Source organism: Cavia porcellus, unplaced genomic scaffold (genome assembly GCF_034190915.1).
Source record: "Cavia porcellus strain 051 isolate PalLab524CR breed Dunkin Hartley unplaced genomic scaffold, mCavPor4.1 scaffold_1, whole genome shotgun sequence".
Lineage (NCBI taxonomy): Eukaryota > Metazoa > Chordata > Mammalia > Rodentia > Caviidae > Cavia > Cavia porcellus.
In genome coordinates, this window is record NW_026947484.1 from 177,868,911 (window position 1) to 179,002,008 (window position 1,133,098).

At 40.7% G+C, this 1,133,098-nt stretch overlaps 6 protein-coding genes, 4 long non-coding RNA genes, 3 other non-coding genes and 1 pseudogene across 29 annotated transcripts; 9 read left to right on the forward strand and 5 right to left on the reverse strand.

Annotated features, from left to right (window-relative positions):
* The first annotated feature begins 64,301 nt into the window (after window positions 1–64,301).
* Svep1 (sushi, von Willebrand factor type A, EGF and pentraxin domain containing 1) lies at window positions 64,302–241,237 on the forward strand. Its single transcript, XM_063260974.1, has 48 exons — window positions 64,302–65,770; window positions 90,473–90,728; window positions 93,067–93,243; window positions 117,606–117,764; window positions 118,747–118,926; window positions 126,472–126,651; window positions 131,471–131,665; window positions 133,486–133,604; window positions 141,574–141,703; window positions 145,064–145,171; window positions 145,929–146,060; window positions 146,662–146,856; window positions 148,039–148,160; window positions 154,347–154,455; window positions 155,892–156,056; window positions 156,572–156,805; window positions 158,642–158,803; window positions 161,373–161,534; window positions 167,593–167,754; window positions 168,136–168,227; window positions 169,327–169,423; window positions 171,810–171,923; window positions 173,598–173,711; window positions 174,449–174,650; window positions 176,615–176,772; window positions 177,676–177,874; window positions 180,063–180,238; window positions 186,245–186,369; window positions 187,365–187,488; window positions 188,245–188,415; window positions 189,352–189,525; window positions 190,386–190,505; window positions 193,184–193,360; window positions 193,566–193,650; window positions 194,237–194,428; window positions 196,383–196,550; window positions 202,180–202,852; window positions 204,265–207,056; window positions 209,217–209,442; window positions 212,842–212,997; window positions 221,358–221,421; window positions 224,832–225,005; window positions 226,483–226,659; window positions 227,816–227,986; window positions 230,715–230,810; window positions 233,015–233,110; window positions 238,025–238,118; window positions 240,856–241,237. The coding sequence occupies exons 1-48, from the start codon at window positions 65,234–65,236 to the stop codon at window positions 240,875–240,877; spliced, it is 10,713 nt and encodes a 3,570-aa protein (XP_063117044.1). The 5' UTR covers window positions 64,302–65,233; the 3' UTR covers window positions 240,878–241,237.
* Window positions 238,320–238,425, forward strand: LOC111755209 (U6 spliceosomal RNA). The gene has a single exon (XR_002789782.1). It is a non-coding gene; the product is annotated as a U6 spliceosomal RNA (small nuclear RNA).
* Window positions 241,238–270,161: 28,924 nt separating the features above from the next.
* Txndc8 (thioredoxin domain containing 8) lies at window positions 270,162–300,195 on the forward strand. Its single transcript, XM_023562426.2, has 4 exons — window positions 270,162–270,290; window positions 273,881–273,940; window positions 276,423–276,488; window positions 300,133–300,195. Exons 1-4 carry the CDS (start codon window positions 270,162–270,164, stop codon window positions 300,193–300,195), a joined length of 318 nt encoding a protein of 105 aa, XP_023418194.2.
* A 10,870-nt stretch (window positions 300,196–311,065) lies between these two features.
* Window positions 311,066–332,842, reverse strand: LOC106026225 (uncharacterized). Its single transcript, XR_010051545.1, has 3 exons — window positions 332,369–332,842; window positions 314,539–314,823; window positions 311,066–312,162 (listed from the first exon to the last, which is right to left on the reverse strand). It is a non-coding gene; the product is annotated as an uncharacterized LOC106026225 (long non-coding RNA).
* Window positions 332,843–332,969: 127 nt separating this feature from the next.
* Txn (thioredoxin) lies at window positions 332,970–342,840 on the forward strand. The gene is made up of 5 exons (XM_003463781.5): window positions 332,970–333,130; window positions 337,301–337,405; window positions 337,794–337,853; window positions 341,731–341,796; window positions 342,629–342,840. Exons 1-5 carry the CDS (start codon window positions 333,107–333,109, stop codon window positions 342,689–342,691), a joined length of 318 nt encoding a protein of 105 aa, XP_003463829.1. The 5' UTR covers window positions 332,970–333,106; the 3' UTR covers window positions 342,692–342,840.
* A 43,012-nt stretch (window positions 342,841–385,852) lies between these two features.
* On the forward strand, window positions 385,853–391,721 carry CUNH9orf152 (chromosome unknown C9orf152 homolog). Its single transcript, XM_003463808.4, has 2 exons — window positions 385,853–386,767; window positions 390,321–391,721. Exons 1-2 carry the CDS (start codon window positions 386,569–386,571, stop codon window positions 390,830–390,832), a joined length of 711 nt encoding a protein of 236 aa, XP_003463856.1. The 5' UTR covers window positions 385,853–386,568; the 3' UTR covers window positions 390,833–391,721.
* A 19,309-nt stretch (window positions 391,722–411,030) lies between these two features.
* Palm2akap2 (PALM2 and AKAP2 fusion) lies at window positions 411,031–872,833 on the reverse strand. 12 transcript variants are annotated; one of them, XM_005000963.4, is made up of 12 exons: window positions 872,361–872,833; window positions 755,678–755,723; window positions 675,784–675,864; window positions 667,975–668,105; window positions 624,485–624,599; window positions 623,626–623,647; window positions 606,530–607,225; window positions 554,613–554,698; window positions 439,577–441,986; window positions 424,808–424,986; window positions 419,588–419,626; window positions 411,031–415,052 (listed from the first exon to the last, which is right to left on the reverse strand). In XM_005000963.4, the coding sequence occupies exons 1-12, from the start codon at window positions 872,816–872,818 to the stop codon at window positions 414,954–414,956; spliced, it is 4,362 nt and encodes a 1,453-aa protein (XP_005001020.4). In that variant the 5' UTR covers window positions 872,819–872,833; the 3' UTR covers window positions 411,031–414,953. The 12 variants fall into 12 exon arrangements, with proteins under 12 accessions (XP_005001020.4, XP_063117069.1, XP_063117063.1 ...); XM_063260999.1 differs by lacking the exon at window positions 424,808–424,986; XM_063260993.1 differs by lacking the exon at window positions 419,588–419,626.
* On the forward strand, window positions 459,613–459,803 carry LOC111755201 (U2 spliceosomal RNA). The gene has a single exon (XR_002789778.1). It is a non-coding gene; the product is annotated as a U2 spliceosomal RNA (small nuclear RNA).
* LOC134473680 (uncharacterized) lies at window positions 519,512–520,743 on the forward strand. The gene is made up of 2 exons (XR_010044063.1): window positions 519,512–519,687; window positions 520,462–520,743. It is a non-coding gene; the product is annotated as an uncharacterized LOC134473680 (long non-coding RNA).
* LOC111755212 (small nucleolar RNA U13) lies at window positions 579,570–579,674 on the forward strand. Its single transcript, XR_002789784.1, has one exon. It is a non-coding gene; the product is annotated as a small nucleolar RNA U13 (small nucleolar RNA).
* Window positions 872,834–931,958: 59,125 nt separating the features above from the next.
* Window positions 931,959–932,845, reverse strand: LOC106026218 (histone H3.3A-like; annotated as a pseudogene).
* Window positions 932,846–938,511: 5,666 nt separating this feature from the next.
* LOC134473682 (uncharacterized) lies at window positions 938,512–956,193 on the reverse strand. The gene is made up of 3 exons (XR_010044068.1): window positions 956,057–956,193; window positions 943,660–943,833; window positions 938,512–941,159 (listed from the first exon to the last, which is right to left on the reverse strand). It is a non-coding gene; the product is annotated as an uncharacterized LOC134473682 (long non-coding RNA).
* A 19,743-nt stretch (window positions 956,194–975,936) lies between these two features.
* On the reverse strand, window positions 975,937–995,295 carry LOC134478744 (uncharacterized). The gene is made up of 3 exons (XR_010051589.1): window positions 995,180–995,295; window positions 979,495–979,583; window positions 975,937–976,442 (listed from the first exon to the last, which is right to left on the reverse strand). It is a non-coding gene; the product is annotated as an uncharacterized LOC134478744 (long non-coding RNA).
* Ptpn3 (protein tyrosine phosphatase non-receptor type 3) lies at window positions 993,369–1,108,697 on the forward strand. 6 transcript variants are annotated; one of them, XM_013145869.3, is made up of 27 exons: window positions 993,369–993,585; window positions 993,685–993,760; window positions 1,024,213–1,024,367; window positions 1,029,326–1,029,430; window positions 1,029,506–1,029,548; window positions 1,032,044–1,032,122; window positions 1,036,920–1,036,964; window positions 1,040,422–1,040,474; window positions 1,046,249–1,046,369; window positions 1,047,442–1,047,529; window positions 1,050,184–1,050,272; window positions 1,054,528–1,054,591; window positions 1,056,346–1,056,518; window positions 1,059,811–1,059,945; window positions 1,067,268–1,067,444; window positions 1,073,840–1,074,026; window positions 1,074,172–1,074,249; window positions 1,074,792–1,074,848; window positions 1,076,148–1,076,304; window positions 1,078,973–1,079,133; window positions 1,090,687–1,090,777; window positions 1,091,047–1,091,108; window positions 1,092,465–1,092,611; window positions 1,101,152–1,101,280; window positions 1,102,109–1,102,254; window positions 1,102,998–1,103,133; window positions 1,105,121–1,108,697. In XM_013145869.3, exons 3-27 carry the CDS (start codon window positions 1,024,230–1,024,232, stop codon window positions 1,105,196–1,105,198), a joined length of 2,739 nt encoding a protein of 912 aa, XP_013001323.1. In that variant the 5' UTR covers window positions 993,369–993,585; window positions 993,685–993,760; window positions 1,024,213–1,024,229; the 3' UTR covers window positions 1,105,199–1,108,697. The 6 variants fall into 6 exon arrangements, with proteins under 6 accessions (XP_013001323.1, XP_003463827.1, XP_063117114.1 ...); XM_003463779.5 differs by lacking the exon at window positions 993,685–993,760; XM_063261044.1 differs by lacking the exons at window positions 993,369–993,585; window positions 993,685–993,760 and adding an exon at window positions 994,845–994,996.
* The last annotated feature ends 24,401 nt before the right edge of the window (window positions 1,108,698–1,133,098 follow it).

Below are 1,133,098 nucleotides of genomic sequence, written 5' to 3' on the forward strand. Positions count from 1 at the left end.
AATGAATGGAAGAGAGAAGAGAACTCACCATGAGCCTAGAATTGACTCAGAAGTACTCACGGGGGAAGAAGAGCAGCCTAGAGACACAGGAAGAGCGCTGATCTCATGAAAATGACCCAGAAGTATACATGACATGTGTGTAGGTGACTGTAAAAGAATACATTTTCAGGGAAATAAATGTTAAAAAGATGGGAAAGGCATCTTTTGCAAATTTCACAGTAATGAAAAGAAGACAAATATGTGAAAGAACATGTGAAACATAAGAAAATTGTATAAACTCAAAGTACATTTTTAGATACATCACTCACACTGAATTACAATACTCTTAGGTCTTTCTCTTTTTTCATATATATATGTATTTTTCATATTTATATATATAGAGAGAAAGAGAGTTTTAATGTCTTTTTCTATAAACTTTTCTCTTTTTTCCTATTATCTGTTGCATATCATATATCTATATCTATCTACCTAGATAGATAAAGATATAGTTTTTCATGATGAAAAACCATGTAACAGTTAAGCTTGTGTGTCTGAGTTACCTCACTTGACATTATAATATCAAGGTGTAACTGGAAAGAAGTTTGATTTTTTAAAAGATCAAAGAAAAATAGTATTCAGGTCATGAAGCAATTAGTATATAATTGAAGTTTCAGAAAGGAAAACTTAAACAATAGAATAGAATGACTATTTAAAATCATAATGCCAGTTAATTTTTTGAAATAAAGATCTATACTTCCATTTTGAAAGGACCTACCAAGTACTAGGAAAAATTGATCCACAACAACCAATTCCATGATTTATCTTAATAAAACTACTAGACATTAGAGATTAAGAAAAGTTTTCTCAGGTCTGCTAGGTTTTTAAAAAAATCAAATGAACTATGAATCTAAGATGATTAGACTAGCATCAAATTTCTTAGGAAATAGTGACTGTAGTTAATAACAATATAAAATATCCTTAAAAGATGATAAGAGAGGGGACCCCAAATGTCTTCACCACACACAAAAGTGAAAATTTTATGAGATAATGAAAATACTAATTAGCTAAATTTAGCCATTTCCCAATGTGTATATTTAAAAAATCATGTTTTATAAGATAAATCCAATCTTTTTAAAAAGTTTATTTTAAGGAGGGTAAAATTAAACATAACAGAACATAAGCAAACAATGTAAGAGACACAGATTTCAAAGCAAGACACTGGAGATCTTCACTATCATATTGTCTCTTGTTTTCTTCCAAATACTTGTCCATATCTTCACATACAGTGAATTCATACACAACAAATAATATGAAACTGATCAGAACAGGATGATGAAGGCATCTTAGGTCTTCAAGACCAGACAATAAGGAAGTCAACAATGGCCATCATAGTGTTTCTCATTCTCTTTAAAGTAGCTGTCCATACCTTCATGTATGTTGAAAAAAATAAACAATACAAAACATACTAAAATCACTGTAAACAAAGAATAATAGTTTTTCTGGATTTCATATCATGATGCTACAGAATCAGCACTGGGTAGCTTAGTGTCTCTTTTTCTCCAAAGTAGTTGTGCATTTCATTGTGCATTCTATAATCAGCCCTCATAGACTGCTTAGAAGTTCTATGCATGCATGAGTCTCTACATTTATATCTATCCTTTCTGTACTAGAGGGGAAAACAAAACAAATTCCTAGAAAAACACGAAACAAAAAAATATATAAAACCACAATACAAGGTGATCTACAATTGTTATTATGATGTCTCTTGTTACCTTCAATAAAATTATCTATATCATCAGGCACAGTATAATTCAACATAGCAGTACATACGATATTAATAAAATCAAAACATTGGAAGCATTAATAAGATTTCAAAAGCAGGTAATAGTCAAACCAGAGTGGTGTCCTAGTGAATCTTGTTGTCTTCAGAGTATTTGCCTGTACTCTCAGACTTGATACTATCAATCATAACAGATTCGAATGAAATCAGTCAAGACAAAACAGTGATCTAACAAACCAGATTCAAATAAGATCAGTCATAGTAAGACAATGTAAGTTATACATGGCTTCAAATTAAGTTAATAGGAAATTAAGGATGGTTACTGTAGTATACACTGCTATTTTTGAAATAAGTGTCTGTGTCCTCAATTCTAGAACAAGTAGACAGGCTGGAACAGAATATAATCAAACTAAACAGAGCAACAAGAATAATATGGATTTTAAATCCTGATACACTAGTAACAATGTCCTCTGCTTTCCTTTTTGAGACAATTCCTCCCTTTTCACTTTCACAGGGTGCAATGTACATTTTGGGTCCCACAAACTCCTTCAGTTTTTAGATTAGGGGCAACCCGTTATTTACCCAAGTGGTTCTGAACCTTCTTACCCCTGGGCTTGATCTTAAGTTGTATTCCTTTACCTACTAAAGCCTCCAGGTTTTCCTTCATTATAGCTGAGTAGTTCTCCACTGCACAAAAGTGTCATGTCTTTCCAACCTATCTGCAGCTGCTAGATGAGCTGCCCCTATTACTATCTGGTTCCCTGTCACATAGAGCACTGTTTTCTCATATTTGACTTTCAGTGCATGAACCCTCTTTCAGGTTAATTATATTTCCTATACAGAGCATGTCATTGGACCCTATCTCCAGATCTATTCTTCCTGTGTTTCTTTTTGTTAATGTATCAAGGCCATCTGTGTTAGAGATTATAGCCAATCTTCTCTGCCTCATTTCTGTTATGGCTTTTTTTCTGCCATTGGTTGTCTTCTTTTCTTCTTCATTCCACTGTCTGCCCCATTCATTGAGGCCTCTCTGCTACTATTCTTGAAATCTTGGTGTTTTTTTCTCTCTCTCTAGAATGTGCTTAAGTATTTTTTGTAGGGTTGGATTGGTGGTCATGAACTCCCCCAGTTCCTCTTTGTCATGGAAGCATCTTGTTTCTCTATTAATTTTGAGAGACAGTTTTTCAGGGTACATCAATCTGGGTTGGAGGTTATTTTCTTTCAGGGCTTGGAATACTTTGCTCCAGGCTCTTCTTGATTTGATGGTTTGTGTCAAGAAGTCTGTCATGATTTTGATGGGTTTTCCTTTATAGATGATTTGTTTCTTTTCTCTGATTTTTAATATTCTGTTCTTGGGATGAATTTCTGGGATATTGATTATTATGTCTGGGTGTAGGTCTGTTTTGGTTGTAACTGGCTGGAGTTCTGCATGCCTCATACATCTATCATTTCCTTTTCCTATGTTTTGGGAGCTTTCCTTAATTATTTCTGTAAATAGCCTTTGTATTTCATATGTGTTTACTACTGATTCTTCACTCACATTTTTCATTCTTAAGTTATAGATCCTCTAGGGGCTGGGGATTTAGCTCAGCGGCATAAGCTCCTGCCTTGCAAGCGGGTGGTCATGAGTTTGATCCCTGGTACCAATAGAAAGTTAAAAAAAAATTTTTTTAAAAAGTTATAGATCCTCTTGTCATCTTGTAGTGTTTGTATCATTACTGCCTGTTTCCTTGTTATTTTTAAGAGATCTTTCCTTTTGGTATCACACAATGCAAACCTATCTTCAAGTTTTGATAATCTATCTCTAGTTTCTTTCAGGAAATTTTGCCAGCTTTAAATGGAATTTTTAATTTCCTGGTAATCTCTTTGAGTCTGTTTCATGTTTCTAGGTTTTTTTTTTTTATATTCTTCATCAAAAGTTTGTCTCCTTTTTCTGTGTTCCTCCATCTGTGTCTTCTTGAGAAGTGCTTAGCATTTCTTTTATTAATCTTCTTATATCTTGCTTTACTTGTATCAGTATTTCAGTTTTGAGTTCTTCTATAATGAGTCATCTTTATGTCAGCTGATGCTGTGTCCAGTATTGCATGTTTGCTGCCCTCAATCTCTTCTGTATTTACCTCTCCAGGAGCCATATTACCTGGGTTGAGGGATAGAGGCTTTTTCGTATTTCTTTTTCTTGTCACGTTTCTGGTTTCTTCCATACAGGTGTGTGGTGGAGGTCCCAGCCCCTTTCCATATTGGTTATGGTTGTTCTGAAGCGTGCTGGCTAGGGTTTGCTGCCTTCTTCAGTTTGCTGTTGGTCACTGAGGTGCAAACAGGAGCAGTGTAGGCTGGCCCTCCTCTCTGAACCAGTCAACCAGCAAGGGCCTTTATCACATTAATGTGGGCCACATGGACTGAACCCGTTTGGGACAACTTCAGGGACAATTCCATCCCTCACTTGGGTCCTGGCCAGTGGCATGCTCCAGTCCAAGCTGATCCCACCAATCTGCTCTGGGCGGGGAGCAGCCAACTGAAGTCACTGCCATTCCTTGTTCAGGCTGGTTCTGCCCAACTCTAGTATGCCGTACATGTGGCCACATTTCCTCCACAGGAGGACCAAATTCCGAGCACACACCGTGGGGTTAGTGCAGGTCTCCATGCTTACTCTGTTCTCCATTGTGCTCACAAACCCAACTTCAGAGTGACTGTGGCTCCCGCGAGAGCACTGCAACCACGAGTCTGACCCGCTCCAGTGAGGGTGCCATGACTTCGAACTGGGCTGGCTCTGGTGAGAGCGTGTCTGGCTCCATCTTTAATCCACATTTTTCTTTTCTTTCTTGTTTTTCCTTTTTCCTTAGTTTCTTCCTGGGTCATGAAAATCCCTCTTCTTTCATCTAGTCTTCTCCATGGTGGTAAATTCTAGCATCTGAGCTGTTTCTCTCAGAGAGTCTCTTTACCTTGCTACTTACTGATCCATCTTCTCAATAGACACAGTTTTATCTGTCAATTATGAAAAAAGATATAAGGATAAAGATAGTTACCACAGCCTTCTAAATGACAAATATATATATATATATATATATATATATATATGTAAAAAGTATAGAAATTTAATAATTATAACATACACTATAATCATAACGAAAGATTTGAGACTGTACATTTTCACCAGTCAATATGACTGCACTTAACTCCAATTAAAAATTTTTTTCAATATGATACATGAAACAAGAGACCCCACATCATTACACAAGAAAGACATCTCAAAGAAGTGATCAGAAAGCCTGAAAAAAAAGAGCTGGACAGGGCACATTAGGCAAATGAAATCTCTGGAGGAAGCAAGTAAAGCAATTCTGATGTTAGAAAAAGAAAAATCCAATTCTATGAACACTAAAGGTGAAAAATGACACCTTTGATGCTAAAGATCATATTAGCCACACAAAGACATAATTACGAATGTATATGTGCTAAATAATACAAAATTTCCTCCATGAAACAAAAGCTACAACAGATGCAATGAGACATAGGTGGAAACCTCATAATAAGAGACTTCATAGTATTTTTTACATGACTGATTGACAAAGAAACAGAGTATAAAAGACCCAAAGAGCATGGCAGTAGGATACACCTTAATGATGTGTTAGATGATAAGTTCCAATAAGGATGTAGCTATTCAAGTGCACATGGTGGTCACAAAAATGGACTTTACACTGGGCATAGTGACACATATATGTAATCCCAGCTGTCTGGGAGGCTGAGGGAAGAGGATCACAAGTATGAGGCCAGTCTAGGTAACTTAACAGAACTCCATGTCAGTGGTAGAGCATGTGCCTAGCATGTGCAAGGCCCTGGGTTCAATTCTGAGTACTGAAAAATGTTTACTTTGTGATTAAATGTCATATCACAAATGAAATGTCAGTAAGCACCATGAGGTGCTTCTGAAAAATAAACAAAGGCTAGAGGCAGATAGATCAGAAGAGAAATGCAAATAGTATAGGAAAAGAAAAAGGAGATCCTCTTCTACCCTTAGAAATGCACATTATGTCCTAATTTAATGTAAGCAATGTGAAAATGAGAGAGAGAGAGAGAGAGAGAGAGATTCTCTTATTTAACAAACCCTAAAGTATAGAAATTATTAGCAACAACAACAACAAAAATCCAGCTGGAAACATGAAAAAAAAATTACATTAAGCAATTCTTGCCTAATGGGTGAGAAGAAAAACTGAAATTTCAGATTTTTTAAAACAAAGAAAATAAAAATATTACATATCAAAATCTGTTGAACATATTTAAAACATGTTATGAATGCAAGTAAAATAATAAAAATAAGTGAATTAAATTTCCAGATCAAAATTCAAGGCAAGGAACAAAATAAGGCAAACGTTAAAATAAAGAAATAAAACCTAGATAAATAACAATATATATCAAAGGAAGAAGAAAAGCAATAAAATAATAAAAATAAAGTATGACTGCTGAGATTGAGAGTAGAAAACAAATCTAATTCATAGGTAAAAATCTCATTTTAAGATGATAAGTAAAACAATAGAGAAAATTCTAGTAATAAAAATTAAGCAAAAAAGTAAGTGAAAACACAAAACGGATAATTTGGTAAGGAAATTGTATCAGTGCCCTAGATCTGCTATAGCAATTGCCCTGTACTTATACTTTGTGTCTCCAAAGAACAGCAATTTTTTGCTCATAGTTCTGGAAGCAAGAAATCTGAAGTCAGTAATTTGACAAGGTGACATGCTCTCCTGAAGGTTCTAGAAGTCTTTCCCTGTCTTTTCCAGCTCCCAGCAGTTGCCAGCAATCCTTGCATTCCTTGGTTCATAGTAAATCACTCAGTCTCTGCCTCTGTCTTCACCAGGGCTTCTCCCCATGCGTGTCTTTCTCTCTCTCTCTCTCTCTCTCTCTCTCTCTCTCTCTCTCTCTCTCTCTCATTTTCACATTGCTTACATTAAATTAGGACATAATGTGCATTTCTAAGGGTAGAAGAGGATCTCCTTTTTCTTTTCCTATACTATTTGCATTTCTCTTCTGATCTATCTGCCTCTAGCCTTTGTTTATTTTTCAGTCATTTTGCTTTTTCTTTATTGATTTGCAAGATTTATATGTGTCTGTCATGATAATAATATCTTGGTTTATGTATGATGTAAATATTTTCTTCCTATAATTTGCCTTTTTAGCTGTGTTTAAAAAAACCCATATCCCAAAATAATTGTATACCAATAATCCACCAACATTTATTTTTATGGTTAGTGGTTTTGAGGCTATGTTAAAGAAGGCCTCCTCCCCAGAACATTGAAAAACAAATCTTCTGTGAGTTTTTGGAATAATTTTACAATTCTAATTTTTAACTTCATGTATGGTAGTCCATTTTCTGTCCAGTTTTTAAAAAAGATCTAATAACACTTTTCTAACCAAAGAGTCAGTGAATTTCATAGAACACTTAAAGTATAAATGCCCACCATTTTCTGCTCCAATGTTTTCCTCAACAGAAACATTGATAGAAAGAACAAGTGAGATAACTACACTGCACTTAACTGCATTGGGAGGCACAAGAATAGATGATACCAAGAAGCCCTTAAGCACAGAGGTTTAATTTCACCTTTCATTTGTATCACTCAAATTATTTTTTCCATAACTTTACCTTTGGCCTACAATAAAAAGTCCTCAATTCCTCCTTAAAACTTCCTGTAAAATGAAACTACACAGAACACTTGTGACAGTCTTTATTGCTTATTACATTTGCACATATTTTATTGTCATTAAACCGTAGTTGTTATAGAAGTGAAAGCCCCATTACCAGTGCTAGGGGCATTATACGATCAATTCAGCTTTTAGAAAGACTTTAATTTTATTTGGTCAAAATTCTTATCATATCTATAAGAAGGAAATGCATCACACAATTTATTCGATTTCTTTTTGTTTGAATCTTTCTGTAAGATGTCAATGGCAAAAAAAGTCTTTCTAATATTTCTACTTATTTTTTTGCTGTCTTTTGTTTCTGAAGGAGTTTTGAAAAATGTCATCCCAAAATATGGTGCTTGGTATATTGATTATTTTAAACTGAAGGCACTTGAGAAGTAGCAAATGCAATGAAAGCTGTCAACTTTCTATTTTCTTGCTAAAAGCAGGCCATTGCTCATGAGAAATGTACCCTCCTTGAGCCAGAAAGAAATCAATATTCTTATCACCAGAGTCTGGGAGTGAAAGCCAGAACAAACCTGTACCAACAAGGCTATTTCCAGTCTTCATCTCTCATTAGTTTCCTCCGTAAGTTTCGTAATCACCATCCCGCTATTTACAGCCACCAGCCCAAGCCTCTGTTTTTACTTACTATTCCTTGTTTAAAAAGTTGTATATGCTTTGAGATATAATGGCTTCTTTGGGTATTTTTTGCCTTACAAATACTCTCATGTGCATGTAAAACTATTAAATAAAACTCCCATGAATTCCTCTGCTAATCTTTGTTATATTTAATTTTCAGGTCCAGTCACAGAACCCAAGAAATATGAGAGAAGGTTTCCTCCCCTACACTTCCCAAACGCAGTGTTATGAGCTCTGTTGTAACAAATTTCCCCCCTTAGAGTTTGTTTCTCTTTCTTCTGAGAGTGACCATGGCCAAGATAGCCACTTTCTAGGATATTCCTGGGGGCGACCGACCAAGGTGGTTAGTGCAGAGTGTCAGTCAAGCGAAGCATGGTCAGGAAGAGAAAGCAAAGTACAAGAAATAAAAATGTCTTAATTAGAGGGGCTGAAGCGAGGGGAGGGTAAAAAGAAGCAGGGTATACCATGCACAGGCACAGATTCCCTGTGATGAATGTTATCATTAAGTACATCTAAAATGTGCCAATAAAATAAAAAAATTAAAATCTTAATCAAGGCCCAGAGAAGTTAGCATTATCGAGGTAAAAACAGAAGTAAGGAAAAGATATGTGGAGAGGGAAGAGAAGGAAGAAAGGAGAGAGAGACAGACAAAGAGACAAAGAGAGAGAAGAAGGAGAGGCAGAAGAAGAGGAGGAGAGGAAGATGAAGAAGGAGGAGGAGAAAAAGAAGAATAAGGAGGACAAGGGGAAGGGGAAGAGGGAGGAGAAGAAGAAGAAAAGGAAGAAGAGGAGAATAAGGAAGAAAGAGGAGACAAGAAAAGAGGAGAGGAGAGAGGAGAGCAGAGGAGAGAGGAGAGGAGGAGAGGAGATGGAGAAAGGGAGAGAGAGAGAGAGAAAGAGAGGAAGGGAGACAGACAGAGAAAGAGACAGAGAATGTGCCTGTGGGACTACGCTTACATTCCATGAGTGTAAACCCTCAGAGCTTGTCTAATTTAGAGGAAACATATTATAGTGGTTGATTGATATCAATTTGAGACATTTAGAAGCTTAACTAAATGGGTTTAGCAATTCTACACCAAAGGATGTAGAAGAAGACCCACCCTAGGGTGGATCATCTCCTGAAGGTATAAAAGGGAAGGAGGAAAGGCTAATCTATTCTATTCTTTGGAGAAGCTCCAGTCTTCACCTTTGGTTTGGACCCCGTCTCCTGGCTTCCTGTGTAGACTCTTCAGCCTGTCATTGTAGAGCTTTCGGCCCTTCTGTCGCAGACCCATCAGCCTGCTGGTGTAGACACTAGGGTGTACTCCAGACCTTGGATTGCATCCTTTGGCCTCCAGTGCGTAGATACTCTCGCACATTTCCTCCTCGAACTCCGTGACTGACCATCATAAGCCAATCTTGTTGTTTCTGTATATCTCGTATTATATCTGTTCTCACTAGTAAAACCCTGACTAATACACATAAGAAGTATTCATTCAACTGTTGCTGTTTATCAGCAACTATAGGATGTGTTAGGTTTCTGTCAGTGAGATGAAGACCAAGTAGGTGATACTATAAAGAAGCACACAGAGAGATTTTAACCAATTCAAGTGTGGCAGGAAACAACTGAGTTTCAAATAAGTTATGTCCCTCCTAAAAAATGAATGTTAACCCTGAAGTTATCTTAAGTAACTGTATGACACGGTTTGTTTCTACTTTTTAATTTCCTCCTGATTCAGTAATGCCAACTGGTCAATGAAATTATCTTAATTTAATCTCAGAATTATTCTGTTAGTAACTATGGAACATGGTAGAAGGAAGATGGTATTGCAATATATTATTAACTTTTGCTGCATTGTGATAAACTTTATGGAAGACCGTACTAAAATGTATGTTGAAGTTTAAGGCAAATTGGATTAGGTGAAAGGCCTCATAAAGAATAATGTGAATTGGAGTGTTTCTTAATTTTAGATTCAGATAATGACAATCACATTAAACTTGCCTACATACAATGAATTTCCTGAAAGCACGAGCTAAGTTAAACTTTTCTTCCTTTAATTGTGAGTGCCAGGTATTGCATGTCAGCTAATTAATACAGACACATTTTATTTTTTATAAATTACACATTTCAATGAAAGTGGTTTTTAAATATTAAGGAGAAGGCTTTAGTGACATAATTACTCTCTTAAGATTAGCTCTGAAGTGACTTTTCTTTACCATATTATTATTTTCAATATGTTATCAACTGAAAACAAATTGAAAAATTACTGACTTAAAAACACAAAAAATGATGCAATTGTTAAATAAATTGCAAAGCTTATCTGAACATCAATACAACACATAAAATTCTAGAAATCTAACAGAGTAAAAAAGACACAAATATTCATTATGAAGGACAAATGGGATACATTATGGAAAAGGAAGAAATTGGTAAGGTGGTATAATGCAGAAGGCAGATGAGAAAAAAGATGAAAATAATCACAGATATAATGACAGTCCATGAAAGAACTGGGAGATTTTGTAAAACAAAATAATATGGGAAATTTAAAACATTTAATAACTTATCTAAGAAGACTCAACTAGAGACCACTATCTAACAATCTTCTAAAGAGGTCTGAACTGTAAGAGACCTATAAGTAACTCATGGTCAATGTCATAAACCCATTCTCTTGAACATGGAACCATTTCCTCTTGCACCTACACAAGAAACTAAAATTCAGGGTGTAAACCCCATAGGCCAGGATAATACAACGAGGTAACTATCGTGTTCTCTAGATTGCAGAAGTTACATACTGACGATACAAGTCTGTAAGTAAATGTCTTTCTACAACATTGCATTAAGATTATATGTGAACCTATAGCACCAGATTACTCATAGAGTGTATCTGTTATGTCAGGAAGGTCCAACACACACCCTGCAGACTGTGTGCAGGCTCTATGCAGCCCCGCAAGACTGCAAACTTTTAACACTATGTGATTTTTAGTGACCATTTTTCATGACTTGATTGCACAGCGCTCAAGCATAGACTGGCGAGTGACACCGCAATGCTGTCTGGAAGAGAGGGCTGTGCGGTGCTAACTCTGTCTCCTGCACCTGCTGGGCACAGTTGGTGGAATCCAAACCTACATGTATTCGATGTTGCATGTGCTTCTTGGCAAGCAAAACGCATACACATGTACGTGCCTGTGAAGACAGGTGTTTATTGCTATGAAGCAGAAGTGTAAGTTTTCTTCTTTTATTAACTTGAGCTCATGTGTTGTTTCATAAAATCATTAAATGAATTAAATATTTTAAAGAGAGCTTTGGAACTTACATACATTAACTGTATCATATATTCTATATGTGGCCCAGACAATTCCTCTTCACTCACTGCAGCCCAGGAAAACCAAAAGTTTGCATGCTTACGATTTATGTGATGTTTCATCAAACACCATTCTTCACTTAGTTTGTGAAGTGGCCCAGAAAAACTCCCAGGAAAAGCATTATGATTCTTATCACTGTTACACACTAGGAGTTTCATATGATAACAGACAAAAAATCTCTATGAACTGTATACAAACAAATGTGTTTATTGATATCTATCATCACTGTTCCAGTTTAACCTTCTGCAAATAGAAAAAGACAAATACTGCATCTGGTCTTGGTACTTGGTCTTGGCTGACCAAAGTAATACCTAAGAGGACAAATACAAACTTCTGTCCAAAAAATAAAGCCCATAATTCATCCTTGCCTCAAATAGAGATTTGGGATTGCAGGACTCTCAAAGCTCTCTTTTGAAGCCCTTCAGAGTTAAGGTCACGAGCCACTGGAGGGCAGCAGAGACAAGATAGTAAGTTTAAAATAAAAATCTATGATCAATTAATGTATTACATAAATACATGCATTCCTACTCTATGCAAGGTATTCAGCTTGTTATAACCAAAACTTATTTATGTGAAGACACGTTTATTTCTATTTTAATGTTGCGCATAGTTTTAATTAGTGTTTTTGTATAGTACAATTGAGAACGCTATAAGATTTTAGATTTTAAACCTACAAGAAGTGTTTAAAATATCCGTATCTACTAAGCTATCTTTTGAGAGTTTCTGCTCTTTCCTATATGAAAAAATGCCTATGTTTTTCTTCTTTTACTTGGTTAATCTTATAAGAAAATGCAAATAAAATTCAGCCATAAATGCATATTAGTACTATTACTAGTATAGTACTATTTAAATATTATACTATTCAGACTCAATTTATTCAAACAAGCAAAATTCTCATCTCTCTATTGAACATATTTATTTCTCTAGGCATATTAATTTTTACTTTTCACATTGCTTTCAAATCTAGAAAAAAGATTCAAATTGATTTTGGAGTCATCTCGCATTTTGATCCACCAACATGTATTAAAGTAAGATAATGCCACATAAACTTCATAAAAATCCGGGCATTTATTTCCATCTAAAACATTTTAAAATCAAATTAAAATCAAAATGTCTGATGAGAAAAAGAGAGTATGATTAAATGTATGCATTTACTATCAAATTCATCAGCCCGGCCAGGGTTTAGCTCAGTGGTATAAGTGCCTGCTTGGCAAATACAAGGTTGTAAGTTCGATCCCCAGCACCAAAAAAAAAAAAAAATCATCAACCCACCTAGTCAGGTAATGAGTATAGGGTTTACTCTTCCATTCACTCATTCTGCAAATTCTTACAAAGTACTACTTTATATATTGAGAATTCCAGTTAAATAAGGTGCACTCCCTGCCACCAATACTGCACAGTCTGGCAGAAGAGGCAGAATAATGAGTGACTTTCTGGGAAAGTTAGTGGAAAGCATAGTTTCTATAGGATTTATAAGTCTCCCCTGAGGAGCCTTCATTCGTTAGAGCTTTACCTCAGTACATGTTTAGGCCAGCAACTGAAGGGGAGGTAAAAAGAGGTAAGGCCAAGAAAAGAAAAGAAAGAATAAGAAAGAAAGAAAGAAAGAAAGAAAGAAAGAAAGAAAGAAAGGTGAGCAGAGGACATAGCATGCACATACCATACAGTGAGCAACAGAGGGGAAAACAAAACCTAGGAGGAAAACAAAAAATAAAAAACATTTTAAGGCATTTGAGCTTTATCAGATGACATAATTTTGATTGTACAAAATAAACTGTGATTCTCATGTGAGAAATGGATTACAGTGGGATATACTAGAGGAGGGGGTCTAGTTCAAAGAAGATGGATAAATTTTATTTAAGTGTTATAAAATTTTGATTTAATTCAGAAGCTGACGTAGAATCTAGGCACGGCAGGTGTTTGATGTATGTTGAACTTGTGATTGAGGGGTGGAAGATATTTGTAAATAGGTTAGCATCTCTATTTGGAATCTCCAGGGAAGGTTACTAGTCTATTCCTATACATTCTACCACAATTTAAGTATGACCATCTTAATGCCGTTTATTTCTATTTCTAAAGCAGAATCAATGAATTGTGGTTATAGACATTTTAAAAAGTACCAATTAATCATCCATTGGAGCCATCAAAAATCGGAAAAGCCTAGTTTTTATCTAAATACTGATTTTTACTTCAAATTCAAAGAGAGGAAACTTATTTTTTCAAAATTTTATTTAAACAGAAAAAAGGCAAAACAGGACAAAGTATAGAAATAATACAGAATTTTAAAAAAATAAACAGTACAAAACCACTGGTTGATAAATTATATGTTGTCCATTTAGAAATAGTTGTTCAAGTTACAAAATTAAAGCATACAAAGTGGACATTCAAAAGGTGAGACCAACAATCCAACAAAAACTTAGTAATATGGCTATCAATCCTATATACTTAAACATACATGCAGTTATATCCTTGAGAGCCCTTTCTTTTCCTCTCTTTTTTACAATAGCAATTACACATTTTGGGTTTTATTACTCCTACAGTTCTTATTACTTTTCACACTAGAGACACAATGTGAATCACAATTCTTACTTATTTCACTTATGAGTGTAGTCTCCAGTTGCCTCCATTTACCTATGAAGGCCACAAGATAATCCTTCTTTATAGCTGAGTAATATCTCATTGTATAAAAATACCACATCTTTTTCATCCACTCTGCAGTTGATGGGAATTTTGGTTGTTTACAAGATTTAGCTATTACAAATTGTGGTGTTATGAACATGGGTGCACATATATCATTGTGACATGACATTTTCAGTTTTTATGGGAAAATACCCAGGAGGAGAATAGCTGGATTGAATGGAACTTCCAATCCTAGTCTTCTGAGAAATCTCCTTACTGATTTCCATAGTGGCTATACAGTCAATACTCCCACCAACAGTGGAGCAGTGTTCCTTTCTCCCCCGCAGCCTCGCCAACATTTGTTATCAGTTGATTTCTTGATGGCAACTGTTCTTTCCAGAGTGAGATGAAATCTCAATGCTATTTGAATGACCAGTGATGGTGAACATTTCTTCATATATTAATTGCCACTTGTATATCTTCATCTGAGAACTGTGAGTTCATCTCAGATGCCCATTTTGGAGTGGGTCTTTGATTTGGGGGGCTTGATGTTTTTCAATTCTTTATATGTTCTGGATGTAAGTCCTTTGTCTAAGGGGCGGCTGACTAAAATTATTTTCCTTTCTGTGGGTTTTCTTCTCACTCTGTTGGTGATTTCTTTTGAAGTGCAGAAATTTTTTAGTAATATGAGATACTAGTTGTTGATTCTTTGAAGTGTTTCCATGCAGTTTGCGTTTTGTTCATGAATTCTCTTCCCATCCCTATGTCTCCAAGACTTGTCTATCTACCTTGTCTTCCAGTAGATTTAGTGTTTCTATTTTGATATTTAGGTCTTTGATCCATTTGGACTTTAGTTTAGGGCATGGTGATAGACATGGATCTAGTTTCAGTCTTTGGCATGTGGGGAGCCAATTTTTCCAGCACCATTTATTAATGAGGCTATCCTTCCAGTAAACATGTTTGGCCCCTTTGTCAATTATCAGGTGGCTGAGTTTCTTTGTAGTTGTGTTTGCATCTTTTAATCTGTTCCATTGATCCTCAGGTCTATTTCTTTGCCAGTACCATGCTGATTTTATCACTGAGGCTTTGTAGTATAGTTTCACGTCAGGAATTGAGATGCCTCATTCCTTGCCTTTGTTGCCCAGAATCACTTAGGCTACTCTTTTTCTGTTTACAAATGAATTTTAGGAGTGTTTCCTCTAGATCTCTGAGGTGTATTAATGGTATTTTGTTTGGGGTTGCATTAAATCTGTATATCAATTTTGCGAGTATGCACGTTTTCACAATGTTGGCTCTTCTTAGCCAAGAGCAAGGAATAGCCTTCCATTTTTAAACATTCTCTTCAATCTCCTTTTTTAGCACAGCATAATTTTCATCATATAGGTCTTTTACATTCTTAGGTTGATTCCTAAGTAATTCATTTTTTTAGATGCTATTGTGAAGGGTGATATTTCCATATTTCCTGTCTCGGTGAGTTTTTTGTATCCTGTATACTTTTGATTTTTGAGCATTGATTTTGTATCCAGTAACACTGCTGAATTTGTTTATTACTTCTAGTAGTCTTTTAATGGATTTTGGGGGGCTCTTCTATATATGGTATCACGTCATCTGCAAATAGTGATAATTTAACTTCTTTGTTTCCTATATTTATTCCTTTTATTTCTCTTTCTTGTCTGATTGCTCTGGCTATATAGCTCTGGCTAATGTTTCCAGAACTATATTGAATAAGAGTGGTGATAGTGATTTTAAAGTGAAAGCTTTCGGTTTTTGTCCATTTAGTATAATGTTGGCTGTTGATTTGTCATAGATGGCCTTTATAAGATTGAGGTATATTCTAAATTTCTGAAGGGTTTTTATCGTCAACATGTGTTAGACTTCATTGAATGTTTTTTCTGCATTTATTGAGATAACCATGTGGTTTTGTCTTTAGCTCTGTTGATGTGGTGTGTTACATTTATTGATTTGCATATGTTAAACCATCCCTGCATTCCTGGAATGAATCCCACTTGGTCATGATGTATAATCTTATTGATGATTTGCTTCATTCTATTTGCCAGTATTTTATTGAGAGTCTTTGCATAAATGTTCCTTAGTGAGACTCGCCTATAGTTTTTCTTTTTGGTTAGGTTTTTCTCTGGTTTTGGTATGACAGTAATACTTGCCTCCAGGAATGATTTAGAAAGGATTGCTTCCTTTTCAATTTCATTGAAGATTTTAAGGAGTATTAGCATCAAATCTTCTCTAAATTTCCTATAGAATTCAGCTGTGAATCCACCAGGACCTTGGCTTTTCTTTGTTTGTAAGTTTTTAATTACATTTTCAATTTCAATAGCTGATATTGGGTTATTCAAAATTGCTATATCTTCTTGGTTGAGCTTTGATAGTCCATATTTTTCTAGAAATCTGTCCATTTCCTCTGTGTTTTTCACTCTATGTGAGTAGAGATTTTTCAAAGTACATATTTATGATCTTTTCAATTTCCATGAGATCTGTAGTGATCAGTCCTTATTGCATGGATTTGGGTTTTTTTTCCCCCCTTTGGCTGATAAAGTTAACTAGAGGTTTGTTAATTTTGTTTATTCTCTCAAAAAACCAGCTTTTTGATTCATTAACTCTTTGTATTTTTTTAGTTTCAATTGCATTGATTTCTGCTCTAATCTTTACAATTTCCTCTCTTCTGTGAGCTTTGGATTTAACTTGCTCTTCTTTTTCTAGATGCTTGAGATGAAGTGTTAGATTGTTCATTTTTGCTTGTTCTGTTTTCTTGATATGACAATTTATTGCTATATATTTCCTTCTGAAGCCTGATTTCATTGCATCTCACAGATAACAATGTGTTGTTTCTGCATTTTTGCTGAATTGTAGGTATTGTTTTATTTCTTCTTTAATTTCATCTGTAGCCCAGTGGTTGTTTAGAAGGTTGTTATTTAAGTTCCATGTATTTATGCAGCTTTTGCAAATTTCTTTTGTCATTAATTTCCAATTTCAGTGCACTATGGTCAGATATTATGCATGGAATAATTTCAATACCTTTGCATTTACTTAAGAATGTTTTATGGGAAAATATATAGTCTATTTTGGAGAATGCCCCATGCACAACTGAGAAGAATATATATTCTGATGTGGTTGGGTGGAACACTCTGTAAACATCTGCTAAGTCCAATTGCTCACAGTTATGAATCAGTTCTAGTATTTCTTTGCTGACTTTTTGTCTAGTTGATCTATCTCTTTGTGACAATGGAATATTAAGTTCCTCTGTTATAATAATGTTCTTGTGTATTTGGTTTTTCATGTCCATTAGTGTTTGTCTTATATAGTTGGGTGCTCCTGGATTTGGTGCATATACATTTATAATTATTAGTTCTTCCTCTTGAATTTTTCCACTAATGAGTATGTAGTGACCTTCTTTATCTCTTTTAGTCATTTTAGATTGGAAGTTCACATTGTTGACCAATAGAAAAGTTACCCCTGCTTTTTTCTGGGCTCCTGAAACTCATTTATTTCATTGAAATATTTTTATTGCTTTGGGTTGCCAAGTTCCCTTGGAGAATTTGTCTTGATAATCTAATTTGCTTATCCATGAACTCTATGAGACTTCATGAAATTTGTCACACTTTATAATTCAGATTCTAGAAATTTTTAAAAAAATTGTTGTATAGGTTGTACACATAGCCATTAAGTACTCTTTCCTCAAGTGTAATGTGACTATAGGATCTAAGGGAAAACCAGAGAGAAATGTGTGATTACAACAAAACATTTATTCAGGTCTACATTTGTTGAACAAATCATGTGCTGTTTATTAAGAACACTGGGGAAAATGGAAATTTTTCCAATTTGTCTTCTTTAAAAAACTTCAATGGAGATATTTTAAAACTTCAGTCTAGATATGGAAAATTTTAAACATGCCAAAGCATTATAGAAGCAGATGGTTTTTAAAAAGTTCATTTAAGGATGGAAGGAAATTACATCAAAATAAAAGGCATCAAGTCAAGTAAATATTTAAGTCTTGTACAGTTAATTCATTTTTTAGTTTGATCATTTGGTATCTGTGGTATTCATTTAAAACTACCCAAATATGTCTTGCCAAATTTTCTTTTCAATTACAAATTAGTCTTACTATATTATCAGAAAAATAAAAATAACAAGTTTAATAAATAGCATTAGCATTACTTAATTTTAAAAAATATACAGAAGAGTTTTCACATATAATTATCAATAGTACATGATATTTCCTAGAGCCAGATGGCTTGGATAAAAATATCAACATTTTCTTAGCCAAATGTAGAAAAATTATAAAGTTGGAAAACATTGCATTTTGCTCTTAAACTCGTTCAAAACATCTCCATGATTTCAATTGCAGAAAAAATATTTTAAAGGCCTTAAAACAACTGGAAGACCCCTGCTGAGATAAGTAGATACTATTCTTCAAACTCATGAATGCAGAAGATGATGAATGAGTCTTGAATGAAAACACAGCACCCATCAATAAATATATATGACTCTGAATTTCACTTGTACTGTGTAGTTAAGGTGATCTTTATGGGGAGGTCAGAAACATCAGAAGTTAGTACCTTATGTGTATGCAAAAGGCAGGAAATGAATGGGACATGAGATCCAGGATAAGAACTTCATTTTGGACTCCTTGAGTTTGAGATGCCCCTGAAAAACCTGGAAATGATGAGTAAATCGAGAGTTTGAGGGTTAGAAATGGAGACTTGATTGGAATGAATATTCCTTGGATGATGAAATCACATAAGGAGAATGTGTAGAGTATGAAAATATGAGGTTAGAAACAAGAATTGACATAAAGAGAACTTTTAAGTGGTGGAAGAAGGTAGAAGAATATAGAAGAGCAAAAAAGGAAGGAGATTATTACAATGTGAGCAGTGTTCATTTCTATTGTCACCAATGGCAAACATTTATCAAATAAGTTTGGATACGGTAATTTTACAATCAGGTAAAACCAGGGTTTTTACTTCATAATCTTTCAACTAACACTTTGAAGTGGCAATTTTTCTTCAGTTTTATCTTTACTGTTAAGTCAAACTGAATGGAAAGGAAAATAAATGAGATATAGAACACAAAATAAAGTTCTGGTTATAAATCAGGTACCTGGTCCTTGGAAAAGCCAAAGGTAATGAGGAAGATAAATGGCAAGATTAGAGCTATGCTATGGGATTGACAATTGTAGGCCCAATGGCAGAGAGTCAGAATGCTCCCCACTTAGCTATCCTATGTTATGGTGTTCAGGATGTCTGTTAAAATAACAATTAGACACCATACTATAATGATAATCCAAAAAGGCAAACACTGAAAATTGATACTAACACACTATTGTGAGACTGTGGAGAAATTTTTCAGTAATTACTGGGCCAATCAAGGCCCATATATGAAAAATAAGGTTTGCTTCTCACTTCAGGAAGCAAATAGTTCTCATGCTCTGTAAGACCACTACAAGCTACTCTGTGTCTTAGCTTGTTCTTTAGTAAGGCCTACACATTGTTCATCAGGTAATCTTATCACATAACTGGGTAATGTTGTCAGAGTGCTTGGCAAAATGCAAACAACACACACACTGTTTTGTACATAGTAGTTTCTAAGTAGATCCTTTACCATATTGCCAAAAATTGCTGAATAAAAACAGAAAACTAAGTGCATTCAGAAGAGTAACCAATCAATCTTGACAGCTTGTTGCCAGATTTGGGAAGAAATTTCATTTAATCACTAATATAAATAAAGCACCATTTACAAAAACATGCTTTTCTTCTCAGTTTTTAACTCACGAAACAAAGCTATTTACCATCATTCTCAATTTACTATATGCTAACGACTATATTAACTCTATGATTAAACTGGGTCCTGGGGTCTTCTATTATCAGAGATTTTTAGGAAATCTGGACTCAGTACTTTTAGAGATAGTTTACAGCTCTCATGCTCTTCTAGAAACACTTTGCATATGCTGTCCAACAAAAAATAGCTTCAGAAACAATGTCTAGGAGAACTTTCTCCTTTTACCAGTCCCCAGGTGGGCTGCCATCCCTTAACACAGCATAGATCAGAAATATGCATATTACTGATTTTATCTTTACTAAACTCTGATAAGTATTTTATTCCTAATTAGGATTTGGAAGATGATCTTCCAATATTATAATTACCAAAATTAATAAAAATATATAAATGTAAATTTCATTAAATGTTTTACCATTTTCTTATTGTTATCTTTCTTGCCATTTTTATATCTATCACTTCTTCTGAAACCCAGAATCTTTTCTTTTTTGAGACAGTGCCTCACTATATAGTTCAGGCTGACCTTGAACTCACTTTGTATCCAAGCCTGGCCTTGAAATCATTGCAATCCTCCTGCCTCAGCCTCCCAAATCCTGGGATTACAGATGTGCACTACCATGCCTGGAAAAACCTAGAATCTTAAGCCTAAGTTTCAGCTGTGACACAAAATACCATTTTTATTTGGTTGTTTGTGTATTGTCTTATAATTTAGAAATCTCACTTGCAAATGTTTCAAAAAATTTAGGAGTTCCTAAAAATGAAGCCATTGGTTTAAAATGTGTATAGGAAGAAACCAATAGGAAACAAATGTTCTTCCCCATCCTGTTATAAGACCCAAGTTATCCAAACTACTAAGCAAAGTTTCAGATGCAGAGACTGATTTAAATCCTTGCAGGTAGAAAGAGTACAAAAACTATTAAACCTATGAAGTTTAAGCTTAGACAATAAACAAAGGTAGTGGTCAGCAGAAACAAAGCTTAATGTTAGAATTCTTGTGAAAATGGTACCAAAAATTATTCATGATCCGGTGCTTCCATTTGTTTTATTTTTTACATCAGCATCCAAAATCTCCAATAGAAGGGTAAGGTCTGGGGTTTCCATAGCCATGCTAAGTGTTTATCCCAGTGTGCTCATTCTTCCAGCCCTTGAAGCCGACAGCTTGGTATACCTGTGGGAGTTCCCTGGGTCTTGCCAAAATGCTATTGCACCTCTAGACCCTTGCAAGGACCAGAAACTAGGACCATGCCATATCCTTTGATGGTGTTCAGGGCTAGTGACAGAGCAGGCAGTTAACTAGATATGAGCTGAAGCTGGGAGAACATAGCTGGACTGGAAAGGAAAACCTCAAATAGACCATGGGCTAAGCATGCTGGGTGTACAGACTCAGGAACTTCCCCAAAAGAGCACATCAAGTCTCTCACAGGTGCTCCAGAGGGATAGATATTTAAATCTGTAGTCAAGACATGTTCACCTAGGCAACATAAACCCTAGGTTGACCCAAATAGACCTCATTAACATACATTTACATTGGAGTTTGGATCCCCCCACCACACACACAAAAATGTGGCAACCACTGTCTGCATTCTGTCCAAGACTGTAGGAGACCAAAAGGTCCCCTTCCCTACAGAAGAGTAAGATCTCATTGCCAACTGGAGAATGTTCCATTACCTATATTCTTCGTGTCTTTCCCTCTTGGGTGTGTTTAACTGTTTTAATAAATCTGCTAGTCTTAGGGCGCTTAATGAATTATTTTGTATTTGTTCCTTAATAAACTTAGTTGCTAAGTCCCCTACTTGCTAACTGTGTATGTCTTTGCTGTGGATCACCACATCAATCTTCTTGAGAAGGATCCAAGAACCATGACACTCCACATAATGCAGATCAACAATCTGGATCCATTCCTCTGCTAGGCCTATGGTGAGTGTTAGAGTGAATGTTAGGGTTACCAGTCCAAGAATAGAAAGTTACCAGAAATGATAGAGCATAGTACTCATGGGAAATCGAAGGGATGAGGGATATTCTTGTGAATGGTGTCCTCAAGTTTCTTCCATGCATGGACTTGTTGGCTTCCAGTGTGACTAAAGCAGGGCTGTCATCTCTCAGTGGTGCCTCTGAGGTCATATTGTGTTAGGTGATCTCCAGTGGAGTTGTGTTTCAGGGGTCTCATGGGTCAGGATGAGTGGTCCAGACAGCTGAGGAGCCTTCAAGGTGAGCCGTGCTCAGCCTCATGAAATGTATCCAAGAGATGATACCTACAACTCTGACAGTAGTCAAAGCAACAAGCACAACTTTGACAGCAGACGAGGTGACAAACACAACAGCAGTTTGGAAGGCTCTGGAGTTGGTGTTAAGTACATACAGCTTGATGGGGCTCTTTTCTCCAGTCTTTGACGCAGACTGAATTCCCTGGTAGGAAATTCAGGTGGGTAGGACAGTGAAGCAATTTGAATTCCTCAGGGGACAATTTTATTGATGTAAGAGAACACTTTTCCCAACACCTGCAATTCAGCAACCAGATTTATCTGATATTCCCTTTGAAGGTTCAAAGTAGGGGTGGGGACCTCCTGAACAGGAGTTTATAAGGAGAATAGCTGGGCAGCATACATAATGCCTGTAGTAGGGCCAGGACAACATATCAACACAGGTTAGATGAGTTTCCTGACATAATTTGGCTACAGTGGCTTTTAGGATATGATTCATGTGTTCTATTTTCCCTGAACTCTAAGTTCCATAGGCCATGTGGAAATTCCAAGTGATCTTTAGCAGATCTGGAAGAGTCTGTGTTATTTCTGTCATGAAGGCTAGTCCATTGTCACTCATGATAGTGAAAGTAGTCCATACCAAGGAGTGATTTCCCACAGCAAGATTTTGGCCACCTTTTGGACTTTTTCTGTTCATGTGGATATGGCCCTCTACCCGGCCTAAGCATGTACAGATGAGGACTAGCAGATCTATAGCTATGGCATGGCTTTAGCTCTGTAAAGTCTACCTCTTAAGTAGGGGAAGGTCCCAGTGCACTGTATCCCCAGAGCAATCTTTGGCTTTTGCAGAGGGTTGTGCTGGGCACAGGTTAGATATCTTGACATATAATGGTGCAGAGGGACACAGTCGAGGGACATAGAAATGTTTGCTCAACAGAGCCTCTAAAGCTGTTTTGCTTAAATGAGTGGCCTTCTTGGACAAAGGAATAAGCAATTCACTGGAGTATGAATATTCTTTGGTCCTGGAACATTCTCCATTCTCTTTGTTCCTGAAAGCTCCTTCTTCTTGTGTCCAGTGGTTTTCTTCAGATAACCTCCTCCATAATTTTCCACTGGAGTGCTTGTGGGACTTGAGCAGGTGTCAATAATCCTTCATAAAGGAGCCCTCAAAGGTGCCAGCCTCTACAGGGGTCAGAGCAGTGAGGACTTTGGGTGATCCTGAAGGTGGTGTTAAGTTTGAGATGGACATTTATGTCACATTTCTTGTCTGATCTGTCAGCTGATTTTCTTTTGTAATAGGGCCCTGACCCTTTCGATGCTCCCAGCAGTATGTGATGGCTACCTTTTCAGGTTCCCAGATGGCTCCTAAGAGCTGAAGAATTTCTTCTTTATTTTTAATATCTTTTTGTCCTGCCATCAATACTCTCCTTTCCTTGTGTACAGCTCCATGAACATGGACTGTAGCAAAGTAATACATAGAGTCAGTATAGATGCTTATAGTCTTTCCTTGGGCCCACTAAAGAGCTTGAATTTGGGCCCATAATTCAGCCATATGACCTGTTCAGCAGTGACCATCTTCAATGACCTGTTCAGCAGTGGCAACTGCATATTTTTCCAGTTGTTCTCCATCCTGAATGAAGCTACTGCCATTGGTAAACAAAATGGTATCTAATATGGGATCTTGGATCTCATTGAGGTCTGGACAACTGGAGAACACTTCACTGATGACCTACTCTACTAATACATGATCCTGATCTTCTGTTCAGATGGCAAGAAACTGGCTAGGTTTAGGGTTTGAACAATCTTTAGAGCTACTCAGGACCGAGGTCTCACCCTGAGTCATTCTGGCTTTTGAGAGCCATTTGTGTCCATGGTTCTTCATTAAACTCATGACTGAGTGTGGGATGTTTGCTTATCTTGCTTTTTCCAGTACCAGTTCATCAGCTTCTTTGATGAGGCTAACAGTGGATTACAGGGCACAAAGATATGGGGGTCATTCTGCTGCCATGTTGTCTAGTAGCATGGACAAGTGTGCTACTGGCCTTCACCAGGGTCCAACCATTTGGGGCAGGACTCCACATTCCACATGGTACATTTCAGAGACTAAGAGATTGAACTCCTGACTTGTTTGGTAGTTCTAGTGATGGAGTACAATTAACATTTTGACCTCTTTGATGCACTCTTCTTGGTGTTTGCCCCACTCAAGAGGCTTTTCCTTCAGTCCTGTCAAGGCCATGTTGAGAGGCTTGACCTTTCCAGAAAATCTTGGTGTCCAAATGTGACAGAATCTGGCTGTTCCCAGGAACTTTCAGGGTTTTCTCTTGGGTCATCTTGGGATGGAATAAATAACATTTCCTTTCTTGCCCCAGAAGTCGATGACCTTTTGTTTGGGTGAACCTCAAATATTAAATGGAGGGGTGGTATATTTGTGTCTTTTTCCATGACTCTCTGTGTCCTATATCCTGGAGTAACTGGAGGACCGCTCATGTCCCATCCTAACAGTCCTGCTTCCTTTCACTTGCCAGCAAGAGATCATCTACATACTGGAGCAGAACATAGTTTAGTTGGTCTCCTGGGAAGGTGGTCAGGTCAGCAGTTAAAGCTTCCCCAAACAAAGTGGGGGAGTTTTTAAATCTCTGGAGAAGTCTGGTCCAAGTCAGTTAAGTCTTTCATCTCATATGGGGGTCTTCCCATTCAAAAGTACATATGAGTTGGCTTTGAGGAGCTTTGAGGCAGAAGAAGAAGAAGGAATCTTTAAAATCTAGGCAGGTAAGTAAAGTTGTCTTAGGTGGACATAAACTAAGCAAAGTGTAGGTATTTGAGACAACTGGGTGCAGGGTAAAAGTGGTGCTTTTGACTCCACATAGGTCTTGTGCTGGTTGGTAGCCACTGCTGATTTTTTTTAATAGGCAATAGAGGAGTGTTCCATGATGACTGACATTCCTTTAAGATTCCTGCTTCCTTCAGCTGGTTAATGTGTTCTAAGATCCCAATCTGTGCTTTTTAGGTATGACATAATGTCTCAGCCTGATGAGACCAATCCCTGGATTAGGTACAAGTAGGATTGGGTTTCAATGTTTGGCCACTCCACGTGGAAACTTTTTGGCCCATACCTCTGGCTATACTTCCAATATCAGTGGGGGGCTTAGTTTCTTTTTATCTATCATGTAAAATCTCTATTCTTCTATGGGAACCATGACTGACAGGATTAGACTTTCCTGAATGCTAAGGATCAGACCAGCAGGTCCCTCAGGTATGAAAGTTATCTGGGATTCAAGCTTAGTCACTAAGTCTCTTCCCAGGAAAGGGATGGAACATTCAGGCAGATATGGGACTTCTGGACCACTTCATGTGCTCCCAGCAGACAGGTCTAAGATTGACAGACTGCATGAGCTGTCTGAATCCCTGTGGCCCCTATAACTGTACTCTCTTTCTTTGTGAAGGGGGCTATTGGAGTTGCTACAATGGAGTGCTCTGCTTTTGTATTCACCATAAAAGTCATTTATATCCCTCACTGACAAATTGATCTTGGGATCCTGGGGACAGAGTTTCAGGGGGCTCAGTCTTTCCTATTCTGACTTGGCTCCTGTCAGGCTGAGCAAATCCCCACCTTTTGGCTCCACCTGATATCTTGAAAGTCAAGGTGGTGAACCCTTCAAATCAGTTTAGTAGCAGCTTTTTTTCCCCACTGCTTTCACAGTTATTATTTATTTAATACATTCCATATTTTTAATAGCTGACCTTTGTGCTCGAATCTTAAATTGTGTAAACTGGGATCCATGCCTCGGGAACAATGGCATCAATTCAGAGCCTGTTAAAATTATACTCTTTGGCCTAACCTCATATCTTGGAAATCAGAACTGCCTTTTAACAGAATCCCCAGTTGTTTCTTATGTACATCAATGTGCTCTAAAGCAGAGCTTCTGAAAGTGGGTCTCCAAAACATTGGATTAGGCTTTAGCTGGAACTTTGCTGGAGATGAGAATCCTCTGGTTTTACTCAAACTTAAGGATTCAAAATTCTTGCAGTCCAGTTTGGCAAACCCTCCTGGTTACTCTCATCATGTTGAAAATTTTGCTGCATCAGAAGTCACTTAGGGAGCTCAGAAAAAATCTTGAAGCCCAGGTTGCAAGCTGTGAAAATTAAATTAGAGCCTTGAATGGGACTCAGGTGACAGTGTTTCTTGAGTGACTTCAATGCACATTTGAATTTGAGAATCAGTGTTTTAAAAGAGAAAGGCCATGCAATTTCAGTGTATTGATAAATCAATTGTTCTCAGATATTATTACACTCCTTATAAATAATCATTGACTGGAATTTTGCTGTAGAGGTTACAGGAGTGATTTTCATGTCATTTTCTTAACATTGTTTTTCCCTTCATTTTGTCTGGTTATAAATCTTCTGATGGCTTTAGTATCACAGATGTTGGAAGCATTTCAGGGTGTAAATCAAGGCCTAAACTTAATACCCTTGGGGATTTAGAAGAGAAAACAACAGGACAAAAAGAGAAATACCTGTTTGTTAAAGGGTAGGGTATAAGGAAAGGAATAATTATATGACAAAGGGAATGGTAGGCAATGCCTGTTAAATACTGAAAAGTAGGACAAGAGACAAAAAGTCAAATTTGTTTGGAAAAGCAAGGTCAGTACAAGCCACGAATTCTGGCCTTGAGAAAAAACATGGAGGCATTCACAGCTCAGAGAGCCGTGACAACATTCGTTTTTGTGGAAAGTTGGTGATCACAACAATGAGAAACTAATAGTGTGTAACTAAGATGAGTAGTCTGGTTGAGAAGACACCACAAAGGCCACATCTTTCTCATCTGAAGTCCTAAGGAAGGTTTGGATGGAAGTCAGAATATCCAGGGAGTGTGGGAGAGAAATGAGGCCCAGCTCTGGTGGTTTAACAAAATCCATATTAAATATGGGGTGTTTCTTGGGAGTCTTGAACATTATAATTTTTTGGTTATTTCACACTCTTTCACGCTCATATTCTCTCACAGTATTACCAGGGATATACTCTTCATATGCCTACCAGGCTACTAACAAAATGTCGTCTGGAAGGGTACATTTTTTTACCTCCCAAGCAATATTAGTTTGAGGATGCTACTCAAAAATAAGAGTAATTGACAGAAAGTACTTAAGCATTTTCAGAGAGAGTTTAGAGATATGCTTTGGTGGCATATGTATTTACCCTTTACAAGTTAACAGAGATGCTGAAAAGAAAGGAATACTAAATGTTAATTAATAACTAGAATTCACAAACCTAAACTGCATAAAACATGGTATTCTTCTTCGAATTAGAAGGAAGAGCTACATCAGTTCTTTAATGTCCTAACCTTACCAGTTATTTAGGCATGAACTTGGTTGTTCTGAGAATTGTTGATTATTCACAGTGGGAAATAAAGCTCATGAGACAAGCCTTGTGCTACCAATAATTGGTTGATTTTGTCAATCAAGAGCCAAAGGAGAAAAGGAAAAGAAAGTTCTCTAAAAGATATAACTGCATATATATTTAAATGTATAAGATAGATAACCATATTACTGAGTTTTGTTGGATCACTGAACAAAACTGTTTTCAGTCTCACTTTGAAAGTCCCCTCTATATGCTTTAATTTTGTAACTTCAACAACTATTTCTAAGATGACAATATGTAATTAACTGTAAATAACTGTAATTAATATGTAAATAACTATGTAATTAAGTAATGATTTCCTACTGTTTGTTTTTTCTGAAATTCTGTATAACTTGTACCCTTTTTCTGTTTTTTTTTTTTCTTTTTTCTCCTTAAATAAAATTAAAAAAAAAAAAAAAAGAGCCAAAGGAGAATTCTGTTTTGTGACTACGGCCATGCCACAGAAAGGTTTACCAGAATAGTGAGGGTCTTATCAGAAAAGAGATAGATACCCACAGAAGGCTTGGCAGGGGGGGTAGGGTTGGGGAGACTCAAGCAGACATGATCAAAAGTCTCAAACGTATCTATTATGATACTGGAAGCAGAAAGGATTTTATGATTTTTTTTGAGACAGGGTTTCACTACGCAGTTTAGGCTGGCCTAGAGGTCACTCTGTACGTTAGGCTGGCCTTGAACTCATGGCAATTCACCTGCCTCAGTTTCCCCAGTGCTGGTATTATAGGCATACACCACTAAGTCCAGCTACAGAAAAGTTTTAAAAGAGCTTGGCCACATAGAGATGAACAGGAAAGTGGTTTGAACTTTCCTGAATGCACACTGACACAAAATAAACTTATGCAGAGAATTTTGGTGGAGTTTTTTCCTATTCCTTAATTTTGCTCTTAATTACTTTGGGTTTAATTTGTTCTTTTTTTTCTTTTTTGTTAATTTCTTAAGAGAATCATTTAGATTTTCATTTTAAGACCTACTTTTTTTTTACTATGATTATGATTGTTTCATGTTATAAACACTTCTGTAAATACTCCTGTAGTTGCATTCCATAAATTATGAAATGTATTTTCATATTCAGTTCATCTAATTTCCATTAGAATTGTTATTGTCCCATTGATTGTTTAATTTGCAACAATTTTGAAATATTTCAGTTGTTATTTCTATTATTAATTTCTAAGTTACTTCCATCTTGGTTAGAGCCTATACACTCCATGCTTTTTTTTTTTTTTTTTCATTAGGGAAAGTGTTGCTATAGAGCTAGTCTTGAACTCACTATGTAGCTCAGGCTGGCCTTGAGCTGAGAGTGATCCTCCTGCCTCAGTCTTCCAAGTACTGAAATTACAAGCATGTGCCACTGAGCTTGGTGATTAATTCTAATAAATCAATTAGTTTCCCAGAATGTTTTGGATGATGTATTCATTCAGTGTCAATTTCTATTGTTTTAATTTTTTTATATTCTTGCTGAGTTTTCATCTAGTTCTATTAATTGCTGACTGTAGGTATCTCCAGCTGTATTTGTTAACTTGCTTATTTTTTTTCCAGTTCTTTCAGTGTTTGCTAAATGTAGTTTGATTTCTATTGTCAGGAGAATACAATTTCAGGTAGTTATGTCTTCCTGGAAAATCCATCCCTTCATTCATATTTAGTGATATTTGATATTCTTGTTTTTATTATATGTTTTTGGGGTTTTTTTTACTTTTCTCTATTTATATATTTAAAGTGGAACTCTTATAGTCCCACTATAAGACTACCAATGTATAGTGGTATCTTTAATAAATGTTAATAGAACTCTGTTTTTTAATCAGAATATGTAGAAAAAAAGTAGCCTTAATAAGCTCTTGTACACTTTATTCTTTAGGTTATACTTGCAGTATATACTAATTTAATCACCTTGAAAATGCCACCACACAATATTTTAACTTTTGCTCTTGGTATTCTTACTTTAAAAAAATAGGCCACTATATTTACCCTGATATTTACTGTTTTTGTTGTTCTTTCTTTTTTTCTATAGAGTTCCTTGTCTCACTCTGGTATTTCTCTCATTCTCATCTTAGAAAATTTTCAATATTTTTTTCAAGGCTAGCCTGTTAACTACTAACACTGTTTTTCCTAAGATGGGAATGTATGTATTTCGCTGTCATTTGGGGAGGATGTTTTCATTGAATATGCAATTAGAAGGTAAAAATTATGTTTACTACAGCACTTGAAAATGCTTCATTCTTTCTGGGATCTATGATTTTCCACAAGAAATCTAATCATTTAAAGTGTTGTTCCTCTAAATATGAAGTGTTATTTGTCTCTGACTGTTTTCTCTTTTTTTTGTCTATATGCATAGTTTAATCTTTATTTCAACAGTGTTGTTTTGAGGTGTCTGAACATGATTTTCCTTGAGTTCATCTCATGTAGGATTCTCAGACTCTTTAATATATAAATTTATACCTTAAAATTCACAATTTTTCTATTTTGTATTTAGTTTTTTTATAGTTACTCTTCTCAAAATTTTTACTTTTCTATTCATTTTAAAAAGTTTCATTTATTGTATGGAGAATGGTTGTAATAATTGGTTAAATATTTTTATCTGATAACTTAAATATCTAGGCAATCTCACAATTTTAATCTATTGATATCTTGCCATTAAAAGTGATCAGGGTTTTCTTTTTATTTCAAGTACTGTTAGACTATATCTGGAAAACTTGTCTATCATGAGCTTTTACTATTTAAAAATCCTCTGGAAATGGCAATTGAGTTTTCTTTTGCTGTAGCAGGCAATCAACCCAGACAAGTTTAGACCGCAAGCTCTGTCTCTCCTCCTGTGAGCTGCAATTGTAATCATCAAAGCCCTTCTATTCCTGTTTGGGTGTGCTGCACGCATGCATGTCCTTGGTTTAGTCTCTGTTATGGAAGGTTCACTTTTCAACTTCTTTTGGTGACACATCAGTGGGGACATAATTAGGGGGCTCCTTTTTCTAGCTCTCTCCTCCCTGGAATTTTCTCTGATTTTGAAAGCAAAGGATGTCTCAGTGTTTGAGCTCCCCTCTCTAGGCATAGCATATGTATCTAAGTCTACCTTCAGGATAAATTAGCAAATGAAAGGTAATATAGAATAAGACATTGTGATTCTCTCAATATTCTTAGGGCCATATGTGCCTATTTTCTTTGTTTTTATAATATAGACATAGGAATGGGATTTCTCTCTGGGTTTTAGATGCCTGCATTTCTGTTATGATGACAAATTTCTCCCAGACTTGATGGCTTAACAAGAATATTTAAGTAGTTGATATTTTCTGTGGTGAGAGATTCCAGGTGTTAGTTTGTCAGTTTTTTAGGGCTGATGGGGAGAGGACCTGCATGTGTCCACTCCTGTGGTATTGACAGGCATCAGAAATTCTGCCTGCCAGATCATTATGGGCCATTGGTATGCTATGAGTCCTTGCTGGCTGTTGGACAAACATCAGATTCTTGCCATGTGGCTGCTCATAGGACATCTCACAATATGGTAACTGGCTTTCCTCAGAGTAACAGAGTGAGACAGTGAAGGACAACAGGAAACAGAACTTTTTTATAACCTGATTTTTGAAAATAACACCCGAACAATTTTACTGTTTGTAGTTGTTGAAAATGAGTCATTAAGGTCAGTTCACATCGGAGCAGAAATTACACAAGGGCATGAATATTACAGGCAGGGATAAACAGGAGCTATTGTAAAAGTTGTCCCCAACATTGTCTTAAACCAGTTGCCATGATACATCAGAGTATATTACATCTTCCAACCTACATGTGACTTGGAAGAATATATAATATTGTCACATGTTTGTTTTCTTTCTGCCCTGGAAAACTTAGATACCATCTGGGTTCAATAGAAATTAAGGAGGTTGAAAACTGCCAGGCAAATCTAGAAAGAGCCAAGCATATGGAAGATAAATCTGGACATGTTTGGTGCATCATTTTCACGCTAGTATGGTTTTCTACTACGAATATTGTTAAGCATATTAATTATTATAAGAAACAACTGGCTGTAGAAAAACAAGGAACAAATTAATAGGTTGTACAGAAGTGAGTGGACTCTGTTCCTGCATTTAAACTTTTGTTTGCAAATATTGTATCAAATTATATTACCTACAGGATAATTAAGCTACAGTCAATGGTCTTTAATTGAGCAGTGATTTAAAAGGAAACAGTGGTATTTTTTAAACTTTATATCAGTTTAAAACTCACTGAGCACATTAAAGGTCTTTAAAGAAATTAAAAACCTAGTATGGAACTGGCAAGTTGAAAGAGCAGAGAAATGTTTCCTAAATGTGATAGATTTAACTTTAACACTGAATGGTAAAGTACGTTCTCCAAAGTGATCAGTAGTAGTACCATATCTTCCAGTCTACATATTCCTTTGCAATGTGATCTTACTTCTCTGTCTAGAGGTGGAATGCATTTCTCTATGCCTGGACCTAGACTGACTTTTTATTGGGTCTGGCAATCGCCATATGGAAGAAATGTTGCCATGTAAATTGCAGGTATTACAGCCGTAACTCTTAACAAATCAGCTCACTTCTATTTTCTGCCTCTTCAAACTGTGAGCCACTGTTTTAAAAGTCTCAGTGATTCTGTTGGAGAATGCACCACATGGAGGTGCACTGGATTCCATATAGGAGAGTAAAGGAGTCACCTGGATGTCTATGTGCTGGACTTACAGGATGCAGCCTTTGTCTAAGCGTAGTCACATGAATAATCCCAACGAGGAAACACTCTACTGATCCTCGTCAGTCCACAGAATCAGGATACACAATAATATGTTTTTAAGTTTCACTTTTAGAGTGATACAAGAAGTCATTGTTTGCAAAAAATTAGAATTTGAAAAACATTATTAAATGATACATATGCATCTCAGGAAGTTTACAGTGCTGAATTATTTAACCCTAGGACATCATTGATGTACATTTTACAGTATTTTGCTCTTTATAGTGGTATAAACACATATTGGTATTCTGTAATCTAAAATGTAATCAACAAGAGTATCACTAGTAATGGCTGTACCCTGAGACATTATTATGTATTTCATCATCTTTCCTGCATTCCTATTTTTAAAAAGCTTTTATTGTATACGTATGTACCTGCTTTCTCTCTTTCACGTAGGGAGCAGTGCGACAGCCCCATTGCTGCCTCCCCGCCTCTCCCTCCTATGGGCACATAATGCACCTGCCTACATTAACCATAATCCTCTCCTGGACGTGACAATGACCCATTAGAAACCACCCCGTAACCTCTTCCTGTCCCACCAGCCCGCCCTTGGCCCATAAAGGATCCGACCACTTCCTGAATAAACGAGACTTGATTGGACTCCATCTCTTGTCTCCATCTCTCTTTGTCTCTCACCCTGTTTTATTCATCCCCATTCCCTCTCCAGGTATATACCCCATGGATTGATCCACGGGCTGGATCACTTTCACTTTAATAAGATGCACTGAGCATTTTTATGACATTAAGTATTTTTAAATATTGAGATAATGCTATCTATTTTTGTAGTCTTATTATATTAGTGCGCATCTGCCTTCTCTTTTATAATGTTATTTTTGAAATCATAAAATAATGCTACATAAATATTTGTATGCATTTAATTACATTATCCAACCATCCTCATTTGTATCTGTTAACATTATTTCCAGTATTTGCAGCACTAATCACTTTTGTGATTAGTCCTGTTTATTCAGGCCTCATATATAAATGTGGATGCTCATCTATGATTTTTTAAAAAGATTTCTGACTAAAGGATATGACCATTATTATAGCTTTTAAAGAAAAAATATTATTGAATACCAAGTGCCAGCCATGTAGAACAACGCTACTTTCACCAAATTTTAGCTCGAGTGGCAATCATATGTTATCTAGAATATCAGCACTGATTAGCCATTAATAGTGTCCTGGTACTCTTTTTGAGATAGACTGCATGACCACCCCTGGGAATAGCAGTGAAGGTTTCTAAGATAAATTACTAATGTTTAACCTCAATGAAGCATGGAACCATGTGAGTACATCTGTTTTTTGTCTACAAACCCAGTTTAGCCAGTTCTGGAACTGAAGACATATTCACTAATTTTTTCCAATATGAAATGCAAAGACAGTCTTGTTTTTAATATAACACATATTCCCATAATTATAATTGTGGTTGAATGGTTTTTCATATGCTTGACATCTAACTGAATGCATCCTTTTGTGAACTGGATTTCCAGCATCTTTTGTCTATATTTTCAATTCTTTTGCTAATATGAGTTCATAAAAATGCCTTATATACAACAATATTAAGATTTTTTCTATGATTTGTCAACTTGTCATTCATATTTCAATTTTGTTTATGGCATTTTATGATGAACAGAAATATTAATTTCTATGCAGTGAAATAAATTAATTTTTCCCTTTGTGATTTCTTCCTTTAGGTTAAAAGCTTCTCCCGGCCCTATGGTCTTATAAATATTATCTATATATTGTTTTTCTGACATATATTATTTAATTTCCTCATATTTACCTCTTAAATTCGCCAGAAATCTAACTTTATATTTTTCATAGTTAACGAGTCATCTTAGAAAATTTATTAAACAATCTTTTTCCAAAGATGTGAATGTTATTTTTATCATATTCTAGATTCTTACCTATTCTGCTGTTTGTTTCAATAATTTCATCAAACTCTAACCCAGGAACAGAAATAATAATATGCAATAACATTAATGGCAATAATAATAATGGGAATAATATTATCTATTCAGTAGCTAAATTACTGGGCTGGCAACTAAAACTAGATCAACTGAGATTCAAAGAGTCTATTTGCTTCTTCATTGACTGGTTTGATTTCTTGTTATCCTATACAGAGAAAGCAACAGATTTGGATTTCTTCACCAGAACGCAGATCTGTCTAACACAAGTTCAATACGTCTCTGAGAATATGAAAACACCAGTCTGCTGAGTTTTTCCCTGCTGATCTTTGGCTTGTCAGTTTTCCCCATCAGAACTGTTTCCCATTCCTTACTCTGAATCTGTGGAATGTTCCTTCATATATTATCACACAACAACTTCCTCTAGTGGATAAAACAAATATAAATTGAAACTTCCTTGAATAAATTTAACCTATGTACTCTACCTGTATTTATATATTTTCTGTATTTCCTAATACAGAATTAAATTCATGCTTCTTTACATGCAATAGTTTTTCAAATTTTTTTACTAAGACAAAATCTCTCTCTCTCTCTCTGTCTCTGTCTCTCTCTCTCTCTCTCTCTCTCACACACACACACACACACTCACACACACCCTTCAATTCCATTACAGTTTCCATTCCAGCGTTAGGAATTGATCTTTTATTCACACTGTGTATTTAAGGAGTGGGACAGAGGAGAAGAAAATGGTGAATAGTAAGAATTCAGCAGCAAAATCCAGCTTCTCAGAGATTTATATTCCGGATACCTGAAAAATAACAACTTGGCAAAGAGAAAAAGAGAAGTAGATTGCTGGGAATTGGGAAGAAAGAGGAAATTAGAAGCTATAGAGAAGCTGGAGAAGGAGGAAAGGATTGAGAAGACAGTTTGGATGCTCACCTGGGCTCATGGCTCTCAGGGAGGGGAAGCTCATACTGCAGATGTAAATGTCCAACACTAGGACAGCTGAAGTGAACTGCAGAAACGGGACAGAGTTTGGCTCTGAGAAGACTCCTTCCAAAAGGGAACCAATTGCTAGAGAGGGATTGCAGTACCAGTGCCAGCCATATCACCAGAGTGTGTGATACGGTGCCATTTTGGGAAGAGGTGACTGGTTATTTAAATCTGAGACTCAGAACAGCTAAAGAACAACTTCATTCCAGGACTTTTAGTGCTGCTGTTCCACAGTGACTGGGTAGGAGACAGCTGCAGGACACAGTCATGGAGAAGGAGCAGGCTACACAAAGAACCCTTGGGAAATTTGAGCTCCAGTGGGAAGGACATAAGCCCTGCCCCTGCAGTGAGAAGCTAGGCCCAGCTTTGTTCTGAAAGCATAGACATTAAGTACTTGAGCATTTGACCTGCTGCACATATCCAGCAGAGATTTGGAGTCTGACTGCCTTCCAGACCTATCAACATGAGCAAGGACATGCCTCAGCTTGGACTGGGGACACAGAGAGGCTTCTGGAAAAGATGGGGGACATTCCAAAGATCCAGAGGACATAAAGCTAGAACACAAAACTGTGCCTCAGAGCCTAGAAGAAACCACTCATTCAATAACTCAGAAACATGTTTTGTATGGGACTTACTTTCCTTCCTTCCTTCCTCCCTTTGTTCCTTCCTTCCTTCCTTCCCTCCCTGTCTCCCTCCGTCCTCTTTCTTTCTTTTCTTTTTTCTTTCCTCTTTCTTCACTGATTTACTGGAGTTTGGGAAACTTTTCTGTGTTATTTTTCCTTTAAAAATTTTTATTTCTTACTTACTTAGCTTTCTCTTTTTTCTCTCAGCTTTTTTCCTCTTAGTGTTTTTCTTCTTCCTTTTTTTTTCTTTTTCTCCTTTTTTTCTTTCTTATCTTCTGTTTCTTACTTGGAGTAAAGTGATTTAAGGCCTAAAAACAGCTTCCAGATAAGATTTATTTAGTGCAAAATTTCTTTGAAAGTTGATGAAGATGTAAGATATTTTCAAAATAACAGTATTTTCAAGAAATTAATGACCATCAGACAAGTACTCCAAAAAATTCTCAAGGATGCTTTGGAAAGAAACAATGATGCCAACAGGGCAGGAAAAAAACCCTCCAGAGTCAAACAGAATGAATATGCCAGGCAGGGTGGGAGGTAAGCAAAAACAAGGGATAAAAAAGAAAATCAACAACAGGAAAATACAATAATATTTTGGTTCATGAATGCTTCTGTCTGTAAACAATTCAGTTCACACACAAAAGTGTTCAGCAAAATTTTGTGTTTGTTCACAAACTCTGTATCGCGTTACAAACATGACCACAGCAATTTTCTCCACACAAATATGAATGCAACAATCTTCACCAAAATCATAAAACAAATTAAGTTTGTAAATGGAAGTATCATTGTAAAGAAATGACAGGAGCAAGAAAATACCTTTTAGAAATAACTCTCAATGTGAATGGTTTCAATTTCCCCTTCAGACAATACAGATTGGCAAATGGACCAAATAATCCAAAAATGTGCAGTGTGCAAGAAGCATGTTTAATCCAAAAAGAGATTGATAGACTAAAAATCAAAGGCTAGCAAACAATAGTCCATGCAACAAGAACCTGGAAAAAAAAAACAGTAATAGCTGCACTGACTTGAGACAAATGCATTTCAACCCAAAAATAATCAAAGAGGCAAGGAAATGCACTATATATTTGTTAAAGAAACAATTCAACAGAAAGAGATAATAACAATTATAAACATATATTCACCAAAGACCAGCATGCCTGACTTCATAAAATAAACACTGCTGCTATTCATGAAGCACTTTCAGATAAAACATCAGAAAAACACCAACACGATTATAATGAGGACCCTCAGTACCTCAGTGTCACAGAGAGATCAATTAGACAAAAAAATTGTAAAAGAAATATTGGAGTTGAACAGACTCTTGCACAAATAGACAATAGATATCAACTGGTACCCAACAGAATGCACAGGGAGTAGTATTCTGCCATAAAGGATAAATTTTGGTGATTTATAGGATCACAATGGTGAGATAAATCAGATCCACAAGCTTAACTATCATTCGTTGTTTTTTATTTGAGAAACCTAAAATAGAAATAAAAAGCAAAGTGCAAGTTAGATAACAGGAAATAGCAAGATAGATTTTTTGCCAGTGGGAAGGAGACTGGGAGAGACAGGGAAGGGGGGGGGGGAGTAAAAACGAATTAAGATGTGACCTGCGCCCATACCATCTCCCCAAGAGGAGTGGTGTCACTATGCACTACAAACATGCACTAGTAAAAATTTTTAACAAGGAAAAATATTTTAAAAGTAAAGAAACAAAGATGAGTTAGGAGAGCAAAGGTGGAAGGAAAAGAGTAAAATCAAAATGAACTCAAAATTGCCCATCTACATTGGACTGAGATTAAATCACTCCTCAGAGCTAAGAGAAATACCACACAGCTTTGCTCAGAATTGTAAAACAGGCTATATGTATCTGTTTAATCAAATGGGTATCACTCAAAATGATCAAATTCTAAACTTATTAATACGGTAAATCGTATTAACATGTTTTCTAAGCTTAAAGCAAGTATTGCATAATTACTTTCAATGAAAACTACTTTGTCATACTGAAACTATTGAATATTAGCCTTGAATTCAGCTTTTTAACCTTTTAAGGTTAAATGGTTTTTAAAATGGTTTTGTTAACACAACCTTCCCTGTGGTACAAAGTGCAATTTTTCCTTTTGAATATGCTCTGCTCTGAGGAGCTAGTATTACATAAGAACTACTTGAAATGGGTTTCTGGTTATAGAAGTTTTTATGTATTTTCCACAAAATGACAAAATGGTTTTCAGAGCCATTAATTTGGCAACCGTATTAAATTCCTTCTTATTACTCATGTTGATGTTAATAATTTGTATTTCTCAGAACCTCAACCATTTAAAAACTCTCCTGTTATACAGTATCTTTTGTGTATATGTGTGTGTGTGTGTGTGTGTGTGTGTGTGTGTGTATGCACACATGTGTGTATTACAGTGTTTCTCAAGACGGCCCCAAGTTGAGCCATTTTTTTAGGTTTTTTTTATTTAAAGAGAAAAATAAAACAAAACAATAAAAGGGTACAAGTAATACAAAATTTCAAGACAAAATATACAGTAAGAAATCACTGTTAATAAATTACATTGTCATCTCTGAAACAGTTGTCCAGATTACAAAATTAAAGCATACAAAGTGAACATTAATACAGTGAGATTGCAGACAATTCTGTCCAATGATCCAACAAAAACTCAGTAATATGGTTTTCTATCCTACACACTTAAATATATATGCATTTATATCCTTTAGATCACTTTCCTTTCCTATCTTTTTAACGGGAACAATTGCACATTTTGGGTTTATTACTCCCACAGTTCTTACAACTTTTTCTTTGAAGAGGAAAAAAAACCCAAAAAAACAAAAACAAATAAACAAAACAAAAAGAACCCAATGTGACAAAGCAAAACAGAGTCAGTTAGAACAGGAGGATGGACATAGTATATAATGCAAAAAGAAAATACCAGATGATCAACAATGGTTACCATTATGCCTCTTGCTATCTTAAAAAGAGTTGCATGAATCATCTGGTATAATAGAATTGAACAAAACAGTACAGAACAAGACCAATAAAACCCACATTGGAGGCCTTACAGGACTTCCAAAGAAGATAATAGTCAAACCATAATGGGGATCATAGAATATCTTGTTGCCTTCAAAGTGGTTGCCTATACCCTCAAACTTGATACTATTAAACAAAACAGAATATAGTAAAATCAGTCAGAACAAGATGTGGAGAACAATACTGGGGTTCAAATCAGGTTAACTGGAAAACAAAAAAGTTACTATAATATATCCTGCTATTTTTAATTTAGTTTTCCCTTAATTAAAAAATAATAATAAATAAATTAATTTTTTAAAAAAGAAAAAAAGGGGAGATTGAAATAAAGGAGGACATATCAATAGAAAAACACAGATCAGAACCAAACAATTTAAGCATCATTGTGTTTCACCACCAGATAACCTGACATAATAGTAGTTACCATAGTGTCTCTTTCCTTGAAATATTTGAGTATAACTTCGTATACTATAGCATCAAACTTATCAAGACAGTGTGAAACCATTCAAGAGAATGAAAGTATTGCAGGGTGTTTAGATCCAGCTAACAGAAACTGAACAAAGGTTTCTATATTATCTCTTTGCCTATAAAAATTTTGTTTATAGTATCACATATATTAAAATATAATAAGATACAACATGTTAAAACCAATGGAAACAGACGAACAACTTGATGGGACTTCAAAACAGGATGATATTACCTCAGCACTAGCTATTACACTATCTTATTTTCTTCAAAATAGCTCTTCGTACTATCACAGACAATAAAATCAAATAACCCAGATTAAAACCATTCCAATTAATGAGTGAAAACATTATATGGCTTCAAACCAGTATGACTGGGAATCATGATTACCACTTACTTTTATGTATTCCTATCATTTCTTATACTAGGGAAACTATTTGGTATTTATACATGTGAGTTTGATTTATTTCACTTATGAGTATGGTCTCAAACTGCATCCATTTATTTATAAATGTCTCGGTGTGATCATTCTTTATAGCTGAGTAGTACTCCATTGTATACAAATACCACAACTTTTTTATCCATTCCTCAGCTGATGGACACTTAGGTAGTTTCCAAGAGCGGCTATTACAAATTGTGCTGCTATAAACATGGGTGCACATATATCACAGTGGTTTGATGCTTTCAGTTCTTCTGGGAATATGCCTAGAAGTGGAACAGCTGCGTGAAATGGGGCTTCCAATCCCAGCTTTCTGAGAAATCTCCAGACTGACCTCCACAATGGTTGCACCAGTCTACACTCTCATCAACAGTGCAGGAGAGTTCCTTTTTCCCCACAGCCTCTCCAGCATTTGTTGTTGGTGGTTTTCTTGATCTTGGCCATTCTTTAAGGAGTGAGATGAAATCTCAGTGTGGTTTAATTTGCATTTCTCTAATGACTAATGATGATGAACATTTTTTCATGTATTTATTTGTCATTTGTGTTTCTTCATCTGAGAATTGTGTATTCATTTCAGATGCCCATTTTTGGATTGGGTCTTTGAATACCAGGGGTCTGATTTTTTTAAATTTGTATATGTTTTAGACAGAAGTCCTTTGTCTGAGGGACAGTTCACTAAGATTCTTTCCCAATTTGTGGTTTTTCTTTTCACTATGTTAGAGATTTCTTTTGACATGCAGAAACTTTTTAATTGGAGCTGATCCCAGTTATTGACTCTGGGAAGTATTTCCCGTGCGGTTTGAGTCCTGTTCATGAATTCTCTATCTACCCCTATGTCTTCAAGGCTTTTACCCAATTTGTCTTCCAATAGATTTAGTGTTTCTATTTTAATATTCAGATCTTTGATCCACTTAGATTTTTATTTTAGTACACAGTGATTGGCATGGGTCTAGTTTTAATTTTCAGTATATGGAGAGCCAGTTTTTCCAACACCATTTATTAAAGAGAGTGTCGTTCTTCCAGTGAACATGTTTGGCCCCTTTATCAAAGATAAGGTGGTTAAGTGTGTTTGTAGTTGTGGTTGTATCTTCTAATCTATTCCACTGATATTCGGCTCTGTTTTGATTCCAATACCATGTTGATTTTACTACAGTTGCTTTGTAATATAACTTCAAGTCAGGGATTGTGATGCCTCCTGCCTTGCCTTTGCTGCTGTCTTTGCTACTGTAGGTCTCTTCTCGCTCCAGATGAATTTTAGGAGTGATTTCTTGAGATCTATGAGGTATGTAGAGGGTATTTTTATCGGGATTGCATTGAATCTGTATAACAGTTTGGGAGAATGGCTGTTTTCACAATATTTATTTTTCCTATCCATGAGCAAGGGATGTCTTTCCATTTTCTGAGATCATCTTCAATTTCATTTTTCAGTGTATTATAATTTTCTCTGTATAGGCCTTTCACTTCTTTCATAAGAGTATTCCTAAGTATTTCATTTTTTTGTTTGCTAGTGTGAAGGGTGTGGCGTCTCTTATTTCTCTCTGTGTGATTTTGTTGTTAGTGTATAGGAGTGCTATTGATTTTTGAGTATTGATTTTATATCCAGCCACATTGCTGAATTTATTTATTATATCTAGTAGTCTTTCAATGGAGTTTTGGGGGTCTTCTATGTAGAGTATCATGTCATCTGCAAATAATGATAATTTAACTTCTTCTTTTCCTATCTTTATGCCTTTTATTTCTCTCTCTTGTGTAATTGCTCTGGCTAGTATTTCCAGTACTGTATTAAATAGGAGTGGTGATAAGAGACCTCCTTGTCTTGTGCCTGATTTTAAAGTAAAGGCCTCCAATTTTTGGCCATTTAGTATGATACTGGCTGTTGGTTTGTCATAAATGGCCTTTATTATGTTGAGGCAAAGACCATCTATTCCAATTTTTTGCAAGTTTCTTATCATATATGAATGTTGGACCTGATCAAAAGCTTTTTCTGCATCTAAAGAAATGATCATGTGATTCGTACTTTTGACTCTATCGATATGGTGGGTTACATTTATTGATTTGCATATGCTGAACCATCCCTGAATACCTGGGATGAATCCCACTTGGTCATGGTGTATAATCTTCTTGATGATTTGCTGCATCCTTTTTGCCAATATTTTATTGAAGATTTTTGCATCTGTGTTCATTAGGGAGATTGGTCTATAGTTTTCTTTTTCAGTTGGGTCTTTCTCAGGTTTTGGTACTAGAGTAATAATTGCTTCCAGGAATGAATTAGGAAGGATTGCTTCCCTTTCAACTTCATTGACGAGGTTGAGGAGTGTCGGCATTAGGTCTTCTTTGTATTTCTTATAGAATTCTGCAGGGAATCCGTCTGGGTCTGGGCTCTTCTTTGTAAGTAAGATCTTAATTACGTTTTCAATTTCATTAATAGAAATTGGGTTATTCAGCAGTTTTACATCTTCTTGACCTAGCTTTGGTACTTCATATACTTCTAGGAATCTGTCTATTTCTTCTGTGTTATCAAACCTTTGAGAGTAGAGGTCTTCAAAATAGGTGTTGATGATCTTCTGTATTTCTGTTGGGTCTGTAGTGATTTCACCTTTTTCATTCCTTATTGCATTAATTTGAGCTTTTTCTTCCCTTTTTAAAATAAGGTTGGCTAGGCACTTATCGATTTTATTTATTCTTTCAAATAACCAACTCTCTGATTCATTGATTTTTTGGATTGTTTTCTTAGTCTCTATTGCATTGATTTCTGCTCTGATTTTTATTATTTCCTCTCTTCTTTTGGCTTTGGGCTTGACTTGCTTTTCTTTTTCTAGATGTTTGATGTGTAACATCAGGTTATTTATTTGTATTCATTCTGTTTTCCTGATGTGGGAACTCAGTGCAATACATTTTCCTCTGAGGACAGCTTTCATTGCATCCCACAGATTCCAGTAAGTTGTATTTGTGTTTTCATTCATTTGTAGGTATTGCTTAATTTCCTCTGTGACCCACTGATTACTCAAGAATGTATTATTCAGTTTCCCTGTGTTTGTGGGATTTTTGCAGTATCTTTTATCATTAATTTCTAATTTCTATATTTCTGCTATGATTTGATAACATACAAGGGATAATTTAAACTCTTTTGCATTTATTTAAATATGTTCTGTGAGTTAATATATGGTCTATTTTAGAGAATGACCCATGTACTGCTAAGAAGAATGTGTATTCTGTTGTTGTTGGACAGAATACTCTGTATATGTCTATCAAGTCCATTTGTTCACAGGTGTGATTCAGTTCTTTTATTTCTTTGCTGATTTTCTGTCTGGTTGATCTGTCCATTAGTGTCACTGGTGTGTTAAAATCTCCTGTTATAATTGTATTACTGCTAATTTGGTTTTTCATTTCTGATATTACTCATTTTATATAACTGGTGCTCTGGAATTTGGTGCATATATATTTAAGATAGTTATCTCTTCCATGAGGTTTTCCCCTAACCAGTATGTAGTGACTTTCTTTATCTCTTCTGATCATTCTTGAAGTTCACATTTTCTGCAAACAGAATAACTACCCCTGCTTTTGGGGGGAGTGTTCCTGTTGCATGATATATTGTTTTCCATCCTTTAAGTTTCAGTCTATGAGTATCCTTTTGGATTAGATGGGTTTCTTGTAGACAGCATATGGTTGGATTTTGTTTCTTGATCCATTCTGCCAGTCTGTTTCTCTTAATTGGTGCATTGAGACTGTTTACATTAATGGTTATAACTGTTATACATTGCTTTATTATTGACATGTTATATTTCTGCTGTTGCATCTTTTCTGTTCTGTTTAATTGTCTGCTTTGTTTAGTGGTTTTTTCCTGAGTGTATCTAAACTGTTTTTCAGTATTCTTTGCAGAATTGGCTTGGTGATCATGAAGTTCTTCAGCTGTTCTTTGTCATGGAAGTATCTTATTTCTCCATCAATTCTGAAGGACAGTTTTGCAGGGTACATCAGTCTAGGTTGGAAATCATTTTCCTTTAGGATCTGAAATACTTCATTCCATGCTCTTCTTGTCTTTATTGTTTGTGCTGAGAAGTCTGCTGTAATTCTGATTGGTTTTCCTTTATAGGTGATCTGTCTTTTCTCTCTGACAGCTTTTAATATGCTATTCTTTTGTTTGATTTCTGGGATGGTGATTATTATATGTCTTGGTGTAGTTTCATTTGGGTTATGGCTATTTGGAGTTCTATATGCTTCATTGATCCAGATATCAGTTTCCAATTTCATGTTTGGGAAATTTTCAGCTATTACTTTTCTAAATATCCTCTTGACATCCTTTATGTTGTCTCCTTCTTTTTCATTTATCCCTATCAACCTTATGTTGTTTTTCTTTGCATCATCTTGCAGATGTTGAATTGTTATTTCTTGATTTCTTATTATTTTTAAAAGATCTTTCCTTTCCTATTTGCTGGCTGCAATATTGTCTTCAAGGTCCTAAATTCTATCTTCACATTCATTGAGGTGGTTTTTACAACTTTCAATGGAATTTTTGATTTCCTGTGTATCTCTTTGCATCTGTTTTATATATTCTGTTTGTTTCTTATATTGTTCATCCAGGGATTCTATCTTTTTGTTTAGTTTCTCCAATTTTTTAACTATATCTTCTTTAGATTTTTTTCAGCATCTCCTTCATTTCTTTTATCATTTCTTCTTTTACCTGAGAGATTATTTCTAGTTTGAATTCCTTTAAAGCTTCTCGGAGTTGCTTCTTTATTTTGGTTAGTATTGTTTCAGGTTGTGGCATATATTTTCTTCTATGCACATGGCTCCTAGGCTTTCTTGGGATGGGCTGCATGTTTGAGATTGCATTTTGGTCTTATGTTTTGTCATTTTACTATATTTCTGTGTTTCAAGTGTTGTTCCAGAGTTTCCCCTGGGGGTGTTGGAAACTGTCTCTTATGTCCTGGGCTCCTGGGACTCCTCTGGTAGTGTAGCTCCCTCCTTGGGCAGTGGAGCCCTAGATTAAAAGAGGGTTGCCAGGCTCCTCTCAGGTAGACCTAAAGCCTCCTCAAGCTGCACAGTTTCCCCTCTGGTAGCAAAGCTCCCCTGAGGGAAAGAAGGCCACCTGGTGTGGTTCAGGCAATCCCAAATCCTGCTAAGCCCAATCTAGTGTGGCTGCAAGCCCAGTGGATCCCCAACCTCCTAAAGCAAGGTTCTCATACTCTCCTAGGGGTTGGATGTTGTGTAATCATCCAGCTCCTTGGATGACAAAGCTCCCCAGGCTGATGAGGGTCCCTCTATGGCCTAAATAGGCCTCAAACCTCCTCAGCAGGGCTGCTCCCTCCTCCAGGCAGTGGCAGTAGTGCTGGTGCTCTCCAGGTCAAAAGAAGGTCCCAGGCAAGGCCGGAGTAGGTTCAGCCCAGCTCCCTCCTTCCTGCGGGAAGCTGGAAAGCTGCTGTGTGCTCCTCTGACAGGAGAGGAAGTGGGCAGGGCTGAAATGAGGTCCCTTGCTCAGCAGTGCTCTCTCCTGCTGGCAGGCAGCTGCGGTGCACTTCTCTGGTAAGAGAGGCGCCGGGCGGGCGGGGCTGGAATGGGGTCCCTTGGCTGGCTTGGCTGTCAGGTTTTTGTTTTTTGTTTTGAATAAAAGAGACAGAGACAGACAACACAGATTCTTCTTGTTTTCTTCTCTTGTTGCCTCAGCTCCAAGTTGAGCCATTTTTATAAGCTTGTCTTATGTCCTTGATGTTCCTTTCAAGATAGTTGAAAGAAGAAGCCTTTAGAATGTCTCCAGCCTCAGCTACCCCTGTAGTTAAAACCTTAATGAAGAATTACATAGTGATGCCCAAATTATGACACCTAATAAAATTACTATTTTAATTTGTCATGAATGTTTTGCTAGGCAGTAATACTTCTTTGTAGTTGGTTTTGTTTTTAAACTAAGGTTTCATTTTTTGCTTCTCAAATGCTCCAGAATCATGACACATAATAGTAATATTGTCTTTATAACTCACTATAAATAGTTTATCAACAGTTTTGGTTTTTATGGATGTGATTGCTTTTTGTTTTTTTACTAAGGCCTAGCTTTTTTTTTTCCCACAGGCTTCAAACATAGAGATGTATTTTTTTTTTTTTGTCTCTTTAACATTAACCTTTTGAGATTTATTAGCAGTACTAAACTGCTGGTTAAAGTGCTTTAAAACAGAGAAAGTAAATGGACTATTGACTACTTACCTCAAATATGAGAAAAAGAAGGCAAAAAAGGTAACCAGTGATAAGAAAAGTACAGCCAAGACTAAAAGACTGCAGAAGTCCTGAACATGTAGACTTTATTGAAGTATATTAATTACATCTAATAAGGTGAACATTTCTAAAAGAGGGTTCCAAATACATTTCAAATATCTTTGTAAGTACTTTTCTTTAGAAAGGGGGAAGTAGTTTAGGTTAAGGAGAAAGTCCCAAAGATTATATGCCCTATCTAGAGCATCAAAACAGAATCCTTTGCATTTAGAATCCTATGAGATTTGTGCTCATAAAAATTTTAGGGGTCTAGTCATCAAGGAATAATCATCCAATTTATCCTGAAAAGGAAGACAATAAGCTTTGGATGAAAGTAGAAATGATGAAAATTTTGATGTAAAGAATAGATGATACAGTTTTTTATTTCTTTAATAATACTTTTTTATGAAATCTATGCAATTATTCTTCTATTTCCTTTTCATCAAAAAGTCAGCTCAGTTAGTCTATTAACCTTTTAGAATTGTCATACTTTATTTCCAATGAAGTTACAAAGGATAAAAATCATTTGACAACTATTAGTAAAAATGAAATAAATTTTCCCTAACTTCAAAGGTTGAAGAAACATTTCCTAGTTACTAATACATGCTTTACACACACACAAAGAGAGAGAGAGACATAACACATATAGAGGGTACGTGTTCCATATTCACATACTTAAACGCATTATTCTGGAATTCATTTAGCGGATACACCTTCTTATCTCTGGTAGAGGATTAGAAAAAAGTAGGAAGCATTCAAAATTGCCCACCTCATTTTCTCTAGGATTCTATAGTTGCTTGTTGTGGAGGAGGAAACCCACCAGAGGATGCTGTACATCTTCAGGAGAGCGGCCCACAAGACGGAAATTACAGGCATCCTGGATTCATGAATCACTCTACAATACTCATCTATAGGTAAAAGACTGCATAAGTTTAGGGTACACCAAAAATCACAGAATCTCATCCTGAGAAAGCAGAAACTCAGAGAGACTGGGTTTTGACAAGATAAGTAAATTTACTGAAACAACACAATCTAGCACTGACCACACAGTGGCTCAGAGGCAGAGAAGGTTCTTCCCGTTCCAGGCAGCAATAAAAGGAAAACTAACATTTTCCTCTAAATACTGCCTCTGATTCAGAATGGGGAAAACACCCCGTGCAGATGGGAGATCAGACTACAGCAAAATAAATACAGACAGGAGTGATAATTTTCATTCTTTTCCCCCAGGACTTAGGCAGGATCAGACCAGGAAGTCATGATACGCCTATGCCTCCTCTTGCCCCACCTCAGTAGAAGAAGCAAAAGACAGACTCCGGCAAAACCCATCTCGGGTAATACACTTTGCCTACGTGTGATGAACCCCACATTTTATGTAACTTCAAAATGCACACTACCAGGGCTGGAGATTTAGCTCAGCGGCATAAGCGCCTGCCTTGCAAGCAGGCAGTCATGAATTCGATCCCCGGTACTGATAAAAAGGAAAAAGACAAAAAAAAAAAAAAAAATGCAAACCACCACTGTGTCACAGAGAGGAGCTGGCTACCACCTTAAATAATCAGGATGGGCTCTGGAAAAGGTGATTGTGACACAGTAAACAAAAGTCACAAGAATGAGAGAGGGAGACACCATCCCAAGTTCTGGGAGATGGAATTCTGGACAGAGAGAAACCCCATGGTATATGTGTGCTAGTGAGAACGTACAAGGGTGAATGACTGCTTTTATAAAGAATGAATCTAACCATGTCACACTAAATTCTCCCATGCTGAGGATTATTTCATGCAGTTCGCTAAAATAGTTTCTTGTTAGGTCATAAATTGGACTCAGCCTCTCTGTATTCTCTATCACGTTCCATTTAAACCCTCTTCCCATTTCTCTTACTTTCTTCCCTCTGCATCACTGGTGTTCCCTCTAGTCTCTGGCCTTTCCATCTGGTATACTGGAGCCCAGCAGCCATGAAGACAGGGACTCTGGGACTTCCCTTGCCACACCATTCATTTGGATCACAGAGGCAGAGTTAGGAGGGACCACCCTCTGCACTGTTCACCTGGATGGCAACAGTGGTGATGAGGTGGGGCAAAGAATAGTACATCTGATAAAATTCACTTTCCTTAATAGTAAAAAAAACTGATTAAAAAACAGTTGTAAAAGTTTTTACCTGGGGCTGGGTATTTAGCTCAGCAGCATAAGTGTCTGTCTTGCAAGTGCACAGTTGTGAGTTCAATCCTGGTACCAAAAAAGTTTCTACCTTAATCTGATAAAAGCTATATGATAAACCCCGAGCCAGCATCTTAGTAATGGAGAAAGACTGAAATAATTCCCTTTACAATCATAAATGAGACAAGGATGTCTGCCCTTATCACTTCTGTTCAATATAATACTAGTCAAAATTTTAGTCAGAACAATCAGGCAAGGGAAAGAAATAATAGGGATATAAACAGGAAAGGAAGAAGTTAAATTATATCTATTTGTAGAGGACAGAATCTTCCACATAAAAGCCAAAAAAAAAAAAAAAAAAAAACCTCCTAGGAGACATATAGAACTAATGAACAAATTCAGCAAAGTGGATACAAAATCAATACACACACTTCCAGAAAGGTGATGGAGTGGTAAGGGTAGAAAGAATCTCTCCAAGATTTCGTGTCCAGACCCTGGAACATAAGGAAGAAAAAAAGAAGAAAATGGGTTTCCCGGTCCCAGGAAGGGTCTGAAGTGAGAGTTGAAGTCTATGGAAAGGGATAATCCAGAAATCCCGCAATAATAAGAAATCTAGGCACACCACTGCAAGCCCAGGGAGAAGAAGCCACATCCCTCCAGAGACCTAGGAGACACAGGCTGGAGAATAAGCCATGTCCCATGGTGAGCCCCACCCAAAGCAAGTTCAGGAGACACAGGCACAAAAGAAATTGCAAGTGACACATCTGAAATTTCAGAAACGATAGTAAATGAGGTAATCAAACAACTTAGTACTTACAATGTTTGATTAAGTTTTCAGGTCCATATCTCACCCAGAACAAGTCCAGGATACATAGACATAGAAGAAATTAGAAGACACATACCTGAAATCTCTGAAATGATAGCAACTGAGGTAAAGAAATAACTTAGGATTGATACTGTTTGATTGACTTTACATTCCTGCATCTAGTAGTCTGAATGACTATTTGGAAGATAACAATGTGCAGTATAATAACTATTGTTGATTTCCTATTTTGGAATCCAAGGTCACTCTCATTGTATTGTATTATTTTGTGTTATTCTCAATATACAAAAATCAATAGCATTCCAATTAATAATGGACTCACCAAGAATGAAATCAGAAAAACAATTCCATTCATCATAACTTTAAAAAATTAAATATGTGTGAGTAAACCTAAGCAAGGAAGTAAATGGCATCCATCACAAAAATTAAAGAACCTTGAAGAAAGAGATTCAAGAGGATGTTAAAATATGGAAAGATGCATCCTATTCCAAATATATAGAATTAATATCATTTAAATGGCCATATTACCAAAGCATTATATAGATTTAAAACAATTCATATTAAAGTATCAAGAACATTCTTCACAGAATTAGAAAAATCATAAAATATATATGGAACCAGAAGAGATGCATAATGGCCAAATAATTTTGAGCACAATGACCAAGGAGGTAGGTATCACATGTCTGGATTTTAAATTATACTATGACATTATAACAACTCAAACAGCATGGTACTGGCACAAATACAAATATGTAGGCCGATAGAATAAAGCAGAGACACAAAAGGAGTCAAAAATATATGATGGAGAAAAGAAAGCCTCTTTAACAAATAGTTCTTGGAAGATTGGTTATCCACATGAAGCAGAATAAAACTAGAACCATATTTCTTTTTTTTTTTTTTTTGGCTTTTTTATCGGTACGAGGGATCGAACTCACAACCGCACACTTGCAAGGAAGGTGCTTCTGCCACTGAGCTAAATCCCCAGCCCCTAAAACTGTATTTCTTACTCTGTACTAAAAACAAGATAGGTCAAAGGCCCAGATAAAATTTAAAAAATTAATTTGATTAAAGATAACATGGGAGAAATAATTGAGATGATGGGCATAGACAAGCACTCCCCGAACAGAACTCCAGTAGTGCAAGAAATAATAGCAAAAGTCAACAACAGGTAATCCTCAAATTTAAAAAAAGTCAGCAGAGCAGTGTAAAAAAATCAGCAGAGTTAAGTAATGACATACTGAATGGGAAAAAACTTCACTAGTTACTCACCTAACAAAGGACTAATTTCTATAATACATAAAGAACAAAAAGGAAATCTCCCAAAACAAAAGGCTCAGTCAAAAACGACCAAATGAACTGAATAGACACTTCCCAAAAGAATAAATACAACAAGCACATGAGAAAAACACTCATTATTTTTAGCCATTAAGGAAATACAACTCAGTCAAAGTAACTCTGAGATTATATCCTATTCCAGTCAAAATAGCTGTCATCAAGATCCCCCAAAAATCAACAAATGTTGATGAGGATGTGGATAAAAATGAACTTTTTACATTGTTAGGGGGTATGTAAGCTGGCACAACTCCTGTCAGTATCGATAAGCAGAGTCCTCAAAATATTTAAAACAGAAATTCCAGGTGACTCAGTGAATATACCTTCTCCTAGGAATATTCTCAATAGAGATAAAAACATCATAAGTATAGTGTTAAATTCATAACAATTTTTTATGACACTGAAATTCACTACACCTATGCTCTGGAAACAGCTTATGTACCCATCAACAGACAAATGAACAAAAACATGAGAATAGGTAGAGAGATAAATCAATAGATAGATAGCCAGTCAAGAATTTAAATACACATTTCAGCATTTCACTATACTAATAAATGACTGGAAGCTAATGGCTAACACTTTGAATGCCTTTTGTAGTTACAGAGGGAAAAGATAACATTAATCTCACAACGTCTCAATAAATTTAGTATAATTTATGCATGTTTTCTTTTCCTGATATACACATTTTGGTGGTCTCTTTGTCTCTTTGGTGGTCTCTGTCTCTGACTCTATGTCTGCCTCTGTCTGTTTCTGAAATAAGTCAGATACAGGAAGCTAAAAATCACATACATTCTTTTATATGATAAATGTGAAATGTAAATTAATTAAAAGATAAAGAGCAGGGGTCAAGACACAAGGAGGTAGACATCGTGGAGCATGGGAAGGGGCTTAGGCAAAGGAAGAGGAGCAAGAGTAGAGGTTAAAGGATAGAAAATGAACAAGAAACTATACACAAATAATTATATAATTAATATTTATAAGCATTTTATTTATATTTATGAATATTTACAATTATATATACCAATCCTCCCAATCTAATTGTTTGGTATCACAAACATGTATTAATTTAAAAAGAAGAGTTCTACATACGACTCAGCAGAAAAATTTGGTGTGTCACACTAGGAAAATGATGCTCAACTGCACATCCAAGTAACTTGGAGAATTTTAAAATGAAACGAAACAAAACATTTGGAGAAAGTCTTACTTAATCAGTCTGGGATGTTTTCTGAGGGACGACATTTTTGGAGAGTACTACAGGTGAATCGATGGTGTACCCACGCTTGGGAACTTTATTTCTTGGGGCTTGAGGATAGATGTGTGGTCCCTAACAGTGAGTGACTTACCTGAACTCTTCTCTAATTCTTCTCTAGGCTCTTTCCCCTTTGGCATATTTTTGATGATTCATCTTTAGCATCTGTCTTGAAAGCACATGAACACATGGAAAGAATCACGCTGCTTTTCTGCTGCCCACCCCCACCCCGAGGACATGGGCTTGGAAAGTACTGATAGTTAAGAAAAGCCCATGCTCCAGATGTGTTGGAGAAGTATGTGGAAAAGATCAGAAGAAGAAGAGATTGTGAGAGAAAGAAGAAATGTACTAATCCGCCTGTCATGTGAAGGAAAGCCTACACACAAATGAATTTTGTGGACTTGGGAAATCAGGGTCTAGAAAAGAATTTAAAGTAGAATTAAGGTTTTAAATGGTCAACAGTAGACCAAAGTTCAAAAACTGAACTTTTAAAATGATCTGGAAAGTGGATGTATTTCCACTGTTAATTTTCTTCCAGGGAGACAAAATGTTGTGAATTCCGGCATCAGTGTGGGCTAGTCAGGCAGCGTGGAGGACGGGACTTGCCCTTCGAATGCAGGAGAACTAATGTTATGAGTCAAAACTTGACAGGTGCTGGATTTGGGCCATTGGCACAGACTGGCTGGCATCCTGTGTAGGCTGAAAGGATGAAGATGTTCTCTTTTGTGCCCTCCGTAAGGTTTAGTTTACTCAGCATTTCCTTCTGGAGCTCCGAGTAAGACTCAGCCTCAGTCTTTATGCAGTCTTGGTGCTGAAGAAATTGTAAGTACAGTGCCGGAGCAGTCCTTGTGTTTCTGGATTTTTCTATATAGCCTCAGTGTTTTCAGCACGGGCCCCTGCGGTGACTCTTACATAGCCCTTGATCTGTGGAAAGCACATAATAGTCCCGGAGATCATGAACCTCAGCTTCAACTCCTGATTCTTTAACAGACACAAATGATAAGATCAAAAAAAAAAAAAAAAAGGAAACCTCACTGTTGAATTTTCAAATTGGCTTCACTTGTCTGCAAGCAACTCTCTAAGTCTCTAAAGAATAATAAGTAAAGTAAAATGGAAAATAAATGTGACCCACATTAGTGAGGACTTTGGGGCCTCTACTTTTCTCAAAGGAGCAGGCAGCTCTTGGGAATTTTCAGGTTGGTTACTCTGGCAGCGACATAAGGAAGTGCAGAATTTAAAAAGCAGCTGAGGTGCAGAGAAGCTCCTCTGAATCTATCCAAACAAATTTACATTCAGTTCTGAAGAGGGAAATAAAGAAGGAGAAGAGAGTTGTGGTAAATCTGATTCTTACCAGTACAGCACCATTCATTAGAATGGGCACTGGAAGGCCAGTCCAGCTTCTCACTGCATCCTCCCATTGCTAGGTAAAGTCACCCAACACGGGAAAAAACCATATATTTCACAAGGTGGAGTACACATGCCTTGAATCACTTCATAGATAATTTTGCAAATAAATATAGAATTTCACTCAGCCAGTGTGTCTCTGATATAAAGAAGGAATTGTTGATACATTTCAATAATTTGTGTAGCCTGAAGGAAAGCAAGAGGGCCATCACATGATATTCACCTCTCAGGAACAACGGCCAAGATCCTGGAGCCTTTCTCCTGTGTTCCATGATAAGAAAGCAGTTCACATGCTAGAACAGTAGAGAAGATGAGGCACATAGGACTCCCTAACACTGTGAAAGAACTGAAACAGTCACAGTGGTTTGGGAGAGAAAAGGATCTGCTGAGGAAAAGACCCAGACTCCTAGTACCCGAATGTCTTCTCTGGCTGGGAGTAAAGGTGAAAAGTGAAGGGTCAGATCCCATCTTTAATTTAATTTTGATAATTTATTCACAATGATTTGCTTGTATATATTTTCATTTTTTAAAAATATATTAAAATACTATCTTGAGTATCCTAAGCTTTTGGTACCAATCACTTTGTGCTCAGGGCAAATGCTTTTGTCACCTCACTCCAATCCAGGGCCATCAGCTCCCCAGAACAGAGCATGTAGAGGATAGTGAATCATGAGCAAGAAGCAGGGACTTGTGGCTAAACACTGGATGACAGACATCCAAGCCAGGGACTGGATATAAGACATGACTCATCCTCAAAGGAATTCCATCTTTTATGAAGTACTCAAGCAGAGAGGTGTCTGGCTTACCTACTGTTCCATAATGCATATTGTGGCTTGGAAACCACCATAGAGAAAACAATAAGGACATTGTCCAAATAAAATCTGAAGGGCAAAAAAAAATGACAAACTTCTGTCTCCTAAAAGTAGCAGTGATTCAGGATGCAGTCCCCATGTCTTACTATGTTGGATAGAGGTCACACTGGACAAAGGAGACAAAGCCTACATGACAGTTATTATTCAGCCTATTAGTTAAACACTAATCCCAAATTTAACAAGAAATAAGTGAATTAGGCTGATCATTTTGAAAATCAGCAGCAATGGGTAAGCATTGAGACACAAGAAAAAGTATACAAAACTATAATGTTGTAAGTTACTGATAGATTGAGTTTGTTTCATAAATGTTTCATTGAGGAAACTTTCAGATGCAGGAGACAAAAGTAAAATACCTAACATAGACTTAAAACAAAAAGGCATTGAATATTCTCAGAAGGAAGTCATAAGTAAATGTCTCAGAGATGGCTCTGTTACCTTTTGGTATGGTATTAGACCTTCATACTCAGCCCTTTTTCCTCAAAACTGACTGTGGCAACTTTGGGCATCATGTTATCACAGGACCTCTGAAAGCTAGTGCTTTGGTGGGTACAGATAGAGGGTGGAGAAGAGCTACTAAGAGAAAGATCTCTTGAATTCTGTCTTTTTCTGTATGGAAAGTGTTATGGTTTGTGTCTGGATGTCCTCTCAAAACCTCATACAGTCATGGGGGTAGGCTTCTAGAGTTTGTGATTGACTCATGATCCAGTGTTGGCATTAAGGGTGTCAAGTGCCACACCCATAGATGTGGCCAACATATAACATAAAGGACAGAAAGAGTCTTGTATCTGTGCTCCTCTCTTTTTGCCCCTGTTGCTTTTGGTATCTGTCACTGCCATGAACTGTTGCCTTCTGCCATGGGCCACCCTGCCTTGGACCCAGTAGATTATGGATTGAAACCTCCACAAACTGTGAGCTAAATAAATCTTTGCTTTCTTTATTTTAGGTGTCAGACATTTTGTCTCAGCAATGAGAGAAAAGTAACCAGGGAAGAAGTTAAGAATTCTTTCCTAAGAGGATCCACATTGATTTCCACTTCTGTCTCTGTCAGACTTGATGGGATCTCTGTCTCTCAGCAAGGAGAGAAAAGTAACCAGGGCAGAAGGTAAGAATTCTTTCCTATGAGGATCCACATTGACTTCCACTTCTGTTTCTGTCACACTGGATAACCATGTATTGCAAGTAATTTCTCAACAAATATAAAATGCTAACCTCTGTAGTTGTAAGAAGCTATCAAGAGTAAAAAAGATGAGAATAATTGTTAGGGACCCAACTAAGGGTTTGTCACTCAACAAAGTTCATGTTTACATAATTTGTCTGTTTTATATATTCACTTCAGGATAGAGAGATAGAGAGAGACAGAGAGAGACAGAGTGAGATAGAGAAAAGAAAAATGAGTTAATAAAAGCCAAACTCCATGAAGTCTCCATATAAACAAATAATAAGTACTATTTAGCTCACAAGCTTAGGGATCAGCTGGGCTTGTTGATATGCTATAGCTTATCTCAGTTGGGGTCCTTGTGCACCCATCTGAGAAGTATATTGATCTCTACCATGTAGACTTGGCTCTGCACTGCCTCTTGGGGCCAATATGCTAGTCAATATACTAGTTTTTCTCTCATGGCAAAAAACAAGAGTGTCAGTAGAAAGCTCATTGTGCAAATACATTTCAAGTCCAAACTTGCATCACTTTATGAGCATCTTGTTTGTTAAAACAAGTCACATACAGCCCAGAATCCAAGGTAATGAAGTAATTGTTCTATGGACGAGAATAGAGACTAAATTTCCCATCAAAGGCAAGCGAGAGGAGGAAAAGAAGCAAGCAAACAGGAACAGAAAACCTAGAATAAGATGGCAGGAAACTAATGTCGATTGCAACAATTTATACAAATGCAGTAATATCTTCTTAATGCATCTCAAAAAAGACATAGAATAAAAAATGTTAAAAAGGTAAAATAAGTAGGAAGCATATTCAAAATAATGATATTGATGATGACAACAAAGACAATAAAGTGCCATCCAGATGTAGGTAAATCCAAAGTAAATACATGAAATGAATAAAAATTAGCTTTAAACTCAAGGCTAAAAAGTTACATTGTTAAAGATTTTTACTCACAGCAAATAAGTAGTTATTAATGAATACTTCTGCATATAATTTGAAATGCCACAAAAATATAAAGCAAATCTGAAAATACAAACATAAATTGTCAAAACCGACCTAACAGATTTTAACATATTCTTAGGATCACATAGATAGGGTAAAGCAAATAGGAATATAGAAGAATATATAAGAATATTATAACATATATAATAAAGTTGACTTATAGGATAGGAGAATTTTATTTTACAACTAAAAAAGCTTATTTTTTCAAAATCTAATAGCATATTTTACTGTGTTTCATAGATTAGGTCTTGAGAAATTTCAATAAGAATATAAGATGCGATAAAATCACCTTGGGATTTAATTAAAATTTGCTTAACAAAGCAAACAAACACACACTTGGGTTTAAAATAGCACCATAAAAATTAAGCAAACCAACACTTCAATAAATTCCAGGCTAAAGCAGAAATAAAGTCCCAATTACAGATTAATTGTTCATATGAAAAGTTCTATTTAAAGTAGGTCCTAAGGCTGGCTGAATCCAGAATCAAGGAGAGGTAATTAGTCTCACGGAACCGAGTAGCACAGACTCATCTATGCCACAAAGAAAAGGAAGGGCAGGAAAAGAGGTTGCTTTAGAAAAAATGAAGTAACTCACGGTTGCTTATTTGTGTCTTTCTTTTCCTTCCTTCGCTTTCTAAGTGGAAAACTATGTTTGTGAAAGACTATTAAAAACAGCACATGAAAATAAATGAACAAGGCATTCAAGTCAAGGAAATACAACCGAAATTGTTCAGGATAAAAGCCTCAATTAATGTATCAGAAAACTTAGTTCAAGAGGTGGCTCTCTAAATAGTATAACACAATAGAGTAAAATGGTCGCAAATGTAATGAAGGGTGAAAATTACTAATATAAAATATTAAATAGAAATATAATAATGTAGTAGATATGGAAGAAAATATAATTAAGAGCACATGCTCTTTAAATATTTATGTAAATAAAATTTAAAATGCAATAATTTAAATTCAAAACAATGTCCTCAAGAAAATATAAATTACTATGCTTTCTTAAGAAGTCTAAAACTTTGGTTTTGGGAAATATAGCTCAGTGGTAGAGTGCATGCTTGTCTGGACTGAGTGTTGTGGTGGCTCAATACCTAACATGACAAATTTTTAAAAAGGTACAAAACTTTAAATAAAAAGATAATCTTAGGTGTAGATGAGGAAAATTGTTATTCAGAATATAGAATAATGTTCCTAGTCCTTTAGGGTCCTCTTAGGGTAATTCAATAAAGTCCAAAACCCAAAAGAATCCATTGGTGCAGATCAGGAGAGGACTGCAAGAAGCCATGGGGTTCCAGCACAGAAAGACACAGAAGAGCATTCCTTCTGTTTGTTTCCTGGCTTTTATCCTCTACTTTTCATTTTGTACCCCCAGGAAAACTCTTGACAGCAGCAGCCAACGATCTGCAGGAGCCAAACTTGGAGGAAATACCTTCTCCTACTGGAGGCACTGTAAATCCAGGAATATGAGGCAGAATGTTCTTATCCTTCAGCCTTTCAGCCTGTACATGGGCATAATCACTGAAACGTGCAGAAAAACAGGATATCTCAGCTCAAGTCCCACTTTGGGGAGCAAAGGACTAAAAATCAAAGTCCCAGAAAACCAAAATAATGAAGGAAATCTCAGTAGAAGATGACTTTGAAACTCCTGAGCTCATTCCTAAACTGCTCATGATAGATCTGATCTTTTTTGGTTATTGAACTCTCAGTAGAATTGTCACCCAGAAAAAAATTGACTAAAAACTTTAAAACTGAAAAATACAATAACTGAAATTAAAAATGTACTAAATGAATTGAATAGTAGGTTTGAATCAGCATAATAATCATATATACAGCAAAAATACCTTTCAGGAATTCAAGTCAAATGTTTTCTAAGACTAGAGAAACCTAAGCAACTGTTATTTGCAAATTTGTTCCATAAGAATTTATAAAAGAAATTTTTCAAGAAGAAAGAGAATAATTTGGTAATAAGTGTAATATTCAATGTCATTAGCAATTTGTAGGATGAAAATTAAAACCACAGTGACATACAATTACACATCCATTCAAATAAGGGAAATATTTATTTCACACAAATATGTATAAATATACATATATGTAGATGTGCACACACGCACACACGCATATATGCACACACTGTAGTATCAATACTAAATGGAGGGCAGAGCAGCTAAAATTCTCACACATTCCTTCTATGGAATAGAAAAGACGCATGCACTATTCCAGAAAACATTTTGACAGTTTCTCATAATGAAGCCTAATTTTGTCATCTGATTTAAAAATTCCATCTCTAAGTATTCATCCCAAATAAAAAAATTTAATCAAATGTGTTTGCACAAACTTAAGAAAAATCTGATTTATTATGTTGAGTGGAAAAAGAGCACTCTGCAAAAAGTGCATAGAGGATGATTCCATCTATGTGTAATTCGTAAAGAGGAAACTATGGCGAAGGACAAGTCGGTGGCTGGGGATGAGGTGAAGGTGCAATCTAAAGGCTGCTTTTGGGGTGATGCAGATGGTCTGTGGCCTTATTGTGGTTGTGGTTACATGAAACTGTATGTATTTCAATTCATGAAATGCTACGCATAAAAAGTCAATTTTACAATGTTTTTTAAAATAAAAATTTTAAAGTAACTATAAGTTCTCCTCTAAATGAGAGTGGTGGTGCTAGTTTGTCCTGGTTCCTTCGCATTTCATACACTTGTGAGATAAGAAGAAGAGAAAAAAAAAATCAAAAGGATATGACTTTTCTATGCCATTACTATTGTTGTTATTATTATTAATTAATTTATTTATTTTTAGCAGAACAACCTCTAGGATAGTGGACAAGAAATTGGTTCAATATTTGACCTCAGATGTAACATCTAGAAAAATATACTACTGTTACTCCTCATAGGGTGAAAAGAATGAAAGATGTTACCTGTGAGCATTCATAGGACCGATCTCGTCAGAGAATCCAGATGGCCCTTCAATGTACGTCCTTCTCGAAGTCACCTCCCTTAATAACCTGGGAAAGCTAGTTCACAAATTCAAGGAGACTGACAGTTATTAGGGAGACTTCTTGGCAGCCTAAAGAACGCTTACTGAGCATGCTAGATGCTGTAAGTGCCTCAAACCAATGCATAAAAGACTCTCTGCACCTGTGCTTTTCAGATGCAAGTCTGCAAAGCTTAGATAATCTGCATTGGTTAGAAATGTGTTCCTGATGCATAGATCTCCTAGATAGGAATACCAGATCTGCTGAAGACAGTGTTTAGAGGTGAAGCTGTTTTCTACATAAAGGGGAAGCAAACAAATAGTACACGCAATGTCAGGTCTGAAAGCCACCAAGATACTCCATATTGGACGTCAGCCACCCCAACGTGGCAAAGGTGATGGTGGAGTGTGTCCTGTGGAAAGAACCTGCTTTGGGACCAATTTTCTTAAAAAGAGCCGTCTGACTCTGGCAGGATGTATCTTACCATGTAAAGTGGCTCATTAACGCCCCCAATTGGCCAGACTAAGGGAAAGATATCAGAAATGGCTCCAAAGGGCTGATATGCCACCCCATGCACCTAGAAAGGTGAAGACAGGCCGGACAATAATATCTTAAACCGGGTTGGTCGGTATGGTGTGGATAGTAGGCTACTGCTGATCAGATCCAAAGTCCCCTCACTACTTCCTCTGAGGTTTTTCAGAGGCTCAAATTTATTCAATGAAAATCAGAAACCCAATTATCTGAGGCAGTGTACCACAGCCACAAGTGCAGGGGCACAATGAAAACAATGCATGGATACCCTGCCTTTTAACATGTTCGCGTCGCCAGAAAACAGCCACATGTGGGGAGAAGTCATGTCATGAAATGAAGTGCAGTTTATTTCTTCAACTGTAAAATGGTATGCAAAAGGATAACCATTGTATTCGTTTATGAAGCTATCGGGCAAGATAAAATGAGATACGGTACAAAAAATGATGGGTATTTTTAAATGCTTTATACGTACCTAGGTTTTACTCATATTTTAAAAATTAAATTAATTTATTTATATGTTTGTTTATTTAATTATTGTCAGGGATTTACCTCCATAAATGTCATCTTAATTCCACTTAGAAAAAAACACGTGGAGTGGTATATTTTCAAAAGCTCAATATGTCTTTGTTACATTCACAACAAAAAGATATTTTTATAAAATATAGTCACAAGGTGGCATCTTCCCTCTGTCACCACTGCTGGCTGCTGTGATTCACTGACACTGTTACAGACGTAAAAACAAAACTAAATACAATTCCCAGCAAAGCAAGGAAACCAAAATTTTTCCTATCTCTGCTCCCATTCCTGGGTTGAATATTTGATGTCCCAAAAGGAACTCTGCCCTCACTGACCTCTTTCTCAGTCCCCCTTCCAAGTTTCTCCAAACACACATGGACTTGTTTTTTAAAACTGTGATCGCTTCAAGTAGAAAGATAATTGCAGGGAATGGGGGGTAAAGGTGGCATCCTCAAGTCTGCTACAGGTCCCAGTGGGTGAACAGACAAGACTCGAGGTTCTGTTTCTATGGATGCTGGTTCTGAGCCAGGATACAGGTAAGAAAAATGTAATGCATCCTTCATTCCCTGCTCACCAATACACTCTCCCCACTAAAGTCTATATCATGAGACAAAGCTAGAGCAGTTTTTCTCAGCTCAGCTCCAGACTGTCACTTTGCTTAGATTGTTAGTGAATCTTAGTGCTTGGCAAAGTGGGTTTTCACTATTTCCTGAGTATAGTATTGTAGAGTAGCTCAGGAGTACCAACTTCGATACTATGGGCATTTTGAAATGAATCTCTTTCTGTTGTAAGCACTGTCCAGTGCATTGCAGGATTAGCTGCATCCACCCCTAGTTTCTATATACTGGATGCCAGTGGCCATTTTACCTCCACCTTAAATGTCTCTGGACATTACTCTGTGTTCTCAGAGTAGTGATGCAAAGTAGCTCCCCTTGCTGAGCTTTACAGTGTAATAGATTACAGAGTGAGTAAGTGCTGATAAGATTGAAGCTGCAATCTTAACTGAAGCATTCAGGTCAGATTTTTCTGCCTCTGGCATGTCCGTACTTTTAAGGACATTTGCATAAGCCTTATTGATTAGCCCACTAGACAAATACAATGCCAGAGTATGCTGGCCTTATGCTGTCACTCTTAGTATCTTCGTCAGAATAAGGAGATATCATGGACCTAGGCCTACAGCAGGTATCTCAAAACATTATTAACATCATCACTTTAAATATAAGGTGTTTACCGAAATAGTCCATAAATGGTTCTTAATGTATGAAGAGGTACTTGTATTGCTATATGACAAACTGTATTCTAAAACATATTCAAGTAACTGTATTTTAATGTGATTGGTGCTTTGTGCCAAGAAAGAAAAGATTTCAAGATGGGCTGGGACTTTAAAAGCTTACAAACAGAATTTATTCTAACTCTCATCACTGCCCAATTGCTAAAATTGGACACTGTACACTACACGATTAATTAAGGTCTAATAGAATTACAGCAGGCATCTCATGTGTTTCCCACCACTACCCAAGGAGGCTGAGAATTGCCTTAGGAACCTTTGGTTCCAAACAATAGGCACCCAGCTTCGCATTTAAACAGAAATGGATTTCTTTGCTCAAGCAACTACTGTGGAAAGGGCAGAGTGGTAGAGCTGGTCTCAAAAATCCCTGGAAAAACAAGTTAAGAACTCCTTAGGTCTTCAGAATTTTTCTCACTTCCACTTCTCTTTGAATGCTAAATTTAGTCTTTTCTTTTCCAAATAATTCTTAAAGTTTTTATTAATACATGTATGAGGTACATAATGGTCATATTCATCATGGTGAGTTGACGCATGCATGTAACACATCTTAATTCTTTTTATTCCTCTTCCCTTCTCTCCAACTCCACCTCTTGGTCCCTTTCCCATTTGGCATTGAGTGAATTTACTATGCCAAACTGAAGATCAGGAAGTCCTTGCAGAAATTGATTTATAAATCTTTTCCATGGGAAGTGCCTAAACTTCAGGACAGCCTAAGCATTCCAGAGTTTTGTGTCTATTTGTTTTTTGCATTGAACTGTCATCACATAGCTATGTGACTTAATAGAGCAATTATTTGTGCTTTTTAATCAAATATTTTTAGTTTTCTGCTCTCTGAAAATATGTTAGGTTTGTCCTTTCCTGCTCTCTTTGCAGTGAGACATGGCCATGTGATTTGCTTTGAACTCATCGTTAGAGTAGAACTGATGTTTGTTCATTTGGGGAGGCACCTTTACGAGCCAATGTACAATTTGTTATGTTCTATTGTCTCTGATCCTGCATTCATAAAGACATAACTTAATAGTGCAGACTCTATAGCAGCAGGTTTATCATTCAGGATTAAACTCAACTGGATGTGACAGGAACACTCAGAGTAAGAGAAATAGCTAGACAACCTGGGACAATTATGACGATTCTACTCCAAGAAGTTTAGGGGACCCAGGCTTCACCCATACCTAAACTGTGACCATCATTCTCCTGGTCCTCAATTTCTGCCACCACATTCATGTTCTAGGTAGGAAGATGGAGTAAAGAATGAAAGGGATCGACAACACATAAAAGACACCAGGTGTCTTTTAAAGAAGTGTTTTGGAATCTGCCACACAAAACAAGCCTAGAATGTACTATGTGATCATATCCTGCTGCAGAAGATACTATGAAATATAGTCTTTATTCAGGTGAAACTCAAAAACACAGTGGTGGATTAAGGGAAGAGCATATAATCCATGCTTGCAATCCTTTTATATAATGTTTTTGGTTAATGTTTTTATGTCTGAGACTGGAGGGAAGAGCCTTCCTTCCTCAGGTCATAAAACTGAAGCAGTTAAATATTTTCAAATAGAAAGAGGACCAAGAGATGGAGTCAGAGAGGGGAAGGGAAGAGGAAGAAAAAAGAATTCAGATGTGTTACCTATATTTGCCAACTCCCCGTGATGAGTATGACCAGTATGTACCTTAAGCATGTCTCAATAAAAACTGGTTAAAGTGTTTGCAAAGAAAAGACTAAATGTAGCATGCAGAGAGAAGTAGAAGTGAAATTCGGAAGACTTAAGTGGTTCTAAACTTCCTTTCCAGTACTTTTTGAGACCACCCTGCCCTTTCCACAGTTTGGTTGTGTGAGCAAAGGATTCTTTTTGTTTAAAGGAGAAGTTGGATGCCTATGACTTGTAACCAAAGGTTCCTAGGGCGATCGTCAACCTCCCTGGGTTGTTGTGGGAAACACACGAGATGGCGTGCACAGCAGTTGCCATGGTGTCTCACACATAAAGGTCCCGGAATGCCAGCTCTTACTGACCTGTTTTAAATCACACAGAACAGATGATTCTGGAAAGTTTTCCTTTTCAAAATGTCCCATTTCAAAGGAGATCTTAGTCACTCTCAGCTTCAACTCTCTCTCCTCCTTGCTCTCTCTTCTTCATTTTGCTACCAATCTGTTTTGTAATTATTTGCAGAATGTGACATATTTTGAACTTCCGGGAAACTAGAACAGTCTGGTTCACCTTTTAATCCTCAGTATCTAACATGCCAGTATATAGTAGATGGTTAATAAATACCACCAGAAAAATAAGGTTGTGGAGAACATTTATTTTTAAAGGTGGTGGTAGAATCAGTAGTTTTTTACTACATGCTTTGTTCTTCTAAATACGGAATTTTATTTGTTTGCTTATTCAGACTTAGTCCTTATGATAACCCTTAATCTGCTGTGCTTGCTCCACTTTTAAATGAGCAAACTGATGTTATGGTCACACAACTAGTAAATGGCAGAGCCAAGATTTCATCTCAGGCAACCTGATGCCAGAGTCCCAGTAGTTCAAGTGATATTAATACTCTGTGGTGTCTCCCACTGAAGATAGTTCATCAAATATACACAGAGTTAAATTACTCACTGTTAGAGATGGAGGAAACTTCGAGGTCGCCAAATTCCATGGTGAAACAGGCTCAAACACTAAGTCCAGGAATTCTGGTCGTTTATGTAACTGCAAAGGCAAGTCTACAATGGGCTCCTGACTCCTAGCTGGACTCCTTCAATGAAGGCCTCACCTGTCATGCAGAGTATGCACCTTTCTTACACTTGCACCCCTCAGAGATCTCATTTGAAAAAAAAAAAAAACACCCCAGGTAGCAGCTTGTGTTTCCTAGTAGAGATATATGCCACATACCACTCAAAGCCAGATGCATCTCAACCACTGAGGAGGATAAAGGACAAAATATATTGGGAAAAGGGACCCTGCTTTCTACTGCATAATTTACCATAAACTTCCTGCTCTCAAAAAGCCTTTCCTGGCCTTGCCCAAGGTTGGATCTACCTCAACTCCACTATATGGGCACTTAGCAGGATCACATGTATTTTTTGTGTGAATATCTGGTTGATGGTCATGTCGCTTGTTACAAGTTTCTTGAATACAAGAGTCATGTCGACTTCTGTTCCTTTTCATGTTCCTGATGCCTAACACAGATCGTGGCACTTACAATACTACACACTAAAAAAGTAGGTTAAGTCAAAGAAAGAATAAACAGCTGAATAAATAAACACACAAATGAAGTAGCAAGGCAAATTCTCCTTACAAGACGCATAAGTGCATCCCTGCGTGGTGTCACCCCAGGAGACCTTTAGAAGTCTGCACACTCTCACCGGAATTCACAGGGGCGAGGTCATACAGACACCTACTAGGCGAGAGCTGTGGGACACTGGAGGATGGAGAAGAAACACAAAAGGTTAGCAAGCAGTTTTCAAAAGATGCTTTCAACTCGCTGGCCAGTACATGTGTATGTTTTCTTCTACAAAGTGTTTCCAATTACTGTGGCACTCTCGGTATCTGGATCCATCTCCAGTGAATTCCTCTGCAGCTCCTGCCAGACATATGGGATCAATCAGGGCTCCGGGCGCTGGTGAGCTTGCTGCGGGAATGTTGACAGTCTGACAGACGCGGGGTGCTGGTGTCAAGGAATCTTAGAGTCTTTGGCTGGGTCTCGGGAGAAGAACAAGAGGGGGAGGAGAGAGATAGAGGCAGAGATAGAGGCAGGACAGAGGAGAGGGAGAGACAGGAGAAAGAAGAGAAGGAGGGGTTTTTCTTGACTGCCCCCTTGGCTTCAAACATTTTATAGGCTTCAGGGAGAGAAAGGAGGAGGAGAGAGGGAAGCAAAAAAAAAAAGAGAGAGAGAGAGAGCAGAGTCAGCGCGCCGTCCGCTCCGTCCCGGAGCTGCCAAGGAGTCTGGACTGTGTCCCCAGTGTCAGATGAAAGCGCGCTGAGGCTCGCGGCCGCTGCCCCGCGTCCCGCTCTGCGCGCCGAGCCACCGGGCACCTCCCCTGCCCCGGCCGCCTGCAGCGCTCCGAGGCGACCGCTCCGTCGCCAGCGCAATGTGGCCGCGTCTGGCCTTTTGTTGCTGGGGTCTGGCGCTCGTTTCGGGCTGGACGACCTTTCAGCAGACGTCCCCGTCGCGCAATTTCAGCTTCCGCCTCTTCCCCGAGGCCGCACCCGGCGCGCCGGGCCGACTGTCCTCCGTGCCGCCCGCGCCCGGCGAGGAGGAGCCGGCGGAGAGCAAAGTGGAGCGGCTGGGCCGGGCGTTCCGGAGACGCGTGCGGCGGCTGCGGGAGCTCAGCGAGCGCCTGGAGCTCGTCTTCCTGGTGGACGAGTCGTCCAGCGTGGGCCACGCCAACTTCCGCAGCGAGCTCAAGTTCGTCCGCAAGCTGCTGTCCGACTTCCCCGTGGTGTCCACCGCCACGCGGGTGGCCATCGTGACCTTCGCGTCCAAGAGCAACGTGGTGCCGCGCGTCGACTACATCTCCTCGCGCCGTGCGCACCAGCACAAGTGCGCGCTGCTCAGCCGCGAGATCCCGGCCATCACCTACCGCGGCGGCGGCACCTACACCAAGGGCGCCTTCCAGCAAGCCGCGGTAAGGCAAGGCGCGCCCCTCCGCGCCCTGGCCCACGCCCCAGGGCCCTCCCCACGCCGCTGCCTGCCCCTCTCCAGCCGGGGTTCAGCCTCGGGCGAGGCACAGCGTGCCCCACAGCGCATCCCCATCCACAAAATCAGTCACTGCTGTGGATGGATAATGGATTTTAAGAGGTTAGACTGGAGGCTGGTCGGGCTTCTTAAGTAAGTAGGGTTAGGAAAGGAGCTCTTGAGACGCCTCTCAGATTTTACACTTGCAGCACAGAAGCTCTCCAAGCTGAGCCGCGTATGATTTTCAAAATGCTCCTAGAAGTACGATGTGTAGTGACCTGAACATGTCCCCAAATCGTTTTGTTTTTTAATGTTATTTTAGACTTCCAATGGCATCAGCATGACCTTCGTATCTTATTCCAAGCCCTTTATAAATTTTTAGCATGGAAGACAAGTCAGTTTTGGATGATGGACTTTTACAAAATGTTTCTCAGTGTCACTGTAATAGGTAGTCAGTGGAAGACAGTTGGAAATAATAGGTATGTCTGCCCCTTGAGAGTAACCCAATGTATGTGGAATGAATGAAAGAAAAGCAGGGGGAAAGAGAGAAACATAACTGTATCGCTTTTTAAATGCCACTGCTGATGGCTGGTTCATATTTGGACAGTATGCATGTTCAGACATACTTTTAGGTAAGTTGACACCTTGCAGCCTACAATTTTTACTTGTTACATAGTAAGATGATTACATTAATTGAATCCTATTCCATTGAATACAAGTGCCGTTGTTGACCTTGTCAGTAGCCTTTTATTGGACCCCTGGTTTTTCTTAACTATGTTACAGGGAACAGAAATATCTGTAGGCCTTTCTCATTGCTTCTTTAAGAAGTTTTTAATTTCAGAATTAAAAGTTCGGAACACTTAACTTGTTGATTTATCTTGCTTACTTTTCCCTCGGAGAGTTGTGTAATGCAGTGGGTTTGCTAATTGTGGGTCAGCAGCCAAGCATATCGGTGCATGCCTGGAATACCAGCATTTGAGAGGCAGAGACAGGAGGATCTCCATTAGTTCGAGGCCAGCCTCGGCTACATAGTGCATCCAAGGTCAGCCTGAACTGCATAGTGAAACTCTGCCTCAAATCAATAAAAAAAGATAAATAAATATCAGTATAACATACTCTAGCTTTAATATTTTTTGCGAATTTGACAGGTGAATATACATAATCTTAGCAAATGCATTTTTAAAAAATTTTTGAGGATGAATATATACTTCTACTTGCACTGGACATTTGTGCTTTTCTTTTTATAGTAACCTTGCCATAATGTTTGCCTTATTGACCCTACAATCATGTTTCTTTGTTCTTGATGATTTGTAAAAACTCTTTATGTATTAAGGCAATAACTTTTTTTTATATGCTGCAATTTTTTTCAGTTAATTTTACTTTTATTTATGGAAGTGTCATTAGATGGGTAATTTACATTACTTATATGCTCAAATCTATCAAAGTTTGTTCCAAGATCCTATATTTGCTTATTTTTAGAGTGGCTATTTTGTATCATAAGTTGGAAAAGTAACTTCATATTTACCAGTCTCCTCCACCTGGAACTTTTCTGGGAGGTATGGCATGACAAAGATATCTATTTTTTAAAATAGTTAATCAGTTGTCCTGGGAACAATTGCTTAATAGCCAGTTACCTTTTTCCAGTTTAATTGTGTGCTTCTTTCACCAGATACAAAATGTACATTGCTGTTTGCTTTAGTCCTGGCTTTCTATTCTATCCTATTACCTATTTCATTTTTAAATGTCAAAATGATTTAACTCTTGTAACTCTTCATACAGTATTTAAATACCTGACAGTGTAAATTCTTTTCCCTTTCTTTTTATCTATGCTTTTTTAGATGGACTTTACCTATCAATTACCTAACGTGATTCATTTTCACATATCCCAGATGAGATCAGTAAGGGTTTTTATTTCAATATAAAAAACATTAAACTAATTGAAGACTACATTTTTGTAAAAGTTATTTCAATTCAAAGTATGTTACATCCATTTATATGGGTTCTTTTTATATTAATCTATAAAAATCATAGAATTTTAGAAATTAAATCCTGCATCTATTTTTGAAACTTAGACCTAAATATTCTATTCAGGTCATTAATGCCATTCATTAATGTGATCTCTTACATTATATCTTAAATAATTCTTGACATATCAAAGCATTATTGACTTTTTATGTGTTCTGTATATTGATTCTTTAAAGTGGAGTCCTGCTATGTTGATGTGGCTGGCTTTGAACCCCTGAGCTACAGGAATGTGCCTGTCTCAGCCCCTCACATAACTGGACTGCAGAAATGTACTCCTCACCTAGCACTCTGGGTTTCTGTTGAAGTCTCTGTGGTTCATTTTTTTCTCTCCTCTTTTGGAATCCATTTTGTCTTACTGAAAATGAATGTATATTGTAGAAAATTAAATAATCAGAAAAACTCCTATAAATACACTGTATTTTGATGCATACCTTTCTTTACTCCTATCTTGTTTAGGGATCAGGTGTATTTTTAAATATCCACATGTATCATACATAGAGAGTGTTCACCCAGAGAGCAATCAAACTGTGTGTAATTTCATAACTTTCTACTCCACCATGTTTTACAGTCTTCTATCTATAAGATATACTCTTCTCTTTTATCATTTTTTACAGTCACACAGTTTTCCACTGTAGATTATGTGTCCATATCTGTAATCATTTCATTAATGCAAATTTTTGAAGTGTCCTTATCGCATTAAAGAGTATGCACATTTTTAAGGCCATGGATACACTGGCTCCGAATTGCACTCCTAGGTGTAGTGCTGTGTCAGTACCTGGAATGTAGACTAATGAGCACAGGATACTGTTACTGAATAGTGCCCCAATTTTCTAGGTGGGAAACAGAGTCCCGTTTTAAATTGCATTTCCTTGAGTGAGGCCGAACACTCTTTTTCCCATATACATAGCTCTTATTGTTTTAAATACTCACTAGAATATTTTGGGATTATTATTAATTTTTCATCTGAAGGTGGTTCTTCTAATTAATTTGCAAAATATTTTTAAATCTCAATGATGATAACCCTCAGCTGCCAATTATGTGGCAAATATTCTTTTAAGTCTCCATGTTAATTTTGTTGAGAGTGATAGCATCTATTATTTCATCAACTATTGTCTCCATTTTTCATTTGTATTTTATGGTTTTGTGTGAACTTTTTAACTTTTTGCCTTTCAGGGATGAAATGACTAGATAGGTGTTGTTTATCAAAGCAATTGTACAGGCAGAGTTCAGTTCTGCAGACTTTTATTCTCTAGCTGGCCCTCCACTCCAAGTCCTCATGAATTACTCATGGCTGCCTTATACTTAATTCAGTTCACTACCCGCTCCTCCAAGGAAGAACCCAATTGCCTTAGGGGGAACTTGCCCTAAGTGGCTCTGATGTTTGGTTGGCTAGGGCTGCTCCTGGGGTCTCTGAGGATGCAGATCTAAATCAGTGAAAATACACTGTGCCTGCCTCCAGACCTGCTCTGTCTTCACCTTCCTCTTTCCAGCCACCGCATCCTATCTTGGAGAGCACTCTTTTCACTGTCTTTACTCAGTATGGGTCTATTTGTAATTCAACATGCAAAGATTTCTCCAAAGTTTGTGTTAACTGAACTTTCTCTTATTTCTTTCTCATTTGATTGGGTTATCACAAAGTGCAGAAGGAGGGCAGCTGGGCCCAGCTGACTGAAATCCAACTTGTCTTTATTGTAGCCTTTCTCTGATGGACATTCTTAAGTATAAAATATGACAGAAAAGATTGATAGAAGTTCTCTAATATTTAGAAACTGGTTTGAACATGATTTTTGCATATAGATCAGACAGGCATGCTTTCTTACAATTAGTTTGAAAATGCTAATTTGTATCATTTGGGTTTACATACAAAACATATATTTTTATGGAAATTACATCATTTATCAGATTTCCAAGAGTGTGAAAAATAGCAACATTTGGTCTTTATATGAAATTCAAAATCAGGGATTTTTTGACATTATTAATTATTTCCCTTAGGAAAATTAGTTTTGTATCTTTTCTATTTAAAACTCTTTGCCTACTCAACTTCACGTGTGCACTTTCATAAATACATAGACAAGCACATACATATGTACTTGAAAGGATTCAATTACCCCTCACAATTCAGGCTCCTTATTCCTCTTATATAAAATCTTGAGATGTAGAATTTTCTTTACCAACATGAAATTTTTTGTTATCTCTCAGAATATGTAATTGACTAAAGAAAAAGAAAAACAGCTTTCTTTTTTAATTCAGTGTCAGAGTTTTACAATTTTATGGGAGTATAGGGGTTGGAACCCACTATTAGCACATTTGGTTTGAATGCATGAACTCTACTTTAGATGCCACCTCTGGTACTGATAGCAGAACACAAGGGTTACCACAGTGAATTTTGTGGGTAGCACAGACCTTTCCAGAGGCACAATCAATAATGCAAGGGAAAGATTTAACAACTTGCATTTAATTATGTGGAAACCTTTGCAAACCAATGAAAAGGACTTCAGCTTTTCTTTTCTGGGGAATACTTATTTATAACAACCTTTCTTCTTGGTTTTTTCTTCTGCTGTGTATTATAAACTGCCTTTTCTACACTCTGCCCACTATAAACATCAGCCTCTAAATACCCTAATCATTTTACATCACAAGAAAATTGGATTCTCTCAATCCCATTTTACTTTTTCAAAAAATATTGTTTTCCGTATTGTTCCAGAGTTCTATAACTATGATCTGAAAGTGTGTTGTCTTATCAAAAACCAGAGGTTTAGGTGGCCAGGACACTAGGAATAGACAGAAAACTTTTCTAAGTTCAAGGAGAGAACATCATCCATTGTACATCCCTACTTCCATACCAGCACAGCTTTACTGGGAGCACAACCTCTCTCTGCCTATGGAAAGACAATGTCTATTTTTCTAACAAAGCCTGACAATACATGATTTACCACTGGATTAAAACCCTGATGAATAAAATCAGGATGGTTGTGTCTTCTTTTCATACAGGCTTCATGCCCTTTGCAGTGGCCCTTCTGATGGCCCCAGTGCTGGAAGGATAAAGTAAGTTTGGGTTTCTCTTTCCTGTAGGAAGATATGGCGGCTCATACAATCTGAAGCGTATTCAACTGTTTTACACTCACAGCATGATTTTGATGGCAGGAATTCTCACTGCTGAAAAAATTAATCTCTTTTTCCATACTGAAAGGATATGTTTCCAAATGTACCTCTGGAATGTATTCTCTTTGGTTCATAAATGTTGAAACAGGTTTCATATTGCCCTTGAATTTATGTAGGAACTTCTTTTATAATCCTATCAGAACTATAGTACTATAGATTGAGTGGAAGGAATGAATTAAAAAAGTAGATACCAAAGTATTGATAAATGTCTTCCAGCCCCAAAAAAGGTATTAAAATTTTTAATTTGAAAACAGTGAGTAAGTATAAAATTCCTCCTCCTTTTAAATCAAACACATGCACATATTTTATTTCCTAGTTTTTTAATTCCCTGACCATAGGACACTATGGTAATAGTAAGAATGTGTACTGGGTGCTGTTGCTGAGGACACTTATCATTATTGGTTGCTAATATTTTAGAATGTACGCTTAAATGTCCTGACTGTGAATGCTTAGGCATAGTGAGAGCAGATTCTGATATGTCCTGGTTCCAGCTGACAGATTCCTACCTGGTCAAAGGACAGGGAAATTTCCCACCAATGATCTGGTGATACAAATGCATTCAGAACGGACTTCTTTTAACAGAGACGATGAAGTAGAATTATTACATCCATGTATCTTGAGTAGATAGACCTTGAATTTGTAAAGTGTTTGGTAGTTTACAAAGTACCAAAGTACTCCCATATTATGATATTTTTTTGCCAAGGTTTCACAGAAAAAAATCATAGATAATAAGAGAGTTTAGGTAGCTGAAGACTGATCAGATAGCTAAGTAAGTGCCAAAGAAAAGTTGATTTAGTTTTCTAACTTGTCCCCTGCACACACACACACACACACACACACACACACACACACACACACAGCGGGGGCATTTTACTGTATTTTCTGGGTGAATTGTATTAAAATGTAGGGCAGTGCGTCATCAGTTCAGTCCCTACCAAAAAAAAAAAAAAGTAGGGCAAAGTAACAGATGCCATTTCCAGGGCTGTAAAAATGTATGTAAGATGTACCGGCAACCTACCCCAGAGGGTGTAACCACATGTTTGAGGCCATATTCTCTACATAGGTACATTCAATTTCTGGTTTGTCTTCTGAACTTCCTCTTTAACCCACTGATTTGACTAGGACAAAGTGTGGCTGAATGTAACAATGAAGTACTAGTAGTTTAAACATGACAAACACTCATTCTGTCCCAAATTAAGCAAACCTTGAATAGTTCAGAGCTAATGAGGTAGGTCATTGGTGTCAGGATCCAGCTCCCTCCTTTTAGCTCAGCTCTATCATCTTTGGTTGCCTCGTGGTCTAAAACGGCTGAAGGAGATCCCACTATCAGCAATCCATTTCAAACCGCAGGCAGAAGAACAGGCAGAAAGTCACATCCATTTAATGAAGGAGATTGTGGAAATACACTACTTCCATGTAGATCTCACTAAAGGAAACTCCTTTTAGTAAAAACAATCAAAGTTCCTGAGGAACTCACTTAAATATTGGCAAAAGAAACTTCTTATATTAGTTTTCCAGAAGCCAATAGCTTTTAAATAATATGGCATTCATTCATAAAGAACAGATTTCACTGAAAGTGAAATTGCAAATCCCAAGCAATATAGAAATCAGTATGTTATTGCTAACTTAATCAACATAAATGAACATTTCACAGGAAAGCATGGGGTTTCCCTTGTCTTTTCTTTGTTAAGCTGTCAGATTAAAAGACCTCTATCATGTAAAGGAATAATCTGTTGTGTGTTGTCTCTGCTTTTGCCATAGATATTTAAGACTCTTCATTAAATCTCCCCAGGACTTACAAAGAATGGATTTCTGGCGAGGAGTCTGCTTACATAGAGCAATCTGCTGCTCCCAAGGGAGGAATGAGAATCGGTAGGCCTGAAAGGACACCCACTGGAAGGATGACTCTGATAGGTGACAGACGCCGTGCAGAAGCATAGAGTGCTAGAGACAGCAATCGTCAAGTTGAAACCAGTCAAGAGAGTTTAATGAAATAATATATCCACACTGACATGTACTGGAATTGATATAATCATATTTTAAAGACTATTTAACAGCATAGTAAATTAGCCAAGTACACACAGTCCACCATAAAAATGTATACACATTTCAGGCAAGGAAAACTGGTATAAATATTCTAATACCAAATTACTGAGACAACATGAGATTAATACATATTACCTTGGACTTCAACAACTACAAGAGGTGCTCCAAGTGGCCCTCCAGACATTTATTAGTAAGGTAAACTGCTGCTTGCATAATCTTGGTCAAAATATCCACTGAGATTTCTGCACATGCGTTTTCAGCTTCTTCTCTAAGAGCTGGCAGTGTATTGGGTGATATACAACATCTTTTAGGGTTTTCCCACAGATAAAAGTCTGCAACTATTAAATTAGGAGAAGTTGCACCTTACAGAAATTTTTCTTTTCCTGAATTATGTGTATTTTTTGGCAGAGTCTGTGTTAAATGAGGTGAAACCACATGTGTTTACCATCAGTTTAGGAAACTTTGTATCATGTAAATCCAAACAATGGACAGAAGATTTCCAAATAATGAACAGTAATTATTCATGGGAGGTGTATTAACCAATTTAAATACATCTTCTCCTACATTTGAAAAATTAACAATAATGTATACATAAAGTCTACTAGGAAGTGGAATATTGTTTTACATGGATAAAAGTGATTAAATGTTGACATACCTTTGGGGCATCTGGCAGCACATCCTGGAACGACTGCTCTCAAATATAAATAAAAATGCTTTTAAGTCTCAACATTATCTTAAATATCCATGAGAACTTTATATACTGTTTAACGACATAGCTCTGCTTTTACAAAAAAGAAAAAAAAAAGGTTGCCTTAGCTTATCAGGAAGTTGAAATGAAATTCCAGTCCTTTTTTTTTCGTCAAATAGCAAATGCTGGGGCACTGAGTGAGTCTTAGAGGGTTGGAGAGTGGTGCTGGATTGAGGGGTAGCCCACGATGGGCCACGATGGGCCCTGTTGCTCACTTTAGCTGCTCGCTCCTCCGTAGTTCATCCTGGGTCTCAAGAACTCAGGCTCACACAGAATTCCTGGGAACAGGGGAAGGTAGTTGTCCCGCTCTGTGGGGAGCTTCTAGGGAGGGAGCTTGACAGTCAGGTTCTAACCTACAGCAGGCTGCAGATGATGGAAATAACCAACTGCATCCCCTGCTAAGAGGTCGAGAGCGGTCCTCCTTGGTTTATCACACCCGGATGGAGAAGTGACCTGCTGCTCTTATCAGTTTCTCTTGTTCTCCCTTGAGAATACTCATCAAAGAATATTTTCAGGGAAGAACAGCTTCTCCTAAGACTTAATGTTATCCTATATAAATAAAAGAGTTGCTTCAAAGGACCCAATTTCTACCACAAATAATTCTCCTTGGTTGTCCGTCTTTGCTTTTTATTATAATTGTTATCTTATGCACAGAGAGGAGTCTTTTTGCTTGCCAGTGGAGAAGATCAGGACCTTTCACGTGTATTGTTTGATGGTGTATTTGGCTCCTTCACTTTAACCTATACCAATTTAGTCATTGCTGTAAAATAAAACTGCATCAGTCTTAGTCCTCTTTTGCAGACTTTTCCAGAGGAATCTGAGATGCACTTTGAAAGAAATGAAGCAAATTTTATTTGCTTATTTGTGTTTGTACAGCACTATTTCTAGCCAAGATTACTCTGTTTTTAGTCATGTTTTCTTGCAAAATGTCCATGCTTGGTTTTTAAATTTTGTTTCAAAAGTGATGATTTCAGGAAGTTATTGTTGGAATTTTCTGGCAATAAATATACGCAAACTTAGGCTATTTGTAAATAACCTAATCTAGTCAGCTGCAGCTCACATTTTAAGCAAACATCATCAAAGGATATTGTGTGGCTTTTCAGGGTTGTCACAGACTTGGCACCAGGGCCCACAGCACACACTGGAAAACATTGCGCAGTCTCCCGTTTTAATCAGAGCCATCAATAGCTGGGAAGGATGTTATTCCTCAGAGCTCATGGATACTGTGCTGGTCTGACCTTACAAAATCACTCTCCACTTCTTCCCCTTCTCAGCACCTGTTTCAGAAGAGGACTGAGAAGAGAAGCAGAGAGAACAGAGGAAGCATGGGGAGCCTGGACTTTGAGAGCAGAGCAGACGCAGACGGAGAGACAAACATTTTTCTCTCCCTCACATAATGCTTTCCCTTCTACCAGCCAGACAAAGGGGAGTAAGATCCATACTCTACACATTGGTTGGAAACTCACTTGGGAAAAGTTTGATTTGCTTCTGTGACTGTGCACTAAAGAAATGACAAAGACCCAGCCAGCATCTCAGTCTGAATTTTACCAGAAGCATAACCTGGGAAAAGCATCTGGGTGTAAAAAGTAACTAACCTATTTGGGAGGTGATCTGAGTAAACACTGACAGGAGAGGAGAGAAGTGAGACAGACTTTCCCGTCTCATTAACAAAGGCAGCCAGCAACAGTAAGAGAAGGGTATTGGTGCTCATTTCCCCTGCAAAGCACTGGGAGCCAATGTTGATTCAAGTCCTTGAAATGTCAAGCTGAAGGGTGAAGGATCCTAGGCTTTTATACAATGCCCCTTCCAGTCACTATTGAGGATATTAATTCTCTATCACTCTCCTATTTTCTTCAAGTTACCGGAAAACAGATAGAGTGATTTCCAGGCCCCTGGGAAACCCCTGAGACAGAGAGACAGATGCTGGCGGGAGAAGTCTGGGGTGTGGTAAGGACATTGATGGGGTCTGCTGTTGCTGATAGAAAGGGGAACCAAGAGGAGCATTCTGCATTGTCTGTGTGGGCAACCAAAGATGTGTGACTTTTCCATAGGAGACTCTTCCATAGGAGACTTTTCCATAGGAGAAGGAAAACCATGGAAAGTAGCTCTATATAAGCCACTTTACTGCCCATGAAGGAGGAAAACTCCAGCAATAAGCAGTATAGGGTGTAGGAGCTACTGGGAGTGGGAGATGAGGCAGGGGAACAGAATAATCCAAAGAACACTCACATGGGCCAGCCTTTGATAGCCAACAAACAGAAACCACCAAGGGATTGTTCTTTATCTCTTTTCCTTTCTCAAAAGTTCCTCTTTCTCCTGTAATTTCAAGGCCAGATTTTAGTCCCAGCAGTATAGTTCTATTCAGAAATTTTTGCAGCGCTCTGTATGCACCTATTTGATGTTTACCCAAAATGTGGGGGAAAACACTGCAGGGAAATACCTTAGTTGAGGAAGAAATTATAAGAATGCATGACACATAGCATAAAAATCTCTCTAGCACTTGCCTTCCTTCTGGGCGTTGAAGGCAGAAAACACATCTTATTTTACTTTATAGCCCCTATGGGGCCTAGAAAATGGTATTCATTATGACTTTGGAGTTCTTGAAATGACACATCTGTAGTGAGTTTAATTTTGCTATACCAAAGATAGGATATTGTGTTTCTCTGATTTCCATTTGGTTACAAATAACTGAAACAATGTAGTCACAGCTTCTTTTCAATGACATATTCAATGAATGCTTGCTTTTTTAGATGATAGAAGAATTTCAACAAATTCACCATTTAGATTGCTTTCCCATGGACACATTGTAAAATGTTGAGAAAAATCTCAGCCAGGCTGGGAGTGGCCATGCATGCCTGTAATCCTAGCGCATGCCTGTAATCCTAGCACTCGGGAGGCTGAAAGATGATCAGCTTGAGTTCAAGGCCACCCGGACTACATAAGTGAGTTCAAGGTCAGTCTGGACTACATAGTGAGACCCTATCTCAAGAAAGAAAGAGAGAGAGAGAAAGAGAGAGAGAGAGAGAGAGAGAGAGAGAGAGAGAGAGAGAGAGAGAAAGAAAGAGAAAGAAAGAAAGAAAGAAAGAAAGAAAGAAAGAAAGAAAGAGAAAGAAAGAAAGAAAGAGAAAGAAAGAAAGAAAGAAAGAAAGAAAGAAAGAAAGAAAGAAAGAAAGAAAGAAAGAAAGAAAGAAAGAAAGAAAGAAAATGGAAAGGAAGGAAGGAAGAAAGGAAAGGAAGAAAATCAGTTTCAAACAGGTGTGGATTCCTACCTTTTTATTCAAGGTGTGGTCAGGCAAGCAAACCTTACAGCCCATGTAGTGAATTTAGGAGGAATCTCATAAGTTCTGGAATCATATTTTCTCTCCATATCACCCCATTCCTGTCATCGTCCTAACAGCATAGCTTCTAGTTCGTATTTTTTTCACTCTTCTGCCCAGGATACTGTCAAATACTTGTTGGCTCCAGTAGAGTTATACAGCTAGTGTCATCATTTTCCCTATTGGTTATAGAGTTCTACCTTGTCTGCTCTTCTAGTGTGAGTCCAGTCTTCCATTCACAGTTCTGAGTGAAAGTCGATTTTCTTGTAGTTGGTTAATGTACTTAACAGACATAGTCTAACAACATACTGTATAATTCCTTTGACAAATTATGACAAACAGTAATAGTTGATTCTGCTTGCCAGGCCTCACTTAAGCACTTGCTCTGTATGAATTAATTAAATCATCATAAAAGCAAACTTCCTCAGTTATTGTTCTCAGAGTAGAGATGATACAGAGTATGTAATTAAATAACCCAGGTTACATTGCTGGTGAGTCAAACTAGAATTTCAAGTTTTTAAAGATAAAAAGACAGAATCTTTTGCTCCATAATGATCAAATAATCAATGTATTTTTTAAAATACAAACGCATACCAAAAGGAAAAAGAAAGAAAGAAATAAAACAAATCTCACTTATTTGGAATCCTAATAAATGTCACAAATTAACTGAGTTTTTCTGATAGATTTAGGATAATTATAACAAATAAAATACACAATAAGTTTATAAGCTTAAGATCTTCCTTCAACCCCTATCCCTCTGAATCCCACAAGTATCAATAAATTTGATGTGAAATATATTTAGCTTTTTGAAGTATTTCATAAGTGAGTTATATGCTGGATTCTAAATGTTTTCAGTGTCAAAGATTGTCTGTGCCTTTCATGTACTCTAAATTCCAGCTAAAATTTTTGTTCATGGTTTTGGGTCTGAAAAATAACATTTTTCTGCTTTCTCAGAAATATTTTTGCAATTCAGGTTTCCTAATCGCTACACCATGTTTCATGGTATTGGGTGCTCACTTTGGGAGGGACAGTTTGCCCTGATAAACTTCCAAATCAATTTCTGTACTAAAGAAGTCTAAGCCTAGCATGACATTCTTTTCTTTGTAACTCATGTCTTTGTAGTTCATGTCAAGCAACAACTGTTTTAGTGGGAATCACACCACACTCTTACTGTGTTTCATGGCCATCCATGGAGGTTGTCTGTTTGGATTATGGTAACTATCCAGACGTTGAGATAGATCCTTTATAGTCTTTCTGTTAGTAATTTGGCTTAAGACACAGAGGGTTAAAGGAATAGACTTTCATTTTGTTTTTGTTTTGCCAGTAGTTGGGGAATATAGCATTAGGATTGTTCAGAGACAACCATACACATCCCATCAAAGTAATGTGAAGAAGAATGTGCAGAGAAGCCAACACAGCACACTGTATAAGCTTCCTTCCTAGCAGGAACCAGAGCGAAGTCTGGAGAAGAAGCCACCATGGATCCTACTGATTTCTTCTTCCTGTTTCCAGTATCTCTTAAAGCCCAGCTCTCTTTCCTGATTGTGGGTTGACAGATATATGCCTGCACGTCTGTGATAAATTGCTGATTTTGTTCAAGTCCATTAAATGGACATCTCCTCCTTACAGACACTGAAATGTGGTTAAGCCATCTTTTGTCATTTTCAACTTAAAACTGCAAATACCTCTATCCAAAGGAACCGTTAGTCTTTATGAACTTCTGTTTCTAGGTATCTAAAATATTTTTTTGCTTCTTTTCCTTATTAAACAAGTAACATATCTATTAGTAGTTTTAGAGAAGCAGAATATAACTCCTACAGTCTTGTCCTTTGCCAAATCTGAATGCATATATAATTATATATAATTTGCAGAAAAAATACACTTTATCATTTTTATTTTTGAAGTAGCATGATGAAAAATGCCTATACTGTAATAAGAAAACTGTTTCAAAATTATTTTTGAAGCGTATGTTATCGTATCACTATAACTGGAACTAGGGTTTTTAATCTATTAATGATCACATGCTACTGTAAAATTTTGTAGTTAAAATGTGATTCTGTACATAAATCATTTTCAACATCTTGCAAAATGTGTTTTCAATTTTATTTTCCTATATCTGAAATATGGTTGATTTTTAATACATTTGTTTTTGTGTCTTGCCCCATTGTGTTGGCTCGTGTTCCCACACCAAAGTGATAGAGCTTTCTTTGCCTTGTTCTTGAATTTAATGAAGATCCTTCAAGCATGACTTTGGCTCTGGTATATGATCATTGTCTGTCACAATAAGTTCTTCTCTATGCTTTGCCTAATTCACTTTTAAAACAATGTAGGCTAACATGTACTAAAAAAATTTAACAATAGAGGGAAGATTAAATAATAGCAATACTATTGATGGATGCCTGAGTACCAAACGATGCTTACACCATTGAGACTGCCCCATTTGTTTTCTTCTTTGACCTATTGATGTGAAACACGTTAACAAATTCCACATATTTGACTTGGAGCTAAACGCTACTGAGTTGTTTTTGTATAAACAATTGATATGTCAATTGAAATTATTTTATAAGTTTACTCATAATTTTTTTTAGACAGGGTCTCATTTGAATTCACGGCAATCCTCCTGTTTCAGCCTCCTGAAATCCTGCTTGGATTACTAGCATGTACCACCATGCCCAGTTATTTACTGAGTTTTATTTTTATGTGATAACAACTTAGCAATTTCCTTAAAAATGACACATTTCACCCTTATTACATTTGAATTCTAATGGCCTTGTTTTTGTTGTCTAGATTTTTTTCCCTTCACATTTACAGAGTGGAAGGTGGAAGTTAGCATGATTGGAAATTTGTTTGGTCTTTGCATGTTTGTTCTATTGCTTTTTACAGTTTGAATTAAGTCTACTACTTGTAATTCCTTTGCACACCATTTTCTGATTGTCTGTGCTACCCCTATGGGTCCATCTCAAAAATGATTTGTGTCCATGTCTAATAACAAAAGCATGTATGTGGATGGAAGAACCCTGTGACCATCAATCCACAGTCAAGTTGTTCTTTGACCTCCTGGTTCTTCTCTGATTTGGCCAGACTGTCATAAATTGCCTAAATGCGACGTGAGCCAACATTTTTTCCTTCTAGAATTTCGGTCTATGAAGCCTAAGTAAATACTTAAAACAAATGGGACACACAAAACATGATTCATTGAAGTTATAAGGTAAATAGAACAGCTCAGTAATTGCAAAATAGTAATTCCAGTTATACTTTTGACAGTGTTTTATTTTTGTTTGTTTTTAGTTGGTTTCTTTTGCAGCATCAAATAGCACAATTAGAAGACCCTACCATAGTGCTGGTATATAGATGAAATATTATATGTAACACAAGTATAGATTTAGTGATACATATTTGAATATATTTCTAAGAGTTTTCATTTCATGATTGCAGAATAGAATTTACTATAGCAAAAAACTTTAGCTAGAGTTTATTACTTTATTTTATATGTTGGACATACACCTAGTGAATATTATGGCATTTGTTTATTTACTTTTTCACTCTCTAGCTTCATAGTTATTTTTCATTAACAATAGAGAGAGAATGTAAGTTTCACTTCCCTCCATGGAGTACTTAATTGGGATACAGCCAAGAACATCAACACTAACTATAATTATGATGGGTTTAGTGCAGTGGAACGTGAGCGAGAATGCTAAAGTGAATCTATTTTATGCTCAGCAGAAGAATTTGGGAATGTTTAAGAGGACATAAATGCTTTTGTAAATTGTGAAGAACTAACAAGAAGTGACGATGGATATATTGGGAAGTGAAAAAGAATTACTAAAACTTCTCAAATTTTTGGCACAGCAAATATCAGGAGAGAATCGTGTGTTCCAAAACCCCCAAGTAGATGTTGTAGCTAGAAGAGAAGAGAGGGAAAAGGGGGGTAAGGAGAGCAGACACCGTAGAGGGGTGTGGTAGGAGCTGTGGCTATAACCATTTAGCATGAGGCACTTAAAATACTTGGAAGGAAGTTTAGTCTTTATTTGGTAAGTTTATAAATACTATCAGGATGTAGTGAACCATTTGATTTATATATTACCAGTAATATACCTGCATAGACATAAATACAGCGCATTCACATAGACATCCACACTGACATACATATATGTAGTAAAATCATTGTGTTTAGTCACCTAATTCAGTATTATTTAACATTATTCAATAGTATTGCTGCAATGATATTACACAATTGCTCTGCAGTTTCTTTAGTGTTCTGCTGCTGAAATTTTGTATCGTTTCCAATTTTTCATCATTGCAAATTGTCTTGGATACCCACATTCTTTTGATCATTTTTGTATGAATCCTCACGGGTATTTCCTTAAGATAGTCATAGCTATAGAATTTAAATTCAAATTAATGTAAAACTCTTAAGACCTTGTCAAACTGTACTCCAAATGTGACTAGTCTAGTTGACATAACCAATGGAAGCCTCTGTTTGCCTATATAGTTTACAGTTTTTAAATTAAAAAAAACTGGTCATTTGATAAGTCAAAATCTTATGCTACTATTTCTAGTTTACACTAGTTTGGTATTAATGAAGCTAAACCTCATTTTGGATTTTCTACAAACATTTTCCTGGTTTTTTTTTTTTTAGCCTTTGTGTGGTTTGATCAAAGTGTTCATTTTATAGTGCTGATGTTTTTCTTTTAATCTTCATTTAGAGATCTGCAATGTTCTTTATATCTTAAGGATATTAGTACTTTTTTGATATGTATGATGTACATGCTTTCCAGTTGGTTTCTTGTTTTCTAATTTTGATTTTTTAAAGAAGGTCCAGAATCATTAAGAATAGCAATACTTTCTTATTTAATTTGGATAGAAATTTCAAACCGATCTTAAATAATGGTGAAAATAATTAGGTTGTTGATTTATTCTTTATTTATTTGGGAAATATGCTGGGGTTTTCTTAGAGTTGAACATGGTTTCCATTTTCATTTCAAGACAGTTATCATTTAAGTGAGATCTATTTTTATTCCTAATATTTATTCACTGAGAGGAGCAGAAATTAATTTTACTAAATGTCTTTTTAATATTGCATTTTTTTGAAAATTTACACAGTGATTGTGCTGCATTAAACCAAAAGATGATTTTTAATCCATGTTTACACTGAAGCAATAAGTCATAATATAAGGAGGAAAGATCTTTTGAATATTACTTGATTTAGTTTGGTGGTATTTATTGGCTATTTTGTAGCTACATTTGTGATTGAGGTTCAAGAGCTTTCTATACAAAACTTTGCACTAAACGTCAGTTTGCATTTTAGAACCTGTTACTGTGGACAGTGTGGATTTCCAAGGCTTTCACTGTATTTTGAGCTTCCTCGCACTGTTTTCACACCAAGTCATTCTCCTCCCGCGCATTTCTCTTTCCATCTCTCTCTAAGAATTTCAGTTCTTGTTTTCACGTTGGCTTATATTTTTCCTTCTGGTACCATAGGCACCATTTTGTTAGCTCCTTTTCTTCTTATTTCAGTATTAAATGGTGTAATTTTCTAAAATCGTCAAGTTGATTTCACATTTCTTGAATTTACAAAGAGTCTCACAGCTCTCTCCGCACATTTTGTATTTGTTCATCCTACGGTGAGGGTAAACCTAATTTAACCTGCACTGTCCAGTGTAGCCACTAGCCACATTTGTGTTTAAGTCTAGATTAAGTAAAATTATTAATTCAGTTCTTCATTTGTAGTGTGTCATTTCAAATACTCCACAGCCACGTGTGACAGGTGCTACTATGTGGAACAGAGGAGTTAACCTGCCAGTCATGACAGCTTTATTAGTGCTGGGGTAGGTCATCAGTTGTCAAAGAAAGATCAGATATGGCTTATTTTGGCTATCTGCCTGGATTACTTGGGCTTGTTTTAACAACAGTAATAAATAGCAAAAGTTATAGTCTGAAGTTCCTGCACTTATTTTTCTCAGTTGCTTATTGTGTACTTCAAACACTATGAATATTCTTCATTTATGGTAAAGAAACGAGAAGAAAAAATGTTCAACTCTGTCTGGCTTTTTTTAATATTTTGCTCTAGATAAAAATAGTTAAAACTTAGATAAAATGTAAAACTTCCCTGTGAAAAACAGAACCAAATTCTAGAGAGCATTTAATTATATGTATTTAACAATAATAAAACACTAAAATGGAGATAAAAGATAAGGCAATAAAGAACAAACTGAAATGAAAACAAACTGAAAACCTGACAGGGACAAAAAGAGAACTAAATAAAATAAAGACACGTTATAACAAGAAAAATAAAATTCAGTGCCAGGAGTAATCATTAAATTAGAAGTAGAAGGAAAGAAGAGAAGAGATAGAAGAGGGCCTGAAATAAAGCTCAGCGGCACAAGTTCTTGCCTGGCAAGCACAAGGTCCTGAGTTCAATTTTGGGTACAAAAAAAATAAGGAGGAGGAGGAGGAGAGGGAGGAGGAGGAGGGAGAGGAGAAGGGCAAGGGGGAGGGAGGAGGGGGAGGGGAAATGAGGGAGGGGGAGGAGGAGAGGGGGAGGAGGGAGGAGAGGAAGAGCTGAGGAAGAAGAAGGAGGAAGAAGAAGAAGAAGAAGAAGAAGAAGAGGAGGAGGAGGAGGAGGAGGAGGAGGAGGAGGAGGAAGAGGAGCTTGGCACATTTTCACCAGATTTAGGAGATAAGATAAATTAAAACATGAAAAATTACCATAATATATGAAATCCAGAAAACTATGAGCAAACATAGTAACTTCTTTTCCTATAAATAATACTCAAAATTATACAACCACGAACATCACTTGAATAGTAGAATATTCATATTCAAAATATTAACTAACAAACGAAGATTGGTAAAATGTTAGTGTGGAGGATAAGGAAAGTATTATATGTAAATTACAGTGCCTCCTTCTATTTAATGTTTCCTAACAAGGAAAAAAATGTGTAAAGCAAAGTGGGGCCGTGGAATCATTTACAAAGTTTCAGCTCCTTAGTGCAGAGTAACTTTGGTATGGTCACAGTTGTTTTTAGCATAGAGTATTAAATTCTGTGAAGGCTAGGTAATTACCTCCTGTAGCTAATATCCTTACTGAACGCTGATCACAATGGGTAAATGCAGCCAAGACAGCATTGTAGTTAATCTACTAATTGAGTATTAATTAATAGAACTCAGCAACAAATATAGTTCCCCCTCCAGATGTGTTATGACCTCTCTTTGTTTCCTACATTTTTCTTAACAGCTGCCTCGCAACTGGACGTGGGGTGGGGGTAGGTGGAGTCTTGGGTAATGGTGATGGATCTCCGTTGTTAGAACGATGTTACACAACTGCATTTTTATCATTCTAGTCACTATTGCTGGACACGGGAAGCTTGCTTCCCTGCCAGATATTTACACAAGCTAATCAGAGGCTTGATACAATACAGATGGTGATAACCTTTTACCATCTGAAGTCCATATTGAGTTTTTCTTTGGCAGCAAAGAATTTGCCTCATTCAGTATTCTGAATCAAGAAAAAAAATGTGTTTCTTTTTCTTTTTTTTAAGTACACATTCACAGCACATAATAATGGCATTCATCATGAGGAGTTGATTCTTCTACATAAATCTTAAACCTTCCCTATCTCTTGGACCTTTTCCCTCTTGCAGAAGATCTATTTCCCTGTTTTTGAAATGCCTCATAAAAGTAGCATATGATGTAAATTATTTCAGGAATGCCAAAAAAAAAAAAAGTACCAAACTTCTACCACATTCCACAGATGTCACCACATCAATATACTTCTTAAATCTTGGTACGAAAAATATTTTTATTTAATTATGTTTTTACTCAAACATGACTAAGCACAAAGATGGGTCTGTAAATCATTTTCAGTAAGTCATCTGCATCTCCTCTATCAGTAAATTGCATTTTAAACCTCAGTCTTATGAAATGCTTTGCTGGGATAACCAGTCTCACCATTATTCTTGCCATTTTAAGCTTAGTATATTGTCTTGCCAACAGATTTAATGGTTCCTGTAAATATTCATCAGTTCTCTGCAGGAAGAAAAGGAAAATAAAATCACCACTTAAAGTGTTTTGTGTGTAATTACTAGTACAGCAACAAATCTCTGGTATATACTAACCTGGCTGTCAAAGAATATTATTACAAAGCTAAGGTTAATGTTCCAAAAGATAAGTTGTTTGCTTCAAAAGGAAAATGAAGGCACACTGTGTTTTTTCTTCCTGATACGAAACTATATAAATCACATACATTCTACCACAGACTCAAGACCAACTCACTCAGTTATCTTTCCCAGTGTATCCTAGAGTTTGCCCATTTATTCATTCATTGGATAAATTTTTACAAGCCCCTATTCTATCACACACACTATCAAGAGTACCACACTGAAAAAGAACATTTGCTTTTCTCCTCTTTTCCATGATTATTCTTATTTTTTACATTTTATTAGTACATTTTAGATATACATAATGATCACATTTATTATAGGGAATTTGTACCTTACATGATATATCTTTATTCTTCCCTTTCCCCCCAATCTCCTGTCCCTTCAACCCCTTTTTCTCTCTTTATTTACAAAAGTTTTGTTTACATTTTTCCCTTCTATTCTTATTTTCGTCTTGCATACACTTAATTGTCATGACTTTATGAAAGAGACAGAATTCAAAATAGGCAGAAGTATCATAGGTGTGTTGCTGGAAGTGAGATATTTTTCTGAGTGTAACAACTAGAAAGAAAGAGAATTTATTGCTTAGTCACAAGCAAAGATGATTTAAATACAACTTGTCACACCCTAGAGAACTAGAATTTGGAGCCACCCCTCAACTGCAAAAGTACAGTCTCAAAGACATGTAAAGTGATGCCTTATTTGTGTCACCCATAATGTATAACTGGACTTTTCCACAGAGATGACACTGGATGAAAATATGTGTCTCTCTGTGTGTGTCCGCACTTCAGTTCACTCCATTTATTCATATACGTACACATAAATGTGTATATATTATACTTGATACATTGTTATTTTTATTGATATTCAAGCTTCCCTTTGGCCACTAGGCTCTTCCACTTGGCTCCTGGTTCTCTTTGAAAGACTTTAACAGCTCCTTTGCTTTTTGTCATGACAAGATGTCCAACCTCACCTTCTACATTTTCTGGCCTCACTTGGAATCAAATATTTCTTCAAGAATTTCTGGCTTTTTCTAGTGGGCCATGGTGTTACGAAACTGTAGACAGGAATGTAGAGATGAGCCTTCTACTGGAGCTAAACCATGGCTCAGTCTTTGCATGTGTGTGTGTGCATGCACTCATGTGTGTGTGTGCATGCACTCGTGTGTGAGTGTGCACATGCATATCAAGAGCACTTATGCTCTTGATACTGCTGTATCTTCGGGATAGTTTACTAGAAGCAAGATTACTGGGTTAAATGATTAGAAAAATTTCAATGAAGTATTAGTTGAATCAGTAGGAGAAACAAGATAGACCCTTCCTGTGAGCCAGCTGGTAATCAGGCTAGGAGACAGGAAGAGCCAAGCTTCTTGCCCCCTTAAGCAACTGGCTGATTCAGAAGAATGAAGACTGAGTTGATAGCAACTGAAATTTTTTAAAAAACTTAATATTGTTGAATTGACTTTTCAGGCCTAAAAGCTGGTAGTCTGAGCATCTGTTTAGAGGATAACAATATGCAGTAAAGCAACCATGGTAAATTTTCTTCTGTCTTATTTTTAAAATCCAATATTGTTCTCATTGTTTTATTTTGCTACATTTTGCTGTTTTACTTTGTTTAGTGTTCTGCTTTTATTGGATTTATTCTGTTCTGTTTTGTTTGATTTTATTCTGTCTGATGGTATGGGCAGCATTTTAAAGATAACAAGAGGCATTATGGTAGCAACAGTTGATTTCCTATTATCTTGTTTTGAAGTCCTATATCAATTTCACTGATTTGTTTTGATTGGCATTATTCTGTTTTTATTTTATTCTCTTTAAAATTAAAAAAGGAATTTTATAAGCTGACCTTCAAACACAATTGGAAAGGGGGAATTTTGAAATCAACCAGTTATGTGTTAGCCAGTAACAGATAAATAGATCAATAGAATAGAAACTATAACTATGGGGAAACTGGATAAATCAATAGATAATTTTGGGAAAATTATTTATCTAGTTGAATAAAAATAATGATAATCTCACATCAAAGACACACACTAACAGCACACATACACAAAGCTGTGTGATTGCTGGGGATAGAGGAAAAGGAAAGTTGGGAGGTACAGTTTCTTCTTGAAATAATGGGAGTTCTGTAATTATATAGTGGTACTGAATGCACAACATTGTGAATATACTAAAATCCACTGAAGTGTACACTTGATGGTGTACTTTATGTGACATGAATCTTATTTAAAAAGTCTTTCAAAATGTGCTTAAACATAAAAATATTAGTGTGAAGTACACAAGAATGTTAGGCTTGGATAGTGAAATTTTCTAAAGCAAGCTATAGGGAAGAGACAGGACATAAGAATGACTGAACTCTTTGCTTGAGCAACTGCTAGATTGCTACAGGGGCTGTTCTTTATTGAGAAATGTTTACTAAGTATGCTGTGTTTGCCTAGTATTGCTCTAGATTCTGGAAATAGAGGGATTGAAAAAATAGATTTAAAAAACACCTGCCTTCAAGAACGTCACATTTGGGGAAGCCAGGTGTCTATTTGAAGCTGTCCCTACCCTTGAAATTCTGGGCCGTCATCTCTGAATATCTTTGAGCCATGTTGCTAAGGGGTTAGATGAAGTGACTTCTTTCTTTTCATTCCTAGCCTTTATCACTAGCCCTTGCCTCTCCCTCTAAATATGTGGGGATGGCAGGATTCCAAAAGATATACTCTACTACTTTCCAAGATACCGCAAGGCTCCACTGGGAACAGAAACTATGTATGTAGAAGGTATAATATTTCACCAAGTGCTGGTTAAAAATTTTTTAATTCTCTACTTTTGTACTAAGTGTAACTTATACTTTGAGATGTCAGTGCACCTGATGACAGAAAGCTCCATCTAGATGATTCCATAAGAACTGAAAATATGAAGTTTCTCAACTATTTCACTTTTGAAAACTGAGTCATATTTTTGAGTTCTTTCTCTTATCTTCCTCCCTGTAGTTGAGCCTATGCTGCAGGGCTTGTGCAGAGCTGCGTGGGATGGAGGGTGTTTATCTCTCAGTTCTGACATGGCCTACACTTTCTTCCTGATATGTATAATTGTCTCATCAGTCATGATGGTCATCACCGGTCATTGGCAAGTCTGTTGGCTAGTTTGATGCTGCCATCTCCTGGTGCTCCTAGGTTCTTCTTATATTGATACTGTTGAAGGAGATACATCTCTGTCTGGGGTTCGGCTCACGTGGTCCATGGTGTCTTCCATTGTCATCCGTTGCCATTCCCATACTATATAGCAAAACTTTCAATTCTGCAATTCCCATCTCCATCTTATGTCTCTTTAGAAAAACTGAAGACTCCTCGGGTCCATCTTTTCTTTTTTACGTATCTATTCTCTATTGTTGTACGTCTTTGTGATCCAGGGCACATCTGCAGGGCATCAGCTATCCTGAATATCCAGAAGCAAAGAGGACCTATGGATCCCATCCCTTAGCAAATGTTACCAATCATTTCTTCATGTGACTGAGGCAGGGGTGTACAGGGATTGGTAGAAACATCAAGACCTCTTAGTAACATCTAGCATATCTTGGTCTCTCTCCCTCTATTCCATAGAAGTTCTTTTTTATTGGGATGATGAGTAAAACTTACACTTATCAAGCATTCATAGCAAGTCTTCTGTCCTTCATCATGACAGCAACTGTCTATATTTTAAGAGCCAAGACCTTAAATACTGTTGACTCCACAGCAGTGTGCATATTTGGAAAATGTCTCTGTTGCTATCTCACACATTATTCTGTCACAAAAATCACCCTCTACCTTTCTTTAGTGTGTTCCCTTCTGCACCATTTTCCTTGCTATCTCGTGGTTTTGGAGAAAGAGTGAATTGTTTGAATACCTATTCTGAAACCATTGGCTTTCCAGATGTTCTCCAGAGTCGTTTTAAGTTTATTTTTCTTTAAATTCTGGCTTAATGGCTTTAATTAGTTTATAAGCATTAACAAAATTTACCCAGAGATTATTGGATTATAATTGGAATCTGTTAAGTCTATATTAATTGGAGATTACTTTCTCCAGATGTAAATCTTATCTGAGAGAATCTGGAACTTATAGTGAACCCACCCACCTAAATGTGAATAACGTGTCAAACTTTTTTAAAAATCACAATAATTTAACTTTAACAAAACATAGGATACATTGTTGCTATTCTTACCTGCAATCTGGAAAACCTGTAGCATTTTTCAGATTATTTCCTAATAAACATGAATTCCTAGTTCCAAAGTTCTAAAGAACTTAGTAAACATGAATTCCAAGTTCTAAAGAACTTGCTGAAAAATATACCCTGGCAATTTTTATCCTTCCTACCTAACTGTAATGGAAAACAAAAGGAGCAAATGGAATTACAGGGCCCTTGGGGTTCTCATGGGCTATGACTTGATGTCACAAAGCAATAATGGCAGTAAAGAGAATCCTACTTAAAAGGTCCCATTATTTTCTTCCATTTGTAAGAAATGGATGGTGTGTGACATTGTAAAGCAGAGTTCATGTATCCTAAAGTAATAAAGTGTTGGATTTAGTGAGTTAATGTTTTCTCATGAAGAAAGAACATAGCCAAAACCAGCTGATTTTATGCTAATACTGGGTGGTCCAAAAGACATGAAGAATTGAAGCGATTCCATGTTTTTGAAAGAGCAGTGGAAAAACAAATATAGGAAGCAAGTCAGCCGTAATTAACTCTGGAAGAGACACATTTTGTTAAATTTTCTCCCTATAAGCCTAAAAATTGGATTTTTAATGAGGTAGATAAATGATAGCTGATATATAGACAGAGAGATGTGATTGGAAATAAATGTGTAGGATTCATGTTTGGTTCTCAAAAGAGCTTGGTGATCAATAAAAGATAGTTTAAAATATGAAATGATATTAATTTCAAAATTAATAATATAAATGCTTTGGGAGTTTTATTAGTAACCTCCATAGTGACAGTGATTCTGATGATGCTGATGACATATTTTAGATACTTTGAGAATTATTATGTCTCTATGAGACACTCATCACAGATTTTGGTCTATGTCCATTTCTATTTTATCTCCCTGAGTTTATTCTATTTGATTCACATCATCCTAGCTGATGTGAAGTGCCAGTGGGCTGCCTTAGATCGGAAGGAACCATACAGCAAGCAACACAGTGCAAACTCAGTCTAATTTTTCCTATTTCTTTACAGCAAATCCTTCGCCATGCTAGAGAAAACTCAACAAAAGTTATCTTTCTCATTACTGATGGATATTCCAATGGAGGAGATCCTAGACCAGTTGCAGCATCGCTGAGAGACTTGGGGGTGGAGATTTTCACGTTTGGCATATGGCAAGGAAACATTCGAGAACTGAATGACATGGCTTCCTCTCCAAAGGAGGAACATTGCTACCTGCTACACAGTTTTGAAGAATTTGAGGCTTTAGCTCGCCGAGCATTGCATGAAGGTAACAAAACCTAATAACACAGCAAAAGAACCTTATCTTCTCTATCACTTGCCTGAAAACCACTGAAGAGTAATATTAAATCCTTACCAGATTTTTTGCTGAGCATAATGGCTGCATATGCTCTATGCATCATCAGATATTCTGAGCTTCATAGAGATAACATTTTATCCTTGGAACAAGAGAATGTTTTGTTTCTTAACATCCATGATAGACTTCCACTAATATATCCATACACTCCCATCTAGAACTGTTAGGATCACTGCAATGAATTAAGGTATGTTTTGAGCCCACACACGGAGTCGGAAGACTTAACTTAGACCTCATTTACAGTTATGTGGACTGATGAAGTAAATATTTAGAGACATGCATGGTGAATCTTAGCAGAATTCTTCCAGAAATACACATAAAGATATAAGAACAACAAATCACACATGTTTCTTGCCCTGAAAATTTTAGGACAAATATCCCTTTTATATAAGCTTAAGAGCATCAATCCTAAAATGACCATCTACAAATGCATACATTAGAGCTCTTTGTGCAGCACTTATAAGAACATTTAGTTGTATATTTTAAAGATGAACTTTCCTATCACAGTATGGCTCTGTGTCTGTGTGAGCCAGGAGAACAGAATGAGGACTGCAATGAGATGACAGAAGTTCTAGGGTTGTGAGGAATTAGACTTGGTCCGTTCAGGTCTCCATGTGAAAGATTCCATCCCTGGGAGATATCATGGCAGCACAAGATGCCGAAGAATTAGTTTCGGAGGTTGATTTGCTGAGACAGGGTCTTGCACTATAGTTCAAGCTGGCCTCGAACTTACTATGTAGCTTTGAACTCATGTACTATGTAGCTTCTGCTCATGATGATCTTCCTGCTTCAGGTTCCCATGTTTGTACCACCACACCCAGCTAATTAGTAATATTCATAATATGCAGTTTAGCTCAACAGTATTTCCAAGAGAAGAGTTAACAATGAATTGTCAGGCTATAGCTATTAGCAAAAAGGATTTAGTAGTTCTCTAAGGCAAGATGCTGGCAAAAGTTACTGGAATTAGGAATTCCAGTAGAGTGAGGGAAACTTAGGGTTTGGATTACTGTTATACAACAGAATTTTGGAAGACTCCACATTTATTACACTTAATTAATACGTAGAATAAGTTTCCAGAATTGGTGAAGATAAACTCTGTTTTAACTGGAAAAACATAATCAAAAGAAATGAGCCTCATTCCGCTGTCTCTGTGTTCTTTGAAGGTACTTTCATTTTTCATGAATCCACTTTTTGGTTTTAAAACTATATTTCTAGCCATTCTTAGCAGACATTGGTTGCAGAATGGTAGCTTTCCCCATATGTAATTTATCCACTTAGCTCTTGTCAGACTTAAATGCTAGAGCCTCAGTATTGACAGCTAGGTTTTCTTGCTCCCTAAATTGCTCTGTTGCCAAATACGCTTGTGGTTCTTTGTCTCAGGGCTGTCCTAAGGCACCCAATTGTGGTTCTTTGACTCACACCACAGTTTATTTTGTGAAGTTTCAATAGGGTGCCTGGTTGTGCTAGTCTCTCTATTGAAGCTATAGCCTTCCCTTTGACCCTGCTATTCAGTCCTAATGCAGAAGTGCAGATGTTCCATAATTAAGGCCATCACCAATTTCCTTCCCAGGTGTGACTGCAGCCTATGTCTTGCTAATAGCCACTTGAGTTCCTACCCTGGGCCCATCCCTACTTCTGGACCTATCATGGCTCAAATAATCAGAATAGTCTCTATTTCTGTAACCTGTGTTACTGTGCTTAAAAAGAAAGACTAGATTTAACTTAGGATATGTTGTTATTTACATTTTCAAGCAAATAATTACAGACATAATTGTACTCATTCTAAAATCAGTAGCTCACAGTCAACACCCTTATGCAGAGGTCAAGGCTGTGGCTTTATTTCTAACTTGAACAAGGATTTTGGAAATGTGGTTACTGCTGTCTGACCTCATATGGAGTCAGTGGAACATTGTCAGTTTAGAAGCAGAGAAACGAACTGAAGAACTGACTGTGTTACTTCCTCCTGCATCTGGCGATTCCTCCCTAAAGTACTTAATTTCTTCCTGACCCTGCATGACCTTGGGAACTTATGATGAGGTCCCAGACTGAAATAACTGGCTGAAACAAATTCCCAGAGTGTGGTGGTGCAAATAACACTCTCGTATTTGGGTTGGAGTAGAGAGCAGAAGGAAGTTAGACAGATGGGAAAAAATACTTTCTTCAACTTGTGCTTACATTTTAAAGACTAATGAGCATAATCTTCAACTGTTAATCATTTCATTAATTACCCTCTGTCATGCGTTATTGATAGATCTACCTTCTGGGAGTTTTATTCAAGAGGACATGTCACACTGCTCATATCTTTGTGAAGCTGGCAAAGACTGCTGTGACCGAATGGCAAGCTGTAAATGTGGGACCCACACAGGTCAATTTGAATGCATCTGTGAAAAGGGCTATTATGGGAAAGGTCTGCAGTATGAATGCACAGGTGAGTCTCCAGTTGGTGTGTCACTATATCGGCTATCTGTCACTATGCCACAAATGATCCCCAAAAGGAATGTCTTAAAATAATGCATGTTTATTACTGCTGGTAGGTCTGGATCAACGGGACAGCTCTATGGTGTCAGCTGTCATGGATCATGCATTACCATCAGCTATGGGTTGAATAGGGAACTCTACAGATATCATCTGTGTCTTTTATTTGTAATTAATCTAACTAGCAAAACCTGTTCTCTGGCTACCTCAACCAAAATATGCCCCCATCTCCCCATGAGATTGAAGCTAATGGGATCCCCTTCCCTTACCCACACAAACCTTGTTTGTCCCGCCCTGCTCAAAAATAAAAAAATGTAGTTCACTTTATGAACTTTTGGCTCCTCACAAGCCCCCACAAAAGGGCGTTAGAAAGTGCCATCACTTCAAAATAGAATTTACTTCCTCAACTTTTGCAACGTCACCTTCTCTAAATCCTCTTCCAAGAAGATCTTTCTGTTTTATTAGAGAGGCATTCTTAGGATTCTTGTGTTCTGTGTTGTATTTTAGGAAATAGCTAATATTTACAAGTAGTATGTGGTTTTTCTGTATTGGACAGCATTTTGTTTATTCTGTTTTTACCTTAAAAAGCAAATTTAAAAAAAAAATTTACAGCATGTCCATGATTTGCTGTTTTGGGAAACTGTATTCCCATGGAAATTAACGCCCACTAGGAAAATACAGGGGCTTTCGATTTGCTTCCTTCTGCACCACGCAGTTGCTCACTGCTTGTTGCATATGAGAGTTGATTTATTGTGCCACTTGGTAGGTCAGCCTGCTCTGCGGGTTCTCTCTCCTTTAGCCAGCGTGTCTTCTGTCTTCTTTTCTCATTCTCTTCGTGGAAGGTTTCTTCTTGTGCCATTCTTTTACTCTCCTTTATTCTTGTTATCCCTCGACTCACTTCCCTTCATTTGTCCTCCCTCCCCTGGCTCTGGTCCCGGTTGGCAGACACATCCCTGCCAGGTCCAACATTCGCCTTCACCCAGCAGAGTCACTGCTGTCTTGGCTGAGCTCTCACCCTCATCCAGCAGGATTTCTCACTTAAGCAGAACAGAAGTGGGGGGTGGGGTGGGGATCAACCCGACTGCCTCTGAGTTGGCAAAGTGCCTCCTCTTGTTTTTCCCTCCCCTTGAATCTTCCCACACTCCCATCAGCAGCCCAGCTTGGCTCTCTCTCCAACACTCCCTCCCTCACGCCTCCCATCCTAACCCACCAAATACAGGCAGAAAATCTCCTTTTTGTTGCTCCATGCTGCAGTCAGCATGTCTGCTTTCGGTGTGGTCTTGACCACACCATTCCCTGCCAACAAGCCACCATCATCACTGTGCAGCTGCTGGCTGGCCTCAGCCACTTTGCCGCAGGTCCCATTGCCCCAAGGCACTAGAAGCTTGCATCCCAGGGGTGTGCCAGAGGAACAGTGAAAATGGCAGTTTATAAACCCACTGCTCTCCGTTACCCAAGTAGCTTTGGCTGCTACCACTGTTACATTCCAAGATGAAAGGTACAGTAGTCTATAAAATGTAGGCAGTTGAGTGGAATTGTCATTAAAGTGTCAGTAGAGAGGACACCAAGCCTTTTGTTGTTGGTTCTAGCCAAGAACACCATGCATTAACAGATTAGTTTACCCACACCTTTTCTTAAGCGAGTAAACCTCAGTTTAATGCTTTTTGACTACACAATTTAAATCAGAATAGTTGCATCAATATAAATGTTCATACTGTCCTCTTTAGCATTTATTTCTAAAAAATTAGGAAAAGTTACATGGTGCTCCAATATGTTTACGGTGATTGTGTAGTTGCAAGGAGACAAAATTCATTACTGGCTTTTCTGTCATGCTAGAAGCTAAGAGCAAAGTAATAAATCATGTCCTTCTTATGGCATGAAACACTCATTATCAGACTTTTCTTCCTAAAATGCAAAAGAAACAGTAGCTCTAAATCATCTAACCTAGCAACTCTGAACTCAGTGAGCCCCTTTTAGAATTCATTTAGTCAACAAATGTTACTGAGAACCGTTGTCATATTGAGCCCTGTGCAATGTGCTAAGTAGAGGTTCAGTTGTGAAAGCAAAGTTGTAGTCACATCCTTCTTGAAATAGACCATCTAACCATACAAATCAAATTTGTAACTGCAAACTGTGATATGTGCTATGAAATAAAAATGCCAGGGGTATGAAGAACAGACTCCAGGGAAGGCTAAAATAATCTCTAAGCTCAGAGCTGCAGGATGACTAGGCCATATTTATTTTATCACTCAAGGAGAAGAGATCAGCATTTACTCTGAATAGTTGGAATGCTGCATATTTATCCCCATTGTAGAAACAGTGCCTTTCACAAGGAAATTGTTCCTTTTTCAAGCCAGAGGAACTTCAGAGATTATCTGCTTTAAACTGCTCTTCGTGCAAGAGGAAATTGAGGTCTCAAGAGAGATGAAATTTTGCTCAAATTGATACACCCAACTATCAGTAGAAACCAAGGAGGGACCCAGGACATTTTTCCCTAAGTCCCTGTTTCCATGAGATCACTTGGCTTATTTTTGTCTATATTTGAAAATAACTTTCTGAATGTATTGCTTGCCAGATATCCTGGACATAGAACTGTGCTAGAAACGTTTAAAAATTTAGAAAGATCTGGCTCAAATTCAGCTCCTGCAAATTACAAACTAAGCAGCTTTGGATGACTTTGTTTCTTCTGTAAAATGAACTAACCAGTGTCATAATTTTACATTGACACCTACATAGATACGTACATAGATCCACATGTGTATCTACGTATATGGGTTTATATATATGTGCATATATGTATATGCTTTGCACCCATGTGTACAAAGTTGAGTTAATTGAGAAAAGGTAGAAAAGTGTTGTTTTCTAGATGTATTATTGGTATTTCTTTTTTTATTCTTCATCTATAGAAGTTGTTTGGACAGTTACAATGATGATAAGGTGATCGATAATGTTACAGCAATAATAACATAACAACTTATAAGCATATATAATAGCATTTCTGTATTTGATATAGATCCATCATAGTTACTATGGGCCAGAAACTGCTTTAATATTTATAGTAACTCTCTGAAGAATTGTTCCTTTTTCTATATAAGGAAACTAAAAGTTTGGAAGTTTAAATAGTGGAGGCATGCATCTGATCAAAATGCATTTTAAGCATTGGAACACAAAAAAAGAAAATGTAAAATTCGGGGAAGGGATGGGTAAAGGTAAGTGATGAAAGTGTGAGAAACAAAGAATATTACCTAAGCAAGTAAAACCACTAAAATGAAACCCATCAACCTATGCATGCACTAAAAAAAATGAGTGGGAAACAAAACTTAAGTAACTTGTTCAAAGTCATGTGGCTAGTCAAGCATAGATAGGAGCTCAAGTTGTCTGGTTCCAGGCCCTACAGACCAGACAGAAAGAAAGAGAGATAGACATTTAATAAATGTATACTCACTACTAAAAACACAATTTCAAATTCTAAATATTAGTTTTTTCCTAAAAGATCATCAATATGTAATCATTTTCAACCTACAGAACAGTAACTTCACACACTTCAACCTATTACTTGTAAGGAAAAGAACAGAATAAATTATATAAAACAAAAATCTGGTTATGTCACACTCATGCTTAACATTTCTTAATTATGGCCCATTTACAGAGTAAACTCAGGCTTCTTACTGTGATGTAAAGGTTTTGCATTATTTGATTCCTTTGAGCTAAGAGCCAGTACCAGTTACAGCTCCCTTTAAATACTATGCTTTGTTATTCCCCAGAATTTGTTTCATGTTTCTTCTGACTCTTTTTTCCTACCGTATGTGTGTCCTTCCTTTACCAGATTAGTGACTCAGAAAAGCAGTGACTTTCTAATCCATTTGTATTCCTACTACCTGCTTTTGGAGATCATGCTAAATGCTAGAGAAAAAATATAGATAAGAAGTCAACTTTAATACCAGAATTTTCAGTGGATAGGAGCTCATTACTGAAATCTTAGGTAATTCCGTGGTTACTTTGCCTGCTGTGGGCACCATAGAATCCCTAGTGCAAAAGCACATGGTAAGACAATTTTCAAAGTCATTTGATTTATTTGAAAGCATAATATTTACATTTGGTTAACCTTTGCCAACAATAAATTAAATATGACATCCAATTGATTTACTAGAGTAGTCATTTTAATGGGTAGATCATTGAATCAGTTGTGACTATCCAGCAAACTCTTATAAATCCAAGTATTTGCAGCTGTCCTGGATTTTCTCTGAAGGGATTTGAGAGACGCAGAGCTTAGAGACAATAGACATCTTGAAGACACTGCTCTTGTACAAAAACTGACTTCATTCAGCAAGCTTGGAATGAGCAGATTGAAAATTATTCCTGGCTGGAGGCCAACCATAAGGCTCGGGTAACTTGAGTCCAAGCTCCAGTTGTATTATTTTCCATCAAAGGAGGATACCCTGTAGAAATAGATACACTAAAACATTTATGTAGGACTATCTTCTTGTGTGTGTACATAAATGCAAATATATCCCTGCTGCTTCCCTACACACACACACACACACACACACACACACACACACACACACACATCTTCCTGTCTAAACATTATATCATTTATTTGGAAACAGAGAGGAGTAATTCCTCTAGAAATTCTTGAATGGAAACCAAACCATTTGGAAATCTTGTTCTCTATCCAGAATTTAAGTGACCCCCCACACACACCCTGATTCCCAATGGTACCTAGTAATGAATTTGTAAGGTGTAAGGAATTTGTGCAATATATTCCTCTTTGCTTTTTATGAAAGAATGTTGACACTAGTTCCCATTAACAGAAGGAAGATTTCTAACCGTTTTTGTAGAGGCTATTTAGCTCAGTTTACCTCTAAATGGAGTACGCACTCAGCTCCAATGGTGTCCTTTCTTTCCAGTCTTACATGGTTTTATAACCCAAAAACACACAGAATTAAGCCATGACTAAATCATCACAAAACCTGTGAAGTAGATGTATCACATACCTTCAAAACATTCATAAAAATATATGTAGTAGCCTAAATTTGAGCAAAAAATAGTGATAAATTTCATCTTTTCTCTGTAAAATCTTCCTATTCTTTTCTCCGGCAGCATTGTAAGTGACTCTTTCCAATAAAAATGAGAAAGGGCAAAGAAAAACCTGACTGTCTACTAAGTCGTGGTCTTCAGCCATTTTTACTTACCTTCCCTTCCACCTGAAAATATTGAATATCCATATTCTCTTCACTAAGTTTTTAGTGTCCACCTAAAAGTCTTTAGCAGAATTTTAAAATGTGACAATTCTAATAATTCTATATTGACATTTTAAAACAAAACCATTAGAGCTGAGACTGAAGTTTGTAGCTCAGGATGGAGCACTTGCTTAGTGTGTGTATGACTGGGTGGATTCAATCCTCTGTTCTACAAAACACATATGCAAATACATAGACACACACATCACAACAAAAAAAAAAACAGACAACTATTATATCACTTTATAATGTACCCACCAAAATCTAGACATCCTAGCAAATCTGATTCCTCCAAGCATTCATTTGTGAACAAATATCTTTCTTAATGCAGGCATTTTGCCTGGTGTCTACTTTCTTAGTTCTAGTCCTCTTCTACCACATACTAATTCTATTCTACTGTAATATATTTTTTTGTCCCAAAGCCTTCTATTGATCCCCTTTTGGCTTCTCTGCTACAAAAGTTGTGGATAAAATTTACAAGAATTTTAAACTCTCTGGTGACAAAATATGCCTCTAGATCTATTTATCAGTTATTTGTATATAATTTGCCATATATATAATGTGAAATATAAATATGTGTCTATAAATATATAAAAATATATGAATATATATAAAATATATATCCCCATCCCTTTCGTGTGTTTTTTTGTTTGAGAATGGATCTTGTTAAATCAGTGAATTGCCAAAGTTGGGCTTGAATTTGTGGTCCTCCTGTTTCAGCATCCGAGAGCACTGGAATTACTAGTATTTGCCACCATGCCTAACTAAATATAGTATACATTTTGATACATATTACTTTTGGAAACTTATCTTTTAATGAAATGGATTATTAGTGCATGCATTCAAGGATTTTAGTGATTACTTTTAGATTAAGAGAACATATGGCATCAATTTCTCTCTTATTTTTATAAATTTTAGTGCTGAAAACATTCTTCACATAAATATAGAAATGGGACATACCAGAGATGTATTAAGCTGATGTCACTCAATTGTTGGAGTTTCTCCTGAGTTACATGCCAAAAATAACCTCAGTTACCTGTCATCAGAAAAGTATTTTAAATGATCTATTAGCTGACAATTACCTTGGGTCTTTTTTCAATTTTACTGAAATTGAAGAATTGAGAAACTTCTGACTTGCAAAAGCAGTTGTTACCTAATCATAATGATTATTGTTTCTCAGTTTCTGAGAAGTCACCTAAAAGAATTTTACCAAGACTTATTGGACTTACTGCTTGATTCAGTTATGTAAGATAAGTCCTAGACATCTGTTGTGTGACATTGTTCATATGCAAGAAAAGCTTCTTAGAGGCTCTGCTTATAGTGCCTTGAATAAAATAAGATTTAAGGATGTCAATATCTTTCTTAAATGATGCTACAGGATTTTCACCTTGGGGCAATACTGTTGAGTAAAACTTAAATAATTTAAGAATTACACATTTCTTTTGAAAACATGAAAGGCAGGCAACTGCCAAAAGATACCATAGACAATTTCTCTGGCACATTATTGCTTTAGTTACATATGAATCTTGAGGTTTTCAAAACAGGATCTCTTAAAATGATCCATATGCTATTGGCCAAGTGTCTACTTAAATTCCTTCTTTGCAAAAGAAGTTTTCAAGAATTCAGGTTTTCCTGCTGTTACTCAGGGATGAAGAGGTGGAGTGAAGCACGCGGACCCTGAGCCGTCTGACCCAGAGTTCACACTGTTCCAGCAATCCATCCACAGCACCCAGTACAGAGTCATGATCCATCAAATAAATGATCCACAAGTATTTTGCTGCTCTCTCCAGATTATATGTAAAAAAATTGGCTGCTTCTAAAATGTAGTTTAGTATCCCTGGTATTTGCTTTCACTGGTCTACATGGAGCTGAAATTCACTACATGTTAGATGTTTTGCCAAGTTTGAATGACAGCCAATATTAGTCACTTCACAATGGTAGCTCAAGCTAGAAAGAATCAGGCTCTGACTGATCATCCCAAACCCACTGAAATTGTGATGCCCTTTGTAATAAGCTAAGCATTAGTGATGCTAGAACATATAGATTCAGATCACATGTGCAACTATGTGTTTACACATAGTTATTAGTAGCAACTAGTAGTAGGAATCCTGATTCATTTACTCTTTTTTTTTTTTTTTTTTTTTTGAGGAATTTTTTTCCTTCCATGTACCTTAGTTTCCTATAAAACAGGGTCAACAAGTTAGCTCACAGCCAGGCTGAACTACGTAACGAGACTGTCTCAAAAAAGACAGAAAAACAGGGTCAATAATAGTAAGATTGTTAAAAATGAAATGAGATGTGGGTAAAAGCTTGCTCAGTTGTCTGGATTAAGACTTGATTAATGTCATTTTGCTTTGCAGTTATGGTTTTCAACAAGGAGTGATTTTCTACCTGGGGAACATGTAACAACGTCTAGGGATAATTTTGTGTGTTAGAGCTAGAAAATGGTACTGGTATCCAGTGAATAGTGGCCAGGGATACTACAAGACACCCCACAACATAGAGTGTGACTCCAGTGAGTTTCAAATGTCAATTGAAAAATCCAGTTCTCTGTTGGGCAGATTAGATTCATGCAGTACAGTGAGATTCAAGCAATAATACTACATCTTTTTTTAAAAGTTTGGAAAGAAATATCAACACATGTGATTCTACTAGAATTGAATCGTTGCTTGAGTTTAACCATTGCACCACCTTGTGCTCCAGCCACTCCAAGCTTCTTGCGGCTTCTTGGACACTTTTAGTCCTTTTCCATGGCTAAATTGTTAGTGCAGTTTCATTCTCTTTTCTTGGAAATTTATATGTCTTCTGTGTATGTTCACTTTTTACCAGGCCTTCAAGGATTACAGCAAATGCACTTCTCCAATGAAAACTTCACTCTCATTTCATCCATAAATTTGTCACCCTGGCACAGGTAGATCTAGATTTTTTCAGTTTTCCCCTGTATCTTCTCTCCATTCATGGTTAACGCATAGCATTACAATTTTTTGATAGGTATTTCTTCTCTAATATTCTGAAAATTCCTTTAAATCAAGATAAATTTTTTCCAGTCTCTGTTGCACAGCATGTAGACTTGGAATGAGCATTAATAAGTTTTTGGTGAATGAATAGATGAGTAAATAAATAAAATGAGCTTCATTTTTAGACACTAGAGCACAGCATATGGAGACTCTGCTTGGTTCTCAACTTCCTGGGAATTTTCCATTCCTTTTATAGAGAAGCAAAGGTGAACAAGTCTACTGACCCTGAGAAACACTGGCTTAGTATCAAAGTGAGCCATCTGGAAGGCCCTGTTTGATAATAGGAAGTGGCTAATCACACATTTATCTCTGTTATGTTATCTAGTTACTGAGATTATTTCCAAATTTATAACTAAAATCATGGCAGTGTATTTGTGTGTGCACACACGAAAAGCTATTTGCACTTGCAGGTGGGTTAAGGTAGTGCTTTACTTCATTTCAAGGTATTGTGGATATTTACCATTGAGGCAGTCATTAACAAACACGTAAAGCAAATTATTATTACTGTGCATTGCATCGTGTTAAGAGGAATTTTCTGTTAACACTTGAGGCTTGTAAATCTTGTAGAAATATGCAAATGGTTATATGAAAATAAAGCATGAGCTATAGAACAGTTTTCAAGAAAAAAGTACACATCAGAAATGAAAATGTTGAGGAAAAACCATAAAAATTAATAAACTAAGGCTACTCTATTTTCAGTACTTTATATTAAAACAGAGTGTTTTTAGTATTTGCATGCTATGGTATTGTTTACCTAAAAGATTCAAAGGACTCAATTGAAAACCACTAACACAAATAGCGTAAGTTTGTAAGATAGTAAAAAATAATTTTAAATCAACGTGTATTTTTATAAAGAAACACTTAGATAAAAGGTATTTCCTTAAAATAATTGGAAAGAGAATTGTGTGACTTTCATGAGGAGCTATCAATTTTATTAAAGCTGATACAGTGTGTGATTAGAGTCACAGACACCTCCCTCTTTTTTCTAGCCTGCCCCCAAACACCTATATGTTCTCCATTTCCATATGTTTTTCATTTCAGAAATCTTATATATATGAAAATGTGGGTTTTAACAGGCTCTTTTCATTTGGCATAATTCTCTGGAGAACTTTGTAGGACGTTGCATGTGTCAATATTCATTGCTTTTATTGCTGAGTCGTATTTTCATAATATAAATACACTGCAATTTAACTGTTTGCTGTTGAAAGCTTGGTTTTGATGTTTTGTAAAAAAAATTGTTATATACATTTATGTTTAGGTTTTTATGTGAACGACGGCTTTATTTTAACTAGACTAAATGTCCACTAGTAAAATTGTAGGTTGTTACAGTAATTACATGATTAGTCTTGAGAGAAACCGACAAAATATTTTCCAAAACTGCTCAGATCTTTTGCCTTTCCGTCGGAAATGCAGGCTATCAGTTTCTCTGCTTCGCTGGCAGCATATGTTGTAGTGATTATTTTGTTACAGTCACTCTAGATAATTGTGTTGGGATATTCCATTTAATTTACATGCCTCTAGGGAATGGTGATTTTGAACATCTTTTCCTACTATTATTCATTACCTGGATATCTTCTTCAGTTTCCTCAGGTCTTTGTCTATATTCTAATTCATTTGTTGGCTTTTAGTTGTTGTTTATGGGAGTTCTCCATGCATTCTATATATTTGTCTTTTATCAAATATATGACTTTCAAATTTTTCTCTTTATTCTGTAGTTCATGTTTTTGTTTTTAAACTCTCCTAAGAGGGTCACTTTACAGCAGATAGTTTTTAATTAAAGATATTTATCAAATTTTCTTTCTGTGGATTGTGCTTTTGGTATCAAGTCTAAGTTGGTGCCTAGGCCTGGTTCATGAAGATTTTATCCTATGCCTGTGTCTAAAAGTATTATATTTACATTTATATTTAAGTTTATGATACATTATAATTTTTGTATAAAGTGAAATTCAGGAAAAACTTAGTTTTTCTACATATAGATGTTTTTCCTATTTCTTGAAAAAACTATCTTTCACCTATTGAATGCTTTTTTTGAAAATCAATTGACTCATTAAATAAGTCTATTTCAAGGTTGTATCTGTGTTCCATTTATCCATTAATACTGTGTAGCTTGATTATTTCACTATGATATTGCAACTATATAAGAAGTCTTGAAATTACTTGGATTCTTCTTGATCAAAATTGTTGTAGCTCTTCTAGTTTTATGTCTTTTCATGTAAATTTTAGAATAATATTGTCTACATCATCAAAATATACCTGCTATAATTCTTATAAGAATTGTGTCATATCTGTATCTCAGTTTGGGAAGAATTGATATTTTTACTATGTTACAACTTTCAATTTATAGACATGATGTCGGCTTAAAATATTCTTTGATTTTTATCTTTAATATAATACTATTTTTGCATACAAGTTCCGCATTCTTTTTAGATTTATACTTAAATGTTTTATTACTTTGAGCAAATAATTTTAAATGTATTTTTATTTTCAATGTCCTTGAATTCATTACTGGTATATAGAAATGCAATTGATTTTTTTACATTGTATCTGGCAACCTTATTTAATTCATCTCTTAATTCTAGGGAAAGGGATTTTGCTTTTTGTTTTTTGTAAATTGCTTGGAATTTTCTAGAATGAGAATTATGTTATTTACAAATAAAGTTATATGTCTTCCTTTCTAACCTGCATGAGTTTCGTATTCTTGCCCTGCCTCACTGGCCAGAACTCAAGCACTGTGCGAATAAGAATTGCTTTTTTCTGGTCTTACAGGAAAAATGTTTACTCTTTCATCATTAAATACAATGCTATTTGTATGATTTCAGAATTAACTTTTTAAAAATTCCTATGTACTTACACTTTTCTGAGTTTTTATCATCCATGGATAATGAACTCTGTTTGTGGGACTTTTTGTCCATCAATTGACATCACCTGTGAGTTTTCATCACTAACCTATTAATGTGATAGATTACGTTTAACAACTTCCAAATATTGAGTTAGCATTGTACCCCTGGAGTGAATATTACTGGGTCATGATGTATGACTCATTTTATATATTGCTGAATTTCATATTCAAAGTGAAGTACAGAAATCTTACCTCTCTTTCCCTTCTCATGTACAATATAACTGCTATAATTGCAATATTTTATTAATATATATAACTGCAATATTTTATTAATATATATTTAGAACCATATTAGAGAGTTACAGTTTTTTGCTGTAGAAGATGCAAGAGGAAGAGCAAATTATATTATTTAGTCATATTTTTATTTACCATGGTTTTTCTCCCTTGTGAATATTCCAAAGTTTCTTAATATTTTAATTCTGTTTTGAGAACTTCCTTAAACAATTCTTTTAGGGCAAATCTTCAGTGACAAGTTCTTTGCTTTCCCTTATTTGGTCAGGTCTTGATACCCTCCCCCCTTATTCCTGATAAAAACTGTCACTGAGTAGAGGATGATTCTGGGTTGGCAATTCTTTTCTTTCAGGAGTTGAAAAATGTATCATTACATCTAGTCTCCATAGTTTTTCCAGAGAGATACTTTCTCACCTACAATTTTTCTTCTACAGTTTTCTAGTTGGATTTTTTCCTATAATTAAGGTTGCATTTTTCTCTGGCTAATTTCCAGATCTTTTTCTTTGTCTTTAGTTTTCAAAAGTTTAACTGTGGTTTAACTTGGCATGAAATTTCCTTGGATAGAACTCATTTTGAGGTTTACCCAGCTTACTTAACTTCATAGATTTACATCTTCTGTCAATATTGGGCCAACTTCAGCCATATTTCTTCAAGTATTTTTGTAGTTCCATCTGCTTTTTCCTTTCCTTTCTAAATTCTGATGTTATGATCTTTTGTTATACTCTCCCGTATAACTGTGGTTCTGTTCATTTATTTTAATCTATTTTCTCTATATTGTTCAGATTTTATTTCCATCACTGTATGTTTCAGTTCACTGATTTTTTTCCTTCTGTTTCTCTACTCTTCTATTGTTCATCTAACTTGTTTATGGGGTGGTTGTGCTCTTTTACAATAATTGTTCTTTACTCAATTTTAAAATATTCTTTTTGTTTTTCTTTACGCTTTTAAATTTTTTGTCTCAAAAATATTTGTATTGCACTTTGAAACTTTTTTCATGACTGCTAAGAAAATTTATCAGTTACAGTAATTCTAATCTCTCTACATCTTTGTTTTGGTGTCTTATTGATGGTATTTTTTTCGTTTAGTTAGGATTTTCTTGGGTCATGGCATGACCTGTAATTCCAACAGAAACCTGGACATTTTTATACTATATTTCATAGGTCTGGGTACAATGTAATTTTGTTTTAACAAGTTTATGTGACACCATGCCATGCCACCAAGAGAAGGGGGATTCAGAATTCCCCGGGTGATGATAAAAATTCAGGCTCCCCGTTTTGTCTATGTTGACACAGTTCGATGAGGGACCTCATTAATGCTGGTTGAACACGGAAGTCTGCCTGCTCACTAGCCCTCTGCAGATACCATCCTGCCTGGGGGTAATTCTTACTATTGGTCCTTCTGAGAGCACATTGACCCCTTTACTGCTTAGTGTTCCTGAATGTCCTGATTCTTCACTAAGCCTCCTTGGACACAAGTGAGGATGGGAATGAGCCCTTTCTTACCTTTGAACAAATGGTGTAAGTGAGATACAACCACTACTCTGTGGTTTCTATTGGGACGCATCTTCTCTGACACCACTGTGGCAGAAATCTTGGGCTATTTTGCTAGAAGAACTTTACAAGAGTAGAAATCCAGGATTCCCACTTGCCTTTTGTTGTTGTGACTGGAGATGGAGCCCAGTTTTTTTTCTGTAGTAGAAAGTAGAAGAGTAGCGCATTGCTGCCCAAAAATGCTTTGTCTTCTTGGCTTCTCTTTTCCTCATCCTTTGATGAGAGAGCGCACATTTTTTTTTTTTTTGAGTGTATTGTTTTGTCTTTGCGAGTGCCCACTGTTGCTTTTGGGTTGCAGGCTTCTTCAAATGCAAGTCTGCAATACATCAGGAAAGTGAAAACCCAAGGAGATCACTTGCATGTAGAGTTATGAATCTTGAGTTTCCTACCTGGTATTACTTCTTGTTCTACATATCAGAATGATGTCAGGACTTTTTATGTACTTAGCAGGAGAATTAGGGAAAAGTAGATCTACTATATCTTTCCTGAAATAAATGCTTGTATGTGTTATTCCCCTCTGTTGACAGATTTTTCCATTTCGGTTATATCCGCCCAGAAGACTGTACTCTTTATGGGTTAGTTTAATTTAGGACACCTATTGGGGAAGTATAAAAATGTTATTTTTTTCTACATTTCATGCTGCTTAATGACTTTTATTTCTGCTGAAACCAAAGTGATCTGGGAAAAATTGTTAGTGGTCAACAAAGAAAAGAAAACAAAATCCATTAAGGAAAAATTAACTAAACATTTCAAAGTTCTTAGATTATCCTTATGCATAGAAATACATGGACAGGGGTGAATATGAGAATTAAATGTTGTCCTCCAAAATCATTCTCCCAACTGCATCCAGTGATCCTCTTACTCTCCCTAATTTAAAACATTGTCACTGTTCCCCATTGCATCTATGAAAACCTTTTGAATGCAACCTACCTAACCTTGGTGTTCCTGGTACCCAGTTCCCTTTCTAGCTTCGCTTCTCTGTACCCTCATTTGATTGACCTCCGTTTTTTTCCCCAAGTATACCAGGCCCTTAGTGTCCCTATGTTGGTTTCTAAGTCTGGAATTCTTTCACCTTCTTGGAATGCTTCTACTCTTCCTTTCCTATCTACTCATGGATTGTCTCACATTTGAAATCACCTTGACTAGCAAAGCTTACCATCCAACCTACCATTTTTCAAGTCAATATTATGGCCTAATCCTGTATTGTCACATGTTACGGTTTGGACTTGTCCCCTAGTACTCTTGCACTAACAGCTTGCTTGCCAGGGACTTTTGGAATGTGATTGATTGAATCACGAAGGTTCTAACTTCTTGGGAAAGGGTTAATCTATTGATGAGATCATAATTTTGTGGCATTGCTGGGAGCACAGATAAACAGGAAGTGGGACTGAGTTGAACTGAGTAGATCATGGGGTGTGACCTCAGGACCATACCTGGTCCCTAGCCCCTTACTCTTCTGTCCTGTCCCTTTCTCTTTGCTTCCTAGCTGCACAAGACGAAGCTTTCCTTTGCTATCCCTTCCCACCTTGATGTTTCTGCTTTGCCACAAGCCTAAAAACAATGGAACCACCCAATCATAAATGAGAGCCCTGAACACAGGAGTCAAATAAATCTTTCTTCTTTTAAATTATTTTCTCCAGTTTTTGGTCACAGCGTTGAAACATGTTACAGGCACTTTTCCTGTTTGCCTGTTTAAAACTAAAATTGGCAAAGGTTGATCTTTACTTTATCCTCATTATCTCTTTACCAATTTTATCTTTTTCATACTTATTGGGAGTTATGTAATTTTACTTTTACAGTTTGGCTTTACACATGATCACCCATGTAGCGGTAATGGAAAAACCAGTTCTCCAATTAGTTATGTAACTTAAGATCACACAGCATCAGAGCCAGTAATAATTTGCAAAATTATTACTCTTATACTCTATCCTTTGAACCATGCCCTCTTTTAATGGACAAAATAATGGCAGGTGAAATTTAATGTGATGAAACCATTGTAATAGCCAAAAAATGATTGTAATTTTATTTACACACATTTTATTCAAAAAATACTCTAGTTATTTTAATATGGGTCTATAAAATGAACTACTTAATAGTTATTAAAAGACTAGAATACTTCAAAGTGTGGTAGACTAGACCACAAAAATCATATAGTGCCAGGCAAATCAGATCTGTCTGAATCACATATTATGTATACCACAGAAAGGAATAATTTAAATCTGCCCATTGACTTCCTTAACTGCTTGCTGACTATCTCTTCAGCTATTTCTGGCATTGGAGTATAAAATTGTTGTACAATACTTTTCAAGTATTTTATTATGAAATATAGCTATAAACAAATCACAATGTGTGTCATGAACCAAGAATTAGGATTAATCCAATTCAAAGCAACTGGATTTATATAAAAATAAAACTAATGTAATACATGTGATACGAATGTTATAGGAATTTTTATTAAATGCTTATTTTTAGTTCTGAGGGTGGTGGGAATTGAACTGGGTTTCAGTAATAGGAGTTGGATCAATAGGGACTTGGGAGACTTCTGTGAAGAATAAGCAGTCCAAGCCTTAATGGGGGCTGGAGATGGCTTATCCAGATGGGAATGTAGGCTAATATAGTAGGAATATACATATATATACATAAAAGAAAAATAAGGTAGAAAAGTAGATTGTATTGAGATTTTACTTCCTGGTCACAGAAATGGTCTTTGGTTAATTGGCATTAATGATGCAGTAAAGACTTTTGGGCAGAAAAATAGAATGATAAAAAAGTATGCTAAGAATATTACTTTTTTACCTGAATGTGAATATAAAATATAAAATAAGAACATGCAAATAAGTTATAGAATCAAACAAGAGATAAACTAATACAGTCCTAATTTAGTGTAGTAATAATGGAAATGAAGAACAAAAATTGATGTCATCTCCACTGCTAAATTATCAGAGACCATAATGTCCTATTGAATGTGAGAGAGAGGAGAGGAAAGAAAATATAAGAGGCAAATATGGCCTGAGATTTTATTTGTAACTTGTCACTCATCAAAAGCCCCAGTGAGAAATAAATTTGGCAGGCAACAAACTATACTCAGACCCTTTTTTTTCCATTCTAGCTCACAAGGTCAAGGTTAGTAGGTTGACATATGCAGAATCCACTTTGCTTCTCAATGATCAATGATCAGACCATGCTGAGTTGCAATATTTTGAATATTATTCCTGCCACAGATGGAATTTTCTTTTAGAAGGCTCTTACATTTTTCAAATAAATGGGTTTTCTTTGAGCCTATATATGTGTGACTCCCCAAACCCAGCAAACCTAGGTTCAAATTGCAACATTGGAGACACCAACATCCATAGGCCTCTACATGTAAATATTGATCCACTGGCAGTTTTTTAAACTGTTAATACCCAATGGCCAAAAAAGAGTACAGTTAAGTTTGTATTTCCAATACTGATAATTAAGATATAAAATAATTCAACTATTATAAGCTCAGGAGTTTAAATGATTAATATTATTTTACCTAAGAAAAAAATTTAACTGGACCAAAGATTTAAGGAAAGAGCTTGTTTATAAAAAGACTCTCTAAAATTATATAAAAAATTAGAATCAACCTTAAATATCAAATTTTTGTTATGACTATTGCTTTTTGTAATTTAAAAAAGAGCAAAACAGAAAAAAGGGTAGCAATGATAATAACATTAATAAATCATCACTAGTTGGTAGATTACATATATTGTTATCTCAAAAGTAGTTATCTGAGTTACAAAAATCAAAGCCTAAAAATGAACAGACAATCAAATAATGACAGCACAAACTATTCTATTTGATGAGCTCTCAAAAACTTAGGAGTATAGTTATCTATCTTGCACACTTAAACACACATACAGTTGTATGTGTACACCTACAAGTTCTTTGCTTTTGAGCATTTTCTTTCATTATTGCAGTACCTATTATACATTTTGGATCTTCTTACTCTTCAATATAAAATATTTTTAAAAATCCAAGATGAACTGATTTAACTTATATTTTTATTTCTTTATATGATTCTAAATTATTAGCTTTTTGTAAAGGAAGGGTCAAAGATAACTGAAAATCTCCAGAGGGCCTGTCCTAAAAGTACAAGCACACAAAGTAGTAATTATAAAACACAGGATTAATCTCACAGTTTTTAGCCATACTCTAAACATCTTTAAAAAATTAAGAATACAGAAAAGTCTTCAGCTAAATGTTCTATATTTAGCCAGATTGTGTTTACATGTAAATCTGAGTATATGCATGTCCTTCAGTGATTTGCCCTATTTTATACACAGTACTTTGAGGGTTTTATTTTTTTGATAAACTTGTGATCCATCGTTAATCTCCTGACAAGTCTGAGCAGATGCTTATATTTACAGCATGGCATCCTGCAGCTAAGGTGCCATTTGTTTTTACGGCGCCACACAGGGCTCAAATTTAAAATCTTGTGCCAGTGCTGCGATTTGCAGCCAAATGAGCCGACCAATCAGAGGGAGAGCAGCAGGATGCTAATGTGCATCATCACGTAGGTTTCTGATGTACAGATTTCGGACAATGAAAAGTCTCCTCTAATTAACTGTTGAAAATAGAAAGGATAATTGCTTGTTGATAAAAAGAAAGTCCCCGTCCACATGCTTAGATTCCTGTCCAATATTTGTGCAGATACTGGCTCAGCCAAAGAGAAACTGATTCTCTTCAAGTCAGTGGATCCCTGAGCTCAAAGTCCTAGTAAAAACATCCGTAGGAGCAGATCGGTGTCCATATCAGATCATAAAATTGACAAGAAGCATAACATTGTAGTAATAACCACCCTTTTCTAAATGCCTACATACTTCGCTGGTGCCCGACCTAGAAAAGAACGGAAATGAGGGCTTTGGAGTTGCTCTGCTCCACAGGCTGCCGTCTTAGTCCACACGAACAGGCGCCCTCAGAGTTACGTCCTGTACAGTGAAATGCAGCTCATTCAGCTGCCCTAGCACCGAACTCCTTAAAATTATTCATTGACTTTTGAAATGAATTGTGAGTAAAGGTTTTTAATTTCTATCAGAATTTTAAAAAATTAAATTTATGTATAATTATAGCAGGAATTTTATAAAACATAAGCCACTGCATAATGCATATTATTTATTAATAGTAACATTTTATTTAAGGATATTTAAGAACAAAATTTGTTGGGCCAGATAGATGAAAGGGAAGGGAAACCTTTTGTGTTTTATAGATTCCAGACCTGATGATATTTTATCTACATCAAAGAATTGCATTGCCCACTGGGGGGAAAATATGTATTAGCAAAGCATTAGAGCTTCAGGAATCACACTTTCTGTAATAATAACTGATACCACCAATGTGCTTCTGAAAAGAGAAAGTATGTATTTTAACAACAACAAAATGAGCAATTAAGAAATAATATTTGGTAAATTTCCAGGAAGGAAACATCTTATTAAGAAAAAAAAAAGTGTAATAGCCCTTTAGCCAAGACTTGTGAAACTTGTTCAAACCTCAGATTTATTTCATCTCTTCAACGTTTGCTCAGCTTTGGATGAGGAATTTTCCCCTTTGGGAACCACTGAAGTTGATTACACATCTCCCTCTAGAATTGTGCAATACCTTTAAATAGTTCGCCTAACGTCTGTTTCTCATTATCATTATGGATTTCACAATATATTTCCAAATGTACTTTTGGATATTTTTACCCAAAACACTATTCTGCAGTCTTCATTATTCAAAAGATTTTGGAGAGTAAAAATATGAGATTACTTCCTATACTATTTAAAAATAATACTAATTTTAAAATAAATCATAAAATTTATAGCTAGAGTCTGACTACCCACATTAAAAGTTTCTTTAAGTTGTTTTTTGGTATTAGTCTATTTATGGAAACATCAAGTTTCATAGTTAGTTTTGGGAAGATGATAGATATTATTAGCTGTAACTTCTGTGTGTTGTATGGAAAGGAAAGAAAGTCACTTGCCAGTGACCTCAAAGCTAGTGGGAGGTCCAAGGTTGCAAGCTTCCAAGTCTAGGTTGTCTAGACTCCAAATCTAACGACCTTTCGCCTCACCCTGTTGTTACCCTCCCTGGCTTCAGTACTCCCTCCTCCAACCCAACCTCTACTCCTCCAGTAGAGCTTGTTTTCTTTGGCTGTCCTTTGATGGAATGACACCCTGCTTGGGCAGTGAGACAGACAATGGCCATTTCACATAATTGGAAGACTTTCTGCAAGTAATAAGAGCATGTTTCCCAGGAGAGAATGAGAGGAGTACATGTCACATACAGTGCCCAATACAGAGATCTCTGCCAGAGCAGAGAGAAGGGCAGTGTGTTCCGGGGGCCCAGAAGTACAGGCACGATGACCTGTCTGAAGAAGTCACTGAAGCTTTGAAGGACAAGCTACATTCTTGAAGGATGTTTGTGATTCACCGAGAGGCAGGAAAAATATGCACACGCAGAAGCCAAGTGGAGGCTAAGAAAGGGAAGTAGGGAAGTAATATTTACCAAGGGTCAGAGTGCCTGTCTGGCACAACAAACCCATGAGGCGTATAATTATCTATTTTATGGCTGAGAAAATGAAGGGTCGGGGACGTTATTCTAACATTTAATGAATGCCAAAGTATATGCTTGGAATCACTGCTTTATTCACTTTATTTCAGTGAATCTTACCCCCCCCCCAAAGTGTAAGGGAAACACTGCTACTATTGCACCAGAGAAAACAGAGTTACAGAGAAATTAAGTAAGCTGCTCAAACTCTCAAGTCTAATCAATGTGGTGAGAGTGGGGAAGGGGTAGGTGCTGGCTGATCCGGAAGGAGGTTCTAACTGGGGTGTGCAGTGCTCGGGTTCATTGCAGCGACACAGATCCATGATGTCACTCTATGCCAGACTAAAGAGGGAGGCTTTATCCTATTCGTGCAGTATTTAGGCAGAAAGTGATGTAACTGAATTGACATTTTTTAAAATACTCTGGCAGCAACATCTAAAATAGGTTAAAAGTAGAGAGAAGGAAGATTGAGCGCTGCAGCAACATCTAAAATAGGTTAAAAGTAGAGAGAAGGAAGATTGAGGGACCAGTAAAAAGGACTTTGTAAAACTACGAAAGAGAGAAGATGAGGTCACATAAGAGTAATGCTGATAAAATCAGGACATTTTTAAGAAATCAGATCCAAAAAATCTGGCTTTCATTTGGATATTGAAGAAAAAAAGAGGAAGCGTAAGGAACGAGATAATTTCCAGTATCAAGAACCAATAAGCATGAAATGAGACCTAAGGTTAAATAAAGACCATGGCTCTTTTATATATAATTGTATTTATTTTTGCTTTTACCCAAGTAATACCTACTTATTGTAAAGAAACTAGAAATTGTAGACCAGGAAAAATAAACACGAAAGCCTCAGAATTCTACCCTGAATATGTAGCATGTATATATAACCTTACATTTTCCACATTTATTGAAAAGAATCATACTGACAGGCATGGTGGTGCATGTAATCCTGTAATCCCAGAAGTTGAGAGCTTGAGGCAGGTGGATCACTGTGAGTTTGAGGTCATCCTGGGATACATAGTGAGACTCTGCCTAAAAAAACAAAAACAAAAACATAAGGATCATACAATTCAAATGAGTTTTAACATTTTTTTACACTTAACTACATCATTTGAATGGCTCTGAGATTTTTTATGAGTAGTATCCCAATGAATGGATGGATCAAAAGAGTTTGACAGATCCTGTATCTGAACATTTGTGTAATCATTAGTGTTGCACAAATAGAAATAACATTTTATGCACACAGTTTTGCTTACTTGCTCACTTTTACCTAGCACAGATTCTTACAGGCAAGCAGCATTAAAGAGAAAGCTCCAGTAAAGGCTTTGGTGTCTACCTTTAGATTGTCCTACAGAAACTTCACATACTCAACAGTGCTGGAGAGAGACTATTTTTCCACAGCAAATATTACTCATTTATTACGAATAAGATGGAATGAGCTATCTGATTTGGTCATTTCTATTTCTTCTCTAGAAAATTTCTACTTCTTTTCTTTGTTAGCTTTCCTATTAGAGTATTCGTGTCGTTCTCATGGATTAGAAAAAGCTGACATATGTATATTTTTTGTTTCTCCTTAAGATAGTAATTCAATCCATCAAGGTATTTTCAAACATTTCATATGTCTTTGTACAACCGTTTATTTTTTAAATAATATGTCTGATGTATTTTAGGTTGATATCCTAGCAACTCAGTTAAATTAACTCTGATTTTTACAGTGACCAAAATGTTTGGTTTCTCTTCTGTTACCTTCATTTATGCAGCTTTGTTTTTCGTTCTTTCTTGCTACTTCTTTTTTATGTTTATTATTATTTGTATTTTCTTTGTGGTTTTTCTTCTTCCCTGATTGGAGGTTTGCAACTTTTTCTGTATTTGTAATTATTCACATTTTATGTATAGATTCGAATTCAAATTTTTCTTTCCATTTTATCACAGTGTATATGAAAAGAAATGAGAAATTTATCCCCTTTGTACTTATTTTCTAATTTTTCTCATATTTTAAATATTTTTTCTTTAAACTATACAAAGATAGTTTTTGTCCTCTGAGGCTACATTTTATTTTGTAAAAAAAAAAAGTACTTTATTTTGTATTTGTTTTAAACTGCACAATTACTTTTAAAATATTCTTAAAATTTACTGTAATGTTTCACAAGTTTCTATCTAGGAATTTATTAAATAACATTTTTCTCATTCTTATGTTCTTTACTTGATTTCTTTCTCACTAAATGAAATATGTCTTTCTTTACTGAAGCCATGTGCATTCTCCAATGTCTTTTTATTTCCTCATACATAGCAATATCTTGCCCAATATTTGGGGTTAATGGTGCCTTTAGTATCTTGCTATGTGTCTTATTCCACCTTTTTTTCTGATGTTTGCTTTTTGCACAAGAGAAATGAAGACAGTTTGATTTCTCCATTTATAAGTATCTTGTGTGTTTTTCCTATAGTTTGTAATATTTTCTTCCATCCCAGGTGTACCTTTTTAATTAATTTTGCCTGGAACCTGATATTTTTGTACTAAAACTTTAAGGAATAGTCTTGTATTAATATCAGAGCTATTTATTACTCCTACTAAGTCTATTTAGTTCTGTTGTTCTTGAACTAATGGCTTTTTTATTATTCAATGACATTTTAAGCTTTGCAGTAAAAATTAAAAATTTCTTTTCAATCTATTTATCTCAATTACTTTCTTCCACAGCTACTGGCTTCTATTTAATGAAGACTATGTTGTCTTATATCTTCTTGAGAATTCTAACAAAATATTTATAGGAAAAAGTATTCAGCAGTATTAACAATTTGATATTCATTAATATAATACTTCTAGGAATATTCCCATTTTGGGGGCTGAATTATTTTTCATATATCACTGTCTTAGTCATTTTTCTTGTTGCTTAGACAAATATCTGACACTGCAAGTTAAAAGAAGAAAGATTTATTTAGCTCACAGGTTGTGGTGATTTTAGTCCGTAATCAGCTGGCTCTAAGCCAGCGTGGATAACACACAGGAATCGCAGAGGAGAAAAGTTCATGGTGGGCAGAAAGTAGCAAAGCAAGCCAAGGACAACCACAGCTTTCTGTCCCCTAATATTATCCAGGCTTCTTAGGGCACATAGCACCTACACCCTTAATCCTAGAACCCTCGATCCTAGCATTACACCATGAATCAATCCCAATGTCCCACATTATATCCAGCCACCTCTGTGAAACCCCTACCTACCACATGAGGATCTGGGGGACAGCTAGCCACGAGCTATAAAAGTCACTATCACTATTATTATTTTAAAAATATCTTCTCTTTTTAAAATAGTTTTAAATTTATCCAGATCTCAAATTTTCTACTATATTTCATAGGCATATGCTATCTTTTTTGTTTTTAAATATATCAAAAATTTTAAGCATGATTATTTTTCTAATAATTATATCATGAATCTTACCTCTTAATATGAGTTTTTAATATTGCAAGTATACTATATGGATTTAGCTTCAGCATCCAAGAGATTTGGAATTGACACACAACTCACACAATGGTAAAGAACACGGCCTCTAGATTCAAGCTGAGTTCAAATCCCCCCTAACACCTACTCACTGTATAACTTCAGTGAGTTATTTAGAATTTTAGTGTTTTTCATCTATAAAGTGAAATTAATACTATTACTTCTATTACCTACTTCATAGGTTTTTAAAGAAGTTAAAAAGATAATGTTCACAAAACACATATAACCTTGGGATTTAACGAATGTTTTATGAATATTTAGCTCCGTTTAAAAAACTAGCTCTGTCACCTTCTAACTGAATTACTTTAGTTAAGGGTTATCTCTCTAAGCATCTGCTTTCTTGTCTTACAACAGATATAATACAATATTAGTGCATATATCTTTTAATAGCTTTTAATACTTTTATTAACATGTAAGGATTGAGATAATGTATGTACAATGTCACCACACAGGTGGGCATTCCTTACTTGTCACTTTTTTTAAATAGACAAATGGATCCTGGGAATATTTTACATTGAATTGGCATAACTGAGTACATATAGCCCCTTCCCTCCCTTTATTTATTATTAGATTTCTTGTTTTTGAGTTATTTTATAGATGTGTAGCCCCAGAGGGACGAAGTTACAAATTCACAGACACAGTGTCAATGGGAAGGGAAGATTTAACGCAAGGTCAGTTAGGTTCTGCTTTTAATCTTTTTTCCCCAGGAGACTGGAAAATGCAGGGTCTGTAGTTCTTTTTTCTTCAAAAGGCCTAGGTCTCATCAGTTGAATTAGTTCCGTTAAGTCTGCACTTTCTCCTCACCCTCTGTAAAGTGCTCTGAACGCAGACAAGGGGTCAAGCTGCTTTTTAGGTATCTACCGTGCGTCCTCTCTCCTCTCTGGGCAGCATTCGTGGGTGCACATGTGCATGCGTGCGTGTGTCTGAATGGTGGAGGAATTGCTGCACAAGGTAGTGGCGGTGAAATACAAGTAACATCACTTATAACAAGCTTTGTGTAATATATTGAGGACTAATGATTCCTTCTAGTCCCTTGCTGTATGTTGCTATTTGTAATTTCCCATAAATCAACCCAGACATGTCATGTCACATTGTATTGTGTTGGGATGGAAACTAACTGTGTGGCAGACATTGGACACTGGACACTTATTAACTGCTTATAACGAATTGCATCACTCCTTTTAAAAAATGTTTGATTCCATTCTTGCTTGAATTTTATTATTATTTCTATGAAAAGTTATTGTTTGGCTTTTCTCCCCGAGTTAGTTTCAAATATTTTGTTAACTTTTGATGGATGTGCCACATAGCACGGTCTCCCTGGCTGTCTGCCCACAGCTTGCCCATCAGGGACATACAAGCCCGAAGGTTCTCCAGGAGGTATCAGCACGTGCATCCCCTGTCCTGATGAAAACCACACCTCCCCACCTGGAAGCACATCCCCCGAAGACTGTGTCTGCAAGGAGGGGTACCGGGCATCTGGCCAGATGTGCGAAGGTAAGGCTCCCACCCCTGCAGGATATAGAAACATTGATCTCTGTGACAGAAATAGTAACGTTTATGTTCAATTCATTTAGAATGATCATTTAGTATTTCTTTCCCTCGTTATGTGGGAGGGTATTATTTGCTTTTATTACATAGCATTATTATTATTGAACACATACATATCTTGCTGAAGCAAAAATTGATCTGAAGCCTTATGACTAATCTAATCATGAGAAGAGAAAGAATTAGTCCTACAATGAAGAGAACTATTACAATTCTAACCGTAAACTTGAATAGCTAATGAACTTATATTGGCAGCAAATTCACGTTTAAAAGTTTTAACAAGTGTCCCAGGGAAAAGAATATAGCTCAGCGGCTCAGCACCTGACAGGCAAATGTGAGGTTGTGAGTTCAATTCCCAGTGCCAAACACCACCCCTCAAAAACCAAATAAATAAATTTTAAAAAGTATCCCAATATTATTCATGTCAATAACTGAATATATTTAAATACCATACAATATGTAAAAGAACCTGTGGGTCTTGGGCATTGTAACAAATATGCATTGCTATGTTTGTTTGTTTTTTGTTTCATACCATTTTAATAAGAAGTGAAAATACCTAATGACATAATGAAATAAGAACTTGGGTTGGAATATAGCTTACTCTTTAGCCTGTGTAAGCTCCTGGGTTCAATCTCCTGCAGCAACCTCCACAATAAAACTAGAAAATCTTGTATCTATGTATGTAGCAAAAACATTTTAAAGTTTAAAGATATTTAGTGGGTCTTTAAAATGTAATCTGAAATAAATACTTAACAATCATCAAATGTAAGGGTTATTCTTCTTAACATACTTTTAGAAATTCAAATGCTGTTAAATAGGAAAGGCATGGGAATTGAGAAGGTTGTGTAGCATATCCCCTTAGCAAAGCAAAGAAAGAAAATATTCCATAAATCCTGACCTTGCTTTTTAATTTTATTTCTATAAATGTTAGTTGTCCATTGCCCTGCCCTGAAGCCTCCTGAAAATGGTTACTTCATCCAAAATACTTGCAACAACCACTTCAATGCAGCCTGTGGGGTCCGCTGTCACCCTGGATTTGACCTCGTGGGAAGCAGCATCCTCCTGTGTCTACCTAATGGTTTGTGGTCCAGTTCAGAGAGCTCCTGCAGAGGTATGCAAACTGCCAGTTCATGTTGGTTACTGATTGTGTTGCTTGATTTAAATTCTAATGGACTGGTCAGTTCCTTGTTTCTTTTTTTATTTCATAAACCACAGACCACAGAAGTTATAGGAAACTTGAAGGCAGAACTGCTAAGTTCAATTGACTACATCATCATTAACTTTTGTATTCTTGTGATGAACATGCAAAGGAAAAGCCTACCAGGGCACTAAACAGACAGGTTACTCAAACCTCAAATTTCAAGAACCAAAACACAGTGCCAAGGACAGCAAGACATAGTGCCAACTTTGGGCATAGTCAAAGTGGAGGTGAGATGCCAACCCAGACTGTAGGACTTTGAGAACACACTAGTACCTTGCAAGAGAAGCAGGAGGCCAGCTGGACTATCTCTAGTCTTCACTTGGGGTGCTCAGAAAGTGGAGAATATGCTATGGTGAAATCCCCAGGAACCTAGAGAGGCCAAAAGAAAATGGACAATACCAGAGACAGGGCAGAAGTTCTAAAATCAAATACTGTAAAGAGAGCAGTGAATACAGCAGCCTCCTCCAGCATCTACTTAGCTACTTCTCGCAACTGTCACAGTTTTACAAGTAGCACAAGAAGGTGTTATAAATAGCACAGAAGGGAAAGTTTTCAAAGAAGAGTAACAGTAAAGCAAGCCAAAGACTTGAGGTCCTTCACCCAAGCCCCTGCATGTGAAGCTTCTTCATGCAGCAGGTCTTAGTTACTTTTCTTGTGGCTGAGACAAAATACTCAACACCTAAAGTTAAAGGGGGGAGGTTTGTTTAGCTCACAGTTTGTAGAAGTTTCAGTCCATAGTTGGCTGGCTCCAAGGCAGAGTGGTGCATGGCAGAGGAGAGAGTTCATGGTGGGCAGAGACAGCAGAAGCAACAAGGGACTTTAACAGTATCTTTCTGTCCCTTTTATACTGTATCTAAACTACCAGGATTAGGACAGTGGACCAATTTAGTAATCACATACTCAATCCTAGCATTGTACCATTGAATCAGTCACACCGTCCAGATCCATATACCCCTGAAAACGATCCACCTGTGACTCCATGAGAGTTTGAAGGAACATCTAAATACAAGCATAACAGCATGCAAATTAGGTACCTATTTGTATTTTTAAAATGACTTTCTGAAGTCATTTAGCTGTGAGTCCTGATTGGCTGGGTTGTCCACTGCTAATCCTTGTTCCCCCAATACATCCCTAGAGTTCATTAGCAACATTTTTCAAAACCACAAGTCACCCAGCTCACTGAATAAGGAATTCTGTTCTTCTGATCTTTTCTTGGATCCCACACTCGTAGAGGAAGCCCTCCCTCTCACCAGTCCAAGATCATTTGTAAAACCAGGAGATATCTATTGTTCTATCAGCTATTGATAGTTGGTCCAACTATAAATATTGTATTTGTATAAATCATGTCCTAATCCAGAGTTTTATCTATGCCTATAAAAAGTCAAGGAGAACTGAAGAGAATCAGCAGATGAAGGAAGCAAAGACACACAGAGGAGGGGTAGGGTAGAATCCCTGAGATTCAAAGGCAGTTAATCATTTTGCTAAAATAACACCCGCATTTCAAAGAATGGGAGAATTCTGAGTGTAAAAAGACAGACAGACAGACAGACAGACAGACAGAAAGGGAACCATTGATACAATAAGTGACATGATTAAAAGTCAAATGGATAAATTTAGAAAAACTAGCTCTAGAAATTTATCTGGTAGACTAAAATTTCAAACATTGCAGAATTATGAAATAAGTTATGGAAGGATCGTCACAGGTAATAACTTTTCTCATATTAAAAATGCAGAGAAAGGGTGCAATAGAAGACAAGCAGTAATAACAGATCAAAGAACATATGCCTAAGCTGAAATCTTGAAAATGAATATGTACAACCAAAATGTTTTGTATTCAATTTAAAATCACTTACCAAGTGCCAGAAAAAAAATTAAAAACAGACCAGTGTCTGGAAATGATCTTAGTGATATTTCTGAATACCCTAGAAAAATGGAAAACTGTGTCTGTTCTGTAGTTGGAAATAATATCATCACAAAAGAGAGGGTATCAGACTGGCTTTAGGGTTTATCGGCCATTTTAAATGTTAGAAGATAAGAGTGTATTTCTAAGGTTCTGAGGAAAAAGAATTAGATCCTAGATATCCAGTCTCGTACAAGCCACTCTTTACGGGAGCAGGCAAAGGAAAGGCAGTCACTGAAGCCATCAGCGTGGCCACGGCCCTCAGGAAGCCGCCCCTGCCTTGGCTCCTCCTAAACCGTTCGCTTCCTCCAAGCTCCTCAGCCTGCAGGGCAGCGTGAAGCCTGCGTGTGCGTGTCCACCCCAGCTTCTGTGTGTGGCAGGCACACAGGGAAACACGGTCACCGAGTATATTACGGCCTAAGAGGCTGATTTCAGTGATCAGACCTTACACAGTTTTGGAGGGGAGATTAAAAACAGAGCTGCAAAATAAAATTCCCAACAATGCAATCTGAGAAACCTAGTGTGAACTGCTGTTGGGGTAAAACTGCAAAGGGGAATTGGGCGATCCAGGAGAACCCTCCCCCGCGTGGCCACTCCCGTCTGGCTCCGCAGCAGGCTGGGAGTGGGAGGCTGGAGTTGGTCGACAGGGTTATAAGGCAGGACATGGAGCAGAGGCAAGAAGAGTCCTTCTGAAGGCCACTGAGCCTGTCCGCATCCGTCCATCCTTCAATCTGACCTGCTTCATTTCTGTCTCCCTAAATCAAGTACAGCTCCTTCTTTTGGCCAGCCTTAATGGGACCACAATAAGAGATTCTGACACACATTATACATGTGTGTGTGTGTGTGTGTGTGTGTGTGTGTGTGTGTGTGTGTGCGCTCATGTCATCCTCCATTAAAAAGTGTGATTGTTTTTTATGTAATTTCTATTGTTATCCTAATGCGCATAAAATAATTTTAATATGAGAAAAATGCTCTGGGATCATGAGTCTTGTTAAAACTCTGCAACATCAGCGCCAAAGCTGTAGCTTACAAGTACATAGAGGTGTCCTCAGGGAAGGGTCCCAGGTCCTTCTTCATTCATGGTTAATGGGTTTAGATACTTGAATTAATGGGTTTAGTTACTTGAGACACAGATATTCTTTGAAAACACACCATATTTCATCAGATCTAACCTCCTGTCTCACATTTTAATATCTCTGGAATTGAAATTTATTTTAAAATCATTGGCAATAAATCATTTCACTGATATTACTGTATTGGTAGCAGTGACCCTTAAAATAATGGTGTGTCTTATAATTGGAATGTGTGGGGTTCCGAGAAATATGGTGATTGGCTAAATCCCACCTTTGTTTCCAGGAGACTGGGGTATGGAGAAAGTAGTATTAGTACAGGTCTGATTCAGATCAATTATAAGAACAGAGAATAATTTCAGTTCAATGTCTTTATTTTTGGCGGGAAACTCTTCATAAGGGTGATTCATAAATGAAACGCACTGAAAATATAACACATTTCATGTTACTTGTTAATATTTCCAAACTGTTGAGTAGCAATTGATAGGCTTGATTCTTATTCCTCTCAGGCACACTTCATAAGGCACTTACAGTCATTTTTAATTTCATCTAAATTACACATTTGTCTCGAAGCCAGTAGGGATTCTTTTGTGGTTTCTTAATGATAATTAGCTAAAGCACAAAATCATAGAGTATTAAAATTTGTGATTCTTTGTTTCCCTGAGAGGATATTCAAAATATAAAACGTCTTCAAAGTTACTATAAGATTTTATTTATTTTCAGTACTAGGCATTATCACAAGTTGAAGACTAACAGCAGTATATGTCTAAGAAAAAGTCTGATATATTTAACATGAGAACCACAGCAAGTTCTGTTTCTCTTATTGTCTACCACATAGTAGATTATTTTTTTAGAAGACCCCATGACTGTGTTTGTTTTTAAGTTTTAAATATTATTTTCTAAACTTTTTAATGATACATAATAAGTATAAATATCAGTGAAGCACATTGTGATAATTAAACATATGTATGCTATGTGTAGTAACCAAATCAGGATAAGCCTGTATTTTATAAAAAGTACTACTTATATACTTAGGGATTGCTTGAACATAAATATAAATCAAGAGATATTTATTGAAAGATCTTTCAGCTTGTTAAAATAAGAAAATTTTAAATCGAGTGAAGTAAATAGTCATTAAAATAGTAATAAATGGTAAATGTTATAAAACATTATAAAATGTTTAATAAAATAAATAGAAATTATTGTTTATGCTTTGTTTTCCCTAAGGAGCAATAAGAGTTTATTAAAAACAATATTTGAGAAGTAGAATAATTTCCATCTGTTGGAGATGCCAGGTCTAATTTAATATCAGTTCTCCTGAGATGGTGCAAATCCAATTTGTCTCCTGTTTGAAAAGCTGTAACTATTTAAAAAATTTATTGAACCTAAAAGCAGCTGTTTAATATGTTCTCTAAATTTTATACATTCTTGATCATAGAAATTTGTCTAATTCATTTTTTAAGCTTACCCAGCATATAACATTGTATTACACATAATGGACATATTCAATAAAAGTAAAAATTAGGAAGGAAAAATGCCCATTTTTCATTAGCAGTTGGCTTCAATTCAAATTTTCCTTTGATTTGAGGAGGCTAGGACTTATGCCTTAAACTGTAATGTAATTCTTGAATTTTCTCTATATAGTAATCAATCCTAAATTTATGTTTAATATTCTCAGTATCTATCTTCTTTCAAGTAACCCAATGTGAATTGGCTCCTGGAGAATCAATTTTATCCATCATTTAAATTGTGTACATGCTTAAATATTTTGCCCCAACTTCCTTATTATTTTGAAGTTAATTTTTCATCATAAATAAATATATCTACATGTCTGTTATTTTAAAATGGCAAATGCACAAAAATAGAAAAACTAATACTATATCTCACCTAGAGTCCCAATAAAATTCTTGAATTCCAAGCACATTGATTTTAGGGATTGTTATATCATCTTCAGGCCTTTCATGTTGTTGTACAAGTTCTCTGTTGGAGAAAACTTAATTTGGTTCTTTTATAGGAGCTTTATTTTTGTTTGTTCTTGGTACAATATCTGATTCTGCAGAATATCTGTAAGCTATCAGAATGAATGTATGTGCCCATCACATGCAGCAGGCACCCGCTCTTTTTCCCTCTGTTTCTCTACTCATCACATCAGTATACATGCCATCTGACGGAAAGAGTACATTTTCCATCATCTGGACAGCATCCCCATTTCCCTGTTCCTTCCTCTTTTTTACTTCCCCCTTCTCCTATGTTCCCTTCCTCCCTGTCAAAAGACAAACTTACAACCAATTCAACTATAGATATAATTAGCTTTTGTTTCTGATTCATTTTTCAAATAAACCTCTATTCTGCAAAATAGAATGAACCTCCCCCCCAGGCAATGTCAGAACAAGGGGTTTTAAAAGGAAGAAACAGGGAGACAGAACAATGGGGAGAAGAAAAAACAGATTGGTTAACATTCGTTACCTCAGATTACTGTTTCATAATGATTAAAGCCGAGTTGAATTCCTTATTCAAGTAGATGGGGATTCTGTTTCCAGGAAAAACTTGTCTGTCTGGGAACCCTTAAAACTGTTTCCTTATGTGGCATTTAACATGAGTGACTCCAGCTGTGTTCGCTGTGATTTCTTGGGGTGTATAGCAGTGGCCTCCTGTAGTCTTGGTTAGCATCGCTGCTCTTTGATAACACTTTTCTGCCTGTATCACCCCACATACTTTTCCTCTTTCCTCTCCTTGCGCCTCCATTTACCCTTCTTCTCCAATGAAGACACCTCCCTGACCCCCAGACCGTGTCTATAACAGACAATGATTTTGACTGAAATAAAATGAAGTCATTCAAGAAAGAAGTTTAAGACATGAGGAAATTTACTGAAAATTTATCGTGTATTCCCGGGAGCAAGTACAGAGTCTATAGTTAGATTTGGAGCACAGCTGCATGAGAGAAACCTAATAGGTGAAGGATGAGCTTGGAGGCTGGGGCTTCCTAACAAAATTTCATGAACGGTGGTATAAGACATGATGAAATTGATAAAACCAGCTCTAAGATGCACTAGAGAATTTGGTGGAGTAGGCAGGAGCAGTTCAAGTTCCCCCTTGAATTTTCTCCGATGTACTTTTGAGGCAAGAGGGTCAGAAGTGGCAGAACTAGAAAACGGGTTTCTCCAGACACCCACCTTTGGAGGTGTTAGGGCTGGCTTAGCAATGGCGACATCTCCAGCATCCCAAGCTTAGTGGGTACCCTCCTAGCTGTACTCTCATGGTGGATACCCAGAGAATCAGGAAAAGAACCAATTCACTAGATGTGCCTGCTCACTACTGAGATCTGGGGAATGGGATCCTGTGTCATGTGCTCCACCCCTGCAAAGTGCACACAAGCCCCTGAGAGGAAAGATTTTTTTCCCCTAGGAAATTACCAAAGGAAAAGTGAGTGGAGGCTGCATTGAGAGAATTAGGACTTGTATATAGCTACTAGTATCAAATAGTCAAACAACAATGCTTTAACCCAATTAAAAGGTGTGTAGTTTTTCACCTAAAAGGACAATGGTATAGGACATGAAACCAGCTCTGATCTAAAGCTGGAGTGATAACGCCATTGTCACCAGAGCCTGAGATTTTTTTAATCTATTCTTAATGCATGATAATTTTCTATAAATATACTATAGTTTGCTAAGGTATAGATTCTCAAATCTGTATTTTGGGGGGAAAGGCAAAAAAGTACTATCTCCATTGAGAAGGTCCCCTTTATGAAACTTTCCAAAACCACACAACCGTAGCCCCTATCTCATTTGCTCTTATTAATTGTGATGGATGTGGAGAATCCTAATTTTACATCTGGCACATTACTATGCCAATTTTTTTTAAATCTGAGAAAATAGCTTCAGGAGAACATCTCAGTTTCTACCACAGCAACAAATAAGCAAACAAACACAGTGTCAGTACACAATCAAGATTAGCATCATGAGCTAGAATGTGTAGCATGGATGGGGGAAGAAAGAGGAGAAAAAGCTAAAAGGGTCACAATTGTGATCAGTTATTGGAATAATTGGAATTTCAGATTGCAGAAGTTGGACAGATTTACAGAGCCTGGGATCAGTATAAATAGCAGGACATGGCTCTGAGTTTTGAGAACTAATTTGACCCTGAACCTAAAACTCCAATTCTGGAAAATATTTCTTCCTTCCTGGTGGGTACATTGTCAGCCACCTCTAATCTACAGCCACCATGTCTATCTATGCACAGATCCCATAGACAGTTTGAGTTTCTCACTTAAGGATAGAGAATTAGACACAGTCCTAGCAATGCATTTTGATAAAAGCAAAGGCTTTTAATTAATCCGTGATACTACAGAATAATGGTGAGTTACTTATCACTTTCTGTTTTTAAGAACAGGAATTTTTTGCTTGTAATGTGATGTTATTACATTTAAAATTACTATTTTTATCCTTATTTAGTAAACCATGGTCTGATTGTTTGCATTTTGTACAGTGAGAACATGCCCCCATCTCCGCCAGCCCAAACATGGCCGCATAAGCTGTTCCACAAGGGACATGTCCTACAGGACAACTTGCTTGGTTACCTGTGATGAAGGGTACAGACTGGAAGGAAGCGCTAAACTTACCTGCCAAGGAAACTCCCATTGGGATGGAGGAGAACCCCGGTGTGTGGGTAAGAGCCCAGAAGGTGTGGGGCCTTGGGTGATTCATTTCTCCAGGTCTCTGCTTTTTCCAGTGATCTCTGAAGACCTAGAACTGAACATTGGTTAGTAATGAATGTGAATTTAAAAATCCACATAGATGTGTGATGTTGTAGATACATTGAAAAACCATGCTGCTTATTCCTCTCCACTGATAAAAAGACTTCTTTTCTGACTTAGTTTTCTAACTCAGTGAAATTTGCAGGTTCAGGTAACAATACATATTTTCCCTGAAGTGGAGGCCAATTCAGATGAATTTTTATTAAAAAAAAAATAATGCTACATGATCCTCTTACTTTGTTAAACATGATTTATTGCTGTCTTATTGAAAATGAAAGATCATGAACCAGAGAATTTTAAAGATCCTTTAATTTTTAAATAGGTATAAATAAAAATAACTGAATACTTGATTTAATAGTTAGGAACAGAATAAGTCCATGGAAAATTGAAAGACTCAGCAATTATTGTTTAAATAAAGAAAAACAAATTATAAAAGAAAGTAGGATGCAGTATAATATTAAAGAAGGAACTATTTAATAAATTAGTTTAAAATATAAGCAAAGAAAGTGTAAACAAAGAACTTCTCTGAGATGTTACAATAAAGTATATAGATGTCTGAAGCTTTTTAAAAATAAAATATTGTATGATCTTTAAATTATATATAAATGGACAGCTTTTAGTGTTTATGATTTCTAAGATGCAAATTTATAAATAATTCAAAAAAGCAAAAATTCAAATATACATTTACATATAAAAATAGAAAATGCTATTATAATATCAGTTATTCCTCTAAAGACGACTGAAGGATAATAAAAGAAAATTCTTTCAAACATTCAGAAAAGAAATTTCAAGCCAGATGCCTGGCCCAAATAATGGGAAACACTCCAATACCTATTATAGGAGTATTTATTTTGAGGTTGACATATTATCAACAAAAAATACACACAAATGTATGTGTAGTTATAATAGCAAATATACTAGACTAGCAATCCATGTTCAAAAAATGGTTTATGAAAATCAAGGAAAATTTATCTTGGACATACAAAAATGATTTGAAATTATCAATATAATAAGTTACTTCATTGTAACAAATGGGAAAAATTTAGTCACTTGGTAGAAAGCAAGAATGCATCATTATTATCAAAACACATTTTCATATATTTTAAGAAACTTGTATATATTGATATCTCAGACATCATTGAAAATGTCCATCTTAAACCTAAATTGCTTATGAAGAAACAAGACACAGTTTTATCAAATCTAGGAAAAAGAAAAAGATGCTCAGAATCATCCATGTTTTTTAGTATTGTTCTAAACTGCAGCCTTGATAATAAGCCATTAGATCAGAGATATTGAGATTCAAACTCATCATCATTACAGATTGTATATTTACTAGAAAAAGAAAGAATCTACCAAAAATCTGTGTTCATTAAATTCACAAAAATAGCCTATAAGCAGCTTTTTTATACAATAAGATAAATAATGAAAAGTCACATTCAAAAGATCTATATAAAATATCAGAACAACATTAAACAGAAGTGTGTAGAAACTGTATTTAAAAAGAAAATGTTACTGAAAGTCAAAAAAATAGAACATTTTAACATTCATATACAATTTTACTGAAATGTCAAGTAGTCTCCAAATATATGTAAAGGTAAAATTCAACCTCATTCAACAGCATGAAATGATATTTGCTTTTTATTCTCATTTTAGAATTTGGGAGTGATTCTAAGGTTTGTTAAAAAAAAAAACATTAGATGTGAGACCAGAAGGAATTCATGACCACCAAACCCACCCTACAAAGGATGCCAAAGAATATTCTAGAGAGAGATAAAAATGACCATGGTTCCATGAGCGCCAGCAGAGAGGGACCAGTGAGCAGGGCAGCGACTGAACAGAGGGGAAGAGTGGAGGGCCCATAGCAGGAGGACAGCATGGCAGAGATGAGCCAGTGCATGTCAGTCACATGGAGTTGGCCTCCGTTCACCAACAAAAAGAAACACAGGCAGAGTAGATTGAGAGACAGGATCTTTCCATACGCTACACTCTTGACTCAAGAGGAAATTCAGGGACTGAAGGTGAGAGAAGAAGTTGTGTTCCATGTGATGAGGATTCAGAAAAAAATGGGTAGCTAGCCCATCAACTGCAGAATGAGTAAGAAAGATGTGGTATTTTTATACAATGGAAAGCTACTCCATTATAAAGAAAGATAACCTCAAGGATCTTGTAGATAAATGGATGCATCTTGAGATTTTGAATGAAATGTTTTGGACTCTAAGGATGAACATTATGTTGTCTCCTTAGTATAAAAAACTGAAGGAGTTAGTAGGATCCAAAATGTACAATAAATATTGTGAAAGTGAAAAGGGAGAAAATGTCTATAGGGAAGGTAGTAGCCATTTTTAATTGCCTATTGTCTTGTTTTGAAGTCCTGTGTCATTTTTGTTTGGTTTGGTTTTATTCTATTTTGTTTGTCTGTTTTTATTTTGTTTGTTTGATTCTATTATATTTGATGGTATGAGCAGCCATTTTGAAGATAACAAGATATATTATGGTAACCATTGTTGATTTTCTGTTATCTTGTTTTGAAGTATCACTTTCATTATTTTGTTTTGATTAACTTTATTCTGTTTCATTTTGTTTGGTTTTATTCTCCTTAAAATTAAAAAATCAAATCAAATGAAAAACACTAAAGACTGGGCATGATGGTGCACACCTGTAATCCCAACACTGCACAGGCTGAGGTAGGAGGATCAGTGCAAGTTCAAGGCCAGCCTGGGCAACACAGTGAGTTCAAGCCAGCGTGAATTGCATAGTGAAACTCTTATCTCAAAAGACAAAAAATAAATAATTGCTAAAATAAGTTTGAAAATAATACTAATAGAGAGAAAGTAATTTTAACAGGTTTAAAAATACATTCTAGAGTTGTAAAAGCTAGAACTATGCAAAAATGACTGCAGATCAAGGTGACTTGAACAGATCCTGAAGCTTACAAATTTCTTGTGTTACTGAGAAAGTGTCACAGAGCAGTTGGGGAGAAAAAGATTAGTCTACTAGTCATATAGAAAATTTGACTAATTCCTTAGGAAAAATGAAACAAAATAAAATTTTTCTCATGTTCTTAATTCATGCAGCACACAGAAATAAATTATTCATAGACTTTAAAATATGCAGTAAAAAGTAATCATTAAAACTTAAGATATAAGCTAACATATATAAATGAATACTAACCAATCTTAGAACTTATTCATCATCAAAGCAGTGAAGATATTTAAGGAGAAAAAATTTGTAGATTAGATTGTATAAAAACTTAAATGTTCACCCAGAATACTATGAATAAGCAATGAAAAAGAAAATAAAATCTTCAACAATTTTGAGGGTCAAAGGGGTAATTTTCTTTCTCTGTGAAGGAGTAATTTTGAAGAAAAGATAATTGTGCCTGATTCATTGTTTGTGAATCACAAATTTGGATGCGATACTCCTCTTCATCAAAACAGGACAGGAAGTCTGAGCAGGCATATAACTCACGCTGCCAAAACAGAGGCAAACACACCTCTCAGGAAAAATGGCTGTTGTTGCTACAAAATGTTAAAAGAAATCAACTCAGAGAGAAAGACAGTGGTGGAATATTTAGGAACATCAGGATTTTCCTGCCACTTACCTGCTGAGTGACTTCAGAAAAGTTACTATTATGCTCAATACACGTGTTTGTTAATGACAATAATAATCTTTACTATGTAGAATTAAGTAAATGAATTAATATATGTGAAGCTTTTAGAATTATGCCCTGCACATAGTAGGCATCAAATACATGCTTGTTATTACTACATCGAAAATACAACTGAAGCTGTGAGCAGTGCTGCCAGTGGAATCTCTGCTACAACAGAGAACTGTGCCTGCATTATCTTAGGTTATCACATCTTACAGTAAGTCCTAGCCATGATTTTCCTCTCTGTCAGCATTTCACCTAGCTCATCTGCCACTCTTGGGGTATGTCAGGGATGGTGAACCTATGGCATACTTGCGGCAGTGGACTGTTTGCATCACTGAGAGCTTTATAAGGTTCACCACCACTGGTCTATGCTGAAGATACCAGTAAGGACAAAATAGTGATTTTAGAGAGGATATAAAAACTTCTCACTATGTGCTGTCTTCAAGATGGCACCCAAAAGCTCATAAAACAGAAATTTATTGAAGAATATATCACTCAAGTTTTGAAAAATAAGATCCAATTTATCATCTCATATTCCCAAATCATAAAATAGTATTCTGAAAACCAAATGAAAGTGCTCCCAGTAAATGACAAAAGTGGAGAGTAGCATTGATGAAAATACCAGAAGTGTTCCAAGATTTTGATTTCTTGACAAAAACCCCCCAGGTAACTAAAGAAGTATAGTTCAGTGTTATTTAACAACACATTATATAGTCTGGTGTGGTAGTGCACACCTATAATCCCAGTACTCAGAAGGCTGAGGGAGGAGGATTACTGTGGTTTGAGGCTATCCTGGGCTATGTAGTAAGTTCAAAAATAATCCTGTACTGCATAAAGAGACCCTAAAAGAAAGAAAGAAAGAAAGAAAGAAAGGAAGAAAGAAAGAAAGAAAGAAAGAAAGAAAGAAAGAAAGAAAGAAAGAAAGACACATCATATATATATAGTCTGTGTCATGTAGTTATTTAGTGTCTTGTGGCAATCTCAAGTCCGAAAAACTGTAATTTCCTTGAGTAAAGAGAATCTACGGCATTTCTATTATGTGGGAATGCACATAACATTCTCTTATCTCCCTATTTTAGAACGCCATTGTGCAGTCTTTCAGAAACCCAAAGGTGTCATCGTGTCCCCGCCCACCTGTGGCAAGCAGCCAGCCACACCAGGGATGTTGTGCCAGTTAAGCTGCCGCCCAGGATTCATCTTATCTGGAGCACGAGAAGTGAGATGCACCACTTCCGGAAAGTGGAGCGCCAGAGTCCAGACAGCTGTGTGCAAAGGTGCGTCTCCACACTGTCCAGGTTACATACCAGGTCTCTACACAGTGGCACGCGAGTGAGGTTAGGACCATGGTAAAATAGAAAGTGCTACTAGAATACGAGTTAGAGGGTCGTTCAAAATGATGGGTTTACAAAAGCTAATCACAAAATATGGAGCAGTAGCACAAGCATTAAAAAATAAGGGGAATTTCAGTGCTGCAAATCAGGTAAGTTTTCCATCAGAAAGTGAAAATTGTTGAGAAATTTCTGGTCCATATGAAACAAGTGAGACTAATTGATCTCTAATAATGAAATAAGTTCTCTGCACTTTGAAAGTTGCATCTGTCATATTCACTAGAGGATGTTTTCATTTTCCCTGTGATAAGAGAAGAATACTATTAAAATACTATTTATTAAAAAAAAAAACAAAAAAAGAGTTCTTAGAAGTACAAATATCACATCTTTAAGAGAAGAAGCCAAAAAATAAAACTAGTGAAATGGATGTTTTGGACGTATGTTAGTGATCTGAAGAAACAAATCCTTAAATCCAAAATGATCCCTGAGTATTGGGCTCGCACTGTTTGTGTCCTCCAAGAGAAATTTCTCAGATGCAAAATTAATGAGAGAATTTTATACACGTTTCCAAAGAGAAGGAGAAATTGTGCCTAATACACAAGAATCCGATACACTTCTTCACAGTTCTACTTTCCAGAAGAAAATGCAATAGTATCTACAAAATATGAAAATAAAATTAATATAAACTTTTATTTGCAAACCCAGTCAAGCTATGATTTAAGTTGAAAATGGAAATACATTCTTTTAGCTTTTCAGTTAATATGCTGATATGCATCTTAGCAAGGAAAAATTCTCCAGATATAAATGCCTCTCAGAAAAAAATAATTGAATAAAATTTTAAAGCAAGAAGATGTGAGATACAATGAAATCTATTTACATATACCTACCTGCAGATTACTCAATACATTATGCAATATAACTTAAAGGATATGCTAGATTATATAATGAGAACTTTATTGTAGCGCATGTGGCTTTGCATAATGTTAATACAGTTAATTATTTGTGGTGTAGTTTCACACTGGCTTTAATTTGTTGTTTGGTTTGGCAGTACATACTAGGAATATTAATTAATTCTTGACAGTCTCATTTTCACCAAGGTTTCTTTTTGTTGCAGTCAACATTTTTTTCTGTTTATTTGTTTCACTCAAAAATATTTACCAAGCTCTAATTATATGTCAAGCACTACATAAAACAGGGCAATAGGATGTATCCTGACTTGCAAAAAACGTACATTTTGTTGGAGGAGAAAACTCAACTTTGAAGTGAGTTTCATCATTGCAGAATATAGAGACCTGTGAGACCATGGGGAGTTGATACCCTAAAGGACCAGAAGAGTCAGAGATAGCTTCCCAAACTGAGAGTTAAACAGTGGTTATACAGGTAAAGGGAGACGAGGGCATTAACTGAGACAATTAAGAGAGTATACCCACGCCCGGTGCAGAAGAAGGCCGTGGGCAACCCATTCAGGATTCCTCCTGAAAATTCAGGAACTGTTGTTCTCCTCTTCTTATTTCCAACAAAACATTCTCAAACTAAAAAAAAAAAAAAAAAAAAAAAAAGACCATGGAACTTTTGGGGCCTGACAGTAGTCAATGTAGAGAACACGAGAATGAATTCTAGTAAGAAAAGTGTAGGACATGAGGCAGTAAGGGCCTCATAAGTCACTGGGATATAAAAAGTTAGTCACAAAGTATTAATGTCATCTCATTCTTAAATGACTTAATGCACAACAGGACCTTAACTGATCTGTGTGTTTTCTGGAGCAGACATGGAGCCTCCTCAAATCAACTGTCCTAAGGACATAGAAGCTCAGACTCAGAAGCAGCAAGATTCTGCTAACATTACCTGGCAAATTCCAACAGCTAAAGACAACTCGGGTGAAAAGGTAAAGTTTGTAGAAATATTCACAATCTTTTACAGATGGATACTGAACATAGTGTAAACATATGTGATCTTGAAGATTTATTACACTTTGGTAATTATAATACAGTATTCTCCATACACTCATAAATGTTAATGCCTCACTTGGTAGAAAAATGATCTCAGGTTGAAGTATTTAACTAGAAATTTCAGATGAAAATCTCTACAATGGAAAGCTCTCATTACACGGATTAGTTGTATTGCTGTTTCCGCTAAGATTACTTGAATAAAAATGCTTCACCCCTTATTAGAATTTGAAGGTCTTCTAAGAAAGAAAGATATCCTGGTTGTGGTGGTGTACAGCTGTAATTCCAGCATTCAGGAGGCTGAGGCAGGAGTATATGGCAAGTCGGAGGCCATCCTGGGCTATGTAGTGAGCTCAAGGGCCTCCTGATCTACACAGTAAAACCCTGTCACAAAAAAAAAAGAAAGAAAGAAAGAAAAGAAAAGAAAGGAAAGAAAAAAGAAAAGAAAGGAAAGGAAAGGAAAGAAAAAAGAAAAGAAATGAAAGGAAAGGAAAGAAAAAAGAAAAGGAAAGGAAAAAGATACGGAATCAACCTGAGTTACTTAGCGTTGTTATCTGTGCTTCTCCCGACCGGAACCTCCTATTTTGCCCTTCATTCCTTGGGCACAATTTATGTGGCTCAAATTATATCCAGTACCTGACTCCAAATTCACCAATATAGTCATCTATGTTTTTGTCACTAGACTCACATATTCCAACTTCTACAACAAGGATGGCTAGAAAAAAATTGAGAATTTGCTGTGAATGTAATCTAGCATGTGCATTCATTTTAGAAAAGTTCTACCCTGGTGATAGGAGTAGATATGGGAGGCAGATGCTCCAAGACATTACCTGCTTTAGCTTATAGGCTTCCGTGTACTCCACATGGTCATGGAAGATCAAGCAACTGCCTGCAAAATGGCTCATCCATTCTCTGTCCCGTATTTATAAACACAGTGATTGGGTACAAGTCTCCCATCCAGCTCAAACCGAGCCACACAGAAGAAGGGCAGCATTAGGAGGGTGCTGTAGGCTCCCTCTGCAGATTGTCAGCACATGGACTGTGTCTGAGGGCACTGGAGTGATGAGATTGCCCGAGATGGCTGTGCAGATTTTAAAAAGTGACGGAGATTAAAACCTGAGAAAGAGCATACTTAGGGAATGGGTAGATGAGACTCAGTGTGATGAGACATCAGGGAAGGGAAATACTAGAAACGGACGCCATCATGGAGCGAAGAAAGCTCTGCATTCCGAGCACTTGGTCACGTGTGTCCTATACTGGGCTACAGCTGAGTTCCAGCAGACTGAAAGATGTAGGTTGGATTCAGAATCCAGAGACTGAATACTGACCTTAGTGACATCTGTTTTAATAGAGTATGGGAACAACAGATCACAGTAGGTTAAGGAATGTAGAATTCTCTTCAAAGAAACCAGCTGTGGAGAAGAAAAAGGTGACAATTCCTGGAGAATGAGAGATTTGGTTTGTTTTCTAACATAAAGGATGTTCAAACATGACTAATCAATAACAAAGTAGACTTACTGAAACAGTATCATGACAATGGAGGAGAGAAAACTAATCAAATGTGGTCCTTCTGAAAGCGGAGAGGAGGGACAGCAGAGGCCAGGGAAAGTTCAAGCTGGACTTGAGAAGAACAATGTCTGTCATGCTCATTGTAGGGGGAAAATAGGAATAAAGGCAAAATTGGGTGACAAAAGATTGAGGGATCTTTTTATTTGATGGTTTTCTTTTTTTCCAAGGAATGTGATAAGCAAAATATTCTAGTAGATGTGTTGAATGGTTAAAACCATTTGTGAATCAAAACCACTATAAATCATTGAAGAAATGAGCACAGGCATCTAAGGCCACCTCATCTAAGTCCTCAATCCTGACAGAAATTATGAAAATAATGCAAAAACAAGGAAACAAATTGGAGGAAGACGCTGAGAATCAGCTTAGAATTTATCTGATTTTGTGGAGTGGGAGATGTTGAATCAACAAAACGCCCTCACCTGTAGGCTAAGCAGAAGGAAGATGGGGTGACCCCTGCACGTTGGTCACCTTCTTGGCCAGCGGGGCAGACAGCCTGAACTCAGGTTCCATGTCTCTGAAGACTCTGGGAGAGAATCCATTCTTTGCATTTTTCAGCTTCTAGAGGCCACCACATTTCTTGGGTTGTGGATGCATCACTCTGTGGTCTGTCTCCGTCACCACATTGTCTTCTCTCTCCGACCTCTATCTCCCTTTTATAATGAGCTTTGTAGTTACATTGTGTCCAGCTGCACCATTCAGGATAATCTCCACATCCGACAATTCTTAATTTAGTCATATATGCTACGCCCCTTTGCCCTGTAAGGTGACATAGTCACGGGTTCTAGGGATTAGGACACAACATCTTTGGGTATCATTATCCAGCACTACAATGGGGAAAATCTTGGATGTTCCTAAAGGTGATGAAACAGAAATGGAGGGAGCTAGTGGAGTTGGAGAAGCTAAATGTACAGGGAAAGGAGGAGACAATATTGTGTATGGCTCCTGGGCAGAAAATAGTGAATTGAAAGGACTACCCCAAGTGAGTTTGAGGAGTGTTGAAAACTTCTGAAAAAGTCATTCTGAGTAGATCAGGAAAATAGTAGGAATACTTGATAGTAGCATGGCTAGTAAAAAACCAGAAGATATAGTATGATTAGTGAATAGTATTAAAAGCCCTTTTGAGTTTGATGGTCATAAATTTGTAGAGAGATTACTCTGCACTATGGTATGAATTTCTTTATGAATTTTTTCAGTGTATGAGTCTCTGGTACAGGAAAAATGGAAGATAATTGGGTTTCTATAGAATACAGAATACTAAAAAAAAAAGAGAGGCAAGGTATTTTAGATTATTAGCAAAAAAAGGTTAATTGTAATAATAGACCATGAAATGTGAATTCAAAACAGAATAATCATGGAAAGGAAGGAACTAATGAGATTGCTGTAAATATCATCATACTAAGTCTTTGCTTTTATCTCCAATTATTTCCTAAGACAATTTTCAATAAAGGGAAATTTCTCAGTGGAAAAATAGGATGCTAAATTGCATGTATAATATGATCAAAACTATAACTGTGTGACTCATTTTGAACCAGCATCAGTAGAAAATAACTGTTTTTCCCTCATCACATGCTTTTGTTACTTTGGGATATGCAAACAGTTTTTCTCTGTAATTAAACCCACTTTTGTGGATAAAAAGAAGAATTTTGCTATCTAAATAAAAACTTGAATCTGGTGTCTACTTCAAAGATTTTGTTTTTCTCCTGCCTCCCAGAACTGGCCTGAGTGACTTGGGAAGAAGTTGTGGACACTGGTTTGCTTCTTCTGTGCCTCTCCATCCCTGCTGCAGGCATCTTTAGGGTCAGTGCATATGTGATAAGCAGACTAATGTCCACTGCTAAGATACCCTTGTCCTATTTCCCAGAACCTGTGAATATGTTTGCTCATATGGCAAAGGAACTTCACAGATATAAAATTTCGAGATAGGAAGATGAGCCTTTATTTTCCAAGTCAATACAATTTAATTATCTTAGTCCTTAAAAGAGGATTATAGGATTAGAGAGAAGTGAACTGAGAGGCTCTGCTGGGCACTGAAAGTTTTAGCAGCCATAGGAAGAGTCATTCAGCAGTTTGTAGAAGCTAGAAACATAAAGGAAACAGATGCAGCTCGGCTAATGTCTTCATTTTAATCCTGTAAGACATCAATGTCTCTCAACTATAGGACTGTTATGTTAAACTTTTGTTTTGCAAAACTGCAAAATTTATAAGAATTTATTATGATAACAATAGGAAACCAACACAGCTTGGAAAAGAGTATTTTTGAGGATGGTTTCGAATCTTGCATTTAGCTAAGGCTTGTTTTTTCTCTAAGCAATATTTTATAAACAATGCTCTAGTTTTCCCTGTATTTCTGATGTACTCTGAGATGCAGATAGTGGCTTTCTCATCTGGTTCATATATGGATTCTGCAGGAGACCTCCCAGGGACACACCCTCTTTCCCACAAAGTTCTCTGCTGTGGAGTTGCAAATTCGCTCTGCTCCAGGCCTTGTGATACAGCTCACAGCTTCTGAAGACCTCTGCAACAGGATATAGGCAAAATGACTCAGGCACGCCTCCCCTGCCCCTTTGGCCTGCCTGTCTTTATCATGCCTAAGAACAGAAGTGCAGCCTAACTCATGGCCCGAGCATTCCTCCTCCTGTGCTGCCTATACTGTTTGATCAAGCCTTCAGCATTCACCAGAGGTGAAGCAGGCATCTGTCTCTAAACTCCAAGGAAACTATCACACTAGCTCTCACTCACCACATGAGGGTGCATCTGTGGGTTTCTATGCCCAGCATGCATCTACCCTGGAAGTGGGAAGCTGGTCTCTGCTTTATGCAGGCACCCTGCTCTCCCAGTGTTCTCAGAGGGTCTGTCTGAAGCCCAGCTGCTTGATCTGAAGTGGTCATTTTCCCATGAAGGAGAGAGAGAGGAGGCCCGGCACTTTCCCCAAGTGAGTACTCCTATTCCATCAAAGTCTGTAAATGTGGCTCATGGTGAGTGCGGGGTACAGGACCATGTTGAAGGTCAACCTCTTTGTAACTCATTCATCAGCAGGGGCTCTCTTTATGCTATGGCATTACTTACCACACATATGCTTCAGTTTTGGCAACACAGCTGCAACTATGCATACAGAAGAATTTAAGTAAGGTTTTAAAACATACATAAACTAATAATTACCTAATTTTCTGTGGTGGAAAAAGCAAGAATATCTGTTGGGCCTCTCCCCAAATAAAATGAATAAATTATTCTCGTAACTTTTCAACTACTTTGGGTTTATTGATATACCCTGGGATCTTAATTCCAATTTGTTATTGAATAATTATTATATTTTGCTATATACATATATTTGTACAAATTATAATCTTTGATGTCTGTTTTATAGCCACATTTGTAACCATTTTTCATGCTAACTCTGTATTTATATAATTCTGAGTTTGCTGGCAATTCTATCATACTCTGACTTCTCCACTTGTAAGTTTTATTATGATTGAGCTCCTGTTTGGCGTGTTCAAATTTCTTTCATTCAGAAAAAATATATGCAGACGCACTATGTTTACTGAGCCTTTGTATGTACAAGAATGTCTTTTATGTCCAGACAGGCATTTAATGACTAAGAGAGTTTAATGAAAGTTTCTTAGCCTGCCCCTGCTTTTAGCATTGTCCCAGATAATGTGAGATTCTTCAATCATACATTAAATTATTTAAGATCTGTTTAGGTATTAATTATTCCTCATGGATTCTACTTAATACATCAACAGTCCCTTTTATCTATAGTCATGTTTTTCTTTAGCTTCAAGTTTTCTTCTACAACTTTGAGTATTTTTGCAATTCATTCATTCATTCTATCAAGAACAATAATTATTCATATGTTATATCTACTTACTGTCTTTGATATCTACTATCTATTCCATGTAGTCAGCAAACCTAGTGGTCTAGGTTTTTCGCCTGCATTCCAAATGAGTGTTTCAAACTTATAGATTTTTTTATATCTTGACTTCATAGGTATATTGAATACCCAGACAAAAATTCATACTGCCACACATACCATTATATAAGATATAATGTTGTATAATGGGGCTACTCAAAGAAGATTCTACTGAGCATGTAAGATACAATGCAAAATATTTAGGACATCTTAATAAGAAAGGTGAATGGAATTTAAAAGAAAATATGAAATATTTTCAGATAAAACAATGAAATCAAATAGAAACACAGAGCATATTTATAGATGGAAAAGCTCAATATCTATAGAATAAATGTACATTATCTGCATTACATTATCTACATTACATTATTTACATTATCTACAGAATAAATGATACCATCAGCATAATAGTTTTGAAACTTAAAATTATTCTGCAATGTGAAACAGAATAATATACTGATTGAAATATCAAAAAGAATTAGATAAAGAGGACTGAGAGTATAGCTCAGTGTTAGAGCATTCATTTAGATGGGCAAAGCCCTTGGTTCTGTCTCTACTACACATGTGCACACTTGCACACACAAACGAATAAGGGATGAAAACTTATCAAAACCCCAAAATTGTACTATTTGCAAAATAAAAATAAATAAAATACATGGTACTGTACCACAATAGAGTCAATGTGTTTATGGATTTTAAAATGTCATGAAGGGAAATGATGAATGATTTTTAAATTTGGTACTATAGAGACGGGGGATTTAGCTCAGTGGCATAAGCACCTGCCTGGCAAGCGTGAGGTCGTGAGTTCAATCCCTGGTACCAGAAAAAAAAAAATGTAATGCTATATTCTCAGATCATAATACACACAAAATCATTTCCAAATTCTTTTAAAATCATTAAAAGTATCCCATCAAATGTATTTAAATGTTCATCAAATTACTGCATGAATGACTTTCTAAGCTTGTTTGAAGAACATTTTTAAACTATGGTGGAACTGAAATACCTTTAACTGTATAAGTACTTGTGATTCTGTATTTCTAAACATTTCCAAGGTTAAAAATAAAACACTACCAAACACTGACAATGTTTTAAATTTATCGTAAAAGATTAGAATGTTTATTACATAATATGCTAATATGATTTTACCACATCACGATTTCAAACTGGAGGAAGATAAAAATATAATTCAAAAAGAAACAATATATTGTGATACAATTCAAACATATGAGAATTTAAGCATAAGACATTAAGAAACCAGTGCTGAGATATTGTAATGATATATGTATACCCATGTTTATAGTGGCACAATTCACAACAGCTAAGCTATGGAAACAGTCTAGATGCCCATAAATAGATGAATGAATAAAGAAAACGTGATATATACAAATATACAATGGTGTATTATTTCAACCAGAAAGAAAAATGAAACCCATAATTTGTGGAAAAATGAATAGAGCTAGAGACCATAAAGTTATGGGAAATAAATGAATCTCAGAAAGCTTAATATAGTATATTATCTCTTATGTGAGAAATTTTAAAATAAATAAAATAAAAATAGAAGTACAATGACAGGAAACTAGAAGGGTAGACTTTTATAGATGGGAAAAAGAATGAAAACAGTCAAAATATCTTATATGCATATATCAGTATTCCAAAATGGATCTCATTATTCTGCATAACTGTTTTGCAAAAATTAAAAATAAAGGAAACAAACAGGCTGGGGATGTAGCTCATTGATAAAGCATTTGTCTAGCATGTATGAGGTCCTGAGTTGAGTTCTCCAGATACACAGAAACACACACATACCCACATACACACATATGAAGAAAGATGACCTAATACCATATTTTTAGTTTACCAAGAAGTGATGATATTTACCATAGATCAGAGAACTTTGACACTGACATTATAGCCATTGAAAATGAGACTGAAAATTGTTACCATATTTTGGGAGAGAAATTTTGTATTATCTGTTAATTAAATGTTAATGGTTGGGATTAATTCGATTGATGGAAATTCAGGAAATAATGGAAAGATTTTTAAATTATCTATCTAAAACAGTCCATCCTAGAACTATTTACCAGAAAAAAATTGGGGCTGAAACTCATTTTCAACAGACTTTTCTCAAGTGATCATATATACTGAATATTATGGAGATATTTCAAAGTTATAGAGACATCTTAAGCTTTAAAAACTACGTAAAAGCATAAAACATGTCAAGACATTATGCTTAAGAAATGCGAAATATATATCAACATTATAAACTATGTAAGTAGCCTGGAAATATATACCATAGAAGGCTATGATGCCATTTTCCCTACATGAAATACTGTACCATTTGTAATATTACCTTGATGAAAATACATAAATTGAAAGAGAATAAATGTACCTTTGACATTAACTTTAGCTTCCAAAATATTTGTCTCCCACAGGTGTCACTCCACGTCCATCCAGCTTTTACCCCGCCTTACCTTTTCCCAATCGGAGATGTGGCCATCACATACACAGCGACAGACTCATCCAGCAACCAAGCCACCTGCACCTTCCACATCAAAGTCATTGGTAAGTCTTCAAGTCAAATGCATGGGTTTGCAGACATAATCCAGCACCTCATGGACTTGGCTTTTCCTTTAGCTTCAACAATTTCCTTTCTGCTGATTGTTCCTACTGGCATTGAACCCTGCTCAAATCTCTCCACCTGTGAAGCCTACCTATCCTTTAGCTATCACTGCATTCTTTTGATCTCTTTCCAAAAGAGCTTCTTGAAAAGTTCTTGATGCTTTCTATCCTACTCTTCTTACCTGCCATCTATTCCAGAGTCACTCCAGTATGGCTTCTCACAGAAAGGTGGCCAGTGATCTCTGGTATTGTTCCAATTGCACACTTCTTAGTCCTTATTTTACATATTCTTCCCTCAGATTTTACCTTAAACACACTCTCTTAATCAAAACTTCCTTTTTTCCTAGTTTCTCTGGCATCAATCTTTCGTATTTTCGCCATTTTTCTCACCCATCATTCTCTTCCTCTTCCCAGGGCTTCTCTTTTTCACATCAGTTTTCAGGTGTTGATTTCTGGCTGCACCCCAAGGTTTCAGCCCTCAACTTTGCCCCTTTCTTTGTCTGATTTTTTTCCTTTGTGGTTGACTGGTAACTCCCAGAGTTCTACCTGCAACTCACACCTCTTTTCCAAAATGTAAATCTAAATGTAAAATGGCCTCCTGAGCTTTCCCATATGAAATATATTGAAATCATTTTAAACTCAGCTGAAACTTACTATATTTCTTAGCTTAAGAAATTGTATAACTAACCAGTCAGCTACCAAGCAAAAACCTAGAAGTCATTCCAGTCTTTCTCAAAATTCTGTAAGTTTATCAGGTTCTCCTGGTTTCACTCACTAAATATCTCTGGAATCTGTCTTTTTTTCTCTCCATCCTCACACCCACTACCATAGATCAGTCATGGAGTATAAAGAAGATGAAAATGGTTTTTTGTAGCATCTCCCAATCAGTCTTTATATGTCAGTAACTAAATAGATACCCAGTGCCTACTCTCAAGATATAATACGTGGACAACTAGAATATGTCGTGGTCTCGAGTAGGTAAACTGCTTGGGTTTGTTAACCATCTTCAGTATTTACAGACAATGTGATCAGCCATGTACCTGTGCTTCAAGCCCTTCATCCAAAAATATGACTAGTAAATCAACAATAAATTAGCTTGTAAGGTTGTCATATGCTTTAAATTATTTACAGTATATAAGCTACTTGAACTATTGCCCAATGCAAATTAAACTTTATCTAAATACAAATAATATGACATTTTATTACTTGTCTATTTTGAATGTATGCACCTTCAAATTAAATACATTATATCCATTTTCATTTAAGAATGTTAAGTAACTTCTTGAAATAACATGTGTATTAAATTTGGCATATATATGACAGATTTTGGCAAAAGTAGATAAAAGATTTGAGTAAAAAAATCTAACTCATTTTGAAGTGCTTAGTTTTATAATTACTTTGTCAGTATTATTGTAAACATGAACTCTATCAGAAGGATGCAAAGTATATTGGATCTTTTATCTGGCATTGTGATTTAGAACATGGAAATGTGATTTAAGATTCGCCAAATTTTAGTTTTTCATATGAAGTGTCAACAAAGTGAAATATATAATATGTACTCAAGCATCCAGTTGGATATTTGCTGAATTTTCAAATTTGGAAGAGAAAGAGAGAAAAAAAAGAAGAAGGAGGAAAAGGGAGCAGAAGGGGAGGAAGAGGGAGAGGAGTACATAGAGATCAGAGACCAGGAGACAGAGAAAGTATGGCCAAGTCTACGATGTTTTTGTTCCCTTTGGATTATTAGTGTCTTACTGATGAGTAGGAGGCAAGAAGAAATGCTTCTGCCCGGCATTCCAAGGAGTCCTGTTTGGAAGTGGGCTTTCCCTCTCCCATGGGACAGGGTGTTAGCTGACACCTTCAACCCCTTCAACTTGACAGTAACTGACTGAAGCTTACCTGTACGTGTGATTCAACTTAAAAATGGTCAGCAAAAGTCACATAAGCTTAGAAAGTCTTGGAATATCCCTTTGTAATTTATTTTGGAAAAATAATAAATTCTTGCAGATTTGTAAATCTACATATAAATTGACTTGAGTCAGCGTTCCCAATGACCTATTAAGAGCATTTCCTCATTTGTTTCTCTCTTCAACAACCTGTTTTGAGCAATTGTCTCTAAGCTAGATGTTGTGCTATTTAGTGGAGAGCTTAACATAAGCAAAACAGGCTCTAACAGTGATCTGTAGAGCTTAAAAGCCTGAAAAGCAGTAAAGCTAGTTTATTGCATGAATGAAATGACAAGCATGGAGAACATCTTGATTGGATTAGATTAAAACAGAAATACATATATCCTCAGGGTACAAAGTGTGTGTTTTCAAGCCTCACAGATAGAAATCCCCGGATTTTAATGCTCATGAGTATAGTTTACTAGCTTAAGGATCTCAGAAAAGTTCCTTAAATTTGTCTAGTCTAGATTCCTGACCTATAAATTTAGAATAATAGTACTTTGTTCAAAGTCATCATGTGATAAGAACACTTCCAATGTGTAAAATCTATATGTACATTATACATCCTCTTTGTTGTTTTTTACTGACATCTGAAAATTATACCACATTCAGTAAGGCACATTTGAAACCTGGCTCAGCCATTCCATCTCAAGTCCATCCTTCAACCTGAATTTCAACATTCAACAGCACACTAATGAGTCTTTAACTTCTGCTGTGCCTTTCATTCCACTTCCATCTCCCTGCTTCTAGGTCCACACCTTACTCTTGTCTTCACTGGAACTTCTCAGCCTTGGGAATCTGAACTCCAGTTTCCCACCTTTGGATGTGACCTCCTAGCCTTCCAGAATATCACGCTGTCTCTTAGCGTCTTGCTTATTCTATCATACGACTCAGATCTCTGCCCTGCAGACCTTCTATTTCATTAACTGACAGCCTTATCTTGACCTGTCGGGCTCCAGAGAACAGTCATGGATTGCTAAAGTGACCACTGTCTCAGCTTATCCAAGGAAAGGGTGGGGATGAGTCTTCCCTTCCAGGTGGGTCAGATCAACTACAGTGGACAGAACCTACAAATTCAGTGCCCATCACATGTAGGATGCTTCCACACAGTTAAGTTCACAATAACCTCAATAACTGGTCATTTCCTCTGTAATAGATGGAGGGCATAACCACAAAAACCAGCTCTTTCTTTTGAGGTCAGGACAGGGCTGGATGTACCATATTGTCAAAGGAGCCACAGGACCTGTATTGTTTCTTTCAAGGTCAAGGTTCTCTGCCAGCACAATCAAGGTTTCAGTTCTCTCTTACATAATTTTTGCAGCTCAGTTGTGACTTGTTTGTCTGCTGTCCTGTTGTTTAGATGTGGAGCCACCTGTCATAGACCGGTGCAGGTCCCCACCTCCAGTCCAGGTCTCAGAGAAGGAGTATCCTGCCAGCTGGGATGAGCCTCAGTTCTCAGACAACTCAGGTGAGAAGTCAAGGCTTTTGTTAGCAGCGTGGTAATACAGTTATCTTTTATAGTTAAAATGTTTTTCTGAAGGATAAAAGAAATAAGCAAATAATAGCAGTCAAAGTTACATAAATGGTTGTGTAAGGTAATGTGCCAATGCTTGTATAATTAAACATTTAGCAATTTACTCTTACCCACCAATGAGGTTCCTCCTTATTAGTAGTCAATAGACTACTAATTTATTAAAACTTTGCTAAATTTTGTACTTGAGTGTGTTCTAGTGGATTTATAGATCTCTAAGCTCGCAGTGTTCTGCAAGTATAAATTATTCATTGCCTCATATTTCTAGTCCAGCTTTATATATTCATCCTCAGTCCTTAAACATTAAACATTAGCTAAATAAATTATAGAATTGTACATAGGAAAGTAGAAAAAAATGAGCAAATACAATTGAAGTTCACTTTTAAAGTTTCCCTGAAATCCTGAAAATAGAAACAAAAATGCAAAATAAATAGATTTCTTAAGTTTGTAATGTTCCAACTGACTTATTCAAACAAAAACAATTAGTTTAGCAGAAATGATTTGATTTAATGGGGTCTGAGCATACCATTTCTGTATAATAGTATAAATATTAAATCTTGCATTTTTTACTATCAGTCAAGTCAACATAAATGGAATGTCCAGCTGATTTGCATAAACAGAAAATAAGATTTCAAATTAAAAGCTCATAAAGTGACTGAAGGCCAATATAATTCCCAAATTGTGTCCTTTCTAGGAGCTGTCTTGGTCATCACAAGAAGTCATACACCAGGAGACCTTTTTCCTCAGGGGGAGACCATCGTGAAGTATACAGCCACAGATCCCTCCGGCAATAACAGAACATGTAACATCCACATTATCATAAAAGGTACTATTTTCCGGAGACTCCAAGAATCTAGCAACATTTCATATATGTGACCACTACAATTCCAGATTTTGTGAAAGAAGAGACTATGAGCATTAAATTTTTAAAGTTAGAATGCAGTAATGACAGATTTTATTTAGGCTTCTGACTGTCATTCTTTAACATCGTGATGGATGGAAGTATTTTCTAACAAGTAATGTATAATCACCATTTCATTAATATTTTCTATAAAGTTACCAAATATTACCAAGGATCTAATTTTGAATTCTTGAAGAGGTAGATTCTGACATTGTCTTGCTGTATAATGTTATTCAGTTTTCATTTTGGTTAAAGGGATCCCAAAATAATAACCCCAAATCATAAAAACCTTTTAGTTTTTATAAACTATGCAGAACTCTTAATTACACAAAGGCGCAACTTTTGGTGTGCGCTCATGTAGGAACCAAATGCAGACACTGCCACTCTTCCCCACCAAGCACTTCTCGTGGAAGTTTCCCTAGAAACAGTGATAGGCAGGAGTTCTTTAAAATTTCAGCTTACAATACTGGCATTTAATGTGTACTTCTAGTACTGCAGACTAATATAGGGTGTTATTTTAACACAGGTTCTCCCTGTGAAGTGCCCTTCACACCTACAAATGGGAACTTTATGTGTACCCAAGACAGTATTGGAGTTAACTGTACGTTAAGTTGCCTGGAGGGCTACGACTTCACAGAAGGGTCTATGGAGAAATATTACTGTGCTTATGAAGACGGTATCTGGAAACCACCGTATTCCACTGAATGGCCAGACTGTGCTAGTAAGTTTTAATTTTATCCTGGGCCTCTTTAATGTATCTGAATGTGTTTGGGTACGTACTTGTGCATTCTTAAGTGTTTAAGAGAAAGCTTGCCTTACAATGGGAATTCATGGAATTGAGTTAGTGAAGTACAGGGAAGTAATTTGCTCTTCCTTCGATTTAAAGTCTTAATACAAATTGGGTTGCAATGGGAAGACAGAACAATTTTTGTTCTCTTGTTATTTACCTGAAATAACTGAGTTCTTGACCTGTAAACATGAACTTAACGTCTCATAGTCCAGAGCATCACTTAATTTAACTTCATATCCAACATAAGTGAAAGAAAAAATAAATCAGTTGTACTCTTTTTAGATTTTAATTATGTTTTAAATTATATGACAACATAATCTGCAATATATTTGCCAATGTTTTTAACCCAATGTCTTTGTGTAGTGTAAATAATCTCTAAAGTGAATCTATGCTCCACAGCCATAAAGTTTAAATACTAATGTCATATTTTCAAAAAACAAAGCCTGCTTACTTGAGCTAATTTTTTTACAAATTAGAGAAGTAAATAGAAGCATCATTACTTGCTTTCATAATTTAGACAAGAGGATGGGCATTAGGAGGCTGGCCAATGAATATTTTGGAACAGCTCATTAAATCTAGCAGTGCAAGTTTTTAATCAAAGAAGAAATTTGTCTCTGCAGACACTATACCTTCAAAGAATATAACTGTACATAATATTTAGGTGTTTTGCTGTAGCTGTTGTTTTAACATATATATGTATGTGTGTTAATATGTATATATGGATATATATATGTGTATACATGTGTGTGTATATATATACACACACAGTATAAATGTATGGTATAGATTTATATAAAGTATAACAACTTTGATCTAGCCAGGATCAGAAGATCTCTTATTCCATCAAATACTCACTGTTCCATCTGATTGGAAGGTAAAGAACAATATATTAAAAGCAGACTCATCCCTAAGTGACTCTGAAGTACTTCTGGGTCCACAGCTTATTATGATCCAGCAATGTCTTGGAAACCTTGCTTAAGCGTTGTCTCTTGTTTTTTGAACGATTTCACCAATCATGTTAGAGTTAAACTTTTAGGTTTTGATTACTCTATAAAAGTTAGATTGTTTTGAAAACGCTAATCGACTGAAGCTATTCTGCCCAACATTTTCCAGTAAAACGTTTTGCAAACCACGGTTTCAAGTCCTTTGAAATGTTGTACAAAGCCACTCGCTGTAATGACATGGATCTGCTGAAAAAGTTTTCTGAAGCATTTGAAACTACTCTGGGGAAAATGGTATGTCATTGGTGATCCTTTGCTATATTTCCTGTTTTAAAGGTCATCATAGCCTCTGTATATCTCTCACAACTGAAATTCCTACTCTTGATTATTTCCCTCTACTTTTTTATGATCTGAACTTGTGCCTAATATTTAGAATTATTTGTTGATTTTGGACTTCTGGAATAAATTAAAAGTAAATCTGTATTAACATGTCAATTTTTAAAAATCATGAGCCAGAAACTCATAACAGTTATAATTGGGGGCTTGGGAATCCCTACTTTATTATTTAGAGTCTAACAAAAATTTCAAACATTGTAGATTGCATTTTTGTATTTTCATTCTCATGTGGGGTTTTTTTTTATTTATTTAAAGAAAGACAAAATAGAAAATGGGCAGAAACAGTACATACTTTCAAAGAAAAGAAATAATAATAAATCACTAGCTGATGTATATATATTGTCCCCCTATAAATAGTTGTTCAAGGTACACAAGTGGAACATATAAATGGGATTTCAGCCAGAGAGACTGCAAACAGTTCTGTTCAACTATCCGACAAAAACTAAGTATTATGGCTATCAATCCTATACACTTAGACATGTATGTGTTTATCCATATCTTCATTTATGTTGAGACCTAACACAGCATATTAGATTAAAATCTTTCTGAACAAAGATTAATAATATTGCTGAATTTCACATCATAACACTCCAGAATCAGGATTGAATGCTGCAGTGCCACTTTCTTTCTTTCAAAAATTTTTGTTCATTTCATCATGTGTCATCAGATCAGTGCTCCTAAACTGTTTATAGGTTTTACCTAAGCTTGAGTCTTAACATGTATTTCTATACTTTCTATGTTAGAGGGAGAAACATAACAAAGCAGGACAGAACTAAGGTTTTTCCTAAAGACATATAAAACTAAAAAGACATATAAATCTGCTATATAAGCAGTTCTATCCTGGTCACTGTGCTGTTTCTTGTTATCATCAACAGAATAGGCTATATCATCACATTAAAGTATAATTGAGCATATCAGTACATAACAGAATTAACAGAAATACAACTTTATAGATAGTGTAGAGCTACAAAAACAGGTAGTACTCGAATCAGAATGGATATTATAGTGAATCATTGTCATTTTCAGTATAGTTGTCTGTACTCCTCAACTTGTTACCATCAACCTTACAGGTTTTGAATAAAATCTGTCAATAATAAGTAGCAATCAAACAAGTCATATTTAACTAAGATCAGTCATGATATAACAGTATAAGTCATACATGGATCCTGATTGAGTTAATAGGGAATTAAAGATGTCCCCTATGCTGTGGACAGCCGTCTGTGCCCTTCAGATCCAGTGCTTATATACAAACTAGGACAAAACAAGCTCCAACCAAGCAGAGTGGTGTGAGTAATAGGGGTTTTAATTCCTGATGCACTATTAGCTATAGCTTCTACTGTTTTTTTTTTTTTTGAGACCTATTCCTCCCCCAGAATGAACTGTATATTTTTGGGTCTCCCCAACACTCATGGTTTTGTATTGGGGGGAGCAACCTGCTATTTACCTAAGTATTTCTGAACTTTCTCACTCCTGGGCTGGATTTCTAGTTATATTTCTTCATTTATTAAAGCCTGTCTGTTCAACCTATCCATATATACTGGTCTAGTCACCCCTATTACTCTCTGGCTCCCTAACACATCGAGTTCCATTTTCTCATGTTTGATTTTGGTCTATATAACCTTCTTCAGGCTAATTATATTTCCTATAAAGAGTCTCTTGGTGGACCCTATCTCTTGATCCACTCTGCCTGCAATTCTCTTTTTTTCCCTTAAGTTAGTGTATCTAGGCCATCTATATTAGAAACTATATCCAACTTCTCTGCCTCATTTCTGTTGAGCTATTTTTCTGTCATTAGTTGTCAGTTTGTCTTCTTCATTTCACTTTCTGCTCCACTCATTGTGGCCTCTCTGCCACTGTTTCTGGAATCTTGTTATTTTTCTCTTTTAGAATGTCCTGCAGTATTCTCTATAGAGTTGAGTTGGTGGTTGCAAGTTCCCCTAGTTCCTCTTTATCCTGGAAGCACCTTGTTTCTCTATTAATTTCTAGGGACAGTTTTGCAGGATATATCAATCTTGGCTGGAAGTTACTGTCTTTCAAAGCTTGAATTATTTCGCCCCATGCTCTTCGTGATTTGATGGTTTGTGGTGAGAAGTCTGCTGTAATTCTGATGGGTGTTCCCTTGCAAGTGATCTGTTTCTTGTCTCTGATGGCTTTTAATATTCTGTTCTTATATTGGATTTCTGGTATTTTGATTATTATATGCCTGGGTGTAGCTCTGTTTGGGTTGTAGGTGGCTGGGGTCCTGTATGCTTTATACATCTGAGTATCTTTACCTTTTGCTAAATTAGGAAAATTGCCCTGGATTATTTCTGCAAGTAGCTTTTGTAGTTCATTTGTTTGTGTCCCTACCTCTTCTTTTATGTTCTTAATTCTTAAGTTATAGATCCTCTTATCATCTTCTAGCCTTTGTATTATTGTTGCTTGTTTCCTTGTTATTTTTAAGAAGTTTTCCTTTCATACTCCCACATTACAAGTCTGTACTCCAGTTCAGATAATCTATCCTTAGTTTCTTTCAAGCTGTTATGCCAGCTTTCAATAGAGTTTTTAGTTTCCTGGTAATCTCTTTGAACCTGCTTCATGTATTCTATGTTTTCTCTTATTTTCTCCATCATACAATTCTCCCCTTTTTTTCTGTTCTTCCATTCCACCATCTGTTTTTTCTTGGGAGGTGCTTATCATTTCTTTAACTATTCTACTTATATCTTGCTTTATTTGGTTAAATACTTCACTTTTGAACTCATCTAGAGGCTATGGAGATATCACTTTATGTCTATTGGTGCCATGTCTGATATTGCATGTTTTCTGTCCTCACTCTCCTTTGCATTTACCTTTCCTGGGTCAGTGTTCTCAGGATTGGGGACCAAGGACCCTTTCTTGTTGCCTCCTCTTCCCATATTTTTTGTTCCTTCCATACAGGTGTATATAAAAGGCCCAGTTTCTTTCTTTGTCGGTTGCAGTTTGTTTGAATCACGCCAGCTAGGTGTTCCCGCCCACTGCAGTGTACTAGGGAAACATAGACCTGGGCAGTCTATGCTGGGCCTGCCCCTCCAGGTCAACTTACTAAAGACTTCACTGCTGGGTGCACCACCAGATGCAGGGACCTGGTTTGGGCTAGCCTACTGGATCTTAGTCCGCATTGTCACCCAGGTCAGGCGCTCCCCACCAATCCTGCTTAAGAGGGGAATATGTAATGGAAGTCATTGCAACGTCCTATTCTGGCTAGTCTGCCCGGTCCCTGTCCTCTGTTGGAGCCTCCTAGTCTATGGAAGGGTCCCCATTCCTCTCACTCACCACAGGTCGATGCAGGGCTCCCTGCCAGTTCTGGTCTCAATTCAGTTTGACAATTCCCGTTCTCAGAGCTTTCATGTCTCTATCCTTGCTGTGCCAATTCAGATGCAGCAGTGGTGGCAGGAAATTCAAGCCACGATTTCCAGAGGTGCAAGTTCCAGTTGTAGCACTGGGATTGCATTTCCAGTTGGTTTCTCTCAGCTTAGTTCGTTCCTGGGTCAGCAGGGAATATCTCCCCCTGCTTAGGACTCCTCACATCGCACCATTCCTGGAATTTAAGCTGGCTATCTCAGAAAGCCTCTGTAGCTGTTGTTATCTATCCACCATGTTCTCCCTACCCCACCTCATGTGGTTTTTTTTTACTTTATTTCACCAATTATGAGAAAGCACAGCAATACATTTGAATATTGTGAATATCTTATAGGCAGGAAACATGCTGTATGCATATTTGTATACCTGACAGAGAAGATAGCACTTCATTTATTTATTAACAAGAGTTTTATAGTGCTGTTTGTTATGCACCTGTTTTTAAAAGTTGCATTTAAATCTATTCTGTAAAACCAAATTCCAAACAAAGAAACAATGAGCGTTAGAAAACTTATTACACTTAGTAGGCCACTATTATTATGGGTTGATACTTTAAAAGGCAACTACAAACTCATAGTTACTGTACTGTATCCCATATTAATGAAGTATTGATTAAACTTTTAAAAATTAGACCTAGTTGAAAATTAGGTGCATGTGACTTTTGTGTGTGCTAGATTCATTCTCCAGCACAAGTTAAGTTTGTAGCAGGTTAAAAATAATAAAACGGGCTAGAATGTGCTATTAAATAGGCCAGAATGTGCTACTAAATTTTTACTCGATAATTATTGTATGTGTTCTGTTCTAGACACTAGGGATTTAGATGTGAATAAAATTGTCAAAACTGTGTGTCCTCATAGAATTTACATGCTAACAAGTAGACACACAAGAAAGAAATCACAACGTGCCAGAAGGCATATTGCTACAGAATGACAGTAAGTAGTAAGTGGGAAAACCTTACTGATAAGTTACCTGTTTGACAAGAGTCCCGAAGGGATGAGGCAGTGAGCCAATGCCATGTGTAGAGGAAGAGCATTCCAGGCAAAAGAGTTAGCAAGTGCAAAGCCCTGTGGCAGGACTGTAGGAATTTGAATATCATAAAGTGGGCAGAGTGATAAGAGCAGAGAAGATAAAGAGTGATAAGAGATGGTCAAAGAGATCACATAGGGCAGAGAAAGTAGGAGTGAGAAGAGAAGCCAGACTGGAAAGCCTTAAAGTCACTGTAAAGACTTTGCCTTTCAGGAGACATAAGAAAGAAAGTAATTTAAAGGGACCAACTTTCTTATGATCTTGGGCAACTGGAGAAGTGTAGGTGGGAGATTGTTAAAGATGAAGTAAGAGATGATGTGGCTTGAGTTGTGCTGGATGTGATGAGAAGAGGATGGATTTGGACCTATCTTCTCAAAGTAGATTCGGTAAGACTTGCTGATAGCTGGATGCAGACTGCAGCCTGCGAGGAAGACAAGAGTCAGAAAGCAGGGAACGCAGGAGTACAGAGGCCAGGACAGGGTGCTCAGGGGTGGATATGTGAGAAAGAAGGGTCTTTTCTGGTTTCAGTCTTACCAGTGGGAAATACAGTCTCCATCGGTAAGGCTGTGCAGTACATGTCAGCAGTTTGAGAAGAGAGAAGATGGTGTGAAATAATTCCCTAAGAGAGTGTTAATGAGATACAAAAGAGATGTAAAGTTGACAGAAGGCAGGGCTGTGTTTTCTCCCAAGATACCACTGACCACACGAGCACAGGCGTGGAGGAAGTGGTAGTTACTGCAGCCGGTTTAAAGGTTCTGCTGGCAAACAGGTTGAGAAGCAGGCATTCACCCTGGGAGGAGGTGACCCACGCTGATGGCCCACGGACTCTGAGATAGATATAAAGGGAAGAAAAGGCATGTGAGGCTGAGGACAGTGGAGAAGCAATGGGGCTGATGGATTACAGCTTCTTGCGAAGTCAAAGAATTGTAGGAGAGGGTGCAGCTGCTGTCCTGACCATGCGAGTGAGGGTCGGAGAAAGTTGGGAAGACAAGAGAGAAAAGAAAAAGGAGTTGAGATGCCAGGAGACAGAAGGATGGGCAAGGAACGAGGTGGTGTCTCAGACTGGGAAAATGCTGCAAGAGTACAATGAGGATTTAGTTAGTGGCAGGTGCTTCAAAACTCCAAGGCTGTATGGAGTGCGGAAGTGTGACCTGGAAATGCCACTGAAGAGTGAGGAGCCAATCCCTCCACTTCCAGAACTATCCAAATTCCAGGATGCCAGAATCACTTATGCTTGCAGAATCACTTTCTAATTTAGAAAATATTCCAGAAAACTGGAAGGTTGGGTTTCATTTGGAGCACAGTGAAAGGGAATAAAAAGAAAGGAGGCAGGCAATAGGCAGATCTGCCTTTCACCAGCTGTGCTCTTCAGAGGGCGCAGAGGAAGGTTTAGGAACTGAGTGGAAGTGGAAGACAGAGTCGGAGAATGGGACTGAAAAGCCCTACAAGTTAAGAGTCCAAAGGCAGAACTATCACCAGCATCCTGGGCTCCTTATGGTGACTGACATAACTAAAAGGCTCACCCTGGAGATCCCTGGACAGTGGGGAGGTGGAGATGTCACGAGTCTTTTCAGGAGCACGAGGAACTCAGGACTCTTACTCCACTCGTATTAATGCAAAGGACCTCTCCAAAGCTCACAGAGATGTCATTCTCGTTTTATCATCTTCCTTTTTTGTTTGCAGGTCCCAACATTTTGTAGTGATGATGATGACATTGACTGCAAGCTGGAGGACCTAACCAAAAAATATTGCCTGGAATATAATTATGACTATGAAAACGGCTTTGCAATTGGTAATTGGGTCATTTTGTGTCAATAGGTTTGCAAAATTTAGCTATACAATAAAACAATTCCAGAAGAATGAGGCAAACTAGAAAATATAACTTTTATTAATTTATTCATCACATATTTTAGGATGGCTGTATGCAGCCTACTAAATTTTAGGACCAGGTAAGTTGTTTTAAAGTATTAGGCAAAAGTCTTCAGGATGACAAAAATGAAATCACATTAGAATGTTAAAATTCAAATAGTGATGTGATATCATAGAAAAGAATCATAATAGTTGTAAGGTACTAGCAGCAATTTTTATATACCAATCAATTGCAATCAAACCAATAATTTAAAAGTTACATGTAAATAATATTTAATGCCTCACCAAGAGAAAGTTAGATTCAATAAAGCCCAATCAATGTGAAATTTTCAGGTGTCCTCCATGTAGACTTTGGACCTTTTTTCATGAAAGCTTCCCTTTTTATGGATTTTTTTTCTATAATAGCTGTAGAAAAATATAATACTTTCTATAATACTTGCAGGGAAAATGTTTAAGGTAGATAACAAAAAGTTGATCCCTATTCATTTTTAATAGCCAAAAGCATCAATGAAGACAAACTTTGAAAGAAACTTACTTAAGTGCAAAGACTATATGACTATAATTTATTATTTAAAGCATATAACTAAGCACCAAAGCAATATTAATATCACTTACTGAGGTTTTATAATGATCAAATACTGCACCAGATGGTTTGTATATGTGTACTGTCTCATTTATGCCTCTGATAAACTTACGAAGTAAGATTCATTGTCTCTATTTATGTGAAGAAACTGAGGTTCAGAAAGATGATAGTGATTTAATTAAAATTGCACAGTCATTCGTCATTTGTAAGGAAGTCACAGTGTGAACCCTGGTAGCTAATTACAATGACACTAAGCATGTGGAGAGAATTCCCACGTCATACCCACGTCAGCTCCAGCGGCATTCTGAAAGTATTTAACTTGTTTGCTGTCTTCAGAAACTACTCCACCTTTAAAATACGATGTAAATGTCATGAATAATCTTCACAAAAGGAAAACTGTGTGCATTAAGTTTCTAAAGTCAATATTTTTTTAAATTGATGCCAACTGACAGTGAAGTAGGAACTGAGCAGAATTCTGCCTGACCCGCTTTTGTCTACAAACCTAGGATAGTTTATTAATTAAATTCACTCAAGAATAGAATGGTGTAAATGCTTAGACACGTTCCTAGGTACCTTTTCTTGTAAGTCACTGATTATCTAAATAGACAGTGTCCAAAAACTGCAAAAGAAGGTTACAGACAAAATGCTGCATGTGGTCCATCATGGGCCGTTTAAGAAATGGTCAAGTGTGGTTGAGGGGTGGCTTAGCAGTTAGAAGCGAAACGCTGATGAGGCTGCGGCTGTGTGATGGTTTGTTTCTGTGCCCCAACTGTCAGGGCCAGGTGGCTGGGGTGCAGCCAACCGGCTGGATTATTCCTATGATGATTTCTTGGATGCTGTGCAAGAAACACCCACGGGCGTCAGCAAAGCCAGGTCTTCACGGATTAAGAAAAGCGTCCCTTTGTCTGACCACAAAATTAAGTTAATTTTTAATATTACAGGTAAGGCTAAGCTGTCTTTTTGGAAAAGAAAATCATGTTACATGGAAATTTGGATTAGAAACGTATTTCTCAAATCTCTCATTAGTTATCATTAGTAGCAAATGACACTGGAACTGAGAATTAGGGAAAGCACAGTGAAGTAAGCTTCACGGTCATTTTGCTTTTTAACATCAAAGATGTGTTTCATGGGCCTCACAACAAAGAGTATTTTTATCTTAGCATGATGAGATAAGCATGCTTTTAAAATGCAAGAACTTGCAGCAATTTAATATGTTACAATGAAGACCCTTGTCTAAAAAGTAATGCCCCTCAGCATCTGATAGGATCAAAACAAATTATACTGCTTTTAACACGATCCATGTACTAGTCATTCAGTGAGTCGTAGTCAAATTTGTTTTGAATTAATTTTACCTGAAAGGTTTTGAACATAAGCATTTTGGCAAAAACTAACTACAGTGTCCTTTTCAAAACACTGTGTGTATGTTATATTTTAATTTGTTTTGTTTTCATCTCAGCTAGTGTGCCATTACCCGATGAAAGAAATGATACACTTGAATTGGAAAATCAGCAGCGACTCATTAGGACTCTGGAGACTATTACAAATCGACTGAAAAGAACCCTCCATACAGAACCCATGTATTCTTTCCAGCTTGCCTCTGAAATGCTTGTAGCTGACACCAATTCTTTGGAAACAGAAAAGGCTTTTCTCTTTTGTAGACCAGGCTCTGTCCTGAGAGGCCGCATGTGTGGTAAGACGTTCACCCATGTTCACAAATACTTAACGCCTTTTGGGCTAAATTAGATGGATAGAACCATTTTACAACTACGGATAAAGGAAGGTTAAAATGGAACAGATGGTTTGCAACTTTTATACGGTCGTTATTATTACTATATTATATTTGGTAGTATGTAGTTGTCAGAAACTAAAGAACAGGCTCAGTCAGTACAATAAACGATTTTAGAGAAGATTCAAATCTTAGTTTTACTTCTAGATCTTTAAGCCTCATGGTTTTTAGCAGTAGCTCTAATAATAGCAGCTAACATTTTCTGACTACTTGTAAATGCCAGAGAGCATCTCTTGTGTTTAATCCTGTTCTGTGACTCTGATATACCATGGTTATTAAGCCCATACTACTGATAAGAAAACAGCCCAGAAAGTTAACGATGTACACCGTAGAGCCAAAAGTGGTGCAGATGGATTCCCACCAAGGCAACAAATTCCAAAGTCTTAAATATATTTTTGAGATAAAATACACATAACATAAAATTGACCATTTTAAAGAGTTCAGTTCAGTGGCATCCCATTACACACGCAATGGTGTGCAACCATCAGCTCCATCTAGTTCCAAAACATTTCCATCATCCCCAAAGGACACCCTCGACCTGTTATGCAATCAAGAGCCCACTTTCCCTTTCTGTACCCCCTTAACTTTTATGTCCTAATCTAGACTGCCACTATCTGGACCAATACCAATCTGTTTCTGAAGAAATTATCATTTATAGTTGTTGGAATTATCTTTGCTATCTGTCCATTTAGCTAGGCCAAACAATAGTAGCCTCAGTTAATCTCGGTAGACCTGGCTTTTGGGTGCCCTCCAGAAAATGTTCTTCAGCAGTTCCTACCACCATTCCAAGAGCTTATTGGTTTTTCCATAACATCGCAATGTCAGTCCAACACAAACACATTCAAATTGTAATTCCAAGCCACTTTGTGAAAAAGACCAAGAATGGTCTGGGTCAAGGTATCACCCTCAGACTATTTGTGTCAGAACACCTAAAACGATTATGAACCCTGTCTCCTCCTGACTCAGACACAATTCAAAACTAATCAACTGACATTTTGGAAGAGACTGGGATATGCATTTTAAGTAAGTGCTCAGGCAATAATTACACACTTTAATATCCCAGAATCATCTTGCTACTATTTTCAGGTGTCCTCTCTGTAACAACTTTGATAATAACTTCTTCACTGAGTTTACTTTGGGCCTCAAAATTTCAGAGCCTCTCCAAACTTATCAAACAGCAGACCAAATGTCCAAAAGGTTTTAAAATAGTCCTTATGTCTGAGGATGCCTCAGATTTGCCTTCAGAAGCAATAACTTACGCAATTGGAAACAAAATTCCACTTAACACACCTGTTTTTGTCCATTTGCTTAGTTTTGTCTCTATGATGGTAAACAATTTTATAAGGGAAAGCATTCAGAGGAATAATGGAGAAAAAAATTTTGTAACATCTCAAAGACTCAACATAAATATTCATTGTTTTATGCTTTTCTTCTGGCAGCTTTCTGTTGACTATGTATTTCCCATAATGATCTGGTTTATTAGAGCATTTACACACATTTTAAAGGCTTATTATATAAATCTCAAGCTTGGTCAATAAAAACTTATATCTTTTAAAAAAAATAAAAGGTCTATTTTTGGTTTTCAGAAGGACTGTTTTGAAGTTTTACCTTGGGAGTAAACCTCTGGTAATAAAATTAAGCCCTTGACGCACATTCAGCTACTTTTTAATCTTAGGGGAAAAAGAACCCTAGGGTGTTGGTAGTGGTGCTTTGTTCAGCATTTCCTGTTTGTTTCTCCAGTCAATTGTCCTTTGGGAACCTATTATTCTCTGGAGCATTCTGCCTGTGAAAGCTGCCGCCTGGGATCTTATCAAGATGAAGAAGGACAATTGGAGTGCAAACTTTGTCCTGCTGGGACTTACACGGAATATCTCCATTCAAGAAGTATCTCGGAATGTAAAGGTAGGAGTGTGGTGGGCAGGCTGAGCAGCAAGCAAGCCACACCCTAGATTTTGTGTCCATTTGCAGAAAAGAACGGATTTCTTTTCTTTGCTCATTACTTGGTTTATGGCTGAGGCTACCATAACAAAAGACAGATTAACAAGAGAATAGCATACAAATTTATTAATATAAGACATATATGGCAGAAGAGCCCCCAAAACAAGGAAACTTGTGCATGTTTGTGCTAAGTTTGATGAAGTAGATAGCAGTGGGGAATGATAGCTGGACAGGAGATATGGCCCAATGGTGATAAACAAGGGTGTTTAGCAAGGCCCGTCTGCTCAGATTCTTCTAGAGCTAAGTGTATGACCCTGAAGCTAGCAGAGGGTGAGCATCTCTCACATGAGAGTCTCATGACGTGCAGGAAAAAAAGACAAGAAAAGGTCAGAGAGACTTTCTTGCTTCTGCAGTTTTCTCAAATTTCTTCTGCTTAAAATATCCAGTGTATCAGGGGCTGGGGATTTAGCTCAGTGGCATAAGCACCTGCCTTACAAGCAGGCAGTCATGAGTTTGATCCCCGGTAGTGAGAAAAGGGAAAAAAAAAAAAAAAAAAAATCCAGTGTATCAAGCTACCATGTTTTCTGGGAGGGTGTTCTGAGCCCTGATGCATTTCAGAAATTTAAATTGCAAACAGCATGAAATACCAGCAAAATTGAAGCAGTTTCACTTATTTACTTTTAATTAGAAAATAATGCTTAAATGTCTCTCTCATTGTAAAACCATTTGTCTCTTTTCCTTTTGGAAATACTCAATTTCTCTCTGTCAAACTCCGTCCACATGCAGCAGTCAGCCTGATTTTTTGTCACGTTAATTATTAGCACAGTCTTTCATGTTACTTAAACATTGGCTTGCTTTTTGTGATTGTAATATTTTGTATAATGAAATCCAAATTGCCACAGGCATACACACATGCACGACAAAAATATGCAATATTTTCAACATATTTTTACTGTTCTCAAAGAAAATTGTTGGAGACTTTTTTTTCTAACCTAAGGAATTCCAACCTAAGGAATTTTAAAATCACGGTCCTTTAACATTGTGGCCTATGCAAGTGTGGACATTTAGGTAGTTAGAGATGCATAAAATTGTTAGCATTGCTGAAAAGGAGAAGTATTTGGAAAACAGAGAAGGCAGGAGAGGATAAAAGTCAGGGCATAGATCGCTCTATGCTCTACTACGTACCATTCTGAATTTTTTTTTTTAATTTTATTTAAGGAGAAAAAAAAGCAGAGAAAGGGTACAAGTTATACACATTTACAGAAAAAAATAAACAGTAGGAAATCACTAGTTAATGGATTACATATTGTCATCTTAGAAATAATTGTTCAAGTCACAAAATTAAAGCTTGTAAAGTGGACATTCCAACAGTGAGACTGCAAACAGTTCTGTTCAATGATCCAGTAAAACTCAGTGATATCATTTTCTATCTTATACACTTAAACATACATGCAGTTATATCATTTAGAGCACTTACTTTTTTATTTTTATTCTTTTAATTAAGGGAAAAATAAATAAAAATAGCAGGATATATTATAGCAACCCACTTTGACTTTCCATTATCTTGATTTAAAGCCCTGTATTACTCCCACCATTTTGTTTTTGACTGATGTCCCCCTATTCTGCTTTGCTTGATAGTACCAGGTTCGAAAGTTTAGGCAACAGCTGTGAAGATAGTGAGATTCATTATGACGCCCATTCTCGATGACTTTTATCTACTTTTGAAGACCTACAATGTCTCCAATGTTTTGGTTTTGTCGGTTTTGTTCTTTACTGTGTTGTTCAATTTTATTATAACTGATGATATAGGCAATTCTATTAGAGATAGCGGGAGGCATTATGGTAACCATTATTGATCACCTATGCTTTTATATTATCTATTATGTCCACCCTTTTGATTTGATTGACTCTGTTCTGTTATGTCACATTTGGTTCTACTCCCTTCCAAAAAAGTAATAAGAACTGTGGGAGTAACAAAACCCAAAATGTGTCATTGTCATTGTACCATTCTGAATTTAACCCCTTTGCACCTAATGTGATGACTCCTTTGATTTTCAACTCTCTGCCAGCTCTCAAATGAAACAGTGTCCCTGGGGAGGATGAGGCAATACAACCAGTTCTTAAGTGGAGCCACAAAGGTGCCACAAGCTCGCAATTTGGGATTTTGTTTGTCACTCAAGAGAACAATACCTGAGTGGAGAATTTCTCCATACGCAAATGCTCCAAGGCACAACTTGGATTTATTTGTGAGCAAGTTTGTTTTTATGACAATGCTTCTCAGTGACGTACATTTCTAACTTCACTTTACAGCAATGTATTGAGCATGCTCTATGGTACAAACAGATTGGAAACAGGTCTAAAATTTAATGTATGGAAGCATGGCGAATATACAGTGTTTATGCTTGGTTGACAGGGAGAACAGCAGTTGGCATCCCTCACTCTGTCTGATACTGAAATGTAGAAAATCCTACCCTGCGCAGAGTAGGTTGTGCTCAGTTTAATGTTGTTAGGAATCATTACATTTTTCTTGTAGCTCAATGTAAGCAAGGCACTTACTCATCCAATGGACTGGAGACTTGTGAATCGTGTCCACTGGGCACTTATCAGCCAGAATTTGGTTCCCGGAGCTGCCTCTTGTGTCCAGAACCCACTTCCACTGTGAAGAGAGGAGCCGTGGACATTTCTGCTTGTGGAGGTTAGCAAAGCTTTAGACGCTGATGTTCCTTTAAACTGCTATGCTCTGTGCACGAAGGAGTGGAATATTTGTAGAGAAACTGTATATCCATTGTGTGTAAAGCTGTAAATAACCTTCTGGAGAGTTCCTTTTTCTTCATATAGTCAATACTTCTGTATGAAAACTGGTAATGCTATTAGGAACACAAAAAAGGTTTTGGTTTGGTAGGAATATACCTGAGTTAGTAGCTTAGTTTCTTCAATAATGAAATGATCTCTTGCCTAGTATTTCTTGGAATTCTAAATATAAATTCTTCTGTGGATTCTGACATTTCTTTCCCTACCATGTGAAGACTTCTGTGAGTAGTTATTCACTCTGTCTGCACATTAGAGTCATCTTCACATTACCATATTTTTAAAATTCTGAAGCCTGACCTCCACTTCCCAAACTCTGACTGAAATTGTCTGTACTAAAAACTGGGCATTGGTTTTCTTTTTAAATTCCTCCAGATGACTCTAAAATGACAGGAAAAATTAAGAGCCACTGATTTCAATTATCAACTGTGAGCACAGAGGGCTGGTGGAACACAAATCGCTGAGTCTCATCTTTAGAATTTTGTTTCTGCAGAGTTGGGGAATCTGTCAATTTGCATTTCTAACTAGTTTTTAGAAAATATTGATTCAACTGGTCCAGGAACCACAAGTTGAGAACCACTAGTATAAGTAGAAATGGAAAAATTAGCGTTCAAATTTTTAAATATTTCTAACATCCCTACTGAGAATAATTATCCAACCAAAAATTCATGAAGCTATAAACAAAAATAAAAGGTAAAAATTTAGAATGACAACTCAACTAGGACCAACAGTCAAGGTCAACCTGCTACCAGAAGCTCCAAAAGTTCTCACCTACTTTGTAAGGTCAAGTCGGATTAAAAGTAAAATATGTTAGCCTACCTCTAAATCATCACTGAGGACAGAATAATCATGACAAAAGGATGATTAAAAAATATCCTCTACATTCTTTATACTCATTTAAAAACCTACAGTTTTGGCCTCTCGAAGATGAAAACTCTATTGCCTTATTGAATGAGTGACATTTTTAAGAACCACCCTGCTGGTTCCCCATTTCTCTCAGCTACACAGAGACACATACACACACCTGTTACTCCCTTTGCACTCCAGACACACATGCAGCCACATCAATGAGAGACTATGAGAATCTTAGAAAATAACTGCAGGACCAGTGTATGTGGTGGTTGGGAGTGGAGTGTCCAGCATTGCGTCTTGGGAGATGTAGTCTTATAGGTTAAGTGTCATGGGGAGAAGGGAAAACACACATTGCTTTATAGACTTTTAGAACCCCATCTGTTTAAACTATCTCAGTCTAGTTGGATCATGGTAAGTAAATGTCTGATATCTTAAGAACCAGGTGAATAGCATTCATTAACCTAAAATTTCACTAAAGACTTAAAAAAATATTTTTTGCTAAGACCCCACTTCATAAGTCATGCCCATTACGTAAAAACAGCCTTAGATTTTTTTTAATTTGAAGTCAAACAAGGCTTAACATGATGGCTGAAGTAAATCTGCTAAAGACTCTTATTTTGTCAATATACCAACTAATTTTGCAAGAAAATCCACAGTAAAAAATTCTGTTTGTTCCTACTCTCATTTCCTCCGACCACAAAAGCAACCAGAATTTTTACAGAGAAACAAGGTCGTGTTTTGCATTTTTTCTTTTAGCTTTCTAAATGAGCCCTGAGGATTGTCTAACACCAAATTTATGATTAAGCAGTTCTGATTCCCAGAAAGTCTCTAAAATTCTGGTAACTGGTCCATTTCTCTCTAATATTCTTAGGGAGAGCAAACCTCAAACTGTCTCCTGCAATGTTGAATCAACACTATTTACTTTAAATTAAAATATGGATCAGTTCTAAAATGACCCTCATGAGAGGGCCCCAACCGCTCCTTTTTTTTTTCTCCCTTCTTTTTTTTTTGGTACGGGGGACTTTTCTTTTGGTGTTAGTTTACTTTTATAAAACCTACAGTTATATACACAGTTAAAGCATTAGCCAGTTGGCCCTCTGTCAAAGGACTTTTGTCTAGAACGTATGAAACACTGAAAATCCCAGACTCCCCTCCCTGCAAATTCAAAGACCCAATCCATGAATATGCACTTCTCAGATGAAGAAATAATTTACTTTTATGGGTATGTCATACAGCTTATCTTATTTTCATTAAGTTATCATGTTTGCATTTCTTTAGCATATAGAATATAAAATATTATTAATCAACACTGCAATTAAAATGCAACTGTATTACTATGTTAAAATAAAAATTTCTTTATATAATACATTTTACCTTTCCCCACTTCTTAAGTCATTAATTATTCTTTGGTTTGTGACTACAAATACAAAGGACTGAAGTTTTTCATTTTGTGAAAATGATTTGTATCTGAACAATAAATCTCACAGAAGACTTATTGCTGTTGTTAACCTATCCCAGAGAAAAAGGAAGGATTATTTTTGAACCAGAATGACACCACCTCTTATACCTTTTCAGGGTAAAGTTAAAAGAAGACTTAGGATGAGGGATTGACCTCAAATTTTGTCTTTGGAAATCTATTCATTTATTTATTTTTGTGTACATTTTAAATATATTACATATTTTGATATTAATAGTGAAATAGTCATGTGTGCTGCACATGTGAATATAGATGCTCCTTTATTTACAATCAGATTTCATTCAAATAAATCTATGGTAAATTGAAAAAGTACTGCAAGTGGAAAATACATTTCCTGCCGCTACCCTATGACTATTAGCCTCTCGACATACACACTGTGGACACGAATATTCTTTACTCCCACGATCAGGTGGCCAAGTGGGAGGATCAGCACTCTGCTGCTGCCCAGCTTCACAAGAGTCTCATAATCCATATAACTGGCCAGGCAAAGAGCAAAATTCCAAATTAGAAGTATGGTTTGTACTGAATGCATATTACTTTTGCATCACTGAAACCCGGAACAACATGAGACAGGGACTTAGGCTATAGCTGTAGTGTATCATGCCAGTTGACCCTTTCTTGAAACCATGTATCTGCTGATAGCTTCTGTCACGGGCATGTAATTTAAACTAGTTTTCACATGCAAACATATCTTATTTACACTTCCTATGCCAAAAAAGTAAAATAGAGCCATTGTAATAATGTCTTAGCTATTTTGAGAGGCCAACAGACTTATTTTTAATCTAAATATTTTATTACTATTATTTATTTGTATAATTTTCAGCATTTTGTAAGTTTATAGAGGCATAAACATTTTCATTTCTGAATATTAAGGTTGTGCTAAAGAATAAGTAAAAAATTAATTCATTCAGCATTTTGAGCTTTATTAATGGAGTTTATTTTTTAGTCTCATAAATGCTCATATTCTCTCAAATACAAGTTTTATACTTTCATACAGTAAAACAGAAGTTTTTATGTCTTTATTTTATGTCTTTTTATACTTTTCATTAAGTAATTTAATGGACTGTTTGGAGGATTTTTTTCTTACAAATATGCAATTGTTTTTGGAAATTTAAATTTAGAAACTCCACCTCAACTCAGTAGATTTATAATTATGTTTGTATGAATCATGGAGTGCTATATAAAACTCCAATTCCTATCAAAGTGTTTATGAATTTGTTCTTCATGAAACAAAGATATCTCATGTGTACAATAAATGCAAGAAATATTTTTTTTCTCAATTGGCATTTGTACCTATGATATTGTCTTGTATCTCTAATTTCAATCCCTGGCTTTTTGTAAACTGGATATGTAAAATTTCTTCTGCAAAAGATTTGGATGGCTGTTTTCTTTAAGAACTTTGGTCTAAACCTCTTGAAATCATCAAGCACTCTCTTGTTCGGTAATACATACAAATAAGAGATATCACTACTTTGTATATCTTAGTCCCTTGAACCGGCAGCATGCCTCTAAATTCAACTATTTTGCTAATTATTTCTGCTGAACTAATTTTTCTTATCAAGAATCCAAAACTCAAATGGTAAGTAAGTTGAGATCTGAAGTAACTATCTTTTTGTATCCTAGCTTCTATACTTACATTTGTGCAGATGCACATAAATAGTTTCAGTAGTTTTCTCAGTTTATAGCGACTTTACAGCTCATCCAAATAATACCAAGGAAAGGATATATTCCACCCAAGTTTATCTTTGGGTTGTAGCCTAAAACTTCATCTGAAGAATTAGGTGATAGATAATTCTCTCCCTGCCCCTTGCCTAATGCAACTAAAATTAGTTGGAAAAAATTTCAATCTTGCACTATGTGTGAGCCTATTTTTGTTTGGTTATTATTGTATTATATTATTGGTGAAATAATTCAGATTTGATTAAATGACTATTTAATTGATTTTTTAATAAAAAGTACACCTGACATGAAATGACATTCCAAGGTTAAAATTGTTTCAAAAATTGCCATACATGTGAACCCAAAAGGCAAGAAAACACTGGAAGCTAAATGAAAAAGTTACATTCAAAGCCAAATAGTGTCCAATGGAGCAAATAAGAAAAAAATTATTTGTATTACAGAATTCACAAGAAATGTAAACTATTCATGATAAAACTTTATCATCAAATAATAACTGTAAAATATACATAATAATATGTATGTCTCACAGGGGAAAAAATCAGAGAAAAATTTGTTACCTTACATTCATTCAATATGAAATAGAAATGAAGATAATTAATTACCTGTTTAATGAAAATAATTTAAAAATTAACATACAAAGTGGCAAAAAAAATTTTCCTCTATCAAAGAATTAATGTACTTAAATAACTTTAAAATGCCCCCAATAAATAATAGACAACTATGTAGACAGATAAAGATGTAAAATAAAGAAAAGATAAAGATGTACAAGAACTATAAAGAGAGAGTGATCCGACCCGCGGATCAATCCATGGGTCGCACCTGGAGAGGGGATCGAGGATGGGGGCAGGGCAAGAGAAAAGAGAGATAGAGGCTTGGTGAAATTCTGGTCAAACCTCTCTATTTTTAAAAATGACTACAGCTTATATAGGGTGGAGGCGGACCAAAGGCAGGAAGAAGGCATGAAGTGTTATCTGATAGGTCATGGTCACATCCGGTTATATGATGTAAGCAGGAGAGGATTATGGGTAATGTAGCAGGCATGAGGATCATGGGAAATGTAGGCTGAAGCAGGAAGTTTGCTACGTCATGCGCATTGTAGGCAAGGGGAGGATCATGGGAAATGTAGGCTGACACAAAATGCCCTTAGGGGGAGGGGCAGGGCAGCAGCAGCCATTCGAAGCTGCTCCCCACAAGAGAGCACCTTCATTTATAGCAAAATGAAAGATAAAGTAATAGAGCAGTGCATTTTATCTTCAAATTGAAAAGAAAATTTAAATTATCATTACCAGTGCTGACAAGCATCCAATAAAAAGGGCAATTTCTTCTATCGCTGATGAAAGTTCTGTACATTGAAACTATTTCTTTTAAATGATTTGGTGTTACAGATCAATGGCTTTATTTTTTTTCATAATTTTAGATCCAATGATTCAACTATGCAAATTTATCTATACAAATTCAACTATTATCTTAAGAAAATAATCAGTACTCTATACAAAGATTTAGGTAGAAATTTTCATTTCAACATTAGTAATTAAAGAAAAAGTGGAAATAACCTAAATATCCAATAGTGTAGGACATGTTGGATCAAATATGATCTGTCAGAGAGATGGACTATTTCTTTCTCATTTATTAAAATCATGTCATTTAGTGATCTGTAGAATGACTTGGAAAATATTTATAATATAATGTTAAGTAAAAATCAGAATATATTTTAATATGGCCAATTCTAATCTTTATTGGGTGAATATGTGTTGTTAAAGATAAGAGAGAAACACAAAATATTGACCTGAATGACCAGCTGGTATGAGCATTAAGCATGTGGAAAGGATTATATTAGTATTTCAGAAGCTTTCTTACAACCAAGATTAAGGCATTTCTTTTTAGTGTAGAGTGCATTGCTTTTTCATGCAATAATGATTTGTTTTTATCTTTGCAGTACCTTGTCCCATAGGAGAATTCTCTCGTACTGGGTTAATGCCTTGTTATCCATGTCCTCAAGACTATTACCAACCTGACCCAGGGAAATCTTTCTGCCTATCTTGTCCTTTTTATGGAACTACAACTATCACTGGTGCCAGATCTATCACAGATTGTTCAAGTAGGTTAATACTCTTCATTTCTTACATATCCCATGTTGAGCATTAGTTTTGCTCGTCTCTGTGGTTGCTCTACTTCTGAATAGCATGATTAGTGAATTTGGGTGTTAAATTGCCTTTTTAAAGATCCTTTTGATGACAGTTGCTCAAGAATTATTTTGGAAATGAGCTTGATAATTTCCAAAGGTCTTTTTAAGAGTCTAGAATTTAATTACATACCACATCCATCTGTATACACTCCTGTTCAACGTTTCTAAAACTAAATATATGTGGCTTTACTCTCTCTGACCACCAATATCTTAACCAGAGCACTTAAAGTCTATTGTTGGCAGTATCTACCATGCACTGACATTTTTCTAAAATATTTTTATTAACTTTACTAGGTTTTAGTTCAACTTTCTCAGCAGCAGAAGAAAGTATAGTGCCTCTTGCCTCTGCTGGACATATCCAGACAAAGTATGAAGTTAGCAGCCAGGCAAGTCTATTTTCTTCATATGAAATGTTCTGTAGGAAAATGCTTGGAAAATAATTTGTCTGTCGCAGAGAGGGGAACTACTGAGTCTGAAACTTTAATCAGATGTATGAATCCTGTAAATGCGTAGTTGTATTTGCTTATGACTTCTCGTAAAAATTTAAAAGAAAAATGCAACAGTAGATGCTCCAAGTACCAAGAACTGGGAGGTTTTTTCCTAGAAATGTCTGCACCAGAATTATAAATATAGGAGCCTTTGATTCACTAATAATTAATACCACACACATAGCCCATCATTTGAAAAAGTATATTTGGGTTAGCCAGGGGCCTTTTCTGAATCATAGGCAGAAAGTCTTTTCCAAATGATAGAAGAATTACTCAACTTTCATGAAAATCATTTATATATTTTTCCCTACCAAAAAATTTATTTCCCAGAATAAGATGTGAGTTTTAAAAAATTAAAAGCCTAATGAGCATAACTAAACAAATTGTTCCCATTTTTAAAACAGAGTTAAATCTTATTATTTTGATGGATTCTGTCATTACTCTGAATTCACTTTGTTCAATGTCCTGGTTTCCTTGGCGTTTAGTAGTCTTAGGGATGACAAGGGTGTATTTTTTATTCCAGCTTTCTAAAAACTACTCCTAGAATTTTATAGATCATATTTAAAGCTTAGCCTGCCTGTTGGAACCAGAAATTTGTTGGTACCCCTAAAGCAGAGGTTCTCAAACTTCAGGTATAATAGAATCTTCCTGCCAATTTAAAAAATAATATTAATGTTTAGACTCTACTCCTATAGATTCTGGCTTGGCTGGCTTAGGTTGGAGCTCTGGCCTTTGTATATTTTTAAAAACATTTCAACTGGATTCTAACAGCAAGTCAGAATTTAGGAGCACTACTTGAGTTCACCAGAACATCACTCAAGAATAATATATATTGTTTGTGTCCACCTATGTCAGGCAGTGGTCCAAGGAGCTTGAGTGGACTCACCTGGAGGCAGGAGCCAGCTGTCTAGTGCTGCCACTGATGACCTCTAGATAGGACTGTTTTGAGGTAAATGTACTCTTTGTCTCTCATGCATGTGTTCTCTGCCTCTGGTAGGTTTTCCATGAATGTTTCTTAAACCCTTGCCACAACAATGGGACCTGCCAACAAATTGGGCGTGGTTATGTGTGCCTCTGTCCCCCTGGATATACAGGTAATGTAGATGAATATAAATTTTAATATTTTACATGAAATCATTGTGTCTTGCTGAATAGAATTTAGGAATATTAAAAATGTGTCACCTGAGATACATTAGACTATGTCAATGCAAACATGTTTAGTTTAACAAAGTATACATACGTCACAAGTGCGTTTTCATTATATGTTTGAGAGGAAGAATAAGAAATCATCTTCTGTGTGAAAAATTCACATCATAACCCACAATATAAATTGGAATGCAGTTCTGGGAGCCATGTCCAAAGTTTCATTTTAACACAAATTAAATATGTGGCAATGTAGAACAGATTGTCCAGTGTAAACATTTTTAAACAAACTCCTAGTTTCTCTCATTTGTGACTGTGATTTGTTGCTTTGGTTCTTTATAGAAACTGTTCTCGCAAAAGCAGTATGATTTTGAACTTGATTATGTAGAAATTATGTTTCTTTGTAGTGTGGTCCACATTACTGCTAAGTTCAGAAACAATTTCAAGAAGAAATGAGCTGTACCTTTAAAATGCCAATTATTTTAGCATAATTTAACATGTCAATTTTTTTCTAAATGATTTTTTGTGTTTTTTAAATTTCATGCAACCAACTTGGAAGCTTTTAATGAGAAAAGCAGTATTAAGGAAAAATTCACCATGAAATAAGCAGAGGGGAAGTTGGAAAACAAAATACCGCCAAGAGCTAGCAAGAATGCTGACATTCCATTTATTTTGACCCTTTGGGTGGGTCTGTGAATTTTATAAAAATTGTTGTCTTGACATTATAAGAGAAATAAATGATCCTATCTGAAAATTCTATAAATAAGTGGTGACAGAGGTCATAATATAAGATAGTGGCTTGTTAAAGCACAGGTCACCGGACCTCAGAGATTCTCCCAGTGCCAGAATTTTTGATTCAGTAGTGTGGGTTACAGCTTGATAATTTACATTTCGATTACATTTCCAGGTGCTACTGATGCTAGTGGTCCAGGAATCACATTTTGAGATTACTGTATAATATCTTATAGAAAAGCATGGGTTTCCAGCTAGCCAGTAGAAAGTTGCTGTGCATCCTATGGGAAAATGAAGCCTGCTCCAGGTCACCTGGCTTATGAGCTGAGACCTGGTAGGATTCAGCCCATTTTCTCTCCTCAGCCAGGTGACCTTGGCAGCAAGTGTATCTGACTTCATATTTTTCACTTTGGAATTGTCATACAAGGATGATCAAACCATTATTTAGTGAATGTTTTTTAAATTACTACAGTGAAAGAGATACTACCATTAATACCTACCTTGGTTACTTTTCTCTCATTGCTGGGACAAAGTATTCAACACCCATAATGAAGGAAGGAAAGGTTTATTTAGCTCACTGTTTGTGGAGGTTTCAGTCCATAATCAGCTGGCTGCAAGGCAGGGTGGCGTGGCACAGGGACAACACTTAACGGCAGCAGCCAGTAAAAGCAGCCAGGGCAAAAGGGAGAAGAGAAAGCCTCATTTCCCCCTTGTACTGTAGCCAGGCCACTCCCTCTCCAGGGTGGATGCAGCACTCACAAAATCTCCTTGCCCTCCTGTGGCACAGACTGAGGATGTTTACAAAGTAAGGATCCTGGTGCTCTGCTGAGTTTCTTAGTTAAATTTCTAAACTTCTCAAATTGACACAATGTGTCAACCATAACAATACCCTTCAAAACATTTTCTTCTCTTGAACAGGCTTGCCACTTTCTGAAATAAGTCTGCAAGTCTTTCATGAAGGTCTTTAGAAAGTGTGGTAAAAAAATATAATCAGTGATGCTACCATGTGCCATCCAACAGAAAGGCAGATTCATCACAACGCTATGGTGTGTCTTCATACACCTTATTCACCAGATTTGACACTGTGCAATTCTGGCCATTTCCCCATAGTCACAAACACTGAAGGATAAATGTTTTCAGCCAATTCAGGATATCGAGGCATTCATGACAAGACAACTAAAGACATGAAAGAGGACCTCCAGAACTGTTCTGAAAGAATGCTCTGGCAACACTGATGAGATAAGTGTGTTCAAAGTTAGAAGAGAAAGAGAGAGAGAGAGAAAAAAAAGAATTTGAGAGGGATTAATGACAATGTGTCTTTTACTGTAATACAATTTTTTGATTTAAACATTGGCCATAGTTCCTGGCTCCAGCTCACACTTCCAAACAGTTTGCCCCCTCTCTTCTTCTAATTTAGGATCTTTTACTATCTTTTGTGATTCTTGTAATGAACCGTGCCTTCTTAGAAATGAACAGTGCCTTCATTAAATAGCTAACCAGGTAAGTCTTTTAGTCCCTATACACTTAGGCTAAGATAAATATCTTTAGTGGTCAAGGTTCTGCTTGTATGACTTCTCTTTGATTGTCCTTCAATGCTGATTTTAGGGTTAAAGTGTGAAACAGACATTGATGAGTGTAGCTCACTGCCCTGCCTCAACAATGGAATTTGTAAGGACCAAGTGGGAGGATTCATTTGTGAGTGTGTGCTGGGTTATACAGGTAAGGGATCAATCTCTTGTTTTTACAGTATCAACCTGGAGTCATTAAGATTTCATAACTGAGGTCAATTTAAAATACATCAGTAGAATATATTAATAAAGTACTATGGACACTGTAGATATTATAGATCCTGGAGAGGCATAATTTTTAGTATTTGTATACATTGGGAAGGTGGTGTTGTTATTAAGTTCTTTCATTGGAGAGCACAGTGTCAGTTTGACGGGATGAAATTGCTTTGGGTTTATAAAACAGGCAGATATCATCTCATCTTTGCCAGCCAGGTGTACAACACTGGATTGAATCATGTAACTCCTATGAACTTGTTTTGCATGTGTAAAATTGGGCCATTTACTAAGATGTAATATAGAAATGCTATTTTCAGGCTTTATAAATGTATGTAGAAATGAAAGAAAAAAATAAACTGAGTGGGAGGGGGGCACGCCTGTAATCCCAGCATTCAGGAGGCTGGGGCAGGAGGAGAGCTGCAAGTTTGAGACCAGCCTTGGCTACAAAGTGAGCTCAAATAAACAAAAAAAAAAGAGAGAGAGAGAGAGAGGGAGAGAACATATATAAAAACTAGTAGAATACTGGACATGTAATATGTTTTTTCATAGCTCATTAGTCAGTAGTGGTAGTTTATTGACTAAATTAAGAGGGAGTGCTTATTCCTTAGTGTTGTGTGTGTGTGGTGTAATTAATTCTAGCCATAGACTTTAGCCATTTGTATTATTATGGACTACTTCTATTTTAAATGAACACATATATTTAAGTCAAAGTTGAAATTTCCAACACCTTCCCTAGAATGCAGTTCAGAAATATGACTTACTGCCAACTGTATTAGTGTTGTAATATTATAACACTGATAATATACTCTTATAAAATACACTTTGATTTGCTCTCTTACAAAAAATAACATCCTTATAGTGGTATTGTGGAGTGCACTGAGATAACCTGAATCCTCAGCACTTCACCTAGTTCTAAAATTCTTATACTCAAAACATATCTGAATATATATTTTATTCATTAGTAAAATCTTAAAAATATTTCAAAACAACTGAATTCTAATAACTTTATGGAGAGAGTCAGAAGAAGAGGAAATAAAAGTGAATCAACATGCAATAAGTGTATGTACCAGTTCCCCATTATAAATATATTTGTTACATACCACAAGCATATTCTAATACAATTTTTAAAAACAATAAGTTTATAGTCTAAAAATAATTTTCATCAAGAAATAAAATCATTTAATACCCTAATTTATGATAGTAATCATTTGTAGAAAGTTATTTTTCCCTTTCTGTAATGCATGGAACTGTGATAGCCTTAGTTATAGGGGAAGATATGTTGAATTTATACAATAAAATTACATTTAACTTTGGAGTTTAACTAAAACATTTGATGTAGGGGAAATTTTAAACAATCAGGATCAATCTTGAAGGTCTCTTCAGTCACCTGTTACATACAGGACAGGTAAGTTTCTTGCTTAAGTTTTGCAATTCAAAGATTTGAAGAAACACGTTAATTCAGCGCATTTGGTGAAAAACAAAATTTTCCACAAGCTTATTAGCTAGAATTTCTAATCGTTGAATTATTACACTAAAAAAAAATGTTTTCAGAAGCTATTGGTCTTAAAGTCCTCCGGCTCACTGGCTCAAATATTCTGTCACTTCTCAGGTCAGCTGTGTGAAAAAAACACAGATGAATGCAGCTCCGGTCCTTGTTTAAATAAAGGAACCTGTGTGGATGGGGTTGCGGGCTACCGCTGCACCTGTGTGAAAGGGTACATCGGTAAGACATTTCCGTTCTCCATCCGTTGTCTTAGGATACTGTAAAGCACTAAAACTGAGCACATTCACAAATGTAATATATGGCTGTCATTTTTGGACTTTGTGAATGTACTACAATAGGGTAAATAAGGTAAAGAAAGTCCTTATTTTGTGGAACTATACACTGAATGCAATGTGCAATTTACTCTTAAACTGTTCAAGAAATGGCAGTGTTCGTGTGTGTGTGTGTGTGTGTGTGTGTGTGTGTGTGTAAGAGAAACAAGGAAGAGCTAGTGACAAATCATGTAAATATTTGCAAATGGGTGTAAATGAATGCAGGATAACATATTTTGCAAATGGATATTATAAATAGATGCAAAATAATACAGTTTAAAATGCATACTGGGTTGGCAAGGAAAAAACCCAAGAAAGGAAATGACCAGTGAACAGTAGAGACAAAGTCAAAAAAACAGCAAAATTTTCATAGACTTACTAATTTTATTTTTTAACATTAATCTCAATTAAATATGTATTAATCATTTTAGTTTCAAAAAGAATATAAACAGCAGATTGTGGAAAATCCAATTATAAAATGATTCACAAAGCCTAAGCTCAGTGGATCTTGAGCCAGTTTAATAGATTGGTGGCTCTGCAGCCTCCAGTCCAATCATTTAGAAGCAGCGCTTCCCAGAAACATAACGCCTTCATCTCAGTCCTCTGAGGTTTATCACTGGGACTTTTTCTCTCCCCTGGCTCCAGGTCTGCACTGTGAAACCGAAGTGGATGAGTGTCAGTCAAGCCCTTGCTTTAATAATGCAGCCTGTGAGGACCAAGTTGGGGGATTCTTGTGCAAATGCCCACCTGGATATTTGGGTACCCGGTGTGAGATAAACATCGACGAGTGTCTCAGTCAGCCATGCCAAAACGGAGCCACTTGTAAGGATGGTGCCAATAGTTTCAGGTAAAAGCCCAAGTCCAGGCCTCTTTTGCTTGACTGTTTAGTCATTCTGCATCTTTCTAGAGAATTACAGTAAGTCCCAAGACTTTCATTTTCCAATGCTGGCCCAAGGACAGACTAGTGCAATCTGTACCACGGGAGGTAAGGTTGGACTAAGTCCATGGGAAAATCTGCAATTTAAAATAGCCACTTGTTGTGTTCTAAAATTCCCAATGATTCTGATGTATGCTCTTGTTTGGAAACTCCTACTCTACACTTGAGAAGTTATAAAAGATGAAAGAAAATATAATTCCAATGTACAAAATAAATAATGCTTACAAAATAAATAATGCTGACACTAAACAAACCCACATTTTCCAATGATTTATATTGTAGCTGAAATTTTTACACTGTGCAAAACCAAAATGGATTGTATACTGTACAATTATGTTTTTTGTGCCAATCTATGTTCTATATCTGTGGTGTTAATTTAGCTTAGGCACCTTTGATTCAAAGGAAACCTGAATGTAAACAAATAAAATAAGAAAAGCTAAACTTTTGTGGCTGAAAATAGTACTGTGACAGAAATAAAGACTGCTTTTCTGAGACAACACTTAGGGAGCCAGTAATACTCAGTTTGAAATCTAGCCCTCCTGGCGTCTTTACGGAGCCTCCCTATTCCCCCACTCCTTATACACAATCGAGAGGACAGCACTCTTGCCTTGTAAAAGACTGTTCTTGCCTGCAAAACCTCAGGAGATATCATTGTCCTCAAGATGCTGCTGGTTCTATAAGTTTACAAGAGTTAAAAGCGAAGGAAAAAGCCTGTCCCACGTGCAGCATTTCACAGTCCCCTTCCAGACTGGCCCCTGTCCCTACCATCCTCCCAGGAACAGCCAAGGCACAGGGTAGAAGAAATGGGAAAGCATTTTGCCAATACGACTTCCACTCGCCATGTGGAAATGAGGTCTTGCCAAGGTAGCGTTATTTCCTGCGTGTGCTTTATATTTTCTGGCATTTATTATCTAACCACAGGCAATGAAAAATTTCCAAATGCAAAAGGCTTCCAGATTCTCCCCAGAATTCAAAACAGTGGAAGAATGTCAAATTCATTTAAATCCCAACTAGAGGAAAAGAGAGGATAAAAGTCAATTCATAAGGAGCATAGCTTGTTGACAAAGAGAACGTATTTCAGGGGCCAGGGTACAGTACGTCATAACGGTACCAAACACTGGCAGAGAAAGGTGAGTGAAATTCTAGCCAAGATAGGTTTATCATCAAGTGCAAAGACCCAGTAAGATCCCCCAATTCCAGTTAGCCTCTCCCAAGTACTACTTATTCATGTTAATCATCTTCAGATCCGTATCTAAGAGGTAACCCTATGACTGCACTAATACTATGTCTTCTTAGTTATAAAATAATTCAATCATTCAGAAAATTACACACAGTAGTAGTCACACACTCAGCGCTGTGATGATCAAGTCTTAGTTGTTACCTAGTACCTATTACATGACTGTACCACGATTTATTTTCCCATAGCCTTTCTAGCCATAGTTTAACACATCTGTAAAATGGGGATGATACCGGTATTAATATTACTGGTACTATTCCATTGCTGTAAAGATTGGCTAAATCTAGAGAAAGACATTGGAACAACACCTGAATTTTTTATATTTTTCCAAGCATTTTTGTGGGGAGAGAATCTATAAAATGGAAATAGTATTTCACCTGAACAAAAATTTTCTTTTGTTATAATAATAATAATTATTATTATTATTATTATTATTATATTTTAATACTGTTGTTTCAAATGGGTTTAGTCCAATGAACTGGAAAAAGTAACTAATAAAATACTGTTTGAATGAGGAAAATATGTTTCAGCATTTCAATTTGCAAAGTCTCTGGAGACAAGGTTATCGCGAATGGGAGACACTCTCTAACGATTTTTAGCAGCTGCTCCAATCATTACAACACTTTGTTTTCTTTAGGTGCCACTGTGCAGCAGGCTTCACGGGCTCACACTGCGAATCTAACATCAATGAATGTCAGTCTAACCCATGTAGAAATCAGGCCACCTGTGTGGATGAAACAAACTCATACAGCTGTAAGTGTCGGCCAGGATTTTCAGGCAGCAGGTGTGAAACAGGTAGCTATAAACTAAATGTTATTACAATACTGGGCCAGGGATTTAGCTCAGTGGCACAAGCGCGAGGTCCTGGTTTCGATCCCAAAAAAGTATAACCTAAAAACAACAATACTAGAAGCAATGCCATGATAGCAATGTCTGTTTTTACCTGTACCGTAGATACATTGCCTATATATGAAAAACTGCTAAGCACCTTTACTTATTTAATTTTCACAGCCAAGCAATAAACCAGGTACTTTTTTCATATCCTCAATAGCACAGATGAGGAAATTAAACCTTAGAACTGTATGGGGAAGTGGAGAAAATGGAATTTAACAGGACCCTGCTACATATTTGGAAACGACACTTTGATAAGCTATTTGACTTATGCAGTCAATGTCCATGGACATGTTTGAGAATCGGTAGATCAAAGCTGAATTACTTCCTTTGGGAGACTGCGGTCTTTTCGCTGTAGGATATTTGTTTTACTGAGTAGGTTTTGTAGGTTTGGGGCAGAGCTGAATTGCTGATGAAGTAAGGAAAAATCAGAGCCCCAAGGAAGGGCAGCTGCCTTCTTGCAGCGTGATCACTTCCTCGTCACTAAGTGCTTGTCAGAATACAAGTGTGCTTCAGTATCTCAGCTACAGCAGCATCCTGATTCCATATCTCCTTGAAACTACCCTGTGTCTCTGCATTCATCACTAATAGAGTGTTTAGCTATTTCATATACTCGCTGGTTATTTTATTTAAAAGAATGTAAAATATATTCTGTAAATTATCCTTAGTTTTGAAACTGCTTCTTAAGGAATCGTATTTACTGAGTGTTAACTTTTCACAGTATTAGTGTTTCTGTACTGCTTACTTTTGACAATTAGGAATGCTTCATAAGTACCACAATCTGCTCACCTCTCCTCTTTGTTGCAGAACAGTCTACAGGTTTTAATCTAGATTTTGAAGTTTCTGGCATCTACGGGTATGTCATGTTAGACAGTGTCCTTCCATCTCTCCACGCTGTCACCTGTGCATTCTGGATGAACTCCTCTGACACCTTCAACTATGGGACACCAATCTCCTATGCACTTGATGACAGCGACAATACCTTCCTCTTGACTGATTATAATGGGTAAGCTGAAGTTTAGGAAGGCTGTGTTTCAGATCTGTGCTTAGAACCAAATTAGAGCCTTATGCTGGTAAAGGCTCAATTTCTGACACTAGCGATGAGGAATAGGGTGCAGTGGCGAGATTAGGTGGTGCACCAGGGTAGCTGGGTAACAAAAGTCAAGTAGAACAGCTGGACAAGCTCTGTAACAAGACAACGTTTTAGTGACAATTGTTTAGACATGCCTTGTATTGCATCGCTTACTAAGCATTTTTGTACTTTATTTGATCTTCACAGTGACCTTGGGAATTAGCATCCCTTTTAAAGATATTAAAACAAAATTTTAGACATACTAAACAATGTGATCTGTATGTCATATCTTGCAAGGGGCAGAGAGAACTCTCAAACGTAGACACTAAGACTGATGCTCATGTCTTATGCCACAGGACTTCCAAAGAGCAAGGGAAGAGCCACAGAGTTAAGCAGGACTTCCCCCACTGATCATCTGTCCACCCTACTTATTGCTGAGTGGTCCAGTGTCTTGCCTTTTTGTGGTCCCTTTAAGGTCACTGGTCTTGTCCACATGTTCAGTCCTTGCCTAGGACTGGGACGATGTAGGTCTACACCTTTAATCTGGGTAGATTCTGTGGTTACCAAGTGGGACTTTTCTCCTCAGTTCATCCACATTGCTGGCCACTAATGAGCAGGTCACACCTCAGGGACACACCGAGCTCTCTTTCCACCCTGCAGTCCAGGGAGTTTCACTATTCTAGTAGAATCTCCCAATCTCAAGTATATTCTTTCTGGTGGACTTGAACTTTCATAAAAACAACATTCGAAAGTTTTGTAAAAGCCCTCCTTTGAGATAAAATGCCTACTCAAATAGAGAGAGGAAAATTCAGGAAGGAAGTAATACTGCCAAAAATATTACCTTTCTACAAACATCTTTGAATAGAACGTGAGAAGATTCTGGGAGAGGTACTCAATGGATTTTTGTCTCCCTCGTCAACTTTCCCTAGTCATTTCTTTTCCTCCGTTTGCGTTTGAAACCTTTTGGCTTTAAGCGCCTTTCTTCCTTATTCCCCTTAGTGACATGGTTGTTGGAAACCTCTTCCAGTTGGCCACTTTTGCTAACTATTCTTTTTTTTGGATTCAGGTACTTTGCCTACCATATAAATACATTGGCAGGTTTTTTTAAAAAATTATTTCAGTTTAGATTATTTGAGCTGTTATAATAAAGCACCATAGATTGAATGGCTTGTAAACAACATAAATTTACTTCTCAGCATTCTGGAGGCTGAAAAGTTTATGATCAAGGTGGTAACAGAATTGGTGTCTGGTGAGGGCCTTATTCACAGACAACCCATTCTTGCTATGTCCTCTGAAGACAAAGCAGCAGGGGATTTATTGGGACCTGTTTTATAAGGACAATAATTCTATTCATGAGGGCCCCACCTCCATGACCTACTCACCTGCCAAAGGTCCATATCATTTTGTGTGTGTTTATGTTTTATGTTTTTTATTTGTTTTAGTTTCTGCAGTACTAAGGATTGAACCCAGGGCCTTCACAGTGAGATACAACCCCAGTCCTTTTTTTTTCTTATCACTTATGTATAGGACAAACAACTAAGTTGCTAAATTTCCCAGACGAGGTTTGAATTTGCAGCCCTCCTGCATCAGCCTTCCAGAGTGCTGGAATCGTAGTCATGAGACACCATACCCAGAAGGCCCCATCTCTTAATGTGATTAGATCTTAATATGTGAATTTTGAGGAAATATAAAACATTCAAATTACAAGTCATAGTGGCAGCCATGAAACGTATCTACCTTCTATGGGATAACCGGAGTTTGTGCTTAGTCATAAGAAACACATTTTGGAAAACAGATATGGGTCTGACATTTATAGAACTCAACTACTTTCTCTTCACTCAGTTTCCAAAATAGCCATATGGTAAACTGTTTAAAATTGGACACTTCTTTTGGCTCCTCTGAAAATTTGTCCTATCCCTTGGTGTTTAAGAAACACAAAATTCCCAAAACGAGATACAATTAAGTGGAATTATTAAATCAGATCTGCTTCTATGAAATATGGCCAAATGAAGAAAAAAGACTAATGCATTTACACAGTGTACTTTACCCACACAAGGTGAAAAATAGCTGCATGCTCCACAGAAAGGATTCTGACTGTTCCCTGGACCCTTTCTCTCTACAGCTGGGTTCTTTATGTGAATGGCAAGGAAAGGATAACAAACTGTCCCTCAGTGAATGACGGCAGTTGGCACCACATTGCCATCACTTGGACAAGCGCCGGTGGAGTCTGGAAAGTCTATATTGATGGGAAGTTATCTGACAGTGGCTCTGGTCTCTCTGTGGGGACGGCCATCCCAGGTATGTGCAAGCAACACGGGTACAGTTCTGTCAGCTTCCAGAGGTGATGGTACATGCGTGAACATCGAGCTTGTTTGCTTTGTAGTCCTTGTTTTTAGACAGAAGTCCGTAGTTCTGTCTCATTTCCTACTCTGATTATTCAGACTGTGAATAATCAATTATTAGATATGTTTTCCTAGGTGAGCTGTATACCACTGCATAAGAAATGCCTTTGAGGAAGAATGTTAATACTACCAAAGAGCAAGCTGAACTTAAAAAAAGGAGAAAAAAGGTCTGCTAAACTGTCTTCCAAGAAAGAAAAAGATTAACTGCTGGATTGGAGGAGGGGCATTGATTTGTTGGAGGGACTTTGTTTTGTGATCAGCATACAAACTGTCCCACTACAAATAGCTATTCATGTTTTATTCTCCTTTTCAAATAGAACCCAGCTTCCTCTGTAAAAATACTTTAAATGTTCAGAGAGCTTTAGTTGAAAAATGCATGGTCCTTGCATGATGGCACATGCCTGTAATCCCAGCACTCTGGAAACTGAGGCAGGAAGATCATTGCAAGCTGAGACCAGCCTGGGATACAAAGTGAGCTCAAGGCCAGCCTGAACTGCATAGTGAGACCCTATCACCACAACACCAAAAAAATAAAAAACAAAAATACAAAAGGATTATGTAATAATATTTGCTCTGTGTAGATACATCTGTAGAAGAATATTGTTCTCCACTTTCCTCATTTGTTTCAAATATTAAAAATGATACCTGGAACACAGGTGAAACAAAAACAGTTCAAAAATTTTAAAAAGTAACATAGTCTAAAAGTAAGTTTTATAAGACTAGGATAAATATATGAATAAATATAGTATAAAAGGCCTAATACTCATGAAAATGTGATGATACTTTGCAAAGCCTCAAAACAGATCTTTATTTTATACATTTTAGAAATTTGATCGTGTGTATTATTTTTAGTACTAAGAAAACTTGGGGATCAAACTAAAGTTGGTTTTATTTGTAAATATAAAGAATACATACTGAGCACCTGCTAGCTGGGTCAGGCAACTGTGTGTGCACTGGAAGTCTAAGGATGAACAAAAACCGTGGGATTTCTGCTCCCTTCGTACACTCAGTGTGGTGGAGAAGTGCGGTACTAACTCGATAACCACACTCACTGATGTGGACTTTCAAACTGAGGTACACACCATGGAAGGGGAGCACGGTCCTGTAACTGATGAGCATTAGAACTAAGTGTTGGAGAGAACTAAGTGTTGCAGAATTCGCAAGAGTGACTGGGCACTGATGAATAAAGGAGACTGCTCCTGAGGAGAGAACTAAAAGAAGACTGGTATCTCTAGGATGCAACCGAATGACAAAACGGGGAGCATAAGGCTTGATGGCAGGCCATTGCTAACCCACGGAAAGCCTTGGAGTGCTGATAAAGAATTGAGGTTCATAGCTAAAATCAGTGAGAAGCTCCTGACAGGTTTTAACATGACTGGGGTAGATGGGGCAGGCAGGGGAGCTTCGTTAGGTATGGTCAGAATGCTTAGGCTGATCAGAATAAAGTGATAAAGCATATGTCAACAAATCCTAAACAACAAAGATGTCTTTAGCCAGTGGACAAACGGATTCTGTTGAAGGAAGATCTCCAAAGGTTAATTTCAGAACCATAAGAAGGATTTGCTATGCTTCTACTGGGAGGGAAACTTGGGGTAAATGAAAAAACAAAGGAAAAAGTACTCTTGCTTAACTCTAATGTAATGGAAGAGATGGATGAAACACAGATTTTGGGCTTGCATCCAAGAAGCAGTCCAGGCTGCAAGGCAGATTCTTCAGTTTGGAGGCTGGAGAAATGTCAGACTCAAAAGGAACCTCCAGCTATAAAGACAGAGACAGATACATTTTTGCTTGTTGTGAGAAGAGTCAACAAAGGAAACTCAGGAGCTTTATTGAATTTAGGTAATGAGAATGATTTGTAAAGACATAGATTGAGATTAATTTAGAAGAGAAGGGAAGGGAAACAGACAAACTAGAAATATTAGACATGTCATTGAAGGTAGGAATACTGTAAGATGTATGTAAAAGTTGCTTTAAAAAAGTATGATTACACAGGGAAATATTAAACATTTTAATGAAAGCACACTCAATAGATTTAAAACATCTCTCCTACCAACATTGGCCTCCTTTTAAAATATATTTGAACCAGAATCCAATATAAAAGCTCAGAACATCCTTGTAATGCCATTTGTTCCTAGTCATCTGTTTAATGCAAATAATACTTTTACCTAAATATACTCTGTGTTTTCATCATGATGACCACATGAGTTTGAAAGAGAACAGCTATTGTATTGCCACTTTAGAGGGAAGGAACAAGAGGGGCCCATGAAAGCTGAAATGAGTCTTTGAAATTGCATTCTAGAGTTTAATTCCTTTGACTCATGATGCTCTCTTCTCGTTACCCCTCAGCCCTCGTTCCTTAGGTAAGTAAGCATAGTGATACAGGTCCAGAAGCATAGCAGGTGTGGTATCACTGGAAACTCAAGCCCAAAGAGGTAGTGGGATCCTAGCAGCCGAGCATGGACATTCTCAGTGCTTCCTGTAGATACCATCTTACTGTTTCTTAGATTTTACACACTCTTTAGAACTCTCCTATCTCCTTCTGCACGATATTAACCGATCACTCATCAGGATTCAAACAGGAAACTCTTTCCTGATTCCTGCTCTTCTATCTTAGTCACTTTTTCACCCCTGGAACAAAACACCCAACACTCACAATTTAAAGGTGGAGAGGTTTGTTTTTAGCTCTTGGTTTTCAGAGGATTCAGTTCATAGGCTGTTGATTCCAAGGCAGAAAGGACATGCTGGAAGAGTCTGGTGGAGGAAAGCTGCTCTTGTCATGACAGCCAGAGAGGAGAGAAAAGGGAGGAGCGAGGGAGGGAGATATGACCTTCTAGGTCATGGCCCTAGTGACCTCCTTCCAACCAGGCCTCTCTGCCTAACAGCTAATTCCGGTATAGACTCATCAATGGGTTAAACCACTGATGAGTATTACATGCCCTCCACGATCCAGTTGCTTGTCAAACACATAAGTATTTGAGAGACCTGTTGGAACTAAATCATATCGCTTTCCTCACTGAGTCCTTTCTTTTATTCTTCTATCATCTGTTTACTTTGATGATTGTGGAAAGTACTTATGGAAATTGCAAAGTATTTATGTTCCAAAAATGTATATTTTCCCCTAAAATTCCCACCCCTACCCCATAAGGCAGTAAGACTTTCAGCTCTACGTTGACACCCAAGCCCAGTTCCTGCTGTCGTAGACATCAGGTCGTTGATAGCTTTCTGAGCATCTGCTGAGTTTAGCCTGTATCTTAGGGAATGGAGTGAAAGGGCTCTGTATGCAGAGGGGCTCTGTGTGAGGGGTGAAGGCTGGAAACTCCCTGTAGCTGTAACGCAGTGTTGAGTGGAAAAGGAAGAGATGATAGGGAAGAAGCTGAAATGCAGTGCAGACATAGGCTGAAATCAGAAGTCCCTCAATGAATGTGCACTTTCCCATCTTTAAGAAACTAAGAGACAATAAGATGTTTAAATAGAAAATGTTATCAGATGAAATGAGGTGGCAGTTTCTTTCTGCGTTTAATTTAGTGTGGGTTTTTTTTAACTTTCACTTCCCTGAGTGGTGAGATCACAGGTGATTTTTAGTTTTTTCTTTGTTCTTCTGTTATTTTCAAACTAGATACATATTTTTGGCATGGTTAAAAAGGAGTATTTATTGGTTTACAAAAAATTAAACCCTGATGGAAGAGTATAAAGTGGAGTAAAAAGACAGGAAGAAAAAAAAACAGAAAACTTTTACAGTAACCATCTAAAAGCCACAGTCGTCTGAGCACAGCAGGAAGGGTAGGTAGGATGGATTTCAGTGCATGATATTGTGGAGTTCCTGCTAGCAGCCTCAGGGGATCACTCAGTCTGCTTGGATTGTCCTTCAAAACACTCCATAGACTGAATGGCTTGATAACAGAGACTTACTTTCTCACTAATCTTATACCAATTTTATACCTCCTAAATAATCTCACCAATCTTAAACCTCCTAAATAGCCATCACATGGAGATAAGGCTTCGGCATATAAATGGGCTGGGGAGCACAATTCTGTCCATAGCAATGACTGATTTCAGTTTGTGTGGTCAGGTTTATGGACGAGTCTATGAGCTGAGACAAGAATTCTAGGAAAAGAGTTGATGTGAGAGGAAAAGATTATGTGTTTAGTTTAAGGTACTGAGACTGAAGTTCCTGTCAGAGTACAAGTCACAGAGATACATGTAAATAGAATATATTTTGGATCACTTCATATCAACTTGGCAGTTGTTTTTAGTGGCAATACAATTGGTAAGGTTTTAGCATACTGACACTTGTATGGAGTGCTGGCAGGTAAGAAAAGTCATTCAACCTTTCTGAGAGGCTGTTTAGAAATTTATATCAGAATATTTCGAGAAATTTGCTTGGAGCCATCAATTCCAGTACTAGAAATCAACCTAAAGCAAAAACCAAAGGCCTGAAGAAGTGTTTCTGTATCAGTCTGCTTGTCTCAAGTTATTTTAGTACCAAACTTAGAAGAAACTCTAGTACCATGTAATAAATGATTAATTAAGCAAATTATCATTTAATTAAGAAATCATGGCTGTGCATTCTTATGACATAGCAAAACCATTAGAATTCATAAAATAACATTTTTAAAAAGAAAACAAGATTGAAGCATTATATACAGTATGATCCTGAGCTGTGGTTTAAAATATTTTACACAATAATAATAATAATAATAATAATAATAATAATCTGAAAGGAAATGCATAAAACTATTAAAAGATTATTTGTTAGGAATTCCTTATAATTTGTTTTCCAAATTTTCTTTTGTGTATACTATTTTTTAACCTATTTTATTTTTAAAATACATGTTGGTAAATCACAGATAGAGGAGCAGAACAGTTTTAGCAAACCCAAGAAGAGAGAATTTTGTCTTGGAAGCCATTTGCCATCAATCTGGCTTCTGGTGAGAAACAGGTAGTACATAAAAGAGGGCAACTAAAGAGTGTTTAATAAATGATTATTTCCAAAAACGTGGGCATAGTAAAAAATAAAACTGTGTTAGCCAAAAACACATGATTAGCAACAGCAGAAAGTTGTGAGGGGTGAACCCAAAGTGACAGGCATAGGAGCCATTGCAAAGATTTAGACAAAGTAGTAGCAGAGGAGAGAAATCATCTAATGGAAAAAAATAAAATGGGAAGAGATGCCTCCACTCAGTGGTTTGCCTGGAAGGAAGGAATCCAGGAGATTAAACCTCTCTTGTCCACTTTCTCATCTCACACTGGTCATGCCATTGGCCAGCCACAAACTAAAGCCAGAGGACCAGAAGTTGGGCGGAGCAGCTCAAGGGGACATCTTTGAGACACAAAGCATAGAAAAGGGATAAGGCAGAGCTGATGGAGCAAACACAGACCACTCAGGACCGCCAGGAGGAACAGTTTAATGCAGTAAAATAGACGCATGCTACAGAGAGTCACGAGAGACAAATACTGCAGCTTCCACTGGCTTTGCCAAATAGGAGGTCCCTGGCAATTTAGAAGGCTCCCTGGAACTGACAATAGAAATTGCAGAATTAAGGCATACGTATGAAAGAAATGAACTGCAGCTCCTAGTAGGCTGCCACAGAGGGCAGTTTTCTAGAAGAAAGTGCAGTGGGACTTACCTATTTTGCTGGCATTAAATCTTGTGTCCACTATACATATTATATGCAGCTTTTACAGCTGACATTTATAAATCCAGTAGAAGAATCTAAATCTTTTTCAAATTGCTATATTAATTTGAGTGTGTATTGATAAAATGTGTGATAAAGTTACATAATTTAGCTTTTTAATAGCTTTCATTCATACATATATGCTGGTTGTACTTTCACTAGATTAGCGTTTTTAAGAATAACCATCAAGCCAATTTTCCTTCTTTTTCCCTCTCCTCTCTCTGTAGGTGGTGGTTCATTAGTTCTTGGGCAAGAGCAAGACAAAAAAGGAGAAGGATTCAGCCCAGCTGAGTCTTTTGTGGGCTCCATAAGTCAGCTCAACCTCTGGGACTATGTCCTGTCTCCACAGCAGGTCAATTGCATTTTCAGTGTATGACAGTAATGAGATACAAAGGTACAAACCTAGTAAAACTGTGAACAGCCTCATGATGACATATCTTCTTGTAAGCTCTTGGTTATCAGGATTTATCACTGGTATCATTAGGTGTGAAGGTCTAAATTAGAAGTTATTGCAGTTTTTAATAATCATCATTTTCTGGTTTTTTGCTAATATTTTGACATTTTATTAGAAAGGAATATTTTATAAAATCTTTGATTTCAGAACTGGAAAGAATCTTGAAAGTCTTCAAATTTCTCTGGCTGAACTTTCAGAAACTTAGGAGTCTTTCAAGGTCATCCATAGATACTGTCACAACAAATAAGTTAGTGATTTAAGCCAATTTGGAGTCAGGCAGCCCATGTTCAAATTCCACTTCTACCACAGATTCAGTTTTCCAGGATGATTGTGAGCATGTCACTTCATCTCTCTAAGTTTCAGTTTCTTATCAAAAAAGACAGAAAAGTGGATCTACACAGAGCAGAGTTCCGACGGGATCAAGCAAAACAGTGCACAAATTTGTGGTGGTGTTTGGCCCTAAGCAGGGCTTTGATAAATGTCACTCTTACAATTCTGGTGGCAACAACCTCTCTATATCTCAGTTTGCTCACTCTGTGTCAGAGGTCAAAGATATAGAATGGAGGGTCTTGAGACCTCTGAAACCCCTTAACAAATCTCAAACCCCTAACTTTGAAGCTCTATGCATAGGATTTCAAATTTTCATCAAAGAGTTTTTAAAAAAGAAAAGACAGAACAAAACCAATGAGTTTAATGAGAGAGAAAGTGATGAAGATCAGAACGAAAAAGAAAGAAAATTTTCCAGTTGCTTTTGAAATCATACCATGCAAAAGACTGTGTCCCTTCACCTCCAACCTTAGAACATTTCCAAATGTTTTAATAGGACCAAATAAAAGCATCTCATGTTGGCGGTAAAATAATACTTCTCTAAAGATATCTTTTGGTACTTTCAGGTGAAATCATTGGCTACTTCCTGCCCAGAAGAACTCAGTAAAGGAAATGTGTTAGCCTGGCCTGATTTCTTATCAGGAGTTGTGGGGAAAGTGAAGGTTGATTCCAAAAGCATATTCTGTTCTGGTGAGAATCTCCTTACATCATCTTCCCCATCTCTTGGCTGCCCCTTTTGTAGAAGAAATAATTCAAAATTCTCTAGTTGCCAAGTCATATGTGCCTATCAGTCTACTCCTTAACATTAATTCATATTTGCTTTATGGCCATCCAAAGAACTTCTTGACTACTGAAATATATTCTGTGTAATAAGGTACAGATTAATTGGAAAGAAAAATTAGACAGAGGTAAAATAGGCTTAGGCTGATATGGTAAGAGGAGGGATATAGTTTTTTTTAACTGTCTGCCAAAATCTCATCCTCCTATTTGACATAAGGTTATTCTTCTGGTTCTTTTTTTCCTAGTAACAGTCTGAAGAGCTGGTAAAACACAGAGAAAAGAAATGAACGTTGCCATACATACATTGTGTAGTCCAACTCTGGCTGACCAAAACTGTCTCCTAAAATTCAGTGTTTTTAAATGAATTTCTTAAAAGGTCTTAGATTTCATGGCTTTTGATAACTCCTCAGAACATTTTACTTTTATGAAATTTCATCTTTCTCTTTAAAACTAGTCAGCAGACTTTTATTGCAAGAGGGAAAATTGTTGACTCAAAAGATTTTTCTAGTAATTTTGCTCGTCTGTGATCGTAGTGTATGGGGAAATTGTTTTAGGCTCAGCAGAATGGGCGTCCCATGCTGGTGCAAAATAGGATTTGACACCTCAAGTTGCTGATACTGCTGCTGTGTTGCTGACAAGCTCTACGACTGTGTTCTCTGCCCTCAGAGTGCCCGCCTTTAGATGGGTCAGTACCTCATCTGCGAACTGCATCAGCAGATTTAAAGCCAGGCTCTAAAGTCACTCTCTTCTGCGACCCTGGCTTCCAGATGGTGGGAAATCCGGTGCAGCACTGCCTCAACCAAGGACAGTGGACACAGCCACTCCCTCGCTGTGAACGTGAGCTCCCTTCGTTGAAAGCACTTTGGTGGCTCTTGAAAAAATTTGGAACCATGGACACTTTTTGGAATGCTAGACAAAAGCTAAATACTTCCCAGTAGCAAAGAAAGGAGATACTCATTGGAGTCCTTCCTTTGTGCGAGGAAGTGTGTGGGGAGGTGGAAGATGAAGACAGAGACCCCGGTTGTGAGTGCTTCCAAAGTAGCATATGTGAGGGAAAGACAGGCTGGATAACCTGAAGGTCCTGAGAGACACGGGCCATTGCTGGCCCAGGGTGTGCGGAGGAGAAGGAGAGGTCTCTTGAGCTGAGTAGATTCTTTCACTCATTTAACTGACAATCTTTAAAGTACCTATTGGGTGCCAGGCAATGATCTACTTTCTGAAAATACAAACATTGGTACAGAAGTTTCTGTTCTTATGGTCTTTACATTTCTGGTAAGAGGGCCAGAAAAGTAAGCACATATATTATTATTTTTTATAGTAAATAATAATAGGGCTAGACAAATAAATCATAGGCAAATACAAAGTGAAGGGGTTGAGTGGAACCAAGACTACCATTCTAAGTCAAGAATCGTCCCTCATATAGCATGTGTTTATGTGTTTCTCATCTATCTCCCTCACTATGGAGCAAACTCCAGAAGGTGGAGTTTTGTCTGGTTCACTGCCATACCCCCAACCCCAAGATGGTATCTAATGACTAGTAGAACCCTGTATACAAATGGATTGCACACTGACCAAGAGCCAGTCGGTGTGCCCTGTGCTGAGGCTGCACACGTGCTCTAACCTGTGCGGTTCCTACAGCAGTCTCAACCCCGCGTTTGTGTACAGTGAAAGCTCCTTGCTGAACTGGATGGCACGGAGGTAGTTTAATGTGAATAAGATTTCCTCTGAGTGTTCTGCTTCTAATTAGTTGTGCCCTTCCTGGTCACATTTCAGGCATTAGCTGTGGGGTGCCTCCCCCCTTGGAGAATGGCTTTTATTCAGCCGAAGATGTCCATGCAGGCAGCACAGTGACCTACCAGTGTAACAATGGCTACTATTTGTTGGGTGACTCCAGAATGTTCTGTACAGACAATGGGAACTGGAATGGCATTTCACCATCGTGCCTGGGTGAGATAAATATTGGCAATTACTGTGTGGGTTTATTGTAGCTCTTTGGGAAACGACTACTATAAATTCCTGTGGCTCTTTGGCATTCCTGTGTTAACTCCATCTCTTCCCAGTAAATTCCAGGCAAGCCACAATGGCAAAGCGACTGTCCCTAGAGATGCCACAAATGTTTTATATTCTATCAGGCTCAATATTAAGACTATCTTGATTGACATGTTTTGAAATTTTGTAGGTTTTTTTTCCTTCTTGTTCTTCTTTTTCCTTCTTTTTATCCTTGAATTTGAAAAAATGGATTTGAACAAAAAAGACTAACTCTAACTATTGCTCTTCTTCATTGTCCACCTATAAACTAAAAAAATGTCTTTTCTTGTGTATCTGCAATATAATCATGACATTTAAACTTTATAAAAATTTATAGTGTAATATATTAAGGGATAATGATTTAAAACTAAAAACAAATGTTTGATACAAAAAGAATGATTGAACTAGAATATTTAATAATTTTTTATTTTAAAGGCAGTAAACAAAACAGAACAAAGCAGAGCGGAGTAAAACAATGCAAATAACACAGGATTTTAGAAAAAGCAGGAAATCAACAGTGGCTACCATAATGTCTCTTGCTTTCTTCAAACTAGCTGTCCAAACCTTTATACATATTGAAATCAAATAATTGAAAACAGACTAAGACCAATCAAAACTAAGAATAAAAGCTTTATTGGATTTTGAGTCCAAATGATAGGAAATCATCAATGGCTACCATGATGTCTCTGAGCTAGAATATTTATATAAAAGCAAAAACAAATATTTTATGCCTGAGAAAACTGAACCACTTGAATATTTGTAAGCTGTCTTTGTTTCAGACGTTGATGAATGTGCAGTCGGATCGGACTGTAGTGAGCATGCTTCTTGCCTGAACACAAATGGATCCTACGTATGCTCGTGCATCCCACCATACACAGGAGATGGTAAAAAATGTGCAGGTAACCAATATATGCATACTTGGAAACTCCTATTTCAACTTCTTACTAGAGTATACATTTTGAAGGCAATAGTTTTAAACTCAAGGGGCATACAGTTAGATGAGAAGACAAACATCTTTTAAAGGCACATAAGTAACAACTAAGAATACTTTAAATTAGCACTGCTTCTCCCAATGTTTGTTTCTGAAATACAAAACTGAGAGCCAGCTGCCTTGCCAGGATACTGAAGGAATGTCTCTGCAGCATGGATTTAGAATCATAATCAGTAGCTTCTCTGCCTCCATCAGAGCCAAGGAAATTCTTTAACATATCTTCATTGTTAATCCTCCCTCTGCTTCTGTCTTACAACTATACTACTGAAGAACGTAGACATTTTGCTGTACTATGTCTCTGAATCTTGCAATAATTTTGATAATACTGGCCTATTTCTCAAAACCACTGTTGTATTTCTACATATATCATGAGGAGTAACTGCCAGAAACCAATAAATTAGACAGTAAAGTGGAACTTAAAATAATGGCTAAGTCATCTGGCTATCGGTCCCCAAGGTAAAGTGCTGTCATTTAGGACAGAGAAAAAAATCTCAGGAATTGTACACGATGTGGAGATCATGTTTCCTACTGTAAAACACCTGGAGGGGGAGGTCCAGGGAGAGAGGGAAGAAGGGAAAGAGCCAGAAACACAGAGAGAAAGAAAGAGATGGAAAATCTCTGTGTTATTTACAAACAAATTATGAAGCTTCTGTAAGGAAATGCCTGATTTATCTACACTTCTTCTTTTTAAAAGATGAAGAAAATTAAATAAAATTAAAAATATAGGAACTTTGAAAAACCATTCCTGTTCAAAAAGGAAATCCTGAAGCCTCAGAATACGACAATACAAATGACAACACAGGAACAAGAATAAAAATCTCAAGAGACTGTGTATAATAACAGAAAGACATCACTTCTTTTTAAAAAAAGTTTATATATCAAGTCATGAAGACAAAAGATAGTAAGATTGAAACAGGAAAGAAGGACAAACATTACGGAAAGAAAAGCAAATACGTTAGATTGTGAGCTTTGAAATGCAGCTACCACTGGGTTTAGCCTAAATAGATATTCCAAATTTGAGTTCAAATTGCACACAACTGTTGTAGTTTCTTACTGAGTCTGGGCTGGGCATGGTGGCACACGCCTATAATCCCAGTACTCAGGGGGCTAAAGCAGAGGGGTCACTGAGTTCAAGGCCAGCCTGGGCTACATAGTGAGTTCAAGGGCAGGCTAAACTATGAAGCAAGACATTGTCTCAACCCCCCCCCAAAAGAGGCAATTTATTATTGAAACATAAGATAAATAATGTAACAAACATGAATTAGCAGTTCTGTTAGCAGAGATAGATGTTTGGGAATGGTAAGGAGATGTAGGAGGTTGGCATAGTAGATGTGTTAATGACGTACTTGGAGTATACGTTTAATCTATATGTATATACAGTGAAATAAAATGTAAGTCGATGAACATCCTCAAATGTTTATAAGTCACACAGCTTCCTTGAGGTAATATGAGAATTACAAACACAGAAGAAAAAATTGAGGTCATCTGTTATCTCACCACTGAGAAATACTATCAGAAATAAGAGATAATAGCTTTCTTTTTATGCTCTTTATTTCTCCTTTCTATAAACAGTTCTTTATTTTTAGCTATTTCATATAACATTATATCAGGTGTTTTATGTCATAAAAGCTTGAGAACAAGATTTTAATTCCTGTTTTATAATCCATTATGTAGATTTCCCATAATTAACTTCTCCATATGTTAACAGTAGATGATATCCACTGTGGAAATAGTTCAGTAAGCATCTGTGAGCATAAATCCTTGTTCTTACTTCTTTTCAATTAAGTCTTATAGTCTTATACTCTTTCCAGTTCATTCTGATGGTCATATTTACCTTTCCAGACTGTTAAAAAATTTAGGCCGTGGAGCCCAAGTCACCTAGAGAAGGACTGAGTCACTATCTATTCCCTTTTCAGAATTGTAACCGCTCCTGTTGATCAAACATTGCTTCAACCATTTCACTTATCTCTCCGGGTGACTGACCCCCAGTTTGTACACAGGAAAGTCTTAGGGTCCACAGACTATTTGAAAGAGATGCTAAGAACTTCCTGGAGCCTATTATATATCTCATACCACCTGAGACCAACTCGTTTGCTCTTCCGAAACAGGATGTGAGGTTGGGGTGGGGCAGGAGGAGTAAAGGACTTCTTGCCACACTCTTCCACCATCACTGCCCCCCCAATTTAAAAAAGAAAAAAAAAACTACATTTTGGCCACATAAGTCTTGCATATTTTATTAGTTACTACTGTTTAAATGCCTATTAAATTTATTTTCTGAACTGCATGTAATGTTACACACCTATAACCCCAGCACTCTGGGAGGTACAGGCAGGAGGCTCACAAGCTCAAACCCAGCCTGGGCAATTTAGAAACTTAGTGAGACCCTGTTACAATATAAAGAAAAATTTAAAAGGCTGAGGATGTAGCTCGGTTCAAAGGCCCTTGGTCTTTATTCATCTCCCCTCAAAAACTTTACTCTCAGGATTTTCATGGGTACCTTAATTACACTGAAGTTCTTTTACTATGAGACTTTTCATGGTTGTGTGAAAATCACTTACTATTCCACAAAAATTTCTTTGTTTTAAGAACCTATAAAATGTAAGATTCCAGAAAATCCAGAAAATGGCTACTCTTCCGGTGAGATATACACAGTAGGCGCTGAGGTTACGTTTTCATGTGAGGAAGGATACCAACTGATGGGAGTAACCAAAATCACCTGCTTGATGTCTGGAGAGTGGAGTCACCTAAGGCCACATTGTGAAGGTATATTATGTTAACTTCCATGTTACTGTGTTTGGCAATTCTTGAAAAGTAGATGGCAAATGCTACTTATATCAACTTTCTTTGTTTTGAAACCAGATACTACACTTGTTTAAACATGACAGATGAAAAGCTGGGTTGTCTTTTGAGCATTTAAGGGCTTTTGCATACACATGCTTAGAAAAGTCGTGGGTTTCTCTCCTCTCAGCTGTTTCCTGTGGTGCACCAGCTATTCCAGAAAATGGCGGCATTGACGGATCAGCATTTACTTATGGCAGTAAAGTGACATACAGGTCAGTCGGTGCCTAAAATTAAAACTACGTTGCAGAAGTTGTTGATGACACATCATTAGTGGTATAACATTGGGAGAAACAATCTCAGAGGGTGTTTTTAAATTCATATGGAATTAATTGAATGAAATGTAGTAGAAGTCTAATCCAAAAATTTAATGGCAGTCGTAGCTAGAATTTCAGGACCTATCATTGTCACCGCATTCCCTTGATTCATCCTGAGGTTGGGTGTGAAAGAGGAAGCCACCCATCATTAATGATTACTGATTCCCAGCCTGATCACTCAGGGACTAGACTAGTCCACACCACTATCAAAGCAGGAATTTTCTGTTTACAACTACTAATCCATCACATGAATAAAAGACAAGCCAAATTTTTAAATCTGTCCTCTCTTTATTACTAAGCAAGGTTCCTGTGGGGGAAGATGTACATATTCAACCTTGAAATAAAATTTGAAGCATTGTTTCAGTAAGAAAAAAGAAAAATGTTCCAATATATATGTTATCGATATTTTAGAGGTTTAAAGTATAGATAAAGTTATTCAAAACAAAGCAAATTATACTCTGAAACTCTCTTTTATCTCCTTCAGGTGTAATAAGGGCTATACTTTGGCTGGTGATAAAGAAACATCTTGTCTTGCTAGTGGTTCTTGGAGTCATTCTTCCCCTGTGTGTGAATTAGTGAAGTGTTCTAGCCCTGAAAGCATAAACAATGGAAACTATGTTTTAAGTGGGCTCACCTTCCTCTCTACTGCATTATATTCATGTGAGAGTGGATACAGGTAAAGTGTGTAGCTCCTGACCCAGCTGCTTACACTATCTTCTTGCTTGTTTCTATTCTGCAGGATTCATTTATATGTAACCAGCTGACCTTGAGAACAAGTTTATAAGTGTAAGGATATTCACAAATTTGTGTGCATCCAAGGGTAATTTATTACATATACCCAAGAAAATATTCAGCCTGTGACTCTGTGGGTCCCTGCAGGGCAACTACTTAAGCATTCAGATTTTAAACATGAAAGCAAAAATTGTTTGTGAAACACACAAAATAATTTTGTGATGGACTTTTTAAATAAATAGCTTACCAAGTTTATGCTCGTCGTTGCATAGGATTGCATTTATAAAAGCATATGAAAGCAGACTGGTGATATTCACCTGCAATCCCAGCACCCTGGGAGGCTGACGCAGGAGGATCTCAAAGTTTGAGCTCAGTTTGGATAACTTAGTGACTTTGCAAGACTGTCAAAATACAAAATAAGATGCTGAGAGTGTAGCTCTCTGCTGGGTTCAATATCCAGTACAGGAAAAAAAAAAGTGTATGTCAAGGTAAGGGTCTAGGTTCTCAATAGTGTAAGAGATTATATTTTTTTTGTTTTGCCAATTTTTTATCACATATTAGTTGTACAGTTTAATGGGCTCTGTTTTGGCAGACTTAAACATTCATATAGTGTATTTTTATCCTTTTCATCCTCTCATTGCACCTTTGCCCCCTAATTTCACACTGTGGAAGGCTTCTATGTGTAAAATACATTTTGATTATGTACATTTCCCTGTCACCCTAGTACCCCCCACCTCCTCTTATTCATTTTCCCTTCCTTTTGTCCAGTAGTCTTTATTCTACTTTATGCCATCTTCTCTAGATTCTGCATATTAGGAGAAACATGCAATATTGGTTATTCTGCATATGACTTTTCTCTCTCAACATTTCCACATTCATCCATCTTCCCACAGATGATAAAATTTTGTTCTTTTAGTGACTGGTTAATACTCCATTGTGTATTTATATCATCATTTCTTTGTCTATTCATCTGCTGATGGGTACCTACACTGCTTCCGTATCTCGATTATTGTGACATATACCACAATAAATATGGTATGCATATTTAAATGCCCTAGAGTGTGCTGACTTTAATCTCTTTGGGTGTAGGAGTGGTATCACTGGATCGAATGGTGTATCTACCTTTAGTTTTTTGAGGAACCTCCATGCTGACTCTCCTACTGGCTGTCCTAAGTTACATTTCCACCAGGAGTATAGGAAGGTTCCTCCCCCGCCCCATCCTTACTGCATTTATTGTTTTTGCAGACTTGTGAGATGCAATCTCAGTGTAGTTTTGATCTGCATTTCCCTAATAACTAAAGGTGTTGAACATTTTAAGAAGGTGGTCAATGGTGTCTGAAGCTAAACAGATTGAGTGAATAGAAAGTAGAGTGACTAGTACAGCCAGTTATAGTCATGTTGGGGAACAAAGTGGGCTAAGCCATGACATAGGGTTGCAAAGTTCAGGAAATCACAGAAGACCAGAGGTCAGAATCACAGCAACATAACTTAAATGCCCAGTCTGATAGCAGGGGTGACGCCCTTTGACGCCACTTACTCTAATTACCTGTCTACACAGATAGGTGTCTGCCAGCCAGGTCCTAATCAGCTTATTATCCATTCTCTAATCTGCTGTTCTCAAGGTCTGAAGTACCTTACACCACTACCAGCAAGCATATTAAATTTTATTTTACATGAAGTGGATGTTGTTTTAACCTGTTAATTGTTCAAAATGATACATAGCCTGTTCGGATTTCCCCTTTTGTACAAAGCAATAAAATGTGAAGAAATGTTTTTATGAGCTAAAATTTTTCTAGTAAATGTGCTTTATAGTCTTCCCAGTCCTCCTATTTTATCTCCATAGAGTAAACCACGCCCCAGTGAAAGCGTGACACTGTGTCCTTCCTTGTTCCCTACAGCTTACAAGGCCCTTCCTTCATTGAATGCACAGCTTCCGGCAGCTGGGACAGGGCACCACCTACCTGTCACCTTGTCTCCTGTGGAGAGCCACCTACCATCAAAGATGCTGTCATCACCGGAAGTAACTTCACTTTTGGGAGCACTGTCACCTACACATGCAAAGAAGGGTAAGTCAAGCCTATAAGAAAAGAAGCCCTGAGAGTCAAAGAAAGGGACACTTTCTGGCAGTGGAGATGGCCTCCACTGTACACAAAATTAAATTTCCTGGCAGCCAAAGCCACAAAGAGTTTTATGCTATTATTTTCTGACAGCATAGAGGGAACCTGTTTCCCTATATAAGCAACATTTTCCTGGAATTCATTAATCTTATTAAATTCAATAGCACGCATTAGACAGTGCAGTGAATAATATCTTTGTACTTTTATCAAAGATGCAAACAAAGCATTTAAATAGGTAGTTGTATATTTATCTTCTTCCAAATCAAAGGCAAGATTTTAAATCACAACATAAAGATGATACATCTTCCAGGAAAAAAAATTAAAGATGAAGTTAAGGCTTTTGCTTTACTAATGATCCTATTTTATTCTGATATAATATTTGGAAAAACAGGAAGCAGATTACAAAGTACTTTCACATTCTTGTTTGATCTCATTTCAAGATATCATTTGATCTTGGGCAGAGTTTGGAAGTGAGACACAGAGGACAGAGCTCCCTCTGGGATGATCTGCTCAGGACTTCTAGGCAGCCTAGAGGAATAGAATTCCTTGTTATCTGATTTGCCTTTCATTGTTTTGTTTCTTTTTTCATGCTTCCTTATTTAATGTTTTCAACATCAGTAGTGCTTCCCACTCTTAATTGACTGCAGTTGCCTGTCAAACATTTGGAAACAACAGTAGAGAGAGGTTTCTGTCCTCTGAATTTGTATGTCAGCAGCGCCCTTCACTGTGTGACCTTGAGGATATGGTGTGCCCTCTGTGTGCATGGGTTGTCCTCATACACAAAACTAATTCATTAAATATTTATGGATAGTGTAACAAAACAAACTATATAGTGTACAGCTTCTCCAAGGAAAAGACCTCAGCAAATCAACAAACTTGCCCATTTTATGATGATTGGGGCACAGATGAGGAGCCAGTTTCTGGGGTTTCTGGAAGTCACTTTGCTCACACAGACCACCCCACTAACACACTATTGCCAGCAGATGGCGACAATGCATTATTGCAAATAGAGCATGAGAGAAATATTTGCATAAATGGTATCCGAAATCACAAATCTTTTACAATTATTTTTAATTGATGCAAAATATAAAAGTGTACATATTCATGGAGTATCCTGTGATGTTTCAATACATGTATATGTTGCATAATGGTTATAGCAGGTCCAACATATTTACCTCCTTAAATGTTTATTGTTTCTCTCTGGTGAAAATACTCAAAATCCTTTCCTCTAGCTTTTTAAAGTGCAAAACACATTGTAGTTATCTGCAGACATACTTCTTTTTTTAAATTTAGGTTTATTGGTTCAATTTATGTATATGTAATGACCACATCCATTATAGGGAGTTAGTATCTGTACATGCTATACCTTGCTTCCTCTTTTCTTCATTTTTACAGTTGGCATCTCTCCTTTTCAAACTCCTCTCCCCTCCCCATTCACAAAGTTTGGTTTTGATATTATCCCTCTTTTCTCTTTTTTTCTTTCACTTCTTCCCTTTCCCTTCCCCCTCCATTTCTTTTCCTTTCAAACAACTTCTTCCTGTTCTACAGTATCTATTTCATATCTATGGTCTTATTCATATTTTCAGTTTCTCACAGCAGAGTGATAATGCAATATTTATATGTGTGTCTGATTTATTTCACTTATGATTATGGTCTCAAGGTCCACCCATTTAGCTATGAAATCTCAATTTTATCTTTCTTTATGGCTGTGTAATACTTCCTACTTCATCTAACTATAGCTTAGTATCCAATGACCAACTTCTCCCCGTCTCCCCCCACTCCCCTCCTTCTGATGTCTAGTGACATCGCTCTGCTTTAATGTTTCACTAGGATAGGATTAACCATGTATTTATTGCCATTCATCTTGTTTAGGAATCATTGTACATATAAGAATGCATGTCGTTTACCGTTTTTAGAATATTTTCAGTCATTTTCAATGCAGATATTTCCTCTTCCTCATTTTTTCCCTCACCTTCTAGATATCTTCTTGTGCGCTATTCTATTTTTATTTTTTGTCTTTGTTAATGTCACATTTCCCATCTGTTTATTAATTTGTATAACATTGGAGTGATTCCCTCATTTATATCTTCAAGATCACCAGTTTTCTAATATCTGTAATATGCTTTTGAATGTTTCCAATATTTTTGTAAAATTTTGTTTTATTTATTTTTATTTGTAGAATTTCCACTTGTTTTCTTTTCAAATAGTGCTTCTTTTTTATACCCTCTTATTTTTTAATAAAATTTTGAATTGTGTACCTTTATTTCAACTTGTCTCACAATGTTTTAGATTTTTTGAGTATTTTCTTCTATTATTCGTTGGGGTTCTAATCTTACAGTTTGTTTTTCTTGCTGGCCTATTCATAATAGAAAACGTGATTGTGTATGTTTTGTAATTTCAAATTGTATCTTTATAGCAAGCAAGGCTTGTTTTATGTATGACAATCCCAAGACCTATGTTTTTGGTCAGGTGCCTCAAGAGTATCACTCGCCAGGAACCTAATTTTACACTAATTGATCAGTTTGAAGGTTTCCCATATGAAATGAGCAGTAAAAGTTTTAATCTCAAATCTGAATGATTTATAAATTTATAGATTGATACATTGATATCTAGTGGGGACATTTTTTTACCTGGAGACCCTGAAAACACAGAAACAAGCCTGTGATAGAAATTTACTAGTTCATTCTTTCATGGGATGTTCTTCCAGGAAATAGACTGTAGCCAGAGACTCAGCTTATATTACTTTATGGAACCTCAAGGTTGTGTAATATATCCTCTGTGCTTTCTGTCCTTGTCTAATCCCAGGTCAGTCATAGCTTTCGTTCATGGGCTCCCTCTTCCGGCTTCAGTTTCCTTCTCACGTCTGGAACATGGAGATTTCTTTTCATCAGCTCATCTATGAAGCTAAAGTCATGTTTGTTATTCCAATAAGCATTATATAGGGAGAGCTTTCAGACTATGCTACAGCCTGTAGTAGGAGTTTTGTCTTCTTTTACTCCATTTCTGTTTCTTCCACCAACGGGCTGATTAGTATGGCATTACTGTGTTCAAGTTATGATTTCTGAAAAGTGTAGCCTGTCTTGATTTCTCCTTCCACCTCCTAAAATATTATTGACCTGTGAGTTCGGGTTTATTTCTCACCCTGTCTTTCTCAATACTGTCTTCTCTCTGCCCTACACACAGTGTGAGCCCCCCGACCTGTTTATTACTTGCACCTGTATGCATTCACACTGATTTTCGCTTTTATACTGGTGGTCCTTTGCATCGACCTTTCCTTGAATTACAGGAGCAAGGCCCAGGCTCAAGTTTAGAATGAAAAGGCAGAGACTTCAGGACACCAGAGTAGCATGATGCTGACAGAACAAGAGAGAAACAAGAAGTGTTGCTTCTTCAACCTGCCCTCAACTTGGCTTTCCAAATTCATCTTTTATCAAAAATTTATCTTTTCTAAATTTTTTAGAGCCATCAAATATTAAGGTTTTCCAGTTATTTAAGCAAATATACAAGTAGTCATTTGCTTCCCACTTTCCTTCTGATCTTTAGCTTTATAATCCTCTGCGTGAGTCTTAGAAGAATGGAGAGGTTTATTAATAAAAAAATTAATCTTTTTTTCTTTTAGTTCTTCTCAAAGTCCCAAATGCATTTATTGGATATGTTAAGATAAAAGTTTTGATTGTTGTTGTTAATTGAAAACAAGATTATTTACTGATGTAATTGTTCTTACTAAGTTACAATTGTGTAATGAACTGTTCTTATCTTTTAGAAAAAGTGCTATTATTTCACTTGGGACATTTCCCATTAACCTTAATGGACCATGCTCATTAGTACTCTTCCACTTAGTGTATGAATTAAGTCCTTGAAATTTGCATCGGAAAATTACTCTGCCCATTTTCAAAAGGTTTTTTGGCTAGTGCTCCAGAAACATGAAAATGTATCCCAATCAGGGTATCCTCAAGTCCCAAATGGATCACTATGACCAGGCCATTCTTCCTTGGATTTACAGGGTAAAAAATTTGTTTTATAATATACGTGGCCTGATTTTAAACAGAAATCTGCAAGAGTGTCCCGAATGCCTCTTGAATGAGAAAACAGAACATAGCACAGATTTTAATATTCCTTCATTTTAGATTAGATTTTTACCAATTCCAATTTTTCTTACTTTAGTAGCCAGCATTTATGGGCATATTTCAGCACTTATACATAATTTTGTCATTCATTCCCTAAGTGATTCTTGATAAAATAAATAGGTGAAATACGTGCCTTGTAAATCTTAACACAGATTTCTAACATAAGGAAATTGTACATCAATTTGATCATAGACTAATCATAGCGCTATGTAGAAATAGCTGATGACTGATTCCTCTTTTGTGTCATTTGGGAAATAAGTCTTTCATTAGCATCTTAAAAGACTAACTGATGTATACTTATTTTTAGTAAACCTCTGCCCTGTTCTTCATGGGATACATTTTCTAGTTATTCACACTTGTAGCACTCAGGACATTAGAAAGGCTTTGGGGAATCGAGGTGAGGAACAGAGACCAAATATGTATTTCTTATGCTGTCCACAGTTAATCTCTGCCTGTCACATCCACACCCATTACACATTGCTAGTTTTTGCCTCTCACTTTTCCAAGTGTTTATAAGCTGCTCTTACCTGTAAGTTCCCAGTATGCTCCAGCTGTAGCCTCTCCCATTCATCTGCCCTGAATGACTCCTGTCTGCCTCCTTTTCAGTCACCCTTCTGTGAGTCAACCACTGTGGTTGTGAAGGGGGCCTACAACACTGTGGATGTGAAGGTCTGGTAGGGGGGTGAGGAGCACAGGTGCACGCAAGTAAGTGCGGTGTCATCGCATCTGTGCGCGAAAGATGTGGCCGTGGCACATCACAGGCCCTTAAGAGTTAGTTAACAATAACTGAGTATTAACTGTAAGCCACAAAGAAAAACCAAGTTCTTAAGTCAGATGAAGCAATATTGTAGGTTCTAAGAAATTTTTGGTAATATTGAAACTGTATTCTTTAAATTCATTTATTCAAAAAGTGTGACTTTTGTTTTAGACAGGCTATGCAGAGTTATGTAGTTCGCACTGGCCTTGAACCCACTATGTAGCCAAGGCCTGCCTCAAACTCGTGACAATCCTCCTGTCTCAGCCTACTGAGTGCTAGGATTACAGGCATGTACCACTACACCTGGCTATAAATATGGTTTTTGGAGTTTGTTTCAAAGACTAGTACTAAAACAAACAGACTAAAACCACCTGAGAACAGATCAATTTTCAATTTTAAATTCAGTGAAATAGAAACATAGCTTACCTCTCATTTTTATTTTAAAAATATGTAAATAGTAAAAAGTATACATTTCTCTTTCTGAATGCACACTAATATTCACATCAAGATGTATTTACATATCTCAAAAGAAGGTTATTTGATCAACAGGCTTTATATTGGTACAGTAAGAATTATTTCAAAGAACATAGAATAAATTCAATGTTGGGAAGATAAAAAGTAAAATCAGAAGAAAATGTCATTTTTTTCTCAAATATTATGCTTAATTATTGCTCCTTTACTCTGCATCTCACAGCTATACCCTTGCTGGCCCAGATACTATTGAGTGCCTGGCCAATGGCCAGTGGAGTGGAAGTAGCCAGCAGTGTCTGGCTGTCTCCTGCGATGAACCCCCCAACGTGGACCACGCCTCCCCAGAGACAGCTCATCGGCTCTTTGGCGACATTGCATTCTACTACTGCTCAGATGGCTATAGCCTGGCGGACAATTCCCAGCTCCTCTGCAATGCCCAGGGGAAGTGGGTGCCCCCAGAGGGTCAGACCATGCCTCGTTGTATAGCTCATTTCTGTGAAAAACCCCCATCTGTTTCCTATGGCATCTTGGAATCTGTGAGCAAAGCAAAATTTGCAGCTGGCTCAGTCGTGAGCTTCAAGTGCATGGAAGGTTTTGTGCTGAACACCTCAGCAAAGATTGAATGTGTGAGGGGTGGGCAGTGGACCCCTTCGCCCCTGTCCATCCAGTGCATCCCTGTGCGGTGTGGAGAGCCACCGAGTATCCTGAATGGCTACGCAAGCGGTTCCAACTACAGTTTTGGAGCCATGGTAGCTTATAGCTGTCACAAAGGCTTCTTTATCAAAGGAGAGAAGAAGACCACCTGTGAAGCCACAGGGCGCTGGAGCAGCCCCATACCCACGTGCCACCCTGTATCTTGCAGTGAACCACCCAAGATTGAGAACGGCTTCCTGGAGGTAAGAGATTGGAAGTAAAAGACAGCTTTGGTCCTTAGAGAGGCACCACTGTGGCTCACCCTAGGATTTTGAAGCAGGTGCTTCAGATTAACTGTTGAAAACATTAAGAAGCTCAGATATATAGGTGGTGAAAATTGGAAAAAAATTGAGGTGATTACTAATCCTTTTAATATAAATGTTTTTGTATTTTGCTAGTGTATAGGTATTCTAGCACTTCGTGGCGATGTCTTTGCCCTAAATGTGAAGTTAAAATAAGCACATTTTAATGAAATAATATTTTTTGCTTTATTCAAATTATTGAAAAATGAATATGCAATTTCTTTTAAGAAATAAAAACCTAGGGGGCTGGGGATTTAGCTCTGTGGCATAAGCGCCTTCCTTGCAAGGGTGCGGTCGTGAGTTCGATCCCTGGTACTGATAAAAACGAAAAAGACAAAAAAAAAAAAAGAAATAAAAACCTTAATGGGATCTAAAGAAATGTGAGGTATCAGTGTAATCATTTCTTTTTTTTAGCAAAAGGTAGGATAACCACATACAGTGCAGTTTTTACACTGATCTTTTAGTATATCTAAGGTTTATTTCATTATGATGGACAGTTAAAGTCTGCCTCGAACGTATTCTGCTTCCACACTAATATGCCTGCTCAATAAGTCCATCAAGGAACAGGAAGAATCTATTCTGTAATACAACGATAGTTGTAAATAGACAGTCTTCTGATTTAAACTTTTTTAAAGTCCACAACATATGCTATCTTTTCTCTTTTATATTCAGTACCACAGGAAAACCTTTCAAGACTTTTGTGAAGATAGATTAACTTTGCATTTATATATATATATGAAGACTTTCTATTTTATTTCTATAATAAATAGCTCTAGAATCCCTACTATGTATCAGATACAATAATGAGAGCCAAAAATCTAACATTTAGCAATGCAGGTTAAGTGTGTGATGGTATATACATACCATGGTATATATATAAAGAGAGAGAGAGAGAGAGAGAGAGAGAGAGAGAGAGAGAGAGAGAGAATGAGAGCTAGGCACAATGACACACCCCTATAGTCCCAGCTGCTCCAGAAACTGAAGCAAAATAATAATAATTTGAGGCCAACCTGAGCAACCTAGTGAGACCTTAACTCAAAATACAATAAATATAAATATATAAATATAATAAAAGGGGTTGGGTAAGAGCTCAGTGTTCTTATCTATCAAGCCCAAGATTATGGGTTTTATCTCTAGTACCAAAAAATAAAAAAATGAAGACTGGATCTATTGGGAAAACTTCTAATTGATTCATTCTGATATTTGATTTTACTTTGTCTTTTAGTTTTGTTCCTTTTGACTATCGAGGTGTTTGAACAATTTCACTGCCCGTGTTATGCATTGCACTCACTTCTTTTCTCCCTGTTACTCAGCACACAACTGGCAGGACATTTGAGAGCGAAGTGAGATATCAGTGTAATCCAGGCTATAAGCCAGTCGGAAGTCCTGTGTTTGTCTGCCAAGCCAATCGCCACTGGCACAGTGAATCCCCTCTGTCATGCATCCCTCTGAACTGTGGAAAACCTCCCCCAATCCAGAATGGCTTCACAAGAGGAGAAACCTTCGAAGTGGGATCCAAGGTTCAGTTTTTCTGTGATGAAGGCTATGAACTTATTGGTGATAATTTCTGGACATGCCAGAAATCTGGCAAATGGAATAAAAAGCTGACCCCAAAGTGTGTGCTTGCCAAGTGCCCAGACCCACCTCTCTTGGAAAACCAGCTCATACTGAAGGAACTAACTTCTGAGGTAGGAGTGGTGACACTTTCCTGTAGAGAAGGGCATATCCTGCAAGGCCCTTCTGTCCTGAAATGCTTGCCATCCCAGCAATGGAATGATTCTTTTCCTGTATGTAAGATGGTTCTTTGCCTCCCACCTCCCCTAATTCCCTTCGGTGCCCCTGCTTCTTCTACTCTTTATTTTGGAAGTACTGTCACATATTCTTGTGTAGAGGGGTTTTTCCTAAGAGGAAATCCTGCCACAGTTTGCCAAGCTGATGGCACCTGGAGCTCCCCACTGCCGGAATGTGTTCCAGTAGAATGTCCCCAACCGGAGGACATCCTCAACGGCATGGTGGATGTACAAGGGCTGGCTTATCTCAGCACAGCCCTCTATACTTGTAAGCCTGGCTTTGAGTTGGTGGGAAATACTACTACGCTTTGTGGAGAAGATGGTCACTGGCTTGGAGGAAAGCCAACATGTAAACCCATTGAGTGTCCAAAGCCCAAGGAGATTCTGAATGGCAAATTCTCTTACACAAATCTTCACTTTGGAAAGACTGTTACATATTCTTGTGACCGAGGCTTCTCGCTTGAAGGTCCCAGTGCCTTGACCTGTTTAGAGACAGGTGACTGGGATGTGGATGCCCCATCTTGCAATGCCATCCACTGTAATCCCCCACAACCCATTGAAAATGGTTTTGTAGAAGGCGCAGATTACAGCTATGGTGCTGTAATCATCTACAGCTGCTTCCCTGGGTTTCAGGTGGCTGGTCACGCCATGCAGACCTGTGAAGAGACAGGGTGGTCAAGCTCCATCCCAACATGTGTACCCATAGACTGTGGTCTCCCTCCTCACATAGATTTTGGAGACTGCACTAAAGTCAAAGACGGCCAGGAATATTTTGACCAAGAAGTTGATATGATGGAAGTTCCATATCTGACTTCTCACCCTCCTCGTCATTTGGAAGTAGTAACTAAAACCTTGGAAAATACAAAAGAGTCGTCTCCCGCTATGCATTCCTCAAACTTTCTATATGGCACTATTGTTTTATACACCTGTAACCCAGGATATGAACTTTTGGGGAACCCTATGCTGATCTGCCAGGAAGATGGAACTTGGAATGGCAGTGCACCTTCCTGTATTTCAGTTGAATGTGACTTGCCCATTGCTCCTGAGAATGGCTTTTTGCATTTTGCAGAGACTACCCTGGGCAGTGCTGCACAGTACAGCTGCAAACCTGGGCACATTCTAGTGGGACCTGACATACGGCTTTGTCTACAGAATAGAAAGTGGAGTGGTGCTTCTCCACGCTGTGAAGCCATTTTGTGTACCAAACCAAATCCAGTTATGAATGGATATGTCAAAGGAAACAGTTACACATACTTGAGTGTGGTACACTATGAGTGTGACCCTGGCTATGTGCTGAATGGCACCAAGAATAGAACATGCCAGGAAAATAAAAACTGGGATGGCCATGAGCCAAGTTGCATTCCTGTTGACTGTGGCTCACCCCCAGTCCCAGCCAATGGCCAGGTGGAAGGAGATAAGTACACATTCCAAAAAGAGATTGAGTACACTTGCACTGAAGGGTTCTTGCTTGAGGGAGCCAGAAGTCGTGTTTGTCTTGTCAATGGAAGTTGGAGTGGAGACAATCCCATTTGCATACCTATCAAATGTGCCAACCCATCACAGATAGAAAATGGGATGATGGATGGATCGGACTATGGTTTCAAGAAGGAAGTGGTGTTCCACTGTAATGAAGGCTATGTGTTACATGGTGCACCAAAACTCACCTGTCAGTCAGACGGTAACTGGGACGAAGAGGTGCCTCTCTGTAAACCAGCCAGCTGTGTACCTCCTGAAGATCTTGCCCATGGATTTCCTAATGGTTTTTCCTTTTATCATGGGAGAGATATACAATATCAGTGCTTTCCTGGTTATAAGCTCCATGGAAGTTCTTTAAGAAAATGTCTTTCCAATGGCTCCTGGAGTGGCAGTCCACCTTCCTGCCTATCTTGCAGGTGTTCCACTCCAGAAATTCCATATGGAACTATCAATGGAACTGATTTTGATTGTGGAAAGACAGTCAAGATTCAGTGCTTCAAGGGCTTCCATCTCCTGGGGCTTTCTGAAATCACCTGTGAAGCCAATGGCCAATGGAGCTCTGGCTTTCCACACTGTGAACACACTTTATGTGGCTCTCTACCAGCAATACCAAATGCAGTCACCAGGGAGAGTGAACCTCTGCAGGAAAATGTGATAACGTATAGCTGCAGATCTGGCTATGTCATGCAAGGCAGCTCGGATCTGATTTGTACAGAGAAAGGGACTTGGAGCCAGCCTTATCCAGTTTGTGAGCCCCTGTCCTGTGGACCCCCACCATTTGTTGCCAATGCAGTGGTAACTGGAGAAGAACACACCTATGAAAGCAAAGTGAAGCTCAGGTAAGAACATGGCTATAGAGGCTGCAGGGAAGGCAGGCAAGAGGATTGTTAAATGAAAAGTGATGTGTCCAAAGTTTAGCTCATAGGGAAGAGAATAGCATCTCTGGACTGCTCTCCAAAACCCAATACTTTTAGCATTTGGATTTATTCTAGGAATAATTATGGAGGAATCCAATGACTCTAAAAATAAATTTATTCTTTATCACACTGTGGTTTCTAATATAATTATTATGCCACCATGAAACAGCAAGATCCTCTAGCCACCTTGAATAGCACTGGAATTATGAAACTTTTTCAAACATTATGATGTACATTTCTTTATGATTATAACTTGATGGTTACATTCATACATGTAAATGTCAGGGAAGTTAAGGTTTAAAAAAACCTAATAAATTTAGTTAAAAACATATACTTCCATTGACCAATAGGAAAAAAGGAGGTTTTCTAGATGACCCTCCATGTATGCTTCCACCAAAGCAAGCATTTAATGCCCAAACAATGATACTTTGCTAGAAATTTCCCTGTGTAAAATTTTATTATTAAAATAAAATGTGACAAAATGTGAAATTTGGGAATTAAATTTCTGTTGGAGTAAAACCTAAGTGTTCAAAGATATTCATTGCAAACTGTAGATCTGAGAGAGGGTTAAAATAATAATGAAGCCAAACAATGATAGACCATGCACTAATTTGAAAAAGATATTATTCTTTGCCTTTGAGAAGACATTTTAAAATTTTCCTCTGGATGTTGATGTGCCAAGTATATTGAGAAGCCACCAGCTCTTCAAAATGTCCTTGGTTTTTTTTTTTTTTTCATAATATATGGTATTACATCATCTTTCAAATGTTTACTTAGTGTCTGATAATTAGATTGACTACAAGTTTGCAAAACTTATGACACCTAAGCCTAGCAGCTTAGGAGTTTTTAAAAATGTTATCCAGCTGTAAATGTTAATTGAACAGTTCAATTTTTTAAAAGGCAGCATAATGTAGTAAAAGTATAGACTTCAGAGCAGATTTCCTCTAGAGTTTATGGTTCTACTATTCTGCTACACTGCCTTAATAGTAGACAAGAACGAGAATGCTGCACCATTCCTTAGCTGTGTAGCTTTGCAGAGGCTACTTAATCACCCTGGTGTAAACTTTACTCTCTGCAAAATGCGAATAAAGATAATAGCATCTACCTATTGGATTAACACGAGAATTTAATGAGTTGATATTTGTAGAGCAGTAAATAGAACAGCAAATATAACTTAATAAGTGAATGTAAACATTTGCTGAATAAATAAGTACAAATTTAAAAAATCATAGACGTCGTGAAAGCCAGGTTGAGTTGAATTTCAACCCCAATCCTGAAGTTACAGGATTAAGAGATAGGTCATCCATAGCCCCTAGAACAACACTTAGTATATCCAATAAATATGTTTTTGGCAGCATGAATTTATTTTGAACTGTGTCTAAAATTTCTTAGAGAGCTGTTTTTAGAATAAAATTAATTTAATAATGATATCATTCCCAGTGATGATAAATAACATTAATAACATATGAAGCAACTTTAATCTTTTTTATTTTAAAATGAATAAAACAACATTAAAATTCAATAAAACAAAACAGTGATAAGATGGTAAGAAATCCACAGTAGTTATTATGTTTTATATTATTAACCTCTAAATAGTTGCTCAGACTACCAGCTTTGGGTTTGCAAAGTCAATCAAACAATACAAGCGTTAGGTTGCTTCTTTACTGCAGTTGTTATCATCTCAGTCTGTGTTCCTCCAAATCAGTTGATCGTATTCTTTTTAAAATTTTTTATCAGTACACTTGTAGTATATAATGAATGCATTCAGCATGGGGAGTTGGTACAGGTACATAGCACACCTTAATTCTTTTTATTTCCCCTTCACCGCCCTTCCTCCCACCTCCTTCCATCTCTTAGTCCCCTTTCCTTTTGCAAAAGGTAGATTACTAAGGACTGAAGGACTGATTTAGTTAACATTATTATGTTAATTTTTACATGGCAATGCCATACATCTGAATGTGCATCACTTTTGATATTCTATATAACCTGTATACTAACCTTGTAATAGCTTTAAATCCAATGATAGGGCAAGAACTGCATTGTACTTTCTTTAAATCACTCCTTTTTGCATTTCCATTGCAGATGCTTAGAAGGTTATGTGATGGATACAGATACAGATACATTTACCTGCCAGAAAGATGGCCATTGGTTTCCTGAGATGATCTCCTGCAGTTCTAAAAATTGTTCTCTACCATTAAACTTAACAAATGTACTTGTTCATGGAGATGATTTCAGTGTAAATAAGCAAGTTTATCTGTCATGTGCAGAAGGGTATACCTACAACGGAGTTAACGTATCAACATGTCAGGTAAGACTCTCAGTGTTAATTAGAACATATAAACCTAATTCTTGACATGCATATACCACCGTCCAAATGATATATTGCTGTCCTGAAGAAGGAAAAAATGCCTCAAATTTTCACTCACATCCAAAGACTTGAGGAGTTTCTTGATAGAAATACAATAGGCTGTATCTTTTATCGCAACATTCCTGTTTTAATATGAGAAAGTGTGAATATTGTGTTAAAATGTCTATAACAAGTGTGCTGGTCACTTTTCTCTCACTGCTGAGACAAAATACCCAGTGCCCAAAATTAATGAAGGAAAGGTTTATTTAGTTCCCAGTTCATGGAGATGTCAGTCTGTAATCAGTTGGATCCAAGACAGGGTGGCACATGGCAGAGGGGCAACAATTCAGGGCAGCAAAAGCAAAAAGAAGCAAAGGGAAGGAGGGAAAGAGGAGAGAAGATTCTATCCGTCCCTTATACGTAGGTGGGTGTAGCATTCATACCCATAATCCCAGCACTGGACCATGAATCAATCACAAATTCTAGAAACCTGCTCCCATGACTGTGTCAGGCTTTGGGGGGACATCCAGACACAAACCCAGACACAACAAGGTAGCCATAATAAATTAATCATACATCTTATTCTTGTTTTGTTTTTAATCAGGGTCTCACTATGTATTTCAGACTGCCCTTGAACTCACTATGTAGCCCAGGATGGCTTCAAACTCATGATCCTCTAGCCTCAGCCTCCCAAGTGCTAGGACTATACGTGTAAACCACCATGCCCACCTTTGATTCTTAAAAGAGTATCTATGTGTAGTCTATAGTAGTAGCGGTGGCAAAAGTATGGCATGCAGAACCCTCTGTTGGCCTGCAAGCCAAGTTGCCCAAACATTGCCCCAACAACTAAGCATCAGATATTCAGGTTTAATTGCAGTGTTAGCACTTTGAGATAGATGATTTTTGAGTTGCAGTTTGGACACTCAGTTTCTGAAAGGTTCACCATACTTGCCACAGACTGTGTCCAATATTTCCAGTTTCAGCAGAAAGCATAGAGGTTGCAGAAGCAAACAAAAACTTGGAATCAAATCTTGCCTATGCCATTTAATTGCCTGTAAGAAAGCTATTTAAACGTTCTGGTTTCCTTATCTGAAAACCAACTAATAACACATATCATATGGTTTGAGAAATAAGGGTAAATAATAGGAAAAGATGCCTGCTTTTCCAAACCTTGGTCTTTCCAACCGTCATGGCTGGTTTGTACACATAGACACTGATGAACATAAAATTGCTGATGAGTTTATCATGAATAATTTGTTAGTAATCTTTTAATATCTTGCCTTACCTTTGGCACTTTTCAGTTTAAAACAGAATCACTACCTGGGACAGTAGACATGCCTAGCAAAATCCTTTCTCCTAGCTTCTATGAGGCACGTCAGTGGAGGAAAGGTCAAAAGACTCATTAACATACTCTTCTTTGGTTAGTTGACACAGCGCCCAGAAAAAGACAGTGGCACGGTACAGAAATGAATTTTTCCTTAAGTATGTCTTCATTTCAACTTCATGTCAATGTTTTTTTGGAAGAGGGATGGAGATACTGGGAGTGAACCCAGAGCTTTTGCACTGAGCTACATCCTCAAACTCTCCTCCCTCCCCCACTGCCTTTTTTTTTGAGACAAGCTTGTGCTAGATTGCTAATTTGCCCCTGATGGATTCAAATTTACAATCTCCTGCTTCAGCCTCCCAGAGTCCTGGAATTACAGGTGTGCACTTCCACACTCAGCTCATCTTGTTTTCTTTATTTGCAATCTCTCATAATTGAAATGATTAAATTACTCATTGTATATGAAGTATGTAATACAGGCCTGACATGTAGCAGGGATTCAAGAATTATTTTATTTTCCTCTAAATTATCTACTTATAAATTAGGCACACTCAAGATTGGTTATAGAAAAAGCTAAAGTTATAAGAAGCCAGTCAAATGGTGAAAAAAGTTACCATGGTCTCAAAATTTGTGTAGTTCTAGATGATCTCTTTTAGGTTGGGAGATAAAGAAGTTTGAGGGGAAACTTTTTTTCCAGGTCTCTGAGCTTTCTGCACCAGAGACCTACCAGGTTTAAGGCAAAGAAACTGGTCTCTCCAGAATGGGTGTGTGAACCACTGAATGATTCTCCATGCGTCCCACAGGAAGACCCTGTGATACTCGTGACTAAGCTCTTCTTTTCTGACTCAATAATTTATTTTACATAATCTTCATTCCTTTTTTCACCCCTGGTATGACCACTACCCTTTGATCAACTGGGTTATGGCTTCCTTTTTTTTGGGTCTAAAGCATAGAATAAACCCTAAGGGTTCAAATGTGTACAATGAACTAAATTATATTCAGTGCCTGGATATATTTTATTATAATGTAATGAAGTGATTCTGTAGTTCGTAGAACAAATAAGCAGATGATGAAACCAAACCAAATTTCAAAAAATTAAGAAATAAGGCCAGCCTTGCCAAAAACTAAGACATAGTATTATAAAATCCCCATCAGTGTGGCTCTGGTGTTAAGTGAAAGAAAAAAAATTAACAGAAAAAAAAGAGTCAGAAATTCAAGTCTCTGGAGAAAGGAATTACTAAAAAATTGTTTTGATCTCATTAAGTAACTATATGGGGAAAAATTGATTCCAAATGTGTGAAAAAATAGTAAAACAGAAGAAAACAATAATGTATAACTTTTTAAAAATTACTGATAGTGTTAAGAATATTTATGCAAAATTACAGCATTACAATATTGAAAAATTAAACACAATTTATACACGTTAGGTTAACTGTGATATAGGCATATTTATATAAACTACTTCTAGCTCATCTTTAGATTAATGGGTTTAGCTAAAAATCTTCCTTAAACTGCTATCCAACTTATATACTATTTCCTCAAAGACAATCTGAAGATATAGGAGAAACATAAACTCTCTTTCTACATCCATTCTCTCTCACAATGCCTTTCTGACACCAGATATGTAACAGTTTCCACACACAGAGAAATCAAGCAAGTGATCAGCTCTGCTGAAGATACCACCTGGCATCCTCTAATTCATCTCCACTCCAACACAGTCTTCTTGGATTTTGTTTCAGTTGTCACATGTTACAATAGGAACATACTATATGTGGGTTTTTTTAATTGTTGAGTGAAGTCAAGAAGAAATGTTATTTTGTGTCTTAAAAATGTCTACAAATGTTTATGGATGGTTCTGAGGACCTATTTAGTAATGAATGTTATGCTTTGTTAGAATTATAGATAATTACCATAAGCCAGACCAAACTCTAAGTCCTTTTGACTATCATTTTGGGAATCATTTTGCCATATATCAATATTTGCAAATTTGTTCATTCCTGTGTATGAATTCCTGAATACAATTTGTTGTTACTTAGCTTGATGGCACCTGGGAGCCAGCATTTTCAGATGAATCTTGCAGTCCAGTTTCTTGTGGGAAACCTGAAAGTCCAGAACATGGATTTGTGATTGGCAGTAGCTACAGCTTCAAAAGCATAATTATTTATCAATGTGAACCTGGCTATGAATTAGAGGTAAGCAAACAAATTGTTTAACTAGAATTAATCTGTTTTCCAATACACTAAGGAATATTATTTTGGTATCAACACAGCTTTACTTCTTATTGTACTTATTGACTTAAGGTTTAACACTCAAGAATGTACAGTTACTGCAACAGACCATTTAAATATGTTGTGGCTTTCTGGCAATCATATTGTGCAAAAAAAGGCCACCTAGCGCTAGAGTGAGGTGACAAGAAGATTTAGGTATGCTAAGCCAGGACCTTCTCAGACCCTTGAGCTCATATGCTTTGGTAACTTCTTGATTGAGATGCCAAGTTCCCATATGCCAAATTTGGCCTGAAAAATGTCATTAATGCAATTCTAACAAATATCAACTTTATTCTTAATACTGTCTTGCTTGTAATGTTAAAATCCCATCAATAGCACCTACATCTCCTTACTGACACCAGTGAGAAGCTGTTAATTTTTCAGGAAGTATTATTGTATTAGCAAACATGAAGTTTCAGAGACCTGTTTGAAACTACACTAGCTTGTCATCTGGTTTTTCAGGAAACTCCTCTTGCCTCTCTTTACTTGTACATGATATTTAAATACAGGTTTTGCAGAATATTCACTGTCAGTGATCTGTTAAATTTGTGCAGTGTGCCCTGTTACATTCTGAGCCTGCAAAAATAAGATTGTCATAAAACAGGTGCATGAAAGCAGCAATGATCCTGTTTTACTGGATCTTGTTTTATTTCATCAAAAGATTGAAGAAAAAGAAACTGAAAGAGGGCAATGAAATTATCGATAGCAATTGAAGGATTTTCCTGGCTTTGGACCCTATTTGTCTTTTGTGTGAAAGTGTGAATTTTGTAATCACTTAAGAAAAGCAGTGTAGGGGCCTGGGATTTAGCTCAGCGGTGTCAGCAGCTGTCTGGCAAGTGCAAGATCATGAATTTGATCCCCAGTACCAAAAAAATAAAAAATAAAAAGGAAAGCAGTGTAAACATCCGGAGAAAATGTACAGCAAAATGATTACATTTGAAGAAGTAAATAACTTCAGGGCTTTTTTTTTTTGAACCAACCAAGTGCTAACTACAGAATTAAAAGTGGCACAATAGCGATTATTCTCACTCCAAACTATACATGTTAGGATCACCTGACAAGCTTTTAAAAAATACTGATGTCCAGTTACTTGCAGAAATAGCTTATTCTAGGTGATCGGTGACAAATGTAAAAGAATACCTAAAACTTATCATCAAATGAGTTGGTTGTAAACTTACCAAAGACTTCATGTCAAAGCAACTCAGCAGCCAACTGGATGAAGTTCCCCAAAGCCAAGATAAGACCATTTCAGTGGCAATAAAGATAATAACTTCAATGGACTGAAACACATCAGCTATTTCATGAATGATATTAGAATCATAGTGATACTATAGAAATGTCAATAACTATTGATGAATGCTCATAACAAATCCATTTTTAAAAGAACAACTGAAGGAGAAAGATTCTCTTTTTAATGCTAACTAGATATAAGAATTACCAAATGGTAGATATACCTTTATAAAAATATTCCATTTATTAAATCAATGCATTTAAATACCAGAACTAGCATGTTTAGGTCATGATCACCATAGCTGCTTGATATCATAAAAAAGAAAAATATAGACAACCAGACATTAAATACCTCTGGATAAAGAAAATCACAAGTCTATGAAAATTAACTGCCCTCTTTGCTAAAGAAAAATTGAGCTTGAATTTTATTTAGTTTCTAAATCCAACATACAGTATCAGAGACACCAGAATAGGGCAACCAGCCAAATCCCATCTGTGAAGCTAGGTGTGGTGCTGCACACCTGGAATCTCACCGATCCAGAGAGTAGAACAGGAGGACTGCCATCAGTACAAGGCCAGCCTGGGCTGCTAATGAGCCCAAGGCCAGCCCAAACCACATATCAAGACCTTGTCTCAAAAGCAGCAAGAACAACAGCAGTAACAACAAAATCCTGTCTGTAGGAACATCTACAAAACAAATGATCTGGTTTGCCAGTCTGAAGAAAATTGACAGAGAACAAGGGAGGAAATGAAGTTGGAACTATGATAGGTTTAGGAAGATATAGGGGCATGTGTTAGGATTCTCTGAAGAAACAGTGCCAATAAGAAGGAGAAAAAAGAGAGAGAGAGACTAGGATTATGAAGAATTGACTCAAAAAGTCTTGGGAATAAAATCCCATGATCTTCTGCCTGCAGGCTGCAGAACCAGGAAAGGCTGTGGCACAATTCAGTCCAAGTCTAAAATTTAAGAACAAAGTGATTCAATGATATATAGCCTACTCTGAGCTGAGAAAACAAAAAGTGCCACCTCAAGCATGGCAACAATGAAGAGGAGATGATGTCCTCCTTCTCCTCTGTTTCTTTAGTCCCTCAGTGGATGGGATGATCCCCAGTCATTCTGGGGAAGGTAATTTACTTTGCTGAGTCCACACATTCAAATGCTCATTTCACTGTGAGATCCATTCAGAAACAGTGTTTAATCTGAGGATCCTATGGCACATAAAATTAACCATCATCACCATACAAATTAAGCGCTATCTGTGCACATTATTTTGGTCTGATTCAAATGAACTATAAAAACTAAATAAAATAGCATTTATGCAATGATTGAAAATTCAAATGCTGAATTTATTTATTAATAGTGATTGTTGCTTTTTAAAGTGTAATGTTGTTATTGTGGTTATAACTTTGAAAGGCCCTTATCTTTGAGAGATTAATTATGAAAAAAGTATTGCTAAATGATTTGATATCATCTGGAATTTGATATCATCAGGGATTTGACTTGAAAGAATGTAGTTTAGTAGGGAGAGATTAGGACTTAGATTAAAAACAAGATTGGTTTTGAGCTAATTTTTTAAACTAGGTAATATCTACATATGAGCTCCTAATATTCTTATTTCTACTCTTGTGTTTTTCATATATTTGAATTTTCCCCCAAGATTATATTTTTTTGATGTGAAGGTCCATACTGTGTTCTTACAGTCTAATTAATTCAGTATTTTTGTGGGTTAGGTCTAGGGCAGCAATATCTTTTTCTAGGTTCCTCAAGTGGTTCTAATGTGCGCCCAGGATTAAAGAGTCACTGAGGGAAGTGTTTCTAGAAGTACAGTTCACTATTACCTGCTCAAAGATTCATCACTAGACTGGGGATATAGCTCAGCGGCACGAGCATCTGCTTGGCAAGCATGAGATCATGAGTTTGAGTCCCGGTACCAAAAAAAAGATTCATCACAAGGTTAAGAAAAGAAGTGTTTATTCCTAAGCTCTGAACCAAATGAAACCTGAATTTGCACTTTCAAAAATGTGTTAATACCATTATTGATTTTCATAAAATTATCATATATTTATGGGGCATGGTGTGTTTATTTTATATATATAGTACATATGCATAATGTGCTATATGTTATGTATATAATATGCTATGACTTATACCCATCACCTCATTCACCTATCATTTCTCATGACAAGATCTTTGAAAGGTGCTCTCTGAGTTAATTTCAAAATATGTAATAATTCTAATTGACCATAATCACTTCCTTGCAAGAGCTTTGAATTTTTAACATGCACCTCAAATGCCAAAGATTAGTGACTGGAAATGGTTAAGGATCAGATTTTCATTATGGCAGAGCTCTGGTACAGAGTTTCTGCTCTGCTGGGCAAATGATGCAGGAAAACTGACCTACCCTGTCTAAAGCCATTCTCCACACAGTGGCAGCCTTTGTTGTGAAGACTAAAGATAAGAAACAGGGCTCTGCATGCGTTGTACTGAATTTAGTGTAGGGTAGGTATTATCACCATCCCCAGTGTTTGTGTTATCGGGAAACTCAAACAAAGCAATTAGGACAACTAATGCAAGTTAAATTCTTCTGTTCTATAAGCAAATTTTCCTTTATGTGTTCAGGGAATACTTTAGGGGGTATTTAATTCTGAAAAATGTTACTGTGTATCCAAAATTTTAGAAAAAGCTTACTGAATCCTATTGAACAATAATAAATCAAAATAAAGAACTCAAAAATGAGATAGCCATGTTACAAAATCACTGCTACTAAACAATAAAGTGATTGCTATGATTCTAAAGCTGAATAAAAGAATCTAAGCTAGTTGTTGAAAAGGCAGATATTTTAGGATGAAAAACAACCGTAATGCTAACCTGGAACTAAAACTCGATCTTAGTTAATGAAAACCAAGATAAGTACAGGGAAGAGGGAAAAAATAGAGGAGGAAATACATGACAAATTGTACAACTTTCTAAGAAGTAAACTAGTAGGTGCTGTTTTTAAGTCAATAAAGACTGGGAGTTTAATTGAGGTTTTTATTACAATAAAAGATGACATAGCCAAAACAGGATATTTATCTATACAGATCTTTACAGGAAAGAAAACAAAGAAAAATATACCTGGAAAAATCTAAACTACAGTGTTAAAGTGAGTAAAATTCATAAATAAAATCCATTCAAGAAGTATCAAATGGTTGGTTAGGAGCTAGTTTTAACTATATCTCATCTATTTTGTCCAAATTAATGAAAAATAATTCACAAATTAGAAAAGCATTTTTCTTGTGGATAGAAAAGTCACAAGTGTTGCTGGGCATGGAGGGTCACACCTGTAATCCCAGCACTTGGGATCCTAGGCAGGGGAAATGCGGTGAGTTCGAGGGTACCCTGGACTACAGAGTGAGTTCAAAGCCAACTTGAACTACACAGAGAGGCCACATCTCAGAAAACCAAAGAAACAAAACAAAACAAAGCTAAATAAAACAAAACAAACAAGAAACAAAGAAAAGGCATAAGTCTTAATAATGAAAGTTTCTATTTTTCTTGAACATTTTCCAACTTTCCTACTGTCTCAATAAGAAAAAAATGCAACATCTTTTTAAGGACATTTAAGTTTATATTAAGTTTATAAATTTATTGGAAAGTCAAGGCAGAGCCTTCCAACTGAAGGAAACAAAATATTTGCAAGGAATAATTTATTAATAATTGAACTATTGCCTCAAGGAAAAATACTTCTACACAGGGAAATGAGAAAGATGTCAGTCAATTTTAAAAAAAATAAATAAATAAAAGAACAGTTGCTTTTTATGTATTTGCTGATTTAGACCACAATTTCAATACAATATGCTGTCTAAACTTTAAGCAAAGAATCACAAAATCTATGTACAAAAGATTTAAGTTAAAATCAAGTCCCTTAAGATATTACTTAGAGCCTAGGAATTTTTAAAAAATATGTTATAGAACTTTATTTATATTATTCATTAATCTACATTTGATTAGGAATTTAATGCATAAAAAAGAGTCATCTTTAGAAACATATATGATGATAGGTAAAGATAAGACAGAAGGAATCACAGAACCACTAACTTTAGCCTAATAACTGAATGGGGCAAACAGCCTTTGTGGCCCTCAAGTGGGTAAAATATTGAAAAATATATTCAGACAATTGTAAATCATTTTTCAAGAAAATTATATTTTAAAAAGCTTAACTTGAAAACAGAAAAAAGATGATCAGGAACCAGTTAGGGACAAGCTAGGAGGTTCAACACAAGGAGAAAATCTTAAAATCTTTTAGATAAAAACAACATATCCCTTATAAAGCTAAAATTATTGGAGTTACATTGGACTTATCAACACAAACCTTAAACATCTGGAGAGTGAAGTGTTTGGAGCCCCCACACACAAGGAAAATCTTTCAACTCAAACTAATACATCTTGCAAACTGTCTTTGAAAATTAATGAAGAAATAATCTTTTTATGACAAAGAAGATCTTCAGAAATCCATGACCATCAAACCAGCCTTCCAAAAAATTCTCAAGAATATCTTAGAAAGAGACAATGAAGCCAACAGTGCCAAAATAGTCTATTAGAATGACTATCAGGCAGGATACAAAGTTAAGAGAAGTGGAAAAATTAGAAAGGAGTCAGCAACAGGAAAATGATGCATTTATAGGAATAAAACAGCACCTTTTAGTATAACTTTCATTGTGAATAATGCCAACCACAAAAAGACAAATATTGGCAGATTAGATAAAAAACAAAATCCAATGGTATAGTGCACATGTGAAGAAGCACATTTAATTAAAAAAGAAATTCAAAAACTAAATATCAAAGGATAGAAAATAATGTTCCATGTAACAGGAGCCCCAAAACAATCAAGAGTATAATCTTTTCAGAAAAAGTGGTTATCAAGCTAAAACTGAACAGAAGAGGCAAAAATAGTGCTAAACATTAGTTAAGGAAACAATTCAGCATGAATAAATAACAATTATATAAATATATGCACCAATTACTAGCACACCCAATTTTATAAAACAAACTCTACTAGACAATAGAAATCAGAGTAGTTTCAGGACAATTACATGGAAAGCCTCAATATCCCACTTTCACAAACAGGTCAACTAGACAAAACAAACAACTAAGAGATATCAGAGTTGAGCCACACCTTCTGATAGACTTCATAGATACTTACAAAATACAACAACAGGCTCCCAGCAACACACAGAACATTCTCCAAAATAGACCATGTACCAGTCCAAAAAACTATACTTAAACAAATATCAAAGAATTGAAATTATCCCACGCATGTTATCACACTGTAATGCAATGAAAATAGAAATCAGTGGCAAAAGAAATCACAGACGTGGTACAAACACCTGGAGATTAAATGATATGCTCTTGAAGAAGCAATAGGTCACAGGATAAATCAAAGAAGAAATTAGACAGTTCCTAGAATCAAATACTAGTTCAACATAGCAGAACCGATGGGATACAAGGAAAGCAATCCTTGAAAAGATGCTTATACCTGCAAATGTCCATTTATAAAGCTGAGCCCAAATAATAACTCAATAATGCACCTTAAGGTCCTAAAAAATCAAGAACAAGGCTCATCCAAAGCTAGTACAAGGGAGGAAGTAATAAAGATCAGAGCAAAGATTAATATAATTCAGGTGGAAATGTATAAAAATCAATAAATCAAAGGACTGGTTCTATGAAAAAATAAATAGGTAACTGTTATGGATTAACAGTTCTGGTAACCCACTTAACACCAGCAGAATTAAATCAGCATGATGCTGCATGTAGATGGCCCACCTGAGGAAAGATGCCAGCATAAAAAGAGATGTGGAGAGGAAGAGTGTGGCATTGTGGATTCTCTTAGGTATTTTTGTCTGGAGCTGTTGGCTCTCCTGGAGGAGCCTGTCATGGCCAGCTTCTCCAATGTGAATTCAGTTGTTCTCGCCTGAGGAGCTTGAGACTTTGTCACTGAGGATGGCTGTGGTTCACTTTGGAGGATGTCTAATCCTTATGTTGAGCATCACTTCCTGACTCTGGAAGAGAAGATGTATGCTGCTTAATCTCCAGGAGAAGCTGTCACGCTGGCTTCCTGACATGTACTCAGCTGTTCTCATCATTGGAGGAGCTCGGGACCTCACTGTCACTGAGGATGGCTGTGCTACTTTTCAGCGGAGCCCTGGTTCTTATTTTGTGTGTCGTTTCTTGACTGCAGTGCAGAATCCTCAACCTACTGACACAGATCTTTCACCCCACCAGCACGGACTTTCTAGCTTCTACCACTGACCTCTGGTCCTTCCCAGCACAGATCCCTAAAACACACTATGTTTTAAAGCTATATTTCAAAAGGCAGGGAGATAAGTTTTAGAAAGGCTTTACCAAAATATTTAAAATTTTAAATGCATAGATCCTTAATAGGGTAAGTTTATGTTTAACAAAATAAAATATGCTGTTAAAAACTTCTGTCCTCAGGGCCAGGGATTTAGCTTAGTGGAATAAGCACCTGCCTGGCAAGCATGATGTCAAAAGAAAAAAGAAAAAAAAAAACTTTTGTTCTCATACCAATATATCTCATATTCTTTGCTGTGCTTCTCAAGTATTGAAAGATAAAAACAATTCCAAATATTTTACAGGACATTAAGAAAATATACCTCTTGGCCTTTTTTCATCCATTCTTTGTCAGTCTTTGCTACAGATTGTACTTAGTTGTCATTTAAAATAGTAGATAAACTGGGGCTTTAGCTCAGTGGCATAAGTGCCTGCCTGACAAGCGCAAAGTTGTGAGTTTGATCCCGGTACCAAAAAACAAAGTAGTAGATAAAGCAAAATCTGTACCTTAATTACAGTATTCCAGGGATTAATTTTAAAGTAATTTTATAAAAATGTTTTTCAGAGTCTAACCCTACTCCTTATCCTATGTGCACTTTACTGTATTTATTTAACATTTAATACTGAGCTATTCAAGTCTGTAGCTGATTACTTTGCCTTCTCTTACTATCTTTCTATTATAGAATTATGCTCTTGTCAGTAAGCTTTCTCCATTGATTCACAGGGGAACAGAGAATGCATCTGTCAGGAGGACGGACGGTGGAGCGGAGAAGTAGCAACGTGCACAAGTAAGTGACAGTGCTCCAAAAAATCATTCGGAAAACACAAAATAACAGTGTGGCTACATTTTATTTACACATCTGTCTTATGGTTCTTTTTTTTAAAAAGTGTTCTTATCTATGCACAAATTCTAGGCTTTTTATTTTTATTGTTTTTATGCTGGGGTAGAATCCTAGGGTTTCATGCCTGCTTAGGAAAGCACTCTACTGCTGAGCTACACACCCAGCCCCAGGTTTTAGTTTTCTTTATTTGTTTGTTTTGTTTTTTCGTTTTTAAATTTCCAACCAACTTTAGGAGAATGTTGGATCAGTTTTTCTTCAAGGGCACCAAACCAATAAAATGGTCAAACACTGCAGTGGGATTAATAATTAAGTGGAATGGAGCAAAAGATTACTCACTGTGGAATGGCAAGCATTTTGTTTAGGAACTCAATAATCATTGTGGTTACTTGCATTTTTGTGGGGTCTCTCCCCAAAGAAGTACAAATTAAAAGGTCTAGGGTTATTGTTCTTGGTGGCAGTTTCAGATAATTCTAACATCTTAAGGGCTGACGGAACATCTGTCAAATAAAAGCAAATTCATACACACATGGAAAGTTGTATTAACTCATTTTATGAGAACAGCCAAATTTATTTGGTAAAGTGTAGGTTAAGCTCCGTGGCTTTATCCTCTGCATGTCGTCCTCATGCTTTTCTTCCACACGGCAGTGTCTTCAAAGATGATAGTTTCAAAGCAATTCTAGGCAAGCTTTTTCTTTTCTTTTTTTTTTTTTTTTTTTTTTTGAGACATCAAATTCTCAAATGGAAGAGGTTTTAAGTGATCTACTTCAGTCTCTTAATTGACAGATTAGAGGGCCTGGAGAGGTGAAATGGCCTGGCTATCCTCAGAGATCAAGTTAGTGACTGAGCTGACACAAGGACTCCACGATCTTAAATCTTTCTTGCCTGTTGTTTCAAGCATGTTTTAAGATGCACATACAGGATATAATTTTGTATATATACAGAAATCTTAAACCTTTTAAAGACTTTTATGTGGTTGCAGTTCAGTGGAGAATGACAAGTGTTCCTAGTCCTCAGAAACTTGAATAAATGTGATATAGAAGAGGTTTTTTTAAACATCAAGTAATAAGTCATCAGAAAGTAGCATTTCTGTAAGATTTTGGACCTTCTTGATAATAGCAGTCCTCATGATCAAAAAGTGTGTATGTATATGCAGACAAGGGAATTCAGGAATGAAAATGAAGCATACATGACTGGCATTTGAAGCTATCATGTGTTAGTGAGGGCATGTTTTTCAGTTTTGAGATACAAAGATAATAGTTTCCTGTTTGTCCCACAAATGCATTTGCATTTGTGCAATATATACAAATATATATTTATGCAAATATATGCATAAAATGTATATATTTGAAAATTTTATTTTTGGTCTATTTAGGTTATCTAGTTTCTAGAAATATACATATAAATTTGAAATATATATGGACTGAGGATTAAATCCAGGATCTCATACCCAGTAGACAAGCACCCCACCACTTAGCTACCTCTTTGTATATGTAACTTATCATTTCCTAGGGTTGATCTTTTTTCTAAATTATTAGTCACATAAGTTAATTTCCAGAAACTAGATACCATAAATAAGCATAAATAAGCCAAAACAAAATAATTTTAATCTCATCATTCAAGGTTAAAAACTATTAATATTTTGATGTTTTGTTGTATTTTTTCCTAAGTATATAAAAATACAAATATTTCTAGGGAAAAGTATGCATACCGAGAAACCTTATCTGTAAGATTCTTTTATAACTCACTAAATTATTGAATTTGTTGATATCAGGTATCAGCTCTCAGGGAACCCCATACAAATTAGGATTTCCTAGACTGGTGCTTTTTTATACACAGCCCACAGACTACAATGTCACCTTAGATCAGCTGGGGCTTTAGCTCAGTGGAAAAGTGCCTGCCTGGTAAGCACAAAGTCATGAATTCAGTCCCCAGCACAAAAAAAAAAAAAAATTCAGAATTTCAGATTTTGCATTCTAGTAAGATCCCTAAATAGTGTCCTGGCACATTGCAGTTTGCAAAGCACTACTTTAGGCCTTTAAATGCTAGCTTTCAGCATACTGGAATATCCTAGGGAGCTTAAAAATTCCCAGTGCCCTGTCTGCACTGTGTACCAGTTAAATCTCTGAGGGTAGAACCAGCATTTTTACCTTTGTAGAGTTCTCCAGGAAGTCGTAAAGTACAGCCAAGGTTAAGGTTTATGGTCCCAGTACATGCAAAAATCAACAGGCTGAAAGGAGTCCAAATAAGTCAGCTAGCATCTAATCCAAGGACCCTTAGTTCTGAATGGACATTACAATCATTTGGGGAGCCTTTAATAAAATACCAAAAACCAGGCCACAATGCGGAGATTCTGATTCATTTAGTCTGGTGCAGGCCCCTGATTATAAAAGCACCCAGAAACTAATATAAAGCTAAAATTGAGGACCACTCGTCTAACTCACCTTCTCTGCCTCCACAAAAATTATAAAATTAAAACTCTAAGATTCTAGAAAGGGTAATCCTGCTTTCTTCATAGCACATCCTGGCAATAACATTTCTCACTGGCATAAAACCATTTTCATAGCTACAGTATGAGCTCATCAGGATAAGAAGTTTACCCAGCCCTGAAAATGTCCTTCACTCTGACTTCCTCAGAGCTCACTGTTCCCTGTTCCTGATACTTTTCCATTACATTTTACTTTCTAGTCAGCCTATCTTTTCTCTCTCCTTAGAAGCAGCACGACCTTGCCCCAGTTATTTAACCTCACTGAGACTCACTTTTCAACTATTTGTTGGGACAACCTCAAAGCTGCCTAAGTAAGGCTGCCAGATTTAGGGGGAAAAAATACAGGATGCTGATTTCAATTTATTTCAGATAAAAATAATTTTAAAAAATAGATATGTCCTACACAGTATTTGAAACATATTAAAATATATTAATCTGATAATCAACTTTAACTGGATATCTGATATTTCTGTCTGGACTTGTCACCCAAGAATTGTAAACAAATATTTTTGATATTGTATGGAAAGTTCTTGAACATTGTCACAACTTAAAAACACATGCTAAGACTTTTATTTCACCCACCTACCCATCCACACCCACTATCCTTAGCACTATTGAACATTAGTAACAATTCATAGAGAGCTGAAATAAATTGGACAGGGGAGCAATGTCTAATTGCAAGCACATATGAATAGAATACTTACCTAGGCTATTTTTTCCAGCAGTGAGTATCATTGTCTTACATACAAGTAGGGCACAATGTATGATTGCGTAGTATTTTCTATATATTATGCATTAAGTCCCTTTAACAACTACAGCAAAAGAAGATCTGGAGACATGTTTAATGGAAAGATTTCATTCTTCCTTTTAGAGACCAGGTGCAGAGCTCCTTCTGAGTTTCTGAATGGAGATGTCAATATGGAAAACACCACAGAGGGACTCAGCATCACCTACTCCTGCCACAGAGGCTATAGCCTTGAAGGGCCACCCCGGGCACAGTGCACTGAAAACGGAACGTGGAGCCACCCAGCGCCTCTCTGCAAACGTGTGTGTTGACTTGAGGAACAGTTTGATGAGATTTTCATGATTAGCTTCCCACGTATAAAACAGAGGAAACTGCTTGATGAGAGAGATTAGCCTAGAGAAGGCAACATGTAGCTACCAAATCAAATTTACGGGGTATTTTTCAAATCCACTTGTATTACTTAACACATCCTAGGAATCAGCTTTTATCAAATTCTCTGGCTATGACAAGTTCAGAGCACTATGAAAGAATTTGATTTAACCCATTTATGTAGAAGATTACATTTTTTAAATTTTTGAATAAAATTCATATATATTATCTAGAAAAATTCACGAAACAAGAATTTGAGGAAAACAATTTTGATTATATTCCATTGTTATGACCATCGCAAAAATAAAATGCTCTGCATAAATATGTTAATAAAAATTAGCTGTGTGTAATGAGTTCTATTAAGGATAGGAAAGGGATATAGAATAAACATGTTTCAAATGCAATGCTAGTATAGTAAAATATATATGGTAAATAAATATAGACTTACTCACTTGAATGTAAATAGTGTTCTCAAATAGAAAGCTCTGCTTCCTAAACTAAGACTATCATAATTCTGTAATTGAGCCTTTAGGATTTAGCAAAGGCTCAGCGCACCAATCAAGACCTTCTTTTGAGCCCACTTAAGGGTCAGATAAACTAAAATTATTTGGAATGTGCATTAATGCAGTGTCACACACCTGCACTAAGCGAATCTGGCACCATTAGTTCCTGTTTCCTTCAGGCCTATAAACATGAATCCATCTGTATCGATAAGGTTTGCAAACTGTAAATGGAAGTTTTAATATTTTACTCATCGCAGTATGAGTCACTCACATAGAAACATCTGATAAATCTCTGGTTCCATCTTTTCTACAGGATGTTCAATAAAGAAAGTAGTTTGATAAAAGAACTTACCATGTTATTAATACTCTCCAAATTTAAGGAAGTACACCCTTAATTTCTAGTATGTGATTTATTCCCTCCATGCTTATAAAAAAATCTAAAACAACGGTGTAGACTATACTTTCAAACAATTGTCTACTTTTCCACTTTAGACTTGTGGGACTTTTGTCAGGGGTTGAATAACTTGTGCTTTCAGATCTTATCTAGTTTCATCTGTACAGATTATTTCCTGTGAATTCAAAACAAGTCTCTTCACTTTGTGAAGTGGAGGTTGAAGCAGGAAGGTCACAAGTTTAACCCCAGCCTGAGCCACTTAGCAACTTAGGATGACCCTGTTTCCAAAAATATAAAACAGGGTAGTGAAGTCGGGGTGTAGACTGGTGGGAAGGCTGTGGGTTAAATCCAGGCGGGCGGGGGGGACTTGAAGATGTAGGTGTGTTAAAACTCATTATCGTCATTAAGAAACCATCTCCTGCAGAAGTCTACTTTGTCTTTAAAGAAATAAATTAGAAAAAAAAAGTGGGGGGGAGATAGTAAGCATTTTCTTTTCTTTTCTTTTTAACAGCAAATCCGTGTCCTGTCCCTTTTGTGATTCCTGAGAATGCTCTGCTTTCTGAAAAGGAGTTTTATGTTGATCAGAATGTGTCTATCAGGTGTAGAGAAGGGTTTCTACTCATGGGCCAGGGTGTCATCACCTGCAACCCCGACGAGACTTGGACCCAGACCAGTGCCAAATGTGAAAGTGAGTCAACAGGTGGAATCTAGTGACTGCTATTCATGTGAGATGCTTTCTCACCTTTGTGAGGTTTTTTTCAATAAAGAAACTTAATTGTAGATATTTAGGTTTTTGCACTATCATAGTTACCATCTTCTGCATTAATGATGTTTAAAATCAAGCATTTTTTAAAAAAGCCTTTCCAGAACTAAGTTAAAACTTATATGAACATGATTCATTTGCAAAGTGTGTTCTGTTAAGAATCAGCAGGAAATTAAATTTAAAGTCCCTGTTTTCTCCACTTTCTCAGAATCTCCAAACTCTCCTTTCATAGGCTACAAGACTTTTATAGATACAAAAATTATTCTATGATTAAACTTGAGCCTATTTTATGACCTAGAGAGTTTTGTAAAGAGCAAATAGCTGGGGCTCAGCCTGAGCGTTTCTGACTCAGTGAGTCTGGGAGTTTTAACAAGTTCCTGGATGTTGCTGATTAGGGTGCTTCTGCTCTAGGAACCATAATTTCAGAACCACTGGGCTAGCACGGTGCCAGTTGATCCAGGGTGTGACGTTACATGCCACACACAGTCTGGCACTGTCTCTTGCTACCTTGTGATAACTGTGACATCTCTTACCGTGGACTTCCTCCCTCTTAAAACATCTCACTGTCCATCTTCTCTCTCTAGCTTTCCTTGTTGCCCACTCTATTTCCTCAACAGCAATCAGTAAATATTTATTGGGTCTAATCCCATGCAAGACACTGGACTATACAGTGTACTACTAGCATGTTATGCCTACATGGTTTCCCTCTTCAGAACACCCACACTCCACTAACAACATTAGGATTGTGAGTGTCAAGATCTGGATTTGAAATCTGTACTCAAAGCTTTTAACTCTTAACTCATACTAGTGCCTTACTTTTTCTGAGTTCATTTCTTAATAGTGCCAATAATACCTACCTTACGGGTTTGTTATCAAGAATAGATAAATTGGTGTCTACTGTATTCCCCCCACCTCCAAATGAGTATGATTCTTAGTTCCTAGTATTCCAAATATTAATGTTCCCTTTATGTATTTTATCTTGCTTTTTAAATTAATTCAGCCTTAGAGAGGAGATTGTGTGTTTAGTCTGGATTAGTAGCACAGGCCTAATTTTTTGTTTGGTTCTTTGGTTTTCTTATAGAAATCTCATGTGGCCCACCAACTCATGTAGAAAATGCAATTGCTCGAGGTATACATTACCAATACGGGGACATGATCACCTACTCCTGTTATAGTGGGTACATGCTGGAGGGCTCCCTAAGGAGTGTTTGCCTAGAAAATGGAACATGGACATCACCTCCAATCTGCAGAGGTAAGGAAGTATTTGAATGGTTATTTCTTAGTGAAACTGCAGGAAAATGTCCATAAAATCCCAATATAATAAGGGATGTAGTTCAGCAACACAGTACCTGCCTGGCAAGCACAAGGTCCTGAGTACAATTCCCGATACCAATAAATAAATAAATAAATGCAAGCAATCAGTGTGCATCAATTTTTCACTAATTTACCCATTCTTGGCTTAAAATTTTCTCTTGTTATTTTTCTTAACATTATCATTGTTTTGAAAACTTACAAATATAACTCTTAGTTTTTATGCTTGAAATTATGCAAAAATGGAAAACATAATAAGGTATTCAAAGTATATCCTGCTAAAATGTATCTCTCTAAAATTTATACTTTTCTAATAAAATATGATTTTTAAATCACAAGAACTATTTTTATTTAGTCTATAAATATATACTTCGAGTCAAGAACTATGCTAGTGAACAAAGAAACTAAAACATTTAAGTTGGTTCTCCACGTGGGCAATAGATTTGGGGTGAGCATGTTAAAGTCTTTAATAAATGGGTGGGGTGTTGGGACAGGGAGAATTGAGGAAATCAATAAATGAATAGTAGAAGCCTCAGAAGAGGAAGGTTACTATTGGAGAAAAGAAATTAACTAATTACCTGGGATCCACAATAGGAAATGAGCTTACTAACCCCGCAGAGATAGAGTGTACCACCTTTTCTTTAGAGGGGTGCAGAGGATAGCCCTCCTCATGGAGCAGCCCAGACTCCCCTTAAAGTCCTAAATCAAAACAAGGATTGTGTGCTTACTTACTCCTTTCCTCACTTGCTTGTTTTAAGATACCTAAACACTTTCAAATCTTCTGGAAAGAACATTTTCCCTCCTTTGTGTCCAAAGAGGCTGTTCTTTACCCCTACATAAACCACTTTATTCTCTCCTACCCTGAATCCTCCAAATCACTGAAACTTTATTAGTCACATTCCCAGAATTCCTAAGCATTTTTGTGTCTCTCTTGAGCCTGTGATGTTCACCTGCAAATCTGAAATCATGGGGCTAGTTCTGCAGCAAAGTGATGGGCTCTGGTTTTCACTGTTTGCTAAGCACGCATTGAACAACTACTCTAAGCCAAGATATCAGCCAGGTGTCTTTCCCTCAAAGAGCTCATCGTCTACTAGAGAAAAGAGACAGATAGTACCAAAAAGTAAATGAAGAAAGATACAGTGTGTTAGCATTAAAGAGATGAGAACCTGTCTCTTGTGGATAAAGCTGACTATTCCTCATGTGGGGAGTAGAAATACCTGGGAAGACTTAAAGAGAACTGTAAACCTGGGGTTGGATCTTAGAGCTATTATCTAGGGAGAGGAAGAAGGGCATTTCAAATAGAGCCAGAGGGAAGTAGAGAATGTCATATTTATTTGTGCTCTTCATTTTCTGCCTAACAAAGTAAGCATTTTCCATGTCTTTTTAATTGGAATATATATATATATGTAGTTATCTATCCGTCTATATATGCATACTCAAGATTTAAATGTAGTTGAGATGTCCTTGTGAATGTGGTGTTAAAATGTCACATTGAATTCAAGATTATGAGCCAGAAAAGTATACTAGGGCTTTTGTACTTTCTTTATATAAAAAGGTGCTGTGTATATTTAAGGTGTATGATATCATGAGATAGATAGCAAAATGATTACTTATTGAAGCACATTAACATATCTATCATCACACAGTTACTTTTTTTTGAGCATAAACACCTAAAAATCTACTCATTTGGGCTAAAGTTTGAAATACAACACAGTGTTATTACTTAAAGTCCTCCTAGTTATAATGAGATGTCTCAGTTTGTTCATCCAGTCCATCTGCTACTTCACGTCCTCTAACTTGCACCTTCCCAGCTTTTCCTCTTAGAGAAATATGTGGAGGAGAAGTCCAGAGAAGGGACTCTGAGCAACACTGTCATTTTTGGCCTAGGAAGGAAAGGGGAGGGACAGGAAAGGGAGGGGCCAACAAACAGAGAAAACCATAAAGGTCTAGTGGCCCAGAGTGTAAAGGAGGTGATATTTTTGGAAAGAAAAGCGATACCAATACCAATCATGACTAATGCTCAGGAAGGACCAGTAAAAGAGAAGCTAAGGCAGGGCATTTGGTGGCTTGTTTAGTGAGAGGTGAGTGAGGATGTGTGTGGACAGCTGAAGCCAGATTACCCTAATGTGAAGAGCAAGAAGGAATCTAAGAAATAATAAAAGCAGAGGCAAACCTCTCCTTAGAGCTTGAATGGGAAAAGGGGGAGAGTGTTAATTCAATAGCATTACAGACTGCGAGGTAAACAGTTGATTTACACATATGTATTATTTGGGGCTGTGTGAGGAATGCGAAGTGAAGATAGAGACTGAAGGGCTGAGCATGGTGACCCACATCTGTAATTCCAGGTTTTGGAAGGCGGAGGCAGGAGGGTGTGTGAGTTTGAGGACATCCTGGGCTACATAGTGAGTTCAAGGCCACCCTGAAGTAAATTCTAGATATATACAATTTTTTTCTGTATCTTATACCTCAGTAAAGCTGAGGCAACTGCAATGGTAACAGCTACTGTTTACCTTTCTATGTATACTTCATTTCCTCTTGAGATTTTATTGTTTTTCTTCCTTAAGGCTTGGTTCAAGTATGTGTACTAAACTGTAAGTGAGCAATCTTTTGTCTAACCACCACCCTAGAAAAAGTGCCTAGGTTTATGACTCTTCCTGCTTCCTTTGCAGCCGTCTGTCGATTCCCTTGTCAAAATGGAGGTGTCTGCCAACGCCCCAATGCTTGCTCCTGCCCAGATGGCTGGATGGGCCGTCTCTGTGAAGAGCGTAAGTCTGTCCTCAAATCTTACTTTGGGTCCTGATAATTTGCCTGGAAGCTGCCAACTTAGGAGAGTTTCTAGGAGTTGGCTTCACTGCAAGGGAAAATTCACCGACTTAAATCTTTGAAGTACGCCAGAGTGCATAGGGCTGATCTAAAATCCCAATAGTTTACAGAAGACCTGAAATACTAATAAACTTGAAAATGCAATTGTCAAGATCCATCTGAATTCCCCTTCATGTACCACTTGGCGCACATTTACAAAAGTCTTCATAGGAAGGAGTATATAATAGAGTCCATCAGGCCTCTTTTTCCCTTAGCTTGCGTCTGCTGTGTACCATAGCAGCCACTGGCTCACTTGGTGTAAGTTCATGGCATTGGATAACTCAGAACCTTGAAGGGAATATTTGCAGTCCACCATCCGCTCTGTCATTAGGATTAGTTCTTCCTACTTAACTATGTGCCGGACTGGGCATGGTGACACATTCCTATAAATCCCAGCACTCTTGGAAGCAAACATATGTCCAGCCATGGCAGTTTAGCAACTTAGCGCGACACTCTCTCAAAATAAAAATTAAAATAAAAAAGCTGAACATGAAGCTCAGTGCAGAGGGCCAGAGTTCCTAGTGCAGAGAAGGGGTGAGGATGTAGAAGCCCCTTTTCGCACTCCTGGTATGGAATATCTGACACCTGCAGCTTAAAGGAGGAGAGCATTATCTTAGTTCACATCTTAGTGTTTCAGCCCTCGCATGGTCAGTGGCACAGCTGAAGGGCCTGGGCAGAGGAAAGCTGCTCACAGCATGAGGAAGAGAAAGCAGAGACTGAAGGGAGGAGCCAAGGAGGGAGAGATGGGCCCGCCCCCAGAGACTCTCCTCTTCCAGCCAGGCCCTACTTCCCAACACCACCCCCATAATCCAGTCACCTACCATGAGCCCTCGACTCTGAGCCCAGGAGGACTTGGAGGAAGATCCAGCCATCGGTCACAGCATAAGAAATGCGATGATTCTGATCTATGCAATACTTGACAAATCAACCTAGAAGTTTGATCCCTATAAAAATGTTGAACTCTAGCTTCCCGGGGTGTATAAATGAGTAGTTTAAACTTTTTAATGCTGTTTCAGTGTCTCAATATGAAAAGATAAAATTGAGAATAACACATATAAACCATAATGGAATTAATGTGATGGCTATTGGTCTTGTTTTTTCTGGAAGCGAGGTATTCTATGATACTCTCAAACTTGTTAGGTGTGACCTAATCTGTAAAGGGAATTATATGTTAGGAATAAATGTAGGCTACTAACAATTCATCAAAGCAAAGAATTGCATAAAGACTAATAAAGAAGAAAAATCACAGTTCTCCTCCCACTTCTCTACCACTCGTTCTCACTTGGAGATCCCACGCTTCACCTGTAAATGATAGCAAGAGTCCAACGACTTAAGAATATTTACTGGGGAGTACTCCAGTGATAGGCCTGACTGAGCATATGCATGCCCTCCTGCGTAACACCAGACCTCAGGATCCCACGGGAATACGTGTCATCCGAGAGATGCTACTAAAATGCAGATTCAGGAGACCCGGGTTGGGATCTGAGGTTCTGCATTACTAGCCAGCTCCTAGTTGATGTCGAACCTGCTGGTTAGTGAACCACACTTTGAGGGTAAGAAATCGATAAATCTGGTCCCTCTAATAGGAGAGATGATGACTCTGCAGCTACCGGAAAGACATAATTTACTCAGCACACAGTTCCTAGGAAATAAAGGGCGTTGTCCTGTTACTCCTGAACAGCTGCAGATGCTTTTGTTTTCCCATTGTGTACAGGAGAGCCCATCAGGTTCCGTCTCACAATAAGAGAGCCTCAAGAGAGCCAACCTCTCTTGGAGTATTTTACATAATTTGTAATGGAAATTTGAAACGGTAATAAATGGAGGCCGTACTGCTTATTTTGGGAAGAACTGAAGCAAAGCACTTAGCAAATATCGATTCCCGAAAGAGTGCATTTGGCATTACAGTAAGCACACCCATGAAGGTTCCAGATTTCGCTTCCTGAGTGTATTTTCCGAATGAGACTCATTAAGAAGCGGAATGTATATGGGCAAATTCTCTACAGGATCATGCATGGTTTCATTCTTCCTCTTGAAAAATGTTTGTGAATACTTGAAATATTTGGGCATGTGTATTTTGATCAAATAATTTTCAATAACTTTTTTTTAGCAATATGCATTCTCCCCTGCCTGAATGGTGGTCGTTGCGTGGCCCCTTACCAGTGTGACTGCCCACCTGGATGGACTGGCGCCCGCTGTCACACAGGTAGGCCTTCTCTCATGGTTGGTTTGCTTGATGCCTTGGTCCCACAAAGTCTCAGGAGACGTGAGACAACTATAACTCAGTCTCAGAGATGGTATCGAATTAAAAGGTATCAAAGATCCCCAAGAATTTTTCAGGATAGCCCTTTGGGTGGTGAACTAAATCACTGCATGAAAACTACCTTTCAGGGAGCAGGTGCCAAAGAGTAGCCAGTAGACTAGGTGTGTAGCACTTTCCTAGCAAATGTGACCTTGCATTCATTACTCAGCACCAAATAAATAGATAAAGGCACTAAAATACAGAGAATAACATCTATATTGACATTCATACAGCATGTAGAAAGATGTTATGAAGAAGTTTAGAAGATTTAATCTCTATGAAGCTAAACTGCTAAATTCATTGTTACATTTTAGAAAGAACAGGCCAAAATAAAGACAGTTTCAGTTAAAAGGAAAAAAATATCATTAAAGAGATGGTCCCTCATTGTGGACAATGGCACAAACTATGTTGATTGATTAGTGACAAAGATGTTCCCCAACAAATCTGTATTTTCCTCAAATATAACATTCAGCTCTCTAGCTTTGGACATCTATTTAATTGTCTGATATTTGTGTACACTGCCATGATATTACTTGCCACTTTTGAGTGGAGATATTTTTTCATCTTTACATCCCTGGGGCCCAGTACAGAACCTGAATATATTAAATGTTTCAGTAAGTGTCAATAAATCAATTTAAAGTGACACCTTTGTAATGCCCTAAAACTTGAAACAACTTGTTAGCAGAATATACCTTGCTATGTTTCTTTAGTATGAACCCTGACACCCCACTGCCCTTCTGTAAAACTGACACCTCCTCACTGGGGTAAAATTTAAAGTACAATGAGTTTGCTCACAGTGGTGCTTCCATGGCTGGGTTGACCATGTGACTCGTCTCCCACACCGGGACACTTTTTGAGCATGAAAGGGGCACTGTTGATAAGTAAATCAGGGAAACAGGAAAGAAAGATACTGTATCACATGCCAAATCAGATATCTAGTCACCCTAGTTAATGTGCAAAGTGGGCAATTCATGAATATTAAAAAGGAGAAACATCCATGGGGCTGACCTGGAAACATTTATTTGAGGCATTTCACAAAATGTATGTAATGTTTGTTTATAACAAGTCAACTTCTGCATTTTTCTTCATTTCTCCTGCACCCAAAATTGAACATATATGCAAACTGTCCCCTTCCTTGCCAGGCACAGTATATCAGGGGTAGCAGCGCCATCTTTTCCAATGAATGACTCTGTCTCCACTCTTTTCTCCTTCATCTGAAACCCTAGTACCTCTCCTTCTTCCTTCCTGGGCAGTATCATCTGCATCCTACTCTGCACTGTCTATACCAGCCGGTTAAAGACAGCTTCTTTAGTTCATCTCAAGTGTCCATTGAGTAACTTTAATGACTCCATCTCCAGTCTGAATGCCATTAGTCTGCTGCTTTTGGTGTTCTTTTCCCAGTTTAAGGTAACTTGGAATGATTATGTGTTGTCTCCACAGCCAGCCTGAATTCTTCCGACATCCCACATGCTGCGTAGATGGCTTCAGCCCCACTAGAACACAGCACTTCCCATCCTGCCACACACTGACCCCTGCAGTGGTGGCTTCCTCAGTGCCCCCTGATCTCTCTTCTACTGAGAAAGGATCTCCCTTACAATGTACTCATAGTCTCCTTACTTTTCCCACCTAAATTTCCCTTTATTTCTATACTTTTTAAAATCATAATAATCAACTTTCTAACATTTAATTCCTGTAGATGTTACATAATTAGAATCATGCAGTTTAAAGCACCACTAATCTGATGTATCTGTATGTATTTTGCCTCCTTGGTTTTCTGACTAGAGTAAGTTTCCAGTGATACAGGACCCTATTATCTCTTTGTAAAAAATCTTGCATCAGCACCAGAACATGCGCTCTACTTGGGCTGCCTAAAGAACAAAGCCCACCAAAAAAATACATTATATATAAAACAGAAGCTTTTTCCTTCCAGAATTTTAATCTGGAAAAATGGACAGGCAGGATGACTTGTAAACATATACCTAGGATATACTAAAATAGAGGTTAATTGAATTCTATAAAATGGAGTAAGACACCATTGAAAGTGGGTAAAATAAGCAAGTGCCAAACTTCAGAAAATGTTTCATAATCTTAGAATCCAAGGAAGAGGAAGCAGATTTGCCAGATGAAGATCATTCTAGTCAAGGGCAGGTCAGCCAAGTAGGACTTAAAACTAAAACCACAAAGGAAATTTAGAGGCGAGCTTGGAAAATAAGCTGTAAAGACAAGCAGCATCAGATCAGGACAGGTGAAGTTCAAGATGCTGGATTATGCCTTCTGAGAGTCAGAAGCCAGCACTGAGCTTTAAACAGGAAAATTATGTGGTTGGATTTTCTTCTAGAAAAGTGATTTTGCAGCAGTAATGGAAATGGCAGAGAACAAGACAATAGAGATCAGCTGGGAAGACACAGAACGGAATAGACAAGAAGTATGTGACAAAGTCTGGAAAAATGATTATTTCAAGAGGGTGGATTTAGGAGATGTTAGTAAGTACAGCCCATCCCAAGTGGTTACAATATGTTAAGGAGATAAAGACAGAAAATTGCTGCTTTTAGTTTGGGCCCAGAAGTGAGAGATGGTGAGTTGTAAAAGCCAGGAGAAGCAGGTCTGGGGATCTAGATAAGCAGCTAAAGATGCATGTGCTGAGTTTGGGGGGTCTGCAGAACATATATGGCCGGGAGTCTGATGCGTAGTTGCATTATAAAGAGCCCTTGTCTTGGATTGGAAAGTTTATATTTATAATCCCATGAAAAAGTTATTGGAATTCCAATAAATTGATTCTAGTCTACCCATTCTAATGTAACCCAAGATAAGAATAAAGACCCTAAGACATATTTGTTGCTATGGGGAGCCAGAGGATCCTAAGTCCAGCCAGGATTAAGGCTCATCAGAACAAAGGCTGATGAGCTCCAATTCAGATATTATTAATTTGCAAAAGGAGTGGTTTGAGGATGAGTGACTGTGAGAAGAGATATGTGGGAGATATGTGAATACTGTGAACTGGGCTAGGTAAGAGGCTTAAAAGCACCTCTGCAATATGCAGAGAGAAGGATATTTAGAAAGACCAACCTGCATAACACAGCTGAAGTAGCATTTAATGTTTTGGGGGCCAGTGCTTCAAGTCTGATGTGCAAACTTTTCTGCCTTGAGGAGTCATAGCCTCTTATCTCAAGGCTGGGACCCAGTGGACAGCCCTGGAGCCATGGTTCTTTATCCTGCAGCCCAACCCTCGGCTAAACCATGTTTTTGGGAATCATGGGCCAGGGAAAAAGTGACCATCACCTAGCTTCAAAGATTGCTCATCAGCACTTCAGCTAGCCCTACTTACATTGCTTAGAGCCAATTAAAGTGGAAAGAAAATGGCCTGAGGCAGTTCTGTATTTATCAGTACATGGGACAGAACCAGGTTTAGCCAAAGTGGAGGTAATTGCTCTTTGTTCAAGGAGAGTCGCCCACCTGGGCCTCCACGCTGCGTGATAATTCAGCTTCCCTGGAGATGCATCTGCATTGGAAATAGACTGTAGAAGATGAATAGTGTGAGAAGGTGCTCATAGGCCACTGAGAACACTGATGTGGTAGGGAAGGGGATGGGGACACATTCAGCTTTTTGGCAGGCGTGGAAAATAGTGGCTAACTAGTACAGACAGGCACCACTAAACCAAAATGCTCTTGGAAAAGTAATTTTTTTTCTTTATCAGCGAGCAGAAACTGGAGAGTGAGGGCTTTTTTGTTGTTAAACTGGGTATAATTCTGTTTGTTTCATCATTTTCTTTCTTATTAAATTGCAAATATGTTGGCTTGCTTTCATTTAACTTACGAAGAGCATTCCTTAAGGATAATGACTAGTATTTTACTTCTCATTCGCTTTCCCCATGATTATCAAATGTGTGGTGCTTACTTAACAGGCATTTCCACATATTTCATGAATGGCCAGTTAAAGAAACAATATTTAATAATAGCTCTCCAAAATGAATTTTTTAAATGAATAAAAGGACCTACTTTTCCATGATATATAGTGAGATGGAACTGTTTCTTCTTATTAAATTTCTCCATGCATATATCACTATTTTCCTACATAAAGAATTTCCTTTCTCTTTAATATGCTAAAACCCCCAGCTTTAGAACTTCATCAATTTTTTGTACCCTCAAATTTTTTAGCAAATACATTGATGTAAATTAAGAGTTTGGTTTTGCTCTATGGAGTTATGAGAAATATTAAATCTTTGGGTGTTCTCTCAGGGTTTCATCTGTGACTAATTTTTAACCCCATTCAGGTTCTGCACTTTCAATTAAAGCTGGTGAAAGCCATGCGATGTTTTTTAGCCAACACGGAGGAGTTTTGAATCATCTGTTTAGACAATTCATGTGCTGGATTTATTACCCTCCAAGTTGTGTCTGGCCTAATCACCCAATCAGTGACACAGGCTACTGCTAGTTCCCCCAAGGGATTCACAAATTAATTTAGCATATGAAAAAATTACAGTTCAACACGGTCATAGTGTCAGACTGGTTACATAAACAGAACGATTAAAGAAGACAAAAGTCAGTCACAGATTTGGAGTGACCAGCGAAGCCTTCAGTAAATAGGCAGATCATACCCTAAGGCTTCAATGGAAAAACTGACTAGCTTGGAAGGAAAAGAAGAGGTGGAACCAAAAGGGATGTGAACTCAAGCAGAGCGGTTAGAAATTGGTGTGAAAACAGCTAGAGAGGAACAGTGGTGGTTACAGCAGAAAATAAAAACAACTCTCATCCCATGAGCCTTCACGACATCTTCAGAACTTTTAAGCATTAACTGAAGGTCTGAATTTTTCCTTCCAGCTACCTGCCAGTTTCCTTGTTTAAATGGTGGGAAATGTGTGAGACCAAACCGATGCCACTGTCCCTCAGCGTGGACAGGACATGATTGTTCCAGGTAAGGCAATCCAAGATTAATGTCCATCTTGCAACATAATTGGAACTCAAGGTAAGTTATATCAAGAGCCAGAGGTGTCTCTGGTTTGAGTGTAAACATTTTGTGTCTCAAAATCTAGATATAGTCTCCAGTTTGAACTATAGACAAACCTAGAAATATTAGCTCAGATTGACAAAGCATCCCCAAAATAAAAAGCCTTGAGCTCACTTCATCAGCATGTATACTAAAATTGGAGCCACAGAGAGATGATTAATGTGGTCCCTGTTCAAGGATGACTGTCACAAGTTTAAAAGCATTCCATCTTCTCATGATTGAAAACTGAAAAAAAAAAAAAAAAAAACTTAAATAAGCAAACCATCCATCCTATGCAAGGATGTAAATAATTAATTCATTTTATTATAAATGGCCTAAGAATTGTTTGAGTTTTGATTGCAATCAAAGATAGCATTAATGTTGATAAATGCTTATTTTTAAAGTCAAATACTGTTTTTCCATATTTTAATGTTTCTATGTGTAGTATTTCATTGACTACAAGAACATTTATGTAGAAATGCATTCTGCTAATTAGTTTCTCATGTCTGACTAAATAAATATCAGAAAAGAGTATTATTAAAGAAAGGTCCAAGGTAAAATAAATATGACATCTTTTATACCTTTTTTAAGCTCTCAGGAAATCTCAGGCTTATTGTGCCATAGCATTGATAAAACACGATGTCCACAATGGATATTATTAACTCTATTTAAAGACTTTCCTTATACATATTACATCTTTGCATTTGTATTTTGTATAAATGGGTATTATCATATTCATTTTTAAAACTCACAAATTCAGTTAACTAAAAGCAACTGTTACTTTTCCATTTGTTTTGTCATTTTGATTGAAATGTCAAAGTCAATTCACAAAAACAAAAAACTATTAGAGTAGAAATATAATCAAAAGAATCTGTCTTGTGCCAATGGATTGCCTGTTATTCTCTTGAATGTATGCCATCTCCACAGAGAGAAAAAGATTAAATCCTAAAAAGAACTTTGAAATGAAAGAAAAATTTTAGAAGCTACCAAGAAAAGATCAGAGGTTTACCTGACAGTAAAGTTGAAAGAATTTAAGACAAAGAAAGCCAGAAGAAAAGAAAACAGTGATTCAGAAAGAATGAAATGTATTTATAGCTTTTTAAAAATTTATATTCAAGCACTTACTTTACAGATAAGGAAGACCAGAGTTGCATGGCTCCTCAACATCTAAATATTCTGTAGCAGTGCATTGTTGACTGGAGGAAGGATAACTATCCTAAAAAAAAAGATCAGAGCTTATATTTTTATGCTAAAGTTTGATACAGACATCCAAGAAAAATTATGGCAAATTAAGCTGAGAAGCATATGCCACACTCAAGAAAAAGTTACCTAGCTACATGAAGAACCAGGCAGGCTCCCTTCCTTCTAGAAGACCGGGTTATTTAAGACACTCTTGCTAAAACTCCAACCAGCTTGAGCAATGAAAAGAATTTATCACAACAGAGGGACCTGTATGGAACCCAGAGACAAAGGTGTGACCAAGCATGAGGAGGACCAAAACTGGGGATTTGCAAGCTCCCTGAGACATCCTTCCCTCCTGCCCCACCTCCTCTATCAGGGGCTGCTCCACCCTCTGGCTTCAGAGTGACTTTCTGTGCTGCTCAGTTCATAAAGAAAGCTAGAAATGCGTAGAGCTCCTATATTTCACATGCCATCCAGAGACATAGTACAATGTCCCAATTTTAAAATCTGGAAGAAAAGCTGGTTGTAGTGGCACACACCTGTAATCCCTGCACTTTGGAAGACTGAGGCAAGAGGATCACAAATTCAAGTCCAACCTGGGCAATTAGCAAATTAGTGAGAACTTATTTTAAAATAGGAAATAAAAACAGGCTGGAATCTTAGCCCAGAGCAAAGGCCCTGGGTTTAATCCTCAGTGCCACAAAATAAATTTAAAAATAAATCTGGGAGGAAGATCTTGTTTGGTACAGTACCAGTATGCATCAGTGAACTGTGGTACTAGGTTTATTAACACAAAGGGTAATTAAAGGGAGGAGACACTGGCATTCCTGGTAGAAAAGAAGGTGGGATATAATTCCCTATGCTGGTTGGGGGGAGAAAACACTCCTGAGACATCCAAACAATAAATGTTCACAATAATTGTTTTTCTTTTTTCCCATGACACTGAGTATATAAAATATTGTATTCTTAGCACTGGCATAGGCATTAAACTGGATGTTCAATACATGCTTGTGGAAAATTTTCTGAGTAATTCTGAGAGTAATTTTCTGATATAAGTGACAGCAGATGGAGAAGAAATGTCTTGCGATCCATCATATCTCTCAGCCTATAACTTTGTTTGCTAAAAGACAACTGATGTGGTCTTATTCCCAGTTAGTTCAGTTCTTAAGAAAGAAATTGTTTTTCCTCTAATCTCTATGCATATATTGCAATTATCACTTCTAAGCAAATGTAGAGATGGGAAACTGGTGACAGACTCAGGACTAAAACTGATTGTGACCCTTCTTTGATCTTTTTAAAGTAGGGTTTGCACTCCACACCCCTGCCTTCTCCCAAGGGAACAGCCCCCTCTCTGTAGACATCGTCACACGTGATGCCCAGGGGTCTGAGACTTTCAATTCTACTTTTGTCAGTCCACAAAAATCTGTTATCTCTTCAGTTTAGTCTTTTCTCTTGACTTTGGGATTTTTTTTTTTTTTTTCAGAAAAAGAAGGACTGGGTTTTAACCACCACAAACACAAGCAGCTGTCTATGCAAGATCATCTCTTCCTGGTCACACCTCAACTGCCTGCAGCTTAACATGAAGAAAATCCAATATGGTGCTGAGGCTTATTTTGTTTAGTCCACTTGTTATTTGAAGTTTATTTTTTATTTTGTAACATATTTTATTACTCCTCATGACATCCTTTCTTACGTGTCCATTTTTAAATATTCTTGTATTTTCTATATAAAAATTATATTAAATAGATGCTGCTCCACCCTTACGAAATGTACATACTCTGCTGTCTATTGGGAAAGTTCCTGGAACACTTATATTCAGTTACTTAAAATAATTTTCCATTAAAATCTATTTTGCTATGAAATAACATTTTGCTGGATAGTGCCATTTTATGAAGTGACCAGGAAATAATAAAGGGGATTCATGATCTTTTATTTATGGTACTGTCACACCACACAATCATATATAGTACACCTATATATGTGATATATAAGTATATCATAACTGCACAATAAAAGAGCCCCCTTTTTCTAGGTCTGCTTCCTTTATTTAACCAGAGAAGCTGCTGAGCCCAGTACTCCCCACAGAGAACTCTGTGGTGGTGTTGAGTGCAGTTTGTATAACTCATTTCCCAGCATTTGGAAAGCTATGTACATCAATTCAGTGGCTTCAGCAGGAGGGAGGGAAGACAAGGAGGTGGGACCGCGGTTTGCAAGTTGACTTGTTTGCCTTCCTTCTCGCAACTAGAGTAAGTACAGGACTTGGAAGATCAAGAATCAGTCTGTACCTTGGCTGTATTATACAACTCACTACCTTGCGGGGAGAGGGAGAGACGGAGGAAGGCAGGGAAGGAGAAGGAGAAAAGCAAATTGGAAAGGTCTGCCAGAGGCATGCTCCCAAGGCTGCTGCAAACTGAGGACCGAGCCTGCCCAAAAGAAAGCGAAGCTGTCCCGTGGTGCCAATGGCTTCATCTGTCTGCACACAGTACTCATTTCACCATAAAGACTTCTTCTGAGTTTGGAAAATAAACACAAATCCTATACTTTACTTTAAAATAGGAAATTAACATTCACCTCACCTCCATCTCCTAAGAGCACTGCTCCCGTGCAAAGAGAAAGCTGCGCTGTGGGAAAGACCACAAGGGTGACAAAATCTCGGTGCTCCTGGTACTTCTTGTCCCTCAGTCACTGACCTGCCTCTCACCACATTGACACCCCCCCCACCATCCTAACAGGCTTATGAACCTAACATTTAATCATTGACTAATAGGCAGTTTCTACACTGTTAGTCACTTATGATCATAAACATATAAAGTTTAAAGTTTGAAAAATAAAAACATAGCACCAGAAAAAGTGAAGACAGGGGAAGCAATTTAAAACAATGCTCAGTTCTCAAGCATTTGCGTAGACCTATCAAGTGGATCATATGGGGTTATCTGGAACACATCAAAAGGTTTATATCTTTACAGTGTCGTATTCCTTATGTTATGCAGAGAGCAAAAGCAAGTTCACCTTGCAAGTGAGGTTTGAAAAGGGTATGTTTAGAAATCAAAAGGGGGATAATGATACTAATAGTAGTTGAAGAGCCTTATTTTAAAACCTTTTGTGTTAGCTATACCTTCTGCTGAGTTTTGAAGGACAATCATTTCTCACGTTATGCAAACTGTCCCACAACTGAAACAATTGTCTGATAGAATATTTACCAAATACTTATGAAATTTCACCCTGGTATAAAAATCTAACAAATATAAGAATAAATAACTATAATCAATCACATAATTTAGCTTCCATTCCAGTTATTGAACACCCACTACATGATAAAGTATAGTAAATGTTTTGCAGACATTATTTGTTTGAATTTTCATAGCAATCTTATTGAGATACATGTTATTAGTTCCATTTTACACATGAGGAAAGCTAGGCTCTGAGCAGTCCAATAGTTTGTCTAAAATAACACAGCCACTAAATGACAAGGACAACTGAAATCCAAAGCAAATTTTAGGGATACAAAAGTTCATTGTAGCCATATTATTGTCAGTGAAATTATGGCCATAGGTAAAATGTAGAACAAGGAATCTTGAACTACTTCACATTTATTGAATTATATGTTACCTAGCCTTCAAATGCAGTGCAATGCCATGGAGAAGGTTTAAATGGATGGAAAATCAAGTTACATAATTTCCTGTGTTGATGAGGTTAAGATAATCTATTAAAAAACATGTACAGTGAATATGAGAAGTAAAAATACCCAGCATCACAGAATCACTTGTATTGGTACTCAAGTTAAAATACAGATAGATGTGTCTCATCTCAAATAATTCTGCTCCTCTCACTATGTGTAAAAATAGCTTCTTCATTCTTGATATGGCAAACATAAAATGGGTAACAACAGATTAAAAGAAATCTAGAATGCATAACAATTAAATAAAATATAATTTCTGCAACAAGAACAAGAAAAATTGTCCAATCATAATAAAATTATATATCAAAAGAAAGCAAATACTAAAATAAATACAATCATTTCCATAGATGTAGGGAAAGTATTTGGCAAAATTAATATCTGTTTTTTGAAAAGTATTTAAAACTTAGATAAGAAAGATACTTCTTTACCATCATAAATCTCTTCCTTTACAAACTAATATCCATCTTGCTTAATGCTCTGACATAAGAAGCCAGAAAATCTAAGTAGCAAACTATCTGAACCCAGCACATTAGAATGCACTACAGTAAAATAAATATCTTGTTTCTATGGCTTCTCAGAAAAGAGAAAGAATGTAGCAAAATCGGGCATGATCAGAAGGAGAATGAAACAAAGAAAGCAAGGCCTTTACTTTCCTCTCCTATCTACAAATTATTAGTTCTTGATCTATCGCTCTAAAAGTCAATGGCAGGGAACATTATTACACTGTGTTTTGTAATCACAAATAATTAGTCAGAAAATAAATGGGATGAAATGGGGAATGGATGCTAACAGACATGGGATTTTGGTGGGGGTAACTAGGTAACAGTGATGGCCACACAACTGTATGGATTTATTAAAAACACTAAGCTATACACTTCATAAATAACTTTAAAATAAAAATTTAAAAGATCCAGGAAAGAAACTGGTATCTTTGTTGACAAAAATGTGTAAAAGTCTGTCTCAAATTGAAATTTAATATGAATTCAATTTAAAAATTAGGCAGAGCACACGTGATAAAATGAGACTTTGAGACATTAAGACATTATGATTCCATAAGATATCCATAAGAAAACACCTTGTTCAAGACAAACACATGGACAAGAAATTAGCTAAGAAGAAAATGATAGAAAATAAGCCATCGCACTAATAAAAGGATTGCAATTTGAAATCATCTAAAATTCCACCTGTCAAAGTGGTAAAGTTTTTGGTGGTGGTGATTGTGGTAGTAGAGTTTGTCTTAATGAAAATATGCAGTTGGATATTAGATAAAATAATTCTATTGAACCTCTGTCGAGAATGTAGACTACTCCAACTGTTCTTCTTCAGACTGACAAGTACCAAAAATGTTTCAGTGTTTAACTTGTACTTCAGTAATCCTTCTACTAAAAAGCAATCTTATAAAGAAATCCGAATTAGCAGTAAATATTTGTCATCAAGGATTATTCTTACAGCATTATTATATTAATAAAAGACAGCAACAATTTATTTTCTTTGGTGTATTAAGCAACTTTTTTATTTTAAAGAGATTAAGACAAAACAGGACATAACAAAGCAGATCAGAACAGAACAATATAAGCAACACAGTATTTCACCAGAAGACAGCTCGTAATTAACAGTGACTACCATAATGTCTCTTTCTTTGAAATAGTTGAGCATAACTTCATATACAATAGTATCAAACATAACAAAATTGTATAAAACCATTCAAGAGAATGAGAGTATTACAGGGCATTCTGAACCAAATAACAGAAAAAAAAAAAACCAATGGCTACTATGTTATCTCATTTTCCATAGAAAATTTGTTTATACTATCACATGTAATATAATCCAATAAGATGCAACATGATAGAGCCAATGGACACAGAAGAGCAAAAGCATGGTAGGACTTCAGATTAAGATGATAATTAATATTAATTAAGATTAAGATAATTAACACTAATTTCTTCAAAATAGCTGTTCATACCATCACAGATTTTTTAAAAATCAAACATACCAGGATAAACCCATTCCAACTAATGAATGCAATCATTATAAGGCTTCAAAGCAATGTAATGGGGAATCATGATTAGCATAAACTGTTACCATTTCTTACATTAGGAAGACTGTACAGTATTTATACATGTGAGTTTGATTTATTTTGCTTATGAGTATGGTCTCAAGTTGCACCCATTTATTAATAAATATCTCAATGTGATCATTCTTTATAGCTGAGTAGTACTCCATTGTATAAAAATACCACAACTTTTTTATCCATTCCTCAGTTGATGGACACTTAGGTTGTTTCCAAGATCTGGCTATTACAAATTAAGCTGCTATTAATATGGGTGCACATATATTACAGTAGTATGATGTTTTCAGTTCTTCTGGGAATATGCATAGAAGTGGAATAGCTAGGACTTCCAATCCCAGCTTTTTAAGGAAACTCCAGTCTGACCTGCACAGTGGTTGCACCAGTCTACACTCCCACCAAGAGTGCAGGAGAGTTCCTTTTTCCCCACAGCCTCTCCAGCATTTGTTGTTCATGGTTTTCTTGTTCCTGGCCATTCATTCAGGAGTGAGATGGAATCTCAGTGTTGTTTTAATTTGCATTTCTCTAATGATTAATGGTGATGAACATTTTTTCATGTATTTATTTGCCATTTGTATTTCCTCATCTGAGAAGTGTGTATTCATCTCAGATGTCCATTTTTGGATTGGGTCCTTGAATTTTGGGGGTCTGATTTTTTTAAATTCTTTATATGTTTTAGACAGAAGTCCTCTATCTGAGGGACAGTTCACTAAGATTTTTTTTCCCAGTTTGTGGGTTTTATTTTCACTATGCTGGAGATTTCTTTTGACATGCAGAAACTTTTTAATAAGACGTGATCCCAGCTATTGTTTCTGGGAAGTATTTCCTGTGAAGTTTGATTCCTGTTCATGAATTCTCTACCTACCCCTATGTCTTCAAGATTTTTACTTACTCTGTCTTCCAACAGATTTAGTGTTTCCCTAAACACTAAATCCCTATTCAGATCTTTGATCCATTTAGATTTTAGTTTAGTATATGGTGATAAGCATGGTTCTAGTTTTAGTTTTTGGCATATGGAGAGCCAGGTTTTCCCGCACCATTTATTAAAGAGACTGTCGTTCTTCCAGTGAACATGTTTGGCCCCTTTATCAAAGATAAGGTGGTTGTGTGTGTTGGTAGTTGTGGTTGTATCTTCTAATCTATTCCATTGATCTTCAGATCTGTTTTTATTCCAGTACCATGTTGATTTTACTACAGTAGCTTTGTAGTATAATATCAAGTCAGGGATTGTGATGCCTCCTGCCTTGGCTTTGCTGCGTAGAATTGCCTTTGCTATTCTAGGTCTCTTCTGGTTCCACATGAATTTTAGGAGTGATTTCTCTACAAGACAGCAACAATTTATATGACAAAAAAATCTACAATTAGTTAGTAATCCATTATTTATTTTGGGATTAAACATTACAAAGCCATCAAATAGTTTGTAAATGTATTTACAAAGAATATTAATGACAGGAAATATCACTATGGTATAATGTGCCATATAATAATTGAAATTGAAAACTGAAAACAAAATGTGATTATTGTATGTTCTCAATTGCCTAAAATATATGAATGCTCTATATATAGAAAGAGATTTATTGAACTTTAATGATGATTTTTCCTAAGACATAAAACTGTGGTTGATTTCTATTCTATATCAAATTTTCCAATGCTGACTTTTCAGTGAACATATATTACTTTTATATTTGTAAACTTTCATATTCATAAAAAGTAGTCATCTCCTTAAAATTAAAAGCCTTACATTAGTGTATGTGTAAATAAATACACTTTACTTTCCCCTAATTAACTTAGTATGTGGTATAGCATTAAAGATCTTGTCTCTGTTTAGTTATGTTCAAACAATACTTCAGAAATCTTGAGTTCGGGATTGAAATATTCATTAGTTTCATATGAAAACAGACACTGTTACTTAGAGACAATATCATTGAATTTGGAGCCACTTGTGAACAGAGGAAGATAACATTTGCAGACGACCAAATTAAGGAGTTTTTATAAAAACTCAAGTATTATGGAAGTTGTTTCTATATCCATCTACAGATGAATAGACAAAGAAAATGCATTATTTACACACAATGGAGCATTACTCTGCCATAAAGGAGGATAATGAATTTACTTTAAGACTATACTAATAAGTGAAATAAATCAGATACATGGCTTAAATGTCTCATGCCCTTTCTTATATGAAAAATTCAAAATACACATAAAGACCAAAATAAAAGATAGATTTTAGGAAGTAGGGAGGTAGATATTTCTCAAAGGGAAAAGGCATCAAAAGATAGAGGGATGGGGGAGGGAAAGGTAACTAAGAAAGAAATTAAGATATATTATGTATTTGCACCAACTCCCCAAAGGCACATAAATAATACAAACGTGTTAATAAAGAACTGGTGTTTAAAAATCAAGTATTAAAACTATGGGTATATTTTTAATAGTATCTTCTTACACTTGGTGTGTTCTCCAGGTAAGCAATGTCTGCAAGAGAATCACACCTTTAACGTCTTAATTTACCAGTCAAATTACATCAGGATCACTTTCGTAGGCTTCCTTAGTAATCGACACGGCAGCAGCTTCTTTCCCTACGGGAGCATAGCTAGTTACTCATGATTCTCTCCTGACTGACCATAAGGCAATGCCACCAACTTGAGATCTTTGTTTTATTCCCATTTATAAGCTACCCTTTTAAGGTATCTTGGGCGCATAGGATTAGACAGAACTGAGACAAATAGACTCTTCCAGAACTGATGAAAAGCTGCAAACAAATTTGTAAGATCTGCAGCTGACCCTACACTTTCGTATTCGTAGCTAGAGTGATGAGCAGGAAAAACCACTTAAAATATCAGCACCTGAATGTGATATTTCTGGATGCTAAAGTTTTGTGAACCAAGCCAAGCTATCTTATAAAACCACACAAAGATACAGGCTGTTCATAAATCTAGAGTTACGGGGCCACGTCCTGTCCCCTCCTCTCCAGGAGAAACGCTGATCACACTGGCTCCCTGTAGAAACTATTGTAAAGTGGGTTCACTCCACCCTCCTCAGTCCTGACCTGCCTAATTGCATGCCTGATCCTCACCCTTCTGAATCATGAAGATTCTCCTTTCATTATGTCCACTTGGTCTTTCTACTTTCCTAGAAGAATGTTAAGACAGTTGATTCTTATATAATTTAAAGTATATCCGACCAGCAAGGGTAATAAAGAAAGAACTGACAAACCAGAAACCTGAAAGAAAGAATTTAGGTCAAAACCATAAAAAGCAGCAAAAACTTAGCTATGTGCATTTCTCAAGTATACCACACCCTTCAAAAGAATTATTACTGGGAATCTATAAAATACAGAATCAAATGGGGAACTACTTCTAAAAGCCTCTTTCGCACACAGTGTGATTTGCACTGTGCTTTGTATTTCAAAGTTTTTTTTTTTCCTGCAGTGTCTCATAAAGTTGTGAGAATTAAAAGGTACTTGGATGCCTAGCACTTAGCAGTGGCTACAGAAATATTGATTCTTCTTCCCTCTGCTCAGCCCTCCCCTACCTGCCTCAGCAAATTCTCCAAAGCTCATGCTTTACATTCAAGAAAACTGAAGCTCAGAGAATCACCACCTGTAAGACCTGGAAGTCACGGCCAACACTTGAAGCCCAAGGCTGGGATCCCAAACAGTCAGACACGGCACAGTTTCCCAAGAATGAACCTCGGGCAACATATTGGGCCCCCTCAACTCCTGGTTCCCATTCCTCCGTTCCTATTTCCCATTCCTTTTCTTCAATAAATTTTCCTACTCTTAAAAAAGAAATGAATCTTAGCAACACTTAGTCATGGCATTTTCAACCCCAGCTTTATAACCATGAGAGTTTATTACAGCCTATATTTCTAATATATGCAAAACAAAATGTTCCTAATCCCAAAGCAGCTTTGGTTTATGTGCAAGTTCCACCAAATAACTTCAGGTTATGTTTAAAAGACAGACCAAAATGTTCCGTAAGTCATAATTGCAGCACTGAGAAGACCTCATGACAACTGCTTTTTGGTTCTCTGAATACACCATGTTCTCGTCTTGAGGCCTTTGTGCAAAGCATTTCCTCACCCTCAGCATTCCCCGCCCTCCTTTGTCATCAGATGCTACCGGCATAGTCTCTCCCCTCACACTGTTTTTCCTACTATTTCTTCTTGAGTTCTCAGATGCCACTGGCTGCTTAAAGCCCTTCTACTTGTACCCCAAGCCAAGGGATATAGGACAGTGGGAGAGTAAACCCTGTCCCTTTCCATTCCAGGGCTTCGTCCAGTCAACAGTGCTAATAAGAGGAACAGATGAACCAAGGTGGATGGACAGAGTGATCAATAAATATGGCAAATGCTTAAAATTTTTTAAAATTATTATAATAAAGATATATTGCCATACCCCCCTTACAATACTCTCCTCACTTTTTCTTGTTGTTTTTTACTCTTCCCACTTTGAACATATTTATTCCATGATTCTTGGCACTCTCTGAAGCAGTTCCAGGAGTCTTCTTTAGGGAGCGTTTTTATGAGGTGTGATTTTTAAAAAATGATAAATGCCACGGCTGAGTGCTACCTAATAAAAAGACAGGCTCGTAAAGACAGCGTGTCCTCGCGTACCTTATCCACTGGACTTCCGGCTCTTCTCCAAACTTAAAATGACTATGAAAAGTAAACATTTTTAATTAATTCAGGACGTCAAGGCAGCAACAATAGCTCATAGAAAGATAGTCACTGAAGAGAACTTCCAGAAATGTTTAAGAAAGTGGCAAGAGCAATGAAATAAGTGTGTTCAAAGGAAGGGTGAGTGTTCTGAGGAAGATCAATGATACTATAATAAATATTTGTATTTTCAGTATTGACATGTTTTATCATGACCTTGTGTAAAATGAACATGGCATATGTGTGTGTATGTATGTGGCACTGAAATTTAAAGGGAGCTACACTAACTAGTTCACATATAGTAAAGCTCTTTGAAACACAGACACATCACAAACTTTTTTCTTATCAAAATAGTTCATGATCTTGGTGTTAATTCATTGACCACTTTGCTACACTTGAACCTGAGTAGACCAAAAAATCCAGAAGTAGGACTCAGAAATCTGTACTCTTGGTATAGCAAAAAATACGCTTCTGTATTGATGGGTGAGCGAGGTGTGTAGTGGAGGTGCTAAAATGCAAACAGACACAAGCTCTGGCTGACTCCCTGCTCCAGGGAGACCACTGGGATAGCAACCTGTGCTCACCCCACCAAGAAGAGTGAGAGTAATGGAAAGCTGATCCCTCGTTTGTAGTCTTGGTGTCAAGTTTATCACTATACGACTGTTTGGCTAGTTCTACAGAAACTGAAAGAAAGGCGATTTTCCATTCAGTCATCCTTCTCCCCAGCCTGAGAAGCAGAACTAGTCTTTGTGGTCTGATCTACTTAACTTCACAAGCCCCTTCCAAGCCACGCTCAAGAGCTTCCCCCATGGGGAAGCTGCCCAGACCACAGTAACTGTTCTTTTGATTATGTTTACCTTATGTTTAATATTTTATACAGTTCTATAAGTTTAAGATCTAGTAGTAAAGAACAGGACAGACAAGACTGGCACATTTAATTCTGCAGGTTCTTATGGTTTCTTGTTATGTTCCTCTTGTACTTAAAAGATTGTAACTATTTCAGACAACTATTTCTGTTATCTCTGGTAATTTTGCTTCCTGATCCATGATACACTTGACTAAGTTAACTCCTTTTATTTGTTCTGCCTTTCCTCCTTTGTATGTAATAGACTTCTTTTCAGATTTCTTCCTGGCCTGTGGTTCCCCCACTGCTCAGGTAGGTTCTGAAGGCAAACATAACAGACATTTATACTTACCCTTCTCCTACTCCTTGAAAACAAGCATTTGATTTTTCATCGTTATCTTCTTGGTAATATTTGGCATAGAGTGAGTGTGCAATAAATACTGGAGGAAATTAATTAAGACTGGGGTAGATATTTCATACAACTTAACCAGAAAGGTGTTTAAGATAACCCCCAAGAATATAGTATCATTTAAAAATGCCATAACTTACATAATGTTTGCACACATACACACACACACACACACACACACACACACACACATATTTTTCCCCAGAAGAAAGCAACCAAATTTTTAAATTTTGTTCATGACAATGACCCTAAAGGCCTGTTTGGTGCAGAGGATACTGGGAAATTAGCTCATAACTGAGTGTGGTGTACTGCACTTATCTGGGGAGTCTTTCACAGTGCAAATTACTTTGACCAAAGACAAAGATTGAGACAACTTTTACAAACTTTCCTGCTCAGCCTCCCCATGCATTGTGCCTTAAGTGTTGGAGGATTTTGCAGCCTGCTTTTCCCACAGAACTTATATTGGCATGCTGGTTTTTATTTCCATCATTGCTGACTATTGAGGTATGCTCTATGTTCCGTCTAAAAAAAAGCTATTCATTTTATCTTTCTTTCCTAACAACCTAAACTGTTTATCAGAAGGGTTTTTGCAAATGCATGATATCCAGAAAATCCATGTTCTAAAACTATTGAACAAGATGTGACCCTTCTTGAAATGACAATGTGGCTGATTTATTCTCACACTCAGGTTTCTTATTAACATATCAGTTTCTTGAGCCAGGCTCATGCCTGTAATCCCAGCACTCGGGAGGCTGAGGCAGGAGGATCGTTGTGAGTTCGAGACCAGCCTGGGCTACAACGTGAGCCCAAGGCTGCTAGCCTGAACTGCATAGCGAGATCCTGTCTCAAAAAGACAAAAAAAAAAAAAAAAAAAAAAAAAAAAAAAAACCCAAAATATATCAGTTTCTAGAAATAAATTGCTTTATGCTTCATAACTCTCTATTAAACTCTTTATTAACATCTCTATTAAAGCTTTTTTCTCTTTATAGCAGGGCTAGTTTGTGTGTTTGAAGCTTTCTCACAGCAAGTCTATGCTTTATAGATGCAGTGATCATAGGCTGTAGATTTCAACTGCTTCCATTCAAACCCTGAGCTCTACCCTCACCAGACACATGAGTTAGACAAAGTACTTGCTCAGATTCCTCACTCTCCTGCCTGATTAATGACCACAGTAATAGGACCCACTCCCATTGCTGTCATAAAGAGTAAGAAATATGCAGACAATTTACTGATTCAGTCCATCTTTCTCAATTAAATACAACCTCATAAGCCCCATCATACTACAGCCCATAGGACTGTTATCCAGGCTCTTATTTGTTAACTCCATATTCTGTCCACCCCACAGGGCTAAACTTGAGAGAACATCACACAATTTTAAGCCCTCAAGAGGAAAATATAGGCAGGACTCTCATTCCTAAAGGACATTGTTAGCGTTCTTTGCAGGAGAATGAGATAGTCAATGGATTCTCTAAATACGGTGCTTTCATGTACCCAACTCTCTTTCATTAATGAAGAAAGGGCACTGTTGAGATATGTGCACGGTCACACACTTGGAACTGGAGTTGAAGAGCAGTCCTAGCCTTGGCCTGCTCTGCCATTATATCAATCGGTCAAGAACATTCATTTTTCTATAACCTTCCAACCTGCTCTTATACTACAGACACATTTCCAGTGACCTCTCCCCTTAGTTCCACAGGGTTGGTGTCCGGTATTCTGGACCAGGTTTTGAAAGAAGGCCTCAAGAATTAATAAAGCTGAGGCCAGAGGCATCTTAGTGTATCTTCAGATGAAAGTATCTGGGCAGCAGTTACAGTTAAACATAAACATAAATCACGATGTTCAAGAGTCACACTATAGGACACATTTCACTCATCCAGAATTTTTTTTATATTTTAACATCTCTGAATGCTCTTATAATAGCATGATGGAGTGTAATTTGAATGAACTGTTATATTTTACAAATGTGATAATTTAGATTGAATAAAAATTGATAAAATTGAATTGTCAGTACCTGATATTGTATGAAAACTTACAAGATTTAGGTGAGTTACTGGTCTAATGTGCTAGTGGTATCTTCTGCGTCTGCATCTATGTTCTCGAAATCCTGTTCTAATAAAAAAAAAAACATCAAGATAAAGGAAAGCATGTGATACATGTTCTCAGAAACTCTGAACCTTGATGTGAGCAGGGATTTTTCCTAGGAATCATTGTTTCTGTTTGTATCAGTCATGGCACAGTGCCATTCTAAACCCTGTACAGCAAGTTAGCAAACCTCATTGGTCTCTGAGTAACTGAGTGGAGAATATTGGAACAAGGAGTTGGCTAAACTTCTCACCTGCGAAGATGCCTTCTGGAGCTAGACTCACCCACCTTTAAATGCTTGAATGACTTTCTCCACTCAGAATCACCCTTGTCATCAAGTTCCTGGTGATTCACATAACTATGCCCTGGGAAGGCTGCCATTGTTGGCAGCAGTATCTGGACTACACCCTCCACCCTTTGTCTTCCTATGCCGCTCTGATCACTCTGCACTTTCCTCTTGGTATGGTGACCTTCAGCTTCACAATGCCATTAAAGGTGTCCTTTCTGCCTTAGCTTTTGCAGCAAGAATCGCTAGTCAACCCCCTCCACAGCACAACTGGGCAGTGTTGTAACAAAACAGGGAAAGTCCATCCCATGCTTAAGGACCTGCTCTCCCTTGATTTTCAGATGTTAAAAATGAGGCTCAGAGAGTGAGGGCCTTACGCAGAGTGACGTCATCATTAGTGAGAGTGTGAAGAAAAGAGAGAATCTTGGCCTCTGCCTCCAGCCCTTCACTAGTACACACCTCCTCCTTCAGTGTAGACTCCCTTCAAATATGCTCTCAAGAATAGCAGGGAATGGGGCTGGGGATTTAGCTCAGCAGCATAAGCGCCTGCCTTGCAAGCAGGCAGTCATGGTTCGATGCCCGGTACCAAGAAAAAGGAAAAAGACAAAAAAAAAATAGCAGGTAAGTTACAACACTGGCCAGCTGTCACCGTCTTCATACCCTTTCAGAATTATAACGGAAGGAGATATGTGTACACTGCACATCACTATTATAACGGGGCTTTGTAGGTTCAGTAACATGATTGGGAAATGTTGCTCAAAGGTAAGACTTTATTTAAGATCAAGGGAGAACTGATGTCCGCATCAAAGACAAGAAGGTACATGGAAGGGTAACAGCACGGCACAGACCGCCTCCTTGACATCCTCACTCAACCTGGCAATGTAATCCATGTCTTTGAGCCCTTAGGTGACTTTTCCAGCCAGAGATGTGTTCTGACTAAACTCTTTCATAATCCATCCTTCGTAGTAACCTTACGTGGCACTGACTTGGGCATGTACTGTCTCCTCTCCATGCTGTTAAATCTACTCACATTTCCTCTTGGGCAAAACACATGGATACACACACACACACACACACACACACACACACTCATACACATGATCCAAAGAAGATTCATTAACTTTGTCCCAAAATGATAAAATTAAAAGAGACTTTAATGATAAGAGATGAGGGCACAAAGAACCACTTGTGTCTCCAACTTCAGACATCTGGTGTGCTTGCTTTCTAGAAAAGTGTGAGGCTACCTACCCACAGCTTAGTGATGTCCCCACATAGATGCTCCAAATTATCACCAAGACAGACCCAAATCTTCCCTTTACTCCTTTTCTAGCTTCATCTTAACATTTCTTTTCCTCCAGAAGTTCCTCCTCTTTCTGACACTAGTCCCTTAACATATGAGACACACCTAGAACACATGCTGTGAATTACCTTTCCTGCTAGTCAGCTCTCTCCCTATCAGCTTCACACCCCTGCAACTACCCTGTCACACTGATTTACCATTCACTACTGATAAAAAAAATACCTTTCCCCACACACTATTGTTGTGACACCATAGCATGATGATCATCAAAGCACATTGCTCATGCTCTCAGCCTCTTACCAAGATTATAAATGAAATGCAGTCATTTTTGAAATAAAATTCCCCCAGCATGGGCCAGAAGTCCCTTCTATAAAATTCTGTTTCCCAAATCTTCCTCTCTTCTTTCCAGTGACTCCTAGTCTGCTCTCATGCTCTCCTCAACCGGTTCACTTAAACAAAAAAAAGACTTTTGTTTTCTTGTGAGACTTTGACTTGTGTAGTTTCTAACTACTGAAAGTGGTAATACAATTTCCAGGACTGTCTGTATGGCTTTGATCTGCATTTTACCTTTATCTCTTAAGGGATGAATAGGAAGGAGAGAGAAAAGAGGCAGCTTGGAAAACAGAGAGGGAGAGGAGTACCAAAGGTATCGACTAAGCACGAAACTGTCCCTAGTGATAAGCTTCACTGATTCACTACCAACACTGGCACCAGAGAAGGCTCCTACAAGGTGTTTTCATTGAAGAATTGTTCGCATTAGGCAAGCTACACATCATAGACTATATGATCTTCCCACATCATGCAGCCCACAATGGTACACTTCTCCAATTAGACCATTCTGGGGTTCCAAGAGACCTTAGTCAAAAGAGGGATGGAGCAAAGGTCCAGGGACTCACAAGGGACTGAGCTATATACATGATCATCCAAAACTTCTAGAAAGTGGGCCTGCGTATACTGAAGTCCACACTGCATATAAATAAAACCCTATTCTATGCCCAAACACTCCTTTGCTTGCCACATTGCTTGTAAAAACTGTGCTTTAAAATTTAAAAAGCAACAAAGGAAAAAGAATAAAGTAAAAAAAAAATCCTCTACTTGAGCTGTTTTGCTGCTATTGTAAGACATTATCAAAATCTAAAAGAAGCTTTATCTCAAGTAAGCCATAGAGAAACTCTTTTCAGTAAATTTAAGACATAGGTTTTATTTAGCTCCTAAATACCATTCATCTTTATGATCCAGTGACTGTCTGCTTAATGTTCAATGAATAACAGTAAGATTTTCTGGTCTCTGGAGACACTCCATAGTTCACAGGCAATCTCATGAGCCTCACAACCCAGTGGAAAGGGAAGTTTGAGCCCTGTTTGTGGAGTGGAGAGGGCTGGGGATGTAGCTGATTATTAGAATGTGAAGTCAAAAGAAAAAAAAAAGCAAAACACACTATGTGGCCCCATTTTATAAATCATCAATCTTCAAACACATTCTTCGAGTTTGGAGCAGTCGTCAGAGTGCCTTTTGGGGGAGCAACATGAATTACTGACACTTTTCAAATAAGTGGCAATTTGCTGTAGGTTCCCAGAGAAGATGCTGTCTGACAAGAAGTCAGGCAGAAACCATGTGGACTGATGTAAGAACATTAGTCAAAGTTTTCCATAGCAGCAGCAGAACCAACAGTGTGTGTGTGTGTGTGTGTGTGTGTGTGTGTGTGTGTGTGTGCAGTTATTATGAGGAATTGACTCACAGGATTATTCAGGCTGAGAAGTCTCATGCTTTGTTATCTGCCATCAATAGACTCAGGAAAACTGATAATTCACTATGAATCCAAAGGCTAAGAACCAAGAATTTGGGGAGCTGATGGTAACTTCCAGTCCAAAAACGGAAACACCTGAGATGAGATATTCAGTTTCTAGGACTAAGGTAGCAAAAGGGGAAATTCATCCTTTGCCTGCCTTTTATTCCACTCAGGACTTTGGAAGGTTGATGTCTGATCACATGAGGGAAAACAAACCACTGAGTTCCAGACACAAATGCTCTTCTCATTCCCAAACATTTCTGCAGACACCCAGAAACCACACTTAAGCTGGTGATTTATCAGCAAAATAGCTCATTTCAACTCAAGGAACGTCAACATTCTGGAGAAACGACTATGAGTGAAAATTCTGATTCCTAAGAGAGTTAAGTATCTTTTTTTTACTGTCATTCAAGTAATCAGTAACATATCGAACTCCACAAATTTCCTGTGAAACCATGAAGCCTCTTTCAATTCAGTCAACATGAAAATCTCAAGGGCTGATTAGTAAGCTGAGAGGCATAAAATAAAAGTGGTTGTAACTCAAATGATTCTAGAAGGGCAGAGCCATATGATGCCATCCCTTATCCACAGGATCATGTGAGACTCATCCCAATTCAGAATTGTCCAGATCTCCCAGAGGTGATTCTGTCATTTTAGAATGAACTGCTATGTCTCACTTGATGCGCAGAGATCCTGTTTTGTGTCTTTCTAGGCTGAGCCCACACTACCACTAAGCCACAGCACCAGTCCAAGTATGTTATTTCTAAAAACTACATTGTGAAATTTCTGTAAAAACAATGTTTTTATCCTAAGATAATATGCCTTTTCTGCTATTGCTAAGCATTTTTTCTATGAGATGACATAACATCACCAACCCACATTATTGGGATAAGAGGTAGTTACAAGATGAAGAATTTGTCATGTGAAATTTCATGTGCAGTTTGATTTATTCATACCCTATTTGTAACCACAATTTCCTATTTTTATCCCTTACTTAGAATAACTAATTTGCACAACTGCTGATTAATCAATCTATGTTATCTTTATTTATGAAACAAGAAATGGTCTCTCCCACATGTATCTCCTGGTAGTAACATTCAAGTTTCTTTGCTTACCTGAAGCTAGGAATATTGGCTCTAACCCATGCTTTCAGTGTCTAATGGTTGTCTAGTAGTTCCTTTTAAAATGGCTTGTTAATTACAAGTATTTCAGGTCCTTCTTGCCTCCATTGAAGAATTGGAAGACAGATCAGAAATAGAGGCCTAATGTTTATTTGAAACATGAGGAGCGAAGGGGTCAAGGAAGAATTATCTAGTTCTATCTATCAAGTAGAGTGAACTGCAGACAAACCAAAGAAAGGATAAAAAGCAAAAATAAAAGTGGGTTCTGTGTCTAGAAAACTCAGGGTTCTCATGAGGAGTCACAATAGTGGGTTCCTCCTGGAGTCTGGCCTCCTTTCTGCCAACCACATCTCATGGGAGCCCCCAAGAAGTTCCAATTGTGGGGTCTGAGGACCACCAGAGACCATGCTGGGGTCTTATAATTGACAGATCCTACCCATTTCTCCAGCCAGATATGTCGTGCCTTACCTCCTATATCATAATGATACAAACTAATCACAGTAATTTGACTTGTGGCTTGTACCTAAATACAAAGTAATTTCAAAACTCTTAAAATCAGAAGCTATCTAGTTTCAAACACCTTTATAGCTTCCTTCACCATGTATTTTCATATATATATTTCAATTGGTTGAGAAAATGCTTATGAGTTGTTTTATTACTAATCAAAGCTCATATTTATAGAGGTACCTCGGTTCATGAACTTAACTTGTTCAACAGTTCTGGGGAAGATGGCTGTGGTCTTGTTCATAAGAAAGCAAAATTTTGACAGAAGCTTCTATTTGCAAACTGAATTGTTTATGAACAGGAAAGTATTTGTGAGTGGAGGTATTTTATTGTATTGTTAAATGAATGTTTCCTAAGTCAGTAACATTATAAATTCTGTCTACAAGCAATATATTTTTATCGAAACACTTTAATAATACCTTCTCACCTTTTCCTAGAGCTCCAAAAATGCAATTTTCTTAGATTTATTACAGTGGGTTTTTCTTGCTAAAACATTAAAAGACATAAAGATTTTTTAAAACTAATCTATGTCTTTCCTTTATAGAGAAGAAAACTGTAAAACTAAGACCAGTAGCAATGTTTGAATTTGGAGGTTACACTGAAATTAGTCAAGCTTGGAACCAAAATGGTGAAGTAAGTCGGTATCGGTCACTTCATAGGCTGCTATGGCTCAGACCACTCTTGACAGCTCTTCTCCAAGAGCAAGAGGAAGGATAGAAGTCTGTCTCTCTTCCTCCTCCTACATAAACTGGTGATGGAGACCCCAAGTGCAAAGTGCTCACCTTAGAGCATTCCCGCCTGGCACCTAGGAATGGGAGGAAACCAAGAACTGTGTAAGTTCTAACTTCAGAGCAGTAATCACAGTTCTGTACCCAAGAATTTAAAGACCAAGGAAACCAGAGGGATATTCAAATGCCCCGTGACAGTGGCTGTAGAAAGAATGATGAAGACAGAGTTCATTATGCTAAATTGGGTACAAAAAGAGTATCTAGGAGCCCACAAGACTAGAGAAACCATTTTCATTTTTGTTAGTAATATTACTATTTCCTCAAGGTATGAGGCTTTCAAAGGCAGAGTTCTCTCACTTTTTCTGTCTTTTATATACCTAGAGTGTACAGAAACTTGGCAAGTATATGTCAACCGCCACTCGTTTCTTCCTGGAGAGCACCACCCCTTGTGTCATAAACGAATTTCTGTAACTCCCAGCATGCTTCTCTGAATCCAGGTTTTTGTTTTTGTTTTGTTTTTGCTATATATTATTATCATATTTATTCTTTATAAAACATGCTGTTTGCCTTGCTTTCCCTACTCAAAAACATTGAAGATCCTCCCTGGTTTCTTATTGGCTTCAAAGTCCTCTATTTCAAGTCCCTTTATAACTGGTTCTCATCTATCTTATCTTCATTTTCTTACACTACATCTGAAACCTGCCCTGGACAGGAGAAGTTCAAATTTCAAGTATTTGGCTATCATAGGAGTGACTAAAAAACAGAGTATGTTTTAATTTATAAAAAGAAGAATTACAATAAAAGGCACATTGTCATTAATTCCCTCACAATAGTCCCCCTTACATGTGTCACATATATTCCTTCTGAAGCAGTTCTGCAAGTCCTCTTTCCTGAGTGTCTTTAGTTGTACAATCATGACTACCTCCATGCCATGACTCAGCCCCAAACATTGTCTTTCCACAATCATTTTGGCTTTGGGTAAGAGCTAAAAGTCCCAAGGTGCCAGACCCAGTGAGTAAGAAGAACAAGGACGTACTGTAGCCTTTTTACAGGGCTGCCTTCCATTCGGTGGCATTTAGAAGCATTATTCACCATATTTTTTAGCACACCTCATTAAACTACTTACAAATAGGGGATTTCCACAATGGATTCAGAAAGTATCAATAACTATGGGATAAATGAGGGAGAGCACTTGGGGGGATTACAAACAATATGTTTTACTGCTACAACTTGTTAGAAATTTAAACATTTATTGATTTTTTAATTACTCCCTGTATATGAACACTAGTTTCTCTCATGTCTAAAAGTCATTTTTATATAACCTTATCAGTAAGGATAGTTTTAGAGACTTCTTTCAGAGCTAAGAAAAGTTTGCAGAGGACAATATTAGCTTTTATATTTAATTAATATATGTTAAATAATGGTGAGTCTCATGTAAGAATAAACACACAATCACTGGGTAATAATAGAAATGATTAAACATAAGCCTCTATTACATATGGCCTTGGAAATTTGTATAAGAAATAAATATCACATGGAAAAAGATTAACATTTAGTAAATTGCTATGTATTCTTAATTCTTCCCTCAACAACAAAACAAATTAGGAAATCATTAAAAAGTAATATGAACATAGAAATGGTAGAGATAAAATATATGTAATATTTAATTTGGAGGGCTCAGTACAATTTTTTACCCTTTATGTATTTTGTATACCCGAGGTTAGTATAATAAATGTTTAAATCATTACAAGAATATTTAGTGTGAAAACTAAAATTACTTGTTACTAGGAAAAATATGAAAATACATAAATAACCACAAAACAAGAGTGTCTTTTTAAGCAGGTAACCAGTGAAACATCAATAGAATTAACAAAAACTAGCAACCAAAAATTGGTTATTTTAAAAATTAAAGCATAGAGAGTCTTGCAAGTCAAAAATCAAAATGTCCCCCAGAGAAAAGACTAGCTAAATATTAAATATTTCTATATAAAAATATAAGGATGCTCAGCCATGTTATCAATGAAAGAAATACAAACTAAAACTATAAAATCATACTGTTTTTTGCTATTCTGTAATAAAAAGTACTTACAGTACGGAAACCCAGTAATGCTAGTTTCATTATAATGAGATGACCAAGCTTGTGTGCTGGTGACATATGGAAACAGAAACAAGAACTCATGAGGAAAATTTGGCTTTCAAATCTTTAAATTAGTTACATTCCTAGGAAATTACCCAAAGAAAGCTAAGAGTTCCCACAATGACTTATTACAAAGCTTCTCAGCACATTGTTTATGATTGTAAGGCTGTGGAGAAAATAAATTTATAAAGTTAATTAAAGCATCACATACCAAAATGACAAAATAGTAGGCAACAATTTAAAAACATGTGGCCCAAGTATATTTGATAGTGGAAGAATGGCCCTGGCATGACATTAAAGGGGAGAGCTATGTATTTTTTCCAATGGCAACTCAAATAAACTAAATTATATATATATATATATATATATACACGTATTACATATATACATATATGTGATATATACAAATATATACACATATTATATATATACATATATGTGATATATATAAATATATATATATATTCTAATGTGTATAAGTAGGTAAACACACCAATATGTAAACAGTGGTGCTGATACAATACAATCTTGGACATCACATTCCTGATAAGTTTTCTACTTTAGAGTTTTCAGCCTCTTCGTGTTTGTCATATGTTCCTAAGAGTCCGCAGAAAGATGTAGGTAACAACAGAGCTCCACAAGAACACTGGGAGCTTGAAGATGGATGGCAAGCATCCTGTGCAAGTGAGAGAGGACACAGATGATGAAGAAAGACTCCTACATCCTCTGATACGGAGAAAACGCAGGAAGGTTTCAGGACATGATGTGATAACTGGATTGTAGTAAATTTACTTCTTCAGTTTTCTGTCTTAGTGATCCCCTGTCCTTCATTTATCCAACTCAGTCCTTTTCATTTCATGGAACAGATATGCTGGGTCGTTTTCTAGACTGATCTCCCTGTAATTCTCCCTCCTTCTGGTGTTTTTTCCACAGAAAGGCAGCTGTTTCCCTGTCCAGGGTCTCCTTGCTCCTGCTCTTTCCGCCTGAAGGATGGGGCTGCCCAGGTCTCTCGTCACTGTGACCACAGTGTCTATCGGTGTCCTCGTAGTACACCACAGACACGCCCATAAAAGCCAGAGGCACAAGTTTGTGCCATGCTGGCAAAAGCTCACCTTATGATGGAAATAATTGCCATAGTGCTAAAGAACCCACATGTGGAAAACTTCACCCTTGGAACAACCTTTTATATGTAGAATTTCATTCACTTCTCCTGATACACTTGGCAGGGTCTAAGTGAAGAAGGATGAGAAAGCTCTTCACTGTCTTGTTCTTTCATTGAGTTCCTGACCTTGTGCCTTTCTTTTTGCTCCACGCTCTGTGCTATGTGGTCCCTATAACCCACCACCACGTCTCCTTGAGTCAGTGTACAGAGCCTCTCAGCAACAGAACTCCTTCCTGCCCTGTTCTTGAAATCTGCCTCTGGCCAGGGAGAGACTTTTGCTTTATTATAGTACAAGAACCACTGATGACTCACTTAGAGGGCTCAGTATATTTTTTATCCTTTGTGCACTTTCTATACTCTACGTTTACATAATAAATGTTTAAATCGTTACAAGAAAGTTTAGTGTAAAAACTAAAATTTTTTTGTTACTAGGAAAATTGCTCTGAAAAGCCCAAGTGAATGCTGAGATTCAAAACAAATATGCTAATTTTGAATAAGCGTATTTCTTTTCTGACAAATAACTCACTTCTGAAGGTCAACGTTATTGGTGTCTAGGAAGATGAATTCTTCTATTTATCATCAGTGTCACAAGATGGACATTTAGCTGATCCAAGGATGATCGTGTCAGTTGTTGAATTACTAAAACATAATCATTGATAAATAGCCTCTGCCCTTTTCTCCATCTGCTTGTCCCAGCTCACTGAGTGAAACATGCCCCAGCAAATCCCACAATCTGTTAGACCAAGCAGCTGAGCAGGTGCCCAGTTAGTGTCTATTCCAAACTGATCAGCACTCAACTCACTCAAGTGGTTAAGCATTTTTAGTAGTATTCCAGGATCCCTGTTTGAAAACATATGCATCTGACCAACATAAATTCATCCAGTTATTTTAAAAAATCTAGCATCATAGTTAGCAAATTTGAGCATGCAACAGATGCCCTGCAGGGTTTATTAAAACATATTCTGCTGGGTCTAATCCTCAGAGGTTCTGATTCAGTAAATCCAGGGTGGGGCCTGGGAGCTTCCATTTCTTACGGTTCTCAGGTGATCCTTAGGTTGCTGATCCACTGGTCCACAGGAAGCTCTGTGTCTTGAGACCAATGCTTCTCAAATATCAGTGTGTAAAAACAGACATCATGTCAGATTCTTATTTGTGAAGTTAGGTTTTTCTTTTAGGTGAGTTTAAACTTGAATAATAAGGTTTCAGAGCACTAAAAAGAAGTCACTCTTCACACCCACATAATGCTGGTCCTACTTGTAAGTTCTTTTTTTTTTAATATGATTTGCTTCTTGTCTTCCTTTTTTTTAAAACTTTTTCACTTTACTTTCTTTTGCTCTTCCTTATTCCTTTCTTTTCTTTCTTTGCTTCCTCTTCCTCCCTTTACTTCTTTTCTTCCCACACTTATACTCTGATTTTTGAAGATTTAAAACCCCTACCCAATCGTCAGGATTCTACTCAGGTGAAATTTCTAAACACACAAAAACTGCAGTCCTTATTTCTCAGAAGGAAAGATGAAAAAAAAAAAAAAAAAGAATGAAAGAGAGAGAGAAGACAGAGACTACACCCAAACTTTCTTGGAACTTCATGTTTCCAAAATGATGTCAGAAACAAGTCTAGGAAACTGCAGGAGCGCACATGCCAGGGAAACAAAGGAGCCAGTCAAGTGCGGCCAAAAAGCTTGCATTTCTCTTTTCTAGAAAATGCTTGATAAGGAGCATTTTTCCAGGTCTAAAATTTTCTCTCACTCACTGACTGAGCACCCATTTTGCTAAACAGAAAAAAAAAAAGTTGTCAGACATGGTAAATCTGATCGCTCTCTGAATTTTAATTGTTTGACACTCTTCGGGAATAAACAGACTTCTGTGAGCCATCAGCTTGGACTCTCCCTGCCCTTGGGGCTGGGTAAGTATCTTAGCAGCAAATTTCATGGAAAAGTCTACAAGCCCTAGCACACTGAGGGCCACAATCACTGCTCCAGACTTTCTCAATTTCTGGAAACACAAGGGACATAGAAATTTGTTGTTTTAGTAGCTGTGTCTGAGAGTTAATTTTGAACTATCTTTTCTTTCCAGATGTAATGAAGAGAGTTGGAGAAGAGCTTGTCCTATAAGGAAAAGGAGAGAGAAAAGGTCATATGTCTTCCTAGTGTATGGACGAAAAAAAAGGAATCCACTCTGACTGCAGTTCACTCAGCATTGAACAGCTTCCTAAGAGATGGCCAAGGCAAGAGGATTGCACGTTAGAGCCCAGTCTTGGCAAGGTACTGACTTAGACCAGGTCTCAACAGAAAAATTCATAAGACCTGAGGACGTAAGTCGGTAAAACGGCCCTGAATTCAACTCCAAGTATTGAAAGGAAAACAAAAAACAAAAACGAATACAGCTGGGTGACCATGTGCTCCTTACTATGTGATAGGTAATCCAATCTGAGCTTTTAAATTAATTCTGAGCAGCATAATATACCTAAATATGCTGCACCTTGAGCATCTAATCTGTAGAGGGCAGGGGATCCAAGCATTCTAACTGAATACACACCAGATCACTTACACGGAAGTGATGCCTAGAACCAAGCCTACTCTATGAAGCAGTGGTTCTCAACTGTGGGCAGATTTGCTCCCCAGAAGACTTTTATGGCTGTCATCTCTTGGGAGTGCCAACATCCAATCAGTAGAAGCCAGGGATGTTACTGACTACCCTGTGAGAGACAGGACGGCCACTCATAGCAAAGAGTCCACAACATCCACAGTGCTTTGGCTAAGAAATCCGGCTTGAAAGGTGTCAGTAGTCTCAATATCCACCTTTGCTTCCTAAGTGAAAATGAGAGGAAAGAAGAAATGCCCAAGATGAGACCTTCCATATACAACAGTGAGTAAAATTCCTGTCTGGGACGACAGAGGCATCAAAAGTGGGGATCTCAAACTCAAATGTCAACGGGGGCCAGGAAAGAAACGTAAAAAGGTAAAACACTACAGGAGAGAGTGTACACACACACACACACACACACACACACACACACACACTAAACAAACACATTAGAAACACTGCACATATTTTTTATCATTATAGAAGAAAAGTAGCTGCACCCCACATTAGCAATGATATCTTAGCAACAGAAGCAAACTCCAAAGAAATAGAAGACGGTGATGACAACAAGGGTCAGCTGGAAGGAGCAAATGTCCCCTCCAGGACCAGCCACTTCTCTTTCTACCTAACAGCTACTGTCAAGATAGGATTAATCACAGGGCTGAAAGTGTGGAAAACTCAGAAGAAGGATTGTGCTGGGTTTTATTATGGAGCCTACATTTTTTAATTTTTTGCTGTTCTTATTGCTCTGAAGATTGAAACACATCGGTCATGGTCATGATTTTTGGAGTTTGTTTTGTTTTCCAACATTATATCCAGAACAAATCACCAATTGTAGGGTTTGGCAAATACCTGCTGTTTTCATCTGGCCTATTAATTAAGAAAGATTTTTATATTTTTAAAGGTTGTAAAAACAAACAGTACGCAACAAAAATTGTATGTGGTTCATAAAACCTAAAGCATTATCTGACTATTGCAGGAGATTTATCTAACCCCTGGTTTAGTACATAAAAGCAAAGTTTCTTTGCCTTCTAAATAGCTAGAGCAAAATAACAAAGTTCAAGGAATCTACGGCTCGTAAAACAAATGTACCAGAAACATTAGAAGTTTAAGGGTTAGTGTTTTTCTCAATGGTAAAACAGTTCCTACGAAATTCTAAATGAAATCATCTTTTATCCAGTATTAACAGTAATTGTCATGGTTACTTCTCATTTGGTAATTGGGAGTAGGGATTGGGAAAGGGGGAAAAATGTGTGATCATCAGTGGTAAAACATCAAAATGAAATACCCCATTATTGATTCTGCAAACAAGGCCCCCAATTTGGTGGTGATTCTTGGCTGATCACACACTTACTATTTGTGACATCAAAGTAGAATTAGATCCAAAGCCTGTCAGCGTTCCAGGTTCTGCAATGACGTGCTCAGTGATGTCATAGAGAAGTTACCCTTAGGATCCTACAATGAATAAGAGGTAGCTGCAGTGAACCGCCTGAATCAACAGGAGAGGTTCAACAGCAGTTCCCAGGTGTAAATCATGGTGCAGGTTATTAAAGACACGGCAAGTATTCGCTTGGCTATTTCAAAAGTGAACACCTTGAGAATAGAGTTAATACATTATTTCCTCCACCCAGTATTCCTTTATTGTTCGGGAGCAAGGGCAGACCTTTTCATGTTTGCTCTTTATATTATTCCTGGAGAGAGGGTATAATCCAGAGAGGCAACCAAGGCACAAATGGATCAAAAAGGACTTTCTTCCTCTTTGATTCTTCCTCCTGTTTCCCGCTCTAAGGATTTAGGCCATCTGGTAACATAACCTGTCCTGAATCTGACCCCATGGACTCTACCATAACTGCACCTGGGAAGTTGTATGTATGTAAGAAAGTTACTATTATCCTGGGAAAGACAGAAAACTCAGATGTGCCTACAAAGTGGAGCAGGGAAGACGATGTCTGTAGTAGCAACAATTTCTTAGGTAGACTTTTTTATGAAACTGGTCCCCAACATCACATCACAACAAATCTAAATCTGTACTCAGGTGTATCATTCTTTTCTTATAAAAAGAAAGTTGCCTCTAAGAGAGAGAGAAAGAGCCTTCCTCATTCCAGGAGTGGTATAGTGGGCATAGGAATTCAGACTACAGACACCAGCCTCACTTGAGAGGACACAGGCCTTGAGTTTCACATTCCCTGGCCTTCAGATTGGGACTTCAAACATTTTGTCAAATGTGGCCATACATAAAGTCCAAAACAATATTAACTACATTAAAAGAAGAAAATGTTATTAAATACTGCACCCTGCCTAATGTTTTAGGCACTTCTCTCTTCAATTATCTGGGCAACTCAGAGTAGCCAAGGAAAGGATTACTCCTCTGAGAATCGTTTCCCTCTTCAGAGCGCTTTCCTAAGGGCCACTGTCTCTTTCTCACTGTTACAAGGTATGATGGAAACATACAGTGAAGTCAAATTTTAAATTCAATATTTAAACAGAATTTAAGCATACTGCTCAAATTTTTAAAAAATTTATTACACTAAAAGATACATCTTTTTCATCCATTCTGTGGCTGATTGGCATTTTGGTTATTTCCAAGATTTAGCTATTACAAATTGTACTACTATAAACATGGGTGCACATATATTGCTGTGAAATGACATTTTCAATTTTTCTGGGAAAATACCCAGGAGGGGAATAGCTGGATTGAATGGAACTTCCAATCCTAGTTTTTTGAGGAATCTCCATACTGCTTTCCACAGTGTTTTTATACAATAGAGTATTACTCAACTATAAAAAAGGGTGATCTTGAGGCTTTTATAGGTAAATGGAAGCAATTTGAGACTACCTCATAGGTGAAATAAATCAGATTCACATTTGTAAATATCATATTGTCTCTCTAGTATAAAAATAATAATAAAAAACTGAAAGAGTAATAAGATCCAAAATGTATAATAGATATTGAGATAATGAAAAGGAAAGAAAGTGATCTAAAGGATATAACTGTATGTATGTTTAAATGTACAAGGTAGATAACTATACTACTAAGTTTTTGTTAGTTCATCAAACATAATGGTTTATACTGTCATTGTTTGATTGTTCATTTTTTATGCTTAATTTGAACTACTTCTAAGATAATAATATGTAATTAATCAACTAGTGATTTCTTACTGTTTTTTTTTAACCAGTCATTTCTATGGTTATTTTTTAAAATTCTATATTATTTCTACTCTCTTTTCTGCTTTGCTTTTTTCTCTAAATAAAAAAATACATTGCTATTAATCCTTTTCAAAATAACCCCTTCACTTCAAACATGTTTATCTCATTGTTTCTGAAGCAGTTCTGTAAGTCATCTTTCATGAGTGTTTCTAGTTGAGCTATTATGGCTGCCTCAGTGTCACAAATCAATTCAAAATGTTGACATGTTATAGTCATTTTGACTTTGGGGAAGAGCCAGAAATCATTGCACCAGATCCAGTGAACAGGGAGGGTGAGGATGCAGCATGGTATTTCTGCGAGCCCGGTTTTCTGTTGGGTAGCACTCGGTCACAGTTTCTCACTATGTTCTTCATTAAAAGTCAAATACTCTGACAAAAGAGAACTTCTCGAACTGCTCCAGAAAGTGGCAAGAGTGATGAAAAGGTGTGTTTGAAGCTAAGGGAGTGTTTTAAGGGGGATTAATGGCAATGTGTCTCTTACAGTGATGTTTATCAAGCAGATGCTGCCTTCTCTTGGAGGTGGACCTTAAGGTAGTATATGCCTCAACTCAAATTTTTTCTTTATTCCTTCATTTTCCTCTTTATTTGCACTTGACTAGCACAATACATATTTTACCTATTGATCTTATTATTGGCTTCCTATTTTACAATGTGAGATTCACAAACACAAGGAAATTTTTTGTGTTTTTCTAGATGACAGTTGTAGCCTAGCATCATGCCCATTCCCTGGCATCATATATGTCTCACAAGGTGCCTGTTGAGTAAATACCTGTACTATGGAATTACTCCCTTCAGATAATCCAGTGATATCCAATTCCTGGATCCAAGTAGGTCTATTCATGTGCAAACCACTACTGGGAAGTAAAAGGTGTTGGGAACTGTAAAAATGGCATCTACCTTATAACTTCGGAAGCAAGTGAGAAGCAGAGACTTTGCCCTTTGGGAAGTCAGTTACTTGTCCTAAAGGAATTTTGATACTGAAGTATGTGACTTCTCTGAGCCAGCAGACTCACCTGCTTGAAAGTCAACCAAATGGCAATGTCCTAGTCAACTGTCCTCTTGCATAGAGCAGGCATGCCACTCATGTGGAATTACTCTCATTCCTTCTGAGGATAGACACTTCTTAATGAATGACCCCATGTCTCATCTTGATGATTAACCGAGGGGTAAACATGATGCTGCTAAGGACAGTGAAAGCAAAGTGGGTTCCATTACTATGAACTCAGGTGGTAAATCTGTGTAATAAGTAAAGAAACAGACTTGGAGTTAGGCTCCCTAGGCTACAGCCCCCAACCAGCTGGCTGCAATGAGAAAGCTGGTTGTTATGAATTTCCTTGCTCATTTACTATGAGGAAGTTAATGAACTTCAGTTTTCTCATTTGTGAAATGGAGATAAAGTACGTTTTCTCCTTGCACAGTAAGGAGAAGTAAAAGAAAATACCCCAAGATGTCTCATAGAGATTATGGGAGAGAGTAGCAAGCATAAATAATTCACTTGAGTAATGGACAAAGTAAATTAAATAGAGTATTATGTAATAAACAATAAGCACTCCAAGAGTCCTTAACGCTTATCAGCTAGAAGCAATGGGAGGTAACCTTTAGAAACTTGAAGAGATAAACTAGGCATGAAATAGCCAGTATGGGACAGTGAGGCTGCTTATAAAGCAAACAGATATATGTGTAGTAGTCTGAAAGGGAAATCTTACTTAGATGTTACAGACAGTTCATGAAAAATTTACTTAAGATAGCAAAAAATATCCCTAATCTTAAATGTATGTTTTTGACTATAGCTTTAATAATGATCATATCCCAAAAAAATTTTTTTAAAAAATGACTCAGGATGTAGATTAGTTCTTCTCCTTTTAATTTCACTATTAATGCTTGATTTTCCCATTAAACAAAAGTATCTAAAAATCAAATGTTGATATCCATGGTGAATAATATTCCACTGTCACATTTCAATTCTCACTTTTCCCTGGGAAATCCGTGTCTCCCCAGAGACGGCCATCATTACCAATCTGCATCACCAACTCATTTGGTGAGTAAACTTGTAATTTTTGTAAATTTTATTATCTTTTACATGTACATGCAAAGAGAAACACATCTGACCTCAGACACATTTAGAAATGGTTGGATCAGCTGCAGAACACTGAGGTAGAATACCTGGTTAAGGTTTTATAATGTGCCCCACCCTTTTATTCTCTGCCAATCTTTAGCAGAGTCAGTGATTATATACATGTATTTGCCTATGCTGTTTCAGGATGAGTTCAGAGCATTTTTGAAAGCTGCCGGACACAAACTTATAGTGGTGGAATTTTCAGCAAAATGGTGTGGCCCCTGCAAATTGATAGGTCCTGTTTTTCATGTAAGTATCACTGGTTTCTATCTCACAGTTATAGAAAGAGTTTAACCCCCCCCCCCCAAGAAGTTTTCCAAGTAATTCTTAAACATTTGGCCCTTAGAAGCTTTTATGGGCTAATAGTTTCTTGAAACACTCAATTTGTATTGTCGCAAATGATAGGCAAATCATATCTTACCTATTTCTTTCTTGTCTTAGACCTACACTGTAAATCATCCTAGTGAAATACTCAACTTACTTGTAGTTGTACACTTATATTCAGATCTTTTTTCTATTTACATATTAGTTCATATTTTATAGTCTCCAGATTAAAATATTGATGTCCATATAATATTTTATCTAATTTCTATGTTTCCCTACTTGAAAACTTCATTTTATTTAGTTTGGTAAAATATGCCACAGAAGGCATCTGGGGGTATTTCTTTTTATTTCTCCTTACTATTCAAAGAGAAATGCTGATGCTTATTATCATACCTTTTGTGAAATATATTCTTTCCTCAAATGTAAAGAAACTTCTATCTTTCTATTATACTCTGCTCTATTTTCAGTGAGATTTCTGATATCTTAACTCTTTTTACTAGACCTCTTGAATTCACCTGTTTTCATTTTAACTAATCATAGCTTTTAACATTTGATTAAAAATGAATTTATGGTCAACTAGAGAAATTTGCTACATAACGTCTCAGCATCCCTGCCATGCCTAAAATTCTCAGGATATCCAGAGGGAATATTTTAAGACCTGATGGGCCCTCCATTCTCATATTCAAAACTTTATCACAGAAATAGCCAAAGCTCAGATGTTGGATTAAAGCTCCAGTCAATGTCACACAGTTAAAGCTAATCAAATTCCAACAGCCAATGACACAAATTTTCAGAGAGTAAAATAGTATGACTACACAGAGTTGAGAAATGGAGCTCCTGACTTTGTCAGAAGAGAGAGGAAATGCGAGGCCACCACTGGGAGGACAAAACAGTAACAGAGCCATGTCAGAGTTAGAAATAGGATCACGGAGCTACCGCAGCTGCAACAGTCAAAATCGCTTCTGGATGTCCAGAAATCTAAAGTTTGGATGCTGGGACCCTAAGTATGGTTGCTGCTGACTGGTGCGTAGCTCCTCTTAGTACCTCTGCTTAGTGTCCAGCAGGAACATGCAAGGAAACAGGAAGCAGCTCTTTCTTACCTGCTCACATTTCATGGATAAAACCAAATATGCATCCAGACTAGCTGCAAGAGAGTCCAGGAATCCTTTCTTTCTTTTCCTCTCCAAGCTCTGTAGGAGAGGTGGTTAACTAGCTAAACCTTTATGCAAGAGAAGAAAAGAGGAGGAAAGACTACAAGGCATGTGAGATGCACAAAATACATATGTTTTCCCCCCACAGAGGCTCTCCGAAGAAATTGCTAAAGGATGTAATACAACAAGAAAAAATTAGTGAGAAAGAAAATGTGAGTTTTAAGAAGTATTCTAGAGGCTGGGGATTTAGCTCAGCGGCACAAGCGCCTGCCTTGCAAGCAGGCAGTCGTGAGTTCGATCCCTGGTACCTATAAAAAAAAAAAAAGTGTTCTAAAACTAAGTCTTACATAACCTCTCGGTGTCATTTGATCTAGGCCTCGGAGTAAGCACGGTAAACCTTTGCAGTAAAGAAAAGTATTGGTATTTTCAGCTTTGCAGGCCCTACACTCTCTGTCCCAACCATTCAGCTTTTCTCATTAGTGCAAAAAATAAAAAAGCAATAAAACTGAATTGACAAGAATGTTCCAATAAAATTGAATTGACAAGAATAAATGAAGAACTGGATTTAGCCCACAGGGCATAGGCTGTAACTCTGGGCTAAAAGGATCACCAAGCATAGAACAGAACCCTGAATAGAGCATTTCTGGAAAAGGAAAGTTGTAAATTTTATTGAGAAATTGTGTGATGTAATTATGGGAGATCAAGCAGTGTATGAGACTAACTCATAATGAATCCAAAAGAAATGACAGAAAATACGCCTCCAAAGTGAAACCAAGGCCAGATTAAGGAACCTGTGTAAAAATTTAATAAATTGCCAAAGAGAATCAAAATATAAAAACTTTAACAAGGATTTTGTCATCATGAAATTAGTGATTTTAGAGGGAAAAAAATTAGAAAAGCAGTGCTGTGGGTCAAGTCCAGAGTCTTGTGCATGCTAGGCAAATGGTCTACTACTGAACTTCATCACTAGCCCCAGAAAGTATTTTTCACTTGTACAACAGTGGGATTAGAAGGACCCAGGACAGGTAAACTAATGGGAACAGTCTCAGTTGGAAGGTTTACCAGTGGCACCTGGAGAGAAAGGAAAGATCAAATTCAGGAGACAGTTAAGATCAACAAAGCTGTCAACAAACAAAAAACAGATTGCATATAAGAAAGAACAGAGCAGAAAGAACCACAGTGATTTTTCCACCTACCATTGTCTCCATTTGGCCAGGTTCTGGACAGCCTGTGTCACCCTTAGGAATGCTTCCATTTGGCAAAAGTCACTGGAGATGCTTGAGATACAATTCTGAAGCAAACAAATCAAGATACTATTGAATGTCCTTAAGGTGTGGACAGACGTCTGAAAAAGCCCATGCTGCAGGTTCTCTATCATCTACCTGCTCCCCAGACCTATTACCAATACCCTCGCCACTTCTTCTGCCAAAGATGTTCCCAGAACAAGCAAAAGCAGAACAGGGTTTCTTTTTCTCTCCTTCCACTGTCCATTTCCTGAAAGTGCTAACTTTGGGAATTACATGTCCACTAGGTCAAATCAGTCTCCATGGTTCCCACTGGGGAGCATCCATTTTTCTCCAGAAACAAATTAATTGGCAGAAACTAATTAGAAGTCAGCTGGCAAATGAGTCTGGGAGGGCCAGTTTTAATATATAATATAGCATAGAAAGCTAGCAATGGAATGGAGAGCCATCAGAGAGATACTGACTGTGAAAATGTTGTTAATCACCTCAACCAGAATAGCCTTTTACCTCATCAGTTATCACCACCTTCCAAAACACCTCTTATACAAGCCAAGCAAGTATGTACCACTGGGCCACAACTCCCACACACACACACACACACACACCTGAGAACTATGTTGTGAACATCACTGAAAATAATTCTCACGAGGCCTTTCTCAGGAAAAGGCCGCTATCTTCCCCTCTACCTCTCAGGATACCACACACATTTCGTTATTTCTTTGCCTTGTGTCCTTCTCCAACTTTGAAGCACTAATCTTCAGTCGGTTCTCTTGAATTTGGTCCTGCCATTCACTCTTTCCCTTTTTTTTTTAAGACAGGGTTTCACTATGATGTTCAGACTGGTCTTGAACTGACTTTGGAGGCCAGGAGGGCCTTGAACTTGGAGGGATCCTCCTACTTCACCTCCCAAGTGCTAGGATTACAGGCTTGGGCCACCTAGTTTTCCATTGATTCTTGCTTAACCTCGGCATCAAATGGTATTTGCCTAACTACTTCAAGTTCTACAGAGTAGAGACATGCTGGAATGATGCTTAGCTGGTTCTAATATTTATTTCTCAGAGATTCAAATGTGTATTTTACTATTAATGGTAAGCTAACAGAGAATTTTTTTATTTTGAAGGCACTGTCTCTGAAATACAAAAATGTAAGCTTTGCCAGTGTGGATGTGAATAAATCACAGGTAAGAATCCTAAGTAATCCATATGGATTTTCAAAACCCAAACCTAAAGGAATTGCATAGCACTGTCTCTGGAATTGCATAATCAAGTAAAATCAACTAAAAGTTCATTTTTTTCCTGATAAACAGTAGTAGACTCCAACACAATACTCTTGTATGTTTTGTGCAACTTTTAAATGCTAGCAAACATGTGCCTCTTCTACTCTTTTCTCCTCTCCCACACAATGCTGACCGCACTAAACAATCCTGACATTCTTCACCACAGAGAATTCGGCACTCTATATCAGAATCCTCAGCAGGTTACCACAGACGGACATCAATCCATCGGAGTTGAGCTGATGTTAACAATGATTCTCACTTATGGTAGATAATCAGTTTCTGAAACCTGACTCAGTGCATTACAGACACTTTAATATAGCTTGCTTTTCTCTTGTTGTAGCTTATGCTTTTTTGTGATTTGTCCAATAAATCCTTCCCTAATTTCCCTAGAGTCATTCTTCCCCATCTTAACCCCTCAAATAATCAGTTTTATATTCTCAATCCAAATACGTTTTATTGATGTACACAATGTCTCCTACATATCATGCTTCCTAACTTTTGCTAATTTTTAATGAGAAAAGTAACTGTGTTCATCAGTATTCTTTCACTATAGCAAAATACCTGAGATAATCAACTTAGAGAAAAGGTTTATTTTGGCACATGGTTTTGAAATTCCGGACCATTGGTTCCATTGCTGTTGGGCCTATGGCAAAACAACATGTCATTGTGGAAGCACATAGCAGAGCAAGGCTACTTTCTTCATGTCAAGGAAACATGAGAGAAAGAGGAAGAAGCCAGAATTCCAGTCTCCTTTAAGAGCATGACTCCAGTTACCTAGTGACCCCTAACTAGGACCCACTTCTTCAAGGTTCTACTACTTCTTAAAGGTACAGTGCCACACTTGGGACCAAACATTTAACACATGGGTCTCTGGGGGACTGTCACTATCCAAATTATGATACTAATAATAACAAGTGACTGTACATACATTAGACTACATGCAAGCTTTAGAACAAAAAAATTGATTATTAATCCAAATAGTTTACATGAATGGAATCAGGAACTATATGGTCTTTAATGACTGGCTTATTGATTTTAGCATGTTTTCAAGGTTCATGTATTTTATAGCCTATATCAGCATCATTCAGTTTATTGCTCAATAATATTCCATTGTATAAATACTACCTTTTACTTACCTGTTCATCTACTGATGAACACTTAGATTGTTGGGACTTTGTGGCTACTGTGAGCATAAACTTGACTACAGCAGTTTCTGTGTGTACATAAGTCTTCATTGCTCTTGGGAATATATCCAGAAATAGAATTGTTGAGTCTCATGTTAACTCAACATTTAACTTACTGTGAAACTGACAAACTGTTTTTCAAAGCAATTGCGACATTAGATATTCCCAGTATCACAGCAGGAGGGCTCAGACTCCCCCATACATGTCACTGTTTTGTCTTGTTTTTTAAATTACAATTCTCTGGTTTTTAAGATGAACTAAAAAACACATTTTTCTATTAGTAACATATTTATTAGTTGTTATTACCTTAGTTACGTAAATTATAATTTAGTATTTGTGTGTACGTGTGTGTGTGTGTGTGTGTGTGTGTGTGTGTGTACTGTTGTAGGAAAGGAAATGGATTCAATGACAATAGAACTACAGTTATATTAAAGAGGAATGTCCATTTCTGCTGATCCCCTGGGTGGCTAATTTTCTTTTGACTTCTAAACAAGAAAAACAAAAACTGCCATTTAGAAGCAGTTTGGAATGAATTAATCTTTCATGATTCAGGCCTATTTTCATATATTTAGATTCCAAATTTTTCATAAACATAGATGAACAGTAAAGTGACTACAGGGCTTACAAGAAAGAATTATGTTGGCCTCTCTTAAAATCAGAGACCAAAATATATAGAGTATGTTACATTTTTTAAAATGCATTATAGTAAAAGACACATTGCCATGAATCTCCTGCAAACACTCCCCCTCCCTATGGACACATATCTCACCCTTCCTGCAGCTTCCTGAATCAGCTCTGCAAGTCCTCTTTCATGCATGTCTTTATGAGGTATGATCAAAAATAGTGCGAATGCCACTGCTAAGTGTCACCCAACAGAAAGACAGGCTCATAAAAACGTTGTGCGGACTTCTCATCCATCTTATTCATAGGATCTGGCACCATGCCACTCTGGTTTTTCCCCAAAGTCAAAAATTGCCGTAAAAGGTAAACCATTTGAATAGATTCAGGCATCCAGGTGGCCACAACCAGTACCACTTGAAAGTCAACCAGTAGGATTACACATTCTCAGGCCGGATAGTCTCTAACGTGTCAGGTGTTCCTGAGTTTTAAGACACATCTCCTGAGAAATCATCAAGCAGTGTGTTTGATACAAAGAAAGCATATCACAATTGCTGACTTCATACCATTTCTTTCTTTCCCAGGAGTTGGCTGAATTTTGTAACGTCCAAGCAATACCAACATTTCAAATGTTCAAGCAAACCGAGAAGGTATGTTTCTGTGGAAATAAGCAGGGCTGAATTAAATTCCATCAGAGCTAACACAAAAATGAACAAAACAAATCAAAAACAGAGCAAATACCTGGGTATTCTGGGTATATGAAACTACCACATTCTATTTTTAATGCTTAGCAATGTAATTCTTAGTTTCTAATCTCTACCTACTAGTGAAGGATTAAAATATATGATTAATAACAAACAAACAAATCTTCCCATTTAGACCACCTGAGCCATTCAAATCCATAACAATTACCCCATTATTAGCCCTGAAGTAGCGCCATAAAAAAATCTTTCCAAAAGGATATGATAAAATTCTCACATCAATATATATCAATCATAACCACATCTAAGGGAATGTCACTCAAAACTATCACAATATACAAAGTGTGATTGAAAAAAATGTGATGAATAAAGTTTTAAAAATTTTACTACAGTGAAAGATAACAATGCCATGAATTCCCTTCAAAATAATCCCTCTAGACTAAACACATTTATCCCATCATTTTTGCCACTTTCTGAACCAGTTCTGGAAGAGTTTTTAGTGTCTATATTTTCATTGTCATGGCTTCCGCAGTGTTTTGATTCAAAACATTTACTTCTCATGGTGATGCTGACTGTGGGGAAGAGCCAAAGGTCTCACTCTGCCGGGCAGGTAGATAAGATAGCTGAAGATACATGGTACTGTTTCCTAGCATGGCTTTCCATTGGACAGCATCTAGAAGAAGCATTCACCAAATTTTTTATCACACCTCATACAGACAATTGTAAAAGAAGACTTCTAGAACTGTTTTGGAAGGTGGCAAGGATGATGGGATAAGTTTAATGCAAGGAACAATCGTGTGAGAAGATTGACAGCAATGTATGTTTCACTGTAATAATTTCTAAAACTTAAGTATTCACTGGATATTTTTATCATACTTTATAGCCTACTCAGGTTCTGGATTCAGATTACCATGGTTCAAATACCACTTCTATCACTTTCCAGCAGTGGGACTTTGTACAATTTACTTAGTCTCTTCATATCTTGTTTTCTTTGTCTGTAAAATTAAGAATAATACATTTTCTTATTCAGGATTGTTGAAAAATGAAATGCAATTACATTAAATATTAATTAAATAGTCATTAACATAGCTAAATTGATAGATTTATCATGGCTTTCAGTGACTGACTTGTTGTGTTAGTCGTTGTCTTGAACATTTTACCGGGATAAAATGTCTAAAATGTTTGGCACAAGAGGAAACTGACAGATTCATGGCTGAGACATTAGCAGTTGTGCATACCTCATGTGACAGTTTGTAACAAGCTCAGAAGGCACAGAAATGTCTGTTTCTTTACACAGGATGGTCTCTTTCCTGGGAACTTATTCTATAGCAATATCTCAAAGAAAAATGCACAGCTAAGTGTAAAATAATTGTACCATAATTTCTAATTTCAAATATGAAAGCAATCTTGTTGTCTTCTAATGGAATCACTAAGTGAATTACAATATATACACTCTATGAAATAGTATACAATTAAAAATCTTATGAAGACCATATTTAAAGTTCACAAATTCACACTTAGCTTTGTAAAGATTATGTCCACGATGTGAAGAATGAAGGCATTTGATATGCCAGCTGTAGTTTTATAGCTTCTATTTGTTTCCATGTATTTGCTATAGTGCAATTTGTGTAATAGGTTTAATTAAAAAATAAAACTACATATACCCTCCCCCCAGATTTTTACTTGAAAAGTAAAGCGATTTAGCATACGCCCCACTTACATGTCAAGTTGCTTATCACCTTTTACTGTCTTTCCTCTCCATCTCAGCCATGAGGATGCTTTCTTCCTTCAGATTTTATTCCAACTTTTCCTCCCCTGCTGCTCCAGGCTTCTACCCATCAGTTGCCTTCTTTCAGATTTGGAGTTTGGAAGCTGGAGTTTTCCCAGGATCCATTCTCCATGTCTATTGGCAGTACTCTGATTCCACCAAGGAGCCATCCCCTTTCCATCTTAGTTTCTGTGCTTTCTTTGGGCTCCAGCTCTACTTTGAGACCCGTCTGTGAGCTCCAACCCCAGCAGGAATGGACCTTTAATTCTAGTCAAGCCAATCTAAGCCAAACTAGAATCAATTCCAAGCTTTGTTAAGAGAGGTAAAACTCTTCTCTTGAATATCACTGGATTTAAGTTGGGAAAGACAGGGCTGGGAATTTAGCTCGCAGTGACAGCCTGCTCGCAGGCGGTCATGAGTTCAATCCCTGGTACCGATTAAAAAAAAAAAACAATTGAAAAATACTTAGTCCTGAAGCTACTACAACCATCTTGTCACCATGGAGAAACATAGAAATGAAACCACCATAAAAATGGACACAGAGTCAAGCCAAGAAGTACTAGTGGTATCAATTGAGTCCTGAATTTATCCATGCCTGAAGCCTAACTATCTCCACATAAATTTGTGATGGGTTTTCTGTCACTTGCAGTCAAAAAATTTCTAAAGAAAGCAGGATGTAGGGGCGAATCCCAGAAGGTGTAATCCTAGGAGGTTGAGACAGGAGGATCACCATGAGTGTGAGGCTAGCCTCAGCTACGTAGTGAGCTCAAGGCCAGCCCAAACTACACGGCAAGATCCTGTCTCAAAAACAAAATTCCAATGAGTCTATTTGATGTTCCTTCAGACTACTCTACTGATTTTTGAAAGAGAATATATGTATTGTTTCTAATTCTTATTCTCTATCTATCCTCTCATCACTCTGCTCTCTTGAAGGTCATGAAGTAGCTGCATGCATCTTACTTATGGTAAAGTCATTTCTGATGGTAGATGTAAGAAATTGTACTCCTTGTTTACACAGAAGCACCATTAACTAACCAGCTTCCATGTTCTGGAAACTTCCCGGTTGTTGGCCTCCAACCTTGTTCCCTCCCAAGTACTCATCTGGTTCATCTCCTCTAGCCTCACATATCAGTGCTTCCCAAGGTCTAGCTCTGTGCATCCTGCCTTCTCTCTGTTAGCAACTGAATCCCTACTTTTAGTTCCATCATCTACTTCAACAGCTGAGACAGAAGTTAGCTTCACAGCACTGTTCTCCTCTCTTAGATCTTTCTGAAACTCCTTCTATGTCACTCCCATAATTAAAATTTGATGCCCCTCACCCTTCATTGCCTACAGAATTAAAGCTAAACCGTTGGATTCAAGTCGAGCATTCAAATTTCACCATAATTTTGACCTGGTCTTCTGTTCCATGCCCTTTCTGCTTGATTCCGATCTTAACTTCACATGTTTTCTCACACAATTCTGAATACCTAAAGTGGTCCATATCTGATCTGAACACCCAGTATCCAGAAGAATCATAGGTGGATATGACGAATGAATAAGCAAAGCTTGACTGAATCTTGACTGGTGCACGTGATGAATGAGTATGCAAATGAATAAACAAATAAATACTTCTGTCTTTGCGGTGAATCCCACTCTAGCTCTGCCTCCGCTTCCAGTTGTGTTCTGGCACAGTCTGATTCAGAGCAAGTTTCTCTACAGCTCAACGCAGTTTTCTGTTTTTGCTCCTTCTGCAGTTGATATTGCTTGGTCGACGCTGCCACTCGACAGTTTTCATCCCTGTTTTATGATGATACAAGACTCTAAGTTCTCAATTGTTTATGTGTGTAGGCTCTTGGGCAAATCCAAGCCATGTTTTTAAGCAAAGGCTTGGAAAAGCATTCCTTCAGATGGAGCAGGAGATATCTCAACTGTGTTAAAGGGCATGGATCTCTTCAGCTGATGGAACAAAACACCTGCCCTGCAAAGATAACTTAGTGAAACACTAAGAGTATATCCACTTTCTGTTATTATATCTGAGATAACAAACTCAGATTTATTTTTGCTCATGATTTTGGTCATCACCATAGCTTTTGGATTCAATTGAGGTGGCCTGGCAGAAATTCATTCATGTAAATTTCCTTCCACAATAAAAGGAACTAGGAAGGCTTTCACTGACATCTGCTCTCTTCCTGGGGGCAGGGAAAATTACATTCACGTCTTTAAAACCTCTTCCATTTACTCTGCTCCACCCTTTCATTTAGAACAAACACAACTGAATATTGATTTAACACAATTATTTTTTAAAGAAAGAAAAACTAAAGAAACAGTTTCTATTAGGATCATTACAAGAAGTATGTTTACATTTCTAGTAAAGCATCTGGCAAAAGTCCATTATATCCTTTTTCCTATTATCCATTATATCCTTTTAAATGTACATAGTATAAAAGCTTTATGAGAATTCCCTCTAGAACCCAAAAGAATACTGATCTCTTTTGAAAAGATGGTTTGTTCCTATAATCTCCATTTTCAGAAAGATTCATTCTGGTAAGTAAGTTCACTCCTGTGATAAAAGGAGTCAAGAAACTCCTGGGAATTCTCTTTTTTTTTTTTTTTTTTTTTTTTCTTTGCTTCCAAGGATCCCAGCATTAGCATCTCCACTGGAATTCAGCAGTCTCCTCTTACTTGAGGTTTCCTGGCATTCCCTAGTTGCCGTGCCCATATTACATCATCCTTTATGCCTTCATGGGTTTATCTTGCTCTTGTTTCTTGTTCATTTTTATTATTTCTGAGGTATATAAATCATAAAATCTAATGAACTAAAGCAAATAAAACCATATGCAATTACTCAAAAGCATTTCCTAGTTGTTAAAATTTTCATCTTAAGGTAAAAGAGCTGACAGTATAAGTGATGATTGTAATTATACCACAATTTTAGTTCAAAAGAAATTCCAACTTGGGAGATTGAGGCAGGAGGATCATTGTAAGTTCAAGACCAGCCTGGGCTACATTCTGACCTTAAGGCCAGCCTGAAACGCATAGTGAGACCCTGTCTCAAAAAGACAAAATAAATAAATAAATAAATTCCAGGTTAAAGCAATTCTGGAAGTCCACTTTTATGAGTACCGTCACACATATTGATCAAAAGTATGGCAAATGATGCTGCCAAGTCCCATCCAATGAAAAGACAGGCTTGTAAAAATGTTACTGTGCCTTCTCATTCACCTTAGACTGGAGCTAGCACTGCGTGACTTCTAGCTCCTCCTTAAAGTTGCGAGGACAATGAAAAGTAAACATTTGGAATCAGTTCAAGACATCAGTGCAGCCACTAGAGCGCAACTGAAAGATTTCTAGAACCACTTCAGAAAGTCACTAGAACAACGAGACAAATGTTTTCAAAGTGAGGTAGAATATTTTAAGGGGGGATGAATGCTGTAATAAACTTAAAACTGTAAACATCCCCCATATTTTTCAATTACACCTTATATACCTTGGTGTTTTCATCTAGGTAGGACACCACAACATATTCCAGGGAGGTTTACTGTGGTAAATAAGTTCGTTTCTGAGACCTTGCAGACAGGCATCCAAAACTTTGGCTGGTTTTGTAACCAGAATATTAGACTGTGCTCTATTCCTAAATAGAACAGTCTCCTTTTATCCCAGGCAGTGTGATCCAAGCCCCTCAGTGAATGGCTGAAACCACAGAGGTGGTCGGACCTTATGTACATTGTTCTTCCTACTTGTCCTTTCCATAGATTTTAGCAACACAACGTAAATTTGCTTTCCTATGTTAGTAAGTCACATACTTCCACCTTTCACATAACAGAAGCACATTGCAGCTTCTCTTTGGTGTATTTGAATTGCCAACATCACACTCTTTCACTTTGGGATCATTATTAAATAAAACGAGGGTTATTTGAATGTAAGCACTGCAACACTATGATAATTGATCTGACAATGGAGACTCGTCTGATTAATGGGTTATAGGTAGTGTATACAATCTAAATCCTCTGGACAAAGGTACTACTTCCCAACCAAGGTAAGTGGGATGACTTGAGAATTCATTATCCAGAATAGCATGATATTTAAAATTTATGTATTTTTTTCTGAATTTTTCTATTTAATATTTTCAGATCATAGTTGTCCAGGTAACAAAAACCATAGAAAACAAAATTGCAGTTAAGGGGGGGGGCAACCATAATTCATACATTTGACTTAGAGAGACCCTCTAAAATCCAAAAAGGCTATAAACACCTTTCTCCAGAAAAATGATCATATACTAATAAACTGATATTTACTAAGGTATTCTATAATCTTTAAGGTCCACTGATGGGACCCTGAGGTAATAACTTTGGGGTATGTCTGGTGAGTGGGAGAAAGGAAGGAAAAACAAAGAAGTAGCAAGTCCTGGACACCTCTTTAAATAATAACCAACTATTAAAGTTGACTTCATCTTTCATTCTTTGATATTAGAGTGAAATATCTTCCCAAGATACATAGGTCAACTAATAAGATTGATGGAATGTGGATACATAGATGCTAATGATAGGTGTCTGCAAGTATTTTTGTAATTCTTGAATCAGACAAGTGAAGTTTGAACCCCAGCTTTGCCTCTTATTACTCAGTGATCTTGAGAATGACCCATGACTATCTTGAGGTTACTTTTCCTTCTCAGTCAAATAAGGACTACAGTCTTTGATAAATTGATATAAAATTTTGCAACTATGTGTAGAGAAATCCCAAACTCTGGACTTAATAAATAATGAGAAATGTAGCTATTACTGGAGCCCTAGGATCTAGCTGTGTGTCTATCTCTCTGAAAATTTATAAATAAGTAAACATTTAGAAATACAGTTTATTGGCGGGGGGACCAAGATGATGGAGTGATAGCAGAGAAAGAGCCTCTCTGTTGCTGTCCAGACACTGGAATATAGAAATGTGAGGGAAACAGGAGAGATGAGAGGGAAGTGGGGCCCCTGGACCCAGGAAGGATCTGAAGTGCAAATTGAAACCCGTGGAGAGATTAAAGAGAGAAATTTCAATAAAAAAAGGAGATAGCCAGTGATGCCTTCTCCCTGATACTAGACTCACTGTGCAAAAGGAGTGGTTCAAACCTGCATACACGTGGGGACAGCTGGCCACCCCAGAGTCCTGCACAGAGAGACACAGCATTGGAGGAGACCAGTGGACATGAAGGACCACACTAGTTAGCAGTGAATCCTGAGGACTTTGTCCTCCTTGCAATAGTGATTGACTGGAGAGAGGCCAGCTGAGATCAGGACTCTGAACTGCTGCCAGCTCCATCTAATCAGCTCCCAGCTGACTAAGGGTCATAGAAAATACTGTTGTGCAGTGCTAAAGAACCCAGAGGCTGAGTCAAACAGGCAGCCAAAAAAACTGAAAACATAGGATCTTGCAACAGACTCAAAACCCAAAAACCAGTTACACCTGGAAGACTGCTCAGAGAAGTAGTCATTTCCTCAGGGTTCTAAATACTAGCAATAATGCAACTCACTGTAGTCAATGTACAGCATTATCTCAGGAATCAAACTAAAAACAAAGAAAGAAAATGAGAAGACACTTAAACAAGATGGAATCCTTGACATCCTGCTCACCAAAGGCAAATTCAGGGGGCAGTGAGGTGGGACAACCCAAAAGCCACTCACCTGGCTTCTCTAAAGTGGTAACAATAAACCAAATGAATGGAGCTCTATAAAACATCAAATCAGAAATAACTTATCAGATGACCACAGAGGTAGTGTCCACAGTGAAAACCACACTTAGTGAGCCTGAAACAAATACAAACAAAAAAATAGAGGAGCTTAAGAAAATCGTAGAAGCCATGAATGCTCAACACAGCGAAAAAATGGAATTATGGAATCTATCATAAGGTAGATTCAAGCAGATATCCAGGAGAATAGAAATTCTATTAAAAGTATTCACAGCAGATTAAACCAATGTAAAGACAGGATCTCAGATATAGAAGACAGGCTTGAGATTAGCAATCAGGAAAAGAAAGATTCCTTAAAAATAGCAAAGGCCCATAAGAAATCAGTTCAGCAACTGCTAGATGAGGCAAAAAAGAATAACTTAAGGTTGATTAAAGTCATCAAAACATCAGGAGATAGCATAAATGAAATAAAATTGTTCACAGATGTCATGGTGGAAAACTTTCTTATTAGGGAAAAATAAATTAACATACAGATAAGTGAGACATATAGAGCCCCAATTAGCCCAATCAAAAAAACTACATCCAGGTATATCATAATCAAAATTCCAGAAGCTAAATACATAAATGGACTCTTAAAAGATATTAGGGGAAAGAAACAAATCACCTGTAAAGGAAAGTCCATCAGAATCACAGCTGAATTCTCAGCACAAACCTTCAAGTCAAGGAGAGTAAATATTTCAAGTTCTAAAGGCACCCAGATTGATGCACCCTACAAAACTGTCTTTCAGAACTGATGGAAAAATAAGATACTCCCATGACAAAGAACTGAGGAAATTTATGACCATGAAACCAGCACACCAAAATATAGAAGAACGTTTTAGAAAGAAATAACAAGGAATAAAATTATGAACTCCAACAGAAGGAATCTACCAGGCAAGACAAACAATTAAACAGAGGGAGGGAAAAAATGGGGGGAAGCCAATGACAGGAAAATAACATGACAAGTGTAAGTCAATACATATTAGTTATAACCATAAATTTTTTTTTATTTTAAAGAGAACAAAAGAATACAGAATGAAACAAAGCAAATCAGAACAGGAAAATGCAAGCAACACAATACTTCACAACAAAACAACTGGATATCAACAATAGCTAACATAATCTCTCTTTTCTTTGAAATAGTTGAGCATACCTTCACACACAATAGTAACAATATAGTAAAAAACCATTCAAAAGAATGAAAGCATTACAGGACTTCAAAACCAAATAACAGGAAATGAACAATGGCTACTATAATACCTCATTTTCATCAAAAAATTTGTAACATCGCACACAATAAAATCAAATAAAACACAACAGGATAGAACCAATCAAAACAGAAGAACAAAAGCATGGTAGGACTTCAAAACAAGATGATAGTAAATCAGCAATGGCTACCATAATGTCTTGTTTTCTTCAAAATAGCATTCATACCATCCCACATAATAAAATCAAACAAAACAAAATAAAATCAGACCAATGAATGAAAGCATTATAAGACTTCAAAACAATATAATAATTCCCATGATTACCATAATATTTCCCATTATATTCAAAATAGTTGCCTTTACCATCTGAAAGCATAAAATCTCACAAGAGACAGAACAAAGACAAACCTAATAAAACTATATAAACAATGCAAGAGTTCAAGAAAAGATAATAAGAAATTGACAGTAGTTTCCACTTTTCCCTCCTTTTGCTCTTTTTTAAAAAATTTTATTTGAAGAAAGACTAAACAAAACATAAAATGGGTAGAAATAATACATACTTTCAAAGAAAGAATAAACCTTAAGAAATCACTAGTTGATATCTACATATTGTCCTCTTACAAATAGTAGTTCAAAGATACAAAAGTGGAGCATATAAAGTGGGGTTTCAAACAGCGAGACTGCAACCAGTTCTGTTCAACAAAAAATCACTCTGAGCAAAGAATAATAGTATTGCTGGGTTTCACATTATGATACTCCAGGATCAGCACTGGGCACTGTAGTGTCTCTTTTTCTTCAAAGTATTGTTCATTTCATCATGTGTCATAAGATCATTCTCATAAAGTATTTATTAGTTCTACACATGCATGAGTCTTAATATGTGTGTCTATCTTTTCTATTTTTGGAGGGAGGAACAAAACAAAGCAAGACAAACATCATATTCCTATAAACACATGAAATGAAAAAAACATATAAGACCACTGTACAAGGACGAATTCCTTCTCTGCCTCATCTCTGCTATTCTATTTTTCTGCTATTTGTCTATTCCTTCATTCCACTGTCTGCCCCATTCACTGAGGCCTCTCAGCCACTGTTGCTGGAATCATGGTATTTCTCTCTCTCTCTCTCTCTCTCTCTCTCTCTCTCTCTCTCTCTAATATCCTTCATTTGTGGTTACTCCTGCTTCTTCGCTCACATTTTTATTCTTAATTTACAGATTCTCTTGTCATCTTCTAGCCTTTGAAATGTTTCTTCCTGGTTCCTTGTTATTTTTAAGAGATTTTTTCTTTCATGATCACACATTATAAATCTCTCCTCAAGTTTCAAAAGGCTAACTTTAGTTTCTGTCAAAGCATTTTGCTAGCTTTCAATGGAGTTTTTAGTTTCCAGGTAATCTCTTTGGATCTATTTCATGTATTCTAGATTTTGTTTATATTCTTCATCAAAGGTTTCTCTTCCTTTTCTGGGTTCCTCCATTCTTCCATCCATGTTTTCTTGGGAGGGGCTTAGTATTTCTTTTATTAATCTTTTTATATCTTGCCTCACTTGGATTAGAATTTCAGTTTTAAGTTCATCTATGAAGTCACAAGGTATTTCTTCATGTCTGCTGATGTTGTGGCTAATATTGCATGATTACTGCACTGGCTCTCTTCTGTATTTACCTCTCCTGGGCTTATTTTCCCAGGGTCAGTGGCTGGATTTTTTTTTTTATTTCTATCTCTTGTCATGTTTCTAGTTTCTTTCAGACAGGTGTGTTGTGAAGCTCCCTGGCCCTCTCCTTATTGCTTATGGTTTTTCTGAAGCAGGCTGACTCAGGTTTTGCTGCCCTCTCCAATTTGCTATTATCTGAGGTGCATACAGAGACAATGCAGGCTAGCCTCTAGTCTCTGAGTCAGTCAACCCACAAGTGCCTTCAGCATCTTAGCCTGTGCTTTGCAGACATCACAGGATTGGGACAGTTTCGGCACTGGCTATTGGGTCACAATCAGGGGCGTGGCTCAGCCCAAGCAGATCCCACCAATCCTTTCTGGGCCAGGGGTGGCTGACTGATGCCACCAGGGTGCTGAGCTCTGCCCCACTCCAAGATGTCCTACAGCCAGCGACACCCACCAGGGACCCAATCTCCAGCACTCACTGGGAATCAATGTAGTTCTCCACCTTGGCTCCACTCTACACTGCACCACGTCCTCCTGCTAATGTCCCGGAACTTAACCAATTGCTGTTATCATTGATTGTGGCTTCTGCGCAACCTTGAATTGCCCAACTCTGCGCAGACCTGTCTCAGTGAGCGCATCAGGCTCCACCCCTCCACTCACATTTTTCCTTCCTCTTCCTATTTTTCTTTTCACTTCAGTTTCCTCCTGGGGTCATGAGAATCCCTCTCCATTTATCCGGCCCTCTCCATGTTGTCAAATTCCAGCATCTGAGCTGTTTTTCCCAGAGAGACTTTCCCCCCAGCTACCTATCAAGCTGCCATCTTCATGTCTAAAGCTTTCAATCTAAAATCAGGAACAAATCAAGGATTTCCACTGTCTCCATTCTTATTCAACATAGTGCTGGAAACTAGCCAGAGCAATTAGACAAGAGAAAGAAATAAAATGAATAACAATAAGAAAAGAAGTTAAATTATCATTATTTGTAGATGACATGGAAGACCTCAAAAACTCCACTAAAAAATTACTAGATTTGGGGCTGGGGATTTAGCTCAGCGGCATAAGCGCCTGCTTTGCAAGCAGGCAGTCGTGAGTTCGATCCCTAATACTGAAAGAAACGAAAAAGACAAAAAAAAAAAAAAAATACTAGATTTAATAAGCAAATTCAGTAGTGTAGCTGGATGCAAAGTCAACAATCAAAAATTAATAGCTTTCTGTACATAAATAACAAACTCACTGAAAGAAAAATTAGGAAAACAATACCTTTCATAATAACATACAAAAATGAAATATCTAGGAATCAATCTAACAAAGGATGTAAAAGAACTCTACATTGAAAATTATAGTACTCTGAAAAAGAAGATTGAAGAGGATATTAGAAAAATGGAAAGATATCCTTTGCTTTTGAGGAGGAAGAATATAGTGAAAATGGCCATACTTTCAAAACTGTTATACAGATTTCATGCAATTACAATCCAAATTCCAGCAACATATCTCACAGAATCGAGGGAAGCAATCCTAAAATTCAATGAAACTAGAAGAAACTTAGAATAGTGAAGGAAATTCTGAGCAACAAAGGCAAGGCAGGGGGCATCACAACCCCTGACTTGAACTTATACTATAAAACTACTATGATAAAAACAACATAGTACTGACCAAAAAAAACAACAAACAAACAAACAAAAAAAGGTCTAACGAGCAATGGAACAGATTAGAAGATGCAGAAACAACACCAGACCTACTCCATGCAGCCACCTTATCCTTGACAATGGTGCCAAACACATTCACTGGAAGAAAGATGGCCTCTTTAATAAATGGTGCTGGAAAAACTGGCTCTGCACGTGCCAAAGATTAAAATTGAACCCACCTCTGTCACCATGTCCTAAACTAAATTCGAAATGAATCAAAACTCTAAATATTAAAACAGAAACATTAAATCTGCTGGGAGACAGAATAAGTAAAACTCTTGAAGACACTGGTATAGACAAAAAGAAGCTATGAATAAAATCTTGATCACACAGGAACTATAACAAAAAATCAACAACTGGAATCTCATCATATTAAAAACTTTTGCACAGCAAGAAAAACCATCAACAGAGTGAAGAGACAACTGACAATGTGGAGAAAATTGTTTGCCAGCTTTTTCTCAGACAAAAGATTACTATCAAGAACATAGAAAGGACTCACAAATATCAGCCCTCCCAAATTTAAAGTCCCAATTCAAAAATGGGCATCTGAGATAGATACAGACTTCTCAGATGAAGAAATACAAACAGCAAATAAATGTATGAAAAAAGTGCTCATCCTCACTTGTCATTTGTGAGATGCAAATTAAAACAACACTGAGATTCCACATCATCCCTGTAAGAATGGCTATTATCAAGAAATCAACCAATTATAAATGCTGGAGAGGAGGAGAAAAAGGAAGCCTTCTCTACTGTTGCAGGAAGTGTAAACTGGTGCAACCAATATGCAAATAAACGTGGAGGTTCCTCAAAAAGCTAATATTAGAGGTCCCATTAGACCTAGCTATCCTCCTACTGGGTATCTTCTCAGAAGTGATATATGTGCGCCAATGCTTATAGCATTACAGTGATAGATATGCACCCACGTTTATAGCCGCACAATTTGTAATAGCTGGAAACAACCCAAATGCCCAACAATTGAGGAATGGATTTTTTTAAAATGCAGTCTTTTACACAATTGAGTACTACTCAGCCATAAAGAAGGATAAACTGGAGACTTCTGTAGGTAAATAGATGCAACTCAAGAGCATAGTCATAAGTGAAATAAACCAGATGCACATGTGCAAACATCTTATTATCTCCCTAATGTGAGAAGCTGAAAGAGTAAATAAGATCCAAAATGACAATGGATATTGTGAAATGAGAAGAAACTGTTCAAAAGAAAACAGAAACTGGGCTGGGTGAAGGAGAAAAAAAGGAAGGGAAAGGCAAAAAATTCATATATACAGGACAATTAATACTACTAATTTCTCTGTTTATTGAAAAGTTTGCACTAATATTGTTTGAACAATTAAACATCTGTATTTTGGCTGGGGATTTAGCTCAGTGGCTCCAGTGCTTGCCTGATAAGTGCAAGATCATGAGTTCGATTCCCAGTAAAAATGTATCTATCTTGTACTCCGAGTAACTAATTTAAAGATAACAATACACAATGCATTAGCCATTCTTACATTCCTATTACCTAATTTGGAAATTTTGTTTTATTTTTCTCCTTAAAATAAAAAAAGAACAAACTACACTTTATGAAAGGCCACTAAAGCTCTCTGAATAAGCTTTCATCCTAAGGTAAATTACCTTGGCCTTATCTGAGAAATTATCAGCCTAGTGATAGTCAACCTGTTCAGTGCTCTGTTAGACAGAGAGAATCTTTGGGAACAGCAGGCTCTCACATGGTCTCTAGGGTTCTGGAAAGTCACGATCTCTAAAAGGAGTGACCACATAAGCAGCTGATCCATAAGCAGAGATTAACTAGAGGGGGCAAGATGAACTAATTGAGATGAAGAGAAAGTTGCAGCAACTATTTAGCAACCTTTAATATCCTTATTAAAGATACCATCTTGGCTTTGGCAGCTAAAATTCTCCCATATATCTCTTCTCCAAGGCAAGCATAGGGTCAAATCTTCCTGTACTTAAATGTTGGTATTTGTATGTTATGAATTTTTACATTAATTTTAGTACTTTTATTTAATGCCTTGATTACTGAGTTTTGGGCACCCCTTAAGTGTTTCACCCAGTCATGTTCATTTCCTCTGAATTTCCATTTGTTAAAATATAGCGCCTTTGCTTTCAGTGAGCCACAAGAAGGACTTCAAGGATTCAAGTTTACTCAGAATTAAGTTTTATTAGAGCAAAGAGCACGGTGAAAAAATATGCATTGGTGACAGGAAAAAGATAGGCATCCGTGGCATCCAGAAAGGTAAAACATAGGCTTCTTATATCCTTTCTTGTCTGAAGACATATGGGAATGTACTGTCATTCTCTAGGAATAAATCTAGGTAAATGTATGGAACGACTTGGCCCAAGAACACTCCTTTGAAATCAGAGACTGAAGTATTTACCACAGTGAGGGATGCTTGTCTCAAACACATATCTTGTTACACAATCACTGCTATATAACCAACAACAGCAATGAAACATCAGGACCTTAACAAAAAAAATCAGGTGCACATTGTGCATCATCAATATGTATCTTTATGTAAAACAGCCTGCAAACCAACGTGGCATGATGCACCACCCAGGGGTACAACCAAGTCGTCAGTCACCACCACTACAGTTGGAGAAGCGCATACCTGAAGCTGATGAATGGTCATTCAGGTTTCTTCTGAAGATATGCAAAGATTCAAATAAAAAGAAAGGAAGAAAATGAAAGAGAGAAAGAAAGGAAGGAAGGAAGGAAGGAAGGAAGGAAGGAAGGAAGGAAGGAAGGAAGGAAAGAGAGAAAGAAAGAAAGAAACAGAAAAGAGAACGAGAAGACATACAAGGAATAAACAACCAAACTTTTTGCGTTACCTCTTTTCTCCCATGGAGTCGTGCAGATCATCAAAATTTCACCTTATTATAGATAGTCTTGGTGTGAAATTGTGCTCATGAAGAACATGTCTAGACCAATGTCAACAGACTTCCTAGAAGGTTCTTGAGGCCTAACTTTCTAGATGATCTACTTGTGATAGAATTTGGGGCTGTAGTGAGAATATTTACTGACCACGTGAAGGAGGTATTGCTGCTTTGCACAACAGTCAAGACTCAAAAGTGGGAAAGGGAGGAGGGCCTTCAAGCCCCATCTGCAAAAGCCAGGCCTCGGATCCACTTGCCGAAGCTGCCCAGTGAGAGGCTGAGACAGCCTCTGAGCAGAGCCTCCCGGCACAGGAGGAGGATACACATGAGCTTGTTCCTTCATCGAGGAATAATTCTCCAAATTGTAACACATATTCTCGCCCTCCAGATTTGTGGAAAAGTAAGAGAAGGTACATAAGAAACAGGAATGTTTTCCTAGTACTGAGCATTGAGGCAAATTTTCCTGTGTAAATATGAAAAACCGTGCATGCGCCAGCGGAGAAAAATAATTGTAAAGCTGTGCTCATCGCCGAGAAGTTCCATCCCACATTTCCAGTAACAGGCAGAATGACGTCTTCTCTCGTCAGAGTTCACACTGTTCTTACTCACTGTTCTTCCTCAGCACTGCAGTGAAGATGAATCCCCACATCAGACGCGCGTCCCCTTATCTCCAGCGGAGAGCCACACTGTCCTGAGAACCCAGCCCTCTAGCCACTTCGTGTTTCTCCTCAACGACTGCAGTTGATGGCACAGAATAAGAGTTAGCATCAGAAACAGGAAAAAAGTTGTCCACTTTCAACACTCATTCGGTATAGTTGTTGAAATTCTAGAGACAGCAATTATGCAAAAGAAAAATAAGATACAACTAGGCAAGGTAGTCAAATCAGCCCTGTTTGCAAGTGATAAAGTCCTATATTTAGATGATCCTATAGACTACCACAAAAGACTTTCAGAGCTGATAAATGAATTCAGCAATGTAGAGGGATATAAAATTAACATTTAAAAATCAGTAACTTTACATAAATAATATGCCAGGTGATTAAAAAAAATCAGGCAAACAATTACATTCATAATTGCTTTAACTAAAATAAAATACAGTACCTAGGAATCAGTCTAACTGAGAAAGTGAAAGGCTTCTACAGACAAAGTTTCAGAACACTGAAAAAGAAATTGAAGGTGACATCAGAAAACATAAAGACCTCCTATGTTTATGGGTCAACAAAATTAATATCATCACAATGACCATACTACCAACAGTTATCTACAGTTTCAGTGCCAATCTCTTCAAAATACCAACAACATTCTTCAGAGAATTAGAACAAAAAAATTCTAAAATGTAGAAGACTCAAAACAGCCAAACATAATTCTGAGGAAAAAGAGCAAGGCTGAGGCAGCACAACCCTAAATTTCAAATTATATGACAAAACCATAGTAACAAAAACAGCACAGTAATGGCACAAAAATAGACAATGGAACAGAATAGAGGACACAGAAATAAACACCCAACTACAGCCATGTGATTCTGGACCAAGGAGCCAAAAACCCACTTTAGGGTCAGACATGTAGCTCAGCTACATCCTTTCGGATTTAAAACCTGAAAATTTGAAACTTTTAAATGAAAACATAGGAGAAACACTTGAAGCCATACCATAGGAAAAGACTTACTGAGTAGGACTTTAGGCACAGGGAATAATAGGAAGAATCAACAAATACAATTCAAATTTAAAAGTTTCTACATAGCAAGGGAAATAACTAACTGAGCCTAAGAAATGGGAGAAAATCATCACCAGATATTCTTACATTGAAGGATTAATATCTAGGATATACAAGGGACTCATAAAACAACACCAAAAAAAAAGTCAAATTGCCTGATTAATAAATGAACAAAAGAATTGAATAGATGTTTCTCATAAGAAGTATAAATGTCCAGTAAGAATATGAAATAATGTTCACCACTTTAGCCACTAAGGAAATGTGTATTAAAGCTATAATGATTGGTGTGGTAGTGCATGCATGTAATCCCAGCACTTAGAAGGTTGAGGCAGGAGGATTGTTGCAATTTTGAGGCCACCCTGGACTATGTAGTGAGTTCAAAGCCAGCCTGGGATACTTTGCCAGATGCCATCTCAACAAATCAAAACAATATAGTAAATTAAATAAAGCTACACTGTGATTCCATCGCATTCATAAGAATAGCTATCACCAAGAATATAAAAACCAATAAATGCTGGTGGAGATGTAAAGAAAAAGGAAGCCTTCTACACTGCTGGTAGGATGTAAGATAGTACAGCCATGATGAGGTTCCTCAAAAAAATTAAAAGTAGACCTAACGCATGACTCAGCTATACTCCTTGGTGTGTACCTGAAGGGATTAAAGCGAGCTTTCTCTAGAGATACCAGTATACCCATGTTCACGGGGGTATCATCACAGTAGCCGAGATATGGAACCCCAGATGCCCATCAGCAGAGGAATAGATGAAAGAAAAGTGAAATATATACACAGTGGAGTGTTATCCAAACTTAAGAACAAAATTTTGTCTTTTGCAAGAAAACGGTCTAAAGATCATTGTGTTGAATGAAATGATCCAGACTCAGAGAGACAAGCATGCAACGTTCTTCCTAACATGTGGAATCTTAAAACCTAAACAAGATTGTAGAGGAGAGACATTGTCAGACAAGAGGCAGGAAATAAGCGTGAGGAAACCAGGTGTAAGGCTCAGTAATGAGGATATCAGGATGATTAAAATATACTACATACATTGAAACCTCCACCCCAAAAGTGTGAAACTACTTAGGAGAGCAGGGTGAGGAGGTTATAAGGCATGAAAATGCTCAAAACATATTATGTGCATGCAAAAATCTGCCAGAACAGAACCCATTAATCTGTATACCAATAAGAAGCGGAGGCTGGGGCTTTAGCTCAGCGGCGTAAATGCCTGCTTGGTAAATGTGGGATCACAAATTCAATCCCTGGCACGAAAAGTGGAAAAAGCAACTCTACATCAACTGATGAATGAAAATACAAAATATGATCTATCTATACATGACATCCATGGATTATTACTGTACAGGGCAATAAAAAGAGTAAACTACACCTGCTACAATTTCCAAGAACCTTGGGGGGGGGGGGAGTTGACAAACTACAGCTTAAAGGCCCAGTTCAACCCTCTACCTATTTTTGTAAATAAACTTTCCCTGGAACAAGCCAGGACCACTTGTCCAGACATTGCCTGTGGCAGCTTTCATACTACAGTAGTAAATTTCAGTAGCCTGTGATGCTTTAAATAGGCATTATGACTGTGCCCATGAAATTTGTTGACCCTTAACAAAAGAAAGAAAGGCACTTTTGTCATTAATTATGTTACCAGTGTTCAACAATCCGGTGTATCACCAGTGTTTCTAATTTAGCTATGGGAAAATGCAGTAAATTCATATTTTGCTGCTACCTCCCTATTAGAACAAGTGGAGATGACCAGTGTAAGAAACATAATTGCTAGATTGCCATTATCAGATCTTTCCTTGAATCTGAATACATGTATTCAAGGTGGCTTGTTGCTATGATTTAATTCCTCTGCTGAAAACCAAACTTCTTGCATTTGCAAGGGTTGCTTTGGGTGTTGTTTTAAAACTTACATCATGTTGCAAATAGTTGGAAAGAAATGAGTGCGGTGAAGTCAGAGAAAGCAGCCGACACAGAATAACTAATTACGATTGCTCAGCTCTCTGTAGAAGGAGAAAGTCCTTTTAAAACCTCTTATTAAAGCTCCCATTTCCAGTTTCTCCAAACCATCTTATGCCTCAGTAAACTCTTCTTTAGAAAGAAAGAAAATCCTGAATTATGAAAGTGTACTGCATGTACAAACATTTGTGCAAACATCCCCAAAATGTCACAGGCTGGTTAGTGCTTTTGTGTTGCTTTAATATTGTCACTGACACTGATGCTTCAGGGTATGCTGTTGCTGGTAGCTAAGTGATACACTCACTGATACACTCAGTTCGGGCCATACAGTGTTTACTCAGCCAAAACTGCATATCGACTGACCAATGTATTTTATTACAATTATTCTAAGTGTGCATCATTAGTCAAACTCTGAAGTCTAATTTTTACATTCAAAAGTACATTTGTTGGGAGGGGACCGCGGTCTCCAGTCCTGTTTCCTTTGCCAGGAACAGTAACAGATTTTTTGTAGGTTACTGAATGTCTTTGGCATACAAAAACAAAAACAAAAAAAAAAAACCCTTGCCTTTTGTTGAACCTGAATGATGGGTAAATGGGAGTAAGCGATTTTATCTATTTTTTCATGTATTTGAAAATGTCCACATTAAAAGGTTTTTTTGTAAACAAAAGGAAAAAATTTTAAAAGGCTTTTAAAAAGTAAAGCCTGATTATCAGGTTTGGCCGGTTTTTTATTCATGAACATCCTCCCCCCTGTCATTAGTATCATGTTGGGACTGGAGCTTATAATTTTCATTCATAGTCATTGCTAGGGTGGCACCAGTGCATAAAAGATGAAGGCATACAGATGGGAAAATTCAGATCTCCCCCTTGATGCTCCCTAGTGGGCCCTGCGGCTCAGGTTCACCGGAGTCTCAGGTTAAGCAAGAAAACACCAGAGGCAGGGTATATACTCAAGCTGTGCTGCTGCATGACTGGCCCTCGTATCTGGATTTGACCAACGACAGTCAAAATATTTCATTTTTGTTGAATATGTAAAATTTTTCCCTTGTCATTATTCCCTAACCAATATACTGCATAATTATGTATGTAGCATTTACTTTTTAAAGTTAATTTTATTGATACACTTTAAATATGTGTAACAATCACACATATCATAAGAAATTTGTACCTGTACCTAATATATCTTCATTCTTCTTTTTTTCTCTAATTCCCCCCCCCCTTCCTTTCAACCCTTCTCCCCCTACTTCTTTTTAGTTTTTTATTATTTATTTATTTATTGAGGCAGGATCTTGCTAAGTAGCCCAGACTGGCCTCAAACTCAAGGCAAGTGTCCTGTTTCAGTGGCCCAAAAAAATATTGGTCTATTTTTGTTTTTGGTTTTGAAACAGGGTCTCACTTTGTTGTTCAGGCCAGCCTCTAAATCATGGCAGTCCTCCTGCCTCAGCCTCCTTAGCACCACCATGCCCTTCTTTTCCTCTCCTTATTTAAAAAGCTTTGCTTCTGTTTTTTGCCTTACATTTTCTGTTTTTTAACTTATTTTGCATTAGATATAATCAGTAAATAGAGATGATTTAAAGTATACAAGGGTATTTGCATAGATTACAGATTAAGGTGTATATGAAACAAACAAATTTGCATAGATTATATGCAAATATCAACCCATTTTATCTAAGGGACTTCAATATCAGTGTACAGTATGTTGTTAACCATGGAAGCTCCTGGAGCCAACCCCCTCAGATGTCTAGGGATAAATCTGTTTCTTCAAAAAAAGTCAATTTGTGAAATATGCTTTTATGAGTAGTTTTTCTTCATGCATTAACTTCGTTTATTAAGCTCCCATGTATGGAAAGCCTTGTGCTAAATAGGAAGGCACAAATATAACATTTGGCTTTGGTAAACTAGACAAAAAATCAGACGAGCAATACCTAATTCCTGAAATTTAATACTACCCAGTCTCGAACTCATACTTCAGTGTTGAGAAATTAATATGCCACAACTCACACCTAATCCATTAACAGAGCACCTACTCTGTATAAGGTTTTAAACTAGACACTAAACACATGGGAGAAAAATTAGGCACAGTCTCTATCCCTAGTCTAACAAGGCAGACTGATAACAAAATAGATTGTTGCAAGAGGGGACATAAAAGGAGTAAATATGTGTTGGGTACATGTATCAACTTCTTGTGATGAATGTAATTACTGTGCACTGCAAACATGTACTAATAACAAGAAAATTTTAAAAATGAATTAATGGTAGAATATACAGCATTCTATAGAATCACAAATAAATGGTTCAAGGAAGATTTCATGAGTTAAAACCAAATCGTCATGCAGCATGGGAAAGATTGTTAAGTGAAAAGAGATAAGAAGCAGAGAGCCATAAAATAGCATGAGTGTGTGTCCAGAATTATTGAAATAATAATACAATCATATAAAATTATCACTGGCATATGAACACCTGAGAATTTTTGACAGTTTTGCTCACAATAACTGCAGCTCAAAATAGTCACTCACTAAATACAGAGCTTTTTTTAAAAAAAGCACAGGTTGAGTATCTCTAATCAGAGATCCCAAACCTGAGATGCTCCAGAATCCGAAACTTTTGAGTGTCAACACGATACCACAAGTCTGCTGGTTCAACATGATGCACTGTTTTAATTACAAGTTACTAAACAAAATCACCTTAAGGCCATGTATGTAAGGTGTGTATGAAACATAAATAAATTTCATGCTTAGACTTGGGTCCTACTGCCAAGATACTGATTTGAGTATGCAAATATTCCAAAATATGTCCCTTGTAGGAAGAATTAGGACTGCTTTATCTTATTTCAGATAAGGGACTCTCGTGCTGCATTTATTAAATCAACAAATAAAGGCAACTCCACAGTGACCAGAATGTTCCCAGCACACTGTTTGTCATAGCCAAAGTTGCTAAATTGGATTATATCCATGCGATGAAATACTGAAAAATATATGTATTGCTGCTCCACAGATGAATCTATGAATGTAATGCTAAGTGAAAGATACCAGGCATGTAAACATTCATACTATAGGATTTTATTTGTAAAAGTTCATGAACAGGCAAAGCCAATTTATGTGAAGAATTAATAATAGTTTGCCTTTGGGCACAGGTAAAGGGGATGGGGAGGAGGAAGAGTTCTCTAAGTATATCTTGATCTAGACATGATTACATAGTGTACTTTCTTTGAAATAATTCTCCAAATTGTTAACTTAGAATTCATGTAGTTTTCTGAATCTGGATGCATTTATTTGACATGGCTTTAGTCCCCTTGTTCAGTAGACAGTGCCCTGAAATATACTGGCTGTATCTAGGAGACAGAAGGGCCACACCCCACTGTAACCAAGCTTCTTAACACCCTCACAGCTTCTGGTTGCCCTCGATGGTTATCCAGATGGCTGAGCACAGCCAGGTCATAGCCTCAGAGCCATAGAAATGCCCCTCCCCGGAGCCCTCCCAAAGGTATTCCCTTCCATTTTAAACACATTCTACCTTGAGAAGCTGTTTCCTCCAAGAAGAAGAGAAGAACATTTTCAGAGACCCCACACACACACCCTCTCTGACTTCACAGGGCACTTTGCAGTAGGAAAGAGGCTAAGATAAGAATATGTAATGAGATTGGTAAAGGTTATTGGCATAAGGATCACAAAATACCTTCTTACAGACCCCTTGGAATGTAGGCTGCGATCTAGAATCACGCAGTGGTGATCATGGGAACAGATGTGGCCTCTTACCCTTTCCTTGCTAGTGCCCCTCTCCTGCTCAGGTGGTTTTCACCTCTACCTCCTCTTATGTCACGCTGTTCTTGCCACAGAAAAGCAGAGGATGGAAACCTGGGAGGATCCCTAAAGAGAAGGCACAAAACAAGGTTAGGCGGAGGAAGTTCCTCTAAAAACCGTGTTATGACATTCCCTTCCCGCCTAAGAGCAGCTGTCATCTCATGATTAGGAAAAAGAATGTTTTCAGATCCTCTCTGGCATTTTCTGCCCTAGGCCAAAGCCACTAGAGTTATTTATAGAGCAGTGGTTAAAACCAGGCAACCCAGATCAATCATAAAATTCTGCACTCACACATAGGTAACTCTATTCTCAAGATTTAAAAGAGCAATTTGCTGTTATAGAAGTGGATTCGAGGTCAAGCTGGTAAGTGAAATGGGGTCAAGATGGAGTCCAAGCTTGGGGTTTTACAGTCAAGGAATAAATGGAATAACAGGACACAGGCAGAAGCAGAATCACTAGATGTGGGGATTGTTGCTTCTCTGCAACGCAGGGATGTTTGCTCTAGACCTTTCTAACTCCTGCTTGACAGCAGTAATACCATTCCTGACTGCCTTCAACTCTTCACCCAACTTCAGCCTCAGTTTACCCACACACTGCCTTCTCTCCAGTCACCCACTGCATTCAGCACTAACGGGACAATGAGTAGTAAGGGGCTTGGTATTCATATTCCAATGAATGTAAGAGGCTTATTTAAAGATGCACCACAATTTCACATAGTACTGTAAAGTGCTTCCCCCCTACTATAAAATGCAGCTTGATTCAGTGGTGTAAAAATTTGAAGAAAAAAAGATATTTCTTAGAATCCATTTTACAACTCTTACTAGGGCAGAAGTCAGGGAATGTGATGTTACAAGCAATTCAATTCCAGAAGATTGTGTATATGAATTAAAAAGCCCTCAATACCATCTATAAAAGCTCTGAGAAGTTTCAATAACTAGGTTTCATTTCCAGCACTACTGTACATTTTAGGTTTTAGACTAGAGTAGTATCTTGGAATTTTACAAAGACCTGCCAAAATATCAGCATAAGCAATTTTGGAAAGAAGACAAGTATTTCACATGATGAATTTAGTACATTTAATTTGTATTTATATTTAAAGTGAGACTATGAAGATGAGGAGAATTAATTTTACAATCAAGAATAAAGCCCCTCAGTGCCTCAATACCTGCACAATACTTGACTCAATAAATACTTTTACCTTTGTGTGTCTGAAACAGATTTATGAATTTTGTGGAGCTGATCCTAAAAAATTGGAAGCAAAGATTCAAGAACTAATGTAAGCTGCTCTCCAAAACAAAATACAGTTGAGACATTTTCAGAGGCAAAAACAAATGTGTTTGTGTTTTTCTTTGCAGCAAATAATGTAATGTTCTGTCAACCCATCTCCTAATGCTCTTCTAGGGGAGTATCACAGGGTAATCTCACTGCAACATTGCTTAAAATTATTGCAATATCAGAATTGTGTCATTTCCACTCTCAGAACTGCCCTTTGCAGTTTGATCTGAGCACATTCCTTGGGCAATGTTTTCGTGACCTTCGAAACAGCAAATCCAGCCCAGATAAATAAGAGTAGGGTACAGGGTTTTCCAAAGATTGCCGCAGATGCAGTCTTCACAGTGATCAAGGAACAGATGAATCCTCCTTGCTCTCGTACACCCCAAATATATAAAGGTTTCTCACTCGCTGAGCTCTCCTTGATGGCACAGCTTCTTTCACATTGCATCAGCTTCTGTTTGAACTGTGTCACTTTCCTCCGATTCCCCTTTCTAAAATTATCCCATAAATCATTCTTTACGTCCTACAAAAGCAAAAATGAAAAAGTCCTTTTACTACCTATAATTTGTTTTTAACCTGAAGTATCTGAGACATCTGGAGCCATCCTACCCATACGCCCCATGAGAGTGTCCCCAGATGAACACCGCAGGCACGGAACACAGTCATTAGCAACTGAGATTCTAACAAAGCACAGTATCTACCTGCTCTGCCACAATGCTCTAGGCTGTGAGGTAGGAAAAAGCAGCATGTACTATCTGAGGCCAAATGGCCTGTTATTCAGTCATCAAATATTTATTGAGTATACACTCTGTACTAAGCACTATTACAAACTTTAAAAATCAGGCCGGGCGTGGTGGTGCACACCTGTAATTCCAGCACTAGGGAAGTTGAGGCAGGAGGAGTGCTGTGTGTTCAAGGCCAGCCAGGGTTACAAAGTGAGTTCAAGTTCAACCTGAACTGCAGTGAAACTGTCTCAAAAAAACAAAAAGAAAAACAACTTTAAAGTAAAACTTGATGCATGACATTCATTTCAGTGAGAGTCAGCCTTCGTGTGAGATTAATAACGAAAGGAAAAGCTGTGGGGAATTCAGGAATCTCCACATAACCCGGCCCACGGCTTCGATTTTTTCACGTCAGCCATCCTCCCTATTGCTACAAATGCTGGCTAATTTCCAGGCTTCTAAATGGAAAGCAATCCTTGCCAATAACCAAGCGAGACCTTTCATTATAAATGGAAGGCATTTAGGGGCCAAGGAGTCGTGGTGGGGGCAGGGCAGGATAACAACAGAAAAACAGTTTTCTGGAAGAGGAAAGAATTCCAGAAAAATAAGATGCTGGAAGAACTTAAAATACCCTATCCCCGTAAAAATACACTTCCAAAATAGAGTGATGGTTTAAAACAGTCTCTGAGAAAGGGTCATATAAACAGCTCTGTTTGAATATATAAATATTATGTGCTAAGAAAGATGCAGAAGCCCTTGCATTTATCACCGGATGTAACCTTTACAACACTCATGTACATAAGGAGCATTGTTGTGGGCAGTGCCTACCAGCTGGCCCTTTAGGAGCAGTGACAGCAGTTGCCAATTTCTGTGGTGTAAATACTTGGTCGACTTAAAACTGCCCATAGCATCTCTGAACACAGAACTGGAGGTGCGCACAGTAGGCTCTCAGGCAGCACTCTGCTACCTACAAAGGAGGGACCCCGCTCCCACCCCTCCATCCCCCACCCCCTCCATTGCCACCCCAAAACTTATACTCTCTTACCACCACCACTGCTCCCCACATGAAGGGGGTGGAACGAGGACCTTCTCATAAATGCCGCCCAAGTGTTCCACCTTTGAGCACACACTAGCCCCAGAGATACTATTGTTTTTATCCCTATTTTCTTACACAGGAAAAAAACAGACATACTAAAGTATATGACTTGCTCAAATTTTCCCAGAAAAATCTGTATGAGACACCACACTGTGTGATACCAAAGCTGACACCAAGGATTTAAGAAAAGTAGTATGTTGAACATATGTACAATAATGTCATGTTTATCTTAAATTCTACCAGTCACACACTGCTTAACAAAATTAAAGGGGAAAGAATTTAAGATCATCTTGTCTGTGCCCTCCTTTAATAAAGGGCATGGAGAGGGCTGAGGATGTAGAGAGCTACCTCCATGGTAGAGAGCTTGCTTACCGTGTGCAGGATCGGGGCCTTGCAAAAGGAAAGAAAAGAAGGAAGCAGTGAACAAACAAAGAGGAGTAGGGCAGTGTGGTAGGGCTGTATGAAAATTGCAGTTCTTAAAATTGGACTTGGATTTAGAGATTGCAAGTACATTTTGATTCCCCCAAGTTTTGGCCCTTTTCGTTTCCTTAAAAATATCATAAGTATATTCAGTGATGCTTCACATCTTTCTAGCCCAGATCCTTGTGCTGGGACCAGAAGGAAATGTTTAGGAAGGGAAGAGACTGTACTGCTTTTGAGATGTTTGACTGCTTGTCTCAAGCCTGACATTTCTTCCCCACAAGCCTGATCTTGCCACAGAGGCAAGAGTGGAAAGTGCTGTGCACCAGAGTATTCTTTAAAATCTGCAGGCCTTGGTGTATGTACATTAAACAGGGCAAAGAAGAGATGATCCCATTTACCAATGCAAGGGCCCCTATGGGACCCACACCCCATACACATCACTCTGCCAAGTGCAGGACATAGGTGAGGGAGAATCAGATGATCCTGTCCTGCATGGAAGCCTGGAGCTAGTTCACTCACAGTCAGGGCAAACAATGACCTTGTTTAAAGACAAGAGATGTGGCCAAGAAGTTGTGGATCAGAAGGAGGCGTGGATTGGACCAGCACTGGCACTGGTACAGGTGAGTACACCTGGGACTTTGGTTAAGGTGCCACATATCCCAGAGCACAGGCCATGGGAAGGAGGATTATCATAGAGTTGGTGACAATAGAAAGGTCAGTTTATACACGTGAAGGTTTAACGTTGTGAAGATACAGTGCTGTTCCTTTTGTGTTGCTGTAACAGAGCACACAGACCAGTGGTTTATAAAGAAAATACCACTTCTCACTGGCCTTAGGGACTGAGAAGTCCCAGATCAAGGGCCTGAGAAGTCCAAGATCAAGCACTTGCATCTGGCCAGAACCTATGCCCCATTCATGCTGCAAGACAAGGCAGAAGAATGAGAGAACATGTGTGCCGGAAAGGGAGGAGAAATCCACTGTCGCCCAGGCATAGACATGAAATGTGTATCTTACTGTCAATTCTGATTTGAGAGTTCAAAAGCCATTGCACAAGGGCCTAATCTTATGTCAGGGACATCCTAGTCTAGGGACTCTCAAAGTGAGGGTCTGGGGTCAGAGCACCAGCAAGCCTCTGGAACTCGTTCGAATGCACATTTCAGGTGCCTCCTTCAGATGCCGAGTCAGAGACCATGGGCTTTGGGTCTGGGCACCTGTGGGAAATCCAGGTGGTTCTGATGGGCATTCATGCTTGACCCCCACGGTAAGGTACACAGGAGGATTGATTAGAGAAGTCAATGAGGCGGTTAGAACAAAAGAGTAGGGACAAATCAATTTTCAACCCTCTTGGTAAACCACAATCCCAAGTGCACAAGCAAGAAAGCAGGTACAAAGTCTCATCACAGTCTAGTAACTAACCTAAGGCAAGGCACGGACCTATTACCCCAGTGCTGTGGGAGCTTGGGACAGAGGACTGTGAGTTCTGCCCTTGTCTCATAATAAGTAAAAATAAAAAGGTTGGGATATTGCATGGTATGAAGGCCCTGGGTCTGAGTCCAAGATTGGGGGCGGGGGGACTTTAACAATTAGTCTTTGATGAAGTCGTACCTTACATGGGATAAAGAGAAAGTAACATCAGAAGAGAGAAGATTGTCTTTGCGCAAGCCAGACAGACCATGTGGGGCCCAGGAAAGAAGACGCCCGTGAGCCAGCAGAGGCCATGCTGGGTCTGGAAGACCACATCAAGAAGGTGGTTTGATCTTCCTGCAAGCTGCACAAGCCAGGCGGGGCCCAGGAAGAGAGACTGCCTTTCTCAGGAGCCCACTTGTGAGCTGAGAATCAACAACCCCAGGCCCACCCACCCTCCTCACCCGCCCCCCATAAGCAACTGGCTGTTTCCAAGGATCAGCAGAGTTGATAGCAACCAAAGCACAAAAACAACTAAATGCTTGTGTTGTTTGATTGACTTTGCAGGACTAAGGCAGGTAGTCTGAGCACCTATTGGGGGGACAACAGTACCCAATGTGACAAATATAGGGGATTTCCTTCTGTCCTATATTATTCTGTTTTGTTTAGTTCCAGTTTCTTGTGTTATCTTATTCAATGCTCTGTTTTGAATGATTTTATTCTGTTTTGTTTTATTCGATTTTACTGTGTCTGAGGAAATGGACAGCTATTGTGAGGCTGGCAATATATATTACGGTAGCCATTGTTGGTGACCTATTGTCCTGTTTTGAGGTTATGTACCACTTTCACTGCTTTGTTTTGATTGGCTTTATTCCATTTTGCATTGTTGCATTTTATTCTCCTTAAAAATAAAAAAAGAAAAAAGAAAAAGTAACATCAGTAAAGATCATCCATGAAATTGGACATAAGTCAGCCTACACAATTGTTTTTGCACCAGACACATCATCCTTTCCACAATGCAAAGGCCACATGGAGTAGTTAACTTGTGTCTAGGGCCATATTGTTTTTAAAAGATTAATGTAAAATACTAGAATTAGTTTTGTGCACTGAGATGGTACTCAGCTGAGTAACCAAGACACAGTTACAATGTGTATGTAGTTGGGGGGGATTCTATTTCCATCCTCTCTCTCTCTCTCTCTCTCTCTCTCTCTCTAATTGAAGATTAAGATTAAACCCAGGCCTTGCACATACTAGGAAAGTGCTCTCCTGTTGAGCTAAAACCCCAGCCTTCTTCAGGTTTGTATCTATCTCGACACAGTTGAAGTCACTACGAGTTACCTTGGTAGAGAGACAACTTTATTTCCTACCCTCAGTGGCCTTTCCCCTAAGAGAGGCACAGACATGTGCACGTGTGTGTATGCACACATAGTGTCCCACTGAATTTTCACATGACCTGAGGATTGTCCTCATTTTACAGATATGGAAACTCAGTTTATGTACCTCATCTGAGGTCACACAGCTAGTAAGCAATTAAGCGCAATGGGACCATTGATGTGGTAACGAAAATTAAAGGCATGATAAAGCAGATGAGAAGCAATCTCTCAAAACAAAGCAAAGCTGCCTCAGTCCATTTCATTTATTGGTGTCACATCCTATAATCCAGGAACGGTGTTTTGGAAAATCCCATGAGTATTTAAAAATGTGTGACTCTAATAACTGTTGTGTCATTCCTGCTCACTATTAAAAAAGAGAAAAGAAGCAAGGAAGCAAAAGTCTCAGGGCTGCTTTTTCTTTCCTGCAAGTTTTTAAGGACAAATATTTAGGATTTTCACATTAGGTGTCCTCCCAAAGGGAAGCATTTACTTTACTAGCCACTATTGAAGTTTTTATTTTGTTTTTTACTTATTTATTGGTGCTGGCATTCAACACAGGCCTTGTACATGTTATGCATGTGTTCATCACTCACACACCCAGAGCTTTCAAGAAATTTCTGACAGCATAGAGAGTGGAGATCAGAGAAAAACAGCTAAGTAACAGTTTAAGAAATAAAGTCTATTTCTGTAAAGCCAGTGCTCCCTGAGGCAATTCTTACTCAGTCCTTCTCAAGAAGGTTGAGCTTTTCTCTAGAAAACTCCCCAGCAACACTGAAAATGCCACATAGGACTTTCTGGTAAGTAAAAACACAATCGGAAGGGTGAGGCTGGAGGATCAACTGAATGGGTTCGAGCCCCAGAGTGAGTGCAGAGACGCCCCAGACTACATAGGGAGACCTTCTCTCAAAAAAGAGAGACAGAGAGACACACACAGAGCCAGAGAAACAAAGAAAGAAAAAATCTGTCAGAATTCCTTAGCCCTGTCAGTGGTCACAAACCTATGACACAGATGTCAGCAGGCTCTTTGTATCACTGAAACCTCTAAAAGGTTCACCGTCCCTGTTAGACTTTCCAGCCTGGTCACCTAGTCACCTTTCAGCCACCTTTTTATTACTTAATAGGTCTACTTTTTGTATATAAATAGATTTTAAAACAACTTTTACATTTGCTTTGACAGTACATATTACTAAACCACAGCTTTTATCACCACAGCTTAAACAGAAGACAGATATCGTTCCAGGAGAAGAAAATTTCAAAGTCAAATACATGTGTTGAAAACAAAACGACTTTCATTTTCGGTTCTAACTTAGTAAGTGATTCATCAAAGATTCAAAGGCTGAGTGCCTCTCTCTCTCTCTCTCTCTCTTACTCTCTCTCTCTCTCTCTCTCTCTCTCCCCCCACCATCCTCTTTCTCTCCTCTCTCCCTTGAGCAGGATAAGCAACTGTCAGAGAGATGTTAAATAGGACAAAAATGGACAAAGTGGCACACATTTGCCATCCCAGTCACATAAGAAGCAGAGCCAGGAAAGTCACAGATTCGAAGGTACCCTGGCAACTTGGTTAAGACCTTGTCTCGAAATAGTAACTAAAAGAGCCCAGATATGGCCAGCGGTAGAGTGCTGGCCTAATGCGCATGCACCCCTGGATTCAATCTTCAGTACTACAAAAACAAACAAGCAAAAAGGAATGGATATTTGGGAACTCTCTGGGGTTTCCAGTTTTTCATTAATCCTAAAACTGCTCTAAAAAACGGCTCTAAGAAAAAAGTCTTATTTTTTAACAGTCCATTAAAAATAAAATTAGAGCTTTCAGTTTCTAAGAGAGAAATTAATATTCTACCTGGCTATGTTATTTAATGCTGAATCTCCATACTACTTCAAATCATCAGAAATTATTACCTGAAATTGTCTTACGCACAGTAGCATTAGATTAGCCCACGGCTCACATTTTGTAGCACACTGCTTAGCCAAAGTCTGATTATATAAAATAAGAAAAACAATGTCAAATCTAGCCTTTAAGCGGTTTCCTATTAATGGCAGGATGAAGTTCAAGTCTTTCACCTTTCTACCAAATCCTTCACAGTCTGGCTCTCGCTCTTTCCATGGCCCATACACCCCAAGCATACTTTTCAAACTCTATACTCTTCTTTGTTTCCAGAAATTTCTTCTCCTATCTCTGCCTATTAAATCTTACTGCTTCTTTAAGACCATCCAGCACATACTGAATTCCTTCAAGTCAACCACACAGTTTCATAAAGCGTCCCTTTGGCCCTTCTGACAGGACAAAGTGTTCCTTTCCTCTTATGGCTACAGAGGCCTAATTGCAGATCCTTTAGAACAGCCATGTTTTCTTGGGTGAGGTGAGTTTACATGTCTGCCTAAGATGGCCAGACAAAATATATGGTGCATAGTTCTACTTCAGGATCACTTAAACAAAGGATAATGTTTTAATCTAAGTAGGTTCGTGAAATATTTACCAGAGACTTCTGTACTTTTTACTTCTTTTTTTTTTTTTTTTTTTTTTTTTTTTTTTTTTTTTTTTTTTTTTGTCTTTTTGAGACGGGGTCTCACTATGCAGTTCAGGCTGGCCTTGAGCTCACTTTGTAGCCCAGGCTGGTCTTGAACTCGCAACGATCCACCTCAGCTCCTGAGTGCTGGATTACAGGTGTGAGCCACCACGCCCGGCTATTTACTTTTTACTTCTGTGACTGGCAACTCTGTCTGTCTCCAGTGAGACCTAGCATCCTAAAGACAAAGGCTGTGGCTTCTCTGTCTGTGTGAGCAGTAACTGGTAAATCGCCAGGCACTTAGGAGAGGCTTATAAATATTGGTTAGATGAGTGATTACAGGAATAAACTACACATAGGATTCCAACTACAATCAGAAACTTATTTCTATTTCTACCTAGATAGAAATGGAAATAGAGGGAAGATCATGTACCCAAATTTAATATATTCTAAAATCTGTAAGCTGGACCTCTAAGAAGAAGCAGGATGTGTTGTATTATTGTGTTGTATTATTCTCTACCCCATCTATAACGCATATAATAACAACACACACTGCGTGGTTTCTATACACTTTACAAGTCTGGAATCTGCTCCCACACATTACAAGGGTGAGAACTTAGACTCGGTCCAGCCAATAAATAGCAACAGCAGCCAGGAGTGAATCTCCTCCGCGTCGGGACTGGCTCTTTCTTTGCTAATGAAGCTGGTGATTAGTCACCTGTGTTTGGCTTTTGAACTTTCTTGTGGGGGCAGTGAGTGTGCAGGAACAGAATCGTAGGCTCGAAAGGCAGCCAGATCCCCGTGGACGTCAGTGACTCAGCCACTACCAAGCCAGAAACTCCCTGGGGCTCAGTTTTCTCTTTTTTGTAAGCTAGGTTCTAATGGCTACCTCCGCAAAGTCATGGAGAGTATCACAAGGGATAATGTATATGAAGCTGTCTGGGTGGTATCTGCCCATCCCAGGTGTTTGAGAGCCATAAGGAAGAGGGTCACGGAGATGACCGAGTTTTCATTTTTGCCTTTCCAGTCAGATTATGATCCCTTTGAAAATACTGGCTTTCTTCCTTCTCTCTTTCACTCTTATCCTCCTGTCTTCCTACCCTCCCTTCCTTCTTCTTTCCTTCCTGCTTTCCTCCTTTGGATTCCCCAACAGTCCCCAATAGTCTCTATGTTCTAATATAATAGAGAGTAATCATCCTAAAGACTGGTAAAGGCACTGAAATTTTTGACATGCTCAGTGTTTCAGTGTTTTTTGTAATGAGAACAATATTTAGCCAGGGTAGGTAAGGTATGGCAGAAAATTAACTTTTGCAGATAACTAGTAAACTGAATACTCTTCATAAATCATTGATAGACTAAATTTGGACAGATGAAAAAATCTAGAGAAATAAACAAATGGTCACTTCTTAAAGTAGCATAGAGTGGCTTGGGAGTAAATACTGCTCTCCCCTTGGTCAGTCTCAGATATGTGCCCTAATTACACTGATTGTTTTGAACATCCCTCAGCAGAGATAGTGGCTCTTCTCACCAGCTGCCCCAGGAAAGAGTTCAGAATGATATTCTCAACCAAATGAACACTCTCCATGTAGAAGCCACTCTCCAAACTTAGCCCTTATTCTTAGATTAATGTAACTTCAACTGTGATTAAACTTGATTTTCCATGTTGAAGTACCTAAAGTCAAACCTAAAAAAGTCCTCATTGGCACCTGCCTATATAACTATATCACTCCATACCCCAAAGTTCTTTCTTAGAACTCCATAACTTTGGGAAACTTACCTATGATGTAATTTTTCCTTTAATTGAGACAGAATCTACCCAGTGCTAAGTTTGTTTCTCTACATAAATCAAATTATTTTTTTCCAGCCATCTCAGCACTTATTCTTGGTTAGTGCAAAAGTATACTCATGTTGATCTGAGTTAAGTTAGGTCCAAAGATTGAGGCTCAGCTCTTATTAACTAGGAAGGTCACTTTCTTATAAAGGATGTCTTTTCTTATAAGACTTGGAGATGGAAAGGGCCCTGACAACATTCAGTACATGCTGGTTGTGTTATTGCTGCTACTTTTGTTGCAATGGGGAAAATGAATGTGTTAGAATTAGTCCATCTTTGTCTATGTCCTTTACCAGATCTAGCAATGTCTTCCCCAGCCACACTCTGTATGTAAAAGAAAGTTAAGATAAAGAAAGGGAGAGGAGAAAGACTACCTAAGAGGAATGGCCTGGATTGGCGTGTTTGTCAAGTGAAAGAGCAAAATTAGATTTCCTAACTTTTCTCTGCTGTTTCTTTTATCAATCACTGTTATGGTTTATGTATAGTTGTCCCCCCAAAGCCTCATTTGCTCATAGAATTTATATCTGACTTACTCTTAGGAGGTGGAATTCAGCTGAAAGAGCTGGGACATTGGGCCACTGGTTTCACTTGGAAGGATATACCACCCTTCCCAGCTCCCAGCTCCTTCTCTCTCTCAATCAATATTATTGATAGAAATTGAGAAATCAAGAAAGAAAGCAAGACAGCAAGAAAAAAGAAAAGAAAAGAGGAAAAAAAGAAATTGCAAATCACAGCACAGCAGGAAAGATTTCTGCTGGCTTCAGTAAAGGAAAGAGAGGGACATAACTGTGGTTTACACATACAGAGCTATTTACCAAGGTTTTTACTGTATGCAGAATGTGAGTCAGCCTTTGACATCCTTTGACATTCTTTCATATTTACAAAATGGAATTTTAGCTAAGTAGAGGTCAATAACTGCAACAACTAAACTTTGAGAGAATAACATTGCTTTTAGGATAAAGACTATAATTTCTCTTTATTCTTCTCTTCTTTCTTCCCTTCCTTTCTTCTTCTTTTTCTTTATCTGAGACAAAGTTTATTCAAATTACCTAGTTTGGATTTGAACTTTTGATTCTCCTGCCTCCTGCCTCAGCGTGGTGTGCTGACATTTCAGGCAAGCACACCATGCCCAGCAAGAGACCACAGAGCCATGTGTTATCTTACATCTATCTATCTATCTATCTGTCTGTCTGTCTGTCTGTTTCCCTACTATCTGTCTACATACTTTTATCTTACAACCCTCTCATCTCCATCTACACACACACACACACACACACACACACACACACAAACACACACACACACTACATGACTTTTTTCCAACTTGAAAACACTGTTAACTGGGTCTTTTTACATGCTATTTCTTGTCTCTGGAGTGCTCTTCCCCCATAAACTCATTGTCTATTTGCTTTTAATGCAAAAGATTCTTCATCAAGAAAGCCTTCTTTGACTTTCCACATCATGAGGGATCCCATCATTTTACATTTTAATAGCATCATATAGCTCTTCATCACACCTGTCATTACTGAAATATTTTATTAAGACATATTTCCTTAATAAGAGATACAACCCATAATGCCATAATGGTAGCTCCAAATTCTTGCTCAACCCTGTCCCCAAGTATATGCCAATATCAGGGACATAGTACGTACTCAATGAATACTGAGTAATGGGATAAATGAATCAGGCTGTGATAACCTCCAATGCGCCTATCCTGAGAAAAAAATATATTACAATGATTAATTAGTTATACAGACTCTGAAATCATACAGTTCATGATTAAGTCCTGGCTCTGCCATTTCTATCTGTGGGGTTTGAGGAAAGTTAATCCATACTATTGTGCTTCAGATTCTTCATTTATAAAATAGGAGTAATAATTCTGCATTTCATTTAATCCAAGGTGCTCTTGATTAAAACATATATCATGTACCTTAAAAGATAACAAAAAAACCCCCTATCAGATGAGGACACAATGCTTACATTTTCCCATACAAAACTGCCCTCTCTTCCATTGATAGGATTGGTGACACACCATGCATGCCCTGCCTAACACACTGCCCCGTCTGAGAGACTTTCTTCCACCCCTTTAACACCTCATTCTGCAGGTGCCAACAGGTTTCAGACAAGAACTATAAAGACAGTATAACCAATGAATAACCCATCATATGCAGTATCAATGATGTTCACAATTCAACTGAAATATTGAAAATATGAACAAGAGTTGAGTATACAGCAAGGAGGCAGAGCACTTGCCTAGTTTGGGTCCAATCCTGTGTACCACAAAACATAAATACATATGTGAACATTTGTGATCACGAGCAACAGCATCAGGTAATTCCCCAGTTACTGCTCCTGCCATGCCAACAGCAATGATAAGAGGTCATGGCTTGTAAGACACGTCTCAACTTCAGGGAAATGAAGATATGAGAATAAGCTCATTAGCAAATTTATGATATACAGTAGATCTTAGTTTCTTGTGAAAAATAGGATAGCATATGTGAAGTGCATAGTTTGTTAGTATGACATCTTGGACACAATAATAAATGTCCATTATCTCCCAGCAGACACTGTCACCTTTGCCAGTCTTTTCCCACAATGTTCTCTCCTTGGTCACCTCTGCAAGAACAAGCAAATGGATGAGTCACCCCAAGATTCAGCATTTTTCATTTTATAAAATAATGGCAACAGTAAGAAGCCTAGAGAAATCCAGGTTTCTTCAATTGTACAGTGGTGGGATTACAACTCCTATTTGAGTTTCAATACCATAAGGCAGGAGCTTCCTGTCTGCTTGTTCATTGTCATATAGCAAGTTCCTAGAATAGCACCTTGGCATTTAGTAAGAACTCAGTATTTGGAACTGAATGAAACAGTACGTAATTCCACAGATATTTATCACAGTTAGTAATGATGGTTTGGCAGAATTCACACTATGGCAGGTCTGATGCAGAGCTGAGTCAGCTGTAAGTAAGACTTTGATCTCCTATTCTCTCTCTTTTCCATGGAAGCCTTTAAAACATCCCAGTCTTTTATGGGGGACTTTTAGAGGAAATAAATTTAAAACACAAAAATTAAATAATTACTTATAATCCATGTCAGTTACTATCACTTGTTACATCAAGGCTGCCCATGGATATCCTTGGCAAAGAAGAGAAACAGCAAGTGTCCAGGTTTGGTTTGTTTTTGCTAACTCGCAAGATGAGCATGTTTCCCCTTCGAAATCCCAAGCAGTTTCTATTTGGCTCAAAAATTTTAAAAAATTGGAACCCAGGGACTTTCAGACTCTTCTTTTTGACTTTTGCTTCTGGCCAGAAGGACATTCTATTATTAAATGCTTTTACATATATAGAATATTATTCATCAGGGGTGGATGATGCTAAATTTTACAAAATGGGAAAGAACACAGACTGAAGTCTCAGAGTGTCATGGTTTGGATTGCAGCTCATAACCTTTCTGTGTTCCAGCTTCAAAATCTGTAAAATAGGTATAACAGCATGTGTGCTAGATTGCAATGAGAATTAAACAAATAAGCAGTGCTTTGTACACAATAAATGCTAGTAAGCACCAAAAAGACTAAATGCAATTTAGCTTCCAATTAACTTTTGATAATAATTAATTATATGATAGTTTAAGCACACAATGAAAATTACTATTATTATTACTATCAGGCTTGTATTTACAGATTTCCAATGAAAACAAAAAATGTACACAAAGGCTTAATTTTGTTTAAGGATCATTTGGTGGAGAGCATTACCTAAGGTTTTTGGTGGCATGTAGCAGAAATATTGGCTTTCTGTACTGATTCACTTTCTACAGCTATAACAAAAATATCTGAGGCTGGGTACTTTATAAAGAAAGATTTACTTGGCTCAAAGATCTGTAGGTTTGGGAGCATGAAACCGACATTTGCTCGGTTATGGTTAGGACCCCAGTGGCTACATTTTACCATGGCAGAGACACTGTCGTAAGAATGTGTGCAAGAGGAAGATATTACATGAGACAGAGGCCCAGACAGAGAGTGAGGAAGATCCAGTCTAGTTCTTTTATAACAATCTCTCTTGTAAGAACCTAGGGGGGCCTCATGAGGACTCCCAATCCCTTCCAGGGACAATTCCCTCCAAAGTCCCAATCACCTTGCACTAGGGTTTACTTCTTACAGGTCCACCCTGCAGCCTCCCACCACCATCATTCTGAGAACCAGGCTGCCAGCATCTGAGCTCTTGGGAAGCACATTCAATCCATAGCCAAATCGTAGCATCACCTTGAGCAAAGCCACTGCAGGGTCCCTAGAATCAAGCCTCAGAAAGGATGGAAATCAGGGGTTTATGGGGATTGTGAGTACAGTGGCACAGGGAGAGTCCTTTTGGGAATGACTCTGAGAAGGTGTTCCCTCTTGCATCACTCTCTAGAGACGTGAATTCTTGTTCAAGTTGAAATGGCCTGAAGCTACCTACCTACCTTTGGGGCTAATGGTAGGTAGCAGATATGCTACCTGCATGGCTGGTCCCAGCAGGAAAACAGGGTATGGGAGAGGAGGGAGAAACACAAAGGAAAAGCAAGAAAAACAGACAAAGAAGGAAGGAAAGAAAAAACAAACAAACAAAAGAAAGAAAACAATTGGCTGCACAGCAGACCAAAGCAGCAGCTGTCCACCATATGAAGAAAGAAGAAGGGGCAAGGCAGTGTTTTAGAAAATATTATTTATTTTTGCACTGTAGGCCTTTCCAGAAATTTAAATATGTTTCTGTCTTCAGAGGGTACTTACACTCTGAGAGGCAGTCTCATCCTCCTGGCATTCATGCTAAAACAGCAAGAATCTGGCAATAATTATAAACTGTCTCTTCCTCTGGTCTAATGAAGCATATCTCTACTTGTTTGTGTTGCATTAATTTAAATACTAATCATTGCCACAAAACTTCATAGTGGCAATAATTCTGCATTCAATCAAAACAATATTATGCTGAATTTTCAGAACACAATAAATGGTAAACTTACCAAAGTGCCTCACATATTCATGAATCCTCTCTTCAGTTGGGTTACTTTTGGCTATAAGTCACAGAACACCCAACTTGAAGTTGCATAAGACAAATCAAAATGTATTTGTGCACATAACCAGATGTCCAGATGTGGAATAGGCTTCAGAGAAATGAATCCATTGGTTGCTGCTCCATTCTCAATAATTACCATACTGCATTCAGACATTTTTCTACGTTCTGCATCTTGGGCTGGAAGCAAGATTTCCACAGAATTCCCAGGGTTCACCAGTATACAAAACGATATCTGGAGGAAAATGAGAGTCTTTTTTATTTTTGCCCTGCTGAACATCAAGCAGAGGTCTCAAGTATGCTGAGTGAGCCCTCTGCCATGGACTGAACCTCACTCCCAGCTCAGGATCATCTCTTTATACAGGTTGGAGGGCTGAGGAAGAAAGTAACTTTTCCTAGACCCTTCCCACAAACTTTTCACTCTGCTAACTGGTTTAAGACCAGGTTCTTGGACTTAAAGTCACTGACAAAATTATATTAATCATGCATCCTCCCCAAAAAAATCATGTCCCCAAATCCTAGTCCAGCAGACAAGAACAAAGAATAACAAAGGAATGTACATCAAAATGCAAATAGGGCAGGCACTGGTCTCTGGGTCCCAATATTAGAACCTCTACTGCCCCACCGTTAGGTTTGAAAAATTTAATATTTAGTGGACAGTAGATACTGCTTCACACTAATAACGCTAAAGACACCGTGGGCTTCCTGACCTCCTCTACAGCTGGGGCAGAGCTTGTTACATGGCCTCTCCAGGTCATAGTCAGGTTCCTCTCAGAACCTATAATCGAAAAAGCCCAAGACCACCTGGAAAATCCACTTGTTGGCAGGTGGTGGCTAGTTTATAAGGACAGCATGTGACAACAGCTTTCGGACATCCTGGGCAGAGACATCAGATTTAATGTGAAAAATATAGAAGTAAAAGCCAGTTAAATCTAAATTTCATAATAACAAAAAATTTTAGTTTATAAAGACAGCATGTGACAACAGCTTTGAGACATCCTAGGCAGAGACATCAGATTTAATGTGACAGATATAAAAGTGAAAGCCAGTTAAACTAAATTTCATAATAACAAAAAATTTTAGTTTTCAAGTTTAATTTGCCTCAAATACTGCATGGAACATATTTACGCTAAAATAATCATCATCTGCAATTCCAGCATAACTGTTTTATCCAACAATCTAATTCAGTGGTTTCCAGTTCCATTCATGGCAGTGTCGAGTGACAAAGGCAGGGTTGTGGCTTGGTTTCCTTTCATGCTGCTACTCACCTCTCTTTCTTCTGCTTGATTTCTACATCTATCCCTGCATCATGACCAGAAATTTTGTGAGAACACATCATATAATTTATCTTCTTTTGCTTACAATGATGGGTCCAGAGACACTGCATTGTGCATTACAGAAACTCATGGAGTGTTTCAGGTGTAAGAATGGGGTGCTCAGTCTTATATTCTGTAGTGTGATGCATGAATTATAGGGAAGCAAACACAGTAGTTATGAGGATATTATTTCTGTGGCCCAGATATGACAGGAGATGGTCAGAACTGGTGTTGGACCAGCAAGGGAAGTAGAAATTAAGAAATGTTGATGAGGTGAAAATATTTTTGGGGAGTATAGAATTAATTTGATATGTCAATGAATTGCATCTGTCTCAACGAAATCTATTCTTCTACAGTATTAGAATCTATATTTTTTTACCTGACACTTGGCTGCTTGGGATAAAGATTATACTTCTTTTGTGTGTGTGTGTGTGTGTCTGTGTGTGTGTGTGTGTGTGTCTTTTTGAGACAGGGTCTCACTATCCAGTTCAGGCTGAATTTGAGCTCACTTTGTTGCCCAGGCTGGTCTTGAACTCATAATGATCCTCCTGCCTCAGCCTCCCAAATGCTGGGATTATAGACATGTACCACCACGCCCAGCTATGCCCAGCTCCAACCTTTCTTATAGCTAGCTATGGCCACTGCTATGGTTGCTACATTGTGTCAATTTGAGAAGTTTAGAAATTTAACTAAGAGACTCAGCAGGGAGCCAGGATCCTTATTTTATAAGCATCTTCAGTCTGTGCAAGAGGAAGGCACAGAGGTGGTGTGAGTGCTACACCGGCCTTGCTGGGAGAAGGGAATCTGTCTACAACACAAGGGTGTCACAGAAGCTTGTTCTACCTCTCTTTGGCTCTAGCTGTTTTTTCTGGCTGCTGCCTTGAAGTGTTGCCCCAGTGCCATGCTACCCTGCCTTGCAGTCAGATGACAATGGACTGAAACCTCCACAAACTATAAGCTAAATAAACCTTTTTTTCCATCAGTCTGAGCATCAGGTATTTTGTCTCAGCAACAAGAGAAAAATAACCAAGACAGCTAGATATCTAAATTCTAATCAGTGATGGGATGTGTACAACTCTGGGAACATATCTCTCTATAGACAGAGGAAAGGCCTTACTTTTTTCCTATCCCATCCCAATGCTCAACACATCGGCTTTTTGGATAGAGTGATCTCTTGAACCATGAGAATTAGGACTGGGATAGATTTCTTGCAAATATGGTCTCAGTGAGTTGGCCAATCCCTATAAGAACATCTACACACCTTTGCAATATAACTTGATATTTCTTCCATTGAGAGATACGATGTAAAAAACAAAACAAAACAAAACAGGTGCAGTGCTTTTGCCCATCCTTTGAACCTAGACAGTCTCATAACCTGCTTTGGCCAGCAGGTTCAGCAGAAATAACACTGTGGGACTTACAGACCTCGACCTCAAGAGGTCTCTTAGTCTCTGCCCTCACCCACTCCCAGCTCTGCTCTGAGATCCGCGTGGACAAGCCCCATCTAACTACAAGACAATGAAAAGGCGGATGAGAAGACCCCAGTGCGCCAGCCAACAGCCTCCATGAGTTACACCAAACACAAAATGAGACTTCCACAGATGTAAATATCCTGATTAATTTAAGTTGTTATCATGCTTGGAAATTTAAAGTGAATAAAAGCTGTTAAATTAAATTAAGCTGTTAAATTAAATTAAGCTGATAAATAAAGGCTGTTAAATCTTTAAACATTTTTTTTAAAAAAAATCAAACCGAGTTCCAGACTTCCGGGAGAACATGGCGGACAGATAACAGCAACTACCGGAGGCTCTCTGAAAAACTAGGCTCAGAAGCCAGGTATGGTGCGGACTAAAGAGACATAAGCAGGTGGAGTTATGCTCTGCTGACTCAGGAACGAACTCGGCTGAGAGAAACCAACTTGGAATGCAGTCCTGGTGCTAAAACAGGAACAGAAAAGTCTCGCTGCTGAGGCTGGACCCTGCGCCATTGGAAGCCGCGATTTGGGTTTCCCACCGCGCGGTGGCTGGCTGCCTCTACATCGGCTCGGCAAGGAGAGAGACGCGCGGAAACTCTGAGAACGGGAGTCTGAGAACGGAGTCGAAAACAGGACAGGCAGGGAGGCGTGCACTGACTTGTGGCGAGGTGAGTGAGAGAAACTGACACTCCACCACAGTTTGACTCCAGCGGACTTTCTGGGCCCGAGCAGTCCTGCGGGAGCAGGGTGCAGTGGCGACTCCAGCGACACATTCCCCTCTCGGGCGGGATTGGTGAAAAGTGCCTGGCCTGCGTGACGCTGCCGGCGGACCCCGTAGGCTGGCCCAACCCAGATCCCAGAGCCTGACGGAGGCCGGGAGGGGCGGGCCCCGCGTAGGCTGCCTGGTGTGCAGTGGTGAGTGGGAACACCTAACCGGCGCAATTCGATCAGACTGTGGCTGACAGGGAGAGAAGCTGGGCCTCTCATATAAGCTTGCATATATTAGGAACAGAGAATATGGGAAGAGGCAGCAACAAGAAAGGCTCCTCGGCCCCCAATTCTGAGAAACAGGCAATAGCGGACACCGCACCAATACACATAAAGCACCATATAGAGAGCCTCATAGACCAATTCAGGAATGAAGTTATCAACGACCTGAAGCTAGAAGTATGCAAAATAGTTAGAGAAATGCTAAGCCCCACCCAAGAAAAAACAGATGGTGGAATGGAAGAACAGAAAAAGAGGGGAGAATTGTTTGATGGAGAAAACAGGGAAAGCATAGAATATGTGAAGCAGGTTCAAAGGGACTACCAAGATACTAAGAAGTCTATCGAAGACTGGCATAACAGCTTGAAAGAAACTAAGGACAGACTATCTGAACTGGAGGGCAGAATTGTAATATGGGAGAATGAAATGAAAAACTTCTTAAAAATAACAAACAAACAGCAATAATACAAAGACAAGAAGATGATAAGAGGATCCATAACTTAAGGATTAAGAACATAAAAGAAGAAGTAGGGACACAAACAAATGAACTACAAAAGCTACTCACAGAAATAATCCAGGAGAATTTTCCTAATTTAGCAAAAGGTAAAGATACTCAGATGTATGAGGCATACAGGACCCCAGCTACCTACAACCCAAACAGAGCAACACCCAGGCATATAATAATAAAAATTCCAGAAATTCAATACAAGAACAGAATATTAAAAGCTGTCAGAGACAAGAAACAGACCACTTACAAGGGAGCACCCATCAGAATTACAGCAGATTTCTCTGCACAAACCATCAAATCACGAAGAGCGTGGGGGGAAATAATTCAAGCTTTGAAAGATAATAATCTCCAGCCAAGATTGAGATATCCTGCACAACTGTCCCTGGAAATTGATGGAAAAACAAGGTGCTTCCAGGATAAAGAGGAACTGGGGGAATTTGCAACCACCAATTCAACCCTACAGAGAGTATTGCAGGATATTCTAAAAAAAGAAAAATACAAAGAATCCAGAAATAGTGGAGGCCACAACTAATGGAGCAGAGAACAAAGTGAAGAAGACAAACTGACAGTAACTGACAGAATAAGAGCTCAACAGAAATGAGACAGAGAAGATTGATGATAGGAAAAGCTATTTTGGAGAAAATGACATCTTAATAGGTAACACTGATTTAGTATCATCTTGTTTTGAAGTCTCATCTAGCTTTTGTCCTTCTGTCTCCAATGGTCTAAATAGGTTGTATCTTACTGCATTTTATTATGTACGATAGTATAAGCAAAAACCTTTTAAAGACAAGGAGATTATACAGAAACCATTATTCATTTTCTGTTAGTCGATTCTAAATACTCTGTAATGCTGTCATTCTCTTAAATGGTTTTACATTGTTTTGATATACTTAATGCTACAGTATACGAAGTTGTACTCAAGGATTTCAAGGAAAGAGACAATATGGTAACTACTTTTAGGTCAGGATTATCTGGTGGTGAAACACTATTCTGCTTAAATGGTTATGTTTTGATCTGTGCTGTTTCGTTGTTATGCCCTCTTTTATCTCAATCTCCACTCCATTATTTACTTTTTTAATACTTTTTAAAAAATTTTTATCCTTTTAATTAAAGGAAAAAAATAGCAGGATATATTATAGTAACCCACTTTGACTTTCCATTACCTCGATTTAAAGCCCTGTATTACTCTCACCATCTGGTTTTTAACTGATGTTCCCCTATTCTGTTTTGCTGGATAGTATCAGGTTCGAAAATTTAGGCATCAGCTGTGAAGATAATGAGATTCATTATAACGCCCATTCTCGTTGACTTTTCTCTACTTTTGAAGACCTACAATGTCTCCAATGGTTTGGTTTTGTCGGTTTTGTTCTTTACTGTTTTGTTCAATTGTATTAAAACTAATGGTATAGGCAATTCTATTAGAGATAGCGGGAGGCATTATGGTAACCATTATTGATCACCTTGTATTATGTTTTCACATTATCTATTATGTCCACCCTTTTGCCTTGACCGATTCTGTTCTGTTATGTCACATTTGGTTTTACTCTCTTCCAAAAAAGTAATAAGAACCGTGAGAGCAATGAAACCCAAAATGTGTAATAGTCATTGTACAAAAGAGAGGAAAAGAAAGTGCTCTAAACTATATAACTGCATGTATATTTAAGTGTATAAGATAGAATATGATATCACAGAGTTTTATTGGATCATTGAACAGAACTGTTTGCAGTATCATTGATGGAATGTCCACTTTACAAGCTTTAATTTTGTGACTTGAACAATTATTTCTAAGATGACAATATGTAATCCATTAACTAGTGATTTCCTACAGTTCATTTTTTTTCTGCAAATCTGTATAACTTGTACCCTTTCTCTGCTTTTTTTTTCTTTTCTCCTTAAATAAAATTAAAAAAAAAATCAAACCATAAAACAAATGACTAAATCAACATGAAAAATTGTTGAGGTGATTTTTCCCCCTTACTTTAAATACATTATCTTTAGGACATTTATGTTTCGTGTCCATATTTGACTGTTGTAAATTTTGATCAGTATAAAAATAAATCTATGATAGGAAACAAAATTGTTGATTTTAGTATAATTAATTTAAGTAGTTATAGATTTCATGCAGTCTCTTTAATCAGAATACTTTTTTAGGAAGGTGTATGGAGGTTGAACTCAGAGTCTTCACATTAAGCTACATCCCTAGCTCTTCTTTATTTTTTTTTTTTTTCTTAATTTTGAGACAGGATCTGGCTAAGGCACTAAATTGTCCACACTGACTTTGAACTTGGGATCCTCCTGCCATAGCTTCTCAGAGTGCTGGGCTTACAGGTGTACACCACCACTAAAGCTAACCAAAATATTTTCATTCAACCAAAAGTTCTTTTTGCACCTTAAAAGTCATTGATTGTTTGTTTGGTGTTTGTTCACTCTGAGTGCTGAGGACCAAACCCAGGACCTCACACATTGCTATCAGGTGTTCTACACCCTCAACCCAAGTTTCACATTTCCTGTTTTCACTTGTGTCTGTTTTCACTTGTGTCTGTCTGGAAATTGCCTGGAAAGGGTTACGAATTCTCAGAAACACATTTATGAAATCAATAAATTTTTAACAATATGAATCAGGCTCTCTGATTGCTTTATTGGAGTAAAGATATCTTTTATCAGCAACATAAAAATGACCTCATGCTTGATAAAATTTACTCATGATTCAGTTCTTGCAGTTTTTTATTCATTTTGAAATCGTGTTGTCTCTTCAGTTCCACTTTGCTGATAAAGATTTTTATTCAAGGACTGACTTTGCTCCCCAAGGAAGGGAGTTATGATTTTAACTAATAACCTAGGGGCCAGAGATTTAGCTCAGCGGCATAAGCACCTGCCTGGCAAGCATGAGGTTGTGAGTTCGATTCCTGGTACCAAAAACAAAAAGGCCTATGTTCCATGAACATGTACGAACTTACAGTGATAAACAGGAGCTAAAGGCCAATATGCACAAATATCCTTATTATACCTTAGTTTATGCCACCTGAAATAACACCCTCCAATTTGCTGTCAGGAAACATGTTGAGTGTACTTGTTAGAGTGCTAACTTTTTCTTTCCAGTCAAGTGGTTTCTAAGTAATTCCAGAACCAGACATCCTGGACAGCCATGTATTCCAACTGAACTTTTACCTCTGCTACATCTAAAAGATCCAATCATGTCAATTTATGAGAAGAATTTCTTCTTAAAGCTCAGCTAATCATGACTGTGCATAGTTGAGTTGTTAATCAAATACTACTTAATGACTTGGCACACTAATACCCTTATACCTAAAGGGCAGATAATCAAAATACACTCCGTGAATAACATAGATAAGCAGGTTGTCTCTCTGCGAGGAAAGTGGAGCTTTCTCCAGGTTTTAGACTCATCATTAATGGTAGTGGGCAAAAATGTTCTTTCCATGTTCACTCGTGAACTTAAACGGGGATATAAGCTTTTCAAAGAATGATTTTAAAACCCGAATTCACTTCTATAAGAAAGATTTTTCTTTTTCATTTATTTGTTTATTTATTTATTTTTGGTACAGGACTCCAACCCAAGGCCTCACGCTTGCCAGGCAGGTGCTATGCTGCTGAGCTATATCCCTGACCCTCTTTTTCTTTTTTTAAACTTTGCAAAGAATATCTATTTGCATTGAAGAAGCCAGAAAAGATATCTTTATCCCTATCCACATTTTTTTTTGCAGTTGATTTTGTATATTCCTAAATTTACATGATTTTCACCACACATTCCAGAATATCTTCAAAAACCTCTGACTAGACTCACTGATGGTCATCACCCACTCTCAGTTACCCTGCCAGTCCCTAGAAATCACTGAGGTATCTGCAGACTGCAGTGTGCCTATTTGGAGACTTCCTACAAAGGAATAATACACTACGTAATTTTTTGGTCTGGGCCATTCACTTGGTATGTTTTCAAGTTTCATCCACATTGTGCATATATTAGAAATGTCTTTCAAATTTCTTGCTTCTGGTGACCCCTTGGACTGAGTGTTGATGCAATGATAAAGGTTTTAGGCGCGTTAGGAGGGCTCCTAACACTTTTCGAGCTGACTCAGGTTCGTACCTATCTGGCAGAACCCTGCAGCACTATGTGGCTTCAGCCTAGAATGAATTGACTGTCTCTGCTGTTAACCTGCAGAACCAGCCCCATGAGTTTGCTAGGGGTCACGGCTGCCCTGTACCCGTCCTGCAGCCTGACTTCTGTGACTTTGTTTGTCTTCTAACTTTCTGTGGCATCAGGGTTTCTGAACAATAATCAGGCACTTTCATTGAAACTTGAATCGCATATAATTCAGTGCATTTAGATTTTACTCTTTACCTTCCCTGTAACATGGGGCTGGGGATTTAGCTCAGCGGCATAAGCGCCTGCCTTGCGATCAGGCAGTCGTGAGTTCGATCCCCGGTACCGATAAAAAGGAAAAAAAACAAAAAAAAAAAAAAAAAAAAAAGAAAAGAAAAGAAAAAACCTTCCCTGTAACATGCTTCATTCCAAGAAATTTTCCTGTAAGCTTTATGATGAAAGAAGACGCTAGGCCGTGCGCAATTGCAGAGGGACAGAACCAGGCCTCACAAGGAGGTGGTCCCCGCCTGGAAACCAGCGCCATGGGTGGGAACAGCCACACCAGAGCCTTTGGAGGACTGCGGTGGGTGGGGGAATCAGGCCTCACCAGGAGGTGAGCCCCACCTGGAAACCACAGCGTTTCCATTGTTTTCTTGGGTTGGGTTTTCTTTTCTTTCTTTTTTTTTTTTTTTTTTTTTTTTATTATGTTAAATCTGATGGCGTGAGCAGCTATTTAAAAGATAGCAAGACTTATTATGGTAGCCATTTTGCATTTACTATAGCTTATTTTGAAGATCTTTATTACATTCACTGTTTTGTTTCTATTGTTTCTGTTCTGTTCTGTTTGATTTTTACTATGTCTGAAGGTATCTGCAGCTATTTGGAAGACAACAAAGGCATTATGGTAACTACTGTTGATTTCCGAAGGTTTAGCAGTGATGTATCACTTGTACTAGTTTACTTTGATTGGTTTTATTGTTTTATTCCCCTTGGTTTTATTTTTAAAATAAAATTTAAAAATTAAAATTACAAAAGAAAAGAAGACCCTAGCCAATAAGCCTAAAAGGAACAGAAGTGGTCACTATCAAGGGAAATTGAATAATCAGGAACCCATCTAGAACTGTCTTCACAGGACAGCTGTCCCTTGTTGGGCCATAGAAGTTCGACTACTTCCTCTTACACGGAGGCATTTAGACTATAAATTCTGGACCATGAAGTGATCTTCCCAAACCTGGCTGCTTGAAGATTTCACGACTTCCTAGATGGTGGACAAATGTCCACAGGGATCCTCTTTGACCATTTTCAGTATGACCTTTTAAAATGAAAAACAGCCTTTGGGAAGCTGAGACAGGCGAATTGTTGCAAGTTTGAGACCAGTCTGGGCTACAGAGTGAGCCTAAGGTCAGCCTGAACTGCATAGTGAGACCCTATCTCAAAAAGACCTAAATAAATAAATAAAATAAAATGAAAAAATTGCTATTCTTTCCATATCCATGAAGTCTTTGAGTGGAAAAGTCTTTCTCCAGATTTTAAATTTGTGATAAAGGCATTTTTAAAGAAATGCACTTTTGAAATTAAAAAGAGAAAAAAACCAGTTTAGCTCAGTGGCACAAGTGCCTGCTTAGCAAGTGCTAGATTGTGAGTTCAATCCCTGGTACAAAAAAAAAAAAAAAAAAAGAAAGAAAGAAAAAAGAGAGAGAGAGAGAGAGAGAGAGAGAGAGAGAGAGACAGAAATGTATTCCATTTTATGACCAAACAATATCCCACCATACAGATATACCACCTTTTGCCTATCACTGCATGGACTGCTGGGTTGTTTCTACACTTGGGGTATGAAAACCATCACACCATTCCTGCACAAGCTTTCGTGTGCATGTGTTTGTGTGATAAGTTTGTTTAATTTACCGAGGAACAGTCAAGCGCTTTCCACAGCTGCTGCAGCGTTTTTCATTCCCACCAGCACTGGGTGCTGGTTCGGATGTGTCCATATCCTCACTTACACTTGTTATTGCCTCTCTTTCTTATTATAGCATCCTGGTAGGCATAAGGTGTTATCTTCCTGTAATTTTGCTTGGTCTTTTCCTAATGTTTAATGATGTTGGTCGTATTTTCATAAGCTTATTGACCACCTGTATGTCTTCTTTGGAAAACTATCTATTGAAATCCTTTGCCTGTTTTTTAAATGTCTTTTCTTCTTGGATTGTGAGTTTTTGCTATGTATGGAGATGCAATTCATTTATCAAATATATGATTTACAAACACTAATTCCTCCTTTTGGCTTTGGCTTTGTCTCTCTCTCTCTCTCTCTCTCTCTCTCTCTCTCTCTCTCTCTCTGTGTGTGTGTGTGTGTGTGTGTGTGTGTGTGTGTGTGTGGCAGTGTCTTACAGTGTAGGCCTGGTGGTCTTGAATTTCTCATCCTCCTGGCTCAGCCTCCCAACCATTAGCTTTTCATTTTCTTAATGGTACCTTTTGAAGCTCAAACTGTTTTAATTTTTAAGACCAAATCATGTATTCATACATTTGCTTAGTCTCTAAGTGTCATTTCTAAGAAATCATTACCTCATCTGAGATCAGAAATATATACACCTGTTTCCTTTCAAGTTTTGTAGTTTTAGGTCTCTGAAATATTTTTAATTGACCTTTTCTAAGTGATGTGAAGTAGGCCCTAACTTCATCACAAAATCCTTTATTGAAGAAATTGCCCTCCATTGGAAGACTGTAATTATAGATTTGAGTTTATTTTTTAGTCTCTCAATTCTATTCCATTGATCTATGTAACTGTCATTATGCCCATACTGTAATACTTTGATTATTGTACCTTTGTATGAGTTTTGAAAGCAGGAAATATAAATCCTTCAATTTTATTCTTCCCTTTCAAGATGGTGGTGGTTCTTCCATGTCCCTTAATCTTCAACATAAATTTTAGAATCAGTTTATAAATTGCAGCAAGGAAAAGGACTTGGGATCTCAATAAGGACTACGTTGATCTATATAGGTCAGTGTAATAGTATTTTTCCAATCCATGAACATAAGGTATCTTTACATTTCATTTTTAATTTCTTCTAACAAGGTTTTATAGTTTTACTACACAAATATTTACTTTTTTCATACATTTATACCCACGCAATTCATTCTCTGTGAATGTTGCACACTGAGATTATGTCCTGTACCCTGGCTACACCTCTTAGTTTCAGCAGATTTTTTTGGTCCCACAAGATTTTCTATATACATAAGAGCACATCACCTGCAAATAAAAATAGTTTTACTTCCTCTTTTCTAATGTGGATGTCTTTTTTATTTCTTTCTTTGTTTTTTTCTTTCCTTGAGTAATTGTTGCTTTGGTCAGGTCCTGTAGTACAACACTGACCAGAATTGGTAAGAATAGACATCCAATTATTCTACCTGCTATTAAACATGAATATTCTTACTCTACTTTCTTAGCTATATGCAGTTCATGATGGCTCAGGGTCTCTCAAGCGCTCCTTTGTAACGAGTCTCATCAGGTGCTCTTTACATGTGTGTTTCCCTCAGTGGCTGCCCATATCTCTGGAGTTATGGGAACTTTGGTAGGGCACCCAATTAGTTTGTGCTTAACACAAATGTCCTGTTTGAAAGCCACAACAGCTACCAAGGGTTTTAAGCAAGGCACAGAAATTGTTAAGTACTAAAGAAAAAATGAATTTGATTTTATCTCACTTCAAAACAAATGATACATAGATGCGTAGGCTAATTTACTTGATTTACCTATCTCACAATGAATGTGTGCGTACATATGTATGTATGTATGTATGTATGTATGTATGTATGTATATGTGCATACACACTACGGTAGGATGGTGGGGTGGTACATGCCTATAATCCAGCTACTTGGAAGCTGACCCAGGAGGGCTGCAAGTTCAAGGCCAGCCTGAAAATAAAACATTATAGGGCTGGGGCTGTAGCTCACTGCCAACTCCCTGGATTCAATCCCCAGTGCCACAAAGCAAACAGAAATGTTAAATGTACTTTCTTTCTTCATTTTTTTTTGTATTTTTTGTTTTAAAGAGAATAAAGCCAAGCAAAACAAAACAGAATAAAGCCAATCAAAACAAAATTGTGCGAGACAGGACTTCAAAACAAGATGTTAGGAAATCAACCTAATTCCTCTTGTTGTCTCCAAAATAGCTGTCCATACCTACAGACATAGTAAAAATCAAACAAAACAGAACAGAATAAAACAAATAAAAACAAAACAATGAACACAATAAAGAACTCCAAAACAAAACAATAGTAAATACAAAATGGCTATCATAATATCTATTATCTTTGAAATAGCTGCCCATTCCACTGGATATAACAAAATCAAACAAAACAATAAAACCCAACACAACAACACAAAGAAAATGGTATAGGACTTCAAAACAAGAAGGAGATCCCACATAGATGCTTCATTGCATATTGTTATCCCCTGAATAGGTGATCAGACTACCAGCTTAGGTCTGCAAAGTCAGTGAAACACAATACTATAAGCATTAAATTGTATTTTACCTCAAGAGCTATCATCGCAGCCTGTGTCTCCCTGTATCAGCGGATCACTTATAGCTGGGGGCCAGGGTATGTGTGGCTCTTCTTATCTCCCAGTCCATGTGCTAGAAAGGGCTGGCATCTGGTTCATCCCTCAGCGGCTTGCATATGGCATCAGCTTGCAGGGAGGGCTTGCTCCTTCTAAATGTACTCTTTCACGTAGCCATCCTTATACTTGTGTAACTCAAATACAGCATTATCTAAATGTTTCAATTTGTCTCCCTTGTTGCCTTTTAAATGCACCTGATGTCCTCAAGGATGGTGCTTATTCCTAAAAATGATCACTCAGAGACTACATACTTTTATTTTTTTTTTTTTTACTTTTTAAGCCAGCTTTATTGAGCACACAATTTGTATCTAGAATAAATAAAATACAATCATTTTTGAACATTTTTTCTTTAGTTGTGGAATATGTACTGGATAACCACTAAAATGCTTCCCTATTTCTCTCTGCAACCCTCCAGTCCTAGCACCAGGAATTTCTTCTTTGTTGCTATGGATTTATCTTTTCTAGAGCTCCTTATAAACAGATTTCTACAATCTTTAACATCTGGCTTCTTCTGTTCAGCATTATTTATATTCATTCATCATAGTGTTGAATAAACCAACTAGTCTGTTGTATAGAAATATCACACTATTATTTCACTTATTGATGATATTTTGGTTGTTATTAGTTTGGGCCTTTATTATAAATAAAGCTGCTATGAATATTCATGTGCAATTCATGTATGAGTATGTATATCTGTCTTTCGGGCAGGTAGCTAGCAGTGAAATTAGTGGGTCACATAATAAAGGCATGTTTAACTTCATTTTTAAAAAAGAAAAAGCTCTTACAAAATTGTTTTCCAAAGTGGTTATATAATTTCACGTTCTTTCCAGTAGTGCGTGATTTATTTCCAGTTAATCCACAATTGTCAAAATTTGGTGTTTTTTATATTTTGTTTTTAATTCATTGTTCTAATGGTATAGGTTTTATAATGCATCTCGAAGTGGTTTTAATTTCTCTTATGACTTGATGTTGGGCATCTATCTGCTTCATGTGCTAACTGGTCATGTATATATCTTCTTAAAAATGTGTGTTTGAATCTATTGCTGTGTTTATACTTGTTGATTATTATTGAGTTAGAAGAGTTCTGTATGCATTCTGGGTTAAAGTCCTTTGTTAGATGTATGTGTGAAGAAGATTTTCTTCCAGTGTGTGACATTTAGGGTTTTCAGTTCTAGTTGACTTATTTTCCTTTAGTTTTATTTTCTGTAGCTGACAATATCTCAACAAAATATACATACATCCTTTTATAGCTCTGCAGGACTGCTGAGTTTATGTCATGTTTAGGTTTTGTTGTTGTTTTATTTTTAGCACATATTTATGGTGTGCAACATGATGTTTTTTGTTTTCCAACACTGGAGATTGAACAAAGGGAGCACTGAGCCATATATTCTGTCCTTTTCATTTTAATTTGAAGATACTATCTTGCTAGGTTGCCCAGGCTGGCCTTGAACTCCTCCTGTGTCAGCCTCCCAAGTAGCTGAGATTACAGGTGTACATCACCATGCTCTGCTGTAACATGACATTTTCATGTATGTATCACATATACATACACACATATGTATGTACATGTACACACTGTGGAATGGCCAAATCAAATTAACATGCATCATCTCAGATACTTATCATTTTTTGAGGCAAGATAAAATTAAACTGATTTTTTTCTTCTATAGTTAGTGATTTCTGTATCCTGCCTAATATATATATATATATATGCCTGCTCCAAAGTGGCAAAGATTATCTCCAATGTCAACAAGTTGTACACCAAATGTTGAGTAATTTTACTGTATGCCATGTGATATGCATCAAGTTCTACTTTGCCCTCTCCCTGGCACTGAAAAAGAATTTTTAACCCCAAAGTCCACAGGATTTTTGAAGGAGAGAGTCTGGAGGCAGTGAAGGAAAGCACTTCCTGACATCCTGGCCCCGGTATACATGAAGCATTATATATCATACAACCAACAATATGCATCTAGAAGGGTAAAACTTCTTTTTGTTTTGGTTTTTGTTTTGGAATGAGGGATTAAACTCACAACCTCACGCTTGTGCAGCAGGTACTTATTAGAAGAGTAAAACTTTAAGGAAAAGAAATATCTGAGAAAAAGGCCAGGCACTCAGGAGGCTGAGGCAGGAGCATCGCCATGATTTTGAGGCTACCTTGGCTACATAGTGAGTTCAAGTCCAGCCTGAATTACATAACAATCTCCTGTCTCAAAAGCAAAAAAAGAAAAAAAATCTGAGAAGAATATGTGGTGGTTACTGAAGCTAGATGTTTCTGAGGGGCACAGTTCAAGTATTTTAGTGGAAGTGTTTTAGTGGCAAAAATGGCCATATTTGGGAAGACAGCAAGCAGTGGTATGGAAGACAGATTATTCACAGAGGTTATTATATAATCTGAAACTTGTCTGAGAATGCTTGGCATTAAATGTGTGACATTCATCTATAGATAAATTTGGTTTTGAAATCCAAACCACATTCAAAATAATAGTCTCTAAAATATGTGCATCAGTGTAAGGTATATTAAATATTCTTTCACTGGCAAAAATGATGTCACCATGATTTGTGGATATGCTTAAAATTGTGCTGGCCCTTCCTTGTCTTTGCGATGAGAGTGAAGAGTAAGTGAGCTTTTAGACTACCCAGATGACATTCTGATTCATTTCCTTCTCTGTAAAATGGAGAGAGCAGAATCCATCTCCTAAGGGACGCTGAGGAATGAATCACACCCAGCTCTGGGCCTGGCGTTCCTGAAAGTTCATGTATTTATTTGTTACTTTTCCTTCAACCATTTTCCTTATCACAATGCTATGAACTTTTTTATGTCAATAAGTTCTCTTGTGTTCTCGTTTCAACTCTCTTGCTAAGCAGTCTTTCAGTTTAACCATGCTGGCCTCTCTTTGAAGATCGTAGGTCAAGGTTTATCAAATCTTAAGTGTACCTAATTGCTTGGGGTGTTTTTAAATGCAGGTCCCAAGACTACCTCAAAAGACTGATTTCCCCATGTCTGTCTGGATATGGTCTAGAACTCTGCAGAACCACAGCTGGATTGAGTTAAATGATCAAAGAAATCTGGGACCTGTGAAAAACTTGCTTCAGATGCACTGAGATTGCATTTTCTTCAAATCCGGGGTGAAACCCAAACAGACAGCTGACCTGGTTCTCCAGTCCCACATGGAGCCTCAGACTGAGCTAACCCAGAAACCTAAAGCATCATTACTTCTGCTATTTTCTTCTGCTCTTCTTGACATGAAAATATCTTCTTACTCTTCCACCGTCCAACTCCCCCTTTTCTATAGCTTCCTGGATTTTCCTTACTCCTAATCCAATGCTTCAATCAAGGCTATTCCCAATGCCCTCAATAAGTCAATGAAGGCCAGCTTCTGGGACACTTACAAGAGCAAGGGAGATGGACACTTCCTGCAGAGATGTCCAACCACAGGGATCTAAGCCTGGGGACTCATGGGCCACTTTGGGGTTAGGTAAACAGCCTGCCCAAGAGTGAAACAACCCAGATGGTCTTGTGTAACAGATTTAGCTTCCTACAGCTCTGGGAAATATGAATTCCCAATTTTCTCTCGGGTTAATGCTAGACATCCTTGCAACTGACAGTTCTGCCTAAAACATCCTGTTGATACTTCAAATAAAGGCCTATCCCCTTCTCTCTCTTCCTCTTGACTTTGTACTTTGCTCACAAGTAGGTTCTCCCACTCTGGACTGTGGCAAACAATTCTGTGCACCTCATATTTTCATGGACTGTCACCTCCCTCCTACAACTGAAATCCCCAAGATAGCCTCCCCTGTCCCCGTAGGCAGGGGACCTTGTTTCTTCTTCTTCTTGGGACAACACCCTGTCCACTTCTCTGCCCCTTTTCTCTGAGACTCATGTTTCAGAGCTCATTGTTCATTACAAATGTCCTGATTAGTGAATTTATTTCACACTCACACCTGTTATACAGTCCTCCCTTGCACCCTAGCTCTGCCATCACTCCAGACTTCACCTTCCTTCACAGTTCATGTGGTACTCACTTCCCCCACTAGAAACAGCTGCAAGAACTTCATAAAGGCAGTATTGGAGCTCACTCAATCCTTGTAATAGCATACAGTATTATTATCTTCATTTTACAGATGAGGAAACCGAGGCCCAAAAGGCTGCTTAGGCTGGCCTAGAGTTACCCAGTGAAGTGTGAATGAGGATAAGGAAGTCTATTTGCAGAGTCCTGACTGTGACCTCCCACTTGCTTACTCCTTGCACTTGTAATGTCCTCCACATCAACGGTTCTAGAGATAGCCTGAGGCAGTTTTGGTAGGCCAGCCAGGGACACCCAGCTGTAGCTCCAACCAGAGCTGCTCAGAAAATGCAGACCTACGACCTCCTGTCCCAGATCATCCAGCCGATGACAGGGACTCCCAGCTACACAGAGCCAGCCAGCGTACCTACCTCAGCTCCCAGTCATTCAGCCCCAGCCTGCAAAACAAACTGTTGCAGGCATCTCCCAGGATTGAAAACACTTTCGCAAATGTGTGCACTGCTACTATTTCAGCCAAGCCCCTCATGGCACTAAACAAGCCTAATCAGTACCCACAACTGCTTAAAATTGCAATAATTTCAATATATTGAGTGGCTACTATGTGCCAAGCACGATCCCAATTACTTTATAAATGCTTATGCCTCAAAATGCCACCACCTGTTTACAAAAGGGAATAACAGACCCGGGCAGATCAAGGCATGATCAGGATCACACCTGTGTGACTCTTGTTGCAGAATTCTCTCCGGCCACACTTACATCTCACAACCAGTTGTCCTGGGTCTAGAGCCCAGTCAGTCTCCCAGCCATCTGGACCACACTGCGTTAAACTGCTGTGTCACTGTGGAGCTGCGGGTTCACCCGTGAAAGTCAAAGAATAGGGGAAGGGAAGGCAGAAGAGAGCTGTAGCGGTAAAATCCGGAAAGGAGGTGAGGGTGTGCACGGTTACTTCCTAGTCACCGTTACTCAGCACTTTGCAAGGTGCTCGGTGCAAGATGCTATGCAGCCGGCGGTAGGCCGGTCTTTCCGAGAAATCCAGCCTTGCCTGGAGCGTTCTTAGGAGTGTCCCCGTCTCGAGCCTGGGCGTTTCCGGCCAAGGCCTGGCTGACGCATTCCCCAAGTGACCCAAGATGTGGTCCTGTGGCTCTGGGTGGTCACACGCCTCCAGCCACTGTGCACAATACTAGTGCTCTTAAGAACGCCCCGCTGTACCCACAGATCATTCCTAGCGAGTAAGCCCCGCCCACTCAAAGCCCCGCCCCGCAGTAAGCCGGCTCGGCCGCTCGGGGGCGGGGCCTGGCCGCCGTAGCCAAGGGAGCGCGGGAGGCCTGAGCGGACGCGCTCCCGCCCCACTCACGCGCGCGCACCCGCCGCCTTGCCCCGCCCCATCACTATAAAGGGAAGGCGGGCTGCGCGCTGGCTCTGAGCTACGTCCAGCGCCTTCCATCTGCTTTTCTCCCTTGCTTCCAGTAGCTCGTCAGGCCCTCAGCAGCCAAAATGGTGCAGCAGATTGAAAGCAAAGTAAGTGCTTCTTGGGAAAGCCAGGACGATACGCGCACCCTCCGGAACGGGGGAAGGTGACGCGCCGGACAGGGGACGCCGGGGCTTGGTCTGGGACTGAGACAGACCCGGGCCTAGACGCGTCCGAGGCTCTGGAGCTCTGCCTAGGGAGGGGAGGCTCCGTGGAGGGCGGGGTCGTGGTGGCCAGCGCTGCCCGCGCCCAGTGCGCCCCGCGGATGCACGCGTGCGGGGAAGGCGGGTTCCCCACACCACACTCATGCACCACGGTCCGCGCTGGTAACCCCGACCGGTGAAAGGTGGAGGATTGAAGAGGGTCCGCCCATGACCCCTATGTATCTGGTTTCGGACCCGGACTAAAAGCCTGAGCGCCAGGGAAGGAGGTGCGGGGTCACTGGCTGCCACTGCCAATCGCTTAGTGCGCTCTACCCTAGAGGGCTGGGGCGCAGGTCTGGGCCTAGAGAGTCCCAGCTGCTTCGGCCTGTGCGGGCCTGAGGCGATCCGTGCTGGGTCTGTCCTGGAGCGGACCACGGCTAGAGACCCTGTGGCGCGCGCCCCAGGTGGCAGCGAGGAAGTGAGGGGATCCAGGCCGCGCCGCCCCGACGACTCCTCCTGTGGTGCAGAGCGTGTTTCCGGCGGCGCTGGCTTTGGCATGACTCAAGGCTGGGCCCAGGGGCCTCTGTAGCCCTGCCCACTCGTGATTCATCAAATCAGTAGGTTTTGTGGGAGCCAGGGTTCCCGCTGGGTGTAGCCGCGTGGGACTGGGTGCAGCCGCGTGGGACTGGGTGCTGATCGGCCTGTGAGTACCCAGCCCGTGGTTCCGTCCTTTTAGAAATACCCAAGGGAAAAAAAAAGTGTACCCGGTTTTGAAACTTTCTGTAAGCCTAACACCGTGAAGATTGGCGGACAGTGCCTGCTGTACTGCAGCCACTTAGGAAATGTTTGTTCAGAGAAGAGGCAGCATGTGAGTTGGGGGGAAATTGATGGATAAAGGCCCCTCGCATTTGGAGACACTGTCCACCCTGCTCACATTCTTGAGCAAATTTGGTGCTGGATTGGGCTCAGAAACAGAGATAATGTTGCACTGTCTGTAGTGGTACTTAACAGATCCTTTTGTTACTTTATTACTCAGGTTTTTTTTGCCATCTGTTTTCTTGTCTTTACTCGTTTTTCTTACTGGATTTTGTCCTTTAATTGTGTGAGTATATACGTTAAAATAGCCATCTCATTGTTGCAAAGATACGTTTGATAATTTTTGGGCCTGGGGAAGACGAGGAGGGTGGGGTTCTCTGTTCTTCAGTGTCACACAACCTCATCCTACTAATGCTGCAGGGGAAAACCCAGGGAAGGAGCCAGAAGACCTCTGAGTGGCCTAGTTTGCTCAAGGTACATCCACTGCAAACAGGAATTTGGTTTAGTTCCTAGAGCACATTTCCCTGTGTGAGTTAACAGTTAGGACACTTCCTCCCTTCTCCACTAAGACTGGTGTGCAAGAGAGATAGAAAATTCGATACTCAAAACAGTACCACACCTTGAGCCCTGAGGCCCTGGGCGGTATTAAGTTAGTGTGATCCAGAGTCACCAATGAAGTTAACTGTCTGTAAATATTAGATATACCTTAAATTTTCATCCTGAAGGACAAAGTTGGTATCACTGGGCATCTGAAACAAGTCTTCGAAGCACTGCTTGGGTGGTTTGGGGTTATCCTGCCATCTGCTCCAGATTTGAGTAGCATAGTGAACTGTAAATGTGATAGAAAGAAATCAACAGTTGAGTTACTTTTTTTTTTTTTTTTTTTAAGAATGACAACTACAGCTACCACTTAATGCATGCCTGACACTTGGCTAAATGATAACTCAGGGTCATTATAACCCTTGAGTTGAATATGTTTAGAAAGAGTTGTTGCTCCTTTTATTCACCCTAGCTGTGTTTTATTTCCAAATTATGTTAGTAATAAGGATGTTTTATCAATACTGTTTCTAGGAGCCACACATTATAATTGGCTTCTTGCTTTTTAAAAATTTTTCTCCTGCAACTGAGATTGAACTCAGGGCCTTTGCACAGAACCACATCCCCAGTGCTTCCTTGCCCCATCCCCTCCTTTGTAATTTGAAGCAGGGTCTTGCTAAGTTGCTCAAACTGGGTTTGGATTTGGAATCCTCCTGCCTCAGGCCTGTGCAACTATGCCCAGCTGTGATTGGTCTCATAGTAAGGTAGCCTTGAATGATTTTCAAGCTAATACCTACAAATATTATTTCCACAAATATTGTAGGCAAACTAAGGATCATAAGAAAATGTGTGTGTGTAGTGTAATCTGCACACATGGCTTTCACTAACTGAGCTAAAAGTTACTGTTGCTTTCAGAATTTCAGGTAGTTTTGTCTGAATATGATTTAAAACTGTTTTTAAGAAACTGAGGGTGTTTGAAATACTGTTGTTTAACTGGGCGTGTTGGTACATGCCTATAATCCCAGCACTCAGGAGGCTGAAGCAGGAAGATTGCCATTCGAGGCCTGTCTTGGCTACATAGTGAGTCAAGATCAACCTGAGCTATGTAGTAAGCCCTGTTTCAAGAAATAAATAAAAAGGAAAAGTATTCTTTTTTTTTTAATCTTAAAAGTTAATCCCTGCAAGTTTTTATTAAGGATCAGCCATGTTCATAAAAAGAACATGTTCAGCTTTTCTACCATCTTACTTGAAATTTATAGTATAGAACAAATAGACCTTCAAAAAGGGAAAACTTTCAGATTCATCCAGCATAATCAGTAGTGGTTGGAAAAATAACATCCATACATCTGACTTGTTTTCGACTGATCCCAATCCCTCCCCACCCCTCAACCCATCTCCATGCACAAAGGTGGGGAATTTGTGTATCTGTATAACTGAAAAAATTACAGAGATCTTGACATGGTGGTAATTCGTACACTCACAAGAGGCTGAGGCAGGAGGATCACTGAGTTCAGTCCTGGGCTGCATGGAGAGACTACCTCAAAATAATCAAAAATTGAAACAAGATCTTTCATACCATTTTGTATCATTCTTAAAAATACCACCTGTCCATTGTTTTCTCCAAAATATGAGGTGCAAATTAAAAAACCCCAAAGAAGTAACTACTCCATGAGAACTCACATTAGTTTTTGGTTTTAGTGTGTTTGTATTTTAACTTCATGGTGTTTTATTTATTTATTTTCCTTTACTGGGCCAGGTCTAACATGATTCTTAACTTGTAAGGTAGGAGGAAGTGTCAGTTTTAGTTAAAGCAATTTGCCCGACATTTTGCCTGAGAGAAATCATAGACTTCAGATATAAATATTAGTGTTTTTATCTTTGTTGTTTGTTTAGGCTTTAATCACCACTGACTGACTAATTGTGCTTAAAGTGTATTTCTTGTAACTTGATTGTTAGGTTCTCTATGGTTACAGTATCTAGACCATTGGTAAATAATTCAGGGGTTTGGTGGTAAGGGATTTCTCCATCAGTTCTGATGGGAATTTCATTTAATATGTAGGCTGTATGCAAAATAATATGTGTAGAAATTTCCTTCACAAAGAGCTTATACTGTGGTTCATTCCATCAACAGTGAGGGCATAGTTTCGAGCCAAAGGGCAAAAGTCAAAGGTGAGTAAGCTGTGTGATCTCAACCCAGGACTATGCTTATGCCAGTGTGATATCTGAATGTTAGCGGTTTTTGTCTTCCGAACTTTTTTTTTGGAGTGGTGGAAGCAATCGAATATTTCAAGTGTTAGTTTTTCCTTTGCTAAAGTGTCTGTGACTTTCTCTCAATTTTAATGACTCCTCCTCCATCAATCCATATGAACCTAGTGTCTACCATAAACCTACGATTGATACAGAAGCATTTTCAGTATAAATACCAATTGTTATTTTCCTTTCGCTTGCTTCATTTTAATATAATTTAGGGAACTCATACCATTTTATAAGACACTCGTGAAAATGTGACTCTCAGTACAATTTACATGTATCTTGTTTCATCTTATCAAATATAATTACCAATTCCTTCAAATCTAATTTATTTGCCTTGTCTGAGAATTTTTTGGTAAAAATAGGTTCTGGAATCAAGACCTAGCTCATGTTTTATGGCACATTATTGAGTCCTCAAGGCTCTTGGAAATGTACTACTGTATTTAACGTAAGGTTTTCTTTTGTCCTTTTTAGGAGGCCTTTCAAGAAGCCTTGAATGATGCAGGAGATAAACTTGTAGTAGTTGATTTCTCAGCCACATGGTGTGGGCCTTGCAAAATGATCAAGCCTTTCTTTCATGTACGTAAGAGATTCGTGATTTGGGGGTTGTCAGTCATAAAATAAAAAATTTCAGAGAAAAGGACGGTTTGGGGTTTTTGTTGGATCATTGGTTGAAAGTAACATGTAATGTAGACATGATACATGGAGCCCATTGAAGACAACTTTCAGAAGTTCATTTCCTTCATCTTAGTTAATTTTACCTTTTTTCAAGTTGAAATAACACTCAGTTTGAAATTTGGTACTCACAGTGTGCCAAGTTATTTTGCACTAGGAAGGATTTGATTTGAAGGGAAATGTATGTTCCTTATACTTATTTGGCCCCTAGTTTTCCATTGAAGAAGCATGACTGTATTGATTGCCTTACCGGTTCTAAATCTTTTTAAATTTTTCATTTTAAATTTTCCAGTCCCTGTCTGAAAAATATTCCAACGTGGTGTTCCTTGAAGTAGATGTGGATGACTGTCAGGTATGTAGCTGAAAATTCAAGATACTATTGATGTTTTCAAACTGGGCTTTGTGTCTGAATTGTACAGTGTTTTTTTCTCCCATAAATGTATCAGATAAAACTAGAACAATAACCCTATCTGAATCACGCTGTTTCAGAAGAACCAGATAATTGTGCCAGTTAAGGATTTAATCCTAGATATCAGGAAATGTTTATACCACATCCTGAAGGAGCGTGACAGTAGATAAGCTACAAGAGATAGAGGCTTCTGTATCTTGAGACTTTGTACCTGTCTAAAACTCTACATCTACCAGTCTGAAAAATGCTCAATAAACAGAAACCAGATTTGACTATACAATAAGTCCAGTCAGTGGTACCTTACACACAAATGGAATCCCACCAAACTAGGAGGCTGAAGCAGGAGGATGACAAGTTTGAGCCTGTCCTGGGCAATTTAGCTAGACCCTGTCTCAAAACTTTTTTAAAATAGGGTATCCCCACCCTGTTAAAAAATACTCAGGGCAAAGGCCCAGAGTTTAATCCTCAATCTGCCCAAAAGAAAAAGGAGAGGGGATGGGGGGTGGGGTGGGACCCAGTTGCTTTAAACAAAAAGTACCTTAAAGAAAGCTAAGAATAATTGGAAGGAACCCCCAGGATGGTTTATTTAACCAAAGCCTGTTTTGCACATGACATACGTACTGATCTGCGTGGCTTACACGTACTGACTCACTCAAGTCCTTCATGTTACCAGCACTGACTTAGCTGTGAGGAAACCCAGACAGACTGTCGTCCCTGGCGTACAGGGCTGAGTGAGCATTTGGAGTGAGGTGGCCTGACTCCCCTTCCTCTACGCTTCCTCCTCCCCACTGCACTCCAGGTGGACGCCGAGCTGGGCCTAGGCATGTGACCTTGTCTGTCACCCAGCCCGGAGCTGGGGTTGCTGCTCCGGATACAGCATCTCAGGCCTCTTTACAGATGAGTGAACATGTTCGCTTAGGGCAGGTCACTATGACAGCAAAGGTGCTCGAGCTAGATTTCAGCCCTTTCCCTGCCTGCCGCGTTGGCCTTCCGGAGCTGCTGTTCGCTAAGTAAACAGGGCGTGCCCACTAACGGGGCTGGAAGGTCACTTAAAACGGGTATTCCAAGCATGTCAGAGCCCAACACCAGCTGCTGCTTGAGCTCATTTACTGACTTGACCGTCTGGGAAGATTCCTGCTTTGTGCTGTCCTCTGGTCCATTCTTTCCTCTCCTACCCTGCTAGTTCCTGGTTAATTTTCACCTCTTGTGTTCCCTGTACCTTCTCCCATTACCTCACTCTGCCCTAGGCAAGCCTTGCCTTTCTTTTTTGTCCTCATAATGTTCTTTGCCTCCCATTTTCCTCTTGCCTTAGGGTAGTGAAATGGGACAGATTCTGTACCCAGACCACTCACCTATTTCTAGCTCAGTGGTGGCTTGGTGAAGTCATTTATCTCTTTAGTGCCTCAGTTTCATCCTCTGTAAAGTAGTTGTTGGTTGAAGGAGGTGACACAAAGTGCTTAAAGCAGTGTCTGGCATGTAATAAGTTCTCTGTGAAGTTCAGGTATGGTGATACAAACCGAACATCCCTAGTCTAAAATCCAAAGTGATCTGAAGTCAGGAACATTTTCAGTGCTGACTGAATTCAGCCTCAAGATTGAGCTGGCATATGATGCATCCCTAAACACTTGAGCAGGAAGAAATTATCTTATAGGCATCATAGGTTCAAATGGACAGTTACAGGCCCTCATGTGTAAAAGTAATGTTGTATTTGTGGAAAAGTATGAGCACAGGGAAAACGATAGACTGAACATAATTGGCAGGCAAGAGTATATATTTATCTTGTAAATGAAAACAAGAAACAATGTGATTTTTAGACTGGAGTATTTTGCAGCCTTTGGAAATGCCTTGTGTTTCAGTTTTGATTAGAAGAATCAGGAGTGAGTTGATAGTAGAAGTAGAAAAAGCATGCTTAAATTTATTTTGTCTCTATGGAGCTTTAACCTAGAAGCCAATAAGTTTAAATTTTTTAAGGTAAATATAGTCCTCTATTTTCTAATCAAAATTTTAGATTGGGTGCAAAGCTGTCAAACTCTACAAGGTGAGGTAAAATGTTGTAGTAGACGAGAATACTGTGTTCCTGGTCGTAGTAGTGCACACCTGTAATCCGGAGTCTGAGGCAGGAGGGTCACCAGGTGTTCGAGGCCAGCCTAAACTGAATAACAAGGCCGTGTCTCAAAAAACAAAGCAGCAGTGCAGAAAAATATAGCCAACTCTATTTAGTCAAATTAACAATGTATCACTTGATTAAAATTTGCATCTCTGCATCATTCTTTATTTCCAAATAAATTTAAAAGGAATATAAAGATAAAAAGCCTAGGAAAAGGCCGAGGATATAGCTCAGCAACACAACTGCCTGTCTGGCAAATGCAAGGTCCTGAGTTCAACTCCAAAAAAAAAAAAAAAATAAAAGCCTAGAAAATATTCAACATATGAGCGTGATGGGCATTGTACACCCCCCCCCCATCTTATCTCATATCTTGTAAACACTTGTTTCTATCTGACTGTTGAGGAAATGGCCTAGGAAAGTTGGGTCACAGCAAAATCTATAAAGCTTGTGCTTTTGTAGGTGGGATAGGGGGTACCTTAGGAATGTGATTGCATACCAGTCTTCAAAAATCACGATGAATAATCATAAACGAACGGAAGTTACTTGGAAAGGAATTGCATAGTACATATCAGAGACTTTAAAATAAACGTACTTTTTCAGCACTTCCTCTTCCAGGGTTGATGGGGGGTAATGAGCCAATGTATAGCAACATTTGTATATGAAGGTTGAAAATGACAGTGGTAAAAACCAAAGCCATTTAGACACTGAATGGGTTGCTAAAATGTTGCTGTGGGAGGGTAAAAATGCGTACATGTATTTTTCGTGGGCAAAGGTCCATTACACATACATTGTATATCACAGTGCATAATGCATGAGTTTTAGAAAGAAAAGTATGTAAGTCATCTAGAGCTCAGAAATTCTACTCTCCAGTTTTTGCCCTAGTGATATGTCAGAATTTATTCAGGCACAGCACCTGCATGGCAAGTGTGAGTTGGATTCCTGGTATCTCCCCCTAACCACCCCCCCCCCAAGAAAAAACACAAGGATGTACACATATTGGAAATAACATAGAAGTCCAGTGTGGGGCGTTAAATTATGGTATAGAATCCTGTCACCTTGCTCAAAACATTAGCATTGCTCTGAGCACCTTTTCCTGGTTTCTATGATATACTTGCAATTTTCTTGAAAATTGCTCAGATGGAATAGTCATCTCTGCTGGACACAAGATGCCCCAAATCTGACAGCATAATAAAGCTCCGTCACTTATGCTGACTTGTGACTATGTTTTGCGCTGCTAAGGTTTCAGGGTAGCACTTTGATTAAGAAGTTGTGATTAGGGCCTGGGATTTAGCTCAGCAGCATAAGTGCCTGCCTGGCAAGCGCGAGGTCATGAGTTCCATCCCCGATACCATAAAAAAAAGTAGTGGTTAAATGTCCAGCCTTCTGTAATCACCCGTGAATGCCATCTCATAATGACACTAGAAATCTTGCAAGCAAGAACTGCTGTTCTGAGGAAGTGTGAAGGTGAACATAAAATCCCAAATCCATGTGGTAGCTGAAGTTATTGCTTCTTTAAGATAACAGCCTGGTGTGGTGGGACAGGCCTGTAACCCTAGCTGAGGCAGGGGGTTCACTGCCAATACAAAGCCAGTCTGAACTATAGTGAGACACTATCTCCAGAAAACAAAAGCAAACAGTCAAAAACTGAATTAAACCACATATGCTATTGGACTACTCCATTAAAGCTTAGTTCCCCTGTGCTGCTCTCCCCAGGATGTCGCTGCAGAATGTGAAGTCAAATGTATGCCAACCTTCCAGTTTTTTAAAAAGGGTAAAAAGGTACGTGCGTCTGACCTTTTAAGAACGTTAACTGGGCAAAAGAAGAACTTAGCATATGTAAATGAAGATAGTTGAATCGGTTGTTTTCTCACAGTATTAAGCATGTTACCATTTTCTGTGTTCAAGAATATTTCTAGCAGGTATAGTAGTACCTGCACTCTGGGAGACTGAAACAGGAGAGTCACAAGTTCTAGCCTAGCCTGGGCAACTTAGTGAGACCCTGTCTCAAAATATAAAAGGGACTGGAGATGTAGCTCGGTGCAGAGGCCCTGGGTTCAGTATCTGAAGTGCAAAAAAAAGTTGAATGTGTCATTTTTGTTGTTGTTGATTTTGAAGCACGTAGTGTAATACCTACTTGAAAACCGATCTTTGAACTGAGCGTGGTAGCACACCTGTAACACCCTGCTGAGGTAGGAGGAATGCTGTGAGTTCAAGACCAACTAGGCTATAGGGAGTTCAAGGTCAGCAGCCTGACCCTGTCTCCAAAAAAAAAAAAAAAAAAACCAGAAGAAAGAAAGAACACTTGTTTTTTAGAACTAGACATTAAGTCCAAGTCCATGTGATTGATGTTTCATGTTTAAATATATAAGATTTCTCAGACTTGCATAGGTCATTTAACATTGTAAAGAAATAGTTGTGATAATTTTTTTAAAATTATACTTGAGACTTGACTTTTCTCAAAGATTTTTCAGTTTTTTAATTTAATGCGCGATAATCTAGGAAGTTTATTTTTAAAAAGATGATGCTTTCTCTTTCCTCCTATTTTGTGAGCCTGTTTTAAAAAAATGGTTCAATGCTAAATCTAATACCAATTCAATTTTCTCTTGAACAGGTGAGTGAGTTTTCTGGCGCTAACAAGGAAAAGCTTGAAGCCACCATTAATGAGTTAGTCTAATTGTGTTTTCTGAAGAATAGAACCAGCGATCAGCTGTTTAAAACTTTTAATTTTTTTTATTTACAAAAAGTATGAAGTATGGAAACTATATACCCAACTGCCATCTGATTATAAATTACAATAAAATACTAATTCTACCCTTTTTAAAACTGTCTGGTGTCTGAATAACTTTCAAAATAAACGAGAAAAGTCTATTTATTGTCCTAATTATTTTTACATATTCTTTAACATTTGAGTAACCTTGTTGCCATTGATTGTCACAAGATAGTTAAAAATTATTACTATCTGAATTATAGAAAAGTTTCTTGTTACAGGCAATGCAGGTAATAGGGTAGTACATGGAAAAACAATGTAAACCCTTTATGAATGGGTAAGATAAAACTTTCTTTTAGCAGGTAAATTCATTCACTATAGACATAATCGATAAAGACCATCATTGATGTCTACTCATGATGGAATTGTTTGCCTACTTATAAGATTCCTGTGCCAAAAGCCACACCAGCTGCTAATTTCCCAAATGATGGCAGCATCCACTTGTATCAGTAAGAAGTTGTCCGTGGTCCATTCACAAGGGATGTAACCCAGAATTAATGTTTGGGGGAAGTGTAATTTTTGGAGGTTGTTTGTTTGTTTTGGGATGTACCAGGGATCAAACTCTCGACCATTACCAAGCAGGCATTTGTGCAGCTGAGCTAAATCCCCAGCCCCTTAAAGTGTAGTTTTTATAAGCCAGGTGAAGTTCCAGCCTGAACAGTAAATATGTGGAAATAGTTATTGGAAGATTGCTTCTTGTGTCCTTTAGGACACAGCAAAGGACTCCTTCACAGAACTTGTTTAATAATGAAAATCTTAACATTATATACTAGGCATCATGCTATTTAATCTGTAACAGTCCTTAAGTACTGTGAACCTCATATACCAGTGAGGACACAGGGGGTTTAAGAAGTTCCACCAGCATCACAGCTAGCAATGGAGAAGCTGGGGAATGACAGGCACCTGTGTTTCTTACCTGATTTAAATTCAGGGTGATGAATTAGTCTCAATACTACAGACTCGGGGCTGGAGGTTTAGCTCAGCGGCATAAGCACCTGCCTTGCAAGCAGGCAGTCGTGAGTTCGATCCCTGGTACTGATAAAAAGGGAAAAAAAATTTAAAAAAAAAAAAAAGTACAGACTGACTGCCTTTGATGCACCAAGCACTATCCCACCCTGTGATACAGCTGTGAGTGAGATACTTTTGTCCTCGTAATGCAGTTTACATTCCAGGAGAAAAAGCAAATTAGTGAATGATGGATGCCAGCGTATCCTGAGGCAAAAGTAACCAGAGGGCCAGGCACAGTAATTGCACATGAGACCTGCTTTGGGTTGGGTGGTTGTAGGGTTCAGTGAGGTGACCGTGACCTGCTGTGAGCCAAGGAGTCAGCTTTCCAGGTGAGAACAAAGAACGCAAAGACCCTTGAGCTGAAAAAGAGTTTGAGACAGAACCATAGGAAAAGCTGGGCAGCATGCAGGGCTCAGTCATCCAAGTCCTTCCCCGTTCCAGAAGTGGTGGGAAGTCATTGGGGGTAAACCAAGGAGTGAACATGGCTTTGATACTAGGAGCTCATTTAGCAGGTGTAGAAAACCAGTTAGATTTTTACAGTTACCTAGGGCAACTAGGATGATGGCAGTGATTACAAGGGCAGTGGGAAAGTGGCAGAGATGGAACAAAGAATGCAGATTTGAATCAAAACACAAGAATGAATCTCTTGTTTCTGGCTTAAAACACCTGGGTGGTTGGGGTAGCTTGTCATGAGGGGACTGGAGCAAGCAGGGGGTGGTAACTGGGAGTCCATCCATCTCTTCTAGGTAAGTTCCCGTAGATGCTTCTAAGGTGTACGTTCAAGTAAAGATGCTATGCAGGCTGTTGGGTACGAGACTAGAGCTCAATGATGAGAGTGGACTGGGACAGGGATTTGGAAGACACTGTCATATAGATGGCACTTAGGAATATATAAGGACATCTGGGAAAAGAACCTGGACTGAAGGGAGCTCAAGACAGGCTGAAAAACTCCCAATATTTAGAGATTGAGTAGAGTAGGAATGACCAAAGGAGATTTATGGGTGACCAGAGAATAGAGTATTCCAGGAAAGAAGCAGTGTCATTGCCGGGCATGGTGGCACACACCTGTAACCCCAGCACTCAGGAGGCTGAGGCAGGAGAACCATTACAAGTTTGAGTCTAACCTGGGCTACAAAGTGAGCTCAAGGCCTGAACTGCATAGCGAGACTCCATCTCAAAAAGACCCAAAAAAAAGTGAAGAGGAAGAGGAAGCAGTGTGTCGTTACCAAAACATTGCTGACAGCCTCGGAGTGGGGAGGACAAGAAAACAAAGTGGAGGTTGGTGATTACAACAAAAATTCCTATGGACAGAGCACTGTGTGCTGAGGCAGGAGGATCGCTGTGAGCTGAGGCCAGCCTAGGCTACATAGTGAATCAAGATCAGCCGAAACTACATAGTAGACCCTGTTTCAAAAAAAATCGCTGTGCCATGATGGTGAAAGTAATCCAATTAGGAGACAGAATCTCGGTTTTCACACATCCTGGAGCAGGGATAGCAAACCTTTTAGGGCTTTCAGTGACAGTTTGCTGCAACACACATGCCACAGGTTCATGATCACTGCTCTAGAGATCACCATCGTTTGTGAAAAACATGTCCAAAGATGATTATCCCATCATTGTTTAGAGCAGTGAAAATTGGATCTCCATCAATAGAAAGTTAAATTCAACAGTACAAAGTCTTTCTCAATAATACAGAATAAGGATCTGTTAATACTGGAAGAAAAATCTCGCCACTGCTGAGTGAAAAAGAAGTTGCAGAACAGCATTAACAGTACTCAACAGTATGGTTGCATTTGTTAGAAACTGTACAGGTGTCCGGGCAGCAGTACAGGTAAAATGAATCTAATGAGAAGATCTTCAAGGACTCATTTCTAACTGCAGCAATGACTTCTGGAGAGGAAGACATTGAGATTGGTGATTCTGAGCTCCATGTGCAAGTATTTGGATGTTTTATAACAAATGTGCATTCATGTATTATTTACAATGTCTTAATTTTTAAAAGGTAAATAGGAGAGGCAAGATATATAAACTATAAAGTTTTGTTATGAAAAGGCATTTTGTGAATAAAAAAACATGATATGCTTGCCATCTTGGGAATGGAAATGATACACAAGTAAACATGGGATTTTTAAGAGAAAGAGGTAGCAGCACAATTTGTAATAGCTAAATTTTGGAAACAACCAAAATGCCCATCAATTGCAGAATGGATGAAAAAGATGTGGTATTTTAATAAAATGGGATATTACTCAGTTATAAAAAAGGATGATTTTGAGGCCTTCATAAGTAAATGGAGGCAACTTGAGACTATCCTCATAAGTGAAATAAATAATCATATTTATACACATCACATTGTGTCTCTAGTGTAAAAAGTAATAAGAACTGTAGGAGTAATAAAACCCAAAATGTGTAATTGCTATTGTAAAAAGAGAGGAAAAGAGGATATAACTGCATGTATGTTTAAGTGTGTAAGATAGATGACTATATTACTAAGTTTCTGTTGGATCGTTGAGCAGAACTGTTTACAGTCTCACTGTTTGAATGTCCACTTTGTATGCTTTAATTTTGTAACTTGAATAACTTTCTAAGATGACAGTATGTAATTTATCAACTAGTGATTTCTTACTGTTTTTTTAAAATTCTATATTATTACTACCCTTTATTCTGTTTTGCATTTTTTTCTCTTTAAATAAAAATTTTTAAAAATGAAAAAAAAAAAGAGAGAAAGAGGATACTTGAGAAAGGGAATTCTTAGCAAAGAAACAGTGGAAGGGCATTATATTGAATGACATAAGCAAAGAAACAGTAGAAGGACATTGGATTGAGTAAAATAAGCCACTCATAGATATAAAATATATGTGGAATCTTAAAAAGTCAAACTCATGCTTAAAAGTCAAACATTTTTTATAAAACATCCATGAGGTGATGTCAGTCAAAATAAATTTGCAACTATCAACAAGAATTCCAAGGATCTGACCTCCAGCCTTATCAGTTTTTAGGCATTCTTTATCTACTCTGGGTATTGGTTCTTTATGTTGTTGTCCTTGTTACAAATACATTCTCAGCAAGAGGATTGTGTTTTCATCTACTTAGTGAAGTTTTTAAGTAAATGAGTTTTTAATTCTGATGTTGATGAAACCTTGTGGTCAAGTGGATACTTAGTTTAAGCATTGTTAACATGTTTATCATAGTTTATGGTGCACCAATGCATTTTAATATTTTAAATTTTCCTCTTAGCTAGTAACCAATAAAATGTTTAATCACAGAGGTAGGTGGTAATTTTTTTTTTTTTTTTTTTTTTGGTACCAAGGATTGAACTCATGACCTCATGCTTGCCAGGCAGGCACTTATGCCACTGAGCTAAATCCTCAGCCCCTAGGTGGTAAAAATTTGAAACAACAGCTAACATGAGATTGTTAAAACAGCATCTGAGATTCTGTCTAAAAGAGGCACCCAGTTCTTTTCTTCATTGCCCAATAGAGGGCCCAAAAATTATTGGGATAATGCAGAGTTATCCCATTACATGCCTTCAAATCCATTTTTCAAAGTGATACTGTAACTAATTTTCAGAGTGCATGCCCACTGAAGGGGATACTGTACAGCCATGCAAAGGGCATGTCACTGGCAACTGGGCCAGAGAATCAAAAATAGTAAGACAGAGCTGTGGGACTCTGCTTGGACACAGCCTTCACCAGCCAAGCCTGCAGAGCCCATAACCTTAGGTTGAGCTCCTGGACCCCTACACTGTGTTTCTTGCATCTTGATGAGAGTCTCATCTGCAGAGGACTGTGGGGAACACCTGCAAACTTGGGTCAGTTCAATGGACTGTCCAAGAAACACCAGAAGAGGTCACTTATGGCTGAATTCTGTGAGTCAGAGCAGTTTATACCACTGACGAAGGCTTTGAGCCTTACTAGTGGCCTGTGTGCCTTCTATATAGAGAGCTCTGCTCTACTAAGAAAGGAACCTTAGAAGAAAGCCTGATCTTGAGACCACTGAAAAAGGCCTGAGTAGGCATGTAGGAGACTATGAGGAGGATTCAGAATTACAGTGAGTATCATGAGATGCTTAGACCGAGTCCCCTGGCACCTGAGATGGTATGTTCTCCTCCACCCCAGGCTCACCCCGGGCAGAAGCCCCTGAGTAAAGATATTTAAAATGTGATGTTAGTATTGTCTCACCTTTTAAAATCTCAGTCTACTAGTCCGTATTCATACAAGTCAAATGTGCACATAGTGTGACTCTGTAGGTTTTATGGTATTCCTTGCTTCTCTTCTGTAGCTCCCTGCACACTCTCACCTATAAGAGTTGATTATTAAGCAGTGAAGCTTGTGTTCTAATCTGTCTCCCCAAAGAAAGCTTGACTTCACAGGTGAGAAAGTAACGTTTTCTTTGGGGGAATTCTTAAGACAATGATTGGAGTGGCTTAAGGGACTAAGTTGGGTCGTTCTAACCTCAGCTGAAAAGAGTATATGAACAGTGGTTTAGACTTGTATTTTGCACAAAAATGAACTCGGAAAGCAGAGCTAAAAACTTCATTGTGCTATGGCTGCAGTAATAAAAATTTAACTTAAACAAATTAGAGAATAGGTCAGAATAGTTGTTCTCAGTCCATACTGCACCAGGCAATTCTGCTGGGCTGTCTTAAAATTAGATGGAGGGAAATAGCTCAGTGCAGAGGCTCTGGGTTCAATCCCCAACACTGCTAAAATTACAAGGGACTCCGGCCAAAAGGCTCAGGCCTTACTTCCAGAGTCTGATTTAATCCCTCATTACCTAGTGTTCCATTTTTGGCATCCCATAACAATAGGACTTAATAAAATTTTTCTCTTCAAAGTTGTTTCTTGAATTTCTCTAGGTAACATGAATTTTATGTAAAAATTCAAAAAGTATTTCAATGTTGAGCATAAATAAGTTAATTGTCATGAGTGAGATACAGGCCTCCTAATTTTCAAAACATTCATAATCCCAACACTCTGGGAGACTGAGGCAGGAAGATCAAAAGTTTGAGCCTGTGTTGAAAAATTTAGCAGCTCAGCAAGACCCTGTTTCTAAATAAAAAGGATTGGTGATATATCTCTGTGCTAAGGCCTTGTCTTCAGTCTCCAATAAAACACACACACACACACACACACACACATTTACCAAGTGACTTAAATATACCACTGGTAATAAGATTTGCTAGATCATTGTACGCTTGAACGAAGGCTATCAGCAGGAAGTCTGTGCAGTGAATGAGAAGCTGAAAAGCTGTAGTATTTCTGTGGAATCTAAGAAGGGCCATTGACGTAGACCAGTATTATACTACATGTTAGGATTTAGATCTAAAATGTTGCCCAAAAGTCTCATGTATTCAGAGGTGGGAATCTTGAAAGGGCCTTATGAGCCTGTTACACTCATCAGTGGATTAATCCAGTGATGAGTTCTTGAGCTGTTAACAGTAGGGTTTGTTTGGAGTGAGTCACGGGGAGTATGACATGGAAAGGTGTATTCTTGTCTCCGGCTCCTCTCTTCTCTTTCTGTTTCCCAGCTGCTCTATGGTATGCAACTTTCCTCCACCATGTCCCTCCACCGTCTCACTTCTGCCTTAGTGTCAGCTGACTATGGATTGAATCCCCCAAACATTGTGACCCACATTAAACTTCTCCTTAAATTGTCGTCGTCAGGTGTTCTGTTCCAGTGACAGCGAACTGACAAATCCATAAAATTGGTATTAGAGAATTGGGGTCATTGCTGTGATTGTACCTGCCCATGAGGTTTAGAAATGTTTGAAACTGCTCACATTAGGAGTTTGGCAAGGTTTAGAGATGCCAGCTAGAGAAGCCCCAGAATGCTATAAAGAACTTGACAGGTAATTCTAATAGAAGCTCAGAAGACCAGGATGTGGGTCTGAGTACAGATAGTAAATACCAGAGTTTCACCGAAGTTTCAGCTGGAAGCAAAGACTATTGGAAACTGACTAAAGGTCACACTTATTACATTTTGACAAGGAACTTGTATACATTTTGCCCATGTCTTGAGACTTTACAGGAAACTGACATTAAGGGAAGTAAACTAATTATTCTAGTGGAGGAAAATTCAAGACAGCCCAACATTCAGACTGAGCCCTGGATACTGCTGAATGGTTTTTGCCTGAATTCTAGTAAAAATCAGGGATGAAAGACAGGGCAAAAATATTCAAAAACCTTAAATACAAGGTTAAAGAGAATTATGTGTTAAGTTAGGGCAAAGAGGGTATCATTGCTGAAGAGGTTAACATCACTGGAAAGAAGTTGAATACTTTGCATCAGGACAATAGGAAAGTACCTTGAGGAATCTCAAGAAATGACCAAATGATATCCAAGGGTATAAAATGGTAGACTTCTCTGAAAGACATTGGTTTGGGAAGAGAGCCTGAGGGCACCCTGTTCTTTTAGGACCATCTGAAGGAGTGTTTCCCAAATGCAGGCATTCAGAGGCCACTGAAGGTGGGGCACAAGAAGGTCAGGCTACTGCTCAAGTGGGTGGCAGATCTTGGGATCTTCCATGTGGTCCTAGGTTTTTCCAGGCATGCAGAACACAAAAGTTGTATGGTCTTGGAGACTTCCACCCAGATTTCAAAGGAAGGCCAGGGAGATCAATGTGACCCTAAGAGGGTGACTTGTGAAGCCAGTAGTGCAGTGGAAACCTCAGGAAGCTGAAGATGCCAAAAATGTGGATTGTCTATTGAAATCCTGGACATGAAGCCACGAGATTTAATGTTTGCCTTGATAGTTCTAAACCTTGCTTTGGTCTGATTCCTATCTCTTTATTCCTCCTTTTTGAAATTAAAATGATTACCCTGTGCTATTGTATGTTGGAAGCACTTAACTTCCTTTTTAAAAAAAAATTTTTTTACAGGGGCTCATAGCTAAGACCTTGCCTTTAGTCTCAGAACAGACTTTGAACTTGGACTGTTCAGCACTGCTAAATCTGTGAAGACTTTGGTGACTCTTAGAAATGGATGAAATACATTTTATAAAATAAGACAGATATGAGCCTTTAGGGAACCAAGAGTGAGATTCTTTTAGTTACTTTCTTGTTTCTGGGACAAAAATCCAACTCCTGCGAGTGAAAGGAGTGAAAGTTTATTTTAGCTCATAGTTTGTAGAGGTTTTAATCCACAGTCAACTGGCATCAAAGCAAGGCAGCACAGCATGGAAGCCTGCCTTCTGTCTTTCCCTTCATAGTTCACCAATGCTGGAAGCCTATTGGTTGGTGCCACTCACCCACATCCACCACTGTTCTAAACCAATTGGCAGACTATTCCAATTACCATACACCCTTAACACATATTCACACACCCTAAATCCAACCACCTCTGAAAAGGCACACCTATGAATGCATGAGACTTGGGGAGTGGAAGGACATTTAGATATAAACCATAGCAAGAATGTTATGATTTAAATTTAGAGTGTCCATATTTCCTGAAGTGCAGCTTGTAGGAGGTGACTAGATCATGGGGTGCTATAGACTCACCAGTGAACTGATGCATTGATGAGCTCACAGCTAAATCTACTGCTAGGAGATGGACCTAGCTAGAAGAGGTGTATCAGTGGGGGAGTGCCTGGCTATAATGAGCTCAGCAGCTTTTCTCTGCCTTGCTATTTCTGCCTTCTGCTTTGAAACCAGTTGGTCATCGACTTGAATCATCTGAAAAACTGAAAGTTAAAATAAGCTTCTCCTCCTTAAGTTCTCAGTGTCAAATATTTTATCTTGGCAACAAGAAAGTAGCTGATACACTATGGATCCAAGAATTTATAGTAAATACTGGTTCCTGGGCCTCATCTAAGTAATTAGAATTTCTGAGGGTGAACTTAGTGACTTGTGTTTTAAACAAGCTCACTGGGTGATTTTTAGGATGCTGAAGTTTGAAATATGGATTGGTTAGGGTTCTTTAGAGAAACAATAAAAGATATACACATATACTTACACATTTATAATAATGCAAAGGAATTCATTAGTTTTACAGGATCAGAGGTAGGATGGGCCATACTGACTGCATGCCGGATAGCTGGAGGAATCAGTATCTGTCCAAACCAAGAAGCTAAATGCCTTAGAACAAAAGGAATTAAAGATGTAGTGCCGATCTGGGCCTGAAGGCCTGGAAATTAGCTGGAGCATTGCAAGTGCAAGTGTGAATTGAAAGTCTGAAGAAGCTAGAATCTGATGTCCACAGAAAATGACAGGAGCAAAAGACACACTCTCTCAAGCAGAGTAAAACTTTCCAAATGTATACTGACTTACTCTTCTTTCCTCTTTCAGTCCATCCAGGCTTCAAGCCTATTGGATGATGCTACCAATAAGGGTGATCTTTCCCATTCAATTTGCTGGTCTACATGCCATTCATCTTCAGAAGCACACCCACAGACACATCTAAAAGTAAACTTTATTAATCTGCTAGGCAGGTATCTCTTAATCCAGTCAAATCAACAATCATAAATAATGGTCACAAAACATAATACCGATTTTGGAGGTAAAGCTGCAGCATTATCTAATTACCAAAAGGCATTCTTATGTAGATGAAAAATTAACTTTATGAATTCTCCAGAAATACAACATCTTTTTCATCCACTCTGCAGTTGATGGACGTTTTGGTTGTTTCCAAGATTTAGCTATTACAAATTGAGCTGCTATAAACATAGGTGCACATATATCACTGTGACATGTTTGTAGAGGTTTCAATCCATGGTCAACTGACATGACATTTTCAGTTTTTCTGGAAAAATACCCAGGAGGGGAATAGCTGGATTGAACAGAGCTTCCAATCCTAGTTTTTTGAGGAATCTCCATACTGATTTCCACAGTGGCTGTACCAGTCTACACTCCCACCAACAGTGGAGAACTGTTCTTTTTCCACCACAACCTCACGAACATTTGTTACCAGTTGATTCCTAAGAACAACTTGTAGGTATACACATATAACTATATGTTTAAGTGTGCAAGATAGATAACCATACTGTTAAGTTTTTGTTAATTCATCAAATAGAATGGTTTGTGTTGTCACTGTTTCATTGTCTGCTCATTTTTTATGCTTTGATTTTGTAACTTGAACAACTACTTCTAAGATAACAATATGTAACAAGCCAAGTTCAAATAACAAGCTAAGTTCAAACTGGCTAATCCTAAACCCGTCTTTAAAAATAAACAAACAAACAACAAACCTGCCTTACCTGTTCCTACCTGCAGAAACTGCAGTGAAGTTTTGGGTCATGTTTCTGCCTAGTTTCCTCTGCCTCTCCCCAATCTGTATGGCAGTCCCCTCTTCTTGGGAATTGTGAGTAACCAACTGTCTTTCAATCTTCTAATCTGCTTTCCTCATCACCCAAATAACAAACATTCACTTTAAAACATAGTGGTGCACACCTGTGATCCCAGGTGTGGGAGACTGAGGCAGGAGGATCATTGGCAGTTTGAATTCAGCCTGGGCTACTAGTAAATTTAAAGCCAGCCTGGACTATGTAGCAAGACCCTATCTCTAAAGAAAAACAGTGACCAAAAACAAACACACAAATGAAAGTAAACGGAGCAAACAAATGCATCAAGACAGAACCTGCAGAGATTTGCTTTTACATTCCAAATATATGAGAAGTTATTTGGTTCATACCTTTACATGTCTTACAAATAAGCCTCAGGATTACTTTTGACTAAGTTGGTATTGATGACTACCGAAACTAGCACTTTTGTACTGGGTTTCTATCCTCTCTTCTTGATTTATAATTCTCTTGTATATTCTAGTTGGAGTCCACTTTATATCTGCTGTACACTAGCAAATAGAGCTTCGTTACGTCTGTGTTATTGCCCAAGTTATATGACCAAAGCACCTGTAAGGCAGCCATACTGTTCTGTATGCATCATTTTTTTCCGGGTGACCTAATTGATATGTTAATCAATGCTCCCCTCTGTAAAGAATTGTAAATCCTTGGGAACCTGACCTAATTGATATGTTAACCATTACTGCCCTCTATAAACAACAGATGTTATCTAAAATTTAGTGCTAAAATAAGTTGACAAAGTATTGTTAATCCCTGCTAGACTTCTCTGTCTTCTGCAAAGGGAGACAAAGGTCTTCCTCATTCCTTAGCAGATTTCCTGATCCACACATATAGCCCCTTACTTTGTAAACTGTACTTTCTACAAAAAGTCTGGAAAGTTTTGAGGGAGACACACAGCTTTTGCAAACTCCAACTACACTGTGTCACTGGGCACAGGATAAAATAAATCAGTGCTGCTTTTTTTTTGTCTATTTCCTTTTTATTGGTACCGGGGATTGAACTCACAACTGCCTGCTTGCAGCAGAAGCTTATGCCACTGAGCTAAATCCCCAGCCCCAAATCAGTGCTGCTTTTTAAAAACATGTCTTGCCCCATTTTTGGACTTGAGGTTGGGGGTGTAAGTTTTGGATTACAAGAATATCCACTCTATGCACTGCATTTCTAATCTTACTAGTAAAGAATTTAAGAACTTTGTAATTCTCACTATGTAGTTCTAGGATGACCTTGAACCCACTGTGTAGTCCAAGCTGGCCTGGAAATTGCACAAATCCTCCTGCCTTGGTCTCCTGACTGCTGGAAGTATAGGTATGCACCACCATTCCTGGCAAGAATTTCTTAATTTTTAAAGTACATATTTTAGCAATCGTATTAACAGGCAGAGATTGAGGTTCCAAAAGTTGGGGTAACTGCTCTACTTGCAGAGTAAGTTCGCAGGCTTGCCGATTCCTGTCACAGAAAAAGTTTTCAAGTCCGGTCAGTAAGAGACACAGAAAGGACTTATTTAGGCAGAAGTTTAAAAAAAAGTACACACTTGGAGCTGGGGATTTAGCTCAGTAGCCTTGCAAGCGTGCAGTCATGAGTTTGATCCCCTGGATCTCAAGAGAGTGAGGATTATTGTTTTCGGAAACTAGAAACTTTATGTTCTGCTTGGTGCAGTGGAAATCTATGAAAGAGTGCCCTTCCCCATCGAAGTGTACTGACCCATTTTACAGGTATAAATTCAGCTTTTGCTGTGGCCTTTGTTTGTTTTGGGTTTTTTGGGGTTTTTTTTGTTTGTTTTTTTTTTTTTTTTTTTGGTCTTTTTCGTTTTTATCGGTACCGGGGATTGAACTCACGACTGGCTGCTTGCAAGGCAGGCGCTTATGCCGCTGAGCTAAATCCCCAGCCCCTGTTTTGGGTTTTTTGGAATGGCTCGGATGGGTAATTTAAGCATTCTCTGAATTCTCTCAGTCTGTTCCTCTATCTTAAGATCAGGTTCCTGTTCTTGTCCTTCTCAAAAAAGCTAATTTATAGATTTAAGTATTCTTAAGGAATTTTTGGTGTGGTGGGCCTAAAAGGAAAGCACTCAGTTAACCAAGAGATGTCAATACTGATAGTCTGGGCTGTGTCCTGGAAGCTGCAGTCTTTTGAAAAGTGCCCACTTCCTGTCCCGCCTTGCCTGTCCTTACATTTATTTTGGGAGACCTTGTGATTCTTTTGTATATGTATAACCTGCAACTGTTTAAAGTCTGTTGTTGGTGATTATAATATGCTATAATATCCTAAGAACTAAAACAGGAGAGTAATCAGCAGCAGCAAAACACAGCCTCTCTGGAACCAGAATCCAGATACCTGGAAAATAATAAAGATAACTGAAAGGGTTTTGGCCCAGAGAGGACACTGTAGCCAGGAAACCCTCAACCGGAAGCAGGAAGCCCCTATCTCCCTCGCCCCTAGGAATTTACCTGTGACCCCATCTTCCCGCCCCTGGGAATTTACCTATGGCGCCAAACCTAGGGAAAATGGGCTACCTGTGCATCCCTAATGCCTGCCTTAGGTTGCACCCCAAACCGAGGCTACTTAATACCCCCATGCCACGTGTCCGCTGGAGAGATCACCGGACTCCAGCGGTGGGGGGTGCCGGTCATCTCTCTCCGTGTTCTCAGAATAAAGGCTGCTTTTTGTTTTATACTTCTCATCTTTTGGAAATATTTTTCATCTTTTGGAAATAATCCTATCAATAACAAAGAGAAAAGAAAAAAAATGCATATTTCAAGAATCAGAAGCAAACTGACAGGAAAAATAGAAGCTACAGAAAAGTTGGAGAAATGCAGCACAAAGTAGAGAAAAGAATGAAGGGGCCTGAAGCTTCTCCCTCCTCCCAGGGAGGGAAAGCTCTCTGTCTCCGTAAACACCAAGTAAGATCCCAGGGTGTGGGGCTCCAGGGAGAAGTGTGGACTGGGCTAGCAGCCCTAGCCAAAAGAAAAGCCCATGGCTACTGGAAACTGGAAAAACTCTGAAAATGACTTGCCACACAGCAAGCAAGAGCTGGAGAAGCAGCTGGGCATGGTGGTGTATACCTGTAATCCCAGCATTAGGGAGGCTGAGGCAGGAGGATCACCATGAGTTCAAGGCCAGCTTGGCTATCTAGCAAGACTGAGACCCTGACTAAAAAGAAAAAAATAAAAAGAGAATCGGAAAAACAACTCTATTCAGTGCCTGCCACGTTGCCAGAGAATGTTTAATTACATACCATTTCAGAACAGGTTGATTATTGAACACTGAGCCTTAAACCAACTGAAAAATAACTCTACTTCAGAGTACACAGTGTTATCCTCCCACAGTGGCTGGGTAAGAGATGGCCATGGGAGAGTCATGAAGAGGTGCAGGCGACCCGCTGAGGAGTTTAAACTCAGACCAAGAAAGACACGGATGCGGCTCTGCCCTCCACAGTGAGAAGCCAGCTTTCTGGAAAAAAAAAAAGCATGTGACTTTCAGAAGCAGAAGCATCCCAGAGTGCTGGTGTAAAGCACAGCGGGAACCAGCAGAGGGCACAGTTCTGACTGCTTTGGCCACCTACTGATGTGAGGAAGGACAGGCTCCCACTTGGGTGGTTGCCACAGCTTGGGGTGTGGGGGACCACTATTATATACTGAGTCTAGGAGACTTCCAGGCTTGCCCTGGTCCTGCCCTTTTAGATAAGATTGGAATGAGGAAATGCCCCACTCTTTTCTGGTCTCAGCTGGAAGCCCTAGGGCTAATGACTTCTTGGTTCTCACAAGGCAAGATTAGACCTGCTGAAAGGAATAAAGCTCCTGGGGAAACTCTTGTCTTTGCCCTTGCCAAGAATGTTTTGATCTTCCTATTACAGACAGAGAAGTGAAGTACAAATACAGGGCCAGGCTCTGCAGGGAAGCAGTGCAGATGAGAATCCATCAGGATTGTGTCTAGAGGCTTCTGAGGATTAAAGTCACAATGGGGAGTTCTGCATACTTCCCTAAGGGGAGAATAGAGTTTGGGGATTATTGATATCACCCCTTGGAGATTTCCCATTGTCTCATTAGGGGTGGGCCATCCTCTGTCACTACTAAAACCTGTAAAACTAGGACCACTAAGACTCAAACAACTAAGACTAAAACAAGACTGAGACTACAGATTTTCGACCAAGTTCATGATGTCAACCATGTATCCTTGCCTCCATTATCTCAATATCACCTAAATGACTATATTTGTAATCTTAGTTGATCATAATTTTGACCCATGTTGTACCTGCCTCATGATTTTGCACTATAAAACATGAAAGGATTTTGCCCTAAAGGGGATGCTGCAGCGGTGGGAGGCTGGGAGGTGGAAGGTAACCTTCCCCGCTCCTAGGCAATTTACCTGTGGCTTGAAATGAATTCCAGTGGGCTACCTGTGCATCAGTAATGCCCCTTAGGGTCCACCCCAAACCTAAGCTATATGTATGTCCCCACGCCATGTGTGGGGCAGAGAGAAAGCCAGACCTCAGTGGTGGTGGTGGTGGTGGTGGGTTCTCTGCATTCTTAAAATAAAGGCCAGTTTTCTTTATGTTCTGTCTTCTAACTGCACTGAAAACTCTTTCAAAACATTGTTTGAGAGGTGGGCTTGTTGGCGACCCACTTTCTGGGCCCCCTTCTGTCCTTGTTAAACAAAAGTCTCCTTTCTCTTAATAAAGCTTCCTACCATTAGCCTCTACTGCACCTAGAATTCATTCTTTGATTTTAGAGAACACAAATTCAGCCTTTAGGACATCCAGAAGGTTGGGAGTTGTATTTCCCCTACCTCATTCCTATCCCATCCTAGTCACCGCGACTGTTCCGGGAAGCACTCACTGCCCTTCGCCTAGTGTCCTTATCTCAGATGAAATGAACAAGTACCAAGAGTCTGGGGGCCTTGTGGCCTGTGTCCCCTAAGAGCAACTGGCAGCCCCAGATCCCAGGTATGCATCCTTTCATTTTCATGTCTTGTTTTTTTTGTTTTTGTTTTTTTCCGTTCCTTTTCGGCCGTACTCCATAACTCTAGGCAGGAGATGGGAACTCACTTTGGGAGGCCACTAAAAGAGGAGCCCACCTCACAAACCCACAGGCCATGAAGCTAGGCAGAGAAAATGGTGGCTTGCTGGGTTCCAAAATGGTGTATCCTGGAAAGAAACCACTCATTCAAAAACAGAAAAAATTTCAGGACTCAATTTTTTCTTTTTCTCTTCCTTCACTAATGGGGAGTTTTGGAAAATCTCCCTCTTCTTTTCTTTTTAATTTTTTCTTTTATTTCTTCTTTTTTCTTCCTTGTTTGTTTATTGCCTTTATGTAATTCTATTAACTTGCTTTTACTCCTTAATAGAAACCTTTATCTTGCTTTTTTGTCTCCCATTCCCCACCCACTGTATCTTTACTACTATAACCATTAAGCTTTATTAATCTTTAATTAACAATGCTATTACCATTGCATTCTTTTCTATTGTTTGTAGAAGTTTAACTGTTGCATTCGATAAATATCTACTGTACATCAATATTTGGTGTTTATGAAAGTATAGATCTTGTATTGAAGTTCACTCTACATCAGTACTTGGTATTTATACTACAACTGTAAACCTCTTTTCTACGGGAAAAGATGATACATTGTTGTTCTTATGATACGTCAATAATAATCTGTCTTTGCTGTTATTATTGTTGCACATTTAGCATTGCTAGGATGGCATAGTTGTTTGTATTAATAGGCTTTCTCTGTATGCCAGCATCTGGATTGCCCTTGTATCATCAATAATACAATATTACATCCATAGAGAACTAGGTGCTGGGCCAACTACACTGCATCCTTTCCTCTTAGATTTAGGGATGTGGCTGATTCTGAATGTAAAGGCCTATAGCTAGCAATGCCTAGAATGCATTACTGAAAAGCAGACACTAACTAAAAAGATATCTATATGAGCAACAGTCTTTGCATTTGATCATACCCACAAACCTCAGCACAAAACAAAACAAAAACAATAGAACCATAAGAAGACAAGGCAATAAAATCCCTCCAAAACTTCCCAGCTCCCCTAAAGCTCACTCATGGACCAACAAGGAGGAAATCAAAAGATGCACAGCTGAACTGTTGAAAAGGATAACAGAGGAGGTGAAGCAAAAACAGACCAATATGGGGCTCAGTGATCTTACAGAAGATATAACTAAATAGACAATAAAGTTAATAAATGAAAGGGTTTTGGCCCAGACAGGACACTGTAGCCAAGAAAACCTCAACCGGAAGCAGGAAGCCCTATCTCCCCTGCCCCTAGGAAGTTACCTGTGACACCATCTTCCCGCCCCTGGAAATTTACAAATGGCGCCAAACCTAGGACCAATGGGCTACCTGTGCATCCCTAATGCCTGCCTTAGGTTTCACCCCAAACCGAGGCTATTTACAGGCCCCCATGCCATGTGTCCGCTGGAGAGATCACCGGATGCCAGCGGTGGGGGTGCCGGTCATCTCTCTCCGTGTTCTCAGAATAAAGGCCACTTTTTATTTTATACTTCTCATCTTTTGGAAATATTTTTCATCTTTTGGAAATAATCCTAGCAATAAACAATATGATCACAGATTTATAGAAGACACTAATAAAAAGTTAGCTGAGCTAAGCAAAATAATACATAATATAAATGACCAGATAAGCAAAAACCAGTGGATGGAAGTCAGAACTGGCTGAAAAGTCGGGGGGGGGGAGACTTAATAAGATCGTGGTTAGCTAAATCAGCTAATTTTTCTTTAGAAATCTTAAGGATAAGAAGAGGTCTCCCACACAAAGCCTCAAAAGGGGAAATACCTACAGCATAGCAGATATATCACACACGCAAAAGAGCAAAAAGGAAGGAGACTCACCCAGTTCTTGCCAGTTTTTAAGGCCATTAGTAATTACTGTCTTTAAAATCTGATTTATCCTTTTTACTTGTCTTGAACTTTGAGGCTGGTAAGCACAAGGGAGTTTCAAACTGATCTGCTAAGCTTAGGTTAGTGTTTGAGTTATCTGGGCTATAAAAGCCAGGCCATTGTTGGACCCCATGGATAAAGGGAGGCCAAATAGGGGAAACCACTATCAGGGCTGACTCAGACTTAGTAGGCAAATTTAACCCATCTAATGAAAATGTCTATCATTACTAGTAAGTGTTTATTTCCTTGAAGTCCAGGCTTCCCCACTTTTGTAAAGTCTATTTCTCAATGTTCTCTAGGCATAGTCCCACGTAGCAAGCGGTTTCTATTTGTTGCAGTTGTTTTGGGTTCACCAATTGGCACTGAGGGCATCTGAGGCTCACAGACTGGGAAAGCTTTGATATTAGCCCCTAGAAGCAAGTCTTTTCAAGTGCAAATAGGCTCTGACTAAGTAGGTGGGATCAGCAGTAATGTCAGGGCTATCTCAATCCCCACTGATTTTGTGGTTGCCTTTTGGGCGGTGGTGACTATCAAATTATTTTTTGTATAACAAGGCCATCTCCTGCCCAATGGGCTCTACAGAAGATAATAGCCACTCTCCTTGGCATCAGTTGGCAGTCAACAAGTCTAAAATTTGGGGAGCATTTCTAATCTTTTGACCCCAGAAGTCAATAAGCACCATTCTTGATAAATGGCCCCATGAACATAGGCAGTAACAAATGCATACTTTGACAACTTGAGGCCTCACTGAGGGCAATGAGTTCAGCCCATTGGCTGATGTTTGTGGCTCCATGGTTGGTTCCCATAGAATCTGAGAGTCTGTGGTAATGGCAGCTCCCACGACCCACTTACCTTGATAGATGTAACTGCTTCCATCGGAGAAATACAAAGGAACTCTAAATAGTGGCTCATCTGTCAAGTCTGGTCCACAATACAGTCATGGAGGAGCAAGGAGGGGCATCATCAGGCAACAGAGTAGCAGGGTTTGAAGCTGCTGTTCCCTTGAAACTGATGGTAATCAGATCTAGCAGTAATGTCTGATAATGCATGACTTGGGAGTTGGGCAGCCATCGGTCCAGTGGAGCCTTGATAAGAGTCTCCAGCAAATAGGAGGGGATAATTAAGAGTTTCTGGCCAAAAGTCAATTTTTAAGCCTCCTTTACCAGGAGGGCCACTGAGGAAATCACCCGCAGATAAGGTGGCCATCCGGCTGCCACATAATCAAGTCTCTTAGAAAGATAGGCAACAGGCCTCTGCCAGGGTTCCAAACTCTGGATTAGTCTTATGGCTCTTAGAAATTTTTGCATTTGCCTTTTAGTCACAGGGACTGGAATCTGTTGGATGGCTTGCATCTGCCGGGAGGAAAGAGTCTTTTTTTTTTTTTTTTTTTTTTTTATGGAGAGTCCAACAACCAATGTAGTCTTTCTGCCCAGCAGAAACATCTTAAGCCTGGTCTTTAGGGTCCTCTCAGTTGTCAAATATCTTTTAAGCAACCTCTAATAACTGACTGAAGGACATTCCCTCAAATCTCTCAAACTTTTGCAATTTTTTTGTCTAATGTCTGGGGCTGACTGAGTTAAAAAGGCAATATTAATGGTCCTTGCATTTTTAGGTGCTACCAATATATAAATGTGATAAGCCTTTTGCAATCTTTTCAGAAAACCCTGAGGGAGACTTATTAGCCAATTGTCTCACCTCTGCTATCTTGAGCGTATTGGTGGGTTTTCTGGGGTGCCCTAATGGCTACCAAGAACAACTGGCCATACTGATTGGGAACCTCCTTACCTGTGGTTGTCCAACTAGGGTGGGACAAAAAGAAAACATGGTTCTGGCATTCCAGATCAGAGGGCAGGCTTCATCCGGATGGCATACTGCTTTTTTGTCCAGGGTGCCACGTGGTAGGCCATTGTTTTACTGAAATTATATACTTAACAAAAAAGGGCTTTTTCATAGGTAACAAAAGTAATTATGAAGCATAATCTCCCAGATGTCCACAGAACATGCAAGAACTTGTATTTTATCTCTATAATCACCAATCACATTGGGCACAATAGTTATTTCTTTTAAATTTAGATCGGCTTTTTCCAGTAAAGACGAATTGTTTCTTTTTCTCTGTATTTTTTTTTTTTTTTTTTTTTTGCAATCAAAATCTCAACTCTGTCTTTACAATCTATAGCATTCCTGGAAATTCCCCTCCCCCAAACTCACAGTATTGCAAATTATCCTGTTGGGCTCTTTGCTCTTGATAGCCATGCCACAGAAAGCATTTTCTCTTTTACATTTTTACTTTAAGACAAAACCACTTTTTTTTACTTATTACCAGTTAATGACCTGTTTTTCTTGCTTTTTAGACAACATTAAAACCTTTAACAAAATCCTTGAAGTGACCTTTTTAGTAGTCTAAAACATATTTAATCATTTTATGTCTTTTTACCACATTAAAATGCTACATTTTAAAAACTGTATTTTTTTAATTGGCTCAATTAGAGTATGATCTGGTTTTACTTGGTAAAGTTAGTATGATTTTCAAAAACCATAAATATACATATATTTGTGCACATATACTTATATTTTAACCAGAAAGAAAAATACTTTTTAAAAGGCATGCCAAGGTTGCAAGTAAACAATTGAGAACTAAAACATTAAACAAGGTGCCACAAAAGACAAGACAAACATTAAAGACACAAACAAAGGTTTTTCTGTCCCCAGTTTGGCAAGCTAAAGGAACACAAACGGGCACCAAAGCCCCACACGGGCCTAGGTTCCACACAGGGGCCTAAGCCCTACAAATGGGCCTAAGTCCTCACATGGGCGTAAGCCCCCACATTACAAATGGGCAATAGCTCTCAGAGTCTAGTGCAGAAGGAGCCCTAGCTCATCTGCAGTCACTGTGCACATCCAATTACAAACAGGAAAAAAAAAAAAAAGCACACAGGCCGAAGCCCAAAGTTACGAATGGGCCCCAAAAGCCCTAAATTACAAAATGGGCAAAAAGGCCCCCAGCAGTTGTTTCATTTTATCTGCAGTTATAAATGTGTGCACTCAGATTACAAACAAGCAACAACAACAAAAAAGACAAATACAGATGTTTAGCCGATCGATTGGTGAAAAAATAATTTGGGGGGATTCCCCCAGTAATCCCAGATGAGCCCCCACATCTTGTAATCCACGAATGAGCCCCCAAACTCAAGTCCAAAAAAATGGGACAAAAACATATTTTAAAAAAGTAGCACTGATTTATTTTATCTTGGGCCCAGCGACACAGTGCAGTTGGAGTTTGCAAAAGCTGTGTGTCGCTCCTCCATACTTGCAGCCTTTATGTACATATCACAGTTTACAAAGTAAGGGGTTATGGGCATGGATCAGGAAATCTGCTAATGAGGAAGATCTTTGTTTTCCTTAGCAGACAACAGAGAAATCTAGCAGTAATTAACAATCCTTTGTCAGCTTATTCTAGCACCACATCTGTTATTTGTAGAAGGCAACAATGGTTAACATATCAGTGAGGCTAGGTTCCCAGGGATCACAATTCTTTACAGAGGAGAGCATTGATTAACGTATCAATTAGTTCACCCAGAGGGGGAAAAAGGCATACAAAACAGTAGGCATTACAGGTACTTTGGCATAACACAAACATAAAGAGCAATAACAAAGCTCCTTTTGCTAGTGTACAGCACAAAACTGTTATTTTTGTTCCCTGGGACCCCACCCTGCACTGTTTGGTGATCTGCCTAGGAGAATGGGTTGGGACTTCCTGTATCACAGTTTCAAAATTGGTGATGATCTCTTTTGATAGGTGTGACCCAGGACAGATTCCTTGTTCTTTGGAGGGAAGCTAAAGCTCTTAAGTCCTCAGGCCAAGTTGTTCTCTCAGCTCACTTATAATTAAGTCATGGGGACCACTTCCTGTCCCTCCAAAAAACACACCTCTGAGGTGCCTGGTTCATAACCTTGGTGCTCTTGACCTGAAGGCTATAAAATCCAAAAAGCTGATCTTTTATTTATCCTTTAACACAATGGTGACAAGTTGGCAGACACCCTTCATTTTTAGGCCTTTTTCACTTTAAGGATGTGTCCTTCTCTTACTCTGTCTCGTACAATGACTCAAATACTTCTGGCTTGCTCTGCTCCACTAGAATCTCTCCTTCCCTCCCCACCGAACCCCTTAGATGAGGTGTCTCCTGTCTTTATAGCTTCTCCCCTGTATCCCTCATACCAAATCCAGCAGCTTTCTCAGCCAATGGTTTCTATACTCCCTGTTCCATCGTCTCTCCATTCCTTATCCACAGCGGCCTCTAATTCTTCCCTTAGTTTCTCTCCCCAGTCTCCAACTTCTCAGTTCCCCCCGCCCCACTTTCTGAGCCATTTGTTCTGTCAGAGGGTCCTGTTCCCCTGTGTCACCATTTTCTCCACTGGCTTACCATAGGCGGTCTCATGCATTCCAGCCTTCTAGCAGGCCACATAGTTATCAGCAGCCATCCTGCTGCAGCTTACATGGAGGATGGCTGCCACCTTGCAGCCCTCTGCCACATGACAGGATGCCACCATCTTGCAATGGGTCTCAAGATCAATGGCCGCCACCTTGTGGTCCCTCATGTGATCAGCAGCAGCCATCCTGCTGCAGGTCACATAAAGACCAGCTGCCATCTTGCACTCCCTCACTGTGTCACACAGCTAACCACCAACAGCCTGTGTTTCCTTGTTGCATGGTGACAAGCAGCCATTTTGTAGCCAATCATCAGATAACTGTCCACACACACCTGCCAGATGGGTGGCCACTCAGTGACCATCTACTCCACAGCCTGCTCAGCCTCAATTTCTACTCCCGCTTTGGAAACAGGCTGGCCCTGAGGGATTGGTTAATACCCATGTTCTTTTTTCCCTCTCTGGCCTATCTCAGATTAGTCATAAATTAGGTTCCTTTTCTGGTATTCTTATTTCAAGACATCTCTATTAATTGACCTACAAAAAGATTCACACTCATCTATTTGTTATAGTTCAAACTGGCCAAATGTGTTTGACTGCACTCTGATTTTATAAGATGATTGTCAGTCTATATATCTGTTGTCTGTTTGTCCATTTGCCTGTTCTATAAACAGATATTCTGTTTTACTTGTGCTCAACAATTTTTTTCTCCTCTTTTTCATTTTCAGATCATTTAATCAAGGTTTATTTGGGTTATAGATTTTTTAAAAAATGCTTCCACCTAGGTTGCCAGCTGGTCAAAATAATGCTAGAACTGGTTAAACGAAATCCCTTGGGGTGAGGAGACATTGGACAGGACTTCAGTTAAGGAATAAGAAGGTGGCCACTTGGTAACTTTAACCAGCTCTTGTTCATTAATTGGAGGCCCTAATAATCTTCACAGCCTTATGGAAGACACCTCAAATAAAGTTCATATGACTAAGAAAATTCATTGCTGCTGATCTGATGGTATATTCATGCCTTCAAATATAAAATTGGGATTGTTTATAGTGCCAAGTGTTTCCTTTCAGATCCAGACATCTGCCTTTTTCTTGTGTTTTAGCCAGGAGATTCAGGTCAGAGCAACACAAAGTCCCCAGTCAAATAATAATTTTTAAACAAAAAATTTATGTAATGTAATGGTGAACAGTCCAAACAATGTCACAAATTTCTTCAGTGCTCAAATGTTAAAATACCCAAGGTTAATAGAAAATAATAGTTTTATTTAATGTTCTGTGTTAAGCTTACTGCACTGTAGTGTTATCAATCTTCTGGATGTTCAACAACTAAAATTAAGAGATAATTATAAATTCATTTTGGAGTCCTTTTGCTGAGATCCACCAGATCTTTTCCAGAAAAAGGTTGTATGATACATATTGGGGCCACAATTAACTATACTCAGCTGGCATTAAATGACATCATAGCTGATCTCCCTCCTAAATAAAAAAGTAAAATTAATAAAACAGGCCATCTTCCAAAAATCAGATGGCATTAGACATTCTAGCAGCATGGGGGGTACTTATACAATTGTAAAACCTGAATGTGTGTATGACAAATGAATGACATGTCAGTTTCTAAAATTCCCTAGGCCTTACCCTTATCCTTCTTATGGGAAATAATTACTAAAATTATACTTATAAATATCCTGTTGATTCTATTATTTGACTCCTACATACTTAATTGATTCTTTGCTTTGTCTCCATTAGACTTAAAACTGTACACCTACTCGAGATAAAAACCAGATGTCTCATGACTGTAAAAGAGACAGATACCTTCCACAGTGGGCCAGATCCCAAGGCAAAAGGCTAAACTTTCACCCTCAAACCCCACAGAGATGGCCTTTTAATATGGCCTTTTGTGTTTTCAACAACAGAAATAAAAATTAAAAGAAAAATAACAATCTGATCTTTTAGCAGTGACACTTGGAGCTCTGAGACAAGTAAACCAAGACAAAGTGGAGCTGCCTGAGCCTCTCCTGGACCATGCTTCACATGTAACAAAGAAGGACATTGGGCAAGAGAGTGCCCAACTTTGGCATTCTTCTGGGGCCTTGTCCCTATTTTAATCTCAAGGGCCATTGGAAGAGCAACTGTCCTGGCCGCCAGAGAGTGGGTAAGCCATCCTCTAACTCCTTGCCCTCATATGAGATCGCATCACCACCAGATTCATCACTGACTGATCTACTTGGACTTACTGCTGAAGACTGATGGAGTTTGGGGCCCACGGCTCACATTAAGGTTTCCTTCTCAAAGCCCCAAGTCCCACCGGAGGCCTCAGGTAAGATATTCTCTGTACTTGTGGACATAGAGACCATGTATAGTGTTCTTCCTGAGTTTTCAGGCTGCTATATTAAGTCCTCAGTCTCTGTAGTGAGTGTTGATGGCCAACCTACACAGCCTTTATAGACAGGGTTTACTCCATGCAGGTTCCAGACTCTCTCCGTTACCCATAGCTTCCTAGCAGTTCCAACATGTCCCACACCCCCTTTTTAGGTAGAAATATTCTTCAAAAGCTTAACTTCTCCTTTACTTTTTCCCTCCCCACAGCTCTCTGTCCTCCCTCACAGTGCACCACCAGAAAGCCACCCCCTTCCTTTTCTATTCATCAATTTTGTGGACACAGCCATGATCAGGACTGGTAGGTAGATTTTACACATATGCTCTGCCACAAAACTCTCAAATATTTTCTCACCTTTGTTTGTACTTTTTCAGGTTGGATAAAATCCTTTCCCACAACCAGGGAGACTGCTGATGTAGTTACTAAAGTCCTGTTACAGGAAATCATCCCAAGGACTAAAACCAAGGTGGAGCAACCCCTACCTGGTCTTCTTGGCAACCTCAGCAATGGTCAAGGTCACTGAATTGTGATCCTGGTCTCATGTTCCAGCACATGTGTTCCAGCACACACTAAGCAGTGCCCTCCTAACCCTAACTCCTGCAACTCTACACATTCTGAGAGGTCATCTCATCTTCTATCTCCCACCTGTCTCTGTCTCACCAAGGCCTCACAGCCACAACTCTCTGGATAAGTCATGTTTTGTTATCCAATTTAGTTCCTAATACCTTATATTCTATTAATTAATTGTTTTTTTTTTACAGCAGGACTCTTAACAGTCTTTCCTAAAGACCCCCACATCATACGTAAGATTGTCTTCATGTTGTTCTACATGACAACTGTCCTAGTTCTCTCTATCCTCAGTTGTTTAGTCAAACGTGAGATCTCTGTGGGCCTAGGCTCTTATCTCCCTTATAGTGACACAACCATGACCCTCCCCTCCTCTACTCTGTAATTTCCCAAATATGATTCAATCAGGCCTTATATTTCTCACCCCTCTTATTCTTTCCAGCTCAACTCCTGAACCAGAGACAAGCCCTACCTACCTACATTTTCAACTTTTACCTTTTCAGATGGAAAAATAATCACCTCTCATAACATCACTCTTCCTAACCCCGTACTTATTTTTCAGAATTCTACCTCACTGTGGTCCTGATGCAATGGCGTATTTAAATCAAAGACACCTTTCCTTTTACCTCTCCTGTGTCCTTAAATATGATAGTGGACCACATCCTCATAGAATCTTGTCTCTTTGTTTTTCCAGTCTAAGATGCAGGCATTTACCACTGATAAAGTTGTCCTGACTGAAACACCTGGTACTAGCTTCTACATGGGCATCAACCATCATCCCATCAACTCTCCTAAACCCCTATATGGTACCCTCTAAGAGAGAGACCTTACCCTTTTCATAACAATACAAAGACGGGAATGAAAAGTTCTTACCCTAGGATAAATTACTGTACTGTTATGGCTGTGGTATAACATGGCAGAAGGCCAAAGAAAGAATGACTACCACTTCCTGCTTCTTGCTCAGCCTAAATGGCAACTTCCCTTCCTGTTTGTGCACAAAGAAAACTCCAATCAGCTCCTCCTGTGTCATCAATGCCCATCCTAAGTGCCAACCCTCGTCAGAGGTTATATATATATCCCACACCCCACGTTCAGGTCAGAGGGACCTTGGCTGACCATGGTCATGGACTCCTCTCCAATTCCTTGGAATAAAGGCTATTTTTACTTTCTATTCACTTTTTTATCTTGCCAAAAACTCTTTCAATAACTATTTATGATAATTGCTTGCTATTTGCCCATTGTTTTTAATTGCTTTGCCTTATATAGTTTTATTAAAGTAATGTGAGTCTAAGTTAAAATATGTGAAATTTATAATGATATTTCTTCAATGGTATATTATTGTTTTGTTCTTATACAAGTTAAATTTAAATTGATTGCTAAAGTTACTGGTACTCCTTGCTTGACTGTATTTCGACAATAGCACTAGAAAAAATATTAGAACACCTCTGACAGGCTTTAATGTAAACTTCTATAAAATGATTCTCTTAAATGGAAATCTAGCTCAGACTTATAAAATATACACGCCTACAAAAAAAACCTGAGACTCCTTCCACCGTTTAAAAAGCACTGGGCTGGTGGCCAGCCTTAAGACTTGGAGGACAGGTTTCACTGAGGCAGACTGGCTCTGATCCCCCTCTATTCTAGAGGAAATGTCAAGCCTTTTCTGCTTCAGTTTCCTACCTTTGAATTCTACTCATTTCCCACTTTCTACTTTCCTTATAGTGGCATGTAAAGTCAGAAAGGACTCTAGACTGTTCGAATCTTTTTCTTCTTAGTTAAGCCTATAGAAAATGAGTGTTTGCTAATGCCAAAGACAGGGAAGTCATCCTAGATAAAGGACACATACCCTGTCTCTGGGTCAGATCAGACATTGATCAGAATTGTGCCTGTCCAGGAGAACGCACATAAGAGCCATGTCTGGCTCAGTGTTCTGGACAAATCTCCTTTGGAGATTAAACCTGAGACACAGTGGGGAGAACCAACTTCCTATGACAATGGAAGAAGCTATGCCCAGAAGCAGCACACACAGGGGACCTAAACATGTTTAGAATAAGGAGGCTCTCCAATATCTCAAGTTGTAGACTTTAAAACCTTTATTGTAAATTCATAGAGCAGTAGGTAATAATCTTGCTCAGGCTTTTAGCTATACCTTATAGAATTTTGACAAACAGTAGTTATCCTGCCAGATAGTCAGTCTCTTTTATGGCAGCTACCACCCTCAAAAGCAGAGGACAGGTTCCCCAGCATCATTTTGGTGAATCGCCATTGAAGCCAGTAGCCAACGGAGTTGATGGAATGTTGACCATACAGACAGCTGGATTCCTTTCTGGAGGCTGATCTCTGGTTATCTGAGCTGATAGAAACTGAGAACTGAGGATTTCAGGCCAGGACAACTCTCTGGTGGACACTCTAAAGTTTCTTAGTGAATGTTTGCTCACGACCACTGTAAATCTCCACTTTTCTGTCCTCTTTATTTCTAAACTTTCCAGTAGAGTTTCAAATCAATTAGACTACCTTCCTTCACCTTCAGAGATTTGACTGAGGTAGCTTACAACAGTTGCTCATACTATCTGCTGTGTAGTACGAAAATATTTACATTTATGCCTTACATATAATAATTAAGAGTAAACTGGCTTTTCTTTTTTGTGTGCCTAGAAAATTGATGTGCCTTTTTCTAAAGTAAAATATGACTGCTAGGTGATAATCTGTAAACTTAACCTGTAAGCTTCAAAGTGCTGTACACTAGTAAAAAGAGCTTCGTTATGTTTGTGTTATGCCTAAGTTATATGACCAAAGTACCTGTAATGGGCCATACTATTCTGTATGTGTTTTTTTTTTTTTTTCTGGGTGACCTATTGATATGTTAATCATTTCTCCCCTCTGTAAAGAATGGTAAATCCCTGGGAACCTGACCTAATTGATATGTTAACCATGGCTACCCTCTACAAATAACAGATGTTGTGCTAAAATAAGTTGACAAAGGATTGTTAATTCCTGCTAGATTTCTCTATCCTCTGCAAAGGGAAACAAAGGTCTTCCTCATTCCTTAGCAGATTTCCTGATCCATGCCCATAACTCCTTACTTTGTAAACTGTGCTTTTTACAAAAAGTCTGGAAAGTTTTGAGGGAGACACACAGCTTTTGCAAACTGCAACTGCACTGTGTCCTGAGCACAGGATAAAATAAATCACTGCTGCTTTTTAAAAAAACATGTCTTGCCCCATTTTAGAACTCAAGGTTGGGGACTCTGAGGGGCTTGTTTGTGGATTACAAGACAAAGATATAGAAATTTAAATGAAGTATAGTCTTACCCTGTCACTAGGAAAGGTTATCTAGGTAATTAAGTGGGAGACAAATGTCTGGAGACTCCTATGCCCAATGTATGGGGTGAGGCTCCTCCAATCAATTGTTTTACCTATCTCTAGAGGTAAAAAGCATCCTACTTCCAACTCACCTTTTAAAGCTCTCTTCAATAAGTAAAGTAGTTTATTACAAAGTTATGCTTCCTTCTTTAAGCATTCCTTATGGAAACAAAGCTCACGAGCTACCTGTGAAGATAGGATTGTGCATCAGGCCAAGAGTGGATGGGCTGGCCAAATCTATCTTCTATTTTTCCAGATGGCCTCCACCAGCTCTGGAGCTGTTATCAATCCAGGAACACCTAGGGACTGTTTGGCAAATAGGAATAAAAAGGGAAGCCTTGTTTATCTCCTTTATTTGCATAATTAGATAGCTCAGTGCCATTCATAGCTCAAGGAAAAATCCTGAGTTCAATTCTCAGGTACAAAAAGGTTTCATACTTATGCCTTGCTTCTATATTACAGACATGGGCAACACAATGCCAAAGCCCCTTATACCATTGGAACACATTATTTAGCACTGGAGATGTTCAACTCTTCCATGTTGAAAAACAGACAATTGGTGTTTCTATGCAAGAGTGCATGGTCTAGAGCCAAAGTGGAATACAGAAGGAAGTATTAATTATGATGTTCTTTTACAACGAAAATTATATTGTAAGAAAGAAGAAAAATGGTTAGACTACATTATGTTAAAATTTTCTTTGCATTAAAAGATAATTCTTAGCTATGCTCCAGGTGAAAGAGTTTTGGCCCATACAAGACACTGTAGCTGGTAAAGCCTCAGATGGAACCAAGGTGCTCCTGTCTTCCCTACCACTAGGAATTTACCTGTGACTCTATCTTCCCCACCCCTAGGAATTTACCTCTGGTGCCAAAAGAATACCAATGGGCTACCTGTGCATCCCTAATGCCCCTCAGGCACCACCCTTAACCTAAGCTACATGTATGCCTCCACTCCACGTGTTCCATGGAGAGATCTCCTGGGGGGAGATGCCACGCTCCAGGGGATCGGGGTGTCTCTCCCCACATTCTCAAAATAAAGGTCATTTATATTTCATACTGCTTTTCAGCTGCCATCGGTCCCCCACAGTTCTATCACCAGGTGTAATTATAATCCTTATGAGACCACTCCCATTCATAGGTCTCTCTCTTGGTGACTTAAATCAAATTAAGCTAGAACTAGGAAAATTTTCAGATGACACTGTTAAATACATTGATGTCTTTAGGGGATTTACTCAGACCTACAAGTTAGGCTGGAAAGATGTAATGTTACTCTTAAACACTGACTTTGAGTGAAAGACAACATTACAAGCTGCTGTTGCCTTTGGAGATAAATATCATATTGTTACTTTTAGAAAGCCAGAAGATAGACAGCCAGGGAAACCACCAGTTCCCACTAGGGCATAAGCAGTTCCTATGCACGACTCCAAGTGGCCTGCCAATAATACAGGAGACATTTTCCAGTGTGTATTCTTAAAGGTCTAAAAAGGACAAAAGCCAAGCCTTCTGGTTATTTTAAATTGTCAGCTATTTCTCAGGAAACAGGTGAAAACCCTTCTGACTTCTTATTCATTTATCAGAGGCAATAATAAAACATGTCTATAGATCCTGGCTTGATAGAGGGACAGCTTTTGCTTAAAGACATGCTTGTTACTCAGTCAAATCCAGACATTAAAAAAGGCTACAAAAGATAGCCTTTGCTCCAGAGAGTTCACTTGATACTTTAGTAAAAGTTGCCTCCTCAGTATTTTATAACCATAATGAGAAAGTTAGGGAGAGAAAACAAAGAGACCGAGAACAAGGAGCTGCCTTAGGTGCAGCATTAAGAGAAACAGACCCTAGGTCTGATTCTTGGGGCTCCAAGAAGAGTTCAATGACGGTTACCTGCTATGGCTGCCACAAGCCAGGTCACCTTAAGAGGGACTGCACTCAGAAGCTCCCTGGGCCATGCCCGACTACAAAGGTGACCACTGGAGGTCAGACTGCCCTCTGAGGCCAAGGTCTCAGGGTTCAGACCCATCCTATCAGTTGGTTCAGCAGGACGAAAGGTGCTTGCAGCCTTCTCCCTCTGGCCAGACTGTCATCTCCACAGAGGGGCCCGGGTAATCCTGACTATAGAGGAAAAGGAAACCATCGTGTTGCTGGATACTGGCGCAAGCCTCTCAGTCCTGCCTTTCAATCCTCGCTTTCCTTCTAGTAAACACACCTCAATGAAAGGAGTCATTGGTGAGGAGGTAATTTGCTACTTTGCACAACCAATAGGCTGTAACTGGGATGGTTTTCTTTTTACACATTCATTTTTTATTATGCCTAAAAGTCCAGTTTCTCTCTTAGAAAGAGATATTTTATCATATTTAAATACTGTGATGTATATGCACCCAGGTCAGGTATGCTGCCTTCCCCTCATGGAGACAAAAGTTTTAAAGTATGGGCAACTAAAGGTAGAATAGATAGGGTAATAAATCTACAGGACAAAACATCTGAATTGACACAGACTGTGCTCCTCCAAGGGTTCAGAGATAGCCCACATCTTTTTGCACAAGTGCTTTCCCATGACTCGACATGTTTTGAATTTTCCCAGGTCATAATCTTGCAATATATAGAGGACATAGTGTTGTGTGCCCTCCTCAGAAGAGCTCTGTAGCCAAGGAACATGTGCTCTGCTAAATTTTCTAGCCGACAGAAGTTATGAGGTCTCTAAATCTAAGGCACAACTTTGATGTCTTAAGGTAAAATATTTAGGTCTCATTATACCCAAAGGGACTCAAAGACTAGGAAAGAAAAAGGTTATACCCATTCTCTCTTTCCCACAGCCCAAAACTCTAAAACAGCTAAGGGGATTCCTAGGAGTTACAGGCTTTTGCCACCTTTGCATGCCCAGATATGGAGAGATTATACAACCCCTCTATCAACATATAAAAGAGACCGAAAAGTCAGATACTCATATTTTATGCTGGGAACCTGATTTGCAAACTGCATTCCAAAAGCCTAAACAAATACTTCTGAGTCCCCTTTAGGCAAAGAGCAAAGGGATGCCCAGCTAGCCTTAGAGCTATAGTTCTCTTATTGCCAGAGGCAATCAAATAGATTTTAGACAAAGATACACCTCACAATGTGGACTCCTTTCTTCCAAGAGGAGTCTCTGGCAGTGTAACAACCAACTTCTTAAATACCAGACTCTATGGGCTGGAGATTTAGCTCAGCGGTATAAGCGCCTGCCTTGCAAGCAGGCAGTCGCAAGTTCGATCCCCGGTACTGATAAAAAAGAAAAAAAAAAATTACCAGGCTCTACTTCTAGAAGGACCCAGACATTCAAATAAAGGCATGTTCTTCCTTAAATCCCACCATCTTCTTGCCAGGATGGTAGGAAAAATTTGAGATTGATAAACATGACTGTAAACAGGTAATTCTTCATACATACGCAGCCAGAAAAGACTTGTTAGACACCCCACTCACTGACCCAAATTTAACTCTCTCCTGTGATGACATTCCTTCATGGAAAAAAAAAAAGACAAGATATGCAGTGGTAAATTTACACCATACTCTTAAAAGCACTTCATTTACACTTGGGACTAGTGTTAAGTTAGGAGAACTCATTGCTCTGACCAGAGCCTTACAACTTTGCAAGGGACAAAAGGTCAATATTTATACTGATTCTGAGTAGGCTTTCCTAATATTACTGTTATACACTAACAAAAAGAACTTTGTTCAGTTTGTGTTATGTTTGCTAATGCCCAAGTTATATGACCAATTTACCTGTTAATTCCCTTTGCAAACACAATTATTTTCTGCAACCTGTAGTGCCATCATACTGTTCTGTATGCACCATCTTCCTGGGTAACCTAATTGATATGTTAACTATTGCTCCCCTCTGCAAAGGGAAACAAAGGTCTTCTTCATTCCTTAGTGGATCAAGGATCTCCTCATTTCCTGATCTACGTCCATAAGCCATTCACTTTGTAATTGTACCTTCTACAAAAGTCTGTGAAAAGTTTTAAGTGAGTTACACAGCTTTACGAAGTCCAACTGCACTGTGTCCCTGCTGCCACGTTAAAATGAACAGCGCTGCTTTTTCTTCTTTTTCTTCAAAAAACATGTCTTGCCCTATTTTTGGACACCATTTTGGGGGGCTACTTTTTTGGATTTGGGGGCTTGTCAGGGATTACTGGGGGACCCCTCCCCAAACTCTTTTTCACTGATCAATCAACTAAACATCTGTAAGTATTTGGGTCTTTTTGCCTGTTTGTAATTTGGGTGTTCACATTTGTAACTGCAGACAGAATGGGATGCCTTCTGGGGGCTTTTTCACCTGTTCATAACTTGGGGCTTCGGCCCATGTGGGGCTTCAGCCTGTCTGGGGCTTTGGGGCCCATTTGTGCTTTGTGGCTTTTCACCCATTTGTCTTTATGTTCAGTGTTTTTGTACTTTGGAGTTGTCCACCTGTCTGAATGTATTACTAACTTTGGGTTTTTTTTTTTTTTTTTTGCCCATTTGAATTTGTTAAATTTCTTACTGACTTAGGGGCTCATCACCCATTTCTGTTGCAGTATCCATGCAGCTCATTGGACTCAAGATTCATAGTAAAAATTATTTCCCTTTAGCTCGCCAAACTGTGGACAAAAAAACCTTCGTTTGTGTCTTTAATGTTGGTCTTGTCTTTTGTGGCACCTTGTTTAATATTTTAGTCCTCAACTGATTATTTGTACCTCAAAAATGAGCCCCCCAAAATGGTGTCCAAAAATAGGGCAAGACATGTTTTTTGAAGAAAAAGAAGAAAAAACAGCACTGTTTATTTTAACCTGGCAGCACAGACACAGGGCAGTTGGAGTTCACAAAGCTGTGTAACTCGCTTAAAACTTTTCACAGACTTTTGTAGAAGGTACAGTTACAAAGTGAATGGCTTATGGACGTGGATCAGAAAATGAGGAAATCCTTGTTCAGCTAAGGAATAAGGAAGACCTTTGTTTCCCTTTGCAGAGGGGAGCAATAGTTAACGTATCAATCAGGTCAGCCAGGAAGATGGCACATACAGAACAGTATGATGACACTATAGGCTGTAGAAAATAATTACATTTGCAAAGGGAATTAACAGGTAATTTGGTCATATAACTTGGGCATTGGCAAACATAATGCAAACATAATGAAGCTCTTTTTGTTAGTGTATAACAATTACATGCTCATACAGTTGTATAAAAAATTACATAACAGTCAATAGATCTCCTATAAAATATAGAGATAGATGATCTTTCATTACAGACTGTCCTTCAAAATAGGATGGCATTAGATGTACCTGTAATTTGTAACATAAATGTTGCAATGTTAGTAACAATCTTGCAGCCTCATTTTAAAATTCAATATTACTTTGATCAGTTTGGCATACTGCACCAATTTTTAGGAATTTTCATCATATGAAATATATCATGGGCCAGATGATTTAATCTATTTAAGTGCAGAACTGCTTACAGACCTTGTACACGACACAGTAATTCAGAATTAGTAAAGGAAAACAGTTCATCATTGTTTAGTTTTATATCAAAGTGCTTGGGTTAGAATAAAGTGGTATAATAATCAAAACAAAGCAAAATACACTTACAGCCCATTGTTTATACTCCTAGTTATATATCCCGAAAGACTGAAAACAAGCATCCAAACCAAAACCTATTCAGGAATATTCATAGCAGTACTACTTACAATAATTAAAAGAGAGAACCCAAATACCTACGAATTTTTTAAAAGTTCTACATTTGTATGATGAAGCATTACACATCAGTAGATAGGAAGTACTGATACAGTACATTTAGTATCACAGATAAATGTTGAAATTGATACAGAGGAATGAAACTTCCAACCTAATATGTCCACAAGTTTGTGTTCTCTAAAATCGAAGAATGAGTTTAGGAACAAAATTCCTAAGGAAGTTAAGAGTAGAATACATTTATTGAGAGAAAGAAAGCTTCTGTCTAAGGGACAAAAGAGGTCCTGAGTTGGTTGCTAAGGACTCTGTCTTTTCCAGGGACTTTTATAGATCAAAATCATGGAGTGAGACAGGTTCCAGGTGGGGGAAAGCTGGGAACTCACAAGGCAGATGGGCATAAGGTGGGACAGAACTATGGCTAGCCAATAAGATTAATAGTTCAGGTAAAATTGATTAAATTGGGGACAAATGGGGAAACGAGTCATGTAGAAAGCAGGCATTCTTAGAGAGCCCTGACTCTTCCCTAGGGGATTGGCATGGTGACTCTTGGTTTCCTCAGGGTGGTAGGGAACTATTTAGAATATCAGTCCTTAGGTTGTGGATGCATTGTTTGATATTCTGTCTTGAGGCCTGGCCCTCAGCAGGAGGTATCTGTCTTCCCCACAGTTGCAAGGTATCTGGGCTTCTGCACTAGCTCCATCAAAGACCCAGCCCTGTCTGACTGCCTATAATATTTCTAACTAACTCAGCTGCCTGCAACAAAATCATTATGCTATGTGACACCAGGCAGACACAAATATCACACACTGTATAGCTCCATTTATATGAATATCCAGAATAGGTTAGGGACAGGGCATATAAGAGAAAAGAAAGACTTGTTAATGGGTGTAAGACTTCTGTTCAGGATGACAAAAATACTTTGGAGCTAGATAGGGGTGGCAGCTGAGCAACACTGTGAATTCATTGTATGCACTGAATTGTTTACTTCAAAATGGTTTTAAAACCATAAAATGGGTAGGAAAGAGAAGGCACATCTCTAGCTACCAGACCAGCCTGTCTCTATGCTTTCCCAAGGATGCCATCCACACTGCCTTCCATCCCACATACATTTTTGCCACTGAGCTTGCCAGTGCAAAATGGTGAATTTTATAATATGTGACTTTTACTCTATAAAGAAGCTCAAGGTACAACAATTTAGCAGGGAAGTGTTGCTGGGAACCAAACTCAAGATCTCATGCTTACTCAGCAGGTGTTGTGCAATCGAGCTAAATCCCTGGCCCTACAACAAATGTTAAAAGGCAATTTTATCTCTATTTTAAGACTTGTCAACGATCCCATTTTCATGTGTAATGAGGCCAACTTACAAAGACTTCTCTATCTTTGGTTAAACTGTAACTCTAAATGCTTTCTGTTTCAATATTCAATTATTCTTTGTACTTGCTAAAATGATAGCAAAGATCAAAGAACTCTCAAAAGATATCAACATTTGGCCAAATATAGATAAGATCTCTTTGAACATTATTATAATACAGTGTCCCAGAGATCTATAGAATACTGAGTGCAAAAGATGTTTGGGTGAGAACAGTCTGAATTATGCACCATACAATTTTTAAAACATTCACTTTATTTTCTCCATCTTGCTATTATTGCTTGGTCATTTGAAAACTAGAACGGAAGATAGCATGAACTGCTTTCCTCAATATCCATTTTAATCCTATTTTATTATATGAAAGCTGGAAGCTTTTAAAAACTACATCTCCCAGACTTCCTTGAAATTAAGACAGTGGACACAGTTTGGGTTGATCAATCAGATACACTTCTGTAAGACTGATGTTGGCAGAGAGGCAGGACGCAGCCACTGGCTTAGCAGGTGTGGTTTACAGCAGAGCTGGTTGGTTTAGGGGCCAGAAGTTTCCTAATTTAGCGATCAGTCCCCCTCTTCAGTAGTTCCTGCAGCAGTGAGATTCATAGTCAGGAATACTCTGGTTCTGTATTGCTGTGTAATGAATCAAAACAGTTACTAAAACCAACAATTTGCTAGTATCTCTTATAGTTTACATTTTTTTCTTGGTACTGGGAATTGAACTGAGGACCTTGTGCTTGCCAGACAGATGCTTGTAACCTGTATTCCCTGCCCCTTATGGTCTACACTTAATTGAACTCAAGGAGGTGTGATAGCTCGGACCCCGGAATAAAATCCAAAGAAGCAAGAAATTAAGAAATTTGGAGCAAAGGCTTTATTTCCAGCCTGGTGATGCAGCCTCCAGTAGCCAATATGGAAGACTGCATGCCTATCAGATTATAGGCAGGGTTTTTGAAGCTAAAAACTGCAAAGCTGTTAACCTATTTCAGATAACATCTGGGATTCTTGGTATATTCCGTTGCTCTCTGCGGTTAAACATTTTCCCGGAAACAACACACCTTGTAGAAACATACGAAAGGGGGGTTGTGGGACAGGGATTTACAAGAAGCTGAAACTTAAGTCTTTACTGGAAATGGAAATATAATCCTATAGAAAATGGCGCAGACAGGACAGGACAGAGGTGCATTGGTTAGAGTTAGCCCATAACAGAAGTAGTTCTGCCCTAGGTCTGTCATGAGGTTACATTCAGATGTCAGTTGGGCTGCAGGTATCAAGGTTGTACTGGGCTGGATGTTACAGAGTGTTCTCCTGTGCAGCTGATACTGGAAGCAACTGCTTGCTATGTGCAAGTGTTGCAGGCAGTTGAGTTAGTTAGAAATATTGCAAGCAGTGAGACAAGGCTAGGTCCTCAAAGGAGCCAGTGCAGAAGCCCAGATACCTTGCAGCTGGGGGGAGACAGACACCTCCTGCTGTGGGCCAGCCCTCAAGACAAAGGATCAAACAAATGCATCCACAAACTAAGGCCTGACATTCTGATTAGTTCCCTATCACCTTGAGGAAGACAAGAGTCGCCCTGTTGCAGCCCCCCAGGGAAGAGTCAGGGCTCTCTAAGAATACTTGCTTTCTACTTGACTTGCTTCCCCATTTGTCCCCAATTTAGTCAATTTTACCTGAACTATTGATCTTATTGGCTAGCCATACTTCTGTCCCTCCTTATGCCCATCTGCCTTGTGAGTTCCCAGTTTTCCCCCACCTTGAACCTGTCTCACCCCACGATTTTGCTCTATAAAAGTCCCTGGAAAAGACAGAGTCCTTGGTAACCCGCTTGGGACCCTTTCTGTTTCTCTCTTGGACAAAGCTTTCTTTCTCTCAATAAATATATTCTACTCTTAACTTCCTTAGGAATTTTGTTCCTCAAACTCATTCTTCAATTTTAGAGAACAGGAACTCACAGACATAGTAGGTCGGGAGTTTCATTCCCCTATTTCACAAGGAGCTCGCTTGCCCCTACTGACTGAGGCAGCCTCATGCAATCTTTGCTCATTGCTCCTGCTGCTCACCACAGCATGTCTAGGCTCACAGGAAGCAAACAGCAAGACTCGAGCTTTCCAAAACGTAATGAGTAGATGCTGCCACAAGCTGCAGTAAAGGGTTATGCCAGGAACGGGCAGTGTCCTGTCCTCCACAATTTATTGTGCCAGTGATGCCACTCAGCTGACTGATGAAGCACTGGCAAGCTCAGTGGCAAAAATGCATGTGGGATGGAAGGCAGTGTGGATGGCATCCTTGGGAAACCATAGAGGCAGGCTGGTGTGGTGGCTAGAGTTGCACCTTCTCTTTCCGACTCATTTTATCAGCGCCTAGTTCCTCACATGAAATCTCTTTCTGCATAAATTGGCCAGATTGAGATCTGTCGCCCAGAGCCAGCTCCTTATAACCCTGGAGATCAGGATTTTATTTCTAGGATTCTTCCAGGCAAAAGACAAGTTAGCACTGTATATTACTAACTGGGGCATCGCATGGGTACCTTGGAGATGTGCAGTGTTGGAGTGAAAGTCACCGCTCTGCTAAGCCCATTGCCACTGCAGAGCTTCAGGTTCCCTACCTGGAGAGTGAAGGTGATGATGGTAATGATATATGAATGGCACCTGCCTCATGCAAATGTGAAGATTAAATGAACAACAAGTGGGCCATTCTGCCACAGTGCCCACCACCTAGAAGGTGAGGTCCCATTGGGCCGGTCCGTTGTTTACTCAGCTCCCTCCCTCTCTTTGGGGCTTGGCTCCTCCCTCTCCCTTGCACTCACTCTGGGTACCAGCACCATGAAGTCATTCGCTCACAAGCATGCTGTGGAGAGTGGCGAAAGTCAAACACAAAGCCATATAGTCTGGTTCTATAGTCCATGGTCTTAACCCCTGCATTATACTGCTTTTAAAACAGAAGTGAAGGTGATTTCAGATTGACAAGGAAAGACATGCTTTGGGCTGGAGGCAAAGGAAAAAGTCAGAGGTGATGGTAGATAAAAGAGGATTCTGGAAGACAGCACGGCACGTACCAAAGTTCTGAGGCAGAAAAAACATTGGGGCATTTAGTAAACATGAGAGGAGTCTAAGGTGGGGAACACTTTCTCCCCTTGTTCACATCCTTTGACACAGACAGTGGTACCACTCAGTGAAGGAGTTTTTGGTGTAGTTAGAAGACAGAATATAAAGTAAAGTGGCTTTTATTTTAAAGATGTGGAGAGACTCTCCATGACTGCTGGTACCTGGCTTTCTCTACCAGACACGTGGTGTGAGGGGCGTACATATAGCTTTGGTCTGGGGTGGTACCTAAGGAGTATTACTGATGCACAAATAGCTGATTGGAACTCATTTCACGCCACAGGTAAAATTGCCTAGGGGTGGGGAAGATGACCTCAAGATAGAGCCCCTTGGTTTGGCCTCCCATGGCTGTAGTATCCTATCTAGGGCAAAATCCTTTCACTCAGGAGCTGCAGGAAGCACAGATGAGTGTAGGGAAATGGAAAATCATAAGATGGTAGTATTTTGGTTCAGGAGAGGGGGACCTGGGAGAATTTGGGTTCTGGGCAGGTACATCTCCTGCTACTGGAGTGTAAATAACTGCCATAGCCAAGGTCAATGCTGGCCAGTGTAAATAAATTATATAACCAAGGTTGTTAGTGGCACACGGCCACTTCTGTGTATTTTGGTGTAATGACTAAGCGGCTGAGGACTGCTGCCAGCATGGGTGGGTTAGGGGCCTGAGGACTATGTGAGCGCTTACAGATGAGCTGAGCCTCTAAGAAAAAAGGCAAGTGCATGCATTTCCACAAATCTGTGTCAGGCTGCCCAAATCTCAAGCGAAACTCCTCAGTCTAAACTGATAACAAAACAATGGACGACGTGCTTGTAGCTGCAGGTACCTGGCCCAGGTCTGTGTGTCTCAATCTTGAGCATATCTATAATCCATTCACAGGGGATCTTGAAAACATAGGTTAGCTTGGCATGGAGTCAGGAGACCAAGACAGACTTAGGACAGCGACAACCTCATAGGCCGGGAGAAAGGTTTGAATGTGTTTGCGCACATTGGGAAGCCACTGAAGGATTACAACCACAGGAAATCACCAAGTTCAGTTTGTTGTGTGCTCTCTGGAGAGCAATGGCTCCTGAGGGGAGAATGGACAGGAAAGGCCAGGAGTAGAAGCAGAAACCCAGTTCACAGCCGTTTCAGTGGCCTTGGAAAAAGAAATGATGGTCACATAGATTAGGTTATTGTTGATGGGGGTGGAAACAGGTTTGAACTTGAGGTAACTCTTAGGGCTGGAAATCTCTAGGGCTTAGAGATGGATTACATGTAAAAGATGAAGGAGAAAGGATGGTGATGCTGCTTCTCTCTGTGTTCTCCCAGGAAATTAAGTTTGATTTTATACAGGTGCTGCTAAAAGACAAACAGTTATGTTAAACCAAATGATCCAGCATTTCCAAAAGAGAGTAGGGACTCAAAAAAATACTTGTATTCCTATGTTAGCAGCAGCATTATTTATAATACTCAAAAGGTGGAATCCACTCAATTTTCCATCAAGAGAAAAATGAATAGATACAATGTGGCATGTTTGTACAATGCAATAATGATCACTTTAGAAAGAGATGAAGTCCTGATACATGTTACAACATGTATAAACCTGGAAAACATCATAGTAAGTGAAATAAGACAGGTACACACAACTCTGTATGATTCTACAGATATATAAAGTTTCTTAAATAGGCACAGTATATGAAGTTTCTTAAATAGGCAGTCATAGAAGCATGCAGTACATTAGAGGTTACGGAGGATGGGGGAGGAGGAAGGCCATGGGAAGTTACTGTTTAAAGAGGCTCAGAATTTCTGTTTGCTGTGATGAGAACATTCTGGAAATGGTGGTGACTATGGCACAGCATTGTGAGTACACACCTAAAGTGATTACAGTGTTAAGTTTTATGTAATGCATACTCTATGGCAATAAAAATATGACTATTCACACAGAGCATTAAGCATACACGTGTCCACTGCAGTTTGGGATCAATGAAGGTAACCATCATTTCCCTTTTCCATTTCGGAAGCAATTCTCTTACTCTCTAACTCTGAGAACTTGGAATTATGCTTCCTGGGACACTTCCTGGCACCTGAGCCCTTCTTAGTCACAGCTGTCTATCCTGGGCACAGGCCCTTTCCTCAACCACAGACATCATGTTGCAGATCCAATATAATATGAACATTTACAGAAAAAAAATATTTCCTCGAGCAACAGGGTATCCCATTCCTACTCGAGAGTCCAGAACCCCAAGCTACCCTGTTTCCTGTGACCCTACAAGGTCTGCTTGGATACTAAGAGACAGTCACTATAGATGTAGTCATTAGCATTCTCCAGGAAGGGCTCCTGCTTCCATCACAATTTTCATTCATTCATAAGTAAACCCTGAGATGGGATACAGCTGTCATTTTCTCCCTCACATTGTTATCACAAATCATAGGGGGAAATTATAGGGAAAGGAAAGTTTTATTCAATAAGAGGCATTGTAACAATTCAGCAATTATTTGGAGAAGAAAACCAGCTAGATTCTTGCCTTATACCTAACCTTCTAACACTAATATCAATTCCAAACTGATTAGTGATTTAGCTAAAAGAGAGGAACCGTATAAATTAAAAGAAAAAACTTAGGCTTTGGATGAGAGACCCCTTGCCTGGCATGTGTAAGACCCTGGGTTCTATCCAGCAAGAATGGAAGGAGGAAGGAAGGAAGGAAGGAAGGAAGGAAGGAAGGAAGGAAGGAAGGAGAGAGCAGGCAGGGAGGGAAGACTTAGTGGGCATAATACCCACCAGCAGTTGATAGCCTCTGCCTGCTTCTTATTAAAATGTCCACAAAGACACAGACACAGAAAAAGATGAAAGCTAGGATTCAGTGCCAAAACATGGTAGAACTGAGCTCGATTGTATGGCAGGTGCGCCAGGATAAGCTTGGACATGTTCCTTTAGCCCTCAGCTCTTGATAGCGACTTACTGACCAAAAGGAATGAAGGAGCTTTGGCTCTCTCCTACCACCTTTTCCTCAATCAGAGACACAGGGCCTGGAAAACAGGCCAAATGGCTCAGCAGGGCAGTGGAGAACCTTAGAAATGTAGTAACCTCCAAATGCCACCCGAAAATTAGGGGAGGCACTGAGGCAGTGGAGTTTTAGCTGCGTGGTCAGATGGAAAAACCAGTTTTCCACACATATTGCTCAGATGCTGCTCCGTATGGCAGGTGGGGAGATCCAGAAGCTCTGCTTTCCCCACTCTTCCTCTTTTGTGATTTCTTTCCTTCCTTAAGGTCTGGCACACTGCTCTTAGTGTTTCTCCTGTCATTTTTCATTTTCAACACTACTTTACTATTTCTATCTACTCCTTAAAAGTTAATCACTTCTAAAGCTCCCTCTCTTAAATTATTGTCTTCAACTGAAAATTTCACCCAATTCCAAGATTTCAGCTGACACCTTGAGGTGAAGACTTCCATTCCTATGAGGCACAGCGGGCATTTTTCCTCCTTACCCCTCTTCTAAGCATGCATACCCACTCTACAGATGGAGCTCTGCCCAATCCAATCCAGGATCATAGAAAGAAAGTTGCAATGAGCAGGGAAAAAGAAAACAATTTTCTTTTAGGCACATACTAACACAGGGAGTATATTCAAAAGTATATTCAAATTCTTGTTGAAGATCACCCAGTTTGGACCATTCGTTCCCCCGCTACAATAGTTGTAACATCATCCTGGACCAAGGACCAAGAAAAAGATCTGAGACAAGAATGGTCAAAGAAGAAAATAAGACAGCAAAAGAGAGGGCCACTTTATGGCCACTGAACATGAACTTGAACAGGTTAAGGGGAGCCTGAAAAGAAAAAAAATAAGGAATTATTTGGGGCTATATCTTGATTCCGTACATTCCTGAGTATTAATAAGACTTCTCCAGGAGTACACTGTGTCATCTTCATGAATAATGACATCAGCATTTTTAGCTAAGATCTTTCTACCAAGCATCTAATTCCCTCCTGAAGACCCCAGGTCATAGGTATCACAAATGTGACATCCAGTTTGCTCCTCTTTTGTGCCTGTCTCTGGTGTGAAATTGTCATCCCTCCACCTGGCATGGGTTAAATTTTATCCCTCCAGAATTCACATGTTGAAAGCCTAAGTTGGGAACCTCCCAGTGCGATCTCATTTGGAAACAGGTCCCTTGCTGAGTTGGTTAAATGGAGACAAAGTCATTAGGTTGACCCCCTCATCCAGTGAATACTATCTTTACAAAGAGGGAAAAATTGGAACCATAGGCACCCAGGGAGCATCAGGTGATGATAAAGGCAGGGACTGGTGTTTTTTTTTTTTTTGTTTGTTTGTTTGTTGTTGTTTTTTTTTCTCTTTTGGTGCTGGGAGTTGAACTCAGGACCTTGCACTTGCTGGGCAGGCACTCGTGTTGCTGATCTATATCCCTGGTCAGGTGGTTCTTCTATAAGATAGAAAATAGACTGCCAGCACAGCATTGGAAGTTAGGTAAGAGACACAAGAGTTTCCTTCTCAGCTCCTAGAAGAAACCAATCCTGTGCATCCCTTGATCATGACTTTCTAGACTTCTGGACCCTGCGGGGAAGGCTGTTGCTGAAGCCGCCCAGTTCTTGCAACTGTAGCATGCTACCCAACGGCCGTTTACTGTCCACTGCCTCCTCAACCACTGCCTGTGTAGGGCAGGTGCATCGGGTGAGCAGCAGTCTGTAAGTGCCATGTTAGGAGAAGATAGACAAAGGTTCAATTGACAAGTGGAACAAGAAGAAGTCACAGCTGGTAAGATATCAAAGGGGACTGGCATGGGAAGAAGCTATACAGGGTGGCAAGCAGCGCGTGAATGCACACCTAGCTGCGGGTAGGATAAACTTACTGCTTGGCTGGAAAATGCTGAGAACACAGAGGCTGCATCAAATATCAAAGAGGTGGGGCTGGCTAAAGGCCAGAGCTCCCCTGGGCTCCTTCCCCATGGCAGCCTTTGGGGCTGGGCTTTTGCCTAGGGTGTGTTGGGGTGAGTCGAAATCTCTGCAGCTGAGTTGCTCTACAGTGCACAGCCACAGCATGTCCACCCCAAGCAAAACTCTGCTGGGCTGCTGGAGGTGTCCCTTTGATGGCTCCGAGACAAAGCAGCAGGCTGTGATGAGCCACCGAGCTCCAGTGGACCACGTGTGAGTGAGCAGGAACCAGGCTGTCTTCAATCCCTGCTCCAGCTCTGTCAGATAATGGGGGCCAGTACCCTGGCTCCTGGAATTGGATTCAAAATTTGAGGGACAAGAAAGGACTTGGAATAAGACGCCTGCTTGGATTCCCACCAGGATCCTGGAAGCTGTGATTTTCTTTAAGTCCTCCACTCTTCCCTCTCCCCACCCCCCTGCTCCCCAAGCATCTACTCCTCTTCTGTCTCTCTCGATGTCTTCCCAGATCCCACTAATTCTCCTTTTATGTCACCTCTTTCCTCCTTTCTTTCTTCTTGGCTACTCCTTTCTTGCCTTCTCCTCAAATCTTCTTCCTAATTCTGATCCTTCCTTTGATTTCCTCCTCTCAACGTCTCCCTATCTCTGCCTTTCCCTCCCCTTGAGTCTCTCCCTCCTCCTTATCTTCCCAGTCCCTCTTCTGCCTTCCTTTGGCCCCACCAGCTCCTCTCTCCCCCCACCCCCCTCCCTCTCTTTTCTCCTCCTCTTTCCCTTGCCTCTCCCCTAACTGTTTGCTTTTCTCCCGGACCCGGATGAAGGAGTTGGCCTGCCCGTGCCCAGCCCTGCCCCACTTCTGGCAGCTGGGGTCCCAGCTCAACCTTATGGCTGAGCACACTAGGACTCAGGCGCCAGGGCAAGGGCCTCACGTCAGCATCCAATACCTGCGAGCCCAGTATGAAAGTCTGAGGAGGCAGCAGAGGACCCAGGCCCACCTCATGGTGCTCCCAAAAGGTAAGGCTGAACAGGTGTTGGGAGTCCAGGACCTGTCTTGGCAGAGTGGAGGACTGAGCCTCGAGGAGGGTGGAGCCACAGCACTCCACTCTCCCAAAGGGAAAGAGCAAAGTTGCTGTTGGCTGAGTTAAAAACAAAGCTAGAGAAGGGGAGGCTAGTTTAGGGCAGTTCCGCTCAGTCTGTCCCACAGTCAGGTATTTGTCCAGCAGTGTTGTTCCTGGCCTCTGTACCTAGGTTCCTGGTTCTAATCTTGCAAAACTGGTCAGCCTGGTGAACTGGGCTTGGCACTTCTTATAGGCTAGCTAGGGTGGTGAGGCTCTCTGGCTCCTGCAAACTAGAGAAACTGACTCTGGAGAAAGAAAACTGATAACTCTAACATCAGGGGAGCTGGGTAACCAGAGGAAGTGCTGGGATCAGGGACCTATGGGCCACCCAAGCTCATCTGGCTCCAGAGAGCATCCAGGGAGCTGAGATCAGAGATAAACATCTTCATCTCACAGGTGCTGATTTAATTCCAGGTGGCAAGTAAGAGCATGAGGCTTAGAAGTGGTTGTCAGCTCCTAGAGGGAAGCTCCTCTGTAAGGTCAAAACCTTGCCCCAAGAGTTTCTGTGGTTATTTCTTTCTTTTCTTTTCTTTTTTTTTTTTTTTTAATCAGTACCAGGATCTAACTCACGACTGCCTGCTTGCAAGGCAGGTGCTTATGCTGCTGAGCTAAATCCCCAGCCCCTTCTGTGGTTATTTCTACAGTGCAGAGGACAAAAGGAATGCTCTGCCTGTTGCCAGGCTAGTCTGGAAAGGACCCAGGAGCCAGAGAGACCTCATTGTCCATAATAGGAAGTGGTTTTCAAAAGGCGAGTTTCCAAAAGTCACCAAGACAAAGTCTTTTGTCTCCAAAAGGGGCACCTCTGAACTAAAGTAGCCCATCTCTCATTACTTACCTATGTGTGGGATCCATTTGAACTGAACTGGAACAGCCAATTAGCTCCCATCTCTGTAGGGCATAAGCCAAAAGGTTCCTAAAGCCTTGTCCCACCCTCCAGCGGATCTGTTCAGTCAGTCATTGGGCAAACATTAATAAAGTTAAACCCCTATCAAATCAAATTATAGTGTGTAACTCACCTGCAAATCAGACTCACAGATCTACCTGCTCATTGGGCATGATCCCAAAGCATCCCAAAGTCTACTTAGCCCGCAGAATTTACCATTCCCTGGCCGTGACTCCCTTGTTGCAAGGCAGTGTGTAGAGCAGCATCACAGAGGAGAACTGCCCATGGCCTGGCAGGGAGAGAAATGGAGGGAGGTGGGAGGAAGACACACCCTTCCAGGCCACACCCCAGTGACCCAACCAGGCTTCCTCTCCCAACCTCTCATTTAGCTATAAACTCATCAGTGGGACTGATGAGATCCAGTCAACTCTCCACAGCCCCACTGTGAGCTCATGAGGCTCTGTGGAGGACACCCAGAGATGGCGATATAAGCCATAACAGTGTGCGTTTCCATGACCTTGGTTCTCTTGCTTGGACAGTGAAGAGCAGGCAGTACCTCAAAGGCGTGCAGGGTACTGAGACTGCAGGGTACTGAGACTGCAGGTTCCGCTCTGGGATCAAGTTCTCAAAGGCCTCCTAGTTTACTCTCTCCTCACTCTGGCCCATAGGCTAGCACAGACAGTTAAGTAGGTCCTGCGTATCTCCCCTGAGACTGCTCCTGCTGGACTCATGACTGGATCAGGATAACAGTTCCTAGGTTCTCTTCTCACATCCCTTTCTTTCTTTATTCTCAGATAAGTGCATTGCATTTTGAATTTCTGCAAAGGTTTCAGGCTTGTCATACTAAGAATATAGTTTTAGTTACAAATCAGGAATAAGTCTTCAGTCTTTCCTCTGGAATTCTGTTTACTGGGGTGTAGCTGTTTGCAGGGACGACCGCATGCATCTGCTCTTCTGTTTCTTTTGCATTCAGGAACCTGAGATGCAGACTTTATTCTGCCAGTTTTATCTCCTTGCTCTTGCTGTGCACTTTGCCTCCTACTCAGCTTCCTATGGTAACAGATGCTGAGACACTTAAGCAAACCTAACTCACATCTCAGAGAGACCCCAGGCTGGACATCGACCTGCCTTCAGTCATTCCCACAACTCACTGGCCCCAAGAACTCATGAAGAGCTACTGTATTCTACAAAGTGTCTTTTTAGAAGTGGTCCTGACAACAAAGAGGGACATTGGTCAGTATTCTCAGCTCTGAGAATAGTTCAAAAAAGTAGCAGGTACTGCAAATATATTCCCCAAAGTGTCTCTTGCCTAGAAGGAAGACCAAGGAAAGTCCTTTACTTGGAGCTGCTTTAAAACACAGCTCCTATTTGCTCTGCCTTGGGTGGTAAACATATTGTCAGAGGCTCAGAAAATAAATGAAAAATAATCTTTTCCCCAGTGCATGTATATGAATATATAGGTGCATGAATGTGTTAGTTAGCTTTGTGTTGCTGTGACAAGATATCTGAGAAAGTCAAGTTAAAAAGAGAAAAAATTTATTTGGACTCAGAGTTTTAGAGGTCTCATCTCACTGTTGTTTGGCCATATGGCTTTGGGGTCATAAGCAGAATAGTACTATATATTTTGGCAAAGGAGGCTGCTCACCTCATGGTGGCTGGGAAAAAGACAGGGACAGACTGGCATCCCAGTGTCCTTTTGAAGAGCACACCCCCAGTGAGTGCCATAGTCTGGCAACTAAGCTGTTACATATGAGCTTTTGGAGGTCATCCCAGATCCAAATTTTACTACGGGGGGGGGGGGGGGAGGCGTGCTACTCTTCTGGTCTCAAATGCTAGCTTCCAATCTTCCCCAGAGTTCACACCATTATTTCAGGTTTTCACCCTCAGTTATTGTTTTTTCCCATTGTCTATTGTTTCAAGTTTTATTCATATATATGTGAATATGATTTTATATATATGAATGTATATGAACAGAAATTCATACATAAGAAGACACATGCACGAAGGTGTGGGGTTTGCCTCAGTGTTCACTACAGTGTTGCTGAAACCTGGAATGCGTGAGACCTGGTACATATGAAGTGCTTGATAAATCCATGTTGAGTGGATGACTAATTGTGTGTGAGTGTGTATATGTTGGAGGGAGAATGAGCATGTACTAGTGAGATGACGTGTGTTTACATGTGTTTGTGCTCGTGCAATATTCTCAATGTCTGAACCCCCTAAAGCAGCGGTTGCCAACTGTTTCGGCGTCAGGGACCACTTCTGCACAATTTTTCTTTGGGTGAGAGGTGATTCAAAGGATCGCGAGACTTGGATTCCTTACACATGCGCAGTTCATAGATTCCGGCTCCTGTGAGTCCCTAGCCCCTTATCTGCTACAGGTCCTGGAGCTCGCGAGGTAATACGAACTATGAGAAGCTGCTGTTAATATGAACTACGAGCTTCCCTGCTGTGTAGCCTGCTTCCTAATAGGCTAGGGACTGGTCTAGGGGTTGGGGACCCTGCCCTAAAGGACAGCTTCCCACCTATGTCTCATTGATGCTGCTGCTTGTGCCCTTTTTCTCAGGAGGGAACCCAGCTGCTCCTGCTGAATCCATGGTCAGTGCTGTTTGGATTAACAAGGAGAGAAGGAGCTCAGTGTCTCGGGAAGAGGCAGCTTTTGATGAAGGGAGGATGCTAGATGAAGCTGACAGAAGCTGTCTTCAGGCTGCTGAGTCTCCATGGCACACACACCTTGAGATGCACCTCTCAGTCCAAGCTTTTCACCAGGAAAATATTCAAGTGAAGCCAACGGGCCAGCTTGTGGGGTCTGACCGAATGCTCCCTCTAGAAGAAGACCAACACTTGTTGGAAAACTATCAAAAGACTCATCAAGGAGCCAGCATCCCAGAGCCTCCGTGTCAGGTGGGCAGTACCAAAACAAAAGAAGAATCCAGCCTTAAAACTAGCATTCAGTGTCCATCTGCCATAAAGAACCCACACAGGCCCACCAAACCAGCTCACTATCCATTTCCGCAAAGGAAAGCTCCCAGGATCTCTCAAGCTGCCCGGAATCTTGGCTTATATGGTCCAGCTTGAAGCTATCTTTTCAGCCACATACCTCAGCCTGGAGCCTTCTATGAACTCCCTGAACTGAAGCAACAACCTCAATTTGTGCTTTGAGCTGTGAGCAAGAACTGGACTCACTCCTGTAAGATTTATGGGAGAGAAACTTCACAGAGGAAACATAATCTTGTCTTTCAAAGAACAACAGATTCCTCAGGTCAGATTGTTCACCATTTAGGATGAAACAGTGCTATCAAATCAATGCAGCGGGGCTGGGGATTTAGCTCAGTGGCATAAATGCCTGCCTTGCAAGCAGGTGGTCGTGAGTTCGATCCCCGGTACCGATAATAAAAAAAAAAAAAATCAATGCAGCACCATTCTGCTTGCATAAGACATTGCTGTGGACCCAGGAGTTTGCTATGGAGTTCATTCCTTGGGGAGAGGGAGTCCTATAGGACACCAGCTTCATTCCCAAATGTGGAAAAATTTGAAAATGAAGCAGGAACATTAGCCAATGGAGTGCCTTAGCAATGACCAGGGATTAATGGATATTAGCAAACTCATATTTACTAGTTTCTGATTCTTCAGATACCGAGCTCGAGAATTCAGAAAAGCTTTTCTGGTTGCTATGCTTGATGGACATCTCATGTAAAAGTCACTACATTCAGGCAGAAGTCACTGCATTCACTCACTTCATCTTGAGTCTTTCTTGAGTAAAGAGAGTCAGGCCAATATCATCTATTGCTTTGAGTGTTTAAGGAGTCTTTAGAAAAGGATGGTCATCTGACAGCTGCCACTGAGACTACACATTCCAGCTCATCACAGATTTGTTTCCTTCCTTTCTCTTTGCTTCTTGCTATAAATGGATGTCATATTAAAAATTGTCCATTATTGGCTGGGTATTTAGTTCAGCAGTATATAAGTGCCTGCCTGGTGAGTGCAAGATCATGAGTTCGATCCTGGGTACCAAAACAAAAACTATCAATTAGTGAAGATATATAGTGATATAAGGCACACACACACGCAATCACACACACACACACACACACACATACACACACTGTTGTTTGGAAAGAATGTGTTCCCTACACATTGCACCCTTTTTAGCCTAACTTGAGTCACTTATGTGCTTCCTGGGATAAATACAAGTTTTGAAACCTAACGACAAAATGAAGCAGGTATTACTTGGATGATGGGGAAAAGCAGGTCTTTCCTGGTTAATGTTGAACTTTGTGAATGACCTTGAAGTAAACTAAGGTGCCTTTCCCTTATATCAGATTCTCTCTGTGTACACCTCTTCTGGAACCATCCAGGAATTTACTCCAGTTTTGGGATTCATTGAGATTCCTTTCATGCAAATGAATAACATGTACTAGTTGTTTTTCATACTCCAATGAAAATTCAGGAAACTCTCCAGAACAACATTGTCCTTTGCTTTTAAAAAGTAATCACCCTTGTACAGTGCTTTGAGTTGTCCTTTCTTCATTGTTCCAAATGTTCTTACAGGAATGGCCTCATCTGAGGGCACCTCTGTCTGGCATACTTTTCTCTTGTTGCTGAGACAAAATACTCAATGCCCAAAGTTAAAAGGGAGAAAAGTTTATTTAGCTCACAGTTTGTGGAGGTTTCAGTGTATAACCAGCTGACTCCAAGACAGAGTGGCACATGGCAAAAGGGCAAAAGGGCAAAATTTCTGGTGGTGAAAAACAGAAAAAGCAGAAAGAGAGAGAGAGAGAGAGAGAGAGCAACACAGGCTTCTTTTTGTGCCTTATGTAGTATTTAGTCTACTGGGATTAGGGTGGTACCAATCCAATCAGTGGACTGATCCAGCAATCACCCACCCTTAATCCCAGGATTGCACTAGAATCAATCGCACACTTTAGATTCAGCCACCTCTGAAAAAACCCTTTCATCACATAAGGCTCTGGGGGGACATCTGGACAAAGCATAACATGAGGTAATGGGGAGTGCATGGGATATGGAGTCAGCATGGCTGAATTTAGTCCAGCTGTTCTTGACGTGTGATTTGGGTTACCCAACCTCACCTCTCAGTTTGGATTTCGTTCTCTTTAAAATGAGGAATACAGCATTCACTTTTGGAAGGATTGGACTTAATATGTATGTGAAAGCTCCTGACATTCTCAATAAGAGGCAAGGATCATTATTGGTTTAAGGTTCATTACACCTTCCTCTCAGTCATCAGCCTCCTCCAAGCCTCTTCTGCCCCAAAAATTGAGGATCACTAGCCATGATCGCTAAGCATGTTCTCCTACCTAAACTTCCTTTCTTTTGTCTCCTCAGCATTTGTGACAGGTAACATTGCTTCCTGAACCTTCTTCTCACACTCATCCTAGTTTTGGGATCTCCCCTCCATGTCTATGTATTCCTTTAAGTTGGGGAGAATGTCTGACTTACCTCACTTTCCCAACACATAAAATATGTCTCATCCTGTAAAGTGAGCACTCCATAAATGGTTAAATAAGTTAGAAGTTATGGCTATATCCTTTTTACTTGCTCCTGCCTAACAGCCCGACTCTTTCATCTCTCCTAATTTGTAGAACTCTTCTAGACACTGACTTTTTATTTTTCTTTCAATGCACTCTCTGTAAGAGTGAAAATGAACCATGCTTAGAAGTCAGATCATTTCAGGCAGAGGGAACAGGATATATAATGACTCTGAAAAACAAAAGATCCTGCATTGTTTCAGGAGCCCAAAGACAACCAGAGTGATTCAAACCCTGTAACCACGGAAGACAGCAGATGCTAAGGCAGCACGGCAATCAGGGTAAGCTATGCTTGCTCTGGTAATAAGCAAGATCTTGTTTTCCACTTGTGAAAAGTCCACTATGCATTTGAACACATCTCCAGGGCAGCTTTCCTCCAAATACAGCAATTCAGGCTTCCCTAATCTCATCACCAGTCTTTGGCACCACTGTATCACGATTGGTCACCCTCATGGGAGCAGCAGGAGAAGAGCAGTAGCAGTACTGTACCAGCTCTTGATAGAACTGTGGGGGACCGGCGGCGGCGGCTGAAAAGATAAGAAGTATGAAATATAAATGACCTTTATTTTGAGAATGTGGGGAGAGACACCCCCGACCTTCTGGGGCTGGCATCTCCACCCCGGGGCCAGTGATCTCTCCGTGGAACACATGGAGGGGGGTACATAAGTAGCCTCGGCTTGGGGTGGAACCTAAGGGGGCATTAAGGATGCACAGGTAGCCCATTGGTCTTTGTTTGGCACCAGAGGTAGATTCCTAAGGGTGGGGGAGATAGTAACTCCTTGGCTTTACCAGCTACAGTGTCCTGTCTGGGCCAAAACCCTTTCAGCTCTCAGGTCTCTTTTGTTCACACCTGGTCACATCTCCATTTAAGGAATATGAAGGAGGGCAGTTGATAGAGGGGAAATAAATGTAACTCCCAATCTGCAAGAGGTACACCAAGTTCCTGTTCCTCAAAATCATAAGATGAATTCTAAGGAGCCATAGAACTTAAGAATAGGAAAATTTTGTTGAGAGAGCCAGCTCCTGAGAAGGACAGGTAGGGGCCTAGAAAATGTGTTGCCATGCATTCTAGTTTACAAACTAAGTTTCATACAGTAAAATCACAAAGGTGCAAAATCACTGAGAAGGCATAGGTGGGGCGAAATTATGATCAAGCAGTAAGATTGAGAGTTTAGTCATTTAGGTGGGGAGGCAGAGCATGTGGCTAGTGTACCTAGAATAAACAAAGACCTTTCAGGAAGAGATGCATCAGGGAGTTCCAACCACCCACCAGAGAGACTGATATGAAGGTTAATTTTAAATCTCTCGGGGAGGCTTGTGGGCCTGGTCATTCTGTCTGTATCATGAGGCCTGGCCTCCAATGTCCACAGCTGCAATGTGTTTTCATCTTCTGTACTGACTTCCTCTAGGACCCAGCCCTGTCTGACACCCGATAATACTTCTATCCAGCTCAGCTGTCTATAATGCAGCCATCCCATGTCCCCAGAAGGACAACAGAGGACATGAAACACGGCTGAACAGGACAACCGACTAACAGAATAAAACAGCCAGGACCCAGAGAGAGGGCTCAGAAGGTGTAACACAGCGGTGCATCTTACTCCCAATACAGTAAGCAGGCCCTGAGGAACTCAGAGGAAGTGGGGGGCAGCAATGAGCAGGCAGCGAAAGTCACTGGGAGAAAGTGACCAGGGAGAGAGCAGAGCCTCAAGGGGTGAACCCACAGGACTGAAAGGCAAGAGTTAGTGAAAGACTCTGCTAACTGGAAACCACCCACGAATCTCTCCAGTGCCTAGAGTCCTCCTTGTTCAGTCTGACACTGTGGTTTCTTGAGCAATGGCTTACTAGGCCAGATTCCAAGAAGTAACAGTGATTACAAGACACGGAAAACTCTTCAGCTCAGTGCTCACAAGGTTGGGTCAGTTGACTGACCACTACCAAGGCTTGTGTGAGGGGCCTCTGCCTTCCCCTAGGGAGCAGCAGTCAATCGGGTGCCTGGGGTGGGCTGAGGACAGAATGTTCCCTGTTTTAGAGCTTGAAGGGAGAGGGGAGGGGAAGGGCTGGTCATTCTGTCCCTGTGGTCTCTTCCCACAAGACAGCTGCTGCCAAGAGCATTAGACCAGAACAATGTGTATTTCAGAGGCGTGCGCGTGCACACACACACACACACACACACACACACACACACACACACATACCCTCCTACCTGTCAAGCTGGCTCCCAAGAAGGGCTCAGATGACTGTCTGTGAAGTCACTTCTCCTCCACTCTGATTTTCCTCCCCACCCTGCTCAGAACAGGGACTACCTTTTTTGCATACTCTCCACTCAGGAGCAGAAAGCTTTCCTCAGGTGGACAGCAGCCAGTGCAGGCTGTAAATCCTGGCCTGGCAAGTTTCCCTTCCTAGGACCCTAGGCCTTCCAGCTCCCAGAGGGAATCCCCTGTGGCGCTGCCCCTAGACAGCCAGGTGGGCCCATCCTTCCCAACCCTGGCTCAGCACTGCAGCGGCAGTGAATTCATTGCTTGAGTTACCTCCCGAGCCACAGATTTCCCAGGTGTAACAGGAGGCAATGATGCCATTGGGGGCTGTGGAGAAGAAAGGGACGGAGGGGAGTTGCCCCTAAGCTTAGAACAGAAAAACTCTCTTCCAACTGGTACCAACCTGGCTCTGCCCATCCTCTCCTCCTTTTTGTAATCAGTTAACACCAGTAAGAGACAGAAGGAAAAGAAAAAACCCTTTTACACCATGGAAGCATGACTCCTTAGAGAAGGGTCTTAGGCCAGGTGTGGTAGTGCACCTCTGTAAACCTAGCACTCTGGAAGCTGAGGTAGGATTGCTGTGAGTTTGAGACCAGCCTGGGCTACATAGTGAAATCCTGTTTCAAAAAAAACATGCAAACAAACAAACAAAAGAGAAGTTTTAGGCCGATGGTTTACTATAATCTTTAGATGCTACCACAGTACAGGATCCTGTGACCTGGGGTATTGCAGTCACTATGAGAAACCTCTTCTCTGATAGATACAGTTGGTTTCTATGTAAATATGCCTTCCAAAGGGACAGGTCCTTTAAAGGTACAGTGCTGTGATTCATGCATTTTCCTTTAGCAATCATTCGTTTGTATTTTCTAGGAGGTGCTCAGGTCAGGTAGGACTGTAGGAAAAGACTAGGTGATGCTTTTTTTGCAATGTGGGATCTAAAGGAGTCAGCTATGAAGTATGCATTTCTAGGAAATGAGGGAAAGCAAATTTCCACATCAAGCTTTTCCATATTGAAAAACAAAAAGGAAAGAGCAGGCATCTCTGCCCAGCCCTCCTTGTTCTCTCTCTCTTCCTAAGGCAGCCTTTGAGCATGACCCATTCAGAGCCAGCACCAGAGAAACTGACGGTACTTGAGGGAACAGGGAACGGGGCTGGAACCAGACTGTCGCTCTTCCTGGTATTTCAGCCCCCTTTTCCTGTCATTCCCTTGGCTCCTATTAGCTGAAGGTTTTTCTTTTTGCAGCCCTCCGTGAGCATATCTCAGAGCACAGAACTCACTTACCAGCAGGGTGATATGCTCAAGAGGAAACCATGATAAAAGAAACGCAGTGCCCTGGAGACCAGGGCTGTGGAGTTCTGAAAACTGTTTTCTGTTTTACTAAAATAAGCTTCTGTGTTGTAATGACCTCGTGGTAAAACCAGTCAGTCGTTCCTGTTCACACAGCATTCCTGGGGCATGGGGGAGAAGGGAGGGGAGATGTCCAAATTGGGAAGAAAACTTTCTCAGGAAAAGTTTCCGTGGTCTGGGTAAAACATGCCTCAGAGAGAGATAGACAGAGACAGAGACATAGAGGGAGACAGAGAGATAGACAGAGATAGAGGGAGAGGAAAGGGGCAGGAAAAAGTTGGAGTAAAGAGTCTTCAGCAGTGAAAGAGCCTCTTCTTCATCATGCTTTGGTGAATTAAAGGAGCAGCTCACCCCTAACCATCATCCCCTCCGGCTCAAAGACTGAGAGCTTCAAGAGCTCAAACTGCCCCCTCACTAGTAGAAGATCAAAGGAAACTGAGACACAGTGGGCTCAACTACACCTGTGGGAGGTGGATCAGGCCGGAGTGAAACCCACCCTTCCAGAAGAGAGAGCAGTAGTGGCCTTGCTAGCTGCCTTTAAGTAGCGGAGGAAACCCTGCCTTTTTGTATAAGCCATATTTTTCCCCAAATCTACCCTACTGCCAGTTAAATGACCGAGAGATATAGCCTTTGATGCTGTCTAGTACAAAAACACAGAAAAGTATAAATCTCTGTTTCCTAAATGGAAACACAGCTCACCAAGAACATACTGCAAAATGAAAAGAACATGAAACTCCCATCTGGGACTCAGACCTCCATGGGACCTCCAGGGATGTTATCTCATGCAGTGAGCTTGTGGTGCCATGAAGGACAAAGACCGAAGCCACCAACCAAAGGAGGAGGTTATCAGGGTTTTACTGAAATAATAAAAGAAAGCTCATAATGGAAATCTGTTACGAGGGAATTCAAAGCAGAAATTCCAATCAGGGAGCTTTGTCTTGGCCTTAAAATAGGCAAGCAGAGCTCAGAGATGGCAGTGCAGGGGGGCCTGTTTGCAAGGAGATGAGCTCAGGGCCTGTTTGCAAGGAGATGAGCTCAGGAAAGTTTGAAAAGAAACTGGTTGACTTGCATTTTAAAGTTTTCCTCAGTCTAGGTCTAGGTCTAGGTCTAGGTCTGAAGAGACTGGCTGCCAAAGCCCAATCTGGCTTATCCCACTCTTTGATCCTTTGTTTGTGTGTTTGCGTTTGGGTCTCTAAACTTGGCTTAGCTGCTTGAATTAGCTTGTACCCTGGTTGGGCTACTTTATTTTCCTTTACCTAAGCTACCACTATGCCAGGCATCACTGATTGCTTACTCACAAAGCTAAACTACTACACCAACAGTGGATGTCCCTGGAGACAGCCTCCACGAAGCCTCTCACTAGGAGGTGAGAGGAGATGGACACTGTACCACCATCCCCAGCCAATTTAAGTTCAGAACCTTCTCTCTGGCCCTCCCTAGTATAAAAGAAAATACTACGTCTCGCCCGAGGCCCTCATGGTCTTTTTGTACCACGGTCCTTCAGGGTTCTCCTCCCACGGCTCAGCCTGAGGGAACTAGCAGCATCAGCTGATACCCACTGTGCTGCCCTGGCTAGAAGAAGACTTTTTCAACAGCCCTGGCTCTTGTGAACCTGACCGGGGTTTGGTGGCACCTCAGTGTTGGGGGAGGAGGGCTCCTCTCAGTGGTCAGTGGTCAGTGCAGAAGAGAGGTGGTGGGGTAGGTAGAGGGGAGGAGCTAAGAGGCTGGGTAACCCACTGAGTGTTACACGGATCCAGTGCACGTAGTGGCTGTGGAGGAAACAGGGCCTCACAGGATGGGCTGACTCATGGCCACAACTTAACACTGTCTCTGGTCCTTTTTTGATCTTTCAATATTTTGAAAAAAATTTTTTTAATTTGATTTATTTGATTTTTGTTTTTCTGGGTTTTTTTGTCTTTTTTATTTTTATTGGTACCAGGGTACCTTGCAAGGCAGGTGCTTATGCTGCTGAGCTAAATCCCCAGTTCCTTTCTGTTTGCTTTTAATTCTTTTTTTGGAAGCGGTCTTTTTGAAACAGGGTCTCACTATGCAATTCAGGGTGGCCTTGAGCTCATTTTGTAGCCCAGGCTGGCCTCCAACTCACAACAATCCTCCTGTCTCAGCCTCGCAAGTGCTGGAATTAAAGGCCTGTGCTACCAAACTTGGCTCTGACTTATTTGGGTTTTGAAAAGGGCATCTGAAATTCTTTTAGCTCCTGGAAAAGTTATAAATATTGCCCTTTGTAGCAATACCAGCCTCAAGTTTTCCCTGAGGTGACCTTCTCTCCACTGAGTGACTCTTATTTGTCAACGATCTCTGCACTCCAGCTTGTAAGTCAGGTCAGGCTAATGTTTCTAACACTATTATGTAACTTGCTAAGGTGCCAAGCAAGCTGTAAAGGTGGAAACAAATTTATATAACCAAGTCCCTGAGTCTAAAGTCTTAATTAACTATTTTTTTCTGATTTTGTCCCTCACCACTTATTTCTATGTTACTACGGCAGGAAAATTCCCTTCAGATGTTTTAAAATTGAAATTATCAGTGATCAAACTGACGTTTCTAAATGGAGGCCAAAGAGAAGCCAAGGATGTTTCCCGCTCTTTTGTAAAACTCAGCCTTTCCCCAGCATTTAGGGTATTGGTTAACCCTCCCTGGATCTTCACAATAGCATGTCTTGAGATCACTTCTTTACTTTGGAGAAAGACTTAACTCACTCTCAGAATTTTCTGTCTGCCTGTAAATCCCGCCAGCCTTTTACTGGCTGTGACAATGATTCTCCCATACTTAATGAGTAACGTGATTTCTTGATACACAGTGAAACTTGGCATTTAATTTCATGGCCCTGGGTTTGTGGCAATTACATTAACTTTTCCCTTCCACTTCCATCCAGAAAGATGGTGCACTCACCCACCACATGTGAATAATCCTTTCATTTCGTCTTTTCTGTTCCCTGATGATTTCCCCAACCTGGCTGGATTGAAGTCCACCCCTTGGAGTCTCAAAATCTGGAGTCATAAGCAAGACTTGCTAACATGAGAGTCCCTCGCCCTGACTGAGAGTTAAGAGGTGTTGTAACCCACCCAAAAAACAAGGCCCCATGATGAAAAACGGGGCAAGATCCCTGAGATGATAAACGGGGCAAGATGTCTTTTTTAAAAGAAGCGCTTTTATTTTATCTGGCCCAGCAACACAGTGCAGATGGAATTTGCAAAGCTGTGCAATTGAGTTAGAATTTTGACTTATTTTTATAGTTTATTTATGATTAGCTCATTGATCATTAAGTACATAGTGATGAAAAACAGAAACAAGGTGGGTCTTTGTTCCCCTTTGCTTGAGGTAAGAGGCATTTTACAGTGGGTGGTTAGGCAATTTATAGCCCTTGGTCTGCCAATTTTAGGAATATTTGTCTCTCATAAAGGAAACAATGGTTGACACAGCATCATTTGTCTCTTACAAGGGGAACAAAAGTTGACATAGCACACAGGTTACTTGGTGGGGGGGCATGCATACAAAACAACATAACTATGCTGTTAGTTAATCTATAACTATGTGGTTGGTGTTTGGTTACTAGGGTAATGAGCTCAGTACAGAATGACAATACTGCTAATAACTACCTTTTTAACTATTTTTGCTAATTATCTTTTAATCAATTATTTTAATTTTTCAGCATCTTAATATAACAGGAGGAAGAAGACAATGTTGACTTTAAGGGAAAAGCCATAGCTTTTGCCAACCCAAACTCCAGGTGTGTTCAAGGGAAGCCTAGGATGGCTCCAGGAGTCAGTATCAGCCCCTGACCAAGAGTTCTTTCTTTTTCTTTATAAATCCCCTAATGTAGATTGGGATGCTGTACCTTCTAGAGCTTTCATTGATAACAAACAGGGCTGTGGCATTGCCCTGGGCTCATCTCCACTGATATGTGGGCTACAGGACCACTTCTCTCCACTTCCCTGAACCTGGGCAATGCCCCAGGCCAATCTTCTGAACTTTCTCCTACCTTTACTACCTGGAGCAGAGATAAGAATTATTTTAGATCCCTGAGTTTGCCCCAGAAACTTCCAAAATCCCAAACCTAGACACACATATGTCAGATCTGCTGGCTTGACTTGCAATAACCTTTCTTTATTTGGGCTCATTAAAGCTCATGTACATGGACTGCACCTCAAACTACAGGTTATAACAGAATTATGGGAAAGGCCATCCGGAATAGCTGTGACCCTTGCACGTGAGTGACGAAGTCATGTGAGGATCAAGGAGAACTCAGAGATGACGAGAAGGAAGCCTTTGAGTCAGTACTGGACTGAAAAATCACTCTGTGTATTTAGCCGGATATGGAAAGGGTAAGCGAAAAGTGAGTTTCTGAGACACCCACAGCATTTCAGCTTGGAGTTTCAGTGTTAGAGCACTTAGCTAGCAAGTGTGGGGTCCAGAGTTCAATTCCTGGCACCCCCCCAAAAAAAATCAGTGATTCTAGGTGTGATTTGGGGTCAACAATGTAATTCTAACAAATCTCCTATAATGTCGCCAGGTGACTTTAAGGTGTATTCTGTAGGCCAGCAGCATCACCATCACCTGGCAATGCATTGGAAATGAAAATCTTTTGTTCCCACCCTGACCTACAGACCCCAGAACTCCCAGGTAGCAGCCCACCCAGCCATCTGCTTCTCCAGTCCTGGGGGGATGCTGACACTCCTGTCTGTGAAGCCTCCTGAGGGTTTGTTGCTGAGGATGGCCGGGAGGGTGTAACTAGAAAGCAAAGCCAATCTACTCACGGAGACTTTTTTCTGTCTTTTTAAGACAGGGTCTTACTGTGCAGTTCAGGCTTGCCTTGAACTCATTTTGTAGTCCTGGCTGGTCTCGAATTTGCAATGATCCATCTCCCTCAGCCTCCGAGTGCTGCGATTACAAAAGTGTGCAACCACGCCTGGCTTTACCTGCCCTGTCCTTGAAGAGGGCGGGCAGTGATATTTAAACACACTTAGCAAGCGCAACCATGGGAAGGGTCTTCATGGATTCAGACTGCTGTGACGCAACGAATTTTGCCCCATTTGGGAGTCTGGGAAATCTAAGATGCAGACAGTGGTAAATTTAATGCCCAAACTCCCCAGGCTCCACCAAAACCAGATGCATCTCATCAATGCAATTGCTGCTACTAACTATTACCAGAGGGCTGTTATTCCCTGTCCTGAAACTACTCATGCAACCATGGTTAAAGCACATTCCACAGCTGCAGGCAGCTCTGGAGATAAGCAGGCAGTCAATGCAGGCCAGATGCAATTAACCCCACTAACCAATATGTCAGAAGCCACAGGAATTTTCTTCCATCGGTTTGCAAGGCTCAGAAGTGGAAAACTAGAGCAAGTACAAGCAACCACACGGCCCTGAGAGACTCTGAGGTGAGACACGGATCACACAGCCAAGAGGCATCGGCACATGCTCCATTAATGTGTGGTTCTTCATGGGATGCACACCTCTCTGTGAACCCCATTAACATGCCAGCACCTCTTCTGGGATGTGCAGGATTGCTGGGATGGATTCCAGTGCTAGAGCATTCGACAAGAAAGTGTGTGCTGTCCTTTATGTTAGGTTATGGAGACCCAGGGACTGGGGGCCTTTGTGTTTTTAGGAAATAGATTTACTATACTTACGGTTCTCTAAGACTGGGCCAGGCCTGTGACAGCAAGATCCTATGGGTGACACAACAACTGGATGGAAAGCTTGAATCTCTAATTCAAGCTCTGCTCTCAGATTTTCAATACTCCCATTGCTGTCAAGTTGAGACAGTGACATGCATCTTTTTCCAGGCACTGAGTTTTGTATTGTTGAATAGCCTGCTTATTGAATGTTTAGGTTTTCTCTATCCAACAGGAAAGGGGCACTTACTTTTGGGGTAGTTTTGTAAAGTGTGTGTGCATGTGTGTGTGCGTGTGCGTGTGTGTATGTGTAAGTGTGTGTAAACAGCAGGAGGCAAGAAAAACAGACACTGCGGGGTGGCAAGCTGGAGTGATGTTTATGGGAGGCCAGAAGGTTTTTGTAGACATCCGTCTGACTTGGAAGACAGGCCGCATACCCACAGCTCTCGGGGAAGCAGCTGGAAAGGACCCAGATGTTCATGCGTTAGCGTGGTGGCTGATTTTATCAGATGTGCTTTAGCCACTTCAGTGCAAAAGGCCTGGTTTCCATCTGTCAGCGGTGCCAGCTCCCTGCCTGGTGCTGGTCTGTGCTCAGACAGGCTTCCCTCGGCTAAGATGAAGTGGAGCTGGCCCAGGAACAGTGGTCACTTTGCTACTGGATCAAGACGATGAGAAGGAAATCGTGGGATGGAGGAGCACAGGCTTCGAGCCTCCTTTCACTGCTGGTTATGTCACCTGGAGCATGTTAGGGGTGTGAGTCTCTTCATTTGAAATGAAGATAAATGAGTAAGTATCTCATAGGAGTGTTGTAAAAACTGAATCACAGGATCCGTGTAAAGTGCTCACATCAAAGCCTCATACAGAGCTAGCGCTTCAGGACGCTGGGCTAACAAGGAAGGAAGTTAGGCGCCGCCTGTGAGCCAGCTGGTATGTAAGCAGGGGAGAGAACAGACCACACCCCAATATCTAAGACGACACCCCTGCTTGGGAGGTACCAGTTTGTGAGTTTGATCCTAAAAGGAAAACAATACGCAGTACAGTAACTACTGTAGATTTCCTACTGTCTTATCTATAGGGGAATGAAACTCCCAACCTACGCTATGTCCAGTACGAGTTTGTGTTCTCTAAAATCGAAGCATATATTTTAGGAACAATGGAGGTTAAGAGCAGAATGTATTTACTGAGAGAAAGAAGGTTTCTGTCTGACAGATTAAGGTTGCCAAAGATTCTGTCTTTTCAAAGGCCTTTCATCGAGCAAACCCCTGAGGTGAGAGGAATCTAAGGTTGGGAAAACCTGGGAACTAGCAAGGTGGGCATAAGGTGGGACAGAACTATGGTTAACCAATAAGATTAATTGTTCAAGTAAGATTGATTAAACCGGGGACAAATGGTGAAGCAGAAAGTGGGCATGCTTAAAGAACATCGACTTCCTGTAGGGGATTGGGATGGTGACTCCTGGCTTCCTCAGGGTGATAGAGACCTATTATTTAGACTACCAGTCCTTAGGATGTGGATGCGTTTGTTTGATCTTTCCTCTTGGAGGCCTGGCCCACAGTAGAAGGTGTCTGTCTCCCCCCAACATATCTGGGTCTCTGCACTGGCTCCTTTGAGGACCTAGTCCTGTCTGCCTGCCTACAATATTTCTAATTCAGTTGCCTGTAACATTATCACTGTTTTGATTCATTTCATTACTCTGTTTTATTTCTCTTAAAATTAAAGGAAAATAAAGAACCATGGGGCTACTCTGAGCAGTAAGAAAGTTCCCTTGCCATCTGGGGCCATAGTGAGGAGTTTTCCACTAACATGTAAGTAAAGTGCCACATTCGCCCAGCAGGGAGCACGTGCACACTTCTATTTATTTTGTTTTTGGTTTTTGAGACAGGGTCTTGCTATGCAGTTCAGGCTGACCTTGAACTCTTTGTAACCCAGGCTGACCTCCAAGCCGCTGTGGTCCCGGATGCTGGGATTACAGGCGTGCACAACACCACCCCGGCAGATGACGGTTTCAGTTACAGTGTTTTGGGAGCTGCTATCCGAGAGCTCAGTGGATTTCTGTCTAGTATGAAGGATGGGAAAACTCCCGAACCCCTTAGGAACACAGGCGATGGCGCCAACTTTTACTTTAGGGACTACTGCCACCTTGTGGCAATTTTTCATACTTACAGACAAAATTGAACATTTTGAGGTCAACAGGAAATACTCAGAACAGCCAGAGGAGCGCCACCCTTTCCATTGTCAGTTCCATTATCAGCTTTCCATAGCCTTCTTGCTCATCCTGGGACGGTCCTTCCTAGATTTTCCTTGCAAGCTCCTGTGAGCCTTCTTCTGCTCCTCCACTAGCAAGTTCTAAAAGCTGCTGGCTTTTACTAAATATCTCGTGGATGACTCATGTTCAGAACAACATGGAATTACATGATATCGACAGTGGGAGGGAGGGCCAAACATCAGTAAATTTTTTAAAACCCTGACCCTAAAATGCACACAGTGAAACCAGGGCTGGAAACACCACAGCCGGTCAGCGCTCCTCAGTGCTTACTGGAATCACCTGGGATGATGGAGGGCCTGTAACTGCCTGGCTCCAGCCTAGACTAACTGTATACAAATTTCAAAGCTCTTGTGGAAATTCTACCATGGAGCCAAAATTGATATAAATTAAAAATTAGCCCTTATTTTGCATCTCCTGATATTCAAACTATTTGGAGAGAGGGTGGTTTGAGACAGGATTTTGCTATGTAATTCAGACTGGCCTTGACCTCACTCTGTAGTCTTAGTTGACCTTGACTTGGTGGCAGTTCTCCTGCATCAGCTCCAGAACACTGAGACTACAGGTGTGCACCACCATACCTGGCATGATATTCAAAGTATTGCCACACGTAAGCAAAGTCACTGAGTTAAGAGGGACGGTGATGGCAGAGAAAGAATTAGTGGCAGGGGCAAGGCATTTATTAGACAAACGTGCACACACAGGTGGCCTCAGCTTCCTTACTGTGCCCAGTGGACCAGACATGTTGTACACAGGTATGTGCCAACGGGAGGAGGGGGCCCTGGGCTATGGAGCTTGGATGAGGATTTCAGGACTGGGGCCCCAGGATACATCTAGTTTCTGCGGGTTTAGCAATATTTCATCTTGCAGTGTTTCAGGAAAAAGCCCAAACAGGTATGTCTGTGCCAGGAAATGTCCAAAGCCTCACCTTGTGTTCCAGTCTACAAGGGGAAGCAAGCTGCTGGGCAGTGGCAGAGCCCTCCAGGAAGTCCGCGTTCCTCATTCAGGATACAGAGGAAGAAGAGCAAGGAGGACGTGAAGATCCCAAGCCCTGAACTCTGACTGTGGCGTGTTAAACACATGAAGTGGCCACACTGCACACTCGCCTGACTGTGCTGTTTCTCCATGTTTATTCTGTGCTGTGACCCCTCCGGGAAGAGCTGCAATCCTGTAGGTGAAATTGTGTAGCTTTAACAGGGCCTTTGGCTGGACTTCCTGATTGGTGAGATCAACTTTGTTGCATTTGACTTGGGCATGGGCTGGAGTCATGGACCAGAGTCCTCAAACCTTCAGTGCATACTCACCAGGTGGTTGCTATAGTGACACCACTACTCTCTTCCATGCCCCTCATGGTAAGAATGCTGCATGATACCACTCTTCCTTTGGGATTCATTCACATGGGAATAGGATGTTCCATGGAGAGTGAGTGTTTGCCTCGGCCACCTTGTCTTAGCAGACACGTAATCATTTTCTTTTGTGGAAATCTCATTCAAGACCGGTCATTTAGCAAGTGAGAGAGGTATTCCCAAGCCCTGTAGTACACAGGTGACAATGGCAGGGAACCAGTCCCATCCTCTGATTCTGCCTTTTCCCAGCCAAGTACCTTTTCATTCTGGCAGACACACAGGCAAAATGAAGATACCCTGGTAGTTTCTCTGCACTGCTTTTGCGGTCACCTATCACATTACAGGTGAGGGGTCCGAGTCCCAGAGATGATCTATTTGCTACTCTTTTCCTTTTCTTGCCTTTCACACATAGAATGAACTGATATTTATTCGGTTGTGTTTTTTTAAACTGATGGAGTTTTTCTTTCTGGAATTTTCCATTGAATATCTGCACGCGTTGGCTGACCTCGGGTAACTGAAACCATGGCAAACCCCACAGTTCATTGAAGACTGTTATTTGGGTTTGAGTGCAGTTTGCTACAGTGTTCTTTGGGCCAACTGGGACTACATGGGTATTGTGGAGGGTCTGTGTAGTGTGGTTCTGTCTCCAGACATTGCTCCATGGCTGCCTGCAGCATCTTTTATCTGCTTGTGATGAGCAGCCCAGAATTGTCCAGAAAGATGACCCGGTTCTCCATAGCCATCTCTGGGCTAGATGCCAGGGTCATTTGTGACGCGGGAAACACAGGTGCCCTGCTGAGTCTGAGATGATCTCATTAGCTTGGCCTCTGAGACAGACTGTAATCCCTCACCCCACACTCCAGCCCCACCCTGGCCCCCCATCCCCCACACTCCACCCCCCACCCCCCGCTCTCCCCAAGAAGAACATTTCACCATAAGCCAGTTGATCAGAAAAAGGGAGAGTTTTATCCCTAAAGAGTCATCTTGCCGGGAAGATGATTCAGAGGCAGTGTACCCAGAACACAGGCAATCTCACATTAGTAGATATTTTCTCACAAGTTTGTGGCTAAACTATTCACATCTTATCCTAATTCCTTGGTCACAAGATATTTTCCAGTTTTGCAAATATCAAGAACAATGATAATTATTTCTTCAGATTTTTCTTATCCTTGATTAGTTTGACCAAAGGCAATGGACAGGATAGAGAGGGCCCATTCCAAGGCCATCTTGCTGACGCTGGGCACAATATTGAAAGAAAATATACTTCACCTGGTGATTGGGAAAGAGAGGGGTCACAGAAGTTTCTAGGGAGTCAGGCACAAATCAGGTCTCTGTGCTTGGCTTCAAAAAATATTACATTATTGAATCCAGACTTATTGCTATCACTCCATAGGAGAAAAACCTCTTCTATGGTTAAATGAATCCACTGATCTTGTCCATGAAGTCTGGACATACATAGGTATTAATTCTCTTTCTCATTTTCTTCTGCTTGGCCCATTAGAGAGCTTAACCTTCCCTCAAGAATCTAATTGCTGCCTCACCAGCAGCTACAGGGATAAACCAATGTGCAATCCACACATGTACAAAAGCTCCCAGCAAATCATCAGAACACGGCATTCACATGGATCAGTAGATGGTAAATTGTGTGTGTGTGTGTGTTCTTGGTACCTCAAGTTAGGTAAGTGCTCTAACCCGGAGCTGCAGCCCCAACCCAGTTCCGCAGTTCCGCAAGCATAAGTGGTATGTCCTGACCCACGCATTTGCTAGACTCCAGACCAGTGATTCTTATAGTGTTATCTCCAGAAACTAAGCAGATGGCTCTTGGACCGCTTTCCAGAACTGTGGGGCTGCACTGGAAATTCAGAGAATGACCCTAGCTTGTGTGTGACAAACCTCCCAGGGCCAGGAGCCTCCTCTAATTTGAGGAGCATCGCTGTTCAGAGGCACACTGGTGTCACCAGCTGGAGACCACTGCAGAGACAAAATGTTCTATAAATGAGTAGAAAGAAAGAAAGAAAAGAGATAAATCTGTGCTTTTTTCAGATAAATCTGAGAGATAAATCTGTGCCCAATTGTTCAGAGTCCACCACCTGGGCAGCTAGGGTTTGGAAAACTGTTTCATCAAAGATAATAGACATTGAAATCACTGTTTCTTGGTGGAATAAAACAACCCATACCGTGAGAACTTTCTTCTTCCTTTTAGAAAAGCATCCGAGTGTTGGGGAAGCATTTAGAAGCTGCCAGTGTGGCACTTTCAGATATTCCCTGAGACTCCGCTCTTTCCTTTGGCATCAATTTGTAAATTTACAATCTTCTGAAGCCCCCCTTTCAGTTCCCCATTTGTCTAGGTATGGTGGTACACACTTGTAATCCCAGCACTCAGGAGGCTGAGGTAGGAGGATTGCTGACTGTTTGAGGTTGGTCTAGGCTGCAGAGTGAAACTCTGTCTCAAAAAGAAAAAAAATTCCTAATTTGTCATTTCTTTTCTGTTCCCCTACCAGCCCAGTTGTGAATTTTGTGTGGATTTTACACAGAGAGGGATAGATTCATCAGTGTCTCCTAGCTTGGGAATCCCATAATTAAAATAAGCAGTGCTCCAAAATAACCTCATCCTCTTACAGGTCCCATAAATGGCAGTCTCCTTGTTAAAAATAAACAGAAATGACCCAAGGGATTATAGGCCCCTGTCCCCTCTTCCTCACGTTATCACAAACGAACTTCCCTTTCCCCGGTGGAGGTTTATAATGTCTCACCATGGGAGATTTTTTGGTGAATGCTTGCTCAATAAGAATCCCAAAAAGAGGGGGGAAAATTCCATAAAGATAACTTTGCTTTGGACTATCCCGTTTACCATGTTCCATTTCCTCTACCAGTTCAGAGCCTTGCTTTCCACAACCTGAGCTTCCAGCACTCTCCCTGCTACACCCCAATTTTGCGTATCTTGACTCACCCAGCAGTGCCCGGTGCCCCTGATCAGACTCTGAAGCCACAGCCAATCACAGGGTCACTACTTCTGGCTCCTGGTTGGCACCTCAAGGCCAGCAAGCTTTCCTCCTTATTAGCAGATGAATTGGAAGCTACATGTTGTAAAGAATTTCTTTTGTTCTTCTTCCTTTCTTTTTGTTTTTTGCTTTCTTTTCCTTCTTTTACTCTTCTTTCTTTTTCCTTTCTTTTTAAGGCTGTATGGCTTCCTTGTCCCATTTTTCCAAACTTTCACTCTGGTTCCTTTATTTTTCCTAGTGCTTCACTGCAGTATAATTACATAATGAAACTTCAAGTATATAATTGGATGATTTTAGTAAATTTAGATTTGTGCAGCCATTGCTACCATTTAACACATTTCCGTCACCTTTATTCTGGCTTCTTTTTGGCAACTTTTTGATACCTAGGACACCTCTTGGGCCTCCTGGAGGAGATCAGCTCAGAGACAGCTCCTTCAAAGGGAGAGATTTCTTTGCTGTCCCTATCATAACCTGGTTCTCCCCCCGAGGCTTGTGCTGCTGACAGAGCATTGGTCTTGAACCCTATGAGCACTTTCCTGCAACACACAGCAAGAGGACACATTGATCTTCATCCAGGTCTCACACAGGTCAACCCAGCTTTGCGTGTGAAGTTGCCTGTTGTATGTTTTAGTGGGAAGAGGGGGTCAGGAGGAATGCTGGGAGTCAGAATGCTGCCATCTGTGAGCTGTGACATCATGAAATAACCCTCCTACAACCTGCTTCCTTGATGTAAAACAGAGACCAAAATAGTATACTCCGTGGGGTTGTTGGAAGAAATGAACACACAGGTCCCTCAGTTCCATGGGAGATTGGTTCCAGGTCCTCATGGAGTTACCAAAATCTATGGATGCTCAAATCATTTATATAAAATGGCATAGTGCTTACATATAAATTGTACATTTCTTTTAAATCATCATTGAATTATTTGTACTAATACAAGCAGATGTCATGTAAATTGTTGCACTATACTGTTCAGAGCATAATGGCAAGATGGATCTGTATGTGTGCCACGCAGACACCTTCCCCTCCCCTCCCAACTCATAGAAAGCTGACTATGTCACGTTCATGGAAAGTTTAGAAAGTACCAGTCACACTCTTAGCACTTTTTAAAGGCTACACACAATCTTTGGAATTTAATCAAATTTCCACAGGAGGTTTCCAAATTTCCCTGGAAGAAATGCAGGACTTTCACCATCTACAACATCCACAGGAAGCCCCTGGGTGCTTAGAGCAGGGAGACACACTTGGAACTCTTGGGCAGTGACAAGTAGGGAGAGAGAGAGAAGAGAAACCACTGAATGACATCCCAGAAAGAGGGGAAGGAGGAAGAGCAGAAAAACGAGGTGTGTGGCCCAGGGAGGGGAAGGGGCAGGTTAGGTCATGGCTCATGGCGCAGCTGGAAACTTACATAAGTGCAGGTGACATCTGAAGAGGAAGCTTTTGATGAACCTGGGTCTTTATGTACTCTTTGAAGTCTGCAGTTCTCTGTTCTGCACAGAGAAGGCCAAGCCCGGATGCTGGGATGTAAGGAGAAAGTTTGGAGACAGAGAGACACCAGCAAGGCCTGACTTTAGGGTTTGTCCTGCTGTTTGCCTCAAAACTGCTTTGGCTTTACCCACGTTGAGACATCTGTGTCATGTCTGTGTCCTGCAGGAGCCTAGCTGCGGCAGCTGGAGACAGGAACAGCCTGGCACAGTGATGTCCGTCCAGGTAGGACTGCTTCCTTTGTGCTCTAAGTGAGGAATTAGATGCTGCTGCAGAAAGGAACAGATCTCAGAGCTGGCACTGCTGCCACAGTTTGGGCACTGGTCTTCTGAACGCCCCCCCACCCCGAACTCAAACAAGTAGCCATCCTTTACAAAAACACAACACACAGTGGGTTTTAATGAGAAAATAACTGTATACTTGCATTGAATGCCTCACAATCACTATAAAACCAAAAGCAGGATAATAACATTTAAGTGGTTAACATACACAGGAAAGCCAGATACACAGTATAATTTTCAAACACAGTATTGCTCCTTTTCTTCCCCTCCTCCAATAAAAAAAAGAAAAAAAGAAAAAGTCATCTAGGTAAAGAGCAACACAAAATCAAAATTGGCAGCTCACTGAATGCTTAAAATCCAGGAAATTGGTTCTGTAACTGAAACTGGATATAGTCACCATCTCTAACACTTATGCTATTTTTTTCAATACATAGTTTAAATTTATTTTGTAGTTGGAAAAAATGTTTGAGTCAACACTGTTTTAGTGTTCCTCGTTATGCTTTATATACGTGTGTGGGTATATATGTATATTTTTATATACATATATATAGACACTGATCTATCTACTGCTTCTATGTCATTGCCAAGGGTGGGCAGCATGCATGGGAATAGAGAGGCAAGGAAATTGCACTGTGTCACCCAAGTAGAACACAGCCCGGCCTCCTGCCACTGACAGACCCTGTTTCCCTAACTTCTGAATGAGAAAACCAAGGCGTGTCAGTAGTTAACTGGAGGAAAGTGAATGTTCATAAACACTGCAGCGTGGAATACTTTTGGGAAGGCTTTAACATCTACATCATCTAAATGTCTGTTGCCGTGGAGACTAACAAGCTCCAATGCTATTGGAGGGTGGGGCTGCACCTCGGAGGCAAAGTCCCTGTGGATGAAGCAGGAAGGGCTTTCCTCCAGGGGTCTGTCCCTTCCTCAGAAAGCCACAGAGGGGCTTGTGGGATCCTAGAGCCTAGCACAGTGCTATGTCTAAAGCGGTCGACCAGTGTGTTTTGAATGAGTAAAAACCTCAAGAGACAGAAAACCTAGCTCTCCCAAGGGAACTGTGACTTCCATTTTATGGGAATAGAATGGAAGTTTCAGCTGTTAGAACAAGGAAATAGACAGCAAAACCCTGGAGGCAGTCTAGGGGAACAGGCAAAATTCAGAAATGTGGCACAGCTTTGTGACTGGGGAGGAGCCACAGAAATCTTTATTTCCTCATCCACGTGTGGAACATGGCCCCGCAGGACCCCAGGCCTATAACTCTGTTAGTCCTTAGATAATGTGTGCTTCTGGTCCAATCAAGTGTCATCAAAGGCTATTCTACCTGCCACCAAAGCGACTACACGAACTGTGTGGCTCCCTAACATTCCCTTCCACTGCCAATTTTCTTCTCCACGGTAAGCTCTCATGTGCCTACAAGGTTCCTTTCGAAGCAGGACAAAATGGGTTAAGTCGGAAGGCTGGTTTCCTCTCGGGGACAATGCAAAGATCATCTACACCGTGCCTGTGTCTCCAGCAAATCCATGAGCCCATCCAGAAAACAGGAAGCACATCTTTCTGTGCACCCCGCAGAACTCTCCTGCTCTCCAGCCATCCTCCTAGCCAGGCCTGGGGCCACACAGTGCTGCCGCCTTCTCTATTCCCATCCGTGTGTCTCCCTTGGGAACACCTGTCACCACCCTGCCTTCAGCCCAGGCATCTGGGCCCTCCAGCTGGAAATCCTCATAGACAGCTGGTCCTTCTTCTTGGATGCTCCCATTTCCCTCGGCAGGATGTCTCATCTAACATGCATGTTCCTTTTCTGGGAATGTTTGTCTCCATGCCAACCTCCCTCACCATCAGATCAGTTCCCCAAAGCAGAGATCTTATAGGTTTCGTGTCCCCAGGGACTAGCATTTTGCTGAATATTCAAAGGAACCCACCATCTAGAGATAATACCAACTGCCCATGTGCAATTTTGGCCACTGGTTGCAGAATCTGGCATCCAATTACAGGTTCCCTTGGCAACTTTAAAGCTTCCTTGTAAGTTTCAAACAGTTGCATCACTGTACTGTGCTGACCGCTCCTCTGTAAATAAACTTTCCCCCAAAGTCAACACTAGTTTAATAGAAGCAAACATAATGAGTGTAGCACTACATACAAATCCTGTGAAATTGCTACTTATTAGAATAACATATTAGAGCTTATGACATAACCATATGAAAACAAATGTGAATTTTAGTGAGGTCTGATTTAATTATTGCTTTTTTAAAAAAACATCGTTTTAAAACAAAAAAATAAATGAAAGCTGGTTAGTTGGTTTTTTTCTTTTTCTTTTTCTTTCTTTTTTTTTCTATTTGTTTTCTTTTGTTTTTCTCATGGCCAGAAATTGAACACTTTTCACATCCAGAAATGTAGGGCACCCCATAATGAATGCCCTTTTAATATTGCTTTAAATGACAGAAAGAATACAGCTGGTGTCTTCTAAAGTATACTAAGCATGAATACAAAGGATGAGAATAAATAGGATACATTCCTACATGTCAAATTACAAAAACTGCTCAAAACTCTGCAGCGGTGACGCATGCCAATACCAGGTTAGGTCAATTTAATATTACAAATACTGCATCAGCTCAGTGCTTCTCTATCCCTTTTCATAAAAAAGAAATTCGCACTTACTCCTGAAGCTGGCAAACAGCTTTGGAGGAAATAACTGTACACCCAGGTGCTGTGATCAGTCTGGAAACCTAACAACACACAGGCACGCGCATACACACACACACACACGCACACACACACACACACCCTTGTGAACATATACTACACAAATGCACAAAGGTATTCTCATACATACCCCATCTTTAGGATTTGTAACTGATTCCAAGCCTGCACTTAAATTTCTATAATTTTCTCTTTATCACCCTGAAAAGCACTAGTTGCTCAGCAAAAATAATCTCTGTTCCTTGATTCCCCGCTTTTCACCCTCCCTTTCTGTTTCTTTTTTTCCCTTCATGCCTGTAATGTTTCCTTTCTGGTTATTCAAAACAACCCGTCCTTCTCCCTATTACCTCTAAGGCCCCCTTTATAGTACAAAATAGTTACAAACACCTTTTTATTTCTTATTGTCTACCTCTCAAAGTCAGAGTTTGCCCCTTTTTCAATTATTGCCACTCCAAAAATACCCCCACATCCTGAACAAAGCTGTCCATCGTGTACAGATTTATCCATGTTAATGTACCCCATCCCATCATAAAAATAGTTGTTGCCCACTAAATATAGTTCTCCTATGAAGAAATGCAATCGTGAAAATGTGTTCTCCTAACCTGCAGGTCAGTCATAGTATAAGCAGACAAGACCCTAAAGCTAAAATAACCCATTTGGTTTGGCTTTCTTTCCCCATCTTTCTCAACCTCCTATTGCAGAATAGATTGTATCTACAATGTGAAGAAATTGTCTTAAAAATATGGGCTTTGTGTATTGCGATCATTGATTGTTTCCAATTAAAAATAAGAAAGTGTAAGAGAAACCAAATCACAGCTGCCTCTTTTGGACAACTATGGAGAGAAACATCAATGATTTTATAGCTGCTGGAAAAAAGATGTAGTCAACCCAACACCTCTGACGCTATGTTTAAGGAGTGAGAAGCCGGTTCAGAGAAATACGCTATGCGGTGCAGACCACACGGCCTATGGCTCTCTGAATGGCTCTGTCCCTACCGTGTTTCCCCATCAGCCAGCAAAGCTGGTCTAAGCTCTGCCTACAGCAACTATGCCGATTTGCTTGAACTTCCTTTGCTCTTTTGGATCAAATGTGGACTAATCCAAACCCAGAGTCTTTGAGTCCCACAGAAATTCTTTCTCTCCTGACTCCTGCGTCTCAGAGTTGATGGGCAGACTTTCTCTCCACTTTCTTTTTCATCACTGTGCATTGCAGCTTCTGGTCTACCTAAGGATTGCTGAGTTTGTATGCACTTTAATAAATAGTCCATTAAAATGCTTTGAGTTGATACTTTCTTGGTTTCTTGGTATCCCAAGCACCAAAGAGCTTGCTGGGGTGAAGGATGTTTATTCATTGTCTTCTTCCTCCTGGTTGGCGTAGATTCCTGCCTCCCAGCGCAATGCCAGGGCACTCTTTCTTCGGTTTACTCTTGTAGCCTCAAGGACCTAAAGAGAGAGGGGGGAAGAATTATGCGGAGTTCATGAATATTTGTTATGTATACAAACCAACTTCCTCTCTCTGTCTCTCTCTATCTCTCTCATTCCTTCCTTCCATAGCACCTACATGAGAGGAAAGTAAAAAGCTATCTGGTGTTAGTTAGTAGGGGTGGAGGGCTGAGCAGGAGAGGAAGGAAAGAAGAGCAATGCACTTATTTCACAGCCCAAATTCAACCCGTACTTGGCTATAGTTTTCAACATGTACATGTTTTGTTTTGGTTTCGTGTTACTGGAGATCACATCCCTTGCCCTGTCTTCATGTTTTATTTTGAGAAAGGATCTAAATTTCCCAGTCTCGGTTGAAACTTGCAGTCCTCCTGCTTCAGCCTCCCAGAGTAGAAGGAGGCCTAGGAGTTCAGGCATGCACCACCACGCCCAGCTGAGAGATTACACTCTTTCGAAGTATTCTGCAAGGGTGTTTTGGATCTGTGAAGTTGGCTTCCCCTGACCTGGTGGTGGTGCTGGTGTTCCCTGTACTTGGTGCACGCTGCACAAGTGCTCAGATGAAGCGGATCGCCACACACGGCCCAGCACTGTGTTGTCCACCTGAAACCTCCCTGGTATGCGATGGTGAAACTGCTCTGTTCACATCACACACTACCGCGGTCACCGTGTGCGTGTGGCTACTGAACACTTGAACAGGGCTGAGAGATGAAGTATTTAATTTTAACTTAATTAAGCTTAACTAGCTTCATTTGGTTAGTGACCACTGTACTGCACAGCACAGCTACAGATGCTTTTAGTCTCTTTCTGAACAAACAGAGCAGGAAGCAGTAACTAGTGGGCTGAGCCTTGCACATCTGCATACACTCTGATTTTTATTCAACAAAAATCTACTTTGGCTTAACTAAACATGAAATCAGTAAGTGAAAATAAAATAGCGTTTCAGGTCAGTAAGCAGTGTCACATTCTGATGTAACCTCAGGGCCGTGTGCATGAAAATTAAACAAGGAAAAGCAGGCTGACATTAGGGCCTCCCTTCGGCTCCCTGGAATGGTCTGGAGGCTCCTAAGAGAGGACGGATGGAGCTCATCCCTTCCAGCGTTAGTTTGATTAAGATGAGATCCAGATGAGTGGCACTTAGGTGGCCAACGCATGGCTCTAGGTGATGACACTACAGCAAAAGCAAGCCTGTGTATGCCAACCAAGTGCTCTGACATTAGCTCAGCATGCAAAATCTCTGATTTTAAAGAAAAGTCCATTAGAGCCAGCACAGCTTGATTTTCCAAACTGTGCTAAAGGCTTTGCTCTGTCTGAAAATACTAATTTAGGCAAGGGTCGGTAACACTAGCAACTCCAGAGAAGCAGGGAGGTGCGGGCCACTGCATAGACGGGAGGACAGGTATAAACAGATTCTGGTAAAAGGACTGGAGTTCCCTCTCAATGTTCCCTCCCCTGTGCCTTTGTCAAATGAATGACTCTTGAGCGGCAGGGTACCTTCCTCCCAGCAGGGACAGCTGGACCTACGTTGGAAGATGCACCAGGTCACGTCTGCTGAACGAATATGCATTATGGGCACTTACACCACGTCATCACGTGGCTTGTGTATCAGCACACCATAGTCATTTAATGTCTAAGCAAAACACACTGGTCAGAAGGGCGTGGAGCTAAACGAAGAACTTTTTTGCCCAGTGGGTGGTGGCATGGAACTGAGAAACAGCACTGGAGTGTACTTGTAAGGGCTTTGCATTTTGCTTTCTGTTGTTTTGTTTGTTTGCTTGTCTGCCTGTCTGTTTCTTTTGAGACGAGGTCTCGGGGCTGGCCTTAAACTCAGTCCTCCTGGCTCCTCCCATGCTGGGGCTGCCGGGCTGAGCCACCACACTCAGCTCCTAGGTGCAGTATCGTCTTTTGTTGTCTATCTTGTATTTCAAGGTTCTTCTTCAAGAAAATGAAAACTCTACTTGCCCTACTTTTTATGTGCTTTTTTAGGACAGGCTGTAGATGCTCATGTCCAGGTAGGTTTAAGTTTAAATTCTAGCGATTATGTGACCTTGGAAAAGCCATCTACTGTGTGCCTCAGTATCCTCACATAAAATAATATGTACAATAGCAAAGGGTTGGCCTGAGAAACCAATGAGATAACACATGTAAAGTACTGAGTCCAGTGTCAAGTGCCCAGTACATTATCAATCATTTGTATGATCATGTGACAGGATTTATAAACCATGCACTGGCACACAAAGGCAAGGTATTTTTATAGACGTTCTACATTGTGTAAAATGGTCATCTGTTTGCCTTTTAGATTGTTTACACAAATTGAAAGCTTTCTAGGAAAGTTGAAATATATCTAATGTTCTGAAAAAAAAAATTCTCCAGCCTTTTCAAATATTCCTTGCTTATTCAATTCTGTCTTAATGCTCAATCAGCTTGAGCAAATTTAGTCTGCTCTACTCTTCAGAAGATTACAGTTCATCTGACCGTTCACCTTAGAAGTTTATTAGGTTGCTACCACGTGTCAGGCCCATTGCTTCGTGATGCAGACAGAAGGGTCCCTTTCCTCATGGGCCTTGATCACAAAGTGTCTAATGGGAAGAAGAATACTATTTATAATTAGGGAAACCATTAGCATAGCCTGGGTCTGAATATCTAATGATCAAGAACCCAAATAACTCACTAAGTATACCGATAATAAACTCCTTTTCCTTAATTAATTCCCACTAATTTGTATGGCCACTTACGATCCTGAATTTCTGATGATATCTATCTACAGTTCCCTCATGATGATCCAGATTTTAAAAAATGAATCTTTATTGAAATAGTTGTAACCTTGGTAATCAAGGTGTGTTTATACCTTGTTAATAAAAATTAGTAATCAACATCTCAAATCTATAGCTAAGTATAGTTATTTTGCTAAACCATGAAATATATTTAAAATACATAGTCTGTTGTAGGTTGGTACAATTTAAAGAATCTGTTTTTGTTTTTGTTTGGTACTGGGAATCTAACTCAGGGCCTTGCATTTGCCAGGCAGGCGCATGCCGCCGAGCTAGGTCCCCAGCCCTGAGGAGTCATTGCTAATAGCCTCCGACTGTGACGATGCACAAGCCCTACACCCAGCTCTACGTTAGGGAGAGAAATTGCTCTACAGGTGAATAAAGAAACACACAAGAACATTCACTGAAATATTGTTTGTAATAACAAACAACAACTGTAAAAAAAAAAAAAACATGGAAACGACTTAGTTTCCATCATAGTGAACACACGGTCACATAGTCATTCAGCGAAATACCACATATCAATTACCGTAAGTGCACTAGAGCCATAGAAGTTAGCAAGAGCAAATCTAAAAACAATGCAGACAGAGTGAAGGACAGAGGACACTGCAGTGACTCACCAATAAATGGTAAATGGTTTTCAAACATGCAAAAATGTAAACTGTTGCTTCAGTATGCTTAAAAATGTGGTACAAAAACATGCATGGAAATGAACACCAAGGTCAAAAACAGTTGCCTCAAGGACAGAAAATGTGTGACAAAGACAGAGAAGTGTAAACTGGGAGAAGTAACGAGAGGGCTGGAACTGTGTTTGCAACATAAACTTCTATTGAAAATATTAAACGACTATTAGAATGGGCAAAGCTGGCGGGGTAGATTTTATTGTCTCATTGTATTATATTATCAGAAATGGGACATGCCAGCTCCATGACATCGGAAACTTGTTTTGTTGACTGCTGTGTTCTGCTGTGTTCTTGGAACCTAGAACGGTGCCTGACACACAGCAGAGCTCCGATGATCTGCTGTATACTTTGAATAATCCTTTTAAAATAAAAACAATAGCATAGAAATAAAAAGTGTGCTTTCTCATAGGTGTTTGAGATCTATGTACAAGGAAGTTGTGGGAGAAGTAAGCAGGTTTCTGGGGAGACCACTGCTTAAGAAAGCTTCCGGAGGGGCCAGGGATTTAGCTCAGTGACATAAGCACCTGCCTGGCAATGTGAGATTGTAAGTTTGATCCTTGGTACCAAAAAAAAAAAAGCTTCCAAGACAAAAACATAAGTTTCAAGGCTGGAGTGATGGGGCACTGAGATGGTTTGCATGTGGAAAAACTCATCCTGAATCCAGGAGATGGAGCTCTCTGCATTTGTGTTAAAGTAGCAAAGGCCTGGTCAGAATCAACGGCTCAGCCTGCACGGGCTGCAGCTTTTTTAACCAGACCACAGTATGTGTGTTATGAATGTGGAAAGAACCTGGAGGAATCCCCGCAGCTAATCAGCTGCACCTTCTAGTTCAAATATCTTCCAGATCTATGTACGGGCAAAGCCTTCTCCAAGCCCACCTCACCGCACAGCAAACACAGCACCCGTCTCATGGCTGGGGGACTCCAACATTCTGAGGTGGTCCCCCAGGTCAGAAAAGCCAGGGAGAAATACACACAGGGACAAGCCATTTTCCTTGCCATTCTCATTTAGCACACCAGGAAATGGCAAACCATGACAGCATGCACCTGGGTCAAGCATGCATTCAGACAAACAAGTTGAAAAGTACCTCGGAAGTCACCTTGCAAGACAGTAACTTAGAGGTGTACTGGCAGAGAGGGAAAAGACCAGGGTTAGTACACTGCAGAGACACGCTCATGGAACACCCCCAGCTGGCACCAGCACCGCGCAGGTGTGGGCAGAAGAGGAAGGGACCACAGGAGACCACTACACACCCATGCCGACTTGCTTCATCTGATATTTACTTAAAAGTCTGTATCTCCTAGAACAAGTAGATACCCTGCTATTCATTAGAAAAATATCAGATAAGCCACACTTTGTTAATTCAAGATGTCGCTTTCATTTTCGGCACTCTGAATTAACAAGATTCCTTCCCCTCTACACACCACCAGCTCCTCACAACAAGGTTCTTGGCAGCCTTTTTGGATTTGCTGAACTCTCCAGAGGAACAAACAACCTTTTCTGTTTCTGTGGGCCTCTCTGAAACTTAATGCAGTCTTGTAGCCCGTTATGCCTTTAAAGGAAGACTTTAACCATAGATGAGAGTTTGCCTGAGTGCAGGGCTTGTGGAGGCGGATGTGGACCTGACCTAAGGGTGCTCTACTGAGGGCAGATGCCCGCACCAGAACCTGGGAATCTGAAAAGGTTCCCAGGAGTGAAGCGGTCTGTTGATGATCATAGAAGATCGTTTCCCGTGGAAAACTAAATCTTCCACAGGTAAAGTGCACAAAAGTGGCCCAACTACAGGAAATGAGACAGCAGATCCAGCTTGGGATGGCTGCCTGCGCAACTACCCCAGCATTCTCTAACAAATTTACATTTAGCCTGCTTAAGGATGGTCAAGGTGGCTGCTTGGTTATGGGCACTTGTCATCACAGGCTGCTCAGCTGGGCTCACACACCTGTGATCATCACCTACTATCTCTGTGTAGCATTTAAAAAGCACAGCCCTGGAGAGATCAGGCTAATGGTTGGGGGATGATGAATTTGGGGTGCTCCATTCCTTTGTACCTTCCCTATGGTATGAGTGAGAACCTGAGAGGGAACTGGCAACTCAAAGCAGCACTGATGGCAGCCGAGCTTCCTGAAGAGCCCGGCGGGCAAAGAGGCATTGGGGGCAGAGGCTTGCATTTGCCCACCCAGTGAGGTGTCAGCGATTCTGAGAGAGTCACTCAGTGCCAGCCCCCAGCTGTGACATAAGCCAGGTGAGTGATTCTGAAGGCTGGCAAAGGGGGCTGAAAGACCTCTGGGTATTTAGGTGTTAGGAAGAAAGGGGAGCAAGGAGATGTGGGGGGAAAGGAGGGAAAGGAGGAAGAAAGGGGAGAAAGGGGAGGGAAGGAAGAGAGAGAGTCATGGAGCGGGGCAAACCGAGAGGAAATCCCGTACTAGAAGGGGCCGAACACCCAGAAGACTGTAATTTGGATTCAGAGCAGCATCCCTCCAACTCAGCAAGGATGGGTACAGTGTTCAAAAGCATCACTGACCCGAGGATCCCTCCTCTTCACCTTCTGAGGCTCAGGTCAGGTTGGGGGAACAACCCGCCAGAAGAATACTGTTTCCCTAAACACCTAACGGCACCGTACTCATGATGGACTAATGAATCAGTTTCTTACAGGGCTTCTCGGTGTCTCACGGAAAACAAGTAGCCCATCATCCAAGACCTGGAGCCCACAGGTCTCCCAGGTCTACAGTGGGCAAGGTCTTCTCCCACTTCAGCTTATCTAAGCCAACTCCTTTACAGGACACTGAGAAAGCCTTTAGGAAATTATGACTCCTCAATGTATTATGCGTTGGCATTAGACCCAGATAAGGCGGATTACGATACGATCACATTTCTAAATAAGAAAAACCCACAGTGAAAGGAGGATAAGCAGGGTTACTGTATCTGCGCAGTGCCCAAAGGCACCAGGTTAAAGGGCTGAACGGTGTGCAAGCCCAGTGCCCCTTTCCACTTGCCAACTGTGAGGGCTGCGTCCTCCCAGAGGACCAAGGGCCTTTTTCTAATCTATACAGAGGTTCTCTAAAGACTGGTAATTAGCCCCTGGCAAGGGTGAAGAGAGAAACCCTCCTTTCACAAAAATTGGCCAAATACTCCATTAATAAATGGGCTGGAGCCTTGTGCTAGAGATAGTCACTGGTGACCAGGCAGAGCAGGGAAGCAGGGCAGGGGAGCGAAGGCTTTGATCGCGGAAGGGAGAACCTCGCTCACGTCCTGAGCCAGCAGGAAGCATGGCTCGGGAGTGGGGGAGACTTTTTGGGAAATATTCCTTATCACTGACCTTCCTTTTTACCCGTTGCAAAATGAGGAAACCATCCACAGATAGGTTAGTCCTGTCAGCACAGCAATCACTGGGTAGACATTCCAAGAAAGCTGTGGTTTCGTGTTCCATGCGCTGTCATTTGCTGAGACCTTCAGTAACCACTGTGTCTCCAGCAGGACAGAAAGACGATTTAGGGTGTGACAGAGATCATCGAACGTCTTGCAGCTTCGCTCACACTATTCCCTGGCCAGGATTTCGTGAGCCAGGGGCCTTCTGTTCTGGTCTGCATATGACTTTTCCTAGAGTTGGAAAACTGTAGGGAGCTGTGCACAGGACTCCAAACACCATCAGTGTCTGAAGCTGAGCTGATGGCAAGGATCGCTTTTCTCAGTGCTTTTAGCGCAAGTTTCCCAGTAAAACCAGGCCTGGCTTCACGTGGGCGCCTTCTCTTTTTCTGGGCCTCATAAGACTGCCTAATGCGCCCTACTATTTACACAGCCCTGCTGTCTGTTCTCTTAGTCTGCCTTCTCTTGGGAATCACAGCAAATGAGAATTCTTTTCATTCAACTTACAAAACTTGTTCTTTAGGCCGCTGTGCTCTCTCTTGCATGGCAGCCACCCTCGTGCTACAGGGTGTACTTCTGCTTTTATTTGGCCCAAATCATTGTGCAGAAGCAAACACACAAACAATCTCATGGTTTCTTTACGAAAGGGTTCCGATCCTGGGAGGGCACCCACAGGGCTCTCAGGCATGGTTTCTAATCCTGTGTGCCCTCCTGGAGATCGTGTACTATCTCCAGCAAGGCGCGCAGAAATTACTTTACCTTTAAGAAAATTACCGTTAGTGTCTAGGAATAGGATCGGGAAGTCAGTTACACAATCCTTTTGTAGAGGGGATAATTAAAGAAAAATGGGGGAGGGATCACAGAAAAGCCAGGGGGGAAAAAGGAAGTTTGTTCATCCCTACAGGTAAACTTCGATACACGTTCCAGTGATTGACATGGATACAAGAGAAAAGACCTTGTGTGTTAGAAGGACTGGGAGACAAGCTAAAATGGCTCTGAAATTAAGTCTGGCTGATGATCACAGAGTCGCTTTAGAAGTAACAGTGTATTTTTGAAGTTGGATCTCATTTAAAAAGGAGATTTAGTAGAGAGACTGATAGTTTTTGCTCTACTCCTAAGAATTAATGTATTTATCTTGTAGTACCAAGGACTGAACCTAGGGTCTTCACCCTAAACCACATACTCAGTCCTTGTTTCATTTCTTATTTTGAGGCAGTGTCTTACTAAGTCACTAGGTTATTCAGGCTGGGAATGAACTTGGCAGTTCTCCTGCCTCAGCCTACCAGAGTGAGGAGATGGGATTACATGTCCCACAGAACACTTGATTCTACTTACTGCAATGTAAGCAACAGTTAAACATCAAATTCAAGACCAAGAGATAGTAACCACTTGATTAGGTAGTAGGTTTCTATCTTACCTAAAATGCCTATTGTTTTAGACTAGGAAGTTACCTCTTCATAGTTATTTAAATCCTGACTCCACACAGCTCATGAATACAAAGAGGAAATCCCAACTCAGGGGCTCGGCTAGTTCTTTCCCCTCCACACTCAGCCACCTTCCAGCAAAGCTGGTAATGCATCCGTGGGAGGGAAGAAGTAACACACAGCACTGCACTTCCGAATGACCAGAGGCAACCAAACACACCTAAAGGTGAGCTCTGTACCAAAGAAGGGCTAGCTCGGGTGGCTCCGTGGGTAGGACATGTCCCGCAGCTCAGGAAGCACAGCCGGCACCCCACCGTTGATGCCCAGAGGAAATGTCTATGGCAACCAAAAAGGGCCAGGCTCCGTCCCAGTATGAAATACAGAGAACCAACTGGAAGCCCTCCAGCCTTGCATGCCAGCCTCGCCACTGCGCCAGGCAGGCTGGGACTAACGCAGGGACAGCTGGGAGACTCCCTGCAAGCTGGCAGGCTGCTCTATCCTTGTGTGCTTACTTTCTGCCTTTCTTTACCACCAAATATTTTGAAAGCAAATTGCAGTGTCCGGCTTCAACTCTAGAGATCCATTGCTTATCCAGCCGGGATTTGACAGGCAGTTAAGTCAGCATGACCCTTCTATGAAGTGTTCAAGTCTAAGACGGCCAGACAGTTTGCCAACCAGACAGGAGGCATTTAAGAGTGAAAGGGGATGTTATTCACAATCATACCAGACCACAGGCCTAAACCAGGATCTGGCCTGGATAAATGCAGCAGTGTCCCAATCCAAACTATTTGTCCCCTGATGTTAGTTACTGGGGGAAGGGAGGGATGACTTTGATGAATGCTCTGAGACTGATGCCAGAGCCCCTGGGGTGCTGGCATGAAACTCTGAGGCTCACCCAGGCTCTAGGGACCGTGTGCAGCAACTCTGAGGTCTCTTGCTGGACAAAGAAACCACAGAGCAGATGATGCTTCCCTAGTTCATGTGAGCACCACGTGAGAAATCCTGGGGTTTAGGGGTAGCCATGTGGTTTTAAACTGTCATTTCCGATGTCTTTTTTCTGCCAAACTACACACGTGGGCTTGGAAACAGGCCAGAACACACTTAGCCTTTTGAGCACTGGGTAACATTTATAAAGATTGCCACAAAGGAGATTTTGAAGGAGCAGCATTTCATTGTTCTCCAGAAATAAAAATTTTCTACACAGCAGGCCTGAAGAAGCTTCCACAGTGTTCCTGGCCTTCATTGTTGGGTGCCTTTGCATATGGTCTTTCTAGCCACCAAACTTCTCAGCTACCAACCTTGTTAGTGGGCTTGAGCTGTCCTAGGCACCCAAAGGACAGATCATTGCATGGTTGACACTGTCAAGAGCTCCAGGCACGTTAAATCACACATTTGAAAACTGGTTTTGAACCCACAATGCTGGCCAGACACCTGCATACACATCCATCCCTGACCTGCAATACCACTAGCCACACAGACCGTCACCTTCAGAGGATTGAAAGGAAAGGAGGAAAACTTACACTACTATCATCCATTCTCTCACGCCTTTTAGATTTGTGTGTCTCATAGTCTTCCATGAGGGTCTGCATCAGATTCTTGGGCCGCTGGGTTCCGGCAGCCTCTTCGGGGGTTAAGTCAGGCTGCGAGCTGGGGCCTTCAGTTGTGGGGGATGGAGGAGGTTTGACTTTCTCTATTTTCCCTGAAACAACACGAAGAGAACACCCTTTCTAAGCTTTGTTTGCTCATGACCGCTTTTGGAAAGAAGAGAAAACTGGTGGGGGAAAAAGCAACTTCTGACATCAAAAGTGGTTCCAGCAGGATGGGTAGACACAGACTATTTTATTACAGGAAACAAAACCGTTAAGGAAAATGCAGTCACTCAACAAAGACCTCGAAGACACTGGTTCCGAAAAGTCAGTCAGATCAAACAGGCCTGACAGGTACTTTGCACTCATGCATCAGACTATGGCTCCAGCTGCTTCAGAGAGACATATTCTATCACGGATCAGAGAGTTCAACTGTCAGAGGAGGTGGTGGTGCTCTGGAGCCTTAGAGACCCACTTCTTACAGATGCAGCAACTGAGTTCCACCGAGAGAAGTCTGTGCTGAACAGAAGTCACCAGAGCCAGGGATGGTAGCTGGCCTTCCCAGCCTCCTCCGTCCTCTCCCACAGGTGGCCAATGTTCAGCTGACCTGCAAAGGCTTTCTGCATGGACACACAGCATTTCAAAACCTTTGGGTAAGAGTGAGGCTTGTTTGTTCCCAGTCACCAGTCTTACGTTCACCAATTTCATTCATTTTCCTTACCTGGTGGAGTCCTGAAGGTATCTGACTCTGAGGTCTTCCCAAAACTTAAGAAAAAAAAAAATACCAACAAAGACAGTAGAGAGGTGAGTGGCAGCCATGGAATGGCATGAGGTTAGCTCTTGAGATGCCCTTCAGGAATTCTTAGGGTGAGCAGATGAAGCCAATGGTTAGTTAGACCGTGGTGAGGGGACACTGGGTACTATTGCAAAGAACACCTACATCCTTCTCTTCTGGGAAGTGCCTGGCCTTGGCTTCAGGTCTGCCAAGGGGCAAGTTTTAGTACCACAGAGACCCAAGAGCACCTCTGGGAAGGTGCAGTAGTCATGATTTTTCTGACCACGCCCTTTGTGAGTGTCTTAGCTGCAGTATGCAACAAGCACGGTAGAGAAGCTATCCAAAATAAATGGATCCATTCAAGCCCAGAAGTTTGGACACTGCTAGGGGATATTACAGCCTCACTTGATCCCTTTCAGTTCCAACCTAAAGGAGACTCAAGCATCTTGTCCAATACTGCTCACCTGGCCTCTGCCTGACAGCAGGAATCACAAGCGAAGCCAGAGTCAATGCCTCTGTGTAGATGGTGGGCACAAGCTCCTTCTGATAGGAGCTAAAAAGCCTGCTTTTAATTCCTATTTTTCGATTAACAATCAGTAATTCATCATTTATTGTGTCATTTTAATCTTGCACTGATCAACTATATTCTTCAAGTTTTAACATCCACAGGGGTTTTGAAAGGAGTCATCCTTGTGTTGGAATATTTTACTATTCTTTTTCTGAGACAAGGTCTCACTACGTAGTTCAGAGTGGCCTCGAATTCACTATATAGCCCAGGATGGCTTTGAATTTGCAGCAATACTTTTGCCTCAGTCTCCCAAATGCTGGCATTATAGACATGTGCCACCATACTTGCCTAAATTTAATATTTAGAACAGAAAGCATCCAGTGAGTCTACCTATTATCTAGTTGGAGTCTCAGAGAACATTGCTACAGAGCCAAAATAAACGATACTTTCCTGTGACTTCTTTATACCATTTTGCAGCACTTCTAAGAGCAGAAATAGACACCAAGTTGCCCGGCTGATTATCATCATTTTCCACTTGACCTCTTAAGTGTTTAGATCATCTCTCATCAGTTGCACTCCTAGAAAGCAGAGCCTGGATGCTCTGTTCCATACCTTACACACACAGCATTGGGCTTCACAGTACTCTATTTATGCTTTTCTGAAAGCCAGTTTTGCATGCTGACATACCTGGTAGTTATAGCACCTACTTTTCCAAACTATAAAATCACCTGAAAACATGCACCCTTGCACCGTAAGGACTTGTCTTATTTTATATGGGTACAGACCTTTGGGATAGGGTCTTGTCCATTATGGTCACTGCCGGACACCAACAGTAACCAAGGTCTGAGGCCAGATGCAGAAGTCGATGTGTGTTGTGTAAACCAGTATATGCATTACAAAACATGCATAGTGAATGCTTGTGAATTAGGACAGAGTTCCCACAGGGGATCTGGAGAAAGAGCTCAAATGTCTTCACCAAAGCACATGGCCTAAAATATCCTATAGCCACAAAACTACAGACTCAATGGTTTTGCATTAGTAATACGGCATTTCAATTTCATTTATAGCCTTCACATCATTTAATCCTTACAGTGACCTTGTGATATATTTAGGGTGGACATCATGACACCCGAGAATGGCTTACACCATGTAGGCTCACGTGCTAATTCCAGAATTATCTGGCGCACAAACCCAGTGTCGATCATGGCTATATTAGATGTTGGGGATATATGGTAAAAGCAAGAGAGTTATAAAGAGCACAAAAAGTTACTACAGAGGAGTGATCAGCTATTAAACTTTAAAGACACTTCTTGCTAGACAGGGTCTCACTCCCAACCCTGCCTCAGCTTCCAGAGTGCTGAGTATTACAGGTGTGCACCACCACACCCAGCTCTCCTGCTGATTTCTTACTCTGGAAAAAAAAAAAAAATCCCTTGAGCAAGTGTTAGCAGTGACAACCACCAAAGATTGTAGGAAGACCTTTTATGCAGTAGCTGCCTCCATAGAGAGGGTGGCTTTGAGGCTTTGAAAGAAAAAGCTTCAGGTAACGAGGTCCACATCAGAGCCTCAGGGCAGATGTCACAGGCATTGTGCGTCATTCCAGACTCCTGACCATCGGTCTGGTCAGTACTGGGGAAGACTAGCTTAGTCAGCGCCCTCTGCTGGGCTCTGTAATCTCACACTGTCCTGACTCATGGGTGGGTCAAATCATGTGCAAAGGGAGGTATTGTGTGTCAACTTAGGAATCACAGACAACTGAAAAGCAGGAGTAGGATCTGGTCCTCACCTGACAGCTTCCTCAGAGGAGCTCCTAAGCTTGCCACCTATGGTCTTTCCAGTTAGGGAAGTGAGAGACCTCCGTGCACCTTCCCCACCTGCAGACCCTGCAGACATCACCACTGTTTGGGTCTCAGAGATCAGCACAAGAATGTGATGTCAGTGGCCCATGCAGAGATCTGAGAGGTCAGTTACATTTGCCTTCAGCCCCCCCCCCCATAGGGCCCTCTCAGAGTTCTTTGGCCTGGAGCACACTCCCTGTTAGAGCCCTCAAACAATGCCGGTTGTCTTTAGTGCATGTTTCTCTTTGCTCTGCTGCACATCTCTTGCAGCATTTCCCTAATAACAGCAGCTTCCACTTCAGCTTTCCTCCAGCAAACTTTGCTCTTATATTGGTTTATTCACCTGGTGAATGATTCTATGGCTGATGATGCCAGAAAGTAGCCTGCATTTTCAATGATTAACACTGTGCCCTCCGATTTCTCACCTGGACTAAACACTCTCCAGAAGGGCTGTCTTAAAGAAGGGCAGTCACTGTGTCTGGGAAACACCATGAGCAGACCATGCAGTGTAGCTCTGAAAGCCTCAATCTCATTTACTGTGCAGGGAGAAGAGGTAATGTGACCTCTACAATAGCCACAAGGACACAACAGAACAAAGACTTGCGGAGGAAGGGAAACACTGAGTTTGTTTCATAAACATGATTCTGTTCAAACTATTCTATTTAATTTTAGACCAAAGGTTTTGAAGGTGTTTGAGGATAAGCAGCTCTACTTGGCTGGGTTAATTCTAAAGTAATGTTTCCAAAACAGTGTCCTATTATCTTATCAATGTGGGAAAGAGCGAGAGAGAGAGAGAGAGAGAGAGAGAGAGAGAGAGAGAGAGAGAGAGAGAGAGAGAGAGAGAATTATATCCATATCTAAAATAATTCTGGTTTTGGTGCTGCTATGATTATGAATCTGTAACACAAGAATATAGGTACAGCATTTCTCAAATTTATTTAACCAGAGAACCTCACTTCATGGAATTTCTATTATTATCTGCTGGCACAAGTTCAGCTGATAATTATGTATGAACACAAAATTTACGGACAAGAAATTGTACCACAGCATTTAAAAATGATATTCCTATAGGAAAATGGTTACATGAGTTGTCTCTCATTCGGACGATAAAAGTTGTTTAGCCATTACAAATTATGTTTCAGACTCTGAAATTTAGAGGATAAATTAAGGTAAGGAAAATACTCAAAATAAATTAAGAGAAAAAGCAAGTCACAAAAGCAGGATGTACTGTGGGGGTTTAGGGCACAGGCTCCAGAGCCAGGGTGCATGGGTTCAAGTCCTAGTTTGCCACTTACTAGCTTTGGGAACCTCGTGTGACATGTGGTAACACTTAAATCAGTATCTGACAATATGTAGTTGGCAGAATAATAGTGTCCTCAAGGGTGTTCAACTCCTAATTCCCTAAACCTATGACTATGATGCCCTAATAAGAATTTTGTAAATGATTAAGTTTAGCTAGTTGGGGAGAACATAAGAGACACAGAATCTCCTGAAGATGCTGCGTTGCTGGCTTTGGACATGGAGGAAGTGGTCATGGGCCATGGGTGTGGGCAACATGGAGAATCAAGGGAAGTGAACGCCTTGATTTTAGCCGTGTCTGAGTCTTCTCGGGCTGCCACACAACCACCATACCATATACCATGTGGCCTAAGCAACATTTATTTCCAGATCAAAGTGTCATATGTGTGGCTTCTAGTGAGAGGTCTCTTCCTGGCTTGCAAACAGCTGCCCTCTCACTGTGTCCTCAAGTCATGGGGAGAGAGACCAAGCTCTCTCGTGTCTCATCTTACAAGGGCACTAATACCTCCCACTTCATCCAACCTAATTACCTCTCCGAGGCCACATTTCCCCATACTACCACACTAGAGCTTCAACATGTGAATTTGGAAGGGACACAATTCGGTCCATGGCAGGCACACTTCTTACTTCCAGTCTGTAAAACTATAAGATAATAAATAGAAATATAAATCCTATGACCTCCCATGGGTATCTGTTCATGAGGATAATCTAGAAAGGTAAGCTGATATCTCTGGTTATATAGGATGACTCACTTTTTATTTTTATTTTCCAATTTTTTTCCTACAAGTACAAGCTTATTCATTTCAAAATGCAAAACAAGCTCAAATTTTTAAATATAAATTAGCCCATGCTGAGAAAAGGGGATAAACCTGCTTTATTTACTGAGTCTTAAATATTGGTATGTTTGCAGACCTTCCCGCCTTCCCAGGGAGCACAGACTCAGACATTCAGAAATCCTCTGCTCATCTTACCACAGTGGTGTCTACAGACTGCAGCATTGTGGAGCAGACTGAGGAGTGCGGAAGGTGGCAGATCCCATTCCAAGTTAGCCACTGCCGCCTCTCACCATGCATGGGAAAGCAAACCTGGAAGTGTGGCTTTGCTGTTTTCTGTTTATTTATGAGAAGCAACTAAGCCACTTTCTGGCCCGGAGAAAACAAGTCTTGCCTTGGCTGAGTTCGGGGATCTCCCTTGGGCATGTGTGGTAGCTGTGTTGGGGACAAGGGGCAGAGGAAAGAATCTGAGATTCCTCCCACTCAGGGAAACTCAAGAGAGGGCTGGTTGTGCTCAGAACACTGCTGGGGGGTCATTACCAGCTGCCCAAATCCTCCTTCTGCAGGGACAGGTCTAACTCCGAGAATATTGATTCCAAAGTTTAGATGTGTGTGTGTGTGTGTGTGTGTGTGTGTGAAGCAACAGTTTAGATTTGGGTTATCATTATACTCCATATGCATGGATTCTGAGGTCTTCACTCAATGGTCTTTTGTTTCTGCATTTCTCAAAGAAAAAGAAAAAGCCATCACCCACTCGTATTTAAAAACCAAACCAAACTGAACAAAACACCCACCAGATGACGTGCCTCGGCCCAGGCCTCTTTCAGTGACCTCCTTTCTCCACATGGCAGTGGGGAAGGCTTGTAGACATCTCATGTGATTCACAGGTCCCCAGCAAGTGAGGCTCTCCCTTGCATTTTAAATTGCTTTTCTAGTCTGTTCCAGGGTGCATACACTTGGGCCATTCCAACTGTGACCCAGAGGCCATCCCTCTTTGCTTTTGAAGGCTCCAGGATGAACGAGTGTGAAGTAAATCTTGAGATCATAAACCTAGCGAGAAGGAGAAACACCCTGCCCAGTGAAACAAATCTGAGAAACTGCTAACTACGATAAGTTCAGGTAAGTTAGTATGCGGATTTTTGTTGTTTTGTTTTTGGAGCTAGGGTTTCACAGAGTTGCCCAGGCTGGCCTCCAATTGGAGACCCTCCTACCTCAGCCTCCTGAATTAGTGGGGATTATAAGTGAGCACCATGACTCCAGGCTAAATCAGGGTTTTATGTAAACTGCTGAGATTGGGTTTGCTCTATGAGTGCCACAGAAAGATGATGTTAGAAATATAGAGCTTGGCTTCTCCAGGGAAAGCTTAGTTTAAGATTAAAAAAAAAAAAAAATTAAAAGTCGATTTAAAAATCGGCATGAAGATCATGGTGAAAAGCAAGCTCAGACTAAGATCTTTTTTATTCAGTAGATTTCTACCAACATAGTAAGTGTTGGTTGTGCAAGGAGGGGAGGGACATTTTCATGGTATAATGTCACTGTCACCCAACACACTGAAGCAAGGATTTTGTCACTCTAGTTTATTAAATCACAGCTGACAACTGAAAACTTATTGCTGAACTCAGGTTATGTAAGAAATTTTAATTCTATAGAAATAACTGAAAAAAACTCTAACTAGGAATAGAAAGTAATTTTACAATGCATGTTCGGTTATGTATTTCAGATTCACAGCTGCTGCAGGAGAATAACTCATAAGTAATTCTGCCAGTGCTTTCTAGGACTTTCATTAAAACCTGACAGCAATTGTAATAACTACTCTTACTTTTTTTTCTTTTGTGTTTTTTTAATGGATTTTTTTGTTTTTCAGGTTTGATGCTGAGGACCGAACCCAGGCTTCCAGCTTGCTAGGCAAGCGTTCTACCACTGAGCCAAATCCCCAGCCCCATAACTACTCTCATCGGAAATATTTTATGTATTACAAAGTGCCTAAAGCTTTTTTTATGTGTGTGTGAGGCTTTTACTATTTTATTCCCATTTTACTGCTGAGAATACTGAGGTCTATAGAGGTGAATAAGCTAATCACAGAGTCAGCAAGCAACATAGTCCAGAACTTAACCCTAGTATGAGTCCAGGGGACTGACAGTCACACTTAGCACCTATTCTCCTTGACCAGTTTTTTACCTACAGAATGAATTTATATTTGAGTAAGAAGAAATAAAAAAAAAGAGACTGGTTATATCCACGGTGTCACATGCACACAAGTTTGGAAATGTTTATCAAAGCTACAGGAAATAAAATATCACTAATAAACTACAGATGTATTCTTCGGGGCTCTTGTGTTCTGACCAGCGTGCAGTATCTGAAGACTCCTCTACCCTGTTCTTTTCACCTCTGCTCTGACCCCAGTCTTCCACCTCCTAGGCAGAGGCTTATTCACAGGGATCAAACAGATGTGAAGGCCAGCCTACTTGGGAAGTACACAGCAAGTAACTAGCTAGCGAGGGAAGCATTCATATCCTGCCCTGGCTCCAGCAGTCACAGGGGACATCCTGCCCCTTAGTCTGGCTTTGATTAGCTCCCTTTCTTACCGGGGATATTATAAGATTTAGGTCCTTTGATTCACTTCCTCTTTGTCAGTCCAAGAGTATGTATTTTCTTTGTACGTGGTTGGGACTGATTCTTCAGAAGGCACTCTTCTAACTTGGAGCGTGGAGTAGGAAGAACAAACGTCACACCCCCAGCAAGGCATGGGCACCAGCAGGAGCCACCCCAGATCTATCAGAAAAGCCAGCACAATGGGCAGAAACAGCAGAACCTGCTTACACAGAAAAGAATTAATTTGGTGGGGAAAAGGGTCTGCTTTTTTTAAAGCCCTACTGCCCAAAAGCCATGACCACAGGCTTGTCACGGAAGCCCCCGTCTTCTCAGGAGCAGGGCTGATGAGGTTTAACCATGACGATTGCCCTTTTTAACCCTCTGAAGGTAGTGTCCAAAAGCAATCTTGCACTTTTAAGCCCCATTTTCATTATACACTCTGGTCTTCTGCCAAACACATTTTCAGTGTAGGTTTTGTCTATAAATCGTTTTCCAAATGGTGTTCCTTTTTAAGGAACATATTTTCTAGGTTCAAATAAGAGAATTCAGGGAGGTTCTTTCTTGGAAATGAAAAGAGAAGGTGGTTATGATACTCAGTGACTACCAATTAATTCAGTAGACCTTGACCTTCCTACGTCAAACACATTCATGTTCAGCTGATGAAGTGGACATTTGTCCTTTCTTGCCCTCAAATTGAGATATTTATTCCTTGTTTGGATACCCAGTTCTTTCAAAGAAATCAAGGAATGAGCCCATTTCAGGAATAAATGGCTGAGCTTCCTCCTGGGAAAAGAACTTTCATGAAGAACTCACCAGAGCACTCCCGGGAGACCATCTGCTTACCTCTTAGGGCAGCATTAGCAACTCTGCCTGCTTACAAGTGAGGCAGTGGAACTCAGCTCTGGATGCATCGAGGAGACTAAGAAAGGCTAACAGGAAAGGTTAGCGTTCAGTCACTGTGGGCTGGAGAAGGGGCACCTCACAGGACAGGCGCACCAGAGGCCCACGGGAGGCTGGGGGAAATAGTACAGATTCTGGGAGCAAGTGAGGCTGGATTTAAAACCAGGCTCTACCACTTCCTTGCTCAGTGACTCTGACCAACTTAATCTCCTTGGGCTCTTGTGTTAATTCTTTGAACAAGAAAAATATTATAGGTTCACAGCTTATTAAGTTTCTTTCCAAAATCCAAAAAAGACTGAAAAACTAACTTTTTTCATAACTTATTTGACAATAAAACCTGACATGAGGCTGGTAGTATTTATTTATTCCATCTATTATAACTAATTACTCCTAAGTTTTACAGCAGAAATTTAATTTATTGACAGGATGCTGCCCCAGAACTTGCCAGTTGTGTCAAATAATAATATACGCATAAAAATATCTGCATTACATTATATTTCTGAATAATAGTATTGTCACTTTGTGACTTTTCTAAAGTCAGGGTGGAGAAATCTGAGTCCAGAACTATGTTAAACATTCAGATTATTTTTATTAGATCTTAGTGGACTGTTGGGACGATTAAATGAGAAAATAAGAAAAATGTGTGTGAAATAATTAATATCGGACATTAACTTAAGGTCTTGATAAGTCATAGCTACCATGATTAGACTGTGTCACCACAGAATGTACAGAAAATAAAACAGCTGACAATAGCTATCTGTTGCACATTTCACATAAAGCTCTAGTTAGCTTCACACAACCAAAGGAGCCCTCACAAGCTGCAATTAGGGCCTGCCAGACTCCCCAAAGAAGCCCTCTTCTACCTGGGCTGCAATGGACTCCTTCTATCAGTGGCTGACAGAGTCTTCTACTGGAAACCAATAAAACTCAGCTTCATCTGGCTTTAATTAATCATGTAACAGGCCATCAAACTCCATTTCATGAATATGGTGCTGATGTTTGCCCATATTTTTTTCTAAGACCTCCTCTGTGATATTTGAAGAAGGAGGAAGCGGGAGGTAGACCCCGTTGATAATCTTTGTAACAGTGTGAGCACCACCTCCCATGGAATTTGAGTCCAAACTGACAGCAGTAGTCAATATTCCCTATAAAATTTCATTTTTATAAGATGTATAATGACCGCATCTTTTTACTAAGTGACATATGCAGACATTCCAATCAAGGGGGCTTAATATCCTCACCTTCTCTTTAAATTATATGCCTTGCTAGACCAATCAGCATCTAACATGAAAACAGAAACTATTTCAAGAGACACAGCTAATCATGACCTAATGAGTTTCTCTGACACACTTAGAACATGGAAGTGAAACCAGGATATCTAAGAATATACACAGGCACTAAGGCGAAAGCTGCCTGTTGGCAACCCCTAACATAAGAAGATACTTAAAAGGTCTTAAACTGTAACTTCAGTAAAAATGTTTGGGTAGCCCTCTCCTCCCAGTTCTCTCCTCAGAGCAGTTTTACAGCAGTGTGTGGGTTTCCCTTTATTCCTACTTCTAAGTACCTCAGCAGAGAGCTCACATGTGAGGAAGTTTTCAAAATGGCGGCGTGCCTTCAGAAGCACTTGTACATACAAAGAGCTCAGCCCAATTCCATGTAATGGACCTATGGAACTAAGAAGACTTTTAGACTATCAATTCATGGAAGAAGGAAGGACAGCTCAGAAATGTGTAAAGAAAAATCAGCCTTAGGAAAGCCGTCCATGGTTTCCAGCTGATCACAGAGTAAATATGACAGATGCAGATCTTTGTTGTCTGGCTCCAAATCATTCTTTTGCTTTGTTTGAATGTCCTCATTTTCCTGGTCTAGCCTTTGAAAAAATGCCTCAAGTACACTAAGTTCTCTGTTCTTTCTTAGCCTCCCTAGGTGTCCTTTCCACTGGCACCACCTCTCCCTACATTCTCAGTCCAACTTCTCCCCTACTTCACAGTTTGGATGGTAGTTTCCCAAAAAGGTAAGACTTTCCCTGTCCTATAAGGGAGGTGATCTTCCCTATTCAGTGCGCCTGAAGGTCTCCATGTTTCTGTCATAAAAATCACCATGTTAGACCAGGAATTAGCTTAGTGGTATAAGTGCCTGCCTGGCAAGTGCAAGGTCATGAGTTTGATCCCTGGTACCAATAAATAAATAAAAATTTTTAAGAATCACCATATTTGTTGATAACATTTCACAGAGAGACTGTGCAGTTGTTCATCTCTGTACCAACAAATATCACTCAAATTCTAGGTGAAACTTCTTCCTTCAAAAGTCACATAAGAACCAAGAAGACAGAATGTCCAGATAATGGGATTTTGAAAATAACTATGTCATTTTCAAATGAGAACTCCTATTTTTTTTTATATCAGCAATCAAAGTCATGATCTCGCACTTGACAGGCAGGCACTGCGCTGTTGAGTTATATCCCAGCCGTATCATTTCATTTTTAGTAGCGAAAAAAACTAAAAGCAAAAACAAATATCTTTCCAGCACTCAGGGAATGGATTCTATGTCTAGATATCAATAGGAAGAATTATGACATCTCTCACATCACTTCTTGCTCTCAGTGAATTATGTTTACGTTAAGAGTTTAGGATTCCAGGATGTCACCAGCATGATTTCTTCCAGAGAAGATATCAGAAATTATATTTTTCATCACATAATATTATATCATCAATCTGAGTCACACAGCAAACCAGCTGAGTCACTTCTTCTGGCAGGAAATTCAAATAGTGCAAAAGGGACTTAGTAATATCTCATTCACAAAACCAAACTTGGAGCCAAGCAGTTCTGGCCCTGGACATGAATTGTTCAGTTTGGCTGCCTAGGAGTAATATGTCAGCTTCCTCCTTGATCATAAACTTGGAGGGTGGCTGGCCAAGCAATATGCCAAAGGTTTCCAGGCATGGAGAGAGAAAATTTGCACTTTATACGTAGCTTCTTTCTTTCTAGCTCATAAATCTGGGAATTCATGGCATCTCCTTTAAATGTTGTAGTGGAAAAATCGTTCTCTGGGTGGATAAGGGAGAGGAGCACAGCATTAGCAAAGAGAGAAGCTCTGAGAAAATTGGTACTAGGTTGTGGATGCCAGGAGCAAACCCTGGGACCCTGGCTCCTTTTAAGGCCAACTTAATCCTGGTGAGTAAGACAGACAGACAACAGCATGTAGGAAGCTAGGGAAAAGTATTAAGATGTCTTTATACTAGCCTACTGTTTATGTGTTGGAAGTAAAGTCAGGGCAACATGGTGAGGCCTTCCATTAGGAAATAAAGTAGAGAAAACCAAGAATATCCTCTGCTATGATCTGAATACAGGCATCCTTTCTACCTCTCCTCTGTTCACATGTTGGAGCCTACTTACCAATGTGATGATGTCAGAAGGTGGGGACCTTTGGGAGTGATTGATCACAAGGACTGAGCCCTCCTGAATGGGACTAGCTGCTTTCTTCCCTTCTACCATGTGAAGACACCAAGAGTAGGTGTCATCCATGAACCAGGAAACAGGTCCTCACTAGACATCCAATCTGTGGGCGATCTCTTGTCTGATTTGAAGAAGGTTTGGTAATAAAATATGAGAGCTAGGTAGAAAGAACTAGCTGTCAGTGGAAACCATGGTACCCGTCTTCCATGGGCACAGAGGAGCCGAGATGCCCATAGACCTTGCCTCCATCCGTGAGACTGCAGGCTCCTATGCAGGCTCTTCAGCATCATTTACTTGTGCAGCTGGTTCTCCAGTTTAGGCTGAGATCAAGTGACACAATGACTTTTTTCAGGATAGGACACTCAACTGGCATCTCTGTGCCACCAGCTCAACAAAAAAGTTCCCAGTAAACTTGACAATGAAAAATTTCTGGGAGGATCCAACCTGTCCCTGTTAAGCATGGACAAAAAAACTCGCCTTGAAAATTTTCCTTGTCCCCAGCACTCAGCTGCTTCTATGGCCGGAAAGAAAACCATATCATGAAAGTGCCCGTGTTCTTTCTTTACCTCCTCCCTTCCCTTTCCTTCCTGTACAGCTTATTCTAAAAGCCATTATGTGGGGCTAGATAAGATGGTACTGATAGCAGCAGGGATGCGAGGAGCCACAACAGCCCAGTGGGATTTGCTCGAGCCAAAGCAGGATGGGCAAGGGGGAGCGGTGACCAGCGTGGGGAGCTGGTGCTCAAGGAGCCTAAGGTCAGTACTGGCAAGGGGGATGGTAGTGACCACCCAGAAAGTAATGCTGCTACCCATGTTGATAAGGAAAGCAGAAGATTGGTTACATGTAGGGGTGAGAATGACAGAATAATAAATATATTGAGGATAACAGGAACCAAGCATCTTACAACTAAGAAGATGGTTATACGTGTGGAAAAGGAGATCTTATATTAGGATTTTAGCTTACAATTCAAAGATCTTAGGATGAACTCACGGCTTCTGAAAGAGAGAGAGAGAGAGAGAGAGAGAGAGAGAAAGAGACAGAGACAGAGAAAGAGAATATCTATAATTCAGATCCATTGAAGTTGAAAGTGCCTGAAGTACTGATAATCGAGTAGTAATGAGCACACCTAGCACCCAGAGACTGGTTTCTAAACACTGTTTTCTAATAAAAGGAACAAATGTTCTTTGGAGATATAACTGATTTCAGGATTTGGAAAGTGTAAGATGAAACACTTTCTGATACCAGAAAGTAAGGAGGCACTCAGAATAATTGAGATATCTCAGACAAACACAAAAGTTATCCCAAAAGGAAATCTATGAGGAATAAAGCAAAGATAAAAATAGTAAAAGACATGGATGATTGAATAGTGAGTGTAGTAAGATTTCATGAGGCCACACTGACCTGAGTAGTAGATTTAATGTTTCATAAGAAGTAAGGTAAAGATCACACAGCTCCAAAGTATTACCTCCCAAATATTTATTAATTATAAAAGGAAAATGTAGCTTTTAATCTGAAAACCTTGCAGACTCCCTTAATCAAGTGATCAACAATAATATTAAATGATCAGAGCTAATACCGGTCCTTATTGTAGGGACATGTGTCATATCTACCTGTTGGGATGCAGTGAGGATCAGTATAGATTTTGTTGTGTTCCTACCGAAGATACATAACTTGAAGGTCATCAAATTGAAAGCATTCTCTAAAATTAAGGATGATGTCATTGTAGATTTTATGGAAGCCAAGTGTCAAGATGGAATTAGGATCTACACAGACCAAGTTAAATTCCAACAATTATGCTTCAAGGCAACATTTCTTAAATTATCTCTGATAAAAAAAAAGCCACTGCTGATTCCAAAGTACAGTATGCTTTGCTCAAGGTTAGGCACATGGTCTAAAAAATGCACTGTTAGAGCATTTCATCACTGTATAAATACTTTAAGCATACTTCACAAACTGAGTTGTCTATGATGCCATTAGGTGATGCAGTCTTTTGGGACCACCACTGTACATGCACTCGGAAATGTCCTTAGGATGAAAATGACCATAATTGGTGAGTCAAACTCTAATCACTTAGAAGATGCACAGAAACATCTTCCATGGGACAATCAGCAACACTGAGTTACAACTACCATCCCTGGAAAGGGACCCAGCATCCCAAGGGGGTTAGTAGAACACAGCTCCCCAAATCAGATGGGTGTGTTTAATTCCAGATACTGAGGGTCAAGCCACTGACTCCAGTGTAGTACAGACATGGGCCTACTCCAACAGGTTGGAGCCACAGCTTCTCCCTCAGCCAAGAGGCAGCTTTCCACATAAAGCACGACACTTCTGTGTCATGAGCCAAGCCCAAGACCAAGACAGAATGACAAGCAAGGAACCACTGCATCTGCTGGGAAGTGACAAGCACCATCCCAACTCACACACTTCCAGGGGACACTGACACCCTTTTTGTTGAAACCCTCATGCCAGTGCCTCCTGCCACTCACACAGTGCAGCTCCATGCAGAGACCCGTGAGCAGGACTCAGGTTCCACCTCCTGCATGTGATGAGACCTCTACTTACCTGGAGCGGTTTTGTAGCAGGAGGTTCTGGAGGGCAGCGATGGGGCATTCTTGGTCCTGGGGCTTGGGGTGCTCTGCAGCACTTGTCTCTGCCGCTTCAGTTCTTCTTCCCGCTCCTGGGCAGCTCGAATTTCTTCCTCGATCATGGACAAAGTCCGCTGCTTCCTTGATCTCAGCTTGAAGGGCCCAACCATCACGTCAGATTCTTGAGTGGCCAGGAGGGAGGCTGTGCTTCTCAGCTCAGCCGCCTCTGAATACTTGCTGAAGTAGCCCCCTTCGGGCCTGGTCTCCTCCATGTCAATCGGGCCGCTGGGCTGCACAGCTGGAGGCAGCTGGGAGGGTCCCCTTTCCCTGAGCACCCTGTCTTCTGTGGGTAGATTCTTTGGTAATACATCCCTTTTCTCTTGAACAGGAGAGGACACCTGAGGAGGCTTAAACATGCTCTGAGACTTCTCTGAGCTGGGAGCCCTGGTTTCAGTTTCCTCCAGGGTCACTTCTGGTCCCTGCCGTTCTGCTCCGTCCTTGCTGGTTTGGGGCACAGCCTTGTCCACCTGCTCGGCTATGGCTTGTTGAATGGCATTTTGCACCAGAAGACCGGCCTGATATTCTAAGGAGTCATCCATAGATGGAGAATCTCCCAGGGTAGAAGAAGGGGAATAGAAACCATGATCACTGAATGACTTCGAGACTGCTTCTCGGCCCTCTGAGGGGTTATCCGTTTGTGGAGTCTGAGGCAGAGAGAAATCAGCCAGCGAGTTTTCCTGGAGGGCATTGGTTGTCTCATTGGAGGCCCCACTGTCACTGATGTTGTCCATGCTGAAATCGTTGGACAGGGTCTCCAGGACAGTGGTATCCTGGGACCTCACTGACAACTCATCCAAACCTGAGTCAAGTTCCTCTTGAGTCAAAGAGACATTGACTGATCTTGAAAACTGATCCAAAATCCCATGGTCATCATCCTTGACCACAGTGAGGACAGCACGAGCACTCGTAAACTCTCCGTCCTCTGCCCACAGTTTTGATAAGGGCCCACGTTTGGAGGGCTCACTGTAAGGCCCTTCCTTTCCCTGAGGGGTAGCAGTGCCAGGGCCTCCTCCACCAGACTGGGTCTCTGGCACAATGGATGTTTTCTGCCCCTTGGCCACTGATGCACTGCTGTCTTCCGGAGGTCCCACGACAGAAGCTGGTCTCAGGATGGTTGTTGGCTTGTCTGAATTGATGGACCCCAGAGGCCTGTAGAAAGGCTTGATAGAGAAGAGCCGAGGTGTACTCTGGCCCTTGGCCACTGCTTGCCTGGAATTCTCCATCTGCTGGAACTGTTTGCGCGCTGCTAAGAAGTCGATCTGTTCTGTGACGATGTCTTCTTTTGCATGTTCAGTCCCACTGGGACGTTCAAGAGAGGAAGGTGGCATTGCACAGAGCTGTGCTGGGGGCTGCTGCTGTTGCTGTAGTTGCTGCTGTAACAGTAGCTGCTCCTGCTGTGCCCTCCTCTCCTTGCGCTCCTTGTACTTTTTGTGCGACTCCAGATGTTCCTCATCCAGCTGCTCCTCGATGGTTTTCTCCTGGGGAGGATTCCACCACTTCGCTGCAATGCTAGGATTCTTCTTCACAGCCTGACTCCGGATGAGCTCCCTCCTCTCCTTCTCCAGCTCCAGCATCTCTTCTGAAGGCCTCACTTTCCGGACACAGTACTGCTCCTTCTCTCGTTCATCCTCCTCGAAGAGCTTGGAGGGCTTCTTGTCCTCGTGGAAGGCACGCAGTTCAAACTTGGCCTCCTTCTTCAGCGTGGTGAGTGTGAACTCCCCATCTCGGGAAGAACAGCGGGAGCTGGTGGAGGAGCTGGGGCTCACAGGCGCCTGCAGGTTGTCACCCAGTGTGTCTCGGAGCTGGTCAGGGGAGTGGCCGTTTGCCCTTTCCTCCTCTGCCATGGTGTCAGAGGGGCTTCGACTGAGCTCAATGTGAGGAGGAGCCTGCCTGCCCACTACTGTCTCAGCAGGATCAGGTTGGGTGGCTATATGAGCAGATGGGCTTATGCTGCCCACCAGGATCACTGCACCAGGTTCTGGGGACGCTGTTCCGTTGTAAGTCCCATCCACAGCAGAATCACAGCAGTTGGCCTCCAGCACCTCGTCTAGATATCGAATCTCTCTGGCCACATCATTATCGAGGGATTCTTGGTGATGGGTAAGAAGGCCATTGTGTGGGGGTGAATAGAAAGAGGAAGGGTGGTCCATGGAGTGGGGAGTGGAGGTGATTCCAGGAACACTTTTACTACATTCTGTAACGGGCACCTCAATTTCCATGTTTTTGTGATCTGGGGAAAGAGAGCTGGTAGCAGACTCCAGGAGATGACTGCTGTTGTCTCTCTCGCTTTTTAGTTGGTTAGCATCCTCGGAAAGCTGGGGAGGCTTCTAGAACAAAGAGAAAACAAAAGTCAGATGTCTCTTATGGCTCTGAGTGCTGAGGAATTCACTCAAAACTAACAGGATGGAAAATGAAGAAATGATTCTATTCTTTTGAATAGAATCTGCCTTTTCTAATAAGCCATTAACTATTCATGTTGTTGTAACAGAGGCTTAATTCTCTCAGCTTTACAAGCTTCCACCTATTTACTCGTTGTTCAATCGGTGCCAGTTCCATTTTTAAATTTTTTGTACTTATGTAGAAGGGATTATGTAGTTAATGGATCAGAGTCTTCCAAAATATTTCACATCAAACTACTCAGACTTAGTAATAGTACTATTTATGTGTCTGCAACTATAAAAAGAAGGTCCTTTTGTATGAACAAACCTTAAAAGCATGCTTTTATGCCAAATGTAATGTAATTATTCTGGAAACAGGAAACTTTTTGGGAAATTGTTCCATAATAAAACATTGGACAACACTAGACCCCTTCAACAGCGCTTCACAGGCTACAGCGCCTCACTGTCATGGCTGTAATTGGCCATGTACATTATAAACACCATAACCAAAGTCGCTGATTACCTTCTTCAGTTCTCTGGGACTGTATCACAACAAGACTCCTGTTAGTTGAGTGTTGCTTTGAAAAGCTACTCACCAACAGCACTCTCCTCTAGTTTCTAAAATGCTTTTCATGTGTTACCTCCCATTTGTGGTTAAGTAAGAAAATCATATTATCCTAATGTTGTTAAATCCATCATATTCTGCACAAGTTATCTAACCACATAATTTTATTTGGCGCTAATAAGATTAATTTTCAAACTTTAGGGTGATTTTCTTTTCCTATCAAGAGACTCTGGTTTACCTCAAAGAGTTCCAGCAGTAAATTACAAACTTAATGTGAGTGCTCCTCAGAGATTTCTCGAATACCATGATCAGTTCCACTTTCCTGTTTCAAGTTCAGTGTGCTTGGTTTCAACGACATGTAAATTAATACACAACAATGCAGAATTGGCCCAAGGCATCATTTACACTTGGTTCAACTTTCAACAATTTTAAAGACTTAGATCAGAATGTTAAAAACATCACATGACTGTACAATGATTCTCAGGGATTCACTTCAAAATTTGTCCAAGGAAAACTGGAAAATTAAGGTTTTGTGTATGAGATCTAGAAGCAGGGTCATTCACCCAGTGCTTTCCATGGATGTCAGAGTGCCGAAAAACTTCAAGGCTACTTAGGAACTGGGGATCCCTTCACTTGCCATATTCTTCTTCAGATCTAAGATAAATGAAGCAACACATTTTCTCTGTAGTCACAGGTAACGAAAATGAGGGCTTTTTTTAAATACTTGTGGCCTCCTACGTTCTTCTCGACTACCTTTGGTCTTTGTCTCAATCTAGTACTTAATGCAATTAATATTTATACTCACAAATGTCTTTGTTATTTTTGATCACCATTAGCAAGTGTTTCACCTTCCCTTAGAATGCAGTAAATAGGTATGTCAGGTTTTACTGTCCTTTAAAACCATTAAACTAAACTTTGCTTGGATAAGGTAAATTACCTGTAACGTCCACTCATACATCAGTAAGCATTACACAAAATGTAAATGCCTGAAACTTAATATTCAAAATTACTCAAGCCAACTTAAGCTAAAATTTGCCTGCTCCATTGACCGTTACCACTGCACTTAACAGACCAACCAAGAGAAGCATGCTACCAGTAATGCTAAGTGAGAGTCCAGTTGTCTGTGGCACCCCCAGCTCCTGCTTCCTCTGGCCAAAGGTTTGTGGCTAATATTCATAGGAACAACGGAGCTTTCCTTCTATCTCTTTTGGCTTAAGGAGTGGAGTAGTGGAAAGAAGAATCTACTGGGAACTGAAATATGGTTAAAAATCACTGTTCCACAAACATGAAACACTTTAGGATAGTTGAGGTGGTGAAAGAAGGCAATATGATATGAAGGAAGCTAAAAGGCAAATAACTGATTATAGAAGTCATTTATTCATTAATCCATTCATGAAACACATAAGAAACTTATTTCACAGGGCCACATTGAAATCAGTAGCAACAATAAGCTCATCCTTAAGAAAAACTGGATCCCCACACCTCCCAGGAAGCATGAATCTATCCCAGAGCTTACTCAGTTGGGCCAGAAGAACGTGCCTCTCTTTGTATCTGCTAATCACACATATATAAAATGATGGGGCCTCTCTCTGTAGCATTTCCCAAGAACACTATTTGGCTCCTCACATAGGCCCTGTCCCTTTCTCCTAAACACTTCACACTTCAAGTGTCCATGATGGATAGCTGGTAAGTTGTCAGCTTTTTCCTTTTAGAATTCAAAAGTTATATCTGTTGTTTTCAAGGCACACTTTTTGAACTAGGAACAACTATCAGTGCAATGGCAAACAGAAACACCAATATGACCCCAGACTTTGGAGGCAGATTTATTTACATTGAAAGGCACTGACCAGGATCATTCCCAAAATATCAGATCCTAGTCTGGCAGTTTGCGGCTTACGTGGGATAAGCAACCAGGAAGTACAGAAGCAGAGTACTTGAATGTCTTTGATTGGTTCTTACAACATGTATCATAGTGACCAGCTGTTTCTAGGAGACATAAGTAATAGGAACTTATAACAAGAACAGTTACCTAAGCAACTAACAGATAAGCTAGGGAGCCTTTTCTGCTACACCAGAACATAACTTTTAAAAATCTGAGATGAATATTTGAAGGTACATTTATGCAGTACCAAAAAATACTGCCTTTACTTCTGAGTCATTAATAACATGCATATAAAATTCCCAAAATACAAAAATGACCAGTGTTTGAAGAGATGGAAATGCTTAATATCCTGATGTGATTACTACACTTATATACAAGTACCGAATTACCATCACATATCATATAAAAGTATATAAATATTATATGTCTAATCTGTTAACAGATTTTTTTTTTTATTTAAGAGGAAAAAGAGAAAAACACAAAACAAACCAAAGCGGCGTAAGGGTACACGCAATACAGAACTACAAAACAAAACAAAACAAAACAAAACAAAAAACCATAACAGTAAGAAATTACCTGCTAGTAGATTACACACTATTTTCTTGAAAATAGTTCCTCAAATCACAGTATCAAAGAACACAAGGTGGACATTCAAACAGGGAGACTGCAAACAGCTGTGTTCAATGTTCCAAAAACATTGATAAAGTCAGCTATTTAACACCCCCAAACACACTTGCTTGTTAACAGATTTTTTTTAAATGCTAGTTTTCTGGTTAAAAATCAAAGTTTGGGGTCCCAGTGTACTTGAGATGATTCCTTTCAAATTTTTTTAAAGAAAATCTAGACCCAAGGAGATAGTAACAGGAAAGATTCTCCCCTTCCTGCAAGTTACATGAGGCTCAGTCCTGTTCTTTCTGTACACTCTGAAAGTGTTTTCTGGCACCCAGTTCCATCTGCTTCAAGGAACAGCAGTAGGTCTGCACCTAACGTTGGTAAATGTACTTAAAGAGATTAACAATCTGATATTACTGACTCACAGTCATGCACTGAAAATCCTGAGCTTTTGTAAAGCTAGTCAATAATTATAACAAAAGAACAAATTCCTGGGTTGTACTCCCCCAACAAGAAGACTTTACCTGGAGGCTGGGGATTTAGCTCAGTAGCATATGCACCTGGCTTGCAAGTGCACAGTTGTGAGTTCGATCCCCGGTACTGATTAAGGAAAAAAAAAAAAAAAAAGACTTTACCTTCATGCTTGGTGGCCTGGTGCGATCAAAAAGCACCAGTAACTATTCTAAGTAAATGGAAATGAGCTTGAAATCCCACATATCCAGATTTGGCAAGAATCTGGGCTCAATGTTATTAATTGATGGCTTGTTTAAACCAACCAATGATTATTGCTTTCTTTGAAGATAAGGACCAGAATTTTCTCCATGACTCAGATAAGGTAAATCTGTTTCCAGATTCAGATAAAATGCATATTCAGTAAATCAATTGTAAAGTCTTTCTCAAATAACTGCCTCAATGGAAAAAAAAAAAAAACACTAAGAACATCCAAACTTGATTTTCCAAAGCAAAAGGGTGCCAAAGAGTTTGAAAGATCCTTTGCCTACCTCACACAACCCTCCAGGTGGAGCCCTAAGTCCACAGTACACAATACCGGCCCCCTGACTGGCTTCTTAGAATAATTGTTAACAGCTGCTTATGGGCTACAGTTTATTTTAAAATAGGTCAGAGACAGTATAATGCAGCTGTGGGCTTCTGAAAACCCAGGACAGACAACCATCCTAACTGGTATAGACACTCAAGGAGTGGTCTGCTAAGATCTAGTCAAAAACCCCACAATCTACTGGTGCCTTCCTTCAGGACTTTGGTTTCCTTGTTTCCTTTGTCTCTGGCAGATCCTGAAGCTTTGCTAATTGGTGGTTAGAGTTCCTACAGCTTCTTCCTTGGGTTAGCTATGCTCCTTCCCTGCAGTTTTCCTCAGATGATCCATGTTCCTGGCTTCTCCAAACTCTTGGGATCGCTGCTGGATCTTTGGCTTCACACTCACAGTGTCACATACATTGCCCTAGGGGGTACACTTCCTTGCCTCCCAGGCCTTTTTCTGAAATCACAGTGGAAGCATTTCTGACCCCACAATTCTTGCATCCTGCATGAGCCTAAAACCAATACAGTGTGGATGATGCCAAGGCCTGCTGCCAACTAGAGCAGTAGCCAGGATTCCTTCTCTCTTGGCAGTAGGACTAGAATGCCTGTGAACCAAATCCTAAGGAACAGTTAATTCCCCTAGGCTGCCCTCATTCTGGAACATGGGCTGTCTTCTCAGAGCAATGCGTTGCTTTTGCAACTCTGAATCTGCCAAACCTGGAGTTCTCTTGGTTCTTGTGATGTCCTCAGGTCATCTTTTCTGCTGTCTTTTTCTGAAATATTTGTCTTTTTTACAACCAATTTTTCCTCTATTTCAACTTTGCAGGCCACAGTTTTACTGGAACTTCTTTTCTGGCCAAACTCACAATGTTTTGAATCATTCTACTTGGCTTTTTGCTCTAGATTCTCAACACTAGCCATGCCATCATATCAACATTAGACTGCTTTGAAACTTTTCCTGAAAAGTTACTTAGTCTTCTGCCCTTAATCTTAGTCTCAGGCAAAATCTCTGGACACAAGCAGAATGCAAATTTTCTGCCACCACATAAAACACACTGTCTGGAGTTCCACAGCCAGTGTAGTCCTTCCCAGTGAAAGACCTGACCCTGATCTTTACTGGCAAGATTTTTATCAGCCTTCTGGTCTTTTGAGCTTTAACCAGAATCTCCCATACAGTACAGCACAGCCTATGGCGTTCCAGCTCTACTTTTCCAGCTGGCATCTCTGAACATTTCCACAGGCTTCCCACAAGCCAGTCACGAAGGTTCCAAAACCATATGACCAGATATAGTCATAACAACAATTCCACTTCTCTGGTACCAAATTCTGTCTTAGTTACTTTTCTCATTGCTGAGGCAAAACAGGCAACATCCAAAGTTAAAAGAAGAAAGCTTTATTTAGCTCACAGTTTGTAGAAGTTTCAGCACACAATTAGCTGGTTCCCAGGCAGGGTGACATCACAGAAGAGAAACAGTTCATGGCAGTCAGAAGGTAGCACAGTGACAAGCACAACCATGGCTGTTTCTGTCTCTTTTATGTCTTATCATCCAGACTACTTAGGGCAAACACCTGTACTCTTAACCTTAGTGTCTTTGATCATAACATTGCTCCATGAATCAACCCTAATCTCACACACTGTAGGTTCAGCCACCTCTGAAAAAGCCCCACTTACAACTACATAAAGCTTTGGGGGAACATCTAAACACAAGCTGTAAAACACTAATGTATCAAGACACAAAATCAACATGCAAAAATCAATAATATTTGTGTATGCTGAGAATGATTTCAATAAAAAAGAAATTATGAAACAACACCATTCACAGTAGTATCAAGAAAAATGAAATACCTAGGAATCAACCTAAGGACAGAAAACTATGCTACTCTGAGATAGGAGATTAAAGAAGAAATCAGAAAATATAAAGAAAGATACCCTCTTCTCCTGCATAGTCAGAACAAATATGGGCCAAATGGCCATACTCACAAAATTGCCATGCAGATTTAACGTAAACCCAATCAAAATACCAAGAGCATTCTTCACAAAGCTAGAGAAAACAATCCTAAAATTTGTATGGAACCAGAAGAGATTCAGAACAGAAAAAGAAATCTTGGGCAACAAAAGCAAAGCAGGGGGAATCACAATACCTGAGTTTAAAGGCTATGCTACAAGGCAGTTGTGAAAAAAAATGGCATGGTGGGACATGCCTGTAATCCCAGCACTCAGAAGGCTGAGACAGGAGGATTATTGTAAGCTTAAGACCAGCCTTAGGCTACAAAGTGAGTTCAAGGCCAGCCCGAACTGTGTAACAAGACCTTGTCTCAAAATGACAAGAAAAACAAGGGCGGGGCATAGCACCGGCATCAAAACAAACATGTGGATCAATGGAACAACAGATTAGAGGACACAGAACCACCCTTAGACACATACAGCTACTTAATCTTTGATAAAGGGGCCCAAAGCACACACTGATGGAAAGATAGCAGTGGTGGCTGACAACTGGTGGTTAACTTGAACTGAATCAGCGTGGTGCTGAGTGTAGAGGGTCTGCCTGAGGAGCGTTGCCAGCATAAAAAGGAGAACTGAAGAGGAAGAAGTGGTGCTGTTGGTTTTCCTGTTGCCGTTGGTTCTTCTGGAGGAGCCTGCTGAGCTTCTTTGCTGATATGAACTTGGCTGTTCTTATTGTCAGAGGAGCTGGGGACCTTGTTGCTAAGAATGGTGTGGTTCACTTTGGGGGAGCTCTGGCCCTTACTTTGAGCACTGCTGCCTGGCTCTGGAGGTGAAGATGGTGCGCTCTTCAGTTTCCTGGAGAAGCTTGTCACACTGGCTTCCTGATCTAAACTCAGCTGTTCTGATCATCAGAGGAGCTCAGGACCTCATTGTCACTGAGGATGCTGTGGTACTTTCAGGGGAGCTCTGGTCCTTTGAGCATAGCTTCCTGGTGCTCCAGTGCAGAACCCTCAGTCTACTGGCACAATTCTTTATCCTGCTGTCACAGACTTTCTAGCTTTCGTTGCTGAGCTTTGGGCCTTCCCAGTGGAGATCCATGAAACAGATTTGCAAGAGACATCATCATAGGCTCTAGGTTCTCAGCTGGACTCACGCCGCACGTTGCCATGGAATGTGGGCCTTCAGCTGGATTTTTTGAGGGCCCTTAGTGTGTGGCCAGATTTCCTGCACTTCTTCTGTTTGACTCTTTGGGTTATTATTATAAATTATTCTATAAATTAAGTGTCCTGTATTAAATTGTTTTGTTTGCAAATCCTGAATACAATAGCCTATTTAACAAGTGGAACTGGGAAAACTGGGTATTTGTTTGCAGAACATTGAAGGTAGACCTATAATTCTCAACATGTACTAAACTAAAGTCAAAATGGATCAAAAGACCTAAACATTAAAATGGACATATTGAAAGGGTCAGGGATTTAGCTCAGTGGCACCTGCCTGGAAAATATGAGGTCATGAGTTCAATCCCCGATACCAAAAATAGTAATAACAATAATACATTGAACACATTTGAAGATAAAATAGATAAAATTGAAGTCATCAGTGTAAGCAAAAACTTTCTAAACAGAACACTAATTGCATAAGAAATAACTTCAAGAATCAACAACTAGGCTGGGGATTTAGCTCAGTGTGTAAGTACTTGCCTGGCAAGTACTAGGTCATGGCTTCAATCCCTGATACCAAAAAGACAAAAAACAAGAAAAAGAAAGAAAGAAAGAAAGAATCAACAACTAGTAGAATGAAAAGACAAACCTACAGAATGGGAAAATATTTTGCAGTTATTCTTCAGGGCAAAGACTAGTATCTAGAATGTATAAAGAGCTCCAAAGCATCAAGCCATCTAAACTAAAAGGCCAAATCAAGAAGTGGTCAGGTGAAATGGACAGATACTTCTAAGAAGTACAAATGACCAATAAACATATGAAAAAAATGTTCAGTGTCTCTGGCCATTAGAAAAATGCAAATTAAAACAACACTAAGATTTCACATCACACCAGATAGGACAGCCATCACCAAGAGGTCAAAAAACAACAAATGCTGAAGTGGTCATGGTGAAAAAGGAACCCTCCTCCATTGCTGGTGGGAACGTAAACTACTACAACCATTATGGAAATTGTATGGACTAATGACTCAGATACTCCCTTTCTAGGTATCTTCTCCAAAGGGCTAAAACTATCACATTATAGTAACGTTCATAATTGCTAGGTCCTGGAAGCAGTCTATATGCCCATCAATAAATGAATGGAAAAAGAAAATGTGGTATCTATACATAATGGCTATACAGAAGAATAAATTGGAGACATTTGTAGAAAAATGGATGCATCATGAAAATATGAGTGAAATAAAACAGGACACAAAGGAGCATCTCCGATCTTCCTGGTCTCCCCTTCCAGATTCTTAAATTTTTTTTTTTTGTCTTTTTTTTTGAGACAGGGTCTTTCAATGCAGTTCAGGCTGGCTTGAGCTCACTTTGTAGCTAGGCTGCTCTCAAACTCACAATGATCCTCCTGCCTTAGTCTCCTGAGTGCTGAGATTATAGGCGTGAGCCACCACCCCGGCTTTAGACTCTTAAATATTAATTTTAGTTGAAGTGATACATAATTAGAACAATGCATTTACTGCTGCATGCATTTACTCCATAAATAGAGTAATTTATAAAATGTCCTTACAGGTCAAATCTCTTGAAGATGCAATAGAAATGGTCAGTCAAGAGTCAGCCAGACCTGGGGTTCCCATCACATGCAAAGTAAAGGTGGGGTTGCATGCTGTGTGGATCAGAACCTGCCCGTGCCCAGTACTTAACTAGCCACATAAATGTCTACAGGAACAAGGCAGCATTGTACATCTATCCTGGGGCCACATCACGAGAGTCACACCTCTATTAAACGGCTAATATGAGTCTAACAGCTTATTATTCTACAGCACTGGCAGGACCCCTCTGTGAGGACAGAAAGGCAAGACTTTACTACAATTTTGAAACTGCAGAAGAGCTGAGGGGCTTTTCTGTAAGATCACGCCTGATTAGAAAGTAGCACAGCTAGTATATCAAAAGATGTTCTCAATGACAAGGAGGCTTCTGAAACAGCCTGGAACGTTAAGGAGAACGAATAGATTGAGAGAGTATTTGGCTGTCTGGTTGATCTTTGTGCTCTTGATCACTACAGGTGACTTGAGACTCAGAATTTGGCTTTAAGAGTCAATGACCCCTTTATTGAGATGGAGCAGAGACCGACTCCACAGAGACCTAGATTCAGCTTCTAATGTTTGCTGTACCTACCAGGCTGTCCCGTTAGAAATGAGTCTTCTTCATGGCCTGGGTATTTCAGCTCCTGGGTTAGCTTAGAGTTAGATTGTCCGCTTCCTCCGACAATTTTCTGGAGACATAAATACTATGACCCCATCTCACCATGAGAAAGGGCTGTGACTCCACAAAAACATCACAGAGCCAGTGGGACACTAGAAGCCAGTTTAGTTTGCACAGAAACACAGGAACGCTCTGACTCCTGCTGCACCCAAACACATGCTACCAGATTTTCCTTGCCAGGTCTGGCTGGGCCCAGGCAAACACCAGAAGAGTGTCCTTCAAGGACAAGCAAGATGTTGAAGCTCCTCTCCATCCTTAGTGCCCGCTTTGTGGGCTATTCGCAGCTCCCCCTCTTGCCACCACCCACAGGCTGTGACCTCTTGACAGTGTCAGTGATCTATTACAACCTCCGAGGCTGCTAGCCTAAATGCAGTGTGACCCAAATTACTCAAATACCAGCCGCCTGCTTCACAGCCAGGTTTCTTGGAGCTGAATAACCCTGATCACTTCCTACGAAAGCAATATTTAAATTAGAAATGCTTTTCCCCAGGTAATAAGTGACCTGATCCTTTAATCCAGTTATTTTTAAATTCCATCAAAAAGATACACTCACTTTTGGCCTGGGAACAGAAGCAAGGCTATAAAATAAAACTTCCTCATAGCTGGGAAATCAAAGAATCTTCCCAGTTCCCTTTCTTTCCCTCCCTCTTTCCTAAGACCTGTGCTGAGTACACAGGGTACCATCAGTATACAGCAAAGAACTGTTTCCATGGGCCATGTATGGTGCATGGTTCTTCTTGGTCTCACAGCTTTCTGAATCCAGACAACTCCATCACAGAGGCTGACAGGAGGAGGGTGTGCTACCTGGCTGGTGCTAATGCTTGGAGACCAACATCAGCAGGATTTCACTGGCCTTGGAGGAAACAGAGGAGATCCAGGAAGGGTGGGGCGTCTGAGGAAACCAGAGGCATATGGCAGGTGAACACAGAGGTTGAAGAGATCAAGCACTTTCTTGCAACCTTGGCTTCCACCCATACATATGCCTACCTTGGAACCAGACAGGGTGCCATGCCCTAGGCCCAGGGAACTGGGGTTCCCTAGAGCTCTGAAGTGATTTCCTACTCCCTAGCAAGTACCAATTCACATAAAAAGAACAAATGATGTAAGGCAAAGTGCTACAGCATCTACTGGAGAGATTATAGTCCTGTTCAATGGTGTAAATAGTACAGGCCAAAAAGGGGTTCTGAAGAAAGCTGGGCCTACCCCGAGCAGGCTGGCTGGAGGGAGGGCCAGGACTCTTGTGTGGCCCCTTCTGCCCTGTCAGGACAGACTGGGAGCAGGAAGGCTGGCTCCTGTTGTTAGGTTTTACATTAGGGGGAAGCACAGAGGGCCTGGTGACATCGGGGCCACATTCCAGACACAGGCAGTCCTTCCCCTTCCACCCCCAGTGGAGCTGCTTCCTGTCTGTGACACGAAGAGCCTGTGTTGACTGTGGGAAACCAGGCCCCAAACCACTCACGCAGGAGGCCACGGACCCGCCCGGCTGGTGGGAGGCACACAACCAGACTTCAGACCCAAGCCTTCCTGAGGCAGCTGTAGTTCAGACCAAGAAGCAGGAGTCAATGCTGTGACCCCTGAAAGGGTTAACACCGACCACTCCGGTCCCCTCCTACTGACCTCCCTCAGTGAGGCCATTATAGCTAAACCGACTAGGGGAGCCCTTAAAAAAAACAAAAACTACCCCAATCTTTTGTTGGCCAGGCCCAGCGTTTTTTCTAAGAGTGTGTGGATTTGGTGCTACTCCTCTCTGGCTCACACCTCAGACCCAACTCAAGTATGTGTGAAAACACTCTGGAATTCCCCGCACTGGACCTGCTCATGTTCCCACGAAGGAAAGTGGTCCACTTTGAAAGTCACAGGATGTCCCTGACACCACAGCCCACTGAAAAGCCACTGGTACAAATGTCAGGCTGCACATCTGGAAAATGTTAAGGCGCTATTTGATTAACACATTTACAGCTTGGGCTTTTTGTGGGGAAAAAAAATTGGAGAATGCATGAGTGGTGAGGTGAGAGGCAAGAAGAGGAGGAGAGGAAAGAAGCTGTAGACTTCACTGCAGCAACCGGTGAGAGGGCTGTTGCTTCCCATCTCTTGGAGATCAGAGCTTCAGCAATGAAGTCTACAGCTTCTTTCCTCTCCTGAACTAGGAGAGAGGCAAGTTCTCGGTTCCTCCCAAGTGAGACACTCAGGGCTCTACCATGGAGTTGCCAGAGGCCCTCTTCACTGTTTTGCAGGGAAGTCCCCACCCCTGGAGCTAAGCAAGAGTGTGGCCACAGAGAGAACTCTGCTTCCCACAGCCTGAAGTTTCTAGAGGCACTGATTCTGCTGAAAGCCCAGCTTTGGTTCTTTATAACTTCGCTGCATCTCTCTTGGTTTTAAAATAGTTCATCAGGATATTAGATTTGTGTCCAACCAACCAAGGATGGCAGGGACAAAAGCTGAGTACCACTGCAGGCTTGACAGTTTCCATGATGTTGTAGCAGAATCGAGAGCAGAGAGAATACACTGCCAGACCTGTGTGCAGTTAACCCTCTGTGCACAGAAGAGTCTGGGCTACAGACGGAGCTGATGCATTTCTCCTTCCAGTCCCATAGGACCTTGAGGACGCGGGCCCCTCACAGTCCCCAAAGGTCCCGCATCTCCCGGGGGATACGGTGAGACCCACAACATGGAAACAGAAGGCTCTCTGTAGACATCAGCAGCAAGATGACAACTAGAAAACTAGTCTCCAGAATCCCTGGGTTCCTTGGAAAAACATTTCCAATCTGGAAAAGGGTATACAAATACTCCGTCTCTCTCTGTCTCTCTGTCTCTGTCTCTGTCTCTGTCTCTGTCTGTCTCTCTCTGTCTGTCTCTCTCTCTCTCTCTCTCTCTCTCTCTCTCTCTCTCACACACACACACACACACACACACACACATGTGCATCATCCTCAAAGCATTTTCAGCCACAGACAACTGACCTGTTTAGTTTTGTACTGAACATGTGTTGGGAAGCTTTCTCCACCTTTTAGCATGAAAGCTGGACATTTTGTAAGATTTGCAGGAGGAAGAGGAGGCGGGGAGAGGGGAGAGAGTGAAGAAGGAAGTCACCAATCTGAGCTCAGCTGTCCACTCTCTAGCACAAAAGGCTCCACACCAAAGCATTACCCCCGGCTCTGAATCCCTTCTCCATAAAGACTCCTTTCAGATTAGACAGAAAAGGACAATAAAGCGGGCACCAGGCGAGGCTTACCCTGCCCAAGGCAAAAGCCCGGAGTGTTCCCCAGAGGTCCGCAGTCGGAACTGCCTATTTTACCCAGACGGGTTCCAGCGCACACTCTAGCTCCTGCTGGATAAATTCCTTTCAAGCCTCTAGACTAAAGGCTGTGATGTCACCGCTGGCCCTCCCTCTGCTCCCTAAAAGGTCATTCATACTAAGAAGGCCTTTAACTCAATTCAGAGAAGCCTGGCTCCTCCCTGGCTGCCAGCCCTGCAAAGTGGTGGGCTTCTCTTGTCACAGGCGGCTCCAGGGCCCACCCAGAAAGTGCAGGGTCTGAAAACAGTCCCTAGGACAAGCAGAGAATGACTATCCCAGAAGTATTAAGTCTACAAAAAAATCTGGCAGATCCTAGGGAAATCTCCAGTTAGACAGAATTTTCAGGCCAGCTTTTACATATCCATTCAGAGAAAAACAGTTCATATCAGAGACAAGGGATCCAGTTTTTAGAAATGTCTGGAGAAAGTGGCTTCCCCATAACTAGCCAATAGTCTTCTGCTACCAAGAAGACCGATGTGCATTTGCCTAGGGTAGTGACATGAGCATCACAAACATGTCCATCACTTGCTCTTGAACCAGATACCAGAACCACACTAAAGTCTCACAGAATATTAAATTTTATCAGGGTCCCCTACCTGGGGACATCCACCGACTCCCAACCCTGCCTCTAGGTTTACCTAATCTCATAACCAGGAATTCTAGGCTGACCTAGAAATGTGTGACTTCAATTCCCAGTATCAAAAAAATAAGTAAATAGCCCGAGAGGAACTGTCAGCTCATTATTAGATGTTTCTCCACCAAGAGTGGTACTAGATCTCCCTATATGACCACACCCATCCTACTACACCCATGAGATTGATGGAGAAAATAAATAAATTAGCTTAATTTCACCTTAATGCACAAAAAGGGAAACTATATGTGCTATAGAGGTACTGTTTTCCAAGAAGTAGGAAGTCACATGACCTGGAATCCCAGAGATAATGCACAGTTCACTAAACACAAATACATGGACACTGTACACTTACAGGTAAACTGTGTCCGCCCTATAAGTTCAAATCCTAATGCACAGAACTACAGAACCTCATTTTGGAGACAAAAATCTTTACCAAGAAATCAAGTTTGCACTTACACTAGGACATAAGAGTTGGCCCTGATCCAATAGGACTTGTAATTAGAGAAAAATTCAGAAACTGAGATGCAGGTAGAGAGAAGAGACAGAGAAAAGACAACTATACTGCTGGGAAGACAGTCCTGGGACACAGCCTTCCCTCAGCTCCCAGAAGAGGCCACCTCTCGACAGCCTGACTGCACTTTTGGCCTCTCCAACTGTGACATTAAAAATTCCTGTCATTAGGCCACTCAATTTGTGGCACTGTCAAAGCAGTCCTAGCAAATCAATGCATTTCTACATTGATCATGCACTTCTGTTCCTGCACGCGTGTGTACACATACACACACATGCACTCACCCTGACACTTCTGCAAAATTAAGGTGGAGCTTATAAAAACACTGGCAAAGTCACTGTTATGTATTCCAGAAAAGTGCTTGGTATACATTTTGTACTCTGAGGCAGAGGGAGAAACGAAACCACCAAGCTAGATTCAGGCTGCCCAAGCATACACCGAGCCATCCCACAGCGTCCTCAGACAGCATCCTCAGACAGCGTCCTCAGACAGAAATGATCCGTGCGGCAGCTGGCAGGCAACACCTTGCGGCTGTTCACCCTCCTACTTCCCCAGGCATAGACTCTGAGCTTGGGGAGTGGATTCTCTGAGTTCATAAAAATAAATCTGTGTCACCAGCTTAATTCCCTCAGGTGCTGTAACCTGATATTCTGGTTAAGTCTCAGGGGAGTTTTGGGGTGGGGGGATGAAGCTTCTGGAAGTAAAGCTGTTTTGACACTTGGTCTTGGCTGACTGGCAAGCAATGTGCAACTTCCCAGCAGCTGGGTTTGAAGACAGTCCACACCATATGGTCATCAGACAGCAATATCTATGGCACACCGATGAGGTGCCAGGTCAGTACTACGTACCCTTACACAGCTATTTAATCCTTCTATTAATTAAAGAAATGAAGGTTCCACCTCCTCTCGGGAGAAAGTGGGGCAGAGTCAGACCCCAGCCCATGACAGCCAGCGCCTCTCCAAGCACAGACAGCCCGTCAGAAACAAAGTTCTGGAATAATCCAACCCACTCTGCAGGGCTCTGCTCCTGGAAGCCACTGGGAAGCTCATGGGGAGCAGACCCAGGGAGGTATTTTAGGCTAATGGAAGAGGCCAAAGGAAAATTTAAAAAACATCTGTCGTGTAAGGCAGCAACATGAGGCTTTGGAAGGCCAGGCCCGCTGCTGCGTAGCTGTGGGCTGATCGCATCTCCTTTCCAAGTCTTAGCTTCCTACGTTGTAAAGTGAGGCATTCAAACTAGGTAAGCCCTCAAAATTCATTTCTCCTGATCTGTGACTTCAGCACCAACCGTGAGCCAAGGTGAAGTAGTTCCACATGGATAGAATGGAGAAGAAGCACGATGGCAACGGGAGGGAGCAGCTTCTGAAACTGGTCGTGGATACGTTGCCAAAAGCACTTTCAAGAGTTTTGGGAAGTAAGACCGCTCTGACTTAAATATGGCCCCGTCACAGCTTTGTCTGTACTGGAAGAACTGGGTTCTGCTCAGTGTAACCATCTCATTTACAGTGGTCTCCAGTTACTAGTATCTCAGCGTGACAGAATGTTCCAAAAACAGGGGCTGGGGATTTAGCTCAGCGGCATAAGCGCCTGCCTTGCAAGCAGGCAGTCGTGAGTTCGATCCCTGGTACCGATAAAAACGAAAAAAAAAAAAAAAAAGACAGAATGTTCCAAAAACAGATTTGATGGAGTCAGAAGAACTGGATGGAGGCCAGTAAGGCAGAGAGGATGGCTTCAAAAGCAGGAAAACCCAGCCCTCCTCCTGGAATTGTGAAGGGGGGCGGGGGCGGGGGCGGGGGGGGGGGCACAGTGCAAGAAGTTTCCCTGGAAGTTTTCAGTTTTTTATGCTGCTCCAATGCCTGATTTAAGCATGTAGCCCCAAACCTGTCCCTCCTCCCCAGAGCCCAGGCACATCCTCTCTCCCCCGACCTTTCAGGTGGATCCCTCCTCAAATCTTATCTCCAAAAGTTTCGTATCTCTGCACAGAGCTAGCTCTTTATACTTAGATGTAAACCCCACAGGAATATTTACAATTTCAAATAGAACCCTGTTTACCCAAAGAAATCCCTAGCCGAGTAAAGTGTGGGAGACCAAGACACACCCAGTCCTTAATGCATTAACAGAAAACTGATGAGAAAAGGCAGAGAGCACCAGGGACTTTCCTTTAAAAGGATGACGGAACATCCAGACCCAGCTACGCCTCTCTGATATTCGGGGCACTAAAGAGCAGGAGGTTTAGAAGAGTACAGAACAAACGCACGTGGTACTCAGCTATGGCATGCACCATGAGCTCATTTCTTCCTGTAAAAAACATTATTCTACAGAGGAAGAAACAGTGTGCCAACTCCCAGTTCCCAGGGTATCCTGCCACACCCCAGTGTGTCCTCCACGGTCGCCAATATCACTGCTCAAAAAGTAGAGAAGGAAGTCTGAGCCCTACTACAGAGAGGGTGTGATCAAAATATATGGGGATATTTACATTTTAAAAATTTACTACATTAAAAGACATGCTGCATTAATCCCCCTCAAAATACTCCTCTCTAGCTTCAAATACATTTATCCCATCACTCTTGCCACCTTGGGCAGCAGTTTGGGAAGTCCTCGCTCAGCCTGTGTCTTCACAAGGTGTGATTAAAAATAACAACAATGAACGTAGTTGCCAAGCACCATCCAACAGAAAGGCAAGCTCACAGACACTACTGAGTATCCTCATCCACCTTATTCATTTGATCAGTTACCACGTGACTTTGGCTCTTCCCCAAAGTCAAGATGACCACGGAAGCTAAATGTTTTACATCAATTTAAGTGAAGGAAGCCGTCATGACAGCCCAACTGAAGACACTCATGAAAGAGGACTTCTATACCTGGGGGCAGGAGATATTTGGAGGGGAACTGATGGCACTGTGTTTTTCACTATAATACATTTATTAAAAATTTGAACATTCACAGAATTTCTGCCCTGAGTTCCTCCCGAGTTCCTCTGCTCCCTCAGACTCTATGACCCTATCATCCCCTGCAGAAGGACAGGTGCCATTGCGCTGCACTATGGAGGACAGAGGTTTGGAGAGTGGCATTGCAATCCTGTAACAGTAAAAAATCAGCATCTCAGATGATTTCTATAAGAGATAGATGGCTCTGTGAATTTTAGAAAGGATACTTATCATAATTGTATGGCAACTTGGAAAGATGCCTTGTGAATATGTATGCATCAAAAGGAGTAAGAAGTTTTGGTTAAGAGTGGACTTTGGTATCCAACAGACCCGAGGTCCTCTTCCTCTATAAAATGGTACAGTGACACTGCGGTCTCAGAGAGCAGCTGTGAAGCATTAAATGCTCACCACAGACCTGGGATTTAGCTCAACGGCACAAGCACCTGCCTGGCAAGTGTGAGGTCATGAGTTCGATCAAAAAAAAAAAAAGCTCACCTCAGAGCTTGTCCAGTGAATGGTGGCTAAGACAGAAATAAACTGGGAATGTATTTGCAACACATGACAAAGGCCTAATATGCCTAATAAAAATATAGAAAAAACATATAAATCAATAAAGACCAATAATCCAAATATAAAAAGATATGGATAGACAGTAAAGAAATATAAATTGTTCTTAGACATCTGAAAAGGTTCCCCAACCCACTTATTTAAAAAAACTATGTTTCCCACCTATAAAATTAGTCATCAATGCTTCTCCGCTTTTTGACTAAGATTAAGCATAGTATCTATTCTTATCCGTTTAATATCTGATATGTTCTCTATCCAGGGACAATATATTAAATGGATTTCTGGAGCTGGGAGATGGAATAGGAGATTTTTCTGTCCACTCTGTGCATCAATCTGGTATTGCAGCACCCCCAGGAATGGTGCACTCCCCCCACACCCAGGAAACAATCGATCAATCAACCGATCAATCGCCACCATATGAGGAAAGGGGCTCCCCCATCCAACTCCATCAATTTAGGGACAATTTGTATCCAGATTCAAAGTACACAATGTCTTTCATTTAGCAGTTCTACTTCTAAGGACTTACACTGCAGACATAGTGGCACATATATAAAGTGACACACATCTACGCATCCCCAGTGCCACACTGCTTACAATAATAAAAGTCACAAATAACCTACACTAATAGGAAACTAATATATTCATAAGATGGAAAAAATATTAAACAACCTTTAAAAGAAGAGGACTACAGTTAAGCAACAAGTATTCCATTAATATTGTATAGAGAATACTAATTCTGACGTTAACAAGGATGAACATAATCTCATATATACAACTTGTTCTTTGTAGGTGCATGCATGTATACTTGTACATGCGTAAATTATTCCTGGATGGAGACCCAGGGAACTGATACATCTTTAGAATAAGAAGAGGGCACTGAATATCAGGGGTAGCTATGCCTCTCTTCACTGAGTCCTTTTCTACATTTTTTGAATTGCCAACTCTTTTTGGTGTACTACATTAGCTTCTGAAAAAAGAATGAAGTATTTAATAGCATATATAAAAAGGCAGACAGGTGGGCAAGAAAAAAAGGTAAAACAGTACACATGATGAGCCTGGAGGAGATTAGTTCACTGGCAAAGATATCATTCATCATTTGGAAGAATCACATCAGGATATTAACTGTGGTTTATGCTGCAAAACAGGAGTGCAGGAAGCTCAATGTTGAGGGAGATGAAACAGTGCAATGGGCCTATAATTTGTATTTTACAGAGGCTTGCCTTCCTGGGCACAAATTGCTGTTATAATTAGAAAAGCAATACTTAAAAATAATCATGCACAGATCAACAAATTTGAGGTTTAAAACTTTTTTTTTTTAAGGCCAGGAGTTCTATTTCTTAGGTTTTGGAAAACATTTTTGGGGGCGCATGAAACCCAGGGACTCACACATGCTCTCCCTCTGAGCTACATCTCCACCCCTTAGTGAAACCTCTTGCTCTCATTCTTCAACACACAGAACAGTGAAGCTTTCACGCAGATGCGCATCAAAGCCTGCCCTTCTCTTCAGGAAGTCTGCATCACATATTTAAGACAGACTCTCACTCTTCCCAGCTGTAAGACAATATAAGCTTCCTTTTCCATGGAAGCTAAGCAATCAGTTCTCTGCTTTAAATACATATTCTTCTTTCATAAGCTGTCCATTCCCAGAAAAGTTGTGAAATGCTCCTAAAAACTGGATTTCTCAGGGAGGGAGGTGGGGTGGTGGTGGTAGTGTCAAATGTCATAGAATTTCATGAACTATGTCACAGGCAGAAAATGTGACAAGAAAATCTCATTGATGAGTTTCCCAAGATTTGATCAGCCAAATAAAGAACCAAATCTAGAGGCTGATTTTATCAATTACTCTAAATAATATTTTTTTTTTCCTTCATTCAATTTCAATACACAGGTAAGTCAATTCGGTAATTCTGCCATCCATTTAGAAGACACACATACAATGAGGTTCACTGAATTGGAGTCAATATTTTATTTTAATAAAATATTTCAAAGCTTTCAGCAATGTTTCTAAAATAATATTTGGGGCTTGCTATCTAGTCTTCTGCAAGGAAAAATGCCATCTATGCCTCCAATGTGCACAGTGAATGCTAGGGTTTGAGACAGACAGTGACTCTGTGCTTAGGCAATCCCAAATCCAGAACCCAAGAGCCATTTTTGCTTGGGGATTCCTGTCTTTCTGCTTCCCTCTCCCTAGTTCCTAGCCTTGGGGCAAGGTCTTCAGGTCTGAGGTCAGCAAGGGGACTCAGGGTGGCATGGAGGCCAGGAAACAAATCGAGTCTCTCCAGCAGATTCACCTACCAAGCTCTTCCTCCATCAAAGGCAAGAGGTGTTCAATGGCAAACCTTCACTTGCCCAAAACAACACTCACAATTTGTGAGAAAAGACAATCATCAGAGGTGCTTTTTAAGTGCAACACTTAGTGTGCTCTGAGAATGCTTAACAAAAGGACTTAGCTTTTCCAGTAGGGAAAAAGGTTCATCTGGTGGGCCCAGGGAACCTGTGCGAGGCTCTGCTAGAGTTAGAATGCCATCTGCTGTCCCATCAGCATGGCACTGCCATGAATTACCTCTCACCCTGAGCTCAGGCACAGCCTTTCTTCAAAAGCACAAAGCACATGTGAAGCCAGGCTGCAGCAAACAGACCTCTGATCCGATTCACTCTGACACTCTCTGGCAGCACAAAAGAACTCTAGGAAAGTCCAGATGACCATCTGAGAATGCCATTCTGCGAGGACTAAGTGATGATTCTGGATCGGGACTGGCACCTGGGGCATCAGCCTGAGGCCCAAGGCACACTGGGTAACAACAGACAATGAAGGCTCAGGCCAGACGCTCCCGAGTTTTCTGGCTAATGCCGCTGCCACACATGGATTCTGAGGCTGGTACCCAGCGTGAAATCTAAAGATATGAGCCCTTGACCTTGAGGCCCTGACTCTGGTTCTAATTTTAACCGTGCTTCAGTCTTTGGTTTTAGTGAAAAAGGGAGGAGGAGGAGCACCTGGAATCTGGCCTCTCTCATCTACAGCCTTGCTCTCCCAAGTGGACCTGGACTGGCTCCGCAGGACCACACTCTGAGAAGTTCAGGTAGCCAACTCTGGAGCCAGCTGAGGGCCAGCTGCTTGCTTCTGTCCACTGCTTTAGTGGCCCTGATGCCAAGGAAGGAACTGCCGAGCAGGAAAGCATGAAATCTCACTGTTGCTCCAGAGAGATGGCTGATAAGCAGAGGCACAGGGACACAGGGAACAGCCAGGAGCTGCAGAGGGCATCCAGCTTTGTACAAAGAAAAAGTCCTGTCCTTCACTTGATGCCAGCCAAACCTGCTCTCGACCTTTCTCCATGTATGAGCCACTCCTATGCCTGCTCTTGGAGCAGAGATCCATAAAAGCCAATAAATCACACTGACTATGGAAATGGGATAAAGTCTGAGAACCAGCAGCAGGGAAAAGGGTCAGGGTTTGCCTCTATCTCATCCTATTTACCCTGTAGTGTCCCTTTAATTTGTGGCCACCTGCTGCTGAACATTTTGATGCCCTGGTCTTAGAGTCTTACAATCTTCTCTGTGTGTACAGGTGGCAAGATGATCCAGTGGGAAGGACACAAGTCTACAGAAGAAAAGCTCAAGGACTTTGAAAGTTCTGGCATCACAAACTATGTGATGCTTGTGGAAGGGATTTTCTGCTCGGACGCTCAGGTTCAGGTGATAATAATGCTGTCATGAGTTGAATCATGTCCTCCAAAATTCATGTCCACCCAGAACCTGAGAATGTGACCTTATTTGGCAATAGGGTCTTTGCAGGTATAATGTACAAAGATGTGGTCTTACCCTCAGGACTGGCGTCTGTATCAGAAGACATACAGACATACACAAAGAAGGAGAATTCCACCTGACAGAAACTGGAGTAAGTCACCTCCAAGACAAGGAATGCCAAGGATTATTAGTGGCCATCAGAAAAGCTAGGAGAAAAGCAGGAAACAGATTTTCCCTCAGTCTCCAAAAGGAACCAACACGGCCATCCCTCATTTCAGACTTCTGACCTTCTGAACTGTGGAACAATAAATTGCTATTGTTTTAAGCTATTCGGCTTGTGATGCTTTACACAGCAGCTATAGGAAATGAACACACCTACCTGATAAGGCTGTCAGGAGGTTTGCCTAAGAGACAGCATTCAAAGGCAGCTTGACTCCATGACTAGGACAAGTTGGGCCCTCAACTGCAGGTAATTCACACTTGCTCACTCCTCTGGTTGCAGGTTGACAGTAGGGGTTTTCTAGCATTGTCAAAAGTGGGTTGTCTTGTGGTATTTGTGCTTCTTAAAATGTGCAGATAAGAAGGAAGTGAAAGGCATCCCTGTGGAATAAGGGTCTACTCAGGCAGCCAGGATTGCAGATTTACCAGTCTCATGCACAAATACTATCTCGTGCTGAACCTGGTTTACAAAGACAGTTGGTCCTGGAGCTGGAGATGGGTATGAACCTGGTCAAGCTGGAGAAGAAACACAGACAACAGAGCCTTCTTCAAAGCTCTTGGCTAAGGCTGATGGTCAAGAGCTTTACTGATCACTTAGGGTAGGCCAGGCTTTAGACCAGGTGATTGTTCGACCCAATCACATTTACTCTGCAAAGAAGTCTATGAGACCAGAACTCTCGTGTGTCCACCTTACAATTTAGAAGTGAGGCTCAGAGAGTTTTGAGTGTTGTCTTGCCCAAAGTCATCAACAGTGGGTGGCGAAGCTCAAACAGAGGCGGCCTGGCTCTGGATCTTTAGCCACTAACTTGTCTCTTGCAGATGCAAAAGTAAGCACTGAACTAGAGGTTTATCAAACAAGGAAGATTAGTCAATCTCTTTTCTGCTTTACCATATACAGTTAGCCCTCCACCTCTGAGGGTTCTACACACAAATACAAATAACCAGAGATGGAAAATAGCAAAAAAAAAAAAAAAAATTGTGCCTGTATGATATAACAGAATAATTAATTATATAGTATTTACATTGTATAGATATTATAAATAATCTAGAGAGGATGTAAAGTTATATGCAAATACTATGTCATATAAGGGATATGACGTTTATTTAAAGGACTTGCTTTTGGTATTGAAGGAGGTCTTGGAATCAGCCTCCTGTGGATACAGAGGGACAGCTGTAATCTAACAGGGTCCTAGAACTCTTCCCATAACCTTCATGGCTTAGCAAGTATGCCAGTTACTTTACACAAAATATACACGATATAGATGACAACAATAACAGTCATTAACTGAACATCCACAATGCATGGGCATTTCACCATGCCCTCCACACACATTATTTCAAGAAATCCTCACAGCAACTCTGCGATGCAGTGAAAAACCCTATTTGGCAGAGGAAGACACCGAAGCTCAGAGTATGATTTGCTCAAAGACACAAAGCAAGTGTTAGAGTTGACATGTAAGCCCGTGCAGCTCTCCAAAGCCAACTATAAGAAGCACATCCTTTTCCTCCCCACAATACAGGCTGTTGCTAGGGCTCACTGGCTCAGAAAATGCACTTGGATTTCTTAGTTGCCTCTCAGGGAAGACAAAAAGCTGTGCTGCCTTTCCCTCTACTTAAGATGCCTGGCATTCTTGGCCTCCTCCAACACACCAGGTGAGTGACTTTTGTTCAGTCAAACGGTTGGAGTTCTCCAAATAGTGTCTGGTCACTCCCAAGAATGTCTTTTTGTCTCAGTACAACAAGGATTCCAGAGCAGCCAGTACATTCCAGAAATGGACACCTCCCCAAACACGAAGAGCAAAAGGTGAAGAGCTAAGAAGAGGAAATAATCAAGGCTGGGTAGAGGGTACGTGAGATGCTAGCTCACCACTGGGACCAAAAGGTTGCTAGGAGCCAAAATGTCACTTTGATGTACAGACTTCCCAATGGTTTGATTTAGGATTTTTCAACATTTCAATGGTGCAACAGTTGTTAGAGTTTTCTGGTGCAATGGAGAAGCAGAATATAAGAAAAAGTAAAAGTGGCCTTTTAATTTAAAGGATGCGGAGAGAAGCCCACAACCAGCAAGGGTTTGGCTTTTTCCCCTGACCAGATAAGGGGTTGCAGCATATATGTGACCTTTGATAGGATGTGGTGCTGGGGCGGGCACTGATGACACGTGAGGGGCTGATTGGAATTCCTTTTTGCATGCACAGGGAAAGGAAGGAGGAAATTGTAATCAGGGAAGAAGAAGGAAGTGGCCATCAGGGTCAGCATCCCAGATTTGGCCTTCCACCATATATCACCATAATATCCTGTAACTTATACTAGGGCAAAACTCTTTCAACAGTGATATGCATTCAATAGAAAGCCTATCTCAGTTTTAAATTCCACTTTAGACTGGTTCCTAGTAATTACCCTTTTATTATGCTTCTGTGAGGGTGACTATTCCACCTATGAGTGAGATCTTCCTGTACCTGGCTTATTTCACTTAACATAATGTCATCCAGGTTCATTTACATTGTCACAAATGAGAAGACTTCCTTTTCAGGGTGGAATGGTACTCCATCGGATACTGTCATGGTTTATGCTGGTGGCCCCTAGGCCTCATGTGCTTGCATTATGCATTTGTGATTGGTTCGTTGGATTGATGGTATCAGTGCTACACCTACCCAGGGGTGGAGCCAGCATACAATGTAATGGCAAGAAGAAGGTGTGTCTCTGTCTTGCTGGTTTCCACCTTGCTGTTTTGCAGCTGCCATGAACTGCGGCCCCGCCATGCCACCCTGCCTTGGAGCCAACTGAGTATGAACTGAAACCTCCAAAAACTGTAAGAAATAAACCGTTCCTTTCCCAGCTTTGGGCATCAAGTATTTTGTCTTAGTGACAAGTAAAAAGTAACTAAGACAGATACCTACAACACCTTTTTTTTTTTCTCTTTCCTTTCTTCTCCTTTCTTACCTTCTTTCCTCTCCTCTCCTTTTATCTTCTTTCTTTCTTTCTTTCTTTCTTTCTTTCTTTCTTTCTTTCTTTCTTTCTTTCTTTCTTTCTTTCTTTCCTGGTGCTGGGAATTGAACCCAGGGCCTTATGCACACAGGCAAGCACTTTACCACTGTAACCCCAGTTCTGTTCCACATTTCCTTGTCTGTTTATCTATGATGACACTTTGGTTCACTCCACGTTACCTATGGTAAATAATCCTACACTGAATATTCAAGCTCTTTGACACACTGATTTCATTTCCTTTGAGCATACATCCAGAAATGGGATTGCTGGATCACATGGGAATTCTATTTTTTGAGCCTGGACTGTTTAAAAAACAAAACCAAAAATCTTCTTAGATGTAGAAAAGGGGCCTGCCACCCTTTTTAAGGCCCATTCCACCCTTGTGGTCCCACAATCCTATCCTAACAGTCCTTGGGGCCCTTCCAAATGCATCTCAGTTTTTCAGTACTGCCTCAAACCTGCTCCTTGGTAAAGTGTCCTATGTCCCCAGCCCTAGGAGAGGTGGCTGCTCCATTACACCTTGAAGGTAGTTCTAGAGAACCTGACAGCTCATTCTCTCTTTCACCGGGGAGCTCCCTGAGGGCAGGGATTGCACGTGGAGAGTTATCCAATGTGTCCTATATCTGCTGCTGTCCTCCTCTCTCCCAAATAGGGAAATTACCAGGAGGCTTTTGTACTCCTTCGGAAGCTTTCACTACCTCAGCTGAAAAGAGACTTCTAACCTTAGAATTTCTAAAGTTTTAACAGCTTGCTACTCTGCCACCAAAATCATTCCTTCAAATTATAGGGTTAGTATTAAAATTACTAAATAGTGCTTTAAAGTTTTGGATTTTGAGCTCCATGAAAAATAAACTCTGCGCTAAATCTAGCACTACAAACTCTGAAATCTGCCAGTGTTTTACTTGTCAAAGGAAAAAAAAAAAGAGGACAATTTGGGGACATAATTTTATATACTTTTTTAAATTGTAGTATTATTATACCTAGCATAATATTCACCATTTTACCTACTCTGAGTGCAAAATGCAGTAGTATTAATTACATACACAGTTTTGTGCAACTGTTAGCACATTTTTCAGTTTTTTTCATCACTTCAAACAGAAACACTGTACTCATTAAGCAATGTGGGTCATGATTTCTGAAATATTCTATGAGGCTAATTAGGACACAAAATCTAGGTAAATGGATTATGTCCTGTAGAAAACACAGGAAGCAAAAAAATTACATTACTAATTGCATTACTGCGGTAGAATAACTGCTTTCTAAATGTTTGGCAATTGACATTTTTCTTTTAACATACCTGAACCATTTTTAATTGTATTTAAGTTTCAAGCACATGATTATATTTCTCTGCATTGTCCTTAAATCCACAATATTAATTTCAGTTCACTAGCACAAGATAAACAGTTCTCCTTACTTTAATTTTTTTTAAATCTAGCAATTTAATACTACTATGGCCACCAATTCCTGAAGGAAATCAAGTGGTAAGTTATTCCCCATGGGAACCATGGTCAGTCATCTTCACCTCAGCCTCAAGTGACCTAAGATCCTATTTCTAAACTCACTTTTAAACAAACTAAATAACCAGAAGACTTTTGCATCTTTGCAACCTACTCCTGGGGTGGAGATTAAGTCTCTAACTAAGAATAAGTCTCTAAGAATACTGATAACATCAATCAGTGGTTAACAACTCAGAGATAATCCCTTCTCTGAGAAGCCCCTTTTCAGTTTAACCTTCCATTGGGTTAACTGATGACTTATCTTCCATTAGGAGCCTCTTGCACATCAAAGCATTGTTTGGGAACAGAGCAAAACAGACTTGCAGGAAGGAGGCTCTTTAACCCTGAGGGCTAATTGCTGGAATTGAATGCTTCCTAATGGAGATAGCAGCTTTCAGTTTAATAAACAAACCATTTGTTTGAGAACTGAAATGGCAAGCCAATTTCTGGGCTGTTGATGGATGCATATGCTGACATGGGTTTGTGCACACATACAAAGCAACCCAAATCTTTGTCCTCCAAACCTCTCAAACCCAGGCCTGGCTGACACCCACCCCTTTCCCTAGCCTCTCTTGCTGCATGTGGGACCCGCACAGCAGTCCCCTCTGGGCACCTGGAATCATGGAACAGCACTGGATTAGAACAGGCACTGAGCCGCGATCACTCATAAATATTCTCCTTTGTGCATCCTCACTGAGGGGTCCCTCCTCCTCCCCCGATGAAAGAGAAGGCTGCAGGCTCATGCATCAATAAAGATAAGACTGGCTCTAAAATGGTTAGACATATAAGGCCTCCCATTTCACACTCCCTGCAGCTGCTCTTCTGAGGATGAAACTCTGGGCTTCTGGTCTCTTGCATGGTCAACTTTCCCAGACTAAAGTCATAAATTGCAATCATCTAGTGGTCAGAGTCATGACCATGCTGAGAACCTGGACATGTTCAACTGGGTCTCCACTTCAGAACCCATGTTTCCCTCTTCAATCATGTTTGCTAACCAAGTCTTGACTCATCAGTACAAAAGGATGCAGAAGAGACCACTTGAAAATTTCTAAAAAAACTAAGACATTAATATCAAGTAATGACTTAAAGAGTCATATTGTGCAAATCAAGACAGTGAATTTGGGTCTAACAGAAACTTGGGGGCAGGGGGGACGAGAATACTAAACATTAGTGAGGACTGCTTTGCTTTACTGAATAGCTGCTTCTTACAGCATATTTCATTCGAAAAAGCTTTGGAATCAAAAATCACATAAACTATTGTGCAAAATTAACTAGCTCAGGGAGCTGCAAAGTATAAAAGAATGCTCGTAATAAAGCTAGTTCTTCCTGGGTGTGCTGGATGATAAATACTGTGTCCACCCACATTTAAGGAGAGAGAGACAGACAGACAGACAGAGAACCCATCAGATGCACTGAAGTTAATAAACTTGCCAAGTAAGACCTACAAACAACCAGTTTTAAGTAGTAATAATACAAGTGTTTAGAGGCTATAATGGACACCCCCCCACTGTAGACTATTGCCTGAGGCATACATGCATTCTGTCAAATAGTCATTCTGAGTGCTCATTTCTGTTATCATTAACCCAAGATTTTTCTGCAAGCCACTTCCAAAAGAAGACAGAACCAGGTTCAGTGATGTATATCTGCAATCCCAGGTACTTCGGGAGCTGAGCCACCTCTGGGTCATCACAAGATCAAGGCCAGCTAAGTAACTTAGTGGGACCCTGTCTCAAATTATAAAAAAATTTTAAAGGCTGGTTATTTAGCTCAGAAGTAGAGTAAATGCCTCATATACTCACTAAATTACCAAATTGCTAAGGTTGTGCTCTAACTTGTGATTCTGCTGCCTGGGGTTATAGGAGCGCACTATCAGGCATGTCTGGCACAGAATCCTTGTGTATTTACATGTACCATTTATTAGCCCTCAAGATAAAATTCTTCCGAAAACTAACAAAGAAAAGGTATACAACACCCTGCCTGGATTTACAAGGAAGGAAGGGTTCCAGCCTTGCTCCTGTTGTCACCTTTATTTTTTCTTTTACAGAATGGGAATATTTTATTGGATGACACTGCAGATAATCTAAGAGACAATACCACTAACATGAACACATTTATCAATCGTTCAACTAAAATCTAAGTGCAAGAATTTGCATTCTAGAGAGACTCAGGAAGAATGAGACAAACCAACTACCCTTTCACCTTCCTGCAGCACTGGAAAGAGAGTCAACTCTTCAAAGATTTCAACAGTAGCCTATGAGATAGCTTGGAATTGTCATTGTCATATTTCAGAGATACACCAAGAAGCAGAATGTAATGTCTGGAACATTCTAACAGGTGCACAAATCTCAAGGGAGTTCAGGTTTTAAGCACATTCCAACTACGCAGAAGAATCAGATTTTGAAATTGGTTTCATTCCACATCTGTGAGCTTTGGCAGCTCTCTATCTCGATTCTGCCTTCTTGGAATTCCTAAGCTGGATCCATTTTGCTCATCCCAAATATTTGGGTTTAAGGGGTTTCCAGGCCACTGGAGCTGAGAGACCAAGGGTTTATACAAGCTATAAAAACCATCCTTCAGAACTTGATAAGAAAAGGCCTGCAAGGTGTTAGTGCTTATTTCTAAAGTCACTGGGAACACAAGCAAATTAATCGTTAACTGTTTTTAGCATGAGTGTTTACTGAGAATGCAGAGATTCAAGAACTGCAATTAAGGTAGCTTCAAATAAGGGACAGTTTGTGCTCTGGGAGAAATCTTAAGTATTACCTAATATGGCCCAGTTTCAATTTAAATCTCAATTTGTTTGGTGGTAAATATCTAAAACTGCCAAACAATCTGAGCAGATTCCTATTTGAGACTGAGAAGAAATCAAACTATGACACTTTGCCCCTTAACAAATACAGAACTCTTTTAAGTCTTTTAGGCTGTGTGTGGCCAAATGAAAAACTCAAGAGGAGCTTCCTAGGGCAGAATTCAACATATAGCAGTACTTTGAGATGGAGACTCTGGAGTGATCCTAAAGATGACGGGACTGGAACTCGAACTTGAGGTGTTTCAGGAATCATAGCACAGGTACTGTGTTTGCAATGTCATTCCTATTGTGAGACATTAAGAATGTGACTAAGTGGGACCTTTAATAGGTGATTAGGCTGCCTCCATGCGTGGATTAATTCATTTATGGACTAATAAGTTACAGAAGGAGTGGCTTTGCCATAAACGTGAGCTCTCTTTATCACGCCAGCTGGGTCTCACCATGGGACACCTCCACTAGCCATGATGCAGCCAGAAGGGCCCAGGCTTTCCACCCCCCAGAACCATGAGCCAAATGAACATCTACTCCCTACACACCACCCGTCTGTGCTATCCAGTTATAGTAACAAAAAGCAGATTAAAACTAGACCAGAAAGGAGAGTTGAGCAGATGTATTATGCAAACTCCTGGGGCCAAAAAAGAAGTCTGAACAAAAAAGAAAGCAGGGGGAGGGGGTGTTGACAAAATAGTGTTTCCGTGTATTAAAAGAACCTCTAGGAACAAGAGTCCACATCATTTCAGAGGTCTTTAGTGCCCTTACTAATCATGTGGATCAAATCTCAAAAACGGAGGTATTAGGGCAACTTATTATATATGTCACATAGATTCTTAAGGGGATATTTTCCTTCAAGCCAAAAATTTAACTAAAAAGAGACCAAAAAAATTAGCTTGCTGGTTCAGCCATCCTCTCACTGATCACACACATACACACACGTGCACACACACACATACACACACACACTGCCAGAAGTAGAAATCCTGGTCAGAGGTAGGAATCTAGCATCTGCTTCAGTTGCCCTAAGTGCTAACAGGACCCACATTGCCGTGAACTTTGAGATACAATTCCATGGACCCATACAACTGTCTTGGTGACTTTTCTCTAGCTACTGAGACAAAATATATGACATACAAAATTAGGGAAGGAAAGCTTTATTTAGCTCACAGTTCGTGGAGGCTTCAGTCCATAATCAAGGGAAGGTGGCATGGCACAAAGGCAACCTAGCATGGCAGTGGAAAACAGCACAAGCAACAAGAGCAAAAAGGGAGGAGCACAGATGAAAGACTCCTTCTGTCCCTTATATTGTATGTAGGCCACACCCCCTTGGGTGTAGCACTGACACCCATAATCCCAGCATTGGACCATGAGTCATTCACAAATTCTAGAAGCCCACCTCCACAACTGCATAAGGCTTTGGAGGGGCCTCCAGACTCAAACCATAACACTGATGGTGAGGCCAGACCTGAAATAATTTATTTGCGTCTGAGTGTGTGTCTATCGTATCACCAAGGATTGAACCCATGGCTTTGTGCATGCTAGCCAAGTACTCTGTCATTAAGTTACACTCTCCAGTCTCCCCTCTCCTTTTAAAAAAAAAAATCTTTTTTTCTCAAACTTTCGGAATCTAGCCCAGAAATAACACAAACAAAAGAATCTATGTCAATAACACTGCATGTCAAATGTATTCCCTGTTTGATAGTTTATACAGTAATGTTTAGTTCATAACAATGAATCCCTACATATTTTTAAAACACATCACAACTTTCTACTAGCTCAGTAAATACTGTCTGCATACAGAAGTAAGCCCAGTCCTTTACGAATCGTCTGAGGAATATGAGTATGCCTGCTCCCAGGTGGTACTGGATAAGCAACTGAAACTATAAATGCTGTAACTCACAAAGTACCACGGAGGTTGAGGGTACATTCAGCACTGATCAAAAATGGTTTGGGGGGCGGGGATGCCCAGCAAGTATAGGGTCGAAGTTTAATTTCCAGTGTCCCCTCACCCCTGCAAAATGGTTTGGGATCTTGATTCTGCATCTGCTCTCTGTAAGACTGCTGAGCCTCAGTTTTCTTATCTGAAAATGGGACAAGATATGATCCTTGTAGTGTCATTGTGTTACAAGAGATCATGTATGTAACACGCACAGTGAAGTAAGTGCCTGGCAGGGGCTGGTTGTGGTGGTGGAGGCATCGGGATTGCGGGAGTTAATTCAAGAAAATACCCAGGGTACTGTACCACACTGAGGTACATCCTGACCTTTTAATGGTTTTTTTTTTTGAGAAAGGATCTCACTATCTAACCAAGACTGGCCTGGCATGCTTAAGCCTCTGTCTCCCCAAGTAGCTGGAATTACAGGTGCATGCCACCACACCCAGCCCGAGATTCATTATGAACTGTCCAACAGGCTGCTTAGTAAGCAGCTCATATATTATATCCAAAAGGAAAGGGAAAACTGGGTGTGGTGGCACATGCCTGTAATCCTAGCACTTGGGAGGAGAGGCAGGAGTATCGCTGCAAATTGGAGGCCAGCCTGGGATACAAAGTGAGCTCAAGGCCAGCCTGAACTGCATAGCAAGACCCTGCCTCAAAAAGGCAAACAAAAAAAAAAAAAAAAAAAAAAAGGAAAATACTTCACATATCGGATTTCCCAGATTAAGCTCTGCTGAAACTCATTTATGAACATTTTAAAAGCATGCAAGTGGCTGCCATGCTTTCAGAGGCTGCCAACAGAAGTCTGATGTGTGCCCCTCCAGGGATGCCAGTGGGAAGTGATGGCAAGGGCTCCCCAGGATTCCAAGCAGGAAAGGCCCATCCCCAGAGAAACAATTCTTACCCTCAACTTGTCCTTCAATCAGATGCTGAAAGGAATGAGGAGAGAAGGCTTAGCTCCCCTCAGAGACAGAGATAGAGGCAGCAGACTCAACTTATGGACACCCACACTTGGCCATTGGGACACTTAGGGGACAGAGCACACAGGATGCGAATAACAAACCACGGCAAAACTCCCGGGGGCAGTTCAGCACCCACGTGTGCTATTCTTTAAGACTTCTGTTAGTAAGAGATGATCCTCAGTAAAAGAGAAAACCTTGAAGACAGAATGCTGTAGTTTGGATCTTTGAAACCCTCTAATGCTCCCTTAGTCCCCAGGATGGTTATTGCTGGAGCTGTCAAAACCTTAAGGAGTGCAGCTTAGTGGGAAGTCTTTAGGTCACTGGGGATGTGGCTTTGAAAGGAGTCAACCACAGCCCCCTCTTCACTCGCTCCTCTCCCTGGCTTATGATACATATGGTTTTGCTTCCCCACACATTCTCGCCATCATGTGCAGCCTCATCAAGGCCCAAAACAATGAGGCCAACTGACCATGAATGGAAATGTCTAAAACTATAAGCCAAAATAAACCTTTTCTCTTCACATGTTGACTAACCCAGGCATTTCCTTATAGTGAGGGAAAGCTGACTGATACTAGGCTGATACCTGGGTGCATAATGGAGACTCATTAGCTCTCAGATGCTTCAGCTCCCACACCACTTTCTTCATGACCTCTCTTCACTCTCCACCCATTCTGGATTTCCAGGAAGCCTGAAGGAGCATCAATCTGATACAAGACAGCACACTGCAACTTGGTTTCTGGGGACATTCTCCAGGCAGTCACCTCCTAGGAGTCAACTTGGCCACTCAGTAGCAGCCATCAGCCCCCCAGTAAATGTCAGAGCAGCAGGGAGATTCCAAGCTTTCCTAGGCTGAGCAGGATTTGGACCTGCCTCGTTTGTCTTCACCTGTGTCTGTGAGAACATTCCAGGGGCTTCATTAGTAATTAAGGAAGATTTCTAGAGAAGTTCCTTGACAGAAAGCCCGAAAACAGTCTAGCTTTTGCAAAAGTGCTCAGCTGGTCTTAAGGGGGCAGGGAATAATCTAAAGTTGCTGCACATCAGAGGCTAGCTATCATGATTTGCTACTTCTCTAGGGTACAAACAACTTTCTATCTGGGGTACAAATAGCTGAGTGACAATTAAACCACCCATTTTCAATGGCCTTTATTAGACCCCTTCCCACTTATGACAACAAAGACCTGGAGTAGGTGGCCATTAACTAAACCAAAACCTGACCACCATCACCCTTTTTTTTTTTTCTTTTTGTTTTTCTTTTTTGTAGCAGGGTCTCACTCTGTAGTCCAGACTAGCCTTGGACTACCACGCCTGGCCCATTATTTAACAAAAGCTTCTGCAGTGTTATCATAAGCTGCCTGATGTCCCCCGGATGACTGGGAAGAGGCCAGGTCCAGAGACAAACACTGAAACAAGTACATCAACATCAGCTTCCTTCTAGAAGGGCCAGGGGCCACTGCATAAGTTTTTGTCACTGTCTCAACTTTCCAGGACAGGAACATGGTGATCTGTCATTGGACTGTGGTAGAATTTCTAACCTTGAGTAAATCTGATTTATAAAAGCCCTGAGGCTGTTTGCTAGGACTCTGTTCTTACCTGTGTTGATAAAGGTCAACAAAGTGCTTCTGTTTTAAAAAGCAGGGTGCTGAGAGTACAGCTCAGTGACAGGCACTTGCCTGGAATACATGAGGACCTAGGCTCAACTGCCACTATCTCTCTGTCTCTCTCTCTCTCTTTCTCTATCTATATTTGCACTGTGTGTGTGAATTGCATGAAGGCAGAAGGTGTTCCAACTGGTTTTGCTCCTACTCAAAAGAAACAGGGATCAATTAAAAGCCTTCTTCATCGGGAAAGTTCAAAACTACTATGATCTTACCCATTGAGCCAGGGCAATTTCACAGCAAACACAGATTGTGACGGGTAGCTCTACATTGTGGATCTATATGAACATGTCTCATTTTTTTCAGATTTCCTTTTGTTAAGGCTCCTGAACTGATTCATGCAAACTAAATGAGATTTAATAATAGACTCTCCTGCAATTCCAGCCCCTAAGGGAAAACCTATTTATTAAATGTTGCTGAGGTAATGTCGCCCAGCTGCTATGAAAAGCCTGCACGCTGTCTGCACCCCTGAAGGGAGATGTGCTTTGAGTTCATATTAAGCTGAACATTCATAACCTCTTACACCTCCTTCAGAGACAGTTTTTTAGGATGTTCAGGGGGGAAAAACCTCATTTGTAGATACCTAGAAACTTGAGTATTTTGTGCCGACAGTAATTTCACTAGCTTAGGAGAAACAGTTTCTCTTTCTCCTAAGTGCCAGATGTCAGAAGGAAATCCCAGAACAAAGCATATGGCAGAGAAAAAGCAGAAGGCTGGTATGAGCAGAAGGCCTCAGGGCAACTCTGGCCCCAGTGTGGTTTCCATTACTGTACACATGGATTCAGCAGGAAAAAACAATTGTCTTCTACTTCTAAAGCACTCCTCTCTTCTGTGTTCGAGATGCTTAAACCCTGCCAGGAATTCTCAAGAATAAGTAAGCTTTTTCATTACCATGGAGACAAAATTTGCTACTGGTTCTGCGGTGCTGAGTAGGGTGATTTTTAAAGAATATCCTTTGCCTTGCAAAAAGGAAGCTATAATTCGTAAATGTCAAAAAATGGGGGAATTGAAAACAATAGTACGATTAGAAAATATTACTGAAAAATATTTATTCCATACCCAGAGCTCAAGGTAGGGGTGGGGGTGGGTTGATGATTGACTGCTTTTCTGTCTTATTTAGGCATTTACAATGTATGTGTCTAAGTCTTTGGAAAACAGAGGGGTGTGGCAAGCAAGGGCAACTGTGGGGAAGAGCTGGTGATGGCAGAAATGCCAAGGTTGGGCTGGTGATTTAGCTCAGCAACATAAGCAACTGCCTAGCAAGCTTAAGGCCCCGAGTTAAATCCCCAGTACAGAAAAAGAAATGTCAAAGTCCTTAGGTCACATCAATATCCTTCCTTAAGGTCGGGTTCTGCACCAGGCCTGAAAGCAACCACAGGTCCCAATCTGAATCACAATATTCAAATGAAGACTACAAAGACTTCAGCTTGGGTTCCTGGAGACTCAAGCCATCTCTGTTGCTCACTCAGCCCGGGCAAGTCAACTCCCTGTTGCAGGAGCCCTGGAAACAAGCAGCACTTCCTGGCAAACAGGTAACAGCGTCACCGGTACATGGTTCATATATCATAGAATTCACCATTTCAAGATGTATAATACATTGGGTTTTAGTATATTCACTAAAGCTACTTGATTTTTGTCGAATGCATGAACGCACCAGAAGTTTAAAAGTAATTTGGCTTTGAGTGCCATGCTGTATTTAGAACACTTTGTAATAATTAATCCATGTAACCTCCCCTGCAAATCTATAAAGTTGATATTATCCTACTTTACTGAAACGTCAACTGACATTTGGATACAGGCAGTGTGGCCACGGCCAGCATTGCTTTTCTCCCCTAAACTTGGGCTTTAGCAATGAACTGCATCCTCAGGGCCCTTCCTGTTCATTTTTACATTTTAATTAGTTAATGAGTCATGGAACTAGGGATTGAAGCCAGTGTCTGCGCACTAAGCAACGTCCTAACCTTTTATTTTTATTCTTTTGTTTTGAGACAGAATCATTCTAAGTCATTAAGATGCCCCAGCTAGGCTTGAATTTACTATCAATCCTGCCTCAGCCTCCCACACTTACAGGTGTGCATCACTACTCCCTGGTACTACTGGCATTTTAACCAGTTTGAATATTCTGTGACTTGTCTAGTAAAAGAGGCTGCTGACACAGTGAAGTTCTTTATGTATTATGTCATTCATGCTATGAATAAAAAATATCAACAGCCTTCCTCTTCATGCTTATGATGAACTTGCTGTTGAGCAAAAAAAAAAAAAAAAAATGAGTGTTTTTCAGAAAGTAGCAAGAAGATGCATCTGACTCAGCAAACAGTGAGATCTTAAAAAATGAAGAGCACAAAAAGAACACTGACTGTTGTGACTTACACACGGGCCCCCAGACATCTCCATCAAGATCTTTGCTGGCCACAGGGAAAAGCTAGGTGCTTATGGCATGGTTATTAAACAGGAGACAGAACCAAATCACATCAGCAGAACCGGAGAGGCCTTTGGACCTGAGTCTGCCACATACACTTTTCTTTCTGGAGCACTGAGAATAAATAAATCAACATAAAGGAGGGAGAGAGTTTAGCCTGCATGCCCAGAAGGAACGGCATGGACCTGCCCAGCTTCCTACACTCTAATTGGAAATCAGATGCATGCGCTGCTTTCAGACACCCCAGAGACACTAGTTTGGGGGCTTGACTGATGAAGTGCTGAGCATTTAAACAGGCAAGGGAGGCTAAATGTGGTAGTATATCCCTGTAATTCCAGCACTCAGGAGACTGAGACAGGAGGATTGCCACAAGCTTGAGGCCAGTTTAGGCTACATAGTGAGCTCAAGGTCAATCTGAATTACATAGGACACCCTTTCTTAAATAACAAAAGAAGACAAAATTGCCCAGGTTGTGTTAAAATTTTTAATCCTCCTGCTTCAGTCTCTCAGAGTGCAGGAATTATGGGCTTGCACACAGTAAGCTGCATCTTGAGCTTTTTATTTTTTAAAGGGGAACAGAGGTAAGAGTTGGGGGTTTGCATAGCTAATGGGTAAGTAATCCTGGTCAAGCGGTTCTACTGGTTCTTGGTCTGGTTGTTCAGTATCTCACACCTGGTTCTGGGAGATGTAGGGGCAATCATGACAGCTTGATGGGGAGATGACGGCTCCTAGGTGGGGTACTGCTCCTGCTTAAGGGACCTCATCACAGGGTGGTCTGTGAGGTTCTGTTTCTCTTGGAACCCAGAGTGCCACAGCTTTAGGTCACCTTTGCTGCAAAGCTCCAGGGAGTCTGGAACAGGACACTGAGAAAGCTGGCGATTGAGGTCCCTGAAAATCCTCCAAGTTATTCCAGTTACTCTTATCTTGGTGTTCTCATTCTTGAAAGTAAATTAAATAGGTAACTGGGGGTTAATATCCCTTGTATTACTAGTTTTTAGGTAGACAGCCTTTAAGTGATTAACATGCCTACACGCAGAATGGGGTAAGGATCTGATCTGAAGTCTAAGGTAACAAAGGAGACAGATAAAACACAGGCATAGACACCAGGCTTTATCCTGCTTTGTTACCCATCAAGCATCTGCAGGTCCAGCCCCTAAATCCAAATCACAAAAGACTAAGAAGTGGCCTATTCCAAGTGATCTGACTTTAGAAGCTCGGCACTTCTGCTTTCTAAGACCCTTGACAGCCATCACTCTTCCACTGCTATGGCCAAATGTTGTGCACTGACCTGGAAAAAAATCTTTAAAAGTCCAAGTGCCCCAAAATAGCACAAGATGAACAGGAGGCCATGGAAGGTAAGAATTAGTCATACATTTTCATGCTTTAAAAAAGGCCTTCTTCCCCCACTATGTCACTAGCTTTGTTCTGCTCCTTGAGAACAAAAAGGCAATTCTCATGCTTGACCGCGGGCCACATGTGATCAGCTTTCAGAATTCAGGGTCCACAGGAAAGAAATCCTGGGGTTAAAAGGAAGCCTGGACAGAGGCCTGGGTGGTGGAAGGGAGGGCTGGCCTATTTCTCTTTCTAAGGCAAATCACCAGCCCAAACAAAAGCAGTTCAAGTTAAAAGCAGGACAAGCATCAGGTCTCTCCCTGCAACTCAGAACTCTGAGATTGTCTAAAGCAAGACTGCTGCCATTCCCTTGGTCTGCGATATTTAATAACCCAATAGGTTTGCATCCTGGGTTGTGTATTCAGAATGATCCCCTTCTAAATGTCTCCCATTGACATGGTGTGCGGAGTTTTCCTCTGGCATTTTATGGGGGTTTCTGGCAGCTCCTCAATCCTTTGCAAAACTCTCAGGGCAAAAGGCTTGGCACAAGAATGAAAAAGTCCCATAGTCAGATGACTTGAGATTCATTATTTATGCTTTCAGGTTTGTTATTTTCTTATTTTCTTTTTTCTTTTTCCAATCAAATTGTACCAACCCAATGCCCAAATATTGATAGGGAAAAACATAATAGGCAGACATAAGGATAAATATCAGGAGAAATCTTTGCCAGAAGAAGCCAAGCAGAATGTAAAATTGGACAGTAACTTTGGAATCGATCCAGAAGAGCTGAGAGCTGGTCTCCAACAAGATGCTTACACCATAGCTGTGGGGAGTGGCTCGAGCCAGAGATCGATCACATATGCAGGGCTGAGCAACACCAGCCCCAGCGACAAGGCCTGAGGCGAGCCACGTGAACAAGCTGTGCCAGCTCCGAGGACTCAAGGCACCCTGAGGGGAGCCAAGCAAAGGGGTCCGCAGAGCAGTTCTGACTCACAGTAACTTCCTGAATGCATAAATAAATGTGCTGAGGTCCACCAGGAGAGGAGGCGCCACCTGACCTCAGCTTTCTGCCTCTCGACTTGTTTTCCTTCATCCTCTGCTGTCCCCTCCTCTGCAGCTTCAAGAGCTGTGCCAGGCGAGGCACACAGCAGCATTCTTCATAACAGCCAAGAGGTGGGAAAGTCCGTATCTTTGACGGGTGAATGATGAGCAACATATGATATAAACATGCAATGTAACACAATTCAGCCATAAAAAGGAATTAAATCTTGTCACTTGTTACAACACAGATGAACCTCGGAAATATTACCTTCATTGAATGAGCCCATTCAGGGCTCTGTCTGGTTCTGTTGGTATGATGAAAAAGTTCTGGAAATAGAGTGCTGATGGTTGCACAAACACATCAGCGTAATTAATGCTACTGAACTGCGTACTTAATAGATGGTTAAGCCACTTAGCTCAGTGAGAAAGCACCTGCCTGGCAAGCGCAAGGTTGTGAATCTGATCCCCAGTACCAAAACAAAAAAACAAAGGTTAAAATGGTATATTAAAAAAAGTAATCTCTCAGAAGCTGAGATCTTGGCCAGGGGTTTATTTCAGTAGCACAAGCACCCACCTGGCAAGCGCGAGATCGTGAGTTCAATTCCCAGTACAAAAACAGAAAAGAGCGAGAGAAGCTGAGATCATGTCTTAGCCATTTTCCTACTTCTAGCATCTAATACCCTCCGGCCGATTGACAGCAATTACATGAATGCCTGTCAAACTGACCACACCCAGGGAGACAGAGCTTTTGCAAAAGAGAATCAAGAGATGGAGGGGTAGAGACAAGGGAAGAAGAAGTAAAAAGAATTAAGACGTGTTATACATGCACCAACTCCCTACAATGAATGTAACCATTACGCACTGCAAACATGGACTAACAGAAATCTAAAGGTGGAAAAAACAATTGACCTCCACTGCAGGAAGGTGATTGCAGAAGCAAATGTTTGCATCAGATTATAGCTCACCCCCTGCCAATCACATCACAGAGGCCACAGGATCAAACCACATCAGATCAAAGCACTCTAGGATCAAACCCCATCACAAATGCTATAGGATCAAACCACATCTAGATGATCTCATCTGCAGAAGGAAAAATCCATCCGCTCTATTTCTCCACAAGCTTTCTACAGAATAAAGTAGAAAGATCGCATTCTCTTGCTCCAGGGCCAACGGTGGCATTATAACCTAGGTCACAGGTCCCAGATACACACACCTGTCTGGCAGTAGATAGTTCTTGGAGTCTTCAAAGGCACCAATATTTTACTAATAATGCACAGATTTGAATGAAGTCTTTGAGATAATTATTCTAAAACTCTTGGATGGAAACAACAATTATATTTATCTAACTTGTTACAGGCTAGGAGCTTACCATTCAGTGGTGTAGTGTTGGGTGAAGTTTCTCAGATTCTAAATCTTTGAAAATCAATTCAAACCAGGCATGTGACTCACACCTATAATCCCAGCACTTGGGAGGCTGAGGCAAAAGGAGCATTGAGAGTTCGAGACCAGCCTGAGCTACAAAGTGAGCTCAAGGACAGTCTGAACTGCATAGCAAGACCCTGTCTCAAAAAATCACAAATAATAAATAAATAAATGAATAAATAAAATAAAACTCATTTTGATCTGGACAGCTTGTACATTCCTAAATCTTGCAGAGGAGGTAGAACCAAAATAATAATACTATAACAAATAAAATCACTTGAAAAATGTTTAATTTCTTGCATTATTTGCTACAGTAAACTCCAAAACTCTTTTGCAGAATGACAAAGACAAAAGCATACAAGAAAGGGAATCACAGGTTTAAGTTTACCTAGTGAAAGGAGGAGTAGGGTCTCTGATCTCCTTGTGCATTAATTGGTAGGTTTTTTTGTCTTTTTGAGACAGGGTCTCACTATGCAATTCAGCTGGCCTCGAGCTTACTTTTGTAGCTCAGGCCTGTCTCAAATCCTTGCAAGAATCCTCCTGCGTCAGCCCCCCAAGTGCTGGGATTATAAGTATGTTCCACCACACGTAGCTCCTTGTGCATTAGTCACTAAGTAGGAAATGATTTCATCTTCTCATGGATCCAGTCTTCTTTAAACCAGGATGCAGAACACAGATGGAGACATCAAGCATTGTGGCAGAGAGAAGACTCAAAGCAGAAGCATCCAACAATATGGCAGATACAGTGCTAACCAGAGTTCTCAGCTGGGTACTACTGCGGTTTGGGGCCAGAGGACTGGCCGTCCTGTGCATTGTGGAATATTCGGCAACGTCCCTGGCCTCTACTGACTGATCACCCACAGAACCCATCTGTCACGTCAGTTGAAAATGTCTCTCACCATTGCCATGTGTCTCTTGGGAGACGTGAAATAGCCCATGGTTGAGACCAGTCACATTAGGAGAGCAGCAAATAGGATGGAATTCTTAAGCCAGAGAGGTAAAGCTAAGCAATGCTTCTTAGACAGCATGCGATCTGAGCCATCTTAGAAGATGAATCTCTGTGAGCCCGAGTGGAATTCCAGGCAGTGGTGAGACTGTGAATAATGACAAAACTGGGTAGCAGAGCACCTCTCTGAACTGCAAACAGGTTGGTGCAAAACACAAGGCCGCCAGGGAATGGGATTAGGCAGGGGGGTGAAGGAAAGTATTCAGGAAAGTGATCACTGCTCACATGATTACACTAACCACGACCAGTCTTTTTGTTTAGTTTTGTTTATTTCCCAGTACTGAAGATCAATCTGAGCACTCACAGATACTAAGCGAGGAAGCACTCTACCACTGAACTACTTTCCCAAGCTATTAGCCAATCTCATTTTTGCTTTGTTTTGTTTTCTTTAAAACAGGACCTTGGGGCTGGGCTATAGCTCAGTGGCACAACACTCAACACTTGCCTGGCCAGCTGTGAGTTTGATTCCTGGTATCAAAAAAAATAAATAAAGAAAGAAAAAAGGTGGGAAGGGATCTTGTTATATAACCTAGGTTGACCCAGAGCTCACTGTATGGCCTAGGCTGGCCTCAAACTCACAACCCTCCTGCCTCAGCCTCCTGAGTACTAGGATTACAGGCATATACCACCATGTCAATATTTAACCTGATAAGATTTTCATCTAGGATAATATTTCTGCTCCTTGGCATTAGCAATCAGTGCTGAACTTTGGTTAACTGTCAATCTGTTTTCCTTTCTCTTTTTTAGGTGGGGAGGAAGGCCTTGTTTTCTATCCCGAGGTGCCAGGTTCCCTCACCATTGGTGCCTTAGCGGTCACAGGACCAGTTTTCCTCATGTTCCATCAACTTAACTAGCAGAGACCCACAGTCACTCTGCACTCGGTTTTCCTCCTCAACACTGCATCTCACATCCGGTAAGTGGCTGTCATCTTTTAAGCCCCAAACAACCAATCAGTTCAGAAAACTTTTGCTTTTTTGGAAGGTTGCGCTAGAGTAAACATCTATAAGATTATTAAGTGGGAAAATACATGGGGCCACTTGTCTCGCATGTCCCTTTCCAACATCCAGGCCTCCATGTGCCCCTTAAAGGACTATTCCTCCCATTGCTCTCTTCACCCTCTGGCCTGTGATCTAGGGGAAGCTGGTATCCTTCAGCCTTAAGGTTGGGCACATGACCCAGGTCTCAATAAAAGAAAGGAGAGACGACAGAAAACAGCAAAGTAGACTCTCAGAGATGGGAAAGGGTCAGGCTGGGGGAGAATGAAAGGGTCAGCAAATGACCAAGATGTGTTCTATGCAAGCACCAATTCCCTGAAACAAAAATCACTATTCAGTATCACAAACATACACTGTCAAAAGGAATTTTAAAAACCCAGCAAAACATGAAATAGTTGGGATCAGGTCTGGTGTTCTATTCTGCAGGAGCTGACTACATCTACAATGTATTTCCAAATTAACAGGAAAAGGAGTCTGGACTTTTCTGACAAATGGCAAGGATAGATATTGGCGGTGAGAATGCTAATAACCCTGTTTGGATCTCTACAGTGTACATATCAAACTATCACACTGCACCCCTTAAATATGTTCAGATATCACCTGTCTGCTAAAATGACAAGAAATGAAGAGTGAAGATATTGTGAATATTCAGATGTGTATGTTTTTGCAGATGTTTCATTTCCCTGGTAAGCAGAGATATTATTTTGTTGTATTGTAAGTAATTTATTTTAAACAGGAAAAACCACTCATCTCCTTTCCATCTCCGAGGCTTCACTGGGCAGGCAAACTAACTGGAGTCAACGTGACTCTGTGCTGTGGGACGGTGACACAAAGGCTTGGGGCTGCTATCAGTCATCTGGACACTGCACACAAAGGAGCCTGCCAAGGACTGAGCCAACACTGGGAAACCAACACCGCTGAGTGGGGCGGGGGGAGACAGGGATGACATCATCTGAAATCCTGGGTCCCATTGTCCCTGGGTCAGCTATCTCTGTTCCTCTCAGGATGACAAGCTTCCAAAATGCTCCTTCCCAGTTTAGGTGGCGGTATGCAGCCTACAGTCCTTGCTTCTTTGCAGCATTTCAGTGCCTTTAAAGCTACACATTAAAACTCCGAGGTTAAGCTTACCACAGCCCAGTGTAGTGGCACACGTCTGTCATCCCAGACACACAGGAGGCAGAGGCAGGAAGACTGCAAGTTAAAGGCAAATCTGGGCAGTGCAAAATAAAGGCTGGTGCAGGGGTTCATACCTGTAATCCTACCATTCTGGGAGGCTGAAATGAGGGGAGGAAGTCTGGGAGTAGCCTGGGTAATTAGACATCTTGGCTTAAAAAAACTGGCAGGCATGGTGACAGTGGCACACACTTGTGATCTCAGCACTTGGGAGGCTGAGGCAGGAGGATTGCCACAAGTTGTGCTGGACTATAAATGAGACCTTGTCTCAAACAAACAAACGAATTAAAATGCAGCTTGGTATGAAGTGCTTGAGTTCAATTCTCAGTACCATTAAAGAACTAATCAATTTTTAAAATTGGGGGGGCTGAGATTAGTTCATGGTACAGCACTTATCTATTATGCATGAGTCCAAAATTTACTGAAAAAAATCTCAAATGCAAAAACCTGACTCTTTTTCATTTGTAATATATTAACTTCTAGTAATTTGTGGTATTTATTAAAAATCTCTTTTGAGTTTTCAAAAAATAAAACATTGTACCCTCCTTCATTATTGATTAAAATACAAAGAAACAATTAGGTCATGCTATTTTTCTACTTATAATTCTTTAAGAAGATCAGCAAATCAGATCTTACATCTGCCATCTCATTCATTCCTATTCATGAAAAGTGTCAGACACTGCTGTGTTATTTGCTACAAAATGGCTTGGTTTCTGCTTCAGAAATAATGGTAAACTTGTTACCTGAATGTGCCAATAGAAATTTGGGACCAAATATATTAGGTGGGATAGGTCATGGGACTGTGGGATGACTTGATTTTGCCTTATGTAAATAAAAAACAAAGCTTATACAATTACAAAAATAAAAAATCTATCACACACATACAAACACACCAGTACACACACATACCTAACCACATGAAAACTATTTAGAGTCAGAAATGCAGCGAGAATTCTGCATATTACAAATCAGCACATGTACACTTTAGACAGTTGTGGAAATAAAGTCTCCTCCCTTGACTTACATAGATGTCTGCACTGGCCATGGATAACGTTAACCTTTGTAGCTCCGTATGACTTTCCACCACTTCATGATCACCATACTGATATCAGTATATAGGTTTCACAGTTACCTTTCCCCACTCTGTGACCTGGCCCAAGAAAGCACACAAACACAGCTACCAAACCCTTCCACACTGTAAACACTCACCAGAGGTGTGAAACAGAATTTGTGTAATTGTTTTTAAACCTGAAGAAACATACTCCTTACCTTTACCCATGCTTACCCACTTTACTGTCACACTCAAGATCATGGCATATAATTTGGGCAGATTTTAAAGCATGGCCTATATACCTTTCACGCATCCCAAGACTTGGGAGCTGTGTGCCGAGCCTCTCAGCCGTGCATCTAAGATCATTATTATTTGGTTCAGATATCATTACAACATTAAATCACCAGTTAAAGATGCCAGAGAGCGCTTCTACTGAAGCTTTGTCTCTGCCAAGAGAAAATGCTATGTGAGTAAATAAAGTAAGGTCTGATAGTGATTGCCAGGGAAAAAGAGCATTTACATAAAAGTGGAACTCAGAGTAGAATAGTGTTTTTACCCCTGAGAGCCTTTAGCTTCCTTATAGAAATGTTGTCAGAACTTGCAGAGCCTAAAGCATCAGGAATGTGCCTTTCCTCGTTGGCTGGCTCACTGCCTTCAGTTCATAAAGACAGTGCCCCTAAAGAAGAAAGAGCACATGCTCCTTAGAGTGTCTGGGAAATGCAAGCTGTCTGTGCTCTCGGAAGCAAGCAGAACACAACAGAGACCTACCGTGAAGAGAGAGAACAGCATCCAAGTAGCAATCATGACCCAACGCTCCTGCAGTTACCCCGCTCCAGAGAACAGCTGTCCTGACAGCTTCGCCCCGACTTCCCTTTCTCCGGTGGCACATCTGACGTGAGGACACAACCTCAGTGAGGTCACAGCGTTTCAGGTGAGGCACGACTGAGTTGCACACCTGTGCGCACGCGTGCCAGGCGCCCGAGGCACCAAGAAGCACACGGGCTGCAATGTGACCCGGCCCGACTTCTCCAATTCAAAGGTACAGTTTGGAACCATGTTCAAGGCTTCAAGGGCAAATGAAACAGGAGTCAAGTGTATTTATTTTTACACAGCTACTAGTGATCGGGTTACACTTTATCAGATTGATTTTGATTCAGCAAATGCTAGCTGTTAGCTGACATCCAACAGGAAGGGAACAAGCCCCGGGTAGCCAGTGGACAGCTCTTTCTGCGGCTGTTTCCAACAACCGTGATGACTTATTCTCTAACCCAAATACCACAAAGTGACCTTTAAAGCTGTGTTTTCCTCCTGTAAAGGTGCTGCCTCTCCACAATAAGGAGGAGTCACCGGACACTGTGTTTACAGTAGACAGAAGTAACTCTATGGGTTCAAACAAAGGCAGCCTTACAAAGAGAGGAAGAAAACCTGTTTAGTGAAGAGGAGAGCTCAAAAAGGCATGCGGGCATCTCCTGAAAAGTGATACAAAAGAAAGTCTGGGCAGCAATGGTCCTGTGAATCAGACAAGAATATAATTCTAACCTCCTTAGACACAAAAATACTACTTTTACTAAGAACTGCCTTTTTTTTGAGACAGAGAGAGAGACAGAGTGTGTGTCTTACCATGTCGTCCAGGCTGGCCTTCAACTCACTGTGCAGCCCAAGCCGACCTCAAACTCAAAGCAATCCTCCTGCCTCAGCTCCAGAGTAATGGGATTACAGGCATGTACTACCATGCTTGGCCAAGAACTGCGTTTGAAAGGATTTTTCCTTTTCTTTCACACTGTGCTCTTCTAAGAGATTTGAAGTAAGCATGTGGAAAATTCTGGTCTTGGTAGTAGCTAGGATGGCTGGCTCCTTGCTTTAGAGACGCAGTGAAGGGCAGTCCTGTAACTTTGTCCACTGGCCCCCGTGTAGCAGTATTGATTTTCAGCACAATTTGAATCTCAACTCACATTGAAGGCTTGGTCCTCAGCTGATAGCTCTATTAGGAGGCAGCAGAACCTTTCCCACATGGGATCTCACAGCGAGAAATTAGGTCCTGACGGCTGTGGCCCTGAGGGGTTACTAAGACCCTGGGCACTTCCAAAGGCTCCCTTTGCTTCCTGCCTCTATGAGGGGCACAGATCTTCTCTGCCACATGTTAGCATCACCATGCATTTGGCCATCACAGACCCAAAGCAACAAGGCCAAGGGACTCCAGAATGAAACTTTAACTCATAAGCTAAAACAAACCTTTTCTTCTCTTAAACTGATTATCTCAAGTATTTTGTCACAGTAACAGATAGGGTTCAGGGCTTGGTGTATCCTGCTATCGTCCTCAAAAGTTCTTTCTTCAGTTTGATTTTTACATGCTGTATATGATCTGTAGAGATCATTTCCAATCTACTTTTCAAAATGTATCAACAGCTCTCCTTTTGGCTTCACCCCAGTTTCAGCGAGTGAAATTTAAGGAGGCAGCTCTCTGACACACATCCACACGTTGTAACCTACCTGCTCCCTACAGCAGCCTCACCAGGGCCCCCTCTACCATCGTTCACTGAGCTGCAGAGACAACTGCTTTTGTTTCCCACGTGCCACTCTGGCCCTGCCTGAAGGCAACACTGCTCCTTCCGCCCGAGCGCTCCTTCGCAGGACTGGCCCTGCCTAGGGCTCTTCTCCAGGGTTGGAACTGCTTCACTCAATGCTCCTTTGCAAGGGTCCCAACTATCCAGACTGGCCTTGAACTCACAGCGATCCTCCTCCCCTAGCCTCCCAGGTGCTGGGATTACCGGTGTGCACCACTACAGCCAGTGCCTTCTCTTCCCCTCTCAACACTTACTCCACCCAAAATGATTCTGGCTGTGCCTGCCTGTGAGTGTTTTTCCCTCCACTAGGATGGACGTTCCCAAGACAGAAACCTGGTGCCACCTCCTCCCCGCTGTCTCCCACACACGTGCACATAGAAGACAGTTAAGAAACATCCGGTAGCAGACAGGAAACGTCTGTTATGTCATTCGATGCATGCATCAGTTCTCCTGCCTGGGTTGCTGCTGGATGGAATGGAAAAAGAGAGTGGCATGCACTTGGCTAGTGAATTGGGCTCATCAGGACCCATCTTCTACAGCATCCAAATGGCAAGGAAGTGAAGGAGCCTCCACACCAGGGTCATAGGGTCAGACACTTGGAGGCAGTGACTTTAGACTTTTCCAAAATCAGCCCTAAGGCTCCGCTCATGGAGTGGGTTACAGCAAATGATCACAACCCTGCAGACACATAAGATCAGTACCTGCCCTCACAGAATGAGCTGTGGCAGGTTCTGGGCACAGAGTAGGGATTGAGAGTAACAGGGTCTTCTGACCCTTTGGGAGGTCCCACCTCCCAGAGGAGGCAGGTGCATCACTGGTGTTAGGGGTGCCTGGTCCTGTGTGGCTGCTGATAGGGCCTTGTATGATGCTTTCAGAGCATGAAAGGGGGCAGCCAGTAAGTGAGTGGGCATTGAGGAAGGCTCCCTGGAGGAAAAACTGCTTAAGCTGAGTCGGGAACTGGCACAGTGGTGATGGTATTGGGGGTGAAGGTCAGGTGTGACAGGGAGGTGGCTGTTATAGGCAAGAAAAAGAGGGAAAGCAAAGACACTTGGCTTGAAGTGGCATCGTGCTTATGGGCAACTGCAAGGACTTCAGCTTTACTTAGGTGAAGTCTGGAATGGACAAGGCCTAAGCAATGCGTGGAGGGGCCGGGGTAGGGTCAAATCACAGATCTGAAGACCTTGCATGCCAAAGACTTGGATTCTTAGGGCACTGGGGAGAGGCTTTTCAAAGGGCCATGAAGAAAGAGGAAAAGTAACATTTGAGACCAACAGGCTATGTAGGACAGGCATGGAAAGTGATGCCTCTGTGTCCAGAAGCTTCATGGTGTCAACTAGGTCCAAAGTGATGTGGCTGCTAAAGATAGGCTGATATGGCCACATCGGAGGGCTGACTTTCCAAGGTGACACATGCGTGCACACAGAGGCACACTCCAGTGGGATCACAGACCCCACAGGTACAACAGTCATAATCAGTGGACCCACAGCAAAATACCATTTTAGAACATCAGCAAATGGTGACTGGGTGGTTCTCTGCAGCTTTTTATTGTCCCCAGCCCCAGGTACCAGGCATGGAACACAGAAGGGGTCTCACGCCAAGCTACATCCTTAGTCCGTCCTTCCTCTCCCTCTCTCCCTTTCTCCCTCCCTGCTTTTCTCTTCCTTCCTTCCTTCCTTCTTTCCAGCTACATGAACCGTCAAACCTCCTGCTTCAGCCTCCTAGTAGCCAAGATTACAGGAATGAATCACACCATACCTAGATTCTCTGCAAACTTTCAAGGAAAGGTCCATACATGGGATGTGAGTCTATTCAAGCATTCTTCAGATTCCAATCCAGCAAACATTTATTAAATACCTACTGTGTGCTGGATCCACTCATAGACATTACCCCTTCCACTTTCATCTCTTAACAAGGTAAAAAGAAAAACAGCCACCTTTATTTATATTACTCAAACAGCTGCAGTTTTCCCTTCTTATATTTTAATTAATCTTAGCTGCAGTGGCTCAAGCACACACCCTTCAGCCTGCTGCTCGTGTCTCCTCTCCCATTATCCTTATTCTGGTGGACTTACCTCTTTAAAAAGCTCCCTTCAGTGAAGTAAGCCAATCATAAAAGGGAATATATTGTATGATTCCACTGATACGAGCCTCCTAAGAGCAGCTAACCCAAGGAAACAGAAAACTAAATGGGATCTGAAGGAACCGGAGATTTGGAATGTGAAATCCTTGTTGCATAGGTAGAGTTTCAGCTTGGGAAGATGAAACGGTTCTGGGTAAGGATGCTGGTGGTGGTTGTACATCAATGTACAACTTAAGTGCAACAACACACTAACTGACACTACTGCACTGCACACCTCAAAGTGGTTAAAATGGAAAATTTCAAGTCACACAGTTTTCCCATGACATCACATGAGAACAAAACATTCCCTTTATGCCATTTTCAAGAGGTTTGATTTGGTAAGAGGCAAAGTGGATGGCTGGATTCAACCAACTATGTTTAAGCAGGAGACTTCTGCAGGTAAGAATTTCTGTTTAGGCTAGATCTGTAGCCCTCAACTTTGGGGTACATAAAAATGTTCACAAAGGGTTATAGATAAAATAAAACTGAAGTTTTTACATATTGCATTTTGAAGATTTCAAGGGTGATTTTTACTGCACCAGCTTTCACTTTGTTTACTGTTTTGGACTCTAGCCCTATGCCACACCCAGCCCTGTTAAGATGAAACTCCCTGTACTGCCTTGAGCTGTATTAACAGAAGCACAAATACAAGAACCAAAGAGGTGATGCTCTGAGCCAGAAAACAGGATCCACCATCAACTCCACATATTAAAAGGGTGGAGGTTATTGATGAAAGGCTTTAATTAATGGGGGACTGGGGATATTTATCCTGGTGGAAAAAAGCTTGATGAAACTGGGGTTGTTTGAGCATGAGTACTCTGACCCCAAATCTATCCAGACAGCTCTCATAGGAAAGAGAGATTATACAGATTCTAGGAAGAATAAAGCCCCAAATGAAAAGCCACTAGGTGAGAGACTTCAGTTACTAAAATGGGTGGAAATAAGTAACATTTAGAAACAGGGAGCATTTCCCGTCCCTTGGGAAGGGCCACACTGGAGAGTGAGGGCTGCGTGGTTATTGGCAGGGAGCCCACTCGGGACAGAGCTGCTGGGGCCAGCACTGGGTTCATCTTCACAGAACACTGGCCCGAGCAGAGTCAAGATGCCATACCTGCCAAGCCAGAGAGTCAATGCCAGTGCGGCATGCCTTTATTTTAGGAAGTAATCCACAAAGAAAAACAGGCCCCTAAAAAAGGGCCTGGCCTCATTACAGGCAATATGCAGGCTACAATAATAGACCCAGCCCTGCCTTTCCAAAATTACTCTTTTTCATCATGTCAGTCCCAAGCATAAACAATGACAGCACTCTGGTATGAGCTGTCCATGTTTCCTTCCTAAAAAAAAAAAAAAAAAAACCAACTTTGGGTTCCTCACTTTCCAGAGAATAAAACTTTGAACTAATGTGACTCCTTCCCCTCCTTCCACAATAAAAATGTACTTGTTTTCTAGAAGGTTCTGGAAAATCAAGCAAATAAAGTGTCAAAAGAACCACCATCTCCAATTTATTAAAAGGTGTATATTTTTTTCCTTTAGAATCGTAAGAGAGAGTCAGGTGTGGTGGCGCACACCTGTAATCCCAGCACTTGGGAGACTGAGGCAGGAGGATCGCTGTGAGTTTGAGGCCAGAATGGTCTATGAAGTCAGTTTAAGATCAGGCTGAACTGCACAGTGAGATCCCATCTCAAAAAAGAAAAGGGGGCGGAAAAAGGAATCACAAGGGAAAATAAGGGCATATTCCCTTCTGATCTTATAATTTCAAGCATGTTCCTTCTGTTCAGTCTCTGGAAAGATATAAAATATTAATCCACAAACAAGGGATTCTTATAAAACTTTTGCATATTGGTTCCCTCTGAGCAGCTTTAAGTGTTTAGCATACGGACTAAATTGACAATGGGTACAACTTTTATAGGCAGAAGAACCAGCAAATCACAGAGAACAGCACCCTCCTCTGCTTCTGACGCAGTGTTCTAAGCCCTACCTTCATTTGCAGGTCTGGCCACAGTGGTGTGTGCCAAGCAGACTTTCCCACTGTGTTTCCACCGATGACCACATCGGACATCACACCTCTGCAGTTTTGATTATCCAGAATCATTCACCCTGCAACTTGCACTGAACCAGATCCTAATAATGTAAAAGCATACAGAGGAACTGATACCATGTATGGCTTTTTCCTGCCCAAATTCATCTTCCTCTTATGAAAACAGAAGACTTGAAAGCTTAAGAGCAACCTTCCCTACCCATGTGCATGACCAGAATTGGTTTCCTTCTGGGATGCAGCTATCAAATTGCCAGTAGGATGGCAGTGACATGTGTGTATTCGCAGCGTGTGTGGTGTGTGTGCCCAGCACACAGTCACTGCTGAATGTATGTTCAGGTAGCTGAATGATGAAGCAAGAGAGAATAAAGTCATTTTTTGAGATAGGGAGCCCTAACTCTCTAAACACAGTGTTGTAATTAAATATGAACTGTCTCCCCAAAGACTCCTATGTTGAGGGCTTAGTCAATGTTCAGAGTTGAAGGCCAGTGAGGTGACTGAATCATGCAGGTGCTGACCTTGTCAATGGCTAAATCCCTCGATGAATTCATCGCTGAGTGGGCTACTCAGAGGTGGGATCTGGTTAGAGGATTTGGTCACTAGGGGCATGCCCTTGAAGGGACTATTCTGTCTGTGGGTGGCCCCTTCCTCTCTGGCTTTCTCCTTGTTCTGTCCATTTTCTGGCTGTCATGAGGTAAGCAGCTTTTATTGATTACATTCTTCTACAATGATGCTGAGCTTCGATGGAGCCAGTGACCATAGGCTGAAATCTTTGAAACTATAAGCACTTTTCTCCCTTAACTTGTCTTTCTGAGCTATTTGGCTACAGTGGCAAAAAGCTAACACATAGGGCCTGTGTCCTCTTTCAGGAGGCAATGGGTACACAGGGACAGATGCATAGCGTAATGCTTTGTGCCCACAAGCAATGACAATGTGGCCCTGATCCCAAGCTGAATCGCTTTTTCCACGCTATTCTACATAGAAAAGCCCTGGGGACTTGGGATTCACCTAACACCTCAGGTTTTGATTTTTGTCTCAAAGGGGCAAGGGTGTAATAGGGATTGAACTCAGGGCCTTGTGCATTCTAGGCAAAGAGCTCTTCTAGTGAGCCCGGCTTCCAGCCCCTCACAGGTCAGTTTGAAAACTAAAATTCGCCTCAGGCCTCACTCATTCACTGCACACACCAGCAAGTCACAGCCGCTCCCTTTTAGATGAAATGCTAACCACAACCAGGAGATTCTGAGGCACTTCATCAAATTTAAAAAATGGGAAATGATATTTCTTGGCCTGGAAGTGTAGAGTAAACATTCAGGGCAGTAAAGGGCTGTTTTAAAAGCAAACATTTTTATTTAGCCAAGGTTGAACTGTGCAGAGCAGTATCTCAAATTAACTATTGAGTGTCCTAAATTTATTTGTCCTGGGCAGCTGCTATTACTGGACACCTTTGCAGACAAACCACAGGTAAATATATTTTGCCTGAAGGGTCAGGAGGCCACCACTGCCCTGAGAAAAGTTCTTGGTACAAACACTGCAGGCATAGCCACAGCTGATGCTTCCCAGGATTACAGAGGGTGGTGGTTTAACTCTTGACAAAACAAACGTGTCCTCAGCCATTATTTTTAATTATCTGAGTCAACAGTAGTGCAAGGATACAAGTGAGACTCCATCCTAATTAAAACAAAAACTGGCCAAATCCCCAGAAGGGAGTTTTCACTGAAAATTACCCTCCTTGCCAGACAATGAAAATAGAGTAACAAATGGATACATCATAAACACTAAAAAAGACCTAAAAATATTTTTTCATCTCCATCCTAGGGTAAGAGCTCTTTTCCCAGTCTGTTTTTGATGTCATTTTAGAACGGCATGAAACAAAAACAAAACAAGGGCTGAAACAAAAACAAAACAAGGGCTAAATCAGTCGTGTTTTGAAGCAGAGCAATGTATGACTTCAGAAAATTTCATCACAGGAAAATACAGGCAAAAGAAGCTCATCTATTCAGCAAATTACGGTAATCAAATGCTTCCTATGGATGCCAGACCTGAGCTCCCAGAACGTTCTACACTAAATCTGACAGCTCCTGTGACCAGTGTGACAAAAGACACGTGGCCCAAGGCAGAAATACACGGACTGTCCGAATCAGGAGTAATAAAGATAACCAGTGGGCCTACGCGCCTGCTGCTTGGTTCCAGTAAATAGTTTTACTGGAACACAGACAGCTTGTTTATTTATGTATTGTCCAGGGCTGTTTTTAAGTTTCAACAGCAGAGCTGAGTTGTTGCAACAAAGATCTTTACATGGCCTGTAAAGCCTGAAATACTTACAGCCTGCTCCCTTCCTGAAGATGACTGCACAGTCTAAATCAAGATGAATCTGCTGGAGAACAGGATGTAGTTTACTCAACATTTCCCAAATAGCATTGACTTCTAAGTATCAACTTACGAAATGGGCAGTGGACATCATAAAACAGAGAGGCTGGCCCTCTAGTCAGAGGCCTGAGCTCCATGCCTAGCCTCGCCAGGTATCTGCACAGAGTTTTGGTAGTTCCCATGACCTCTGCCATAGCTTCCCAACAGTCCAGTGGAAGAACTAACACCGGTTCGCCTGTACCACAAGAGGAGAAAGTGTGTTGGCCACTGTGAAAGCAAACCTGAATGTGCCGTTATAATAATTATGAACGCTATCACAACAGGGCATGTTTCCCATGTGCCCAACACCATACCAGGTGCTTTCTATATGGTATTTCATTCAGGGCTCATTGCTACCCTGTTAGATGGGTACCATTATGATCCCCTTCTACAGATAAAGAACCAAGGTTAAGGATTTATCTGTTGTCACGCTGCTGGGATTTAAACCCAACTCTTCCAAACTCCAGAGCTGATGCTGTTAACTTCGAGCACTGATTTCTCCAATTCTAACTGCCTGCATGGTATCTGCCAAATCCATCCACATTGGCCAGAAGGCCCAGGAGAATTGTTTCTGAAGCCAGTGCTTGGCCTGGGTCTGGCACTGGGTGTTATGAGCTGGCTGATGGCCTCATTCAAGTGCTATCACTTGTGAATCACCCACAAAATAAGCATTCAAGCTCTATCTACACAGGAGGGTGAAAGGGGGCCCCAAGCAATGGTACAATAATCTTACCTTGGCAGGTACCAGGCTCAATTTCAATTTAGTCAGCAGCCCATAAAAAGAGCTTGAGACACATGCACCCCTCCAAGGCAGCCTGGGCTATCTTGTCTCTATCAGACATTATGTACAAATAATTTGAGACCCTATCTTGCTTAATAAAGTATATCTGGCAAAGATATTATAGAAAACTTAAAATAATATAGGATATGTTCCATAGGTTTAATTTTTTTATTGCTGGTTTTTAAAATATGAGATTTTTAAAAATTTTTAATTTTTAAACACCTAAAAACATAAAAATTGTGGCCTAGGAATGTAGCTCTGTGGTTGGTAGAGCACTTGCCTAGCGTGAATGATACCCTGAGTTCAGTCTCTCCTAGTGCACATACACACACACACACGTGTGCACACACACACAAAGATAAATAAATAAAAATTGCCAAGTAACCATAAAATGTTTTAATATACACATGCATTATAGCAACTTATAAAATTTTTTGTTTTTGTCTTTTTTGGAGACACGGTTGCATGTGGAGGGTCACCCCACAAAATAATGGGCCTGTTCTCTCTACAAATATCTTTGTCCTGAATGAGAATGAGGACTGATGAACTTTTCCAGATTAAAGAAGACTAAGAAACATGACTTCTAAAAAAAATTTGGTTCATTTCGGAGGCTGAGGCAAGTCAATCACCATGAGTTTGAGGCCAACCTAGGCTGCACAGTGAGTTCAAGACCAATCTGTACCACATAGTGAGACCCTGTCTCTAAAAACAAAAATAAATAAAACTGTTGCAAGAACTGCAAGAAAATAAATAAAACTGTTGCAAGAGTTGCAAGAACTCTTTTGCAAGTTTAGAATTGTCAAAAACAAAGGTGAAAATACACATCTGAGATTTTGCTGCATGGGAAAATGCTTGTGCTGAGATGCGTATAACATTAGGATGACATCCCAAGAATGGGCGGTGCTCATACTGTGCGGCAGGAGGAACCAAGCTGACTTGGTGACCAGCGGCACACGTTTCTGAGTGTTAAGAATCTGTTTGTATCTCCCTTTCATTATTTTCCTACTGCTTTGCAGCTCACCTTTTTCAGTCTGGGGGAAACTGAACGACTAGGGGGAAATCATACATTTTTATAGATGGCATAAACAACCGCCGCCGTCTTCAAACACTTTCACATAACAGCCTGACCCTTCACAGCGGTGGAATGTGAAGATAAGACATCTAATCTCAGAAGATTAAATTCTGTTTACAGCAGTAATATTACATTGGTAAATTTTACAACATATTTGGAATAATTTCCCACCCAAAGCTCAGAAAGGCAGGGATGCGCTACAGGACTGGGTCTGTCAGCAGTGGTGCCCCAAAGCTCTGCCAGAATCTTCTCAAGAATTTCAACCCCATAACTGTGCCTGTATTCAAGAACATATTTTCTCATTGAAATCTTATCATAATGGATGGTGTGTACGTATAACTTTTTCCCGAACCACTGTCTTTTGTTGACATAATGACCCCATTATTCTCACACATTGATGTAATTTCCTAAAAATAAGGACATTTTTCTTCCTAATCACAGTCCAACCTTGAAATCTCACAATTACTGCCCAAATCAGAGCCAGTGCAAATTTTAAAAGCTGTCCCAGTGATGTTCTGACCAATAAAAAAATCCACGCAATTATGCCTGGTGGTGCACTTGAATAATTCCATCAGTCTGGGAGGCTGAAGCAAGAGGATCACAAGTTCAGTTCCCACCTGCACAATTTAACAACTTACCAAGACTCTGTCCCAAAATAAAAAAAATAAAAGGGGGCTTGGGATGGAGCTCATTGTGAAGCTCTGGGTTCAATTTTCAGTACCGGGGCTGGGGGTTTAGCTCAGCGGCATAAGCACCTGCCTTGCAAGCAGGCGGTCGTCAGTTCGATCCCCGGTACCGATAAAAATGAAAAAAAGACCAAAAAAAAAAAAAAAAAAAAAAGAGTACTCAATTTTCAGTACCAGAAAAAAAAAAATACAGACCAATTATTCCGCTCCCTCAGTTTGGAAAAATGTTAAAATTCTTATAATAAGCAGCAATCAGTAGCCTCCAGAAAAAAAAAAAAAAAGACACTCATAGATCTTCACAATAGATGCATTAGTTACATCTAAGAAATATAGCATCTCTAAAATGATTTTTTAGGATTCACAAAAGAGAAAAGGGTTTTGGGGAGAATTCGCAGCAGTTTGCCAAGGGTAAAACTTTTATCTACACAAGATACAGAAGTGGTGGCATTTAGATATGTAACCTTTAATGCCTAAGGACACCGAAAAATAAATATGATTTTCCCTGAGGTTATAGCATTGGAGAGGGCACCTAAAATACATTCTTGACTCATCTGAACTTTTTCATTTGTCCTTTTAACAAAAGGCTTCTAACTGAGATAAAACAGCAAGCTAGGCTAAGCCTGGCCTGATTCTGTGTTCACATATGGGGTCATCAGGAAGTGTCACGGGTCTATGTAGAGCATCCTATAAAAGTCACAGCCATGGCGATTCTCAGTTCAGGTCATGAGGTCCCAGCTCAGAGTGCTTCAAAAGCTCCCATGGGAGAACAACCTGGCATCTCTTATTTAAGCACGCTCTTTTCCCTAAAGATTCGTGTTTGTCTGAAAACACAAGCCCAGCGGTGACGCACTCTTGCTCAGAACACTGGGTCAAGGAGATGGACTTGTAGATAGCAGCTTCTGAGCACCACACCAGGCACTGGCTTTGGAATGTGTGATGAAGATATTATAAGCCATATGCAGAGGCAGTTGTAATTTTCCTTCCTTGTGCCTGACAAGCACACTGGTGGAAACCTTTCCCCAGGAAATACCTCAGCGTTGGGGTTGGGGTGCTGGGAGCAGCTTCTAAAAATAAACGGTGGTGCATTTCTCCTTCTGCTCCTTGCCACTGATTTCCATTTTCTAATTAAATGATTTTCTTCAGAGAATTCAAATAGAACTGACATGCAAAGTTAAACAAGGAAAGGAGAAGGGAAAACAAACCAGGAGACCCAGAAGAAGGTCATCTGGGATGGAAGGTCAAGGGGGACCTGGGCAGAGCTTAGGAGATAAAGGGTGGCAGCCGGCAGAGAGCAGCTAAGTACTGGGTTATTCTAGGCAGACTGGCTGTCTTTGAAGGGCAGGGTTTGTATGGACAGGATGTGCCTCAAGGTGCTTCACACAACTTGAGAGCATTCATACTCCCAAATGAGACATTATTCTTGCACCCAAGGATCACTGAATCTTAACTCTAGATCTCACTTGTTACAGGACAGATCTTAAACATCTCACAAATGCCTCAGTTGCTTGGATCACATGGGCATCATAGCTGACTTGCTGTTAGGAGGTGGCACTGGGCGTGTGACCTAAAAGGGCGGAAGAGAATATTCCAGGCCCTGGCCCCACCTCACTCTCTCTGCTTCCTGGCTTCCGTGGGCTGAGCACCTTTTCCTCCACCATGCCCTTTTGCCATCCTGTTTCAGCCTTTGAGCCTGCCACCCACGGACTGACACTGTAAGACAAAATAAACCTCTCCTCTTTTAAGCTGTGAGCACCAGGTAGTTCACTCCAGCAACAAGAAAGTGACTATGAGGACATCACTCAAACTACTGTCCCCTCCATCTCTGTCCTCATCCTTCCAACAAACCCTTCAGGGGCTGGAGGAAGGAAGCAATTTTTATTAGGTCAACTTTCAGGTTTTTCTCTTTTTCCTTAAATGTCACGATAGGCTACTTCCTTGATTCTGGAAACATCCAAGCTTAGCAAGAGGCTATATTTGGAGAGCTCCGCTAGATCAATCCCCCATGGTTCTATTTGGCCAAGCCATAGAGGCAGTGCGTCAGGAGCCCACCCTCTCAAGTGGCAGTGAGCAGCTTAACCACAGAGAATTTGAGAGGCTAATTTCACTCCCCCAGCCTAGGCTGACCACTCATCAGCCATCTTCCACACGCGACAGGGAAGAACATGTTGCAAGGAGCCTGTCTGGGTGCTGGCAGCCTGAGCCACCAGTGGACATCCCATTCCATTTCTTTTTTATGCCATCCTGTCTAATGAGTTGCCGTTTAAGAGAAGGTAGAGTTGACTTGGTAAATTCCCAGAGCATAACATAAGCACCAGATCTCAGAAGGTGCCTATGGAATCCTGCACTGGTGGGGAGAAAAGACAAAGGGAGAAAGGATGGGAACAGCCAGGGCGGGTCACATGGAGGGTTAGGAAAGAAGGAACCTGCCTCCTTGCCGTCCTCAAACCTGGAGCCCTCCATCCATCCCACACTGCAGCCACCTCTGCAGCCCCCTCTGCAGCCACCTCTAATCTGCCCTATTCTGAGACATCCAAGTAAATGATAAAATTCCAAAACATACTTTGATGCTTCTGCATTAGATCTGGTTCGCTAATAAGGCATCTAAAATACATGAAGCCAACCCTTCCCGATTATAGCATTACTGGGAGTCCCTGCCACACCATGTGGAAGCGGTGGGATTTGTTCTCCCAGTGTTTCCAGTTTGGTTTCCTGCCTTTGTCTAGACCGCTAGACTAATAAGATACATAGTGCGAAAACTATGCAGACCAGTAAAACAGATGACACACACCTGCAGCTGTAATGAAACAAGATAAATCTTGAAAATGTATCCAGAGAGCTATATGTTTCCAGGGGGTAATAAAGTTGGATGAGTTAAGTTTCATACGAATATTGGCTTCCTTTTTTTTTTTTTAAATCTTTCAAAACGTAGCAAACAAAAAGGCTTTGTCACTTCTGAAAACAGAAAATTGGATTGAGTATTATTGAACATGGTGAAGATTTAGGACTTTCTCACCTCTTCTAATTTATTGCTTTCTTTCTGGTGTGTGTGTGTGTGTGTGTGTGTGTGTGTGTGTGAAACAGGGTCTCACTACATAGTTCAGGCTGGTCTCGAACTCCCAGCAATCCTGGTGCCTAAGCCTCCCGAGTGCTGGGATTACAGGCACGCACTACCATGCCTGGCCTCTTCTATTCTTTCTCTTCCTCTACCCTACCTTTGTCTACACCAACAGTTTGCTTGATACATTTCACCATAGACTTCAGTATGCTATTTCCCTGGTGCAGTGTTACACTGGTTCAAAAAAAATTTTTTGAGAAAGGAAAAACTGGAAAATTCAATGACATGAATTAATAGCATGAGCTACTAGCCAGGCATGGCGGCACATACCTGAAACTCTGGGGGTCTGAGGCAGTAGGATTTGAAGTCTGAACCCAGCCTGAGAATTTCACAACTTTGGAGTATTTTGAACCTAGAACCTTCCCAGGGAGCTACATCCCTAGTCATTTTTTTTTTTCTTTTTAAATTTTTCATTTTGAGACAGGATCTCAGTAAGTTTCTCAGGCTGACACAAAAATTGAAATCCTCCTGCCTCAGCCTCCGGAGAAGCTGAGATTATAAAGAATATACCACTATACCCAGTTCAGAAATTTTAGTTTTTGAGAACAAAAAAAATGATTATTTTAAAAATTATCTTCGTTCTTTGGGAACCATCTAAATAATGTATAGAAAAGTTTAAAATAGAAAGTGTCCCCTCCCCCTAATTTTGCTGTAAGTGAATGTCTCTGGGCCTTTCCTTAGCTCCTCTGAGGCAGTTTCTAAATGCAAAAATGGGAAGGGGTAGCACCAGCTCTGCCTCCTCGAGGGGAAAATAAACCTGAGAGGTAGGTAATTTGCTTCCACCAGGGCTTCTGAGGGAGGCTGCCACATCCCTCTGCCAGAGTCAAGGTCACAGCTGCCGTCTCTGGGTGCCCACTGGGTGGCGGTCCTGCCAACCTCTTCCACGCCTGGGTGTCACCACTGCTGAGCAAGCAGCCACACTGGTGAGTCAGGGCCATAAAGGGCAGGCACCTTTGAGTCAAGCAAATGACATTAGAAAAATGGAAGCAGTAGCTCAGTTATGACTTCAATGGAGGTAGCATTCTTACAAAACCATCTGAGTCATGTTTCCGTCCTCCTGATAAATCAGACATGGCTGAAACTGGCGGAGGAGTGACCCCTAGGAGTCGCTTGGTGACAGCTGTGTCTCCAGCTCACTCATCCTTCCAGAGTCCCAGGTTCAGAGTGGTGGATGGGCTAGAGGAGGCCATCATTTCCCCAGCGTCTCTGGTCCTCTTTCCTAGCACCCACGGTCACTGTCCTCCGTCACCCCACCGTCTACCCACTCTTCATGCTCCTTGGCTGGCCCTGGAAGTGGGATAGTACAGAAGCCTCATCAAGAAAACGGAAAAACTAAAACATAAAGTCAGTCAAGGAAAATCTGCTGGAGACTTTTCCCTTCTTAAGCAATCTAAGTTTATTCAAGTAAAATGTAAAACCTCAAAGGATTACACATTCTGTGTAATTCCATCTGCCCCAAATTCTATGAATGCTTGAAATCATGATCTTACCAAAAAAAAAAAAAAAAAAAAGTTCAGCACATAAACAAATGCAAACCTAAACCAACCTAGGAACTTCTCACTTGCAAAGTCCTCACTTGCTTAAAGCCACATGAGCTGCCTCTTTAACTACTTTTGGCAGAGAAAAGCAGGGAAATTTACATAGACAAAATAAACCTCCCAGTTTCATTTTCGCTTCTAATGGCAAACATAAAAACACATTTTTAAGGCAGCACAACATATTTCACCCACTTTGGCAGATTAATCAATAATCAACACAAAGGAAAATTTCTGATCAGAAATGCTAAAAGAACATCAAAAAGAATACTATGTGAGAAAGGAAGAAAGGAAGAAGTTTTGACTTAATTTAAGCAAAGCTCAGAATTCTGCAAATTAAAGTGCAAACCATTCAGCTCTAAGCAGCATTGGAAGAGAAATCTTCACTAACATCAGTAAACAATAACACCAAGCCCAGTCCCTAAGGAAAGGTGAGACCTGGGTATTTCTTCTCTCTCACAGTATTAGCTTACAGCTTAGCAGCAGCCAGGGTGGAGGAGGAAATTCCTCTGTTCACACCCACCCCCATCAAAAGCCTGTGTAAAGAGGACTGTGTGTACAATGCATTTTTTAAAAACTCTATTGTTGAAGCAGGGAGACTCAGGGGTTTGTCTGTTTGTTTGTGTTCGCTGTTGTCTAATAATGGATTCAGCTCCCTTGAAGTTAATGAACTTTTGGGTGGGAAACACCAAACAATACAGAGAGAGTAGGTTCTGCATCCGCAGAGGATGTGTTAGTTGCACATACATTCTAAAACACCTCGGGGTATGCTTTGGTAGCAAAATATTTCTTCCAGCAAAACTATTTAATTGAGCTTGACTGGTGACTTTACAAGGTTTCCTGTTATTGAGTGTATAGCTTGGCAGTAGAGAACATGTTTAGTATGCACAAGGCCCTGGGTACCAAAAAAAATTTTTTCCTAATTATTAATAGAAAAATGAAAGTATTTCAATATTTGAGATAATAATCACCCAAATACGAAGTCCTGAATGGAGGGAATGGCCATGAAGTCACTGCCCGCCCACAAAAGCCTGGGCTCTAGTGTCACTGTAATCTGCCCAGTGTTGGAGCAGAGAAGGCCCTTCTGGCCAGCAAGACAGACTGGACTAAAAGATGAGCCCTCATTTGCAATTAAATGTTAAGAAAAAGAGAGAGGAGTCTGCTGATACAGTTCAGTGTTCTCTTGGTTCAATCTCCAGGACTCTCCACGCGTACAAAAAAGAAAAGGAAAACCTGTGTGCATCAGGGGTTCTAGGTGTCCATGGGACTGGGCAGTTACAATGCAGAGGTGACCCATAGTGAAATTTCAACCCACTTGATGTGTGTGTGCCTCGGAGCACAGGCATTTTTTGGTAGTAAGTTTTCTTATTTAATTAAACTTGGGTTTGTCGTGTTACTTCATAAAATAATAAGTTAAAATAGTGTTTTTGTAGCTGTGGCATAGGACTTAGAAAAAATGTAAGTAGTGTTTTGCTCATGCTATGGCTATAATTACATACATGACATTGCTAATACTAGAAAAATAATTATTAGCTCATTCACTTTTATAATGTTGGAAGTCTTTGCTCATTAACTTTTGACATCATTCAACTAAAAAATTTTTTTGATCCTGTCTCTTCACTGAGATAGTTTTTGGTACCTGTGATTGAATCCAGGGCCTTTAACACTGACCTACATTCCCAGCCCCTCCACCCTTTAAAATTTTGAGACAGTTTCACTAAGTTGCCAAAGTGGGACTTGAACTTGTGATCCTCCTGACTCAGCCTCCCAGAGTGCTGTGATAACAGGCCTGCAGCATCATGCCCAGCTTTCTTGAACTTCTATGAGATCATCTTCCCAGAGAAAAATCTCTCTCCTTCTTAACCATGCCTTACACCAAGCCTTTGTATTTGTGAACAATTGTTTTCAAGGATGAAGAATGTGGGGAGGAAAATTAGATCAAAAACTCCTGATGAGTACATGAGAACTTCTTAAGAAATGCAACCACTTCCATCAAGCCAGATACTGTTGCTTCAAAACGACATCAAATATCTCACTAGTTTTATGTTTATGTCACTCTGTTTTTGTTAAATGTTATAAGAAAAACTTTAAAGGAATTTTGTTATTTAAATACATTAACTGTATTATGCATTTTATTTATGGCCCAAGACAATTCCTCTTCACTCAGTATGGCCCAATGAGCCAAAAAGTTAGACACTCATTTTTTAGATGATAAATTTCTTTCTTCCTTTTTTTTTTTTTTTTTTTGGTACTGGGGATCAAACTCACGACCTTGCGCTTACATAGCACGTGCTTATGCCACTGAGCTAAATCCCCACCCTGATAAACTTCATGTTATGTGCACAGGAAGGGCACTGTCCTTGGTAAGCCAAGCAGAGGGGCCTGGAACAAATCCGGGCACACAGCCCTGAGCAGGAGCTACCCCTGGGCAACAGCTTGGCCTTGGTCTGCCTGCCTCTGTAAGAGTAAATTTCTGTTGTCGAAATCACCCCTGGTGGCACTTGACTATAGCAACCCCTACACACCAACACAACATGTTCTAAAGATGGCAGATAAAAATGACGTGGGCAGGTGCTGGACAGCCTCCTTCCCAGGATCCAGCTCATTTAAAACCTTAAACCCTGGAGGAAACCACAGGTGGGTGTCTTCCAAAAGGGACTCATTTTAACTTTCTGTTTGTTTGGCAAGTTCGAGGCTTGGGGACAAAATCAACTTCTATAAACCTTAAAATGCTGTCCTTTTCCCATTCTTTTCTCTTTTTTGCAAGGTTTTGCTCATGGATTAAGATTCATCCTCCCAAATGTAGTAACATCAGGGGGAAACTTGGTTTGCTGTAAATAACTAAGACTGCAGAATAAAGAGAATGATGACAGATTCTCTGTGAGAGCCAGAGTGTGAGGCTTCAGATCCCAGCTTTACCACTAGCTGCGCGCCCTTATCCTGAACCCCGTACTTCAGTTTCTTCATCTGTAATGAAAACAACTAAAAAAAGCCAATCATGGTGATGCCATGCAACCCCAGCACTCTTGGAGTCTGAGGCAGGAGGTCTGAAAGTTCAAACCCAGCCTGAATAACTTACCAAGAACCCGTCTCAAAAGAGCTAGATACTGTGGCTCAGCAAGATGGCCTTGAATTTAACACCAAGTTCTGCAAAAACAAACTAACTAATTCATTAATTAAAAGTAAGTGGCTAAACACCCAGGTCAAATAACCGATGTTCAGTGAGTAAGTGTAGCTTAACCATATTCAAAGTAAAACCCAAGGTATGGCCTTTTCTTCTTCCACAGTGACAGCTGTCTCTGCATCAGTTCTCAGCCAGCACAGGACCAAACAGAAAAACTATGTGGAACCCAGCCTTGACTAATTCATCTCCACTCTCCTGGCACGAATGCCTTCGTCTCTACAATGGGATTGAAAGCCTGGGATGGTGGTGGATGCTTGTCATCCCTAGCAGTCAGGGGTTGAGTTAAGAGGTCAAGAGTTAGAGGTCAGTGTGTATTATGTGTGAGTTCAAGGCCGGCTTGGACTAAATAGTGAAACCCTGCCCCCCAAAATAAAAATAAACTGGTGTTAAAACTACTAAGTACCCTCTCAGTAAGGGTGTGGTAAGGCTAAAATAAGATGTACCTGGCCCATAGCAAGCAATAATAAAAGGTATCACCTGGCCATGGTAGTATGCATGCAGTACTTGGGAGGCTGAGGCAAGAGGATCCCTTAAATCCAAGAGTTCAAGGCCAGATTGAGAACAAAGTGAGATTCCAAAGGAAAAGAAAAGAGGAAGGAAGGGAGGGACATAGAGATGGAGGGAAGGACGGAGAGAAGGAAGAAAGAAAGAAGGAACAGGTAAGGAAAGAAATGAAAAGAGAAAGACACAGTGGGCCATATTTCAGGCACCCTGACCTCACCGCTGGTTTCCCTCCTCCTAGCTATGCACTGTCTTAGTTACTTTTCTCTCCTTGTTGAGACAAAATACCTGACCCCAATGTGAAGCAAGAGAAGGTTTATTTCTTACAGTTTTAGGAGTTTCAGTCCATACTTAGCTGGCTCCTAGTGCAAGGTGGCATGTCTGGGAAGCTGTTCATGGCCACTGCAAATAGCAAGCACACAGAACAAAAGGCAAAGGTGCACCCTTCCTGCCCTTACACTGTAGGTTAGCTCCACCCCTGGGCGGGTGCAGCACTCATACAACCAATCCCACTTCTAGACAATGAACCAATTACGAATGTTAGATTCAGCCGCATCCACAATTGCATGAGGTTTTTTTTTGGGGGGGGGGGGCGAATCTGAACATAAACCATTACATGCACCATTTAGGCAGATTTTATTTTTAAATGGGGAAGCTACAGTAGGGCCCAGTGATAAACTGTTTGGCATCGATGATTCCTAACTTTAATCCCCAGCATCTGAAAACGAAAATAAAAACAAAACAAAACTTTCTTTCTAACACTGATTTGAAATTCTTTTCTCAAGACAGTTACTAGGAATTAACTCTCAGGGCCTCTGTATCCCCTTCCTATGCCATGGCTGAGGAGCCTCTATTGCATCCTCTTGTGTCCTCTGCCCTCTACCCTTTCACACAATTCCCCACTCCCTAATTTAAAGCTTTCTGCAGCAGGTACCTGGCCAGCTGGAAAAACACAGGCTTCACAGCCCTGGGAAGACACCTTCCACTCTGGCCAAAGGCCCAGCTCTCGCTCGGTTCTCCTGCCCTGGCCTCTGAGTCCAAAGCCAGGGCTGAATGTTCTGGACACCAGGGCCAGCCAAACACTCCCTGCGACCTCCTTTCTGTTGAAGGCCCTGCCTCTCTTTTCAAGCGAGATGAGTTACGAAAAGAAAAGGCACTGAATTGCAGGCATTCCCTTTTCGTAGAGTGCCTTGCTTATAAATCCAGTTTGGTTCCAAAACTCATTTAGAACAATGAATGGCACAGTGGTGGCTATTCAAAAGTAGTAAGCCACAATTGTTCTAACAATTAAATGCAAGCAAGAAGATACAACAGGACTAAGAAAAAACTCTTAGAATTCTAAACCTCAAGGGCAGCAAGTTTCATCAGAGTAAAACAAGAAAGTACATAAAGACATTTGTAGCCAGTGTCTTTATCACCAATGTCAAAAGGGGAGACCTCTTACAACTAGAGGTTAACAGGGGTTCTTTATCAGATATAATTTTGCTTCAAACTTTCTGCTTTTTTGGAGGGGAGGGGTCTACCTGAAATCTCAGTTATTCATGAAGCTGAGACAGGAGGATCTCAGAGTTTGAGACCAGCCCCAGCAACTTAGCAAGACTGTGCCTCAAAATGAAGAATGGGCTGGGATGGAGGTGTGTGGCTCAGTAAAGAAAGATAAGGGAGGAAAGGGGAGAGGGAATACAAGGAAGGAAAGAAGGAAAAGAAGGGAAAGGAAGGAAGGAAGGAAGGAAGGAAGGAGAAAGAGGAAGAAAGAAAGAAAGAAAGAAAGAAAGAAGAAAGAAAGAAAAAGAAGAGAAAGAAAGAAAGAAAGAAAGAAAGAAAGAAAGAAAGAAAGAAAGGAAGGAAGGAAGGAAGAAAGAAAGAAAAAGAAGAGAAAGAAAGAGGCAGAGGAGATGGAGGGAGAAGAGTTCATGTGCTCTGGACCAAAATCTAAGGTGAGAGCAGGGAAAAGGCACGAGGTGTCTGCCAGTGCCTGCAGAAAGGTGGAATTCCAGAGCTGAGTAGCCCAGCAAAGCAGCAGGGATCCCGGAGAGGAGGAAGTGGCAAGGTGAGGCTCTGCCTCCTTCCCCAGACTGGCATTTCTTTTCTTTCCTCCCCCAGCCTGCAGGTGGCACAGCTGACCCAACACCACCTGCCTGGGCACTGAAGACTGCGGCAGGTCAGCAGACTAAATCAGAGACACAAGGCACTGCTCCGGCCACACTCCGGAGTGGGTGTCCTCCTGTAGCACCCCTGTCACGGTACTTAGAAACTTTTCCTTTGCATCCTTGGTACTAAAGCCTGAGACTCCCAGAATGCCAATGGAAATTATTCATGGTTCAATTTAAGCTCTTTTGCTCTCTTCAAGTCCCAATAAAGAGATTCACATCTGCACCCTGCACTGCCATCTGTACCGCCTCATCATATCCGCTTGCAGGAGATTTGCAAACATCTGAAGCTACAGACATCTATCTGCAGGATGTGAATCCTAGATGCTGACAACACTACTGATGCTCCGGGCAGGATAAGTCTTTGTTGGGGTGGGAGGCTGTCTTGGGCACTGCAGGATGTTTAATTAGCTGCATCCCTGGTCTCTATCCATCCTTCCTGCCTCAAGAGACAGGCCAATCTCTCAGGTCAAATCTGATTCCAGAACTGAGATTTGGCCAGTGCTTGCAGTGGTAACTGCCAAATCCTCCTCCTTCAAAGTCTTCAGTAGTAGTAAAGCTTTCTCATACTTTCATGCACAGCAATCATTTATTAAAATGCAGATTCTGGCTCAGTAGGTCTGAGAGAGGGCTCCAGATACTTTAATCATGGTCCGGGTGATAGGAACACTGCGGAGCTCCAGAGCAGAGGCTGAAGATGCTGCACAGCACTGGTGTAGTAAAAAGAGAGACCCAGGTGAGAAAACTTGCCTGACATTCAGGCTCCAGGGGCCCCAGAATCCTCCTTTGAAAATGATGCTGATTACAAAAATTAAGTGAAATAGTGGAGGTAAAGGAAGGAACTTAGCATCTGGCACTCAAAAAATGCTACCGTCGCCCCACTTCCTCCTTAACTCCTACCACTGTACCTAGAAATCTCATCTAGGCATTCTTGGGGGTCACAGGGGAATTCCCCGCAAGAGACAACTCGGTACATTCTGAATGAGAATTGGCAAATCATGCCTCTGACTTCACACCACATCTGCTGTCCTTGGAGGCTATGGACCGTTTTGGTAATGAAGCATGGGGTGAGCAGAATGTTTTAAAACAATGCACACATTGTGAATGCCTGGGAAAGCAAGGCCTATCCCGCCCCCGGCCCATCTCTGGGCTGCAGGTAGCACCCAGCAAATGACGCCAAACAGGGATCACCACGACACTTGGGACAAGACCTAACTTTCCAATAAACTATTCTAATAGTTTATTCATTTTTTCTCCAAGATGAATGAATTCTGCTTATTTCCAGTAGTGTCAGATGGGAGGGAATTCTTGCCACCCTTTGCAAGGATGAAATGTTGTGATGCAAAATACTAATTTGCCAAGCTAAATATAGCTTTGGAATTGCACAAAACATAAGCTGTAAACCTCTGTGTGTGTGTGTGTGTGTGTGTGTGTGTGTGTGTGTGTGTGTATTCAATACTAAGGACCAGACCCTAAGCTTCATTACCAGAACAAGCACTTCCCCGGAGACTACAACCCCAGCCCTTTTAAATTCTGATACCTGGTCTTGCTAAATTTCCCAGGCTGGCCTGGCCTTAAATTTGCAATTTCCCAAGTACCTGGGATTACAGGCATGTGCTACCAAACCTTGATTTTAATGCACATGCAGAAAAAGATTATGAATCAGGGTCATTAAGTCCTTGGATTTTTTAGAATATGAACCAAAATTTATTCCTTTGGGAAAAATTACTTCTCCAGTCCTTGCATAAATACAGTTAAATGAGGATGTTTTTCTCTGTAGGCCAGATTGAGAAAAGTGCTCCCAAATAGGTCTCTGCAGCACTGCACAGTGGCCCTGATGTCCAGGAGCAGAAGCAGAGACAGCCAGCCGCACTGTCACTGTCTTCCAAAGAAGTGCAGTTGGCCTTCCTCCTCCCTCTGCACACACCTCACCCAGGCGCTGAGCTCAGGCAGGCACAGCTGCACTGTGCACTGGAAACTACTATCTCAGAGCAACTAACTGAAGACCCTCAGGTAAGTAGTGTCCTCGCTCTCCTCAGCTTCAGCAAGTGTTAGCTCAGTCCTATGAGCTCACCACAAGCACCCTGGACAGGGCTGAGGGCCAGGGACAGGATGGCCACCTCTTCTGGAAACTTGGTGTGGTGCAGGTACAATTCCATGCTCATGCTATTGTAATGCACAAGAGACCAAAATCCTGGAATCTTTGGCAAAATTCTCACCCAAAGCCCACACTGAACCAACCCAGGGCACTTTGGACATGGTAAAGAAACTACCAAATCAGTGTCTCCGGCAACCCAGAGGTACTGCCCTGTTTAGGACTGCTTATCCAAGCTCCGCTCAAGGGTAAGCCTGCCAAGATCCCTGCTGCAGCCTGAGTGCTTCTGTCTATGCCCACCTACCCCACCCTCACCAAAATTCCTATCCCGAAGGCTAATCCCCAAAATGATGGAATTAGGAGGTAGGACTATTGGCATGACTAAGCATAAGGGCAGGGCCCTTGTAAAGAAGGTCAGTGCCTTTTTAAAAGAGGCTCCAGGGCCAGGGATCTAGCTCAGCAGCATAAGCACCTGCATGGCAAGTACAAGTCCTGAGTTCAATACCAAAAAAAAAAAAAACTTTTAAAAATAAAAGAGGCTCCAGAAGAGCGGGACATGGTGGTGTATGGGGTTGAGACAGGAGGGTGGAGGCAGGGGTAACTGCTTAGAGTTCAAAGCCAGCCTAGTAAGACACTGTCTCAAAATAACACCACTTCCAAGAAAAAAAAGCAGGCTCCCCAGAGGTCCCTTACTCTCTCATTCTACCATAGAGGACACAGTGAAAAGATGTTATCCTGTGAACCTGAAGGTGGGTTTTAACTAGACAGTAAATCTGCCAGGGCTTTGAATCTTGGACTTCCCAGCTTTTCTCTGGTTTATAAGCTACTCAGTTTTGTTTTTGTTTTTGCTTAAGATGGCATCTTGCTATGTGGCCCAGGCTGGCTTTCAACTCAATCCTCCTGTCTTGGCCTCCCCAATAATGGGATTACAAGAGTGCGCCACTACACCCAGTTTTCAGTTTGTGGTAATTTATTATAGCAGCCCAAATGGGTTAAGATAGTTCCTTGCTAAAGTATGTGCAAAGATATAATTATGTACATCTTTATATAATATTTTGTTGTTGTTTTACAGTACTAGGGGCTGAACTCAGGGCCTTTGCATTGAGTTGCTTTATATTTCTATATTGAGATGAGTCTCGTAGAGTTGCCCAGGTTGGACTTGAACTTGCTACCCCCCAGTCTCAGCCTCCTAAAATGCTGGGATCACAGAACTGTACCACTGTGACAGGGTTCACTTTTACATAGTTTGAAGAAAGGTCAACATTTTGGGCCCACGATTATCTGTGTTTAAATAATGGCTCAATTTTTCACCAGTCCCAGGTAGCGGATATGGAATTTAGGGGCTCCCAATAACATAAAGCTAGCGCAGAATCCACAGACCTGTAGCTCCAGGACTGCCTCTGAGTTTTAGATGTAAAAATCACTCAAGACCTAAAGCCAGCAGTTCAGTATGTACCACTAGCAACTTACTTAGGAATTTCCCTACTTCCTAAATTAGAGATAGGACTGCAGATGCAGGCTAGCCAAGAGGAACCTACTGTCCACGCTCGGCTCAAACCCTGAGGCAGGAAGTTCTCAGGCTCCGAGAGGTTGTTTAAAACCCAGTTTCCGGACTCCCTGGAGATGTGTGACACTGAGCTCTGCCCCAGGACGCAAAAGTCCCTGTGAAGATGCTGGGAGCAATTGAACCATGGGTCCAAGTAAACAGGGCAGAGTCCTACAAAAGCAAGTAGTGCCAGACTGAGGGCTTTAAACAGAGTTTACACTCTGGAGATTCATAGACATTTTGCTTATGCGTACTCTACTGTCCCAACAGCAGACTCTACCAAAAAGAAAGCTCTTCACAGAGGAACCACAAACTTCTGTCTGGTGCTTCGGTCTTCTGCTTTTTAAATCAGCTCCTTGTGAATCCCCGGTTCATCCTAGCCAGGTCCACAGTGCCAGCTGGCTCCTCCCACTTGGCAGCGAGGTTTGGGCCAAGAGTGGGGAACACTCTGATCAACCTGATCTATTTGTTTCCAGTGGAGGTTTGATGACACCTTTGGAACTTACTGTGATCTATTATGTGTAGCTGAGCTGCTGTACACCTGCTGAAGGGGAGACTCAACACAAATACCCATCGCAGCCACACCCAAGATCTAGGCACGATATGCATGCTAAGTAAATGTTTTCTGTTTTCTGATCTATAATGTTTAGTGCAAGTAAAGAGAGAAACACTTTGACGTTTTGCTTTGTTTTGGTTTTGTCTTTTTGAGACAGAGTCTCGCTATGCAGTTCAGGCTGGCCTTGAGCTCACTTTGTCACCCAGGCTGGTCTCAAACTTGTAACAATCCTCTTGCCTCAGCCTCCCGAGTGCTGGGATTACAGGCATGTGCCACCACACCTAGCTACTTGATACGACTTGGTAAGTTTTTAAGACATTTGTACCTCCAAGCTGGATAGACACATTGCTTATCTGGTAGACTGAAGCAGAAAAACCACAGGATCACAAATTCAAGGGTCCAGGATAACTAAAAAAAAAAGAGTCTGTCTCAAAATAGAAATTAAAACAATCTAAGAATATAGAGTGCTCCTGGATTTGATCCTGAGTACCACAAATAAAAAACAAAACAAAACAAATGAACAAAAAACTCAAAATAGTGTTTCTGGGCTGGGGTATATCTCAGTGGCACAGTTCCTGCCTGGCAAGCACAGGGTCCTGAATTTAATTCCTGGTATCAAACAAAAAAATAGTGTTCCTGCTGTATCCATCATAATTACATAGTGTTGTGAAATAATTCATCCAACCAGTAAACTCTATGTAAATCCCTCAAGTTCAATAAAAAAAAAAATGAACTGCATTACCTAGATGTCTTAGGTGCTTCCTAAAACTTTGTTACTTCAGCCTTCACTCCAAATGGTCCCTTTATCCATTAATCCATTTTCCTGCCATAGCAAACAGTCAGCTCATCAGCATCTGCAAGGTATCTTGCAGCAGTTCAGGAAAGAGAAAGGAGACTCTCAAGAGCATCCATCACACTGCAAGTCTCTGTGAGATTAAAGCCTAAGACTGGGATCTTCAAAATTGACGTCCCTTTTTCCAATAAGGGGCAATTTCTGACCTACTCAAAAGGTAAAGAAAATTTTAAAAATAAAGAAAAATGAAAGAATTACTAACAATGCAAGCACTTCAAAAGTAAGGAAAGGAATCAGGCGTGGTGGTACTGCCTTAATTCTAGCACTTGGGAGGCTGAGGCAGGAGGATTGTTTCAAGTTCAATACCAGCCTGGGCTACAAAGTGAGCTCAAGGCCAGCCTGAACTGCATAGCAAAAAGTAAGGTGAAGAGGGGATGTCAGTCATCCTAAACATCCCAAAGTCTAAAGGACACAGCTAGAGAGCAGTTTCTCTCAGAGAACTTCAAACTCAAAGCTTCTCGATCAGTGTAAAGAATGAACGCTTGATCTGCTACACAACTGCTTGAATTTAAAAAATAAACTTCTAAGGCTATGGCCCTATCATTCACATCAGCCATAAAACTAAAAAGAGAACTTTGGTCAAGTTAAGACTACAACCAAGTCAGGCACAGTGGCACATATTTGTAATCCTAGCACTCTGGGAAGCTGAGGCAGGAGAATCACAAGTTTGATCGTATTCAAAATAAAAAACAAAAAGGACTGGAAAGGTAGTTCATTATGGAAGACCCTGATTCAGTCCCTAGTTCCACCACCATCCCCCGCAAAAAAGTTGGCAGGAATATAACATGTGCAACCTATTTTCATGTACATCTCATTAACATGAGTTTTGAAACAGATTGCAGATTTGGGCATCTCCATCTTTATAGATGAGTAACCAAAGATTTCATTTTTGTAACATACTCAAGGTCTTAAGGAAAATTGGGTTAAGGCACTTTGGCAACATGTAGTTCTAGAAAACTACAATATCTATGTATGTGGTTCTGTTTCATTTAACCAAACATCAAAAATATCCACAAATCCTCCACCAAACTCTAAGGAAAAGGAGTTCAAAGCCCAGCAACTGTCCTCGCTCTGTTCTGCAGCTCTCTGCTTCCTTGACACTCATACCAAGACCCCTCTGCCAGCACAGGTGTCCTCCCAAGACCGAGAAGACAAAACAAATCACAAAGTCTGAGCCCTCAAATCCACTTGAGGGAAGCTCCCTGGTCTCCCTGTCCTCTGTCGGGAGGACACCAGCAGCTCCGTGTCTCCACCAAGCATCTCCTCCAATCGCATGGTCACTGGGCAACTCTGACACTGCCACCAAGAAAAAAGGAAGAAGGCTCCAGTGACGGATCTCCTGTCCTATTCAACTTGTCCCCTCGGACCTGGCAAGCACTTGTGCTTTTGGATGAGGGCCAGAAGAAATGAACAGAGAAAGAGGCAGGCGTGTGAGGGCTGGGGACGCTCCCAGCCTCTCCTCCCAGGCTGTCCATCCACTGGGTGCCTCTTCCAGTTTCACAGTTCACTTCAGCAGGAACAAGAGTCCACCAGGGACCTCTGCACAAAGTGTGTCCTGCTTTATCGAAAGAAGAAAGGCAAGGCTTGATCACTTCACTTCATTTTTTGTTGTTGTTGTTGGTACTGGGATGGAACTCTTGACCTTGTACTTATCGGGCAGGGCTTGAGCCTGTGAGCTAAATCCCTGGTAGTCAACTTTCAAGAGAATGATGACAAGGAAAATCTGAATTGGGTTTTTAGTTTCGTAAGAAGCTAGTATCTTAGAGCTGGGCATGCCTGTAATCCCAGGCAGGAGTAGGATGAGGAAGGAGGATCAAAGGGAGGTCAACGCCAGCCTGGGCGACACAGTGAGTTCAAGGCCAGCCTGCCTCAAAACTAGTAACAAAGGGGCAACCCACGGGGAACCCCTTCTGTCTCTCAAAAAGAAGCTTTCTTTCTCTCAATAAATATAGCCTGCTCTTAAAATAATAATAATAATAGCAAAGCAAGCAAACAAAACAAACAAAAGCTGTCATCCTGAGGTGGTCCACAATTATAGTTCTATAGTCCTGTAAAATCATAATTCACGGCTATGCTAATGTCACACTACAGAATCTCCAGCTGTCATCTGGGAGACCACAGTAAACTCCCAAGGTAAGAAAGCAGGGTTGCCATTCATTACATTTTAGAAAAATTTTGACTGAACCCTCGGAGCACTGAACTACATCCACTCACCCCCTACCTTTGTGTGTGTGTGTGTGTGTGTGTGTGTGTGTGTGTGTGTGTGTGATTCTATTTTGTTTAAATCCATTTTATTTCGAGCCGGGCGTGGTGGCTCACACCTATAATCCCTGCACTCGAAAGGCTGAGGTGGGAGGATTGTTGCGAGTTCGAGACCAGCCTGGGCTACAAAGTGAGCTCAAGGCCAGCCTGAACTGCAGAGCGAGACCCCGTCTCAAAAAAAGACAAAAAAGAAAAAAAAAAACATTTTATGTCAAGCAGAAAAAAAGAAAAACTAAAACGAAATTTCAAAACACATCAATCAGGGGACAACAACGGTAAATACACTGCAAACACTCCACACATTGTCACCCCAAGTCATACACAGGACATTTGTGTTCAATTGTCTGAACAACACCAGCACAATCTTTCTCTTCAGTGAACTCAGCGAGATCAGTAGCATAAGTATCTTAAGTAGTTTTTACACACACACACACACACACACACACACACACACACATATACACACATATGCACATATACACATATACATATGTTGTTCCATATTCTCACACGAGGGAGACAATACGATGGTTACACAGGTGTGTCTGTTTCATTTCACTTATCAGTATGGTCTCAAGTTGCATCCATTTACCTATAAAAGTCTCCAGTTCATCCTTCTTTATGGCTCAGCAGTACTCCATTGTATAAAAACACCACATCTTTTTTACCCAATCCTCAGTCAATGGGCATTTAGGTAGTTTCCAAGATCTAGCCATTACGAATTGTGCTGCTATAAACAAGGGTGCATATATATGGCTGTAAATTGATTTCCAAGGTCCAGCTGCCTCCTTCCCAGTTTTGACCCTCGGCCCTTTCTTAAAGAAATTTGTCCTTTGAGTCACTTTAAAATTTATTTAAAATTTAAAATTATTTTGAGTCCTTTAAATTTTATTATGAGATAGGATCTCTCTAAACTTCCCCGGCTGGTCTTAAACATGTGGTCTCCCTGCATGCTCACTGTATCTCTCAAATACTGAAGTTAATTAAATACTACAGAAAATCAAATGGACAAACCCTGTAACTTCCTCTGAGTCATTTTCCTTTTAGAATAGGGTTGGTTGCAACTTCTTTATAATATATTCCTGAAAAATGTGTTTGGAGGGCGAGTGTCCAAGATTTGAAAATAATAGTCTTGTGTGTTCTTAGAGAGATTATCTTATATAGCTGACACATGTAAAAGGGGGAGTGATTTTTACCACCACCATGGCATGCAAAGCTTCCCCTGCCACAGGCTATCCAAACTGTGGCTGGATAGAGCCGGCACCAGGGGGTGACCTGAATTTAAACTCCTTCTTTTTTTAAGCTTCAGAGAATATCTGCATCTGGATGTTGGGTTTGTTCAGTATAAAGAAAATTATGCCATGTGGGCATGGTGGTGCCTACCTATATTCCCAGCTGCTTGGCAGGAGGACCACAAATTCAAGGCCAGCCCAGGTAGTTCAGCTAGACCCTGACTCAAAATGAAAACTAAAAAGCTGGGTCTGTAGCTCAGAGGTAAAGAACCCTTGAATTTGACTCAGCGTGCACACACACACAAATATTTTCTATTAACTGACTAAAATGGTCAAACCTCATAAGTGTATTGCAAATGGTGACTTTGAATCTTTAAGATCAAAGAACATCTGCTTGAGAAAGTAATTCTAGCCAGAGCACCAATGTTCCCAGCACTGAAGCATATATAAAAATAAAGATTGGAACTAAATATCAAAACCCTGGTCTTTAAAAGTAAAATTTCAGCCCACTCTCATTTCAACTGTTAAAACCCACCCCTATCCCCATTCAGCCTCCAATTAGGTTCAATTTCGCCTTTTTTTTTTTTTTTTTTTTTGTCTTTTTCGTTTTTATCGGTACCAGGGATTGAACCCACGACTGCCTGCTTGCAAGGCAGGAGCTTAAGCCACTGAGCTAAATCCCCAGCCCCTTCTTTTTTTTTTTATGAAACATTTCTCATTACCCTGACAGAGATTCGTAATAACAACTGTGATAGAAATCTGGGATACAGGCATTTTAAGAACCCATCAAATCTATCAGGCTAGTATCTAGACAAGAATTATAGTAACTAGAAAGCCCAAAATCTTAGCATGCTTACTAACATTCAATGTGTCAGTTCTAAAAATAAAGTTTTGAAAATTTTAGGAATAAAGCAACTAACGGATCATGTTCCCTCAGTTGACAAGTTAACACAATCTATTTCCCTTTATACAGAAGAGATCCTACCAAGTCACAATAAGCCACTTATGAAAGTGAAATGAATTCTGTGGACATAACTCTGAACTCTGCAGGCTGAAAGTGGAGCCCACAGTTAGGCCAGAGCTGAGATAACAAGGATTTCAAAATGTTTGTCCCATCTCAAAGCCCAGCTGTCTCTCTTAGGACACACAGCATCCCAGAAAGTGAGGAGAAGGAACTCTACGGCACAATCTGTTAGGTACACAATGGGGAGACCAGCGGTACCACTTTTGTTTATTCTAGATCAGGACTAACTTTGTTGGTGCAAAACAAAGTAACTTTTAGGGTCCAAGTGACTCAAAGGAGAAAATGCTCTTTAAGAAAGGGCCGAGGGTCAAAACTGGGAAGGAGGCTGCTAGACCCTGGAAATCAGTTTACAGCACAGAAGTCTTTTATGTCTAAAGAAACAGATACAGGGCTTGCCTGGCCCGCATGAGACCCTGGGTCCAAAGCCCAATACTATAAATTAGTAAATAAATGGGCAAATAGGATAAAGAAAGTCGTTCTCAGACATTCCTCATTTTTAGCCATGTTACCAGAAAATTTTATTGATTAACGCTGGGGGGCTGCCAGCCTGGGAGGAAGAGTGGCTGTTTAATTAAATGGGGAACACTTCCATGAAGGAAAGCGCCTTGCTTCAGAGAGCTCTAATCCGAACAAAGACAAGGAAAGCAGCGCCCCGGGACCACAGAGGCAGGTGGGTTTGCGCACCCCAGCCTCCAGGCGCCGGCGACTGAGCGCGGAGCCAGAAAGGCGCTGGCCGGAGAGGAAACAGACGCGTGCAGGTCGCGTCTCTCTGGGGAACCTCGCCGCGTTATCCGCACAGCACTTAACACCGCTGCTGGGAAGGGCTCTGATTCGTCAAAGTCTGAGCACGCAATCCATCAGAGCCAAACCGCTACGCGAGAAACTGGTTCTACCGGGTCTGGAAAGACACTCCAGCGCCTCTCTAAACAAACCATCTCTGGCCCCAGACGCCCCCTTTCCGAGGGTGGGGAGGATCCCCGGGGCCGACAGGCTCCGGAGCCCAGCCCGGCTGCCCGCCCAGCCCGCCGCCGCCTTCCGCTCCCTCCCAGCCACCTGCGCACCGTCCCGGGCGCGGGCTCGCCGCTCCCACCCGCTTCATTCCGGTCCCCTCCTCGGCTGTTTCCGGAGAATTTCTCCGGCCGCCAGGGTCTCCGTGCTCCTACGCGGCTTACCCGGGACTCCCCCCACCCTCGGCTCCCCTAAGTGACCCCACGATGGCCCCGAAGAGATGTGGGCCGGCTTCATCGCGGATGAACCCCAGATCCACCCTCGGGCCAAACTTCCAGGCCCAACTCGTGCCCTCTTGCTACCCTCTTGCTCCTTCTTGCCGGGTCTCCAGAGTTCGGCTCTCCACACCCCAGTTCAAAAAGGCCCGGGCTGGCTGGAGACCAAGCGTTCCAGACCTCAGGCTCCCCTTCTCTGCAAAGCTCTGGACTTTCGAGAATGCCCCCGGCTCTGCCATCCTAGGAGGAGACCCGCGTCCTCCCCGCAGCTGGAACCGGGGCTCCATGCTCAGTCCGCCAAGGTCTGGACAGACAGCCACAGCTGTCTTCTGATTTCACAGCTTTTGCCTGATCATCTCTGCTGTGTGTCGCGAGGAGTGGGGGGTGTCCTAAGTTTATTTTTAAGATTATACACAAGTCAATAAGTACTCGATAAAGCAGCCAAAAAGCCCGACGTTCCTCCTCGCCTAAGAATTCAAACGCACCCTGCCAAAACCCATCCAGCAGTCCCGCCTCGCGCACAGGATCCGCTAGGCTGTTAAAGCCCCTGGCGCCTCGGAGAGCTACCAGATCCCTGGCCTCCCGCCGCCCGCGCTTTCCCCACACCCGGGGACACTGGGTTCCAGTGTCCCGGGCGCGCGTTCCAGCCTGGACACCCACCTCTGGGCGCCGGCTTCCGGGGACGCAGTCCTCGGACTGGGTTCCAGCGGCCGCTGTCGGGGCGTCCGTGAATCGGAGACCAGCGCGGCTGCCCCGGGCTGGGGCCAGCGCATCTGCAGGGAGCGGAGGCCGCTGGGGGCGCAGAAGGCGGCCGAGCCCCGCCCACCCTCCGGGGCCTGGCGCCGCCCCGCCTCTGCCCCGCCCCTCCCACCTCCCCTCCCCACCCACTTGCTCTCCCTCCCCAGCCCCGGCCGGATCTGTGCACAAATCGAGAAATAAGAGTGGAGAGACCGGATGGATGGCGAGTGGTGGGACGGACCGGGGGCACGATGCTGGATGTTTCCTAACTAGGGAGAGCTCTGAGTGTCGGAACTGTGGCCAAGTGTCAGCGCACAAGTGGGTGTGTCGGCGTGCAAGGTGTGTGTGTACGCATGTGTATGAATGCATGTGGGTGCCTGTGCGCGCTCACCTCGCCAGTAGCTCTTGAGTTCCCACCCGCGGGGAGAGAGGGCCCCTGGTCCCCTAGAACCACGATTGACCCCTTGTGTTCCGGGGTTCCCTGGATGTGGCTGAGATGTGGACACAGGTGCTTGACGATCTCCTCGGAGCCTTCACGCTACCCTCCCCACGCAGCAGCCGGTAGCTTTGTGCTGTCAAATCGCGTGTGGCAACAGTGCCAGCGGTGGGAAAGGAGGCCGCAGCTGATACGCAGCGTGGGGCTCAGGAGGCAGGTGGCCAGCCATCTCTCATTCAGGCACAGGCTGAAATTTCAGTCTGTCATCCCCGCCCCCGCTATGAATATTTAAATAATGTTAATGACCCTTGGAAAATGGACCGTCTAGAAATCCCTGAGAGAAGACCAGGCACACACAGGCGCTGCATACAGCAAACAGCATTTTGAGAAAGCGAGCCATCGTGCGTCCTACCACGCTTTAGGGCACAGTCTCCGCAGGAGGCACACAGTGATAAAGTCAGATTTGTTTAGCACGCTTTCCCAGGGATTCTCTCTCCAGCTTTGCAGGTCAAAGCCCCTGAGCTTTCCTTTCAGTTTTCCACTCTGGGATGGCCTGAGGCTTTCTTGACCCAGGGCGAGCTCTGGGGTCCTCTTCAGAGAGTCAGTTTTGCATGTCAAATAAGGCAGGAAAAGACAAGGCCCAGAGCCTGATTCTACTTTCCTAATTCTACTTACAGCCCAGGAGTTTCCTGATTTCCAATACAAAGAAGTGATACTACAGGGAAGGGCCCGGAAAGCCTTCTCCTCCAAGGACACAGCACAGGACCCTGCCTGCCTCGAGCTTCCTTCACCCCTTTACGGGGGGAGAGGATAAAGTCTACTAAGGGGGCCGAATGCCAAAAAACCTTCTTTTTTTTTTTTTTTTTGGCACTTACAGACTGTTTCTTCTTCAGAAAAGATATGAGGATATTTCATGACTTTCTTCTTTTCTAATAAAGGTAGTTGGTGTTTAAAAAACAGATCGTTTCACTTTCCTTTTTGTGTATTTGTTTCTTAATTATTAAATTTCAGTAGCACTTACGGGTCAGGAGATTTGTTATCTCCTGCCCTCCTTCCCTCCCTTCTTTCTTCCTTTCACTTCTCCAGCCACTGGTTTGAGGTATTAAATATTTGAATATTCTCTATTCTGACCTCTTTTCAACATTTTGATACGAGAAAACCTCCTGCTGAATAATAAGCATCCTCGGGGATCACAGTTATGTATGAGATGCATCACAAGCTCTCCAGGAAGGATTCTAAAATTACAGCAGAAAAGATACTTTATGAACAGTACTAGGGCAAGTGCTTCATCCTTCTTCTATATTCCTAAACTAGAATAAAACTTAAAAATAAAATTTGTCTCATTAGTAGAAATAAAACAAGTTATCCCAACTGTATTTTGAATTATTTCTTTCCTAAAACAATGTCAATATTTTATGAAAATGAATGAGGTTTTAAAATTCAAGAAAAGCATTCTACAGAAAGCTATTTAGGAATATTAATGTAGGAAAAAGGTGTGTGCCATACATATTAATTTGTAAGAACATTTTCTTTTCTTTCGTCTTTTAGAGTATTCAAGAGGTAGCCATGATTAAATATTTTAATATAAAAAAGACAACACACACTGCATGCTTGGAAATATTTGCTTAATTTCTTCAGTGAAATCAATGCAAGACTATGAAACCAATGCAAGGCTGCAAGGGCAAGAAAAAATGCCTTCAGTAATATTTTCTCCTTGATTTTTCCCCTGGAGAAGGGATTATGCATGCACTGGGAAATTCCTCCAACAACAAAGAATTGCTGAAGGCCACAGCCAGGTGCAGCACCACCCACCTGAAATCCCGGCACTCTGAGCCACAGAGGCAGAAAAACCACCAGTGTGCGTGAGCCCAGCGTGGGCAACTTGGTGATTTAACTGGACCTTAACTCAAACCAAAAAATAAAAAGGACTGCAAATACAGCATCAGTACCACACACACAAAAAAAATACACAAATAATCAAACAAATAAATAAAACAAAGTACCAGCCTGGAAGTAGAGAACTGCTCTTATCAGGTGCCAAATCTGCTGCACCTGACCACTGACTTTCAAGATCCAGAACCATGAGAAATAAACGTCTATTGTTTAATCAAAAAATAAAACAAGAGGAGAGAATTACCCTTGCAGGCTAGAGAACATGGGCTATCCAGTCAACAATTCTGAGAACTCACAGTGATCACTTGCTTACTGTCTACTTCAAGTAGTTGTTTTACTATTTATTCATCTGGCTGTTTATATGTCTATAGATTTCCCAATTAAGACATTTATCTTTCCGTTGATCTCCAATTAAAATGCCATCTTTATTTTTATTTTATTTATTTATTTATTTTTTGTCCTTTTGAGACAGGATCTCACCGTGTTTGTAGCCCAGACTGGTCTCAAACTCACAACAACCCTCCTGCCTCAGCTTCCCAAGTGCTGGGATTACAGGTGTGCACCACTACACCTGGCTGGAAATGACATCTTTAGATTAAACATCATTGGTTTATGCACAGCACAGATGATCCACCCATCCACAGAATGTTTACAAATATACTACATACAAGATCAACAAGCATCAGTCTGCAGGCTGTACTGAGTTACAGTTGTATTTTATTGAATTGCAATTGAATTGTCCTTCTAAAAACTCTCTCCAAGGTGAGGACTGGTTTGCTAAACAGCGGTCAATTCTTTTTGTATGGAAATTGAACTCAGGACCTTGTGCTTACCCAGGCAAGCACTTGTGCCCCTGAGCTATATCCCCAGCCCTGGTGGCCAACTCTTAAGGCACTGTGCAGGAGCATTTCCTGAACTGGTTACGTTGAATGAAGCTAAAAACCTGGAGAGAAAATTTCTAAGTGCCTTTCCCTGGGTGAGCATGGCTCAGGAGTCTGTATCTGTGACTCGGTCCTTCTGATTCTGCACATCTGTGTTTGGGAATGACTTGGAGTGCACGCAACTCTCCCAGGCAGGGAAAGAAGGGTGCAAACAAACACAGTGCCTGGGACGGTGTCACATGAGAACTTGGCTCCTGGGTGTGTTTACTTCCATTCCTGGCCTAGTTTGTGGTGCCTGCCTTTCCTTCATTTCCTCTCCAGGGTCTCTGGCTTCCTGCATCCCAGTAAGTTTCTTTCCTGCCTATTCCACATTTATTTCCTTTCTCTACATCCTCACACTTGGCCTCTCCTTCGCCAACCCCTCCAGCGTAAGGAAAGGGTGACCTGATGACATTCTCCCTAGCTGCTTAGCCTTTTTTTAAAAAAGCCTTTTGAAACAATTCAAAGAAATATTCCAAACTCCCAAAACACAGCCCATTGAATGGTTTGCATTGTGCCCTATGCTGAAGCTGGACTGCACCTTTCCCTGTTTCTTACGTGACCTTGTGTCATCTATATTGCCACGGAAATGTGCATTGAAGTGGCACCACTGTGAAGGAAAAGAAGACACCATTCTGAACTGCAGGAGGATCCCGGGAAGCCTTGTGTGGGGAAGAGGGTGAGAAAATCCTGGCTCTGGGGAAAAGACAGAGTGGGGAGACAGAGGGGCTCAAACCCGGAGTCCCTGTGCTGAGGACAACAAGACAAGTCCAGGTTACAGGAGCTGAAACGTTGGTCAGGCCCACATTGATGGGTTCCAGAGGCTTCCAACAGCTCATGCGCTAATGCCAGGGATCAGTCAGGCAGGGTGACACACACCTGTAATCTCAGCCCTCTGGGAGGCTGAGGCAGGAGGACTGAAAGTTTGAACACAGACTAGGCAATTTAGTCTTGTTTAAGACCCTGTCTCAAAATAAAACAAAAGGACCAGGGATGCAGCTCAGTGTGATGGCCCTGGTTTAATCCCCAGTATGCCCTTTCTCAAGAAAGACTGTAGCATTTTCTTATAGATTTCCAAGTGTTTCTTCCAGGCTGTTATATTACAGAAAATATCATACTGATTTTCAGTCACATCAGGGAGAGAAAAAGAATATTGATGTTTAAATTTTAATAATCCTGATCACCACACAGGCAGTTTTTGAAGCAGTCTTTGACTTACTCATCCAACATTTTAATACCAACAAATATCCAGAGAGGACACAGACTTTTTTCTTCTGCTATATTGAGTATGTTAAATGACTTGTTTTAGCATGAATGTAACTTCATCAAACAGGGCTATGTTATGAAAGCATTTTCTTGTTTTTTTATTTGGTTGGGTTTTGTTTTTTGAGATAGGGTCTTACTATGTTTCAAATTTATGGACTCAAGTGATCTTCCTGTGTCAGTCTCCTGAGTACTTGGGACTACAGACATATACCACCATGCCAAGTCAGGTTAAATTTATATACACAGAGAAAGTTAATTACTTAAGGTAATCAGCTGACTAATAGGATAAAGACCCAAGGACAAGCATGGAAAACAATCCTTTTTTAGGGATGAAAATCTAATCTCATTCCACTAGATAAACTGCAGCTTCTCATTGGAAGAATGATTATAAACAGCACTGGGTGTGGCTGCATACTGCCTGTAATCCCAATACCAGAGACAAGGGGATCACCAAGAGCTCACGGCCAGCCTAGGCTGCAGAGGGAGTTCAAGGCCAGCCCTAGGTTTGAGACCCTGTTTAAAAAAAAAAAAAAAAAGTAAACAGAATAACAATAAAACTCACTTACTGATTAGAACTAAGGCAAGAAAGACCCTGTTAATATATCTGCACATAAGTACCAGTATTTTATTCCATGAGACCACCTTTATGACCACTAGGTCACTGAGGGCAAGGGCGGCCTGGGTTATATCTCGCTGGGCATTGGCACTCCTTGGCTGTGTGGCCTTAGATTAGTTTTAAATAAATATCACAGGAGGCCAGTTTTTGGACTTGGTTCCTGTGCTGGACCTCAGGACCAGACTAAAAATAAAAATGGAGTCACTCATGCTAACATACCAAGTCACCAACCAAAACTAAGCTGTTTACCCAGCATCCTAAGAAACCAAAAAAAAAAAAAAAAAATAAGCGATAACAGCCAAACTTTCAAAAAAAGGGTCTGTTTCAACAGTAATGATAAAGAAATTCCTTCTGCCTAGTCCTTGCTTTAAAAAGGTAACTGGAAGTAACTTGATGTTAGCCAACCAGTTATTTTTTTCTGTTGTTCTGTCTCCCTGGTCCTGCCTTACAAGGACAGTAGTGTTGAAGTCAGCAAGCCTCAGGCCACTCCCATCAAGTGTATTTTTAACTCTAAATGTTTACTACAACAGAAGAAAGCCAGGGTAGAGGCCACTGGAAAATGGGTAGAAGAGATGAGGAATGCATTTGATAATTTATCAAAATGGAAGCGCTTTAAAAATCTTGGGTATATAATGAAGCAAGAACAAATCAGGCATAGTGGTGCATGTCTCTAATCCCAGCCTTCTGGCAGGCTGAGGCAGGAGGATAAAAATTTGAGTGAGAATCTGTCTTGAAAAATAAAAAAGGGCTAACTCAATTAGACAGCCCTGGGTTCAGTCTTCAGTGCAAGGAAAAAAAGAAGGAGAAACAGAAGAGGAAGAAAGGGAAGCAGGAGGAGGAGAAGAGGAGCAACAGAGATGAAGCAAGATTATTTTTTTCTGTGAAGCCAGCATATATGCATATTCCTAAGAATGTATGAGGGTCTCTCTGCTATCTGAATGGCTTCAGACAAACACGACTTATTATAAATGCTATATGAGTACAACCCAGGTCTTCAGAAACAAGTTCTGATTCTTTGGAACTCCCAGGAACATAATGATAATCTATACATGCATTAACTGGATAGGCAGAAGGGGTTCCCTGGGTAATCCCTGGCCATCTTTCTATATCACCAAAGAGTAATTGTGTCAGTGGATTCTGTTTGGTTTACTCAGTTTAGGTTTTTGTTTTGTTTTAATGGAAAGGAACTCAGGACCTTGCACCTGTCAGGCAGGTGCTATGCTATTGAGCTAAATCTCCAGTCCTATTTTTTTTATGGTAGTACTGGGTATTGAACTCAGGACCTTCACCAGCCCATGCTCCTTTACTTTTTTTTAAATTTATTTTTTCAGTTTAGCGACAAGGTCTTAGTAAAGCTGCTAAATTGCCCAGGCTAGGTTCAGACTTGTGAGTCTCCTGCCTCAGCCTCCCAGAGCACTGGTATTACCATTTTGTCTAGGTTGGGGCAGCTCATTCCTCAGAAAACAAGAACATGTGCACTTTGTGTTTGATACACGCAGCAGTGACAAGAGATACTTTCCACAGTTTATCTTCATTGTCACTGCCTCTGCTGGAACACTCAACATGTGCGTGGAAGGAAATACACTGATGTAGGCAGGAAATACTAGTGAATGTTTCGGAACTTTTGCTGGAAGTATCCAAGCCAATGTTATCTATTTTAGGAGTTGATCCACTCAGAGGGAGGGTGTTTTACCAAGGAACAGTGTTCGTAAAAAGCACAAGAACATTTTATCAACATTTTAAAAATTGAGATGATAAAATATGCAGAAAATAAAGTCAGGCCAAACACTGAGAGTCTGAAATAAAGCCCCTAGAAACAAAGGGAAGAGTCTAGAAAAGGCAGAACATAACACTGATTGAGGAAAGGGGGATTGTTTTGTTTTGTTTTTCTCAAGAGAAAAGTAAAACAAACATGATGCAGAATTTCCCAAAGTTTCACTTCACAAAGAAACCAATGAGGTATAATCTTGGCATGGGTCAGGGTTGGAAGACTCGATTCCTTGCAAAAAAGCGTATCGGGAGACATTCATTGATAGGTTATCGATAGATTGTACACAGAAACTACGAAGTTGTTTGGCTCAAAGCTGCATATCACAGATTGTGTTAGATAAAAATTACTGAAAGCTATGGCCTAGACTGGGCTCCAGCCCTGGGAGACAAATGAGACTAAAATTCCAAGTGGAGTCACCCACGCAAAAGTTCCATGTCACCAAACTGAAACTGAATTGTTATCTGAGAAAGTCAAATTTCCAAACAGGCTGATCAGCATGATAATGAAGCTTCCTCTGCTTTAACTCTACTTGCTTTAACCCTCACAAAAAACAGTCTGAAGCGATCTGATGTTCTCACATCCAAAATAAAAAGTGCCCAAACTCACAAATAACACCAAACCACAATGATCAAAACATATCTATCAGTTTTCTGTCTCTCTCTCTCTCCCTCTCACTCCCCCTTCCTCTACCTCTCCCCCTCTCACTGTGGACTGAATCTAGGGCCTTTGCACTGAACTATATTCTCAGCCTTTTCTTCTTTCTATTTTGAGACAGGGTCTTAAGTCACTAAACTGCTCAAACTTGTGCTCCCCTACCTGAGTCTTCCAGAGTGCTCATATCATAGTCAGCTAAGTTAGAGACAACTATTACAGGCAGTCAGACAGGGCCTTCAAGGGAGTCAAGTGCAGAGGATGAGAACAAATTACAGCTGGGCTGGAGGTGCATTCGCTGAAGGGCAGGCCTCAAGGTAAAGATGGAATGACTAGGCCTACATGTCTCCCCAAGGGGTAAACAATTATAGTATAATTGATATTGCCTGGTCCAATAAAATACAGCTAGAAATCAGCCCCAGGCGGGTGACCAGGCCTACTGACTCTCTTCCCAAAAATGGTCCTTATTCTTATCTGTACTCTTGGTATGTCACCTGCTTCCTCATTGGCTCAACATTACCTAAATGGCTACACTTGTAATCTTATTGGTTGATCATAACTTTGTTCCACGATGTACCTATCACAGGATTTTTGTACCTATCTCGTGATTTTGCTCTATAAAAACTTCCTTTGATAAATGGGTGAGCTGTCTCTATAAAATTTCTACTTTTTTTTGGTACTGAGGATCGAACCTTGTGCTTGCTAGGCAGGTGCTATACTGCTGAACTGTATTCCCCACCCAAAAGTTTTACTTTTAATCCCTGTTGTTCCTTGGAATTCATCCTTCAGTTTGGGGGAACACAAACTCAGTATATCAGATCTCTGGCAAGTTGGAAGTTGCATTTTTTTCACCCATATCATTTGGAGGTCTTATAGCATTTGGACATTCCACTGAGATAATTGGAAGGAGGTCAGAGTTTGCTTTTGTTTCATGGATTTTGGATTCTGACTCGTTTTAGGTAATCAGAAATTTTCACTCTTTTGTCAGTTGCTTTTGCTTTGAATTTTAATGGGTTGTCTCTTTTATTTTTTGTCAAAATAATGATAAATTTAAATTGAGAACATGGAACGATTATGACATTTCTTTGATGGGACATTTTACTTTTGCAGGCAAGACCTTGTATTCCCATTTTGTATATGCTATGTGTGGACTTAATAGCTGCTGACATTTATTGGTGCTCCTTGCTTGGCCTGTTTGACTTGCTAGACAGCAGCAATAGTGAAAAGTAATGTCGGAATGTCCCCTAGTGGACTTTGATACTAGCTAACCTGTGAATTTGTGAAATGCTGTAAAATGGGTCTTTTTATGAAATCTAGCTTATATTTATGAGCCATTTATGCTTATCAATAAATCTTGGGGCTCTTTGCCAGTAAAAGACAGGAGACCTCAGCTGTTCTCAAGATATGGAGGACAGGTTTCCCTAGGACAGTCTGGTCTGATCCCCCTCTAAACTCTAGAGGGAATGTTAAGCCCATTCTGCCTCAGTTCCTTTTTGGTCTGATTTTTGCTGGTGAGCTCTCGAGAATCCCCATTTTCAGCTGAAGATATGACTCACGGGTAATTTATCTCAATACTAGTAACTGTGTGCGTGAGAGGACAAAACTTCCTCTTTCTGATCTTATTTCTGATCTTATCCTGCCACTTTGTCCTTTCCTTTTTTGGAGGCACATTTCTGCTAAAGATTAGAAAGGGAGGAACTCTGTACCATCTTAATCTTTCCATCTCATCCAACAACTAAGAACCTTTAACTTGAGGCCATGGAAAACAATCACTTGCTAACCCTGAAGACAAGGAAGCTGTTTTAGATAAAGAAGACATACCCATACCATCTCTGGTCCAGATGAGACATCGGAATTTTGCCTTTCAGGACATAAAAGCTCTGTCTCCACTTAAGTGTTCTGGGCAACCCTCAGGAGACTGAACCTGTCCCCATGGAAGTAGCCATCATCTGGGTGAGATCAGAAGGAACTACTTCCTCAAGCAATATACATAAGGGACCAAAACACATTTAGTTTAAGGGAGAATCCCCAACCTCCTCTCTCTCGTGGCCTAGTTCTCATCATTAGAGTAATTGAAATTTTACAGTGAATTTGAGGAAAACTTAGCCTTGTCTTGTCACTAAAGAAGACTGCCTAGAGCCAGGGATTTAGCTCAGTGGTGTGAGCACCTGCCTGGCAAGTGCAAGGTCCTGAGTTCAATCCCTGGTGCTGGAAAAAAAAAAAAAAAAAAAAAAAAAAAAAAAACGCTGCCTAACTGATTAAGCATATAGCACAAATGTCTTAGAGATTTTTTTTTCAAATCCATTTTCAAGGAGAAGGAGAAGGAGGTGAAGAAAGAAGAAGAGGAGGAGGAAGAGGAAGAGAAGAATAAGAAGACAAAGAAAAATAAAAACTACAACAAAATTTCAAAACACATCAATTGGGGACAACAATGGTACATACATTGTGCATTGTCATCCCCAAATATCACTCCTGAGCACAAGACATCTGCATTCAATTGTCTGAACAATACTAGCACAAATCTTTCTCTTCAGTGAACTCAGAGAAACCAACAGGATAACTCTCTTAACTGTTTTTATATACATACACATATACATGTTTTTTCTTTCAGTTTCTTACACTAATGAAACAATATGATTTTCACACATGTGTCTTATTTACTTCACTAATGAGTAAGTTCTCAAGTTGTATCTATCTACCCATAAAATTCTCCAGTTTATACTTCTTTATGGCTAAGTAGCACTCCACTGTATAAAAATACCATGTCTTTTCTTATCCATTCCTCAGTCGATGGGCATTTAGGTTGTTTCCAAGATCTGGATATTACAAACTGTATTGCCATAAACATGGGTACACATATATCACTGTGGTATGATGTTTTTAATTCTTTTGGAAAGATATCCAGAAGGGGAATACCTAGGTTGAATGGGAGCTCTAGTCTAAGTTTTTTGAGCAGTCTCCACACTAATTTCCACAGTGGTTGCACCAGTCTGCATTTCAGCCAACAATGGAGAAATGTTCCTTTTTCCACACAGCCCTTCCAGCATTTGTTATTGCTTGATTTCTTAATAGTAGCCATTCTTTCTGGGGTGAGGTGGAATCTCAGTGCTGTTTTAATTTGCAATAGAGTGGGTTTTTTTTTTTTTGGTTCGTTTTGTTTGTCCTAGGGGCTAGGGCAGGATTTTTAGAAGCCATTACTTGACTCTATCTCTCTCTTTTTTTTAATTTTATTTAAAAGGAAAAAGAAAAAACAAGACAAAACAAAGTGGTATAAGGGTACAAGTAATACAGAACTACAAAAAAAAGACAGAAAGAAATCACGTTAATAGATTATACATTATCATCTTAGAGATAGTTGCTCAAGTCACAGTATCAAAGCATACAAAGTGGACATTCAAACAGTGAGACTGCTAACAGTTGTGTTCAATGATCCAACCAAAAACATTAATATGGTCATCTATGTAACACACCTAAGCACACTTGCAGTTGTATCCTTTAAAGCACTTTTTTTCCTCTTTTTTTTACAACAAAATTTACACATTTTGGGTTTTATTACTTCTTATTACTTTTTTTTGGAAGAGAATAAAGTCAAATATGGCAAAATAAAGCTGTCAGTCAAAACCAAGGATAAACATAGCACATGATGTAAAAACAGAGTACAAGGTTATCAACAATGGTTACCATAATGCCTCTTTGCTTCCTTAAAAAGAATTGTCTATCTCATTAGGTATTATACAGTTGAACAAAACAGTAGAGAACAAGACCAATAAAACCTAAACCTTGTAAACATTACAGGACTTCCAAAGAAGATAATAGTCAAACCAGAATGGGCATCATAGTGAATCTTATTGCCTTCAAAGTAGTTGCCTATACCCTCAAACTTGATATTATCATACAGAACGGAACAGAGTCTAATCAGTCAAAACAAGATAGTGGGAGATTACAGGACTTCAAATCAAGTTAATAGGAAATCAAAAAAGTTACTATATTATATCATGCTAATTTTTTTTATTTTTCCCCTTAATTAAAAAAAATCATAAAAAATAACTAAATATTTTTTTAATGAATAAGGGAGAAATTGAGATAAAAGAGGACATAACAACATAACAATACAGCTCAAAGCATGACAGTTTCAGCAACCTAGTGCTTCACCACCAAATAACCTGACTTAATAGTAGTTACCATAGTGTCTTTTTCCTTGAAATATTTGAATATAACTTCATATACTATAGCTTCAAACATATCAAGTCAGTGTAAAACCATTCAAGTGGATGAAAGCTTTGTAGGGTATTTAGAACCAGCCAACAGAAAACAAACAATGGTTGCTATATTATCTGTTTGCCTATAACAATTTTTGTTTATACTATCACATATAATAAAATACAGCAAGATACATCATGATAAAATTAATGGAGACAGAGAGCCATAGTTTGGTGGGGCTTCAAAACACAATGATAGTAAATCAGCACTAGCTATTATGATGACTTATTTTCTTCAAAATAGCTGTTCATTTCATCACAGGCAATAATATCAAGCAGCCCAGAATAAAGCCATTCCAATTAATAAGTGAAAACTTTATGAGGCTTCAAGGCCACATAATGGGGAATCATGATTACCACATACTTTTATATATTTGAATCATTACTTACATTAGGGAAACTTCAGTATTCACACATGCGAGATTGATTTATTTCAGTTATGAGTATGGTCTCAAGCTGCGCCCATTTATTGATACATATCTCAATGTGATCCTTCTTTATAGCTGAGTAATACTCCATTGTATAGAACTACCACAACTTTTTTATCCATTCCTCAGTTGATGGACACTTGGGTTGTTTCCAAGATCTGGTGATTACAAATTGTGCTGCTATAAACATAGGTGCACATATATCACTGTGGTATGATGCTTTCAGTTCTTCTGGGAATATGCCTAGAAGTGGAATAGCTGGAACAAATGGGACTTCCAATCCCAGCTTTTTGAGAAATCTCCAGACTGACCTCCACAAAGATTGTACCAGTCTACACTCCCACCAACAGTGAAGGAGAGTTCCTTTTTCCCCACAGCCTCTCCAGCATTTGTTGTTGTTGGTTTTCTTGATCCTGGCCATTCTTTCAGGAGTGAGATGGAATCTCAGTGTGGTTTTAATTTGCATTTCTCGGGCCTGGGCTCTTCTTTGTAGGTAAGGACTTAATTACATTTTGAATTTCATTAATAGAGATTGGGTTATTCAGCAGTTTTACATCCTCTTGATCCACCTTTGGTACTTCCTATGTTTCTAGGAATCTGTCTATTTCTTCTGTGTTATCAAACCTTTGAGAGTAGAGGTTTTCGAAATAGGTGCTGATGATCTTCTGTATTTCTGTAGAATCTGTAGTGATTTCACCTTTTTCATTTCTTATTGCATGAATTTGAGCTTTTTCTTCCCTTTTTTTTAATAAGGTTGGCTAGGGGCTTATCGATTTTATTTATTCTTTCAAAGAACCAACTCTTAGATTCGTTGATTCTTTGGATTGTTTTCTTAGTCTCTATTGCATTGATTTCTGCTCTGATTTTTATAATTTCCTCTCTTCTTTTGGCTTTGGGATTGACTTGCTCTTATTTTTCTAGCTGTTTGAGGTGTAGCATCAGGCTATTTATTTGTATTCGTTCTGTTTTCCTGATGTGGGAACTTAGTGCAATAAATTTTCCTCTGAGGACAGCTTTCATTGCATCCCACAGATTCTGGTAAATTGTATCTGTATTTTCATTTTCTTGTAGGTATTGTTTAATTTCTTCTTTAATTTACTCTGTGACCCACTGATTACTCAAGAGTATGTTATTCAGTTTCCATGTGTTTGTGGGATTTTTGCAGTATCTTTTATCATTAATTTCTAATTTCAAAGCACTATGATCTGATAACATGCAAGGGATGATTTCAACTCTTTTGCATTTGTTTAAATATGTTCTGTGAGCTAATATATGGTCTATTTTAGAGAATGACCCATGTACTGCTGAGAAGAATGTGTATTCTGATGTTGTTGGGTGGAACATTCTGTATTGGGTGGAACATTCTGTATATGTCTATCAAGTCCATTTGTTTACAGGTGTAATTCAGTTCTTTTATTTCTTTGCTCATTTTCTGTCTGGTTGATGTCCCTTGGTGTCAATGGCATGTTAAGGTCTCCTGTTACAATTGTGTTACTGATAATTTGAGTTTTCATTTCTGTTAATAGTTGTTTTATATAACTGGGTGCTCCGGAGTTTGGTGCATATATATTTAAGATAGTTATCTCTTCCTCTTGGAGTTTTCCTCTAACGAGTATGTAGTGCCCGTCTTTGTCCTGTATGATCATTGTTGGTTTAAAGTTCACGTTGTCTGCAAACAGAATGGCTACTCCTGCTTTTTTTTTGATTCCTGTTGCGTGAAGTATTGTTTTCCATCCTTTGACTTTCAGTCTGTGAGTATCCTTCTGGGTTAGATGGGTTTCCTGTAAACCCATATGGTTGGATTTTGTTTCTTGATCCATTCTGCTAGTCTGTTTCTTTTGATTGGTGCATTGAGACCATTTACACTACTGGTTATAACTGGTATATGCTGGTTTATTGTTGACATGTTATCTTTCTGTTGTTGCATCTTTATCTTTCTGTTCTGTTTAATTATCTGCTTTGCTTAGTGGTTTTTGCCTTTGTGTATCTAAACTGTCTCTCAATATTTTTTGCAGGGTTGGCTTGGTGTTCATGAAGTTCTTCAGCTGTTCTTTGTCATGGAAGTACTTTTTTCACCATTGATTTTGAATGATAGTTTTTCAGGGTACATCAGTCTAGGCTGGAAATCACTTTGCTTTATGATCTGGAATACTTCACTTCATGTTCTTCTTGACTTTATTGTTTGTGCTGAGAAGTCTGCTGTGATTCTGATAGGTTTTCCTTTATAAGTGATCTGTCTTTTCTCTCTGACAGCTTTTAATAATCTATTCTTGTGATGGATTTCTGGGGTGGTGATTATTATATGTCTGGGTGTAGTTTTATTTTGGTTATGACTATTTGGAGTTCTATAGGCTTCACTGAACCTGATATCGGTTTCTGATCTCATGCTTGGGAAATTTTCAGCTATTACTTCTCTAAATATCCTCTTGACATCCTTTATGTTGTCTCCTTCTTTTTCATTAATCCCTATCAATCTTATATTGTTTTTCTTTGCATCATCTTGCAGTTGTTAATTGTTATTTCCTGATTCCTTGTTATTTTTAAAAGATCTTTCCTTTCCTGTTCACTACCTGCAATCCTGTCCTCAAGGTCTGAAATTGTATCTTCACTTTCATTGAGGTGGTTTTTACAGCTTTCAGTGGAGTTTTTTATTTCCTATATATCTCTGTGCATCTGCTTTATGTATTCTGTTTGTTTCTTATATTGCTCTTCTAGGGATTCTATCTTTTTTTTAGTTCCTCCAGTTTTTTAACTGTGTTTTTTTTAGATATATTCAGCATCTCTTTCACTTCTTTTATCATTTCTTTTTTTACCTGGGAGATTATTTCGAGTTTGAATTCCTTTAAAGCTTCCCAAGTTGCTTGTTTATTTCAGTAGCTATTATGTCTGATATCTGAGGTGTATGGCATATATTCTCTTCTATATACATTGCTCCTAGGGTTTCTTGAGATGGGCTGAAGGTTTGAGGTTGTAATTTGGTCTTTCGTTTTGTCATTTTCCTATATTTCTGTGTTTCAAGTGTTATTTGAAAGCTTCTTCAGGGTCTGTTGGAAATCCACTTCTATGTTCGCAGTTCCTGGGACTCTGGCACCTAGTTCCCCCAGGCCGCTGGGCCTCTGGAACCAGTGGCCATCTTCTGCCTGTTTAGAACTCCGTAGTTCCAGATAAGCTGGGGTCCGGGGTCAATGTGCGCCCGCCTGCTTGCTGGAAACTCCACAGTTCTCTGAGCGCAGCTGGAATTGGGAGGCAGATATAGGTGCCTCTGACTCTATCATTTCTTGAGGTGATCTCTTTTGCAGAATGGGAGGCGCTCCAACCATTTCCAATTTGCCCTTTGATTTCCCTCATTCTCTTTCAAACAATTGAAAAGCCGTGGTTCAGTTCTCTTGATTATTGGTTGAATTTTGCTAGCAATGCTCTTTTTCATTAAAGACATCTGAGCTAGGCGTGGTGGCGCATGTCCATAATCCCAGCATACAGGAGGCTAAGGTAGGTGGATCATTGCAAGTTTGAGACCAGTCTGGGCTACACAATGAGCTCAAGGCAAGCCTGAACTGCATGGCAAGATCCTTACTCAAAAAGAAAAAAAGGCTAAATAAATAAATAAACACATCTGTTATAGTTGAAATCAATTGTAGCTTGTGCTTTTGGAAACACATGCTGGAGTTAGGAACATGACCCTCCAGGTAAGGTAAGGTAGGGATACAAGTTGGTAAAGGTGGCTAGTTCCACCAGAGCTATCTTCTGGTCCTTCTCCAGATGGCAGCTACCTGCTGTGGAGCAGGTCAGCTCAGGAAAAGCCTTGAGACAACACAGAAACCAATAGAGAGTAAAAGGGATTTCTGCTCTTTAACTCTTGTGTTGCAAGTGGGAAAGTTAATGTTGAATTCTCTTACTCCTTTGGAATGTATTTTTAAGCACTGGAAATTGTTCAACCCTCACATATTGAGAAAGAGCTGTTTAATGTTTTTCTGCACCTGTGCATGGCCTGCCTACCTGCTAGAGGCAAAAGAGAATGGAGAGAGAAGTGATGATTATGACACTATTTCACAACTAGAGTTTTACTGCAGGAGAGAGGAGAAATGTTGAAAGTTACCTTAGGTCCAGACTTTGTTTACATTAAGAGATAATTCTTACTTGTGCTCAAGATGTAAATGTAAGCTGCAGAAAAAACTAGGCACCTCTGGCCTTATGGCACACTGAGATGCATCCTGGTTCTCTCCACTTGCTCTCAGTGACCCCAAACATACCAAACAAGATCTGGGGAGGTTTTCAGACAACTGTGATAAGTACACTGAGGTCTTTAGGGGATTTACTCAGATCTATGAATTACATTGGAAAGATGTAATGATACTCTTAAATCAATTATTGACTTCTAATGAGTGACAAGGAACATTACAAGCTGTTATTACATTTGGAGATGAATATCGTATTGTTAATCACAGAAAGACAGAAGGCAGACAGACAGCCAGGGGACCAACTTGTATGTCCTGGAGCCCAAGCAGTCCCTAAAGAAGATCCCTACTTCCCTACCAACAAGATGGGAGATCAGAATAGAAGACATCTTTAAACATGTATTCTTGAAGGTCTAAGGCAGACAAGAACTAAGTCCTTCAATCATTTTGAAATTTCAACTATTCATCAGAAGAAAGATGAGAACCCCTCTGCCTGCTTAGATCATTTACAAGAGGCATTGATGAAACATACATTCCTGGCTCCTGATTCAATAGAAAGAAAGATTATTCTTTTTTTAAAATTCATTTTATTCCTAGATTATAAGAAAGAGAGAGAGAAAGAAAAAGAGAAAAAGAAAGAAAGAAAGGAGGAGGAGGAGAAGAGGAGGAAAAGGAGAAAAAGAAGAGGAGGAGGAGGAAGAGAAAGAAAAATTACAACAAAATTTTAAAGCATGTCATTCAGGGGACAACAATGGACCATACATTGCACATTGTCATCTGCAAATCATTCATCCAGAGCACAAGACATCTGCCTCCATTGTCCAAACAATGCCAGTACAAAGATAGATTATTCTTAAAGACAACTTTATTACCCAGTCTACCCAGATATTAGGAAAAAAGTACAAAAGCCAGCTTTTGCTCCCGATAGCTCACTTGGTACTTTGGTGAAGACTGCTTCCTCACTATCTTATGATCGAGACCAGGAGGAGGCCAAGGGGAGAAAACAAAGAGAGCAAGAGAAAATGGCCACCTTAAATCACCTTAAGCAGACTGTTGTCTGATTCCCACGGCTCCAAGCAGAACTCCATCACTAAACTCACCTGTTACCACTGCAGAAAGCCGGGCCACCTAAGGAGGGACCACAGTAAGAAATGTTACAAGTGGGCCCCTGACCTATGCCCCGATTGCAAAGATGACCCCTGGAAGCAGGCTGCCTCCTTAGGTGGGGGCCCCAGGCATAGACCCATCTCAGCTAGTCCAGTAGGACTGAAGAGACAGGAGGTGGGGGGCACTCTCTGCCTTCTCCCTGTAGCCAGACTGTCATCTCCACAGGGGAGTCCTGGATCATCATGACTACAGAGGAAAAAGAAATCCGCCTATTGCTGGAAACTGGAAAGTGTCTGGGTCCTTCTTCCCAACCCTGGCCTTCCCTCCAGCTGTCACACTTCAGAGAGAAGAGTCACTGGAGAGAAGGAAACTGATAATTCTCACATCCCCTAGTCTGTAACTGGGATGGCTTTGTCTTCTTCCATTCCTTTTGAATCATTCCTAGAAGTCAATTCTCCCTCTCCCAGGGAGAGATATCTTATCTTCCTTAAAGACTGTAATATACATGCACTCCGGTCAGGTATCCCTTCTGCCCTTCTTGGAGACAGAAATAAACCCTAAAGTATGGTAATTAAAGGTAGGAAACGAAAAACGGTAACAGCTGCCCCCGTGTAGATACATCTATTTTTCCTCCTCATGGCGCAATACCCTCTATGGCCTGAAGTTAAAAGAGACTATTGCCTATAATCGACAACTTAAGGGCACAAGGTCTACTTACGCACTGTAACAGCCCTTGCAACACTAATTTTGGCCATTCAAAAACCCAGTGGAGAGTGAAGGTTGTTGGTACAGGACCTCAGAATGAGATAGTAGTGCCCGTTCACCCGTTGGTACCTAACCCATGCACTCTCCTTTCTCAGATCCTAGAATACTGGTTGGTTTTCAATGTCAGATTGAAAAGATTACACACAGATTCCATTTCTTTTTGTCTTTGAAAATTTTCATGCACAGGACTCTCAACTGACTTGACTGTGCTTCCTCAAAGGTTCAGAGAGAGTCTTTATCCTTTTTGGACACGTGCTTTCCTGTGATGTGGCATGTTTCAAATTTTTCTCAAGTCACAGTCCTGCAATATGTAGGTGACGCGCTGTAAGTGACCCCTCAGAAGAGCTCTGTAGCCAAGGGACTGGTTCTCTGCTGAATTTTCCTGCAGACAGGGATTATCTCTAGGGCTAAAGCATAACTTTGAAGCCTTGAGGTAAAATCCTGGGGCCCTAACATATCTAAGGGAACCCAAAGGCTTGGGAAAGAGAGAATTAAACCAATGGTTTCCTTCCCACAGCCCCAAACCCTAAAACAGGTAAGGGAATTTCCAGGAATTACAGGATTTTATTTTGCCTTTGTGTAGCAGGGTATGGTGAGATTGCACAACCCCTCTATCGGCTGGAAGCCCAAAAGGCAAATACCCATATTTTGATCTGGAAACCTGATTCCCAAACTGCATTCCAGAAAAGATGTGCTTTTAAATACCCCAGCACTGAGCCTGCTGTCAGGACATTGTTTCAATCTGTACATTGATAGAAGGTGGGGCATGGCTGTGGGAGTGTTTATGCTGAATCGAGGACCTGCTCAACAGCCTGTAGGGAATCTGAGTCAAGAATTAGACAGTGCAACAAAGGGACAGCCTGTGTGCCTTAGAGCTGTGGCTTTCCTGGCGCTGGCGGCATCCATGCTGACTTCAGGCAGAGACCTACTGTATATACCCCTCACAAGGTGGTAGGATGACTTCCTTCCAAAGGGAGCCTTTGACTATCAGACAACCAGCTTCTTAAATACCAAGCTCTACTTGTAGAAGAATCAGTCATTTCAAATTAATGTTTCTCCTTAAACTCTGCCACCTTTCTACCAGAAAAACAAGACAATTGAGGCTGACAGATATGACTGCGAACAGGTAATTCTCCATAAGTATGCAACCAGAGGAGACTTGTAGACATCCCCATTACTGACACTGATCTTCTGTGATAGCAGTTGTTTCATGAAAACTAGCACAAGAAGGCAGGGTATGCAGCAGTGATGCTATTCAGACATTTGAAAGTTTCTCACTTCACACTGGGACGAGTGCTTAGCTACAGAACCCGTAACTCCGACCAGGGATTTACAATGCAGTGAAGAACAGAGTGCCAATATTTATACTGAGGATGATTACATGTGGTTTAATTCTGCATATAGGACAGCTTAGTAGAAAGGCCTCTTGTGTTGGGAACAAAGAAATCACTCCTATTCTCATTGGCATAACTGTACTGATTACTTGGAATGGGCATCCCCTGAGCACTATTTATACACTATCATAAATTTACAGTCAAGGACAACCCACTGGTTTAATCACTCTGGAATTAGATGGGAAGCCCCCAATGGCACTCATTTGTCCTATGGAATTAATCTGTGGCCCTCGCTACCCCCTCGACGGATAGGGAGATGTGCACGGGAACTTCTGTGGTAACAAGATAGAGGTGTCAAAAATACTGACCAACTTGCAAACTTACCCCATCTACGACATTGATGGTCCAGGAGTGGGTTTCACTGGTATGATTATTTGGCTTCCAAATGCAACATATCAAGGTCTTGACTGACTATACTCAGTGGGCCCTAAACAGCACCTTGACTGGTCTCTCTCTCTCCTAAATGTAGAAGTGGCAGGGTGTTCTCTACTATCAGATGGCATTAGACATCCTAACAGCAGCATGAGGGGGTGGTTGTGCAATTGTAAAAGCTGAATGTTGTGTGCACATTCATTTTGCTACTATCCCCATGACTGATCAAGATATTAATTAGCAGGTTAATACCATGTCGGATTCTGAAATTCCACGGACTTTCTCCTTACCCTCTTTGTGGGAGACTATTATTGACTCTTCCTGGTGGAAATGCTTCTTGGTTGTATTCATCATAGTTTTGCTGGTCATCTTATTTGGCCCATGCATACTTAACCGTTTCTTTGGCTTTATCTCCTCCAGACCTAAAGCTATACACCTACCCAAGACAAGAATGTCTGGCATCTACGGAGGGCCTTTAGTGCATCCTCTGTAGGGCATCTCTGACTGCCAACCACAACTACAATCTACTTCATAAGTAGACCAGGCATCTCCACTTGCCTTTCATGGCCATTAGGGGTACCTCATCAGAAGGGGGAATATTACAGACAGCTAAGTTAGGTAGAAACATTATAGGGAGTCATCAGGGCTGGGCCCTCAAGGGAGTCCTTGCAGAAGATGAGAACACATTACAACTGTGGCTGGAGGTGCATTCATTGAAGGCCAGGCCTCAAGATAAAGATGGAATGACTAGGTCCACATGTTTTCCCAAGGGAAAACAATATGCTATAATTGATATCACCTGGTCCAATAAAGTCTAGCTAGACATCAGTCACCCAGGTGATGACCAGGACCTCCTGACTCATTTTTTCCAAAAAAGGTCCTTTTTCTTTCTCTGTACACTTGCTGCTTCATGAATAAACATTCCCTGAGTGGCTATACTTGTTTTTTTGTTTTGTTTTTTGAGACAAGATCTTGTTAGACAGTTCAGGCTGGACTTGAACTCACTATGTAACCTGACTGGCCTTGAATTCATGGCAATCATCCTGCCTCAGCCTCTGAGTACCAGGATTAAAGGTATGCACCACCACACCCAGCCTAAGCAACTATACTTGCAATCTTATTGGTTGATTGTAATTTGGTTCCACATTGTACCTATCTCATGATTTTATTCTATAAAGCTTCCTTTGAGAAGGGGCTAGTTTGCAACCCATTTCCTTGGTCTCCTCCTGTCTCTCTCAGGAGCTTTCTCAATAAAATTTCCTACTTTTAACCTCTGTTGTTCCTTGGAATTCATTCTTTGATTTCAGGGAACATGAACTTGGCATATCAGACCTGTAGCAGTTGACAGTTACATATATCTCCCTACATCACCCGGAAGTCCTGAATCACTAGAATCACAGGCAGGTGTCACTGTGCCCAGCTGCTTTCACCCCTTTTCCAATATTTGTCGTGCCTCTGGTAGATTTGGCAAATAAAAATATAGATCACCAAGTCAAACTGCAACATTAGGTGAACAATAATTTCTTAGGACTGAATGTCTTATGCAATATTTGGAACATGCTAATGACAAAAAATTATTCATTACTTATCTAAAACTCAAATTTAACTGGGTGTCTGGTAGTTTTCCTCTTCTTCCTCCTCCTCCTCCTCCCCCTCCTCTTCTTCTCCTCCTCCTCCTTCTCCTCCTCCCTCTCCTTCTCCTCCTCCTCCTTCTTCTTCTTCATCTTCACACTGAGGACTGAACACACGCTCTACCACTGGGCTATGCCTCCAGGCCCCACAGGCCCAAGTGTCCAGTATTTTATCTGGCTAAGCTCTGGCTAAGCTATTACAGTGTCTCCTTGAAGTCCTACTTTAGCTAACAGAAACATGGATTTGTATTCTTGAATACTAAAATAGAGAGAATGCAAAGTATCTTTTCACCTGGGTTCAAAACCTGGCTCTATCCATACTGGCTTTGAGAACTCACGTAAGTTTCCTAAGTTTTTCTATGCCACAGTCATCTGTAAAATAGGATTAATAACATTCTTTTCTAGCAGGGTTGTTTAGGATTAAATGAGATGGAGTGATTGTTCGGGGTTCATAGAGTACTTAGTTCACAGCAGATGCCCAGTCAATCAACATCAGTTATTATTGTTGGCAAGAGAACACAGTGGAAAAATAAAACAGAAAAGAAGGTACTTGGGATCTTTCACTTGTCTGTAATATTCCTTATCTATGCATATACAGTTGAGAGCCATTAATGGCTTTGACATTCATTTTATTTGACAAATAGGAGGTAGCACAGGCCAGGGATATAGCTCAGCAGTACAAGACTTGCCTGGCAAGTGTAAGGTCCTGACTTTGATCCCCAGTATCAAAACCAACCAAACAAACAAAACAACAACAACAAAGAAGTAGCACAGTAGAATAATAACTATTTTACAGTAAATGATCCATTGCCTTTAATCCTTCTAAGCATACTCCCTCATGACACTTATTCCATAATCCTTATCATATAATACATAATGTTGATACAGAGCACTAGCATCTACGCATCCTTTTCCTTTAAAATCTCTCTCTCTCTCTCTCTCTCTCTCTCTCTCTCTCCCTCTCTCTCTCTCTCTCTCTTTCTCTCTCTCTCTCTCTCTCTCTCTATATATATATATATATATATATACGTAATTGTTATAAATCCAGGGTCTCTCACACACTAGGTTGCTCTATATCACTGAGCTACAACTCTAGGCCTAAAATTTCTATTTTAAAGAAAATTCAAAGCCATGTTTCTCAAAGAAGAAGTTCTGTGAAAATGGACCCATATAATCCTGGTCTGTACTCTGCCACCAGTGTGTAGAAGACGAGATCTACTACACAAAACAGACTCAAAGATTAAAAAAGAAAAATCCCCAGTAAATATTTCTTTTGGCCAGGAATAATGTAGAAAGTACTTGTGGTCCTAAATGTGTCTTTTTTGCCCAGAGCCCCTGCCCAAAACAATGCTGCTCAATGTTGTCATCATCAAGGACAAAGGACAACTGGCTCTCCACCACACACAAAAGGCTCCCAGAGGAACAGCTTTTTAAAGCCAAAGCCAAAGAAAGCTGTAACCTGCGGCCTCTATTCCCAGGTGGAAGTCTGAATGCCTTTTCCCTTTTGTAATGGAGAGCATCTGCCCTCAGAGCGTGAGACCCTGTATCAGAAGAACTAAACAAGCAAACTAGAAATATAGACATCATAATTAGCAGAACTGGGGTTTGACCCAAGGGTGCTTTACCACTGAACTGTCCCCTCAATCGTGTGTATTTATTTATTTAATTTGAGACAGGATCTCAGTAAATTGCCCCGGCTGGCCTTGAGCTTTCAGTCTTACTGCTTTAGCTTCCAGAGAAGCTGGGATTACAGGGGTGCACCATTGTGCCTGCTGCTGCAAATGATCAAGTCACACAGCTATGAGGGTGCCCTTTACGGTCTGAGAAGCACACACCTCCACAAAGTTGCATTCCAAAAAGCCAAGCGGTAAAGAGGGAAGAGAAGAAGCCGTAGTGGTAGTGGCAGTGGTGGAGGAGCCATAATTTAGTCTGAAGAAGGGAAGAAGAAAGCCAGGCGTAGTAGCACATGCCCGTAATCCCTGCCCCTGGGAAACTGTGGAAGGAGGAGAGCTAAATTGAGTTGTACCACAGCAACTTGGTGAGAGTTTGTCTCAAAATAGTTAAGAAAGGCGGCGGCGGGAGGTGGGGGGTGCCGGCTAGGACTGTAGCTCAGTGTGAAGATCTTCATTCAATCTTCAATGCAATCAGATAGACAGACAGACAGACAGACAGGCCTGTGCAGAGAAGCAGCCAGAGAAAGACCGAAAAACTTGAGGGAGGCCAGAAATGGTCTTCACAGCTGCCTACGCCCAGTCTTCATTTGCTTCTTGAACACATAGTGTCACTTGTACATGAATTGCCGGACCCTCGGCTGAGAGCCGGGGATGTGTCCTCGGATGGGAGCACCGTTGGCAGGGTGACTGAGTATCTGTCTGTGGTTCATCCTATGCCTGGCTATGAAGGAGAACCAGGTCTGCAAGAGCGTGCAGAACGTGCTGTTGGGAGAGGAAACATCAGAGTCAAAGCCCCGACAGGGAATTACCCAGGCTGGGAGAGAGAAGGAGGGAGAGGAGGGAGACAGCAGAAGCAAGGGATAAAGGCTGCGTTGTTTCCTGTCATTGAATATGGAATGTGTCATGAATTTGTGTGACCACTCTTGCGTGGGAGCCCATCTTAATCTTCTCTGTCTGATTTTAGTATACGCACTGCCCAAGACAGCATGGCTGTAGAGTTTTAAAAAACGGAAGTGCTGGGTACAGTGGCACCCACCTGTTATTCCAGAACTCCGGAAGGCTGAGGAAGGGGATCATAAATTCAAGCACAGTCTGGTTAGTTTACAGACTTAGTGAAAACTTTTCTCAAAAATTAAAAAAAAAAAAGGACTGGATATGTAGCTCAGTGCAAATGCCCTGGGTTCACTTCCTGGTACCATAGACAACGCTAACCACAACTTGCACCTGCACTTGAGTGAGTTCTTTGCTCTGAGAAAAAAGCAGGGAAGATTTTAAGGTTTTATGCCAAAGGCCATCATGAAATTAGTCTTTTCTGGCCATCAGAGGTTGGATAAAGAGGGTAGGGATGGGACAGAGAGATACACAGTGAAAGATAAGGCTAGACATAGAATTGGAGTCACTGTGAGAAAGTCTGAGTTTTGTTCAGTGTTGAAAAGGGAAATAATCAAAGAGCAATGAAGAGGGTAGCCTCCAAATCTCAGGTTAGCTGGACAACTAGAGAGGCAGGACCAATTCAAGGGTACCATCATACTGCACTAGTGATGCGCTGAAATGTTTTCCAGAAGTGATTTGTTTTGGTCTGGGGATCAAACTCACAATCTCTCATTTACCAGACCAGAAGTGATCATGGAAGTTGCCTAGAGCACTTATTAAAAATGCCAGTTCTTTTTTTTTTTTTTTCCTTTTTTCTTTTTGTCTTTTGAGATAGGGTCTCACTATGCAGTTCAGGCTGGCCTGGAGCTCACTTTGTAGCCCAGGCTGGTCTCAAACTTGTAGCAATCCTCCTGCCTCAGCCTCCTGAGTGCTGGAGTTACAGGTGTGCACCACCATGCCCAGCTAAAAATGCCAATTCTTGAGCCTGAGAATTGAGCTCAATGATAGAGTATCTGCCTAGCATGCATGGATTCTATTCCCAGGACCAAAAAGACTAATTCCCAAATACAGATCTTCAAAACCCTGATATTTTATTTATTTTTTGCCGTACTGAGGACTGAACCCAGATTCCTCACACTGAGCTATATCTCCAGCCCTTTTTAAAATTTATATGTTGAGATAGGGTCTTGCTAAATTTCCCAGGTTGCGCTTGACCTTGTGATTAGGCTGCCTTAGCCTCCGAGAGTGCCGGGATTACAGGCTTGTGCCATCACACCTCGCTGTGAATCTGAATTTAAAAGAAGAAACTTAAGAATCTGCCTTTCCACTGTTGCTTTTTACACTGCTGAAGGTGATTCTCACAGTCAGGCAATATTTAGGAAAAATACTTTAATTTATGAATGATTAATTATCAGTGTTTAGATAAGCAGCAAAATAGAAGAGACAATATAGAACCTGCCCTAAAATATAGTACAGCTACCCTTTCTTCTAGTAAATCATAATGATACAAACTGAAAAAATGTGGTTCTCCTAAACCTAGAAGAGGTAAAAACATTAATAGGGTAATATAAGAAAATTGCAATGAATCCACATCATACTTATCAGTCTCTATGGTGTTAATACTCAAGACATGCAGGTGTGATTCTTGGTAGACTCTGAGTGTATTAATTTCGAGGGCTGCCATAACAAATAGCCACACACTTGATGTCTTAAAACAGGAGAAATTGATTTTCCTTCAGTTCTGGAGGCCAAAAGTCCAAAGTCCAAGTGTTGGCAGAGCCATGCATCCTCTGAAGCTTCCAGAGGTGACTCCTTTTTGCCCGTTTTGGCTACCTACGGCTCTATTTGTTATCTGTTTTGTATCAGGGGATGCTGGAGAACCAACTCTCTACCAGTGAGATGCACCCCACCCTCCAGTTCCTCTACTTGTTTTCTGGCTTGGGGCTGCAAAATTCCATTCTCGGCCTCTGTTTATATGGGCTTCCTCATGCATACTCATGTCCCTGTCCTTTACGTCTTAGAAGGTCACAGGTCAGTGGATTGAACATTGGTTAACCTGGAGTAATCTCATCTCAAGATTCTTAATTCTATTTGCAAAGACATTTTTTTTTCCAATTAAGGTTACATCACAGGTATCAGGAGTCAGGACTTGGACAGATCTTTTTCTCAGGGAGGGGGGCTCTTAGAGGTTCACAATTCAACCCACTACACTAATTTAAAACTACAAGCAGCTGGATATATAGATCAGTAATAGAGCAGTTGCCTAGCATGTGCAAGACCCCAGGTTTGAACTTCAGTACCACTGTAAAAACACCTGTCAAGCAGCCTCATAACGATGTTCCTACCTATATCAACACATTTAGATGTTTTTAATGTAAATATTCTTACTTCAGTGTTCTTTAGAACAGAAATTTTGTTTTATTTTGCTTTGCAGTGCTTGAGATTGAACTCAGAGCTTTCACACTGAGCTATACTTATTTTTAATTTTAATTTTGAGACAGGATAATGTTAATTGTCCAGGGTAGGCTCCAATGTGCAATCCTTCTGATTCAGTCTTCCAGAGTGCAAGAATTACAGGCAGCACACCTGGCTAGAAGTTTGTTTATGAATGAATTCATTTGTCTGGGTCATGTATATTTTTAGAAGCAATACTTTGTCATTTCAAAATAAGATATAGTATTAAAATGCTACATATAGTACACAAAACTACAATCAGATAATTATGGTTTTGAAAAAGAATATGCTTTTTTTTTTCCAGAAGGAAAAATTGTAAGCACTAAGATAGCAATGTGGAAGAAAGCAAACCTGCTGTAGGACTTCTGATTTCTGCTAACACTTCCCCTTCTATGGGTCAATAAATCAAATTTGAAATATTCTGTCATTCCAAGGGAAAAGGCAGGAATAACTGATATCACAAGGATATTTGAAGTAGCTGTTAGAAATAGCTATAGTCAAATACACAAGGAAGAGTCTATGGTTAATTAACAAATATCAAGCACTTAGAACAAATAACACTTTTGAGACTCAGCAACAAGCTGAACCATGCCGTCCAGTGAGCCAGCCAGTGTGTGGGTTGGGAAACCAGAAAAGCGTATCCTGTACCCCACCCACCAGGCCTCCAAGCAACCGGCTGATTTAGAGGAACTCGGGGTGAGATGATAGCAACTGAGGTCAAAGGAATAGGTGGATGCTTGTATTGTCTGGTTGACTTTGCAGGCCTCGGCTGGCGGTGTGGGCATCTACTTGGAGGATGGCAGAGTGCGTTGTGGCAACTGTGGGGGTTTTTTCTGTCTTGTTTTTGAAGTCCAGTAGTTTGTTCCATTTTACTGTTTTGTTTTATTCCTGTTATCTGGTAACCTGAGCAACTATTTTGAAGATAACAATGTGCAGTATAACAACCATTGTTAAATTACTGTCATTTTATTTTGAAAACCTATACAGTTCTTGTCATTTTGTTGTTGATGATGTCATTTTGCTTTTGCTTTTGGTTTTTAGGGTTCTTTGCTTCTTGATCTTTCTGGGTTTTTTTCCTCTTTAAAATAAAATTTAAAACAATACTTTCACTTGTATAAAAAATATGATGTAAAGCAATGTTGGATAGGTAACAGAATCACATTAAAGAAAAAAAGTAGTGATTGCTGCATAATTCAGGAAACTAAAGGAGACTTAAACAGAAGCATTTTTCTTAGTTATAGTCATCTAGAGGGCTCCCAAACTCTTTAGTAAGAAAGTGTTGATACTAAGAGGAACCCTAGAATGTTGGCAGTGGTTTATTAGTGTTTTTTTTTTTCTCTTTTTTATTGGTACCAGGGATTGAACTCACGATTGTCTGCTTGCAAGGTATTAGTGTATTTAAATAGCATGTTTAAATCTCTTCCTTCTATTCTTTCTGCCTTTATTTCTATTTTTTTCTTACAACAAATGAATTTATTTTTGCCACAGACATAACATAGTATCCTTCTCTGCCCACATCACCTGAAAACCTCCCATGTTAATTAAATAAACACACAATGATCTTTTATCATAGTCCTTTAAAGACATATGTTAATTCATGCTAATAATCTTAGGATCACAGTGCATAGAATCCAAATATAAACAGTTGGGTTGCCTTTCAAATTACCTTTGGCTCCCTCATTTTATTTATAATCCCACTAGAACTCATCCATTCATTTCATAGGCTCTATCATGCATTAGTCATTGAGTAGCTGGAATTAACAAAAACTTTTCCCCTTACAATGTCCATTACTGGCAGTGAACATCTCAAAACTACCAAGGAAATCATTGTTATTGTACAACCCACGAGGGCCTGGAACTTTTTCAAAAGCTTAAGAAAATAAAGGAATTATGTTTGAGATTTCCTGAAACCTGCATTAATATTATATGACTAATAAAAACATGTCAACTGCACGGACTGAACCAGCAATCAACATGCACCCAGAGTGCACGTGAGTGAAAATGCAGTAAGAGGAAGTAGTCTTTACTGTCTATAGATCACTTCCAATCAAATCTTAAAGTTCAAAGACTGAATGATCTGGGGCTGGGGATTTAGCTCAGCGGCACAATTGCCTGCCTTGCAAGTGTGTGGTCATGAGTTCAATCCCCGGTACTGATAAAAAAGAAAAAGACAAAAAAAAAAAAAAAAAAAAAAGAAAAAGAAAAGGAAAGAAAACTTGTGGCAAAGACTGAATGATCAAAGTGCACATTTTCTCAGCACAACTATCTTCAGCTAAGAGGATAACAGTGGCATTGACAAGCATCATCAAGATACTATACTACTATTTTGTTTTCATCAGATTTATGTTGGATGTTCACACATAAAGAGAATTGTCCAGTACTGTCTCTTTTCTCTGCAGATGAAAAGCATGCTAATAATGCTAAGCCAAGCTGTCTGAACTGAGAGTGTTGGGAACCAGCCACCTGACAGAATAAATGGATAAACAGATATGACCATTGTCTTAAACATGAGGATGAATGGAAATATTTTCACCAGTAAATATGACATGAAAAGAGTCAAAAAGTGAGACTACTAAATGTAAATAGCAATTGAGGTTTCTTTTGCCATTGATTTCCAACTTCATTGTACTATAGTTAGATAACATCCATGGGATAATTTCAATTCCTCTGCATTTATTTAAGCATGTTGTATGGGCTCATATGTGGTCTATTCTGGAGGACATCCCATGTGCAGCTGAGAAGAATACATTCCAATGTTGTGGAGTGGAACAGTCTATACATTTACTAAGGCCATTTGTTCACAGATTTGTTTTAATTCTGATATCTCTGTTGATTTTTTTATCTAGTCAATCTATTGAATTTGAAAGTAGTGTATTAAGGTCCTCTATTACAATTATGTTAGTGGTTATTTGGTTTTTCATATCTGTTAATATTTGTTTTTTGTAGTTGGTTGCACCAGTGTTTGGTGCACGTATACTTGTGATTGTTATCTGTTCTTGGAGTATTCCCTTAACAAGTATGTAGTGACCTTCTTTGTCTTTTTTGATTAGTCTTGGCTTGAAGTTCACGTTGCCTGTAAATAGAATAGCTGCCTCTGCTTTTTTCTCAGTTCCTGTGGCATGGAGTATTGATTTCTATCCTTTGACTTCCAGTCTATGAATTTCTTTTTTGTTAGATGTGTTTCTCGAATACAGAAAATTATTGAATCTTGCTTTCTGATACATTCTGCCATTACATTTCTTTTTATTGGTGAATTGAGACCATTTACGCTGATGGTTATATAAAAGGTATGTGGTAGCATATCTTTCTCATATTATTTTCTTATTTTTGGTTCCCTGTCTTTTCCCTCTGTTTAATTATTTGCTATGTCTGGTGGCTTTTTTCTATTGATGTTCCTGTGATTATGGTCTTCATTTTGTCATTCTAATGTATCCTTCAGAGCATTCCAAAGAGCTAGTTTGATGATCATGAATTTCCTCAGGTGTTCCTTGTTATGGAAGTATCTTATTTCTCCATCAATTTTGTAAGATAGTTTTGCAGTGTACATCAATCTAGGGTGAAGGCTGTTTTCTTTTAGGGGCTTGAAATACCTGACTCCAAGCTCTCCTTGATTTAAGAGTTGTGTTGAGTAGTGTGTTGTGATTCGGACAAGCCCAGTGTTGGTTTTTGTTTTATCTGGTACTGGCACTCGAACTTGTGACCTTGCACTTGTCCTACAGGTGCTTATGCTGCTGAGCTAAATACCCGACCCTCTGTTGCGATTCTGATGGGCTTTTCTTTATAGGTGATTTGTTTCTTTTCTCTGCTATTTTTAATATTCTGTTTTTGTGCTGAATTTCTGGAATCTTGATTATTATTTGCTTTAATGTGGATTTATTTTGGTTTGGAGTTTTATATGCTTCATTTATTTGTATGACAAATTCTTAATCCATGTTTGGACGTTTTCTTCCATTATTTCTATGAAGAGGTTTTTGTTGTGTTCATTTTTTGTCATTTACACTGTCTCCATAACTTTCCTAACGTCTCCTATTTTTTTAAGCTGTGTCTATCCTAATATTTTTATTTGATCATCTTGTCTTTTTGTACCTGAGAGATTATTTTTTTCCATAGCCTTTTCCATTTGTTTTTTCACTTCTGCTGCTACTGTTTCAGAAAGTTCCAGTGCTTGGCTTCCAGTTCCTTCTCTCATACGAGGCTCCAGGCTTGTCCTGGGTGGACTGGGGGACTGGGGTTTCATTGTGCTTCTAAGTCTTGTCATTTTCAATTTACTACTTTTTAAAATTTTATTTGTTTTTCTGTGTTTCCACTTGCCAATTTCTTATGATAGATAGCTTTATCCCTAGGAGGTGTCTGTTCTTCAGGGACTTCCTCTAGATATAAGTGGTACTTTATGTCTATCTCAAGAACTCACCTTCTCAATTTATTTTTATTTTTTATTTTTTTGGTGTGTGTGTATGTTACTGGGAATCAAACTCAGGACCTTGTGCTTGCCAGGCAGGTGCTATGCTGCTGAGTTATATCCCTGGCCCTCTCAATTTGTTAAGGATGAAAAGCTGCTATTTGATTCAGCACCCAGTCATACTGGACTATGGTGATGATTATGACCCCATGCAATCACAGTGTTATCATGTAAGGGAGAAAAATTGATTCTAACATGTATGAAAAATTCTACAGTTATGGCCATAAGGAAGGATAAACTTGAGACATTTATAGGTAAATGGATACAACTTGAGGCCATACTCATAAGTGAAATAAATCAGACTCCCATGTGTAAGCATTGTGTTGTCTCCCTGGTCTAAGAAATTGAAAGTACATATATGGTTCAAAATGTACAATAAATTACTATGAAGTGGGAAAAAATTACTCAAAAGAAAAAAGGAACTAGGATAGTAGAAAGGGGAAAGGAAAAAAATACAAGATAATTATACTGCTAGTTTCTCACATGAAAAGAAAGATTTATGTTGGTATCATTTGGAGAAATTTTATGTTTATATTTTATACTCTGATTAACTACTTTAAAGGCAACAATACAGGTTGGGTGTGGTGGCACAAGCCTGTAATCCCAGCACTAAGGAGGCTGAGGCAGGAAGATTGCTGTAAGTTTGAGGCCAGCCTGGGCTACAAACTGAGTTCAAGGCCAGCCTGAACCATATAGTGAAACCAAGCCTCAAAAAAAAAAAAAAAAAAAAAAAAAAAAAAAAAAACAGATAACAACCAATATGCAATGTATTAACTATTGTTATTCTCCAACTATATTTTTATCAAATTTTATTTTTTCCATAAATTAAAAAAAGTAAAATAAAATTTTGAGTCTTTTAGTAGAAAAAATAAATAGAAGTTGAATTTTTCCTCCCTTATATAAGGTGACAGGTGCACCTTCTTCTATGTCTACAATCCACTATGCAACTGAGTTTTTGTTTGTCTATTTGTTTTGTTCTTCAGTACTGGGGATCAAACTCATGACTTTGCACTTACCAGGCAAGTGCTTGAACTGCCGAGCTAAATCCTCAATATGAGTTTGAACACTCTTTTCATTTCAAGTCCTCCTGGGAAGTGGGTCATTTTGCAAACATGATAGTTCCTTCTGTAGCCATTTCTGCGCTGATCCTATAATGTCACCGTTGCTCCACGGCCAGGGTCAGCAAGGCCAGAGACACAGGAGCAGAGATGCTCTCCCCCTTTTTATCTTCTTTCATTTTTATTTTAAGAAAGATGATTTTTAGTTCACAAGAACTAAATCCACTTAACGAATGGATACTATATAAATAGTTCAGCAAAGTAGAAGTGTATTTAGAGGGCTGGGGTATAGTTCAATGGTAAAGCATGTGCTTAGCATGCATGAGACTCAATCCTCAGTGCATGCATACACACACACACACACACACACATACACACTCACACACGTTTAAATCTTTGAAACAAATCCCCAAATATTTTTATTGTGATTTTTTGGGGGAAGGATACACTTTGAAACATGTCCTGCTACATAGTCCATGGTGACCTAGAACTTGCTATATGGCTAAAGATTGTCTGGAATTCATGATGCCCCTGCCTCAGTCTCTTGTGTGCTAGATTAAAAACATATGCCACATATGATTAAAGTTACCAAGTGTTTATTAAAAGAGAGAAGAAAGGGAGACTGAGAATCATACCTAAACTATAGTGACCCAAATATTTCAGTCAACTTTCTGGTACCAAGGATGAGTAGACTGGCTAAATATTAACCTTGTAAGATGGGAATTTGGACAAGATTGTACAGTAGTTAGATTTCCTGTTGCCGAGACACAATACCCAACATCCACAGTTTAAAGAAGGAAAGGTTTAACTTGGCTCATGGTTTCAGGGAATTCAGTCCATGGTAGGCTGGCTGCAAAGCAGATACCACAGCAGACAGGCATGGCAAAGAAAGGATGCTTAGTTCTGGTGGTCAAGAAGCACAGCAGGAAAATAGTGCAGAGAGGGCTGGGGATTTAGCTCAGTGGCATAAGCACCTGCTTTGCAAGCGCTCAGTCGTGAGTTCGAACCTCGGTACCAAAAAAAAAAAAAAAATAGTGCAGAGAGGTAGCCACCTAGAGTCCCCGGGGTCATGCCTGCATGACCCAACTACACACACCCAGAAGCGTGCTTTACTTATCTCTAGGCAGCTTCCAAACAAGTGGACAATCCAGTTTAATCATCCAAGTTCATTTCTATTAGAATACATCATTACCCTTTATGAAAACTGCTAGGATTATTTCCAAAAGATGAAAAATATTTCCAAAAGATGAGAAGTATAAAATAAAAAGCAGCCTTTATTCTGAGAACACGGAGAGAGATGACCGGCACCCCCACCGCTGGCGTCTGGCGATCTCTCCGGCGGACACGTGGCGTGGGGCCCTGTAAATAGCCTCGGTTTGGGGTGGAACCTAAGGCGGGCATTAGAGATGCACAGGTAGCCCATTGGTCCTAGGTTTGGTGCCATATGTAAATTTCCAGGGGCGGGAAGATGGCGTCACAGGTAACTTCCTAGGGGCAGGGGAGATGGGGCTTCCTGCTTCGGGTTGTGGCTTTCCTGGCTACCGTGTCCTGTCTGGGCCAAAACCCTTTCAAAAACCAACTCCCGTCTTTCTGAGCATTTATTTGTCCAACTATACCATATCTGCAGCTAGACTGGCAATATGTCTCAGAGGCTAATTTTAAAATAATGGTATTTCCAGGTAGCAAATTTAATTCCACCAGGTTTTACTACCATCATCCAACTTCCTCTGTCACATTTCTAGACTTGAACTTTTTAGTCTTTGCCACTGTGACCAACAAAACACCAACATATCACTCCAAATTTATACTCTTGTCTTTCAAATTTTGCTACACATGATTATATGAGAATGAACTTTCAGTACTGAGTAGTTATTATGTAGATTAGTTGACTCTTAACCAATCAGGTTATTATCCTATCTTTTTCTTTAATTTCATCACAGCTGCTTTTTTTTTTTTTTTCCTAGTTTCACCATGGCAGAATTTCTTTCTTTGTGGTTTTATTTTGTTCAAGTAGTGGGAGTTGAATTCAGGGTCTTTGAGCTACATCTTCAGTCCTATTTTTTATTTAGACAGAGGTCTACTAAGTCACTAAGTTGCTCTGGCTGGGATTGGATATGTGTTCCATCTGCCTCAGCCTCCTGGGGTGATGGGTTACAGGCGTGTTCCACAATCCCTGATTTGCCTTTAACTTTTGTAACTCACATAAATTCAGCCTTCACATTAAAAAAAATTGAATCAGTTCATCTTTTATGCTTTTTGTATAACTTCTAATAATCCCGGCATGAAATGTCTCCAGTATTTCCCAATAAATAAAGAATACTGCTTTTTATTTTTAATAGATGCATTCAGAAGAGACACACATTAAAATTCAAGTCATTCATGCAAAAATATGCTAAAGCCCTCCCACCTCCAGCCTCTGTTAACCAAAACGCAGCAGAATGACCTTGGTGAGGAGAGGAAGACCATCTTTTTATGTGTGATCCAGTCACCGAAGGGAAGTGATTGAGTCTCTGATAACTTTCACTATAGGTTCCTTAATCTAGGCAGTTACAAATTTCATTTGAACCAGGCCAATTTCGTTGATTTCCAGATGACTCATTTTGCAAACCTTTGGCCCTTAGTGTTCCAGAGGGAGGGGGCCATGTGCTGCCTTCCCGCTGACATCAGTGGAAAGCTTGAGTCGAGATCAAAGCTACTTTATGCTTCTCTGACCTTTCTTCACAATGCACAGAGAGGCCTCATTTCTCAGCTCAGAATTGTCAGATTTGCTTCAGTGACCCCACAAGGCCTATCATTTACATAACTGCATGCAAATGGATGTTCACTGAAGATCCAAATAGATCTATTGGAAATCTTATCTGGGGTTTGGTTTCCAAATGGCATCTTAATCCACTCCCAGATTTCAGGAAATCCTGTCTGGTTCCCAACCAGGAAGCTGGTGAGTAAGGAGAACCCTGGGAGAGTAGGGAGGCAGTATTTATCCCTCCCAGGCCCCAAGCCTACCTTAGGCGGCCATTGCTTTAGGGATGCTCCTGGGGAACGCACCTGAGAAAGATCCCTTACCTTGATAGTCATGTCTGGGCCGGAGGCTTCTGCAGCACCGGAAGCTGCTTCCTCTCCTTTCAGTAGCACACTCTGCCACCCAACTCCTGGAACGAAAGGAGGGCAACTGAGCCAAGCGGATTCTGCTGACATAGGCAGTCATACAACTGTCATTCTACGGGTTCTACACTCATGTGACTTATAAAGGAAACTCAGGATGACCCGTGGTCCCGTACCTACCTGACGGTTACTGAACAGCTTCCTTTTAGAAGCTGGGTCCATTAGTACCTCTTCTGTTTTTACCTAACCTCCAATTTTGGAGTTCACGGTTTAGGTATTGAACCTTACAGAGTTTAATTCCAGTCCACAGTGGACCAGGGACTACAATGAACTCTTCCACCAGCCAGGCCTGTTACTGAGGTCGTGTTTAAGACTTGAATTCCAGAACAAGGAAAACTGTATATAATTCAATACCCAGGAGAAATATCCCTTTTTTCAATTCCACACATCTGCCTGAAATATCTGAAGATTTACTGTCATTTTTCTTTGTTTTTTCTCTCTCTTCCTTGCTTCCTTCCTTTCTTCCTCCCTTTTCTCTCTTTTGTGGTACTAGGAGTTGAAATCAAGGCCTTGCACATGTCAGGTCAGTGCCCCCAGACCTTTTTTAAAGTTTTATTTGAGACAGTATCTTGCTAAATTGCTCAGCCTGGTTTCAAATATATAATCCTCCTCCCTTAGACTCCCCAATTGCTGGGATTATAGGGATGAACTGGTCTACTGTCATTTTCATCACATGCTTTCTCTCTATATCTTTATTTTTCTTTCTTTTTTTGAGACAGGGTCTCACTATGTAGTTCAGGCTGGACTTGAACTCGCCATGCAGCCCAGGCTGGCTTCAGATTCACGGTGATTCTCCTGCCTCAGCCTGCCAAGTGTTGGGATTACAGGTGTGTGCCATCATATTCAGCTTTCATTTGTCTTTTTATTTTCTCTTTTTTTTTCTTTCTCTGTCTTTCTCCTTCTTCCTTCTTTCTTTTCTTTTTTATTTTTTGTGGTACTGGGAATAGAATCCAGAGCATTCATATCAAACCACATCCCCAGTCCATTTTTCTGCTTTTTGAGACAGGGTCTAACTAAGTCACTAAATTGTCCAAACTGGGTTTGAACTTAAGAGTTCCCCTCCCTCAGCCTCCCAAGAGCACTGGGATTAGAGGTGAGCATGCCACCACATCCAGCTGAAGTTGGTGCTTCTCCATAAGTTGTCAGACTATCTCCAACAGTGACATCTGGCAAGGGAAAAGGTTTTGATCTCTCCAAACTCTAAGAAAAGACTGAGGTTGGCATCTTCAAATATTTATCAACTCAGTATGGAAAAGCTACACTAAACCAGATGCAGCTAAGTGTATGAGAAGAGCAGAGATGGCCTACTGCAGGGAATGGTTTCAGGTGATGACAAGTATATTTTTAAAAACATTTATTATACATGGAGTTGTCTCTTTAAATAGTGAACAAAGCAGGTCTTTTGATTGCTTGCTTGTTTGTTTGTTGTACAGCTCAGGCTAACCTTGAACTCAGGGTGCTCCTCCTGCCTCAGTCTCCTGCGTGCTAGAATTACAGGTGTGCATCCCTACGCCTGGAAACACAGCATTATTTAAAAGTTTCTCAGGATGTACTTAAATAGACTTGTTTCTTTGTTGTTTTTTGTTTTTCAGTTCTAGCATTCGAACCCAGGGCCTGCCATGTGCTAGGCAAGTGTTCTATCTGTATTCCACCCAAATTTTATAATGAGTATAATAACTGCCAATTTGGAAATGAGCATTCGTAACTTAAAGCATTAAAAGACTTTTCTTAAATAGGTTCAAGTTGTCTGCGATATTTGTTTACATCATTGGTTCCCGTAATAAATAGCTTGCCCAATGGAAAACTCAAGGACAATATTCATTTTAGATCTGTGTAAATAACCCAAATTCCAAAACTCCCAATTCCCTCATAATATGTGAACTCAGGACTGGCAAACGGTGTGCTATCTCAGGCTTTGCAGTCCAGGCTTGCTTGCTCTAGCTGTGGCTTGGCTCCACGGTGAAGCTCTGTCCCGTGCTTCTCCCGCACATGTGTGACAATAAATACCACTGAGTTTTGGGATGGTTTGTGAAGCAGCATTATCATCTCAAAAGCTATCAAATACAATGTGTAACCAGAATTATAAATGGAAATTATTTTGGATCGAGTCTTTTTAAAAATTTTTTTGAGACGAGATCTTGATACATTGCTGTCTGATCTGGAACCTCAAGCAGGGCTTCTTCCTCCTCCTCCTTAGTAGTATAGTAGCTAGAAAGTTAAGCATGTACCATGGTGTATGACTGGATCAAGCACTTTTATCTTTAGCTATACAAATATATTCTATAGCATATAAACTTTCATTTGAGTTTTTGAGTTCCATTTATACATGTTGGTCGACTGTGGGAAGACTTTTCTCTCTCTTGTTATCATGCCTTTTTATAAGTGTTACAATTTGTGTCTAGATGCCTTCATCTCTAAGCCTCACGCAGTCAGAGGTGGGGCTTTTTCAGAGGTGGGTGGATCTAGGGTGTGTGATGCTGGGATCGGTTCATAATGCAATGCTGTGATCCTGGGTGCTACGATTAAGGCTGTGAGTGCTACCTGTCCTAAGTAGACTGGATAAAGATATAAGCTGCTTATTTCTTGCTTTGTAACCTTCTGCCAGCCGTGAACTGTTTCTCCACTGCAGTGCTGCCTGCCATCCCACCCTGCCTTGGAGCCAGCTAATTATGGACTGAAACCTCTACAAACTGTGAGCTAAATAAACCCTTCCTCCTTTAACTTTGGGTATTGAGTATTTTGTCTCACAACAAGAAAAGTAACTAAAACTGTAAGCAATGCCTTTTTATATAAAAAAAACTGATTGGCCATCAGAATGAGATATGAGGCATAAACAGAGTATATTAGTATTCTTAAAATTTTAAACTTCAGTCAAGAAAATCCTTCAATTAGATGGCCTATCATTTCACAGCAAGAGTGAGAGCAAGGAACAAATTTAGTTTAAAAATGTTATTAATCTTGATAATGAGTTCCAAGGACAGAAATATGATTTGAAAAGCTGAAGGTGAAGTTCTTTAGAAAGGAAACTGTGTTTGGAGAACAAAGCAACTTTATGGACCTTTTGGGTATGAAGAGATGGGTCCCACATCACAGAGGAGAGAAAGGAGGAGATACCTGAAAGAAGCTGGAACAAGAATTGGCAGTAAGGAACAACCAGGAGTAACGAGAAGGACTTTGGAGAATAGCGATATTTAACGATCAGCTTTAAATGATTTATCATGCTATCATGGTGTAACTCCCCTTGCTCTCTCACGCTTGCAGTGGACAGCTGTTCTACCACTGTGTTATATTCCTGGTGCCCGGTGGAGACTGTGAGGCCCCACATCTGGGCCTTGGGGTAGAGAGTAGAGAGGGGCTGTGCAAACATGGGAGCTCCCTGCAGATGCAAAGCTGAGGGTGCCACAAAGCTGAGCATCCTGGAGAACATACTCGGCCAGTACACTGCACATGATAGAACCACAGTCAATTTAATCCAGCCACCAACAGGCAAAGACCCTGTCATTTTAAAGAGTCAAGGATGAGAGGTAGTGGATGTGGTGGTGCATGTCTGTAATCCCAGCTATTCAGTTCGGGAGGTAGGAGTATCACAAGTTCAAGGCCAGCCTGTGCAACTCTGCAAGATGCTATCTCAACATAAAATATAAAAAGGGCTTGAGGGTGTAGCTAAGTGGTAGAGTACCCCTGGGGTTGGGGAAAGTTCGAAAGGCAACTGACTTCTCACTACTGGGGATCAAGCGAGGACCTTCACATTGAGCTTCATTCCCAACTATTCTTCATGTGGCTGGCTTGTTTCCTTTCTCTCTCTCTCTCTCTCTCTCTCTCTCTCTCTCTCTCTCTCTCTCTTTCTTCCTTTCTTTCTTTCTCTCTTTTATACAAGGTTTTGCTAAGTTGCCAGATACGACAAATGCATGGTCTTCCAGTCTCAGCTTCCCAGAATCCTGGTATTACAGGCAAGTGCTACTACACCAGGATAGACTTTTCTTTACAGGAGGAACTTACACATAGGTAAATGTCACAAATCCAAAGTGTGATTTCCACTCCACTAACATATAAATGCATTGCATCATGGGTGGGTAGCACAATAGTTTAGGGTGTCTGTGATTCCTTCCGTTCTAGAATATTAACCAGTGACTTTCAACAAGTGTTTGCATGTTTGAGTTCCTAAGAATATCCAGCAAAGATCTATGATTTATAACTAGTGCACAAACATTTAAACAGCTCAGATGTCAATTGTAAAAGCCAGACATTCCAGACTGACGGTTTTCTATTCTTAGTTATATAAGCACAAGCTCCTATAACATCAGGAAAAGAAGCTAAGTGAAGTATTACACCCAAGATTTGAATTTTATTACACACACACACTCACATAATTCTTCATAAAATATTTTCAACCACTTTCCTAACGTTTCTCTCCCTTCTCTCAACTCTACTGCCCAACCTCTTTGAGAAGTCACATTTTGTACTAGTCTTACAAACTAGCAATACTACTATTATTTTTATTCTATGCATAAAATATCAGATCAGTCAGGAAAAAAACAGTCCTCCCTGAAAAAGACAGTAAGTTTGTATCCCCCTGCAGAAAGAGAAATTGAGACCTGTCTTGCTGCAGCTGAGATACACTATAAATACTATAGCAGGGACCACTGTATAAAGATGTCTCAGGCATAAGTAAATGAACTGTCATGAGCTTTTCTATTGCTCTTCGTGCATCTCTCCCCTAGGTGATGAATAAGGCCTTTAGCCCAAATTCCCCATCCATAGCCCCTGACCTCTGCCTGCATTCACAGGGCACATTCTGCTCACTTACACAGTTCCTGAGTTTGCTGGGTTTTATTTTTCTTTTTTATTCATATATATAATAATTGCATTCATCTTGAGGAACTGGCACACATAGGTATCACATGTTAACCATTTTTACTTCCCTCCCAACTCTCTCCCCCCATTTATCTTCCCCCCAGATTTTCTTCCTATCTCCCTGTTTCCTATCATCTCTCTTTGATTTTGCCTTTTAAATTGTTTCTACTGTGGATTGGTCATATAAGAGAAACTAAGTGATATTTCGTCTTCTGTTCTGATTTGTCTCACCTAGCATTATAGTCTCAAGGCCCATGCATTCTCCTACAAATGACTCAAATTCATCCTTCTTCAGGGCCGAGTCGTGTTCATTTATGGCTGCTGCTGAGAACAGTGTGTGAGGGCTGACGGGGCAGTGCAGTCAACCAAAGGAGCTGAGCTCAGGCCCTGGCTGGAGAAGCCAGAGAAAGAGCAGCAGCTGCGAGGAGAGCCACAAGGCCTTCAGTTCTGCCATCTGCAGACAAAACTGCTTTGAGGCTTAAACAGGAGGAGGCGAAGAGAACACGGAGCAATGGAGACAGCAGGGTGGTAAGAGGGCCTGGCAGGGCAGTGACTGATGCCAGTCCAGAGACAGACCCCAGCTGATCCTTTCATTCTGGCCCTGACTAGTGTAAAAATTAAAACGAAGATCAGAGGCCAGAAGGAGGGGATAGCACCACATAAGATGGGGCTCCTTAGAATTGCCAGACATCTCCAGGTAGAGCGATCGGGACAGAGACAGTGCAGTGTGAATGAATCTGAATGTACAAGTGGAGAACTTCACTCTATCTCATTCGTGCAAACAGAGTTTGCACCTGGATCACTGGACGAAGCAGATCACTGGGGTGGTCAGTGGTGCTGCCCACTCTCCACCCCAGTTCTTCCCTGTGAAGACACAACAGAACTTCACTTCCTCACCCTCTTCAACTTGGTGAGGTCTCACGACCTCCTCTGCCTCTCTGGCGGGTGCTCGGACAGCAAGGACATCTGTCGCTTCTGGACTGGCGCGTCAGACTGCTGACTGCTCCTCCCCTCTGCCATTGTGTGGGTGATGGTCCCGGCAGCCATTCTCTTAGCCTTAAATCCATGGCAAGGGTAACACAACGCGGAGAGAAGCCACCCACAATGGCCACATCACCCGAATTTGTTATTTTAAGCCATGAGATTGACGTTGTTTATTATAGCAGCATAACCTAGTCTAGACTTTTGAGGGGAAGGAGCCTCCCCACCCCAGGTTTGTTCTCTTCTTCGACCTCAAGTTCTCATCGCAGAGTGTTCTTTGGATAAATTGCCGCATTCTGACCTCTAAACCAAAGCTGCCATTTCAGTTTATGTCTCTGTAATCAGGTAACAATGGTCCGTTCCTCCTCCTTTGGGGCCTCTCTCTTTTCCATTGAGCTCAGGGCTTACTGCACAGTTTATGTGCGTCTCGTGAAGGATTTAGGTTCTGAGGACAAAAGGCAAAAGGCGGCATGCTCATAGCTACTCTTGAAAACTCTGTAAATCTCCCACAAAGCACAATGCAGCACATCAGTGAGCCTCGTTGGGTTACTTTTTGTTCCAGCCTCAGAACAGACCTCCTCCCTCTGCTCTGTACCAGATGCTATTGTGTGCTTGTATGAAGGGTCAGGTTGTACCAAAAAAAAAAAAAAATTGCTATCTCCAAACTCAAGAATTTCTCAGGGTTTGTTGATGCTCAGGCTGTGAGATGAAGAAGCTGAGATCAGTTACAGGAATCACAGATTAAGGTCTATCTTGCTGTTCCCATAGCAGGGTGTATCGTTTAGGATGATTTTGGCTGCAGAAAGTAGAAAACCTATTTAATAAAGGACTCATACACAGAGGATTGATTAGTGAAGGTAACAAGAGGTCTCAGGGTAGGGTGACACCAGACGTGGCTGTCAGTGGCCTGGCCCCATCTCTGTAATTTTCTTAACTTTCCTCTGTGATCCCAAGATGGATGCAGCAGTTCGAGGTGTCATGAAACTGTCCAGAACTAGGAAAGGGGAGAATTTTTTCCCCCTTTACACTTTTTTTAAGAGTAAAGCCCCCCCCCCCAGCTGACAGAATCACATATTTTTTAGTTTCTACTTTCTGATTTAGTGATTTAAAAATACATACATGCTTCAGCTAGGAATTGTGGTGCATGCCTGTAGTCAGGTACTTAGGAGGCTGAGATGAGATCATCACTTGAGCCCACAGCTTTAAGGTCAGCCTGGGCAATACAGTGGGCCCTCAAATCAAAAATAGAGCTGGGTGTGGTGGTGCACACTTGTAATTCCAACAGTTGAGAGGCTGAGGCAGGTAGATCACCATGAGTTTGAGGTTGGTATCAATTGCATAATGAGCTCAAGAGCAGCCTGAACTAGATAGTGAGACCCTATCTCTAAAAAACCAAACCAAATCAACCATAATAACAACAGCAAAACACAAAATACACACTTGAATGTCTGTAAGTTTAGTACCTAGACAATGGTAGGACTCAGTCTTGCTTTTGAGTGCCAGCTCCTCTAAGATGGTGTCTTAGCTCAGCCCTAGGACATCTGTACCTCTGCCCTCACTGAAAACTCACAGCTCTGATCATTAGCTTCAATTATGGGGACGCTTATTAGGGCCTGAGCAAAAAGAGCCCTGCGTGTGTCCAATAGTGTTCGCTGGTTTTAAAAAAATGAAAGGAGGTGGGGTGGGATAGGGTGGGGGTGTCAATGGCTCATTTAAAGACGCTGGGTTCAATCTGCAGAATGGAGGAAAAAGTAGGAGGAGGAAAGTGAAGAGGAGGGAAAAAGAAATGAGGAGAAAGAGAAGGAGGAGAATGAAGAGGGGTGGGGAGGAGCTGAGCCACAAATAGTTTCAAGAATAAAGGTCTCAAATGATGACCCTCACAGCCAGGCTTCTGGGATGAACAGGAGATAGAAGGCCTCCAACTGTTCAACTGTACACTTTTGTGGGGAAGTCTCTCAAGAACTTCTAAGCTCCAAGTACCCTGGCTACTCTTCCTCCTCCTACATCTGCCTCCACTCTTGTCAACCCACTTAACATGGCCCAGCCATGGAGCAGTCTCGAGCCCAGGTTCCCATGTATCAGAGAGAGAACCAAAGCTCTGAAGTGGGAAAGAACCTGCCAGGGTCTCATAGGCAGTAGCTGCTAAACTGGAACTGAAAGATACACATATCTGGCTCCGTCCAGAGATACAACCAGTATCGGCCCCATTTGACAGACAAGAGATGGTCCTGTTGTGAAAGGATTTGGCTTGATCAAAGTGGAAAGATTAGGGTTAGGGGTTGTGTCCCAATGTAGCCAATTTCGCTCTCTTCCTTAACCACATTTCTGCACAGAGAGCTTTGGAATTGAGAGTTGGCTAGTTTCTCTTCCTTTTAATTGCCTTTGGCTCGAAGTAATCCTGTGGGTTTTTAAAATCTCACTTTGTTCTTGGAGTTCTCAGTAGGGTGGTTATTAAAGCTTAGCGGAACTTCAGAACAATGATTTGCCTTTAAACACTTGACTTCGGAAACCTCACCCAAGAACAAGTTGATGGGCCTGCTTTCTCTGAATGGGAAGCCCTGCCCAGGGGTTTGGAGGAGGAGGGCAGGATGTCAGCCACCCCAATCCACCTTCCTCCAGGTAGGGGCCCTCCTTGTTCTGAGATCTGATTTTGTCTTCCTTGGGGTTGATGTGACGGTCAGGCTCCAGTTCTTTAGAAGCAATGGTGGCAGAAGCATTTTCTCTTCCTGTCCCCTCCCAGAAGTCAGTTCATTGGGAGGGAGAAAGGTCCATTTTTGGAATGATATGGCATTTTCCTCAAGCTTATCGAGAGGTCACTGAGCCATGCTTCTCCTTCTCTGAGTCTGGGAAGCCTCATTTGGGAAGCCTCTTAGGAGGACACATTTAGGGATCTCAAAGATACGCAAAGACAAACCTCAGTGTCTTTGCTAAGTGTGACTTCCATGCTTTCTCTACCCCATTGCTCATTCTCTGCCATGTTGGCTGCAGTTACACCACTAATGACAGCCAAACTATACTCAGGTCTAGGGCTCTGCCCTTATGTGTGGTTATAATATAGGTCTAGAAGTCCCCCCAAAACCCCATGTGCTCATAGGTGGGTCTTTTTAGGTGGCTGGATCTAGGGCACATGATACTGGATTGAGGGAGTGTAGTGCCACATTAATCCACTGTTTGGAATTAGCATAGTTCTGAGTGGCACCACCTGAAAGGCTGGTAGTCTGGATGGGATAAAAAAGAAAGGCAGGCTTGCTTCTTCTGCTTTCTGCCTTCTGCCTGCTATGCCATGAACTGTTTCTCCTCCGCCATGCCCTTCTGCCATGCTGCCCTGCCTTGGAACCAGCCAACAATGGACTGAAATCTCTACAGGCTGTGCGCTGAAATCAACCTTTCATCCTTTAGTTTTGGGTGTCAGGTATTTGGTCCCATAAGGAAAGAAAGTAACACATGTATTTCATTGAATCACACAATTGGATGAGGCAGGCATAATATTATTCCAACTTTGGATATGAGAAAACTGAGAGTTAAAAATGTTAAATTCACTGAGCTAGTAAGTGATATGACCAGTCTGAACTCACCGGCTATTTGACTACAATTGTACTTTACTACAACCAAAAGATTAATGTTTTTGTTTCTTTTTAGAGATAGGGGAACAGGAAGTTGAGGATACATTGAAAAAAGAAGATTCACAGAGGGAGAATTTTCCTTCTTGAGATTCCCATTCAGGCTGATATCCGAGCTCACAATCCCAGGTCAAAGAAAGCTTTCATGGTGGGGACCTTAGAGGGACACACAGCCATGGGAGTCACCAGACCCAACCTAGTGCAATTTAGCAAGCAGTCACTGGCAGTTTAGGGGGCTACACTATGGCGAGTAGGATTTGGTCAGTTTTCTCTTTATGCAAAACAATTTCCAAAACATGGTCCTTTGGGACTCCAGGTCCATCTAGTCCTGCAGAGCACAATCTGAGTAGCGGAGCTTTTGGAAGATGAAAGAGGCTTAAGAATACGAAAACACCCAGTGCCTCTGAGCTCTCATTTGGATTTAGACATTTCACAAGCAATTCTCCATAGAAGCGACTGAAATGTACAGCACCTAGGGCTAGAAAGCATCTGGTTGCAATAATAGCCATCATTTCTCATTGTGCAATACTTCATTCACACACATTATCCATTCATAATAAAAAATCAGGTAGTCATTACTGTTACCCTTATTTTTCTGGATAGCAAAGATGAAACTTTGAGAGGTAAATAATTTGCCCAAAGACACATAGGTAAGGCACTGGCCCAGGATTTGGATAAAGCTGTCCCACTCTAGTACCCCAACTGCAATATGTGGGTCCGTCCTGATCTCCATGCTACTAACTAAGGTGCCTTTGGTCAGAACAGCCTTCCTCTTAAGAAGAAGAAATGTGCACATACATACCTGCCCAAGGCATGCAAATACTCATACACTCACAAACAGACAAACCCTTAGTGTGCACTTGAGCCCAATGAGGCACACCCATGTAACCTGTGCACATATCCACGAGTGTGTGTACACTCTGTGCATATCTGGACACCAGGCTGCAACCTTTTTCCAGCTTCATGGCCTCCGATAATGGAGAAAAGAGCCTTTCTATGTGACACTTGGAAACATGCTGGAAAAAGGCTCTTTCACCTCCTGTTGTACTCTCCAAGGTGCATTTGAAGCATCCTTCTGCATAAGAAAGGGGAAGCAGTCACCAACTGCATGAAACAGAGAGCAGAAAAGGACCCTGGTGCAGTTTAAAGGGAGTTTTATAAGACCCTTGTGGCCCAAAATAATTTTGAAAATGGTTTGTTGAAGCTGGCCTGGGCTGATCTTCAGGAAGTGAAGCCTTTTAGGCAACTATACTATTAACAGCAAGAGACTATTCCCAAACAGGGTCCCTGCTCAAGATTAGAAAATTAACAATTTAAAGTCTGGTAAAATCTCAAATTATTTTGTAGTTGCAACCTTGCAGTGGGGGTTCTTCCCAGTTCCAATAAAAGTTTTTATTATATTTTCTATATGCCCCAATTATTAGATAAATCTGTTAGCCTGATTTTACCAGACTGGAAAGATAATTGCTATTTACTTCCTAAAAATGTGATGTAAGAGTCAACAAAACTCTGGCCACTGTCTTGGACTCAGTTTCTATTCCAAGGAGATGCAGTGCAGGGCAGGAGGTGACAGGACACAGTTAGGGCTCTAGACTCATTTGAGAGGTCAACCACCCAGTTGGCGTGCCATAACTTGGCCTCTCTCGATCGGAAAAGGGTGCCCCTGGGCTGCGGGTACGGTGAAGAGCAAAGTCCTTTAGAGACAGAAAGAAGCCGGGCTCTGCACAGCGGTTCTTATTCTGTCCTCCTCTCCACCCCACTGCAAGGGCAAGAGGTGGGCCTCTGGGGTCCCCCGCCTCAAATCTACCTTCCATATCATGATTATCTTTTGTTTTTCTTTTTGATACTAGTGATTGATACTAGGGCCTTCACACTGAGGTAACTTCCCAGCCCTTAAAAAAATTTGCCCCTTTATTTTGAGTCAGAATTTCATTAAATTGTTGCTCAGACTGGGCTCAAATTTACCATCCTCCTGCTGCAACCTCTTAAACTGGGATTACAGATCATATCACATTCCATCGCTTTGTGGAAAAATAGCTGTGTTCACGCCACGCCCCATCTCAACCCAAGCCTTTTGCATTTGTTAGTTTGTTTGTATTTTTCAGGCTGACCTTGAAATCACTATAGCCCAGACTGGCCCTAGACCCATGGTAATCCTCCTGTCTCAGCTTCTTGAGTTCTGGGATTACAGGTGTGCACTGTCACACCCAGCATACTTTGTATTTCTGTTGGATTCTAGGCACAGAATTTGGGTTGGTGAGGCACACATCAAAAGACTTGGTCCCTACCTTCACGGAGCTGGCAAGGAGCTGTCAGGCAGACCACAGTTTAACCTTGGACAACCCAATTTCCAGTACTGTTCTGTCCTCTCCTCTGCTTCATTACGGAAGCCCTCCCTTAGGTAGGTGACCAGGATGTTACACTTCTGCCCTGAGTTCTGAGTGTCCTTCTAGGGCTTCCTCTCTTCCTCCTGGGTGGCAGGGCAGTACAGTGGTGTCATGTGACTGTACAAGATTACCCAGGCATTCAAAAAACAAACTGAACTCAAATAGAAGCTTATAAAATAGAATGTTGGGGCCTGGGATTTAACTCAACACCGTAAGTGCTTGCCTCGCAAGCACAAGGTTGTGAGTTTGATCCCTGGTACAAAAAAAAAAAAAAAATCCTTTAAAATAGAACGTTGTAAAAATAACTTTCTGGAAGGTTCAGGAAGGGTCCCAGGGTAATGCTCAACCTCGAATTCATAAACAACAGCTCTTCAAGCTTGAAGAAATGCCATGGTATGTTGTGACAGTGGTGCCAGGATATAAGCACACCTGCGTGCCACTATGTTAGGGTCTAAGGCAGGAGACCCCCTGACATGAATGGGTGGGTGTGGGCAACTTATAGAACCAGGTCCACCATGGGGCTCCAGATCAGAGGTTCTCGTCAGGCTCAGGGAGCCAGGGGAAAGGGCCTCATCTGGAGGGAGAGACTCTGTGAGTGGTGAGAGCCATCTCACAAAGCCTGTGGTGGGGGAGTCAGATGATAATGAAAACAGAGATGGCCAGAGTGGGACAAGTGGTGGAGAATGGGGAGGCAGGAGAAAGCCAGGATAGACTCCAGAGACAGGGCTCAAGCCCTTGTTTGGGATGTTAAACATCCTAGCAGGTTATTTGGGGGCTGAGGAGGTGGCTGGTTTGTTTCAAGGGTTTGTGTTTGAGCTGGCACAGACTGCATGTGCTGAAGACAGATGGGTAAAAGATAAAAATTAGTCTTCACATTGTTTTACTACTCAGTGATGTTTTTAACTCAAGAATGCCTGTGCAAAGGGAAACAGCCAGGCTAGATGGTTTTCAAGTTTAAAAGTCCTTCTGGGAGTTTGCTTGACCCAGTTCAAAAGTCTGGAAGCTGAAACATAGACACTGACAGATCAGATTTTTGGGATAGATCCATAATTCAGCAGCAGTATTCACATCCTGAAGTCATCCTCCTTCAGTGTGTGCAAATTCATCTATCTCTTTCCCAGACACAGATGCAAACTTTTAAGACACCCACAACTCAAAATGCCATTAAGCTCCCTCTGGTGATTTGATATGTGACAGGAAAAATTATTAATGTGAGTTCCTTACCTCTTCCTTCCCCTCATTGGCTCAAGGAACTCAGCTTTGGTTGGCTCCATTTTTTTTTTTTTTTTTGGTGCCTTTCTTGCTTATAAAAAGTGTTCAGTATTTGCCAGCCCTAAGAAGAAACAAGTTAAAAGGAAAGGAAAGAAAAGAGAGGAAACCAGATACAAGGCTGCCTAGTCAGAGAGACAGTGAATGAGAGAGTGGAGAGAGAGAGAGAAAGAGAAAGAGAGAGACAGAGACAGAGACAGAGACAGAAAGCAGTAGATAATGGTGGCTCCTGTCCTTGGTCTCCTCTCTATTATATTAATGGCACCCCACTTTCTCTCCTGGATGCAGTCCTTCTCCTTTTCTAGTCCATGCAACTCATATAGGGCTCAGTTTTTCTTTTCATCAAGAATTGGTCAAAATCCCAGGGACAAATTAAGAGATAAGGTACAAAACTGGCCCAATGAGAGCCACCTCTGGGTCTTTCCTTAGAGCACCGGGGAATGGGAACTTTTCTCAGGATGGTACTACAGGTACTACAGGATGGAAAACCTTTCAAGAGGATGAAGCAATCAGGCAGGAAGGAAAAGTCTGGGTCAGACCCCTGCTCAGCTCTGCACACAGATTTTAATCACTTTAGGAGTGTCCTATGCAAGGTTTATGAGCCCTAAGTTTATCTAGTCAGTCTCATCTCCTTTGCTGAAGACACCAAGATAAGAACCACATAATTTTCAGAGTTTGTGAGGTCATCCAACTGCCAGCTTTTTACAACAGTCATTTCCAGACCCCCTGGAGCAACACCTAGAAGTCTCCAAACCTACAATCACCTTGGATTCCAGGAGCAGCAGAGCCTCGCAGATGCACCCAAACAAGCAGTGATCTCAGGAAAACCGAGTTGCCCCTCAAGCCATCAGGACTCCTCTAGAGCTAGGAAACCAGAACTGACATAATGATCTGAGTGGAGCCTAGTCATCCTCAGTGAAGCCATAAATGCTGGCCTGGTCCTTCTATGAGACAGCCAGTCTGAACTTTTGTGTCAGAGTACGCCTCCTCCAGAGCTGGAATCCTTTTCCTATTTGCCTTTACTTTCTAACTCTGCCTAATCAATCTGCCTCATACTGACAAGGCCTGAAATACTTCTTCTGTGGTAAGCACCAAGAACCTACTCAGGCGCTCAGTTGAGGCTCCTTCTCTTTGGATCTCATCCCACAACAGGGCTGAGGTGACAGTTCACCCAGACCAGAGAGTGGAGCATCTATCTGCAGCAGGACTCTTAACATTATGGAATACTGGGATCAGAAAGGGTGCTAGAAGCCACTGAACTGCATTCTCCACTTACTGCTTAAATTTCTTTAAGCATCTTGAAAACCAAAATTTGAATTGCATACTTCCTGAGATAAAGAATTCATTTCCACAGAGGCGGCCTGTTAGGGGTTGAAATGTGTCCTCGAAAAGATGTGTTGAAGTCCTCACCCCTACAAAATGCACTAATTAAAGTGAATCCTAACCCCGAAGAAAAGAGAGGGGCACACCCCAGGAAGAAAGCCTTATGAGGGAGACACAGAGGTTAGAAGCTGCCATGGGCCAAGCGGTGTCTGTGATTATAAAAAGCTGAGAAATCAGGAAGAATCTACCCCTGGGGCCTGCAGAGACAGAGACCTGAGAAACACTTCTTTTTGTTGTTGTTGTTGTTTGAACTTCTAGCTTCCAAAACTGTGAGGGGATAAATAACAACCAAGAAAAGAAGGAAGCAAGCAAAACAAAACAAAAACAACAGCAGAATTGTTTTATCTGCTTAAAGTTCATGTCAGAATGCGGTTTTCATACTAAGCTAAAATTTTAACTTCATGCAACTATTTTGTCCTAGCTCAGCCTTTTGGAGGCAAATATGCGATTATTTCTCTGTGGATTCATGTCCCAACAGAGCCTTCTCTTTGTGCTCCTAGACTGTGCGGCATCCCGGTGCCTCTTAAAGCCAGGTATCCAAAAACCACAGAACTGGTAGCTACTTTTTCAGTGGCCACCAGAAGTACAGGGCATGAAACACCCCGGGGTTTCCTCTTTCAGATGTGAGCTAACAGGGCTTTGGGATGGACTATACCCTGGTACTAAGAGCAGTTTCTACCTCCAATGTTCCTCCAAAGTGACATCTCCTCACTCATAATCTTAAGGAAGCATGGCCATGGTTAAGCATACGCTGGAAGGCTCTTAGAGGAAGTAGCAAAATTTGAGTTGCTGAGAGAAGGTTGTCGAAAGTCAAGCTTTAAAAAATATCCTGGCTTTTTTTCTCAACCAGGGACAAAAGATTGTTCTTCTCAGAGTCAATTCCACCTCAAATTGGTACTTCCAGCCTCCTGCAGTTGGAACCAGGGGTGAAGAGTGGAGCCCATTATCTTGGACCTTAGAGAAAAGTCCTACTGGCCCAAAGTAAAACTCTACAGGAGCTGAAAACAAATTTCTCAGCGTTGAGGGAAAATTTAGAAAATACAGAGAAAGGCTGTCAATGTAGTTTTCTTAGACTTTCTCCAAGAGTAAAAATGTTATCAAATTACAGGATTCTAAGTGGGCTCCTGCTGATCTCACAACGAATAAAAAACAAAGTGTTCTTCAAATCCTCCCATTTCTGCCAATGTCATCAGCTCCACACCCAAGTGACATCAAAGTGACTTGTGGAGATGGGTCCAGATGGAACAAAGCAACTCTACCTTTGATAGATAGACAGACAGACAGACAGATTTAGACAGACAAATGATATATAAGCCAACACTCTTCACCTTAGGCAGCTGTTGCAGTAAGATTTTTTTTTTAATTTTATTTTTTGGTGGCACTGGAGAGTGAACCCAGGGCTTTCACACTGAGCTACGTCTCACCCTTTTTAAAATATTTAAATTTTGAGACAAGTTCTCTCTATATTGCTAAGTTGTTCACATTGGGCTCAAATTTGCAGTCCACTTGCCTCAGCCTCACAGAGTGCTGGGGTGACAGGTAGGTACCACTCCACCTGAGTGAGGACTTTTTTCTTTTGGTGGTGCTAGAGTTTGAGCCTGGGGCCTCACCTATGCCAGGCAGGTGCTCTACCACTGAGCTACAGACCCCAGCCTGCGTCAGGGGCTGAGAATCTGGTGCATGAGTTTTAACCAGGACTTTACATGGGCACATGGTTAAATTGGGGTCAGTCTGGGGTACCCTCATGTAAAGAAAATATTTCTATGGGCACATGATGCCAATCTCTTGTGCTGACACACTGCAGTGTCACCCTTCTAAAAAATTCTAGCCAACCCATGAGAGGGACATGAATTAAACAGTGATGATGTCATAAGTTTGTTTTCCCCTAAATCCTTCCTTTACTCATATAAGAATTTGAGAAACAACCATATTTTCCCCCTTATGTGAATACTGCATGTGTGTGTGCGTGTGTGTGTGTGTGTGTGTGTGTGTGTGTGTGTGTGTGCTTGAGAAAAGTCTTACTATGTAGCCCAGGCTGGCCTTGAACTCACAGCGATCCTCCTGCCTCAGCATCCTGAGTGCTGGGATTACCGGCATGCAATACCATGCTCAGCCTTTATGTAAATACTGAAAGAAACAATCTTCTTGGGAAGGTTCTTGTTATTTAGTCCAGGCTGGCCTTGAACTTAAGGCAATATTCCTGAGTGCTGGGATTACAGGCATATGCCACCATGCTAAACTTGAAAGAAACAATTCTTTTAGCTTTCTTTTTCTTTCTTTCTTTTTGAACTCATGACCTTGCAGTTGACAGGCAGGCGCTAATGCCGCTGAGCTAAACCCCCAACCCCAAGAAACAATTGTTAACAGAAGTGAAAGTTTGGTGCTTTGAGCAGGATGAGGCTTTTTGGAGGCATGTCAAGATGGAACTATGTGTTTACATGGCTAGTGGTGAGGGCAGCTTACCACCTAGGACAAGAAAGGATAGAGCAAGTCACACTGGCAACAGGAGCTTTCAGGGTCCTTCTGGGGGGACATCCACATAGCCAGCTGAGTCTGGGGCCAGCAGAGCCTCCAGTTCTTGTTGTCATCTCTGAGAGCAGCAAGCACCCCTGTGAAAGCGTCTCACCAGAATAGTAATATACTGGAGCAGGTGCACTTGGAGTGATGAACACGGGAGAGCAAAGCGTTCTGCTGTTACCCAGTTAAATTTTTTCACTCTGAAGAATGTGAGTACTCTAGGCCAACGGAATTTGGGGGCACAAATACTAGGGGCAACAGCTTACAAGAAGACTTTTCGTCTTGACAGAGAGAAAGACAGAGAGACAGAGAGAGACAGTGACAGAGACAGAGAGACAGAGACAGAGAGAGAGACAGAGAGAGACAGAGAGAGAGACAGAGACAGAGAGAGAGACAGACAGAGGACTTCCAGGAAGCAGTGAGTGCTTCTGCAGCGCAGTCTGGAGCTGGAGGATGTTTGTGATGAACAGCATGCAGACGACCTCATCTGCTGGCCTCTCCACTCACTGGGGCCAGGTGACAGGACACGCCCTGGTGTTCCGATAAAGGCAGATGGCCAGGGTCCAGAGTGCAGTGGCAGTTCACAAAGTGTATCTGTTTGCTTCAGAATCTATCTGTCCTTAAGACCCTTAAGTCCCAACATATTTAAAATTCTTTACCTCTCAACAATGCCTCTCTCTCTCTTTTCCCCATTTAAAAACATTTAACATCTTGCATAGAAGATTTTACTTAACAGACCTAGGCTATAACCCCAAATCCCACAAGATCATGAATAGAGAGACAAACACTCTCTGCAGCTGCGATATTAAATGAATCTAAATGAGGTTTTTTAATTCACTGGAGATAAAATACTAAAGAGTACAATTAATTTATTGACAAACTGGGAAATGCATCTGGAATTAATGAATGATTGTTCACCTTGGAATATTTAGTTTTAAGCTTCTGAGGGGCTGGGATGGACACAGCTTTCGTGGTAACTTCTCAGCACGTACAAGGCCCTGAGTGCAATTCCTAGCATCCAGATAAAAAGTTTCTGAGAAAACAGACTCATCAAGCTACAAATATGAACTTCTGGCACAAAATAAGTGGCAGAGAAATGTCTATTGAGGAGGAGAGGCATGCAACTTAGGAAATGCTTCTAGAAATAGTCATTCCATATCCATGATTTAGAATTTCCGCCAGGATGCAATTTCCTATTACAATTACCAAAGTACATGAGAGACCTTTTCAAAAAAAAGTCCCGAGCACAGAGACTTCAGAGAAGAAAAAGGGAAGAATTGGGGATAGGTGAAGAAAAAAAGACTAAGAAAAAATAGAACAAGAGAAAGCACCAACGTTTCTTACGCAATGAAGTTTTGAAAATATGTCATAGGCACAGCCTGTGGGCTATTTTAATTGGCATAAACACAAGGGAAATAGGAAATCTGTCAGGGCGGCTGCAGTCCTGAGAAGACTGTTCAGGGATGTCTACATGTCCGAGAAATGTTCAGAAGGGGGACATTCTGGACATAAAGGAAACCCACCAAATTCATAGTAGATGGAACGTTTTCAAGAATCTTTGTAGGAGGCACTTACAGCTCTTTCTTCTCAGAATTCCTTTCAAGGGTCACTGGTGAAACTGAGTTCTATTCACAGCCCTGACAGCTAAATTAAGACACAGCAGAAAATCGAGGCCAAGAAAATTACTTTAAAATTGGAAGGTTTGTTATGAACCAGAGCAAAATGATTCAAGAAAACACATTTAATAATATTTAATCAGATATATTTTTAACCTCTAGCTTTCACACGACTTTATGCCATTTAATTTCTTTAGCGTTGACTCCAAGATCATATTATACGCAGGCTTTATTAAACATTGGCTGTGTTGGCATTCTGAACCCCTGCTAAAGTTAACTGTTTGCAGGCCTGGATTGCGGTGGGGGTGTGTGTCACATTTCATTTGAATGAGATGAAGAATCACCACTGGGAGGTGAGGAAGAGGACAGATTAACTGGGAGGTACATGGCAGAATAAAAGAAGACCAAAGTGAGTTTTAGAAGACAATTAGGCACATTTCATACAGTGGGGGAGTGAACCCATTTGCTTCATGGTAGACAGCAAACACCTCCGCAGAAATATACCAATGTGTCCTGGTTTCTAAAACGTTATTTGTAAAATTGCTACAGTTATGAAGTATAAATTCCAAAGGAATTTGGAAGTATAAATTCCACCTGTGTCATATCCTGCCTCAGCCTCCTGAGCACTAGGGTTACAGATGTGTACCATCAAGCCCAGCTCTTTCCATGCCCAACTTTTCCTTTCTCACTTTAATAATTTCTATTATTAGGGTCTACTGGCTTTACAAAGTACTATGTTTGAGCATGTATATTTTGCTCCTATACATCCCTTATACCCTTCCTTCCCCATTCCCTTCCTCTTGTCCAATAATATTCTCCCATTTCCTTTCATGTCATCTTTTTTCAGAGTCCACATATTAGGGGGAACACACAGTATTTGTCTTTCTGAGTCTGGCTGATTTTGCTTAAAAAGGTGATCTCCAGTTGCAACCATTTTCCTGCAAATGACAAATTTTCATTCTTCTTTATGGCTGAATAGTACTCCATTATAAATATGTACCATGATTTTCTTTATTCAATTATCTGCTGATGTCTGTCTATCTTGGCTAATGTGAACTGTGCCATAATAAACATGACAATTCAGGTGTCCCTGTAGCATGCTGATGTTCACTGCTTTGGGGATGCAAGGAATGATATAGCTGAATCACATGGTTTAGTTTTCTGAGGGCCATCCACACCGATTTCCATAGTGTCTGTGCTAATTTTCATCCCCACTGGCAGTGTAGAAGAGCTTTTCCTCCACATCCTCATCAGCACTTATGTTCTTTGTGTTCTTGATGACAGCCAATCTGACACCATCCCTGGCTCTTAATGAGATTTTTGAGAGGATTAAATTCAGAATCTCACACATGCTAAGCAGGCCCCCCTTCCATGATACTCTCCCCACAACCCTTCAATCATCAGCCCTCTCTGTGTGTATTTATTGAGCAGTGCTGGGGACTGAACGTAGGGTCTGGTGCCAGCTAGACAAATGCTGTCCCTGAGCTACATCCCTCCCTTTGCACCACTTTTAAAAGGTCAGTTTTTCACAGAAATAAATGTTAGATTTGCAGTGATTAGACAGACGAGGAGATTTTCAGGAATATATTTGTCATTTAATGATCCATTTCAGAGACTGGACGTATCCTTCAGAATGCTAATTTATTTTAGCTCCCCCAGTGGTATCACTAAAAATATACAGAGTAAGAATCTCAAAGGCACTGGAGAATTGAGCGCCACAAAGTGCTCAAGGCTAAAAAAGAAAAATGTCATACATATTGTAGGTGAATTTTTAGCATCCCATCAGAATTATTTGTTCCTGATAATCCTTCACCTCCTAATACTGAGAAAAGACATTAGTTATGGTGATTTATTCAATAAATTTGTATCTCAACAGCTGTATTTTTTGTATAAATTATTTCCTTGATGCTGCCGGGCACCCTGACTGATAATGTTCTGCAAAACACCTCGTGGGGGATGTTCATATCCAGAAGCTCACAGTGCCCGGTTTCAGCCTGAACTTTGAGTCTCTTAGCAACAGTGGGTTTCTCCTGGGCTCAGCACTGACTGTCCGACCGCATTGTTCCATTCGGTCCCTAAATACAGGGTATGGCTTTGTGGCTGATGTGAACCAGCTGAGCAGCCCAGCCAGGCTTAGTGTCTGCCCCTGGCCCAGTCCCTGGCAGCTCCCACCACGTGAAGCTGCATTCCCTCTGCCACACCTCCACCCTCTCAACCCTTTGAGTTCATGCCAGTGCTATTTAACTGTGGCCAGTAATATCCATTTGGTAGGGGGCTGGGGATTTAGCTCAGCGGCATAAGCGCCTGCCTTGCAAGCAGGCAGTCATGAGTTCGATCCCTTACCGATAAAAAAAAAAAAAAGGAAAAAGACAAAAAAAAAAAAAATCCATTTGGCTTCTCCTGCAGCACCCTGCAGACACCAGGAAGTGCCAAACACTGTGTCATTCATTGCAGGGTACAAGGTTCTTCAAATGTTAAGCGACTCTGAAAGACAAGCTAAGATTTAGTTTCTGGAAGTCAGAAGCCTGAGTCTGGATTGTGGTTTGGCTATTTACGATGATGTCTCAAGTAAGTCTTTTCTAAGTTTCTTCACTTGCAAATATGCGAAGATTTATTAGCATCTACTCCACAACAGGCACTGTTTTAGGTCCTTCACATACACTAAGCCTTTAGGGCTAAAACAGGTGGGATGCCAAGCCCATCCTCATTTTATATAGAAAGAAACAGGCACAGATCACGTAGCTAGCGAGCATCGAAGTTGGAAATGGATCTCAAGCATCTTACTGCTAAAACTAGATTCCTAACCACCATGAGGTCTTTCCTGTCAATTAAATCAAGTTATATTTGGATATTACAGAGGTGCATGCAGATGCTAAGTCACTACTGCAGTGACAGAGATGAAGATAACCAAGGAGAACGGTGGCTTTCACCCTGTAGTCAAACAGCCTGGTTTTTGCCATCGGTGGCATCTGAGGAGTCCATTGAAATACAGGGTCCCAGCCCTTAATCTTGCAATTCAGTACACCTGCAGTGAGACCTATGAGCCTGCATTTTACCAGGTGGCCTGGGCAGTCACAGTGTCCCTTTGCAGAAGACTTATGCTGGTTGGAGGCCGGGGCTTTGGGAAGTCAAGCATGTGCAGCTCAGAGCCCATCACATGCAAAACAAAGCTGAATCCTAGCTGGCTTTTATGAGGACTGGGCAAGTTATTTAGCCCTGCTAAGCCTCAGTTTCCAAAATAAATATGCAGAGCCCATTCCTTCCTCCCTTTCTTTCTTCCTTTTTTTACCCTTCCTTCCTCCTTTTCTTTTGACAATTTTTTTTTTGGAGCCCTGGTCTTGCTATGCAGTTCAGGCAGCGCTTGAACTCACTATACAGCCAGACTGGCCTCAAACATGCCATCTCCCCACCTCAGCCTCCTAAGCAGCTGAGTGTGCAGCTGTCCTCCGCCGTGTGGGACACAGAGCACTCTGCACAGCACTTCCATAAGTTTTCTCTCTTGATGCTCCAGGTCACCTTGAGAAAGAACCTTTATAGAAAATAATTGGAGCAGTTTAGTAAGTTTTCGAAGGTCATCTTACCCTCAAGTGGACAAGGTTGGAAACCAAGGCTCAGGAGAGCAGGCAGCTCCATCTGAGGACACCACGATGGGGCCAGCCCTGCTGATATCTATGGCAAGTCTCTGCCTTCGTGCTAGACTGAGAGCTGCAAGAGGGCTGAGATTTCCCTTCTCTCTGCCTTCTCCAGACAGCAGCGCAGTACCTGCCACAGCAGGCTGCGCATCTACCCATTCATTCGCCCACTCCTCTCCAGCCTTTATTTGCCTGCCAGAGTCTCCTCTTTGGCTTTCTGGAAACCGCTGCTTCATGCATTCCAGAGCTACAGTTTGAGGGAAGGCTAATGTCTCTATAACCCCTTCCCACCCCATTCTGCGCTGGATACTGGGGAATATCTGGAAGGGGTAAGGGTTCTGATCTAGGATGGATGATTGCAGAGGGTGGGACACACAGAGCCCTTCTCCAGAATCTCTCCATGGCCTTCATTTGAGGTGGAAACGGACAGCCACGGAGTTGCAGGCAGTCATGTCCTGGCTGGTGGGGAAAGTCCGAGTGAAAGGGTGAGGCTCACTCACCGTGGGGAAGAGGCAGGGGGTGAGGAGTCTCAGTGGCCTGAGAATTCCTAGGGAGTCACAGCTGCAGCCCAGCTGCACCCTTGCCCTTCCTGTGGACAGGATATGTGAGTCAATTAACTGCCCAATCTTCCCAGACCAGTTCAAATTGGGTTTTGTCACTTGCAACCAAAGGCTCCTGACTAAATACGTGGAACAAATTGCTATTTAACGTAATGAGTCTGCTGCGGAGCCCGATAAGCCAGCAGGAAACATGTGATCCATCTGCACCTGCCTCACGTTGACAGTGGGAGTGTGAGTCACTCTAGGAAACCTAGAAGTGTGGGACATGGGCATGGGACCGCCTGATTCCTAAGAAACCCCAGCATGGGAAAAGTAGTTAAAGTCCACATCATAGCAGTGAGAGTCTCAATGATAAAGAAAATCAAGGCAAGGGCCAGAGAAAAGACAGGCAGAGGAGTGGAGGCTCTTTGGTGGGTTGGTGGAGGAAGAAGCCCTGTCCGTCAGCTGTCTCCTGGAGGTCTGCACAGGTGAGTGGTCCGGTGTGGTTACTGCTGAGAGTCAAGCAGATGTGCTGGTTCTCACCATCTGGTCTTTGGGCTGGAGGCAGCACCACTGTCTGGGAAGATCTTAGTTTCTTAGCTCATTAGACCTATACAATAAGGACCTGTGCTTCTAGAGGCGCTAGGACTCTGGTGTTTGACAAGCTCTTCCGGTGAATGACTGCATTAGGAAGTTTGAAAAGTACTTAACAGTGCTCTGGCTGAGCCCACAGTCCTGACACCCGGTTCTTGGGTTGTGCATGAACTACTGCATGCACAGTGCCAGTAGAGTTGCATTTTAAGCTAACATCTCGATTTAGCCATTGATTGTTCATATGGCTTTGCCAAGTTACTTCACCCTTTTGACCTTAGGACTCCTCATCTGTAAAACACAAATGAGTAGTCCCCAGTTCACAGGTTGATTTGAAGACTTAATGAGATAAAGTACTTAGAGGGAAAGGTATCAATAAATGTTGGTTACTTATAACATTTTGCTGCTGTTCTGATTCCAGGGAAGCTCCTGGGTTTAGGAAAGGCAGAGATGACCTCTCCAGGAAGACACACTTTTCTGAAACACTTAGTACAGCAGCCTATATTTATTCTTTCTGTTTAACAAACTTCTCTTCATCCTTCAAAACCTTACGGTCATTTCCTCTTTGGTGGTTTCCCAGGGCTGAGCCATGCTTCCTTCTCTATCAAAGTCCTCAGACTGCATATGAAACCTAGCTCTATCTTCCCTAGGTGTTTAATCTTCAGAATGCTTCTTTTATGCCTGTTTCCTCAACGGCAAATTGGGATGAATAATCATACCACCTATAGAGCTGCTGGGAAGATGAAATGAGGTGGTAAGTACGGTACAAAGTGTCACAGAGGCTAGAGGCACACTTTTATGTGGGCTCCCTGTCCATGGCCTGCGGCTCTGTCAGCATGCTCCTCTCTCCAGGAAGGGGCTCCTCTCTGAGACAGAACATTTTTCAGTTTTTTAATCTTTTTTTTTTTTTTTTTTTTGGTCTTTTTCTTTTTTATTGGTACCGGGGATCGAACTCACGACTGCCTGCTTTCAAGGCAGGCGCTTATGCCGCTGAGCTAAATCCCCAGCCCCCTCATTTTTCAGTTTTTTGAGACAGAGTCTCCCTGTGTAATTCAGGCTGGACTTAAATGTATTATGTAGCCCACATTGGCCTTGAACTTACACTGATCCTCCTGCCTCAGCCTCCCTTGCGCTGACATTAAAGGCGTGCACCACCATGCCCAGCTGAAGACAGGACTTCTAAGGGTGTATACCCTCAAAGCACACTGGCATTCATCAGTAGCACACAGGTAAGGAAAGTACTCAGATGCACACATACAGTGACTGTTACTGTTAACTATCAGCTAGAATGGGCTGAGGCACACCCACATAGCTGGTAAAGCAGCTTTTTCTGGCCAGGCGTGGTGGCACACCTCTGTAATCCCAGCACTCAGAAGACTGAGGCAGGAGCACTCCAAGTTCAGCCCCAACTGGACTTACACAGTGAATTCAAGGACAGCCTGGCCCACAGAGCTAGACCTCCTCTGAAAAGCAAACTTCAATTCGTGAACGTAATCACTGGGTGTTTGTGCCATGTGCGTCCAATGTGCTTCCTTCAAATCCTGCTACAACACTGGTACCTTCCCTGTCTGACATTTAAAAAGCCTTTTTTCTGGATGTGCTGTTATGGTATCTCAAGAGATGAGTGCTTATATCGGTGGACTGAGTAAAGATCTGTCCTGACCAATGTGGGCAGGTAATGTCCAGTGGGCTGAGGAATAAACAAAAGGCCAGAGGATGGGCCAGCCTGCTGTCTCTGCTTGAGCCAGGACATCCGTCTTCTCCTGGTGCTCTTGGCTCTTGGACCTCTGGACCCTGGCTGGAACTCAGGCTTGCTGGTTCTGGCCAAAGGCGTGGATGGAAACATATGCTGACCTTCTCGGGTCTCTCACTGGTGGACAGCAGACTCAGGGATTTCCCAGTCTCCATGATAAAGTGAGCCAATCCCTCATAATGTAAGCCTTCCTATTTTTCTTTAACAGGTAGTGATGGTATTAGGCATTGAACCTGGGTTTTGTGCATACTCTGCAGGAAATCTACCATGAGATAGACCTCCTGCCCTTTTCATATGTATATTTTGTTGGCATCTTTTTCATAGAATCTTAATATAACTATATACATACACATAAAGGTGGGTGTGTGGGTCACTCAGCTTTGTGCTGTTTTCTACAATATCCAAGGAAGTGTGTGACCGTATCCTCAGAGATACGACATTTGGCCAGAGACAGGACAGGTGAGCTTGGCCAGGGACATACATGCTCACGTTTCAGGACACATGCACCCCAAGAGCGACCGTCCGTGGCTGTGCCTGCTATCTCCGGGGCTGCACCGCTCTGAGAAGCAGCTGTCTCACAGTGCACTTGCCCCTGTTTCTGACAAGCAGTTACCTGCTATGTTACTTGGCCGTGCTTACAGCGCCGGGTCCTGGGAGAGCTGTGTTATAAGGTGGTTTTTCTTACTATTCACGGCCCACTTTGCAAACCACGGCAGGGGATTTCTTTCCTTCTTCTTTTATCCCCATGCCACTAAAATGAAAACCTCCTAGGGAAATGAGAGTGGCGTGCTTCGGCAATCTAAGCAATTCGGGCTAAGGGGCTTTTTCAAAATCAGATCAGATCTGGTTTCTCTTTCTCTGGCTAACGGGGAAGTCTCTGGGTGTCTGCTTTTTGTTATGCTTTTTTTGTGGCATATATGTTACCACATGTGTCTAAGGCAGGGACAAAACCTCATTACAGGCCCAGTAAGTGTTTTGGATCTGACAAGGTAGTAGCAAGCGCATGACAAGTTCCACCACAAACCACCGGCAACATGCTGCGCACATGCCCATCTGCACCGACCTCCCGTGAGCACCTTAGGATTCTGAGTCGGAAACTGTCCTTTGCACTCAGGGCCCAGTCAAAGTCCTTCAGCTCAACCCTCTGTGCTGCGCCTGGAGGCTGCTGCAAGGCCGCCTTGCCCCCACCGAAGCACACGCCACTCAGACCTCGCATGCTTCTGATTTGACTCTAAACTCCAGAAGCACAGCGACAAGTGCCCATTTTGCACCACGTTTCCAAAGCCAAGCATAGTGCCAGACATGGTTAATAATTTATAAACAGTTATTAAATGGCAACAGGCATAGGAAAATGAGTTCTCAAGAAGTTGTTGCCCAGCCCAAGGCACAGGATCCAGCTTTGAGCCAGGCAGTTGTGCTAAATATCGGCTATGTTTTCGGTAAGTCAGTTAGCCATACTAGGTCTCGATTTTCCATTCTCTGAAATGGGGATAATAATATAAACCTCCTAGGGTGTCGGGAGACTCAAATTACATAGCACTCAGGACAGTATGTAGCAGATCGTATTATCATTTCTACTTGAGAGGGTTACACTTCTTCACCACTGCCAAGAAACCTGCGGTGCTGCCCGATTGGAGGCATCTGCTTCCCTACCCCACTGATGCCTGGCTTGGCGACACGATTCGCCTGGGCCAGTGGACTATAAATTGCAGGTACCATGTCAAAGGTTGCTGCTTGGTTTTGTCAGTACGCTTTTGTCCCAGACAGAGGCTGCTCCTTCAAACTGGGTCCTGGGGTGAAGTCTCTTAAAACAGAGCCATAGTCACCCCCATCCAAAGCATGATCAGGAAAGACACCGTCGCTGGAGCTGCTCATCACAGCAGCACATTTAGAGAGAAAGCTGACTGACACATGGTGCCTGCCATGAAGTGGGGGCCCAGCAAGTCCCAGTGGAAGAAATAAATTCTGAGGGCTCCCCCATGCCCTCTGCTCCCATGGCTTCGATCCTGCAGGTGTGACAGTCAAGCATGGGAGTAAACAAATTCAAGGTGGCATTTTTTGTGCCATGTAAGGATAACAGAATTTTTTAGAAAAACAGAATGCAAAGCTGAATTATTCTACTGTGCTTATGGCCTAGAAACCCACCTTGAATTTCTTTCATGGATTTGCTAATAATTTGTATTTTATTCATATTTATTGAGTCCTTGTTTATATTGAGTGAGCTGGGAGAGAAAGACATCCTCTTCTCTGTAAAGATGGCTTAAGAATTATATAAACATGAAAGTATCAAGTTTAGCCTGGATAAGAGACGGATCCTTAATGGCTTGGATATTTATTGAACTCCTACTACAGTACTAGAGACCAGTGTGCTATATACCTTTCCATGTTGTTTAACCCATGTAAAGTGTGTGATGAGACACAGGGAGATAGTAAAGTACATGGTACCCAGGGGCAGTGTAAGATTGTGAACCTTCTGTCCCCACAACACTGTGCCGCAATTTATTGGGGACCACAAATTCACAGTGAGTAACTTTGCATACTTCCTGAGGGGTAAGTGCAGGCTTGGGATTATCAGTGCCACCCATTTGAAATTTCCCACTGACTCTTTAGGAATGAGCCGTCCTCTCCTACCCACTAAGACTAAAACTAAAATCACTAGGGCAAGATCCTTCTTAGCATAGGATCAACTATACCCTCTTGAGCCATCCCAGGATTATATCTTCCCACTGAGTCATAAACCTCCGAATCCTCCACCAAATTAGAATCGTTCACTGACCCGGCCTATCACTGTATACTCCCAATAAATAGGGCCTGTTTTGGGGAGCCAGGGCTTGGCCCATCCAGAAACATGGACTTCCCAGCCACTAATGTATTATGAAACTCATCTCTGTTTTTTATTTTATTTTCTCAATGGACCCTTTGTACAGACAATCAAGGCTCTTCGTTGGGTCCCTGATTGAGTTTACAAAGGTTTATTATCTTAGTGACACTCTCTGCAGAGTGATCATGAGTCACACACACCTTTGGGCTTTCCTTCCATTATATACTTGCTGCCAAGTGCTAGGGAAAGTACCAACGTTACTCTCCTTATACAGACAAAATATTGGAGGTTCTGAGGAGTTACAAGCATGCCAGAGGTCACCCAGCTAGCCAGAACCTGCACTGGCAGCCTGACAGGAGCCCACAGCTTCTGCGACAGGCCACATTCCCTTTGGCTCATTCCAGACTGAATGGTACTTTATGCCAGCACAGCCTTTCCTATCAAGGCCACTGTCCTCCTATACCAGCAAAGAATGCCCAGGATGATGAAGTGGTAAAAGAGAAAGGGTCCTGGGGAAGTTGACGTAGGGCTTTCCTTTCCTTCAGAGTACACCTATGCTTAGGTGCTCTGGAGAAGACTGCTGCCCTGGCACTTCAGGTGGGAGCCCACCTCCACCCTCCACCCAGGAATGTCTGTTTTCATGCAAGGCCCTGCGGGAAGCAGTAATGCTATTCAGAGTTATCACATAATGTAGCCCTTTGTCTTTAAGCAACTACACTTTAGTGAAGAGACAGACACGCAAGCAGTTAGATCCAAGGGCCTTTGAGGAGGAATAGAAAAAAGAGATCTTAAAATTGGCTAAGAACTGGAGATGTTTCTGAGGAGTGGGCAGCTTTTAAAGCTGGCTTGGCAGAATGAGCAATCAAGCTCTCAACGCACAGGTGCTGTGAAGACCAACTCGGAGGAAGAGCAAGCTCAGGCAGAGGAAGTGGTCCCAGCTGGAGCCATTTAGTGTGCAGTGAGTCGTGTGTCTAGAAGCATGAGCTGAAGCTCAAAGTGGGAGGCACTAGGTCCTAGCCCCGAAGACCTGGCTTTATACTCCATAAAAAGGTATCTTGAGCTCAGTTTTAAACACCTGCACAAGAAGGCCCAGACCTGAGAGGCTATTCAACTTTCGTTCAAGGTGTGGAGTTTTGGAGACAAGAATCTCCTAATGGCCTGAGGCTTAGAAAATATGCTAAGGACTTCAGGTTGGATATTAGCCCAGAGAGCAAGACAGCATTCCTCCTGCACAAACCAGGGATAAGAATGGAGGAAACACAGAAGTGCGGTGCTCAGCGTGGATAAGGAGATGGATTCATTCACTGCGTAGAAGTTACTAAGCATCTCCTGTGTTCTAGTTTTGGTTCTAAACTTATCAGGAAATGAGAATCTTCATACCTCCCAAGTTTTACTTCTAGGAAAAATTTTATTTTAAAATTATGTTTATTGTATATATTCCTTATTTATTTTTCAGTACTGATGATTGAATCCGGGGCCCTTGCACTGAGCTGTATCACTAGCCCATTTTAAATTCTTTTCTATTTTAGTTTTTTTATTTTGGTATTTTTAGTGTGCATGTGTGTGTGTGTGTGTGCGTGTGTGTGCACACGTGTGTGTGTGACACTCTCACTATGTTGCCTGGGGCCGGCCTTGAACTTGTTACCCTTTTGCCTCAGCCTCCCAGAGAGCTAGATTACATACAAGTGTGCACCAGGCCACATCTAAAGGGAAACATTAATATTAGCAAGACTTTAGTATCTGCCAAAGGCACAGCTCTGCGTGATTATACACTTGATCATTTATCAGTCTTTGCCAAAGCCTATTAAGTAGTATTACACTAATTGGGCAGATGGGTAAACTAAGGATCAGAGTTGTTAACTCATCCTGGTCAAGGCCGCAAAGACGTACCAGAGGCAGTCTGCTAAGAGGCAGACCTGGACCCCATCTGTCCTGCCTCACTGTAGGCAGCTATCAGAGGAGGCTGAATTTTAGTTTCCCACCTTCCAGAGGATTGGCTGCCTCTACTTCCAGCTTCTACTTGAACCCCTCAGAGGGTCAACGGTCCACTATGTCCTGCATTTTTAGAAGTCTTTCCTCCAGAATCTCTAAGGCAAAGCTTCTCAAAGTGTGCGGTCCACCAACCTGTGACCCTCCAGAGTGAGTTAGTGGTCTGTGGCAAGTTGAATATAGAAAGGCAAAGAATATGCTTAGGAAATTTCATGGCACTCTGTGAATCTAATAATAATACTGCTCAGAAACGAGCACTTGTATTCTCTAAGTCTTTTTTTACTTCATTTTTCTAATGATACATTTTCATTGTGCTTCACAAAAGAATTCTTTTGAGATGAATCAGGAATTTGAAAAGAAGAATGCAAAGTCTGATCCCTCCCCACAGATAGGGACATTGTTCTCAGAGAGCTCGGGTTCCCTGCTGGGTGGATGACATCCCTGAGAACAGAGGGACCCAAGAGGGAAGGTCTAGGAAACATCTGCGCGCTCACTTCCTTCATTTCTGCCTGCTGTCCGTGGCTGGTAGGGGCAGGGTTAGCATTCCCTTGGCTGGGGTGAGGAAGGACTGTGGTGAACGCTGCGCTTGGTTAGTGGGCCTTGAGACCTTCTGCAAAGACTAAAATTCATCAGAAGACTAAAGGAAGCTAAGTCTGTTAAGGGGCGTGCACTTTTCCCCAGGGGAAGGCGAGGCTCTAGGGCGCCCCTGGTGGGCGGGAGGTGGGAAAGCAGCACTGCGGTATGGAGAGGAGTGGGACATCCAGGACAAACCCCTGAAGGCAATGACAGCAGGCCTTCTCACAAGGAGCACGGCCCCCGTGGGAGACCCCGGGTGGAAGGGAGCCCCATGTGTGACTGAGACTGGACCGCCTGCCAGCCTGCAGCACTGGGGCTCAAAGGCCAACAGTCCTTTGTTAATCCAGTGGCACCGCTTGCCCACGAGCATGTGAGCCATGCTGGGTGTCTGTCGCATGTTATACCCAGAAGTTAGAGGGAAAGGGAAAGGCGCTGCAAGGCGCGACAAAGCTAGAGGGTGTTGCAGGCAAGGAGGGTCCCAGCCTTGGAGAAGAGACCTGGGGGTGCATGAGCTGAAATGGCCCACCTTCAGAGAGGCTTCTCGGGGAGCTGTGTGTATGGGCATGTGTGCACACAAGAATGCACATGCATGCAAATGCATATAACATATGCATATATGCATATGTACACACATAAGTGTGCATGTGTGCACAAGTACTCAAGGGTATTGCAGGGAAGAACTTTCAGGCCAGAAGTTCTTGAATTTTACAATCCTGTGGTTTTCGGTTGCTTGCCTGTCAGGTTCCCCTTAGCTTCTAAAACTCCAGTTTCCCCTGCCTGAGTCAAGTGCCAGCTCATGAACTGGGTCATTCCCTGAAAAATAAGGCCTTGTGCTCTGTCGCTGGAAGAAATCCTGAGGCACACATTCGGGTTTCTCTGCTTGTTTGTTCTGTTTGTACTAGGGACTGAACCCGGCGCTTTTGCACTGAGCCCAGACCTACATTGCTTATTTTGAGACAGGGTCTAGATAAGTCACCAAATTGCCCAGGCGGGGCTTGATATTGTGATCTTCTTGCCTCAGCCTCCCACAGTGTTGGGATTACAGGCAAGAGCCACCAAATCTGATTAGAAATAAACATTCTGATATACAGATATCCTGAAACACGTCTGAGGAGACAGCCTTTCCAGGCTCTTACTGCAGACTCACTGGGTGTTGCAAAGCATAACAGAGCTGTGAGCCTTGATAACCATATTAAGTGTCTTGGGGTTTGCCTCCCAATTGCTTCCCACTGACTTTTCTTTTTTTGTCTTTTTTGAGATGGGGTCTCCCTATGCAATTCAGGCTGGCCTTGAGCTCACTTTGTAGCCCAGGCTGGTCTCAAACTCTCAAAGATCCTCCCAGTTCAGCCTCCCAGTGCTGGGATTACAGGTGTGAGCCACCACGCCTGGCTCTCTCCCACTGACTTTTCAGAGTTCCCAGCAACTCAGGTTAGAGTGGCTAGGAGCTGGGAGCCTCTGGGAGTGTTCAAACCTGCCAGACTGGCTGGGAGAAGAGGGCTTCCATCTTGGCCATCTTGGGAGAGTCCCGACTGCCTCCGGTTGCTGATCCAGCTCAAAATCCCCAGAGAAACCCTTCCCCCAGGAATTCTGGTCCCTTCTGCTCTGGCTTACGCCATAAACAGGAAATGAAGAGAGCTGCTTCACAATGAGACACCGTGCTAAACAAACGAGCTGATGCTTCTTTTCTCCTGAAATCCCAGTTTCAGTTTCCATTTAGTGCACATCAGGAAGGAAGCTTCTCAAGAGATCCAGGCTCCCATGGACACTGGTCCTATGATGGCCCAAAGCTGCTGGCCCCCAAGGGTCCCAATGACCTCTGACAAATGCCAGAGTCTCTTTCCCTGGGAGAGGTGCCCAGGAGGCTAGCTCTGAGCAGATTCCCAGAATCCCTGTATTTCTGTTTCTCTTTGGCCCCAGCACCTTTAGCCCTTTTCTTTTTTTCACTTGTCCAGCAGATATTCTTTGGGTCCCTTTCTGTGCCGGGCGCCCCCTACTGCAGAGAAAGAGGCCACATCTGTCTTTGCTCAGATTATCATCTAATGGGGGAGACAGTTTCCCGGTCTTCACAAGCCATCTGCCTGCTGAAGAAGAGAAACAATCCCATCAACTTTTTCTGGTACATCTGTTCACAGTTTTCTGTTTTTGTCAGTTTTCTTTTCATGTTTTTTGTTTTGCAACAAGGTCTTGCCTAAGTAGTCCTTGAACTCACTGTACAGCCCACACTGGTCTTGCACGAGATTACTGGCTGCCCTGCCAGGCTCCAAGCGTCCTTCAGCACCTCCCATGGAGGTCCTAAGACAAGTTCTTTGTCCTAAGACAAGTTCTTTGATCCATCTCCTTTCAATGCACGGAGCCTAACTGCCCTGTTCTTATGGATGGCTGGCCTTGGTATCCTTCTAACAAAGACAAGGTGACAGAGGTGGCACTATGACACTGTGGAGGCTCCCTAAGCTAGACAAAGTGATACTACTTCTGCGTGGTTGTCTCTCTTGGGACATTAGCTCTTGGAACCAGATGCCAACCTGAGCCATGAGGAAACCTACCCATGAGAAGACAGGGTAGATGTTCGAGCTGACAGCACCCACTGAGGTCCCAGGCCAGCACCAGCTACCAGATGTGGAAGTGGAGGAAGCCCTGAAGTGGCTCTAAGCCTAGCTACTGTCGGCCATCACCTTGAAAGAGACTGACCTGAGCAAGACCTGCATTCGGACGAGTCAAAGGTAACAACAGCGACATAATGTCACACAGTGTTCCTCTGAATGCATGAGGATTGGCACCAGGACCCCCAGGACACGAAACTCCATAGATGTTGCAGTGCCTGGTACAAAATGAAATAATATTTGCATATAGCCTATCCTCATCCTCCCAGATGACAATAGCATATGTCATGTAAATGTTATACAAATAGTTATTTTTTTTTCTTTGTCATTTTTATTGGTACTGGGGATCGAACTCATGACCGCCTGCTTGCAAGGCAGGTGTTTATGCCGCTGAGCTAAATCCCCAGCCTCCATACAAATAGTTATTATATTTCATTTTTTAGGGAAAAATGCTCAGAAAAAAATATACATATGTTCAGTACAGGCACAAGTTTTCCCCCAAATATTTTCAATCCTAGATTGGTTGAATCCATGGATGCGGAACTCATGGATACAAAGGGCATACGGTCGAATCTAATTGCCTTTTCTTTTGCTTTGTTTTGTTTTATTGGAGATAGGGTCCCCCTATGTTCTTCAAACTGGCCTTGAATTCATGACCTCCTGCCTTAGCCTACCAAATGCTGAGATTATAGTTGAGCGGCTTCTAAGTTTGTTGAGGACACCTGCAGCAGTACCCTGGCTGTCCATTAGCTTATGGCAGAGGGGGAAAACAAACAACAGGTCCTCAAACATGCACACCACTCCTCCAACAAGAACAGTAATTGCTGCCTGGTTCTTTTCCGCTTGGCTTGATGATCCAGCTTTTCTCCCTGAAATTCAAAGTCAAACAAACAAACAAATCTTCGTATCTACCCCTTCCCACCACTGCTAGGTTTGCTTCCTGGCTCTCATAGCTGCTGTTACTGTTCAGACACGTAGCACTTGATATTCTGCCAGTATTTGCCAGACAAGAGTCACAACTCTTTAGAAGAAATTTAGCCCACCTTGCCACTGAACACACAAAGACACTGAGACACAAAGAAACAGCAGCTGGACTTGCACCTGTAACCATGAGTCACTGCACAGTATGGGTTGAGACCTTGGACAGCACCTGCAGAGAGTGCTGGGTGCTTCTTGGTGGTCTTTGCAGGAGTTTGCATATGCAAAGGACATTAGGCCATCCCTCCCACTCCTGTGCATTACTGGGAGCACTTACGACCACTTAACTCATCCAACAGTGAATCTCCTCCTTCAGTAACTATGTGCACCGCATAAATGACACAGGCCAAGAGGCAATGTCATCTGTTGGGTCTTGACCAAGATTCATCATTGTTCTACTTTCCTGTTAAAATTTAACTGATCTTTTTTTAAATTGAGTACCCACAAGAATGCAAAACTAATCAAAAATGGCAAATAAACAAAGAAAATGGCCTGATGTGATGTGGTTTGCTGTCACAGAATACACCATCTTCAAAGTAGTCTGTGTGGGTAGCGTTCTTGCCATGCTTCCTGCACTGTTTCTCCGCCATGTGAAACTGCCAAAGTATGGATAAGAGGAAAGGCTGGGCTCAGGGGTGGCACGGATGGCAATGTGGAGACGCCATGGGCATGTTGGAGGTAACACAGCCGCATGCTTTATACTCAGCTGAAACATGAGTGAGAAGTAGGCTGAAACTATGGGCAATCTGGGATGTGCCACAGGCGAACCTGTCATGCTGGGGCAATGCTTCTCTACTATCTGCCCCCACCACCCCATTTTCTTTACTTTCTTTCTTTCTTTTTTGTCTTTTTGAAACAGGGTCTCACTATGCAGTTCAGGCTGGTCTTGAGCTCACTTTGTAACCCAGGCCGGTCTTGAACTCATAAGGATCCTCCTACCTCAGGTTCCTAAGTGCTGGGATTACAGGCGTGTGCCACCATGCCCAGCTAGTCCCACCATTTTCATCTGATCAAAAAATTCCAGCTACAAACCCATGACCTATCCATTAAGTTTCATGTATTCATTACCATCCTAGACTTAGCTGCGAAGAATAAGAATACGCCTGTTCCCTGAGAACATGAATCAGTTGTTGGTTGATGGAAGTTAATGTCTACATTCTTGAGAGTTAAAACTGGCTCCTGCAACCTGCTGTAATATAGCAAAGTTAACACACCTGCAACACTCTGATTGTAATATAAAATTCCCGTTGATTTTAAGCTATAGATTCCAAAATGCAGAGAGAAGAATTTTTGTTAAGTTTCAATGGGAAATGGGGTTTGGTGAAGAGGGGAAATGAGGAGACAATTAAATTACCAGACTTTGAATTTCAGGGAGAAAAGCTGGATCATCATGCCAAGAGGAAAAGAACCAGGCAGCAATTACTGTTCTTGTTGGAGGGGTGGTGTGCATAGGCAAGGACCTGATGGACTTTTCCACACTTCCAGTGAAGGAGTCCACTGCCTAACTGGAGCCTCAGGAAATAATCTGAACCTTCCCATGACTCCTTCCTACATTCAGTGAGGCAAGTTTTCCCCTTGCAGATGAAAAGACCCGAGGGCAAACTATCCTCAGCTGACTGAACTTCAGCAACCCACCCATCACCAGGGAACTTTCTCCACCAGCTCTCTGCCTATTGTTCTTAAAACTCTTGGCATCAGCGTAGACACTCTGGTGTGCTACAGAGCATAAAAGCTCCCTAAGCTCTCACAGAGAAAGGGTTTGCTGATTTCAGTTGCAGGACATTGGACATGCAGCCACTGGGCAGGGGGTTGTGAGGGCAAACCAGACATGAAGCCCGTCATTTTTGCAGGGGCATCTGCTGTCTGTGGCAGGAAGCACTGTCAGGCTGTTGCTCAAATGCCCAGTGTTCCTTTGATGGAGACATCTAGAACCAAGGAACAGCCGGTGTGCTACTGTACTCACCCTCCAGGAGACTGGTGGTGGGTGAGCTGTCAACTTTCCAAGATCTTCAGAGTCAGGAGACAGTAGAGGGCTAAGATGTCAGGCAAGGTCACTCTGCTTACATTTTAAAATGAGAATCGAGACTCTAATTCTCACAAATCAAGTCTTGATCAGGCAGCAATTTCCTACCCAGGAAAGTGGCCCTGGATTTCCAGGGCCTGGAGTGGAAAGTAGAGGAACTCAGGGCCAGGCCAAGTGGTTGATGTGTTGGCTTTCAAGGCTAACACAAGTCCTTCTAGGAAAAATACCTCATCTTGATGTCTGTCTTCCTCAGTATCTGTTTCTTTCCTCACTCCTTAAATTATAGAATAAAACCCAACACAGAGAGTCACCTAGAGAGTCACCCTAATTGTCATCTACAGATCCAAAAGCTGAAGAGATGGCCTGAGTCACAGAATGAGTAGCATAACTGGATCAGAGGTCAGCCCAGGAGCCCTTTCACATTCCAAAGACTGATATTATAATCTCATGCTTTTGTTCTTGTCAAAACAGACCCAACGTCTTAGAATTAAGTGGCTTGGTTGATAAAGTACATTAGTAAGATGTTGTATATTTTACAAACCAAATTGTCAAAAAAGAGAGAAATACACATGCAGTAATGTCTTCTAGCTAGAGCCCTCTGGTTTCATCTTATTTTTCTCTTGACCTGATTTCTATGGAGTTTTTTTTTTTTTTTTTTTGTAGGACTTTTCTAATAAGCTGCCTCTAATACATTTCTTTTATAATGGGAAATAAAGGAGAAAAGTAAAGCAGAAATAAAAGACTACACCATTCTTAATAGAAGCCCTACAATGTGGATATTTTTTCCATCTTCCGGAGGAGGAAACTGAGGTTTGGGGAATTGAAATTAACTAAGTTTGCCCGCCTGCCAATGACAGACTTGGAATTCTACTTCCTTCCTGAATCAACGCCCACATTTTCCCATGGGTTGCAGAGGCAACATGAGGAGTCTACCCTGGATCTGCTCCTCCTGCCCCAGGCTCTTCTGTGCTACTGTTTCTGACACCAGCTGCCCAGGAGAATCACAAGAAACCACTTAATAAATGTCCCAGGCATGTCCCACATCGATTAAATAATAATCTCCACAGTGGGCTACTGGTATCATTCTGTTTTTAAGAAAATGTCCCCGATTCTAAGGTGTATCAAGCAAGGCAGGACACATAGACCATGACAGCAAGGTGCTTTCTGGGAGAATGAATGAATTTTTTCAAAGGTTTAATTCAACCTATGGGTAGAATATGGTTCCTCCCCCCTGAAACCCATGTTGAAATTGCTTGCCACAGTAGCAGGTTAGGTGGTAAGGCCTTTAAGAACTGATTAGGTCATTAAGATAACTTTCCCAACGATTGTGTTCTTGCCTTTCCAGAACTGTGTTAGTTCCCAAGAGGGTGGATTGCTGTCATTTGAGATTGCCCCTCATGTTTCATCTTTCTCCACAGATTTGCTTATCTTTTTACCATTGCCATGTTGTGATTCCCTCATCCATGCTGCTGCTCTATGCTGGCACTTCCCAGCCTGCAGACTGTGAGCTCAAATAAGCTCCATGAATTACCAAGTCTCAAGCATTTTGTTACAGCAACAGAAAACAGACTATGACAGGTGGGAATGCATCTCAGGGGAAAAACAGGCTCATTCAATAGAAGAGGGAAGAACAAAGGAGAGAAAAGAGAAATGAAAGGAAGGGAACAGTCCTTGAATGATTCTTTTTCCCATTATGCTCTTAATGTGAGCCAGTTAACAGTTTGCACCGAGTAAATCTCTGACTCTTCAAGAATCAACAAGACGTCTGAGCAGGCACCCTTGCTGCTCTAACTTGCCTTGTGGTGCAGTCAGCATGGGACCACCAGAGACCATGTGTGCCTGCATTACCTCACCACTTCTGAAAACTCACATCTGGTCCCTCATGTTGCTCAAGTCACATAACAGGAGCCCAATCAGATTCTGTGGGTGAAAACTGCTATGCAAGTGATAGGCGGCTCTCTAGCTGCACAGATGTTGCTTTTGTTTGTTTAAATGATCAGGAGCTCACTGAAGAGCTGAAGTGTGCTGCTTATGTATTTGACTCAGATGTTATGAAAGGGCCAGTGGGACAGGCATCTGGTATTACACAAACTAAAGTCACCCGCCCTTATACCGAATTCCAGCTTTCCTCTGTTCTTCCTGTCACTTTGAGCAAGTCACTTCATAACCCTCCTTCTACTTTTCTGAATGAGGAATTAGGGTTTTAAAGAGCATACAAACAGGCGAGGCATTGTTTCCCCAAGAATAGGGCTGTGCGCTGGCCTGACACACCACAGACTCACATAGCAAGGAAGTCATTACCATTTTGATTCTCTTTCATCTGGCTTTATTAACAGAAAAAGACTATTTTTTGACTCTTCTCTAACTTATTTTCTCCTTTTAACAGGACAGAGATGGTTCCAGGTAACTATACATGTTACTGATGAGATATATGCAGCTGAAAACTAATAATACTGATTTACATCTATTTTGAGTTTCAATTTATTTTATTTTTTATCTTGTGCTGGGAATCAAACTCACAACCTTACACTTGCCAGGAAGGCACTGTGCCACTGTGCCACTGAACTATATCCCTGGTTTGACTTTCGACTTAGTTTGAACATTATATAGTATGTGATAGCTATTTAAAGTAATGATTTTTGGTTTATTTACATGTTTGTTTCGTGTTTTGAGACAGGGTTTTGCTATGTAAGCCAAGATAGCCTTGAACTCACTCTGTAGCCCAGGGTGGCCTCAACGTTGTAGCAATCCTCCTGATCAGCTGGGATAGGTATGTGCCACCATGCCCAGTTTTAAGGCAGTTTTAAAGTTGCTTTTTATGTCACAAAAGTGAGTTAAAATGTTAAATAATGGTATGCAGTTTGGAATGGTAAAAATAATTAAAATGATACCTCAAAGTCCAGAGTGTTGGAGAAAACTAAATTAAGAGATGTTGAGTCTCTGAGTGTTTTAGAGAAAGCAAAGCCTATTCCCATATGCTGGTCGGTAACAAGCTGTTTACAAAACAGGATTGGAGCCAGCAGATTCTGATGGGATGGATAATTCATACTGGCTATCGAATTCATTTCACCTTCTAGTTGTCTTTTGACTGCCCCAAGAATTCTGACATTGTTATGGATAGAATCTAGATGTTCCCCCAAAGCCTCACATGATCGCAGGTGGGGCTTTTTCAGAGGTGGCTATATCTCAGCTGTGTGACACTAGGATTAATTCACGGTGCAACGCTAGGCTCAAGGGCACTAGGACTAAGGTTGTGGGTGCTACTCTCCCTAAGTAACCTGAATAAGATATAAGGGACTGTAAGAGCTGTGGTCATCTACTGCTTGCTTTGTTATCTTCTGCCTACCATGAGCTGTTTTTCCTCTGTGATGCTTGTCTACCATGCCAGCTGGAGCCAGCCGATTATGGACTGAGATCTCTGCAAACTGTGAGCTATGTACATTCTTCCCCCTCTAATTTTGGGTGTCAGATATTTTGCCTCAGCAAAGAGAGAAAAGTAACTAAGACAGAGTAGCCTTTGGCTTGTATTTTCAATGTTTGATGACTTGAAAAATGGTTGAAAAATATACCTATCCCTTAAATTTGACTATCTTTGATTAAAATTCAAAAAAGAAAAAGAAGCCCTAGATAACATTTTTTTAATTTTAAAGAAAAAAGATAAACATAACAATGAAACTGAGTTTCAAACCAGGTTAGTAGGACAAGTTACAATAGTGGTATATAGTCTGTAATGTGTGGATGAGATAGCATGCCTATAAGTATATTCTGATCACATTGTTTTTTGATGATGAGGTTTAGAAGAAAAGATCCCTGTTTGAATTCTTTTAATTGCCAGTTCTATGAATAGCCAAACTTAGGTGCTAATTATAGTTTTAAAAAGACAAGGAAGTGAACATTAGAGAATATTACTAGCTTGTGAACACAAGCCCTCAGGGATAAGTGAAGGAGTAACACCAGGAGGGCAGAAAAGGTTCACATTTAAATTTAAAGAGCTGGGTCTTTATTATTTTGACTAAGGAGGAAAAGCAGTCCTTAGAACTGCTCAGCTATTGACAACAAAACTTTCATTTATTTTTCAGGACTGAAACTTTTTATCATGAACACACGATATTACAAAGTTTCTTAAAACTTTGTATTGTTTGTTTAACCTAAGAAATATAGGGAGGAGTTACCTACAAGGTGTAAACTGTTACAGGAAATAAATTTGTTTTCACTTGGGTTCTATGTGAGCTCACCAGCCTTATGCTAACATATCATTATACAACTCATGTGAGTCCTGTGGCAAAGACATCTGGTTTTATCATTAAATTTCTGCTGGTAGCCTTTTTGAAATTAAAATTGCCTGTCATGGATTTGAACCCAAACATAGTGCAAGGGTTCATCCTCCCAGAGTTCTAGGGACTTTACCTCCAATTGTGGTCTTGTTATTACCTTGCTCTGAGTAAATCTCTTCTAAGAGTCATTCAACCAGCGATAAAACGAGCAGATGATAGTAAATTAAGGGTCATACTCAAATGTCAACAAGAGCCAGGCAGTGATCAAGTGATATAAACACAGGAAGCCAGGAATGAGATAACCAAATGGTGATGGATAGGAGAATGCAGTTCCTCTAAAAGTGCCAGCCGTCATCAGCTCCAGGAATTGCCAGGTAGGAAAACAAGCCTATTATTGCTAGAGACTTCACACAATAAAGAGAAGTTGGAAACCCATGCTTTTAAAATAAGAGTTCCCTTATTTATTATTGACAATGAATTAAAAATGACTTTTAAATAGTCACAGGAAAATTAACATAACTATAGGCAGATTCAGTGGGTGCTGAAGTTGCTGTTTTGTGGCTTCTTCCCTAAATGACCTCTTAGAGATTTTTGTAACATTTATTTCTAAACAGAAAATCTTTGCTCTTTTGTGTTGACAATAGCACAAAAGACTTAGCCCTATTTGCAAAAAGCAGGAAAAGCTATAACTTAGGGAAAGCCGTTGGGGAGCCAATGTGATCTATCAGTGGCTGAAGGTGGATGGCACAGTCTAGACCGAGAGGCACACACACAGCACCGGCACACTGTTCTTAGACACTGCGATGTGGGTAAAGTAATAACAATAAGATCATCATCATCATCTACAACCAGCCCCACCTTTGCTTTGGCAGAGAATGTCTTGCCACTCCAAGACTTCACAGAGTCTGGGCAATTCTGTTCGCTCTTCATATTATCAGGGAAGGAAAACTTGACAAGCAGAACAAGAGAACTCTTTAACGAACAGAAAAGAGAACAGGTGGCATCCCACTGTTTCTCTTTTGGTAAGGAAATGCTTCAGATATCACCCAGTGCTGAGAAGGGGTGTTACTATCAAGCATTAGCTTGAACAACCCAAATGCCCATCAACCACAGAATGGATGAAAAAGATGTGGTATTTTTATACAGTGGAATATTACTCAGGTAGGATGACCTTAAGGCTTTTATAGGTAAATGGAGGCAATTTGAGGCTATTCTCCTAAGTGAAATAAATCAGGCTCACATTTGTAAATATCGTATTCTCTCTAGTATAAAAATAACAAAAAACTGAAAGAGTAATAAGATCCAAAATGCATACTAGATATTATAATAATGGAAGAGAAAGAAAGTGCTCTAAAGGATACAGCTATATGTATGTTTAAGTGTGCAAGATAGATAACCATACTACTAAAGTTTTGTTAGTTCATCAAACAGAACGATTTGTTCTGTCATTGTTGGATTGTCCACTTTTTATGCTTTGATTTTGTAACTTGAACAACTACTTCTAAAATAACAATATGTAATTTATCAACTAGTGATTTCTTACTGTTTTTGAAATTCTGTATTATTTCTACCCCTTTTTCTGTTTTTCTTTTTTTCTCTAACACACACACACACACAAGGTGCAGAACAAGAAAGAACTGGTGCCATTCTGTCTTTCTTTGCATCAACAGTTCCATTTCTCAAACGTTTCTGTATCCAATCTTGGGGGCATCCCACACCACATTCACAACATAGAACCTTCTGTGCGGTAGAAAATAGATATCTGAGTATAAAACTCCGCCCCTGGGTCCCCACAACAATTTTCAGCCTTGCTACATTGGACAAGGTATTCAATATCTCTGTATCTCAATTTTCTATGTGAAAAAGTAGAATAAAGATAATGCCAACCTTTCAGCATTAATGAATTAAAGGAAGTCTCTATTCTCCTCAGGAAGATACCCAGGTCTCTCATGTAGAAATGAACTATGTTCTCTTGCAGAGTTCCAATTTTCTCACCTAAATTTCTCCTGCTATATTTAGAGTTCATCATATAGGCTTTTGCTCTCCATGGTAAAAAATGATCCCCAGAATCATTTAGGTTGAATTAATCAATTAGGTTGAATTATATGAACTATCAATATTCAACGTTACTGACTTGCAAGATAGCAATTTATATGGCTTAAGGTCCTACTAAAGCAATCACAAACCTGAACGAGGGTAAAGTGCTTTCCTTTTCATATTAGTTCTGAACCTCACCTGAAAGGCCTTATCATCTTTACATCTGGGGAAGGTGAGAACTTTGGGAGGATCATAGTCACTTTATTATCACAAGTAAACTCACATTGGCTATCCATTTCCATCTCACCCAGTGCTTTACATGAATATAATTTTCTTTAATTGTACAGAGACAGAGGTATCTAGCTTCTCATATGCTCCTAGATTTGTCCCTCTTGCCCTGCCCTAGCGCTGTGGGTTGTGTAATTCCCTAAGGTCGCTCTGGCTCACAGGTACAACATCAAAGAGTATTTCAAATGATGAGAATCACATCAAAAAAGCCTGGACCCACCTACAGTGTAGAACGAAGTGGACAAAATATAACTCTACAAACTCTTTGGCCAAAGGCTTAGGCACCCAGGGACAACTCAATTATGACATCCCCAGTACTTCTGACAAGGGTATGATGTCCTTTACTTTATAATGGATGAAACTCTTGCTAAATTCAACCTGGCAGTTTGAACACTCTACAAGAGTCCATTCATGTTTTCATCCTTAAAGTTATCTTTCAAGTACAAAGACATAAAAACAATCTGCCATGAAACCCCAGTGATGATAACTCCCCAACTGATTTAATCTATTCTGCCCTCCAAGGACAAAATTTTCTGTGAGAGTCCTGCAGGTGATATCATACTTGTTCTTTGTTCATTCTTTCATGTCATAACTTTTAAAATTTTGATTAAGTATCTACTATGTGCCAGGCCCTGTCATAGGCCAGGCATTGGCAAACTACAAGCACACAGGCCAAATCAGACCTACCATCTGTTTTGTAAATAATATTTATTAGAAATTAGTTGCATTTTCTTATCTATGTATCATGCAGGCCTGCTTTTCCATATACCTAAGTAGCTGTGACAGACATCACTTGGCCCACAAAGCCAAAAACATGTACTATCTGGCCAATTACAAAAAAAAAAAAAAAAAATGGTTGACCCTGTTCTGTGTAAAGAGGATACAGTGGTGAACAAGAAAAGCAAAGTCTCCATGTGTCTCTGGGAGCCCCCAGCTAGAAGACTGCGGTGGACCAATCCCATTACTTAAATTAAGGGGCAGCCCAAGTTAGTTTCACAGGATCACTGCCTTGGCTGTTTCTAGGACTTGCAAAGAAAAAGGAAAGTATGACAGGTGTAGAGAGAGATGTGCAGAAGGGATTTGAAGAGAGGAAATATGGGAGATTAGATTAGTGTAGAAGAGGCAAACTACAAGGATTCCCAATCAGGGGTCAGGTGCCACACGTATCAGAACCACTCGAAACATGCTTGAACATGCAGATTACTGGGATCCACCCAGGAATCTGAATCCAGAGGTGAGACTGAGCTTCCACTGTTACAGGCAGCAGCAGGTAATTCTGAAGCATGCTCCAGTTCGGGAGCCAATGGGTTCATCTTGGGTTTTAGTGAGTGTTGAAGATGTGCGCAACCCCGCCAAGCCCAAAATGCGCTGGTAACAAGTGAGAAGGGAAAAGAATTAGGGCACAGACACACAGAGGTAGATGCAGTGAAAGGGCAGTTTATTGTCTATTAATACTGTACAGAGGAACAGAGAGAAGCTACAAGTACAGCATCAGTTGTCGCTGGCAGTGTTTTTTCTGAAGTCGGTTTTTGTTTTGTTTTTCATCTGAAGGAAACAGAACAGTCAAAGTACACTTCAGGTTACAAGGTACAGCAGCTAGCCCAGCAAGTCTAATTCAGAGTAAGCACAACAGGCTCCCACCCCCTCCCCCACCAACCAACCACAGATGTGTATATTTACAGAGATGCCACTCACCCTGAGTGAGCCGCTAAAGCTGAACATTCCATCAACAACCTACATTCACTGAAAAGCTGCATCAGACACAACATTTCCTGGAACTCCTGTGAGATTTCAACCCCTAATTCAGGAGGAAAGACTGTCCCAGAACCCTGTAAAGGATAGGACTCATCCCACTTGCCAGAATAGGATATTACAGAACTAGAAATTGGAGCTACACGCAGAACAATTCAGACCAGGCTATGCCTGGTGTATTAAGGAGCTGTCATTGCAAAATCAAGCAATTGGACAGCTCCCTGCCTACCTCATCTGGAGGTCAGGAGGTTTCCTTAGAATTAAGAATAAATTGGCTCTCTCTTAGCATCTTCAAGCAATTGTATACAGTAAGTCCTCAGCATATGAACATTTGAGTTGTGAACTTTCACAGGTAGGAAAGGATCTCATTTTTAAATGTTTTATGTTGCATATATTTGGTTAGAAGTGTATAACACAAATTTCTTTGGACTTAGGTGTGAATCCAATTTACAAACATAACTTCATTGTAAGTCGAGGATTTACTGTATTTCTTTCATTTTTGCAATGATAGACAGCAATGTTCAAGAGGAGTTTGAAATGGAGTTGCTAGAGGGATTCTGGTGATGGAGGAATTAAAATTATTTGCATAGGAACCACATTCATTATTTTTCTTGAAATGGAAAGAATGTTTATGATTTTTGCCTTCCTGGGGAAATGAACTTGGTCTCTTAGGGAAGAAACAAATGCTGCTGGGAAAATATGTGGAAAGACTTTGAAGTTTGACCCCCTGTGTACAGGAACAGGTATCATTAAATCTTCATGGAACTCAGTGCGATCACGAAGAGAATTCAGAAATTTAGCAGCAAATTGGGGAAAAATTCAAGAACTCTGGAATTTAGAATATCATTTAATGATCTATAAAGGCAATTCTTTCCTATCTCTACTTAAGTCTGAAAGTATGATGTAGCCCTGGTGATATGTATAAGGTGAATTAAAGCCTGGGAAGCTTTATATTACTGGTTTATACATTTACATGTGGGCTGTGGATGGCCAACTGCTCCTGATTCATCAGTTCACATCTATGACTCCAATGTACCATAGTTGAGGGTTCCTTAACCATTAATGTAGCAATCAGTCTTTAAACATGTAAAAGAGCTGGACTTTGATCATTACTAGGCTTATTTTACATATAAAAGACCCATCTCCTTTCAAAAGATCATCACACATTATTTAAACTACAGCCCCAAGAGCGATCAAGTCATATGACACCATGTATCTAATGGCAGGGATAGAAAACTCAACCTTACAGCCTAAGTCTGTTTGGAAACATTGGATTTGATCCAATAGCAGTGCAAGGTCAGGTTGCAAGACCTTTGCTCATGCCTCCAAGATATGAGCTAATGCTATAGAACTCACCAGAAAGTAATCTTAATGGAATGGAGAATAACTCAGTCAGTCAAGGGTATTTTCAAACTCAAGCTCCATAACGCATATAGATTTCATTATAAAAATATTATTCCTTAAAAAAATACACAAATGTAAAATATTCCATTTCTATAGCCACTCCTTACTTCCAACCATATCGTGCTACTCATCTAGACTACAATGAATAGACATAAACCCTCAGGGATGGCTCCATTTGAGTCCCTCAGTCCTGCTTTTATAACCCAAGCCAACTGTGCTTTCAACTGTGCTCCCAGACCCAGAGCAGGGGTTCACAAGTTCATTTCTTATGAGCAGTGGGAAAGATTATGAGGAAATAACCCAGGAGTTCAGGAGTGCAGGAGGCCATGCACTCCACACGATCTGCCCCAGGAATGTTAGGATGTGATTCTCTAGGCTCAGATAGGGACACAGGAACATGTGTGGGTGGTAAAAGGGCAGAGGTAAAACCCAAGCTATGCCCACTTTCGCCCCTCCGGGCTGCCCCTGCAAGGTTCTGCCTGAGGCTCCAGGGATGAAGTTCACAGCTCTGCAGAAGGCTGTGTTGGAGTTGGGGGAGAATGTTGTGTTAATACAGCTTTGGAATACAACCTGCATTTTTTAAAACAGGACACCAAAGAACATAAACAGTGATACTAAGGCAAACTATCAAATGGCACATCAGAACTCTTTTTGTCATTCATTTTGTTGACATCACAAGGCAGATACAGTCTGTAAACATATATGCTATACAGTACATTAACCATAGGAAAATAAAAAAGAAAGCCACCCTGTACTTCTTTTTTTCTGTAATTCTGTTCTTTCACATAAGGACTGCCTGAAGTCTAGGAAGAATTGTATGATTTATGGGATTTTTTTTTGCTAAAATGTAGTGAATTAAAAAAAACAAACTAGCCCCCAGTGACCACTAAAAGGCAATGTGGGGATATGACCATTTACACCTCAACCTGTAGAAACTTAGAAAATAGTCACAAAATATAAAAAAGTCATTGATTTCAGGAAACATTCTGTTTTCCTGCTTAGTAAAAGACAACACGCTGGAAAATTATTATTATCATTATTATTTTTTACAAAAGTTAAGGCTCTCCAGATCTGATGCAGAAAATCTGTGGTCCCCAAACTTATATAGTGTATTCTGACACTGACAGCAACCTTTCTGTGCAACAGCCCTGCCCTTCTCATGTTAGACTGGAGCTCAGAGGGGAAGCAGAGGCCTACTTTAGATATATAAAAATTAAGTTGGGGGAGATGGTCTAAGGATCCCCACGGAAATTTCCTTTTGAAATTCTTATTGTACGTCTTTTACATTCAAACAATATTTGTTTTGTTTTTGCTAAAATGGAAATTGCTTCAAGAAATTTGCTGAAGCTACAGAGACCCAGATACCTAACTGCACTGTGCTCTTAATTAGCAATTTTTCTTTTTCCTTAGAAAATGCAAAAGGTTTTCCTGATAAGTCAGAAGAAAGCTACATAATGAAGGGGAACTATAGCAGGAATCAAAGATCTCATCTTGCGCATTCTTTGGAGCTGTTGCTTGTTATACACTGGCAGCTCCAAGTTCCTGTGGTGTTTCCCTGACCAAATAGGACCAAACAGGACAAAGGACATTTTCTGGTTCCAGCCTCATCAATGGAGCTGAGTAGACCTTCCATTAAAAATGAGGAGCTTTTAAAAGATTGCATATTTATAATTTCTGAAACTTGTCTTAAATATACTGAGAATTTGTGGTTTCGATTACAAATATGCACATTGCAAAAATACATGTGATTGCTCACTTTGGAATGGTTTGTGTTGTAAACTAACGTCACAGGAGATGGCAGTGCATCCACCAGGGAAGGGCCCTTCCGGAGTTAAACTCTCCAGTGGGCCCAGTGGTAAACAGAGATGACTGACCTTCTAGATGTTATATAAGAACAATAACAAAAAACATGCCTTCAGTGTGTGTTCTGCCTGTTTGTCTTATTTTAAATGGACAGGGCTATGCTTTTTAAAAAGGAAGGGCTGATATAACAGTTCGATCTGTAACTCTTGTAACATGTTTCCTTCCCTCCTTTTGGATACCCCTCGGCTCATTGGTGTTAAGTACAGTGACTGACAATTTCCAAGGGTATTCTGTGGTCCCTTGCAGTAGGATTCTATAGGCAGTGAAGGGAAATAAGCTGTTCTCCCATTTGTGTCCAACGTTTTGTCTCAGAGATGACATCATATCTCAAGGAAATTCTGTTGATAGGTATCAGTTTTCCCTTTTTTATAAAAATTAAATCCTGACCAAAATGAAATATTCTACTTGCATGTACGAAAAACACCACAAAATAAGCTGGAAAAGGTGGAATTCTGAAGCAAATACATGTGTATTAACATTTCAGAAAGTAGTCAAATAGAATTAACTATAGAATTGGAGTTTCCCGAAAGTCTGAATAATTTTAAGAATGCACTAGAGTCTTAAGAAAATCATACTTTGATTTTGTCTACAGGAATTTCTCTACGCCTTTTCCTCTATCTCCAGTGGTAGGCAGCATTATTGAACATTTAGAAATTGCTTTCAGAGGCCGTCATTTTTGGTTATATAAAGGAAATAATATTATTATGTGTAAAAATAGTACAAGGAAAAAAAAATATCCTAAGCCTTGCCTTACTGAAGACTAAAAGAAAAAGAAATACAACAAAAAAATTCATGGATATACAAGCTATCAAGATTTTCAGGATACATACAACTAAGCTTTATCATTTTAACTATTAAAGGATTTTTAATTAAGTGCTACTGAAAATCTGTTTATAAAATTTTTTAAAATATTCCCTTCTCCATATTTTTCTTCTCTTTATTTATTTTTTGGTTTTATGATACAGGGTCTCACTACGTAGTTCAGACTGTCCCTAAACTCTCTGTGTAGCCCAGGCTGGCCCTGAATTCCAGGTGATCCTCTTGCCTCAGCTTCCCAAGCTGTGAGCTGGGATTATAGGCATGTACCACTACTCTCAACTCTGTATTTAAAAGAAAACTGATAATAATATTTTAAAGGAAACCCCAACTAAATATTAGCTCAAAAAAGATCATGGTTTTGTAGCTTCTTTACTGATTTTCAAATTAGTTTCGTTATGTAATCAAATACCCTGCACTCTTGAAGGGCGTGGCCCCACACATACTATGATTTTTAGAGAGAAACTGTCAATAGCTTTAGGAAAGGCAGAATTGTCATGGTCACCACTCTATGTACAGCTTCATAATCAAGGGTGGAATTTTCAGCTGTAGGTGGGATTACAAGCCCCATGAAAGTATTGGAGCCCATATCCTCCATTAAGACAGGAAAATAAGAGAAAATATGCATATATATATATATATATATATATATATATGCCATACTCAAATTACTTTCTTCAAAAACTATTAGGTAATAAGCTTTAATAACAAAAGTATAAAGTGCATCCTATCTCATATTATTTGCTAGTCACTATTCCACATAATAGTAAGTGATGAATGAGGGGGAATTATCAATGGTATGTTAAATTGTAGGAGAAGGGAGAGGTGCCAATCACTTTCTTCATGGGTAACTAGTTTACTTAGGGAGGGCAGGTCGTTCAGGGAACAGTCCTCCCTGAAAAATGATTCAGTTTATCAACATGGCAAGCCTGAGGATTCCAAGCTGAGCCATTCCACTCACTAACCAGGCATTTAAAAATATTCTGAACGTTAAAATCCCCAAGTGAGTAGCAAAGATAAACCATGGTACATGTTAGATTGCTTCTTTCCTAAATAAATTCTTAAAATAATAATAGATTGTCTAAAACACTGAAATTATTTTCTCCTTCTGTGTAAATGTCTATCGACACATCATTTTATGTCCCATTTAAGTGATTGTTAAATAATCACTTATTGAAGAAAATGAAATAGAGACTTGTGAGATTTACAGGCATTGAAACCAGGGTTTTAGATAATAGAGCAGTTTATCCTATTACAGTTACTTGGGTGAACCTGAGAATTACAGACAATTCTCCCAGTCATCCAAGTTGAAGCTTGGAGGAAATCATTCTGGAAAGCAGAACTCACAGCCATTATTTTTCCCTGCTCTAACCTTTCATTTGTTTTGATTACCTATAGCAGAGATAAAATGATCCCTTTTGTGCTCCTTAAAATACAATTATTTCAGAAAAACTTTAAGAAATAAAAATGTCATTTGCCCTCTCAAACTGAAATAAGTATATAATTTCAAGCCAAGAAGTTAAAAATAATAATAGATTTATCACTGAGCAAGCTGCATAGGACAAAGTTAGTTGGTTCTATAATGTAATCATTAATAAAATCCTAGTTTTTTTCCAAGGTACTTTCTGCTTTAGTTAAATGTGGTAGTGTCTTATATTATGAATTTGAAACTATGTTCTAAGGACATGTAGATAATTTTGGGAATGACCTGCAACTATGCCCTCAGGCACTGGGCCAATAATGTGAAGTCATCTCTTATTAAAATCAGATAACATAATTACTTTTATTTCATTACTACAATATTCTTTTTAAAAATTTCTTCCCTTTGGTTTTACTGTACATGTGGTTATCCACTTTGGGGCAGTACTAAATATTTATTTCAAGGATTGTTTCTTATGTTCTAGATAAAAAATATTCCTTGATGTTCCAGAATCTCCAGCAGTTTAAGAACTAAAGCTCCAAGAAGCTCGCTCGTATTCCACTCAATCTGTCTTTAGTACTTGACACTGAGAAGATGAATCTTTGTTCATCTTTCAGCCTTTACATGTTCAAATCTTTTTGAAGGGTGGAGAAATAAAACACACTTTGTCATGAGGACAGAAATAAAGGAGTACAAATGCAAGACTGTCATCAACTGGGCACGTGAGATGGACAGTTAATACATACAGCACCATGCTGGATACAGCGGGAGCATCAGAGCAACCACTGCAGGTCGGAGAGACTGTTTTAGAAATATGGTCACTGCAGAGATACTTCTCAAAATGATCACCTCATTGAAAATAGATGAACATGATCAGAAAATATCGATGAAAAAGAAAGCAATATAAAAATTTACACTTTTTGAGAGAATAGAAGCAGGGCTCATGGATGGGCCTCTCTAAGCTTGGAGATCACTATTGATGTTTGCAACATTAGTTGTCTCATGTCCTCAGAAAATCTAAAATGGTGCTTCTTGTATAAAGAGTTCATCAGTTAAGCCATAGAAAGAGAGAGAATTGCTGATGAGCAGGTGAGATGCTGCCTCCCTACCCTTCAGCCGTGACAAGCACTAGGTTCTTTGCATTCACACCAACTTCATTACAGAAGGAAAGCCATATATGCACAATACTGTAATCTGGAAGCTTCTGTAAGGCAGCAAAAAGCATCTCCCTAGAATGGACAGATTAAGTAAGGTCCACTTTTGGCTACACTAGCAATCGATTGGCTAGAGCCCACAGCATTTTGCCACACAAGATATAAAAACATAGATCCACAGCAAGGAGGCAAGTGGGAAGTCAGGGACATGGCAGTGTGTGTGTGTGTGTGTGTGTGTGTGTGTGTGTGTGTGTGTCTGCATTACCAGAGCACACTACAAAATAAAACCCCCGGTGCCAATGGTTCAATTCCAGTCAAGTAAATTAAGGCTACTAGAGAACTGGTTGATGTGAAGAGTCCATTCCAATGGAGCAGTAAGGAACTGATTCTCTCTTGAAGACACAAGGAAAAGTTTAGAGGAAAAGCAAGTTCTTGGAAAAAATGAAGCACACACATGCACGTTGTTTCTCAGGTGAGGAAAAGAAGAAAAAAAAATTAAGAGAGATCAAAGCAATCCAACTGCAAGGCAAGGCAGGTGTTTGCTTCCAGTTCACAGTATTGCAGTTAGTGGAGAGTGAGGTCTACAGAGGTGCTGGAGAGTAGAGGCTGCCCAGAAGAAAAGGGAGGAAAGAAGTGGTCACATGACAACACAGCATTGACAGCGCTTTTTCTTTTGGGTACCTGGGGCTGGCTCGGTGGCCAGGCTCTCTTCCTTCCCTTCTGGGGATGAAGGTTCTGTGGTGTCTGAGAGTGGCCTCCCAGACACAAGCTCGGCTGCATTCCCATCAATGGTGGACACATCTGTCACTGTCTTCTCTCTTAATGACTTCTCATCGTCTTCATCAATGAGGACCAATTCAGCCTTGATGGTTTCATCATAGCCTAGCACCTTTTTAGTCTCCTCTTCATCCTCGATATTTTGGTAGCCCATAAAAATCATAGTGACTGGTTGATCCAAGTTTGCCTCTGGCTCTTCTGTGCTGGGGGCCTGCGTCTGCTGCCCTGGGTTCCCAGAAGCGTGATCTTTCCTAGACTTATGGACCATTTCTAACTTGGCTTCTTTGCAGAGCATGTGATCCTTAGGGTGGCCGAGGCTCCCATCTGCAACCACAGTTCTTTCTGATACAGGCCCTTCTCTTAAGCTTGATTGTCCGGCCTTCTGAATAAGCTCTTCGACATCCTTTGCACTTAATCTGTGCACTCCGTTTTCTACTATGGTGCCTCCTGAGTGCACCTCATACACTACTTTGGTACCGTCATCAAAGACTTTGACTCCTCTCTGATGGACCCCCTCTGGGCCAATGGTAGATGCAGAGAGAATCTTGGTCTCTCCTGTTTGTTTGTCTTTCTCCACATTAATTTCCATGGCGTACACAGCTTGAATGAAAACAAGAGAAAGGAAGTGCATGTTACAACAAAAAAAGCCAGTGATTGGTTAATTGCCAAACAGACAAAAAAAGGTTTTGTGCCCTTTCTATTCTAACTACAAGTATCCTGAGTGTTAGAATGAGGTGCACGTTGTGAACAAAGACGGTTATAGATGTATTTAACAGCAAGCTTAATGCACTGAGGAGACAGATGACACATCCCTATATCTCAATGGCACTCATACTTGTAAGAGAAACCTGATCAAATTAGGCCATAGTGGATTTCGGACCTAGATGGGAAGAACTACAGGAAAGTAGGCAGCATGCAAATTTACCCTGATTGAGGGTTCCTAGACTTATGTCTAGGAACAATTTTAATTTTAAAGCACGTAGTTATGTCTCATTTCCAAAGTCTGAAAATTTTTTTCCCAATTCTTTCATCAAGTGTCCTACTTTTCTGTTTTGTTGTACTATTAATGGAGAATATGTCACAGTGTCTGCAGGTAAGACAAGATCATCCCCTACTATACTTATACAACTGATTATTTGGAAAAAGTGAAAATGATGAAACCATTCTTATATGCTCTCGGGGTGAGATTTCTAAAGAAAGAACTAGAAAAAGAACAAGGCTGAAAACCAGACACAGTGGTGTACAGAGGCTGGGAGCTGAAGTAGGAGGATTGCAAGTTACGAGTATTACCTGGACAATTTAGTCTGTTTTAAAAAGGGGCAGGGTTGAATGTAGCTCAGTGTGAAGGCCCTGGGTTCCATCTCCAGTATTTAAAAAAAAAAAGACAAAGTAGCAGCTTCTGCGAGAGTGGGACCTGAGCACAGTGCTAGAGCTGCTTTCTTTTATCTGCACAAGGCCAAGTCTTGTGATTCTGTCCCGTAGTATCTTTCCCCTCTGTTGTCTTCTTTCTGTTCCACAGTCACTATCCAGGATGAGAGCCTCCTTTCTTCCCTAGATTGCAGGACAGCTTCCTTCCTACTGGAGACTGAGTCCTCTAGTCTCATTCTCTCCAATTCACCCCCAATTCTGCTGCTGGTCTGGTGTTCCTAAGGACTGGCTCTTTCCTGTTCTGTGGATTCCTCAGACACTTCACACTTACAAGTCTGTCCTTTCACAGGCTCCTTGTGGTGTGCCCATTTGGGACAGGAATAAACAGGATACCAGACCCACAGGACCACTTCACACCTCAGATTAAGCAATGTCAAAAGTCATCACACTTCTGCCAAAACCCTTCCAGAGCCCTGCTGCTGGACAACGCCCACACCGTTATCTGGTATTCCAAGCCAGAAGCCTCAGGATCCTGCCTGAATTTACCTCTTCTTTCTAATTTCTCACACCCAAACAAGCCCTGAGAGGAACTAATTCTGCTTCAGATGGCTTTACCTTTCTCTTCATAACCATCTCTACCCCCACCGCGCTGGCCCAGGCTTCTACTCAACACAAAACCTTTGTTCTGGGTTTTACTTGGCCCTTCTCTCTTTCCACTCTGGTCTTGGTGACTGCAAATATGGCCAGAGAGCTAAAGGCAGTAAGTATGAGGCTGGATTCTGCATGGCCAAAGGAGAAAGAATGGGAATTTTAAGTGTTTAAAAAAAGAAAGAAAGAAGAGAAAGGTAAAGAAGAAGACAGGGAAGGGAAAGGAAAAAGGAAAAAATATTAAGAATATGTAACAGAGACCATATAGGGTCCACAAAGTGAAAAACATTTCCCAGCTGGCCATTTATAGACACTGTTCTGACCCCTGCCGGCCTGTGTTCCAGTCTCCCACAGTCACAGACCCACATTTCCTGTTGGTTCTTGGGGTAAACACCCAACTCCGTGGCCTGTAGCTTGACACGTATTACCCTTCAGAATCTGCCTGCAACCTTCCTTTCCAGCTGTGTCTCCCAGTCCCTCTTGTCCCTTGTCCTAGACTCTGGCCACAATAGACACTGCTCGGAGGCTTCCCATGCCTGCTGCTTTTCAGCCTTCTCCCCTGTGCCCTGGGCCGTTCACCACTGTCAGAGTCCCCTGCTCCTTTCTGTGTATCTACCAGACTGCTTACCTGGGAAAGCAGATCCAGACTGTCTTTTCAGCTGTATGCTCTGTCACTCCTCCCTTAGCCACAACCAAACAACACCATCTCATATCTAAGCATGATCCCCTTGTGAAATGCCCATCTTTGGACGTTCTGCACATCCACACATGACTCATCATCCATCAATGCCAACACTACATGCCCCTTTCCCATGATCTCCCCATTTTCTATGATCACCCCATCTTCTTTCTATGATCTCTCCATTTTAAGTCATCTTTCTCCTAAAAATTTCTGAACACTTAAAAACTTCTTCGAGAGCACTCACTTTCCACTCAGTACTACGATTTGTAATGTAATGATCGCTTCATAGATTTTTAGGATCCTTGAGGTTTACATTTTTGCCCTGCCATCCACGATCCTCTCTTCCTGCCAGCACCTACCATAGACCCCTTTGCACAGAAGGTACCTGATATGCACACTCATGAAACAAATGTTACTAATGGAGAAGTTTCACTTGACTGTCTAAACGTAGTCACAAGCGCTTTATATGATATTACACCAATGAAAAGGTACACACAGTGATTAACATATTAGCTTGTTTTAAAAAAACTGCAATGATATCCTTCCATCTGCTAAGATAATAAGACACAATGTGTTCATGGTTAACACTCAACTAAAAAGATTATGAAGCAAAATCCACTGCTTGGTTTTCACCATCTCCATTTTGAAGGTTTCACTTGTTCTGCATGAAATATTGAGTTTCCTCAAGTGACACAAGGGGAGGCCAACCAATATTTGTCACAAAGGTACCTGGGCTCACACACAAAGACTGCAATATCAAAAGAAATATTTATCTTGCTTGTTTCCTGATTTTCCACACAAAGTGTCATCGGAGAATAGGAAAGTTATTTAAAATTCTACATGGACTCCAAAAGTCTATTCTTGAAATAATTATAGCTGTGATGTAAGGCACAATTTTGGGTTACAATATCATATCACTATTAGCACACTTAGGGATATATTTATAAACAATAGAAGTAATAATGAATATCAATTTATAGGAATTATCATCCAAATATCCAGAGATGTGTGAACAAAATGACATGTTAACCTGTAATCAACACATAAAGGTAGCAAAATATTTCTGTTTTTATACTCCTATGTGATAGGACACAAATTATCAAGATGCAAATGTTTAGAGATGTCTCTTTCCCTCTTTCCACCACTGAGCGTACTGTCATCGTTGGTCCAATTTCCCCTTCTCTCGATCTAATCTGACTTCATGTCATCTTTGCCTGCTGCAAGAATCAGAGACTGGATGGAACAAAGATACTGTGAACATTTCTTTGCTGGGAGAGGTAAATATCCACCACATAAAGAGGTAAGACAGAAGGTCAGTGGTAGAGAATAAAAGCTGTGTGGAGCAGGGAGGGAGAGGGAGAGCTCCGTGGTGGTGAGAGTGAGAGGTGGAGGAAAAAGGGGATCTGAACCACTCCTGGGTGGAGAGGTGGAATACAGGAGGCCCCTCCTACCTCCCTTCAGAAAGATAGGAAAAGAGCTGATTTCCTTCCTGATGGCTTTTTGGCCTGCAATTTTAAACTGCATTAGAACTGAACCATGTATAACATGAGTCCCTTAAGGTTACATAAATGTATTTGTATTTATATGTTGGACAGGATTCTTCCAATATTTTTAGAATACCAGTACAAGATATTGTAAGTATTTTAATAGTTTTATAATAAAATTTAGATTCATTACACTATAAAATGCAATATTTATGTATCCCCCCCCCCAAAATCACTAGATTTCAAAGGAATCACAAATTTTTAGTGGATCTAGGCTGTGGACCCAATTTCTTTTCATATGTGTTTTTTCTAGCAAGGGGTACTCAGGGGACCCCTTGAGAAACTCTGATTTAAACTAAGTTCAGTATTTAGTCCTCCTGGACAGTAACATGAAAATGTTACTTAGGCATTCAGAAGACTGAGTAGGAGGTATGAATGTTTGTCTTAACTCTATGAATAAAAATTTATATTTTATATATTTATATTTTAGTTCTCATACAACAAAGTACCAAACTAATCAAGGAGGATATGAACCAGTGGGATAAACTCGTAGCACTCTAGTTTTAAATTCAACATTTTAGTCTTTTTTCCATTTTTGTTATCTTTCTTTTGTGCTATTAGGGACACATCTCAGGGCCTTGCAAATGCAGCATCACTGAGCTAGACCTCTTGCCTAAACAACATGGTGTTTTTGATGGGCACAATTTGTAAAACTCTTGTGCTTTCTGTAGCTCCCACGCTGTTCATACCCAAAGCCCCTCCCTCCTAGTGTGCCCAGATCCTGAGCCACCCAGGACATTCCTTAGTCTGCCAACAGGTTCCTTCCATGTCCCCACACTGTCAGCATCTGCAATCTGTACAGTGAGGAGGCTCAAAGGACCCATTGCCTCTGTTCATCTTCAGGAAAAATGAGCAGGAGTACTGTGAGGGGTGGGGACCTTCTGGGGAGCCTCAAGAGAGATTCCGAAGAATCCCATGGACACAAAGAAAACTGTTGAACAAAATTTCCTGAAGGAAAGAACTTGTAGAAGGGGACAGAGGATATAAGACTCAATGATAGTGTCACTCATTGATAGGCTCACGGGAATCTGAAAGGACATTTTTATCAGGTGATATATTTAGTTGTTTTGTTTTTTGTGGTTTTTTTGAGACAGGCAGTTCGGGCTCGCCTTGAGCTTACTTTGTAGCCCAGGCTGGTCAATGATCCTCCTGTCTCAGCCTCCCCATTGCTGGGATTACAAGTGTGAGCCACCATACCCGGCTGTATATATGTAGTTATTGATTTTTAGATATTATATACTGACATGAGGATGAGTGGAGCACATGTAGCATTTTCACTTCACCTTCCAATAATCCAGGAATGTGCTCATTGTATTAGTGAATTAAGAACTTATAATGTTAGTCCCTTCAAAGGGACATAAATGAATGGTGGCCTTGTGTTGGAAGCAGTTGAAGCTGGAAATTGACCTAGGGCATGACCCAGATGTGACCCTATCAGAAAACAAAGAGCGCCAAGGTCAGTCACATGAAGAAGTTGCTACAGACCAGAAAAACACCAAGCCCCTGGACAATCCAAGTAATGGGTTGCTAGGCAGAGGGGCTGAAACTGACACCATCTTTCCCAGTGTATAAATAAACACGCTGCACTGGTTGAACAGTTCCTTTCCTCCATCAGGAGAGTAAGGGCTCCACCTGACCCCAGCTTTGTCTCCTTTTTATTTTTCTTATCCTCTTGCAATCCTTTACCCCAAGAACCTTGGAAGCTGCACTGGGTTGCGGCAGCCCTGTGATTGGTTGGGAGCCTCTGTGTTCGGGTTGCTTAGTCCAGCTCTTCTCTTCCATGGTTCTTACACAAGTAGGGGAGCTCATTTGTGGAGTGGAATGCGAAACCTCTGGGAAGATCCTAACTAAAGGCCAAGGTGAAGAGTTCACGAAGGGACGTGGGGCTCTGTGGGGCCCAAAGAGACTGATCTGAGGAACGATAATGCCTAGTTCAAGTTCAAACTCATAGCCTTGGATCTATGTACTCTGTTCCGCTGCCTCCACCTTTGGCAAACTGGGAGCAAGGGCTGTGAAAGCTGGAAGAAGAGGAAAGAGACCATCTGACACTGCCAAGAGGGAGAGCAACTAACGTGACTCTATTTTAGAATCAGACTGAGAACACAGAAAACAAGACGTATCCCAGGAGAATGGAAAACTCCATCACCGACTCAGACTTCTCGAAGCTCACTTCCTTTGGCTCGCAGCGGTCACAGGAGGAGGAACAAGGCTGAGGTCCACACAGCAACCACGTGCCCCACTGTCATCAGTCAGTTTAATGGGAGACGTCAGGAGGAGGGGGAAAGACAACTGATTCCCACCCAGAGCACACTCTGTCTTCAGATTTATTTTTCTCATTTGTGCATTGAAAAGTTTACAGGCTTTGATATTTTAATGCCCATGAGCAGCCCGTGTGACTCATGAATGAGCCATATGTAAAACACAGTAGGGAGCAGTCACCAGGCAGATCATGACTGTCCACCCATCAGGGAGTGTGGACCCTATATGAGGAACATCCAGGGGCTGGCATTCCAACCTGGCATGTGACCGAGAAGTAACAAGCTAAATGAATTACATACACTGAATCTTAACTGTCTGAGTACATCATTATGCATATATGTTCACACCTTCCGTTTAGACTGGAAATGTAAAACCGGATACTGTGATGTCCACAACAAGGAAGACAGGGAATTTAACCCAGAGCAAATTCTCCTTCTCATCCCAGAAATCATTTTTTAACTTTCAAAAGCAATGATCAGAAATTTATTTGAATTAGTTATTTTCCCAAGACACCTCAGTATACTGCAGTACAGCAGGGTCACTATAGTTTACAACGATTTATCATATATTCTGTGAAGAACTAGAAGAGAGTGTGAGGTCATGGGTTCAAACCACTCCACTGCACACACACAAACTAGAAGAAGTCAAAGGGTTCCCAACACATAGAAATGTTAAGTGTTTAAGGACTATAAGTGAGCCGGGCATGGTGGCTCATGCCTGTAATCCCAGTACTTGGGAGGCTGAGGCAAGAGGATCATTGCGTAGGCTACAAAGTGAGCTGAAGGCCAGCCTAAATTGCATATGAAGATCCTGTCTCAAAAAGACAAAAAAAAAAAAAAAAAAAAAAAAAGAAGGAGCTATAAGTGCTAATTACTCTAGTTTGATCATTCCACCTTATATACACGCATTGAATTAACACACTGCTCCCTATAAATATGTACAATTGTCATATGTCAGTTAAAATTTTTAGACAGCAGATAAATACATAATCCTTAAAAAGCTAGAGAAGAAGCATAGAATGAATTCTCATTCACAGCGATCCCAAGGAACCAATCCTTTTGGCACCAGGACCGTAAGACAATGCTTTTTCATTGTTTTAAAAAAGTTAGCAAGTGTATGATGTTGATGGATAACAAAGATAAAAGCTAATTTCTCGTGTCTAATTGTGCTTCTATATTTTTGGTCAAGAAAAACAGTTGCCAGTGTGCAAAGTGACTGAAAGAAAATTACTGATAGGGTGGTGAAGCCCTGCAGAGTAGGGAAGACAGGAAACTTAACAAGCACGAAAGGCTATCAAGCTTCTCCTCGCTTCCTGCTCAGGGTCTCAGTTTTCTTTGTCTCAGGAATCTTGGACATCAGGAGAGGTGCTGGAGGCTGGCACTTAAAACTTCAATTTAAAAAATTATAAGAAGACAATTCTAAATTACTTAGAAATTTTTGACATCATGGACAGCTAAATTCTAGAGTTAATTCTCAAAGAGCAGATATCACCAAGCACCAGCCTGGGACCATCAGGCAGAAACTGTATTATTTGCTTTTCTGTTTCAAAAGGTTACGTGAGTACTGATTATGATCACAAAGTCCCTTCCATTCCTCTGGACAAGACAGAAACATGTGCCTTCAGTGTTAGGATCATTGTCAGAGCTTGTTACTGGTTGAATGCTGATACCGATAGGCATTGATTTAAGGCTACCCAAAGGCCACGAGATCCCTAATAATGTGCCACAGGGCTCTGGCTGTAGTTCCCACGTGCAATGTTTATATTAGTGAAATGATGAAAAATAGTGACAAAAGATTTGAGGCGTAATTCAACTGAAAAGAAAAGTGAAGCTGTGAGGTATCCCAACCATAAGTCACAAAGACCTTAACAGCAAAAAAGAATTTTCAGTTTTAAAAACTATTAAACCCTTTGATTCAAATGAAACTTTATACTGAAAGGCAATATGTAAACCCAAGGTTGGAGAAGCTGCTATGCTTGAAATGAGAGAGAACAGCAGAGCCCTGAGTGTCAAATCCCATGATATCATCCTCTTCCACCTTCTTACCGTGGCTCCATGAAATCCCAATGCACTAACAAGAAGAAATGCAACAGTCAATCAAATCAACAAAGGGCAGAAAGGCCCAAGGCTCATTCTTATTTTTGTCTCTTGAGGTTAAGGGGGAAAAAAGAGCTTTGTAGGTCCTACACATGAACATGTGAACAACGAGGGGAAACAGGTGGCACATTTCAACTAGAAAGACACACGTTACCTGCCCTAGGAAAGGCAAAAAGACTGAGAGGTGGCAGTGTAAGAATGGTGCTGGGGCTTCCTGCAGAAAGTGAGGCCGGAAGGTCATGACGCTAGTGTAGTCAGCCACAGGGCACATGCTGTCGTGTTTTATTTAGAGAACTGGTCAGCCTGTCTCAGAGTGCATGGACTGCTCTGAGCATTGCCCTTCTGGAAGATCAGAGACCGTGGGGAGGTTCAGAAGACAGGGATGGGGTGGGACAGATGACACAAAACAATCTCATCACATTGGGATCAACTAAAGAGGTGGGTAGTGGCACTCGGGAGGCTTAGAGCAGGAATCTTGGACAGACAGGAATTGGCAGTCATTTTCTGATACTTGAAACTTAGATTAGTTTTGAGTAAACTCTGAGTAGCAGGATAAGGACAGGTGAAAGATGAAGACAGAGCAAGGATGGCTCCACCCGAGGAAGAATTTTCCAGGAGTCAGAACCAGCTGGAGACAGAACAGGCAACCTGGAAGGAGTTGAAGCCACCATAACAGACATGTGTGACTATAGTTTAAAGATCTCTAGGCAAGACTGTGAATAGCAGGGATTCAGCAGTTGGACAAGGGATTGGAAAAGGTGTCTTCTTGTTTTGAAAAGCAATGATTCTAAGTAAATTCTTCTTATGCAGAACAAACAACAGGATGTTTACCAGTACACTCAACAACGACAAGTGATATTTACAGCAAATGGCCAAGGTTGTGCAAATGTACCAAAGGATACTAAATACTAAAGTGAGATAGATTATTTGAGGAGGATTCTAGTGACAAGTGCTATGGCTGGTACAATATACATGATTTGTGTAGTCACTGGGAACCATATAATATAAATACCCTCAAACAGACTGTTAACCATAATTGATAATGAATCTGAATATCTCATGAACCACCTGGACAAAGGAGCTAACCACACGAAATATGATTCCTTCCAAAGGTTAACTTACACATATTCCCATATTAGAAGCACCTATGCAAATTACTTCCTAACTAGAGAACAAAAATAGATGTAAATTTACATTTTAAAAAGACCAACCACATTATAATTTTAAAAGTGCATTTGCTCTTTGGGTCATTATGTTTTAGCAGTATCTTCAGATAAGAAACATGCCAGCTTATGGTAGTAACTGTATTCCTACTTGCACAGCACTGCAGTAACATTACTTGGAATATCACTCTTGAACTTCATACTCTTTGACTACCAAATTTTTTTTCTAGCTCTTAAAGTTACTTTGCATACAATGCCCCAGCCTTCCATATGCTGACCCATTAGCCACATCCTGGCCATGTCCCTTGAGGTACAGGAACTTGTGGAGAACAGCTGGGGGTTGCTTATCCAATTATTGGGAACATTTGCACCCAAGTCTCTAGTGCCAAGCAGGGTGTATGACTTTTCAACAATTGTTACCCAAACTGATCTCAGAAGTGTGCTGTCATGGTGTAAGTGGCTACCACTGATTCCACTGTGGCACAAATATGCAGGCTGTAGGTTCTGGCTTTCAGTGTTCTGAGATCTGCAAACCTAGACCAGGTTTGGCCAGGCACCTCGTAAAGTCCCAGCCAGCTATAGGACTCTGTGTATGTAAAAGTAATAGCTAAGATGTCTTAAAAATACTCCATAGATATTCAAATTTAGTCAGTAGGCATGACAGTTACATCAATTCTTGCTTCACCATTTTAACTTCTTACATTAAAATAACGGGGATTATTTGTTCCATAAAATATTCAAGATGTCCTGTATGATAGATTTCTTCTTTCTAAAAGTCGATAACTGCTTTATTAAAATGTCATTATGTGAATTATTTCAAACATAAAATAGAGCAGATAAGGAAAAGATCTGATGTTCCCATTTGAATTCTCCTATACTGTCACTGTGCAATGCTTTTTTTCATTAAACCTGCGACCCTCGGTGCTTTTCTGTATAAAGCAAATGAGCTGATGTAGGGATTTACCATTCACAGCCTTCCAGCCCTGATTTCTGAGGCATATTCACATTAAACAGAATGGGGCATGACTCTCTTTATACTCTTATTGTAAATACATTATTATGTAAAGTTCACTATTGTTGGAAATATTAGCAAGAAACATATATTCTTTAAATTGCTATGCCCCTCATCTACAATAAAAGTAACTCCAGAAATGGAAAGACTTAGGAATATATATCCAAAATAGACAAAAAGCTTAATTCCTTATGGATTCTTGCAATGGACTCTTACACTTTGAAAATACTTTCTACTTTGCTTCTAATGTAATGCTTTCATTTGTGCAATTCTAATGAAGAAAACAACAAAAAACTTGGAGATTACTGTGAAAGCAAAGGCAGATACAAAGACCACAATTACGAGAGACTCCCCTAAAGCTGCAGGTAAACTGTGCTGTGATTTCTCTCAAAATTCTCTTTCCTTTTGCCCTTCAGTTACCCTCCAGGGACCAGTTCCTACCTTGTGTGACCACTGGGATATGCCATGTCTCAGGCAAGATAAAGGAGGGGGCAAGGTAAGGACATCAGGGCACTGAACTCATTAATCAAACTCAGAAAAAGGCAAACCCCTCAGACAGTCCTGGTAACAAAACCGAAGTGCTCCCCAGGACTTACCAGCCTCTTTGCTGGTCCCTTCCTGCCCAGGTGATGATTCTGCTGTTGGTGAACTGAGGATTGGCAGGTCGGGGAGCTGAGAGGAAATGTAACTTATAGCATCTGGTAGCAGAGAATAGGGAATATAATTAAGCACAGTGTTGGGAGGTCCAATGGGTTCACTGCCGAGGCAGTAGCTGGTCTGCCCTACATAACGGATCGCTGAGGCAGCCACTGAACAAGAGGATCAGAGTAAACAAAGCCAAGCATTTGCCCAGTGACCGGTATTCAGTAGAGTAGCTGAGGCAGGAGGGATCCTGGCCAGAGTGCTCCAAGCCCAGGACTGCTCTGTGTATGGAAGAGTCATCAGAAAGTTCTAGACTCTAGAACAATGAGTTAAGGGACCTAAGGGAGAACCAAAGATTGGCTAGTTAGCAGCATTATCGACTTGGTGAGACTGATCAAATATAGTACATCACACTAAAAAATGTGCCTTAAAAGCTACATTCTCTGCAGGGGAAATACAGCTTTATGGGCATTGTTTATTCAAAGGACCAATTCGATATGCGTTAAAATAGACTCCAGAATTCGCCCCATGATGGCAACACTTCGGTCTGAAATCCTGAGATTCCACATATCAACACCCAAGGAACCCACCAGTATCTCAACAGCAGGAAGTACTGTTATGTAGACTCAGGAGACCATCAGCTCTGCCTGGACTGATCCCCATTCAGAAGTGGGACTGAAGAGTGTGGGTATTAGAGGACATGGCAAGGGGCCAGGAAAGAAGAGGAGACTCCTCTGGTGAGACTGAAGAATCCGAGTCTCTCCCAGAAAGAAATAGGAAACCGAAGGGAAGGAGAATCCAGAAAGGCGCACTCAATGTCTTGCTATTCCTTCTCATATCATATCCTGACTAGGTTACAGAATCCCAGAATCTCAGGGTCGAGGGGAAAGGGAATAAAGAATTAAGATGTGTACCAGTCCCCCACCATGAATGTAATGATTATGTACTGCAAATGTGTACTAGTAAACATTTAAAAATCATCCCAGAATCTCAGTCTCTCATTCATGATTTTACCTGTTGATTGTATATCTCCACTGAATATCACACAATCACCTCAAATCAATTATGTCAAGCCATACATGGAACCTGCATGGTCATTAATCTTCTACTTCTGCTATATCCCATCTCTTAGTTCACTGGCACCACAATTCACCCAGGATCCTCAGTGGCACCCTTAACCACACCCCTTCCTAGTATCAATCAGTCCTGTGGCCCCTGCCTCTTCTTCATACACGTCCCCTTGCTCACACATGCCCTTTCTCTTCATCCACACTGACACAGTCTTAGTCTGGAAGGTTTCTGTTTTTAAATTTCATGTTGGAGAGTACTATACAAAGACACTAGGCTTAGTCCCATTCTACACCAACCAAGCTATTGCTGACCTATGTGTGAGTCTGAACAACCCAGAATACACTGACACTGGACTAGTATGTTGTTAGGTGGAGTTTGCCTATGAGAATGGGATTTTTCACATCAACTATTTGGGAAGAAGAAATACGATATGAAAATTAGGCCAGGCAGGCCTTAGATTGGAGTAAGGCTCAGTTACCTTCTCCTTCTGGGATTTTACACATGGTGGAACTTGGGTATTTGGGCAAGGGAGACATAGATGAAGGTCCTCTCACTGCAAGGAATGAAATTAGGCCTTTGAGGCAAGGACAGGCTGGGAAGCAGCTGTGTGGACACCCAATGAAGACAGGTCTGGATAGAGCCAGGGGCTGTGAGAAGAGCCATGTGTTCGAAGTTGCGCATTACTCTCTACTGAGCTGTACTTCCATTATTCCTGAACTTCGACTGTCAACACCTCTCCATTCTCCCTGAGCTGTGGGAATGGTCTGTGCCCCCAACCAGAACAAGGTAAGACCACAGAGCAACAGCTTGAGGTGAACTGGTCTTGCAGGGTAGGGGAAGATTGGGAGCAGCAGTTCATAGAAAGACAGAGCAGTGATAGCAAACCTTTTAGAGCTTTTAGATACAAGCAGCCAGCTGTAGCATGCATGCCACAGGTTCATCACCACAGGTTTAGGGGAACAGCATACCCGGAGAAGATCTGCAGATCTTTCAAGTATCTGTGGAATTGTATCCCAGTAAATCTGACTTCCTACAATCAAATAAGATGGAAGATCAAGTCATGAAGACCAAGAGAGAGCTCACAGATGGGTCACACGGGTATCTAGTGAATTCTATGGCAAATATAGAGTTTCTAGGGTATCTATGCTACTAAAAGTTTTAGCACCTAAGAAACAAAAGTCACTTGCAGTTGGGAATTCTGTGTCTGAAAGAGACTGTCCTCCCCAGGGTTCATGCTTAGCCTCCTCCACAAGGCAGCTCTGGGCCAAATGTGAGTGGGTGATGAGGTACAACCATCCACTGTTCACTGGCGATGAGTTCCATGACTGTAGCTCTTCGAGGGCTGAGGCGACAAGGCTTTTGCTAAGAGATAAAGTAGTGAAGAGTGGGACATGGGAAGGGGGACAGGTCAGTGCCTTCAGTACATCGTTAACTGTTAAGACTTCAGCATTCAGCATAGTGAATAACAAAAGAAGTCCTTCCAACTTGTAGGCGGCCATAATCAGTAAGCTATCTTTTTCCTATCAAAGTCAAGGTGATGTATGAGTATTCACCCTACCATCAGAGGAGACAGAGCACAGTCACTTACAAGGTCACTACAAAGTAGGCCGTCATCGTAAGTAGTATGCATCTTAATTCTAGTACTGCCAGAACTTTACAGTAGCTACAGAGAACCCAAATAGCTGAAGTAGAGAAACAAAATAGATGCAAATCTTAAAACTGACAGGCAACTAAAGATTGGGGTTATTCCAACAATTGGCCTCCGGTATGGATGTGGGACGGGATAGGATGCCAGGATCATGTAGCAAGGACTAAGTTAGGTCCACGACAGGCATTTTCCTTTCTAATCTGGCTAAGATTTCCTTGATGGCTGAAGAATCAAGCTAATACTACATACACACTCTATGTGATTTATAGTTACATAAGACACCAAATCTGTCTAGGGCAGTAAAAACAACCCACCTAATTGTTGAGGGTCCCACTGTGTAACAACACAGTAATGGGGAAGGGGAAATCATAATGTATATGACCGAAATAGTCCACTCAAGACTGGAACTGTTCTTGTTACCAGGGCTCTGTGTAATCAACAGCCATTTGGGATCAAAGAGTTGACCATTGCACTTCTCTGACATGGGCAGGATGACATACTTGGGGTGCCTGGTATGAAGTCATCAGACACATGCACACACTAGAAGCTATCTCCATGGCATCTCTTAAGTAGGGGCATTTTTGTTGATGACGTACAGCATCTACACGGTTAATATAGTCCAAGTTGGACAAAGATTCTACACTCAGTGTGTCTCAGAAATTGAGAGTTTCCTTAAGGCATTATTGCTCTCTAACAATTTATTCATTCTTAATAACAATAGTTGGGTGATTCTAGGAAAATCTTGGGCTGAGCATGGTGGCCTGTAATCCTAACACTCCAGAAATTGAGGCATGAGGATCACTGCAAATTTAAGGCCAGCTTGGGCTAAAAGTAATTTCAAGACCAGCCTGAACTGCAGAGTGAAGAAAGAAAATCTCTGTATCTTTGGAACAAAGGACGAGAAGACCTACATCCTAAAGCCTCCTTAGTGGGTCATGTGTCAGTTTTATCCTCTGACCACAGAGTGACCTACACACTGACCACATTCTTGAAATTAAATGTTTTCTCCTTTATTCTTCTGTCTTTGCTGGTAGTTGTGGTGTGACAGGTCTCCTAGGCTTGGATAGATGCAGGAATCAAAATCCAGGGTGACAAGTGGGACTGCGGAAACTTCTCTGGGATCCCTAAGACTTTTGCAGCCTCTTAAGCCTGAGCAAAAGGTGATAGAAAATGGAGTCTTAGGTGGCTTTCTTAGTACCCGCTCTTGTCAGTCGTGATCAGTGAGCTCCCTAGCTCAGAGGAGTGGGTGGAAGTGGAGAAGGATGCAGAAAGGAACGAGAGAATTTGAGAGGTGAATTTAAGGTGCAAATGAAAGAGACAGTGATGAGAGTTTATCTGTAGCTTCATTTTGGCTGTGAAGTCACAAATTACAGAGAGGGCTCCTTGCCCACAGAGCCTTCTCAGAGACAGGACATGTGGGCTCCTTTCTCCACCTCATTATCAGAGAGAAGTCGGGTGAGTTTGTGAAGGGAGGAGGAAAAAGAAGTGAAAGTGTAAAAGGTCAACATGCACTCTTCAGAAACGTGGGTGTCTGTGGGTCACTGTCCCAGCCTGGCCGAGCTGACATTAGCAGTATTCCTGCTGATCATGGGAAGTCTGCTTTCTGCTCCATGCTGCACCCCCATGCCCTCAAGACCACCTCCTCCATTCATGTCTACTCCCCAAGCATAGAGCGTGTGGCCCTCTGGGTCACACCCAGTGGAGCTGACATCTCTTGTTAGAACTATTCCAGTCCTCTTCTTCTGGAGTGCCTGCTGGCTCAGCCCCACCTTGTCCCTGCCTTCATGCTCAGAGAACAGGAGGTTTACTTTAGTACATTCCCGAGGCTCACCCAGGGAGCCAAGATCCAGATCTCTTCTGTGTTACTTGTTTAGAAAAAAAGGCATAAAATCTAACTGTTCTTCCCTCCCCCAATCAGAACTATCCTCAGTGCAAATTCAGAAAAAAATACGTATCATTGTGATTTCAGAACTGTCCACTCTCCATATTTTCCCAAATAACACTGGGAAAACATTGTGGTGTCAACTCCTCTGGCTCCCAAGCCTCTTCCTGGGCTAGGGGATTCTGACCCTTTCAGTAAATCCTTACATTTGAAAGCAGACCTAGGGAAAGGCACAGTGAAGGGGACAGTCACATGTTTGTAGCCCAGGTCAAGGAAGCACATGATCACAAGCTCATCCCATGCCTCATGAGGAAAGAAGGGCACAGGACAGAGAAGAGGAGACAGGACAAAGGGCTGCAAGGTACAGGGGCCTAGGGCCATGCTCCCACCCTTCCTGTGCTTTGGCCCAGCCGGGCCCAGAGGGAGGGAAGTTCTGACTGGCCCTGTTTCCCTGGAAAGCTAGAGAAACTTCAATGTTTTGATTCAAGAAAAGAAGGAAGGAAGGGAAAAAAGGAAGAAAGGAAAGGGAAGGAGGAGCAGAGAAAAGACCAGACTAGATCAGAGGCCTTAGAAAGGCCTCTCATGGTTAAGCACCAAACAACCTAATATATGGTGCATATTCAGAGCCTAACCACCAGGGCCAACAGGCTCACTCCCACAGGAGGCCTGGTCCTGACATTAGCCCATTTCTTTACCGAGCTCCTTCCAGGAAAGGCCCAGGCAGTGAGCCTTTGGGAATTGCTGGGAAGCAGAAGAGCTGACCATTTTTGTAACAGAGGCAGTAAGCTAAGCAACTGTTTTTGAAGAAGGAGACCATGAAAACCAGAAATGTGGCCCTCCTCCCCGGAGCCCTGGCGGCAGTGCTGTCCCTTCTGTCTGAGCCCTTACAAAGCCACGCATCATGTTTCCCAGTGAGCCTGTGTTAGTGAGACCCACTAAGCAGACGAGGAAAGAGCCATCTACAGATGGGGCTAAGCACGCTTACCTCCATCCGCTGTGGACAAGCTCTGTGGAAAGAAAAGCAGGGTAGAGTGTTACTATGCGTGTGGGGTGCGAATCTCCATCCATTTCACCTCTTCCCTCCGAGTCCAGCCCAGAATCTGAGTGTGCCAGGCAAACCTCACGCCCTCTTTTCTCCTGGGAAAATCATGTGAGATCTCCAAATTTAAGGGTACAGCTAAGAGTTTATCATTCTCACTTTATAAGGAATGTCAACAAATTTATAGAGAAAATCATTTCACCAAATATCTTGGGTTGCGTTGAAGTGATATTAGAAAATTTCATCTTAAAATTAATTTCATGAGACTGTTCTATCCCGGGCACACTACTGCAGCAACACAGGTATGGAATGGCCTTAGGGATTCTGTTCTTTACTACCTGGAGCCATTTCCTTTCACATATAGCAAGATGTCATGTAATGAGACTTCTCCTAGTGGAGTGCATGTTCATTGGATATGGTGTTGCTTCTGGCCATTTTATAAATAGAATTCTCCAAAAGCAAAGTGTAAGTAAACAACAGGGAATATGTATGATCTGCTTAATGGGAACTGGAGTCAGAATACTGGAGTCCTGCAGGGGAAGACTTTTCAAACTTTTGGCAGAAAATGGGTTTGGACAGCAGGTAGGTAAGGTTAATTTAATGGCTCTTCTTGATGCTTCTTGGGCAAGCTAGGTGGTCCACACCTGAAGATTAGCTGCTCAGCTTCAGGGATGGCACCTGGTCCTCACAACACCCTGAGCTTCCCATCAGTACCCACAGCACTCCATCCCCACCCAGCCCCACTGGCACATTTTGCCAGGGCTCTCTTCCCCATGGATAGAGACGTCATGTTTGTTTTCTTCACCTTCTGAAAGTCCTTGAAGGATTTCTCTGTCTCCTTTAGCTTCTCTAGGATGATTTGCTCTTTGGCAGATATCTGGGACTCCTCACTTTCAAGTGCTTGTATTTCCTGCTCCAGCCTGGAAGACACACAAACAGAGGACAAGTTGCTTTATTGTTCTGCCATCCATGGGTAGGAGAGCAGCTCCTTCCAGTTGGGCCACTGTTGTCTTCTGGCAGGTTCCATTTTATATTCTGCTGAGGAAGCAGGCTAAGGTTTTACATTACAGAGCATCTGGTGTTTCCAGCTTTGTCACCAGAAGATAGAAAACCACCCAGGGCTACCTCTACTGATCTACAGCCACTAACTTACTATAGGCTTTGGCGTCTCCCCTGTAACCCCACTAATGTACAGATTTATTATTCAAAGATAGATTATGTTTACATAACACAGGACGCAATATCCAGAAGCAACAGCTTCGCACTCTCAGCGTTCTCAGGATAACTGATCTTCTCTCAGCACACCAAAGGGTTAAGGGCCAGTCTTGTTCAAAGGAGACAGACTGCTAAGAAATGGCAGGTGGCCAGAACCCTTGGGAGCCTGGTGTCCTCTCCCACAGTGGCCTGGCTTCTACAACCAAAAGAAGAGGAAATGGAAGGCATAGATACAGCTGTCCTTGTTTTTCTGGACCCTCCCTCAGTTTTCAGAGCTATCACATTTATTCTCTGAAAGGGAAATTTCAGCTCCACCAAAAGTCTCTGAGACATCTAGAAGAGCAGCTACAGTTATGGGGGAAATCTCAGCCTTTATATTCTTCCAGTAAAATGACAGGGATAATCATTAGCTTTTATGGAGCTCTTATGCTGTGTTAAGAACTAAACTAAGAATTCACTTGCTTAACTTTTCCAGTGTCCCTACAAGTTGGGAATCCCCATTTCACAGATGAGATCATTAAGGCTTGGCAAGGTTAAGTACCTAGTTGTTGTCGGGTCTTGGCACAAGGATGCAAGCCAGGAAATCTAAATCTATCCTACCATGTGGGTTCCATAGTTCTGGCTTGCTCCCCGCCTGGTTAACCAGTGTATGCTGGCATAGTAGGGTGGGGCTGGGAGCCAGCAATGCCTTCCGGGGTTATGGAAGGACAGATGTTCCCTTGCTTGGAGGACTGCAGACTGTTGTGCCTGTATAATTCCTTTTCATCTGACTTTATTTGCTCATTCACTTATTCACTCACTCACTCATCCACTTTTAATTTTGCTTCCTCTCCCTTTGTCATGCTGAAACCTTTGCTTACAGTCTATGTTTTTCTATACTAATCCTCTTTCTTGCTTTCCTCCTCTTCCATCTTCTAACCTGCTCTTCAGCACTGGCTACCAGGTCCCTCAGACTTTGAACTCAAATGAACAGCTCAGGGTGAACTCTCCTGACAGGTTCAAGAAAGAGCCAAGAAAAAGGAAGACTTTTGTGTTTCCTTTCTGAGTATCGGAAAACGACCTCTGGATAGAGCAAATTTGTAGCAATTACCTTGGATGATGAAGACAAACTCTAAATCCAACCGTATCTTCCCTAAATGAAATTAGCTGCAGATGCATTCAACATTTCAGTTGGAGTGGCAGTAGAGGTCTTAGAACAATGTGCAAGACCCACAGTGTCCAACCTCCAGGAGCTATCCCACCTGCACTCTCACCAACCCGCCTATTTCACTTTATGCTTTGCCCTAACAGCTGGCCCGGTTCACTCCTGTGTGTCTCATATTTCTCCCTTCTTCATGAAACTCATTGCAAACTTCTAGCCATTCCTATGGGCTCAGCTCAAATGCCCCAGGCTGCTGAGACTTTCACAGATTCACCGCCATGAAGTAATGATGTCTTCTTCTGAACATTTCTTAGCACATTATTTTGGTTTCTCAGAACTCTTACCAAGTCTAGCATATACAAGAGCAGCAGTTCTCAACTACAGTGATTTCACCCCCCGGGGGACACCTGGCACTGTCTGACAATACCTTGGTTGCTCCTAGCTCAAGGGGAGTGGGATTGGTATCAATGGCACCTAGCAAGTGGGGACCAAGGATGCTACTAAACATCCTACAATGCACAGGACAGTCACTGGAATAAAGAATTATCTGGACCCCAAATAGTAACATGCATTATTAATTCCCCCATTTAGATTAAAAATTCATCAAAGCAGGGGCACAGATGCTCCATACAGCATGCCGAATGAATACAATAAAACAAAAGCTGTACCAAGTTGTACAAAGGTATGGCCCAGCCAAGATAAGACCAACAAAATTTCTGCAACCAGAGCAAATTCTTTAACAAGTTTTGATGTGAGAGGCTGTATGTGGGCTGAGATGCAAACAGCATTCAGAAGAGAGAGGGCTGCTGATCTACGTGAAGACACAAACACAGAGTTGTAAAATTCCTTGGCTATCCCAAATGTTTGGTAGAATCCTGTGCACACATCTGTGTGAAATATTTGGGGGAATCAAAGAAAGGGATGTGCATATGCAGCAGCAACAACATGTTGCTAAATGACCATGTCCTGGACCAGTTCAGTGGGTGGAAAAGCTCTGGGTTTGGGGTCCAGTGGACTGACTGAATGATTACTGCCCAGGTGGGTTCTAAGCACATTTTTATTTAAATCTCAAAGGACAAAGTACCTTAGCAGATATTTAGGATATGTGGTAGGTTATATTATTCTTAAAAATACTCCTTCTCAATCTATTTGTCTGTTTGAGAAGAGTACCTACTTCCCTGACCCACTGATGCTGGTTTTGGTCATGTGGTTTCCTTTGGCTTCACGATGGGTGGAATACACTTCCTCTGTGCTTGCCTGTGGGCTTAGCCATGTTATCTCTGTAAACCAGTGAGATATCAGTGGAAATGATCCAAGAAGAGGCTTAAAAACAATTGCCTAGCCTGGCTTGCCCCTTACCTCCACCAGTGCCAATAGAACATCTTCTCTAAGCAACTCCTTCCCTTCCTTCAATTTGGGCCTCAGAAAGAATACACAAGGAGCAGACCTGAACCCGGTCTGCAGCCAGGGGAACGCCCAGCTGGAGCCGCACCATTACCACAGCTGCTTCACAGAGACCAGTCCAAACCAGCAAACACCTCGCAAACCCCCAACACGGAAGTGGCCGCAAGAAGGAACAACTTTCAGTTTATGCCCGTGACTCTGAGGACATTCATTAGAGCGTTATTGTGGCATTAATTCAACGGGACAGGTCAAATAAATAAATTACGCTAAGTATGTGAAATGTATACAAATACATGCTTGCATGCATAGATGTTTTCTATCTATATTTATATATCCTAGTAATACCTGAAGCTAAAAGATTAGGAAGAACATAAGCTCTCTGGTACTTCCTTTCCTGAATCCTCAGAGAAACCTAGAGGGAAACAGCAGTCCTCTGTAAAGACTAAGGCTGAGAAAACAGGAATACATCAGTGGAAGTTATTTCTGGGTAATGGAATTATAGGTGATTTACATTGTTTTTTTTCTTTACAATGTTCTTTGACCTTTTCCCAGTTTAAAAAAAAGTTATGTATTACTTATGTAACCGGAATGTTTTAAAACAACACCTATAAAAACAATCAACTCCTTTGTAAAAATAGCTCCCGAGGCCTCATGCTGCGAAGGCAGCACTTTATGGGGTGTGGGGTAAGAAGGGGCCAGAGCCTCAGTTTCTCTGTCAAGCGAAGGGGTTAAATGACGCCCTCCAACACCTTTTTTTTTTCTTTTTCTTTTCCAGTACTGGGGATTGAACCCTGGGCCTTTGCATTAAGCTACATCCCAAGCCCTTTTTAAAAAAAATATTTTTCATTTTGAGGCAGAATCTCTTTAAATTGCCCAGGCTGGGTTTGAACCTGTGATTCTCCTGCTTTAGGCTGCCAGAGTGTTGGGATTACAGATCTTTACAACCACTCCTAGATCCAACATCTATTTAAATTCAAAACCAACAATTACTGAGCTAATTTGGCTGGGCCCAGAGGTAGGCACAACGAAGAATTCTCAAATAAACAAGATCCTGTAAAAATAGCTAACTTTTAAAAATGACAGCCAGCAAAAACTCACTTCCGGTGCAATAGTCACAAGTATTTAAGAATTCTCTGTGACCCGATGCCCAGTGTTGGCTTGTCTGTCTCCACAGCCTGCCCCTGACCTATGGGTTTCAGGGCACTCAGCTATATAGTTCAGGTGCTAAAGATTTGGGTCATGATACTGTGCTGTGTAACTGAGAAGGAACGGAGAGAAGGGGAGAGAGAAAAAAAAAAAAACCCAATGAAACTAAACCTCTGTGATAACAACTGAGTTTCACCCCAAAGGGAAGGACTGAAGGAAATAGTTTATATAAGACTAAGTTAAATCCAAGAAGCAGGTTTTTCTACAAATGTACCCGTGCTTTAGGGCCAGCTTCCGAGGGCACTAGATGGCCAAGCCACCACTGTTTTCAGGGCAATCTGAGTTCTGTGGCTGAGGTGCTTCCAAAAAATGTGTCATGGAGTTAACAACCGTCACCCCAGCCCCACTAGGCATGCCACTGTTTTTGCAGCTTCATGAATGAAACCTAATGCAGTCTTCTCAGGAGACACGGAATGCTATTGCTGTGCTAAAAATAAAGAATGGGCAGGAAGTGTAATTTATACAGCAGGTTAATCGAGGCTTTGGAGCTCTGACAGGTTCACACAACAGCCTCTGATTGGCTTGCTCGGTTCCGTCTGAGCAAAAAGCCAACTGTAATAAGCTGTAAGGAAAGGTAACACACTGCAGCTGTGGAGGTTTAATTTACAGGAGATGAGGTTTCGATCAGGGCCAACTGGACTTATAGAATACACCTGACCCCCATGGGTCACCCTCATGGAAAAACACAGAAGATCTCTGACTCTATAAAGTGCACCAATCAGGCTCTTTTTCAAAACTCACTCATGCATTCACCTTTCTAGCTTTATGCAAACACTTTCTTTGTACTCAGCACTGTACTCGGTACCAGGAACAGAGAGATAAATCAAACACAGGTCTGCTCTTGAGCCTTGGGTCAACCAATAAGAACGGTCACGTAAATGGATAAATTACCCTATAACATGAAAGGACAACAGAGCAAAGAACAGTGTGTTGTGGAACAGTCAGTTCTGCTCGGGTGTGAGGCAGAGCTCCAGGTTGTCTCCTAGTATCTATTCTTCTCTTTTTCATACTGACAAATCACAATTTTTCTGGGATATCAACGAGCCCAGCTCAAAAAGAATATATCTCAGCCTCTACTGCAGATCAATGTAACCACAGGATGGTGCTGGCCAATAAGAAGTAGGTAAAATTGTTAGGAGAGGAGGATGACTGATTTAAGTGCCAGATGCTGTTAGGCTTCTTTCTGCCTCCTGCATGAACTTGGTGCTAGAGAGATGGACTGGCTCCATTTCCTCCTGCTGCTGCTGGAGCACTTATCTCAAACTTGGGAGCTTACAATATAAATACATCATCTTGTACTTCTGCAGGTCAGAAGTGTGTGACACAGCAGTCATCAGACTACAGTCAAGACACTGGCAGAGTTGTGCTCCCTGAGCTCCTGGGAGAAAATCCACTTCCTTGCCTTTTCCAGTATCCTGAAACCACCCACATTCCTTGCCTCAGAGACACCCTTCCTCTGTTTTAAAGGCAATCCATAATCTTTATTTTCCATAGTCATATGGCTTTCTGATTCTCCTCTTCTGCCTAACTCTTCTAGTTTTAAAGGCCTTTTAATTACACTAGAATCACCCAGATAATCAAAGCTACTCATCTCCCCATTTTAAAGTCAGCTGTTTTGAAACCATACTATGGTTTGGATATGGTTTGAGTATGTTCCCCAAAGGTTCATGTGCTGGAAGCCTGACCCTCAGTATGGCACAGCTGAGGGGGTGAAACTTTTCAAAGAAATGGGGCTCAGTGGAAGCTGGTTAGGTCGCTGGGAGAGCTGCCCTCAAAAGAGATTAATGTAGCTTTCAGGGATCCCCGTTAATTCCCACTAAAATGGGTTGTTATAAAAAGAGCAAGCTTGGTCCCTGAATCAATCAATCCTTCTTTCTTTCTTTTTGTTTTTCAAATCCATTTTATTTCACAACACGTCAATATGGAAGCCACGATGGTACATACATTGTGCATTGTCATCCCCAAATCATTCGCCCAGAACAGAAGACATCTGCATTCAATTGTCCAGACAATACCAGCACAAATCTTTCTCTTTGATGAACTCAGAGAAATCAGTTGTATAACTATCTTCTCTTTTTTATATACACACAGACACACACACATATATACATATACATGTATTGCTTCCTTCAGCTCCTCAGACTAGTGAGACAACATGATGTTTACACATGTCTGATTTATTGGTTATGAGTATAGTCTCAAGTTGCATCCATTTATCTATAAAAGTCTCCAGTTTATCTTTCTTTATGTCTGAGTAGTTCTCCATTGTACAGAAACACCACATCTTGTTTAACTGTTCCTCAGTTGATGGGCATTTAGGTTATTTGCAAGATCTAGCTATTACAAACTGTGCTGCCTTAAACATGGGTGCACATATATCACTGTGGTATGATGTCTTTAATTCTTCTGGGAAGATAGCCAGAAGACGAATAGCTGGGTCAAACTGGAATTCCAGTCTTAGTTTTTTGAGGCATCTTCACATTGATTTCTACAGTGATTGAACCAGTCCACACTCTGTGCAACAGAGGAGAAGGGTTCTTTTTTCCCATAATCTTTTCAGCATTTGTTATTGGTTGATTTCTTGATAACAGTCATTCTTGCTAGGGCAAGGTGGAATGTCAGTGTTTTAATTTGCCTCTCTCAAATGACCAATAATGTTCAACGTTTTTTCATATGTTTATTTGCTGTTTGTATTTCTTCATTTGAGAAGTGTGTATTCAGCTTTGGATTGGGTCTTTGAATTTAGGGGTATCGGGTTTTTTTTTTTTTTTTTTTTTTTTTTTTTTTTTTTTTGGTTCTTCATATGTTCTCAATGTAATCCCTCTGTCTAAGGAACAGCTGGCAAACATTTTCTCCCACGTTGTGGGTTGTCTCTTCACTCCATTGGTGGTTTCTCTTGCTGTGCAAAAGCTTTTCACTAAGATGAGATGCCAGTCGTTGACTTTTGTGCTAGTTCCTGTGCGATCGGGTTTTTCTCATAAAGTCTTTGCTTACACCAATGTCATTAAGAGTTTTACCTACTCTATCTTCCAGTAGATTTAATGTTTCTGTTTTAACATCAAGATCTTTGATCCATTCCAAATTTTAACTTAGTGTATGGTGAAAGCTATGGGTCCAATTTTAATCTTCGATATGTGCACAGCCAGTTTTTTCAGCACCATTTACTCTTGCTTCCTTTCTTATCATAGGATCTCTTCCTCTTCTCTCTCCTGCCATGATACTACTCACCACAATGTGAAGGTAGCCAAGCGGTACACTCAGAGGTTATAGCCAAGGGGTACTGATGGGGCTGCCTGATCATGAACTTTCAACCTTCAAAACAGTAAGATAAATAAACCTGTTTTCTTATAAAGTACCTAGCATTGGATATTTTCTTATAGTAACAGAAAACTGACTAATACAAACTTTAATTATCTATGCTCTCAGGACCAAAGAAGACAGATTGGGTGCTATGGTTTGGATCTTGAGTGTTTCCCAAAAGCTCACATGTTGAAATCTTGGTCACCAGCCTGTGGCACTATTGAGAGGTGGCAGAACTTTTAGAGGGGGGACCTAATTGAAGAAAGTTAGGTGTGAACAGAGGATGCCCTTGAAAGAGATTTGGGACCTAGTCTCTTCTCTTCCCATTCTTTGTTTCCTGGTTACCACGAAGTGAGAAATTTCTTCTACCACATTCTCCACACCATGATGTCTCGCCTCTCCACAGACCCTAACATAAAAGAGCCACCACAGACTGAAACGAGGAGCCACAATAACTGTGTCCTTGTTAACAGTTGTTAAGAGTTGACAACCCCAAGTATGTTCTCCCAGTGACATAAGACTGGTTAAACCAGTAGGACCAGAAGTCATTTAACCTAAATAGTTTTCAGAAATACGAATTTCCTGACCTGTACTCCACATGACAGTCATTTTACTTCTGCCTAAAACCCTTCACTCATGGGAGCTCACCACCTTCCAAGACAGCCCATTCCTTCTTTGCACAGCACTGACCATGGAATGTTCATTTACAAATCTAGAGAAGTTTGTCTCCCTAATACTTTCACTAATTGTCTGAATTCTTTCCTTCGGATATGTAGAAATCCACTTAAATACAGACCATGACTTGTAGGAGCTTCACTCTGGGAAATGGAAGACACAGGGAAAGCGTAACCTCTTATCTCAAGGCAGAGCACAGATACGAGCTGGGGCCGGGTAGTGAGCAGGTGTGGTAGGGAGTATAGAAACAAAACGGTGAGAAGACCAAGGACAGAGGGGCTCTTAGCTCCATCATGGAGAGAACTCAGCATTTCCTCTAAGCCAACACAAGAAAAGTATGAATGAAATGTTTATAAAATCCCTGAGACCCTAGGTATATGGTATATTCCTCAATAAGCAAGCACTGTACCGCTACATCCCCAGCCCAGGACCCTGAGTGAAACAGCTGCTGCAAGCTTGAAGCTCAGTAAGTATTCCCAGAATAAAAGGCAGTGCTGACAGGCTGGCCAAAGGTGCTTAATTCAGACCTTCTCTTGCAACTTCATAGTTGAGCAGTCAAGTGCAGTGCCTGTCTGACTGATCTGCCAAAACAAGCACTTCAGGAAGATGTGGACCCATCAGAGGAGAGGAAAGCCCCCTACATTTTTATGCATCCAGATGAGTCAAAATGCAAAGACGTCTGCCAGCACAATTTCCACTCGCCCCTCCCCATCCCCTTTGTAATACCATCCCTGGAGTTGCTAAGCACATGGGTGTACCTATTAAATGCACATTTTCTCCGTTTCATTGTAGCTGAATGTAGCATGCTCTGGTCAGAGGTTTGTGAGTGAAACTATTATAGGGCAGCTGCTAGAATCTTCCTCAGCCCTTCTAACACGGAGCACAAGCAGCAATCCTTGTAGAGAGTAGACGGGTAAGCTGGAAGAAGGTTTCCCTCCTAAGAGTCACAAAGCACATCACCAGACTGCTCATAGCTGTGGACTTGTGGATTTTCACAGGAGGGAGAAATAAACAAGGTGTTGAAGCCACTGTTCTTGTCTCTGTCACTTTACTGTCTCTGTCACTTGCTTCCATAAGTAACCCTAATTAATGAGACACTTCCCACGTACTGCTGAATTGTGAATGAACATCTTAGAAGTTTCCTGAGGATTTGGTGTCACAGCTGCCCACAGCCCACAGCCTTATCAGTGACTCAGCAGAAGGAGAAAAATGAGCAATAGCAAAGTCTGAAATTCATCTCTGCTAATCAGCCTTTGTGAATGAAGCCTGTTGGGAAGTGTGGCGCCTTCTCCTCCCCGTTTCCCATACCCTCGCTGCATCCAAATGCTCAGCAGGGAAGTTCTGACTCACTGTGAAATTATAATCACCCACTTCTTAGCATTCTCGTGGAGGACTGTTTGTGTTGGTCTGATTCCTGCAGCCTTTGCGGGCTGAGCGACATCAGGCAGACATGGCTACCTATCTATTTAGACACCATTCTAGTCTTCCAGGGCGGCAAACTGGTCACCACTGCATGTAAGATTTAACACCACTGAGCTCACTCCTGACCTTGATGTCCCAGTTAGGTGGTGCAAGCCGAAGCCAGGCAACCCGAGAAGTAGGTTCAGAAAGTGGTATAGGGACAGAAGCCAAAGGAGTAGGGGGTGAGCGGGCAGCTACGCATGTTGCTAGCCTAGGATTTTCCTCACTTTTTCCTTCTGAGAACAATCCAACTCTTGGATTTAAAAAATCCAAAAATAAAACAAAAAAATGCAAACCTTTCTCTGGAATTCCTTGTGGCTTTGGTGAAACTGTGGATCAGAGACCCCACATCACTGGCCAAGGAGTGCAAATCTACTAGGCCAACTAAACTCTTGCCCAGAAGCCTGTGTTTTGTTTTGTTTTTATTTATATTTATTTTTTCTTTCCTTTGGTATCGGGAATCGAACTCACAACTGTGCGCTTGCAAGACAGGCGCTTAAGCCACTGAGCTAAATTCCCAGCCACTAAAGCCTGTGTTTCGATAGAGGTGACCCAGGAATGGAAAATAATCAGAGCTGAATCATTCCTACAGCAGGACCCCACAGAGACTGTCCCCCATAGCCCCGCTGCCCGAGAGCTCATTCTCTGCCCCTTCCTGCCAGTCTAAGGAGCCTCCTATTCTCTCTCTTAGAACATCGGGAAGAATGTTGTTTTCATACACATGGACACTACAAAATCCACTTTCCACATTTCAGGAAGATGGTGCATTTGTTTCTATGGCACGCCCCAAATATTTTTCATCTGTGATTCAATTAGTCAGGAAACAGTTTCCTTTTATTTAGATGAATGTATCCAGAGGCACAGCAGATTGGTTGGTACTTAACTATGAAAAAACGTTCGTGGCCCTTGAGTAAACAGAGGATTTCCACTTCTCCTTTTGAAAAAACAAGACTTCCTTTGGCTGAAAGGTGGCAGTGGAAAGTTACCCCCCTTTCTTCCTTTCTTTTCCCTTTTTTTTTTTCCACATCACGCTGAGACATAAATGTGGTGAGAAGAGAAATGTCCTTTAAAGAATTCCTAACGTGCAGCTCACATCCTTTCCCTGTTGAAAAGCTCCTGGTGACTCTCTCCTCCTACCTGAGTCCAACCCGACTTCCTAGGCTGGAAGTTCACACCCGCTATGCTCTGTCCAAGCCCTTCCCAGCCCAGCGCTGCCCTTCTGGTCCTCTGTACTGCGACTGAAACAGACACTTGCTGGTAAAAGCCAGAACACTCTCTGCTCTGAACTCCACCTGCTAAAGGCAGACCTAAGCAGACATGTACAAATCAAATTCTGTCTGTTTAGTAACATTTCCCCCAAATCTCTCCAACTGGATATGCTTGCTTCTTTGAATCCTATAGTATTTTTAGCCCTTATAGGGGTCTTGGTGTCCCCCGTCTTATACTAAGCAGTAAAAAGGTATATATCCTTCCCAGTTCTGCCTGGACATTACCACTCTCAAATGTAAGCATAATTCTATTTGCCTTATTCATTTTTATGTTTATTGTCCATTTATCTATTTACTTTGTGGTGCTGGAGATCAAACCTAGGGCCTTACATGTACTAGGAAAATGCTCTCACACTGAGCTACACCCTGCAGTCCTGACTTCTTAAATTTTAAATACACTGATGACCATTTCTTCTCTGCTTTAGAGGGCAAGAGGTAATCTATACAATTGTACATATGAGGTACATAATTGTACCTCTTATTTTTTCCTATACATACGTTTGCTCAATCAACATTGATTGAGGGAATAAAAAGAAAGGCAAGGCATATGCATATCCTTCTAAAGGACTGATTCTATTCCAAAACTAACTTGCAGGTGGGGATATTAATTTTTAAAATCTTGGTTTGACTTTGCTTCTTTCTCCCAAGTTAAACAATTTAGATATTTAACAAGGAAAAAAGAATATCAATACTGGGTTGACTTATATCTTATTTTAGCACATAGCTGGGACAGAGCAGTACTCTGTATCATTGATTGTGACATGATTAGACTTTTTCCCAAATAAATACAAATGAAACTTTCTCTCTATATGTTTTATTCAGCTCAGTGAGACCAGCTTCTCTCCAACTGCACCTGGAATCACATGGCTTGTACCATCAGAAGCTGTGCAAGTTGATTTCTGATGCAGGAAATCATTACCAGGCTTGAGCTGAGCTTTGCTTTCCTGGGTGTGACTCTTATTTCAGTCTGTTTCATAAGAAATAAAGTGTTTTGATTACCGGAAAGTGAGACGCTCTCCTTTCAAAGTAACGTACTTTCCCCCATCCACTGTCACAAACTCTTTCTTACCCCAAATTGTTTCTCTTCCTAGAGACAAAGTCCCATCTACCTCACCCTCTTGCCTCCAGCCTCTGCCCCGGGGTCTCTTACTGAAGACCAACACTTCCACCCGGGCACCAGACCACACACAGGTCCCTCTGGGATGGGACATCGTCAGTTATTTCCCCTGTATCTTGACCTCTCTACTAGATATCTCTTTCCCAGTAATCCATAAACAAGATTCAATTTACACTAAAAATAGACGAACTTCTCTTGATAGTGAACTTTTCTCGACCTTGCATCCTGCTTTAGTGACGGTTGAATCTCTCTTACGGATTTCTGCAAGGGCAGTTGCTTCTTGTTGCCTCAACATCTCAAAACCCAAGCTCTTCTCAGCTTTCCTCACTCTTCCTAGCTCATTGCCAGTGTATTTACTTTGAATAAAGTCAGTGACATCCCAATCATCAAGTCTAATGTATCCTGTGTAGTGTGACCCTATTTGCCTTCTTCATTTTTATCTACTTATTTTATTTAAGGTAAATATAATTCTATTTGCTGTATTCATTTTTATATTTATTGTCATTTTATCTATTTATTCTGTGGTTCCAAGCCCTTCCCAGCCCAGCGCTGCCCTTCTGGTCCTCCATACTGCAACTGAAACAGACTCCTGCTGGTAAAACTCATAAATACCTGACTCAAACCCAGAGCCTCCTATATTCTAGGAAAGTGTTCTGCTATTGAACTACAGGCCCAGCTCTTATTTCTTCATTTTTAAGTACATCAATAATTACTCTTCTCTTCTGGAGGCCAAGAAGTTATATTCTCAGTATGATCTCCTCTTCACCTCCTCCATTACTGTTTATTTGGTTCACTATTCTACTTACTCAACCCTGGCAACCTGGATAGTCACATCCAGTCATCTCTACATCTATCCAACCTACAGCTTCAGCATCTGACCTAGCACTAGCCTCTGTGTCCAGCTGTATTTTGAGTTCTCTTCTGGATAGTTCACAGGCATCTCAGACTCAATGCATGCAAGTCCAGGCTCATCTTCCTTGATAAACCCTCTCCCTGTAACGTTCTCTTGCTCAGTTGCTGACACTAACATCATCCATTCTACCTAAGACACAAACCTGGATGTTCCCTTGATCTCTGGCTTGTGCCCCTTTGGAATAGCACATAGCCTTACAGACAACTTTCAACTTACAATGGAGTTTCATCCCACGAAGCCCACATTGACTTGGGAATATCACAAGGTAAACAGGCATTTCATGTATCTAACCTGCCTACCACATAGCTTAGCAACACAGTACACTGTAGAGTACTGGTCATTTCCCTTCATGATTGTGTGGCTGACCAGGAACTACAGGCTAGCATCAAAAGACAGATCTCTACCACATGTCACTCACAGAGGAAAAGATCAAATTCAAACTCTGTCGCATTGCTTCTGCTGAATGCATGTAGCCTTCATAGCATCACAATGTATGCATAGGTCCAATCGTAAATTGGGGACTACCTGTGTATTTTATGATTCGTGATGTCTTATCAACTTGCCCGCAAAGTGTTTTTCATGCTGCGTCTCCCCTCCTTTACCCCAGGACATGCTCTTTCCTTTCCCCTAAATATCAAGCACAACCTTCCTTTCTGTCTCTATTTAGCCTCACAATGCGCTTGGACTCATTCCAAATGCATTTCCCTAGTGGAAACCCTCACAGGTCCTCTACTACCACTTTAATAGGACCCACTCTCCCTTGCCCATTGACATCCAGGAACAATAATACTCTCCAGAGATGCCCTGTACCTCAGGGCGCCCTTTTTGACTTCAGTGTTTTGGCTCTTACCTCTTCCTCTGCTTGAAAGACCTCTGTTTTTTTCCCTTCTCCTTCCTCTGGGCTATTACTCAGGCTTCATTTCCCTCTCAAAGTTTTCCTGGTACATTTCCTCATTCCTGTCTTAGCTCATGGACATTTTTGTGTCACCAAATGTATCCTATCACATTTTAATCACTCTTTTTGCATTTGGGGCTACCTCCTCAACTCCAATTTGCAACTGTCTTCAGGATAATCGCCATGTCTTCTCTGTCTTTGAATATGGCTTCTGACTAGCCTGCAGATATTAAAGAACCACCTTGTTAAAAGTTCTCTGTAAATGTGGGTTGGGTAATGTTTTAGGGATTACATAAACTCCCAACTGGAAGTAGCCTCAAAACAGAACCTTTGGCCCAATTTCTTCAGTGGAAAATAATTCTTAAAATAACAAATTCAAAATAATAGCAACTCTGGACTTAGTGGGAAAAAAACCCCAGCCAATTAAAAAGAAATTCGGTTTTACCTTCTCTGTGACAGGATAATGCAGAAGATAAATATTGTGTTTTCCAAATACCCCAAACATACAATTACATCTGACTAAAGATGAGTGCCTGTGTATAAGAAAGGACTATTTTACTTTTTACTCGGATGCTCATCTAAATGGATCTACAGATGTGCAGGAATTTGGCCCAAAGGGTGAACAGTCTCAGCCATTTACTCTGCAGCACCTTGTGATTCTCTGAGCCCTCCCTTCGCGCAGGAAGCATCTGGGCTTCTGTACTAGATTGTAGGAATTGTTCCTGTGGTGCATTCCTCACTCACGAATCCTTGTTTACTCACTGTTGGAGCCTAAATCCAGCACTCTGTGATAGCTTTCCTGTGGAGTCAGAATGTCCCATTAGCCCTGTGTCCATGTGTACATATGCATACAGATGACTTCAGTCATAGTTCCCATAAATACCCAACAAAAATGTGTTGATCGACACATTTTTGCTGCTGTCTGTGCAGGAGGTTACTCAAGGAAGGTTGGTGGTGCTTTCAAGATACTTTAGTTAGTATCTTAATGAATCACTCATTGAAAAAAAAATCATTCAGTGTCCAACAAGAGCAGTGGTAAAAATAGCTAACATTTGAGTATCACTACGAGCCAGACCATGCATTGGATATAAATATTATTCAGTCCTCTGCACTCTGCAAAATACTACAACTATAAACCATATTTGCCAGATGAAGAACTTGAGGTCGAAAGAGGCTGACTAACTTTAGTTGTAAGCGGCAGAGCTGGATTTGAAGCCCCGCTCTGCCTATCACTGGAGACTGGGATATTACCACCACCCTGTGCTGCCTCCTTCCTAAAAGCAAATGACAAGGCTCCTCTTCCAAGGATTTTTGTCATTCCCTTTTTTGGGGGGTAGAATTTTCTTTTCCAACATCTTGACCAAGCAAAGCTGCTCTGGCTGGGGAGTGAGCTGTCTAAGGAGCTCTGCTCATCCCACCCCTTGCCTCAATTTGTCATTCCATGGAACAGGGCATTGTTTGGAAACCATGCTCAGAGAAAGTGGAAAGAGCATCTCAGGTACTTCCATGCTCCCCAGTGGCAGGAAAAGCATTTGTAGCCAGAGCTCCATGTATCCTGCAGTGAGGTGCCCTAAGGGAGAGTGGTTCCTCTGGTGGTCACCAGTACTCTGGGTTTCCATGTGCACCATTAATGGTCCCTTTGAGCCCCAGAGGGCAGGCTGTTATTCCATCTGCAAGGTCCAGATGACAACTTAATTGTACCTGAGACAAAGAAGGAGCTCAGCAAGGGGAACTGTGGCAGATGCCTGGTAAACCCAGACTGATCCTTCTGAAGGAATCTTTGTCATAGCTTTTGGGCTTTTCTAACTACATTTTCCATGCTTGGCATTACCAAATGACAACTCCTTTCCAGTGGAGAAATTTGTCATCCCACTGGGATAATTCCAAAGTTATTCTAAGAGTTCCTGCTCAGAAGAGATCAAGCCAATCAGGAAGCTCCTCCACATGGGCTGAGCCCAGCTGTTTGTTTCCCACTTGGCCACTTCCTGCTATTGTTTTTGGTCATGTCCTCAAAGGCACAGCCACTGAGCCCTGCCCCTTCCTCTCAGGAGCTGAGGGCTGCAATCCTGGCTCTAGGTCAAGGTATCCCAGATTCAGAGACTAGGCACCTACAGGGGGAAAGAGCCTTTAGTGAAAATAGAGGAGGTTCCCACCCCCAGCAGCAGAGGAAGAAACCGTAGCACTTAAAATGCTCAGAGGGATGCATGGGTCTCTATGACCTTCAAAGAGAAAGTTGAAATGCTTTGGGTCATTCATTAATATTTGCCAAGGAAGTGCTGAGCTAGGTATAGTGAGAGCTGCCCAGTCTACTTGTAGGAAACTCATCCAGTGATAGAGTAGGATATGTAATTACAACACAAAGGTCATATGGTTAAAACTAGAAGTCCAAAATGCCATGGGAATAAGAAGAGCAGTCACACTAACTCTGCTTAGGGAAGGGGTGGGAGGATTCCATGAGTCTGGAACATAACAGAAAGATCTGGAAGGACGAGATAAAATATTGATACAGAGTGATGTTCTGAAAGCATTGCAGACAATGGTGACAGCAGGGACAAAGGGGGCTCTGAAGCAGAAATGTGCCAGAAGGAGTCAAATAAGTGACTGAGGCTCAGGCAAATCAGTAAGTGAGGCTCCGGTCCTGGATGTGATGGCTTGTGAATGTCATACTGGCATCTGATCCTGCAGGTAACAGGAAGTGAGTCTCTTGTCAGCCTGTTAATGTAGAGGAGGGACAGGATCAGCTACCTTTCAGAAGGAACATGTCCACAGTTGTGCAGAGAATGGGTTTGAATGTGTAGAAGAGAAACAGGAAGTGTGGGCCAGTTAGAAGCTGTTCAGAATTGAGATCATAAAACCATATGTAGCGTCGACTATAGCATGATGGTTCCACTTACTGATATTTATATTAGGACATTGAGGATTTCCTAAATCAATCATTTTGCACCACTGTGGGTCTGCAGGCTGGGCTGGAAAACTTGAAACTGTTGTCAAAGGAGAAGAGGTTGCTAAGTGACCAGAATTTGTGAAGCTACAGCTCTGAACAGTTCCCTTCTTTTCTGTGCCACCCTCTCCCCAGTCACATCCCTGTGGTGACCCAGATGTCTTGGGCACACAGGGTTCCTCTTCTAAGGAAAATGGGAGGTGGGCTGGGGGGGGGGCGAGGTGGGCTGGGGGGGGGCATTGTTTAACAACCATTTCTGTGCCCTTTGGCGATGTGCAGTAAAGTGACGGCCAGAACATGAATTTGAACCTTGAGTCCCTAATTTAAAATCTTCCTAGGAGTGAAACTGTCTCCAGTTCATGAGTTCCCACTGCAAGGAGCAGCCTAGGCAGCAGCAGCCCTGTCCTCCTGAGACTGCAGCTGGACAGGAACAGACTACAGGTTTATGATGAGTCTGGGCAAATCTGGGAACTTCTGTTCCTACAGCCAGGAGGCTGAGTCAGTACCCAGAAACCTTGTCCTGAGTGGGCTGCAAGAACGTTTTGGTCTTGTGCTGTTGGCTTCCCTTTTGCAGAATCCTCAGGGCCTCTCTGGCATCACCCTGCCATCTTTCTGTCTTACAGAAACAATTGTAACAGGCTGTCTTTAAGATGCTAGTGAGAGGACTCTTCTGGGCCCTTTTCCAGTGCTCAGCTGGTTTGGGGGCAGAAATTAGAAAGCCAGACTCTGGCTCTGGCTCACGAGTGCCCCCTTGTGGTCTGGAGGTGCATGGGACCATATTTGAAATGAGCCTGGATGTCTCAAGTGCTAGGAGCATAATAGTTAATGGAGTATTGAGGTAAAAAGCTTAGAAACTAAAACCAAAGTTTAAAATACTCTCTGGTGAGCTTTATCCCTGTAGCCTTATTCTTTTTGTAATGACCGCTGTTATGTTGAGAATGTTATACTGAGAATGACGTAGGTTTCTGGGGTTTCTAGCCCAAAATGCTCTGTAAAGGGAGAATTTCCCTCACACCAGGAACCTACCAATCGAAACTTTCAGGTACAAAATGATCTATATGGAGGCTTCCGAGCTCAAGTAGAAATGTATTCCTGAAGTCAAATTAGAGAAATCTTTTACAAAGAACCAGCTTGCACCAGAATCCCCCAAAACCAGTGCCATTTAAAACTTATCGAGAGAGGAGAAAAAACTTACCCAGAGATTTGCTTTTAATTAAGCCCTCTATCAAAGGGATAGCGTGAGATGCTATAGGTTGAGTGTCCCTTTTCTGAAATACTTGGGACCAGATGTATTTAGGATTCAGTTTTTAAATGGATTTTTCACACTAGGGAGGTTCAACCTGTAATACATACTGTTCCAAAATAATACTTATAAAATGTGCTTTTCCTCTTCTTGCTGGTTTGGTTTATGCAAAATTAGCACTGGGCATCTTCTTACTCCGGAGGGGTCCCAGTCCTGAAGTTGCTTTGCATCTATTGTTTCTGGATCCTGACACTAAAGAAGAATTATCTGCTGGAGGCACAAGGACTCTTCACTGAGACTCTTGACCATTCAACAGTCCAGGGAAAACCAGACTGAGTTTCAAAATAGGACGGGCACCACTGCATGAGAAGTTTCATGCAGAGGCCATGACCTGGGGCCCACAATAAATGTTTCTGTGTGATGAATGAGTGACAGGGTACAGATTTTCTGGGCACATACAAGAATTCTCATGTTCCTATGAAAGCCAAACATACCAATAATAAGGGTTATTTTATTCCTAAATTACAGAAAAGAAATTTGAGAGGAAGAAAAACAAAAAAAGCAATCAGAATCCAAATACCTTCTGTGTTGCAATCTGATTTCTACTAAATCTCCTCATTGTTTTAGGCCAATGGGAGGCAGCAGGGTGCTCTACAAACGAACTACATTAGGATTCAACTAATCTGAGCTTTTATTTTACTTCGGTGCTGGAAGTCATATACATCTAGGCTTTGCACATGCTAGGCAAGCACTCTACTGCTAATCTGCACCCCCAAAGCTAATCTCAGCTTTGAAAACAGTTCTGGCTCTTTCTGAGTGAAATCACTCCTGCTAGCCTCCATTTCCTCACCTGTCAAATGGCTATAAAAATATCAGAGAAAAATGACTTGAAAGTTATGAAGATTGAATGAGTTAATGTTTAAAAGATCTTAAAACACGGCCTACCATGGGGAATGTTCGTTCTTTCTTTGGAAGTTCTTAAAAAAAAATTTAAAGATTCATCTCTTAAATTCTGTAGGCACTGCCTTACAAAACAAACCAAAACATACTATTTAGTAGAATAAATTCAGATTTATCTTCTTAATCCTGTGGGTTTGGTCCAGAAGACTTAGGAACACCCATATTCTTTTATTAAACCAAATTTTCCAGAGAATGTGAATAAATCCTATCATTTGGATGCTTAAAGAAAAGCTAAAGAACTGATTATGAGCTTCGAGAATGGGAAATGTGTGCATGTGTGTGTGTACATGTTTACAAGAATCCAGAAAATCAGACAAAAGGTTTCCATGTGGAAGAGGCCACCTAGTGGCAGGGAAATTCATGCCAGTGTGTTCAAGGACTTCTGTCATTCCACAGATTGGCTGGTGTGGTTATCGCATCGGCATGAAGAAGTCCACGGCCCTGAACGCAGCGAGAGAGCCGTACGCTTGGCTCCCGTGCTGCGCATCGAGGTCTCCAGCTGAGCTGTGTACTGGGGAATCTAACTCGTCATGTTCTCTATGACAGAGAGAAGCTGGCTGACAGCTCCTAAGAGTTGAGCCTCCGGGAAGTAGAGGCTGTATGAAAACTGTGTTCACTGGGTCACGACTTTCAGAGCAACTATGTGAATTTTTTTTTTTTTTTTTTTGATACCAGGAATTGAACTGAAGAACTTGTACTTTCCAGGCAGGTGCTGTGCCACTGAGCTATATCCCCAGCTCCCAGGGCCATGTGAATGGGTTACAGCAGTTGGTTCCAAAGGTCAGTAACAAACAACTCAATGAATAACCCTCTGGCCCAGCACGGATGACACTTCCTGACACACATGTCCTTTCCACCATGGAAGGTCATCACAGTACTGACATGGACTCTTATTTCGGGAAAGGAGCCACCAGGCCTGCAGGGTGCTCCTGCATAGCCCCTCACCCAACCCCTGGCTCCCTCGGCCAGCATCTCCACTACATCTGTGTCCCCTGCCCCGTGCTTAGGAGGCAGCTCTTTCATCCATATGTCTGGAAACTCAGTGACCTGGGCCAGGAGTGATAAGTGGCTGGTGAGCTCAAACACAAGAAGAGGTTTGTGAAGTCAATGAGGCTCCAACTACAAAGATGGGGGCCTCTGTCACAAAAGTGACCCCAACACCTGTACAGGAGCTTGCACAGAGAAAGCTGGCACCTGTGGAACTGGGTAGTGACCTCACTGTGGGCATGCATACCTGCATTCCCCCTGTCTTCTCTGGACCAGGCCATAGGAATCTCTTTGTTCCTTGATGGACACAGAACCCCTTCCAGAGAAGGAATACATACTATGCATCTTTGGATTTCTAAAGTCCAGCCAGTACCAAGGGCACAGCAAACATCTGCAATTTGGCTGTGGGGCCCTCTCCTCTAAGTGCTAACTGAGGAGTAGCTAGAGAGTTAAGTAAGTTCATTAATGTATACAACCTGCAAAAGAACTGAGCAGGACAGGGACAGCACCTATATGAGAAGACAGCAGTGGCCTGGCTCAGCTGACAGAGGGTTATAGCAGCTCCCAGAGACATTTAGTTCCTTCACCACATTAAAATTGTAGTTTAATGTACAGCCTTTCAGGGAACTAGAGCAATGTAAAATGAGGGGCAGCTGAGTTGACTTCAAAATGAAAGACTGTTTTCATCACACACTTCCCATGAGGACCCTACTTCTAGCCAATGAGGAACAGCACTCACAGAGCACAAACTCTCTGATACATGAAGAAAAAAACAAGGACACTGATAGGGTGGGGAACTTGCTGTGTGCTAATTCTTGGCTACATCCCTAAATCAAGCATCAAACAGTCAAACAAGAGACACATCATTGACTTCTGCTTTGGGGATGGCTTAAGTAGCTTGCTCAGGGTCCCCTGTGGAGCTGACATTCAGAGAAAGTTCAGCGTGCTGCTAAAAGGGCGTGCCTGGTCCTGCACTTGTAAGACTGCTCAGCCTTTAGAACCTTAGGGGAAGAGGAACTTCTAATCCATGGCAGAACTCCATTCAGGTCTGGGATATTGCTGAGATTAAAAAGAAAAGAAGACACAGATAAGCAGATCTAGAGCTGGCTCCTACATTGGAAGTTGACCTTCTTCAGAGCCTTGGGCTGCCACTGTCTGATGCTTGCTCTGGCTCAGATGTGATGACCTTGGGATTTTTGAGTGAAGTGTTTTATGTGCTTTCTGATACACTGGTCCGGCTTCTGTCAAAGATTTTCTTCCTTAACAGTGCCAAATTCAACCTAAACTGGCCACATGTGCATCTGGTTTCCAGTCCACCCTTGAATTTTCTACCTTTTCCTGGCTATAACTATAGCACTGAATCACAATCCCACTTTCATCATTGGGCTTATTACAATTCTGAAACTTTTAATGGTATCCTTACAACCTCTTGGATAAATCTGGGTCCCTTCAGAGTTAACTCTATGACAGGTCTGATATCTCATCTTTGAGCAGAGACAGAACCTATGCAGAGGGACCAACCATGACTGGCCGTGTGTTCACTGCTCAGGGAGGAAGTGAGCCTGTGAGAGCCCCAATCCACTGTTCACTGGCCTCCCTGCTCTCACATTCCCTTCCTGTCCCAGGAAGGGCCAACACAGCAGAAGTGCTGACAGCCTCCTCGTATAGCTGGGGCCCTCAGCTGTTTACAACAGGTGGCCAAACTAGGAAGGGCTTTATAAACTCAGTCTGCACACAGCTTCTGTGACAACCCACTGACATTGCCAGTGATGCTCCATTCCAACACCCATGTGGCCAGTTTCCTAGTGCTGGTGTCATTTGGTGTGGTGGATTGACAAATGGCTGTCAACTTGTAACATCAGCTGAACTGAATCAGCATGATGCTGAGTGTGGATGGCCCACCTGAGGATTGCCATCAACATAAAAAGGAGAACTGGAGAGGAACAAGTAGTGTTACTGGTTTTCTGTGTTGTTGTTGGTTCTCCTGTTGCCATTGGTTCTCCTGGGGAGCTTGTCAAGCTTCTTTCCTGATGTGAACTTGGCTGTTCTCATCATCAGAGGAGCTTGGAACCTTGCTGTTGCTGAGATGACTGTGGCTCACTTTGGTGGAGCTCTAGTCTTTACTACTTTCTGGCTCCAAAGGAGAAGATGGTGCCTGCTCAATCTCCTGGAGAAGCTTATCACACTGGCTTTCTGATATGAATTAGGATGTTCTCATCATTGGAGGAGCTCAGGACCTTTTTTTATCACTGACGATGGCTGTGCTTTTCAGGGGAGCTCTGGTGTTTACTTTGAGTATAGCTTCCTGGCTTTAGTGTGGAACCTCACTCTACTAACACAGATCCTTCACCCCGCTGGCACAGACTTTCTGGCTTCCACTGCTGATCTTTGGGCCTTCCCAAAGAAGACCCATGAAACATATTTGCATGAGACATCATCATGGGCTCTAGGTCTTCAGCTGGACTCATGCTGGATACTGCCATGGGATCTGGGCCCTCAACTGGATTTCTTGAGGATGTTTAGTATGTAGAGAGATTTCTTGCATGTTTTGTGTTTGACTCTTTGGGGGACTATTACAAAGAATTCTATAAATTATGTGTCCTGTAATGTCTTGTTTTCCTTGCAATCCCTGACTACAACATCTGGTAACTCAAGTCCAACTCTAGTGCTGAGGTCCTGCTTGAGATTGAAAGGAACAAACGTTTTGCTGAAGGAATTTCACTGAAGGAATTTTCCAGAAAGGGCCTAATACTTCCCATTTTTGGGCTCATCTGATAATATCCACGTACATCTGCTCCCTCTCAGTGACAATCATTCAGTTCATTTCTCAATACAGCCTTCAAAGTTCACCCCCTACACACCTGAAATTTCCTTCCAATTTTTTGAGACATACCAAACTTGACTTAATAGGATGTATGTATGTATTTGAGTGGGTCCATCACTGCTTTAATAGACGTGGGTATTACTCTTTTAATAAAATATTCTTGGTGGGGACTAGAATATACTGTTCAAAGTCAAAGTTAATTCTCTCAAAGGTAAAAAAAAAAAAAAAAAGATTCCTGGAAGGAAATTTTCTAACATCAATTAAAGGAATGTAGGAGAAACACAAGTTTAGAAATTTCAGATGACCCTTGAAAATCTAACTTTGGAGCTATGTGAAGCATTGTCTCCTGTTATTTCTAGGTGGATTATAGGTCTCTCGAGGGCACTGACTCAATATAGTTTGTTTTGTGGTGCTGGGGATCAAACCCAAGGCCAAGGACAAGCTAGGCAAATATTCTGCTACTGAGTTAAATCCTTAGCCCCTTCCCACTTTTTCATGAATTACATTTTCCAGTGCCAGGGCTCAAACAAGTCTCATTTACAAGAGGCAAGTGCTCTACCATGGAGCTGTACCCATAGCCCTCTTCAGGTACTAGGTGTGTCATTTTCATCTCTGTATCTCTAACTTAGTTAGGTTTTCAGCACAAACACTAAATGAATGAATGAATGAATGAATGAATGAATGAACACATCTTGGAAAGATTAACCTTAGCCAAACTCCACTGGGGTAAAAGCCCAAATCCTAAGGTCCTCAGTGATTCTTTCTTGCTCTGAACTTCTACCTTGAGAACATGTATGATCTCAACACCTGCTATATGCCTACTCCCACTGGGTGTTTGACCTATAAGAGAAGGGGGAAAGATTCTTATTTCCCTTCTGAAACTCCAGCACTTAGCTACGCATGACACTAGACACCTATTTAATAATCTCTAGCCAAATGAATGTTTATCAACCACTTCAGAGAAGTAAATGGAGGGAATCGGTGTGCTGTTGTGGCAGTTCTTGTCCATACTTCTAGGTAAATATCAGGAAAATAATCACTTTTCTTCAAGTCATGTTATGATTACATATCAATCAGCACAGTGGAGACAAAGGCCTGATTTAAGCTGGAAATGTCTGCAGAGAGAACTCCTGTCAACATTTATATGCAGAGTACCTGGGGGTGTGTTATCATAGCTCATTCTTTTCCTCCTTTCTGTAGACACACACGGAAGCTCTGGGATCAGGGCTACAGGACTTAATACACCATGTTCTTATCCCCAAGGAGTTGAGGCTAGCAGAGAAAGCAGCATCTGCTATTTTAGGCTAAAATCCCTCTTGGGAACATTACATCTGGTTTAAACCATTAAACCACTGGGGCTCAGGGTTGCAGCATCTTAAGCAGGCCTTACTAGAGGCCCAAAGGACCAGTTAGCCAATTGCTGAGGAGCTGTTGCACATTCTTGGGAGAATGGACAAAATGTCCAAGAACAGGATGTACAGACGACTTGGCTGTCCAGGGAACTGCAGGTAGTGAACAGGTGGCCAGTGATGGAAGGACGCAGACATGGGAGATAAGACCAAAGAAGTCAGCAGAGGTCATAGCATCAATGGCTCCTGAGCCACATTAGGGAGTTCAGAATCCATCTTCCAGCCACAGGGGAACAGGTACAAGGCTGTAAATTGGAGAGTGATACAAATACAAATTTTGCAAGTTGATTCTAGAGGTTGGTAAGATGTTGTGGCAGTGATTTTCACCAAAAAATGTGGCCTCGACTGGTGACATGACAGTGGGAAGAGGAACAGGTAGACCTCCAGAAACACCAGTAGTATAAAATTACTAATTAGAACTAGGGAATGAGATGGGAAAAAGAATAAAAAATGATACCTAAGTTCTAGACTTGGACAAATCTCAGTGAAATGAAGACCCACAGGAAAGAAAGCACAAGAGAAAGCAGCAAATATGATTTTTGATATGCTGAATTGTAGGTGTTTGGGGAACTACCAAATGGCAGTGTCCAGGAAGTAAAGCTAGCTGCATGGGAAACTGGAGAAAAAAGACCAGGATGGAAGACGGTTTACACTTCAGGAGGCACGAGGACAGATGAGTTTACCCAGAGAAAATGTGAGAAGAAAGAGCAACAAGGATCTCAAAGAACCAAATACTTCAAGGGTGGAAGGAGGCAAAGGAGACCGAAACTCAAGCACAGAGTGATTTGAGGCAAAGCACAGAGATTGTGTTTCCTGAGGATACGGCAGTTTTAGATGCTATTCAACAGTCAAGAGAGATAAAGAGGGAAATCTCTGTGGCACTCAGCCACTTAGTGGTCACTGGTAGCTTGGCAAATCCAAGGTCAGGGACAGATAGAAGAGCAAACAGGGGTGGAGGTGCTGGGCATAGATAACTCTCCGAGAGGTGTGGGGTGAGGAAGGAGAAAGGATGGACAGTGAAGGAGACATGGGATGTGTTTTTAAACAAACCTCCATTGCAGTCAGTTAGATGTTCCTACGATCTTGGTGAAGCATAGTCTTGTTTTTATTGGGAATCTGAAATTTTCTTTCTGGTGTTGGGGATTAAATTTATGGCCTTTCCACTGAGCTACATCCCCATCCTGTTTTTATTTTTATTTTGAAAACAGCATCTCGCTAAGTTGCTAAGTTGCCCAAGCTGTGTTTGAACGTGTGATCTTCCTGCCTGAGCCTCTCAGAATGCTGGGATCACAGTTATGCATCACCATGTCTGGCTCACAGATTTCTGAGCTTGAAATTGACTTCCAAAAGGTGAAGGAATTCAACAAGCATTGATACACATGTCCTAATAAAGGACATTCTGCGCCTATGCACGTGAACATAAACCAGTCCAGAGAAGAGACATTTCTAATATACATAAAAGCAGAACTATGCAGTGAGCACTCTAAAAAATGGTAAAAAAGAGAGACAGAGAGAGAGAGAGAGAGAGAGAGAGAGAGAGAGAGAGAGATTTGTTTTGTTGTTGTTTTGTTCTTTGAGATCTGTTTCCCAGTCTGTAAAAATACTGAGGAGAATGGAAACATATATGTACACATGGGTGCACAGGTGACTCTGTACTTGTACTTGAAATGTTGGGAGCCTGGCTTTAAAGCTATTCTGACCTGAATAGGTATGAACGCTAAAAATATTGCCAGCAAAGTAGGGTAACATAGCTTTTATGTGATCTTTTTGTTGAAATACTTTTAAAAGCATATACTTATGGATTCTTTCATGAACAAAGACATTCAAAAGCTGATTTCTAAAGCACTTACATAAATCATGGCTTCTTGATTTTTAATGTGACCACCTGTAATGTACTTCAGTGGTGACTGAAGAATACCTCTTCTCAGCGGTAAGTGCACTCCCCACACCTCCCTGTCTTATAAACGGGGTGCTGTCAAGTACAGGGGAATCTTAGTGAGAGGAGATGAGCACACCAAAGTCATTTCTAAAAGGACAATAAAGGGCAGGGATTTAGCTCAGTGGTAAAGCATCTGCCTAGTGTACCTCAGACTTGGGTTCAATCCCCAGCATCATAGAACAATAAGGAGTTACCTGCCTCCCATCTCCTCTGAGGCATATGTCTATACTCATTTTTTATGTTGAACAAAGTAAATGCCATTTAAAACATACTTCAGAATGTCATTAAATCCCCATCTAATAATTCCAGAGTAAAAATTTTGGTCCGAGAGTTACTCCATCTGCTCACAGTAAACGCAGTATAGGTCAGCTAACCGTCTAACAGGCACCACCATTCCTGACACCGTGACAAGCAACTTTACATGTGACAACTCACTCGTTCCTCACAACAGTCCTCAGAGGATGCACTCCGATTATTTCCTCTTTGCAGGTGAAAAAACTACAGCACAAAATACTGAGTAACCAGTTCCAGGCCACGGAAGTGATAAAGGATACGAGTGCTGAGCTGTTATCCCTATGAGCAGGCCCTGCTGACCTCAAGACTCCGTGGTGAGAGGTGGAGGGCGGATACTGAAACCCTGTGAGAAAATCCACATTTTCATATTACTAGCATGCTGTATTTAGCATGGGCTTCACCAGCAAGGAGAGGCAAAAGAACCTTGGGCTAATTACTGAGTGACGCAAAAGATAGCCAGGGAAAATTCCAGTTAATTCCATAGTTGAAAGCCAGTGAGATTTTACTCACTGCTAGAAGGTGAGGAGCATCTTAATAATGTTCTTTATCAGAGCAACATCTGAGTCCATGACCAGAGAACACACTTGGAATCTAAGTGCCACTGCCCCTGAGGTATGAGGATGCCCCTTCTGCCTCACTGTCCAGGAGAGAATGTGCCTGGAAGAGCCCAGTTTCCTCCCCACCCGACTTCATTAAGACTGGAATGGCACAGGGCGGTACTGGGAAAAAGAAAAGCCATTTAACCGTATAATCTGTCTCCCTCTTTTCATAGTGAGCGCCATTCAGAATGGGGGTGAAGGTAGTCCCACCTGAAGTCAGGGGATTGAATGAGCCCCTGACTTCAGGTGGGACTAAAAAATCTGATGGATTTTTAAGCATGAAGGAGCTCACAGAATGAAGGGCTTAGTTTTATTTCTGCTTTTTCAGATGAAATCATCTCTCCAAGTCTCCTCCTCTTGCAGCCTAACCAAGAGTCTTAGGATTCCCCAGGGAGGGTAAATTTTGTTTTTGTTCCTATTTGTAGATTCAGCTGGGACATTAACTGATTTTTCTCAAGATCATAAATCAAGACATCTGTGTGGCTGATAATAGTGATGTGGGTTCTTATCTTTTGCCTAAGAGAGCACAACCCAGCCCCAAAGGGAACCTCGTGTGGAGGATGGAGATGCCCCTAAGCCTCGTTTCTGAAGCAGCTACTCAAACCATTCTGAGAGTACTACTGGAATCTGTGACCCGTCTCATCGGGGACAAGACCTACTTTGGCATTAGTCCCTGGACATGAAGAGCAGCTCTAAAAGAATGCTGAGGACCCGAGTTATGTTCCAGGGGGACACAGGAGACCTGGGCATTTCTGAGAGTCCCTTGGGCTGTCCTGGCCTCAGGTTCTTCACCCTTCAGATGAGAAGTGGGTGGTGGAGGGGCTCAGTGGACAAACTCTCCACATTGTCTTCTAGGTGAAAAGATAAAATGGTGCACAATAATGGCAATGACAGTATTTTAACATTTAAGCAAGAAAAAAATGTGATTTTGGAGCATATTTCATCTCCCTTTGGGTTTGCAGCAATATTTCTTAAACTTTCTGTGGTTAGAGATGAGGGTTTATCCTAATCCACCCCAGATCAACACCAGCATTCACATGTAAGTTACCACAGAACATGACAACACCCAGACTCGTCTTTTACTTATTCAACAAGATAAATCTATGGACACCTACTTGATACCATAGCCCTTCTGCTGTTGTTGTGTTTTTGATGTTTTGGACTTTTCTCTTCCACGGTGAGCTATCTCCCTATGCCCTCCCCACAATTCTCTCCAAAAAACTTTTGAGTCAGGGTCTCACTAAGTCACTCTGTTACCAGACTGGGCTAAACCTTACAACATGCCTGCCTCAGCCTCCCAGCCTCCTGAGATCCTAAGTGTGCATTTTAATAAATACTAGAATGTAGGAAGCTATGTTTTTAAAAAACCACCTGTTGACATAACTTTGGGCTATCACCCTCTGGACTTCCCGCAGTTGGTCTGGATCTTTCTGAAATCCGTCTATCAAGTGTGCTATTTCTTCCACCCTTGGAGTTGTTCTTTTCCATCCTCCCTTTCAGCTGAAATAGGGAGGCTAGCCACGTGGAGTTCCTGCTGAGGACCTGGCTGGAGGCTGCTAAAAAACAAGTTCCGAGAACTGGAAGGAACTGAGAACAGCTGTAGGCACTGCGCTGCCATCGTGGCGAGGACGCTGGCTTCCAAGACATCTGGGGCCCCCACTCACAGCCCTGAGGGACTCTGACATCTGCCCAAGGCAGAGCCCTCCTCCAGCTGTTTCTGAAAATGGAGAGGTACTCTGGTTTATTTATATAATTATGATAATGTATCACTCTTCTTTCATCACAGTAAAAGCTAAAATCTACTGGGCACCAAGTCCTGGGCAGTTCTAAGCACTCTGCATATATTCACTCAACTGGCAGTACCACCCGAAGAGGTGATCACTGACCTCATTATTATGATTGTCATCTTAGTCATCTGTGTGTGTGAAGGGGTAAGAATTAACCCCAGGGCCTTGTGCATATGAAGCACACGCTGTACCACTATCTACTTCCCAGCCTGCTCTCTTCTTTTTTATAGAAGAAACTGGCATAGGGAGAAGTTAAAGGTTCTTTCTTAAAATTACACCAGCAGCTGGGTGTGGCACATGCCTATAATCCCAGTGCTTGGGAGGAGGCTGAGGCAGGAGGGTCATAAATTTCAGTTCAGCCTGGGCAATTAAGAGACTTTATCTCCAAAATAAAAATAAATCAAAGAATCAGGAGTGTAGGTCAGTGTGAAGATCCTGGGTTCAGTAGTCAGAATCATAAAAAGAAAAAAAAAAGAGCTGGGTGTGGTTGTGCACACCTGAAATCTCAGCCCTCGGGAGACTGAGGCAGGAGGATCACCGAGAGTTTGAGGCCAGTGTTGGCTAAAAAGTGAGATCAAGGTGAGCCTGAACTGCAGAGTGAAACTCTGTCTCAAAAAAAGACAAAAAAAAAATTTACACAGACAGCAAGCAGACACACTGGACTTAAAATAGCAAGTATGATACAGACGCTCAGGCCCTTACCCATACCCTGACAGTCTCCAGGTGTAAATGATACCTTTTTAACTTTATGAAAATTCTATGGGTTACCTAAATCTGGTGCAGATCAATTAAATTGAGACATATTTACTGGGTATCTTCTGGTAGCAGGCAGTTAAAGTATTCTAAGGGCTTAGATGTAGTGTGTTGAATGCCTGCCCCCAATAAAACTAGGCCCACATTCTAAACCCTGAAACTGACCATGGACTGACCTGAAACTGACTTTATTTAACCAAAAACAGTATCTCAGATGTCATGAATCGAAGTATCTCAGAATGAGGTCATCCTGGATTATCTGGAGATCCCTAAATCCAATGACAAGGAGACACAGAGGGGAGAGAATAAAAGGACGGGGAGGATGCAGGCAGAGACGAGACGGGAAGCCACAAACTGAAGGATGTCTGGAGCCCCCAGAAGCTTGGAGAAGCAAGGAAGGATCCTTCCCCCAGCCTTTGGAGGGAGTACAGCCCTGCTGACACTTTGGTTTGGACTTCCAGGCTCTACAATTTTGAGAGAGTCAATGCCTGCTGTACAGAGACACTGTGACCGTAGTATTTTGTACCAGCAGCCCCACAAGACTGTGCAGTGAGTGGCCAAAAAGTCCTGGTTCTCACAGACATTACATCCTAGTCAGGGATGAACAGAATGTACTGGGATCAGGTATGGCGGTACATACCTGTAATCCCAGCTACTCAGGAAACTGAGACAGGAGGATAGCAAGTTTGAGCACAGCCTGGGCAACTTAGTAAGGTCCTGTCTCAAAATAAAATGATCTGGGGGAGGGTTAGCTCCACAGCAGAGCACCCCTGGGTCTAATACCCAGTACCACACACACATATGCACGCACATTAATGACCAACCAGAAAGCAAGTGGAGGCCAAGAAGTGAGCAGGGCCACTGTGCACACTGCCCAAGGACGCAGTTGAGGGAGAGAAGGGGGCTAATGTTCATCTACAGCCTTTCCACATGGGGGCACCTATGGAGCTGCATTTCCTAACCTTCACCGAGGATTCACATAGCCCAACTAGAATGGCTAGATGCCTCCGATACTTACAGATGTCTGCTTGTTCCCAGTAGAATCTGGTTAAGGTGACAGATTTCGTGCCACATAGCATGGCAACAGTGACATTTTTGTTGGCAGAAGTATCCCTATAACTTCACAGCTACTCAGCACATCAGCAGAATTCAGATATTATTCACTGTTTCCCTTTTTTTTGTCTTTTGACATGGCAGGACACCTAGGATCCTGCAGTAGGTTTATTCCAATGGAGAGGAGCTCAGAAGGCAGGGCGATGTGGAAGGAGATGTTCCTGATCAGCAAAAAGCAAGTGTCTCATGACTCCAGCTTAGCCCGGAGTTTTAGCTAAGTCACACTTGGGCCTCTATTCCTTAATCATTTTGCAGTGATAATTGGACATTTTTCAGGGATATCTGTGCTCCAAGCGTGCTATAAACAGATTCCCCAAAAGGAGACAAGACCTGGATGTAGGGAGACTTCTGCTAATAAACCTATCCAAACCTGACTCATGTTATTCCATATTTTCCTCTCACCTACCTAAATTTCCCACTGCCAAGATTTATATGTGGGGTCAGATATGCAAAGGATCCTCAATATATGAAGTTGCTTTTAGGTGGGAGAAGGAAAGAGTGCTTCTTCTAGTATGCTGCATGGGTTTGTTAACTGGAATTCTACAATGGAAGGCGTGTTGGGCATCTCATAATCCATTTGCTCCTTTGGAAGGCTCTAACGTTGGACCCAATAAAAGCAGAAAAGGAGGCCTAGAAGAGACAGGCTTTGCAATGGCAACACAAGCCAACTCGGGTCTTTGGGCCTCAGTGAAAAATAGACACACCATGGGTGGTGTTCAGGAGACCAAGTTGGCTCTGGCCATGGTAATGGCCAAGTCCGCCTGTTTAAGCAGGTCTGCTCTCCCTCAAAGCCTTTGTTAGGCACTGGACTGTAGCCATCAGGCCCAACTATAAGACCTCCATGGTGTAAGGTCACCAGGCAGGACAGAGAGACCATCTGTGGTGGTCCACGTCCCCAAAGATCCATGTGTTGGAAGCTTAGCCCCGAGCATGACACTATGAGAGGTGGTGGGACCTTTGAGAGGTTATTTATGTCACTGGGGTCACTGCCTTTGGAAGATAGTAAGGTGGTTCATGTGGGATCCTGAGTTAGTTCTTGTGAGCTGAACCTGCCTCCCACGTCTGTCTTGGGCTTCTTGTCTCACCATGTGATCTCTCCCTCCTATATGTATATGCTGCCGCCATGATGATGTGATGTAGTTAGTGAGCCCCTACTAGAGCTGATGCAGTGATTTTGGTGCCGTCTCTAAAACTGTATGCTAAATAAATCTCTTTTCTGTACAAAGTCACAAGTCTCCAACATTTTAGTAGAGTGTCAGAAAATAGGCTAAGACTGCATCTCATCCCCACATTCTCAGAAAGCACAATTAAGTGAAAACCATGGAACAGAGTATTAACGGGAGGCTCAATATTTTCATTCTATCAAGAATGTAAAGGGGTTACAGCCAGCCCCCTTCTAGGTATCTTTTTAAAAGATAAATACACTGCATTACAGTGATCCATGTCTACTCATGTTTATAGCAGCACAGTACACAATAGCTAAATCTATTTGTCCATCAGTAGATGAATGGATAGAGAGAATGTGATATTTATACATAATGGAGTACTACTCTGCCTCAAAGGAGGATAAATTTGAGTCATTTGTAGAAAATGTGTGCAACTTGAGGTCATTATATTAAATGAAATAAACCAGATGCACAAGTTTAAATAGTTCATGGTTTCTCTTACATGCAAAACCCAAAATAGGAATAAATTAAAAAGCAAACTAGAAGATAAATAACAGGAAATAAGAGAGATAGATACTTTGCAAAAGAGAAGGATATCATCAGATGGAGGGAGAGGACAGGTAGGGGGGAGGGGAAGTAAAAAGAATTGAGATATGTCATGTACATGTACCAGTCATCCATGATGAAGGTGCTCATTATGCACTGCAAACATGTAATAATAAAAGAAAAATTTTAAAGATTCTGTAATGGAACATGCACACAAACACAAAGCACAGAGGAATTAAGAATGACCATGTTACAAGTTGGAGGCGTGACACAGTGATTTTAAATTGGGAAAGTATTCTTTTCAAAGCTTTTTTGAAGGGGGGAAGTTAGAGTATGGCAGCCATAGGCCAAAAACTAGGGCCAACAGCCATAAAAGTTGACTTTGCACAATTCCTTCAATTGCAGACACTGTTCTAAGGGCTAATAAACACAACCATTCTCCAAATACGGCTCTTACAAGGGCTCGGTGTATGGATAAAATTTCCCTATTTTCCTAGTTCTGCATGCTATGCCAACTTATCAGATCAAAACAGTGATTCTAATGGATCCTACAAAGCCAAGTCGGTCATGATGCCTGAGTTTTATCTGACAGGTCTGCCTCTGTTGCTAAGAAACACGTGCGTGATGTTGCTGTGCTCCAGCGAAGTTTAAAAGCACTTCTGCCCTTATCCATGCCAGCTGCCACGGCTGACCACAAACCAAGTGTTATGGGTTGAGAACTAGTGGTCAACCTAACGCCAGCTGGATTACATCAGCGTGCATTGAGAGAAGATGCTCCACCTGAGGAGGGTTGCCAGGATAAATAGGTGGAGAAGAAGGGAGGTGAGAGGGATTGAGGCATTAAGGAGACATGGTGGGTTCTCCTACGAGTTGCTGTCTGGGCTGTTGGTTCTCCTGGAGAAGTTTTGGTCCTCACATCGAGCATTGCTTCTTGGCTCCAGAGGGGAAGACATGTGCTGCTTGGTCTCCAGGATGAACTCATCACGCTGCTTCCTGGCACGTACCCGATTGTGCTTGTCGTCAGAGGAGCTCGGGGCCTCTGTGTCACTGAAGACAGCTGCGGTGCCTTTCAGGATAGCCCTGGTCTTTTTTGTGAGTGTGACTTCTCGGCTCCAGCGTAGAACCCTCAACCCACTAGCACAGTTCCTTCATCCTGCTGGCATAGACTTTCTGGCTTCCACCGCTGACCCTTGGGTCTTCCCAGCACGGATCCATAAAAGAGACTCCTTGTGAGCTCTTCTTGTGGGCTCTGGACTTCCAGTTGGACTTGTGGAGGCGCTGTCCTGAGCTCTGGGTTTTTATCTGGACTCATGTGGGACATTGCTGTGGGGTTTAGGCTCTTGACTAAATAATCTATGTCTTTGGTGTTGTGGACAGATTTTCTGCATTCTCCTGTGTTAACTTCGGGTGATCATTATAAAAATATTATAAACTCCATGTCCTAATCCTAGTTGTTCTCTGTGTACAGCCCCTGACTACAACACCAAGCATCCAGAGTTTTGCAGTCTGTTACTACAGACTTTTCTATAGAGTCGCAAGAGAGCAGGGGTCAGAGAGAGGATGAAAATTTTCATCCCCAAAGAGGGTCCTTTGTAACAATGGGAGGAGATCTAATATGGATTTGAATTTCACTTGGCTTTTGAGAGGGTTCCCTGTTATTTCCAGGCTTAGGGGGGAGAATGCTCCTGCCTCCCACTCACTGAGTCCATTACAAACCCAAGCATCAGTAGGACTTGATCCGATAACTATCTTAGCTATGCATATTCCAAGATTCAATGGTTTTATGAGCTGTCATAAAATCACTGCTTTTGCAAAGCCAGCACAACTCTGGATGGAAAAGAAGCAGCCGTTTCTTTTCAACTCAAGCTGACTTCGGGCCCCAGTGCTTGAGAGAAGCCTTATGTTTGGCAGCAGCTGAAACACTTTGTCATCCTGCAGTGAAAATCATGAGTGACATCTTCATAAATGTTTGCAGGGTTCTATGTTCTGAAACCACTTGATGGTGAGATTTTCATCTTGGCACCAATTCCTCTCATTCCAGGCTTGAGAGAGGACAGTAATTTTCATTGGGAGTGACTTTGCCCTCAAGGACACTTAGCAGGATCTGGAAACATGTTTTATTATCCCGAATGGGGGCAGAGAGTAAGTTACTGAAGACCAGTGGGTAAAGCCCATGGAGTTAGTAAACATCTTGTAACACCCCCAAAACCCTCCCAAGACAAGCTATTATCTGCCCCCAAGGAGCGACAGTGCTGCTGAGAGAGAAATCCTGCTCAAGAGTGTGGAGGGGACAATGATGACAGCAGCGTTATTCTTCCTGATCACTTCCTGCATGAGGCATTTCACAAATGCACACCACCCATCCATGTGACTACACAGCCACGAGCTAGGCATTGAGTTTCCCAAAGCACAGGAGAGGACACTCAACCACCAGACGTCAGAGCAGTCACATGGCTCATTCAAGTTCAAACAACTCACAACATGTGCTAATAGCAATTTTACCCACTTAGTCCCATTATTCAAATACAGGATGACCAACGATTGCATATTTTTGTTAATGATGAGACAGCAGGAAATAGAAAAACAACTTTATCAAATTTATTCGGTAATTTTCCCATGTATGGTATGCATCTTAAAACATTCTATACACAGTGCAATCTGGACAGCAGTATTTAGTTCCTTCCAATTTCTTTTTGCATCAGTGTCTTTCTTTGAACTACACTTTACACTGCCATATTGGTCTCTCCTTTCTTGCTGTGGTATAATTTCAATAAAATGTCTGTCTACCCACTAACGTATCGGTGAAGACACCGATGGTGGAGGTCCTGGTTGCTGTTTCGCTATACCGTATTTTTCAATTATTTGGCCTACTAGGCCTACTGAAGTCATAAATGACTTCTGGGTTTTGTTTTGTTTCTTTGTACCTGGAATTGAATTCAGGACTTTGTGCTTGCCAGGCAGGCGCTTATGCCGCTGAGCTCTATCCCTAACTGACTTTTGATTCCCCTTGTTTTGAATAACAAGTGAGTTTCATACCGTGTAGTCCAGAAGGTGCATAGATATTTAATAGTCATATTATTCCTCACTTTTTGATTACAGGATGGCTTGCTCGATGTTGGCCAACTCCACCACCACCCAAGGACTGCTTATAGTCACTGACTGCTATTTGGATTTTTGTTTTATTTCTTCTTTCAAGTTCTAGCATTTCTTTATTATGAATAGCTGACAGTATGAAGACAATCTTTTTCTTAACATGGACTTTGTTTCTGTGATATACTAACATTTCTCCCTTTTTTAGTTTTTTTTTTTTTTTTTTTTTGACACTTCCTTCCTTTTTAGTCTCAGTGACCCAAAAGAATATCTCTGGGTACATAGAAGTATAAAAATTGTATCTAATGTATTTAGAGTAAGGGCTTTTTATGGCACAAAATCAGAAGTTATTTTTTCACAAATAAAAGAAATAAAAGTAAAAGAAAATAGCCAGAACTTATTAGATTTTCCCAAGAAACAAATTTCAAAGGTGAATAAAACATTCTACATATAGAGTATGCAAAAATTAGTCAATATAAAACACATAATTAAAGGGCCAGGTGTATAGCTCAGTGGCACAGTGCCTGCCTGGCAAGCACAAGGTCCTGAGTTTGATTTCCGGTACTGGAAAAAAATGAATAAATGAATAAATAAGTAGATGTACTAGTAGTGTATGTCCTCTAAACAAGAACTGACTGCTTGAAATGACCCCTGCTTGAGTGATGCCTGGGATGGTCAGTACAGAAACAAATGCATTGCCTAAGCAACCCTCAGTGTAAATTGTTCAGAGATTAAAAATAAAAAAAGGTCAAACAACTTATACATTCAAAACTAGAACTCCATCCAAATGTGATCAAACTCAGAGAGAGGTCCAGTTCCCTCATCAGTGCAGTATGCTGGAAGTCCTTTTCACAACCAGCTGCGACTCAGGTGGCATGCAAGCCAGAACTGCACTCAGGAGCGGAGAGCTGGGAAAGGGACACAAGAGTGACAAGCCTAAAGTGGACCTGCGTTTCCAGAAAGAACCTGAAGGGGGCAGTCTCACCAGACACAAAGCCCACCATACAGACTAAAGTCTCCAACTCCTGGGTCATGGTGCCTCCACAGCTACCCTGCTCCATGAAAAGACACTTGTGAAGGCTGAGGAAGATCACGTTACTTGTCTGTTTTCCTGCAGCATGAGGTGAACTTTAGGGTAACCTCACCTAAAGCTCAGGTCTCAAAATAGCTTCAAGTAACAATTTCTGTCAGACCTTCTAAGGATGTGCTTTGGAACTGGGCAGAGCTGAGTTCGAACACTTGATCCTTCCCGTATCAGTCTGGTCCCTGGGGCACTTCTCACATATCACTTTGCCCATCATCATGAATCTCCACCTCTTGGGAGTGCTATGAGGCTTAAATGACAAAACTATTAAACTAAATAGAGATAAAGAAGCCAGGCTAGTACCAAAAACAGAGGAGGCCAAAAATATTAGATGACAGTGGTATCACTGTATAGTATTTAGTACATAATATGCATAGTTATTTTGGTAGGGAAAATATAGAAATCGCAACTGGGGTTTTGCCTGCTGAATGTGGCTTCATGTGGGCTGGGACCCAGGCTGGGAGTGTGGAATACCAATGCAGACTGCTCCAATCGCTGCTTCAAAAGAACAGCACATCATGGAGTTAAAAATAGCCAACAGAAAGAACACAATGAATCCCAAGTAACTGTCATTTGTGATTTTAATGAACATTTCTGTAGTTGCTTTTTCTAGAACAGTTGTGAGTGATTGCTTCCTTCTTTGATGCCAAATCTCACAACATAATATACACATGGTTATGCCTGATGTTTCCTCTTAATAATGCAGAAAATGAAGTGAATTCTGTTATTCACCAGAGACCAAGAGAGACTCAGAAAACTGAGTCAGGAGCAGGAATGGGCCAGTTTCCTTGTCGCTAATATTTTTGAAAGTTATATATCCCTCTCTGAGTTAGCAACTGAGAACTCAATATTTTATTCAATGAATAATTTGATGTGACATATTTTAGAACTGACAGCTGTTGGATATATTAGTCATATCTGCTATGAATCAGTTACTTACACACACACAGGGCTTTTGTTTCCTGAGAACATCACTTCTTTCCCCAATTCTGACCTGCATCCAGACCACTTCCTTGCACGAGAGTGACATTACTCTGCACAGATGTATTTGTACAGAGAAGAGAACTCCAGCCAGATCCTTAAATTAGACAACTTCAGAACAGCAGTGCTGGAAGATCCCAAGAGACCTCTCACTGACGAGATGGGGAAGCCGAGACTGGAGAGGGCATAACAGACTTGCCCAAGGACATGCAGAGCTGGCCTTGCAACATCCCGTTTCATTTTCATTTAATGCTCCATGAGGTTTCTCAGCTTCACCAAGGGAGGGGGCAGGGGCACAAATTTTCCCAAAATCTCACAATAATAAAGAAAGAATACTATATATTAATAAATTCCTGAATAAAATCTGATGAAATTACAAAGCAAATCTTAATTAGAAAAAAAATCACAAGGCAAGCAATGAGACTTGTAGATTGGCACAGACATCAAGTAGACAAGGTCAGGTGGGTCTAATAACCTAAAATCCCTAAAAGCATCAGTGTCAGCTTGTGTGTGGCCCTAGGGATCCCGGGCGCACAGTGATGATGTAATAATAGTTGACAGTGACAGGTTCTCTTCTACCTTCCCAGTTATTTTGACATCATTACTTCAAGGCCATATTGCTTTAAATTTCAGCCAAACATACTGGAAAGTGGTAGAATTTTCTGGCCTTTGGGAAGTAGCCAGTTTTCTTGACTTTCCTGTTTCAGTTTGAGCCTGGTAAACCCAGGCTGTTTCTAATCAAGTTCAAATGGAAGCTGGCTCCACTGTGAATCCCAGGGAGCGAGAGTTTAGCTCTAGGCCAGAGTCGCTCTCACCTGCAGGAGTCCCTGAAGCTCAGGTCTCATTCCTTGAGTCAAAGCAGGAAGGCCCAGAATCAGTCCGAGATCAAGGACCAGGCATCTCCTACTTTATTCTTGTTTGTATTATTGATTTTCTTATAAACACTGTTTACTTCCTAATATCCTTTGGAATGTTTTTAGACCCTAAAATGGGATTTAATCCATAGTCTATTTTTTCCCCATGTATAGAAATCATTCTTGATTCTGGACACATAACAGAATCATCTGGAGTACTCCTTACAAAAACACATATTCCAGGGCTCCTTACTTAGGTCACTGAATGAAATTTCTGGGAAGAGGCCTGGAAATTTTTTAAACAAGTTTCTCAGGTGATTATAATGCTCAGGCTTCAATATTATAATTATATGTTCCTTCCCTTCCTTTCTTCTTCCCACTGTTCTGCCCTCTCCCCTTTCCCTCTTTCTTTCTTTCTTTCCTTCTTTCTTTCTTCTTCCATCTTTTCCTGTGGACTTCCCTGAGGAAGCTGCTTTCGGAAGAGAAATGATATTCTACATATCAACAACCACCAATGTGTAACAAGCATTTTGGAAGAGAACATGTCTTTATATCAGGTGCAGCACTGCATGCCTATAATCCCAGGACTCTGGGAGGCTAAGGCAGGAGAATCACAAGTTCAAGCCCAGCCCAGGCAACTTAGTGAGACTCTGTATCAAAATTAAAAGGGCTGAGGATATAGTTCAGTACAAAGGTCCTGGGTTCAGTCCCCAGTACAGAAAAACAAAACAAAAAATAGAAGGAAAGGAGGGAGGAAAGGAAAGAAGAAAAGAAAAAATGTCTCTGTAAACATGTAACTTCTTGTATATCTCCTGATTTTTATAAAGAATCTTAGAATTAGGTGATTATGTTCTTTCTCCTTGAAGATATCTAGAGAAATAGACACATGTCTAATTGCAAGTATGCATGCTTTATTTGACAGCTTTATCAAAGTGGCCTAGACATAAAGAATTAGACATGGTCTAAACTCTAGAAACACTCGAATGTCTGCATTAGGTTACATTTATTGCTAGAAGATCTACAGATTAATGTTTTGCTTCAAACAAGGAAGTTTCTTCTATAATTTCTTTACTTAGTGGTTCTGCCTTATGAAAGCCATAAAATTTCTGAGGTTTCTATTCTATAAAGATCAGATTCTGAATTGCATGTCAAAGTTGCTCAGATCTTTTCTATTCTCTTCTTTTCCTTCTATATTATTGTGTTGTTTTAGTTTGTCTTTTTATTAATGACCTTTTCCACAGTTTATTTTCTGCTGGTCCATTTCTTCTGATGCTTACAGTATCCAGTCAGCAATCATGCTTCTGCAAAGCTGAATAACTCATCCCCATCTTCCCCCTTCCCTGATCTGTGTTTTTTCCAGTAAAAGCTGGCTGGTTCATTCCTCCCCTTAATTGTGAGTCTGGCCACTGACTTGCTTTGTCTATTGACTCTGAGCTGGGTCTTATTTCTGCTCAGCCCTTCCACTCCTCTGCTACTGCCATAAAAAGAAAAGAGGAACAGCCTGTTAGTGCAGAGAAAATAAGAGCAGATGTGCCCAACCTACAGCAGAGAGCCACTTAGTGAAGCTCAGCCAAAGTGAGCAGAGCCCTGCAGCCAATGCCTCAGGCTATGACGCTGCAGAGGGCTGATGGGAGCCCTACACCCACCAAGGCTGCACTGGGCAACTGCTCACCTCTGCCTGCCTTATGGGGAGAGGGAGTGCAGCTCCTTTCTTCCTTGGGACTGCAAATAAAAGATGACAAACACTGTACAGGCTGAGCAGTCCTAACTGAAAATCTGACATTGAGAATGTTCTGACATCTGAAATGTTTTGTGCAAAGACAGGATGCCACAAGTAGGAAATTCCACACCCATCCTCTGGTGGCTCAATGTACACAAACTTTGTTTCATATACAAATTATTAAAAATGTGATATAAAACTACCTTCTGGCCACATGTGTAAGGTATGTGTACAAAACAGACTTGAGTTCCAACCCCGAGAAAGAGTGGTACTTCAGTTCCCAAACAATTTTATTTGTGAACAATTTGATTCACAAGCAAAAGTGCTTGGCAAAATTTTATTTTTGTTTGCAAACTCTACATCAAATGATAAATCTGACCCTGATCATCTTTCCCACACAACCACAAACATAGCTGTTTTTCCCAAAACCATGGAATAAATTAAGTTGTAAGAGGTAAAACTGTATCTCGTTGTGTTTTTGCAATATTTCAAAATCCAAAGAAACCCCCAAATCTGAAACACTCTGATCGAGGGCATTATGAATAAGGGATAGTCAACTATAGTAGAGGAGAAGAGAGAAGAGGAGAAGCAAAAACCGAATTCAGGGAAGGAAGACACTCTTCTCTCAGGAGACCCCAATGGGGAGCGGATTCTTATGGCTTATAATGTAGATGTCCCCCAAAGCCTCACGCATTCATAGGTGTGGCTTTTTGGAGGTGGCTGGATCTAGGGTCTGCAGTACTGGGATTTAGCATAGTTTTAGGTGTGGATAAATGGAAGCCCCACCCTGGGCACAGGCAGACTAATCCATAGACTGACATCCTAGACGGAATACAAAAGGAAAAAGGAAAGGCAGGCTGGCTGCTGCTGCTTGCTGCCTCGCTCTCTCCTGCCTGCTTGCTGTGGACTGTTTCTCCTCTGGGATGCCTGTGTGCACCCTGCTTTGGAGTTTCCGACTATGGACTGAATCCTCTAAAAACTGTGAGCAAAACAAACCTTTCCTCCTTTAACTTTGGGTGTCTGGATTTTTGCCTTACCAGCAAGAAAAGTACTAAGACAGCAACCCTGCTCATAGACAGCCTCAGAAGGCAGCCTGCCCCACCCTCCACATACATCCAGTGCCCAGAAGGTCAACTCGGGGCGAGGCCATGGCAAGATAAGAACAAACAACAAGAACAAACCACCCACCCCTTTAGGTTATTATGCATTCTTTCCTTCCTGCTTAGATATCTCTCTCTGAAATGGGCTCAAAGTGATTCTCTGCATGCACTGAGTAAGCTCATAGATAGATAAAAAGATAAAAAAAGAGATTTTCTTTATTTTTCTGAGTATGATCATGTCCAACATACAACAAATTAGCCCCAAATTCTTTTTGAAGCAGTGGTGCACTGTTTCCTAAAAATAAGCTTATATGTGCGTCTAATAAGATCCATACATGTGTTTGCATGATTGCTGCATATAAGATTACTGCACTGATATGTACATATCCATAGGTACATTCTTTCCGCTCATCCCTGCTGTGCTTAGCTCCATGAGGGAGGCTGAGTCAGTGGCAATCAGCTGTGGGCTGGCTCTGCCCACAGATCAAGGCGGGGTCTCAGCAGAGACTGGGGATGGCGGCTGCGGAAACATCTGAAGCAGGGAGCTGCAGGCCTTGTCCCTCTGCAGGCCTGGAGGGCAGCATACGGAGGCTCCCAGCAGCCTTCCCCCACCCACTCTGTGGTGCCGATGCAGGCTTTGCAGTGACCTTCTGAGGTCATTATGTGGCCTAGATTTGCTAGGCTGGACCAAGAAATTGTATTTGAGGTGTGGAGGGGGCTGTGGGAGGAAAATGAGCTCTCCCCACCCCCACCCCTGCCAGGCCTGGCCCCATGAAGGGAATAGGGCTGGATAGCTAAAGCCTGTAGAGGACCAGCAAGAACCCTGGGCCAGGCCTTGTAAGGGGCAGGGGCTGCTGCTTGGAAAGGTTGGGAGGAGAGTGGTGGCAGCCTGGGAAAAGGGCCTTTCTTCCTTCCTGGGGCCCAGGATGGCTTTAGCAGAGCTTGGAGACACTCTAGCTTTTAGGCTGGGCCTGGTGAGCCCACTGAGGATCCAGCAGAGGTCAATGAACTGGGCAAGGGGCTGAGCCTCCCTTTAAGTCTGGGCCGGTGCCAGCCCCTAATTCTTACACCTCAGTCCAGTGATCAATGTAGACAAACCAAGTTCCCATTTTGAACTCTGGGCTGTAAGGGACATGGCTGAGCCTGTGGGGAGAGTTATACCTGCTGGATCATTACACCAAGGTGAAACTGACAATTTGGTTGGAAGACCATGAAAAGTTAGACATGAAAAATTAGAAAAGGTCACATAATTCATTGTATGCTATGTTCCAAATTATTTTATTATTTATTACCTTCTATCTATAATATCTTTCTCTCCTCTCTCTCTTATATATAATTATGTTCATGTATGCACGTGTGTGTGTGTGTGTGTGTGTGTGTGTGATATTACAGTTTAGTCCTTCTTGGCATTCTAAGAAAATGTGTATTATCCACTTATGTATGTGTGTGTATATGAAAAACTTCCTTCTCCCAACCTCTCCTTGGCCCACTTCCTCCACAATGTGTAGTTTAGCCATGCTGATTTAAACACTCTAAATACTCTTCAGAGGGCACTAGGGCCTAACTACAGTAGGTACAGACACTGAAGTGTGCCGTTGAGGCAGAATTTGGTGGGATTTGTTGGAGGAGTAAATTTGGCCCTAAAGACCTCTGTATTCACCACCTTCTACCCCTGCTTCAGTCTCTGGCTAAGTGTCCTGGGATCCAAGATGGTAACAGTTCTTAAGTGCAAACCTGTGTTTTGCCCCTGGATACCGTTGGTCACAATCAGGTCACCTGCCTCGCATAATCAAATGATCAGATCCTGGACATGACAAACAGAAGGAAGCAAGCAGACAGTACAGATTCAAGCTGCAGAGCCAGGCAAGCCACCTACGGAGGGGCCCTCGCCAGCTCTTCACTATAGGCTTCATTTCAGCCCCAAGACCCTCAGCTACAGTTTCTCACACAGACTGATCACATGTAGCAAATCTATAAAGAGACCCGCTACGGTGGCAAGGATTGTTAACAGCCTGGCCCCAAAGAGGAAAAAGTCAAAAGCTGACACAAGCACTCAGTGCAAAGAGGTAAGCTGCTCACCGCACCTTACTGGCATAAGAAAGACATCACTGTAATTGTACTATAGGCCAATGTAACCATCAGTACTTGGGGTAATACAGACCATGTGGAAAAGTTAAATGATAGGAGTGTGACCAGTTTAGGACCGCTGCTGGGAAAAGATAGCAGCATGGAGAAACGCCCCCTGGAGGAGAGTAGTGGTCACTGCATGGACACTTGCAGCTTGGGAGCCCAGGGCTGGAAATGACCTACCTCTGAATATTGTCTTCGAGTTGTTTGACTCTGAACTCATCCTCCTCAGACTGCCGCCGCCTGTCTTCCTCCTCCTGGGCTGTTCCAGCGGGTACACCCTGAAGCAGCCATTTTTCCCGAAGCACTTTGGACTGTGGGAATGAAGGAAGACAACAGACAAGATGTCACTTTTCCATCCACATTCGCCTCTCCATCTCCAGGGTTGCTACTTCAGCTCTGTCCCTCACTAGGGCTCACTCGAGTGGTTGCTTTCACTTACTCCCTGCCTTGGGTTTTACTTCTATGTCTTCTTTTTATTCAGTTAAATACTTACTGAGAGCTCATAGCAAAATTTTCCTGCTTTATACAACTTCTGTTTTACTCAAGAGACAACAGAGAGGCATCACACACACACACACACACACACACACACACACACACACACACACAGAGGTTTGTAGGTTTATACACAGCACATATATTTTTCCCCAAGATGGTACTGGGCCATGCAAGAGATAGGGAGCATACAGAGAGCGATTAGGTGGATGTAGATAAATTTATTTATAGGATGTGGCCAAAAGGCCTATTGATAAATAACATTTAAACAGAGACCTATAGAAAGTAAGGAACAATCATGTAGTTATCTGTGGAAAGTGTGCCCTGAGAAAGTTACTGATATCTATTTTTTTTGCATTATTGAAAAAACAGAAAAATAGAGTAAATTGTATAATAATAAATACCCACATAATTTCATCTAGAACAATTATAAATATTTTGCTGTATTTTCCTATATATTTTTCAACACTATATTGTAAAGTATATGTCAAACACTATGCCATTTCACTCGCCAATATTTCAGTATAAAATAGACATCTTTAAAAAATAAGGACATTTTTCTATGCAACTATGTTTCCACTGTAAAATTTCCTAATTGCCTAATAGCCAGTCCATATTTAAAAGTTCTTTTTAAAAAGATTAATCTGCCATCTGTCTTCCTTAAAACCTTTTAGTGATCTCCAATATCAGTAAAATCATATGCCTCACCAGTGCCGGAGGACTAATAGGCCATGGAGTGGAATAAAAAGTTTTTGTTTCAGGTCAGTGATTGAGAGGGAACCATTAGTGCTTTGAGAGGGCAGATGAAAACAGCTCGAAAGGAAGGCATGCTAAACTCCCTAGTCCAAACAGCAAAGAGAGGCCGGTGAGGGAGTGTCTCCATTTGTATGTCCCCCGAGATGGCAGAGAGCAGGGACTAAATGTCCACAGAAACCAGGCCTTGTGCGCCACAGCTGAGGACCAGAGAGAGCACACAGTGGTGATGAGAATGGAGCCCTCTGAGGACTCAGGGCAGGTGGCCAATCCTTGCTAGCGTTAGTGAACCACCAGAGGGGCAACAGGAATAAAAGCTATGACGCCAACAAACATCGAGTAAGACCAGGTTTCCAGAATCTCTGCTATCACGTCTACCAAGAATTTTGTCTGATTTTATTAGACAGGAAAGTAAGTGTGAGTACAGAGAGTGCCTATAGTGACTGAGAGCCACTGCATGCTGGCTTGGAGTGGACTTTTTGTAGTTATAGGGAGCAAAAGACGCACAATTCTATACACTCTCATTTATTTGTTGGATGATGGGCTACTTATTAGGAACCTACAAAATGAGTTTTTAAGTTACCAGTGCAGAATAATAGTAAGTTAGATTTTACTAATGGAATTGATTCAGTATTCTACAGAGAAAGCCCGGCAGCCTGTCATTCATCACCATGGTGAGCCTGCTGCCCCCAGGAGCAAGTTCAATGCTGCTACAATCCCGCGCTTGCAAGACGAACCCCTTGTGAGCAATGCATCATCAGTGGGTATCTAGCCAGCCATGAGTTTTTCTGTCTGTTAATTATAAGTCACTGTAGAGATCTGTTCAGTTATTCTTACAGTGCATAGAGATGCAAACTTATTACACTGGACCAATAATTTTCTCATATAGACTTAAAGACAGGAATTTGTTCATAGGGAGGGCATTGTTAATTGCACTGTTAAAGTGATTGTAGGCAGGCTCTTCTCTTCCTGCCTCCACATAAGAGCACTCAAGAATCATTCTCCAAAAACTAGGGGCATAGCATACAAAGTCGGCTCTGTAGACAACCCTCAGCACCAAAAACCACCTAAATAAGATTTACATACTCATCAGGCACTCCTGTGATTCAGCCTAATATGAAGAACAGTGACCAAGATTCTCTAACAGTGGGTTCCATATTGATGGACCAACCCCTCATTCCTGAATCTCTTAAAGTCAGGTAGGTGCTGTATCTTTTTTTTCCTTCCATGAATAAAATGGCAGAGTGGTAGCTGGTCATAATGGATACATGTTGAAAGAGTGAATTATTATAAAATTAGGTATACATACTTCATTTTAGCAAATATAAAATCTGAGACTAATAAAGTTTAAAACAACTTAGAGATGTCTAATCAACTCTTTCTCACCTATAAATAATTGATGTGAAGCAATTTTTTGAGGTAATCTAAGCAGTGAGAAGTGTCGGGCACAGTGCGATGGACAGAGAAGGAAAGTAAAATATGAATCAGGAGTAGTACTAGGTCTCCATGGACTTCTGAATCATGCATTCATTCATGTCATCTCTTTCTAACCCTCTAATCTTTTCCTTCTTCCTCTTTGATGCCCAACAAGATCTTGGTTTAATCTTGTTTTGTTACCTAATTTACCCCACACTAGGAAAAGCCAGCCCAGGACTTAAATGAAGTTTTACTTTCCTCTAAAACTGTTTATGGGGCCAGGAGAGATGCAATAGGAAAAAGGATAAGATGTGAAGTTCTTTTACAAGGCGTACTATGCCTATCTGTTGAATGTTTTCATATTTAAAATTTGCCTTTCACATATACTAAGGACCAAGAAAAGTCAAAAATTAGTTGTTCAAAATGGTGAAAGAGAGGCTGGGGATTTGGCTCAGTGGTAGAATGTTTGTCTAGCAACAGAAGACCCTGGGTTTGGTCCTTAGCAGCAAAAAATTAAAATATTGTGAAAGACGCTGTTAATATCTTTATAGCAAGGCTCCTGCTACCTTTGGGCTATTTAGTACATAACCTTGGTGGGTTAGCAATAAATATTTTTCCTCCAGGTCATAATGCAGGCCTTACTCTTTGCTTCCTTTGGCCATCTCTTTAAAATATAACTACAATTTTCAAGCTTGCATTGGAAGAAAACTCTAATCCGGCTCCCTTGCTCATGAATAAGTAATTCAAAGACAGCGTATGTACTGAAGCTGTGATATTAGCAGTTTGATTCTGACAGTGATGATTGTGTCAGACAAAGCTGCATAAATGTGGTGGTCCCGAAGGAATACATGTTACAATTCCGACAGAGCTCAGACTCCATGATGGGACTTTGAACGGACCCATAAAATAGACAAATCAACCAAAGGGCAAAAGGGAGTATTAAGTTCAGTCTGTTCCAGCAGAACACAGTCATTGATTTATTTTCTTTAAACTCACATTATCACAAGTCATATTATAAAAACAATAAAAATAAATAATTGTCTCTGTGGAATAAAAACCAAGATGGTTTTTCACAAGAAGAATAATGATAGCTCTTGCCTTATGAAATTATATATTAAAAAGCTATGGGGATTAAACAACAGGACTGAGTCAGGAAGGGATAGATTAGTGGAATAAAAATAATCCTTGAGTATGAAGGTGAATTATGTATGTGATAAAGATGACATTTAAATCAGTGAGGGAGAAGGTAAATTAATCAATAAATCATCTTCAATATAAATAAAATATAAGTAAAATAAACCTTATAGAAAAACAAATTCTAGATGGGTTAAAACTACTGAAGTTGCCTGCCTGTAATCTCAGCCCTTGGAAAGCTGAGACAGGCGGATCACTGCGAGTTCGAGGCCAGCCTCATCTACACAGTGAGTTCAGCACCTGCACCACACCACACAGCCAGACCTTGCCTCAAGAAACTAAAGGAACAAAGATAACACAGAAAGACAACTACTGAAGTAGAAGCTTTACAGGTAAATGTTTGAGATGGAAACATGTTTGAGGCTGATATGCAAGTCAGGAATCATAAGGTAAAATGTTGTTAGATAGAATTTCATAAAAATTATAAGTTTGTGTATGGGAAGTTAAAAACAAAACCCAAAGTTAAAGGTAAGTGCTATTTTATTTTATCCACTGGCTGATGAGATCTGTGAGACAAGGGTTGAATACCTTAATCTAAAGAAATCTGTTGGGAAAAAACCCAGACGTGTATACCCTGTCATATCTGGTTCGTATCTGGGTGGCGAGTATAAAGTTGGTATTTTTTTTGACATGCCTTGTACTTTTAAGTGTAGGTTTTGCAATGACCATGCATGCCTTACTTTATAATAAGCAAAACTAATACAACTATTAAAATTACTTAGTGATTACATTTGTGAATAAGTCTTAAGAATTCTTAACATCAAAAATACCAGCCACTAAATACAGCTAAGCATCTTCTAAAAAGAAATCTAAACTTACTTTGGTCAGGAACTAATGTATCTCAAGACTTCTTTATTACTGAGGTTAATATTTTAACCTTTTGTCCTTCACTAAGAATGTGCTCATGGTAATCCATATTTAAAGTAACAATATTCCATTCTGTAGAATTGCTGTGTACTCTGAAATTTGCAATTAGCAAGCATATTAACATACAAGTGTCAGAACTATACCTGCATTCTATTTATTTGCTTTGAAAAAAGAACAGTGAATCTACATAAGTAGTTCATATCTCACTCCATTATATAGTGGACAATGATATAACTGTGAATAATAATATAATTGTCATAAGGGAGACACACATATAGAATGCAGTTTTACAATATGAGATTAGTAAATATTAAATATCAAACCCAACTCTAGTGCTCAAACCCAGCACTCTAATGCTTTTCCATTTATTTTTGCTTGGCCAGAATTTCTTTTTTGATGACAGCATCCTGAATTTTGTAAGTTAATGAAATAAATATTAACTAGTGACATATTTACTAATATTTTCCCTAATAATGTTGGGGATATGCCTCTGTCTGGTCTAAATTTTCTGAAATCCATGACAACACACTAAGGGTAAGAAAGACAGTGGTGATGGTAGTTGGCGTCTTTCTAGACAAATTACTCAAAAGGAAACACTTTCTTTAATGAGAACAGCATCTGGGAAGAGCCTGGTCTCTGAAAGCAGATAGCCCTGGGGTTCACCCTGGGCTCCTCTGCTTGTATAGGTGAAATGTCCGTGGGCAAAATACCGGATCTCATGAACTTGTTTCCATCCCTGCGAGATGGGAAGAATAACACCTATCTTGCCAACACTACTGAGGGTGTGTATTCCAAGTACCAGCACATTCTAGGTGCTGAAAAAACCGATGGCCACTAGCAAGAGTGGACAAGAAGATCACAAGGCTGCGGCACAACCAGGGAAAGCTGCTTGGCTCTGAGAAGCTTCCAGAGGAGGAAATATAACCTCAGTGAACCAACTTCCTTAGACTGGTGAGGCTGAACTGGAAACTGAACTCTCCCTGGGAACATATTCCTTTCATCTCTTCATCAGGCACCCTGTGCTTTCTATCAAAATAATGTCATTTTAGGTAACATGTGCTCAGAACAAAGAGGGGCAAATCTAAGAGGGAAATTTCACCTGGGACATGATGCGGCCTAATGACTGTCCCAGCCTTGTCCGCCAATCTTGACTCCACAGTGCAGAGAACCCCAGAGCTGGTGGCCCTCTCTCCAGGAGTACCAGATACACACTCGCACCTTTGGAGCCTCTGAGCTTTTTTTATTGTTCAAGACTGATAATTCATCTTCATGCTATCCACACAAGCCTTTCCCAGAGAGATGGGAAAGTAATGCTTACTAAGTTATAGTCATTTCTAGTCCTCCCCCACCCCAGACACAGCAAGATTACATTGGTGACAGTGTTGGGTGTAACCTTAGATAGCCAATTTCAGAAAGAACTCTGGTGCCCTTGTTTCCAAGTCCTTGAAAGAATGTCTTGCTTTTTATTGCAAAACTAAGTCCTTTTTATCAGTTCTTCTGTTGATTGGTTGGCTGGACAGATGGCTGGCTGGCTGTGTGGCTGGATGGCTGGATGGATGGACGCACAGATGAAGAATGGATAAATGGAATATGCATAGACTGTTTGAACACTATGCTAGACATCAGTAATGAATGAATCCACGGTATCTTACTTGGCATCCAAAATGATGAGAACTGGGAGAAAAAGGACTTGGTTTTTGATATAAGTTCATTGACTAAATTTGGATTCCAGGAATACAAAAGCAGAGAACTACCCTGGATTGAAGAGTGGAGAGGCTGTCTAGTCAAAAACAGCCTTTCTTACTCATTCAGTTCTCCTATTAAAAAGTTCACCTTTTAACCAATAATTTACTAAGGTATAAGTACATGTTCATCTCTCACAGGAGTGAACTGACTGCACTCTGAGCCAGAGACCCTGCTCTGCCCAGAATGACCTTGAACAATTCACTCAGTTTTATTACTGTTTTTAATCCCCTTCCTGTCTTTATGGAAAGGATGCTAATTTTAGCCTCAATCCTCCCTCAGGAATTTGTCAGGAAACAGTAAGAGCATATGGGAAATAGTGCAGGCTTCCACAAAGAAAGGTCTGAAAACAGATTTATGTGATGAACAGAGAGAGATGGATGCTATTCTCAGTCTCATGCTGCTTTTCCTCCTTTTAAACACATTTCTCTAGTTAAAGTTCATGGTAAACTGATAAGAAAGCTAAGCAGATATAGGTCATGCTGCTCTTTGATATCAGGCAATAACTTGCCCCTGATTCTCATTTGGAGCATTCATTTAGCACCAGCCTGTTCTTTAGAGACAGATAGGAAACACAACTGTAAAGGTTCACCTTGTTTTTAAAAGTCCAAACAATCCATACATAGCACTGCCCTGAGGGTCAGCGCCACCTTCCTAAGCAGTCCTCTGAGCAAAGCAATTCTGCACACACAAGGTCACAGCAACTTGACGCAGGCAGCAGACAGGTTTCCTAAAAAAGAAGCCCAGGAGCAGCTGAAGGCAAGCAGCAACTCCCTGCTGGCCGTGGAACGTGGTCACATTATTCTCTGAACATGCAGAAAGCAACGTTCAGCAACCAGTGGAGTCATGGTGACAGTGACAGAGCTTTCTCCTGGGCTGCAATCAATTACAGTGCTTAAGTGCATTGTGTCTTAAAGAAAATAAACAAATAAAAGAGTTCTCTCCCTCTCATTTTAATATGATGCAGTGGAGGCTCACCAAGTCAAATCATTGGAAAGCTACCTTTGACCAATTGCTGCTTCTAACACTTCCAAAACTGTTAAAATAGAAATAAAATAAATGAATTATCCAAAACACACAGTGTTTTTTTATTAAAATTAGGTCACAGTTTTATGTTCCCTTTTTGTTTTCCATGCCAAGAAAGATATTTTAAAATGTTAAAAGTGCATTGTGTGAAATGCTTCTTGTGGAGCCTCTGAGCCAATGTACAGGAAAATCAGCTCTAGACTGTGTGGAGTATTCTCATCCAGTTTCTATATATAACCGCATTCCACATGCACATACCCCCTGCAACCCGTCCACATGCACACTGTAATCTCATGCTTGCAGAAATCAGAATGCTATAATGATGCCCCGGATCTGAGAAATTCAGAAGCAAAGCCCAGAGATGGTTCCCTGGCTGAGTGAAAAAGGCTGGAGCAGGCAGCGCAGCGCCTCGGCAGCAGGGCAGGCTCTGCCCAGCTCTCTGGAGTGTGAGCTGCATGGCTACTAACAGCATGGGTTCGTGGGATCAGCCCTTACCTTGGAATGCTGCAGCAGGAGTACCTGCTCCTCAAGCTGCTGCCGTTTGCCTTCTATTTCCGTCTGCCTCTTTCTTTTTTCCTTGAAAATAAAGAGAGAGAAAGAGAGAGAGGCTGTCAGAGTGGGTGGGTGTTGGCTCCTGGGATGCGAAGGCAGGCAGCAGAGGCAAAAGCGGCACACATCTGTGCAGTCACTTCCAGAGATGCTGGACACACTCGCAGCATCACCTGCCCCACCGTCGCTGGGTGTGTGGCAAGCAGCATCCTCCTGACATGTCTGCGGTGGGCTCGGCCAGTGGGAGAAATGCACCTCACTCAGCCGGGCTGCAACAATTTAATCCACAAGAAAAGGCAGTTTACACACCACACACACACACACACACACACACACACACACACACACAAATCCTGTGCTTTCAATGTTAATCTGGAGACAAAGAATAAATATGTCTCAATCCAAGAGACATGGTTAGATTTCTTTGGTCAAAATCATATACATAAGGAATAAGATGTAATTGCAAATTGGATGGGAGAAATCATTCAGTTGGGCATATCAGACAATGCAAATGAGAGGGATGGTCTTTCCTTAAAGGAGCCCTGGGAGAAGCATTTCATGTGGGCGGGGCTCACTGAGGATGTGGGAAATATGAAGTCTGGGTGCAACTCCCAGCCCTCCCACTTGCTACCTATGGAACTTCTAGAAAGTTCTTTAGCCTCCTCGACACAATCTTCTCCTGCATAAAGTAGAGATAATAACTCTACCCAAAACATAGGACTAGAGTGTGGATTAAATGAGATGATATATGCCAAGGGCCCACAACAATGCCTATCATGTAGTAAGCACTCAAGCACTGTTATTTGCTATTCTTACTGATGCCTGTTTACTTCTAGGGAATGCCTAGAAACTGGATTCAAAGAGGTGTATTTTCTTGGTATTCACCATTATAATCTCTATACTCTTCTTCTCCACACTTCTCTACTGCAGACAGTAAACATTATACAAATGTAATTCATAAAAAGAGAAATGTCTGCCTTAAATAGCTTGCTTTTAACACTTTCTTTCCAGAGAATGAGTATTTTAATGAGATGTGTACAACACTTGGATCATTTTTCTTTACTTACAGGTACAGGAAGAGTCTTGTCAGCCAAGACATAATGTTTTGTACAACTCAACAGCAAATCTTGAGGAAGACAATGATACGAAAGCCTGGTGGCCATCTGAGTGTTAACAGAAGCTCTGGTTTTTGTGTCATGCCATGTTTCTGGGGATGTGACTGCACTCGCGCTCTTCAAATCAGTGGAATAATCATTTGTATTATAATGAAAGTTTTCTATGCAAAGCACAGACTTTAAGAAACACTAGCTCATAATACGAATCACTAGAATATAATATTAAAATCAAATTAGACTTGTGAATATTTTAGGAACTTACCATTTACCAAAGGACTCCAATAAATTGATGCTATTTAATCCCAGAATATGCCAAAACCATAGCCTACAGGATACTATAAGAGAAAAGTAAGGACTGATGGGAAAAGCCCACCTGTCCAACATCTCAGGGGCACCACATGATAAGCCAAGTCTTGAGGACAATCTACCATGTGTCAGAGGGATTCTCAAGAGGACTCATTCACAATGAACACCACAGCATGCATTTATTTTATAACTATTTACATTTATTTTATACATTTATTTTAGAATTATTTTATTAGTGCCTTCTAATTTCATAAACTATTGGGCTTCAAAGTATAAAATATATCTTGGTCATATCCACCCTCTCTAATCATCTACAGTTAAATCCAGAACAGATACAATATGTCATGGATACAAGATGTTGATGACTCAGTTCTTCCACAAATGTTAAACGATGGCTTTGTGTTCTGACCACATGTCTTGTTATTTCCAAACCCTTCCTAGGCTTTTCCCCCCCTGTGCCTTCATTCATATGGAAAATTCCTATCATAATATTGGAGAACCATTCCCTGATCAGGAGAAACACTACCAGATGGGTTCTGTGGTGCCCATCCCATGCAACAGCAGAAGATTAGTCAGCGATCACTGTAAACTAATGTGGTCAAGACAGATATAAATTTCAAATGTGTCCTTGAAGAATGGAGAGAATTTAAGTATGTATAGAATAACAGCAAATCATCCCAAGAAGAGGAAACTGTTAGAACAAGGATAGGAATATACTGCATATCCCAAGAACACTAAGGGGGAAACTAACTGGGATGATTCCAAAGACTGGTTAGGACTAGACTAGTACTGAAGGTCTTGAATCCAGACTAAGAAGTCTGAATTGTACTGTGTGGACAATGCAGTATTATTGCAGTTTTCTCAACAGAAATGATATAGTGAAATAGTATTTTAGGGACACTAATCTGTCACACAAAAGAAGGGTATAGGGACTGAGATGCTTTTCTGATAAAAGAGTAGACATTTTCAACATTGGTAAACACTTTCGGTTTTTTGGGAAGTCCAGTCTGCTACAACTCCTCACTGCTGCCACTGGACTTCAAAAGCAGCCTCAGGCAATATATAAATGGACCAGTGTGGCTGTGTTCTAATAAAACTTTATTTACAAACATAAATGGAGGCCAGATTGGCACATGGGCCATCGTCTGTTAACATCAAGATTAAAAGGATCATGAAGTGTCTTAGGAAGATGCTACATTCACCCCTCACACAGAAGGGATAGATGGTCTAACAAGCCCCCCTAAACTTAGAGCTATACCAATCAACATGAAAAAAGAAGGAAAAATATAAGAACCAGAAAGGCTAACAGGATTTAGGGAATGAGGAAAAGGGATGCTTTGGCTTTGAGCCTACAGATCAGAAGAGTGCTGGTGTAGGATGGGCGATAACGAGGAAGTGGTAAAGTGGAGCTCATTTATATCCCCAATGAACCAAACAGATATTAACATACACAACCAGCAGAGGCATTAGCATGTTCGCATCCATGTTCTGATTGGACAAGACCTTGAACTTGCTATCAACAGCTGATGGAGGATTCTTTGTCCAGCTGGGTCCTCCTCCATAGTGATCAGGCTGAGTCCCAAAGTCATTCCTAATTGGCTAAGAGATTAGATACACAGCCTTAGGTGACAGGTGTGAGTCAAATTACATTAAGCGTGAATAGGACACCACTAAGGAATGCGCCTTGGGACTCTGCCTACTTAAACTGCTGAGGTCTGAACTGTGCTCTCACCTGGCTAGCCTGTTTACCGTATTTCTCCTTTCCTTAATCAAGACAAAACCAGTAACGCACACGCCCTTCACTCTCATCAACTCCACAACTGTACTCTCTCCCCTCAATCCACATCTGGACATTGACCTGCTACCCCTGCAGGGTCACTCCCTCAAAGCAGCATGTGCAGTCATCTCGGGCAGCCCCCACCCCTGCATCAACACAGGTTTCTTTGACTACATTCTTCATCTGAGCAAATGGCACTACTGAAATCAGATCTCTCAGCCATCTCAAACACTCACTTTCTTGAAGGACAAAGCCCCACTGAGCCTCCTTGTTATTTTCCACATATTTTGCTTCTCCATTAAAATCCTTTCTTACTTCCTTAATATTCCCCCTTTATCTCCACACCTGCACATGTTGAATATTCTAGTTAGGATTTTAACATTCCAAATAACCTAATTGCTTATATATGATCTCCATCTGGATTATTGCAATGGCTTCTTTACCGGTCTTCAGATCTCCAAGCCTTGGTTTCTCCAATTCAGCCTTTATACTGCTCCCAGAACAACATTCTACTGGAAATCTGGACACTCCACCTCTTGCCTAAAACCTAGAATGTCTCTTCACTGCCTGTCTGTCTCTCAGCTTCTCAAACTGTGACCCCAACCATATGCTCCAACCTCAACAACTACTAAATGGGAGACTGACCTGGGACACTGATTGATATCTTTCTGGTTTTACCCTGCTTCTTCTAACAATAATGAATGTCTCTTACTGCTTCATTTAACAAAAACTATTCATCACTGACAGCACAGCTTAAAAATCAATGAAGCTATAGTGATCACCTGTCAATTTTGATCCATTCTGTCTTCCTTCCTTTGGGGGAACTTATCTAACAATAAACCCTGTGGGAATATCATTCATGCTTAGTCACATACACCTCAGGTCATCTTTGCCAGCAGGGCTAGCAAGTCAGCTTGCTTAAGCCCAGCATGCTGCTCAACTCTTTGCAAAAGTGAGCAATGTAAAGGGTGGCTAAGAGACTCAAGTAGGAGAGATATTTTTAGGGAGAGACACAAGAACATTAGAAGGGAAACATCTTTCCTTTCCACTACGGTTAGACTGAGATGATGCATATTTGAGTGGCAAGTTTTCCAAGCCACAAGGAAGGAACGCGTTACACTGTTTTAGAGAAAACAAAGTCATCCTGCAGGCAAAGGAAGAGTTGAAAAGCAGAGAAAGCAAGATCCTGATTAGGTCCAGATCTACTCAAGCATGAAGTCAGAAAGATTCCTGGACTTCCTGAAGTACGCTAATGCATCTTTCTTTTGCTCAAGCTAATTTGAGTCATATTTGTTGTCACTTAAAATTCAGAGTATTGACACATACAGCAGCCTCTTTTGATCCTTGCAAAGGGATCTTAACCCTCCCTCCTTTCTCTCCCCTTTTCATGGGCTGTGGATTTTTCTACATTAGTACCTTGAGTACTTTATAGCATTATCTGTTGATTCATCTTCTCTTTCTACCAACAGTGGGCTCCCGGAGGAGAAGGCTCTTGCCTGCTGCATCTCTAAAGTCTAGAGTATTGGCCAGGGATACAGTTCAGTGGCATTAGTGCCTGCCTGGCAAGTGCAAGGTTCTGAGTTCAATTCCTGGTACCAAAAAAAAAAAAAAAAAGTCTAGAGTGTTGCATGACAAACACACATGGCAATACCTGCTGAGGGCTTCTGGATGAAAGAACTATCCCTTTAGTTTTCCCTGATTTTGTTTCGGTTTTTTGATATATCTGTATATTCATCATTCAAATGCATTATAAATTTCTACTCCATGCAGCATGTATTGAAAACATATTAGCCACAGGTCCACAAAACCAGAAGGGTCCTAGGATGAAGACATTAACCCTATGGAATAGATCACTCTCGTTGTGCATACAAACAAAGAGTTGGAAAAGTAAAGTCCAAGAAAGAATCATGGGAATCATTGGGGCCAAAGGTTGGGGGAAGTAGAAATTCTAGGGGAAAGCAAATGACAGTAGCAAACCCTCCAGGAGGAGTGCACCTTAAGAGACATCTGGAATGAAGTGATCTCTAATCTATTAGGAAGATTTCCAGTTCCCTCCACTATCTGGGAGGCTCAGCAAACCACTTCTGTCATGCTGTAAATGATACATTTTTCCTAGCCAGTGTTTTCTGGCAATATTGCCAGACTATGAACACTGCAGACTATTAGTATAGTAAGGAGCACCTGAATAGAATGGAGCACCCACTGCTCAGAGGGTTAATCCGTTTGATAAAAAGCAGGCATCCTAACAGGTTAGGGACCCTATCGCCATCTTTATGCTACTTGAGACTCTCTCTCTTCTTTGTCTGTGCTGTCATCTGCGTGTTGGGAGATGCAAGATGGTGACATGGGGCTCAGGTTGGTGCCAGCTGAAGTGGTGAGAAAAAGGAAGAAAGGGAGAAAAGGCTGGGCAGGGAGGGCAGTGAGAAGCCGAGATACAGCATTTTCTTTCATCCTCTAGAGCTCTATTCTGACTTTGGCTAATATCTGTCAACCCAGCCCACAGCAGTAGGAAAGAATCACATGATCTATGCAAGACACTACTACCATCAAAGGAATCTCAGAATGCAGAAAAGAAAATATATTCCACGGTAGACGTGGAAATATTTCTTCTTCCTGTTGCTAGATAATTTTGCTTTGACTCCACCAAAGGGAAATTTGTATCTCTCTCCCTCACACAGACCTTTTAAATGACTTTCTGCCAGCTGGTTTTAGCAATTTAAGGCAGAGAAGGAGACAGACGACTGAAAAACTGCAGAAACAGGCCATTTTAAGCAACTTGCACTTGGAAGGGAAGTTGGGGGTGGGGGGAGAGAGGACAGAAAAGGAGAGAAGGGCTGAAAACACAAAGCTCTGAAAAAGCTTAGAGCTGTTTGAAGTTAGAGTGTAAAATGAAGGAGCTGTGATATTGAGATTAGAAGATTAGAGAAAGAGAACCTTTTAAGGATATTTTATGGTGGCTAATATTTTACAAAAGACCGCAACAAAGATACTGGAATCACTTTTGCCTACAAGACCATGTTTCTTTGTGACTTCATGCTAAAACTGGATCATGAGGCTGCCCAGCTTTTATGAGTTACACTAAGACATATGTGACTTTTTGAGGATTAAATTACAGGAAAATCAATTTGCAAATGGGAACCCAAGCAGCTTTACCTACTAAGGAATCAGAGCATCATCTCAGTCATGGCTGGGTTGTAATTACCTGTTTAATGTTGCTGTTATAATGCTAATAATGCTATTTATATATCTAAGGACAGACAGGAGTGGTGTAAGAACACTGAGAACCTGGGTGATCAAGCCCGAAAAACTCAGGGAGGTACTCACTAGCACTGTCTAATTGCCTAGCCAGTTATCAATGAATGTTGAGTTTGCTTGATAGATGTATCCCTTGGAGATTACTTATCTCAATGTCAGCCAGCATTAAACTCAGTCTTGGGCTGGGAATTTAGCTCAGCGGCATAAGTGCCTGCCTTGCAAGCAGGCAGTCGTGAGTTTGATCCCCGGTACCAATAAAAAAGAAAAAGACAAAAAAACAAAAACAAAAACAAAAACAAAAACAAAAACTCAGTCTCATGCCTGGGTTACTAGTGAGTTCAAGGCCAACCGGGACTACATGGTGAGACCCTGCCCAAAACCAAACAGAAACTTCCAAATACATAAGCAAAGTACTCTCTTAGCTCTAATGTCAAAGTCACCAACCACGATCCTGATTATTGTTAGGCTTCCTTAAAAGGCTAATTGAGAGATGGCACTTTTTAAGCATCTTGCAATGTCTCTCTAGTACAAAATGAATCAGCTGGCACTAGAACTTAAGAGAAGGGCACAATGAAAGTGAAGTCTGTATGTAACTTTCTGATAATACTAGCAGTAGAACCTGGAGTCAGTTTAAAGAATAATTTTAAAATATGTAGCCAGAAAAACAACAAATTTTCTATAATCATACAGTCCTGCTCTACGTATCTACATATCTGCCTAGCTATACACCACTATCGTGTGACGCAGAGGATTCTATAATTCTATTCATTCCCAGTTGCTTAGTTTTGATCAGCATTTTCCTTTACACTGTTTCTCTTTCAGCAACTGATTTTGATTGTAAGCTTGAAATCTATTTATAAAAGAAGGAACTGTCATTTTTGTTGTTTTTAACAGAAATTACAAGGTCAAGAGAAGACTCTACAGACGGGGAAATTATTGATTAATTCCAACTTTAAAAAATATTTTTGTTTTATTTAAAGATAAAAAAGCAAAACAGAAAAAAGGGAAGCAATAATACAAAATTACAAAATAAAATAAACACTAAGAAATCACCAGTTGACAACATACTGTCATTTTAAGCCGGGCGTGATGGTTCATGCCTGTAATCCCAGCACTTGGGAGGCTGAGGTGGGAGGATCATTGTAATCCTAACCCTAACCCTAACCCTGTCTCAAAAAGACAAAAAAAAAAAAAAAACATATTGTCATTTTATAAATAGTTGTTTAAGTTAGAAAATTAAAGCACACAAAGTGGACATTCAAACAGTTCTGCTCAACGATCCAACAAAAACTTTGGTTATCAATCCTAGACACTTAAACACACCCAACTGTTTTTTTCTTGAGACAGGGTCTCACTATGCAGTTCAGCCTGGCCTTGGCTCACTTTGTAGCCCAGGCTGGTCTAGAACTTACAACAATCCTTCTGCCTCAGCCTCCCAAGTGCTGGTATTACAAGAGTGTACCACCGTGTCTGGCTCAACAATTGGCTGTTCAAAGGGTATTTTAACAGCTAAACTCTCAGAAATGTCATGTAGAAGTTAGATGCAATGCTGCTATTAGTTCCAGCGAACAGTTAATACAAGCAGCTTATCAATGCCCAGTCAAGTGCACCATGCAGCAGGGTTTTAACATAAGGCATTTTGCAGACACTTTATAGTCCATGTGGATTACACGTTAAGTCTACTTTGTAAGACCCATTCAGCAGTACTCTTTAGATAACCATTTAACCACATGGCTGCACTTTGGTTTTCACAGTTCTAACATCAACTTCTGTGCTAGGACTGCTTCCTTTAATCATCCGCTCTGGAGACAGAGAAAGAGTATGCTCAGATAAGCTCCAGTGAGAAAGTAAGACGTGCTTAACGACATCTCATTGATAAATAGTCTGTGGTTTAAAAAAAATCAGGCATTTTTCATACAGGTAGCTAGAATGACAGAGATCTCTGAGGAAGTCCCAGATGCCAGAAATAACATAAATTAAATTCACTCACAGACTATAATCCCCACATCATCAGGTTTAACACCTGCATTATTGTTTCTGTGAAGCTGCAGTCAAGATTCCTGACTTCTGGTACAGGCTGTGCCATCAAATCCCTGGGTGACGCACACAGACCCATTTGTGTCTGGACCTTGGACTCCCCATCCATGCAATGGGTAGGCATGCTAGCCCTTAGCTTCTACTCATCCATAATACTTTGCAAGACTAGGAAGAACATTAACTCACTTGCTCTGGACGTTGTAGGTGCCCTTCCTAACCTATAAACTATCCTTAATACTAACAAACTTTCACATAGTGCTTACTGTGTACCAGGAAATGTCCTGTGTGGCTCATGTATATTAATACTTTTCACCTTCAAAGAAACCAATGAGTTAAGTTCTATATTTATTTCCTTTATTTTTTACTTCGAGACAGGGTTTCACTAGGTCACTAAGTTGCTCAGGCTGGGCTGAAACATGCAATCCCTCCTGCCTCAGCTGCCCAGAGTGCCAGAAGTACAGGCATGTGCCACCACACGCAACAAGTAGATTCTATTTTTATCAAATATTTTTATCTATTTCAAAGAGAGAAACTGAGGCACAGAGAGCTGAAAAGTCACATGCCAAGTGCGAAGCAGAATTGCAGCACTGTATGAAACATGGAAATAGAAATGTCTCCAGGAGCTACTGCAGGATTAAAATGAGAAACAACGAAGATAGAACCAAGCACATCAGAGACTCAATAAATAAAGGTGGTTTCTTTGCACCCAGCATTATGAGTTGGGCTTAGGGCTTTGTCTACAAGACTGCAATTTATTCACAAAACCAAAATTCAGTTTTCTAGTGGTTAAACCTAATAAAAACAATACTGATGGTGAAATCATAATGACAATTTAGTTGGCCTTCTTCATGTGTGGATTCCACATTCTGAGATTCAACGACTATAGACTGAAAACATTTGAAAAAAACAAATTGTGTCAGTACTGAAAATGTATTGATTTTTTTGGTCATTATCCCCAGAACAATGCAGTATAACAATTATTCACAGAGCGTTTACATTATAATAGGTATTATAACTAAGCAAGATGACTATTGGAACGATGTGCCTACTGTGCCATTTTATATAAAACACTTGAGCATCTGCAGATTTTGGTATCCACAGGGTCTTGGAACCATTCTCTTTGGATACTGAGGGACAACTATGATTACAATGGCAATTAAATTTAGTTCCACGGAGTAGCTAAGTTACCCAGGCTGGATTCAAATTTGCAACCCTTTTGCTTCAGACTGATTACTTGCTATGTATCAGGCTAGTTTTTCACTTGATCACCAAAACACTTCAAGGTGTGGACCTTTAATGTTCTCCTCTTATTGATGAAAACCACAAAATCTTAGCCAGACTCAGTAAAGTGCCAAAGGTCATGAGCTATAAAGTGGCCAAATGGGCTGAAACAGACAATCCGACCCTAGATCATCAGCTTCCCATGAGCAGAGATGTGAAGGCTGTAGCTCTCAGTATGAACTCTGCTCTGGACACATAACATGTATTCCCTCACGCTTTTCACATCCACACGCCAAAATCCTCCCAAAGCAAATGAGATGTTGAAAACACAAAACATTCTGAAATCCAATCCTTCCACGCTGAAAAAAGAAGCCTCTTAGAAAATCCATAAGCACTTCCCAGTTTCAAACAAAAATAGGTCAAGGCTGCCCTGCTGGAACTTCCAGCCATGCCTGCTGAACTAATATATCCATTTCCTTTAATCCTTGTAGGAGCATTCTCGGATTGACCGATTAAGAAAGAGAGAAAATGTAAAAGTACATCTCTTCCACTTGACTGTCTCCTACGAGAAAGGGATTGCTGCAGATGAGGTTGTGCTGAGCAAGCTGCTAATTTACTCAGAGAAGCTGCTCTCCCTAACCAAGACAACAGGATGGGTAAGGGGCAGAGATATTCACTAAGTCAGAAGCATTGTTTTAGCACTGAACCCTGGAGGAAAAGTAGCCAAGGCTGAAAGCAGAGTGGACACTGCAGGAATCTCACAGTAAGCAGCACTGCCACTGGGTCCTCTCACATCTCACAGCAGCAGCCCTGAAAGAGCAGAGGGGACAACATAACAAAGGGCACTCAGCTCCCCTGGGTGGCAATGCAAGACTAAACAGTGCAAAAAATGAAAGGGACAAACACCTGCCTGCTAAGTGCGAGGTTATGAGTTCGACCCCCAGCACCAAAAAACACAACAAAACCAAAAACAAACAAAAAATGGAAAGAAAACTCAATTTGTGGCAGTTAGAAAACAACAAAGGAACAGTGCAAATTGCCAGAAACTAGCCTCATCCAACGGAAGATCATCTTTTTGGATACTGATACCCAGTGAATATTTCTGGCAAGCACACAAAAGTACAAAAAGGGAAATATCAGTACAGTGGCCTACACTATCCCTGCCTAGATAAATAGAGTTAGCATTGAAAAGTATTCATAAAGGTAAACAATGAACATTGTGAAAAAACATGAGACACACAGGAAATGGACAGAACAGAACAGTCCTGCTTCACATCATCCCTATCAGCTTTGTTCCTTTAGGCAACAACTCCTCTATGTTTCTTATCAGAAAAAAATGAATACATCCACATGCAACATATTGGCTCTTTGTCCCTCACATAAAAGACATGCTCCTTGGCTTGCTTCCTGCACTGTGAGACTTATCTTAGAGGCTTTCCTTCTTCAGCATGTGGAGTCCAACCCCACTCTTTGGCACTGTGGTACAGATGGCGCAGCTCACAATGCACTTTTGTTTATGCAAACAGTCAGCCGCTCCTCGATTACCTAGGTGGCTCCCAGGGTGTGGTTATTATAAATACGGCTACAGTGCATCCTCCTCTCCGTGCTCCGTACATGTACTTTTATGACAATATTCACAGGAGCAGTATCAAGTGGTAGATATGCTAAGTCAACAGATCGCAACACTTAAAACTGTAATGGAACATCTTTTCAGTGTCTTAAATGATGGAAATCTGAGGAAAAAATAAAACTCAACCAAGTAATAAGACCGCCAAGCAGTTTGCCATCTCATTAGCCATGGATTTAGGGCCTAAGGGAATTTTAAAGGGAAGAAAATATCTACTACTTTATTAATAACTGCCAACATTCCTCAAACATACTTGTGTGATTTGTCCTCATCACAGACTCTTATAATGTCTTTTTGGGTTAAAAAAGACATGTTTTAAGTTAGAAAATGAAAGTCTGCTATCTTATGATCAGAAATCTATGAATGTTTTTTATAGTTTTTTTCCACTGGTTTTTCTAGAAGAAATCAAATCTGTACCTGCCTTTCTGACACAACTACACCACTAATTTTTTTTTTATTATTTTAAAGAGGGTAAAACAAAACAGAACAAAAGCAGTTCAGAAAAATACAGTGTGACACAGGATTTCAAAGCAAGACAACAGGAGATTAACAGTGGCTACGTAATGTTTCATTTTCTTCTAAATAGTTGTCTGTATCTTAATACATAATGTATTCACACAAAACAAAATAGTTTAAAACTGATCAAAACAGAATAATGAAGGCATTACAGGCCTTCAAAGCCAGACAATAGGAAAATCAACAATGGCTGCCATAATATCTCTTGTTCTCTTCAAAACAGTTGTCCACACCTTCATGTATGTTGAAATTAAATAATACAAGACAGACTAAAACCACTCTGAAGAAGGAATAAAAGCATTACTGGATTTCACAGCATGACGATAGGAAATCAGCAAGGGATACCATAATGTCTGTTTTTCTTCAAAGTAGGAGTTCATTTTATCACATATAATATAATCAATTCTTATAAACTGTTTAGGAGAAGTTCTAGGCATGTAAAGCCTCTACATGTGCATCTATCCTTTCTGCATTAGAGGGAAAAACAAAACAAAACAAATTACTAAAAAAACAAGAAACAAAAAAGACAAATAACAATATCAAAGAGCCCAAAACCATGACCATACAATCCTTCAAAACAAGGTGGTAGGAATATAACTAAGATTATTATTTTACATAGTGATCTTCAGAAGAGTTCCTCAGATCACCAGACTCAAACATGCAAAATTGATCCAATCCTATGAATGTTAACTGTTTTATTCCAAGAACTAATCGAATTTGTAGCATAATCATCTTAGCTATCTTAAGTGTTACACAACTAATATTAAAATGATCACATGGACAAGTTATGCCAGCTTGCCTATTACAAAAGAAACTTTTATCCCTTCTGCTCTTGATCTCCTTTGTGATTTAAAAGCAGAAAGTTTTCCTTCTACCAAAATAACTTCTAGATGAACTCAGGCAATGTAAAAAATGAAAACATGAGAAAATACAGTGAGTATCTGATTTTAGGATAAGAAAGGGCTATAAAAACATGAAGGAACCCATAAAATACAAAATTTGTGAACCTCACTATACAAAATTTAAATCTGATTTTTATGGTACCAACTACACATAATTACTCAAAGGCAAATGACAACCTAGGAAAAATATTTGCAACATATATATCAAAAAGCTAATACTTTTAGTAAATAAAGAATTCTTTTTTTTTTAATTTTTAATTTTTTTTATCAGTACCAGGGATTGAACTCAGGACTGCTTGCTTGCAAGGCCGGCGCTTATGCCGCTGAGCTAAATCCCCAGCCCCGTAAATAAAGAATTCTTACCAGCAAATATCATATACAGAAAAATGTAAGTGCTTTAATATAAAAAGAACAAAATATAAGGAAAATGTTCAATGACTTTAACAACCAGAGAACTAAGCACTAAGATGCTATTTTTCACTTAGAAATATGTACTTCTTTTGAGGATAGAAGAGAGGAAAAAGACCCTCTGTATAATCTCTGACAGAATTATTACTAAAACCATCTTTTTGGAAGGCTCTTGCAAAAGTTTTATTAACTTTATCATAAGGAATTTGTCCAGAGAAAATATCTTTGATATGTTCAACAACTTATGTAAAAGAATATTCAATCTAGAGATAGATGCAACACCAAAACATTTTTAAAAAGACATGAAAAGGTAATGTTGGATTAAATAAGATGAAGTCTTACAAACCACCCCATGGCTTCCTTCCCCACATAGAATAAAATCAAAATAGTTTGTTCCCATTCAATGCTACTTTCTCTTCAATCTCATCTTTTCTTTTTCTTCTCCTTCTCCTCCTCCTCCTCTTCCTCCTCCTTCTTCTCCAGCTTCTAATCCTCCTCCTCTTCCCCCTCCTCCTCCTCCTTCTTTTTGGGACAGGATCTTGCTATGTGGTCCAGGCTTGAATTTATGGTGATCCTGCTGCCTCGGCCTCCTGAGTGCTGGGATTACAGGCATGCACCACCACACCTGGCCTTTCCCATCTCATCTTGTTTCTCCTCCACCCTTTCACTCCCCACTCCAGCCACAGCAGTCTTTGTTATGGTCCTTAAACACAACAAATTTGCCTCCTTACTAGGCTCTAACTAATCTTAATTGGCCCCCCTTACCCCTTTAGTATCCCATATACGTTCAATGGCACCATATTTTTTGTAAAAATTAAACATACATTATGTACATGTATATGAATAAATGACAGTACTAAGGCCAGTTCTAGACTGACACTAAGTGCTAACAGAGGCCATGTACAGATGTGAGGACTTGGAGTCTCTTCAACATTCCTCTGGGTTTTCTCATACTTTACTTGAAGGCATCTGTGAGCGGAAGTCACAAAAGATAAGAAATTCCTAGCAGCGTTTATGCAGTGTTTTATGACAAGATGATGAAATAAGCAAGACCAAGACAGCTGCTGGTGCAGGGACAGCATGTGTCTTGCCACGACCCTGCACTTGGCCAAGCTCGACTCCACTCCTGAAAGACTAGATACGAGCCTCTAAAGAGGGTGCACCAGTAGGAAGCTCCAGTTAAGACAAAGATCAACACCAAGTTCACAGAAGCCAGGACCAAAACAAACACAAAGTACAAATAAAATGTCTGCAATGATGATGTCCACTGTTAGGTACACGGAGGGGAAACCAGCTTTCATTCCTTACTGGTGATGGCACAATCTTTCCAGAAGATGAAGTAACAACAGGGTATCATAACAAATGCTTTTCAGTTTGCACGCCCTTTGAACTTGATTTGATTGTGACTTACAATGTCCCTCTCAAAGGCCTGCACTGTTGAAGCTTGGTTGTTGAGGGGGATGGATGAGGGAAATAACTGGATCATAATAGCTCTAACTTTATCAGTGGATCACTCGACTGGTAAGCTCATATTTATGGCATCGCTGAGAAGTGAAGGAAACACGAGGCGGGGACTAGGTGAACAGAGTGGCTCACGGGTGGCTGACCTCGTTGACTAAATCTGGTCCCCAGCCCTTTCTTCGCTAGTCCTTTCCCTATTTCTGATTCTTGATGCTAAAAAGTAGGCAGTTTTTCTCCTCCTTCTGCCATGAGGTTTCTGCCCTCCCACTGGCTTCAAAGCAATGGAACCAGCTGTCACTGGACTGGAACCTTCAAAACCACAGGCCAAAGGGAACCTTTCCTCCCTTACTGTTTCTCAGGTATTTATCATATTGCCAGAAAGCTGACAACACAGAACCAGAAATTTCACTTCTAGGAATTTAATATAAAAGGAGAAATTTGGGCAGTGCTTTCTCTCAGTGATATTTCTGTAGCATTACATTTTAAAAAGAGAGTTAGTTAACATTCAACCATAGGTGTTTGGTTAAATAAAATATGAATATCTGTGACATTATATAGTCATTTAAAATGATGTTGTAGAAGGATATATGAGAGATATTTTCATGTAGTCTCCTTAGAAAGTAAAAACAATGTCCTGATCTCATTTTTATAAGAAAAATCAAGACACTTGGGAAACAGTGTAAAGACATACCCGGAAATATGAAAGGTTTTGCCATCAGCAACATGACTTGAGTTGTGATACGCTGAAAATTGCTGCTAACCTGCATGCTCTTTCATAAAAACTGTGCAAAGGCGTGGGGGCTCACAAGGGCCCGGCACAGCCCTGAATTCTCTACACAAATTAACTCACCAAATCTCATCACAGTCCCAAGAAGAGCTTTTCTATGTCCCACATTACAGATGAGGACATTGTGACACAAAGAGGTTAGGTAACTTGCCGCAGGTCCCCCAGTTACTATGCGGCAGAAACAAGCTCGAAAACTGGCAATTTGGCGTCAGAGTTTATTCACAATCACTTATTTCAATTTATTCATAAGGAACCTGGGAGGATAATGTACTGACTTCTATAATTTCCATTTTGTTTCTCCATGTCTAGTTCTCCGAGAGCTATCAGTGGCCACCATGGGCTACAATGGCATTTTTCAGAAATAAGGACCACACAATTTGGTACCCAGTAGCAGAGATGCCCAAGCAACAGTCATTGGTCCTCTAATTTCAGGATACCAAAATCAGCCAATGGATCATGACTGACTGCTTTGAGATTTGCTTTCATAGTCCTGAGTCCAGGCTGCTTATCAGTGGGTCAGAAGAAAGCAGGGGAACTCCATTTACTGGTGTCATTGCTCTCCTTGTCACTATCATTTTGGCTTTTCCAATGGTCATGGTGAAGTTCAGGAGACACACACCATCTTCACAAGCAGGGTTTCCTCTGCCATCTACCTCGGGTAGGGGACAGTCACTTCTTTGTATGCATCTCTGCAGCAGCTGACCACACTAGCCATCTCTACCATTCCAAGGAAGTCAGACTTTGTATTCTTCCCCATTGCTGTCAGCTTCCTTCCCAAGTCTGCCATCAGAGTTACCCTGGCTCAGAGCAAGCAGCGAAGAGCTACTAAGTCCTGTTTCATTCTGGAACTTTCTCAGGGGTAGAAACAATTTCATCCCTCAGCAGGAAGCGCTGGCCTTGTGGTTAGCTGTATTACTAGTCTCCTACCTTTCATTAGGGCTTAGTGACCATTCTGGGGAAGGTCTTCCATGGACTTCAGACATGTGGAATTTTCTTATAAAAAGTTCACTGTGGGGATTAAAAAGAGAACTCTCTGTTTCCATCTCTCCCCATCCTTCTCCTTGAATTCTCCCTGCACATGAGAGGAGGAGTTACTAATCTGATTGATCACACTGGAGAAATCTCTTCCACACAAAGCAGATTGGTCCCTGCTTCAAAAGGATAAATTCAAGAGCCTCTCTTTCTCTGCCCTCCTCTTCCATCTGTATCTCTGGAGCAGCAAGCTAACTCAGGGCTTCTCTCACACTGATCTCTGTTCCCCCACATAGCAGCAGTAATCAGGCTTAAGCTTTAGTTTGTGGTGGTCCTACCAAAGCTCAGATAACCAGAGATCTGCCAGGGGAGAAGGCATGGAGGGCAGGCGGGCCATGCTTAGTGTGGTTCAGAATACTTTGCTTCTGCTATTAATTTCCAAATTCCTGTCTGAGTTATGGCTGCAGACTGGGGCAAAATGCAAGATCTCTGTGTATTAACCCGGGTAAGTGCCACCCTGACCAGCCGCACCCAGCTCTTAACATGGATGAGCCAATTTAATGCCTACACTCCCTGACCTTACTTCTCCCCACAGTGTGTAACCTAGACCATTAGCTCACCCGAGAACATTAAAAAGCACCACACCAGGCTCTGCCTCCCAGGATTTTGATCTTACTGCCCTGGAAGTGGAGTCTGTAAATGCTGCAAGATAATTTCAGTGTAAGCCAAGGTAAGAAGGGTCACTGCCAGGCATGTGGACAACCTCACAGTCCACACTGATAAGCATCGCTGTTGCTCATGTGTGTTGAGCTCCTTCTTCATCAGCTTGAAATAAGCTCTTCTGTAAATTCTGTTCGAAAACTCAATACTGGTCCAGTCACTTTTCTATTTTTGTGGGTAAAGCCTTGTGGTTTTTCTTTTTTGTTGATGTTGTTGTATTGTGTTGTGTTGTGATTTCAGTGCTGGGGATTCAACTCAGTGCCTCACACGTTAGACAAGTGCTCTCCCACTGAGACACACTGCCAACCCTAAGTCCTGGCTTTCTTTGCTCTTCAGAGTTTGCTAAGAGTTCAGACACCAAGGAAATCAAAGCAGCCCTCAGCTTGTGCTGGAAAAAGACCGGACTCAGCTTCCTTGTAGGAGGATTGCTGCTCCTCACCACTCACATCTGATTGCTCTTCTCTTCCGAGGTGGCCTGATTTCCTAGCCATGGTTTAGATTCCTATTTCTTACCCAGGGCAGGGGTGATAAACCAGTTGGAAGGACAAGGTGTGAGGAAAATACTACAGAAAATACTACAAACACAGGTCAAACAAAATCTTCATTTCAACTAAAGCAAACAAATTGTAATTTTAAACAAGTTTTTTTAAACAAATTTAAATGTTTGTAAAGATGCCTCAATCCTATGCTATATTCCAAAACTCAAACAATATTTAAGGAAAAGTTTCTATCTCAGAAGAGATTTCTTCTGTGCAATCTTCATGAAAACACCTCGCGGTAGGCAAGAAAGTCAGTAAGCATGACCTGAGGAGGTCAACAGCCAGCTGTGAGTCACAGACAACTGACAGACTCCCCAAGGCCTCACAGAATGAATACATGAGGCAAAGAGAGGGACCGAGCTCCACCAAAGACTGAGGTCCACAAGTGTCTCCAGATGCCTCAGCCTCCCTGGGTGTACACTAACAAAATAAGCAAGGGGACCTCTCCTTTGTTCTGGAATTTTCTGTGATCTTACCAGTACTTAATTATTTCAGGCAAGTTCTACATCAGGGTGAAGAACGAAGGATTGATGCTTTTATCTGGTAAAGATCTAATGCAAGGAACAATTTTTAAAATAGTGCAAAAATGGCACTCATAAACATGACAGATGGCAGGCTTCTTTCCCCACTATGATTACTTGTTTCTACTTCTCATTTGTTTTGGGTTTTAGTTGTTTTTCTTGAGGGGGCTATTTTGGGCAGGTTGGTGATAATTGTTTTTGTGACAAGTAAAAGCCAAATAACTTGCAAAAGAAAAAACGCTATCCAAGAAACAAACAAAATTGTATTGCGTGATGCCAGCTAGTCAAGAGGAAGATGTCTATCTTCGGATCACCTCCAGCTGTATTCTCATTTTAAGAATCCAACAAAACTGTTTGCACTCTCACTGTTTGAAGGTCCACTTTATATGGTTCAATTTTGTAACTTGAACAACTATTTCTAAGATGAGAATATGTAATCTATTAACTAGTGATTTCTTACTGTTTATTTTTTAAATTTTGTATTACTTGTACCCTTTTTCTGTTTTTTCCTTTTTCTCCTTAAAAAAAAAAAAAAAAAAAGAATCCACCTCCCTCAAGTGTAACCGACAGATGCAATTAGCAAGTCCTAGAGCTCCAGGCTTTGCATTTGGTCTTTGGAAGACTCTTGCCTTAAGGAAGTCGCAATGCCATGGGAAACACCTAGATATTGGGCATTTCTTTCTTTGCTTTTTCCTTTTTCTTTTTGAAGCAGGGTCTCCTAGGCAGTTCAGGCTGGCCTTAGGCTCACTTTGTAGCCCAGGTTGGTCTCGAACTTGCTTCAGCCTCCTAAGTGCTGAGATTACAGGAGTGCGCCACCACGCCCAGCTGGGCATTTCATTTTTTAAGGAATAGAGTGTCTGGCTAAAAGTCTAAGTAGAATCCCTCCTCCACTGCCCTCTTCTTCCTCCTCCCCTTCCTCCTCCTCCTTCTCCATCTCCTCTTCCTCCTCTACCACACCGCCTGCCTTTCCCCCTCTCTGCTTTCTGTAAGGAGTCAGTATTATTAACCTCTGTCCTCCAGCTGCAGGGGCTGGCAAGCTTGTCCTATAAAAGTCCACCAAGTAAATGCTTCAGGATTTACCATCTCTGTCACAATGAGCCAATTCTGTAGATGACTCAACTTGTTCTGCCAACTTCTGTAGCATAAAATCCACCACAGCCAATCCATAAACGATGGGAATGACCCCAGGCGGCAGCAGCAGACTCCTGTCCTTCAGCTCTGCCTCCACACTGGCTCCAGGAGGCTGCAGTGGGACACCTAGGTGTGGTCTGTGTTGGAGTTGTGGGAAATGCTGGGTGTGTATACACGTGGATAAGCCACAGGAAAGGAGATACAAAAGAAAAAGTTTACAAATCCTAAATAATACCACAAACTTCCTGCTCTAGTTCCTGCGACAAAGATGATGCCTCCCTAGAGTCACTATTCCCTGTTTGCCAAAGTTGAGCACAGTGGAGCTAAGTTCAAGGCCAAGATCCTCTACATAATCCCCTGCCAAGTTTTAGCAAGGCCCTGAACACATCAGTGCCTCAGTTGGTGATGGAGCTGTAAAAAGAATTGAAGAGAAATCTGCACCATTCTGCTCTCAGGCCGGGAGAGGACTGACAGGGGATTAAAAGGTGTCATCAGTGTGGGGCCTTTCAGTGCAAATCAATGACACTCACAAGCAGATGGTGCTTATTTTTGAGCCCACTTAATTCATCAATTCAGAAACATTCACAGTTTCCACTCAGTGGGTTCATTTGTCTGGAGCAAGTCTCTAAGCCAACAAAAGGAAAGAGAAGAGGAGAACAAGAGGACAAAGGGAGTGAATTGTACAATTGTTTTTTTTTGTTTTGTTTTGTTTTTTTTTGCTGAAGACTGGATTTTCAAGAAGAATTTATCTAAAGACAAAGATCAAAAGTGGCCCTGGAAGACTCCTGTAGCCAACCATGTGAGCCAACCAGGCTCATTTCATTCCTCTAGCACATGGCCACATATGGGTGGTGGGAGACACTGTAAACGTCTCCTCATAGTTGCAGGCAGATGTCTGAATGAGGGTGTCGGAAGGGCAGTCTCTTTGAAGGGTCCTGGGGACAATTCAGTCTCTGCCTCTTCAGGCTTGACGGGGCTGTGAGCCTTCCCTGCCTCATGGCTGCATCGCTCCAATCTCTGCCTGTGTGACCCCATCACCTCTCCTGTTGGCCAAGTCTCCCTCAGTGTCTCTATAAGGACACTTGCCATTGGGTGGAAGACCTACCTGGATAATTCAAGATGTTCTCTGCGTCTCAAGACCTCTAAATTAACTACATCTGCAAAGATCCTTCTTCCAAATAAGGTCACATTCATAGGTGCCAGAGACCCGACATGGAGATAACTGTGGAGGGGGACATTTCACGCCTGTCACGAACAGGGCTTACTGACATCCACCTCCCCAGCAGCCACAGTGCCAGTGGAACTCAAGGCCATATCCGTGGTTAGGTCATCAACCACAGACAGCCTGTGGAAAATGAAAATTGTACAAATGATAAAATGCTGTCCTGGCTAACATTCAATAGACTATAAATATGAAGCTGAAAAAAACCATGTGTTATGTGTGGTATAGTTAGGCTGGTAATAGAGCAGCTAGCGAGGACAGCAAAGCATTAGCCTAGGAACAAGTTTTCCTTGTTCCTAGAGAAAAAGAGACATGAGAAAGGAAGGAGAGAGAAGACTCTCATTGACATTTGCACTGGAGTTGTCAGATGTTATTTTATTTGCATTTCAGAGCACCACGAAGGAGGCGACACTGTGGCTATTTTGCAGACAAAACAAATAAATACTAAGCCTTAGTTATTTTGAGCACTGAGGCCACAGCGGAGGGTGCTAGTCTTTACACTCAGCCCTGTCTCATCTGAGCCTGCGCTGTGTTCTTCCCACTGCCAAGGCTTCAGCGATGTAGGTGATAAGGCCTGGTGCCCTCCTGCCTAACCCTTGCATCCGAGATCACAAGGCTTGGTGGAATCCCATTGAGAGCACCAGTGTGAACCACAGCAGCCAGAGTCTCCCTGAACAACACCAAGCCCTTGGCAAGCTGGCTGCCCTACTCTTGGGGCCTCTTATAATTACCTGAGTAGTGGTGAATACACCACCAACTTCCCTTCTGCCAGAGTAGGTCCCTCTTATTGCAAGCATTGGGAACCTTTTCCACCCACTTTGGACTTTTCCACTACTACTCTGATTGTCCAATCTCTGCGCAGGACCTCAGAGTTCAGAGAAAGGGGGAGAGAGGAGCTCGTGTCTCCTGGGCTGTGATTTCTTTCATAATCTTTAGATCTCATCTCAAAAGCCACCACCTTAATCCTCTCATTTGAAAGTAACCACCCAGCTCCATACAGAGCCTGTTCTATCACATCAGTGTTTATTTTCTTCCTGGATCCTTCTCATAGTCGGAAATTATCTAGTTTATACATTTAATGCTTTTTATCCTTCTTCTCTTTACAAGTCTGGAACCTTCTGATTGTCCTGCACTAGATCCTTAACGCTTAGCACAGTGTCAGGTGCATGTAAACAAATGAATAACTACATGCAAGCACACAACAAGCCAGGTATGGTATCACACACCTGTAATCTCAGAACTCAGGAGGCTGAGGCAGGAGGATTGTTGCAAGTTCAAGACCAGCTTGAGCTACAAAGTGAGCTGGCTCATGCCCAACCTGAACTGCATAGTGAGATCCTGTCTCAACAAACAAACAAACAAACAAATAGCAACAACCCCCCCCCCCCCAACAATAGGTTTTGTTTTCAGCCAGAGGTCTTTTCCTGAGGTTAGAGATCAGGTCCCCACTGAGATCCCAGCACACACTATTTCTGTTACATCCTGGAAAGCATCCAGTCAAATCAGTTTTTTCTTTCTCCCTGGGGTCACACAGAAAGGGCCACTGAGGACAGACTGAATATATATATTGCCTCTGCCCACTGGAGGCCCCAGCAATTACACTGAAAAGCACTACAAAATTAACCTAGTGTAGCCTATAAATTCTGAAAATCCCTAAATCCAGTTAATAGAGAAATTTTTAGCAAGTCAAGCACTTTTGTGGCAGCCAAAGAGCAATTTAGAGAAGCAACCTCTCTCTCCTAAATTGTGAAGAATCATCACCCCGGCCTTCTGCTACTGCTCAGGAGACAGCCATTAGCTGACTGCCGAAATATGCTCTTGGTATTGACAAAACACAGGCAAGAAACAAAGCACAAGTCAGCAGCCAGCAGCTCCTAATCTTGCCTTTCCAATCACTGACCTGAGGCAGATATCTATATAGGTTAAAACAGAACAATGTACTTGTTAAGAATGGGCAGGTCAATGGCCTGTTATGAGGGGAGCGGGAATGGTGCAAATAGTGCTTTCATTTGAGGGATACACCTTGGGCACACACATGCATGCAAACACATACACACACACGCACACAGGCACATGCACACGCACATGCACATGCACACACACCTCCCTTGCATTTGACTCAGGGATTCTACAGCTCAGGTGAAGCATGACGAAGCAGTGACACAAGTGTCTAGCACTGTGAGTGAATTGTGAGGGCTTCCCTCCCACCACATCTGTGTAAATCCCAGGTGGATGCTGGAGTGCCCTGCAGCTGGAGTTATGCAGCGGTTAGGGAACAGCAAGGGGCGTGCAGCTGTAGGCTTAGCACATGTATAAATGCTTACACACCCATGTGCACATACATAACCTTGGCATGGCTGTTTTTGACATATACCTTTACATTTGGGTACATAAAGATGTTACCAAGTGCAGAAAGTCACCACATATCCTTTACCCAGCTTCCTGTGGTGCTAATGCGTATACTACCAAGGTGTATTTGCCTAAACTAAGAAGTCAACATCAATAAAGTAATATTACTTAAATTACAGACTCCAGATTCCATTTTTTTTTAAAAAAATAAACTTCCATTTTGTGTCCCAGAATCTAATCCAGGGCATCATGTTCCATTTAGGGCATTTCTATTTTGAAGCCTGAGAATGACACCTTCCCCCCACCCAGTTCCCCAGAAAGTGGGTTTTGGAATAAGAGAAAATGGCTCTCAGACTGAGTTTTCTCACTTCTCTCTTCATTTTTCCTTTACATAAAACTAGTTAACCTATGATTTAGATTGTTTATCTCTACAAGGGACCTAGCAGTGCAACCTGCTTCATGTGATTATTATGAAAATTAAAATCATTCTGGAAAGTGCTAAGCAAAAGGCTGGGCAGGTTATCCGCTCAGTGAATGTTAGCGACTACAATCAGTTCATGTTAATCAATGAGAGGAGCAAACATATTCCATAGAGATTCACCAATAAATGAATGGTCATGAGCTATTTTGAGACATGGTCTTCCAAACCTGAAAAACAGTAGTTTTTGAGTACAGCCAACCAAAGAATCAGGTATGGTTGCCAGGGTCAAAAACAACAGACCTGAGTTTTGGTTTCTCTTTCTTGGCTATGTCTGGCCAAGGCTGTGACAACTGTGTAGTGGTGACAGAAAAGGGTCACTGATAGACAGCCAGCTGGCTTTGTCTCTCTCCTACAAATGTCTGGAACTCAGTGTGAACACCTGGCACAAGGCCAGGCCCAGCATAGCGTTGCCCATTAGCACTGCACTTTGTTCCAGAAACAAATCATCTCCACTGCTTCAATCAGGGGCGCCCATGTGATGACTCTCAACTCTATTCCAGGGAAAAGAGGATGGGTGTGAATGTTTCCTAAGTGCCCCATGAGCCAAACCCTGCACAGTTGTTTTCTGTTTTTATATACTCCTATTCATAGGACATTTTGACCATTTACTACCCAAACAAATTATGTAGATGAGTATAAGTAATTTACATGCATTAGTGAACTAATATGTACATTAGAAAACATCTACCAAAATAGGTACTGAAATTAAAGATTTGCAGATGAAATAAGTATCAAGTCAATTCAAACCCAATAGAACTGTTAAGGCATAGATGTAAATCTTCAGTTCAGTGTTCTTAATAATTTTCAACTTCTTAGGCAATTCTTGTTCACTGTGATTAGCCTATTGTTATGGTTTATACTTGGATAGCCCCAAAGCCGCATGCATTCAGAGGTAGGGCTCATGCAAAGCGACCAAATTATGCAGGCATAGCAGGCTGGCATGGTATTAGAAGGTAAGGTCTGGTCAGAAGCAGGGGTCACTGAGGCCGTGACCTGGAAGCATTTATCTCCCTTCCTGCTTCCTGCCCACCAGGAAGTAAGCAGCGTTCCTCTGCCCAGGCTCTTCCACCATGACAGCAACCATTTAGGACTAAAACTTCTAAAAATGTGAACCAAAATAAAACTCTCCTTCCTTCAGTTGTAGGTGTCAGATATTTTTGTCCTAGTGATGAGGAAAGTGACCAAGACAACTGCCTTTACTTCTGTATCTTACTGAAGCTGACACAGACACTTCTCCCCAGGGGAACAGTGTCAGCTCTGCCTCCCTTCCTCTCTCACTCTCTCTCTCTTTCCTTCTGGTTTATATGAACACAGGTTAGGCTGTTTTCCATAGTAGGTATTGGTAGGGAGGGGTGTTTGTTTTGTGTGGTAAAGGGTATGACAATGACTATTTATTTATCTGCATTTATAAAGAATAGAGGTTTAAAAATAAAACTCGCATGGTTCCAGAGGCTAAGAAATTCAAGAGTAGAACACTGGCACCTTGTTGGCATCTGGGTCCTTTCTTCTTGGGGTCTCACGGAGGACCACCTGGATGACTCTTCCTGAAAGAAAAGCAATTATCTCCATCTTGGCTAAATCTGGCCTTGTTTCCACATTTCGATATGTACAGCGCTAGCTAGGACTTTTCCTTATTCCTTCAATTGGCTTTAAGCCATGTAAATCAGTATAGCCGAGGCGCTGGTGTGTAATCTCTGAAGCAAGGCAACAGGTCAGTGTGGCCCTGCCTCATAGCTCCCAAAAAACCTGTGTGAGCCACGTGAGAAGGAAAGCCATGCTTCACACTATTGACTTCTCAGGGTATAAAAAATTATACATCAGAGCTGATGCACTGACCCCAAAACATTTTACTTCAAATTGTGTTATGCAAATCATTCTTCCTGCATATCCATCTCTCTATACAGAGGTCATGTCAGGCCTCCTACATTGCCTAGCTCATGGCACTTACGTGCTTCCCACCATTCTCACAGTCACTCATCCTCAAACCATTCCTTTATTTCATAAATAAAACCAGGGATCAGCTCTGGGTCAAGGCCTTTGTTTCAGTTAACTATCACCCTACCTGGACTTAGGATCCCTTTGGCTCTCCGTAACTATAAAGATGCCTTAACGTCTCTAGTCTCTCCATGCATCACACTGATAGGGGGAGACTGGAATCAACTCAGTAGGAGTCCAATAACTTTCCCATGGGATTACAAATACAAATTTTCCAGACCATGATGAGGTCAGGCTGAGCTCTCTGTAGGGTCTGACAGGGCAGAGGACGTCACATGGAAAGCAAGAGCCATTGATTTTATTTTCTTTTGAAATTTATTTTATTTTTTATTCATTTATTTGTTTTCAAATTCATTTTATTTCAGAGATAAAAAGAAAAGAAAACACAGGTGACAACAATAGTACATACGTTGCACAATGTTATCCCCAAATCATTCACCCAGAGCACAAGACGTCTGTATTAAATTTTTTTTTTATTTTAAAGAGAATAAAACCAAACGAAATAAAACAGAATAGAGCCAATCAAAACAAAACCATGAACGTGATACAGGACTTCAAAACAAGGTAATAAGAAATCAACAATGGCCACCATACTGCCTCTTGCTATCTTCAAAATAGCTGCCAACTATTTATCAGACATATTAAAACCAAACAACATAGAACAGAATAAAACCAATCAAAACAAGACAATAAGACCAATACAGGACTTCAAAACAAGATAATAGGAAATCAACAATGGCTACCATAATATATCTTATTATCTTTGAAATAGCTGCCCATGCCATCAGATATAATAAAATCAAACAAAACAAAATAGAATAAAACCAATCAAAAACAGAACAATGAAAATGATACAGGACTTTGAAACAAGTTAACAGGGAATTAACAATGAACCATTTAGTTTAAATGGCTAATATATATTTATTTTTTGATTGGTACAGTATGATAAGAGATTGAACCCAGGGCCTCACCCAGACATGAACTTTACACAGAACCATGTCCCCCACCTCAGGGGAGAGTATGACAATTCTATACAGATTCACAATAGACAAAGGCCCAATCACTGTAATATGTGTTTCCACCTCCTCAAGTGCCAGAACTAATCCTGCCTTCTCTCTAATGTTTGGGCAGTTCCCTACCTAGTCTCTCTGCACCCCTTTTCTTTCCCCTTCCCAGTGCCTAATGAATACTATTCCAGTCTTCTCTATAAAAGCAATTATTTTTAGTTTCCACAAATGAGTGAGAACACGTGATATTTGTTTTTCTGAGTCTGGTTTATTTTACGTAATCTGATGACTTCCGATTCCAATCATGGCAAGGCAGACGGGAAGGTTTCACCCTTTTTTATGCTAATACTCTATTGTGGATATGTTACTTTAGCTATTAACTAGCATCTAATTCATGATTTCTGTGCAAAATCTTTTTTTAAACACTTCTTCAGCAAGTTTTGTTGAGCTTAGCTAGACAGTGTACTCTGTATACAGCTGGACTTGAAGAGCAAATCACAACAAAACACCACAATGTGCTAATGTGGATGCATGAGGATAGGGTTACCAACACTTTCCAGTTCCAGAATGTGCAGTGCACTAGGGATCAGGTTCCATCCATAATATTTAGTGCTAATAAAAATTAACCACAAATGAAATTCAAAAATAAAACAAACATTAGAAGTTTCAATCACTCTCCAAAGAACTGCCTCATGCACCTCCTGTAGCATCTACCTCTAAAATGTCACTACCACTCTAGTAGTAAGTGGACAAGAATCTCCTCCATCTCACACATGAATGACAAGCTGAGGCCCAGGTAGTCTGCATACATTATCTAGCAAAGATGTCTCCTGATGGAGCCCAAACTCAGGCCTCCAAACACCAGATCCATCGATTTCTTATTCTACCTTCTCTTTTTATCCCTCTATCTCTGCCAAAGTAGCTCCCTCCTCTTCGCATCTATTGGCACTGTTGAAAATAAACACCAGCTTCTAGGGCCCCAAGTTGAGCAGTGAAGCAGTTCTAAACAGCATGGCACTGTGACAGCTGAGGACAGCTGAGTGCCCTCCTGTTCTAAGCAGAGAGCGTTTGTGTGAGAAGTGCTGCTTACCTTTGATGAATTTGAGATTTGGGGAAATCACACTGTACTCACAGGAATAATAAACAAGTGAATCTAGCAAAAGATTGAGGGGAAGGGCTGGGGATATAGCTCAGCAGCACAATGCCTGCCTGGAAAGCACAAGGTCCTGAGTTTGATTCCCAGCACCAAAAAAAGATGGATAAGAAGCTGGATTTCTGGGTGGTACATGACTGAAATCCCAGCGCTTGGAGAGGCCAAGGCAGAATGAGCACAACTTTGAGTCCTGCCTGGAAAACTTAGAACTTATCAAGACCCTGTATCAAAAATAAAAAGTAAAAATAGGGCTGGAGATGTAGCTCAGGACAAAGGTCTTGGGTGCAATCTCTATGATAAGTAAGAAAAAAGTGGCTTTAGCTCCATTGGACAATACTTGTGTAGCAAGCATGCATAAAGTCCTGAGTTTGAACCTCGGCACTACAATAAGGAAAAAGAGAAATAAAAATGAAATTCAACCCTTGATTTGGAAGGCTTGAATGTAAACAGAAACCACAAATTAGATGCTAGTTAATAACTAAAGTAACATATCCACAATTTCCAGATTGCTAAGCCTCAGTTTCCTCAACTGTAAAACACTAAAACTTTGGTTGTGGTAAGGATTTAAGAGCTCTTTCACAGAACCCAACCCAGAGCCCAACATACAGAGATATACAGCAACCAGAAGTTGTGAGGGCCACGGTGTTTCCAGGTCAGGGTGTCTAGGCAGAACCAGTATGCTTATGTAAATCCTTCATCCTGCACATGGTTGCCTTGGGCTGCTCCTTCTGGTCTCTGACTTGGCACCCAAAGCATCACACCTTATAAATGTCATCCTCAGACTCCACTCAACTTTGCAAGTCCACACATGCCAACATCATATTTACATGCTAAGGAAAACCTTCCAAGAATCTCACTTGTACATTAGTGGAAAGAAAAACATTTTCCTTTATAGAAAAAATTAAGGATGAACAAGGTGCTTCTTAAACCTCACACAGTTTCTTCCCATGATGAGATGGTTTTTCTTTTCCCTTGGTTGAAATTACATCAGTTTCATTTGTGTGTTAAAATGCTCTTTAAACACCACCAAGTACAGTTCTAAGAAAGCACTCTGGAAGGAGCTGACCAGCAGAACCACAGACTGGGTAAGAAAGAGTGAGAATTACACAGGCCTTAAACCTGGGTATAATCATCTCACAAGTAGTGGGGGCATTTGGAAATGTGTGGTAGCCTTTACTCAACGGTCACAATGACCAGGGGCTCTGCTGGCATTTAGTGTTAGGAGGGTAGAGATGCTACACATTCTGCAATGTGCACAGCAGGCCAACAGGGTAAAGAGCTGTGCCTCATTTAGACCAGCAACTGCCTGACTGAACTGTGCTTGGAATACTCTTGAGCTTGGTTTAAGGGTGTTGTTACACCAGGTGAGCCCACACAACAGAAGTTGGAACCATTGTCTAGGCCTTAGGAAGCACACTGCTGGGGCCACCTCCAACGTCATTACTGTGTGCAACCTTTGTTAGGCATGGAATTTCCTCGCTAAAAGGTACCCTTACTGTACTGTAAGCTCCAAGCTAACACACCATGCCCAGCCTGTCTATCAACTCCAGGGTCACCACGGTAATTTTATGCAGTGTCTGCTCCATATCTGCTTGGCAACTTGGTTTTAAAAGGCATACTAGACTACCTTCAGTTCAGTGGCCTGGGTGGGCATTGTTCTGGCATGAGGAAGACAGGAGGGTGCCTGTTCTGAGAAAAGCAGATGCTACAGAGATAACACGAATCCAAAGGCCTAAAATAGCAATTGTCAAGTACAACTGCCAGCATCCGGGTTACCCAGAACTGGTTCAATGTATATTGCAGTGATGCTGTTCAAATAAAGGGAATTTGGAGTTGGTGAAATCTCACTAGGGTTACTGCTAACTAATTTTCTGGATCAGAAATCTGTACTTTGGGACAGTTTTTAAGGTGTCTGGGCTTTTGATTAAGGTACAATAACTAAATTAGAATTGTGGTTTCTAGACTTTTCTTAACTTTAAAAGAACATTTTGTTCAAAAATGGCAATCAGCTTCAGATCACTGCTTGGCAAGAAGGAGAGATTAATGTTCAAGACCAAAGTTAGAAAGTTCCAAGGACCAATAGCTGACATCAGCCAAGTGATTTGTGTGCTGGGAGCTGAAACGGACAGCTCACTCTCTTCACACACAGCACTTTTGTGAGCTGGGTACAGTTACCACCATGCCCATTTTCCATAGGTGAAAAGTGAGGCATTGTGTGACTTTTCTGTTCATGCTATAGTAACTGAGTTAGGATTAGAACGCAGGCAACAAGGCTGAATCTTAAGGCTGAGCCCACAAGGACACTTCTTGTTTGCCTCCTCAAAAAGACAAGGGTCCCATTGAAGGCTTCACCCTTGCCCAGCCTTGCCAATTAGTGAAGTTTTCCTTTATCTCGAGTGGATGTGGGCCACTGGTGTTGGGATGAAACAGAAGAACCTGTCAGCATTCCCCTCCCCAAAGGAAACATTTATATTCTGGAGAGTTGGCTTCTAGTTTGTGATTTTTAGAATTTATAAGGCTCTACTGCTTCAAAATAATTGGCTTTTTAAATTTAACTGGCAGCTCGTTACCCCAGATGAGAAACTATTAGACCACTTTTTTCTAGTCAGAAGAAAAACAAAAAAAGAGACCTAATTCAGCAGTGAAAAAGGATTCTTGCTGACATAAAGAGTTGACTCCTCCAAGAAATGGATGGATTATTTTAAGCACTGTAGAGTTCAATATTTCCCAGTGATTATCAACAAATGCTGGACTTGCCAATTATAGACAACTAAGAGAGCTTATGTGACTTTACACTTCTTTATTGTTACTCTAATACCATCTGTCACTCGTTCTGAGGTAGACTCACTAGCCGATCTTTCCATCAATGATTCTCTTGAGTATTAAACACAGAATACACAGTGCAGCAGACTCTAAAAGAAAGGAATTCTCCGTCTCCTTCCTTTCCACCAAAGTCATTTCTCCAAACCAGATTTACAACTGTTGGCTTAGTCTTTTTAGTTAACATTAAATAAACACACTCCATTCTCCTTAGTGAATGGAACCACTGCTTGGGCCAATGTTATTCTTTCCTTTTAATCAACAGTTCTGTTTTCCTTCTACAACCAAGGCAGGGAAGGCAGACACGAAAAGGTTTTCCTCAACCTAACTGGGCAGTTGGACTAACACCAGAGTTTAAGGCCTAGACGTATATCTTACTGACCACACAGCCACCCTAGTCCCTGATGTGGTGAACTGACCAGACCCTATAAATGAGGCTGGCTTTTATGAAGCCTGTCAACCCTAGGGTCTTTCTGGACAATAAATCTTTTTCTCTGATAGTCGTATTCAGTTTCTGGTCAAAGTATAAGGAAATTCAGCTACTATCAAAATCACCTTTGTAAATCCCTTGAAGCATTTGTCAATAATAAATGCAAGATGTTACAGGTGTTCACACAATTGATATTCTTTTTCTATAGTTATAGTTCAGGTCATCACTTTTTTGTTTGGCCATCAGATAAAGAAAGCTGGCTTGTGTTTGGGGGCTGTACTATGAAAAACATATCTGCATCTTTAAACACTACAATCATCTCTAGAGACCGAAAGCAGATTCCTCAAATGTATGAGTCTCTCGTCTCATACCCAACCTGGGCTTTGCTCAGGAAGAATCAGCCTCCTACTTTACACAGGCACTCTTTTCCTCTGCTCAAGTCTGTTTGCTTAACTGAGCTCACATGTTAAATGTTAAATGTCTGCATAATCAGATTCTCCATTCAGGTTTATTTCGCATTGACTCTGCTCATAAAAATCAATTGTGTTTTTGTTGTTGTTTTCATTTTTGGTAACTGAATTGGGTTACCAAACATAACTGGTGGTCTCAGTGCTGAGACCTTAACTGGAAACATGGAACACTGCATAAACACACCTCAAACAATGCTCTGGCCAGGATAGAGAGTGTGTAGCTGTGAGAGAGAAGAGAAAGAAGACAGCAGATAGGTGGAAATTTGCAACATGAAAGGCTTGTATGCAGAAAAGGACACTTCCTATTTTTGCATCCTGGAACTTAGTGGCAAATGGAGAGTTCTGACCTCAGTTGCCCTATGATCTTTGCTCTATACTCCTGGAGAAACTGAAATAAATAAGTTGTTTCCTCCACTCTTAAGGCACTCACAATCTAGTAGAGGAAAGCAGGCAAGGGTATGACAATGCACTAAACGCTTGGGTGAACAAAACACACCTGAGTGGGATGCATAGGGCGGATTCCCGGAGCAGTTATAGGGCCTCATGGGCATGCGAGACAACAGGGTACATACACCTCACACAACAGAAAATGGAGGGGGCATTTCAGGGAAGGACACCCCATGAAAATATTCAAGCTTAATTCAATCAACTATTGAGAATTTTTATTATCTTAGAAAAATGTTAAGTAAACAATATTTATTCTAGGTGCCAGCTGTGAACAAGAAATGAAGCAGAAAGCAAACTCTTATGAAATCAATAAATAAAGCATTAATAAGTGAATCATATTTCTTCTCCCTCACCTGGTAAACTGGGATAAAAAGAGTCCATTCACAGAAAGTCTACTCTATCACCACATCACTGTCTTTTGGCAAGGCTCTTTGAAGATCCACTTTCTAATTACAATAAATGGAGTTTATTTCATGTCTGTTTTGAAGACTTATTTTCTTTCTTCCCAATATTAGGTTCATTGGCTGCTATTATTCTGTTTTTTTCCATATGACCAGAAAATATGAACCCATTTATTCTTCTGTATGTCACAACACTCCATTGTCCCTTAAGAAAAGTTACAGTGCTGTGTAAACTTGTCTTCTTTATGAAATGAATTCTGATTTGTGAAATAACAGTGGAAGTCAAACAAATAATTCTGGCTAGCGGTACAGCTGTACCCCAATGACAGCATTATCATACATTTATCATCTGTATGCCACAGACCACAACTAAATGCAGGAGAAGCTGAACAGGGGAAAGTGCTACCACTGACAAAGAAACTCACATGAAGGAACCACTTATTTAGGTTGTCAATAAATCACCAACCAACACTTGAGCAAAAGAGACCAAGGCTGCACGAGCCTGTGTGGGTGCAAAGAGCTCCATGCATGGATTAGTCCTGAGCAGAAACACATGCCCACTCCACAGCTGAGATAAAAACTCAAAGAACAGGACAGTAACAGAATGCATTTGGTCAAGCCACAGTTAGAACACCAGGGAGCAAGAGTGATGTATCACCTTGTTAATTAAGAAACAGCATAGTCAGCTGCCCAGCAAAGCAAAACAAACAAATGAACACACCTAGCTGCTGAGAATGACCCCAATTCCAGCTTACTCATTTTACAGCAATGATACAACTCAAATATCCTACATCCTCTGACTTCCTGTTTTTGGATCTGTAGAACAATAGCAAAGTTGTAGATCTTAGAAGACTGAGGTGAAAATTAAAGAAGGTGATGGGTGGGTATGTAGGCACTCGATCGTGGGTGGTCCTAGCCTTGTACTTTTACCCAGCTATTTCTTACAATGTTTGATTTTTCTGAATGAATTGTATAATCTTGGGGGAGGCAAAAACCTTTTTCTTTTTTATTTTTAAACTGAAGCTTTACATGCCACTGAGCTGAAAATATAATTATGTTAATTTTGCTTTACTGTTTTGTTTTTTGAGGCAGTGGCCCTCCAAGCCAGAGGGTGAATCTTCACAATACTGTTTCCCAGTACACATCTGGGGTGGACATATGAACGAGGTCCAGCTAACGAGATGAAGGAGAAGTCTCCTGGGGAGAGAATGGATTCGATTCAGTACATCATTCCTGTAACTCATTCCTGGTAACTCATTCCTTTTTTACTTCTGTTTCAGTATTGGGTCAAAACCCTTGGGTGGAACATCAAGCAAGTGCTCTGACACTGAGCTACTCCCCCAGCCCCTACTCGTAATTCTTTTTTAAGAAAGCATCTTTTTATTTATTTATTTTTTTGAAGTAAGGATCGAACTCATGACCTCACATTTGCCAGGCAGGCATTTGTACTACTGAGCTAAATCCTGGCCCCAGCTCATAATTCTTAAAAGCACTACAGACAATTCTGAGACCCAGCCATGACTGACAACAGCTCTTCTGGACCACTGGCTCTCAAGTTTCTTTGATCACTGCTGACTCCTTTCCCTTTTAGAAATTCCAAATATTTGCACGCATGCCACTTTATGGGAGCTTTGTTGGTAAAAAGTAGTTAGACTTTTTATGGAACAAACTGGGGCCCCTGGACTAATTAGAGTCTGTAGTCGCTGCCTATTTGAATTCAGAAAGACCTTCACTATCTTAAGAGGTTACTTCTCTAGCAACCCTCACTCATAAATCGAAAACTACCATTTTATGGAATTGTTCATCATTCATCAAAGCAAGGATTCGTATTTTTAGTGTATTGGCTGCTGAAGCAAGCACAAGAACTTGTATTTTTATCTCAGTTCCTAATCAATCAAAAGAATCATACCATTGAGAAAATGGTACTCTGAAAATTGTTGAACTGGAATGTAATCATGCCATTTGGAGTCAATTACATCCACTTACAAAACATGCAAAAAACTATGTGGTCTCAACTTCAGTGATCTCCAATAGATATACCAAGTAATACTGTCAGATCTATCTGATCTTGATCTCATCCTATTTTTACCTTCAGGCAATTTTTCTCACAGATTTCAAATTTTTTGCTTTTTTCTAATTTTCTCTTTCTTCCAATTATTTCAGAGAAACTGCTTTCCCTATCTTCTTCATGCAAGACAAAAACTACCCAAATTATAAAGTAAACCAAAGTAATTATAATCACATAAAATGTACTTTCCAGTACAATGATACAAATAAAATATGAATATTATTACCTTCTAAAATTCTTGAGGGATCCAGGAACCCTTTGAAAATTTCTAAGAAACAGCTCCCTTTAGGACCTGATTAAGTATAATTTTCTCAAGCACCAACATTCATGATAAAAACAAAACTATTTTAAATTCAATTTTAGAGTTCTCCTTTATTTTATTTACAAGGGAGCCTTTTTTCTAAATTCTTTGGAAATAGGCACCCATTCATTATGTAGTGATCAGATAATTGTGAAGCAGCACAGGAAGGTAAAAATTCTAAGATACAGGTTAGTAACTTCACAGTAATATCAGAATCTTCTTTCTTTATTTAAAAACAAGACATTATTAACAGTAATGATGATAAAAGAAAAACATGAAACAGTGTGCCCAAGAGATCTGACCTTACATTTTGCATTTTAAAATAACTACATGGCAGACATAACTGTTAAATCTCTTCAAGAGGAAAAGCTATAAATCTATTTCTAGACTCATATTATGGCTCCCATATATACATCTGCCCGTGTTTGAATGACCTAATAGCTCCATTTAGTAGCACTGAAAGCCAACTGGAGATTTATTAAAAACGAAAAGCCACGTAACTTTCAAAGCAACTTGAGACTTTACTACAATGGTCTGTCTCTGGAGGATTATTACAGCTCCAAAGACAGAAGAGGCCAAACACCTTCCTAGGGCTTTGGGTAATGTGCCCTGTGTAAGCCAAACTGTCCTATTGTCTCAGCTCTTCAAACTACAGACAAGGCTTCAGAAACATAAAGCAACAATAATAGAGGCTATGGGGACAGTGACAGTGATGATCAGACATTAGCACTAGCAAAGGTATCAGAAAACCAGAAGGGGCAGCTCAGTGCTAAAGGTAGATTTCACAAATCTACTAATCCCACCTCCACACTCTAGCTTCTACCCTTACAACCACTGTTAAATTCCTATCACCTTGTTTTGAAATCCTACATCATTATTGTTTTCTGTTGTTGTTATTGTTGTTGTCAGTTTGCAATTGTTGGTGCTTTTTCATTGTTTGCTTCTTGATTTTTTCTCTTTAAAATAAGAAAAAAATTTTTAAAAGAGTCTATCAGGGAACAGAAAGGACAAGGAAGTTGAAATCAAGATGAATTCCTAAAACTACTACAGGGAAAGGTGGGAGAAACACCTGGGATTGCTTTCCTTAAGAGAAAGACATGTCATTTACATTCCCACCTTGTCATTGTCCTAGTTAGTGGACTTGGAGATTTGTGAGGCAGTATTAAAACAAAAATTAAAAAGGGTGGTACAAAGGCTTTGAAAGAATGTACAAATTGAAGCAAAATATTTCTTTCTCTTTGTTGAGATTATAATGCAAAAAGTATTCATTTGCATATAGCACCTTATCCTCCCACCCTACACAGACAGATAATTCTGTCAGGAAATGAGCCACTATCTTCACTCTGTAGATCTCCCAGCTTCCCCTGGGTTTCCTACAGCACCAGCTCTCCATGAAGGGCCGGACTGTGGCTGAGCAAACTGTGAAAAGGTTCAGGGGGTTTTCAGCCACAAGTTACTACCCTAAATTTCCCTGCTGTGGTTTCACCCTCTATAATAAGACAAGTCCCCTCCCTTATCATAATGAACCTTCAAGTAATTCAAAGATATTTCTTCCAATTAAACAGAAAACAAGCCACCAACAAAAGAAGGACTTTCACAAGTTAATTCACTGGTGGAGATATCATTGGATCCCAAGTATTCTAGGCTGTTCTCAGAACTTTCCCCATGAGCCCTTTAATCCCGTGACTCATCCAAACCACATTTTCCCACATGAGTTCAGGGCAGAGCCACTCAACCATCTCCAGTCAGACCTGTGACCATACAAGGGATCCGGGCCTATGGGCTGTAGATGTGTCTGTGTGGGTAGACCTAGGAATGTTAGTCACTGTCCCACTGACAGTGTGTTCCCTTCTCTAGACACTATCCTGGCCTGAGAAGAATGATCTTTGGGGCCATTCTGGAAAATTATAACCCTGGCCTTTGGCTGTAAGTGAGTGAAGGGAGTCTGTGCTGTGGCTGGGCTTGTGACACTTAGAAATATGGTGGGACAGCCGTATCTGATTAGTGTCATGCATTAGCCCCTTTTCTGTCACTGGCATAAAATGTCTGACACACTTAGAGGAAGAAAGGTTTCTATTAGTTCCCAGTTTCAAAGGTCTCAGTCGGTAGCATGGTTGGCTATTTCTAAGGCAAATACACATGGAACAGGAACGCTGCTCAATCCATGGCAGCCAGGAAGCAAAGAGAGAAGGGAAGAGCCAGGACAAGACCACACCCTACCAGGTCACACCGCAGTGGGCCACTTCTAACCAGGCCTCGGCTCCTAACAGCACATCAAGCTCTGAACTCATCAGTGGACTGACCCCCAGATGAGTACAGCACCCCCAGATCTCATCACCTTCCAAAAGCCCCACCTTTGAGTGCAGTGAGACTTTAGGGGGGCACATTCTAATTTTAAAACCATAACACTAACTGCATGAACAAGAAAAATGGAGGACAGAAGGTAGAGAAATGGAAGAGAAGAGAAAGAGGGAAGGAAAGAAAGGATGCATATATAAGAGGGGCAGAGACATGAGAGACATAAAATACTCTAGTGACTTTTAGTGCCTTCCTTAGGCCCAGTCACATTTGTTTCTGATTCTGTGCAACATCCCTATGCCATTATCGTAACTCCCTCTCCCGTCTTCCTTGAGTTAGCTCAAGCTGGTCTCTATTTCTTAGATCCCCAGGCTCCCCAGTAATACATTTCTCATGTAATATACAACTATGAATCTGGTATTATTTTTCCCTTCAAATCTGATTAGTTGCAAGAACAGAGAATAAAAACAAAGGCACCCAGGTCTAGGAGAAAAAACATTAACTTATGAAAAACTACTTTTTTCACTAAAAAGTAAAATAAAAAAAATGTCTTTGGTCCCAAAGTGTCTCCAATAAGCAATGGAATCTGAGGTATTTCATGTTTTTGAAATGAGAAGGTCATTTTACAGAAGTCCCTATAAGCCTAGTGGAAAAATGTCTGAGGAAGGCCTTGGGTGGGCATAGCAAAGTTCCCTGTCCCATGGAACTGCCAGTCCTTACTAATCAGAGAGCACAGAGAAGCATCATTGTCGGTTTGATGGGGCTGTATCTTACATCTATCCCAGAACATCTTTTCTTCCACACTGGGAAGCTGGTGATACTGGAACCCTGCCTTTTTCACCTTCTTATCCCCATCATATTGCACATAATATCTAATATAGATTGAGTACTTGATATTTATTGAATGATTGAATGAAAAAAACAACTTCATAGCAGCCTGTCAGACATTATGGAAAGCTCACTGATAAACAGTTAATGTGTGTGTGTGTGCACGTGCGAACACATGTACACAGAGGGAGTGCATTCATTAGAACAGATAAAACGAATGCTCATTCATTCAGCCATTCAAGAAAAACTAAGCACCTGTTCTAGAGACTGAGATGTTAGGTGGCTCCAGCTATGGGCTGTACCTGGTCCCACCTCATAGCTCACAGTGGAATCCATGCCTGGCCTGAGGACAGAAAAGCACTTTTTAAATTAAAATTGAGGAGACTGAAATAAACCCACAAATTAGACTGCAATCAGGATGCTGTGTTATATTGAAGAGGTCCTGGGGCGGTTAGGAGCCAGCCAGGACAAGCTACAGGCAGTAAACTCTGAAGTCAATGAGTTCCAGCATGTGCGCTAATTAAAATATCCAGGCACTTCCATGGCAGCCCCAGGACACAGTATTTCAGTAATGAAAGCCAGGTCTACAAAGCCACTGGTGGATACTGAGTAAAGTGCTGCTCATAGGAATAAGCCAGATCTGTTCTCTCACGTCTGTGGATTCCCTCAGGCCTACAGCAGAAGGAGACCTGAGCTTTCCTGCATCTTGGATGGAAGATCTGCTCAGCAGCCAGAGTCCAGTGCCAAAGGTGTCTGGGCTGGGGTTGATGACATTTTGGACAGGAAATACTGGGGCAGGACAGAATCTTCTTTTAAAGGTTTTAAAAAACCCTGCTGTCTCTTGGCCCTTAATGTCTCATTTCCCCCGATCAAACTAGGGCAGTGAACTAGGGCGGCAGAAGGAGATGTGACAGCACTAGAACATTACTAGGTGGTAGCATCCCACTCTGAGAATCCCAGACACACTCATGAGGAGACTCACCAAGGAGATGTCTCACCATTGGGAAAGCCTTCAGATTAGAAGTCTAACTAGCCCCCACCCCCAAAAAAAATTGTTGAAAAGGGCTGGGGATTTAGCTCAGCGGCATAAGTGCCTGCGTTGCAAGCAGGCAGTCGTGAGTTCAATCCTCAGTAGCGGTAAAAAGGAAAAAGACCAAAAAAAAAAAAGAAGTCTAACTAGCTGGAGGATTTTAGGTACTAATCTGACTTCCACACAAGTGGAAGTGGTGTAAAACAACTTTTAAAAACGAGATTCAAGGCCAGGGATTTAGCTCAGTGGTATAAGCACCTGCCTGGAAAATATGAGGTCATGAGATTGATCACCAAAAAATTTTAAAAAGAAAAGTAAAAGGAGATTCCAAAGGTATAAACTTGGCTGTAAATTTGGATAACTTAATTCTTAATTGAATAAGTCATATATGAATATGATTTTGATATCTGAAACTCTACTAATCTTGACCACACTTCCTCTTCACTACCCCTCTATAGGCCCCAGCCCCTTCTTTATGTGCTTATGTAAAATACTTGCATATGGTCGGGGATCTGGCTCAGCGGCATAAGCACCTGCCTGGCAAGTGCGAGGTAGTGAATTCAATCCCTAATACCACAAAAAAATAAAATAAAAAAATAAAAAATAAATACTTGTATGTGTGTAATTTTTCAACTAACTACATGTAACTGTACATCGTGGATATATCACATTTAACCTATTTCCTATGGAATTGTTCCCAATATTTATTATAATACGAAATCTATTAGTACACATGATTCCAAACTTTCTAATCCACGTTTACTTATGTACATAGTCCCATTTTAATGTTAACATTTTAAAGGGCTTATTTTTGGTGACTGGTATTCTCACTGCGCCAAACAAATCATGGCAGATTATTCTAACTCGGAGAGGTTGATCTCAATACATGCAGTGTGATGGAAAGCAAAGACAGCAGAAGAGCCCACATGATGCATGCATACAGTCCGGCTGTTATTTCTGACAGTGTGTGTGTGCTCATGTTGAGTCACTTAGAGGCCGGCAGAGTTCAGCAGCCCGTGCTTCTGAGGAGGCAGACCCATCCATGGGAAGGTAAGGACATGAGTGAAGGTACGAGAAGTTCAGACTGACTGGATCACAGTCTCATTTTCTAAACTGAGAACCTAGAAAACCATCTGTATTCTTCCCAAGCATCTTCTAGGGTGGTATGAAAACTTGGCAAGTAGTGCTAGAATCATTTTGGGTGTTTGAACTTCATTGCTTTTCTTCCTTATTTCTCACCTGGGTTATATGAATATGAAACACTTTTGCCCCATCTTTTGAGATAAATTTTTAAAATGCATCATATGTGTTGAAGAAATTTAGTTACAATTGAATAACAAAATTGAACTGCACTGGATTTAATATTATGAATCCCATGTTGATTTGCTGGCACTTTTATTAATTTTTTTTGTTGTTGTTGTTTTCCTTTTTATCAGTACCGGGGATCGAACCCAACACTGCCTGCTTTACAAGGCAGGCGCTTATGCCGCTGAGCTAAATCCTCAGCCCCTACTTTTATTAATTTTATAGAATGTGTCCCATAAAATACTCTACAGTTTTCGCTGTTTGAGGAAGCAGGCAAGTATTGTGGCATTCCTTATATATTTGTTCTCTCAATTCTTTTTGTTTTGTTTTTGGTACTGGAAATCCAACTCAGGCAGACACTATGCTGCTGAGCTATATCCCTGGCCTAACCTATCAATTCTTAAAAAATTTTTGATTTTTTTGAGTCTCGGACACTGCAAAGCATCTTTCTAATGGGAAGATGACTTTTTATGAAATTCTCAGTTTTTTCCTCTGGCTGCTTACAGCAATGACTTGTAACTTAAATGGTCACTTCCATGGCAACCAAATGTTCCAAGTGGGACAATGCATTTAGATTTCTCTGAAGAATAGGAAAGGAAAGTGTACTTCACAGAGAACATGAAACTCAAGTTTTAAAAGATTCTCCCAAGCCTGTGAATACTGGTACCCATTAGTACCTAGCTCTTATTCTGCTTTTTTTTTTTTTTTTTTTGGTGCCAGAGATTGAAATCATGGCCTCATGTTTGCCAAGCAGGCACTTACACCGCTGAGATAAACCCCCAGCCCCTCTAGCTCTTATTTTGGAAATATGATTAAGTAAAATATTAAAGCCATACATGCCTTAGTATCTTTGAAGTTTTTTCTAAAATGTCTACAAATTTAGGAGGGCACATGGTTGATCAAAATTTTTCTTTAAAAAATTTTTTTGATTAAAAAAGCATGCAGCAAAATCAATGTTTGGCTCAATGAGTTCTTATGAGATCAACACCTTTGTAACCAGCACCCAGACAAAACATAGATAGAACTTACTAGCCACTTCCAGAAAGCAGGTACTCATGCCAATTTCAACTCTTCTGCCTCCACTTAAAAGCACCCACAGTCTAAGTTTCCGTGTTATGAAACCCTGTGACCCCTGTAGTCATGAGATGCTGAGATTCAGAGTCATTATTTGCAACCCTAAAACACTATGTAGTAAACACATTTTTTGGCAGTGGAGATTGAACCCAGAGCATTTGCACTGAGCTACATCACCAGCCTTTTAGTTTTTGTTTTGAGAAGGGTCACTGGAATTTGGGACCCTCCTTCCAAAGATTCCTGGAGTGCTTCCATTCCAGGAAGGAACCACCATCTGACTATAAATAAAAATGTTGAAAAGCTTTTTATACGTTTTTTGTTTCACTGCTACCCACGGTTAATAAGCACATTCATTACAGCATCTTTATTTTTTTTCTGTATTTTATATCATTGAAGAAACAAAACACAGCAGCAAGTTCTGTGATAACTTCAATATAATCAAGTAGTTAATCTTTAACATAACTACTACACTTCAAGGTTGAAGTCAACACAGTCATTACTACAAATTACTTGTTGAAAGAGTCTAACCTGAAGAGAAAGAAAATTAGGAAAAAGAATTTAAATAATTTCTCCAAACAACGTTTATAAATATGGTCATTTTTAAAGTGCTTGAAAGGCGTGAATTCTCCATTAACGGAGAGCAATTTCCTATTAGCAACAGGAAGAAAAAAAAACCTCTGCAATAGTTTACTAAATAGTACAGCATTTTTAAATACCTATCCTCATTCAGTAAAAATGTACAAGGTGGACACATACTAAGACATGTCTCCCGCCAGGGGGTGCTACATCCTTATGTTCTCAGAGAGTTGGCAAGACTACTTTTGTAGATAAGTTATCGCATTTCTGTGAATGAAGTCATAGAGCATCTGGGAAGTTCACTTAATGACTTCTTTACCTTGTTGCATATCACTAAAAAAAGGCTCACCGGCTTAAATTCAATCCCCAAAGTCGGCCAAAAGTCCTGGTGAGTGACAGGTTCCAAGAGTGAAACTATATTTCAACAACTACTTTTCCATCAACATTCAAAGTCCATGAAATTGAAAGAAGTGGTCAGGGACATTTGGAATACACAAAGGAGCCCTGTTTGCAACTTAAATGAAATTCAGCTGGTTTACAGCTGTGATACTTTTCTCTGCATGTCACGTCACAAAACAGAACGAAACTTTTAATGCTATGATGTTGAGGGATTTGGAGCATCTTTGAGTGCTGAGGTTATTAATTACTTACACCCTTAATTCCATTTTTTTAGCCACATACAATGTACAGCTCATCAGAGAGGCAAATTTCCACAAGCCTGTATCATCTACTTTTACCCCATTTTTATTTAGCTTTCATTTTTCAGACTTTAAAAATCTGAGAAAAAGAGCTCTAATTACAGAGGTTTGGCTTTTTAGATTGAATTTGCTACCTCTGTGAGTCATGGTTATGTACACTTCCTGATCTGAGAGTTCTCAACATAACAGGCAGGCTCGGATGGCAGGGTGTTATACATATGCACACGCATATGCAGATGCATGGAGACTCCTAGCTCAAAATCGGCCTGAGATCAGGCTAAAAGACAAGCGACTGTGCCCAAGTGTCAACTAAATATTCACAAAATGCCAACCGGGATGTTTTCACATTTTAAGCAGCCATTGCAATCTAAATTTTAACCATAGATTTATAAACGCACCTTGCACTGATTAAAGCAGTTTCACGGTAGATGTCGTTTTATTCTATCATTTTATGTGCCTAAGATTTATTCCCTAAAATGCTGACTTATTGATTTGGAAAATTTAGTAAAAGATCATCTGGTTGAATACAACTGGGAATAGACTATGTCCTACAGTTTGTTGCTGTGTTATAAAAGTCTTAGTACAACTTTCAGGTAAACTAGCAGTTCAGATTTGGTAGAGTATAGGCTGATTTTGAGAATACAGGATCTTGCATTAGACAGTATCAGGATTAAGAAGTGAGTTTAGCAATTTTCTTACTTCATACCATGACTCTTCTGCACTTACAGTCAGCTTTGCATCACTCTAACATTTGAGAAAAACGTAAAGGCAGAAAGGCTTATTTAGGGTAATGGGTTCAGAGGTTTCCATCCATGGTTGGCTGGTTCCGATATTATAGATAAGAAGAGAGGCAGAATATCAAGGTAGAATGGTATAGTGGAGCAAGCTGCCACTTCATGGCAGCTGAGAAGCACAGAGACAGGGAAAGAGCTGAAGAGGAAAAAGTTATAGCCCAGATTCAGCTCCCAAGGTCACATCCCTAGGATCCACTCCCACAAGCTAGTTTTCAATATTTCCCAACAATGTTATCAGATTATGATCTCAACAATGGATTAATCCACTGAATAGAGTTAGAACCTTCATAATCCAATCACTTCCCCAAAGCTCGTCAGCAACCAAGGCCTCTACGTAATCAGTTTTTTTGGAGGACATATTATATCCCACACCATAACAGCTCTCATGGGAAAAAGTCTCACAGGCTCCCTTATCTCTTTCTCTCCTTAATTCAGTCACCAACTGGTCATTTCCTCTATCCACGGATGACTTCATCCCTTAGTTTACAATGTCCACTTGAAATCCCACCATCATCCTGGTGACATCAGTGTTTGTGTATATGACTCATCCAACTCTTATTCCCATGGCTTTCCTGACAACCTCATTTCTAATGATCTTATTTTCCACCCTTTGCAGCCATCCATACCCAGGACCAAAATCTGGCCCTGTCATTAAGTGTGAAATGTTCAGGTGCACAAGTCTAGGCTCCAATCACAGCATGACATCTTTTTCTGTCTCTCACTGGCTTGTTTTCACCACTCCTGTTCTTGGATCTTACCAGGTCCTTTCATTTCCAACTTTCCCCTTCTCTGCAAGGCTATTGCAGCTCTCCTGTTTTTTCTTTCGCCTATTAGCTGAGATCATATGAAGATCAATGCTAACCACTGTCTTCTTATATCAACAACCCTGCCCCTTCATCCTTCAGCTCTATCCATCTGGCAAAATCCCAAATCAGCAGCAAGCCTATCCCCACTTCTCAGAACTAAATGCTTCCATGAGAATGCCACCACAAGCCTATGATCTCCACCCTCGGTCGGGCTCTCAATGCGGTCCAGGAACTGTCAACCCTCTATCTTCTGTAAAAGATACTTCATCCCCAGCTAAAGCTCATGCTTAACATAAACAGCTAGTCCAAGTTATTTTTAAAATAAATTTAATATTTCCCACATTTTTGTTAGTGCATATTGGTCATACAGATTAATAGGCATTAGTATTAATAGGTATTAATACTATGACGTATAGTCCTTCATTTCATGATCTCTTAGGGACCTTATGCTACTGACTTTTCCACTCTTCTGTAACTTTCCTTTCATTCTCTGTTTTTCCACTCTCTTTCACTGAAGAATGTAGCTGACCTTTTAAAAGAAAGCAAAAAATCCATGTAAATTCTAAACCCTCTCTAGCAAAAGTCTTACCTTTCTTCTTTCTTTCATAGATATACCAGCTTTCTTTCAGTATCCCCACTGCTCTAGCTTGACCCTCCACTCTACTAAACCGGCTTTTCTGTTCTTATCATTGGTTCCAGTAGCCTTCCAATTCCCATATTCAGTCTTGGACACTGCCAAGACCTTATGCAAATGGCCATGAGCAGCATTCAGCATCATGTATCACTCACTTCTTGAAAAGTTCTGAAGCACTTTCACTTTCTCTAACCATCCTTCTTCCACCTGCTCCAATTCCCTTCCTTCCTTCCTTCTTGGTTGCCTTTAGGCCTTAAATACAGGCTATCATTTAGCTCTATGTTCAGTCTTCTTTCCCTGGATAGCTTCATTATCTTCTATGGATGCAGTTTCCATTCAATGCAAGTTTTTAAATTCCCAAACAAGTTCACCGTCTTGAATTCTTTACCTAGCCATTTGTCTGTCTCCTAGGTATCTCCAATATATTCCAAAATCATCTTAATCTCAATATGTCTAAACTAAACATCACTTTCCCCCAAATTTGGTCCCCTTCCTGCATTCAAAATCAACCATCCTCTCATCTGTGGTAGGTACTTGGCATTCAGCTCTATTTCCCGATTTCTTTTACCGTTTATTCACTTAGTACCAAGATCCACAAGTCAAACTCATACCCATCACATTCATGTCTTCTTCCCTTTCTTCACAGCGACTCTACAACTTAGGCTATTGCTCCTCCCTTCTTGGATCAGTTTAACCACCTCTGAGTAATCCTCTTGCCTAATCTCTATTTTTCCCATTGAAATCACTTTCTATTCTACAGTGGAACACTGTTTCAAAATGCATATCCAATTGGCTCACTCCCTAAGATATTCCCATTACCCAAGGAATAAAATTTATGGTTTTTATCTAGCATGATGCACCTCCATCATCTTTGTTCAGTTTTCTCATTTCAGACCTTCAGTGTAGTTATAGAGAACTTCTTATGAAGCAACACCATCTAATGGCTGACAGCTAAGTATTGATGTCAAACAGACATGTGTTCAAAGTCCAGCTGCCACTCTACTAATTTGTAACCTCACTTCTGAGATAGGACCTGCTTCTCTCTCAGAGAATTCATTGTGCTACCTTGTTGTGTAAATCTTCTTTGCTAGTAATTATTTTTCCACTGGAGTGTTCTTGAAATCTTCACATGCAGTAGACAATCAGCACTTATTCAGCATATAAGTGAAGAAGAAGGGTGAATGAATTCTTCAAATAACATTGGCACATTTCTTTCTGGAGCCAAAAGTTTCAGATTGATATCTATTTCTTACAGTCTTTGTCCCATGGTCATCCAGAGCTGGCTTCATTTCTCCCTGGGGCCCCAAGTTGCATCTTGAGATCCATTTCTTAAAGTCTTTTTCCCGTAGTCACCTAGAGCTTTAGAATTCTCTCACAATTGTTCAGACTCAGATACAATGTTAGCCTATCCATGTACTTTGATTTTCCAAATTATCTTCACTTAAAAATTTCATTGTTGACACTTGTACAAGTCAGCTTGCCCATCACTGGGACAAAATACATGAGACAATTTAAAGACAAGTTGAGAGGAGATGCTAGAGTGGTAAACAGCAGAGAAACAGCCTCTACAAAACTTGATGTCCAGCCACTGGAATATAGAAGCATGAGAGACAAGAAGGAGGGAAGTGGGTCCCTGGGACGCAGGAAGGATCTGAAGCATGAATTGAAGCCCACAGAGAGAGTGAAAAAGAAACTTCAATGAAGAAAGAGGTGGCAAGTGTTGCTTTCACCCTGAGCTGATACTCACTACATGGGAGAGGTGGCTCAAATCTTTAGACACGTGGTGACTACTGATAACTCCAGCAGCCTATGTGGAAAAACACACCAGTGGGACAGAGCAATAGATACAGTAGGGACAAGTGGCCAGTAAGTTATTCTGGTTCAGCTGTCCCACAGGAGAGAGCAATAGGCCAGAAGCCATCTTGGAGAGGAGCCAACTGAGTTCAGAACCCAGAGTAACTGCTGGCTCCAACTAGTGGCTCCCAGCCAAGTTCTAACCAGCAGGAGTTACATGGACTGCTGCAGGCTGAATGGGTTTGGTTCCAGCCTCACAGCCAAACACTAGCCCAAACTATAGTGGAAATAAAGGTGCAGGCCCACTGGGATTATCCACCACCCTGCCATAAAAGCTACTGCTGGCCTGCTGGGATTAATCAACATGGATCTGGACTCTGTCTGCCTACACTGTACATACCTTGAAGTAGACAGTTTTTATTTTCATTTTCTCCCTTACTCTCTTTTACTGTTTTGTTTTGTTTTTTCTTCATTGTTTGATCTTGTTTTTATATGGGTGTGAACATAGTTTCTTCTTTTTGTTGTTGTTTAGTTCTTGTTTTTATTTTTTTCTCTCTCTTCCCCTCCTATCTTGTGCACTAGTTTCCCAAAGTTTGTGTGATCCTTCTTTGTCCTCCAGCCTTGCTTCTCTTAACTCTTCCTCTTCTTCTATTTTCTTTATTTTTTTCCTAATCCCTTTTAAATTTTCACCCAAGGGTAAAATTGTCATATTATAGTCTTATTTACTGCCTACAATTTTCTGGTTGGTTTTGGTTATATACCCACAAGTCTGATTGATATGATTAAAGGTGGTAAATTAATAGTTACCTCAGTGTGTCATTTTCAAGGCTGTGTTTGATGCTTTTGTTATTTTTACTGTACCACTTTAGACAAAGTGATTTAATTGCTCTAACCAGTTCTTCTCCCTGGAATACCAAGACTAACATTGCTTACTAAGGGTCACAAAAATCACTACAGGCCAGTGCCAAAGAAAAGGGCTAGGTTAAGTAGGCAGCAACTTCTCAACCACAAAAAATTGAAGAGATAGTATCTTGTAACAGACTCAAAACCCAAAAGCCAGCTACATTTGGAAGACATCTCTAAGAAGTAGTCATTTCCAAAGGATTCTAAATACTAGAAATAAAGCTACTTGCCATATGCAACTTACAAACCTCAACACAAGAATTAAAATTTTAAAATATAGAAAAAGAGAAGACACTTAAACAAGATGCAATCCCAGACATTCAGCTCACCAAAGGCAAACCCAAGGGTCAGTGAAGTGAAATAATGCAAAAGCCATCCATGTGGACTCTGAAGTGGGAACAGCAGAAGTAACAAAGTGGATGAACAAGGCTTTAGAAAAAGTCAAATCAGAAATAATTTCTCAGTTACAGAGATAGTGACTATAATAAAAGACATGCTTCATGACTCTATGCAGATACAGATAAAAAAAACAGAGAAGCTTAGGAAAATGTTGGAAATCATGAAGGCCCAACATAGGAAAGAAGTGGAATCCATGAAACAGATTCAAACAGATGTCTAAGAAATTAAAAATTCCATTGAAAGTATATGCAGCAAAATGTGACAGCAGAATATCAGATGTAGAAGGCAGGCTTGCTGTCAGCAACCATGGAAAGAAAGATTTCTTAAAAATAGCAAGAGACCATGAGAAATCAATCCAAAAGCTGCTAGATGGTACAAAGAATAACATAAGATTGACTTGAGTTAAGGAACAAGCAGAAGGTAGTACAAATGACACAAAAATCAAGAAAAAAGAATCTGATATACAGATAAGTGAGACATACAGAACTTTAATTAGTCATGATCAAAAGAATCTACAGCAGGCTTATAATAGTCAAGATTCCAGAAAATCAACACAAGAACAGAATGTTAAAGGCTATTAAAAAAAAAGAAATAAATTACCTATATAGGAAAATCTATCAGAATCACAGCAAACTTTTCAGCACAAACCCTAAAATCAGGAAGAGCTTGGAGTGAAGTATTTCAAGCCCTAAAAGAAAACAACCTACAAATCAGATTGATGTACCTTGCAAAATTATCTTTTAAAATTGATACAGAAATAAGACACTTCCACCAACTTCCATGACAAAGAACACCTGAGAAAATTCAAAAACATCAAACCAGCATTCCAAAATGTTCCAAAGAGTATTAAAAAAAATAACAAGGATTACAATGCCATGAATCCCAACAGAATGAATCCACCAGACAAGGCAAACAAACAGAGGGAGAAAAAGGGAGACAACAAAAGGAAAGTAACATAACCAAGTATAATTCAATATGTATCAGTTAAACCATAAATGTTAATGGTCTCAATTCACCAATCAAAAGAAACACACTGCTAGAATGGGTCAAAAAGGAAAATACAAAAATATGCTGTATACAAGAAACATATTTAATTAAGAAAGAAATTCATAGATTAAAAATCAAAGGATAAAAAATAATATTCCATGCAACAGAAAAAAGCAGAAGTGGTTATTCTACTTGCAGACAAAATTGATTTCAAGCCAAGACTGATTAAGAGATACAAGGAAGCTCACTATATCTTGGTAAAGGGAATAATCCAGGAGAAACAGTAACAATAATTACAGACATAAAAAATCAATCAAGCACTAATATATTTGTAATTGAGAACCTTAATATACCACTGTCACAAATAGATCAATTAGACAGAACAATCAACAATAAAATGTTAGAACTGAACCAAACTTAAACAAATGAATTTACTAGATGTTTACATAGTGTTTCACCCCAGATCAGAATATACATTCTTCTCAGCTTCACATATCATGTTCTTCAAAACAGACCACATACTAGCTCATAGAACATGCTTAAGTAAATGCAAAGGAAATACAATGATCCCATGCATACTATCAGACCATAGTGCAATGAAATGGAAATCAATGGCAAAGGAAACCACAAGAACTTCGTAAACACACAGAAATTAAATAACACCCTCCTGAATAATCAATAGGTCACAGATGAATTTAAAGAAGAAATTAGTTTCTACAGTTAAAAAAAATTTCCAATACAACATACTAGAACTTATGGAATACAATGCAAGCAGTCCTAAGAGGAAAATTCACAACCATGAATACCCATATCAGAAAAACAGAGTGAGCTCAAATAAACAATTTAATGCTGAACCTTAAGGTTCTAGGAATAGACCAATTAAACCTAAAGCTTGTACCCAGGGGGATATTATGAAGACTAGAACTGAATTAATGCAATAGAGATCAAGAAAATAATACAAAGAGTAATGAATCAAAGAGTTGGTTCTTTGAAAGATTAGAACTGACAAATTCTTAGCCAATATTATCAAAAAAGGAAAGAAAAGGGGCTGGGGATTTAGCTCAGCGGCATGAGCACCTGCCTTGGAAGCAGGCAGTCATGAGTTTGATCCCTGGTACTGATAAAAAGGAAAAAGACCAAAAAAAAAAAAAAAGAAGGAAAGAAAAGACTCAAACCCATGCAGTTAGAAATTAAAAGAGTGCAATAACAACAGAATCTTCAGAAATCCAGAAGATCATCTGTACCTCTTTTAAGAACCTATATTATAGCCCGGAGTGGTGGCACACTCCTGTAATCCCAGCACTTGAGAGGCTGAGGCAAGAGAATCCTTTGCAAGTTCGAGACCAGGCTGGGCTACAAAGTGAGCCCAAGGCTCACCTAAACTGCATAGCAAGACCCTGTGTCAAAAAGGGGAGAAAAACCCTGTATTATAATAAGATGGAAAATGCAGAAGAAATGGACAAATTCCTAGATACGTGAGTTATCAAAGATGAATTAAGAAGATATAAAAGTTCTAAATAAACCAGGATCAGTAAATAAAACTGAAGATGTAGTTAAAAACCTACCAACAAAAAAAATCCAAGGTTTTGACTGATTAACTGCTGAGTTCTACAAGAAATATACAGAAGACTTAACATCCCTGTTTCTCAAACTCTTTAATGAAATTAAAAGGCAATCAATATTTTCAAATTTATTTCTCAAAGCAAGCACTACCCTGCTGTCAAAACCAGAGAAGGACCCAACCAAGAAAGAGAACTACAGACCAACCTCTCTAAAGAACAGAAATGCAAAAATTCTCAATAAGATACTGACAGGGCCGGGGATTTAGCTCAGCAGCTCAAGTGCTTGCCTGATAAGACAAGGTCGTGAGTTTAGTCCCCAGTACCAAAAAAAAAAAAAAAAAAAAAAAAAAAAGAATGACAAACACAATGCAGAAAATTATCAAGAATTTTGTATACCATGACCAAGAAAGATTAATCACAGAATGCAGGGATGGCTCAACATATGCAAATCAATAAACACAATACACCATATTAACAGAGCCAAAGACAAGAGCCATAGTATCATCCCAATAGATGCAGAAAAAGTGTTTGACAAAGTCCAACACTCATTCACGACAAAAATCCTGCAGAACATTGGAAAACATGGTCTTGATCTCAATCTGATAAAAAACCATCTATGGAAAACCAACAGCCAACATCACAATGAATGGACAAAAATTGAAAATTTTCTTTCTAAAATAAGGAAAATTACAAGAATGTCCACTGCCACCATTCTTATTCAATTTAGTGTGGAAACATTAGCCAGACCAATTAGACAAGAGAAAAGAAAAAGAAATGATAGGAAAGGAAGAAGTTAAATTATTATTATTTGCAGATGACATGATCCTTTACAAAGAAGACCCCAAAAACTTCACCAAAATACTTCTAGATTTATTTATTTATTTATTTTTGGTCTTTTTGAGACAGAGTTTCACTATGTGGTTCAGGCTGGCCTTGGGCTCACTTTGTAGCTGAGGTTGGTCTCAAACTTGCAGTGACCTGCCTGCCTCAGCCTCCCGAGTGCTGGGATTACAGGAGTGCACCACCATGCTCGGCTAACACTACTAGATTTAATAACTGGAACTCAGTAGAATAGCTAGATACAAAGTCAACACTTAAAAATCAATAGCCTTCCTATACATGAATATCAAACTCACTGAGAAAGAAATTGGGCAAACACCTTTCATGATAGCATCAAAAAATATAAATGCCTATGAATCAATCTGACAAAGGAAGAGGCTTCTAGATTGAAAACTACAGTACTCTGAAAAAGGAGTTTGAAGAGGGTATCAGAAAATGGAAAGATACCCCTCTTCTCTTGGATAGGAAGAACCAATAGAGTGAAAATGACCATACTGCCCAAGCCATTATACAGATTTAATGCAATTCTGACCAAAATTCCAATAACATATTTCACAGAATTAGAGAAAACAATCCTAAAGTTCATTTGGAGCCAGAAGAGATCCAGAATAGCAAAGGAAGTTCTGGGCATCAAAGGTAAGGCAGGGGCATCACCATCCCTGACTTGAAATAGTTATTGTGCCAAAAAAAAAAAAAAAACATTGGTATGGGTGGAAAAACAGACCCAAGAGTCAATGGAATCGATCAGAAGATGCAGAAACAACTCCACACATACTCAGCCACTTACAGCAACTTACAGTTGACAAAGGTGCCAAACACCTCCATTGGAAGAAGGTGGTCTCTTTAACAAATGGTGCTGGAAAAACTGGTTCTCCACATGCCAAAGATTAAAATTGGACCCATATCTTTTACCATACACTAAAGTAAATTTGAAATGGATCAAAGATCTAAATATTAAGACAAAAACATTAAATCCGCTGGAAAATAGAATAAGTAGAACTTTTGAAAACATTGGTATAAGCAGACTGTATGAACAAAACCCCAGTGTACAGAAACTATCACAAAGAATCAACAACTAGGATCTCATCTTATTAAAAAGCTTTTGCACAGCAAGAGAAACCATCAACAGAGTGAAAAGATGACAGAATGAAGAGAGATAGTTGTCCTCACACAAAGGACAACCATCTAGACTACAAAAGAACTAAAGAAAATCAGATGCCCCAAATTTAAAGATCCAATCAAAAATTGGACATCTGAAATAAATACGCACGTCTACAAAAAAGTAGAAATAGCAAATAAATATATGAAAAAATGTTCAACATCACTGGTCATTCATGAAATGCAAATTGCAACAACGTTGAAATTCCATCTCACTCAAATGGCTATTATCAAGCAGTCAACCAATAACAAATGCTAGTTGTGGCTGTTTGTGGGGCGGGGGAGAGGGGACGAACATTTCTGCACTGTTGGTGGGAGTACAGACTGGTGCAACCCCTGTGGAAATCAGTATGGAGACTCCTCCAAAAGAGGTTCCATTTGACCCAACTATTCCCCTTCTTGGTATCTTCCTCCCAATATTTAAAAGCATCATACCACAGTCATATATGCACTTCAACATTTATAGTAGCACAGTTTGCAATAGCTAAATCTTGGAAACAGCCCAAATTCCCATCAACTGAGGAAGAGACAAAGAATATATATATATATATATATATATATATATATATACATATATATATATATATATCCATGTATGTATGTATGTGTGTATGTAAGTAATGGAATACTACACTGACATAAAGAAAGACAAGCTTGAGACATCTCTAGTTAAAGAATGCACCTTGAGACCATACTCTTAAATAAATTGGACACAGGTATGAATTGTGCTCTGGTGTGAGGAATTGAAAGAAAGATCAAAATGTATAACAGATATTGGGAAATAGGAATACAATGTTCAAATGGGAAGGGGAACCAGGGAAAGGGGAGGTGAAAAAGAAAAGTAAAAAAAAAATGAGAAAAGAAGGAAAATTGGAAACAAAGCTTTTATAAATAAGGACAAAGTGGGGTTGAAAAGAGGATAGAGGAATGGGGAAAAAGAATCAAGTGATATCATATATAGGTACAAATTCCTTAAGATGAATGTGATCATTTTGTGAACCTAAAACCTACCAATAACCTTCAAAAATTTTTAAAAAGGAAGAGAGGTTTAATTTGGTTCCTAGTTTCAGAGGTTCTAGTCCATGGTCAGCTGATTCCAAGGCAGGAACACCATTGCAGAAGGGCATGGTAGAGTGAGCTACTCACTTCATGGAAGCTGGGAAGTACAGCATGGGGGAACAGTGCCAGGGAGAGAAATACCCTCCGAAGGCACGTTCCCCAGGAGCCCACTTTGCCCAGTCGGACACCACCTCCTAGCAGCACATTCTACTACGAACACTGCCACAATTCAATCACCTCCCCCAGAGGTTCACAATCTAGTCAAATTGACAAGTAAGATTACCTGGCACATTTGTGCATTAAATGTATATTTAATTGCACATGCATTTACATTTCCAAATATATATGGAGGAGAAACTGTAAAAATACAGTAGAATCATGTAGACAACTAGGTAATACACTATGTGTACATTATGGGTCTCTTTTTGTGTGGCATATGTTTATCCACTGTATCCTAACATAAAATGGAAGCTTTGTGATGTTGTCACCAAGAACCCATTGTACAGGGGTAAGATTACACCAAGTCAGCTCAGCAGTCATATTTCCAAAAATTCAAAGGGTCAAAGGTAGGGTCAAAAAGTAAGGTGAAAGTCAACAGCAGGGCTAAAGTTCAAGACACCAGGATAAACTGGCAAAAGAGAATATTAGAAACCAGAAAGGAAGATCCTAGGGGATCAGAGTCATGACCATGGCTGACTTCCATCAGTTGGGGTACTGAGCATTTCATACTGCTCTGTTGACCTGACACAAGACTGATGAGAAGAGTCTGGCTACTAGTTCTTTCTAGCAATTATGAAAAAACCAAGTGCCCAGAATAGTTCACAGACCTCTGAGCCACTCTGAATTGTCTCTCTCAGCATAGACTGGGAACAACCATCTAGGTCTCTAGTTCAGGGCCAGCTCTCTCTCTTTCTTCCTACCATGCTTTATTTCAATCTTCTTAAAGAGAAAGCAGAAAATAGGGGAAAACACTGACATCATGGCATTAGGCATTAAAAATAGCAGCTTCAGCAATGACTCAGGCATTATCAACTGGGAAGAAAACAATGCAACATACGCTGAAATACACGACTGGCAATTGGAGTTGAAATCTGACCATTATTCTCCAGATGTGATTTACAGATCTCACTGGTTTCTGAATTAAGTGAGTCCCAACTTATTACAGGAAGCCAAGTGACGGGTGATCTTTTAGGGTTGTAGAGATCACTTAGCTCTTGACAAATAAAGCCACAGTAGCCACACAGTGGTTTTTCTTTCATTCCCGGTATAAAACTTCTGGGGAAATCTAGGTCATTGATAGTCTGCTGCTTGATTTATAGCAATGACCAATTTCTAACTTGGTTTTATCTGATCTGCTCTGGAAAATATTTCCAGCCACTCTGGGTAGTCCTGTTAAATTGTGCAGACTCACAATCATTTTTAAAACTCACTCGACCATCAAAGATTTGATTTGGTCTGCTTAATCTGTGCTGACCTCACTTTACTTTGCAAGGCCAAAGCCTCTGTATTCCAACTACTGCTGAAGCATTTCAGCTGTGCTTTGTACTGCATTTTTCCAATTGCTTCCATATCCCTTACCTCATGCCACTGAGAGAACAGGTATTGCCAAGGATGAGGAGACTCAAACCCAGGATAATTATATAACAAGTAGCAATGCTACTAGGTTAGTATCTTGGTTAATTTTCTCTCATTGTTGGGACAAAACACCCGACACTCAAAAGGAAGGAAGGAAAGATTTATTTAGCTCACTGTTTGTGGAAGTTTCAGTCCATAATCAGCTGGCTCAAGGCAGAGTGGCATGGCACTGGGGCAACACTTAAAGGCAGCAGCCAGGGCAAAAAGGCAAAAACAAGCGCCTTCTCCTGGCTTATATTGTTTGTACATAGTCCCCCCACCCCTGGGTGCATGTAGCACCCACAAAATTTCTCTGCTCTCCTCTGGCACAGGATAAGGGTATTTACAAAGTAAAGATCCTGGCTCTCTCCTGAGTGTTTTAGTTAAACTTCTAAACTTCTCAAGTTGACACAGTGTATCAACTGTAACAGTTAGAATGAAGATTGATGGCCAGATTGTCTCATACCACCATATGACACTAACACAGCGTTCATACTTGCCCTTAGGAAGAGTAAAGATGTCAAGCAGAGGTCCTGTGTTTTCCCTTCACTCAGCCCTGATTTACGTTAAGTCTGGACAGTTGGAACTATGGGTAACATAAACATGGCTTTTGCCAAGGATGAAACAAATGATGTGCTGGTATTTAGGCCTCCCGTCTGCACTGTGGGAAGACGGCAGATGTTCTTCATCAGCCGCTCCTTGCTCCTTCTGCCCTGCCTTTCTCAGAACCTGCAGCTGAATCTGACAGTGTGCTACCCAATGCCTGAGTTGGCCCAGGCTGCGGGGGAAAGAGTGTCCCAGCAAAAAAGCCAAAGGAAGTTCTTTTCTGACACCTGGGATATTGCTGTCATGAGCAACCCTGGTCCCCACATTCAGACCTGACAATTTAGGAGGAAATATGAGGATTACATTTGCCATAGCTAAATGTTCAACATCCCTAAATGCCCCTGTGTTAAAGGTACGCTTGGCCCCCAGACCCCATAGCAATAAGACTAATAAAACATGTACTAAATCTCCAAAAAAGTGATCCACACTAAGCCTCTTTTCTTTATAGTCTCTTAACTATCTGAGGTATTTCATTATATGGATGGAAAGTTAACTATACACACTACCTCTCATGGGTGGTTCTTGCCTACTACCTGACCCTCTCAGATGGCCTTCCCCTACTGTGAGATGCCCTCAGTTTTGGCCAGTTCTCCCTTTCTGAACTAGACAGATCCAGTTCCAGATGGGCAGCTGTCCTCTCCTACCTCTCAGTTAGCAGCCTCTGCCCTTTGCCCAGCCACCTCATTGATCACCAGTTCTATTATTGTAACTGAAGACTATTGCCCATTGGCCAGTGAGCACCAGCTGTATATTCAAACCTAGCTTTTGGGTTGGGCCACTGACACTCATTCTTCTGTGGTCTCCACTCCCAGTCTGCCAATTCAAAGCCGGCTTGGAATTTATCCATAATACTCTGTATTTACTTCCTTCTGGATATACTATAAACTGCTGTAAGAAAATGCAATATAAAAGCAACACCAGCCGATAATTATTATTATATAGTATGTTTCATCTATAAAATTTTACTATAGATTCTTTTTAGCACAGCAACCTTCCATCATACATTGGAAATATGATTTTATCTACAAAAAGAAACCCAGTTTCTAAAATCAAAGTACTATATGACTTTTATACCATTTCAATCACACCATCTCTTTATTTCTCTTTATGTACTTCCTGCCCCTACTTTCTGCTTTGGCTTTTAGACTCCACAATCAATAATATAGTCACACCCTCGTCACAAGATCACTTCTTTACTTCTGTCTCCCTTTGTAACCTTCATCTGGCAAAAACCCAACTCAGATTCAATCCTATACTTTGCCTTCATTCACCTGAGTTGAGAACCCGAGGAAAAAAACATATGACTTGTGTTTTTACTATCTGGTCTTGCCTTCAATTCAGGACCCCTGGCCACAGGGGAGCCATTGGTGGTATCCAGAAGTCTGACAGCATTCTACACCAACAACTCTTGAACTGTCCAAGAGGATTACTTCACATCTTCTTTCTCCTAAAATTTCCAACACCTCTTCTCCTACCTCACCTCCAGCAGATGCTCTTGATTCCCATTTCACTGAAAAAGCAGACATAATTGGAGGGGCTCCTTCATGACAACCTGCATGAGTCTCCTGGCTCTGTCACTCCTATAGAAGAAGAAGCCCTCCGCGTGTGTCTCACTCACATCCCCTTCAAGGACTGCCTTTCAGCAAGGGTCCATCTGTCTCTGCCTGCCTGTCTCTGTTTCTCTGTCTCTGTCTGTTGCCTCTCTCTCTCTCTCTCTCTCTCTCTCTCTCTCTCTCTGTCTCTGTCTCTGTGTCTGTTTGCCTGTCTCTGTCTCTGTTTCTCTCTGTCTCTGTCTGTCTCTCTGTCTCTGTCTCTGTCTCTGTCTCTCTCCCTCTCTCCTGCTGCATCTGTATTTTCCTGGCTCTGAGACCCTCCCGCCAGAGTTCACATATTGTGCTGGTCTCACACTCATCTTCATCTGTCACTCTTTTTCTTTTTCCCTTTATAGAAAAATTCCTTGAGTCAACATTCCTGCTTTTCCCAGATACTGTTACCTTGCTGTCACTCAAATGCAGCCCATCCAATGTCATCTGCACCTCCCCTCAAAACAGCTCTAAAACACTGTTTAAATATTGCCAAATCCAGTGGACTTTCCTCAGCGCAGAAGTTCTTGGCACATTAGTCATCCTTGATAAAGATGACCACTCTCCTTTTCTAGAGATACTTTCTTAAATCCCAAGTCCCCACATGGTCACCCCTTAGTTTCATTTGCTAACCTCTTGTTATCGTCCCAAAACATCCAGAGTGCCATCTTCAGTCCTCCTATCTATCTGCCTTCACCCTCTTGGTGATTTCATTCAACCTCCTAGCTTCTAATACCATCCAAATATTAATATTTCCCATCAGTCAGACCTGTTTTGGACTCTATACTCATGTATCTTCCTCTCTGCTCAGGTTTATGACTTCAAAATTCTGTGTGGAAAACTTAATCACCATGATATATTAGCTGGGCCTTTGGAGATGATGGGAGCACAAGGATAGAGCCATTAGGAATGGGATTAGTGCCTTTCTATAAGAGGCCCCAGTGGTCTATGCTGATTTTCTTCCTCTGTGTCACTGCTACTGTTTAAATATTCCATCCTTTTACCAGTGAATTAAACTATCATTTTCTCTTGATTGTAATCTCAGACATAGTGGGTGGAACACTGATTTAAAAACAAAAAAAGGAAGCCAAAGAGAGTACACAAAGAGAAGGTAACATTTATTAACTTAGAAACACTAGATGTGTAAACAACTTTTGTCAATATATTAAACAGTCATTCAGTCCCTGGCTCTGGGGACAGATTGCTCATTGTCCCAGAAGTATATAATTCTAAATCAGGGCAAGCTCTCAATGGTAAAGAATTATCCCCTATCTTATGTGGGCAGCTGCCTCCCTAAAACTGACACCCATGGGTTTTGGTTTTGATCTTATTTTTAAGGCTAGTTGTACATTTGCGCATCCAGTGCTAAATCAGATGGCAGTAAGGGGAGCACAAACTTTTAATTTCTGCTCCTTGCCAAGTAAGCAACCACACTGGAATTTTGGGAAAAAAAATTGAATCAACTGCCGTTAGTCATTCTAATTCACGTTGACTTGCTCTAAGGAGCTTGTACTCCTCTACTACAGAGATGAGAAAGTCATCAACTTGCTTTCCTTCCTTGTTTGTTTAAGGTAGGGCAATCACGTGACTCCACCTGCAGGAAGTGCAATCCCCTTTCCCTGGAAGGGCCCCGGATTGTCTGTCTTGCAGCCACCACTAAGAATGAATGGCATATATACCTTATAGCTGTAAGAACTAAAATCCCGATTCCCTCCATGAGGAGTTCCCTTACCCCATAAGCCTCCACTTTTGTCCCAATGCCTTTCTCCAGCAAGCTAAAAAATCCCTTTCAGTGTTGTTTCTCAGGTTTTCTGGTATTCACAGCCAAATGTACTCCTAACAGACAATCACACAGTCAATTAAAATTGTATTTATGAAGCATTTGTAACAGCATGAGACAATGTTTATGAAAATGTTAAATGAAAATACTCCATGTAAAATTTACCTAGAGTGTAATTACCACTCTATAAAATCTGTTCAAAGAAGCTTCTCCATCATTTGTTTGGCAGTGAGATTATACACATTTTTTTTCCTCTTAAAACGTTAAAATATTTATTAAGTGTAATGTCCCATGCCTGGTATTTTAAAATTATTCTATTCTCTCATTTTTAAATTAGTTCAAATTTTGTTGAGAATCAAAAGAAATAATACAATTAAAAAAATCCTTTATCATGGAAATTCTAAAGGAAAAACATTAACCATAGTATAATTTGGGTTAAATCCACAAAGCAAATCTTGCCAGCGCTCTCTGTTCTGCTATCTTTAACCTTTTGATTTGTTAGCTAACTAGAAAAAACTTACAACAGAAGTTATATTAGCTCTCTGTCCCGGTAATAAATGTTTGAGATAACTCTGAGAAGCAAGGGTTAAGTATGAGTCTCATTTTCAGAGGCTGTGTTTCGTGGCAGGGTAGAGTCATTACTTTGGGGCCTGTGGTGAGGCAGAACATCACAGGGGGAGCATTTGGGGGAGGAAACTATTCATGTCATGGTAGCCAGGAAGCAGCAAGAGAAACAGAAAGGGGCTGAGGTCCCAATCTCAATCTCCCACCAAACGCACACCCCCAATAACCTCAGCCCCACATTTTAGTTTCCATTGCCTTCCAGGAGTACCACAGCCTGATGAGAAAACTCTTAACACATGAGTCTTTGGAGGACTCCTGCTAGAAACCATAGCAGAAGTCTAGTGGGAAATTAGCAAATGAACCTCAGCCACCAAAAAGTCAAATGAAACCGCTTGGCTGCATTGACTGTTGAAATATGAAAGGATAATGGCCAAGTTATATGATTTCAGCATTGGGATGACAGGTTGCTGCTGGTCATAGAAATATAATTTTGGAGGAAGAAGCCATTAAAATGCAGATCCATTCAAACCTAGACTGACATTATGGCTTACAGTTAATGAAATGCACCCCAATTGTGTGCAAAATGAATTTTAAAATGTAATCAAACTATATAGATGATACCATTCCTGACTGCTGGGATGTCATGCTGACTATCTTATTTCCTCGACGCCATGCTCCGTTTCATGAAAGAAACTGCAGGAGGTTGCAATGTATTTTCTCTGATGAGATGACACAGACATAAAAATATAAAGGCAGGTGAAGAATTCCCTCAACTTGGGGTAAAGCAGAAAACTTGGCTGCATCCAGAATCCCCTTGGGGAAACAACCTAAGTGATTTTGGCAACAGAGACACCATAATCAGCCATTTAATTCAGCTGTCAGAGCTGGGCAGGGAGTTGTCTTTCTCTGGAGATGCTTGAGGGAAGATGGGGCTTCCAGGGTGGCCAGAAAAGCTGTTACGTTGTAGATCCTTTGGTTTTCTTTGGACTCTACAAACATGGCTCGGGACACACTCCCAAGCTTCGAAGTGCATATCTAAGGCCACTGCCTTTGTTGTGACATCGGTTAATCTCATCTACTTGCTTAACTCCCAAGGAGCACATTCCCATCACACACAGACAGCAGGAACTCCAAGCCACTGTCTCCGGTTCCTCCTCCTGCAGTGTCTACTGTGGCACAGGGTGGGAAAGGAAGTAAAAGAGGAAGTTAGGAGTGAGGCTCATGTAGGAGCCTTCATGTTGAGGCTACTTGCTTTCATGCTTTGAATCCCTTTGTACCGCTCACAGACACACCAGCAGTTCCCGCAGCATCCGCATTGAGGCTCTTGAGCACATAAGAAGGCTGAATGAAGTGTCGCTATTACGGCACTTTGTGAATCCTTCCAGCTTTCTCACTGCTGCTTGCCAAACTGCTAGAATTTTAGAAGGGAAGGTAAAACCGTCTCCAAGGCAGTCCTTTTTCTTACTTGATCTGCACAATTTTGAGGGCTCTTGGGCTTGGATAACACATACAGCCAGATGATGGCTCAACAGACAATTCAGAATGTAAGTAGGAGGTGCTGTTCACCAAGGCATGCATATTCTGGGGATCAGTATTTTTATTCAGATAGGCAGAAAGCAACTATCAGAACAAAGTACCAATACCATTCACCTATGAGCATCAATACCATGGAATGTCTTGATGCTAGCAAAAGAGTTTAAGGAAAATGACTAAACCAATACTCCATGGTCACAATTACTGTAATTCCTTAATTCTATAATATGCTTTTTCAACTTCCCCATAGTATATTATTGAAATGGCAATGCTCTTACAATTAATGCATACATCATTTATTGTGCTAGTGTTTCATTTTTACTTTTCCAAAAACCTGCAGTTGGAAATAAATAAATAATAGGCAAGAAAACGAGCACAGACAACTCTGATTCCAGCTTCTATTATGTAGCCTGCAATCATCATTAATGTTAATGCTTAACTGATGAGGCCAAAAGACAGTCCTCTCTTTTACAGATTTCTACATTTCCTGTGTGATGCACACCAGTCTGCTTTTCTATCAAGACTCCTGTGAAGATGAATTTACATGACAGAGAAAGTTAATGATCCATCCACATTTATGTTCTCCCTTCCATAGAATGGTGGTATCCTTGGAAGCCACCACCCAGGAGACAGACAACGTATTTCCCTCCTGCCTAGATGTGGCCAGGAGACTGGTCCTCCTAACAATGAGAGGAAGTGATGCAAGTCATATCACTTCTAGGCCAAGGCAGTAAAGAAGTGAGAATACTCTCTCCATCCTCTCCCTCCTCTTTGACAGGCTGGAGGCAAAGGCTTCTGAGGCCCTGGACTATGGCAGAATCACAAATAGGAACCTGAGTCATCACCTGGAAGGAAGTTCTTTATGTTTACTGATGAGAAGTGCCTGCATTAAGGTGTTAAGTGGTAGAAAATGCTTTCCAAAGAATACCACCCCTGAAATTGGGGATTTATTTATACACTATAAATTATTTTAAATTCCATGTATTATTTCAATACAGCAAATAACTGGTAATCAGCACTATGGACCTATAAGATGCAGAAGTCACATGCCCATGAAGCCTGCCCTGTTCAATACCCCATATCATGTAACACAAATTTCTGGAGAAATACATTTAGAGCCTTCTTGTTCCTTCCCCCAGTGAAAAGAATACAGGAGCCGTATTTGCACAAATGGACCCTCCAAAGTAGCATCTGACAACTGTCATTCCTTTGGTAAATTCTCTGGCATTAGGATTCCTGGCTGGGTAGTCACAAATGACTCAATCATCAGGAACCCCAAACTGTTGGATATTAACTCTCCCAATGACCACTACGATTCATCCAGCAGAAGGCATTGAGGAAGTAGAAGCTGCTTGTTGTCCCAACTTCTTAACATCATGTCCATTTTGGGGCCCTTCCTACAGGCCAAGCATCACTCCAGGTCAATTCATTAACCTTAACGTCCCATAGGGACTATGTAAGAGGATGCAGTTTCTTGCCTGTCTTAGAGACTTTTCTCGTTGGTGTGACAAATTACCCAACATCCAAAGTTAAAGGGAGAAAGTTCTATTTAGCTCACAGTTTGTAGAGGCTTTAGCCCATAGTCAGCTGGGCCCAAGGCCAGGTGGCATGGCAGAGGGATATCCCAGAGGAAAAACAATTCATGATGGTAGAAGACAGCAAACGCATGCAAGGGAATAGGAACAAGCCTGTTTCTGTCCTTTAGACTGTACGCAGGCTACCCACCCTAGGACAAGTGTAGCACTCACACCCTGAATCCCAGTACTGAGCTATGAATCAATCACAAACTCTAGATTCATCCATCTCTGAAAAGTCTATCCCCCACCCATGACTGCACGAGGGCCAGTGGGGACACCTAAACACAAACCACAACGCTGCCCTACACACACACACACACACACACACACACACGCACACATACACACACGCACACGCACACACACATGCATATGCACATCCACACACACACACACATTCCACCATTCCATGTCAGTACTTGGGCTACTGGTCCAGCTCTGGCCTAGCCTCTGGCCTCAATTCTGATAACCAGAGTTCAGAATGTGCCATACACACTTTTCCTGTTCCCAGAGCCTGGAGCACTGCCCTTCAGTCCCAAACCTATGGCCAAGGTCCTGCTCCCTGTGGGCAGCCTTTCATAGACTGCTGGCTTAAGTTGCCTTTTCAGTGAAATAAAATAAAAACTTCTCATTTTTACTGAATATACTGTTCACAGATGATGCCTTTGCCCTATCTGCTACCCATTTCAACTGTTCAGCCCAGTTCCGCTCAGTTATCTGAAATATGAAGAAAACAAGGTAGCTATTCATTTCTAAGGAATATATTTCTGTTACTATTGGTTGATGGTTTAGTTTTAGACACTGTCCTGTGTCCTCTTCCTGGACCAATTTCTGTCTCATCTTGCTGCATGACTGGACCTTGGGCTCTCCATGCATCACCATCCTGAGGACTGTGTTCCCATTCTCCTATGCATGTGCCCTGGAGTCCATCCCATCAGCATCTTGCCTTCTTTGCCTTCCTATCAGCTCCCCATCCCATTGTACAGCAGCCATAAGTGAATCTAGATTGGACACCTGACAGTTTTACTGCTTTAAATAACCTGTGTGCTCACAGCGTACTCCCCATGTGCCACGCATCACCACAGACAATGCCACCTCAATTGATTGTTCATATCAAGGATTTGGGTGCCAAGGCAACATTCTTCCCTCCAAGGCAGGTAGCATTCCCTATTAAAGAAAGGAGAGTCTTCACTGAGTGATAAAACACAAAACAAAAAAATCTGTACTGAATATTCCATTTCCTACAAGCGTTTAATAAAAGATTATAAACTAGATCTGTAGAAAACAAGAATAATAAAAACCTCTATAGCTTTAAAATTTCTATTTTAAGCAAAGACAAGGAAAAATAAAGCTGAGATGACAAATAGGCTTTTCAAGTACTCATGTCACTCGGTTTGTAATAGTAGCTTCACATGGCACAGGGCTGACCAGGATTCTGAGGCCAAATTTGAGCTGAGCAGGAAATGCTTCCATGATGAACTCATGATGCACAGAGCCAACCAAAGGATGGCAGCAAGGGAGGCCTGTGTTTGCCAAACCTGCAAGTCCTCTGCATGGGCTTCTGAGTTTAACTCTGGGACTGCCATTTCTGGTCTTGTGGCCTATAAGAGGAACTTTTACATTAGTTCTTTAGTCTTGAAGTTAGTTCTCAAATGTAGATGCCCTGAAGTACTCTCCTCTGATGAAAAGGTTTGTTTATGTTGATCCTCCACCCTCTCTCAAATCCATAAACCTAAGGTTGGTGTTTAAGAAGTGTTGAGTAGTGAGGAGTTGATGAGAAAAGCAGCATTTCTGCCTGGCAAGCTTTTCCGCAGTAACACACTACACTGGTAGGCAATGGGGAATCTGAGTGGCTCTGAACACAATTCTTAGCTTTTGCTAAAAATAATTGCACAGATTGAGTCACCCCATTATTCCCAGGCTCCTCTGAAAGCCGAAAAAGATGTCACATGGTCCAGAAATAACCTCCACATTCCACCTCTAAATTGGTTCTCCGAGGGCTTAGCAGCCTTCACCCAACACAGAGGAAGGTACCACTTCTGGGTTACAGCAAACAGAGTGAGATTTAAAGGATCATAAAACCTAAAGGTGACCACGGCATGAAAAGCCTGGAGAGCCACACCAGAAGCCTCAGGTGTGTTCCAGCCTTGGCAGATGAGCACTAAGGGGCTCACAGGGGCTTCCCATCTCAGCCTGCCTTCCCTCTGCCACAAGCTACTCCCAAGAGGACACCATCGCCAGGGACTCCCTGCCACCAGGAGACCAAGTCTCAGGGTCACTTGGCACACTGGTCTGCAGTGATCCAGGCAGCACCCTGTCCTGCTGGTGTTACTGCACCAGAAATACTGGGCTGCAGGGCACCTCTGGAAGTTGCACTGCTGTGTCACACACGTTGTGACTTTGCCCATGTGCTTCCTTTAGCCCACCGAGAACAGAACACACGCACGCTCACCTTGGCCCCACCACCACCTGGCCTGGGTACCTTTGTCCCTTGGGGAGGCCAGAAGGGGCCAGGATTGGGCAAAGGATCTGCGAATCTCTGTGGATCAAGTGGTGTGAACTGCAGAACAGGGAACCCGGGGAGCCAGGCAGGACAGCAGGACAGGGAGACTGGAGCAGCAGAAAGAGCTGCCATAGAGAGGGGAGGGAGGGTGTGGGCTGTAACTGACCTGGATGACTGGGGACAAACTGCTCACTGAAGCTTCTGCTTTCCCCAGGGAAAAACACACCTGCCCTGCTCACTGATTAGCAGACAACATGGGGAGGCGGGTGAATCCCATAAACTCGGGCAGCTGCTACCCCACAAGGAATGTTTGGGTCTTTATTGCTGGTGAGCCAGGAACAGCCCAGGTTGCTGAACAAAACAGCTGGCAAGCCCGGGAAGTAGCAGAGCAGCTCCTGAATGCCTGTGAGGCAGGGTGCAGCCTTTCTCACGGTGTTCAGCTGGGCGTGGTAGGGGATGCTGAACCCTGGTGACAACTTCCTGTGAAATGCTGCACTGCCCGCACTTTTCCAGATAAAAGGCTTCAGCCAGAGACAGGACTAAAGAATAGTGAGGGTTCTGGGGCCATAAGGGAAGCTGTGAGTGTGAAACCAGCACCAAGGCTTGAGCCAAATGGCACCCACTGTTCCCCCCACCCCATTTCCCAGACCATTTCCCTTGAGGCCCAGTGTCTACTGCCATAGCTGGAAGCAGACAGGATACAAATGTCCATCACTGTGAGACAGATGCAGGGCCCACCTGACAACACACAGGGACATTCCTATGGGTTAAACTGTGTTGCCCCAGGAAAGACAGGCTCAAGTCCTAACTCCCGGTTCCTCAGAAGGTGACCTGACTTGGAGACAGTCCTTACAGAGGTGTCAGGTCATAATGGTGTCATTAAAGCAGGCCCCATAATATGACTGGTGTCCTGACACAAAGGGAACATGCAGACACACAGACACACACAGAAGGAAACTGACATGCTGAGATAAAATGGCTTTCAACAAGCCAAGAAGAGGCCGGGGACAGAGCCTTCCTCCTCAGAAGAAAGCAGCTCTGCTGATGCCTTGGTTTCAGACTGTCAGCCTCTAGAATTGTGAGACCATAAAGTGCAGGTGAGGAAAAGACAGGAAGTTAGATCTTCATTCCTTTTTGTTTACTTTCCCTATTCTCACCAGTAGACCTCAGCACCTTGGTTAGCCCATGTTGCACTATGTGGTTTAGAGAAGGTTCCCTTTCCTTCAGATACCTTTCTGGAACCTTCTGGAAAAGTGCCCTAACAAACACAGGAGGCTACATGGACCTCAGAGGAATAGGACTCTAGTAGCAGCCAGGCCAAGTGACAATGCCAGGCTAAGCCCTGACTGTAAAGAAGCTTTGCAGAGAGGTTAGGATGTCTCATGTCTCATCTTCTCCTGCCCAAGGAAGACACTCTAAGCCCTCTGGGGTTCTTTTCCAAATACCCAAATGCTGCTTTACATATCCTACCTAAGACAGCTCAACAGATAGCCACTATCTATCAGAGTTTGCATAAATGAGGAAAATCGTTTGCTATTTCAATGTTTGTGGCTTTATCCTTTTTCAGAAAGGCATATTTTCATGTAGAATTCTCAAAAAAAAAAATCTTACAAAGCCTCCAGGCATCAAAGGAATAATACAGAATGAGTCTTTCTACTGATGAAAATATGGAAAATATGTTTGGTCAGATAAACACCTCACATACATCAGTGTTTCTCACAGGGAATTATTTTGTCATGTAGCGGGTGTTTGGCAACATCCAGAATCTTTGGGGCTGTCACAGTGGAAAAAAGCAGAAGCCACTGCCATCTAATGAATAGAGACCAGATATACTACAAAACACCCTACGATGCATAGGATAACCCCCCACGGCAGAGGTATCTGGTGCAAAATGTTAATGGTACCTCAGTAAAAAACCTTGTGCCTTCTGACTTGCTTCCCATTCCCCAAGCAGCTGCTCAGAAGCAGCTCACACAGAGAATTCCAGGTCGAGTACATATATGACCAGAGAGCAAAATCCAGCCATCATGTAGAATGAGTAACTGACCTTTTCAATAAAACACCAAAGGGAACTGCAAGAGCACCTGATTATTCAGAGGCCCAGTTGGCCATTCACAGCTTATACTTAATGGTCAATTTATTTGAAACCCAAGCTTTGTTCCACAGGGCCCACGAAGTGATAGACCCTCAGAGAAGGACTCATGAACCCAGGATGGCTGGCTGGGAACCACTCCTCCCTGGCTTGCTCCACCTCAGGGAATGTTCTCTGACCTCCAGTCTGACAGTACATCATGAAAGTTCCCTGAGAGGGGAGAGGAAAGAAAAGGTTCTGGCAAATTCCAGGGATTAAAGAAAATTCTTCTGGAAAATCGGCAGTGGTTTTCCTCTACCCCTATTTCATTTCAATAGAACAAAAATATTTTTTAAGTGTATAGCTTTAGTTTTAGATGGGAAAAAACATTTCTCTCTAAGAGACCAGCTTTTCTGGCTTTCAAAAGAAGACAACATATATAGTTGAGGATAGATTGGGAAACCCCTATAGTGGTAAATCTCAAATGCCAGCTCTTCAGTAAAATAAGTCCCTCCTCCTAGTGCCCAGAAAACAGTGAAAAGAGTGCCTTGTTTGGAATGAGTAGCAATATAACAACACTGAATTCTTTGGCTAAAGGGTTCTCAGAGCCTTATTTGCAAATATAACTATAAAAGTTGTGCTATTTAGGAAGTAGGGGCCGGCAGTTTCTCTGCAAATGGTCAGTTAGTAAATATTTGAGGCTTTGCAGGCCATATGGTCTCTCTGCAGTGACCCAGCTCTGCTAATGCAGCACAAACTCAGTCACAGACAACACAGAAGTGAACGGTCATGGCTTCATTTGTGTAGGCTGCAATTTGAATTTCACATCATTTTCATGTGTTACTAAATATCCTTTTAAAATGTTTTCCAATCATTTAAAAATGTGAAAGTCATGCATTACCTATAGGTCTTATAAAAATAGACTGTAGGCCAGATTTGGGCCATGGGCTCTTATTTGCTATGCTTGGCAAATAGGTGAAAAAAATTCCAATTTTTGCTCATTCTTCATTCAGAAACTGCTATATAAAATTGACTTTTCTCTTTGTCTCACTGCAGCTCTGAAATCATAATAGTGAAACGAGGGAATGAAAACACAAGGAAGACAAACCTACCTACCACACCATGCTTTCCATCAAAGTATCCAGGCTGAGAATGATCTGCATTGTGACCACAGTGCCATAATGGGCCACGATGCCTCTATGCATGCTATAGGCTCCACACGGTATAAGATCTATGCCGTGCTGATGGCTAACATTTCAATGTTATTTTTAAACTCGCCCACTGGGAAGAATTGCCTTGTTTGGTCTTTGCAGCTTTATGTTATTTGTCACAGTTTGGGGTTTGCAAGGAAAACAATTACATATAAGTCACATAATTTATACCAGTATTTTATGCTAGTCACCCAGAGTCAAATACAAGAAATGCACAAAATCTGTCTACTAAAGACCTAGTGAAACCAATCAAGGATCTGGATCCCATGGCAATGTCCTGCATGAGTTCAGCTGAAGACCTAGAACTCATGACAATGCCTCCCATGAGTCCAACTGGAGGCCTAGAGCCCACAGTGACTATTTCATGGATCTGTGCTGGGAAGGTCCAAAGGTCAGCAGTGGAAGCTAGAAAGTCTATGCCAGCAGGGTGAAGGATCTGTGCCAGTAGGATGAGAAGTCTGCACAGGAGCCAAGAAGTGATGCTCAAAATAAGAACCAGGGCTCCCCCGAAAATACCACAGCCATCCTCAGCAACAATGAGGTCCCTAGCTCCTCAGATGATAAGGACAGCTGAGTTCATATCAGGCAGCCAGCATGACAAGTTGCCCCTGGAGAGGGTATTTAAGTATTTGTTAGAAGAAGAATCTGTTACTTAGTTATGAAGGGTTCTGGGATTCCCACCAATAGCTAGGAACCCCAATTTCCTATTTTGGTCCACTCTCCCACATTTAACTGATTCTTAGTCATCTAAGTTGAGATATAGGTGGGTCAAATGGAAGAAGTACTTACATACTAGTGTTAGACAATTTAAAAATCAGTGCTTCCTAGAATTCTGGGGGTGGGGAACTGTTCTGCATCTTAACTTTGCTGGTGGCTACACAGATTCTACATGCATTAAAAATTCAGACATCAAAAAATTAAGTCAGTTGTGCTCTTTGTTCATTACTTTCTTTTTCTTTTTGTAATTGCTTGAAGATTTACTTCTCACAGAGAACTCATGAGTTCACTTAGCATGCTGGATAAATAAGTGAGTTAAGTAGTAGCCTTGACTCTGACCCCAGCCTATGGTTTACTTACAGGGTTCAGATCCCAGAGGGCCCTGATTTCTGTAACAAATGTGCTTCTGGCAGCCCCATCTCACCAATCTGCCTGGCAAACATAAAGGTTTCAGCATTTACTCAGTTCTCAACGGGAATATCCCTCCACCCCAATCCCACTACCAGCCCTACAGTTAAATCAAATACACCATGAAAGGCACAAGTATAAAACTAGTGGCCCAGGCTGGTAGCTGAGGGCAAGGAGGGCTTGGGGCAGGGAATAAATTCAGCACACACTGTGTTACCATCTCATTACATTTGGTTTGGCCCATACAGTATTTAGATTGTGAACATTTAAATAGCAACAGATTTCTTTCAAGGGCTAAATTTCCAGGTTTTCTTGAAAAAAGTAGAAAATCCTGGGTCTGTATTTCCACAAAGTATCAATCAGCTAGAGTTGGGGTTCTCACCACCAATCCCTGGGGAATCTGGTCTCCCTCATTTAGCACAGTCCCAAGAACTCAGTCATCAATGGGCACCAGCGCCCATCTAGGGATTGACTCCCTAATTTAAGAATTTTGTAGGGTGTCTGCCACATGGATAGTTTCAGGAACTGGGGGCCTTTTCTTCCTCCCCTTGAGAGCAGCTCCAGGTTGAAGTGGACATCTTTCATGCAAACTTTGAGGCCCTAGGGTACTCTGTCTCCCATGTGGGAAATGACCCATTTTGCTGAGGGAGGCCTAGAAAAGGCCTCTCCGCAGCTAAACCAGGCTGCTCCCAGCTTTTCTCTGTGGACCCAGGCTTAGCAGGGAAGCAAGATGGAACTAACCAACAGCAGCAAGGGGCCTGCCAAGACAGAGAGAGATGGAGACTCTGGGAAGAGGGGTGGGAAGCCAGAAAGGAAGGAATTAAAATTGCTTTCACCTTGGCCTCCTCTCCTCTGGGTTCAGAGGCAGCACTTCCTCTTCATTCTCCCCCATCAGATCCAATACCGACCTGATATCTTTCATTCTCACTATGAATAAGATGGGGAGGGATCAGGCTGCGAGAGTCTTATTTCTAGTAGTCAAAAGGATTAGAGTTTATTCCCACTCTGGGGATCTTCTCACCCAGCTCCACAAAATGCATCCCTTCTCTTGTGAACATCCTGCAGTTCTGTTGTTTTATTGGATTAACAGCACTGAATTTTGAGCAGATGTGCTCAGACATCAATGTTCCCAAACAAAGCTGTTTGCAAACCAGCTGGAAAAAAGGCAGTTAGAGTCACTGGGAGTATTGTTATCCCAGAGCAAGTTTTGCTTACCTGGATACCCAGTTGCTGAAAGACCACTCAAGTTAACCTTGAGTTTTTCATATACATTTCACACTTTCAGATAAATTTTAAAGACTTCACAGGATAGAAAGTATAATCAGTTGAAGATGACAAGACAGGTCATACAACTCTGTTGCAGACCAGCCAAAAACCCAGAGAAAGCCTCTAGTCTGACTCTATGCCACTCAGCCAAAAGACACGTTTCCCTATAGCCTCGCTATTACATGCACACTATTGTAGATACCCAAATCCTGACACTTGGTCTGGTATTTACTGGCCTCAACGATGTCACCATGAGCACATAATCTCAGGGGAAAAAATTCCCTGCCTATAACCCAAGGGGTTAAGTTTTCAAGCATATGTTTTTCTCTTAAGAATAGCATTTTTTGGTAACCCTCAGCATTTTAAGTTTCATTCCTGGATTTTAAAATGCAGGGAATACTTAGATGACTGGTTACAATTTAGCAGAAGGGAAATATCCCACCCACCTAGTATAATCTAAACTAGTAAAAAGGCTTTTTTCTCTCTCTCAGCAAAAAAAGGGCAGGTTGTACAAAGATATTCGGTCATGCACAGACCATCAGAGTTCAGAAACTCGCAGGGTAATGAAGTCCTCAGGTGCTACAGAAGTGATGGATAGAAAGATGCAGTCTGAGGTCTGGCTTGAGGCCTTTTCATCTACAGCTGGTGCTTCTATCTGAGGGCTTAAGTAGCTTTTCTTTCCTCTTCCAAGTTTTGCAAGTGAAAGGTACCCCTTCTCTACTGCTTTCTTACAGCTAAACTCATAGGATGCTATAGAAACCTTTACAGTAGGGTCAAAGGCTAACCCAAAATGTGGGATCAAGCATTATGAAAATGGGCTATAGTCTTCTCATTCTTCATAGGTATGTGTAGTTAATAATCCTTGTGAATATTTGGGGGGAGGCAATGCTGGGGATCAAACCCCAGACCACATGCATGCAAGGCAAGCAGTTCTATGACTAAGCTACACCTTCAGCCCTCTAGATGAACATCTTAAATGAACCTGAGACTGCTGAAAACCAGTGAGGCAATAATTAACCAGCGGCACAGGAAGCCCTGACATGCATTTCTCCACACCAACCTCTGCTCCTCCTGGCATTTCCTGCTAGAAATAGGTCTCAGCTGTGTGGCTGCTCAAACCCAGAGTGCTCCAGAGTGACCTTTTCTCTACAAAGCCCCCCGTGCTATGTGGCGAGCCACTCATAGTCCGTCCTTGTTCTCCTATGCCTCACCCAGTACAGTGCACCCTCTGTGCTCTGTGTCTCAAGAAAAATGTGAGACTGGGTGAGGCTGAATCCTTCCAAAAATGAAGCGCTGGCTCAAACAATGGATGCTACAACTAAGAGGGAGGGAAGTCTGGACTCGTCCCTAAGAAAATAAACTCCTCTGGGCTGTGGCAATGATAAGCCACATTTGTGCACACAGATGGGCTTAGGAGACCTGTTCACCATCAGCAAGTACATGAGCACACATCCTGGCATCCCACTAGAGTTGCCCACGGAGAAGCACCACACTGTGAATAGCACCTACAGGCTGGAGAAGATGTGTGGACCGGGGATGTGTGTTTTAAATGAGACCTCAATAGCTGATAATGCAACAGGACTTTCCTACAGCACCTTCATATCATGACACATCCTTCTCAAAGGGACTCCCACTGGACTGCTGGAAACCTCCTGCACTGAACAGTTTATCTCTCCAAACGGTCCCTAACACTTCTCCAAGGGAATTGTGTAGCAGATATTTTTGGTTAGCCAATCCTGGGCAACCTGTTCAGCCAATTCCAAATAAACACTCTCAACCTGGTCAACCAGTCTGAATTGGGGTTTTTGGTGCTGGGTCAAACACCTGGCATACACAATTTAAAAGAGGAAAGATTTATTTTGCCAGATGGCTTTAGGGGTTCCAGTCCATGGTCAGCTAGCTCCAAGGCTACATCATCTTGGAAGGGTGTGGCAAGGAAAGCTGCTCATTGCATGGGGGAAGGGAGCAGTGTGCAAGGAAAGAGTCTAAGAGGAAGGGGCTACGAATCAGATGCAGTCATACCCATGACCCCCACAGACGTACGCAGAACGGGCACTACTAATCTCATAGGCATCTCTCAAGTGGATCAAACTGACAACCCATCCCACAATTCCAACCAAACCTTCCTAATCTGCTGAGTCAATCTCAGAAAAATTCTTTCAAAGGTGTCTTAAAGTGACCTAAAGAGAGAAATTTCATGTTATTTAAATAGATCAAAGCAAGCACCCAAAACAAAGTCTTCCTCTTGATTACCCATGTAATGTGAGAACACACAACTGCATCACTTGCAAGCTGGATTGTGTTTTAGATTCTTGCTAATAAGCCTGAATTTAGTCTTTTATTCTATTACATCTCGTTAGATACGCATACCACAGAAACTCCTGGGCATGTCACAGTGGGCATGTAGCCCTTAGCAAGACCCAAACACTAATCTCTCTTTACTTTTGATCTCCTACCACTTTACCAGTGGTTCCAATGTTCCTGAAAACAGCAGCAGCTGCTGGGAAAAATACTATCTAGAAATTTGTTATAAATGCAACAAGCTCAGGTCCTTCCCAATATACTGAATCAGACCTTATGGGAGTATAAACCAATCAGCAGTCCATATTTTAAAAAGCACTTAAAGTGATCCTAAAAAGTTTGAGAACTGCTTCTCTGTATCATGTCTAGCAAAAAATATATATATATATATTGTAAGTGCTGAGGGCACAGGGTCTCCCTATATTGTCTATTACAGTACTTCAAGCTATTTATAAATCAGATCATCTCAAACATTCCAGCTGATATGAGATAGGCTCAAGTTTGTATATTGGATTTTCAGGTCAGAGTTGGATACCTTGCATAAATTTTCTTAAATATTCTTCTATAATAACAGGAATTTTCAACATCAAAGTTCTGATTATCTTTTAGAGTCTTCTGTTAATTTAGAAAGCAATCATCTGCCTAGATGTAAATACTCTGAGTTACAAAAATGTCCATGATTAAAAGGGGCTTACTTAGTGTCAAAAGATTTAGCCAATAAGCATTATTTTCCAATAACCCAAACATTTGGACACCAAACAGACAATGTCCCAGTATAAATGTAGCTTGATTTTGCAATATTATGAAAATATTGCAGCTAGGGGCTGCTTGCAGGGCTACTTCATGGTATCCTTATGAAATCCAAAGAAGTCAGTGCATATGGAAAGCACATTGTAAAGTTCAAAGCTCTACCTACATCGAAAGGTCACAAAATGTCAACTTTTTGACCAAAAGGAATTGCATTGTGACCACAAATCCTTTGAAAGTTTTACAACTAATTGATATTCTTTGTTTTAAAAAGGGGAGCCTACATTTAAAAATCCAATTGCTGCATTCTCTTAAAAATGAGTGAGTGTGATAACACAGAACCTAAATTCTCACATGGCAAAAATTAACTGCAGCTTAACTGAGAAGTGGCATCTGCTTCTCAGGGCCTCACTTTCTACACAATCTGTATCCTTCAGCTAAGTTGCACATTGGTCCCCAGAGTCTACGAGTTTGCAACTCACGGCCACTGCCAATTTTCATCATTATTACTGGCCTTAGGCACTGAAAATGCTCAGTGGTTTATGTTTAGCTAAAATTTCCTAGTTGGCAAAATAAAAAAAAATGGGGGGGGGAATGGATTTAATTTTTGTATCTGCTTTCCACTGAAAGATATATAAGTTATGAGTTGTTACTTGCTTATAATAAATAGAAAACTTCTGTGTTCATACCATATACCTGCTCTGAGCATTTCCCATAAAATCGCTCAAATTACCCTGACAACAATTCCATAAAGTGGATTTTACCATTATGCCCATTTTACAGATGAGGGAATGGAGGGACAGGGACATCATGCAGACAATAATGAAAAGGCCAGCCTTCCCAACACCAACATGCATGCTTGTAACTCTCCTGCCAGATGGCGTGAGGCACTTGCATTCTTGGGGACCACTGATTCCATGCATCGATGCCAAGCTGCTGTCTCAGTCAAGGTCATACCATGTAACAACCAACTCTCACTGCCAAAAAGGTTGATCAACACCCCCAACGGGAATCAATGATGAAATATGAGTAGTTCAAAGGATCAACAGCAGTGGTCACAAAAGTGCTGGACAGTCCATACCCACAGAAATGTAGAAGCAACTTCTCCTGTGCCTTGGTTATCCTTTAGATATAGACACATCACCACTCATAACTCCTTTTTCTTGGCTTTTAAATGATAACTTTAAAAAGAAAAAGAAAGAAAAGATATCTGCTCTATTTCTCAGGGCACTAAAAAGTTTGCCAGATCAGTTGTCCTTTGTCCTAAGAGGCAAAAGCCTAAAATATTCAGAGGAACACATCAGTGGTCAGAGAGGTATATGACCTTTACACATGTTTGTGCAAGGCTGCCCTGGCACTCAGCCCCAGCAATGATCCGAGAGGGCCCAAAGTGTCACCTATCTACTGGGTGATCCTACAAGCATCCAGGAAAAACCCTTCCTCAGCACTAATATCCCTAGCAAGTCATTTTTCAGGCTTTCACATGGAATTTCAGAAGCAGAGTGTTACCCAGGTCTTTAAAATGGAAATAGCTAATAAATGACTACTTAGGATATTAAATTCTGTGAGCCTCTGCCAGCTATCCAGCAGTGACACAGGTCTACAAGGGACATACATAAGCATGGTCCTCACAAGAATCACAGTGTTTGCTACTGCAGGGCTTTGGTTTGGGTCTGTAACCTCTCCAAGGGATCCCTGACTTGGTACTCTTGGCTGAGTCACATGAACAGTGTACCATGGAAACTTGCCTAACCTGGGCAGGCCAACCACAGTGCTGGTGATCAATCTCAGAACTGCAGTCTTCCTGGATCCCCACTTTAACTCTAACACTCAAGGCCTTGTCATTCTAAGACAAGAAGAGGCAAGAAAAGATGAATCCAAGGAGAAGCCAACAAATACTTCTCTGGAAGCTCAGGAGCCAGCCTAAGTCAACTATATACACCCAGGCACTCTCTCAGGACAGAGAAGGGGATCTGAGGGAGACATAAATCAACTAACTGTACCCTTTGAGTGACAGGAAGGAGAGAGACATCCAAAGTAAGATGCCATGAAGGCACATCACCCAGGCCCAGGTACTCCAAGCATACCCACCGCCTCCCCGCCAGAGGATTTTAGTTCAGGAGGAAGCAGTGGTAAATGTAGCCTATACCACAAAAACATACCCCGATAAGGCCGGCCATGCCACTTAGGAGACAGGAGAGACTGGGATTTCATACAAGTCCACACCTCACTATGTATGTGTTCCCTGACTGCCTGGATGCTCAGTTGTAAGGTGAAGACCATGAGACCCAGCCACCCCAACCTCAGAAGGAAGGCAGCATGTGTCAGGCTAGCATAAATTATAAAGCTCCTTGCATTTGTATACAAGAGACCATTTTTGTTATTCCACTGGATGGGTTCTTAATAAATGAGAAAAGTCCTCAAGAAACAAGTGCAGGTTCAATGCGCATTTCCTATTTCAGCACTCATGCTGGTTCCCAGTGCCAGCCATGGCCTCAGGCCATGTGGCAGTTAGGGCTTTTGCCCAAACGACCTCTGCAATATTTAGTTCTTTTCACTCAGGCTCAAGGAGAGCTGTCCTCCCTTTGGACGTGTAGACATAACAAACCCTTTCCCAAAGTTGGTTTCCATGGAGATACACTGCTTCTTCCACAAGGGAATGCTACTCATTCAGTTTGAGTTTACGTTGGGTGTTCCCACACTCTGCACCCAGGCTCCAAAAACTTGCAATGTGGGTCTCCTGGTTTATCTCAACCCATCCCAGTGCTATGGAGTCAGTCTGCTAGTTTTCAAGAGCTCATGTTGTAGCTTGAGAACCACCTGCACAGAGGCTCATGGGAAAAGTGTGAAGCCCTGTGGCCATCTTGGGTGGTAGTATGGGGTGTGGTCAAAGTTTCAGTGGCCTTCAGGATGGGTTCTAATCTTGGCTTTGATTGTATCTGTTTAATGTTTGGACAGTTCCAGAACATGTTAACCTACAAAACAGGACAACGTACTAGTGCCTTCCTAAGTTTGTTAGCATAATTAGGCCAGATAATGTGTGTTTAAAAGCATTTTAGTTTTATTACTGAGTATTTTCCCTTTCTCACACTTACTGCTTCAAGTAAATAATAAAACAAACAACAAGTAAACGAATGCCTATGGGAAGGCTATGACACCAGTTTCTGTGTTCTTTTACCCACAACTCAAGGGTGGTCTACATACCTCATGTGTGTGCTCACAGGCATGGTCCTTCTTGAATGGTAAGCATAACTGTTTATGTGTCATGTCTCTCTTCCACCATGCTATAAACAACTTTAGGTTTAAAAAAAAAGGACTTCACACAATGCCTCACTGAATGTAGTGTTCAATAAATGGCAATCATCACTCCCTGGAATCGCCATTCTACATTCATTCTGTCGCAGAGGCATTTTATATATTCTAAATTTATAGCTTTGGGAGGGCCCCTAGAGATAAAGGAGCATGTCGGAGTAGAGACATTTGTCAAAGATGGAGTTACTCTCCTGTTGGCAGTAAGTAAGATGAAAGTCATTTGTTAGTCACTGAACTCAACTGGAAGATTCAATTAAGGCACTAGTGATATGCAAGTCCCTAAGGAAGACAGTTCCACAGATGACATGACAGACACCTGGGGCCACAGGACATAGATCTCTGCAAAGATTAAGTGCGCAAAGGGTGAAGTCTTCCCTTTAGTGGCTGAATTTGGGGGTACTGGCTTTTCAGTGGTTACCATACATACAGTGGTGAGAAGTGATGCTGGGTAGCAGGCTGGCCTTCAGTCAGAACTGCAGAAGAGCAAAAAAGGGCTGCCCGTGTCCTATCCACTTCTGAGATGTTGTTTCTAACCCTACAGGACAAGGGAGCAGTGCACACAGGAACCGAGGGCGCTACCTTGTCACCACCTAACAGCAAATATTTCCCCTCCATCATCACTGATCCATACAGGCAACCCATACAGCAGAACTCCTAAGCCCATTTTCTAGATGAAGCAACTGAGACCCAGATGCAATACCACCCAAGATCCAGAAGTCTGGATAGGTGAAGAAGTGAGAACTCGTTCTCTTCTCTCACATCTCCACAGACTTGCCAGGTTCATATCTCCACAAGTGTGCCAGGTTCTGGACAGGTTTGTGAACTCTTCACCATCCCCTGAGAAAGAACTCTAGAAAACTGTCTGAGAGAGGCAGAGTTTGCTGAATCTGGAGAGAGTGCACCAGGCCAAAGCATGGCATAAACCATCAGCTCCTGGGGCCACATGTCCCTGCAACTTCCTCTGTCTCTTTGTGTTCTCTCTTTCTCTCTCTCTCTCTCTCTCTCTCTCTCTCTCTCTCTCTCTCTCTCTCTCGCTGTGATATCACCATTGACAACCTATATGGGCAATATATATATTCACTGATGTCAATACACTCATGCAATTATCATCTGCCCCTCAGCTCCATAGGACAAACTCAGTCCACCATAGTCAGGAGTGGGTATAGATCTCACACTCAGAAGAATTCCAAAAGATTCCCTGGATCTTTCTTGAAAGCGTCTTGGCCTCTGCTGGGATTACTCAACCCCTCTTGCTATGTTGGATGCCACTGGCCCTGGATTCAGCAAGCAAGCTCTTTCATGGTGCTCAGCTGTTCCTCAGGCATCCAGTGAAGCTGGTCACACAAAGGCTGAAAGTCTGACAACTGTTGGAAACAGTCAGCCGCAGCCCATGGAAGCGACTAAACATTCTCTGGAACAGCCACTTGGTCAACAGTTAAAGCAGCCTATTATCCAGTTTGCACAAAACCCCCACCAGCTCCATGGCACCAATAATTAAATATCTCCATTCTTATCAAGCTCGTGACACACTGCCGCATTGCCTTGCCACTAACTGTAGAAACCATGAATAACTTCATTGGCCATCGAAGTATACATAAACCAGGGAAAGGGACAGATAAAAAAAAAACAGCCTTTCTGAGCTTTCAAGACCACAACCAAAGACTGCCATGGGGCAAACCATAGCACTTCACAACAAACAGCTCCCTCCTTCCAGGGAAAAGAGCTCCGAGGCTCTCAGATGGGGAGAGTCAGAGAAAGGGGGTCTTGGAGTCACAGAGACCACACCAAAGGCTTCTAAAAAAGAAGGGCCCATATGCATTTTCCCAATGAAGAATCTGTCCAAAGGCTTTTGAAAACACTTTCATGTACAGTATTTTGCTTCCAAAACATTACACAGAATTTCTCCAACAAATTTATGTGTGTTTCCAGGGAACTCCTGGACTGAAAAGAAAAAAAAAAGTACTGCTTTAGGTGGAAAAATGTCTGGTGATTCTTTTGTGCCAAGAGATTAACGGACTTTCTCTTATAATTGTTATTATTTCATAGAGCAGCCGTAATCATTCCCTCATCTGCAAACGAAATATATAATCCAGCTGTGAAGGCTGCAGTAAAAATACCACATCTGTGGATCATTGGCAACACTCTGGCAGACTGCTCGAATCTCGGCAGTCTCAGAGAGTTCCTTCTGTAACCAACATGCACATGGGTACACTTCTCTGAAAGTGCATAGCAACTTTGCCAAAACCGCTCACTTCTTTGTACACCAAAAAGAGGGTTTCAGATAACCCACACCCTAAGACAGAGTCTCCTCTGGAATATGATTCCCAGGACTCAGTTGTAAGAAGTCCCCAGACCCTCCAGAATGGTAGTTTGTGCAAGAGCCCTTGTCAATATCAAACAGAGAAAGGGCAAACTGGCACTCTGGTTTCTGGGAGGAGGTTCCATGGTGGAGGGCTGGCTGACTAGTTGGCCCCTGGTTTTCCACTTAGCAGGCGCTTGACTTCCGCAGAGGAAGGCGGCCACCCGTCTGGGCACCCATCTCTCCCTTCTTCAGAGTACGAAGCCAGCGTATTCCTGGAGCACTGGGTGGTAATACTCCAGAAGTCGCCCCCAGCCTCTGTTTAGTCTGTTCCCAAAATCCAGTAGCAAGCATCTTATTTCCAACCCAGTCTTCCCCAGTTCAAAGCGCGCCCCGAGGGTTTAGATCTCCAACAGTATAAAGGCAAAGGCAGCGTCGCTGAGCCTAGACAGAGTTTTTGCACGGCCTGCGGCTACCGTGCTGGCATGCCGCTCACCCCGAAGCCCTCGGGGTCCCATCCATCCCAGACAATAGAGCAAGAAAATAAAATGAAAGTATACTCACAGCTATGGCTTGCAGTCTCTCCTTGTGCAATTCCGCCTCTGCCATCCTGGAGAAGGGTGCCCAGGCAAGGGAAAGAAAGAAAAAAAATACAGGCTATAGTCACCCAAGGAAATGATGGGCACCCCGGAGGCTTAGCTAGAACCTGGGCAGAGGCGCGGGGTGGCCGGGGTCCGCTGCGGCGCTCAGAGCCGTGCGCACCGCTGGCTGGCGGCTCAGCCTCTGGCCCCCCGCCCGCCTGGCTGAGCCCCAGCGCCGCCCGAACTGCAGCTCACGGTCGCCGCCGCCGCCGGCCGCGCCAGCCGGGGACGTGGGCCGAGGGCAGCAGCCGGGAGGGAGCGCTCGCCCGCGCTCGTCCTCCGCCCTGACGTCTCGGCGCCACGCTCCGCCCCCGGGGTGTGGGGGACCCGCTGCCGCGGCACCGGGCGGCTCCCGGGCAGGCAAGGGGAACTGGGGAGGGACCGCAGACGCGGAGAGGGCACGCGCGCGCGCGCGCCTTGGGCACCTGGGGTGCGGGCACTCGGACCTCTAGGGCGCACAGCTGGAGAGCCTCCTTGGCAACGCGCGCTGGAGCCCAAGCAGAGTGAGGTGGCGCCTGTGCCGGACAGATGTCAGTAGAGGGGAATGCTGGACTGAAGCACGTGCCCTGACTTGCAGGCTCTGGCCACTGCATGTGCTGAACACCTTTTAGTTCATGCCAGATGCTGGGCTCCACGTGAAGACATTGCCAGTAGGGAAGGGCTGCCTGGACCACGTGCTTTAGATGTCAGGGTCCTCAAACATAAAGGACAGGTTATGGTTACAAATAGGCCACTGTCTGGCCAGATATGGCTTAGACAGCTGAGTGTTTAGTCCTGGGTACCTAGCAAGCAGGGCTTGGTAATTTATAATCTGCTGTGAGACCCTGGGCAACGCATTCAGCAACTCTGAATCTCAATTTCCTCATCTGGAAACAAAAAAAAAGGATCACAGAAGTTACCTCACACAAGTGGCCTCAGAAATGAATGAATACAGTATATGAAGGTGTTTTATAAAAGGTGTTGCAGACATCACCTGCTGCTATGATAAAGCTGTGGCACTGCATTGGAAACCTCAGGGGCTCTTCTGTACACTACACAGAAAGATGAAGTAAGATCTGGTCACTGAAATACTTTACGTATTCTTTATCCAAATAGGATACCATACGTTTAAGTGGACCTTTTCTGGTAGTTGCTGGATAGGATAAGAGAGGTGAGTAAAGCTGATTCGAAAGAAAATAAATGCTAAGAACAAACAAAATACCTCTGAATGCATAGGGTGGGCCTTCTAGAATTCCCAACATATGCAAGCAAACTTTCCTCCACAAAATAAAATAAAAACACCTCGACTGTAAAACACACACACATATCCAAATCAATATGGCCTTTTCCAATTCACAACAATTCTATAAATGCAGGACTTAGGACAGTATTTTAAAAGATGTATACATCAAATTTCCCCAAATACCAAAAATTCTTTTCACTCAGTTAAGCTACCCTTTCAACTTCCACTGCAATTTTACCTGCTTTTTGGAGAACAATCGCTGCTCAGACCAAGGATGGAACCACTTGGTTTCATCAGCCCTGAGACCCTTCTTTAGAATGGATGTGGGTGCAGCTGTTTGCACCACAGAGCCGGGCCAATGCCCAGTTTGACATCTCAGTCTGGTAGATCATAAACTTCTACCTTCTGTTTAAGACTCATTACCTTCTTCAAATGCCTCTCCTTCTCTTTCTCTTCTCCTTGTCTTCTTCCCCCTTCCCTTCTTCCTTCTCCCCTCCTCCTACTTATCTTCTATTTTCAGCACAGGCTCCCCTAGGACAAGTTACTGGCAGGGTGGCTCACAAATAAAGCTGTTCTTAATTTTGTAGAGTGTCTATGTAACCAACAAAAACAGAGGCAACCAAGATGAGGACCAAGACCAAAGAGGCTGGAAGCTCAGCCAAAGGCATAGACTTTGGGATTTAAACTCAAGCAAGCCCCACAGAGTCCATGTTTCTAGGCACTAAGCACCATGCTCAATTGGGGTCATGGATTGCACTAGGTTCCAGTAATAAGCAAGTGAACAAGAAATGTTCCTTTCCCTCAGGTATATGGGTATCAAAGAGGAATAATGGAGCATTACAATATAAATATAGTTAATATCACTAAACTCTGCACTTAAAAGTGATTGAACTAGTGTATTTTGTGTAATGTTTGTATAGCCACAGTAAATGTTAATAGCAGCGATAGAAGGGGAGATAGAGAAGGAAAAGGGTCTGAGTAACCTTTAAGGTGATCAGTTGGAAGGATCTGAACCTCAGAATCAGGGTCAGGCCACGTACCTCACTGGCATCTTCTTAACAACTCCAGCTAAAGAACTGAGGCTAGTCAGGACGAGAAAATACAGCAGGAAGGGAGAAGGTTCAGCAGAGGAGTCTGATATGTCATCTGAGAGGCAGATGGAAAAATCAGGATACACTCTAACAAAAGCCATATAGGAGGGCAGGGAATGTCAGTAGGTCACAAGCTTTTCAGGGGTCAAGGAGGTGTAGACTGCGAAGAGGCCATTGGCTTCAGCAATGAAGAAGGCAGTGGACTTTGGAGGGCACTAGTGTGCTATGTCCAGAAGGTGAGCTGGAAAGTACTCAGGAACATTAAGAAAGGACGAAGAGTTGGGGGAGAATTGTCCAGGGTACAACTCCTCCTGTCAGATCTCTGGACTTGAACAATGATGATGGGAAACAGGAAGGAGACTGGGAATCAGAGCCTAGCTGAAGGGCTCTCAGGGCAAGTGAGACTTCAATGTTTTAGGGTCCTAAGGAAGTCACACGAGGAAAGTAAAGCCAAAGACCCAGTAAAAGGGAAGGTAAGTATTAGGCAAACTCTTGAGTTAAAACACAGGCACTGGGATTAGCATCACTGGCCAGTTCAGCCAAGGATGAAACAGGGCACAAGGACGGGGTGGATAATGACTAGAAGAAATTTTGAGTTGAAGACTTGAAAGAGAGTAGTTGAGTGAGTTTGCATCCGTTGCCCTGATTTTCCCAGCTGAAGGGAACTGATGGGGCAGGTGTGGGCCTTCAGAGGGGTGGAATAATTTGTAAAGGACTGCGGGGAGGAGAGAAGACTGGTATGCGGCTCCGAACCAGAGCTCTTAGTTAGAATCATGTGACTACATGCATAGAACTAAATTTCTGCAAGGTAAGGCAGGGCTGGAGATGAGTTTACAGTCACTGTGCTGGTGGCACTTAATAGGAATAGATCAAAGACTCATGACCTATTGTGCTTCCTCAGCAGTGTTTAAGGGTCCCTGGGGTCCCTGATAAGCAGTGGTGTTTACTCAGTGTTCAGGGCTTCGAAAAGAGATATGGCAAAATTCAAAGAAAAGAAGAAATTTGGGATGCTAGACATTGGGGTTTTGTACAGGAAGAAAGAAGAGCAGACGTCTTTTTTTTCTTTTTGTCTCTGCCTTTTTTTCTAAAAATTTATAAACCCCTTTTCCCTTCCCTATCTGTAGAAAATTCCCACATTTTTGAACAATGGAGAGAAGCCACATCCCATCATAAAAGCTGGAAAATGTCAGACCCTTGCATTGTGGAGAATTCTTTCAGTCTGGTAATTTACCTTTGGTCTTTCCCCTCACCCAAATCTCCATCTTTAGACTTCCCACCTAGATTGGAAGCTGCCAAATACAATGTCAGTTCATTCATTTTCTGTGTCAGCTAGAATTCATTTCAGTTGGCTGTGACTAAAGACCCAAGGTAAAACAGGAAGATACAGGAAATGAACAATGAAGGCTTGGACAAAAAGGAGAGGGCACATATTTTCTCTTCCAACACTTCTCCTATGTGTAAGTTTTAGCATTTTAAAACCATTAAACCCATTAAAAATACAGATAAACCCAAATTATCCCATTTCTTTAACAAACTTGTTTTGTAGATATTCCATAGTAGATTTTAGGCAAAGACCTGATAATTCTAAGGATAAAGAATGTAATGCTACAACTCTATTGGTGACTAGTTTAAAATATGGAACAGTGCATTACAGTGGTGTATAACGTGTCAAAATCGCTAGTTCTTACAGGGGATGTTTTTGCACAAACACTATTCTGACAGTTTAATGTTTTCCTCTGGCAGATGCTAGCTACACTGCAAGCTATCAAACAGAAAGAATACAGAATGCTAGATATGCAAGATAAATGTTTTGCTAATAAAAATTTCAAAATCTATTTTAGGACAAGTCCTTTGGGAGCCACAAATCATAGCTTATTTCCTTGTGGAGAAAACAAGAGTACCATAAAGAGAGAGAAATAACTGGCCAAAGCCCTTTGTGTGAGTAGAAAAGCTGGAGTCTTGGTGAGCAGTAGCTAAGACTGTGAAATTTCTCCACAACCTAAGGCTTTCCTTGAACAAAGGTGATTTTGAAAGGAATGTCGGAGTCCACAAATGTTTGTGTTGGCTCTTTTGTATGGCACTATTTGGCCATATAGTGACCTAAAAATATATCTGACTGCTGCCTATACAATCAAATAACTGAGACCAGTGCTTGGGGTCTTCTCAACTCCTGTGGTTATCAGCAGTTTGGAACAGTGATGGGACTTCAGGTAAGTGCTGTTTTGCTCTATGAAATCCAAATCGTAGATCCATATAGGAGTCCCCATGAAGCAAAAAAACAGAGAAAGAAGTTAGACAGTAGAATGCCAATGTGGGAAATAAACTAGGCTGGATGCTGCTTAAGGTATATGTTGACTAAGATTTCTATCTAGCAGACTCAAAATGACCAGTCAGAAATCCATCTAAAAGTGAACATCAGCATTTCAATACGATGGCTTCCTTTATTTTGGTTGGCTTTTTCAGTGTCACGTGATCAGTGTGAGTTTCTGGAGGGCATGAGTGGTAGGAAAATTTATGGGATATAGAGTTGGATGCTTAGAGATCATTCTATAGCTACCTTGCTGTGATATACTGGACAAAACACGCAATAAATCGGAACTACAATCTTTTCCATAGTAAGACTGAAATTAAAATATGCAGTGTTCAGAAATGTAAACATATGATGAGTTTGGGGACAATACTGTGCTATTCAAATGTTTGTTTAGTACAGTCTTGTTAATGATAAAAGTTTTGAAACGTAAAATTAGGAGATGGGGGTGAGTGTGACACAGGAAAGTCATGAGCTCTGAAGACAAGTTAGAATCTCCCTTCTGACAAGCACACTGTCAGAAATGAGGATAAATGACATTGAGGTGCGTGTAGCTGGCCATGGTGGCTACTCCAGCAATGGTGAGTCCTAATCACTTCCTCCCATTGCTGCTTCCTAAAAGTACCAGAGACTAAATTAAGGGAATGACTTGATTTATCTACTCTTTAATATAGCTTTTTTTAAAGAAAAGAGGCAAGCTAACAACTCTCTTAAAAATGCCTCACATTAGTAAGCATTTCTCTTTTTGCATGTTTTAGAAGAGAAAATTCAGGTCTGTGTCATTTATTGCCTAGAAATTTTGTTATGGAACTGTGATGGGACTTCAGGTAAGTGCTGTTTTACTCTGTGAAATCCAAATGATTTCCATGATTCGTAGATACCTACAGTTTTATCTTTTGGAGTGGATCAATTTAATAATTATAAATAAGGAGTGAGAATAGGATTCTTAAGAGGAGATAAATTAAGTCCTTGGAGAAGAAGCAAGGGAAAAAATAATTTTTGCATATTCAGGAAAAAGCTCCATGCTTACATATTAAAAGTGCTCTGTGGTAGAATTGATTTCAGGTCTGAGTGTGAATTAACTCTAAGCCAGAAGAGGCTGTGGGAAGGCCAGGTTCTATCTCAGTCTGGTGATCTGATGTTAGTGGACACAGTTGGATCATTGGCTTCATAGAGAGCTTACAGGCCAATCTAGTTTGCCCGATTACAATAACCATGATGTGCCCTGTCAGCATGGAATCCCTTCTTGTAGAGTGGCCATCAACACTTTCATTGTTAATCATGATTTGGTAATGCTATGCACATTCTGCTGATCAGCACTGCTGACCAATGAAAGATTTCCTGCTAGGCTAGCAGTGTAAAGATGGTGGCCTATCAGCTAAATCCTGTCCTCTCCAGTGGCTGGAGAATGAAAACCTAGCTTCTGCTCCCACCATCAATGAATGCTGTGCCCTCCTGGTGCCCTTTGAAGTTCAAAGGTTCCCATTTTGTATGCCTATCCTTATTCACTTTCCATAGGCTGGCAAGATGGAACCCATTTCACTAGAGATAAGAGTCACCTAATCTTAAAAACTGCTCCTTACTAATGTGTGAGTCTCCCAGCGGGGGCCTCCTGGAGAAACTGTCTTTCCCCAAAGCATTATAAATAAAGTAGAAAGAATATAAGACAAAGGGAAAAAATGTAGGTTTAATCCTAACTCTGCCACTTACTGTGTGACCTCCTACAATTCACTTAACTGCTCTGAGCTGAGCTTTCTTAGTGGTAAATTAGGGATAGAATTTCTGTGTGTAAATTGGGAACAGAGACAGCTCACTGTCCTTATAGGATTCTTGATAGAACTGAAGCTCAAGGATGAGAAAGTGCTTTGTAAATTGCAAGTGCCTTGTGAAAAGCTACGGTGAAAGACAAAACTGCAAAGTTAGGGACTCAGGAACATGCTGAATGCCCAGTGGGGACCAGTTTGTAGGAGTGCATAAGCTCAGCTCACCAAGAAAAAAGCCTGTTGATACATAACACAAGACGTGCTTCCAACTTTTGGATCAATTTCTTAAAGAATTGAGCCAGTAAATGAAAACAGTCAAGGTCACCTTGGGCTCTCTTTGACTTCTTGATGTTCCTTAGGAGCTCAAGAGATTTCTTCTTCAAAGGGTCTGAAGACAAACAGCCCCACACTGTGACCTACATATTTAATTAGCATAAGTAAATGGAAAGAGAGAAGACAATGAACTGAGAGAAACAGAAAAGAGAGGGAAAAAAAACAGAAAAAAACTGAGATCTTTTTGGATTGGCTGTGTGTGTGCCAAACCCACATTTGAATGCTGCTTGCTCTGTGTTTGTATCCATGTGTTCTTCTGTCTACATTCATTCAGAGCTAAATTTATCCCACGAGAGAGGAGAGCATGCCTGAAGAGGCGGAGTGGAAGGACAGACGCAAAGGCGGCTGCCTGACGGGAGCCAAGAACACAGTGGATGGAGCTCCCCTAAGAAGGATGTGGGAGCCAGCAGGAGAAGAGAGCACGGAGGCATGGATCCTGGGCTGGCCGGGCAAAGAAAGGTGCTTTCAGCATCCCTTTAGAGAAAGGCATGAGCAGGAATCAGACTCCAGAGTTTGTACATTAGAGAGACCAGTGCCCTGCCTCCCATGAGCTTCCTAATCTGATCCAATCCTTCAGGAAGCAAAGACTTCGCAGCCCACCAGGCTTCCTCATGGACCACAGTGTCTGTACTCACACAGAGAAAAGAGGCAGCTTTTAGAGCCTGCTAATGAAAATCTGAGTTTGCTTTCTATGGCCCTGTTTCCCCAAGAATAAACTTAACTGGAAAATAATCATCCTAGCTTTGCCTTGCAGAGTAGCCACCTAGCAAGAGGATTGTGATGGCAAATAAGGTAAGGATAGACTGCTTGGCGCTGGCATTTTTGATCTCTAGTTTTCAAGTCTGATTGTTTTCTGGTAAAGTCATATTTTGGGGAAAACACAGTGATAGGTGTCCCAAGAGTCCACCGGGACAGCACCTGAGGGGAGGGAATGGAGGCAACAGTGGCTACCAGCAGGGTGGGGTTAAGCGCTGAACACCTAGAGCTGAGCAGAGGATGGTTGGTGGTGCCAGTGTGGGGGTCACATGCCTTCTGCTGATCCTTCATGGTCTCTGTCTTCCCTCTCAGTTACTCCTTCCCCATCTAATTCCTTACCTCCCATCCACACCAAACCCACACCTTAGCATATCATCTTTGCAAGCGGACACATCAGGCAGCTGCGGCTGCCTTGCTGGTGACCAGGGTTCCCCAATGGAGTTGAAGACCCCTCTTAGAACAGGATGCCCATTTCCATCTGGGGCTCATCATTGTAGGAAACTTTCTTCCCTTTGTCAGGATGGGAGGAGGCAAGATTCCTAGAGTTCTGAGATGGCTGTCCTTTGTTGTAGGCTCAGCTAAGTGATCACAGCATCCTGCCAGAGCTTTTCCCTGTGTTTGGCCTCCCATACCCGCTACTCCTCCCCAGAGAACTTGACACCTTCTTCATCTGTTTGTCGCACTCCAAATTTGGTGCTTTTTCATACCATGAGCTATGCCTGGAATGCAGACTCCCCCTTCCTCTTCTGACTTTCCAAGTCTCCTCTTGCTAACTTCACAGAGTTTCAGAAATCCCGCCCCCTCAGGGTATGCCTGTCAGTCTCCTGGGAAGAAGTGGTTATCCCTCCCAATTCCTCACATAGTGTGCAACTTGCAAATGGATTCCTTGACTTGTCACTCTTTCAGTTAACTTGAAAATATCATAAAGATCCTGTTAGATTACCCTGCCATCCCACAAGGCACCACGATGGCTGTTGGTTTATATGAAGCTACTAAACTGGGAGGAAATGTAGATAGGACAAACCTGGCCATGCATCCCAGTTACTGATCTTACTGACTTTCAGAAATTAACTGACTTCTCTGAACTTAAGCTATTTACTGTGTAAAATGGGAATGATAATAATATCCATTTCCTAAGGTTTTGGGGACAATTAAATGAGACAATGTTACAGGTTACAAGTTCAATTTATAATTACGTACATAATATTATTTATTACCTATATCACTCTAGATACGTTTCCATGTAGGTATGCCCATGTTCCAGTGAAAGCTCCAGAAGGGTTTATTGAACCGAGCACTGAGCGTATCCATGTATACCCAACACAGCTCTTTAGCCTAGATCAGCATTTGCTCATGAATGTTCTTGACTTTGGCTAACCTGGACATTACCTCTCATCTGTGGAGTTTATAATCCATGGTCTTCTTTTGAAGCTAGGAAAACTTTTTGTACCATTTTGGCTATGCCAAATTCTGTATTTATCATGAAGTGCTGAAGAAGACTGCAGTTTAAAGTGTTCTAGAAGTGGGGGCTGGGGATTTAGCTCAGCAGCATAAGCACCTGCCTTGCAAGCAGGCAGTCATGAGTTTGATCCCCGGTACGGGACAAAAAGACAAAAAGAAAAAAAGTGTTCTAGGGGCCAGGAATTTAGCTCAGCGGCATAAGCATCTGCCTTGCAAGCAAATGGTTGTGAATTGGATCCCCAGTACCAAAAAAATAAAAAAGAATTTTTAAAAAGTGTTCTAGGCTGGGCTTTCCTACTATTTAGAATAGTGATTGTAAGCTTTATGGGAGGACAGGTTACAGAATTCTTTTGAGAATATGGCATGAATAATGCCTGCTCTTCCAGAACAAATGTACATGAAATAATATTTTGTGTATGATTTCTAGCGCTCCAGAAACACCCTGAATTCTTTCAAATACATTCTTAGAAGATCCAAGACTTCTAATATTACCAAAAAAAGGTCTCTGCTCTAAAACTTAAGAGTAGCAGAAGAATCAAGGGAGACAAGAGAGAGAGAGTGGCCAAAAAGGAAGCCCCAGTAAAGCTGTAGACTGCAAAGATAGAACAGAGAAGATCTCAATTGCTGCAAAGTATAGGAACAATAGAAAAGCTGCCCTGTGAGTATCACAGAAAGCAGCAAGTCTCCATCTGACAGCCTCCAAATTACAAAAATGAAAGGCAGCTTTGAGGAGAAAGCCACAGAGCACAGTGTTTCCGAATGACGGCAGGTACACTATGTTCCAGGATGGTGTAACATAGAGAATTTGTTCCTCAGAAGCAGGTTCAGGGTGCCCAGCTATCCAGGCACTTGACCTCTACTGCCAAGAGAGAGGAAAGTCTGGCTATGGCTCCAGCCAGCAGCAGACCTTGGCATCACCCCTGTGGCTCTAGTTTTAGGGGCATGCAGAATAAAGATTTGTGAAGTTAAATTTCAGGAGGCCTAGGAGGCCTGGCAGTGTGCCCCTGAGAGGGCAGTGTGTGAAGCTGTGAATGTAAAACCAAAAGTGCAGTGGAGACCCCAGATGATAGAAACATGAATCATTTGAGGAACAATGCAAGGAAGGATCAGGGCAGGTACAAGAGAAAAGCTGTGGAGCTACCACTAGCAGTGCCATAGCAGTGGAGTCAGCCAAGCCCTTTTGACATCATAACTTGCCACAGGTTGTGTTGGATGCTGCACTTGGACCTATAGGACTTAATGTTTGCCCTGCTGGATTTTGGACTTGCTCTGGTCCCAATCCTTTGAATTCCCCTATTTGTACCTTTTGGAATGGTAATATTAATCATATGCCATGGATTGTGGGAAATGCTTAACTTTTCATTCGTACAGGGGCTCACAGCTGAATTTGCCTTAGATCTCAGAAGAGACTTGGTACTTGGACTTTTCAACAGTGCTGAAATTGTTAGGACTTTGGCAACTCTTAAAGATGAACTAAAATGCCTTTAGCATAAAGGGATGTGCACAGCTTCTGAGGAGTGGAATGTTATGGTTGTGTCTAGATGTCCCCCCAAAGCCTCATGTAGTCATGGGAGCAGGTTTCTAGAATCTGTGACTGATTCATAGTCCACTGCTGGGATCATAAGTGTAAGTGCTACACTCACCTGAGAGTGGATGTAGCCTACATACACATATAAGACACATAGTCTTTTCTCCACATTCCTCCCCTTTCTTCTTTTGTTACTTTCGCTGTCTTTTGCCACCATGAACTGTTGCCCTCTGCCATGAGCCACTCTGCTTGGAGCTGGACTAAAACCTCCACAAACTATGAGCTAAATAAATCTTTTCTTTCTTAATTCTGGGCATCAGATATCTCAGCAATGAGAAAAAAGTAACCAAGCCAGTCATTGAGGGTGACTTTTTTCTAGTCTTTTCCAGAAAGTATCTAACTTACATCTATGTTCACAAGGGATTTTTTTCAATCTACCCCTGCTTCCTATGGTTATTTTGAAACTGCTTTCCATTCCAGGTGGGAACAAAGCAAAACAAAAACATATTATCAGAACCCTGCATCTTGAACTCAGTTAAGTAAAACACAGCACAACATTGAAACAGAATATTTAAGTGGCGTACCCACGCCACCCTCTAATAGTGTAGATTCTCCCTTAGTAGGTGCTTATTAGGCATCATGGTGAATATCCTCCAGCACACAGACTCCACTTTCCAACATCCTGCCCTGCTCTCTCTCTAGGCCACTATTGGGTGAAGTCATTTCACTTCCATTTTGGAACTTTTCAACCAGAATCTGAGCTTAATCCAAAACCTCTGGATTCTTAGCTTCCAAGGAAAACAGCCTGTTGCTGAATTAAAGACATTTGTAGGTTGGTTCAAGCCAAGACAAATGGGGCAGCTTTTCATTAATGAGGGCAGCAAGCCTTCCATGGTGATGACCTGATGAGGCAAGCAACAGTTGAGTGTATGTTTTCCAATCCCAGCACCCACAGACTTCAGCGCAGCCTCAAGAATTCACATTTGACCTATGGCAAATAAAATTCTAAATTTGATAATCTCGCTATTTAAAAAACATTGCAACAACTCCAACCCATAGAGAAAACATTTTCTTGGTAAGAATATGACTGTTGGTGTGTAAAAAAGCAGGTAAAGGAACATCTTTGCCATTTGACAGTAACAGGAATACAAACTAGTATCTTTGTAAGTGATAAGCCAGAGACAAATTGACTCAAGTAAAAACCTGAAAATCTGCAAATGTCTTTCTAATTTAAAGTCTAAATTGAGAATTCAAGATAATAGTTTGAATTTCAACCTAAAAGTTTCTTCTACTTCTAAGATAGCAATATGTAATTTATCTACTAGTGATTTCTTACTGTTTGTTAAATTCTGTATTATTTCTACCCTTCTTTCTGTTTTGCTTTTTTCTCTAAATAAAAAATTAATTAATTAATTAATTAAAAATAAATTTAATAAATAAATGATGCTTGCTATGTGCTTGAATCCACTCTAAATGCCTTACAAATATTAATTAACATAATCTCCATAAGAAACCTATGAAGCTAGCATTATCATTGTCTCCATTTTACAAAGAAAGAAACTGAGTCCAGCTTCTAAGTGGCAAATGCAATAATGTCAGATGACAAACTTCTTGTTTGAAGGAAGTGTCTTTCGGTGATTATTTAAATGTTGAAAGCATTTAAACTGTGTTATGTAAATACGCATTTAAAAGAGGTGAAAGCAATCCTTTTCCCTTAAAGTATTTAGAATGTTTTTTCTAAGCGATAACAGCTTGGACAACAACCATGAAAAGAACAGTCAACTGGGCCAATGTCTTCTATTATTACGCTCTTTCTCCATTTCCTTCTTTTATCCATCTCTTTCTTTGTTTTGTCTTCCTCCCCCCATCCTTTCCTTCCTGCTTCCTCTACCCCCTCATCTTTCCCTTCTTTCTTTTTTCCCTCCTTTTCTCCCTCCCCGACTCCCATCTCCCATCTTGGTGTGTGTATTGTTTCCATGCTTTGAGTGAGGCATTATCCCTTGTGTTGGAGATCAGCTGCCTTTTTAACCTACAATCCAAGATAGGCACTAAAAGTAGGAAAATCCTCACTGTAACTTGGAAATGTTATAAAGGGAAAGAATGGTATGGGGTGCAGACTTAGATGTGAGAGGAAGAAATGATGTCCCATCAGAGAATAACCAGTGGAGGATTGAGCAGGATTCATGTGAGAGAGCCATGAAATGGTGGGGTCATAGTAGGAAGAATAATGGTCCTCAAAGATCCCTACATCCTAATCCCTGAACAGGTAAATATGTTACCATCCCTAACAGAAGGGACTGCCAGGTAAAAGCGGGCACAGGTCAGGTGCAAGCTGGTGAAACTGGTGCACTGACTCTTGTCTCCCTCCCTCCCTTCCCCCTTACCTCCTCCCCTCTTTCCTTCCTTCCTTCCTTCCTTCCTTCCTTCCTTCCTTCCAAGCATGCCTAAGAGACACACATGGGGGAACAAAGACTCCTTGGGTTCAAATTACAGCCCTGATGCTTACAAGTAGAACCATAAACTACATTTCTCTCACATTGGTTCCCGCAATCACAAAATGAAGTTAATAATGTTTAACCTATATTAGTTTTCTAAGGGGTAAAAGGAGAAAATTCATATAAAGTTCTTGGCACAGTGACTGACACGAACTAAGCACTTAAGCAGCATGATCACAACAGAAGCCAAGGGAATCGGCTAAGTTCACTGGCACCGGAAGCTGTGAGTTCCAGTACCAACCCCACATTTAGCAGAGGATATCTAATTTCCCTATTTCTCAAAGTTCTTCTTGGCACACTGAGAATAATAATGGAACAATATTTGCCTTTTGGTCGCTGAGATCTGTGTTGTCTTTTACTATTCTAGTGATGAGGATAATATATATTCTTTTTTTTTTAAAAAAACTTAATTAGCATTGACTCTAGACTTTAAGATCTAAAATATGAAATAAAAACCTGAAGAATAGATTTGCTTTGTAGAAAGTCAGCATCTTTAAAACCAGCTGTTTAAATGAAGATACATAAAGAGGCCTACAGCTGTGTCTTCAGTTGTTTCTATGATGCTATGAACTTCAGGTGATACCATGATGCTCTTCACACAGACTGAGGGTCTTATTCATAGCCTGGGCCTTCTTTGAGGAAATCACAATGAATTTGCAAGAAGATACAGATCAGCCCCTGAGAATTACTATCCATTGCCTATTCGTGGCTCTACTGCTAATCATTCACGCCCTCCTTTGCCGAGTTTGGCTGTGTGCCTGAGTCACTACACCTGCACCAAGTGAAGGCCCAAGGATTTTGGCATTTAATGGTGTTTGGAAACTACTCAAGTCATTTGTGTCAGAAACAGACAGGGTCATTGACTCCACAGTTTGACACACAAATGGGCCTTTCATGGGCAAACAATGACCCTGAGGTACACAATCTTAAGAGTATGTAGCATTTCCTTAAACACTTACTAAAAGGACTCCTAAGGATACTAATGGATGTACGCTTGACATATCTTATCAGAGAAATTAGAGAAAGCCTGCCTGCAGCTTCCCAGAGTTTAACCATCTCATGAAAGGTGGGAGGAGATTCTGGATACACAGTGTGACACTAAGTATGTGACAGACCTCGTATTACCAGGAACCATATGGCCTTCATCAGAGTCAGCCACTGTGCCCACAACAAGCTCTCAACCAAATTTTGGGTTATATCTCTTGGGCCCAGTGTTTTCCTCACCTCAGAATCCTCTGAACTCTGTTTGTCCACTGTACGGTCTGCAGACAGCAGGAACAGTACCTAAAGACTTGAAAATGTAGATTCTTAGTCCACAGAATCAGATTCTGTAGTTTTAAAAGATCCCAAAATGATTTGTGTGCACTTTCAAGTTTAAAAAGCATTAGTCTAGAACCTGCTGGGTCTCCATTGTGACTGCACATTAGACATTTAACTGTGGATTTTTAAAAATCACACTCTTACCCAACACTGACTTAAAACTGACAGATCGTGTGAATCTTATGCCATACCAAACTATAAAATAAGAGAAACATGTTCTATTTACTCCAAAGGGGCTTACTTAATTTAGGACTTTGGAAATGAGCAAGAATCAATGCCCTCTGAGAAACTGATATAGGAGAACAAAACTCCCAAACTACTATATGTCTGGTACTAGTTTGTGTTCTCTAAAATCGAAGAATGAATTTTAGGAACAATGGAAGTCAAGAGCTGAATATATTTAGTAAGAGAAACAAACTTTCTGTCTGAGAGACAGAAGAGGTCTGGAGTGAGCTGCTAAAGACTATCTTTTTTTAGGGATGTTTATAGAGTAAAATCATGAGGTTAAATGGGTCCAAGGTGAGGAAAATCTGGGAACTCACAAGGTGGGCATAAGATGGGACAGCACTATGGTTAATCAATAAGATACATTGCTCAGATAAAATTCATTAAATCAGGGACAAATGGGGAAGTGAGTCAGGTAGAAAGCAGGCATGGTTAAGGACCAATGACTCTTCCAGTAGGAAGTTGGAATGGTGACTTCTGGCTTCCTCAGGGTAATAGAGACCTATTTAGAATATTAACCCTTAGGATATTGGTGCATTTTTTTATCTTCTATCTTGAGGCCTGGCCTATAATGGGAGGTGTCTTTCTTCCCATCAGTTGCAAGGTATCTGTTCTTCTGCTCTGGCTCCTTCAAGGACCTAGCCTTGTCTGATTGCTTATAATATTTCTATCTAACTCAGTTGCCTATAACATAACTATAATGAATTTTCAGCCGTTACTTTGGGCATCCTATATGGCATTGTTTAAATGCATCCTATATGGGAATATTTAAATTAGGAATTGTTCCTAATTTTATACTACACAGATATAAATCCTAATTGGCCATATTCCTTCATCCCTAATACCTGGTCAGATTATCTACCAACAGATGGCCCCAGACTTACTCTAAGTTCTACTTGGTGGTAGAATTTCATTCTTCTCAGGTATTATTTATCCACCCAAGCATCTACCTACTCACCATCTATCTATCCATCCCACCCATCAACCTACCTACCGTCCCACTCACTCATTCATCATCCAGTGCCTTCCATTACGGGCACTGGCATAATGAGATAGAGCTGAGTAAGGCACAACTTTAAAGGAGTTTCCTGAAACATTAACAGACCTTTAAGAAATTTGCTGCTGGGAATTCTTCTTAGAGGAGATGAAATAAGAACTAAATCTCAAAGGATGCACCAAACCTCAGTGGGGAAGAACATGGTACAGGTAGTAGGAATAGACAATGCGGAGGCATGAAAGAGGGCACTGTATGGGAGACTTTGGAAGCTGCCCTGTTACGGTGAGGACATGAAGGGTAAAAATCATTGGAAATAGAACTGGGACATAAGGTGGGTTGTATTCCCAGCCTTGTTCAGCACATTAAATGCTCCCCAGCAGGAATGCAGAGACACTTTAAGTATGCAAGCAGGGAAGTAACTTTGGAGAGATCATGGGGGCCACTTTATTGAGAATGAATTGCTGTGTGAACACTATAGGCAGGAGGTGCTTATAATTATAGAATCAATAAGAGTAAGATTTTAAATTGAAAATAATAATTATGAAAACTATAACAAGTTGGACAGTGGTCCCCAAAAGAGACCTGGAATGACAAATCTGCTAGTGGGCACAATTGATCACTTAACTTAAAACTGGGTACTAATATGTGTTACACTTCTGGCACGAAGTAGGATTCTTCTTATACTCTAGGATCAAATTTTATTGGAAACATATAATATATTAAATAGACAAATATTTCAAATAAGTGGAAACTTGGATCTACAATTCAGATCCCACTCTGCTTCCACTGACCAAAGTTCATTGCTAAAAAAGGAACTATTTTGGAGACAAAACTATGAAAAGGAATAATGAGAAACTGAAAGCCTATAAAGTATCCAGAGGCCTGCAGTCTCTGGAAACCTCTTTGGGAGTACTTAGGTTTACATGATAATTTACCAATTTTATGCCAAAATGTTTGATTTTATAATGTTCCATAAAGTGATACATAATGTTTTCATTCCTGACATGCTCACCTGCTTTCAAACATTTCGATTATTTTAGAAAAACAATAATATTGGGAAGAAATTTGCTATGTGACTCTAGTTTTAAAATGTCATAAGGTTAGAATTCCTATTCATTTAATTACTATTTACACACTGAAATAGACCTAAGACATAAAATATTTATTAACATTGTTGCTAGGCATTGGCGTTTCGTTCATTCTACCTAATGTTGATCCTTAGTCACTGTGATCTGGACAGAGAAGATGGTGAGAGTGACTGACGGAACATTGCTCTGAGGTGGTCACTAACATAACTCCTAGCTTACCCAAAGGTAGGTAAGTAGAACACACACCCTTCATGGCATGCATTGGGATAATGGGCCCCAACACAAAAACATAGAGTGATTCAAAGCTATTAAATACAAAAGGAAACTTTGAAAAATGACCAAAAAAAGTGGCAGGTGAAAAAGGCCCAGTGTGCTATTAGGAAGGAAAATTAAGTGCCTCTGTCTTGAGGGATCGGGACAATATATACCTCGTGGGATGGTTACTTCCACAACATTTCATGAGTGTTTAGCACACTAGGCACAGGTTTCCGGTTTACAGAGGGAATAAACAGGAGACTGTTCCTTCAGGAGCTCCCAAGCGTTCTCTGTAACTTTCCCTCAGTTCATTTTGGAGAAGAGGGGCCTGAAGAAGACAAAATCCCTCAGAGGAAAGCCTGTTCTATTCAAACAATATGAACCTCGGGGTCTTCATTTGTAGAATGAGAATAACAATAATTCATAAGGCTGTTTTATTCCATACAAAATGCTAAGTTCTAAAGAGTGAAGGATGCCAACAGACATTAAACTTTTCTTTTGCTGCTCTCCCAATATCTGTTCTTTCTCCCCCTTTCTCTTGGCTCCTTCCTTGTGACCTCTATCTGGTCAGTCACTGGCATGATGTGAGTGAGCAAGTCTATTCAGCCTTGAATTCCTCAGAGCCAAGAGGAAATTACTTCCCTGGGGTTTAATTGCAAAGTACTCTGGTGTAGGTACAAATAGGCACAAAAGTCTACAGAATGCATGCCTCTTTTACAAGATAATGTGGGAAAGGTAAAACTATTTGGACAGAAATCACATGAGTGATTGACGGGCTGAGGGTGGAGGGAGGTGATTGACAGCAGCATCCTCAAAGAACACCATGCACTGATGGGAATGCCCTGTGTCTTGATTTGGGAGCTGATCGTACACCTGTAGAAACATGTCAGAACTCGCTGGCCTGTAAACCAGGATGACCAGGGTGAATTCTACTGTATGTAAACTGTACCTCCTTGTAAGCCTTAGTTAAAAAAGAATAATGTGGCTTAAGATTTTTGAGGTTTCCTTTGGAAAAATCAATGTTCAGTAACAAAAATCGGCCGTTGTCTTAGGAATATTTTTGTATGTGACTAACTCTGATAAAAGACATTGATTCTACCCAATGGAGATGTACAAAGTTCCTGGGGGAGAAAATTACATACAGGGAAATCCAGAAATATTTCATAGACGAGATTACATTTAAACAGGACCTGACTATACTGCAATTAATCACTGTTTGTCTTTGTTTATTTAAGTTTTTTCTTTCCCTTCTCTACCAACTACAAGCAATATATGGGAGTCCAGCACCTCTTTATACATTTCTTGCCAAATTTGTTGCAGACTTTTATCATTTTTCTAATTCTAAAACTTTTTATTTTAAAACTTTTTATTTAATGACACACTGGTCAGAGACTTAATGATTCATACTGTCTTGTCCTAAGTGATTCTGTCTTTTAGATCAGTTAGTGAGGCCATGTTTCTTGAGTTTGTGAAAGTTATGAAGTTGGTTGGTCTTTGAATGTACACTTGTAAAATGTTCTTCTGTTTCATGAAATGAGAAAAATTGCAATGTCATTAGAAGACACAGCACTCAACTCTAAGAGACTGGGAACAGGGGCTCAAAAATTGCAGCTTTAAAATTCACAAGGATTTCTCAAATCAAAAAGAAAAGATCAGTTGTCCCTTCCCAAAGAAGACAGAGAACTACACAAGAAGGCAAGTAAGAGAGAAGCACAGTGGCTCTTAAGTATAAGAAAAGATTTTAATTTCAGTACAATCAGTTAGAGTTACTTCTCTACAAATCAGTAAGAAAAAAAAAAAGACCTACAGTTCAGTAAAAAAGAAAAAACAAGACAGGAAGGGACAGAACACAGAACAAAAACACAAATGGCCTTGAAACAGATGAAAATATGCTTGAACTCACCCACGTGAAGAGAAAAGAAACAAGAACTGCAGCATCTTGTGAGCACTGAGCCAGCAAAGTTTACGGTGTTTGTTAAGACAGTGTTCACGAGAGTGTAGGGAAATCAGCCACCGCCAGGGCAGAGTTTACAGAGACCATTTGGCAACATCTGTTAGACTTCCACACGCACAATGCTTTTGACCCAGCAATCCCACTTGCAAAAATTTTATCTTACACATCTCCCATGTGCAAAATGACACGAGTTCATTATTCACTCCAGTGCTGTTTTAATAGCAAGTGAAAGTCCCTCAGCACAGCTAAATGTGTTATTTATATTGTCCAATAGAATATATTTCACTGCAAGAGAGCATGAGAAAAGTTTTCATGTGCTGATTAGAACAACCACCAAGATATGCTGGAAATAAAAAATCAAAACATAGAATGGTGTGCAACACATTAGCATTTAGAAGTGGAGTTGGAAATATGTGTGTGATTTCTGGGATATGCCTGGGCCGTCTCTGAAAAGCGTTGCCCGAACTGGTGTTAGGGTTTGTTTATGAGGAATATCAGAGAGGTGAAGCTGTGAGGGTGACTAGAAATCTCTTTGAGCATATGTAATCTTTTGTACCTTTTGAATTTTGATTCACATGAATATTTTGTCTACTCAAAATAAAATGTTTACATAAGAGACAAAATAGTTGAATCATGAAAAAAGAGAAGAATCCATTCCCTGAGCTACCACTAAGCTTTGTGACAATAGGCAAGTCCATTCCTTTTTTTTTTTTTAAATGATGAAGGCATTTCTGTAAAGGATGAGGTTTTTAAGACCTAGTAAGCCTCAGAAGATACCATGCTTATTTAGCATGGTTAGCCTGGGATGTGAACAGGGTTTCTCTCTTCAAGACTGCTATACACAACTGCACAAATTATAGACTGTGAAACTCAGGCCCTATTTATAAACTCATTATATACAATAGACATTCTCTGGAGTTGGGCAGTGCACAGCTTGAACTTCTGTGTGAGGCTATCCTGCCCCTCTCTTTAACTTTAGATTTTCATGAAGGACTTTATAAAAGACCATTAGTGGTAGAAAGCCGTAGTCATTTCATATGTGATAAAGGCACTAGGCTTCAAAACCTTTTTATTGCAAGCAAGGCTATTAAAGCATTTATTGATTAGGAAAGAAGAATATACTTCTTTTACAGTATACTTTGTCGTTAAATATCCAACAAAGTTTAAAAGTCCTCCACATTACTAAGCATTAGCCATGTTTAAAACTAGCTCAAATGATGAAAAGCAATCAGTATGTGATAAAAGTTGAAATTCCAATTAGTGGCAAAATGATTGAGTAGCCATTAAAGTGTGTACAAGATCTAGTTAACTTTGGGAACAAAACTAACTATGTACAGTTAAAATCTATATCCACAATTGGCACTCAGATAAATTTCATATGAATTAAAGAGCAAAGCATAAATTGATCTAATTTTAGGATGGGAAGATACCTTATGGGTATAAAAGGAAAAGACTCTATTAAAAAAAAGCCTAATTTGGCCAAAAACCAAATAAAATGTCTGTGAAAGAAATAATATCACAATAAAAACTAAACAAGCAAATATAAACATACATGCATGCAGACATATGGCAAGCAGATATGAAGGAAATGTTCATTTAAAAATATTCAAAAGAACACAAAATGTGGTTAGTTTGACTATTGAGGCATATCAGATTTCAAAAGTGACTACATTCAGCTTCAGTGAAATCTTCAGGAACAGTCTCAATGTAGATGTAGGGGAAACTATTGGTGAAGTGAACTAGAAGTGTTATAGATCTATATACCCACTGATTTAGGTGGTTCTGTCTTTTGGATCAGTTAGTGAAACAAGAGAAAGGTGTAAGAAATTAGGAATGTATCAAGGCGTCATCTATAACAGTGAAAACTCAAAGCCAACCTGACGTTTATCATGGTACCACCAATGTGATCAAAGATGGCCCTGCAATTTTTCACTGATTCAGCCAAGTAATCACTGAAGTGTTGGTGAAGCTTACGTTCCAGGGGACAGTCTCTTTGCACAGATTCCAAATAAATAATGAATATCTGAAGTCAGGTAGTCATAATGTGCTTTGTAGAACAATACAGCAGGAATAGGAGATAGTAAGGCCTATCCCCAAATGACGAGATATCACTTGAGCAAAGGCCTCAGTGGTATGAGGTGATAGGCCACGTAGGGTTCTGGGAAAGAACCTTGAGGTAGAGAGAACAGTAACACTAACAGCTTTGGATGGGACCCAGCTCAGCATAAGATAGGACAAGGATAAAGACCACAGGGACCAAAACAACACAAGTCAAATCTGGGGGTGGGGTGAGGTGAAGAAATAAAACTTAGCAAGGCTTTGTTTGTCATGTATGAGTCACCTTTCCTCTGTTGGGTCAAAATACACAACACACACACAATTTAAAGGAGAAAAGGTTTATCTTGGCTCATGATTTCGGAGGTTTCAGTCCATGGTTCAGTCCATGGTTACCTAACTACAAGGCAGAAACATCATGGCACATCATGGCACAAGGTCACAGTAGAGGAAAGCTGCTTAACTCACTGCATCTAGGCAGCTCCAAACAAGGGGAGAAACAGAGAGGAAAGGACCAGGGACCAGATACAGTCTCCCAGGTGAAGTTCCATGTTCCATTTCCTCCAATGAGGCCTACTTGCTAATTGTCCATTCAATCATAAACTTATTAACTGGTCAGTCCACTCATAAGGATAGCGCCTTTACAATCCAGTCACCACTGGACGGGTATCTTAATCCAGCCAAATTGACAATGAAAACTAAGCAGCAAAGTCATGATAAAGAGTTTGGGTTTTATTTGGATGAAAAGCCATTGGGGGGGTAATCAGGGAAGTGGCATCATCTGGCTTATGTTTTAAGGGGACTGCTAGCTGCTGTGTAGGTGGGAGTGGGATTGGAGGTAAGAGAGGAAGCAAGAAGAGCAGTGAGAAGGCTAATGAATTTGTGCAGCTGAGTGATGATGGTGGCTTTGACTTGACTGATATAGTGTGGGTCCTAAGGAGACACCAGCCATGGAAGAAGAGGTCCACAGGCCTTGCTGTGTGGCAAGGACAGGAGTCAGGGACAAGTCACAGGTTTGGTGTCTGAGCAACTGGTTAAACAATGGTGCCATTTATTAAGATGATGCTATGAGTTAAATGTTTGCATCTTCACACATTGAAAATTCACACATTGAAACTCTAATCCTAAATATGATGGCAGTTGAAGATGGGGCCTTTGACAGGTATTTAGGTCTGGAAGATGGTGCCCTCATAATGGGATTATGTCTCTTAAAGGAAGAGACACTGAAGAGATGTTTTTTCTTTACTTCAGACATACGACAACACAGTCAGACAACAGCCATCTGCGTACCAGGAAGAGGATCCTCAACAGAATCTGATCAGGTTAATGTGCAAATCCAGAATTTCCAACCTCCACAACTATAAAAAACAAATTTCCGTTTTTAAAGCACCTATTCTATGCTATTTTTATTATGGCAACTCGAACTGACTAAAACAGATGGAGGTAGCAACAAAATTCAAGCTGAATAAGTTCTAGGGATAGACTATATAGCGTTGTGATGTTAGTTAACAAAACTGTATCATGCACCTAACAGCTTAACAAGAGTGTAGATACTATGTGAAGTTATTCCTACTACTATGCTAAGAAAAAGGAAGAGAAAACAGAATAAAATGGGCTGAATTTGATGATTTCTAAAAATCCCTTCCAATTCTTAGCTTCTTTACTGTGTGCTAAGATTCATAGTAGACTGAACACTAGAGGTTTCAACAATTGTTAGCCGCCTTCCTGAGATTTATTTTCCCCCTAGTACTGGGATTTAAATCCAGAGCCTCACACGTAGTAGGCAAGTGCTCCACCCCTGAGCCATTCTCCCATCAATAAGCACTGGACTTAAGAACACGGCTATCACTTGCATGCTACCCAGAGCTTTATCTTCAATGTGATGATGCTGGGAAGTGGAACTGAAGAAGTGGAGCCTATCGGGAGGCTGACACACAGTGACGGTAAGCCAACCCCTTCATTTAGGTCCACACGCTCCTCAATGTCATCACCTCCCAACAATCCATCAGATTATGAACCCGTCAGGGGATGAATGTGTGGATGAGGTCAGAGCCTTCGTGATCCAGTCACTTCCCAAAAGTCCCATTTCTGAGCACAGCTGCAGTGAACACCAGGCCTTCAACACGGGAGCCCTTGGGGACACTTCATATCCAAGCTGTAACACATGAAATCAGAAGATGGCGGGGCTACAGGCCGATACATTGATAGTGGTTAGCCCCCAGCAGTGACATTATGATTGCTCTTTGTTTTTCTTTTTTCCTTTTTAGTCTTCTCTACATTTTCTTTGACATTTCCGTATAAACTTGTACTGCTTTTAGCAGTAGACAAAATAATATTTTTTTTATTTTGAAAAGCCAAAAGAAGGGCTCAATGATGTAACATAAATTGAGAATCCATGATTTGCATGATTTTTAAACCTAGTCAATCCTTTTTATCATTTAATAAGCAATGCAGTAACTTTAATGACTCTGGAATATTAGATCAAGTTCCCTATATTGAGAAGCCTGCAAAATGAACCTGGAAAATCCTCACATTGGAAAAGCAGTCTGAAACATGTTAGAAATTGCAGACTAGGATCCCTTCAGCCAGGTCACCAGATGCAGGCTCTGGAAACACAGAAAGCCCAAAGGGGCAGGAATTCATGTTTTGTCAAAAATGGTCCCTGAACAACAGGGGACAACTTGACACGTCCTTCACTGCTTTCTTTAAATACGTTTTTGGAGGAAAGAAAAGTGAGATTTTGGACAAAATGAGAAAAGAAATACCCTCTCATTTTTCCCTCTCGTATCTATTAGAGCAAAATTCAAGTACTTTTGGGACAGTGATAATTCACACTGGTCACCTTGGGATGGGGAGGCTTAACTGGGTCCTGTATATCTCGGGTTTGGGCATTAGAATTTCCATGGCATGATTTGAATGGAGAAGTCCTGATTTCTCTTCTGTGGCTTTGAATTGAATGCTTTGAGAAGCAACGAGGTATGGTAAAAATGAATGTAGGACTTGAATCAAGGAGTCATAGGTACAAACTTTGAGTCTAGTGTTGTATGAACTGTTAGTGGCACCTTTGTTCCAAGTCACTACCTCTTGGAACAGGGAACTGTTCCCAGAATTGAGATGGCGGATGAGTGAACTTGGAACTTCAGCTATTGTCAAAAAGCAGCCAGGTCATGAGGTGCTCTCTCTTTCTCTCTCTCTCTTTCTAACTGTCTCTCAATCATATTATAATTCCAATTTTGTAACATTCCAAAGGTAATTGCTTTTTCTAACAACAGCTACTACTTAGGTGCAAGACCTTGTCTTTTCTCGAGCAGATGGACACAACTGCCCCATAACTGCTCCCCTGTCTCTAAGGTGGCACTGTCCTTAGTCCATCTGTCCAGTGTAAGCAGGGTGACCACTCTAAAGGGAAGTGGTTTGTGGTTCTTGTCAGTACCTTGCTAAAAATTCTGTTTTTCTTAGGAAACCCCCCAGGCCCTTGGCATACCATCAAAGCCCCTCACAATTTGATCGCTGCTTCTACTATCAAGCTCATGTTTTTGTTCCCCTTTCTCTCATTCTTTGCATTTTCTCGAATGTTCCAAATACTCCTATATCTCCAGGTATTTTGACACAACGTTCTTTTTGCCTAGAATGTTTTCCATCCCACATCAAGTCATCATTTAGAACCTGCTACTCACAGTCGCAGTGGTATTGCGTGGGAGTGACTCAGAAATGCAAAATTTCATTTTCTTCCCCAGACTCTTGGGTCAGAATCATCAGTAAGACAAGACTCCCAAGTGTGTGCTCACCAGATGAAAGTCTGAGAAGCTGCAGTTTACCTAATTCATACTCAGAGTCCCCTTGGGTTCCATCTCCATCCCCAAATCTCTTCTCATTGCACCTTTATCCTTCCTAGCTGCACTGTGTGCCCACTCTAGTCTCCATTATCCTACGTGTTCTTCTCCATATAATTTGCCATATTATAATATTCTGGACTCTTCTGTTATCCCTATCAAGAGAGATGTACTCCATAGACATTAGCAGTACATATTAGATACTCAGTAAATACACCTTGAACAAATTACAGTGTGAGCCCAAATAAAAGTGTGAGTAGAAAAGGTTCCCTTAGCTCTTTTTTTCCTTAGGCTTGGATGGTTCTCTTTCTGCTTCTTGTTATATGTTCAACTGTGAACAAGTAGGATCAAGGGCAATTTTAGGAATAGCTACTATCCCACACTTCCTCAGGCCAATAGCTGCAGGCATTTGAACAATGAGTCCTCCAGATCTTTATTTCACTGTGGATTGACTCAGTTTAGAAATATAAGCTTTGGGTTGCAAGGACATGAAAGGTCTGTCTGCAATTCCCGAGAAGTCCTAGTTTCATCTTGCTCTATGGGTGTCTAGAGCTGATTTAACTGCTCTATTTGGGAGAATTAGCTAACTGTTGTTCACATTGCTGGAAAATTCCAACCACATGGAGGGAAAGAGAGCTTAGAGAAGCAGAGGCATAGGACATCTCAGAGATGATCTGCCATTCTGCACGCAAGTGACTTTCAGGAGTGAAAGGGAAGGGATGCTGGCCAACTCACAGAATGGCCGGAGTTCCCTCCAGAGGCTGGTCAGTCCTGATGGCTAAGAAAAGCAAACAAAAGAAACATTCTTTTCCACTTGTGAGGGAAACAAAGACCCTACTGAGAAAACTTAAGGAGCAGCGAAGCTGTAAAATCAACAGAAATGGGGGCCCCATCTGTGGAGCAGGCATCTGGTTTCAATGTAAACATCCTTAAAATGTTTCAAGAATGAATACACATTTGAATAATTTATTATTAAAGTGGCCCCTCCCCCATAGATATTTAGGGAAGACGCAGAACTGAGGATATTCTTGCATTTGTCCAACTCAACCGCAGTTCTCACTTTGTTTAGACATTCTCTGAGTGAAACCCTGAGGGAAAAAAAAACATTCAAAAGCAAAGGAAACAGAAATGCCTGCAAAAATCTGGGGTTGCCTAGCTGGATTGAGGTATATTTTGAAAGATGCATTTGGACATGGCACCTTAGGAGGACTGTACAGTTTGCTAAGGAAGCCAGGTATGAGGATGGGGATGGAGGAGCATGGCTTGTGCTGGCTTCTGTCTGTACTTTCCTCTTTGGGAAATTTGTTTTGACTTGCACTTGCTGCTTCAGATGTTCAATGTAAACTACAAAGATCTGACTCCTATGCTAGAACAGAGAGAGCAAATTAGTGACCAAGAGATATTTTGTTTGGGACTTTAAGAAAGTCTTAAATTGGTTGCCAATATTTAAAATTTTTCTACATGACAACAGTTGATTGGATCTGTGTAATCATCGTCACCTTTAGAAAAGATACACATTCCAGTTTGCCTTACTCTCAATCACTCCCTTGAATTTGGTCTAGACTCAGAAGGCTAGCTTTCTGGTGCACGCACACACATTCAGCCCGGGCCACAGTCCTGAGATGAGAAGGGAATTTTGTCTCCCTTGACCAGACATTTTGGGCCAATTTCATTCAAATACTGTGCTTGGTATTTCTCTCTGTCTCTGTCTCTGTCTCTGTCTCTGTCTCTGTCTCTCTCTCTCTCTCTCTCTCTCTCTCTCTCTCTCTCTCTGTCTCTCCCTCTCACTCACTCTCTCTGTCTCTCTCTCCTTACTTTTTTAACACAGTAGAACTCATCTTTCTATTCATATTACATTATTTTTGCAGGATCACTTGAATGCTAATATTTTTACACATTTTTTCTTTAATGAGGAACTAATATGCCAGTGGATAGAAACACTCTTGTAAACAGTCTGTCTTCAGTAAGACAAGCTAAAGGTCTTGATGTTTGCTAGTTCTCCTTTATCCCCTTTCTGTCCTTCAATATGATCATTTCAAGGGGTATACCCAATCTCAACTTATAGCTTTCTCACTATTGGCCAACCTGAAATCACTGCTCCTACACTTACAAAGGTTGAGAGGTACAATTTTCATTAATGGGTCCAATGAAGTCATATTTACCAGCCCAGGGCTCTTTAGAATTAAAATGGCAAAGCAAAGCCAGGAGTTAAAGATCATGATCTCTAACTTAGATGCCACTGACACTAGCCATGGATATCCAAAAATGAAAACAAAAGGATTCTGAGCTTGTTGGGGGCAGAAACCAAGACTTATGCATGTCTCCAGTCCTGCATCTTAATTACACTGCTCAGCACTGAGCCTTGCATAGAATTGGCAAAGGTGGAGATCACACATTCAGTTCTAAACAACAAAATTGGTCCTCCATATACAAGGTTACCTAATATTTTAATTCTTATAATTAAAGTATTCTATAGAATTATACTTAATTCCTAGAAAAATGCACTTATATATACTATGGCAATCTACATATAGCCAATCTTTTTTTTTTTTAAAAGAAAATAAAACCAAACCAAACAAAACAGAATAAAGCTAATCAGAACAGAGCAATGAAAGTGATACAGGACTTCAAAACAAGGTAATAGGAAACCAAAACCATAATGTCTCTTGTTTTCTTCAAAATAACTATGCATACCATCAGATATAGTAAAATCAAATAGAACAAAATGAAATAAAACCAATCAAAATAAAAGACTTCAAAACCAGATAATAGAAAATCAACAATGGCTGCCATAATACATCTTATTATCTTCAAAATAGCTGCCCATGTCATCAGACATAATAAAATCTAACAAAATAAGACAGAACAAAACAAAACCTAACAAAACTACAAAAATGAAACAAGAGTTCAAGACAAGACAATAAGAAATTAACAGTGGTTATCACCCCCCCCCCAGGTGTTTGCTCCATTATCACTCTCTATTGCACTTTTTGGATCCCAATAACTTCTTCAGATTTTTATGCTAGGGAGATAACTTAGTGTTCATTCGTATGAGTTCAAGCCATTTTGCCCATGAATGTGATCTCTCGTTGCATCCATTTTGTTCCTTTGTCTTGACATTTTCCTGGTTTCCTCCCAACAAGTCAGTTGTGGACTCCCAGGTGCTTCCCATGTTGGCTGCGCCTCCACAGTACAGGGGAATGAGTCAGGCACCTGGATTTCTCTGAACGCAGGTTCCCAGGGAAGCAATGGGGCATGGAGCAGGCTTCTCCAGACTTGTGCAGCTACACTGAGGCTTCCCCAATGGCCATGGGTGCGTAGTAGCAGGGCTGCTTCTTCTCTCATTCTGTGTGGCTACACCCCGACTCCCTCAATGATGGCAGGTGCACAGGGATATGTTTGTCTGATTCTCACGGCCCATGATGGCTGTCTGTGGGAAGCAACAGTTTCCAATGGTAGCCTGTGGGCACACAGGGCACATCTGGGTATTTCTCCTTGCCCACATTGGTTACCTGAGGGAAGCAAGCATCCAGACGGTGGCAGGCACTCAGGGACGGGTCTGATTGTTTCCCCCTGCCCATTTTCTCCATATAACCAATCTTAAATTCACAAAGTTTATAATTTCCCACATAAGGCAACCAGCTCCAAATACCTTCAGATGAGTAAGTTGCTGAAGAGGAGTTTGGTGGCAGTCTGAATAGGAACCTGTCTCTTGATTACTTCATAGCACTAGGGATTTGCCCTAGCTCAGAAAAATGGTGCTAGTATAATGGTTTCCAGTAGCCTGTTGGAGTGACCTAGAGATGTCCTGCTACACCCTGTGAAAGCACTGATGGGCATCATAGCTGGTGGATACCCTTTAGAAAGGCAGGCAAAGAAAATAAAGATGGAAATATAAGAGCTCTTCTGTCAACTCATGTTTAAGGCAGATGCCCCAGGTATCTATTACGGGCTAACCTATGTGCCTTTCCAAAATACAGGAAGCCTCAATTCCTATTACCTCAGAATGTGATTGTATTTAGAGACAAGATCTTAAAGAAACATTAAGTTAAAATGAGATAATCAAAGTAGGCCCCATCCTATATGACTGGTATCTATAAGAAGTGATCAGGACACAGGTGGGCATGCACAAGAGGACCAGGTAAAGACACAGGGAGAAAATAGTCAAGGATATAAGCCACAATAGCAACCAATCCTTCCAACACATTGATCTTGGCTTTCTAGCCACCAGAATTGTCAGAGAACAAATTTTCATTGTTTAAGTCACCTAATCTTACAATACAATCTATGTAAACAATATATCACCACACTAACATCTAGTACAGTTCCAAAGTTCAGAGCACAAATGTGAAACAAAGTAATGATAGAAATGACACAAAATGGAATACTGCTATGGGCCATTTAACTTATGGAGCATCATAATCTTGTTTCCAATACAATGATGTCAACCTCAGGTATTTTATCCAAGATAGAAAAAGGATTGAGAAGCACGACCAGCAATGAGGGCTCTGTGGAAGGGCAGTCCCATTCTCATTTAGAAAAATTCAGATCCTCTCTCCTTCCTTCATCTGCTTGATCACTCCATTAAAGTGAAAGAAAAAACCCACAATTCCACTCCATTCCAATGATTTATGAAGTAAGTACCCTAGAATAGATAAAACATGTAAATAAGAAGATGGCACCAGTACCTAATAGCATAAAGATCCTTCCAAATGGTATTTTGGTGAAATTGGTCCAAAAAAAAAAATAAGTGCAGCTAATGGCCAAGAAAAATATAGAGTCACAGTATTTTGGAAGTAAGAACATTGCTTTTGATTCAGCATGTGTTGATCCCTACTCCCATAAGCCATGTCTAAGGAAATCATGGCTGATAATGCCTTCTTAGAAATACAGGTTCTTTGTATGCAAATGACTGCCAAAAAATTGCTTGATAATTTGTCTCTTCTTATGATTCTGCATGAACCCCCAAACAATGTTATCCAGGAAAATTTAGCCATTACTAGAAATGGAATATGGTATGCTTTCTTTTTCTCTTTTTATGCTTTAAAAATATCTTTATGGTAAAATAAACACTTAAGAATGCAGTTATAATGCCAGAGATTTTTTAAAAGTAAAAATAGAGTGTATATGGCATGGGGCGGACTTGACATCAGTGTTAATTACTTGTAACACAAGGGCACAGGGACATGCAGCAAGTGAATCTGTAAGCTGATGGTCTCTTTAGGCACCTGGAAACGCAAAGCTAGATTATTACTGATACTACGAACAATAAAAGACTATAAGGTGTTGGTATGTCAGGTATGATACATTCAAAGCTCTCTACAAAATGGTGGTGTATTATGTTTCTGGTGTGATTTCTCACTACCTTCTTATACTTGCTCCAGTCCAACTGGATTTGTTCCCATTCCGTTGTACTTGCTTTGTGCCACACCCATGACTCCTTCCCATCAGTGCTTGTTAAAATCCTCATAGAGCCAGACTGCCAGGGTTTGAACCCTAGGCTGCCATAAACTAGCTGTATGGCTTTGGGCAAGTTAGCTCTCTGTGCCTTGGTTTGCTCAACTGCAAAATGAGGGGAAAGATAGTACTACCTCATAGGATTGCTGTGCTGATGAAATGAGATACTAGATCCAAAGCACTGAAATAGTGCCTGCAAGGAAGGGGAGGGGACTTGAGAAAAAAGAAGAATCAAGATATATGTAAGTACAAATTCCCTAGGAGGAATGTGATTTTATATATATATATCTCGATGTACCGATAAAATTCATTTATTCTCCCTTCAACCTCCCAGGGATACTGTTCTTTCTACTGGGCCAGCACATTAGACTTTGTGAGTAGGAGGACACTTCTGTATGGCTCTAATAATTATTAACCAATAATCATTAATGCATAGTTAGTCTATTAACTTTTATCTAACAATAAATTAAATGATTAAATATGAATGTACATGATGAAGCACCTACTTGGTAGTTTGTTGTTTGGTCTGGTTCTTTCATTTCTTTTGGGGTCTCTTGCGTCCTGAGCTTGCTAACTAACTTACCAGAGTGTGGGGAACACAGTCCTCTGTGTTTCCTAACATGGAATTTTCTGGCTAACTTCTCTACATGACTCCGAGTTCCCTCTAGACCTGCTGGCATTCCCAAATTCGTTATCAGAGAGTGGGCGCAAGGAGCAAGAGTTCAAGGCAGATAGGACTTCCTGGGAATAAGAGCGGAGGGGATTTTTTGCTGTCATCTGCTCTCAGGTGACTGACGTGCTAAATGGTTGTCATTCCCTTGTGCAGAAGGGAAACTCCCATATAAGGCAAAGCCCAAGCAGGCCATTAAGCATGCTGAAGTGTTCCTTGGGCTGCAGGCCCTCTTGGGAGAGAGCAGCCCACCTCTGGCAAAGATTACAGCATACTTCATACTACCTTGTGCTGAAACAAAGCACACGTTGTTACCTTTAAGCATGGAGCTCCACAGGCTGGTAAAAATACATGTTATACCTTTTTAATGGGATGAGGAGAATTGGCTTCCCTGCAATGTTTTGGATGGAGTCATAACAAAAATAAACTACATTTTGGGCCTGAATTTATGAAGCCCAGAGCTACACTGTGTGGTCACAACAGGGGCAACCCAGACTGTTGCATAAATCAAAGCAGGAGCCAAGATGACCTGGCAGCTGCCCTTTCCTGGGCTTGTGTGAGGAAATGCTTTGAAACACTTCCCAGTGGTCTTCACTGTCTGCCATTTTTTTCTAAACATGTTTATTGCTCCTGGAGTTGATGATTTCTGCCTATTTTTATTGTTGCTAAAAGTCTGGCGGCTGAGTAACATTCTGGAGACCTTAGAGAGGGACTCACTAAGATAGGAGTGAGTGTTGGCCCACACACAGCAATTTGTCTGTTGCTTCTTGGAGATGAGCATGTGTAGATCTGTAGAGCACACACACACACACACACACACACACACACACACACACACACACACGAGTTGACACAGGAAATCAGGAAAGAAAAGAAGTGAAGCAGTACTGCTTCCTACCAAGAAGCCACACCACTGAGAGAGAATCTTGAACTATGAGTTCCGTTTCTAAGTGGAGTCCCTATCTAGCACTGGTGATTGCAGTGGTCTATGTGACTTGGACTTGCCATTCTCTGAGACTCAGGCTCTGAAAATGAGCAAAAAGAAAACCTGCATTCGCTCTGAAGGCTTGATTTTGAATACACATCAGAAAATTGCTTGGTGCTTAGGACAAAAGGAAGAAGCTATGAGAACAAAAATGGCTAGAGCTGAGGACACCAAGGACTAGGAGTGGGGACCATGAACAAGGCGGCCATGAAGTATGCTGGACTCTTTGCAAGAGTGCATAATCAAAATTTAGACACTATGACCCCTCACCTCCACTCCCCTGTGGAAACTAGAACTCCAACCTCCTATCAGATTGTGCTTGGTCTCTTTCTTTCCTCCAGAATACTCTATGGACTTAGTTGATATCGCTATGTCAGCAGGTTCTGCTCACATGAAGACAAAGACAGGTGGTGTGTGACATTTCGATGTCTCATTGTTACAGTGAGAACATCTGGCATGCTTAGAACATTCCTGAAATCCTAGTCAGTGCACTGGAACAAATGATGTTAAAGAATAGTATTATTAGTGGAATTTCTACCAATTGTTTGCCTGATTTATCTCAAATGAGATGTTAAAATAATTATTCACTATCTTAGCCTCTCAAAATATTCATGAAATCAAAAAACAGTCAAGTGTGATAGAGAGACCTAGTGACCCTCCAACAATCTTCTCAAGAGGAAGAAACTGGGGCTCAGAAAAGGACCCCAGACTATTCAACTAGATAGCATCAGCTGAAATTTGCAAGATATCGTTCTTTATCCTTGTAACTGAGAAATACTGTATTTGATTTGCTTGAAGTATGACAGCCATATCGTTTCCATATAGAAAATTATTTCTTGCAAGTTTTTATTATGATTCCTGTTCCAGTTAGTCTTACTAACTCAAAATACCTATCATTTTTTAGTAAGAACTCGGTTTTCTGTCTGTACAGGAATCATCTCTCTCTGTCATTCACCTATTTTTTTCCTGTTTCTTCACATTCTGAGGGAAATTTCAAACCTATCTTCTCCCATAATGATTTGATCTATTGGTTCAGTCATTTGCTGCATCTAATAAGAATTTTAATGCTGCTCTCGAGCTCTTAGCTTTCAGACTTACTCATTCTGCTTTGTTATTTTCATCTCCTCGTTTCCCTCTCACCATCCCTATGACCTTGTAACTGCCTATTTCGGCTTTCAAAAAAAATATAGAACGTAGCCATATAGAACATAAATGAAAGAGGAAACCCCCATACTAAACTAGACCAAAAGAGCACATTTTGTCACTTGCTGGAATTTATTCATAGAGTGCTTAATGACACTACAAGCTAATTTCTGATGTTGGGGACAGTAACACAAATGAGATTTGCCTCCTGCTATCAAAGTGCTTGTGTAGTTGTATATGCATATGCATATTAAGAAGTACACTTTAACTATCATAACACAATATAGAAAGTGTTAGGCCAGACATGGTGCTACACACCGGTAATCTCAGAACTAGGGAACTGAGGCTGGAGGATCACCACAAGCTTGATGCCAGCTTACTTTCAAAATAAGTTCAAGCCCAGCCTAACTGCATAGTGAAACCCCATCTCAAAGACAAAGACAGAAAGGAAGAAAAAAGAAAGAAAAAGTGTTACCTCCCTAAACAAAGTCTTAAATCTCAAAAGATATTTTGAATGCTATACATTATTAAATTTTGTTTTGTTCTTGCAATAGACAATTTTCAGAAAATAGACAATTTTTTCATTTCCTATAAACTTTTAGATTCATGCTCCTTTTCTGAGGTCTGTAGCAACTTTTTCACTGATTCCAACTGCGGTAGTTTTACATCATTTGCCTTTTCAATATAATTATTTAGATAAGATGCGCTCCCTCTGGACTTCATGTCACAGCCATACATGGGAGGGAGTCGCCCTTGTTGATACCCACCCTTCACATGCATGATGACCTCATGCCTGCAGCTGGAGGACAGGTGGACCGGCAGCTTCAACCACATTCTGGATTCTAATGGAGCTCTGATTCATTGAGACTGTGACTCAACACACACGAAAAACCACAATCCAAGCATGTCGAGCACTTCTGCCATTAATCTCACTTCTTGGGCACATCTGTGTGCTGAATTTATGGTGCTGTCCTTCCCAGGATGCAATTATACATCACATATCCTTCACAGGAGGGAAAAAAGAGCCCTCCCCTCTTTCATCCTGTTGGTTTGGGGAATTGCTTAGGCTGGGTAGCTAGAGAAAGTAGAAAGGGTGAACAGGAAACAGCTTTTGACTGCCTTAAAAGGAAGCGGCTCCCTGGAAGCAGGAAAAGGCGCACTTCACTTTCTGGCTGGAATAGATGTATAGTTTCTCTCCAGTTCCTCCACCTCCACCGATCCCTCAGGGATATTATTCCTGGACTGCTGCCACAGGCCGCCTGACAATCACGCTTTTTAGTCAGTGCTGGGGTGAGCATTTCCTCTAGTTTCTGAATCTTTCTGGGCATTTTCAAGGGAAGCTGGAAGGGCTGCAACAGGGCTGCTCTCCAGATGTCATTTCTCTGCTGTCCACATATGCTTTTTAATCTTCTCTACCCCAAATATGACAAGAAGAAATGAAAACAAAAATAGAAGTGAAGTTAACCATGCAAGGGGACAACATATGTTTATGTGGTATGGGTCAGAGAATTACATAGAAATATATAATCCTGCATGCACATTATGAATGCTCTGTAAATCTGCATCTAACAACCCTAAATGGAAATAGTCATGGTCTGTGTAAGAGCCATGTAGACAAATGAGTACATCCACGTGCTAAACCTGAAAAAGAAACCTGACTTTGTCAATTCTGGTTGTGGAATGCATTCATTCATTCATTCATTCATTCTTTCTTTCACTGAGTATCTGTAGTGTTCCAAGTGCTGTACTATGCACCAAAGGTGAAGATCAAAATGTATGTCTGGATATAGAGGTGGATGTATCCTTTAAGTGCACACGAACAGTGAATGCGCAAGGTAGATAAAGTTTTCATTGCCTTAAGAAAGGCTTAAAACTCTCCAGTTCTTGCTTGGAGCAAATGTAAACTCCTTTGCCAAGATAATTCAATATGAAAATAAACCCTGTGAACAAATGATGTGGAACTGGGTATTTGCATCTTTTGCCCACCTCCCTGCATAAAAATACGCTTAAAATGGATCTTAGAACTAAATCTAAATGATAAAACTACAACAGTTCTTGGAGAAAATAATTCCATGACCTTAAGTGATAAACATTTCTTATACGAGACACAAAAAGTACTCATCATAAAAGAAAAATCTGATAAATCAAATTTCATCCCAATTAAAAATTTCTGTACATCAAAAGATACCATTAATATAATATATGGAGGAGTAGAAGACTTGAATAAAATAATACATATCTTTGATCCCAGTACTTGGGAGCCTGAGGCAAGGGAATCACTGCAAGTGCCAGGCTAGCCTGGGCTACATAGGGAGTTCAAAACCAGCCTGAGTTACATTGTGAGAGCTTGTCTCAAAAAAACTATATATAGTTACATAATATAATAATACTTTTATGCAATACTAATTATAAGTATATTACACATTAATAATTAATATATGCTACAATCAACACTTAACACAATATTGATCATATTATATAATATGATCCCGTAAATGTATTATATTACATATAATATGCACATTACATAATGAGTAATATATACATTATGTTACATATGTTATATAGTAACACACACATATATATAAAACACATACAGAAAGATGTAGACATATATAGATCTATTAAAAGTCTGATATCCAGAACATACTTTTGAAGAACTTGTACAAACAATAAAAAAAATCAATTTTAAAAACCTAGGCAAAAAGCCTTACACAGACATTGCCCCCAAAAAAGATATGCAAATACCAAAATGTGGCTGTTGACAATGTGACAATAAAAGTTAGCAGGGAAATGTGAATTAAAGCCAAGATGAGGTGTATTTCAAACTGCTCAGAACAATCAGAACCAAAACAAATGGGTGGGACACCACTACCTGTCGGTGAGCACGTGGAACAGCAGGAGCCCTCCCCTGGCATTTGGGGGAATGGTCTGAGAGTTTCACAAGCTAAGTATTAATCTATGACCCAGACGTTTTACTCCTAGATATGTGTCTAAGAGAAATGGGAACAAATATGCACAAGAAGTCTGCTGAAGGCAGCTTTATTCAAAAAGACAAAAGTAAGAAGCAGCCTAATTATCTACTGAAACCATGGAGCAACTAACTGTAATGTAGTCACCTGATGGAATAGTACTCAGCAAGGACACAACACAGGCGGAGCTCCAAAACATTATTACAATGAAGAAAGCCCAGACTCAAATGCAGTCCACTGTCTGGCTCCAGTTTTACAAAATTCCAGCCTAGTGATAGAAATCAGAAACTTGGTCTTTCTGAGCTGAGAGAATTGACCATAAAGTATCTGAAGAAAATTTTCTGAGGTGACAGAAATATTTTACACTTGTTTTTTCATGATGGTTAAGGGTATATATAGTTGCCAAAACCTGCAACATGGATGCTTGGGAGCTGTACATTTTATCTTATCTCAATTTTGAAGACTTAATTTAAAACACAGAAGTTCTTACATTGTTTTACAAGTCTTGTGTGACCTGGCTCCTGCTTCCTAGTCTACTTCCAGGCCCAATCTCCTATCATCCCCTCCCTCCCCCTCTCCCTCACTCCACTCCAGCTAGGCAGGCTTTTTGGATGTTTCTGGAACACATCATGCAGTCTGCTAATGCAGGGTCAAGGCCTTCCTGTTGCCTCCTTTCTAGGAAGTCTTTCCCTCAGATGGCTCTGTGGCTCCCCACCTCCATCAGGCCTCTGCACAAAGACCCCACTAGATACCCCATATAAAATTCCAGCCACCACACAGCCTATTCCCTGTCACCTATGTATTTGTCTCAGCGCTCATCTCATATATTCAAGACTTATTGTATCTTTGTTTATGGAAGTTTTTGACAGCAGTGGTTTCGCTTTGCTTACTGTTGTTTCCTAAGCAGCTAGAACAGTCTCTGGCATGTGGTGAACACTCATTAAATAGTTACTGAGTGAATTAACAAACGAATGACTAGAAGGTGATGGTAGATCCGATGAAAATCATCACCTGGTGCCTATTTTTTTATTAGACTTCTTGTTCAAATTGCTGGCCAAAACACTCACATTTTAAAATACAAATAAGATGAATAGCAGATGTGTTTCAGAAAAAAATAACTTACATCAAAGAGTTCTATATTTTCAAGAACCTATAAAACAAGTTTTGATGCACCTTTTATGATTGGAAATCACAGAGTAAGATGATACCTGAGGCTGTCTGTTGTATGCAGGATGGGAGCTCCAGGAGCTCACAAGGCCCCGAGGTGACCTGCTTTCTGCAGTCCTTCCTTTGGGGGCTCTGCAGAGGGTCAGCAGTAGAACTTCTCTGCACCCATTGCTAGCCTATCAAGGTCACATTACTAGAGACCTGAAAGTTACTAAAATTGTCTAATCCAGACTCAAAACAGAGTGGTAAAATTCTCAGGCATGTAACATATCATCACAGAAGTATCCCAGGATCTGGCTGTGGATTCTAAGACTAACTGACTGCAAGCAATCGACTAAAATCCTAACACTTCCACTCCTTCAGCTAGGAAAGAAACGGTTCGACTAGAAAGCCTCCAAACCTTTCCCAACACTTAAACTTTTAAAATCTGTGATCTCGTCACTTATAAATCAAGGAAGAGTTCAACTTTTTACAGGCAAAACTTTCAGTTGTAACACCTACATTTTTAAAAATAAGCCTATTTCAAACTGTTATTATTGTTTCGTATACACTTGATGGCATTCCCTAAATAAGCTATGATGCCTCACTTTCCTTTCCTCATCCTTCTTGGACGGATCTGACAACTTGCACTTCCTTACATATATTCCAACACTCAGTATTGTTCAAGTTAGCAATTCAGCCGCTCAAATCAATACAATTTTGTTTTATTCACAAAAGGTGTCAGCTAAGTCTGACATCTTTTGGGAATCCAAGTTTTCAGAGTAGATTTCATTCCATTTCTGTCTTTCTCACTTAAAAGCAACATGGCCTGGGTCAAAATTAAAGCCATTTGATTCTATCTTGTAATTAGCAACAAAACTGAGATAGTAACTTTAGTCTTTCCTTATTCACAAATTACTGTGAGACTGAAGTGTGATAATATATGAGAACACTTAGTAAAATATATTACACAAATATAAAGTGGTGTTATCGCCAGCCTGGAAAGCTTAAAGCCGAACAGAAATGCTGGGAGTCCAGGAAGAAATGTTGACCCTTTGGGTGCTTGAAAGAGAGAGGACACCCAGTGTCTCATCACTCACAGAAGATAGGGAGAGAACTCAGCTAACTTGCACGGATATTTATGAAAATCAACAAGAGATTTTTTAATTAAAGAGGTCAGAATTTAAACAGTAGTTCTTGGGCTTGTTTTGTTATGTAGTTGTGGCAAGTTATTCAGTGTTTGGGCCAGTGTGAAGGCTTGCTTAAGCCTCCCAGCTCTTTGAAAATACATTGTGGACTTTCTGCTTTTTAAGCAACTATTGCCTGTCGACTCACTTTTTCTTCTGAAGAGCAGACCCTTTAAATAACAAATCAATCAGATCTTAACACTTGCCAAGAATTCTATTTTGTAAGTTGAACATTTTAAAATGCCATTTTCCAATTGTTTGTTTCCAGTATTAGAAATACAAATGGATGTTTGTATATTAATCTTTTATCCTGAGACCTTGCTAAAGTCACCTATTCCAACAACTTTTTGTATCTTAATTTTTCATATAAAAATAATTATTTGTGGATAAAGGCAGTTTTATTATCTTTTCTTAATTGTATGCCCTATATCTTATTTTATTTTGTTTTTTTAATAATACACCAATCAGCAGTCTCAGATGGCAGCTGTCAGTACTAAAAACTCCACATTCTCAGCAATATATTTTGGGCACAATTATGAGAAAGGGAAGATCCTACTTGATATTTCTTATTACTTTTTCTTTAATTTTTAAATGGGACTAGTAATACTACTTCTCTGGTATCTTATGAGAGAAACATAAAAGAAAGAAATGCATAGCAAGTACAATGGATTGTTACATTTGGTGCTCAGTTAACGAGTATTAATTTTCGTAAGCAATGCTAGCACCAGGGCCATTTTCATTTAGAAGTCAACTGCGTGTTTGTCAATGTCTCTTGCCATTTGGGAGATTCAATCAATATTTTCTATGCTAAGGTATCAAAGCTGTCCTCAGCAGGGTGATGTCCACATACCTGGTCCCAGACTTTTTGATTCCAGCACCTAAATATTGTAAAGGTTTTTGAGGACAGTTAAAACAAAACCTTCAAGCCTGATAGACTTCCCATTTTAACATAAATAACCATAATGGATGGGGTTCTTTCCCTTTGGTTCTTTGAAAGCACAAGCTTTGGAACCCAGTGGGTGAACTATCAATCAATTTACAAAGCTATGTAGGATCAAAATTAATTGTACTGTGTGTTACTCAAGTACTCTTGCTGGATGGTCAGCTATTTTTTATGAGGCAATCAGTAAATGCATGTACTAAATATGCACAACCTCAATTTTATTCCTGGTCTAGCTCCTTCAACCTTTGATTCTGAAGGCCTGGCTTCCTTCCTTCTGTCTGTGACAGGTCTGCTGGATTGCTTCATTTCAGTTTATTGTGACCGCTGCTGCTTTCTGTTTCATTTGCCTCTGTCTCTTCAAATACACAGCTGGCAGAGTAAGTGACACTCTACACAATCAAGCCTGACCTTACCCTTGACCGGTGGCCACGGAGTCAGTGAGTTCATTAATTACATTCTTAAGATTTGAAAGGACAGAGTCCTGCTGTGCAGTCACGGGAAAAATCAATCCACTGGTCACATTTTCCCTGCAATGATGACCACCTAGACTGCTCCCCAGTATACTGGTCCTGCATGTTGACCACACCAAGCACCAGTGCTTATGCTTTTCCCATCACATTCCTGTAAAGCGCTCTCATCCTACGATCCTCAGGATCACTTGAGTTCTTTTTGATCTGGAACAGTCATCGCTAACCTTCTTCCTGTATCTGTTAAGAGTCACAACAAGAAGGACTTTCCCACATGGTATCTCTCTAGACATCAGACAAAATAATCTTGTGCTATGCTGTATTTCTAATCAACTTCCAAATGCTTCCTCGTCACAATGATGTTAAAGATTAGAATGACCAGGCCTAATATACTTATTGTATGACCACACAGGGCAGCAAATTAATTAACTGAGAGTATGTAACCCTTTCCTGTAGGCTATTCAAGGGTTACACATTCAAATCAATATTTCAGGTGGGGTCCAGCCTTTAGCAAATAGTGGTCAAACCTTTTCAATTATGAAGCAAAAGTGGCTCTGTTGTCATTACCTTTTGCTAAGAGAAAGGATATTTCATCTTTCTTGGGCTATTGTTTGGCCAGGGTGACTGAGTGGACATCTGAATTATTTTTTCTGTAGGGAAGACTAATCACTCCCATAATACTATACCATTCTTTCTGATAAATTTCCAATTCATTTAACTTAAATGTAAATAATCTATTCTCTCAAAGTTATTATCACTAAAAAAAGAGTGGGTTGCTTCTGTAATGTGTATCTCTTCAAATATACATTCACAAATGAATATGTATTCAAGATATTTCATTTTTGTTGTACATGTCTGGCCCCTATGTCATATATATATATATATATATATATATATATATATATATATCACACAAAGGCAAGACAAAAATGCAGGGGCTTTTAACCCTGCTTATGCCTATGAAGAAGTTTGATACTGTATGCTGGGATGGCTGGTGAATTTCCAGATTCCAGGAATCAGTGTGAATTTGGCCATATCCCACGAGCAGGCAATGACCTCAGCACGGACTAAAGATAACCACCGTGGGAGAAATGTCTATTTGGCTTCCTTCTTCACTTTTGGCCCCAGTTCTTAACATTTGAGGACCAGAGGGAAGGTCTCTCTTCCCATGCCTGTTGCATGCAAAAAGAAATCAAAACTAAGTGACAGTGCTAAAGCAGAAAAAAAAAGTCTCTCTTTTCTGCTTCTGGTCTTCCTCCAATCAGCATGCCTGAACAGTATATGAAGGCAAAATTGCTACTGATATTTTTAACAAAACTAACAAACACCCCAAGGAAAAGCTATTAAGTGGAAATCACCATATTTCCTTTCCCTCTCAGCACACAAAGTACCTTTGTAGGGTAGTGCAGAGTGAAGAAAGAAACTTCTTAATCATGCAACAGGAAGTTCAGCTAAAAAATCATTGCTTGATTCCATAATTAACTTACTGGACGACTACAGACATTTCATTTAGTTTTTCTGTATCCAATTTCACAGCTTTGATATAAAAAATCACTGGGCTCTGGTCTCACAGCTCCTGTAAGATACAATTTGAGCTGAACCTTTATCTCATGAAGATATCTTTAATCCAGATTCACCAGTTGGAAGAAGCCTGTGGACCATGGCTTCCCACACCCCCAAGTGTGCAACTGTGCACATGCACATGGTACCGAGAGGTTGTACATAATGGGAAGGGGGACCAAGCTCTACTGAAAGCAGGTTGCTGGAGAGCAGTGTCAGTTTGAATCCCCTGGGAGCTTCAGGGAAAAGACTTTGGCTCTCATTTCCAAGACAGCAGCCAGGTCCTGAAGGAGACACCAGCTGGAGTCAAGAGAAGAACTCAGATAGCTGGCAAGAACACAATTTTTCAACTATGGAGAACATAGTTATCGTTCGCCATGTCCTGCACAAAGTAATTTTTGAGAAGTGGCACTGCTATCATTTCAACATGCTCTTTGAAAAACATCTTGGCCCACCAGAGTCTCATACTTGGAGGTTGTTTTCTTCCCGGGTCATTTGAGCAACACAAATATGCTTGACAAGATTAAAGTGAAGAAGCTGTGGTCTCCTTTTCTGGGGCTGAGAACAGCTAAGGTCACTGCAATAGAGCATCACAATGTTTCTATAGGTGGATCCTCTTTCTGCCTGCTACAAATGCTTTTGCAAAATAGTGTAAGCTACGGAGGAATGCTAACACATAAGAATCATATGAAAGTTAGCTTTACTTTTCTAATTAATTCTGATACAAGGACCATTGCTGAGAATGTTAATGACTAAAGTGTGAGAAATTAAAATGTCATGGAAATGGACCAGACACTCTTGCCTCATCATGCATTACAAAGAATTCTTCTCTTGACTAAAAGTCATGAGAAATTCCTAGATTGGGCTGTCCAGTAGACTTGTATGCAAAGAGGAAAATATTCTTTATTTACATTATAATGGGGTAAACCCTGGCCACATGTGGCTATTTTGAGCACCAGAAATATAGATAGTGTGACTGAGGAAATAAACTTTAATATTATTTATTATAATTTAAATTTAAACAGACATATGTCAAAGGGCTACTTGTTAGACACAATAGTTCTATATTATGTCAATATTCAATTTGCAATCTATTCTCTTATTATTGGCTCCAAGATGCCATTTATGAAGCACTGCTTATTCGTAAGTGGTAGTTGGTTTGACTTCCCAGAATGTAGCTGAAAGGAAAAAATGACAAGATTCCTAAAACATTTAAAGCTACTGCAGAGGGAGAGAGGTGATTATTTATCTAAAAAAGAGATAATTAAATAGAGGGGTTACCATAAGTGAAATTAAAACAAAATGGACTCTAGACTCTGCCAAGAGAAAGGGAAGTTAGCTGTAACTACGGTGTCCCCCTTGGGCTTATGTTAAGTCAAAGTTAAATAATCTAGAATCTGTTTTAGTTGTTCTTTAATCAAATTAACCAAACATGGCTGTACCACCCCTATGCAATGGTACATTCATCACTGGATGTAGATTTGGGCTACACAGAACCGTATTCTAGCCTCTCACAAGACTTTGTGGTGAAAAAGAAATTGTGATTCTAACCAAGTAGCTGACAGCAGCAATTTTCCATTTCCTGCTATTGCAACATCAAAACCAAAAATCTTTCCTCCATTCCATTGCACAATCACTATCTGTGGTAGCAGTAAAAAGAAAAAAGAATCCCTGATGATTTCCAGATTGATTTCCCCAAATGCTACTATGCTAAATGCTGTGATTAAAACTAAAGGAAACTTTTACATCTTGTGAGTTCTCTTCTCTGGAAGATAAAAGCCATAGTGTTATAAACTGGCAGCCTTGGAAGGGACTCAGGCCAATTCGATGTCATTCCACAAATGAGGAAAAGCCCCAACCCACTACTTGAAAACAAAGCAAGGGAGGGAAGGTGAAAGGAAGCCCCACTCCAAGAGTTTCTGTTTGTACCACATTAGGATCTCTTCTAACTCACCTACTAAATCATTATGCAAAGGCAAGCAGAAACAGAGAAACAACATCTAGGATTTGGTGGCAGATTTATTTACATTGACTGCACTGACCAGAATAACCAGTCCCCATCTCTGGTGGTCCAGGGCTTGCCTGAGATTGCAAGCAGGAGGAACAGAGACAGAATGGTTTTCCAATGAAGGATTGGTTTACACACTGCATCAAGTGATCAGCTACGCATCACAGTGACTAGCATTTCTAAGAAACAAGAGTAACAGGAACTCTAACAGAGCCACTACCTGGACTACTAACAAACTGAAGTGTACTGGCCGAGGGGAGGGGGCATCTCCTCGCACAATTAAGCCAGGCTCTGTGCTTCTTCCCACTCACCATTCGGGATCTGGTTGCCCTGGAGGACTCCAGGGTTTCCTGGAGCTTCCACAGGAGAGAGACAGAGACAGAGACAGAGACAGAGACAGAGACAGAGACGGAGAGCTCACATATTACACTTCCAACAAGTATTCTTTGGCCACTTCTCTTTTTCAGTGGTTCTTTTGGTTAAGGTAGTGGGAAAATAATATACTATTTTCTCTCAATTATTTTCTGGATTAATCTAAATAATGTATTTCCTTTCTCTGGCTCCCTCCTTCCTTTCAGCCCTCTAAATTCCTCATCATTTCTTGTTATTTTCTTTCTGGGTTTTTGTTTGTGTCTTTTAATTTTTTGCTCATTAGTACTTGTTTGTGGTACAAGTGAATGCATTGATGTGGGCAGAAGGTACAAGTACATGACACATCTTAATTCTTTTTATGTTTCCTTCACTTCCCACTCCTCCCTGCTCTCTATCACCTAGTCCCATTTCCGTTTCAAAAGATCTGTCTCCCTGTTTCCTATTTTATTTTGCTCTTTATTTATATTTTATGTTTCTCATACAAGAGAAAACATATTATATTTACCTTTGCATGTCTGATTTATTTCACTTAACATTATGGATTCAAAGTACATCCATTTTCCTACAAATGATTCAAATTTATCTTGTCAGCACAGTAATACCCCACTATGTATAAATACCATGTTTTCTTCATTCGTTTGTTGGCAGACATGCAGGCCACTTTCAAGATTTAGTTATTCTGAACTGTGCTGCACTAAACATGGGTATGCATGTACCCCCGTAATATGATGGCTCTAACTCTTTCAGGAAGATGTTTAGGAGAGAAATAGCTGGGTCAATTGAAAATTCTATTTTTAGCTTTTCAACGGATCTTCATACTGACTTCCATAGTAGCTGTGCTACCTTCCATTCCTACTAACAATGTGGAAATCTTTTTTCCCTGTAGCTTCCCCAGCATTTGTTATTACTTGATTTCTTGATGATAGCCATTCTTTCTGGACTAAGATGCCATCTCTTGTTTCAATTTGCATATTTCTCTAACGGCCAGCAAAGTTGAACATTTTTTCATGTATTTATTGGCCATTTATACTTCTTTTTCTGTGAAGTGTCTATTGATTTCAGTTGCCCATTTTTTGATGGGTCTTTTATTTTGGAGGGTCTAATGATTTATTTTAGTTCTGTATATATTGTAGATGTCAGTCCTCTGAGGAATAGCTGGCAAAAAATTTTTACCCATTCTGTAGGTTGTCCCTACATTTTGTTGGTTGTTTCCTTTGCTGTGCTGAAGCTTTTTAATTTGATATGATTACATTTGTTGATTCTTGATGCAATTTCTTACGCAATTGGAATTCTACTCAAAAAGTCCATGCTTCTACCTATGACTTCAAGAGTTTTACCTGTTTCGTTTTAAGGCTGGTCTATATTTAGATCTTTGATCCATTTTGATTTTGTTTAGTACAAAATATGGGTCTAGCTTCAATCCTTTGAATGTGGATAACCAACTTTTTCAGCACTATTTGCCATCTTTCCTCCATTATATGTAGCTTTTACCCCTTTGTCAAATATCAAGTGGCTGACTGTGGCTGGGGTATCCTCTGTTTCCTTCCGCTGATTCTCAGGTCTGTTTTCATGCCACAATCATACTGCTTTATTACTGTAACTTTGTAACATAACTTGAATCTGGGATCATGATGCTCCCTGATTTGCTCTTAATATTCAGAATTGCTCTTCTGGTTCTATGTGAATTTCAGAATGGTTTTCTCTAGTTCTGTGAGGAATGCTGTTGTTATTTTAACTGGGATTGCATTAAATCTATCTATCAGTTTTGGAACCATGATTGTTTTAACAATGTTGGTACTGTCTACCTAGGAACAAGGACTATCTTTCTACTTTCTGATGTCCTCTTTGATCTTTTTTAGAGTTCTATAGTTGTTGTGGTAGAGGTCTTTCACTTCCTTGGTTAGGTTAATTCCGAAGTATTTCATTTTTCTTGATGTTATTGTGAATAGCAGTGTTTTCCTAATTTCTTTTTCTGTGGGTTCATTGATGGACAAGAACACTATTGATTTTCCTCAGCATCAATCTGGAGACACACACATTCTTTCTGTTTTCTTTTGTTTGGCCATCTTCTCATCCTTCCTGTTTGAGTACTGAGATAGTGGCTCACTATATACTAGTAGACTGGTCTTGACGTCCTTATGAAGGCCAAGCTGGCCACCTCCTGCTCCAGCCTTCAGAGTACTAGGATTATAGGCAAGTACTGCTTTGCTCAGCTCCTCCCCTATTTTATATACACAATTAGGAGCATTGTTTTTAGTCCTTATCAATGGTACCCCACTCCACCCATGCCACTCAGGATAAAAGCTGCTTACCCAAGCCTCTCTCTACAATCTGCACCCTGTGTACTTCTATCATACACCCCATCCTACTCCTGATCTGTAGTTCTCCCCAAACATTTATCAACCACATCAGGCTGCAGAACCTTTGCACCTTGTTGCCTTCTTTCTTGAACATTCCTCAAAACCTTGAGTTTCACATGACTTGTCCTGTCAGCTCAGAGAGGCCTTCGCCAGGTACCCCAAGATGACACCTTTCCCTGCCATCTTTTTTGTCTCTCATTATCTAACCCTTTCCCCGACTTCCTTTTTTCCCTAGCACTCATTATTAACCATATTATATAATTTTTCTACTTAAATATTTGGGTTTTTTCTGCTTGTTCATTCACATTCCAAATGTCTTCACACTTGATGATGAGTGGAAACAACTCAGCTCTTTCCTAACTTTTCTAAATATGCATACCTCCCATCCATCATGCTGATAAGCAAACAAGAAACTCTCCAGATATTTTCATCACATTCATTAGGTGACAGAATCAATTATAAATAAATGTTCATGTTTTCCCAAAAGATCTCATTTGTCTTCACATAAATTTTGACATAGAGATCTTACATATGGATGAACATATAGGGGCTGAGAGAGGACACTAGGATTGAACTGCTCAGTGTCACCCAGCTGATCTCTCTGATTTTTTGACTAAGGCCAGTGTGCTATTTCCATCAGACTGCATCACATAATATCTTAGAGCTTTCGGGAAACCATAGAAAGATTGTTATACATATATACATAAAAAGATTATTATTCTTATGTGTAACATCTGCCACTTCCATTGATCTATATATCAGTCTTTGTACACTTTCTGTACACACACACACACACACACACACACACACACACACATGCACCATGAGGCAACTAACTTGAACATGCTTGAAGGAAGACTAGTCTTAATGAGATCTTCCTGTCACACCAACCTGACAGAGTGGCTTCTGCTAAAGGCACTAATAGGCTTCTCAAATCTCAGTCCAGGCTGGATATCTGGCCAGCCTGTTATTTGCAGCACTATTCATAGTTAAGCTTCATCTATCCTTGTGGTCAAACAAGACAACAATCCTACATTCTTGTATTGCTTACTTTTTCTGTTATTGGGAGAATATATCTGACACCCACAATTTAAAAGCAAAGATGCTTAGTTTGGCTCATGATTTCAGTCCGTGGTTGGCTGGCTCTACTACAGAAACATGGCAGAAGACTATGATGGACCAATGATGCTTGGTTCAAGGAAGGCAGGAAGCACAGCAAGGGGAAGAATGCAGAGAAGAAATGATCAGGGACCGGATGTAGTCACAAAGGTCTGCCCCCAACAACTCACACAGAAGTATCCTTTACTAATCTATCAAGCCAATCAAGATTACAGTCAAGATTAACCTGTCTAGAGTTTGATCCCCAGCACCTCAAAAAGCAAAAAGAAAAAAACAAAAGGAAAAACTAACAAAACCTAATCACTCTTCTGCCCTGACATATATATCAATCATCAGTGCTAACTTGCACCACGGCTGTTAATTGTATCTTTTCTTCTCCTGAGAATATGTTTAGAGGTAAACCTATTCAGTCTACCAAAGCTTATATTACAACATTTTTCACAGTATTCAGTATTTAATTACCATTAGTAATAAATTAGATGTACTATAACTACACATGAGGTCCACTGGGACAAAAGACAATTAGGCAGACAGATTATGCAAAAAAACACATTTCAATTTATAATTTCACTTTAATTTCAACATTGTAGTTCACCACTCTTTTTGCTGAATTTTAAAAGGCTTACATTTGGAGCCATAATTATTTTTCTTAAATTTATTTTGCTTTAGTTTTGGAAGAGCGAGAAGATAGGACATACAGCCTAAGGAATAAAGTTGCTGAAAATGAAACTATTTCAAAATATTTGAGAAATGTATCATTTGAGACAGAAAAGAGAGACAATATATCCAATATGACTTGGTTCAGTCACATAGAATTTTTGAGTCCATTATCAATGGCTGCAGAGGCATAGATAGGATAATTAGAAAAAAATTAAAAAATAAGACACACCTGTGTAATTCCTTCAAGATAGTTCAGCATGGAGAGTTCATATCTCTATGTATGTTCTTGAGTTAACTTTAATGTACCCGCTAGGCATAATTAGTTAACATCTGCAGTACCTAATACAAAATCTACACTCTGGGAAGTATGGTTAGCATTTGAGGGTCCCTAATTGGGAAGCAGGAGCCCGCACTTCAAGGATAGCTATCTAAATCTATACCAGATGGCTCGTTAATTAGTATAGGGATGTTACATTACACTGTTTTTTTTTTTATTGTCAAATGAATGCTGTTCAAGTTTCGTTCTTGGTTAAAAAGACTGCAGACATCTCCATACTTGTATGAATATGGTGTAAAATATGGTGCGCCCATTAACCTAGCACCTTGGAAAATGATTGCATCTGCAGTTTCTTTTGTAAAGCATCCCACTGTCCAGAGAAAAGAATGATATCATTCCTTAAGGATTCTCTGTGCACACAGTGACACTATAAAAGTCAATAAATGTGTTCAAAGATTTCTAAAACCAAACAGTATAAAAATTGTCATAGATCTTTAGTTAAATATGAAGTTTCAGAAGTACAGTTTTGGAAAAAGACCAGCAGTTTGTCAAAGACCAATTGTAGAAGAATTCCTCACTTTTTGAAATGCAGACTATTGCATTTTCCTGACCAATCCTTGAATTGTTAGTATCCCTAATGGTGCAGCCTCAGGCAACATTCTAGAATAAATTGTTGTGCAATAGCCTTATAAAACCAGCAGGGAGGAAAGTGCCACCTTCTAGAAATGGTTCATCACCTCACAAAAGCAAGTGAGCTAATACAATGTTCATGCTTTAACTAAAGCCCAAGTTCTGGCCAATGTTCACATCAGGGTACTTACAAATTGCAATTCTATTTGCACTTTTGCTATGAAGATTTCACTTATTATCTTGTGCAACATTTTATTCATGGATACCTGCTAGGAACAGCCAGATATTTAAAGTCTACCCTCTCTGTTTCTTTGTATATTCTGTTTCCATTTCCTTTGACTTCGCTCCATAAGCCAAGAGAGTTTCACCCAGTCTCTAATTCCAGTTCCAAAGTGGATTCTGTCTCCTCGAGATATTTGCTCACTACTTTCATGTATTTATTCACTCAAGAAATAGTTATTGGATGTCTGTTGGATGCATTAGCTATAATAGATTCTAGACTTAGCAATGAGTAATATAAGTGCAGTTCAGTTTTTATTAATTTGGAAGAAAATTAAACTTATTATAATTTATAGCCAATTCATTGCATTCTCTACCCACAACCTTCCACAGTACAAGGTCCTCTTTCTTAAGAAACAAAGTTTCTCTGGGGTACAAATGCATTTCCTTGTAGCCTAATTGCATAGAAAAGTTAGTAGGTTCCCCAAAGAGGCCAAACTCTAGTGAGGAACCATTTGGTACTCTGAATCAGCCTCTTTGTGTTTTGGACAGAACAGTCAAAATGTTTATACTCTTAAAATTCATCATTTGTTTTATTTTATTATAGTACTGAAGATTAAACCCAGAGCCTTTGTACAGAGCCATGGCCCCAGTAGCACCCTCCTCACTTTTAATGTTTTTATTTTAAGACACAGTCTTGATAATTCACTAAATTGCCCAAGCTGGGCTTGAACTTGCAATCCTCCTGCCTCAGTCTCCCAGAGTGCTGGGATTATGAGCAAGCAGCACCACATCCACCTAAAAATGCAGGCCTTTTAATTCATCTGCACTTTGAGCTGCAATCTATCATACCACACTAACAGAATTACTTCTGTTCTCTATTAAAGAGTTGTTATAGTTTGCATCTAATGTCCCCCCACCCCCCAGAGCCTCATGCAGTCATACTTGGGAGTTTCAAAGGAGACTGGATTAGGGTGCATGATTTGGATTAAGGATGTGATACTGAGATTAAGGGTATGGATGATAGAAGCCCCACCCTAGGTATAGGTGGAACAAATCAATGGACTAGTAGCCTGGATGGACATAAAGGGATAGAAAGGGATAGCAGGCCTGCTGCTGCTGCTCACCACTTTGGCTGCTTGCTGGCCTCCTGCCTGCCCTGCCATGGACTGTTTCTCCTCTGTGATGTGCGTCTGCCAGGCCACCCTGCTCTGGAACCAGCTGGCTATGGACAGAAAACTTATGAATTGTGAGCTGAAATAAGCCTTACTTCCTTTAATTTGGGGGGTTGGATATTTTGTTTCAGCAGTGAGTAAAGTAACTAAGACAAGGGCTGACAAGGTAAGTTTGATTGTATTTATTTGCTCAATTGTACATTACTTGTGGAAGAGATCCAATCCTCACCATGCCTTTGAAAGCACTGGCCTGGAGATGCCCATGATAATCTGTGCTTACACTTTCAAAGCATTAAACATCAGTTTTAAGTGTTGTAAAAGCTTATATCCACTTTAAGTACACAACACCCAGTTTGGAACTGGAGGCATTGGTGGCAGTTCAGCTGTAATTTACCAGCTCATAAGTAGAGAAATGGTCTTATTGGGAGATAAAAAAAGCTTGTCAACTGCCTGCCTCTCACCTTTCATTTAAAAAATCATTAAGTAGCATGAAATATGTTTCAGTTAAAAAGAAATCTTGAAAGTATTCTCACTAAAAATCCAACAGGTTTTGAAAAAAAAAAAAAGTACCAGCCAACAGAGACCAAAATAAACCTCTTCAGGAACTATGGTAGTTTAACATGTTAAAATATCTCTAGACCTTTCTCAGCACATACATTATTCAAAGGTCAAAAAAGTCCCTGTGCAACAACTTAAAATATCTACAGCATGTTGTCGGGCGCAGGCGCTCAACACACCCCGCCCGGACGATAAGACCACACCAGCTTCCGCAATGCGCCACGTCCCTCTCTAAATTAGCCAACCCGTGCGCACCTCGTGCTCACTCCGTATTCGCCCTGTGCCGACTCTGTGGCAACCCCTGATTGGCTGGATATATTAGCCAGAGCCTGCGTCCCATTCCCGCCCTGCTTCCTCGTGGAAGCCTGTGATTGGTCACCGCCGAATATATAAACCAGAGCCCGCGTAAATAAAGCGGCAGTTCCTGTTACCACCTGAAGCGTCTCCTGTTTCATTGGGGCTGCGCCGGTCAGCATGTTTCCATGAAATACCACATTAACTTATATCTCCAGTGCAATTCAGGGTCTAGGTTCCAGAACAAGGAAATCAATGTGTCTGAACTTTTACATCCAAGAGTTGGAGACCATGTTGGTGGTGATGTGGTTTTTTTGGCCAGGGGGATTAATGACTTAGTTTTCTATATATCCCATCATTGAAATTTATCCCTTGGACAAGATTATGTGCCTTCACATTAGTGACATTGAAGAAAGCAAGTCTACAAAATTCGTGAAAGTAAATATGAAAGAAAAATTAATCAGAAACTTAAAAAGGACTACAAAGCTTCAGTGTACAAGCTGGCATCACGCATAGACTTGAGGGATCAATTGCTGTCATCAGGACAAGATTTTTCTCAGCTCACTTCTTTTACTTATTGCACTTCTTTCTTCTGTGTGTTGTGATCATTTTCCATCCGCATGTGGTAGCAAGATGTTTACAGCAGCTCTTGGCTTCAAAACACGGTAGATAGTAACGAAATGCTGTAATGCATATAAAGTTCTTAACACATAAAAAATGCTTACTGTTGTAAGTGTTGTCACCGTTGTGCTTGTAACCATAACCCAATTCCCTACTGACAATAAGAAGGTCCATTTTCATGATTGAAAATTCTACAAACGCACTTTTAGTCATGAAATTCACAGGCTTAACCCTCTCTCATCCAGGATATCCTTGCTTCTCAAGAAGCTGTGGGTTAAAATTTTAATCTGGTAATGGAAGCTTTCAGGGTGGGAGACTCAACAGAGTCAGGATGATACTGTGATGTGCATTTAAATTCCTTCATCGAAGCCCTCTGCCAGGACTCACACTGTCTTTCTCCGGGAGGTACCAGGTGGTTGTTCTAAAGTGGTAATGTTGAAATGTGAGTTTGAATTTTTAGAACACACAGCTAGTTATTTGGAACAATTCTATCTCTTTTGGGTAGACTGTGTTCCCATAACAAGTGAAGGGATCTGCCAAGCATGAAGCTCGGCCACCCAAAATGAAAGGGAGCTGAAAACTTACTTATTTTCAAGTTGTTTCTGAACACTTAATCACTCGGTACAATAAAAATATGACCACAGGGTGATTTCAGGGAAAGAGAGTGTAGTATAAGCTCTCCACTTGATTTTGCCTTTCAGACTCTAAGACTGGCCACCAGCAAAGTGGGCTGCTGCTTACCAAAGTTCAATACTCATTCTTGATTGTTATAATTCCTCCCTCCACTTTCTAAATATTGTCTACCACCATTGGAACTCTACTCTCAGTTCCCTGGAAGGGATTTTAAATGAAATGATCAAGGGTCCCACATGAGAGCCTAGAACTTTTAAATGTTGGTAAGATAAGAGAACTTAGAAATGATCTCATTCAGCCTCTTCAATTGGCTGGTGAGGAAACTGCAATCTAGAAATATTGAGTGAATTGCTCAAAGTCAGGTGGGGAGGATCATAGAACCATCTAATTTCTAGGCTCATTCTAGACCAATCATGAATACAAATTCCCTTTCTGATCTACATGACTGTACTCACAGCAATCCCTTCAATGTACTTTATAGAAGACTTTCAGCATTGCCCAAATACTTTTACTAAATTTTCCAACACAGACTTAGCAAAGAAAAAGAGAAAGAATGGGAGGTCAGATGACAGAAAACAAGAACAATCTAAGTTGTAAAGTGAGACATACTCTTGTCTAGTTAGCAAGACTAACTAGACAACATCAGTTACCATAAAGCTTTTGTAATATGATCAGGTAATGCAATGAGTATATCCCAACATGGTATTTTACTCTCTGTGGCGGTGGAGTGAGACAGGCTGGTGAGATCTTACATGCACTCTCCTTCTAAAATGCACTCCTCACTAGCACTTTCTGTAGTGATGTAAATGCTTCAAATTCCACTGCCCACTAAGTGGCTACTGAACACTTGCAATGTGGCTGAGTTTTTCATTTTATTTTCTTTTAATTAACTTAAATTTAAGTGCTTATGTTTTTGTTGTTGTTGTTTTTTTTTTGTATTGGTACCAGGGATTGAACTCACGACTGCCTGCAATTAACTTAAATTTAAATAAGTGTATGGTCCCAGAAGCTACTATATCCAACTACACAGCTCTAGAGGAATGAAGATAGCCCAAACTTATCAACTTGACTTGAGCTATACACAAGCTTGTTACATTCTGAAGAATTTGTTGCAGGAATGCTGTTGACTTTTGAGTGTTGACTTTGTATCCTGCTATACTACTGAATTTGAATAGTAAATCTACAAAATTTTGGGTGGTGTTTTTGATGTTGTCTATGTAGAGTATCATGTCATTTAACTTTTTCCTTTCCTATCTTTATTCCTTTTATATTTTTCCCTTTGTCTAATTGCTCTGGCTAATATTTCCGGAAGTATATTCACTAGGAGTGGTGATAATGGACATTCTTGTCTTGTTCCTGATTTTAGAGAGGAAGCTTTCTATTTTTTCATTTAATATGATATATGCTATTGGTTTGCCATAGATGGCTTTTATAATATTGAGGTAAAGACTATTTATTCCAAATTTCTGTAGAGTTTTTTTTTTATCATGAATGGGTGTTGGATTTTTTCCTGCATCTATCGAGATGATCATATGGTTTCTGTCTTTGGTTCTGTCAGTGTGGCACATTACATTTATTAACTTGCGTATAGTGAACCATCCCTGCATCCATGGGATGAATTCTACTTGGTCATGGTGTGTAATCTTCTTGATGATTTTCTGCATTCTGTTTGCAGTATCTTATTTAAGAGTTTTGCATCTATGTTCATTAACATGGGCCTATAGTTTTCTTTCTTGGTTGAGCTTTTCTCTTCTTTTGGAATCAGGGTAGTACTTGGTTCCAGGAATGACTTTGAAAATACTCTCTCAATATCTTTAAAGGGTTTCCACATTAGTGTCATTAGCTCTTCCCTAATTCTTGTAGAATTCAACAACGAATCCATCAGGACCTGGGTTTTTCTTTGTTCGTAAAGTTTTTAATTATTTTTAATTTCATCGGCTGATATTGGTTTATTTAGAAATTTTGTATTTTCTTAGTTTTGACAATTTGATTGTGTCTAGGAATCTGTCATTTCTTCTGCATTTTCCATCTTATTAGAATATAGGTTCTCATAGTACGTACTAATGATGCCCTGGATTTCTGTGGAATCTGTTGTGATTTCCCCATTTTCTTTCCTAATTGCTTGAATTTGTGCTTTTCTTTCCTCTTTTAGATGGGGTTAGCTAACGGTCTACCAGCTTTATTTTTCAAAGGAACAACTTTTTGATTCATTAGTTCTTATTATTCTTTTCTTAGTCTCTATTGCATTAATTTTTGCTCTTTATGATTTTCCCCCTCATACAAGCTTTGGGTTTGATTTGTTTTTCTTTTACTGCAAGTTTGAGTTTCAACATTAGGTCATTTACTGAGGCTCATTCTATTTTCCTGATGTGTGAGTTCATTATAAATTTCATTGCATCCCATAAGTTTGGTATGTTTCATCAGCATTATTGCTTAATTGTATATACTGTTGAAGTTTGTCTTTAATTTCATCTGTGACCCATTGGTTATTCAGAAGGGTGTTGTTCAATTTCCATGTGTTAATGTAGTTTTTTTAAAAATTTCTTTTGTCATTGATTTCCAGTTTTATTATGTTACGGTCAGGTAGTATGCATGGGATGATTGTAGTTCCTCTACATTTCCTTAAACATATTTGTCAGATAATATATAATCTCTTTTGAAAAATGTCCCAGGTGCAGCTGAGAAGAATGTGTATTCTGATGTTTTGGGGTAGAACACTGTAGACGTGTACCAAGGCCATAGTTCACATGCTTGGTTTAATTCTAATATTTCTTTGTTGATTTTTTTTTTTTTTTTGTCTAGTTGATCTACCCATTTGTGAGAGTGGAGTATTAACGGCCCACATTACAATTGTATTAGTGCTTATTTGGTTATCCATGTCAATTAATATTTGTTTTATGTAGTTGGGTGAACCTATGTTGGGGCACACATATTCATGACTGTTATCTTTTCTTGGAGTTTTCCCTTAATGAGTATGTAGTAACTTTCTTTGTCTCTTTTGATCAGTTTTGTCTTAAAATTTGTATTGTCTGCAAACAGGACAGCTATCCCTGCTTATTTCTGGGTTCCAGTGTCAAGGGGTCTTGTTTTCCATCCTTTGACTTTTAGGCTATGAGTTTTTTGAGGGAGTTAAATGTGTTTCTCGGGTCTTGCTTCTTGATCCATTCTTTCAGTCTGTTTCTTTTGATTGGTGAGTTGAGACCATTTATGTTGATAGTTCTAACTGATATGCTTTGGCTTCTTTTTCATGTTTTCCCTGTCTTTCTGCTCTGTTTAATTGCTTGCCCCACTTGGTGGCCACTTGCTATTGGTGTTCCTGTGTTTGTGGTCTTCATTATCTCTTTCTAATATATCTTGGAGAGTATTCTGTAGAGCTGGTTTGGTGGTCATAAGTTTTTTCAGTTGTTCTTTGTCGTGGAAGTATCTTATTTTTCCATCAATTTTGAAGGATAGTTTTGTGGGGCACATCAATCTGGATTGACGATTATTTTCCTTTAGGTCTCTAAATATTTCACTCCAAGCTCTTCTTGATCTTCGGGATCATGTTGAAAGGTCTACTGTAATTCTGATGGACTTTCCTTTATATGTGACTTTTTTTTCTCTAGTTGCTTTCAATATTTTACTCTTATGCTGAATTTCTGGAATCTTATTATATGTCTTGGTGTAGATTTATTTTGGCCACAGCTATTTGTAGTTCTATATGCTTCATTTATTTGAATTTCAAATTCTTTATCCATGTTTGGGAAGTTTTTGGTCATTATTCTGTGAAGAGGTTTTTATTGGTTTTTGTGCTGTCTATATTTCTCTCTGATTATAGTCAATCTGATGTTGTTCTTTTTTCCTTTATCTGTAGTTGTTGGATTGATTTTTCATGATCTCTTATGATCTTTACAGTATCTTTCTTTTCCTGATAGTTGTGCTCCTGTCTTCTAGAGCTGACATTCTACCCTCAGCTTCGTTCAATCTTCTGCATATAGTTTCAATGGCATTCCTAATCTCCTACATTTCTGTTTGGATCTGTTTCATTGATTCCATTTTTTTGTCTGTGATTGGCATTCATGGTTTCCATCATTTTCCTGAGCGCCTCTCTTTGTTTATCTGTGTCTGCTATCATGTCTTTTATTTTGATAGTCATTTCTTTTTGTACCTTAGAGAATATTTTTTCTATAACCTCTTCCATTTGTTTCTCCATCTCTTCTGCTATCATTCCAGAGAGTTCCATTTGTTGACTTCTGATTTCCTCTATCTCTTTGTGTTCTGGACTTGGACTGGGTGGGCTGGGCATTTGGGATTGGGATTGCATTTTGTTTTTTCATCTGGTAATTTTCTGTTTTCCATTTTATTTTATTTTCTGCATTGATGCTTTTAGACTTCTGATGTTAGATAGTCTTATCACTGATGTCAAGGCTTTCCAAGCAGGTATATGTTCCTCAGGATTTCTCCTCTGGTCAGCACCACTGTCCCAGGGACAACTGAGGAAGTGCAGAGCACAGACTTATACTGCACTGACAGGCACTGCCATCCTGGGGCATCGGCGGAAGAATGAAGTACGGACTTACACCAACATCTTTTCTTTAAATATGCAAACTATATGCCATTCTTTTCAATGCCTGCCTAGTACTCTATTGTATAAATGTACAGTTTATCTAACCAGTCCCCTGCTTGGGGCCAGTAAATTATTTATAATGTTTTCTTATAAACTGTGCTACAATAGGCACCCTTGTGCATAGATATGTGTTTTTGCCCAGTCATTTCTAGGCAAAACTCTTAGAGAAAAATTGCTGACTTTTCGTGGCTAAGCACATCTAACATTTTAATATATTTTTGGAGATCATTCTCAAAGGTAGTAAGAATTTATAGAGCTTAGCACTAGGATGAGATGAATGAGGAGGCTCTTTCTTTGGGCATGAAGTTTAAGGAGGCATAAAAACTTTAGTAATCTAGTCATATAATATCTCAGTGCAATATTTTAAAGTGAAAATTAATATTGCAAATCACTAAAGGATCATTCCTTTGATCCTCTTTACTTGGAAGATTAACGTAAGATTGCAAATTTGAGGTCAATTAGGGCAATTTAGTGAGTTCCTGTTTCAAAAAGAAAAAAGAAAAAAAGAGCTGGGGATGTAGCCCAGGGGTAGAATGTTTGTGTGCCATGTACAAAGCCCTGAGCTCAATCCACAATGCCACAAAAAGCAAGTTTAAATAAAGGTGAAACCAAAATTACTAACTTTTCCTTTTTTCCAAAGGTTTGGTATATCTGTTTCCACTGACATATTCTTGTCAGTTGTCAGCATTTATAAATCTCAGAATAATGCCAGGCACTTAGTAAGCACTGGATAAATATTAGCTAACATCAAACACTAACTATAAATGTGTGTCTTGTTTTGGATACATTATTATATTCCATTTTTCTGTTCCTGCCACAGTACGACAGTGCTTCAATTATTGTACATTTATATAGTGTCTTTTGATCTGGTTAAGCAAGGTCCTTTATCATTTTTCTTGGTTTTTTAAATTTTTCTTGGCAATCCTCATTCATTTATACATACAAATAGATTTTAAAGGCTATTTGTCAAGTTATCACAAAATCCCACTGGGATTCTGATTGAAACTGCATTAAATTTACATATTATTTTAGGGAAGCATGACATCTTTACAATATGATTTTTCCTGCCCAGAAACATGGTGTTACTCATTATTCTGCTAAGACTGTTTTTCATTCCTCTATTGAGTTCTGTACGTTTTTTTAAAAGTGTACATCTTCCACACTCCTATTTCATTATTTCTAATTTTCACTGTTATTTATATTTTTATCAGAATTCCACATATGTACAAATAGATGTTCCATGTGTTTTCTTTCAGCTTTCATCTTGAGGCCTTTTATTAATTTTTTTACAATTAATTAATAATTTTTTGCAATTTTTTTTAATTAACTGCATATCCAAAATGAACACCTAGTCCATCTGACAATCGCCTTGCCAAAATGCTTCAATAACTTTTTAGGTCAAAGTCTAAATTTTGTCCAGCAAACGTCCATTGATGTATTTGCAACATTCATTTTTCCCTAGAGAACGAATACGTATTTCCTAGTTCCTCCATACCAGATACTTTGAGACACCAGAGATCCTGGCTTTTAAGGAATCCACGCTGTCTTAGCTTATGCCAGTGAATACATTCCCATCATCCCATCACCTTTGTTCTGCACAGACACCGCTGTACTTCAGATGTATGGATCCAGTCATAAATCTCTTAAAACGCCTTTCTACTAAGTGTCCTTCTTTCATTCGTACCCTTAGAAAGTCCCTTTTACGTTCTCATGCCTCATGCCAGTGTCCTAGCAGCTCTTTCTGTTCCCTTCCACATCTCACTTGTCTCAGAGATAACATCTTAATGTGCAAGTATTCTTTACTAATCCATGGATCCTTTGAAGTCCACGGGGGGGGGGGGTCTCTATTATCTTCTTGCCCTCTTGGGATGCAGTAGCAAAGGAGCTGTTCAGTAAACTGAAATCTTACCTAAATTGAGTTGGTGGGTGGGCTTAGCATCATCTGGGTGGCTGAGTGGGTGGAGCCTGGCTGCCTGGGGGAGATGGGCTATTAAGAAGACATTATGGAAGTTTGAGGCACTGTTAGCCCCTTCCACCCCACTCTGTGTTTTCCCTCCACATGAGGTCCTCCTGTCACACTTAGGAAAGGGGCAGCTACATGTATGTCTAGTTTGAGGTCGCCGATTCAGCCGTATTTGTAATAACAAAGCCATAGGAACAGGGTGTCCCAGTCCACTCAGGCTGCTATAACGAGTATACCACAGATAGGGGGCTTAAATGACAAACAGGTATTTACCACAGTTCTCAAGCTGGCAAGTCCATAGTCAAGATGCCAGCAGACCTAGTGACTACCAAGAGTCCTCTTCCTAGTTTGTAGAGGAGCGTTTTCTCCTTGTATCCTCAATGGTGCACAGGGGAAAAAGAGAGAGGATGCAAGTCCTCTCCTATATCTTTTTACATGGGCTCCCATTCTTTTCCTGAGGACTCTGCTCTCTTGAAAATCACCTCTCAAAGGCTCCATCGCCCTACCACCATATTGGGGGATAGCATTTTAGCATGAATTTTGGGGAAACACAGACGTGGCAAGGAGAGAAATAGTAAGTTGCTGCTCTTGCCACAATGCCCTCCTCACGAGAGCTGGCATGGTCTGGACTGACTTCTCCGGGGTGCGCTTCCCAGCAGGAGAAGGTAAAGCAAGCATTCTCCCCTCCAAGGGTCTCGGACTGTGCCGCAGACAGCCGTTCACGTAAGTTCTAAAGTGGCATTTGGGTCAACACCACCACTCCATTCCCACCCTGGAAAGGTGATACAACATAGTGAGAGGTTCTAATGCCACACTGTCAGGGGTCAAATGAAAAACTTTAACTGTAAAGTGTGTTTGTTTATATATTTATTTATATTAGTTCACATGGCTCAAAAATCAAAAGGCCCCACAGTGTATTATAATGAAAATGTTTCCTCCACGTCACTGTCAGTCATCCAACTTCCCTTCCTAACGCAAGGAAGTGTCTTATATATCCTCCCAGTGGTGATAAATGCATATACAAGAAAATGTGTGTGTGGCCTTTTATCACAAATGTTAACTTTTGAAATTTTACAATGTAAACTAGAGATCATTAACATCAATATATAAAAAAGTTTTAACAGCTGCATAATAATCTTCTGGATCCACTATTCTTTCAGTCATTTATCAATAGATACCTAACATTAAGTACAGAAAAATCAATTATAAAAAGGTAAATAATGTCCTATATTTTGCTATTATATTTAATGCTACAATAAGCAATGTTTCAATTATTATACATGGTTATTATATGTGTATATGACCATATTGCTAAAATTAAGCTCCTAGAAATGTTCACCACTAGGTCAAAGGGTAGGCTAATAAATTTAGATTGCCATTTGTAATAGAGATATATTGACACTCTATGCACATATAATATTTTAAGAAATAGGCCTTATACACAATTAATTAGACATGACAGGGGATGGAAGAGCAAGGAGTGTAAGGTTATTTGAAATTCATTAATAAAAACTAGGACAGCCGACACATTCAGGATAATTTCTCTCATGAACCATCCACTTTCCCAATTTCAATCAAAGGATAGAAAAAAAGAGGGCAATAGGCAGAGGAGAGGGGGCTTCCTGGATAGGAGTTACCTTAAAGAACCAGAAAACTTAGAAACATTGATAGAAATGGAAAGTCGTAAAGATGAAATTAACTAAATAGCAATGAAAACCCAAAATGTGTTGTTACAGTTTATATTTAGATGTCCCACAAGAGCCTTGTGTGCTCATGGGTGGCACTTTTGGAAGGAGAATGGATTAGGATCTGGTTGGAACAGGTAGGTCCCTGGGGACATGGCCTGAAAGGGTTTATGAATCTTCCTACTTAGGCTCCTCTCTCTCTGTCTCTCTCTCTCTCTCTCTCTCTCTCTCTCTCTCTCACCATCCCTCCCTCTTTCTCTCCCTCCCTCCATGCTTTCTGTCCTCCATGCTGTAAGCAATATTATTGCTTTGCCATACTGTCCTTGGAGGCAGCAGAGTATGAAAATGAAGCAAACAAATGGACTACAAAATCTATTAACAGAAATAATCCAAGAGAATTTCCCTAATTTAGCAAAAGGTAAACATACTCAGATGTAGGAAACATACAGGACCCCAGCCACCTACAACCCAAACAGAGCTACACCCAAGCATATAATAATCAAAATTCCAGAAATCCAATATAAGAACAGAATATTAAAAGCCGTCAGAGACAAGAAACAGATCACTTACAAGGGAACACCCTTCAGAATTACAGCAGACTTCTCGGACAAACCATCAAATTACGAAGAGCGTGGGGGGAAATAATTCAAGCTTTGAGAGATAACAACCTCCAGCCAAGATTGACATATCCTGCACAACTGTCCCTAGAAATTGATGGAAAAACAAGGCGCTTCCTGGATAAAGAGGAACTAAGGAAATTTGCAACCACCAATTCAACTCTACAGAGATTACTGCAGGATATTCTAAAAAAGGAAAATACTAAGACTTCAGAAACAGTGGCAGAGAGGCCACAATGAATGGAGCAGAAAGTGAAATGAAGAAGACAAACGGACAACAAACAACAGAAAAAGATCTCAACAGAAATGAGGCAGAGAAGATCAGATGGTAGGAACAGCTATTTTGGAGAAAACAAGACATCATAATAGCTAGTGCTGATTTAGTATCATCTTGTTTTGAAGTCCCATTAAGCTTTTATTCTTCTGTCTCCATCGGTCTTAACAGGTTGTATCTTATTGGATTTTATCATATGTGATAATATAAGCAAAAACTTTTATAGACAAGGAGATTATACAGAAACCATTGTTCATTTTCTGATAGTTGATTCTAAATACCCTGTAATACTGTCATTCTCTTGAATGGTTTTACATTGTCTTCATATGTTTGGTGCTACAGTATACGAAGTTACACTCAAAGATTTCAAGGAAAGAGACACTATGGTAAATACTTTTATGTCAGGATATCTTGTGGTAAAACACTATTTTGCTTAAATGGTTATGCTTTGACCTGTGCTGTTTTGTTGTTATCCCCTCTTTTTCTCAATCTCCTTTTTTTAATTATTTACTTTTTTATTTTTATCTTTTTAATTAAGGGAAAAATAAATAAAAATAGTAGGATACATTATAGTAACCCACTTTGATTTCCTTTTAACTTGATTTGAAACCTTGTATTGCCCTCACCATCTTGTTTTGACTGATTTTTCCCTATTCTGCCTTGCTTGATAGTACCAAGTTCGAAAGTATAGGCAACAACTGTGAAGACAGTAAGATTCATTATGACGCCCATTCCGGTTGTCTATTATCTTCTTTTAAAGCTCTGTAATGTCTCCAATGTTTTGGTTTTATTCTTCACTGTTTTGCTCAATTTTATTATAACTGATGATATAGGCAATTTTTTTTAAGATGGCAAGAGGCAGTATGGTAACCATTGTTGATCACCTTGTACTTTGTTTTTACATTATCTATTATGTCCACCCTCTTGATTGGACTGACTCTGTTCTGTTATGTCACATTTGGTTTTACTGTCTTTAAAAAAAAGTAATAAGAACTGTGGGAGTAATAAAATCCAAAATGTGTAATTATCATTGTACAAAAGAAAGGAAAAAAAGTGCTCTAAAGGATATAACTGCATATATATTTAAGTGTATAAGATAGATAACCATATTACTGAGTTTTCTGGATCATTGAACAAAACTGTTTGCAGTCTCACCCTTTGAAAGTCCACTTTATATGCTTTAATTTTGTAACTTGAACAACTATTTCTAAGATAACAATATGTAATCTATTAATTAGTGATTCCCTACTGTTTATTCTTTCTGAAATTCTGTATAACTTGTACCCTTTTTCTGTTTTTTTTTTCTTTTTCTCCTTAAATAAAATTAAAAAAAAAGAAAGAAAGAAAATGAAGCCTTACAAACTGTGAGACAAAATAAACCTTTCCTGCCTTAAAGTGGTGGCTGTCAGGTATTTTGCCTAACCCACAAAGAAAGTCACTGACCCCAAGACACATATTGACCTTAAGAGGCAGAAAATTCTGGTCCCTTTACCAAAAATATTTTAATGGAAATATTAGTCTGGGGGAAACAAAAGGGTAGAAAGAGCTGCTGTCTTCTCTTTCTCTAGAGTTAAACAACCTGAAGTTGGAATGTTCTGAAAGTGGGTTAAAATGAAAGAGTTTCCAATAAAAGTGATCCCAGCAGGCTTTGTCCTCAGACTCTGCCACCTCAGGTTTGAACATGACCTGGGCTGCTCCCCACAACGACAGTGTGAAGGGAGAGGAGAGGTCCTGCCGAGGCCCCCACAGTATGAATTCAGTCAGATGCCCAGCTCCTGAGTAATGCAAGACAGATGCCAGCTCAGCTCAGCTTACAGACTGGTTGGGAGGGAGCAGGCCTGGGCTAGCATCCTGGAACTCAACCATCCATTTAACCTCAGTTGATAAAAGACAAATACCATGGAGCCACAGCTCTGTGTTGGTCCTGATGACAAGCAATTCTTTTGGATGACAGTGGATTCTTGCCCTGTAAACATACAGGACTGTCTACCTTCTGCTCCACCTCTTGGAAAGTAGGCACTAAAGTATAGTGGAGTGTATATGTGTTTGTGTTATAGAAAGGACTTTACCCCGTTCTCTCATTGCTGTGTTCTTAATGGTTAGAAAAATGGTAGAAATATAGTAGGTGCTCAAAATATATTGGCTGAAAGAATGAATACACAAATCCATGGCATGTGTGTATCCTTGCCTATCTTTATATGTATCATTACGTAAGACAAATTGTTATGGATTCAAAATCGGTGGTCAATTTAATACCAGCTGAATTAAATCAGCATGGTGCTGAGTGTAGATGGCCCACCTGAGGAAAGTTGCCAGTATAAAAAGAGAAGGTGGAGAGGAAGAGTGGGGCCTTGTGGGTTCTCCTAAGTGTTGCTGTTTGGAGCCATTGGGTCTCCTGGAGGAGCTTGTCATGGCCAGCTTCCCCAATATGACTTTGGCCATTATCATCAAAGGAGCCCCAGACCGTGTCACTGAGAGTGGTTGTGGTTCTCTTTAGGGGAGCTCTGCTCCATACATTGAGCATTGCTTTCTGGCTCTGGAGCAGAAGATGTGTGCTGTTTAATCTCCAGGAGAAGCTTGTCACGCTGGCTTCCTAACATGTACTTGCCTGTTCTCACCATTGGAGGAGCTCGGGACCTCATTGTCACTGAGGATGGCTGTGGTACTTTTCAGGACACACTGGTTCTTAATTTGAGCATCACTTCTTGACTGTAGTGCAGATCCCTTAGCCTACAGGCACAGGCCCTTCACCCCACTGGCTTTCACCGATGACCTTTGGGCCTTCCCAGCACAGATCCATTTAACAGACTTGCATGAGTCATTGTTGTGGGCTCTAGACCTCCAGCTGGACTTGTGGGAGGCATTGTCATGGGCCCTAGGGCTTCAACTGTACTCATGCAGAACATTGCTGTAGGATCCAGGCCTTCAGCTGGATTTTCTAGGTCTTTTAGTGTTGTGGACGGATTTCCTGCACTTTGTTCTCTAGGTGACCATCATAAAATAATATTATAAATTCTGTGTCTGTTCTCTGTCTCTCTGTCTCTCTGTCTCTCTGTCTCTCTATTTCTGTCGCTCTCTCTCTCTCTCTCTCTCTCTCTCTCTCTCTCCAGTTCCTCCATCACTTGAACTTTCAACTTTATTGCCTAGTGACTTCCAAAACTCTCCCCTTCCCACAGTTCCTCCACAGCTTGCTGGCCTGGGTAACACCTATCATCTCTTTATCTACACTCTGATATTAAAGCTGCTCCAGAATCAAGGTAACATCAAGTGATTTTATTCCCTCCCCTCCTTCCAATCTGTTCTTTCTCATTCATTATGGATTTCAAAATAAAAGATAAGGAATAAAATTTAAAGGTGTGTTATCTTTAGTAACTACAATGTTTACCATGTAAAACATAACTCTCCATTATAAAATAAACTCTGTATTCTAGCTCAGAGTTTTCTGATTGTGGTGTTAGTCTATGTTATGACCATGTTATTATAATTAATTTAGTGTCCAACAAATCAGTCTTTTCAGCTCTTGGGGCATCTGAGAAGAACCGAGGGATCCTAAGTACCAGGACCACGAGTCTTAAGCATGGGCATCCTCATCTATTTGTCCCAGTTTTCCATATGAACCACATCATAAAGAGGATCCAGAAGCACTGATGTTATTTATCTTCAGGCTCCCAAGTGCCCATTAATTCTCACCAACTCAGTTCATCAACACCATAGCAAACATTCACATCAGTGATCTTCATCCACAGCAAGGTCTTAAGTGCCTCAGGAACAGTCAGATCATAGTGAAATTCATTAGTGTTTAGGGAATGTGATTGCCTTTTTTGTGGACACCAGGTCTAGAATTTCAGGAAAACCTTAATCAGCTGTCTATCTCCAACTATATACATCTACAGGACCTGAGATTAAGTCACTTGCCTTGAAGACCCTAAGCATTCAGAGCAGAACAGAAGCAGATTCCTGGGATAGTGCTCTCAGCGTCCTGACAGTCTATCCTGTTGTCACACTTGCTGCATCCTGCTTTGAAAACTAAGTTTTTATTTAGAGAGAACACCCAGTGATTGCCCATTAACCTAAACACTTAGACTAATGTGCTTTGGCCTTTTTCACACAACCTAGCTGTATTATTTTTGCTTCTTGATATCTATTTTACAAGGAATCAGTGATAAATTAAAGTCATTTTCCAAAATGATGATTAAATTCCTGAGTGTGGCCCTGAATTCAGAGATGTTTTCATTATGCTCAAGTCAGTATATTTTTCCTTGATAGAACAATGCATTTTTGCTTTGGTTTCAACTCTTAACAGTGCAAAAATTCATTTTGAGAGAGTTTATTTTATATTTTAGAACGTAAATGGAGATGTGGCAAATGCAAAAATCAAATAAGTAAAAGGAAAACACCATTTGAACACGGACCACACACTGATCCCATACCCAAGGGTGGGAAAGTTCAGACCCCCAGAGCTAGGGAAAACAACAAAGTAGGTAAAGCCTTTCAAGATTTCTCAAAACTCGGGCATTTAAGAGTTCACTTAGAAGTTATACCAAGGAGTATTCATAGAGAATACTTTCCACAGCCAGATGGTGAACTTTTCAACATTTTATTATAAATCAACTTAATAGGAAAAAATACCTTAGAGAACTGAACTGCATTACACATATTTTTGTGTAAAATCTAACTTAAGCACTGTAAAATAGGTAACCGAAGGTCTAGCAAACATTGATCTTCAGAATTTTCAGTCAAAATGCTTAAATAAGTGGACCTGGTCGGGGCTGGGGCACCAGCGTGTTTGTGCAGCCTTTTCTTTTCCCGTATCTTTCCTTTTATTTCCTCTGCTTTCTTTCATTCCCCCAAACTCCCATTTTCCAATATTGGTGCCTTTCTCTCCTATACCTCTCCGCAAGGCAAACAGCATTTGGTGCAACTGTGGAGACCTCAGACCTACTAGAAACATGTTTTTCTGTTGAGAGCGTGCACTCACTTTGCAAGCTGTCTTCAGGGACAGCCTTTTTAGGACAGGTTCCTGCTGGGCTTGAACGTCACACACAACTTACAGAAGACTGTTCTCCACTTTGTATCACTGTTCCTGTTTTCCAAAGGAAGAGGCCTCTATGGCATCCCATGCTATCTTTATATGATGAGTCACTTGCCTTTTGGCCTGCACTTTCCTGTTTCAATCCAACCTGCTTCTCCAGCTATTTCTGCTGGTTTTTTTTATGTGGTCTCCGGCACACTGACTACACTGTGCTCTACACACCTTCCACCACCAAGGGAGGCAATTTGAGGTCTGTTACTCCAACTTCCTCCAAGCTACTCAGCTCTTGAATATTCCATCAGATCATAAACCTACCACCCTTTGGGCCTGGAGTCCACCTGGCAAAACAGATAGGACAGGAGCTGCTCCACCCTCTCTCTTCAGGATATAGGCGCTCCTGTCATGACTCGGTTGTCAGAATGACACTCAAACCAAGATGAAGTTTATCCTGTAATTTTGAACAGGGGCTATACCAGGTGTCTCATCGGGGCTCCATGCCTTCCTGGGCTTTAAGGTTTGTGTTGAGAAATCTGTGGTAATGCCAAAGGGTTTCCATTTATGTGTGATCTGTTGCTTTTCTCTAACAGCTTTTAAGACTTTGTCCCTGTGATATGAGGAGGTTCTCTTGATCTTGGTTATTTGGGGTTCTATATGCCTCAATCATCTGTCTGGTTTTTATCCTTCCCTGTAAGTTTTAGGTCAGTATTTCTGTGAACGGGTTTTTTATAGCCTTTGTACTGTCTTATGACTTTTCACTTATTCCAACTATGCTTAGATTCATTTTCCTTGCATCATCTAGCAGCTATTGTATCCATTTTTCATGTTCTCTTGTCATTTTTAAATTGTCTTTCAATAGTTGAGCTTTAAAGGCATCGTCGTCTTATAGTTCTGAAATTCTGTCCTCACATTTGTCACTTCTGCTGTCCATACTTTCAATATAATTTTTATTTCTCTGGATTCTTAATGAAACTTCTTCATGGATTCTAATTATTTGCTAAAATCATCATTCATTCATTCATGCTAAAGTACATCATTTTGTTTAGCATTACTAATGAGGAGTGTGTTCTGAAAGCTCCCAGATCATTTTGCTTATTACTTCCATTACCTGTTCAGTTTTATCTTCTGCTGAGTAACTTTTTGATCTGCTCTCTGGCTCCTCTGTTATCCTTTCAAGTAGTTTGGGTGTCTGTTTTATGTAACTCTTGAGGTCCCATCATTTGGCTTTGGGGGAGTTGGGAGTTATGGGAGGCATTTTTACTGCCTTGTCTTTTCATATTTCTATTGTTTTTGTTGTTACTGTTTACTTGTTTTGTTTCTAAGGTACAACTTACTACAGTCCTTTGCTTCAACTCCAAGATCCAACCATCTTGGGTAATTTGAGGGAAGGGTACAGTGTAATTGCTCAATACTGACTTCTCTGAGAACGTACTCCAGTATCGTTAATATCATAAAGGTAATCTGAGTGTTGGCTTATAGAGAAAATCCATTAATGGTAATAATCATGTTACCCTGGTGATATCAAACTAGTCACCTACAGTAGTATTGTCCAATATAAACTGGATATTAACACACATAAAGAACCAATATGTACCATGCTTAATGGTAGACAAGAACTCCACAACTATGCTGTAAAAATTAAGAGAAGCCAGGTATCAGCTTATATCTAAGATGTACAAAATACAACAGCTATACATTCACTAATGGTAGAAAAGAACTCAACAGTAGTGTTATAGCACTAACTACAGATTCATAAACCTTTATGGCTATACTATTAAAAATATAAAGGGTTATGAAGGAGAATGCAAGAGAAAGATTTTTTTTTCTGTACTGGGAATCAAACTCAGGACCTTGTGGTTGCCTGGAAGGTACTTGTGCCACTGAGCTGTATCCCTGACAAGAGGAAGAAATTGAAATTATATGACATGAGAAACAGGAAAAAGAAGTGGTACAAAGAATACTGTTAATTAAAGGGAGAAAATTAAAAGAGAAAAGAGGAAAAAAGAAAAAAGAAGTAAGGAAAAGAGATAAGAAACAAAGAATAAGCACAAAGGAAAATTTCACTGGCCCCAATAAACTGGTGAAAAGAGACAAAAAAGAGAAAAAACGAAAAACAAAGCAACCAGTAAAAATGCACACACTCACAAAAAACTTTCTCTGTGATTTTGAATGTGTGGTTTTCTTTGGGAATCTATAATTTGGGTCAGTGTCAAAATCAAAACATGTTTCTGCTCATACTGATACGTAAAGAAGCAGGCAGACCTCAGATCTATCTCCATGCAAGTACCAGCAGGTAATAGGCTTAGGTCGAGGTCAACAGTGCTGTGACTTTCAAATCCAGATCAACTCAAGCTGAGCCTGGTCTCTGGCTATGGTGGCAGGGCGTGGGTCCTTCAGCTTGAACCCCTCAGGGGTCTTCTTCCAGCTTGTTCTCTGACTGTGGCTCTCTCCCAGAGCAGTCTCTCAGCCAGTCACTGTGGGAACATTCCATTGGGAGCTCTGAAGTGAAGCTGTACCGTGACTGCTCTGCCCTGAGTCCCAGGTTCAAACTATCAGCCCTTTCCTGAAATGGCATGTCCGCAACCATTCTTTCCAGGGATATTGTGGGCACTTGGACTGGAGGCACTCACCAGCTGTTGCTTGTCAAAGAACTCATGTAGAAGGAGAATCCCTGCCCCATTCAGTCATGTCATTTCTCTCTCACCCAGTGAAAAGAAGGTCCCTTCCCTTCTCCATGTTGCATTGTGTCTCTTCGATTTCTCTGTAGATTTTGATTTTCTTGTCAGATCTTTCCTGATTTCCAGGCATCTACTTCTCTCTTTTTTTCCTCCCCAAATGTTATGTCCAGTATCTAACTTCCAAATCTAGGGAAGCCTATTTGTTATTGCTTACCACTTTTATTATTTTCCCGTAATAAATATTTTCAAAAATTTCAAATATTTTCTTATCTGTCATTCAGATGTCACTGGAAATCCTTTATTTTATCTGGCAGCCCTTCCTCAGGCTGTGAGTAGGATCCCAACACTAGATAACCAGATATTTCCCTTGGTTCTGGACACAGAATTCACCCAGGATGAATGGCTGGATAAGAGGACCCATAAGCACCCATGACTTGCTCCATGTGTTTTTTTTTATCTCTGTAATTCTATGAACATAATAAGACATATTAAGACTTTCTTGGGAATGACGTGACATAAAAGGAAGAGGATTCTGCCAAGTTATCACAATGAAAAAAAACTTTACATTTTTACATTTTTATACAAGTCTCACTCCCAAGATCACATCATGCAAAGTTTTGACTTATTTAAAATCTTATTCCTACTTTAGTAGACATAAGAATTGCTTGCTTAGGAAAATATTCAGACAGTTCTTCCATGACTTCCCAGCTGCAGACGCTAAGCTATTCAGCCATTCCAGTCAAGCTGGAAGAAACGTCCTAGCCTAACAGCGTTCAAAAACAGTTACAAATCACATAGGCATCATAGAAGTAGTAATAAATAGAGAAAAATGCATTTGGTTAACAGAATTGGCTAAAACTGGCATTCTGGGAAGTATTATTCCAAAGAGCTCTGACACTGGATAAAAGTAACAATAAATGATGCCATTCTTGAGATGCTCTCAACCTTTGAGGTTAGGCAACAAATGAGAGCTCAGAGAAGTAGAAGATGAGAGGAGCTGCACACCAGCAGCTTCCATGCTGGTCCATTCACCAGAACGCACACCCATTCAGAAGAAGGATGAGAGTGAATCTGACCCCACTCCTTGTAGTTCTGTGGAATGAAGACATCTCCCTCTATGCCCATCATGTGGACACAGTGCTGAAATAACATTCCACACTTCTGTCTCCTCCTGGCTGCATTTCCTTCTCTACCCACTTGTTGTCTGTGGACCTGCGAGATCTCAAATGAGACTAAGTTCTTGCTTTTCTTCTACCTACTATGACAGCTGCATGTGCATCAGATCCCAGGCACCAGGTTTGGGGGAATGACAGCCACCTCCTCTAGGCCAATATCCAGAAACTAAATTTTAGCATTACAGATTTGGCACTAAAATCAGCTTCTTATTTTCTTAGTTGATTCATAATGCATGTGAAATCAGTCTTCACCTCAACCAAATCCCCAGCCTCACTAAAAGAAGCTTTCCTAATTCTAAGGACAACCTCCTTTGAGAAATGAATGAAGATTCTAGAACAACTAGAACCAAACTGAGTGTTTAAGTGCTCAGGGAGGTGAATTCTTTATCTGGGGGTAGCATTAGGAATGCCTTAATGAGAAATCTAGTACTTTAAACAAATTGAAATGGATGTTATGGGCATGGGCTGCAGAATGAGCATTTCTTAAGACAAAATAGAATACAAACAAAAGCCTGGTGTGGGGCTGGTTGCATTTAGGAAGGAGAGAAAAAGCAGAGTAGCTGGCTTAGAGTGTAGGGTTCATGTACAGGAAAGTAAGGATGTGTCCCCAGGGCAGAGAGACAGTAATGAGGAAGTCAAATGCAAGCTGAGTGTAACAACTGCCAGCCCGCCTAGACCCATTTAGCCTCCATCTCCTGGTTACAAATCTGTCTCTGAGCAGGGACAAGCAAATGAGCCTAGGGTGAGTAACTCAATCTCAACTCACTTGTGCTCCACGCCTTCCTGCAGCTGCTGACTGGACTTTCCTATGTGCAAACATCTTCGTCACTGGACCACTTTTGCTCATTTCCAAATTCTTTAATCGCTTGTATTGTCACATGGAGAGAAGGCCATTGTCACAGGGTTGATGTAAAGATTAGACTTTGTGAAGTGAAATATCCTAGCAGATCTCCTGGAACTTAGAAAGTACTTTCAAAAAGACAGCAATTCTTATATTATTTTGAAAAATTGTTTAGATGAGAGGAAATTGGTCTGATTTAGAGTCCAGTTGATCTTGAATGATATGCTTAGAGTCTAATTGAATCTGGATTCTGTCAACGGTCTTTTCTGTGAAGTGGGAACCAAGACAGAAATTTCTGTGCATGGGGATTACTAGAGAAGTACTGGGTTCAAAAGCAGGGAAGAATTGAAGGAGGGGCTAAATTCTGATGCAGTAAAAAGAGGAACAGCCAATCTCATGGGAGATCTCCAGCACTTGAATGGCCTTTCTGAAATGTTAGCTTCATAAGCAGGAGGTAGGGTACTTCCTTTCTTACTTACACACCCTCATCCTCCAGTCATTGGATTTGGGCTGGTGAGAGGAGGTATTTGTCTTCAGAAGGCAATTTCTAAGAATAATTCATCAGAGAGCTGCCAGCCACCAACACTCCCAGCATTGTGTGGGTGGGTTAGTCCATTTCCTGTTCCTATAATTTAATAGCATAAACTGGGTAATTTATGAAGAAAAGAGGTTTATTTAGCAAGTGATTTTGGAAGCTGGGAAGTCCAAGCGCATGGTGCAGCCATGTAGTGAGGGCCTTCTGTCTGCATGATAACATGGCAGAGGGAATCATGTAGTGAGACAGAGCAAATGTCTTATTTTGGATTTTTCTTCTTATAAAGCAATTAATGCTATGGAACCCCCACTTTTCTTCATAAAATCCTAATTATCTTCCCAAAGTACCACCTCCATATTTCACTACCATATGAAGTTGGGGATTTAGTTCCCAACACAAGAATTCTGGGGAACAAACACTCAAACTACAGTAGTGAAGGAATGAGAATCTCCGTCTGCTCACACACCATAGATCTTCTACTGGTACTCAGTAAATGATCATAATTACCTTTGTTAATTATCTTTGTAGGATCAGCTATTGCTATGTTCATCCATGTCGTTATCCTGATTAAGCACATGTAATATTCAGGGCTTTGATCATCCCATCCACTTGGATGATGGGAAACAGAAGTTTATAAATTCTCAAGCAAGGAAGGAATGGAAGGAACTTGGTATTCTGAGTATTTTTAGCAAATCTCAGTGGAGGATCTTAGAATGGGAGAGAGATTAAAGACAGTAAGACCACCCAAGAGACTGTCTGAGTAGCCCAGCTTAGAGAGATGAGAACACCAAGTGCACACTAATCCTTGTGTAAATTAAAGAGGCTTGAGATTCTGGAGAGGGCAAAGGGAGAAAAAGGAACAGAAGGATTTAGTAATCAACAAAAGGTGTTAAATGAAGGAGAGAAAAGTCTACTGTATCCTTTAAATTTGCAGACATGAGCATCTCAGAGGTTGGCAATTGGTGACAACTGGTAGGAGGAATTGTGTGGAGGAATATGACTAATTTGAGTTTCAACATGAAATGTCCCCAGACAGAGAAATGGTAGCAAGTAAATAGTCAGACTGCTAATTTGCCTCACTAATGAGATTTTTTTTTAAGTAATAGTTTTTTTTTTTTTTTTGCAGTTTTAGGCTTATAGGAAAAGTGAACACACAGTACACAGTTTCCATATCTTGCCTCTCCCCATGACTCTTATTAACATTTTGCATTAATGTCCTCTGTTTGTTACAGCTGATGAGTAAGCACTGAGACATTATTTGGTAAGATCCTTATCTCACATTAGGGTCTGCTCTGTTTCATATAAGCTGTGGGATTTTAAAAATGTAATATGTAAAAATAGCTAACATACAGTGTTATACAGAGTACCTCCACGGCCTGTGGTCTGCCTATTGATTCTTTGCTCCTTTTTTGATCTTTTACTGACTTTATTGCTTTCCCTTTTCTGGAATGTCATATAGTTAAAATCACAAAGTAGAGTTAAAATCAGATTGACTTACTAATGACATTTTTAAAAGTATAATTTGTTTGCTTAGAAAACCATTTGATTTTAACAGAGTAATGAGCTATTTCTTGTTCATTTATCTTTATTCTTAAATAGACTTACTTTAAAACAGAATTTATACCAACACTATACATGGAAAAATAATACTTACAGGCAAAATTGAAGAGGACTTTGAAATATATCACTTGGAGAGTTGTAAGTTTTACTGGGAAATGATCATCCATATGTTACCTAAAATAATGTCACGAGAGACATTGACTTAGATATTTCTCACTCTCCTTTCAGCCCCATCTATTTGATTCACAGAATAGTGCCGGGAAAAGAAAACACCATAAGAAACAGACTTGCTGCCTCCAAGTGTCTGAAAAGCTGCCAAGTAGAAGGAGGATGGGAACGTTCACAGTGCCCACCTTGTGCCAAGCACCTAAAATATATTATTTGGTCCAAACCACATGCTAGTTCAGGTAAGAAGGATTCTGATCCTCATCTAAGAGGTCAAGAAGTCAAACTACTGTGGAATTTTAAATTGCCCCACTACTTACATGATGGAGTGGGGTCAAACTCAGTATCTCTATCCATTTGTCTAGACCGTATGACGCATCACACAGAAAGACATTTATTCTCTGTTGTTTTACAACTAGGACCAAGTGCTACATAAGTATATTTCAGGCCAACTGAAGGACTTTCCTTAGAAATAGGCTGCCTTGCAAAGAAGGGAGCTTCCTTTCCCCTGAACAAGGAACCATGGCTGGAAACAGTCCAGACTGAAATTCACAGAGTACATCTCTTCAAACAGGAAGTAAGCACAAGACATATAAGCCCCTCTGGGCCAAACAGTCCATAATTTCAGGCCTCTTGATTGCTTTTGCCAATATCTACACTTCCAAAGGAGAAGCCACTGAGTTGTCTGAATGTCAACAGGGCATTAAATATGACTTTGGGACATCTCAGTTTTTCTGCAAACAATATTCTTTCTGCAGTTTTTAACAGGGGTCATATGAAAGACAGGAGGCATCAAAACAACGATTTCCAGATGGACCTGAGTAGTTGAATTATTTGAAAAAACATGTCACTGGAAGGCTGACAAGCTTCTGGAGACCAGGAAACTCATTTCATGAATCTATCAATACCACCTTGGAGAGAGATAAAACAGCCTCCCTGCAAAGAAATATGTTGAAACGTGATTTGGGTATTAGTGTGCTGCTTAGCAAAAGACTCTGAGATTAATCTTCTCTTTTGTCAGTAGATATTACTACTGACTCTGGGATAACACATGGATAATGTTTTACCTAATCCTTCAGCATCTTTATTTAACTATCTTTTAAGTAATGAACTTCTGTCTGAGAGTTCTTGGTAATGCTGACATGGGACATAAAGTTATAAAAGACCCTTTTTTGTCTCTGCTTCTGTGAGTGATCAGGTTCACAGTTTAAAATCCACATATCTGTCGGTTCAGATGACAGAGCTGAGTCTGTTAGAGCTCACATTTTATATGAGGTGCTCACACATATCACACATGATAGGCGCATGCCACAGATCTTCATTAATCACACACATAAAGATAACAGAGGCCATGATTTTTCTATCTCCTGCTTTAAAAAGACTGCAAAGTTCCAGCTGCTGGATAGCGTAACACCTTTTAATTAAAGGCCACAGTGAATCCAACAAAAATGTGCTCAAACCCTCCAAGGATTGTCCTGGAGCAAAAGCCAATACGTGCCTGCTTCCTTGGATCCACACTGGTCAAGCATAAGCTGTCCTAAGTCAGCCTTCATGGAGGCACACGATGCATCACTCCCCGCTTCTGGTACTGTCTACATTCTCAGCTCTCCTGATGGTACCTGAGCACCTCTATGATCAGGGCACACAGGCCCACCCTTGGGGCTCTCACAGACCTCCAACTAGACACACAGACTGTCCTTCAACACCTTACTGCAAAAGGTCTATAAAATAAAGACTTTGAGCCCTGTATAGTGGCACATGCCTGAAATTCCAGAGCACTGAGAGGCTGAGGCAGGAAGATGACAAGGTCAGCCCCAGTCTGAGCAACTTAGGAGGATTCCATCTATAAGCAAAAATACAAAAGGACAGGGGACAAAGTTCAATCTGAAGGCCCTAGGATCAGAGACAGAGGAAAAGAGAAAGAGAGGGCGAGGGAGAGGGAGGGAGGGAAGGGAAGAAAGAATGAGAAAGTGGTGATGGAGAAGAATGGAAAGGGGAAAGGGAAAGAAAAAGAAGAGGAGGAAGAGGAGGGGAGCAGAGGGGAAGGAAGGGGAAAGACAGATACAGAGAGAATCTGATTCACATACCCATCAAACATCTGTACACAATACCAAATACATTCAAATGAAAAATGCAACTTATTACCTGATCAATAAATGCATTTTATTATCTGATATATCTTATTATCTGATCTATAAATACCCACCAATAACCTTTATCTATGGTTCACAAGGATTTAATGAACCATCAAAATTCTATCAATAGTGCATATTAACATTGTTATTTCAATATAATTTTCTGTTCAGGTTCAGAAGATACAAAGCATCCCCAATTTTTAAGATGGCCTGACTCCACTTGGTGGGCAAATATGAACCCATCTTTCTTTAACCTAGGATAACTATTATCAATTTTCTTTTATTTAAAAAATGGAAATGATGTCATTCCCTCTTACCTGGAAAAGACAGCAATATCAAAATGTGAGTATACTGAAAAAGTCTCTTTCCTACTTGGACTCCAGTTGTGATCTACATTGATAATATTTGTTTGTTATGGAAATTATCTTAAACCAGTTTACAGACATTTATATATAAAATAAATACGCAAAGTAGATTTCCAATTGTGGGCATGTTGCAAACATAATATTTATAATATTATATAATATAAATATAATATTGTAATATATTATAAATATAATATTTAAACACTGGTTCCTGCTTATCTCTTCCCTCTCTACTCCAAGTGGCATTATGGTTGATACATTGTGTCAACTTGAGAAGTTTAGAAGTTTAAGTAAGAGACTCAGTAGGAAGCCAGGATCCTTACTTTGTAAATATCCTGTGTTAGAGAAGGGCACAGAGATTGTGTGAATGCTACACCTGCTCTGTGGTGGGGTGTGTGTGACTGTGTAAATATAAAGGAGGAAAAGAGGCTCTCTTGCTCTCTTTTGTTCTGGCTTCTTTTCCTAGCTGTTGCCTTGAAGTGTTGCCCCTGTGCCAACCTACCCTGCCTTAGAGCCAGCTGATCATGGACTGAAACCTCCACAAACAGTGAGCTAAATAAACCTTTCTTTCCTTTATTTTGGGTGCAGGGTATTTTGTTCCAGCAACAAGAGAAAAGTAACCAAGACACATGGTATGTCCGTTTCATTCTCTTTCAAGGGGTTGCTGTTTCAAGAGGCTGCTTCAATAGCTGGAGCAAACTGACAGCACAAATCCAAGCAGCTTTTGTGCACTTCCAATGTTAGTACCACTTACGCAAAATAAGGAGAAGGAGGGAAATGTTCATCGAGGATAGATGAGACACTGAGCCCTGTACATTGTCACCCAATTCTGCTCGTCATGCAGCAAAGTCAGAAGAAGAAGAATTCCCAGTAGGTGATCAATCCTATTTCCCTTTCTACTAAAATGCTCGTACATTGTCAGAATCTCAAATTCTATCTGCCTCCAGAATCCATTCTTTTCCACTACCATCTGCTTTTTCTCTTTAATTCTTTGTGTAGATTTGGGCTCTGGTTCCTCAGTTTCTATCAGTGCTTTGGTTAACAGTTCTGAAGCTCATAAACTGCTGTATGGGCAATGTGCAAGGAATCAGGCTGAGGGAAGAAAGAGGCTGGAAATTAACCTGCATTCTGCCCACAAGTCACGTCTCCCTGTTGGGGTTGCATATTAGTTTCCGAGGTCTCCTATACCATTATTGCGGCAAACAGACTTAAAGAAACATAAATGTATCCTCAAAGTTCTGGGGATTAAATATTTTAAATCAATGTATCATCAAGGTTGCTTCCTTCCAGAGGTTCTGAGGAAGAACCTGTTCTATGTCTCTCTCCAAACTTCTGATAGCCATTATTAAAGTTTGGCACACCTTGGCTTGTAGTTCCAATACTCAAATTTCTGCTTCTCTATTGCTCTTCTTTATATAAGAGTGTATGTCAGTGAATTTAGGTACATCCTGGATGATTTTTATCTCAGGATACTTAGTTAATCTGCAAAGATCCTTTTTTCAAACATGCACATGCACAGGTTCTGGGGGTCAAGATTCACACATACTTTTGGGGACTACCATTCAAACCATTGTACTTCCTGGAGGAAAGCAGCTTTTCTAACTATTCCACCCAAAGCAGATGAGTTTTTCTCTTTAGCACGAAGACACTTATGTGGTAATGGAACCCTGGTCTTTTGGTGTGTTGTCCAATTTCTGTTGTCCATCAGTCTAGGACAATGATGGCAAACCTTTTAGAGATGAGTGCCTAAAGTTTAACCCAAAACACACTTATTTATCATAACTGAAATGAAACCTGAGGTTTTGGTTTAGAAAAAACAATTCGTATATTAGCATCTTTTGTCTTAAAAGAAAAGCAAACAGCACACATGTCACAAGTTTGCTACCACTGGTCTAGGTGTTTTTTTTTAAGAGGATATTAATTTTTTATTCAAGCATTATATAAATAGGTCAAAAGTATGAAATTCTTTAAAAGTTACTATCTAAACTATGTATCCTCCCAAGTTTCTAGTATCACTTGCATGATAAATAAGTGATTTCCCAATACTAAATGAAGTACTGAGCCCTTAAAGCTACGTTTGCAAGTTGTTCTAATTACATATAAAGGGAAAATAAGCCCTGATATAAACCCACGATAGCTAGTGCTAAGAAAGATGAAAATAATACCACAGCAGTCACAGAGCTGATAGTTGATAAAGACCAAAGAAGTGAAGTATCACTAACTTTAAGTGGAACAACCACGTAGTAAGTCTCTGGAATACTACTTCCCTTTTCCAGATTTCATAATATAATCAATGTATTTTTTTTATTTAAGGAGAAAAAGGAAAAAAAGCAGAAAAAGGGTACAAGTTATACAGAATTTCAGAAAAAAATAAACCATAGAAAATCACTAGTTAATGGATTACATATTGTCATCTTAGAAATATTTGTTCAAGTTACAAGATTAAAGCATATAAAAGTGGACATTCAAACAGCGAGACTGCAAACAGTTCTGTTCAATGATCCAAAAAAACTCAGTAATATCATTGTCTATCTTATACACTTAAATTTACATGTAGTTATACCATTTAGAGCACTTTCTTTTCCTCTCTTTTGTACAATGACTATTACACATTTTGGGTTTTATTGCTCCCACAGTTCTTATTGCTTTTTTTTGGAAGAGAGTAAAATCAAATGTGACTGAACAGAACAGAACCGGTTAAATTAAAAGGGTGGACATAATAGATAATGTAAAAACATAATACAAGGTGATCAACAATGGTTACCATAATGCCTCCCGCTATCTCAAATAGAATTGCCTATATCATCAGTTATAATAAAATTGAACAAAACAGTAAAGAACGAAACCAACAAAACCAAAACATTGGAGACATTACAGGTCTTCAAAAGTAGATAATAGTCAACCAGTATGGGCGTCATAATGAATCCCACTATCTTCACAGCTGTTGCCTAAACTTTTGAAACTGGTACTATCAAGCAAAGCGGAATAGAGGAACATCAGTCAAAACAAGATGGTGAGAGCAATACAGGGCTTCAAATCAAGTTAATAGAATATCAAAGTGGGTTACTATAATATATCCTGCTTTTTTAAAATTTATTTTTCCTTTAATTAAAAGGATAAAAATAAAAAAGTAAATAATAAAATGGAGATTGAAATAAAAGAGGGCATAACAACTAAACAGTGCAGATCAATACATAACCATTTAAGCAAATTAGTGTTTCACCACAAGATAATCCCGACATAAAAGTAGTTACCATATTGTCTCTTTCCTTGAGATCTTTGAGTATAACTTCGTATACTGTAGCATCAAATATATCAACACAATGTATAATCATTCAAGAGAATGACAGTATTACAGGGTATTTAGAATCAACTAACAGATAATGAACTATGGTTTCTGTATAATCTCCTTGTCTATAAAAGTTTTTGTTTATACTATCACATATAATAAAATCCGATAAGATACAACATGTTAAGACCTATGGAGACAGAAGAACAAAAGCTTGATGGGACTTCAAAATAAGATGATACCAAATCAGCACTATCTATTATGACGTCGTTTTCTCCAAGATAACTGTTCCTATCATCCATTCTTCTCTGCCTCATTTCTCTTGAGCTCTTTTTCTGTCATTAGTTATCAGCTTGTCTTCTTCATTTTGTTTTCTGTTCCATTCATTGTGGCCTTTCTGCCACTATTTCTGGATTCTTCGTATTTTTCTTTTTTAGAATATCCTGCAGTATTCTCTGTAGAATTGAATTGGTGGTTGCATATTCCCCTAGTTCCTCTTTATCCTGAAAGCACCTTGTTTCTCCATCAATTTCCAGGGATAGTTGTGCAGGATATATCAGTCTTGGCTTTCAAAGCTCGAATTATTTCCCCCTCGCTCTTCGTGATTTGATGGTTTGTGCCGAGAAGTCTGCTGGTCTAGATGTTTGACCCATCCTTGTTGTGCATGCTATCAAAGTCTTTAACCTTTGCTGGGGCTCCTTACAGCTTCTGCTACTTCTGTGAAGCACAGAATTGGTGACCCATTAACATGTGGTCAAGGTCTGAAATTACGCTGCCTGCAAAACTATATAGACAGGCCTGGAGGACACAGGCTCTGTTTAACAGGAGGCAGTGAAAGATGGTACTGATGGAGAAAGCATGTCCTTAACAACAAGTGGTGGTGTAGGTAAGCAAGCAGCATCCAGTAGAGTTGCCTATTAGACTCAAAGATCATAGCAACAAAAGGAGTGATGACTATTTTGTGAAGGTCTCATAGAAGGTAGGAGGAAGCATAAGGAGAGAGGGGCAAGTGTCAGCCATCCAGGCACTATGCTGAATTTTACATGGTGGATTCAGCAAGATACTCTCACAGAATGTCACACTCAGTGTGTGAAGTGAAGCCCAGACCCAGAATGAAAGAGACACGCTATGCTGTCCGAAAATGTGAGATATAATCTCTTCAGCTTCTCCTGAAATCCTGAAAGTCAGGATTCATTGGGCCTCCACTAGTTCCAAGGGAGGAACAAGAGAAGTGGAAAGCAGAAACCATACAAGGACTCTCAGCTCAGGCCCTTGACAAACTCAAGCACCTTGTCCCTCCTGACCGGCTCTCCATGGTTGTTCTTGCTTTCCAGATAGGTGTAGTCCAGTCCTCTGCATTTTCCTGCTTAATATCCACAATTGACTTTTGTTCAGTTGTAGATATTACAATTCAACCATTCCAGTCTTGCCCTGAGCCTAGGTTTCAACCACCCAAGCTGGCAATATACAAGAGGAAAAGGAGAACTCATAAAGCACATGAGTTTTCCTTGGAAAATTTCCAGTGCAGCTAAAGCAAGAAGTAAGCAGAACCTCATGGTGACTTTATTTTTGGATTTTGTGCCACCAGTTTAAATGAGTCAGAATAGATGTTCAAAGACTTTCTAAGAATGCTCATGTATAAAAAGGCTTGCCTGGATTGATTTCAGAAACCAAGCCTAAATTCCATTCCAGGAATTGTATAGCCTCACAAGTCCTTCAGCTTCTAAATAAAATGCCCTGAGAATCTAATAATAAAGCCTGGATGGTGCACATGTTTTGACAGTGTTTATATTTAGCAAACATTTTCCACTCTGAAATGATTTGCAGCCGAGAATATCACATTCCAATACATCCCATCATATGATTCTTGATGCTTTATTTTATTGTTCCCCAATAATCATTGCCACAGAATTGGAAGTTTATGATGGAAACATGAAAAGTGAATTCAATCTTTTGTCCTCAGTCTGTCTTGGGATTAGGGATGTTTATTGAAGGTCTACTGTCTGGAATAAATTAAATCAGACTAAGAGAAAACAGAGCCTGATCTTATAGCATATAACAGGCAAGAACTAGTGAGAGACATGGCCAGGACGCAGGAGGCATTGAACAGCAGCAGTAAATGTTTTCCTTCGGCCTGATCACCTAGACAGTAAGGAGCAGTTATAGTGTCTCTGCAGACAGATGCTACATAAAGAAATCTGGCAATGATGTGCACCCTTGAGTTAGAGAAGGAAGAGGATGAAGGGAGGCAAGAGGGACCAAATGGTAAATAATGGGCAGGACGTGGCAGCAGTGAAAAGGAAGAAGGAGCCACCAAAATCTGTGGGAAGGATACTCTGCTTGGTCAGGATTTGAATCTACAAGTGATTCATTCCTGTATGCCTGGTTCCTCATCTGTGAAACAGAAGCTATTACTGTCTACGTCACAAGCTACTGTGAGAAATAAGTAAGATCATAGATGGCAAAAAGAAGTTACAGAATAAATGTGCGCATATAGTTTCTGAAGAGATGGATCCTGGAGATCTTTGGGGATGAAAATACTGTATCATACAGGATTCAGCTGTGGACAGAAAATGAGGTAGTATTCAGCCCTATACAAAAAGTATCTCATTTTCTTTATCCATTCATATGCTGATGTAAATTTGTTTCTGGATTTTTCCTATCATGGAGTATGCTGCTAATGAATATTTATGGGCAAATTTGTGTGTGAACACAGCTTTCACTTATCTTTTGCATCCAGTAGTAGAATTGCCAGGTGATTAACACATTGGAGAGATGCCAAACTTTTTTCCAAAGTGACTGCACCATTTTACATTCCCACCATTAATGTATGAGTGTTTCGTTTTTTTCAATTTCTTGCTAACTGTTCCTCTTGTCTATATTTTGTTGTAGTATAAGTATGTGTGTATGAGTAATAAACTGATATTTAAGCCTGATAATCTGCCATAATATCCAAGAAAACTTGGGCTATATGCAGTTAACTGCCATCACTATCTTCATTAGCATTACTATCAAAGAGTCAAGTTAGGGGATTAAAAAACATGAAGTCAGTTTTTATTTCTCTCAAAAATTGCAATAAGATTTTGTAAAACAATTTTTAATTACATCTTGGCTAGAACCCATAGTTTGCCAAACATTTTCTGAAAAGGAATTAAAATTGCAAGCCAATTAAACATCTTTATCTCAAACATGATTTGAACCTGCTCTTCCCTCCTCTCCTGCACAGGATTGAACCCTTGCTGGGAAGACCCCAAGTGGGGTTGGGTGTTGTTCTTTCCCTACTTTCCTCCCCCAGAAGCACCCAAGGCAAAGAGAAAGGTTTGGGGAATTATAATGATACTACCTCTGTTCTTAATAATGGATTCATTTAATTCAATTGCCCTGTGGAGTAAGCCCTATTATTATCTCTATTTTACAGATAAGAAACCACAGGCACAGAAAGATTAAATGATTCAACTAGTTGAATTATGTTGAATTGTATTAAGTTGAATTGAATTGAATAACTCAATTTTATGGTTATAAGCAGCAGACATGGGATTCAAACCCAAATAGTCTAACTTAAAAAATCTCTCAACTGTGCTACTTTCAGAAAAGGTCAAATATCCTCATCCCACCGTTGAGCGATTCTCCCTCTCGATAGCTTCGGGGATGTATCTAGCTTCAACTGCTGTTGGCTCTTCTAAATAGTGAGACACACAGCAACGTTTTGTCCCACTCAACATCCTCTGGAGGCCTCAGAGTGAACCATGATATAAAGCAAGGAGCAAAGTGTTAAGAACTAAAACATGAAAGATGACAAAGATGTGGCAAACTGTCACATATCATAATGGGTGGTAGGAGGGAATCCGGCAGAGGATAGCATTTCAAAAAAGTTGCTCCAGAGTAGAAAGTTTGCCTGAGAGTGAAGCAAGGTCCCAGAGAAAGGAGATGGGCAACAAAATAATAATCTAAGACATAAACAATTGAATTCGAGGACATAAATTTGGAAGTACACTATGGAAAATGAGACTAAATGAAAATAGGGAATAATGTGTAGAAAATAATATCCACCAGTTGAAGAAGAATATGTTGAGGGAGATTTGCTTTCCAAGTACATGAGAATGGAGGATACTGGTTTGAAGGGAGGGTAACCACAGCCCCAGGTAACATTCATGAAGCCCTGCCTTGGTCGACTAAGGTCTTTACAGACACATTATTTTGTTAGGCTGATGAAACCCACCAAGGTTAAGTCCTATGTCCTATCACTGCAATTTTCAGGATGAAGTTGGGAAATTGGACCAAGGTCTTGCCTAGAGCTCTGTTTGACAACCAAACCCACGTTCTCCAACGCGTAAGTCTCGTACTCTCAGCAGGTGGCACGGGGAGCTCGGGAAAGGGAATCTCTTAAAGTCCCCATCTGAGACTAACGCAGAATGGGAGAGAAGACTTGTCAAGCACTGGTGGGAGCCAAATTGAAGTGAAAGGCAGCTCATGGGAGTCTGGGCTCCTCTATATATATGTCATTCTCAGATCCTTTGGAAGTACACAGGTGAAATAGGAAAAGTGGATGGTGACCAAGCTGGATTTGGATATTGTCACCAATATGAAATAAGACTAAGTTTTGCTACTTGTCCACACTTACTGAGATCCATGTCAACCATTTGCACACTCCTATGAGTGAATTCATCATAGCTCGTCTCATTTCAGGCACTGACACCCTATACCTAGGAAGGAAATTCAGAGGTAGGGCTTGACTTAGCTGTGGCTTTAAAGACTAGAAGTGGGCCCCTGCATCTTTCATACTAACCTCCATTTCAAGCTGGGGAGACAACACTCAAGAAACAACCAATGTGAACTGAAGACAAGTATGTCCTTCCCCTGTGATCTGTACCACAAAATGCCCTTGAATTTTTGCAGGACGTTCAGCCTATAGAAGTGGAGACACTCCACAAGGCAAACCAAGATCAAATTTCCCCCAGACAGGTGTAAAGGCCCAGAGCAGATTAACATAATTTAAGGGAATAACAGGACGTAGTGTTTTTTTTTACATCCAAAGAAATGCAATTAAACCAATGTTTTCTATAGAATAAAGTATTTTTAACCTATCAATCAGGTTAAAATCAGTTTCTTTAACTGTATGACAGATATTTTCAGTCTATCATCCTAATCATTTATGAATATTGAATATATATATATGGCTTATATCTATTCCACAAAACACAACTGCAGATATTTTCACAGTAACACAATCTCTTTTATTAAGATAATTAAAATTGTTATTTGAATAAATAAGCACAATTATTCTCGGTGATTTTTAGTCACTACAGTTGATACAAAGTTCATACATGTGAACTTTGCCCAAAATGGTGCCAAATTGAATATCTTTTCAAGACATTTGCAAGACAGTTACTATAATACATATTGCCTGAAATATGTTGGATATGCAGTAAACATTTTTAACAAAGACAAAGTATTTTTATTCGTTAATATTTACCTAAATATAGATACAAAATATTAACTATCATCAAAATATTTTTCCAATTTTTATAGGCAATGTTTTGCTCAAGATTTGTTGGGAAAGGAATTATACAGTCAAATAAATTGGTGCAGCAGACATTTTCTAGTGAAGGAGAATGAGCTGTAATTTTTTATATTGAAGACTTAGATAAGAAAAGTCAGTTACAAAACAAACATGGTTCAAACTGTAACTTCCTACCACACTAATGCTGGAAACTATTTTTATGTTAAATTATATTATGTTGAATACATGTTACAGGGATTATTCACCTAAATACCTATAACCCTGCCAAGAAAAACTCAGAGGTGTATATGCCTACATTTGAATGCATAAAATCAACCAAAGAGAGATGTTTTGACTAAATGCTAAAAAATTCCATTATCATGCCTAAGGATTTATTTCATAACCATAAAATGTTGTAAATTGTTTTGGTGTCTCCAACAGTCACTTTTACATCCCAATCTTACATTGTTTCATAAAATGTAATACTTAGTGCAAAATCTTTTTTTAAGCATTTCCTCTTTTTCAGCTATAAAGAGTCGTATTTCAGCTTCAGTTTCCGTGTCTAGCATAGGTAATATCCCATACATTATTCTTGTTATAATTCCAGTCATGTTACTGATATAATACATTTTTGTCAGCTACACTCATATTTTGATTTTGCTGTGAAAGAATAATTTTATTTGGCATTAAAATGCAGAGTCTGAAAGAATAAGATGGAGAAGTTGGAAAAAAGGAAATAAATAATACAATTGCTTTCCTGAAATAAAGGACCCTGTACCTTCAGAACCACAGTGGCACAAAAGAGTAAACAAGTAGCATGTTTTTAGAAAAAGCCAGGATTTCAGAGAGACGCTGGAGGATTTATTGTGAAGGAGAAGTTATAGTCTAGAGTAATTTTGTGATTCTAGATGGCAGTTGTATTTAGAAGGACATCAGGAATATTTAAAGAGTTTGAACATAAAAAATCACTTAAAACGCTTCTGTGTGTAAATATCTGGCTTGAGCAAAGGACAAATTCAGTCGTTTTTATGTCTCTTGCTTAATATTTGATATGATTATAGTTTCAAAGTTAGAATTAAGACTGGAAAATACAGGGGGAAAAACAAACAAAAAAAAAACTAAAATCACTCCTCCTGCGATCACATATGAACAAGTATTTCTCCTGTTTTTGGTTTCTTCACTGCTCTCCTGTGTATGCTGTAACCGCTGAGTTCTACTGGGCTTCCATGTTACACCTAATAACATGCCGTAAGTGTTTTCCATTGCTCTTATTCTTTGAAAATCGGAATCTTAATGGTGGAATAATGTTTCCATCCCATTACTGTATCCATAGATTTAACCACTTAGTTTTGAAATAGATTGGTGGCAATTTTCATGATTATACATAATGCTATAGTAAATGTCCTTGTTAAAAAAAATCTTTGTTTATATCTTTTATTATTCCTGAAAGACAAAATTCTGAAAAATGGAATTATACAGTCAAGTGCCAAGTCAAATAAAACAGCAAGCACTGATTTCAGGTTTTTTTATTTACTCTAATTGGCTACCACACAGGTACCGGAAAGGAGGTACCAATTTACAGTAGTATTTCCAAACACATTCTTTTCTTATTAGGTCCTACAATTATAATATCTTGCCAGTTGAATAGGAGAAAACGGTATCTCATTGTTGATTTAATGGGATCACTCTTGTGGACTGCCTGGTTATATCTTTGCCCATCTTTTTTTTTTTTTTTTTTTTTTGGCTATTTGTTTTTTTATTATTGATTTTTAAAAGCAAACCACTCTTCAGCCTGGGCTACAAAATAAGCTCAAGACCTGCCTGCCCTGCATAATGAGACCCTGTCTCAAAAAGAAAGAAAAGAAAAAGAAATGCAGCAGGTGACAGGGGGAGACAACCAGGGACCTCACCAGGAGGTGCCTGGAAACCAGTGCCATTCACCAGCTGTTGCCAGAGTGGGGACAGCCAGAACCAAGCCTCTCTCCATGGGTCAGCACCATTCATGAACTGTGGAGGGAGAGAACAAAGCCCCACCAGGAAGAGATCCCTGCCTGGAAATCATATTTTCATTGCTTTTTTTGGGTTGAGTTTTATACTCTTTTGTTTTGCTTGATTATGTTAAATCTGATAGCAGGAGCAGCTATTTCAAAGATAGCAAGACATAATATGGTAGCCATTTTGGATTTACTATTGGCGTGTTTTGAAGTCCTTTATTGCATTCATTGCTTTGTTTTTATTGTTTCTCTTCTAGTCTGTCGTGTTTGATTTTTACTATGTCCAAAGCTATCTGCAGCTATTTTGAAGACATCAAAAGGCATTATGGTAACTATTGTTGATGTTGTAAGGTTTTGAAGTCCTATATCACTTATACTGGTTTATTTTTATTGGTTTTACTGTTTTGTTTTCCTTGGTTTTATTCTCTTTAAAATAAAAAAAAAAGCAAGCCACTCTTTTATGTCTTGTGTGCTAAAAATCAAGGCATTAGCTTCAAACTTTCAGTTTTGTTTGGGCTATTTCTAGTGTAGAGAATTTAAAGATTTTTATGAAATACATAATCAAATTATGTATATGCACATAGCATCAAATTTGGTAGTGTTTTGCTCTTTCCTTTTGGTTCACTAAAAAGACTTTTGCTTACTGTCTGACTCTAAAGTAATTCTCAGCTCCCTAAGGGTCTATACCACATTTATGACTGTTTGCCCGCACTTGTTGCCTGTTACAGAATGAAAAAGCAAATGATCCAGCAACCACTCCCAATTGACACATTCATACCTGCCTTCCTGAGCTGCACTTCTTGTGCCATCTCCAAACAGATACACAGATGTGACAAGGGTGACATGCAGGGAGGGAAGATGGGAAGAAGAAGCTTTTGGCAAGAGCACTGCATGAGCCTCTGGAAGTAGTAAAGGATAAGGCCATTCTGGAGTCTTAGACACCCTGGTCTCAGGGCATAAACGGTCAGCAAAATCTGAAACAGTTTGGACCATTTTTCAGCAACAAACAGGTTTTTCTTTTTATATATAGTCATGACCTCTGTCTTATGAAGCAGAGACAAGGTGCAGTCACATTTCAGGATAGTACTTTGACATGACTTTCTGCAGATAAGACCTCAGTCCAGTGTGTTGGGTCCCTAATATAATGTATACTTCACAGAACATGTGTGTGTATAATTTGTAACCAAAGGCCAACAGTCACTAATAATGGTGTAATGGCTCCTTGGCCACAGGTACAAGGGAGGTAGGAAATCTATCATAATTAATGTGGTAAAATGAAAGGTAATTAAACTCAGGCTCAGAAAAAATAGTGTTAATTTGAGAAAGATACGTTGCTATTTGTGATAATTTGGAAAGGTCAATTGGAAGTAGCTACGGTATTAACCGTAAGAGGAGTGTTTACTCAGAAAATTAACAAAATTTTTAAAAATCCTTAAACTATAAATAATTATATAATGTTTCACACTCTCCAAGGACTTCAGATCCATATGGTTCCAGTTAGAGCAGTGATCTGCTGATTTACAGACGTGTGACCTATTCTTGAGCATAAGAGCAGTCATTTCTGATAAATAACGTTCTCCAAATCCCAAATTATTTGATAATATAAATGAGTTTTGCTTTAATACTGCTGAAATAATAAAATTTAATTTTTAATTTATTCACTTGGAATGTTATAAAAGTAGAAAAATATACAGTATAGTGAAAAGCTCACTCTGTCTCTTCATTTTAAAGATCTGATTTTTTCTCTCTTGTGCATCAAGCAAACATCCACTTCTTGGCTGTACATACAGAGATATTCAGCCATACTTGCAGATTGCCTCTTATTTTCTTTCTTTCTTTTGTACTGGGGATCGAACCCACAACCTCGCGCTTGCCAGGCAGGTGCTTACAACATTGAGCTAAATCCCGAGCTTGCAACTTGCTTTTTCTACTCATTTGGGACATTAGTCCATACCGGGCTGTAGACAACTGTTGTCTCTCTCCTCTTAATCTCTAAGTATCACAATATTATATACAGTACTATAACTTATTTAACTAATCTTTGTTAATAGATGTCTTAATTTGGGTCCTTTGGTCATAGAGGGAGAGAGAGAGAGGGAGAGAGAGAGAGAATTATGCAAGTGATTTATCAAGAAATGCTTTCAACAGAAGACTATACACAAGCCAGAAAAAAATAGGCTAGAAGAAAAGCAAAGCAAAGATGTGGCTTTAGTCCAGTCTAACCTTCAACACATGCCATGAAGACCTCCAGAGCAAGCGTGGCACCAGGAAATGGTGATGAGCTTTTGCATTAGAAATAGCTCAGACATTGACTTTGGGCAACAGTGGGTAACTCCCAGCCATTTCCAGGTGAGGACTGTCCTAGTCGGTTGAGGACAAGTCTCTGGAGAAGTGTGAGGTGGAAGCTACTGGCAGCCAACACTTGTGGTAGCAGGAGATGCATGTACTGGGTCAGGGAAGCAGACAGAGGTAGAGAGCTCTACTCTACCCAGCTGTGCAAGCACAAGCAATGCTGCCGCCCTGTGGATGTGCACTTTGTACATTTGCCAGAACCCCTGAAGGCAGCAATGCCTGGAGTGGAATTACAGAGTCAAAATTCAGAGACCTTTAAAATCCTGATAGATATGTTTGCTAACTGTCCTTCAGGCAAAGGACTTTTATCTAGAGTGTATAAAGCACTGAAAAAAAAAAAATCAGGCCTCCCAAATTTAAAGACCCATGCCAAAAATGGGCATCTGAGATGAATACACACTTCTCAGATGAAGAAATACAAATGGCAAATAAATATATGAAAAAAATGTTCAACATCATTGGTCATTTGAGAAATGCAAATTAAAACTACACTGAATATCATCTCACTCACTTGGCTAACATCAAGAAATTAACCAATAACCAATACTGGCAGGGCTATGGGGGAAAAAAGAATGCTTCTTCACTGTTGATGGGAGTGTAGACTGGTGCAACCACTGTGGAAATCAGTGTGCAGATTCCTGAAAAACTAGGACTAGTAGTTTCCTTTGACCCAGCTATTCCACTTCTGGGTATTTTCCCAGAAAAACTGAAAACATCATACCACTCAGATATATGTGCACTCATGTTTATAGAAGCACAATTTGTAACAGCTAAATCTTGGAAGTAACCTCAGTGTCCATCAACTGAGGAATGGATAAAAAGTTGTGGTATTTTTATATAACGGAATACTACTCAGACATAAAGAAGGATAAACTGGAGGTTTCTATAGCTAAATGGATGCAACTAGAAACCATACTCATAAGTGAAATAAATCAGATTTTCATGTGTAAACACCATACTGTCTCACTAGTGTAAAAAAAATGAAATAGTAAATAAGATCCAAAAGTTACCATAGATATAATAAAAGGGAAAGAAACTGCTCAAAGGGAATTTATTGTTTGCTCAGTCTTGCATGCCTGTGTCTGGGAGCCTGATCAATTCATTTGAGGATAACAATATGCAATATAACAATCAATGTTAAACTCCTGTCATCTTGTTTTGAAATCCTATATCGCCATTGCTTTTGTTTTTGTTGTCATCATTTTGCTTTTGTTATTTTTTGTTTGCTTCTTGATTTTTCTGATTTTTTCCCTTGAAAATAAAAGAAGTCCTGATACTACCAAGCTGCCTGCCAATTTACACTTCCATCAAAGCATACGAGATGTCTGTCTTCTCTCAGCCTTGCTGAAAATAAGATTCATTGAACTTTTCATTGTCATTCGAATAGCAAATGGCACTTTGCTGCCACTTTAATGAACACTTTCTTAATATGAGAAGTTTTAAAAGTATTTTAATGTGTTTCAAAGTAGTTTTTATTTCCTTTTATGTGAACTGCCTGTCTATATCTTTTGTCCATTTTAAAATTTGGCTCTTAGATTTTTCCTTGTTGATGCATAAGTACTCTTTATATCATCAACACTAGTTCTTCTAAAAAATATTTCTACGAAGATAATTTTTCTTTTATTTAAGGGAGTTTCCTTAAAAATTTTAAACACTTTAATAATCAAGTGTACACTTCTTTTTAATGTCATTTCAATGTTATGTAAACTTCCTGGGTCTCCAGGACTGTAAAAAATTCTTCAGTGATTTGTTTCTTCAAGTTTAGGGTTCTATTTTTTACATTTAAGTCTTTAATCTAGCTGGAATTTATTGTGGTTTATGGAGTACAGTGGGATCCCACTTTTAAAGATTTTTTCCAGATACCCTTAAAAATATTTTTTCCAGATTTGCCTTCATACCATGGATTAATTAATTCGTCATTTGCTAAAATGAAGTGGTGCCTTTATGACAGAGCAAGTTTCCATAAGTATTTGGGAATAGATCCACACCCCTTTGTTTCATTGATCTCTGCTTTGTGTAAGTTTGACCTCTACTGTACACTTTTAATTTTAATAGTTATCAATTTTAGTATCTAAAAAGCTGTCAGCATTGCTGCTCTTTTTTACCTTCTCTGGCAGATACAGTTTTTCTTTATCCACTTGAGAAAGCTGTTGTGTTTCTTTTGACATTACTTTAAACTGGTTTATTAACTTAGGATGGATGAATATCTGATAATATTGTTTCCTTTCCAAGGACAGGCATTTATTCACTTTAATATATATATATATTTTGTACTGGGGATCGAACTCACAACCTCACGCTAGGCAGAGAGGTGCAGTGCCGATGAGTTATATTCCCGGCATCTCATTTATTCACTTTAACTTTTGCATCTTTTAATAGCAATTTGAAGATTTTTTTCATAAATATCTTAAATATCTGTTAAATATATTACTTTTCTATGTTGTTATATTTAAATCACTTTTCATTGTATTTTATTCCTAGGGTTCATCGACATTTTGCCTCCTAATTCCATAAATAAATTTCTATAAACAAAGTAGACTGAGATTTTCCTGAATTCAAAGTAGTTGTATGAGACATAATTTGAAAGTAATTTTGGAATCAATTGTGTACAATATATAAAAATTTGTTTTCTTGGATGCTCCCAGAGTTTAGGTAAATATGAACATAGCAGAAATTTTCACATTTGTGTGATTCTAACAAAGGAAGAAACGCTTTAAAATAGCCACTTGAGTTCTATGATGTAGCCTGTACATAATTTTTAACACATAAATTCCTTTGATGTTTAACGCACGGTTGCATGAATTCATTCATTTGTTTCTCAAAAGTCTAAATCTACAGATGCAAAAAGCTCAGTGGATCCGAAGCAGAGCAAACAGAGACAACTAGATTAAGGTGTATCACAATCAAACTACTAAAAACCAGTAATAAAGTGAAATTTTAAAAGCAGCCATAAAAGACATAGTATATACAGAGGGTCATAGATATGTGTAGCATTTCATTAGAAACTATTGAAAAAAAGATGACAGTGAAATTCGATCTTCAAAGCACTGAAAGAGTTACTTTAAAATCCTTTTATGTTGAAATTACCTTTGAAAAATGAGAGTGGAATACTTTTCAGACAAAAGCTAAGAAACTTCATTGTCAGCATATCTGCACTACAATAAATGCTAAACAAGGCTCTTTGGGTAGAAATAAGACAGTAGAAGGAAATTTGGAATGACATGATGGAAAGCAGAATGACAGAAATGGCAAACGTGAAATGCAAAATATATTTTTCTCATTTCAATGATCTCCTTAAAAGTAATTGACTGCTTAGAGAAAAACAACAACATGTTGTAGGGTTTTTTTAGTCTTATGTAGAAATGAGGTGAGTGACAGTAACTCACAGGGGGAGGAAATGGCAGTTTACAATTTCTGAAGGTGTCCCATTACTTCTAAAGTAGTGTGATATCATGTGAAAGTAGAAATTTATGTTGCAAACTCCAGAACAAACACAAAAAGGCAAACTATAGCTATCAAACCAAAGCAGAAGATAAAACAGATGAATACAAGCATCGGTTCACACAAAAGAAAACGGGAGGGAGACCTTTCAAACAGAGAGCAAAAATCAAGACTGTAGGTTTTGAGACAAGCCAAACCAACCATTAACAATCTAAATATCCAACCACAAGGCAATGACTGTTCTACTAGATTAAAAAATCCAAAATCCAATTTTGTGCTTTTACCAAACAACATACTACTTTAAATAAAAAGAAAGACACAGATCCATTAAATAATGAATAAGATATATCCTGAAAACAGTAATCTAAAGAAAGTTGAAGTGACCACATTAATATTAGTCAAATTAGACTTTGAAATAAGAAATATTAACAGGGAGAAAAAGGTAACATTTCATAAGAATAAAGGGCCTAACTCAAAAAAAGAACATAAGAATACTAAATGTCCACAGACCAAATAACACAGCTCAAAAAATGCATGAACCTAAACCTTATTGAAATGAAAGGAGAATTAGAAAAATCTACAATTATAAATGTAGGTTATAAATTATAAATACTTCTTTCTCAATAACTGATAAATCAAATCAGCAAGGATATGGATTAGTTAAATAATACTATCACCCATCTTGACCTAAAAACTTTTATGGATAAACTACCCAACACTGGCAGAATCCATATTTTTTACGAGTGTACATAAAACACTCGCCAAGATACTACAGTCTAGTTCATAAGATGTGTCTCAAATATTGCACTGAAATTTGACCACATGAGAATTAAACTAATAAATCAATGTTAGAATATCTGAAAAAGTTCCCAAATATTAAAATAAAAAATTAAACAAGATACTGTTAAATAATGTATAGGTCAAAAAAAGTAATCACAAAGTAAATTAAAAAGTATTTTAAACTGAATCGAAATAAAAGCACAACAATTCAAAATTTATGAAGCAACTAAGCAATTATGAGAGGGAATTCATGGTGCAAAGTAATAGTATTAGAGAAGATAAGTTTAAACTCAGTGACCTAAGCATCTATCTTATGAAGGTAGAAAAAAATCAAATTAAACCTCAAATAAGCAGAAGAAACGAACAATAGAAGTGAGATAAAAATAAGGGGAATAAAATCAATAAATAAAAATGATGCTTTGAAAAACTGGTCACTACATTATACTGATTTTTTTAAAAAGGGATTGTTTCTCCTCATATGGGAACAAAGTAAGATATCTGCTTACCACTGCTACTCACTGGTTCAATGGAGATTTCCTAGTAACAGAAAACAAAGAAGTAAAACATAGAGATGAGAAAAAGAAAACTCATTTTCAAAGATGATGTGATTGCTTCTGTAGAAAATCCAAAGAATGTTTAAGATCCTTATGAAACCAAACAATGAGTTAGTAAGATCTCAAGACACACCGTTCAAGTATAAAAATCAATCAGATCTTTATGCAGAACCAACTATACATAATTGGAAATTGAAATTGAAAATACTATTTTAAAACACAGAATTGTAGATTCTGAACAATCTCGTGAATATACTCGAAGTCATTGAAAAGTCATACACTTTAATGGTGTGCACATTATGATAGATGAATTATTTCTTAATTTCTAAAATCTACGAAATACTTAGTGATAAGTTTAACCAAATTATGTAAAATCTACACACAGAAAGAATTAGAAAGCCTTGCTGAGGAAATCTAAATAATCCTGCGGTAAAAATGATGCACGTCCTCTGTATGGAAAATACCACTTTTTGTGATGGGCAAGACCCGAATACATAAGGTGAGAGGAAGGCAGACACACAGCAATAGCAAGTTTCTTCCAACCTCTAAAATAGTGTTTCAAGAAAGGAGATGGGGTGAAATTTACTTGAGTACCTTATTTTTTAAAAACTGAATGAAAGGTCAGCATGTTTGCAGACAACACCAGCAACCTAAAGACTTAGAACAGATCATTCCTGGATCTGTTCAAGTACAGGTAAGACCAGAATTTGGAATTCTAGAGAGAAAAATTCCTAAATTTGATGGGAAGTTACATTGGATCATGTCAAAGTAAATTTCATCTCCCAGTGTCCACAAGGTGACGATGCTATTAGTAGATACAGTGAAAATATTCCCAGTAGCAGGTGAGGAGGAACTGTTCTACCTCACTATATAATCAGACACTAATCCAGTCCCAGCCTCAGTATCTGCTTCTGAGCGGACTGACTGTAGTCAGCTGCAGAACACATGAAGCACTGCATGTAGGGGTCTGTGCTTGTGTGTGTCAAATTCAAAGTACGCAGCTGTATGTGAGTGTACATCTCAGATCGAAGCGCTCTGGAGAGCATTGGTATACTGTGTTTTGTGGTTATGTCTTAGCCTCTTCTGTTTTTATGTCACATGCAAACTCTTCCACTGCCTTTTCAACTCTCCTTCTGCTGCTTTCCGGATTTTCCAGGGCTCTGCTGAAGGCACATAAAAGCAATTTTTATAGCCTTTGTTCTGAAACATACACAATCATTCCTCATGCTAAAGTCATAAAAATACTAGCTCAAGTAGAATTGCTGTTACAGAATATGTACCGCATAAATCTAAGATCTTGTTTCATCTCGTAGTATTTGGTGAAATGTCTAATTTTTTTAAAAAATGTATTATAATATAATAAAAGACACATTGAGATTAACACTCTTCAAAATACTCCCCTCCCTTTGAACACTGTGGATACTGAGTCTGTCCTCTAAAACTAATATGTCTAATTTGTGTTTAAGAGAGGGAGAGACAGACAGACAGACAGAATTCAGGCAGATTAGAGTCGGTTCTGGGCATTGGCACATCAAAACTGTATGACCAGTGTGTGGCTAAGCTGTGACCCACATCCTTACATATTGTAGGGAGAGATTTTCCTGATGTCACACTTTGAACAGGGTATGTTCCCAAGGCTCACATATTTGGAGGCTTGATCCCCAGTGTAGCAATGCTCAGAGCTGGGTCTAGAGAAATGCCTGGATCCTAGGATCTCTAATTTCATCAATGGATCACCAGTATTGATGAGATCATGATTTGATAGCATTATTGGAAGGTGATAGAAACCAGAAATGAGGTCGGTTGAACGAAGTGTGTCATGAAGGCACAAACTTAGGGATGACATTTGATCTTCCCCCACTTCCTCTGGGGTTCTTTCCCTTTCTGCTGTCTGACTGCCACCAAGTAAGGCGCTTCCCTCTGCCACACGCTCCTGAAATGATGTTCTGGCTTACCATGGGTCTAATGCAATGGAGCCAGCTGACCATGGACTGAAGCCTCTGAAACCATGAACCAAAGTAAATCTTGCCTCCTTTAAGTGGTTTTTCTCAGATATTTGGTTACAGGGATAGAAAGCTGACTAAGATCCCCAAGGGATGCACACAGGTCCTGAAAATTCCTTGAGGCTATGAGAAGCTCTCGGTAGACAGGAAGAAGAGCCCACTCATCCAAGAGGACTTCCTCCCACACAAAGCTTGCTGCACAGAATTGTTAATTTGACTAAGAAATTCTTGTGAGCCCCCTTGGCACAACCCATGGAGCAAGAAAAAATAGTTGAGCATATTATGGCACCAGTTTGCATTATGCAGCATATAGTATGTTCTAGCCTTTGTTCTGAAACATACACAATCATTCCCCCTTTGTTAAGTACTTTATGTACAATGGTCCTCTCTTATCCATGGATCTTTTTTACAGTTTCAGTTACTGTAGCCATCAACAGTCTGAAAATACTATTATACAGCAATAAGAAATTAAGGTATTTTGAGAGAGACCACAAGCATATAACTTTTATGACAGTATATTGTTATAATTTTTCTATTTTATTATTGCTGTTACTCTCTTATTAGGTCTATTTTATAAATTAAGCTTTACCATAGGTATATATGCATAGAAGAAAATGATCTATTAGTCTTTCAGAAATCCCCTGGGAGACCACTATATCATCATTTAACCACCATAACTGATAATACCCCCATTTTACAGCTGAAAAATTAGAGTCACACAGCAGTATCTAACCTACTTGGAGTCATTCCCAGTCTTTGGAAGACAAGAATGTAAACAAAACTTGGCACCCCTCACACCTACAGTCTTGATCTCTTTACTGTATCTTCCCCTCCCCCATGCCATTGGGGTTAGGGCAATGCCTGCCATGGCTTACCTCATGTACCCTCAATGAGATCTGGATTGCAGTGTTTAATGGTGGTTCACGTCCATCTGAAAGATCATTCTGAGTATTAAATGACATTATATCGCTGATATATCATAAATACTTGATACAGAAGGCTATTAAACAGAACTCTGCCAGAAATTAGTGAGAGCTCCCTCTTTTCTGATATTACAAAAATATGCAGATGACAGTTTGAAGATGTTATAATTTAAACCAATTTCAATATAACTCCTGGATATGAATTAACATAAAATTTCCATTCAACAAACATTTCCTGGGCTCCTATGTGATGGCACCGTTACTATATTTCAAAGAGCTCATAGTCCAAAGCAAAACAGACAGGTTGATAGATTAATTTCAGTGCAGAACAATATTACTGTTAATTCCAACAACAAATATTGAAAAATGACAGTGCAAAAGATTGTGCTAAGGGCTAAGTGGGGACACACTGTTATTGATTTGAAATATAACTAATATTTCTAACAATGGTGCATTAAAAAGTAAGGGTTTCTATTTCTCCTCTTTTGTTCTTCTGGTTGCATTTTAAATCTAGGGCCCTTTTTGTTAATTTTAATGGTACATTTAGGATAAACATAAAGATCACATTCACTGGGCTGGGGATTTAGCTCAGCGGCGTAAGTGCCTGCCTGGCAAGTGCGAGGTTGTGAGTTTGATCCCCAGAAACAAAACAAAACAAACAAACAAACAAATCACATTCATCATAGAGAATTTATACTTGTGTGTAATATATCTTGATTCTTCCTTTTTCTCCAATTCCTTCCCCTCCTTCAACCCCTCTTCCCAGGCTTATACACAAAAACTTTGTTTTAATTTTTCCCTTCTAATATCTTTATTTCTTTTCCCTTCCTTCTTTTCCTCCTCCCCCCTCCTTGAACCCCTCCCCATTTGATACATATGTTCAAATATTACGTTGCTTCTCTGATATGAGAAGCCAAAAGTGTAAGCAAGAACTAAAATGTATAATAGATACTGGGAAATGGGCAGGAGATCTAGAACTCTTAGCCTCAGATAGAATCCTTGGGATTCATGAACTTGGATAGGAAAAATACCTACATATTTACTTTCTAAAATCTCTAACTGAAATTTAGCATTTCTTTCTATTATGAATGTAGATAACGAATGACAATTGGATTAGTGGTACTCGTGACTTTGTCACCAATAGAAATCACAGGAACTTTCACCTTCTATTCTGCTTGCTGCAGGTATGTTGAAATGATTTTTGTACATCACAACTTTGAAATTAGTTATTTGATCCATGTTTAGGCTTTGGAGTCTGTGCATGAATAAAAAGCACACGCCTTACAACGTTACAAATTTGTTTTAAAGAATATTTTAATTATTATGTTTTAGCACAATCTTTAAAATTTTATAATCTTCCATATTTTATAGAATTTTTTAAGAAGTTCACAGGCTTCAACAAACTACCAAAGAAATCTGAGCAACGAAAAGTTTGATTCTTGTTCTATGCTCTAGTAGTTATTCTTAGCAAACAGTTGGGATCTTTCTCTGAGGCAATGTTCAAAGACACGGTTGAGTTTTGGAACTGAGCCACACAGAGACCATTCCCCTGCTGTGCTGGAGTTTGCTTTGGGTTTTGCAGAGCTGATGATGAAACCCAGGCCTGGAGCAGCTAGGTAGGTGTCCTGCCACTGAGCCACACCTCTAGCTCCCAGTCACCTGCGGTGGAACAGCCGCATGTTCAGAGCAGGTGTGACATTGTGTGTTCGTACGACACCCCTGTCGCTTGCTGTTCTGACTACCCAGGAGAGAAAATAGGCCCACCTGGGTGTGGACCATGGTATGTGCACCTGGGTTTCAGTACTGGAGAATGAAGTTTGAACATAAACTGCACCATGTGAATCAAAAACACACTGTATCCTCCCAGTAAGAGGAAAGTGACTGGGCAGACCTGTGTGTGGCTACAAACACCTGGGGATTTGGTGGAGAATAAGTCACATGTGAGGCACTGATGAAAACTGGGTAATTCCCAGAATAAATATCAATGAAATATCAAAGAGCACTAGCACAGAGGAGCCGAGAATCACCTCATTTCTTATGTGAATGTAGATGGGTAATATTCTGGATGGAAGGGATCAGTATCTGTGACACAGAAGAAAACGAAGTCAGTTGATCAGCTGAGGAACCAGATCCAACGTCATCGTGAGACTTCTTTGTCTGCAAATGGACAGCCCCCTTGTCCTTCCTCTTGTCTCTGAGAATAATCTCTTTACTCTTCTCACTTCTGAAACAACTGTCCTAAGACTCTCTTTCCTTGACTTGTGTAGCTCCAGAATGAAAACATTTTCGTTTAAGTTAGCACTGTCAATAGAAACTTCTTGACAGCCACCACTTGGCTCAGATGCTGATGGGCAGGAGCAACGAGACGAAATGAAGGTAATTCCTACAGAGACCTCATCTCCAGTAACCAAAGATGCAGCATCTGGATGGTTCCCTGATGCATAAAAACTTCTTCCTTTTTTCCTAATATGTACTTCTTAAATTTTTTATTGACACATAATTATACATATTTATGGGGTACAATGTGACATTTCAATTCATGTACACAATTTATAATGATTAAATCAGTGTGATGCATAAAAATTTCCAAAATGATCTACCATGAAAGACCTTAGCCCTAAGCATGAGTCTGCTGTTGACATATTGCATTTCTGAGTTGTCTCTTCAAAGATGGATAGAACATTTTATAGGTTGACTTTCATGCCGAGATAAAATACCTCAAAGCAATCATATTATTACTCACTGAAAAAAATGTATTGATTTCTAACCATCTATGACCTACCATCCATTATACTTATCAGACTAAGATCATCATCAGTGTAATTAAATTTTGGCTTACCTTTTGTCAGGAGGAAAAGCATTATAACAGTTGGGCTAACAATGATTTCCTTTCAGGATTTTAATTTCCTCTGTCTGAACCTTGTCTCTGCTGGACATGAGCAAAGACCCGCTGATTGCCTTTTCTGAAAAAGGTTGTGTCCTGACAAATGGCATCTATTTGAAAATCTTAATAATTATAAGTGAAGCACAATATCATTATCAGATCGTAGTGCCAAACGTTTTGTTTCTCTTACCTTGAGTGGAAAGTCTGGTAAGACAGGAGAAAGGCAACTAAAACGGAGATGGTCTGGTTAATCTATCTGTGATGAAATAGGACTCATCCTTATTTCAGAGTCTTTAAGAGAAATGGAAATCAGGAGGAAGAACGTTGGAAAGAAGTTGTCTAAAAAATGATTCATTAGCAGTAATAAGTCAGATTGATGTAAAAGGCCAAAATCTTTTAGCATTTAGTACTTATTAAATAACCCCTAAAGAAAAAAAAAAGAGAGAAAAATAAATGGAAACAAAGCTTTGTAAATAAGGAAGGGAAGAGGGGCTGAAGGAGGGGCAGGAAAAGGTGGAAAAAGAGAAACTAAGATTATATCACGTGCAGGTACAGATTCCCTATAATGAATATAACCATTACGTGTATCTAAATTGTACGATCAACTTAATTTTTTAAAAATAACCCCAGCTGAAACTTCATGCTATAAAAGATGATCCTACAGTCATTTTGTCACCTACTTTCAAGGCAGGATGCTGTAAGGAAATTCCTGTAAAACATGCTTGAATATCTACTGGGGGAATATAGAGAGCATCCATGAGACAGAACTGTCTTTCAGTCTCAATACTGAGAAAAGCTGGTTAGTTCGTTTTTCTCGTGTAGGCATTCTAGATCTTGCAACCAACTGTTTTCCTCTCCTTGCTCTGGATGCTGACAACCTGAGAGCCAAATCTGCAGCCCACTTTTATCAACCAAGGACAACAATGAAACATCGATTTTCTTTGCAGCAATTTTGTTCAGCTTTCATCTACCTTCTAAACCTACCTTCTGCTTTGTCATTTTATCGTCCATTTCTTTTTATCCAGTTTTATTACTTATTTTAATCATGTCGAAGGCTTTGCAAACGAAGCAGTTTCTACCAGATCGTTCTGTTAATCATACAAATGTTGATGATGCGTGTGGAAGTTAGGGGGCTTGAGGGACAAGAGACCTCTAATTTAGGACGTAGGACAAAGTTAACCACACCTGTGATATGTTAAAAATTCTATGCCAAGACAAATTTTATGTTAAAGTTCTCTGTGATCCCTAGCATCAACATAACTTTACCTGATAACTCAAGGACTCAAAGATCTTTAAACTGGGTTCTGTAAACTACAGAGTAAGTGAGCTCTTGGCCAAGACAACTTACCTGTTCTCCTCTAATTCACACCTCTGGGAACCTGTTCATTGTTCTCCCTTGTTACTCCCGCTGCTTTCTTCTGTTACAAAACACAGCTTTGTCATGAACAAATTGATCTTCCAAAATTTCCTAGCTACTGCTTAGTACTGTTACTTTCATAGACTAATTTCCAGAAACACTTTTCAGTCCTTACTTTGCCCTCCTTCACTCATGCATGGCAACCTCTCTTTCACGCCCAACACCCCTCCGAAACTCCCTTGTCAAAGATAACCCTCATCCCGGGCATTCATCTTACTTAATCTTAATTGCTACTTATTTAATGTGTATGTCCGATTTACCTCCTTAATCATTTATTCAGAAGCATTTGACTCTGAATTACTTCTTCTTTCTTGGAATACTTTCTTCTCGTGGAACACTTTCCTCCCTGAGACACTGCTCTTTCCTGTGCTGAATTCTTTGTACTTCTCCTTCTTGTCTCTTTAACTTCACTTGTTTCTTTTCCTTTGCCCGGACTTAAAACATCGGTCTTCATTAGAGAATTATTCAGGTCTTTTTCTCTTCTACATCCACGACTGTATCCACTACTGTAAGCTTTCCAAATCTGTATCAATTGACTTAAACTCCACTCAAATGGCCAAGTTCCTACCAGTTATTTCCCAAATCTGTTTGAAATGTCTTCTTGATTATTAAAAAAATATAAAACACCTGAAATCTTAACAATTATAATGAAAGACTGGGGGAGCCTCAAACTCAGCAGTACAAAGCTAAAAATTATCTTTCCTATAAATCTGCCCTTCTTTCCTGTGTGTCCTGTCTTAACTGAGGCAGCACCATCTTCCCAGTAGCCGTTGCCTGGTCCTGGATTAGTTTTTCCATTAGCTAAGCAATGAGGTTACAGTGGACAAAGAGTAGTTTCTTCCTATTTTCTTCTCTGTGTACACAGTGGTCACAGAATATTGCCTCAAAGGAAGAAAAAGATAAGGCTGTCTGACTTTTTTGAATGATACAGATGTTAGAGTGGAAAGTGAAAGGTGTCTCTTCTTTGTCTTTCATGGATGTGAGGTTAATCTTTCCCAAAGCGAAATATGCGTGGGACACTTACTGTTTTTCTCCACTCAACTTATGCCTGTATTTAGTTTAAATTCTTTCCAGAGGGTGGCAAAGGTCATTCGTCTCAATGTTCCTTGCTGAAAGTTTTCATCCTCTTGTCTCTTCTGGATATTATCTTAAGAAATTTCTCATAGCAGGCTGCCTTGGGAGATGTTGGGATATTATGTAAGGCGGTAGCCTTCCATCTTCATTCCAAAACTTTCCTCATACATGGTAAATGTGAAGAGTCATCACAGAGAGACACGTGATGTACAAATGGTAGACAGTATAGCTGGAAAAACTCAGCTAAGGCGAAATGGGGAAATTACTGAACAAGCCAAGCCTGATGGCAAAAAGTTCCTGCCAAGGAGGTGTGAACAGCATTGTTCTTATATGTTAAATTAAAACAATTTGGAGTTGAGCCTTGCCTGGGATGATTGACATGCTGGCAGTTCAACAGCCCTGTGCCCCTAAGTAGAGATGGTGCTCTGCCAACACAGTATGAGCTATGTTAGTATGTGGTACAAAGGAGAGGAGATGCTAAAGAGCATCACACACATATCCCAACTCCAGCCAAGCAAAGTACGGGGGAACAATACTTGGCTTTTAGGAAGCATCTTCTATTACCAGATGAGTATTTAGCCTATTGTTTTAGTCACTTTCTCATTGCTGGAACAATATACTTGACACCATAATTTAAAAAGAGAAGAGATCTATTTGGCTTATGATTCCAGAATATTCAGTTTACAATCTTTTGGCTCCAAGACAAGAAACCTCCAAGACAAGGGCCTAGCATGGGAAAGCTGTCCAGGCAGGCAGGAAAGGGGCAGGCACAAGAATACACTCTTGGGTGTCCCAGCATATCAATAAAAAGGCCACTCAGTATATCTGAGTAAGACCTTCCTCCGAAAGCCATTCTGGGAGGTCTCACTCAGAACCCCAAATTCAGGCTGGTACTGTGTTCCTTTATGAGATCATCACTGTTTACCTAACCAGAATGACAAGCAATTTTTTAGCAGAAATAATGAAAGTGAATACAAAAAAATGCCAAGCATAGTTTTGTCAATGTAGAATTCAATACTGAGCATAAATCTCCATCCAAAATGAAGGTGAAATTCCCAGAGAAACAAAATCCAGGATTGCTTATCACAACCAAAGATATGTCACACAGAAACATCTGAAAGGAATTTCTTCAGGATGAAAAAAGCAACACGAAATGGTATCTTGTGGGTAAAATAAAGGAATCACAATGGAAATTAGAAAATGTTTTAAACAAAATGATAACAAAAATCAAAATTTTTGATACGTAGCTAATGCACTTAAAATGAAATTTACAATTTGAAATACTGATATTAGAAAAATATCTTTTAATGAACTAAGTTCATTTTAAACTGCTTTTAAGCTGTTAAGAGAAAATTAAACTCAAGATACATATAAGAAAGCAAACAGAATAAAGAAAAAGTAAAAATGAATGGAATGGAAAGCAAACTAAAGGATATTCAATAAAACAAAATTAGTACTTGGAAAAACTAAAAATCTCTCTAAAAATTAAAAACAGAATATAATAGCTGATCTCAGCAATGAAAGTGGAGATGACACTATAGATTCATAGGCACATTAAAAAGAAAATATTATGAAAAACACTATGTCAATAAATTGAACAAGTTAGATGACATAGACAAATTGCCTGGAAAATGCAACTAACTAATCCAAAAAGTTTTTAAATATTTGTAGACCTGTATCAATTTTTAAAATTGAATTTTAATTAAAAATCTTCCAACCAAGAAAGATTCAATCTGGACCATTTCCCCAGAGAATTCTATCAAACATTTAAAATAGAAAGAGTAACACTCCTACCTAAACTCTTTCAGAAAACAGAGAAAGACAATACCCTGCCCTATACCAGTTTTATGATGCCAGCATAACACTGACACTAAAACCCAACAAAAGCACTATAAGAAAAGAAACTTACAGGTGATATCTTGCGTGAACATAAATAAATAGGCAAAAGGAATTCAACAAAATACTAGCCAAAGGGACCCAAATTGTCTCACTCAACCTAGAAAAATGTGTCTGACAATATTCATTCACAAAATTAGAATGTCAGCGAATGAGGAAAATAATGGAATATCCTGAATTTGATAGAAAGAAACCATCTATGAAAACCATCAACTAAAATCATACTTAATAGTGAAAAGGGCAAGTCTTTTAACTCTTCTCCTGTAGCTTTATTTATAAGCTTACTGCGTAGCTGAGGGAGGTTTTGCTGGCTTGGTTTGGTTTGGTTTGGTTATCATTTGCAAGTCTTAGCTTCCACTCCAGTTCTAGGCAGACATTGGGCAATAATAATCTCTTCAGCCTTGGATCACCCTTTTCTAGCCTACATACCTTTAATTCTAGGGAGGGAAATCGAGACAGCCCCCGCTGGTGATGCTCACATGGAGCCTGCATCTTAGGGTCACCTGCAAACTCAAGGTCTAGGGAGGTAGCTTAAAATACAATGAGAGAATGACACAGAGTTTGCATAAGGAGGACGGAGATGCAGGTACCAATGGAAGGAAAGTAGCTTTAGCATCATCCAAAATCACAGCAGTCTCCAGAAACCCTCAGATCACCAACCCTGCCTTACAACACAGCCTCCTTGTAAGCTGGCTCATCTGTTTGCCACAGACCAAATTTTAAAAAGGAGAAAGAGACTGAGAGATGCTGTGTGTCTCAAGAGTAAATTTCCCCTTCACATATCCTGTCTCTGCCTTTGTCCAGAGACATAATCTACATATAATTAATTTCTCTTATATATGATTAATCCTGAGCCGTGCTTTAACTAAAAGTGTCAGTTACACTTTGACAGGTCTCTAATAGAAACATGTTTCCAGTGGAATGGAACAAGGCTGTGTCTTGACTCTTTCCCTCTTAAGTGACCTGGTGGGCACTCCTGCTACAAAGAACAACAAATCAAAATAGCCTCCATATGCAAATGACAGTTTTATAAACAATGTGTAGCACACAAAATATGTATTCAGAGTAAGATTAACATCTTTTTCATTAATGTGTCATGTTTGTTAGGAGGAACTTTGCTTTATTTATTCTCATAGATCATTCTTTGTTGAGATACATGGAGTTAAACATTAATCTGTAAAATGTACTAAACCTAATTTTTCCACTGAAAATCTTACACATTTATGTTAGATTGTTGATATTGAAATTATATTTTTGTTAAACAGTAGATTTTCTACCTTTTTATTGTGCTACTGGAATAAATTCAAGAAATAAAATTGATTTTTGTATATTCATTATATATCTAGCAACTCTAAACATTTATAAACTTCTGGGTATTTCTGCCAACAATGATAGTTTTGTTTTCAGATTTCATGTACAGTATTTTTTTCTTACTTTTCTCTTTGCTCAAGGATTTTAGTTCCATGTTGAACTGAAGTCATGATGTGGGAATTATTAAGCTTGACTTTGTTGGGGTGTTTTGTTTTGTTTTGGTTTGTTTTGGTTTGGTTTTGGTTTTTGTCGTTGTGAGACAAGGTCTCCCTAGCAATTCAGGCTGACCTTGAACTCACTTTGTAGCCAAGACTGGTCTCAAACTCATAGGATCCTCTTGCCTCAGCCTCCTGAGTTCTGGGATTATAGGCATGGCCACCACGTCCAGTTTAAATTTGATTTTGAAGAGACTATCTCTAACATTTTGCCATTTTGTATTATGTTTCCTGTGGATTTTTAACACATAAATTTTTCTATTTATTTTTATTATTAATGGGCATCTATGTACTAAACTCATTATTCCTAAATTCTCTTGAGAGATGTACATGTTATTGTTATATGTGCCATGCATATTTTAAAGTAAGACTTTTTTGAGAAGGCAGAAGAGATTTATGAAACTGAAAAGGTTAATAATGGAGATGAAAACCATTGATTACAGAATATTGGATAGTTTTGACTGTAATTCGAGTCTTGTCTCTGTAGTATATGCTCAATACCAAAGTGGTTTTGCCCTTCCTCTAGCGCTAAACATCATCTATGGAGTGACGTGACCCTAATTTAACTTCCTTCCTGCACACCAGACTCATATAGCTGACTGGTCTCTGATACTCTATTTGAATGCATAATAAGCATCCCTAACTTACCACATCACAAACCTAATTTTGCTTTCCCATCCCAAGAAAATGCTTCTCTCAGCAAAGGGCACATCACTTACCTATTACAAAGTAGCCTGGCCTCCTTTGTAAGTTCTCTCTTTGTGTCACTATACACCTAGCATCTACACCATCCTTCATTCTGTGAGCTCCGTTCTCAAATCTGACCCTTTCTCATCATCTCCTCTGCCACTGCCTGGCTGCGTCTTACTCCCTAAGAGCCACATAACTGCTCTGAGAAGGGAAATCACAGACCCAAGAACTCAGTAACCTAGCGTCCTGCTCACCAGCGAACACCTGATTGCCATTCCCTTGGCCTGAGGTTCTCAGCTCCTCACGGCCAAAGCTTCCTGGTCAGGGGCCAGACATGGTGGATTATAAAGTGTGAATGTTCTTCCCCAAAAGAAAAATTACAGCCAAGACAAAGGCTATCAGCTGGTGGCTGAAGAAGTAATCTATCATAAACTGCAAAGGACAAATGGAAACAGGATCTTTCTAAGTTACTAAATTGCCCAGGCTGAGCTTGAACTCGCAATCCTTCTGCCTCAACCTCTCAGAGTGCACAGACTCAACAGTTTTTTTTAAACAGCCCATCTGATGAAATAGGGATAGAGGATATTGTTTAAACAGAGAGGATAAAGATGTTTATATAGAGAGCATGTAAGAAGTAAGAGTCTGTGAATGTGTGTGCGTGTTGTGAAATAAGCATAACACAAAATTTAGCATTTCAAACATTTGCAAAGACACAATTCATTAGCAATAAGTCTTTTCATTATAGTGTACAACTATCAGTCTATTTCCAGAATCTTTTAATTGTCCCAAATTGAAACTCTACAATCATTAAGCAGTAACTCCTTATCCATCCCATCCTCTATTCTACTTTATCTATTAATTTGTCTAATCTGAGTACCTTCTGTAAGTAGTATCATAAGGTATTGTCCATTGGTATCTGACTAATTTCAGGTAACATGTTTTCAAAGTTCATCCATGTTTTACCATGTGTCCAACTTGACTCATTTTTAAGGTTAAGTAATGTCCCACTGTATGACTGCACTGGATTTCAGTAACCACTCATTTGTTGAAAATACTTGGGTTGCTTAGATCTCTTCAATTTTGTGGAAAATGCTTCCATGAACCTGAATATACAAATATCTATTTGACTCCCTGCTTTCAATCCTTTGGGGGTATAACAGTTAATGGGATATAAGGCAGGTGTGGTGGCACACTCCTATAATCCCAGCACTCAGGAAGCTGAGGCAGGATGATTGTTGCAAGTTCAAGACCAGCCTAGGCTACAAAATGAGCTCCAGGCCAGCCTGAATTGCACAGCGAGACCTTGTCTCAAAGAGACCAAAAAAAAAAAAAAAAAAAAAAAAGTCAATGGATATTTCCTGAAAACCAATTAAGAGCCAGGTACAGTGTTTTATAGAAGCTGAGTATACAGAGGAAATGGACAGAGTGCCAATTCCTGTGTATACACATGAATGATAAATATGCAAATTTAGATTCTAATGAATCATATGAGAAACAGATTGAGAACCAGATTAGCATACATTGGGGGCAGGGTGAGAAGTGTCTTTAGGCAGCCTCACTAAGGCACCAGGGGCACTTGGTCCAAGCAGAAGTGGTGGTCAATGCAAAGCCTGCAATGGGAATGAGCACCAAGCTGGAGCTGCAGGCTGAAGGAGATGAGGTCAGGGACTGGGACCTTCTAGATCACTCGTGGGTAGCCCAGGTGTCCTAAAGCCTGAAATTCATATCATTTTAAAGGCATTTTAAAAGAGAAAGTAGGAGCTGGGGATTTAACTCAGCAGTATAAGTGCCTGCCTTGCGAGCGCACAGTGGTGAATTCAAAAAAAAAAAAAAAAAACAAGAGAGAGAGAGAGAGAAAGGATGCAGAAGTATCATTCTTTTACAAATTTTACAAAAACACCCTTGGACTGAAATAAACAATACTGGGGAACTGGAGACATTGCTAAGTGGCACGGCGCTTGCCTAGCATGTGTTAGGTTTTAAACTTCATCCCAGCACCACCAGAACAAACAAAGATTTCTGATTTTTATTACCCAGAGCAGGGTCTCATGAAACAGTCAAATTTGGACAGAGAATGCAAGTGCCAAAGTAACTGGGATTTTAATTTTAGGGATCTTTTTCTCATTTCCAAGATAAAGATGAATGCACATATATGGAAGACTGCCTTATTCAGAGAATGGCATCTTAGAAGAGGGCTTTAAAAAGTAGAGCATTTCATGCAGAGGTGGGAGAACCCTCTACATTGTTGGTGGGGATGCAAATTAGTACAACCACTGTGGAATCAGTATGGTGATTCCATTTGACCCAGCTATTGCCGGTCTGCATGTCTTACCAAAAGAGTCAAAGACATCATGTTACAGTGATGCATGCATACCCACACATATGTGAACCCAGTCCATAATGGCTAAATGTTGGAAGCAGTCTATATGTCCATCAACAGATAAATGGATGAAGAAAACGTGGTACATTATACACAATGAAATACTACTCTGCCACAAAGAAGGATAAACTTATCATTTGTAAGAAAAAGGATCTACATTGAGACCATAATGTTAAGAGAACAAATCACATACACAAGCTTAAATATCACATTGTTTCTCTCAAATCTCTGGGCACAAAGCTGGGGCTGGGGTGGAGGGAGGACTTGAAGTGTGAGACCAGGAATATGCACCACACACCACTTTCCAAATGCTTCTGCTGCAAGGTGTTTACCACCTTATTCACAAACCTTTGGCCACACATATTCTGAATAAAGAAACCAATAGAAGGAATTTCATAAGAATGCAAGCTTCGCGGATTCATTCGCTCAGATACAAAGATAAAGGCAAGTTTTCTTTATATTTCCCTGAAATTTACAGAAATGAACTAAAAGAATGAAAAATTGGGGGGAAAATTATATCTCCTATAAAATTAGCAAAGAACAGAGTCTCAAATTATAGACTGTCAGAATTACCTGCCCAGAAAGGTAAAACTTTTATGAACTCAATAGACAGCCACACAGATGCCCATTGGTTTTCAAATCTTGAAGAAAGGAGAGAATTCTTGGAGTCCCAGGGTTGGATGAGGAGGGGCATGGGCAGGTCCTGGGAAATATCTGCTGCATGTAGAGGAGACGGTTTTACAGTGACATGATGCAGAGAATGACACTGATGGGAGGACCATGTGCTCCTCCGTCTCTATCCGTAAGATCTGAGAACTTAACACAGGGGAGTGTAGAGGCAAGAGATGGAGGGACAGAGAGAGAAAATCAGGAATTAGCTCTGTAGATGACTCACCTCCCACCTCCCTTCATAGAAGCTAATGGAGTGTCAACTAGGTAGCAATAAATAGATGAAATGTCTGTCTACCCACCACACACACACACACACACACACACACACACACACACACACGATGTATGCACACTCACCCAGGAAGCAGGGATGTACAACATGGCCTAAGTTTCTGCTCACTCACTTTGAGGCCTTTTTAAATACAATACATAGCAAAGTTGTAAGGAATGTTTGCGAAACAAAATACCTGATATAGAGTCAAGACTCGCTCCTTCCCTCCTACTTATTCTTGGCAAATAGCAGGTTTGGAGAGAATTGGAAATGAATAATAAATGCAAAACCATCAAAATGCATTGATTCTATACGCAATTGTTATTTTTTTAAAGGAAAGATTTACAAGCAAATATATAACTATATTTCAGAAAAAATACAAGAAATAATAAAATTCTTCTCCACATATTTGAAGAAATTATGAACCCGTTAAAAAGGAAATGCAAAATGAGATAGCAGAGACAGGAAATAAAATAAAGGTGACAATAAAACAATCACAGATGTGAAAGCTACATTAGAACAAGACTCAAACAAATACTGCTTTTAAAAAGTCAATTACCAACAGACTTGAATGTAATAAACACTCATGGGAAAGTCAGGAAAAATATGGAAGCAATTTAAGATTGATAGTTATAGGAGCAGGATTATGAGCTGCTCCTGTAGTAGAGAACACAAGAAATGGATCTTTTTAAAATTGAAAGCCAGGAAGAAAATATGTTCATTAAAAAAGAAAAGAAAAGAAAATGCAAAATCTTCAGATCAAAGGAACTACGGTCTTCCAGGAAAACCAGTACTGTGACCTGAAATGTGAAATATCACAGAAAAGCTGTGGAGTGGTGGGGGATGAAGCAAGAAATGAGACTGTCATGTACACACAGCAGCTCCACATAAGGAATGCAAACATTATGAGCTACAAACACGGACTAATAAAAAAATCTGGAAAAAATGCTATCAGCACTAAGTCCAAAATAAAGATAAAAATTACAGGAGTAAGGAGAGGGTAGAAGGGATACCACTCACAAAAAGGAGATCATCAAACTAGCTTCAGACTTTTCCAGGGCAACAGCCAACCAAAAACACAGTGTGAGAATGTCTTAGAGAATTATGGGGGGAAATGGTGTGATTCCATAATATTATATACTTCCCATTTGTTTGTTTAGAAGCTACAAGATGACATTCTGAATAGAATATCATTGGTCCCTGCTTGAAAACGATTCTTCCAACTCAACATTAAATTGATACAGGAAGTTTGGGAAAGAGGATACTTTGATGAAGGGGTTCTGATTCATTTAGATTCAAGACTAAACACTAAAACCTCATCCTGCCTCAGGACATTTGCAACTGCTCTTCCTTCTTCTGCATGGCTCACTTCCACATGTTCAAGTCTTCTCACACTTATAACCTCAGAAACCCATCCCTTGACTAATCTGCCAAAAGCAATCCTGCCTGTTCCCTCCAGTCTCCTAGCCTGCTTGATTTTTATTTTAACATGTACCCCTACTTGATATTGAAGTATATATGTATTTTTGTTCTCCTCTGTTAAAATGAGGTCTAACTGTTCAGTGCTATATTCTCAGGGCTTGGAACCCTTCTAAGGATAAAAAAGATGCTCAAATATTATGATCCAAGGCATAATGGTACATCCCTGAAATCTAAGGCGAAAAGGAGGCTAAGGCAAAAAAAATTCCAAGTTTGAGCCTAGCCTGGACAACTAGATGTAGCTCAGTGTGAAGACTAAATTCAATCTGCAGTACCAGAAAAAAGATAATAAAGTACCTGTTGACTGAATAAACTGTTCAAAATTTTAAATGTTAAAAGCCTTGAAAATGTTTAACTAACATTAGAACTGCAACAAATGATGTACACCTATTTCCTCAACAGAAAAGAATCAACTTGACAAATGCTAAAATAAATCCTTGATCACTTTTAAAAGTTAATGAGATGTTTTGAGTTTTGCATTTGCAATTTTCCTTATTTCTAGACTCAGGCTGGATGTTTGTATTTTATGGGTCACAGGAGCCCTTTGAGATATTGACAACTTAGTGAAGGCAAAATAATAATTTATGGATTGCATAAAATTAGATTAGGCAAATGGAAATATTCGTGTGTAAATATATAATGTGGCAAGGTTGTCAAGGACTTGGAAAAACAGGGGTTCTCAAATATTAATGGTAGCAATATGAAATGACATATTTTTAGAGACTGACAGTATCTGGCAAATTTTCTAATGTGCATATTCATTCACCTAGAAATTCCATGCCTGGAAATTAGCCTTCAGATTCATTTTCAAGAATTAAGGGATGTTGATTGTAGTATTGCCTATATAGAAAGAAATGGAAACACACCCAAATTCCTTCAAAGAAGAAACTAGTTCGTAATGTCCCAAAAGTCAATACTAAGTAGGTAGTAAAAGCAAATGAAGTATACTGTTATGTACAAATATACACAATATAATGCAAATGTGTATATTGCTATGTACAACTATGCATAATGGAAAATGGAGAGGAAAAGTGAGCTATAGAACAATGTATGTGCTATTTTTATCCAAAAAATATTAACCTATGTAAGTATTTGCTTCAAACTTTGTGTTATTTGCAAGTATCTCAAAAGATACTTCGAAACTGTTCATGGTAATTGCCTCTTGGGACTGAGATTTGGGGGAAAGGATGGAAAATGGAGAGTTAGTTTACCAACTTCTATATAGCGTTTGTTATGGTTTGTGTTTAAATGTCCCCCCAAGACTCATTCAGTCATGGAGGGGCGAGCCTTTCTAAGGTTGCTGAGTCTAGCATTTGTGATTGGCTCGTTATCTAGCATCAGGATTAGCAGTGTGTGTGCTGCACCCACTCAGGGGTGGTAGCTGGCATACAATGTAAAGGAGGGAAGAAAAGTGTGTTTCTCTCTCTTTTGCCCTTTTGCTTTTTTTTTTTTCTTGAGGCCGCCATGAACAGTTGCCTCTTAGACACACTACCCTGCCTTAGAGCCAGCTGATTAGGGACTGAACTCTCCACACACAGTGAGCTAAATAAACCTTTCCTTCCTTCATTTTGGGTGTTAGATGTTTTGTCTCAGCAACTGGAGAAAAGTAACCAAGACTGCATTTAAACTGCATATTTTATTTTCATTATAAAATTAACTGTTAAAAGTTTCACACACTTTTAAATCCATTAAAAAGATAAAAATAAATCCATTTATTCAATGTCTACAATGTGCTAAACACATGAAAGGTCACATTTTATGTCCAAGGAGTAATGTTAGCAAGGAAACCTGTTCATCATTACATGGCACTGATAGTCACATACAGACCAAATTGTGAGCTCCTTGAAGACTGGGCCAGGGACACTGGTCACCATTTATCCCACATACCTGTCACATCATTTGGCACATGGAAAATATGCAGCTAAATAAATGGATGACTGCATGCATGAATGAAGGCACATATTCAGGACCTGAAGTTATAAATGTCAGTACCACACTTGTCCCTTCGCAAAGCAAGATTTGATCATTTGCGATATCGATCTTTGCATGTTTTATGATCATCCCTAGGTGCTTTAAACTGATCCTTTGGCTAAGTCCCTGTGAAAAACAGGCACCTTTCAAGATGGCATTTCTGGCCTGAGACTATCAGTAACATTTTCAGAATACCATGCTTGCAAGGATACCAAGAATTTAAAGAGATCCCAGGCCAGATGTAGTGGAGCACACTTGTAATCTCAGTTACTTGGGAGGCCAAAGCAAGAAGATTGCAAGTGCCAGGCCAGCCTGAGTAACTCAGTGAGTGAGCCCCCTATCTCAAAACAAAATACAGAAAAAACTAGAGATACAACGCTGTGGTCGAATGGCCTTGGATTTAATCCCTACTGCCACAAAAAGAGAGACAGAGAGATACAGACGGATCCAGAGAGGCTTATGACATATTTTCTGTCCTTATGTTCCGTCCCTCCCAAAGCTCCAACCACACTACACTGCTCCTGCTCATCCAACTTGCTGAGGCATCTCCTGCTTCAGGGTCTTACCACATACTTTTTATCAGCCCAAAATGTTTCTTTCCTTTACTTCCCACCTAGTCAGTTCCTGCTCATCCTTTAGTATCCTTAAGTATCACATTATCAGGAGACTTCTCAGACCCCTACTTTATGTCCTCTTTCTGTTAATTTTTCCATTCTTTCCCACTGTGCTCCTTGCATGACAAGTGTAATGTCAACCCCTTGCTAAACTTAAGCTCCAGATGATGAGAATCCCAACTGCTGGACTGACAACCGCTAATGTCAATAAGTATTTGTTGACTACATGAAAGAAAAAGAAAGAAATTTTCCCCTTTTTTAAATTATGTTTTTCACGACTACAAATTGGGCACAGTAAGTGAGGAGCACTGTAGTGGTTGATTGCGTCAACTTGAGACATTTAGAAGCTTAACTAAATGAGTTTAGCAACTCTACACCCTAGGGTGGCTCATCACCTGGAGGTATAAAAGGAAAGAAGGAAGGACAAATGCATTCCATTCTTTGGAGAAGCTCCAGTCTTTGCCTCTGGTTTGGACGTCGTCTCCAGGCTTCCTGTGTAGACTCTAGCTTTCCAGCATAGATTCTTCAGCCTTTCAGCATAGACCTTTTGGCCTTCTGTTACAGACTCATCAGCCTGTTGGTGTGGACTTGCACAGGAACTCCAGACCTTGGGTTGAATCTTTGAGCCTCCAGTGTGCAGACACCCTCCGCACAGTTCCTTATCTATGATTGATCATCATAAGCCAATCTTGTCATTTCTTACACATTTGTATATCTTATGTTACATCTATTTTCTATAATAAAACCCTCATACAGGCACTGAGTCACTGTCTCACTCATACTTACAGCCAGCTCTGTTACCTAGGATGGGACGGGGGTAGACAGAGGAGGGTACAGGACTTGGCACATGGGACATAGTGTCAGACCCAAGGAAAGACAGAAAAAGAGGTATCCTTCAGGGAGAGAAGAGTGGAAAAGCTAACTATATTAAGGAAGCAGAGGAAGTAAGACAGTGAGTAGACAGGTAGCTGGAAGTTGGGGAGGTTAATAGGCAGGGAGGACTTTGGAAGGTCACCTGGGACAGGGCAAGTTACAGCCAGGCTGGGCAGGGCAGGGATCTGGGCGAGGCAGTAACTCGGTCCCTGAGTGGGGAAAGGGAGAGTGTGACACGGAAGGCTGTTCACAAGGGGTTGCAGGCATGGGTACCAGCAGGAAATGGGGGAATGTCTGAGGAAGTCAGTTCACACAACTTGTAAGCTGGTCCACAGGCATGAAGCACCCAAGTGCTAGATGGAAGAGAAATGCATTATAGAAGGCATTATTAATGGTAGACAGTAAAGATGGCTGCTACTGACCCAGGGTACCCTTCACAATGACAGTATTGGACTTGAGTTCAGTCTCTCATAAAGTACAGCCTCCATGTCTAAGAAAGTGACAGTGAGGAGAGAATGAAGCAGGCTGAAAGCCACGTTGTCCAGTATCTGCATCCAAGCCCACCACGGCCTCTGACAGATTCTCCACATCCATAGTGAGTCTTGGGAGCCATGTTACTGTCGGTTGTCCATTCAACATTGTATTTCCTTATAAATTATCTAGAAAAAAATACCTTACTGCCAATCTGAGAGCCCATAAAATGTCAGTAGAAAATGCTGGTGACCAGTGTAACAGTACTGAAATAATAGATGATTCTTACAGAAAACAGACCATATTTATTAAGCATACTTTGTGCCAGGCTCTTGTTTAATCTTCATCCCTCCCCCCCAAAAAAACACATGAAATAGCTACTATTGCATTTTCCAGATGAGAAAAATAGATCCAGGGAGAGTAACACCATTGGGCAATGTGTCTAAGGACTCCAACCCAGACAGCCTAACTCCAGAGCCCACACCTTCAACACCACACTAGCTTGTTAGATTTGTAGATATGTCTTACAACTTACAAAACCCTTCCAAGAGATACAAATGCTATCTGACCCTCTCAATAATGCTTCATAGTAAGAAACATCTTTATCTCCACTGTCCAGATAGGAAAACTGAGGCTCAGAGACATTAAATATTGGTGCAGGAAATCAATAGCGCTAGTACCAGGGAGGGACTCAAATCCACGACTCCCCACTCCTAAAATGCCACACCATCTCTCACTTCTGCTTTTGCAGGCTTACGATGAGAACTGAATTGCATCTGTACAATCAGATATCCAGGAGGATGAAGGCTACACGGGGGCTTATTGGGTTTGACATGGAGGTCTTGATCCCTGAAACCATGACATGTCTCCAGCGTGAAGTACGACTTCATATGGCCCCAGTGTCAGGGAGTACCCCAGGGAAGGGAGCAGGAGAAGATGCTGAGCAAGATAACAGGGACCCAAGAGCGGGCTCCGGAGATGAACCATCCTTGGAGGGGAAGAGTGGTGGGCGCCTGTCAGAATGGCCCTACTGCACCAGCAGCCCGGGAGAGTGGCCAAAAAGCCACGCAGGGTTGCAGAGATGGGTTAGAGAGGAGCCCTAGTCCTGACCCTCCCCGGAGCCCTCTATTGTGTCTTTTTTCCGGTTAACGCCTCTCTTGTCTTCATGCCATCTCTTCCCCACCCCTCCCTTGCCGTGCCCACAGTGCCAAATGTAACTGAGCCTCTGGCTGCCGCTAGTACATTTATCTCATTTTTTCATTACCCAGAAACAAATCAGTTCTTTCGGGTCCTCTGGTGGTTTCCAGTAGCCTGGACATTGCAGCCCTGGCTCCTATTACCACTAACTCATCATCCTTCCATTACACACTTCGCACCGAACCACACTCGCTTCTGATGCGCAGTGAACACCACCACCACCACCACCACCCCCCTTTTTTTAACTGCAGCCCAATATTGCTGACATGGTTGGGAATCGGAAGTCATGGCTATTGCGGCCAACTCCCCAAGAAGCAGACGCGTGGGGCAGGGTCGGGGAAGCCTGAAAGGTGTCTCCCTCCCTGGCAACATCGCAGTCCCCAGGGGCCCTGCTGCACACAGCCACACATCCCAGGGCTGCTGCCCCTTGCCTCCTGCAGCCGCAGCCGCGGCTGCTATAGAAACACCAGCCGTACACACTGGGCTGAAATTAAACACCCATGCTGGATGGAGACCCAGCCGGGATCTGCTTGCCGCCTCGGTCGCCATGGCAACGTGCCTCGGCGCGCTGGCGTGGGGATACTCACTCCATGGCGGGGCTCCGGGCGGCCGGGCGCTGCTGCGAGGCTCGCGGTGCTGCTCCCCTCTGCAGGCGCTGAGCGCTCTGGCCGCGCCGCGCCGCGCGCGAGGTGGAGCCGGGAGCCGTCTCTCCTCCCCGCCCGCACCCCCTCCTCGCCTGGAGGGTTGAAAGTGAAGGCTCGGGCTCGCTCGGCTCCCAGCCTGCGAGTAAGACGGGAAGCAATTGGATAATGTTGTTCGCTGGGCGCCAGACAAGCCTCTCCAGTCCGGGGTTTGGGGAGGGAGCGCGCCGGCAGCTGCGCGCCGGGCGAGGTGGCCACCAGCGCTCAGAACCCGGGCGCCGGGGCACCAGGTGCGCAGGAGGCTCCCCGGGGATGCGGGACGCTGCGCGGAGCCAGGTGGGAGGGGAGGAGGTGGCTGCGGCGGATGGCACAGCCCAGAGGGCGCAGGGAAACGATTGAGTCATTGGCAAGGTTGCAGTTCTCGCCGCTTGGAAGTTGCCAAGAAGCTTCTGGCCTCCGCACGCAGCGAGGACTGCCCCCAGCGGGCTGGGCGCGGGCTCAGAAGCGCCATTGTGCCAGCGCAAAGGACACGCGTTTGAGTTTCCCAGGGCAAGTCCAGCAGCGCTGCGGCAAGTTCATGCGATGTGTCCCCACTTCAGTGACCTTATGCCACTTCACATTCTACGTATTCCTGCCTGCCTGGGAGATATTGTCCAGCTTTACTTTCTGTGGTCTGTTTTTTGTTTCGTTTTGTTTCTTCAAACTCTATGTTGAGCACGGTCTCCTAAATTACTGCAGCCCCACCCCATAGTTAAAATCTCCCCTGGGACGCATATTCCCCGCCCCCACCCCCTCTGAGAATCCCCTGCTAACAGGTTCCAGGCAAAAACCTGCTTCCACTCAGGTGCCCACCGCCCCTGCAGTGAAGGGGAGATAGGTCAAGCTCCCGGCTTTCCTTGCGGAGGACACAAAGCAAAGCCCATACACAGCCACCAGAGCTCCTGCCCTAGTGACATTCACAGGCAAAAGGGGAAGACAGCATACGGATAAAAGAAAACAATGAAGGTTGAAAATATTGCGATAAACATTAAGTAGCAACAGTATTGTGGTAAGTATTCTGAAGTTGATTTGTGATGATCGCCGGACTGTGATTGACCTAAAAGTCATTGAACTCTACATTCTGGGTGGATTTCATGGCAAATGGCTTAGCTCTTTAAGAAACTGTTTTTTGGAGTTTTTTGGGGGCGGGGTGTTCTTTTTTGTGTGTGGGTGCCGGGATCCAACTCACAACCCTGTGCTTGCACCGCAGGTGCTTATGCCACTGAGCTAAATCCCCAGCCCTAAGAAACTGTTTTTGAAGAAATGCTCCAGTGGAGAACAAATGGACCTGTTTGGTAGGGCGCTCAGGCAAGGCCTCCCTGCCAGGCTGGCCCGCATGGGGAGAGGCCTCACACAAGCAGTCCCACCGCATGGGGAGAGTGCTCTGCCAGTGGTTGGCTGGTGGCCTCAAGTGGAAAAGAGGGACGAGCATATGTCCAAGGGACCAGGAGCCCAGGGCAGAAGATTCTAAACAGATTTCTCATTCCACAAGTCAACCCCAGGGAAGATGCATGAATTTATGGCTAGAGATTCTTGGTCAAATCCAGGTTTCCCTTTGCAGAGCCTAGTGTGAATGTGACAATCCTCCCTCCTTCCCTCCCTTCAGGTCCCCCTTCGGCCACCTTCCACCCCTTATTCTTCCCTTCATTGCCAAGCCTCTTGACAGGGTTGTCCAGACTCCCTGGCTCCACCCTCACTTCCTCTTTCCTGCCCTGGGGTAGATTAAGTTCACGTGTGAATAATAAAGAGGCTTAAACAGGAAGAAGATTTGGTTTTCTCTTAAGAGTTCCAAGATCTGGAACAAAAACTCTGAAAGGAAGAAAGTGGCACTGCAGTACCCAATCCTGATTACGGAGTGTTATAATGTGAAATCCAGCAATATTATTAATCTTTGTTCAGAAGGATTTTAATCTAATATGCTCTGTTAGGTCTCAACATAAATGAAGATATGGATAAATGCATACATGTCTAAGTGTATAGGATTGATAGCCATAATACCTAGTTTTTGTCGGATAGTTGAACAGAACTGTTTGCAGTCTCCCTGGTTGAAATCCCATTTATATGTTCCACTTGTGTACCTTGAACAACTGTTTATGGGGGGACAATATGTATACATCAGCTAGTGATTTATTACTGTCTATTTCTTTCTTTGAAAGTATGTACTATTTCTGCCCATTTTCTATCTTGTTTTGTCTTTCTTTAACTAAAAAAAAAAGAGTTACAAGATCAGTAGTTTCAGGTTAGTTTAGCAGTTCTGTCCCTCAAAGAGCTCTGAGACCTGATCTCTTTCAAAACATTGCTCTATCCTAGATGTTCTTTCTTCTCAAAGTCGTTTCATGGTCCCAGGTGGCCTCCTCAGCTCCAGCCATCATCTCTGTATTCCAGCCAGCACAGCAGTGGAAGGAACAAAGAAGAAGAGGCAAAAGATGGGTGTCAGCTTGCCAGTTACCTGTTCAGGAAGGTTCACAGAAGCTGCCATGGGACACTTCCTCTTATATCTCTGTCATTGGTTAGATCTAAAATATCCCCCCAAGACACACACACACACCCCAAGTCTTATATCTTCAGAGGTTTGGCTTTTGGAAAGGGATTAGATTATGGGAACACTATACTCATGATCAGATTAATCCATTGATAAATTCATAGCTGATGGTCCTATTAGGAGGTGGAGCCTGGTGGGAGGAGGTGGATCAGTGGGGGTATGATGTGGAAGAGTGTATTCTCTCTCTCTCTCTCTCTCTCTCTCTCTCTCTTCTATCTCTCTCTCTCTCTTGCTCTATTAGTCTCTCTGTTCTTCCTGGCTGCCATTGGTTGAGCAGTTTTCTTCCACCAGGCCCTTGTGCCTTGTCATTTCTGTCTTGGAGCCAGCCAACCATCAACTGAACCCCCTGAAACCATTAGCCAAAAAAATCTCTCTCCTCCTTTAAATTGCAGGTGTCAGGTATTGTGCCCAAGGGGTGGGAAGCTTAACTGACACAATCTGTCTAGGATCCAATCATATTGCTGGGTTCAGTTTCCAAGGTGACTGGGCAAAGCAGACTTCACTCTTCCTCACCATGAGCCTACCCCAAAACTGGGAGGAATCCATCGCATGGAGGAAGGAGAAATGAGAATTAGGAGACAACCACGAATTGTTTCCATACTCCTCAGTCCTTAGCATTCTAGTTCCTGCCTCCCCAATGCTGCTGCCACTACTCAGGTAAAACTACCCATGCCACTTGCCATGGGCACGTATTGATCCTTTTCTTGCATGGTGTATAAGCAATGTTCGACATTTTCAGCATTCCCTTTGTTTCTGTTGCATTTTTACCTGAAATCAAGATTGTTAAGGGATGATTTATACACAGTAGAATCTGCCTTTTTAGTTGTACAGTACTATGAGTTTGGATACCATCTACAATCCTATAGCCACCCCACCATTAAGATATCACATTGTCATCACCCCAGAGGGTCCTTCAAGATCTTTGACAGTCAGGTTACCTCGTATCTCCAGCCCCTCACAGCCATTCATTTAATTTTTATCCTCAGGGTTTTTATATCCCAGAATGTCCTATCATTGGAACCAGACATGACATGGCCTTTGTATTTGACTCCATTCACTTTGGGATGCCTCTGAGCAGCATCCATGTTGTTATAAGTAGGCAGTTTCTTCCCATTGATTATTATTTGGATATATTCCAAATATATCACAATTTTACTCTTTCACCACTTGATGCATAATCTAGCTGGTGGCAATGGTCAATAAAACTTCTCTGAAACTCATGTCCAGTTCTTTGTGTAGACAAATGTTTGCGTTCTTTTTGGGCATATACCCAGGGTCACTCTTCCCACCTTGACACATTGTCTCCCTGACACCACCGTACCGTGACTTTCCAGCCACTCCTCTCTATTAGTCGTGCCTTAAATATTGGTGTTCTACAGGGATCACATCTGAGATCTCACCTTCTTCCACTGTACAGACTCGCCCTCAGCAACTCCGTCTCCTCTGTAGATTTCTTTCCTAATTGCCATTAGGTGTTCACTTCTAAAACTAAGTCTGTAGCCCAGATCACGCTCCTGAATTTAGAAAGTGATTATCGAAGTCCATCGTGACACCGTCACAAACACCTAAAACCCAGCATCCAAAATGCTCTACCTCTAAACCTCTCCTGCTAACTGCCTACCGGTCCCAGTAACAGACGGGAGGAAGCAGCGCCAGAAACCTGGGCCTCTGCCTTGATGATTTACCATCCCCACCCATCTCCAATCAACCCCGTCCCAGCTTCCTCCTGAACAGCCACCAAGCCCATTTACTTCTCTCCAGTCCTGCTGCCACCGCTAAAACACACTCCTACTTGTCCTCCTTGTCCCCACCTACATTTTCTTTCAACCTTCTATGCACAGAAATTTAATGACATCAGCCGCCTAACACCTGTCCACAAGGATCTCTTAACATTAAAATACTCAGTTGCATTGAAGATGCATACTAATTTTTTTAAATTAATAGATGGACTACTATATAATAATATATTATTACATAATATATTATAATTATTATAATTGTCAAATGCAACAAAAACAAGAATACATTCATTTTACAGGCCTGAATTATATCTTTTTAAGATTCATTAGTCCATCTTCTGCTGTATTAACTGTATAAAAAGTATAACAGTCTTTAGACTCAAACAGATTCTGGTTAAAATTTCAGTGCATCATTTTCCCCCTGTACTACTAGGGATTGAAATGAGGGCCTCAAATGTGCTGGTAAGTGCTCCAGTACTGAGTTACCTCCTCAGATCTTTTTATTTTGAGACAAGGTTTTGTTTCAAGCTTTGTTTCAACTTTCAATCCTCCTGCCTCAGCCTCCTAAGAAGCTGGGTTTACAAATATATACTACCGTGCCCAGTTCTAACTTGTTTTTTACTACTTTGTGATCTTGGGTACATCCTCTAACCTAAGTCTCAAATTCTTTCACCTCCAGAATGAGGACATTACTACCTATCTTTAAAAATTATTTTGAAAATTATATACAATATGTATTAGATATCTAGCAGAGACTAGCAGGCAGTGGGTAACAAACAGTTCTAATCAGCTAATATCATGATCATTATTATTACTACATTGTAACTTTCCCTTGAAATTGTAGACACCTTAATAGCTATATCTTTACATATCTTCATAGTATCCCTTTGAAGAGGTGAAATATAAATAGCTGATAACCTCATCAATTTGTTCATTCTCAGTGAAATGAGAATGTTAGCCTAGATTACTGACTTAAGCATTTATTTTAAATGATATTGACATTCATAAAAAGCTACAAAGTAACAGGGTATGACTACACTAATATAATAACATAATTCTGTAATTGTTAATAATACTTAATTAACTAATTAATAACAAATTCATTCAATTGAACTTCCAAGGACCATTTGCATACCAAGTGCATGTTAACATCTCTCCAGCTTGGAAATCAGTGACTTAAAAACTACACCTGAAATTTAGCATATAACTGGGAGATAAAACAATGATATAATAAAATCTATCATATAGTACTTATGCTTAGGTTGAGGGGACCACAAGTTTCTTAAATATCTGATGGAAGCTACAGACCTTCTTCCAGGAAAAGCATGAAGGTGACCCAAACGCCCATTTTGCTTCCAATAGCGCATAATTTGCTGACTCCTGAAGCCTGTGTTATTGTGGATGGACTTCAGCTGTTCTACCTGCCTGGCGTTTGCAAAGTGCTTGCATCTATGTTGTTTTATTATCACCATGTTGTGGACAAAGAAACTGAAACTCAGAGCAGTTAAATATCTTGCTCAAGTCTTATGTGATCAGGAGTGAGGTTTATCATCGGAATTAGTCTTCACCTCCTGATCAAAAGATGAACGAGGCAGCCCTGAAAAAAAAAAAACCGAGTAGAATTTTTCTACAGGTGTCATACATATTTTTCAGTATAGAAACTCTTATACTGAGGCCCACGGACTTCTGCCCAGATTCTAGGGAGATTTGTGAAGTAGGGCTGGATGGATGAGGGCTCAGAGCTTTCACAGAAAGCTCTGACTAGAAACAAACAAAGCTCTAAGTAGGACTAGATACAATTTTCAGGGTGTTTAGTTCGATGTTTTCTGCTTTACTAGAAATAGAAACATATAATTAAAAGGGGCTGAAGATAAACAGGAAAAACGTCGTTTCAGATAGTAATAGCTACACATAAGAGGGGAAAGTGAAAGCTGACACAAGACAGCAAAAAACAATATCATCAATTGAGGGTCACTCAGTGGAGGAACACACAGCCCTAATATCACAGGTTATCACGGGCAGCAAAGCTGACCAACTGGTAGCTAAGCTAAATAGGCTTTCAGAATGGACCGTTCAGCCAGGCTGTTCATGTTTATATTCCTTTTTTTTTTACCGGTACCAGGGATCAAACAGCCGCTTGCTTGCAAGGCAGGTGCTTATACCACTAAACTAAATCCCCAGCCCCTTCATGTTTATATTCTTACAAGGCTAAATTATTTGGGAAATAAGTTCATGTGGCACTTTCATCCATTGTCTGTGCTGGAGAGATGGCTAATACTATTATTTTAAGTGTCTAATCAAAGACGAAGGGAATAAAAACAAATACAATTTGTCAGGTTCAAGGTGCCATTTGATATGTTAATAAGCCAAAATCAAACCATGAGAATGACAATTAAAATATAAAACTAGGTCCAGTTTCTTATTTATCTTACTTGGCACTACTGGACTTTAATTCCTTGAACGAGAACTATGATGTCCAGCAAAGCTTTCTGTGCTTTTTACATTTTGTATCATACCCTGCTTTATAGGTAATGTTACTTCCTTATAGGTAATGTTAATTTTAACAACGCATAGGAAAGAGAGATTTCTGATAGAAGCTAGGTATTTGTTCATATGAATGTCGTGGGGTCCATGGGTGTAATTAAACAATGTACTGAGTTTTGTCAGTCTATAGGTTTCCATTTGCTTACAGAGCTAGAATTCATATCAGGAGCTTTCACGTCTCAGTCTTCTATTATGGCTAAATCTTCTCTGAAATATCTTACTTCAAATACTCACTTGTAATTTTCACTGACTCTGGGTAGAAGTAGTATACAGATTGTCACAGGAAGATGCTTGTGGATGCAAATAAACTCTTCTTTAGTTAGACATGATCAAAGATTATCTCCTACTTTGTAGTCTTCTCATTGACTTCGCTCTCTATATTAAAAGGATTCTCTGACAAGGCATTAATAACATTGGCTTCTGACTCCTGGGTGATTCTTGAAATCACAGTTTTTTAACCCTGGACAGATCCTGGGGTTTACCTAGTGTAATACAAACCTCCACAACTGACCTGGAATCATTCTCCTAGTTGAAGTACATTTGTTTGTTTTCTAGCTCCAAAGGCTGAAAAGATCTATTTGTTGTTTTTTTTTAGAATCCTCTAACCCACCCACAAAATGACGTATGTGTTCAGAACAGCCCATGATTATGTGTGTACAGATGTAGCAAGAACATTCATTTTACTCCTGCCAAGTCTGACCTATGATGGAAGATGAACAATGACTTCTCAGAGATAATCCAGTGACACCATGGACTCATCCAGGGGACTTTGCCAGGGATAATGGCTCGCCTTAGCCACATACTAGGGAAAAGCCCATACCAGGCCACCGAGAGATGTTGCACAGTTTTTAACCTAATATGCAAAAAAGGTCCTGGTGGCATTTAACTAATATAAGGTTATTAATACTTAATATAATCTATCATTCTGCTATACTAGATAAAGCTAGAGAAGCTTTTTGGTTGTTTAGTATTATCTTTATAAGGGAGCTTATGTATATCATAATTAAATACTTTTGTCTCCTGGTACAATATTAAATGTCAGTAATAAAAGTAGCCATAGTTAAAATAGTGATCAAGATTTTTTTGAAATTTTTTTAAGGAATACTACAGGAAAAATTATAAACCATGTCTCCCTCTGAGAGTTGGAAACCTGGATTTATCTGCAAAGCAAATGTTATTTTCTCCTAGGAAAAATGTGAATGGAGCATCTTATGTAAATATAATCAAGCACCCACCTGAATGTGATCCCTGTAGGACAGGGTTTTATTTTCCATTTTGTTCATTCATATGTCCTCTACAACAGTACCTACCATGTACTACTTTCAGTAAATATTTGTTAAATAAATCATGATTTCCCTTGAGCAAGACCCCAAGAAATTGTACCTTCTGGGATGTATCTTTAATCAGATCAAAGTGTTTACTTTGATGTTGATGTTTCCGAGAAGCATTTACTTTTATGCATTATCTAGCCTATGTTTGTAGGGTATTGTTTGTGTGTATGTATATGCCGCTATCTAAGAGGAAATGAAAGTGTACAGATTAGTCTTCTTTTGATGTTGAAGAAATTATAAAAAGTAACCAGTTATGCTTTGTCTAGATTGTCAGTGTCGTACATTGGTATTGATATTCAGTAAACCTAAATGTTGGACATATATTTGGGACCAAGCATTATGTGTGATGTCTTTCAAAGGTCTGTAGGGTAAAATTATACTCATTAGGTAAGGACTCCCAGGGAAGGGAATAGATAATTTCATACTCAGTCTTCCTTGGGCTGTCAGTCTTGGATTGAAAGATCTGAACGGCAGAGAGAAGTTGAAATATTTAATTAGAGAAAAGACAATGCAAAGTCCTTGGATGAACTTGCACTACAATGATGCAAAAGTATACTGTCCCCTCCTTAGGTCTCAGGCCTTAATGAAGGAAGGTTGCATATGGTACCAATATTAAAACACAGTGTCATAAGTGACAAAAGGGGAAGGTGAACAGAAAATACCAAAAGCTCTCTGGAGGAGTTGGTGCCTAGACTAGCTTTAAGGACAAGTAACACATAAGAATAAATGAGTATGTGTGTTTCTGTAAGTATAAATGTCCAAGAATTTGGGGCAGAGGAAATTGTAGTAAGAATATTTTGCAGGAGGAGAAATTAGCAAAATCAAAGACAAAGAACAAAAATCAGTAGGATGAAGTCTACATATTTCTGGCACTTGCTTCACAACATGGGACAAGAAGGATCACAGTGTTGCTCACTTCCAGAGGTGCTATTTACATACAACACAGTGTGACCAGGGTCCCTGGAACTGTGTCATGTGGCTGTCCAGAAAGGAGTGGAGATGTGATGAAGGTGAGACAAGAGGGCCTTGAATCTGGAAACTTAGCTGAGGGCAGATAAAGTTAGCAAGTACAGCAACCCCTTCATTCCCAATCACAAGCTCATCTTGTTTGGAGACAATTGCAGCTTCTCTTAGCTCCTAATTTATACTTGAAAATATGTAGAACAAATGGAGTCATGTTTCATGAGTAACATAGCTGACTTTATCTATCATCATAATTTATGTTCTATTACATTTCAAATGGCTTAGGTGTCCCCTCTGGGAAGTCAGTACAGTACCTTGCGATATGGGGAAGATGCTCTCTGGAGATTAGACAGTAAGTCCCACTAGGCCTTCTGCCATGGTTTTAATGTCATGTTGGCAAGACCCTGGCATATGCATAGATGCTGGCTGTTAGAATGTACAAGTCCAGAGGCAGGAAGGCTAGTTAGGAGGCTTTTTCACTGTAGACTAACAGCAATAAGGTCCTCAGTTAGGGCCATGAAAGTTGGCAGGGAAAGAAAAGAGAGTTAAGCAAGATGCTGAGCCTCGGAATGTGTGGCTGAGAGAAAGGCACCAAGCCCAATTCTCACGGCTCAAATGACTCAGTGTAAGGTGATAATGCCAGCCGAGCCAGCGCTTTCAAGAAGGGCCAACAGATGCCACTAGAGAATTGTGACTTCAACAAATGAACAGTGTGTCAACATTATTTCCCTCTGGACTGGGACCACCTTGTCCTCTGAGTGTGACCTAGCAAACAATTAAGCTGCTTACAGTAGGACGGGTTGGAGGCCAGCACATGAGACTTGATTCTGAGAAACCAACTGAACTTGATTTCCTACGATCCCCTTCTGGAGAACCATGAGAGTACAGAGTCAGGAGGCTCAGTGGGAAATAAATAATGTGAACATGTAATGCAACTGATTGTTCCAAAGTTGTAATTTTGGTAATATGTTAATCTAAATAACTAGGGAAGTTACTCCCAATAAGAAATCACTTGGTTGAGCTGGGGATATAGCTCAACACCTCCCTGGTAAGCGTGAGGTCCCGAGTTTGATTTCTGGTATCCACTCCCAGAGAGTGGGGGGAGAGGGAGAGGAAGGGGGAGAGATAGAAAGAGAAGGGGGAGGGATAATGAGAGGGAGACAGGGACAGGGAGAGAGGGACAGGGAGAGGGAAAGAGAAATCATTTGGCTTTGAGGCAGCAAACTTTTCATCACTAGGAAGATCAGTAAATTTAGCTGAATATTCTACTAGCTGTCTTTAGTTACTTCTTTCCAAAAACGTTAAATGTTATCCTTTGAACCACAGGAACTAACTAAACTTACCCTCCTAACACATTTTCCAGTTGCCCACATTCACTAACATGCCCTGAATTCCTCTTTACATTGATACCAACATCAGATCACTGCCTTCAATGCCCATGTGAATGCTTATGCAAGCTCTTGCTTTCAATGTTCTTGACCTCCTCAACCTACTCCATTCTATCCAACTCCTCCCATCAGATTCCATGTCTACATGGCAAATAGGAACATGACCTACTTTTAAAGACAGAATGAATGATGGTCTTGTCTTACCTTCTCAGGTTTCTACAATCCATGTTCTTTCACATCCAGCTTTTCCCCTTCCATTCCTATAGATTCACAGCAGTGTGAAAATGCAGATGTGCTTCTGGGTATTGAGGAGCAGAGCTTGAGGAAGACACACAGTGGTGATCACCATGTTCCTCCTGTATCCTTGGCAGCCATCCTTAACATCTGGGCAGTCCTAGGAGGTGCAGGCTGGGGGAGCAGAGGAGCAGGAAAATACAAGGGAAGGCCAGTTAATCCCTTTGTTCCACAGGTCCAGTATTCTTGATCCTATAACCTTCAGGCTACGTATGGGGAATGAAAATACCCTACACTATCAACATTTGCCCAGTGAGATCTGGACCCTGAGCCTGAGCTGTCAGGAAGGTCCAAGTCAGAATCAGGCTGGAGGTTGTATGGCCTGCAGAGAGTGTGTGAAAATGTTTTGAAATTGGATCATTTTGCTCAGCATGTTCAAATGATCCTTTTCTATTCTTGGTGCCATTTTCTCAGATCTTACTCCACACTGAGCTAGCTGTTGTAGATTTTACAAGCTCTGCATACGAAACCAGGCTTATCTTGCAAATGAATGAACAGAGAGTTAATAGGGAGCGATGGGGACAGTGACTAGCCAGGAGTCAATGTCCTGTCTAAGGAGAAAACCACAACACAGTCTCAGCCAAAAACCACCATGTTGGACTATAGATATAGCAGGTGAATCCAGATCCTCTGAATTTTCTCTGGGAAAAAAAGGTGGGTTTTTTTTTTTTTTTTTTGGTATAAAATTTTCACTAAGAAATAATAAGCAACTAAAAAAACTATTTGGTTTACAACCTGTGGTTTAAGGGATCAACTATAATAGGTTAGGATTTCACAAGCCAGATGAATACTTCACAGTTACCCTTCAGAACCACACATTATCTCCCCCAGCTATTTACTGATGGATTCCCCACAGGGAGCAAGAGCTCCAAGCATCTTTAAAGTTTGCAGTTGTTGGGGGAGGAGGGTCAGTATAAATTTGCTGGCTGAAGTCATGTGTTTTGGGGTATGGTAGAAGAAGCCTCTTCCTGAGCTATAAGCCAATGAGTGGACAGAAGGGAAGTAGGGGTGCTTAACACAACACTCACAGAGGTCAACAGCCCTATGGCTTCCCTCCACCCCAAGGTGATGATTGCTCCAAGACTTCTCTGCTGGCTGCAGGTGTGATGTAAGTGATTGCAGTCAGATGCTCATCTGTCCTGATCCTCAGATCCTCTGCTCAGGGCATCAACTCTGCCTCCAGAGCTGCCCTTGAAGTCTCACAAACCAGCCTCCAGCCCTATTTTCTGGACTCGCTACCTTGACAGGTGGTTCTATTTAACATTACAGATCATTTTATCCTGGGAACTCCTTAAATTAAATGAAAACTCTTCTTTGCCAGCATCTTACGCAACTCACACAGATTAATTGAGCTACATGTATTTGTCCCAACAATAAAAATAACTACTTGCCTTTTAATTTTCCATATTCATAACCACCTGTTATGGTTTGTGTCTAGATGTCCCCCCTAGACCTCTTGTATTTTTAAATAAGGCTTTTTCCGGAAGTAACTCAATCTAGAATTTATGGTTGATTCATGGTTTAATTAAGGACTCCAGGATTAAGGGTGAGTGATTGCTGGATCAATATACTTCCTGGATTGGCACCATCCTAATCCCAGCACTCTGCACAAGATAAAAGGGTTAGAAATGGCTTATGTCCCACTTTTCCTCTCCTTGCTTTTGATATTTTGCACTGCCATGAACTGTTACTCCTCTGCCATGCACCACTCTGCCTTGGAGCCAGATGATTATGGACTGACACCTGTACAAACGGTGAGCTAAATAAACCTTTCCCTTTTAACTTTGGTGTCAGCTATTATGTCTCAGCAAGGAGAGAAAAATAACTAACACACCACCATTTCATAACAATCCTACACTGAACAGTAAAAAACGTATTTGCAAAGTTAAAACAAAAATAGGAGGCAGAGCATGGGCTGACTCTGAGAAGGAAAGTTTATCTCCAGAAGCCCAGAACCTTTCTGAGCCCCGCAGTCCCCACCTCCTTGGAGAGTCATATTTTCATGGAAGGTCCTTTAGGACCAAAAATATTTTAAAGCTCCCTTTATCATTAAATGAATCTCAGATGTACAACCTGAGATACTGTGCCTGGCTTCAGGAAAAACACTTTGGCACAGGGAATTCTTTCAAATAGTATCACCTTTTAAAAAGAATATTAAAATTACAGTACAGATTGGTCAAATCAAATATAACCTTGTGTAAATCATAGGAGCCTCTATCCAAATAAAATGCTAACCTTTCTTTAAAGAATGGTTCTGGGATTTGTCTTTCTCTATTACAAAGCAAAAATGTTCTAGAATATGCTTAGCTTCTATACTATGTGCCTTCATTCTTATGTAAAAAGGAAAGAGGCTCCTGCCCTGCTTAGCATGTAGCCAGGTCAGGAACCCAAGCAAGAGCAGACAGACAGCAAAGCTAAAGGAGATGAGATTTAGCAATGAACTGAGGTCAGAACCAGCAATCTTGAGAAAATACAAGGTGAAAATACCAGGAAACTCAAGAAAAATGTTTAATCTCACCAGTGCAAGAGCAGAAAACAATGACCAGGGGGAGTGTGCTCGAGGCAGTGTCAGGAGACCCTGAGCTCCTCATGGAAGCATGTCCTAAGAAAGAGCACAGAGTTTTCAGGTGTGCATTGTATTGCTGATGTTAAGAGTTCAGTATAGAGCAAACTCCTCTGGAAATCTTGGTCATTTTGATTTTCACAACAGTACCTGTGGCAATGCTGCCTTGACAGAATCCTGGAGTCTGCAAGGACAGCAGATTCTTGTTTCTCTATTAGTTACTTGGAACATTAACTTTAGATTTAATCTTGATGACTGAAATTTTGCTTCAGATGTTAAAGTTCTTCTCATAAGTGTTTAACCTTTTTCTTGTATTTTTCCACCATGTAAAACTCACCAGCAACCCTAAAGATGTAGTCCCAAGCAACATAAATATTAACTGTTGAATTCTTCTTTTATTTAGGTTTGTTAGCTGCATAAGCTGTAACAAAATATATGCAAAAAATAAGTTAAAGTCATATTGTATCAGAACAGTGTACATTTTAATTAGTTTTAAGGGAAAGATTGTCAAATAATGTCACTGAAGAATTAGCACCAGAAGAATTGGACACCAGTGAAGCTGCAGGTGCAAATGACAAGAGGGATAGAAAAACAGTTACAGACAGGAAGATTGAGCAGTTAAGTATATACATAGTGGATAAATGGAAGTCGGTTTCAGTGTCAGAGAAAGGAGTGAAACACATAAAGAAAAGAAGAAAACTAAAATTAAATTCGTGATGTTGGGTTGAAATTAGAAGTTCTGGTTTTTAAGATACATATAGATACATATGCGTGAAGATATATATGTATATATAATTTACATACATGTGTACATGTATGTGTGCATATGTGTCTAATATACTAGTTATATTGTCTAGCTCTGTTCACAGAGAGATATCTGGGATCAGAAACACCCCAGTAAAAATATGGGTTTCTAAATGTTATTCTGCACAAAAGGGAACTAAAGCTCCTTAGAGAAATGATTTATGCCTAAAACAGCTTGTACCAGAAAGTTACAAAGTACTCCAAGATGATGAAACATATCAAAACGACAGAAGAGTCATCTTGAACTGATTTGCTCTCAGGGGCTCAATTAGGAGCAGTAGAAGTAAGACAGAAATAGATTATAACTCATTAATAAAATAGGAATGAATTAAGGGGGTGGAAGGAAGGAAAAAGGGAGGAGAGGGAGATGCACTTTGTGGTTCTGAACCAGATCCTTTTCTTATAAAGAGTATTTTGGAGAAACTTTAATGCAGTTCAGGGACTATATGGTAATAATGCATGAACATTAGTTTACCAGTTTTGATGGTTGTATTGTTTTGTGGGAAGAATGACTTTGTTTATAGGAAATATTGTATATAATAATCAGAATGATAGGACATCAGATTGGCAAATTACTCCCAGGTGGCCAAGGAAATAAAAGAATTTTGTAGTATTCCCAATTTTGCTTTATGTTTGTGATTGTTTCACCTATGTGATGTACAGGACTATAAATATGTATGTATGTATATATATATATACACACACACACACACACACACACACACACACATATTATATAATATACTGGTATAACAAAAAATAACTTTATATACATAAGATCATGGAAATGTTTGGCATGTTTATAAACAAAATTGTCACAGCTAAGCGGGTATATTACCTATACGTATATATGTACGAAAATATATATGTATATTTTGTGCATGTAATGTTGTATGATGTATAGATCAATGTAAGATCAATAAATGTGTGAATGGGTTATGCATATATGTAACTTACCACTTTAATAAACTACAACAATTCCCTTAATAAATACACAAAATATTTCCATGATCTTCTTATATATAAATACTTGGTAAAGTGTTATATCAAAATAATCTCAGCATTTTTTAATTATCACTATATTTATCAAAGATATTAGCTTTTTTATCCAAAGTCAGAAAATCTGAAACCAGAAAGCTGGAATTAGGACGTTGTTTTTTCCATGGTAACAATATATATTTCCTCAAGCAAAGAAATTATCTTTTGTCTTTTATAATTTAATTTAATTAAAGTGTTGTTAGTTTATCTAACCAGCTAAACCAAGATAGGATTTAGGAATTCAAACTAATTAGACTTTTCATGAAAAAAAATATATGTAAGACTGGCAAGGAAGAAAGAGATTAGGTTATTTTTTTAAAAAATAAATTCAGGGGATTTAGCTGAGCGGTATAAGAGCCTGCCTTGCAAGTGCGCAGTCGTGAGTTCGATCCGTGGTACCAATAAAAATAAATAAATAAATAAATAAATAAATAAATAAAAATAAATAAATAAATTCATTATTAAGTTAGTCTGATTTTCAGGGTTACATTGATTATGAATGTTAAAAGAGGGGTTCTGATATCTTTATAATGTCATACATTAAGACACTTAATATGTTTAAGAACAAATTTTTGCATTTTACTTTCCAACCTAGTAGTCCATTAACAAAACTTACAGTTATATCTTTTTCTCCATATGGTACACTTTAACAAGAAAATTTCCCCATAAAGTCAAGTAACATAAGCCATATATAAAATTTAGTTTATCTTAGTTTATAAGAAATGATCAAAATATAGTGAATGTTTAAAAATGTATTATAATAGAAGACACATTGCCATCAATCTCTTGAAAAACCTTCCCCTCACTTCACACACACTTACTAGTCTTGTGACTTTCTGCAGCCATCCTAGAAGTTCTGTTTCTGTGTCAGTGTGATAAAAAAAAAATATGGTAAATGCGACTGTCAAGTGCCATTCAAAATGGTCAGGGAACTAAGAGATGTTGGATGAGGAGGGGCTGTAAAGAGAATTAAAATGTTTCATGCACAATGCACTATGCACAATGAATGTATTTATTACATACTGCAAACATGTGCTAATCATAATTTTTTTAAGATGTTATGGTATATTGTCATTCACTTTACTCAATGGGTCGGGCACGATATGACTTCTGGTTCTTCCCCAAAATCAAAATGACCATAAAAGGTAAATGGCTGGAACTGGTTCAGGACATCAAGGCAACCATGACTGTGTAAGTAAAGACATGAAAGAGGACTCCCAAGACTGCCTCTGAAAAGGTCAAGAGTGATGGGGAAAAGATATTCAAACTGAGGGGGAGTATCCTGAGAGAAATTAATGGCAATTTGTTTTTTATGATAATCATTTTTATTTAAATTTACACTATATTTTATCACATCTCATATATTCTATAAGCGCTTTATATTTTTATATTGTTTATAAAATTTAACCTGGGAAATGTACTTGCTCCATTAGATCTCATAATCTACTTTGTAAACTCTGTCCAGAGGTATACAATATACCTATTTATCTGTTCAAAATGTTTTTCATGTTTATAAACAGAATTTTTATCAAGTCTTAAACAAATTAGAAGAGCTAGTTGTGGGAAACAGCAAAATTTAAGGCAGAAATCTAAGCACGCAGATTAAGAATATCCACCAACTAGACAACAGCTAATTTAAGATGTGTAATTAATCATCATTTTCTCTTTTTGGGAAGTGTTGCTAAATCTGTGTACTTTTGTAGTTTCCTGTTAAATTTACCAAGATAATCTTTTCTTTTATTCTCATGTCCACATTTTTAAAAACAGGATTACCTCTTTTCTTTAGCTCTACAATTCCTGAAAAAAGTAATTTTGGAATTATTCAATTGTTTTTAAAAATGAAAGATGATAATTGAATTGGTAGAACTGAGATTTTTAATTTGCAAGTATTTTAACTTTATAGATATTGACACAATTGCATCCAAAATAAATGCACATCAAAAATTACCAGAGTTTTAAAAGACTAAAAATATCTCTGATCCTTAGAATTATCAAGGAAGCCAAATTGATTCAAACCAAAAATATATAAACAGTTCTATCAATAATAAGAGAAGCACCAAACTTTTTCAATTCTGTGGTCTAAAGTCCAAGAAAAGATCAGAATCCTCAAGTACACAACATTCAAATAGGTTAATGCAAAACAGATTCCCTCTCAGCTGCCACTTGACAGGAACGGACCAATAACTTGGCCACAAATATTAAAACCTTGGTGGTCACCTTCAGGCTTCTTGGTGACAATGCACTTGTAGTGACACACATTGAGGAAGGAAGAAAGCGGACAGCGTGTCATCCCACAGCACTCACATCTCCAGTCTAGAAAGCACTGAGCAAAAACCATTTGACAAGAAGCTGCCTGAGGTGTATTCACCAGCAGTAGCCTCTTCCTTTGACTTTACCTGAGACCAGTCTCTGAAAGTTGGATTTCCTTGCAGTAATTATATGCTGCAATATTCCATTTTTTAAAAATGTAATACCAAGAATAGAAGGGCATGGTTAACAGTAAAACACTACAAAGATCCAAAAAGCAAAAGTAATGGTTTCCCACATTGAGTTTGAAACTCAGTCCTTAAAGGTGAAAAAAATAATAGCATGAAATCTGTCTTCCATTTTTATCCTCATAAATGCATCATACTATTTCATAAAAATAATAAATCATTATATCATAGAAACATAAAGATCATGCATGCACATTTATAGATGGGTATTTGATCATACTGTTTTTGCATTGTATATTATATTATATTATATTATATTATATTATATTATATTATATTGTGTATTACTTTGATCCTTACTCTTTTTTCAGTAGAGCATGGTTTCCCTGCTTTAGGATTTTGTATTTCCAGAACTTTGGTTTGCCTTCCCCAAGAGAGACCAACAGCAGAGGTTACTTAGGATATGCTTTAGAGACATAGATATAGAGGAGACATTGTCTGGTTGTCCAAAGGCAGCATTATTTCTCTGGCTGTGAAAGGCTGCTGACTCTCATTCATAAAGTATAGGTGACTAGGTTCTTGAATGAAAGAAAACAAAAGAAGTGAATGAATGATCCCGAGACGGAGAATATGAATGGTTGAATTAAGTAGCTGGTTTAATTTCAACTTTCCAGTTTCCCTCATTTAATACACATTGTAATCATCTACCTCTGGTCATAAACAATGAGTACATTATACTGTGTTGGTGATTACACATCTGAAACAAATGAAGGGGAAAACAAAAAGGAAATTTATCCCTTGGATTATTTTTGCCTATGATCTGTTTACTTTGCTAAACTCCCTATTTCTAAATAAAGTTTCATAGATCTCCAGCATTTGAATTGTGAGAAATGCTCGGTCAGATGCAGGTAGGCCTATTTAGATCCCTTGCATCAAAATATCTAGAAAAGGAGGCAGATAATTTCTATTTTTAAAATCTTCCCTGGAGGAAATCTACATGCGATAAACCATTTGAGGACCACCCAATAATCCCACCCAAAACTCAGGAATCCATTGAGTGCTGATGTGTGTGTGTGTGTGTGTGTGTATGTGTGTTAAAGCTATTTTCTTTTATATTAGAATGAAAAAAGAATAAAAACAATGTACAGAATACCAATGGTTAATATATTGCATATTGTTATCTTCAAAGTAGTTGCTCATATTATAAGATACAGGAATGAAAAATTCATCAAACAATTTTGTCTACCATTATGTCTTCAAGATTTCTGCGTACCTTGTATTCTGGTATATTTAGTGTTCCTATTTTAATATTTAGGTCTTTGCTCCATTCATTTTGACTTTAGTTTAGTGAATGGTGATAGTCAGGGGTCTAGTTTTAATCTTTGGCATGTGGAAAGCCAGTTTTTCCACAAAAGAATGCACAAAACATTCTTTTGATGAACTAATAGAGATTAATAGCATAGTTATGTATCTTGGATTTCTTTTCTCCTTTTTCTTTTTTCTTTTCCCTCATCCTAAATGTTCTTTCCTTTGGAGCAATTTCTTATCCTGTCACTTTCATAGTATCTGTTGTACATTTTGGATCTTATTTACTCTTTTAGTTTTTTTTACTACTAGGGAGACAATACAAAGTTTACACATGCAAGTCTGATTTATTTCACTTATGAGTATGCTTTCTAGTTGCATCTATTTACCTATAAAAGCCTTGTTTATCCTTCTTTATGACCAAGTAGCACTCTACTGTATAAAAAGACCACAACTTTTTATCCATTCCTCAGTTAATGGGCATTTGAACTGTTTCCAAGATTTACCCATTAGAATTGTACTGCTATAAACAGGTGTACATATTTCACTGTGGCATGATATTTTCAATTCTTCTTAGAAAATACACAAAAGGGGAATAGCTGGGTCAAATGGACTAATCCTAGTTCTTTGAGGAATCTCCACACTGATTTCCACAGTGATTATACCAGTCTACACTCTCACCAACAGTAAAGAAGGATTCTTTTTTGGCAGGCCACAGCCCTGCCAATGTTTATTGGTTGATTTCTTGATGATAGCCTTTCTTTCTGGGCTGAGACGGAATCTCAGTGTTGTTTTACTTTACATTTCTCAAATGACCAATGATGTCAAATATTTTTCCATATATTTATTTGTTGTTTGTATGTCTTCATCTGAGAAATACAAATTCATCTCAGATGCTCATTTTTGGATTGGGTCTTTGAATTTGAGGGACGATTTTTTTCAATTCTTTATATGTTCTAGACAAATATCCTTTGTCTGAGTTGGCTAAAATTTTTTTCCATTCTGTGGATTTTCTTTTCACTCTGTTGGTGATTTCTTTTGATGTACAAAAGCTTTTTAATAAAATGAGATTCCAGTTGTTGATTCTTTGAAGTAATTCCTATGCAGTTTGTTTTGTTCATGAACTATTCGCCTACCCCTATGTCTTCAAGATTTCTATGTACCTTCTATTCTGGTATATTTAGTGTTTCTGTTTTAATATTTAGATCTTTGATCTATGTTGACTTCAGTTTAGTAAATAGTGATAGACATGGGTCTAGTTTTAGTCTTTGGCATGTGGAAAGCCAGTTTTCCCAGTACCATGTATTAAAGAGGCTATCTTTCTTCCACTGAACGTGTTTAGCCCCTTTGTCAAAGATAAAATAACTGAGTGTCTTTCTAGTTGTGTCTACATCTTCTAAAATGTTACACTGATCCTCATGACTATTTTTTTTTTGCCAGTAACATGCTGATTTTATCACAATCACTTTGTAGTATAATTTCAAGTCAGGGATTGTGATGCCTCCTTCCTTGCTTTGTTGTCCAGAATTGCCATTGCTATTCTAGGTTCTTCCATTTCCAAATGAATTTTAGGAATGTTTTGTCTAGATCTGTGAGCTATGCTAATGATATTTTGATCAAGATTGAATTAAATCTACAGATGTACACATCAGTTTTGCAAGTATGGCAATTTCACAATGTTGGTTCTTCCTATTCATGAGCAAGGGATTTCTTTCCATTTTCTGATATCTTCTACAATCTCCTTTTCAGAGTACTGTAATTTCAATATATAGATCTCCTACATCCTTTTTTAGATTGATTCCTAAGTATTTCATTTTTTTTGAATACTATTATGGAAGATGTTGTTTCCCTAATTTCTCTCTCAGTGAGTTTATGGTTTGTATATAGGAAGGCTATTGATTTTTGAGTATTGACTTTGCATCCAGCTATGCTGCTTAATTTGAACATTAACTCTAGTAGTCTTTTGGTGGAGTTATAGGGGTCTTCTATGTAGAGTATCATGACATCTGCAAATAATGATGATTTAACTTCTTTCTTTCCTGTCTTTATTCCTTTCATTTCTGTCTTTTCTAGTTGATCTGGCTAATGTTTCCAGAACTATATTGAATAGGATTGGGGATAGTGGACATCCTTGTCTTATTCCTGATTTTAGAGTGAAAGCTTTCAGTTTTTGTCCATTTAGATGCTATTGACTTATGGATTGTCATAAATGGCTTTCATCAGATGGAAGTAGAGCCCATCTATTCTGATTTTATGTAGTGTTTTCATTATGAAAAAGCATTGTACTTTATAAAAAGCTTTTTCTGTTTTTATTGAGCAGCTCGCGTAATTTTTGTCTTTGGCTCTGTTGACACAGTGTGTTTATTGATTTGCATACATTGAACCATTCTTGTATTCCTGGGTTGAATCTCACTTGGTCATGGTGTATAATTTCCTTGATGATTTGATGAATTCTGTTTGCTAGTATTTTGTTGAGGATTTTTGCATGTATGCTCATTAGGGAGATTGGCCTGTAGTTCTCTTTTAGGGTTGGGTCTCTCTCTGGTTTTAATATTAGAGTTATACTTGCCCCCAAGAGTAAGTTAGGGAGTCTTGCTTCCCTTTCCATTTAATTAAGGAGTTTGAGGAGTATAGGCATTAATTCTTCTCTAAATTTCTTATAGAATTCAGCTACAAATGCATCAGGACCTGGGCTTTTCTTTGTTGGTAAGTTTTTAATTACATTTTCAATTTCATTAACTGATACTGGGTCATTCAAAATTTTTGTATCTTATTGATTTAGCTTTGGTTATTCATACATTTCTAGGAATCACTCCATTTCTACTGTGTTTTCCAGCCTATGTAAGTAAAGATTTTCAAAGTAGTGTTGAGGATCTTCTGAATTTCCACAGGATCTGTAGTGATTTCACTCTTTTCGTTCTTCATTGTATGAATTTGAGATGTTTTCTTTTTTTGATAAGGTTAGCCAGCAGTTTATCAATCTTGTTTATTCTTTCAAAAGACCAGCTCTCAATTCATTAAGTTTTTGTATTGTTTTTCTTAGTCTCAATTGCATTAATTTCTGCTTTGATCTTTATGACTTTTGGTCCTGATTTGATCTTCTTTTTCTAGAACCTAAGGTGCAGCATTAGGTTGTTTATTTGTGCTCATTCTGTTTTCCTAATGTGAAAATTTACTGCTATAAATTTCCCTCTTAGGACTGCTTTCATTGTGTCCCACAGGTTCCAGTATGTTGTAATTCCATGTTCATTTGATTGTAGATATCATTTAATTTCTTCTTTAATTTCCTTTGTGACCCAATGGTTGTTCAGGAGAGTGTTATTTAATTTTCACGTTTTTATGGAATTTTTGCAGTTTCTTTTGCCACTAATTTCCAATTTCATTGCAGATGGTATGCATGGGATAATTTCATTTCTTTTGCATTTACTTAAACATGTTCTATAAACTAGTATATGGTCTGTTTTAGAGAATGTCCCATGTGCAGCTGAGAAAAATCTATATTCTGATATTGTTGGGTAGAACACTGTGTAAACATCTACTAAGTCCTTTTGTTCATATATTTGACTCAGTTCTGTTATTTCTTTGCTGACTCTTTGTCTAGCTGATCTATTTCTGTGATAATGGGGTATTAAGGTCTCCTGTTATAATTGTGTTACACTTCATTTGATTTTTCAAATCTATTAATATTTGTCTTATGTAGTTCAGTGCTCCTGTATTTGGTGCATATACATGTATTGATGGTTACTATCTCTTTCTCTTGAATTTTTTCCTAAACAAGTTTGTAGTGACATTCTTCATCTCTTTTGATTATTTTTGGTTTGAAGTTTACATTTTCTTCAAACAGAAAGCTATGACTCCTTTTTTCTGGGCTTTTGTTGTGTGGAGTATTGTTCTCCATCTTTTGACTTTTAGTTTATGGTTTCTTTTTGAGTTAAATGTATTTCTTGTATGCAGCATATTGTTGGATCTTTTTTCTTGATCTATTATGCCAAACTGTTTCTTTTGATTAGTGACCATTGATCATAATAACTAATATGTATTGGTTTATCTTTGTCAAGTTATTTTCCTGTTACTGGTATCCTGATTTTCCATTCTGCTTAATTACCTTCCCTGACTGTGGTTTCTTTCTGTGTTTGGTTCCAGGAGTTGTGGTCATTTTTATCTGTATCTGGACTATCTTTCAGTACTCTTTCTGGGGTTGGTTTGGTGGACACAAATTTCTTCAGTTGTTCTTTGTCATGGGAGTATTTTATTTCTTCATTACTTTTGAAAGATAATTTTACAGATTACATCAATCTGGATTGGAAGTTGTTTTGTTTCAGGGTATTAAAATACTTTACTCCACGTTCTTCTTGACTTGAGTGTTTGTGTTGAGAAGTCAGCCATGGGTTTTCCTTGATAGGTGATGTTTCTTTTCTCTAACAGCTTCTAATATTCTGTTTTTGTGCTGAATTTCTAGGATCTTGATTATTATATGTCTGGGTATAGATTTATTTTGATTATGACTGGATTTCTATATGCCTCATTTATCTGTATGTCAGATTCTGTTTCCATGCTTGGGAAATTTTCTGCTATTACCTCTGAAAATAGTTTTTTGTGTGTCATTTGTGTTTACTCTTGCTTTTTCATTGATATTTCTCAGTTTGTTTTTCTTTGCATTATCTTGAAGCTGTTGAATTGTTATTTCATGGGTCCTTGTTATTTTTAAGAGTTCTTTCCTTTTGTGATTGCTAGCCATGACCCTGTCTTCAAGGTCTGAAAATCTATCTTCAGTTTTGTTCAAGTGATTTTGCCAGCTTTCAATAAAATTTTTAATTTCCTAGATGTCTCTTTGAATCTGTTTCTTGCATTTTATTTCTTTCCTATATTGGTCATTCAAGGTTTCTATCATTTTCCTATGTCCCTGTGTGTTTTTATTCATGTATTCTCTAGCTATGCTGAGTAATTTCTTCATTATGGTTGTTACTTTTTTATTACAGTTGTCTGATTTACTATACAGCCTCATGAATTTGTTTCTTTACTTCACTTGCTATCTTTTCAAAAATTTCAGGTATATGTCTTCCAGTTTCTTCATGTTGATGTCTCCTGTACTTGTTTTGGATGGGCTGGAGGCCTGAGACTGCATTTTGCTTTTTCATCTTGTTATTTTCTCCTCTTGGTTCATACTTTGGTCTTTTCAATTTCACTAGTCTCGTCTGTCCATCATGTGCATCTCAGCCAGGGCCCTACTGTATGACTGACATTCATCACACACTGGGGAGGGGCCAGCCACCTCTAATTCCTCTGCTCAAGCCAGTTGGGTGAGTCTTGGATTCTTCCTGGACTGACTAGCCTAGGAGTATTGCTATGAACCAACCCTTGGCTCATTACTGTTCCTGTGCTTCTGATTTTTCCAGGCCATCAGACCCCCCTGTCGATGATGTACACCCCAGCTGGGACTCTACTGTGTCATTAGTGGTCTTGCAGGCCTGCCTTCATTCCTCCAAATGGAGGGAGGGCTCTCTCTCACTCTTTCTGGCCCACCTAGGATCTTCTGAGTGGAGGAAAGAGTCACAAATGTTCTGCCTACCCTGAGTCCTCCAGGTGGAGGAAAGGGTCACCAGTACTCTTAAAGGCTTCCCAGCATCCTCTAGGTGGAGGGAGGGGTCACCATGTCATTCTTGCAGGCACACCAAGGTTCTCCAGATGGAGGGAGAGTCACTAGTGCTCTCACAGGCTTCCCAGGGTCCGAGTGGAAAGAGGGATCACCTTGTTTTCAAGGACTCTATACACCCTATTTTTCATGTTCCTACTGTTCCCTCCCTTCGCCTCTCTTTATATATACACTACCCCAGCTAGGTTACAAAGAGGGTTTCTTATATGCTGTTGGATTCAAACCCATGCAGGCAGACTCCTGGTCACACCTGGGTCTCCAGAAGAACATACTGATTTGATTAGACCTAAAAAAAAAAAATTGCCTTTGGCTCCCTGTGTTCAGGCATAGTAAATATTAATCCCATATCAGATAACAAAGGTAAGAGGGTAGAACAGTGTGCAGATAACTTATAAGCACTAAGAAGAAAGGTCATAAAGACAGGGAGACAAGGGTCAGTAAGAGCATCAACTTTTATTTGGTATCTTGTCACTGAACGATAACTGCCCTTGAGTGAGGAAAAAGCGAACGCGTGAATGGGCATTTGAATAAACTTAGCTCTTCATTGTTTGGTGACCAAAACCAATGCCAACATTTTTCTAATCCTTGAGATGACTGTTCACTTGAAAAAGATATACCAGCTCTTTATATTTGTCATCAATTAGGATGTCATTTAAAACTACAAATAAGACTGCTGGGAACAAATTCAGTAGGTTTTAAAATTCCAAGGGATGGGGCTGGAATTGCTTGGAGATTATTTTCATGAAGACAGCAGTTCTAGAGAACAGATCTGGAGCTGTGTGGGGTTCTGACTCAGGGTCTCACAAGCTTAAAAAAAAAGTAGAGGGCTGGGGATTTAGCTCAGTGGCATAAGCACCTACCTGGCTAGTGTGAGGTCATGAATTTGATCCCTAGTACCAAAATAAAAGTAAAAGAGAAGTAGTGAAATTGAGAAAAGCCAAAGTCAGAAAGCTGCCATGAGCAGACACAGTACTGTCACCAATTCAGTTGTATTCTCCCCAACCTTGAAGAATCTAAGCTCTTCCCAAATTCAAATTTGATACTCCCACTTTAGATTAGTAATGAATGAGGAATGAAAAGAAAACGGATTGCTTCAGAGAGAATGGAAAATAGGATTGCACAGGAAAACTGAGCAAATAAATTGAAATATATAACCATAACATGAAAATATGAAACCATAAATTTGCCACCAAGACATAGTAGTTTCTTGAAGGATATAATTTGTCTGCTTCAAGTACCCACAAATATTTTCAATATAAGGAACATCTAGCATACTTTTCAAAAGAGGATATTACTGTGACTCTGTCAACTGGACACACTCCCTATGTGATGGGCTCACTGTAAAATGACCCCGATGATCTCTACTTCCTCTCAATCATACCCTTGTGCAGTCCTCGCCCCTTGAATGTGGACTGCTCAGCAGAGCCCAGCAGAGGAGGCGGGCTGGGACTAAGTGAAAGTCTCTATCTTCTAGCAGGTGTTTTATGGTGTGCTTGGTTTGCATCCTTCTATATAGTAAGTGACCATGTTGGAAAGGTCCACATGGCAAGTAGCTTTCAGTCAATAGTCCAAAAGACTCTGAAGCTTTTAGCCAAACAATTCTCCAGGAACTGAACTCTTCCAACAACTTGAATGGATTTAGAAGCAGACCCTCCCTCAGTTGAATTTTCAGATGAGACCACAACCCTGACTGGCAACTCAGGACAGGCTTGTGTGAAACCCTAAAGTAGGGGACTCAGCTAGCTGGTCCCAGATTCTTACCTAAAGAATCAATGGGATAGTATAGTAAACATGTGCTACTTTAAGCCACTAAATTAGTAATGATTTATTTTGCGGCAATAGATAACTAGTACAGTTCTGATTCAAACTGAGATACCCAGGAATGAATGTGTGGTTTTCAAACTTCAGGATACTGATTTGTCCTTGATGGAGCCCACAAAGCAAAACACATGCTCCCAAGGTGCTTGTATTCAGTTTCCTTGTTACAACCTCTGCAGCCACAGAGGAATTCAGAGGCGTTCCTAAGAATGTTCTCTCTGCTGTGCTATGGAAAATTATTTACAGCTTTGTTTGAAATGGCAAGTGATCTTGGCTTTTGTTCTAAAGGTCCCTTTAAGCCTTGGGGAAGAAAAGGATAAATTGAGCACCATATTCTCATTTTTAGTCCAAAGCTTCAACTTTAAATAACCCCAAATACAGCAACCTTCAGCCCTATGAAAGGATTCTGCCATACAAAATAAGCCATCATTTCCTGAAGCCACAATTCATTTTTTCTTTAGAATGAGATCTATGTCAATGCCTGTGCATGCGCGCGCGCGCACACACACACACACACAGACACACACACACTCACTCACTCACCACAGACTATCTTTATGAGAAGATAGATTCATGACACTCACCTTTTAATCGTGTCAGCTTCTTTTTTAATGTAGTGATGAATGGGTTCAATAGGATGCAAGCCGTATTTGCGGTTGGCATATGAGTAATGTTATTTCTTCACCCAGATCTCAAAATGTGCAATCACTAAAGGCATTTTCTTTTCTGCCTCATTAGGCTATATAGTTGACTGCTTCTCTTTGCTGCCTTCCCTAGGCAGCACTCTCACCGGATTTCGGATAATTCTCAATGCAATGTTGGTATAAAAGAGAAGAGGAATTCTCTATGACACTTACCAAGAGACAATAGGGCTCTTTATTCTCTTTTATTCCCTAGGCCTCCCAAGAACTCAACTGACCGATACAGTATACGACCTGGATCCTCATGTCTTCATTGGTCAAGTTGATACAGTTCCGTTACAAAGTTTGGGAATCCCTAAAAGCACACTCCCTTATGACACCTAATACAAATTCAAGGCCCCCATGACTACCTAAGATTTGACAAACCCCTACAGGGACTCATCAAACCCACTAACAGCTGATGCACCTTTCAATAGCAAAAGGACAGAGATTAAAGTAGCCCATGGCAGAGACACAACACGGCTGGGCTGAGGAGAGTTCCATGGGTGGAACTCCCTCCCAGTGAAGTGGGTGGACAGTGCTTAGCACTCTCAGCTATAGGGCATAAGGAGGCACACAGTGTCACCAAGCAGGCAGCCTCATCTGAATCCTGCTGTCCAAATGTTGGTTTTAGAATTTACTCACTTAAATATGGCTGACTTCCCACTTGACAGACTTTAGTCTCCAGTCCTTCCAGAGTGGTCCCCACCACAGGTTACATGACTAGCACCCACCTCTTAGCATGGCCCAGTGAACAAGCCAGGCAGGACATGCCAGGCTGCTAGCAGTTACCTGCAAGGAGCCACAAGCAAAAGCTAGTCTTCCTTTGGTGCAAGATTAATCCTTTACTGCATTCCACACCGTACCAAAGCCCAGAGTCTACTTGGACTTCTTATGATGTCCCCCTCATTTTAAATCTCCCCAAACCCCCTCTGTGTCCAAGGACAGCACCAACAAACATCTGGGTAATCAAGTCACTGCCACCCTAGTCCAGGCCACCTTCAATTCCCACCTGCTCTATTTCAACCTAACATCTCTTTGTCCGCATTCTTACAAGTCAGTTTCTGCATAGGACAGAATTTAAACTATTCTTTTTTGCTGAAGTCCAACCCCTTCAAACCCACCCAGGCACATCTTCACATTCAGGATACAAAAATTTCTTTTCTTGTTTCTAGAGCCCAAATTGATCACCCACCTCCTCTTAGTTCACCTCCTACTCCTCTTTCCATCTGAGCTTTGCTGTTAGCACTCTGACCTTCCTTCTGTCTTTCCAACAATCCAAGCTAATCTCACCCTGAGGCCTCGACACTGCCTGTTTTCTCTATGCTGGATTCTGTGTCTTCTATCTTCCCCAAAATTCTCAGCATTCAAATCGCAGCTTAAATCTTCCCTGGGCTACTCAATCACCAACAGTCTCACAAGGATCTTCAAACATGACACCTTTTTACAGGATTATTCACTGTGCTTAGCAATAGCTATTATTGTGCTGGTTTGGTTTTATATTGTTTTTGTTTGTTCTCTGCCCCCCTCTATAAAACTATAACGCCATGCAGGCAGGGACCGGCCTGTCTATACCTTCTTAACTTCTGGAAGACAATCTCACACATAGTAAATGCCTCCATACGTTAACATCTAGAAAACAAACGCACATAATAAATGTTAAGTAAGTATTTGTTTAACAAACTAAAATACATTTTTCTTTGTTACTCTTATTGTATAAATTTATGGTGTGGAACATAGTGTTTGATATACATATCCATAGGAGAATGACCAGTATAGGAAGAAGGTTAACACATTCATTGTTTTCCACAGTAATTTCTCTCTCCCTCTACCCCACCATGCATGTATGTGATAAGAAAACCTAAAGATTACACTTTTAGCAAGTTTTCAGCATACAGTACAATATTTTTTCTGTTTTGTTTTTGTTGCTGTTGTTATTTTGAGACAGAGTCTTGCTATATAGTGTAGCCTGGACTGGAACTCACTTATGTAGACCTGAATGCTGGGATTATGGGGCATCACCATGCCTAGCATTGTACAGCACAGTATTACTAATATCAGAGTTCTGGGAAATGTGGAGCTACTGAAATTTCTCAAGCAAGAGCTTAATGAACAAAACTTTGCTCTATAAGGATTGAACCTGGGCAGAGCAGGCTTCATGGGAATGCAACTTATGCAGTCACGTGGGACCCCAGATGTAGCAGGGCCTCGGACTTGCTTTATTTAGCACATTGCTACTGTTGTATTAAAAGTTTCAAAAATTTTGAATAAGAGGACCTCTGTTTTCATTCTGCATGGGACCCTCTAAATTATGTGACCAGTCTTTAACTTAGGAAGTAGAAAATCAGAAAGCAAGGAAATAAGACAAGAGATCATTATAATTAGCTCTCTCAAGTGAGAGCTAATGAAGACATGAGATGGAGAACCCTCCTGACCTTATTAAACTCTGTAAATCTTTAGAGATAATAAAGAAAGGTTGGGTCTGTGACTCAAGGATATACTTTGAATCTCTAGCTATAAACTACACAAAATAACTCTTAAGTAAAGGAGGAAGTCTAAAATCTATGAAAAGCCATTGAACATTCTTAGCAGGGGTAGTATATACAATTCATTCATTAATATTGAATGCTTACAATGTATCAGGCATCATGATGGGAACAGAAATTTACTGGTACACAAAAGTTGCTATAATACAGAGAATTTTGAAAACGGGTCTTATTTTGTTATGATCACTGTATCATTTGTTCTGAAAGAGAATGTAACTGTTTATGCTCCTACACTGGCTTTAAAGATACATCATTAAGAACGTGGATGGTACCTGAAGAGTCTGTACTAAGATAAATGTAAAACTTACATTGGGCAATGCACCACTGCAAAATGCAGGACTATCTCGGGGATATAAAAGTCAGATCAAAAAATCTCTAAGACTATAGTATCCTTTGTACTATAGATCAGCCACCATTTTTCTTTGCTTTTATGAGCCATAATTGACAGACAATAGCCAGCTGAGATGTGACTGAAAATACAGAAAATCACTTAGGATCACTCCAGACTACTAAGACTAGAGCTAAGCAAAAGAACAGAACCTTTCCCCAGGTTATGACTAGTCTTGAAGGCTCTCTCAATGTTACAAAGAACAACTGCAAATTTTCTAAGATGAAGACATTCAGATTTTTCTTCGATTTCTTCTGACTGCCTCAAGTCAGAGCTCAAGGCCACTGGCTAAAATGACCCTAAAGACTCTAACAGAAAGCTTTAGGTTATCTTTGGAAATGAAATGGAAACTCTTGAACTTTTGTGACTCAAGTATCTAAGCATGAAGAGGAGAAACTAGCAAAAGAACCTGAACAGAGATAACTCTAACTCTTAGGGCCCATGAGATTTGTTGTCTCCTCCCAGAAAGTAAAGATGCTCTGTCCACTGCCCCCCTCCTCTTTTAGCATGGTAATGCATGGAAGTTAAGTTTAGGAGGTAGTAGGCATTAACAAGAGAGGTGGATTTGCCTGAGAGGTGCCCCTTTTGTGAGAAAGGAAAGTACCCACTGATACCTTCTCAAGATTCAGCATCCTCAGACCAAGGGAGAGAGTGTCTTAGCCATAAAGAGAAGCATAGTGGCAGAGCACAGGAGGTGGAGCAGCTGAACAAGAAGTCAAAGAGAAGACAGAGGAGCCAGAAATGAAGAAAAGAGAGAAACCTGGAAGTGCTCTTGGGGCTCCCGTCTTCAGATAGGTATACATCACCTTTGACCAAAGTGACTTGAGGTAGGGAAGGGATCCATGGCACCATATGACTATTACAGCTCTAGTTCATCCTCTTGGCATGATGGTAATTGGTTCTCTTGGGTCTCCCAAGCACCTAGGTAATCCTGCATGCCCTGGTAGCTCTGTGGGGCACCATGATCTCCCAACATCTAGATCTTCACAGGTGCTGTTCCACTGAGCCCAACTCTCTTTCTGTGAATTAACAACCACTTAGTAGTCCTTAAGATTCAACTGACAGGGGCTGGGGATTTAGCTCAGTGGCATAAGCGCCTGCCTTGAAAGTGCGCAGTCATGAGTTCGATCCCTGGTACCAAAAAAAATATATATATTCAACTGACAGTTTCCCTTCTCCTGAAGCTTCCCCTGCCCCACAGGAGAGAGGCTTCCTCACCACACCCCTTGGGTATCTCCATCACGCACAGGTGCTCACATTTCCTCCACATCACTATAAAGTGCTGAGGGGTATGGGAGCTCCTTCATTTTGACATTTTGCATCCAAACTATCTGAATCACTAGAGCACAAGTTGATACCTTATGAATGTTTAATCAGTGCAAGAAGATAAGAACGAAGGTCTAACTTCTCCAAGGCGAGGGTGCTACCACTAAAGATCATGCCTTGGGGATCTGAGGGCTTTGGGGGCCTGAAAGTCACACATTTCATGATGTTCTGTGAAATTTGGGGGAAATGGACACAGTGTGTACTGAAACTGAGAAGACAGCATGGTCAGTGTTCCTTTGCAAGATGCCTCCCAGGAAGGAAGATGGTCATGAGTGGCCATGAAAATTAGGGAGGATATTAAATGAGCTCTTCAAATTGCCCACTCAAAATACACAGTTCTAAAAATGTGTGTGTTCTTTTCTAATGATGAGTCTTTTTCCTATTATATTACATAGATCCAGCAAAGGATGGAAACTATTCCTCTTGACCTGGTAAACAGAAATCCCCAAAATGTCTAAGACAAAGACAAGCCATGAGTCCAAACCACGTGAAAGTGACCTTTGGAAACTGGTGCCAGATGCTGCCTTGTTCATGTACTTTCCTCCATGTTGTTGTGCATTAACTGTGAATATAATCATCTGCAGAGAAAGGTAACATGCTTGAATTTGATCTTTGCTCTAAGCGTATAGGTTTAGAATTATTATCCTACCCATTTAAAACATTATAATTGATAGTATCTCATTAATCAGCATCAGAGTGAGACTAGGAAGTTATATTAAACTATTAATTTAAGGAAACAAATTCACAAAACTTAAGCCAACTACCCAAAGAACTAAAGTAGTGTGTGATGATATGGATTCCAGATTCCAACATCTTTATAAAACTTTACATGGTTTTAGGTAGAATCTGAATGATAAAATTTCCAGATAAGATTCAAGTCAAGCACACGGAACTAACTCATTGCACCAAATATTTTGAATTCTCCACGTGGGCATACTGTGCAGCTACATTCCCTACTCCTGGAAATTAGGAGTGACTGTGTGACTTGCTTTGGTGAGTTAGTTTTAAGGCCACTGCATATCTCATGGGATGCATTTTTCCTCTGCCACAGCAAACAGCAACCTGTACGGTAGTGGCTGCTCCATCAGTTTGGATTCTAGAGTGAAGATGATGAGAATCAAATCTTCCCATTGACCTGTTATGGGACCAACTAAAAAAAACACCTTTGTTTATCAAGGTGTATCATTAACACTGTACAACCTGCCTTACATGACTGATATACTACATACAAGGGCTTACACCCAAGCATCCCACTGAAATGACCAAAAGACCATTACGATAGCAGGGAGTTGCATCTCTTGGAAGCTAGGGAGCAGTGCTATCCATAGTTTCCCATAGTTTTGAGATATTTTAGCAAGACAAGATAAGGTTAAGGAAGGGGGGTGTTAATCCACCTTCAAATAAATTAATGTCCTAGCTATTTTTACCTCCTCATGCTAAGTAGGAACATGGTGATCCACACATACACACCAAGAAATAATAATGGTGATGATGTTTTGCACGTTTATGTGGTTGTTCAGAAGGAAGAACTTTAATAGTTGTTGGGACACATTGTGACAATCGTGTTTTTCTCCAGAACATGCGGTTTTGCTCTCCCTAAGAAAACACAGCAGTGTTTACTGATTCAAAAACTACGTGCTGCCTCTGAGGGGCACATCGTGACTCGCATGCTGGACCACCAGCTTTCCCTCCAGTGCTCATGTGGTCTCAGTATGGAAGACTGTATCTCCTGAGGCAAAACTCTGAAGCATAAAAGAATAAATACATTTGGTATACGGCTGTTGGCTTTTAAGTTACAGAGAATAAAAATAGGAATGACGCTATGTGAAATGCTATTCACATTCTGGATGAGAAGGTTGTCAGAGCAAAGTGGAGCCCATTCAGACTGAAAGGGTTCACCCACCACACTGGGAATGAAGAGGACAGGCAGTGGGGAGCATCACGCAACGGAAAGGACACACAAAGGGTTGGAGACCATGCAAGAGGAGATGATACCGCATTCTCCAGTTAGCGACTGAGTTACCTTGGCTTTGTGTTAAAGTTCGGGTAATAAAGATAACAAAGCCTTCCATTAGACACCACTATGAAAGCAAATATAAAAGTCTGTCGGTGGAAACCTACTCAAGCTACCAACAGAAAATTCATAGGGAGAGGTCTCTAGGTACTGGATAACATTCACTTCTCCATATAATGAGATTTAGATGATGATGGACTCTACATTCTCAACAAGAATGATATCAGCCTCCAGGAGGCAAAAATTTGTTCTGGATTGAAAAGTGTCCTCCAAAACTTTATGAACATCTGGAACCTCAGGATATGTTCTTATTTGAAAATGAAGTCTTCACAGGTACAATTAAATTAAGGTTCATGATGACAACATACTAATTGAAGATGGGGTATAAATCCAAATGAGATTGTCCTTACAGGAGACAGAAAAAGACAGGACAGACACAGAGACAAGAATGCAGGTGAATATGGAGGCAGTTATTACAGTGATGCAGCCCAGAGTGAAGGAAGAGCCCCAGAACTGGGAAAAGCAAGGAAGGATTCACCCCTAGAGCCTTCAGAGGGGCCATAGCCCTGCTGACACTTTAGACCTCCTCATACAAAAATGAATAAATTTTTACTCTTTTAGAAAGAATGGCTAATACCAAGAAATCAAGCAACAAATGCTGGAAGGGCTGTAGGGAAAAAGGAACACTTCTCCACTGCTGGTGGGAATGCAGACTGTTGCAACCACTGTGGAAATCAGTGTGAAGATTCCTCCAAAAACTAAGATTGGAAGTCCCATTCAATCCAGCTATTCTCCTTATGCGTATCTTCCCAAAAGAATTAAAAACATCATACCACAGTGATATATGTGCACCCATGATTGTAGCAGCACTGTTTGTAATAGCCAGATCTTGGAAACAACCTAAAATGTCCATCAACTGAGGATTGAATAAAAAACATATGGTATTTTTATATAATGGAGTACTACTCAACTATAAAGAAGGGAAAACTGGAGACTTTTATAGGTAAATGGATGTAATTTGAGAACATATTCATTAGTGAAATAAATAAGACACACATGTGTAAACACTATATTATTTCATTACTATGAAATGCTGAAAGAAAAAAATATATATATAATAGTTAAGATAGTTATACTACTTATTTCTCTGAGTTCACTGAAAAGGAAGATTCGTGCTGGTACTGTTCGGACAATTGAAGGCAGAGGTCTTGTGCTCTGGTGAATGATTTGAGGATGACAATGCACAATGTGTGTACCACTGTTGCCCCTGATTGATATGTTTTGAAATTTTATTGTAGTTTTTTTCTTTTTATTCTCTTTTTCTTTTTATCCTTGAAATTAAATGGATTTGGAAAAAAACAATGAGTGTTGCAATATTTCATATATTGCTACATTTGACTAAAAATTTCTTTTACTGTTTTAAACCACTGTCGTAATCTGTTTGGTATAACACTGGAGACTGAATAATTTATAAGGAATAGAGACTTAATTCTTACAATTTTGGGTGCTGAGAAGTCCAAGACGGAAGGGCTAGATGTGGTGAAGACCTTCTTACAACATTATAACATGGCAGAGGGCATCACATGGCAAGGCAGGCCAGCCTGCAGCTCTGGTCTCTCTCCTTCTTTCATAAAGCCACCAAATCACCATAGGGGCCATTTTTATGGCCATGTCTAATGACCGCCCAAAGGCTCCACCTCCAGTCACTAGTGACATGAATTTATGGATTATGTTTCCATGGCATAAATTTTTAGGGGACACATTCAACCATAATACCCATTCAGTCTGCGGTACTTTGTTACGGCAGCTCTAGGAAGTTAACTAGGAAATTCCACTAGGAGTGAAAAAAAATCTTACTCTTTTTACATAAAGTGCAGAGACACCACAGTACATAAACAGGTATAGCTATGGTAGTAAAATTTCATAAGAAGGGAAAGATCAGGAAAAATGTCTAACAAAAGGCTTTACTGCACTATGATAAATAAAACATTAAGAAACAACACTGTAGACTGTGAGGATTCTGGAAGGCAAGAAGAATGTATTAGTTCAAGGCTACTTTTTATAGCTATTAAAATTGCCTATTTTTTTTTATTTTGAAGAGAATAAAACCAAACAAAACAGAACAGAATAAAACTAATCAAAACAAAACAGTGAATATGGCACAAGACTTCAAAACAAGACAATAGGAAATCAATAATGGCTATCATAATGCCTCTTGTTATCTTCAAAGTAGCAACCTATACCATCAGACATAATAACATAATAAAATCAAACAGAACAAAATAGAATAAAATCAATGGAAACAAAACAACGAAAGTAATATAAGGCTTCAAAACTAGATAACAGGAAATCAACAATGACTACCATGATATATTGTGTTATCTTTGAAACAGCTGCATATACCATCCTATATTTTTAGTCAAGCATTTGTATATACCTATAATCCTGTCTACTCGGGAAGGTGAAATTGAAAAATCACAAATTCAAGGCCAGACTCCACAAATTAGTGAGGTTTTGTCTCAAAATAAAAGGGACTGGGGATCTAATTCAGTGGTAGAGTTCTTGCCTAGCATATAGGAAGTCCTGGGTTCAATCCCAAGAAAGAAAGAAAGAAAGAAAGAAAGAAAGAAAGAAAGAAAGAAAGAAAGAAAGAAAGAAAGAAAGAAAGAAAGGAAGGAAGGAAGGAAGGAAGGAAGGAAGAAAAAAAGTGATTATGCATTTTTATATGTGTACTTAAAATAAGCATTCCCAATTGTTTCATATTTCATTGTGGCCCAGACAATAGCACAAGTTCCAGAAAAACCGTCACCTACTTGTAGTAGAGTTTGCCCCAGAATGAGGCAGGACAGTCTACATGTGTCAGTGTTTACCTTTGTGTCTTGTCACAGTGTGTTTTCCTATTTTGTAGGAGTTAAAAAGCAATGTTAGTGCTTCTGGGGTCTACATTTGGCCTCTCCAGTTGTCAGCTTTAACTCACAACTTTCATGTGTGTAGGAAGATTAGATTGTTTTATTTTCCTGATATTTCAAATATATATAGTTAAAAGGAAATTGTATATGGCTTCTCACTATACCAACCATTCCTGAAAGCAGTGGATTTAGGTCCTTAAAAGAACATTGGTAAGCAGCCTCAGACAGAGAGAGTTTGGTAGAGCCCTCTTTGTTTAGGATATGGACAGAAACTCTTTGGCAATCAGTGTCAAATGGAGGTCTCTGGAGAGTCCCCAAGCTAAGTAACCTTGCATAGTGAATGTGTTTGATGTAAGTCTTTTCAAATTCTTCACCATGAATCACAGCGAATGTGAGAATGTTGGCCCATGGATTTTGACAGGCACCACCACCCACTTCCTTTGTAGTAGAATCTTAATCATCCTGACGAGTCTGGAATGCACCATGTCAAACAGAACTGCCTCCAAATGAGTGTGTGGTTAGAATCACAGGATGTTAAATATGACATTCCATTTCATTACAGAGTTTCCACTGAGAAAACAGGATGAGACCACCATGTAGGATGTGCAAGAAATGGGAAGCAGGTTTTGTGGCCCTTTGCTTGTCTCAGTGGAGTAGATCTGAGGATTCGTCACAGACTGGGGGAGGGGCAGTTCTTTAGAAAAGTTTCCATTTCTCTTTTCCTTGCTTTTGGCAAACAGGAAAGAGTTAAAAAGCTGCTCTCACGTTGCAACAGCCTCATGAGGCTGAGCTTCAGGTCTCAGAGGGCTAAGAGGGTTTAACTCTGGAGACTGAAAAAACGAATCTACAGCTGACCTATACCTGAAATTGTTCAAATGTGACGTGCTGGCTGGCTGGCCAAGGAGACCTCTGGCAGCAGAGGAAATAAAGCTTCATGAAAACTGCCTCGACTTGAAGAGAACTCACCAGCAGAGATACACATGGAAGCCCCGACATGTATCTAACAGGGAGGAGGACTCAGGCCACCTAGAGAGTTAAAATTATCTCATCAGAGGGGATGGAAGAGAGTCACTGTGGCCAGAAGCTATCCTGAGAATATGTCACATCAGAGAACTTAGAGGGAGGACCCCCAGCAAAGACCTCTCTGAAGAGCCCAGGAAAGAGCCCCAGAGAAAAGGGGCTGCAATTGCCCGCATTCCCTGCCCACCAGAGGGCACCAGTGTAATTACAACTGGAGGTATTGTAAGGTAAGGTATTGGAGGCACCCTGGGAGGTATTTTGTGCCCTTTACATCTCTTGCTTGTTAGGCCAACTCTAGAAAGTCAGAGCAGTGGAGAGGAGGAGGAAGAGCAGAAGAGCAAGGAAATACTGAAGACCCCAATTCCACCTCCTTTCCCCACTGCTGCTGTCCTGCCTGACACAGGACCAAGCTACAGGAGTGAAGAAGTGTTAAACTGATGAGAGACTGAGGCTGCTACTCACCCAGATGGACTCTAAGCCTGGAAGATTAGACCACATTTATACCTGAGGGTACCTGGAAATTTCAACAGGAACAGAAGAGGACCAGCCAACAGAGAAATTTAAAGGGACAATGGTGGAAAAAAAATAAAGGCTACTTGCTTAATAAATTGATCCAATGAAAAGGTTTGCATCAAAATGTTTGCTAGGATAAGCAGGGCCATAAGCTGTATCACCGACTATTGACAAGATTATCCAGCTACCTCCGTAGTTGCGGCACAATGACAGGGTTTAGTTAATAACAGTGTTCATATATGTGACTGCATATTGTATGCTAATTGCAAGATTTTCATAGTTGGGACAGAGAAATGCCAAGTGAGTTCAGTCTGCAAAGACATCCCACATGTTGACCATTACTGGTGCGTTATCCCTTCCTCTCTGGAGGCATGGAGGCAATGCATAGCTTACTTCTTGGTACTGGCTCCTAGAGATACTCAAGGACCCTCTGAAGGAGCCATTTTTATGCTGCCAGTCTTGAAATTACCTTCATGAGCATTCTTCTCTTGTTCCTCTGACCTACAAAAGTCCACCATCCTTGTCCTATCATGCAGCTTTCTGGAAGCTCCTGTCCTACTGCAGCTCTGATCAGCCTTGTTCTCTACCTGCAACGTGCTATTCTTAGCAGCAGATGAGTGTCAAGGACTCTACCAACTTACAGGGCACAAGGCACAACCACACTTAACTATGAAATGAGTAAACATCTCATTTCTACTGCTTACCCTTTAGCAATTTTGCTTTTAACTGACCAAACTGTGGCTTTCATTATGATTTTATTCTCAAGGAGCTCTTTTGCAAATCACAGTCTTCCCACACATTTCTGGAAAATACCAGGGCTTTAGAGTCAAATAACTACGTTGCAAATGGACTTAAACTACTTTGGTCATCCAAGATTCAAACTACCTAAAAAACACTTGTATGTGACAGTGAGGTATTCCCCACAACTTTGCTATTCAATTTTGGTAAAAGCAAGTCTCACAGCAGATTCTGCCACATGTGAAGATATCAATTAAACAGACTTATTCATAAGTAAGTAAAAAACATATCAGACAGCTTCATTTATTTTTTAGGTGCTCTGAACTCACCTTGGATAAAAGATTAATCAGAGGCAGACACTACAATATTCCAAAGGCAGAATTCTATTACTCTTATTGTGCACAGAAAAACTTCAACGTTTTCCCCTCTGTAGCTCAACTCAGAAGCACTCAGGAGCCAAGTTTTGGTTGCCATCTCCAAGAGAACAGTTATAGGACTTAGCAGGGTAGTGACTGTCCCTAAAACTCTTTTAGTCAACTCACACATCTAGAAAACATTTTACTTCAATCAAATGAGCCCATTCCTAACATTTGTTATGCAGATCAGAAGGCAGATTTCATCCATGAACACCAATTTCTGATCATCACCATGTTAATGAAATCTTTGATGATGATGATCGAGACTGGGGAGCGGTTGCAAGCTCACCTTCCCTGGAGTGTAAATTGTTGCTAGGGCAACTGACAGCACCTACGCTCTCTAGCTCACACGTGTGCATAGCTTTGCTCAAGTAACTCAAAGTCAGTTACACACACCACAACAATATACAAGTAGGGAAGAACAGCTGCCCAAAGGAACTATTTTGGTACGCTCTTACAAATGACATTAAGTGGGAAACAGACTTAAGTAATGTAAAAATTATGAAATTTGTTGATTTTATTTCTAAGCCTTCCTAATTTTTTTTAACTTGGGAAACATAAAAAACGAATTAAACTTGGCCACAATCTCACAGAAAACAAATGTTAACCTTCAGCACTTTTTTTATGTACTAACACAGGTAGACATGTACTTTATATTTTTTAAAATGGATAATCCTGATAAATGGATTTTTTTTTTGTACAGGGGATCGAACTCATGCAGATGTTTAGGCCACTGAACTAAATCCCCAGCACTATCCTGATATAAATGGATACTCTTCATGGTAAACATTAGACTCTAAGCATTTGTCAGTACATTTCTATTTTAAATATTTTTTCAAAAATTTGATTCAGGTGGTTATCTATTATCAGAATTTATAGCTCCATGGGAATTTAACAAATGAATCCCTTCTAATAATGTGTGATTATTTTATGTTGTTCCTGATCTTTATTAACCTAAATAACTTCATACAAATGCACTTTGATATCTTGAATTGGGAGTTTTAAGCAAAATTTAATAAAAGTGCTATTAACAAAGCTGGAAAGAAATATGTATAGGGAAAGCAACCTCGGATGGTACATTGCCTTGTGACTTGGAATGTGGGGAGCTTTGCCTCCCGTGAACCTGAGTGTTTGGGAGTAGAGAGGCTGCCAGCCAGGAGCTGCAGCCTGCAGCAGAAGCACACAGCCAACCTACAGTGCCGGGCAGGGAGGGAACTGCAAGAATAAAACCGTCACCTTACTCCAGGTCCCTTGTTCCTGCCTGCCACTGGCCAAACCCAAATAGAAGCTCCAAGCCAGAAATCCCACTCGCATGGACCACCTGGTCAGGCTCCTGGGTAGAGCCGGGCAAGGAACAGAGGCTCAAGCAGGAGGGGCAGATGTACTACAACCATCAGAAATATTTTCACCCTTGTGCACAAAACCCACCCAACTTGATACATTTAGAGAAAGGTAAGTAAGTGTGTAGAAATAACTTCAGCATTAAGAATGATGTTGGTAAGCACAGTAAGGGAAGAAGTGAGCTGGCTTGCTTAGAGCAGGCTTAGAGGGTTCAGCTGCCTAATCTTCTGATGAATGGTTGTTATGATTTAAATGTACCGTGTGCCCCTAAATCCTCATGTGTTCAGAGGTGGAGTTTTTGGAAGGTGTTGGATAATGGCATTGAGCTCACTGTGGCTGTAGGTGCTGGTAAGGGGCGGGGCCCGGTCCAAGAGGTGGGACACTTCGGGTGTAACCAGGAAGAACACATTTCCCACTCCACCTCCTCCCCGCACTCTCTGCTTCCTTTCTTCCCACTGGGTCCTTCCACCATGTTGTTTCTGCTTTGGAGCCAGCTGACTATGGACTGAATCCTCTGAAACCGTGAGCCAAAATAAACCTTCCTTCTCTTGCATTATGATGTCAGGTATTTTTGTCCCAGCAATGAGGAACGTGATTAAAACAGTGATGCTCCAGCTGGACTCTGACCCAAGACTGAGGAAGCCAGATCTCCGTGTGACTGGTGGGAGGAAGTATTGACATCTGGCCCCGGATCTTATGGGTCTGAATGGATCAGTGAAGTGAAAGTGTGTTTCAAGCCGGTTCTCATAATAACTGGCATTTTTCTAATTCTCACTACCTACCAAATTCTGTGTTAAGCACCTTAACTTACATTGTCTCATTTAACATTCACAGTAATACTCAAAGTGAATGTGGTTATCCTATTTTTCACAGTGGTAGAGCCAGGATTTGGGGGCAGAACTCATGGCCAGAACACTTTCCACCTCCAATGAATTGCTTTTACCACTGAAGGTCCCACCCAGAACTGCTTCACAAAGGAATAAACAGGGCAACATAGTGAATAAAAGTGAAGCCACTGGAGGGAATGCCTGCCAAGAATTGAAGAAATAAGAAAGCTCCTGAGAGTGCTGTTATGCTACAGTTTTTAAAAATTAATAATCAATAAAAATTAATTACTACTAATAATATGCATGATCATTTCTTGGAGCTTTCTAGGACTATTTTGAAAGTTGCTGGCAGGCAAGAATCAATCATTATCTTGCTTTTTCAGTGTAAACTGTGTTTTATGGTAACTACACAGTCAATGAGTAAGTACTTATGTATTAAAATTTTTCAGATAATACATGCAGATGGGAACGATAGAAGTACCACTGTTCATCCAGCTATGATGGTGTGTGCTTGTAATCTCAGGACTCTGGGAAGCTAAGGCAGGAGAATCACAAATTTGAGCCCAACCTGAGCAACTTAGCAATTAGCAAAACCATATGTCAAAATAAAAAATGAAAAGGACTGAGGATGTGGCTCAGCTAAAAGGCTCTGAATTTAGTTGTCAGTATAGGAAAGAAAAGAAAAGAAGGGAAGAGAAGGGAAAGGGAGGGGAGAGAATGGGAGGGGAGGGGAGGAGAGGACAGGAGAGTAGGGTAGGGGAAGGGAGGAGGTGAGGGAGAGAAGAGGAGCGAAGAGGAGAGGAGAGAAGAAAAGAGAAGACAAGAGAGAAGAGCACCACTTTGAGATCTCTAATAAAATAAATAATCTAGACAATCATTGGTGTACATTGAAAATCATTGAATACAAGTAGATGGGAAAATTTTTAATGAATAAATCAAGCTGACAGCCTTGGGCCCCATTAGTCATGCCAGCATCACACTGTGCATCACAGAAGGCACAGAGCTATGTGGCAAAGCCTACAAATTATTCTTTCTGGAGTAATCAAAGTTAACCAAGGCTAATCAAGTCTCCAGAAGTAACTACCAACCTGCTGATGGTATAGAACACAAAGAGATAATAAAAACAAGTTCAATACCATAGGAAGCAACTAAATTCTGCAGAAAAAAAACAATGGAATTTATTTCACAAATGAATGAGATGACAAAGAGAATAGGGAGAAAACTCAAAAATTTAGGGACTTAAGAGAGCAACTGCTTAACCGTTATGGGAGTTTTTGTTTGGTTGGTTGGTTGGTTTTGGTGGGAGGGGCTTACATTCTGAAACCAGCTAGAGGCAGAGCTGGTACAACATTATGAGAGCAGTAAATTATTCACATTTAAATGATTGACTTTATGGTATGTGAATTTTTCTTCCATAAAAACAAGAGCCCTAAGAAATATGCAGTGCTTGGAGTTGTTTGGTCTGCTTAAATGGAAGCAGGTGAATGAGAATGGCCCTGAGGTCACTGTCAAATTGGAACCATGGTGTATGTCAGCCATCAACCCCAATTTTTTAAACTGAGAATGGACGTTAGGGACTTAAATGAGAATTTAGTCCCTTCTAAAGTGTAACACAATGGGTGGTTAAAAATCAGTGACTGTTTAATTTTTAAAATTTCCTACAGTCTAGACATACTACCATTAACTCCTCTCAAAATACTTCCCCTCATTTCTGACACGCTCCTCCTATTGTTCCTGCCACTTCCTAAAATACTACCAGAAGTCCTCTCTCCTGAGCATGTTACAAGGTGTGACAGAAACACAGTGAACGCTGCTGCCAAGTGCCTTCCTGTAGAAAGGCAGGATCATTAAAATACTACAGTGCATCCTCATCCACCACATTCACCAGATCTCACACCGTGTGACTTCTGGCTCTTCCCCAAAGTCAAAATGACCATGAAAAGTAAACAGTTTGAATCTGTTTAGGACCTGGAGGCGTCTGTGAGAGTGCAATTAAAGACATAAAGAAGGACTTCCAGGACTGCTTTGGAAAGTGGCAAGATTAATGAAATAAGTGTGTTCAAAGAACAGGGAGGTTTTTGAGGGGTGTTAATGGCACTGTGTGTACACTGTAATTGATTTTAAAATCCAATCTGTTTCCATCATGGGGCAATGGAGCAGTCACTGCCTTTGAAAACTACCCTTTCTCCCACAGAACAAGCCTGACTCCTGTGGCTTCTAACTTGTGATCTAATTCTATTCCATTAACTTACATGAGTTGCTTACTAAACATTCCCATTTGAAGACTTTTTAACTGTTGCCTTCATATGAAAATTCCCTTCTGCAAGATGACATAACAGGTAAATTAGAATTCAATACTTCACCCAGCATGCAGTGTGTATTTCCACCAAGCAGGTGGAGGCAAGATAAATTTTATGAAGGATGTTGTTGATCAGATAGAGGGAAGGCTTCACTCCCCATGTTCTCCATCTGACTCACCCCACTCCTCTCCCCTTGGCTACCATGTCAGTCAGTGTTTAGCTAGAGAAACAGATATAACACAAGATACACAAGTTACAAGAATGGCTTACAATGGTCACTCACAGAGTTGAATGGGGAAGTGTGCAGAGGGTGTCTGCAACCTGGAGCCTGAAGCATCCAATCCAAGGTCTGATACTGACTGCAGTGTCCATGCAAGTCCTTATCAGGAGGCCGATGAGTCTACACCCGAAGGCTGAAGGATCTATGGCAGAAAGCTGAAGAGTCTGTGACAGGAGGCTGAAGGATCCACAGCAGAAGCCAAAGAGTCTGTGCTGAGAGCCAGGAGACAACATTCAACTGAAGGCAAAGACTGAAGCGTCTCCAAAAAATGAATAACTGAACCAGTCCATCCTTCCTCACTTCTGCTTTATACCACCAGACAAGGAGTCACCCCAGGATGGTTCCTCCACATCCTAGGGTGTAGAGTTGCTTGATACCACCTAGCTAAGCTTCTAAACTTCTCAAGTTGATACAATCAATCTTTACAGCTATCCTGTGGTCTCCAGAATTCTCCCAACTTTTCAGGATGCCTAAGATCATTATTCCAAAAATGATTATTGCTTTCAGCAAACAAGAAGGTTCAACCTCGCCACTTCAGTGGGAAAGTCCTAAGTTACAAGTCATTTTTTCTCTTATTATTTTCTCTGTCACATACAGTAATACCACCAGTTTCTTAGACAGCAGCTAAATACACAACATCTTTTCCATTTCTCTCACTTTTGTAAACATTTGATTTTACTCCAGTGTAGTTGTATCGATCTTGAAGTGTGAAACTCAGAACTAAATGTAACTACATGATATGAGATGAAAAAATAGAGCAAGACTAACATCTTATTCTAGTAATTTAATTTCCATTGTTATAGCCAAGAGCCAAAAAAAAAAAAAAAAAAACTTTTATCACTTTCACCAGTTATTTACATTGAGATACCTGGCAACAGAAATCCTGTTTTGCATACATGTTTCTCTAATACACACCTTCCCCTGTGCTATAGTTGGGACATTATTTTTAAACTTAGGGGTTGAGATCAACAAAGTCTTTCTATAGTATAATCTCTATATGAGTGAGTTTATGTTATGGTTTAGATCTAAAATGCCCCCCAAAGCCTCCTGTTTTTAGAGGTGGGGCTCTGGAAGGTGACTGGTCATGGAGATGCTACATGCATGAGTAATCCATTGAGTTCACAGTGACTGTGCTATTGAGGAATGGCACCTGGTTACAGGGGGAAGGTCACTGGAGGTGGGACCTGGAAGGGTATATGATTATCTCTAGATCCTCCTTTCACTCTTGCTGCTTCCTGGCTTCTGTGGGTTGAGCATCTTTCCTCTCCCTAGTTCCTCTTCCACCATGGACCCAGCAGACAATGAACTGAACCTTCTGAACTCGTGAGCCAAAAATAAGCCTTTCCTCCTTTAAGCTGTGTCAAGTATTTTGTCCCAGGAAGAGACACTGTCTATCACTTTGGTCCACCAATATCTTAGGCATCCCATTTCTGTTATTCAGCATCTCTATATTCTTATCCATTCCTAACATCACATCTGAAAATTTGAGGCACAAACCATCTAGAAACTCCTAAATAGGGCCGAACTGAGCATAGAGCACCCTAGGGTGGTCTGCAAGTTTCTCATCAAGTAATCTTTTCTTCACTAATCTTTTCTCCACTTATGATTACATTATTTTCTAAATGTTCCCAGACAGGATAATCAAGAGCTCCATTTTTTTCCAAGTACCAATAACATGCTCCTATTCCATCATTTCTGTTACCAACTCTTACTGTCTGTGAGTCAGAGCCACCATGAGGGCATGCATCCTGCTTGAGTTCCGAATACCAAGGGGAACCAAACATACATAGCAAATATTGTAGGTTTGAGTGCTGAACATTGTCAAACTGTCCTGGGAAGTGACCATGAAGAATTCTGTTCTTTCATATCAGCCTTTATAACAATTTCCCAACAAATGAAGGTGAAGTTCTCCAAGAAAGGGTGTCTTTCTCTAATTTACACAAAGGTTTCCCCATGGGCCAGTAGTGGCTATGGACTCAGCTCCAATCTGCTGGACAGCATCAGTTACCTACAGCTTCTTAGAGATGGCTATCAATAGCTTCATATAGTTCTATCTCCTTTAATCACAGGGACGAACTCCTTTGGACTTATTTCTCCTGATTTCTTTCACTTAATTTGGTTACTTCTTCCCTTTCATCTAACTGTCTTAGTTTGAGGACCATATTCTTGAGAGGGGAAGAAAGAATGCATCACAGTTGGGACAAGCTGTGGACAAATCGCTATCTCTTCTCCTATCCACTCTGGTGTCCTCGCCAGCAGCCTCCTGTCCCCACCCTCTCCCATGTGCAGTCCAGCTTGTTTTGCCTCTTGACCAAGACGGCCTCCCTGACTCCATTCCAGGGACACCACCATGCTCTAAGCTTCTCATCTCCTGTCAACATTTCTGCCACTTGTCCTCATCATTGTTATATGATAATCAAGTTCTTCTTCCTCTTTTGCGCCTGTCTTCTTTTTTCCTTTCCCCACAACATCTCAGTTTAAATGTTTTTCTGAGTCAGTTTCCTGTTCTGCAAAAGCTTCCATTTATATCCATCAGGACTGCTAGCTTAGCTGGCTTGTGGACTTCCCCTGTCATTGGGAAAACATCTCCTGAGGCAAATCTGCCACTACACCTGGTAGGCAGAAACTCATGATTCCTCTCTCATTGACTCAAAATTCTCATTGACTTTTTTCTCCACAGAGACAGTAAAATGTTTCTGCCATGTGGTAATCAATGCCTTTTCTTTCTTTTCTTCAGTTGCCTTACTTAGAAAAATATTTTCTCTTCAAGCTCCCTATTGTGATTTGTGTAAATGTCCCCCAAAGCCTCAGGCGGTCATGGAGGCTGCTGAAGCTGACTGGTTCACTGTCCAGCACTGGGATTGGCAGTATGAGTGCTGCACCCATCAAGGCGGGGGGGGGGGGCAGTAGTCAGCATATGATATAAGGGAGGAAAGGAGGCGTGCTTTCCCCTTTGTGCCCTTTTGCTCTTGTTGGTTGCAGCTGCCATGAATGGTTGCCCCTCAGCCATGCTACCCTGCCTTGGAACTAGCTGAGGATGGACTGAAACCTCCAAACACTGTAAGCTAAATAAACCTTTCTTCCTTCATTTTGGGCATCAGATATTTTGTCTCAACAATGATAGAAAAGCAACCAAGACACTCTCTCTTTGTGATTTTGCATACTTCTCACAAGCTCCCCTCTGCAAGTTCATCTCCAACTTAATCTAAAGCTGCTGGTCAATGTCATGGAGTCTCCTTATCAGAGCTGTCAGAGGATTAAAGATGGAAGGCCTCCATAGTATGATTTTTTTTGTCCTAACAAACCAAGCAGTTATTGATGCATTCGTGTATTTGTTCTACAAATATGTATTGAGAATCTACTGTATGGCAATCATGGGATGAATAACTCATCCTCTTTATCATCTGAAACCTAAACTGATATTTCAAATGTAACTGGAGCTCTGTGTAACTCCATTGTGTTCATGGAGTTGCATTAAAATCTACTATAGTTTGATAAAGTCAATTACAAACAGTCCAAGCCATATGTTATAGAAGACCAAAGGCCATATTTTTTGTGCTTAGCAAAACACCTTCAACTTCTCCTTGCATAAGTCTCCCTTTCTTCCTGGCATCTGTCAAAATTTCCAGAGTATTTTGGTGTCACAAACTGACCTGCCATGGAAGAACCTCCCCACTGCCACCCCAGCTATAAGCACGTAGGAAATCCCAATAAAGTCCACAGCCTTCCTCCCAAAAGAAGGAATTTTAAATAATATGTGAATTAGAAAGTAAGAAAGCAAATTCAAGGATACCAATAATGAAAAAAGACTCAGAGAGAAGGAAAGGGAGGAGTAAGAGAGGAGTGGGTATGATCAAAATCCATAACATTCACGTATGAAAACATCAAATGAAACCATTGCTCTGTACAATTAATATGTGCTGATAATTATAATTTTAAAAATGTATTAGTTAATTCTAAGTAGAGTAAAAAAAGCATAAATATGGCTCAGTGAAGAAATGGAAGCAAAAACTAAAGCTCAGTGGCTCAAGAACTGGACCTGGAGCCTAGGAGTCCGGAGTCTTATGCTTGTAGCAAATCTTCCTGTTAAAATAACAGCTGTACTTCCGGCCATCTTCCTGGACCTCAGTGGGTATGTATTGGCAATGCCATTATACGAGCTGGGGGCTTCTCCTTGGGGGAGGCCACTGATAGTTCAGAGGCCCGGGAAGGTCAGTGGCACAAAGTCCTACTGTGCATACTGGCTGGACTCCCTCGTACAGGGAGAAATCTATAGACCTGGACAACCTCCACCTTTTTGGGTAACATATATTTGTAACTAAAATATGATAATTAGCTAAGTCAGGGGTCAGAAGTGTGCTTTAATGCAGAAGAAAATCTCATTCAGAGACATTACCTAGCTCCTTAAAAAGTACATGAATTGCTGGTGGGTGCTTCTATTGCGATTTCAGCTTGCCTAATTGCGGCTTCTCCTGCTAGATTCACTTAGATACAGGCCTATCTGCTCTGGAATCTTTTCCCCAGTTAACAGGAGAAATGCGGTAGAGGTTTCCGCTCTGAGAACACAAATGACTAGAATGATTTGGTCTTGCAGGAGCTTTCTGGATAAATATTTACTGAGCACCCAGAAGCACCTGGCACCATGAAGTCTGCGTGTCAAAAGGGCACAAGTGATAGTTTCTGCTTTGCACCAGGAAAGACAAATACCTAGTATGCTGTCTCTGTAGAATGAAGAGAGCAGATACCCTGACTGAGTTGGTCTTACAATGGAGCCATCATTCTCAGCCCATCCTACCTCTGTGGTTATAGGACTCCATGGCCAGAGTTCCAGGACCCAGTATGAACTGGCCACTCACCTGTCAACTGTGAACTGCCATCAGTTTGGGCTTCATTGTTGACTTATGACTAAGCCAGTATAGCACATATTTCCTTTGTATGTTAAGCTTGAACTTAAATTAGACCCTAAAACAAAACCTAGAATACAGTAGAGAAGAAACCTCCTCTCTACCTCTGCCCAGGACACTGCTGATGCCATGATAACACCAAGAGCATCTCAAGAGTTGACAGCTTCAGCAGCCATGGGAAACCGGTGCCTCCCTGTAGACCTCAGCCTTCCAGTCTGCCTTATGAAGTCCTAGGAGCAAAGAGACCAAGAAGCAGCTTTGAAGGCAGGAGAAGTTCATGGGCAGAAGACAGAAAGGACTGAGAGCCCAATGAAGAAACTCACATGAGACATGTCTCAGGGTACCCAGGGGTGTCTCCATGCACCTCCAGGGAGAGATCAAAGTATCAGATCTTCTGGGCCACAAGATGGGTGTGTCAGGTAGGGCTCCCTAGAGGAACAGATTTAATATCATATATATATATTATTTAATATCATATATAAATATTATATATATTTATATCATATATAAATATTATATATTTTTTTACAAGACAGGTTACAATGGCCACCTGCAGACTCAGGTATGAAAAATGCAAAATGGCTATCTGAGTAGTGGAGGGCTGGAAGATCTTAACAACATCAAAGCCTGGACCTCATTGCAGAGTTCTCTGTGAATTTGTATTGGGAAGCTAATGGGCTTGCACTGGAAGGCTGAAAAGTCTACACTGGAAGCCTGAATGTCCAAGATTGGAGCTCCTCCAAAGAAACAGAAGAGAGACTTTATTCTTTTCCATTTTATTCCATTCTATCTACAAATGTATTGGTTGGCATAACCCATAGCCAGGGCAGGTCTTCCCTCTCCAGTAAGTCAGTCATCCAGACACATTCAGAGCTGAGCTAAATGAGTCAATTAGGCGTTTCTTATTCAAGTTGACACCACAGTTAACTAGTTCAATGAAAATGAGTTTCCTCTTTTCTGTTTTGCTTCTATGCTGAGGATATGCTGGGTCCCAAAGACTGAGTGAGGTCTCTAAGCTACAAGAAGGTTAGTCAGAGGATGAGGTAGGGTCATCCTATGGAAGAGACACCCGGTATACCAAGTGCACTACAGCAACAAGGAATCTGCCAGACAGAACCCCAAGGCTTTACTCTTGCCTCTCTTCTGCTACCTTTGCCACCATCCAGCTTTTGATATTCATGTGAGTTCCTGCAGGAAAAAAACTGATCAGATCCCTCCATCAGAGTCCGGCACATCATCATTATCATCTAGGGAATGCAGGCCACTCTTGAAAGGCCTCAAATGGACCAAAAGGTAGAGGGAATGGACCAACAGACATGGGAGGGCCATGAGGCTGATTCTCCAGGTGACTGATCATCCATCCACCTTCTCCCCTTATTCCCAACGTCTTGGAGATCAGCCAGGATTCTCTTTACAAGGAAGAAAATGAGTGGCCTTAGTTGCGGATCACTTATTTCAAACCATGGTGGTTTGAAACTTTTTGAGACTCGCCTTTTTGAGACTCGCAATTGCTGAAAAGCTGGATCAACCACTTTCACATAAAACAACATGAAAAATCAACCCATGCTTATTCCGGTATAGGCTGTAGCCAAAATTCCAGGTCTTGGGTCAGCCCAAACTACCCCTGCCTGAAGTGAGAGTGTGTGGAGGCACAGGAAACCTACGTAATTACTATGGGAATGTGCCAATGCCACGAAGCTTGGGAGAGGACTTAATTAAGGGTAATCTCTGACAGTTCTGATTAGGAAATTGAGGACACAGTAACTGGGTGCCATTCAGGCAATGATCCGCTCCTTTTGTTAGACACAGTGAGGGTCTCTTCTTTTGCCAACAACAAGCAGGAGGGCTGTAATTATGCAATGTCACACTGCAGCTGGGTGTACTATTTTGGATTTCATATTTTCCTGGAGAGTTTTACAACCACAGTGATGAAGTGCCGCCCCTCTTGAATGGCTGCTGTATTTAAGGTATTTGAGCACTGTAACACTCTATGGCCCTAATTCCACTCCTCATGGTACAAAGAAGGAGGCCAGCCAAAATCTGTAGTTTATAGTTCCCAAAGCTGTAGAAGCTATGTATGTTCATTTCCTTAGGCTGTCATACCACAAACCACGTGTTTTAAACAGCGTAGTTTTTTTTTTTTTCTCTCTCTCTCACAGTTCTGGAAGCCATGTCTTTACCACTTTTCTCTGCTCTGAGACAAAATAACCAACACTTAAAGTTAAAAGAGGAAAGGTTTATTTTAGCTCATAGTTCATAGTAGTTTCAGTTCCTAGTCAACTGGTTCCAATGTGGGGTGGCAGGAAAGAGTAGAAAGAGTTCATGGCAAGGTAGGCAGGAGGCGGGCAGCAGCAAGCAGCAGATCGCTTCCATCTTCCCTTCCCGTTCCATCCAAATGCCAGACCTACTGATTGGCCCTGCCCATACCCAAAGCAGGGCTTTTATTATCCACACCCAGAACTATGCTAAACCAATTTACCACATGCACTTAATCCTATTCATACACCCTAATTCCAGCTGCCTTTGCAAAGCTCCACTGATGAGCGCAGGAAGCTTTGGGGAGAAATCTAGACATAAGCCAGGAGTCCAAGATTAAAATCTTAGCAAGGTCAGTTTCCTCTGAAATCTGTGAGAGAAAATCAGTTCCTTGTTTCTTAGCTCTGGTAGTTTCCCAATAGTCTGGTGACCCTTGGCTTATAGATGCACCACCCTGATCTCTGCCTTCATCTTTATGTGATATGCTCTCTGTATACTTTCATAAGAACACAATCTTATGGAGTAAGACCTGCCCTAGTGACCTCATCTCCCCCTGACCATCTGCAATGACTATATTTCCAAATACAGTATGGTCACAGTCACAGGTACTGGAGGTTAGGACTTCAACTTCTTTTGAGGCAATGCAATTCAACCATAGAATTGTAGCTTTAATTAAATCTTCTGTGGATGCACCTGTTGGAAAAAAGATGAAAGCACAAAAGCAGGCAGGAATACAGCTTCTCTGATTGACAGGGGTTGCAGAGTTGGCATTAAGCCCCTCCCTGGCAGCTTTCTCAGTCCTCTCTTGTTAGGTGCCCCTGAAGAATATTGTTCAACTTCCCCCAGATTCAGAGCAACTAGACTAAGAGAAAACCTGAATTCATTTTTTCTTTTTCTTCAAATGAACATGAAGCAAAGATTCATTTAACTAATAAAAGAACCAATAAAATATTATAAACAAATCAAAGGAGCAAATCAAAGAACATACATATCCAAGTAATCTGGAATGTTGAAACAAATTTACAAATAAATGCAAAACTAGTTAATATTCACAGTGCAATAACTGTGCATCTCCACTGGATGAAATTCATTTGCATTTCTATGGACCTGAATCATCTACATCACTATCAGTTTTCCACAAGTCACAGAGTTACAAAAAATATCAGAGGAAATAAAAGATGCAGATAAAGAAAGATCCCCTAGACAAGAGACCTAGCAGTCTCTTGTTGCCCATTTCAAAGTCTTGCGCAGTTATTCTTGGTAAAATACCTGCCATCTACGTGATAGGACCCCTGCTCGATGCCAGCAATGACTTAAGGCTTTTAGTCTTTAGCAGGTGGGGATCTAGATGGAAAGGCATTGCCTTCTTCAAGTTTCAGGGGTTACTAGGATCGGCGCTCTCTCTCCCCCATTCACACTGCTGCCAAGGCCCAGGCAGCAGGCAAAGAGGAATTCCCCAGTGGATCCTGGAGGCCACAGGACCTCCTGACCTCCTCCAGAGATACCCAACTTTCTGGAATTCAGCAGAGTTCCCACTCCCTCTCTTTGCTGCTGGTGCCAAGCCTCTGCCCTGCCCCATCTCCCAGCCACTCCCTTTCCCCCGCTCCAGGACTGGCTAGCTCCAGGACTGGCTACATGGCTTAGCCAGGCCATACTCTCCAGGTGCTACTTCCCTACATGGAAATCCACTGGCTTCATGAGCAAACTTTTCTGTCTGCTGTGCTTGCCACCCATGTTGAAAATTAAAGCTGAATGCTGAGACCAGAGACCTGCATTCTTCTCTTAGCTCCATACTGAGTGGCTCTGAAATCTAAGCTCCAGTTCCTGTCATCCCAGACCTCTGCAAGACTGCGACTATAAATGGGTGCAGTGAAAGCCGAAGCCTTCTGCCCATAGCTGCCCCAGGACCCAGGCCTGAAAACTCAGGCGCTTCCTCCACCTTCCCTCACGCCACCCCACGGCCAGCACAGGGCAACTGCACTGTCCTCCAGTTTACAGTCCCTCTGGGAGCAGCTCACAGGCAACAACTAGTCCCTTTGCCTCCAGTGGGGACACCGCTGAAGGACTACCCAGGTCCACAGCTCCCCATGCGATCAGAGGAAGTGTCCTGTACACAGCCACAAAAGTTCAGCTGCTGCTGTGCAATCCTGTCTCTTTTATTGCTTTACAGCTGTATTCTTGAGGGCTGTCAACAAAATCCTTGCCCCAAGCTTTAGTCTCTGGATCTCTTCTCCCAGGAACACAATCCTACCATTATGAGATAATCTGAGCATGTAATAAGGGCTCAGATTCGCCACTCACAAGCCACCCTCATCTACTTTCTTCTTCCTGATCTTTGTTTTTAGATCCCTAAATGAGAGTAGCTACTTGATATAGTCCCCTCATTTCTTCTCAGCACCCACATTCTAACAGTTGTTCTCGAAATCTACGAAGAGTACAGAAGTGGGTGTGTGGTGAGAGCAGAGACCACTGTGTCACTGGCAGGCTGCACTAGCCAGCAATCACACTGAGGCACAGTTACCAATGGACACAAGCAAGGTGAGCCGCCTTGGAACCTGGCTCAGAAGTGCAGTGGAGGGGCAGCGGCTGGCTTGTTTTCTGCCATGCTCCAATGACAGTTCCCCACAATAAGTGGAAAGGGACCCACTCCACATGAGGTAAGATGACCTGAGATTGTTCCTCTTGCACAAGCTGCCAGGCTCCCGACACTGATACCCCTGGGAAAGACTGACATGGCACCAAGTCACCTTCTCTCTAAAGAGCTCAGCGTCATCCTTGGCCAGATCAGAGCTGGGATCACGTTGGTCAGCAGCCTGGCAGCATTTGTGCAGGAGAGGGAGTTTCAGTTCTTTGTGGGACAGCTTCTTGATCAGCAGTGCCTGAAGCAGAAGTGGCGAACACACAGCATAGCACTGGAACTGACGTTGATCATTAGCTGCTTCTCAAGATGGGGAGGACCTCAGGGATCCAAAAGTCCCCCCAAATGATATCACACACATGTATACATACACACACACACACACACACACACACACACACACACACCAGCAACACCCATTGGCTAAGTTTGTCACTTTGGTTTCAGCCATAGGAAAGAGAGACAGAGACAGAGAGACAGGAAAGTGGGAAAGAGAAAAAGAGAGAAAACGTGAGACAATTAAGAGAGGCAGTTAACGAAAGTTTTTACAAGCTATAGATGCTGTGAATTGCTGCCGCATTTCTGAATAACTTTTGTTCCAGTAATCTAGGTTTCTTACAAGACAAACGATTATATTGGTTTTCAAGGGCTGCCATAACAAAATACCACAGACAAGTTGGCTTAAATAACAGAAATCTACTTTCTCTCAGCTCCAGACTCTGAAGTATGAGATCAGAGGGCTGCCCGCCCCTGTGTCCTCATGTGGCCTTTTCTCTCCATGAACGTGAACTTGGTGGCTCTGACCTTGTCATAGAACACCATCCTATCTGACTAGCGCTGACCCCAAAGACCTCCTTAAACTTAATCACCCCTTTAAAGGCCTCATCTTGAAATACAGTCACTGTTTTGGTACCAGGGTCAGGCCCTCCACATCTGAATGGGAAAGAATATGGTTCAGTTCCTAGCAGCAACTTTGCAGTAATTTTTTTCAGAGTTGAAAATGCAGAAAAACAGAAATAAATTGTATTGCAACAAAAGACGTAGATCATTTGAAAATACCGGTGCGCTGGCAGTGTAAATCTTCCAAATGGTTTTTCATTTCATTATCAAAAATCCAAGTATGCAAAACTCCTTTAAGTATTACAAACTTGTTGAGCTCCTATGGCAGAAGCAAGTTTTCCAAACTTCTCCTTTTTACTTGAAAACATGTCATTTTCTCGTTGATGACAAAACATTCCCCACTGCTTTTCCTGAAGTGACAAGCTCATTTTGCTCCTAAAATATCTGCCAAATCCAAGCCCCCTACTCTGAGTAACCACAGTTTGCCAGTCAGCGACTCTTTAAAAAAATAGTTTTCCATGAAAAAAAAAAAGCTTTCAGCTCAAACAAGTACCCTTTCTTTAGACAATTGCTGTAGCCTGGGCAGGCAGCAAAGGTACTTTGTGTGTGCTTCAGCACCCAAAATATTTCTTAAATGTGTGCAAAAGAGTCAGGTTTAAGGACGGGGAGAACATGGCGGACAGACAACAGCAACTACTGAACGCTCTCTAAAGGCTCGGCTCAGAGGCCAGGAATGATGCGGACTAAGGAGATACGAACCAGTAGAGATATGCTCTGCTGACTCAGGAACGAACTGGGCTGAGAGAATCCAACTTGGAATACAGTCCTGGCGCTAAAATAGGAACAGAAAAATCTCGGTGTGGAGGCTCGACTCCGCGCCATTGGAAACCGCGGTTTGGATTTCCTGCCGCCCGGCGGCCGGCTGCCTCCATAGCGGCTCGGCAAGGAGAGACACGCAGAGGCTTGGAAACGGGAGTCTGCGAACGGAGTCGGAAACGCGACGGACAGGGAGGAAGGCTGACTGGTGGCGAGGTGAGCGAGGAACTGACTCCCTACCGCAGGTTGACTCCAGCGGAGGTTTTTCTGGGCGCGGGCAGTCCTGTAAGAGCAGAGCGCGGTGGCAACTCCAGCCGCACATTCCCCTCTCGGACGGGATTGGTGAAAGGTGCCTGGCCGGAGGGACGCTGCTCTCGGACTCCCTAGGCTGGCCTAACCCAGATGCCAGAGCCTGACGGTGGCCCGGAGGAGCGACCGACTCCCGCGTAGGCTGCCTCCTCCGCAACTCCCTGGGGCGCAGCGGTGAGCGGGAACAACTAGCCAGCCCAATTTGATCAAGCTGTGGCTGACAGGCAGGGAAGCCGGGCCTCCTGTGTAAGATTACATTTTATAAGGAACAGAAAATATGGGGAAGGGAAGCAACAAAAAAGGCTCCTCGACCCCCAATCCTGAGAATCAGGCAGTGGACACTGCACCAATATACATTAAGCGCCATTTAGAGAGCCTCATAGACCAATTCAGGAATGAAGTTATCAATGACCTGAAGCTAGAAGTATGCAGAATAGTTAGAGAAATGCTAAGCACCACCCAGGAAAAAGCAGATGGTGGAATGGAAGAACAGAAAAAGAGGGGAGAATTGCTTGATGGAGAAAACAGAGAAAGCATGGAGTATGTGAAGCAGGTGCAAAGGGACTATCAAGAAATCAAGAACTCTACCCAAGACTGGCATAACAGCTTGAAAGAAACTAAGGACAGACTATCTGAATTGGAGGGCAGACTTGAAACATGGGAGAATGAAATGAAAAACTTCTTAAAAATAACAAAGAAACACACAGCAATAATACAAAGACAAGAAGATGATAAGAGGAGCCATAACTTAAGGATTAAGAACATAAAAGAAGGAGTAGGGACACAAACAAGTGAACTACAAAAGCTACTCACAGAAATAATCCAGGAGAATTTTCCTAATTTAGCAAAAGGTAAAGATACTCAAATGTATGAGGCATACAGGACCCCAGCTACCTACAACCCTAACAGAGAAACACCCAGGCATATAATAATAAAAATTCCAGAAATTCAATACAAGAACAGAATATTAAAAGCTGTAAGAGACAAGAAACAGATCACTTACAAGGGAAGACCCATCAGAATTACAGCAGATTTCTCTTCACAAACCATCAAATCACGAAGAGCATGGGGAGAAATAATTCAAGCTTTGAAAGATAATAATCTACAGCCAAGATTGAGATATCCTGCACAACTGTCCCTGGAAATTGATGGGAAAACGAGGTGCTTCCAGGATAAAGAGGAACTGGGGGAATTTGCAACCACCAATTCAACCCTACAGAAAGTATTGCAGGATATTCTAAAAAAAGAAAAATACAAAGAACCCAGAAATAGGGGCGGGGAGGCCACAACGAATGGAGCAGAGAACAAAATGAAGAAGACAAACTGACAGCTACTGACAGAAAAAGAGCTCAACAGAAATGAGACAGAGAAGATTGGATGATAGGAACAGCTTTTTTTGGAGAAAATGACATCTTAATAGGTAATGCTGATTTAGTACCATCTTGTTTTGAAGTCTCATCTAGCTTTTGTTCTTCTGTCTCCAATGGTCTAAACAGGTTGTATCTTATTGGATTTTGTTAAGTACGATAGTATAAGAAAAAACCTTTTAAAGACAAGGAGATTATACAGAGACCATTGTTCATTTTCTGTTAGTCGATTCTAAATACTCTATAATGCTGTCATTCTCTTAAATGGATTTACATTGTTTTGATATACTTAATGCTACAGTATATGAAGTTGTACTCAAGGACTTCAGGGAGGGAGTCAATATGGTAACTATTTTTGGGTCAGGATTATCTGGTGGTGAAACACTATTCTGCTTAAATGGTTATGTTTTGATCTGCCCTGTTTCGCTGTTATGCCCTCTTTTTTCTCAATCTCCACTCCATTATTTACTTTTTTATTTTTATCCATTTAATTAAAGGGAAAAATATAGCAGGATATAATATAGTAACCCACTTTGACTTTCTATTATCTCGATTTGAAGCCCTGTGTTACTCTCACCATCTTGTTTTTGACTGAGGTTCCTCTATTCTGTTTTGCTGGATAGTATCAGGTTCGAAAGTTTAGGCATCAGCTGAGAAGATAATGAGATTCATTATAACGCCCATTCTCGTTGACTTTTATCTACTTTTGAAGACCTACAATATCTCCAATGTTTTGGTTTTGTCGGTTTTATTCTTTACGGTTTAGTTCAATTGTATTACAACTAATGATATAGGCAATTCTATTAGAAATAGCGGGAGGCATTATGGTAACCATTGTTGATCACCTTGTATTATGTTTTTATATTATCTATTATGTCCACCCTTTTGACTTGACCGATTCTGTTCTGTTATATCACATTTGGTTTTACTCTCTTCCAAAAAAGCAACAAGAACCGTGGGAGCAATGAAACCCAAAATGTGTAATAGTCACTGTACAAAAGAGAGGAAAAGAAAGTGCTCTAAACTATATAACCGCATGTATATTTAAATGTATAAGATAGAAAATGATATCACAGAGTTTTATTGGATCATTGAACAGAACTGTCTGCAGTATCATTGTTGGAATGTCCACTCTACAAGCTTTAATTTTGTGACTTGAACAATTATTTCTAAGATGGCAATATGTAATCCATTAACTAGTGATTTCCTACTGCGCATTTTTTTATTCTGTAAATCTGTATAACTTGTACCCCTTCACTGTTTTTTTTTTCTTTCTTTTCTTTTCTCCTTAAATAAAAATTAAAAAAAAAAAGAGTCAGGTTTAATGAAATGGCACTTTTTCCTTTGCCATTTCCTCCAAATCGTTCCTGAGTAAAGCTGGAAAGTTAGTTTTTTCACTTTGAATGTGCGGCAGTACAGGAAAGGAGTTGGTGGGCAACCGCCTTGATTTAGACTAAGGGCTTCGACAGTCTTCTGCACATCACTGCAGGTGCCCGTAGACCAAAAGGGCAAATAGCATCTTAGTGCGTGCGGCAGAGTGAATGTCTGTGTCCGCTCCAAATTCAGATGTGTGAACCTGAACCCAACAGCATCGGGAGCAGAGCCTTTGGGGTGTGAGCGGATTGTGAAGCCAGAACCTTCATGAATGGAATGAATGTTAAAAGGGAGGGCCCAGAAAGCTGCCGCCCCCTTTTCACCTCCGGAAGACACAACCACACACGTCCTCTGGGGATCCTCAGCAGACCCTAAACGGACCAACCTCATGACTGTGGATCTCTAGTCTCCAAGACCGCTAAAAATAAATTCTTGCTGTTTGAAAGCTCTTGTGGCATTTTGTTACAGCAATGCAGACTAAAACAATTGTTATTATGAAAATAGTTTTGATTTAGATGGCCCTTTAGAAAGGGCCATGGAGATTCTCATAGATAGTAGGACCACACTTTTTTAGTTTTTGCAGATAGGGCTTCTCTAAGTCACTAAACTGATTACCAGCTAAGTTCAAACTTTCAATCCCCCCTCCTCAGCCTCCCGGAGTGCTAAGACCACAGTTTTATCTTTTTCTTTTTCTTTTTCTTTTTCTTTTTCTGGGAATGTAAAACATTTAATTTAAAAATGTTGACACCACAATATATAAACTATTATAAATGCACATAGTGTACTCTATAGCTGCCACGTTTACTTTGTTTTCTTCCTCTTCTTTTTTAAGAAACTGTGAGTCACACTGTGGTGAAGACCTGCATCTTCACCCTTGAAAGAACCCACATCCTATCACAGTGATGTATTGTGAGACTTATCGGCCTCAGTCATTAAACACTTGGGTCGTCATAACCAGCTTTATTGCAAAAGGACCCTGCACACATTTATCAATTCTAGCACCTCAGTAGCTACTAACAAGAAATCATCATGCAGAAATATGCATCATGAGAAGCAAGAAACGCCACCCACCCCTTCTGCACAGTGGAGACTTGTCACTCCCGAGCACCAGCACTCACGTCACTGAGGTCTGTGAACAGCCACTTTCCGCATTCATCCTGAGTGAACGATGGAATGACTCAGGCACAAACACAACATGTGATAAACAATGTCTTACAAAAAAAGTCACAAATTAAACCAAAGTGTTTTACAAATTTATTGCAAAACACCATAAAAATTACCTTCACTTAAGCTCTCTCTCCCCGAATCCAGTGGGACAACTGGATGTCTGTGGGTACAGTGGTGGCTCTCTTAGCATGGATAACACACAGATTAATATTTTCAGATAAGCCCACCAGGAATGCTTCACGAGTCTCCTGAAGGGCACCAGTGGCTGCGCTCTGAAACCTCAAGTCACTTTTGAAATCCTGGGCAATCTCTCTCACCAACCTCTAGAAAGGTAGCTTCTGAATGAGAAGCTGGGTGGATTTCTGGTAACCGCAAATCTCTCTAAGTTCCACGGTACCAGGCATGCAGCAATGAGGTGTCTTCACCCCACCAGTAGAGGGAGCGCTTTTGCCAGCAGCTTTAGTAGTCAGATATTTGTGGGGGGAGGGGCACCAGCGGACTTCCACGCAGTCTGCTTGGCTCTAGCTATTTTCTCTTACCCAACACTGAAGTCCTAGGCTGCCTTTCTGACCTCCACCTGCACTCAGGCAACAACTGCAGACACCAAAAACAGAAACAACACCCTTCCAACGAAGCACCAAATCACACTGTGAAGACCACACTTCTTAAACAGCTGTTATAGATCAAGCTGAAGTCTGCCTCACATTCTTACAACCCGGTTCTCCCAGCTGTACCACCACATCCCAACCAGGGAGGTAGCCACGATTTTAAGATGGGTTGTATGTGTCTTTAATACATACGCTTACATGTGACTACACCCAGAGAAAACCTAGTTCAGGTTTTTGTATTTAGATATCATGGACCTACCCCAACACGCAGGTGATGTGGATAACTTCCGCGAGGAGCCTCCAGGACAGCGATGGACTTGCATCCTGGAAGAGCCGCCTATCTGGTGGGGCTGCTTCAGGTCCCCCGAGTGGCTCAGTCTGGTCTCCCACCCGTGCATTTGGCAAGTCTTTGGGCTCCCGTGAGAGCATGAACAGACATCATTACTGAGGACCAGGATGAAACTTGCTCTTTCCCTCAGGGACAAGGTCTGCTCTCTTCTGGACCTGAAAAAGACACAAAGTTTCCTTGTTCCCCAGAGCAGAGCTTTGGTGAAAAAGCAAAGCCCTTTCCCACTCTGCTCTGTGCACACTGTGTTCCTTCCAGTACCTTTCAATTCTCTGAGGTCAAGTTGGACTGTGACCCGTGGCTGCCTTTGTTAAGTGAATTCCCAGCATTTTTATTGAAAAAAATGGTCATGATGAAGGCCATGTTTTCAAATTTCTTTTTTAGGCACTTTAAGAAAGAAGGACGTCTTCAGTTGAAGTGAGAGAAATTTACATGGACTTTGGAGCAGGTCTGAAAATCCCGCACTAGAATGTCAGTTTCTGCATTTGTCAAGGGACGCGTAACCGTGCTGTAGTGATATGAGCATCACATTATGCACAAGGCACCTTCAACACCAGTGTGCAACCAGTAACAGCCCTGATGCTCATGCATCACTCGCAAGAATTATGTCATAACTTTCCCATGGATTATCAGAATTATGATTTCAATTTAATTCTATGCTACTCTGAGAAATTTTATGAAAGAAACTTAACTCTTCCTGTCTTTTTAGCCACCATTCAAACTGCAATATCGCCCATCTCCTTCCATCCACCATGCCTCCCACCATTCCTCCCAGGGAAGCCACAGCTGCACATGGCCGAGTTCAGGGCATCTCAGGTCAGTACAGATGCTGCTGATGCGTTGATGCTTTGTGAGCTTTTCTCTCCTTGGCTTCTGTGACCCTCATTCCTCCTGGTTTGCCCACACTCCCAGGGGCAGCCACTGTTGCTTACAGACTTCTGACCAGCCCCAAGAAGTCATTTCTTAGGGCCGGTGTTCAGCCTTCTTAGCTTCCCTCTCTCTCACTAGGGGTCTCATTCACACACAAGGCGAGACCTTTGTCTCCATCCCCATACCTGACCTCTCCCTGAATTTCAGGTTTCATTTTTTTATCTTCTAATGAACTCTTTGAGGTAAACAAACTGTGATATACTCCACACAATGGAATGTTATTCAGGCATAAAAAAGGAGGCGGCACCAATTCACACCAAGGATAAACTTTGAAAACTTTACACTCAGTGAAAGAAATGAAGCACAAAAGGTCACATATGATATTGTTGCATTTTTCGGCAATGCCCAGATGGGAAAACCTATAAATCTATAAAATAGAAAGTAGATTAGGAGGAGGGAAGGAGCGGCTGCCAATGGGTAGGAGATTTCATTTGGGGGCTGATGGAAGTACCCTAAAATTAGATCATGACAACAGCTACATAACTTTGTGGTTGTACTAAGTACCACTGAACTGCACACCTTGAAAGTGAATTTAACAGTATGTGAATCATGTCTCACTTTTACAAAAGAGTAAGTCAAGACTCAGATCTCTGCTTTAAATCCCAATAACAATTGGCGGGGGGCAGCACAGAACACAAGAGTGGAGCATATTCAAATTCTAATGCCTGCAGAGTGTGCTTGTTTTATTTAACTTCTCTAAGTATACATTTCCCTACCTGCAAAATGAAGGCATTATCTAGCTCCTGGGATTCTCACTTTGAGAGTTAAATGTAAACTCGTATGACAATAACACTATGCCACACACTTTGTAAGTATCAATAGTAATATGCTAGTGTCATTGTTATTTGTAGTTGTGTTATTACTATCACTTTTACATCTAATATTTTTATTTGACCCTGCTAATCACAGAGCTACTGAATACTTCCAGGTTCTGTACGTATAATCTTGGAGAATTCATTAAAAGATAATGGAAAGGAAAAGGGAAATCTATTTTTAGCACACTGAGCTATCTATTGTGCCTTCTCCATAACTAATAATTAGCAAAGCAACTACTGAAAAGCTTGTCATGAATTCATTCAATGCATCGCGCTGAGTAAAATGTTTGTCTGCTGCGCCCCCTTGTGAGAATTTCGGGTAACTACCTGTATTTTAGGGTGTTTTGAACCTTGGCAATTCTGTGCAGGAACCTTGGGTCACCAGCGCAAGCATCAAATGTAAAGTTTGTTTGAAATTTAGACCTCAGATTTCACCCTCAAAATCAGAATCTGCATTTTTATCTTCTTCTTGGGTGGTCTGTATGCATATTCAATCTGACAAGTGTTGGCTTAGAGTGTATGGTAAATAATTTTTTATTCAGGAAACATTTTTTGAGTGCCTTATTGTGGTTAAGCATTCTACTTTGAACTAGAAATACCAGCATAAGAAATACCACTCTTTCCATTAAAAATTTGGAATTAAAAACTGTAGTAATTATAATGAACTACATAATTTTTTAAAATGGTATTGCATAGCAAATGAATTATGTCTCAACTTTAAAAAGCGAAAAAAAAATGTGTACAGCAAATTAAGAATCAGAGCTCATTGCTCTAAATTCCAATGGAAAAGCCTCAAGGAATCATCATAACACACACACAGAGAGACAGAAGAAAAAAAAATATATGGATTTTGGAATCAGATGAAAGCTGTTCAAAGTCTAGCCTCCCGAGCAATAAACACGGGAGGGAAGTTATGTACAAAACCCAGTGGTACAGAGAATAGGACCACCAGCTCTGATGGGAACTCCTGAGAGGAGTGGTACATGAAATGGCCTTAAAAAGCAGAAATTTACCAGTGGTGAAATTCAGACTGAAGGAATTCCAAGGGGAAAACATACACATTCAAAGGCATGTGACATGTTAGAAGTATACCAAGTTCTCTGTTGTGTCTTTGGTCGATAGAGTGTCAGTAAAAAAGGCTGTTACTTCAGGAGAGTTGGACTGTGAGAAATTATACCCTTCTAAAGTATGCAGTTTTACAAGTTTGAAAGGTGAACAATGATGTTTCATTTCTGGAAAAAAGGTAATATTAATAAAAAATTTTTTAAAAAATACTATACTGAATGCTGTGGAAAATTTAAAAGATCTTCACTTTGCAAACATAAATAAATTCTGTTACACAGACCCATATATTGCTCTTCTTATAGAAACAAAAGAGGCAGGATAATGGTGCATCCCTGCAACCCCAGCATGTGGGAGGCTGAGGCAGGAAGGCTGAAAATTCAAGGCTAGCTGGGGATGTAGCTGAGTGGCAGAGTGCTCCTGGGTTTGATCACCAAGGGCAAGTGGGGGAGGAGAGACAGTAATATTTTTAAAAATTAAAGATTATAAGCAAAATTATAGGAATAGCTATCTCTAATAATTATAGGAAATTAACTTATTTAGTTTGTGGATTTTAATGTTTTATCTTACATCAACCAGGAGCTGTTTAGATTTTCAAAAGAAAGAAACTATACAATAAATTCTTAAGAGGATCATTTCTGGAGGTTAGGGCTTTCCCAAATTACAGCTGCCAACAATAGGAAGGACATTTAACTTTTTAAAATTGTTTTTAAAGTTAAAAGGTTTTTAATCTGTCTGCTGCCACATCCCACAAAAGCACTGGATAAATAGTCATCAAAATGGGAGAGTAACCATAGAGGTAAAGGAGTAGAAGAGAAGGAAGCAGTCACAGGCCGAATCCAGGCAGTGATGGGTGACGCACAGAGCCCTCTGCAGCCGCCCTGGTGTCCACCCCGCAGGCACCGGGTTGGGATTCACCGCTGGATAACCAGTCTCATCGCGGGGCCATTCTCCACTGCCCTCATGCCAACGCCAGCCCCCCAGTCAGTTCAGAGTGACAGCCAGGTCCACGCCTGAGAATGGAAATGAAGCCAGCTCCTGGACCGGTGTTGGAAGCAGGAGACAGTAAACGCCACACCCGGACTCCTCGCTCCTCCCAGAACCTGGCCAAGGCTGCCGGTCAGCAGGGACCACCCGTGTGGCCTCGCCTGTTTTTTAAAGCTAGAGACCACTCTTACTGCTCCTTGTCCATCAGCAATGAGTGTTCCTTTCAGTGCCATCCTTTCTAGGTCCAAAATCTAGCTTTCCTGGATACCGTCCTCCCTTGTCATGGAAAAGGAAAAATTAAAAGCAGCATTGCCCCATTATAACCGCAAGAGTGAAACAAAAAGAATCTATTTAATGAAGAGATAAAGATGTGCTGAAAACACAATTGAAAAAATAATTGTCAAATGGCTTCTAAATTTAATGAAAACTACAAACACTTTTAAGAAGCTCAATGAACACTTAGCATAAGAAAATTTTTTTTAAAAATCACACCCAAACACAAATTACTTAAAACACTAATAAAGAGGAAAAGTAAAACTCTAAAACAGCTAGGGGCTGTGGAGGGAACACATCCAATCAAGAATAACAAAGAGATGATAACAGACTTCTTTCAAATAATGGAAGCCAGCGGACAATGGGATAGCTTTGAAATGCTGAAAAAATAAAATAAAATGCTGTCAAATTACAATTCGATATTGAATTTTTTTTAATCCTGTAAAATAAGGCCAAAATAAAACTTTCTTAGGAAAAACTTAAACTCAAAGAATTTATCATCAGCAAAATTGCTCTGCCAAAAAAAAATTTAAGGAAACTTTTTCAGGAAAAGGGAAATTGTATCAGATAAAATCAAATACACAAGAAATAGTAGTAAAAATATGGGAATTTTAGATTTTTTTTAAATTTTAAAAATTATTGTTTAAATTGCATTTGGTGGTGCACGCCTGTAATCCCAGAAGGCTGAGGCAAGAGGATCACCAGGAATTCAAGGGACAACCTGTGCTACATAGTGAGTTCAAGGCCAGCCTGAACTGCGTAGCAAGACCCTGTCTCAAAAACAATGTGACCACTTAAAGCAAATGAAATGTATTGTGAAATTTAGAACAAATATAAAAGTACAATATATGGTGCCGGTAGTATACAAAATGGAAGGGGAAAAAGTCTGTTTCCAGATTCTTACATGAAAATATTACTTTAAGACAAAATTCTATCATTTAAAAATGCATATAGTAAACCTTATAGTAAAATACTTTAAAAATAAAGAAAATAATTATATCTAGTAAGTAGGTAGATAAAACTGATTTTTAATCTCCTTTTTACTTATTCTTATTTATTTAGGTACTGGAGAGTGATTAAATCTAATGTCTCACTATTCCTGAGTTATACCTCCATTCCTGAATTTTTTTTTTTTTAATCCGTACTGGGGATCGAACTCACAACTGCCTGCTTGCAAGGTAGGTGCTTATGCCACTGAGCTAAATCCCCAGCCCTATTCCTGAATTTTTAATTAATACAAAAGAGGGCAAAAAAATAAATAAATAAAGAGTCAAGGAAACAGGAAATAATAATCAGCTGAATCCAACCATATAGATAATTACCATTTAACATAAACGAAACACTTTTAAAAACTGACATTGTCAAACAATAAAAAATTTTAGGTTCTAACTACATATTGTCTCTAACAGGTAAATTAATATCATGTTAAGGTTGAGCAGAAGAAAGCCAAATGGTATTCAGGAAAAGCATGTAAGGAGAACATTTTATAACAATAAAGATAAAAATGCCAATCTAAGTGTGTGCCTCATAATGACCCATTCGGTTGCCTATTGTAAAAACTGATTTCAAGAAAAGTATAAGTAGAAAAACATAACTGAAGCTTTCAAATACCTTTGCCCAGAAATTGTTAGAAAAAATAGACACAAAACTGTTTGAACATAGATTAAAAGCACTGTTATTTTTATTTAGTTGACATTTGTAGCACAGCCCCACCCCTTTTGACACCAGAACTGGTGGAATTGTGGAAGTCAGTTTTCCTGCACATTACATTTCTATAATGATTGCACTGTAATATACAATGAACTAATTATACAATTTAGTGTAATGCAGAAGCAGTGGGGCCTTGAGCTTGTTTTCCTGCAACTATTGGTCCCTCTGGGGGTGATGGGAGACAGTGACACCCAAAGTGCGATGCTCGTGTCCAGTCTACTCTGTAGTCTCATTTTTTTGCTGTCAGTGCAGAAACCCTTGTTTCACAAAGACAGGATGCTGCAATTGGAAGCGGCCTTTCAGTACTTTTATGGCATTGTTAGAATATTCCATCTTGGCTCTAACCCAGATCATATGGAGGCTTGAAGTTGTCTCGAGCATCATCGGCAATCTCAAAAAGTTGATTATACTCTGGCACAAAGTTGATTTGTCTGGCTTTTTCACAAACGGGTGATGGATCCATCTTTTCCCAGGTCAAGGGTCTTTTTTGGTTGAGAAATAATCTTTAAACTCTTTTGAACTCTGAGATAGATGATTATGCAACAACTGGGAAAAAGAAGTCCCTGGCTCAGTTCCTTTCAAAAGCTCTGCTAATGTTTAAAACATTTCAGAAAATCATAATGTTAACTTATTACCCCATGATTCCAGTTAGCTTTTGAAAACTTCCCGTTTTATCTGCCAACTTCAACACAGTTGTAACTCTTCCCTGAAGTAACAGAGTAAGTTCGCTGAACAGGTTAAATATGTCACAAGCATGGTTTGCGACCCATTCTGTGTCACTGAGATGTGCTACCAGTGGTGCCTGCCCTTCTAAAAGAAATCTAAGGAATGGGGCCCGTAACTCAAAAACTCTTGCTAGAGTGCTACCTTAAAATCATCCTTCAGAAAGTCATCTTACATCTGTATATAAAGCATTTTCTTTTTAATCCCATCCTATGTATTCTGTGTTAATCTCTTCACAGGGCTGTGAAAATAGACATTAGTTAAGGACATGTACTTTAATGTGGTTAATTATTTTAATCACATCTTGTAAAACACTGGTAAGTCCCAGTGACATTTTTTCAGCATTTCTCTATGGATGACATGGTACACAGACTGACATTCAGATGGGACAGCCACTCCAGCCATGTATATACCAATGCAAAATGAACAATGTACTTTTCCTGATATGTATTATTTAGATTTGAATAGATCTGTCACTGTGATATTGGTTGGAAACAAAAGTGCACATAACATATGCTTATACACATCCTCCTGAAAATATATATCACACTAAAACAAGCATAGTTGCCTTGTCAATATCAGCAGACTTGTCAACCTGAGTGCACATTACTAATCCTAACAACTGTGTCTCAATATCCTCTGCAGTTTCATTAAATCACCTAGTTACGGTGCTAGCCAGATAAGAACATGGGCCACTTAGTGAACTGCAGCTTCTCCTGAAAGTCACGACAAATGTCTTTACCATTAGGCAAGATCAACGCTTTACCAACACTAAAGGGCTTCATAGCTTTAGCAATGCAGTTAGCCTTAAGAATCATGCTCTCAGTGCAGTCACAGGTTGATGGAATAAAAACCTCCAAAAATGGCTTCTGTTCTTTGTGCCTGTGTTTTGTTTCCCTTTTGAAAAATTTCAAAGCTTTGTCTTTTAATACAGGATGCTTGGTCTCCATGCAGGCTGAAGGTTTTGTGGCTTTGTTGGCCAGCCAGCAGCCACATATTCTACAACATGGGGCTGGAGATGAGTGCTAAGAATGTGACTGTAATGGAGCTGGGTCTCCCTGTGCACTCACTGGCTGCTTAGCATGAGAACCACCATGATGAAGGTCCCTAACCAAGCCCAGCACCACTGAGGGACAGACAGGCTGCCTCAGCTTCAGCCTGAACATCACATATGGTTCTTACAGAGGTCAGAGTGCACGCCTGCCCGCAAGCTGTGTTATGGCCAATTGTTGTTAGATGCCTCTGGAGTTTCAGAGACCAAGGAAAGTCAGATTTTCCTAAGACCTTGGATTTCTCTTGGCTTCTCTACAGCCAGAATTTACATCTGAAAAAGACTCCTGATTCTCTCCTCAACTTGTATGCAACTCCTTTTTACAGATTAACTTTGCTGAGGAATTTGCCCAGCACAGAGCCAGTCAGTCACTCATGCAGGAGGCACTTAGGCTGGGCCACCTGAACCTCGAGAGCCACACTCCCAAAGCTGTCCAACTCCCTTTCCCATGTGTATTTCGGGCCTCAGCCCCCAGCATCGGGGCTGCACTCTGCTGCCCTCCTGTCTGTCTCGACAGTCCAAGACCCCACAGGGGCAGCCAGTTCATATGTGGTCCAAACACAGCCTCCTGACACCACTGACTTTTCTTGCTGGCTCCGGGTCCTGCTTAGCTACATCTTCTGTGACCTCCTCCCCAGAGGCATAAAAATAGCTGTAGTTTCCACTTTCTGGCTGCTTTTGTATCAACTAGCCTATGATAAAGTGGAAGTCGGGTGTCACACTTTGCTTAGAGTGTGCATGGCGAGCTCAAGGCTGCAGTGACGAGCCAGCTGGGGGTGCCAACCATTCTCTTCTCTTCTCCTTGAGTGGAGTCTCTGCAAGAGAAACTAGGTTTGTCTCCTGTGCACCATATTTGAACACCGTCTCCAATGGACACCCCCTCCTTATACTGTGCCCCACAAAAGGCCCAGCTCCACGTGACTCTCCTCCTTTTTCATCCCCTGGGAAGTTGACACATTCATTACTTTTGAAGCTATCAAGAGCAGGCATTAAAGACCATCTGCCTGTTTGGTAAGAGAAAACAAACCAAGCAGTTGTGGGAAGAAGAGCAGGGTGAAGAAAATACCGGGCAATACAGGTAGACAAGCAAGAAACAGAACTTACAAACCTTTGGGAAAGGGCCACTCACTATCAGTCTCTATTTGTAGCTATTTTGTGACTGTAAAAAAGAGCCCACACAAACTGATAAGAAAATTTTCTATGAAAATTTTGGAAAAATAGGCAAAATTTAATGAAAAGGCAATTCTCACACATGAGAAAATTGAAATGTCTAAAATATATGTACATTCAGTTTCGTGGGTGGCCTGTGAGCTATCCAATCCAAGTCACTGTGAGCAGCCAGTTGATAACGCATTAGTTTGGTGAGAATTAAAAAGGGCAATCACTCCCAGTGCAGAAGAATGCTCTGCCAAGAAGTCAGGGGTCTAAAAAGTTACCCCACTTGCACAATTTGGTTTCTACACACACACACACACACACACACACACACACACACACACTTTGCAGAAACACACGCATCAGATAATTCAGGGATGAGTTTTTCAATGATATAGAAAGGCCAACAGCCACAGGAACACTGCTGCCCTGGTCCCGCCCTTCTGGATCCATAGGTAAATTCTTGAGTGAGCAGCAGGTTGAAAGCTCCATAGCTGGAATGAAGAACAATCGATTTCCCTATCTGTATACTAGAGAGAGCCCACCATCCCTCTCATTCTGCAAAGGAGGTTGCAAACCCCTTGATTTTTCCAGAGAGACTAAAAAGGATGTTGGATTCCTCCTCCAAGTTTTTTTTTTTTTTTTAATATAAATGCATTGCTTTGAGAACTGCAAAAATCCTAGTTGTCTCAAGAAATGTCTCTAGGATCTGGGCTTCTGCCTTTGAAATGTAAATACCCAGGGTGATGGTACCAATCTTCCTGGCATTGGGGGAACTCACTCTAGGGTCCTAGTCTAGGCTCAGCCTTTTGAGCTTCTTAAGGAGCTAATTAAGAAGTCTTACTGCCTGTTTGAATTAGAAAAATTAAAACATGGTTCAAGATCTAGCCTTCGTAATGTATGAAGAGCAAAATGTCCTTTGGCAAGCCAAAGCAAACACTCTTGTCTTTATGCCCTGCGTGTTCGTCTCTGGAGGACAGGGGTTTTAGAAGAGTGCTAGAAAATCCAGGAAAGATTTAGTTCTGCATATGAAGCAGCAGAAAGGGAAGGGTATTGGGGGATTACAGATAGAGATGTGAATTGCTATCACTCCTTGGGAGAAGAAATCTAGCAAAATTAACTCTGAGCACAAAATTCTTTGACTCCCAAAATTCCACATTATAATATGTATCCAAAACAAGTAGCATGAGGTCAAGAGAATATACTTCAAGAGTGTAAACTGCAGGATTTATAGAAATGGCAACTGAACACAGAAGAGGCCTCAGTAAGAAACACAGGATAAATTGCTCAAACAGCTGAACCATGAAATATTATGTTGCTCTTTTAAAATGATGGTTTTGTATCTTGACCTGAAAGAATTTTCACCATCTGTTTAAGAAAGACAGAATGCAAAAGACATATACAGCCCTTCAGTATTTGTAAAACAATCCCAGAGGTTCTATTTCATTTTATAAAACAACGAGAAAACCCACATGTACTGATCACAGAGCATGGAGAAACGTTTGGCAACAGACAATATAGTTGATTGTTGAAGGATGAAAATGGGAAAGGAGAGAGGAAGTAGGGTTTAAATGCAGAAAAAATAGGCAGAGCTCAATATCAATGGAAAATATAGAATACAACATTATCTGTGAATAGAATCTGTTTATGAACAAAGAACTAGGATATGAGAACAAATGGAAATACCTTACTTAGGAACTCAGGCTTCCTTACTCACCCAGAAAATATATATTGAGTGTCTACTCTGTACGAGGCACACTGCTCATCCCTGAAGACACAGTTCTTGACCTCATGGAGTTTACTTTCTAGTTGGGGAGATGGAGCATGAATTATGTTCAAAAATAAATGCATCAGAAAATTTCAGGTGACAATAAGTGCTATGACAAAAAATTAAACGGAAGAAAGAACAAAAAGGGCTGCTGTTTTAAACTGGGTGATCAGGGAAGGCCTCTCTCTAGGAAAACACCACCAAAGTAGGGACCTAAATAAAGTAGGGAGAAGTCAGATGCTTTCTCTTCTCTATGTTAAGCATCACCAGACTCCCAGCCTCTCATTAGAAGATTTATTTCTGGATTTTCTTGAAAGACTACTCTGCAGAGCCCAAGACCTGGAACAGCACTAGTCTGTGTTACAGAGAAGATGTGATGAACACATACCCACCTTTCTCCTGGACACAGAATAAAACTGCTGTGGAGGAAGTGTGGCTTGAGAGTGAGGACTGTGTAATCTGGAGTCATAGGTTTGCTCTTTCTTACTTCTCCCATCTTATGGATCCCAGGTGAAGATGGCTCGAGTCCAGCGATCACAAAGGCACTCATCTTAAGCAGAAAAGTCCTTTCACAACAGGTAAACAAAAAGGATAAAAAAAAAAAAAAGAGGGTGGAGGTATGTTCAAATGGTGTTAGATTTCCAGAGAACCCTGCCATATTTCCATCTGCATCTCAGGGCTGGGATTTAACTCTTGGCATGAGGGAGATGGGGAAGAGTGTCTTTAACCCAAGTAGCCTTTGTCTGTGATAAAGCAAGCGGCTCTGTTACCATCTAAGAGACAGAAAATGGCTATTTCCATCTCTGTCAATGATGCCAACAAGAAAAAGGTAATTCTAAACTGCAAAGGCAGAGAAGGGAAACTGAGGGCATGTCCTGCTGTGGTCTGTACAATCCTAAAAGGTGTTTTGGTAGGGAAGGCTTCAGCCCATCAGCCACGCTGCTGCCCACGGCGCCTTCTACAGAGTTATCCTGATCAGATCCAGGATATGACTTTGGGCTCCTGCAGCTGAACGCCCAGGCGTGGTATGTGAGGCATGCTGCACGTGTCCCAGTTTTACCTCCCCACCTTTACAGCTTGCCACTCTTTGTACACCACAGCCACACCCAGCTCCTGGCCATTTTGAAACACCCTCAGCCTGTTTCTGTTTCGCTCCTTTTATGTAGACAGTGTCTGGTGCCTAGAGTGGACTTTCCTCCCTTCCTCCCTTGCATCAAAGCCCCAACTTAATTTTTCAAATTAAATTTCACCACTACCTCTTCCATTATGTCTTTTATTTCACCGTTGGGGAGTGAACCAGGGCCTTGCCCATGTGAGGAGGAAAGCGTCCTACCACTGAGCTACATGTCTATCCCCCTCCATTTGAGCTTTGTGATTGCTGAAAGCTTCCCTCAGAGTTTGCATATTTTATTGTCTTTATCTGCTTCTATGTTTTCCTTATCACTTGCTACCCTATTTAAAACAGTACCCCATCTCTGGTCCTTTATCCTCTTTCTATTTTTTTCTTATAGCACTTAATACTACCTGACAGTTTTTATGTATCCATTCATTCCATATGTTACTATCTATCTCTTCCTATAAGAAAATCGTGCTTCCAAATTCCTGATGGATGTTTATCTTAGGAATTTAGGAACAAGACACAAACATTTCTTGGAACTCTCCCAATTGTAACTTATTCTGTGTAAAAATTTAATAACTATGTTTTTTTATAACTTTAGCTGTATATTTGAAGGTACAGGTAACCATAAAAAGAAAGAGGAAATCATTTTTTGATACATGAATACAGTCATTATGAAAACAGTATGGAGATTCCTTAAAAAATTAAAAACAGAACTATTATATGATCTTACAGTTCAGCTTCTGGGTATGTATCTTAGTCACTTTTCTTGTGACTGAGACACAATATGTGACACCTGCAATTTACAAGACAGGAGGTTTATTTTGGTTCCTGGTTACAGTTCCTGGTCCGCTGGCTCCAAGGCAGAAATGGCATGGTGGAAGGGCCTGCTGTGGAGGAAATTTGCTCACATCATGGTGGCCAGGAAGCTGAGGGCAGAGCTAGCAAGGGAGATGCACCCTTCCAGGTCATGGCCCCAGGGATTCGTCCTTGACCAGGCCCTACCTCCTAGCAACACATTTAGCTCTAAACACATCCATGGATTAGTCCACTGATGGAGAGAGCACCCCTATGATCCAGTGACCGCCCAAATGCCCCACCTCTAAGGCTTTGGGGGGACATACTAGGTCTAACCATAACAGTATATACCCAGCAGAGATAAACTCAGTATCTCAAAGAGGCCTCCTCACTTCTATTTCATTGAAGAATTATTCACCAATATTTGGAAAACTTTCAAGTGTCCACTGATGGATGAAAGAAAATGAGATAGCAAAAATGTAATGGAATGATGTTAAACCTTTAAAAAGAAGCCAATCAAGCTTGACATTATGGTGCACAACTGTAATCCTAGTACTTGGGAGGTGAAGTATGTGAACTGTGAGCTCAAGGACAGTGTGGATTATGTAACAAGTTCAAGGCCAGCGTGGACTGCTTAGGGAGACCCTGTCTCAAAACCAAACCAAATCAAAACAAAACTGAACAAGAAATGCAAAGGAACAAAATAAGAAGAAAATTCTCCCATTTGCATCAATATGGATGAAGCAGAACATTACGCTAAGTAAAATAAGACAGACCCAGGAAGGCCAGTAAATGCTGTGGGATCTCACTCATACATGTGACATAAAAATGTTCAGTCCATCTAAGGATGTTTACCATATTTAGGGTATAGTAGAAACGCAGAGACAGGTCAAAGGACAGTCATAAACTCTGAAGGCCTAATGTGCAGTATGATGACAGTGACCATACCTATGATGACGTATTGTATATTTTAAATTTGCCAAGAGCATAGATTTTCTGTATTAATAGATGCATGCTCAAAGGCACACATGGTCTGGATATGAGGTTATGGTTATTAACTTGCTTGATTCGGGTGATCATTCATAGTGCATACCTTATATCAGGACATAAGATTGTATATGTTGAATGTGAATGGTTTTTATTTGCCAGTCATACCTCAGTAAAGCTGAGGGAAAATTCTACAGTTTTAATGTGAGTCAATACAGAAGAGGGCTGACCTTTAAATTAGTGACTAGCAATAGTAGCAGGAATAACAATAAGATATATATATATATATAAGCTTTTACTATGTAATGATTAAAACTTCAAAATCAATTATTTGTAAAGCCTAGATGGTATTATTATTTCTTGACTTATTAATAAAGTCAAGGTCATGCTCAAAATCATGCAGCAAATAGGGAAGCCAGGAATTAGTTCAACCTAGAAGGACATGGACTACCATTCTAGCCTTGACATATTACCACTGAGTTTATTTAAGTGATAAATAATCTGTTATATCTAAATCACTGTCAGTTTGAGATTTTTGTCACTTACAACCAAGGTCCTAGACATGGAAAGGATATGTGTCCTTTTGTTTTTGTTTTCCAAATATCTTCCTTTTTCAATGCTATTGCCTTGAAGGGGGAAAAGTCTAATAAAGTACCAACTAGTACCTCACTTTCTTGTCATATCCTACTGATTTCACATGGGCTGCCTTATTTACCTTTGGAAGAATTCCTTAGGCAAGATTAGCTTGATTTTTCCTTTTCTCTATTCATCATTTATTGAGCACTTAGTATGGACCTGGCATTATGATAGACATGCTGAGAATAAGAAAACAGTAGAGCTGCTTGAGAAAGGGCAGATTCAGCTGATAGGTAGAGGGTCACTTTACAAGTGGAACAGCAACAAAGCTGAGCACATGCAGAGTTAAAGCGGAATGATAAATGTCTCTGCCCAACCCTAATCTTATATTTTAATAGAATGCAAGGCATAAACAGAAGCTGAATTCAGTTGTAGAAGATCACTTGTTTTGTGCTAACAAGGATCCTCTGCCTCCCATTCTGTTCGCTGATCCTCCTGTTTCCTAAGAACCTGGTAGGTCTCTCAGTTCTGGTCTGTAGGCCTCCAGCCACAGAGACTGACACATGACTAAACCAGACCAATCAAAGCCCTCCCTAGGATTTTTGCTTTTTTCTACTTGGATTATGAGTTGAAAGGTGAGTTTGCAGAGATAATAAGATTCATATCCTCAGCTACGTGGAAGAGCTTGAAAATAATGGAACAAACACATAAGCAGAAGGCATCCTGAGAGACAGAGAGATGGGGTGCCCGGATCCAGTCAACTACATGGATAACTCTTCTGATCCATCTTTATCATTCCACACCTGGCCTAGTGAAGGCAATAAGCATCCTTTTGTGCAAATGTACATGGAACTTGAGATTCAGCCCTTTGCACTGAGTCATAACCCTTTGCAAGCCTCCTGACTCAGCCACCCAGTCACCCTCCTGCTGGGATTGTAGGCATGTACCCCCACATCTCTCTAATGTCCTTTTTATTTATTTAACTGATTAGAATTGGGTGTTCTATCACTTGCAGCCTTTGATTAATGGATAAAGCAAATGTGGTGCATAAATACACAATGAAATGTTATTCAGCCATACAGAAAAAATCACATCACATGCAGTACAATGGATGGAACTGAAGACAATTGTGGTAAATGAAGCAAGACCCAGAAAGTCAAACACTACATGCTTCCTCACAAATGGACAAACTAAATAAAAAGGGGAAATGACAGGAAAATAAAGGGTAGACTTAATAAAGAGGAAAGGGATTACAGGAGAGGGAAGGAGGCAATTGGAGCAAAAATAATCAAAGGGATCAAGGAATAGCGTGGCTTTTAAAAGGAGGCAAATGATCAAAACAGTACCACAAAGAGTTCGCTGTGCTAGGACAAAAGTATGTGATTCAGTGATGCCATGAAGAAAGCATCTGGAAAAGTGAGGATGGGTATGAGCTTAAAACTGCTGGAAAGTGGTGGTGACACCTGTATTAGAAGAAAGAACCAATGGCCAGGCAAATGTCTGATAGGATCAAAGTGAGGAGTTAAGTCAAAAGGTACCAAGGCATGAACTGCTTTTAGGGAAAGAATGTAATAGGCATTACTAGAAGGGATAGAAAACTGAGGCCAGGGATCAACCAAACCTCACATAACTAAGTGAAGGGGGAAATATCACCAAAGCATTGTAAGCAGAGAAGAAATCTGACCCCAGTTTAAGTTTTTTGAAAGCTGTGCTAACCATGCATACAGAGCAGATTCAGAGATTTTTTTTTAACCTTCACAGTCATAAATATCTCTTTTTCATCACATACATTTAATGTTTTAAGTCATGGGGAACTCCAAGGAGTTCAAAACCCTAGGCCCAGGCTCTGTCATTCTCTAACTATGATGCCTCAAGCAAGTCATTTAATTACTTTGAGCCTCAGTTTCCTCATCTGTAAAAATGAGGATAATAACCCATCATGCAAGATTGTTACAAAGATGGAATGCAAGAAATCATGTGAAAGCACCTCATAAACATCACATAACTACACAAATGTATGGATTTGTTGTTTTGTCTTGAATGACATTTGTGTTGTGGTATTATTACAATCCAATAAAATATATAATATTCTTAATGTCTGTAAAGTATAACCACAAAACGTGGAGATGACTTTTCCTGAGGTGACAAAAGAGACTAGACAGAGAAGGCTGGGCCATGGGTCCCAGAGAGCCAGAGATCACTGATTCCCAGGGAAGAGTTAGATGCAAGTGTTCAAGCCAAAAGATCAGCACAAGAGAAAAGGAAGAATCAAGAAGTGGATGCCACAAACCCAGGACCAAACTAAGCACAAGCTACAGGAGTTTGTGTAGGAAGGTGAAAGAGGCAATCAGCAGAGATCCAAATGGAAACCTAGAGCAAAGATCTGCCCTGCAGAAGTAGGTGGGCTGAGAAGAACTTAGCGGCTAATGAGGAGCTTTCTCTACAAAGATTTGTTGTTGTTCATTCACCAAACATATACCGAATACCAATTGCTTTTAAGGTTCTAGGAATACAACCTTGATTAAGGCAAGGGGCCAAGGAGGAAGACAGACATCAAGATAATTCTAATATGAACTCATAAGAGCTACAACCAGAGTGTTCTTGGAGAGCCCAAGAGGGACAGCTAATCCAGGCTATGTTGTAGCTGGGACACGCTTGGAGGAGGTAATGACTGAATGGAGTCTTAAAGGATGGACTGCAATTAGGTAAATCAGACACTGGGAAATGCCAGACAGCAAGGACAGCATGAGCAATGGCAGGGAAACAACAAGGAGGGAATAGAAACAGTGGTATATTTCTGCGCCATAAATCAGAGTCAGGAAAGGTTGGCTTCAGGTGACAGAGTGGGTGACACAGGAGTCTTGTGGGCCAGCCCAGGGGAGCTGGGACCACATCCTGAAGGCGATAGGGAGCCATGGAAGCATTTATCAGTTAAGCTGTCAAATGCTCTGACTATGGAGACCAAGCAAGGAACCTGGCTACAGAGAAGACACAGAGAAACAAAGCAGGAAGCTAAGGTCAGAGTGAGTCAAATGGGAAGAAGAGCACAGCCCGGAGAAAGAGGGAAGAGGAAGTCAAAAGGGGGGACAGAATTACTGGAAGTGACGATCAGGTATAAGTCCATATTTATTAAAAGAAAAAGATGTTTACTAAATAACTCAACCAAAAGGATCGGAAGGCAGCCTTTCATAACATGGGTGAAATGGCTTCATTTAAAAGTGTGCTACTGCGGGCTGGGGGGGACATACCTACAGAAGCCTGAGAGCACAATGACAAAGACTTTCAATGCAACTTCCTCTAGATATTGAGATTCCAGAGGACTTGATCTTTCTTCTTTCTGCCCCTTTGAATTAGCTTTTTCTTTTTTTTTTTTTTTAATTTTCACAGTTTAGGATCAGAAAAAGCAACAAAGCTATTTCTATTTTTAAAATAACACTAAAAAATCCAGATGATACCCTTATCAACTCACCCTTTGCTTTCTTCTGCTTCTTTGATTGTTCCTCACTAATCAAGCTCCCTGAGAGAGCCCGCAGGGTCTCCTGCAATGTGCTTCCTACTGTGAGAATATTGTCTCCCTCGGAGGATCGCCCACTCTTGCCTTTATCAATTATTTTCCTCTATCAAATGAACAGTTACTCTCCTCCAGACTCAGCCCAAGACCTCTCATCCGGAAGCCATTTCTCAAGTCCGAGTTGAGTGTGCCTACTTCCGCCTTCCAGTTACCCCAATAAAAATCACTACCACAGCCCACGGTACTGAACTGTTTATTGCTGGTTGTGAAGTGTGAATGTATGTGTTCTTCAACCACTGCATGGTATGGTTGCTCTCTCTTGCTCTTCTGATTCACAGCCAGACTCAAAAACTTTTGGCTGACTAAATGGATTTTTGAGTGATCTGTGAATTAAGAGAACTGGAATCTAGGTTACTTACATTGTATCATGTATGTAGCAGTGGCCAGTGAAGATTTAGAAATGGAGACTGTTAATCAGCCTCTAATTCACAATATTCTCTTTTTCTTCCCCCCACCCCTGCATCTACCATATTTCCTTTCCTTCTAAAAAGGAGCGCAAATTTTGGTGCATGAAAAAATTAACTAGGCAGCCTGTTCAATGCAGATTCCTAGGCCCTGGTCACAGTTATGATTTCTTAGACAAGGATAGACCCCAGATGATTCTTATTCATTTTGAAAAACACTGTCTGAAAATGTAGAAGTCCTGATTCTCCTTACCATCTACTAACACTAACCAAGGGAGACACAAATGGTCTACAATATTCCCACCTCCCAGCTCTGTTTTCTGATCTTGCAAACTCAAATCCATCTCATTGATTCAGGCTTCCCACATATTCTGGGATACAGAGAAGCTGTCTGAGTAGTTTAAAGGCTGCACTGGGCTAAGTAACAGCTAGCTTCCCAAACCTTCAATCCACTTGACTCACGAGTGCCATGACTTCGTTTCATTATGCATCACAACAACAATAATTATCATCATCACCGTGACCACAATAACTCCAATTTATTAAGCCCCTACCACGTGTCAAGCACAGTGCAAAATATTTTATTAGCATGGTCTCTCTTAACACTCATAGCAACTCCATGAGGCGGATACTATCATTATCCTCACTTCAAGAAACTGAAATTAGGGAGGTAATGCTCAAGGTCATGAACTTGTAAGTAGTGGACTCATTTGAGCCCAGACTTATCTAAGTGCAAATCCCATACTCTTTCCACTGAAGGCTCTTGCTTTATTCTCCTGTCCAAGATTTCCTATAGCAATAACAATCAGGGGCTTGCTGGGGATTTAGCTCAGTAGTGCAGTGTCTGTCTGGCAAGTGTGAGGTCCTGAGTTCAATTCCCGGTACAAAAAAACAAAAAAAAAAAAAACAGGGGCTAGGTGTAGTTCAGTAGTAGAGCACTTACCTAGTGTGCACAAGGCCCTAAGTTCAATGCTATAAAATCATAATTCTCAATGCTATAAAAATCATAATCATAATCATTAGATAAAAAGATGAAACCTGAAAAGTATTAGGACTTCTGGTACCAGGCAAGACAGAAAATCTACTACATCACTCTCCTTATTCTCAAGAAATAGCTAAGAACTATGAACAAAATATAAAAATAACTTCCTGAAAATAAAAAAAGCAGGTAGATAGGGAATAGGTGTCAAATTCATAGTAGCAAATCATACAAGGCCAGGCTTCCAAGTTTCCCTCCCTTGCCCTTGGGCCCCATCATAGAACTATGCAAAGGCAGCACAAGCAGCCAACAGTTTTCCTGGCCAGGATCCCTGGGGGAAAGGTCCCTGAAGTCTCAAAATGTGGGAAGAATCCCTGCTTTCTTTTTATGCTTTTCCTTTGGCTTCTTTGCCCTCAAAGCAGGTCCTCATGATAAAGCTAAGCTGCAGCACCTTGGATATAAGTGAGAAACTACATAAAACTCCATACTTCCTGCCAGGAAGAGTACTCATGAGCTGACCATATAAGAAAAGAATTGCCTAATTCTCCAGCCAACTTTGTACCTCTCCCAGGGCTAAATCTCAGCTTTATACATGCAGGAAAGACCCAAATAAAAGTCACTGAGACCTGAATTATCATTCAGACCCCAACTCGACTCTTGAATTGACCCTTATGTAGCACAAATATGGGACACCCAAAACCCCCTGGCAGAAGTTTACAAACTAGAATTTCATTGGAAAAACTACACATAGAAAAGGATACAGAACTTGCATTGTGAACCCAGCAGGGCCTGCTGAAACAAGATCAACATTATTCAGAGATTTTGATAAGATCTAGAGTCTTATGAAGTGGTATTTTAAATGTTCAGTATAAAATCCAAAATTACTCGGTATACAAAGAAGATGTTGGAATTATGAAAGATGCTAAAACAATTATCATTAACATGGTCCAAGAGATAAATGAATGGCAAAATAAGTTTTCAGTAGGAAAATAGAACCTGTAAAATAACCCAATTTTGAAGTTGATAAATATATAATATCTGAAATAAAAGGCTCACTAGCTGAGCCCAACAGCAGAATGGACACCATAGATGGATAGAAATTACCTGTCCAAAGAAAGAGATCAAAGAATACAAAGTGTTAACCAAGCCATGAAGAATTGTGAGACATACCACAAGGTGCAAGATTTATGTCACTGCAGTCCCAGAAGAAGAAAAGCTGTCAGTGTTTTTTGGTTTTTTTTTAAACATTTAAATGAATGATAGCCAAAATTTCACAAATTAAATGAAAAACATAAATTTAAAAACTAAAGAAACTTAGTAAATTCCAAGAAGGTAAACTCAAAATAATATCCAGGCTCATTATGATAAAACTGCTAAGTATCAAAGAAAAATATTGGAAAATCTTGAGTGTCTAGGGAAAAAATAATACGTTACTTCCAGAGGCACAATAATGCAAATAGCTATTCAGAAACCATGCAAGCCAGGCAAAGAACTTTAGAGTCCTAACGGAAAAGAACTTTCAACCCAAAATGTTATATGCATTGAAAATAGCTTAACGGAATGAAGATTATAAGACATCACAGGACAAAGGAAATTCTTTAGGCTAACAGGAAATAATGCTAAAGTGAAAGTGGAGACTTAAACAACAAAAAGCAACAGAAATGCCAAACATCTGGGGAAAGAGAATACCACTTTTTCCTTCTTAATTTTTTTAAGTATAACTGTTGAAAGGAAAAAAATTACATTGTCTAGAAGGGTTTTCAACATATATAGATATAATAAATATGATACTGGTAAATGGGAAGAAATATACATGACTGCCTATATTTTAGCCAGGCATGGTGGTACACACTTATAATCCCAGCATTCAAGAGGCTGAGGCAGGAGGATTGCTGTGAGTTCAAGGCCAGCCTGGGCTACGAAGTGAGTTGAAGGCAGCTTGAACTACATAGCAAGACACTGTCCCAAAAAGATAAAAAAAAAAAAATGACTCCTATATTTTACCTGAAGTAGTAGTATAGCAAAGCTGAATAGACTAAGTTTAGGTATAAAGATAAATTTTTATAATAAATGACATATTCTCACTAATCCCCCTCAAAACACTACCTTCACTGTGAACACACATCTCATTGTTCTTACCACTTGCTGAAGGAGTTCTTGAAGTCTTCTTTTTATTAGTATATGTTTGTAGTATGGAGTGATTACATTTGTCATGGAGAGTACATAATAGTTTAATTATTTTTACTTCCCCTCCCCTCATCTTTTGATTCCCTTCCCATTTGCAAAAGATCTGTTTCCTTGTTCCCTATTCTCTAGCTTTCATTTTGCTCCTTAAATTATTTATATTTAGGATTTCTAATATAAAAGAAACCATATTTATGTTTGTGTGTCTGGCCTGTTTCTTTTAATATTATTGTCTCAAAGTGTGGTCCTACAAATGACTCAAATATATCCTTCTGTACAGCAAGGTGTAGTATTTCATTGTGGATAAATATCACATTTTCTATATCCCTTCATTTGTTAATGGGTATATAAACTGCTTCCAAGATTTAGCTGTTAGTGATGGAGACATAGCTCCGTGGTAGAGCATCTGCCAGACATGCACAAGGCACTAGATTCAATTTCCACTGCCAGGAAAATAAACAGAATTTGACCTGCCAAGATTTAGTAACTATGAGTTGTGCTGCTATAAACATGGATCACTGTAAGATGAAGCCTTTAACTCTGTTGGGAAGGTACTAGAAGTTCTCTCTGTGAGTGTCTTTAGTTGTGATGTTGTAGCTGCCTCAAGGTCCTGAATTGATTCTAAATTTTTACCTTTGTGGTCTTTTTACCTTAGGGGAGAGCCAGAAGCTTCACGGTGCCAGATCTGGGGACTAGAAAGGGTACGACACATCCTTAACGGTTTCTGAGCCTCTGGATTGCACTGGGCTGCAGCTTTCCCTGCAGTTTTGATCACACCTTGTACCATCACAAAAGAGGACTCCTGGTGCTGCCTCAGTGGCAAGAATGATGGGATAAGTGTGTTCAAAGTAAGGGGAGGATTTGGGGGAGAATTAATGGCTATATGTCTTTTATTGTAACTAATTTTTAAAAAGCATACACCATAAATTTTAATCATCTGCCTGTATTTTATACTCCCTAGAGAAAATATTAATATAATATATATTCATACATGCATGCATGCATGCATACATCACAAAGACTTAACCAAAAAGCCAATCAATAGATTAAAATGGAATATTAAATGGATCTACACATACAAAGAAGACAGGGAAGGAAGAACAAAACTTTGAGAGAACTAACACAAAATGAATAATAAAATAGCAGCCTATTGGTTGAACTAAATTAAAGTACAAAGATTGTCATATTGGCTTCTTTTTAAAGACCCAACTAGATACAGTCTATAAGAAACCCACTTTACATATATAGATGTAAGTTAGTTAAACGCAAAAGAATATTAAAAGATACATCACAAAACCACGACTCAAAAAAAAGTAACATAGCTAGGTTAACACTAGAGTAGACATAATGACAGAGGGGACACTTATTACCAGATGCTGTATGAAGAAGAGGATTACAAGACAAAGAGAGGCTCAATCGGTCACCAAGAAGACACTCCAATCTTGTCACCAAGAAGACAATCCAACAGTGTATGCTCTTAGATCCTTAAAATACTTGAACCAAAAAATAGTGTAATGGATAAATGTACAAGAATAGTGTTCAAGATTTCACTCTCAGCAATTAACAGAACAGGTACACAGAAAACTGGTAAAGAAACAGTGAGTCTGAATTAACACACCCAACCAGCTCACTCCGATGGATATTCACAAGCACACCATGCAACAACAGCAGAACAGACACTCCTGTCCGTGCTCATAGAACATTGACCACAATAGTGGGCAGGCTAAATGTTATCAGATTTAAAGGAATTACACAAATCATGAAGGATACTCTACCACCCTCTGGCTGAATTAGTATTTCTACAGGAAAAATAGGGCAGAATTTCGTAAGGGTTTCATTAGCATGTGTCTGGTGTTGAGCGGAGCAGTTCACTCTCTGTTGTATATATCTGTGTTTTAGTTATTTACAAGGTCCGTTTCATTGTGAGGAACTACTACTGGAAGTTTTCTATTCCCTCTGTTTGACAGATAAAGACATGCTTTCCCTTAAGATGAACCCAAACCTCTTGGTTTCCCTTTGGCTAATAATACACTAGACCATCAGAACCTCTATAATTCCATTAAAACCCAGCAAACCATGGTCCTCCTGTGAGATACTGAAGATACCCACCCCCGTGAACTGATTTTTCCATTACTACTATGGGGAGGGATGTTTACTTAAATTTTCCTCTCACCTGAATTATGTAGAAGTTCGCTCACATGTCAGCAGGATGAACACAGCACTCCATGTCAACAATCCAGGTGGAAATCAGAACTCCATCGCCAGCTGTGTGACCCGAGGCAGCTTACTTTCTTCTCTGAGCCTGCATGTCTCCATCTGTGAAATGATTTGACAGGGACCCAAAAACATACACACTTACTGATGTTACCATTTCTTCACCTTTTTCCATCTACTCAGGAAAATTGTATCTTTGTGTGCTTGGGCTCCCTGCTTCTGTCTCCACTGGATCTTTCCCTCAGATGTTCTATGCAGATCACAGTAATATTTCTATTTACAATGAAGGAGACGTGAGCTACTGGGTTAGAAGAAGGAAGAAGAGGAAGAAGAGAAGGAGAAGAAGAGGACGAGGAAGAGAGACAGAGGAGGAAAGAGAGGAACCGCAGTAGGAAGGGGTTTAGAGAGATTTTCTTAAATCTATGCCAGCTTGGCTTGAGAGATTTGGGGTGAGGGTTTGGACTGAGAAAATAAAAAGCTGGGTGAGTGATAGAGGAGTGGATGGATGATAGACATATGATCGGCAGACAGTTTGGTAGAAGAAATAAGAAGAGAAAGAGAGGAGAAGAGATGGGGGATTTGCTCTATTCCACGGACATCCTGTCTTTGGGGAGTGTTTAGGAGACAGAGGAAAAGTTCAGGTTATTTTGCAGTGGCAGATTGCTGGTTTTCAGTGAGGAATGGCACCTAAAGAGGACACTGAGTGACCCTGGTTTTATAGGGCCACACGGGGATAACCGGGGAGCTCTCACTGGATGGACAAGACCTTAGGTAAGATCATAGGTACAAATTACAACTGTTTTCTTCTTGAATTTCCTTCACATGGATCTCAGCGCAGATCAGTTTACCAAGGTGGTGAGCACCAAATGGCTTGGAAACGGGGAACTGCAGCATGGATCTCCTCGTTCTCCTTTTAGGCAGCTGGTGCCACTGTTTGCTTTGGTTACACAAGTATTCTAAGCCTCATTTTCTCTTAGGACACCCTCTCTTCATTTCTCTGCCTCTCTTACTAGATTTTGAACATTTTGAGCAAGGTTTGCCAGTTACCCATCCTCATCCTGTGACCCCCCCAATAATATTTCTTCCCCCTAATCTCACAGAGAATCTGAAATGTGACATGCAAATACTTTGAAATATTATGAGACAAAAAGAGTCTCTCTCCCTCTCTCTTTCTCTCTCTCTCTCTCCTTTACAAAAGTTTAATTTACAACCCTGAGAAAAAGGAAGGAAAGGAGCATCTCTAATCTGAGAAAGCATGTAATTAACTGCTTTTCTGCCACCAGGAAGAATGAGAGCCCAAGAGAGAATTTAATTGAAATTATAAACAAAGAAAGATGCTTTTTTCTTAAGAAAATCTTAAGTTTGAACCCCAAACTTCACACTCAATACAAATGTTTGTTTCATGAATGAATGTTGGACACGGGGTTTTGCTGCCACAAGACCTTGGTGGAGCAGCCTTGGCTGCTCTCCAAGGAAGGCAATAATTACCAAAAAGAGATCTGCTTTCTAGTCCTTACTTGGTCACTTAGTATCTGTGGTTCTTTGTGTTTTTGTATCTGTGTAATGAAGATAATGATACCTGCTCTGCCCTTCTTATAATGCTATCAGAAGGATTAAATGAGATAATATATGGAAAGGAACTTTATCTGTGTTTAAATTAAGGGTGTGGGAAGCACCTCTCTTGTGGTCTGTGAACTCAAGGAGCAGAGTTCTAGAGTACTCCTTTACCAAACTCTTTCCCAGGACCAATAAGGAACTCTGGAAGGGGTCCCTGGCATCCCGTGGGAGACTAGCAAAGGTCACACGCTTTGTTTCAGGAGAGCAACTTCGGCAAGCAGGACTCCCCAGGACACAGAACAAACTTGATTTCATTGTGAAACAGTCTGCCATGCGACAACAAATTAAGCTCCGGGTGAGTCCTCCTGTAAAACATGTCCTGCGCTGAACACTGCAATTAAGAGGCGGGTAGACAAGGGGAGGAATCACTTAAAACTCTGACACATCAGTGCAGTCCGAAGACCTGTTCCACAGGTTTCCCTGCGGGAAATAATCGTGTTACTTTAGACATTGGAAGCTGATCGAGGCAAGATTTCAGAGACAAGTCCTGAGGTTTACAAGGCAGGCTTTGGCTTTTCTAAATCGTTTCTGAGGAGCTACTTAAAAGGATTACAGCTCTGGAGTCCCCATCAGCACGGCGGCACCATGGTGGAGCAAGATGGGTTATCCTCCCACGGGCCTGCTCCGGAAAACTGTAAGTCCCCCCAACTCACGCTGAAAGACATGGTGCCCACGCTGCACTATGGGGTGGATGCCCATTTTGATGCAAATGTTAAGGAAGTAAAAACAAAAACAAAAACAAAAAAAACCTGCGGGTATTGAAACAAGTTCTTGTTTCTCAAATCAGGCTCTAGTACAAAAAGTATGGCTCTTCAGAACTCTTTTGGAAAAAGAAGTTCTAAAATTTCAAGAAAAACCTCACTAAAAGTGGGCGAGAGGGTTAATGCTGGCGTAGGGAGGGTCTTAGCCCAGCTTAAGCTACACCTGTGCCCCAGGAGGTGGGAATGTTAATCAGGAGAACTTGGGCTTGGGGGCTAATTCAGACATCTGTGTAGACCATATTTCAATCTTGTGGCCTAAAATAAATTCTGTCTCTCAACCTGAATGAAGAGAAGATATTTTGAGGTTCAGACAGTGTATTTCCAGAAGTGTTGCCTACAAACCAGCTTCTGTGGAAATAAAGAACCAAACAGGACTGAAGGAAGTCAAGCGTCAGCAGTGACCATGGTGGAGTAAGGCTTGTGATGCCATCTGCCTGTCCGGAAATGGTTTGCAGGACTCAGCTCACTCCCAGATTTGCATACTAATCCAGAAGCAAAGAACTAGAGAGAAAAGACAACATGGGGGTGGAGAAGAAAGGCTAAGTTTTCAGGACAGTTCTCCCAGAAAAAAGCGAGACAGAGAAAGGAAAGGAACCCAGAGAGGGCAGGCAAGATGAGACCTGCCCACTCCTGAGCTTGGCTTCTGGAGGGAACAGGATGTGCTGTCACGGGGCAGGAATTCCTTCATTTAGGAGCATCCAAGTGTTCAGCAATTCTGGTCATGACATCTGCCAGCAGTAGCTTTTCATTTTAAATATAAAATGTTCAGAAGTGGGTTGGAAACCCTGTGTTCAAGCAAGGATACTGCATATTATAACTTCTCCCAAAAAATTTCTTTTTAATTCTTTTCTTAAGTTGCTTTATTCTTTCTTTCTTGTACTGCGGATGAAACCCAGGTCTCATGCATGCTAAGCAAGCTCTTTCTACCACTGAGCTACACTCCCCATCTTTAGGCTGGGTCTTTAAATTCTAGTTCTCCTCTATTGCTTGGAAAAATTTATATTTTTAAAGGATAATATGTGCTTGTTAATGCTTTCTTCATATTTGTGGAACAAGAGTCATTGGGAGAAACTCAGAATATACAAGGACCTGCTAGTCCTACGGGGAACCTTGGTGTCAAGCCCAGTCTCTGCCCTGCATCCTGCCCTTCCTCCGACTCACTCCCCTTCAAATGCACGCTCCAACCTTAGGACACTTCCACACCTGAGCTCATATGGGGGGCAAAAGCTCTCACCACTTAAAGCAAACAAAAACATTAAATATCACTAAAATATTCAATAAAATATTTGACAAAGGGTTAGAATTCAGCTTCCTAGATCATCATAATGAGTTAGTCAAATGTAAACCAAAATAGAAGCCAGGCATGTGGATAACTAGCTCTATCGCCATGGTCTCCCTTTCTCTTTGCTCAGAGGAATTGGTCAGGACAGCTAGGCCTCATCTACTTCCTGTCCTTACTCCACTGATCTCCCAAATTCCGAAGCCTTACCACATAAGCCACATGTTCCTTAGGAGCAGAACTGCATATAACCTCAGTAGGGTCAACCCCACAGGAACTTCTGAGTGTCACCTTTGTGCACCCCTGTGCCAAGTGCTGGCAATCACATATGCATCCGACACACAATCCCTGCCCTTGAGTATGTATACTAGCTATTACAATTAAAGGCATTTACAATTGTACTGTGATAGAGAGATTTTTTTCTTTTCTTTTATTTCGTAGTACTGGGGATTGAGCCTTCCGAGCTATGTTCCCAGCCCTTTGTGTTTTTTATTTTGAGCTAGGGCCTCACTCAGTCACTAAGTTACCTAGGCTGGGCTTGACCTTGTGATCCTCCTGCCTCAACCTCCCAGAGTACTAGGATTATTAAATTTTCATGAATGTAGTGTTTTAGTGGAACACAAAATGGAAGAAAGAAAAATAGTTTGGCGATTCCTTCAAACACTTAACACAAAATTACCACATAAGCCAACAAATTTGTGCACACATATAGTTTACTCAAAAGAACAGAAAATAGATAAACACATGCACCACTCACAATAGCCAAAAGGCAGAAACATCCCAACTGTCCATCAAAGAATGAATGGATAAACAAATTGACATATATCTGTGCGGGGGAATGAATGTTACTCAGCCAGGGAAGGGAATGAAGTTCTGATATGAGCTACCTACCACACAGATGAACCCTGTAAACTTACACCAGGTGAAGAAAGCCAGATATAGAAGGTTCCACATTGTATCATTCCATTTACACGATACCCAGAACATGCAAATCAGTGAAGACAGAATGCAGACTGGTGGCTGCTAGGGCAAGAGGAATGAGGTGGTTTCTGAAAATGTTCAGTGTTGTAAATGTGCTATATACCACTACTCTGGATCTGTGCTTTAAATAGGACACTTTGAGTGGAGGACTGACGACAGTTGGAAGATTTCTGGACTCATGAAAACAACACGTGGAATCTGCTGCCCCAGGGAGAGGTCTTTGAGGCTATACCAGATATAAAACACCTGCTGGTCGTGTTTCAGTCCTTAAAAATACCTTCTGTTAAAGTCAAACTCAGTGATACCAACTGGGTGCAAAACATGAGCCACCCCTCTTTTAAATCAATTTTTAAAAGAGCATAAGCCCATCTCTTTTTCACATCCTACCAGCTTTGGCATCTAGCAAACTTTTTAAGGTAAAATTAACCTACTTCCTCTTCCTGTGAAGATTACTCATGAAAACTTGTCTATGGACAAATATATTACCAAGGAAGCAAACCTATTTTTGATCAGAGCAATTTGAAGTCTGAAAATAGGTTTGGTAAAGGAATTTGGTCCAAAGTTAATGTATTTATGCCAAGAATACCACACACTGTGACTTTGTTAAAGAAGCCAATTGATTACTTGACAGAGGATAAAAATTCGTATGAAGCCAGAATGAAAATCTGACCTGCTACATATTTATTTAAGAGCTAAATTCAGTGTAACGTATCAGAATCCGATAGAACCTTTCAATTGAACTTCAGAGAGAATTCTGAAGACCTTGATCTCGTATTGGGCAGACCTGTCAGTCAGCTTCCCCTTGTCTTTCCAGATACACCAATCTTTTTCAGTGCTAAAACTAAGTCATCTGGTCACCCAGCTTTCATTTCCACCAAAGTCTCTTCCAAAAGCCCGTCTTAGATGCAGGATCCATTTCATTTGAGGAGTGAAAAAAACCAATAGCAGCAGTGAGGAAGAGAAAGAAAAATGGGCATCATTTGGCATTTGCAGTACAGAAAGAAATAGTCACCCCTTAGCACCCTATCCTCAGGCTCTGTATCTGTGGGTTTCACATCTGCAAAACAAACCAATGTAGCTATTACAATTGTATTAGGAACTATAAGTAATGTAGAGATGGTACCAGCATATAGTAGGATTGCATAGGTTATATGCGTATTCAAAATCAGTTTTACATGACGTAGTTGAGTACCATGAACTGTGGTATCCAATGGAGAGACCCGGACCAGAAATACCCAGGGATAGCGCTCAAGAATAAGAATTCATTTCAAATGAATTCTCAGACTCAATTCCAGACATATGATGATGACTTTTCAGACAAACTGCAGGGGAGTATTTTTTACCTTCCAAATCATTCACTGAATAAATGTCTATGAGGTTCTAGTGTGTGTTGGACTAAGGATCCAGGGCCAGGATCCAGAGATGAATGTGTGCCAGGCTGGCCTTTGGGAAACGCTCACAGGCCACAGGCCAAGGGGAGGAGGTGGGCAAAGCAGCAGCCCACCCTCCCTCAGCACAGTGCACAGTGAGAGGTCAGGGGCTTCCAAGCACCAGGGATTTGCATACACCAGCTCTCATTCTTACAACAAAGTCCCGAGATTGGCATAACTCTCTGCACTTAAAGAAAAGTAAAAACGGAAACATCAAGAGCTTATCACATTTACCCAAGGCTGCCCAGCAGACGCAAAATGTAAACCAAAACTTTGAGCAAAGTCCACTTAACTTCAAAAACTTTCTCTATTCTGCTGTTCCCAAATCCCTTTTAGTGTATTCAAGATTAAAATCATGGTCGTTCTGATCTTACTCCAGATTGTCTTAACCTTTCATCAGCTAGCAGCTGTATCTACAATCTGAACTGATAAGCCAAAGTGACAGGTTAAAACATTTGTACTAATGTGGAAGGGATGAAAAAAATTTGGATATTTAGGTAACGACCAGACATTTGAACAAACTACTGTTAGATATTGGATTGAAATGGCATACAGAGAAGAAAACATCGGGGAAAAACTTCAGGGCATTGAGGCTGGAGGCCATTTCTTAGATAAAGCACCAAAGATATAAGTAACAAAAGAAAAATAGACAAATAGGACTTTATCCAAATGAAAAACATTTATGTATACATCAAAGGATGCTACAGGAGATAAAGAGGGAAACTCACAGAATGAGAGAAAAGATTTGCAAATATATATCCAAGATACTGATATCTAGAATATAGAGAGAATTCTTAACAGTCAGTAACAAAAGATAACCTGATTCAAAAATGGACAAAGTACTAAACTAGATATTTCGCTAAAGCAGATGCTCCAATGGCCAATAAGCACATGAAAAGACATTCAGCATCACTGATCCTGAGGGGAAAGCGCCTCAGAACCACAGTGAGACACTGTGGTATGTGCATTTGGATGCCTGTTGTAAAAAGAAAGAAAAAATGGTTAACTAAAGATACAGAGTAATTAGAATCCTGTGCTCAAGGCAATGTAAAATGATGCCCTTGCAATGAAGCAAGTATAATTTCTCAAAAAATTAAAAATAAGAGTCAAGCATAGTGGCCTATGCCTGTAATCCCTGTGCTCTGGTTGGCTGAAGCAGGAGGATCACAAGTTGGAGCTCCACCTAGGGACAACTTAGTGAGACCCTGTTCAAAATTATGGATATATATATATATATATATATATATATATATATATATATATGTTTTAAAAGCTGGAATTAATTCAGTGTGAAGACCCTGTATTCAATGTCAATTGTTAATATGTGTGTGTATATGTGTGTGTGTGTGTATACACACATGATCAAGCAATTCCACTTCTATCTTTATATCCAAAGGAATTGAAAGTAGGGATGTAAAGCCATGTTTGCAAATCCATGTTTATAGCAGCATTATTTGCAATAGCCAAAATACAGAGTCAAACCAAGTATCTACTGAAAGATGTGTGGATATTCAAAATATACTGTATGTATACTATATACTATACTAATGCATATCATATAGTATAAATAATATAAGCATATTGTATGTATACCATGAAATAATATTGAAACTTTAAAAGGAAGAAAATTCTGACACATGCTACAACATGGGGAAACCTTAAAAAATTACACCAAGTGAAAGTCACCCAGACACAAATGGATAAGTACTGCATGGTTCCATTCATATGAGATACTTAGAACAGTGAAATTCATAGAGATAGAAAGTAGAATGCTGATTGCCAGAGCTGAGGAATGGAGAAAGAGGGCGAGATGTGGTTTAGCAGGTACAAACTGTGTTTGGGATGATGAGAACATTCCGGAGATGACTAGTAGTTAGTGGTAATTATTATCCAACAATGTGATTGTACTTAAGGCCACTGAACTATGAGTGGTTAAAGTGGAAAATGTAATTTTATGCAAATTTTACCACAGTAAAATGATGCAGAGATGGTATACGGAGTTCCCCTAAAACTCCATTTAATGTCCAAAAAAATGTCTTTAAAATGCATTGTTTAATGAGGGCAAGCTTCAGCTTTGCAAGATGATGAGTTCTGGAGATTAGCTGTGTAACGACTGTGAGTGTACTTGAAGATGGTGCTATGGTTTGTGTGTAGATGTCCCCGCAAAGCCTCACACATGGGGTTTTTTCATAGGTGCTTGAATCTAGAGGATGTAATTCTGGGGTTAAGGGTGTGTAATTAGTGAATCAGTCCTCTGATTGGTTAGGTATAGTTCTGTCTGGGATCAAGAGAGTAAGTGCTACACCTACCCTGGGACAGTAGCCTGCATGCAATATAAGGGACAGAAAAAGCCTTGTCTTTTCGCTCTTGTTGCTTTTGCTGTCTTATGGGCACCATGAATTCTTCTCTCCCAAGCCACCCTGTCTTGGAGCCAGCCAGTTATGTACTGAAAGCTCTAGAAACTGTGAGCTAAATAAATGTATCTTCTTTTAACTCATAGGTATTGGGTAGTTTATCTCAGCAACAAGAGAAAAGAGACTAAGATATATATTACATATAAAATTAACAATACTATTCATAGATTTAACTACTGGGAGACCAAGGCTACCATAAGGCTGAGGCAGAAGGATCACAAGTTCAAAGCCAACCTGGGAAACTTAACAAGACCTTGTATCAAAATAAAAAGCAAAAAGAGCTTGGAATATAGTTCAATATGAGGCTCTAGGTTCAAACCCCAGTATTGAAAAGGAATAAAACCTACAACAAATTTTGGCAAATATATATAATCATACACCACCAACAATATTAAAATATAAGACTATTACCTTCTCCCAAAAAGTTCTCTCAATGCCTTTTGCAAAAAGGGTAGAGGAAAAGTCATATTACTAGCTCTGTCTTGGCAAGGAGGGAAAAACTCAAAGTAATTAGTATGGGGTTGCAGAATGAAGGTTAGATAGATTCTGCAGCAGAGGGACTATGTGTGGTAATGCTTGCCTATGGAATTGCTCCTCCAACTCAGCTGTCCGCTAAGCTCAATAGGAGACGGTTGGTAAAGTGCCTCTTCCTTAAACCACTCCTTAGAGACTGATTTACTCCAACCACAATGGCAGATACCAGACCTTTGCAGTTGATATTCATTTGCAACCAAGGTTGAAAATGATTGCACTTAAAGGAGGTCATTTTTGCAGGTAGGGTAGCTTTTTAAATTTATAAAAGTTATATGGCAACCACCCTAAAAAATTATTTAAAAGGAAAAAACATATCTAATTCTATCACTAGCGCAGCAAAGACCTCAAAACTTTGTCCACATGCAGCTCTAATTTTTGCACAATTATATTCATTCTGATGAGAAAATTTTACTTTGACCTCCTTGACTACCACTTATTACAAACATCATTCTATCCTTACATGGGGAGGCAGTTTAGGGTCATGATTCCATGCAATGTTAACTTGGAGTTAGAAAAACCTGGGTTAAAATGGCAGCTTTTTCACATGCAAGCAGTGGCTCTTGAGCAAACTCCAGCTGTGATACCGATATGACAGTGCCTGCCCCAGGTTCTGATGTACATCCCAGTACTGATGTTTGTAAAGCCACAGCAACAAGACACCTGGCACTCATCAGGCCTTCAGTGAATAGGAAGGAGCTCTTATTACTGTTGGAACAAATGGGGTTACAATGGAAAGGAGTGACACTCGAGGCCAGGATAGACAGGCACAGGAGTTGGGAGGGGAAGAAAGAAAACTCATTCATACCCAGCAGTAAGGTCTCGGGCACCCTGGGGAGTAAGCTGCAGCAGAGAGCTGTGTATATATTTATGTGTGCACGTGTGTACATTTGTAAGTGTGTTTCTTTGTGTAGAATCACAGACTGGGAATCCAGGCCTACGTGAGCATAATTTGAAAGGAGGGAGAATTCAAAAGGGTCCCTGGACCATCTGTTCCAGTGACAACCCAGTTAACAGCCAGCCGCAGAAGCCATCAAGAATGGAGTGTCCAGGCCAAGTGAGCACAGTTGCCTTTCTTTTCTCCTTGAGTTTAGAAAAACAGGCTGATTCCAAGGAAGACTGGGGGACTATTCCTGGAGGTTTTGGATTTATCACAGGATATCAGACTCTGAAGAGCATATAAAAGCATTCTTGTATCAGACAGTGTAGGAACATCAAGCTTTGAATAATAAAAATATGAAACATAACTCCTGGTACTTTCATGAGTTTAATTAAGTCTTTTAATCCTTCCAAAAATCCTATAAAATAGACATTATCACCATTTTGCAGAAGAAAGACCAATAAAATATAGAGTTTCCCCAAAGTCACATGTCAAAACAGAAAACTAAGATCCTAAGTACCCCAAGCAGGTGTCCTAGGGCATATTAACTGTGAACCATCTTCATGCAGGTACCATTTCTCCAAGCATTCTTGATAGTATATCCCACTTTTACGTGAAATCACCTTTCTTGTAAATGTGACCTTTCATTTCTGTTGAATGATCTCTTTGGGATTATTTTTCCCAAGTCATATGACTTGGTCCAAGGAGATTCATAACTTTAGGATTATTCCTACATATTGCCGTAATGTTTGCCAAACAGGCTTTACCAGTTTGCAGTGCCACTAGCAAGATAGGAGTTTACCACTTTCCCCACCATCTCCAGTAGCATAGGTGGAATTCTTTGTGCAGATAAATATAACACTGATATTTTTTTTTAAAATTTAAAGCTACAGAGTTTGAAATTTGAAGAATCTGGATTGCTGGTCAACTAGGTTTCTGAAATTTCTCTTTATTCAAGACCTTTTCATTGACCAAGGCAGCTTGAATTGAAACTTTATTCTCTATCAGACCGAGCTCTAGACTTACTTCCGGACTATCAGGAACTCTGAAGCTTTTGTCCTTTGGTCTACAACACACACCAAATGCTATAAGATCAGGTATTCTCTTCTAATCCCATGAAATCAGAAGGGCTTTGAAGGCAGGCTACCTGTCCTTCTGGTCACTGGAGACCAAGGTTTCTCAGTCTTTATTGTGTCTGCAAAGCACTTGGAAATCTTGTTCAAATGAAGATTCTTATGGTCTGATTCCATGAGTCAAGGGCAGAGCCTAATAGTCTAATAAATGTGCAGTTTGTCTGAAGACTATACTCTGATTAACAGGAACCTAAGTCTCCTCTGTTCCTTAGACAAGTCAGACATAAACCCATATTAGAACTCCATAATCGCAGGGCATAGTGGCACACCCCTATAAACCCAGCACCCGGGAGACTGAGGCCGGAGGATCATAGTAAGTTCGAGATCAGCCTGAGCTACAAAGTGAGCTCAAGGCCAGCCTGAACTCTATAGCGAAATCCCATCTCAAAAAGACAATTTTAAAAAACCTCCCTAATGCCAGGTCTGCCACAATCAGGTTGCAGGACCTTGGTCTGGATAGAAAGGCATCCAACCTTCTGACTTGCCTGGTCCACACACTGAGTGACAAGGAATCATCTTGGGCTGCAAATATATGGTTAATATAAGTCACAGAGCTTTCCATTGTTTTTATATTTTAGCTTACTAAATTATTTTACAGAATAGCACAAGATACCTAAATTTGATACTTGAGCCAGAAAATTTACACGTCCACTTAATAGCAGAACACTGCAATTTACTCACCGAGCCACACGAGTGTGTGTAATGTCTGCTGCAGTACCCTCAGGTTTGCTGTGACTGTGTGTGGCAGGCACGGGAGGCGGAATTAGCACTGTACCGCGTCCCATCCCTTCCACATTCTGCTGTCACCTACAGCCCATACTCATGCACCACACAATCAACTCCTGACAAATTATCACTAAAAATCACATGATAATGCTAAAGTTTACAATCTCGTGGGGACAACATAACCAGCTGTCCAGGGTCACGGGCAGCTCATAGGCCACAGTTTGGGCACACCTGATTGGTCAGTCTGTCTGTCTGTCTGTCTGTCTCTCTTCCTGAACCTCGGTTTCTCCATCTGCCTAGTGAAAGAATAAGACTGGAAAATATACCCTGAGTTCTTCCTATAGTTCTCATTTCCATCTCAAAATTATTTAGCCTATTCCTATTATTTCCACATAATGCTCATGAAATAACTAGTTTTTTATCTCAAAGGCACAGATCCCTCACCAAGCATTGGGAATCATGTGTGAGAACCAACAAGTGAGATATAGTTCCTGCTTTTATGGGGATTCAAGTCCTATGGGAAAGCCAGGAAAATTAGAACTAGAAAATATGTGATATGATCAAAAACTACAGTAAAAGGGGCCAGGGATTTAGCTCAGCAGCATAAGCACCTGCCTTGCAAGCAGGCGGTCATGAGTTCGATCCCCGGTACCAAAAAAAAAACTACAGTAAATACAGTGGAAGTAAACATCTTTTTAAGATTTATTACAGTGAAAGATACATTGCCATTAATGTGGCTCAGAATACCCCCTCTGGCTTCACATGTGCATATCCCATCATTTTTGCTACTTTCTGGACCATTTCTAGAAGTCTTATTTCATGAGTGTCTTTGGGTGCACTGTTAAGGTCACACTGACATCCTGAATAGATTCAAAACATTTACTTTTGCAGGGCGTGCTGGCATACTCCTGAAATTCTAGCACTTGGGAGGCTGAGGCAGGAGGATCATTGCACGTTTGAGACCAACCTGAACTACACAGCAAGACCCTGTCTCAAAAAGACAAAAAAAAACTTACCTTTTATTGTCATTTTGATTTTGGGGAAAAGTCAGAAATTGCATTGTGCCAGGGTCAGTGAATAAGATGAATGAGAACACACCATAATGTTTTTAATTAACAGAAATCACCATTGACGTTTTTAAACTTTTCAGAATATCAGAGCAGTCCTAAAAAGAAACTTGTGAAAGAGAACTTTCAGAATCTGGCAAAAATGATGGCGTGTGTTCAGAGCAAGGGAGAGCACTAACTCCCGAGTCCTTTTGATTCCTCTTTCCTTCCTCACCCCTTCCCTTCCATTCTGTGCACTCAAGAACCTCTTTCCATCCCTTACAAGCCTCACACTCTCTCTCTCAGGCTCTTTCACGACGCTTTCCCTTCTGCCTGAAGCCTGGTCCCATTTACCTTACCAGCTTCTCCTGGATCCCCCATCTCACCCTTCAAGCGTCATCTCAGGAATGATTCCCTGGGAGAAGTCCCCTCTGATTCCCACCAGTCTGGCTAAGACCCCTTTTCTATTTGCTTCCATGGCATCCTGGAATCTTCCAAGCAAAACACTTGTCAAACTAAGCAGTGTGATCATAAAATAGGACTCGGGGTGCCATTCATGTAGACATGCTTTGAAAGTGATGGTGGGGCCTAAAGAAAGGGTGAATGGGCCTGAGTTTTAGAGAAATCTCCTTTTTCCATGTTTTTTATTAGAGCATATCGTTTACACAGATAATGGGCTCACTTTGGCAGCTCTGGACATGCGCATAACATACTTCTCTCCCTCGTCGCCCGCTTTCCCCACTGTCCCCACTAGTTCCACATGTTTTTTGAGGGGTCTCAATGTGTACAACGTATTTTGATCATAGCCTCCTATGATCCGCCCTTCTACCCACTACCCTATCCCTTCTTCCCTTCCAGTATGTCTAGTAATGGTCTCCCTTCTACTTTCTTGTCTTTTTTTAAATGTCAAGTATTAGGAAGAATATGCAAGATTTGTCTTTCTGAGTCTCACTTATTCTGTTCAACATTAGGATCAACAAATCCATCCATTTCCTGCAAATAACAAATTTCAATTCTTTCCCATAGCTCAATAATTTTGCATTGTATATATATAACACACTTTTTATCCGTTCCATTGTTGGTGAGCACCTAAGTTGGTTCCATATGTTAAATGTTGTATATTGTGCAGCAGTCCACCGAGTATGCAGGTATCCCTGTAGTACTCCGATCTTAATTCCTTTTAAGTGCATACCGAGAGATAGTATAGCTGGATCAAATGATAGTTCTAGTTGTAGTTGTTTTTTGAGGAACCTCCAGACTGATTCCCATAGTGGTTGTGCTAATTTACATTTTTTCAAGAGCAGAATATATTTATTGAGAGAAAGAAAGCTTCTGCCCAAGAGAGAGACAGAAAGGGTCCCAAGCAGGTTGCTGAGGACCCTGCCTTTTCCAGGGATTTTTATAGAGCAAACCCACAAGGTGAGGCAGGTCCATGGTGGGGAAAAATGGGAATTCATAAGGCAGGCATGTGTGAGGTGGAACAGAACTACAGTCAACCAACATTAATTTACATTTCTACTAGCAGAGTAGTAGAAATGCCAGCATTTATGTTTTTGTATTCTTGATAATGGTCACCCTGAGTAGGGTAAGAGAGATTCTCAATGTAGTTTTGTCTGCATTTCCCTCATTGACTAAAGATATTAAATATTTTTAAGATACTTATGGGCCATTTGTACTTATTTGAGAAGTGTCTGTTCAATTCTTTGACTATTTATTGATTTGGCTACTTGATTTTGGTTTTTTTAGTTCTTTATATATTATAGATATTAATCCTTTGTCAGAAGGAAAAATTTTTTCCCATTCCACAAACCGTTGCTTCCTTTTGTTCATTGCTCACTTGCTGTGTAGAAACTTTTTGATAACCCTATTTTTTATTCCTGATTTTATTTCCTATGCTATGAGTCCTGTTCAAGAAGAATTTACCTGTGCCTATGTTTCAAGTTTTCCCCTATGTTTTCTTTTAATATTTTTAAAGTTGTAGGTCTTATACCTAGATCTTTGCTTCATCTTGAATTGATTTTTGCAGAGGGTGAGAGATAGGAATCTCGTTTCAATCTTCTACAAGTTTCCAAGCACCATCTGTTAGTTTAAAAAGCTCTCCTTTCTCCAACATATCCTTTTGGCCTTTTTGTCCAGAATTGGATAGCTGTAGTTGTGTGGATTTGTTTCCACACAACTTATTCTGTTCTGCTGGTCAACATGTCTATTTTTGTGACAGTGCCATGTTGTTTTCATTATTTTGATTTTGTAGTATAATTTGAAGTAGCCTATAATGATGTCTCCAGCCCTTGCTCTTTTTGCTTAAGATTGATTTGGCTATTCTGGATCTTCTGTGTTTCCATATGAATTTTAGGATTTTTTTTCTAGTTATGTGAGGAATGTCATTGTTATTCTGGTGGGGAATGGGTGGGTTCTGGAGATCATTTTTAGGAGTATGTATAGCCATATTAATTCTTTCAACCCATGAACATCATTTTCTAATGTGCTCTTCAGTTTATTCTTAAGTGTTCTGAAGCTTTCATTGTAGAGGTTTTTCACATCTTGGGTTAGGTTGATTCCTAGATTTGGTTGGTTTGGTTTTAAAGCTATTGTGAATAGAATTGTTTTTCCTATTTCTGTCTTAACTGCACTGAGAAGTGATTGATTTTTAGTGCATATTTTACATCACACAGCTTTGTTAAATAGTATGTTGGTGCAATCTTTAGGGCCTTTTAAATATATGGTCATATCATCTATAAACAAGGCTACTTTGACTTCTTCCTTTCTCATTTGTAGTCCTTTCATTGCTTTCTTTTGCCTAACTGTGCTAGCTAAAAATTTCAAGAACTATATGAATTACAGAGGTAGAGTAGACATCCTAGCCTTAAACCTGATTTTAAAGGAAATGGTATCAGTTTTTCCCCATTCAGAATAATATTGGCTGTATATTTAATCATACATGCTTTTATTTTATTAAGGAAAGATCCTAGTACCTCATTTCTTCAGCACTTTTATCATGAAAGGATGCCAAATTTTGTCTAAGGCTTTTTCACTTAAGATGTTCATGTGAATTTTCATCCTTGATTCTGTTTATGTGTTGTTACATTAATTGATTTGCATAAGGAAGATCACTTTTGCTATTGACCAAAATTTCAGTTAGAACTGACAAGATCCAATATAAGGAAACCAAGGGAAAGGCCATGCCGGACTTCAAACAAGAAGTGATAACAGCCTGGATAGAGCAGCAGCCATGGGAAATGAGAAAAGTGGATGAACCAGGATGGATGGAGGAGGCAAAATGAACAGGTCTCAGTTGGATGAGCGGAGTAAGAAGTGCAGAAGTGCGTCAGTCTCAGGGGCTCATGGGTCAGTGGGTCTGCTGGGCTCCACCTAGCTCAGCTGGACTTGGTGCCAGACTATAGATAAAGCTCAGGCCTGCCCTGTCTCCTACTCAGGGACTCAGCATGGAGGCATAACAGTCACCTTTGCCATTTGCAGCCTGCTCATCTCACCGTGGACGGCAGGAACATGACGAGAGTCAAAAATGCAGATTGGCACCCCCAGCACAATGCCACCAGATGCTCTATGAGGAACTACCACACAGTCATTCTCTTGCTCAAACCAAGAGCTGTGAACACACTTACCGCCTCCAAGACAGAATGGGAAAGGAGAGTATTCATTAAACAATATTACAGGCAGGAACATGGAAATAAGCCCAGCTCCTGGGGGAGGAGACCTCACTGAAATAAGAACACGGGACTGAAACACAATCCATCCTGGAATGTGCTGAGTGATATTGTCACCAAAATATCACAGTAGAGGTGTCAAAGAAGTAGCTGGTCAGATGCGCAGAAAGATACAGACTCCAGTTAGTTACTGGTGAGTCGTCAGTGGGAGGCCGGCCAGGAGAGGAAATGAAGTCATCCACGGAGAATTCACAGAGTGAGACATGGGGCAGGCCTCGTACAAAGCACTTGAAACTTCAAGGAAAACTTCTTGGAAGAGATATCTGTAAAGGGGACTGCAGAAATACATTGTTCCCAGAAGCCTGGGGAAAGGAATATTTCAAGAAAGAGAGAGTGGTCAAGAATTTCAAACACTGAAACAAAGTCTAGTAGGCCTGATCACAGGAAATCAATTTCAGCAGCACTGGCTAATCAGAAGCTAGACTCTAAGACTGCAAATGGTGAAAACTCTTTCAGAGAAATCTATAATCTCCCCTCACCCCTGGAGCAGACCAAAGGGTCCAGACTCCTTTCAATTTCAGCAAACTTTTATTAAAGTGTAGTATGCACACAGGCAAGCTGTGTGACATACGTGGACCTATCAGTGCATTCAACAAGTGAGTATATCTGTGTAACCAGCACCCTGAGCACCTCAAAATCCTCCTTTTGCCCTCTTCTAGTTGCTGACAGCCTGCTGTGCCCCAGTTTTGAAAAGATACCAGAGCACTGTAAGATCAGCTGAGAATCTTGCTGAATGTAACGTTCCCCGATTCCAGACCCAAATCCGCCCCCACTCACTATTCCTCTTCTCCCTCACTCTCATCCAGCCTGCTGACTTTTCATCGATTCATTCATTCATTTGTTCATTCATCCTTCCCTCTATGCATTGTCTATTCAGTAAACTTGAGGGCCCCTCACACTCCGTCCTGAGGCAGAGAGGGACTATAGAGATAAGTAACACCAGATGGCACGCTCATGAAGACAGACCTGTCAACAGGCAGTTAGCACCCAGTGTGATAACCACCATCACTGAGGTGTTGCTAGTGTGGGGGCAGAGGGTGTGGGGTACATGTGTGCTCAGGCACAAGCGCCTAAGGAAATAATTGAAATCATGTGGACAGGGCCAACAAGACGTGTAAGCCTCTGAAGGAATGGAACGGAGATGGCTTTTTCTTTGTGGCCATGCAGTCTTCTGTGAATGTATTCAGTGGCTCACGGCTTATTTCTGCCTTTCCTTACCTTTCTGCTCAACCAGATAAACCAGACAATGGGCGCTGCTGACATTGGACAGTAGAGGGCGCCAGAAGATCCACGCTTGCTGCGAACTGTCTGAGAGGAAACATTTCGAGGTTTTGTGGAAGTCAAGGAAACAGATGTGGACAAGATCACACAGGTCCTCCGTAGTAAAAACGCTAGACCTTGCAATTTACTCTGCAATGCCTTCAATTATCCCAAACTCAATTCGTGTAACTTAGGACACCTTAGAAGCTTTCTTTTAAAAATGTTTTCAGAGATTGAACCCAGGACCTTTTACATGATAAATAGGCAAGCATTCTACCACTGAGCCTCATGTCTGACCCTTTTTACTTGGAGACAAGATCTTGCTAAATTGCCCAAGTTGGCCCTAAATTTGAGATCCTCCTGCCTCAGCCTCCTGAACAGCTGGGATTATAGTTGTGCACCATATCTAGCTGCTTTTTCTTTTAATTAGAGGGTAGTGTAGTGAATTGGTAACTGGTCAACTTAAACACCAGCTGAACTGAATCAGCATGGTGCTTGAGTGTAGATGGCCCACCTGAGGAAAGCTGCCCCATAAAAAGAGGAACTGGAGAAGAAGAGTAGCATTGTGGGTTCTCTTAAGTGTGGTTTTATTGTTTGGAGCCATTGGTTCTCCTGGAGGAGCCTGTCACACTGGCTTCCTATATGAACTCAGCTGTTCTGATCATCGAAGGAGCTCGTTGTTACTGAGGATGGCTGTGGTACTTTTCTGGGGAGTCCTGGTTCTTATTTTGAGTGTCGCTTCTTGGTTCCACTGTGAAACCCTGAACCTACTGACACAAATGCTTTACTCTGCTGGAATAGACTTTCTAGCTTCCACTGTTGACCTTTGGCCCTTCCCAGCACAAATCCCTGGGATAGACTTACATGGATCATTGTCATGGACTCTAGGATTTCAGCTAAACTCACGCAGGTTATTGCTGTGGGATCCAGGCCTCAGCTGGATTTTCTGGGTCTTTAGTGTGTGGGCAGATTTCCTGCACTTTGTATTTGACTCCTTGGGTGACCATTATCAGTAATACTAACAATGATGTGTCCTATATGTACTTGTTTCCCTTGAAACTCCTGACTACAACTGGTGGGGAGGTTTCAGTGTGCATTTTACAAATTCAATATAACACTGGTTGTGTATCCTAACTCTGAAGCTGGTGTGAAATTCCTCGGCTCAAAGCTTGGGCTCTGGCATACATGCACATGTAAGTTCAGCCTCTTGGCGTGGTAACAGTCGCATTTCATCCAGCCCCTGGATCCTATTCCTTGAAGTCAGGGGACGTTCACACAAATACCTTACAAGACTGTCAGCAGTCATAAGTGAGTTGATGCAATGCACCCAGGACAGTTCCTGGCAAGGACCAATTGCTCCACCGAGGAGAGTTCATATTCAAAACCTCCTGCTTCATCAGTCGCCCTGCACTGTGCCAGGGAAAATCAGAAGCCTCCCTGTGCATTCTCCAGCCCTCATGACCAGTAGATGTGGCTCAATTCCCGGTTTGACCTTGTCATTGTGAGTGTGTGGGAGTGTTGGTGGGAGCCTTCACACTGTGCCACATGCCCCCACAAGCCTTTTTTTTTAAATTTTAAGACTATCTCCCCAAATCCCTAAAAGTTGCCCAGGTTGCCCTTGAACATGTAATCCTCCTACTCAGCCTCCCAAAGTGCTGAGATTATAGGTGTGTCCATCATGCCCAGCTCTGGTTGGTCATTTATAGGCTGTACAATAAATGCCACATGTTCCTTCTCTGCCTTTGGCCAGTTTCCTCATTCCTCATACAGGGGTGACACCCTGAGGTGGTAGGTTTAAGTGAAATAAATCAGATGCATATGCTTAACTCTTGCATGGTTTTTCTTATATGAAAAACCCAAAGTATAAAGAGAAAAGTAAAAGGTAATAGAAACAGAGATAGATCTTTTACAAATGGAGAGGGGACCAGCAGGTAGGGGAAAAGGAGCTGTAAGGTGTGCTGTACACATGTACCAACTCCATACAAGAAATATAAACACACAGATGGCAAACATGTTTTAATAAAAATCTTTTTAAAGAAAATTTTAAAACAGGAATGATAATACCACCATTATTCCTATTCCTCCTACGGCAGCAAGAATTCCCCCTAATTCAGTTCAACAAATGTTTTGAGCTGCCTTACTATGCCTTAGGCCCAGAGTCTGGTTCTGGAAAAAACCAGACCAGTGAGTCAGGACTCCATGCTTGAGGATCTAGTAGATGAGCAGGCTCCATAGGCTGTGGCCACAAGTGACCAGAAACTGAAAATACAAGCAAAAGAATGCCACTTAGGCGCCTTCCTGGAAGTTTACTGGAGGATGTAAAACCTCATTGGCTTTTGGAGGATGAATAGAATTTTGCCAAGTTTATCCTCCCGTAAAGTCAGTGGAGAGAAACTGCTGAGCCTAGAATCCCACGTAAGATGTCTCTGGCACATACCAGTCAGGGCTTCTCCTTCTTCTTCATGCTGTGGCCCCGGGGGCCTGTGACTCCGAGTCCCCCTCATTTCTCCCAGACATCGCAGAAGGCAGAGGAGCCTTGCTAGGCTGGTCATGTTAGCACCACTTCAGAAGGAAAGAAATCCAGATTATGGCAATTGGGAAAGAGGAGTCACCGAGCCCATGCAGGTCCCCTGGAAGTGGGAGCGCCCTGCCCAGTGCTTGTCCCAGGGAAGAAGCTGCAGACTCAAGATTTGGCAGCAGCCTGTGCCTCCAACCAGGGCAGCTTGAGGGCCTCTGCCTCTGTGCCCCTCTAGGGCAGCACCTTGCTGCCATTCTCGTCTTCACAAAGCTGTCTCTGCCTGGCCTGTTCTCACTCCTCTCTCTGCCCATGCAAACGCTGTCACCTTCTCTAGGAAGCCTCTGCTGTCTGCCAGCCCTGGCAGAGTCAGTGGTACCTCAGCACCCCCAATAGCGGCCCAAGTGCACCCCGCCTTCTCTCTGTGCTCTGGACACGCACTCTCCCATGAAGCCATGCACTCCTAGAGGTGGGTTTCGTGTCTGTGTTTTTTCTGTGCCTAGTTCCTGGCACAGAGGACCTCGCCCAGTGAATGTTTGCTGAATCACATTGAGCTGCACTGCACTGAGCTCTTTTCAGTCAAAGTCTTTGTTTCTCTGCCCTTGGCAGGAAGCAGGGTCCATGCTTGGAAAAAGCCTTTGGGGAGAGTGTAATGTTCCCTAGAGAGGTCTGAACAGGTTAAAGGAAATAAAGATAGGGAAGGCCTAGCGCCCAGCAGCCATAGAAAGCTGTTAGCTCTCCTAGGCCCACAGGGCAAAAAAGAGAACTGGGAAAGAACCTGAACTTGGACCAAATTGTGGCCATGAGATAGAGGCCTTTGCTAGGAATCATGGATGCAGTCCTAGCAAACTACAGCCTGATGGGGAGCGAAGGGCCTGGATACTACAATCCCCTGGCTTCCCACCTCCTCCTGTTGTGCCTCTCAGTAGCTGAAACTGGTTGAAGCTGGAGAGGCCAAAGAAGCCAAGGGAATACAGGTCATGAAGGCAGCTTCCCTAGGCACAGAGTGGGGTGAATAGAAGTGAGTAGTGAACACTCCTGGACGGCTGTACAAGGGGTATCCTGCACAAGTAAGTTTTTCCCAAAATACGGTCTACATTGCCTTGACAGAATCACTTCAGGCACTAGTTTCAGAATCAGAGTTCTAGGCTCTGACCCAGACTTGCTAAATCAAAATGGCTACCTACGGAATCTGTATTTCCAGGAACTTCCCTCAGATGCTGCTAACTCACATGATTTGTTAAGATCCATTTTGAAGAGGCTTTTTGAATGGTGCAGGAGAGAGGGCTGACCAAGGATCTCTGGGAAGTACAGAATTATGGGAATTCTGAGCTTGGTTATTTCATAACGCAGACCTAGAGAATCACTGCCAAGTAATGGAGCCTGATCATGTTGGTTCCCCACCTAGAATCTCCAAACAAAGATCCTCACTCCTGATTCTGCCATCATCACTGGTCTGATTTGTCAAGTGGTCTTCATTGTCCCCCTTGATCCCTACAGCCCCCAACCTTCTTTGTCTTTCCCCATGTCATTGTTACCAAACAGTCCTCTAAATATGCAAAATCAAACAGGGTCTTCCTCTGCCGGAAATCCTCACCACTCCCCTGGAGGCCAACAGACTCCTGGAGCCAACACAATGCTCCTCACATCTGAGCTTCCCCTCCCTCCCCAACATCCTGGCAGTCTCATTCTGCATCTGAAGTTCAGGCACTGGCTCACTTTCTTTTCAGAAGGATCTGGTATCTCCTCCTTGCCGAGCACAAGTGTCATTGATCCTTAAAGTCTCTCACACTCCAGACAGAATGGATCTGAGCTCCCTCAGTGTCTTGCAAACTCTTCTCTGATAGATTGGGGGGGGTGGGGTCAGCATTTTTCCCCTTCCCCATACTTCTCATTAGTGCATATTAGTTACACAGATTATGGGTTTCATTATGACAGATTTGCACATGCCCATAACACACTGTAATCATCCTCCTATCACCTCGTGCACTATCTTAGGGATTCAGTGTATATGGGGTACTGCAATCATCTGCATCCTCCCATTATCCAACTAACACCACTATTCAGTCCCCTTTATTCCCTGCTTCTTGTCTAACAAGTCTCTTCTGTCTTTTTTTGATATTCTGCATATTAGAGAGAATATGTGATATTTGCCTTTCTGAATCCAGCTTATTTCACTCAACATCATGATCTCGAGATTTTTACCTTAACACCTTGTGATAGTGTATTTGGCCCTTCTATTTTTCTGTGATTCCTGTGAGAACAGATTAGACATGTCTGATTTTATGTCCCAATGCCTTCCAGTCACCAGGAGTGAGAACAGATCAGTCAAATTAATAAAATGTTTTGTAAAGAAACAAATCTTCCAGGAGAGGATGTAGGGCAGATGGCTTCATTAAACTTGCTAATTTTGATGCTTTCCCATCTGGTTTCACAATGGGTAGGGCACACCCATCACCCCACCAGGTTCTGTGCCTGTGTAACAAGAACAAACTCACCCCTCCGGGACCAGGTAGGGAGACATTGTTCCCGTTAAGCCCTTTTATGCTACAGGGACAAAGCACCTTCATATTTAGGTGCTGATGTAAGTGGCTATATTAAGGTATCTCTTCTATGGAAGAAAGGCTTTCTATTTCTTCTATACCTTTAAAGTGAGACATTATGAGAATCCCTCCTGGCAGTAGCCCAGTCCTTCTGAACTAGCACCTCTAATGCAGAGATGTCACATCAATCTCACAAAGATAAAATTAATCCCCTCATATCTGCTACCTTCACCCCAACAATGCTGCATAAGGAACAACCCCTGAAAGCTCAGTGTTGTAAAGCATCCATTTGTTCACAGTTTAGTTCTCCTTCAAATCTTTTCCCTCGTGAGACCTGCAGTCTACTAGGGGCAGTCTTTGGTAGCAGAAGTGCACATTTCAACACCCTAATTGCATTGCAACTGCTAACATCCTGAAGTAAGTCAGAGCCATGCCCAAAGCCAAGAAGGTGGAAATCCCATCTCCTTCTCATAGAAGATACCGCAAAGTCACACCACAAAGAGCACAGATATACAGACATCACACTCCTCATTTCTCAAGACAGAGCTCCAGTTACCTGGTCATCTAAGAAGCAGGTATCAATGACTTTCCTCTTTTCATATATAAGCTCCATGATATGATGATCTTGATTGTACCCCCAGGAACCTAAAACAGTACATGGCATACAGTCAGTGCTAATGAATATTTGTTGAACAAATGAGTTCCTCTTTCTGCCCTATTATGGCTTAGATCAAGAATGTGCCCCCACAAGCCTCATGTGCTCATACTAGGGCTTTTAGAAGGTGATTGAATCATGGGGGCCATATAAACTGGGTTCTGGCTGGAAGAGGTGAGTCACTGGGGGAGTGACCCAGAAGGCTGTATCATATATCTCCTTTCTTTGCGCCTCTGTCTCTTGTTCCTGGCCCCCATGAAGTGAGCACCTTTCCTCTGCTGTGTCCCTCTGGGTGCTGGCTGACAATAGGCTGTATTTCTGAGCTGAAATAAACCTCTCCTCCTTTAAGTTTCATGTCATGTATTTTGTCCTAGTGATAACACAGTGACTCAGACAAGCCTCTTCCTCACATTCTCACTTTCCGAAGAGGGCACCCTATTTGTCTAAGTTACAACATTATTCTGACCATTATGATGGTGATTGCATTTTATGGGACGATTGTGAGTTCCAGGACTCTCTCCTTGCAATGTCTCAGGATGTTGATAGAGTCAGAGGCTGGACAGCTGCCTGGGACACCCTGGCCAGAGCCAAGCCATTCCTCTGAGCAGGGAGGTGAGCTGCAGGAGCAGTGGGAGTGAAGAACTGGGGTTTTGCCACCAAGAATAATGCAGACTTAGGAGGCCATGAGAAGCCATTGTATGTTGTCAAGCAGAGGCATAATTTGGTCAAACTTGTGCTTCGGAACATGGATATGTTCCTAATATTTGGAAGAGGAGTGAGGAACTAGAAGAATTAGGAGACTATTTTCAAAAAGCCTAATGAAAAATAAGAAAGTCCAGAAGCAAAAGGTAGTGCTCAAGAACATGTGAGAAATATTGTATGAGTTTCATGGAGAAAACATGTCTTTTTCTTAGATGGCAAAAGAGAAGTCTCTGGGCATGGGGCTTGGAGTCCAGGCAGCTGGGTGGACAGTCAATGAGTCAGGTAGACTTGTGGGATGGAGTCAGTATGCTAGTGTGGGGTGTTTGTGGTGCATCAGTTGGAAGGTGCTAGTGGGCACCAAAAATTCAGAACTGGCCTTTGGAAGAGTTTTCTCTTTGATGTCTTAATCTAGTCACCACATAAAATGTTACATTTACATATAATGCCCATTTAGGCAAACTCGGCTAGATCTTCAGCATGTCCCACCAGCTAAAGATCAAACAGGCAATTTGTGAGTTGTTTGGTGTTCAAGAGTCTCTGCAAGGAGGAGACGAAAGTTTTCAAAATCTCAGCAAAGACCAACAGTAGGAAATCAGAATCAGAGAGAAATACATGACCATGTCCAAGAGTGAGCTCCTTTATGTCCAAAAGTCTAAACCTCCAGAAACAGCCCTGACTTCCATACATCAGTCCACAATATGGGATTCCCTCCTCCGAGTCTGGCATCATGCTCAGGGTGGAGACAGGGAGATGAGCAAAGAACAGCCCTTACCCTCAAGGAGCTTGTGCTCAGGTAAGGAAAGAGGTGTAGAGGTTGAAAACCTTAGGTAAGAGTAACCAAGTCTTGCTGAAGCCTGGGAAAAATATTCCTTGGGGGTTCAAAACAGGATCTAATCCATCCCATTTGACAAGATGGGAGATAGCAATACACATCAAAATTTCAGAATAGGTTCACATGGTTGGGGATGGATAAAATTAAAGAAATCCCAGACAGAGCCTGGATTGAGCCAGAACTAATGAAGAAGTAAAACAGTACATTGCACTGGTGTTTTGGAAGGGCTGACCCAAGCAGATCATGTGGATCAGGAGCTATGTCCAGGGTATCCCTTCCCTGCAAAATTCTGTCCAGAGATTTCAGAGGCCTGGATATCCTTAAGAGGAACAAAAGATCTCATGGTAAATCCTAATTGATTTCCTAAACACAGACAAAGTATTTTAGTTCCCTGCCTGACACACTTATGATTAAAGGTTTCAAAATCTTGTGCTTGTGATGTTTCCAGTTTCAATTGTAGTCACACACCTTATTTCATTCAGTCCTCATGGCATTCAAGAGACAGCTGTTACCACATCTGTGTGACCAATGAGACACTTCAAGGAATCATTAACAAATTCTGCTATAAAAGCCCTTCTTCAAAAAGCCTGAAAGCTTAGTGAACAATGCTTAAGTATTCTTAGTGCATTCTCTGTTCTTAGGCATCATGAAAAAACTGTATTTGCAGCCACGTAAGTCTCAGACTTCTGCTGTTTGGTCTAATGACTTCCAAAAACCCCATCTGTGGACCAGTGGTCCAGGTTCACCGAGGGCCTTCTTAACAATACAGACTGTGAGCCTCACCTGTAGGGAGTTTCAGATTCAGTAGGGCAGAGGTGAAGATCAGGAAATAACATTGTTAATAGACTTTCCAGGTAATTCTGATGCACAGTCAGCTGGAAAATTGGTTAAATCTGGTCTGCAGGTCACCTGCCTCTGCAACACTCAGAAGGTTTAATAACAATATGATTGCCTGAGTCAGAATCTAGAAATAAACCCTGGAATCTGTATTTTAAACAGACTCTCAGATATGCTTGTTCATTTATTTTAAAATACTGTTAAATTTCTAGCTATGTGACAGTCACCATTCTAGGCACGGGGAGGTTCCAGTGAACAAGATCAATTATGTCCCTCCCCAAAGACACTTTGCACTTTGGCTCAGCTCTTTGAATGCTGGGCTATTGCGGGAAGTGGTATGAAAGGCAAGAACCTCAAAAGATCCCAAAACAGCTTATGAGTACCTTAATTATTTTTTGCATGTAACAAACCACTTCTAAAAGGATGATTTTTTTTTCTTCATGATTCAGCATGATGGCTGGATAGTTCTATAATCTCTGCTGGATTCAGATGAGACAAACCTCGCATGGTTGGGTCTCTTTGCATGTAGTTGTTAAGCCTAGGCCATTTTGGGGGAGAAAGGGGTTAAGCCAAGGCCTCAAGATGTAAAACAGGCACTCTACTCATTAGCTGTACCCAGTACCTCAATCCCAAGTTTCTTAACATCTCAGGGTTCCCCAAAGGCCAACCCCAATGTGCAGACGCCTGTCATGTATCAGTAGCACATTCTGCACGTTGACAAAATCAAGTCATGTAGACTGGCTCAAGCTCAGTGTGGCGGGGAATCCACAGGAGTGTGGCCACCAGATCAACCACTTCTTGGGAGGTCCTGCATTCTGTCACATCACTCTAGCTGTCTCTTGAATTTGGGGCTTTCTATGTATCTTCTTTCTTCTTTTCCTTTGTAATCCAACCTAAATTCCTGCATGAAACAAATCCACCTGATCTTGCTTGGTGCTTGGGCATCCTGTGCTGATGCCCACACCTGTGTTGTGGGCAATCCTACTTACTCATGGGGATTATGAGACTCCATGTGGCAAGTGAAGCTGGTGTGAGGAAGGAAAAGGACACCATGTGCATCTGAGGCATCATGGTAGAACCTCCCACAGGACAGTCATGAAATTTTAATGGCCAGGTCACTGTCACCCTGATATGAGGGTATACTCTTATGTTTTTATATGTTTGCTTCTGGGGGCATAAGGTTTTGTGTTTGCTATTGCTTACATAAATTTTTCCAAACTGCTTCTGATTTCTCAAGCGCAACCATGTATGTGGTAGTTTGTGGTAGTTTATGTATGTGAAAAATACAAAGAAAGACATAATCATTGGTCATATCATTATTTAGAAATAATTGCTCTCAACCTGTTAACATGTTTTCTTTTACATTTGTGGGTACATAAGTGTGCTTTTCTTTACAAAGTTATGCTGGGAAGACAGATTTATGTTTTACAGTCTTCACCTAAATCTTATTACTAGCATTTTCCCATGTCATGATGGCCTATTTGTAAAAAATGAGTTACATAGCAGTGAGAGGGCTGGAGTGTAGCTCAGTGGTATAGTGCTTGCCTAGCATGTATGAGGACCTGGGTTTGACTTCCAGTGTAGCAATAAAAAGTCAGTGAAAAGTACTATTTTATGTCCATTCAGCCACTTGTTTCAGACTCTTTGGGAATGATAGCCAATGCTCTAATTTCTGTTCATAAGACTTGATGTGCATTTGTTTCTGTTCATAAGACTTGATGTGCATTAGAGCCAATGCTCTAATTTCTGTTCATAAGACTTGATGTGCATTTGTTTCTCTTTGAATAGATTAAGTCCATTCTTTTTTTCTTATAAACTGAAGTTTTCAAGAATGTTTCAGTATTTCCTAATAAATAGCTAAAGAGCGCTTCTCCCTCCTGAGGGGCCCAGTATTTTCCCCTGCTCTAGGTGCCACGGCCGGCCTTATTGAACACACACGTGCAGAATGGGCCTATTTCCTCTTGCTCCGCTTCCTCCTGTTTGATAGTCCTCAGCTGCCCCCATTTCCGGGCTGCTATGTGAACTAGCTTTTCATTGACTTTACCAGAACTGAAGAAAGAACTGTACATGTTCCCACGGTCATGTCTTCATCCAAACCATGAAAAACTGGCTGTTTCTTTTTTCATAACTGGCACAAGCTGTGTTTGGTCAGGAACCCAACACTAACTACAAAACTGACCTCAATCCAGGGAACTTGAGAAAAATCTAGATAACGCTGTTGAGAAACTGTCCCTCATGTGAATTGGCATTTGAAATATGTACTAAAAAAAAAAAAGAAATATGCACTGGTACAATGTACATTTTTTTCATATCACTGAATCAAATATAATGGAGCCCTGGCAAATAAAGGGACTTAGCTTGACTTGAGCGTCTCCACAAGTCAATCGAGAGACAGAGGGTACAGCTCAGTAATAGAGTCCAGGCTTAGCATGTGCAAGGCCTTGGGTTTGATCCTCAGCAGCCAAAAATAAATAAAAACAAGATAATCCTATCTCAACCAATTCATTCATTCATCCCACTCTGAGCAAGTAACAGATTCTATCTCAGCTCTCAGGATAAGAAGGAAGGATGTGAGAGCTCACAGTTGGGGTGTCAGGCTTGTTCAATTGTATGTAAGGTGTTAAAGTGGAAATCAAGTGGAATCTAAATGCAGAAGGAGGGCTCCCTCCTGCTGCCTGTGCTGAGAGAGTTGGTGCCTGCAGATTGTGTAAGGTTGAGAGAGATATCATGGCTGCCTTCAGTGCATTTGTCCCAGAGCAGGAGCATAAAGTATTGTCACGGGGCTGACAAAGTTGGGGTTGCTTCTGTGGCTGACACTGTATGTGATCATAGATTGCAATGAAACTGAAACCACAGGCACCAAAATCATCTTCTGTTCTTTGTTCTCTGGTAATTTCTATGAGGGATTTTAACTGACCTTATTATTCCTGCTGCTTCTGCCTGAATTTGGAGATCATGAGCCCTGGAGCTGGCTTAAAATTAGCTCACTCAGCCTTAGCAATGTAGAGGAGTACACCCTTCACCTATAGACCTTCCAACAGCACAACTAGGTGACTCACAGGTGTAGAGAAGCAGGAGCACATCCCAAATCCTTCAATTATTCCACACAGACAAGGAATTAAGAATTCATAGTGATATCTAATCACAGATTAATTAATTATATTTTATTTGGAACACTGCTGGACACATTTTTCTACATCTCTCTTTTCTATCTACCTAATGATTATCAAACTAATAGGAAAAATTATGGAAAGTTTTTGACAAAATATCTTTAAATGCAACATAGCTCTTCTTGCTCACTGCAGAAAGGTAAATAATTCAGAAGGGGTGTGTAGTCATTTACATTCACTGCTTAGAAATCATAGTCACAGTCCATCGTGGCATTGGGAAGATCCTTCAGAGGATTTTCTAAAAATCTTCCAAAAGATGAAATCATATTGATAACTAATGCAAGCAAAGCATAGACCTAATACCCCATAATGCAGGTGTTAAAGAGCTCATAACTACCTGAGATGAGCTGGGAAGAAGTAGCTTCTGAGATGGACCTTAAATGACGTATAGGATTTCAACAGGCAGCGATGGTGGGCTGAGTCTTTTGGGGTGGTGGATATGAGTGGCTTTCATTTTTTTTCCATTGCCAGGAATCAAACTCATGACCTCACACTTGCCAGGCATGGGCTGTGCCTCTGAGCTATACTTTCAGTCTTAGCTTTCATTCTTCAAAGGGAAGCAGGAAAGCTTTTGCAGTCTAGGATGACCAAGGCTGGACAGATGGTGGCCTTAGGGATCAAAGTGAGAAAACCCCAAGAAAGTTGCTATGGTTGAATATGACTTGTACCCTACAAAAATGACATTGAATTTTCATCTTTTTTTTTCAGTAATGGTTATTGAAGCCAGGGCCTTCACACTGACTCCTTGGTCTATTTATTCATTTATATTTTAAGACAAGGTCTTGTTCAATCACTCAGGCTGGCCTCAGCTGGTGATCTTCCTGTCTCAGCCTCCAGCTGGAGTAGCTGAGATTACAGACAGACCTGGGCCACCATGCCTGACCCATGTTGAAATCTGATTCTCCATGTCTTTATACCTCCTAAAGGCCCCACTGCCTCTCATCATCATTTAACATGAAGATCCAGATTGTTTAGATACTTAGGAGGGATTAATGCCTTTCTCACAGGACTGGGTTAATTCTCTAAGGACTAAATTACTTGTTTTGAGAGCAGATTGTTCAAGAGTGAAGCAGCCCCTCATGTTCTGTCTGTTCATGTGATCATTTCCCTTTCTCTTTTCTTCCATGTTCTGAAGCAGCATGAAACCCTTTCTAGATAACCAGATATGGCTGCCCAATCTTGGAGTTCTCAGCCTCCAGAACAATGTACCATGACAAACTTCTTTTCTTTATAAATAGCCAGCCTCAGGTATTTTGCTATAGCAACAAAAGACAGACTAAGACAAAGATGACGATATGGAGGAAAGCAGTACATGTTGCTCTGACAGCTGGAGTGCTATGTCCCAGGAGGGAGGAAGATGAGCAGTATTTGTATTGGTCCTAGCACCTTGGCAGGAAATCCAAATCCACAGTCTTCTTCAATTTGAACCCCTTATGTGAAGTCACTGTGCCTCAGAAACTGCTATCCCTGGCTGATTATGGAGCCCTTTAACTTCACATGTGACTCATGTTTACAGAGGCACCACTGAACGATCTGTTTGGACTGTGATGTGGTGACTGTGTGTACCATGGAAAAAATGAAAAAGACATCCCAGCAGGACACTGGGGTGCAGTTGAGGAAATCCTGTGATGTGTCATCCCAGAAACACTAGAAGGTCACCAGAGCGCTGGGCAGATCCAATAGCACCCTCGTTCTTGAAATGTCACAGGAGTTGGGAGCACAGTTTTCTCCTGGGTCCAGATCAAGTTTTCAGACCCCCAGGGATGAAATGGTGAGCCAAGCAAGCCCACGCTCTCAGATGACTGTCTCTCCACGATGTGACTTCCTGTCGGGCAGCAGGAGTTTTCCATCTGGCTTCTGTGACTGTTTTGTTATCAACTCTGTCAGGGAGCATCATTTCTGATCCTGAGGTCACTGAAACTTTTGTTTCCCTCTATCTCTGTCTCTTTTATCCTCCTCCAAAAGCTCTCTTTTTTGTTCCGTACTTTAGCCATGTGAATTTCCAGCAGGAACAAGAGTTTTTGAACTGTGGCTATTTATTTCTAGGAAAGCATATAAACTGTTGTGCCCTGGTCAAGTGAGGGCCTTGATTTGTCAAGTAACCTGGGTTTATACTGGGGCAGAAAAATTTAAAGGATCTGAAACAGAAAACAAAATAACTTTGAAGACATATTAGGCATACTTCCCTTATTTTTTTCTAAAGAGTACTTGTTTAGTTTTACGTAGGTTACAGATCAGATGATAGAAAACTCAGAAGATACAAAAGGTTTAGAGCATAAAGCAGACTTCATCCCCCACCCCCTACACTTGACCAGTTCCTTCTTGAGCAGTATGACCCTTTCCAGCCCCAGTTTTGTGTGTATCCAGGTCTGTTCCTCTTAGCAAACATCACAGCTACCACCCTCATGACTCCCTCCTCTTCTGTCACATGATTAGCTTACTCTTGGTCCCAGGAGAACAAGATGGATGACATCAGAGACACAAGGTCGAAGGGAGAGACCCTGACACCTGGGAGTCCATAGTATAGAGGATGCCTCTCCCCATCTTCTCTTCCCACACCTCTATTCCTTTACATGTGCATCCCCTTTCAGATGCTGATGCTCAGATCCTGGGTCCTCAGAGCAGTTCATCCAAACATCAATGATACCTGTAAGACCATTACTCTTTAGTAAAGTTCCCCCATCCTATGAGTTAATTACTCAGGGTATGTCTCTGGCGTGCCTATATCTGAGCTATAGGACAAACACCATAAACCTTCAGTGTGGGGACTCGTGGTATAACTCAGTGGTGAAATTTGTGCTTAGCATTAGCACGCTCAAGGCCCTAGGCTCAGTCTCCTGCACCTTAATAAAATAAACAAACAAAAAAGAAACTGTTGGCGTACATAACATTCTTACAGTAAAATGAAGAAGGCTGGCACTGAGGCCCTCAGTCTGCCTTTGAAAGATTCCCTTGCCATAGTGATTTTGAGGTATGTAGATGGTTCCTAGGTCCCACTTTGAAAAACACTTCCTTCAGCATTATTTCTGACTCCTGGGCCTCCTCTAGTAGGGATTTCTGAATGTTTTCATTGCAGGTTTTTCAAAATCATGACCACTATTTGGGCATTATACAGTATCAGTCAGTTTCCGCCTCTACTTTCCCATGGTCTTTTTTTGCTTCTAAAGCCACAGCTTTCTATTGACAAAAGTGTCCTGAATGATTTGGGCTCTCAGAACAGGACTCCAGTGTCTCTGGGCCGACATTTTTGTTTCACAGCAAACCTACAGGATGATCTGCCAGTCTATTATAGTCTGGTCTTTTGTTGGTTCTTGTGTACCAGAAGACTCTCTCTCACTCTCTCTCTCCACTTACAGTTGAACCCAGAGAACAATGAGCTACATTTCCCTACATTTCCATTCCTTTTTATTTACAGACAAGTTCTCATTAATTTGCTTAGGCTGGCCTCTAATTTGTTTCTCCTGCTTCATCTTCCTAAATAAGTGGCATTATGGCAGGTGCCACCATGTCCAGCCAGAGAGCGTTTCTCAACTCCTTGCATTGCTGAGAGCTCACACAAGAGTCCATAAAGGTCTGAGAATCCTCTAAGACAACTGTTTAATGTTATCTTTCAACTTTTATGATAGCATTAAAAATATGCACATTGTCCAACTGATCCCCTTATAATGTTTGGTTTTGGTTTCCTTATTTGAACCTGTGTTTATCACCAAGATGGCATCAGGAGACCAGTGAAACGGATAGCATCTACCTCTTGATCTGTTAGAAGCATGTCTGTCACTGTTGGCAGCCACTCGGTTGGCCTGGCTTCTGGTCTAGGCTGGAAGACTGAGACCTTCCTGGCGCTGGTGGGGAGAGGCTCTCAGGTTCCCACACCTCTTTGACTTGTATCTTGGTTACTTTTTGTGTTGCTATGACAGAAGTACCCAACAACACCCAAAGTTAAAGGAGGAACAATTTCTTTGGTGCACTGTTTGTAGAGGTTTCAGTTCAAAGCTGGTTGGCTCTAAGACAGGATGGCACTGCAGAGGAGAACCAGTTCATGGCAAGCAGAAGACAGCAAAAATGGAAAGCTGTATGCAACAAGCAACAAATGACGAGCCTTTTTCTGACTCTTACATCTTATCCAGGCTACTCTAAGTGCGGGTAGCGCTCAACGACTAGCACTGCATCTCGACCCCAGCATCACACTCCCTATATCCAGCCACCTCTGAGAAGCATCACCTGTGACTGCATGAGGCATTGGGGAACACAGGGAACATCTAGAGACAAGCCATAACAACTTGCCTCCTACAGCCTTCTCCTCAGTCCCATCTGCCTCCTTCCTTTACATTTGCTCCCTCAAGGATTTTTGGGACTGGCTCTTTTCCCCAAGTCTATTTCCTGCAGATGTCTGAGAATAACTCCTTCCGCTCCTCAAGGTCTTTGCTTAAGTGCTTAAGTTTCTCAAGCCTATGTAAAATTGTAGCTCCTCTACCCCCGTCACTCTGTCACTCAAACCTTTTTTTTTCAGGAGTGCAGATCTAACTCAGGGCCTTGGGACCTACGTACTTACCCTAGCCCTGCTTATTTTTATTTTGAAACAGGGTCTCACTAAGTCCCAAATTGTCCAGGGTAGGCTTGAACTCACAATCCTGCTTTAGTCTTCCAGAGTGCTGGCATTAGAGGCCTGCACCACCACATCTGGCTGGTTCTTGCCATCTTTATAATTCATCTCTTTATTATAGCTGTTGCTTCTGGTTCATGTGCTTCACTCCATTGGAATGCATGCCCACGAGAGCAGGGATTTTTGTTTATTCTCTTCACATAGCAAGGTGGCTTCCACACAGTAGGTACCTAATAAATATTTGATGAAAAAATGAACTCTTTTTTAATGCCCAGTGTACAACAATCACCTTATAACTGCCCTTATACTAAATGTGCTAATCAGTTTTATAAAACAAAACTCTTTTCAGAGATAACTTGCAGTGGAAAGACATTTTGCAATGAATAAAATGTTATGCTTAAATATATTTTTCTGGTGGCAGTGTGGCTCAGTGGTAGAGTACTTGCCTAGTATACAAGAGACCCTTGGTCCAATCCTAAGCACCATAAAATAAATATATATAAATGTCTGTTTTCCTCAAAGTGGAGTTCAGGAGCATAGGCCCAGAGAGTGAGAGGTCCTAGGTTTGATTAGTACTTCTCTAGCATTTTCCTGACTCTGATCGCTGACCATATTCTGTCTGTCTGTCTGTCTGTCTGTCTGTCTCTCTGTCTGTCACCTGGGTCAGGAACAGACATCATGTCATGTTGCCATCTTCCATTATGAGGGACTCCTCATTGACAGTCATAACCTGCTTCACCCTCCCTAAGAGGAGCTTCTCAATTTTTGTACAATTCCAGAGTAATCTTTCTTTTTTTTTTTGTTCTCTTTACATAATTCTCTTCTGCTTGCCAATTTTTAAATATCCTTAATTTTTCCTAATAAAAAGAATTGCATTTTGCTTATTGCAAAATAAAATTTAAACTCTACAGACATACAAAGAAATAAATACCCCAAAATTGAAATCAACCAGATACATAAAATATACCTTCAGGAGCTTGCTTCTCTGCCTATAAATGCAATACCTCATCATAACCACCAATACCACTTGGATGCAGTTCTTGTCTTTTCTCTGTGCACCTATTGTGTTGAAATACAGGCAGCTGCTCATGTTCAATCACTTTTTATGGCAGTTGTATATGATTCAAACGAGTAAATTCACCCAGAACAGTTCATACTATGCATATAATTTTACTCTTCATTCTTTTAATGTTATTACAGCAGCACCACTTGCCCATGTATTTCCGGATTCTTGGGCCCTTCCTGAGCTTGCATTAACAGCACAAATAATTCATGAGCATTAGCATGTCACCTGGGACTGCTGCCCTGTCAATCAGTGGAGCAATTCAACTGGTGCCCAGACCTCCTGAGTGTTGACGTGAAAGACAATCCTCAGTGCTTCTTTCAGGAAACTTTTCCTACACCTTCACCAATCACTTGTATGCAGTGCCTTGCACCAGATCCTCTGCCCAAATGGCTGTTTCTGAGTCTGCTGCTGCTGACTGTACTTCTTACTCATCTGTCACTCCTCTTGTGTGAATCTGGTTCATTACTAGTGACATATAATTAGTGTGTGGCATATCTTCCTCTCCAGTAATATGCTCCTCTGATTTGTTGTCATTTCATCATTTCTGGGAGGAGTAAAGTCTACTAGCACTATTAACAGATAGAGGTAACTGATGTTTATAGCTACTGCTGGAGCCCTGCAGAGCCACGGATGGGATCCAGCATCAGGAACATTAGCTCAACATCTTCTCATCCCAGCAGAATCTCAAGGAGTCTGTACAGTGAGTGGTTCCATGAGGTTGTGACCCTCCTCCACATGCGTCCTCTCCAGACCAGACTCAGTATCTGGAACTTGCCACCACCTGTCCCCAGCTGGGTCTAATTTCCTCTAGATCTGGCTTGGTTTACCCATAGACTAAGAAGAGTATATGTTTATCCAAAAGGCCCATTTGCACAATATTTGGGAGGCTGGGATATAAGATGAACTGTCATTGCTGATAATAGCATGGTACACTCCAGGTGCAATGGATTAAAGGACAGACTTTAACATTCTGGCCCTCGGAATAAAACAGTAAGGGGAGACCAGAAAACTAATCTGTAACCTACAAATACATCAATGGATAGAGAAAATAAGGCAAAAACAAACACAAACGAAATAATACAGGACTCCTGTTGTCCATCCAGGGAAAATAGCCACATGAAGACACAGCAGATCACAACCTAACACCCCCGCCCAGAGGTCAGATAGGCTTGCTGACCCTGTTAAAGCTGTGAACAGGGTTGGAGTTGTCTTCTCTTTTGTAAATCCAAGCTAAAAAATGCTCACTGTAAGGATTCTAAAGATTAAAGCAAGAATGTGTGTGAAACACTGACCACATCTGAACTTGATCTTAGGAGTTATCAGACTTATGCAAAACAAAAAAATTTAATTTGATCTTTATGCTTATTATTGCGATTACATTATGACATTCATAAACTTTAAAGTTCACATAGATAAAATAAAAAACAATTCCGCTACCAAACATCTCAGACTATTATCTACATTTTCCTATGTTTCTTTTTCCTTCTAATCTTGGGGAACATGTCATCACCACTTTTACATGATTTATTTGTGTTTCCAGCATTTCCACTTATCACTATTTCATTGGACTTCCTGTTAGAGCATGCTCTTTTTAATTTAGTGTAAAATAGTTATTATTTCAACCCTTTATTACTGCAACTTATTAACTAGTTCTCTGTTGTTGGGTATTTAATTTCCAATTTGGGAAATATTGTGTCATTTTGATCCTGTTTCTGTTATGGCAATTTGAAAGCATGATTTAAAACATAGTTAGGTCTTTTTCCTGAGGTGTATGGTTATTTCTAACAAATTTAAGTGCACTGCTTAAACTGATTGTTGACGGTGGGGAAAGAAAGTGTCTTCAGTCTAGTTGACAGCAGACTGGTTCAACTTCAAGAATTCACGTTTGTTAACCTGTTTCTTGACCTCAGCTGTTGGCAAACTGATATGAGGATGGATGATTGAGACAGGCACTCAAGAAATGAATCTGGGGCCTGTGAGTGTAGTTCAATGGTAAGGCTGCATGCTTAACCTGTATGAGGCCCAGCATTAAAAAATACAATTTGAAGTCAACTTGGGCTACACAGTGAGTGCGCTCAGTGAACTTTTCTTCTAGATTAATAATTCTTTTTTTGTACTGGGAATCAAAGTGAGAACCCTGTGCTTGCCAGGCACGTGCTGTGCCGCTGAGCCATAGCCCCCAAAATAAAAATAAAAATAAAATAAATGGACCTTTAAAGTGAACCAAACAATTTCATGCTGTTATCTCAGTCAGTGCCCCCTGCCTGAGGCGCCCAGGTCAGAGTGGGTGTTCCTATCGTTTGAAGCAGAGAGGATATGGCGATTGTCCCACATCACACAGCAGCTGGCAAAGGATCGGAGTATGCAGTATGCAGACTCTGAACTGCAACTTTCCCATCGCGCTCTGGAAAATTTGTTCCCGAGCCTTTCAGAGAAGTGGCGGAAGGAGGAGCCGGGAGAGACAGGTGGGGCTTTGCTGGGGGTGGGCGGGGCAACTGGCCTGCCCCTCCAAGGGGCTCCTCCTTCCGGCCTCGGCCCCGCCCGGCTCCGAGCATGCCCAGTGCGCTCCCCGCCCGTCCGAACGGTACTGGATGGCGCTGCGGCTCCAGGTTTTGCTGGTGACCAGGCCGGGTCAGGGCGGGGCTCGCGCCGGGAGCCCCCTGGACTCCAGGCCGATCGGAATTCCCCAGCCTCGACGCTCCTACTCTTGTCGGCTGCCAGGCGCTGGAAGGGTCTCCGAGTGGCCCTGGGACAGATGGCCCTCCGGACCTCGGACGCACAGGTCGGACCGGAGGCTCCAGCCATCCCTCCATCCTTTTGTTCTTGTATCCGTTTCATCGAATAGTTCCTAACCCCTGCCGTGTGCCGGGCTCTGTTGTAGGGGCTGGGACAGGAGAGGGGACGGGCGTAGCGGCAGCTCGGGAGCCGGCATTCTGGAGATGGACACACCTTAAGAAGTAAGCCAATCCGAGGAAAAACCAGATTCCCGACTCATCCGCCACTCTGCCCTCCCGGCAACCCATACGCTGTCTTGAGGCTTATGGTCTTTCCACCGGGTGTCCCCTTCTCTAAGATTGTTCCCCGTTTATATTCGTGGCTGAAATGTCACCTCTCAGTGTCACCCGACCTGGCCATCTGATCGGCTCAAGCAACCCGATCTGACCTGACCACCTCAATGAAAACTGCAGTACCTCCACCAAGCCTTTCCCCTGGCGCTTTTTCCCCTCTACAGAACTTTGCACCTTCCAATATGCAACATAACATCTTTGCCAACTTGCTGTTTATCTGTTGCCTGTCTCACCTCCCCAGATTCCACCAAGGGCCAGGGTTTTTGTTAACCGCGTGTGAAGGTCCGGTCTAGGTGCTCAATAGATGTTGAATGGATGAACAGTGATCATGAAAGTGCAACTTGGGGAATGATGAGGGGCAGAGGGCTGACTTAGAAAAATGAAGGCCTCTCCAGTGGGGGACATTTATTCCATGGTGAGGCGACAGCCATGAGAAATGCTAGGCAGAGACGTCTTACACTGAGGGAAAACATGTGCAAGGGTCCTGAGGCTGATCAGTTCTGAGTCTCTGATGGACAGAACGGTGCTCCTTGCAGGATGCCAGGTGAGACAGAGCAGAAGAGGCCAGCAGAAACACAGGTCAGGTCAGGTGTGTGTGTGGGGGAAGGGGGGGCTTGAGTTTCAAAGGGATGTTTACTAGAGCAACTGGACAGCACTGGACAGGGAGTCTGGGGACCCCAGCTCTGCCACAGAACTGCCATGCAAGGCTCGCTCTCATTGGAAAAATTTGTTGAACCCAAATGCATGCCATTCCTAGGCATGAAACGACTGAGGGCCTGGCACACAGTAGGTGCCTGATAAATGTTTACGGAGTGAATCCCCTGCGTGCATGCACGAGCCTGGGAACTCAAGCCAGCCCGCGCCACAGGAGAGCCCCGGTAGCCCCGGGAGACGCGTCGGAGCGCGCGGGCCGTGCTGGGGCGGGGCGGGGGGCGCCCTGCAGGCCAGCCAGGCGCCCGCCCCCCGCCCGGCGCACGGGCCCGTCGTGGCCAGCCCGGCCGGCGGGAGCCGCCCGCAGGCGGCACTGGGCATGCTCAGACGGCGGCCAGGTCGCGCCGCGAGCGAGCTTCCGTGCCGCCCGCACGCGCGACCTACCTGGGCGCCCCGCGCCCCCGGATGCGGCAGGTACGGGCCGGCGCGACCCCAGCGGGCGGGGACAGGGCTCGGGCGGCTGAGGCCGGGTCGCCCTGCGACACCCCGCCCCCACGGCCCCGGGCGCTCGGCGGACGCGCGGGCGGGCTGGCGGGCGCGGCGCCCTGGGTCCCCGGCGCCACGTCGGGGCGGGGAGGGGGCGCCCGCCGCGCTCACCTGGCGGGCCGGGGCGGAGGGGCGGAGGGCTGGGCAGGGCCGGGCAGGTCTGGCTGGACCGGGTGGGGCTCGGCCGGCTGGTGTCCGGGACGCGGCGGCAGCGGCGGCGGGCGTGGGCGTGCGCTGCGACCGAGCCCTGGCGCGCGCCCTGGAGCCCTGCGCGTCCGCGACCCGCGCTGCAGGAGTTTAGGGGCGCCCAACCTGCGGGGGCGAGCTGACCGCGATGGCCGGACCTCGGTTCTTAGGGTGAATCCGCCTCTCTGCTTTCAAAGATGGCATTTCCTGGGCCTGGCAAGAACTCCAGCGCCAATAAATCCTCCCCATTCCGCGGGTGATAAGGAATGATTTATCAGGTAACTGCGGTGAGACAGCTGCAGTGGGGGTGTGTATGGGAGAGCGCCCAACTCCCCGGAAATTCCCGTTTTCTGACCACTTAAAACTTATGGAGAAGTTGCGGTCGCCTTAAAAATTCATGGGAAGTTGAGACAACTTGACACCTGGGTTTTCCGAGGTGGTGGAAAGAGCCTGTGGCTAGGAAACGAGATCCTTGTTCAAGTTGGGCTCCCCTTTGGCCAGCTGGTGACCTTGCGCGAGTCTTTTAACCTCGCTGAGCCTCCACTTCCTCCCCTGCAAACAGCCGGTAATAATGCCCACCTCACTAGCTTGTTGGTGGATTAAGTGGGATAAATTATGCGGAGGTGTTTGGCTCTGTGCCCAGCACAAAGCAAGCAAGCAAGCAGTTGGCGTGATGTGAATTTAATTCATTTAGAGACCCTCGTGGCTCCCATTTCACCAGGAAATTAGAATTAGGAAAGCTTCTTCAAGGCCTGTCTTTGTGCCCAGGAGAACTTCTGAAGGCAGAGGCTTTGGAAAAACAATTCAGCCGAATTGTAATCAGAGAGCACCTTCTTTAGAGGCAGTTTTATGCATTCAGAAAACTCCAGAAGTTGGCAGTTTGGCTTCACTTACACAAGAGCTGTTTTGCAAGATGACCCATCTTGCAAATGTTTAAAGCAGATGATTCGAGAAAGTAAAGCTTGGCTAGGAAGTTTTCTGTTCTTTCCAGGCCCAACTTTAAATGATTATTTAGATCAGAGTTTCTCAATCTCGCACTGTTGACATTTAGATTTGAGTATTCTTTGTGCTGTGTGTTGTAGGAACCCCTGGTCTCTTTATTATGATCTCTGTTTATTAGAGTATAGTAGCAGTCTCTGTCCCCCCCGTAGTGCTTACCAGAAATGCCCCCCACATCGTCAGCCTCCTGCCGTGTTTCTTCTCCTTTAGAATCACCAATTTGGATAATTTCTGCTCTCTGTCATTAGCCTGAGTTGTTTGAGAAGTTTTTCTTGTACTTTTATAATAATATTTAACTTTTGCCTTCCCTGACAGAGCTGTGGAAAGTACATGTATTGTCTCTAATTTTTACAACTTCCCTTCTGAGGTGGCATTACTGCCATTTTACAGATGAGGAAATTGAGGCTCTGAGTAACTGATTACATAGTAGGTGGCATGGCAGGGTGTAGCCTAGTTTCTAGGATAGGTCTTTTTCTTCTCCATCAATGACACTTTGATGTATAGAGACCTTGCCATAGATGACGTTCCTGATGATTGAATCAAGATGTGGTGAATATTGGCAGCTGGAAACCTTTCTGAGATTGACTAGTTGAAAATTAACAACAGTAAGCTATTATCTGACAGAGAGTAGGCTGTTCTAGTTAAATATTCTAGTTTATAGCGAGCTCCCATAAATCTCACATACAGTTAATGGAATACCAATTTGCAGAAAATTAGAGTAGGATAAACCATGCCTAATACTTTGTATCGATCCCACACTGTCTCTGGTGATTTGCCTTCTCCTAAAAAGGGCTCACATACAAATTAGACATTAGCTGGGGCACGGAAAAGGTCAAGTTCCTGAAGGCATTTGGGAGTAGCTGAGGCCTGCCATTGGACAAGCATTTATTGAGCTGCTTCTGCATGCAGGTGCAGTGCTGGGTGGGAATGCAGAGCAGGTTGCTGGGCTCCAGTGTGTCCAGGGTAACTAGATGAACTGTCTTTCTCCTGGGGAGAAGAGAGCAGCCATTGGGTGGGCCCTCAGAGATAGCATGAGGCAAGAGGCAGGACCCAGGTGACCTTGAGGCAAATTCAAGACCCCACAGTGTGTCTTCCTCTGGTGTCAGTCCTCATTGTGTCTGAACCATACCAAAGATTCTTCCGCAGCTTTGAACATTCTGATCTGTGTTTTAGGGGCCTGGTTACAGAGAGAAGGGCATGGAAAAAATCTTATCCCGAAAAGAAGTTGGGTAATTGGTAATTGGAGTGAGGATTGCAACCAACTCCTTGACTGTTGGATGTGAACTGGGACTTTAATTACAATGTTGTTGCCCCCTCCTCCCATCCCTTTGCAGATGAGCCAGCAAAGGTAGTGTGTCCAGGAACAAGACCACTAATTGTGACCTGAGCTGTAGGTGCAGGCACACAAGGGATTCTGTTTTCCAGAATGGATAGACTCAGGGGAAAGGGCTCCAGCTTTGAAGATGGGAGACAAGAAGATACGGACCCCCCCACCTCCACTCATAGGCACTGCGGCAGGTTGAGAAGAGACCAGCAATTTGTAGTCCTCTCCTTCTTTACACAAGAGACTTCCTCTTGACTGTAATTCCCCAGACTCACTGTCCTGCCATCGTACAATGAGTTCCTGGAAAGCAAAGCTGAAACCTCATCTCTCCTAGGGTCTTTCGCAGGGACTGGAATGCCAAAGGCACCACACTCAGCATGTGCTCTGTCCTGGCTGGACCATGAGGCAGGGCCACTCACCAGCCTTACGCTCTCCTTTACAACTCTAACCCAGATGGCTTGGGGCCAGCTCACATCATAATGTTCTTTTCTGGGCCCAGACAACATCAAACTTCAGCCTGACAGGTGTCTCCTTTTCTGCACCTGAGAAGGAGACTTCAGTAAGGTGCTTGCTAGGCCCCTAGCTGAAATCTCATCTGGCTGCGACTTCTAAGACCCAGAGATCTTGCATTTCTAGAGCTTCTGCTCAGTGTTTGTACCTGAAGCTTCCTTCTTCCTCCCACGTTAACTAGTTATTCCAAGGCCAGCTGTGTGTGCTGATTAACAGTAAGTTCAGACAGCTGTTGAGTTTATACTATGTGTTAGGCTCTAGGGCTGCAGAGAAGACCCTGCCTTGGAAGGATTCGTGGCAGAGTTAGGAAGACTGTGTGTATGAGTGTCTCCAAAACATGTCTTCCGTCTAATTGCTGCTTTAAAGGGTATTTAAGCCAAATGCTAACAGTACTAAATGAAGCAACTGTGCATCCTGAGGGCATCAAGAAATACCCTAAGGAGTAGTTGACATTTGTAATATATCTTGGAGATAGAGAGGGCATTTGGGGTACATACCATGACTGGAACAGAGGCGTGAAGAGACCTTGCATATGGTAGGCATGTTGACTCTTCTCAAGCCCAGCCTCTTATTTATTTATTTTAGACAGGGTCTTGCTGTGTTGTCCAGTCTGGCTCAAGAGTCTGCTGCTGCCTTAGCGTCCCACGTAGCTGGGACAGCAGACCCACTCCAGCCCAGACTCTTGATGTCAGTGGTGCAGGGTCCCCTCTGGCACTTGGGATACCCTTAGCGTGTCTGTCTGGTACCAGGCTTTACCCAGGGCAGGGCTAAGTGCTAATTCTTTTTTATCTTCCCCAGTTGGGAGTGATGCCTCTGGCTGGCCTTAGAAGCAGGAGGAACTTGTGCCAAGGATGCTTCTTACACTTATCAACAGGAGTATGGTCTTTCCTGACTCTGGCACAATTCTGAATGCTTTCCTAGCGTTAACCTCCTTGTTTATACCTCGCTGGTGGTAGGTTGTGGGGCAGAGCTCACCCCTGCCCAGTGCGTGACATTCTGATTGTGGTGCCAGCACTGCTAGCTGGAGCTGACATAGGTGTGGAGGAGCAGCCACCACTGAGGGTGTGAGGGAGTGCTGACTGCCGAGGATTTTTCTCTCTGCATTTTCTACACCAAAGACCAAGATCTGTAACTTTAGAAAGAAAAACTGCTGCTGCTTTGTGTAAGAGGAGGTTCAGGAGGTGTTTGGATGCAGAGAGAGTGGAATTTTTGAGACATTTTAATGGTTTATATGGAAAGTTAGCACAGAGGATTTGCAGTCAGGATAGTCCTGGAAAATTCAGGTCCCATGACTTACTGTCAGGATACACAAGCTTTCAGCAACTGTTTATGCAGCATGTAGGTTTCCCCATAAGGGAACAGTGGTGTTTTCTGGCCTCTCACTAATGCTGATTACCAGTCCCATTGTACAGATGCAGTGAGAAAACTGAGGCTCTGAGAGCTGAAGTGCCTACCTGAAAGGCACAGTGCGTAGAAGCAATGTGGTCAAGATTTGAATCCACGTATGCGTGTAGACATGATTTATCTGTGAAACGAAGATCATAGCAGAACCAGTTCCTATAAATTGACTTTTTTATTTTTCTATTTTTTGGTCTTTTTGAGACAGGGTCTCATTATGCAGTTTAGGCTGGCCTTGAGCTCACTTTGTAGCCCAGGCTGGTCTTGAACTCACCACAATCCTCCTGCCTCAGCCTCCCGAGTGCTGGGATTACAGGCATGCCCTGCTATACAAATTGACATTGAAACAAGCAAATTGCCCATTAAAATTTGACAAAAGATCCCTTCCTTTTGGAGTTAGACTCCTGACTCTGCAGACAAGTGCTTCGTTCGGTGAGTGCTGTGTCACTTCAGGAGCTGGACACTGTGACCCACCCTGGCTGGGTGGTATGCACAGGAGGGGCCCTTGGCTTGGCTGTGGGGTGTGGAGACCTGGCCTCTGCACCCGCCGCCTCCACATGAGTCAGCCTTAGGAGCTGGACCAGAGGTTTCATGTGTGTCCTTTCAGCGAGGGAGGCAGCAGCCAGCTCTGTCACTGTCCCTGAATGCCCATGTTGCTGGGCTTCCCCAGATCTGGTTGCCAAACATGTACATCGTGATTGGAGAAAGCTAAAATGCCAGGGAGCAGCAGAAGCGTATTTATGGTGCTTCTGGAGGCAGCTGTCACCACGCCCGCCACTCATGGCCCCCACATGCCCTCTCACCCTTTCAGTCCTTTCTCTGCAGAATGGGGCTGGGGTGGCTTTAGGGTGCTCCCGCTGCTCTCAGGGTAAAAAACAGCGGGAATCTCCTTGGGGCATTCCTCAGGCCGGGCATGTTCTGGTCCAGGCAGTCCCCAGCCCTGCCAGGGTGTGTGAGAGCCTGGAAGCTGCCTGCCTTCCTCCATGGTTTGCTGAGCGTTTGATGCTCACCTTTACTTTCTCCACATGGGTTACCCTGTCTGCTATAAATGCCAGTGCCATTTAAAACCGAGTGCCCTGCTGCATCGCACTGTTCTTGGTGGCAATTTGCGGTCAGTTAATGTAATTATGTGTATTAGCGCCTGTCTCCACAGCTGCCCTATAAGATCTTTAAAGGCAGTATCTAGCACTTCTCTCTCAGGCTTGTTCATTTGTTCTGCGTTTGTCTTTATCTCTCTGTCTGTCTGTCTCTCTCTCAACTTTCTTTAACCTTTTTTTCTTTTAACTTTTTATTTGACCTAATTCAGACTTACTGTAAAGTACAAGAACAGAACAAAGAATTTCCATATCCCCTTCATCCATATTTCTCCCAAATTACTATTATATACCACTTATTTTATCCTTCCATAGGTATGTTTTTATCCAGCTATTTAAGGCTCTTCCTTTCCCACTTAGAGTATTTCCTAAAAGCTATGGTGGTCTCTTACCGCACTACAAATTTTAGGTCATGAAATCAATGTTAAAATACTGTTACCTAATCTATAGGTTGTGCCAGTTATCTCAGTAATGTCTTTTTATAGCAAAGAAAATCCATAATCATGCATTACATTCAGTTATCATGTCTTTATAGTCTCTTGTTTTAGTATCAGAACAATTCCTTAACCTTGCTTTGTCCTTCAAGACCTCAATAGTTTTTTGGATGACACAGATCAGTTATTTTGTAACATGGCTGTCTCTTTGGACCTGTTTTAACTCACTATTGTGTCTCAGGTGCCTGGACCATCAATGAATATTTGTTTAATGAGAAAATGAAATAGAGGTAAACAGAAAAGAGTCAGCAGGATTTCTAACTTCCCCAGCCTCTGCCCCTTTCCTTGCTGGGGAATGTTGTTGTTTCTTGCAGTCATACTGGAAATAGATTTGAATCCTGCTGGTTTTTTTTTTTTTTTTTTTTTGGTCTTTTTTGTTTTTATCCGTACCAGGGATCGAACTCACAACTGCCTGCTTGCAAGGCAGGCACTTATACCGCTGAGCTAAATCCCCAGCCCCAGAATCCTGCTGTTTTTATAACAATGCTTGCACCCCCAAAGAGGCTTCATCATAACGTAGTAAGCCTGCTGCCTCTGCAGGTATACAAGCAGATGCCAAGTGGTGGCTTGGGAGGGATGTTGGAGAGGCAGACGGAACATTTGATGAGAGCTGAGACTCACCCTGCAGGCTTCTCCCAACCCTAAGCAGCCTTCTCTGATTGGACCTCTAACTTTGCAGGCTTAGGGCCCATGGATAAGGCGGCTAAAATTTATTATGTAAACCAGAACATTTTGAGAATGAAAGGTGGTGCTTTTAATAATTGTGTCTCATTGATGGGCCTCAGCTGGGAGTGCCCTGAGCAATAAGGACATTTGGTCGCCATTCCCAAGTGTAGCTTTGAGGTTGAGGTCAGTGCCCAGGGCGTCAGCAGTGTTAGTAATCCTTTACCACACGAAGGTAAACCTGGTCAGTGGCCTCAGCATTGCCTGGGGAACCAGGTTCATGGCTTTGGCCCCACACCTCCGGGTTATCCTCCCCAGGTGTGCCCCTCCCCAGCTTGCTCTTGCCGTGCCAGCCTCTTTTCAGCACTTGCCTCCATGTTCTTTCCTGCCTGAGAAACCTGAAGAACCTGGAGCCTCACAGCCAGCCTGGATGAGGGAGACCGGGCACGGGTCTGCAGTAGATGCACGTGGGGAAAAGTGAGCCAGCTGACCAGGCTTGAATGAAATTTAAGAAGCAGGGTGTGTAAGCAGGGCAGGGCGAGAGGCCCAAGTCTGTCTTCTTTCCCCTAGTGCTCTAAGATCAGAACCAGGTTACCAACCTTTAGCAGAGGGAGGAAAGCATGTGGAGTCAGGGACCTAGGCGTAAGGGGGATGGGCAAACGGGGCTTGGATGTAGAGATACCAGGCCGGAAGCCAGCCTCAAAGGATGCTAGTAAGAAGGTCACCACAAGCTGTTTATCCTGAAGTCTGGGTTCGCTATAGCAAGTGGACAGACACTGGGTCCCGTCCGGGCTGTCAGGCTGTTTTTTGGCACAGAAGAAAACCCCACTTTGACTTCTGGGTTAAGAAGTATGCAGAAGGATAAAAATGTAAAGAAATAGAGCTATTTTCTAGGAATTATCCCTGTCATGTGGACTTCTCCAGGGCAGAAGTGTGTTTTTATAACTCTAGGCATCAGTAGCTTATGGAAAAGCCAGTTAATGAATAATGTTCCAGTTCTTTAACTGCAAAGTACTAGCCCTGCTGTACACTGGGAGAACTTTCTAGTTGACTGTGCTGTTAGATTTTACTGCTTAAAAATGCACCTCCTCATGTACAAATATGTGAAAGCACTTCGTTCAGGGTCATTTTTTTATAGAAGAATGTCACGTAGTGTCAAAACTGAAAGAGACTTAGAAAAGCCCTTTCCTGCTCCTTCTTGTCGTGGGTGGGGAAACTGAGACCCTGGAAGGAATGTAGCATGCTCAAGGCCACACACAGTCAGTGGCAGAGCAGGGGCTGGTGCCCATGTCCTACCACTTCTAGCCCCCAGATCCTAAGTGTGTTTATAGCTCTCATCCAAGGGAGTGCATCAGAGGAGCTATGTATTTCTATTATTTTCTAAATGCCCTTGGTATTCCTCTCACTATAAAAACAAGTTGTGGTGGCATTGAAGCATCTCTTGTGGTGAAATACACATAGTGTAGAATTTACATTTAACCATTTTAAGTGTATGAATTGGTGGCATTAAGGACATTTGCCCTATCGGCCATTCACTGCTGCCATCCCCCTACAGAGCTCTGCATCATGGAAAGTAGAAACTGTATACCCATTAAATGACAACTGCCCCATCCCTACCTCCAGCTGCTGGAAGTCACCGTTCTGTTTTCTGTCTCTCTAAATTTGACTCTTCAAAGTGAGTATCTGTCCTTCTGTGTCTGAGTCACTTAGAATAGCATCTTTAACATCCAGCTGCATGGTGGCATGCGTCAGAATTCCTTTTAAAGGTTGAGTAGTATTCATTGCTTACCCATCAATGGACACTTGGGTTGCTTCTCTTGTTTGATTATTGTGAAGATGCTTCCATCAGCACGGGTATGCAGGAAGAGTTGGTTACCTGGCCACCTTTGGTGGAATGTTCAGGCACTTTTATATGAGTCTTAAGTCTTTCCTGCTGCCAGCAGTCACCAGGTTTCCTCCCTTCTGTCTGAGTGACATTCACTTTGACATGATGACCCGAGACTGCTCACTAAGACCAGGGGCTGGCTCTCATGTGTCAGAATGTTGGGTCTCTGTGGCTGCCCATTCAGGAGAAGGCCGCTTCACTCCAGGCATTCCGTGAGGTTGTGCTTCCTGCCTGCCCTACTTTGGTTCATCCTCTGCTGTCAAGTTCTTTGTGCTCTACCATCCAGGCCTTCCTGGGAGAACTCGCTTCATCCCATTGTCAGAAGCTGCCAGCTCTGTGCCGTCAGCCAGGTCATCTCTAGAGTTCTTTTGTCCAGCATCTCCCCACCAGTGTCCCCAAGTTCTCCTCTGCATGTCCAGAGCAGAGCCCATTATCTTGTATCTTTACAATACTCTCCCCGTCAGTGATGGTTTTCCAGCTCAGAAACTTCAAGGTCACCCTTCTCTGGTGCCCCACACTTTCCCTGGACAGATCCTGCTTATAACACCTCACAAATCTCTCCTCCAACAGCCGCTTTTCTTTACTCCCCTCCGCTGTTTTTCTGCATTTTTTCTCCCCATTTACTTCTTCCTTTGCTTACTGTCATCCGCTGTGAGGACATACCACTTCTCTGCCACCAGAAACTGTTCCCCTCAGAAGCACCTGGGTCCCCTTAGTCTCTGCAGGCTTCATCCCCCCATCGTCCCACAGCCGCACAGAGCTTTCCTCTGAGCTAGGCCTTCCCAGGCTTCTGGATTAATACAGAGATACACATTCAGGGGGGCTGTAGTGGGCCCCCAGACCTTCCTGGGTGACACTGAGATACAGTGCCCAGGCTGCCACAGGTGGAGCAGCTGGATTCTAGGCTGGATCTGCATCCCACAAAGTGCTACTCACCTAGTTTCAGTGTATTGATAGTGCAAGAATTTTTAAGTTTTGTGTTATTTTAACATTTCCAGGTTTTGTTTCTGGTTTTGATTTTTGTTGTTATTGTTTTTTTGTTAGTTTTGAGACAGGGTCTTACCTGTAGTTGAGGCTGGCCTGGGACTCAGTATGTAGCCATGTGGGCCTTGAACTCGTGTCAGCCTCCCAAGTGCTGGGATTACAAATGTGTGTAACTAGGCCATGTTCAATCTCATATAAACTTAAATGTTTTCAATCATAAAGGCTGATTCCTTATTGTATAACTATTTGCTCCAAAAGAATTTTCAAAAGACTAAGAAAGGTTCCTGTTTCCTTAAGAGACAGGTGTATGGATGGTGGACAGAAGTAAATGGCTCAGGAGAATTTTCTCCTTAAAAGAAACTCCCTTTTGTGACCTGCTGCAGACAATCTCAGTCTTAGTCTCAGTCTCTCTCTCTCCTTCTCTCTTTCTTAGTTTCTCTCTCTTTTGCTTTTTCTTTTTTAGACAGTCTCAATGAATTGCTGAGTTGTTCAGGCTTGGCTCAAACTCACAATCCTCCTGCCTCAGCCTGTCAGGCCAGCTGGTGGCTTTTCCCAGTGGATTTGGCTATGTCAGTCATGGAGCTCAGTGTTGTCCCTTAGTACAGGACATAAGCCCAAGGCCATCTCCGGACCCCTACTTATTCACCAGGTGACCCAGACTGTGCCTCTTAGTGTCTCAAAAGCATGCACCACCGCACCGGCATTCATCCCCCCACAAGTGAGGGAGAGATGCTTCTCAAACTGTTGGGGAAAGGAGTGTCAGATGTTCCCTGGAGGAGATGTGTATGGGAACGTGGTTTGTGCTGGAAAGACTAGGCTTGGCCGAGAAGCTGAACTGGGGAAGGTGCTGCCCAGTGGTAGAAGAGGTGCTGTGTCTTGGTGAGTGATACATCAGACCCATCTCAGGCAGTAGAGGAACTAACTGACTGGGTGAGACATTTAATGTTGTGGAGATGTCCCTGGAGCTGGCCTTTGGCCTCACCCAGAAGAGGCAGGTCTTGTGTGTGGTTAAACAGACAGCATATGGAACTGCATGTACCTTAGAGTGTGACTGCATTAATCATTTGGGAGGGTTGGGAATGAATTCTAAAAGGTGAGGAATCAGGTTTGTAGGCTGGGGAGTGGGATAGATGTCAGAGAAGGATATTAACAGTCTTGACTAGCCTGCTGCAGAAATTTTGCTATCTTCCTGTGCCTTTCAGTCTGCCTTTGAAGGGCTTCTCCTGCTTCTTCCTCCCTTCTAGGACCCAGCCAGATGATTGTTTCCCACTTCAACCCACAGGTTCCTTCCCAGAGTCAAGGGTTTTCCCTATAGATGTGCCTGTGTCTGGCATGGAGCTCTGTGTTGTCTCAGTACAGAGCATAAGCGTGAGGCCATCTGCAGTCCCCCACTCATTCCCAAAGTGACCCAGATTGTGTCCCTTGGTGTCTCAATTTCCTCTTCTACACCCTGGGCACGATACTGGTACCCACTGTGCAAGGTGGAGTGCAGATCCCATTCTGCCATAGTGGCTTATGCTAATTATTCAGGCAGTGTTGCTTGTCAGCCGCTGTCTGACCTGTGACATTTGTCTGCAGCTTGAGTCAGCAGTGGTAGACGAGGAGAGAGCTGTGGTTTGCTTGAGCTGCCTGGGTGGGGCCGAGGTGATGCATGCCTGTGGGTAGGCACTAGGAGGCTGGGATTAGGTCATTGTGTGGATAGCAAAGGCCCCAGAAGATGGCAGCTTGTAACAGAAGAGGAAGCCAAAGACCCTGAGAAGCAGGGATCCAGGTGGAAAGAGAGCCTCTCACACTTCTATGTACATACAACATGCATTCAACTCTGGGGTCTGGAGTGGAGCCTGAGCGTCTGCATTCCTAGCAGGCACTCAGGGATGCTAATGTTCCTCGTGCAGAGACCACGCTTTTTGAGTGACAGTGGTATAGAACAAGACTGATGGTGGGGAGGCTTGTGGAAAGACATACAAGCCACATTTTATGTGTACCATGTGTTTCTTGTCTGTGCATACCCTATGATTAATTAGTTAGGCATAGTAAGAGATGAACAGCTAGTATTAAAACAGGACAGTTGTAACATACGCTGTAATAAAAGTTGGTTTGAATTTAAGGACTGAGGATTAGGAGTGCAGCTCAGTGGTACAGTGCTTGCTTAGTATGTTCAAGGCCCTGAGTTGTTTAGATCTTCAGCACTGAAAAAAAATGACTTATGAATTGTTTATTTCTGGCATTTTCCACTTAATATTTTCTGATCTAATTATCTGCTGGTTTCAAACTGTGGAAGGTAGGGCTGCTATAAACTCTGAGACTTCTGCTCAGCTCCGTGAAGTGGACCTGGGTGTGGAGTCCAGCAGGTTCAGTTGGAGTCATGTTGTGAGTGATGATAGATGAGGGCAACAGGAGCCCCCAAGAGCGTGTGGAGCAGCTGGGAGTGATTTGATTTTACTGGCCGATACCCCATCCTTCCAGGGCCCACACAGTTAGATTCCCCTTAGAAGCAGCTGCTTTTTGTGCCAGGGTAAGCTGTGGTCACACCCTGGACAGTACCCTGGCAGCCAGTGGCACACTCCGGTAAGTTCACAGCATAAAAAGGTAGTTATTTCTGTCCTTGGCTAGCCTTTGAGTTCCCAGGGTGCTGGGACCTGAGGCAACCTATTACCTGCCCAGGAACCCGCCTTCTCCTGGCCAAGGCAAGGCTCTGTAAATGCCCACAGAGAGGGAACAATCACAGAGAGGGAAGAATGCAGTTTAGGAAAGAAAGATATGTAAATTGCTGTGACCAAAAGGGAGCAGGAGAGGTCAGCACGGAGCCTTGGAGACTGGATTGTTCAGTCTGCAGGGCCTCAGGTGAAGGTAGGCGGTGTCCTCCAGGGTTGTGAGTTCTTGAGAGTTCCATGAGGCAAATGAGAATTTTAATCCAGGCCATTACATGGACCTGTGAGTCAAGAGCAAGCCTGCTTTTCTGCTGTCTGGAGGAGAGAGACCTGGAGCCCAGTTTTCACCAGGGGTCAGGAATTCTCTTCCAGCTCCCTGGGCCTCAGGGCACCTTGGTACTTCTTACTGAGGCTGTGAGAGAGCAGTAGTTGGGCTCCAGTGCAACCCTCTAGGGTGCATTTAGTCCTCAGCCCTCGGGCCCCACTGGACGTGCACTGTCTCCTGTCCACAGAGAGGTCCAGTCGCTGTTCCATAGTTGCAGGCCTAGGAAATGCAGGAGGTGACCTGGCCTGCCCTAACCTAAGAGTGCTCCTGAGGGGAGCAGTGGCTGCAGCTGTGCATAAGAGACCCTCCGTCAGGCTCCTGGGGGAACCCCGAAAGCAGAGGGAGGGAAGCAGGAGGGGACAGGGAAGGAAGCATTAAGCAATTAAACCCTGGGTACCTACAAAAGCATCAGGTGATCCCACTTTTTAAAAAGTTCTACCAGTTCCATTGTCTTTAAATTCAGTATTGCACATTATAGAAAGTCACACCTATTTTGATTTTACAACCAGATTTTTTAAAATCTAATTTGCTATTCATTGTGAAATTTTCCTGAATCTCCCGTGCAGTCTTGTGGTTCACTTAGTGGCTCTCTAAAGTTGGCAGTTAGCTGTTTTTAATTTTCAGTGTGATATGAAACCATGGCAAGTAACATTTTGTTTCGGTCTGACTGTATGCATGGTCTGTGCGTCTGCCCCCAAGCATGTTAGGAGTGGTGTGCTATGTTAGCACCAGTGCAGGCCTTCTCAAAACGCAGGTGTATGCCTTGTGTACATTAGTTGGCAGTCAGTCATTCATTCATGTGTACATTTCACAGGCATTTATTAATGCCTGTGGTAGAGACTTCATTTTTCATGGCCTAGTCACAGAGTAACTGTGGCTGGTGTTTTGGGCCTGGCTAATAAGGGGAGGGTGTTAGGCTACGCTTGATGGCCAGGTCCTCCCTCCCCTTTCCACAGTCCGGGAACCCTGGACAACCTGTGGGTGCAGCAGTAAAAGTGGGTACTTCTGCAGCCGCAGAATCAAGGGTGTACTTGTGCACATGTAGGGAGCTACCTGTCTACCCTGATGCTTACAAGTACCATAAAGACTGCCACGCCGTTCTGTGTCATCCGTGTGTTCATGTGTCCAGTTAGCTTCTGTGCTAGGCACCGTCTGCCATTACAGAGAGACAGCAGTTCACTGATAAAGCCAGCATTTTAGGGAGCTTATGTTCTGGTGGAGGGAAAGGACATGGAAAGTTGACTGAGACAGACAACAGATAGGTAATGTGCCTGGTTGTGAGAAATGCTAAGGAGAAAAATAGGGGAGAAAGTGAGGGAGAGACAGATGGGTATTTGAGGGAAGGGTGTTCCGGGCAGAGAGTACAGCAGGCGTGAGCACCTCAGTGGGAAGAGCCCTGGCACAGCCTAGGAGCAGTCGGAGTGGTGTGACACACAGAGTGACCGTGGCAGGGAGCAGGGCAGGGCTGAGTCACACAAGGCCCTCATGCAGGGAAGGCGGTCTAAGGCCCGGGTTCACATCTCCTAGATGTATCCACCTGTTTGGAGGATTGGAACTGGAGGGCCACACCTGCTATTTGAAGTGATTTGAACTAAGCTGCTTAGTAGTGTGGGTGATCACTGAGTCTGAGTTTGCTGGGAAAGCCCTGGGAGTTGATGCTTGGGCCCAGAGAAACCCCTGTCTCTTCTGCCCTGCTTTATTTGTCCAAGAGACTAAAAAGTCCATGCAGAGCTTTCCAGCACAGGGGCCCCCTGTCCTGTCATCATTTAGGGACACTTGTTGGGTCCTGTGTCAGTTTAGCTTAGCTAATACAAATGTGTGAATGCCGTTGTTGGTCAGCACTTAGTATGTTTAACATTCGGATTTACTTCAGCCAGCTGTGGGTGGTCTTGAGCTGTCCTAAGAAGCAGGGAGGGGGAAGCTGATGATTTTATTATTATTATTATTATTATTATTATTATTATTATTGTCTATCTGCAGTGGATGCCTCATAGTAGTTTATCCCTCAGTGAATTATTGGTCACCTGCAGGGTTCTGGGCACCAGGCCTTCTGCGTATGCCATGGTGCTGGTCTTCACCAGACCCAGCTCAGCCTTCCCGTGCAGTGGTGGGAGGTCTGCTTTTCACTGTCTGTAGACACAAACTCAGAAGAGATCCGTGACCTACATATAAATACTAAAACCATAAAATTTATAGAAAAAATGGGGCTAAATCTTCATCATCTTGGGTTTATCAGCAGATTCTTGGAGATGACACCAAAAGCACAATCAGCAAAAGAAGAAACAGAGCAACTGGACTTTGTCAAAATTAAAACATTAGTGCAGTAAAAGATATTATCAAGAAAGTGAAAGGGCAGTCTATAGAATGGGAGGAAATATTTCAAATTACAGAGCTAGTAAAAGTGTCATGTTCAGAATTTTAAGAATTCCTAAAATCTCAGCAACCCTAATTAAGATAAGCACAATTTAAAAAAGAACAGAGAACTTGAATAGACATTTTTGAACATGTACAAATGGCCAATAATCACATCAAGGCACTCATGTTACAAGTTAAGTACAAACCTAAGCCGTACAGAGGTACCATACCACACCTAACTAGAATGACTGTAATTTTTTTAAAAATGAAGAAAATTGTAAATGTTAGTGAGAATGGGGGGAATAGGAAGCTTCATATCTTGCTGGTGAAAATCTGAAATGGTACAGCCTCTGCAGGAAGGTTTTAGCAGCTCCTAGAAAGCTAAATGTGGAATTACAACCTGGCATTTCCACTTGTAGGTATGTACTTGAAAGATCTGAACACACAGAATTGAACAGACTCTTACACAGTACCCTTCACAGCAACCAAAATAGTGAAAATAACTCAAATAGCTCTACTGATAGATGTATTATTTTTTAAAAAACTGGATGTTGTTTAGTCGTAAGGAATAAAATTCTGATACATGCTAAAACATAGAAGAACCAACTAAGCCAGACACAAAGGACAACTATTTCACAATTCTATGAAATATCTAGAACAGGCAAATACACAGAGACAGAAGGTAGAGGTTGCCAGGAGTTGGAGGAGGGGTAATTGATAGTTACTGCTTACTGAGTGCAGAGTGTATGTTTGGGGTGATGAAAATTTTCTGAAGGTAGACAGTGGTGATGGTTACCCAATGTTATATGCGAATGGAATTGATACCGCATAACTGTACACATAAAGTGGTTAAAATGGCAAAAATTTGTGTAACATGTTTAATAGAATACAACAATTTCAAAAAATGAAGATATATCTGGGAGGAGCTTGGTATTGTCAGGACCCCCTCAGTTTAGGTCTCTCTGTGCTGTTGGGTTTCCTCAAAGGTGTGCAAGGTGACCTTGTGTGCTAAGCCCATTTCCTTCTTTTTTTTTCTTTTTGTCTTTTTCATTTTTATCAGTACCAGGGATCGAACTCACGACCGCCTGCTTGCAAGGCAGGTGCTTATGCTGCTGAGCTAAATCCCCAGTCCCTAAGCCCATTTCCTTCTGATGTGACAGTGGGGTGGAAAGGAAGGGGACGAGTGTCTCTTACAGATCATGGGAGGTCTCAGAGGAGGCCTTCCTCTTCCCTTAATTCCATCCTTTCCAGGGTAATATAGCCCTGCCTGTTAAGAAAACCAGAAAACAGTAACTTAGATGTTTATGCCATCGTTATCATAGTTATCATATTATCAATGACCTGCCCTTCTGTTTTGCTGTTTTTGTCTGGACATCTGTCCAGCCCCTTCCTGTTAACTCTTCCCCCCTCAACTTTGCCCTAATGCAGGGCCACTGGGCCCCACATCTGTGATGTTTGTGCCTATCCTTGGTCACGTGCTACTGCTTCCTGTTCTGGGTTTACTGTCAAGTGCTTTTGAAATCTGACCTCTACTAATTAGAAGTCATCTGAACACCCAGCCCTGGTTATGTGTCCCAACTTGAGATCCTGTACAACAGTAAGAAAGAAGTGCTATATTTAAAATACCTGGACAAATGTTGGACTGTGATGATGCAAAAGAGTAGGATAGATGATTGTACAGGCATTACAACTTTCTAAATAGCGTATTTTAAGCAAAGCCGCATGGTTGGCTGGCTTTTTTAGCTGGAGATGAGTGCCCTTCTAGCCCGCCACTGCCCCGCTGTACTGCTCTGCTTCCCATTTAGAGTCAGCTACCATCAGTGTGCAGGTCAGCTTGCTTTTGCACCACCTTCCAGGTAGATTCTGCACTGCCCGAGTATCTTGACTGTTAATTTAGATACTGTGAAACTGTCTAGATGCCCCCAGGCTCCAGGCACACCCAGGATGTTCCCCATTTTATCAGTTACTGGTACCCCATGACTATCTTTATCAGATTCTTGGTTTAAAACCATCCTGTGTAACCAGGTGTGGTAGCATACACCTGTAGTCCCAGCACCCAAAAGATACCCAGCACCCAGAGGCAGAAGGATAACTGCAAGTTGGGGGCCAGCCTGGGGTACATAGTGAATTCAAAGACAGCCTGAACTACGTAATAAGACCCTGTCTCTAAACAGAAAAGAGCCCTCAGGTGTGCCTCCAAAAGCCAGCCAGCAAGGGAAGCCAGCCTTCCTAGGGGCTGAGACCCTTAGAGGTAGGTACAAGCAGAGCTCGCTGGCTGGGGCTGGGTGTGCAGGCGGTGTCCTCTGGGCCTCCCTAGAAAAGCACTGCTGGGCACAGGATGGGAGGATCCAAGGTCAAACCCAGGGCCTGGCCTCAGGAAACAGGGTGGCCACTCCTGCTCTCAGGCACCTAATGATTAACCCTAACCCGAGGATCAGCCTGTCAGGCTAGAAGGGCCTTTAGACAGCCGGCAGTGCACTCCAGCCCTTGCCTTGGGCAAAAGTGAAAGGCAGTCACTTCTTCAGGTTTCCCAATTCTGAAAGGAACTTGGTCACATGTTAACATTAAATTGCCATGACCTTCATAATCAAAGGATACTTTGGAAGTCCTGTTTCTTTAAAATCTTTCTCAAATATCTGCTATATCAATTGTGTCATCTTACAGTAGAGGGGATATGGTAATAAGTACCTAAATCATTACTCAGGTTTCTAATGTTACAGAATTAATTAGGGGGAAAGAAGGTTTTCTGGGTCATTTCCTTTGTAAGAGGAAATTTACCTACATGGGAGCCTCAGGGAGTGTTTATAACTATTATCTTAAGAGGGTAAGAATATACCTGTAGTCAGGGAGTTGCAAAGAGTAGTGATTAGCGTGGGGCCCTTTTTAACCCTAGTGAATCACATGTGTAGCTCACCTTTCTCCTGGTCCTGTGGGTTGGTAGACTCAGTTGGAAGGTGTGATGCCAGGAACCACCCTGGAGATTGTCTTGCACTTAGAGTGTGACTATGACCCATGGGTTCTTTATGAGTCTGATCTCCCAATCTGTAAGTTCAGAACGACAGTGCTGCCTGCAGGCCCAGTCAATCAGTGGGTTGGGAGGGATGAGTGAGAAAGTATTTGCAAAACTCTGGAGTCCTGTGGAACCTGGGGTTGCTCATTAGGCTAGAAGTCCTAGACTGGGACTGGTACAGGGACTTGGGAGAAAGATGGGGAGAAAGCATGAGGTGTCTCTAGACCAGATCCCCCCTCGCCCCCCCGTGTCACATGGTATTGTTGCTTTTCATAAATATTTATAAATGCAGAAACCAAGACAGTAAGTTGGTTTGCCCAGGGTCGTGTCAGAAAAGGTACTAGAACACAGCTTTTACTTTACTCTTTAAACCTCCAGTTGGTCCTGGCCTGCGGAGATCCCTGGACACCCAGAGCTTCCAGGACAAAATCCAAGTTGCCAAGTATTCCTTGAAATCAGTGCAGGGGTCTTGTTGATTTCTAGATCACTGAAGACCTCCATCCAAATAAGTGCAACAATAGCAGCAATAAGATTTTTTTTTATTAGTTTACATTTTTATTATTTTAGTGGTTGTATATTTTTTTCCTAATATATATTTTAAGGTATATAATACCACCTTTTTGATATACTTACACTGTGGGTTTTTTGTTTGTTTGTTTTGTTTTGTTTTGTTTTGTTTTTGTACCAGGGTTCAAATTTAGGACCTCACACTTGTCAGGGAGGCGCTTACACTGCTGAGCTAAATCCCCAGCCCATTATACCTACACTGTTTATTCCTGTTATTCTGTTTAGCATAGTGGTGTTCCTTATATAAAGTCTTTTTTTAGTTTCTATTCATTGTTTTTTTTCCTTTTACCTCATCTTATTAAGACACAAACCCCTGAATCTGAATAGTTAGCAGAAAAATATGTTTTATCTTAGTTTCTAGAGTCACCCAGCAGGAGTAGTGTATACCCAGTGTAACCTGAGATGGCCCATTGGATTGAAATCTTCCAGGCAGAGGACTCTGAAGAGCCCTTCCGGGCTCTCAGCTAGGAAAGCCAGCCAGAGCATAGTGAACTAGTGGCTTGCCTGGCAGAAGAGAAACAAATAAAGGGATGTCTTCTTTTGGTGCTGGGAGTGGTAGTGGTAGGAGTGTCAGTATTTTTCTGTGTTTCCTTGAGATAAAATTATGGCAAGGGCTGCTAATAGTGAGGATTGGGTTTCTCTGGAAAGAGCCCTTGGCAGGAGCAGAGGCTGGCAGGGTGGCCCACTTGTGAGATTCCAGCCCCTTGGCTGGGATGTGCGGCGATTAGCACATCTCGAACATTTCAAAGTGACTTTAGCTGTTTTCTTTTCTGAAGTCTTCTGCTGCTTTTGGCTGTAAAGGGGTGGGAGTTGGAGCCTAAGATAGAAATACGACTGACACCCAAGTGGGTGTGTGTGCCTGAGGGCAAATATTAACACAGTATTTTTGTAAAGTTTATGCAATTTGATTCATGTCCATGTAGAGTGAATTTATTCCATCCTGTTTTCCAGTCTGTTTGGAGCCTAGTAGAACCATTCAGAGAGAAAATAAAAAGAGGTTGGTTGTTTAATTTTAAGTAGAAACTGCTAAATGTTGGACATATTCCACTGTCCCTTCTCAGCTTTATATATTGCTTTTTGTCCCTTCATGTTTTTTAATCCCTTATTTTATGGTCCAGTGGGCCATTTTAGTTTTTTCCAAAAATGATGTATCGAGTTAGATTTATTTCCCATGAGAAGTCCATGTAGAAAAGCTGCTTTGGATTAGTGCCGAGTTGGGTGTGGTTTATATGTGCAGAAGTAGGCCCTTAGCACATTTGAATCAGCGGTCATGGTAGAATCTCCGTCCTGCAGGCCTCACGTTCGTTTGTCCACTTCCTCCAGCTGTCAGTTTGTCTTCTGCAGCTTTCTTAGAATGGGTCTTCTGCAGCTCCTTTGCTTAATTACCTCTAGTGACTCAGAGCTCCCTGCTTTCCATATTTGTGTCTATTCAAAAGCTCTTTCTTCTGCTGAAGAGAAATCTGTTTATCTTCTACCCTATGAACCCTTGAGGCCAAAAAATACAAATAAGTCTAATGGCAGTAACTAATTTGCATGCATATTCTGTCCAGTGCTTAAAGCACCCATGGAGAGCCAGGAAATCTTCCCTTCTTTTACAGACAAGGAAACTGAGTCTCAGAGAGTAAGCAGTTTCTCTCGAGCTTCATCTCTCCACTCATCAGTGGTTAAGCTGTTGTCTCAGCTCCAGCTGCCTGAATCCGAAGCTGGTGGTTTTCCTAGACCCCCAGACCATATCCTCATTCCTGTTCTGTGTGGCAGCCCTGGGATTGTTTGAAAAACCTAACCTTATCTCTCCTGAAGTTTCCTTAGGATCTCAGATATTTCTCAGGTACTCTTGCTAAATTTCTTTCAGAAGAGTTCCTACAACATGTGTGTTTGTCTGCCTGGTTTGTGGCACATGCCTGTGATCACAGTACTTGGAAGGCTGAGGCAAGGGGATTGCCTTGAGCTTGAGGCCAGTGTTGGCTACATAGTGAGTTTGAGGCCAGCCTGAACTACATAGTGAAACTGTGTGTCAAAAAATAAAGTAAAATACGTGTGCATGTCCCCTCTTTACCTTTGCACTGCAAAGGAGTATCCCCCAGCACTTTCCCTTTAGCAGCAAGATTCCCAGGAAGGCTTAGTGACCAGGTCTTGCTACCCACCCAAGCCAAGCAAGGTCCAGCTCCCCTTCCCCGTGTTCTTCCCATCACTTCGGCCTTCATAGTCCATAGAATGAGGCACTCTGCATACCTCTACCATTACCACCCCATTTCCTGGCCTGGCGAGGCACCAAATGAATGAATATTGGTGAATAAATGATCCAGAACTCCTTTGTCAAAGTAATAACGAAGGAGATAAAAGTAATTATAAACAAGATCTGCAGGTCTGGGTCTGTGAGGCTGCGTCTGAGGCAAGAATTCAGCCAGTTGCTTGGAGGCTGCTGGGGGACACGCCAGCTGATTGTGCGTCCTGGAAGTTACTCTCTGCAGCAGGGCAGCGTTGGATCCCTGAGTCCCAGAGCTCCTTCTGCTCAGTTTGTCCCCGCAAGCAGGTTTGCTGGCCCTTAGGTTTCTAGGTTCACTAAGTTAGAACATAATAGCCAAAGATCCCCAGTCATGGGTCAGTGACTGTGGGTGAGACCGAATCACAGCCCTCCTTGCTCTGCTCAGCCCACAGTGTGTGAGCCACCATGGGCATCCGCATGTATTCCAGGAAGCAGCCCTGAGAGGGGTTGCACACTTTTGCACGACACCTTGATGATATTGTCAGAAATGTTTAAATAAAGAAACTTTTTTTAAAAAACCTCTTGAAAACAGTGCTGTGCGTTAGAAGCCACCCCTGGAAGGAGAATGTGGCAAAGGCCACCAGGAAGCCACTGCCAGGCTTCTTGAGACCCATATACCAGGAACTGCTACTGTTACTTTCTTCTCCACACGCCTGGAGACAAAGCCTTTTCAGATGCTCAGCATGGACTCTGCTGGCTGAGGCGGAAGCCTGTATGGAAGAGAGCTAGGGTCGGTCCAGGGCTGCACTGGCTCTTGCTGGAGGAGCCCAGTTTCTCTTTTTAGCAACATTACCTCTTTCCCCAGACTGCCTGCAGCCCCACAGGATTCTTTATCTTGCCCTTCAGGGAGCCGAAAACAACTTCTTGTTATCCTGCCCGTATCATGTATAACTTTTTTTATTTTGTTAGTTTTGCAAGTGTCATGGTGCTCAACCTATAAATAAAACCTATAAATAAACCCAGACTCCATAATAAGAAAACTATTTGACATTTTGAAGTTGTGTGAGAACAAGGACGCTAATTACAGGTCTCAGTTTGAATACAACTGATCCTACCAATTACTCCGCCACTGTCCCAGGGCCTTTCCTGGAAGATCCACTCCGAACAAATTAAAGGATCCATGAAACAAATGGTTTGATTCCAAGATGGTACTTCTGGAGTATTAGGATTGATGGCTCCAAGATCATGTGAGGGTTGAGTTGTGCTGTTAAAAGAAATGTGTATGTTTTATCCCATGTGGAAAAGGATTGTGTGAAGTTTCAGTGTGAAATATCTTCCTAAACTCACTTTTAATGAAGAAAAGTTATTAAATGAATCTACAAAAGCATATGCACATTTTGAAAAATTTTTACACCAATAATTGTTTTGTCAGCTATAATTATCCTATTCATTAGCAGGCCTTAAGTTTTAAAAATGCTATTTGAAAGTTTTTTGGTATACAAGTTCAGGATAAATTAATTTATTGGCTACAGGGTTAAAATAGCAATATGAATATTCTTTGATAGATTTGGTTTTCAGTTTAGTAAGTATTCTGTAATGATTATTTACATTAAAAGGTAACTTTAAAAGTGTTAGTGTATTTGTCTTTGTATTATGCATGGTTATATATAGGAAATTAAGAAAGGCAAGAGAAAAATGGCAGAAAGTAGTGTTTATCAATTTAGGAAAATTATAGAATTATAAGGAAAAAGATAAAGTTGACTAAAACAGTTAAATGATAATTTTATCAATTGACCATGATTTAAAATTAATAAAATGAAATGTATATAGGGAAATGTTTTTTAAGATATAGGCATTTTACAAATGATAAGTAAAATCACTAATTTTTAATTAGTTGAGCTAAATTTCGAAGCCTAATCACAAAAAAAAAAAAAAATGCACCGTTCCCCTTTTCTTTCATTACTGTTTAAGAAAGTGCTGGTTAACTCTTCCAGTGTTTCTGAGAAGAGGTGCTTTGTGCAGGTACCAATGCCATCTTTTTGTAACTTTGATCTTCTGAAATGTTAAGAATTGCTATGTGTGAATGAAGTCTGTACTATGAGTGAACAAGCCTTCTGCTTACATAACAGTAAATGAGAGAGCTCCCCCTTTTTTTTTTTTTTTTTGTTTAATCATTTTTATTGGTACCGGGTATCGAACTCACGGCCACCTGCTTGCAAGTCAGGTGCTTATGCTGCCGAGCTAAATCCCCAGCCCAGGAGCTCCCTTTTGAACTAACTTTCTTCTCCCCTGTTTTGACAACAGTGCTAATCCCTCCACTGATATATAGGCTGGAAAATCTGTTTCTTCATTAGCAGTGATTTAGGAGTCTCTTCTCCCACACTGAGTGAGGGAGCAGCTGTTAAGCTATGCAGACTGTGTCCCTGGGAAATGAGGTAGTTTATTGAGCAAAACTGACACCAGGGCACCAGTCCAGCCAGGGTGGAGAATAGTGGGTGAGTGGTGAAGGCGGCCATGAGGCCTGTTTGTTCCCCTGAAGACCTGGCTAATACAAAACGCCACTCAATATTTGTCTACAGCAAAAGAAAAGAAAGCAGTAAATCAGAGCATTAAATACTGGAATTTGATGAGAATTGCGGTTGATTTGATGAGTCATTGTCTCACATGGCTGATGGTACATGTGTTTTTCTGTGCTAGAAATGTCCTTCTCCGGCAGATCAGTCATCTGTTGAAGCTCATAAATAGAAAAGAAAAAAAAAAAAGGAAGAAGGAACTTTCCTGAGTTCACTGGGGTAGAAGAGTTCGGGAAAGGGAACTGGGCTATAAAGAAGGACTTAGTGGACGGGAAAAGGGGTTCCAGAAATAAATAAGCTGCCCTGTGAGTGATAAACAAGAAAAGCTTGTTTTCCCTTGAAGACTGTCACAGGGCCCAAGGTAAAGTGTCTTCCTCTAGGAAGACACCACTAGGTGGTAGCATTGGTCTAGGTCAGCTTGAATGCTGTATATTTCAGGTTGGTTCTTGCAGCACTCACCAAGGTTCATCTGTACAGGTAACTCATAAATTAGGTGTTTGTAAATCAAGATCTCCTCCCCTTCCTCCGCCTCCTCCTCTTCTCCTTCCTCCCCTTCCTCCTCCCCCTTCCCCTTCCGCCTCTTCCTTCTCCTCTTTCTCTTCTCTTTCCACCTCACTTTTCCTCCTCCTTCTTCTTCTGTCATCTTCCTTTTGTTCTTCTCTTCTCTTCCTTCCTCTCTCCCTTCTCCTCTGCCTCCTCTTCTTCTTCCTCCTTTAAGCTGAAACTTGCATTCTGGAATTTGAGGTCTAAGTTGTTCATTTTTAAAAACAAGGTTGTGGCATAATTTACATTTCCTTTTAAAATGATCCAGAGGGAGTCAGGTTGGCATGCACTGCTCTCTCCTCTCTGTCTGGGCTTACTAGCTTATGAAAGAACAAAGTTCTGTGGGTCAGCTTGCAGACCAACCCTTAGAACATAATGCAGGGCTCCCTCCTCAGTCATAAGGAATTGTAATGGAGAACCTAGGGGCCAGGGGTATAGCTCAGCAGCATAGCACCTGCCTGGAAAGTGCGAGGTCCTGAGTTCAAGACCCCAACTCTGGCCACTAAGGCATTGGTGAATGGCGGTCTGTGTGACTTCTTTTACTCCTGACTCCTGAGTCTGAAGAGAAATTCAAATGTGTATTATGTGTCTGTAACAGCTGCTTTTTAACACTACCAAGCTGTCTATTTAAATGGATACAATTTTTAAGAAACAAAGCATTTGTATACTATGTGTAAGGTGTTTAAAACCAGGCTTCCCCTACAAAATCTGGACTCTCTAGTCAGCACCTGCTAGCATCAGAAGCTTAATGTAAATAAAATGTGTCCTACATTTTGTAGGCACTTCGCATGGGCAATTTGTAGCTCTGCCAGTATTTATGGCACTCCTGTATGAGATGTTACTCCTTTCTGTATTTCCCAAGTATAATCTTTGATTCAAGATTATCCCTAGTATAACCTCTTTTGCTATTGTGCAAAATACTATATAGCTGTAACTGTTTACAATTGTTTAATTATGCAGAGAAACGGCTTAGCTTCCATGTTGTAGATGGCATCAGCTGCAGCTGTGATCATTTGTGGTCAGAGAGGCCAGTGTGTTCCTGTTTGGGTTGTGGCTTTGTTTAGAACTAAGAGGCTTATAAAGGAAGCCATAGAAACCCAGAGTTCCCCAATTGCTGTGGTACAGGAAACAGGGCAATTAGTCAGCATCCATTGTCCCAAGCAATTTGTTTAAGATACAATTTCAAGACATTCTGAAAACACTGTGTGGCTCAATTATGTAGTTATCCAGTGTCAGCCCCACTCTCAGCAAGATTTGCTTTAGGAACAAATGTAGAAAGACCATTTCTGTGTGACTTTCATAAAATACTATTTTATACCATTCTCTTTAGGATCCTTCAATCTGAAGCCCTTTAAGTGACAATCAGGGATGGGTGTAAGGAAGGGCAACCCTATCTTTCTGGTTACCGGCCTAATGGTCAGCTGGCTGTGTGACCATGCAGGGCAGCATTGCTAACTATGATTAATTCACAGGCTCCAGGGTCCCCCTACTGCGTAGGTGTGAGGGCTGCTCAGGTGCAGAGCAGTGTGCAGATAGATCTGTGCCCATAGTTGGCGCATCAGTCCATGTGACTTTCATCACAGGCTCCTATTTGAAATCAGCGTTGTTTTCTGTCCAAGGTCACTGTGTGATTATCTGTTTCTGCTGTTCTGTAGAACAACTACCCAGCTCTTTCATATATGCCCACAGTGAGTGGCATATATTCTGGTGAGCCCCCGATTTTAAGTTCCATCATCCAAAACACACCCAGAGCTCCCTGAAAGCCCATTCATTCCTCCAGGCCTTGACTGCCAGGCGAGAGACCTATCTTGGAGGCCCTTCCAAAATGAATGCCATCCTGTGCCACCTCGCAGGGTGCTGAAGCATCATATGGGGTAGGCTGCTGCAGGCATCAGGTTTAGGAGTTCCCTGGGGATCCTGGGGTGTGCCTCCCACTGAAACCACACCTGTGATGATTCTATTGTGTCTTTTGAAAAAAATTTTAGCCACCTGAGATTCTTAGACAAGAACTAAGCAATAAAGTTGACATTTAAAATTCAATGTGGGTTAAAGCATTATGGAACACATTTGTTGTCTTTTGATAACTTTTTGTATTACTCAGAAAATGCATCCCTGCTTCCTGATGACATTTTCATTGAAAAGGGCAAGGTGGAGGTGGTAGGGTGGGTGGAATTGTATAAATTATTGGGGGTTTTTTCACTGCTGGTCTTAGGAATTTTCTTTATTAATATTTGAGAGTTCCTATCCCTGTCTGCAGGAGAATGGAGATGTGTCTACAGCTCCTTCAGTGTGTCTTCGTCTTTTCCAGCTTTGAGTCATCCCTGTTCGCTGATGGCTCACAAAACTTCTCTGAGCCTGTCCTGACATTGGGTGTTGCTTTTCCAGTTGTCTGGAATTGGTTGTCTCAGGACAAACCCTGGATCAATAGTTGGAGCATCCTCTAAAAGACAGAGCTACAGGAGCTCAGGCCCCATCATCCCTACTAGAATCATCCACGGTCTGCATTTTAATATGACCCCAAGCACTGTGCACACTGCAGCTAGAGCGGACTCCCCGTGGCCTCTCATCCTAGCCTTCTCTCCTGCCTGTTCCCACCAAGCTGAGTTTGTGTGTCAGATTGTACTGCTGTTTCTCTAGACTATGTGGCTTCATTTTCTGTGTCACTGTTCCTTTCGTTTGTTGGTTCATTCAAATGTTTACTGACAGCCAGTCAGAAATAAGTGTTAGAGATACAGTGCACAAAACCTGACCCAATTCCTGCCCTCATGGAGCCTGATGTCCAGTGGGAGAAGTGGCCGTTAAATCAAGTGCTAAGTGAAATGAAGAGCGCCATAGAGAGAATTTGTAACACTAGTATGTGACTGCCGGGCTCCCCCGCAAGGCTTCTAGGAGAAGTGATGCTTGTGCCAAGCAGATGCATAGGAATTAGATGAAGCAGAACACATTACAAGCAGAAGGAATTGCATATGCAAAGGGCAACTCATCAGAAAACGGTTATGGAGAATTAATTTGCTCTGGAGGCCTTCATCTACATTTGCTCTTCACCCTGTCTTGCTATATTTACATCTTCTCCATTCTGTACACTGGTCGGGATGCTTTTATATATTTTTTTGCAGTGGTCTAGACCTTGGCCCTCCCACCTTTGTGGCATGGCTAAGTACTCAGTTTGCATACTTTTCCAGTCTTTGAGTCTGCCACTCCACAATTGGGCTCATCATCAAACTCATTTCCTTACTGATTCCAAATACCAGTCAGTTTTTAAACTGCCTACTAATTCCTTCTGTGTAAATGTAAGGGTCTTTGCTTATTTTTTATAGTAAGCTTGTTACTGAACTATAGCACTGTATTAGCTTTTCATCACTGACAGGAAATGCCTGACATACAGCTTATGAAGAAAAGAAATTCATTTAGTTTTGGAGGCTGGCTCGGTTCTCAGCACATCGCAGCGTGGTAGATGGCAATGTGGGAGCACACACAGGAGGAAGCAGTGATTAGATCACAAAGTGCTAGCAGCAGAGGGAAGAGCTGGGGCAGGCTGGGGCTGGTTCTTTTTGTAATAGCCTTCCGGATGAACTACTAAGGGGATCAGGGGATTAAAAACTTCAAGCTTCCAATGACCCAAGGACCTGCTGTTAGGCCCAGCCTCTCAGAGTTTTCTACAACTTCCCACGGTACCACCCTGGGTCCAAGACCTCAGTCACAGTGGGCTTTGGAGGAGACAAACCATATCCAATACATAGCAAACTTACATGTAAAAAATGCACAAATCATGAATATAGTCCCTGAATTTTCACAGAATAAGTACAGAAGTGTCATTAGCACCCACACTAAGATACGAGTTGTTAAAAGCATCCCAGAAGAACTCTGTGCCCTGCTTCCTACTCCAATAGAACCAACAATAACCACTATCCCTGTCTTCTGTCAGCATCAATTAGTTTTGCTTGTTTTTTTTTTTTTTTTTTTTTTTAACTGTACAAGTAGCATCATGCACTAGGTCATCTCCTGTGTGGCTTCTTTTGCTCATGGTAACAGTAAAGAAATTGTCTTATGTTGTTTTATGTTACAGTAGCTCATTTCTTGGCTGTATAATTGCGCAAGTACTGGTTTACCCATTCTGCAGATGATGGCCACTGATGTCTTTTCCAGTTTAAGGCTGTTGTGAACATTCTTGTGCATTCCTTTTTGTGAGTAAATGTACAGTTTTCTGTGGCAAGCATGCCTAGGAGTAGGATTCCTGTGTCACAGTGTTGCTCAGCCGATATTACTTAGGTTTTTCCAACTAGTTGCACTGGCTTGTTTTCGTCAGTGCTGCATGAGGGCCCCACTTGGTGTGTACCCTCTCAATTGTCAGTCTCAAATCGTAGCCCTCCCCATGGTGTGCAGTGCTAAGTGTGGTTTTACTTTGCATTTTTTGACAGGTAATATCTTTGAGTACCTGTTTGCATTTATTGAGTTGTTTTTTTCTCATTGAGTCATAACACTTTATACAACCTTTGTAGATCTTTATATGGCACAAACCTTTTCCTCTGTAGGCTGCCCTTTGCTTTTGTAAACATTATCTTTTAATAAATAGAAGTTATTAATTTTATTTATTTTGGGGGGTGCATCTCACAGATGTATTTATTCATGCCGCAGAGTAAACACTACCTACGTAAGTGGACGTGGCATTCTGTGTTCCCATCAGACACAGTGTCAAAGTGTGCAGGCAGCCTGGTGTTTCAGTTCATGCACACTCAGGAAAGCTGGTTAGTGATGGCCATGAGCAGGTACAGGATTCACACTTCTGATTCCATAAACAATGAAGCTCATCAACCCATTCCTACCCAAATCTCCTGGTAAACTTGGGTATAGTATGGCTTCGTGGGGACCCAGAAATTTTTAAGCTTTGAATTCAGCAGGATCAGTCGCCTAGGCCACAGCAGACCTAGCTCACTCTGGAAAGTCACTGACTGCTAGAAGCTATTAATTTTAATCTAATCCAATTGATAGAGCTTTTCAAATTTTAAATCACGTTTGTGCCATTCTTAGTTGTGTGAAATTTGAGGGATGGAATATGCAAACACCTAGATATATCGTAAGACCTAAATAAAAAGTTTTAAATCTTGGAAATTAGAAGGTATTGATCTTGGCGGTAACAACAGACAAATAAGCAAACTGTAATTCGAGAAATGTTATAATTGAGCAGTAAATTTTACTTAGAGCTTCTAGGAAGTCAAACTCAAATGGAAACACAGTTTATTATTTAGCTCTCATTACCAAGGGTTTCACAATCAATCAAAGCGATAGGTATAAAAGGCATTGGGTGGGCTGTGAGGCCCTTCCTTGATGGCTGGTAATTAGCATATGAATCAACTAACAGGTGTGTCTTACTTTACAGGTTATTCAGCAATAGTTATGACCTCCCGGTTACGTGCTCTGGGTGGAAGAATTAATAACATACGCACCTCTGAATTACCCAAAGAGAAAGCTCGATCCGAAGTTGTCTGCAACGTACGCTTCTTAGATGGCTTGGTACAGACCTTTAAAGTTAATGTAAGTTCCTCCACAATGCTTTTTGAATTAATGCTCTTAAGAAATAATTTTCATCTCTTGTTTTACAAAATGAGGAGAAAAATACATTCAAGAGAAAGCTTGAGATTCCAGGTTTTGTATGTTGAGATTAGAGTTGGCCCACATCTTGCCTTCCAGCCCCTTCTTGGTGATGTGAGCTGTGTGATTCTCCGATGTTGGCTGCTTCAGCAGTGTCCCCGTGTCCTTCCTGAGGCAGAGCTGCTTCTCGGGTGCTGTTGCTCTTTATATGTTTTATTAGATCCCATGTCATGTTGTGTTTAAAAAAATAGCTATAATCATTAGATTACATGTTGGCCATTGCCCTGCGAGCTTCTTGAGGACAGGGAGGGTTTCCCAGCACAGGGCTAGTACGCAGCAGGTGCTTGTTAAATGTATGAGTGGGTGGATCAGGATAGCAGGGAGGTCCTGGCTTCTCCCACTTAGAGCTCCTGGAAGAGCCGAGAGTGTGTATGTGGTCTCAGACTCCAGGCCAGTAGCCATCATATGCTGGGACAGTCATGGCCCCTGCTGGTCGTCCACTCAGATCACTCCTGAAGTCTGTGGCCTTTGTCTGTCTCTCCTATCCTTGCCAGTGCTGGGGTGGGGTTGGGAGTAGGGTTCTCCCCTTACCCTCAACCAACTGCCAGCATCTGCTGCACCCTGGAAAGTCCAGTGTGCAAGGAAAGGTAGTAGCGGAGACAGAGATGAGAGAACAAATTAAAGAATAAGTAATGCTGTAAGAATTTAAAGTGTAACCAATCACTGATCCTGCATCTTCTACCCGACTTGTAAGTTTGCCCCCTTGGTACTGGAGATAGAACCCAGGGGCTTTGCGCTGACCTGCATCTCCAGCTTTTGTTTTGATTTTTTATTTTGATGACATGGTCTTAATAAGTTGCCCAGGCGAGGCTCAGATTTGTAGTCTTTCTGCCTCAGCCTCTGAGGATGCTGATTATAGGTGTGTGCCACCACACCTGGCTGAACCCAGGGTCTTGAGTGTGCTAGGCCTTGTGTTTGATCCCCAGCATCGTTTTGGAGAAAAAGACTCTCTAGGGAGGACTTTGTGAATGAACTGTGTGTGTTGCTGGAAATGTTCTGTACCTGCACCATCCACAGTGAGAGCTGCCAGTCTTAGGAAGCTGTTGAACACTTGAATTCTGACTCCTGTGCCTGAAGCACTGAGCTTTTAATCTGAATTAAAATTTAAAGTCTTGTAGCTCAGAGTTTCCATTTGGACAGCACAACCCTAGTGAACGTTTCTTAAAATGCCTCCGAACTCTTAGAATCCACACTAAAAATACAAATCCCTTGTCCTCCTGGTGTGTTTGAGATGCTCTCTCGGGTTGGCGTGGGACCTGGACCTGCTTCGCACACCGTCCCCGTGCACACTGCACTTGGAAGAAGCACTAGTTTTGAGCATTTTTGTCAGGATTGTGGATATTTTCCCTGGAAAAGCCACTACTTTGGTTTTCCATTATATCCACTTTCCTCTTTAAGTAGTCTTCTATAGAATTTTATAACTAAAAAGGTCCATGAAGGTCACAGATGTCACTTTCAAGTGCTGTAACTTGACTGGCTCTGTTAAAATTTGTGTTTGTCTAGGTTGGGTTTATTTGGCTTCAACCCTAAACCTTCTTCCTGACAAGAATATGAAAATTTGCCTCATGTGTTCATTCAGCAAGTGTTTATTAGTTAACCTAGTATGTGTCAGGCTTTGTTCCAGGCCCAGAGAATACTAGAAAACAAAGCAAAGCACATCCTTTGCCCTTTTGAAGCTTATCAATCACCCTCTTGGAAAGAGATGGCAGTGGGTGTCTTTCTTAGGTATGACCTGGGAAAACATCATTGGTAAGATGAAAGAGTTGGGTAGGTGTCTGGAGAAAGTACATTTTAGGGAGAAAGAACAGCGGTGCATTGGTCCCAAGGCCAGAGCCCATGGAGTGTGGCTGCAGGGCGGTGTAGAAGCCACTGTGTCTGGAATGGAAGGAGCAGGAGGGATGCAGTAGGAGGCAGGGTCCACAAGATAACAGGAGCGGAGATAAGGGGGTTGTGTAGCCCCTCATGGATTGTTCCGGGGCATTGTCTTTTGTGTGGTGTGCGGTGAGAGCTCTGTTGGGTTTGGACAGAGAACTGACTGATCTGACTCGGCATTGTTCTGGATGTTCTGTCATCAGCAGCCTGGGAGAAAAAGGGCCAACTGTCCAGGGAGGAATGCTGGGGATGTGGCAGGCCAGTAGTGTGGAGGTGAACCTGGAAATGCTTTGAAGGTGGAGCCCATAGAATTTGCAGAGCTCTGGAATTTGGGATGTGAGAGAATGAGAGGCCTCAAAGTGATTGCGAGGATTTTGGCCTGACAAGGTAGAGCTGCGGTTTATAGAATTGGGAGATTGTGGGAAGGACAGGTCTAGGGACAGCAATAACCAGTTCTGTTGTGGCTATAGTTTGAGATGCAGTTATTCATGTCTGTAGCAATGCGGACACAATATTAGATACACACATCAGTTTAGGGGATGGGGTCAGGCTGGGGTTACAAATGTGGATATCACTAGGGTGGAGATAGTGTTTCAAGCAGTGGAACTGGATGAGTTCAGCTGAGAGGTAAGGAGACAGAAGATGGGGGCAAAACCTGATATTGAGAGGTTGCAAAAATGAGGGGCAAGCATATTGACGGAGACTTGGCAGGAAGCAGGACAAAGCTAAGCACCAGGTCTGACCAAAAAACTAGGAAATGACATCATCAGAAGGAGGAGCCACTGGTCACATGTGAGTAAGCAGGGTTGAAGCAGACACCTGCCCCCAGTGGTGATCATACAAAGTCTTAAAACATACCTTGACAGTGAGCACCCACAATTCAGGTGTGAGCATCACTGTTCTCATCGCACTACTACCACCCCGTTTCTAGCAGCCTGGTCCAAAGCTGACTTTAACTTGGGGATTTGAGGGCATGGTTGCAACTTGGAGTATCCTTCACTTTTATTTTCCTGCTTGGGGGACCATTTGCATCATCTCGTTCACTCTGTGTGGCCTGGACTCTCTTGGAGCAGGAGCAGGAGCAGGAGTCTTCAGGGATGCTCATTTGGGCATCATTCATTCCTACCCTAGGCCAGACTCAACCAGGCACTGGCAGTAAGCTGTGATGGCTTCAGTGACCTCTTGTCATTATTATAAATGTATCTTTGATTATATTTCAGTGCCTTTTGAGAGTGGAGTAAACTCTGCAGAGTTAATACCCAAATGTTTGAATCAAGCGCCTCAGAAGTGAGACAAGTAGTGTAGTGGCAACATTTAGGCTTTGCTCCCGGGCAGACTGACCTGAGTCAGGTGGTCAGACGGCTCTGGTTGACCGGATAAGGCACAGAATGCCTTATTTGCTCTTGCCGAGGGGGACAGTGAGAGTGATGATTGTTTTGCAAAATTGCCACAAAGACAGGAGACCATAGAGGAAAGTACACATGGAATTATAGCTGGCTCCTTGTATGTGTTTACTAAATTGTAAACTGTTAATAGTATATAATAAGTGTAATATAAATTCATATATAAATATTAATTCCAATAAGAGGAGCAGATAGCTCTTGATGCATTGAGAGGATATCTCACAGTTTGAAGGGAGAGCTGCTCAGGACCTAAAGCACATGGACTGAACTGTTCTTTCCACACCCATGGAGTTCTTTTGATGGGTAGAGTCCTGGGTAAAGGAAGCTATCTGTGCAGGAGTCCTCAGGCTGGAAAGTGCATTCTGAAAATGTGTGTCTCCCATTCCCACATGGCTGATCAGATCATGGGACTGTCCCAAAGAAGTCGCTGTTGGAGGGACCTTACAGATACCTAATTCTGCCAGTCCTAATCACTGACCTATTTTCAAGTATATTACCTGCTTTCAAGTATCTCACCTTTCTATACCTTGTCTATTTCTAACTCATATTGTCCTCAAGTTAAATGGTTTGGTTCAAAGGACTCCTGAGAAGTCTATGCCTGTTAAAATAGAATTCGTGATTTCCTGACTGCGCCATGCGGTTTTTGTCCCTCACGCCAACTGGGTCTTTGTTTGTGCTGGTCCATTAGCTTCAAATGTGTGTACACTTGGAAAGGAGGTGTTACAATCCTGTCATCCTTCCAAATCTGGATCAAAGGTTGCTTCCCTTTGTCTCCAAGTAGAGCTGGAGTGTTGTGTTGTCCCCTTGGGTGTCTTGTGCCTTGATGATTTCAAAGCCATGGGTAGCATTTGTTAGTTGCTTGCACTGCCAGGCCAGGAAAAAGACACTTACTGTGGCTCTGTCTGAGTGCCCATGTCACACATGCCCAACAAACACTGCGCTGTCAGGGCCTCTGAGTCCCACTCTGGAGTGAAGGGTAGCTGAATGTCCCTACTGGCTTCGCACTTCAGATAACGGAAGCAGCTAGGCAGATAATCCTGCATGGCAGCATGGGCCAAATCACTTTGAGGGTATTTTGAGTGGCATTTGAGTATTTTTAGCTATGAGTTGAGAGTTTTCCTCTCCTAAACCTACTTCTGGGATCCTCCAGGTGCCACAGACACATCCTGAGAAGCCAACAGAAACTGACCCGGGATTAGCATTTGCTGTGGGTAATCCGTGGCTAGGCCATGGTGAGCTTACTGTAATTATAACACGTGAATTTTCTGACTTAGACATAACTTGAGAACCTCAGCTACAGGGAAGGAAGAAATCTTAGAAAGCTAAATTGGTCTAAACTCGTCATCTTAAAATCACACTGACGTAGTTTGTCTTGGCCCTCCTTCCCATCAATATTGTGCAACCTTGAAACTTGACATTTATGAGCCCCTATGCTGCTTTGGGAAGTATGTGTGCATAAAATCTGAATATGTAATCTTTCTTTTGTCTACAGTAAAGACTTGTCACCACCAGTTTTTAATTCACTTAAAAAATTATTCCCATTTGATTATTTTTCTTTCTTCCTAGAAACAAGACACTGGCCAGTCACTTCTGGATATGGCTTATGCCCACGTGGGTGTGACCGAAAAGGAGTATTTTGGTTTGCAACATGGTGAAGACTCAGACTCCCCTGTAAGTGCCAACCTATAAAATGTGCTGAACTCCTGCACAGCTTGGTTTTACAGCTTATGTTTTCTTACCCAACAGAGATGGCTTGAATCAAGCAAACCCATCAGGAAGCAGTTGAAAGGTTGGTGTGATCTTTTCATTTCAGTCGCACATTAGGTGTTTGGCGGCTTGTTTCTTTCCATCATTAGGATGCCTGTAACATCTGCTGCCTGGGTTCTGGGGCAAGATGATTTGTCCCTGTCTCTCTTCTGAGTCTGCAGACATGTTTCCAGATCAGCCCTCGGGAATCCCTGCCAGGTGGGTTGGAAGGGCCAAGTGACAGCAGGCAGCTCAGAGCAGGGAAACCCAGATTTCTTTTTAGAAGGATGGAAAGATGGATAGATGGAAGGAAGGAAGAAAGGAGAAGAAGATAAGTCTTTTTCAGCTGTGTAAGCACCTAGGTGGGACAGAAACACAGTCCCTTCCTTTACCTTGTAATATCATAGTAGCATTCACTGGAAACTAGGCTATAGGTAGTGTCACAAATATGAAATACCGATCTTTCTAAAATAGAGCTTATCCATCATGAGTGATTCCAGACCACTGGTTAACTCAGTTAAGTGGCCATTCAAGGCACGCCTCACCGACCCTCTGCCTTGATCTCTTCTCAGTCTGGCTTTCCACCATGACCGTCCTTGTAGGGAACAAACCTGGCCAGTCTGTAGGGCTTGCTCTGTACTTTCCTTTTGCTGAGAATGCTTTCCCCACCTGTTACTCTGTATCTAACTCTTGCCATTCTTCAAGGCTGCTCAGACTCATCTCTCCTACTGAAGCCGAGATTCACTCTGTTTTTCCTGTCACTTATCAGTGTCTACTTCATGACTGAGCACTCTTGGCCACATCACATAGTTATGTGCTTCTGCTCAGAGCTGCAGGTCCCTTGAGATGAGGACTTTTGCTACATTCTTCCCTGCGTCCCTCATGGCCTGTGACACACAAGAGGTGACCAGTGAATGGGAGAGGGGTGAAAGCAGGCAGATTCATACATACATGTATACATGCCCAGAGTCACACACACTCACACTTGCCCACCTCCCACGTGGGCAGATGTAGACACACATAGCCATGATTCTCCTCCCAGTGCTGCCCTCACCTGGAGCAGAGTCCGCAGAGTTCTTACCACTCCTGGGTTATGGCCTTAGTGTCAGGACTGCCCACAGGAGGCACGAAACCTCTTCAAATAAACACCTGCCAGTTTGAATGCTGACACAAGAATGACCACATATGAGGCATGGATAGGTGTCATTATGCATTCACTCTTGATCTCTTTCTTCTGATAAACATTCCTAAACTCTCAGGCTGGTAAGACACTGGACTAAGCTCTGGAAATCCAGCTTCAGTCAGCCAAGTGTAAAAAGAGACAGGAGGAACAGGAGGAGAATGTTTTATGACAGTGCTAAGCACATGATAGAACGCTCTGAGTGCCCAGAAGTGGGTGAGAAAGACAGAAACCTTCCCCGAGACAGAATTGACAGGTTTTAGAAAGGGGAGGGCAAGCACTTCCAGGGCAATGGAAGGATTCTACTATCCCCTGATGAGCCTGCAGACAGTGTTACAACACCACCCACTGGAGCCAGGCACTGTACAGAGATACACCTAGGTATACACCCACCATTAGAGATGCTTTGCATACCAGCCAGGGGTGAAAATAGACAGTATGGGAGCTGTGGGTAGGCGGACCCTGGAATGAGCCAGAGTAGAGGGCAGGCAGCAGGATCCGCGAAGGAGTAGGCTCAAGAAGGACTTTAGATTCGGAGTAAGAGTACTAAGCACCTAGAGGAGACAGGTGTGTAGATATGGCAGCCCTGGAGCAGGTGACATTGACATGCAAATGATCACAGGATCTTAGCAACACAGTCTGATCTTTTGTTGCCATACCTATTAGAGGAAGTAGACTAATTATATCCACAGGAATGAATTGACTCTTGGTGTTGATACATAAAGCCATATTTGAACATTTTCGTTGTGGAATATTCACTAACATGTTAATCATTTAATGTGCTCTGCATTTAAAATGTGAAATATTTTCCAATATAGAATAATTTTGAAATGTTTCATAGCAGAAACAGAAGCCTCAGTGCTATCATTCTGGTCTTATCACTAGCTATGTGACCGAAAGCAAGTCGCTTACATCTCTAAGCTTATTGGCTCCTTTGTGAAACAAAGTTAGGGATAGCAGCTCATAGGCAAGGTGTTGTTTAAATTCTACAATGTCCATGAACATGTGTGAAAAGCATAAGTTGTTATGTTAATGTAAGTCATTATTTCTTTGGGACTTGTTATAATATGCTGATTTAAGGATTTATAAAATTCCTACCACAGAGATAGGAGTGAATTGGAGTGAACATAGCCCTAAGTTAAACATGTAATAAGAAGTAGATATTATAGGTAGTCTGTGCTGATATTGTGTGAATACATTTTTGCAGACTTGAAGATTTCTCAAGCCATATTTGAAATTAGTCCTTTTGTATCGGGGAAAGCTATGGTTGAGTGAAAAGTGTATCACTTATAAGAGAGTTTTAACATACATTGACTTTTTAAAGAGAAAACTTAATTTGTCTTTGAAAAATGTTGTAGGAGGTTACCCCTGTTCCCTGCATTTTCGAGTAAGATTTTTTATACCTGATCCCAGCACACTGCAGCAAGAACAAACCAGGTAATAACATTTTCTTAAAGTTTTCTACTTAGTGTATAAAAATAAGTAACAACTAAAAATGTGCTCTTTATTTTATAACTGGCCAGGTTACTTCATTTGGGTATGACTGCACCAGTTATCCTGAGCCAAGTTAAAACACAAGTGCATATATTGGAATTTTAGTTGGTGGATTAGTTTTTCATCTTGGGCCTGCCTTTCTCACCTCCAGATTTGTGCAGTTTCTAGCACACTGGCATCCCCGCCTCCTTCCTTTACCTCCTTGTCTGATGAGTGGTGGGCCCAAAGGGTGACACATTACTGTCCAGTCACGCAGGCTGGATGTAGAAAGCAAATTTGTGGAACAAGCCATCCACAGGTCTCAAAGTACAGTACCCCTGTGGGCCTGGAGGGGCCTTGAGGATGACAGGACAAGCAGCACTTCTGATCACATCCCCAGTTTGCAGGAGCTCTGACAGAGAACAGGCGGGACCCAGCTTGTCTGCTGGAAAAGCAGCAGGTGCAGGAAATACTCAACCAGATAGGGGAGGAGGGCCTGATAGGAGCTGTTTACCCCGCAGGGCTTGGCATCAGGTCCCAGCAAGTGGGATTTCTGGGTGGGGACCCTGGTGTTTAGAATGGGGAGGCAGTGCAGGAGAGCTGTTGCAGCTGGAACCTGGACTGTGCCAGCAACCTTCTCTTCTTCTTTATTATCCATCCATTTATTGTTCTTAGGGAGGGAACCTGCTGCACCACAGAAGAGCAATGGATGTTCAGGATTCTTGAATTCTGTTCTACATTCAATGTGGCTATAAGCCCACCACCAAGGAGAGACTATTAATTCAGACATGAAATGCTGTCTTGTTTTCCCTTTAACTTGTTAGTGTGTTTGAAAGACAAATATTTAGCTTATCACTCTCTTTTGCCATCTTTATGAACCTCTTCCTCCACCATCTCAGACATCAGGGATTTGGCTGTGTTTACCATTGTGTTACATTTTAAGCCAGTGTAAACAAAGTCCGTGTGACTCATTGGGTTACCATGAGGAAGTACAGACTGCTGTTTTTCTCTGCACAGTTCTTAACCCTGGTAGACCAGGGACAGTATAGACATTCTAAGTGACCCGGCAGGTCATTTCATAAGCTGATGAATAAAGTTGGTGATGAAATTTATGAGAATATGTTTTAAATAACCCTGCCAAGGATTCCTCAGACCAGTACTAGGAAGCAAATTCTGTTTGAGGGATTCTTTGTAATGACATGAAGAACTAGGCGAGGCTGCAGGCTGCGGTCCCAGCTGCTGGAGTGGGAAGATAAAGTAGGAGGATCAAGACTGGTCTTATTTTTATACACTCACCCCCAAAAAATCACCCAGAGAATTACGTGTCTGTGTTCATTGTGTAGATTCGTGATTATACGCTTGTGTACAAATGTGTTTACATATATATATATATATGGAAGGGAGGTTCGGGGGTTTTAAAAAAGTTACAGCCCCACAATGAAATACGTGTTTATGTATTTTACATCATAATGGATCACACACACAGATGTGTGTGTATGTGTGTATATATTTTTTTTCTGAAGCAGAAGTTTTATAAAACTGTAGTAAGCACAAAGTATACTTAAGTTTTCTATTTCCTTTTTTTAAAATGTCAGTTGTGACTCTGTAAATGGATTTTACCACCAGCTAATTGGTTCCAGGCCCACGTATGGACTGCACTGCCTGAACTAATAACTGTTCAGCACCTGGTCTCCCTGTTGTGATAGTGAGGGCCGCAGATTTGTGGCAGTCGCGGGCATGTTAGTGTTCTCTGGTGATGGAACTCAAGGGAGGAGATTCCAGGACAGACCCAAGCCAGGAGTGCCCCTTCCAGTGCCCCTACTTCTTCCCCCAGAGGAAAAATGCTCACTCCGGCCCAGCGGGAGCTGGCAGTATCTTCCTGCTGAGCCTCCCTGTCTTGTGAGGGAGGGACGTCTAAGGAAGTACAGGGAAAAATGAAGTTGCTACTATACAAAAAGAGGAATTAGATGTGTTGAGTCATGACATTATGGCTAGTGGGTGGAGCTGCAGAGTCAGCTTTTACTTCCAGATGAATAATAAACAAATATTTGTTATTATCTGAGTTCCACATAAAATTATATTTGTGTATATTTTACACACACACACACACACACACGCACGCACGCACATTTTTTGCATTAGTAAGGGTTAAACCCAAGCATTCACATTGAGCTCTATTCCCAGCCTTTTAAAATTTTTTTAAAATCTTAAGATCTGTAAGTTGTCTAAGGTAGCCTTGAACTTGTTTGTCCTAGAGCTAGCACCTGTTTCCACTGCCAGCCTCCCTTGTTAAAATGTGCAGTGTCCCCCTGGGTGGAGCAGAGTACAGCTTTCGACTCCTTGGATATGGACATCAGATTTCGAGTAATGCAGTTAGAGCCATGAAACAGCCACTTGCATAGCTCTCGTAGAGTGGTGGGCAACGAGGTTGGCTAGAAGTTTTTTCTTCTGCTGGGACAGGAGAAGTCTACCATTAATTCACATTTTTTATGGGGAACAGGGTTCTTCTTTCCACTACAAGGCATTAACCCTAGGGTCTACATTCCTGCCTCTGTTTTGTTTTTATTTTTGAGACAAGTTCTCGCTAATTGCCCAAGCTGGGCTTGAATTTGTAAACCTTCTGCCTCAGCCACCCACTCAGGGATTACAGGATACGGTTTGTTTTGCCACATCTTGACTTTTTTTTCCATGAGGCATTTTTCCTGTATTCCTGAAACATGGGGTCTTACTAGGCTCCCACTTTGCAGCCTGTCCAAAAGTGAATTTTCTTTTTCAGGAAATTTGGTTCCCAAAAGTCAGAGAAGTAATATTTGTTACATTTTAAAAGATCTAGGCAAAGAGATGTTCATTGCTGCTTTTCTGAAGTTAAGGTCATGAGCAGGGTGTGCTCCAAGGGTCATTTCATTTCTGTAGTTAGGCATTCCAAGTTTGTCTTGTAAATAACTTCTCTTTATCCCTTTTTTGTTATGAGCCTCTGCAACTGCTGTTTCTGATAAATGTAGATCATTCTAAACAGAATTTTATTTACTGGCAGTCTGTAATTTAAATGTAAGCTCCTTCAGGATACCTGTATAGTATTCTACATTCAAGTTACGTTCCACATGTCTGACTTCTTTACATGTGATTTCCTGGGGCCGACGCAGAAACTTTCCCTAGTGTATGACAAGGTAGCATTTGGTGAATGGTAATCTCTGGGTTCTGTTCTCATTTATATCCCTAGGAAAATATACTGATTAGTGGGGCTCTTCAATGAAAGCCCAGGTTTACCAGTGGATTATCTGTAACTCTCTCCTCTCTTCTTTCTCTCAGTAGTATTGTGGCAGGAGAGAACACTTAATTCTAGTTGAATGCCATCTTGGATAAACATAGAAACAAACTAGAAAGGACAGATTATGTTCTCCTAGATGAAAAAGAGATTCCAAAACCAAATGAGCGTGAATCAACAGACATGCAAAATCATCTTTCAGTACATTACAGGTAGTTGTTAAAACTGTAATTGAAATATTAGTATCAGAGTTACGACATACATCCTAAATATTTTGGTCATTGAATGTCTAATAAACTGTAGCTTATTGAGATTTTCTCATAAGTCTCTAGTTAAAATAAGACATAGCTGACCCCATATATCTGGAGTATCACTTTCTTCATCTGTAACAAAAAGAGATGGTGACATCTATCTCAGTGACATTGGGAAACTTAAAGCAGGAGAAACTATAAAGCACCAAGTACATGCCCAGAGCAGCATTTATGACGTTAGAATACCGTTAAAGTATTCATGTCTCAAAAAGCCGCCCCCTGACCTTTGTCAATCCGAGAAGATATGACAGTGATTTGTTTAAATTGCCAAAAGCCCTCTCTTCTCCCCCTGTGTACTTTTGCCATGTCTGTATTAGATTTCAAGAGGTTTCCCCTTTGTCCTCCTGCCTAGACTGTGGAATGTCTATTCCATTTGAATCCGGGTTTTAGAAGAGTGGGAGCCTAGCAGCCATGTGTCCCTAAATATAAATGTCTCTAGACACTTCTTAGTCCAGGCAGAGCTATTGATGGCCTCCTTTTTTCCCATCTGTCCCAGGGCAACAGTGCAGCCTCACAACTCGAGGGCCTGTAGTGAGTGGCTCACAAAACAGGCCCAGGGCTTTGAATTTGCACCTGCGGGTCACTCACAGACCAGTGCAGTGTGCATCCGGGAGGTCCTGACATCATCTGGTATCCTGATGTTCATGCTTTCATTCCTGAACCCACAGTTCCTGGGACACAGGGTAAAAAATCCAGCCAGAGAGGAATCTTCCCAGAGCCTCCGCCGCTTAGCAGCTTCCTGCAGAGGGAACGTGGGTGTGCAAATGCTGGCATAATGTTAAGAACAGTGTCCTGGCAGTGAGTGAGGGCTGCTTGTGTGGCGTTTCTGTGGGTCCTGGTGCCTGATCAGAAAGGCTGGGGTCAGGAGTGCCTACTGGCAGCAGTACCAGCAGCGTCAATGATTATAGGCAGGCTACTTCCACTCGTCTGTTTCCTACTCAGTTGACACTGGTAGAAAACTCCCCAGTCAGTGGAGACTTGGGGTATCAGCATGAGCAGGCATTATGGATGAAGCAGTCCTGTGGACAAAATGGAATCTAATACCATTTAGAATATGTAAAATGAAATCTTAAGCATTTTGTTTCTCAGATGTATAAGTTTTATCCTTTACCCATCAAAAAAAGAATGATTTTATTTTTGCTTATTTCAGTTGCATATGAATTAATGAAAATAATTATTTCCTAGGCACTTGTATTTCTTACAACTGAAGATGGATATTTGTGAAGGAAGGTAATGAGAATTTTGTGTTTTTCTTTTCCTATTATACTGTCCAAATTCCTGTTTTTAATCTAATGAGCATGCATTTCTGGCAACAACATTAAACCTAAACAAAGACTGGATGTTGAAAAAAGACAGTAGGCTTTGGACATTTATTTTTCAACTCAATCTTGGCTTAGGGAAGTTGAGATTGATAAACTATTTATCTGGTAAAGACCTGTAAATTTGGAAAGGAAGAGAGATCTAGAATATAAAATGGTCTTCATTCAGTGAGGTTTATGAGTCCTAAGTTAGGTCTCCTTCTGAGCCCTCCTGTTCCTATCAGTGATAGATTTTCTCTGGGAAGGTTCTTCCTCAAAGACAGGAGCAACTTCTTTCAATCCATACCTTCTCAGTGGTTGAATAGCTTCCATTGATATTCTAGAAAGGGAGGGAAAATTTCAAGCCTGTGGTCCTGGAACCTCTCCAAATCCTTCATATTTTCTTGACTCATGTAAGAAACCACAGCAGGGGAACTGTTAGAAACAGCCATGTCTCGTTTCCATTCTCACCTTCTCTTTCCTCCTGTTAGTGTAGTTTTGTCAAAGAGGGTCATCAGAGACCACTAGCATGCTATCTATCGTGCAGTTACTAGCAGTCTGCTTAGGAAGTGAAACAAGAAGCCAGAAGCAGTTAGGCCCAATATAGGCCCTGGAGGCCATAGTCCATGTAGCATTTCAGGACCTGCTTCTGCTGCTGTGGGCTGGAAAAGTCTCTGGGTTGCTGGTAGAAACCAGCATGAAACATGGTAGAGAGGAGAGGAATTGGATTTCCGAAGGCCATTAGACAACACACCACCCCCCTTCCTCATGCATGTGGGTGCACACATGTACACACACACACACACACACACACAGCTGGTAACCACATTTCTATGGCTTGCAGGAGAACAAGCAAGGGATTTTCATGTCAAATGCAGGCACATTTTGCATCTACCAGCTAAAGTAGAAATAGAGCAGAGTGCTTTAAGCTTTTAAAAGCAAAGAGGATATAGCAAGACCACATTTCTAGAGATTACACAGAGGAAGACCAGGGTTCTGGTCAAGGTGGGAGGGAATAAATAGCCCTAGAGGAGGCAGCACAGACATGCAGGCTGAGATCGCTTAGTAAGGGAGATTTGAGGAAAGCGAGTGAAGAGAAGGAAACAAGAACCTTCTTATAAAGATAGGAGTGCCAGGCCTCTTGACTGTTAGCAGTTGCAGAATTACAGACTCCTCATAACTAAGCTCATCCTTCCGCTTTATGAGGGTTGTCTTTTCTCTACCCAGGGAGATCCAACTCCTTGCTTTCCTACCATCCCTAATTCTGGCTTATCCCAGTAATCCACAGATTACTGAGACTTTTCCAGCCTATACCTGCAAAAGGAGCTCCTGCATTCCAATCGCAGCTATGGTCTCCACTGCCCACATTCAGCCTGTGAGCATCTGCTTGGTTATCCCCAGAGATGAGAACTCCTTCCATGAGGCAGCCTTCTTACATGTTAGATTAGTCTGAGTTGAAATTCCCCACCCCACCTCCTGGGTCCTGGCAGCCCTGTGTAGCCATAGAAACTGGTTCTTTTCCTTTCTTCTATACACTTCATTTTTCCTGCAAATGTTTATAATAACTGTTAATAGCAAGGCTCTGAGCTATGCTGGTCTAGTAAGGCAAGGCGCTCAGGAGCTGTCACTTTCAGTAGGAAAATTGGTTGTGTGAATCAACAGCATTTTGGGAATCTTAGATTTCTTGCATTCCATGTCGGGTCTGCAAGTGACCCTCATCGCCTCTCTGAGGAGATGATCTTCTCCACTAAATACTTTCTGGGTGTGTATCAGGCTATTTGTGGCCAAGAATGTTTGGACAGGCTTACTAGAACACAGCATTTCTCCAGGATGTTGAGTCCCCTGGCTTGCTGGGCCCATCAGAAGTATCTTCCCTACCCAGATGAGTGATCCAGGCCCACCCTTCACTCAACTCATGGGAACCCTGGAGACTGGAGAGAAAGAACTCTGTCAAGGAACATGTGGAAGGTAGAGAGGAGAAAGCAGACTTCTGGTGTTCTGTAATATGTATTTTGAACATCATTCTTTAGAAATGTTTTTCTTTCTGACTTTGTAGGATTGCTCCTTCCATCTAGAGTGAGCCTCCTCAGCCTCTTTCTGAGGTGTCCCCCAAGTCTTCCTCACCTGTTGTCCCTCTAGCAGGGGAGACTGGCTAAATGTCATTGATACCATCTTGGTAGAAGACCGAATGGCTGATACTTATCACATTTCTGCCTATTCTCCTGTGTGATCTCCAGGTGAATGAAAATTATCAACATCCCTGAGATAAATCTGTAGACCTAGAGAAACATTTATGAGTTCCAGCAGTGACACAGTTACTTGAGGGAAAATAGGACCCCACAAATGATGCCGTCTTCACATCCAGTGTTAGGATCTGCTCACAGTGCAACAGACAGGAAGGGGAATTCTGGAAGGCCGCCAGATTAGAGAGGTAGACAAGGCACATCCTGGGAACTACATGGGCTGTCATGGAAACTGTATTTTTTCCACTTCCAAACTGAACTCTGGGAAAGTACTATTTGCAAGGGGGGGGTACTTTTAATATCTCCTTACCTCCCAGTGCTGATGTTAAGCATACCCTCTTTTCCCAGCCCATTCTACCCAGCAGGGATTCCTGTTCCTGCTCTGCTGGCAGAGCTCCTGAGAAGAACACGAAGTCAAGGTCGAGGGAGAAAGGGAAACATTTAGAGTATTTGAAATATGACTAAGACAGGTAGAGTCATTGAAAGAAGAGGGCTGTTTGGGAAGACAGTTTAGGAGGAAATGAGAAAAGTCCACCAGCCCTGTGGACTTATGCTGGGTGATAGAAGTCTGAGAGAGGCAGACAGATGATTGAAGCATGCAGATCTTCAGGAGGGTAAAAATTATAAGTAAGAATTTTAAGTAGTTATAGTCAAATTAAGGAATTGAGTCTTAAAATTCAAGAAACTTTCCTACTTTTCCCTTTGAAGAGGATGTTACTAGTCCAGAAAGGGAGTCACAAAGTCCCTAGGACTCAGAAGTGTAGAGCTATGCACAGTCTCAAGTCTTTGCTAGAAGGATTTGGAAGTCGCCGATTGACGTAAGAATTTGATTTGCCTCCTCTCAGAGATGTGGGCCTGACCTTTCCTGACCAGTCAAATACTGACCAGTGGTAGACCTAAACCTAGCTTCATGGTATTTGGGATGTATATCACTTTAGATATGAAAAAAGTTACTTTTTAAAGATCCTTAGTGTGTTACCTTTGCTTTATTATTTGAGAATGATTTGTATCATAAAATAGCTTTTCTTACAATTCATGTTGTTCTTTAATGGTTGCCAAGAAAAGCCTTGTGTGACATGTGATCTGTGAGGATTTCGGGCTCCTGCTGGTTCTCTTGACTTCGCTCATGTGTGTTTCTCATGACAGGTTAACCTGCCCCCTGAATTCAGCAGTGGTTCTGGCTTCCTACGCAGTACAATGTAAGTCACTAAGGGACAGTTGTCATGGGTGAACGGATCATTCTGAACAATGTATTGAGAAAGTCACTGGCCAAGTCTCTCTTTCCCAAGGATCTTGTGGGGGCAGCATATCTCTGGCAGCTTAGATAGCCCTAGTTTTGCCCTGATTTTCTCTCTTGCAACTTAGGGTTGTTAGGTTAAGGAAGGTGGTGCAAATGACAGAAGTAGATGAACTCCGCTGTGGCATTCTCTCCAAAGAGAATCTGTAAAGCAGTAGGCAGCTATCACACATGGCATTTTCCAGAGCCTTTGCCCAAGTATTTGGATTTGATCTTCATACCCCAGTGGGACAATATTTATACTGGTCACCTCTTATAAACATGGAAACTGAGACCCAGCTAGGCTAAAGAATTTGCTGGAAGTCACTCCTGCTTGGTGCCTGCCTAAAACACTGCTGAGATCTTATCAATTTATTTTCAGAATTTCACTATCGCTAATGGATTATATGCTGACCTGTTAACAGCACTATTAGAAATGTAATGTGAGAGCTGCCTATGTAATGCTGTTTTCTAGTAACCACATTAAAGAAGGTAAAATGAAATAGGACAGATTAATTTTTAATGATTCATTTAGCCTAGTGTATCCAAAATACTATTTTAATACATAATTAATGTAAAAAGTATTAATGAGATATGTAACATTTGTTTTCATACTAAGTCTTTGAAAACCAGCCTGGATTTTACACTGACAGCACATTTCTCTGGGGAACGGCCACATGTGACTCATAGCCACCATTTTGGATAGTAAGTCCTGATAGAATTTTCCATTAAGGATGGGTTGGGCTAGAGTTAAAATGTGCTTGTTCAGTCAGCTAAACTTTGTATATTCCATGTCAGGTTCTGTGGTAGATGCTAATTATGCATGGTAAAAAAGATATGTTGTTACCAATCCAAAAAGAATACATAGTCAAATGGAAAGCAAGTAGAATATTACTGTTTTATAGTTGGCTGTGTGACACTAGTATATCTACACTGAACGACTAGGTCTTAGCTCAAAATTTAAGAAATCCCCTGTATCATACCATAAGCCCCAAAGCCTTCTGGTCTGCCTCCCTCAGCCGAATGCTTGGACAAATGGACAGGTGTTGGGGCAAGCACTGGCCAAAATACTTGCCCTTCTCTGGTCTCAGAAGAAGCAAAATAGTAAAAGCAGAGTATTGGGATTCACTGAGGTGGCTCCAAGGCTGCCTCCTCTCCTGGCAACAAAGGACAGAAACAAGAGAAAAGAACCAGAAAGCTAGACCTGCAGCTTGCCTGCCCACCTGCGTGGACCCGGGAAGTGGGAGAAAGAGGTTGTCAGGAATCAGTGCTGACCACACAGTGAGCCTGGGTAGACAAAACCCCATGTTAGTCTCCGTTCACCTGCGTTGTATTATCCTCCACCCTGGGAAACAGATTTCCCAGTGGAGCCTGGATGGGTTCAGAAGTTCCCGTCTCCCTACAGTATGTATGAACAGACCTGGCTGTGTTGTACCGATCAGCCTGTACCTTGTGGATATCTAGACACAAAATTTACCTTGTGGGCCAGCCTTTGCCTGATGGATCAGCTGAAACCTGAGCTTTTCCAGATTGCAGAGCAAGTTGAGTGTTCATAGGTAGAGCTGCGGGTTTGAGAGGCAGGAATACTAGAAAGAAGACAGTCACACTCAGTTTTAATGCTCTCCGTTGGTCACCCCAGCTTTCTCACCTGTCAAATGGTGGCGGCAGGGGACTGTGACAGTTTGCAATATGGCCACTTGGTTCAAATTAAGTAACACGCTAATCTTAAGCAGATGTAAGCATAATGTGTAACTAAAAATTGTTTATCGTTGGACCATCCCTGACTGAGTTAATGGGTACATGATTCGAAGCCATGTTACCTGGGTCAATGCTTCCCACTTACACCTGCATGACTTATGCGCTGTTTCTCCACCTGTCACTGTGTGTTCCATAAGAGTTGTGCAAAGGTAGAATGAATGACTGTCTACAAAACTCGTAGCTGGTGTGTAGCAAGTGTTAACTTCCTAGTGTATTTTCATGTCTACCACTGAGAAAGTTTTCTTAAAAATTCCCTATTGTGAGTAATAAACTATTTTTGCAGGGTTAAATGGAAGAACCATATTTAAAACATTCTGTCCAAGTGCCTATAGTCAGGTCTCCTCCACAAAAGACTGATAAAATGGCTAAAGACAATTATTAGCACCTAGCATGCAAACTGGCGTTAGTGGAAGTTTACTATTTATCAGCATGCTAGGACAATCCTGGCTTTTCAAGCAAGCTGTTTTAAGTAGTAGCTCTACAGTCCCCCACCCTCAATAAATAAATATATATGCATACTTCCATGCATATAGTTCTAAAAGATTAATTCTCAAATATAAAATTATGGTCAAAAACTCTGCCTGTGTTTTATCTGATAAACTTTGCTCAGTTGTCCTGCGGTAGGTGTTTATAATGTTTAAGTCCGACCAGCTAACTAAAAGCACATTTTCCGATTAGAGAAATAACAAAGTGCTCTGTAGGTAAAGTAGCCAGAAAGACCTGATGGAGAAGATTGCCGATGGCTTTTCAAACGCTTATGAGATAACAACTTTGGGGTGTGTGTATGTGTCCTATACTGCTGTCTGAGCCTGTGCTATGTGCAGGCTCCACACCTGCCTCAAGATGGAGAAAGCTCGATGTTCTCCCCAGTGACACTACACTCCGATAGCAGGAAGGACAAGGACCCTTGATGTAAAACACAGAGAATGTCCCACATCCTGCTTGGGGAGAATCTAGAAAAGCATGTTAGGAATGACCACCAATAAGAGCCTCTGAGATCAAGAGTAGAAGGTAAAAGATTCCCTTACAGAACAGCTTCATAGCTCAAAATGCCATACTTTGAGAATCTGGGGCAGACTCCCACTTTATATAACGTAAATATTATCTGTCAACCAAAAGAAAGCACAAGACCTAAAGTTCAGGGTACTTTGCACCTACTTACTTATTTCTTCTGTAGTTAACGTTCACATGTATTGCTTCCCAACAAATAGGAAAATGTGTTACTGGGACATTTGGTACATCATAGTGAGCAGACAAGCGTAGGGACTGGTCAGTTTAATTTCCCAATTAGCAGCTGAAGAGCCTCAGCGGGTCCCTTTTTTCTGAGTTTTCTTATCTGTTCCCTGTGGATAAAAGCATTCATTGCTGGTTGCTAAGTTATCTTAGGCATTGAATAGAATGGCATCATTGAAATAAGTGTGCAAATAGTCCAGTGTTTTGCAAATGTTTGTGTGGTTGTTTAACTTTGTTCCCCCTAGTGGTTAGCATGGAGAGCTTTGCACAGAATAGCTGCTTAAGATGTCAAGAGAAAATCACTTGATGGAGAGGTTCACTAGTTGTGTGTTAAACTCAAAACTTTTACTTCGCTGGAGACAAAAACTTGTAGTGCATGTTTGCAAAATGGCACCAGGGTTACAACTGCTAATAGGATGGATGAGCAAATTGGGATCCCAGGGGGTCTTCCTGAGCTAATGAGTGAACAGCCTTTAGGCTCCAGAAAGTCTTTCACAGCATTTGATTAGCCTGTGGGGACATTAGCAGATGGCCAGCAGCGAACTCAACCTGGTGTACAGAGTGAGAGGACACTAACAGGGCTCTGGTTTTGCTACTGTTTTAAAAAAAAGGGACATTAAGATGAGAAAAATCCTTTTTCCGTAGAACTCAGTTTCCTCCCCTTTAACATAAGGAGCTTTAAAAAAGTGATTCTGGTGCTCTTCAAGTACCTATGTCAGGGCATCACAATAATTCCTCATGAGTGTACTATTGTACACTTGATCACATGCACACTTACCTGCCACATTTGTACTTCCATCGTGCAGCCTTAACATTCCCACCCACCTAACCTTGACAGAGTCTGCAGAGATCACTTGGCATCTTGCTATTTCCTCTTCCATGTCTGAACTTTGCTCTCAGCCTCGCTGCAGGTCAGTTCTGAGCACCTGGGCCCCTAAGCCCCTACTGGGTGCTGACCATGTGAGGAGGAGACAAATCCTTCTGTGGTAGTATAGATTTAAAAGATCAGTGTGAGGGCAATCGAGGGGAACAAGGGTAAGCAGATGTAGACAAAGACATGGCCCTGACACCTGCCCCTTTGGCTTTGTGAGGAGAGTCACCTAAGTGGACGCCTGGCTCACCCCCTGGGATTGGCCATGACCAGCAACATGGCTTTCCCCACACTGTGTGGGTAAGAGAAGAATTGTTTAATTTGGAAATGTGTGTTGAATTGCTGCTCCAAAATTATCCTGAGAGTCCTCAAAAGCCTTCTGGCTCTGAAATCTACTGCGGGGAGAAATTGAATAAAACCCTTGGAAAAAAATCAAGGTTAAAAATTTTGAGAAAAAGCTGAAAGAGAGTCACTTTTTGTTTGTCAAGAATAGACTATGAGATCAGTTACCCATCAGAGCTCAAGGGGTGGCAGTGTGTACAGCTCGGTCAGAAGAACATTGACCTAGCATGCAGGAACCCTGCGATTCAGTCCCCACACCAAGGAAGAAACATCTCAGAGATCAAAATAATCTTTGCACTCCTGTTTTTATACAAATAGAAGAACCGTGTCTTGGAGCAGGGAAGATGATATCCTCAGGTCCTTCCAAGTATCTTTACCCCAGTCTCTTTAATAGTTTCAACATACAAATCATTTGAGTTCTTGGGCAGCCTTATATCTTCATTCAGGTTGAACACTGCACAGCTCTCCAGAATACCTGTCATATCATTAACACCAACATTTCAATGCACAGACAGCAGGAAGTCAGTGGGATCAAAGGAGAAGTGCAGCTTGGTCCAGGAGCTAGCGTAGAAATCAGTCCTTCCTAACACTCCTGTTCCTCTTCCTCCTGTGTCCACAGGTCCCCTACATGATTCCCCTGACAATCCCAGGATCTGTCTCCTATCTTTTGACCTCTGAATACATCCTAGTCCCCTTTTACACCTCCCTGTTTCCCAGGATGTGGGTCAAACTGGCATTGGTTTCCATTCTACCCCCATTCATTCTTTCTGTTTCGCTCACACTGTCTCTGTCTCTGTTTCTCTCTCTCTGTCTCTCTCTCTCTCTCTCTGTCTCTGTCTCTCTCTCTCTCTCTCTGTCCTCCCTTCCTTCCTTTCTTCTCTCCTTTTTCTCCTTCCTTCCTTCCTTCCTTCCTTCCTTTCCTTCCTTTCTTCCAGTGCTGGTGACTGAATCCAGGCCCTCATACATACTAGAATCCTAGACAAGCACTCTACCATGAGCTACACCCTCACCCCTTTTTAAATTTTATTTTGAGAAAGGGTCTTGCTAAGTTGCCCAGGCTGGCCCTGAACTGAGAGTCCTCCTGCTTCAGCCCCCCAGAGTACTGGAATTAAAGGCCTGCGCCACAGTGCCCAGATCCCTACCCACTGTTTTTAGAGCCAGTTGATGTGGTGCTGTAGTAACTTGAGATGTGATGGAGCCTATATAGTGCCTGCCATTTTCTCTTCTCCAGAGGTGTCAAGCCTGGGTGCTAACACCATCTCACAGTGTCTGCTGGGTGTCATCGGGGACTGTGAAGAGAGGGTCACTCATATGTGACAGTATTTAGCCCCCAGTGAAGGTTCAGAGGAGAAGCTGCAGTCCTGTGGTGACACAGTTCACCCAAAAAGTATTTCCAAGTAGTTTTTCCTTGCAAGGCTACAGATGCTGGTAAATGCAGACCATGTTAAAAAAGTCAAACTAACTACAATTTCCCCCTTGTTCTGTCCAAACAGCTCATTTTGGAGACTTTAATTCTTCCATACATCATCCAGGCTATCTTACCAACAGCCACTTCATACCAGATCAGAACGATGACTTCTTGACCAAAGTGGAATCTCTCCACGAGCAGCACAGGTCAGGGGGCTCGGGTGGCCTACTTTGGAAGCTCAAGTCAGATATTTTCAGCCATCGCAGCCCCCTGTGTTTGATGTGGCCTCTCCTTCCTTTTGCTCATGATCCTCTTTCAAGAGGTCGGGGACTTTTGAGCCTTTGAGCTGTGGTGGTGGCAGGTCTATTTGTATAACTAGCTTTTCTATGAAGTACAAAGTCAGTAGGCACTGAGGGGGCGGCTGGCTACTGTTTTCCTTTTCAGGATGTCATTGAAATTGGTTAATTCCTGAAGGAAAGGCCAGCTTTGAAATCTGATTGTTCCACAAATTGACCCCACCAGGTAAACTTTTTAGCAGTTTGCCGCATTTAATAAACAGGCCAGTCTTTAAGAAGTTGTTGGGTAAACAGATGAGTAGACAGGTAGTCCATAGGGCTGGGTGCACCTCCTCACCCCCTGGGTTTAGTTGGTCAAAACTGCTTTCTTTGGCATAAGGAGTGCCAGTCTTTCACAGCTGCGTCGGTCCAGCCTTACCTCCAAAATGTGCCCAGCTCCTGCCTTCTCTTCCCTTGCCCATCTGACACAAAGCTTCTGTGACAGCTGTTCATGTCAAACCAGGGCTGCACTGACCCAGGCAGCCAGCTCTCAGGGGACCTCTCACCTCTTGGGAAGGCTGTAAAAACAAAGGGCAAGCAACCAGCGTACCTTCTAAGAAGACACTGCCAACCCTCTCTCCCAGAATTGCTCCTCTAGCAGAAGTCAGCATCCTAAAATAGGACAGGGCCCATGGTGTTTGAAGTTTGTGCCACTGCAGAAAGAAAAGACAAAAGCAGGAAGCCCTGAAGACTACAGGTGAATTGAACAGTTTAGAATTTGACTAGGGTAGGAGCTGTGCAAGATAGCCGTCTTCTCCCCTGAAGAACAAGAAGAAAAACATGGTTCGCTAGACTTTAGGGCTGGATTGCTTAAGAGAAGTAACAGAATTAGTAAACTTTAAGGGATGTGATCAAATGCTCTAGATTTTTTTACTATCTAAAAGGTGTCATTCATGGTTCCTGTTTATTAGATACACTTTGCATTTTGTCTTTCCTTCCACAGCGGGCTGAAACAGTCAGAAGCCGAATCATGCTACATCAACATAGCTCGGACTCTGGACTTCTATGGCGTGGAACTGCACAGTGGTAGAGTATGTACCCTTCAGTTCAAAAACTTGTTTAATTTAACTTTTAAATTATAAATGTTTGGAAACTTCTTTGATGATATCATTTGTTTCTCATTATAAAGCACAAACGCTTATTAAAAATATTTGCAATGTTTAACTAATACTGAATTTTGTCAGCTTATCCAATTGCTTTTTTCACATTTGTCATCATACTTAAAGATTTTTTCCTTTTAGGTCAAAAGTCTAAAACTTGTGATTTTTCTAAGACTATTTCATAGTGTGGCTAAACAGGCCAGAAAAATGTATATAGATCCATTTTTCATGTGAAAGTTTAGCAAGACAAGGTTTTACTACTTAATCTCAAGCACTGCTCAAATTAGAGTTGGTTAAATGTGGTAGTTTAGCAAAAAAATTCTTGCTGACTGGGCATAGGAACACATACACATAATCCCATCTACTTTGGAAAGTGTGGCAGGAGGGTCATGAGTTCCAGGCCAGCCTGCAGAATTAATGAGACCCTGTCTCAAAAGTTACAAAAAAGAAAAAAAGAGGTTGGAGATGCAGCTCAGAGTATTTCAGAGTTTGATCCCCAGTACTACCACAAACAAGAAGAAGAAAATGAAAATGCTGGCATGATTGTGAAAAATATTAAATATTTAAGTTGGTTGTAACTGGTTTATTAGAATTAAATAATATCTATCACTGCGGAAGAAAATACAAAATGCAAACTATACTAGTAAATTGGTACAAGAAAATTTATTACTCTATCTAATAATATTTTGTATTACTCTTAGTAATGCCACAAGTGATATATTATCATTGTCCCCATTTTACAGATGGATAAGCTGATACACAGGGACTTGACAGAAGTCATACAGTACTCAAGCACACAGGCCCCAGCACTGTCTATAATCATGCCTGACTTTCAGCAGTGACACACTGGCATCTTCTGTCATTGGCCCACATAAGATCCAAAATAGAAAAGATATTTGAATACCACATACTAGCCTTGTTTCAGGGGCTTTCATGTGAAGCCATAGAAACTTTGTCAAATTGGTATTCTAATCATCTCCATTTCATACATGAGAAAATTGAGGCTCATAAAAGTTGAATAAATGTCCAAACTTTAAATCTGGGTGATGTTTTTGCAGTTTATAGAAACGTTGCCATTTATGTCTCCCTTTAGTCCATAACAGTCCTGCAAGGGGGACCTGGTATAGTGTAGTAACTAAATAGGAAAAGTACATTGCGTCACACAAAATACCAGCTTTAGGATTCCGCTGTTTTTATTTCATTTGCAAACACTCACTTCATCTCTGGTAGAATGTTTTTGAACATTTTTCAGTGGCGAAATGAGAGTTTGTATCTCTGAGTCCATCTGTGCCTTGTGCACCTTCAGGACTGTCGGCAAAATGATCGTCCAGGGATCAGAGGATCAGCTGTCTAACAGACTCTGGAAAATCACAGGATTAGGAGCCCGAGACCCCGTCCTTGGCCAAGGAACCAGTCATTTAGTCCTGTACTCACTCTGTTTTTGTTTCATCTGCTGATTTGTTCTTTCCTTGCACCGTGATTGCAGGTATCATGTTAAAAGGCAGCTCTGGCTGCCCTGTGCCAACCTGGCTTTGCTTTAAGCACATGACTTCAGCTGGGTTCCTGTCATGAATCTCTGTGGACTTCTACCATGTCAACACTCTTTCCCCTTCCAGTTTCTCTAACTCCCCTTGTTCATATGGCTGCTCATAAATGGTTTGTCCCACAGCACAAGGGAATGAACATTTATTGTACCACCTACACACCAGACCCTGTTCTAGAAGCTCCATATGCCGAGCTCTGTTCTAGGTTCCTTACTTATAGTCTCTTAATTTCAGCGTGATTGAAAACTCTTCACGGTGGGATTTTTATCTTTATTTTGCCAAAGGAAAAAACTGGAGCCTCTTTGGAGCCCAAAGCAACATAGCTGGTAGATGGCAGGCCAGTGGCTCACCGTTGTAACCAAGTCAGACTCAGCCCCTTTGTAATTGGAAGTATCTGGCTGGAAAACAGAGATGTGTGTGACTCAAGGAAGGAACTGATTTATTTTTAAATTTTATTTGTTTATACTTAAGTGGATTTAAAACAGCCTGCTTTCTTTCTGTCTTCAGTGTCTACAGCAATGCCCAGCACATGGACTCTTACTAAATGGTGGGCATATTGGATTTATAAACAATAGCTACTTCTTAATTGAATTTAGGGTCGTTTCTACACTTGGAGTTTTTCATCATCATATCATAGTCACTGCAGCCTTTTCAGTAATGGGAGTTGAGATGTTTTACAAAGCTGTACAGGACCGAGGCCTTTCTGATCTTAATACGGCGCTCAGATGCTGAATGTTGAGCATTTAAAACTGAACATCAGTTTAAGTGATTTCGTGGATGGAGTAGGTTATCTGGCAACTTTCTAAACCATGTTTTCAGACAGGCTGTGTGTGTGTGCACACGGGTTCAATTTAAAAGGATTTAGAGCAAAGTACTTGGATTTAAGTAGATGTTAAGTGAAGATTTTTGCCTATGTTCAATAACATTTTCCTTTTAGAACTTATACATGTTGCTATTTATAAAGGCAAGGGTGTTTTAATGTTACTGGAGGGCAGAGGCATGACTGTAACACAATGTGAACCTGATATTTTCCTTTTCCAGGATCTGCACAATTTAGATCTAATGATTGGAATTGCTTCTGCGGGCATTGCTGTATACCGAAAATACATTTGTACGAGTTTCTATCCTTGGTGAGTGCAAACAGTTCTAATTATTGTTTGAATCATGCTTTAAAAATATGCTGAGAATAAGAACAAGAATAATGCTACTGCTAATTTTAAATTTTTGTTTCTAAAGAAGGAACAGAAACGCCACCACCCACAGCCCAAATTCTAACTTCTGTTGTTGTTGTTGTTGTTGTTGTGTTGCTGTTTTGAGATAAGGTCTTGCTATGTAGCTCAGGCTGATCGTGACCTCACCGTGTAGTCCAGGCTGGTGGTGAATTCATGGCAATCCGCCCAGCTGTTTTAACTTTCTGACCTTTGGGATTCGATCCAGATTCAGTACTTGGGAAAATTATTTTGGTTTTTCATTGCTATTTATTCCTCCCGTTGCCCTTTGGTTTGGGATACTCTTTGAAAATATGGTGGATAAAAAGCATAAGGAGGTAAGAAATCATTTCTGCCCCCTGTGTTTGTGAGGATACATTCCAGACCCTCTGATGGGTACCTGAAATTGCCAGTGGTACTGAACCCTGTATATGTCTTTCCTTATTCATATGTATCTCTGTTAAATGTTGATTTGTAAACTAGGCACATAAAAGATTAACAGCAATAATAAAATAGAATTACAACAGTATACAGTCCTAAAAGTTGTATAAATATGCTCTCTCTTGAAAGAGCCAAGACAAATATTAACATTTTCAGACTGTTTACCTAGGGAACAGTAGCCACTGGTGGTTCACACTGTAATCCCAGCACTCTGAGAGGCTGAAGCAGGAGAATTTCAAGATTGATCCCAGGCTGGGAAACTAAGCAATTTTATGAAACCCTATCTCAAAAAAAGAGAGAGAAAGAAAAGAAAAGAAAAAAGCTGGAAATGTAGCACAATGTGAAGACCCTGACTTTAATCTCCAGTACCAAAAAAACCTCATAAAGTAAGACCACAGATGGAGGCTGCCTACTGCATTTGGTGTGTCGAACTGTAGTTTGGAGAGAAGTTGGAATATATTGTGTCGGGCAGTTGGAGCTTTCTTCAAGAGAAACACTCTCAAAATAAACTACCTTTCAGAATGACAATGCAGGATGGAGGTCAGGCCGGTTCTCCAGGGAGGCTGAGGGGAATGAGTGCTGAAAGCAGCAGGAGATGCAGAAATGGAAGTACAAAAGTACAAAGAAAAGCATCTGCGAGGAAAGCTGTTAGGGCGAAAGGGCAGGAGATTGGATGCCAGATGTTGCCATCCTGGATTGGATGCCTAGGTCTGCACCTGTTCCTTGGCTTAGCGATGTGGAACCTCATGCATTGGGATTTGAAGATGTTCCTTGCTTTATTCATGGCAGGAAAAAATCCTATAAATAAATTTAATTACAGTGTAATAACCATCATAGCTATCGCTAGGGACTGCCTGTGGTATCTAGGTCACATTACTACGTGTTTTATTTGATGTCTCCCATTTAAACCAGTAACAGGCATCTTTATTACACTCGGTTTGAGGGGAGGTTCAGTCAGAGCCTGTGCAGGGTTACGGGGCTAATGATTGGTGTAGTTAAAATTCATACCCAGAGTCAAGCTCTGGTGCCTATATTCTTATTTCATCATTAAAATTTGTATTTGCAGGGAAATGCTTAAATAGGATACAGACGGAGAAGCACTGATTTTTTTCAATTAGTTTTACATTATATCCATCTTCCAAAACAAGCCCACGTCATAACCCTATTTCATTTCAGAATAAAATTGGTGTAATAGATAACAGGGTCTTCTTTCCCTTGTTGTTTTCCCTGATGCCATTGAAAGCCCCTCAGGAAACAGGAAACCCCAGCCTGAGCTTGGCTGGCTGCTGCGTGGCTCAGGCAGCTGTTTGGTCTCTCAGAATTAAGCAGGGAGCAGAGGGCTCATTTCCCTCCACAAGTCCCTCTGGATGATGGGGGCTCCCCCAAGGCCTGGGCTGGAAGCCGCCTGGGCTGGAAGCCACCTGGGCCTAGCTGTGTCCGTGCTTCAGCCTCCTACAGCCCCACAGCCAGGGCCTGGACCACAGCACATCAGGGAAGAGGCGAGTCCTATAAGGACACTTCAAAGGGACTTGGGAAACTTGGTCCTAAGAAGGAGGTTTATAAACAGGGCCTCTTTGGCAAAACCTGTAGGCGCTGTGATACCCCTTGGCCCTCACATTTATCTGCAGGCCTGCCACCCTCTCCCTCACCTTTCAGCTGTAAGCTGGTTCTTCTCTGGGTCTAGTCCTGACTCTGGTACAAACCTCAGACCAGTGGGGAGGCCAGCACTGAGTGGAGATCCTAGGGTGAGAAGCTAGGTGCAGGGTAAGTACCCGGGAAGGGCAGCATGTAGGAAAAAGGGCACTGAGCTCACACAGAGGTGTACCCTAAACAGGACAGGCTTTGACACAAGGGAACAAATTCTAAGAGAGTAAATTCTGTGGTGTGTGGGGTTTTAGAGACAAGGGAGCAAGGTGGCAAGGAAAGGGAGGTGGTAGGTCAGGCTGGGGTGGACATGTGGGGTGGTGTGGGGAATGTCAGAAGAGAAGCCTGGCTGTGGAGCAGAGGCAGCTCCATCCCTGTAGCTGTGTGAGGTACTAGACTCGCATGCATTTGGTGGGCACCCTTAGCAATGGTTTAGCTTTGTGCATCACCGTTTATTTGGTGCCCATCTTGCACATTAACTTACGTTTCCAGACAGCGGTGTGCACTGTCTTGTTCCCCATCTCCCCCAGGGCTCATGCAGGCACAGGACTCAGTGCACTGAGACACCGGACATCATTCCTTTCCTGATGAAAGGGTGGAGAGCAATAGAAGCTCCGAAAGGTCATTGATAATGTTTGCACTTCATCAAATTTGCTTTAGGGCAAAAAGCTGTCAAGTCACAAATTGGGGTCTCCATGGGAAGGAAGGAGCAATGAACAGGAGCCCTCTGAACCTTGGGTGTCTGTCAGGCCACTATGTGAAGCTAATGGGGGCACAAGAGTTCCACAGCTTCCCGTGGGTTGAATGAGGTAAAGGGAGAACTCAAGCTGGTCAGTTGGTTCTGACTTCTGCCAAACAGGACTCCCTGTTAGGGTTCCAGAGACGACGAGAGAGCAAGGTGGTGTCTGTATCTGATGGAGCTGGAGAAATGTTACATGAGTAAGTTTTCCTCTCCATTCTAGAATGTTCTGCCAACGTCTTAATATGACCTTAGAGAACAGTGGACTTCCTTTGTTTCCCCTAACTATAAAAATGGCTAATGAAAGGGCTGGGGATTTAGCTCATTGGCATAAGCACCTGACTGGTGGGCGCAAGATTGTGAGTTCGATCCCCGGTACCAGAAAAAAAAAAAGAAAAAAGAAAGACTAGTGGAAAATCTTGTGTAGATTACTGTAGTTTGGCATAAATAAATGAAATTGACTAAAAAGGTGACTTGTTGTTATGGGAATATAGCTCAGTGGCACAGAGCCTTCCTGCCAAGCTTGAGATCCTGAGTTTGACTTCTGGTATCCCCGCAGAAAAGTGAACCTGTTAACTAACCAGCCTACTGTGTGCCCAGCGTCATGCTAAGGACTTGCCATGGTTAACCCTTCAGATCCTCAGAAGGCTACAGTACTTTGCAAGAGGGGCATTGTCATTTCACTGTTTAGACTTCAGAATACAGGGCCAAGAGCACAGGCTTTGGAGTCAGGTGAGCTTCAGGCTCAGATTGTGGCTCTCAGCAGCAATGTGTCTGAGCCTCAGTTTCCTCAGCTGAAACTGAGGTACACTGTAATAGTACATACTTTTCAGGGTTGTTGCAAGACTTTACAGAGAGGATATTTAGACTCTTTCTTGTGGCCTGGTATATAAAAATACGCTTCATGGATAGTGGCTATGATTCTGAATCATGCACTTGATTAAGAGGCTCCTGGGCAAGTGGCCGTTGCGTACTGGAGCTGGTGCCGACCCAGACCTGTCCTCCTCCTCCGCCTGCTCCTGCTCCACACTGCCCTCAGCTGTCTTCCCCACGTGTGCATCCACAGGGCGCCAGTTCACAAAGGAAGCTTATGGCAAAGATAGCACACAGCCCAGCTTCTTGTTATTTAAAGGCTACCTCCCGATCCAGAGGCCCTGTGTGAGACCAGCTCCACCGGCTCCTCCATGCGTAGCTGGGGCAGTGGGGCTGGCGGCGTCTCCAGGCAGCCTCAAGCTCCCAGGCACCAGGACCATGCAGTAGAGGACACAGCTGATCCCCGATGTCTGTGCTTTCTTCCTATTGTGGTTTATTTTTTATTTTTTGTTTGTTCGTGCTCTGTTTTGTTATTTACAGGGTGAATATCCTCAAGATTTCTTTCAAAAGGAAAAAGTTCTTTATACATCAACGACAAAAACAGGTGAGTTGCATGCATGCTTGCTTTGTGTCTTGTGTTTTAAATTTACTTCAGCTCTTAGATCTTCAGGGGGTTGGAGGCAATTTGCCATCGGTAGCAAGGATGAAAGGGCACTGCGCAGTGGTTTCAGGGTTCCCACTGCCGGTGGCACGGGGTGTGGAGGGTCCGCAGAACTCTGTGTAAGTCAGGCGCCTCTGATTGGAACATGAACTCGCTTCCACGTCCGAGATGGTGGATTCAGAACCTTGCCCTTACTAGCTGGGCAGTTCACAATACCTCCCCTGCTCTGAGTTTCTATTTCCAGAAATTCAATAATGTCCCCTTCTCAGGGGAAACAGAACGGCACAGTCAGAGCACACAGCAGAGCCCATACAGAGTGGCAAGAAATGTCCACAGGCTACTTCCTTCCCTTGATGTGTTTAACACACAGTGACTTGTGTCTGCCTTCCGAGAGGAGTCATCAGCACTTAGCCAGCTAACTTAGCCACAGAGATGCAGTTAGAGTGAGAAAGCTGAAGCTCTCATAGTCACGGGGGTGCCTAGGCTGGAATTTGAACTGATCGTTAGAAACCAAAGATACCTGCTCTTTCCGCACCATATTGTTTTAAGCTGCGTATCTGTTACTATCACTGTGTCCCTTTCCCAATTTTTCAAGGATTCTATGTCCTTGAAATGGCCACCTCCAGCTCTGTGGGAGGCTGAACCAGAAGGACTCCAGGTTTGACCTCAGTCTTGGAAACTTAGCAAGAATCCATCCCAATATTTTTAAAAAGGGCTGAGAAATGTAACTCGGTGGCTTCATTTACCAGTACCACCACCATAAAACAAAAAGTCCCATATAGCAATGAACACATAGGAATGAAAACATTAATACTCAGAGTAAGCACAGTCTAGAATCTAGGTCATCTGACTCCCCTAGAGCAGGATTCAAAGTGGTATAAAAATGTGTAAGAAATCAGAAAATCTAAGCACATGGAAAATGAAAGGAAAACCAATGATTAAAATGTTCATTGTAAGTCTTTGAGTAATATACATATTCAGTGAGACCATAATGTTAAGTGAAATAAATCAAACACCCATGCTTAAATGTCACTTGGTTTCTCTTATATGAGAAATGCACAATAAAAGAGAGAGAATGGGAAATAGGAAATAGATCTTCTTTTCAAATGGGAAAGGGATTGAGAGGAAGAGTAGGGAGGGAAAGGGGGAAAATAAATGAAAAAAGAATTGAGATGTGCTATGTACGTGCATCAGCTCCCTGGAAAGAATACAATCGTGAACTACAAAAATTTCCTGATGAAAAAGACTGAAAGAAAATGCTTATTACACATTATCACAGAATTTCACCCTATGCTTTGTGAATGATAAAATTGGGTTGTAAAATTGCCCTTATCTGGTAGTTGAAAAAAAAAATTTCTTTAGGAGAAAGGTGTTCTCAGGCCTAAATTTTAAAAGGATCATATTAGATGTCACTCCAATTATACCCAACCTCGAAATTTAGGTGGATTTAATCCAAGAGAGCTCATAAAGGACCGCAAATGATGAGGATGAGTATTTCTAGTCATCTTTATTGCCACAATTTGCAAAGAGGTTTAACAGCCCTGCTCCGGAGTATTTCTGTGACACCTGAGTTATGACCAAAGCCTGATTTCTGCTCGCTGTTGCCTCTTACCTCATTGCCACCAGTGTGGGTACAATGCTTGCCAGATTTTTCTCCTACCTTTCTACAGTGAGATCACTATTATTTTTCCTTGCAGCCTGAATCCAGGGAACATATCGTGGCCTTCAACATGCTAAATTACCGATCTTGCAAAAATTTGTGGAAATCCTGTGTTGAGCACCATACCTTCTTTCAGGCAAAGAAGTTACTACCTCAAGAAAAGAATGTTCTGTCTCAGTACTGGACTCTGGGCTCCAGGAACCCAAAGAAGTGAGTGTGCTTTAGGGAATGTGGACACACTAACTGAGATGTCACTGTGTCCTGGTCACCTCTAGTAAATGGACCTCTTTGGCAGAGGATGGGTCCTAGTTTTTGATGCCTGAAACCATGGCTAAGTCCCCCCAGGAGCAACCATGTCTCTTTCTGCTCAGCCCCAGGTGCATCCCACATTTCCGCACTGGTGTCTGTCCCCTCCATGCTCCTGTGCTTAGAGTTCCCTGGCAAACAGAATCACAGCTACCCCCATGCTCTGTCCCGTGAAGGACTCTGTGTGTCACTCCTGCCAGCATGAAGGCTTCCCAGCCTGATGCCAGTAAACTGGCCTCCCCTACAGAACATTAATCAGCCTTCTACAGAAGCTGAATGAGCAGAAATAAAGGTTTCCCAAGTCAAATGACTTTGGGATGGGTTGCCTATAAGAATCAGAAAGCAGGGGCTGGGGATTTAGCTCAGCGGCATAAGCACCTGCCTTGCAAGCAGGTGGTCGTGAGTTCGATCCCTGGTACCGGTAAAAAGGAAAAAGACAAAAAAAAAAAAAAAAAGAATCAGAAAGTATTAATAACTATATTTGACAACAGCCTAGTATTTACTTTGTATTGAATTATATTTAGTTCCCATAGCTATCCTGTAAGTACATTTGTTTACAGGAATGACATTCAGGATATTTAATGACCAATAATTGTAAAATAAGTTTGTATAAATTTGTATGTATTCATTCACATGTACATTTTTAGATTTTAGGTTAAAATTTAATCTATAAACAAAGTAACCATGTAGTTGTATTTGTTTGTTCTAAGGCTGCTTTCTGAATATAAGAAGTAGCAGAAATTGTTTTATCAAGTTTTTAGAATTTCTAAATATTTTGTTGGTTTTTTATAATTGTTTTTGTGAGTTGTCATCAGTGTGGCTGTTACTAAACAGGCTCGTGTCTGCCCCATTATCTGATGCGTGGAACTGCACCAGACTGTTCTGTAAGAGGCGTGACTTTGCTAATGCGTGACAGTCATTGGGTAGCTTACAGATCCACGAGTAGCAGATTTCTCTTAATCTGAGTGAAACTGTTTACGGTGCTAATGTTCTCTTTCGGCTTCAGATGAACCGAGAGTAAATCTATTTTTAAAATCTTTAGTTCTTGTAACACTGTCTAGTATTTTGTCACATTGAGTAGCTATTATTGAACAGGTAATGAGAATAATTTTTGAGGCATTTTTAGGTACAGAGGCATTGTACACACACGATGACACAGGCGCGCCCAGGCCCCATTTGGCCCTTTAGAGGAGAGCCGTGTCCCAGCCAGCACCGGCAGGAGCCCGGCCGTCCTCAGTGGCCTTGCAGGCTTCTCATGCCGGCAGCCATTGCGGTTGCTGTGCCTGTGGGCTCTTGCATACTCTAGGTCGTGCCGTCCTTGGGACTTTGGTGGCCAAAATGATGCAGATCCCTCAAGGCCTGACGTGACTCACCAGGAGACTCAGGAAACCCAGCTGGCACAGCAGTCGTGGCAATTTGGTGGCCCATGCTTCTATGAGATAAAACGGTTTTTGGAGCATACCCAGATCCAGAGTGACATGAACCCCTGGGAGGGTAACAAAGAGGTGCTGAGATAGTGCAGACTTGGAAATGATTTTCCTGATCAAGAAGTTCAGTTTGAAGACCTGCACAATTGGCCATCATGATCAGTTTTCTTTAGTATAAAAATATAATTAAGTGTATATGGGGTAAAACCACTGGTAATCTTTCTCCTAGTGGCAGCTTCCTTGCTCCTGATGACAGCAAAAGAGGATGATCTCATGATGTAGAAGCTCACCGAGATAGTATAGAATTGTGAGCGGGGCACATGTGTGTTTGTACAGTCCCTTTAAACCACCTGTTAGGAGTTATTGCTTATGAATTAATTAAAATGGAGAAGCCAGGCATGGTGGCTCACGCCTGTGATCCCAGCACTCGGGAGGTTGAGGCAGGAGGATTGTTACGAGTTCGAGACCAGCCCAGGCTGCAGAGTGAGCTCGAGGCCAGCCTGAACTGCATAGAGAGACTCTGTCCCAAAAAGACAAAAAAATAAATAAAATGGAGCAATTTCCTTCCAAGTAGTTTCTTGAAATGTAGTCTTGCTTAGGTTGGACCTATACCCCTAAGCCAGATCCATGGAGGTATCCAGTGCTCAGCCACTAGGCTCTGTCACTTGAATTTCCCCATCTACAAAACTTTCTTTGCAGCCAGTGCAGGAGGCTGGGTTTTAGTCATCTGTGGCATAACAGACGAACCCTAATGGCTTGACATTCCACTACTCTGGCATTTCAAGATGTTGTGGATCAGGAATTCAGGATGGGCTTGGCCAGGTGACTCTGCTGCTGTCTGTATAGACAAGATTTTGTGATATGCATCTGGTGCTGGACTGGTCTGGAGGTCCAGGACAGCTTCTCTCCCTGCTTGGTGTTTTGAAGGAATGATTGCCACACCTGGGCTCCACACCTCTGAACTCCAGCTGGGCTCTGCAGCAGAGTAGCTGAATTTCTTCCACAGAGGCTCAGGCTCCAAGAGGATCCCTCTAAGGATGAAGCTCAGAATTGGCCCAGTGCTTCTGTTAATTAAAGCAGTCACAGGCAGCCCTGAATCCTAGTTGGCTTAGTGAAGTAGCAGCTGTCTTTGCCACAGGGGGTCACTTGGGACAAAAGGATGAGCTGGGGGCATTTAGCTGAATTTCAGTTATTATTACCTCTATTTATCTTACAGATGAGGAAACTGAGGCTTAGAGACTACGTGGTTTGCCCACCCATAGAGACACTGCCACACATTTGCTTGCTGGAGCCCTATGAAAGTTCCCAAGTCAGTGTTTTCTAAGCTTATGGGACAATGAAACACTTTTTCTGAGTCTCTATTAATAACCTGTGACACAAGCTTTGGAGAGCTGCTCCATTAAACCTTAGACTAGTGCTGCTTGCTCCCTGTTTTAATCCTGTGCCCTTAATCAGCAGTTGTGTGGTGTGTAATGTAGCGTTACCTCAGCAGAAAAGTTCTAGAGCGGCCCCTGTGAGCATGTTGATCAGGGAAGCATTTTAATTACTTAAAGCAGTAGAGACACAAAAGCATTTTCACCAAAAGAAAAGAGCAGAAAGACAAAGGACGTTGTTGAGACCAGTCTTATTCCACTCCTTGTCGCCCGGTTGGCATCATACAGGTATTGAGCAGCCATGGTCCAAGAAAGAGTATAGAGAGGCTGTGTGCTGCATTTTCTTCCTTGCTGAACCTATCGGTGTGCAAAGTGAACCTGCTTGTGGTTTTTCAGGTATTTAAATAACCAATACTGCAAAAAGTTGATTGGAGGGATGGTGTGGAACCCAGCCATGCGGAGGTCCTTGTCAGTAGAACATCTAGAAACCAAGAGCCTGCCTTCCCGGTCCCCTCCAATCACCCCTAACTGGTAAGTGTTCATTTTCCCAAGAGACAGTCCTGTCTTTTAAAAATACAAGCACAGCCTATAAATTGCTAGACAAGACCTTATCTACAATCAGAGCCTGCATGTGCATTTTAGACTGTTGCAGTGGTAACTGTTTTCCCAAAGTATGCAAGTCTAGCTAAACATTTCCATAGTGTAAAATGCTGAGATGCTGCTCTTTAATTTTTTTAAAGAAATTTAATTTACATAATGCACATTTGTGGGGTACAGTGTGATATTCTATTCTATGTACATAATGTATAATGATAAGATCAATATAACTGATATATCCATCACCTCAAACATTTATTATTTCTTTGTGTTGGAAACATTTAAGAACCTCTCTACAAGCTGTTTTGAAATATATAATTAATTGCTGTCAATTGACTGTACTAGAACATTAGAAGTCATTCCTCGTATCCAACTGTATTCCAAAATGATCCTTTTAAAAATGTATTTGAGACTGACTTCCGGGAGAACATGGCGGACAGACAACAGCAACTACCGGAGGCTCTCTGAAAGGCTCGGCTCAGAGGCCAGGAATGATGTGGACTAAGGAGACATGAACGGGTAGAGATATGCTCTGCTGACTCAGGAACGAACTGGGCTGAGAGAAACCAACTTAGAATACAGTCCTGGCGCTAAAATAGGAACAGAAAAGACTCGGTGTGGAGGCTCGACCCCGCACCATTGGAAACCGCGGTTTGGATTTCCCGCCGCCCGGCGGCTGGCTGCCTCCACAAGCGGCTCGGCAAGGAGAGACGCGCAGAAGCTCTGGGAACGGGAGTCTGCGAACGGAGTCGAAAACAGGACGGACAAGGAGGCATACACGAAAACTGACTGGTGGCGAGGTGAGTGAGAGAAACTGACCCCCTACCACAGTTTGACTCCAGTGGAGGTTTTTCTGGGCTCAGGCAGTCCTGTAAGAGCAGGGCGCGGTGGCAACTCCAGCCACACATTCCCCTCTCGGACGGGACTGGTGAAAAGTGCCTGGCCTGAGTGACGCTGCTGGCGGACTCCCTAGGCTGGCCTAACCCAGATCCCAGAGTCTGACGGTGGCCCGGAGGAGCGACCGACTCCCGCGTAGGCTGCCTCCTCCGCGACTCCCTGGGGCGCAGCGGTGGGCGGGAACAACTAGCCAGCGCAATTTGATCAGGCTGTGGCTGACAGGCAGGGAAGCCGGGCCTCCTATGTAAGCTTGCATTTTATAAGGAACAGAAAATATGGGGAAGGGAAGCAACAAGAAAGGCTCCTCGGCCCCCAATTCTGAGAAACAGGCAATAGTGGACACCGCACCAATATACATTAAGCGCCATATAGAGAGCCTCATAGACCAATTCAGGAATGAAGTTATCAATGACCTGAAGCTAGAAGTATGCAGAATAGTTAGAGAAATGCTAAGCACCACCCAGGAAAAAAAAGATGATGGAATGGAAGAACAGAAAAAGAGGAGAGAATTGCTTGATGGAGAAAACAGAGAAAGCATAGAGTACGTGAAGCAGGTTCAAAGGGACTATCAAATTAAGAAGTCTATCCAAGACTGGCATAACAGCTTGAAAGAAACTAAGGACAGACTATCTGAGCTGGAGGCCAGACTTGTAATATGGGAGAATGAAATGAAAAACTTCTTAAAAATAACAAAGAAACAAACAGCAATAATACAAAGACAAGAAGATGATAAGAGGAGCCATAACTTAAGGATTAAGAACATAAAAGAAGAAGTAGGGACACAAACAGGTGAACTACAAAAGCTACTCACAGAAATAATCCAGGAGAATTTTCCTAATTTAGCAAAAGGTAAAGATACTCTGATGTACGAGGCATACAGGACCCCAGCTACCTACAACCCTAACAGAGAAACACCCAGGCATATAATAATAAAAATTCCAGAAATTCAATACAAGAACAGAATATTAAAAGCTGTCAGAGACAAGAAACAGACCACTTACAAGGGAATACCCATCAGAATTACAGCAGATTTCTCTGCACAAACCATCAAATCACGAAGAGCATGGGGGGAAATAATTCAAGCTTTGAAAGATAATAATCTCCAGCCAAGATTGAGATATCCTGCACAACTGTCCCTGGAAATTGATGGAAAAACGAGGTGCTTCCAGGATAAAGAGGAACTGGGGGAATTTGCAACCACCAATTCAACCCTACAGAAAGTATTGCAGGATATTCTAAAAAGAGAAAAATACAAAGAACCCAGAAATAGTGGCGGGGAGGCCACAACGAATGGAGCAGAGAACTAAATGAAGAAGACGAACTGACAGCTACTGACAGAAAAAGAGCTCAACAGAAATGAGACAGAGAAGATTGGATGATAGGAACAGCTATTTTGGAGAAAATGACATCTTAATAGGTAATACTGATTTAGTACCATCTTGTTTTGAAGTCTCATCTAGCTTTTGTTCTTCTGTCTCCAATGGTCTAAACAGGTTGTATCTTATTGGATTTTATTATGTACGATAGTATAAGCAAAAACCTTTTAAAGACAAGGAGATTATACAGAAACCATTGTTCATTTTCTGTTAGTCGATTCTAAATACTCTATAATGCTGTCATTCTCTTAAATGGTTTTACATTGTTTTGATATACTTAATGCTACAGTATACGAAGTTGTACTCAAGGACTTCAAGGAAAGAGTCAATATGGTAACTACTTTTGGGTCGGAATTATCTGGTGGTGAAACACTATTCTGCTTAAATGGTTATGTTTTGATCTGCCCTGTTTCGCTGTTATGCCCTCTTTTTTTTCTCAATCTCCACTCCATTATTTACTTTTTCATTTTTATCCGTTTAATTAAAGGGAAAAAAATAGCAGGATATAATATAGTAACCCACTTTGACTTTCTATTATCTTGATTTGAAGCCCTATATTACTCTCACCATCTTGTTTTTGACTGAGGTTCCTCTATTCTGTTTTACTGGATAGTATCAGGTTTGAAAGTTTAGGCATCAGCTGAGAAGATAATGAGATTCATTATAACGCCCATTCTCGTTGACTTTTATCTATTTTTGAAGACCTACAATGTCTCCAATGTTTTGGTTTTGTCGGTTTTGTTCTTTACTGTTTTGTTCAATTGTATTACAACTAATGATATAGGCAATTCTATTAGAAATAGCGGGAGGCATTATGGTAACCATTGTTGATCACCTTGTATTATGTTTTTATATTATCTATTATGTCCACCCTTTTGACTTGACCGATTCTGTTCTGTTATGTCACATTTGGTTTTACTCTCTTCCAAAAAAGCAGTAAGAATGGTGGGAGCAATGAAACCCAAAATGTGTAATAGTCATTGTACAAAAGAGAGGAAAAGAAAGTGCTCTAAACTATATAACTGCATGTATATTTAAGTGTATAAGATAGAAAATGATATCACAGAGTTTTATTGGATCATTGAACAGAACTGTTTGCAGTATCATTGTTGGAATGTCCACTCTACAAGCTTTAATTTTGTGACTTGAACAATTATTTCTAAGATGGCAATATGTAATCCATTAACTAGTGATTTCCTACTGCGCATTTTTTTCTTCTGTAAATCTGTATAACTTGTACCCCTTCACTGTTTCTTTTTCTTTTCTCCTTAAATAAAAAAAAAGAAAAAAAAAAAAAAGAAAGGACAGACCACTGATAAAGGGACAAAAAAGAGATCCGTGAATTATCACCCAGTTTCCAATTCATAACCCAAGGCTATAGGAAGAAATTGAAAAATGATTTAAAATTCTTAGTGAAGTTTATTTTGAACTTGTAATTTTATACCCAACTAAACTATTACTGAAGTGTGACAGCAAAATAATGACATTGTCATAAATGAAAGAGTTAAAAGTTTTGCTGTCCATCTTCTGTCTGAGGCCCATTAGATTAGCTCACTGGAGAAGGCCCCTGACTGTGGTCTCCTCTATCCAATCCTTCTCAGTCTAAAACAGCTAGATGAAAACCAGTACCCTTACCACTTACCTGCAGTTAGGGTACCTCTTCAGAAGGGGGACTTTTATAGACAGTTAAGTTGGGTAGATGTATACTAGACAGTCAGACCAGGCTGGGACCTCAAGGGAGTCAGTGCAGAGGATGAGAATTCATCAGAACTGTGGCTGGAGGCATATCTGAAGATTAAAAGTCACAATGGCCAGTTTTACATACTTCACTAAGGGATGAAGAGGCTTGGGATTATTGGTATTGACCTTTTGAGACTTTCCAGTATCTCTTTAGGAGTGGGGTCATCCTCTCTCACCTACTAAAACTAAAACCACTAAGACTAAAACTATAGATTATCAATCAAGGTTGACAATGTCACTCATGTACTCTTGCTACCATTAAATCAATATTACCTACTATACTCGCAAAAAAAAATGTATTTGATTTCAATAAATTGGGAAACTGTAGCTTGCTGAAATGTGCTTGGAATTATAACACATACTAAATGCTCTGAGAAGTGCTTTAGTGAAGAAGCATTTGTAACTTTATTTAATCTTGTTTTTTCTATTAACATACCGCAGAATACACTTTGGGGAAAGCCAGTAAAAGTACATGGTGTAAAATGTGTAAGTGTATGTGACCCTCAGTAACAGTAACAATGAATACAGGCACAAAAAGTACCTACTACCTTTTCAGAGAATAGACTCAGTTTAAAAGGAAGATGTCGGTGTGTCCTGGAGGTGTGGCTCAGTGGCAAAGCTCTTGATTTGCATGCATAGGCCCAGGGTTTAATCCCAGCACAGAGAAAGAAGGAGAAGGGGAGGGAAAGGGAGAAGAGGCGGGGGAGAAGAGAGAGGGAGGAAGAGAGACAGACAAGTGGAAGGGAAAAAGGAAGGCTGTGACTACTGGATTTTTAGCCGGAAGTCATGAACTCAGCTTTTGGCTCTTCTGTTAAGTAACAAGTTTCTTTCCCTCTTGATACCCACTTCCCCATCTATAAAGTAGTTATCAAACAAAAAGATCACATATAACAATGTGAAAGGGCTGTGTAACCTTATACTTTTAAAGGATCAGTTAGAATTGCTTTATTATTGTCATTTATATGATCTCCAAAGACATCAGCCCATCTTTGTGAATGCCTTTCTACCTCCTGACAAAAAGGTCATGTGTCAGCAGAGGGAAAACAAAGCAGTGAAGCCTTGCCCCCCAGATCCACATGGGATCAGCAGGGTGACTTTAAACAGAGGTGGGCTTAAGACCAAAAAAATAGTAATCATCTCAGTTAATAAATGGGCCAATGAATTCAGCAGAGACTTCTCGAGGAGGTACAGGTAGCCAAAGTTCAGTCTTTTAACTCTCAGAGAAATGCAAATCAAAACTACACTGAGATACCATCTCATCCCAGCCAGAATGGCTACCATCCGAGAATACAAGTGTTGTAAATGCTGGCCAAGATGCAGGTGAAAAGGAACCCTTCTGTTCTGCTGGTGGGAATGTAGATTAGTGTAGCCACTATGGAAATCAGTCTGGAGGTTTCTCAAACAGCTAGGGCTACTACATGATCCAGCTCTGCTGCTCTTCAGTATATATCGGAAGGCATTAAAGTCAGCATACAGTAGAGACATTTGCATACCCAGATCATTGCACAAATCATAATGGCCAAGATATGGAATTAGCTTAGGTGCCTATCATCATATGGATGAAGAAAGGAAATGTGGTATAGTTACATCATGGAGTATTATTCAGTTGTAAAGAATGAAATTACAAAAAAAAATGAAATTACGTGATTTGCAAGGAAACAGATGGAACTGGAGTTCATCACAGTAAGTAAAATAAGCCAAACACAGAAAGACAAGTATGGCATGTTTTTCCTAATATGGGGAACCAAAGGGGGGACAAAAAGATGCCAGATGGGTAGGCCTAAAAGTTCCCAGACCAGGAGCCATTAGAACTAAGGGAAACTAGGAAGTAGAAAGAGGTGGACTGCACAGGGCATGCCAGGTACAGACCCTACCACGGGGGTCTAGTGCTCTGGCCAAGGATGGTGACAGTAGTAACTGTCAGGAATCATGTCATGATAGAGTGGGCTTATTTTTTGGCTTTTAAAATGTAGGCACTTCACCTGAAGAGGTGAATTTATGCTAGACAGTAGTGGCTTCATTTATCTGGAAATCTCTCAGGTAGCAGTGCCAGGGAAAAGATGGGATCAAAGCAAAAAGGGATGTGCTATTTGTTACTGAATGACAGAAGAACTCAAGCCAGTCTTTTTGAGAGACATGTTCTTCCCCTGGCCTTGCTTGATAAATGAGAATTTCTTCTAAGAAAAGGAGACAGGTGCTGAGGGAGATAGCTCAGTGGCACAGTACCTGCCTGTCAGGTGCGAGGTCCTGAGTTTGATTCCTGGTACACACACACACACACACACACACACACACACACACACACACAGAGAGAGAGAGAGAGAGAGAGAGAGAGAGATGTGAAAGGGCTTAGAAGAAACTGTCCTTGACAAGTTTGGGTGTTACCACACTTGTAGTCTGGAGCTCTTGCTGCTCACTATAGATCCTCTCCCAGCAAGCTCACAAAGCCTTTTCACTTCTACAGTGAACACATTATTAATTATCCAGGTTCAGGGAAAGTGCAGGTCACAAAAGCCCTGACAGTCCTAAGGTGAAATGAATACAAAGAAAGTCAAGATGGAAAAACTGTGGGGGAAAGAGAGCCCCAAAGACCACCCACTGCAGTCACCCCAGTACTTGAGAACGTGGCTTCATTTGGTTCTTTCTCAGGAGCTGTAAGCATGATTAAGATCCAGACAGGTAGCAGGACTTGCTTAAGGTCACTTGGCTACTGCTTCTGTTGGAGAACAGATGCACTCAGATGACCATCTCATGACATGGGTTTACTAAGGGATGTAGTTCAAAGAGCAAACATTCGTTCTGGGATCAGGTAGAATTCACATGGGTGGAGGTAGTTAAAATAAGGCTTGAGGTTTGCCATGATAAAATCTTTGGTTTCTAAACCTTTTGCGTACCTTGTTTACGTTGCTGAGAGTTTTCTGATGAGCTCTCAGTATGGCCTGCTTGTGTCTTGGGAGCTCCAGGACTCACGCCAGGTGGGCGCACTCACTGGTCAGAAGGCCTACACCGGTCTATTCCTGCCTGCTCACGAGGCTGAGCCTGCAGTTCTGAGGGCCACTCCAACTGGGCTGAGTGGTAGGGATCTCTGTCACCCTGGGTATATTCTGCTAGTGCAGGAGCAAGCTGTCTGACTCTGATTTTTAAAGACAGGAGAGGCCAAGACAGAGTCAGATCGATGACCTTTGGTCACCTACCACAAGGAATTTGCTTTCAGCACTCTGCGCCTTACCTCTCCCCACGCAGGCGAAGTCCTCGGCTCCGGCATGAGATCCGAAAACCCCGCCACTCCTCTGCCGATAACCTCGCCAACGAGATGACATATATTACGGAGACCGAAGATGTGTTTTATACCTACAAGGGCTCCCTGTCCCCCAAAGACAGTGATTCCGAAGTTTCTCAGAACCGCAGCCCGCACCGAGAGTAAGAACCTTGTGCTTTTTTTGTTTCTTTGTATCTGCTATTTGACTGTAGAGGAAAATGGTCAGGCCCAGGTTGCCTTTTGAGAAGAGGCAAGAGCCTGTAGCCAGCTTCCAAAGGTGCTTGCTGGCTGCCAGCAGAAGAGCATCAGTCAGACTGCCTGTCCAATGGGGAGACCACTTGTGTGCCTGGGGCCTGGGACCATGCGGCTGCTTGTCTGTGATGGAGACCTGCTCTGCAGGTGCCCATCACCTCTTGTGTAGTCTCCTCTCCCGTGTGCACGAGGAAGGCCCAGTCTGAGTCAGTCTGTCTCGCAGAGGAAAGGATTAGAACCATGAGAGCTATGATTTCTCTAGATTGGCAATGCATTGCTCTGTGAGTGCAGATCACTGGAAATGTGCTTACTGCTAAAAGCTTGCTCAGAACAAGAATACGCCCCTGGGGCTTTGGGGGATTTGTCGGTTTTTCTTGTTTTTAATTAATATTGTTTAAAAAAGACAAACTAGAACCCTCCTTATCTCCCTTGTCAAATGTTTGTCAAGGTTTTTTCTAAATCTTTCTACATCCCTGTCTCCTTTTCCTAGTATGACAAATTCTCCACTTTGATCAATGCCAGGGAAGAATGAATGTCCTCTAAAAGACTGGGTTGAGTCTTTGTGATTCAGTAACAGCCCATCCCTTAGCTGCCGTGATTGCCAAGGAGCTCAGAACCGCGTGTTATGCTGCCTGGCATTCACTTCCCTCAGCCCTGGCCTTCGTCTTCTCAGTTTCTTCCGCTCTTTCTTTGTTCAATTCAAACATGAATACATTTTAACAATGAAGACATGTTTTAGAATAGGCAATCTCAAATCATTTTCCAAAGGAAACAAGACATAGAGCATAAATTATGTGACTCTTTAAAATGATGTATGATACGAAAAGATAAAACTGTTAGAAAGCCAACCTTAGTCATTGGGTAACCATCCTGTTAAATCCCAAACTGTGGCCAAAATCTGGAAATATAATTCCTCCCACACCAGCAAAGGATTAGCAAGAGACACTTTAATCTGTATGTGTTTACCTCTGTAGCTGTTAGGTTTAGAGCGTTAAGTGCATCCTGCCGTGCTCGGCATTCACGGGTGAATTGCAGATCTCTTTCCCTTACATGTGTCGTTGCTGTCTCTGCTCTGTCCCTGCTCATGGAAAACCAGGTCTTCAGTTTATCTGTATTCTTAACACCTCTGGTGCAGTAATCCCTGGAGTCATTATTTCTTCATGACCTATGTTGATGATACTTTTGTTGAAATGATCACTCTTTCACACCTTGGCTTGCAACCTGTTGCCCCATCGCACAAGCTACAGTGGATGTATGTACGTTTCTTTGGGTGACCCTGTGACTTTACAGACCAGGAAATGAAATGCTGAAGTGCAGGCATTTCGACTCTGTCTAGTTTGAGACCTGCATGGACTCTGGGCTCTATCACTTCAGCAAAAAGACAGGAGGGTTTAGGTAACTGCCCAGAGACTCAGAGAAACACACACACATGACCCAGAGCCTCCTACATGATTTTGCAAACCCAGTATGGGACCATAGGGCATCTATGCCTGCCACTGTGTAGTACAGTAGCACCAGCATGGGTGGCTGTGCATCTATAAGCCAAAAAAGCCTGCCAGAAGATAAGCATTACATTCCTTAGTCACGCATGCCACGTCTTATGTGCTCTATTGAGCCACAGTTGGTGGCTACCACATTGGGCGGCATAGATGAAGCCCATTCCCATCAATGCAAAAAGTGCTGTTGACAATACTCACCTTGCCTGAGATGTTTATTCTGTTACTCATTAAAAGGGATGGGAATTCCCACAATATCTACAAAAACAAAGGACATTTCTCAAAATCCAAGTGTAAATCGGGCATCATCGCCTGACTTGCGGTGGAAGTCCTTGCTGCCTCTCACCGAGCTGTTTGGCGATGGCATAGCCCCAGGGGTGGGTTGACAGCCTCCAGGAGCCCTTGTGCAAAGCACTGTCTGAGGTCTCACCATACAGTCAGCGTCAGATGGGGGACAATGCCTTAGTTCGACTCTTTGGAGCTCTTTGTGAGGCTCCATCATCTCTGAGTCTGCCAGCACACTTTATACCGGCTTTCCTTCAGGCTTTTCCAGGCCAGTGGCACCTAACCAACCTTTGTCTTCGCAGAGTAGGACCCTGTTGCTTTAGTGATAGGAGGAGAGGGTCTGGAAAACTGTCTGAGGTTTCAGAAAGGCCTGATTGTGTGTCCTCATCAGTGTTCCCCCTTTTTCTTCAGTCACATGGAATACTAGCTCATCTGGAACTGCAGTACATTATAGGAGCCACACTCATAGAGTTGCTTACCATTTAAATTTATGAAAGTAAAATAATATTTAGACCTTATTTCCTCAAGTCTTGTGGACTTCAGTGATTTGTAGCCCTGCTTACCCTGCACCCAGTTCATGCTGATTCTCTTTGAAACTTCTCCACAAGACCATGTAAAATGTCTTCCTGGAGCACGTCTTTATTTTGCAGCTGAATGTTAAAAGTAGCACACAGTGATGATGCAAAGACTGCCTTCCTTGCTGACATTTTTCGGGGTGCATTGACGGTAGACCACTTGGGGAATAGAGTTAGTGGTTGTAATTTGCAAGTGGGATGGGTGGTTGCTTGGGACAGGTGGTTGGTGACACTAGGTGGAGGACCTCTTTCTGCAGGTGTAAAGCTGCTTTGTCCTGGGGCTTCAAGGCCTCTGGCCTCACTGAGCACCTAGGCATCTTCTGCTGCCCCAGGCAAGAAGTAAAGGCTGGGCTGTACTTGGTGAGAAAGACTTGTGTCTGGAACTTTAGTATTTGCAAAATGTTTAAGAAAAAGTTTGACATGTTTTCTGTAGCAGATTTGTGTTAAAAGGCAAAAAGAAGCATTCTGTCAGAGAACAGACAGCGAGGAGGGTTCCTTTTAAGACGAAGAATTAAGTGCAATGTTCTGTTCTCACTTAAAAATGAAGAAGAGAGAGAGAAAAAGAGTGGTTAGTCTTTGGATCTCCACCCAGAGTGGCACAGCTCCGGCTGTCTGAACATTATTCCGGCAGATGACTCACTCTGGTTTGTTTCGTATTTATAGCAGCACTGCAAGTTTATGATTATAGTTTTGAAGCCTCGGCAGTGTGTTTTGTGCCCAAGTAGGCTGTACACTTTTGTTATTCCCATCATTCTATCAGCCTTTCAGTGTTCCTTGCCTTGCTTTCAGGGAAAAACCAAATTCTGCATGAAAGTCAGTTTTCTTCAGGAGAACAACAAAAAGCAAAACCCCCACTATCTCCCACCAGATACAAAGGAGAAGTACTTAAAGAAAAACTGGCTTGCAGAGCAGAAGATGCTGGCAGAAACAAAGTTTAGAGCCATTTAGTGTTGCGTGCAAAAGACTTTTAGTTGTTGTTTTAGTATCAGAATTGTTTGGACATGTCACTGGCATAGGACCCTAGTCTTAGTGTTGTTGGCTGGCACGTTTAACTTGTTTACTGTTTGTCTGCCTCTTCCATAGAGCCTGAGCCCTTCCACAGGATAGGACACAGCTGCCACTTCATCTTCACAGCATCAGTCCATTGGAAGGGACCTTAGTGATCTCCTTCCTCAGCCACACTGACTGCAGGAATTCCCTTGGCCTTGGTCCCCCGGGCTCCCAGGGCCTGAGCAGCACACCATTGAGGGAAAGTGCTTTGCAGTGCGCAAGTATAGCAGGTGCTATGTTAGACATGCTGATGGTTGGCTGTCAGCCCTCACCACCACAGGTCCAGCATCCACAAATTCAACCAACCGCACATCCAAAATGTAGTCAGGCCTGCGATGGTTGCTGCATTGGTACCGAGCATGTGCAGACTGGCCAGAACCCGGACTGGCCCGGTCTCCACCCTCATCTTCATGCCCATCTCATGCTGCCTTGCATCAGGATGAAGGAAGCCATTCTTTCAGTACGACTCCACAGCATTAGCCACCCTTTCTTGGGAGAGCATCTTCCTTTCATAAGAAACTGTCTTTTTTCATTTCTTTAATTTGTCGCTTTCTAGAGAAGTGAATTCATGTACAGCTTTTGTGGCTGATGCCAGTTGCCTCTGTGGTTCTGAAGCATCTGATGGGTGTTCTGTCTCTGCCCCTTTCTCCTCGGAAGCTGGGACCTGATCTATCTCATGTGTCTGCTCTGGTTCCTAGAAGATGGCGAGAGTCCTTGGCATCCTCTTCTTCCTATCTTAGGGACAAACTCTTGCTTCTGTTCCTCCTGCCCCCAGTCAACAGCTCAGTCCCACCCACAAAGTCATCTTCTGTCCCTCAGCCCATCGCTTCTTCCTTTCTTCATTCCCCCCGTGGAACCTGGTCTGCAAGGCAGTCTCCTTCCTTCTCTCTCCTTGCCCACTTGCCCCATCTCAGTGGCACCTCGAGTCCTACAAATGAGGGAGGAGCCTATTGTGTCGACAGCTCCATTCCTGGAAGGCCAGTGCTCTGGCCGGCTGCCACCAGTCATTTCTGTCATCCATTGTGCTGCCCCTCATCTGTCTGTCCATCCATCCTGCACAATGAGTTGAGTGTCTCTGCATCCTGCAGACAACCTCTTTTCACAGTCAGTCAGGCCCAAAGTCAGCATTTGTGTAACTAGATTACTGCCTAAAAGTAGCTTCTCAAAACCTACTTGGAAAACAAATTGAGACATAGGACGACTTTGAATATTTTAATAACACTAATAGAGTAGTACTGGTACCAGTATTATTTAGCCCTGTAAGCTGTTTTAGACAGACTATTCAGTTAAAAAAGATGTATATCTCATATAATAAAGTCCACACCCACAGAAAAATAAGTTGAAATCCAGTTTAAAAATTAAATAAGTATAATTCATCCAGCTTTTCTGTTTTTTGTTTTCCGTTGCTTTCCACTACTGTCACCCAGCCTGTAGACTCATCCAAACATCTGAAGTATGTACACACTGTTGACAACTTCTTCCTATAAAAAAGGTTCAAGTCCAGCATTAGAACTGGAAATAGCATTTCCTGAATGCTTTGGTTTCTGCGTTGCCCTTCCCACCATGAGGTGGTGCTGTTATTAACAGTAGAACTGGGGCTGGAGGTGTGACTCAGTGGTATGGGACTTGTCTAGTATGCGCAAGGCCCTGGGTTCCTTGCCCAGCCACCTCCTGCCCAAGCCCCCACCCCCGCACACACACACGATAAGCTAATTTGAACTTGAAAGGAAACAGAAGCACCATTTTAATGAGAAATCCATGCATGCGAATTAGAAGCAGCTGCCTACTTTGTTTCTGCTCACTTCCTGTCTTCACTTTGCATAGGACTAGGAGGTAGCTGTCTGTAGAATGCAGAAAGAGCCCATATTCATGGGTGTTTTGAGATACCTGCTCAAGCCCCGTGGCTCTGCAGGGGCTGGTGCGGGTGATTCAGAGAAGCTGGGCATCCTGTGGGCTATATATGATGAAGAAGGGACGGTTGACCCTGTGGCTCTGAGGTCAGAGCCAGGGCTTCTCAGGAGCAGATTTGGCACGGCCTGGAGAGGAAAGAAATACTCAGCCCTTGGTGCATCAGACTGCTGTCTCCTAGGGGAGGGGGAGCTGTGTGACGCTGGGCATGTCACTCTGCCTTCTCAGGCACACACACAGTTCTAGGCAGTGGTGCACCACGGAATTTGTGGGATGGTGGAGCCTGTGCAGGAGCCACCTGCCACATGTAGCCATTGTGTGTCTGAACTGTGGCTGGTACTAGAAACCGACTTTTCTCATATTATTTACATTTAGATAGCCACATGTGACAGCCCTAAGATATAGAAAGTCCTACATTAAATGGAGAAAAATAAAAACATATGATCTCAGTTGGGACAATTCATAGATGTCACAAGTAAATGCCCCAAAGCAGGAGAGATGGAGGTTATTCTGAATATGAAGCAGCTGCTCCTTTGAGTAGCCCAGAGTTCTGTGAAGCAGAACTAGCAGCAGGAATGAGATGGAAAGAAAGTTTCCAGAAGAGTCGGGGCCGTGTCCATTCATGTGACCTTGCTGACAGTCTGACTTAAACCACCAGTACAGGCATAGTGGTGCAGATCTGTAGTCTCAGCTCCTGGGAAGGCTGAGGCAGAAAGATCACATGCAGTTAGCCTGGGCAGCATAGCACAACTCTTTCTCTAAAGCACCCTGCCTTCCTGTGGCCTCTTTATCCCAAACCAAAAGGGTTAGTATTGGCTGGACAGTACAGTGGTGACTTGAGGACTCTTGATTGTGCTAGAGCCCTGCAGTTGACCTTTGCAGATCTATTAAGGCGCCAGGGGTCAGCAGAAACATGAGCAATCAGCAGTGTTTGTTCCAATAACATATTAAACCAGTTATTAATGTATCTGTTCCTTCTCCACACTGAAGGAGTTTATCCGAGAACAACGCAGCACATAGCTGCCTGACCCAGAAGTCATCCAGTTCTGTGTCTCCATCTTCAAACGCTCCAGGATCCTGCTCACCAGATGGGGTTGACCAGCAGTTCCTAGAGGACTTCCACAGAGTGACCAAAGGGGGCTCCACTGATGACACTGGCCAGTACTACTGTGACAAGGTCAGTGGGCTCAGGTCATGGCACATGCAAGTGGCCAGAGGACCTATCCCATGGGCAGGCAGCTAAGTAAGCATGACCCAAAGAAACAATCACTAAGCACGGGGGAGGGAAATAATGTCAGTGACCACTTTTCATTGTTTTCTAGAATGATAATGGTGACAGCTATTTAGTCTTGATCCGTATCACGCCAGATGAAGATGGGAAATTTGGATTTAACCTTAAGGTATGCTGTCTGTAGGTATAAAGAGGTTTTATGCTGGGAGCAGTCTTTAGGTGAATTTTTAATTTGCTTTAGAATCGTACTGCATAGCTCAGTTACGTGAGGAGACCAGCTCAGCCCTCAGAACTGGGAGTGTTTGACATGACCACAGCAACTGCCTCATGCTAAGATCCTGCTCTGTACCTGATGTTTGCCGTGCACTAGGTTCATACCATCTTATTAAGCTCTTAAAAATGAGCAATAATAACAGTATTTTTAAACCCATGAATACCACAGCTCAGGGAGTTGGTGGCAGCTCCGGTCAAAGGTGCTTGTTAAGATGGACCCAGGGTGGCAGGGGCGGTGTCTGAGCAGAGCTCTTCTGGTCAGCCCTGTAGTGTGGTGGAGTCAGCAGTGTTACTCTGTGGTTCTGAAAGGGGTGACAAACCTGTGGTTGGCATGGGCCAAGTTTGAGGCCGTGGGCCAGAAGACTCACATTCGTTGGTGTCTGCCTGTCTTTTCCTGCTACAAACAACTCAAGTGTCTTTCACTTTAAAACATTACAGGGAGGAGTGGATCAAAAGATGCCTCTTGTAGTCTCAAGGATAAACCCAGAGTCACCTGTGAGTAAACGTGTCCCAGGTTGCTACCTATGTTCGCTTTCCTATAAATCTGCCAGGTTTCAATTTCTGTGCCATTTCTTCTCCCTTCCCATGCCTCTCCTCTCCTTCCTGCTCCCCTCTGTCTCCTCCCCTCTTTTCCCCTCCTCTCCCCTCCCCTCTCTTCCTCACTTCCCTTCTTTCCCCCTCTCCTTTCCCTTCCTTCTTCCCCACCTTTCCTTCCTCTATCTCTCACTCTTTGTCTCTTTACAACAGCAAAGCATGTCTGTAAATACCTACAGATGGAGAGGAAGAATGGAACCCATGTTTTTTAGACCCTTGCCGCTCAGTGTGGTCCTTGAGGCTGCAGTACCTGCATCACACAAGACCTAATTACACCTGCAGAACCTCAGACTCACTCAGGCTGCTGACCCAGCGTCTGCATTTATAACAAGATCCCCGGGTGTGCCATGTGCACATTACATTTTGAGAAGTACTGCTGGAAGGAGGGAAACTGAGGCACCAGGATTGCCCTTTTGCATGTTTGAAATAGAACCATAATCTCAGGCCCCTTTCCTGACATCTCACCACCAGTCCTGCTCCAGTTCTTTGCCAGGGCCTCCTAAAGGCTTTGTTTTCTTCTGTTGTTTTTTTAATTGTATGTATTTAGGAGTATGGCGTGATGTACTTATATACAGGGAAGCAATTACTGTGGTCAAACAGACCTGTCACCCTCCAATTACCTTATTATCATCTGCCTTTTCAGAGCAGTAGAGTGTCAAAGAACTGCTGTTCCTTCTAGGAGAGAACTACTCGGAGGCTTTACTCTTAAGTAGTCTTTAAGCTTCTTGTATACATTTTATTGCTATTTATGATTTCTGGGATTAAGGAAGCTTTCATTCTTACACTGTTTCTCACTCAGCTCCATAACAGCTTCTGCTGACAAAGATTTCCTTTCTCTGCTGCAAGACATACATACTTAGACTTAGCTGGCAAATCATTTTCTAACAAGTACATCCAGAAAACAAAAGATTGGAAGCATCGCTGTCATGATAGTAAGCAAAGGTTGGCTCCCATGGAGAATTGACTTTTAGCAGGTCTCTAGTTATGAAATAGTTCATAACTTACATTCTGAGCAACATGTCTGTGAAATCCCAAGACCCACTACCATGTCCACACAGCAGTATATGAGAAAATGGTGACACTGGTGCTGGGGGAGGGAAGATAAACTTCATCACATCTCCAGGGCCCGGCATCCGAGAGCTCAGCGATGTTCCCTGAGGGTGACGTTATGGTAACGGAGAGCTGGCTTCCCTCCACCAGGCCGATACCTGCATTCCTAAGCTGAACGAAGGGGATCAGATTGTGCTGATCAATGGCCGGGACATCTCAGAACACACTCATGACCAGGTGGTGATGTTCATCAAAGCCAGCCGGGAGTCCCACAGCAGGGAGCTGGCCCTGGTGATCCGGAGGAAAGGTAACAACCCCTGCAGGAGGAACAGCCTCAGAATGCAGCCCTAGCAAAGCAGGATCATCCTTAGCCCAGGCTGTGCTTTGGAAAATGCTGGGTCTGTGGCCAACATTTAAAAAGAATTTTCACGTAAAAACCTAGCTTCTTGCTGAGGAAACCTGAAGATGTGCCTGCAGTGGAGGGCACTGACCCCGAGAGTTCTCTGGAGGGAGGCAGCCCCACAGCTCCCTTATGTAGGGTGAGAGCCGCAGATTGCTCCGGCCAGGCGCAGCTCAGGCACACTGCTAGCTGCCTCTGCTCCTTCTTGGAGGACAGGGTTAAATTATTGCCGTGTGTTTGATCTGGTCAGGGAGTCAGTGAGGTTGGCAGGGCGGAGCCTAGTTATCTGGGCCGATGTCTCCTACCTATTGAGGGGTCTTGAGCAAGTTGCATACCCAGGCTGCGAGTCAGTTTCCTAGGACGTGAGATGATGGCCGCACAGCGCCCTCCTCGCAGCTCCTGTGGAGACTGAATGGTGCTAACCCTGGAAAGCATTGGGGCTGCAGCTTAGCTACAGCAAGTATTTGAAGGGAGAGCTCTGTCCGGTATTATTACTGTTCCTGTTCCTGTTCTGCGTTAACAAGCCATTTCCCTTGGGTCCCCCCACACAGCTCTGAATTCGGACTGTAAATGAAGGATATGACTGTAGGCCCTGGCCTCACCTGTAGACGCAGCTCACACCCCTCGTTCTCTGCTCCCGCAAGATCTCCCTGTCCTGTGCAGCCAGGCCCACATAGACCCCGACACCTCCTCCTGCATGAGGCCATAGGGGCTCCCTCATCACAACTCCATGACGGAAGGGTCTCTTGGGTCACTCCCATCCCCTTCCACCTCCTCATCCCACCAACCTCAGCAGTGTGCTGGAAACACAGTAAATGTTGAGTCCTGGTAGCAGCTGGTGCCTGGGAAGGGCCAGGCCTTGCTCTGTGCCATTTGTACTACGTCATCATCCTCTTGAATTCCCACAACTCCTCTGAGCTGAGTGTTCTCACTCTAAGTGGGGAAATGAGGAAACCAAGTCACAAAGGTGAGGAAAGTTACCCACAACCCTGTGGCCAGTAGGTCCACAGCACTAGACATCAGAGGAGTTGGAGATGAGGACAGGCTTCCCTCATGTGATAGATGTGTCCTGTCATATGCTGGGTATCCAGAGCAGCAGAAAAGGCCTCTACCAGGCCTGACCAAGGGGCTGCCCCTGTTGGAGATGACGACAGGTATGAGTAGACAGTGCAAGTTTAAACAACAGGCCTCCAGTCTTTTAGTAACTGTAATGGTAAGTTTATCTGAACATAAGCATGTACATAAAAAATATGAATTGATACAAAAAAAGGATAAACTGACATTGGGATGGGAGTCATAGATAGGACAGAAATCCATAGTACAAGAACAGCTGAGCTGCTGTGGTCGGTGAGACGAACGTGGTCTTTAGGGTCAGAGGGCCATGAACTGTTGTGTATTGCCAGGAATTTCCATGTGCTACCCTAACAGGCTGAGTTACTTGGGATAAATGACCTACCCTTTCTGAGATTCTACTTCCTGATCTGTGAAATGGAAACAACAGGAACGTTCAGAACTGTGAGGATTCAGTTCAACTGTGTGGGGAAACCATTCTTACTATTTAAAGATTAGTAGGAAACCATTGAAGGCATGTGTCTGTGTGTATGTGACACGGGGGATTAAATCCAGGAGTGCTCTACCACCGAGCCACCCAACCAGTTCCCTATCTATCTGTCTACATCTATCTGGTAGAATTTCCCTAAGTTGCCCAAGTGGAGCCCAAACTTGCAGTCCTCCTGCCCCTTCCTCCCTCAGCGCTGGGATTACAGATGTGCACCACCACATCTGGCCTGTTGAAGGCTTTCGAGTGAGAGAGTGACTTCCCTTTCCACTCAGAAAGTTCAGAAGTGATCCCAAAGCTTCCAACTTGGGAGAAAGAATAAAGAAGTAGATACAGACAAATAGAAGTACTGGGCAAGAATTTCTCCCCCGTTAAGTCTGACATGGGCTTAGACAAAGCTGAAGCTCAGATGAGAGGTTAGGACTGGAGCTTCTTGGGAGCCTCCCACATAGAAACAGCCTCTGGGCGCTCAGGAACGATGGTGTCACAGCGAGAGCTTGGCCCATCTCCTGGTGCCTGGGAAAATGCTCATTTTAAGAAAGTAAGTGAAAAGAACCTAAGAAGAGAGAAGAGGTTGTGAGGTAGAAAGATAACCAGGCCAGAGAGCATGCAGAGAGGATTCGCTTCCTTTTAAAACACGCCATTTCTTCTTTCCTCACCTTGGCAAAAAGCCTGCGTGGGGGCCTGGGATTTAGCTCAGTGGCTCAAGAGCTTGCCTGGTAAGCGTGAGGTTGTAAGGTTGATCCCCAGTACCACACACACACACAAAAAAAAACCCCTATGTGTACTAAACACTTTCATCTAAGACTTACCAGAAAGATTAGTATGTTGTTTTCCATAATTACCACATACTGAGTCATTAGCCCAGAAGTGGTGTCTCTGGTGAAATGATCACCTTGTGCCTAATCATTTAATAAGACGTTATAAACCATCTGTACCCCGTGCCGTAGGGTAGGTTTTTGAGGGAAACTGATCAGCCACCGTGGCAAGCCAGATGCTCTGTCTTGTTTGTTCCAGCTGTCCACTCGTTTGCCGAGATCAAATCTGACGATGAACTGAACCAGCTTTTCCCAGAGGCCATTTTCCCCATGTGTCCAGAGGGTGGGGACACTTTGGAGGCATCCATGGAGCTCCTAAAGAAGGGCCTCGAGAGTGGGACAGTGCTGATCCAGTTTGAGGTAAGAGGTGCCCAGGGCTGACTCTGGCTACTGCTGCATGCCCAGTGGCTGCCCTGCTGTCACTGGGTACTGTAGGGCAAATCCGAGACACAGACACTAAGAGGATTGTGTGGTTCATGAACCTCAAACTGCAGAGTTGCTGCAAGGACTCCCAAGTGAGGCTTGTGCTCCTCCTGGGGTACAGCCAGAGGAGCCCCATCTTAGGCTCTGAGAGTCAGGGCAGCAAGAGAGCCCAGAGAGAGAGGTCCAAGATCACCACCCAGCACTGAACTCTGTCTCACCCTCTTAGCGTAGTAACTGTGTAGTCATGGAGAGACATGTCAGAAACTGAGGAGGAGAGGAGGAAGAGGGACTCAGCAAATTTAGCTGCCAACACAAAAGCTCCAAACTCCAGTTGAACATAGTAGAGAGGTGGTGTGAGAGACCCACCCAAAGGATGTGACAGAGCCAGCTCTCGACCCCCACCCCACAGGGACCAAAGTTTGAAACAGTTACTGTTATCTACAATGGCATAGTATTTTTCCCTCAACAGAACCTTAGGAGGGACCTGGAACACACAAAGTTGAGAGACTGTTGGCAAAATCACCTGAGACCTTTTACAAAACCAAAGAGGAGCGGAAGGTTCACTGCATGAAAATTGTGTTCATCTTTCAAATGTATTTAAAGGCAGAAGGAAGCAAAGTAGTCCGGGCAATAAAAGAGTAGAAAAAAGAGCACAAAGAAGCATGAAATAGGCCAATAAAAGAAACTAGATTGTGATTAGCAGTACACAGTCTGGTTCATAAATTAAGGACAAAGAGTCACAGAAGGGACTTGCCCTAATCAGCAATGCACTATGTATTAGCAAGCCATATAAAGGAGAAAAGGCAGAAGCCAAAGTAGAGCGTTTGTCAAGTGTGTGTTGCTGCAGAGTGATTCAAGAAATCATGAGTAATGAACATCAGACTAGAAGGAATGCAAAACAGGAAGCTTTGAGTGACAGATTTATTTTATAATGGTATAATGCATAGTATGTTAAAGATGTATTAGAACAATCTGAGCTGAACAGTAGAAAGCAGGACCCCATGGGTAAAAAAGACAAAGGTCTGATCCCTCCTCCCTCAAAAGCAGTAGGGAATTTTAACCTTTCAGTTAACTGCCTTGACGGATAATATAATACAAAAGGTAAGTTTGATCTCATGCAAATGAAATTTGGTACACTCTTCAAGGAAGCAACAAGAACTGAAATCCAATCACAACAGAGATTGGCCTTATCCTTGTTTTGGTTTGGGGAAGGTGTGAAGAAGGAAAGGCGTGTGGAGTCATCCATTCATTCATCCTCCTTCCCATGTGTCTGATGTCCTAACCACTCACCCCCAACGCTGGGTCAGAAACATAATGAAAGGAGGAGGGGCTTCTGACCACAGGAACTTCCAGTGTAATTTTGGTTATGTGGGAGGATATATCTAGAATCCCTGAAACAGCTGAAGACCAGGATAAGGAGTGGTCTCATTATATAGAGCATAAGTCCCGTGGCAGCCAGAGGTGAGGCGGTTCCAGGAGCTCCTCTGGGGTGAGATACAGGAATAAGAAGGGTGGGTGGGATTAAATGTGGACGGGAGGATTCCTATGAAGACCTCATAAAGTGTCAGGTCACATAAGGAAAAAGGCCTCCCTGGGGTGGCTGGGACAGCGAGGAACCCTGGGAGTCAGCTCCTAGAGAAGGAAGGCCATCAACCCAGCTAGAATTGTTCCAGTTGATCCTGTGGTCCACCAGGAGGCGCTGTGGACTCTCCTTGGGGAAAAACACAAAGGTTGGTCTTCGTGTTCCACACAGAGCCACCTTCACCAAAGGACTCTGCTTTGGCGGGTTCTTTTACACATAGGAGCCCCCTCACCATAAGATTTTCTTCGAAGTATTTTCCAGCATTTTAAAGAAATTTTAGAAGGGTTTGAGAGAGACATACCCACACTTCCCCATGTGTTTGGAATAGTGTTTTCCCTAAGGCTTACCTCTGACCATGTCTATGGAAATCTCCTGGGAGCTTGTCAAACTGGGGCCCAGGCCACAGCTACCTGCTTGGTACTTTTAACAAGATCACCTGAGACTGTGAACTGCCAGCAGATGCAGGATGAGAGGGAAGAAATTGTCCCAGAAATACTGTCTCACTGCTGCCCGTCCAAAGTATTACTTTTGGAGATTGTAGTCAGGTGAAAGAGCAAGAAGGAGATGGAGACTGTACACATTAGGAGGTTGAAATTCACTCATTCATTTATTTATTGGTACCAGGAATCAAATTTAGGACCTTGCACTTGCTGGGTAGGGGTTTATGCCACTGAGCTGTATGCCAGTTTCAGTTAGTCTATACATTTCCTAGAAATTAAATAGGAAACTCCTCTGTTTAAGTAATGTTTTCTGCAAAATACCAGAATACTGAGCAGATAAGAGAAGATCTGCTATGTGATAGGACTGATGGAATCCCCAGGGACTAGCTCTCTCCAGTCATCCTTGTCTGCTCCTCAAGGAGCCTAAAGCTAAGCCGAGCATCACATGGACTCCTCTGTTTCAGAGGGTACAGAATCTCCCACAGCTGCTAGAGCAGAGGAATGTTAAGAAGACTGGGTCAAATGGACGGCTTATCGGAGAGAACCTTTCAATGAGCAGTTGCTATGTGCCAAGGGCCATTATCATCATCATATGTTATCCTTACAACAGTCCTACATACCTGCTTTCCTTATTCCCCTTGTCGAGAAAAAGAAATAGGGTTTCAGAAAGATGAAGTAACATCTCTAAGGCCTCATAATAAAAGGCAGAGAGATTGGCACCCAGGCAGCTAACTCAAGTGCATATTCACTTAACTATAATGTAGCTTTTGGAAAGTAGGAGATACTGTTGGCCTGAGAAGGCCATTGTATCACAGTAGAAGTGAAATATCTGCGGTAGCAAAGATCTAGAGTATGCCTAGCTGCACGGAACCAGACAGGACTTAAATTCTGACTTCTGTCCTTTAAAGTCTGTGACCCTGCTTCCCCATCTATGCATTAGATATCTCGTGGGTTGATGTGTAAGGGGTAGCTGAGATAAATACTTAATAGAATACCTGGTACGCGATAAGAATGCCATTAAAAGTAATGGCTGTTATTATGTAGAATCAGAGGCTCCAAGAGTCTAAGGAGCATACAACAAATGATCACATAGAACCAGACTTGAAACCCTGGGCAGTGTGACTCCAGAGTCCTAGCTCATCTGGCCTCCTTGACCACCTTCTCCAGTGCCGCTGGGAGGTGGGAAGATTGCTGATGGGGTGTGTGCTGTGTGGACAGGAGCCGGAAGGGGAGGCAGTTACCCACAACACCCATTCCATGACTCAGAGCACCTGCCCTGGGAGCAGACTGTAGACAGAGCCCCTCCTGGATGGAGAACTGGTTTCCTGTAAAGCTTGGCTTGATGTACTTTTTTATTAAGGGAATTCCCTCTCTTGGCTGTTTTGTAAACAGTTACAAATGCACTCCAGAAAGCATTTGGTTCCAGTTGTAATAAAATCACGCTTAATTATAATTAGCATTTGTAGAGCACTTTGGAGTCTACCAAGTGTGTTTCACATATGTTGTCTTAGCTGAGCCAGAATTCTTAGGAATTCTTCCTCTTTATCCTCCTCTTCCTCCTCCTCTTCCTTCTCCTCCTCCTCCTTCTCCTCCTTTTCTTCTTCTTTTTCTTCTACCTCCTCTTCCCTCTTCCTCTTCTTCCTCCTCCTCTTCTTCCCTTTCCCCTTCTCCTCTCCTCATCTATCTCCTTCTTCTCATCCTCATCCTCCTTCTCTTTCTCCATTTTCTCCTCCTCCTCCTCCTTTTTCTGATGCTTCTGCTGCTGGGGGTTTTTTTGTTTTTGCCATCCTGTGGATTGGACCTGGGACTGCCCATGCTATTTGCATACTCCACCGGTGAGCCATTCCACTCCTGCCAATATCACTCTTTTAGAAATGGAAAACCTGAAGCTCAGAGTGATTAAGGGACTTGGACAGTCACAGATTTAGTCAAACATAGAACCAGAATTACAGTCTGTGTTAAAATACCTAGCCAGCCTTGTGGCATGTGTCTATAGTCTGTACTTGGGAGGCTGAGCCAAGAGGATTGCTCGAGCCCAGAGTTTGAGACCAGCTTGGGCAACATAGGGAGACTGGCTGGAATACAAATTGAGTCCACCAGCATTAGCTTTCCATTGCCAGCCACCACCAACTCTTCACCCGCCCCCCAGTACAGCCACTCCCACCACAGTAACACTGAGCAGTTTGGCAGCATTTGTGATTGGCTTCAGGCTACCCGAATACTATAGAATGTTTAGCCAAGTTGTGGATTTTTTCTTCCTCTCATACAAAGGAGCACACTTGGGGCCATGCGGCATCCCGGTCCATTTCACCTCCGGGTCACTGTCCTGTAAGCATCACACCCATTCAGCCATAGGCTTGTTCTTCCCAGCAACTAACTTGTGGCCTAATCCACACTTCACCCTGAGTCAAGGCTCCTATTTAAGCAAAATAAAGGATACACGTTTGGTTCAGAGTTAAAAAGCTAAGTTGCTATGCTAACCTGTCCCTAATTTGAAAACCAGCTTCCCAGCAAACAAAAGAATCTCTTGTGCATGCCCATCCAGTGACCAGGTGACATGTAATTTTGGCCTCTTGCTCATTGTTAAGACCTCTTTGGAGACTTAGGGAATTTGTTTGATAGAAAATGAAGAACACAACAAGATAACGCCTACCTTCCTGGAATGATGGATTAGAGCAGTAGCCAGAGACCACCAAAGGTCATGTCCGTCTCACACCCCGCCGAACCTCCACTGCTGCATTCTCCATCTCTGTCAAGCCAGAAACCGGTGCTTCTGTCACTGACTCCTGTTCTTCCTTAGTGTCGAGAGAGCCACTGGCTCCTGTGTTCATTGCAGACCTGCATGCAGAAGGGCAAAAGTCTCAGAAAACTATGAGAGGTTTAAATTGACACGTGCCAAAAGCATTGTACCTTCAGGAGCAGAATCCATCCCTAAAAAGAGTGCTTTTTAAGTTTTCCAAAGACGTGGGTTTTTTTTTTTTTTCCTTTTTTTAAGGGAGGAAGATTATCAGTACTATGTGTCTGAAATACATGGGGCACACTGAGGCCTTCAGATAACCCTTCAGGCAGCCTGTCCATGTCCAGTGCCAGGCACCCCCTTAAAAGACATGCGTGAAAAGACATGTGTGAAAGGCCTGCAGGAGTACTGTCCAGCACACCAGCAGGGCCTACATCTGGGGCTATGTGTTGAGATAGCATTGTTGAAAGTTGGTGTTCGCTTTCCATTATTGTGACAAAGTGCCTGAGATAATCACCTTAAAAAGAAAGAATTTGTCTTGGCTCATGGTCATTTTACTCTGTTGGTTTTGGGCCTGTGTCAAGGCAGAAACATCCTGGTAGAAGTATGTGGCAGAGCAAACCTGTTCACTTCCTTGTGCCAAGAAGCAGAGAGGGAGAAAGAGGCTAGGATCCTAGTATCCTTGTAAAGTACATGGGCCCAGTCACCTAACTTCCTTCCACAAAGCCCCACTTCCCGCAACATCCACCTCCTCCCAGGCACCCATAGGCCTTAACACATGGGCCTTTGGGGGATATTTAAAATCTAAACCTAACAAAACTTCAAAATTACCAGCAACCGTATCTGTAAGTACATCTTTATGAGAAGACACGTAGATGCACCAGGTACCTTCTAATCAAGGCCACTTGTCCCCTGGCTGGGACAGTACAGAGAGGATGGATGACCACATTGTGGGCAGGCTGCTTATGAGAGGCAACACTAGCAAAACAACCTCTTGGGCTTTTACGAAGAATGAGTTCTGCTCGGTTTAATGACAGCATCATGTGTAAGAGCTTTATTTACGTAGTTTTGCATCCCTTTTTACAAGTAGTAGATGCTGTGATCCCCTCCCTCCACAGTGTTTTTCAGTTGAGCACCTCATACCTGCCAGGCAGAGTAGTGGCCTAGGGGTTACAGTGGTGAACAAAACAGGACCCCCACCTTTGTGATAGGCAAACAGGCAGGAGCTGAGTGAGGTCTTGGATCATGCCTGTAGTCCTGGGAGGGTGAGGCAGGGAGGCCCCAGTTTGAAGCCCAACAGGAGTAGAGTAGCAATTCGAGGAGACCCTGCCTTAAAGAAAAAAAGTAAAGTGCTGAGGGTGTGGTTCAGTATGAAGAACGAGGTTCAGTCTCAGAACAAAAAATAAAGCCCCTGCCTGACGCTGAACCTGGTTATTGGAGAGAATGAAAGGGATCCCCAGTGTGCGCTCTCCTCACCCACAGTCCCCTCAATTCCCTTTCCCCTCCTCCTGTCTTTTCCTCCTCGATGGGTTCTCAGCCTTGGATGTGCCAGGGAGTAGTACTTCCTTCCCTGTGCCAGTAGCCTCAGATTGGAGTTGGTTGTGAATTCGAAACCCATGTGCAGGGGATAGGGTGACTAGATTTCACAGCGCCGGCTGCAGGAGTAGAGCCAGGGGGGCCTGCAGTCTTCCCCTGAGTCTTCCCCCGGGCCTCTCTGAAGGGAAAGAAGAAACATTTGAACTCAAAACCCACGGGCTTACGATCTGTCCCACCTGGGCTGCCTCCAATTTTGTCTTTAGAGGCCAGAGCTGGAGAGATTGATGCTGTAATTTAAATACTGCTGTTCCTTAGCAACCCTTCTCAGCCATGCTTTTCATAATTTACCTTTAGTTTCAGAGCTTCTTAGAATGACACTCTGGTAGGATCGGATCAGTGCATTTTAGGACATAAAGATGAATAGTTTTGCATAAGACTAAGTGGTTTTAGAATCCTTCATCTCTGACCCTGCCTTACAGCCTCCTGGCTGTCCCCTCCTAGGACAGGGTTTGGGGACCTGTGGCTAGGAGCCCTTCTCTGCCTTACACACCTGCAACCTGGGAGTAAGTAAAGCAAGGTGTATTTTTCCAGTGAGTAGTTCCTTTAAAACCTTGTCTCAAACGAACTCTGGCCAATATCATCAAGCCTTGACTAATTCTCTTCTGACCCCGGCACTCCCAAGATGGACCTGTGTTTCCAACACATCCCTTTCCACTGTCACCCTCATATTGGAGAGTTTTTGCCCACCAGCACAGTAGCCCACAGTGGGGGAGTGTGGTTGCTACAGAGTAGCTGGAAAGCCAGCTTTCCGGCACTTCAGAGATAAGAAACCACAGATTGCTTTGGTTCTGCTCAGTATTAACCTTTGCAGAGTGGATGTAAACAGGAGTGTGTTATCAAACCTTTTAAAAGCCAAAAAACCTTAACTTAGATGTATTTACTCAGCTTTCTCTAAAATTTATGTACTTTATAATTTTTATATATATTTATTTTGTGGTATTCCTTTTTCTCACTTAAATTTAAAAGTCATTGTCATAATCCAAATAACATAGAGGTAGCCGAGATAAAAGTAGCAATCTTCTGACTGCCATCCTATTGAGTTTCTTCCTCTTAGTTATAATTTACAATTTGGTCTGTCTCCTTCCATACTTTTTTGGTATTCCTGCAAATATATTTTGTATGCATAATACACACAAGTGCATACATGCACAGAGCATTGTGCATATACCCATTGTATATACTACATGTGTTCATGGGCTCACCATTGTACATATTATTGGATAACATGCAGTTTTTGCTTCAGAATAGATGAATGGGTATCCTTAAACCTGTTTTTACTGTATCTTTTTTATTATTTGCTCAGAATTTTGTAGTATCATTGTACCACAATTATGTCAACACTTTTCCTTGTAAGGAGATGTTCAGGCTGTATCTGTTTTTCTGCAAAAAATACTGTGCTATAGATAAACTTTTCTGACATGATTCATGATGTATTTCTGTTAGATGAAACACAGAGAGGACACATTTAAAATTTTTTGAATAGTGACATAGTAAATTTCTGTTACTACTGTACAGTCCTATCAAATAGATCATTACTACTGAGATACATTTAAAATCTTAAAGCCTTTTGCTGGATCTACACTTGTCTGATAGACTTAAAGTTGATTGCACTTACACTTTTGCTATTTTTAAAAAGTTACATATATATAGGTATATCTATATAGATGTATAGCTCCTCTTCCAGGTTTGATTTATAAGTTACATTTCCTTAATTGGATTGTACCTCCATGCAGTTAGGACTAAAATGCCATTTAGATAAATGTGGCTGGCTCAGATGTCATCCTTCTGCCAGAGCCAAATCAAACCTCCAATAAATCATGTGGTTATTTCTAGAGTGAAGTCAGAGTCCATTAAAGCCTGCAGGTGTTCAGGAAGTTGTTTAGCAGCTACTGGATTGCCAGGAACTGAAACTGTACAGGTGGTCAATACCTGAGCTCTCCGAGCCTTTGGAAATTCAAAACATTCAGTAAATGTAGAAGATACAGTATTTCTAAGCCGGGCATGGTGGGTGCATGCCTGTAATCCCAGCTGTCTTGGAAGTTGAAGCAGAAAGATCACCAATTTGAGCCCAGGTGGACAGTTTAGCACAGTGGTGGCAAACCTGTGGCTCACTCCTTACTGTGTTATTGCATTTTTCTTTTAAAGACAAAAGATGTTAGCGGAGAGTTGTTTTTCTAAACTAAAACTTCAGTATTCAGGTTTAATTGCAGTGTTGGCACTTTGCAATAAATCAGTGGATTTTGCATTGCGGTTTGGCACTTGGTCTCTAAAAGGTTCCCTATACAATTTTTGTTTGTCTTTTGAGACAGGGTCTCACTATGCATTTCAGGCTGCCCTTAAACTCACAATGATCCTCCTGCCTCAGCCTCATAAGTGCTGGGATTACAGACATGCACCACCATGCTTGGCTTTGACTTAGCAGTTCAGACCCTTTCTCAAAAAATAAGGGTTAGGAATATAGCTCAGTGAGCAGGCCCTGGGTTCAATCCCCAATCCCCACAAAAGAAGATATAGCATTATTAGTGACCTCAAATCTCCATATTAATTATCTTGTGGTGAGTTCTTGGCAGATTGTTTAATAACAGTAGACTAACAAAAGCCAGTTTATAAAACAGTGCAACTTGCAAAACCATAGAAGTACGGTAGAGATAGTATCTAACCTCCCTGTTCAAAACACAGAGACATTATAGTTGAAGATACTGACCATAATAATTCTTCTACATCCTTGTGTGGCCTCTTGATTTTATGTATCAAAGTCCTTGCAAATATGCTTTGGTGCTGTAATTCTGTTGTTAAATTTATGAATTGAAAGTAACCTACTGAGCTGGGCATGGTGGTACACTCCTGTAATCCCAGCACTCTGGAGGCTAAGGCAGGAGGATTGTTGCAAGTTCCAGTTGGAATGCAAAGTGAGCCAAAGGCCAGCCTGAACTGCATAGTGAGACCCTGTCTCAAAAAGACAGAAAATAGATAAATAAAATAGCCTAATGACAAGATAGAGTAAAATAAGGTTAAAATACATTATAATAAAATAAATTATTGAGCCATTAAAAATGATCTGTGTAGAGAATATCTAATGGCTTGGGCACTAGACACTTACATAATAAGCAAGGGGAAATGGGCTTCAGAATTTTGGTGGGGAGCTGGGTGTGGGAGTACACACACACTGTAATCCCAGCATGCTGAGAGGTGAGGCAGGAGAATCACAAGTTCAAGCCCAACCCAGGAAACTGAGTGATTTAGTGAGACCCTTTCTCCAAATAAAAAATAAGACAAAAATGGCCGGCAAAGTAGCTCAGTGCAGAGGCCCTGAAATTGATCCTCTGAACTACCACTGTCTCCTCTGAACTACCACTGTCTCCTCTGAAAAGGCAGAAACAAAACGGTGGAAGTGTTTCCCAGCATCTCACACTTGTGACATGCTGAGGTCCTGCAGGGCCAGATTGTCTTGAGAAATCCTTGGCTGATCATATAAGTTTGTGCGCTTGTAGATCCTGCTTATTAGAGATTCATAGAATGTAAGGTAGAGACTTGCCGAACTTTTTCAACTTTGAAACATTTTTTTGAAGAATATTACCTTCTTTTATTTTTAACCAGTGCAAAATATTTATTCCAACTTAGTGATTTTATGCAGTAGTTTTTCTCCTCAACAGACTTATGATAACATCTTTTAAAATCAAAACAATCTTAGTCTTTGAAATCTCACAAAAATTTATATTTTAGAATCCACCCTAAATATCAAGGCTGTAAGAATAATATATTTCCAATATCCAAATATTTTACACTGTACCTAAAAGGAAAACAAAAACCAAAAAACCATATGCTTGGTTAAGGGCTAAAGTTACCCAAGCAGCCAAAAATAAAGTAAAATCTCCAAATTATTAGCATTAATTTAATACAGTTATAACTTTAACAGTCACTTTGTCATTGACAAGATTGCTTGAACTCAGGGGTGAATGCCCAGAATATTATCTTCTTTTAAGGCATTCACTTTCCATTGAATGTAGAGTGAAAAATGCCGATATATATAGTTTAGTCTCAGTTTTTGTTTCTAAAAATGTAGTGCATACATGTTTTATATATATATATATATATATATGTACCTTTATATATATATATATATATATATACATACCTTTATGTGCATCAATGTACAGAAAAGATGGAAAAATATATGAAAAGGTCTTCTCAGAGTTGTGAAATTACTGATAGTTTTTTTCCACATAACTAGCCTGAATTTCTCAAAGTTTCTGCAAAAGAAAAATATTACTGCCCGAATTGGAAAAAGAAAGTTGTTTTTAAATTTCCAGAGAGATTGTAAGAACCACCAGTGAAAAGGGACTTAGCTCTCAGGGTAGAAGAAACAGCTGTACAAAAAACAAAACATAAGTCTTGGCAGGAAGTCTGAGTTCCTCCTGCTGTCTGTGATCCTGGTCAAAGCATCTAATGTCAGGCTGTCACTTGCCAAATGAGGGCCCTGCAACACCTCTCACACATGGTGGGGAAAGTCCTGGCAGGTACTGCAACATGCTTGTGGGTGGGTAGCAAACATCATTTGTTTCGAATTTTCAGTTAGTGATTGCATACGTAGGGGACAGCTCTTTAAACGAAGCTTGCTGTGTTGGGATAAATGTTTTTACTGTAGAAATACACTTCTGAAATGATGAATGAAATGCTCCCACTTTTGAACAGAGAATATAGTTTGCCGCATCAAATCAGAGGGAAATGGGGTTTTCAAACTAATTTAGATAGACGATTTCCATTTAATTGTGAGACAGTTCTTTTTTCCCCCTCTACATGCTTTTAGCGTTTGTCAAGTAATTGTCATAAAGATAAGGTTTTACTTAACAGGATCCATTATCTGTGACTCATCCCTGTCTTTGACTTTTTTCCCCTCAAAATCCTCAAATCTAAAAAAAAAATTTTTTTTTAATTAAAGATTTAATTGGTTGGTTTCTCCTAGAATTATAGAATTTCTTTTTGAGAAGATTGTCTTTTAATATGTAACATATAATTACTTTAAAACATTAAGATTTTGGTGCCACATGTGGTAAACTTTACTGTTAAAAGTATTTCTTGAGGCTTCCTTCATAGCTGTTTCTTGCAATGATTTTACTTCTCTATTTGTCGTACAGCAACTCTACAGAAAGAAGCCAGGTTTGGCCATCACCTGTGCAAAGCTGCCTCAAAATCTGGACAAAAACAGATACAAAGATGTTCTGCCTTGTGAGTATCCAGCACGAATGCACCCTCCCCCCTGCACTGAGATAATGTTTCCCTTTTTAAACCAGATTGCCTGGTATTCTGGAACGATTTTCAGTGTGTCTGTAAACACCGGCATCTTTGCCGCAGCCGGTTCAGACTGAACAGTTGGGGAATAGTGTTTATGCTAATGAGGCAGGAGCTGCAGATGGGGCTGGGAACTGAACCCTTGTTTACTTGGTGTGACAAAAATAACGCTTAGAATAATCGGTAAATTTTCCTCTCCCCCACAGATGACACCACCCGGGTATTATTGCAGGGCCATGAAGATTATATTAACGCGAGTTATGTGAATGTAAGTGAAGAATCCAGGCATAAGAAAGAGCACGCACTTCACCATAAGGAGGGCCTGAACAGCCAGTGGGGAGCTTTGTCACTGACAAAGTGCTCCCCTGTGTCTTGCACATTTCAGCTAGACTGCCAGCCACGGGAGGGGAGACCAGTCTCATCTTACAGAGAAGAAAACTAGGGTTCAGAGAGACTGAATAATTTGAAAAGCCACGAAGCTAATAGCAGATGGGGCTGAACTGCAGCCTGTTTCCCAGTCCCTCATCCACATGCTTCGTCCAGGGCTGCTGCCGTTAAGGTGTTTGGTTTTGCCAGGGATGTTTTGGGGACTTTAAGTTACCAACACGGGTGGCTGCTCCCATGTTATTAATGTCAGCTTGCCGAAAAACAAGACCACCTCTTATATAGAATCCGAAAAAGAAAAAGGGAAAGGTTCATAGATGGACCCAGAGAAATTTTTATTCCCTCTGAAAATGCATATGAACTTCAGTTCTGTGAATTTCAGTTTCATCTAAGCCTCAGGTCAACAAACTTGTTCTGTAGAGTACCATATAGTAAATATTTGTCTTTGCATTTGAAAGGTAACCATTTAGAAAAGTTGGAAACTTCTTTGTTTGCAAAGTGCCAGGCAGGGCAGTCCTTAGGCCAGTGTCTACCAAAGCCTCCTCTGAATAAACATGATTTCTCAGATTTCATCTCAAGTTACAGCAGAATATCAAGAGCTGCTCTTTAAAAATGGTCTGATCAGTGATTCCTCTTATTCCAAGACATCTATGAGACTGGATACCCAGGCCCTCATTTCAGCATTTCTAACTGGGGGGCAGTAACCCTACAAAAAGTCTAATCTTTCTGTGTTATCCAGGATGAAGGAAGCCATGAACCCAACCACAAACCAAACCACAGATTAGGATCCTTCATTTACCTTCCCCACCTAAGAACAGTGGACCACAGTGCCAATTTGAAGCTCAGAGAGTTCTCAGTATTCTTTCACAGAAAGAACTTGGTCCAGAGGGGAAGAGCATTCTGGGTTTTCTCTACCAAGTATCATAGAATTTAATCTTAAAGATCCTTATGCTGGCACTGTTGTCAAATGCTTCACAAGGATTTTAAGAAATAACTTTGTGGGGCTGGGGATTTGGCTCAGCGGCATAAGCGCCTGCCTTGCAAGCAGGCAGACGTGAGTTCGATCCCTGGTACCGATAAAAAGGAAAAAGACAAAAAAAAAAGAAATAACTTTGTTTTTCTCATTCACTGTAAATTGATAAATATTTTCCTGGCATAATGTAAGTTAGCAAGAGAAGTTTTTAAGTTTGGCTACTTTGCAGCAATCACAGCTTCTAATACTTCACCAATCTCTTATCAGATGGAAATTCCTGCTGCTAACCTTGCAAACAAGTATATTGCCACTCAGGGACCCCTGCCACATACCTGTGCACAATTTTGGCAAGTCGTCTGGGATCAGAAGTTGTCCCTGATTGTCATGTTGACAACGCTCACAGAGCGAGGACGGGTAAGTGGCTTGGTTTTCAGTCCAGATGTATGCAGTGTGGTGCTGTGCCGTGCAGAACGTAGAGCCCAGGGCTGGAATAGGGGTACTGGTTCAGCCCCCATGTGACCCATAAATCTCCTGTTTGGACCAAATAGACACCTCCAAGGACTATCTTCCTCTTGGAAGACAGTCAGGGAAGGGTCCATTTTAACAAGCCAGAAGGCAATTTCCTCTTGCCTCATCCTCTCTGCCACAAAACTGTGTGTTAGTTGTGGCTTCACCCTTCCAAGAAAGTGCAGGAGCTGAAGGAGCAGTGTACCGCATAAATAGTGGCTGTAAAAAGTAAGAAGAATTCCGTACCATTTTCCACAAAAACAGATCACTGTTTACATAACGGAAGTCAGTGTGTGAAAGATACTTTTATCATGAAATCCCTACCTTCTGGATACATCTGCATATGTTCATTATGAAGTGTGTATTCAGAAACACATGCCAAAATCAAATAGCATTTTGAACCACCTGATAGTGTGCATGCCATTTTCTCTAAAGATTTCCTCCCCAGTGTGTAGTTCAGAATGCCATAATCATGTTGAAACTGAGGTTACACAGGAATTGGAATGGCTAGTACTTTGGAGAACAGTCTACTATTTTCTCATTTGAAACAATATCTAAGATTTCCTACTAATTCTGGAGTCCCATAGGTAGCAGAGAACTTTTACATGTGTTTTCCCAGACGGATAGCTTACCAACTCTGCTGAAATACTTTGAGTCTGTCTTGTGGGTGCTCAGCTCTAGCTTTTTAAAAATTTCTTTTCACAATGAATGGGTCACTTTTAACTTCCACCTTATTTAGTTGTGCAACAGAGAAAACACAATCTACATTCCCCTCTACTCTGTGTGATACCCCTTCAGTTACCTGAAAATAACCCTGGGCTTCCATTAAGATCATGGTTAACAGAAAGCATGTGGACCTTGTCCTAATTTCAGCTCTGAGTCCGTTTCTCCCCTTTAACACTTGTGCTGGTCAATTTTCCCATTGCTGGAACACAATATCCAGCACTCATAATTTACAGAAGGAAATGTTCCATTTAGCTTATGGTTTGGGAGGATTATGCCAATAGTAAAACAGGGACAGACAGTCCCAAAAAGGGACATCATGGCAGACAGAGCAAAGATGTTTATTTCATGGTGGTCAAGAACAGTACCAGGGAAGAATGGGTGAGAGACCATTTGTACTATTCAAAACCATGGCTTACCCAGGAGCGTACTTTCTAATCTAGTAGCCGTTTCTTAACCCAGTAAAGTTGACGTATCAGGATTGAGAGTCATAATGCACTTGTCAACTTCACACCCAAAGATATCTCCTTAAACCAGACTTAATCTACAAATAAAAACAATAGCAAATTCATAATTCGACCTAACATAACTATCTCTCATACAACCAGAAATACAATAGTCCTGTCCCCATCTCAACAGTTCCAGCATATTTCAAAAGTTCAAGTCCCTTCTGAGTCTCAAGGCAGCCTCTTGTTCTGAAGCTCTGTAAAAATCAAAAACAGGTTACATGTTCCCAAGGTGCAGTGCCATAGGGCAGTGATGGTGAACCTTTTAGAGACCAAGTGCTCAAACTGTAACTCAAAACTCACTTATTTATTACAAAATACCAATACCACTTAAACCTGAATACTGAATTTTTAGTTTAGAAAACACAACTCTGCTTTAGCATCTTTGATCTTAACATAGTATGGGCCAGGATATAATTTATCAGCACAGCACCTGCCTGGAAAGCAGGTCTTGAATTCAATTGCCAATACCAAAACAAAACAAAACACATACCAACATGCATGCCATAGGTTCGCCACCACTAGTATAGGATAAACACGCCCATTCCAGGGACTGTCTTCTCAAAGGAAAGGTTTAAACTTTTGCACCCTTGTCCTTGCAATACCTGAGGTCTTGCTGGTTAATGAGGTGCCCTCACCTTTCTTCTTGTTCCTGTACAAACTGCTTTCTTTTTAATGATATGAACCTCTTTGCTAGCCACACCTCCTTTGGCCTCAACTTTATACAAGGTTCTTTCTGGGTCAAAATTTATGTTTTTCAAAATAATTTTGCTTGGCTTTTGGCCCACAATTCTTATTACAAATCTAGCTAAAAGTAGCCAATAATGCCAATGCCAATGCCAATGCCACAGCCTAAATGTTAGATTATTGTAAAATCTCCGTTACAGATTATCCAGTGCCCTCAATCTCAGTTTCCTGCATAGTCTCAGGACATGGGCAGAATGAAGACAAATTTCCAGCCTGAGTGTGACACACAGCCTCTAATCCATCTGCCAGTGGAGTCCTTGTTTTCAACTGAAATCACCTGATCCTGGCCTTCACTGTCAGTATTCAGGTTTTTTGAGCTCTGACTGGAGTCACCTGCCCATTAAACTATTAAGGCAGTTGAATATTTCTATAGCCCATGTCGCCAGAGCTTTCTAAACTTTCACAAACCAGTTCCAGTGCCTTCAAAACTACATAGTGAGGTATAGACATAGCACCAACCCAACTCCTGGTACCAATTTCCTATATGAATCAGGTTTTCTGCTGCTGGACACAGTGCCTGATTCCCACAATTTAAAAGAAAAGTTTAATTTGGTTGACAGTTTCCATCTGTAGTCATCTGACTCCAAGTCATACCAGAAACATCATACCAGAAGGGTGTGGCAAAGCAAGGTTGCTTAGTTCTTGGCAGCCAAGAAGCAGAAGAGGGGAACAGTGCCAGAGCACCAAGGGTTGAAGGTCACAGATCCTAAGGCAATACCTGTGTGACCCAGCCAGACATACCTGGAAGTGTGCTCCAGCAATGCCCAGGGCAATTCCCAAAGCCAGCGAAGCTGGAACTCCACCTTAATCACCACAGTACTAATGCCCTTGACTCTTGGAACCTTAATCCAGCACCCTAGAACCAGACTAGACTGAAAGCACGGTTCCTTTTGAGAAAGTAGCATCTCTCACCCTCAGCTGTCCTGAATGTTCCATGAAGATAGTAACAGTGCCTCCTTTGAAGGGTTGCTGAAGCCGGAGGCAGTACACATAAAGGGCTTAGAGAACTGTATCACACGTGTTCAACAGATACTGCTTCGGTGCTGTTATTATCCTCATTGGTTGGACTCAGTCCTCAGTTGTGTCCTTTAAGAAGCTCTGTGGGGCTTCCTTATTTCTTTGTGTTAGCTCATTTCTCACTTTGTGTTACTCAGGCTTGATCAGAATGTTTTCTTATCACTTAAATGACTGACAGAAAAGTGTAAGTGTCTCAGGAGGCAGGAGCAGCTCCTCCTGAATGCTGCAAATCCTGACAGCTCTGTTCTCATCTCCTGTTTCTCCATCTCCTCTACCTAGTTACCAGAGAGACTGTCTGAGGCTCAGCTGAAATCACTATGCAACAGCTCTGGTACCACCTGATCTCTTTGTCTGGAAGTCTCATTCTTATCTATTTTAGTTGTAGTTAGTTTTTAAATTCTGTTTTTATGAGAAATGAAGGTGAGATGGACCCTTTTTGAATTTAAGGAACCCCAGCGGGCTCACCGTCCCTCCCTAGTTTTCTCAGTGCCTACAGCTCTCTGTGTCTGTGGTGTGGGGGATAGGGAGACATACTCTGCAGCCATCCTGAGTTCGAATCTTGTCTCTACTTCTACCCGTGTGGCTGATCTACTCCATAAAGTGAAATAAAACCCAACCTACTTCGTTGGATTGTGGGAAAACTGAATGAATTCATGTAGGAAACCGCTAGGAAGAATGGTTGCCATGTAGTAAACATATAAATATTAGCAGTAACAACAGTAGTAATTTCAGTTCTACCTTAATGACTGTTACTAGACCTGAACTATATGTGTTTTTCAGTCTTACTCTTTTTCTTTAAATGGACTCACCTTTTGTTGATAATAATAAATTTCCTTCGAAACATATTTCTTAAGTAGAAGTTGGTATCCATTGTCATAAATAGAAGATATATAGAAAAATATAAAGGCTACAAAACAAAACATTAGCAAATTCTGAACACTCTTGCTTTCCAGAGAGCCCTCCAGACTCAACTTGAAGCCTGCACTTTCTCACTCTTGGTCTCTATTATAAAAGTAAAAGTAATGTTGAAGTGGTTCTAGACCCAAACTGAGGTTCTCTCCTTGGCACACTCTGAAATACCACATGAGACAAAAGTCCTTTCCCGACACGCTGGTCTGTTCTCCACCACCTAATGTCCCGCCGGTAAGCCACCCTCGACATCCCACACTGGAACTTCAGACAGTAGACAGTGGTCCTTTGATTTCCTATTCTACTGCCCTCCCTTATTCTCTTACTTTGGTTGCTCGTGCTCAGATTTCCTAGGCAGCAGTTTATGGAGGTGCCACCCTACTCTCCTATGAGGCTTTTGGTTTATAATGGTACTTCTTAGAGCCAACACCTGAATCTATTCAGGCAGCTCCGTGCTGTCACCAGCTGCTTATCTGTGTTGGGCTTCTCTTTCCCATTTCCAACTGGACGATCATTCTTCTGAGAGGAAGGAGCGCTCCCCACAGGAACAGCTTGGTGACAGATGATCCACCCTGGACAACCGCCCCTTCCTTCCCTTGCTCCACTTGGTCCCGCTCAGGAGAAAAGACCTTTTCTGCTCCACGTACTCATCCAGGTCCTGCCCCTCCTGCTCCATGCTTTGCCTTCCCTCTCTTTTGTTGGTGTTTGCTTTGAACCTGAGCTCGTCAGAGGTCCCCATGTGACCTGGCACCTTTCTTTGTTGCTTGTCCTTTCTCCCTGACCGAACTCATCTGTAGCTCCATCAGTATCCTGTAGGAGACACTCTCATCTTCCAGGCCTCCCATTCCCTTTTCCCTTTTGCATCTCTGGCCCTGGGGACTTTTCCTCTTGTTTATCAGTTTTAGAAACTGATCTTCCAAATTCCAGGGTGCATGTTTCCCCTGCTCCTGTTACTGACTCCCGGAGACCAGGCTCTTTGTCCGTGTCTCCTCCTCGTCACACCCTGTACTTTTTCCAGAGTTGGTTGTTCCAGGCAGCAGCTTCGCCCCTCTTCTTTTCCAAGTGATAGAATTTACAGCATATCCTCTTTGCTTTCTCCTATGTTGTTCTATTGGTAGGGGGGACTCCTGGGTCAGAGGAGGCATTGAAATCCTGGAGCCATCACTTTTAACTGTATAGCCTCACACCAGATTGTAAGCCTGAGTTTTATTATCCCTAGACAGAAGGTAATGCTCATGTCTTGGGTGCTTTGGAAGGTAAGAGCACACTACACTGGAGCTGCCCATGGCAGGTGTTCTGTGTGGTGATTCCCCATCCTTTTTGTCCTCACCCTGCTGGGCCAGAGACAAATGGATTTGTCACTCCAGAGTAATACTGACAGGCCCCAATGGTCATGAGGGTGATGCAGAGTGGTGAGAAGAGCTTTGGGACAGCGCAGTGCTATTAGGTGTTGCCTGCTGTTTGTCACAGTGTGTTTGGTAAAGTGTGCTCAGCGCTATAAGCTTCCTCTGCTGGGAGCTTACTTTTGACTCACGTTTAGTCCAGCCTACTCGATGATCCAGCAAATGGAGCTGGGCACTGACTCCTTCATCATCTGATCCCAACCCTGTCTTCACTTCCTGACAGGACACATCTACCCAGGTACCCTCACATAGCAATCAGTTGCCCAAAGTCACCAGCCCAAGGTGTGCTCACACGTGCAGCCAAGCCCTCGGACCCACCATCCTGGCTGGCGTAAATCTGCTCAGTCACCCAAGCTAAAAATAGGCCTTGACTCTTCCTTTTCCCCCATTTCCCATATCTGCTTGCCATGCTCTGCCACCACTGACCATCTGCAACTCACACATTTCCTTTCCTCAGTCCCCATGGTGATGCCTGCCCTCAGAGCCTTTATATTTCTCCCATCCGCAGCCTCCCTTGGGGACACAGCTTTGAGAGAGACATTGCCAGAGGTCAGCCTAGTACTGCATTTTACCCTCAAGCCCTCGGCAGGCTCCTTGCCTCACTCATGTTGGAAGCATCAGCCTGAATCCAGGGCATCTGTTCTACCTCATCCGTGACTCACCTCTACCGGTGCTTTTCTTTAAAGACACACATAACTGCTACCAAATTTGAGAATGGCTCGAGGAAATACCATGCCAAGTCCACCTCACTTTCGCATGCTCAAAATTGCTTGTTGTCTCAGAAAGATAGCAAGTTTTTCACCATAAAACCTTCTCTGTTGGGTCAGTGACCATCCCGTCAAAACCCAGCTGCTCTGTATTCCCGAGGTAATGCTCTTTCCCCACCAGGAACCCAGCCTTCAGCACATTCCTTCTGCACACATGAGCACACTCTTTTCTAAGGCTACTGCAGCAGTCAGCTTTCCCTCCCTGAACTCCCTTTGCAAAACCACATGATAGCTTGCAGCTGGAAGAAAACAGTCTCCACTCGGCCTGTGAATTCCCAGAAAGACATCATTCTGAGCTCTTCTGGCGGCATCTGCTGTGATTGCGTGTCAGGAGCCAGTTGCCCACAGACCAGCTGCACTGTCCATCGCCCTCTCCTCCCTGCAGAGCCAGGCCTTACGGACATTACCTCTTCCGTCTCACCACCTGCAGAGCTGCAATTTCTTTCCATTTCATATCCACCAGGCTGCATTCATAGCTACACAGTGTAACTTGGGTTCTGCCCTCATTCCTGAACATAAGATCTGATACAGGTCAATGCATTCTTTGAGTCTTGTTTTCTTCATGTGGACAACAGAGCACCCACCTCAGGGAATTGTTTCAATCCCAAGATAAAATGGGCTAAGTGAGAATGCTCCACACCAGCAGCAGCTGTGTGGACACTGGGTTTCCAAATGCACAGTCATGCTCAAGATTACACAGTTGGTTAGTAGATCTGATTAACCAGGATTAAAACTCAGTACCTCCACAAACCTCTTGTTTTTCCACTACCCACCCCCATGCTTTCAGATCCAGAAACCTAAAATCTACTGATCAGAGATCAAGAAGGAGTCCAGTTCCTATCACTCACTGCACAATGAATATCCTTCAGGCATATCTTCCCGCTGTGGGTGAGAGCCTAGGCAGCCTACAGGGCAGTTTTTGCCTCCTGTACAGGTGAAGAGAGACAGACAGATGGATACAGAGCCTGTGTTTATAGACTCTGTCTGCAGTCCTACAAATAGCAGCCGCTTCCTGCCTAAGGGAAGTTGGGAAGTGGCTTCTAACCAAGATACTGACATTCTCCATTTCAAAGTAAATTCTCAATTCCAGCTTCCCAGCAGCATACTTTCATTTCAGATATTCACTGTGATATTTAAAATAAGGCTGGAAAAGCTGTTTCCAGACAAATTCCATGTGCCTGTTGGTTACGCTACCTTTTCACTGTAAACAAGTGTAATTTTTACTTACGATGGTCTAACTGTAGGCTTGGGGAAATTTTTTTCGTTTTTAGTAAGGCTTGGTGTCTCATGCCTGCAGTCCCGGTTGAGGCAAGAAGATCTCTCAAGTCTAGGAATTTGAGACCATCCTGGGAACATAAAGGATGCGCTACCCTTTAAAAAATTGTAGAGTCAGAATTTGACTAATGGTGGAACTATGATAGGATGACAGTGTAGCTTTGCATTTGGCTTAGAAGCCAGAGCCAGGAGCCACAGTGGCCTATGAAGGAAGCTGCAGGCCTTAAAAGGGAACAGAACACCAGAAAGATGGTGGCGTGAGCCACCCTGTGGGAAAGCCACAGTCATAGCAGGAGATGCTGTGGAGTGCTGCAGGATGAGCCCTGGACTGTGTCACACCAGCTGTGGCCTTGAAATAATCCTCCAGGTTCCTAGTCTGCTCTACAGGGAGTCTTGGTTCCAAGGAGAATTATCTATGAAAGTCTTTGAGGGCCTGGGAAATGTTAGGATATTTCTTTTTCAGCTTAGGAATTTCCTGATTTAGATTTTTGGGGAATCTTTGACCATCCTTATTTAGGTTGCTGTAGATCCCATAACAACAGCAGTAACGGTGGCCACCACTAACCTGACTGTCAAGGGAAGAGCAGCGCTGCACAACCTCTCCAGCCTCTGCTACTGTCCGGGTGGAGAGGTGGCAGGTGTGGCCTCTATCTTCCAAGTGACAATAGAGTTGACTCCTTTGAAGTCACCCATCTGACAAGTGGAGGAGGAGTCCTGTTAACACCCAATTGCACGCTCTTGACTGCCCTGCCTGAGAGGGTAGGGGTGTGGGTAGGGGAGTGGATGGAGTTGTTAGCCTGCATCTGTGGCCTCTCTTATCCTTCTGTCAAATGAGTCCTGGAGAGGTAGGGAAAGAGTCTCTTCTCCTCCTGTAGCTGTGGACCCCGGCCTGGTTGGCCCCTGGAAAGCTGAAGAGGATGGAGGTTCCTCTTTGCCCCAGCCCAGAATAAGTCCACAGCACATGGGCTTACCCAAGTTCTCTCCCCATGTTGGCTCTCACTGGGTCTACCTGGCAGGATGCCTGGCTGGTCTGTCTGTCTGGTTAACTACCCTGGTGCACCCCCACGGAGGAGGCCCACACACACCATGGTTTCTTACAGACCAAATGTCACCAGTACTGGCCTGACCCCCCTGATGTTATGGACCACGGCATCTTTCACATCCGGTGTCAGTCAGAGGACTGTACCATCGCCTATGTGTCCCGAGAAATGCTAATCACAAACACTGAGGTAAGCAGGAATAGATAGAAAGGCAGCAGCTACTGTGAGCCCAGGTGGGGCCACCCTACCGTGTCTGCTCTGTTTGAACCTGATGAGGATACCGGTAAACAAACAGGATAGCCTATCAGGGAGCCAGGCTGCTGTATATGACAAAACCATTCACAAGGGGGTGGGGCTGTTGGCAGAGGGATGATGGACACACAGAATGGGTACATCCATGCCATAACCAGTGTTAAGCCTTACAAAGCGAGGACATTCTGACACTAGCTACATACAACACGGAAGAACCTTGACATTATGCTAAGTGAAATAAGCCAGTCACAGAAGAACAAATGCTTAGGGTCCCATTTGTGTGACATACCTAGAATATGAAATTCACACAGACAGAAAGGAAAATGGTAGTTGCCAGGGCCTTCGGGAGGAGGGAGAGTGGGAAGTTATAATATAATGGGTACAGAGTTTGAGTGACAGAACAAAGTTCTGGAAATAGTAGTGATGAGTACAACATTGTGAATATACATAATGCCCCTAAAATTTACCTTTTAAAATGGTTAAATGGCAAACATGATGCTACACGTGTCTCACCAGAGTCATTTAGTATAAAATGGCCCACATGGCAAAGTACCATAGGAGCACCGGAAAGAAATCACTGTGCCAGAGAGAGGGAATGCCACTCTGCCAGAGGAGACTGAGGGGTGGGAGGACAGCGGGATGGCAGGCCATAGCAGGGCTGTGCACAGCGGGGAGAGCACGCTAGGGACTGGGCCACCTGGCTGACAGCGAAGAGGCAGGGCCCACCGTCTAGATTGACTCACCCAACCCACTCCATCTTCACAGACCGGGGAGGAACACACAGTGACACATCTACAGTATGTGGCATGGCCCGACCACGGTGTGCCTGATGACTCCTCAGACTTTCTGGAATTTGTGAACTCTGTGAGGTCCCTGCGGGTGGATGGTGAGCCGGTCTTAGTTCACTGCAGGTACAAAATATGACTTGTTCTACTTTGCTTTATTTTTATACATGCACCCCTTGGGAGAGGCCTGGAGTAGTTAGTAGACATCTAACCCACCCTAAATCCCGTAAAATCATAGGCTTTTACCAAGCCCTATTTTGTTTTCTTAACAATTTCTACAGATTTGGAATTTTCTGAAATAAAGATTCGAGTATAGCCCAAAGCTATAAAGAGGAATGTCCTACCCACATCTGTCCTACTGGTGTCAAGTCTACTGGCCTGCACACCATCTGTGAATAAGAAAGGGAGGTGGGATTTATTTAATGGTGACTTGATTTCTCTTCATTGATCATTAAGCCCCCAGTCTCAGGATCCATGAGGATGAACTTTTTTTCTGCCAGTCTTAGACAACCGAGACTCTGTGCTTTATATTATTTTTGGTTGTTTCATTTTGCTGGTACTAGAAACTGAACCCAGACCCTTCACACTGAGCTACATTTCTCTTTGGGTTTTGTTGTTGTTGTTGTTGTTTAAGTTTGAGATAGGATCTTGCTCAGTTGCCTGAGCTGGGCTCAAACCTTTGGTCCTCCTGTCTGAGCCTCCCAGAGTGCTGGGATTACAGGCATGCACCACCACACCTGACCATGCTTTGTATTCTTGAAGCCCAGGCTCCTTCTGAGTTAACTTGGGCACTAGTTAGAGGTTCAGCTGGGCAGTGTGGAACCGCTGCTTGGGTAGATCACAAGACTCTGCTTCTCTCCCCTTTCCAGTGCTGGAATAGGTCGAACTGGTGTGTTGGTCACTATGGAAACAGCCATGTGCTTAATTGAGAAAAATCTACCAGTTTGTCCATTGGATATTGTCCGAAAAATGCGAGACCAGCGTGCCATGATGGTGCAGACATCAGTGAGTAGAAATTCAGTAGTTAAAATAGTAGTAGTGGTCAGCACTTCCTTAACTCTTGCACTGAACCGGGCTTGAGGAAGATTCTGTGGGTCAAGAGACTGAGGCTCAGAGGATGGAGTCCTTGCCTGAGGTCCTAAATCTTGTCAGATAATCCACAACTCCAGAGTCCACACCCATCTGACTCCTGTATTTTGCTGCCTGTGACATCTGCCTTGACGTTTGCCCATCAGTGTAAAGCAAGGTCATTGAAGCTTTCACCGCAGTACTTCCCTCCTCTCATCCTGTGGGCTCTCGTCCACCTGCTTTGTGCCTGGGTACTTGGCCCTGCAGATATGCTCAAGACTGTGGAATTTCAAAAGCCTCAATGTGGTGTAGAAAGAGCATGATTCAGGCTCTTGTATGTTTTGAGTGACTTTTGGATAGTCTCTTACCCTCTCTCCAAGCCTCAGTTTCCCCATCTACAAAATGTAGGTCACCACCCCACATTTGTTCATTCATTCAGCAGATAATTATGCAAGTAGAGGAGACCCCAAAGTGTATCTAATAGAACTGGATTAGTCTGTTACAAATCTCAGCAGCAGCGGGAGAAGTTCAAAGGTGTCTAAGAGCACACGGTAAGTGTCCAAAGCAGACTTCAGAAAGTCAAGGAAGACTTTCTGGAGGAGTGGCCACTGGGACACCATTCCTAAAGTTGGTGCCAAAGAATTAGCAAAGACAGGAAAAGGAACTCGGTGTCCTAGCCAGCTCTATGTCCTCACACGCTTGTGCACAAAGTTCATAAGATATCCCTACTAGACTGAATCCTTATAGTTTTATGTTCATAACCAGGTAATCTGGATAAGAGAAAAAACCACCTTTTGTGTTTAACACCATTCTCTTCCCTGTTTTGTGGTATGAAGACCTCATTTGTAGTTAAAAAAGAAAGAGTCCATCACCTTGGTAGATTTTCCTAGCTGGAGAAATTTTATCTAAATGCTCTGGTTTTTCCCTTGTTCACATTTGTAAAACAGACTTCTTGGGTGTTTGTTAATAATATAGTCAGTGCTGTGCATCTGTGGGTTCCATACCTGAAGACTTAATTGAGGACTTTAATTGATTTAAAAAAAAAAAAGAGAGAGTAACACCTTGGTACACAAGCACTGATGTTTGCAGACAGTTCAGTTCACAATTTCTGCATCAGGTGACAAACAGACCACAGCCATCTTCCCTACACAAACATGAAAACATTCATCTTCCCCCAAATTATAAAAAAATTAAGTTCATAAATGGAAGTACCATTCTATTAGGACAGCTTGTGTCTGTAAGGAATACATTCAACCTATTTTCACATCCTTATTCTTTAAACAGTACGATATAACAACGATTTACATCATGTTGGTATTGTAAGTGTCTAGAGAAGATTTCAGTATGCAGGAGAATATGTAAGAGATTTGAGCAGCTGTGGATTTGGGTGTCTGCAGGTTGTCCTGGAGCCAGTCACCCATGGCTCCTGAGAGATGACCGCAGAGCATCTGTCAGTGGCTCCCCTGGGGAACACAAGACCCAGACTCCTTGCCCACTAGTACAGTGCCCCACAGCCAGATCCTGGCCCATTTCCTAGCCCCCACACACTGGCTTGGGAGTTCCAGGACAGGACCTTGGGACCCTGCCTAGGCTTCTCAGAAATGGACTGTCCTCGTCAGGGCTTCCATACTGTTGCTGACATGAGGAGCCACACTTTGGGGACCTTTGCTCCATCCCCACTTGCCCCAGATGGCCACTCCTCCCCCATCCCACTTCGGTAACCCGCCCCCCATGTCTGTCTGGGGCAGCTCACCCCATGTAGGAGTTAGGAGGCCACACAGATGCATGGCCTGCGCTCTTCCCTGGCATGTGGCCTAAGGTTGGCACTCAGGAAACAGCTAGAAATGATGGGGAGACTTGTGTGCGTGTTGTGACGTGGTGTTCCTGGAGGCCTTGGACTTGACAGCTGTCTCTCCTTTTCCAGAGCCAGTACAAGTTTGTGTGTGAAGCGATTCTTCGTGTGTTTGAAGAAGGCGTAGTCCAGATGCTGGATCCCAGTTAAGACAACTGTGAAGCGTCATTCCTTGTCCCCAAAGGCACCCTTCTAAAGAGAGGGGGACATGCCTTCCTCTGGAGGCCCAAGGAGGAACCAGGAGCTGTGGGAAGGGAATGAGCATATTCGAACCCAGGCACTTTAAGTTTCTATAGAAAAGGTATCATGTACATAGGGGCTGGTATAGATACGCATGCAACTACGGCTGCCTTTAAGCCCAGAGAAAGAAGCACAAGGGGACTTCGATGTAGGACCTGTCCTGCCACCTTCTTCCCTACATATCACCGTCCCGTGTCAGCCATCCTTGGGCACCTGGGAGGGTTCACCTGCAGCACTGCACACCTCCCAGATGCCAGCTGGTGTGGCTGTGGCAGGTTGCTCAGGTATTGTATCGTGTGCAGGATGCTGAGTGCTGAGTGTCCTGTGCTCCCAAGTGGAGCAGAGCAGCTCAGTCACCCACACCCCTGCACCAACCCAGGGCACCAGGAATCGGGCTGAAGGCCGAGAGTTGCCTCTGCTGACCCTCCCCCGCTCCTCCCCTGTCAGTACTCAGTTCCTGAGGCCACATCCAGAGCAGCCCCTCCATTCACAGCCTGCCAGCCCAGCAGCCAGTGATGTTTGTCCAGGCCAGCTCCAGCTGAGGGTCTGGCGTGATCCCCGTCTTAGCTTCAGAAGCAGGTGTGTCTCTTGCCTCCGCTTGCCTCTTACTGTAAACTCAGACTGCAAGACTGGATCCCTGACTACTGAATCTCCTCCATGGATTGCTGCTACGTCATGCTATCACACTCGACAGGAGGATTTTCCTGAGTGGGAGGGGATGATAGCATTCAGAATCTTTGGCCCTTTTGAGAAAAGACCTGCTAGTAAGATACCATGGGAAACCCTGCATCTCAAGGGTTCCCTGTGGATGTGTACATGTGTGTGCGTGCGCGCGTGTGTGTGCCCCTCCATGGGTGAGTGTTTCTCAGGATTCCTAACTTGATTCAAATTACCATTGAGTTTATATAAAGAATGAGTCTCTGTACAGAAGAACAAATGTACGCATTCACCCTCAGTTACAATGGTCTCCATTTCATTTCAGAGGAGAGGATCAAACTGTCTGAATAGAAACACAATTCGATGTTAATTTATTCTAAGTACCCCAGGATTTTGATTGTCCTAAAGAATTCTGCTTTTGTGAATACTATGTTAAATTTTTTTAAAAATTTGTGGCAGGATTGTAGCAAAATATTATTTAAGGAAAATAAATTACATAAACATTTTAACGTGGTATTTTTAAATAGCAGTTTTTGTGTATTCAAAAAAGGAAACTAAGCCAGTTTGTTCATGGTATTTATAGAACGCTTTCATATTATAGCCCACATGGATGAAACCATTTTAATATTAGGAAACTCTGGACCAATTGAATCATTTCCTGGTCACAGGAGTGATAAGGACCTCCCAACAGGACCAGGTTTCTAAAGGTTCTTTATCTATTGATCCTTCATATTTACTTGTGTTTACTTGCACACTTCCTGTCTTTTCCCTGCACATATTTTACTGCTAAATGGCCTGGGTAGAAGGAGGCAGTTGCTGGTGTGGAACCGTATGCTCTGTAGCAGGAAAATAATGCAAAGCCTAGTACTGAGGGCTGGGAGATTGAATTCCTGCTCCCACTCCACACTAACTAGCTCTCCACCTGAGGTACCTAGGAACTATACTGCATTTCCCTGATCTATAAAATAAGAAAACCAGTACCTAGCCACTCAGGCTGGACATGAAATCTGAGTAGGATCATGCAGTGAATGTGAATTTTCATCTGCCAGAGTATAAACAGACAGTGCCCTTGGATAGGCTACTTGGAAAAGCTAATTTCTCCACCATTAGCCCCAAAACACATCAAACAGAAGTGGAGTCCAGCAAGGTTTTATGAGAGAAAAATGTTCCTCTAGCATGGAACAGAAGTGCAAAGAATGTCACCCCAGCACCTTTGATCAGTCTGAACCCAGAGAAAATGCTCTCAGCAAAACATCAAAAAAGAGGAGGAAGGAGCACTGGCATAAATTTAAATGCCATCAGGATATTTAGCAAATTTAGCCACTCTGTAAAAATATACCACCACCCTGTGTGTAAAAGCTTGAGAAGTCTAAATGTCTTTAAAGGTGGTGGTTTATTATTTTTTAAACAAATTGTTTAATGTGGCTGCAGAAATGCTGTCATTGTGGTTACATAGATTTCTATGTATCTCTGAGGCTGTGCAGGCCAGCAGTTCAGACCCTGCGGATGTTGTCAAAGAAGAAAATCTGTGAAATCCTGGGAAGAACAAGACAAGAAAATTAGCTAAAGGAGCAAGATACCTAACACTATATATATTGCTAGTAAAAATCCATAGCCCCCTTATAAAGGTCTGCAATTATTCTCAAGAAGCTCTTTTGGGACTGGGGATTTAGCTCAGCGGCATAAGCACCTGCTTGGCAAGTGCAAGGTTGTGAGTTTGATCCCTGGTTCCACAAAAAAAAAAAAAAAAAACAGCTCTTTTGTTTTTTTCATCCTGAGTAAAGCACCACATCAGAGTCAGGGTAAATATTTTGCCTAGGAAGTTGGGTGAATGGGAATGGAGAAGACATTTCTGGTGCTTTCAGAAGATTTAATTAGACATACTGCTGTACAAACTTAATTAGGATGAGAGGAACCCACTGGTGTCACTCTCTAGAACCTGCACTCCCTAGTTTGACTTAGCAAAGAAAAGATTCAGCTCAATTTGATTGGGCTGAGAAGCTGGGATAGTTGAATCCCCAACCAGTACCTGTCTTTCGTCTCCTGCCACAATAATTGTTACTTAAATCTGCTCTGAAATTAGTGTAGATGCTATTGCTGCTCTGTTGCCAGTTGGCTTGTTTTTGTACCTCAGAAATTATTATTTAGGGCAGCAAGAAGCAGCAAAGAGGTTTCTGTAAGGAAACTGTAAGAAGCAGGACTCGACCAGTTCTGGACTTAGCAAGATACAGCACCCTTAGTTTCCTTTTATGCAAAAGGGGATGATTACACAGGAGGAAGTGAGCTCAAGACCTGCCGACCTGGGGCTCTGATACTCCTGAGAAGCAGAAGGAACCCGTCATCACCTCTGCACGGCTGCCAGAGACAGATGCATCTCATTTCTGTGACTTCCCTGTAAGGTTGGCCCCAGGCCTCGGCATTGTTGGATGGGGAAACAAGGACTGGGGCCCTCTGACTTTTGCCTGTCAGCCTGGCTGAGAACAGTGTCAGTGAAGATGGCAATGCCTCTGTGACATCAGCCTGGGAAACCAAACTGGCATTCAGATGATGCCAGGCTGAGCCTGCCATCTGAAGAGCTCACATAATGTTTGGAGCAACCAAAGGATTGTGTTAAGGATTGTGTTTTGAAAAATATCTTAACTGATGAGCAATATTTTTCTGTGTAAATGTGGAATGTTTTTCATTCTGACCTGTCAGTGACTACTGAAAAACAACGTAATCAATATAAAAACACTCAAGCTATGCAACACTATTATTGTCTGTTGACATTTTTTATTATGAATGTCAAATTTCTGTAAATGTTTCCTTATTTTGTTTGGGGGTTTTTTTTGTTTGTTTTTTGTTTTTGTTTTGAGGGGTTCTTGTTTTGTTAGTTTTTCCTGACACCTCTTTCATAGGAGAGTACTTGGCCCATCTCACCTTCCCTCCAGTCTACCTGTCTCTGCCTTCCCATTGGGTAGCAGATTCTAGATGAGAATTCGGTTCCACTGTCATGACAGCCGTAGCTTACACTGAGTACAAGTGTACCTGCCATCGTGCAGACTACCAGTGTGGCTCTGTGACCAGCAGGGTCCCAGCTCTATCCAGCATGATGATCTGCCACCCACAAACTATACTGTCTACCTCGAGGTCCAAGGTGGCTGCCAGCCTTGTTCAAGTGCTAGGCAGCGTGGAGGAGCAGGGAGGACAGGAGCAGACCCCTCCCCTTAAGGGACATCTTTTGGATGCTGTACATCCGGTTGCACAAGACAACAACAGGGCCAAATCTGTTGTGAAGGAATCATTTTTATTCCAAGAAACTATGTGCTTAACTAAAATTCAGGTGTTTGCTTCTGAGAAATAAGGGGAGAATGAGTTTGAGGGACAGTTGATGGACTCTGGCACAGCTCAGCCCTGCAGCTGCCCTTCTTCCCCCCACACAAAGCCCACGCCACCTCTCCCCAAAGGGAACAAAGGCCACCCAGTCACAGCACAAAGCTAAAACTAAAACCACTTTGTGGTGATTTGCATTGCTCCTCATTTGCTCTTGGTGGCTTTTTATGGTCTAATGACTTAAAAACTAAAAGGCAAGTTATCTTCCCCCAACACAACCCACAAGGCATAGTGAGGTAGAACCAAAACAACCAGGGACCCCTCATCCATGGGAAAGGGGAAAGGAAGCCCAGAGGCCCTGCCCTACCCTGCTCCCAGGGCGTGAGGTGGCCTGGCAGTACAGCCAGTCCCTGCCAAGCTCCTGACAGTCATGTTTGCTGTCTGGAGGAGACGCCTGGTCCCAACATGGCCATATCCAAGGTGAGAGTGCAGAGGATGGCCTTCAGGGAAGCAGCACAGCCTGCCTGCTCCTGGGGCAGTTTGGGGACGTCCACCTGGCTGCTTCCATGGTTCTTTGCCAGCAGAATTCCAGAAATAGAGATTCACCTAGACTGCATTCCTGGAACCTCCTCCCCTTGAGGCGGCCCCAAGGCCACCTGACAGCTGAGTAGGTGGACAGGCAACACCCTCCCCCTGGCCTGTGGAGCTACCTGGTTCACATGTGTGGCAGGGAAGTTTTGCTGCTAGCCCCTGCCTTATTGCCATAGTTCATGATAGCTGCAGTTTGGAAGACTAGTTGGCATCTCAGCACATCTAAGATCCTAATCAGCTTGAGTACAGTCTGCAGCCCTCAGTTCCCATATTTGCTTGTCACGTCTGGTTCAAACCCCTGTTCACCTCACTCTTCAGGGCCTTCTAAAAACAGCAAGGAACAGTATTCACATTATTTCACACCTTGTCACTGTTTACTACTGTGGCCTCAGTTGGCATGTGGTCAACCTTCCAAAATACTGCAGAAAACAATTTAATCAAATGTTGTGCCACAGTATAAAAAATAGTGTGTCTCTGCCATTTTTTGGCCTAACTGTTCCATTAAGCCATTGCCATAACTTTTCAATGTTATTTGTGGGATCTCATCTTCAAGTATAAAATTCTGCTCTATTGTTCTTCAATGCAGCTTCCATCTCATGGTCCAAAAGGCTACTCCAGTTCCAGCCATCATGTCCACATTCTAGACAGGAAAAAAAGTTCGGAGAAAGGGGTGTTTTTTTTCTTCCTCAAAGTTACGTATGCTACTCTGATTTATGTACAGTCAGCCAGAACTTTAATCATACGGGCACAGCTAGCTGCAAGAAACTTCTGTATTCTGTGTGTATGCAACATACCCAAAATCAAGAAGTTTGTTGCAGAAGGGGAAGTGATTGTTAGGGCATCATTAGCAGCCTCCCCTGCATGTTCCTTGACTTCTGATCTACTGAAGAGCTCGTTTATAAGGGAGTACCCTGCTCAAGACCCCACACACAAACACAAACTGGGTCATTGCAGCACAATGTGCCACCCTGAAGTTAGCAAGGGGCCGTGTCGGGCAGATCCAGCATCTCAACATTGTGTATGGGAATTGTTTGGGTAAAAGGGGGCCAACTTATACTCTTTTCTGGGAACCCCAGACCCCTACCCATCCCCAGCGTACACAGGTCCAGAGGGCAGTCTGCACTTGTGAGAGCTCTCAGATCATTGTCTGCTTAGTCCTGGAGCATCCAGATTCCTCTTCTGGGCAGTGAGGGCTCTCAGGCAAAGATTCCCCCAAAAGCTGACCCCAGCCTCCTAACAGGATGGTGCACACCAGAGGACGAGCCACGCAGCACATGTTAAGACTCAGCAGCCCTTGGGCTGGGGATTTAGCTCAGCGGCATAAGCGCCTGCATTGCAAGCAGGCAGTCGTGAGTTCGATCCCCGGTACCAATAAAAAGGAAAAAGAAAAAAAAAAAAAAAAAAAAGACTCAGCAGCCCATACATCACCACAGAAAGAAGAGATGGCTAGGCACAGGTGCCTAGAGGGAGAAGCCAAGGAGGAGCCAGGCTCCAGGTCGGGCCCCTGGGTGGATGTGGTCCCGCAAACAAGAGCTAGGTGTGAGGAAGATGGTGAGATTGTTTTGTGGGCCTGAAATGTAACTGTAGCGACATGAGTAACCGGTGAGAGTCTCAGGCATTTGTGTCTGAACCTCACACTATTGCTACCAACGCTTCCTGGTAACAAGCACTTTGGTCAGCCTCAGTTGGTGACTTGTTCGCATTCCTGTTTACATTTTAACCCATCCAAATGATTTCTCTAACCAAATCCAGCTATTAAAATAGCCTCTCTTGGTGTCTTAGTCTCCCAGACTGCTATAACAAAGTCCTCTGCTAGCAGGAGGCATTTCTTTCTTTGCTTAAACAGAGATCCTTTAACCCCACCTAGAAGGCTTTGAGAGGTGAATACGTACTTCCTGTTGCCTCAGACCTGCCCAGGTAGCACTCAGTAGCAAGTCCATGATGTGACAGGAAAAATGTGCTGAAAATAAGCCTCACAGTTTGGAGGCTTTAAGTGCATCCCCTCATTTAACACCAGGCAGACAGTTGTGCACAGTGGAGGAGCTGCGTTTGACCTTCCTGCCCTCACCTCTCTGAACAAAATGGGGGGGGGCTGCCTTGTAGCACCCCCAGTCCCTGTAGAGTGGTATGTTCAGGAGCAATGTCAAATCTCAGCTCACACTGTCTCTGAGGATCACACTGGCAGGGCCCCTGAGCCCAGAGCGTAGCGTGAACTGCTGGTGCCTCTGGGGCCACCCTGCAGCTGCTCCTCACTATAACAAGCCCATATAATCTCTGCCACTCAGCATCTCTGAGTTTCATTCGGAGTCGGGGACAGATGTTTGACCTTGGCACTGTTCAGCTCACATGCACCTGCCTAACTGAAGGATGCTGGGAACACAAGCGTTTGGCCTCTGAATGCTGTAATGTGGGATGTGGGAAATCACCTCTCCCTGCTGAGCTGGTGTGTCTGAGAAAACAAAAACAAGTGTCCTTTTGAGTCCATCCTCTTGGCTCTCCAATAGCCTTCTCATGCTAAGACATAAGGGTGCTCCTGCTCGGCAAGGAATGTCCATCCCTATGCAAGGGAAAGTCTGTTCCCCAAAGGAACCAGTCAGAACTTGTCAGCGGCAGCTACTACTAGCAGGGGACTTTGTTACAGCAGTCTGAGACACTCAGACAGCTGCATCTGCACACCAAGGACAAATCCCTGATCTCTGTTCCTTTTGTCTTTGGTAACAACCCTGTCTTATTTTCTTGTACTCTTCATGTACTAAGTTATGTGTCACAACTATCTGTGCACTCCACACAAGCAGTGAAAGAAAAGAAACACGAAGTAATTTGAAATCTGCGTGACATGAGCTGGAGAAAGCCCAGCAGAACCACGTGAAATGGAAGGCCTTGCCCACATCAGCGGCTCTCCAGGATCCGGCCCCAGGGTGAGGTCCCCTGGGGCTCCCAAGAGGAACTCAGCTCTTAGATTGCACCGAGAGCAGGCACAGGGCGGGATGGTGGTGAGAAACTCACTTGGCAAACTAAGAACACGCGATGCTAATCAAGGCCAGTAAGTCAGGTTTCTACACAAAAGGCATGCTGCTTACAAACACCCATAAAACAAAAACTTGAAACAGAAACAACTGAGAAAAGCCTGGAGAAATACATCCTAATATTGGTCCTCAAGTTACAGCCCCGCCATCCTCGTTTCTTGTATCTAACTAGCTCGCCCTGGATTTCAGAATTCTCTGCCTCGCATAAGCAGTGTACGGGAGCTCCCGTTTCATGATTTTTTTCTGGGCTCCTCACCTCTCTCTTAACCCTACTTATGGATTGTGGTCTCTGTGAGTTCTCTCAGACAAATTGTTTTGTCATTTTATTTTCAAACTTCCTTCATTTACTTGAAAGAAAACCTCTCCCCTTTTTTTTCATACCATCAAGATTTGGAAATAATACTCATAGCAGTCTCCTATATGATGGTTCCAAAGTAGAAACAACCCACATGTCCATCAGCTGGTAGTCAGATAAATCAAATGTGTATATCTGCACAGAGGAACAGTACTGGGCCATGAAGAGGAATGAAGCAATGATTCATGCTAGCTACAGTGTAAGAAAAGAAGCCATACAGAAGGCCTTATGATTCCACTTATATAAGGAAGGAAAAGCAAACTCAATGGAGACAGAAAGTGAACCAAGCTAGGTGCACTGGCACACACCTATAATCCTAGCACTCAGGGAGGCTGAGGCAGGACAATCTGAAGTTCACCCTCAGCCTGGGTAACTTAGCAACTTAGTGAGAGACTGTCTCAAAATAAAAATAGAAGGGAATTAGGGATGTAGAACTTATGTTCAATTTCTAGCTCCACAAAAATATTAAGTAATTATATTAAGCCAATAGTTGCCAGTGGCTGAAGGAAGGAGAATCCATATGGAGTTTCTTTTTGGAGTGAAGAATGAAAATATTCTAGTATTAGAGAGTGATAATTGTAGTAAAATATGAATATAAATGAACATCACTAAATTGGACAATTTGAAATGGTAGCCTTTATATGAATTTGGTCTCAATCTTTAAAAACAAAGTGGGGTTATGAAAAACAGAATCATCATCCCACAGAAAAGAAAGTTTAAGTTGTTCCAATGGCAGACTGTTTTCAGACATCAAAACCATAACATATGCACTAACCACTAACCAAATAACTCCAAATAACCATGTAACCCACTAACCAAATAACTCCATTTCTAGGAATCTGATCTAAGAGGATAACTTGGGTTTTGTATTAAGACAGTTTTAATATGATTCCATAGCAAACCATTTTTGTAATAGTGACAAATAATTTTTTTCTTTTTTGGTCGATACTGAAAATTGAACCTATGGCCTGGCACATGCGAGGCAAGCACCATACCACTGAGCTATACCACCTCCAACCCTTGTCAACTTTTTAAATTTTAAGACAAGCTAAGTTTCTCAGATCAGCCTCAAACACGTTGCTCCTGCATCAGGCTCCCAGTAGCTTACAAGTGTGCACCTGGTAATCATAGTAAATATTTTGGAACAATCTCCTTGCCTACCAGCCTGGATATGGTCCAGAAAGTTCAGCATATGTTTGTTAAACAACACCAATTGGCTCCAGAACTGATCTGGAAGCTGTACATGTTCATACACAGAAAATATCCATGATATTTTGATAAGATATTCAAGCTGCGAAATTGTGTTACTATGAAATTCTAATTTTAGGTAGAGCCAATATAGCTTGGTATATAGATTCTGGAGCCAGCAACCTAGATTCAAATCCTGGCTCTGACCACTATCAAAAGCCTCTTCCAGTGTTGTAGCTGCCCAGTTCCTGCCTCTGTAGTCTGAATTAAAAGTACGAATATACCATATTGCCTCATGCACAGATCTGCAAAGAGAGCAAACCTTTTGTTCTGTTTCACTTTGACTTGCAAGGTATTCATATACTGTAAATAGGGTGTGGGTTACACGTGCAGGTCAATTTGGAATTACAAACCTTTATATGAAGATGATTTCTTTTAACACAACTCTCTTTTTGCAAACTGAGGACAGCCTGTATTTGCCAGTCACTCTAAAAGTAAGATTTTTATTGTTGTCCTCTGGTTTTTTAGGCCAGTACACACAGAATCTGCTTCCTCCTCTCCTGCAAGTGATGTGACAGCTTCTGTCTTCGGTGCTACCTTCATCTCTGTCTTCACTTCTCGTGCCCGTAGGCTCCTCTCCTTCCCAGCTGCCCAGGCTCAGTTTAAATGCTCTGTCCTCCAGGAAACCCTCTTGGCCTGCTCCTTGCTCAGCTGGAGGTCTGTTTCCTCCTGTAGTCCTCCTTATGGGCTGTGCTCAGTTTATCTCCTTCCTGGAGAAAAAAATAACATGTGCTCCATTCTTCTGTACACACACACACAGACACACACACACACACACACACACACACACACACAAAGAGGAAAGTGTCTATTGAATACATATAAGCCAGCACTCTTCCCATCACATTAAGAATTTTTCTTTTTCTTTTTTGGTGGTGATAACGCTGGGCAATCACTTTACCACTGAGCTATCCCACAGCTCACAGCCTTCTTTCTTGATATTGCTTCGCACACATATCCTCATATTAGGAAGATTTTCAGAGTGGCGAGTGAGATGAAAGGGAAGGATTTCTAAATCTGACCACATAAAAATTCAGAATACCCTATATTCCATAGAATGCAGTCAACAAATTGGGAACAATAAATAAAACTGTTTGCAATAGAGGATCTAAAATGAGATGCCATTTTTAACTTAAACTTAGCAAAAATGAAAAGTAATATGTTTGAAACATTTAATATTTTATATAAATATTGAATAGAAAAAGAGCTTGGGATAACATTAGACCAAGTTTGTTTGGTTATGGGTTATGGGTGAGGGTTTTCTTTTGTTTGCCTAGTTTCCATTTGCTTTTTAGAAATAAGCGTTACATATATAATAGTAAGAAGGCGTAGAGGTTGGCATGGGGGCATGTGCCTGTAGCCCAGCTCCTCGGAAGGCTGAGAAAGGAGAATCGCTTGGGCTCCAAAGTTCAAGGCCAGTCCAAGAAGATAATGAGAGCCTGTCTCAAAACAAATATGCAGTGCATTCCATCTTCTGCTGAATTTTCTATAAAATAATCCTCAGTGTTGTTAAGGGAATGTCAAGACAGAAACACTGGAGCATAAATTGGTTCAATTTTTTCTAGGAGGGCAAATTAGCAGTAATTATTAAGCACATTTAATATATTTATATTGATTTATTCAATGTCTAGTCTGTGTTAACGGTGGGAATAAAACACAAGTAGGGAAAAGTTACAGTAATTGGATCTAATGATAACAATAAAAATGGCTGGGAAATAGAAGCTGGAAAAGTAATGTGTGTGTATCAAATACTATTCAGCACAGGGGTTTCTAAACTATAAAAAAATGGAAACAACGTAAGTGTTTAATAAACATGTAAGTGGTTAATAAATGGTCATATAATTGAATATTATGCAATTGTGAAAATACCACTTATAAAGAACATTTAAGTAAATTTTAAAATATTGTTATGTAATGTTGAGAAAAAAGCTAGATTTTAAAAGCTAAATAGTGTAAAGCCCATGTGGTATATATATATGTATGCATTAAGAAGGGTTGAGATTCCACCAATGTATTAACCAAGAATACCTCTAGGGTCATCACTACTTTTCTGGGATGTTCAGAGGCTTTGCACAGTTACCATGTGTGGGTTTTTTTTTGTTTGTTTGTTTGTTTGTTTTTTTGTCACTAGGAAAAGAATCTTTTCTTTAAAAGTCTCCATGATTTTTTAAAAGTCACAGTTAAATACAGTTATATACAGCCAACATCAAAAATGCACTTGAGGGGCTGGAGATTTAGCCAGTGGCACAGTACCTGCTTGGCAAACATGAGGTCCTGAGTTCAATTCCCAGTTACTTCCCCACCACCACCACCAAATTCACTTGACCTTGACTCAACCACTGGGACTATTTTTCCCATCTATATGAACTGGACCATAGATCCAATTATTCACTGTAACATTGTACAGTCCAGATGCTGCTTATACAGCTAGGTCTGTCTTGGTTTGGTTTCTATTTTCTTCTTCTTTTTTTTTTTTCTTTTTTAGACAGTGTTTCACTGTGCATTGCAAGTTGGTCTTGGACTCACTTTGTACCCACTTTATAGCTGGCCTTGAACTCGCAGCAATCTTCCTACCTCAGCCTCCCAAGTGCTGGGATTACAGGCATGCACCACCACACCTGGCCTTTTTCTTCTCTTTTTGTGCAGTGGATCGAACCAGCCTTGAACATGGTAAGGGCACCATCTATACTTCCAGCCCTAATTAAATAAATTACTATCTGGACCTACACTAGCCCCAAAAATATTCTGTAATCATAAACAAAAATGAGGGCACTTTTTGCCATACTGTTATTTTAGACTAACATTTATTAGTAATAGCAAATATCTTATATTATTGTCACTATCATTTGCTACTATAAAATGCCTTCAAAGATAAAGTGCTAAATGAAAACAGCAAAATACAGAACACATAGAGGAAGATTCCAAGTGTTATTTTTTAAGAGAAGAAAAAAGTTTAACATCTAGGTAAACAGAGACTACAACTACACCTATGGGCATCTATGGGCATAAATTCTCTGAAAGTTTACACACGCTACTGGGAAACATAGTGGCCTTCGGGGAGACGTTTTACTATATACCTTTTGATAACCTCTGAAGCAGTGGTTGTGATACCTATTGAGTGATACTGATGCCTGGAATTAAAGTTCAAATGAGCACGCACTGGTTCCTCAGCATCCTTGTTAAGAGTGTCGACCGTGGGTTCAACCTGCCTTATGTAAACCCCAGCTCAACTGTTTGGTGACTCTTTGAGTGGGAAACAAACAGCCCTAAACTCAGCCTTGTCATCCACAAAACAGAGGCGATGGGTTACTGAAAGGATTCCATGTCACAATCCATGCATTTATCAGTACTAACACTTACTATTTCTCACTGTTGCTCGACTGTCCTGAGGATGGCCATTCACGGGTCCATCAGATTGCCTCCTGACTCCCGTGTGTGACAGCATCACCAGGTCACTAGTATTGTCATTGCTATGCAGATCAAAAGAGTTAATATATTTGAAAATGCCTGAAAGAGTACCTGCTTCACACAAAGGGCTAACAATTATCAGTAACAGAAACATAATAAAGCTATCCACTTTTCTCCTCCTGTCTCTGAATTCATGGGCTCCTTTTATGTCAGTTCCCAGACTGTATCTTTCCAAGGATTTCAGTGTAGGTGCTTTACATCCCTGCCTCTTCTTTTTTCACACTGTTCTGCTCTTGCCTAAGACTTGAAGTATATATTCCTTTCTTTATCTCTTCAGAAATTTTCAGCATGTTTATGTTAAACTATCAGGTCATTGGCCAGGGATTTAGCTCAGTGGCACAAGCACCTGCCTGGCAAGTACAAGGTCATGAGTTTGATCCTGGTACCAAAAAAACCAAAAACCAAAAACTGCCAGGTTGTTTTCTTTAGTTCACACATGTAAAACTCATTTGTTGCTACTGCTGACTGTGCAAATTATTTGCTCGGGGGTTTGTAAATGTATGTCAAACTCACCTCCATCGGATTTTTATGAACACCAACACTGTGTCCCCCACCTTGGGATTTCATGGACTCTCAAATGTCCTAAGTTTTATTAACTTTGAGTAAGTTTTTACAGTAATTTCTCCATTTCAGATCCATGCCACACAAGTGGTACAAATTCAGAACTCATCTATACCTGGCCCAGAGCAGAACAAAGAGGTGGGATTTTTTTTTTTTCTGGCTCTGGTTTTTAAAGCCTTCTGCCCTTCCTGGGAACACAGAGCCTGCGACTGGACCTCACTTAGGGACACCTCTGAAATCCCCAACCCCAGCCCCCCACGCTTCACAGCTTCTGCCTACATTAGTTCATTTGGTATGCTATAACCAACTATCATACACTGGCAGCTTATCAACTACAGATATTTGTTTCTTATAGTTGTGGAAGCTGAAAAGGCCACGTTTGAGCAGATTCAGGTTCATAAATGGCCTTTTCTATCTATCTTGAACGTGCTAAAAGAGCAGAACTCTGACTTCCTTAGCATTTATTATGAGGCCACTAATCCTATTCACAAGTCCTCCACTCTTATGATCTAGTCAGCTCCCCAAACCCTACTTTCTAATCCACCACGCTGGGAATTAGGTTTCAACATATGAATTTGAGGGAGCATTCAGAGCCTTGAGCTCCTCTATAACTCCCTACGGCCCTCACTATGGATGAAGGACTCCTGACACGTTCTGTACTACCCTGACATTTAAAGGAAGAAAAGAGCCCAGAAGCTTCCAGATGAGACTGGGAGAAGAAAGCAGAAAACTTCTGGCCCAAGCAACTTCTTAGAAAATCATTTTTCAAAAGCAAATTACACAACCCTGCATGAAAAACACTGTGTTTTGAAAAGAGATTGATAACCAGAATGATAACCAAGCTGACATTAGTGCTGAGGAATGAATGGTTTTTTTCTCTTCTCTATTTGTATTCTCTGTACTTTCTATTTCTTTTATGTTGTAGGGGGGAGTCATAAGTCATTTTATAAAACACTTTTCTAATCAGCTAGCAGAAAGTTGTCAAGATGATGGGTGAGGGCCCCTTCTTATTTCCCATCAAGTTGATGGAAAATAAAAATATCTGAAAGAAGGGCTGAAAAAGGCCTGTACTTGGGGCTGGAAAAGGTGGGGTGAAGACCCAGCTCTGTCACCCACAGAAGTGCCTCGTCTTCCTCCTGTGTGAATGGAGATCTGCCCATGAGTTCATTTGTCTCATAACTATGTGAACACACTGAATGCTCAGCACTGCTGCAGGGCCTGGGGTCACCACTAAGAGCAAGAAGACCCTTGCTTGAAGCGTAAATTCTAAGGTGTGCGGCCTTAATTCTGCACTACCCAAGGTGGCAGCCACTAGCTACAGTGGCCGCTGAGCACTAGAAATAGGCATGACTGAAAATCAGAATTTCAAGTTTTACTTAAGTGCCATGAAATGTGAATAGCCACATGAAGCTAGTGGCTACTGTCTGTGTTAGACAGCATTATAAGCAGCAGGTAACACCTCTGCCCAAAGCTCATACGGTGTATAAGATCAAAGCAATGTAAATGCAGAACTGTGCAACCGTCCTCAGATGTGAGAATGTAGGATGCCTGTCCTGGGCAGAACCAGCTGCAGGAGGAAACTCAGCCGCAAGGGCTTTGATAACCTAGTGGCAGTTGTAAATGGGCATGGGTTTTGGGGTGCTGGGGTCTCCTTCTTGGAGTAGTCTCCAGATTCTTTCATTCTCAAAAAAATAGCTGAACAAAAGCAAGCAAAAATGCTGGCCAAGTTCACATTTATTTGAAGCAGAAAAAAGTAAAAGTGAAGGAAGTGAGAAAGTGGCTCTAGCGTGAGCTTTGGCTAAGAGGTAAAAGAGAGGGAAAATAAAAGTAAAATATAAAACAAAAGTCCACCATGAGGGCACAGGGCAGGCTTTGTGAAGGGACATGATAGCATACATTTAATGGCATCTTGTATTTTTATTCATTCCACAAATCGTGGATTCTCACAAGAAGTCCACATACAGGGGTCCTGAGAATTCTTCGGTGCGTGTGTCCTGGGACCTGGTCACACTTACTCCCCCAACAAACTTTGCCCTGTCCTGCCTTCCTGCTTCATGAGGAAGTAGGAGAAATTGGTCAAATGGCAGAGCATAAAAGCTACGGTAACAAAGTCCAGTCCTGTGGTCTGAGAGCACCTGCCCCTTGGGCAGGCTGAGGGCTCCCTGTACAGTACAATGTGTACTGGAGGGAACAGCAGGTAAGGTCCAGTGACACATGACTGCTGACCCTTGTCTGTCCTGCAATATGCCCGGTTTCCTGGATGCTTCCTTTCTGTGACAATGAATCTTGATTTTGTCTTGGGATCTGCCCTGGAGATCAGTAATGCACACTCTGGGTACATCTGAGTGGGTCATGCAGGTGTGACCTTAGGGACTATATCTGGTCCCTGGCTCCTTCTTCTCTGGCTTCCCCCTTTCCTTCCTTGCCACCATGATATTAGTAGCTTTCCTCTACTGTGCTCTTCCACCATGATGTTCCTGCTTGGACCCAGCTAACCATGGACTGAAACCTTCAGAAACCTCTCCTCCATTAAGTTGTGTATGTCAGGTATCTTGTTCCACAACAGAAAATCTGACTAATATACTGGTCATGGTCCTCCTCTTATACCTGGAGTTCAAGTTCACTTGATACTGGGTAGGGTCACCCAGGTGGCTTCATTCTGAACACACCCATTTCTCCCAGCTGCCTCCTTGAACCTTTCCAGATCCAGCTGGTTGTCTCTTTAAACAAGAACATAAGGGCGTGAACCCAGCTTCCTTGCTTGGCTTGATATGACAGCCTGATTCTTTCCCTCTCCTTTCATATGGGCTTTCAAGTGCTTCATTCACACTGAAGCCATCCTTTAAACTATGCTGGACTCCTTCCCCCACTTTCTATCTCATCTCATCCTGAAACAGAGACCCCGCGGCCTTGAACTTCTCCATTCCCGCAGTCACAGTGGTTGAGCCCAGTGGAAGTCCCTGACTCAGAGCCACTTGAAGATTGCTTGGCAACCTATGGGAATGGTGTGATTGCTAAATCTATTGGATACTCTCTTGCAGAACTTACACCGAAACAGCTAGTGAAGGAGGGAGTTATCATTGGGAGAAAAAGAAAAGAAGAGAGGACAATTAGAGGTCATCAAAGCTGGACTTGTTAACAAACAGTTGTACAGAGAAGATTTGGGGAAATCATGCAAGAGAGATGGGAACAGCTCATTCATCTGATGACTCTCCAGTTCTGGTTCCCATCTCTGGTAGCTGATGCTTGAGAAATCACTTGTGAAGAAACTGTCACCTACTTTATCTGGCCTCTCTGCCTCTTTTTATAAAGCCAATAGGATTCAGTCACAGGCATGCCATGCTAATGATCTTGTCTAATCTTAATCAGTTTCCAAAGGCCCAACTGCTAAATGCTAAGGTCAAATTAAGTTTACACTTTCTTAGTATCGCTCAATGGGGATTAAATTTCAACACTTGAAGCTTTGGAGAATACTTATCCAAACCATAGTACAGTGAAATGGATGTAACAAAGACAAGAATACATGAATTTGAACTTGAAGATAGAACAATTGAAACTGTATAATATAAACTCGAGAGATAAAAGTTAAAAAACAACAAGAACTTAGGGACCTATTAGACAATACCAACATTTATAATATCAATGTATATCCTTACAAATTTATAGCTGAAGTTCCAGAGGGCAGGAGGGAGAGAAAAAAAATATTTAAAAAAAACAGTGATTGATCTTTTCCTAAATTTGATTAAAAGCAAACTTAGGGCTGGGGATGTAACTCAGTGATAGAGCACTTACCTAGCATGTGTGAGGCTCTGCGTTCAACCACCAACACCACAAAAATAAAACACACCCCCCCCATAAGCATACAAATTCGAGATGCTCAAGGAACATCAAACAGCATGAACACTAGAAGGCCATGAGCTTTACTATAACGTCAAAGTGCTAAAAGTAAAGACTAGCAAATCTTCTCAGAAGCAAAAGGATAACCACAGACTGCACAGAAACATTCTATTGTCAGGGACATTACAATATGGTCCATGGCAGACTTCTCATCAAAAATGACAGAGGCCAGATCGCAGTGGAACATCTGAATTTTATAGCTAGCAATAATCTTTCAAGAAAAAGGGCGAAATAAATTTTAAACACAGTTACCACACTTGCATTCATTCTCACTTGCAAACCTGCCCCGTAGGCAATACTAACGGAAGGCAAAGGATGTAGCTCACTAGTAGTCTGCCTGGCATGCCCAACACCTGAGGTTTGATCCCCAGTAACAAAATACAAATGAGCAGGAACAGAACCAAAGAAAATGCTAGAGGGAGTTCAGCATGAAATAAAAAATGAAAATTCAAAGCCTAAAGGAAGAGCATAGGAAATGTTAAAAATGACAGACCTCTCTACATTTGTTCTCACTTTATGGTACATAGGACAGCTTAAATTTAAATTACAACATTTGGAGGGATTTATAGTGCAGATGCAGTAACACACATAACAATATAAAGGGGGTGGGTAGGTAGAAATACATGGCAAATTATGATACATATGAGTTTAGATTTAAGTTACAACCTTTGGGGGGATTTTTAGATGTAGATGTAATAATACATATAATAACAATATAAAGGATGTGGAAAGGTAGCCATATATGACATAATATTATCTACCCATGGAATGCACTGTTAAAAGTTAAGGATAATAATACCAGTACTCCAGAGGCTGAAGTAGGAAAATCACAAGTTAGAGGCCAGTCTGTGCTACCTAATAAATTCAAGGCAGGGCTGGACTACATAGTGAGACCCTGTTTCAAAAAAAGAAAAAATTGGGGGCTGGAGGTTTAGCTCAGCAGCATTGTGAGTTCGATCCCCGGTACTGATAAATAGGAAAAAGAAAAAAAAAAAAAGAAAGAAAGAAAAAATTAAGGATGCGTATTTTTCTCCCTTGAGAAAATAACACAAAACATTAAATTAGGATTCTAAACAGTATTCAAAAAGTTTTTAAATGCAGGAACGGAAAATGGGCAAAATTCAAAGGGCACAAATAAAAAATAATAGTATATTCTCAGTCTGAAACTCATTGTACCAATAATTACATGTAAAAATAATAAACTGAACACTTTAGTTAAAAGCAGTTATTGTCATAATTGTCTTTTTAAAAATGGGACTCTGTGCTCACTTTTGAGTATCTATACTCAAAATGAGACCCAATTCTGTGCTGTGTGCAATTCTTTTAAATAAAGATACACACAGAGACCCATTCATGGTGGCATGTACTGGCTACTCAGGGGCCTGAAGCTGGAGGACTGCATGAGCTCAGAAGTTCAAGGCCAGCCTGGACAAGACAGCAAGATCCAATCTCTAAAATAAGAAAAAAGAAAGCAAAGGAACAAAAGTAGATAAACCACATAACAGAAAGCAAAAAAGTACTGCTTTCTGCAATATTAATAACAGGTAAAACAGACTTCAGACTAAAATCATTACCAGAGAGAGATTTCATAATAGAGTCATTCAGGAGAAGACACTGCAATCATAAACATGCACATGTTTCTTTACACAGTTGATAGAACAAAAAAAATCAGTAGAGACAAAAGATAATGGACATTATTAACTACAATAGTGAGACTCAAGAATAGAATAGCCATTCATTTCAAGTTGTATGCTCATCAGAATAGGTTATGTGCCTCAATAAATGTAGAGTGATTGCTGAGTATGTTAACTGACAACACTGGAGAAACCAGTAACAAGATGATAATAGAGAAACCCACAAATATTTGGAAATTACACAGCATTCTTCTGAGGTCAATGAAGAAATTACAGAGAAATCAGAAAATATCTATATCTGAGTGATAATAAAAATAAAACGAATTACAATTTGTGAGGTACGGCTAAAGCAGTGTTTTGAAGAAAAATTATAGATCTTATATTATTTTTTAAAAACCATAATCAGTTACCTGTTTCTACTTTTATACTAGAAAAAGAAGTAACAAAACCCAAAGTAAGTCGAAAGGGGAAGGTAGGGGTAACAAAATAAAAAGAATGGGAATTAGTAAAATAGAAATAGACAACAGGAAAAAAATGAAACCAAAAGCTACTTCCTTTAAAAGGTTAATGAAGGCCAATCGTGAAAAGGGGAAAAAAGAAGGCCACACGAGCAAACAAGGCCAGTCTGGGAAACAGTACCATGTGCGGCCACCGCTGGAATGGGAAAAGCCAGACCCCAGTCCCTTCAGGTGCATAGGCTGGCAATCCAAGAAGTACCAATTCCCCTCACCTCCCACGCCTCCATAAGCAACTGACTTATCCAGAGAAACACAGGCTGTTATGATAGCTATCAAGGTGGAATGCAATTGGATGCCTCTGGTGCTTTGGTGTTTCATTGACATTGCAGGTCTAGGGCCAGGGGTCTGATCATAGGTTCAGAGGATAGTAGTACACAGTGTGACATTTGGGGAGGGGGTCTCCTACAGAGGGTTGCAGCCATTGTTGATTCCCTATGGTCTTGTTTTGAGGTCCTATATTGTTTTCATTGTTGTGTGGGTTGGGTTTTATTCTCTCTTGTTTTTATTTGATTATGTTAAATCCTATGGCAGAAGCAGCTATTTCAAAGATAGCAAGATATATTACAGTAGCAATTTTGGATTTACTATTGGCATGTTTTGAAATCTTTTGTTGCATTCATTGTTTCGTTTTTATTGTTTTTTTTAATATATATAACAGGGCTCAAACTCACAACCTCATGCTTACCAAGCAAGTGTTTGAGCTTCTGAGCTAAATCCCTTGCCCAGTTTTTATTCTATTCTATTCTGTTTGATTTTTACTATGTCTGAAGTTATCTGCAGCTATTTTGAAGACCTCAAAAGGAATTATGGAACTATTGTTGATTTCTTATTGTTTAGAAATCCTGTACCTCTTACACTGGTTTGTTTTGATTGGTTTTATTGTTTTATCATTTTTAAAATAAAAAAATTTAAAAATAATAAAAGTTCAATGAAAAAAGAAAAAATAAAAGGTTAATGAAGTTGAAAACCTCATACTGTATTAATAAATAAGAAATAGAAAAGAAATAAATCACCCATGTGAAGAATGAAAGAGATGTCACTACATATTCTGCAAACATTAAAAAGATAATGAGACACTGTCATAAGAATATACTTGGAATTAGATAAAACAAAAGCAACAAATTTCTCAAAAGACATAAATTACAAAAACTTACCAAAGAAGAAAAAAACTTGAATAAGCCTATAAAAATTAATGAAATTTCCAGGTATAGCGTTACATGCCTGTAGTCCCAACGCTTGGGATTCTGAAGCAAGCAGATACTTTCAGTCTTCGAGATCCACCCTTGCCCAACTTGCTGTGAATAGCATAACTCACACAGACATGTAGCTTCACCTACAGCCTGGGAAGTACACAGGCATGGAAGACACTCACTTATGAAATGTTCTTGACAGCCATGGCCTCGTAGGTCCCCTGTGGCATACTTCTGGATAGCTTTGCCCTCTGGCACGTCCCCCAGGCATGATGCGCTCAGCAAATAGCTGCATGTAGTTGTGGCCCTTCTAATATGCTGCTGTTCCTTCTTTCTGTGTCGTCTTCCCAGAAGCACTCTTAGCTGCTTTCTGCTTCAATTTCATTAGCCAGAAAAAAGTCATTAACATCCAGGGGGCCTAAAACAGCAAGAAACAAAATGGTCATACTGGTCTATATCGTTTTTTGTCATGATTATCTTGAAAATGCTACTCAGAAGCCTCAAAGAAAATCAAGGAGCTGTTAGCAAGGAAGAACAAAAGAGACTGAATACTGAGTAGTTCATTTCAAGTACCTGTCACATCAACCTAAACTCTAGACAGAAAGAACATGTGTGTGTGTGTGTGTGTGTGTGTGTGTGTGTGTGTGTTTCTGGGGACTGAACCCAGGATCCCTGTGCTTATTAGGCAAACACTGTACTAGAGCTATATCTCCCAACCACAAATTTTTCTGTGCTTCCATTTCTTTGCATCTGTAGCCTAGATTGGCCTGGCCCTTTTGGTTCACCTAATGAACTCTTTCTTAGCCTTCAAAACTCAAGTAGATATTACTGTAATTTTAGAAATGTATTAGTCCTTGAGATTAAACCCAGGACCTTCACACTGAGCTGTACCCCCCAGTCTTTCTAGTATTCTACCAAGTCATTAAGTTGCTCAGGCTGGGCTTGAACTCACAAACCTTTTGTCTCCTCCTCCAAGAGTGCTGGGATTACAGGCATGTACCACCATGACAGGCTTTCAATAATTTTTTTAAGGAAAAAATTGAGGACAGTCCACATCTTTTTGGAAATGCCTTTTACTCCTTCCCTTTCTCCTTAATATGAGTTAAATGTTCCTGCTCAGGAATCTGAGTTCTCAGAAAAAACACCATAAAGCTAAAAAGTCAGCTTCCTTTCTCAGAGTGGTACAGAATCAAGAGACAATGTCTGTGGGTCTTTACATTTCCTGGTCCCGACTCCTTACTAATGCTTAGCTGCATTTCTGTGTTTTGATTCTTGATGCCATCCAAAACCCTTAAAATCTTTATATCATAAACTTCTTGTTTTGTTAGTGCTAATGCTAGTTGGTTTCTGTTGTTTCCATCAAAAGTCACAATTAAGACTCTGTCATTGCTCACCTACATGAACCTACAGGAGCAAAGAGTTACTGCTTGCCAAGGACCAGTGAGATTTCTTCATTTCTGCCAAAATTAGTTTAGGGCCAACCATGTGATCGGTTCTGGCCATAGATTATGAGCAGAAGTGATGAGTGTTTCTTCTGCACTAAGGCTATTAAAAACAAATGTACCTCCTCTCTATTTACCCACTGTGACAGCAATGTGCCATATTGTACGGCTATAAAAAGGAAGAAAGCTTCTTAACCTACATTTAACTTTGCATGAACAACAATAAATAAACAAATCTTTTTTGTGTGTGAGAAGCCACTGAGTCTGAGACTGGGGGGGGGGCTGCTTGTCACAGCACCCATCATTAATTACACTAACTACCACCCCCGCTAAATTATAGGCATGTTAACTTGTCTCTTTCATTAGGACCTGTTCTGTTTGAGGTCAGTAGCAGGTGTTCATGATATAACTTTAGCACCAACCCCTACCAGGCCTGGGACATGAACTGTGCTCATTAAATACATGTTGAATGAATTACAAGTCAATGAATCATCCTGCCTGATGTTTCAACACCTCCAGCAAATACTTACTAGAAACTTAAGGAGTTTAGAAATTTCTAGAGGTGGAATTTGGACCCAGAATCTTCTCATTCCAAGTCGAAGGGGGTTTCCTTTTTTATTTGTTTTTTGCACTATCACTATTGTAGATAAATCATGGGAACTGTGAATTAACTCCATCCAGTGTGTGGCTATTCAACAGCCAAGCTAGTCTGTATGTAGCTTTCTAGGACAATTATTCTGGAAAGTCATTTCTGGGAAAGCGCCCAAGAATTTACAAATGGCAGAGGAGAAAGACCTCTTTAAAAGTTGACTTCTGCCATTGCTCTGGTCATGAAACTCTGAAAACAACACAAGTCAGAAGCTTCCCTGGGGACAGAAGAGCATCTGTCTTTTCAAAAATTTCAACATTCCTATTAAATAATTTATCAGGAATTAACAGAGGAGAATTTGAACAGGGAAATTATTAAAATCTCACAGTTGAGCTGAAAACATTAAGTGCCAGTACAAGGTGGGGAAACAGATTTTGTGACAGCTTGTGTGAATGTCTGAATCAACTGCAAAGTAAGGAATAATAAAGATAAATTTTGCTTTGTTATTATTAGTGGACTGAATCTAATGTGTGCCAAGTATAGAACTTAACTTTGTGTATATTCTCCTTTCTTATTCCTTATAATGAAATGACAAGATGTGTAATGCCATTCCTATGCCACCATCAAAGAAAATGTGCTTGCACTAGTTATGAATCTTACTGAATATCACATAGCTAGTAAGTGGTTGCTTCAGATCTAAACCCCACACTCTCTACCTTCAGGTAGCCAATGTGATTCTTTTATTCTAGAGTCTCAGAAATCCACTGTGAACTGATTTAGACAAAGGGACTTTATTGGTTCATAGAAATCAAGAAGGATTGAATGATAACCCATTGGAAGAGCAGAGACGGCACTGCACTTCAGAGGGATGGAAGCCCAGACCTGAATGACCTAATCACTGCCGACACTCCACACTCTCCACGTCTCTGCCCTTTCAGAGACACCTTCATTCTGCCTCCTGCACAGCATCTTTTGCTACACAGTAGGAAAGCATAGCTGCCAATATTTCCCAATCCTCACATTGCACAGCTTTCAACAGGAGAAAGAATCCAACTTGCTTAAATTCCTATGTAAAAACTCCCAGGGCAGGGATCCAGTTGCCCAGCTTTAGTCCAGTGTTTCCTCTATCGCCATGCTCTCTGGCCTTAGAACAAGGAAGACCTTGTTTGGAGGAAAATAAAATGTCTTAAAAAACCAAAAATGGTCAAAGGAAATATAAATGCTTAGTTTGAAACAGGAACACTCAAGGAAATATTCCTGTCATCCTCCAACACCTGAAGGATCATCATGAAAAAGATGAAGGACTTGCTGTGGGTCATTTGGAACCAATAGATGGATATTTCCAGGAGACAGAGTTTAGGCTCAGTTGCAGCATCCATGGAATGCCTCTCGTGCCAGTTTCTGCTAAGCTTCTTCCCATGTATCAGGTCTTGTGATCATCATAACAAATCTGTTGGATAAATTTCGTTATTCTTCCTTTACCCGTGAGAATTTAGACCAAGGTAAGTTGCCCAAGTGGCAGGGATTGAATCCAGGTGTCCTATCTCTCCTCTGCTCCTTCTAGTATATCATTCTGCATCTTCACACATAACTCCTTAGCAATCATTTCTGTCCAAAGCGTTGGGATTTTCCAGAGTCAGGGGGCTGTCTGTGCCTAAGGTGGCCCTACAAAAGTCAAAAGTCACTTGGCTATCTTCCCAGGACTTGATAAAGATGCATTTCAAAATGTCAAATACAGTTGGACTAGAAATCCCCTAAGATTCATTCCAACTGTGACTCAGTAAATTCTTGAAGCCTTTAAAAATTCTTCAAAAATCTGTTCTAGAATCTTCCATTTGTCCCCACTCACCTTTTTCATCCTGCTCTGAGCCTCATGAAGCAGGCCTGTGTTTACTGAATCCCAGTCTGCCTTTCCCTGATTCCCAGCTCATTTTGTTTAGCAGCGACTCCAGCCGGGGCTCAAGAAAAGATGGACAGCAATTTGGAAAGGTCTCCTTTCATTTACGATTCCCCCAACCAAGGTCACTGCCCCTCTCAGTACAACCAGTTTGGCACAATGCTGCTCCTTCTAAGTCCACTTTACTCCTTCCCTGCCTGCCTCTTTTCTTCAGCCTAGAGATGGAACTGTCTCTTCTGTTGCTGCTGTGCCAGAAATCCTACAGCATCCGAGGTTCCCTGTTCTCCCTCACCTTTGCAATTAATCCTATTGGCAAAACATCTTCCGTAAACTTCTGATTTGAGTGGACCACTTGTTTCCTTTGAAGATCTAGACAGTTTTCCAGGTTATAAATTCTGTATCCTAATTACATGTTTTCACATGCTCAGTATTTGTCTTTCAAATATAGATAAAGAAGACAATAAGTCATCAGTACCCTACCTCTAGAGACTGCTAACATTTGGGGACCTTTCTTTTCGCCCTTTGTTATAAACACCATATATACATTTTTTACAGTGGTCACATCTCAGTGTGGATAGAATTTCACTAACATAATTGTACTCTTACTATTTAGTGTCATTAAAAACTCTTGATAAATGTTTCAAAGTTGTATACCATAATGTAGCATGATTATTTTTCCACATCCCTATTTATGTTACTTAGAGTATTTCTGCTGTCATAAACATTATTGCTATTGTGATCATAACTCATAAGTTTTAGTCTGAATTTCTGATTATTTCGATAGGCCCTTTGGAATTTTGATGCTCAAATGATGCCCAATACACTGTATACACTAGAGGGCGCTTGAAAGCCCCCCAAAACAATAGTTTTCTGTGCCCTGGAGAAGAATGAAAAGAACCTGACAAGACTGGCAGAAATATTAAAGGCATTTGAGAATTTCCCTTCACCACGAGGAAAGCTATGTTTGATCTCATAATAAAACAATGTGGGCATTCTCTTCCCAGGCCTGGTGGCATCTTGGGTCTGGAGCAGAGCTCAGTTTGTTATTCTGGCTCATGACAAGTGTGGCCACGAATCTTTAGATCTGTGGATGACCAATGGAGTGCCCGCCAAGGCCACATTCAGTTGGTGAAGAAAGTCAGTGTGAGAAGGCTCTGAATAGAGGCCCCACCTAGGCCCCAGGGAACCGCAGTCCTGGGGTTAGTTCCCAGAGCCCGGGGCCAGACCCTGTTGTGGAACTCGTTGTACAAGTTCTCTGCAGCTGTTTGAGAGACTGTAGTGGGTAATTGTCCTCAACGAAGGATCAGGATCATGGGCAAAGGAGTGGGTGGCTAACATGTGACCAGGCCAGCACTGAGGAGAAGGAGATGGGGGCAGGGAGCTGACTCCTGAGCCTGTATGTCCTCTGTATTTCCCTCTCCTGCCTGTTTTGAGATGGTTCTGGGGACAGGAGAGCCTGATAGAGCCCACCGTCACATGCTGCCAGCCACAGCTGGGCAAGCTGAGAAGAGGAGGAGAAGTCCTCAGCAAGTGCCCTGGAACATGATTACTGGTGCGTCACCCTATGACCCCCAAGGATAAATATGGCACTGTCTGGTCCCCCTTGGACCAAGCAATTTACCTCCTTCTTTAGGATTCATCTTCTCAGGGCCTTTCCTGGTCCACCATAGTTGATGTTCTCATTTGTGCTGGAGAAAAATTAAAACCTTCTTTCCTTAAAACTAGACTCATTAGATGAGTTTTGATGGTATGACCTAGGAAGGCAGTGGGGTTTTCGTGTCGGCAAAAGTGGTAAACTTCGTAAACACTGGGCCTAGGACCCTTGTAAGTCAGTTTTTCATCACTATAACAAGTACCTGAGTTGATCAACTTATAAAGAGAAAAGCTTTGCTTTGACTCACAGGGTTGTAAGTTTCAGTCCATGATTGATTGGCTTCATTACTTTGGGCTGGTGGTGGCATGTTATGTTCAGAGTGTATCTCAGAGCAAAGCTGCTCACCTCATAAATAGGATATGAGAGGAGAAGGGAGGGGCTGGGGCTCCATTATGTCCTTCAAGGTCATGTTCCCTGTGATTACAAGACCTCCCACTACATCCCACCTCACAGCCATGTTAAGCTGGGAACCAAGCCTTTAGCACATGGACCTTTGGGAGACATTTAAGATCCAAAGTATAGAGCCAGACATGGTGGTACAGCCTGGTCTGCAATCCCACATACTTGGTGCATAACCTCCCTTGCTTGAGAGACTGAGGTAAGAGGATCACATGAGCCCAGGAGATCAAGACCAGCCTTGACAACATAGCAAGACTCCATCTTTGGAGAAAAAAAGCCAGACGGCAGCAGACCCATACATTCAGATGCTAAAGGCAGCTCAGATAAAGTTAAAGTAAGATTTTTTTTTCCTTTTAAAAAAATGGCTGTCAATCGTAATGGTGAAGAAATTCACTTGGAAATTTTTTTTAATCCCATATACAAACAATCATCATAATCTCAGGGGATGGGACCCAGGTTGCAGTGTCTCTTAAAAGTTTCCAGGTGATTCCAACGTATAGCCAAGGTTGAAAACCACTGGTCTTAAAAGGATAATGAAAGAAGTTCAATGCTTTAATGCATTGATAGCTATATAAATTTAATGGCTATATTTCCAGTCTGTACTTAAGTCTTTTATTTCTTTAAATCTTGCTTTATAATGCATCTTGGCCTCTATTTGAAAAGCCAATTAGAGATATATAAATAAGCTATAACTTTAGTACTTAAACTTAATGAGAAAAAAAAATGTTCTTGCATCATTTGTGTTCTGAGTTACACCTGCTGGAGGAAAGTTTCACTGGCTGGCAAGCCCAAGGCCACATTTTTTCCACTGAACAGGCAGAAGAGTCTGGAAGAATAAGAGGATAGGTGAAGGTTCACCAGAGCAAAAACTTAAAGATAGCAAGTGGAAATGTTGGCAAGCAATCAGATATGCACTCAAGTGGAGAATTCTGCCTCTTCAGGGCAGTAGTACTTGGGTAGAGGATGGTACGGCTTGGGAGCTTATCTAGGTGGCAGACTAACATTTCACAAACCCCTTGGACAGCACTTTGCATTGTAGGCAGCAACGCTAATTTTCATCAAACCCCAGAGCCTTCTCCATCAGTCCTTCCTGTATTTCTGCATCCTTTTCTCTCTCCAACCACAGTACCTCCTAAGGTTTTTCAGAGAGTAGTGTCAGGTAAGGAAAAAACAGGGACCAGAGAGTTAGGCATGAATTCACAGCCAGTCTCCATCACTTACTGGCTGTGTGATGCTTATAAAAACTTTAATCTTTCAGTGCTTTGTTTTCCATCCATGAACTCAGCAAGCAATCTGAGCACATGGTGCACTGCGGTGTCGATTCTGCGTTGTCCATGGATTAAGATGGCACCAGCTGTTCCCCTCAAACCAA

What these genes read in the sequence shown, in the direction of transcription:
- Svep1 (XM_063260974.1), top strand. Translation starts at nt 65,234, where the DNA reads ATGTGGCCGCGTCTGGCCTTTTGTTGCTGGGGTCTGGCGCTCGTTTCG. An exon ending in TCGCCGAGCATTGCATGAAG is followed by an intron (nt 90,729 to 93,066) that starts GTAACAAAACCT and finishes CGTTATTGATAG; the next exon opens with ATCTACCTTCTGGGAGTTTT. An exon ending in TGAAAACGGCTTTGCAATTG is followed by an intron (nt 154,456 to 155,891) that starts GTAATTGGGTCA and finishes CCCAACTGTCAG; the next exon opens with GGCCAGGTGGCTGGGGTGCA.
- Txndc8 (XM_023562426.2), top strand. Translation starts at nt 270,162, where the DNA reads ATGTATTTGCCTATGCTGTTTCAGGATGAGTTCAGAGCATTTTTGAAA. An exon ending in TGATAGGTCCTGTTTTTCAT is followed by an intron (nt 270,291 to 273,880) that starts GTAAGTATCACT and finishes TTTATTTTGAAG; the next exon opens with GCACTGTCTCTGAAATACAA. An exon ending in TGTTCAAGCAAACCGAGAAG is followed by an intron (nt 276,489 to 300,132) that starts GTATGTTTCTGT and finishes TGTCTGAAACAG; the next exon opens with ATTTATGAATTTTGTGGAGC.
- Txn (XM_003463781.5), top strand. Translation starts at nt 333,107, where the DNA reads ATGGTGCAGCAGATTGAAAGCAAA. An exon ending in TAGATGTGGATGACTGTCAG is followed by an intron (nt 337,854 to 341,730) that starts GTATGTAGCTGA and finishes TGCTCTCCCCAG; the next exon opens with GATGTCGCTGCAGAATGTGA. An exon ending in TTTTTAAAAAGGGTAAAAAG is followed by an intron (nt 341,797 to 342,628) that starts GTACGTGCGTCT and finishes TCTCTTGAACAG; the next exon opens with GTGAGTGAGTTTTCTGGCGC.
- CUNH9orf152 (XM_003463808.4), top strand. Translation starts at nt 386,569, where the DNA reads ATGAAGGAGTTGGCCTGCCCGTGCCCAGCCCTGCCCCACTTCTGGCAG. An exon ending in CCTCATGGTGCTCCCAAAAG is followed by an intron (nt 386,768 to 390,320) that starts GTAAGGCTGAAC and finishes CCTTTTTCTCAG; the next exon opens with GAGGGAACCCAGCTGCTCCT.
- Palm2akap2 (XM_005000963.4), bottom strand. Translation starts at nt 872,818, where the DNA reads ATGACTCAATCGTTTCCCTGCGCCCTCTGGGCTGTGCCATCCGCCGCA. An exon ending in GCCCGGAGCCCCGCCATGGA is followed by an intron (nt 755,724 to 872,360) that starts GTGAGTATCCCC and finishes ACCCTTCTCCAG; the next exon opens with GATGGCAGAGGCGGAATTGC. An exon ending in AGAGACTGCAAGCCATAGCT is followed by an intron (nt 675,865 to 755,677) that starts GTGAGTATACTT and finishes TTTATTTTCAAG; the next exon opens with GAAAAAAGAAAGAGGCAGAC.
- Ptpn3 (XM_013145869.3), top strand. Translation starts at nt 1,024,230, where the DNA reads ATGACCTCCCGGTTACGTGCTCTGGGTGGAAGAATTAATAACATACGC. An exon ending in GTGAAGACTCAGACTCCCCT is followed by an intron (nt 1,029,431 to 1,029,505) that starts GTAAGTGCCAAC and finishes CTTACCCAACAG; the next exon opens with AGATGGCTTGAATCAAGCAA. An exon ending in GGCTCCAGGAACCCAAAGAA is followed by an intron (nt 1,056,519 to 1,059,810) that starts GTGAGTGTGCTT and finishes GTGGTTTTTCAG; the next exon opens with GTATTTAAATAACCAATACT.